Below are 1,014,888 nucleotides of genomic sequence, written 5' to 3' on the forward strand. Positions count from 1 at the left end.
CAGTACTCTTAACTGCTGAGCCATCTCTCCAGTCCTGTTTGCTTATTTTTATCCACAGTGTTCCTTCGGCTTCAGTTATTGCTTATGCCTTTCCCTGGTGGCAGACTCTGGACCCCACTCAGAATCAAGCCCAAAGCCCAAATAAGCAACCCCCTAATCAGATTCTGCACCAAGGCATGAAGGGGCACACTCTCTGGCATCTGCCTGGCCCTGGGCTGATCTCCACAGGGCAGCTCGTCTGAGGCTGTTGCAGTAGTTCTCAGACGAGGTGACGCCACACACCCGGCAACTTCTTCTTAGGCTTCTGTGAGGATTTCCCTCTCCACCCTCTACCTGTGGATGTTGCTAGGCAGCCAGGAGATGAAAGCGTGAGATGTGACCGTTTGCCTGCAACTCTTTGTCTGTTTCTACCTACACAGCGCAAAGCAGCTTTCCTGTGGGACTCGCGTTCAAAAGCAAAGACTCCTTGTCTTTGTTTCTCTGCCTACATCATTAGTAACGATGGCCCGGTTTTCCAAGGCTGCAAGCCAAGAGAGCATCGCCTCTGCCTTTCACCACCCCCTGCTGGGAGGACCCGCCCACCCCATCCCTGCCACCCTGACTTTGAAGGTTGCTCAGTGCTGGCTTTGTGGCTGTCCTGGAGGAAGGAACTGGTTTACTGTTAGACACCCTGGTGCGCAGCTTTCTGCTGCAGTTCCCTTGTGGACTGTGGTCTTTGTGCCACTCTTGGTCCGCATCAGTGGGGGGTTTGTCCTTTGAACTGTTCTTCCCGCGGTGGCCGCAGCTCTGTTTTTACCTGTTCTTTATCTAGTAGTTTCTAGAGTACATTTCGAAAACAACCAGCTAATCTGGAGAGACTGCATCTCCAGGACTCTGCATTGTCTCCACTTCTTCAGAGTACCACCATGCCCAACTGCACTTTTTTTTTTTTTTCTTTTTTTTTGGTTTTTCAAGACAGGGTTTCTCTGTGTAGCTTTGCGCCTTTCCTGGAACTCGCTTTGGAGACCAGGCTGGCCTCGAACTCACAGAGATCCACCTGGCTCTGCCTCCCGAGTGCTGGGATTAAAGGCGTGCGCCACCACTGCCCGGCCCAACTGCACTTTTTTAAAGACTTAAAAAAATGTACTGTTAAGCTGTATATGCATGAGTATATATAAGTGTACTGTGTACATACAGGAACCAATGGGCCCAGAAGAAGGTGTCAGATCCCCTGGAACTGGAGTCATAGGCAATTATGAGCTGCCACAAGGGTGGTGGGAATCCAACTTGGCTCTTCTGTAAGAGCAGCAAATCATCTCTCCAGGCTCAAGTGAGTGTTTGTTTGTTTGTTTGGTGTGTGTGTGTGTGTGTGTGTGTGTGTGTGTGTGTGTGTGTGTGTGTGTAAATATGGGTTCTTGAGGCTCAAATTAGGTTCTATGCTTGCAGAAATACACTTCATTGACTGAACCATAGCCCCAAATCATCTCCTCTCAACCCTTGATGTTTTTTTGTAAGACAAATTTATTTAAACATCGTTTCCATTTTGAATCCTGTGTTTTAGCTTCCCTTTACACTAAACTATGCATTTCAAGGAACTTATCAGAAACTGGTTTTGGAGTTACCAAGGAACCTGTTTTCTCTTGCTTGGGCTTGAATGTGTCTTTGTGGGAATAAACCGCATGCCTTGTGTAAGGTAGCAGTAGCCATGTGCTTTCCCCACGGAGCCTTACTAGCTTCTGCTTAACCAGGTCAAGTCTGGTCAGATTGGTAACAAACATCCCCCTGCATACAGATCCTCCAAGTTCAAGTCACATTCATATGTGCCTGACGTCTGGCTGGTTTCCCCCAAAGCACATCCTGAGACAGGTCTTCGGGCACATGCATTCTATTAAAGACATGTTTTGTCATGGAAAGTCTGTAGATGAGCAGTGGAGTGGAATAAGGAAGGGGAGGCAAATCAAGGAAGGTAGTCTCAGATAGATAAGAGCTCTGGGAGGAGGGGGAGGTGAGGTGGGGGAGGGGATGCTAGAGTGTAATTCACACCGCCTCTGGTACTCCAAACTCTGCTCATGCACTGATGATCCAAGTGAAGAGGTGGGAGCTGTGGCCTCCTGGATAAGGTACAGTTCTCACTGCCTTGTCAGTCAGTTGTTGCCAGCCTACCCACGTGGCAGTGGAGGGAACTGATGCCTCCCCAACACACACACACACACACACACACACACACACACACACACACACATCCCAGTAGTGGGATACTAACAGCATCAATACGGGTTCACCCCGTCCAGCCTCACCCATTTGGTACATTTTATTAAGGTCTAGATTCTGCTGTTCTACCAGACAGTATTCTGGTTAGTCACAGTCTCTGGGATAGCACACAAGAGGAGGATTTCTAAGAATAGTGCAGTCACCCTGGTGCAGTTGGCCCTAAAATCAGTCACAACTAATGCTCACCATCTCCACATTCTGGATTCTTCTCAATCTTAGTTGCTATTCTGAAAGTCCAGGTGACCTGTCTGGTGGGATTGCCCACACTTTCATCCCTGGGAGGAGGGGACAGGGGGGTCTAGGTTCAAGGATAGTTTTTCTTCTCTTTTGTTCTTTGGCATCTTAATCTGTTTTCTACAACTGAAACAAAATACCCAAGGCTGGATACTTCACAAAGACAAGATGTTTGCTTAGTTTATGCTTTCAGAGGCTGAAAGTTCAAGATTGAGTGGCCTCATCCTTTGGCACCTCAGGGCCTCATAGAGAAGGCCATCACCATGGTGAGAGTGTAGCAGGAATATTAAAGACTCTTATTAATAAAACAAACCTGGAGCCAAGTATTGGGGTGAACACTGGAAGATCAGAGAGACAGAACAAGCCACAGCTATCTTACCTGGCCAACTTCTCAGTTGATCCTGTTTCCTCAGACTGGAAGCTTCTCAGTCCTCATCCGAATGGATCTCAGCTGAACTGTTGCTCAAAAGCCTAAAAGCTTAACCAGCCCTAGTTCCTGGTTCTCACGCCTTTCTGCTTTCTGCCATCACTTCCTGGGATTAAAGGCATGAGTCACCATGCCTGGCTATTTCCAGTGTGGCCTTGAACTCACAGAGATCTATCTGGAAGGCTAGGATTAAAGGTGTGAGTGCCACCATTTTCTGGCCTTGATGTCTGTCCAGTGGCTGTTCTGTTCCCTGACCCCAGATAAGTTTATTAGGGTGCACAATATTTTGGGGAACACAATACCACCACAGTGAGAGTACATACAGAAGAGGTTGCATGGATAGACAGAGGGATGTTTGGGCAGGATTGCTCATAACAATTTGCTTTTTCAGTAACCAACCAGGATCGTGTGAGAATTAAAGGATTCCCTTCCAAGGCCAGTAATACAAATGACCTGACAACACCTTCCACTAGTTCTGACCTCTTACCGGTTCTACTACATCTTATCATTGCCATACTGAGGTCCACACTTCTGACACATCAATCTTTGGAGGCCACACTTGAACTATGGCCAAATAAAACAACAACAACAACAAACAAACAAAAAACCCAGCCCGTTTCAGAGCAATCTCAAAAGGTCATAGGCATGAGCTCCGGAGAAAGCATTGGTACAGTAGGTAGGCATCCCGGGAATGAGGATATTAGCTTCTGCAGCTGATTTGTGGTCCACATAGCTCTATATGCCAGATGTACTACTTTAATATTATGGTATATTTCTTCTGAGTCAATGTGCCCTCATGGAGAGTGTGGTCCACCCAGAGAGTGTGGTCCATCCAAGTAGAAGAGTAGCTTGCTCTCTGGTCTGAAGCTGCTACTTACCATTTTCTCATTTTCAAATTTCTCTCTCTTGCAATCATGGGTTGTGGATCTGAGGACTTATTCAGATGTCAATATTAGAAAAAGAGAATATGACATTTTCTTCAGGAAGTGGAGGACCAACATTATTTCTATACATTCTTGGCCTGTTAAAGGGTTGGAGACATTATTTTAATGGGGTTAGGAACTTGTGCTTTTGCAAGAGGACCCCAATTCAATTCCCAGCACCCACATAGAGAGGCTCACAAACTGCCTATAATTCTAGCACCAGGAGGCTCTGAAACTCTCTTCTAGCCTCTATGGATGCCCACATACATCTGACATACACTCAGGTGTACACATATACATAAAAACAAATCTTAATAAGTGCTATCCACTTGGCTGCGTACACAATCTGTTTCTAGGACTAAACACCTCTGTAGGTACAGGTGTTGACCACCGTTCTGACCGCCCCTTTAGGGTACTTATGATCATCTAGCTTCAGGCAACTGAAGTGCTACTGCCTGATCTCTGCAACTTTAGGCTCTGTGGTCCCCTCTAGGTCTTTTTCATCTTGCTTCATGGTTGACCTTCACTGTCAAGTCGACAGGATTTATAATTCCTGTGGGACTGAGGCACACCTCCAGGTGTGTGTCTGAGCATGCTTCCAGAGGATTTAGTAGAGAAGACTCTCTCTGAATGTGGTGGGTAGCGCCATCCCATGGGCTGGGAGCCCAGATAAAAATAAAAGGGAAAGGAGAGAGTCAGAGCACACTGGCCAGGTGCTTTCCTCAGCTTCCTGTCCACCGTGAAAAGGTTCCCCTGTCATACTTTCCTCAGCTTCCTGTCCACCGTGAAAAGGTTCCCCTGTCATACTTTCCTCAGCTTCCTGTCCTCTGTGAAAAGGTTCCCCTGTCATACTTTCCTCAGCTTCCTGTCCTCTGTGAAAAGGTTCCCCTGTCATACTTTCCTCAGCTTCCTGTCCTCTGTGAAAAGGTTCCCCTGTCATACTTTCCTCAGCTTCCTGTCCTCTGTGAAAAGGTTCCCCTGTCATACTTTCCTCAGCTTCCTGTCCACCGTGAAAAGGTTCCCCTGTCATACACACTTCTCTGATGTCATGTCCCATCTCTCAACCGGTCCAGTGGAACCATGTGACCACGGTCTGAACTCTCACAAACCATGAGCTAAAATAAATGACTCATTCTTGAATTGTTTCTGTGGGGTACTTTGGTCACAGCAACCAGACAAGTAACCAATATATCTTTGAAATCTGAAACTCCACAATCATTAAGACACCTCCCCCTTTCCTTCTACCCCAATCTGGTAACCACCTGTTGTTGTTTTTTTACTCTTTTAGGCGGCTGCCACCCAGCTGCCAAATAAATCACACACAGAGGCTTATACTTAATTATAAATGCCAAGCCTCATTTTGGCTTGTTGCTTGCCACCTTTCCTTAACTCATCTTGTCTACCTTTTGCCTCTCAACTTTCTTATTCTCTTACTTCTGTAACTCTTACTCTTACTCTTTGGCTTGCTGTGTAGACTGCTGTGCAGACTGGACAAGAAGGACACAGTGGCTGGGTGACTGGCCCGTGGAGTCCTCCTCTTTCTCTGGTTACTTCTTTTCTCTCCTTCTTTTTATCCTCTCTGCCTGCCAACCCTATTTCTTTCTCCTGCCTCACTATTGGCCGTTCAACTCTTTATTATACCATCAGGTATTTTAGACAAGCAAAGTAACACAGTTTCACAGAGTTAAATGCAACATAAACAAAAGTAACACACCTTAAAATAATATTCTGCAACATTTCCCCCTTTTTGTCTAAAAAAATGCTGTAACTTTAACATAGTAAAACTATATACAACAAAAACAGTTATCAAGTAAGATTATATTTAAGTATTCTGTCCATTTGTAGTTAGCATATTCAGAGAATTTAATGCATTATCTTAGTGAATCCAAAGTTTTATACCTAATTTACTTTCTATCACAACTAAAGAACATTGCAACTATAACTAGTCTTCAACTCCATCAAAGACCCAGAAGGATGTAATATTACCTAACAACAGAGACATCTGGCTGCCTGAACAGTAACTCAAAGTTCCTATGCAACATTGGGGCATCCATCTTCAGCCTAGAGAGTATCTGACAGACTTTTCAGTGAAGCAGGAAATTTGAAGGACTGTCCTGCCTGTTTTGGCAAAGTTCAACAGTCACTTTCCTCTGTGTCCTGCTTGTCCAGTCTGCACAGCACATTGTCAGCAGTCAAAGGCAAGAACAGTTTCTTTGCCCGGTGACTAACATTGCCATAATAAAAGCAAACTCCATAAGGAGTTTCTTCAATGCCCATCATCTCTGAGGTAAATTGGGGGCCAGATGTGTCTCATTGTCATGAAAAACTTTAGGTTAACAAAACATTTAAAATGCCACATTCTGTAGGTCTTTGGAAGGTTCAAAGACCATCTATCTATCTAAAATATATCTCTATATGATCTGGAAAGCATACCTAACATCTACAAAATTGATTGTTATAAATGACTAACCATTAACCTATATTTTCTGACTATCCTATATAGTTTATAATAGCCTTCTAAAACTAGAATTTTTACCTTACATTTTTTAAATAAACTGAATAGGTACAATATCTTAAACAAGAATAGAAACATATATACAATATGTTGTAACAAAAATAACCTTAAATTTTTATGAATATACAAAAAATCCTTTAGACAAGAGTAGAAAAGTGTAACAAAAATAATTTTAAATTTGTATCAGTATTCCATATTTCCCTAAATGATAACAAACATCCATAACCCACCAAATAACCCAAAACCACCCACATCCTCCAATTCTTGGGAATGTGGGCATAGTTTTCTCAATACTACTTCCTGCTGTCTGTAGAAGAAGTATCTTTAGGGTCTCAGAGAGAAAATTTCAGATAATGGCCACATCCTGGAAGACCAGCTATAATCTTTGTTGATAGATATCACCTGTCAAGTTTCAGAAGGTCTTGCCTGATCAAACCTGATCCATATTAACCCTGAAGGAATCCATAGCCTCTCATCTCCTGTGGGAACAAAACTCCAAAGCATTTTTGATTTCCATTTGACAAATTTATTTTTTGACTTTTTAAAAGTGAAGGCTTTCCTAAAGTATATAGGCTGATTTATTTCAACAGTCCGTCTTTCAATTCCAGGTCTCTTTGCAGCTGTCCTTTGCTTTTCAACAATCAAAAAATTCAAAATCAACACAATAACATACAGGATCCAGGCTACCTGTGTATTTCTCATCTCTATGTGGCTTTTTTTCTTTTACTCGCTCTTTAAAGACTTTATTTGATAAACTATTCATTTTCTTCCTATGACCACACCCTTTTCCTTTTCTTAAGCCTATACACATTGTTAAACACACTGTAACCTGTTTAGAAATTTTTCCATCTGGATCTCTTTTACTGTGAATCTCTAGTCTTTTTTTACTGCATGAACAAACTTTTAAAGTGCTAACCTACACCTGGATTCTCCTTACATGGCTCTCAGGTTTGTCTGACCAGGAACTACATTCAACCTTCCTAGAGCTCTAGAATGCCAATGCTTACACCGTGGCAAGCATTTTTACTTGTTTTTTGTTCCTATTTAGCATACTAGCTGCTCAAGGGCCCAGTGACTGGCAGAAAATGTCCAGCCAAAATTCTTATAGGAGGAGTATCCTTTTTTACCCCCACCCCAGCTTTCTTAACCCCTATGTGGAAATACAGCCCCATGTTGGGTGCCAAAATGATGTTGTTTTTTTAGTCTTTTAGTGGACCTACCACCCAGTTCCCAAATAAATCATACACAGAGGCTTATACTTAATTATAAATGCCTGACCTTATTTTGACTTGTTGTTTGTTAGCTTTTCGTAACTTAACTCATCTCATCTACCTTTTGCCTGTCAGCTTTCTTATTTTCTTACTTCTGTAAATTTTACTCTTACTCTGTGGCTTGCTATGCAGCTGGGTGGCTGGGTGACTGGTCCCTGGAGTCCTCCTCCTTCTTTGGCTACTTCTTTTCTCTCCTTTTTATTCTCTCTGCCTGCCAGCCCTGCCTATTTCTCTTGCCTGCCTCACTATTGGCCTTGAGCTCTTTATTAGACCATCAGGTGTTTTAGACAGGCACAGTAACACAGCTTCACATAGTTAAACAAATGTAACATAAACAAAAGTAACACACCTTAAAATGATATTCTACAACAACCACCAGGCTGCTTGTTGTCTCTGTGACTCCTGTTGTTTTAGGAACTTCTTATGAGTGGAATCATTCTCATGCCATTTGTCTATTTGTGACTGGCTCATTTTGTTTAACACAGTATCCTTAAGTTTCCTCTCTATTGTGGTCACATGACAGTATTTCCTCTTTAAAAATGCTGAAGAGTATCATTGAATGTATAGGTTATATTTTGTTTCTACATCCATGTCTTGATGCACTTTTGAATTTTGTGTTCCCTTTGGAAATTGTGAATAGCATGGTGTGAAGGTGGGCATGAAAATATACCTTTAGCAGCATGCTCTCAATTTATTTGGGTGAATACCCATAATTGAGATCACTGGGTTACATGGAATTCTGTTTTTAATTTTTGAGGACGTTTTACACTGTTTTCCATAGCAGTCACATTGATTTATAATCCCACCAGTAGTGTGAAAGGATTCCAAGTCTCTATAACATCATCTGAATTTTTCACTTTCAGTATTTTTGTTTCAGTTTTTGTAAGCATCCATTCTAATTAGGGAACTGTCCATTGCTGTTGCACTGTTGCTGCTGCTGCTGCTGCTGCTGTTATTGCTGCTGTTGCTGTTGAGACAGTCTCCATGTATAGTTCCAGTGAGTATAGCATTCACTATGTAGCACAGGCAGGCATCAGACAGTCCTCTTGCTTCTACCTCTCAAATGCTGGAGTTCCAGGCTCCTGCTACCATGTCTAGCCTCATTTCAGTTTTTATTTGCATTTCTCTAAGAATTAGTTACAATGAACACCTTTTCATATACTTTCTGACCATTCATAGATTATCCTTTAGAGGAATTTTTATTCGTATTTTATGTTCATGTTTCAAATAAGGTTTTATGATTTTGCTATTGTTACTGCTGAGTTACAGGAATTTCCAAATTTTATTATATAAATTTATAACACACACACACACACACACACACACACACACACACACACACACACACGATCTGCAGTGTTTTTTTTTTCCTATTCTATAGGTTGCCTTTTCATTTTGTTAGTTGTATCTTTTGCTGTACAAAAGTTTGGAAGTTTTAAGCCCTATCTCATATTTCCTATTTAATTGTTCATTGCTGGTGTATAAAAGCAAAACTGAAATGGGATGTAGAGATGCTTGCCTGCAATCTCAAAACTCAGGAGGCTGAGGTAGTCAGGAGGATCACGAGTTTAATATCAGCCAGGGCTACATTTTGATCTTCATGCCAGCCTGGGCTACATAATGAGAACATTTTTCAAGAACAGAAACCATTTAAGCCAACCAAACCAAAATTCTGCACTTGACCTTAAATTCTAGAATTCTGCTTAATGAGATTATTATGACATATTTTTGGTGGCATCTTTGGTGTTCTCTCTGTACAAAGATACTTTTACTGCTTTCTAATTTGAATGTCTTTTATTTCTTTTCTATGGCCAGGACTTCAAATATTATTTGAAAAGGACTTGTAAGAATGGGCCTCCTTCTCCTGGTCTTGGTGTTAGAGGAAAAGGCTTTTAGTCGTTTGCTATCAAGAGTGTTGTCTGGAGCCTTTTCACACAGGCTTTTCTTAGGTTGCGATGGGTTTGTTCCAGTCCTGGTTCAGTGAGAGCACTCTAGTTTGTTTCTCATCTTGAAATGGTGTTCAGTTTTGTCAAGTTCTTTGTGTGTGTGTCAACTGAAACACTATGTTTCCTTTTTCCTTCTGGTGGCGGGATGGGTATGGAACTCAGGACCTTGCATATGCTAGGCAAATGTTCTTCCACTGAACAGCATGCTCAGCCAGTCACTGGGTCTTGTCCTTAATTCTGCTGTGTAGTATATTATACTGATTTTCGTATGCCAGGCCACAGTTGCATTCCATGAATGAATGTCAGTTGGTCAGGTGTGTAATCCTGCTGTTGAATTTCTGATAATATTAGCAGCTACTGCATTTTGCCTGGATAGTTACTGCTCTTAGAGGACCTCATTTTTTTTCCCCCTCATTTTGCTTCATGTGCTGACAGGTGTCTCCCACGTGAGCTTGAAAGATTCTGTTTAGCATTTTGTACAGATGTTGTCTAAGTGGTAATGAACCACTTTGGTTTTTATCTAAAAGTCTCAGTTTCCCCTTTATGCAGGTATGTGACACAGCTGTGCATACACATGTGGAGACCAGCATGGAACATCAGGTGTCTTCTAGCTCTATCTCATTGTCTTGAGGCAGGGTCTCTCACAGAGGCTGGCTGGCCAACAAGTTCTTGGGTTCTGCCTGTCTCTACCATGCCTGGCCCTGTGAGTGCTGGGGATTCAAACTCCTATCCCCATGCTTGCCAAGCAAGCGTTCTTACACACCGAGCCAGCTCCCCAGACCTCCTCCTTCATTTTTTGAAGGGCAGTTTTTCTGAATATAGTGTTTTTGTATTCAATGTAGGTTTTTTTCTTTCACTGGCTTGCACAGTTTTGCCGAGATAGTCATTGATACCCCTTCCCTCCTTACTAAGGAGCTCTTGGCAACCAATAGCTACTGGAGAAGGAGAATCATTCACTTGTGAAGGTTTTCCAACAAGAAGGTTTCCCATGTTCAGTGGGTGGCCTCACACCCATGCACATATGAGCAGCACTAATTGAACTTAGTGGGTTATCACAGGGAAAAAAGACGTGAAGTTGGGGGTGGGTGGGAGAAGAACATGGCAGAGGTGATGCAGGAAGAGTTGCAGGCATTGGGGGTAGATATGATCATATTTCATTGTACATGTATAAAAGTCTCAAGAATAAAGAAAAATAATTAAGATCTCAAAGAAGCTGACTAATGCATGATGAATTGATTTTCTTGAGTGGCTTCTAGAATTTTCTCTTCCACTTTTGATGGTTTGTGTCATTCTCTGAACTTATAGTAGTTGCACTTCATTGAACCTTTTGAACTTGTTTTTCCCCCCACCAGATTGAGGAACATTCTAGTTTTTTCTTGTTGTTGTGTTTGGGTTTTTGTTTTTCAAGTAAGCTCTTTGTTTGCACATTTTGTTTCTGAAACTCCCCATGGGATGTAAGTTCTCTTTTACTCATCCTCTCCCCGACTTCTGATTGGGTTACTGACGACTTCAGAGTTCACCAGTTCCTTCTTCTGCCCTGTCTGCTGCTAAGTTCCTTGAGTCAATCATTTAGTTTTATTTATTCTATTTTCAACACCAGATTTCCTACTTGATTCATCTTAGTATCTCTGTTAAGATCCTCATTTTGTTTATGCATCATTTTGTTTATTTGTCTGTGTTCATTTTTATAAGTGAGGCAGAATGAAGGTTTATTGGGGATCAAACTGCCAAAGGTAACTTTTGGGGCAGAGAGGGGCCAACAAAACAGCAAAAAAGCAAGTGGGTTGTAAGAGTCAGCAGGGTGGAGTTTTTGAGTGGATACAGGCTGTTCCAACTAAAGGGGAACTAGAAACCCTTGCCCAAGGTAGTTGACTCTTGGGGGCAGAGTAAGGGAGGTTCCTGGTAAGCACATGCCTGCCTTTGGAGATATGCTTTTCTGGTGAACAGGAATCCACCTTTTAGGCTTCTGTTTACCCAATAAGAATCCTGTTTACCCGGCAAAGTCCTTATGTTTAGGACGGTGTCACCAGCATTGCCATTTTGGGGCACCACTAGTTCATTTAGAACATCTGTGACTGTTACTTTAAGTTCAGGCAGCTAAGACAACATTGTATTAGGTTTGGTTTCTGAAGTTTTTAATTGGTCCTTTGGACCATGTATATTATGCAGTCTATTGTTGGGATGTGAATATTTGAGAAACTTCCAAGTGTTTGCATTCTGGTTTCATGCAGGGGAAGACCTTCACTCATCAACCCCTCTAAGGCCCTAGGAGGAACTCTCAAACCCTCTTTGGATTCTTGTTCACCTGGTATTTTCCTGTGAACTACAGTTCTAATGCTCAGTTGTAGGCAGAATTTCTATGTGCCTCCTCAGCTGCTCTCAAATAACCACACAGAGGCTTAACTTAATTATAAATTTTTTGCCAATAGCTCAGATTTGTTACTAGCTAACTCTTACATTTAAGTTAATCCACATTTCTTATCTATGCTTTGCCATGTGGCTTGGTACCTTTTCTCAGTACAGCATTCCCATCTTGCTTCTCTCTGCATCTGCTGGTGACTCCTAAGACTCCATCCTTCTTCTTCCCAGAATCCTCCTAGTCTGGCTGTCCTGTCCAATCTCTTCCTGGCAGTTACAGGCCCGTCTGTCTGTCTTTTCCTCTCCATCGCCTCTTCATTCATCTTAGAGGCATTGGGAGCTGCTGTGTATTATGTTGTGTACCCTTTTGTCTAAACAGCTTTCCTTGAACCTGACCAACAGGTACTACCCCTGGGCGGCATGTGTGTCAACTTAAATTTTTATATGTGTGCACGGATGTTCTGCCTGCATGTCTTCCTGTGCACCATGCGGATGCCTGGTGCCCACGGAGGACAGAAAAGGGCGCTGGATCCTCTGGGACTGAAGTTACACACTTGTATGCACTACCACATGGGGCCTGGGAATTGAACCCGGGTCCTCTGGAAGAACAGCAAGTGCTCTAACCACTGAGCATGTCTCCAGCCCTATTATATGCAGGTTTGTTTTTTTTTTTTAAGCCCTTGATAAAAATGCTATGTGAACTGAGCCATTGAGTATTCTGCGACAGTATTTTCATACTGAGTGACATCTTGTATTCCTTTGAGCTAAATAATCATTCCCTTTTATTTTCTATGAATCTCTAAACACCCCATTAACAGGCAGAATCTACTGTCAACATGTTCGGACACATTTAAATCTTTTTTTTTTTTTTTCCCTTGCCAACAAAGCTCCCTGAAGCGTCTGGTCCTTTGGCTCACAGTCCGCTGTCCCTCTAAGCAGGCAGCCCAGGGGCCTTCCTCAGATGAGGAGTCATTCTCCTGCAGCTCCAGGCTTTTCCAAGAAGAAGCTCCTCATTTCTGGGTTGCTCTTTTGTTTTGCTAATGCACAGCTCTCCTGGTTTCTTGAAGATTTTCCAGGAGGTCACCTTTCTGAGTCCTCACTTACCAGAAAGAAATGCTTTCACTCTGCAATCAAACTTGATTGATTATTTTTCTGGGCAAAGAATTCTTGTCAGGGAAATCACTTTTATTCCGAACTTAAAGGCATTGTTCCCTTTTATTTTTAACTTGCATCATTGTCGGAAGATTGGATGATGTTTTCATTTCTAACTCTTCTTCTGGCCTTCCCTCCCACCCTTGGAAGCTTTTAAGGATGTGTGCTGCCCAAACTGGAAAAAAAAAATAAGACGTTATTTTTCATTCATCCAGTTGTAGTTTTGTGTATATCCACAGCCTGAGCTCTTCAGTGTCTTGTATATTGGGCGCTTCCTTACTCCTGACGTCACTTCCTCTTCTTCCTTCTCTATAACTCCTTTTATTTGGATGATTGACCTTTGAAACTAATTTCAAGTTTCATTTTTCTCATTTTCCACCTCATTTAATTTTGCTCTATTTTCTGGGACATCGTTTCCACTTCATCTTCCAAAACCTTCTATTGGACTTTCAAAATACCTCCAACTGTTTTAACTTGCTTTTCTTTCCCTCCGAGTATTCCCTATTTTTTTTTAAAAATAGCATCTTGTTTATAGCATAATGGATGTGAAGTATTTTCTGAGATTGTCTGAGGATATTAATTATACCATTCTAGGTTTTTTTCCCCTAGCTCCCTGAACTGTCTCCTGTTCTTCTAAGTGTCCATTTGATTGCCTCTCTCCATCTTTCTGTCAATGGGAGAAGCTGCCTATAAATTCCTGCTGTTTCTGGGGCTGTCTCTTATTATCTAAGAGGAAGGTCATGGGCTGGGGATGGATGGAGTTTAGAAGTAGAGTACCTGCCTAGCATGCATGAAGCCGCGTGTGTGCGTGCGTGTGCGTGTGTGTGTGTGTGTGTGTGTGTGTGTGTGTGTGTGTGTGTGCTCATCCCACTGCGTGTGCGCAGAAGTCAGAGGATAATTTTCAGGAGCTGATTTTGTCCTTTCGCCTCGCAAGGCAGGGTGTCTCTTGTTTCTGCAGCTGCGCGGGTCCACAAGGTTTCTACTGATACTCCCGTCTTTCCTTCTGTCCTACAGTCGGAGCGCCGGGATTCTGTGCCAAGGCCCCTGGCTTCTTGCACAGGTCTGGGGCTATCACTCAGGTCGTCAGGCTGACACAGCAAGCATGTCTACCTGCCAGGCCATCCCTAGCCCTTCTTTTATTTGGGAGCAATCATTAACCTCTATCTTTAAAATATGCATCTCCTTGTTTAGGGACCTTGGAAAGAAGGAAAAAGCAGGGTCGTAGAGTGTCTGATTTCACCTGAGGACTTTCATGAACCCCACCCCCCCAACCCCACCCCCTTATAAAATGTCGCCTGTGATCTCAACTGTAGCCGGCATGCTGGACTTCCGCTCTTGGGAGACTTCCAGAGTCAGGATTAGCACTGAGGGGTTGGGATGCTGTTTGTGTAAGCATTTGACTTGTTGGCCACATTCCTGCCTTTAACTCTACCTGCCCCACTCTCCTTCTGGGGAGACTTGAAACCGCCAACTCCCTGAATATAGATTTGAGGATCATGTCCTAAAAACAAACAAACAAAAAAAAAAAACGAACCGCCTTGTTTCTGGCTTGCCTTTCGACTTTCTGTGCTCTGCCAAGTCAGATGTTATTTATACATTCTGTTGCTATTGTCTGAATATTGGAGTCCCCCAGCCCTTCCCCTTGCTATTCATGCACTGAAACTTGATATCCAGGGCAGCAGTATGAGAGGTAAGATCCCCCCCCCCCCCCCCCCCCGGAAGTGATTGACCCGGAAGAGCTCCAACCTTGTGACTGGCACTCGTGATGCCCTTACTGAAGAGCTTCCGGGAGCTACTTTGCCTCTTCCCCAACAGCGAGAAGGTGAACCCCACCAGACACTGATGTGCTGGCCCCTTGGTCTCGGACTTGTCAGCCTTCAGTGAAGAAGTTCTACTCCTTGTCAATGGTGCAATCACACTTACTTTATTAGAGCATCACAGTCTAAGACCTCTGTCTCTCTCTCTCTCTCTCTCTCTCTCTCTCTCTCTCTCTCTCTCTCTCTCTCTCTCTCTCTCTCTCAGCAATGAGGAGAGAATGTGTTCAGCTCTAAGATGTTTCCTAAACAGTCCGGCCCTGCTTACCTTCCCCCTTTTCTAAAATGCACAGAGCATTTTTTTTTGTCTCTTCTAAATTTTCATTATTTTATGTCTGAGGCTGTTTTGTATGCATGTATGTCTGAGTACCATGTTCATGCACAGTGCCTGTGGAGGCCAGAAGCAGGTGTCTCATCCATTGAAATTGGAGTTACAGTTGTGAGCTACCACGTGGGTGCTGGGAATTAAACCTGGATCTTCTGGAAGATCAGCCAGTGCTCTTTGTTTACCGTTCCAGTTAGAGGCATGAACCTGGGAGAGTGGGGGCCTAAAAATGAGGTAGACTAAAGTCTTATGCAATAGCCTGTGGTGGTATTGTGTTCCCCGAAATATTGTGCACCCTAATAAACTTATCTGGGGTCAGAGACAGAACAGCCACAATATTAAACATAGAGGATAGGCAGTGGTAGCACACGCCTTTAATCCCAGCACTTGGGAGGCAGAGCCAGGCAGAAATCCATGTGTTCAAGGAAACAGCTAAGCATGGTGACACAGGCCTTTAATCCCAGAGAGTGATGGTAGAAGGCAGAAAGGTATATAAGGCGTGAGGACCAGGAACTAGAAGCATCTGGCCTGGTTAAGCATTCAGGCTTTTGGGCAGCAGTTCAGCTGAGACCTATTCTGGATGAGGACTCAGAGGCCTCCAGTCTGAGGAAATAAGACCAGCTGAGGATCCAGCAAGGTGAGGTAGCTGTGGCTTGTTCTGATTCTCTGATCTTTCAGTTCACCCCATTACCTGGCCAAGGTTTGATTTAATTAATAAGACCTTTTAAGATTCATGCTACAATAGCCAACTTTATTCAGAGTGTCAGAGAGTTTATACTCTGAGGGCTAAGAAGGGTCACCTGAGTAAAGTGTACAATCACAAGGACAGGCTGCACGCGGCAAAAACATGCTTTCTTCTTAGAGGCATATAAACAGATAATAGCCAGCTGTAATGAATAATCTAAATGAATTCACTTCTATCCTCTACACGTGGGAGGGGCATGAAAACACATTCCAAGAACAATTCGGTGTTTTTTGAAGAAACTGAGGTCACAAGACTCTTGTCTTGTTTTCTCGGAGTTTCCTCACAGACACTCAGAATTCTCGCACAACTCCATTCTTGGACTGTGTTCCGACACTCTTAGCCACCGAACTATCTCTCCAGCCCCTGCGCTCATGATTTTGCGGTTGCTGTATATCCCCCTACTCTGACACTTGAGAGACCAAACCTCCACACCTGGAAGCATAGATCTGATATGACTAGATACTAAGTTGTTTGCTATGTGATTTTAGATGTTGAAGAAGGAAGGATTTTTGCCTCATAAACACAATTTTTAAATAATGTGAGATAAAGATCCAGCCAAGTAGACTTGAGTGCATTGGGAACCACCTCAGCTGGCAAAGGTGCTGTGCAAAAATCAGCCTGCAAAAGAGCTTCAGACCCACAGTCTCATGTGCAGTATTAGAAGAAATAAAGCAACCAATCAACATGAGCTGATATTGACATTTGTATTTTCAGAATATCATTCTTGGTGAATTAATGAATGCTTAATTTGAACCTTCTACCCTGCTGTGCCGGTCCTGATGAGATGTGAAATGGAAAAGCCTGTGAGGGCAGGAGACTGTGCTGCTTTGCGCATCTTCTCTTGCTGCGGAACAGACCATCCTAAACCTCGCAGCCTGAAGAGCCAACACCTACTCATCTCTCTCCACTCTGGGGATTTCTGTTGCTGCCCTTGTCTGGCCTCACTCATGGCACCAGTCCTGGACAGCTGGGGCATCAAAGCAAGTCTCTCCCAAATTCTGGGCTCCCTCACTTGCTGTGGATATCACTCGATATAAATAAAACATTGATTGGCCAGTGACCAGGCAGGAAGTATAGGTGGGTCAAGGAGAGAGGAGAATTGAGGGAACAGGAAGAAGGAGTAGGAGACACTGCCAGCCACCGCCAGGACAAGCAGCATGTAAAGACGCCGGTAAGCCACGAGTCATGTGGCAAGGTATAGATTTATAGAAATGGGTTAATTTAAGATATAAGAACAGTTAGCAAGAAGCCTGCCACGGCCATACAGTTTGTAAGTAATATAAGTGTCTGAGTGATTATTTTATACGTGGATTGTGGGACTGCGGGGCTTTTGGTGGAACCTGGAGAGAAGCCCTCCAGCAACAAATGGTGCCCAACAGCTCGAGTTTCCACCTTAAACCTGAGAATATTTAATAACCAATTCTGAACAGAGCCAAAACCAGGTTCCTGCTTCATGTCTCATGACTGTGGGGTTTGGTGGGACCTGGAGAGAAGCGCTCCAGAAACACTCACTATGCTGGCCTTGGGGTAGCAAGAGGGCATGCTTCAGTGCCCAAGCATTTATCCAGCCTCTGTATCCGCTAGTGTTCTTTTGCCTAAAGCAAGTCATGTGAGCAAGACCAGCATTAAGGGGCTGTCTTAGTCCCTGTTCTATTGCTGTGAAGAGACACCATGATCACAGCAACTCTTACAAAAGAAAACATTTCATTGGGGGCTTGCTTACCATTTCAGAGGTTTAGTCCGTTATGTCATGGCAGGGAGCACACAGGCAGAGGTGGTGCTGGAGAAGCTGCTGAGAGCAAAATCCTGATCCACAAGCAGAGAGACACAGACTGGGTCTTGCATGGGACTTTGAAGCCTCAAAGCCCACCCCTAGTGACACACTTCTTCCAACAAGGTCATGCCTCCTAATCTTTCTAATCCTTTCAAAGGGTTCCACGCCTTGATGAGTAAGCATTCAAATATATGAGCCTATGAGGGTCATTCTTATTCAAACCACCCCAGGTAGGAAGGGGTTAGTAAAGGCAGGAGCGTGGTGAGGCATGGTTTATTGGAAGCCATTACTGTAGGAATTTCCCAGGGAGCATGGCGTCTGTGCGTGTGTAATTTGAATATCACTACAGATCTTAATAAACCTCGCAACTCATATGTGTATTGTAAAAAGAATACCTTAGAATGAAGACGTTTGAGATACGGCCTTCAATCCCCAACCCCTGAGAACCAGGCTGTTCTGCTGCCTCACTTGGGCAACAGTGACTTCTGCACCAGGCTACGGACTAGCTGGAGTAGCTGCTGCATTGAACCCTGGCATACCTCTCCCTTCACCCCACCATTCTGTCTCTCTTACCTGTTTAAAGCAGCGTTTATGGAGCCCACTGGGGCTCTATGACATGCAACTGCTTTGGGGAAGGGTGTGGGCCTTTCACAGTGCCCAATCAAGGGCCAGAGCCCCTGGGTTATAAGGTCTCCAGGAGTAGGTAAGAGCTCTTTCTGTGTCTCTTCACTACAGGTTACAACCAAAGCAAGTTGTCCGATCAAATTTTGTTATATTGTCACTTTTTGGTAACTTGACAATTAGGTACACTCTGTAAGTTCCGTGAAAGCTGATATACCCTTAAGAGCAGTGAGGCCTAATAACACATAATTCTTTATTTTTGTTTTTCATTTTTTTGAAACAAGATCTCTCTGTGTAGACCTACCCATCCTGGAATTGGCTATATAGACCAGGCTGGCCATGAACTCACAGAGATCTTCCTGTTTCTGCCTCCTAAATGCTAGGAGTAAAAGCATGCACCACCACTCCGGACGTTAAGATAGAATTCTTATTGAGGAAGTAAAAATGCTATAACACAAGCCAAATTTTATATAACTCAGGCACTGTGGAATATTCTGATGACACTCTGACACCAACAATAAAGTTAAACCTTGAATCAGAGGGTGAACAGAGTCCACATTCAGCTGGCCAGAATTAACCATAGAGACCCAGATTGGGATAGAGAGACACAGGAAGGAATAGGGAGGGGCTTAGAAAGATTCATGGGCCTTTTCAGTCTGGAAGTGTGGAGAGGCAGGGTCAACTAATCATTCCGCTGTCTCTCTTTGGACCTACCAGGTTTCTACCCCAATATTTGACCCCCGGGTTTATTATGTATATATTAAGAACAATGTAAGTACTTACTTCATCTGGTGCTTCACTCTGGAAATGGGATTAACTACAATTTTGAAAGTCCAAGCAAACTACCTTTCAGTGTCTCCCCAGCTAACTGTGGCTAGTAGTTACTGTATTTGATAGCAAAGCTCCAGATTCCTCTCCACCTAAGTGTTGGGAACATCTGTAAATTGTCACTGCACATTTAATAGTTAAGTGTTCCTCCTTTGAAAATCTAAAATCCAAAATGCTTCAAAATCCACAATTTCTTGACATGATGCCTGTGCTGGGTAGTTTTATGACAGTTGGACATGAGCTGAAGTCATCTGAGAGAAGGGAACTTTAAGTTAAAAAATGCCTCCGTGCGATGAGCTGGAGGCAAGTCTGTAGATAATTTTCTTAATTAGTGATCCATTGGTGGGTGGTGCCATCCCCGGGCTGGTTCTGTACGAAAGAAGGCTGAGTAACTCAGAGAGCAAGCCAGTAAGCAGCACTCCTCCATGGTCTCTGTATCAGTTGCAGCTTCCAGGTTCCTGCCCTGCTTGAGTTCCTGTCCTGACTTCCTTTGATGATGAACTGTGATGTGGAAAATAAACTGAACAAAACCTTTCCTTCCCAAATTGCTTTGGTCATGGTGTTTCATCACAGCAATAGTAACCTTAACTAAGACAAGTTGGTATCAGGATAGGGGGTACTGCTGTCAAAGATCTGACCATGTTGTGTTTCAGAGAATTGTGGAAAGACTTTGGAACTTTGAACTAGAAAAGTCATTGGATGTTGAAATCTCAGTGGGCTGTTCTGTAGGAGCTTGGAAGATAAGAATATTGAGAGTAGTGCAGACAATGGGGGCCTGGCTTGTGAAGTTTCAGAGGGAAGCAAAGACTACAGGGCTTTTTGTATGAAGAAGCTGTGGTGTCTGACCAACTTGGTTATGATTAGCAAAAGACTAGAACTGCTAAAATAAAACCTTTGCTTTGCTGGAACAATGGATGCTGGTCAGGTGGAGCTAGAGAATCAGCTTTGATTAGGAAGAGACCAGCATCATTGAGGTAAAGTCTTTTGGAAAGTATTTCATGAGGGTTAGCACACTCAAGCTGTGTTCCAGAAGTGGTCAAGGCTGTACTTTCTGTTGGCAGCTGAACTTGGTCGTGTAAGAATCACCCAGTGGTGCTGGTTTTGAAGGCATGAAGCCATCATCGAGAGCAGCAGAAGCTTGGCACTGTGTGGGAGGGCTGGAGTCCCTAAAGAGAGCCCAGGAGAGGCTATTGGTGAAAGTGTAGCCCGGTTGCAGCAGAAGGCCCCAGCATTTTGGATATGCCAGGATCATGGGACAACCACCATGAACAGGAGCAGCAGTGGAGTGGAGCCAGCTGGAGCCCAGGAGACAAGCTGTGTGTACTGCAGAGGGCAGAGCTGGAGAAGTAACTCAGGCCCTTTGGAGGAGCTCAGAAGATGGTTAGTGAATCCCAATTATTAGATGCCAGGCTATTTACATTGTTGGAGTTTGGTTTTGCTTTGATCTGTTTGTGCCCTCTTAAAATAAGCAAGTACTTGTAGCTGAAGTTTTCTCCATTCCTGCCCAGCCCCACAGACCCCACAACCGCTCATAAAATAATCACTCAGAAGCTTATATTAATTAAACTGCTCGGCCATTAGCTCAGGCCTACCACTGACTAGCTCTTACACTTAAACTCAGCCCATTTCTATTAATCTATATGTCACCACGTGTTCTGTGGCTTACCGGTATCTTTACATGTTGCTTCTCATCACAGCGGCTGGCAGCATCTCCTTGCCTCAGCTTCCTGTTCCCAGAATTCTCTTCTCTGCTTGTCCCGCCTATACTTCCTGCCTGGCTACTGGCCAATCAGCATTTTATTTATACAGAGTGATATCCACAGCAAGTACTTAACTTAATTTTTACAGTAGCCCACAACTGAGAGATTTAGAACTTAGGATGGAGATTTCAGATTCTTAAACAGACTGGATATTTTAAAGGGAGTGAACTTCAATGTGTTTGAATTTGTAAAGACTGTGGGACTTTTAAAGTTTTAATGTGAGATTTGGGGGGTGAATGAGAAAGGAAAGGCTGTGGCTGAACGGTGATATCTTTGTGTGTAAAGTTGATGAGGGGTCAGTTGTGCTGGCCAGTTTTATGGCAGCTTGATACAAGCTAAAGTCATCTGAGAGGAGGGAGCCTTAGTTAAGAAAATGCCTCCATAAGATCAGGCCACAGGCAAGCCTGTAGGGCATGGATGGTGCTATCCCTGGGCTGGTGGTCCTGGCTTCTACAAGAAACTGGGCTGAGTAAATCCTGGAGAACAAGCCAGTGGTAAGCAGCACCCCTTCATGGCCTCTGCATTAGCTGCTGCCTCCTGGTTCCTGTCCTGCCTGAGTTCCTGTCCTGACTTCCTTTGGTGATGAACTGCGATGTGGAAGCTTAAGCTGAATAACACTGTTCCTTTCCAAGTTGCTATGGTCACAGTGTTTCATCACAGTAATAGTAACCCTAAGTAAGACAATGCCCCATGTGGAAAATGCCTCCTATGCCATTCATGCAGAAACCTATTAAAAATTATATGAAAGGACCTTTAGACTACATGTCGAAGTTATATATGAGGCACAATGGGTCTCACCCTAGGATATCACACTTTGTGTCTTCAAATACCCCCACATCTGGGAAGGAGAAAAGTCCAAGCATTTCTGATGAGAGAATCTCTTTTGACACCATTTACTCTCCTAATGAGAACCCAATTTGATAGTGGGGTGGTGTCGCACGCCTTTAATCCCAGCACTCGGGAGGCAGAGGCAGGTGGATCTCTGTGAGTTCAAGGCCAGCCTCGTCTACAAAGTGAGTTCCAGGACAGCCAGGGCTGTTACAGAGAGAAACCCTGTCTCAAAGAAGAAAAGAAAAGGAAAGAAAGAGAACCTAATTTGAACAACCATTGGCTTAGTTAGTAAATGTCTATTGCTGATGGGAAAGGGGTCCAGCAAGCCTGCGGTCGCTGCTTCCAGAGTCATGGTGTTTTTGCTGAGATGTTTGTCTGGCACCTAAACCACGTGTTCCCAACCAGTGCAGCTAAGTGCCTTTGGCATCTAAGACTTAAAGAGACACGCACAGAACTTGATGTGACATAACAGCATAGAGTGTGTGTGTGGGAAAAACATGGCATTTTAAAAGTAATTCAGCACTATCCTTTGGGGAATTTGCTCTAAACAGCTACAAGAATAGAGAAAGGTCTTTCAAAATCATAGAGGTGACACAAACATAAACACTGTATTATTCCAGTATGAAGTGTGTGTGTAGACACGCCTGAACACAAAGGCTGAGTATTACAAGTTAGACTAGGTGTCTTGCTAAAGATCTTTCCTGTTGTTCTTTAAAAATGCAATACAATAGCATCAGGGAGCCAGAGGCAGCAAGAGCCTGTGCTAGGGAGGCCGAGTAGTGTTTGGAGATGCTCGCCTGAATTTGTTTGCTGCATATTTTATCCTCCTCCTGAATTCTAATTAGGTAACGCTCCCCTACTCTTTTCTGCCTGAGGGCTTTTTTTTTTTTTTTTTTTTTCAGGCCCCAAACTCAGAAGCTGCTTGAAGTCAGGGCCTCTTCTTTTTTATTAACATGCTAACCCTCTTGGAAAGACGTACCGGAGACTCCAGGCGTGGGGGAGTGAAGGGGTGCCGGGGTGAAGGCACCTCTCCAAGGCTGGGAAAGAGAAGAAGGTTGGCAGGTTGAGGCGTGGACTGCAGGGATAGAGAGACCCTGCTCTCTGGCATTCCCCAGGGAACTAGCTGGGACTCTGTGACAGCTTAGGGAGTTGGATTCTCACAGCAGGAGGATTGCTAGCCTCATCAAAGACTGGCGAAAATCAGTGTGGAAGAATAGGTAGGGCGGCATTAAGAAATCCTCTGTGGCTCATGAGTCACTCAAGAACTTGGCCCAACCATGGGATTAGCACAATGAAGCCTCAGTAGGTATTAAGACTGAATAACAGCTCACTACTAGAATATTTCACAGGATTAAAAGAGGCTATGTATGGAGTTGCATTTCTCTTCCCCATTGTGGTGTGGATTAAGTCATCCTAGACACACAAAAAGCCTTAGGCCTAAGAAGCAGGCTTTGCTATACTGTTAGCCCCTTGTCCAGGGGACCATAAACCAATCAGAGGCAATTGCTAATTACTAAAATGAACTCAATGCTGCTTTGAGATGCAGGAAGCCATGACTTGCAAGCCATGATTCTACCTTAGGAAAATCGCATCACTTTTCTGGGCCTTGGTTTCTTGTAAGGTCCAGAGAGCCCATGAGATGCTCATAGGCCCCTCATCATAATATGGATCACTGAGATCACTCTCAGGGGCTGCAGCTTTGGGACAGTTGGCATGTGCAGGAGGGCAGGGGCCCAGGAGGCACACCAGACTCCTGCATGTGTTCCTAGTTACTTCAGAAACGAGACTTAAAAAGCCATTTAACAGGGAAAGAAAGTCAACTCACTCACCATTAGAAACGTGCCTGGGGCTCTGTGGAGATGCTTCAGCTGTGAGGCTCCGGCTTCTGGACGGTTGAGGATCTCCCTACAGGATCATTCTTGACCCTTTCTGACGGGCAGTTTCCCCCACGTGCCTGGAGTCCTCATGGTTGGGAACAAGTTTCTCCTATCCTGAAAATGGCTATTTGTTCTCTTTTGAAACTTCTAGTGTGTTTTTTGTAACTTGGAAAAAAAAAATGGTGGCCAGAACTTGACCTATAGCCCAATTTGAGTACCAAAGAGGCGGTTGTATCATGGATTATCTGGACTTGGTGCCAAGGGCTCCGTGGGCAGTCAGACCTCTGGGGCTTGACGTTACTGATACTTTTTTTCCATCCTGCGGTCCTTGTTTTATTTTATGTGTGTTTTACTTGCATGTATATAGGTGTCCCATATGTGTGTTTGGTGCCCTTGGAGGTCAGAAGAGGGCATCAGATCCCCTGGAACTGGAGCCATGGATGGTTGTGAGCCACCATATGGATGCTGAATAAGTGCTCTTAATAACTACTGAGCCATCTCTCCAACCCCCATTAAGTGTTTAAGTGGTGAGCCTTTATAATATTTTGGATGCATCTTTATTACTCCTAATTTTTATAATCTTATTTTGAAATGCCATCCAAAATATTGCAGTAGACCTAGTACAGCCTTTGTGTAAAGTGCAGGGCCACTCGCAGTGACTGTCCATCATTGCGACTGCTATTCGAAGATAAGGACCTGTTTTTTTTTTTGTCTTTTTCTGCTTTGTTCCTTGTCTTAGGGTGTCTATTATGCAACGAAACACCATGACCAAATAGCAAGTGGGGGAGGAAGGAGTTTATTTGGCTTATACTTCCACATTGCTCTTCATCACTGAAGAAGGAACTCAAACAGGGCAGGATCCTGGAGGCAGGAGCTGATGCAGTGGCCATGGAGGGGAGCTGCTTACTGGCTTGCTTTCCCTGGCTTGCTCAGGCTGCTTTCTTATAGAACCTTGCTTTCTTAGAGGATCACCAACCCAGGGGGGTAGCTCCACCCAAAATGGGCTGGGCCCTCCCCCATTGATCACGAAATGAGAAAATGCCCTACAGCTGGATCTCATGGAGACATGTCCTCAACTGAAGCTCCTTCGTCTCTAATGACTCTAGCTTGTGTCAAATTGGTCTAAATCTAGCCAGGACACTACTGTAGTCACTGTCCCAGTTGCCTTTCTATTGTTATGATAAAACACCATGACCAAAGCAACTTATAGAAGAAAGAGTTTATTTTGGTCTTACAGTTTCAGAGAAGTAAGGTCCATAATGGCAGGGGCAGTGGGCGGCAGATATGACAGCTAGAACAGGAAGCTCAGAACTCACATCTCATAAACATGAAGCAGAGAGTGAACAGGAAATGGTATGAGTCTTTTGAAACCTCAAACCAGTTGGTTTCCTCTAGCAAGGTCACACCTCCTAATCCTCCCCAAATAGCCACCAACTGGGGACCAAGCATTCAAATACCCAAGACTTATGGGGGACATCTCATAACTACCAGTCATGACAGACTGCTAAGTGTGGTAGTTATGGGTTATAGTACATAGCACATGGTAATATTTTTGTTTGGAAGGAAGTACTCATTTACAGGTACTGTCCACTCTGCTGTATTCAGCGTTCTGTGAAAGGCTTGATGTGGTACCCTTTATTTGCTGCTCATGACTCCAGGCTGGTCCTCATCACACTCAGTGGAAAGATGGCAAACAGGGTAGAGAAGATCGAAGCTCACACACCATCTTGTAGCTCAAGTGTCAGGGTTGTATGTAGGCCGATGACTTAAGCTGTCTTACAGAAAATATTTGTATAGACCATATACATATGTGTATATATGCTGTCCCGGTTTGCTCTCTGTTGCAGTGATAAACACCATGACCTTTAAAGGCAGCTTGGGGGAGGAAAGGGTTTATTTTGGCTTACACTTTAGGGTCCATCACTAGAGGAAGCCAGGCCAGGAATTCAAGCAGGAACCTGAAGGCAGGATTTGAAGCAGGGATCATGGAGAAATGATGCTTACTGGCTTGCTCCTCAAGGCTTGCTCAGCCTGCTTTCTATACACCCCAGGACCACCTGCCCAGTGGTGTTCCCCTCACAGTGGGCTGGGCCCTCCCACATCGGTCATCAAATCAAGAAAATACCCTATAGATTTGCTTACAGGCCGATCTGATGAAGGCATTTTCTCCACTGAGGATTCTTTTTCAGACTCTGAATTGTGTTGAGTTGACAAATGAACCAGCACTTACCCTGTACATGATTCACTCCATGAAATACTCATTGACTGTCGGCTAGTTTGTGCCGGGTGCTCTTCTAGGTATCAGAGGAGAAACAATTAGTGTGACAAGTTAGATCCTTGCTGTCTGTGGGGGAGGCAGGAAGGATACAAACCCAGGTAACTTAATTTTTCTGCTCCAGTTGACAAAAAGGAACTTTATTGGATCCTGGGGTCATAAGCCAAGCAGGCCTCAGCGTTATTTGACCTTCTTGGGACTCAAGTTGTTGGTGTGACCACACCTCTTCTTGTGACAGTTGGCAGAATGGGACAGGCATGCCTAACGCTTGTGGCAGAGCATCTTGTGAGCTTGTGACAGCTCAATGATGCCGCCGCACAGGCACAGCAGCAGGTGCCGGGTGGACTCTTTCCGGATGTGGTACTTGGACGGGATGCAGCCATCCTCCAGCTGCTTACCAGTGGGTACCAGTCACAGCAGTGTGTCAGAATACCGTCCTTATCTTGGATCTTGGCCACTGGTGTCCCTGGGCTCTACCTCAAGAGTGATGGTTTATCTATCAGGGTCTTCACAAAGATCTGCGTGTTGGTATTCGCTTGGCTGCCCTGTGGAAGAGAAAGAGAGCTCTATTATTTCTTAAAGATTAGTTATTTTATATGTATGTATACTTGTGTGTGTATGCATACAGGTGTGTGTATGCTTGCAGAGGCCAGAAAAGGCAATCCAATCCTCCCTTGTAGATAATTGGAACCAAATCCTTGTCCTCCACAAGAACAGTTTCACTTTTTTTTTTTAAAAAACATCATGACCACAGCAACTCTTTTTTTTTTTGGTTTTTCGAGACAGGGTTTCTCTCTGTAGCTTTGCGCCTTTCCTGGAACTCACTTGGTAGCCCAGGCTGGCCTCGAACTCACAGAGATCCGCCTGCCTCTGCCTCCCAAGTGCTGGGATTAAAGGCGTGCGCCACCACCGCCCGGCACAGTTTCACTTTTTAACTGAATTCTGTTTTGTTTTGTTTTTAAATTTTTTAAATGTCTGTGTACCACATGCATGCCGTGCCCATGCAGGCATCAGATTCCCTAGACCTGCAGTTACAGATGATTGTGAGCGGCCATGTGGGGTGTAGAAATTGAACCCAGGTTCTCTCCCAGAGCAGCAAACGGTCTTAACCACAGTGCTATCTCTCCATCACCTATATCCAAATGCATCGGTGAAATGGGGTGTTATGGTTTAGGTTGAACCCCTGGGAGGCGGGCTAATAAGGTGGTTTGAGGAGTAAGAGGGTATGTTTAAGGGAAAAGCCCAGGGTAGCAGGAGCAGAGGTACAGGACGAGGGAAGAGAGGGAGTGGGGTCCCTGGGGTCAGCGGACCCAGGTCTTGGAGGCCCTGAGAGTCTTCGGCAATGAAGATAAAAAGGGGTTGTAAACTTCAACAACCCACGATAACACAGGGGGTGGGGGGAGAGGTTTGCACACTTACTTAGTGCAACAAGCCTGGGAAAAGAGACGGAGCCACACTTCACAAGGAGCGACTGTGAAGTCTGAGCCTGCGGTCATCTTCCATTTCTTTCAGCATCGCGGGGATGACTGCACAATCCTTGGTGCTTGTGCTTGCCTCCATGGTGACGACAGCTGTGTTCTTTAGTCTGGCCTCATTGTTTCACCCTAGGGCACATGCTTCGCTGGTCTCATCTGTCCAGTCAGTCAGCATTGGCAACACTGCTCTCTTCACTGACCATCCTTGTGTTCTCATGTAACTGAGAATAGAGTCTTTTCTTTTTCATGTCTGGTTGATTCAAATTGGCTATAAGTGGCCCCACCACAAAGGAGGCTGGGAGCTGGGAGCTGGGAAGCGCTGGGAGCTGGGAGGAGCTGGGAGCTGAGAGGAGCTGGGAGCTGGGAGGAGCTGGGAGCTGGGAGCTGGGAGGCTAGGCCAGGCAGAGATGTTCAGGAATCAGAAGGTAAAAAGAACTCAGCTGAGTACCCAGAGCAGTGTTAAAGACTGCCCACACACTAGAGGCCAGGCCCCATAGAGCCCAACTCCACCCATGGCCTCAGCATGAAAGCTTGCCACAACCTCATTGGAGTTGCCCTGGGCTGGGACAACCATGTCTGGACACAGCAGTGGCTTGATTGGTTGTAGTTACTGGCCTCAGGAATGGCTCCCGATTTCCTCACACTGGGCAGCCTGTAGAAGGGAAGAGAAGGGGAAAGAACGGGAGGCAGTTCCCTGGCGGTGTTGGGGTATGACCTGAGGTCGATGTCTAGCCCTCGAAGTCCCATGCTCTTGCAGGTTAAAGCTGTGTCACCAGCCCTGACAGTCCTTTTCTTGCACATGGTCCTCCGAGAACCCACACTTTCTAGGTTCGGTGCCTAGATCTAGGGTCTCAAGTTAGCTGAGCACTCACAGATTCTGGGGTCCTGGCTGAATTATCATTTGCTTTCTAATGCCATGTCTCCATAGTGGTCCAGTCGAACCCTATAGATGGAAATGTTCCTGTGTCCTTCCTGGCTGGTGCTGATGGCGCGGCACTGTTCACTGATCCTTTCAATTGTCCCCAGAGCTTGCTTTTTCCTCTTCACACCTGCTTAGCCACAGTGCAAACGTTGAGATCAGTCCTGGCTCCAGCAGTCCTGGGCTGGCACCCCATTGGCAACCCACACCAGAAGGAGCAATGGTTCTGCTGCCGTCAGGTACGCCACGGCAGATCTCACCAATCTCCAGGTTAAGGAAATCAGTTGTGCTGGAGCTCCGGGTGATCCTTCAGTTCTAGGGGACAGCAGAGCCTCCTGACTGCTGTGTGGGGCCTCAAGAAAGGTGCCCGAGTTGGACACAGACATGGGAACTGCAAGCCTCTATGTTTGAGGAAGAGCTTAGAGGAGATAGAAGCCCATACCTAGGTGAATGCCAGATGGTGGGAGTGGAGAGGGGGAGGGGGAGGGGGGGAAGAGTCTTATTTTGCATTTATTCTTTTAACTGTGTTCCTTGGTCAAGTTACTGGGTGACATTGTCTCTTGTGTTCCCACAGGGACTTCACCAGGCAGAGTCGGGCTTCTACTGCCCAAGTCTTTGTTGGTGTATAGTGGCTTCCAGCCACACTATTGACCTGGTCCCAGCTTGCTCTTACCCTAGTCTACATTTTTAAGTCTCTTTCATAGTTACAGCATAAAGAATTCAGTACTAAGAGTTAAAAAAGCTTGGTTGAATTTTTGCTCAGTCACTTACCTGCGGTATGACTCGGGGTGAACTGTAGAACCTCTCTGTACCCAAGATTAGCTGGATCTTTCAGCTCGTTATAGACATTAAACATAGCATAGAAGTGGATTTATGATCTGGAGTTTCCCTCCCATTCCCGGCTCCCTTTTCTCCATCCTAAGTAATATCTCTTCTTCCCTGCCTCTTGGACTCATCCCACGCAGGCCTCATCTTTGTGTGGAAAGGATGCTCATCAGGCGGAGGCCCAAGCCCCGCCTGTCCTTCGGGAACTGGAGTCAGTTCTGACTGTTAGCCCTGGGCTCTTACGCTACCCTTCAGAGCCTCTGGACTTTCCTCTCTGGGACATCACCCCCACTATGGTCCCCTTGTCACACTGTACTCTGCTCTGTACTCTTTTCCCTCCCAGCACTCATATGAGTTTCTTGTGGCTGCTATCACAGATGGCAAAGACAGCCGTGAGTCTTCGCGCAGTTCTGAGTGTCAAAAGACAAAGGCTGAGTTCACCACCCCCCCCTTTTTAGCTTCTGGTGGCTCTAGGCCTTCCTTGCTGTCGCTCTATCTCTAGCTTTGGCCTGTGGCCACAGTGCCAGCTCTGCTGTGTGCCTGTCTCAGGCTGTCCACTGTCTCCTTTCTACAAGGATGCACACCATCACAATTCCAGGATAAGTGGAGATAAAATTCCCTTCTCAAGGTCCTTGATCACATCTGTAATCTCTTGGTGTAATTCATGCTAATATCGATCAGTTCCAGAGATTAGGGGTGGATAGTTTGGGGGGGGGATAATTTTCAGCTAAATATCACACATAATTAAAATTTAACATCTATTTACCTTTGTGTGTGTGCCTGTGTGCACACATGTGTGCAGGTGTGCATTCCCGTGTGGAGGCCAGAGGAGGATGGCAAGTGTCTCCCTCCATTGCTGTCGGTCCTGTTCTTTGGAGCAGGGTCTCTCTCACTGGGAGCTTGACGGATTTAGGCTAGGGTAGTGGCCACAAGTCCACATGGTTCTCTGATCTCTGCTCTGCCAGGTGCATAAAGCCTCATCCAACTTTTTACGTGGATGCCGGGGATCCAAACCCAGGTCCTCGGGCTTGCACAGAAAGCACTGCTACTCACTTAGCCATCCCGCCAGGCCTTCGTAGTGTGTTGGATACCACTTCATGTCGGGAGGGGGTTTTGTTTTGCTTGCCTTAAAAATGTGAAGAAATACTTTCTCTTCTCTGTCTGCCAGAACTGTGAGATGAGGAAGCACATTGGAAGTCTTTTTGGTGTAAGGTGGGGTTTAATACTCATGGAGAATATTTTTGGGGTGTGTGTGTGTGTGTGTGTGTGTGTGTGTGTGTGCGCACACACACACACACACACACACACACACACACACACACACAGCTTTCCTATTTCCTGATTTCCCAGGAGTTACGGAAGTGTAATGACTTGTAAGTCTCTTTCGTTTGGGAGACTTGTTGTACAATTGCATATGCCACTGTTCATACCTCATACTCCAATAAACTATCAATTTATTGCTTTCTAAGGAAGCAATGGCATTGAACCACTTGGCATGATATGGTTACCATGCAATAGATGTTTAATTGTCTCATACTCAGAAGGGAACAAGCTCATTAACATTTGCATAGACTGTTTAACATATTAAACATTCAAGATGGAAAGGCCTTGCCAGTAGATTTGTTTCCTATTTATTATTCTCAATTGTTTGTGGTTTTTGATAGGAGGCTTTCCATGTATTCTCCAGGCTGGCCTTGCCTCCCTGGGCTCAAGTGATCCTCCTGCTTCTGCCCCTTGAACAGTCAGGACTATAGATAGTCAGGACTGTGCTCTCCATGTGAGCTCCCATTTGACTTGGGAATGATGCCCTGAGAGCCTCTGTTTACAGGTGGCTTCTCTTCACTCACTGCCAAAGTTCATATTTCAAAAGGACTCTCACTTGGGTCTCCCCATGGAGAGGAGAAGAGAGTGGTCCACAGAGATGTGGATCCTGGAAGAAAGGGTGAGTGCTTCCAAGCTAGAACAAGCATCCCCAGTCCCCCGCATCCCCTCCTTGGTTGACTCACACTTTAACCAAATTGTGGGACAATGTCATCTCCAAGCCATTTCCCTTTGTGTTCGTCAGCTTCCCGTCACTGTGACCAACTACGTGACAGTAGGAGAAGCAGGAGAGGTTTGTTTGGGTCACGTTTTCCAGGTTTTATCACTGGTCTAGTCTATCTATCATGGGAGCCGAAGAATGGGGTAGGGGAGAAGGGGCTGCTTACTCCGTGACAGGCAGGAGAGAAGGGGGGAGGGAAAAGGAGGAGGAAGAGGGAAGAAGAGAGAGAATCGTTGACATTCCAGCATTCTCTTTAATGGCACATCCCAGCTACTCAACTTTTCCTGCTGGGCTCCACCTCTGAAGATAACTCTGAGTAGTGCCACAGGCTACTGATCAAAACACACAAGCCTTTGGGAGATGTTTGTGATACAAACTATAACATCCTTCCTATAGGTGAGATGATGCTTGAGAAACTTGGGCCCCACAGAATTTTATTCTTGGCAAAGAGACTAAACATCCCCTTCTAAGTAGGAATATTTACTAGAAGCTGTGATTTGTGAGCGTATATTCTGAGAGTCTGCCTCCACTCAAGGACCGAGGTGGGCGGGGCAGTGCCAGGTCTTCTGTAAGCTCTCCTGAGAGAATGATGACAGGTGTGAATGATAAGTAGAAAAACTTCACTGGATTTGGATGGTTTTATTAGTCACTATACATCCCTAGGTCAGTCTGTCAGTTCATTATGTCACAAGTTTGTATTAAGGGAACTCTGTGCAGGGCATTAGATTTGCTACAAAACCCATTTTTTTTTTTTTTTTTTTTTTTGCCCCAATGACTTTTAGAGCCAGGAAGAGACAAAGTGAAACCAAATGATCTTCAAAACTTCTGTAGCTGATGGTTGATTGGAAGATGACCTTGTGTATCTTCTTCCAGCCAAATCCTCATTGGTAGGAAGACCTCTGAAGGACTTAGAGCAACAGCTGTGGGTGGGGAAATGTGAAAGAGTCCCTCCTCCCCCGCTGGGTGGTGGGGACATAAGCCTTTAATCCCAGCACATGAGAGACAGAGGCAGGTGGATTTCTACGAGTTCAAGGCTAGCCTGGTCTACAAAATGAGTTCCAGGACAGCCAGAGCTGTTACATAGAGAAACCCCATCTCAAAAAGCCACACATGCACACAAAAAGAGCCCTGCTTCATCCTTATCTTCATCACGCACATGTATAACATCCTTCTCCTAAGTATGGGTATCTGCCAAGTCTTGATTGTATTCAGTGGTTGATAGGTCAAAGGCGTGGGATCTGGGGAGTGTGCCATCCCTCTTCCTAGAGTCTTTCTCTGTCATTAGCATTGAATAGGGAAGATTCCATGCATCCTATGGCCATGGGAGCTGTGTGTTCCCACTTCCTATGAGTGTGGGCAAACCTCCAGATGAAAACCCAACCCGGAGAAGAACTGCACCCTGCTCAACATCTCGATTGCTGTCTTGTGGGATTATGTCCCTAATTTTCAAACTTGTGAGGAAGGCTGGGGAGATGGCTGAATGGGTAAAGGGCCAGCTGGGCAAACACAAGGATCTGAGTTCAGATCCCCATCACCCACATAAAAGCCAGGCATGGAGGTTGCCCAGTGCTCGGGATGGGGATGAGAGCAGAGAAGGGGGGGAATCCTCTGAACTGGCTGGCTAGCTCATTTAGCCTAATGGCAAGCTCCCAGTTCAGTGAGAGACTGTATCAAAAATAAGGTGGGGAGGGAAAGAGGAAGACACTTGACATTGGCCTCTGGACTCCACCTGCACACACCTGCGTACATATTTTCCCATACCTTCACACACACACACACACACACACACACACACACACACACACACACACACACATATAAATGCCCATAAGACTACACACATATACCACTTGTATATACATACAACATTGTGAGATATGTGTGTTCATTTAAACTGGTGAATCTGTGTTAATTAATTACACAGCAATAAAAAACTAGTATCATCCCAATGCCTACCTCCTGGATGCCCCCCACCACCTCTACACACCAAAAGTATGATTTAGTATTAGTGTCACCACTAGACAGGGAAGAAGAAGCAAGACGCAGATCATGGGGTAGGAGACAGAGCCCATGGGGCTTCCTGGGGACATTATGAAGAGTATATTTTTCTCGTTATTGTGACCAAGTATCTGGCAAGGAGCAACTTTAGGCAGGTCAAGTTTATTCCGGATCAAGGTTCTGGGATATATATATTCCATCACATTGGGGAAAGTGGCTTCCTATTGTGGATAGGAGACTGCTTGCTTACATCTTGGCCAGGCCATGAAGTAGGGAAAGGGGAATGGTCTCCTTTGTCATTTTCCTGCTTTTCCTCAGTCCAGGACCCCAGTGCGGTGTGGCGCTCCCTTCCCACATCCTTAGTTAAACTTCTCTTGAAATACCCTCAAGGACATGTTCAGAGGTGTGTCTCCCCAACATTCTAGATTTTTTTTTTTTATTTAATTATGTTTGTGCATGTGTGTCTGGGTGGGTTCCGGTGCCTGAGAAGGCCGGAGGCTTTGGATCCCATTGAAGCTTGAGTTATAAGCTGTTGTGAGCCACCCGAATTGGGTGCAGGGAACTGAACTTGGGTCCTCTGCAGGAGCAGTGGGTGCTCTTCACCACAGAGCCATCTCTCCCGACCCTCTGTTTCTTAATCCAATCACGAAGACAATGGATGGACGTGAACTGCCATGAAGGGCTAGCTGTGAGGGTTAGAGTTGTTTTAAGTTTGAATTACAGTGCTGAAGAGGTCTGTAAAACAAAAACTGCCTCCAGTCTGGAAGCCCCACTTACCCAAGGACAGAGGACTTCCTGGAATGCTGGGGGCTGTTGTTTATATAAGATAACTAGCCATGTGTTTGCACTTTAGTAAACAAAGTTGGTTACCCCAACTGCACAGATGTGCTTGATCACACGTAGGTCGGAGGTAACATAGATGGGAAGTATGCCAGGATGCATGCTTGCCCCTGATTGGACAAAGGTGGGGCGTACATAGCCTTGTGGGTTTTGCCTTTATAGGCCCCTGTCTAATGCAATTCCGTGCCCTTCTCAGAGAATCCCAGGGATGGACCTGGGCGGGGTCCATCATCTTGGGCCGTATTTAATAATGCTTGCTTCAAATTTGGCTCAGAAATTGTGGTAGTGGTCTTAAGTCTCGCCCAGCAGGATTAATATATCAATGAAGGCAATGCATGTTTTAGATTGCTTAGCCCTAATTCTCCTCTAGCTGAAGGTGAGAAAGACTCACTTGCATGGTCACAGAGACAGACGCCTCCACTCCCTGCTGCCTCTTCCCAAACCAGGAATTGCTAGCCTGAAACTTTGTTCTGATTTCCTTTACCACTTTCAAAGTTGGTGAAGATAAGTGGAATGAATACATTATTTGCTCTTAGAAAGACGGCTTCAGAGATAATCCAAACAAAAACCCGCAGAGTAGCGATCTTCCGTTTGAGTCCTTCAGGGAGCCAGCATTTGATAGGCAAATGAAGCTTCTGGGTGGGCACCATGCCTCAGGCACTCAGGCAGCTGTTCTGGCCCGGGTAACTGCTTTATTCAAATGATCTATTTCTATTATTGCCAGTAAGTAATTCTAGCTTTATTCTGACGGACACATTTTCAGTAAATTTGGGAGAGAAATATATTCTTGTTACACGACCATGTCGCTTTAACACTTCACCCATCACGGGGTCTGTTTGTTACACTCTTTCTTGGTGCTCTAAGTTCTTAAATGGGGGTTTGTGGAGGGGGAGATTGGAGGGGAGCTCCTTTCCCAAGGCAAGCGTGCTTGTTGCCACAGTGCTCAGAGTTGTTTACAGGTCCCTGGCTATCTGTTTAGCATTTTCATTCACTTTCACCGCGGTTTGCTTTTTCTATTGTTCCTTATCTTAGCCTTCCTTCACTCAGCTCAGGGCTCTATCTATATGCTCGCTCAGCCAGCGGCTGGTGAGCAGCCACTCTGAGGGATGCATTGAGCATCAAAGCGAGTTAAGATACTGCCCCCGTCCCTCTGTGGCTGACAAAGCGCAGGGACCAACAGACCAAGTCACCAGTGCAGTTAAAGCCTGGATCACCTAGTTCCTTCTGAGCTGTGGACAGCTGTTTCTGGTGGCCCCATTTCCTAGACTTCCCTTTCAACAAACAGCACCACTGTCCACTCAGTTCCACAGCTGAACCCAGGAGCCACATTCCTCCCTTTCCTCTTCCCTACAGGCCACCTGGTCTTGTCCGTTCTGTGTCCTTACAGTCCCTGTCACTGGGCTCGGGTGCATTCATGTCCCCTCGGCTGTGATTATCGCAGTTGCCTCACGACCTGGTTTCCATGACTTTCCTTCACGCTCTTCCAGCCTATTCCCCGGAAGCCACTGACACTGGTTTAAAACTCCAGCTTGTCTAAGGGGCACCCTTCTTAACCTCCTTAAGTGGACCTTGCTTCCCAGTAAGGGTCCCAATCTCCCCTGGCGTCTGGGTACCCTCCACTCAGAGTCCCTGGTCTTTCTTGCTTCTCCTTTCTTGCCCTATAGAATTAACTACGTGGAAGTTCTTGAATACTCTTGGGTACAGTGGCTGCTTTCCTCCTGCTCCCCGCCCCCCCCCCCCCGTGTGTGTGTGTGTGTGTGTGTGTGTGTGTGTGTGTGTGTGTGTGTGTGTGTGTGTGTGTGTGTAGGGAGCAGGTTGGGGGTTGGGGACAATGGATGGCAGTCCCGCTAATCTCATCAGACTCTGTGTCTTTACAGGGACCTGGCCCTCATCGGCTACTTTTCTGTAAAATGAAATTCTTGTGGAAGTCACTCAGCATACCCTCAGGGCACAGTGAACACCCTTCCCATTCCCTAGCCATTCTCGGAGGATGACAGTGGGTACTAAGCATAGACTCTACTTGGAGGGATACAGGACTCCATCCAGAGTGGAGAAAGACGGGGGAGGCTTACCTCTGCCTCTGAGACTTGTTTGAAGACTCAAGATTCTGTCAAATCCTACTGTGTTCTCAGTCTTGTGTTCCTGTGTGGGTGGCTGAATTCTGGAGGCTGAAAGTACATACTCCAGCCTGTGACCCTCCCTGGGCAGAGAGCTCAGTGGGGCCCTCTAGTAGTGAGCTCCTCCAATTCTTCAAGTCACAGCTTTGCTCAGAGGCCCTTCTAGAGGTAGGTGTTCCAGATTCCAGAGAGCTTCCCTAAAGACCTTCCCCCTCCTTCTCTCTCTCCCTTACTCGATCCCTTCTTTCTTTTCTCTTTCTCTTTCTGTTTCTTTTCTTTCTTCACGTATGTGTGTGTTCACATGAGTTGGTAACCTACCTATAGAAACCCACAGTCTTCTTTAATTGCTCTCCCAAATCCTGCCCTTCTTTTTGAGACAGGAACTCACCAGAGATCCGCCTGCCTCTGCCTCCCGAGTGCTGGGATTAAAGGTGTCCACCACCACACCTGGGGAAATATTTTAGTTTTCATTCTATGTGTTTGTGTGCCTATGTCATGAGAGGATATTTATTTGAGCGCAGGTGCCCATAGAGGCCAGAGTTGTGGTGTTTGCTGGAGCTGGAGTTACAGGTGGTTGTGAGACACCAAAGCAGGTACTGGGAACTGAACTCAGGTCCTCTGGAAGAGTAGTGCACATTCTTAACTGCTGAGATTATCTATGATGCATTTCCACCTTAGTTTCTGAGACTGGGTCCCTCTCTCTGGCTGCACCAAAGCTCCACCAGTTTTTTATGTGGGTCCTCTTGCTGTACAGCAGCCACTTATGGACTATCTCCCCAGCCCCCAGCCCCCATGAATCTTCTGTTCAACTTGAGCAGAGTGCTGCTAGTGAACAGCCCACCCTGCAGCGTGAGAGCAGTCTTGCAGCCGCCGGTGTCTAGTCGCTTTGAGGTAATTCATGCAGATGTTGCTGCTAGGAAACCCCGGAGAGTTGCAAAGGACGCTTTGCAGAGGAAGGACCACCAAGACCTCTGCTAAGTGGTTGACTTAGGGGTCTGAAGCTCGAGATCAGTGGTTCTCAACATGTGGGTTGTGACCCCTTTGGGGGTTGAACGACCTTTCCACGGGGTTGGCCTAAGACCATTGGAAAACGACAGATATTTACATAACGGCTCATAATCGTAGCAAAGTTACAGTTCTGAAGTAGCAACGAAAATAATTTTATGGCTGGGGTCACCACAACACGAGGAATTGTATTAAAGGGTTGCAGCGTTAGGACAGTTTAGAATCATTGCTCTAGATGCTGAGGTTGGAAGCTTCACCTGGCAGCTGCCGTTTCTTTAGAAGCCCCGTTCATTTTTCACCCAAGGAAAAATGGCGGCCTGGCGGCCCGATGACGCCCCCTGCAGGATGACAGATCCCAGGGTTCAGCACCCACGCTGCTGGGGCAGCCTTGGGAAGTGAGCGCCAATGCTTCGCCTCTCCACTCCTCTCCACTCCACTCCCTCTTCACACACTGGAGACACGGCCGGGTTCTACGGTCTTTTTTTCCAGGTGCACCCCTGCCTGCCAGTCAACACCCCGTGCAGCCTTGCAGACGCAACCATGATCACAAGGTGTAGCAGAGAGCAAAGGAGGGCGGCTTTTGCCAGGTTCCGGGTTTTCGCCCGCGGTGACAGGCAGTCCACCACCTGCTCCTGTAACCCAGGCTGGTTCTTTCTTCTTTCCAGTCTCCCTTTATTTCACTTTGAAAGCGGCCACAGAGCTGTGACTCACAAACTGTCTCCAATTATGTATATAACTATTGCAAACAAACAAAATAAAGTACGGCAAGGCTCAGGGGGAACCGGAGCTGTGTAGATACCAATGACGCATTAAGAGCTTACATTGGGGTGGGATTGAGTCTGGAGACCACTCCCAGATCTCTCTGTTGGGGATGTGAACTAGGGGTGTTCTGTAGCTGCCTTTCTACTTGATACCCCACCCATTGGGGGTGTAATTGTGCTAGCCACTGGTGGTATTGCATGCAAAAGAAACCAGCTGTAATTCAGATTAGAACCAGGGTGGGGGAGGAGGACATTGAGGTTGGTATCTCACAGATTTGTTTTAAGGATGAACTGGGTAATGCATGGCATACGGCATGTAGAAAGTCCTAGACATGTTAGTTGTTATGCATCGTTGTAGTGTTTTGCTATTTGTCGTGTGTATAGGTGCATGTGCACTTGTGTGCGCATACATGTAGAGGCCGGAGGTCAATTTCAGATGTCATTTCACGCTACTTTTGAGGTAGCAGCTCTCTTGGGATCTGGGCTTCCTGATTGGACGAGGCAGGCTGGTATTGATCCCCAGAGATCTTCCTGTGTGTGCCTCCTCAGGGCTGGGATGACAGGTGCACGCCCCCATGCCTGGCTTATCATGTGGGTGCTGAGGCTTGAACTCAGATCCTTGTGATTAGGTGGCAAGCACTTTAAAGGCGGAGCCATCTCCCCAGCTCCAGTATTTGTCTCTTCTTACCTGTAGCTGTGGGTTTGATATAAATCTAACACTAGCCTGGCTTGGAAGCATTCTTTTGAGACTTCGTCTCCAGAACATACGGCCCTGGCCCTCCATTCCTTTGTGGTCCAGTCAGCTGATGCTAAGAGGCATGGTCACGTGACACAGACTTCCGGCTTCTCAGCTTAGCGTGGGCTACAGACAGGCTGCATTCATTCTCCGAAAAGAGTTAGCAAAACTAAATCGAATGTACCTCTGAATCCTTATTTACTTCCTATGGTCATTCACAAGATTGCGTAAGAGGTATTTCATTTGCAGTATTATGGAAGAGATGTCCAATAAGTTCTAGCTCAGTAATCAATCGCGACTCACCTTTAGTTGCTGGGTCTTAATCGCAACCTTTGCTGAGTACCTACCACATCGTCGTCGCTCCCAGGCATGCGAAAAGAGAACCTGTCTCTTGCTGTTTTCAGAGGCAACAATTGGTTGGGGGGGTGGTAATGGCTATCAGGCCATGCTGTGAATGATGTCGTGGGAGCCTGCGGACTAAGCTCAGTGAGCACACAGATGAGAAGGAAATTTTTTTTTTTTTTAAGATTTATGTATTTATTATGTATACAGCATGCATGACTGCAGGCCCGAAGAGGGCACCAGATCTCATTACAGATGGTTGTGAGCCACCATGTGGTTGCTGGGAATCGAACTCAGGACCTCTGGAAGAGAAGTCAGTGCTCTTAACCTCTGAGCCATCAAGGAAGGCAATGGAGGGGGAGGGGGGTCTGGTGGAGACAGCAAAGCCTAGGGGGCACCTGGAAACTGGGAGCAGGACACAAAACCTTCAGATCCGTGCCATGTGCCTTATGCTTTGCTGTGTCGAAGTGTATAAAGTAGGAGGAGATCTCTAACAGAATAACCTTTCTGATGGCACTGTGGGAGGTCTAGGGGATCACCAAAACCAGGGCGCCAGGAAGTGGGGTATTGCAGTGATGAGGGCTTGGCCTGGGCAGTGGGGTGGGTGGGGCTGAAGTGGGAAAGCCGGGACCAATTGGGTGTGAACCATGAGTGGGACCCAGTTGTCACTGTGGTGTGAGGCTCTTCATTGGCCCTTGTTGGCAGTCGATGAAGGGCTCAAAGGCGGCCAGGCTTGGACAAAAGATAATGAGCTCCATTTGATTTGCTGCGTAGATGGAGCTGTGGATGCCCGGTGCAAAGTGTGTAGACATATGAGGGCCTGGAACTCGGGAGACTGTTGTGTGTAATTACTAGGGAAGGGCCCAGGCCTAGAATTACCCCCATAGGTGGATAGAACACTTGTCCCTTACACCCGAACTCTGAGTCATTATGTCTGGAGCCCTGGCTTGTTATTGCTGGTTCCCACTAGGTCTCTGGGGTTTTTTCCATGGTTGCTGCTGCCCTGCAAACTTACTCCTGAAGAGCAATTGACTGGTGTTTCCTCATTCGAAGGGTGCCCTGGTGCCACCGAGGAGCACTGCCCACCTTGGGAAAGACTGGCATATGCTAGGACTTCTTGTTGCTGATAGCCATTATGCCTGTGGGTTTCTCACTCTGTGGCCACAGCCTTGGGTAGTGTGCTCAGAACTCCCTCTGTGACCTCTGGGAGGCGTCCTAGAAACTGGTCTTCATAGCTGATATTCACCTTGCCTGCGGGGGGGGGGGGGAGGTGATTGGATTTTAAATAAACAAACACATAAAAATGTCCAGGGCTGCCTGCAGCCAGGCACACTGGGAATCTGCTGTAGCAACAGAAAGAAGAGAAGAAAGCTTTTAGATTAGCAACTCATCCCGTCCTTCAGAAGGCAAACGGAGGTGAGAGCCTCAATAAATCAAACATGAAGGTGTTGCCCCCAAGTGGCACAAAAGAGATTAGATTCCAACGATCAGTTTCTATGACTGGCTCTTGATGGTTTATAGAAGCAGGGTTTTAAAAGATGACAGCATCGAATGGCTGGGTTTGTAATTTGGGGAACTCACCTTTAAGGTTATTTTTAAGTTAGTAGTCCAACCCAGTGTGGCTGCCAGCACCTGTATCCAGCCCCGCCCCTGCCCTCTCCAGCACCATCTTGGGGTTTTTCATCCGGAGTCATCGCCAGAGCAACCTGGGCAGCCTCTTTGTCCTCGGCCTTCTCTAGTCCTACCCTCTTGGGAAGGGAGACGGGAGAGGTGAGCTCTAGTCTCACCTCAGGTGGGTGATCTTGGCTGAGGATTCCCAATCCATACAGGAAGGGCGGTGTCTACTCACTGGCAAAGTACGCACCACTCCACAAGGTGTGTCACCCCACCCACTTCTGCTCATCCTCACATACTCCCTCTTCCCCTGGGAGGGGAACCCCTGTGTGCTGGACAACTTCATGTCCCCTTAACATGGGCTGGGGGTATCTGACAGGAGGGAGCCTTGATTGAGAAAATGCCTTCCTCAGATCGGACTGTAGCCTATTTTCTTAATTAGAGATTAATGTGGGAGAGCCCAGCCCATGGCGGGTGGAGCCACCCCTGGGCATGTGGTCCTGGGTTCTATAAGAAAGCAGGCTGAGCAAGCCATGGGGAGAGAGCCAGTAAGCAGCCCCTCCATGGCCTCTGCATCAGTTCCTGCCTCCCGGTTCCTGCCCTGCTTGAGTTCCTGTCCTGACTTCCTTCAGTGATGAACAGTGATGTGGAAGAGCGAGCCGGATAAACCTTTTCCTCCCCAGCTTGCTTTTGGTTGCAGTGTATCACAGCGTAACTAGGATAGCATGCCTGGTCCACAGGTCTTGCTGTCCCAGCAGCCACACTCACTCAGTGCTGGAAGACACCCCCCCCCCTTTCTTCCCCCACCTTCACTTCGTTGGCCCAGGGGTGAACTTGTGACCCAAAAGCAGTTCCTTCAGTTCCCTTGTTAGCTGGCTCTGTGTGACCACACATAAAGGAAACTTAGTGACTCCCCCGCCCTGGGGGGTGGGTCCAAAGGTTTAAGAAGAAGACCCCGTAAAAAGTCCTCCTCAGTCAACGCTAAGGGCGGAATGGAGTGCAGATCGCTTAGTGCTCAGATCAGTTTCTTCCCTGCACTCCAGTGTTCCCCGTCATGTAATGTTCTATCCCTACAGCAATCCCACCTCCACAGAAAACCAATATTGGTCAGGCTACAGGAGTACAAACATTTTCCGAGAACCCACATCCGCTCCCCCTCCTCACACCTCCACTAACAGGGGGTACCTGCTCTTCCTTTATTCCCGCCTCACATGACACAGGGAAACTGGGGTGCCGATTCCACGCGCATCTTGGCTGTGTGACATCAAACAGACTGCCTCAGCCTCCCCGGATCTCAGTCACTACATCTGAACAATGGGAATAATCACTGGTTATCCTTTTAGGATTGTGCTGAGGATCTCCAAGGTGTGTTTGCTCTGCTGGATAACTTGGCTTTGACAGGTGAACACACCCAGGGAAAGGTGGCCCTTCCTCCTATCTCCATCATGGCCGTGTGGGGCTTCACAGCTGGTCGTTGGACAAACGGAGGACATGGCTACTCCAAGGTGTGGATGAGGGGAAGGTTTTTTATGGTAGATGTGAGGGAGAGTGCAGCCAGAGACACCTGGAAGAGTCCAGAGCAGGGAGAGAAAGTAGTAGACTGAACATGACCAGTAGACTGGCTCAGGCTGGGGGTGGGGATGGGCGAGAAAGAGAGAGCGTGGGTAAAGGAAACTACGAAGAGGGACAAGAGAGAGAGGACCAAGAGGGGAGGACAGAAGAGAGAGCGCATAGCTGAAATACCAGAGTTAGATGAGAATGAAAAACTCTGGGAGGGAAGCCCACTGGGGTAGGAGCGGGGTAAGAAGAGCCGGGAAGAGCCACTGGTACTGAGTGAACCGGAGGCCATCGCGAGCTGTGATACACTAATGGACACCACAGTCAGCCACTTGTCCTTTCTGGCAGCGACGAGGAAACCGCTCCTTTGGTAGAGAGGAACAGCCCCAGAGTAGTTTCCTTTGGTCTTGGCGGTACTTACTGAGTGGTTTGGAACAGGAAGGGTGGGAATAGGAGTCTGCCCACAGCACAGCTGCCTGGAGCTTTTTCCCTTTGGTACTCGGCCGTGTGTGTGTGTGTGTGTGTGTGTGTGTGTGTGTGTGTGTGTGTGTGTGTGTATGCATGTCAATGCACGGCCATGTATTGCATATTTATCAATTTCAACATCTACAAAACAGCCGCCATGAACTGATAATCTCAGCACAGTTTAAGAGTGAGAAACAGCCCCCCCTCCAACACTCCCCCCCCCAAATAAAACTGGTAGAGGGTTTCCACCAGAGGAGGAAGACAAGGCTTCAGGCATAATAAATCCCTGGCCCCGATGACAGCTTTTAGTACTTTCTGTCTGAAGGGGAGGGGGGAGTGAATAAATAATAAATAAATAAAATTCAAGTTAATCTAAGAATTACCTTACAGTGTTTTTTGAAAGGAAGAAAAAGGGAGAGGTTGAGCTAGCAGAACTATTTCAAGATGATTTAGCAGGTGAGCGGGGAGTTAGCTGTGACTGCTTTATGCCTCGTCTATTAGGCACCGTTCGCGACGACAGATCCATCCTAAGTTATACAGTTGTTCAGCAAAACTTTTGTGGGTTTTTAAATTGACTGTAATGTTTAGCAATTGGAATATAAATTTATTCAAGCCTCTTATTTGGCCGCCTCAATGGCGCATTACAAAGTATTTTATGGTGTCTGATCTGCTTAAGTTTTACAGCCGGCTTCCGCGGTGCCACTCAGCTCCTGCTGAGAGCGAGGCTGGATGCCCCGCCTCCTCTTGGTCCCTAGGCCACTCCTGGGTACGGGGAAGGGGCTCACCAGCTGAGCCTAGGGTGTAAACAGGCCTCTATGTCTTCATGCTCTCTCTTTCCTGGATCCGTGTCAAGTGTCTGTGGTATGAGGCAACCCGGGGACTGTTTGTGCCTCACCTCAGTCGGGGTGCCTGCCTGCCTGGTCCTCCCTGTGGTGTGAAAGCTAAATTCTCAAGCCTCCTTCTTTACCTTTGTGGTTTTGCCTTTGCTAAGGCACAGCAATTCTCTTCCCTCCTCCTCCTCCTCTTCCCTTTCTCTTCCTCCTCCTCTTTTTCCTCCCCCTCCTCCTCCAACGGTGTCTGCCTTTGTAGCTCAAGCCAGCCTGGAACTCAGTATGTAGATCTAGCTGATTTCAACTCACAGAGGTGCACCTACCTGTCTCCTGAGTGCTGGGATTAAAGGTGTACATTGCATGACTGTCAGAGAATGGATTTCTTGAAAGAATAGATGGTCACAGCCGCTTTTCACCTCCTTAGAACCCACTTTCTCCTCTCGTCGGCCCTCACTGATCTACAGAGGCAGCCTTCCCAGGGGGCTCTGGCTGGCAGGTTTAAGTGTGTGTTTTCTGGATGTCTGTGCATGCTGACCTGACACACACTTCTGTGCCCCCATCCCATGTCTCCTGACCCATCCCACAGGCTGTTCCATCCGCTGTCCTGGCCTCCTCCAGATCCCTGTCTTCCCATGCAAGAAGGCAAGAGCCACGTCCTTCTTTTCTGTGTCCGTCCCTGGGCTTCTGGCACCTCCTTCTCTAGGGTCCCCAGGTGTACCTCTTCCAGCTGGTGATGACATGTGGCTTAACACTGATGGTCACGGCTGTGTCCCCGTCCTGCGGCCCCACTCTCCTTCAGAGCAGGGACTTGTGACTTCTTCAGCCTTTAAGTCCCATGGTGTTGTCCCCATGGTGTCTGGCACACAAAGAGAGTGAGAGGCATATGCGCTGAGTCCAGGGCCGTAGCCGGGTAAAGCATTAGCATTAAGCTACACTCCCAACCGCAGACGCATTTTGTGACATGGATTTTGAGATATAAGGAAAACGGATTGATTTTTTTTTTTTTAAAATTATGTGTATATGTGTGCGCATGTAGGGTTATGTGTGTGTGTGTGTGTGCGCGCGCGCACGCATGTAGGTGTGTGTATGTAAGGGTATGTGGGTGTATATGTGTGCATATAGGGATATGTATGTGTGTGCATGTAGGTGTGTGTGTGTATGTGTGTGAGTGTGAGTGTGTTCACAGAGGCTGTAAGAAGGCATCGGATCCCCCGGAGCTGCTAGTCCTAGGTAGTAGTTGTGAGCTGCTTGACGGAGGTATTAGGAACTGAACTCTGGTCCTCTGAAAGAACAGCGAGTGCATGTAAAGAGGGAAGCAAAGCAGGAGAGTCCTCTAGACATTTCTGACCTCACTGCACGGCTGCACGGGATACGGATTTCACGCCACTCTTAGAGTCTGCTGGAGAAGCAACATCACATGCGGAGAGGGGTGCTGGGAAGAGTAAGCAGTTTCAGTTCATAGCCCAGGTGTCCAAGTGGGGCAAAGTGGGCACGAGAGGGGAGCCGGGTCCTAAGGAGCAATAACAATTGGTAAGAAAGGAAGGCCCAGGAGCCTGGAAGTTCCCAGCATCTGGACAGAGAAGGTGGAGACAGCCACAGACATAGGGAAGTTTGTGCTGCGGCACCCGAGGGACACGCGCCTAGGCTGCTCACTCAGAAGGTCACCATCACTGAAGGCCAACCAAGAAGGGAAATGGGACGGAACCTACCTGACGGACAGACATAGTGCCGGATGTTAGAGTGTAGGAGAAACCTCTGAGAAACCTGTGCAGAGCAAGGAGAGCTAAAAGCAGTTCAAGGAAAAAACGGGATATTAGGGAGGTTTTCCTCATTGTTTATCTGTTTTTCTTTAAAGACAAAATAGGTTCAACTATGTTTAAACGTGGGAATGCGAGGGGTGGGGTGGGTGGGGTGGGTGGAGGGAAAGATGAAGATGTACAATCAGATGTGATGAATGATGATCAGTGATGTCATGCTCCCAGAGAAGGTGGGAGATGTGACTTCAGACTGTGGACTGAAGGGCTGGCCTTTTGTCCCAGGAAGGAAACGTCTTCATTTATAACAGAGAAGAAGGAGGTGGTGGCTGGAATGCAGGAGATCTGTGACAACAGGAAAGCAAGGTGACCTTAGTATGACTTTTGTTTCTCAGTGGTGTTAATGTACAGCTAAATATCTGAGTAACCACGGCAACATAGGAGCCACTAAGAGTGCTGACCATTGTGTTTGTCATTAGGCACCTGCTGTGGGATGTTCTGTATGGCAAATGTGTTGCTCTGATTGGTCAATAAATAAAACACTGATTGGCCAGTGGCTAGGCAGGAAGTATAGGAGGGACTAACAGAGAGGAGAAAAGAAAGAACAGGAAGGCAGAAGGAGTCACTGCCAGCCGCCGCCAGGACAAGCAGCATGTGAAGATTCTGGTAAGCCACGAGCCATGTGGCAAGGCATAGATTTATGGAAATGGATTAATTTAAGCTATAAGAACAGTTAGTAAGAAGCCTGCCACGGCCATACAGTTTGTAAGCAAAGTCTCTGTGTTTACTTGGTTGGGTCTGAGCGGCTGTGGGACTGGCGGGTGACAAAGATTTGTCCTGACTGTGGGCAAGGCAGGAAAACTCTAGCTACAGGCACCCATTTAATGCCTGCCTCTGTCCAACAAACCACTTTGGTAGGCTCTGTTTTACAGATGAGGAGACTGATGTTCATGATGGTTAAGGGACACAAAGTCACAGCTGCTGAGTCATAGACCAGGATTTGAACCTTCGGCTGATCCCCACACCCTTGTGATTGCTGTTCCATTAAGATGGTGACTGAATGACTATTATTACCACACGGACATTCGTTGTAGGTGTTTGCTCTTTCAGACTGTGGTGTATAGTTCATGAACGGTTCTAAGATACCAAACAAGCTTTAGCCTTACCTCTTAGTTGAACAGTGTGAGGCTTTGCAATTTTGAGACTAGTAGAAGAAAATGGAGCCAATCACAAGGCCCTTCCCCTCACTGTGGTCTGAGATGGAGATATCAGGTGTCATCTTCTGTTCTAAAAGTTTGTATGGGAACAAAGAGAATATTTACCAGCTTTGGGCTGCTTTAAGGAGGCCTGCAATTTGTCTTCTCACAAAGGTCTAGCTGTATCTTTGTGGCAATTGCTCAATGCACACCCTGCCCTCTAGTGGCCAAATTCTCCCACAATCCAAGGGGTGTCCACTCCAGCCTGACAGGACAGTGGTGAGGGAGTCCCCTTGCATGGCAAGCAGGCAGTCTCTGCCTGCAGAGACTCATTCTGTCTCGCCTCTTCCCATGCCCCACAAGAATGTAATGGGCACCTGAAAACTCTAGCGCTATCTCATAGGCTTTAAGCTTTGACAGGCAGCATTGAGGGACAGAGCCCGGGGTAGGAGTACAGCTTTGAAGGCAGAAAGTTTGGGAGCAGCTGTAGGAAGAACGGACCTGCATAAAACGTTGGCATCTTCCCTTAGGAAATGGGATAGCATTAACCCCTGGAGGATTGAGTGGGGAAGAGTGTGTGAATGGCTTGCAATCTCCAGATCAGCCAGAAAATGCTGCTTATCTTCAACTCTGGCTTAAGCTCATGAGTGAGTGAGAGCTGCCTCTGATAACAGTTTGGCTGAGTAGGAGTTAGTTCTCACCGGACAATACGCTTTGGGGAAGATAGAAATCTTCCTGGCATCCCCCTTGTCGACCATTCAGCAAATCTCCGACGAGTGAATAAAAACTGCGTTAGTCGTAAGTGGAAGGATGGCCACTGATTTCTGAGCTACAGTGAATTTCAATTTCTTTAAGAAAGGGTCTTGCTATGTAGTCCTGGCTGGTCAAGAATTCTCTTTGTAGACAAGACTGACCTTGAATTCATAGAGAGCCACCAGCCTCTGCCTCTCCAGTGCTGAGGTTAGGGGTGTGCGCCTCCACACCTGGTTTGGATTTTTACGAGTGCTCTAGCCGCTGCAGTTACAGGAGTTCACTCTTGGATAGAACTGAATTTGAGCCTGATTCTTATTCTTCATAATTTGCTTCCTAAAGGGAGACTTTCACTCTTAACTGGAAAATCAAGTTCATGATCTGCTGTCTGATTCTGTGTGGAGAAGACTCACATATGGATCTACAGACCAGAGTCTGATTGAATGCATGGGTGCTTTGTTCTAAAGATTTAGTGTGTGTGTGTGTGTGTGTGTGTGTGTGTGTGTGTGTGTGTGTGTGTGTGTGTGTGCCCGCCCGTGTGTACATGTGTTTTGCATGCATGCAGGTGCCCATGGAGGCCAGGAGAGGACATCAGATTTCCTGAAACTGATGTGTGTGTTACCTGTGAGCTACAGTGTGGGTGTTGGGAACCAAACTCAGGTTCTCTGCTAGAGTAGCAGATGCTCTTAACCTGTGAGCCATCTCTTCAGTCTGCCCTCCATTTTTTTTATTTTTATTTTAAAGGATTTAAACATGGTTTATGCTTTAGTATCTATTGACTGGCTATATGCTGTATGCTTGAAGTCTTTCCAAATTGATTTTTTTTTTTATATATTGGAAATATGTTAAGGTTGCTGATCGATGCCCCTATCCTTTCATTGAGCCAATGTCTCACTATGTAGACCATTCAAGGATGATTTGAACTCACAGAGAGCCACGCCTCTACCTCTGGAGTGCAGGGATGGAAGGTATATATTGCCATGCCCGACCCAAAGTTGTTAGTCTTTCAACTGAAAATGACCCCTTCCATTTCCTTTGTTCCCCTTGACTGTTCTCAGGGCTTCCAGAAGAGCTCATGGAGTTGATCTGGTTTGCAGTGCACACGATTGCTTTCCTGACTCCTTCACACACCAGTTGTGTGAATGTGGGAAGACAGCACAGGCTTTATTCTGGTGTTTCATTGCTAGTACGCTCTTGTAGAACTCTAGGTCAAGAGAGAGCTACCCATGCAGCCTCTGGGAAGGTTGCAAACCTTTCCTAGATCCTACCTCAGGCAACTCTTTCCCTCCACTTTAGTGACATCAATTGAGAAAGTAAACACTTGTAATGTAGACCCTGGTGTTGCCACATATGTGTGCAGTGTGAAATGATTCAAGATGATTCACATATTCATCACCTCGAATAGTTACCTCTTTTTTTTTTTTTTTTTTTTTTTTAGGTAAGAACATGTTTGATCTCTCTGAGCACTTTCCAACTGTCCAATACACAGTTGTTGACTGAGGCTATCTTACAGTGCCATAGGTCCCCTGACCGTACTCAATCTGTGAGCGAAGTCCCCACAAAGTCCTCAAGTGACTTCTTGAATCTTTACATTTCTGGACCTCTAGGTTCTTCTCTCCATTAAGACAAAAATCAAAGGATTCCCTCTGGCTCCAATATTTTGGTGAGAGATGGGGAGAAGCCACCGAGCACTGGGCTGGGGTGCCGGCACATGCAGGGACCCGATGCTGGCTGTGATGTCTACAGAGAAGCTGCTACATGCTGGATACTGTACTAATCACACTCTGGACCAAATATCCAACACGATCTTCTTCACAGCACATATTTGATGTTTATTTATCCCTGCTAGAAAGAGGAGAAACTGGAATGTAAAGCAGGGAAGTGACTTGATAGTCACCACATGACCAAACCCAGGCCCTTCTAAGTCACCTTCTTAGAGACTGGAGAGAATTTTGGTGTGTGGGTGGGTGAGATATTGCTAGATTGGGGCTTAAGAGCACTATCTGCTCTTCCAGAGGACACGAGTCACCCACAGGATGCTCACAGGTCTGTAACTCCAGAGGATCCAATCTCCTCTTCTGGCCATCGTGGGCACCAGGCATGTATGAGGTACAGAGTCATACATGCAGACAAAACACTCATACACATAAAATGAAAATAAATCTTTTTTCTTTATTTTTAAAGGAAGTTGTTAGCATAGAAGTAAAACCTTTTCCGTGATCCCCACTTCCCAACTTCCAAATAATAGAGACAAAATCTGGGTATCATACCAATGGTTCTAACTGGGGAAGACTTATTTTCAAAAGACTTTCCCCTAGTGACAGTCAAAAATTCCACAGGCTGAAACCAACTGTTTTGTACAGTCTGGAGAATGATTTATAATAACCATGCTTCCAGTTTGAATGAGTGAGTTCATTAAATAGACAGCAAGCCACAGTGAAACAGTAGGCAAGGAGCAGATAGAGATAGAGAGATAATAGATGTAGATAGACAATAGATATACATAGACAGATATACATAGACATAGACAAATATACATAGATAGATATACATAGATAGACATATATAGATGATAGATAGATAGACAAATATAGACAGACAGACAGACAGACAGATAGATAGACAGATCAGTCCCAGTATTGAGAGCTCCAGGCAGAACAATGTCCTCTCAGGTGAGGCTTCCAGCTAAAAGAACAAATAGCAGCAGACAGAGATAACATCACCAAATTGGATGCTCACAATACCCAGTGAAGCTCACTGGGGGACATGAGGCGAGGCTGTCCGTCAGCTGATGTTCCCAGGCGAGCTTCCTCTCCATGGCTGAACGTCCAGCGGCTCTTTCCCGCCACGGGCACTTTTTTACAGGGTAAGCTATAGTACTGTAGGCTTTAGCTTCTACTCTGGAAATCTGCAGTTGCAAATCAGTTGATTTGAATCAAGAGAATGCTCCATACAGGGGAGGCTGACCTCATCTGGTGAGAGAAGTTATCCGACTTGTCTACAGGTCTTAAAACGCGAAGTAAATGTTATGGAGATGCTCACACTGCAAGAAGGGAGCCAGGGCCCTCAGCTCTATAACTATCTGAACTGCTAACAGCCAGTGGGGTTTCCATTGCTCTTGAGCCATCTCAGCAGTGACGCTGGTGAGAGATTAGGCAAGGAGAGGGTGATTCCGGGGCAGCTTAGTTCCCAGGGGTATTTAAATTCTCCAACCGTTTGCAAATGAGTGCTCAGACCTGCGACCCCTTCTTCCTACCCTTCCTGGGCTTTGCCTCAGAGCATCGGCTTATTGATTTTGAGCTCGTTTTTTTTTTTTTTTTTTTTTTTTGTGGTGAACATCTAGTGTGTGGACAACGTGGCTTTGGAGTTTGGACTCTAGTGTGAGGTCTATGAAGGAGGCGGGGCTGTGGTGCCCTGCTTTGAGGTGGCTGCACAGTTACTTGAAGACCCGCCCTTCCCGGCCATCCCGGCACCCTCCTTTGCCCATCTTGGTACCACAATTGCCCAGCTAGGTATAGCTGGGCCTCTGTTGACTGACGATAGCCTCTTAGTTCACAGGGAAGGAACATGGAGTCATAGGGCTTCTGACTCCTGTTAGAGTCTCACAGCTTATTTTACTGGTACAGCTGGTTCTGAATTTGGGTGCTCTACCACCTTGCCTGAGGAGCTAGAGGTGGGAAGGCCACTCTGTGTTCTGCCCTGGCTGTTAGCAGATGAGCAGTAGCAGGCAGCTGCCCCCTGGCTCAGCCGTCTCCAGGTCTAGCCTGGCCTCCACCACACATTCCTAGCTCTCTGAGTTATGCACATGCCTCCTGATGGCCTCCCCGCCCGGCTCCTGCCACTGCAGTTGGCGGCTTCACACTCTGTGAATTTTATTTGCAATCAATAAATAAGAAAAGCTATTATCATCAGGGCTTTGTATCCTCATCATATATCTCATCTGTCATACACCATTTCAGGCGGGAGGGCTGCTCGCCCAGCATCTCCCGAGCATCTTTGTTTCTGGGTGGGGGGCTGAGATACAAAGAGCTCAGTTTTGAGTCAGCAGCAGAATGTCCAAGCATTAAAAAAATCGTATTTAGACATTATTGTATTTGAGATTAGCGCCAGGGGAGAAAAAAGTCATTACCTCAGTCAGGCTCTTTGTACTTTATTAGAAGCGACAAAGAGTTTTGTTTTCCTAGCCAAATGTGACAGTGCTGATGGGAAGAGGCTTTTCATTGAGGTGTTTTCAGACGGCCATGGCTTCTGGCCATCTCTGCCAGCTTTGTGGGAGGTGCCTGATCAGAGCGAGCTTCGAGTTGGCAAAGAAGTTAGGGCCACAGTTCCACTTCAGACGTCGTTTGGTGGGGGAGAGGCTGCAAAATGCTGTACCGCTAATTAGAAGTCTGGGCTCCTGGTTATTACCACATTCTTTCATAGTAACAAACATTTCCGATAGATTATGTGGTTGGGAAGGCTAACACTCCATTTGTGGGATGCCACATAGTCCAGGAACAACTTCAGTGTGTGTGTGTGTGTGTGTGTGTGTGTGTGTGTGTGTGTGTGTGAATAGGGTGTGTGGATATACATGCAAATTTGTACACGTGCATGTGGGGCCCAGAGGTCAGCTCTGGATGCTGTTCCTCAGGAGCTATCTACCTTGTTATTTTCTCCCAAGATTTATTGTACTTTTTTATGTGTATGTGTGGGGGTCTGAGTGTATGTATGTGCACTCTCAGAAAACCCCCAAAGGATCACCATCAGGTGCCCGGTGGGCAGAAGAGGGCATTGAGTTTCCTGGGACTGAAGTTACCGGTGGTTTGTGAGCCACCTGATCTGGGCACTAGGCTCTCCGATCCTCTCTGCAAGAGCAGCAAGTGCTCTCTAGCCGCTGAGCCATCTCTCCGGCCCCCACCTTGTTTTTGAGACAGGGTCTCTCACTGGTCTGGAGAGTCAATAGGTCAGCCAATCCTAAAGTCTGCCTGTCTTCCCCACCTCAGTACTGGCACACCTGCTCTAGAAGCATCTTGGATGGCATGCTGTGCCTTCCAGAAGACCTCTAGGCAGTTAGTATACTTGTGCGGCACTGTCCTGAAGGTCCTGGAACGCATCCTCGGTTAAAATCTAACAGAGATGAAGGCGGTATTGCTCAGGGCTGATCCAACGCCTCATCATCGGGCAGCTCCATGTGGAGGCAGCTCAGCCCAGAAAGTGAGTTCTCTAAACTAGTCAGGACTGCAGCAGAAGATCGGGGTAGCAGGGGACATTGGTCATCTTGATACACGGACGTATACTATGATAACAGTAGCACTTATGGGGCAGCAGCCTGCAGGTCTCCCTAATGCTCCCAACACCCAGGTGAGCTGCTTCCTGTGCCCTGTGTCCCCCCACCTTGCCCTCGTGTCCCCCCACCCTACCCTCGTGTCCCCCCACCCTGCCCTCATGTCTCTGTTTCCCCCCAGTTTACTGAGAAGGAGAATGGGGGTGCGAGAAGTGCAGTAACCAGATGCGCGATGCAGCTGGAATAAAATCCAAGTCAGCCCCAAAGCATGTGTTCACAGCAGCGCCTTGCAGCTCCCAGAATGCCAAGTGGGGAGCGCTGGTCCTGGCCTTGGGGAGAATTTCATTTACAAATCATGGATGTGACTTTCATTTGTTTGGTAATAAGCCTGAAGGGTGGTGTTCTTTTCTCTGCTCTTCACTTTTCCTGACTTGGACAAACTGTTTAACTAAAAAAAAAAAAAAAAAGTTTATTTTTATTTTTAATGGTGTGTGTGTGTGTGTGTGTGTGTGTGTGTGTGTGTGTGTGTGTGTATGGAGGGGGTCATTAGGACTTGGACTCTCTGCATTATACATGCAAGGCTCTATCGCTGAGCTACAACCCCAGGCCCTGAATCTTTATCAGTCCAGTAAACAACATACATAGTCATTGGGTAGCCACTCTTTGGGCCACTAGAATTACTGCAAAAGGAACGTTATGGTGGGAAAAAGAGTGTCTCAGCAGCTGACGAGGAAGTCTCGCAGGACGAGGCATGGGAAGGGGCTTGGATAAACAGGGTCCGGGGTAGCAGGCACTGGTTTTCCAGCAAGGAGAAAGGGAACCAGAATCACTTCTGCAGCCTCAGTTTTGAGCCAAATTCCAATATTTACAATTTGCTAATTTCGTGATGCCCCAGTTTCTCCATCTGTAAAGTTGGAATGTTAAGCAATGTCAAGTAACCAGATGTAACTCCTGGTAGGGGTTGCCCTGAAGCCGAAGGAAGGTGGTGAACACAGTTCTTGAATGTGTTTAAGCAGGAGAGATGGCCTCTCCCTGGGTACTGTGAGCATGAAAAGTATCTTTGGGAGATCAGTGTCTAAGGGAAACTGTCTAGCTGCATGGTGTATCTTCTAGTGACTTCCTTTCAAAATAAAACAGTAGTACAGGTAGAGTACTTGGTAGTACAGTACTTAGTCAGGGCAGAACTCAGTAACACAGTACCTGGTCAGGGCAGAACTCAGTAGTACAATACTTGGTCAGGGCAGAACTCAGTAGTATAGTACTTGTCAGGGCAGAATTTAATAGTATAGTACTTGGTCAGCATGTATGAGCCCCGGGGTTTGATCCCCAACAAAATACACATGTGCGAATGTGCACATATGCATGCATTGAGGAGATCACCTTCATTTTCAGCATTCAGTCACCATATAAATACAGCATTTGGGCCTACTTGTCATTATTTTAGAAAGTTAAAGCTTTAGGAGAGGAAAATGATAGCTCTAGTTTTTAAAGTATTTATTGTATGGTATCCAGTAAGATAGAATATATAAGGATAAATGTTTATTACTCTCCAGTTCCTCTACCTTATTCTCCTCCTCTCTTTTTGAGATAGTATCTCACTATATAACCAGGGGCCTCAGATTTACATATGTCTATCTGAGCCTCCCTAAGTTGGGATTACAGACAGGTGTCACCATGCTTAGCAAGGTTACAGTCTTAGTCAGTGATCTGTTGCTTCATGGTGAAGAGACACCATAGCCAAGGCAACTCTTATAAAAGGAAGCATTTAACTGGGGACTTGCCTGCAGTTTCCGAGGCTTAGTCCTTTATCATCGTGGTGAGGAGCATGGCAGCACACAGGCAGGTATGGGAGCAGTATCTGAGACCTGCCTGTGTGCTGCCATGCTCCTCACCACAGACACAGAGAGAGAGAGCGTGGGCCTGTCACGGGCTTTTGGAACCTCAAGCCCACCTTCAGGGACACACTTCCTCCAACAAAGCCATACCTATTCCAACAAGGCCCCGCCTCCCAATCCTGCTAATCCCATCAGAGGTCCACTCCCTGGTGACTGAGCACTCAAATATATGAGTCTTATTCAAACCACCACAGTTACTATTCCAAACAGTAGCCCCAGAAACCCAGCTACTGTATGTTTTCTGTCATGGGGGATGTGGACTTAAATTCATACATATATGCATATGTAGGACACGAACGTAGAATGGAGACATTGAAGGGGATGGTGAGGTCTAAAGGGAAGCTGGGTGAGTGGTGGAACATATGCAATTAAAGCCGAAGATGGAGCTATTAGGGTAGAGACTGAGAGAGAGGGAGAGGAAGCCTGGAGCAGGCTGGAGGGGGAATAAGAACAAGGTGTAATGATACAGATGTGGGCAAGTGCCGCCCAAACCCTGGTTCTGTGTGTGGCAACCATTCAACTATTTTTAAAAGAGACAGGTTATAGGAATGTGTACATGGTTGATGGATGAAACCAGACCGGTGAACGTTAGCACCCACCAAGGTAGACAGCGGGTTGCTGCGGCCCATGTGTTCAAGGCTTGGCTTCCACATAGCAGAAGGTGGTGAAAGCTTTAGGGAGTGAATGGGAGATCATGACCCATTTCATGCTCTCGAAGAGGCTCATGGGAAACCGGTCTTTTCCTCTCAGGCTCTGTTTCCTGGCCCAGGGCTGGAGCTGTTTTTCTTCTTTCACATGCTCTGCACACACTGGGACCTTTCAGAACCACAAGGCAGGAGAAATCTCTTCCCTTTATCATCTAATCACTCAGGGGTTTCGCTATCGTGGCAGAAAGCTGACGACTATGTGGGTATATGGGGGCTTCTTATAGAGGCTGTTTGAAAATTTTCAGATATTAAAAAATCTTTACAGACGTGGAATCATAATAGATTCTTTTCTAGAAATACTTAGTTCAAGTCTGCTGAGTTTAACAGAAGCAAAATACACAAACAAGACTAAATGGTGAATTTTGAACACATCTTTTTTTTTTTTTTTCTTCTCCCAGAGATTGGTTTCTAAAGGATCCCTCAAAGGCTTAAAAGTAATCAGACAGCCACTCAGCGTGTGCTGTCCAGGTTATAACTCAAGTTTCACAGTAAATGACACGGAGAACAGGAATAGGAGGAGGTGACGACCCCCCCTGTCTCCCGCACCCCAGAGCACCTGTTAGTCGTCTTTATTTTATTGTACAGGCTGATAAACGCAAATTAATGACTGCAAGAGTATTGATTGGATATTTCAGTGAGTTTGCTGTTCAACAGCTGGCCTTTTTAAGGCTGGATGTTTCTGAATTAAAATTTCTTTCTTTAATTTTGTAAGATTTAAAATTTTTAAAATTTGCCTCTTTGTGGGTATGTGTGTGGTGTGTATGCACATTTGATCTCTCTCATTCTGGGTGGGTATGCATGTTTGATCTGTGTGTGTGTGTGGTGTGTATGTGATATGTATGTGTATGTATATGATATGTATGTGTACGTGTGTTTGTGTGTGGGGTGTGTGTGTGTGTGTTTGTGTGTGTGGTATGTGAGTGTGTGTGGGGTGTGTGTGTGTGTTTGTGTGTGGTATGTGAGTGTGTGTAGGGTGTGTGTGGGGTGTGTATGATGTATATGTCTGTATGTGTGGTGTGTGTGATGTGTATATCTGTGTATGGTGTGGTGTGTGTGTGTATGTGTGCTGTGGTGTGTGTGTGTGTATCTGTGGTGTGGTGTGTGTGTATGTCTGTGTGTGGTGTGTGTGTGTGTGTGTGTGGTATGTGTGTATGTCTGTGGTGTGTGTGTGTGTGTGTGTGTGTGTGTGTGTGTGTGTAGTGTGTGTGTGTGTGTGGCCTGAAGTTGATGCTAGGTGTCTCCTTGATTGCTCTCCACTTCTTACTTTTAACTGGGGCAGAGTTCCTTGCTAGTCCTGGGTCTTGCCAGTTCTGACTATTCTAACTAGCCAGCTTGCTCTGGGGATCCCCATCTCTGTCCCCCTATTGCTGAGATTACAGGTAGCTGCCATGCCTGCCTGGCTTCTGTGTGGGTGGTGGGGACCCTCACATCTCACAGCAAATGCTTATCCACTGAGCCATCATCCCAACACACAAGTTACAATTCCTTTCCATGAAAATGTAGTAAGCATGTGCAGATATCTTTCAATACAGAGGTTTGAAGCCAGTCAGATGTTTTCTTTCCTTTCTTAGGGTGGTTTTTATTTGGCTTTCCAGATGCTGAAGAATTCATTTTTTAAAAAATTCTTGAAGTTTAATAAAATTATTAGGATTTGTCTTTGTTTTGATGTTCTGTGTAACGTTGCTAGTAAGTAATGTTGCTTTGTTTCTCACCTCAGAGGTGTTCTCATGTATGGTCCGCCAGAGTCTATCCATTCCTGGCGGGGGGCAGGACCCAGCCTGCAAACCTCATTGGTTTTTAGGTTGATGTTCTTAAACTACTCCTTGTATATACCTAATACATGAATGTTCTGTGTCCCATGCAGTATATATACTTAGTACATAATGCATTAATGTATGGCATACATTAATTTATTTACCCCAGCATACAAGCATGTACCATATATTCAATATCTTAGACTAGGGATGCTTTTTTCAGCTTGGGCACAGGTGTGGTGATACAGCCCTTGAATCCTGACTCTCAATAGGCAGAGCCAGGTGAATCACTGGTTCAGGGCAGCCTGGTCTACAAAATAAGTTCCAGGACAGCCATGGCTACATATAAAGACCCTGTGTTAAAAAAAAAAAAAAAGAAAAAAAATTAAAAATAATTTCCTTTTACTTTTCCTATAAGTCTGTTAGATTCTTTATAATTTTCACATGCATTTAGTGTGTTTATCCTGAGTCACTCCCATTTCTGGAATAAATTTTCAGAAAGTACCTAATCTGTTCTTTTTAGCTCTAATTTTTGCCTTAACTTTATAACATTGCCATGGATTTCAGTTTGTTGTCTTTGAACCGCATCGTCTTTCATCCCCATCTATTATTGTTTTGTCTTTAAACTCTTGTTTCAAATACTTGCTTATGTGTGGGATTCGGAACTTGTTTTTTCAGCTTGTTCTGCTTTGTTTGGGTACAAAGTTTACCTGCTGGTTTCTTTCTGCTCTTCCTTGTTTCCAGCTTGCCTCTCCTTGGGAGCTTTGTGTAGATTTTTCTCTTTGCTCTGGTATGGTTTGGATGACTTTCAAGCTTTCTCTCCCTGTCATCTAGGATGTGAGGGAGGTTGATGCTGCCTTCTCTGATGTGAGGAAGTGGCAGGATCTTGGGCATGAGCTGGGAGTAAAGGGAGGTCATGTGGTCTTGGTAGCTGTCTTAGTTTGCTTTCTGTGGCTGAGATAAAACACTGACCATCATGGAGGGAAGTCAGGGCAGGAACCTGGAGGCAGGAGCTGAAGCAGAGGCCGTGGAGGGGACACTGTTTACTGGCTTGCTTCCCAGTGCTTGCTTAGCTTGCTTTCTTATAGAACCCAGGACTACAGCTCAGGGGAGGACACCACCCACAATGACCTGGGCTCTTGAACATCAACCATCAATCAAGAAGATGCCCCATAGGACAACCTGGTGGTGACGTTTTCTTAACTGAGTCGTTCTTCCCATTGGACCCTGTAACATACAAGACCAGCTCCACTGCCCAAAGCCACCAAGCCCATCACCCACCCCCTGGCCAGCCTTCCCCCACAACATCAACATCCTCTAGTGGTACAAGTGCCACCAACACCGTTTGGAAGAACAGCAGCCCCTATAGGCACAAGTGCCACCTACACCAGCTGGAAGAACAGACCCACTCTGCCGCCCAATCCCACCCACCCCAGAAGCCTCCCTGTAAACAGCTCTCTCCAGCCACACCAGCAGACCATATAGACACCAGCACCGGTCACACCAACTAGAAGAACAGACGCCACAGGCACAAGCAAAGCCCACACCAGCCAGAAGAACTAGATGATCTGCTGGATCTAGGCACCCACTTCTGTTGTTTGTTTTTGGCTCTTTTAGGGGGCCACCCGCCCAGCTCCCAAATTAATCACACACAGAGGCTTATTCTTAATCATAAATGCCCAGCCTTAGCTTGGCTTAGTTTCTAGCCAGCTTTTTCTTAACTTTGAATTATCCCATCTACCTTTTGCCTCTGGGATTTTCCCATTTTCTTACTTCTGTAAATCTTACTCTTACTCTGTGGCTTTCTGTGTAGCTGGGTGGCTGGCCCCTGGAGTCTGCCTCCTTCTCTGGCTGCTTCTCTTTTTTTTCCCTCCCAGATTCCTCCTTCTATTATTCTTTCTGCCTGCCAGCCACACCTATTTCTCTCTCCTGCCTTACTACTGGCCTTTCAGCTCTTTATTAGACCATCAGGTGTTTTAGACAGGCACAGTAACACAGTTTCACAGAGTTAGACAAATGTAACATTAAACAAAAATGTAACACACCTTAAAATAATATTCTACAACAACCCAAACCTCCACAAACCCCAGTTGAGACAACCCTACTGTACCTGACAACCAGCCAATCACCAGAACCCTTGGCCATTTAGGCCAAAGATAATAAAGGAACAAAGACCCATCCAACAAAGACCACACATGAATCAACACCTGTACCTATAATTATCCCAAACCCAGATGGGTAAATGGCTGTGTAAAAATACATTCAACAACATAAAGAGCAATATGGCATCACCAGAACCTAGCGGTTCTACAACAGCAAGACCTGAACATCCCAATGCAGATGAAGCATAAGAAAACAACCTTAAAATAATTTTATGAAGATGATAGAGGCCTTTAAAGGAGAAATGAAAAAAAAAATACCTTAAAGGAATTGAGGAAAAGGCAAACAAAAAATTGGAAGAAATCAAAAATCACTTAAGAAAGTCAAGAAAAAAACAAACAGGTGAAGGAAACAGTTCAAGACTTGAAAATTGAAATAGAGGCAATAAAGAAAATACAAACCAAGGGAATTCTGGAAATGGAAAATCTGGGTAAATGAACAGGAACTACAGATGTCAGCATAACCAACAGAATGCAATAGATGGAAGAGAGAATCTCAGGTGTTGAAGATACAAGAGAGGAAATAGATTCATCGGTCAAAGAAAATGTTAAATGCAACAAATTCTTAACACAAAACATCCAGGAGATTTGGGACATCATGAAAAGATCAAACCTAAGAATAATAGGGATAGAAGAATAATTCCAGCTCAAACACACAGAAAATATATTCAACAAAATCATAGAAGACTTTCTCAACCTAAAGAAAGACATGCCTATGAAGATACAAGAAGTTTACAGAACACCAAATAGACTGGGCCAAAAAAAAAAAATTCCCTCACTACATAAGAATCAAAACACTAAACATACAGAATAAAGAAAGAATATTAAGAGCTTGCAAAGGAAAAAGGCCAAGTAACATATAAATAAAAGCAGACCTATCAGAATTATACTTGACTTCTCAATGGAGACTCTGAAAGCAAGAAGGTCCTGGACAGACATTTTGCAGACACTAAGAGACCACGGATACCAGCCCAGACTACTATACCCAGCAAAACTTTCAATCTCTATAGATGGAGAAAACAAGATATTCCATGACAAAGCCAGATTTAAACAATATCTATGCACAAATCCAGCCCTACGGAAGATACTAGAAAGAAAATGCCAACCCAAGGAAGTTAGCTGCACCTATGAAAACACAGGCAATAGATAATCTCACACCAGCAAATCCCAAAGAAGGGAAACACACACACTATAACCACTACCACCAAAACAAAAAGAAATAATAGGAATTAATAATCACTGGTCATTAATATCTCTTAATATCAATGGACTCAATTTGCTAACAGAATGGATATGAAAACAGGATCCATCCTTCTGCTGCATATAAGAAACACATCTCAACTTCCAAGATAGACATTACCTCAGAGTAAGGGGTTGGGAAAAGATTTTCCAACCAAATGGAACTAAGAAACAACCTAGTGTAGCTATCTAAGAAAATATACTTCAAACTAAAATTAATCAAAAGATATGGAGAAGGACATTTCATATTCATAACATGAGAAATCCATCAAGATGAAGTCTCAATTCTGAACATTTATGCCCCAAATACAATGGCACCCACATTTGTAAAAGAAACATTACTAAAGCTTAAATCACACATCAAACCCCACACACTAATAGTGGGAGACTTTAACACCCCACTCTCACCAATGGACAAGTCTGCCAGACAGAAACTTAACAGAGAAATAAGGAAACTAACAGATGTTATGACTCAAATGGACTTAGCAGACATCTATAGAACATTTCACCCAAACACAAAAGAATATACCTTCTTCTCAGCACCTCATGGAACCTTCTCTAAAATTGACCACATATTCAGTCACAAAGCAAATCTTAGCAGATACAAAAAAAAAAAAAAAAAAAAAAAGGAGTAACTACCTGTATCTTATCAGATCACTATGGGATAAAGTTAGAATTCAACAATAACACAAATCACAGAAAGCTGACAAACTCATGGAAATGTAACAGCATTCAGCTGAATCACTGCTGGGTCAAGGAAGAAATAAATTAAAGAATTCCTAGAATTCAATGAAAATGAATGCACAACACCCCCAAACTTATGGGACACTATGAAAGCTGTACTAAGAGGAAAGTTCATAGCACTGTCTACATAAAGAATTTGGAGAATATCTCACTAGCAATTTATGAGCACACCTGAACGCTCTAGAACAAAAAGAAGCAAACTCACCCAGGAGAAGTAGATGACAAGAAATAATCATATTGAGGTTTGAAATCAATAAAATAGAAACAAAGAGAACAATACAAAAAAATCAATAAAACAAAGAGTTGGTTCTTTGAGAAAAATCAACAAGATAGACAAACCCTTGTCCAAACTAACCAAAAGGCAGAGAGGGAATATGCAAATTAACAAAATCAGAAATGAATAACAACAGATACTGAGGAAATCCAGAGAATCATATTTCAAAAACCTGTACTCCACAAAATTGGAAAATGTAAAAGAAATGTACATTTTTTTGGACAGGTACTAGACAAACAATTTAAACAGACCTATAGCCTCTAAGGAAATACAAGCAGTCATTAAAATCCCCACCCTAACACACAAAAAAGGTCCAGAACTAGATGGTTTCAGCACAGAATTCTACCAGAATTTCAAAGAAGAGCTAGTACCAATACTTCTCAAATTGTTTTACACAATAGAAACAGAAGGAACATTGCCAAACTCTTTTTATGAGGCTACAGTTAACCTGATACCCAAACCACACAGAGATGCAACAAAGAAAGAATTACAGAACAATCCCCTCATGAACATTGATGCAAAATACTCAATAAAATACTGGCAAACTGAATCCAAGAACACATAAAAAAAAATTATCCACCATGATCAAATAGGCTTCATCCCAGAAATGCAGGGATGGCTCAACACACAAAATCTGTCACTGTAATCTATCATATAAACAAACTGAAAGAAAAAAAAAACACATGATCATCTCATTGGATGCTGAAAAACCTTAGACAAAATCTAACACTCCTTCATGATAAAGGTCTTGGAGAGATCAGGGATACAAGGAACATACCTAAACATAATAAAAGCAATATACAGCAAGCCGACAGCCAATATCAAATTAAATGGAGAGAAACTCAAAGTGATTCCACTAAAATCAGGAACAAGACAATATCCACTCTCCCCATAGCTATTCAATATAGCACTCAAAGTTCTAGCTATAGCAATAAGACAACAAAAGGAGATCAAGGGGACATAAATTGGAAAGGAAGAAGTCAAACTTTGCTGTTTGCAGATGATATTATGGTATACATAAGTGACCGTCAAAATTCTACCAGGGAACTCCCACAGCTGATAAACACCTTCAGTAATGTGGCAGGATACAAGATTAATTAAAAAAAAAATCAGTAGCCCTCCCATGTACAAATGATAAATGGGCTAAGAAAGAAATCAGAGAAACATCACCCTTTATAATAGCCACAAATAATATAAAATAACTTGGGGGTAATTCTAATCAAACCAGTGGTATGACAAGAACTTTAAGTCTTTGAAGAAAGAAATCAAAGATATCAGAAAATGGAAAGATCTCCCATGCTCCTGAATAGGTAGGATTAACATAGTAAAAAGTCAATCTTACCAAAAGTGATCTACAGATTCAATGTAATCCCCATCAAAATCCCAACACAATTCTTCACAGTCCTTGAAAGAACAATACTCAACTGCATATGGAAAAACAAAAACAAACAAACAAACAAACAAAAAAACCCAGTGTAGTTGGAAGTTTCTCTGGTCCTGCCTGCCCTGTGGTCAAGACGAATCTTTCCCACCCACATCCCATAGCTGTTTGAGCCCAAGTAAACACACAGAGGCTTATATTACTTACAAATTGTATGGCCAATTGACTCAGGCTTTTTGCTAGCTAGTTCTTATAATTTAACTCAACCCATTTCTATTAATCTATATGTTGCCATGTGGCCATGGTGTTACCAGTCTGCAGGTATCTTGTTGCTCCTTGGGCAGTGGACTAGAATCTCCCCCGACTCCACCCTTCTTTGTCTCATCTTTAGTTTTAATGTCCTGCTTAACCCTTATGCTGCCCTGCCATAGGCCAATGCAGCTTTATTTATCAACCAGTCAGAGCAACACTTATTCACAGTGTACAGAAAGCCATCCCACAGCACTTCCCCTAATCAAAAAAGAAGGTTTTAACTTTAACATAGTAAATTTACATATAATACAACAGTTATTAAGCAAGAATTACAGTTACAATATCTAGTCTATTTGTATTTGGCAAAATTAAAGAAAATATTCTATCATCTAGCTTATATTTGTGAATTTAAAGTTTTATATCTAATTTATTTTTTATCATGACTAAGAAAAATTATAATAACTATCTAGTCTTCAATTACATCAAAGACCCCAGAATGATATAATATTATCTGAGTAAAGAGGAAGTGCATTACCAGCAACTTCCATAATTCTAGAAATTACAGAGACATCTGGCTGCCTAGACAGTCACCCAAATTTCCTCTGTAACATTGGGACATCCATCTTCAGCCTACAGGCCTAGAGTCTCTGGCAGACTTTTTTGTGAAGCAGGAAATTTGAAGGATTGTCTCACCTATTGCCAAAGTTCATCAGTCATTTTCCTCTGTGTCCTGCAGAATGTCTGGCAGTATCTTCTGTGAAGTAGGAACCTGAAGGACCATCTCACCCTGTTTTGGCAAAGTTCAGCGGTCATTTTCCCACGGGTTCTGCAAAGCCAGTTTATATAACATACTGTTAAGCAGTCCAGGCAAGAGCAGTTTCTTGCCCAAATGGCTAACTTTTGCCATAAAGAAAGCAAACTCCATATGGAGTTTCTTTGATGCCCATCATCTTCTCTGAAGTAGATTGGTGCTGCCAGGAACAGATGTGTCTCACTGTCCAGAAAAGTCTAAGTTCTTAAAAGATTTTAAATGTCATATTCTGTAGGTCTTTGAAGTGTTTGAAGATTATCTAACCAATTGAAATATATCTTTGTTTTTACTATATAAAAACTTAACTAACATGACTATGAATTTGACTATTAATTTGTATTTCTTAACTATATATTACAATTTCAAATTTGCTGCACAAACATAATACCCCAAACAGGAGTAGAATATATATACAGTATAACAAAATCATCTTCAAATTTGTACCAATAAACCAAAATCCATAGTAATATAAAACATTTTGAACAAGTTGTTGCTCTTTAAAAGTAGATTCAATAATCTACCTTTTCATCCTATCATATCTATAATATCCCCTGTAGCAGGAATCTTAAGAGTTCTTATTAATAAAATCAAACTCGAGGCCAGTAATTGGGGTGAATACTGGAAGATCAGATAGACAGAACAAGCCACAGCTATCTCGCCTCGCTGGATCCTCAGCTGGTCTTGTCTCCTTAGACTAGAGGCCTCTGAGTCCTCATCCGGAATGGGTCTCAGCTGAATTACTGATCAAAAGCCTGAATGCTTAACCAGCCAAATGCTTAACCAGCCGAAAATTACATTAATGATGTCTAGTCCATTAACATTTGACAGATTCAGATAAAAACTCCATTATATATATTAACAATGTCCAGTCCAGTAACATCTGATAAACTCAGACCAAAAAATTTTCATTACTTATCTTATTTAAAACAAGTAGTTCCGCCGGGCGTGGTGGCGCACGCCTTTAATCCCAGCACTCGGGAGGCAGAGCCAGGCGGATCTCTGTGAGTTCGAGGCCAGCCTGGGCTACCAAGTGAGCTCCAGGAAAGGCGCAAAGCTACACAGGGAAACCCTGTCTCGAAAAAACCAAAAAAAAAAAAAAACAAAACAAGTAGTTCCTTTTAAAAAGTAGATTCCATAATCTCCCTTTTTATCTTATCATATCCAATCCCCTTTTCTTCTTTAGAAAGAGATTGCATTTATAATCAACCCCCTTTAAATAAAAATATTTATACACAATATTTTGGGAATTTGGGTATAGCTTCTGATACTACTTCCTGCTGGTTGGGGGTGCTATTAATCTTATGGTGATCCTGAGAAAATTCAAAATAATGGTCAAGTCCTGGGAAGACAGTCTATAACCTTTGTTGGTAGATACCATTTGTCAATGTTCAGGAGGTCTTGATTGATGAAATCTGATCTGTCTTAACCTGGAACAAATCCATAGCTTCTTGCTTTCCATGAAAATAAAAGCAGATCCTCCTTTCCAAAGCAATATATTCTTAGACCCAAATTTTGAAGTCAAGATACCTTTAAAATATATATATTGGTTTGACTCATCAGTCTTTATAATCAAATGTCTCCCTCCAGTTAAAAATCCCAAAGACAACACAATGCAGACTCGCTGTGTAATCTTCATCTTTATGTGGCTTAACTTTAATATTACTTTTACTGTCTCTTTAAAGACTTATTTTTAAAAACTATCTATTTCTTTATATAACTGCATGTATTTCTTTTTCTCTTGCAAGCCTACGGACATTTTTATACACATTGAGTTTTATTCCATCTAAATCTGTCTTATTGTGAGTCTATAATCCCTCTCTGACCAGGAGAGATTTTAAACTGTTAAGGTGCAAGGCTAGGACCAACATGGCAGCCTTGGCTGCTGACTCCGCCCCTCTCAGCTTTTTAGCTTGGTGGTGGAGGATGTTTGCCACCAACTCTGGAAAAGAGTGGGTCTATGTCTCCATCAAGCGGAATGTAGCATATAGCCCAGAAACCGCCCCCCGCGCCCCCCCCCCCCCCGTTTTGTCTTTTCTAGCAAAAGCTAAATCCACCATGCAGTGCACTGCACAGATTGGAGACACCTCTGCGTACCTCAGCGGGAATCCGCCATGCTGTAGGTCAAGCCCACATGCCACAAACCAGCCATACTGTAGCTCAAGCCCATATGCTGCAGCGTCTCTGTATCATGGCTTTCCTGAGAGATACAACTAGGAAGCTGCTCTTGGCTCCATTCTGGAACCCTTTTTAAAAAGCTTTCTCAGGTTTTGGGTGGAAATTCTTGCTACCATGTTAGGCGTCAAATGTAGCTGGATGTTTCTCCGGTTCTGCCTGGCCCTGAAGTCCAGACAAATCTCTCTCACCCACATCTTGCAGCTGCTTATAAATAAATTACATGAGGCTTAATATTAATTGCAAATTATATGGCCTATGTCTCAGGCTTCTTGCTAACTAGCTCTTATAACTCAACCCATTTCTATTAATCTATATGTTGCCATGTGGCTGTGGCATTACCGGTTTGCAGGCATCTTGTTGCTCCTTGGGCAGTGAGCAGGCATCTCCCCCAACTCCACCCTTCTTTGTCTCATCTTTAACTTGAATGTACTGCCTAACTCTTATCCTGCCCTGCCATAGGCCAATGCAGCTTTATTTATCAACCAATCAGAGTAACACATATTCACAGTATACAGAAAGACATCCCACAGCAACTCAGGATAGTTAAAACAATCCTGTACAATGAAGCAGCTTCTGGAGGCATCACCATCCCTGACTTCCAGCTATACTATAGAGCTATAGTAATAAAAACAGCTTGGTGTTGGCATAAAAACAGACATGTGGACCAATGGAATTGAACTGAAGACCCTGACATTAATCTGCACACTTATGAACAACTGATTTTTGACAAAGAAGTCAAAACTGTACAATGGAAAAACGAAAGCATCTTCAACAAATGGTGCTGGCATAACTGGATGTCAACATGTAGAAGAATGTAAATAGATCCATATCTATCACCATGCACAAAACTCAAGTCCAAGTGGATCAAAGACCTCAACATAAATCCAGTTAGACTGAATCTGATAGAAAAGCAAATGGGAAGTAGCCTTCAATGCACTGGCACAGGAGACCCCTTCCTGAATGTAACATCAGTAGCACAGACACTGAGATTGATAATTAATAAATGGAACCTCCTGAAACTGAAAAGCTTCTGTTAGGCAAAAGACACAGTAAATAAGACAAAATGGCAGCCTACAGAATGGAAAAAGATTTTCACCAATCCCACATCTGACAGAGGGCTGATCTCCAAAATATATAAAGAACTCAAACTGGACATCAAAATACCAAATAATCCAATTAAAAAACAAGGTATATATCTAAATAGAGAATTCTCAACAGAAGAATCTCAAATGGCCAAAAGACATTTAAGGAATTGCTCAACATCCTTAGTCATCAGGGAAATGCAAATCAAAATGACTCTGAGATACTATCTTATACTTGTCAGAATGGCTAAGATCAAAAACACTGATGACAGCTTATGTTGGAGAGGATGTAGACTAAGGGGAACATTCCTCCATCATTGGTGGGAGTGCAAACTTGTACAGCCACTTTGGAAATAAGTATGGCAGTTTCTCAGAAAATCTGGGAATCAATCTACCTCAAGACCCAGCTGTACCACTCTTGGGCATATATCCAAAGGATGCTCAATCATCCTGCAGGGACACTTGCTCAGCTATGTTCATAGCACCATTATTTGCAATAGCCAGAACCTGGAAACAACCTAGATGCTCCTCAACTGAAGAATAGATAAAGAAAATGTGGTACAGTTACACAATGGAATATTACTCAGAGGTAGAAAAACAATGACATCATGAAATTTGCAGGCAAGCAGATTGGACTAGAAAATACCTCCTAAGTGAGGTAACCCAGACTCAGAAAAACAAACATGGTATGTACTCACTCATAAGTGGTACTAGATGGAAAGCAAAGAATAATCAGACTATAACCCACAGCTCCAGAGAAGCTAGGAAAAACAAAGAGGACCCTAAGAGGGACACGTGGATAACCCTGGGAAGGAGACATAGATGAGATCTCCTGGGTAAACTGGAAGCAAGTGGGGTATAAGTGAGGGGGTGGGGGATCAATTGGGATGGTTGAGTTGGGGGAGGGACAGAGAGGGAGAGCAATGAAAGAGATATCTTGATACAGGGGACCATTATGGGGCTACTGAGAAACCTGGTATCAGGTAAACTCACAGGGATCCACAAGGATGACCCCAGCTAAGACTCCTAGCAATAGTAGAGAGGGTGCCTGAACTGGCCATCTCCTGTAATCAAAAGGTGACTACCCTAATTGTTATCATAGAACCTTCATCCAGTAACTGATGGAAGCAGATGCAGAGATCCACAGCCAAGCACTGGGCTGAGCTCTAGGAGTCCAGTTGAGGAGAGAGAGAGGAGGAATTTTATGAGCAAGTGGGTCAAGATCATCACATGGAAACCCACAGAGACAGCTGACTTGAGCTTGTGGGAGCTCAAGGACTCTAGACTGACAGCTAGGGTGCCTGCATGGAACCTACGTAGGCCTTCTGCATGTGGGTGACAGTTATGTAGCTTGGTCTGTTTGTGAGGCCCCTAGCAGTGGGACCAGGACCTGTCCCTGGCTCATGAGCTGGCTTTTGGAACCTATTCCCTATGGTGGGATGCCTCACTCAGTCTTGATGTAGTGGGGAGGCGCTTGGTCCTGCCTCAACTTGATGTACTATGCTTTGTTGACTCCCATGGGAGGCCTTACCCTCTCTGGGGAGTGGATGGGAGGCAGGGGTAAAAAGGAGGTGGGGGAGGGAATGGGAGGAGAGGAGGGAGGGGAAACTGTGATTGGTATGTAAAATAAATTTTAAAAAATTTAATGAAAGAAAAAAGAAGATTGACTACCATAGCTTTAGTCAACCCTGCTGTTCATTTTCTCATTTGCGTATGTTTCATCCAGTTGTGGTTAGCCAGGAGAAGAAAGCTCATATTAACCACACAGTTTGCTTCTCTCCAGACTGGAGTTGTCAGGTCCCCCCCCCCTTTTTTTTTGTCACTTTAACAAAATACCCAAAGCTGGTGTCTCTATCAAGGAAGAGAAAAACAACCTTATTTAGCTCACGGTTTCGGAGGCTGCAAGTCCAACTTTTTTTTTTTTAACTTTCTTTTGACTCTTTTTTCCTCGACTCCTGGAGAGGGCCCCTGGGTAGAGCAACAGATGAGGATTATATATAGCTGTGTGCAAAAAAGAGCAAGCACTTGGGGTAGACTCACTTCATAACAATCTACTCCTCTCATCTCAGGACAGCCCTGATCCCTGCCGATGGCAACGCCTGTGCGGCCTCGGTCCCTCACCTCTGAAGGATTGTCCTGCCACCTTAGCACTGACACATGGGGAAGCAGCTTCCCATCTGGAGGGGAGACTCAGTCAGAGGAGATCCACTTTATCCCATGAGAATATTAACAAGAGTTCTCAGTGTTTTATTAAAATCAGTAGTTTAAACTCTTGGGCAAAGGGATGAGGATTCAGGAATGAATTTGTGCTGTTTTTTTTCCCCTCCTCTTTGCTCCAATATGTTCTGGTATAAAACTTATGAGGTTAGGTCACCTGTGTACTTGCTTGATATTGTGCAGTTCCACCCCAACCCCACCCCACCCTGTCCCCCACCCCTACCCCGTCCCCATCCTCCACCCCCATTTTTTAGGTATCGGGGATAAGAATTTGGACAGGACCACCTTCATTCTCACATCTCACCATGAGACCTTAAGAAAGTTTATGATAATTCTACATAGTTCACGTTGGCTTGAATAGTTTCATTTTAAGAAGGTTAAAGATGAGGTAAGAATAAAAAGATTCAGTTCACACTGCAGTTGTGAAGCTATAGGCCTACAATGTAAGTTACTAAAAATCATTTTGACACATAAATATTGAACATGCTCATTTAGAGTCCTGGTACAAAATGCTTTGGCAAAAGAGCAAATTCTGACGAATAAGAGAACAGTGAGATTTTTTTGTTCTAGAATATTTAGATTTGTTTATCTAGGAATAAACAGGCTCCATTAGAACAGGTTAGCCAGGGATCATTTTTGCATCTGCCTTTGGAGCAGGCTTGCTGTCTCCACCAGAGAGTGTCATTTGTGGGTGATCCTTGGCAAATCCCTCTCCTCGACGGTGCAACAGCTGAGCGGCTACATAAGAGTCAGACACAGCAGAGAAAGATGGTTGCAGCTGCCCGCAGGGGACAGGCCAGTGTCTCGGATTGTGGCGATGTCCCTTGTTGTTAACACACTTCAAGAGATGACACCCCCAAAGGATAGGGCATGGCTGGCCATGGGAGCAGAGAAATGGGAGGGTCACCAAGGTCAAACCACAGAACTCACCACCAGACGTCCAATGCATGAGTGTCCCTACTGTGTCAACTGAGACCCTTTCTAGTCCCATGTCCCCGCGGAAAGTTTTCTGGTTCCAGCAATGGTCTCCTTGTGAAGACAGAAACTGCAGAAAACACACAGGTTTGAGGACAATCTCAGGCTTTCACAGTCGTTGCTCATGGTAATGAGAGGCCCTGATTACCATTTGGTTCTTCCCTGAACACCATGAGAAAAGGAGATTGTTACGCCAACCTGAATAATTCCAGCCTGTGTGACAATTCTATTTCTCACTTCACATTAACATATTGCCACCCTGATGCTTCCTCAGGTCCTCTGGACATTTTCGTTACTGTGACTCTGTGTTTTCTCGTCTGAATGCCCCTAGACATTGACAAGCGTAAGCCAGCCACCTTCCAGAAAACTATTTCCATCTCACATCCTCTGTTTATTGCTACATCAAACACATTTAGTGTTTGATTAATTCGTCTGTACTAAAACGTGTTAAGACCAGATAAAATTCAAGTCACCTAAGAAAGCTGGCGATAAACTTTTCTGGGATCTCGTTTTGTCTTTACTTCAGAGTTTTCAAAACAGGAAGAGTAGCTTGGGGGGAAACTGAGGCAGCTTCTTTTCATAATTTTGCAGAGATCATTTAAAGTTTAAGTCCAGTGCATTCTCATCTGACGTGGAGTACCCTTTATACTACATTTCTGGCCTGGTGTGAGGATACAGGTGCACTGGGAGAGGCAGAGGAGAGCCAGGCAGAGCTTGGAAGCAGGAGAACCAGGGTTTGCAATGCTGAGCTCAGACATCACGGCTCTTCTTCCCTCCCCTGCCCTCACTCACTTCTTGTTTGCTTATTCTTCTGAAAAGCCAGGAATGGTGGGTGACAGGAAGCTCAGAAGCGAGGAATAAAGAGCAACACCCGGGCCGTTTCGGATTCTGCCTGTTCTTTCTTTCATTTTCTTTTTTAACAGGTTGGATGTCTGCTCTAAAGACCACTCCATTCAGCTCACAGAAGGAGAATCCCAATTGTGAAATGATGGGGGGAACTTTGTTAGCTAATAACATCGGGACTGATGGTTTAATCAAAAAGTTGGATGAAGCATGAAATTTGTTTAAGAACTAGCCATAAAAACAACCCCAACGCATGTGTACCTGTAACATTTTTGCATTGAATTAAGATGTCTAAACATGCTCATTTGCATAGAATTGATAGGACTCCAGACTTCTGTTTTAAGGACCAGTCTCCCGGTGATAGGCTCACCACACCCTCCCCATGCAAATGATAGTGTGCTGTCTAAATGGAGCCTGCTAAAAGAGAAGGAAAAAAAAATTAAGGATGACTTTGAGAATCAGGAACAGAATGCATCTAGCATTTCGCCACTCTGGTTCTTACACCAAACTTTCAGAGTGACTCTGAGAAGCCAGCTTTAAAGTACACATTCTATCTGGGTAGAAGCAACAATGCTCTTCTGTTCGTTCTCATGTTTGAATATTCAAACGATATTAAAGAAAATGCTGCCAGTGTTGTAAGAAACGTTCTCTAGAAGCAGGACACTGGGGCCCTGACAGCCACAGAGTGACCCACAGCGAACCAGGACCTGCCATCAGCAAGGGGGGAGGGGCAGGTTGTGACTCCATCTGCATGCTGGGTGGAGGTCAGAGAGAACTCTTCTGCACACGCCTTGGAGGTCACCTTGTCCAAACTCAGCTCATTCCAGAGTTAAGACAGATGAACTCCAGAGAGGTCAGAATGAACTTCAGCAGGTCACAGAGGAAGCTCTTAATGTGTCTGTTTCCTAGCACTGATACTTAGGGTTCTTTTGTGGTGATTGCTTCCCAATATGATTATCAAGTTTCCGTCCTACATTTAACCTAAATACATTGTAGGTGGGGGTGCATGTGTGTGCATATGTAACCCACGCATACATGTGTATTAAGATTTGTTTTGGTTAAGGTAGCTGTCATTTTTATAATATTTAATAACAAAAATAAATTAATTAAATTGGTACCTTTTCCAATGAATAAAATTAGGCATTCTCTGCATAAGCCCCAGGGTTCAAACAGCCAATTCATGCAAAGAGCACAGGACCTGGTCCCACTGCCTAGATGCCTCCCAAACAGATCAAGCCAATCAACTGTCTCACTTATTCAGAGGGCCTGATCCAGTTGGGGGCCTCTCAGCCTTTGGTTCATAGTTCATGTGTTTCCATTTGTTTGGCTATTTGTCCTTGTGCTTTGTCCAACCTTGGTTTCAACAATTCTCGCTCATATAAACCCTCCTCTTTCTCACTAATTAGCTCCACCCGGGGACACTTGGCTCAGTCTGGGAGGAGGGGACTGGATCTGCCTGGACTGAGTCTACCAGGTTGATCTCAGTCCTCCTCGGGGGAGGCTTTGCCCTGGAGGAGGTGGGAATGGAGGGTGTTCTGGGGGGAAGGGGAGGGGGGCAGGAGTGGGGAGAACAAGGGAATCCGTGGCTGATATGTAGAACTGAATGGTATTGTAAAATAAAATAAAAGGGAAAAAAAAAGCCCAATTGGTTTTGTCTTCCATATAGCAAATGTATCAAATGTAATCCTGACATTAGAATGCAAGCAGCATGCAAAAGTGTGCAATAAATATTCAATCTAAAAAAAAAAAAGAAGTAGGCATTCTCTACTAGTATGTTCTTGTGTTGGTCAGCCATGGAGACCATTTTCTTTCCTCCAACTTACACGCTTAACTTCTTTCTCTCTGTATTTTGAAACCTATGAGATATTATCAGCGCTTCCTGGAATTGGTATTTATCTAACACTTTCTGTGTATTTCTTATTTTGCCTTTATTTATATCCAGTATTTCTTTGTTCCCTTCTGGGCTTATGTTTCTTCTTGGAGAATATATTTAATGTTTGTTATGGTGTAGTTGTGCTGGTGATTTTTTTTTTTGCTTTATCTATAGATAACCTTTGTTCGTGTTCATTTTTGCAAGGTAAAAAATTCCAGATTCATTTGTATGTATGTGTGTGGGTGTGGGTGTGGGTGTGGGTGTGGGTGTGTGCATGCATGCACATGTACGTTTGTGATTGAATGAATACTTTCCCTTTCTTGTGACAAGGTCTCACTCTCAGCCTAGGTTGCCTGGTAATCATGTCAAGTCCTCCTGCCTCAACCTTGAGAGTGCTGAGATTACAGTGTGAGCCGTCACATCCATAAACAGAAGTCAGGTGGTGGTAGCGCACGACCTTAATCTGATCACATGGCAGGCAGAGTCTCTGTGTGTTCAAGGACACAGCCAAGCGTAGTGACCATGCCTTTAATCCCAGTACCAACCATAGAGACCTGGAGGTCGGTACAGACAGGCAGTGACGAGGAAGTGAGGTGGCTGGGCTAAGAGCCAATGAGAAGGCAGAACAGGAAGGCAATAAGCAGCACAAGAAGAAGCTGGTTCTCTTGGGGGAAACTAGGGTGGTGTGGTAAGATTAGCTGGTGGCTCTCACTATTTCCCTGATCTCTACGGCTTTCGCCCCTGTGTTTCTTATTTAATAAGAGTGTCTAGAAATTCGTCTACAGTTGGGGTTCTGCCTACTGCATCATTTGATGCCTGTTTCTCAGTGTTGGGATGGTGATCACTTTTGCCTCCGAAGAGCTTTCTCTCTATCTCTTCCCCTCTGCTCCTTCCAGCTGTGGCTTCTGCTTTGGGCTCTTATTCCTCAGATCACTATTTGGAATCCCCTACCACTCCCTTCTTGGCCCTTTAAAAATGTTATCGTTTGCCCCCCCCTTCAGTGTGTGTGTGTGTGTGTGTGTGTGTGTGTGAGAGAGAGAGAGAGAGAGAGAGAGAGAGAGAGAGAGAGAGAGAGAGAGAGAGAGAGAGAGAGAGAGAGAGAGAGGAGAGACTGAGACTTTCACTTCTCCTGCTTCCGGTGATGATTTCTCTGATACCAGCTTTAAATCAGATTTCTCCCCAGACATCTAGAACTGGTTTTCTAGCTACTAAGTGGATGACCTGGATTTTCCATAATCACCTAAAACACACTACTTAGAAGACAGGTTCTTGAATTTCTGCTCATTCCTTCATATCTTTCTCTGCCTGTGTTTTATCTGGATTTCTCAGGGATAGTCACATACTCAAGTCAGAGATGAGAGTCATCTTTTACTCCTCTCTGTCATCCCTTTCCATGTCCAGCCTATCACTGAGAACTGTTTCTCAAGCCTCTCCACTCCTTCTGACATCCGTACTGCTGGTTTTGCTCTGGCCCGAGGCTACCCTCAAGCTCACTACATAATCCAGGCTGGCTCTTGACCCTCAGCAATCGTCCTCTCTCAGCTTCTCAGATGCTAGGATTGGAGATGTGAACCTGACTCAGACCCAGAAAACCATCCTTCCCCGTGAGACGTGGCTCTAGACTCTAGCTTCTCAGTGTGGCATTTTCCATATAAAATTTCTAATATGTTATCCTTCTGGTTAGAATTCTCTCAGCTGGCTGCCATCTCTAGGGTACTTAGTTACTGTTCTCTTGTATGAGGAAACACCATGACCATGCCATCTTACAGAAAAAAACATTTGACTGGGGGCTTGCTTATGCTTCAGAGAATTTAGTCCATTGTTGTCATGGCAGGCAAGCATGGTGCTGAGAGCATATATCTTAATCTACAGGCAGGCGGGCAGAGAAAGAGAGACACCGGGCCTGGAACAGGCTTTTGAAACCTCAAAGCCCACCTCCAATGTCTTGTGTTCTCCAACAAGGCCACACATCCTAATCCTTCCCAAACAGTTCTACTAGCTGGGGACCAAGTATTCAAATGCATGAGCTTGTAGGGGGCTGTTCTCATTCAGACCTCCACAGAATCCATACTCCCCAGCTAACATTTAGGGTGGCTTCTTCCCAGGGCTGCTGTTCATCTTCATGGCTCCTTTGCATGGCCAACAGAAAAGATGCCCCTTTAGGCATCTGCCACTCAGAGACTGTGCCAAGTGGGTCTGTTGAGTGGGTTAAGGCTTTCTGTTGGACCATGGCACTTCTCTTGGGACAGACAGCCCCATCCTAGGGGGCAGACCTTGGCTATCAAAGTGTAGGCTGGGTGCCATGACCTTCCTGGCTGACCACTCCACAGATTCTGAAGTGGCATCGCTCCAGCCTACAGAGTGATGTGCAAGCTCTCTCCTGCCTCTATGATGCTCCTTCCAGGAACCGTCTTTCTTCTAGTGTCCACGGTCATCTCCTTATCCAAGAACCCCACTGGCTGTCACTCCTAGCTTGGATGCTTTGCTGTCCCCCCAGTGCACTCTTGACACACAGGACTCACGTTTGCCATGTCATATGTCACACCACTGTAGTGATCAACTTAACTTTTACTTTTACTTTTTAATTTTGAGTCAGGGTCTCAAGTTTCCTAGGCTGGCCTTGAACTTGCTTTGTACCTGAAGATGACCTTGAACTCCTGATCCTCATGCCTCTACCTTCCTAGTACTAGAATTACATATATATATATATATATATATATATATATATATATATATATATGCCTCAGTGCCTGGGTAACTTTTACATTTTTGCCTCTCTTTATACTCTGTGAATGTGAGGGCAGAGATAATATATTATTCATTTTTATATTCCTGGTCTGGTATAGATAGATCATCAGTAAATTAATTGTAGGCTACAGTTAGAAATCAACAGTCAGGGTAGTAGTGGCACACACCTTTAATTTCCATACTAGAAAGGCAGAGGCAGGTAGATCTCTGTGAATTTGAGAACAACTTGGTCTACAGAGTGAGATCCAGGACAAAAAACTGGAAAAACCAGAAAAAAAAAAGAAAGAAAGAAAAAGACAACAAAACTCTAGATTCTAGATTTAGACAGAATTACGGGACTTTTGTTTATTATATAAAAATGTATATGTATTATGTAGACATAATAGTTCTATTTAGTGATGCAAATCCATTGCAAAATACCCCAGGAAGAAACCAGCGTTTCTTATTTACAGGTAAGAACAGGAAGTGAGGATGCTGACTGAGGCTAGAGAAAGGAGTCTTGGTCTTTCAAGAAGGATGTGAAGGGCCTTGAGGCGGATTTAGAGACAGCAGGATGTAGGAGGCAGCTCTGATGTGAACAGGGCAGATGAGCTGAGAACAAACTTGAATTAAGCCTTGGAGCAGATAGGGGAGCCTCTTTTAAAACCCACACTTGCAATTGACTGGCCGTTTGACCTCTGGGCAAGTCATTAACCTCTGGGTCTTAGTTTCCACATCTGTAAAGTGGAGATAATAATGTTTCCCTACTTCAAAGAATTATAGATTAATCAATGTCTGAAAATGTCTCCAACTTGGGCAACTCTATGTAAATATCCAGGACAGCACCGAGGGAAGCCAGGTGAAAACTGTAGGGAAACAAAGTGGAGCCCTCTTTTAATTTATTCAAAATGCTCAAAATGAAGAATAATTGCGAGCGTCCTCATCCTAGAAAAATGCTACTCAGGGAAGAGCAGTTTCATTTGTACTGTGGGAACATTTCTTTTAGAGGATTAAGATTTCTTATTTTCCATGCCTCCAGAGCAGAGGTGTGTGTTGGGGCCTGTGAATTTGGGCAGTGGAGACCAAGGCCTCTAGAATGAGTCCTGGAGGACGAGGTCAGTGTACGTGGCCAGTGACTGCTGTCCCTTCCCTTTGGAGGAGTCTTAATGTATGACATGTTTCCTCCCTGGTTTCTTCCTCTTTTCTCCCCACTGCCCAGCCTCCCTCCGTCAGAGGAGAGTTCCCGGCAGTGAAGGACCAGGCAGGGGCTTATGCAGGTCCAGCTCAGGGCTCTTGGCTCTTCCCTGGAGGACTAGAGATGGGAGAAGAAGGAAAATTCCTGGTTGATGTGCACTTCAGATAGTTTCCTGGGATCCAATATGAACAGTCATTCCCCCTCGGCCTATTTTAAAGGGTAGATCTCCTGAAAGGACGGACTTATTGGCTGGTGTGTTCGGGCCTCCTCAAGATGAATGGGTGACAGGAGGAGACGATAACGAGGGTGGGGTAGTCAAGAGGTGAAACGGTCCCCTGAGCCCCAGAAAACAAACTGACGTAGAACCCTGAGGAACTCTTACGATACAGAAAGGAGGCCAAAGGGCAAGTGGGTGGAGGGGGACCCGGGGCTCAGCAGGGAGAGCACCACTCTGACGATGGAGACTTTGTGAGTGAGGAAGGATGGAGTGGGGCAGAGACCAGGTATGCTTCTCGTGGAGAATACTTTGAAGGGGGAAATTGAGCATTTTTAGTGGGGCCGCTGTCTTAGTTCTTCCTCTGTGCTTCTCTCTCTCTCTCTCTCTCTCTCTCTCTCTCTCTCTCTCTCTCTCTCTCTCTCTCTCTCTCTCTCTCTCTCTCTCTCTCTCTCTCTCACTGTTGCTGTGAATGCAGCACAAGGGAGAAGGCTTATTTGGCTCCAAGTTCCAGGTTATAGACCAACATGGCGCAGAAGCCACAGCCGCGGAGCTCGAGGGGCTGGTCACACTGCGTCTGCCACCAGGCGGCAGAGAGAACAAATGCTTCCTAGTGCTCATCCCACTTTCTCCATTTTACGTGGCCCAGGAGCTCCTGCCAAGGAGAGAGCCACAGTCAAGATTGTTCTTCCCCTGTGTGCTGGCTGGTTTTATGTCGACTTGCAACAAGCTCTTGTTATCTGAAAGGAGGGACCTTCCATGGAGAAAATGCCTCCCCAGGATCTGGCTGTAGGGCATTTTAAAATTAGTGATTGATGGGGGGTGGGCCCAACCTACTGTGGGTGGGGCCATCCTTGGGTGGGTGGTCCTGAGTTCTCTAAGAAAGAGTTCTCGGAGCAAGCCGTGACTAGCAAGTCAGCAAAGTAAGCAGCACTCCTCCACGGCCTCTGCCTCAGCTCCTGCCTCCAGGTTCCTGTCCTGTTTGAGTTCCTGTCCTGACTCTGTCTACAGTGTGGACTTTGGATTTTGGATTACAGTGTGGAAGTGGAAGCCAAATTAACCCTTTCCTCTCCAAGTTGCTTTAGTCACGATGTTTCATCACAGCAATAGAAACCTTAAATAAGATACCATGTCAACAAATATAATCATCCCCAACAGGCAGGGTGCTTTACAGTGTCTGGGCACATTCAAGAAACTCGAAGATTTTAGAAACCAAAGCAATAAGGGGAAGGACAGTGCATCAGAAGACAGGGAAAAGTTTGTTGAAGGCCTTGAGCTGCTCCTGGGTGGCATGATGTTTAGGGGCTTATGAGGCTGGACTTAATTCCTCTCTGGGAGCGGTGTCTCCTAGCTCTCTGTCCTCCCTGTAGGGCAGCAGCCCACCTTTTCCCTAGTCACCTTTTAATACTAGGAGGAGATCATCTGATCTAAACTCAGAACATCCTACAGGACTGGATTATCTTGGATGCTCAGGGTTGGTACCTCCTTGGGAGGAGTTTATTTACTGTGACGGGGTGTTACTGTGTAGCCTGGATTGGCTTTGAACTCAAGATTCTCCTGCCTCAGCCTTCTGAATGCTGGGATTACAGGTGTGTGCTCTGTACACCTGGCTCTGCTAGGAATTTTTAATATTCTATCGCTCATTTCAGTGTACATTGCTTCACAGGCACCATTTGTCAGGAAGCAGAGACCAGGAGACAGCTCTCCTGCATGTGCGTTGGTGGTAAATGCTGCCTATTACTGCGTTGGCCTAGTTGTATAACCTTGTATCTCAGCGGGGAAGTTTCTCGGACGTTGTTTTGTTATTCGCCTCCTCTTTTTGAATTGTGAGAAGAACACGTTACCTGAAGAGGAATCCTGTGACCTTAGGGGATGGGAAGCAGCACAGTAGCCTGACTAAGAATACCTTTGTACTGCTATTTTGGAATCCTTAGCCCTCTGGTACCATTGTAGAAATGCAGTGTAGACCAGACTCAAGCCTTGTCAGCTCCACTGGTGCTGTGTGTGAAGACTTGGAGGTTTGTGTCTTCCCCAGTGTCTGGTTTCGGCTCCATTTGCCTCTTCCATGTTCAGAATCGGGGCCAAGCTTTTTATGAGTGTGAGTGATGCATATATAGCGGTACATCACTGTATTCTTATTTTCCTGGATTTCTGAGACCAGCTCCTTCTGTTTTATTAGTATTGCCTGAAACGGAACAAACCTTCTGTCTGTTTTTATCTTCTGAGTAAAATCTTTTCAGACAGCTTCTTTGGGGGAGGCTGGAATAATTAATTACCTCCCCCCATCTTTCTCAATACATTTAATTTGAACTTTCTTAATGAAAACTCATTTCTCATAAATGCTGGGTTGGCCCGTTCTGTGTGCGTCTGCTCTGTCCCCCCTTGAGTGATGTGTAAATAAGAGGCAATCTGGTGATGAGTTTTGCTTGTGTCGTGCGGAAGGGTGGAGAGGGAGGAGGGTTTGATGAATAGAGGCAACCAGAAAATGTACTTGATAATAACATGGCCATGATTGATGTCGCAATTCCTGAAAAATTATCATTGTGATATAATTATTTGTTTATGAACTGTGCCCTGAGACTCCCAAGTTTTAGATTATTCATGGCACAGATAAAACTCCAAAGTCAATAATTCATCAAGGGCATAATGGTTTGCTTCAGGGAGGTGGGGTGGGGTGGGGTGGGGGTCACACAGATATTACATCCTGTTTCTGACTCTTCCACTATAAATCTGGGCACCTTTGCAGTACAGGGGTGTCTCCTCCTTACCTTCTGCTTCCTTTGTTTCCTTAGTTTTAATAGTTCATGCATATTATTTCTAAAAACCCAAATTATTTTTTTTTCAGAAAAATCCTTCCCATATAGTCATTCCTTTTGTTATTTTTGAGACTGCAAATAGGAAGAAGTGAATGTGTAATAAGTGATGGCATGTCCCCAGAAAGGTATAAGAGAGAAGCTGGAAAATCAGGGGCTAAAAATTCTAATTCTGGGAGGAACAGACAGCTGGTGAATGTATTTTGGCTATTCTTGATTTTGACCAATAAAAAAGGATCAAGGAGCCTCCCAAATGTTCCGGGAAGTGAAGGGCTAGAGCTCGTAATTCTATTTTATAATTTTGAGTAGGTTTTGCACACATGTGCCAAGAGTGTTGGCTTTTCTGTCTTGATTCTGGGTCCATGACAGGCTTTAATTATGGCACTTTAATTCTTCCCAGTTCCTCCTCGTGGTTGGTTTTCTCTTGCCTCAGTTTACTTACAAGGGAGCACCCCACTGCAAGTGTTTGTTTTGAGGGCATTGTGTCCCCACACTCAGACTTCCACATGTTTTCTGTTTTCCACAGTCTGTGTGAAGGGTGTGTAAAGCACAATGAAAGTGGGAATGTCTTTTCAGAGGGGACAGGCCCTTGCTCACCTCCAGTTCTTAGCGAACCCCTTCCCTTCAATTAATTTTCACCATGGGACAGACCGACATTAGGTGGGGGCGGAACTCCTAGAGGAGGAAGGGAGACCTACTCTGACACACTGTGAAAAGACCTAGGTGTTCTGATGGAGCAGAGGTTTGCATTAAGACGATAACTTGATTTAGCAGCTAACAAATGCATGCAACCTCAAGAGCTGGAGTCCCAAATCAAAAGACGGATGAGGACCTCTATACCATGCAGACACTGCTCACATTTGCAGCCGAGTGATATGTCCAATGACGCACCTGAATATGGACTCTTAGGAGTGGACTTGTCCCCTCTGCCCTGGAAAAAAAAGAGGGTTTTCCCCCCCTTTCTTCTCTTTTATTTTATTCATTTTGGGGGGAGGTTGCAAGGGCAGAGGGCAGATATAAAGGATCAGGAAATGAACGGGATTGAAATGCATGATGGGAAAGACACAAAGAATAAATAAAAAGTTAAAAAAAAAGTTGAAGTCACCCAGCACCACTGCATGTGTGTGTGTGTGTGTGTGTGTGTGTGTGTGTGTGTGTGTGTGTGTGTGTGTTGTTGTTGTTGTTGGGTGCTGTAGTTGTAATTAGTACAGATGAGGTCATAATGGAGTAGACAAGGTCCTTAATCCAATGAGATTGGTGTCTGTAGAGAGCAGAGGAATTCCGGAGTGAATGAAGTCCTCATGAGTGAATGTAAACTGTTGGCATGAGCAGAGCCAAATCAAGGACTCCAGAGCCTCAGGCTCAGAGGAATGGCACTGCCTTCCTCATGGGGGTCTGAATGTGAGTGTTGATAGTGTGTGCAGAAAATGTCCACCATCGCTTTATCTCCCCAGATATTTATGGCCTGAGGACCGCTCCCCCAGAGAGACTGCCCTTCCTGAGATTAGCTGAGCCTGTCTCCTTGAAGCAGCTGTACGCCATAAGCCCTGCCTCCTTGTTTATCTGCAATTACCCCACTTCCTTCTTCAGCTGTGTGGGGTAACCCTGCCTCTCTGCTCAACTGCATGTAATAAACAGGCTGCACTTTTGGGGTGCTGCGATTCTCCAGCCCAGAGCCCAGATCACCCCATTGCAGCTTTCTGTGCGTCCCTGTGTCTGTCTGCCTTCGCTGTCCTTATCAAGTCTGTCTGTGGAGCTGCACTGGATGTGGCCGGTGTCCTTAGACAAGGAAGGTATAGAAGGAGAACTCCGTGTGAAGACATGGGGACACAGAGGAGATGGGTGTTGGAGTGATGTGGATAGCCACTAAGGGCTGTTAAGGATCGCTGGTAAAGCCGGAAGCCGAGAGAGAAGCACGGAGCCCAGTCTAGCTCAAGTCTTCTAGCCTCCAAGAGCCATGAAAGCCACCCAGGTTGTGGTAATCAAGTGGTCCTAGGAAATCTATACAAGGGAAATCTACTCAGATGCCTGTAGCTAGCATGTGAAAGAATTCAGCCAACAATTCCATGGGGAGAACTAGCCTCCAGCCTCCAGCCTTATTGAATATTTGACCTCCATCTTCACATCTTTGAAAGCTATGCAGATAGAAGAGAGTTTGGACTTGGTCAATTTGACAGCAGGAGGGAGATTTCAGCTCCAACCTTTTATTATAATTCTCCGACAGTGGGCTAGAAAGACCCTCAGCATTAGAATTTCTATAATGGGGATCCCTCCCCATTCCTAACCGTCTCCAGAAGACTGCTGTATAACCCTGTGCTTATCTAGGAGGCTTTGAAAATAAGCTTCCTTTTGAGTTCAGTATCTGTTATATAGCTGGCCACAGGATACAGTGTCATGGTGTACCAAATCAGGAACTGCTTAAATCCTACCTCTCTCTCTCTATCTATGTCGATATTGGATACAGAGAGGACAACGTTGTAAACACACAGCTGACTGTCCTCCATTTCTCAGTGGGCCACTCTGTGCCAGCCATGACATAGGAAGGGGTGGACACGCTGCTTTACCCATTTTGAACTTCTTCTCTCGATACAAAGTCAAGCTGTCCTGTCAAACACGGATCGTCTCAGGAGAATCTCTGCCCCTTGATGGGTCGTGCTATGTTTCCTTGTCTCCCGTGGCCACTGTTCAGCTGGTCTTCACAGGGTCAACACTATTTGCAAATCATAGTCCTGGCCACTCTTGAAGGCCATGAAGTTGAACAGACAATGGTTCATGTCCATGGGGAATTTTCCAGGTCAGCCTTTGTCCCCCCTTTAGAATGGTTGTCTAGGAGACACAAGAGCTCAGAAGGCAGCTGTGGGTGTTCACTCACACTAGTGTTGCAGGAAAACTTGCTGTTACTGTTGTTTGTAGTCTTTGGGAATAATGTTACTTGACACAATTTGCATTTTTCACTGACATAAAATGCCGGCAAAGAGGTTCTTCCTTGTCTGTCCTTCTCTTCCAAGACCTTTCTGTGGTTTGGAAGCTGGAGAAGAGTGTTGGCTTGGACAAGCCACTTCCTGTGGTCGTTTCTATACATCATCGCCTGCCCTCAATGCACTACACAGGCCAGATTGCTTCCTAGTTAGCTGATCAAACATTCTCAATGTAAATAGACTCTGCTTAGGAGTAGGGGAAGATGGGCAAGAATTACCATCCATGAGGACTAAACTCAGCTGCTAACCCTCACTGCTACCACTTCTGGATCATGGGGCTGAGTGTCTAGGGGTAGAATGCCATGGCTAACCACCAGCATCGTTCACTGTCCACAGTCCACAATTGTCCCTGTGCCTTGAGGAGACCTTGCCACATACAGAGTCCCGAAAGCCATTCTAAGAGTCAGTACCACCAGGTCCTACCAGAGCCTGTTGGGTGGCTCCCTCCTTGTTCACCAATCACTCACTCAGGATGGAGTTTCTAGCTCTGATGGTTGCTTTCTCAGTCTAACTATTTAGTATTTCTCTGACTTTCAGGAGCAAAGGGGAAGAAGGGATTTGGGCCAACTCAGTTGTGTGTTTCTTTCTCTTATTTTAAGTACTTCTGAGTAAGGGTCATGTAGGGAATAGTAGAGAAACCTACAGCCATACAACCCTAACTTACACTGCCCTGTCTACGCCCCCATTAACAACAGCTACCTGCAATGTGACAAATGCCATTGAAGACTTAAAACCAAGAAGGTGATAGTTACTATTGTCTGTAGTTTCTGTGCAACAGGTCATCTCCTTTGTCAGTTCAGCTGTCTCCATTTTTGTAGTGTATAGAGTTAACCAGTGATGCACCTCCTCCTTACCTTTGAGATACCAGCTGCACTTTAGAAAACACTTCTTAGAACACTTCGCTTTTAAACACCACAGCCCAACCATGACTTCCTCAGCCTGTCCACAAAGTAGGCGCCGAGGATAGAGAGAGGACATAAGCAATGGAACAGTTGGTTGTGCATTATAGATTCTAGGAAATGAAAATACCGAGTGCATTTTAAATGATTAATGTATGAAAACTGTCATCACTTACTGTGCATTAATCAAGAAAAAAATGCACTCTTCCCACAGAGGTTAATGTTGCAGCCCCATTGTTCAGCTTTGATAACGTGCACAATAGATGCTCACTATGACAATGAGTTGGGGTAGCTGGAAATTCAGGATGGTTGCAAGAAAGGTCCGTGTAGTATTTGGATTAGCATTGTAATATGTGCCTTGTCAGCCTCATCGGGAAACAAGCTACATATATATGTATTTTTTCTCCAAAACTAGCAAAAATATGGATGCGTTTTTTTTCAAAAAGCTTTTTTGTTTTTCAAAATAAATAATAATGACCAAGGTACCTGCTTAAACAAATACTACCAGCATTCATTAGTCAGGATGATTACATGTACAAGAAATGATGCCAGATAGTAACAAATCCAAGAGAAGTTTATTATGAAAATGGCACCTGCGGATGAAAAAATTAAGTTACATAAAGACAACCATGTATGTGACATGTATGAGAATCTACAAAAGTATAAAAAGAACCCTGTTGTAAATGAAGTATGTACATTTCTGATTTGCAGCATTATCAATGGTCAATGAAAAAAATGTTTCAAAATAAGCCAGGCACTCAGGAAGTTAAGTCCGGTTAGTTTCACACAAAACAAATGTAGCATAGCTGTCGCTTTGTAACGTTTTAATTATTTTTATATATATATTGTAGAGTTGGTAACACTGCTAAGGGCTTTACGAACAGAATATCCCTTTCCACATTATTCAGCTACGTGGCACCAGTCTCCTCATAAAAGTTTTCATATATTTGTACAAGAAATAGTTAAAAACACAGACACAGTCTTCACAGGTAATGAAGTGTTTTTTTTTTTCATTTTGTAATTTTAAACACTATGGATTTAGACAGCAGCTGTGATTATCTGTTAGTTTAAATCACCAGAAATCATTTTGACACAACACAGAAACATTTATAAAAGAAAAAAACCCAGCTGTCTAGCTGTTCTTTGTAGCTGATAGGTGCGTTCCCTTGATTGTTCGATAGCTAGAGTACGGCTTCGGAAACTAATCTGCAAATTTCTCCGTCGGCTTTCTTCATCTTTCAACTGACTTAAGTCCTTCAAGGAAGCTCAGTGCTAAGATCTGTGGCATTTAACTTCCTTCTGTTATTATTCCACCATGGCTTGGGCCCAACTCATGGAATCCAAAGTTCTAGAGGAATCCACTCAGCACGGTGATAATTCAAAGGACAGCCGAGTTACTATATTAGCATTGCACAGATAAACAAATAGATATGACAATTCTATATTCCATTAACCCCTCCCATTTTGCTTTTTAAAAAAGTGTTGGTTGGCCTTGGAAATCGTTTTCTGTCTCACGGGTAATTGCTTTATATACTGCTCCAGCAGCCAACGTGGAAGGAAACCAAAGAAAAGCACCCACTGCTTAGAGGCAGAGCACAAGGGACTCTGGGAGTGTCAACAGCTGAGGCTGGATGGCATCGGTCTATTCACTATGTCTGAGCATTAGTCTTCAGTGCTCTGCGTAGCACTCCGGGAAAGTCACACCCAGAATTCCGTTGTGGGAAGAATGGCTCCATTAACCTTGAGCTAGTTACGAGTCTTTTTTTTTTTTTTTTTTTTTTTTTTTTTTTTAAATCTCTTGAGAATGAACTAGATTTGGGGTCTCAGGAAAGGGAAGCAGAGGAGAGGAAGGGGGAGTCCAGGAGGGAAAGAGGGGGGAATATACAACAGCAAAGCAACAGCAGGGACTTAGCAAAGGAAAACAGGATTCACAGACAGTAGAAGCAGTATAGGTGACGCCACAGGGAAAGGCCACCACGAAAACCCACTAACCCCCAAGAGTCACTGATTCACTAGGACTGCAGGAATGGGACTGTACCACTCCACTAGAGACAGAGCACAGAGAAGACAGTGGACAAAACGACTACGTTAGCTTAGCATATACTGCATATAGGAACACACACTGAAACTGCAATGGGACCCACAGCCAAGGACACGAACACGTTGTACACGTTACAGTTCTCACATCTGGTATTAGACGCCTTAACACACAGCTGCCCAACAACGAAGTGGGAGAAGAATCTATACGGGACAGTCATTTGGAGTGTTTGACAGCACACTGATTTCTGGCAACGAAGACAAAAGAGCCTATTTTTTTTTTCTTATTTTTCTCTTTTTTTTTCTTTCTTCACTGAATGTGCGGTTTTCAGTTGCAGTTATCTGTCTGAGCTCATTAACCCATTCTTTAGTTTTAAAAACTCGTTGGTTTCAACTTAGAACTAAGAACCAAAGGGAAATAAATTCCATCAAATCAGCCCCCAATACAACCTGTGTTTCTTTTTTTCCTTAGCAAGAAATGAAAACAAAACAAAATCCCAAAGAAACAAAAAACATGTTAACTATTTCTCCTTTTCCTCCTTTTCCTCTCAAATGTTACTGAAGTTGCAGAATCAGCCTCAGCTAGACTGAGTAAGGATTAAAAAAAAGCTCAACGAAAGGCAGTATGTACTTAAACTGCTCCTCCAGTCAGTCGGAGTTGTCCAGAAGCCCCCTTTAATAGGGCTTGACTGACCCATTAAATGGAAAACGAGGCTATGTTTGTTAGTTGGGAGGTAAATCCAAGTCCTGCAGCAAACGTTAATGAGGGCTTTGTCTTAACTAACCAAGGAGACGTAGCAACGGGGCTCCAGACCAGGACAAGACACAGTTTCTTTTCCATACCCCAGCCTGGGAGCTGCATTTTGTATGAAGACAGATTAATAAATGATAGCACCATGGTTTTAGAAATTAAGTTAATGTTTCAGTAATTACCACTTAGTCCAACTTATTTTTTTTTAAACATTCTAGTCACAGGCCAGAAATTAAGTTTAAGAACCCAAATTATTTTTATGTGCAAGTAAGAAAATCTTAAAATCTTAATCATAAAAAGAATTAAATTCTGCATAAAATTCTAAAATACTATCCCCCTATTTTCAAAGGAATTAGGGACAGGAAAACCAAAAAACACCCACCCCATTTCATTTGACTTAGTCAAACAGGGCACAATCATGTATGCGTGTCTCTTTCATCTTGATCATATCAAGATCTTTAAGGAAGAAAACCCAACGGTTGTCACTTGAGAAATCTCTTGACCACAAGACTGAGTATTCTATGGCAGAGGCATATACACATTAAAGACATCTTAATAAAGATGCAAAGGAAAGCCAAACAACCCAACACACATCTTAGAAGACAAAATGGCAGGCAACTGGTCATCTGACCCTCTGAAGGCAAAAAATAAACATGTCTTTACAAGAAAGAATAAGTCCAATGAAAGAAAGAGGGGGGCGTGGAAGGGGGGCCGCCGTGTTGTGAGAAGACGCTGACCTGCTCGAATTCAAAGTGCTAGAATGAAAGGTCTAAACAAAAACTCCGACGATGCCTCCGAGTGGGACCCCCTCCCCCCCTCAGTCCTCCTTGCGCTCCAGAGTCTGTGCCGCGTGGATGCCATTGCTGTAGACCGGGAAGGGCAGCGTGGAGAAGAGTCCCTCAGCCGTGGTGAACACGTTGCCACCGGGCATCTGCGTGAGGCTGGCCGCGCTCACGGCGCCGCCGAATGGTCCTGACATGTTGAGCCGGTGCACGTGGTGGTAGAGCATCTCCATGGGCGTCTTGGGGTCGAGGCCGAAGCCGGGGCTGTTAACGTCCACGAAGTTAACAGCATGCGCGTTGGGTAGCAAGTTGCCCTGCATGGCCAGGGTCACCTCAGCAGGTGCGTAGCGGATGGTGCCCGTGGTGTAGACCCTCTGCGCGGCCGTGCTGGTGGCCGCCAGGGTCCCCGTCACCCGGTGCACGAGCGGAAGCACGACGTTGCCTGCCTGCAACCGCTGCAGGGCCTCCAGGTCCCCAGTGTACAGCAAGGAGTTGGACGCACCAGGGCCACCCCCGCCGCCGCCCCCCGCCCCGCCCCCGGGGTGCTTGTCCCGCGGGGATGCGGAGAGCGGGGGCGACAGCGGGTCGGAGGCCACTGGGGCCGAGCCGCTGAACTGAGTCTTGCGGCCGGCCGCGCCATCGGCGCCCGGTGGGGTGAGGACCGAGTCGGGGATGGCCACGTGCAGTGCTCCCCCACCGCCGCCACCGCCGCCGCTGCCGCCGCCACCTCCCCCCTGGCCCTGCGGGGACGGGAAGTGCTCAGAGTTGGGGGGTTTGGTCATGCTATACGGGGACTCATTCCTGGAGATCTCCCGGTTGGGCGGGTAGTTCCAGATGCTGCTGTCGTTGTCGAAGTTGATGGGCTCGGCGATCTCCGTCTTGATCTTGAGCACCGAGGCGCTGTGCGGTGAGGACAGCAGCCGCGGGGGCTCCACCAGGCCGGCGTCCAGGCCCGGGCTGGACGCGCTGGACAGGCGCCGGCGACTGGCGCTGCCCCCCTTCTGCCTTTTCCGCCGCCGCTTGCGCTTCTGGTGCTTGCTGGAGGCCTGCGCGCCCGCCTCGCCCGCGCTGTCCGAGTCCTTGGCGCTGTCCGACGTGAGCGACTCGCAGGGCTGCAGCCGCAGGTCCGCCTCGCTCTCCACGTAGCGCTCCACCTTGATCTGCATGGGGCCCAGCGCGCCGAAGCCATCCTCGGCCGCCTTGGGGTGCTCGAAGTCCGAGTGCTCGAAGCTGTCGTCGCTGTCGCGGCTGTCGGGGTTGCTGGAGCTGTGGCCGTCGTCGTTGCAGTTCATGTCGTTGTCGCACGCGCTGCCCGACTTCTTGCGGTCGGGTTCCGGGTCTTCGCTGTTCTCCGACTGATTGCCCTTCTCGTCGGACTTGGAGTTCTCGTTGTCCTCTGCGAGAGGCCCGCGGGTGGCGGGGTGGGCAGGAGGGGAAAGAGAAGACACCGTGTTAGCAGGGCAGCAAACCCACGATCCCGCGGAGCGTGCATGAGCCACAGCGCCCGCCTAACAAGAAAGCCCAGGCTTGGGTGAAGTTTAGCGGAAGGGGCGGGCCATAGGCCAGCAGTACCCGCCCCTTCCGGGAGGACTTCTGCAAACAAAGCCCCACACCCCCCACTAATGCAGACCTCCAGGGTCTGCCCTGACCCTCCCGCTCAGATACTGCCTGTGAACAGGGGACAAAGGCACAGTCAACTGTGGGAAGTCCTGTGGACACACCAGGGAGTCAGATTGACCCGGAATATGGTTTATATAGAAGACAAGACATGGAGTGTCAGGGGACTGTGGAGAGGTTTGTGATTTCCACTGGCGAGCATCTACTCATTATTGAATCCCACTCGGTATCTGTGGTTTTCCCTCCGCAACGCTGTCGTTCACTGTTTGACTCCTCTGTCTTTTTATTTGCTTCTGTCTCTTTTTTCAACTATGAGCTCATGATAGTAAGGGGCTTTGTTCACCACTATAGAAACGAGAGGCAGGGACAATTCTAGAACTTCAGCTGGGGGGGGTGAGGCGACGACGACCAAACTTCAACACATTTTAGGGACCAGGAAAACAAGCTCTACCATAAAGTGCGCCCCCACATCCCAAGCTGTGTCTGGAATACAGGCATTCCTTGTCCACAACCCTGGAGCTGGGGTGCTCTAAGGGCGGGAGGCTGATGGAGGGACCTGCTTTTCTCATTTGGGGGAGGACAGATTTTCCCACAGTCACAGCCTCGGAGGGGATGCTGATTGCTGTGGCTTTGCCACAGCGGTGGGGGAGCAGAGTGGATTAGAACCTTGGACCCTGTACCCACTCAGGCCTTCATTTGCCCTTCTTTAGCGTCTCTGCAGCTGTAATGGAGAATACATTCTGAGCTCACCATGTGTCCACGGCAGAAGGGGACTGGAAACGGGAAGACGACTAAACGTCCTATAGCTTCTGGAATCTTTCTTGCACTCCATAGCCCCCAAGAGGTCTACTCCCTCAGATAACCAGAAACGGGGGTGGGGTGGGGATGGGGCAGGATGGACTTGTTATAAATACTTCCAGAAATAAAAAGTAACAGTCGGGCACCTGAGGAAGTAGTTTACTGCATTAGTATTGTATTATGTTGGAAGTTGTTTACTGGGGCAAAGTTTGTAGAACAACTTCTGCCCCTTGTTTATGGATAGTATGGAGTATGGACAAGACAGATAAAAAAAAGCCTCACGCTCGTGGATTTATATCCTGTTTTAGAGGCTCCTTCACAGCTTGGTGGAGACCGAACTTCGATCACCTGTTGGGCTGGCAGAGCTATTCCTGGTATTTGCTTCTAGCCCTGGAGCCTAGTATGATTCCTTCCGTAAGGATGGGAGGGCTAACATTGAGCGATTACTTAATCTGTCCTGCGTGTTTGTGCCAATTATCTACACACATATATGCTACAACATATATATTTACACCTGAGATGGATATATGCATTGGTGTGTTTTGAGATAATCAGTTAGGAACAACTCACTCTAGATACATCCTGTTACGTGATTTGGCCAGCTGCTGGGCATCTGACCATGGCCCTCTGGCTGCTACCCACCCCTCGTAGTTTCCACCGGCCGGCCTTAGCTATAGAGCATGGAGAAGTAATACCTGTTATACCTGAGGTGTCTTTAGAGTCTGATTCCGAGTCCGATGTCTCGGAGGATTCTGAAGTTTTCTCCGGCAAGTGTGGGAGCTGCGCAATGTCCATGGGCGTGTCCTTGTACTCAGGATTACTGTGGGAAGGAAGGCGTCCATCAGGAGGGCAGGCATTCATCATCTCCTGAACTCCCTTGCCCTCAACTTCTGGAGTGGAGGAAGTTTAGAGGGCTAAACTGGAAATTATTTCTCAGCTCCTCCTGGGACTTCTCACAGAAACTTGGATTGTGCATGCCAGGGTACAGGTGCGCCCTGCCACAATGATTGAATGCCCCCAAATGCTGCATGAAAGCCACTAAAAAGCTTTTAAATAATCAGGTACCACTGGGGGCCAGAGAACTCGGCGGCTTGACGCTCCTCCTGGCCTTACACCTGGGGGCTGGGCCAATGAGAGGAAATCTCAGCGATTCATTCCCACACCTCCTGGTGCGTCCTACCTTCTCCCGGGCTTCTAATGAGTTCATTGCCTCAGTACCCTTGCCTTGGCTCCTCACTGCAACTTCTCAGCTGTTTGGATGGTTCCAAAGCTATGGGAGGTGGGGGTGGGGTGGGGGGGGCGGGGGGTGGGGTGGGGGGGGTGGGTGGCAGGCCCTCAGTGCCTAACGATCTGTCAGATGCACAGGTGCATCTTGGGACGCGCGCCTCCTGAACTGTCGGCACCCCCATTACAATCACACTTTCAGCGGCTCATGTGGCGTACACCTGTGGCTTGTTAGCTGGGCTTCTGATTGCAGTGGGAGAGGCCCCGTGTGAGAGGGGCCCTAACAGAATGGAGCTGAACCCACGTACACAGGCGCGCTTAATGTTTTTTCGGGGTTTTTTAATTTAGACATGAACCTCTTCCGGAAATGAAATGCTTGGTCGGTTTGAGCTAGCCATCTTCTGGAAGAGCCGATCCCAGGCTGCCAAATGTATGATCCGTAGAGGCTTCTGTAACCTCAAGGCATGAGCAAAGCATCTTGCCTCCAAATGGGAAATGCCTCTTCTGCCTCGTACCGGGCTGGCCGAGGCAGTGACGACAGATGATCGTGGAGTCATGTGCTCATATTAAGAAGTCACTGTTCCAGTCTACTCTCAAACTGCAAACGTACCTGGGAGGGTTAATTCACTAAGATGGATTAGCAGGCATTTGCTCCTTAGTGTGAATTAGCTTTAACGGCAACAGCCCTTTCTAGATCATCAGTCCACACTGATGGTAGGAAGGCAGGCTTGGCACGTGGCAGTCTCGGAGCACTCTTAGTTTAGAATCCTAGTAAGTGCTGCCAGAGCATGGGAAGAAGGCAGAGGGCAGTGCTCTGAACGGTGGAAGGTGAGCCTGGACGGGGCCTAGTTGTGGAGTATTGCTTGGGAAGGAATAATCCCTTTGGGCTACGAAGGTGGGAAGGAAAAGGCAATATAGGAGTTTTTCTTGTGCCAAGGAATGCTTTTCTTTACCAGCTCTGCAGCCTACAGAATGGCCCCTACGAGTGGCTGGCGTGTGAGCTGGCTTGTCCCAGCCCACTGGCATCAGCTTCCTGTAGTCTCAGTGATCATCTGTTTCCAGTTCGCTGTCAGTTATTACTGGTCTCAGGATGGGTCTGTAAAAGGCCTACCACACATGAGACCAAGGCTCTGAAGCCGGAAGGCTGGCCTTTCGTGCCCAAAGGGCTTTCTTCCTGCCTGTGTGGAATTTGATGAGATGGAGTTACCACGTGCTTGTGGGCTGGTGCTGTTCGACTCTAGGCTAGATTGATGGTGCTGATCCAGTGTCTTCTGTTCCTTGCTACTGCTGCCACGGCGGGCAGAGTGGGACGTCATGTGGCTAATGAGTTAGTCTAAAGTAATGGTAGCCAATAAACACACTAACCAACATTCTCAAGGAAATAAGTAAAACAAGTAAATAAATCCCACAGGATGTGGATAACAAACATATATACGACCTCAGATCCCTTCAGTGCATTAACATGGGAGACAGACACCGTCTAAGCTCTAGGAATGTTCACCAGTGTTCACTTCTTCCTAGCGACATTACCAGTTTTGCGTAGCAAAAAGCATCTGTGTGCGATGTTATCTTGTTCTATTTCCTGTCTGTTACAGGAACGTTCACGGCTTTCTGTAGTAGAAATAGTGACTGTTTCAGGGAATGACTTACAAGGGTCCCTTGATGTCAGAACCCCATGATAATATCTCAACTACAGGGGACGGTCCTCCTGATTATCAAGCCTTGGAGTTAAAGCCACATTAAATACACACACTTTTACCTTTAGAGAGAGTTAATACAGAGCAGAAGAGGTCAAAAAAGAAAAAAGAGAAGTAGAGGAATGAAAACTCTTGTAAGTGGGATCCATTAAGGCCCTCTCCAGAGCAATAATCATTAGTGTCTGATTGATATGCTGTGGGAAGCAAACACATTCATGCCTCCAGTCAAAGGCCAAAGTGTGGGAAACACTGAAGGGCCAGTGTGCTGATGAGCCATGCTGGGTAACATCTCAGCTCCATTTGGCTGTCTCTAAGAAAAATGGGACTCAGGTAGTCTTGGTCGAAATTGTCAGCCAGAGGGCACCGACTTCCATTCATTAGCTCTACTGGAAGTTTTCCTGCTCAGAGCACAGCACACATGGATCCTGCTTGGTGCCTTCAGGACAACCGAGGCCAAAGGCTAGCATGATGGTGGTGGGCAGGAGCCACACCCAATCCATGATGGCTTTGTGACAAGACTGGCAGCGAACCTTCCAGAAGACTTATCCTCAAACTCAAACCATTCAGATTGTTGGAATCCCAAAGCAGAACAGACACAGGGAAAGAGGAAGAAAAGGTACCTCAGAGTAGCATTTAGGGAGCAGTTGAATGTGGACTGCCATGGATACGAATTTTAAGAGCATAAAACTTGTCTAAGAGCTTAAAGTGGCAGGCAAAAAGAGACTGTTTTATTATTATCATTATTATTATTATTATTATTACCATCATCATTATCATTATTATTTACACTGAGATTGATAGTGTTCTCACAAAGTGGTTCATCTTGCTTACCAAAATTTGAGTGCCCTGAGAACAAAACCCTATGCAGAAGGCTGAGGGGATGGATTGCTATTCCCCACTGGCTCCTTTTGCATACCTTTTCAGAGATTGGGGTGCAGAGGCAAAAGCATGGAGGAGATAAGGAGACGCTTTCTGTCTAGACTGCAGCTGCAGGCAAAGGTGGTCTCCATCCTTCCTGGGTGGGACATGGACTAGGAAAGGAGACCAGTTTCTCCAGACCTCTCCAAAGACTGGCAACCCAAGATTAAAAACAGGGCTTTGATAGTCTCCTGTTTCTTTGAAATTTGGGGGGAAAGAAGAGCAGACTACCCACAGCCCTGGAAAAGACAGCTATTAACTAACCACAGTGTGTGCAGTGTGTAACCGAGAGAGGAATGAAACAGAGAGATACCTAAGAAGATAATTCACCCAGATGATGTTCTTCTCGTTCGCGTTCTTAGCGTTAATTGCTATGGTGGCACTAGATTGTATCCAGATGTAGCCTCCATTCTTCTGCATCCAGCGATAGTACTTCGTCACACACTGACCCTTGTTCAGCACTGGGGGAGGGGTAGAGGGGGAAGAAAACAAAACAGAAGGCGGTGTATTAATGATTTTCGCCTCTGCCCAACCTCAAACCGAATGTAGGGGAGTCCAGTGCATGCCCGACTTAAGATACCATTAGCACAAATGAAGTCAACATCTCCCTGGATCAGCAGCTGCCCAGCTAGGGTTCCTGGCATTTGTGGTGAGCCCGTATTCCCTTCTGGGCAGCCATGGTGTGAAGGGAAGAATAAAAGGACTACTAATCTTTTTGGCTCGGAGCACACCTAATGTGGTGTGGATACTGTCAGTGGGTTTAACATCACATGGTAAGAAAGGCAAATCTGTGTATGATTTATGCAATAGCTTCGAGTTGCCCTCTTTGAGATTCTGGATATTTGAATGGTTCTGAAGAGGCCTAACCCCCCCTCTGTCTTTGATCACTTCCTTTCAGCCTGAGCGATACCAACCCGTGTCCTTAGCCATCTGTTCCTTTTGATCTTGTCTTACAGAATTTATAGTCCTCGGATGAACTAAATTTACATTGGTCAGCCGGGGCAAAGTGTGCTGAGACGGCTGAAGGTGGGAACAAAATAAATCCCCCAGTCGAGTCGGAGAGAAACTCGGGCTGGAGAGGCGCGGCACTGACTTGACTTGAGCCCAACAGAGTGACGACTCTACACAGACACCGAAATAGGGCGCGAAACGAAGGAACAAGTGAAGACATTCAGCAACGTGAACCGGCGCCTTTAAATACCCACTGTAAGAGAGCTTTAAAAATGCAGATGTTAAAAAACGATACCTGAACCAGAGTCTTGCCAAGTTGAAAGAGATTTGATTTGTATCTGGGTTCTCCTGAGCCAGTAAAAGGGGAAACTGCAGTAAATCATCCCCTAAATAAAGTGCTGTGGATGGGAATGGATCGAGAGGATCGCAGGAAAGCCTCTGATGTTAGGACTTGGAGACCGCTGCTCACCGCCCCCCCCCAAAGCTCACCAGCCTGCCGGCCACTAGAGGGCAGTGCGCACTCGTCTACATGACCCATTTTTGGCATGTCCTTGTCTCCGTCTGCTAAAATGAAAAACCTCTAACTGCTGTAATAAATTTGGCTAAATTAGCTGCTAAATGGTTATCTCAAGTAATATGTATTTGCATTAATCATCTTGCTCTAAACCAGAACAAGCCAGAGTCCTAAAGACGTAGTAAATTCATATTGTCCATTTAATTACGGCTAATAAGTGCTTCATATACAATAGTTTCATGAAGTACATTTTGATTTTTTTTGGGGGGGTGTGGATGGGGAGAGGGAGTCACTTTGGAAAAGAACAAGGTTTCGGGCTGACGAAACTCTTCCTGCCTCTGAAAGTGACCACAAATCAAACCTCCACGGACTGTGTCTACAAGCAGACAGGCCTCCATGCCTTTTCCCACTCTTCTCTCTCTCTCTTTTTTTTCTCACAATATGCTAAATGGATGGCTGTAGAATTTAATAATTATGCCTTCACTGTTACTTGAAAACACCTCCATGAATGTTTCACATGGTAGCCAGTTTTTTTCTGAAGCTGCCACACAGTGCGGGGCCCTGGGAGGCCGGGGACTGTCCCCTTCCCTTGGTGGCAAGCCTCTAACAGGTAGCATCCTGTGCTGCTTTTGTGGGGGCCTGTGAATCCTGCCCTCCTGCATGCATGGCTTCCCAGGCTACAAAACTCCTGGCAGAGGCAGAAGGCAGTGACGTGCCATGCGGGCCACACGGCCGGCCCCACCGTGGCATGCAACGCGATGTGCCTTTATTCAGATCCTCTCAGCCTGGTTAACTATGAATTGAGGACAGTGGCTTATGCAATTCTTCACAGAGGAAATCACAGCACTCCAGTCTGGTTGGTGATATAATTCTATATGCCTTGTACCAGAATAAAGGGTACTTCCTAATGGTGTTAGTATTTTTTTAACAAAGACAAAAAGACTAAAGACATCTTTTTGAAGAATCACATGAAAACATTGTTGAATTAGCAGTCTAGGCTGGCACAGCTTGAGTTAGGGACTCTGGACCAGAATGGAACCCAGAACAGGCAACAAATGAACCACAGAAAACCCCCAGTCCAGAATACAGAGGACTGAAAGGGGTAGGTGAAGAAATGAATTGGAAGGTCGAGTTAAAATGTAAAGGATCCACAGAAAGATCTATCCTTTTCTTCCTTCAGACACCAGCCTCCCAGACAGTTCGCAGACAAGGGACTAAACAACATCTCGGATACAAAGAGCTGATGCAATGGCATCTTTGTAGGATGAGGTACGGTGGCTTGGTCTGCTTAAGGGCATTTGGTGAGAAGATAAAGCACCAATTCATTAGGGTCCATGAATACATTAACTATTAACTTAGTCCTTCATTAAAGCAGGCTCCGGAATGCCTCACCGAGAATGAAGCCCCGAATGAAAAGGAGGCAGACAGGTGGAGGTGGCCAGGGAGGGACTGAAGCACGGTTTGGTTTCCTCCTTTTGGAGTCAGGGAGCGCTGTGACTGTGCTTGGGTCACTGTGGAGGATACTGAGGGGTGGGTCTCACAGCCTCTGGTGCACAACTGAAGACAGGCATTCTCTGGGTCACAACTGTTCCCTAGACTTCAACAGAATTTTCAAGGGCCGGCATCTTCACATGGTCTTCAATCATGACTTGTAGGTTGGTGTTTTCTGAATGAGACCTCCATGTGTCATTGGAATTCACAGAGAAGACAGGATGTTCGCTCCCGCGAGAGAACGAAATGTTGACCAAAATGTCACCCAGGCTGCCTTTGTTTTCAAGTCCACGTAAGAGAAGTCACCACGATATCTTCTTTGTACTGAATCAGGAAGTACTTTTTGCTCACATCTTCTCCCAGAATATAAATTTATAACTTTGGGATGAAGCTTATTTCTTGAGGAAAAAAAAAAAAACCATACTGGCAAATCAGTTGGATCATTCCAGCTGTGCCACAGGCGGACTCTGACAGCTTTTCCTGAGCTCATGTGGTCCTAATCAGCTCAAGAAGAAACGCCACGTTGGTGCCAGTTTGAAAGAGATTTTTAGTGTGTAATAAATTAGAGAACTTGAAAAATACAAAAAAAAAAAAAGCCCCTCTTGATTCTCTGTTATCTAGTAACTGCCATTCTTATTTTTGAGTTGTAGGTTTGAAAATAAAGGACTATTTAGTTCAGTCCTCTTCACAAAGTCCCTTTTGTGGAGAAAACCAGAAATAAGTACAACATAAGTGGGTTGACATGGCAGTCCTTAAAAATAGCCAACCCCCCAGGTGGTGGCGGCGGTGGTGGTGGCGGCTGCGGTGGTGGCGCACGCCTTTAATCCCAGCACTCAGGAGGCAGAGGCAGGCGGATCTCTGCGAGTTCGAGGCCAGCCTAGGCCACAGAATGAGTTCCAGGACAGCCAGGGCTACACAGAGAAACCCTGTCTCATAAATAAATAAATAAATAAATAAATAAATAAATAAATAAATAAATAAATAAATAAATAAATAAAGAATTAGCTGTCCTTGAAAAGACTTCTCATCAAGCCAATGAGCCCTGGGGTATGCTCGCAGCCAAGCATTTGAGTTACAAGAAGGGAGTAGATGAAGAGGACATACATGTCGATTGCTTTTTTTTTTTTTACTCTCTGTGAGATGTGGGCTGAGTACTGCCGGCATGTGGCCTGGCATCCATCCTTGTGGCTTGTTCTAAAGTTTACATTCTGCTGCCGAGATTCTTGGGTTGATTACCTTGTGCATCCATCCCTCAACTGAATTGACTGAGCCCATCAAAACATCTTTCGAGTTAGGTCTTTTGAGGGGATATGGCTGAGGTATTAGTTTGTGTTTTAAAATCTCAGAGAATGTCAATGACCTTTTCTTAGAGTTTTACGAAGTATCCATGAAGCTACAGGGAGGAGAAGCGGGTTCCCCCAGGTGTTCTCAGAATGGTCCAGGCACACTTCTCTTCCTGATCTGGGGTAGCTCCAGTAGTCTCTGGAGGCTAAGGTTTTATGGGACCACTCCCCACCACCCACCTTCCTTCCACACTGAAGGCACCTGAGAGTTACAAGCTGTGTCTTAAGACAGAGCTGAGCTTGCACTTGGGTGATGAACACAGTGGGGACAGATTGGGTCCTCCTGGTTGAGGCCTGCCCATCTAGCAATGGAGGAACCACCATTGAGGGTCTGTTTGACTCTTAGTCAAAAACACCACCCTCTGTGCCTACCTGGGAAGGGAGTGGCAGATAGCATACCCGAAAGCCAACTGTGAGATGCTTACATTTGAAAACATGTGACCCTTGATAGCAAATACCTCCCCTCCAATGAAAGACGGGATGACACTCTTTGTTGAATGTCCTTTTAAAATGACGCTTGCTCTCTTGACTCAAGACTATAGGCCAGCGTACAATAATGTTCTGTTTGGAACTAACAGTCACTTTCCTCCAAATCCCACCAACTTTGTTGATGGGGGGCACATCTGTGTCCCCCCTGCACACAGTTCCCAACAGAAGGACTTAAGTTTTTCTTTGGGAAAACTTCCTCCCCAGACAGAGACTTTGACTGAAAGGACACAAAGGAAGCCAGCTTCTGTGGCAGGGATATCATTCTGTTAGTAAATACAAACAAATCCGTACGAATTCGCCTTCAGAAATATGAAGGAAAAAAAAAGAGAGAGAGAGAGAGAATGTGGCCTCTTCCTTTGGTGCTGCTCTACAAAACCAAAGGCAGAGTCTAAACAGGGAGTTAGTTGTGTCTCAGGAAGGAGGAGGCAGTGGAATGAAGTGGTCATTTAGCAGAGCGCCTCACAAAAGGACATTTAACGGTCTGCATATGCATTAAAAGGCTGCAATACTTGGTGCATTCAGGTAAGTCTGGAATAACTAGGAAATGGTGAGCTCATCGGGAGAAGCCACACTTCACATCCACACAGCTGAACAAAGAGCTTCATTATCATCATGGCGGCAGGAGGGTGCACGCATCTGCTGGACCCGTACCCCCTCACTGAGCTACCTTCATCAATGGCTGTGGAGCAGAGAACCGGGTGCCCTTTGCTAGGGACTCAAAGATGGTTTTCAAATGCATTGAAGTGGAGAGAGAGAGAGAGAGAGAGAGAGAGAGAGAGAGAGAGAGAGAGAGAGAGAGAGAGAGAGAGAGAGAGAGAGAGAGAGAGAGAGAGAGAGAGAGAGAGAGAGAGAGAGAGAGAGAGAGAGAGAGAATGTGTGTTTAAGTAAGAGAGTGTGTGCTAAAATCATGTTTTCTACTTAATACCACAGTTGGGTGCTTAGCTGTGGCCACTGGTTTTCTTTCTACATTCACAAAACTGGCAGATGAAACATGAAAAAGAATACTGACTCTTTAATCTCTGCTTCTTCACCTAAGGCCCAAGGCAGGCTGACAGGGAACTTCATTCTGGAAACAGACTTTTTGAAAAAAAAAAAAAATTCTGGATTACTTTTTCCTCTGCTTTTGAAAACTGTAAGCTACCGGAGAATGAACCTGACACAGGCTTAAAACAAGAACAAATTTCCTTATCTAAAAAGTGCAAGTCCTTGATGCTCACAGGAAGGTCACTGTTAAAATCCATGGGAGACATAGCATTGTAGCTGGAGACTGTGTTAAGAGCTTTATTTACTTGCGATGGAGACAGTTTTTCATTTAGATCTGCTCAGAGGATGACTTGAGGCTCTGATGCCAGGCACACTTTCCTATAGAAATGCAATTAGTGAGCTAGCTATGTCTTAGATGATTTTTTTTTCCCTCCCCTCTTTTCTTTTTGTAAATCTATGTGCTGAGCAATATTTGGTAACGTTGAATGAGATTTGATATTTAACGGGAGTCCCAAGCTTAGAGACAAAGGACCTGTGGATGTTCTGTGAAATGACTATGCATCAAATATGGATTCCCTCTAACACGCTAATGGCAGGCCCTGTCTGAGCCAGTATCTGTGGTTTAAACCTCAGAAGAGGCTTTGTCCTCTTGCCCTGCCAATGGATAGATCTTTATTAACTGCTAATATTGAATCATGCAGAAAACTTTCCATTGATTTAGGACATGTCAATTTGTTCAGATTAAAAAATAAATTTCCCTCTTCCTCATGCTAATGTACTGAATTGGAGTCCAAGACTTTTAAACACTGTTGGCGTGGGGGGGGTGGGGGTGGTATTCTCAGACAGAGAGAATAAAAGGCATGGTGGTGTGAGCGACCCCCAAGACCTTAGAGTCGGTTTTAAAAATTTCATGTGTACGGGTGTTTCACCTGCGTGTGTGTGTGTGTGTGTGTGTGTGTGTGTGTGTGTGTGTACTACTTGCATGTCTGGTGTCTGTGGATCACCTGGGATTGGAGTTACAGGCAGCTGGTTATGATCCATCAGGTGGGTGCTGGGAACTGAACCCTGGCCCTCTGGAAGATCAGTCAGTGTTACCAACCAGTGCACCACCTCTACAGCCCTCAGAGGTTTTTTCAAGTTGCTTGCAGCCCAAGTAGAGAGTTTCAGTGCTATTCATTCCTGCCCCTTTCAACCTAACACAGTGAAGGATGGTGTTTTTTGGTCTTTATACTCTTCTTTTTGAAAATATTTACTATATAAAGGAGAACCAGAGAACTCTTTAGCATGGCATCAAGAAAGGATTCTGGCGAGGAATGAGGGAAATGGTAGGTTTCTCTAATCACCCAGGAAGATTTTTTTTGAGTGCTTTGCTGTGTGTTAGCTGGTGTTTATGGAAAACAAAGCCTGTCCATGGGCCTTGCCCACTGATGGGCAGTGGTGTCCATTAGTGCTCATTAATCCCCGCCCCTAACACCGGGCAACTGACTCATGGAGGAGTCACCAGTGTGAATGTGGTTGACACGTTTCCTTTAGTCCTCAACATGGATTCCTCTCCAGTTGTCTTGAAATGGAGCGGGTCTTATCAGTTTCACTATCAGGTTATAATGGTGACAACTATATGCAAAACAGCATGGTGCATCTGCTAAGTGACCTAGGCTGGGTGAAGTCCTCACCTTAGAAACCTAGAAGTAATAGAGATTTAGAGACCAAAGGTAAAAAGGGGCAGAGGGGATGAAATGGACCTGTCTATCCTCAGTGGACCCTGTATTTTTGGATATAGTCATTTTGCTGAATCGTCAACATGTTCATAAAGAAGCTTGGGTGTGTGGGGCACAGATGTTTTGGTTGTATACTAGCCACATACATGAATTCAAGTCTATGTTGCTCAACTGGACCTAAACACACTTTAAAGGACCTTTTCCAATATGCAGGCTATTGTTTTAAGGAAAATATAAAGATAACTCATGCAAGATCAAGAACAGGTCGTATGATAAAAAAGTGATGGAGTTGATTCTATTTAGGCTAGTTGACTTAGGAGAGATTTAGAAGTATTGATTTTTTTTTTTTTCTGGATCATAAGAGTAATGTTTTTCTGTTTTATAAGAGTAATGGGCTATTTTTGTTGTTGTTGAATTAAACACACACACACACACACACACACACACACACACACACACACACACACACACACACACACAACAAAAGCAGCCATTTGAACTGGTATGAAAGGACAGGAATCCACCGGAGAGTTGAATTTATCAGTCAGATCAAGTTGTAGCTTGCTTTCTGGGGAAAGAGAGATTTTGCATTTCATGCCTCCCTGTAGTTTTCTATCCCTGAAATGCCCTGGATACTCCCCTGTTTCTCCTGCCTTCGTGGCTTCTTATCATTGTCTTTCTCGAGCTAGGGGAAGTGTGCCCTGTGGGCCTCTTCTGGGGCTTCTTTTCTGACTTCCCTAGGATGCCCCCACCTCTGGGATCTCCATCTTTTATTCCTACATCTTATAGACTTCATTTTATGTCATATATTCAGAGTTTCATGCTGCCTTCCCCACTTTGAATACCTTATTTTTAAAGTCTCCTAGTAATACCACAAGGCGTTGTATACGTTAAGCAGTCAGGAATGTTACATGAAGGTGAACAGGGAAAATATCTCTACTCTTATCCACACATGTAATAAATTATTCATAGGAAAATATTACCCTGGGGAGGAACACCCAAGATTTTCTTTTCATTCCCAAGCTGGATATCATTACTTTGAATACGGTGTGAATATTTAGCCTGTATGTATGTATGTGTACCTCAAGCATGAGATGCCTGCAGAGGTCTGAAGAGGGCATTGGGTCTCCTGGAACTGGAGTCACAGAAGGCTGTTAGCCACCATGTGGGTGCTGAGAACCAAACCCAGGTCCTTTGCAAAAGTAGCAAGTGCTTTTCACCACTCTACCATTTTTCGAAAGTCAAGTTTATATTGATTTCATTAGAACACTGATTGAGATAGCATCAGAATCACTCCACTATCATCAACAAAATCACTCCCAATATAGAGGAACGTGAACTTCAGATGGTGAGTTGGTTTGGATTTACTCCTGATAAAATAGTTCTTTCTAGACACCAGAGTGGTCAGTACTGTTCCATCCTCATTGTGAAGAGAGTTGGCAAGTGATTGTATTCCTACAAACCCCGGATTCTGACTCAGTAAATGTGGTGTCGGCGGCCTGAAGTCTTGCAAGTCTACGCGCTCCTTGCACATGTCCCCACTGCTCCTGAACAGGGTGACAAGTGGGACAAGCTCCAGGCTGGGGGCAGGCCTACTCGCTGGTCCTGTTCTCTGTGTTTGCCTGCCGTGGACTTGAAAAGCCAAATCAGCACCTGCTCCCAAAAGAAAGATACAAACTACTAACCCGAACTCACTCCTGCCTAGGACTCTGGTTTTCTCTTGCTGCCCATGACAAGTCTCTGCAGCTATGGACAGGCAACGGTGTAGGCTGACATGGCTTCAGGAAGAAGGGCAGCCATGACAGCTATTCAATGTATTTTCTTCCATGGGAATTTTCACATTCTCGAGGGAGGAGAGGAAAGAGTTCTTTTGCTCTGGGGAAAAGTCCAGGCAAAGACCAGGTTGTAGCAAAATCCCTGAAGACGCCAGCCCTGAAGCGCTGAGATGCGAAAACAGCAGAAAGCCCCTGGTGCGGTCTGGGTTTGGCCCACCCGTGAAACTTGAGTCCTTTCCTTCCTCCTCCGCCTCCTGCAGCTCCCTTTCGTGTGAGCCCAGGGCTGCACATCCAAATCAACAATTAAATCCCCCCTTTGTTTGTGTGGCAGATGACAAATGCATGGAGGACATCTTGTGTTGCCTAGGCAGGCAGGGCACTTACTTTGATTGATGCTCAGTTGTAGAAAAAAATGAGCTGGGAAGGAATTACAATGGAGGGTCTGCAGACTGGAAGGGGATATACTAATTAGTCCTGCATTAAGCAGTCTGCTTGCATTTGGCGATGAGATGCCTTCAGGAGGGAAGTGTAGGGGTTATTGATGCAAAACAGCATGGGATGCATTATGCCAGGTAGCTGTATATTCATTTTGCTAAAAAATGTATTAAGAAGCAAACACTTTGGCTACCGTGTGTATTTTTTAAACATTCACCCTCAAGTATAAGAGGGTCAGCCAAGCTTTTTGATCTCCACTTGGTCCTGTAGGCAACGGGGCAACCCTTTTGTTTCTCTGGGAAGATTTGCAGAGTTTTTTCATCCTGGGTAAGGTACTAGGGAGGGGAAGCCGCTACCTTATCTACAGTTCAGGTTTCTTTTCTCTGAATCCCACTGCAGAGTCTTGAGTCTTGGTGGTGGGACACAGTGTCACAGGGGAGGGAAAGACACGCCCCTTTTTGAGGTTTTAGAGGGATGCTGTTGATTTGACTCAGGAAGGACTCGAGGGGGGTGTACCAAAGAGCTCAGACTCTAGGCAAAGGCTTCATTAAAAAGGAATAAAGACAACGCAAAGCGCATGCCTGCATTTGGCTTAGCAGTCCATGGTTTAGGTTATGGGCGGATGGAGTGTTTTGTGCTGAAACATCTCATATTTCAAGGGTGACCCTGATGCTCTAGGTAGCTGGAACAGGTGATCTAAAGGACATGAATGGTCATCCTCTAGGTCATTGTCTCCTGAGCAATGGAAGACTAGAGGGCAGTGGAGAGAGAAAGGTCCCCAAGTAATCACTACCATATGCAGTTTAAAATTCAAACCTTGAAATGCTGATTTAGTCAATTTGACCTGAAGAACCCATGAAACTGAGCTTAATGAAAAGAAGTCACAGAGGTCTTTTGTCACAGTGGGAAATAAACAGATTTGAAACTCCCTTGACTTCAGAACCACGGTCACTAGGTAAACTAAACTTGAACTCCTGGCAATCCTCCTGCCTCAGCCTCTCTGCAGGGATTACAGATAGGAGCCACCAAAGCCTGCCAACAGTGTGACTCTGTATGTTGAGATCTGTCTAGCTCGCACCAGGCACATTGAACTCGCCCAGTGGGAAGCAGGTGGTCCCGGATTCTCAGCTCCTTTTCAGAGTCAACTGATCAGGCATGCGCTTGGCAGCTGAGAATTCTCTGCACTGTTCTGAATCTAGGGACACGTCCCTTTATGGATTTATAGATACCAATGCTGAGAAAGGATGCCAATGATAAAGATAGGATTTCTAGCCCTCAAAGATGGCTGAGCCCCCTTCCCTTTATGTTTTCTCTAGGACTCGGCGCATAAGACAGATATCAGAATATCTGAAGTATGATCAGATGTCTAAAACCCGCCTTCCACAGACAGACCAGGAGCTGTGCCAATAGCTCTAGGAAGAAAAGCTAAATAGTTAATGTGGTTTATTTTTTAACCACCCCTTTGTTTTAGAATTCTATCTTATTCTTGAGCTGATTCCGTGTCGCTGTGACCTTCTCCTGCCAGGAAGGCACAGTTGAGGCCCCCTTCAGTAATAGCCTAGGGCTTTGGACAAGCAAGATGCTGTGCTGGCTCCCTGCTCCTCTTCCAGTGTTTACACAAGCAAGACTTATTACATGCCCTGTCGTTTTGTTACTGGGCTGGCTCTGGTCTGAGAATTAGGTAAACATCAGACATTCCATCACACAACTCTAAACTCAATCTTACTTTATAATGATGTTAATGTTTATTGTACCAAGCGAGATGCCTTTGTATATTTCAGCATCTTATTTCAGTCACAGAATGCAAAACCTGACATTGGAATCAGCGTGATTTGTGTGTGTGTGTGTGTGTGTGTGTGTGTGTGTGTGTGTGTGTGTGTGATTGAAGATATTAAGCGCTACAAGAACATTGGAATTTCAATCTGATTAGGATCAAAATTCTGCAGGATCAAAACACTCCTTTTCCTCCCCCTACAGTTTGACTAATTGTGCGCTACTTGACATTGTGGGGTTACTCCACAGCATGATCGCTAAATATGTGAAGTGTATTTTACTGTGCAGAATTATCAGCTCGTTCTATTTGTTTTTCATGTGTTTAAGGTTATTAAAAGAACTCAAAAATGAGAAGTCATGTGTACGAGTTAAAAGTATGAACTCAATCATTGTTAGTAGGCTAAATCATAAAGCAATAGCCAGTAAGTCAATATCAAGTAATGAAAAAAAAATCACAGAATTTGAAAGCATACTTTCCCTGTTTATTAGCTGGCAAGATAGCAGAGAAATTAGAGCTGCATGGTGGTGGACGGTGCAGTAGTTTATTTTCCAGCACTTTTCAATTATGCTGGCTGCTGAAAATAAGACAGGAGTGGATGGGAAAGGATGACATTAAGCATATTTGTTGGAGACTTTTGCCTTTTGGGAAGATCTGAGCTGCATGGCCTTGCATTCCTGGAGAACTGTGTTTCTTCAAGCTGTGTATCAATTCTGAGAGAAACAACATGGCATCTTCAAAATAAGGCCCAAGGATGACAAAGTTCTGTTTCAATCAGCATTAGGTTTCTGAAGTTAGACCTTAATTCGGGCTCCAAAATGAGAAAGCACCCCCTGCTTCAGCCTTCCCCCAACATGGGGGGGGTCCGTGTTGGGGGTTAGTGTCTTGAAAACAATATATTAATATTCCAAAAAATCTTTATGCCTGGCCTGTGGTGTTCCAGAAATACATCCACTGGTTCCTTCAGAGATCTATATTTTCTCCATTTTTCCTGAATTCCCAGCGACAAAGAACCTGATGTTTCTGCTCAGGAAACAGCATCATTTTCTCCCCCAATTAATTGAAGAGCCATCTGCTTCTGTGATACATAACACCCATTCATTCTTAGCAACAAGTGTGTTCCCTGACTCCCTGGTGAGCAATATCAAGGCACGTGCCCAGCGTTGGGAGCAGACTGTACTAGAGAGCAGCCATACTCAGGCTGTGCCCAGAGACACAGATACACAGGATCTGACATTGACTTTGGTCACATGGAAGTGTCGCTAATGTAGAGTTAAAGACACAGTACTGTGATGTTGACCACACTGAGACTTGGGCTAGCTTAATCTCTATCAGGTTTTGATAGCTGAGCTGAAAGTGAAGAACTGATTACGAAGGGCTTGGCTATGTGGGGACATCTAGGTCTCCTCAGTTGTGACAAGAAGGCGCAAAGACTGCCATGCTGGTCTTTAGGGTATACGGCCCTCACCTTGAACTAGACCACATCACAGGTAGCACCTCGCATGTCCTGAAAATTTGGCTTTTGACCTGTGTAGAGCCTTCCAAGAATGTAGCTGGTAGAGAGCTGTCTTTCAGGAAGTCTCTAGAACAGTCATATTCTTGGAAGAGGGAACTCCCACCAGTTCACAGCCTCCTGGACCTTTTCTGTGCGGAAACAGGCTGGTGGACTCTGAGAGAAACTTGCAGGCCGAGTCTGGATGTGAGCTGTGGCTTAGACTCTACCGGAGCTTGGCTGCTCCTCTGACTCCCATGCTATAGAAAGTCCCCGTGAGTTCAGTCTGCAGTGAGGAGCCCAGAGCAAGACGCAAAGAGTGAGAACCAGTTTCTTACTCCTAGGAGTGGACACTAGAAGTAAAGACTCCTCTGTAACGAGCCTCTTTCTAGAAAGACATTGCTATTGCCAGGTGCTGCAGTCTAGTCATGTATTCTGTCCCAGCCCTGCAGGACTTCGTCCTTACCCAGTTTTTGCGGCTGGGCAAGCAGGCATTTTTACGAGGCTCTGGCCTACTTGAACTTGTCTTCGCCCGTGTTTGGTTTGAAGCTGAAACCACAAATTTCAAAGTGGAAATTGCTGTCTAGAAAATGAAAGGGTCAAGGAGGCATTTAAGACAGAGGTTCTTTCCATCTACTTCCGGTGCAGAAAGCACAACAGACCACACAATTCTAGATGAGTGCCTAGAGATCCCACAATTTGTCTAGGCCCAAGGTCCAGCTTTCAATATAATACCAATGCCAGCTGAAATGACTTATATCTCACTTTCTCCCACTGTGTGACAGTCATTTCAGATACAGACAGGAGACATGCAGGAGCACGTCAGCACTGAGCCCCATAATTTCACAGAGACAAATGACACAAAGCCAGGCTACCCCCCACAGGGGTACTTACAGTCCAGGTGACTGTGCCTGATGCCCTCCACGTCTTCGGCGTGGATGAAATGGTAACATCTTTTCCCTACGATGTCTACAGGGGTCAGATCCATGTAATCACTAATCCTGTGAAGAGAACAACACAGATTGGAACCCGGAAAGTAGGAAACGAGAGAGGCTGTCAAATAATGCACGACGCTGATCTCGCAATGTTTTCATCATGCCAAGTACCTGTGAGGATGAGGCACTCTGAGCAAATGCTCTCGGCAGAGAAGATTATTTCTGTGGCAGATAACAACATTTTTCAAAATTTGGATATGTGCTAGATCAAGCAATTGCATTTAAGTAATTAGGTAGGTTTTTCCTTGGCATCAGAATGCACATTTAGACAACGTAATTCCATGAAATTATTGAGGAACTGTAACAATGTAGGATCCTCATTACAGGCCAAGATAATTCAAGGTTACATAATAAAATAAAAACATGTTATGTCTATACCAAATGATTAGAGACACCTTTCATTTAAGCAGATTGGTCTACTGTTGGGTATTTCCATGAAAAAGGGATTCAACTGCTTCTTGGCACAAAGTCCAAATTGGCATTTCAAGGGATATAATTTAAATGCTGAGACATACAGATGCCTGGGGGTATTATCTTTTTTAGTCTCAGTCATTTGGGAGCTTGGCTTTCACTCCTGGCTCTTTTAACTGGCGCTTTGTGGTAGATGCTACACAGAAACTTTTAAACCATGTCAGCAGCTCTTCTGGGCCTGCACTTGACAGTATGGGTGTACCAGCGCCTGTCCAGTGTCCTCAGGCGGGGCCCAGAAAGATAGAACCCAAACTATAAAACAAGTCAGGGGATCTGCCTTGTTTATATAGACACGTACAAACTGCTTCTTGCCTGCTGTATCATTCATTTATGGTTGGTAAAAAATAGATTTTTGTTTAACTTAATTTTATTGTCCCTTTAAAATTCCTTATAACATAGGAGGTCTTCAAATGTGAAGCACATATTTAGAAATATCTTCTTTATGTGACATGAGATTAGTATCGGGGAATTATTCCTACCCACAAGACAGGGAACTGAGAAGGAAGAGTGACGTGAAAACGCTGTGGAATTAGCTGGACATGGTGACATCTGTAAACCCAGCCCTCGGGAGGCAGAGCCGGGAAGATCTTTGTGAGTCTGAGGTTAGGTAGCCTGGTCTACAGAGTTGTCCCAGGACAACCAGAGCGAAATAGACCCTGTCTTGGAAAAAAAACAAAACAAAAAATAAATAAACAAACAAACAAACAAATGCTTTGGGGTATAATTACAATATACTACTCCATGAGGTGAACAGATTTCTTAGTGTCTTAGTGATTAAAATAACTTTTTTGTACAAACTAGAATTCATAGTTAAGAGAAGATTCCTTGGGGAATGAAAAGATCCTGGAGGATTTGTGGTATACACAGATTGGTTGCTCTGTTTGTTAGTTTGTTTTCCAAGTACAGTGAACACCCCTTTCTGCGGGGGGTGGGGGGTGGGGGGTGGGGGGTGGGGGGGGAGGCTGGGGGGAGGGGGGAAGCAGAGTGTCACTCTAGGACCCTCCTTGGTGTCTGTGAAAATTACCAGTTCCTGAGAGCATTAGATGTCAGCTTTGTTCTGGGCCCTCCTAAAGACAGCAGAAGAATGGCCAAGGAGCAAGCTTAGTTTTAGTTAACAAGTCCCTAATTAAAGAATAAACCCTTGGAAAAAGCCAGGCCATCCTTCGGGCAAGGCATTCTTTGGTTAACTCTTTATTTGAATGAACACCTTCAAAAACCAGGACCAAGCCCTTTCAATGGACCAGAGCCTGTGGCGGTGAAGATGACCGGTTCAGGAGGAAAGGGGTTCTTAATAAACACCCAGGAGCTGCAGGCCGGAAGCGGAACTATCCTTTCCCAGCCTGTGTTCCCTTACCTGCAAAGAGCTTCAGGACATGGTGAGGAGAGTCATGGATGGAATGACATTAGCAGTGCCCAGAGCTTGGCATGTGGCAGCTTTTCCATAAACCAAATATGCAATTACCCCTCACTAAAGGACTTTTTCAGAATTTCTGTCATCTTTAGTTGGGAAAGAATGATGCATTGTATCGGTTAATGGAGTGGGTTTTTTTTTTTTTTTTGTCGTTTTTTTTTTTTTTTTTAAGAAAAAAGCTAAGAGCAGGTCACAGAAAATAATCTCAATTGCTAAAATGGGACATTGAAAGCTTGTTAAAAATCAGTCACTTGATCACAGCAGTGAAAATCAGGGACACTTCGGGATGGGACAACTGTTGGAAATTTGGCAAGTGAGTGGAGGCAGATTTTTGGAGGGTGTGGTGATGGTGGCGCCGAACTGAGCCTGGCAACGTGTTCCTTTTCACTGGCCTCCTCCACTGTCTCACATCTTAACTTACAGACCAATGGCTTTGTAAATGCTCACTGCGTTCGTCTACTGTGTGTATATATGAAAAGTTCCCCTCAGAGGTTATTCCGAATGGTTCCTTACCATTCACTCTGCCACGAAAGAAAGAAAAATAGAATGGGAAACCTCAGAGCATGTTGCTAAGTCAAGGGCTTATGAATTCTCCCACTTCCGATCAAAACTGCCCAGGCTGACGGGCAGTGGTGGTACTTACCTTAGGGAATAGGCAGAAATGGGGGGGGGGGCTGCAGGGTTCTGAGCAGACACGCGGCCCAGCAGGCACAGAAACTCATTAAAATCAGTGACCACCGTTAGGAGACACCCACTCCTGCTAACCTTTCCATCTGGCTAACTTGTCTTTCCTGACATCCCGTGTCCCCTCCAGAACACTTGAGACACACCCAAGTGGACAGTTACAATGAAGATTTTGTAAGTGCCAACAGAACTTGAGCAGATTTAGCATTACTTATTGCATAATGGTGACAGGTTCACGATACTGTCTACGCTATTGAATCTCAGAACTCAGGTAAATTCTTTCCTCTCAGCCAGTCCCTTGCTGGAAATAGGAGACCATTCCTAAATCAATCTCTGCTTTCAGCTTTAGTAGCCCTTCCCAGTGGGCTGAGTGGACGCAGGCACTTTTGGCCTCCCTCTTGGCTAGACTCTGGAGAGGTCAATTACCCAAGCCACTTGACCATTCTGCTCTCCCGTTTCCCCTCTGAAGGCATTCACAGGGCTCAGGGGACATACCCTGCCTTCAAAGCTGACAACAATCTATGGCCCTAAAGCTCCCTCCCTCAGCTACCTCAGTGACTCTCCATGTAGCACCAGGGGATGGGCAGGTTGGCCATGCTGCTTTCCCAAGGCTGATATACAGGCAGCCTCTGTCCTCCCCTCTCCCTGCATTCCCATTCTCTCTTCACACCAGTCAGATGGGCTGGTGACTTCTAGGTGAAAGGTCAGTAAGGTACACCATCTTCCATCTCGGTCCCTCGCTTTGTGCTTAATGGAAAAAGTGAACTTTCAAACCAGAGGCCAAAAAGTCCTTTTTGCAAAAGCTCAGTCTTGGGGAAGAACTGCCAACTCATTTCTAGGATGAGTCATCTGTTTTTAATTTATAAAAGAGAAATCCCCAGGATGACAAAGTTTTATTTAATAGTGTTGCAAATTCCTCCTGCAGCAGATTTCCTCTGGGGGCCTCGGATTCTCATTTGTCCGATGCTCCATGTCTGTGAGGACACTGCCCGTCAGATGCAAGGGCCCTTGAATTAGTGGGAAGCGGGTCACCCAGAGGCATAGGAGATGCCTTTTACTGCATCATTTTGCCAATAACATCTCAGCCCCACTCTCCACTCGGGTCCTCAGCCAAAGGGCCTTCTTTATAGCGGATGGACGTCTGGGTATCCCAACCCATTCAATTGTTGTCCCAAATGTAAATCAGGGAAGCAATGTAAATTTTAAATAAAAAGCATGCTTGGTGTCATTCCAAGCAGCCATTAAAAACAAGCTCAGGATTTATAATGAGCCTCACTGGGGAAGTAAAATCTTTCAGGCAGCCGAAAGCAGACCTTCACCAATGGGCGGTGTGCAATGGGCAAGTGAAGAGGAAAACCAAGTACCTATTTTCACAGTAAATGATATTGAGGTCCATGTTTACTCGAGTGACGAACATATGGCAGTCAATCCTGACTTCATTGATCGTAGGGGGAGGCAAGGCATGAGCCACCACCACGAGACCCATGATTTGGCTGGGGACGGTCCTCCCGTGGGACAGCGACACTCTGAGACGAAGCCGGCCTGTTATGTGAATCACCTGGAAAAAAAAAATAAAGTACAGGACACTAGTCAAATGTACATCCCAGAAGTAAAGGTGGTTTCTTCTGAAGAAGGAAAAGATCTCATCGGAGAAACCAATGCTAGGTTGTACCTTCCACAGCATAGCGGCTGTCAGCGTGCCCTGGATGTGCTCATGGTGAAGCTCAGAGAATATATACTATTAGACTTTTTCAGGTAGTGTTATGATAGTGCTGTGCTTTTTTTTAAAGCCCCCCCCCACATTTATAATACAAAATTCATCCTCACATCATATGATGAAGATGCTGAGCTGCTGTGGATATTGCTCTATATAAATAAAACACTGATGGCCAGTGACCAGACAGGAAGTATAGGCAGGACAAGGAGAGAGGATAATTGGGAAAACAGGAAGAAGGAGGGAGAGACACTGCAGCCACCTCCAGGACAAGCAACATGTAAAGACACCAGTAAGCCACAAGCGACGTGGCAAGGTATAGATTTATAGAAATGGGTTAATTTAAGATATAAGAACAGTTAGCAAGAAGCCTGCCACGGCCATACAGTTTATAAGTAATATAAGCGTCTGAGTGATTATTTTATACGTGGATTGTGGGACTGCGGGGCTTGGTGGAACCTGGAGAGAAGCTCTCCAGCAACAAATGGCACCCAACGTGGTGCCCGAACCCACAACCCTGGGATTAAGAGTCCCATGCTACCGACTGAGCTAGCTGGGCTTTTTTTTTTATAACATATTTTTTAAAGATTTATTTATTTATTATGTATACAGTGTTCTGCCTGCACATATCCCTGCAGGCCAGAAGAGGGCACCAGATCTCATTACAGATGGTTGTGAGCCACCATGTGGTTGCTGGGAATTGAACTCAGGACCTTTGGAAGAACAAGCAGTGCTCTTAACCTTTGAGCCATCTCTAGCGGCAGAAGAAAATTATTAGCCCCTGTTAGTAAAAGATGTCCTTCTCCCTCTGATTTTGGGGTGAGAGAGATTACATGCCCATCTGCTTTCTGGAATTTGTGGCTCAGAGATTTCCTTCATTCAGAAGATTCAGTGATTTTTTTTTTTTTTTTTAACAGAGGTCTGAATGACAGACTCAGGGCTACAGCAGAAATGGACTCTTGTGATGACAGACATTTCTCACTGGGCAGTACCAGGTTACCAGGAGCTCTGTGACTGACTTTAGCCCGGAGGGGGCCGGGGCTGTGATGCATTCCTTCAGCTCATACTCAGTAGAGTCAAGGAGATGCTCGCCATTTTTGTGGCATCTCAGATGCACTTGCCTAGGAACTCCAGGAGGAATATTGGGCTGAATTGTCTGGTTTATGAGCCAAAGTATACACACCACCCAGAATCATAGGGGAGAACCACAGGGTGAGCGTCTAGAATGATGCAGTAGTCAAACAAAGCCATAAATGGGTGAAATACATGAAAGGTTTCTATGACTGTGCTTTGAGAAGATAGGAAGAAATGGGGTGTGTCTGTCAGGGCTTGGAGATGCACGCTCACATGTGCGTGTGTGCGTGTGCGTGTGCGTGTGTGTGTGTGTGTGTGTGTGTGTGTGTGTGTGTGTGTGTGTGCCCATGTCAGCTCTTGCTGCATTCAGAGGCCCCTGTTGTATGCGGGATCATCTACAACAAGGGCAAACAAGAGACGCCTGGGTTCACTCTACAAAGAGCCCTGTTTAGTGGCAGAGTTTCCACATCTGCTTCGCTCTCCAAATCCACCTCGGAGCATCACACCACCTATCAAGATTCTACATTTGCTCCCTCGCCATGAGGAAGCAGAGTGGGGAGTAGGTCCCCATCTCCTTGCCTTGCCTTGCCTCTCCAGAACAATACAATACCATCTGGAGTCTGCTCTCCTTCCCAGGGGCTCGACCAGCAATTCCTTTTCCATTTTATTTTTTTGCTTCTCTTAAGTTATTCTGTTTTCCAAAAGCAATGCACACTCCTGTCAGTCAGGAAGCGGGATCAAAGCTTCCGGGGCTGCCCTTCAGAGCCCTGGCTGTTGTAAATAATACCTCTCCTCTGTCACCCTTCACATGAGCGCCCAGAGCCGAGGAGTGGGAGACACCAGCCAGGAGGATTACTTAGGTTATTTCAGCAGCAGCTTTTCGACCACCCACATTTGAAGTTGAGTAAATTCATACTTAATGCACCTTTGCTTTAAGCCTTGGTCAGATGAGCCACTTTATGAATATTTGAAACTGTTCCTGGAGGCAAGGGTGCTAAAACACCATCAGAGACACACACATTTTTTTTTTTTGCAAGACCTCATTAACTAATAAAGAAATAGCTAAAAGAAACAGGATTAACTTCACAGGAGGGGTGTTGCAGCCCCGTCCTCCTCCCAGCGAGGCTTACATAGATGCTCATTTATCATGATCTGTCTTGTTTTATCAGGAAAACTCAGCTTCTTAGAAACAGAGATCTATAAATGCTCAGAAAAACACACCCAGAAATGATATGCCAAATAATCCCTGCTTGATATTCTATTCTAAAGCAATTTCGGGGCATCTGGGCTGGAGAGCATTTAGGGAAGGCAGATGAGGAGGTGCTCCTGTGTGGCAATGGCCTGTCCTCTGAGCTCTCAGCCTGACTGTGGCCAATCGTGCTACTGAAGGACAGACAGAGCAGGGTCCAGTTGGGTCTAGACGGGCCATTTTCTGATTCTGTTACCCAAGGCAAGTCGCTCAGCCTCTCTCTGTCTCATTTTTTTCCCCCTGTGAAATGGGAATAACAGTGACCATTCCACAGTAAAATTCCGAGAATAAAAGGAGGAGCCTTGACAGATTTGCTCTATAATTGGTAAAGGATTCTCTGATGTTTAGATACTACCGTTATCTTTAACATTAAGCAATAAGGACCACATACCTATTTAGTGTTGGCTGAATGCCTTATTTTTGCTAGATCATAACCTTTCATATCTGGATGAAAATATGAATTTTTCCTTCCTTTAGGTGAGGGGCTGGGAAATCCATTGCCTGCCCAGTCATTTAGCTTAGAAATGGCAGGGTGCCTGCAGCCTAGGTTTCTGGGTCTTATGCAAGTATCATTTGAGCACCATTATGCCTGATGGGTTTTTTTTTTTTAATGTCCATGCTCTTACTGAAAGAAGCATTAGAATTATATGCCAGATGGCAGCTTGCTGCTGCCCTAAGTAAAGCCGACTGAATCTTCAGAACCATTTTACCTAGAACTCGAAGCTCAGCTTGTTGAAAAGTCTCTGGGACACTGACCCAACTATGAAGGAAAAAGAAAAGAGAACAGGAAGGATTGAAAGGAATTCTTTTGGATCTCATGATTAAATTTTAGGCTTAAACTAATATATTTTCCCAAACCTATTTCATAATGCTTTCACCTCCATGTGACAGGGTATGTTCAGATTCAGAATGTGTCTGGTTCATACAAATATCTAGGAAGCTATTTTTTTTTTAAATTTCATTGTTGCCTTTAAAAATAAGAGGTAAAAGAACAAGAATTGTCAAGAGGGCCTGGGTTCGAATCCTTGCTCTGATACTTAATGATATCAAGAGAAGTGAAATAACCACTTTATTTCTCAGTCACTAAATAAAACATTAAAAAGCCTGCCATAAAGAGAATAAACGTATGTATCCCACTGTATCTGAGGCATTGGCTCTAGGACTCCCTAAAATACTGAAATCTGTATATAATTCAGAATTCTCCCTTTTGAAGTAGGGTCCAGGCTAACTTCAAACTTACTATCTTCCTGCCTCAGCCTCCTGAATGCCAGAGTTATAGGTAGACATCAATGCTCGGCCCTTTTTCAAGTTCATCATATAGTATAGTACTTGCATTGATCCTGTGCATATCCTACATATACCAAGTCAGGCCTAGATTCCTTTTCTAGCCAATATAAAATGACAGGGAAAAGCATCTGTACTTATTCAGTGCAGATGCAATAGCTTTCCCCCACATATTTTCCCTCTGTCAGTGGTTGAATACTTGGGTGTGGGATCTTTGGATGCAATGGGCCAGCTGTCCTTGGCAAAGATCTCCTTTTTTTTTTTTTTTTTTTTTTTTTTTTTTTTTTTTTAGCGAGGTTGAAGAAAGGTGTGTGTGATCTTGCTGGGTGCCAGAGAACAAGCCACAGGGATCCCAATATGACCTCATCTTCAAAGAGTCTAGACTGAGGCAAGGCAAACCATATGTAACTCCTTCAGGATGTTCATAAGAGGGAGATGCCGCAGTGGCTCTCAATCCTGGTTATGTGACACCCTCAACCATAGATTCCTGGTCTTTCTCCCTGGGATTCTGATTGGTGGGACCTGGCTGAGACTCTAGCATTTCTGCAAGAAGCTTCAGAGAGGACACTAACCACTAAAGAACATCTGGCAGATGCTTTGGAGTTACACCAGTGGTTCTTTACCTTGATACATATTGGGATCACTGAGAATGGCTCTGAAAGTCTCCATAGCTGTACCCAAGGTCAAATTAACAAGGGTCTCAGGAGGGCACTGGCATCAATGTGTGCATAGAGGTCTTCTAGGCTACTGAGAGGATTGAGTGGAAATGTCTATTAATTTAGGTATGGTCTAGCAAGTACGTTCATAAGAAAATGATGGAAATTTCTTTGTGAGTGCAGGTCAGGAAGAAAAGTTTTGGCTGAATAGACTAGGAAGACTGTGAAACTAATATATTGTTGACCTAGGTAAGATCATGGAACGGTGAGATAAAGAGAACAACAACAAAGCACAGGAAGAGGAGACCTGTGGGGAGAGCCCAGGGCTCCAGGGACATTTCAGGTGGTCTGGCAGCAGAAGAGACAGAGATAGACCCCAAATTTCAGTAGAAGTTGGGAAAAGAGATCATGCCATCACTTGTATGCGTGTGTGCGTGTGCGTGTGCGTGTGCGTGTGCGTGTGCGTGTGTGTGTGTGTGTGTGTGTGTGTGTGTGTGTGGTGGAGGAGGTAGGTATGAGCATATGTAGCTAGAGTTTTTCTCTCCGGGTCCTGCCAAGCCCTGGCAGTCCCGTAGCCCACTTATAAAATAAATATACAGATGCTTATATTATTTAAACTGCTCAGCCATTAGCTCAGGCCTACCACTGTCTAGCTCTTACTCTTATACTCAGCCCATTTTTGTTAATCTATATGTCGCCATGTGTTCTGTGGCTTTACCTGCTGTCTTTACATAATGCTCTCTGGACAGCAGGCTGGTGTCTCCTCCTCTCTCCTTGTCCCACCTATACTTCCTGTCTGGCTACTGGCCAATCGGTGTTTTATTTATCAATCAAGCATCCACAGTACTTCCCCTTTTTCTTTTTTGCCTCAACTGCTGACAATATGAATGCTGTCCTTCTAGACAAGTGGGACACAAGGAAAAGTGACTTCCTGAACTCTGCCAAGACAGGGTAAGATGGTCGTTCAGAATTCCTGCTTCTGAAAATAGTCTGTCAGATACTCTAGGCATGTAGCCAATTTGAATGCACCAACAATGCTGAGAAACATTAGGTGACTGTCCAGGCTGCCAGCTGTCTCTGTCTACCCTTGCAAGATTCCTGAAAGTTGCTTGAATCCATCTTCCATTTCTCAGGTACCATTATATTCCTTCTCAGGTCTTTGATGGGATTGAAGACTAACAGTTATAGTTACAACTTAGTATATATATAATATCTTAGCTAGAACATATTAAGTATTAGATTCAGGTTCTTTAGGATAGGACACCTTTGGGAATGATCTTTATAACATGCCATTTACCTATGCTCTAGACTTCTCTGGATTTTAGTATGTGTTTCTTGTTTGATATTGTTTGCATCAATTGTAGTTCCATCTTATCTAGGTCATTATCCCTCATTACTCCTGGACAATATTTGATAACCATTCCTTTGTATATAATCTTGTATTAAGTTAGAACCTTCTTATTTAGACAAAAAGGGGGAGATGTAGTAGGTAGTCATTCCAGCTTTGATCTGAAAGTTCCAGTCCCCATTGAGGCTTTGGTAATTGTCACGCTTACAAGGCAGAGCCTAGAGAGAACCCTGAAGACCTGAGATCAGGGAATCAATGGCTCTCTTGGTTCCTGGACCCTGGACGCTGAAGGTAGACCGAGCAGAGTTCTCTGAAGAACACAGCCGGACTGCGATACACCTGAAGCCTAAGGCAATGCATGTTTTTGTTTTGTTTTGTTTTGTTTCTGTTTGTTTGTTTTTTGGTTTTTTTGAGACAGGGTTTCTCTGTGTATCTTTGCACCTTTCCTGGATCTCTCTCTGTAGACCAGGCTGGCCTTGAACTCACAGAGATCCGCCTGCCTCTGCCTCCCAACTGGGATTAAAGGGATGTGCCACCACTGCCCTGCTCTTTATTTTGTTTTTTCTAAGCAGAGGCTCCCTTGCTCTGCAATAGTTGAAGCCATCCTCTCCTCATCTGCAGTCACAGTTAACTGTGGTCAGGAGATAGAGCATGATGAGAAACTTTGAGAGAAAGCAAGAGAATGAGGGGGAGGGAGAAGGAGAGGGAGGGTGAACATCCACAGAGCTTTTATGATAGTATATGGTGATACTATCCATTTTGTAATGAGTTATGCTTCTGTAAATCTTATGCTGGTATATAAATTCAACTTTCTCACAGGAGAACACAGCACACAATGGTCTGGTGCTATTGAGATTTCAGGCACCCACTGGAGAGGTTGTTTTGTATGCTTGTTTGTTTTTTGTATTAGGGATCAGATTGAACCTGGAGCCCTGTCCATGCTGGGCAGACTCCACCACTAGCTACACACTGAACCATGGGGAGTCTTGGACCATATCTCTTATGGATAAGAGGAGAATATTGTGTTTTTGTTAAGGAAAAAAAAAGAGGATGGGCCTGGAGAGATGGCTCAGCTGTTAAGAGCACTGGTTGCTCTTCCAGAGGACCTGGGTTCAATTCCCAGAACCCACATGGTGGCTCACAACCACCTGTAACTCCCATTCCAAGGGAACCAGCAGCCTTCTCAGGCCTCTGCAGGCACTGTGTACACACAGTGCACAGACATACAGGCAGGTAGACACCCACACACATAGAAAAAGTTTCTGAAAGCTCCCAGATGCCCTTCTTTCCCATTGATAGTGACATCCTAAAATAAATGCAGGCTTGTCATAATGTCTCTAGTTTTAGATGCAATATTCCAAGAATGGCTCTAGTCTCCTTGTAAAGTTAAGGGCATGAATGGGAATGATTATAAAAACAGATACACCCGCTCCAATTCTAATATTATGTCAAATATTAGAAAAATAACCTGGTTTCTTTAAAATGAAAGAGATACTATAGGATAGAAACATCAAAAATTGGAAGCAGGCCTTTGATTTCAATCCTGGTTCTGGTAACCATGGCAAGCCATCCGTCTTGGCTGGGTGACATTTCTTCAGGCAGAAAATGGCGGAAAAGAAGTAGATGTGGATCGTCTCTAGAGAATTCTGTAACCAAACACCCAATGCAGTGTTCGTGGCTTGCTGTCACCCCAGCACACCCTCACTATTATCCCCACTAATGCCTTGTGGGATTTCCAGAGGGCAGCTGTGTATAGAGAAATGTAATTTATTTTTCTGTATCATAAAAATTCGACCCTCACACTTCCTCTCATCCTCAGGAGATGCACAGAAAGGCTAAAGTTCCTAAGTTTGCTCAACTCCTTAGGCAGTACTGCCTGGAGGCCAGGGATTTCCAGGTTGAAATCCTACCCTCATAATAAAACCAGGAAAATCTGCACTACTTTCTTGTCCCAAAGTGAAATAAAGTCAGGGTCTCACTTGTAGTTTTCTGATGAGTGGTGTGTGAGATGCTGTGAGTGTGTCTGCAGAGCACAGGAGAGTGTGTAAGTGGTAACACGCCACACTGCCTGGACACATTGCCACCTCTTTTCCTGCCAGCTGCCCTGTTCACTTGCCTGTAGTGACACACATTTAGATGTGTTTCTCAGCATCATCTCATTAGAAACACGCCCATGACAAGACTGTGATGAAACCTTAGCTGCTGATACTCCAGAGAAGACGGTCCACAGTGGGGATTACATCTGGAAGCCAGGCCCCTTTCCTTTAGAAAGAAATCTTGGTTCTAGTCTTAGGAAATGTTGACATTACCAGAAGGATGTGCTGACATTATTTGCCACATGATTTAAAGCACAGGATAGATCGAGGGTAGGTAAGGGACAGACAGGGCTATGGGTACAGAAAAACTACAGATCCCCGAGTTCAGAACAGCTTCAGAGATTTTTTACTTGTCCTTTAAGGGTGCTGAAATTTATCATAAAAATTAAGCTTCCTTCTGGCACTCTTGTCTCTTTTCTTTTTCCCTTGTAGAAGTCTGGTTTAGAATATAGATGATATGAAATCAGTAGCTTAAGAGGAAGCATCAGCTGGTTATTTAAATGATGAAGGCTTTGAGGTACCCAAAACTTGGGAAAGATAAGGGCTTAGCCAGGTCTTTGGAACCAAAATCACTAGCCTATAGCACATGACTTAATTTACACTGGGATACTAATATTGACCTTGTAAGATGTTATTTCATGCAACTTCTTCTAGAATGTTCTTTTTGGAGACTACTTGAGCAGATGTTCTATATCTCTGGCTTCTACCACCAAGATCCTTGCACAGGGCCTGAAAACCAGCCAACCAACCACCTGCCCTCTGAGCCCTAGGTGAGACCAGGTCCCTTTGTAGAAGCAAGCAGCTTGGAGAAGAAAGCTCAGAACGCTTGGGCTCTCTGGGAGGCAGGAGGCAGCATGCTGCTTTCCCTTTCTTTGCAAGATCTCAGATTTTAGTTGTAGAAGCAGACTTTAGAAGTAAAGCTGTCGGTCTGATGTAAGTTACAGGGGGACTCCAAGTCGGGGAGGCCGCCTTCTCAAGGAGGTGGCAAGATTGTGTGGAGATGATTCAGGGGAAAGGAACTACGCATGGGGAGGCCATGATAAGGCAAGGCAGATCTCTTCAGGGCCATGGGGGGAGGTGTGTTAGAGGAGAGGCAGTCCTGGAACGTCACCAGGTAGGCATGGAAGGTGACTGTGAACTTAGGGGATGATGACAGCCTTTCTGGGAGTTTGTCCTAAAGAATCACCTTAATATCAGGGGTGTTGATACTGGGTAGAGAGGGTAGGGAGGGTTCCAGGTGGGCTCAGCATTAGTGGGGAAGAGAGGAGCAAGTCTGGATACGAGGGAGAGGTCTGAGCAGTTTTAAGAAAGAAGAATTCTGCAGAGATCAGTCTTTAGGGTGGAAGGGCTGTAATTATGCGGCAAGTGTTAATTTTCAGAAACTCCACAACATCTCTTCAGATTCAGAGGGAGGCAAAGAGGAAGTGTGATGTCTCAGGATCATAGGACGCTTTATCTGAGTCCTGTGAGCCAGTGACAGGAAGCAGGAAGTAGCTACAGCTGGAAGACTACAGGACATCTGAGACTGTGGACAGCGGAGCGAAGGGAAGAAGTGAGTCAGTTTTCACTGACATGCTCAGGTCCTGAAGGATAACCGACTCAGGCAGAGATGTGGGTGAACACAGGCATTGGTACTCTCACAGATGGAGGTCCTTAGGTGGCTCCATATACCTAAAATGATTAAGAGGGCCAGCTGCGGAGGGAAAGCACATTGGGCTTGTTAATTAGAAACCATAAAATATCTGACGTTGATACCGGGGATTTTGTTTAAGCAAACCAACAAAAACAACTTCTAGAAAAGAAAAGAAAGCGTGTAAGGACGGTGGATTCCAGGTTCCAGCTCTACAACTTTCGTGTCTCTGCCTCTCAGGAGGACCTGGGCATCGGCCCTCACTACTGCTTGGGGTGGCAGTGGTTGGCAGGCCTTACTGTCCATCCAGCTGCAGCCTCTCTCTACAGAGAGCTGGATGAGCCTTTGGATCCTAATCAAGGCCACCCAGGGGCACATCACTGCCTGCCTTCCAAAGGAGAGAAGCATGTATTTACCATGAACTCTGTACAGAAAAAAAACCAGCCAGACCTGGTCGGCGTCTTTTGGTTTGCAGACAATGGAGGATTGGCACCTGGTAAGCCGGCAGCCTGAGCTGGTGTGGGCTAGGGACATGCTTCCGGTGCCTGATCTTTTCTTTGTGAAAGGGTCTGCCTTCTCAGTGGCTATATACCACAGTGGGCTGCTCTGTTGTGCTGGGAGCCTCCTGGGGGAGGCTGAGCTCTGCCAATCCCCTCCCCCTCCCCAGCCTGCCCCTGGCTCAGCTCCTGATTAATTCAGGGGATCCAGGGCGGTTAACCCTTAATTTGATGGCTCCAGTGGGGAGCTGAGATTGCTGGTAATTCATCACCCTTGTTTTGTTATTTTTTTAATAGAAATATTTTCTAAGGCAACAAGTAAAAATTCATTTTTAAAACCCACATTTAATATACATTAGACAGAGCATTCTCTCCTTGCGTGACTGTACCCTCCCAACATAACAGCTACTACTCATCTATCTCTTTTAACAAAGTTCAAATACATAACATGAAAAATGGAACTACAGTTACAGCCAAAGTTCTCAAAAAACGGGCTCAGACCTCATATCTGCTTCTTGTTCCCCCTGGAGAAAATAGTCTTTCTTCTACCAAAGATAAGATTTATTATTGGGATAGTTTAACTAAGCTGCTGAGATCTCCTTAACGAGATTATGTAAATGTATGCCAAGGATATAAACCACATTTTCTCCGAGAGTGGAACACTTCAAATATCATTTAATAAAACAGGACCGTGGTAGAAACACCTCTATAAATTGTTACGTGGGAAAGTGAGAAGGCTGAGCTATACACATCTGATCAAATTTCACCTGATTCAGTTACTTTATTAAAGTCTCCTAGAGAAGGACAGAGGACCATTGTGCCGCAGGAGAGGGCAACTTTTTCATTCCCTGTCACTTGACGTGGAGGATGGGCATCACCCTTCCTGGCCCCCCAGAACCCCTTGTGGCTTAGGGCCACTGACAGGGCAGAGAAGCAGTTCTCAATATAACAGGCTGCGATTGTATCTCCTAACCATGCCAGGAAACAAAGATGCTTCGGAACTAGTCTCATGCCAGGCAAGGAGTAAACACAGGCTTCCTACTTCCTCCTCCTGCTCCACTTCCCAGAAAGAGAGGCTATGGTATGGAATACACTGTCTTTGGAACCCATAGACCTAACATAGTCTATGTTTGCCTAGAAACCAATGCAAGGATGTGTTTCCAGCCTTTGCTTAACACCCTGGTGCATTTTATGTAAATTTCCCGAGTTGGATAGCTAGTCAGGTTCTAAGTCTCCTAATTTTCTTGCAACTTTGCTAGCAGAATTTTATATGGATGCTCTCAACGATACTGAATCCAAAAATGTTTAAAGCCAGCTGTGAGCCACGAACCAAGTGCCCCCCACCACCTGCGTGAAGATGGCAGTCCCAGCCAAGAGGAAACATGAAGGTGGCCCCGCAAAAAGAGGGCATCCTGCTCCACCCCTCCCTCATCCTAAAGAACTATGGGGTAATAATCATTGTGTTTTGACAAGACAGGAAAACTTGGAAAAATGATTTAGATGTTCAGTGGAGCCAACACTCCCCTTCCTCAGTTACAGGGGTGGCAGAATTAAAAGAGTCACCCCCGACACCTGACAGCCGCACTGACCATCAGTGAAGGGCAGTCTCCTGGGGTGGAGTAGTTTTTAATTCTCCTCTTAAAGGAAAAACAAATAATACTATTATATCATTAAAACCAATTGATGATTGAAATTGTTTCAAGCAAATAGGTAGGTCATATGTGTTTTAGAAAATAATTTTAAACTCCAGTATGCCATGAATTTAGACATATGCTCCTTAAAGCTCAAACCTAAGAGTGATCATTTGTCCAATGCTTTCTTTCCCTATCATTCAGAATGTTATTGTTGGAGGACATTTTCCTCTCTTCTTTTCCTAAATATGTACATTTGTGTGTGTGTGTGTGTGTGTGTTTGTATGTGTGTGTGTGTGGTGTGGTATGTGTGTGTATGTGTGTGGTGTGGTATGTGTGTGTGTGTGGTGTGTGTATGTGTGTGTGTGTATGTGTGTGGTGTGGTATGTGTGTGTATGTGTGTGTGTGGTGTGTGTATGTGTGTGTGTGGTGTGGTGTGTATGTGTGTGGTGTGGTATGTGTGTGTATGTGTGTGGTGTGGTATGTGTGTATGTGTGTGGTGTGGTGTGTATGTGTGTGGTGTGGTATGTGTGTATGTGTGTGGTGTGGTATGTATGTGTGTGGTGTGGTATGTGTGTATGTGTGTGGTGTGGTGTGTGTGTGGTGTGTGTATGTGTGGTGTGGTATGTGTGTGTATGTGTGTGGTGTGTGTATGTGTGTGTGGGTGGTGTGGTATGTGTGTGATGTGGTGTGTGTGTGTGTGTGATGTGTCTGTGTGCACACACACGCGTGTCTGCCTGCCTCTGTGTCTGTGTGCGTACACACACGAACTGATCAGACTTAGGACTCTGAACTTTGCGGAGACCCCGGCCCTGCCGCGGTCATTACCCATTCAGCAGACACAGTTCCGACCCTCGCAGGCCCTCGGCGCCTGCCACCAGCTCATTTGCCGCATTTGCTTTATTCAGCCATGATTAGAGATAGTCATTTACAGTCACACATTTGGAAACTCCTTAACAAGCTTCTAGCAGTTTCTCTTCTGAAGCTGTTTAAATAGAGAGGGTGTCGCGGCAGCAGCGGCAGCACTTTTCCTCCCCAGTCCTGCCGACTCCCGTAGCTATTTCTATGTCTTCATCAGGATTTCCATTTTATAGAAAGGCTTCAAACAAGGCTCAGGGTGCAGAGACGCACAGCCCGGAGCTGAAAGGACTCATCATTTTGGGAAGATCGATTCTAAAAATTAAAATTGAAGCCACACACTATAACCTGAAAGCTCCCTTAAAAAACAAGAGTTCCCGCTCTCCTTTTATTTTTCAAGAAAACTCTCTGAAGTAATGGGCACAAAGATGGTTCCAGTGCAGACCGCTGCAAGTGTGCTCTTGGCAATAACGTCATACACACCAGCAAGACCTTAATATGCTCAAGATGCCAAGTACAAGCTGACACCAGGAACAAACAGGGAAAACGGCGAGCATCTCAATTTAATATAAACCTACAGAGAAAGGGACGGGTTCTTACTGTTCATGGTTTAGCACACAAGTCAACGGTCCTCTGAGTGAATACAGAGTACACATAAGATGTTAGAATTATCCATGGGGGGAGGGTTTCTCAGGAGCCCGTCTGATATGTAATATCACAACTATAATGTCTAAGAAAGCAGACATCCCCGCGGCCAAGGTGATGAGGGTGAGGCCTATTTAGAGAGGAGAGTTTGAACTCGGAGAATTTGATCTGTGGGACAGAACTTCTACAGGGCACCAGCAGAGGAATGGCTTCCGCCTTCCTGTGGTCTGGCTTTCTGCTCTTTCAAAAGTCAGCGTGAATCCGTGTAACTCAAGGGCAGGGAAGAGGGATCATGTTAGATCTCTCTCCCGTGTAGAATGAAGTGGGAAGAATTTATAGACTTGTGCACACTGAAGGTGTGGGGCGAGTGTTGAAATCTCCCTGCTGAACCATACATAAAATGAAAACTTGTCTGAAAAAATTCCTTCCTCAAGTCATGGTCTGCTTTGCTATTTTATGGTCAAGATTCAAGGATTTGGAGATTTTCTGCATCTTTCTCCATCCACTTTTCAAATTTATCCCTGATTGTGACCAGCTCGTTCTTTCCCCTCGAAACTGAAAATATGACTCCATTTTCACAGTCTTGCTAAGCGAGATTTCTCTGGCAACCCCCTGGAGTTCAAACGTGCTGTCCTTTTTTTTTTTTTCTTGGGGAACGTTTGAAGTCCCCTTTAAAAATAATGCCTTGAGGATATTTTTCCCTAATACCATTTAGAGAAACTTGAAAGCATATGGCCCTGGAAGCGCAGAGGGTTCCTAATGAAGCAATCAGCCAACAGGGCTCATAAGCAGGCTTCCCCAGGAACAGTCACACCCAGCCCAGATCAGCCTTCCGAGTGAAGAGCAGTTCTGCAGAAACTTGTATCAAGGCATAGTGAGCCAGTGCAAGACGTGGCGACATCCAGCCTTTGAAGGATGCAAGTTGCTGGAAAGGTTGTGTCAGATCACAAGTGTCAGTGGCCAAACAAACAATCTTGGAAACGTGTAAGACACAGCCGAGCCAATATTCCTCTGTAGTGTAGTCCCTCTCCATGTATGGGAAGGGGAAAATAAAATTTCTTTGTATGGCTCTATTTGATGTAGTCCCTAGAAGCCCTCCCATTACCTCAGGTGATTCTCTACACAGCCAGGAAAGACTAAATAAAACAAAAACATGGGATATTAATGTACTTTCTCCAGATCCGGCTGGAATGTGCTGCTCTCCTGTACCTCTTCCACGGCTCTTCCAAATCTATTATAATTAAAATCACAGTTCTTTGGGCATAGTCTCATTAGTGTCAAAGTGTCACATCTTTTGCTGGTTCCCTGGAATTTTAGCAAACAAAAAAGATAGGAATGATTCTTTTGGGTATTGGAGCTCACGATGGCTGAGAACGAAGGTAAGTGGATTCAGCACCTATTCCCTTAGTTCTGCTTTGGTCTAGGCAGGCATGGCCCCCAAAGGAGAGGCTCTAAGAGGCAGTGAACCTCACTCTTCCGCAATGCCTTCTTTTCCAGTAACAATTTTGTAGGGAGATGTGAGGTCAGTGGGTGATTGACAGGTGTACGAATTACTTAGAGTCAAGGGGAGATGCCTCACTCTTTCCTGGTTTCTATGTGGTCAGATAATGCTGTTCAAGTGTCCTGATGTTATATACTCCATTCAAGACATCCCCTTTCATTCATTCATTCGAAACTATCACAGAGATCCATCTACTGCCTGCCACTGCCGTAGGCTCTTGTTGATATGGTGGCACAAAGGGCCAACAATGGGGACTGATGAGATCTGTGGAATGTTTCAGGTTGGTGTACATGGCTGCTCTGTGGATCTGTTAAACTGTGGACAGGTAGGTTCAGGCAAAGGGAGAAGATGGAAGCTCAGAAGGAGCTCTTGATGCTTCCTTGCTGGATTTCGGATAAATTCTGAAGGCAGAGTTGACAACTTGATCAACGTTTGAGCTTCTAATGTATTTTATGGGGTCTGGAGCAAGGTGGTAGTGAGTAAGAGGCCTATGCTTTTGCCTCAGGATGGAGGGTAATGCCACTTGCAGAGGGGGTAAGGACTGGTGGAGGAAAAACCATCATGGGGGTGGCTTTTCTTTGGGTTATATTACATTAGAGAAACTGTCAACATTCACATGACGATGATTCAATTGGGCATAGTCATTTAAATGTACTTCTTGGATGTCAACATTTTCCTACAAGTTTTATTCAAAAACTTCTATAATGCTAAAATGGAGACATTCTAGAATTTTTATACATAACCATTATGATAAATGCCCCTGGGAAAAATAGAGGAATTAATGCTCCATATTCTACAAGGCCTGATTTTTTTCTTGTCTTTCTTTTTTATTAAGAAAATTTCCCATTCATTTTTCACACCAATCAAAGATCTCCCTCTTCCCTCCTCCGCCCCCCTCAGCCTTCTCCTCCCAACCCACCCCTCACTCCTCCCCACAAGAAGACAAGGCCTCCCATGGGGAGGCACATCCAGTAAAGGCAAGTCCAAGCCCCTCCCCCTGTCTCAAGGCTGCACAAGGTGTCCCATCATAGGTAGTGGGCTCCAAAAAGCCCCCTCATGCACCAGGAGTGGATTCTGATCTCACCAAGGCCTGATTTCTATTTCAGTCTATGTCCAATACAACAAGGAGGTAGTTTCTGATAATACACACTTGTGAGTCAGACTGAAGACAAGCCCAGCAGGTCAGGCAAGCCAGACAGTGAACCCCAGTAAGGAGGTCTGTGCAGCTCTAGGACCTTTTACCAGTCAGAAAGAAACATATTTCCCAAGACATTCACCTTCCTATGTGTGGGAACCGATTTCAGTACCTAGAACCTGAAGAGTCAATCTATGCATCCCAGGCCCTCGTCAACCCCAGACATAACAGAATGTCTGGTACTGTGTTTAAGAAGGTTTGATTTGATGCTTTAAGAAGGCCAACAGTTTCCTTAGGCCTTTCCATTTCTCATTATTCCCAGGTTCTAGAATTTATCAGAGGAAGATGATAGACAGAGCTTCCTGGCAGAGTGTGCTGGCTAATATTTAGAGAGTACTGGTCTACCTGGCAAAGACTCCTCTTTAGGAATCCGTGTGCAGAGTGCACCTTCCCAAAGCAGTGACCTTCTTCTAGGATGCTGGGGGGACTGCCACTTGTGTTTAGTTTCCTTAATGCTGTTACAGCAGCGAGGAGGGCTTAGGTGGTAATTTATTTATAAGAAAGTATAATAAACCCTCAGCAATTTGAATGTTGTGCGGAAAAGTGGGAGGTGAACTGCACTGAGGCAGGCCATCTCAACTTAGAAGTGAGCATTATGACAGTCTTATGCTTTATCTACCCTTGGAAGCAATTTTGTCATTTTTAATTGACCGATTTCCCCTTGTTTGCTTAACATTTATTAATTGATTGTTATGCTCATGCAATTAATTCAAAAGCTGGCAAGTTTAATGCAGAGAAATTAATTTTCTTTTACCAACATGCCACTTAAAATACATTTTTGGAAGCCAGGGTTACCAGGAAATTACCTTCAAATTAATCAACAAGGAAATTAGATGGTAGTGTCCCTTGATATCTGTCAATCCAAAATATGTCAGTTTCTTCCTTGTGTTTGCAAGAGCTTTTCTGCTGAGTAAGGAATAAGAGGAACCCCGGATTTTGAAGTGCAACCACCCTGCATCTTAATAGACAGGGGAGGGAGGCAGACATTAAAAAAAACACGCTTACATGATTCTTACTTTTCACTAAGAGAAACTAAAGGGGTCGATTTTACAAAAGAGAACCTGAAAATTAAGCCTGTTACCTTTCTCTAAATAGCTCTTCTGCCAGTTTTCTTTATTTGACCTATTATCAGGGGGTGGCACTCAGCTGGACCCTGTCATAGCAGACTTTCCCAGTAGATGGATATGCCAGGGTAACACTGAGGGAGGCCTCTGGCACAGGAGGATGCCAGGCATAGGGTAGAGAAGAGGGAACTGCCCCCAGGAGCAGTGCAGGGGCTTCCACGGAGGAGGCAGCATTAGCGTGGGAGTTATAGGGTAACTAGGACTCACAGGCATTTGGGCTTGAGGACTATCTATAAGGAAGCACAGAGGCAAGAAAAGGATTTTGTGTTCAGTATGCAGGAACGCAGAGACCAGAGTGGCCCAGTTGGGCAATGCTGGGACATGCAATGCTGGCTGGGGCATAGAGTGATCAATACTAAACAAAGGCATTGCGACTTTGTTCTAGAGACAACAAGGGAACCAGTGAAGAATGCTGAAGCAAGGGTTATACGATTTGACCCCAGATTTAGAAAGGAAACTCGGAAGGCTTGTATGGATTCCATCAACTAGTATTTCTCTCTGTTGGGTACTGTACTGGTGCTGACGCCATCATAGCCACTCAGGAACCCACAGTCCATCTCTCTTTACCTGCTTCAAGAACACAAGAGAGAGAATGGAAAGGCAGATGAAAGGAATGGCCAAGAGAGAGCCTGACCTGCTGAGGGTAAAGAATGAATCTGGGTAGGACTAGTGTTTGACTATGCAGACTCGAACCTTGGGTCACTTAGTCTTTTCTGTTGTTGTGATAAAATACCCCGACAAAAGCAAATGACAATTCTAGGTTGCGGCCACCATTGAGGGGAAGCCAAGGCAGGAAACTGAAGCAGCTAGTTCCATCCACGGTCAAGAACATAGAGAATAAATTCTCGATGCTTATACAGTCTAGAACCCAAACTCAGAGAATCCTGTACCACTCACATTCAAGCTGGGTCTTTCCTTGATTAACCCAATTAAGAAAAAATTCCATATAGGTATATCCACAGAACAATCTGGGTTTGGCAATACCTCACTGAGACTCCCTTCCTGGGTGGCTCTAGCTTATGTCAAGTTGACAGTTAAAGCTAACCATCACACCTCTACCCCTTCTCAACTTGATACACAAACACATTGTGTTAAGCAAAACCTCCTACCTCTTGTCTCCAAAGTCTCATGTTTATCTCATAATGTAAAATACAGTCTAAAAAAGTCCCCTTGGCCTTTAAAAAATGCCAACAGTTTTGGGTGGTGGTGACGCATGCCTGTAATCCTAGCACTTGGGTGGCAGAGCCAGGTGAATCTCTGTGAGTTTGAGGCCAGCCTGGTTTACAGAGTGAGTTCCAGGATATCCAGGGCTGTTAAACAGAGAAACTCTGTCTGAAAAAAATATCCAACATCTTAAAAGTCAAAAATCTCTTAACTATAAGCTCCCAGAAAATTCAAAAAAAAAAAAAGTCCCAACATATTGACACAGAGTAAACATTCTTATGTTAAAAAAGAAGAATCAGAGAATCACCAAATCATGCAGCTCTACGCCCAGCATCTGGGATTCATAATAATATCATCTGGGTTCCAAAGGGCTGAGGTGTACACGTCCCTCCAGCTCTACCACCTGCGGCACACATAGCTTCTTTCCTAGATTTGGGCTCCAATCCACCATACTTCCAGTTATTGGCAGATGTCCCATAGTCCTGGCATCTCCAACATCCCGGGGTCTCCAAGGCAACTGAGGCTTCACCTTCACAGCTTCATGCAGTGGCCTGGTCAAGGCCTCCTCTGTAGGGACTCTGACCCTGACACATGGTGCCTGGCCTCAGTTGCTCTCCGTGGTACCCTCCATCTTTCATGTTTCATGCCTTCAAATCCGACGCCATGTGGATGGTGCTTCCACTGCCAAGTTTGAGCTGCAGAAGACTCACTTGGAGTGTAGCTGTGTCTGCTTTTGTGTGCTGACCCTGGGGAAACACTTCCCTATACAGTCGCTTTTGAGGAGCAGAGGACCCTTTCCTCTTCGCATTCCCACAAGACTCAGCCTACAAAGTGTGAAAGCATCTCTTTAGGACATCTTTACATTAGTTCCCGTGCAGCACAGGAGATTTCATTTCCGTGGCGTTGATCTCTTTACTAGTCCCTGACTTCTGATCCACAGCCCGCTCTGAAGTTTCCTCTGGCAAACAAACCAGTCCATCATCTCTCAGTTCAACCTCACTTAGGTTTTCAGGACACAGGCAGAATGAAGCCAGACCCGTGACTAAAATATCACATGGATGGCTCCCATCCCAGTGCCTGACAGAGTCCTTATTCCACTCTGACACCTCGTGAACCTGGCTTCCACTTTCTGAATTTCTCTCAGCATCTTATCTTCACAGGTAAGATTAAGTTCTGTTTCCAGCAACAAATAACCTTTACAGCCCGACATGACAGACCCTTCCTTCCAATGCGTGCAGCAGAATCGTTCCAGGAGGCTGAGAAGCCACGTAGTTGTCACTGTGGCTATCACAGTGGCCGCGCTTCCTCCGCACTCATCCTTCCTCAGCTTCCTCTCTATGGCTGTGATAAAGTACCCTCGACAACAGCAACCTGGGGAGAAAGAGCTTTACTCTAGCAACGGTTCCAGGCTATAGACTCATCGCCATGGGAAAGCCGCCATGGCAGGGGCTAGAGACATCTGATCATATCACACCCCCAGTCAGCAGCAGAAAGAAGTGAATGAACGCATGCTTAGAACTCAGCTCGATTTCTCTCTTCTTAGCTAGTCCAGGGCCCAGAACCTGGGAACAGTGAAACCTGAAACCATGTTCAGGCTGGGTTTCCCCACAGCAGTTGAGGCGATGAAGACAATTCCTCACAGACACGTGCACAGGCTAACCTGATCTAGATGATCGCTCATCGAGACTCCCCCCACCCCCAAGTTTATTCTAGGTTGTATCAATTTGCCAAAACAGGACTATCGAATGGCTGAAAGAAATAAGGCGGGCAATTCAGGATGTGAAAATTGAACCAAATAAAGAGATAGAAATAGTACGTAAAATCGAAACTGAAATGAAGCTGGGAATGAAAAATTCAGTAATTTTAATAAAAAGCCAAGCAGAAGGCCTCACCAACAGAATGGAGCATGAAGAAGACAGACTACTGGGGCTTGAGGATGAAGTAGAGGAATCGGGTCATTCAGTTAAAGAAAGTGGTGAAATTTTAAAAACCCATGTGAATGGAATAGTCAGGAACTTTGAAACACCAAAGAAAAGTCAAATCTATAAATTGTGGGCATAAAAAGATAAGAATTCCAGATCAAAAGCTTTTAAAACAAACAAACAAACAAACAAACAAACAAACATGTCTCTTGACATTATATTCGTTTTCAGTAACCTCATTTTAACATAGACTATTGAAATCTCAAATTTGGATGTCTTGATGGAGGTCTCTCATCCCTGTTTTCTTTTGGTGCTGGGATTGAACCCAGGGTCTTGCATTGACTGAGTATGCACTCTATATTGAGTTACCCTCATTTTTACATCTTTATCCCCCCCCCCTTTTTTTAACTAAGCAGAACAGAACAGGAGCCATAGTGATCCCCATCCCTTGCATAACCCTGGGAGCAGCCACGGGACCTTTCTGAGCCCTAGTTTCCCACATGTCATCTTTTCATTCTTATCTTTAGAAGCACTGAAAGAACCAAAAGGGGTGATGAAATTTAGTACCTCCTTGACAGCACAGCACCATGTGGTATAAAGTGCTATCGACGACCTCACTGGGAGCAACATCTTGATCACTTTTGGGATGTAACTCAGATCACTTAGCTTGTCATGGGAAGCCTTCCGATAACTGAGCCTCCGACTTCACAGCCTGTTCATCTGCCATGCTTTCCTCCTGAATCTGTCTGTGTTCACCTTCTCCATCTCATCTCCATTCCCTTGTTTCTATTACCTTTCAGGGGTGCCTTCTTCGTTCCTTTCCATTGGCAGAAATAACACGTATTCACTAAGTTCTATCAAGTCCCGGTTCCCCTTGGTCACTCAAGCCCAAAGCTCCCCCTCTCCACTGCATTCCTACTGCCATCCCCCCTCTCACTGAATCAGTGCCAGCCACCTTCTCTCAGAGCCCGTTTTCTCCTGGTACCTCTGACTGTCTTCCTCCTTGGGGGCACAGAATGCGTCTGATTTCTCTGTCTACCTCACCAGCTCAAGACTGCAAGTAGGAGGCTGAGGCTGAGATCCTCTGATTCTATTGCAGGGGGATTCACAAGTTCTTAATTTTATTTCTTCCCATCCTCACCATCCTCACTTTGGCCTCTGAGTCAGGGAGAATGGCTATTAGTACCTCCAGTCCAGAAATAAGAAGCCGGAGGCTAAGAGATGGAGTGTGGGGTCGTGACTGCACAGTTGAAATCGCGGTCAGACATCCCTCCGCTTTGGTGCTCCTGTTTACCGTCTACTGTGTCTTCTGCCAGGCTCTGTTTCTATTTTGATCCATCTGTGCACCCTAAAACTGCTCAGCCATCCTGTGAATTCAGACACCTTTCAAGATGGATTTTACCTTAAACATTTATATTAGTAAGACTCTTCCTGGCAAGTAGTTATTCTTTGAACACAATTGAGTACTTTAAGAAGCCAAGTTATCAGAACTAGAGAAAATACCAGGCCATGGATCATACAGAAGGTATATTTGCCTCACCTTGGGCACGAAGAGAATACTGTTACCATGTCTACCTCTAGGCACCTAGTGTCTCCATAGCATTACCTTAAGACTCTAATAAGAGATCACTCCATCTCCAGAACAAAGAGGAATGGATATGGGCTTCAATCATTAATCAATAAAATATCAAACTCAGAGCTGCATAATATTAACAGTAATCTTTATCAAGAACTACTCAATCTCTAACCAAAGTAAGAATCAATGGAAAGGAACCTTAGGTAGCTCATGGTGGCCACTAGGTCTGTGGCACAGTCTCTTTACATCAACTTTGACTCACGGTCACTTCAACTAATCCTTCACTTGGAGCACACACAGACTGTACCGTGGCACACAGCCATGGTGGAAACTTCTGTCTCTGTTCATGCTTTTACTTCGTCAGCATGCTTCCTACCTTTGCTGCATTCAGAAATGGATAATCTGGAAGCTTCTATTAATGATCCTTTTCCCCCTTCATATACACAAAAATAAACGCCCCAAGACCAGAAACATCACAAAGAAGAGATACATTTTTATTGCTGCACATAGGTTAATCCAGTACCTTACAGAAATGCTGAAATCCTAGGACTTTATAGTTAGAATCTAATAAAGACAATATTAGATGGTCACTCCATAGTCACTTGGAGTTCACAGAATATTTTCACTCTAATGTTATACATTAATATCATAGTAACTTTATGATGCTTGAAGCAACAGAGTCAGGCTAAAAGCATCCCTAAGGTCAAAGACATACCAAGAGAAACTGGGACTCAAACCTAACTTGCTACTAACAAGACCAAATCAGCCATAATGACAAAGACAAAATTTCTTAATTATCTAACATACACACAAAAGCTACACTATACATGGCAATTATGTATTGTGATCATTAATTTCAGCTTTTAATTTATAGGTAGTTTGATAATTTCTTTGGTGGCTCTGCTGGGGTGAAGCAGTTAATATTCATACTGCCACCAGCTATTGAGTTTAGGTTACAATGATGTGGGAATCAACTTTGGTTCAAATATTTTGCTACTCAATTAATGGTCAATTTTTATGCAACTCACCAAGTGACCCTGTGGTCATCTTAATTGGTCATAAATATGCCTACTGAATTGCCTAGTTATTTCAGAAAGACATATAACCATGCTTCTCTTTGTCCATAGGCGGATTTTATATCTTTGCCCTGACCCCCAGAAGACAACCCAAAGGGTTCCTGAAGTTCATCGGCATTTCAGTTCTCTTAATCATTCTAATTTTCTAAATGACATGTTCAAATTTCAACTTGGTCACTGGCAGTAGCAGATTGAACTGAGTTGGAGGTGGCCTGTGTGCCATGGCATTCTGTACCGCCCTGAGGCTCAGTACGAAACAAGCTCCCTAGGAATAGATCTAAAATGAGTCTTTCAAGGCTCATTATTTTCCCTTACAAAGTAGGATTTAAGGCAGGACCTTGTGGCTCTCTTTATCGCCACACCACTTGCCTTCCTCATGCTGTGGTCATGGAGCAAGACCAAGGAGACCTAGGAGGGAGACTGATCTCCAATACCATTGTCAGTAACGAGTGACTCATGGATGAAGTCTTCTTCAGAAATGGAGAGCTCTCCTATGGATGTGGCACTCTGCCTGTGTGGTCCAGTGTCTTCCCCACCACTAATGATAGCTTCCCTGTGTAGCCAACTCTTTGTGCTCATCTCTAAAGGCTTTCCTGTTGTAGCCATGATTTCTTCAGTGAGACAAGACATGACAATCTCCTCAATGAGAGATGCTCATGTTTCAAAGAGGTCCCCAATGGCTCATTCTGTCTGCCCTACTTCACAGTAGTCAGATAACACATCCTCTCTAGACCTTTCAGCTCTCCAGTTCAATGATGTAATAGAGGAATAGGGAAAAGAATATGATGAGACTCTCAGAAGAAGCTGTGGTATGTGTCTTTGGGGTGAAAGGGGGCACTGATGCTGCTCAGTAATTGTCTGAAATGGATTGTCTACTTGTGTCTCTGTCTTTTATAAATTCAGTGGGATGGAAGATGCTGATTCCAGACCTGACATGAAATGTTGCTAATCTGCGTGTCTACACAGCCATGACCTCCCTCTGCCACTTCCAACTTCATGAAGCCAGCACTTTGGGCTTGGCCCTAGCCCCAATCTAAGCCTGCTGGAGTTGGGAGGGAGCTGGGCAAGAATGGAATGAACACTTTTGTGGCTTATCTGGTAGGTGGAGTATGACTTGAATGCCATCTTTCCCCCATGTTCTCCCCCCCTTTTTGCTGTGAAGACCCCCCCCCCTGCACTCTATCTCCACTGGTGTTTATAAGCCCAAATTACACCCTGTCATTCCTCCATCCACTGCCCTTTTCCTTAGCACTCACTTTTAAAGAACAACAGGAAAATCCCTCCAGTATGAGATGGTGCTGCTTTCATGAAATACACGCTGCTGTGGCTCCCTCTATTCTAGATGTGTCCTTGAGTCTGTGTCCTCCCAGTCCTCTCATTTCTACACAGGTTCAGGGATCAGCTTCTGTAGGGTTACTGATTTTCTTCTTTACAAATGTCTGAATGGAGGATTGACTGGTTTACCTCAACCCCGTGGGAACCTCCTGTGTCTGAGAGTCCATTCACCCTGGGCATGGGACACTTGAGGTCAAGCATCTCTAAAGTGCATGCTCATCAGCTTTCCCCTTCTAACACACATATCCGAGATGCAGTTTATAAAGCTGCAGGCTTATTTTGGCTCTCAGTTCTAGGGTTCCCAGTCCAGTGCAGGAGTGGTTGGCTCTGTTGCTTTGGGACTGTCACGGCACATCCTGGTGGGACTACATGACAAGACGTAAAAGACCAAGGAGGGACCCAAGGTCATACACTCCTCTTGAGTGCCATGCCATCAATAACCTAAAAGCCACCCACTCAGCCCCATCTTTTAAAAGTTCAGCTACCTCCCAATAGCATTATCCTGGGAACTAAGCCTGTAATATACCAGCTTTGGGGTTCCATTTAAGATCCAAACAGTAGCATCTAGGAATGGAACTCTCTTTCTGGATTCATGGACATCTGATGGTGAGAGAGTAGAAGACAAGAGGGAACAATTGTGGGAAGGAACAATAAGTCATTTCTTTTCCCCAAGAAATATTCTCACCGTGTTTGCTGTTGTAGTTGTTGAAGCCAGATCAAGGAACCTGTGGATGTTGCTGGACATATGCCTTCTTGCTTTGTAGGGTACTGGCTACATGATCTGATAAAAAGCAGCAACTGAATGAGCCTCACGATTTGTATTTTCACAGCCATGAAGAGCACTGGCTACCCCCTCCTTCTCTTCTCCCTACCCTGCTCTTGGCTCTGGAAGGTTCATTACTTACAGTTACTGCAGAATCAATCTGGACTGGCCAAAATCAGTGATGGAATTTATAGCATAATAAATGCCCTGCCACACCAATATAGTCACACATGAAAGGCTTGGGGGTGCTCTTTTGAACAATCTTTCCACATCATGGAGAATACTTAAAAAAAAAATCAATTTCACAGAAGCATCCTAAGCATATTTTGAGAAGTACAAGCCTGACAGCAACAGAGCTGGTTTCCCCCAAGGCAGATGTTATTGTAGAAAAAAAACAATATTATTGATAAAGAAAAAAAATCTTAGCATATTGGAATTTGGAAGGGAAATTATACACATCTTTATTGTTCATATCAGTCTGGTTAAGCTCCATTTTTTCTAGCCTCTGTTATATTCCCCTTTCTCTGTAAAGGTTTTGTTTGTTTGTTTTTGTAAAAAAAAAAAAAAGTTGTAATACTTCCTAAAGCACACTACCAAACTTTTTAATATGAAAAACCAGCCCTACCCAAGTTGGCTCCTAAAAGCAGGCAGAGCCAGAAGTACACTCAAAGGATAATGTAGACTACAGGTTCAGTTATGCCCCTTTTTAAAACTCTGCATGTGGGCTGAAGAGATGGCTCAGTGGTTAAGAGCACCTGTTGCTCTTGTAGAGGACCTGGGTTCAGTTCCCAGTACCCCAGTGGTGGCTCACAACCACTGAAATCCAGCTTCTGGGGGTCTGATGCCATCTTCCGTCCTCTATGGCTACTAGGCATGCATATCATGCAACATATATACACGCAGGCAAAACACTCTTGCACATAAATAATTCTCAAAAAAGGAACCAACGCTGAAAGTTGAAAGAGCGCACTGGTGTCTTGTCTTGTGTGCAAACCCCGCTTTGCAGCGGCCTGGTGCACAGTAGAACTGCAGCATGAAATGCTGAAAACAAAATCCAAAGACAGATGATAGGCCGTCCTCCCCAAAACTCCATTTCATATTATGCATGTGATTGCTAATAGGCAAGCGCTAAAAACCATTTTCCTCGACAGAGAAGGGCTGATAAATTGTAAACATGAAGTTACACTGTGGTCGTGCCAATGATCCAAAGCTCGTCTGCGAGTCTGGTCCCAGCAAAGTTGACCTCTTACAACCGTATCAAGATTTATGAATGAGGTTGTCTATAAAGTGAGTGAAGATAACCCATAATTCTTGTTTGTTTGTTGTGCATCAGCTCTGTGTTGTTTTAGCACATACAAAGAAACCACATCCCCCCCCAAACCCATTTGTGTCCAGTTCATTTTTCCAGCCTCTGAATATGGTAATGAGAAGGAGCCAGGAACTACTAGGGATGCAGTCCCCCTACGGTCCTGGGAGCTGACTTATGTTGAAATTTCTACTCGTAGGAAGCTTTTTCAGGGTTTGAGATTGCACTCTATGAAGTCAGGCTAGCTTTGTAATAAGAGTAGAAGCATTTGTGAGTAACTGCGAACACTAATTATGTAGAGAAGAAAAAGACATTTGAAAGAGAAAAATAATATCAGTCAGAAAAAAGCAACTCAGGTGATGTGTAACATAAAGAATAGGGAGACACACATCTCTTCAAAGAAACTCTCAGAAGTTAATAATTATTTTTTTTCATGGCATACCTAGGGTGGTAGTGCTGTGGGATGGTCATATTATTCTGATTGATCAATAAATAAAACACTGATTGGCCAGTGGCTAGGCAGGAAGTATAGGCGTTACTAACAGAGAGGAGAAAAGAAAGAACAGGAAGGTGGAAGGAGTCATTGCCAGCCGCCGCCATGACAAGCAGCATGTGAAGATGCGGTAAGCCATGAGCCACGTGGCAAGGTATAGATTTATGGAAATGGATTAATTTAAGCTATAAGAACAGTTAGCAAGAAGCCTGCCACGGCCATACAGTTTGTAAGCAATATAAGTCTCTGTGTTTACTTGGTTGGGTCTGAGCGGCTGTGGGACTGGTGGGTGACAGAGACTTGTCCTGACTGTGGGCAAGACAGGAAAACTCTAGCTACAGTGGTAGTACATGATGATACCCTGGCACTCAAGAAGTTGAGGCAGGAAGCTCATGGGTTCAATGCCAGCCTCGATTACATTGTGAGACCCTATCTGAAAAAAAAAGAGTGATTATATATTCAATTCCAGAAAAGACAATTTTATTTTCTGGAGAGGAGAGTGAAAGGATAGAAATTTGCTCATATTGAAAATCTGACAGCCATAGGTTATGTCTGCTTTTTAGAGATCCAACAATATTGGATGTTTGTGGGTATAAAACTCCTATTTTATTCCACCAGTTGCTTTACACTGGAGAGCAGTGTAATTGCTGATGAGCTGTAACTGATATGACATGCACAGATTTCACAGGGACAAAGGGACTGGGTGTCAGGTGACACAGTTGAAAGCCCAGGGCTTTACTGCATCCAAAGGCATCTCCTAGAGCCAGACCCCCAGTGCGCTCGGAATAAGAGCTCTGACTGGGGTCGAGCTCTGACTTACTGTTCTGATTCATTTTGTAACCTAAGACTTCAGTGTGGAAGGGGTTTTTGTTAATTTGCTTTTGCTTCGACTCTATGAAGATCATATTCCTCCTTTCAGAATGTCTATTTATATGAGCAATTTGAGAAAATTCCTGTATGCATATTGATAGGATGGTAAAAAAAAAAAGGACCAATGACGTGAGAAATTTCTAAAAGGAATTTCCCAGTGACTTACTTAAATTTACATCCTTAGTCTCTTGTCCCATAGGCAAAGAAAAACCATCCTTGTTCCAGAATTATGTGCCTCCCCCCCTTTTTTTTTATAATGAATCCAAGACATTTTGTTAACATGAGCTATACCTAATTTCTTTTTTTTTTTTTTTTTTTTAATATTTATTTATTTATTATTTATACAGAAGAGGGCACCAGATCTCATTACAGATGGTTGTGAGCCACCATGTGGGTGCTGGGAATTGAACTCAGGACCTCTGGAAGAGCAGTCAGTGCTCTTAACCTCTGAGCCATCTCTCCAGCCCCGCTATACCTAATTTCTATTCTTGTTACTCTGAACACTGTGTGAAACCAGGGCTCCTAGTCTTGTCCACATTTGCTGAGATATCTTCTCTGAGATATCTTCTCTCCCCATTCACCTCCAATGAGATGGTTTCATGACCCACTTGCCAGAGCACCACAGTTCTTTCTCCAAAGTGCATTTGAATCTCTCGTTAATTTGCCAGCACTGACCTGTGTCATGTTTCCTTGCCCAACATCTCTTCCGGGTGACCTTGTCCAAGAAGAGCTGGCTAAAATGATACTCTGTTTGAGACTGGTTTAGTCCATTACTCCATCCTATGTGGCACATATCACAATTGCCTCATAATCCTTTCTTTGTGGATCTGTCTAAGTATAGCCTCTGTTCTCTGGACCAAGGACTTGGTTTTATTCATCAGTTGTCTTCCTAACGTCAGCACAGTATGTAATACACACAAGAACACAATCAGTACTGACCACATGACTGAGCAAAATCAATTGCTAAATACTTTGAAAGTCAGGTGATGTCGAAGGAGGAAAATGAGATCATTCTTGGTGACACTGGGGTTCTCTTTTGCTTTCTTTGGTTCTTAGAAACAGATAAGGCTTATTTTCAAAATGTTTTCAGTATGTACATGTAAAGCTTTGGGGGGCTACATTCTAGAACTAGTTGCAACAATTAAAATTAGTGATTTCATACCACTCTGCAGAGAGCTGAAGTAGATAAGCTCTGGGGTCAGCATATGCCTTGTTCAGCTTTCTTTAAGGCACAGGGAGTAATAAAGCTTTCCATTTTATCTTCAGTGAAATGATGTTGCTGAAATATCACCTCATTTTTTATGCCAGGGATGATTTCTTCTTACCTCCGTGATGTCAAAAGGGAATTACTCTTATTAGAATGACAGATTACTAATGATGCTGTATGAAAGAAAGAAGAAATGGCTGGAATCATTGTAATCCAAACAGCCAACATACCCCTTCTTGACTGAGCATCACGGCTTGATACTTTGAGCAGAGTCTCTGCAGTATCACAGCTGTGTGGAAATTATTCTAAGCAGGAAGTAAATCAAAAGCAGGTGCCCATGAATTTTCCTTCACAGGGTACCATGCTTTAAAAGTTTTTAGAACTGGATGGCATGATTAGGAGGTGTGATCACTGAATGCAAAATGGAGAGGAGTCTCTGGGGACTACACTGTCTCACCGGCTCACCTCCACTGAGATTTTTCTCAAAAGGTGGGACTACTCTGGGGTTGGGGATGATGAGACAAGAGGTCTCTCCAGACTAAGTCATCTTTTAGCACTTTGGAATAGTGACAGTGTAGTTGGTGGGTCTGAGTTCCACTCGCCCTTTCTCATATTGAGTACTACCTGTCTATCCAGGCTACTTCTGAGTATTGTTTTCAGCATGTTGGGACTGCAACAGTCTTTAAATGCCCAAGGATCTGTAAGTGCCAGGTATCACTACTACTTTTGTGACTTAAAGCTCAAATCCACAGAAAATAACATCCTTCCATCATATCTAGGTGTTTGGGATGCAGACACTAGAAGTCTTGGGTAAACTGTATCCTCTTCTAGGTCCTTCTCTTGTATGAGAGAAAATATACATTTTACAGGGAGGGAGAGTGGTAGTTTATTAATAATTTAAGTCAAGGATATCAACGTTAGGCCCACCATGGTGGTGCATGCCTTTAATCCCAACACTTGGGAGACAGAGGCAGGCTGATCTCTGTGAGTTCAATGCCAGCCTGGTCTACAGAGTGAATTCCAGGACAGCCAGAATGACATAATGAGACCCTATCTCAAAAACCAACAAAAATCAAGATTTTCTAGTTCAGTAATCTCTTCCTTCAAGAGCCTTAGCATTTTTGTTGTTAATTCCACTTAATCACTAAATGTTTTCACATGAATCAATACCTCTAGATTCTAGGCAGATTTAAAGTTTCAGGTTCTTTCAACTGGAAACTTAAAATGGTTTCAGACAGTGTTGGTATAAGTATCCATCAGTCATCTAATTCCTCAAAATCCAAGGGGGAGGAAGTGATATTGTGTGAATATTGCTGGTACAAAGACAGGGTTGAGTATGTGTTTTGATATGTTAGTGAAGACATTTGTCATTTTTCTTAGAATTGGACAAGAGAGGATCCCACTCAAATCAGCATTTTATTTTTTCCCTCCATCCCTTAGGATGGAGAGTGACTTCTCTGAGTCTGAGTCATTTCAGTTCAATCTCTCTGAGGACAAGGTTCACAAGTTCACTGAGCCATTCCTAATGATTAGAAGCCTCCAAAGACCTTTGCCCACCTTACAGCATTGATTTGGTTAAAGTTCTGGAATATTTTTGGTTCATTAACTACACTTTTACTACAAAGCCATACAACACATTAGATTTCAGCTTCCTCCTTTTCAGACATCAGGGCTGCTTCTCTGGAGGCAGGCCCTCTTCCATGCTATCCAGAATGTCCCAAAGGGGCCGCACCCCTAATGTACAGAGGAGACTACCCAAGAGAGTCTTAACCACCACTGACTAGTGAGCATCAAAGGGAAGTCCTACTATTTAACTTTTGAAAATAAAGAACTGGGAAGCAAGAATTATTAGGAAGCCTGCCTGCCATCTCAGAGGAACAAAGAGCTGGGGGTGTGAGATGTGCAGAATTTTCTAACTTGCCCCATTAGATATGCTTCTATTAAGCCACTCTGTGTTCATGACTTCTACAAGGACTCAAGAGTTTGAAGGACATTTGGTAAGGGGCTGTTGAGGAGTGTTAATGTATTCACAACTACCAAGTAACAATCAAGTATCTCTTGATCATGCTTCTAGAGCTCTAGCCATAAGAATTGGGTACAAGTGGGGTTTAAGTTAAATACATGTTAATTTTTAACAACCAAATACGATAGTATGAAAAAAAAAATACCTGTCACAGAGTGTGCCAGCCATTAGCATAGCCATTTAAAAAGCAAAAGAAAATGTCAACTTAAACTCATCAGGGTCTGGAAAGTTAAAAAAGTTATATATTCATGGGAAACATATTCTCAACTCTAAGTCCCGTCTAAAGAACTGGTATCCCTCTTGAATATGGTCCCAGAGGGATGAGAACAGTTCACAATGATGATTCTTCTGCTTAAGAAAGAGTCTTACTACCCAAAGAACTCGGTAAGGAAGTTTCCCTTTTAGAATGATGGTGGAGATGGGAAAGGTGATTGGTCCCACGTTCCCCAGGGAGGCAGTATATGAAAAGACCTGAAGGCCAGGATTCCAGCTCCTTTCTTCTACTTGGAATGAGCAAACAGAATCTCCCTGGAGGTGCAGCAGGGTTTAGGCCACAGTGGTAGTTGCCTACCCTTGAGAGTTCAATTTATGATATGCAGAGGCTCTAATCAAACTCGGAACCTTGTTCACTGCAGATCCTAGAAGTCCCATTTATTCCAGAGATCAACAGCATCAAATTAGCCCTGCCTCTACTACATTTCTTACATTAAAGGGGCGTATTAGTCTTGCCATGACGCTAAATCAATTCCCAAGAAAACCATTTGGTATGTGCTTCTTTTGTTAAAGGGATAGATGACGTATTTCAGTCATTTTTTTTGTCCCTTATAATCAAATCAATATTCAGGACACTAAAGCGAAGAGAAATTTCCCAGAAATAAATGCATTTTCTATATTCTGGAGAAATCATTTATTATTCTGGAGCTCATACAACTTCCAGGAGATAATCTGAAGAGGTACGGAAGAGCTGCTGTCTGGTCGTCACAGGTGTGCATGCAGAGGTGGAGGAGTTAAGGTTTTAGGTGGTCTGGACTGTCAAACTCTCAGTGTGGTTCCCGGATGGGAAACGTCACCTATGGACTTGTGCCAGATACTCCCGGGGACCAGGAGTCATGGTAGGCACTTCCCTGTCATGCTTTTGTTTTATTTTACAGCAGCCTCACAAAGGAGGTTCTAGTGCCATTTCCTCTTCAAGTCGTCAAAGAATCCACTTAGAGTCGTGGACACAGGACAAAGTCCAAATCCTTGGTCACCTAATGTCACAGCACTGGGCTTAATCACGTGCATTGGGGAGGTTTTGAGGTACTAAGTGTCACATGGAGTAATTTATCTTTAAGCCCTTAAAATGTGCAGAGTTAAGAAAAAAAAACCTATTATTTCAGGCCATTGGATCACGAGATTTTTTTTTTTCCTAGAGAAGCAGGGATTGTGGGGCAACGTGGATGTGTTTAAGGCTCTCAGCACACTGAAGTGTTGGCCTGAAAGATGATGAATAGTCCAAGTGTTTCCTTTCTACTTCTCAAGTCCACTTAGAAACTAATTCTCTGAGCCACCATCTACAAAAGGGACAATTATACAAACACATCTGAGAGACTGAGAGTCCAGTGATGAAACCTTTATAATTTTTGAAGAGTATTAAAGACATCTTTTATAGAAAAGGTGATTTTGTTTTTCATCAGGGATGTCATTTTTAAAGTGACCACCACTTTCGTTATTTGTATTACCAAACACTAGAAACCACAGAGAAGACACAACATTAGCTAAAGAGGGGCTATAATCACTCCCCTACCTTCCTTCTTTTGTATATAGTCAAAATGAGGACCTGTAGTTGAGTGGCATATTTGGGTTGCAGTCAACGACATGCTTAGATACACCACAGAATGGCTAGTGGTTAGGTTGTATGTCTGGTTGGTAAAATAGGTTAGCATGAGTGCTGGCAGAAATTCCACATGCCAAGCTGCACTATTGCCATGCCTTTGGTAATGGGAAATACATGCTTTTAGATCAGAAACAATGCCAGCTAGATTTAAAAGGACACTGGAAACCATGTTGTAATGGACAATTGTGCAGAGGTGAGCAGAGACTAAAATGAGTTAGAAATCTTGGATTTTATTGGTTCTCTGCTCTCTTTGCATTTTTTTCACCACAGTAACCTCTGGCTCTGGAAATTTTTTTCTTCTTCAATTTATTCTGGTGTCGGTGTTGATTGAAAGGCAATAAATGCATAGTCTTAGAAAGTCTGACTAGATTGACAGAATTTTTGGTCTCTCTGAAAATTCATCTATTGATTTGACAAGATAGTCCCATTTTGCACAGCTTGGATGCTGTAGTCATCATTTCAGGGCAACATGGAGCTGAAGCAAAAGATTCAGCAGAAGTATTAATACGTCCAGACTTTGTCTCTGAACTTAGACTGAGAGAAACTTCTGGATGGTGTCTAGGATTGTCCATACTTGTCAGGAGAAAGAGTAAAATTTTTCCTTTTTCTTCTCTCTCTCTCTCTCTCTCTCTCTCTCTCTCTCTCTCTCTCTCTCTCTCTCTCTCTCTCTCTCTCTCTCTCTCTCTGAGACAGGGTGTCCTGTGTAACAGCCCTAACTGTCCTGGAACTCACTTTGTAGATGAGGCTGGCCTCACCATAGAGATCCACCTGCCTCTGCCTGCTGAATGCTGGGATTAAAGGCGTGCGTCACCACCGGCCAGCTGAAAGAGCAACTTTCAACTCATGGATGTTCTCTGAAATTTCTAGTGAAAAGCTGCAGCCACACTGCGCCCTCCGCTCAGTGCTGGGCACACCTCCATACAACACTTCTCTCTGAATGTAGTTAACTTCGTGGGCAAGGACAGAGCCAGCTTCCTATGATAACATTTTGTATATTCTTTGTACTTTCTGAAAAGTCATAGAACTGTGCCATAAGTCAGAGTGCTAGCAAATATTCTAATAATTAGAAATGGAGCCCCTAAATGTTGAGAGAGAGAGAGAGAGAGAGAGAGAGAGAGAGAGAGAGAGAGAGAGAGAGAGAGAGAGAGAGAGAGAGAGAAAAGTTGGGTTGGTGGGATCCTGGAGGAGCCGGGGATTGAGGGAGGGGATAAATATGATCAAAATATATTGCATGAAATTAAAAAAACTGCAGAAAACACTCCTCAAAGATTGTTTAATAGAATGGTGATCACCACAGGCTGACATGAAATCACAGTGAATGAGATGCTAATATGTGTCTATAATTTTCTGAATAGAATCCTGAATAGTTGAGGAACTAGTGTCTAAAGGAATATTGTACACTCGGATTTGAGCAATGCATTAAGAAAGATTCACCATATCCTCGAGACAAAACAGAGAAATGGGAGCCAGATCATGGTACAGTCATTTGGGTTCATAGCTGTTGAAAGGGTCGCTCTAAATCAGCGGTTCTCAACCTTCCTAATGCTGTGACCCTTTGATACAGTTCCTCTGTTGTGGTAACCCCCAACCATAAAATTATTTCCATTGCTACTTCATAACTGTAATTTGCTACTGCTATGAATCATAATGTAAATATCTGTGTTTTCCGATGGTCTTTGGCATCCCCTGTGGAAGGGTCATTTGAGTCTCAAAGGGACCTCGACCCACAGGCTCTAAATGATGAGAACCACTGCTATAAATGATGCTCCTATCAGATTAGCAAACTGGATGGCTAATCTTGATTGTCAACTTGACCGGACTCAGAATCACCCAGGAGGTTGGGGCAGCTCTCTTGGTGTGTCTGAGAGTGTTTCCAGCGATGATGAGTGGGAGGCAACCTAGGTGTAGGTGGTACCATCCCCTAGGCTGGTGGCACAGATGAACAAAAAGGACAGTGAGGGGAAAGCCAGTGGCCATTGGCATTCCCCTTCTCTGCTCCCTGGCCCACTGCGGTGTGACCTCAGCTGCTCTGCCATGCCATCTCTGCTTGTGCTGGATAGGTTTATGTCGACTTGACACAAGCTAAAGTCATTTGAAAGGAGGGAACCTCAGCCAAGGAAATGCCTCCATAAGATCGGGCTGTAGGCAAGCTTGCGGGGCATTTTCTTAATTAGTGATCAATGGGGGAGGGCCCAGCCCACTGTGGGTGGTCCCATCCCTGGACTGGTGGTCCTGGGTTCTATAATAAAGCAAGCTGAGCAAGCCATGAGGAGCAAGTCAGTAAGCAGCACCTTTCCATGGCCTCTGCATCAGCTCCTGTCTCCAGTTTCCTGCCCTATGTGAGTTTCTCTCCTGGCTTTTTTCAGTGTTAACTATGATGTGGAAGTGTAAGCCAAATGAACCTTTTCTTCCCCAAGTTTCTCTGGTGTCATGATGTTCATCACAGCTAAGATACTTCCATAATGGACCGAAGCATCTAAAATCATAAACCAAAGGAAATTCTTTTCTATAAATTCTCTATGTAATTTGGCCAAAGCAAAAGAGAAGTCACCTTTGGTATGGTATAGTGCACAGTCCTGTAGTTCACTCACATTTCAAAAGGAGGGAAAGCATGCAATTTAATTCAGAAAATATTTACCGAATAACAGCTTGATGTAGCCAACTATGCTCGGGAAGAAAGGAGGACATGGCCGTACCCAGCACTCCCCACGGTGGATTAGAAAGGAGAGGGCATTTGATTCAGAAGACCTAGACATGTCTCTCAACTCCTCCTTTTATCCTTGCATATTTCTGTGTCTCAGTTTTACTTGCCTTCAAAATTGGGAAAACAGGAGCAATTGCCTAAAAGAAGTATTATGATATTCATTGAAAATTAGAGGAAAATTCTTCATAAATGGCAAAAAAAAAAATGCTTCACTGAGCTGGAGTGATTTGATTTGTAGGAAAAACATTAACTTATGTACTGCTTCACTTTACAGATAAGGAAACTGAGGCACGGAAAAGCACACCTGATGCCACCGTAGCTCAGAGGAGGAGGGGTTTTTCGTCCATGCAGTAGGAGGAATGAAAAAGGAGTCATGCGTGTGGTGACATGGTGGTGAAGGATTTTCTAGGCAGCCAAGAAGCATTTTAGGAAAAGAAAACTGCATGGTGAAAACCATAGCACCGGACGATGCAAATGCATTTCAGGAACAGTAAGGGGTCTGGGCTAGCTAGAAGATCTGTGGAAAGAGTTCCAGGAAGGAAGGCTTGACGAGGTAGTAGGGGGAAGCTAGAGTCAATTTCCTGCGTACCCTGGCACCGTGAGCAGTTAATGACACAGCAACAGAGAAGCAAATGGGCTCTGAGGACGTGGGAGATCTCGGAACAGAGTGCAGGAGAAGCAGGGAGAACTACGGTCTCACGGCACATCTGGTAAAGAGGCATTCAGGTTGGGGTGGAAACGGAAGCAGGAAGATCTACCCAAGTCCAGCGTGCACTGGCCTGAGTGGGGATGATGGAAAAGATGAGTGGCTCAGTGTTATGGACCTTACTGAAGAATTAACCCGAGAACCAAAGTTCCAAATGACAGAGACAGCTAGTTCTCTGCCAGCACGCGGGCATCCTGAAACTCATTGATAGAGACATCCCATCAAGACTCAGTGTGTACATGAAGAACCTTCCACTTTTAAACTTGGTTGTGATTTTATATTGAGCATTCTCTTGACGTCTACCTAAGTAAACAGGAAAGAGGGACCAGGTGCCATGGAAAATAATTCTCTTTACATTGTTTCTGACATTTATTTATTTACCCAGGCCATCAGGTTTGTTTGCAAGCAACTTTGCCTACTGAACCATCTCCCTAGTCATTAATAGTTTAAGTATATATCTAAAAATGCCTTTGCAAGGATCTTTTTAGATGATGGGCCTTATTACCCACGTGAGGATGTTGGAATGGGAAGCATGGTTCTGCCCCTCTGCATCTAAGAGCTGTTGCTTTTGGATGCAGGACTTCAGTGTTTTCTAATACGAGGTAGGTGAATGAGAGGGAGAGGTGAGGGGGAAGTAGAGAGTGAGTATGATACTGATAAAACATCTTCTGGAAGATGTAATAACATTCTTTTTAGTAAGTTCTGAAGGTGGCTTCATATTAAATGGGATTTTGTAACTTGAGATGAGTGGATAAACCCTAAGAATTCAAGAACCTATAGATGCAAATTGAATTTACTGTGGGAAAGGCTCCATAGGCTTCTTCTTCCCCCCAACCCCCTCCCGAGACAGGGTTTCTCTGTGTAGCTTTGCACCTTTACTGGAACTCACTCTGTAGACCAGGTGGGCCTTGAACTCAGAGATCCACCTGCCTCTGCCTCCCCAGTGCTGGAATTAAAGGAGTGCGCCACCACTGCCCAGCTCCCATAGGCTTCTTTAAAGAGTTCCATGACGTCCAAATGAAATACTCCACTGTGAAAACTACATGAGTTTATTCATGCCATGGGACAGATGCTACTAGGAACTTTCAGAAACGAACGAGAGAAATCTGTATTTTAAAAGACACTTAGGCATGTACTTAGAGAAGGCAAGGTTTTCTTTAGGTAAATTTTGCACCTCAACTTCATGCTTTTGCCACTATACATTCAAGACTAGAAGTTTGTGAAATGGAAGTCATCGGCAATCCCAATAAACCAACGAATTTGCCAGTTGTTTTCTGTCTGTTTTTTTTTATTTATTTATTTTTTTTTTATATCTTAAGGATGGTCTTCCAGTCATTTAGTTCAACACTTTGGTACCCAAATCATCCCAGATGAGGCTTGTTGGATTTAAAAAAAATCCTCTGAGTTCCCCCAGCATCCCTTAGTGATTTCTGAGTACACGCCATGGCAGGAATTCAGTCTCCTGCAGATCCCCCCCCCTCCCCCCGTGAAGACTCAAAGACACTGTTAGCACAAACGGGACAGGGATCCCTCTCTCTGTCTGTCTGTTTGCCAGAAGAGAGGCTGCTCTTCTCTGCTGTTAGAGTTAGGACACTCTAACGTGTGGGGATAAATATTCCAGACATGACAGAGGCGCTGGTGGGCATGCAAGGAAGCTATCCTCCAAAGACAGGAGCTGAGTAGGCGACCCAATTACCGTTCCTTCCCACAATTTCCCTGATTACATAGCTCCTTTTGCCCCATGTGCTCTACCTAGTAAGTTCCCCCAGACATAGACCTAATCAAGAAGGCCAGATAGTGATGGAAGGCAATTTAAATGAGAGCCGTGTTACACTAAGATATTCAGCCAACAATGAGGCGGGAACAACAGGGAGACCCCTAAGGCATGAAAAGTGGCTGGACCAGATAACACGCTGCTGTGGATTTCAAAGTGGACGGGGACAAGAAAGAACAAAACTTCATTAAGAGCAATTCCCTGAGGTCCAGGGCGTGGCCAGGGAAGCCCCCACCGCTGATGCTGCACTCCATTCTTCACTCGGGGCAGAATGGGCACTTCGTGGCTAGAACTCTTGGTTATGGGGTCCAGGTTATGACGTCCAGAGAAGGGTCCAGGCCCTTCTCTGAAATGCTTGGGGCCAAAAGCATTTTAGATTTCAGAATTTTTCATATTTTAAAATATTTGCATACATGCCAAGATATTTTGGGGATGGGCCCGAAGTTTAAACACAAAACTCATTTGTTTTTCATATATACCATGTGCACAAAGCCTCAAAGGTAGTTTTATGGATTATTTTTAGTACCGCCTCTGCTTTGACTCTGACCTGGCAGAGGAGGTCAGGTGTGGAATTTTCCATGGTGGCATTGTGGTTAAATGCTGTAGACTCTGGAGTTCCAGCTCAGGGAATGCATGTATGTGACGTATATGTATATGTATATGTATATGTATATGTATATGTATATGTATATGTATATGTATATGTATATGTATACGTATATGATCCTGTATGTGATCAGGATGAGAATATGGGAAAGGAAGATAGTCTCTGTAGCTCCTGAAAGGAACAGGACTCAACCACACCCCGGTACATCAGAGCAGCAGGGCACTGTTAGGCACACCAGGAAGGTCTCAGGCAGGAAGTTCTCCTTCTGAAAATACAAATGATCATATATTGAGGCCCATCCTATCACACTGAGCCCTTCTTGGGACTCCGTTCTTTGAAGTGAGTCAGAAGGGTTGACAGGGCAGTTCTGGAGCTTGATTGCCCGGCTCTGCTTCGGATTCCCCAGCAGCTCTTTGAGAGCTGCCCAGACCTGGGGAAGTAGTTCACTCAGGAAAGGGGTCGCCACCTGCACCCCGGGCATAACAATGTGCAGACTGCACATGGGGGACTTTAAAATGATGCTCTTTTGCGGACTACTAAGTATAAAGTGTTAGGCCTGGTTCCGTGCACGCAGTCAGCATGCAGTCAGTGCTCCTCTTGTTACTGTGAATGTTGTCCTGACGACGGCAAGAGATGAAGTCTAACAGGAAGTTAGAAAGGTCCATAGTCCAAGGTCACGGAAAAAAAATGAAGAAATAGAATGACCTAGACAGACGTTTGTGGGGAAAACCGACATACATGCGATGATAATAAATTAGAAAGAATATTGGAAGTGCAGAGAAATTATCATCGCCTTTCCTTTTTATTTTCTGTTTATTGTGTGGTGGTGGGTGATTACCGGTTTTATTGGAATGTTTTATAAGCTGCTAGATTTACTTACTGAGAACGGGCAGATACACAGGGATGCTGTTCAGCTGTGTCCTGTCACAGGCTCTCATCGGGTCTTCCCCTAACTTTCAGACAATGTTAATTAATGAGGAACATTTGTTTCAGAGAAGGGGAAAGGCCGGGCCTGCTGGGTGATTCATCTTCCTGGGGAATGGAGGATGAAAGGGTTGTGGGTAGCAGTTCTGAGGGGGGGGGGTGCACAGCATGGGGTAGAGAAGTTTCTGGAGACAGACTTCCTGACAGGTGTGTCGCCGTGATATGGACACTAACATTTCATGAATTGACAGGTTCTAGAACCACTCTTAAATGCTTGCCAACTCTTTCTTGTTCAAGGCTGTGCTTCTGAAATTTTCTCTCCCTTTTTATAGTAAGGACTCTTTAATCCTTCATGTTCTTTTACCCCCACCCCTTTCCCTCCACATACATGCTAATCCCTTCTCCTCTATGACTCTCAGGTGACATGCCACCTACTTGGGAGAGCCTCCAGTGACCTATCCTATCTAAACTGACCTCTGGCTCTCACAGTTCCTCACCTCACTCTGCATAGTATAGCCTGGTAAAGGTATGGGGTATGGAGTCAGACTTCCCAAGTCCAAAGCTTTCTGTCTTCAATGTGTGACCTCGGGTAGGCTAATTTATTTTCCCATGCTTGGCTTCTTTGTGTCTAGAAAATGGGAACAGTCCAAACACTCTCCTCTAGGACGGTTGTGCAAGCTAATCACGCCCAGCCTCGCAGGCTCCAAGATGATGGCTGCTGTTCCTTCAGTTTGCATCCCTCACGGAATCGCTGCTTTATTGCACCTCGCTATCATCCTCTCCCTCGCTATCATCCTCTCTCTGCTCTGGAGTGCAAGCACTGTGAAAGCAAGGACTCTGTGTTGTTGGATGCTGGGATTTTAGACTCTAAAACAAGTCCCATACCGGGAGCTCAGACGTCTTTGCTGAACAGATGATGTGCACAAGCCTAATTTCAGGTCAGGCAGCAAGAGCAGCTTTACTGAGGCACCAGAACGGCCAATCACAACCTAACTAGACTATTTATCCTTATGATTGTTGTAGCCATACATCCCAGTTTTTTTTTTTTTTTTTTTTTTTTTTTTTTTTTTTTACAGGTCAAATATCCAAAGAGCTTTGTAAGCTAGAGTTCGTAGTATGAAATAATTTTTTTCTTTGAGACAGGGTTTCTCAGTGTACCTTTGGTGCCTTTCCTGGATTTCACTTTGTAGACCAGGCTGGCCTCAAACTCACAGAGCTCCACCTGGCTCTGCCTCCTGAGTGCTGGGATTAAAGGTGTGTGCCACCACCGCCCGGAAAAAAAGTGAAATTACCCAATGATAATGAGTTATACTAACTTTTGCTTTCCACTGTGATATACCCCCTACTAACTAGCAGAAACAAGAAAGGATGCTTACAGACAGAAAAGTAAGAGTTCAAAAGGAAACCCCAGGACTTCCAAATCTGGAGTGCGGAGAATGACCCTTACTAGTACTTAAATAATATCTCACATCTGTAGTCTACTTAGGGAATCCAAATGAGCTAATGTTCACACTTAATAAGGAGTAAATGCGCACTGTTCACTAAGACAGGAAAGCACAGAACACCCCCAAGACTAGGTCTATCTTCCTTCCCTGCAGTTCACGGACGTATAGTAATTGTCTTTAGAGGAAACTACTGCAGGAACTGGCCAGTTGCTCCCTCTCTGCTTTACACCCTGCTAAAAGGTCAAGGTTGCTTCTCCTTTCAGCCTGCAGGACAGCTCAGCTAAAGGTCGTCCTTGGAAGGAGTTGCCGCCTCCTTTCTTTTTCTTAAAACATTTTTTTTTCCCCTTAAAGAATTAATGTCAACGAAAGTGTGCGCCTCTGACTTTATCGAGCTGCTGGCGTTTTTGATGACTTACATAAAGGTTTTAAGCCCTGTCAGTAATGGTTGTTAGCACCTCCAACAATGCTACTGTCACCCTACCAAAGAGAGCCGGCTGAAGCTTGAAGGTCTCAGCCCGGAGCAGGTCGGGCTGGCACACTGATGCTACGTTTTGTTTGTGTTTGCCTGCCTATGTCCAATAAATGCCGTCTAAGAGAACGGTTAGTGTCGTAAAACTGTACGATTCGGGTTTCCAAAGGCATTTCATAAATTTCCTAGGTCTTAATTTTTATGTTGCTATAGTAACTAGAATGTTGGGCTTTCTTGCGATTAGAAGGCTTTTTATAATCCTTAACCTTAAAATGATGATAATGTAGATTAGGACTCCAGACTTGATCTCTTCTTTCGAGGAATATATATGCCTTATAGTTTTAAATATGAGCATTCTGTGGATGTTAATGTATGACTAATGTCCAGGAATTGTAATTTCAAAATGAAGGAGTCTAAGATTCAATCTGATGTGTGTGTGTGTGTGTGTGTGTGTGTGTGTGTGTGTGTGTGTGTTAACCAGAGGTTGTTGTCCAGTATCTTTCTCAACTGTTTTTCATCTTATTTTTTGAGGTAGTCTCTTACTGAACCTGGAGCTTGACGAGTCTACTGACTGTGCCAGCTGGGGCTGGCGGGCAAGCCCTGGGGAAGTCTCCTGCCTTTGCTTGTCAGGGCTGGCCGGCAAGCCGAGGGATCCTCTTGTCTCGACCTCCTCAGTGCCACTCAGCCTGGCTCGTTGCGTGGGTGCTAGCAATCCAAACTTAGGGTCCTCACGCTTGTACAGCAATCGCTCCACCATCTCCCCTCCCCCAACTTGTTTTTTGTTTTATTACCGACATGTACGAGTCTAGGTGATCACGTTATGGACTGGGACAGTTCTTTCAGAGAAAGGGGTTGTTTTAAGGGGAACACGAGAGAAGGGGGATTCTCACAGCAGCCATTCTAGAACATTTCCCTTCAGGATTGAGAGGAGTCTGGCTCACCATTTCCACCACTTCGAATCTCTAGCAGGTGCTGAAGTACTTGGCATATTAATAACTAGTAGTTTTCGGAAAAGACATGAGCTTGGGGCATTTGGTGCTCCAGCAATGTCTGAAGTGATAAGGAGGAGGCATAAAGATCTCTCTGCTGAGACAGAAAAATGGCTAGGGAGCTTATGCTGTGGAATACTCAAGGTCCCGTGTGTTAATTATACGCACCCAAAGCAGTTGGAAAACTCAGTGTAAATTGCCTGGGATTGGATGTGTCCCGTCCCGAAGCCCGGCTTACCTTATATCCTGATGACTTGATGTGTACTCCGCGTTTGGTCAGAGTGGATTTCATTCGGATGAAAAAGGACCGCTCAAGGGTGTTGTCGGTGGTTAGCAGACTGGGGCTGGTTGTCTCCACTGAGGAACAGAAAAACACATACACACACGGGATTTAGATCTCTACACAGCCCCTCACAGGCTCAGGTGCAACCCTTGAGTTCACTAAAAATAAATGACTGATGGGTGCTAAGAGTGCAGTAATCAATTTACCTCATTTAGGAAATGTTTACTTTGCAGAAAATAAAAAAGAAAAATTAAGGTGCCGAAAGGAACTCCTTTCCAGTTTCTACAAGAGCTTTTTGGGTCTTTTAATTTGCTGCAGCTCCCTAAGTGGGGCCTAATCGTAAGTAGTTGGAGCTTCCTGTGGGGGTTGGTGGGTGTGCATAGACAGATGTGCTTGAAAGGGAAGGGCCCAAGTGCTGACGGGATGAACTGAGGGTAGGCATGAACTGAGGGTAGGCAGAGATGCTGTGGCAACAGGTACACAGGTCCTGCTCTTTGTTCTCCCTGCACCCTCCAGTTGCATGCAGCCTTCTTAACCGGCTCCAGATGGAGGCATGAGAATGGGGTGTACAGGCCGAGAGGAAGAAAACTACCCAAATATCAAATTCTCATTCCCATCACAATGGCTCATCACCCCAGCCGTCAGCCAAACAACAGAGTCTGTTTTCCTATCTCTCTGATTTTATTTATTTTAATTTTTAATTGGGTGTGTCTGTGTCCATGTGGGGCTAGGTGCATGAGTGCAGATGCCTACAGAGGCCAGAAGAGGGCGCTCGATCTCCTCTGGGCTGGAGTTTCAGGCAGTTGGTTTTGAGATGCCAGCTGTGGATGCTGGGCAGTGAACCTGGGTCCTCTGCAGGAGCAATACTTGGTTCCTAACTGCTGAGGTATCTATGTGGTCTCTCTACTTCTCCACTTCTAATACAAGATATTTCTTCTCGTAATCAAAGTAGTTATTCTTTCCAATTATATGCTTTTAGACTGAATAGAATATGGTTTTACCCGTGTAACTCAAGTGGTGATTGGCCATCCAACTGATCTAAGACCTTTATGCAAGCAGGCCAGAGGGCAATGTAAGTCAATTTTCTCTTATAACAAGTGTTGACGAGATTTTATAAATTGATTTTCTTTTCCTGTAAATAAATTGAATTTGGGGATTTTATACTAATAGGTATTTTTTTTTTTTTGAGATAGCTTTTCTCTGTGTAGTTTTGGTGTCTATCCTGGATCTCACTCTGTAGACCAGGCTGGTCTCAAACTCAAAGAGATCCACCTGGCTCTGCCTCCTAAGTGCTGGGATTAAAGGCGTGTGGCCAGGTATTCTATTTTTAATCTTCTTAGATATTATTTTTTTTCTTTTTTGAAAGTTAAAAAAATAAATACATCAACAAACTGGATTTCTTTTGACTAGCTTTAATCTAACGCTTTTTTAAAATCTAATTTTTCCTTTTTTCTGGAATGGAGGTTGGAAAAAATGCATATAATAAAGATCTGTAAGAGGCTGGGCACTGTGGCTCACAACTTCAATCCTAGGAGGCAGAGGCAGGCAGATCTCAATGAGTTCAAGGCCAGTCTGATTAGGTTGAGTTCCAGGCTAGCCAAGGCTACATAGTGAGATCCTGTCTCAAGAGATAGAGACATATATATATATATATATATATATATATATATATATATAGAGAGAGAGAGAGAGAGAGAGAGAGAAAAGAGTTATAAGAAGTATAGAACAAAACAATTATTAAAAGAGATTATAAATTGGAAAAAATTCAAATTGTGACATGCTATTTGTATATTTCAAAGCCGTAATCTCTACTTTTCATATTAAATGTGATACTCAGATGACAGAAGAATATGAGTTATTCTAATAACAGCAACTGTGCTATTTATGGTCTGGGGATTTTCCCGTGTCATTCATATCTCAGTAAGTGTCCACTTCCTACATTTGTAGCATTTCTACTCTGGGGTGATAAGATGATGGACAACTGTCCTTTTCTTATGTGTCTCTCTCAAGGCTTTTTTTTTGTTTTAGAGAGCATGGGTCTGATGTCATTTTAAATGTACAGCTTTTTATCACTCGAGGGAAAAGCAGAGCCATGTTATATTTAGTACTTTCATTTCTTCTGATTAAATATGAATTACTATGAAATTTTTCTCATCATCTAACACGCCATAATACGCCAACAGCTTTTTAATACACTATATAAGCACAAACTTCTGCTCTAAGAGTTTAATTTGCCCCTCTAATCCAATCACATCAACCTTATTTCTCTTATCAGAGATTCCCATTTTGAATTAAATGAGCTCATTAGTTTTAATCAAAAGCAGAGAGATCAAAACTTAAACGTAAATGCTTTAGATCAGAACTGTCAGTCAGCCGTGCAGTTCTATTTTACTAAAACACAAGATCAGAGACCCTTAGAACCAATTTTTTTCTCGTAAGGGATGCCGAGAGCTTGAAGATGCTATATCCTTTTTTTTTTCCCTTCCAAGGACAGATTATACATTTAAGGTTAGACTTAATTTATAGTAGTTTTTCATCCTGCTGGAAATGGAAAAGTATGCCCGTCTACTGCTGTCCCCTTCACATTTATTGACACTGGTCCTCGGAGACTTGACCTAACACGAAGCCATCAGAATCCACACCCCACACTCAGCTTTTAAAAATTTAGCTCTGTTCAGCAAGATTGTGTTTGCAGTAGCATAGGGGAAAACAAAAGAAACTTCTCAGAGAAGAGAAATATGTGTTTAGGGCTTTAGGGGTAGGGTTCTGGATATCCTCACCCAGTCAGGAAGGAATCGCCTCACCGTAGAAGGGAAGGTAATTCAGGCATGCTGTTTTCAGAATGGGAACTGCACAGTAAAACACTTAGAGTGTAGAGGAGGGATGGTGGACAGGGGGCTTCCAGCTGGGTGAAGACACAGCTTCGCATGAGCTGTGGAGCCAAACACCATGTCATGTTCTGGCTGAGGCAGGAGTACAGCATCCTGCCTCATGTTACAGCAGTAATTGCCTAAACATGCAGGGTAATGTTAATTACGCTGGGGATACCCGTGTGAAAGGAATGCTAAGGTCAGGTTCTGCCCCGCTGAAGCTGAGCTTTAGAATCTCAATGAACCATCATATTTTATCTCAAGAGCAAGGGGACTGGGGAGTCAATGAGAAGTAGATGGGCCAATCTTCAGAGCTTGAGTCCTTCCTGATGGCGACTTTAACAGCCCCTAGCTTTATGGTTCTGAGGACAGAAGCAGAAGGAACCTGCTGTGATGCACCTTTCAATGGGACAGGTGACGAACTTATTCAAAACACACCCAACTACCGCCATGCTTCCTATGGGGTAGCAAATGTGATTGGTGTGTCGCAATTGGGACAGTGGTATGTCTCCTCTGAAAGAGGTTTTATCTGCAGTGTGACAGGCAAGGGCCATCAGCTCAGGAGAGCACCCTCTTGAGTGAATGTCTCAGGTGAGCATGCAAGTAGGGGGGAGGCTGTACTGGGGTAGGGGGAGGCTGTACTGGGGTAGGGGGAGGCTGTACTGGGGTAGGGGGAGGCTGTACTGGGGTAGGGGGAGGCTGTACTGGGGTAGGGGGAGGCTGTACTGGGGTAGGGGGGAGGCTGCATTGGGGTAGGGGGGAGGCTGTACTGGGGTAGGGGGGAGGCTGTACTGGGGTAGGGGGGAGGCTGCATTGGGGTAGGGGGAGGCTGTACTGGGGTAGGGGGAGGCTGTACTGGGGTAGGGGGAGGCTGTACTGGGGTAGGGGGGAGGCTGTACTGATGTAGGGGGGAGGCTGTACTGGGGTAGGGGGAGGCTGTACTGGGGTAGGGGGAGGCTGTACTGATGTAGGGGGGAGGCTGTACTGGGGTAGGGGGAGGCTGTACTGATGTAGGGGGGAGGCTGTACTGGGGTAGGGGGAGGCTGTACTGGGGTAGGGGGGAGGCTGTACTGGGTAGGGGGGAGGCTGTACTGGGGTAGGGGGAGGCTGTACTGGGGTAGGGGGAGGCTGTACTGACGTAGGGGGGAGGCTGTACTGGGGTAGGGGGGAGGCTGTACTGGGGTAGGGGGGAGGCTGTACTGGGGTAGGGGGGAGGCTGTACTGGGGTAGGGGGAGGCTGTACTGGGGTAGGGGGAGGCTGTACTGGGTAGGGGGAGGCTGTACTGGGGTAGGGGGGAGGCTGTACTGGGGTAGAAGGCACAGTGGTTGGGCCCTGGCTGCTGAGACTGTGGTGCTGAGGGGAGGAAGGTCGTGAGGGATGGATGGAGTAAGAGAAGTCCCTGAGACCTGTGTTTTCCAGACACAGTGGCTCCTTCTTATGTCTAAGAAATAATTGCAGAGTGCTTTCTAGATGTGGAATGCTTTCCTGTCAGCTCTTGGAGACTGGCCACTGCTTCCTCATGTTCTGATCAGTTTGGGATTCCAGGAAGTTCTAGCCACTGCCTGAAACATAAAAGGCAGACCTATGGAAAAGCTTCATTGAGTGGTCAGATCTGAGTCATGTCCACTCTTAGCCCACGAAATATAAACCAGGAGATGAAAACACAAAAACAAGACCTGCATGATGAAAAGCTCAATAAAAATATAGAGATATACACTTCTTTGTTCTGCTGAATCTCAGGGGTCTAACTCTTCAATAAAAAATTGTGAGTGAGTGTGTGTGTGTGTGTGTGTGTGTGTGTGTGTGTGTGTGTGTGTGAGAGAGAGAGAGAGAGAGAGAGAGAGAGAGAGAGAGAGAGAGAGAGAGAGAGGGGGGATGTTTAGGTGTCCACAGGGTGTGTATGCTTCAATTCAGGGGTCTATGGAGGTCAGAGGCATTGGATGGCTTGAAGCTGGAGTTACAGGCAGTTGTGAGCCATTCAACGAGGGTGTTAGGAACCAAACTTGGGTCCTCTATAGGAGGTACATGTTCTCCCTAACCACAGAGCCATTTCTCCAGCCCCCCCAACTTTTAAATTAGCCTATACTGCTGCAGTTCTTGGAATGTCAGTCTTGATACATTTTACAAACTTAAGAGAAAGATTCATGATAAAAACCATAATGTTTTTTTATGTTGGCAAACGCTATCATCATCATGAGGCCTGCTGTCACCACACATCTGCTGGTGAGTCCATTAAATGGTGGAGTGGTGCTTTCTTCTCCTTAGCCAGGGACAGGAGGTGGTGGTGGAGGAGGTGGAGGTGACAGGTGATAAGATCTGCATAGCTGTTCCAGGATGGGAGTGAAGGACAGGAGCATTCTGAGTACTTTCAGTATCTGCTGTGGGGTCTCCACAAGCACACGGGGAAAAGCATCAGGAGGCACCCTTATTTCAGCAGAAGCCAGAGGTTTTCAGTGTAGTTCTAGCATCTGAACCCCCCAAATACCATCACACTCTAATGTGTGCAGAAAAAAAAAGAAAAATTAAGTTTTAAGAAATGTTGCTTCTCAATAGTGATATATTTTTCTTCGTATAAAAAAAGTATAATTTGGGTCTTTATGACATGCAATTAAATATAGCCATTCCTGGATCTCCATGCAAGATTGGTTCCAGGACCCTCACAGGTACCCAGATCTGTAGATTCTCAAGACCTACATAGTAGAGTATTTACATGCAAACTCTATGTATTCCTTTGCATCCTTCCAACCATCTACATTACTGATCACACTAATACAGTGAAATGCTCTGCACACGGCTATTGTGTAGTTTAGGGATTAATGATACAGGGCAGGGGAGAAGCCTCAGTAAGTCAAATGTTTGCTGTGTGAGCCTGGGGACCTGGGTTCTGATCCCCAGGCCCGTGGTGCACTGCTGTAGTCCCAGGGCTGGGGAAGTGGAGAGAGGAGGATCTCTGGGGTCTGTTGGCCAGCTAGTCTAGCTGATTCAGTGAACTCTAGTTCACAGAGAGCTACTGTCTGAAAAAATAAAGTGGAGAAACAATTGAGGGAGATCCTAGATGTTGAATCCTGGCCTCCCCATATACATACACACACCCTTATGTATACACATCATGAATACATGTGCACAGGCATGGAGAGAAGCAGAAGAGATGATAAGGAAGAAAAGGTTCATGCTGATGCAATTAAAAATTATTTTCTTTAGTAGTTTGGTTGAATTCTGAGCAGAGCTTGTGGCTATGGTGAGGTCACATACACTTGCTCCCACTTCAGTGCCTAAACCAATCTTTCCGGGTGTTTTTGAGATGTTTAAAAACACTCTGCTTTTTTTTTTTTTTTGACAGGGTTTCTCTGTGTAGCTTTGGAGCCTTTCCTGGATCTCACTCTGTAGACCAGGCTGGCCTCAAACTCACAGAGATCTGTCTTCCTCTGCCTTCCTAGTGCTGGGATTAAAGGTGTGCGCCACCACAACCTGATGGGGCTGGAGAGATGGCTCAGCGTTTAAGAGCACTGGCTGCTTTTCCTGAGGTCCTGAGTTCAATTCCCAGCAACCACACGGTGGCTTACAACCATCTGTAATGAGATCTGGTGCCCTCTTCTGGCCTGCAGGCAGAACACTGTATACATAATAAATAAAAAAATCTTAAAACAAAACAAAACAAAACCAAAAACCAAAGTGCCAACCTCCCAAATTATTTCAAGAAGACAGGGGCACGCTCTCATTCTGCAGGCTCTCATTCTGCAGGTCTTCTGATGGAGTCACACTGTTTCATGGGTGCATGCTGTTGGGTGTCTAAGAAGCACTTATGTCCCATGGCTTTAGGGCGTGTGTTTACACTGAAATCTAGCAACGTGTGTCTGTTTTTACAAAAGTTTCTCCTTCAAGTAGCAGAGGAGAAGGGTCAGGGAGTCTAGGGGAGGAGAGAGGAGGCATTAAAAGAGGGATTGTCATGAGATGTCACATGGAAATGACATGTACGCAATTAATACGCATTTATAATTTAAAGATATTAAAAATCCTTTCTATCACTCGAGGAAAAACTGTACTTTGAAAGTTACTTGGAGTTGGTGCTCATATATCTGCTTTTAGATAACAATATGTCAGAAGAGTCTCCTCATCTTCAGGCCTCAGTCCTGATGCTTTGCTGTCTCTGTCCTTTTGACATGATGACTATTACCAGTTCATGTGGTGGCTGCTCTCCTAGCCTAAGTTTTAGAAGACAATGTGCGGTGCCCCCCTTCCCTGGATTTTCAGCTCTCACAGATTTAAATCATTGTTGTAATTGGGGACTTTTTTAAAAAAACTGCAGAACAACCTAGCCCATACTGACTAATGTAAACAATAAATATTTATGATCTTAAAACAGTATGTTACCTGAGGTCTCCCAGCCAGCTGGTGGCAGAGCAGAGACAAGACAAATATTTATGACTCCAAAGACCATGATGTCTACAACATGCTTTTCTTAGTTACTAATATGTTTTTTTTAATCTCCATTTAATCTTATTCTGTGTAACAGAAGGCAGCATGGCTGATACGTCTAGCCTTGATCCCTTATGACACCTTGAGTGGTTCATTCTATGTGTGTATGTATGTATGTATGTATGTATGTATGTATGTATGTATCCATCCATCCATCCATCCATCCATCCATCCATCCATCCATCCACACACATATAATCATTGCTTTGGTTATCCTACATGTTGACTGCCTCTTTAGAGCTACCAATACTCAGACTGATCTGCATTCACAGCAGCTGTAATGTCCATGTCAGATCTTTCTGGGACGATCCTAGCTTTGTTCTGATACAAGACAACCATGGGCATGGCTTACCCTTGTGTGACAGTGGCAAGGGATGCTTGCCAGTGAGTCAGTAGCTGGCAAATTCTCAGGTGCAGGGGCTATGGATCGCAATATTAATTGGATAAGGATGGGTCCGTCTATTTGAATGCTCGGTTTTTTAAAGCTGGTAATTTTCAAAAGGTTCTAACAATAGGGCTGCGACCATGAGATGTCCCAAAGAGGGACCGAGGTCTTGTCGTCCTTGCGGTTCCTCTCTCACGCTCTTCTCTCCCCACTCATCCCTCCAGGCTGCTGGTGCTGAGACAAGGTGGCATTTAGATGCAAGAATTCTCCACTTGACCCCTACACTCTCCCAAGCTACATAGTATCTTATCCCAGAACATTTTGGGGGGAGGGGAACATTGTGTCTTCTCCCCATACTCATCTCTAAGGAACTGCTTTCTGCAGTTATTTTGGGTTATTTTGGTAGTAACAGAGGGCTGGCCACATTCTCAGGGGGAGAACACTTTGCCCATCTTTGCCATCTCCTGGGACAACAGTCCTGAGGATACCACAGTGGGACTGGTGGCCCTGGTGGCCCTGGTGGCACGGCCAGACTGTGCCCTCTCTTTTCTCTGCTCTGGAATGTTCTTTCCCTCACAGGCAGTGCAGTGGTGGGAGTCCTCTGACTCAGCGACCTCAATGTCAGCCAGGGCACTTGCTCTGGACTGGGTTAGTGCAAGCCCCATTTATTTCAGTCTCTTTAGGGTCGCTTCCTGCCCCGACTCACGTGAGTCTGCAGGACTGTTTAAAAACTTGGGAATCATTAACTGAACTCCAGAGCTGAGCTATAACTGTGCTACAATACTATGCAATAAACTTTCTAAAGTAACATAAAAATAACCAGAGAGAGAGAGAGAGAGAGAGAGAGAGAGAGAGAGAGAGAGAAAGATAGAGACAGAAACACACAGAGACAGAGAGAGACAGAGACAGAGAGAGACAGACCCAGAGAGACAGAGACATTCCAATAGCCCGCCAACCCCTGCCACCTATCAGGACCCCCTGGCACTCTCTGGCCTGTCTGGAGATGGGATCCTAATGTTGGGTTGCTTTTCATGTTCCTTGTGCTTGGCAGAGCTGCTTTTTGAATGTGTCCTCCACTGGAGCAGAGAGAGTGTGTGGCAGCTGCCTGATGCGACCAGTCGGTGTTTGGATTACACCATTGTGGGAAAATATACAGCTTCAGAGTCAAGCTGCTAACGGTGGGTGTTTCTATACACAACTACTAAGCAAAGGAGTTCAAGGAGAAGCCCGGGTACTGTAAAGACCACCTGGGAGAGTACCTGATGGCCACTGTGACCCACACTGCAGCAGCCCTGCATGCCAAAGGACACATGGCATGAATACTGTAAGCCAGGGTTCTAAATCTTCTTGGAAACTTCCTATAAATGTTGCCACTTGAGGGATCTATTCTGAAAGAAAAATATAGTATGTCCTCCTGGGACACAGCGTGGATTCCATTACAAATATTGTGCACGGGATCGAGTGTGGCAATGCTTTTATCACCACTATAAAGGGGTGACGAGCCAATTCTTCATATAAAAGATCCTCAACAGTCTGAGGCTTGTTCTTTCTTTTCTGTTTCATTCGTTTATTTCCTCCCTCATCTCTACATTTTCTCCTCTTTTCTCCTTTTCTTTACGACACATATGATTCCAGACAAAGGGCATCTGGACTCAAGTCTTTGTAGTACAATACAAAATAATACATAAACACCTTGGTGAAGGCAGCTCAAAACCCCATGTTTTCTATTAAAAAGTCATGTTCAATCTTCACTGTTGATAGAACCGAATAGCTAACGCAGGGAACATTGTATATCAGAAAGGTCAATAGTTATTATGAGCTACAAATATATTTTTTTCCATCCTTCAGGCTGTTTAGCGCATATCACAGCATGAGCAGCTGTCTCCTTTAATGCTTTTAAAATTAGAATTCCAAAGGAGAAGAAAAAATTATAGTTGTAGTGATTGCTCTTTGCTTTTGTAAGTTTACTTTAATATACTATTTTATATACATGGATCTTCCGTGCTGCCTAATCACGGAGTGGCAACTGGTAACTGGTATCCAGTTGGACCACCATGCTTATCTTCTTTGCATGCTGGCCGAGTCTCCATCTCGGGCACAGATGTCATTCAGGCTCTGTGTTTTAAAATGGAGGTATCTGGAGGAGGAGTCTGCACAAAGACAGACACACAGCTGCACTCGGCCTTCCCTAGCTTCAAAGCCCTGAAAATAATGCCAGAGTTGGGAGCAGCTTCATCCAGCCAGATGCAAAGTCAGACAGGAGACGACCACAGCAGCTAGAGTAGCACTCTCCTGTCCAAGCAGGGGGGGAAGAGTGCATCTTTTAGCCAGGTGGTGGTGGTGGTGGTGGTGGTGGTGGTGGTACTGCTTTTAATCTCAGCATATGGGAGGCAGAAGCCCCCAAAGATAATATTGTATTTTAAATACATTTACGCACACATCAAATATTTTATTATAGCTCACTATTTCTTTTTCAGTTATCATATTAAATACTTGTTGAATGACTCTAATAGTGAGGATATAATATATATCAATCATGTATATATTTATACACACATATATTTGTGTACATACATGCATACATACACATATGTGTACATACACACACACATACATATACATGCATAAATATGTATGTGACTGAGATTTTAGATGTACTACTTTTGAGTATTTGTTCGAAGCCAGGATGCAGTATTTGTCTTCAGTAGAGGATTTCCTGGATCACAACCAAGGGAAGAGCTAGTGAACATGACTGTAAGCACTCAACTGCCTCTTGAGGTGTTCCCACTGGAGATCTTGAGCAAGCAGCTTCCACAGAAAGAGTGGGAAATGACCGAGTTAAGCCATCTTCTCTCCGTGGTGACTTCTGGTGTTAAAAATAAAGGGCCCTGAGCATGCTTACTGATGGAGCCACCTGAGTTTGGAGTTGTGCATGTTGGAAACTGCAGCCGAAGAACTTACAGCTGAAGGGGTATTTGATGATGACAGAGAAAGAAGTGAACCTCTGAAATGGGACAAAGAGGAAAAGGGAGGGTGAGAGGGGAGAAGGCCTGGAAGGGAAAGCTAGGAGCTTTGGGAATGTTGTAGCTCACACCTCAGTCAAGTGAAGGCCATTGAAAGTCTGAAGAATTAGGATGGGAGGGTTTTGATAGACTATTTGGGAAAACAACTGGCATCAAGAGAAAATAAAGACGATGCAATGGCTAAGGTTGTATTTGGAAAGGAAGAAGGATTGCTACAAGTTGGGGGCTAGCATGGGCTTACCGGTGAGACCTTGTCTCAATCAACAGCAAAGATACAGATTATATCTGCATTTGTTCTAGAGCTCGCTCTGGTATGGTTTTCATATTACTAGACGTTGTTAAGAGAGCAGGTACACACCGGGGCTCTAGGGACCAGCTTGAAAACAAACCCTTAAAAAGAACATCATAGTACCTTCATCTGTTCTTGTCATCACATCATTTTCAAATGTACTATTTTTAGTGGTTATGTAATATTTCTTTGACACTAATCTTACAGCTTTGCCATTGAATCTTAGAGTAGATTCCTTGAGTGCTATTAGTCTAAAAGGGCAGGAACTGGCCTGTTAAGGCTCTTAATATGTCTAGACAAACTGATGGCCTGAGAAATTGTCCTGCATCACTTGATATGACTGTCAGCCATGTTTGATGCTCTTTACAGTGACGGTCATCTTAAAGTATGTGCTCTTATTTGATAAAAAAAAGATCAGATGGGCAAGATACAGAGAAAGATGCTTATGGGGAGCTTCCTGATAAGTCACATGCAAAAACATCTGACATGTTTAGTTTGCATTTCTACTTTCAGTGAGGATGAATTATGCTGTAATACATATTTATTGGCCATTTGAATGTTTTCACTAAGTCATATATTTATGTTCTCTAGCTTCTAATTGGGTTTTCAATATAGTTTGGTTTTCAGTTTGAATGAGATCCTCAAGAATACTAAAGTTATTAACTTCGACACACTTCTTGACAATATCTCCCCATTTATTTGGCATTTTCTCCCATTTATGATGTCTATGGAAACTGATACAGTTTAAGACTTACATTTTTTTCCTTCCTAAGTTTTTCTCAATTTCTCTTTTAACATTTTTTTTTTTTTTTTTTTTTTTAAATCTTGAAAATAAAGTGTGGTCAATGTTCTACGTCAATGATTCTTCAGGCCAGGGAACTTTGTGTGCAAGATGGCTCAGAGGTTAAGAGTACTGGCTGCTCTTCCAGAGGTCCTGAGTTCAATTCCCAGCAACCACATGATGGCTCACAGCCATCTGTAATGAGATCTGGTGCCCTCTTCTGGTGTTCTGCACTGTATACATAATAAATAAATCTTTAGCCGGGCGGTGGTGGCGTACGCCTTTAATCCCAGCACTCGGGAGGCAGAGCCAGGCGGATCTCTGTGAGTTCGAGGCCAGCCTGGGCTACCAAGTGAGTTCCAGGAAAGGCGCAAAGCTACACAGAGAAACCCTGTCTCGAAAAAAAAAAAAAAAAAAAAAAAAAAAAAAAAGAAAATAAAGTGTGGTTAATGTTCTACGTCAATGATTCTTCAGGCCAGGGAACTTTGTGTTTATTAGTTCCTGCCATAAACTCTGATTCTGGCATGCTGCCACCTTGTGGCTGGAGGTATGCAGAACAGGAGCTGGGTTGATGGAAGCAGGTCAGGGAGGGACCATCAGACAGCTTTACTGAGAACAGGGAAAGACTGCCATTTACTGTTCGAAAAAAAAAAAAATTCTATTTTATGTGTGTGTGTGAGTGTGTGTGTGTGAATGCCTGCATGTATGTGTGTGCACCATGTGGGGGTCTGGTACCCAAGGAGGCAGGAAGAGGGCACAGAATCCCCTGCAAGTGGAGCCACAGGTGGTTGTGAGCGGCCTGATAAGGATGCTAGGAATGGAACCCAGGTTCCTTCTTAACATCCAGGCCATCTCTCCAGCTCCAGTACTTTTTTTTTTTTTTTTTTTTTTTGAATAGAAAGTTTTTAAGCTTCTAGGCAAAATGGTGTGGAAATGGCAGCAGAAGAAAAATAGGATGACCACTTCTCTTTACGCCTAGGAACTGAGTTAGCTAGAACACTGCTGTGGGGAAAGGGTAGGGCCTGGAGGGAAATGGGGCTCAGTGAGGGGTAAGAGGAATGGGGCTTGTGGGAAGGTGGGTGGAAACCGGAGCATCTGCTTCTAACCAATGCTTGCAGAGAAAAAGCAGGGCGCCTTATTAATTTGGATTTTGGATAATCAATGAATGATTTTTTTGTTTTAGTATGATCCAAAAATTGCATATATGTTTCAAACTGAACAGGAATCCTGTATCTGCGTTTGCTAGTTGGCCTACCCTCTGCCTAGAAGAAGGTTTTGATTGACTGCGGTCAAGTGCTCAGTAGGGCCATGAATTGAGGGGTTTAGAAGGCAGGCTGAGCTGCGTTAGTTTCCTTGATGGAGAGGATGCTGAGTGTTCAGGGCTTTGTCACTGGAGAGAGTGGGAACAGCAAGCAACAGCTGAGAATTTAAGGGCAATTTGGTGTGAGGGGATTTTTCAGATGTACCCTCTCAAGGATAAGCCTAGCACAGTGGTGTGCTGTCATTTTCCTGTGTAAGTGTGCGCATTAGGGGTGTTGGGTCTCCTCATCGCTCCTGGAATGGTATCTTCTGACAATTTTACTTATCTCTTTCCTTAGAAGATATCTATCTACAGGACTCCAAGGAGGCTGGCTGGATTTTGTTGGTTATTCTGTGGCTGTATCCCAGAGCATCTTGAAATGGTTACTTTTGAGATGTTTTCAGTTAGAAATGCTATCGTAAATCTATCATCAATAAGGAACTGTGAGTTATTTGTTGGGGAAGAGTCTTCGTGGCATTATTGGTAATAATCTAGAGAAGTCAGAAACTGGAGATGATTCAATAATTATCTTCATCTTTTATTTTATTAATGAATATCTGTTTTGGACATCTTTAATTAAACAAATTTTCCTGCCTTGTGATCCCCATAAGTTTCAATGATCATGATTCCATCTTCCATCTTCAACAAAGTCTTCCAGTCTTCAGCAGGACATTGTTCTCTTTTTGTGGTGAGGAACTTGGGGGTCTCATCACTATTGTCCCCAAGTGCTAATGGATGTGTGAGCAGCATTTCCATTTCTGAACTCCATATTAGGCCATTTGTGTATTTTCTTCAAGAGCTGTGCATACTCTTCCCAAGTGGTGGGGATGAAAAGAAAGCAGTCATTTTTTAACCAGTCCATTTACATAGTTTGCAGTTAGCTCTTCCACAGAATTGCTTTCTTTTCCTCACTTAAAAAGAGATACATTTATTGCTAATGGTCATGAGGGAAAAGGAGTAAACACTGCCTTTCCTCAAACTGGGGACAAAGCAAATCTGTTGACATTAATTACTTCTATTTCTTCCTGTTTCATAAGATAGGGTGATCCCTGCAAATAGAGCTTTCCAATTACACACACACACACACACACACACACACACACACACACACACACACAAACACACACATTTAGTATATAAAAATTAAATAAAATATATACTTACCATCAACACTTTGGCATCATATCAGTAGGCTTCTGAAGCTAAACTGTATATATTATGATGTTAAATAACTATTTTCAAAGCTACTACCACACATTCCCTGTTGCCTGGGAGCTGAATTCTCCCACTGCATTCTTCATAATTATTTCATGGTTAATTCCCTCAACTGCAGGAGCTCTAGATATTTATGGCTACCCTTGTTCCAGGTCTTCAATTATTTGACCTTACTTGAGAATGAATCCATCTGTAACAGTAGGCTGTCCTTCACCCAGTACTCCATTTTATTATTTGTGTTCTTGCTAACAAACTCCATTTGCATGTCATTAGTGAAGTTCTGATATTTTTCAGAACTGAATTTTGGAAATGATATATGGGTTTAGAGCACATACATGGAGAAAATGGACCTGCTGTGGTGTTGGCCTGCATCTTTTACTAAAAGCAATGACCTACATACTTCAGTTTCCCTGTGAGGCACTTCAGTTATAAGCACGGCTAAGTAAACGTAGAGACATTTTCCTAAAATGATCCGTTATTTACACGTAAAACACTTGAGACCAAGTGCATGTTTCTGCTGCAGAGAGACTGTAAAAATTTTTTGAATTCACTGTACAAATAATGCATAAGTATTATAATGATTAGTAATGTTCATTATTTACGTGAGATATAATAGTGCCTCATTTTCATCTAGCAAATGTGCATGATTCTTTTGTGTATTAAAATCATGCATGTTAAATTCATGTTATATTTGAAAATGATGAACATCCAGTGTTCTTGATGAACTAATTCATATCTAGCTACAGCAGAAGTTAAAATATGTAAATACACTGGTGATGCTGGCCTAGGAGGTCTCTACTTGGATGCTATGTCTTACCCTACAAAGCTTCAATGTTATTGTTGATACCAATAACCAGCATCAAAAGCTCATCCTCTGAAAGTAAAATGTTGATCCCTAAACAGGTAAAATAGTTCTCCCTGTCTCTGTATGTACACACACACACACACACACACACACACACACACACACACACACACACACACACACACACGGAGACAGAGGTGGTTGTAAAAGAAAGAGCAAAGAAGAAATGATCTTTCCATCAAAAGAATTTATTCTAAGAAGCATATTTTTTTCCTAGACAGTTTGAAGTCTGGTGTTTTAGATGTATGTAAGTCCAAAAACATAAAATTAGCAATACAAATCCTTACTATTCAGACAATTACTTTCCTTTCTCTTTTAGCTTGTTGAGGCAAGAGCAAGCATTTAGACACATGCAGAATATGTAATCTCAGCAAGGTGAGGTTCTTGGGATTTTCCATATTTATATACTTTTTTCCGCCATTGTATTTTCACTACCCAAGAGCCCCGGCTGTTATTTTTTTTCCCCGAAGTCTGAAGATCACCCCATGGATTAACAAATGATTGAGGATTCTCTCTTAAAAGACTCTTTAAAAAACTGTCAGAATCAGCCTGAGACAAAGATTTATTATGAACTATTTAAAGGGCTTAATATATGTATCCCCAATGAGCCCTTGGAGCAAACTAAAAAGAAGAGTGGAATTCTCAAAGAATAGAAAAAAACCTCTCCAATGCCCCACTTTCTTCACACCATGATTACTGTTTACTCAAAGGATAAAATGCCTAACCTGTCACACAGAGTCTTCAGAAGCCACAGTCCTGCTGATGTACAGTAAAAACAAAACAATGAAGACCGACAGTAACGCGCTGGAGAAAGGCAGCTGTAATTTACTCCTAGCCTGCTCACTAACACACTAATGTGCCTACATCGTGTAGCAGGAGCTGATCCCTGACCCACGCGGCAATCAAACAACTGCCCGAGTGTTGGCTGTCACTGAAGCTGGGCCTTCACCTTAATTACACGTTCCCGGATAACAAGCCTTCCCTTAATGAGCAACTTTTCTCTTGCGTATGTTCCAGCCCACCCCTCCTGTCCTTGAAAAGGCCCACCGCAGTTCACTGCAGCTGGAGTTTGTGAAGCATATTCAGAAGTACCCTTCCTAACAGGTAATAAATACTACCTGAGCAGCCTATTTGCTTCATGAAGGTGCCAAGACATAATTAAAATTATAGGCTTACACCTTTGGGAGGCTCCAGAGAAGACTGGGAAAACCCAAAACCAAAGGAAAAGTTTTCAGTAAACTCAGAAGCAAGCCTTTATCTCTTCATATTATTATTATTGTTATTGTTGTTGTTGTTGTCGTTAATTGAGATTGCTTTGGAGGGATGTTTATTTGACAATGAGCTTTTCCCTTTAATGGAGACAGCTTCTGTATGAACTGCCCTTTATTTTCATGTCACTGTAACAAGCTCTAACTCTAGGATGACCTGGTGGTGATGCCGGATTGTGGATGCCATGACACAGGAGGACTCACGGGGGGGGGGGGGGGGGGGGTGTTCACCTGAAGCCTGAGGGGAAACTGGGCCTGACTATGGAGAGAAGACAAAGAGCGGAGGGCAAAGAGCAAGACAACCATTACGAGGTGGAGATTTATTTCCGGAATGGCCCCCGCTCGACGCTAGTTTGAGACCAGTTCATCAGAAAGGAAAATGCTACACACCCTGGTGACCAGTTAAACAGGGGGGAAGGACTTGGCAATCAGATTTATTGGTTCAATTCCCATTTTATTTCAGTCTCCACAAGGCCTCACTTCTTTTCCTTTCCAACAGGTTAATACGTTCTCTGCAGGACAGTTTTGGTGCGTTTGGCAGAGCCGATAGCCAGATATGTGCCAGGGCTGGGGAGACTGTAAAGTTGGAGAAGTGCCTGCCACACAAGCGTGCAGACCTTAGCTCAGTCTTGACCCTCCGCACCCACATAAAAGGCCAGGCACACGCCTATCATCTTCGGATGGAGACAGGAGGATCCCTGCAGCTCGTGGGCCGGGCAGTCTAGATGAATTGGTGAGTTTCAGGTTTAGTTAAGAGACCCTGCCTCAAGAAATAAGGTCAAAAACAATAGAGGAAGACACTCAATATCAACCTGTGGCATTCATGCACTCCCCCCAACACATGAACAAATGTGTGCACACATGCACACACTCATGCACATACACATAGTCATACATACACACACACACACAAGCAATCATGCTCTAATGTGTAAGTGTCACAGTAGAATGTATAAATCAATCCATGTAAGTCATGAAGGTTGGCACATGGTAAGACCTACCATGTGACAGCTTTTAGGGTTATAGTCTGTGATGCTAACATCCTGCAGGCTGATTCCTGACATCAATTTTTAAGATCACTGGGTGGATGAGGGACTGGCAAAGGGTGGTGATGCTTGGTCGTCAGCTGGATCCTTTGGGCGGGACCAAAGCAGGGAGAGCAGTAATGTGTGGTGTGGGAGCCGGGCAGATGCCATGATGTTAGGAAGTCTGTGTGTAGACCTAGAATCTTAGGTCCAGCAAGGTTTGTTTCTCCCATCTATCCCCATCACCAGAAATGTACATGAGGATGAGGTTTGATAAATCTAAGCTAATTCTGAGTAGCACAGGTTGTTATGAGGTCAAATGCAGATCTGACTAATATTAGGAACCAGCCAATATGATATGGCACGACTTACTCTCAAAATTCATATGCACTTCACTAACACTGTGGTGGTGGTGCCGTCAGAAACATAACTTTGGAGAAGAGATTTCTAGGTTGATACATTTCAGAAATACATGAACTTGATAAAGATTGTAAGAGAATTTTACTCCCTGGTTTTGCCAGGTAGTAGGGAATAATACATGTACCATGAGAAAACACAACCGTAGAAAAAGAGAGGAGAGAATTTAATGGAATAAAAAGGAAGAGGAAAAAGAGAGGAGGGAGCTGGAAGCCAGAGAGGGTTGAAAAAAATAAACATAAAGGGTTGAGAGGGATGAGAAAACTACACTGTCATTATGCAGACGATGCGACAATAAATCATATAAAACCAGAGCTTGGGGGTGCCGAGGAAAAGGAGGAAAGGAACGGAAGGAGAGGAATGCTGTTGTTACAGCCACATCGTATGTTTGTGTTGACAAGCTGGCGGCTGCTTCTGACTGTATATGCTAAAACCCAGTAAACTTCCCTAGGCCCAGACAACGGAAAACACATGAATTAACATATATTTGGACACTTACCTCCAAAAACATACAATCACCACAAAAGCAGGTATTTCCAAAATTGGCAACTACTATAATTTAAAACCTAAACAGTGGGTGATTGGCTCGAATTTTCTCAATAGCCATTTGATTGTGTGAATACCAGCTTTGAGGTACAGGGGATTAGGATTAATGCCAGGTGATTTACATACACATTTAATTTAGTTGTCACAACACCCTTTGAGATAAGCACTTTTATTTTTCCCATTTTAAAGAGGAGCCATTGTCTATGGCCACACACTCTAAACCTCTGCTATTGCTGGTGTAGCAAGCCTTCAAACCCGGATCTAATTTATTCATTGTAATTTACTTAGAAATCTTTAACTTTCTGCATCTCTGTCATGATGTATTTCCGAGGCCTGCTCTGTGGAGATGGAAAGGAACACACAAGGATTCTGGCAGCAAGATGGAACGGACTTAAAGTGAATTTAGTTTGTTTTCTGGATTTAATCAAATATGTATTATTCTAGGATGGTCACTCGGGCTGCTCATGCTGTTTAAGGGGCTGGCACTTACTCATCTAAAGCTCCCAGAAACACGTGGCTCCTCTGGACAGCTCAGATCTCAGATAGAAGCCTACACTGAGCATCAGCAGGTGCCCACTGAGGTAGGTGTGGCTGGACTCTAGGATTCCTTACTGTTGTTTGGTACTGGTACCAAGGAACTGACTTCCTCTGCTTAATGACTTTGCTCTTTTTTTTTCAGTCATGATTAGAAGAAAATGACCAGAGACTGTGTATATTCCTGGTGACTCCCTACATTTCTATAACTCTCATCATGGTTTTCAAGCCCAGAAAGGCTTCTCGGGCAAACTGCTCCATAGTGTCTTCTCTTTCTTCATGTACCTTCCCAAGTGCTCTCCAGAAACCCAATTTTAAAAGTCGCCGAAGGTTCATATTGCTTTCCTTACATAGCTGGTAACAAGTAAATACAACAGGACTCTGGCGCAAAGAAGGAGTTGAAAATCTCAGAATTACATATGGACATAAGAAAATACAAAGGAGGCCTATTCTGAAGTGACAGCCGAGGCTGCACTGATGGGGAGTGATGGGAAAAAAAATAAAGGAAAGTGAACCAGCAGAAGGAACGATGTAACATCTCCAAATGCAGGAGGAATCATGACCACAAGTTCATACAAGAGACTCGGTGGACAGGAAAACAGGAAGTTATTTATTGGGTACGCGAGTTTCAGTTTAGGGTGATGAAAAGGTTCTTGGGGATGGTGGCCACAGCTGTACCACATCACAGATATATTTGATGCTGTTAACCTGTAGCTTGAATTGGCCCAAATGGTAGCCCTTAAGTCAGGTGTATTTTGCCCCACCAACAAGGACCAGACCCTGGACTAATGAAATGTGGCAGGTATCAGATGAGAGTTCAAGAGATCAAATGCAAAAATATCAAGGAGCAAAGAGAAAGCCCCAAAGGAAAGGACAATGATGGCTTCCATCAAGGCAATGGGGAAGCAGAGGCTGGAGGGTTGCACGCCAATTCTTTATTAACTAAACAAACACAAATGAGTTTCTTCCATTCTGCTACACACTGGGGTTCAGAAATGGATCATAGGGCTACACACTGAGGGTTCAGAAATGGATTATATGGTGGCTACTGTCTTCTCGGGCAATGTCTGACCAGTGATGGGTTCCAGAGATCAATGAGACATTGTCTTGCCTTCAGGCTGCACATGGCCAGTGCTTCTGCAGTTCTGGGGTTTGGGTAGATGAGTGCATTCATTTAATGAGATTCAGGCCAGCCCAGTTCCATCTGAGGACAGCGACTGGATGCGCTGCTCGGGACAAGTGCCCGTCATGCCTGGTCCCACACAGCCACTGAGGCACCAACTTACAGAGCCTGGTGACCTAAAGGAGTTCTGAAGAGGTAAACGAAAAGAAAGGAGGCCATGGGAGGGAAGTGACCCACCCACGCTTATCTCATCCCCCAGGGTCACGATAGGGGCTGCCAACCTGCCCTTCTCTGCCTAATGCAGATTTGGAAGAGACAAACAATCAAAGCTTTATCGTTAGTCAGAATAATAAAGGTGATCCACACGTCCATCGGGCACGTGACCTCATCGGGCAAGGACTCACTGAAATCAAATCAGAGGGTCTACTCTCAAGGACTCAAGGGTGATTGTTTCATAGGACAGCCACAAGTCATAAAATGACCAGCATAAGGGAGGCACAGAGCCAGCGACAAACGGCAGCCGGAAACCGTTCCAGAGTGACTAATGCAATAATATTGAGGAATGTCACAGGTCCCTATTATAGTCAAAGTCACTTTAACTAATTGGCTTAGGCCATAAAAACATACAATCTGGGTCAAACGACACCACTGCACAAGGCTGCTCTGCTCAGACATTATCTTAAATCAAAGCCTCCCGATGGGAAGGGACGAGGGCCAGGAGACACAAGAGATTTGAGAACGGGCTCAAGAGCAGCTAGCTCCTGTCCACAGACAACGGCGACACTGTGTTCTCCCAGTCTCACTTTGCCCTTCAGAAGCATGCTGTGCCGTGTTCCAGAGATGCCGCATGGTCTCCCTGAGCTGAGACTATCTCATCTGAAGACATCTCACCCTCCTGGAAAGCCTGAGAAAACAAGTGCTGTCAGTCACAGACTCTTACAAAGGCACAGAGGCTAACCTGGTCTCCAAAGTCAGTGATGCTGATGAACAGGAGAAATGGGATCAGTGAAATTATTGATCATGACTCAGGATAAGTTTGTAATTACCTCTCTTGCCTTTAAAAACAGAAATAGAATGTGTCATTGGCCCTGTTGACTGCTTGTCCCTCAAACCCTTTATTCCTTCATTGTTTTCTAAACAAAACAAATAAAAATTTCTCTCCAACCCTTCCCTGCTCCACACGCACACCAATATTTATCTCCCTACCAAACTTCCGCTTCTAATTCTATTGTTCAGGGAAGCAAGGATAGCCCCTAAAGTGGTCAAAGCCATCCTAATCTGGGAACAAAGCATGCTTGGCCAAAGCCATCACGGGTCTAGACTAGGCTCACAGTTGATTTCACAATTTATTTGTGAAAATAAATTCAGCAAGTCCTGTCTGAGTCTCTACTGGTGTTTGTCACTGTAACAGGTTTGAAGTCATAATGAGAAGGCAGAAACGGAGGAGAAAGAAATCCCCTCCATGACAGAGTGTGAATTCTATTAGGAAGATGAACACATGCATGCGTGCACCACCCCCACACACACCAGAGGTGGGTGGAGATAAACACACCATACAGAAGTGTTTGACATGGGTATGAAATGCCTACATGGCTAGAAAGGCCAGGGAGGGTAACACTTGATTACGGATTTGAAGCATGCAAGATCACTCTGAACATCTGGTGGAACAGTTCTGGGATGGAGGAACAGCCTGGTGAGAAGTCTAGAGGCAGGGCTACCATGTTTTGAGGGGCTAATCAGAATGAAGGTGGTGGGAAGTGGGGAGGCCAGGCTGGGCTGTGGGGTATCACATGCCATCCAGGACAACTTAAGACTTTATTCTGAGCACCACTAAGGGGAAGCTGTCATGGTCAGCACAAAATGCGCCCAGACTTGGAATCCATTTCGAAGGAACAGCTGATAAGCAGCACACGCTAAAAGACTCGGGGTGGGATATGAGAAAAGGGGCGGGGTCAAGTGCCTCCCAGGGTGACCACATTGGTGCTCGATCGTGAGCATGCTTGCTTACACTTACGAGACCTGAAAGGATAGAGAGCAAAGATCCTTTCTCTGTATCTAGTTGTTGCTGTGAGGCTGTTGCTGCTGCTCAGACTCAAGGGAAGGTCAAGCAGGTCATGAGACTCGTGGGCACCAGGAAACTGCAGGATGGACAGCATCAGGCTTTCATGGCTTTGTTAGGCCACCGAACGGCTAGCTTCGGGGTTGTCCACTCTCTAGGAGTCAGTTACGGTTTGACTGAGCTTCCTTGGCAGACAGTTGATCAAACATGAGCAAGGCTCATGTTTGGATGCTGCAGTTCATGTTTCCTGACCACAGACACACCCAGGGAGGAGGCGGCAGGGTTTTGGGAGGGGGAAAGACTGTGTTAATAAAGTACGGTCAATGGCACTGTGACCCTAGTGCACTGAGGAGCGGGACTTCAGTCCAGTCAGAGTGAACACACTCAGCTTCCAGAGCCTCTCATTAACAAACCCTGCATGTCCCTTTCTCACTCTTCCTCTTACGCATGGTGAACACTGCCCACTCCCCATAGTGTGTGTGTGGGAACCTGTTTTTCTTCAGGGTCTTATATATGTCATAGATCCACCAAAGAGACATCCTGCAGCCCACTGCGGGCCATTAAGCAGTGACCTCCCCCGCCCCCCAACCGGCCCCTTTAATGATGTTGACTCCACTCAGCACTGACTACAGTGTGCTCTGGGATCTGAGAACCTGCAGGTGGGAGTTGGGCATCTAGTCGCAGGCTTCGATGATGGAAAAGTAGTGCGTGGGTAAGACAGTGTCTTTAGCCTTTGTCTCGGAGGCTTGGGCAGCTGCTCAGAATGCAAGAGCTAGCTTCCCAGAGACAGTCGCTTTTGTCCTTGGGAAATATTTGGCTTTTCTTATGAGCCCTGGCTCAAACCTCTTATTGCTTTGGTGGGCAGCAAGGATGACTCAGACTAGGCCCCTGGGATGTACGGGGACTGTCACTGGACCCAGATCAGTTCCATTCAAGCCTGTGGTCCTTTTTGTTGTTCGGCGGAGGCATGCTTCCTTTCCCTCTACCTGTGCCAGCTCAGGCTGGGATGGGCTACAGAAAACAGTCTCTCAAAGGAGGACACTCTGGCGAGAGACCCACCAGGTCCTTCCCAGCTCGGCCCCTTTTCTGATTGGTGTTTCTGCTCCTCCCAATGCTGGGAATTTTCAGAACAAAGCAGAGTACTTGGAGTGCTTATTTGCATGTCAGTTTCCAGAATGCTTCTCCAACTTTCCCTCATGCCATAGTGACGCTTTTGTATCTCTTCTGCTCGGGAATCAATGGAGAGGAAGGGCTCGAAGTGGGTCAGCGCAGTGTCCTGGCATTTCCTCCGGCTGAGTCTCTGCCCAACGGGGTGGAAGCCAGACTTCCTTCTCCCCGGCCCTTCAGCTCCCCTAAGCAGCCTTCCAGGGCTGGGAGGTCTGTATTCTTGACTGCAGCTTTGGGGTGAGCCGGCACCTGACCATGGGAATCTTCCTTCCTCCTGTCACAGGCCTTGTGTGAGGGACCCTGGTGGGCTCTAAGGAGGGCACTTGCTGAGTTCTCACCATCCTTCCCTTTAACCCTTTCATCACTTGCCTGTCCACATCACTGGCTGGAAATAAGAAGTGTGGAGGGCAGGTGGCAGGCACAAACTACGGTTTCTTTTCCCATCCAGCATCCAGGTCCTGCCTTACAGTCAGTCAACTGTAAGTGTCCTGAAGCACTAGCATAAAATGGGAGAATTAAAACATTTTTTTTTCCCATCAAAAGGTTCTTTGAAGTTATAGTCATGTGCCAAATCTCACAGAAGGGCACATAGGAAAGAGTGTTCTGCACACTTCATTTGGCCCAGCTCCCATCACGGGGAGAGCTCCTTCACGTTTTGTGTCCCTAAAGCATTTGTCTGCTCACTTTTGAAAAGGTCCCAGCTCCAGCCAATACGATCCTGGGACCTGGGACCTCTGGGACCAATACCACTGCCTGCCCTCTAGCTAGCTATCATGAGGGTGGTGTTTCTAAAGACACCAAGTGTTTCAGTTTCTCCTATATCTGACATTCTGCCCATTAAAATGACATCATTAAAAACCACATTAATTTTATCTTGGCAAATGTTTAATGCTCAGGTATAAGAATCAGAAAGTGTGTTATATAGCACATACACACATATAATACAGTAATAAGGGGTTATCTTGTAAAAAGAAAAATAATGATAGATAGTTTTCGGCTGTAAAACTAGTGTGGAGGCTAATGTTCTGTGTGGAAGCCTGTGTCTGAGGTTAAAGTGGGGTTATAATCCAAGAAATCTGAATGAGCCATAGGGTTTGGTAACATCTGGTCACATGATGAGCTAGGTTATGTGTTTCTTATGTATTTATGAAAAGGTAGTTTGGATTATAAAATGCACCCCATTTTCCAGCATAGCACCATGACTCTAAAGTGTTTGCTTGTTTTTTTTTTAATTAATAAATTTTACTTTATGTGTATGGGTATTTTGCTTGCATTTATGTCTGTACCCGGTGCCTGCAGAGGCCACGAGGACACTGGATCTCCTGGAACTGGTGTTACAGACAGTTGTGATCCATTATATGGGTGCTGGGAATCAAACTCTCGTCTCTGGAAGAGCAGCCAGTACTCTTAACTGCCGAGCCATCTCTCCAGCCCCTCAGTCCCCCCCCCCTTTTTTTGTATCCTAGAACCTGGAAGTAAATGAAGAGCAGCACAGAATTAGCCTCACCCCGAGTCTCCCCGGAAACTCAGTGAGGAGGAGTGTGTACCCAGGGCCAGTTCTGCTTGGGGAATGGCCTCATTTTGCTTTCCAGGGCGGGCCTGTGGCTTCACTGTGTCTCCTTGCGGGCTTCCTACATGGCAGAGAGAGGGTAGGGGTAGCACACTTGAGAGGGGGGGATGCTGCCGGGGCTGGATAACGGAGATTTGACAGTTACTGCCATCATTTCAATCCCACGCTTTCTTTAGGTCCTAGGAGTTTAGGAAACAGGAAGCTGTGAGTCAGGACAACTTAAGACCTCAATCCAAATAATGCTTCCTCAGGTTGTGTCTCCTCATTCACAGCTTTCTTAGCTACACACCATCTGCCCTCCGCCTTGGCTCAATTCTAGATCTGAAATATGGGAACTACAGATGTCTCTATATTCAGGTTTCTTTTTTCAATTATAGATCGGAAGTGGCGCTCACTTGTAAATTCTGCCTTTACCGCCAAAGTCTGAAAGTTGTTAAATCAAATCTCATTGTGTTAATATCTTCCTATCTCATTAGCAGAGATTAAATTTGCTAATGTAATATGAAAACCACTAACATATGATGAGTGCAAACAGAAATCAAAATCTCTACAGACTTCCGAAAGGTAACGTTGAATGTGTAAACACATCTCTCTAGTGGGTTGCTCTTGCTAACACCTGTGAGAGTGTGGGAGCCTGTACTTTGGTTTGTCTTAAATGCTCCAGGCTTGGGTGAAAGGTGTACATGGTGCGGAGAAGAGTGAGGACAAAGTCAGATCTGCAGAAACTACAGGCCATATTAATTATGCTATCCCACATCCATGGAAGGGCAGGGTTTTCTTCATTCTTTTATTTGGTTACATGGAAGAAGAACATGGTTTGTAGTTAAGAGTATTAAGTTGGAGTTCTAGCCCTGCTGCTCACGGGCTAGTGGGGAGCCTCTCGGGGCCTCAGTTTTCTTCTCTATAAAATGGTGCTTCGTGGTATGATAGTCTAGTTTTAGTTTTCCAAGAATCCTTCAATCCTTCATCATAGCTGCACTAATTTATAGCCCCACCAGGGGCATACAGGAACTCTCTTTGTTTCTCACACCCTCACCAACAGGTGTTGCTTTTTTTTCTTTTTTAAGATTTATTTTTTAGGTGTGTGTGTGTGTGTGTGTGTGTGTGTGTGTGTGTGTGTGTGTGCACGTGAATGCAGGTGTCTGTGGGGGATCAGAAGAGGGCATCCGATCCCCCAGGGCTGGGGGTACATGTAGTTGTGAGCCACTTGACATGGGTACTGGGAAACAATCCTGTGTCCTCTGTAAGAGCAGTATGAGCTTAGTGAAGAGCCAGCTCCCCGGCCTCTGCTGCCTGTGTGTTTTGTTTTCCTTTTTTTTTTTTTTTTGTTTTTGATAAGAGCCGTTCCTAACGGGGAAAAGTGGAACCTCAATGTAGTTTTGACTTGTATATCCCTGCTGGCTATAGCTAATACTTCCTGTTTTGAGAATTGTCTGTGGAATGAATTTGTCTAGTTACTGACGGAATCAGTGGCTCCCACTACAGCAGCGTCGTGAGAAAGCAAGCATGCACGTGAAAGTACTTCCTCGACTATAGAGAAAGCTCAGCAAATGTTACTCACAGCCTCCACTGTTTTGCCTCCACCTCTGCTGTTAGTCTCCGGGATCATTCAGTCCCGCCACCCAGTCAACCTGAACTCCCGCCCTCCTGAGTTATTTATTCCGAGGGTGGGTTATGGTCTCCAGAGGAACCGGGAATGGGGAAGTGGGGGCGGGAAGGAGCAGAGGAGGAATTCACTTCTGCCTCTCCTGGCAGCCTGTGATATTATTCATCAGGCTTCAGGGTGGGCCAGTATTTCCTTCACATTGGAAATAGCTAGGACGGATCTTCCAGGAAGCTGATTAACTTTCTATTCATGACCACCCACCTTTCTCCAGGGGACAATGGCTACTTACACACTCGGGGTTTGCTTTGGTGCATCTGTAGAAATAAAAGCAGCTCTTTTTGTGAAGAGAAAGGAGCTCCCGTCATATGTCCAAGGCAGACGGAAGACAGGGATATTGAGATGTGAGCACTTTGGAGAACTGTCCACTCATTCAATCGACCAACACAGAGGGCCACACTCTCTCGTTTGGAAATTTTAATTCACTTCCCATCAGTAACGGATCTAAGCTCTTAGGAGATCTCCCAACAAGGCCAACTGCACTGTCCTCACGTTGTAACAAGAGCAAATGAAACATGGTGGTACTCCTGTCTCATAGTGGCAGATGCCATGTAAGTTTGTCTCCATGATGGATCCCTAGTCTCCGCCAGCCCCACGAAAAGGACTGTCCCCCAGGCAACATCAGCCTGGGCCACACACTGCAGTGACATTTCTTCTTCAGGGGAGGGTAGGTTGTCCTCTACTTCTCTGGCTGAATCTTTACTTGCTAGGTTATTTTTAATTTTCTTTCTTTCTTTTTTTTTCCTTACCAGGTGTCTGTGTTTTCTCAATTCTCTCAGACCCTTCCATGACTCAAATAGCGTTCAATAATTCCTTTTCATCAACAAGTTTCACGATCTTGCTTTTCATCTTCCTCTTCCAGGTCGTTATTAAGACTCTGAATAAAGCCGGTATCTGTGTTCTCCCCTGGGCTCCCCACAATTAACCTCTTTCCACAGAAAGAAATGGCCTTTTATTCCTCCTCATTTCTTCCCCTCTCTTAACTAGTTTTTAAGATGTAACAGAATTTTAACACTTGCCCTATGGTTACCAATTTTGCATAATAGCCTCTTGCAAGGATTATTATTTTTTTCTCTCTCTCCTACTTAAAGTCCTTTGAAAGTCAAAATGTACCACACCTACCAGCTCTTCCTTTTTTCTGTGATTTTGGGGGACTCTGTTCAAAGGACTCTGGAGCTCCCAAGTCCTTCCAGTTTGCTCTGATCCTGCCACACTGCTACAGGCTACAGAGTTCTTTCCAGAATGTCACCTCTCTCCATGAGAGGTCAGTCCTGGGTTCTGCCACAAGACTAGGTGTCTGGATGCTGGGACCACAGGCAATATGTGGCTACTTGCGGCCAGCTACTGCTGTATTTCCCTGCTCTAGGACTCACCCACATGGGCCATCTGTCCTTGTTGAGAATGAGGTATCATTTCTCCCGTAGCTTTCTTTGAAGGTGGAGGACTCCACAGTCAGGCCATAGCCTCTACACTGTGTTTCCTAACCACCCTGACTTAGGTATTGACTCATGATGCTCCAAGCATCACACACAGGCAAAATGACCACGTAGGTCTAGGGATCCCCTGCAGGCCTCCTGATCTCTGATCCTCACTCTGCTAGTTTTCCTCCAGGCCTTCCTCTCTGGAAGGATGGAGGACAGACTGGCGTGTGCCTTGCTGCCTTTGTTTTTGACTCGATTCTTCCTCTCAGCTCTCCATCTTGCTGCCTGGGTTCATGGTCCTCTCTATCACTTGCACCTGCACAGGGATTCTCTTGCAAAGCCTACTTTTCCACGGGACTGTGTTCCTGTTCTCTGAGCCATGAAGCCTTTTATTTCCTTGCTTGCTTCTCACTTCCATTTTTATTGTTCTGGGATGGACCCGCACCCTCTCATCAGGTAATTCCTAGGCTGCCCTGATGCTGATTCTGTGGATTTTAATTTGCTGATGCTTCCCTTTAGGGAGTTTTCTAGCAACCTGTTCCCGGGTCTTGCAGAGCGCTGAGTACTCTGTTGGCACTCAACAAATATTAAATAGTCATCCCTCCCCTTTAAAGAAAAAAGAAGAAGAAAGAAAGAAAGAAAGAAAGAAAGAAAGAAAGAAAGAAAGAAAGAAAGAAAGAAAGAAAGAAAGAAAGGAGAGAAAGAAGAAAGCAGCCACTCTTGAGTTCTCTTGTCAAAAGAGGACCATTTGTGTTCCCGCCTTCGCCCCACCAGTGTCCAACCCAATTATGTGGAGGTCAACTTTGTTTTCCAGCTCAACAGTGCACACTGTCTAAATCAGCATCAACGCCGCCGCTGCTCCTCAGAAATAAACATATTCTGCCTTATTAATCATCTTGGCTTAGTAGCAGGAGAAAGATTTGAGTACCCCCACTCTGCCAGACGGCACCACTGTGTGAAATAAATGTTATCTCTTCCCTGAGCACAACTGTCCGGACAGGAGGATCGAGGATAAATCACATTTTATTTTAGTTGGTGGGATTATTTAATTGCAGCGATTTCACTGCTGTTCCTAAAACTATTTTCTTAAACACAGCTTCCCCCCCCACTTTTCCAAACTATAAACAAGAGGCTGACATCATATTCTTTTTGTGCCAAGCAAGTTTCTCATTCTTGTCTTTAGGTGTAAGAGGCAGAAGAGGTAGCGGCTGGGAGGACTGTTCATGGGCAGCAGTTTCCCATCGATTCCTAGCTTTCCTGGTTGTTGGGTGTGGAACTCTGGATGAAATTCTTGGCTCTCATGACCCATTGGTCCATCATGGAAATGGTATTAATAACAACATCCATTCTTTAAAATGCTAGAACAAGTTAATACAGTCCTTGAAAATGCTTGGCCCATAGGAAGCACTGAATATTTGCTAGAGGTTTTTTTTTTTTTTTTTTTTTTTTTTTTTTTTTTTTTTTTAGATTTTTGTATGTAACACCACCCACTGAGTTTTTTTTTTTTATTATTATTTTTTTTTTTTTAAATTTCTTTTACTCATGAAGGTACCCCTGTCCATTTTAGTGGATACTGACATTTTTGGACTATGGGGACCAGAGAGATTCACGAGGAACACATGGATCCAGATCCTGTCTTTGCTGGACAAATGAATGGTTCTGATTTCCAGATTCTGAGAGTGTGCGAAGGGGGTTCACTGGACCTTGCAGGTTATTATGAACACCCAGTCAAGGAGGAAGCCCCCGCTTGCTTTTCTGCCCCTGCAGTTCACACATCATTCTGGGCCCAGAGCCTCCTCACCAGGCCTCTCTGCCTGCACATAACAAACCCCTGCCGGCTCACACTGTGTTGTAAAGAAAGGATAAAGAAATGTGGGAGAGGAAAGAGAGGGGAGCTTTTGTGTAGGGAGGGCTCCCCAACAGCAGTGTTAATGTCATTCCGGGATTTGTTATACTTGAATGAAAAGGATTGTGTGGCCACAGGGCCTCCCCTAGCAGGGATACGTGGACAGGGGTGGAGGATTTAGGCTAATAACACATCACTGTATCCTCAGAGAATGCATTTTTCATTGGTCATTCACTTCATTTTTCATTTGCTGTTTTTCATTATGGTATTAAACTGTGTGATAAATGAAAGGTAGAGGAACTTGACGGATGATCTGATTTCCGCCCTTGTCAGATTATTTGGACTTAGTTTTCTTATGAAAATAGAAGGCAAGCCCTGTAAAATCGTTCCCGTGGATTTGTTTTCCAGCATGCATTTCCCGCCACTGCCATATCTAATCTATCTATTTACCTGTGATTCAGTTACTGATCTGTGTCCCTCAGGAGCCTGGATACATATTGACAAAGTTTCCCATCTGCTACAGTGGGTAGTGTCTAAGGAGCACTCTCACGGACTTCCAATTCCGTTTCCACACAGCTTCTCTCCACCCCGCATTATTAAAGAGGTTTCAATGATAGCCATGCCCACAAAAGACACAGATTTTCAACAAAGGGAAGTTTGTCCGTTCATCTGTTTAAATACAGCAGCAGATTTCCTTTCCCTCTTAGTAATGTGGAAAGGATAAGCACACCATTGAGCTTCCTCTGCCATGTGTGGGTCTCCAAAGCCAGGGTCAGCAGCCTAGCTATTCATTTCAACACACTTGAAACTTTACCCAAACTTATTACTGTGTGTGCCGCTGGGGGAAGGAACGGAGGCTGTGGAGTAGGTAGGTGTTACTGACTGCATAAATCATAACACAAGGAACAGGGGGGCGGGAAGATGCTCTGAAGGTTCCTTTCTCTCTCCCTGGTATACATAAAAGGTTCTAAAATAAATCGTGTGTGTATCTGTCTTGGCGCAGCTTCCAGCAAAACTGATGGGCTATGCCAGCCACAGTTACTATGAAGCGGTTTCACTTAGACAACAAGCTCGTAATGAGGGCCTCCGACAGCACAGACCGCCTTTAAGGAAGTCGAAAGACCTAGTGAATCCTTAAGCTTAATAGCGGGTTAATTGTGAGTTGCTAGAACACACAAGTGATAGGAGAGATGGTTTCTGAGCTACCTGCTTTCGAGGGCTCCCACATTTTCAAGTGTGGATTCGCCATGACACCGTTCTCTTCTCTTCTTTCTACCCACAGCTTAGAAGTTATGTCAGGCTCTTCTGGAAGCCTTTCCTTTCTAGACTTCCCCCATTAAGCAGCATTCAAAAATACATGCTGAGAGTGTCAGTTATTAGCTTCGGTGAACGTCAAGCCCGCTCGCCCTCCCTGTTAATGTGAGCAGTTCCTCTGCTCTTGACCTATTAAAACTTTGTTTGCTATTATACTTGCTGGCAAGCTAGTCATGTGGAAAGGTGTTGAGGAAATGAGCCGGGGTGTTCCCCAGGTGCTGCAAACACTTATCAAGCCGATCCCTGCCATGTTATGTAAACTGTACCAGGTAGCATTCATTTTAAACAAAGAGATAAACAGATCTAATATGCTTCAGGGCATCATGCTTTATGCATGAACTACTTCTCATTTTTACATTTGAAAATTTCTTTTATCCACTCCATTGTTAATATGGGGGGGGGGTGCGGGGGAAGAAACCTATGTCTTCAAGTACAACCTCAGCTAGCCCGCTTGCCAGTTTCATTCCATGTTAAGTTGTCCAGTTCAAGCCCAAACAATTAATTACACCGTGTGTGTGTGTGTGTGTGTGTGTGTGTGTGTGTGTGTGTGTGTCTGATTCTTAGGGATCAAACTCAGGCCCTTATAAATGCTAAGCAAGTATTTTACTACTGAGTTACATCGTAGCCCCTATAATTGCCTTTAACTAAAATTCCACTAATAGTTATAAGACTGTAAAAGTCGAATGAAGTTATCTAGGAAGATAAAAATGATATGTACACACATTACGTGTCCTATGCCTACACAACATGCTCAGAACCTGTTAGATGTCCACGCTGTCACTTCAGTCTGCTATCAGAGGCCTTCCTCATTTTTCCCTGATAATTTCCCAGATCATAAAATGGGATTTTACTTTGTGTTTTCTCCGGGGTTGTCTTTCATCCTTGCATAATCCTTTGAAGTGGGCATTAGCACCTCAATTGTGTAGGCAAAGCAACTGAGACCCAGCCAGGAAATAGCTTGTCCAGTGTTACCCACCCACTCGGAGACAAGATTCAAAGTGAGGTCCCCGAGCTTGTGCAGAGTGGTCCAGGGGAGCACAGGGTTCGGGTTGCTGGATTCAGATCTCCGCCCTGTTGCTTACTGCTGTGTGATCTTGAGACAAATGAGCATATCTGTGAGTTCTTACCCACTTGTAGACGGGATTAACAGTGGCTCCTATCTCAGGATGTGTTAGGGATTCATGAGCTAACTGTTCAGCCCGTGCACAGGGCTCCGCACTATTGGCGGCCGGCATTTTTACTGGGAAAGTTTACTATTCTGTGTGGCTGTCAGTGACTTGTGATAGTTGTGGATTTTTAGCCGTCATACTTTCTCAGTCTAGAAAGGGAGACTCTTAACTCTGGAATAATGAAGCCCATGTGAATTTTTAAAATGTGACAATACTGTTACTTGAAACTTGACTCTTTGCTGTAATTTTTGAAGCTTTTGATAGTGAATATTGCAGCAATTCTACCCCAATCCTATTTCCTCCCCTCCTTTATCTAATGAAATTTTCAAAGAAAGTAAGTCGACTCAGGATGGAATTCGTATTTCATTTTCTATTGCATTAAACTGAAAACCCAAATTCAGCCAGAAAAGCAGATAAATATAAGATCATACACTGTATGATCTGTAGAAATTGCTGGGTTGACACTTTGTGCCTATAATTATCAACCTCTAGCCAAAATCTGAAGAAGATGAGGTGCTTCAAGCCCTACTCTGGCTCCTTGGTCCTGATTCCCAAGAGTGGTTGTGGCAGGGATGGGCCCTGTACAGAGAGAACCAAGTGTCTTCTGCTGCTGCAAATGAGGGTTAGCACTGAGTTTCTACTACCTTACACACACACACACACACACACACACACACACACACACACACACATACACACACAACATATATACACATTCATACACACACACACACACACACACACACACACACACACACACACACACACACACAATCTAGAATAGTTCCTGGGCAATGGTCAGTTGCTTGAGAAAATGTAGGTTTTCCTCTGGCTTACAAGGTAAACCACTTACTATTAGCTTCCTCTGAGGTTCTATGGAGGATGGTCATGCTGACCAGGGGAACGAAGCGGATCTCAGAATTCAGAATCAATCTGCTTTTCTCACATGATCCAACTTGTGTTTTTCAGCTTCCTTATTTGATAAGTAAGAGCCATTAACCTCACAAAGTATTGCTATTTGTGGTATATTTATAGAATAATTTGTTAGGATTATTTGCATCTGCACCGAAATTGGTTTTGAGTTCTTTCCAACTGGACAGATCCCTCCCAAGCTCTGAAAATGAGTGAAAATGATAGGAGTATGTTCCAAACGCAATAGAAAAGCACTCTCCCACCAATTGTATTTTTGGCTGAATTCTGTCCTCATACAGCCAAGATAATTCTGTCCAAGTAACGGGGGTAAGTTTGAGACTGGGGGGCAGCAATAGTTAGATGACCAACACTGTTATGCATATTTGAGGAGAATTTGAATGAATATGAAACCAATACAGGAGGACAGCCTCTCCAGAGAGCCACTTCTGACTGGAGCTGAGGCTACGCCTTTCAAGCACTTTTCCAGAAAGTTCTCCTGTGTTGGTTCTGAAGTCTCCTCTAGACAGCCAATCAGTTTGATATTTTCTTCCTTCTGCAACATTTTCAGTTTTCTCCCTAGATCCATCCACATATATGCTTATCTTATGAGATGGAAAGATCCTTCTTCACATCCTTGAACACAAGTATCTGTGTAGACAGAGTTTGGATTAAGTGCACAGGTTGAACTCCCTGGTAGAGACTCACTCAGCAGGAACCCTGTGGGTGCTCAGTGTCTGTGAAGGAAGTGAGTAAGTGAGTGAGCGAGGGAACTGAGGAGTGAGCCTTTAAAGAGCCATTCATCCGGGCGGCGGTGGCGCCCGCCTTTAATCCCAGCACTTGGGAGGCAAAGCCAGGCGGATCTCAGTGAGTTCAAGGCCAGTCTGGGCTACAGAGTGAGATCCAGGGCAGGCTCCAAAGCCACACAAAGAAACCCTGCCTTGAAAAAAAAAGTGTGTGTGTGTGTGTGTGTGTGTGTGTGTGTGTGTGTGTGTGTGTGCTGTCCACAGCTCTCTCCCTGTAGAAATCAGCAAGTGAAATGGCGGCTGGGAGTTGTGTGGCACCTCGCATCACCTGCACTGGAATCTTGCAATAGTGCCCTGTTCCCCGGGAGAAATCAAAACAAATGACCTGACATCCGATGATGATGGATTCTCTGCAAGGAGTATTCCTTACTCTTCTGGAGTCAAAACCCACTTTGAGAACTTGCACCAACCCCACGAACAAGGACTTAAGCCCCTATGCAGTTCACACATAGTGTGCTCACTTGACTCGGCAAGAACAAACAGACCCAAAGCAGAGAATGTGTGCTTTCCTCAGGACAGCTTGCACGCCCAGGTGGACGTCATGGGGTCAATGACCAGGTAGAAAGCATTGATTTCTCCATTTGCAGTTTTCTCATTTATAGAGGAGAGACATCAAAGGCACCCTTAGCCTCACGGGGCTGTTTCTGAGCTTAGAGTATCAGACATGATGCTGTATGGTTGTGCCAGGCCATGTTCATAAAGGTGGTTCAGGGGCTCTGCTTCCTCGCCCGATGATGACAGGGTGACGGAGGAGCCTCCAGCCACATCTTCTAATCCTCTTCTCCTCCATGCTCTGGTCCACACACACCCTGGAGTCTTTGCTCTGATGTGAACCTCCCCTACTGTCTGTGGGATCCGTCCATCTGACTATGCTCATTTCTTTGTCCTCCGTCCAAGTCAGCGCTTTGTGTATGACAGGTGAGTTAATAAGAGGAAGCAATCGATTGGGTACAGGAGTTAAGTTGGCCACGGCTTTTTTTTTTTTTTGATAGGCAAGGCAATGAGCGGCAGTGAAGTCCAAGCGGGCTGGAGATGGACTCAACAACTGCCATGTTCAGAATACTTGCTTTATCCATCCCAACACAAACACAAGCCGGGGAAGGTTGATTTATTAAGTAGCTCAGACACTCATGGCTATGGGAGAGCCTTTCAGGCTTCACCTCCATTTGTGAGAAGCTAAAAAAATCAAAGAACTAATAAAATCCAACCACCCAGAACTCCTTCCTGCAGACAGGCTGAATTATAACTTTTTAATTTAGGCAGGTAAAGAATTATTACAGTAGTACTCTAGGGCAGGAATGTGTTAACAAAATCATCTCCTCTGCCTTTTCATTTAAAATAATCCCCTGAGCTGATTAAATGAAATATCACTTGTTTAATAACTGACAGAACATTATTTTTAAGCACAAATGTTTTGCATATCTTCACTTCCCGCTTTGATGCCGGGCACAGGAGGGTGGAGGCACCAACATCACGGCGAGCCGAGCTCGGCACTCACATGCTGTCCGCCCTGTCACCGTGCCGTCTATAATTTAGTGGGAAGCAGCGAGGTAGACAGAGCATTCCCATTAGAAACCATTCTGAACAGGGGTATAAAACACAGTCACAATAACACTTGTCAGAAAGGTGACTCCAGTCAGAACTCATATCCACGAGTTTCAAGATAAATGCTGACATGGCAACCATCCTACAAAGACTATTATTGCTTAAAAAAAAAAAAAAAACCGCACAAGGCAACCCCCCAAACAAAGCCAACCCATGAACCTTCCCCAGAGTGAGCAAGTTAGTGTGAAGTTTGCATCTGGGGTGGCATAAACTTGGGGTGATTTATAACGGGTGCGTCTCTTCCTCCACTTGGAGAAGGTATTTTATGATGCCGCTGAGGAAGGATCCAATAGCATTTTGGGTTTAATGATGTTAAGCTATTTGGAATTCTTTCCCCCCTGTTACTTGGAATATATGAGCTATGCCTCTAAACCAGGTCATTAGCTGGGCTGTGGATAGGTTCATCGCCTCACCCACAGGACCGCTCGGCTGGTGTTCACATTTTCCTTGCCTTCTACATTTAGAAAAACCTCTTTGACTTGGTGGTCGGCTATGATTTAATAACCCTGTTCTGCTGACTTCATAAGCTGGAGAACCTCGAAGGGGAAAAAAAGGTCCCAGATCTGAATTATAGTTCTAATTACTCTGGCAGAGGGGAAGCATTTCAGGGTGGAATGTTCTAGGCATGCCCATTCCACATGCAGCAGGATTTGTTTCCAGAGGTCCTGGGGATGCGCTTACTTTCTGTCTCTCCTCTTCCACGAAGGCAGCTGCATTCCTGGTGCCCAGCCTGCCTGCAAGGCTGGGGAGCTAACTGATCCTGGGGAATTCATTTATTTTCTAAGCGCTTCTTGTTCTCCAGTTAGGGAAACTCAGATGTATTGTAAACGTAAATTTCTAATTCAGCAGGGATGTTTCCATCACAAAAGGATGTGGTGAAAATGAAAGAATAATGTTAGAATGATTTCTTTTTTTATGTGTGCTTGATTTTAATTGATGGTATTTATCTTAAATATATATTACTGGCTTTTAAATGTTTGCATTTTCTCACAATTAAAATGTTCAGAAAAGTTAATATACATTATGCAGCTTTAAAGAAATTTTAAATCGCACCAAGGGTAGATAGAGAAAACAAATCTCCCTCCTCATTCTGACGCCTAATCATTCCCAGGAGGAAACTCTGCCCCAGTTTCTCTGAATGTCTGCAGAAGGACACACCCTGCTTATGCCTCCTAGATGCTTTCTGTGTGTGCACAAGTGACAGAAATGTATATACACTGTGATGCCCTTTGTACAAGTGACTGAAATGTATATACACTGTGATGCCCTTTGTACAAGTGACGGAAATGTATATATACTGTGATGCCCTTTGTACAAGTGACAGAAATGTATATACACTGTGATGTCCTTTGCACACGTGACAGCAGTGTGTACACTGTGACACCCTTTATATAAGTGACACAGTGTATATATTGTGATGCCCTTTGCCTTTCTTTGGCCAAAGGCTTGGGAAATGTTCCATATCTGAACAATATACATTTTCACCACTTTTTAACGGCAGCATAGTATTTTAGGTTGATGGCATAAGGGACTTATTTAGTAACTCCTCACTACTGGATGATTATAGATCAATTCTATTCATCTTGACAACAGCAAACAACTTACTGTGGATAGATTTAGAAACCTTGAAGTTTGGAATGTGTGAGCTGTGCCTCTAAACTAGGTCATTAGTTGGGCCATGGATAGGCTCACCCACGGGACTGCTCGGCTGGTGATCCCATTTTCCTTACCCTCTAAATTCAGAAAAACCTCTTCAACTTGGTGGTAGGCTATGATTTAATAACCCTGTTCTGCTGACTTTCTACTGGAATACTTTTGGTTTCTCTGGGAAACCTGCCTGAGGAAGGGAAGTCACGTAGAAGAATTTAAAGCTAGTATCCAGAGGAAGGTGTTGCCACCCTGAATGACCTGACAAGGCAAGGTGGACATGGACCCTTGGCATGGAGAAGAGTTTAAGTTCTAAACGCATGCCTCTGGGTGCATAACATTATTCCACAGTGCATGTCACCTGTATTGCCCACGAACCTTCTGAGGGCTGGACAGGAACCAGCTCAAATGTGATGTGCTTACTGAAGGAAGGCGAATCATCATTAATGAGATAACCAAGACTACGCTTCCCTTCACAGGAGCACAAAAATCACCCCATCGGTGGCCAAAAGCCACATAATTCGTCATATGATTTCAGAGGCTTTTATAATTCTGCAACAACATGGGGATGAAAAATGTGAGACATTTACTTCTATGATGGAAAATGTGGAGCCATCCTATCTTGTCTCTTGGCACCCCCTAGTTGTCTTTTCTAGCCTGAGATTATAAATCGAGTAATGATGGGCAGTGGTGGCACACGCCTTTAATCCCAGCACTCGGGAGGCAGAGGCAGGCGGATCTCTGTGAGTTCCAGGCCAGCCTGGTCTCCAAAGTGAGTTCCAGGAAAGGCGCAAAGCTACACAGAGAAACCCTGTCTCGAAAAAACAAAACAAAACAAAACAAAACAAAAAAATAAATCGAGTGATGGCATTTACTGCTGGTGCCTCACTAGAGCTTTAGCTCCTTGAGGGCAGGGTCTGTGTCTGCTCTTCACCAGGAGCTTGCCTGGCCGTACCACAGGGCTTCGTGAACAGAACAGTGAGACACTCAAGACTCAGTCCCTGCTCACAGAAGTAGGCATTCTTCTTAAACAGGAAGCACAGAGAGTTCTCCCAGAACACGAGGGTCTTTAATCACGAGTCATAATCTACCCATTTAAATGATACATTGAAGAGATCAGAACAAGAGCGCCCAGTCACCCTATCACATAAGGACTATACGATTATGTAATTAGATTATTTAGTGTACTTAACCATTCTTCATTTCGTTGTTTACAGTCTGAGAAGCAATACTATCTCTCATTCAAGTCTTATGTGCTACCATTGATACAGCCATATATTAAAGTCTGTATCTTATTGGGGGTGGGGAAGGAACTTGTATGCATAGGACATATTTTGATCATGTCCACCCCCATCCCCAACACTTCTCCTGGACTCCTTCACAGACACCGCCCCCTACCTTCATGTCCTTTTATTTTTAAAATAACCCACTTAGTCTAAATTAGTGTTTCCTATATGTTCAGGTACAGGACTCCACTAGAGCATGGGCAACCCACCATGGGCCCTATCACTGAAAAAAACTGAGTTTTCTTCTTTATCAACCGCCATCTGCCAATAGCTCTTCAGCTAGAGATGGGACTTTGTGAGCCCCTCCCCCATCCATGCTTGGAATACTGACCTTGGGAATTCCTTATGTAGAAGCCCATTTTTGATGGACACTGATGGACACTACGAGCTTTAATAAGTTACCAGCAGTAAATTGCGATTTAAAAGCAGACTTTCCCACAACTGTTTTGTGTCTTAGTTTATTTTCCCATCACCATGTAACAACACTAAGTAAAGATTCTGACTGAGTCACTTTTGGAGAATGGGGTTGTTTCTTATTTAATTAGCATAGTACAAGGACTGAAATTTTATTTAAATTGGTGCTATAATCATATTGCCTCCTATTTTCCCCCATCTCTTATAACAAATGTCTTTGTCAAAAAATGAAGGCATGCTGTTCTGATTTGGAGAACAAGTGTTTCATCTTATGTGCCGATCGCCCAGATCAAGGCAAAGTTCAGCCACCTCCCCACATTACCTGAGGTACCCTCCAGTTTTCTGGCTATAAGATTCCAAGCTCCCCAAGGGCAAATTTAGCTTAGAATTTGAGCAGAATTGCTGTATGTCAGCCATGGGACTTGGGTTTAGTTAGAGGACATAGAAATCTCAGAAAAGCTACAGTGGTGTCTCCAGGTCTATGGATACTCAGAGGGTGGTGACGAGACTTTTCCTTTGGATACGTCTCCTGCATTCTCAAGTTGGAGGACTTTGGACCCTACCAGAAAGTAGCTGATTTCAAAAACTTGAAATGAAAGACAGGGTGTTCTAAAGCCCAGGCAAGCCCCATCTGTGATTGTATCATTAAAAAAGAAACATGGCTGTAAGCTTATACACAGGCAGAGAAAATAGCTCCTGGGAGAGAAGCCTGGTACTTGAAGTTGATTTGGGGAACTCGGAAGTAAGTAATGCTTTTGTAGCACATGTACGGGAGATTCGAGATGCAAAGGTAACCCCTGAGCTTCTCTCCCCCTGAACAAATCACCGCGGAGTCATATACATTATATATGAAACAAAAGCAATAAACAAAGCAGACTGGATTTTCTTGCTAGCGACCAGGAGTTTGGGTTTACAGCAAATGCACTTTCCCTCACTGGCGGCAAACTAAATTATCTACAGATTAAGTTAGGTGGAGGAATGGATTTCATCAGAACTGTGTTGGATAATCTAACTTGGATCCTGAAGTCGACAGCCGCTGCTACGGACATGTTATTGGAATGTACAAATCCAAGCGGCTGCTGTTCACCTACAAAAGTCTAAAAATCGCAAGATAACCACAAAGACCGGTGCTATACTCTTTATGCATTGTATTAGCCTTTTAAGCTATGTAAAGAGAATACTGATTTTTTTTAAAGCACTTTCATGTTTATTATGTTTTTTGATGGCTCCGGCAACCCGTGAGTAAATACTGGTTCCATTTTGTGTGTGGGGAAGGGGATGGAAGTGTTTGAACACACGCTGAAGGCAAATCACCTGGTAGAGGCTGAATCAGGAGCCAAATGTGAGCCTTTGTCTCCCTAGCTAGTGTTCCTCATGTCATACTCAGCTGGCTCATCAAGGTGTTTCACTTAGCACACAGTAGGCGGTGAAGAAGGATGAAAAGTTAGCCAAGAACATCCACCTGACTGGTAATCGCTGGGACATGGATGAAGCATTGGGGGAGCGGGGATTATGAGAATGGAATGCTCATTGGAGGGAGATGAAGAGTCATCTCTGCTTGGAGCAAGCTGTCATGATGTGGGGAAGGGTTGTTTAAAAGGCCTTAAAACTGTTGTCAGGATAGAGGGTTCACATTTTCCAAACAAGAAGATGTGGTGATATATTGTGTACCCTAATAGTGTACCCTAATAAATGTATCTGGGGAATCAGAGGACAGAGCCAGACACTAGATTAGACACAGAGGCAAGACAGTGGTGGCACACACCCTTAATCCTATCACCCGGGAGGCAGAGATCTGTCTGTATCTCTGTGAATTCAAGACCACACTGGAAACAGCCAGGCATGATGGCACACACCTTTAATCCCAGCACTAGGAAGGAAGGAAGATGGCAGGGCACAGAAAGGTATATAAGGTGTGAGTAAACAGGAAGTCTCTCTCTGGAGGCTGAGGAGTTGGTAAGGTGAGGTTGGCTGTGGCTTGTTCTGTTTCTCCGATCTTTCAGCGTTCACCCCAATATCTGGCTCCAGGGTTTTTTTTTTTTTAATTAATAAGACCATTTAGCAATTTGTGTTACAAGAAGAAAAGAAAGCAAGACTTTTTTTCTTTTTGTGAGAGGGAAAACATAGGTGATTTCTCAACAATAATATGACGGATGCCACTTTAACAAGACCAGCCTGCATTAAACTCCATTAGACTTGCATGGGAAAATCCTGGCCAACAGTGTGTGGTCTGAGGGCTGCAGGTAAGGACCAGCTTGAGTCTGAGGTCATTTGAAAATTATAAGAAGGGAATGTTGTAGCAATCAATTCTTTTTATTTGCTCTTTCTTTTGTCTCTGTCACTTATGTAGAAGTATAAAACAAATTACAGCTACCCTATAGCTCTCACAAGTCAGAATAATTTAGTTTCGATAGACTTGGTGATACTGTTTAAACTTTGAAAGTTAATAAACATGGATCTGTAGAATTAAAAATATTGAACTATTGGAGTGCTACCAACTCACAAAATTAAAGTTTTATAACCCAAAGTCGAAGACTGTATTCTACAGTTTAAATATTTCATATCTGACATTTTCCAACTCGACAATGTGAAGTCTGATTTTTGATTTTTCAATCCAATATGAGTTGGGGAGTTTAATTCAAAATCAAGAGAAAACCATTCCTGAGACCACTCTCTCTCTCATTCTGCAGTCCCCATCATAAGAGGCTCTGTACTTTAGTTCACCTTAGGAAACATACCTTCCTAGCTAGTCATTAGATACATTAGGAACTCAACAGTGAGCTTGTATGCTACAAGTGAACAGCCTCAAATATGGAGTCTCTAAGGCTTTAGTTTATGATAATATTTACACATAAGTTGTATTAAAAGAAAACGTTCTACAAAAAAAAAATGTATTGTGAATGACTACAGAAGTCCCTGGCGGTAACCATCTGCCAGCAGAGATGAGAGGTGGGCAGCCATAATGAAGGGATGCCAGGTAGGATGCCTCGCTATCTAAATTCAATGGCAGCCAACACTCTCCTTATAAGGAAAATTTCTTTTGGAATCTATTAATGGCATAATGTACACTCCAAAGAGGCTTTGGCTAAAAAGCAGACACAGAGAAAGACATGGTCTGGAAAGGCCACCAAGACTGACATGGAAAGGCAGCATGACGCTAAAGGGATTTTTCACTTAAGTAGTCTTGCTGTTGGAGAGTGTCTGATGGAAGTATGTGTTTGGGTTGTCTTGGAACTGGATAAATCAATGCAGCTCAAGGTTCAAGTTGGCTGTGTGGACAGAAATAAACACAGCAGTGCCATTCTGTGATGGCTTTAGACCTGTCCGGTAAATCCAAATGTTTTTAGCCTCACAGCAGGAAAGGCAAGTTCACTTCTTGGGGTACTGAGAAGGAAGGGGGTTATTTCACATCCCTGCCAGCTGTACAGACTCTTACTTTTTGCCCAGAGTTCAAATGTGTCGTCTTCTTTTTGTTAGTAAGACACACCGGGAGAGGGAATGTTAAGTTCAAATTCTCCCCACCAAATTCCTTCCACCCAGTTGAAAGCTTTGGGGGAATTGGGGTTGCAGTTTAATGAAGATGGACTCAGCACTAACTCCCAGGCAGCAAGGCTCTCTTTTGGATCCATTTTGTTGTCAAATGCACTTTCTGGGTAGATGGAAGCACTAGCACATATCATTTCTTAGATAATGTTTTAATATCCTGCATTGAATAAAACTTTTTTTAATCAAGTTGCTGTGGTAGCACAGAGCGCCACCAGGGGCGAGGGGGTTGCAGATGGCTGCATCACTCTAAATGTTCAAGCTTGACTGACCCATTTCATCAGCACTGTCAGAGCCTTGCACTGATACATGTTGACAACATTTAATCTTAAAAAATTGAAAGAAATGAATTAATATGCAAATTTCATCAGCTTTGTAATAAAAATGTCCTTGAAAAAAAACAGTGAACATGACCCCTGAGGAATTGTGTGAATTATCCCAGCTCAATTCTTTAAGTTAGTCGGAGGTACGCAGGTCCATAAGGAAATCAGTGCAGATTTGACTTGGAAATAATTATGATGAAGAACAAAACACAAGCAGGTTGAATGAACGTAACAACTTGGGAAAAAGTCTTAGTACTATTTGTTATTCACTTTGAATTAACAGGATTAGGTCTGGTTTCTGAAAATAAAGGAACATCACCGTGTAATTTTTAACACCTAAGTAATGTGAAAACAATATTTTTAACTATCAATTTTAGTGCATATTAAAAAATCACATCTTATGAAAATAGTTTTTTTTAATATAACAGAATACAGCTTTTTTGGTAAAAGAAATGATTGTAAAAATTAATTTTTAGACCATAGGATATAGCGATTTCTCAGTGGGTCACAGTGATAGGGATGTCCAGTCCACTGACTTCTTGCACAGTAAATAAGGCTGGAAGAGTTTTGCCACTTTTAAGGTGACCAGTTGTTTCACTGAATTCTACAGATGGGTGGGGCCATATAAATGAAGTCCCCAGGTGTGAGTTAGATTTCTGACACTTTCCCCGTGGACGTGTAGAACCTTGGTTCTGAAGAACAGTCCTGGGGGGATATATGCAGCTGCAGCTTTCGGCCAAGACCCAAACAAAGGGTCTGGAACTAATGGGGGCCTGCCATCGCAACTGAAATTTTCTACCTAAAATCCCAGATTTCTCTAAACAGGCCTGTCCCCAGCAGGGATGGGAACATGAACGAGAATGTCAACCATTAAACAAAAGCAAAATCAAAACATCATCATCAAAAGCAGCTTTCCCGAGGCCCAAAGCAATGAATGATGGTCTGAAGATGAATATCATTTCTCCTCCCCAAGTAAATCTCATTAATTTAAACAGATGTGCGCATGAGAAGGGAGGCATACCCATTTTGTTCCCACCCTCTGCACCTTGTCACAGGCTGGCTTTCTCACTCCACACACAATGAATCAGCCAAGCTCTGGGCTCTGGGAGGAATTCACTTGGCTCCACGTCAGTCTCAGGGTTGCCACGTGGAGAACAGCTCCTTTTCCTTGTCTTTCTTTTTTGATCAAGATATCAGGATATTTACACTTAAAAAACAATCACACCCCGAAACGGAAGGCTCAGATTAAGATCCCAAATACTGTCACCAATCTGAGGCTCTCCCTGTGGTCTCCTAGAGTTACGTCACCTTCCTGATTCCCTGTACTCTCAGAAAACCAACGAATGCAGCACCGAGGACTCTGCCCAACCAAATTAATCTCTCCTGTAAGCTTTTGTGGTTCTCTACAAAAGGCTTTTAAGTTTCTCCTTTCTTTCTTAATCGACCATCAGTAAAATCCTACTTCCATAGTGCCCTTTGCACCTGCTTGCATAAAATGAATAACCCCACAGCTTAATTATGCACTATTCTATCAGTTGGGGAGTGATATAAAGTTGCAGGCAGAAAAAAAAAAAGAATAGAAACCTCCTTTGGTACCCCCAAATTAATATATGTCAAGCTCAGGGTAAATCTTAATCTTTTGGAAACATTTTTCTAAAATAGACGTTCTTTTATCACCTGGCATATCGGGACCCATTGGAGGGAGGGAGGAAGGGAACAGGCGTTTGGTTAACATGCTGCAGAACAGCACTGTCTTTTCCACCTCACTTCAGGCCGCTCTTGAAAGATCTGAACAGTTGTATAATAATGAAAAATGGGCAATACTTGTGGGGCATTGCCTGCGCTCACACACCTCCGCCCACGCATTCATCATTCTGCAGGTATTGTCAGTGAAGTTTAATTGCATAAACACTCTGTAACTGCCCTGTCATATTTCTTGTCAGTCTGGACTCCCTCTCTGGGCTCACTATCTCCCAAAACTATAATTGAATTGCTACCAAATCACAAGAGGTTTCCCCCCCCCAAATAAAATCTTTATGAATAGAATTTGTTCCCTATCAGCAGATTTGACAAATTATGGTGGAGGAAGGGCCTTGGTGATAATTTTTGAGTTTATTCTCAATGTAGCTATTTGCTGAATGTTCTTATCTATTAAAAAAATTTAAGGCCCCAGTTGGGGGTGGGGGATGGAAGTATCTTACAACCCCATGGGACTCAGTGGTCATTATTTTGCAGGACCCAAGAAAGCCAGTAGGTAAAAAAAGCCAAATCAAAAACCAAGAAGGTTTTGCTTGCTCTACTGTGGAAGAATACCATTGTCCATGAAAGGCCTAAAAATGAATTTGGAATTGAACTGGCTACCCATCAAACAAAGATTTCACCAAACTATGAATTCTCAGTTATGAGGTATTGAGTACTGGATTTAGTCAAGGGTTTATACTCTCACTTCGTGTCTCCTTGCGCCAGACCCTTCAGTATTCATTACTCATGTCTGAGCTCCGAGCAGCCAGCTTCTTTGACAGACTTTTAGGACCATGAGCAAATGAAAATTAATCAAAGGCATGACATGCAATTTACTAAATATGTGATCATGAAACTTTAATGTCAAATTATTAATATTTTCTCAAAACGAGTTAACCCCCAACTGTGTCTGGTATGAAAAGGGGTTATCTTTTGTCTGTTCTGCTTTGTTTTACATTCTTGTAAACTATATCCCCCCCAGCCCCCCACCCCCAATTTCAAAATACAGACTCTCAGCAAAGGTACAAGCCTGTTGCGGTTTGTCATTCTGTTGGTGGTGTGAGCATGAAATACGACTGTTGGTATATAACTCTTGGATGGGCCGGGGCTTCACCCAGACTGACAACTGTCTGGTTGTTTATGATTTTTAAATGTGCTTATCAAAACCATGTAGGATTGATGGGTGTTTTTCGATGAAGTTATGTTTTCGCAACAGACTTAATTTAGGACTAAGGTTAAGGCTTAGGATAAATGAGTGCATTAGATGATTAAAGAACATTTGTCTTGTGGGACATTGAAGTCATTTATTTATGACACTCAAAAACAAGCCAGGAGAGAAGGCACCATGGGCTTACCCAATCAGTTTTACACAAATGTTAAACCCAAACTAATGGCTTTTTTAATGGAACTCCAAAATACGCCAGTCTACTAAATGTTCAGAGGAAGACTCAAATGTGCTGTGGAATAAATATGATGGGAAATAAGGGACTTTGTAGCAGCACTCTACACCATGCATGTGTATATATACCCATGTCTCCCTTATTCCAAAGTTCTTTTTTTTTTTTTTCAATTGAAATTGCTCCTTTATTTGAGGAACTAGGTTTTCTGCTTTGATGTGCTTTTCATACATTTTAAATAGAAGAAGATTTCCTGATGGTACAGGAATTTGGACTATTGTACTGCACTGGACTCAGTATGATAAAATACCTTGTCAGGGCCAGCTGGATGGCTCAGGGGATTGGTAATGGGATATATAGAGCCTTTCACCCATAGGTCATTGGCTTGAATTTTGTCCAGGTTGGCAGTGACTAAAAGTCATTAACATCTCATGACTGCCTGGTGGCCTATGTGAAATGAGTTTCTTAATTTATTTATTTAAGTCCAGATATAGTAGCTATGGCCAGGGCATCTGGGCATCTCTCTTGCTTTTCCACAAGCCTTCTGCCAGATCCACATTCATTTTTAGCTCTCAAGATTAGTGATGAACTGAGGCCCTCCCACACGAAATAAATTGATTTATTTAAAGTTCAAGCCAATCCCCAGTCCCCCGTCCCATTCTCCAGCACAGACCAGCAGGCTTCATGAAATCTGATTTGGCAGTAAGAGGAGCTTTAAGTCTAGATCTGATTCCGGGTCACTTAGTCTTTGGTGAGGCATCGCCCATGCTATTGCTATGGTTTCACAACAACGGTCCAGCCAGATAAAAAGGGGAAATGTCCGTCAAGTATGTCATATGTGCTAGGTACCGGCCAAATCATCAGGTCCTCAGCAGAGCGTGTTTTAATCAGCCAGGCTGAAAGCTGCCCACCTGAGGAGACTTGCATCCGGATTGATTCGAAAGAGTGAGGCGGCATCTGAGCTAGCCTCGCAAGGTCACCAGCATGCAAGCTGGTGTGTAGAATGCAAGAATCGTGGCATGGAACTGTGAGGATAAGAATTACACATCTCAGCTTTACGAAAACTGGGTGTGATGGTGGGAGAGATAGCGTGGCAGTCAAAAGCACTTGTGGCTCTTGCAGAGGACACAGGGTCGAGTCCCAGTGCGCATATTTCAGCTTAGAACTATCCGTAACTCCAGTCCCAAGGGATTCAATGCCCTCTTCTGACCTTCATGGGCACCAGGAACACATGTAATGCACATACATACATGTGGATGATATATTCATACACATAAAATAGATAAATAAATAACGCATCATAGTATTAGTGTGAAGATCTCTGAAAGCAAGCTGGTGCATTGCAGAAGCTGGGGAGAAATAAAATCTCTATTTCCTAATTCTTATACAAAGTTTTCACAAAGGGCTCCATGTAGGGCGTGTGTGATAGGTGTTTGGAAACACTCCTTGGGTATTGTGTGCCTCATGCAGAATCTGAACCCCTTAAATCAGGTAGCAAGTAAATGATGTCAATGAAACCCAAATTCAAGCCTTTCATGAACAGATTCCAACTTCCTGTTATTAAAGGAACCTTTAATGACCATCCTTTCCCTAAGGAATAAACTAGTAATAGAATGCCTAGTTCAACAGAATTAATGATACTTTATCTCATACTAAGTATTTTACCTGATGAACTCATTATACCCTCACAAGATGCTAACTCATTTGAAGAGAAAATCAAATGGAAATTATTCCAAGTTTTGTATCCAATCTAGAACAGAGGGTTAAAAATGTATAATGGGGACACTGAGGCACATATAATGGAATTAATTTGCTCAAGGTCACACATCTAGTAAGTGACATATCCAGGGTTTGAAAATAGAAACAGGGCATCAAAACCCACGCATTTACATGTTTGTGATTGGTATAGCAACAGCACAAAGACTGTCCCACAATTGGGGTGGAATGCCACCTTTATATGTTGTCAACTCTCAGTTGCTAGGGTAATGTGCAAGTTCCTGGACTGGATTATAGAAAAAAAGTCTATAACATACCAAGTGCAGTTTGTTTTCGTTGGTACAGTTAGGATAGAAGAACCTCTAGTGACTGGTGATTATTGCTGCACTTCTCTGGGTATCCAGGATCCGATTTACACTAAGATCTACTGGGCTATTGCTACAGTGGGTGGGGACCCAGACATCTTTATGCTCTGCTTCTATAACTGAAGAGTGGGAAGGGCAGGGTAAAGGAGGGGAGTGCCTGAAGATCCAAGGCTAGCACTACACAACCAAAGATGGGATTGGGAATTCACAGGTCAGACTTTAAAAACTTCGGTGAGATACTAGATTTGCTTCTTGGAAAGCTTGAAGGGACCCCGAGGACCGATGAGAGTATGTATGGACATAGAGAGACTCAAAGATGTGACCCATCTGTGACCCCTGCCTGTACCACAAAGGTCTTGTAAGATGAGTGGTATCCAGCTGGCTGAAAGACCATAAGTGGCTAATCACATGTTTCTGGGGAGTTGTAAGACTGAGTATGGTTTGAATGTGTTCTAGCCCTGACCCAGGATGTGCTTGAGGGAGGTGGTAGACTGTGAAGAGGGACATTGCCTCCTGGGTCATGTCAGTGGGTTGGAAGAAACTATGGAGCCGGGGCGATGAGCCCGACTTTCTGTTTAGAGATAGGGTTTCTCTGTCCCCCACACACCCTACTTTTGACATCTACCATGAAGTGATGCAGCCATGAGGGGCTCTTGCCGGAACCTAAGCCATGTTGTTTAGACTTTCACTACCTAAACTGTGAACTAAATACACTCCTTTTCCATATAACATTAGCCTCTGTTAGTATGTTGCCATAGCAATGACAGACAGACGAATACAGTGAAAACTTTGGGAAAGAGTAGCCTAAAACAATAGGCTTACCTATCATAAAAATGTGAAATCTTCACCAAGTTAATGATCGTTCATCTCCAGGGTGAAGATAATCACAAAGCTGTTTTTCTTTACTGTTTAACAGTGGGACCCCGTTCATACTTATAATTACAAGGAATTTATTTTTGAAATCCTCAATTAGAATTTGTCAGCTACACATTTTAGGAAGCTGAGATGACCAACTCGGTCATTTCAAACCTGCTGCTCAAACAGTGCTGATCTTGGCTCTCTTTGACATGGGCTTGTGTGAGTGTGAGTCTGCGAGAGTACAGACAGTTTTGGTAAATACCGTATCAGGATAAAGCCAAAGCCAAGCTTGTGGGCATGTAAAATAAAGACTGAATGAATGCAGAAACAAAGAACTGAAAGAAACAGTGACGGTCTTACTTGTGTGACTGGAGACGTGTTATTACCACAAAATTAACTCTCTTTTTCTGTGTGTGTGCACACGCACATTCACATGCATGCATGTAGCTAGAAAACAACTTTTGGGAGTCAGTTCTCTTCTCCCACCTTGGGGGCCCTTGGGATGGAACTCTGGCAAGTGGCTTCACCTTGCTGAACCATCTCACTGGTCTAGGCTTGTGTTACTTGTATATTGTCTGTGAAATGGAAAGTATTTTCCTAAATAGAGATGGCATTTTAATTCACGGTATATAATCAATTAATTTTATTTTTAAACTTTTGATTCCCTTGCAACATTCTGTACTCAATGAAAGGTGGACAGAAAAAAGAGAGTGGAAGTTTCCTGCCTGCTGGCGCCACTGGTTTCATCAATGTTATCACATTCTGGAGCCACAGCAGGTACTGAAGAGATCATTAAAGGAATCAGCTTTCAATATTCAAGGAACTTATATATTAGTATGCCATGACTGATAGCATATATAGTATTTTAAATTTTCAAATGTTTGAAGATTTTGGTACCAACTGATAAAAAATAGAAGTGGGCTGATGACATCCTTCATCCTGATCACATAAAAAAGTTTAAGATTTGTATAACATCTGAAGTAGTTCCCAGGAGCTCCTGGCTAAGTTTTGAGTATGAGGCAGCTTTGTGTCCTTCCCTAAGTGTTACCTTAATTCCAAATCATCCTTGCTTTCTTTGCAAGTTTTCTCAATATTTCTCTTCTACTTCCCCCCACTCTGACGTTACAGAACTGGCCTCTTAAATGACCCCTTTGTTTCCAGGTTTCTCTAGTTAACCATCCTGAACATTCCTGGAAGAACAATGGAGTATCAAGTGCTGGGAATCCAAGTTATTTAGGTTGCAGGCAAGATTATTCAGGTGGGAAGGAAGATGACCACTCCTAGCTGGTGATCTCAGGTGACAGCTATTTTTAGGTAGGCTCTGGAGGTACACATTGTTACCTGGTTACTAGTGGGTGTTCATAACCAAATCTTAGACTTTCCACCTACTAGCTCTAAGGCTTCTATGTGCTAAAAAAAAAAACCACAACACCCAACCCAACAAAAAACTCTCTCTCTCTCTCTCTCTTGCTTTTCTTCCAAGACTGGGCTTTTGTATGGCCCTGGATGGCCTGGACCTCACTCTGTAGACCAGGCTAGTCTTGAACCTAGAGATTCACCTGCCTCCGGAATACTGAGATTAAAGGTGTGCACCACCATCCAACAAATTCCTCTTAAATCCATTTGTGAAATGGGAAAAATAAGGCTACCATCTTCATAGTGTTTTGTGAGGAACTGGGTTGGGTTCTTTAGAAGAGAGACTGGCACATGTTGAACATTCTGTGTGTATTAGTAGTTATGTTGCACAAGGAATTCAGCAGTCCACAGGGACTTGTAGAATTTGACCCTCAAGGGAGGAGGTTTGTAAATCTGGGACTTTAAAAAATGATAAACACATTTGAATAGGCCACTGCTTTAATGAGTGATACTTAGGACTTACTGCACCAATCTTAGATGGGTCATGATGGTACCTTAGGTGCTCCATGATCTGGCACCATTGCAGATAAAATGTACCTTTACTTTATCCAGGATGGCAGGGCTCTCCTTCTGCTCCCATAATGCAACACCCTCATCCCACTGTGCTCTGTGGGGTGAGTATCTTGAATATCATCTCTGTCTCTGCTCTTACACTGGTCTCTTTAGTGGGGTACAGATGATATCCCTTCTAATCAAAGCTAGTCACCATCACTGAAGCCTTCATCATTCTCTTATGGTCCAACTATGGAAAATACCAGCATCTCCTCTTTCCCACTGGCTGTCGACTGTAAATCCATCTCATGATGATGAACAGTATAGTCTTGCATGTTCAGTAATGGCCGAGCAAGGGTCACTTGGAAATCATTCTGAGAAATATAAATACTACTCAGAAATGCACCCTCTTATAAAACTGGAGTATGGGGGAAAAGGGCATTCATGGCATCAATAAATAGCTTTTATTATTGGTATACTACTTGCAAACACTCTGCCTTTGGTGGAAAAACCCCAGAGTCAGTGGAGTTTTTCCAAGCCAGGATTTCCTGCGTTTCAGGAAAGAGGCCCCTGTAAGGTGAAAGGCCGGCTATTTGAGGAGACCTCCCTTTCAGAATCTCTCTCTGCAGTCTAAAAGTGGCAATCAGCGGGACTCCCATCCTCTCAGACCTATGTCCCAGGCAGTGTGAGGTCAAGTTCAGGCCACCCGATGAAAGGAAGGCAGAGAAACAAACACGGACTCTGGTATAGTCAGCAAAGCCTCTGATAGTCAGGGTCTGCAATGTCGGGGCATGTCAACGCTGTTGCTGCGCTGGTTCTGCCGATGCATGCTCCAATGTCGCCCTTCTCATAAGTCTATAGTGCCTGCCTGTCATCCCCTCGCACATGCCCTGTGTAACGATCTCACATGTCCCCTTCACAAAATAGTCAGCTACTGGGGTGCAGGGGACTTTATCCTTGCAACCTCAGTGCTTCATAGAACATCTGAAACATGGTATTATATCGGCGGTTGTTGAATCGTCTATACTACTTCTATTACCAAGTGGGCCTAGATCTTGAATGAAATTTCTCTCTGGTTAATAAGAGCTAGAGAGAAGACTTAAGTTCCCCTCTCTGATTCTGCCCACTAGCAGAAATTGGGTATTGTTTCTAGAGGGCCCTCAGAACTAGGTTTGTATCTCATTAGCAAAGATACCTCCAGGCCCTGTCCACCCCCGATGGACACTGTTGCTCTCTGTCTATCTCCAGCCTGCCTCGGCGACATGTCCTGGGAAGAAGGGGCCGAGGAAGCTGCACAGAGCCATGCCCAGCCATGCCAGCTGAGGCAGAGTCAAGGATGCGCACACAATTTTGAGAGCACACAATTCTGGCTGCTCTCCTGGCTGGGGTCACCCAGAGAACGTGGAACACGGGATTCAGGATTGAGTCTTGCCCGCGTTTTAGTCATATGTCACTGTGGCATAAAGATTTTCACTGCAGAGATGAAAGCAAAGGAAAAGACTAGATGGATTCCTCCCCCCAAGAAGAAACTCTATTATTAAGAAGTATTTCAGCTCACTGAAATATATGTATAAGGGGATAATTAGGTTTCTCTTTGGACTTCAGAATCCCTTTGGAGAAAATTCCTCTAGCTTGATTCCTACCATGTCACCATCTCATTTTTCCCCCATCTATTTCCTGGCTTCCCACCTACTTCAACATTAATATTGCACCCTTTCTTTTAATGTTGGCTGCTAAACCTAACCTGTGTGGCTTGGGGCAAGGCACTTAGAATTTCTATCACTTCCCCCCAGCTGCAGAACAAGGATAACACACTGACCTGCCTCAGAGGGATACGGTGTGAATTAACTCCTGTAATTAGCAGTTATTATGCTCTGCATACACCAAGCAGGGTCGGAATGCACCGTGATCACACTGGCTGGAGTGTACTGGGCACTAACGTTGTACTTGGGAATAACTGTTTGGCTGACAAGTGGAAGATCTGCAAACTTTACACAGAAGCAATATTTCCAGTATTTTCCCCAAGCAATCATGAGTAAATTGCTCACTAGGGGTGGAAATGGTTTCCAGCCCGTCCTGCCTCTTCTGATGTGTGCACCCTGCAAAGCTCAGTCAATGCCAGGTAACTGATCCTTTGTACGGCTGCTGTTTAGTGCAGATGAAGAATTCAGAACGGTATAATTTGGACAGGGATGAAATTTCTGTGCAGTGATATGTATTAAAAGCAAATAACTTGTGCTTTCTTCAAAGCAACAGCTGTAGAATCTATAATTTTTAATTATCCAGTGACAAAGACATCCACATTTTTTAATGGGCAGAACATGTCATCATTAACAACTTGTATGAGGTTTCATTTTAGAAACTTGAAAAATGTACCCCTTATCATTATAGGTAAATGGAAGTAAAAATTACAACCTGGAAAGCTATTTAAGGGAACTTACAAAAAAATGGGTTTAAGAATCGATTTCCTAAACCATTTTACTGAATTGTGTTAGGAGAAAATATGCATGCATGTATACATACATACATGCAAATATACACAGATATTCACTGAGTAATCCTATTTTATATTTTAGTAAGATGTCTTTGTTTCTGTTATTGAATAAAAGAGGCCCTGAGAATTCCATTGTATTAATTTGCACAAAAGCATATATATATGTGTGTGTATGTATATATGTATATATATATTGAACTACAACTACTGTGATCTGAACTTTGGAAGGGAAAGTTAGCTCCAGAATGGTTTTTAGAGTTCCGATGGGACTGGAAGGGAGGCTGCCTTCTGTGGGGAAGGAGTCACCAACGTTGACCACAAAGAACTACATCCCAAAGGATGCCTGGTGCTGCAGGTGTTCATCCTGTGACCTGGCCTGGAAGGGCGGCCCTCAGGTACTGCCTGGGCCAGAAGGGCCTGGCGGGAAGAATATTTGGATTTAGTTTTCTTTAGTTCCCCCGGCAAGACTCTGGAAGTATAAGCCTGCCTTGCAAGTGTCCATACCATATGTTGACAAGCTGCGTGGGCAGACATCAATTAAGGCGGTAAGTGGGCCTATGTTTGACTGTTGGAAACGGGGGGGGGGGATCCCCATTGGCAGCTCTAGGTGGTCTTCTTTAGCCTCGCCGGAGATAAAGGTGACATTTAAAAATACCCTGCCTTCTGCAAGGGAAAAATGGTACTCCATCAAGGTAGCCTTTTTGAGGCAAAAGAATTACTCTAAATTTGGCAAGGCAGAGCTAGTCAAGGTACCAGCTGCTGTTCCCATTTCTTTTCTTTTGAAATGGGGTGCTGTGTAACCTGGAGCAGCCTTGGTCTCACCAAATAGACCTTGCTGGCCTCAAACTTTAAAAAAAAAATCTGTTCCTCTCAAGTATTGAGCTTATGGATGGCTTCTTTTTACAGTGTGCAATACATTCAGGGCTACCCCGAAGATAATTTAGATTTTATTTCAAAATAACAGCAACACGGTTCCAAATAAGAAATCATATTGGAGATACAATTTTGTACAAAAAGCTCAACTTCCATGTTTATCTCTTTGGATTATTAAAAGATTAGTTTTGTTGGGGGTGTTTCTATGATACTTGTCATGTCCATGGGCACCTGGGAACTAACAGGTGACAGCTGAGGTTAAGAGACTGTGAAGATGTACTGATAAACGCTGGAGGGCCGGTGGAAACACACTTCATATTCAGTCCCAACGTAGATGACTGTACCACACTATCTGACGGATTTATCTCTGTTTACGTTGAGTGAAACTGGAAAGGAATTAAATGTGTATTTACAGTTGGACAAACACTCAATATAAATTATAAATTTTAATTTCACTTATTAGGTTGGGACTATGGCAAGCAGGGATTTTATTGCACACAAACGCCATTAAGATGAAAAGATTAACTTCCTGGAAAGGTCCCTAACTGCCGGAACAAAATCCATCTCCATCTTAACTTAGTGATGCCAAGGTCTCTCTTCAGAGTCTGCGAAAGCCAAGGGAAGAGTGCCACGGTGTGTCGTGTATACTTCCGGGGGCTCCAACCTTGTCACTGTGCTAAGAACCTGTTATGTGACAGCCTGTATGAATGCTGTGGTCCCCATGCAAAAGTCAAAGTTTATTTATGGCTAGAAGGACTTGTTCTCATCATTAACATTCAGAATAGTCTCCGCGATATTATCTTATCACACAACGGCTCCAGAATTATCTCACACAGATTAATGACAATAACATAATTCCAGAGAGTCGCCAGTCTCTATGTAGAAATATATTGGCAATAAAAACCAGCCACTGTATGCCTTTCCCCAGCAGAGGGTCTCTCGCTTTTCTCTGGTTTTTAAAGGCTTCAGATCAATAACTGGAGTGACATTATTAACAGCTCCCTCAGCACCTTGGCCAGCGCTAATATTAAATCCACTACACCTTCTGTTTGGCATCTGCAGTACAGCAGACAGTGCTGTGGATACAGTCACATTGTCTGGGGACTGGGGCTGGATGGGAGGTTACTGAGACGGTCTCTCCTGTCCAACTTCTCAATTCAGCTCATTGATAGGAAATTGGAACCAATCTAAAAAGCAAAACAAAACAGCAAAAAAAAAAAAAAAAAACCAAAACAAAAACCCTACCACAAACCAGATGGTCATCCATTCACACATTAAACTCCACGTATATCTTATAGCCAAGCAGTAAAATATTGACGTGATCTTTAGCTAATTTTATATTTTTTATTGTTATTGCTTGTCATGTGTTTCTCTAATTTTATCACCTTTTTGAAAATCATCCAGTCATGTCTGGACTTGAGTCCCTGTTCTATAGACTGAGGACTTGATCAAAGTTACCACGGCATTGAGATACGCACAGAAAATGTGGGTCATTTCCATCTAGATAAATACTCTCCTGCTCCTGTTTCTTTATCCCTTACAGCCTTCAGGACATAGAACAGGCACTGTAGGCATAGAGATTATACCAATGGTTATCTCAGCCTACAAAACAGACTAGATTCCCCCTGAAACTTGAGACGAAACAGGATAGCCTAGGTTTTAGACAACTAGTGGTTAACCACGCTGCTCCAGTTATTCTTCATCCCAAATACTGTCTCATATGTTTTACTAAATTGTCTAAATCCTAGTGTAGTATTGATTTCTCCTCCTACGAACTCACACCCATCCAATAAGCTACAAGAAGCTCTTGTCCTCACGGAATTCTTCCCAAGCAGGACCTGGGCCTGTTGCTCCCTGGCAGAGTCCTAGGCAGGTGCTGATTGCTATCTCATAGGAGGCAAACTTCTGGAGACAGAGGAAATCTCATTTTGAAGAGAGAAATGTGACACAGAAAGATGCTTGTGAGGTGACATGAAAAAAAGCAGGCCACCAGAAGTATGGATGTCAGGGTCTGAGGAAAATCGACAAGACAAAAGCCAAGCAACATGCGCTGCTCAGTCTCCTTCCTATGGATCTATGCCTATGGGAAGAGAGAGGCAATCTAGAAGGCTGTGTAGTGCCTATGGACGAATAATGGTTACTTCTAAGTAGCATGGGTTACTTCTAAGTAGCACAGTATTGGTTGACCTTTCTCCCTCTCTTTTGCATATTCTGAAGATTTCATAATGACTATAAATTAATCTTATAATTATAAAAGCTGTTATATTAACAAGGAAGGATGAATAAAAATACCATTTTATGACAACTCAAGGAAAATTGTTCTGTCTTCAAAATAGGAGACTTTTAAAGTTCCTCCAGGATCTCTGGGAGAAGGTGCCTTCCTGTTTACTAAGCATTCAGAAGGCACAGCATTGGGATTTATAAGAAAAAGACGGCTTGTAATCCCAAAATGCAGAATCATTAAGAGCAATGAAAAAGTATAGGCAGATGTACACCATCCACACAGTGTGCTCAGAGGGTCTGTGTGCCCATGTTGTCATAGCTTGCAGGAGAAGAGAAATGACTGCCTGCCGGATGGTGAAAGGCTATTTCTTCCAGAATATTCTGATTCACCTCCCAAAAAAGGCACTCAGGAAAACCAGGGCTTTTAAAAGCCAGCGTAACCATTTATTTTTCTAATGCTTGACTTAAGATTTCTCTAAAGGAAATAATATATTTACTAAACTATCTGTAAATGTGCACACATACAAAGTATTTATTTGGGTTTGCTGTCAAGTCAACAGATTCCTGCCTCCTCTACCCCCATTATCTTGAGACTGATTCAAGACAAGACTCTCAGAAGGTTGGCAGCTCAGAGAAAGAGAATTCCTATCATGGCACAGAGTCACCGCCTTGAAATGGCTTTGCTCACTTATTTCCTTTTATTATAATGCCAAGTGTTATTTAGATTTTAGTCATTTAGTAATGCTACACTGCACACATCAGGGCGTCTGAAAAATTCCTTACCCACTAGCCCTTTCATCTCCGTAATAACCATATATCATATCTGTTTTCCAACCAAATTTCACCAGTATGAAGAAAGGAATCTTTGCTTCATCAGAGTTTAGAAGATTACCAGGCAGTGAACAAGAGTCTCCAAAAATGTTCCCTCTTGTTATTAAGAATTAGGAAATCTTGTTAAAATTCTTTCAGCTTTTGGGAAACATAAGCAGCTTTGGGATGTAGTACCTGACACGCGCTTTTAAAGTAATTCCCTTTGAGCAATCGTCTGTGTTAGTGAAGATATTTCATTCCAGGTAGTACCCTATGCTGCTTTGCAGTATTTGAGTAGTCAATCTAACTGTGTTTTTAAGCCAAAATGAAAAAGAACCAAATTCCATAGACCTGTAGGGCTACGATGGATTGGCATCCCCTAAGGGTGGGAGTCACATTCACCATCTAGGATGGGGAACATTGCCGATGGGCACTAATTCTTAAGTGGCAGAAAATGCGGAGTTTCACACGTGCTAGTGAGAACGCCTGTAGGAAGGCCGAGTCAGTGGGTTCCAACCAGTTGTTGATATAAATGATCGAGCAGGTCGGAAGGAGAGAATCATGGGGACAGGTGCAGAAGTGAAACCCGTTTAGAAGGCCAGCGGTGTCCTCCAGTAGTCTAGAACGCACAAGTGAGAACAGAGCTCCAGTGTGCCAAGAGCTGTTCTAGGCACATCAGTGCTCCACAGAAGTCATGGGATTTATCCAAGTTCTTTCCTTAGAATAGCTATCTGGGTTTGTGGTGTGCCCTAGCCGAACCAGTTTAAAGGCTGTCCTTTCATTTTTCTCTCCAAGTGTCTTCTAGGAAACAGATCACCCTAAACACCTGTTCAGAGAAACATCAAACTCCACGTGAGTGGACGGGTTGATGCGGCCTCCATTGGTTTATAATTTAACGTTAGGTTACATTAACAGAAGCTCATTATCTGAACTGAAAAGGTGACAGATTCTCTTGGAAACTGTCACCAAACATCTAAAGAGCCATGTTCAGTCCTTAGAAGCATGTACATTGTTAGAGGGTCATCAACAAACGACAACCCAGTCAGGCTCGGATGGTGTGGGCCATGAGGTTCTTAGGAACACACCAGTAGATGGATACCTGGCTGTGGAGTCTGCAGTCTAACCGGGAAGCAGCAGAAATGAGGACTTGATGTGTCTCATTAGATATAGTTGAGTGGCTACAGGAAGGAATAGGGTGTGATCGGAAACACTGTCTAAGAAAGTGTGAAGATGCAGTGAAGGAGACACGGCTTTCAAACCAGGGCTAACTTTCCATGGGAACTGCTCAGCAATGGAGGTGGGCAGCTTTCCTAGCTCACCAGCTGCACACCAGGGGAGAGATAACAAAGACACCTGTTGGTGTTGCTGCGGGTGCTGGAATTGGTACTAAAGGACTGAGAAGATCCTGAAGTTGACTGTGTAGCTCACAGAAACAGAATCTGCTTTCCCAAGACCTTCCCTTAAACAGTCGCTTTTAAATTGAAATTCCTTCACACAGAGACATGAGGAATCAAGGTTCCCTGATCTGTCTTGAGAAGAAGTGAACAGAAAGGCCTTCTCCTGTGCTTCGTCTCAGATACCCACAGCTAGGAAGGTCCTAACAATGGGAACACGCTGTCAATGATCTAGCTGACATATCCATTCAGTAAAGCCACTGAGCTATGGTATGAAGAGTATATGGCTTCCTCACAAAGTTGTTTCCATTTTGAAGGGTAAAGAATGGTCTTAAACGTTTCTTTTTCTCATGTGTGCGGCTAACTGGAGGGTGCCCACCAACACTGTAAGTAATGAACATTCCGCCTCTGGTGGGGGAGGGGAGGGCTGCCCCATGGGAAAACATGGATTTGGTTTTCTATGGAGTCAGAATATTTCCAAAAGAGGCAATATTTTCCCCTGTGAATATACATATTGTGATTAGTTCTAGGCAGGACAAATTATTTTCTTGAAATATGTAGTTATTTTTATATTAATCTTAAGGCAGGGTTTTCCATTTTCCTCTCTAATACAATGCTTTTGTGTTGCAAATTCTGTTTTAAAACGACAGATCAAGTAGTTTTAAACACAGGCATCTTTGAAGAGTGCAAAATAACTTCTCAAGTAAGCAAATAAAACTTTGCACTTGAAATCAGTCCTTGATTCATTAAAAATCTTAAACTTCTCATGAGAAAAATTAACATTTAAACCACCGCTGCTTGGCCAAGCACTCCACCACACAAGAATATGAAATATCTCCTCTAAAAAAGTACAAAAAGGACAAAACCACAAATGTGGAACTTCAATTAATTTAAAGCCCCAATCAGCAAAGAATAAATCCTTGGCAGATCTAATTACCAGGGCTCTCGGAAGACCCGGGCCGACCAGCCAATCTTCCCCGTGTTTGAACAGCTTGATGAACTAGGGGACTGATGGATATCAAGTCATTTTGTTTAATTTATAAATGGATTTTCCCCTAATACTTAAATTATCATCAGTACAACACAATGAAAATGGGAACATTCTGAATGCAAAGTCTATAAGAGTCCTGGAAGGAATTCCAATGAGGAATGTCACCTCTGTTCATTCCTCTATACAATTGATCTAATTAAATACTGAGGGTGGAAAGGCGCTTTAGAATGTAGCCATTTCTGTTTTCTTTTTAGCCTTAATTTATCTGTTCACATCTTTCAAGTACCTTCTGATGCTTAAAAAAAAAAAAAGGAAACCAAGATTTCTGCAAATCCCTAACACTTTTAATTCTCTACAAGCTAATATTCAAGATGCCTCTGCCAGAGGGTAGATTTTGCTGAATAATAAATAAATGTGTAAGGATAAAGGGGAGAGGGTGTTCCAAACCAGCAGATCTCCTTCTAGTAATTTGAAAGAGAAACCAGAGGAGCTTGGACCTTCTAGATGTATTGTTGAACTGAAATGAGATCTCTGGATTACACTTATTAAAATGTCTCCTTATTTTCAAATCTCTTCCTTATTTAATTACTGCATGGGCTGAGAGCTGCACAGAATTGTTAAATACCCTTCACCCTATTTATAGTCTCTCCACACGGGTACCTTGAGCACACTCAGTCAGCGAAGGTCCTGCCCACCAACCACCAATAGCAAACACACCGGGTTTGCAATTCCCACCTGGCTCGGGGGTCTCTGACTGAGAGGAGGAAGAGGCTGAACTGGCTGCGTCCTCTGTGGTGCCCTGGGAGAGGAGACCCCGCCCAGGCGGGAGCTTCATGCCCAGCTGCTCTGCCATCTCCACGTGGTCCCCAGGGTGGACATAGTCAAAGACGCTGCTTCCTGTCAGCTCCACCTAGAGAGGGAGAGAAGTGGAGAGACGGGTGTCACGGGCTTTTCCATGTTCGATGCAGAAGCACAGCGACACAGATTCCGAGACGAAAAGGGAACAACACACTCGGGCCCCAGAAGCAATTTTGACTCCAGATACTTTAGGATTCTTGGAAGAGAAAGATTTCTTTTTTTGCACATGTATTTATTTAGTAATTGTTTAGCCCAGTTTTCCCCTCATACAGTGTTGTTTGCATAGAGCCAAAACATCCTGTGAAATGTGGACAAGTCTGCCTTGCGTTCAGCTGTTTTATCCACGCATCATCAAATACTTGTATGTTTGGTGTCAACTGGATGATTGAGTGAGTCCTACGGTTTTCATGCTGAGAAGTTTGTGCTTTGTATAAAAACCATTTCAGAAACAGCTAGAGATAGCAGGCGAGTATTTCTTTTAAATACACAGATTTCTAAGATTTAAAAAAAAAAACATATCCTCTTATTTCTATGTAAATTTAAATGTACAAAGTGCCACTTACAAATATATGCAAAGGCATAATGTTTTCATTAAATATCACTCATTAGCTCTGTAATCATATGGAGAATTTTCCATGCAAAAGAGGTCAGCTGGGGTCTGCAGCAGACATTTTTTTCTGCTGGTATCAGCTTGTTTTGCCTTCAATCTAATAAAATACACGGTACAAAGCTCCTTGAGGGCTTTAAAAAGTGTTTTTATTTTGTGTACTCTTTGAACGAGGCTGCCTCCAAGTACAGCGGATGAATATGAAGTATCAGAAGAGAGGCCTGAATATTTCAGTGCTGTCAGACGTGGTCTGTGAGTCTGGGGCGCCTGCTCGGGGTGCGGGGAGAAGCTGCCGGCAGGGACTGGCCTTACCTTCCAACCCTCAGAGAGTTCAGACTTTTATTTCTTCCCGGGGCCAGCTGTAGTGCCCCTAACAGAATGTCCTTGCCTTGTAGGCATTAGAGCAGGGGTAGGCATGCCAGCAGCAGGACAAGAGAAAGCTCTCCCTGGGTCACTAATGGGGTTCTCTGTCCTTTGCAGTGAGATGAGCTCAGGCTAGCTCTGTGTGCCCTGGAAGTCTGTAAAGCATCCAGTTCCTTGATGGGTACTCACATACACCTCTTCCTACCTCATTTCTCTGTCCTGCGTAATAGCCAGCCTCTCTCTAAACTCTGCCAAATTTCTCCTGTCAGAAAGGAAGCGAGGCTAGACTGTCACAGAGAGTGGAACGTTCAGCTCTATTACCCTCAGCACTCCAAGTCCCCGTAAGATGATCACATCCCCTCCCAGACACCATCCGATTAAAGTCTTAACAGGCTACACATCTTCACCATCTATCAATTAGCAGAGGCACAACCAGGATAAGGGAAGGCAAAATTCAGTTTAGGTAATAGCTCTTCCCGAAAAAGACTTGCCCAACTTTTACTGAAAATGAGGTACTTCCTGCAGCTATTAAATTATCCTCTCCAACTGTATTACTCGGCCACAGACTATATCATCTTACACTACCTATTTCTTCCACTTGGTATTGTGACAGAGAGCACATCGGGATTCACGGTGATCAGCTCCTACCCTCTGGGAGGCGGGGATTACATGGAAATAATCCCTTTAATGTACGCCTTGCCTCTAAGCACTTCACACAGCAATAAATGGGTAAACTGACTTTGTGCAATTAAGAAATTAAATGAAACTAATAAAATGTGTGTTTTAATATTTCTCGATGGTTATTTTGTTTGGGGATTAGTGGATATGAGGAAGCCGTTCACTCCACATGGAGTCCAATCACAGCACTTGACTCTTCTTACATTCCAGGGTTTTCCTGTAATCTTTCAGTGGACCTTCAGACACATGCCACAGATTGTGAAAAAATGAAAACCCCAGTGAAAATACTTTCAGAGTGCTGGTTATTAAATATCCCTATAAACCAGCTCTACAGAGAAGGAGCCAAGGTTTATACAACTTGCTTTGCCTAGAGATGTTTCCTTCCAAGGAAGATGTGTTCTGAAATATTGAGCAAGGTTAAGCCATAGCTTGCCATATTACATCCAGGGAGCTGTGTCCTGATATACAGAGCAAGGTTAGGCCACAGCATTCCATATTGTAGATAGCAGGAAGGATGGCCTTCAGTGCCCTCGTGGAGGCTTACACTGCAAACCCAATATTGGTGCTGGAGAAATGGCTCAGCAATTAAGGGCACAGACTGTTCTTGGAGAAGGCTTGAGTTCAAGCCCCTCCACAGGGCAACTCACAATGACTTATGACTCCACTTTTGGGGGGATCTGATGTTCTCTTCTGGCATCCATGGTTATTGCACTCATGTGCACAAATCAATACTCTCACATAAATATACAATGAAAAATAAAATGAAATCCCAAACAGTAAAACCTGAAATTGATGGAGAAGTTGGCACTGAGGACCTGACCCTGCCATTCCAGGTATCTACTGTAGTTGAGGCCATAGGTACAGTAGGAGATCCAGGCTATTTGGAGTTACAACCCGAATGTGAAATCAGAAGGTTCCCTTGCTCAGCTGTGTGGCCTTGGGCAATTCCTGGAACCTCCTAGGACTCCAGTCTTCTGTCGAAAAGCTGGTAGCTAGCTGCTATGAGGGACAATGGGGCACCCCTCACAGTGCATTCCATGTGGCGGGCACCCCTACAATGCTGGTTCTTGGGAATGATGCGTGGCCTTAGCCTTTAGAGTGAGGAGACACGCTGTGGCTTTCTTGCCCCACATCTCTATTTTGAAAATCCAGTGAAGCCATGCAGGGGGATCACTGTATAAGAAAAATGAAACCCTTTAATGCCTACTCTTGGGGTAGCGAGGTGGCTTAGTGGGTAGAGGCACTTGCTGCCAAGCCTGACAACCTGAGTTTGATTCCCAGAAATCACATGGTGGAAGAAAAGAACTGATCTCTGCTCTGCAGTTGTTGTCTGATCTTTACACACACACACACACATGTGGTGATATTTTATTTGTACTGAAATGTTATTTTAATTTTATGTTAATAAATAAAGTTGCCCTGGGGTCAGAGCTATTAGAGCCATAGTAAGAGTGTGGTGGTTAGAAGAGCTAGGTAGATTTCTGTGTGTTCAGGGATACAGCCAGTATTGGAGACATACGCCTTTAAGACCTGGAGGGCGGTACTTACAGGCAGTGATGAGGCAGTCATGTGGTTGGGTTTACAACCAATGAGAAGGCAGAACAGAAAGATTATTTAAACAGGGACACAGGAAGTTCCTCCCTCGCTAGGGGAAGCTAGGAGCACTGCAGGAGGTAAGATTTTATCTCTGAGCTCTGACCTCTCGGCTTTTCTCTTTTACCTTGGCTCTGTGTTTCTTATTTTAATAATACGATTGGTTACATCTACACACACACACACACACACACACACACACACACACACACACACACAGAGTAAATGTAGTAAAAAAATGCCTACTCTTGTTACTATTTGGTAGATAAGAACAAATGAACATCAGAATACATATTCCTATATAGCTTGGGTTTGTGATGTCACCTGGGATATCATTTCAATTAGCCTGGGGTATAACAGTGGTGATACATCTTGTGAGACATAACTAAGTAGTAGAATAATAGTATTATTAGCTATCTACTATGTGAATGTATCCCCCCCCCGCCCCCCCCCCCCACACATGATCTTACTATACAGCCTTTGGCTATCCTGGAACTCCTACATGTCAATCAGGCTAGTCTAGAAATCATGGTGACCTGCTTCCAACGTGCTAGGATTTACTGGTACACACACTTTATCTCATAAAATCTTCCAAACTGCTCTACTTGCCCCCACTTCAGAGGAGAAGAACCTGAATAGCGGAAAAGGCCAGCAGTCGCACAGAATTTGGCCACGTCTGTTTCCATGGTTCTCACTTCTTGAGTAGCATCTATCTGTAGCCCAACAGGTTGAGCAAGGAACTCTGAAACCTTCTGTCCTTCATCCCTGCTGTGTGTAGAAGAGCACACTGAGTTCTCAAGAAGGAAGAGGGCTAAGGGCAGCCAGCCTGCCAGTGTCTTGGGACTCAGGATATGTTGTGGTTGGACCCTTGGACCTAAGGAAAGTGCAGAAGGAGGCTGTCTACACCAAAACAGACATGGGGATAGACAAGGGTCAACTTATGGTGTACCCCCAGTCTTCAACAGTATTACCATCCTAACCATCACATCTTATCTTGCCCGTCTACCACAGATGTTTGTTGAATAAAAAGGGTAGAGAGTTAGATCTAAAACATAATCATTTTGATTTATGATTAAGTTGATCAAGCTTAAATTGTTTTTTTTTTTTCCCAAGTGTTATTTCTGGCATTATGACTGTAGCACATTAGTCTGTAAAATGCATTACAATATAGCACCATAAAGTTATCTTTCCCAGTAAACCCTTGCCAGATACATTATCTGATTCAAGACACACTCTACAAATATTATTAACAGTCCTCTCAGATCACAAAGAACGAAAGCCTAGAGCAGTTTTATCCGGTATGACTTCCTGGTTGTACCCCCAGTCCTTCATGGGGATCTTCACAATGGAAAGGAGTCGTCTTTTACCTTAGAGGTGTATTCTGATGGGCTCAAATGACACTTGAGGCAAATGTAAGAACCTCTTCATTTTAGAGTAAGTTCAACCACCACATATGGTGGTTCTACTTCTCCAACTCGGGAAACAGACTCGGAGTCTTTGAATGGTTTTCGATGCTGGAGAAGGAGAAAGGCAAGGCTGTTTCCACCTTCAATCACCAGGTCTAACTTCACCCCAACTGAGTGACTCCATTTTGTTGTCTTTGTTGTTCTGTTACTGTTGGTTTTGAGACAGGAGCTTCCTAGTTCAGACTGGTGCTGAACTCATGATTCTCCTGCCTCAGCCTATGTGGTAGTGTTCACATTACAGGCATGTGTCACCACGCCTGGGGTGAGTGACGGCCAAAAGGAAACTAACTCCCTGGCATTGCTTAGAATATGTAAACAACAACAACAACAACAACAACAAAAAGGGAAAGGGTGTTGGCAGAAGCAGATAGATGATGGGCAAGGAACAATCATACCTGGAGATCTCATCTTGTTCCAACTCTTTCTGCCTGGCTATCCCTACTCAACGTTCCAGGATTAAACAACAGCCCACAGTCCAACTAAACTGCATAGCTTTTCCTCAAATGTATTTCATGATCCGTTAGCTTGCATGTGATTTTCACACCAGACACAACGGATCTTGTCACTGAAGTTTTGTGGGAAAATGTCAATCTATTATTACAATGGTTTGAGTTGAGTTTTCCAGGTGGGACCACGTGCCTTGCTGACAGCTAGGATGGGGATCGCTTGGTCTTTTCAAACATCAAGAGAGCCTGTGGATAGCCACGGTTTGATCCTCTGGAGTGAGCAATGCACTTTTCCACTCTAGCAATGTCCTGATGGGGCTCCTCATGGGTCCAGGGCCCCTCTGATTGAGAAGGTTTGGTACATGTAAGGGACCAGCAGTGACTGTAAATCACCTCCACTAGAGGATTCTACTTTAAGGTAAGATCACAAAGCCCACTTTTCAGGTACATTTTTTTTTAAATGTCTTTCATCTTAGAAATAATCCAGGGATGATTTTTATTAACTAAAAAAACATTTTTTTCAAGGCCTACCAATGTAAGGCAGAAATGCCATAACCCTTTTGGAAGACACTTAAATTTCTCGAGGGCCTTGGAGTACTGATGACTGGTGGCTCTCAACTGGGTCCTTTTCCAGCTGGGGCCACTCCACAGGGGATGCCAATGATGTCTGAAAGTCACTCCTGAGAGAGAATGTGTCGGTGGTAGGTGACTTAGAAGCTGACTCCTAGGTTAAGCTATCAGCTCTACCAAGAGACTTCGACATCTTGCTTAGAAAATCCTGACCCAGGATAAGGTAGAAATTCTATCTCACCATAGCAGGTTAGGATTTGCAGTTTTTTTGGGGGTCACATTTTGTGTTATTGAAGGATAATAAAGTGATAAGGGAATAAAATATAATAAGATATGATAGCTTGATTAGCATAGGTTTTCTTTGGATTTACTGGTATCTTAATGCCATCTTCATAACTTCCTACATATTGCAGAACTCTACTGAATATTTATGAACTGTTTTGACAGAAAGTTGATGCTCTTTACTGCTCTGTCTCATTCTATGTATTTGCTGACTTATCTGAAGAAAAAAACGCATAAAAGCCTTGGGTCTGTTACAGAAATACGTGTATAAATTAGTAGAACAAGAAGAAAGGAAGGTTCTGTATCAGAACGATGAGGTGGAATGAAAAACCTTTCAGGGCCATCAAATAGGAAAATGAACCCACTCTGTTCAGAGATATGTTGCCAGAGTTTTCTCTCTGAAGAATGTGAGCTGAAAGATACCACATCGTGTGTTTATTTTATCTCCAGAAATAAACATTTCGGTTCCTGTGGGAATCGGCGAGGGCAACTACATTTTATTTTTGTTTTTTATTCACTTTTCTATAACCCCTGGAGTGCCTGACTTGAGATTGCAACAGCAGCATGCAAAGCCTTTCTGTACAACCCTTTCTGAACCTGATAAGAAGGGCCAGGGGCATGCCAAGGTGAACGAGGGTCCCACAGACGTGGAATGAGAGAATCCATAGCAAGTTTCACACATGCATTCTGACTTGGCACAGTCAGGCTCTGGACAGTAGTCCTTCCACGGCCGTGTCTTTCACTCCTGGTGGGCTAACTTATCAGTCCATATTAACATGGATTGATAAATATTCAGAAAAGCTTCATGAGGAATTCTGGAGAGTCCAGATTCCATCTGAAAATGCTTAAATCCTCACAGAAATGGTCTCAGTATAAAATAGATGGCAGCGGCTTTGAGGTCCTTCCTTTTTTTTTTTTTTTCACCCAGTAAATGATAGGCAGCATTGGAAGTCCTCGTCATCATGGTTCACGAGTCCTGATATCACATCGAGTTTTGGAAGCGGTGGCTTAGGACAGTTTGGGCATGTCAACATTCTTTCCCCTTCACTAAGAGGCACCAGCCAAAAGCAGAGGGCAGAGAGTTCCTGTCCCAGTGGCCACCCCATCAGGAGGAGCCCAGAGACTGGTGACGAGATCAGGAGAATTTAAAACCCATTTTACAAGATTCCCAGAGTTCTGAAGTTTTAGCATCTGTCTGCAGGGCAGGAAAGGCCAACTTCTCAGTATTTATCCCGGGGAGGGAAGGGCTGCCAGGGGAGGTTACATCACAGAGAAAAGTGAAATGTTGCTGAGAAAGAAGCCTTAGCAGTTAGCAACACAGTAGCTGGAGTCAATCCCTCTCTTCTGAAGATCAAACGGGGAGTGAGATGTCACTCTGAAAGCGGCTTCATCACCTTGGTGGTAAGGAGACCAATCAACATAAAATACTTGAGATTGGCATAGTTAATCCATTCTCCTCAAATTGTATACGCTCCACTATTTGCCATTTAAATCAGCATTCACTTTGCCAAGCCAGACTCCCCCATGGGTGCCTCTTGATTTTCTTTTAACTCTTTTTTTTAAATTATTATCTTCATAGTTAAATTTTGCTCTCCTCCTCCCCTTTTTGAACATGTGAACAACAATAACAATGGCAAAACATTTTTTAGTAAGATTGAAATTTAGCAGTGTTTTCAGTTCAGAGAACGGTAACTGGATTTGGGAAACTATAATAATTCTGGGCTTGAGTTTTCTATGTATTTTAAGAATTCATACAGAGTGATTTTTATTTTATTCTAGTCACAGTAAAACAGCATGGCCTATATGACTAAAACCTTGGATATGGTTAATGCACACAGATAATAATCACATAAACCATAATAAATAATAAAACGCACACAAACAATCTAATTAATCATTCTTGAGTTTTAAAGGGACACACTGTGAAGGATTGCCAATGGCATTCCTTGCTAAGAGCTCAGGAAAAAAAAAACTTGAGACGAAAACATAAACAACAGAAATCTCACCAGAAAAGTTGGACAGAGTAATTTATCCTCACATCTAGAGAAAGGAACCCCAACGACGGCTCCTTCTCAGCTGACATCTTGGTTTTCCAGACTGGATCACTATGCACATGTCACAGGCTCCATGTTTAAAACAACTGAGTGCTCATCCCTTCCATGCCTTTCTGAAGAGTTTTCAGAATTTCTCTTTCCAGAAAATGCTAAGCAGACTGAAGTACTTTAGTCAATGGAGAAAGTGAATGGTTAGGCCACATCAAGAAAATGGAGGATTACTCCAAAGAAAAGAACAAGGAAAAATTAAGTCCTCTGAACTGTGAACAGTTACTGGCTCTTCTAGAAATTCTTTGTTGATGCATTTAGGCAAATCCTGGGAAGCTCCTGGACACTGTGTGGGAACCATGGCCTTAGTACATCATTTCTATGACTATATTTTGGTAGTTGTAACTCTGTGACTATGGAGGCTATTTTCTCTGAAGTGAGCCAAGTACTCTGAGCATCTCTAGGCACTGTTTTAAAGTAATAAACCAAACCCCACATGTTTTAACAACAGGCTGTAAGTTAGTCTTGTTCCAATACAGAACCTAAATAGAACAGGTATGTGAAGAACATGAGTCTTTCCAGAAAGCCAGGAGTGGTGTGAGTTAAGATATCTGGGGGGCAGTGTGGCACATGTGAGGGACAGTGTGTCCTTCTGAGAACTCAATGTGCTGTCTTACCAGAGAAGCATGCTACTTACACATGACTAAAACTGGCATTTTATCCAGGAGTTTCATCTCATAGTCACTTATGCCATTTAGTCTTGAATTTTTACAAGAGCCATGATGGCTGATATGGCAGCCGGACACATGGAACATGGCTGCTTCTGAACTATAATGAATGGATGAGTGTAAAATTAGCACCAGGTCCTAAAGATTTAGAACGAGGCCAAAAAAGTGCGTGCGTGCGTGCGTGCGTGCGTGCGTGCGTGTGTGTGTGTGTGTGTGTGTGTGTGTGTGTGTTGTGGGAAGGGTGTAAATATGAAACTAGTTTGGTTTTTAAAAGTGGCTACTAGAACATTTTCAATTACATGTGGAGTTTGCAATGCTTCTGCTGGACAGTGCTGACCTGGAACACAGATCCCCAGACTGAAGAGAGAAGGACCGGACTACCTTCAAAATGTCAGGGAAGACAGAAGCGGTATAAGAACAAAACAGATCAGAAACAGAGGAGTGCTGTCTGAATCAAAGAACTGAACTTGTGGATTTAATCAGTCAGTCAAGTCTCATTGATCACTTCTTTCTAAGACCCTGTGTGGTTATGGAGGGAAAGAGGTATTAAAATTAAGCACCCGACCCCCAAGGGGTTTATGATGTACTGTGAAGAGATAAGACAAACACATGCAGAATAAAAGGATACGACAAAAAGCATGAGTCAGTGTAGTATATGATTAATTTGTGATATGAGCATTTTAAGTCAGTGCTACTTAAGTATCTCCAGATCCCTCCAGGATTTCCCAAAGGTGGGGCCGTGGGTCCCTAGAGATTCTAGCTCTGTGGATCTGGGTAGAATTCAAGACTCTTCATTTTAAGAAGCTCCTGGGCGATATGGATGCAGTTTTCCTTCACCCACAGTTGTGTGGATGTATCCCAAGGTAGCTGTGAACCAAAAATCATCGGGGACAGCAACTCCCTCTTCTGGTCCTGCCCAGAAAGCAGAGCTATCTTAGATGAAAGCGGGAGCTGGCTCTATGGTGCTCACAAAGGAGAGGGTGGTATACACCACTACTGGGATAAGCAGAGGATTGTGGGAAAACGTTAGCGAGGGCGTCAATAAACACTAAGTGATTGACCTTGGCCCTAAGGAGAAGATGTATGATATTGTTCATTACCTTTCTCCTCCTTTTAAATACCAAACAGTGTTGGGTAGTCACTTATAGGGATATTACATTTTTCTTCTCAAATCTGCACCTCAATGACAACTGTGCCATTGTAGAGTTAGATATGAAATGCTAGCTCAAGGCCTTGACTCCATATCTGTTCCCATATCTGACATGCTTAGATACAGTCAGTTTATGACAGATGTTTTTTTTTTTTTTTCCTCTCATGGGTGAGCATAAAATCCATGGCACGGTTGGCCATATTTTAATTTAGTTGCTTCCATTTCTGGAGAGACTTCAGTGGGCTCGATGTCATTTTGCCTGGCCATTAATCTAGCTACAGGGGGAGACCCAACCTATGCTGCTGAGGCAGAAAGTGGGATCATATTATGAGGAGCACTCTCGTCAAGCACATTTGAAAGTGAGTGATCCATGGTCCCACTTAACACCTCAAATTTCTGTGATCTAGAGACGGTGGGTACAGCCTGATGACTGACTAGTTCTTTCAGGTTTTGTTCCAGATTGTGAAGCCACAGCCAGTGGCCATGGATACGGGTTCCACAAGCCACACACTGGCATGCTGGGGATTAACAAGATAAATCAGCCATACTATGTTGTTTTACAGATTTCAATTTAATTTATGAATTCTTTTTGACAATTTTTATACACAGTCATCAAAACCTTCAAGTTTTACCAGACCCTATCAGCTCTGCTTTAAAAACCAATAGGGAGCAAAAAGCTACATTGGCTGAGAAAGGTTGGGGGTGGGTATGAAGGGAAAGGTAAAAACTTATCAAAAGTAAAATTGGATTAAGAGTCAATCAAAATCCAACTGTGAATTTATCATTTCAATGAATTTCAATGAATGGTTTAAAATCTGTTTGAAATCTATTTGAAAATGAATATGTAATAATATAGACATATCTCCTTTTCAAAGCCAGTATTGTCAGATGTATTCTAGGCATTATAATTCATGAACAGAGTAGATGACTATTTGAAAAGTATTAAAATGAGCTGACTTTTCAATACAAGTGTCTTCACAATAAGTTTTTCTATTCTGGGCAATTCAGAAATGTAGACAATTGTGGTAGAAAAATAATATGTATTGTAATATTCATTGTACAGTAGTAGTGTAGTAAGTGGCAATTCTGGACATTACAAGAGACACAAGGATTATTTTCTGTGATTGCACAGAGAATACTTGGATTTCTTGTGAAGCGTTTGCATTGGAAATGAGATTCATCAGTCTGAACGGGGCAGGGTTAGAGCCCTTAGCAACATGCTTATTTTGTAGAAGGTCACTCAATAATAACTTCCTCTGCCCTCCAAGCTTATTAAGACTGACTGGCATATATTAATGAAAACACCTGATTCTCCAACCATAAAACCCAGACAAAGACTTTATTTTAATATTAAGGAAGGAACCCTTAATTAGCAGGGTTTCAAAAATGTCAGCTTCTTCTATTAGCTGTTCTGGTCCATCAAAGCCATAATCCCTACTGTCAAATTTCATCACATGATAGACAGTTTGCCTGGCTGCCTTTTTTTTTCCTTTACTGATCATACCGACTGAAGCTTTTACTTTTTTTTTTTTATTTTGCTATCACATTTAACAACTCATTGTGCGTTTGCCTGTTACACTCTTGATTTTACTCTTTGCTTTCAAAGAGTCTTACATGGCAGTTAAAAAGGGTGGGGTGGGGGAGACATTTCAGAAACACAAGTATTACATATGAATACATTCTTGGCCGTATAATTAAGGGCTCTTGGAAGACCTGGGCTTGCTTATATTGATTGCTTTCAAGAGTATGTAAATGTGCTGCTTTGAAAATACAGACAAATAAAACAGACTCACAGATGATTTCCTTTTTTTTTTTTTTTTTTTCCCTTATGTGTCAAGAGAAGGGGGAGAATTCTGGCCAGGGTCTTTTAAGATAAATGTTCATCACTCTTGACCATCAGCACACCTGCCTATTGCAAGGGATTCATTAGGCTCCAGGTGGCTTTGCACTGTCCTTCACCAGATAAAATGAGTACATCTAGCAGGACAGAACAAATACACAGCTCTTAAAGTATTTGTGGTTTTAATCTGATTCAAAACACTGGCTGTTGATTAAACCCTTTTTGCAAATGGAAGAGTTCATGCTGTCCATGCTAAGAGGAATACAAAAACACAAAACAAAACCAAGACAAGGGCGAGTCAAGGGTTCATGGGCACTGTTTGGGAAGAGACCAACACAGCTTGCTCTTCATCCATAAATGAGCATGGAGGCCTCCAACTTAACCGACACTGTGTTGAGAAGCCGGAGCATGAACGGATGGAGGTGGATTGGTGGTCGTACACTCAGCTGCTGGAAACCCATTCTTAATGAAGACTGGGGGCTTCAGCAGAGAACACAGCATGGTTTCCTAGCTCACCCATGCTTCACTGGACAAACGGGCAAACCAATGGGCAATCTAGTTATTATTTCTGCAGACTTTTCTTTTTAGTATCAGGTACCCAGTCCTTTGCTTTAGCGTTACATGTAATGCTGTGTTTCTCCAGCCTCTCAGCACCGTTTCAGCTGACTTTCAAAAGACCTTTGGAAAGTGTTATCTCCTACACCTTGCATGGATTTACTTATCTGACCCGTTTCTCCCGAGTGGAAAACCAGTTCCTTTCCCAGTTTCAGCCCCGGGAGGAGCTGGACCGGTTGCTTCCCGTGTAAAATGGTCAGGGTTTTCAAGTTAATGAAGTCCACTGTGGGGCCTTCATACCTCAGAGTCCTTTTTGTTCCTATCAGTGAGTACTCTTGATTTTCTTGGCTTCCATTCTATTGTCTCAACAGCCCCACATACACACAAAACCTCAATTTCAATTCATTCGTGAGTCATTCGTATCATGGCAGGGGGTCTGTTTTTCTTTCTTTCTTGTTTCACCGGTTGAACTAGAAATTGTGGAAAACAAACTTCTGGTAACCTGCTAGTTGAATGTACTGCTAGCCCTTCCACACTGTGCAGTGGTTTGAGAAATCCTGTGTTGGAGACTTAGGAGTTCCAGCTTTTTCTACTGAGTGTGTCAAAAGGCATCTTTAGAATGGCTATCCAGACAAGGCATGTTGCTTGGATTAGAACACCTAGCTGGGTATCTGGGGTAGCCAGATCTAGTTTTAGGGCTAAGCAAAGACAAAGTGAACTCTGCTGTGGGGGGCTTTCTGGCACCTTTCTATGGAAATGGCCTTTGATTAAAACCATTACTTCCCCCTCCACTGTGCAAGTTACATTCATTCCTTCAATTATAAAGACAATAACGGTATTCCCACTTTCCTGCTGTCAATATTCAATAAAGGTAGCGTCCTAAACAAAGCAAATACAGCATATACTAGGTCTTCATTGAAGATATGTGTGTTCACATAAATTTCCTGAGAGCAGAGGCTGTATCTGTTTAATTCATTGCTACAACCCCCAGTGGTCAGTCAATGTCCCATATAGATATTGATCAAATGAACAGTCTTGCAAGTGAGTAAATGATGTTAAACATTTTGGGGGGAGGGGGTGAGGGGAGACAAGCTGGCTCAGAAAGAGTTGCTAAGATCCCAGAGAAATATATGGTGGCTTATCCTTGATGCTTACCCATTCATTACATTAACAGAAGCTCATGCTTGGGCAATCAATTCTGGTCTTCTAGGACTTGGAATGAGAAAACAGTGAATAGCCATTATGCATTCAGCAAAAATACCTGGGCTTGACCAAGATGCATATTGATAAACTTTGGTAAATAAGAGTTGGTGGACATGGGTTTCATATTGAAAGACAATTGTCCCAGATCCAAAGGGATCATGGATCCCTTGACTCTCCCATGGAAAGTATGGTTTCCTTCCCTGACTTCTGGGCATTGAAGACAATTGGAAGCAATCCACAGTCTCTCAGAGGCTATGTATGGGCCTCAGGGTCAGGGGTCCTGGAATACTTCTGAGGCCCATCTTTAACACTTTGCAGCTATAATTGTTCTAACTGGTGTTATATTTGGTTCTGGCTATTCACATGCTTCGTCTGAAAAAAAAAAAGTATTTTATAGTATTCCACATAGTCCAAGGACACTAATTCTGACTTGTGGGTATATTATAGAACCTGGGGGTGCAGTATGTGGAACTGATGTTTCACAACAGAAAAATAACACAGGTATAGACTAGGTTGCCACTGTTAGGGTAGACATAATGTGACCCACAGGCTCAGTCTTTGCCTTGGGAAGCAAAAGTCTGTAATTCTTGCTTCTCCTCCTCTGGTTCCCACTATTGACTGTTCAGTGAAGCTGGACGAATTATGGGTCCTTTTCAGCCTTTCTAGTCTTTCATTTGTTGCTTCCCATGAGGGAGAACACACCAACAAAATGTCCTAAGTACATATCTAGTCCTCCCAGTTGACACACTGTACTTTATTAAGAGTAGACACCGCAGAGGTAAGAGGAAGCTCACGCAAGGCTAGCTGCCTTTTCAGGCTGAGGCATGGGAAAGAAGTGTGGCTGGCATTCCAGAGAATCAATATCCAAGATTTTTAGGAGTCCTGAAGAATGAGAAGTGTGCACTTGGATGAAGAGGCAATATTTGGTTGAAAAAGTCAGTGTTTTGCTTGGCTCAGGATGCTGTGCAGTAAGGTACATGTCTCCTAGCCCCACCCCAAAGTAACACTGGTATCATTTTTTTCCCCATAACGTACATAGTTAGTGTCTGTGTATTTGGAGAATGTTACGTGAAGAATCAACCTGTGGGGACTATTCTTGCCACTAGGAATGAGAACAGTGCAGAATACAGGAAACTGGCTGTGGGAGGCAGAGATGTGCACAGAGATGAAACCGATGTTAACTTTCCCCTTCCACTCTCTCTTACCCTCTTTACGTGTGTGTTGTAGGAACACTTTCTCTAACCACTTTTCATCTCCTTCAAGCCTCCAAGACACCATGTGTGGGGAAGCAATGGAAATGTCTTGTTCTACAAGCTTAAGCAAGGTGATAAGACCAAATTAGCTAATTGTACATTTGAAGTCAACCTTTGTCAACAATTCCAGCTTCTTAGTGGCTCAGTTGATGTCTTACTTACACAATATGTATTTGTTGGCTTGATTAAATGGATGATCTCAAAAGGCTTTCTTGTATGTTACCCCTCTACACCCTGGCACCTCCCATTCTGGTCATTGCCTTTTAGACTAAGGACCTGAGATCCAGAACTTCAGGGATCGGCCATAACCTTACACCTGTGGCAGTTGCCCAGTTAGGGTTAGAGAACAGTCGGTTTCTAAGACATACATACATACATACATACATACATTTATTTACATCTCACACATAAATGACATTAAGCAGTATTTTTCTTATCTGTATCTGATCATGTCACTTAGCATAATGTCCTCCAGGTTTATTCATGTTGTTGCAAATGGCAAATTAAATACTACCCATTCATCTACTGACAGGCACTTAGGGTTGATTCCATATCATAGTTATTATGACTGATATTGCAGTGAGCATGGGAGTGCCATTATTCCTTTCAGATATGATTTCATTTCCTTTGAAAAGGAGAGAGGAAATGAGATGGCTGTTGGAACGGACACAAGCTTCATTTCTATAGAATAAACAAGTTTTGGAAATCAAATGTATATCATGGGACTAGAGTTGACAACAGCACGTTACTCGAAATTTTCAAAGTGTCGATCCAAAGTGTCCTCACAACACAGGAACTGTGAAGAGTTGGGTATGCTAATTAGATTGACTGAAGTAATCAGCTCAATATGAATATGCATATCAAAACAGCAGCTGCATACCTTAAATATATACAATTTTAATAAAAAAGTGTAAGAAACCAGTTTGCCTCCCAGGGAGGACAGTGACCTTTGTTTGGGGTGCTGCTCGGGCTGGGGGCAGGGTTGCAGCTGGGCTTTGGAAGGGGGAAGGGCCAGGATTTGAATCCTAGCTCAGGATTTCTGCATGACCTTGAAGAGGTCATTTAACCTTTATAAACTTCCATTGTCTCCACTGTGAAATGGGATCTCATCACTTGCTCTCCAGGTTGCTGAGGGACTTAGAAGAGAAGAAAATGTCAGGCGCCTACCAGCTGCTAGTGAACGGTACCATTCTTCGTGAATGATAGTCACGGCACCACCATTGTCTACCTGCTCACTCTTGCTCAGAATTGTACTCGGAATTGATCGCACAGACTCATGCAGGTCACACAGCACAGCACTTCATTATTAAGAAACCCCCTGAAGTTCCCATCTTTAATTTTGAATGCATTGTAACCAAAACCCTCTTCAAGCGAATCTTCTTGGGAATAGTGTGACTAAACGGGGAATTTGATACTAAGCTTATTTTTTGCTTCCTTGGCACAACATCATGGACATAGATAAGGAAGGCACCTGGAAGTCAGCTGGAGCAGAACAACCAGGTAACAAAACTAGTATTCCCAGAATGCACTTCGCCTACATTCTTGGGACCAGTGCCTATAATTACTCTTATCTGGAGTTAAGGAAGAGAATGTGCTATTTCTTTCCAAACTGATAGAGAATTAGATATAAAGGGTATGGCTTTTCCTCAAGGGTATGGGATGGAACAGTGAGACTCACTGCCTTGCAGAGATGAGAGTTAACCAGGACGTCCTGGCGGCTCTGTTCTCTTCAAAATGGCCACTTCGGGGAAAGGCATTTGCAACTAACCAGGCGGAGAAACGTCCTGGTTCTGAGTCATCAGCATTTTGTTTGTTTGTTTTTGTTTTTGAGGCTGTGTTAATGTCCTTAGTGCTCTGTACAGGTGTAAAGTGTCTATGATAGAATCAATCTCCCTCTTCCTCTCTCTCTCTCATATTTTCTTTTAGTCACTTATTTCGGCTTTCATATATTTAAACAAGTATATTGGAAATGCTATTAGGTGTTTACATGGATGTCCTTCTTTCCAGCTGGCTGAGTATATATAATTCTTCCTTCCTTCCTTCCTTCCTTCCTTCCTTCCTTCCTTCCTTCCTTCCTTCCTTCCTTCCTTCCTTTCTTCCTTCACTTCCTTTCTTCTTTTTTCTGTCTTTGCTTTTTGAGACAAGGTCTCAACATGTAGTTTAGCCTGGTCTTCAACTCATCACAAGCATGCACATGATTTTGGGAAATCTATCTATCTCCCGATAGGTAGACTTCACAAAGACATGTACATGCTTAAATGCGGGGAAAGCAAAAAGAGTTCCGTTGATTTGTTGTCTGAAAGTAATGGCAACGTGAACCAGCAGGAGCTTAGGGAGACAGAGGTGCTGGTGTAGGTTAACGTGCTTTAGCCTGAGCTGTTCTGAGAGTGCATCTGGAGAAAATGTGGACGTCACCTGAAGATGTGATGCTTCTTTTCAAATGAATGGAGAACCAGATGTAAATGTCATACTTTGACCCAAGTCTATGGGATAAAATACTGAGACTCTACCTTGGAGAATATGAAGAAGTTAAACAGAAAGTCCTTGCACCTTTATGCTCTTCAAAGAAGGCTCCTAATTGGGAACTCCAAGCCACATTCCTGGAAGAGCTGGGTTCTGAGCTCAGCTCTGAGCCTCACTGGCCTGGTTGGGTGTGTGTGTGTGGGAGGTATTTATTGTAAATACCTTTGTAAAAAGAAGTTCATATGAAAAGCAATAGGGAGGATCATCCATTTTGCATTGTAGAACATTTTCCTCATCTGGGAAATGGGGATAAATCTGCTTCCCAGGGCACTGGAGAATGAAACAGGGTAAGCATCCCACACTGTGAGCCCAATGCTGTCCAGAAAAACCTATGTAGTCAGGAAGCTGCAGTCTTCCTCTTCCTTGTTCCTTCCACGTTGGAACAATCTCAAACATGTGCTGATCTTCATCATCCTTGTCCTCAAACAAGGCTGCAGTGACTGCAGTGGCTGCTCCAGGCTTCCATTTTCCAAGAGGGAATGGATTCACAATTTTGCCAAGTGAGGGTCAAACTGACATGCATCTCCCAGTGCTGGAAGAAGCCCTGTATAAGCCACTTGGGTCTAAATATTTATTACCCAACAGTCAGCGTGTCTGCAGCAGAGTATGGGCTGAACACACTTTGAAGTCAGGCAGTTGATATGTCTCAAAATATAACTGAACAACAAAGACAGAGGTAATGCCTAAGGAGCTTAAAAATGCCCGTTTATTACTTAGAATATGCTTACTTAGAAGGGTGAAGTTTCAATGTTTGTAAACAATAACTTTTAAGAAACCATTATTATTTTTTCCATTAGAAAAAGGTTGTAATCTAAAAGGACCATCTCCTAGTCCCAGTGGGTGAAATGAAATTTGTCTAAAATGCAAAGACTTTGTTAACACTGGCAAAGCAGTGTAGCAGAATTAATACAATTTCAATTTTTCTTTGTAATGGTTTTCTATTATCCTGATAAGTGGGCAGCCATTTCACTTCTTTTATTGATATAGCTGTGAAAAAGAATTAGATTTCAACACTTATGTAACTGAGATTAATTGATTGATTAGATTATTAATTAAATATTCCATTAAATTTCTTTTGAAATAAATGACCCAGGACTGTGGATTCCCTAAGGTTTCCCTAACTCATGGAAGAATAAACAAGGACGTACATAACTAAACACTGTACATTATCTTGTGAGAAATAATTAAGCAAGCAGATGCATTGCTATGAAGAAAATGTACCGACTGCTGGCCATCTTGCAGATGTCTACCAGCAGCTGCAACCAGCAGCCCCACACAAGGCAAAGGACTGCTCTCCTTTGTGAGCTGAGGGAAATCAATGAAGGGCTGGGAAAATCACAGGGGACCACATACACACACAAAGGCACATGACTTTCTATATGTGAACTGCCCTGTTGTAGCTGGGAACAAAATGGTTTACGCTAAACTTCCGGCCATGCAGTATTTTCAAGGAACCATAGAAAAATAAAAACAGCAAGTGGCCTTGCAGGTAACCCATAATTAAAAGCCATTTTGAGCTGTCTTTTCAGGGAACCTACCCAGGGGAGGTATCCGCTACCTCTTTGACCTTCACGACTGTGAGTCCTTGGCCGTGTCAACGACCCTCTGAACTGAATTCAAAACTAATCTGTGACAGAAAAAGAGAAACAGAATTCATGCAAATCATATTAATTCCAACATTTCCCCAGTGAGCTGGGTATAAACTACAGCCTAATTAAATATTTTTTAACGATGTGAGTAATTTTTGCCAAGGGGCGGATTCAGGGGAAAATTTAATATGAGATCACAAAAGCTGTTCCCAGCGTTGATTCTGTAAATTAATGACTATCTGCCTTATGATAAAAACATGCCGCCAAGAATGAAAATGAAGTCGGCAGTGCCTGCTCTATTTGTCTAACAACCAGATATACAGAATGCAAAACTTTAAAGGCAGTGGGACATTTTCCATTGTGTCTAGGATACATCCAGGATAGAGACGCAGCATGCTGACAAGTGAATAACCAGCCGTAAGGCACCGTCAACAATATGGGCTCCTCTTTAGTTAGCTGTTGTCAAGGTCCAGAAATACATTTTAAAGTAGCCAGTTTGTTTCCCAAATTACATGCATCTTGTTTCCAAAAGAGAGTCGAGGTGGTTTACGCTAAGAAACAGGTCCAAACAGGCAACCACGTCCAAGGCAAAATGGAAGATCAGAACTGTGTCAAAGGCAGGTACTTAATTATCTGGTACAAATGTTACTAGCATTACAGCATCTTTGGGTTTCCTCCTCAGACTGACCACTGAACGGCTTTTCCCCACCCATTTTGATCCTCAGGGCAGATCATTCTGGAAACTTGAATTGGATTGCTATCTCAGGTCATGGAGGTGAGGCTGGGGTGCATACAGCTAGCTAAGAGCTGATGTCAACACAGCCCTGGACAGCTTATTGCATCCAAGTCTATAAATGGTAGTGGGCAAAAGGTGGCCTGGTAAATAAGGCTTTTCTTGTCTGCTTAAGTCCAGGTGAAGAATGGAACTTTCCCCTCCTTGGGCTCAGACTCCAGCTTTAGGAAGCATTTTAACAAAAAGGGCAATGTGTTATGGAAAAGCCAGGGATGGTGCTTGAACAGAAGCCAGGAAGAAGTGCCTGACTCCACTCTGCTTTGTAAGGGCAACCTGCTTCTAATGACTCCTCTAGTCAACACCCTGAGTTGCCGGCAGTCCCCTGTGACATAGGATGGGCCCTGCTAGCCCCGGGTCACCAGGCCAGCCCATCACAACGACGTCAGGGGCCCCATTTATTTAAATTCCTGTCGGTGCCCGGGAATGGAGATTGAATTTACCGTCTTTCAATTAGAAGGTCATCTGTGCTAACTAGTTGTGCCACTGCCTCATTAGAATCATAAAATTAGCGAGGGGAGACCAGGATGAGGAATACAGAGACGCTGGTTTCAGAGGTGAAAGGTGCTGTGTCCTTGGGTGACAGCAGATGAGATCAGAGCAGGCAACTCTTCATCAGACAGAACGCCCCTGGTGAGCAAAGGCGGTCCTTGAGACCAGTCACAACACTGAGAATGCCAGGGTAATTTTTATAAGAAGAGGTATAACTACTCAAAGTAACTCTATTTGTCAAGGGAGGCATTCTTGATTTGCGAATTTCCTTGGCAGATGAAGTACAAATAAAAGTAGCAAGTACACCTCCAAAACACGGCTTTGGATTTTTAATCACAATGTCCAAAGTCTGAGTCGATCACTGGTGCACAATTCAAAACGGAAAGAGTGCTGTGGGCGGGGCTGAAGTGAGGAGCATCTTGTCCCTGTCGAGATGAGGCAGGATGCCATCATAAAGCTTGTCATTTTTTTTTCAATTGGTATTGCTAATGGGATCACTGGGTACTACTTAATGACTATCAATGTTATTTATAACACAAGGAAAATAAAGTAAAATAAACTACTGGAAGCACTTTAATCCAGAAATAAAAGGGAAGAACACAGAGCAACCTCCCACCCCCTTAACCCTCCCATCTGTGGGATCCTCTCCCATCCTAGGATGACCTTATGAGGAGGTAGTACTGTCCTCACTGTCCCAGCAAGGCCACAGGGCACAATTCTCCTACCTTGGAACTGTGGACTAAGTGACAGACCCAGAGCTGATGTCACAAGTTGTATTTGTTTCTTGGCAATTTGTATCTTTGTGATATTAACTGAGGCAGTGCTTACTTAAAAATACATTTCAATTTCCCTAACCTAAGAAGATGGTCTTCAGGGACTCCTATGTTATCGAGGGAGGTGGATTTAGGGAGGAAAAAAAAAAGATTTCACTTTGAACGCAGAAAGGAAGTAGCATCTATCCTGTGTGCTCATGGTGTGATCCTGGGAGTGGGGCATCAGGATGACAGAGAAAGACTTCTATTCTCTCACTGGAGAGCATTTATATAGTATTAATGGCTCTGAGGGGAAGCATAACATCTTAGCCTTTCCTGGTGTTCCTGTTTTTGCTATGTGACCTTGGCATATGATCTTCCTTTGGTTGTATATCTGATGTGAGATGCTAGCCTACCGTAGGTTGGGCCAGTGAATGACCTACTCTGTTGGTGCCGGGTCCACGAGTGTGGCAGTGGCAGGTGAGGGTCAGGGGAACTCAGTAGGCAAAGGCAGTATAAGTGGTACACTAGCTGGGAATCCTGAGTATACAGACTACTTCTCTGCCCGAGAAATCACTGTCAACCAGCTGATTCGGAGCACACGCAACAAGCTTCCACCCAGAGGCAAAACACAGAAGAGGTGTAGGGAAGGGAGATGGCACAGAGTCGGGGCTCTGGCTTAGTGCTGGGAGAAGGAGAGGGCAGTCCAGTGTGAACTGCAGAGTGGTGATGATTTCCGCAAGCAAAAATCAGGGAGGCAGAGAAGACAGCCACCGGCTGGTCTCTTGTGCAGCAAAGGGGCAGATCAGATGTCGCCTCTCTCCATGTATATTTCACCTGGCTTGTACCTGGTTTCTTTCCCTCACTCTATTGTTTGCTGGCTTCTTGTTTAACGTGGTGGGAATCTTTGAGTACCAAACGGACTCAGAAGCCACCAGCCACCGAAAGCCTGATTGTTCCAAGCTGGGTTCTCTCCCTCACCTGCAAAGCACCAGTCCTCTCGCAGGCTCGAAGGAGGGAATCAGCTGGTACTCCTGGCATGAGCATAGGTCTGACCCCAAGGAGCAGCACAGCATGAATAAAAGGCAGGAAAAGATTGTCTTCATCCTGAATCCCCCGTGGAAGGGACATGTCATCTACTAGTGGCAACGGGAGCAGCGAGAGGGGATTTCTTTCATTCCATAGCCTGAGTGTGGAGGTCTTGCAGAGGGCTGTGCTCAGAGGAGGGGGGGGGGGATCAGGGGTGAAGTGACGGATAACGTGCACGCGGAGCTGTGACAGATCACTCGCAACAAATGTATGATGACCCTCCAGAGCTCGCAGCTCACCAGAGCTTTCTGCTAATTAAGGATAATCCAGAATTATCATGCTTAATTATTTTCATAGGTTTCTTTTGAGTTGGCTCTCCTTTCTTTCTCTCTCTCTTTCTTTCTTTCTTTCTTTCTTTCTTTCTTTCTTTCTTTCTTTCTTTCTTTCTTTCTTTCTTTCTTTCTTTCTCTCTCTCTCTCTCTCTTTCTTTCTTTCCTCCCTCTCTCCCTCCCTTCCTTCTTCTCTCCCTCCCTCCCTCCCTCTCTTCCTTCTTCTCTCCCTCCCTTCCTTCTTCCCTCCCTCCCTCCCTCCCTCCTTCCTTCCTCTTCTCCTCCCCCTTTCTCCTCCTCCTATTCCTCCTTTTTTTTGGTATGTGTCTCAACTGGGTGAGTCACATCTCCATCCACAGAGGGCAAAGGTTGAAGCAAATCTACATACATGCTCTCTTGTCCCACCACCCCTACAGTGCAGCTGCTGTTCTGTTTGTATAGTCCCAATTCCACGTACCTCTCCCACGCTTGCTGTTTAAACAGCAGATTCCTCACCTGCAAACAACCTCTGTTCTTCTCTAAGAAGTTGCCACTGCTAAAATGTGTAAGATTTCCCCCGCTTTTCTGCATTTTCCTCAAGTAACACCCGAGTACTTTCTGTCTGTACAAAACGCACCAGCACTGGCCTCCTTCAGGACACACACTGGGATCCTGTCTACAAGGCTGTATCAGGTCGTCTTACATGGTGCCCGGGAATCTGCATTTTAAACAAGAATTCCAGGGTAATCTCACAGGAGTGTCTCAAGGTCACTGGGTGGGTGATTTCAGCTTTACCAGAAAACCTATACTTCAAAATCATCTTCCCCAGCTCTTCCTGTCCTCCATACGATAGCAGCCCATGCCACGCTGGTTTCTTCCTCTGCAGCTACTCCACCCGTCCCACTTCCTATTTCTGTGACTGCCCCGCCCACTTCTCTGTGCGCCATTTTCTACATTGTGCACAGTATTTCTTAGACTCTTCTCATCCAGTGTGCTCTTTCCCACTCCAGCCCCCTTCCCAATTCCCTCCATGCCCTGGCCTTCCTTCTTACCACATAACCACTGACCCAGGCCACCTCTCTCTTTCTTATCACTTACCACATAATTGTGGAAGTTCCACCCCCAAAGCTTTCCTCATTCAGCGACTAAACAAATAGCTTCAAAGCATGTGCCCCACACAAGGACTTTTAGTCCAGCGCATAAAAGAAGCCTTCGGCCACGAATTGTGATAAAAATAACAACGTTTCCGAGGCAGCAGCGGAGTCCTTTATACATCCGCTGGAACACCATGCTGTTGACCTCCTGCTCATATTAAATCAGATTATGAATGGTTTCTAGACCAATGCAACCCTTCGTGCCATGCCTCTGCTGGGTTTTCAGTGTCATTTCCTCTCGAGCTGGTTGTCAGCTGGCAGGGAAAAGCGTCTTTGGAGCAGACATCTGACCTGGGCTCTAAGTACCTTGTGTGGGTTAACCAGGCTTCGACATGGGTAACTGGGAATGTGGTTGGGTGTGCACAGGTGTGCTGTGCACGACTTGTAGGAGAGCGGGGTTCTGGGTGTTGTGTTCTCTTGAGGTAAGCAGAGTTTCTGTGCAGTAGATTGCCATTTGGATCAACACATAACCTTCAGTCCACTGTGTTTTTCTTTAGGGGACGGGACACAAACTAAGGGCAGTTTGGGGTTGAATGACCTCCAATGCAAGTCACAACTTCTGCAATGTGCTTCCCCCGCTGTCTATTTTTTTTTTTTTAATTTTTTTGGACTAGTTTCTCTGTGTAACAGTCCTAGTTGTCCTGGAACTCACTTTATAGACCAGGTTGGCCTCGAACTCACAGAGATCCGCCTGCCTCTGCTTCCCAAGTGCTGGGATTGAAGGTGTGCGTCACCACCACCCATCCCACTGTCTAATTTTAACAGGCATCTTCATGAGCTCTTTCCCCCAGGAGAGCTGCAAGGTAAAGGCACACACGCTCCTTCTGTTCCCCTGGAACGTGAGATGGTTCTAGACCACACCAGGACCTCAGCATTATTGCAGTGTTCAGAACTAGAGTGAACCTAAGGCAGAGTTGATAGCGACTGCGACTGAGCTTTGAAGGGCTTCACTCTGATGGTGGCGGGGGGGGGGGGGGGTTGGATTGCAGTGACCTCTGAGAGGAAAGTGGGCTGACTTCCTGGCCACATACAGGAGACTGATCCAGGAGCTTCACGCCCTTCGAAGTCTGGTATGCCATGAGCACTGGGAACATGTTCCCCTGTGCCAAATGTGCTGTTCCTAGAAGCCAGATTATGGCACCTAATGAGCAAGCACAAATTATGACTTTGTACTCACTTGGAGTTCTATCAAACGGACTCTCAAAGATGACTTTTAGTCATTTTTTATTAAATTTGCATAAGTCTTTCCCTTTCTAGGAGTTTAATATTAAACAAGTTGATGATCTAAAATATTAAATAGGTGAGAGATATAAAATGGTACAGGCAAAAGTTTTTATTCCCTGGTGCTGAGGATCAAACTCAGAGCTTTGAACAAGCTAGGCAAGTGTTCTACCATGGAGGTACATCTTATTCTTCACATAGCAACACATTCAGTCCTGATCACCCCATGGACAAGGCAATGGCCTCCCATAAGCAACACTATTGGAAAGCATGGATCTTTTCTTGAAGACGGGAGTCTTCTCTGGACCTATGCCTTCAGAGGGGCTGAAAATCTGCTGGTAGTAATTTGGAACTCAATGAACATTCACAAGACGAAATCAGTCACACCCATAATATGAGTTCAGTTCCTACAGTTGGTGGACAGCCCTTAGAGGCAGTGGTTTTCAACCTTCCTTATACTGCGACCCTTTAATACAGTTCCTCACGTTGTGTTGACCCCCTCCCACCATAAAATTATTTTATTGCTACCTCATAACTATAATGTTGCTGGTTATGAATCGTGATGTAAATATCTGACATGCAGGATATCTGATGTGCAACTGCCAAAGGGTCGCTGCCTTAGACCCACGTGCATTAGTTTGTTTCCAGATGTGTGTGTAGGGGTGTGACAAGGCCTTGCTGGCTTGTTTGCCTTCTCAGTTGAATCTTAAGTCTTTCATGCAACCCAAGGGCACAATCAAACTGAGCAGGGTGGAAGAGCAAGAGAAGCAGAAAGGGAGGGCGCCCCTGAGGAATGTGTTCAGTGGCGATCCATTAACGATTCCGTCTTTCCCACGATGACGGACAATTCTGTCTGAAAACACACCCAAGAGGAGTTAGCGCAGAGTTCTGTACCAAGTGTTCGTCAGTTGAATGACTGTGTACCTACAGGGTTACACAGGTTTAATCTGGCTCCATAGTGTTCTAAGAACTGTTTTAAAGCTGCTGTTTAACAAAAGCAGCTGAAACAAATTAAATGAACACTGGCCCGTGCAAAAGCATAAGGTGGAATGGACAGGTGAGACTGCCATTCAGGACTGAGCTGTCCTCTGCACACTTCTGGGCTGCCTGCTACTTCCGCTGCCACTCAAAGGGCATCCTTGACACTGTGAGACTACAATATTGGACTGAGTCACATGGTACAATTTTCAGTGTAAATGGGAGTCGTTTTGTGCATTGAAAACTAAACCGGTTTAAGATGAAACAATTGATGTTTATGAGACAGTAGTCTAGGAAAGAATAAAGAGCCATGAGTTCTCAATGCAAAGGAAGAGTCAACAACTGGACCTGGGCTGTTCTTGTTTCTTAGAGAAACCAGTTAGGAAGAGACAGAAGGCAGCATGCAAGCTCTAAAGAGGGATCAGGTGACCCCAATGAACTTCTAAGATGCTGGTCATAAAGAGACCACCAAAGAAAGCATTTTCATCTCCACTGTCCTGCTGTGGTGTCTCTTTAGAAGACTATAAATGGAATGAATGCAGGAATGTGCTTGCTGAGTTGTTCTGCGTGGTACATTATAAGGATGTATGCCTCACAGCTGCTTAGACTATTGGCTTATTTAAGGTTTCTATTGCTATGATAAAACCCATGACTACAACCAACTTGGGGAGGAATGGGTTTATTTAATTATACATTTAGTAGAACATCATCTAAGGATGTCAAGGCAGGAATTGATGCAGAGGCCATGAAGGAGTACTGCTTAATCCACAGGACTTGCTCAGCCTGCTTTCTTATAGCACCCAGGATCACAGTGTGCTGGGCCCTCAAGGCCACATCAACCATCAATCAAGAAAACTCCCCACAGGCCAGTCTGTTAGCGGCATTTTCTCAATTGAGGTTTCCTCTTCTAAAATGACTCTGGCTTGTGTCAAAGTTGACATAAAACTACCCAGTGCAACTTTTTTGCTCATTAAACAGGTTTGTTTATGAATACTTACAGCACACAGTGGAGTATGTGGTGGTCTGAAAGAAAATGGCCCCCATAGAGAGTGTCACTATTAGGAGGTGTGGCTTTGTTGGAGTAGGTGTGGCTTTGTTTGAGGAAGTGTGTCACTGTGGGGGTGGGCTTCGAGATCTCCTATGCTCAAGCTACACCCAGTGACACAGTTCACTTCCTCTTGGCTGGGGATCAAGATGTAGAACTCTCAGCTCCTTCTCCAGCACCATGTCTGCCTGCATGTGGCCATGTCTCGCCATGATGATAATGAACTAAACCTCTGAAACTGTAAGCTACCCAATTAAATGTTTCCCTTTATAAGAGTCGAGTTTCCATGGTCATGGTATCTCTTCACAACAATAGAAATACTAAGACAGGGTATAAGCTCCATGAGAAACTGATGGACTTTTACATCATTTTGGTCAATTGTCCCTTTTGAAACTCCTAAAGACCATTACTAGAAGGACAGCTCATACTGGATCCCCTTGCTGCTCTCCCATCATATGCACATAAGTCACAGCCCCTTCTACCCTGCACATGTGAGCAAATGGCAGTAGTTGCACATATTGCCTGATGAACATGTAGGCACCGAAAGCCATAACAAATACATTTTCTAAATTGGTCTGGGAGACATTTAATAAGAACATAACATCAGAATGGAATCTTCCCTTTTTTAGACCCATGCGGTTGAGTCAGGCAAGATTGCCTTGGTTATAGGATGCCTATGTTTTATCCAAGCTAAGTCATGAGTTTCTATGAGACCATGTAAATGCATGTACATCTCATTTCCACAGTTTCATGATGATTGAAACATGTTATAGAATAGATACCTGAAGGTGGAGCTATTTCTGTTATTTGGATAACTGTAGTTAGATCAACCAATTATCAACCTATGTAGATATCCACTTACTAGGTACAATGCTGACAGATACATAAAAAAGTCTTGTGTTGAATAGTGTGACTCAGTTATAGATGGACTCAGTCTTGAGCCAGCTTAAGAAATTTAGGAAAATTTAAGAAAAGGTGTCTGATGAGATATTCTTAGGGATGACAGTTCTACCCTTGTATGAAGTACTCAATGGGGCATAAATCCTTTGGTGCTTTCTCTTTTCTCTCTTCTTTCCTCTTTAGTAAGCATGACAGCAGGGTGGCTTTAAGTTCCACGTACCCTATAAGGCTCAGCTGATGCCTCATCTTCTCACAGAATCGAGGGCTTGCTTCACTTCTGTTACATGCTTCAATCTTCTACCCGTTTCTTCAAGGAACTAAGTAGATATAATTATTTCCCACCTAGCTCCCCTGCAGAGATGTTCATTTCATGTGGGCAGATAGCTTTGATTTCCTCTTGACTGCCATGATCCCAGGTCTCGGGTCCATTTGACCAATGGACAAAGCCCTTGAATTACTGCATGGAGCCAGCTCCTTTTCGCCAAGCTGAGAGGGAGGCAGCTTTGCTTTCCCTAAGCAGAGCATGTGTGTTCGCTGGCACCTGGTGAGACAGGGCTTCAGAAAATCTTCCACGCATACCCTTGATCCTGCTGCTTAAGGAGAATTTAACTATTGTTGTAAGTAAACCACTGCAAACCAAATGATTTATCTCGCATTCTTACTCCAGCTAAACTGCCATTAGGCACTATTTCATTAGCTACAGCTTGCCACAGAGAGCCTGTGGACTTGAAAGTGTACAGGAATGGTCTGTTGTGCTTGCTAATGTGTGGTTTTGCTTCCCACCCTCAGAGAATACCATTTTTAGTCAAGAATGGAACCACCAATCTCTATGATCTCAGAGTTTTAGGCAATTGTGAGGAACTAAGTATTATGTACTCTATACAAGTGCTTTAAAAAAAATCGATTATTGATTATTTCTCAACTCTTAGATCATTGTGGGTTTTGTTTGCCTTGTCTCTCGGCATTTTATCTTAAAAGAAAAGAAAATTGCCAACAACAACTAAGCTTGGTTATTTTTAACCATGACGTGGAACAGAAGTACTCATCAGAAGGGAGTGGGGTGTGGGAAGCCTGGTGAGAAGCCAGCTCTCAGGCCTCAGGTCAGACACCTAACACTCCTGTGCCTCAGTGTCCTCCCCATGTGAAATGAAGGCGGCACGACCTCTGGTTCTGTAGAACTTCTACCTCACTGTGGCACCGTGAAGAAGACGAAAGCTGATGTGTGGCTTCTGCCGAGGGGAACAGAAAGACACTGGAAAAGTCTAAACCCCAGACCCGACCGGTGCCATCACACCCAACGGCTGCCCAGGATGGGAGAGAAGCAGAGTTCTGGGTCCCTGGTGGCTCGCCCGGCTCATGGCAGTTCTTTACTTAGGCTCCAAAATGTGTGTCATACTGCCGCCAAAATGGGCACTGAAATAAATATATTTCATGCCATTACCTTTCCTGGTGCACCATACTTTTGAGAATGTATGTTTCACGGCTCATTTGCCAAAAATTATGAGATCTTAGTCCATATCCAAGGAATGTGTTCACATTTTCAGTGGCAAAAGGCACATTCTGATGAGCATGTTGAAAGATGATGCAGATATTATGAAGTCATGCATACTTTTTAATGGAACTGCTTCCAGCAGGCCTTCCATGCCATTAAAAAAACAGCCAACAAGTAGGACCAGAAAAACACCGATTTTTCTTTTATGTTTTAGTCTTCTGATACATTTGCATATAACAGGAAATACACCCCAAAGATCAAGTATCTGGAGTGGAAATTAAATAAAGCTTTGTCAAACTTGACAGAACCAATCATATGTGAGAGAAATGACAAGACAGGCAGTCTTTAGGTTAAAAAAAAAAAAAGACTCCCTCCCAATTTGCATGTTTTCAAAAATTTACATACATTATTTAAAAACAATGGACTTGAGCTTGGCCAATTCTACAGACAGCAGAGAGAAAACTTCAACAATTAACTTGGAAGGACAAAAAGGGTAGAATTTCTCCCGGCGCACACTCTCCTGCCTGATTTTTATCGAGCTCACAAAGCCCTTTTAGATCATCTTAATCCACTGTGGCAAAGTAGCTGAATCTGTGATTCAGATTGTCTCCGAGAATTCCGTGCTACCAATCAGCTTCCTGACAGCGCTCCTCTCTTCAACCTTCAGAACCAGTGACAGCGAAGACCAAAAAGCCAGCTCACAAAGGGGCTGTAAAATGGCAAACTCCAAGAGCTTGCTGCTTAACCCGCAGAACAAAGATTCTTTTTGACACATCTGAATAACTTCTAATCCTAATATTTTAGCAGTGCCGCTAACTTTACACAGTCTCCTGCCCTCCTGTGCTCCCCCATCTCCCCACTCCCCCTTTTCGATGTTATTCCCCCCCCCCCATTACTTTCTTTTTCGAAATGCATCAGAACTAGGGTGTTGGTGTTTTCCAGCAAAGGGTGCCTGCCTGACAATGACTTTCCCTAGACGTGCATAAATATTTAAGTTGACAATTCTTCCTGATTTACAGTGTAACTTTATAGCAGATAATACTATCGCTGGTTATGAATAACATCATGGCGATACTGCTAGAACCTGACAAGACTAATGTGACCACTAAATCAAAACCTCAAATTACAAAGAAAATAGTTCCTAGTCACGAGGGCTGCATTGAGAAGTGAGAGCCGAGATCAGAGCATTAACAAGGCTGATTGATCTATATATGATGAGATGATTACTTATATGAGGATTATTGCGACAGGAGATGACAAGGCCTGGAGATAAAAGCCATTTCTCTGATCCATGGACACTTTTTTGGTTTAAGAGCCTTTTGTAAAGTTACTCCAGACACCTCTGCATCACAGTAAATCTGGCAGCCACAATATTGGCGGACAAAGAAGGGATGAGTGAGGCAGCCATCTGGGAATTCATTTTCTCTGTCCACCCCGGCCATTTGGAGGGAAGACCCAACCACCGGAGGAGGAAGACCCAGCCACCGGAGGAGGGAAGACCCAACTACCGGAAGAGGGATTCGGTGAGGCCTCCCTGAGACCGTAAACCACATGCTACACCATGACCTTGTAAAGTTTTCTTGCTAATTAAAAAAATAGGCGCACCTTGCTGTCCCCACTGGCAAGCATGAACAATGCAGTTTTTCTTTAAATAGACAGAGCCGGTCTAAGATTGCATTTATTTTCCTGCAGCAGCATTAAACAGAGCCTTACTTTGTTCCTGCAGGAATCTAAGTGTCTAGATTGAGATTTTTCAATCTTGTACCCGGACTTAAAAGAAATGATCTATAAACAATCACAAATTGCAAAAGTAACGATTAGTGCCATAAGAAAGATTAAACATTCCTGGGCCATTGTTCTCCCTCTCTTCTCATCCCCAGCCCGCATTCCTCTCTGTCTTCTTATTGAAATCACTTATCTATTGCTTCTTGCTGCATCTGAATAACGGCTGGCTGCTAGAACATGCCTGGCTTAAAACAATCAATAAACTCTCATTTTCTTTTAACAGTTTAATATTAATCTGGGGGATGGTGGGGAATGGTAAATGTGCTGTTACGGCGCTCTGACCTCCTCTCCGAAGCTGGGGCTCTAAGCAAAAGGATGATGTGGAAAGAAAATGAAGACAGGCCACAGCAGGAGATCCGAGATGATCTGTTAATGAAACTTCTGTGCTGCCCTCTGTTTTGATGAGTTCCCATGGTGATCAAATAGAATTATAAATAGGCTTTTGTAGTTGTGGTCAATTTTCTATCTATCGACATGATAAAACAAGACATGACACAATCATACACCATAAATCTCTCACTCTTCCCTGCTGTTGGGAATCAATGAATTATTGAACACAAACTCTAAAAAAACAAATGAGAAATTTACTTGGGCAAAAAACTTTCTGCCAGACAATGTGGTCACTCAACTCTTGCCACGCCAGCATGTTCCACCCCCGCATCAGTTCAGCTGGAAAAATAAAGACCACGGAGGCCACTGTGTACAATTAGCACAAAGAACTGTAATTGTGTACAAGAGAAATGTAGGCATCAAACTTCCATTAGGAGAGAGGACTCCCAGCCAGGGTGAAAAATGCATTTGGAATAATCTCACCTTGTCAGGTTAATAACTTGAGACACCTTTCAGAAAACCCACCCCTCCCCTCCCCAGTGGTAAATGCAATAATAATCATGGGGCTACTGGTGTTAATTGACAAACTCCAGAGTTAAAATGTGAATTTGCTCTGCCTATTAAGCTAAGTTCCAAATGCCCTTTGGCGAGCTGTGAGGAATCTGGTTCATCTTTAAACAGTTGCAGTTTGGGGATTAAATTAGCAACTACATCTTTTTTTTTTTCCTTTTCTTTGCTCCCACATTCAACTAGAAATAAAGCTATGGAGCCAGAGTCACACACAATACAAGAGGAACAAGGGCATCTTCATTCTTGAGAATGAGGGGCCATGTTTAATTACTTCTGGGAGGGCCAGTGTTAGTGACTGAAGGTGAAGTCCTTGCTCGGCTGAAGTAGATTTTAGATGAGAAAATGAAAACAGAAGAAAAATTACATAGCAGCATTCTCTCTCTCTCTCTCTCTCTCTCTCTCTCTCTCTCTCTCTCTCTCTCTCTCTCTCTCTCTCTCAACCTCCACTATCAGAATTATGTGGTAGCAACTCTAAAAGGACTGTCTAGGGCCTTTCCTTTTCCTTTTTAACTAAATAAATATCACTTTGGAAAATTTATAAGCTATAATAGATTATAAACAAGATACTAAAAAAAACCAAAAACAAACAAACCAAAAAAACCTTGGCATTTTATCTCACCACCCAGACAGTACATGTCACACCTACAGTTCATATGTGTGCCAGAAAAGGTCAATATGCATTATTTTGCATCAACATCACTTCACAATGTGTTGGACTGTTTCTTGTTTGAATATTTGTACCGATTTTCAATTTTTGGAGAGCTGGAGATACATACGTGCTCTGTATTTTTTCTATGGCAATACAGCCATCTCTCCACCAATCCTCTAGTTTTTGTTGGTGCTGGTTTTGTGCTTTGTAGATATTTGCAACTGCTTACTGAATGAATTAATCAATTATAGTCTTTGATTAGAAGATTAATTTTTAATTACACACAAAAAAGTTTGAAATGAAATGGTGTTAGCGTACTTTATATGCTTTTCCTGGGAACTAATACATTTAGGAATTTTGAATTTTAATTGTGGAAAAATGGCCATTTAAAAATATTCTTCAAATGATAACAGATAGTCTAACAAGGTGTCAGGAATGTGAGAGTGGTCTGTGAAGATGAACTGTGTAGGCTTTGACTAGCTCTTTCGGCATACTAGGATAGGCCACTTGCCCAGTGGAAATGATGTGTCCTGGGAGATAGAGCCAGTTGACAAATATATTCCCTCAGGGCAGGAACAGGGAATCAAGAGACATGTTTATAAGCATTACGATTGATAGAGAATATAATAAGCAGTAAGATAATATGGTTGAATGAACACATCATCGAGGATGGAAGGATGAGTACCTCAGTTTACATTTTACCCCTAAGGGAGTTTGGTCAAGCCAGAAAGCAGTTCTACTTTCCTCTTAGAAATTTGGACTTTGCAGTTAAAAGTTGAGTCATGTACAATATCAGGCTGACAAAAGGTCATTATTAAGGTGAAAAACTTGTATTGTTTCAGTACTGACACTGATCTGGCGGCTGATGGAAGATTATGGAGTGACCAGGCAGCTGAATTTGGCTTCGGCTGAACATGAACTCTTGTGTGGTTGAGTGTAGTAGCATCACATTCCTGGACAGGAATCAAGAGGAGAAGGGATAGTTTTTGCTCTTTAAGTCTGCCATCATCTTCTCCATATCAGACGCCATATTGGGTAAAGTACAAGCAAGCCCTTGGAGTTCCAAGAAAAGCTAAGTAAATCTAGACGATCTTTGCCGATTGCCTGTGTTGGTCATAGTGGTGATTGTGAGTAAAAGGGTGAACTGTTTTTTTAAGAGTAACTTAACTCTTGCGATTTTAAATTTGTCTCCAGATTTTATTTCTTGATATTGTCCAATCCAATGAGACAAGGTCTCACCCTGTATACACATACCCATCCTTGATGACTACTTGGCACTCAGAGTTTATGTTCTTTTATTGTTTGTTGCAGAGAGGAACTGGGTTTAAAGGGGGTATGTTTAACTTAGTGTGCTACCAACATATCAGGACACCTCACTCTAAGGTGGTTTTCCCTAAATCGTGGTCCCAGGAAATGACAGTATTGTATGGCTTTGGTGTATTAACTTCTGTGATAGATTATATTAGCTAGACCCTGGACACAAGTGTGAGTAGAACAAAGCCAAGGTTAAATCGTACAGGGCCTTTTCTAAGTCACATAACTTTGAAGGAATTTATCAAATATAACTTCTAGAGTGTCATTGGAGAAGTGAAAAATAATACTAGAAGTCATTGTATTCCCTGCTTGAGATTTAGGACAGTTACATTACTTTAAAATATATCTGTGTTCATGGCTGTCAGAAGAAATCCTAACAAAATCCACACATTTGCCACATCCATTACGACTGGAAAGAATTGCTTTGAAATGCTTGCTCTAACAGTTATACAGCTGCAACTTCCTCATTTGAGGTTGGACATTTCTAGTTCTGGGCTCAAAGTTTTCGCCCAAGGGGCCAGGTGAAGGTGGTGTATCTACCAACCACCAAGTTCTCACTGTAATGAAAAGTCCTAATGGCCAGCATCTATGGAGCACTCAGAGTTCGTCAAAGGGACACTACCTGGCCAAGGTTTATGTTTTATCTAATTGCATCTGTAGAGCAGCACTACATAACGGGTATTAGTGTCTTCTTGAAGGTGCAGATGGGAAAGGAGGTTAAGGTTACCTAAAGCTGGGTGTCAGAGCTCATTGGTGGCATGAGGAAGGACTACTGTGAGTCTGAGGTCAGACTGGCCTACAGAGTGAGACCCATCTCATCAACACTGAGGTGTATTTCCCATCACCTCTGCATTATATAGAAGGACTGGGCTCAAAAGCCAGCTAAGTGCCAACTCAAGGGTGTCCTACTCATTCTCCGTGTCTGCATAGCTGTGCTTCTCCACGGCAGTGACCAGGCAGTGTGCCCATTAAAGTCTGAGCACCAAGTAATTTTGTTTGAATTATCTTTAATACTAACTTAACAATGAAGAGAGGATTCCCCAAACATATAATAGGAAAGACATTTAAATAGAACTAGTGGCTGGTATGGTGAGCCACCTAACATGTTTTACTACAAATTCTATGACAGATCATGCCATCCGAATAGAATCAGCTACGGGGAGTACATCCCCCAAACCTCTGGCACTTTCCTTTGCATGTGTGGAACTATGCTGATTTCAAACAATTCATTGACCCTACGGGGAGCCCCAAGATTTCCCAGATGTAAGCTAGATTTCCTGAGCACCAGCCTGGGGGGTTCAGTTCACAGAATGCACAGCATGAGGGAAGCAGCAGCTACCTGGGGTGGGGTCCCTCGCCAGGGTGGAGCAGACTGCATCTTAGGTAGGAGAGAAGGCAGCGTTCTATAACCATCATGCTTAGCACAACTTTGAGATTCTGCGTGTTCATGCTGTGCAATAGCTCTCCTAAAAATATGTGCTGCTGATGATATTATCATCTTGTTTTGTGCTTAATAACGAGACGGATAAAAACTGTAGCTACTCATGAGTACAAAAGCGAAAAAGAAAAATGGCAAACGAAAAAGGTAAGTCATTTGTTGTAAGAACCTACAAATAAATTAAACCTTGCCTAAGATGTATTGATTTTCTGTGGCCTTGCCTGTAGAATAATGTCAAGGGTTCCTGACAATCCATTATATTCAATAGGCGAAATCTCCTTATAATTTTTTCTCTTTCCTGAACGATGTATAATCTATTTTTTCCTTGATGAAAAAGCAGTGCTTTGTAAGCTTGAGAATTCTTTAAGGCTGTGAACAAAGCCAGCATGCTGTATACAGAGAAGTTTCTTGTGATCATTCCTTCAGCATCACCTACAGAGGGAAAATGATTCTAACTGACCCTACAAATGATTAGGCAAATCTGAGCATGCACAGACTTTCTCACACAGCAGCAGATTCCTAGAATCTGGAGGTAATTGGGCTAAGAACAGGTATTGCTCTTGCAGATGTTCATCACCCACATGGTAAGGCTTATAACTGATTTCTAACCTTAGCTAAGGAGATCTGACACCTTCTTTTGGCCTCCATGGGCACCCACATACATATTATTTGAAAAAAAACATTGAATACATCTTCCAAACAATAGAATGGCATGCTAAAGTGACATTCTGCCTCCCCCACCCAAAGTGTTTGGTATTATACAATGCATAGAAATCTTAAATATTTCTGACTAATGTTCAATGTAAAACATCCAATATCTTCCAGGCATTATTGCAAACTTATTCTTTACTACCAGCACCAAAATGATTCTATAGAAAACATTCTAAAGCAGTTTATTCCCCCACAGTTTAAAGAGATGCTTCTCTTGCGCATGCAATAAACTGATAGGTCTTACTATGAAAAATTAAAAACACCTCCATCTACAGTGATATTGAGGGAAAGATGGATATAACCTTTCTAGGGGACAGTGACACCAGACATCATAATCTTTATAACCCCTGTGATTACTCTTTGAAGGGTGTGTGTGTGTGTGTGTGTGTGTGTGTGTGTGTGTGTGTATGTGTGTGTGTGCATACACCTCTCCTGCTGACAGCCTAGCTGCAGAAGAGAAAATGAAGGGTCTGAAGATGTCCTGACTGACTAGAAGATTTTCATATTTAGGGTTTAATAGTATCTGGTTTTGGAATTGGCCATTGAGAGGTCTGGTGTGCCAGGCAATAGGACTCGGGGATTTCATAATCCTATGGCCTGACTATGTGAATTTGGAGGCCTTGTGATCAATAGCTCTGCTGTTTTGGTACATGTTCAAATTAGCTCTGCTTTCTGGACCCTGGCAGTGGCTACTTAATTCTCAAGGTTCAACCTAGATTCTCTAAGAAACTCTCCCCGACCACCAAATACCATTACAAGACAGCGAACACATAGACAAGGAACTCCAGCTTTGGGAAGAACCTAATGCACCCTGGAGAGTAACGTGGGGAAGAGGAAATCCCAGCTGATGTAACAAAGCCTACACCCCAGGGCACCTTTCATCCCGGAAAGAAAACGGCTACAGCTGTGCAAAACCTCTTATCTATAGTCAGACAAATACAGAGATTTGAAGCAGGCAAATAATGCAGATGCTGAAGTGAGCCCGCATTGCCGACACTGAGCAAATGGCCCTTTGTAAACATGTTCATTCATCTATTCCATAAACTACCAGTGAGTGCCTATGATGGGCAGGGACTGTGTGGGGCAGCAGAATAAGAACTAAGCTGTGCCCAGGCCTGTTTACAGCCCACGGGTTACAGAACAGAGACTGTAGATATGTGAAAACTTCGCTGCACCTGGACAAGCCTCAGGGCTGGAAAAGCCATCCAGAGATGCCCTGGAGGGAGGGGCTAGTTTCACCGAGAAGGTGGTCCCTAAGGGTTCAGAAGAAATTCTCAGTGTTAACTGGAGGCAACCTACAGAAGACCACGTGGATGGAGGCCAAAGACCCAGACAAGGCTGGGAAGAGTGGACCCTTGGGGTCACGTTGATGGATCGCTGCAAACAGGATATCAAATGGGAGCTGGAGGCTGACCATGGAGCTCTGAGAGGGTAGGTATGATGAGCCGTCTAAATTGGGGCTGAGAAGGAGCAGCGCGTGGGATTCCTCCAAAGCTTTTCTCCTGTCTCATGAAGATACCTTTCTGCTTCTGGTCTCCCCTTTCCTCCAAGACAAGCATCTGGAGGAGGTAACTAGGTCCTCTCCGCCCACTCTATCCACTGCCACCAGCAGGCCTCTGAAGTCTGTTCCCCATAGCTTGCTTTGGTCCAAGTCTCCAGCAACCTGGTAACAGTCAGATGCAAAAGGCACGTGCCAGGTCTTTGGCCGTCTGCCCCTCCAGATAGGCGATCGCTGTCAGATCCAAAGCCTCCCCCTGGCTCTACGTGGTGTGCCAACTCTCTGACTTCTGCGCACACATGCTATAAAAATCTTCTCCAGGCTGTTCCTTTCCCCACCGTCTCTGCAATACTTCTCACACTACCCTTTCCTTAAGCCAGTGCTTGAGCTGACACCAGAATCACCTGAGAGCTGGACTCAGACATTTGGGTCTCTTCTCCACAAATGATGATTCAGCAGGTCTCTAGTTGGGCTCCAGAACTTGCACACAAGAAAACACGTTCTAGAGGATGCTGCTGCTGGCTGCCTGGGCCCATGCTTTGAGGTCGGTGCCCGAAACAATCTTTTCTGTGCCTTTGACTGTGGTTACCAACAATCCTATTGACAGACAACACCAGACTTGGCTATCCCAATGGGTCTACCACAGTGTTCTGTGGACATCTAGCACTTGGCCTTTATAAAATGGAGCTTATTCAATCTCCCTTGACCTGCCTCCCCATAGTCCCAAGCTTACTACTCCCGAACTCACTGCCTTAGAGAAAAGCCCCGCCCACCTCACTTCCACCATATGTCCCAAATCTCAAAATTCCCAGGGATGGGATTGCTGCCTTCATTAATTCTTACTCACATGGGTCCCTGAATCTTTGCCACTGCTGAGGTGCCCCACTCTCACCCCCAGACAGGGATTGTGGTGGTGGCTTAACTGTCCTTACTGTTTCCAACCTCACCCTTTTTATACCCATCCTCTACGTTGCTCTCAGAGATGGTCTTTGTAAGTGTCACTCTGGGCAGCTGGCCTGTGTGACCTCATCTTTCATCACATCCTCACAGAATTTCCGATCTCTAGACTTACTGGTCAACCCACAACGAACTTGTGTCTCTTGTCTGTAAACCCACGTTGAACTTAATGGCTCCCCGGAGGCCCACAGATAGTGTGTTCATTGTGTACACTTACTATGGACGCCGTTACCAATCTAAAACCCCAGGTATTCTAACTGCAGCAGCACCAATGCCTAGTGAAGTATAAGGTACCCACGGAAGGTTTAATACATCTTATCCTGACTTAAGGGAAGAAATTAGCTAGTTTGAAACCCCAGGCACTATTACACACCTTTAGATTTCCCAGGCAACAACTAGTCTAGCTCTGAAATTAGATGGCAGATTGTATTGTTCTCTCTTGCTAACAAATAATTCTGGGCTGCAGTTTTTCCCCTTAGCCATATAGACAGTTGGCCCTGTATTTCTTTCAAATAAATTCATGTTCAAAACAAGAAGGCATACACTCTTATACTTCCCTATACCTACTTGTTCTTGAGCTCCAGGGAATGAATGAGGGAGAACCGGGCTTCAGTTCTGGCCTGGCAACAAACCTCCCAGTTTCCGGCAGCCAGGCTCTTCTCTTATAGAGGGTGGGGTACCTGCTTCAGTGAAGTCATTTCTTAGGGGTCATTTCATGTATTACCAGTGATTTCAACCATGCATAATAAAGTGTCCTCAAGTCAAGTTGATGCAAGTTTCCCTTCTGCCTTCATGACAAGAAAAGGGGCAGAGGAGAACTGTGGGGGTGCAGGGCTACAACAGTATGAGAAGTGACTTTGGTCCAGAAGGAACTGGATTTGGACTCTTAAGGAATCTTAATAGTCTCTGTGGACATAGCGGCAGGTGGAGGCCTGCTCCAGGAATGAGAGTCCCCACTCACCTAGACAGAAGACGTGGAGCAAATGCTGTAGACTGGAATTTTCTACAAATATGTTTTGGCTAACTCTGTTAGGTTAACTCATTGCCCCTCCCTGCCTATTAATGACTTCCTTTGTTTCTAACACCTTTTTAAATTAAAGAAATAATTATGCACATATATGTGTGTGTTTGTGTGTGTGTGTGTGTGTGTGTGTGTGGTGTGTGTGTGTGTGTGTATGTGTGTGTGTGTGTGTGTGTGTGTGTGTGTGTGTGTATGTGTGTGTGTGTGTGTGTGTGCATGTGTGTGGATATGTGAGTGCAGGTACCCACCAAGTCCAGAAGAAGATATTGGATCACCTGGGACTGGCGTTACAGGCAGTTGTGAGCCTTTGGTCCTCTTCCAGTGTAGTATGTACTCTTAACCACCAAGCGATCACTGCACTCCCTGTTGGTAATGTCTTATTTCCGCACATTAAAAAGTTTATAGCCTGATGACCACCTTCACCAAAACTACTTTTTTGAGTATTAATATTAATATTTTAATCCCAACCCATACCTCCTGAAACATAAGCTCTTTGGGAGATTCTGTTGAATACTGAACTTGAGAATAATTTTTTTTTAAGTGAAAAGGGTCTGCTCAGGCTCAGCTAGCTACGGCCTACATCAACTCATGTGGACTTGGTCAGAACCTCTAGAACACCTCCATCTACCCTTCAAGCAGGCGTGGCTTTTACTTGCTTCTCTTCATCATCTCTAGCATACATTAGTGTCTTTTGGAGCTTGCAAGACTAGCCAGGCTTTTAAAACCAACTTCCACTGCGATAACATCATGAGAGGTACTGACTGTGCCAAGGTCCAAATAAACAGCCAACAGATCCTTTCTTGCTAGCTGGGCCAGCAAGGAAGAGGATTTAGTGCTCTCAGGAAGTCCTCTTTGGTATGACACATGCAAATGAAGAATGCAACTAATTAAGCACTTCATTGACACCGCTCAGCCCCAAATGCATGGTATGCTGCTGATCTCGCCATTACCTTGTTTACCACAACCACCAAAGCCAAGGGAGAGTGGGGGTGGGGTCACTGTAATATGCAATACAATAAATATATCAATTGAAGACCAACATTAAAAGAGTTATTTGCTAATGGGCACCATGCCAGGGTTACTCAAGCAACGCTGCTTGCAGAATTCCTAAGCTGAGTTCACAAGATACAGATCGATGCACCTCCAAAGAGAGTCTATATCAATCTCCATTTCATTCATTAGCTCCCACTTCGAGCTGGTTGGCTGCTAGTTAACTCTTTAATGTGGGAGAAACTGTCAGTGTAAAGGCCACTGGGACATGTGCTCTTCCCAGATGTACTTGACCTGTCAATATTTCTTGCAGCAGACTGTTTAAACTGGTGCGGCTAATGGCAAAATGGAGACCTATGGGGTTTTGGAGGCTTTCATAGCTTTAGAATGGCTTACCACCCAATAGCAAACATTAGTAAATTCATCCCATTGCTGTATTTCTGCCTGTGTTTTACCATCCAGGTGCACAGAAACCAGGCTAAAATTATTTTCCATAGCTCTACCCTTGAACTCCAAGGTATTTTAGACTACCCATTATGTAAATGCGGGCTCCTCTACAATGAGATCCTATCACACCAAGGACTTGGCTGCTGTGGAGATCATTAGTTTGTGATTCAGCTCCAAACAATGAGGGAAGCGAAGCAGCGGCATCTCTAAAGTTAGGGTTCATTTTCAATTTGTATTGGTCCAGGGACAACTTTATTGTTACACGGTGGAAGAACCTGGGTGCTCAGGGGGATGCTTGGTGCATGAACTATTTCAAGCCCTTCTGAAAATGTAAATAAGAGCCCTAAAACATAAAGGCATAATTACCAAAACAAAGAATAGTCTCAGACCCCCAGGAAGAGCCGGCTTCGCTTATTTTCTTTCTACAAATATTGAATTTACTAATTTCCCTTGCCTTACTGTTGAATAAAATCAATTTTCTCAGTAGAGCTGATCTCTGCTTTGTTTGAGGTTAGATGTGAAGTTGATATGCATGCTTGGATATACTGTTGTGGAAAAAGCCTTGAATATTTAACCTACGTCACAGCGAGCCCTCCCTTCATCGTCCTGTGGGGTGTATATTGATTCATTATTTGACAATCGGGATTCTCCATAGGTTAATTGACATGTTTGGAATTCATGGCAAGAAAGTCTGTGCATTATTTTAAAACTCCTGTCAAATTGTTTGTAGATACGGTTTGATAACAACACCTGTTTTTGCCTCTCTTGGCCAATACAATCCATTGAGAATCCTGGCTTAAAAAATTTCCCTGCAGAATTGTCAAACATATGTATTTGTATTTCATTACTTGGGTAATAGCTGATTTGCCAAGTTCATTTGCTACCAGTTGCTTCTCAAACATCTCAGTGGGATAATTAAGGATACTAAGAACTGAAACTGTACCGAGTTGGGGGAGGGGCTGGAGCCACTGCCCAAATCCCAGTCCTGATTAAACTGCTGTCCAGAATTAAATATTCAGTAACTGAAAGTCTCTCTCCTTCCTTTACTCTGAGCAACTTATCATCAAGGCGATGGAGCTACTCCCCAAGTTATCAAAAACGAGACCCCGCCTCGAATTAACCACACCAATCAAACACATCAGACTCCCATAGACTTTCAAGTGAAATGTATTTAAACTAAAAAATTGACTTGGTAATGTTCTAAATGGTGCCTCTCAGTGGAGAGATACGTGGGGAGAGAAAATAAATAGTAACTGCGGGAGTAGTAGGCTCTGGAAGAGTGAAGGAAGGGCAGGCGTGGTTCAAGGTTATGGCTGGAAGCGAGCACAGGAGGACTGGGCCAGCTAGTATTCTCTCTCAAGAAGGGGCAGCTGTGCGGGAAGGAGCCTGGAGAGTGCCAACGCACGGCAGCATCAGAGTTTAGATGCTCTCCAAGAATCTTGCTGGCTCCACAAAGACAGAGATATTTTAATCATGAGCTATCTATCATCACTTGAATTTGAATGCCTGTTGTTTGAAATCACAAGCTACCAAGTCCTGGGATAGAGGTTTTCAGGTCTAGTGCTGGAATAGGAAGGTATGAAAACGGGGGGGGGGGGGGGGGGGGGGAGGGGGGAGGCAAAAGCCCAAACAGAGAGAAACAAACGGGTATGGAGTTGACAGAATATAACCGCATCTGAGGTGATGTCTCTCTTAACTGTTGGACAAGGAGAAGTCAGAATATTCAATGGTGAGTTTCTGAGGATTTTTCCTCTGAAGAAAATGTGTATGAGGGACTGGACAGAATGTATGAGAAATAAACTGTTGAGGTCTGTGAGTGCCCCCATCATCATAAGGATCGTGAATTCATTCTTCAGCCCATCAGCTTTCCAAGTTCATCTACACAGTAGAGAAAGAACACCCATGTGCTCAGGCACAAGTCTGTTTCAAAAGTAGATGATTCTGAAATCTTCATTCCTTGCCCATCCTGTTTCAATGTGTATTCCTTTGTGACCTGCCACACCAGGTAACTCAGGAGACCTCTAGCAAATCCTTACAGAGACACACATGGTTTTCTGTATACTAGGCATTGGGTGTTCATGGGGAGGTATTGTTTTCTGCAAGGTGAAGAAGTCACCTAACAGTGCAGGCATGATCTTGTTTCATTCACTTTCATTACCTGAGAAAATTGTATGGTTTTGAGTCTCAATGCCCAGGAGCTCTGGCTTAAGGAAGGGGGGAAACAGTTCATACTCTTCAAAGAAAAGAAAAGTCACTAGAAAGCCTCTCTCGGCACATTTCCACAATTTCCGGCTTTCAGGCGGCCACTTACAAGCCATTTCTGGACATAATCTTTAGGCTTAAGCATGTGGAACAGTGGACCAACTAGCTTAATAAAAAGACAATGATGATATGCAACTAATGGACAGAGCATCTCAACGAGGTGTTAACACGTCATTCATTGGACTAAATGCTCTTTCGAACTCTGCAGTAGAAACAATTAAAGAACCGACTGAAGTCTTAAGTTGCTTTGGACTGTCTGGTGCAATTGATCCACAATTATCTTTGTTCTCCCTGAAGTCCCTGAATGCTACCTCCTCCTTCATTGACTTTAAATTTCTTTCATAGCTCTACAACCTGTGTCTGGCATACTGAGTATCCGGCAATGACATTAACTATTGGAGGAAGCTATTTTGATAGTCTTGGAATCCTAAACATTCTATTAAAAAATGTGAGCCATTTGCCTCTTGAATCCTTAAAACCAGCTCCTCAAAGCAAATAAGAAATCTAATTGAAAATGTATAGACGATGCCAAGTGGGGATGGCCCCATGCTCTTAATACCAGCACTTGGGAGGCAGCGGCAGGGTAGATCTCTGATTTTGAGGCCACCTTGGTCTATAATGTGGTGTCCTAGGACACCACATTAAGAAACCTTGTCTCAGAAAGAAAAAAGAGAGAGAGAAATAAATAAAGTAAAATTTAAAGAGGAGAGGAAAACTCTCAAACAGACAAAAGAGACAGCATGGTGTTTCCCCAGGAAACTTGATGACAGGCTTTACAGCAATGCGACAAGTTTGACGCCCAAGTTGGAACCCCATGTCACTCATGGATAGTGTGAGCTCTTAAGCTGCAAGACTGTGTCATTCATGGATAGTGTGGGCAAGGAATTTTGTCCACCATTTTGATATTCTTGGGTAAAGTCTTTGATGGCCTGGAAAAACGTTGTGGATCACTTTCCCATTTGCACTGTTGTTTGGCTATCTCTTGGTCGAAAAGACAACCGCTGTTTTGTGACCATCTCTGTAAGCATACAATGAAGCACAACCAAGTGTACTTGGTTCCTAAAGCAGGAAAGAGATCTGGTGTGGACATAGGCGCAGGGGTATCCACTAACATCACCTCTATAAGGAATGTCTTTCTAATAGTCTTTATCCCTTGTCTTCCTGTCTGGGAGGAATTGTGCGAAGTGATAGGAGTGAAAGATGCTAATGAAGAGACTCAGCTGTTTCTTTGCAGAGGTTTCTCTGTCCTAGGATGGCACCAATCATCGTCTGGTATTGGAGCCAAACTGAAGAATCATTTGAGTTGTTCTGTAATGACCTGCACTGTGTCTGCGTAGTGACTCAAGGTTGCTGTCACCCAGATATGTGAATAAAATGACCATGGGCTATCCTTTTCATACAGGCTGTTCATTTAAAATTGAGTAGGTACATCCTGATAGAGAAATTAGGAAGACTATTTTAGCTGGGAACCCAAACTGCTCAGGTTCCTAGACCTCCTCAGAGGTAAGATGTGAACTGCATCGGAAGAGAGAGCCACAGCATATCATTACGCAGAGTAAAAAGAAAAATACCTTATTTGTGCAGAACGGGAAGACTATTTATCAAGATCTCTGTTTATCTTAGTGTGGTTTCCCTGGGAATCCTGGGCAGGGTCCAGCACAGACTCCCGGGGAGATTATTGTAAATGTTCATTCAAACTGCTGCTTAGTGCAAACTTGGTCATTTTAGGTCTCTCTGTAGCTTCTGTGAATAATAATTCATATGGTCTACTGAATTTTCATTTGACATACTCCAAGTCTTTGATGTTTTGCTGTGGCTTCAATTAGGTGTTAACATTAGAAAAGACGAAGTTACAGAAAAACGTAGACTAATACAAGCACATTAATACTAGACACGGTGAGCTCTACTCCTACCCAATACCCCCACTTCCTCTTTTCTTCTATCTGCAGCCGCCACCTGATGCACACTGTAACTGACTTATCGGCTCCATTTCCTACTTAGTGGTTTTCTTTTTCTCTGAACTACCAGGTCCATGAAGGAAGAAGCTTTGCTTTGTTCACGGGTATATCCCTGGAACCCAGGATGGTACTTGACACATAGTAGGTCTTGATAACTATTTGTTAATGAATGGATCATACTGTCTGTCACAGAACAGGGAAATGCAAACATTGGTGTAATTATTGTTCTCTACGTCCTTGATGTTGCCTTTCCCAACGAGTTAATGATGGCTCAGTGGTCTGTGTTTAATAATCACCCCCAGCAATACTGCAAACGAAGGCAGACATTAATTGCCTCAAACTCAGTGGGAGGTGTAGGCCCCTGGGAAAACATGAAAGTATAAGATCCTGTGTAAGAAGCATGTTTTCCATACACTTTTGACACTTGAAACATTTACCTACCATCTGTATAAAGAAAGAAAACTTCAGGACAGGCAATGCTGCTCCCAGAACACTGTATTTTAGATTCTATAGATTACCCTCTAGAAATGAATTTTAGATAAGGATTTTCAATAGGATAAGGGATTTTAATGTACTTAGATGGTTGTATATTCACATTCTTTCTCATTCTGTCTGCCTCTGTCCTAATCTCCTTGACTCTGTCCATCTCTCTGTCTTTGTCTCTGTCTCTATCTCTGTCTCTGTCTCTCTCTCTCTCTCTCTCTCTCACACACACACACACACACACACACACACACACACACACACACACACACACGGTGGTGGTAGGGAGGTAAAGGAAGAATGTACTGCCAGAGAGACCATAATATTAATGTAGAAATACAAAGAGGAAAGGACTTGGACTCAGAAGTTCCAGATCATATGTAGTTCTAATTCTGCTATCATTCAGACAGTAGTTGTAGTTGATTTTTCTTTGAGGATCCTGTTAACATCAATTAACCATTTAAGATCCTTGTCTCCTCTAAAAAAATGTGTAAGCTTACATTTTTTAATTTGAGAGACTAGCAATAAGAAAATAAATTCTATCTGTGTATAGATCCCCATAACCTTTCCATTTCTGATAGAATAGTCACTAATCCCATATTGCTTTATCATTTTCCATTCTTTAGACTCAGAATATTTTCAGTATTTGGAGACTCTAGGATTGATGTTTGATCCTCCAACTCAAGACACTGCCTTTGGTGAAAACCTGAGTTGCCTATATAATTAATCAGAGGAAACTCTGTAATAGTTTATGCCATCAATCTCTTGGACAACACACCTAACCACTTCGTTCATCTTGCCCTTAGAACACTGCTAGGGAGCAACATGGATCTCATTGGGCGAAGCCTGTCTTAGCACCTGCTTTATTATTTCCTGTGCTGAGTGTGTACTGGTCACCCAGACAGTGTGGAGGACGTCACTAACGCACCTCTATGTAGTCTGAACTTCCTCAAGGAGCTTTGAAGGGATTCGTCCCTTTTGTGGAAAGCAGACCTGTAGCAGGATTCTTAAAAGTTCTTATTAATAAAATCAAACCCGAGGCCAGTTATTGGGGTGACCACTGGAAGATCAGAGAGACAGAACAAGCCACAGCTATCTCACCTTGCCGGATCCTCAGCTGGTCTTTTCTCCTCAGACTGGAGGCCTCTGAGTTCCCATCCGGAATGGGTCTCAGCTGAATTACTGCTCAAAAGCCTGAATGCTTAACCAGCCAAAAGCTTCTAGTTTCTGGTCCTCACGCCTTATATATCTTTCTGCTTTCTACCACCACTCCCTGGGATTAAAGGCTGGCTTTCTGGGATTAAAGGCGTGTGTCACCATGCTTGACTATTTCCAATGTGGCCTTGAACTCACAGAGATACAGAGGGATTTCTATCTCTGGAATGCTAGGATTAAAGGTGTGAGTGCCACCATTTTCTAGCCTTTGTATCTAGTGGCTGTCTGTTCTCTGACCCCAGATAAATTTATTAGAGTACACAATATTTTGAGGAACACAATACCACCACACAGACCTGTTGTTAAAGGAGAAGGTAAACTTTGTCTCCTCACGTTAGAACCTTCTATGGTGATTACTCTCTAAACTGGTCTCTACATGCATGACTTTACACTCAGAATGAAAACAGTGATAATCGGGGCAATTTATGCCAATTGAAATGATTTATTTCCTTATTCACTTACAGTAATGGGGTTTTCGAGCTAACTGCCTCTTGCGTGTTAGGCAAGTGCTCTTCCACCGAATTAGATCCCCAGCCAAGTTTTGTATTTCCCATCAGTCAAAAGAAACAAGGTAATCATATTATCCCCGTTTAAGCTATCAGAGAAGAGCAAGCGCCAAGGTCAGCAGTGAGCACCCAGTAAGATCACTGTACAACATAAGCATCATACATTAGTTTGTTTCCAGGTCTTAAGAGGTCATCTCATGGCAGGACAGACCCTGCACCATCTAACAGAAAATGTACTGGGCTGGGATCAAGTAATATAGATTTTGCCACTAACTTAATATACTATCTAGACAGTTATCCAAATTGAGACTAATATATATTCAATAGAACTGTAACATATATCCACTATATCTATACCTTGTAGTGGGTAGCCATTCCAGCTTTGACCTAGAAGTACCACCCCCATTGAGGCTTCGGTAACTGTCACGCCTACAAGGCAGAGCCGAGACAGGACCCCTGAAGACCCGAGATCCAGAGGCACTGGCCCTCTTGGTTCCTGGATCCTGGTCGCTGGAGGTAGACCGAGCAGAGTTCTCCAGAGAATACCACTGGACTGCGCTACAGCTTTCTCAGACCCTGTAATTTACCCCTTCACTTGTAAGTTACCCCACAAAATAAACCTCCCTTTTAACTACATGGAGTTGCCTTAATATTTAAACCACTAATACATATATATTTAGAGCAAGCAGAAAGAAGTTTCAAGGCAACACACTGACAGAAATGTATATAAATTTCATGTACAAAGGTGTTTATGTCTGTGGGGGGACTTCAAAATGATTGATCTGGGGTTTTGCTATCCTGATAGGTTTTGACTTAATTGATGTCCGGTTCATTTATTCAAACTTGGGCTCACATAATTTTCCAACTTAGAATAAGGATATTTAAATGTGTGATGACATAATTTCTTCACCTTTTCTGTTTATGATATTATGATTAATGCCTATATATAATTAATACAATGGAAAATTATGTATTCCTTTTAAAGGGATGTACAGCATTTTAAACTAGAGGTTTACTTTATATTACATGTCAAAGACCTTTGAGATGCTCATAAAAGTTATAAAACTTCACCTTCTACTATAAGAAACAGGAACACAATTTTTTTTTTAAAATCAATTTCAAGAATATGAAATCCTAGCCATGCGTTCAGATTTGAGACCTGTGTTCCTAACTCAAAAGGCACACTGCCTTCAGGAAGACGTCCTTCCTCACTTGGTATGATGAGCTATGATTAAGCATGGTGGGGACGTGGCCCAAAGCACAGCACTTGGGTGGCTGGAGTGCTTGGCACTGAAGGAGTTAAGACGGGCCTCAGCTGCAGAGTCTGTCAGTCTGTCCCCAGTTCGGGTTCTAGGCTGCCATCACACCAGACGGTATAGTCACGTCTCCACTGGGCTGTGTATGCTTCAGCAAACCAAGACACAAACATTCTCCTTGAATCTCTAGGTCTTTGTTCTGAGTCTCTTGCATCATTTGAGACTAAGATTAAGTGAGTTTGGCATGCTTTTCTCTTACGATTTCATCTTCTGTTATAGGAATGTTGGCCATGACCCAGGAAGGGGGTGAGAGAAGAGCATGCCTTCCACTCTTACAGCTTCTAATATTTGTCACATGCTGTTTGAGGTAATGACATGCCTCAGAGAACAAAATACACTTACTTCTCCCACCCCAGGAGGGTAGCAGACAGACACCAATGGCCAAATTATGTAGCTGTATGCCAGTAGATGAAAACTGCTATGGAAAAACTGGGGAGGTATAGAGGAGTGTCAGGGAGCTTGGAGAGAGAAGCTTGCAGTTTGCAACTTAAAATATGGTAGGCAGGAAGTGCTACGAAGTGTGTGGTGATTAACATCTTGATGGAGAAAAAAAAAAACACCCTCTACAGGTAGGCACCAAGGAGTAATGTTTAGGAAGAGGACAGGAGGGCAGAGGTCCTGAGAAGGAAGTGCCCAGTGAGAAGGCAGGATGGCTAGAGTGAAGGGAGAGACGAGGAACTGCTGCTTAGAGATGAAATCCCAGAAAGGCGGTGAAAAGTCTTGTAATAACTTAGGCTTTTCCTCCAGTCATCAGAGGAGGTTTGGGAGAGTTTGAAACAAAGTGACATGACCTTATTTATGTGTGGCAAGGCCCGCTGTGGTCCTTGGGTTTGGGGGCTAGAGAGACAGAGGGGGCAACAATTGCCACAGTGATGGCTGGGATGCGAAGAAACAAGCTGATTCTGGATGCCTGTCAAAGCTGTATCCAAACGCTGGGTAGAGCCACAGAGTATGGCTGGTGATGGCCTCCACGTTTCTCTAGCAGGGTTGCAGTTAACTTGATCTTGGAACATGGGAGTGGTCACCAGGAGAATAGAGCATTAAGTATTCAAGGCTGACTGGGGCAATAGCATCCACCATCCCTTCTGATTTGGGGGTGATCTAAATTTCCATACCTTTATGTGTTAGTCAGTACCATGAGCAGAAAAATGGGCTTCCTCTTTTCCTTCTCCATACTTTATAGTTGGATGGGTCAACCTGTCTCATGAAGGCTTTATGGGCTATCGTAGCCTCCTTTCATAGATTTATAGCTCTGTCAGGTCACACATTTGTTTATATAATTGTTTTCTAAGCTTACCGACTCACAATTTTTATCCTTTTACTAGAGTTTAAGGTTCCCTAATGCCATCATTATACCCCATCTCTTATGTCTTGCTATCTGTACGTAGCTAGTTAGATTTCCATTGTTGCAATTACACATCATGACCAAAAGCAACTTGGGAGGAAAGGCTCCACTCAGCTTACATGCCCTAATCAGAGTCTATCCTTAAGGGAAGCCGAGGCAGGAACTCAAGCAGGGCAGGGACCTGAAGCAGGTGCCACAGAGGAACACTACCTAGTAGCTTGAGCCCCATGGCCTGCCTGCTCAGCCTGCTTTCTCACACCACTCAGGACCACCTGCCCAGGGGTGGCACCGCCCACAGTGGGTTGGACCCTTCCACATCAATCATCAGCAAAGAAAATGTCCCACATGCCTACCTACAGACAAATTTGAGGGGGGCTTTTTCTCAGTTGAGGTTCCCTCTTCGCAGATGACTCTAGCTTGTGTCAAGTTGACAAAAAAACGAGCCAACACACCAGTACAGTGTTACCAGAAAAGCGGAGTTACTTAAGACATTCTTGACGGACTGAAAAGGCAAACAACAACAATAACAACAACAACATCCCCTGCCTATAGAAGTCTCCATGGATTTCTTCTTTGCAGCATCTGCTCTTCTTCTTGTCTGTTCTTTCAGAACAGTGTCTGTGGCAATTTGACCAAGCCTGTATGACAAGTGAAAAGAGAAACCGCAGACACCACACTGGAGCTGGGATCCAGATGTAAACAGGATGTAAACAGCCCAGGTCAGCATCTGGCCAAGTGCGATGGGATCTGAGCTTTTGATTAAATGTTACATGCACATCTGTGTTATTGGCGTCTTTGAGGGAGGGTCCATGCTTCAAGACCCGTCAAGTCTGTTTTGCAGAGTCTGACTGACCTTTTTAGTGTTTCTCTTGGATTCTCTCACAAATGAATCATAGGGCTCATTATCAATGGATTAAATTGACATGCAGTCAATGAAAGAAGAAACGCATATATGGTTGCCTGAATTATTCAAACACGAGTAACTTCATTATGTGGGCACGTTCCAGGGCTATTGAGGATTTCAGAAAATGTTTCTAGCAGTTTCAATACATGGCTTTTCCTCACGAGAGCGCATCTTCTGTGTTAATTGAAGGAGCGTTCGCCTTGTGGATCCATTGTGGCACATCTTAACCTTGAACCTAGCAGGCTTCACTTAGTCTACTGTAGCTAGCAAAGGTTTACTTCATTGCCCCTAGGCTCACTGGTAGTGAGGAGGGTTCTGGGCCAAGAACAGTGGCCTACACCATCAGGATTGAGACACTCAAGTGGGGAGGTAGGTGAACAAAATCTCCACTCTCCATTGCTTGTGTGAATCCACTCAGCCAGTTGGCGTTCATCACCCTGCCCTTCCCCGTCATTAACATGTACCTATTTTAAATTCTAACACTGGCCCTTCTAGCTCTTTCTCTCTCCCTTATTATGGGTTCTGAGCAGGAATTTATTTCAAATTATCCTCCATTATAGACATGGCATTTTACACTGTGCCTTTTTCTAAGAGACCTTTCCTCCACCAGAGCTTCTCATTTCTAAACTTGACGTCATCAAGAAGAGGGCATGAACGTGTTGAGGGAGGTAGCTTTCTTTTCTGTTTTCTATCATTTGGATTTTGCTTATTTAGCTTTTTATGGGTAAAAGGATGTTTTTTTTTTTTCTGATATGTGAGTTTTCCACATCCTTATTTTTTTTTAATTGATGAATCATTGCTCACTTTTAGGTGATCTACAGTATGTTACCACATCCATCAGAGGAGAAAGATAATGAGAAAAGTGCATATCATCCAATTTTAGAACTTAGTAGCTATTAATAAATGAAATTTTATGAAGGGGGTATGGAGATAATTAAATAAAATTAGATTCATCCAATATAAGATTTAAATGGATTTATGCTCTGTCTTTTATTATCTGGAATAATCCATTTTAAAAAGTACACAGAATGATTCAAGATATGGGTTTGTAGACTACTATCACTAGGAAAGAAGAAAAATCCTATGTGTCAGACTCAACTAATGTGACTCTAAACAAATGCTCTGATAGTTCCGTCTTTCAACCAGAAAAGTATTCTCTTACATGTCACGTGTAACATTTCCTGAACGCACACATTTAGTCCCTCTTTTCCCCACAACATTTCTCCCTAAACATCTTTCAAGGTCTCTGTAATTATTCCTTCTACTCTGAGGTCCACCCATACTTCAACTTCATCACCACCACCTCCTTCATTATTTATTTCAGATCCACTTGATATTATTGGGAAGTCCTAGAAGGAGGCAAACAAATTGCAAATAACTTGAACGTTAGCCATGGTTATCAGTCTGGAGTTACAGGTAACATAAATTAATGCCTTTCTGTAAATTTTTTTGCTGATAGAACATTTTCATATCAGATCAAACTTACTTTCCTGCAGATTATCTTGATAACAAATTATTCATATCAGAAACTTCACTCAGCTAAGACCATATATACCATGGACCTTCCTTGATTAGATATTTGACACTGAGACAAATCATTGCTTGTTTATGTATCAATCAAGTCGAGCCACAGTAAATCAGTAAGGCCAATCTGTAGCCCAAATAATAAATTTATAGCTCAAGTCTATATAAGAAAGATCACAGAACAACGAAAGAATGTTTGGGACTACAGAAACAATCAAGTTTTATCCAAAGTAATGCTGATATTTTTTTTTTAATTAAATTTTAAAAGTTAAACTGAGCATGACTAGGTTTTTCACACATTTCATGTTTTACCTGAAGTCTATCATAGGAAAAAGGTTAACATTCCTGTGTGGAGTCTGAAAACTCTTTCTGTTACCATACACGCACATGTGCTCACAACACACATCCCTCTGTCTTCCTGTTCTCTTGGATCCACACCTTGATTTTCAGAGTTTTATATTTTAAGCACTATGAGAACAAAAGTCAGAGAATGAGGGACCTCTATGGTTCCATTTTCATAATAGAATTCTGTTGTTCTAGAATGATTTATTTCTGAATAAGGAAAAATGTAAGGAACCTGGAACACAGACAGAAGTAGCTTCTCATCAAAGGTTGTCTATCGTTTTATGAATCACATGTGATGGATGAGATTTATGAATTAGAATCCGTGTCAAAAGATTTACAACGTACTAAATTAGTTATGACATCTTCTCGTCGGTGCGCATAAACTTTCAACAAAACATCTATATCGTCACCACAGGAGCATGGCCAGCCCAATTCCTTCATTCCACAGCAGCACACCCAGACCCTGTCACTGTAGTTGATGAATTCTTGAAGGAATGGGCCTCAGATCAATTAAAATAAACACCACAAGCTGATTTATCAAATCTTTTCTGAATGCTCTCAGAAAATGTCAAAAATCTGATCCATTGACAGAGAAAAGTCAGAGAATCGTGGCAGCCTATGGGATCACAAGACCTTTTCAAAACCATCATAAATCACCACAGAAAACAAATGGGGCACCATGTGATAAGATTTCTCCTGACAGCTTTGCCTCAACAAGACATATATGAGATAAATGGATACCTTCGTCTATACCCAATTGCCAGTTTACAAAGTTCCAACTTGTCAAACTACAAAAGACACCAATATCAAAGTCCTTCCAAATAACATACCTTTTTGGGCTATGCAAGAGTGGCTTTAAAAGAATATCCCTCCAGCTCTCTATCAGTGCTGCAAGCTGTAGACACACCCCTGCTGATAGGTATACACGTGTGCTACATACATAAACACACAGCAGCTTCCAAACTTCAAATTTACATACACACAACATATATGTACCCTCCCCGCTCCACACACACACACTCGCCCTGGTGTGGACTAACTAAACTTTCGCTACTTTCTATTATTAAAAGCAAACCCCTTTAGAATGCTGAAGTGCATCTAATTAAGGTCCCTCTGTTTCTTCTTGAGTCATCTGGGTCTTGTCTCATTTCATATATGTTAAGCGCACGTTCAAAGACAAACAATAACAGGCCAAAGCTTCCAAGCATGTCAAGAATACAGACATGCTTCCACTAGCGAGTTTTTTATAAATATGACAAAAATCCAAAGGCAGAGTCAATGTAGTAGTAGGCACTGGACTGCATGATAAATTTTCATGTTACTGTAGACAAAGGTGGCAGATTAACAAGTCAGTAAACATTTAAAATTTCATATAATCTATGGAGCCAATTTACTGATTCACAAAAGGAAAAGAGTTTCCTTTTCAACTAAGTCCGAAGGCCGCGTCTACGGAAGGAGCGTTACAAGTTAGCTGATCCTGAACATTTAGAAGCAGTTATAAAACTGAGCCTAAAGGTTTCAGATAAGGCTTGCTATTCTAAGGGCAAGATGTCCAGAGGAAACAGAACCAATTCTCCACGCTCCAACCACAGCTCTGCTTTCCTTCTAAACCAGTGGTTCTCAACCTTCCTAACGCTGCAACCCTTTACTACAGTTCATGGTGAGGTGACCCCCCAATCGTAAAAGTACTTTTGTTGCTACTTTATGACTATAATTTTGCTACTGCTATGACATACGTAAATGCTTTTGAAGACAGACGTTTGCCAAAGGGGCCGTGACCCACAGGATGAGAACCACTGTTCTAGACCTTTGTGAACCTCCTTCAGTGGTGGAAGGTCTGATTGGTTTGGTTGCTAGTCCAAGTTGCACTCACTAGAAAAGTAACTGCATCCCTCAAGATCCTGCCACACTTGCCTTGTTTCTAGGAACTGCAGCAAATCCACCGTCATCACTCCAGGAAACCTTTCAGCAGTACAGAAGATGGAAGTGGGGATGGAAATGCCATGGAGAGCAAGAGAAGCGAACACGTACAGACCGGGATTCCACAGCTCTCCGTTCAGAATGGGATGTTTCTTTTGTGTGTTTGCTTTCTCTTTGGTGGCTGATCCCATGATTTCACTTAATCTACAGACACCTATGGAGTGCCCACACGCTCATGTGCGGGGTGGACCTCAGAGTTGTCACGCTGGACAGCTCAGTAATATTACAGTTACTCGTGAAGAGAGGGCATCATGCCCAGTTTTCATCTAACTGCTTAGTAATTTTGAAGATGTTGCAGGAAAATGAAATGGCAAAGGCATTTAGATACCTTTCCCTTTACCCATAAAGGCATGAAAGAGCTGTCTTTGCCTTGCAAGCAATGGACACCATGGTAGAGAGATATATACGATCACCTTCCCAGGAATGCCTAATCTGACACAGGCTTTGAGTCTATGATTTAACACACATGAACTTCCACTCATTCATTCAGGGTAAACCTTGGGTCATCAGTGATCATATAAAATCTCTATTAATTCTGCAAGACAAGAGGACATCTGACTTCTGATGGGCCTCAAACAAAGGCACCATTGTTTATTTTCAAAGGAGATAAGAAAAGAAGTAGGCGGTGAGACACACACAGGATGCCAGCAAATGCTTTCTGCTGTGGGCAGCTTGGTGGGGATGTGAGGATGGGGCTCGTTCCTCTCTCTTCTCATCTGGGATTTTCTTTCTGGAAGGGCAAGCGATGACTTCATTCCATGGCCTTCGATTGCTTTTGTACCTTCCTCGCTGCAAAATTCCAACTTAAAGAAGAGTCCTTTGCTATGAGTCGGTAAATGGAATACATTAATAACGCTTGAGCGTCTGGCCCTTTTCCAGCCTGGCTCACTTGATCACCCTAGCTGCAATGGAGGCTTCGATTTCTTTTTTTTTTTGTTTAGTGTAAAGGAAAATTACCCTATATAGCTTTTAACTCCCCAAGGCTAACCCTAAAAGCCTTGCTCAAACTTCTAAGGTGCCTGGACTAGCGTTTGAGCTTAGAAAAGCTGTTGGCAAATCCCAGTGAAATTTTTTGACAGATTCATCTTTTAGCCTTTGGGAAAGTGAAGGTGCTGCAGGCGAGATATTTGATTAATGCCATAAAAAATAGTGTTGCGGGCACAGCTGGCATGTTGGGAGGAAAATTCATCACTAACTCTAAACCTGCCATGTAATTTTCCACCCACGGTTCTTTTCCTCACTTGACAGAAGATCTGCACAGGACAAACTCAGCTGACAGAGGACAAGTCAGCCAGATGTTGAGGCATCTCGAAACATGACAGATCACTATGTTTTAGCTCAGATTAATTCACTTATTAGAGGTAGGCCTAAATCACTGGTCATGGTCAAATCAGCTGTCACCACCAGCAAATCATGTCACGTTCCTGAACAAAAACAGTTCCGGTTTTAAAGGGTTGCGGTAACCTCAGCCCTCGGTGCTGAGTGAGACTTCGGCAGGAAGCCCGGGTTGCCTCTCCTCAGAGGTGCAATTGCTTGCGAGCGACCACGCCTCTGCCCCACCGAGACTTTCTGGGAGGCTCTGCAGAACCAGGAAGAATGATTCCCGAGCATGACAACTGCTAAGCTCAGCACCGCTCTGGTCTTCTGGGGTCACCTTCTCTCTTCCTCCCTGTCCCCTTTCCACTTCCAGAATACTCTGCAAGGCATCGCCATGATGTGGACCTTGGCCGGTGGCCAAAGATAAACACAAATTTGCTCAAAAATGAAAAAAAAAAAAAAGTCAAGAACATCTTTCAGGAAGACGAGGCGGCAGAGCTCCGCTCTATTAGCTCAGATGAAGCGCATCCCACTTCACCCCACCAGGGGCTGGTGGCTGCTACAGAACGCATCGATTTTCTAGTTCCTCTCCCAACGGATCAGTGTCCGGTTTACAAAGTCAGGACCACAACCGGCCCCGGAGTTGGCAGGCTGAAGCAAAGTGTCAGGGAGTAAAATAAGCTACAGAAAGCAGCTAATATCTTCATCCCTGGAGGTTGAGTTAGGAGACGGGAAACACTGGTGGAATGGACAGTGGGAGAATTGGTACCCACCGCGCTTCTTCTGGGGCGTCTTTGTAAGATGAAGACGGGCTCACTGGGAGCTGGTACTCCCGGAAACAAAATTCCCATTAAAACTGCAGAAGTCAGGGGAAAGGGCCAACGTTAAAAGATAGCGTTTCTGCCGCTGTGTTTTTTCTTCTTCTTTTTAAAGACCATAATCTAGTAAATCAAGGAGGTTAGTGTGTCGGCCAGAGCAGACTGTGACTACAGAAGGAATGAATGTTTACTGCAATGCTCAGCATGTCCCCTGGACTCTCGGTGCTCACGTTGTTTGTTCATGATATGAATATGTGGCTGGGGAGATGGGTCAATGTGTAAAGGTGCTTGCTTTTAAGCCTGACCAGCCTAAGTCCAAACCCTGGGACCTGCGTGGTGGAAGAGGAGAACTAACTCCTGCAAGCTGTCCTCCGACCTCCACACAGGTGCCATGGCAGACCCAGGTACAGACAGACACACAGGCATACAAGTAGACAGATAGATAAATGTACATCTTAAAAAGATCTGAGCACGGTACCTAGTCCTCCAAGTCGGTGTGTTAGCAGAGAAAGAAACCTTACTAGCAAGGTCAGTAATGGAAGGGTAAATTGTCAAAACTAGAGCGGACCCCATTTCTTCCATTTTCTGAGTCACTGCCACCAATGGTGACACCTTCTGGTGGCGCTGGAGTCTGCTCCCCACTCTTTCCTCTCTTGATATCAAAGCCTCAGTGACTTCTCTGTGCCCTCCCTGTGCCCCGCCCTTTCTCTAGCCATGACCGTCCATCTTGGCAAGTTTCCAAATCCTCCTCCTCCTCCGTTCTCTCTGCGCTACGGGCAAATGGAATAGCCTAATGTTAGTTTATGCCTTGCCTTCAAAATATCCAGTGGTTTCTGCCTACCAGGTGAAATTTCAACCGCTAGCCTGTAGTAACAGTCACCTCGAATAACAACTCGATATACACTGCCAAGCGCACACACAGCCCTGGGCCCTAGTGGGTTATTTATTATCCTTTGTGCTGCCCTTTGCCATTTGGTAGATGTTTCATTGGATTTTTTTTCTCCACATAGAATGGTGTCCCCTTCTCTCTATGCTCATCGGACTCCTACCTACCCCTGAAAGCCCTAGTCTTAGTGACCCTCTTCTGTGACTCCACCCCTGTATCCTCATCTCTTCTCACTCGCCCTGCTTGATGTTTTCTCTCCTGTCCTCCTGTCACTTCTTCGTCATGCCGCTGTGCTCAATGCTACTTTCTCTTGTGTGCTGAAGGGCAAGTTCTTCGGGAATGTGGACGAAGAAATGTCCATCTCTGCATACCTGTAACTTTTAATGAACTAGATAGTCAAAACGGGTTTTGAATGATTGAATTTAATAGAATTTTGGTTATTGCAATTAATCTTGGTTCCCCAAACCCCTGTTCCTGAAATGTGGGGTTCAGAGGGGAAATGACTGGGTAATGGTGTGAGTACCCTGTGTTCTGCTCTGACCTTTGCCTCGTCCACAAACTGGCAATGGTGCTTTAGGCGGCTGAGATCTGTGATTCCAGGTGGCTAAAACTATGGTTTCCTGTTCAAAATGCTCTGTGTAGCTGTAAGGCTGGCAGCGTCCTGAGCTTTCACCCTGGCATCCTTAACCTTCTTGGGCTGGACTTTCTCTCTCCATCCTACTACTTGGGGTCCAAAGGAGATCAAGGGCACAGCTGATGTTCAATGTCTGCCCACCAACATATTACACAACATCATCGCTAAATTCTCTTTGAAATTCTCCGTAGAAAGGTCTAGGTACCTTTCCATGCCATTTGATAATGAATACTTCTACAAACATGAGGTGTCAGGACCTATGAACCAGAAGGGGCTCAAGTGGTTTTCTTGGGTAGAGGCACTCCCATTGCAAGCACGGAATGGCCGTAAAACACGTTCACATATGATGTGTCTAGAGCAGTGGTTCTCAGCTTTCCTGACGCTGTGACCCTTTAATACAGTTACTCATGCTGTGGTGATTATGATTTTTAATTAATTAACTAATTAATTAATTTTATATCTCAAACCACGGCTTCCCCTCATAAAATTATTTTTGTTGCTACTTCATAACTGTAATTTTGCTTCTGTTATGAATTGTAGTAGAAATATCTACATTTTCTAATGGTCTTCGGTGAACCATGAAAGGGTTGCCTGACCCCCAAAGGGACTGAGGCCCATAGACTGAGAACTGCTGGTTTAGAGGGTAAGTTTCTGATGTATAAACTTGGAACTTTGTTTTTTCCCCCATCCTCTTAGGGTTAGTTTTGTGATGGACTTCCAGAAGGCTTTGTGAATGATGAGCACAGCCCAGGAAATGGTAACTACAATGCGTGGCCTGGGTACATTTCTTTAAATACAATGAATTTAAAGTCTGGTAGATGGAGGTGATAAAATGGGCATGCACATGATTGCTGTACTAGGAAGAAGGCAAACAAATTCACCCCCCATTAACACTGAGGCTCCTGGGAGATCGGAAGCCTTGCAGTCAAAAAGTAGTCACGAGATAAACAGTTCATTGTCACTTCCGGCTGGATAGATTCTTGACGAAGTTCTCTAGTTCTTCCTTACAGGACGGGGGGGGGGGGTGGAGAGAGCAAAGGCTGAGACTTAATGCCCTGAAGCATAAAAAGGACAAGGCTGGCACAGACAGATGCAGAGCACATCCAAGCCATGGGAATAGCACATCGCTCTCAAGTCAGATGGACAGAGCGGGAAACAGAGAGGAGGAAGGTGGGTCATGCAGAGGTAGTGAGGAAATAGGAGAGCAGTGTGGTGCTGACAGGGAACACTGGAGAGGCCTCCATGTGTGGTCAAGAGGCAGCAAAGGAAGATGAGGTCACGTGAGAAGGAGCCAGGGGACCAACGGGAAGTTCTAGGGACAAGGCTGATGAGGCCGGTGTGTAGGGGGTGTGGAGAGTTGAATAAGCTCACTGCTCAAGTCCTTGGAAATATCGGAGCAGGCTCGCCCTCCATGACAGTTTTCCTGCTTACCAGTCCTCACAGGAACCTTTTCCTATGGAGTCAAATTCAGGTCCAGAGAGTCTAAAATGGCCTCAGGGCGACATGATTCCTGATAGGTAGGGTTTGAAGGGCCACAGGTATGTGTCCTACAGACATGCCAACCTTAGGGCTTCTGGTTTTCCCATCTAGGAGGGTATGAAACAGGGCTGTAGAACCTCTCTCTTTCATATTACCCACATCTGAATCCCCACTGAGTTCAGCCTTGTAGCAATTCACTGAAATATAGATATAGAATTAAATTTTCCATTGCTCTACATTACTGTCCGATCGCTACATGAACTATAAAATATGAAACAAATGAAAACAGCAAGCTCCAAGAAACCTGCTTCTATAGGCTGAGGGGATTTATATCCTTTTATTTCTCTCCCAAGTAATTAAAGGATACAGAAGAGCAAGAGAAAAATTAAGAACACTTGGTACTTTTTTTCCCCTCTGATTCTACTGTGCCAAAAATTATGGGTAAAGAAGCCTCATATTTCTCATCCTGGGAAATGTGTTTTCATTGCACTGAGAGAGTCATTTTGGGGAGGCTGGGGATGTTGGCAGATATATGTTCTAACAAGGCTTCCCCCCCCCCCGCCAAAAAAAACCAAACAAACCATAAAAGTTATCTGAAATAAGATATCACACTTTTAAAGTTCCCACACTCCATTCTCCAAACATATAACTAACATGCTAAGGCAATTCATATAAGAATAAGTAAGAGTCAAATAGCTCAGAAGTCAGTATATTTTGGGGATCAGGATGGAGCTCAGTGGTAGAGCACTTGCCTAGCAGCCATTAAGGCTCTGAAGTCCAACAGCACCTTAAAAGAGGAAAATGTACACACACCCCTCCTACATACACCTACATAATCTTTTAAGGCCAGATGAGTTAAAACTGCCCCAAGGGAGAACTGGCTGGTTAAACTATGTGAAGTAAGTGCTTTGTAACTTTGTCACAAGACATCTATTGGGCGGTGACTATACTCAGAGAAGGGACAATCTGTCCCAGGGAAGGGTAGACAGAACAATGGGATCCAGGGATAGAGGGTGGGGTGGGTGGTAAGGCAGCAGCATCTCTACCGGATACTGGAGACGCTTTGAACAGGAGGGTGAGCGGAAGGCAACATCAGCCGCACAGCGGTATGTTTCTCTTCTCCAGACTGGACAAGTGGTGGTTTTCCCCCATTTTAATTTCTAGTGTAGGGCTTCCTGCCCATCCTCCACTGCCTCCCCACCAGCGTCTTGGCTCTCCGGAGATGCAGGAGTATCAAAAGATAAGAGTAGCTGTTCTGGTCTGGGGACCGGCCCTGCAGGTGCCCCAAGGCCCCACCTGTTCTGGGGCAGACCCTAGTCTGGTGTGTCAACCCCAGGCTTGGGCCACTAACCCCAGAGCCTGCAAAGCTGGGCCACTCAGTTTTATATTTTTCTCAGTAGAATTAAATCCATCCAAGAAGTCAAATTTACTTGTGGAAAGATGATTTCATTTATTTTAATCGATTTCCTCTCTCAAAGCTTATTCATGGATTATGTAGAAGTATGTGGTTTTTCTCTTCTATTGAGATATATGTACTAATTTTAAATAAGTTTTTCCCCAAACTTAAAATAGTCATTTAGTTTACCATTAAAAAAAGCAGTATAATATGACTAATTTTACATGAGTACTAAACCACAGTCAATGCAGCAATTTTTTATAAGAAAAAAAAAACAACAACAAAAAAACCCTAGCCCTTACTCACCTTGAAGAAGATTTATTTGAACAGATAACCACTATTATTAGAAAACACATACTCAAGGAAAGCACATTATTGCAATAAGCAGCTGGGCTCTCCTGGATGCACTCCAGGTGTCCGCATTTCTGTGGGGTTGGTTTGTTTCTACAGGTAAGACTACGTTCTTGCATTTAATTCCTTGAGTTTAGGACTGCCCTGCACTGCTTCTCCAAGCTCAGCATCATATCCTAGCTTACCTGCCCTCTTTGTGAAGTCTCTAAAATTCAGGTGTTATCAGGCATGTCTTTAATAACAACGAACAAATGGAGGCAAGAACCATAAGCATGGGATATCTTGTCTGACTTGAGTTCCTTGCATCAAAATCACCACAAGGCATTTGCTACAGCTGCCCTGCCATTCCTTTGGTAGTCTGCAAAATATTTAACACACCACTATTTCATAGTGATTTAATTGTGGTGGGCCAGCCCCCTCTCTGCTTCCTTTGGGAGGCCTGTTGACAGACTGGGACTCTTAGGGACCCATCCACTCAGACACATGGCTGCACTGGGGAGGAAAGGGTCACATCTGTGATGTTGGATGGCACATTCCAGCACTTCGGAGTGGGCCGCAAGAGAGAATCTTGATTTCTCCATGCAGATCTGTTGTATGCGTCTCACTCTTGATTTGAAGAGCACACGGGATGAAGATAAAAACCAGCCACACAGGCTGAAAGGAAATTCTAAGTTGCTCCTGCATTCTGTTGTCTTGAATTCTGGGGTGAAAATCTCCATGGAAGTCAGCATTGCTCTCAACACAGCTTCCCTAGTGCATTGAGTTTCTGGGGACTCACCTGTCTCTGTTCCCTAGCCTCCTGTCCTGGTAGTATAAGAGTGCTGGGATTATAGACGCCAGCCTCAGCATCTGTCTTTGCATGGGTTCTGGTGATCCAAACTTAGGGTTCTCACACTTACATGGTGAGCATTGTACTCACTGAGTCTGTGTCTGACTTTTTGTCACATATGAACAGTTGTATGGGCCTTATCAAAACTTCACCCCCTTTTCAGAAGATTGTGAAAAGAAGAGAGAAAAAGAACTCGGTGAGCTTGGGCGAAGTAGCTTGCCAGTAAAACCTGGCATGAGGAGATGGGAGAGAGGAATATATTAATGTTAATCTACATTATGGTCAGGAGAATGGAATTATTTAGTATCCACATGACTTCTGGTGAGGCATCACCTACTCTGGGAAGGCAACCTCAGTCACACAGATATAAGTAGCATAAGATACCATGTTTCCTTCTTATCAATACATTTCTATTCTTCAGCGTTAAACGTCTAGACTCATTTTTGTCCTCTTCCTTGTGTTTTCAAGCTTATTTCAAACACAGAGCTGGAAGGGACAATGCCAACAATCACTACTATAAGAAGTGAAAAGAAATGGCTATGGCAAAATCTGACAGGCAGAGAGTGATTTCCAGGATAGATGCTTGTCACCAGCTGAACTGAGATCCCGATCCATTCATCCATTCTTCCTCTAGGAACGCTTCACTCAGTTAAGATGATAATGACTTAGACAAACAGATGAGCAGCCAGAAGCCCCAGCTCCTCGCCATCTTTTTCCTACCAGAATCTGAGGGAGGATGCTCTGAAGCTCATGACTGTGCCAGACAGAGGCCGGGACTCGGTGCCGCAGAATGGGAGGAACAGTGTGTAATGAGGCATCAGCGCCCAGTGAAGAAAGGCGAAAAGATGAAAAAGAATAAGAATTAGCCCCTGGTGCTGTGGAACACAGGAAACCCACAAAGGCTAATTTCAAATGGCTGGAGCTCTTACATCTTAGGGATGAACTTGCTTCTCGATGCACTTGTAACTCCCATTAATGTTAATGTGGCCAAGCCCACCGAGAAGAGAATACAGACCCTGGCTGGCTTTCATCAATTCACTCTTTTTTTCCCCCTCCAGTGGGGGGTATGTGGTTACCTTTATGAATTAAGACAGGAACCTATGATAATGTACAAATACATTTGGGTTGAAAAAGAAAAAGAGAATAACCTATGAGCAAAGGGGGAAAAAAACTTATCTAAAGTACACAGAGCAGATGGCAGTTCATGGAACGCAGCAGTTAGGAGTGCAAAGTCAAGTCCTAGCCATGAGCTCTCACAAGCCCTGACGCAGACAATCAGCGACACCGTAGTATTTAGACCCTTCGTTCGCACGCTTGCTTTTCCCCAGGCATTCACGCCAGAAAACTCTTAACAACTCTTTGGTAAATAAATTATTAGCATTTGTTACAAAGAGCGGAGAGCTTGGGTGAAAAGAAACTTAAATTTTTAAACTTTGAAAACAATGATCAGAACAGTTCATAGAGAGAGTGAGGGTTAGTGGACGACTCAGTGGTGAATTGAATTGGAAAGATGACAACCCATGGCCACTGCAGAATGGAGTGACATGTTTGCTGGCATCAGAACAGGCTGGATTAATCCAGGGGAGCCTGTGGGATTGTCAGCCCATTTCCCAGAGTTACACACATGCCCAATATCTAGGAGATTCCCATCGCAGCCTCTGTGGCAGTACATGGATGACTAGAAGCATGCCAAGGCAGTGACAGAGGAGAAGTGTGTGCAGTTCTATACTTTGAACAGCTTCTCACTCGCTGATTGGCCTCGCAAGCTTCCTCTGAACACAGGTGGGGACTGTCAGGTCACGGCTCTGCGGCACTCTCTGTCCCTTTGGACTGAGGATTCTGAAGCCTAAACTCCTTGTTCTGTAGTCACAAGCAGACCATCTTGTGCTCACTATGTTTTTAAAGGAATCGGGCAAACTAAAAGCAAGCAAGATAATTAACCATGCCTGCATATACGAGTCTGCATTTCAAAAACTTATTCTCACAGCTGTAGTCTTTCAAGCTGTGATCTGAACTCAGCTTCTCAATATTTTTAAACTTGACATTGCCTAATACTAAAATGGACATATATATGCACGTGCACACACACACATACACATACTCACACAGAGATGCATATATCAATCTGATAAAACAGTAAACATGCTGACCTAAATGAAGGAGACAAGAAATAAAACCTAGGTAGTAGTGCGCATTCAAATGTCCATAAATGAAGCAAACCCCACAGTAAGACCTTCTGTAGAATTCAGATAACAGCCTATTCTGTGCTACTGAGAATGCCATCTGTCCTGGCCAGCCTTAATTGTCAACCTGACTCAGACTAGAGTCGCCTGAGAGAAGTCTCAATTGAGGAATGCCTAGATCAGGCTGCTCCGTGGGCATGCCTGTGAAGAACTGTCTTGATTACTAATCGATGACTAATCTGGATCACTAGGAAGGTCCATCCCACCATGGGTGGCACTATTCCTCAGGAAGGTAGTCTTGGGCTGTTAAAATAGAACAACACTTGCTAAAGAGTAGAGAAATAGTTCAGCTGTTAAGAGGTGGTTGCTCTTGCAGGGAGTCCCCCGCACATGATGGGTCACAACCCCTTGTATCTTCAGTTTTGGGAATCTGATGCCCTCTTTGGCTTCCTCAGGCACCAGACATGCATGTAGTGTACATACATACATACATGCACACAAACACTCACCTACATAAAATCAAAATGTAAACAATTGGTTTTAAAAGCTTGCCAAACATAGACCAGAGAGTGTTCCAGTAAGCAGCATTCCTCCATGGTGTCTGCTGAGAGTTCCTTCTGCGGCTTCTTTCAGGGCTGGACTGTACGCTTTAGGCTGAACCCTTTCCTCCCATGAATTACTTTTGTCAGAGTATTTCATCACAGCAACAGAAAAGAAACCAGAACACCATCTAAAACGCTAAAAATTATAGCTATCTTCATGTGGGGGTGAGCGTTTCACTGAGTTACCATTACTTATTCCTAAAAATAGTATTAGCAGTATAACTTACACTCAACAAGTTGCGGATATTCAGAGTGTACAATTTGATCAGTTATGACATATTAACACATCAGTGAAGCCTTCACACAATCCAGATAATGAAAACTACATACACTGCCCACGTCTCCCCCTTGTAAAATACCCCTAACCTCTCTTAACTACTCAACTACTGCATCCCAGACAACTGAACTGCTTTCTGTCACTGCATATTGATGCGTATTTGCAGAACTTGAAACAGTATACATGTATACAGTAAACCACTCATACATACATATATATATATAATTTTGCCCTAAATTGTTTATGCCAAGCATAATTATTTCATGCATTCATATTGCAACCTATATCAAACTTTATTTCTTTCTATGAATGAGTATTAAAGTAAGAGAATTTTTATGAATATACCATATTTATCTAATGATGGGCATTGAGATTATTTCTAGTTTATGATATTAAAAATAAAGCCAATGTGAACAAAGATTGTATAACTGTTTGGAGACATGCTTTTATTTTTCAGACATATACCTAAGAGTGAATGCACTAAATATGCTTAATTTGTAAACAACTGAATTATTTTTTCCAAAGCTGTGGCATCATTTTATGTTCCTACAACAATTCTAGTTCTACCATGTTCATTCTTGCTGCCCAACCACTCCAATGATGTTAATGTGGCTCCCCACGTTCGGAATTTGTTTTTCCTCGATAAAGAATGGTGCCCAACATCTTTAAGGAGTTTCCCTGGTAGCTGGAGAGCCTCACTGATGAAATGGCTGCTGACATATTTTGTTTGGTTTCTAACTGGGTCGTTTTCCTATTTGTGAATTTTTAAGCCCCCTACCCACTCCTTCGCACAAGCAAGTCTTTTGTCAGCTATGATACAAATGTTCTCTTCTAGTCCATGGCTCTCCAGTCACCGGAAGAAACCTCCGAACAGTGGATGTGCCTGACAGCAATGTACAGCAACTCATCAACCTTTAAAAACCGAACAATGCGGGGTTGGGGATTTAGCTCAGTGGTAGAGCGCTTGCCTAGCAAGCACAAGGCCCTGGGCTCGGTCCTCAACTCTGAGAAAAAACAAAAATAAAAACAAAAACCGAATGATGCTTTTCTGTCATATTTAGGCCATCTTGGCCAAAGTCACCAACATTTTCTCAAGTATTTCTCTGTAAGCTTTATAGTTTTGGGTTTATAACTATGATCTCATGTAAGTCGGTTTGTTTCAGAAGGTTCCGGATAAAAAAACTTCTTACATATGAATATCTATTTGTTCCAGGACTATTCAGTTATTGAAAAGACTTTCTTTTGAATATGTTTATACCTTTGTTGTAAATCAGTAGTGTATAAATATTTTGGTCTTCTTCACTGATACTCTTGTCTAATATTGTTGAAAGATTGTAGTGTTTTCATCATTGTACAAACATACCACACATGCGTGTGTGTGTGTGTGTGTGTGTGTGTGTGTGTGTGTGTGTGTGTGTGTGTGAAATTAGGTAGTATGAGTCCTCTAAATTTGTTTTTCCTTCTCAGGGTTTTCTTGGGAATGCTAGGAACTTGCATGTCTCTACAAATATTATCATTAGTTTGTTATTTTGTGCAAAGAAGTTTCCTGGAATTTTTGATTGGAGTTACATTGAATTTGTAGAGCATAAATATATAAATGGGATATCTTAGCTGTAATGAGGCTCCTGAGACATAAACCTGCTGTATCTATTCAGATTCTAATTTCTCTCACAAATGTTTTACAGCTCTTTTTAATTTTACTTTATTTATTTTTGAGACAGAGTCCATGTAGCCCAGGATGACTTTGAACTCCTGATCTTCCTACTCCACCTCCCCAGTGCTGAGGTTACAGGTATGCACCATGTATGATGCTTGGCTTGTTTAATGATTGTGTGTGTGTGTGTGTGTGTGTGTGTGTGTGTGTGTGTGTGTGTGTGTGTGTGTGTTATGCATGGTCTCACTATGTAGCCCTGGCTGGAAGGAACCTGGTTTGATATATAGACCAGGTTGGCTTCAGACTCACACAAACTTGCCTGCCTCTGCCCCTGAAGTATGGGGCTTAAAGGTGTGTGTCACCACACTTGGCTGTTTGGTGATTTTTGAATATACAGGTCTCTATAATGTTTTGCTAAATTTATTTCCACTAGGTGTTTAAGAATGCTATTATTAATGATCCTGACTAAGTTACTTTGATTTCTGATCCTTTGTGACATGTACAGGAATACAGGCTTATAATTAATTTTTACATACTCATCTTATATCCCCAAATCTTACTAAATGCACTTGTTATTCTTGGTGGTTTTTGGTGAATTTAAACACATTCTCTATGTAGATGACAACGTTACCAGCAGATAAAAAGAAGTTTACTTTTTGTCTGGTGTGGATACCTTTTATTTATTTATTTTTCATGCTTTATTGCAGTGGTTAGATTTTTTTTTTCAGGGAAATGTTATTGAGAATGCAGTGGCAGACATCGCCATTTTTAGTACAGAGAGAGTGTTTCAGGTTTTCAGCTGTATGGTACTAACTGCATTGTTTTCCCTCAGATGTCTCCTGTCAAAAGGAGGAAGCCATATTTCATCCCTACTTAGCTCTAAGTTTTTGCTCCTGCTCTTAAGGAGCAGGTTTTTCATTTCATTACTTTTCTCTATTCATTTCTATTCCATTAATTTCCACTTTGATCTTCATTATTTCCATTCTTCTGCCTATTTTGGATTTAATTTTCTGTCCTTTTCCTAGCTCTCAAGGTAGGCACTGATAATATAATTTAAAATATTTTTTATTACCTAATATAGTGCTATAAAATTTCCACTTGCATTAGTGATATATTGCAAATCCTGTAAGTTTTTTTTATTTTTCTTTCATGATATATTTTTTCCATTCTATGTCTTATTTGAAAAGTGAGTGATTCTGAATGCTGTTTCTAAATACTTGAGATTTTTCTAGAATGCGCCTTTGCAATGACTTCTACCTCAATTCCACATGGTCAGCGAACATACTTCATATGACAAACATTTTTAAAATTTATCAAGACTTATTTTATGGTACTAATTTAGTTTATTTGGTTAATTTAGTTTATTTTGAAAGAATGCATACTTTTTTGTTGGTGGGTGGAGCTCTGATATTTTAAAACATAAACATTAATGAAGTTGATTATTGTTTAAAACTTTTATATTTTTATTGCCTTTATGTCTATGAGAAAGAGGTATCAAAACTTTTTATTATAACTAGAAAATTGCTTCATGTATTTTTAAATCTGTGGCTAAATACATAAATATTGGGATCGTATTTTCTTATGAAATAACATTTTCATTATGAAGTGGGTTTTATATCGATGACTATTCTCTGTTCTGAAATCTGTTTTGCTTCACACTAACACATTCTATTTTTCCATTTGAATTGACATGGAGGTCTTTTCCCATATTTTTAATAAATCCCTATTTGTTTTTATATTGGAGGTATCTTTTAAAGGCAATGTATAGTTGGGTCTGCTTTTTTTTTTCCTTTACACAATCTGACAGGTTCTGCCTTTTAATTTGAGTATTCGGGCTGCATCGGTTAAACAGAACGAGTTCTATGCTTGAGTTTGAATCTACCTTCTTATCATTTATTTTCTATTTGTTGCATCTGGTTTTTTTCTCTCCTCCTCATTGTCTGCCTATGTGGGGACAGAGTACTTTGATGATCCCACTTCATCTACTGTCATCTTATTAGCTATAACCCATTGCTATTTCTGTAGTTGTCTTAGGGTTGAGAGGACACATCATTAATGTAACACAGTCTGTCTTCAGAGGATAGTATCACATAAAAAGCTCGACAATAGCATGCTTCTCCCTTTCTGACTCGGTGCTAGCATTACCAGCATTTTGCTTTTGCATGTGCAATAAATCTCACACTAGCCCATTATCTTTTAAAGATATTTAAATATTAAGAAAATCGGAATCTATCTCCTCACGCTGCCACTGCTGGCACTCATTCTTCTGTAAATATTTACATCCACGGCCATTTCACGAGGTGCAGAGCTGTGTGTTGACAACTTCTTTCCGTATTTTTGAGACATCTTCTCGCTGCTACTGCACCCTAATCTTTGTTCTTTGGATGTTCACTATCTCTTTTCTTTTTTTAACTTAAACTGAGTTCTTCTTTCTATTTGTTTTAACTTTGCCTCCTGTTTTTGAGCACCCTAATTATGACATGTCTTATGTTTTGTGCCAGAGCTCCATTCACCTTCTTGGATCTGTAGGTTTACAGTTTTACCAACTTGGAAAAAAATGTCAAGGTTAGTAAAGTTGTCCTCTGGCTCACTGAGACGGTCTGTGCCATTGGAAGGACCCACATTTCTCTCTGTACTTCATTTAGGAGAGCTCCTACAGGCATGCTTTCACAGCACTAATATTTTCTTCTGTGGTGCCTAATAGCCTGTCAATCATATCCACACTGCAGTTTTCTTCTGTAGTCTTTACCATCTTTATATTTGCTTAAATCTGCATGCCTGTAACTTTTTGTACAGATAGAATATAGCAATAATAACAGTTTGGTGTCCTTGACCTCTAATTCTACCACCTGTCTCATTAAATGATTTCTTTCTTCATCATAGGCCACATTTCCAGCCTCATACCGCATCTGGTACTTTTGCATAGCTATGACATTGGGAATTTCAGGGGCCTTGCCTCCATCCTATGCTGGGTAGGACTGCAGCAATGTTCACACCAGAACAAACTGTTTAAGGCTGAATTGAAACTCGTCTGCTAATGATCATTTCTCACCCCGTACTACGGGTAGAAAGAAGACCCACACTTGTCCACTGTATCCTGGTGCCTGAGTCACCAAGAGAAATGAAGCACAGTTGAATCCCCAGTGGAGGAAGGCCTTCCTCACACAGTAAAGAGAAAGAGCAAGCCAGCTTCTCCAGAAGAGAGGTGACACGGAATGACTGTCTTGCCTCATTACAGGGACCTGCTGGGCACGGAAGACCCAGTACTTGGACACGTTGTGTTTTCCCTGGAAACTCTGATATCAAGATGAAAGAGGCAGAAATGCCGAGACTTGTCCTGATAATATGTGGCAGATCCCATCTGTAAAAAGACCTTTGTGCATACCTAATGTGCATAACTATGACCCTGATGCTCTGTGGATCGTGCTGGTTTCCAACCTGGCAGTGGAAATAGGCACTATTGGGGCTCTGTTTGAGTACTGGGCATTCTATCTCAGAGGGAGCTCCTTGGGGCCTTGCCTGTTTTCCTCATATGCATATACTGATTAATACTCATCAAATGCCTTAAGGACAACCCACTGCACATTTCTAGAGTGTTCTCTCTCTCTCTCTCTCTCTCTCTCTCTCTCTCTCTCTCTCTCTCTCTCTCTCTCTCTCTCTCTCTCTCTCTCCAGCTCTCACCTTCAGTTCTTACCTCCTGGAGTTCTAGCCAGCTAAACCTCAGAACACTGTCCATCCCAGACAGTCCCCCACCCCCTGCTGGCTGTCTGCTCTGGGGTGGCTGCAGCAACAGGAGGCCTCACTTTTGCTCTGTTGGCTTCCCTGTGTGTGTAAAGCATTTGCCGCTCTGGTGCCCAATTGTGTGGTGACATGGACGGTACTGTGTGACAGCCGCTGCTTACTTCCCAAGTCCCAGTTCAGTACTGGGACTAGCTTATCCTAGTGAGGCCACTGGTCCCACTGCCTCTCAGGACCATTCTTCTGTAGCACCCGGCTTCCAGGAAGTCTGAAACTATTCTAAAAAGGATGTTCTTTCTTTTTGCTTTTCTAGGTGGGAAGGCCAATGCAGTGGGAGAGAATCAAATTTCTTTTTCAGGAGTATACTTCTAAATATCACACATGACGACTAAGATATGTTGAATATTTTGGAAACAAGACTCCGTTACTTTATTGGAAAAGTTGTAGTATTTTCCCACACATTCACAGCTAGTCCTAGAGAAGAATTCTTCGGCTTCATATAGGCCTGTGATTGTGAGAGTCTTGGGAAAATTAGCCAGCGTGATGACTGTCATTACGAGGGCCAGGTATCTTTATTTGCTCATTCACATTTGGAAAATCAAATTAAATGTGATCTCTATCTTCAAGCTGCTTTTCCAGGCTGAGAAATTCTGGGACCACTTGTGCCCTCTTTAGGTTTTCAGGCTGAAGGAAGAGACAGTTCCCCCAAAATTCACGGCAATTCGCTCTGCAAAGCAGAATCCTGAGCCACGGAAAGTGACCCTGAATCAAGGGCTATGCTCAGAATTGCATTCATCAAACTGAGGTTGAATTTGCCAACCCGGGGCACTGCCCGATTGTCATTTCCAGGAAAATGATGTGAGAAAATACTTTGAAGAGGGAAAATAATTATCCCCCTTCAACAACTTCAAAGGTAGTCCTAGGAGATGAAAATGAATCCATTTCTCCTGACTTCAGGACCACATTATCAACTGTGAACCCGCTTCACCACATAAATTCTGAGTGGATCGTCTGTTCTCTGAACTAGTTCCACACAGGAAGGAAAGATGACATTTACTTCCCCTTTGGCTGCTAGCTAACGGTGACAGTGCGTGCTCAATGGGGCACATGCCTGGAATTCTTGTGTTCTCATTGCTCCTCTGTTAGAACCTTCTGGAAGAGCCAGAGCCTATCTCAGAATGCAGTGCTGGCAGTCTCACCTCCCCTACGCTTTGAGGTCTAGTTAAAAATGTATCACTGCCCAGGAAACCCTTCTCACGTGGGTTCGCAGCCATTTGCCATTTACACATATTCTACCGGGCTGAACAGCACAGATGGGTCTGACTTGAACGGGTGTGTTCGGGTCTTACTTTTGTTTTAGCTGGAATCGTTCTTGCACTGATTTTATGCTTATGTGACTGTCAATCACCGTGAGTTACTTTGGGGAAAGGGAGTGGGGTCCGTTTTTCTCATATGTTTCCATGTGTCTGTCAACACTTCCTGTGTCACTTGCCTGTAATTATTTGAATAAACATGGGCGAATCAATTAAATTCTCTTTAGTCCAGTTTTTTTTTTTTTAAATCTATGTCATTTTGGATTAAAAGTAGCTGCGTTACATGTTTTCTTAGGCCACAAAGATTGACAATGTCATTTATTTTATACAAACGTTGCTACTCATGTGCTTTCTGATTTGTTGCTCTCAATTCTGTAGCAAGCACTGATGATGGGTGCTATGTAAATCATGATGAGTAAGACCAAGAACTCAATTGAGCAGGAGACCATTGGGGAAGGGGCAGGAACATGTGTTCTTACATGGGTCCAACACATGTGGGTAAAATGCATTAAGGGCCATTTAATCCAATTTTAGTCAGATTTACTGATTCTGTTGGCAATTTGACCCAAATTATTTCCTTGAGGTGGGGTGAAGTTATTTTCTTTTAAAAACAGAAAAACTTCATGGAGTAAGTTAATGGCACTAGTAATACTTCTTTTGAAGATTTAAGATGGGTTATTTTATAGTGAACGGAACCCTTTATAGAGGAAATTATCCCACGAAAATATGCAGGGTGGGGCCTTTAAGCTCCCCAACACAAATATCCATATTTTCTCTGTCTAAACATCTAGGGGGAGATATTACAGTTGGGGTGGAATCTAAGTGCCTGGGCTGGGGTGTCACAGGAGAACAAGACCTTATATGATAGCAGATCTTATGTAGCCTTCTAGAAGCTATCAGTATTCAGAAATTCTGTCTACCTCAGTGTCCTCAACCCATTTCATCATGGGCTCTGAAGTATATTTTTCAATAACTGTCACTCTTCAATGGCTAACAGAGGACCTTCTTGTGCTGACCTGGTGTCTTTCATGAGTTCCACAAATAACTAATTAGCCTCCTCTCCAAAAGGCAGTGTGACGGCAGGAGGAAGCCTCCATGAAACCTGCCTTGCTGATCTGGGGCTCAATCTCCTGAGTGAACACTACAAAGCTTCCCTTCTCCTCCGAGTTCTCTCCAGAATTAAATGCTTATTGACTCCGCGCTAATATCCATTTAGTAAGCTGCCGTTTTTGTTTGTTTTAATATAGCGCTCAGTTTTACAGTAGAGGGGAATTATGCAGTTTAGAAGTATGAATATTAAAAAAGGATTTAATTAAATCTGTTGCCTGAAACCTCTGTCTAAAGCTATAATGACAAATTTAGTCCATATTTATTATGGTGCACAGGGGACCTTAACCAGATCATTAGTTTATATGCCTTACTCAGTAGTGAAGTTCTAAAACTTTACATTTTGCATATTATTACATTATTCATTTTTCCAACTAGGCATAAAATACGACTTCCCATGAGTACAATACCTAATTCTTCAAAATATACAAAGATAGCAATAAAATGATTAAATTACAACTCTTACATCTGTTCTTCTTGTCTGATTATAAATTAAAATGTTTTAAAACAGGAGAAAACAATTCAGGTGGCAAATGGCTTTCAACTGCTCAACCTCCCATAGGTTGGAGAGCAAATGAAAACAGATCCATCCACGCAGCAGACATATGCACAGACACGAAAACACATAGAAAGATGCCCACTGATGAGAGGGTTGATTCTCACCCATCCCTGCTGCTACTGTCTGCTAAGATGATGTCCATAGTAAGAGACTACAGAAAGTGCAATGTTCTTCTGATGATGACATAAAGTGTACACTAGCCAATGGCGGTAGCAAAGTCTGAGAAATAAGTGAATGAAATGACAGTGTATATAAAACACCCTTTATTTTAGAGCCAAACTATAAAATGTTATGTCTGCCAGGAGGAAAATATTTAATGTCATTCTAATCCATTAGCTATCACCGCAAAATGCTGCCTCGTGTTTTCTTTAACAGTCACACATTAACTCATGGTTAATTTAATGATGGAAATGGGCATGGGTTGAAGGCACCCTGAAAGCACTTTTGATGAAGTCACCACCCAGTTAAGACAACGCAATCATCAGCCATTAAACACAGACCTGAAGATGTCCATGTGCTGAACACAGGTATCCTTCAATCTGAAGACCTTAAGACAAAATCGTAGTGTGATAATGCCTACAGGTTTGTTTTTGTTTTTTGTTTTTTTGTAAAGAAGTCCTAGCCTAACATATATAAGGTTATATAAAGAATTCCATTATAACCTTTGTAATTCATTCTGGAGAGGCCAATTTGGATATGGTCAGCTTGACTTTGAGGCGTTTTCTTTAAAGCCCACTTCTTACTTGAGATGCTGCCAGGATTATGAAACACTGGATTTTGAACACTTGAGATAAAAATAGAATGCTGCTCAGTTAACACTACTTATGCACACCCATAAACACTCACGAATGCACACACTTCTTATGGGAATCTAGAACTATAGCTACAAAGTCAAAGAAACAGGTGCATCCAATGTTTGAAGGGTAGGTGTGAGGATTCCGGTATTTGAAGGGCACAGTTGGAGGACAAGTTGGAGAGCTGTGGACAGGATGGAAAACTGGAATGTTAGCGTTAGTTCTTTGGATGGAACAGGCAACGAGAATGATAAACTAGTTTCCAATCAGGATGAACCAGTTGGCCTTACAGGGAGACTCCAGCAGAGGTGAGAATGTGTCTCCCACCAAGTTCCATAGTAACCACCTTTTCAAGAGAAAGGACCTTAGCTCCCCTCAGCAAATCCAAGAGTTGGGAGTGAATATACCCTCCAGCTTGTTTTAGTTCCCAGAGACTGAACCACTGGTCTATTATTTTAAATGAAGAGTTCTATTGAATTTCAGGGAGATTTTAAAGAAAAGAAAAGAAAAATCAAAACGTTAAGGACAAATAAAAAGAAATTACTTAGTCTTCTTTTTGCAAATGAGTCTACACAAACAATGCTCATTTCAGACAGCCACGTGCTCATCCTTAGGACAAACAGGGACGTCTACCGAGTGTTCCCCATGCTCATCGCAGGAAGAACAACTCTGGCTGGAAACTCAGTTCAGCTCAGCTCCTGGCTAGTGTTCCCACCTGAGCCCACCCCAAGATTCTCAGGCTGCTGCTCCCCTGGAATACCTATGGCAGAATAGGCTCAATGTTTTTTTGTTTTTTTTTTTGTTTTTCAAGACAGGGTTTCTCTGTGTAGCTTTGTGCCTTTCCTGGGACTCACTTGGTAGTCCAGGCTGGCCTCGAACTCACAGAGATCCGCCTGCCTCTGCCTCCCGAGTGCTGGGATTAAAGGCGTGCGCCACCACCGCCCAGCTAGGCTCAATGTTTTAATATTAACCCCCCCCCCCATATGCATGAAGAAAGTCCAGATAACAATTCAGATCTCTTGTTTATGACTCAACCGAGGTTTCTTCTACTCAAGATACCAGGAAACAGCATTAGTTTGTTTCCCTCTCTCACGAATGCATGAATTTACCCTTAAGTGGAAATTACCACTTATGATCCTGTGACATGTTCTCCCAGGCATATTTTACGGGTTACCACAAAGAGCACCCCCACCCCCATGACTGGCTGTGGCTTATGTTTAAATAAGAAACCTAGGCCTGAAGAGGCTTAATGGATGCAAACCTCTCCCAGTGAATCAGCTGACTACAGGGAAGTACTGTGTCCCCCCAAACTGAACTCACTGCTGTAGAAACATCTAACAGCCGACAGCGTGGGCAATACAGATGTGAATGATCCTAGACAGGAAGAAAATGAAGTCAGGGACAAACGGGGCGGGAAGGGGCATGTGAGAGAGCTATCCCTTCTCAGAACAAGGAAAATCTTCCAGCTTTCAGAAGGAATAGTCTTTGATTTGGTCAAAGAGTCCTGTTTACAAGATTATACAAATAATCTGCAGGAATCCATCTGTAGGGAGCAGCTCTGGCTTCATCACAGGATGTCCCTGGATAAATAAAGTCCAGATCTGGCCTCTGTCCACTACTGTTCTGAATGAGCCCAGTCAGCCCGGCCCATGTTTTCTCATTCCATTTTCTGGAGCCAAATGACTACCATCTGCTGTCACGAAGCTGTCACGCTATCCATAATAGAAGATTTCGAAGGAGTCTAATGGCTGGAGAATGAATCTATGACAGTCCAGCTTGTCTGGAGAAGCCAGGGAACAGCTACTGTTCGGAAGGCAATGGCTGCGGCGCTCCCCCACTTCTCGGCAAGTGCATTGTAATACAAATCTTTATTTGAACTCAGGACGTTGACAGGTCAATTGAACGGAATAAGTCTAGTTTATGATGCTCTTGTCAGAACTGGTTAAAGCAGGAGTCTGTTTACCGACGTCCTAAGATATTCCAACAATTTTTCTTGCAAACCAGCACCTTGAGGTTAATTACTTTACCAATTTGAGTAAATGGCAAGCCATATTCCCATCTGTCTCCATTAGTTCCCCACTATTTCTCAATTTATGATGACTGGGGTCAAGGCCGTGGTACAAAAGAAGAAGTAATAAAGCATGAATGGAGTAATTTTCTGTTTATACAAATGTGGTGGCCACAGAATAAATAAGGCAAAGACATTTTGAACGTGCATATTCTTAGCTTTGAAACCTCTGGATGCTAACTATATTTACAGTAAATGTGTTTCCTAATTTGTAAATGTAAAACAAATACAAATGACAAAGTGCACTTTCCATATTTATGGGCTGCAAGCTGAACTCTGATGTCATAGGCAGCCAGGCTGTGGGTTGATCTCCCAACATAAGCCAAGTTATTAAAACAATTTGGAAAGCCCTGGAAGAGTGGGGCTCTCTTAGGCTTCCTTGTTCATATGAAGCAAGGTCTTTGGGAAAGAGTGAGATGTTAGATGGCAATGTGGGACTAACATGTGTTTATGTCTCTTCTGCATTGGGCATGTGCATCTCTTGATAGCCATATAGAACTGAACCTTGGGAATCAATACTAGAGTTCTGCCTATTAAAATTTTAAGAATTAACATATTTCTTCCCATTTTCCTCCCTCCATCTCATTCTTATCCATATAGGGAAAATTTTTATGTACATCCATTCCAATCAAAATCATAAATATATAACACACTTTAATCTGAGTCTCACAGCATTTTTTTTCCATCATTCAGAACAAACATCTTAAGAGCCCTTATTACACAATTTAAGAAGAAATCTCACCCAGCCTCTCTACTTTGCTTATGTATATGACAGATTGATAAGTTTTGGCCTAATCTTCTTTTCTCAAACATTGACTTTAAAAGGGCAAAGCAGATACATTTCTGGCCACTTGCCACAAATGGCCAATGCAATGATTAATTAAGCGCCACAGTGAAATAGATTTTATAGTGAATGATGCTTAAAGCGTATATTTCACAATCAAGGATTCAAAACAGAACAGGATGAAATGATGGTACCTGAGCACTGTGACATTTTGCCTTCAATGCTGTCACTGCACAGGCACAGGCCCTGAGAAAAATCAGCTTCGAGGACGAAACTGGAGTCAAATACATATTTTAACATCTAATGGGGCTTACAGAATAACAAAATTTCTTCTCGCCTTCCAGACAGAGTCCTGGGAAAATGGAATGATTTTGTTCTTTCAATCTTTACCTCTGGAGTTTCAAAGCACGTCAGATAAAAAATGTACTAACCTGCCAACTTCATTAATCAACGGGGTGAATTGGCTATGGCTTGTTTTTAAATTACAGAGTAAGGGCTTCTACAAAAACCATGGTTGATTTCATGTACTAAATTCAGTGCTCTCTGTGCGGTCTCGGGGTGCTCTGTTCCTTTCTTTTCCTAGTCCTGTGCCTGCTCCTCCTCCTCTTGGTCCTTCTCCCTTTACCGATAAACCCCAGAGACTATTTACACAGGAAACAGTTTGGAATGGCATGGACCTGATAATGAGATGGAAAATACAATTATATGCGGCATAAAACAAAGGTACTCGGGTCACACCAGGGCTGAATGTCCTCTAACTCCCAACACTGCTGAGGTACGTGGGTCCATCTATGAAGGCTGGGCTTGTCTTCAATGGAACCTTCCTAGGGTTGAATCCTGAAGAGACTCTTGCTTTCTCCATAGCGGCAGGAGAGTGGAGAGGCAGAGGTCTGGATCTGCCAACCCCCCTCCCCCCTTTTCAGGAAAAGAGGAGCAGATCTGAAGCTAAGTAGACCAGGAGAGCTGCAAAGCCACACAGATGAGTCCTAAGTCATTTGTGTGACAACATCAGGGTGACTGAGGTGTGGAAGGAGCTGATCCCAAGGCCTTCTCTTGAAAAGATTTGCTTATGAGAATGCAAACTGATTCACTTATTGAACCTAAGTGTTATTTGAGTATTGCCAGAAGTGTGGTGTTCAGAGAGAAAAGCTTTGTGCCTCTACAGTTCCCATTAAAGGATAAAACATAAGAAAACATATGATTATTACCCTGTGTGAGGTGCACATGGGAGACCCAAGGTTGGGGCACTTCCACTGTCTAGGTGAGACCTGTGCAGCTAGACCAACCAGCTGGGGAGAGCCTCTAAGGTACAAACATTCCCATACCAGCTACTCAAGGAGCACAACTATCAGCAAGCCTCCCCTGTAATTACAAAAATCCCCCAAACAGTAAAGAAAAGGACTTGCCGTCATGTCTCTTTTCAGGTGAGTGAACTTAAACATGTTACTTTCAGATCTTTGAAGAAAAAAAATGAAAGTTAGAGAGACTCTTAGCCATCATCCAGGCAGGAGAAGGTATGAGGTTCATGTGGACTTCTGTCGGCCCTGGTCTACGGGGGAAGAAGGAATCTAGGGCTAGCTGACTGGTACATGGCTAACCAAAATGTTGACTGTGTTGGTGGGTGGAGGAAGAAAGGCCCTGCCAGATGAAGAGCTTTGGGCCTCATGTTTCCTACTCAGAAAGTATTCCCTAGAGTTCCTTCCTTTTTTCACTTTAGTATAGCCGCTGAGAAACCCAGAGCTGGCCAAAGTACAGAGTGTCAGTGGCGTCCTTAGCTACAAAGAAGGCATCTACAACACCAAGGCTTAGGAACCATTGCTGAAGATGGGATGGAAAGATTTCAAAACCCAGTGGTATGGGGGCACAGGAACATAGGCCCCACAGGAACGCTGGACTCATGAGCTCAGCTGTGGCTGCCTGTACCAGACCTGCACAAGATCAAGCCAGTTATCATTCCAGCAGGTAGGGGGAGGGATTCAAGGGAGGGTCCCTGCATTAAGTAATGAGCTATAGAGAGTTGATGGCTTTTGGAAGAGGGAGAGTCAGTTTTCTTCAAGGGAATGCCCTATGCTCCAGTGGACTGCCCTGTGCCCATATATGCACCCATATATGCACCCAATAGCACAAATTACACTTCATTGATTATTAAAGAACAACAACAAAAAAGAAGACATCAAGTTGGGGGTGGGTGGTGAGTAGATCTTGGAGGAGTTAGAGGAAGGAGCTGGGTAAGTATTATTAATGCATACTGTATAGAATTTACTATAATAAAAATATCATATTAAGATTGACTGAGCATTTTTATGTATCACAAACTATATTAGGCACCTTAGGCCCATAAAAGAAAAGAAAACCAGAAAAAGTTAAAAGAAGGGACTTGGGTACCAATTATCACTGCCACTTAAAATGAAGGAGGCTTTGGAGAAGCTTCAGGAGTGTTCATCCTTATCTCACTGAATGGTTTCGGGGACTAGAGATGGCACGTGAATAGTGTAAAATATCCTGTACCAGGCTTGGCACACTTCAAGCATTCAGTACATGATGGGAGGTGTAGTTTCATATGCTTCTAATGGGGCAGGCAGCCTAGTAACGTCAGTGGTCTATGTCTCATGGCAAGCTCACTGCTGTAAGTAAGTAATGAAAGCCGAGGTCATCACAAGCTTCATCACGTCTGACCCACTGTGATAATTCAGAGGAACTGAGAACAGACTCTCCCTAGGCAGGTCTGGTATGCTGTGGCCATGTTAGATAATGAAGAATACAGAGTGATTTGTCAGAAGTGGTGAGAACGGAGGTTGAGGCAGAGGTTGCAAGATATGGAGGATTCAGAGAGTCTGTTTGATTCTGTCACTCGAATCACCCTTAAGAGATTAGCATCATGCTCCCATCTAAAAAGGTCAGTTGGTGTTTCAGAGTCCCCGGTCTACCGGTGTGAAAGGAGTTTCCACCTCATCTCTATGTAAATTCTGATTTGTGTTTCAGTGATTTGCTTTGCATCAAGATGCTCTGCCCATTTCTGTCACCAGCATTTGCTCACCTAGTTTTCTGCACATGGATGCCCTTCTCCCAGCAGAGCCATTGTGCTCATTAGTCATAGTCTGGTCCACCCCATTTCATAGTCCCCTGTTCAGCCACAGTCTTTCTGCCCTCCGTCCTCCTGAGACACCGAGTCACCCAGCACCTCATCAGAGGAGACTGTGCATCACCCCTGAAATTTTAATGTCTGGTTCTGATTTTTCCAATTTTGTTTTAAGCTTCCCAGTGACAGAGAACAGTCATCTTGCATGCCTTCCTATTCCTCTCTGCAACTTCCAAAGGCTCTAAAAATACTTATTTAATTGAGGAGTGTGTCTATATCAAGGTGCTAAAGTTGGTTGTCCTTTGTGCTGAGGATGAAAGCACACTAGGAGGAAATCAGAGGGTAAGTGTCCTAGAAGTCATTTAGGCTGCCTACTCCAAGACAGTGCCACTCACCCAACACATATGGAATATGAGGTGGACTCAACACCCATTTCTGATCTCCCAGAGGTCAGTCAGCAAGCTCTAATTTCCCTCTCTTTGTGAAAACTAGTAAGACTTCCTCTCCATCTCCCACACAGCAATGCTGGGAACATGAAGCGAGAGGTGGTGCCTGGGGAGCCGCGTTAGGGGCATTAAAGACTCTCAAGAGGCACACGGAGGCCTCTTCCTGCACACACAAACTCTGAGTGTCAGGGCCAGCCACGGATTGTTCTTTTTCTGTGTGTGGATTTTCTCCCTTGGGCAGCCGCATCATTTCCAGGTTAAAGGGCATGCTATACACTTCCCCTGGGGAAGAAGCCATGAGGATAATGAGCTAAGACAGAGAGCTTTTACTGTGCTTAGGTAAACTGCAGTGACCCAAGGTTCAAGTTTTGGGGGACATATCTAATTAGATGTGGTAGGTGGAAAATTTTCTACATAAGGTTTCTACCAGTGTAATTAAGCCCTGAGAATCAAATCAGATTAGGCGGGTAAGACCACAGAGAGGCTTGGATCACATAGCCCAAAATGCCTCTCAGCAATTCTGTTTTGCCTTGACTCCTTTCAGGATTGGTCTGTGGCAAATTACCTCATGTGGATGTGGAACTTTGACCCCCTGCCAAGATCTGGTGCTTCTCAAGCCCATCCGTGTACGGCTGAGAAACAAGCCTGTCTATATTCTATTCGAACAGAGAGGACAGGCATTGGTATAAATGTTTATATGGAGCTCCGACCAGACAGGCCAGCATACTAAGAAATGAAGAGAAAAGCAGAAGCCACTGTTTCAAAGCCACCTACACCGACTGAACTGGTAGTGTGATGGGGAAGGAGTAATGGACAAAGCTGGTCCTGCAGTCCTGCAGAGACGACGAGGGCAGCTGGCGAGGGTTGGTGAGTTCCCTCCCATTAAAATACAGGGTAGGGTAAAGGAGAGAGGCTCACCGGACTGCCGCCCTGTGCTAAGAGGCCATGGCAGAGAAAGCTAAGTCCCTGTGATCCCGATGAACACCGTCATTCTCAAGGACAGGTTCCTTCCTAACAAAGATGTCATTGTCACTGAAGGCTTCTGGATCATGTAGTCAGAGGCCAGAATGTTATGCATATTACAGTAATCCCCAGGGTTACTGTAATGCATGCCAACAGATACGTATGGAACAAATGAATGAGTGGGTATGAACAACGAGTGAATGCAGGAGACTATTTATGAGTGTGTCTTGAGTTACATGGATCCAAGGAGAGAGAGGCTTTGAATGGCAGGGCTCATGATTCTTCATGAGCCTTTGCTATCCCACTCCCAGCAGTGGAGGATGAAGTTCTACTCTTCAGTGTGGTATAGCTGGGATTTCAGGCCAAGAATCTTCTAACAACCTCATTGTTTTATGACTATTATAAAACAACTGGTCTTGGAATGTTAAAAGAAAAAGCGGTCCTCTTAGGCTGTTCCATCCCCTAAGTGAAGTCTCGATCCCGTTGATAATATTCTCGGAGAACAACCAGGGCTGCTCCACTCCTATGTATTTCATCCACTTTGACCATCAGAGAGCAAGAAGAAGCAGCTCACACATCACAACCCCAGTGTCCGGAATATCTAATGGTATGTAATCTGTGCACCTATCTAAACCCTGGAGGACATGCAAGACAGAACAGAGTGTAGGGCTCTCTTGGTAGGTCAACGGGCGGGAGTGTGCTGAGGGGCTAAATGCGGCAGCTGGAAATGCTGCCCAGTCAAATGTTTTCTAAAACTTCCTTGGGTGGTTTTTTTCTGCTTTAAAAGAAAAGATTTATCTATTTATTTTTATGTGTACGTGTGTGGGCCTGCATGAGTTTATGTGCACCGTGTGTGTTCAGAAGTCCATGGAGGCCAGAAAAGGATGTTGGATGCATGGGACTGGAATCACAGATGGTTGCAAGCTGTCATGTGTGTGCTGAGAATTGAACCTGGGTCCTCTGCAAGAGCAGCTAGTGACATTAATGGCTGAACCATCTCTCCAAAAATTATTTAGAAACTTTTGTTCACAATTTTCTTATGAGCCTTTGAAATTATATATATAAAAAGCCTGCATTTTTTTTGGGGGGGGGGTGGTATTTTAAAACCTGACAAGGGAGTAACCAGGATGCTCATGTGTCTCCTTGGATCTGTTCTGAAGTCCAATACATTTGGTTTTCGTCACTGATCTACAGCTACCTCCTTTTGCTGATGCCCTTCAGAACCATCTACCTCCCAGAGAATTTATTTTGCTCCAAAACAACTTGCTTGTACAAATGCAGTGATAAATTTATCTCAGTAAAACATTATACAACAGATGAAGGAAAGTGCTGGCGTCTGCAATTAGTTTATAAAATCTAAAGACATTTCTACCTGGGGAAAACAGTGCTTTCAAAGTGGGTTTTGGTCATTTTCATCCAGACCATGAGTGAGAGGGTAGGGTCCTGGAAGTTTAGCTGAGACAGATTCCATTTCTTTTTAAAAGTGTAACTAAAAACCTTCATAGTAGGTGCCGGAACTGTGCATCTGTGTGCTGCAGTGCTGTGACCAAGGCTGCTGGCCTGGGGAGTGAACTGTCGTCAAGGTCATCGCTGAACCATGAGCAATTTTAGGCAAGTTTCCAGGATGCACACTGACGTAACCACAGACCCTCATGCTGCTTGACCAGCATGGAAATCGGTGGTTATGATGAGATGTTTGAAGGTTGCGTCTGAAAGGATTTGTTTTTCCACCATCTTCTGTCCGCACTCGCTTCTTATATTGATTGCCTTTCTTCATTTTCATAAGCAGTATTCAGCTATGAATAGAATTTAATTTCTCTCCATCTTTCATGGTCAGGGAGATGGTTCTCATCCAAGTGGCTGCTTCACAGAAGGTGGGCATTATTCTCTGACTAGAAAAAGACATTAAATCGCAGGAGAAAAATTCCTCCAGATAAACCTGACATTGAATCCCAAAGAAAAACTGAAAGACCTTTCAATATATTTTCTTTTAAGTATATATTATTTGAGGTGTGTGAAGACAAAAGCAGAGTTTATATCTTGGCAAGAGACTAAAAATCTAGAGAGATCTATGAGTAGCCCTTATTAATAAGGTAGGCATTCTGAATATATAGGACACGAGGCAGCGTTCCCTCAGCTACCGTGATTCACATTGTGCACTTAATCGCACAAAATCTAGTTATGATAACACTGAATTAGGAAGAGTCATTCATAGCTTTCAGAAAACCTATAAGCTGTTATCAGCTGAAGGAATTAAGTGGGAAAAAAAAGCAAAGCCAGGGAAGTTCCCCAAATGAACCATCTGACAGGCTGGGAAATTAAAAGTAAGTCCGTATGTCAAGGGGACTTGAGTGTATGGGACCCTTGAAAGATCAAGCCTCCATAGCTCAATTTCTGCAAATTCTGTGCTAGCAGGTGGTGCCAACATGAAAGCCGACTGCCGAAGGATATTTGGATCTGCCCTGCATCTGGGAAGATTACAGACGGAACTCTGGTATCGGAGTCGGTATATTCACCTCACACCTGCTTTCAATGCCAGAGGCTACAGCGGTGGCCAGAGAAGGAGCCGTTTTTTGAGCCACGGGTACCTTGCATTCAACCTCTAATTTGCAAAGTGCATCTGCTTTATAGACCTCCTTGACAGCGGCTTCATAATTAGAAAAACATGCCTTCTCTATTTGCACTCCCAAACCACATGAAAATCTGGCTTTATTTTTAAAACAGTAATTACATGATAGGGAAGACCTCTCACCACACTCAACGAAGACGATCTGTAAGCGGAATATCAAAGTGCCCTGCAGCAGGGAAATTGAGTTATAAAACACCTGTGCCCAACGCGTTGCGGTCCTTTGCCACCGAATGCATCTACAGACTGTGTTTCCTAAAGCATCTCCCACACCTTCAGCTGCTGCTGCTGTGGGCCTTGTCCTCTCTCATCCTGGTAATTTATAGAACTTTGAACTGGCTAATATTAAAGAGATCTAACCCAAATAAGAACAATAGAATTAGCTTCATTTTAGGAACCAGGCATTGAATTGAGGGTCTGGTTAATGTAGCTAATAGTTAAGCACTCTACCACTGAGTTACTTTCCTATCTATTATCTTCTTTATAACATCTTTGCACAGGCTGGAGAGATGACTCAGTGGGCAAGAGCACTCGTATTCTTGTTTGATTCACAGAACCCACATGTAGGTTAACAACTGTCCATATTCTAGTTCCAGGGGATCAGAGATCCTCTTCTGACCTCTGTGAGGACCATGTAGGTACATGGATCACAGACATCCATGCAAGCAAAACTTCACAATATAACGTAAAGAAGTCTATAAAGGAAAAAAAAAAAACCTTTTCAGATAAAAAGATAATTAATCCACAATGAAATTGGTTTAAAAGAAAAGTACACTTAATGGTAAGTTTCTGAAGGACTTTGTTTATGGTCGACATTGCTACCCAACATTGCTGTCATGACAGACATAAAAGGTCATTCTGTGTTTATAAGAATTAAATCTGTAGACAAAACTAACTATGGATGCACAGGAATCATGGCAAGTTGAAAACAGATAAAACTTCTGGCAGGTATTTACGGGATATAAAACGATTTATTTAGGTGAAATGGGTAAGGGGAAAAGGAGGCAAAAGAATGGAGACAATTAAGAGTGATAACTGTCTGTTAACTCCAGTTATAGGAAATCCTATGCCCACTTCTGGGCTCTATGGGCACCAGACACTCAAATAGTGCACATGTATTCATGCAGATAAATGATCATAGGCACAAGATAAACAAATCTTTTTTAAAAAATAATGTTTCAAAACCAAAAACAAAGCAAGCTTTATTTTTTAAAAAGACTGTTCTAGAGGTTTTGTAAGAAATGAGGAAATCCCTCTTATGCCAGATCTTCCATCAGGAAGCACATGAGATAGAAAACAGTTGAAATGATGATGACAGCTTTTAGTTAAAGTGTATGTAATTTTTAACCTTGCAGCCTTTCTTGAAGCTAGGTATTTATTAAAGTCTTCTGTTATTTTTTTTAGTACTATGGAATGTGCAGTACTGAACCTCAAGAAAAATAGATACTGAACCCCCTAAGTGTGAGCTCCACACTAAAGAAGCTGCCATGGTCTGAGGTCACTCTTTAGAGACAGGGTCTTTCTACATAGTCCTGGCTGTCCTGGAACTCACTGTGTACATCAAGCTGGACTCAAACTTGGAGAAATGCACCTGCCTCGACTTCCTCATTGTTGGGATTAAAAGCATGTGCTCCCATTCCCAGCTCCTGACATCGCTCTTATTTACATGAATTGGTGGGATGGAATTGAGAAGTTAGTGAGCTCTGGGTATAAATGTTATAAGACAGTAAGTGGCAACATCTCATTTTATTTAGGACAGAGAATAAATGAGGAGGCATGCCCTGTGGGGCCACTGAGAGACTATTTATTGAAACAAACCTGTCCTGTCCATTCCCAGCCACAGCTTGTCCAGCACTGGGATGGAGGGCTGTACACACTCATCAGTGTTGGGCCAGGAGCATCATGCTTCAATATGGGGAAATAAATTGGTAAATTGGAATAACTGAAAACCTGTTCCTATTTTGTAGTGTTCTTGCTCAGCAACTTTTTAAGAAAGATATGAACTAGATTTCATCAGTTTGGAAAATAATCCCCTAAGATTTGACCTATGAAGGTAAAAGATGAGCTAACAGCAGCATCAATTATTAATGCTTCATCTACAAATATTAATAATGTTTGGGTATAATACAGACCTGTACTTCCACAGTGGAGAAAACAATCCGTTTCTCCCTTCACACTGTGTGTCAAGGTTTATTGGAAAAGAGAACAACATATATTTTGTGAGAAACTTAAAGATTTTTAAGAAACTGTGTGTGTGTGTGTGTGTGTGTGTGTGTGTGTGTGTGTGTGTGTGTGTGTGTAGCTAGTAAAGAGGGAAGCGGATGCCAGACAGCATTTAGAAAACCTAACTATAGCAATTCAAGAATAAGAGTGGGTTGAAGAAATTACTTTATAGTTATTGTAGGCAGTTGTGCCATAGTTGAGAAGAGTTGAAAACTATGGGAAGTTGGCCTTGCTCAGAGTCCATAGGTTCTTAACTTTGGATCTGTGGCCAAGATGGAATCTATGGAACACAGGGTCAACGAGCCTGCGAATGAGGAAGAATTACAACTCTAATTTCACTAATACCTCATGACATTTTACATTTATTTCACTTACAAATATAGACTCCAAACCATAAAAATATTAAAAGTGCTTGTGTTTGTCATGAACAGAAATCATTAATTATTTTCTTGTTTTCATGTCACAGTCTTGTTCTCGTATGTATCTTGGAATATCACTACTTCAAGATTTTAATAGCTAGTAGATCAGGTACTGGATGCTGCTGTATAACGCTTTAATGAAGAAGTATAAATATTCTGATGGCCTGAGTTCCGTCCTCAGATCCACGAAGTGGAAGGAGAACACTGACTCCTGAACGTTGTGCTCTGACCTCCACATGTGTGCTGTAGGCTGTGTGCATGTGCACTCACACACATAAATAAAACTGATGTATAAGACAAGGAGAAAAGTACATTACATCACATATCGGGGGGCTTTGTTTGATCATTTAGTAATAAGTTACCAACATTAATGATATATTTTTTTGAGACAGGATCTCTCTATATAGTCCCAGCTGACCTGGAACTCACAGAGATCTGCCTGCTTCTGCCTCCTGAATGCTGGGATTAAAGCGAGTGCCTCCATGCCTGGCTAATGACTTCCTTTGAGATCCTAATCGATACATGTAAAGATGTTATTGGAGAAAAGACTTTTAAACCGATTGTGATGGCACACACTTGTAATCCTAGCACTAGGGAGACGGGGACAAGAGGTGTGAGTCTGAGGCCAGCCTGACCAAGCCATGATTTTGCAAAAAGGGTTTTTTTTTCCCCAAAATAATAGCATTATCTTAATTCTAACTTCTGAAGAAAAACTGGAAAGATGACAGTTTCAACTCCTACCAACATATAGCCAACAGAAACAAATATTTTGATGAAATAACTTGTCCTCAGGAGACACTAGACTTTCATGATTAATACAGTAGTTGGAATCTTTTGAGTACCAGCTACATAGGCAAACTACTTTATTAACTGATGCATAAGACATAAAAATTATATGTGTGGAGTAGCATGCTATTTATGGTTAGTGTGTGTTTGTGTGTTTCAATCAGGTTAATCCTATAGCTACATGGACACTGATCATTCCTTCATCATGAGAAATTTCAAAATCTTTTCTTCTAGCCTTTTGGAAATTACATTATTCTTATGCACAGCTGCCATACTATACATGGTTTCAAAGTCCAGCCTTGACCTCCAGGCATTTCCAGTCTCTTTAGAAGAGGCCAATGCCCACAGAAGCAAGGACACCAGACTAGAAGAGGGAGAGACTGTGAGAGGCAGGGAGGCAACAGGCAGGCTTCCCCGTGGAAGATGCTGCAGGGTAGTGCAGGAAGCCATGGTTCTGAGCTAGGCAGCAGATGCTTTAGAAGGGTGGCGGGCAGATCCGGGAGTGGGGAGGACGTAAGCCAAATCAGTGACTTCTTTCAACTGTTTACTAACAATGTTGAAAGGTTGTCAGAACCACCAGATAAGGGATGAAATTCGGAAAAGGAGCAGCCGCAGGAAAGATTAGACTCTGCTCTGGAAACCCAGGAGAGGGGTGGGGTGGCAGGCAGGATAGTAAGGTGCTTGGTGTGACTCTCAAAAAACAAGGAAATCTCAAAAATATGAAGGTTGGATGAAGTTTGGTGGTGGCAGGAAAAAAAAAAAAACCATGAGAAGGGAGAGGGGGTGGGGGAACAAGGTGGTCTGAGAGCCAAGATGCAGACCCTTTCTTGAGAACCTGGTTCTCTCTGTGTCCAGCAGTATGTCTTTCTCACTCTTCTGGTCCCATTTTCTGAGTGGGTGACAATGTAAAACTACAGAACTCACCGAATTGAACCTTCTGAATTGAAATCACCTTCTCTTTTTTATAAATGTGATTTCTCAATAGCCTGGAAGCAAACTCAAGCTGGTAAGTGAAAAACAAAAAGACGCTAAATCACAAATCCTCTGCAAGGAATCTTAACCTGTGGCATGCCACCCCATCACTGGGACTGGTGCCACTGCTCTGAGGGGCTCACTTCCCCCGAGAGCTGCTTTTCCATGGACAATCATGGTGGTGCTTAATGCCTTTTAGTTACAACGTGAAAGGCTCAAGTACAGGCTTGGAAACTTGGGGGGTAGGAGGGCACATTTCAAAAGGGCAGCTGTAGCACATTACATTCTGTGCCTTAAAAAAAATCTGATGACTTCTTTTTAGCCCCTGAACTTCTATTTTTTTTATGATAACATTCTAAGTTTTATTTTCTCCTCACATTATGAATATTAATAAATAGGAAGAAATCCCATTTTGAAAACTGATTATTGGCATTATTAAACAGTGATTAAGAATATCCTTTTGTCATTTGGAATTGGAGGGTGACTTAGGACAGGGCCACTCAGTGAAGGAACCGCAGGAATATTTGCTAAGAGACTGCCATGAATGCCTGAGATACAAGGCCCTGGCGGTTTTAGTTTCTGAAAGGGAAACAAAGCATTTTGTCTTACTCTCTTAGAAATAAATTTATTTGCTTGCGCTGAAGAGTTGGCGTCCTGGGTAAGAATGCTTGCTGAGCAATAATGAAGACTGGAGCTCAAATCTCAGCACGTACATTAAAAGAAGGAGGAGGAGGAAGAGGAGGAGGAGGAGGAGGAGGAGGAGGAGGAGGAGGAGGAGGAGGAAGCTGGATATAGCCAAACACATGCCTGTAATGCCAACACTGTGGGGTCTGGAGAGAGGAAGACTTCAGAGGTGACTGGCCATCAGCATAGCTTCGTGTTTACTTAAATACCATGTCTCAAGGAACAGGTATGTGGGAGAGGCAGAGTAGGACACCTGACACCCTGTTCTTGCAAGTGTGCTGCCACACACAGGTGTGTAGACACTACACACACATCACAACCACTTTTTCATTCACTCTCTCACACACAAAATACATTTCACTTAAGAAAACCAGTTAGCAGCAACTTTCCCTTTCAAAGGAGTAAGTTCTACCAATGGCCGTCACAGCGTAATAACCCCACCTTAAAGAAATTCTCAGAAGTCTCCCCTCTGAACTGTGAGGTCTATGCTGTTTTTAAAAGATGGTTTGATACACCGGGCGGTGGTGGCGCACGCCTTTAATCCCAGCACTCGGGAGGCAGAGGCAGGCGGATCTTTGTGAGTTCGAGGCCAGCCTGGGCTACCAAGTGAGTTCCAGGAAAGGCGCAAAGCTACACAGAGAAACCCTGTCTCGAAAAACCAAAAAAAAAAAAAAAAAAAAAAAGATGGTTTGATTTGTACACACACACACACACACACACACACACACACACACACACACACATACACATTATATACAAAAATAAATTATATACATTGATACTCTTCTGGCTAAATTTTCTATGCTAAGTGACCAAGAGGGGGAAAGCTGTAATATGGTAACTAAAAAATAATGTACAGAAAAGACAGGGCACTGTTTTATATATGATAACATAAATGACTGATGAGTTACATGCAGCTTAGCTTTTATAAAAATACGTTGTATTTTTAAATGTACTTGGAGATGTGCCCATTGATAAAATGTAGGATGAATGCTTTGGGGAAATTAAGAAGTATCTTACAATGACATATGTTTTCTAATGTCTCCTTTTTAAATTTATAAGTCAAAATACATCACTGTCTTTAAGTCAGACACAGCAGGAATTAAGTTAAATAACAAACACACACATTTGGACCTTAAATGGCATCAGTGTGCCTTGGCTTGATGAAGCTTTCATGGAGTCTCCACCATGGGGTTTATGAACCTACACTCACATGGTGTCCTGCTGCAACTCAAGAGAAGTGGTCAGTACTCTCACCCAACACGGGGAGAATACGGGTTTCAGAACCTCTGATGTTCATGGAAAAGTGGAGGAGGTGCCCAGTTCAGAGTTCATGGACAGTCCCCAAGACAGGAGGCCATGGTTCATTGCTGACTGCCTGGTTTCCTTCCCAGCTACCCTGTGTGTCCTGACAATCGAACCATGTTCTTTGGACAGTGCTTTTAAACACTGAACCATCTGTCTAACCCATGACACATGGTCTTAAGATCCAGTGGGAAGTTTTTGTTTTTTCTTAGCAGGAACTCGAATATACAAAAAGTACTATGTGGAAGTACACTGAGTCAGAGAAACATTTCAGATAGTAAGTGGTGAGGCAAAAGCACCCGCTAAGCAGAGCCTGCTCTGACTGCTGTTTCCAGGATCGTCTCAGTACTAAACTAGATGTACCAGCACAGCCTACAGATGGGATGGACAGGGGCTATCAACCTATGCTGGACGGACTTTGGAATCCCAGTGAAGGCCAGCGGAAGTGCCGCCATACCGTCAGCAACATCACCTTCCTCCATGTCAGTCACTCACACTTGTCCTTCAGTGCTACGCAACCCCGTGGACACAAGCTCACTTGGATTCAAAGCTGATATTGGGAAACCTCTTAGGCACAAGAGTGTGTGCCAGGTCGCTTTTTATTAAGAAGTACAGTTCTTTTCTCTGAAGGCTGTAACTCAACACACTACCCTGAGAAAGCCAATCAGTACCATCTTCCCCAAGAATAATCAGGTTAAATATATGTCAACTCCTGCACTGCCCATTTGATCCAGTGTTTAGAGCGCCTTGCGGAGAATAAAGAGTACATACATAAAATTTATGCTCGAGGATATTTAGCAAAATCAATGGTTTGCAGAGGTAAAACTCAGGAAAGATTAAGTGTTCATTTAGAAGGCAAGTTATGACATACTGATAGAAAGAAGTGTCACATAATAATACACAAGTTATTTCATATACAGAACAATGTACATAGTAGTTTAATTTTTAAAAATGTTGACAAAGCAGTAACTATAAAATAAACATGTGACTATAAATCCCTATCTTAGTATCTAAGAAACTAGACATCAAATTGTTCAATGTATTTTTCTAAGTACACACAGTATATTTTCTTTTCTTAACCTATGGCTGATTACATTTTTGTTGTGTGATACTTTTATAATTTAAAACATATTTTTAATTAGAAGAGGTGTCAGGGCATAAATTAATTAGCACACATGTAAACTACAACTAATTTTTACTTCACTAAAATGAGCACAAGTCCTCCTTTCACCTCTAGAATATCAGCTGCATTTAGCACCTTCGGCTAAGGACTCAGAAACACAGGGCGAGCACACTTTTCTTTATTCTGACATGTACTGCTGCTAATTACGTGTTTTCTCTTGTGTTCATCAGCGGTAAACTTCAGGGTAAGTGTTTCCTCCCAATTTTAAACAGTTCCGCATGGCCAGTTTTCAGGTCTGTCAAGAAAAGCCAAGACTAATATCCCAATGTCATGTTCATAGCCATCTGTGTAGAAACAAAATCAGGTTTGGACAGCTTTTATGTAGCTAAGCCTCACATATTTTGATGCTTGGGATAAGCACTTGGGGTTAGAAGCATAAACTGATTAGTATGTTTGGGAGGTTATCTCTTTGGAAATACCTCTTCCAAGTATTGATGGAAGATAATTAAAGGAATGTGAACTATTTTGAGGTGTCTACAGAGTGGGGGGGACAAGAAAGTAACAAAGCATGATAGCTCTAGGTCAGAATTGGAGTACCCCCAAAATAGCAATAAAAAGGAGATATTTTTTTTGTCAAGAAAGAGAGCTTAGTGAGCTGAATGATTTGATTGTATGGTCATAAAGATGGTTCTGGTGGTTGTAAAGAGAAAATGAGGCACAGGCAGCCACACAGGTCTCTGCACTGCCCTGGGGATGGAGGGGAACTAACATGGCCGTAAGTCTGCAGGCTGGAGGGGCTGGAGTTGGGGACAGTTGCAAAAGGCTCTTGTCAGTGTTTAAAACCCACACAAACACACCTGCCATCTGGCCTCTCACAGTTTCCCCAGAATTAGTTCCCTTTGCTCTTTCTGCCCTGGAGTCACTTAGAAAGAAATTAGTAACCACAGGATTAGAATCCCAGGGAAAAATGAGTTTTTAATCTAAAGTATGCAAGAAGCTACCTTGGGTATCACATCCTGGCCACTATCTCCCACTTGCCCACGTAATAGAGAGTGTTTGTCACTGTGAGGTCTTTACCTAGGAAGCCGACTTTTCAGAGCCCTAGTCGCTGTGTGCAAAAGTCCCTTCCGTCTTCACCCAGTTTGTGCAATGGCCGAATTTTATCTTCAGAAATCACTACTAACTAGAGTTGGCAAACACTGTGATCATTGCGTCAAGACTACCAACTCCAAAGCTTTCGCATCCAATTTTGGTATATGTCCTGATGAAGCATGCACAGGCTTAGTGTTTTACGGTTGGCAAAGGGTATAGCTAACTGGTTGGTCTACAAAGCACGGAACTATAGCTTCACATTAATTTTGAAAGCCTGAAATAAAATGGAGGAACTTTGCGGGAGATCCATATGGTGGATCTACAGGGCAGCAAACACCCAGATGTTCTGAAACACCTGCACTACTGCCTGAACTTCTTCACGTTTCCCTCGTGTTTGGCTTCATGTAGATCTGAGAAGGTGTTACCTCTCATCGTGGAAGTTTCAAAGACAGCTCAACCATTTCATGATACTGTTTAATTTTAATACTTCAAGTTTAAGGTGAACCCCATCATCTTCTGATTGCCTTTGTATTACTGAGTGGCTGCCTACTGCATTTTTGCTTCAATGAGGGGAGAAGGATCACTCATAATTAAATGCACAACTGAATAAGGAAAGTATTTCTGAGTAGGACAATTCTATTATTAGTAATAGCATATCTATGAGATCAGGAGCACATTCATTCTGAATCCTTCATCCTATGCATCCATATTTCATCAATCTTTATCATCTCTCATTATAATATATAGAGAACATGAATAATTATTCTTGTTTTACAGGAGAAAATACCAAGGAGCTGAAATATGAAATCTGTCAAGTCATATACTGAGACCCTGTAGATCACTCAGTTGTCCATTCCAAGCTGTCCAATAAAACATGATGTTACTTTAGTTGTACAGGTTTATTGTCTGACTCAGGAGAGATTTCTTTCTGTGTCTATGTTGTATTTATTTGTAGGTAGGAGGTCAGAATTACTGTGTGAGTAAGAGAATGTACATTTGAGACACATTCTTGAATGCATCATCCCCAGGAAGTCTTCCCAGCAACCCCCATTTTCATGATGGTGGTGAGGTCCATCTAGCTGGCACTGGTTTCTGTGGATAAAATGGAGATGGCGAGAACACGTTTCCATCACACACTCCCACCATTGCCCTCCAACTCTGCCATGTCCTCCCCATCATAATGGGTTGGCATTTCCTAAAATCATGAGAAGTAAACCTACCAGCAGCCATTCAGGACAATCCTGATGGAAGTCTGGAAGACAAGAATACTGACAGAAAGATGGACGGTGAAACTGTGCCCACGAGGTTTCAGTTGAAAACACGGATTTTATTGAGAATTAGCCTATAGCAGTGGTTCTCAACCTAATGCTGTGACCCTTTAATACAGTTCCTCATGTGGTGACCCCCAACCATACAATTATTTCATTTCTACTTCATAACTGTAATTTTGCTACTGTTATGATTCATAGTGTAAATATCTGATATGTAGGATATCTTCTAATGGGACCCCTTTGGGGATTGCAATGCACAGGTTGCGAATCACTGGGCTGGAGTCATTCACACCACCTTTAAGCTAAGATGCTGGCAATATTTTGTCTGTGTTCTGGTGACCTGCGAGAGGCTGAATTCAAAAGTAATGGACTAGTTGTGGATGGAAACTGGTACAGACAGAGCATGTGCAGACAAAGGTGAGTATGAGTGTTAAAGGAGATATTACTTTCAACCAGTGATGGCTCACGAGGTAAAGGTGCTTGATGCCAAGTCTGATGACCTGAGTTCAAGACTTGGGACTCTCATGGTGGAAGGAGAGGGAAATCCAGCAAGCCACCTTCTGATCTCCAAATGGGTGCCATGTATGCACATGTCCACATGCACACAGAAAAATAAAAACAAAGGTGTTGAAAGGGAAACCTGGTTCCTTGCACTGGGACAGTAGGAAGGTATTTTAAGATCATGATCCTACCCATCCAAGGCTCCAAGGCATAAAACCGAAATCTCACTTGAAAGAAGTTTCTGTCGGAAGGCCCTTGAGCAGAGGTACCTAGGGAAGTGTTCCCCCAGGTTCAGCCATGTAGGCACCTGAAGATCACAGTGACCATGGTTGGGTGTTTAGCTCTGTTTGGAGCCTCTATCAGAACTTACCATCCATACGGTGCCAGCCTCACAGGCATGCCAAATGCAAAGATTACTGGGTCATGGCGACTTCACAAAAGCTCTAGAAAAAAATCCCACGAGCTAGGCAAAGTGTAGAAGAGTTAAGATTTCACATGGAGTACCCAAGAAAGCCGAATGTGAAATTAAGTTTTGATGGAGAAACTAGAATATCCACCAAGAAAAGCTGTGGGCAGAGAGAGGCGCTAGTCTAAGACAGACACCATATATGCCCATGTAGGCAACTGGATCATGGGATCCTTGAAGTGCAGATGATGCTACCACATTCTTGAGAGCTCCAGGACCTCCTGTTTGCTCTGCTGGTGTTTGGTCTCACTTGAGCTTCATCTTCCTTTACTGCTCTCCCATTGCTTACCTTTGGAATGGGAGCTTTCACTTTGTGCCACTGCATTATAGGAGGATGGAACTTTTATTTGAAGAGGGCCTCACAGCTATGGTATGGCCTTTCCTTCAGAAGGGACTTTCGCCTTTTTGGACAGTGATAGGACTGTAAAATGCCCGGGAGTTGGGCATGCTCACTTGTGCCTGCAATCCCAGCACTTGAGAGGCTGAAGCAGGAGGCAAGACCTGAATTTCTGGCCAGCCTGAGCTAGAGAGTGAGTTTTAGATCGGCAGAGCAAGAGCACTACCCCTCAAAAACACCAGATAACAACCAAGACAACAACAAAACAAGAAAGTCACCATATAAAACAAAAGCAAAACCAAACCTAATAAACCAACCATACAAGCCCCAAATCCCAAACAACTGTAAGGACTCCTGAGCCGCACTAAATGCATTTTGTATTATGAGGTAGCCATGAACCTAAGAAGACAAGGGCCAGAGTACTGTGGTTTGAATGCAAATGTGTCCACCAGGCTCACGGGCTTGAATATTTGGCTCTGGTTGGTTAGGACATTTTGGTGGGTGTGGAATTTTTGGTACATATCATCTCTAGCTAGCTACTAGGGGTCACTGAGAGTGGGCCTTGAAGGTTATAGTACCTTTGTTTCGGGTCTAGCTCTTGGCATCCTTGCTGGCCACCATGATGGGACCAGCTGCCCTGAGTTCCTGCCAACACAGACTGAGCTGTTACTGGTGCCAAGCTTCCTCACTACTGTTTATTGGCATCCCCAGCAACCAGGAGCCCAGAGAAATCTTTCCCGGTTTAAGTTGCTTCTGCTGGGTATTTATGGTCACGATGACAGGAAAAGTCACAATTTCAACTAGTCATTTGAGTAAAATACTCCATGACTGTCGAAGGACACTCAAGCGACAAATGGACATTGAGTGCCAGTAAATCTGGCCTCTGTGGACGCTTCTGAAAATGTAGGACAGATCACTAGCTCCCCTGGTCAGTTCCCTGAGTGGGCAAAAGATGGCTATCAGGAGTTCCTCTGACTTATGGAGTGAGAGGGAGACGTTAGTTCACAACTCTCAGAATTCCAGAGAGAACTGCCAGCAGTCATTCACTTTAGAAAAAGAAACAACCAGGAAGAATAGCCCCGACAGGTGTGAACTTGGAACACCGTGAAGTGTGAGCGCCTTGCCATGATGGAGCCTTCCTGCAGGCCCAGGGGCGAGGCGATCGGCTGACCTCTGGCCGAAGCTTCCAGAGCCCTTTTTTAAGTTGATGGTCTAGGGTGGCTTGTGGCAACAAGAGAAAGCAGATCATCTCAGTGACGCAGTGAATCATGGCAAGGTGCTCACACTCATAGCGGCTAAGAACGAAAGAATGAGCAAGGGGCTGGTGCCGCCCAGGTCACCTTCCAGGACATGCCACCAATAAGCTCAAGTCTCCCGTGAAGCCTCACTTCTGAAAGTTTCTTACCAAGAGCCTCAAAATAAGGGTTGGTTCTTTAACACAGGAGGGGTTTGGGGATGGGGACTCCCAGATGCACACCCTAGTAAGTTCTTTCATTTGTCCTCGGAACAAAGGATTCATGAGCCAAGTCTCCTTCTATGGGTCAGTCTATCTACAGGTTCTGAATTTTAAGCGGTTACTATTGCTCAGGCTCTCCCCAATCACTCTCATTCGATAAAGTTTTAAGTTCCTTTATCCTGAAAGGGATGGGGAATCAGGAAGGTAGTGTTGGTCAGGCAGGGAGGGTTCACCGTGCCATGACAGCGGAGCCCCCAAACCGAGATCACTGCCATCACCCAGTCAGAGCTCTGGGGATGTAGTCTGAGGCACATCCTATGGGCTGTACCTCACTATTAAGGAAACAATGAAGCATACACTTAGGCTCAAAACCCCAGGAAGCCGTGAGGCAATATCGAAAGAATGTGTTTTCTTTTCTAATATTAGTAATCTAAGGAGCCACAGATAATCCTTAGTACAACTGGGCATAAAAGCAACATGAATCAAAGCCCCCCGGGAAGAAAGTGAACCCTGTTTCTCATCAGGGAACAGCTTTGCTATTTCCACCACATAGCTTGGCACCAGCTATCTGGATGGACCAAACCAAAGTCCCAATAGCTTGGTATCTTTCCTCAGTGACACAGGTCAATCATGTATGTGGGGAGGGCAAAGTAGGGAGGTGTTGCTAAAATCATGCTACCGTGCCTGGCTTTTTACATTAATGCTGGGGATTGAACTCAGGTCCTTTCATGACAAGCTCTTTACTGATGGAGCTACTTCCTAGCCTGAGAGAAACAATTCTTTTATCTCGTGGCGTTGGTCTTGCAGAGGATCTAGTTTGGGTTCCAGGGACACACTCTTTTAGAAAGAAAGACCCGTTTGAAACCTCCTTCCCTCAAACCCATTCTCCCATCCCTTCCCATAGCTCCTCCAGACAGGAGGACTTGGAGGGCAACAGTCCACGGCTAATTACGTTTCTTGTCGCGATTCCTCAAGTGCCTGATTTCTGCTCTTTATTTGTATAAACATGTCACAGTAATGTCCGTGACTTTGAGCGAAACACACCCAGGATCCAGTCAGAAGGCCTCTCGAGTGGCAGGAGATGCCGCATGCAGGGGGTCACTCCAGATGTGTATCAGAAGAGAACCGCTGTTAAAGTGGGCTCTTCTGATCATGTTCAAACACGAGAGGTGAGTCCGTGTGCAGATGTGAAGCTGGGGCCTCGTGCCCACAGGCAGGGATATCTCAATGTTTTGTTTTATTTATTGAGACCTCCTCTCCTTTACTTAATGTGGAGAGCCGGGTTATTTCACACTGCCACCAAGCCTCAGCTTTCTAAATGATTCAGGGAAGTATAGCTTTCATTTAGGTTTGTGCCCTCCAGTCTGTTTATACTGGTCGATACACTTGTCTGAAAAATATAATGGATTAGCACATCATTCAACAAGCTAGTCAGAAGGCAAGCTTAAGGCGACAGACACCAAAAAGTAAATTACAGTCAGTCGTAGGGGTAGGGCCATGCCTAGAGCTAGGAAACATCGTATCAGCACAAAACCTGTATTCTCTGAGAATGGTGGTGGAACTGAAAGAGATGAAAAATTTACACTCGAATATAATAAAACAATCAGCCCCACAAATTCATACGGTACCATAAACGGTGTGGTTTACGATGCTGAATACAGAGCGAAGCTGGCACCACACTAGCCCACACATTACAGCCTCAGCTGGAGACAGACACACACGGCATTTGTTTCGTTTAATGGGCCCACTTTTGCAAGCAGGCATAGATCATGGCTTACTTTACACATTCCATTTAAATATTTGGAGAATGGGAGTTGGCCACAGGTTTGTGCTAGGGAGCGCAAGGGCCAGGGAGGGCAGTGGGGGGCGGGGGGGGGGGAACTCAAAAGGACAGTTATTCTTTACGAGCTTCCTCTTCTTTCCTCTCCATCTTCTCGCCTGTTCCATTTCTTCTTCTCCGAGCGACAAACACCAGTGCCGAGATACATTCTCGAAGTTTAATATCATCTATTTTGACACGAACCAAATCATCACTAAGGCAGGTGGAGTACAGTTAGAATTATTAAACAGCTTTTTCTATCTTATCACTGGCAGCTAAAGGTAAGATTTAGAAATGAATCCTCAACCCCTGAAGGTGATTTTAAAACTTTACCATAAAATAAATTCCAAATGATGATGTAAGCTCCCTCCTTCACAGAGAGCTTCCTGAAGGACTAGGCTTTTCTTGTTGTCTGAGTCAATGCACCATGGTTACAATACATCAATGCCTTGATATACCTAGAAACACTGAGGGCAGTTGGAGAGCCTACAAATCCAGAGAGACCCAGCAAAATTACTCATCCCACTGGGCTAAGATTAGAACACCAAAAGAACATGTACACAGGGAAGTTCAAAGTTAAAAATATTTTTTTAAAAAATTCTCCCTTTTCTTCCTTTCAGTGAAGATTTTTCAGTATTTAACGGGGTAGGAACTAATGAACACAATCTGTGATTCTGCCTAGGTTGGTGGCCTTGCACATCAGTTAAAATGCAGAGGACCTAGGCAGCAGATGCATTGGGGTGGCCAATGAGTGACATCAGATGATCGCAAGCCATTGACTGCACTAAAGGGGTTGTCTATGGAGGCATCCATGATTACCACCCAAGTTTCCCATACCGCACCTCTCTCTACAGTTTTGGCAGAAAGGGGACTGCATCATCCTGCCATCAATGGCTGGCCTTTTCTGCTCTGACCTTCCCATGTGTTGGCCATCATGGTTGCAATCCTGCATGACTGGACTGAGGCTAGCCTGTCTTGGCCAAAGTTTTGTGATTGTCCCACTGGCAAGGGCTAGAGTCGATTCCTTTCTGGATTACCTCCCCTTCCCCATTCCCATCTCTACAGTCTGTTCCTCAGCTTTGCTGTACCAGAGAGGAAGAGAGAGCCTGCCTCACTTATGTCGTGGCAGCATGCCCTCTCCCTTCCCATGCTTCCCCCTTCAAAGCCATGCTCCAATGGACCTTCTCTCAAGTCTTTAATGATCTTTTCTCTGTTCCAACATTACGACCTAGTGTTGATGTTGCCTCAACTTAAACATGTCATCGATCAGCCTTTTCTCTCTCTAGACAATGCTCAACCCACTCCTGGCTCCCTTCCTCCATACCACCTTACCCCCCCCTTTTTTTTTTAACCATCACACTTCGGGAGTGTGACGCCATGACCTGAATACGCTTGTGCCTCTTGACCTTAGGGGTCAGCCTTCCCCAGTGATCCAGAACACTGGCCATCTTCTCACTGGAGGATAGAATGACTTTTTTCTTTCTTTCTATTCCAGTTAAGACACTAAGTTCCTTCCTTTCTGTAAGCCTTTTTGTTTGACTTTCCCAACGACAACTTTTTTTTTTTTTTTTTTTTTTTTTTTTTTGGTTTTTCGAGACAGAGTTTCTCTGTGTAGCTTTGGAGCCTGTCCTGGAACTCACTCTGTAGCCCAGGCTGGCCTCGAAATCACAGAGATCTGCCTGTCTCTGCCTCCCAAATGCTGGGATTAAAGGCAAGCGCCACCACCGCCTGGCCCAATGACAACTTCTTATGCTTCTTGGGGAAGATACTCTATAAATACGATCTCACTTTCTGATCATCTATATTGCTACCCTCTCTCTGCCTATGAGTAAATGAGAATTTCTTAGGGCTACCTTCTCAGCATCCCCTTCCCTCCCCTGCTTTAAAAATATCTTTAAAAGTGTATGTGTGTGTTTCTGTGCCTACAGAGGCTGGAAGAGGGTGTCAGCTGCCCTGGAGCTAGAGTTATGGGAGAAGAAGAGCTGCCTGCTATGGGTGCTGGGAACTGAACTCTGGTCCTCTGCAAGAGCAGCAAACGTTCTTCTCCACTGACCCATCTCACCAGCCCCAACCCTCTCTCTTCTTGAACTGCAAGTTCCTCTTGAGAATCTCTACTTCCTGTGGCTACAGGTCCCGTGTAATTGCCAATCACTTTCTCACCCGGAGCAGTGAACTCAAGCTTCTCTTTCAGCTCTACAGTCCTTTCTCTCAACAAATGTGCCCCGAGCTTCTCACACCGGCCACACTCTGTAACCAAACTAAGCTGTAAAACACTCCCCTCTTGGAGTTCCACTGAACCAGCCACCAAGATTTCAGCCTCCCCTGCAAAATTCTTCGAAATCGTCTAATTTCCAGGGACACGTCCCATTGTAACCATTTTTCTATTTTTCAGTCTTAACTGGAAGATGCTCTCTACCGTCTATTTTAATTTCTGACCAAATTTATTTTTCCTAAAGCATGGATTTAATACTGTACATTCCCTTTTGAAACGTTTTATGGCTCCCCAGGTCCTGAGGGACAAAGTCCACCTTCCTAGCTCACTGATGTCCTTTCCAGTGTCCCCCAGTCCTTCACTTTCCAGACTTCTCATTCGCTATGAGAAGTAACTCTGCAAATGTGCTTTGCCTTTGCCTGGAACACCAGCTCCCTCCCTTCCTCATGGAAAATGGCCAGAAAGGCCTGCCCTGAAATGTCAGCCACCTACATTCGCTGAAATGGCAGATCAAATGTCTCCAGGCAGAGTCAGCAGCCACCTACATCCGCTGTTTCTATGATTCTGCGGCAACATGCAAGACTCATTGAATCATTTGAGGCCCATGTGAAGGCCACTGTCTCTTGGCTGCTGTGTCCACAGTACCTATCATGGACACCTGGGTTCACACTCGTATAGATTACTGAGCCCCAGCATTGCATCTTGGCATATTTCTAAAATCAGCGAGTGTCGGGATTTTCAGGTACATCTGTGGAACTTTCCTAAGACTTCACAGCATGGTGACACAAACAGACTCTCTGTTTTATGACTGTAAGCTGGAAGCTTAATTGCTCCAAGTCTCAAGTTTTTTTTTAACCCATATAACTTGAATGAATTAAAATTGTAAGCTAACTACTTAAAACTGCCCAGAAGCCACTGGTACAATGGCTGATGGCGGGGTCAGCTCCAAGGCTGGTTCTGTTACTTTTTGGTTGTATGAACATGTGTAAGGTATTTAATCTCTGTGTCTCAGTTTTCTCATCTATAAAATGGGGACAATTGTACCCAACAATATTTAGCATTATAACCCCCCCCCCATGAAGATACTTTGAACAGTCTATGCACATAACAAATGCTTAATAATTATTATTAATTGTGAAGCCATACACATGAACAGAAGACCACAGAGTGAAGGAAAATATCCCTGAGAAAGCTGCAGGAAGGGCTAAGTCAACGAGCACAGAGCGGCACCTCAGAATTGTTTAGACTTTTATGAGTTTTTAATGTATTTCCCATTTCCCACATCCTCAGACACCCTATGAAGGGTTTGGGAAATGTAATAAATATGAATTGACTACGTTTAAATGCCTGGAGTCAGTAAAATCAGGATGAATCCTCGAAATGAAATACCCTCGTTAGAAAGAACGTCAACCCATCCTTTGCATTAGCTGGGAAGGAAAGGGTAGCGACGAGGAATCTGTAAGAACTCCAGTTATCGACATCACTGACCTATAAACATATCCCCTTCAGCGTGATATACAGCACTCCAGTACCCTTGTTTTTTGTATAATTGCTATTACCAAAAGCCTTTCAATTTCGAGTGCTCAAACGAGAGCAATTCATATTTCAGATAATCTGCCAACGAGGAAAACTAATTTCAAAATATTTGATCATAAAAGTTGTCCTCAGCTTCTACAGAGATAATTTAGTCAAATAATATCAGATAATCTGAAAGCAGTCTTAGCAGGAAATTGCCGGGGACTCCATCTAAGAGCCTCCATTTGCACTTACATAAATGTACGGAAAGTGTAGGAGACTTTGACAGCCTGCCATATGTGATCTCACTGCATAGCCTACCTACTTTGCCATCCAAAGTTATATCCTTTGAAGCACTGCCAGAATTACTTTACCCCAGTAGATATGCGAGATGTGCCCTTTAAAAGCCATATCATTTCTTTTCTCCTCTGACTGGTTCAGGGTAGCATCTGCTCAACTAAATTCCTTTGAAGGTTAAAAATAAAGTAGCCTACTTCTTCCAGGCTCCCTCTCCTGACACTGCCCCAGTACCTGGTGGGGGCTGGGGGAGGCGGACGGCACACACCCACCGTGAAAGGAGCAGATCCTAAAGAAGGAGCCCACGGAACTTTAAAAACCACAGTGTGGGCTGCTCGAGGTTAGGAGCCTGTTAGGAGCCCCGCAAGACCAAGTTGGATTTTCTAGATCCCAATCCAGGGCTCATTTTCTTGCTTCCCCACTGACTCCATGTCTAACACACACAAAAGAACCCAGCCAGAAACCGACAATAGGAAATGCCACCGACAGAGTGTCTTAATTTTATAAACAGAAAATGAATGCTTGGATCGCATCTCCAGGAAACATTTGCTTTTTAGAAATAGTCAGACTTGGCACTCCGTCTCCTCAGCCCCGCTGACAGTTGTAGTCAGTTATTACACTGTTGTGACTTGGAAGCGGATGCCCCCAAACAGTTCAAAATTAGTAACATCGCGCTTCAGGATTGTCTGCTTGCTCATCCAGGCTTCTTTTATAATTATTTTAAAAGGCACTATCTGATTTCCTGAGCGCCGCCCCAGGTGTTCTCTGGGATAATGAATGGATAAACATATCACCCAGTGTCACAGAGCCGTTGTGACATTTACGAAATATCTTCAGTTCAACTCCTGTAATTTCAATGTACACCACACCCAAGGCGGCAAAGCCCATGCTTTTACTAAAGAGCTGGATGATTCTTGGTAATTGCCTGACTTACTTGGAATTGAAAAGGTTCTGAAATGCAGAGAAGCAACGGTGTGGTCCTTTCTTGGACCTTACGTACTCATAATTGCAAGTGAAGAAATGGAAGTCCATGGTTTTAGTGCCTGTTCACCCTGTTTTTCTTGAACTTGTATCATCTGGCCTCAGCAAGGCGTAGACTTCAGTACGTGGCAAAGGACATTCTCGTGGCACTGGGCAGCCACACCTATGGAGGTGCTGATGCTCACAGGGAGGGTTTAGACTTATCAACAGAGTACCTCATTTTCCATGTCATCCCTGAGTGATCTCAGCATGCAATGCCTCTGAATACCTCATTCCCATGTCTCTCTTTTGCACCTTCACATACTGAGATCATCGGGTGAGTGGTTCTCAGTGTGGTCAAAAGCAAGAAGAAAGGAGCCCAGCACTTACAGAAACCTTTTGTAGTGCCAACCATTCGTTTGTAGGGTCATTTGACAGTTCCAACAGGTCTACCGTTCTTCATTTAAAGCAAACCTCACACTTCCCCGAAAAGAATCATTCCGGAGCTGGTATTTTCTAGAAGCATTTCTCTGTATCTACTTTATGGAGGACCAAGCACATCATGTGAAGATGTTTTTAGCTCCTAATAAATACCAAGTTTAATAATTAGGAAGGTTAATCTGCGAGCATTAGAGTAGGAGCAGACAACTGGAAGTCGAGATGGCTAAATAATAAAATCAGAGATTTCTGCCACCATCTTTGTCCCTTAAAACTTCAGCTCCCTCCCAACTGGTGGCCAGTGTCCACTGCTTGCATGGCAAAGCAGGGCTGAGAGAAACCACCTGTTTTCCAGAACAATGCTTCTCCCGGTCGAGAAAGTCAAAGGGGGCAGGGATTCTTAATAAAAAGTTTGCTTCTGCCCAAACAGACAAAAAACAAAACAACAACAACAACAAAACAAACCAACAAAAAACCCAACCTAAACATAATTGATGGTTCTTTACCCAATAACCAAATGCTCTGGCCATATACTCCTGAGACTTATCATAGCAAACCCTGGGGCCCACTGATGTACCCCGTTAACTATGGCAAGGCCTTCAGCAGCCCTGAAAACATCTCAGACCACCTCCTTCCTTCCCAGGGAAAACTTCTCTCTGCATACATTCTCCTGCTCTCAAAAAGTTTCTGTGGTTATTGAAAGCGATAGATTTAATTTGCCAGCGCATTAAAAATTAACAGCGTTGGAGGAAGTTTTCGTCTTGTTATTGAATGTGGTAAATCTGTAGTTCCAGGAGCCTGGGAGGAGGAAGAGACCCCAAAGGAAAATCAGGTTTGCTGTTTAGTGAATTGGAAATTATTTATATCTGTAGACAAAAAAAAATAAAAAACAACCAAAAACCCAAAACCAAAAAAACAAAAAACCCACAGTGGGCACAAAACCCAAGCAGGATATAGGCAATCCTCTCATTAATACATAACTGTTTGTGAATACACATATACATCAAAACAGCTTAAATAATTGAACTGGCTGACACCTTTCTTTTTAAAAGTGATGGTTTGGGGGGAAATGAGACTTTTCCAAATGAGGGAACAAGGGTAAGAAAAAACAGAGAGCCATGGGACCCCCAGTGTTTAAAACCAACATCAATTCTCAGGTCATCAGCGTAGTTCTAGAATTTATGCAAAAACCTGAAGTCAATTTCTTATTATTTTTCAGCTGCAATTGCTGCCATGCCACCTCTGTCCATGACTTCTCATGTTAGTCCTAAACCCTAAGATGGATTGAACGTGTGTATCTAGAAATGAAATATGGGTTTTGCGTGAATTTAGCGATTTTTTGACCTCCTTCTCTGCAGGTCAAGTTATTCCCCATTCCTCCTCTGAACAGTTTTGCATTCACTCAGGGCTCTCCCAGGGCCCAGGCTAGCCGAGGAAGGAAGCCGGCCCAGGTGGAGGGTATTATTTTGCATATATTGTCTACATAAGCACCACATTATGGACAGAAATTATCTTTACTTTCCAACTTTGCATAATAAAATAAGCCATAAAATTAATACCATATAGAAAATAGTGCTTGCCAGGCAAAGAAATGTACATTGCTTTCTAGAAATCCAGGGACATTACGCTGCCTGTGCCTGCATGAATAATACATGGCTTAATTCAGAAAAACACCGTTTCATTATTTAAAAATGAATAAATTACGGACTTAGAATGATGGCTAAATTTCCTGAATCTTACTTTCGTCCCATGTTCTAATTCAAAAAATGAACTGGAAAATGGCATTTCATCCGCACAAATAAAGCAAGTGTGCTCCTTAGGAAGTATTTCTGACTTTACACTTCCACAAAATGAAGAACGCTGTGTCTCATTTCTTCTCTTGCTCACTTTAGTGCTAGAATTAAGACATCTAAGATCTTCAATTTGTACACTTGACAATGGTGAGCCTATCCTGAGCTGTCCTGAGAGTCTGTGATGCAGTCTAACAAGAAAGGTACCCAGAGGTCCCATGGGTTAGCCTTACTGCTCGGGAATAAATAAAAATAACATATTTCTCATATAGGGTGCCACAGTAAATTTCTTTGAACTGACACTGGCCTCCTTTGAAGACCTGTTAAAAATCCAGTCTCATTTGGGGACTGAGGAAACAAGGTATGGAAGAGAGAGAGAGAGAATTGCACCAGTAATAAGAAATTAATTTGGAATTAAAATAAGTAAAACATGCCCACGCGGTACATGGAGGCTGAGCACAATGTGACAGGCAGCAGATTATTCTACCGATTTCTAATGCTGGAAATTCGGATGGCATTTACTAGCATAACCTTTCAACTCTGAGCACATCAATAGAGGCCGACAGTGGCTTGAAATATGATTCCTTGCAGATAGCATATCCTCATTCATCTGACTGGGCTGCTTGCTCTGTGCTCCACTGCACAAACAGCGTCTCCCCCACTTCTGAGAGGACACTAATAAAAAAGGCATCAATTTCCAGCTCTAGTACTACTGTGATCTCTTTATATGTTCGACATCCAACATTAAATTAAAATGCTGTTATAAATCCTACTTTCTGAATCTGGAATGAGTGTTGGGTTTTTGTCGCATGAGACTGCAGCAAATCTTGTCAGAAGCAAGGAAGCACGTCTTGTTCACTCAGAATTAATGTTGTGGATGAAAGAAGGAGGTAAAAGGGGGTTGAGGATGCTGAACCGAGGGTCTCAGAGGCAGTGGGAACTGGAGCTTCGGGGGCCAAGCCAGGCAGGGGATTTGATGCTTTCGAGAAGTGGCTAATCAGGAATTGTAATTATCGACGACAAGCTGTGTGGCAGGAAGATCGTTGATAAACACACATACGCATGTGTCCATGTATGTCAACAGAGAAATAAAGGCTAGGGGATTGTTAACTGTTCTTTCCAGGGGTGAAAATGCTTTCCAGATATGAGTGGTACTGTGGTACACTTACTAAAGTCTCCACCCAGAGACTGCCCCCGGGAGGCAAAGGCAAAGGCTCTCAGGGACATGTCACCTGGGTTGTATGTCATGGCGACATACGTTTAGGGCTATAAGACCAACACCGTCAATCACTGAACAGCATTGCCAATTAACACAGGTTCATGTTTCTGAGTCACAATTACAGAAGAGAGGGCATAAAAAGCCCTGTATATAAAGTGTTAACGTCTTCCATTTTGCTTCAGATGGTTCCCCAATATTAGGGAATCTTTGGACTGTGCCTGATAAAAAAAGATCCTTGCCATGATCACCTAAGAACTACAGGAGCTACTAGTCAGTCACGGAATCTGCAAAGATGTGCCGCCCTGGCTGGCTGCAGGCTCTGCCAGCTGTTCAGAATTATCGAGGAAATAAAGAGGCGTTGCTTGCCTATTTGGGAGGGTGGGGTGGAAGGGAAAGGGGAGAGCCAGCAGTTCAATATCTGGATCGAACAGAGGAACTTTTACCCCCCCAAGGATCCTGCCGGGAGGAACCTTGACATACACAAAGTCAGAACGTAGCCAAAGTTACCCTGGTGAGAACGATAAGGTCACCCGTGGGATTGGCGAGATTATCTCTGTCAAGCACTCGGACAGCATGCGGTCAAATGATGCATCATGCAGTCATTTTCGGGGGGGAAAAATCAATTTCTTCTCCAGGTCGCTCTTTGCTTTTCAAAGTGCCCTTGTAGGCCGTCATCAGCGAGCATTTATCAATTTAAATGCTGTAAATTGATAATGTGCCACTGTGCCTTGTACTGTTTCTGAATTATTTTGATACTTATATTTGCTCAATAGTCTCCAAACCCTCAGAGCTCCCACATTCAAAGGGGCATTTTTCTTTGTTACATGCAGAAGGGATGAACTTTTTATGACTCACACAGGAGAATGCAGACATCCTGGTGGTGGGAGGGGAGACCTGGGGGCTGCAAAAACAGGGTACTCCTGCTTGAAAGCCTTAAAAGGAAGACATAGAACTGTATTTGCACACATTTAGTTAAGGAGGACCAGTTATCCCGGCACTGCGTGAATTTAGAATACGAAGTGTAACACTGCAAACTCCTGTCTCCTACCCTCATGAGCCCTGGGCTGGACTGAAATCCGTCTACTTTTCCAGTCTTTACATTCCACGATTTAGGATGTGCTGACGCCAGACAAAAGTCACAAATTCTAAAGAAGGCTTACGTCACACACACACACACACACACACACACACACACACACACATCTATATAGCTTAGAAGCATGGGAGCCCAAGGAGAGAGTTAAGCACACACTAACCCCAACTTGATTAGCATCGGGAATCAAAGCATGGGGAGAGTCTAGGCTCGCGCCTTGGAAAACCAAGAGAAAAGCATGGCAGTTGCTGCCTCTTTAACCTCCAGTGATTTATTGGCCCTCAGCCAAGTTATCAGGGGAATCTAATTCTTCTTTATTATTCAAATAAACCACACTTGGCACCATGGTTCCCTTTCAGAATAGCTGCACAAATAGACTGAGCTCTGTCATTTATCTGACCTTGTACTTGTGTGCTGTAGCTATAATTTTATTTGCCATTCTATACAACAAACGCAGAGGAATCTAAAATCCGGAGATGGACGACAGGATGGGGGAAGGAGTTTAGGGTAATCGTATATCTGCAGATATGTTAAAAAAAAGAATTGTCGATGTGTTCTCCCCTGCATCTCTTTCAGGTTTTATCCCCATGGTCACTCTCCCCTAAGCTGTCTTACAGTCAGCCAATCTGTAACTGTTGGGAGCTTCCTCCAGACTGGCTTGCCATGGCCAGACACTGACTTGTAGGAGGGTGGCGCATGGGGAGAGAAAGGGAATGATAGGGTCTATTGCAGGAGAGCCTTCAGCTGGTGGGTGAGATGTCCAAACCCTCAAGAAGCACCCATTTCAAAATTTCTAGTTGGCTCTACATCCCACTTCGTGGTACACAGGATTTGGTTAATGGGGCCACACTTTGCTCGCCCAGGCCGACATCTGCATCTCCTACCTTACTTATAAGAAGGTGTTTCCAGGAGCTGTGAGTTCCCTTTTATCTCCTGGTCCACTGAGACCAAGGTCCTCTGCCTCGTATGCTTGTGTTTGCCATGGATAGCTCTGCTGGAAATATGAGCTCTATAGGAAGTGAGTCGGTTTGCCATACTCTTTATGCCTGCCCACAGAGAGTACTATGTGGCATTCACTTTCAGATTTCATTCTCAGGCCGGGCGCTGGTGGCGCACGCCTTTAATCCCAGCACTTGGGAGGCAGAGCCAGGCGGATCTCTGTGAGTTCGAGGCCAGCCTGGGCTACCAAGTGAGCTCCAGGAAAGGCGCAAAGCTACACAGAGAAACCCTGTCTCGAAAAACCAAAAAAAAAAAAAAACAGATTTCATTCTCAGAAAAACGTCACGTTCCTTGAAAAGCAGTGTTCTCTTATTGTTGATGGCTGACTGTACTTCCCTTTTTTGCTTTGATTGCCAGGAAGCACACAGTTGAAACTAAAGCTTTATTAAACCACTTCCATGGGACATTTAAAGCATCTATTTGTGGTTTTCTATTCTTGCAGAATTATCCAGTTTTATTTATATTTTTTCCTTATTCTATTTTGCCATTATTTTTATTGTATACATTTATCTTAAACCTTTTTTTTTTTTTTTTTGGAAAAAGATAGAGCCAACACATAAATATTTCCCCAAGCTTTAAGTCTGATATCAACTAGGAATGCTTTCTGTTTACCATGTGACGGCTTTTTTGGATTCTTTGGTGAGAATGCTCCTTCTGTTTTGGAAGCAACTTCATAGAAGTTGGCTCCACAGCATTGCTACATATTCAGCATTGGGGAAGCCATTCTGTTTTCTTTCTTCATTTTCAGCCCTGCCAATTCCATTATGGCAGGGAGCAGAGCTGTCTCTACCAGCTCCAGATGCACTGCCAGGCACACAGTACTCAATCTCTATGTAAACCAAAATGAGCATTGGCTAGGTGGGGCCCTCCTTCAGGGGAGGTTCCTGGTAACTGGCAGTCACTGTCACTCACGAAAGTAAACCACACCTTGGATGCTAAGCATTATCTATTCTCTCTCTCTCTCTCTCTCTCTCTCTCTCTCTCTCTCTCTCTCTCTCACATCTCTCTCTCTATCCTATGTATCATCTGTCTGTCTATCATCTATCAATCTATATCTATCATCTCTGTCTATCATCTATCAATTTATCAATATCTATCTATCTATCTATCTATCTATCTATCTATCTATCTATCTACCTACCTACTTACCTATGTACTTAACTACCTATCTATCTGGTAAGGCCAAGGGGCAGTCCGTCCCCCCCCCCACCCGCCCCCACTGCTCAGGTCAGGTCAACATGCCCAAGGCTCAGATACTAGATAATCGAGAAGGAAGCCTGCTTTGCTGTCTGTACCCAGGCTGTCCCACAGTGATCAGTGGAAGTCCCTCTCTTTATCTTTCTCGTGAGCAAAAAGAGACCCTTAATTCTCTTCTAAGCCCAAGCCATTGTAAGGCCACCACACGGTGAGGAGGCAGGAATATCATGTGATTAGAAATGCAGATGCAACCATGTTGTTCTCACAGACGCTGCCATGCTCACATGCCCACAGCCATTTCCCTAAGGAAGTCTTTGTGATAGAGTCACACACTCTCTAGCAAATCTATATGGAAAGGAAGGATGCTTTCTCCTTGTCTAGCCTTTCATAGATTAACTACCTTGGCCACGACCATTTGGTTGCAGCTAATGTTTGTGTACAGGTGTGTGGGCATCTGTGGAGTATGTGGGTTGGAAGAACAAATGCTTATAGCATGTTTTCTTTGGATGCCACCCTTGAGTACCCTGCACCTCAATTCTGCAAGAGGGAACTAAAGACATCTAGGAAGGGTTATGGCTTAGGGACCTTGATGATCCTGTTCCAATGCAGAACCTCAGCTGCCTTGAAAAATTTCCCAGAGTTCAGCAGAGGTCTCTCTGGTGCAGTTTATAAACTTAAAACACGTGCAATGTTATTTTGATGTCAACCAAGAATTTTCCTTAGACTCCTGTTCTACACCCATCTAAGCTGATATGGGCAAAAATCCCCCCTTTTCTCCTTTATACTCTCATCTATGTAGTTACGTATCACTTCATCACACTCATCTCTGGGAGCCTCGTCCTGGCCATGCCTGCTGCTGCCCACACGGCAGCACCCACAGGAGATGGCCGGGCATGTCACAGCTTGGGTCTGCCTCTGGAAGTCTGCCTGCTGACTCCTGGTGCCCACCCACACCACCATCACAGGAAGAGGAGTGGCTGGCCTCGGGGCAGGTGCCAGACCCTGGGTCATTTTTACATGGCAGACTTAGAAAGCACCATTATTGGTTTCCAATGTTAAGAAGAAGAAGAAGAAAAAAAGCGTCTTCAGTGATGTAGCCGAGATGCAGAGAAAGAACGGGGAACCAGCAGAGGGTTAAAGCCAAATTTCCCTTGAACAGATGATATTTCAGATGGCCACACTATTCCAGACGCATCAATTTCCTTGAAAATCCAATCCATATATGTGCATATGCTGTGCTGGCAGGGGGACTGCCTGAAATGGCCAAAACCCAAGAGCTAATATTCTTTTGGCCAGAATAATGCAATTATTATTTTCCTAGCTATCAGTCTACGCATACAGAGCCATCTGTTATACAAAGCAAACATACACATCTCAATTACAGAAAATGCAGTTGCCTTGACAGAATTTGGACTCCACCACTAACCAGGACTGTAAAATGTGTTTGCAGCTAGTATATAATGGAGGCTTTTCAGGGGTTCCCTAATTAGCATTTACCTGCTTAAACTAATTATTCATCCTTCTTCTTTACTGGCTTACTCAACGCTGCTGGATGCTCCACATAAAACATGAGTGTGGCATCAGGGAAGCACAACTGTGGGTTCCCAGCCCTACCTGGTGTTAACGATACAGGGGTACACCCTATTTGGAACTGGAGATTTCCAGACGGAGTAAAATGAGGCTTAAAACCTATCAGAGGCTGTAACAAAAGAGAGATCTCAGGGAGATACAAGAGAATGCACACCGAGTTAACACCAGTCCTCCCCATCCCCTGATTTGCGAGAGTCCACAAGAAATTGCTGTGCATACTACAGTCAAGAGCGCACATGTTCTCCAAGGAAAGGCTGATGATTGCATCCCCCATTTGGAATCTCAACAGCAAATAATCAAATTTGGCAGGGTTTCTGCTCCTTCCCCAGCCCTCCTCAAACAGCAAATCTCTCTATTATTTCCCAATGTCGTCCTTGATTTAGCTGTCTCCCAGTAAACCCGCTAACAGCCAGAAGGTTCCAGCCAAGCTGGATGTGTCCTTTGAGCTGTGCCAACCTTCAGAAGCTCTGAGTCTGGGTGGGACCTGCCTATGAGATGCTTATCTCCATCGTTAGCCTGGAGGCAGCTGAGGGAGAGGTAGCTTCTCCAGCTCACCAGAGCATCACACACATACAACACCTTCCTGCAGAGGCTGCATATCCCTTTCCCAGTTACCACATGAAAAGGGTCAGACTCAGCCAATCACCTGTACCAGAACCGATACCCAGATGTTGGGTGCTCTCGTGGCACAAACATCTGGATAATTAGCTGAATAGAAGACCTTATTTCAGGATAGGCTGGCAATCTGTAGGCTCAGCCTGAGCCTCGGAATGCAGTAGAACTGAAGTGTTTGTGTTTTTAGAGAAAAAAATCAAGGATTCTGTCCCTTGCCCTACAAGCCTCTGCATTCTCTCTTTTTTACCCCCTGACAAACACATGTGAGCAATTAAATAGCAAAGCATGAAAGGCGGCTTTATTTTATGAAATTGTCTTCCAGGATCAGGCAGATTTGCCAAGGCAGAGTACTCTTTCCTGGCAGGAACCCTCCCTGCAACACATTTTAATGGTGTCTTTCAGCATTTCTTGACTCCAAATGACTCCTGCCATTGTGTCAGCTCCCAGGATAGCGCGGGGCACTCCATAAACATCCAGTAATAGGACACAAGGGAAGCACTATTAGTGTGTCCCTCTCCTACCGGGCACTGGGGTTTCAAAGTTCAAAACAACCACGGAGGAAACTTCATTTGTTCTCAATAAATTAATAATGATCCTGGGGGGTGGGTGGAGAGGGGAACTCAAGTTTCCGAGCACAAGTTTATTCTGAAAGCCCAACACAGACAGGCTTCTCTGACTTAGAAGAGTCAGGTAGAAGCCCTGAAAGAATAAATTAGACAATGCATGCTAAACAGACAATCTCTCGGAGAAGGAAAAAAACAGTGGACAGAAGGAGCCTTCACACTCAGCACCAAAAATCTAAATTGTTCAACTTACTTGTGAGAGACCTAGGTAGATAGAGACTGTTTCAGAAATGTACAGAAATTTTCCTTCTTGATTTAGTGCAAATACGAAGCCATCCAGAGACTGGAAGAAAAAAAAATACAAGTATGTTAATACATATGCCCAGAGATACTTTATCATAAAGCAACAAAGGGAATTGAAGCCATTTTTTCATGTGTAATAAAAGCCATAAGTTCGTTTACATTGCCTTGTGTGAATGAATGAGCTAAAGACTGCAAGATCCTGTCTATTTCAGAAAGTTCTTTATGCCTTTGTCATTTGGACCAAAATGCATTACATTCATGTATAAAGTGAGGTCATGCTGATTGTATGAGACATTGCCTTTATTTTGGGGGAATTCAGTGGCAGATGCCAATAAATCTCCAAGCTCCTCTGCTAAAGGATGGAAACTAATGAAATGAAAAGGGGAAAGGCTTCTACATCATCATTTGATTGATATGAATATTAATAATTTATTAATTAATAAAGGATGCTCTCTGCACACTGGGCACCTACCATGGTAAAGAAAATAGGAAGAGTTGGTGTATTATGGGGGAGTGTGCAAGGGCTCATATACCACAATTTGTCTTGCATTGGGACAGAGTGAGTTTCTACTCTACCCCTGGGAACCAAAAGGAGAGACTAACAAAAGCTGGAGAGAATAAAAGTTGTCAAGAGTGCCATCTGTCCCTCAGAAGCCAGTCTAACTGTCCTAGACAAGGGCTACAGTTCTTGTTCGGTTTGACCAATGACGGACACCACCCTGGGATCCAACTACAAACTCAGCTCAAATTAAGAATGGTCTGTTTCAAGCTCTTGTCGTCAAAGGCATTTCGTCCCCTCTGCCATCCTCACAGCTTTTGATTTGTGTTAATTCAGCTTTACCAGGATGGGCTGCAGAAGTCGGCACAGGCAAAGAAATTCTAAGTCTCAGGGATCTTCACGGAGGCTGCAATTTTGCAAATTCAGTAACCTATGTCTGGAAGAAGGTACGTGGAGACACTCATGACATACTTTTATAAATACAGAACATTGGGAGGAAGTCATAAAAGTAGAACTATGCATTCGTGCAAATCCCAACAATAAAGTTGGGTCTGCTTGAATACTGGGGGAAATGCCATTTGTGTCTTCATAGTCTGTGGTTTAAATGTGTCGCCCCCAAGGACCATGAGACAGAAACTTATTTTCCAGCATGACTGCAGGGGGTGGGATCTTTGGTGTGCGGAGGGCAAGAGAGTGTTGTCCTGATGAAGTCGCTGATGCTGCCCTTGCTGGCATGGGCCAGTCATCCCAGGAGCAGCTTCCTCTGGAGATGAGTCTGGCCTTCTTTCCCTGCCTCGTCTCTCCACTGCTCTCTGGCCTCTGTCTTCTGCCACTCGGTGATGCCTCATGAAGGCCTTGACTAGATGCAAGCCCCTTGACCCTGGGGTTTCCCACCTCCAACAATGTGAGAAATATCTAGTCTCTGATATTCTGTCCAAGCAGCACAGAATAGGTTAAGATAAATAATTGTTTTATATGGGAATACATGTATACACATTTACATGTCAGCATGAAAGGTAGATTTCCATGTTTTCTGACCCAGTTTAAACACGTTCCCACACTGCATAGGGACTGTGGGCCCCCCAAAGTCTTATCTCTAATTTAGTGAGTTCTGAACACAACTCAAAGGGCACATTGCATTGTTTTACAAAAAGCAGATTATACAATGGGCAGATCAACACACGGCAATGTTAAACAGCTCATACTGATTCAATAACATGCAGCGAGAAGTCTGCGTGTACCATCCTTTAATTTCCTCAAATACCTTATGAAGCAACTATATCATCTCCATTCTCTACACGCCGACACTAACAAACTTAGCAAAGTTAGGCAACAAGCCTGTCATGCTCTGGAGGGTTGGATCTGACAGGTCACTGCTTTTCACGGAAATACTCTTTACACGGTATGTGTAGATGAATGAAAAGCTAACTAGTCGGAGTGTTTCTGAAGCTATTTCCTTGGAGCTTATGACTTTTTAAATGGTTTTCAATGAATTGGTGAGATGACAGAATCGGATTGTCAGAGGCCGAAGACAATGGGGGCGTGGCCCGACAGGGGAGTTCCCGAGGTGCCTCTACACCTGCTACAAGGGCATCTTTGCTCTGCAGATTTCCCCCAAAATCAGCTGGGAAACAAAATATTGCTAAGGGATGCAGGCTTCTTGCCATTGACAAAATGACCAGATGTCCCTGGTCAGGCCTGACCTTCTAGGGGCAGAGTGCTAACGCTGTCCTGATATCCTGCGCACTGGTACCAGGCAGGCCTGCCTAAGCACAGGAAGCTGGGACTACAGGGAGAATATGGCTTCCTCCCTCAAGCAAGGGAAGGATTTTGCTTCTCCACATCTTCACCTCACATCGTCTGACTCTGGTAGATGAGGATCCCTCCCTTCAGCCTTTCCCCTGGGAAAGGGGCTTTGCTGGACTTCCCGTTCAACCCAAGCAGCCAGGACCTGACGTACAGAGAGAGCCGTGAAGGCCATCTTTTCAAAACCAAAGCGTGTCTCAGCAAAAAGTGAGGTGGAGACATCACAAGAGAACAAGGTGGCAGTCAGAAGGTTCCTGGGGAGCAAGGGACAGGTGGAGCTGGCCTGAAGATAATCCCCTGCAAGGGAAACCCTCATTTCACAGGTATAGAAACTGAGGCATGGAGAGGCTTTCTGTCTGGAGAAGGTTAGATAGGCAACTAGCTGTGGCGTTAGGATGAAGTCTTTTTTGTGCTGCCCTGACTTTAGAGGGTCTACAACCGCCAGCTTACTGCCAGGCTGAATTTCTCAACAGTGGGCAGTGTCTTATTTACCTTCCTCTAACCAGAAATGGGCAGGCACTCCATCCAGACTTACGGAGCCCGGCTCTACCCCTGGGCTCAGTGTTCTTCCCTTTATGTCACACATTTCAGGTAACTAAGAGGGATGGGCATTACTCTTCCCAAGAGTCCTGTTTAGGGGGTTATTAGAGTTTTTGAACATTTGGATTTATATCATCTGTGTATGTCCTGATTCTCAGATACCATGGTCAGAGAAGATCCCCCACCCCCTCCCTCTCTCCCTCTCTCCCTCCCTCCTTCCCTCCTTCCCCTTGTCCCTTTCTTCCTGACTTTTTTTTTGTTTTTTGTTAAAGTTGAGTCTGTCTCAGGTTCCCAGACTTACTTTGTAGCCTACAATGGCTTCAAACTATCAGTGACCCTCCTGCCTCAGCTTTCTCAGTACTTGGATTTTCGGGATGTTGTTGCAACATCCAGCTCTGAGCGGACTTTCTTTTTTTGAGTCTTCCTTGAGAACCTAGTGCCTTCCTGAAGAGATGTCAAGGCCACATCCACACAGCCCTCCCTTTCCCATTAAAGAAGTATGTCTTACTATACTAGTTCCCACCTGTCTGCTTATTATAGAACAAGAGGAGATGTGTGTACCACAGGGCGGCTGACTATGAAGTGGTCCCCATCTAATACCTGGCCAGTTCTCTATGGCAAAAAGGAAGCTCTGACAGATCTCTGGACTTTCAGATAATGTAGAAATAAGTCCATGTCTACATGGCACAAAGATAGCCAGTCAACTTGGTTAAAAATAACAATCTGGCACTGGAGACGGTTCATGGGGTGAAACATGAAGACCGCAGTTCAGATCCCCGGGACCCACGTAAAAGCCAGGCAGGTGTGGGTGCCCATCTGTGTTCTCAGAATAGGAGGCAGAAAGGGGATTCCTAGCACAAGCTGGCTGGATTATCGAGAACTGGCAAACCCTGCGTTCACGTAAGAGAAGCCGCTTCCACGTGTAAAATGGAGAGCTATTGAGGAAAACACCAAAGTCAACGTCGAGGCTCCATATGCATTCATACATGCACATGTGACCCATACACAGACATGTTGTCCGTACACAGATGAGCATACACACACACAAACACACATACCCACAAACATATACACCACACACACGTACAGATGACAAAAAGTAGCATCCTGCTTAGAGACAGGGAAAAGTTTTAAAAACCCGGTGAAGTAACCACATCTCTGTGTTATGTTAATCATTCTGGTCAACTCTACCCACAGTCTGAGATACACCGCCATCACTCAGGCTCGGCTACCTTTGTGTACTGAACAGGAAGTGAACTGGGTGAAAAGCAGCCTGCCAAACTATACACAAAGCTCTTCCCTTCTGCCCCCTGTTCCACTATGGCCCGCTGTTTAAATCAGTTTGAAGAGTAGCATCGATATTAGTTTAAATTTAATGTCCCAATTTAAAAAGGTTGGGAGGGGGAAGGAGACACTGAATCAGTAGTTTTGGAAACCAAATGTGATGAATCTGAACTTTCTGTGGATTTTTTTTTTTTTTAAGATTTTGAATTGAGGGAGCTGTTATATACCATGCTGTTGAATCACTACAGGCTACTTTCTAAAATAATTTAAAAAAAAAAACCAAAAAACTGCCCACTGTTTTCAACAGGCGCCAATTAAGATTTCAGGGTCAAAGGGTTAATTACATCTTCTTACCCACTATGTAGAATTTTCTGATTATTAACTAAGGTTGGATTAAGATGAAAAAGGACCCACACAATGTTAACACTCATCCTTCCTCCTCAGAAGATCTGCCGCAAAGCCAAGCTGAAATCTAGCTGCTTTCCTTAAGGCAGACAGAGAACAAAACCTTAGGCACAACAGTAAAAATGGCATTTTAAAGATATGCAAGTACCTGATTTATCAAGACAGTTTTCTTATTACTGAAAACAGTTCCTGGCCATGCACACGAGGCTGATAGGAGACTCCTTTGTCACAGCCCAGTGAGGCAATGAGGCAGACAACCAGGAGTGAGGCGCGCACACCCGAGTCAGAGGCTACACTGTCTTGGAATAATGGTGCCTGTAATTATAATTTAGATCCCCTGACATCACTCAGTGCAGACAGTGTATGGCACTGTTTCTTAACCCCCCAAACTGGATGCGCCTCACAGTGTTTATTAAGTGCTGAGGTTAGTTTTTACAGAGCAGGGAACTAACTGCAGCTTCCTGACGGAGGGGTACTAATGTTTAATGCATTGTGCTAAATGGATTTATATTTGTCAGAGTCTTGTCTCTGCTTTCCTTCTGAGGCACATTCCACCACAGCCCGATTTCTCCGAGTGAAGTCTTACTAGGATAGCATCACAGGGACAATTCACATGTCTATTACCACCGTGAAATTAGTGCTTCCTTTTTCCGCATTCTAGTGCTGAAGGGAAAAAATCCACCCTGCACACATTCTATAACCCGACTCCAGTTAGAGAAGAGCTCCCAGTAAGCCAGGGTATTTTAATGACAGATTATTTTTAAAGTAAACCTTCACCATCTGTTCTGCCCCCTCATTATGAATGCAAAAAGAACATATTTCACAATTACATCAGTAAAAAAAAAAAAAAGTGAGCTCCCCATGATTTAAATGCACACACGTGTCCCCTGTCCCATGTGCCGGGCATCTGTGAGGCTCTTCTGATTCCCGCTCAGACTGGAAACAAAGTACCCACGTGCAACATGCAACATGGTCCCTGCTGGCTGAAATGTTCCCTCCAAGTCCAACTTTTCCATTCTTCTGACATTATTTGGGTTACACCAGGGAACAACATGACTTCTTTGACTCCCATGCTTTCTAGACTCCAGGAGGAGTTTTATGAATGCGGCCAGTGGCTTTGCTGGAGATAGGCAGGTCTTCATGGCAGATGGACTAGAACTGAACAATAGGCTGGTATCAGGGATTAGCAGGTCTGCTCTTACACTGTAGGGAAAGTGATTTGGAGGGTGAGGCCCCGGGTTCTAATATCCATCTTTTTACTCTGTTTTGGCAACATTTAAAAGAGTCAGAGAGAAAAAAAAATTCTTAGGGTTTTTGGCTGCTTTGGGATACAATCACGCTTTGATAAAAAATGCCAAAAAATGCCACACGGCCCGTGGGTGTTCTGGGGGGTAATGTTGAAGGCTCCCACATATACATAGGCTCCCAACTTCAGAGAGCCTGGACAGGGCCCAAAGTACCCACAGGTAACTGTTTACAGGGAAGAAGGAAGCCCCCAGTTGGACCCTGACCTTCAACAATACAGCTCTGTGCACAAATAAAAGCCACATTGATGGGAATCTCACTCAAGAATAGTTTCTCAGAAAGGAAAGAGCACACATGAAAGGGCCCGGCTTCTCCCGAATGCCTCAGCTCCCCTTCCCCACTGAAGCAATGGTATGTGCATTGCTATGTGCCCCAAAGCCACGTCTCCCCAATCACAGCATGAAACTGAGTTAATTGGGTCAAATTGGACTTGACGCTGCAAATGAATCCTGTGACAACAAACCATGAGACCTTAAAACACCTCTCCTGCACCATTCGAATCTCAGCTTTTCAGATGAGATAACACAGAGACTCTTCCCTCCCTGAGGAGCGGGATCAGCATAAAAGGGAAGATGGGCTAGAGCAACGCTGAGACACAAAAAGAGCACAGATCTGGCTTCTGAGCAAGGGGACTGGGTTTTGCTTGAGTTCATTCAAATTCCCCTTCATGGGAGCCGTGTATCGAAGAGCTCATCTGTTTCCTCTGGGGTGTGAGTTCAAGCCTGACACCCAGGCCTGAAAGAGGTGGACGTCTTCGTCATCACATAACCAAATGGACCACAGGCCTGGGTATGCTGTCAGTGTGTGGCATTTGAGGGGGTTGAACCTATCTCTCAGCCCCCAGGAATGGTGTGTGAACCCCACACTGTGGCCTGTCCTCAGGAACTAGGGATCCCCCTGGGGCATGCTCAACAATGTGCATCACAGAGGATTATGATGTTACTGCACAAATATTCACCGGTCCCTCACCATGCCTCCTTGTTGCTCATGTGATATGTTAATTAATGCAAAGATAACCCCTTGGAGTGCAGGGCCTGAATCGTCCTTGTGCATCACTTTCCTGGAATTCAGAGCTCTCTCTCAAGTTAAGGGAAAAACCTTCCCTTGGCAGAAATAAAATGATAGTACATTACTCTGGTCCTGAAAGACCCAAAAATGTCAATGATCTGCTTTGCCAAAACACATGGCACTTGGTCACACATAGAGTGCCAGGTGTCTTTCAAGTTGTTGGCATTGAAAAGCAACAGAAACACAAATACCAAATGTTATTTGGCATCCTGTAGATTCCTAGAAAGGATTTTAGATGTGCATTATTAATATTATATACACACATACAATAAATGATGATTAACACATATGTGTTACATTTGCTATTAGAGTATATGATGTGGTGAGTGATACTCAGCCCACTCAATATTGACTATGGAAAAATGTTAGGCCAGTTACATCGCCCTGTTCATCCACCCCTTCAGGATCACCTGTTGCCTACATGTCTTACAGCAGGCCCATATAGCCTAGGTTTCCCAAAGGCTCAACTCAAAAGTCATCTCTGGGATTCGGGACTGGGAAAATGAGTAAAACTTAAAAATTAACTCTGCAAAACAAAAAGCCCCAAGGCCAAGGGCAGCTTCCAGTTTAAAATACCCCGAATCCACAGGGGAACCCGAGTGCTGCCACTCAGCTGCACATCTCTACATGGCTTCCGTTGGGAAAAGGCAAGCCTGATTACAAATCTTTTAAATGTGCAGTCAAAACACACAAGATTTGGGGGGATATCAGCACCTTGCAAGAAGAGCCCATTGGTGAGCTGTGGTTAGGAAGCTCCGTAGTTAATAAAGACTCACCAGGAGACATCATCTCCCAAGGGAGAGCTGCAATAAGATGTGGTGACACACAGTTTGGCTGGAGCATGGACCCAGATTTCCTGTCCCAGGGTTTCACATTCAGACTTAGGGGTTTGCTTTAATTCTCCTCTCTGGGAATATCTACATCATTTTATATGGCAGATAAGATACACTTCACAGAAATATAGTTTATAGTGGTGTTCACCTGAAAGTACTGGCTGGTGTCAGGTGGGCCACACAGATGTTCCTGCTATGGCTCATCATGATATGAATCTGTACACCAGGAAGAGGATGACTTTAAAAGTCAGGCTTTTAAGAGAAAATAATAAATGCTTGTACATGTATTCCTTGAGGTAAGAAGTTTGTGTCAGGAGTGGTAACAATGATTAAAGAACCCTGTAAGGAATACAGCATCTTAAAGACCATTTAGAAACCTCGGATATTAATCTGCTGCGTTCACATGAGTTTCATTTCTAGGAACATTGTATTTGTATCTCTAGGGAAAAGGCATTAAAAAATTTGCACCGAAAGAAACTTGATTGTTACAAATGTAGTTTCAAAACTCGTCGGGGCTAATGCCTCTGCCATGGCAGCCTCCCATGTTCATTTCAGAAAACCATTACAGCGGAGCTCTCTGCTATCTATTTTACAAATCACTCCACTAATTAATAATTAATTTTTAGTAGGCCCACATAAGGCCATAAATATGATGGACCAATAATAGAAACTAGCGCTTAGTTCTTGAAATCAACAAAGCTCCAAATGGTGTCTGAAATCACCCATGAGTACTTGCAGCTCTTCTGGGCCCCACATTCTATAATACTGAAGTCTTTATATTTTCTTTCTGTGCATTCTGAATGCTTAGAGGCTGTGTTGCTTCACTGCACTAGCCCCAGAATTGAGCTCCGTGTGAAGCAGAGACACACATTTATGGGAAAATCAATTATTCTGATGGAATTGGGGCCTGGCCCTGAAGGAGCTCAGGATAAACAACTTGGTTGCCCACTTGCTTTGGCTCTCTGCTGCCTGGCTGACACTGCTTTCATTTCACAGCCAGCGGCTGAGTCTAGGTCAACAGGACAGCCTCAGCTGCTTGTTCTGAGACTGCTGTCCCCGCCAGGGCTTTGAGGTAGGGCTTCTGCCTTTATCTCGAGTACCTAAGCACTTAACATCCATAGGGTACAATGCAGTTAGGGGATTTTCTGTTGGTCATATACCTCACTAGACTCAGAGCATAACCACTAATGCCACACAAATTCTTCATTAGAGTGGTATCTCTAGATGGCATCCTTTGCAGAAGCACAATTTGGCCTGTGAAATTTGCTAGGACTAATTTGGCTAGGTGTGCATTTAAGGACTGTGCTTACAGCACTCAGAACCATGGAGAGCAGCTGTGTGGACCCTGCCTGCTTCTGGGGTCTACTCAGCATCAGAGTGGGAGCATGGAACCAGGATGTGGGGTGAGTGAAGGGATCAGTACAGTGGAAGAGCAAACTTGAGCACTTTCCACTAACTTCATAAAGGGGCCTGTTGTTTGTCTGCTTGTTTTATAATATGAAAAAACAAAAAAACATTATCTCCTCTTCCCAATTCTACTCCATGGCAATTCCTCTGGAGAGTTCAATGTCACCACTGAAGGGGTCTAGCTATTTATTTTGTGAATGTCTAGGATCAAACAATGCTTTAAAGCCAAAACCTTGATGGAATTTAAAACTCTGAACCAAGTTTTTAGCTAATATATAAAAACATGAGGTTGTGTTCTAGATCCTTATCACCCTATGATATTTCACTACACACATACACTGGGTAATACTTAAATTAAACACGTCAGCTTTTTCAAAACTCTTTCTTTTCCTTATGGTAAGAAGAGTGAAAATATATGCTTCTAGATTTAAAAATTGCACAGATGACATTATCTGCAGTCATTACACTCTACAATGGCACATCACAACCTCTCAGTCCATCTAACTAATTATACCATATCTACTGACCATCTTTCCTCCCCTTCTTTCCCAGTCTATGGTAATCACCACTCTGGTCTGAACTTCTAAGAGATCAATGTCTTTAGATTCCACATCTGGATAAGACTGTGAGATGTTTCTCTTTTGCTGCCTGGTTTATTCACTTAACATGATGAACTCCATTTCATCCATGCTATTGTAAATGACAGGATCTCAATTCTTTTCTTTTTTGAATGAATTGCATCCTTCTGTGCATGTATACCACATTTTCTTTGTCCATCCATCAATTTTACAACTCTCATGAATCATGTCATAATAAGTGTGGGGTTGCAGATGTCTCTGAGACATACTGATTTTGTTTCCTTTGCATATACATTGAAGGTTAGGATTGCTGGCTTACGCAGTACACCAGATCCATTTTTAACTCTTGGAGAACTACTCTTGGAGAACTCCTACACTGTTTTCCATAATGGTCACATCAATGTACATCCTGAAAAATAACATGAAAGGTTCTATTTCTTCCATACCCAGAGCATTTTTTTAATAGAAGCTGTTCTTACTGGAGTATGGTCATAGCTCACTTTGATTTTGACTTACATTTCTCTCATGATCAATGACACTGGTCATTTGTGTGCTATTTGGACAAATGTCTAGTTGAAGGGTGGTTGTCAAGATTTCAGTTAGGTTTATCTTTATTCCTGAGGTTTTGTTTGTTTGTTTGTTTGTTTCTTCCCTGTGTATGCTGGATCTAAACCTTTCGTCAGATGAGCACTGGACGAGCGTCTTCTCTTGCTTGCTTGCTTGTCTCCATTTGGCGTGAGTGAACTCCCTCGTGTGTATTTGCTTTTACTTCCGGTGCATTCGGAATCTTGCCCCTAAATAGTCCTTCCTCATTCTAACGCCCCACAACTCTCCCCTGCATTCCTTTTTAAATAATTTTAATGATTTTCATTGGAGAAATCCTAGGAGGAAAGTTGCTACAAAGAAGTCAAATGGGGCTGAGGAGAGGGCTCAGTGGACCAAGTTCTTGCTGTGCCAGTGTGAGGACCAGAGTTCAATGTCAATGTCTGCCTACATGCCAGGTGGGAGTGGGGGCCACTTCTAATTCTGGCGCTTGGAAGGTCAAGGCAGGATCCCCCAAACAAGCTGGCTAATGAGACTGGCCATATAGGCAATCTCTGGATTCACCTGGGAGACTGCCGCTTTGACCAAGGCAGAGAACAGTGAAGGAAGACTTCTGACATTAACTCCATATGTGCGTGCACGCATGCACACATGTACCTGTGAGCTTACACATACACGTGTGCCCATGCATATGTGAGCATACACACACAGGAACAATACACGGATGCAAAATTAAAGAGAGGTCAAATATGAGCAATTGATCAGCAAGGATACATGCAATGTCTTCCTTGAACATAAAACTGGATAAATGAAGGTGATTCAAAGACAACAAAGAATGTATGCAAACTCTGGAGATGATCACCTCACCACCACCACTACCCCCTTCTGACTCAATGTGTCAGACAGTGAAAAGGACAGCCACACTGTATCATTTTGAGTAGTTGGCAGACATATCAAATAATCATTGTGATCATTATGTTTCCCTTAAGAACGATACTCTAATTTTCGTTAAAAAGTTAAAAACACAGTCTATATTGCCTCAAAGACATTTTTGTAGAGTGATGGATCCTTGGTGTCAAAGGACCCATTATCAAAGGGTCAAAACTTTCAGAAATGGGTTTGTTTTCTAAATCTTCTGATACTTTAGCACTAACTCTAGATGATCACTTCTAAGAGCTGGCAATGTCCACAGGAAAACTTCCCAGGGTGGAGGTGGGATCAAGGGCTGCTGCAGGGATGCTGCCCTTCCCTCCCATCCCGGTGAGTTGGACAGAGAGTCCATCTGTTATTATTCTGCTTGCCTGAATTCTACCATGCAGCCACTGGCAGCTAACACACCCAGGACCGACCGTGTTCCTTGTCTCTGCTGCCAGCACAGGCAGAAATGCTGGGGGGAGGGAAGGATAAGTCACCATGCCTTTGTCTCCGGCTATTCGGCTGAACAGAGAGCCATATAGCTAATTTTTGCTACAGAGCATTTGGCACCAAACATATTTGAGTAATTGGTAACATGTTTGCAGTACTCAGGACCATGTGATTTCCTCAAGGCACAGGATGGCCCTAACATTGTAGAAGGGAGTCAGTATATCAATAACTTCTATCCACTCAAGTACAATGATGCCCTGATCTAAAGTAATTCCAAAAGAAATCTGCAGTTAGCTTTAGAAAACTTCAAATCAATAGGCTTAGCCCAATTCTAATGGGCACAGAAGTCCATTTACACTGTCTTTTGTCTTAATTAGCTAGATCTTTAGAACAAATGTAATTTGAAAATGGGCACATTCTACAGTTCAACAAATCTGACGAATGGTACTCAACCTCTCAATGACTTTTAAATTTACCACAAGTGTATTTATTCTAAAGAATTTGTTGTGGCCTTAGCCATATTTCCCAAGAATTCCTTCAGCCATGACAGTTGCCTCGCCAACAACAGCGAGAGGGAGGGACAGAGTATATTGATTCAGTCCCAAGTCTAGTTTGTCACTTGGCCCTCAGCCTAGGTTTTTAAGTGCTGGGCTCAGAAACTACTACTTATTTTCATTAATAGAACAGTATTTATCTTAGCTGTCTAGAGTCATAAGATGTCAAGAGGATCACATTACTCACAATGAAGAAAATATCCCCCTCCCCCAATCTCCCACACAAGGCTACAGAGCACTTTTATGGAAGTCTTTGTCATCAAAGAAGGCTACATCCCCATGATAACTGTTCCTCAGCTATCAAAGACCCCAACTAAACCCCAATCTTTCCCACAAGTCAGTGGTCTGAAGGCGGGAAGAAAGTACAAAATCAAGGGGAGCCATCTCTTGCAGCTGAGACATGGCTTGGGAATCAGTGGCTTCAGTACTGTCGTTATGCCCTCATTTCAGCCCCCTTTCTTTTATTTCCTTTTCTTCTCCTCTTTTCATCATTCTGTCTGCAACTTTCATTCATTCTTTCAGTGGCATTGGGGCTGATAGGTGCAAGGATGTCTGTACTTCACAGTGTGGACCACATTTTACAGCTGGTGTTCCTAGAAGTCCTGCTCAGGTTGAGTCTGTCCATGAACCCTGGGCAGGGAAGCAAGTCTGACTATGTTCTTAGCCTGCCTCTTGGGTGTGTGATGGTTCTGAGCACTAAGAACCATCTTTTGGCTCTGCAGAATGCTTCTATGAGTCGAGATGGCTGCATCCTGGGGATGGAGTGTGAGCCTCCAATGAGATTTGCTCATTCTAACATTGACCTTTTCCAACACGTGGGATTTGTTTTATTGTCTTGCTTGGGGGCTTCTCCTTAGTATTAGGATGACCTACTTTAATTTCTATTTAAATGCTTCACAGGCTTCAGGGTGGCTGCTCCTGAAGGATTGAGCCCCTAAAGACTTAAATTGGCCTCTGAGCCTTAATGGAAGACTTTTATTCTGAAGCAAATACAAAATATATTAAGGGTTTTACAAACACAACCTTATGCTTTTATCATTTTCTGCATGCTCCTTCCACCCACTGTACTTGCCTGAGATATTTGCTCTCCCTCTCCACCAGAGGTTTACCTTCTCCTAGTCCTTCCATGTCATGAAAGGCCTTTCATCAGTGCTGGCCAAGATGATTTTGCCTTTTACCAAATAGCACATGTGCTCTACTAGCAAGCATAATGCACTGTGACTACAACCATCCTCCATTGCATTCGAGCTGGTGAAGCGGGCAATGGTGACCAGCCCTGCTCTGTACTGGGTCATGCAGTGAGTCCAGATGGTCGCCCAGGCTCAGCAAGTCATAATGAACCCATCTCCACAGACATGGAGCCCAGGAGGCCCACCCCTTCACAGCCTTCCCAAAGGATCTTCTTCTTGCTTTGGACCCCTCAACCCAAGGAACCAAGTGATCATAATGAGCATGTGCAACAAGATGACAGGAAGCTACCATGCTAAACATTCCTGTCCCAGTTGGGTCGCCTGCAAAGCTTCTTTCTCCAAGGAACTCAGTTCCTAGCTTTGCTTAGTGAGACCCGCAGTAGAGAACTATGGAGGTGCAAAGTGAACCAGCAAATCTGCGGGTAGGGTTAGGGCTGAGATTTTCTGTTTCTCTCTGTAAACTGACTTGTCTGTTTAGCTAGACTGAGCAGCACAGTTGACAGGAACCTACCGAGATGTCTTAAAACAACCAGTGTGTCACATTTTTACCTGGTGCTTCCCAGGTTCCTAAGGGAAAAGAAAGGCAGACCAAGTGTCACTAGGGAGGAGAAGGGTAGGGACAGACTCCTGGCTGAGTAAGGGCTAATGGAGAGGGGCACTCCTTCCAGAATCAGCCTTCTAGGAATCCCCCTCACTCCAAAGAGCGGCTTGAAAAAGGAAGAGACAGATTGGATAGATGAGCTCCTTCTGGTGGCCGGTGCCCTTGACAGTGAGTTCTGAGAGGACCACTCGCTAGTTCACTAGGGGGGGGCTTGCTTTCTTTCCTTAGAAGTCCCCAATAAAAGGACATCTTTTCAGGGGTTGGAGTTGTGGATCACAGATCTGTATCACAGGGTGGCCTCTCTCAACTCCACCCTCTCATCCTCAACATGGAAGATGCAACCTTGACAAAATGTCCCCAGTCAGATTCAGGAGGGCTTCTCCTAGATCTGAGATGACAGAGGTCTGCTCAGTTCCTTGGGGGAATCTAGGGAGCCTGTGGGGCCAAAGGTAAACAAGCTTGAAGTTTGAAATGAGAATACTCTACATTTTTTCCAAGAAACAGTTATTAATGGTAATTAAATTTAATGGTAATTAAAAAGAAAACATGACCTTCAGACTCACTTAGACCGGAGCTGGGATTCTAACACTGTGACTTCACCAGTTTCTCATATGAAAATACAAGGCTACTCATAGAGTCTTTATGCTGCTCAGTAGTCGTTGAATGGTTCTGAGTTAACACATGTAAGAGTTTGGCAGGTCTGACTTACAGGGCGCCCGACGATGACTATGACTTAATTCTGGACTCCAATTTAGGAAGTGCATCTGTTTGGTGTGTTTTGTCTCTCATAAGGAGGAAAGTGAATGGAGAAGAATTGGTATAACTTTGAGGGCCAGCTAAACCGAGGAAGTTACATATGATACCACAAAGAAAGGGTTCCGAATTCATGGTAGAGCTAAGCCTCCAGGGCTGGGGAGACAGCTCAGTGCCTGCCTGGAGTGCCTGCTGGCTTTCAGATCCTCAGAACTCAGCTAAATATTGGCTGGGTGGGGTAACCTGCTCTAATTCCAGCCTCAGAAGGCAGGGGCAGAGGATCACCAGAGTGAACTGGCTAGTGAGTAAACTGTATTGATGGAGTCGAGGCTTGACTGAGAGACCCTGCCTCAGAGAATAAGATGGAGAGGTGACAGGGGAAGATTCCCAATGTGTGTGTGTGTGTGTGTGTGTGTGTGTGTGTGTGTATGAAACCAATATATAATAGCCTTGGAACTCCACACATTTGCATGCACAAGTGAACAGGCATTTGCAGACACACATGCATCCACATACATGCATGTGCACCACACATACACATACAAACGGAAGGGGGGGAAGTTGCAGCCTAGTTATTAACATTTTCCCTCAAAACTGAACAAACAGAAGTTTAGTGAACAGACTTTTTGAAAGTAGAAAAAGGCTACTCCTTAACTTTGGGGGATTGCAGAAGTTTTAAGAGACACATTAAAGGAATAGAGAGAAGCTACTTGGGTAGTACATCAATGCCAATGAGAAGATAAAAAGACAAAAGGTAGCAAAAAATTATTTTTAGCTTCATAAACACAGTCATTTAAAATGAGAACTACTGAGAGCTGGGCTAGTATCCCAGTCAGCAATGTACTTGTTGTGCAAGCATAATTTCTTTCTTTTTTTAAAAAATATTTATTTATTTATTATGTATACAATGTTCTGTCTGCACATATCCCCACAGGCACCAGATCTCCTTACAGATGGTTGTCAGCCGCCATGTGGTTGCTGGGAATTGAACTCAGGACCTTTGGAAGAGCAAGCAGTGCTCTTAACCTCTGAGCCATCTCTCCAGCCCAATTTCTTTTTTTAAAAAAAGATTTATTTATTTATGTATGAGTGCTGTACTTACACATCTGCCTGCATGACAAAAGAGGGCATCAGATCTCACTATAGATGGCTGTGAGTCACCATGTGGGTGCTGGTAACTGAACTCAGGACCTCTGGAAGAGCAGTCAGTGCTCTTAACCACTGAGTCATCTCCCCAGCTCGGCAAGCATGATAAGCATGATTTTTGAGTGTCGACTTCCCAGTTATACTGATGGGTGCTGGCACCCCCAACACTGGGGAAGTGGGGACAGGCGATCCCTGAGACTTGCTGGTAGTCTACTTGGTGATCTCTGTGAGAGACGGCATCTCAAAGAGCAAGGTGGACAGCACCTAAGGTTGTCCCATGGCCTCCAAGTGCATAAATGTGCGTGTGCACTTGCACACATATATGCACCTGTTCACCTCCACAAAATGAGGAGACTGAACGATATACATCTGCCTACTAGATATCCATATACATTTTCCTAGGTTATTAATGTGGATGTAGCAAAATGCTACAGATTGGGTGGTTTGAAAAAACAGAAATTTTGTTTCTACACAGGTCTGAAGATAAAATCCCAAGTCACAATGCTGGTAGGGGTCAGTCGCTTTTGAAGACGGTTCTCTGCCTGCCTTGAGGATGTCCTTCCTCGCTATGTCCTCACATGACCTGTCCACCATGCCTATGTGTAAGTAGATTTCTCCCTCTCTTCTTTCCCTCTCTTCTCCTTTCCATTCCCATTGGAATAGGATCCACCTCATGTCCACCTTTAACCTCGGTAGCCTTTTACTGATACTTTTACTGCTTCCAACAGTATCACATTGGGTATCAAAGCTTCAGCATATGAATTTGGGAGGCCATCATTCAGTCCATATTATACATGGATGATTACATATATTTGAATATGTCACAAGACTAAGCAGGATTTAATGCTTATATCTCCTGCAGCCTTTACCAAGGAGGTCTTTGCTAGACCTCCAGCAGGAAGACTGAACCTGGACTCAGCTTATATGTATTCTACTTCCTATTTCCCTGCCTACACTCTCACCCTGCAGGGGAGGAAACCAATCACAGAGTTAAGTGGCAGGCAGGGCCTCCACCGTGGCCTTGCTGCATGATGGAGATGCAAGCTGGAGGGCCACTACCTATGAAGTATATAGTCCACTCTGATAGCTTGGACTGCATTCTTTCAAGTCTGGGAGTCTTGGATTCTTCTCTCTCTCTCTCTCTCTCTCTCTCTCTCTCTCTCTCAGCCAATATTAAGGAGCTACAGGTTATGCTTTTGTGGATCTGTTACTGAGTGCACAGGGCAGACACTGAGTGCTCAGGGTGATGCCCACAGCAGGTCCGGGACACGCAGAGGGTTGCCATCCTGCTGTACCAGGACTTCAGCTGACCTAGACAAAGTAGCAGGATTGCTGTCTGTGATGTGTGATTTAAGGCATTTTGTGACAGAACATAACCTGCTGAGTTGATTTTAATCCTCAGGTACAACCATTTACAAAGGTCAATTCCTAGGCAACTTTCCTCTGTTCAATCCACATGACAGGCATGCAATGAACAATATTAGGAGAAGCACAGAAAGGCAGCTGGCTATATCCCAAAGATATCAGAAGTAGACACCTAATCATCTCAGAATAGTTAAGTTGTATTTGAATAATCATTTAGACTAAAGTGTAAAGTGTCTGTTTAAAAGAAAAAAAAATCTTGAAAGCATTTAGAGAAAAGACAAAAATTTTCCTGGACATTAAAATAGTAAAGATGGTAATGGATATGTTTTTAATCAGCGATGTAATTGCTTTATGCTAATTCTGTGTTGTTACCTCTCCCCCATCTGCAAGTCAAATCGAACGAAGGTGGGCTAGAGAGGTGACTGTGTCCAAGCCTTGGGGACAGAGGGGGACAACTAGCCCTTGAGGAGGTTACTCTGAGTCAGCAAGCTTCACCTTGGCAACCCTGACCACTTGTGTGGCTCTGGCTATGTGTTCATCATCGTGGGGACAGGAAGGCATGTCTGCAAAGGTGAGCAGACAGAGCAGAACAGGTCAGGTGTGCCAGCCTTTCATCCCCGTGACAACTTTGTCGGGGTCCTGAAGTCTCTCTTATGCCTCATCTCTGCTGACCTTGAGAAGAGACACGCATGCTGAAGGGGGCATGTCTTGTGCTTTGTAACTCTGAGGAAGGCTGACGCCTCCCTCAGTGCCAGGTATGCACACACCCAAACGCTTGCATGCTCTTGTATGTATACACCACCACACCCTCCTCTGCATACACAGGGCAGCTCATCAACACGACCCTTTTCACTCAGTGTCCCCAAGTGGGAGCTATCAGCACCGGATTTTAGACTCAAGCTAATGTTTCCCTTTTCTTCTGCATGGTTTGAAATCTTAAATCAATTAATTCAGTTCTGGGGAAAGAAGAACTTAGAAAGGTTCAAAAGAGAGCTTGAAAAAATTGATTTAGGCAACTTAAAAATGAAGGTTTTGGGGGAACAGTTAAGTGGGCTGGATTATTCTCCCCAGGAGCCTAGGCTGAGGTGAGTGCTCATGGCTCTTCACCACGGGTTTTGACTGCGCCTTTCTATTTCAAAAAGGGCAAATACAGTGTGGGGTGGCGGGAGGGGGCAACTCCACGCAGGACAGTGAGGACTGTTGAGAACAGAGACAGGATGCTGGGGAGGGTCACGCTGCTCTATATTATTATTTTAAGGCGAAGTGCACACGGATGCCAACGATGGCTGATGAACAACCCTCACTGAACTGAAGTGTGTATGCACATACATGTGAACGAGACAGACAGAGACAGGAATGTACACACTACACAACAACAAATTGGATGGCACTATGTGTTCTGGGGGTGGTCGGGAAAAGAATCTGGGGTTTCCAGGTACAGTCCCAGCTTAGGCAGGTACACATCTGTACAGCTGGCTCCTGACTCCACCATAGCACCAAGGGGAGCTTGAGGTGAGCTCAGGTTGGGATGAAAGTCTCGCTGCTCCAGGGGCAGCGTCCGGGAGGAGCCCTGCTCCTGGGCATAGGGCTTTACATTACACTAAGGAAGGGAAAGAAAGGAATCTGCAGAGGAAGAACACAGCAATCTGCTCCAGGGAATGGACAGACACACCATGGACAGGCTTCCTCTGCGGCACACGGAAACATATCACAGACACAGCTCGACTCTAGGAAGGTCAGCTCTGGAGACTTTTGGTCCCTCCAACAGGGACCCAATGAGATGAAGCTTCTGGAACCGGTACAGATGGCTCCCGTTCCTTTCTCCATAAATCTCCCAGGAATCACCACACAAAGTCGTAAGTTTCTGAGAGGAGGTTCTGTTTTCTCCACTGCAGAGACAGGGGCATGTAGCCTCTGGAGGTCTTCTGCAGCGTGGCCGCGACCGAGCCAGCTTCCATGTGTGCGTGTTCTGAGTGTGATGCTCAGAAGTTTAAGTTGTGGGCAGTGATCAGCGATGGTTCAGATATCTTAATTATCCAACTATTTAAGAACCAGGTCTCTAGCCAACCCCCGCCTGTCACAGCATCAGTGGCTCTTGCCAGTATTACAGCTTTAAGCAGCGTTTACTCTGTGGGTGAACACAGCATGCGGTAAAATGATTTAACATCATGAATAAACACATATGCTTGCTTGGGTCCAAATTTTAGAAGTGACAAACCCATTCTCTGGCCCATGATTTAATGGACCAGAAACGAACGAAAAAGGTATGTTATTTACTATGCATGAACAAAGAGCTTCCTTTGCAGCCAGTGGGCTTTGAAAATCAAGGGCTGTACTTAGAAATGCCAGGTAAAACTGTGTATACCTATTGCTTATGTGCAGAGCGAGAGGAACACACACACACACACACACACACACACACACACACACACACACACACACACACACACACACAGAGACAGAGAGACAGAGAGACAGAGACAGAGACAGAGACAGAGAGACAGAGAGACAGAGAGAGACAGAGACAGAGACAGAGACAAGAGAGAGAGCAAGCTGACCATACCTCAACAGCTTTCTTTCCATGCCCTGAAACAATGAGTCAAGAACTAGTTGATAAGTGATACCAGGAGGAAGAGGAAAAAAGAAACTTGCTGGGAAAACAAACACATGAAACAAGAGGTTAATCAAAAGACTCCCCCCAGGGCAGCAGCGGAGAGAAGTCCCCGCCCTCAGCCCTCTTCTTCAAGCCTGGCGTCCTTAGCTTAAGAGCGGCGTCCCCCAGTAGACCCTCATGCCATTTTACTTTTAGTCCTGTTCCTATTTTATGTTTACATTTTATTTTCTCATTCCCTGTCCCGAATCCCCCTGCCTCCAGTTTCCCAAGCACTGTTGACAGAGGTCTTTACTAGAACGGGGGAGGTGGAGGAGACCCTGTTTTTCCCCTCCTCTGGTAATGTTCATTCCTTTTTTTTTTCTTCCTCTTCTTCCCAGAGAATAGATAAGTTTACCCAGAAAATAAAAAGCTAATACAACCTTTAGCTCATCAACAAAAGTATGTCTTGTTGTAGCCAGGAATAAGTTAATAAAACAGGGAAAAGGCTTAGTGGCTTAAAAATAGGCTCCTCGGGGTTATGAAGGGACAATGTTGTTTTTTCTTCCCAGCGTGCAAGGATTTAATTAAGTGATAACAGTCACCTTGGGGTGGCTGCACAAGGCAGTAATATCTAGGTGGGGAAAAACGCTGAAGAGAGTTGAGTACAGTCAATTTATCTTCAGAGAAGGCAATAAATGAACAAAGCATAGGTACTGGGCTGATTGTCTGGCAATGTTTCCACTACTGATAAGCATCAAAAAAAGGACAGAGATTTGGTATTTTTCAGCTTCTGAAATGTATTAAATACAGAGAAAGGAAATGAAAAAAAAATGCTGTGAGGTCACATCCTCGAGTTCTAATTACAAACAGTTTGGTAATTATTCAAGCTAAACATAGAACCGGGGGATTTTCATGTTGACACAAAGGACAGGAACGCAGCTGAGTTGTTTATTTATAAGTAAACACACAGAACTTGGAAAATGTTGTGTTGAAGAAGAAGAAAAAAGCCAAACAAACAAAAAGGGAGAAACCGTGAAGAGGTGAGTACAAGGAAAGATTGCGTTCATGGCCCTGCCTCAGCAATGGCTGCCCTCTCTGGTCCAAGGTCAAATGCTGGAAGTTTGGGGGACTTCGTATGGCAGTGCTACAATTGACGTGACCAAGAGCATAAAAACAAGCCACCGAAGGCGAACCCCTCAGACAGTGACACCCGCATCTCTGCACAATGTTACAAACACCTGTAAAGGAGGCCACGGATGATAGAGCAATCGGCGCAGGCTGTCCATGGTGGGTGATAATGTATACGCATTATTTTCTCTTTCTCTTCTTACTTATTGTGGGTTTTCAAAGATCAATTTAAAAAACAGATTCTCCCTTCTTTCTAAAGACAAGAATAATGAGAACACGAACCATGCTCCGCACTACTTTCCTCTATGGATCTGGAGGTACTGTGCAAAATTCACCAGTTCTAACACAGCTTTGGTCAAAAGGAGAAAAACAAGGCACGAAGGTTAAAGGAACTTCTCTGAGACCATGCAACCTGTTTGCCTCAAAGCTGTATCCCTGGTTCCCTTCCTATGTACTTAACTGCCTTCGTAGAGACTATATCACTCTTCTCTCAAGAGGGAAAACTCTATCACTTTGCCCTCAAGTCTCCAGAAACTGCTCCAAATCTACATCTACTTTCTCTCCAATGAAAACCCTGGTGCAGCTGGGCTGGGACCCTGGGCTCCAGTCAGGCCCAGGCCCCCACAGAACTGTGCTGAGAGGCCCAAAAAGAAGTCAGCAATGGCTGGACGGCCCAGGTGCATACGGAGATGGTTCCTTCTTTCCAGGATCTTCTTGCTTGCCCACTTTCTCATTTGAGAGCAAAGGAGAAACCCTGACTACCTTCCCTCTGCAGGGTATCGATGTAAGAGCATACAACTGAAGAGAAGATAAAAAAAAAAAAAAGATCAGATCACAAGTAGTCCATCTGAGAGAGCCTATTGTCCTCCATGGATCTTGCAAATGTCTGACTTTTAGGGGTGGGTAAGGCTCCATGAGAGTTAGCTATCCATAAGTATATCTTATATTATGTATACTTACATATACAGACCCATATGTAACATGCATATACATATATCACATGCACACACTCCTGTATATACACAAACAAAAAAATGTGTCACCATTATCACAGTGGTATTAAGTTGCCTTAAGACCGGTCCCAGGGGACAGCGTACAACAGGTGCTTCTCAAGCTGCCGAAAGAACTGTTCACTTTGGCTGTGCCTCAAGTAAACGAGCAAAGATCCTGTTTAGAAGAAATGGGGTTCTTTCCTCAGAGGGCTCCCCATCTTTTCCAAACACTTGTCAGTGTTCTCGGGCAATAATAATAACAGTTCTCACAGGTCCTAGGTAGAAGTGTAGGTGACAGGTCCCTTCGCGACAACAGATTTTAATACTTGGTGGCTTGGGGCTTCCTGTTGACAGCTGTCCAAGACTGACTAGTGTATAAGAGCCAACTTGATTAAGGAATTCACGTCCCCTCCTGCTGCAGAGAGACTTGTCGTCTTCTGAAGGTGGAAACGCTGGGCGTGCCCACTCTTTGCTGTGACACTGGGCAGCATGACAGCAGGTCAGAAGTCCTCGCTGCTACCCCTGCCATCCGATCCAGGTGTGTTCCAGAACCTTCCGGCTCGGCACTGACAGTCTTCTGTGGTGACTGAGTGTGAGTTGCTCCTTTCTATCAGATCCTACTGGATTGTTAAGCCTCCCTTGGGCCTAATATCTGTGAGTAAAAACCATTGGTTCTCAACCCTCCTAATGCTGCCACCTTTTAATCAGTTTTTCATGTCGTGGTGACCCCCAATCATACAATTTTTTTTGTTGCTACTTCATAACTGTAGTTTTGCTACTGTTATGAATTGTTATGTAACTATTTGTGTTTTCCGATGGTCTTAGGTGGTTCCTGTGAAGAGGTTGTTCAACACCCTCCTCCCTGAAAGGGTTGCGACCCACAGGTTGAGAACCATTGCCTTAAAGGAGGAGTCAATGGGATAAGGACATCCAGTCCCAGTCAGGACACATGCTACTATATAAAGACATAACTGTATTTCCTTTTTATTCTCTAAAACATCACAAAAGAGACCCATGAGAGCATTGGCTGGTGGGCCACTGTAAGATGACCCACACAGGCCTCTGGTCCTCCAGCTTGCATCTCCATCATGAAGCAAGGAAGTCTACGTTTCTTTGGATAATCATAGTTGCCATTGTCATCTGCCTGGGGTGGGCTGGCCCTGGAGACCGTAGCCATCAGCTCAGACCTTCATGCCAGCTGTGCTCTGTGCCATCAGGGCCTGTGCACTCTCCTGCCCACCTTTCTCTGCCATGAGTTGCCTCTCAAAGCGGTGTTCCCCTAGCATGGTACCCGGGGCTGCTCATGAGGTCACTGCTCTTCCTGCCAGTGTCACATGGGTCCTTACTCTCCTGGCAACAGTGACTCCATGGTGGAGGGATGAAGAAGTGGATGCGTGAATGAACTTGTCCATCTGAATGAGAGGTGAGATACCCAAGGCCGGTGATGCACTGTGCATAATCCTTTATGCTGAATTTTCTCAATGACACTGCTCATTTAGCATCATTAGCATCACAAGGCTGGTGGCTAGCACTAGCAAAGGGAGATTTAAAACTAAAGTTGATGAACTCCTTGGCATACAGATTTACTATTCAAAGAGGATTTGGTTTGACTAAAACGTAAGTACAGTTCCAATTAATGTTCATTAATCTGTGTAGGAGCTATATTCTCAAACAACTGGCCAATTACAAGTGTATGCCTGTGTTAAAACTCCTGCCTACCACTTTATCTACTAACAATAACATACCCTGGGAGAGTCTTCCTGTTTCAACATGCCACAGAGAGACACTGATTTGTTTAATTTTAATTCCTTAAAGTATGACTTGGCTAGTACATTGTAACATGCCATAAATTAGGGTGGCTGCTTCTGTTAAACACACAACAATTAAATAAGAAATATTAAAGTAAGCAACACCTCCTTGCTTATTGATCTTAATGAGGCAGGAGACAGAAAACGCTCATTTCTTTTAGCCATAGAAGACTATTTTTCTTCTCAGGGTAGATACTTTATTTATGGGAACAGACAGACAAACTCCATCCTATCTACTTACTATTACTAGACATAGTAATTTCCAATCCATGCTCATTATGGCAGTGTGAAATAGTTCCAGGGTTTTCATTGTTTTTCATAATATAACTGTACTGCTGATGTATGAAAATATCTCAGGGAAAAAAAAATAGCCTAGTAATTGGATAGGCAGTCGGGAAAATGCACACCAATTTCCTTTCCAAACAGACGAGCAGCTGAATTTCTAGGCATTGTTTGAGCCACATGTATGTAGCAACTCAGTCCTATCTTTGGCCTGTTTTTTTACTTAGAATTCAAATCCATTATCTCATTCGTTGGCTAACACGGACAAACCTGGCCACCTCTTCTATGTATTACGGAGCATTAGCTTCACCATACCTGGAAGTAGAATTTTAACAGCACAACAGCAAAGGTCTCCAAAAGCACACAATGGCAGATAAGGTAACAGTGAAAGCCAGTTCCTAGGCAAAAAAAAAAAAAAAAAAAAAAAAAAATCGCCCCACATCTTCAAACCCTGCACGGCAGTCTTGGGTTTCTCCTTGGCGCTTCAGCCTTGAAGCCCCCATTAACGCTGATGGGAGCTGCGTGGCCACAGCCCATGCATCAAGTTGAGAAAACACTCCTCAGGATTAGTTCTGACTCCAGTGGTATGACACAAATCACGATAATACTTCTCTATCTCTGCATTTCATTGGGAAAAAAATACAATCTAGCACTCCATACACTCATAAATTATAGCTGTTCATTCCCCGCTTATGGTTATGACCCCATTCCATACAGAAAATAAAGGTCTTCTTAAATGATACTTTAAACAAAAAAAGTTTTAAAATAAGCAATAACTGTAATTTTGGTGAGCCTATCATTGAACTTCAAAAAAAAAAAAAATTCCAAACAGGAGTTTAGTATTACTATAATCCTAACAGAGACGCATCCGTCACTCCACGCTCTTTACATATTTATGAACCAAATCTCTCCATCTTCAGGTTCAAATCCTGCCACGCACAAGAGCAGGCAGTGGAGGCAAGTCTGCTGATGTCAGATGTAATAGTGCATGCTACTAACGTTGGTGGAGCTCACCTGCTTGGAGGACTGGCATAACCAGGCCAAGATCATGAGCACAAGGATGCATTCTGGTGGTTTACTCTGCCCAACAGCCAAAAAGAACACTCCTCACCCTCACCCACTGCTCTGTAAATGCAGTCTCCCATCTGCAGGGGACAGAAGTGAAGTGTGGCTCGGTCCTTGAAACCTATCATTGATGAGAGAAGAACTTCGCAAGGTTCATGTTTAAAAAGAAAGGCAGATATTTATGAATAGAAGACACTGGACTTCTCACTAATGAAACATAAAATTTTAAGTGGGTTCCAAAGGACCTTAAATGTCCTTTTTCAAAACCATTGAGTAATTTATCTCCATCACAGAAAATCCACAAAATGCAAACTAACAAAAATAGGCAAATACAGGCAGGCCATCTATCTGTAACCCAGAGAGAAGTTCTATGAATGTTCCAACAGACATCTTTTAGTTAATTAACTCACCAAGTATTTGATCAGCTACTACTGTTTTCCGGCTCTGACATGCTAGAGCTGAAGACTGAGTAACTAGACAGGAGTCAATGTTCTCTCAAGAGGGACAGTGCATTGATAACGCTGTTTTAAAAGTCATATTCTACATGATTGGACCCCACAGAAGGTTACTGAAGTTACTTAGCCAAATAGTCTGCCAGATCTACATCTCCTCTGGGTCCCTGACATCAGTTCTCCTCACATATCCATCTCAGTTTGTAACAGTGACTTCATACTAACCTTCATTAGGATGTCAAATACTATTATTTTTATTTAATATCCTTATTACTAGTCAAATACATTTTGAGCCCATCCGACAAGGGGTCACTCAGGGTTCCACACTGGTATGAAGGGGAAAAGAGTCTTCAAAATAATTTCAGGTATTCTTCTCATGAGAGCTTAAGAGCTGATTTTCATGAGTGAATATGTATGTCACAATATGGAGTTCGTGCAAATGCTACACTTAGCCATGCTAGACCACAAAGGCTCAAACAGCAAAGGCCATTTTGCTCTGACTTTATTCCCGTTCTTTTCAACATCTTTGATGGGCTCTCTTGTGAGAATAACAGCGGGTTCTGTTGATCCTGCACCTCGCTAACATGCTCAGCTTATGATGAGTACTGTGTCCTGCGGCTTTAAAATAGCCACAGAACAAGTCCTGGAAAGGGGAATTTCCTAAAGCCAAGAGGAGCTATTCCCACATGCTGGGCCATAGCAGGGGCTCCCCCCCCTGCTGTGCTGGGCAAGAGCTGCTGCTTCTTGGTCCCTGTCCGAGTTTATGTCCCCGTCCAAGGCCTCATCAGAGACACACCATGTGGTCATGGTGCAAACTCCAGATACCTTTTATTTATTTATTTTCAGGAATAAATAAAAATGCACTAGGTTTGTAGGGAAGAAGAGATTAAATGTCCACACAGAGGTTGTAACACAAAGAAATGTGCAAAAGATTCCAACCTCAGGTAACCGGGAGTCAGCCATGCTCACCCCGTTATAGAGCACTGTGGACTTTTTAACCTGTAAAAAAAGATAGGTGGGAAGCTATTGCGAGGGCTGGGATGTGTGTGTCCACCTGAAGCAGTATTCCACTCACACTCCGGTTCCTTCCTACATTTCTACAATGCCCAGCTCCCAGTGATTGTGTTATTAAGGGATTTGGCACAAAAGCCTGACTACCCATACAAAGAGGTACACTGTTTATCATGTGCAGGATGGGTTAGGGGACGATGTAAGCCAGGCCCTTTCTGCAGTGAGTGTTCAGGGCGTCTAGCTGTTTCTTTGCCTGATGTTTTCACCTGGCCATGGCTCACAGACAAACAGTGCTGGTAGAAGGGGCATTGCCTTTGGCTCTGTGAGACAGTAAGCACCACGCAGCTAGTGTTCTTATCAATTTGGTTATATTGGCCAATAACAGTTAGCGAGCAGGTCATAAATCCTCCCCGTGGTCTTTATATTGGATTAAGACACTGAACAAAATAAAATAAACAAGTATTCTTGTCACGGAGTCTAGCTGATTGAATAAATGTCAAAAAGATTTGGTAACATTTTGAAAATAAAGACTATTCTTTTGTAAGTCACACGGCACATTATTATATAGGATACAACATCACAGAAATACTGTCTACCCTTTTCATTTATAAATACTTGGCATATATATCAGAATCACACACATATATATTCCATAACTTGTCTTTTTGAATTTAACATGTTCCTAATATTTTTTTGAGTTACACATATAGGATCATGACATGTTTTCTTAAATAGTATAGTTTATCGTAATATATTAAACCATCCCTCAATTGAAAGTTATCTCAAAATGTGGGGCAATGATAGGCAATACAAAAGTAGGTTCACTTTAATATTTTTGTGATATAATATTCTTCAAATTGGTATCACCCAGTCAATTCAAGAAGATGGTGACGCCTTGGCCTCTTTGGACAATTGTCTTCTAGAAGATGTTAGAAACAACAGTGTGGATGTCAAGCTCTTCTATTCTCCACAGTGTTTGGTGGCACCTGTCTTTTCAGACCTGGCCAATGGGTGACACAAAGATCCTTCCTTGTCAATCTGCAACCGTTTCGTGTCTCTGCTGGCCGTTTCTGTTTCTGTGGTGACAATCCATTCATACCTTAAAAAAATGTTATATGTGCTTGTGTGTGTGTGTGTGTGTGTGTGTACATGTGTGCATGTATATTGTGTGTGTACAAGTGCCTGTGGAGGTCAGAAGTGGAGGCTGGATACCCTGGAGCTAGCGTGACAGGAGGTTGTGAGCCACCCAGCATGGACCTGGGCTCCTCTGAGAAAGCAACAGTTACGCTGAACCACTGAGCCATCCCGCCAGCTCACCCCCGACCCCCACACACCTTCTTACTATATTCTAATAAGATACTTATTTTCTTCATGAATTGGTATATGACTTTCTATAGTTCTAATATTGGTCCTTGATGTGTGTGTTGGCTCTGAAGAGGAGAATTTCTGGAAAGAAGCTGTCTGCATAGGCTGACTGCATTCAAAGAAACTTCAAGGACTATGTAGAGATAGGAATATGGATGATCTGATAACTTAATTACAGTTTCTTCTGGGGTCATCCTTAGCACCCTAAAGAGACATTCCTTGCCCACCTCTGTATCAGAGCTAACATTCTGATAAGTAGATAGAAAGAACTTCTGGAATGCATTAACAGAACCCTATTCCCACCAATGGAAAAGCTGCAGATGCTATCAGAAATCATGTGAGGCCTGTCTGCCCGGCTGTCGTTTTCCCTCTAATATTTCCACCAATATATTTTATAATTGCCTTGATTTACGGCATTCTTTGCTACTGTATAACTCCATGAAACTGCTTCCAGGTCAGAACATGGAGCCCAGGGTTACCTAGCTCCATGTCCCTGGGCCATGGTCACGAAAATTTAGCTTCAGAATAAACTCTTATTCTCTTTGAGATGATAGCTATTTTTGTTTAGTTGTTTGCTTTTGTTTTTTGTTCTTTTTTTGCATTCACAGGCTCTATGATACTTAGGTCTGGTGTTTAACTTCACTTGTAGTGTCTTTTATGATTCCTCCATGTGAAAATAAAATCCTTCATGTCCAATGTTTGCAGTTATGTTTGTCAGTATTAGTTCTTGAATTAATGGTACAGTTTGTGTTTTCACAAAAACCATACCCATTGTCAAATCTTTCCCCATGAACTCAAAATCATCTTAAAAACCCCATTTTTAAGTATAAACCTGCCTTTTCCAGGACCATGGATCAACACAGTTGGAGAGCCAGTTTAGACAGTAAAAGATCACAGATTCCTTTCTTGAGGCAGAGTTTTCTCATCTCCAGTTCTGTTTTGAGGAGCAGACAGTTTGCTACACCAGAGCAAAAGAATTCTGCAGGAAAGAGGATGACAACATTTTTTCTGTACCTAGGGTTCCTGGCAATGCAGAGACACAGAGAACAGCGACTCCAGGCTCGTCAGCCACCACTCTGCTTCTGCACTCCTCTTCTGTTTAGTCACTAGCTGAATAATGACAGCGGCCTGGATTCAAGTCTTCAGCCACTGGAGAACCCTGTGAGCCTGGGAGAGCTGTGCCTTTGCTGTGTAATTAGGCTTTTCCCTTGGGAAGTCAGCCAGGCTCAGTCCTGACTCCTGGCCACTGGTGCCCTCTGAGCCCACAACAGTCCTAGACCTCTAACAAAGGCCCCTCAGCCTCAGGAAGCAGAGGATGCTCACCCTCCAGTTCATAGCGGAGGCTGACTTCCACAGTAACAGAAGCTCATAGGGGATTCAAGGATGAAGAGACAAGCAGGACTACAAATTAAAACAAAGAAAAATAAAAACCCAAATTCCGATGCCGGGCGGTGGTGGTGGTGGTGGTGGTGGTGGTGGTGGTGGTGGTGGTGGTGGTGCACACCTTTAATCCCAGCACTCGGGAGGCAGAGGCACGCGGATCTCTGTGAGTTTGAGGCCATCCTGGTCTATAGAGCGAGTTCCAGGAAAGGCGCAAAGCTACACAGAGAAACCCTGTCTCGAAAAACCAAAAAAAAAAAAAAAAAAAAAAAAAAAAAAAAAAAAAACCCAAATTCTGAAAAGGACTGAAAAATCACAGATTCATTAAAGGGGCTGATCGGCTGTACAGCGCTTCGCCCTTTTATCATTTTTTTTTTTTTTTTTTGACCTAGAGTCTTTAGTCCAAGATAAACTTTAATCCCAATTTGTCTTGACCATGCCTGAGTCTCAGAGAGGACTGGCCTTGGCCACGACAACTGAGAACTGCAGCCATAGCTGAGATTTTTCCTAAAACCCGCAAATATAAACCAAGACCGTGAAGGGGGCACACAGCCCAGTTGAAAGAGAAGACTTGAGACTTGAGCAGACGTTTTCCAGAGGACACAGAAATGGCAGACGCTCACAACACCGCCAACCACTCCCAGGATAGGAAGGAAAAGTCACAGCGAGAACAGCTGAAACGCAGCAGGAAAATTCTGGCAACCCCACGTGCTGACAAGGGTGCAGAGCAGCACTGTGGGCGGGAAGGAAACGTGGTCCGGCCACTCTAACCCAGTTTGGCTGTGCCGCGGAGTGTTAAATATATGCCATGCCCAGTCAGAGAGCCTGCATCCCACCCTCAAGAATCTGCCCTAACAGGGGAGAAACCGGTACGGGGATGCTGATGGCAACTCTGCTCATCAGTGTCAGCATATTGGACCGATTCAGACGTCCCTCGGCACTTTCCTGGAATGGATGAACTGCCTGCCATACCTACGGCTGTATACTGAAATATGACCGAGCACTAACAATGTGAATTGCTGATATGAATCTCAGCATATTAGGCTGAGTGAGAGAAGCCATTATCAAAAGGGTGCACACTGTAGGACCCGGTTTGTATAACATTCCCGCTCAGACAAAGCTGGAGTCCAGGGGACAAGAAGTGGCTGCTGGGTAATACAAACATCGCATCAGGGAGGCACTGGGAGCAGAGGCTCTTTTTAAAATCCAGATGTTAGTGGTGGTTACAGGAACTTACTCAAATGTATATAAACTGATAGGATACCATTCCAGAGAGCTGTTTTTCCTACAGCTTTATTTAAGAGATTTTAAAAATAAATGGAAACAGAGCCCATTTTCAATATCAAACCCTTTCCAGCAGGACTGAACAAGTGCAATTCTATACACAGAAGCTCAAGCCAATCAGTGCTCCCCAGCCTAACAGAAGGCTCTCAAGACACTGTCTCACAATAAAAAATAGATTAAAAAAATAAAATTGGCAATAAGCAAATGAACCTGAATGTCTGTGTGAACCTGAACCAGGCCAATTTTGTGACTATCTAGACAATTGTTAGCATCGCCATCTCTCCTGCAGAGGAGATTCTTGGACTTGCGGGGCACTGGCAAGCACTCCACCTGGGAATTCTCCCACTTCCTCTCCAGCCCAGAGCCTGGATCTACTGAGCATCTCGTCACCAGCAGCACGCCACTTATCAAGAGTCTTGAATGTCTAGCAATGGCTTACCCACCACCATGATACACCCCCACCAGCAATTCCCTGTTTTTATTTATTTATTTTGGGAGGAACAAGTTGTCTTTAACCCTTGGACCCAATCTGAAGGCAATGGAAATAATTAAGACTGACATTTCTAGGGTTAAACGTCAAGTAGGAGAAAGAGCTGAGAAAGGAAATTCCCCAGCTCCCTGGTAATGAAAAGCTGAGGGTATACCTTCTGTGGCCGTCTGCGCCATGCTTTCACATCCATGTGTCAAGGGTTTTTCAAACTGACAACTTGCAAATTTGAAATACAAAAATGCCCAGAGCGATATTTTAGTGGCTCAGGGAAACTCTTGTGTGGGAAAAAGAATTCTAAAGTGAAACGTCTCTTGAAATCACACAGGGCCTGACCACGATACTCTAATTATGCTAATTGCTTCAATGCCCTTGCTTTATTTATGCTGAGCAGCTAAGATAAATAAAGGGAAATTGCTTTGGATCTAACTGTATTCATATCAGAATGCAAACTAGCCTGTGTTTGTTATGTGATTGCTGATCTGTTTACACTAAATTCTGCAGGTAATTGCAGTTTTGATTGCACATTTATTTCTAGCTGCACAGGTCCCAGGACTAGGTCTGTCTGTTTTTATAATTAAACCGTTTTGTAATATCTAAACTCACTAAAGAGCAAAATGATGCTTTAAGAATTTACATATTTTATGCATTAAATATAATACTTTGGTGAACAGTGACAAAAAGGAAAAAGTATGTTTACCACTAAAAAAAAAAAAAAAAAAATTGGACAGCATGTTCTGGATTTGAAGAAATTTGAGACATCTGTTCCAAAGCCTGTTCACCGATTGGGACAGATGCCTGGCGCATCCCTGGAATCTGTTCTTCAACACACATAGTTTCTGAACTTTCAGCTGCAACTTTCCTATTAGTCAAATATGTTAATAGAACATGCTGCCACTTGGTGAGTCTAAGACAATGGGGAAAGCACTTGGGTCCCAGTGAAAAGGTTACATCCTTGTCCTTTCATCGGAAGGGGAATTTTCAAGACGCGGGCATGAAGGGCCTTCATTTGTGGCCCCAGGTCAGGTTTCTGGGGTGTGTTCACTGGTGGTCACTGGTCTCAGCTTGGAATTGTTTGGATGGCAGAGTCTTTGGATCCCATACACAGCAGCAGAAGGGAGAGAGCAACATGCATGCACACACATAGGGGGAGGTGGAAGAAAAGCAGAAAGCAGCTCTCTCTGTAGGACACTCCTCACCTTCCTATCACAAAGGAAGAGAATTTGATAATGTCACCACTACAAGTGTGGGATGGTGTCACTTGAGGATGGCTTCTTCATCCATCATCAAATTCAGAACCAGCTATTCAGTTTTCTCTACTTAATGGAAAAGTTAATGTCAGTCTATACCAGACTAGCCTGCAAAGCTCCTTAGTCTGGATTCTGGCCATGAAAACAACACCTCTCTCAGCTTATTTTGTCTAAAATACCCACGAGGCATGCTTTCAATAAACACAAGCTTTAGCAACCTTGATGGCATCGTCAGTTTTCTTTTTTCTGCAGGGAGATAAAAGGAGTTAGGAAACTGTTAAGACACTCAAAGTGCCTTGAGTAAACTATCTCAAATGTAGACTTGGCTTGCTGGCCACAGAAGACTACAGTGTGGCTACAGTGGCTAGGGCAACCAAGGGCGAACAGGAATTCCTCCATCGAGTCAAAAGATGCAGTCCAAATACTCAAGTGGTCACACGCTACCCCAGAGAGCCATGGAGTTCTATGTTGAAGTTTTTTTTTTTTTTTTCCCAAGAGTGGACAGAGTCACAAAACTGAAATCAGACAGCTCCAGGTTTGAATACAGAATGCTTCAATTCCAGACGCACTTGGGAAAAATGAAAAAGCAAAGTCATCATATGCTCTGATGATGATTCTCTAGGGCCCTTTCTGAGACTGTGGTGGGGATCAAATGATGTGGAGTGTGGTCACTGTTCAACAGGGCACCCGGCACGCAATGGTCGCCGGGTAGTGGTGGTGACAACGGTGCTATCTTTGAAGACAAAAGTCCTCTGAAATTTTCCAGTGGCGTCAGTCTGTGGAAGGTTGTTCACAGTGTTGTGACAGAATGTACTGACCCTATAACCTTCCACTTCCTATGCCGGTCTACTGAGTAAACCCCATCTTCTCACAGCCCGGTGGAAGACACACAGGAGGGGGCTTGGGGAATATGCATACTTGCATACTTGCTGACAAGTGAAAGGCATTTTTAGAAAGCTTACTTGGTAGAGGAGCCCCGTCCCTGTGGCATCTGCCAGCTCTGCAGATCCATTAGGAAGAATGCTTCTCTCTTCCTGCTCAATCAGGACGTGGTGTGCACTTGGCACCCTCTGTATAAATTGTTTATTATTTGTTTCTCTATTTCCCACAGACTGTGGGCTCCCCTGAGGCAGCGCTGGTGTCTTCTTTTCACCCCCAGAAAACGGCATGGTACTTCTCACGTGGAAGCAGCTCAGCAAGTGAGTAAAAAGTGAATGAACATAGAACTTGGTCCCAAAGCTTGGGCTCCTAAGTAAAGGGGACCTGGCTCTAGTCCTAGCTAGGTGGGCATGTTAAACCCTCTCAGTCGTGGTACATAGTTGACCAAGAATAACACGTTCAAGATAATCCCTAACAGCGCAGGGATATACAAAGACTAAATGCTCCATTTGTAATAGAGAATTTTATTCTTTGAGGCAGAAAAACAAAATAAAATTCCTGTTATTAAGAACTGAAAGAACAAAGAAAACAAAGCATTATTTGCTGGTGGTCAGGATGTTAGCATTCCTATGCTCAGAACAAGATGTGCATCTTCGGGTCCCTTTGGTGTTTGACAAAATCAGCACACTCCATATGTTGTTACCTCCTAGCAGGCAGATCAGGGTGCAGAGTGTGAAAGTCCCTGAAAACCTAGAATTGCTCAAAAGGAAGCCTCAGATGTTGGCTTCGGCAGGAAATGGAGTGCTTACACGTTTCAAACACAAGTTCCCCTTGGTCTCCTTCCTGTATCTCTTGGAAACCAATTAATAAATGGACGTGAAAGCAGAATTCCGTGAGGTTCCTTCTTTCTCCTTTCTACATAAATCTTGGTTTTTACATGAGATGTGACCATGCATTTATTATCTCAACACATTTACTCAACTCTTCCCACACTGCAGGGGCAGGTTGGGGGGGTGTATATGTGCACATGAACTCATGCAGAAGACGACGATACTTTCATCAGAGGAATCCACCGCTCACATTTCTGAGAAGAATAACACCTTGACTATTTCGTTCTCAGGACCTCTTAGACAGGGCCAAGGTATCTACATGCAAACTCTGCAGCTGTACTGGGCAGTAAATTCTCCTCATCATAGCAAACTCGGGTGCTCTTCCTTGCTCTGAAAACATGCTACAGGACAGGGATGGAAAGGGAATTCGTTCTATGCTATGACCCTTTGGAGAATACCTGCAATTCAATTCCCACAAATGGGCCATGCTCTCAGTGCAGAGGAAAGTCCCGAGTGAAGATGATGTGATATCCCTTAACAATTCACAGAGAGTACTGGCGAGCCCCCTCCCTCATCTAGAGAACCAGGAAGGTACCATCTCATTGCAAATCAGCATTTAGGGCACAGGATTGTGCAGTTTCCTACAGACGAAGACGGCTTGTTTCTTCTTTGACAACATCGGCATGGCAGGTACTGAGCTCTTATTTGGTCAACAAAAGCTATGGGTAGACTTGGCTCTTATAACGGAAATGAATGGGCAGTAGGTTTCCTTAATGTAGTAACTCCAGCAGCGCACTGAGGTTGAGGGGCTGGGGTACTCCTCCATTCACTGGCCTCACAGATGCAGTCTTGGCTCTTTCCTGAAACCTGCACAATTTGCTTATCTCTCCAGTGACGAAATTCTGCCCTGTGTTCCTTCAACGAGAGACACTAAATGACTGAGCCCTGAAAATCAAGCTATTAATGATTCCACGTCAGCCAGATACCTTAATCTGTATTCAGTAGCTGCCATGTTGATCCCCTCCCCCCCAAACTGGCTATCACTCTATGAATCCTAGGAGAATCTTGCCCTCTGATCCACCATGACCAACAAGCTGCTTAGTTCACCAATGACTGCACCACTGTTTTTAGAGGATCAGCCCAGTAGAGCTTGGCATGCACATTGGATACCTTGTGTACGAGGTACTCACTGCAATTAGAGTCACACCCTGCTGCAGCCTTCTTAAAAATATGTACAATGAATTAGGTTTTCCTTTATTTATTTATTTAAACTTTATTTTATATGCATTGGTGTGAAGGTGTCAGATCCTGGATATCTGAACTTATAGAGAGTTGTGAGCTGCCATGTGGGTGCTGGGAATTGAACCCAGGTCCTCTGGAAGAGCAGCCAGTGCTCTTAACCATTGAGCCATCTCTCCAGCCCGGTGTTTTCCTTTATCAATAGCAGCAGAACAGCAAGCATCTTTATAGTCTGCATAACATACAAGATACTTTGTAGGGAAATAGAAAATTTTAGCTATGTTTTGCACTGTGTAAACGGCTTTGATATATTGTGAATGTATCTACTGATGAGTCCTTCCCAGGATTGGCAGTAACTTCAAGTCCAGTTGAAGTGTTATTGAAAGAAAATCATTTATAGTGGGAGTTATGAAAGGTCATGAGGACAGAGTACATTCTAGTCCCCACCCCCACCCCAGCTGCTGGTATAATACTGGTAGGGAAATAATATGGAAACTCATGCAGAACTGTCTGCCATTTATCAATGATTATTTCAATCATTTTTAATCTTCCCAGATTTTTAAATCTCTTTTTGAAAATTTCATCTTGCCTCCTTCCCTCCCTCTCTCCCTCCTTCCCTTCTGTTTTTGCTAGCTTCTCTCTCTCTCTCTCTCTCTCTCTCTCTCTCTCTCTCTCTCTCTCTCTCTTTCTTTTATTTTTGTCTATTCCTATTTATTTTAGTCATGTTTCTTTTCCATTTCCCGTTTTGTAAATTCCCACTTCTTCAGAGTCCTTTTACTCCTCATCTTGGTATTTCTGGGCTGTTGACTCTATTTCTACTTTTATTACCACACTGAAAACTGGGGCAGATCAATGTGTTAGTGGTCAAAACTTTGATCACACATTTCAGAAACAACCCCTTCCTCTTGTTAGGCTTTCTGTGTCCTGTGTCTTCATAACTTCTTGAGGCATCTCCCTTTTTGGTAAAGACGGACAGTTGCCAGTTCCTAGACTGCACTGAAGGATGCTGAGTAACTTCAGAAGCTCACAAATATACAGGACACATTAGTCTTTGGGTGACACAAGTATGTCCCAAATAGAAAAAACACCGGCGAAGAAATCCATCTGAAGTCATACCTGCTCTCTTCAGCCTAACCCTGTGCTCTGATGCTCTAGGGGGCCAGAACTGTGTTGAAACTAACTGAACTCCACCTTCGGACATCTTGGGCATTATTACTGAGGTGTCCTAAGGCATTTGAAAAATTGCTCTTCACCTAAAGCAAAACTCTCAAGATTTTACAGTGAAGTAAGTTCCAGCAAAAATAGTCGGCATTAATCAATTCTGAATATCATAACTTTAATCTTTGTTCCCATGTTAAGAGATAAGATTATTAAATGCCTATACTCCCAGCCCCAATGTTGTAATCATTGAGATTATCATTTCTCATGAAAATGATGACCAAAAATAACTCTTTAATACCACACAAGCTAGAATATTGACTTTTTCTACAACATTTGTCTATATTATGGAGTATACTTGGTATAATTGCATGTATTTCTGAGATCAACCAGTTAACAACAAAACTGTATAATATTATATATGTTAGACACTATGGTGTGAGAATTGTGCACACACATCCACCAAATTCTGTTACTGCACTAACCCTCATTGTCTTGAAATGTGACCTCATTTGGAAATAATGGATGAAATGTAGATGGGTTTGTGAGGTTTGGCCTCAATTTACTGTGACTTGACTACCTCTAAAAAAGGGAAACTTGGACACAGACAGACAGGCAGACACAGAAATAACATTAGTTGGAATGAAGGCAGAGATGGGGATAATGCATTGTCATGCAAAGGAACTCATAGACTTCCAGCAAACCTCCAGAAACTTGGAAGGAGGCATGGAAAGGATGTTCCTCATACCCCTCAGAATGACTCAACCCTGCAGATGTGAGACTTCAGGATTCTTGCCGCTAGTACTGGGAGGTTAACAGATTGGTTGTGATGGCCATAGATCCCATCTCTAGCACTTCGCCACAGAAGCTTTAGCAAATAGAAGGATTTTATTTCCTTTTAAAAGAAGGGTTGTAGCCCAGCAAGGATAGGGCCACGGGTTTTGGAAAGTGACAGACTGTATTTGAATGTAGGCTCAAACTGCTCATGAATTAACCAAGGCAAGTCCACATTTGAGTGTGAGCTTATCCTTTCTGTAAGAGCAGGACATCAGAGAACACCCTACAGAAAGTCCTCCATGTTCTGTCTAGAGAAGAGTAGGCATTAGACCGAAGGCTAATGGGATCTATTTTGTGTATGTTCCCTACAATGCTTCTTTCCCTTACATCAGCGTATCAGACTCTGCAGCCCCAACCCTATAGGGCCAGCTCCCTCATGGATCAATACAGATGCTAACTTGCCTTCTAGGAGCACTAGACTCTCCTCGGACATTCTTTTTGCAATAGCCAAGGCTTCTCTTTCTTCCCTTTGAACTACTTTCTATCTCCTGAAAGCATCCCTGAGGTGCCATACCTTGAGTACTGCTGTTTCTCTTTCAGTCTCCCTCCCTAACTATGCTTGCCATACGCAACACCAGACTATCTAGATTTATTTTTGAACCATTGCTGAACTTGACTTGGACCTTTCTTCCTATGAATTCTAGGATCCATCCCAAGCATACCCAAGTTTGCCTTCTCTATGGTTATATTTCTTTTCTCCTTTCTTCCTTTTCCTTTATTCTGCAGTGCTGTGGATTGAACCCAGGGTATTGAGAGCATTCTACCATTGAGATTACATCCCTTGTAGCCTTTGGTTTTATGAGACAGTCTCTCTGTATGAGTCAGGCTGGCCTGGAACTTGCCATTCTTTCGCCTCGGCCTCTCTAGTACTGCGTTTACAGGCAGGCTTCAAGGCACATAGCTTCATTGCCTTTTCTTTTGGCTTAGAACTTCCTAGGGGCAGGGGCTTTGTCTAGTCAACCTATTGTGCACAGAAAAATCTACAGCCCCAAATATGAGTGGAACTAAGTTGTTGAACAGTGCATGTCCACAAGGACATCTCAGCAAAGTGGCAAAGTTAAGAAACACATTTCCGACACAATTAGTAAACATAAATAGCATGTACTTCCGCTTTACACGTGGATATAAAACATTTAGATAAGTAATGAGAGAAATACGTACCAATTAACCGTCTTTCAATTTCCCCACCCAGCAGGTACCATTCATTCTTTGTTTATCTCAGCAAGCACAAAACACATGTGTGAGACAATCATTTTCCACACAGGCCCGGTGACATGTGTAAGGGAAGGCGTGGGGTAGGAGCTGTGTACTGTAAAGATGGCTAATGCTCTTTTTCCTCCCAGTTTTGCTATAAAAGACAATTAATACATTTTTTTTAAATGTGCTTTCCTGGGCCCAAATGTCTTTGTCTGGAAAATGAAGGTAGTGTTTTCTAGCGTCGCCAGATCAGGCAGTGAATGTGCTCTGCCCTCCTCAGTACACGGCAGTAGTTAAGAGGAGAGGCATTTTTATTATCTTGCTATAACATGGAGAAGCTTTCTCAAAACATTCCTGCTATGCTGCCACAGTTGTTTGGGGAGGACCATTTCTCACCCACAGGGAGGAGGCTACATCGGTGCATCAAATTGAACCCTGTAACGGAAACTCAACACCAACAACCATCAGGAGAAAAAAAGAATTCTTATAAAATGACAAGAAATAAAGATTCCAATCCAGGATGTATAATTACATTTGCCGGTCATCTGAAATATGATGATATTTCATCCCCTGAAACAGACCACGTGTCACATCAATTTCTGAAGTCTAAACAGTTTTGTCTGCCCATACGTTTATGGATTTTAACCACAAGGCTATGTCAGATATGAGCACTTAATTCAGAGCAAACACTGTGTGCGTGTGTGTTTTTAAAGGCTTCTAAACCATATTAAATTTTCATTCATATAGGTACACAGAGACACATATTAAATAAACCCTCTACAAGAGTAACCCATCTAGAAATGCAGCAAGAGACTTCCAGAGGGCCAAATTTATTACAAATTAATCAAATAGGTAAGATAGATCGTAATGGATATTCCAGCCAATGTAAACTGGGAGTTTTTTTTTGTTTTTTTTTTTTTTTTTTTAAAAAAAACCAGCTCCGGCAGCAAGTCAAGAGCCAAATGTTTCTGTTTTGATTTATTTAGCATTTCCAAGATGTTTCTTCTGTGGGGAACAATATGCGAGGCATTGGAAATTCAGAAGGCACATCTTTTGTGTACCATAAAAATGTGCTGCTAACCTACAATACCCTTATAGAAATACAATTCAATAAGAAACTCAGTTGGGAAGATGTCTCAATAGAACAACATGAAAAAAATGGTCAATACAAGAATGATTTACTTTACTTTTACAAGAGATTTTGATGCTGTGGATAGAACTGCCTTTGGAACTTACAAAAAAAAAATCCAGCTAAACAGAGAATCACAGAGTCACATTTTTAATTTGTACACTTCTGTAATGTGTCTTTTTTTGTTTAAAAAAAAAAAAAAGCAGATCATCACTCCAAATCATCACTTCTATCAAGTCTATCACCCGAGCAGTGTCACGGCACTCTGCCCTCAGGGCACAGATAAGTCCTCAGCATTGTCACACGGAGCACACACGTATCCAGTGTATCACGCTGAATGGGAATACAGTACTTTGTAGCAACAACTGATTCCTGCAGAATATCGTGAGATACTTATCAGGCTGTTAAAGGAGACGTCAGTCTTTTGTCTGTATTGCCCTTGACACATTCTCAAGGAAAAGTACCTAGACATTCTTTGTCTTGTGAAGAACCCTCAGACCTCTTAGGTCTAATGTAGGTTAAGTGCCCCACAGATCTCCCCAGAATAGAAAAGCACCTTGAAAACGGCGGCCTCACTCGGAACAAATACAGCGAAAGCACACATTCCTACCATCCTGTTATTGGGAGACCGTGGCAGCAAAAGGCAGAAGCTTGGGACAATATTGGCTTTGCGCAGGAACATGTGGCAATTCTACCCTAAAACTTATCAAGATACAACAATAACCTCCACAAGCCCAACAAGGGTAAAATGTATAAAGGTAAATTACCACATTATCATCCAATTATCATTGCTTGTTTTGTCAAGGGTAAATGACTCTCCGGCAGCACTCATCCTCTGCTTATTGATTAGTGTGGACAGCACCAGTGCATCCCCCCAGCCCTCGTCCACAGTGGTCCTGCCTGGCCTCCCACTCCATCCTTGCAATGATGCTGGCCATTTCGTTACACACTGCAAGCTGGCTGTGACTCCTGCCCACTTCTCAGCCAGTAAGTGGAGATGGATAAAATTATTTCAGAAATTATCACAGATGACTGGGCACTGTTTCCTCTTCCCGGATAATACAGGGGCGTCACTACTGTCACCCTTGTGATGTGACTCAACTCTAAAACTCAAAGCGGCATTTATCACGTCCCCTTTTCTTCTGTGCGTTTCATTCTCAACGGCATCACCTGACAGAGCTTCAGAAATCTCCTGAGGATAAACATTTCTGCCTTCACATTTTTCTTCCCACAGATAAATCACAGCAAACACAGTATTCTTATTTCATCACAGAATTGTAAAAACAAGGCAAGCCTCTCCTCAACAGATTACACACAGCAACCAGCCTCCAACAGGGAAGCGACACACACCAGCTGAGATTAAGAGCACATCTCCTCCAGAGAACTTCGTTGGCATGAACGATCCATAAGGGTCCTCTGACCACTGCAATGGGCCTCCTCGAAGGCACAGAAAAACACATCGCAGAGATACCTGCATGTTCCTGGTGGCAAGGGGAACAGGCAGGTGGTGACAGTTTCTAGCGCCAACCCTGATGGCCTCCAAATCTATAATCTGAAGCTGGCATTGGGAAGGCACATTGGAAGTGCCTGGGTTTACACATCAATCCAGTAACTCGTGCAACCAAACCTTGGTGAAAAGGACCATAAAGAGATGCAGAAGGCAGCTACAGAGGCCCTCAGATTTGAATGGGCTCCACCATGGCTATCCTCCAGCCCAATGGTGAAGTCTGGGGGGCATTTAACTTCCAGGATCCCTGGCAGGCAGCAGGTGACAAGGAAGCCCTAAGAAGATGAGCATGGCAGGTGCCCAGGAGAGTGAGGGAAGCGGAGGGGATGTGGGCACAGCAGAAGAGAACAAAAAGAGACATAAAGCTGAAAACTCCGAGATAGTGGGATGGGGAAAGAGGCGAGAAGTCGGCAGAGTAGGATCAAACAGGAAGCTAGCACAAAAGAAGAGTCAAATCAAAGGATGCCGCAAAGACTGTGGGACGCTGATAAATCTGAGCTAAGAGAGTCAAGTGACTGGAAACTAACTGGTGCGACACTTCAACTCCGTCCCTGTGGAGGATGTTACTTGTGCAGGGGTCTGTGGATAACAAAAGGCTGGGAGAGCAGTACAGGTCGGGAGTTAGGAAGTACCAAGTTGAGACCAAGAAGATGGATAGGGTTTTATTCACTCATGCACTAATTCATACCCTTCAGCTGTCAGCTGTTGGTTTATCCCCTAAAACAGTACGCAAGACCGAGACCCAGCTCCTCCTCTCCCATTTATCCCACCGTGGTTGAGTAGATGGATACAGTAGAGTCTGTAACTGGTTGTTCTACAGGGACAGGGGTGAGGTGGGGTGGAACTCTAATAATGGACCCTAACCCTGTTGACACTAGGCTAGGGACTTCAATCCTAAATAATTTTCAGTAATTAGCTAGAGGGTAAAAAAAAATAAGTAGAGGAAGAAGAATGTATTTTAGGTCAGGAGAATTTCGTTTTTAGAAGACACATGGTGACACACAGTATTGCTCATGTTGCGTGTACATCACGTCTATATATACTCTATGATATAAATAAGTATTTCCTCCCTTCCTCCTCCCTCCTCTCCTCATTGTGCTATGGCTAGAGCCCTGACACATGCTAGGTAAGTGTGCTCTGCTATTGAGCCACACCCACAACCCAACGTCGAGTAATTGGAAAGAGGAAAACCAGACCTACAGTAGAGTGAGAGCGTTGCAACACAGCCACGTGGGTCTCTTGGCTGTTCACCTTTTGGCTTGAAACCTTTGGTTGAACAAGGAGGGCTCAGTAGGTCAAGATGTGAGCTTCTATTTATTAATATACAAATACCCCTAATCCTAATGTCAGACTTAGTTACTCATCCTGAAAGTCGAAACCTTTCTTGCTCCCTCCCTGTGTACAAGCAGGAAAACTGAATCCCAGCATCCTTACCCTGCCCATTCAAGTAGAGCCACTGATCTGCTCCCTCAAGCTTTGCCTTTCCTCTATCTATGCCCTGGACCTCAGCATCAGTGTTTGAGCAATGCAACTGGAAACCTCCCATCTCAGCAAAGCTCCAAGTTGGTCCACTGAATCCTCTTAGCATACTTGTACTGAATATATGATGAGTTTATTAGGATTTGATATGCCGTGTCATTGAAGCAGTCTCCAGCCACTAAATTTAGTACTCCCCATGTGAGTGATAACATCTTAGCCACCAGCCAGGGATTGTGCCATCTTGTTACTCTTTATAAGTCTCTGGGACACGGTGAAGGTTCGACAGTTACCTGGGGCTGGCAGGATGATATCCATATTGTGTAGGGGGCAGTGTATGGTGGGGGGAACACAGGATTTGGAATCTGATTTATTCCACATCTTAGACCTTTACTGAACACCCACTATGTATCAGGTGCTATATTACATGTTAGGAATGGAGAGGTCAACGAAAAACAGCCTCTCTATGTAATGGGTGCTCACAGTAAGATCTGGAATGAGGACAGGATGGGACAATCTGTAAATATATATTGCTGATATAATATGGTACATGTGCTTAGAGCCTTGAGCCCAATGAGTCTCTGAAAAAAAAAGATGAAGGCAGCTCCTCCCTGTCTAGTCCATCATGGGTGGGTAGATGGATACTGTTGAGACCACATTCTATGAGATAGGATGGGAAAGATGAACACACACAGGACTGATGTGCTTTAGCAAGAGCAAGAGACTGACAGAATGCTCCCCAAATTAACTGATGCCCGAGTTCCATGTTGAAGGACAGAATGGACAGAATAAGACAAGGCTCTGAAGCATGAAATAGCAAAATAGCCACAGGAAACTTCCCCTGTTCCAAGCTCCCTCCCCAGTAGCATTGACAGGCAACTCCCTCACACTCTGGATTCTATAACTACAGCATACTCCGAAGAGCCAGTGAGCTTGCTCAAAAGAAGGTGATGTTGTAAATGCAAAGCATGGTACAAGCTTAATATATACCATGGTTATACTAGAACAGTTTTTTTGTTTGTTTGGTTTTTTTTGTTTTTTGTTTTTGTTTTTTGGTGAACTTGAAGACATCTTTAAAGAATTTGAGCCTGTTTTCTAGAAGACTAATGGCCTCTGTTTGAGGAAAGGTTAAGAAAGAAGGCATTGGAAATACAGAGGAAACATGTCAAGTACAATGACATCATTTAGAAGCTGGCCAATAAGAAGCCCATGATGATGTTGGTGTTTGTTCTCTCCAAATATCCTGAGGATTTGAGTGACTATAGGATGTCAATAGCAAGAACCCAATCCAAGCAGCCACCAGCAAGGTCAGACCTGTTGACTGTTTGTTCGCTGTTCTATCCAACACAGCCAAATCACTTGTTTCAGCAGATGGCAGACTAAATGGTTCCACGCATGAGACCAAGATCTGAGTGTGGGAAATAGACAGGTGAGTTTGACAACAGACACAGATTTTCCTCAGCCACTGAGCAATCAACCTATCCACTCCTCAATCTGTAAAAGCCCCAGTGTTTAGGCAGTGGATGGCAACTTTCAGGGTCTACAGGAATCTTGCCGGGAAGCTGTCACGACCATCTTCCTGCTGACCACCACCATCAGACTATTTTACTGGGATTATTGAAAGCTCGCCATGTGTTGAGACCCATCCTAAGAGCTTCAAATTTGTGTGCAGCTAGTAAGCACAACCACTCTATGAGGTACTTAGCATCACTAAGACATTGTACAGGTAAGGAAACTGAGGCTCTGAAGGTTCTAGAACTTGCCCCAGGTCATGCATCTCTTTGCTGGTAGAGCTGAGTCAAAATCTAGATAACTGGACTTTCAGCTCTCCACACCAGGCTTATACTTCATTTCCACCAGAGGAAAGGACTAGGTGGTTCTCATCTCACCCACATCATTCACTTTCCATTGGGAGGCTCGGGGGAGAGAGGAGACTACGGATTCAGCAAGTGGTAGAAAAATAAAGGCAGACCAAGCGAAAGCACTTCTCTCCTTTTTGAATCTAGAAGGTTCTTTTGAACCCGTCTCTGAAAGAAAAGCAGAGGAACTTAACCGAAAGAGTGTCTAGCTCTCTCTTAATAGCTAGCTCACATTCTCATTTAAGATTAGAGGAGAGTAAAACACACGAGGTCTGAAGATGAAAGACAGTCACAGTGTTGCCACTGGTTGCTGTGATTAGCTATTTTAACTGTATATATGGGTGCTTGACTTTAGTGTCCTCATCTGTGAAATGGGCTTGAGAAATAACTATGGTGCCAAGCAAAGATGCCTGAGGGGTAAGAGTGTCAGTACCTGTGCTGTGGCATTCTGCTTCACAGTAAATGGCAAACAGAAAGTAGCCATGATCGTCACTCAGAGGTTTTGTGCTTAGCACATGGTCATGCATCGTGGCTACTCCTAAGCAGTAACATTATTTCTGGGCTATGAGAGTGTTCCAGGCTATGTGAACAGACCACAAGTGCAGGGCCCATGAAGAACAATCAACCACTGGAAGGTTTCTAGAAGATGACCTTACATGCAAACTAAATGACCAAGACATGAGAATGGGGCTTAAAAAACATGGCAATGTGTTCTTGAGTTGGAGGAATGGTCTAATGCAGATGGCAGATGTCACTGATGGACCAAATGGTAAATCCTTTATACTTTGGTGGGACATATGGTTTGCCCGGTTACTCATCTCCGCAGCCTCCATGATGCTTTAAGCAATGGGTGGAGCTGATAAAATTTTATTCAGGAGAATAACAGGCCTCCAGTCTGACAGAAGCTCTTCAACTTAATACCAAGACCTGGGAATAATTTACATATAATATTACACACACACATATAATATACATATCATACACATACTAGTCACATATATGTATGTGTATGTTGTATGATAAAGACTTTTTCTGGGTAGATGGTACATGTCTACTCACCACAGATAGGGAGCTGATAACAGACCAAAGTACAAAACCCACCTAAGTCCAACTTGGTGAACTAAAACATTTTATTGGGGTCACTTATAGGAGCAGAAATGACTCAAAGACAGCTGTATCACCAGAGTCCTCCCCGATATGGATAACAGTGCATAAAAGCTGGAAACCTAGAGCACTCTGCACAGCCTGCAGGTAGCTCACAAGCTGGAGAGGGTCCCTTCCAGATGACTCTGCTTGTCTAAACCTCTTACAGGAAGCTCCTCTGGTCTCTGCTTCTTCTAGGCAGTGGATCTGGTCTCAGAGTCTTCTTCACAGCTTGGTTTGTCCGGGAGTGACTCTTGGAAGATTTATTGTTTACTTTTGGGAGGGAGGAGCCTAGTGAATCTGGTCACTTTCAGGGACTTCCTGGAGCTATTTTGAGTTGTTTATATTCTACAGAGTTTCAATCTCTAGGAAACTGCTGCACATGTGTTTATTATGTAAACATGTCCATTCAAAATCACTTCTAATGCCACATTGATCCCATTTTACCCTGTTTTCCTGACTGGAAGAGGATAGGAAGAGGTTATAAGCAGGAAGCTAGAGATCCCGTATCATTTTTAATCATAATTTAGGAGTGTAAAGTGAGCACAGCAGTGATCGGGTGTGTTGGTATGATCTCACATGTTACTGTGGAAAAAAAAAAAGGTAAGAAGAATTGTCCCGATAAGACTGTCTCCTTGTGAGGGATTCCCTATGTGATCTTTGGTAAATCATGATCTCTAAACCCCAGTTTCTTCTTCAGAAGTTAGAAATGGAACTAGACTAAATGGAAAATCTACCTTACACACACATATGACTCTAAAACACCAGGCAGAAGGATGCCAACTCGTGGATACTCCCTGTTTCACACATGATTTCCTATAGATGGAATTCCTATTTCCAACGGTTGGCCTGCAAGCAATCTGCCTGTCTCTGTCCCCGTAGTGCTGGGTAACAGGCATGTGTCGCCATGCCTGGCTTTGTATGTGGGTTCTGGGGACTCTAACTCAAGTCCTCATTCTTGGATAGCAGGCACCCTTAGTCACTGAGCCCTCTCCCCAACCCCTGACCTTAGAACACCTTCAGAGGTACTGGGGGCTGGATGGAGTCAACTGGAACTGTCACAACTTTAATTAGATTTAAAAATGACTTTAATGTGTGATTTATCCAGGGGTTTACAATCATCACATACTCACGGGGATGCCAGTCCATTCTTAAAGGTCCTCATAGTAGAGTAGTGACTATGTAGAACAAGGTACAAGAGGACCTTTCAGTCATCCAACGGAGCTTCATTGCATGATACAATTTGTTATTTCATGTCATAATTTGAAATTTAATTTATTAAATCTTGTGGAACTTCCATCAGGAGATTAAGGAAAACAAATTATTATCATCTCCTAGGAGACTTTGCCTGCTGATGATTTTTACTTATGCCTTTTAAGGAAAACATTCACTGAGAGAAACAAGGTAAGTGGTCTGAACTACCAAAATAGTCTCAGAAAATAATAGTTGAGCAGGGTCAACTGGTACCATCCTTACTTAGGAATCAAACAACCTCACCCAGCTGAGTGTGGGAACTCGGCACCCTTCACGCCAATGAATTAGTTCCCAAATGTTCCAAGGTAAGGGGCTGCAGAGGCGACTGAGTGCCTAAGAATGCACACTCTCTATTTGCGAGGTTCAGGGGTTGGAGTCAGGGACCAAGAGGGAAGGAAAGCAGCCCTGTGCCTGTGGCCATCACTTGGCCAGACATGGTTCCCCGTGGCATAGGCTGCCCCTACACACCTTCATGCTGCCCTGCCGCCCCTTGCCAATTCAATTACGAGCACTTCTCAGTGGGCCGGAGAGGAATGCAGACATGGACACAAATACACGGCATTAGTGTGCGCGAGTTCGTGTGCAACAGCGCACTCCCACCAAACTTGGTTCACTTGTGACCTAATCATCTCTCAAACCAGCCCCCCTGGAGATGTGAATTTATTAGGATGAAGAATTCTTAAACTATTACTCCCGGGCCTGGGAGACACGTTTTGCATCAAGCCTGGGCATGCCAGATTTCCCGTCCAGCCCATTTTCACAACCTCACACCTCTCAATCCTTCTCCCCCACCCCCGGGAAAGAACACATTCACTGTAGCCAGTAAGAAGAGAGGCCTTTCATAATACAGCCCCTAAAAATGCAGAATGCGACATTTTTTTCTTTGTCAGAAAACTCTGTAGCAAACTGGAAGGGCCCAGAGGAAGGCCATGCTTGTCCATTCAGTTTCCATCTGCATACTCAACACCTTACCCACATGAACATAATCCTTCCTCCTCCATCAGAAGGCAGAGGACACTAGAATGACAGAAGAACTTGCTCTCTAATCCCGGCTTTCCTACTTAGCTGTGTGACCATGAGCAAGCTCCCCGACCACCCCTTCCCCCCCGCCCCCAAGCAATCCATTTGCGGGACTGGGGAGGAACGGGTACCGGGAGTATTAAGGGATTACGAGGGTGACGTCTACTGCAATAACAAGGCAGTTGTGAAAAACAGAAGAAACGGTAATGTCTGGCACAGTGCTTGGCACAAAAACACTTAGCAGACGGTAGCACTTATTGTTATATTATTATTATCATCATTTTATTTATTACTAGTGCTGCTAGTTTGATCGTCTTGTAACACATATTAAAAAAAAACAACTGTTTTGTAGCCCGTGTTGTCTATGGGTATGGTGTGTGGATATGACTGTAAGGGTGTGTTCTCCTGCCTGCATGCGCCACTGACAGAAGTAGGCACTTGGTGTCTTCTATCGCTTGTTACCATATTTCCTTGAGATAGAATCTCCACTGGACCTGAAGTTTACTATTTTAGCCAACCTGGCTGGCCAGCAAGCTCCCAGAATCCACCTGTCTCCGTTCCCATAGTGCTGGGTAACAGGCATGTGTAGACATGCCTTGCTTTTTATGTGGGTCCTGGGAATTCAAACTCAAGTCCTCATTCTTAGCCAGCAAGAACTCTTGGTCACTGAGCCATCTCCCCGGCCCCTTGACTTAAAACAGCTTAAAACTAATTAATCAGCGAGAAGGATACAGGAAACGGTATATATGTAGTGTCTAGTGCTCATCAGAATCCAAACAACCCAATGACTCATAACCTTGACTCACAAAGAATAGAATAAAAAATATTTCTCAATTTAGTCTTAAATCCAAGGCCAGGAATACTTAATCTAGCCCAGCCCCTCTGCCTGGGTGTCTGTCTGACTGTCCTTGTGCCAATGATGGATGTCTGCTTCTTCTGAAGACTCCACTGCCTTCCAAATGGGAAAACAAACAAACAGACATATTCACGCTAAAACCTTATTGTGCCAGAGGAAAAACATCAAAATCACAAACATACAGTTCTAACGACCACCTTGCCAGGGAAACTGGCCCTGAAACTCCTTTTCAAAACATTGCGGAAACACCACCTAAAATATCAGTATCACAGAACTGGATTTTTCTCCTATAAATAAAAGAAGGGGGTCTGGATTAGATGTCGTTTAAGATTTTCCCATCTTTATTATTCTCTAATAATATGTGTGATCACAGGTAGTTGCCTATATATGACAAATGCATTGCTTTCTTTGCTACAGGGCCATGCTAGAAACACAAGCATCTTGTTTCTGCCCTTGTCACAGAAGAAACTAGAAGAGCATCCTTAGAGAGAGCAGTCCTTAGAACACAGAGACGCACGCCAGGATGCAAACCCTGCATCAAAATGCTGCTAGAGTTCATAACTCAAATTCCTTGATCCGGGAGCTGCTTGGGGACCCCATTAAATTGTTTTCCACAAATGCCAAGAGGTTTGAATCATTTGTTATAACATTTGAGTCATTTATAAGATATTTTGATCCAGCAAATCTGGAAGTAGCTGTCTAAAGTAAAACACACGACTGATGTCAGTTTCATCTTGCTCGGGATCAAAGCAGGGAACACCATGGAGTCCTCCAGACCTTTCCTGGGTGTTGAGATGATTTCCTTACTTACAGGCATCGGTAGGAGAATATGCCACATCACAGGCTACACTGACCTCCCTGGGAAAGAGATGTTCTACACATAGGATGTGAAAAAGTATTTTCAAACTCACAAAGCCAACTCAAATCTCTCGTTAAGAACCATCGAAGAAACACAAGTTAGCCCATAAAAGAATTCTAAAGGATTCTTCCAACTGGTGTGGTCATTGCGGCGGAGCAACCTTTCTGTCACCGGGGGACCAAACAAGCTGATGACAAAGACAGGTCCAAAATGAGTTGTGACATCGAGTGGTGTCACTCAGGTCACTGGTGGAAAACAGAATCGGGGCCAGCCATACCCAGACCCCTCAACTCTTAGTTTCTCAAATCAGAACCGGTGCCAGCAGCCTGGCTTTCCCAAGTCCTGCAGGTGATGTTGCATGTGAAGGGGAAGTGTGCAAAGTGCTGAAATAGAATCCTACACAGCACAATGTCTGCTTTCTCAAAAACAGAAATAAAAACAAAAATACCCTCCCCCCCAAAAAAAACCCAAAACATTAGTTTCAGCCCTTATTTTTGTAAACATAAGAGAAAGTAGTCTTGTTGAAAGATCATGCTTCAGATTCCTTGTCCCTTCTTAGGTCCTGAAGCATTGTCATTTACTGTCCCTCTAATTCTGGGTACACCTCTAACAGTGAGCTGGACTCTTTATTCGCTAGTCATTTTCTGTCTTTTTTTTTTTTTTAAGTGTACAAGCCTTGGTGGCCTGCTTCTGGCTGATGACACAGCGGCACACTGAGAATTCTGACAAAAATGTCACCAAACGCACCCTTTAAAAGAGATCTTCACGGGGGGCATGTCCTTTGATCTTGCTCAAATTTGGCCTTTTCCTTATTGATTAAATTGTAATTTCCCTAAAACAGCCTGTAATTGAATTATCCAGGGAAACCTGCCGAAAGGGATGAAAAGGGGGGGGGATAAAAATAGGAAGTTGTATAATTTACAATAGAAATGATTTGGTTGCTGAGGTTTTAATCAAATCAAATGGCATCGTAAAAGAACAGGTGATTGAATTACATGGAAAGATAATGCATGGGTCTGAAGCCTGGCGCTTCTGTGTGAAGTCTGTTGAATTCACAACTCCGATGGCCACTTCTCTCCTAAGAACAAAAGCTCTCAGGGGATCTCCTCCACTCAGGAGACCCAAATCCAGTGCAAAACAAACAAACAAACAAACAAACAAACACCTTCTTGAAGAAATGCAACACCAGATCATTCACTTTGTAATGGCTTAAAGCAAGATGGAAACCATGGGGACTCGCCAGAGGTATCCCCTAAGCAGGCACCTAATGAGAGGTCATGAGCCCCCACCCACGTGTCCAAGTCACCACTGAAAGACACAGAAGTAAAATGCACATAATTATTTAATATACTGGGCAAGAACGATGTCTAAGCCATCAATCAGTCTCCTGTGGATGCTCCGTTTCCTCCCAATGCTCTAAATACTTAGGTACTCCTCTAACCATGTGTATATGGGGTCATTTTCCAGTACATGCAGATTCTGAAGTACAGCTCAGAATTTGTAATCTGTTCAAAACCTGAAAATCTCTAACTCTTCCAGCACGCAGAAACTCCACCTCTTCTTCCCTCGCTCATGGCCTTCAAACACAAACTAAGCCCTCTTAGTACTCCACTCGGAATTATTTTGAGAAAATGAGCTCTTTATGACATAATGCTATTAGTCATGGCTATGAGAAGTTGGGCGTCCTTTTCAAAGTTATTGTTGATACCTGGGCAAAGCCAGTGCTTTCCCCCTGGGAGCTGGAAGTGATTTAATTTCTCGCTCTGGGGAGAAAGACAGAACTTCTGGCTACTGAACTTTCCAGACAACCTCTGAATCATAGTGGTGAGTGAGAAGGTAGTGGGGAGAAATAGACGCCTTGAATTCCTTTCCTGGGGTCTGGTTTTGATGGATGTGGAGGCCCCTAAAGGGTGGTGCAGACAAGGTTTAAGCAAACATGTTTTAGGGCACAGATTTTGAAAATTGATTACCACTGTCCCCCCTGCTGTGCCTCATTTCAGAATCCACAGCTGTCATTAGCAGAGAACAAACTGCTTTTCCAACCGCACACCGCAGCGCTCTGCTCCGGCTCGGGCTGGAAATTGCAGAACTCTTATGGAGGAGCATGTCCTGAGAGCTTGCTCCTTGTCGGAGGGTCTGATGTGTATTATCCTGGGGTGCGCTGGGGGAGCAGAGGGGAGAGGTGTGTGCACACACAGGCGCAGGATATCAAAGCTTGCACGGGGACTTCCAGGCATATGCGACGCTCCTCATTTAAAAATAAAGTCACAGGTTAACCCAGGGCTCACCCTGAGTCAGTCTTAGAGTGGCATTTGACTCGGAATAGACTCTGATGCTGACTGGTCACAGCCACAGATAGACAGGGTCCATTTATACACACCTCGCAGACATAGAGAATCATATGCCCTGTGAGAGGTCATGGCTCTGTGGCAATGTCAAAGTCTCCAGATACAAGTTCAGTGATCTTGCTAAGAACCCAAAGACCAGTGAAGTAGATTCATTGTTTCTTCCTGCCAAGAGTTTGTTGAAATCCAGGAAGTCCATATGAGGGCTCTACCCCACAGATCTCAATGGAGACTCATCTATACCCACAGTCTTCCCTGCACGATGTCTGCATAGAATCCCACACAACTGTAAGCAGATGTTCATCACAGCAAGGAAGAGCAGAGCATCGTAGGCATCAGTGAGATAGAAATCCACAGCTCGGTCATGGCTCTGTCCAACACCGGCTAACTGTCAAATCAGTGCAAGCCACCCACCGGCTTTGGGTACGTGGCTTTCTCATTTATAAGATGGAGTGAGGGAGGAAAAGAAAAGGAGCCAAACATTTGCCAGGGTCCCTTACAGCTAACACTTCTCTTCTCACCATTAGTGTAAAATGTAACAGGTCACATAGCACAAAGAATTGCCAGTGTAAGATGATTTGATGAAATAATACAGGGCAAATACTGTCAGTAATTAATAATAGTGAAGCCATAATGCCAGCAGTACCACCTCCTTAAGGCTTCTGAGAGTCTTCACTTAGGGATAGGACATAGTCTCAGGGTAAACAGTCTGATAACCCGCTAAGGGTAAACCAAGCTAAATCATACTTTTCCTGAAGACAGGCTGGCCACCACACTCTCAGTCATTACCCAAACAGGGCCTATGTTCCCAGGATAGAGACTCTGGGGCAGCGAAGAGCCCCTTCTGCTGAGGAGACGCGTGCCTAAGGACACACATGACATCCAAGTCCAGTCAGAGAAATGACAGCCATTCTGGATTCCTACGCTCGCCCCGAAGCCTGGTTCCATCTAGAAGGTAATGCTTGCTCGGCTATGGCACCGTTCAAAGAAGCCCAGGAAATGGCGTGGGTCATGAAAACAATCCAATTTCCCATTCAAAAACCTTACACCCTTACAGAGGTTGGGAGAGCATGTCTCTGCTAGTGGCTTTGAGCAGCCTATGCCTTTAGGAGTGCCTCTAAGGGGTAGGAAGAACCTCAGCCATTCTGTATCCGATTTAGTAGATGCCACTGGCTTCCTGGATGCTAAGAATTCACCCTAGAGTTATTTGTACTTTTCAATGAAAGGAGAAGAGTCTCCCTCTGGAGACTTCCAGTTGCATATGACCTAAAGCAGTAGGTTGGAGAAACCTGGCCTCAGCAGCCTCTCCCCCTCAACTGTATACCTTCTTGCTCAGTGTAACCCTGCACCAGCTTCTGGCACCCCTTTTTCAAACACAGCTCTAGGGGGGAACCCTGGCCTTACCTCTACAGCCACTTGGTAATATATCTGAACGTGATGATTTGCCACACAATTACAAGAACAGATATGGTTTTGTTGTGAATTAAGTGACGAGCACTGTGTGCAGCTGGATCCATTACCTGAGCAAATGGCTTATAAATTTCATCCTGCTCCTTCGGCTGGAAGGTCTCCCTGTTGGCTTTGCCATAACATAGGAAGCAGGGAATTTAACATAAGCTGCTGCTTCCCTGAGGGACAATGGGGAGACTATTTGCTATGGAGACAAGGAGGCTGAATGAAATCACAGCAAACTTTCCCCTGGCAATCTGAGTGCTCCCATGGAAGTCCCCTGGCAGCATCTTCAGCCTCTTAGAGTCTTGAAGGAAAGGGGAGAAAAGGCTTCCTAGCTTCGCAGAGTGATACAGTCTCCCTGCATCTGCCAATCTAATTGAACACCCAAATCATAAAAGGGGGAATGTTTATGTCATGAGCAAGAAGAGCCAACATACACCAGACGCTTTCCGTGTGGAAGAAGAAGCCAAAGAGAATCATCGGCACTGAGAAATCCGTTCTCTTGGAATAAATGTTGCTGTTTACTAGTCAAGAAATTTACCAAGAAAATATCAAAAAATGGAACTGGATCAGTGGAACCTTGTAAAATTAGAACTATCATCTTCCACTGCAGAAATAGTCTAGAATGAAAGAGACTAGGCTAACACAAAATGGGAATGCCATGTGAAAAGTCTCCATTGGTGAGATGAAAGCATAACCCACTCCTATTCAGAAAGACCAGCAATAGAACTTGAGAGGACAGAAGCGGGGTGGGGCAGACATCTTAATGATCAAAACAACCAAAAGTATTTATCTGATTTGACTGGCCACAATGAGCAGAAGTAAAATCCTCAGTACTTGACTTTAATGACAGATTCTCTGAATTCCCACACAAGATGGCAGTCTAAGGTGCTGCTTTCTAGTTCTAAGTGATGAGAGAGAGAGAGAGAGAGAGAGAGAGAGAGAGAGAGAGAGAGAGAGAGAGAGAGAGAGAGAGCGCTAAAAGAGAAAGAAGATCAGCCCCATGTTCTGTGGTGGTTTCCCTCTATGGTCCTGAGCTGCATAATGACCTTTCACTCAAGGTTGGAGCAGAGCTACAAAGGAGGGTCCCGGAGCCATAACGAAGGCGAAAGTTTCTACAGCTTAGTATTTTTCACTGTACCTTTCCTATGATATTTAGACATCTGTAGATGCATACCTATTTGCCACGGCATTACAGTTGCCTGTGGTGTTCAGAAGGGTAACTTACTGTCCAGGTGTGTTGTCTAGAAACAACAGCCCTACCATATATCCATTGAGCTATACAATATAGCCTGTAGCATACCCCATAAGGTTATACCACCCAGTTCCTAACACTATATACTCTGATGATGGAACCATGCTGAAACCTCCCAGTAATACATTTCTCAGGGTGTTTCCTAATTGGCAAGTGGCACGTGACCGATTAATTTCTGTCTTGGAACCAAAAACTTGATCTGTAGTTACATTCTCCATTTGGGCTGACATCCCCCGCCTCCCAATACAGTAGAACTAGCCTTACATCTTTGGGTAGGAGAGGGTAAACCCACCCCAGTTGTTCAGCTTGGACAAAGGGTATTGCACAGATGTGTGACATTTCACGTGATAGGGAAAGTTGGCATTTGGTTATTCAAAAAATTAAAATATAATTTCCTTATTTTCCCCTGCTCCTCTCCTCCCTCCCACTTCTCCCATGGTTCCTTATGTAACTCCTCCTTGCAGTTCGAGTTTGCCGTTGACTTTAAAAGACAATAGCCGAGTGCAAAACAATGAACAGGGATCTGGAGAACGTGTCCACTTGTACAGGGATGGCTGCGCAAGGCAGCGAGGGCTAGAAGAACTGGGGTAGGAGGGAAAGAGCTCAGAGGAGTCACGCGTCCTGCTCAAGCCTGGGAGTAAAGTAGAGAGATCGTCTTTCTGTGCAGTGAGTGACACGGACCTGCACAACAGGGCAGACAGCAAAGACTGGATAGCGCAGAAGCATCAAGATACAACATGAAGCGAAGCATAGCCCGAGGTGTCTGGCTGCTTACCACACACTGATATCTTTCCATAAAGCCAGCCTTTAATCATAGCAGCACACAATCTGTAGCTTGGTTTAGTGGGGGAGAGTTGGTACGGAACAATGTCAGATGATGACGTTACAACCAGCATATGCTTGTTAACTTTTAGTGGAAAGTGTGCGATGCCGTAAAAGCAAACAAGCATGAAAGCAAACGGCACCGTACATTACGATTTCAAACACAAGGATCCGGCTTCCTTTTAATCCCTTTATGTGACCGCTTAGCATCGTTCATGCATACATGTGTGGCATCATCACTGACTGCAGACAGTCATGTGTAGTTATACGCCCACACAAATGTATTTCTCTACCTTCTCTTCATTGATTCGAGTGTTTATTAAGCACCTTCCATGTGTCAGGCTCTATTGCAGGATGGGGGATGGAACAATAAACACAGACAAAACATCGGCCCAGGAGGTCTGGTTGAAGAACCACAAGGCGATGGACAGGGGACAAAGTGAAGCCGGAGAGGCAGCAGACCAGAGAGGAGGCAGAGAGCAGCCAGGAGACGCCCTGGAAGCCAGTGGGCTCCAGGGCAGGTGACTGCTTTATTTAACTGTGCACCCTTGACATTCAGGTGGTTTGAAAAGAAATTCACTACTTCAAAAGAATATTCTTCTGTTTTGAATAAATAAACACACAAATAAGACAAATATATCTTTCCGCATCGAGTATGGCTCGGTTATTTTTAATTGAATTTTTGGAAACTAATTTTTAACCCATACAACCAAAATTTCATTGGTGTGGTAAGGGAGTGCAGATGGACTCCTCAGGGATATGGAAATTGATCTCAGCACTGCTGAAGACCTTTAAGAACTCATATGTTCTTCCACCACAGGAGAATTTCTAGCAAGAGGGACTGTCTTCAAAAGTTTTTAGGGACTTGTCTGTAGGGTATCAAAGCACAAATGGCTGAAGTTGTAATAAAAGGTGGCTTGTTTTTTTCTCTAGTGAGTGTACAACTTTCATCTACCTGCTTCCGTTAATTGTAGACTTCCTACGTGGCTATATCATCACACCAAGCTGACCATGTTAACTTGTGTTACAGTTCTCAGACATTAAGGAGCATGAAGCATTTGCTATCAGTGTTTGCTGGTTGGAGTTCATTCCAAGCACTAGTGAGCAGTCCTCAAGTGTGCCACTCAGATATCTCAACAGCTAACTGGTGCCCTTGCCCAAGTTCCGACAATGTAATTGAAAACACTGAACTCCAATATTTTCCTGAAACATTCACTTCATTTAGTTGACAGACAGGAATCATTTCTTTTTCTGGTTCTGGTATGCATTCCCCCCTTCCCTTGGGTCACAGTCCCTCCCTAATTCCAATCCACCCCTGTGGTTTTCTGCTTTGTTCCATGTCTGGGTCGCTGAGTGTCCCTCCCATGCACCCCTCAGCACTCTGCACATCTGAAGTGGTGTTGTCTGGTTTCTTGTTTATAACTCCCCAAAAGACAACGAGCGGGGCTGCTCATTCTGCACGCTGTACTTCTGATGTACACACAACACCGGCTCACACACAGTAGGTGTCGAATAGTACTTGTTTAATGTATCATCTAAAGAGGCAGCTTGGAATAGAGGGCTGAGAACAAAACACACATTCAGAAAGGGAGCTCCTTAAGTATAACCATTTAATTCATTTGATTCCACTGGAGAAGGGCTGAAACCCTTTAAAATGGCCAAGCGGTTTAAAATGCTACATAGGGACAGGAGGAGAATTTCCATCCCATATGCCAAGGAAGCTAGGTAAAGCGGTTTGTCCTGCATACGATTAGAAATAGAAAAGTCTTGGGAATCCCATTTCTTAAGGCTCATGCCAGGTTTTATTGTTGGTAGTTTTGTAAATGCATTACATATTCTATGGTATTTGTGAAGTCTTTCAAAGTACATGCAATATAAAACCTTCTGCCAAGGAGAGTAACAGACAACACACGGCGGGAAGGGGGTGGGCGGGAAAGGCCTGGGAATGTAAAGTCAGTTCACAGAAGAACTCGAGACAGTGCCTGTCCAGGCCATTCATACAAGTTCTCCTTTATGGTCAGCATGGAGCCCAGGATGCACTGGTAGCTGCCTCCGCCTCGCCCCCATGAAGATTAGGATCTTAGGGCTACTGACAGTTTCCAAATTTTCTGTACTAGAGAAATTTGGAAACAATGGCTGTCATCCAAAGTAACACAGCTGGACTGGGCGTTTCTTTTTGTAGTAACACCCAGGTAATGTAATTCATGGATATGAACTTGTGTGGGGGACCATGTGTAAAAAGTGTGTAGTCATCCTTCCCATCATCCAGTTGTAGCAGAGCAATTAACCTTTTACTCCCGAGTAATGGATGCTTCATTGTATGCTAGCTCAAACGCTCTTTCCAAAGGCAGAAAAGGGAAGGTAGAGGATAAGGACAAACAAGGCAGAATAAGATTCATCTGGGAGTAATCTTTCAACTCTCCCTTCAATTCAAGATTTCTGGCAAGGAACACATTTCTCATGTGTCAAGTTGTATTTCTCTTCTGGCTCTCTAGGACATATATTTTTTTAAGAGGCTTATTTTCAATGAGGCTCAATAATCGATATATGAGCTACAGGGCTCTGTCCCCTTGCCATGTCTTTCTTACCCAGAAGTAGGAAAGGTCACAACATGGCTTGTAGCAGCTCTATACCAATGGGTTATAGTAAATAAGGCAGAGCCATTGCCTCCAAAGGCGCCGCTTACCTCACCAATTGTGTCTTGCTACGTTCTTTACTGATAACTTACTAATCAACTACTACAGGTGCAATCTCTTTTTTGTATACTAGTTCTAATCACTGAGACAGTTCTAAGGTCTGAACATTTCTATCGCCGTTAGTATAAATACTTTTGCCAGGTATGGTGGCACACACCTGTAGTTCTCGCATCCAAGAGGCTGGCACAGGAGAACCCTAAATTCTTGGCTATTCTAGGCTAATTTGTAAGACTTTGTCAAAAACAAACAAACAAAATGCAACAACAACAACATCACCAAAACCAAAACAAAAGCAAGTAAAAAACCAAAATCACAACAACCCCCTCCCAAACAAACAAAAGACGAAACAAAACAACAACAGCAACAAAACCACCAACTAAAAACAACAATTGCCTTGTATCTCAGAGTCCAGAGTTAGCATGTCATCCACAGGCATGGCAATGCAGACCATTTAAATACACTGCTAACATTACTGCCGTGAACCTGCATTCTAGCAGGTATGAATGGAATTGTTCCATTGTTGTAAGGCTGAGTCAATAACCTCTTTAGGAAGATTTAAAAAAAATCAACTTTTTTCATTAACATTATTTCTGACATAGTTTTATGTATATTAATTGCTGGTTATTTTCTGATAACTGGAGAGGTTAAGACAATAGCTCATCTCAGAGCATTTAATGCAACAGTGGTTGTGTGGGTTGCAGCTTGGGAGGAAGACGGGATGATGGTGGTAGACATGGTGTAGCTGTTGTGTGTGGCTGAGTTTGGAGTGCTTTGGGCACTCTAAACCTCTGGAAAATTTCTATAATGCCTGGTTGAGGTTTTCTTTATTCAATCAAGACCCCAACATGGTACTGCACCCTTAAGACTCATGAGAAGCAGAAGCTGTTTCTGTTGGGAGAGCTCACATCACCAGGACAGGACTGAAAGATAAGGAGGAGCCAGGACAGAGGTTACAGTGCCTGATGTCCCGCAGGCCTGAGGAAAGCAGCTTGAGACTAGGAGAGCCCATGTGAGCAGTTGAAGATGGCCATGTCCAGGAAGGGCAACAACTCTTGGGTAATTGGAGATGAACACAATAGCAAATTTGGGAGTGGTTCTCTGGAAAACAAGACAGCGTGCAGCTTTTCAATGATCTTATTTCAGTGATGGAGAGCACCATGCAGTGTGGTCTCATCCCTGTGTGGAATAGAGGAGGTGGGTCTCACAGACCTTCCATGCAGAATTCCCAGAGTCTCCTCAGGACAGAAGCGGGCAGGGACGGGAGGGGCAAGGTTAAGAGTTCTAGTGCGGACCGCAGAGCAGGGCGACTGCAAATAAGTATAATCTACCGTGTATTTCAAGAGCCACGGGAAAGGATAGCAAATGTTTCACCAAGAAAAATGGCAGATGACTGGGGAGGTAGACATTTTACCTGATTTACGCAGAACACCATGTTAACATGTATGTAAACACTACATGCTAGCTAACCGACATGTATATTTGTATATGTATGTTCAAAAAAAATAAAATAAAGCCAACTTAAAAAATCCAAAGCTGAAACTAAGACTTCTTTAAAAGTGAACAAAGTGCAGCCATGAGATGAGAGCGGAAGTCTCCATTGTGGAGACAGACTGGAACGGAAAGCCGGCTGGTAGCAGCCGCAGAACCGATGACCAGAGGCTGGGGAAGGCCGCTCAGGGATGAACAGTTTTCTCTTGTTCACAGGGATGTGAGGTCAAGCTGCAGACCTGTCCACACTGATTGACTGATCGACTGATTGATTCTTTTGAGAAAAGGTCTTGCTATGTAATCCAGGGTGGCTTTAAACTTGTGGTTCACCTGCCTCAGCCTGCTAAGTATTGGGATTCAAGTTTGCACTTACACTTCACATGTAATGGCAGCAAGCGAGCGAGGGAGTGAGTGAGCCAGGGGGAAGTAAAGGTCCTTTGATGCCGAGAGAAGATAAAGAAGACATGGGAAAAGAATGAAAACGTGCCAATAACACATGAAGGGAGATAGAAGGTACATTTTAGAAAAAGATACAAAGAAAAGAAACTCAGTCCAAAAATAATGCTTTGGGGTGTGGCCCAACATTCCCTCTATCCCTAGACTCAGTCCCTAAACAGTCTTTTAGTTAGTCTGTATGTGATGTCAGTTAGTGCAAAAATTATTTCTAATGCTACTGCGGATTTGGGAACCTATAAATAATCTTTTATTTTCTCATATTACCCTTATGGTTTGAAATTAATGTTTGGATGGGGAGCAGTTGTGTGAATTAGATGAAATAATGATGCATCAGCTCATTAGAGGATTTACTCACTCAGCCCTTTCCGGATAGTGACTTACTTCTTCCTTAAACATATAAATGTGCTCCACAGAAAGCCCTCCCCAGTTACCTCCATTCCCCAACGAACAGGTCCCTGAGGCAGACTCCCAGCTTGGCAGAGCACAAAGCCAACTTAGAAACCAACACCTGGCCCTTGAAGAAAGCTCCCGAGAGCACGCTTCTCTTGGCCGAGCTGCAGCAGGCCCTACCTGAAGAGAAGTTCAGGAACTGCTGGGGACCTTTCACACCCAGTCCTGAACTTAAAATCGCCACAAAATGGGGGCTGTTTTCCCAGGCCAAAGAAACGTGCATACCAAAAGGGAGACCAAACCCAAAGCAGGAACAGAAACCTAAAGGATGCTGTGCCGAACGCCTGGAGAGAGGGAGAAAGAGGCTTTAAGCAGAAAGATTCAATCTATTGTTTCATTGTTCTTGCTGTGAAGAAGAACGGTCAGTATCCAGTGGGACCTATTATTACAGGGAAAAAACTTTAAAGAAAACATTAAAAGTTAAGGAGATTAACATTTGAATTTCAAAATCACCATCAAATACTATTGTTCCTGAGATATGAAAATCCAGCTATATATACATTATGCAAAAAGGTACTACCACGCTGTCCACCGCTCAACAGAGGGGTACTGTTAACTGTAGTTTTCAGACCCCCTCAGATTCACTTTTTGCTTTGCTACCCATAGAGGATGGGTATGTGAGATCAGTCAGCAAACAACCTCTAGATCATTTTATTTCCATAAGAATTTATTTTTAAGGATATATAAAAAGTGCATATTGATATATCTTTCAAGAGCTAAGAGTATCAGAATAACAAAATAATTTCTCTTGATGTAAACCAGAGTCTCAACATTGTCTAAGAGTACATTTCCAGTATTAGATCTGCATCTTAACATTCGTATCTTTTGAAAACGTTTGTTATAATCAACTAATTTTTAAAGACAGGGTCTCATAAAGTCCAGGCTGGCCTTGAACTTGCTATGTAGTTGAGGAAGACCTTTTGCTTTTGCTCCTCCTGGCTAGACCTCCTGTTGCTGGGTTCACAGGCAACGTCACACCTAGTTCTACACAGTGCTGGGGATCGAACTCACGACTTTGTTCATGCACGCTACACAAGTGCTCTACCAACAGAGTTCCATTCCCAGCCCTGAAAAACGTTAGTTTTTTTTTTAACTATCCCCAATTACCAAAGAAACCCTTGCTAGTCCTGTTTTTAATCCAAATCATTCTCATTGACTTCTGTAGGCCAAGGGGCCTCACATGCAGTTCTTCCAGTGGTGGGCAGGCATCTCCTTCGTGGTTTACACTGAAAGCCAGTTTAGATTATAACTGAGACATGGTCAGAGGCCACTTCTACTTTAAACAGCACACTCTGCTTGTGGTTACTCTGCCTCCCATGGATTTGCCCCAGAACTTTCTAGCCAGTAACTACTGCTGAAACAAATACACAAGTATGTAGCCGGGCCAACAGGAACCACCCTCTAAGGAAGTGTGCTTAGTGCTTCCACGAATGGGGCTATGTTTCCCCTGGCAACTCGTCTCTTGATGGGAAAAACAACAACTTGGTCTCAGAAAATGCATCTTTCACTGGCCATGTTTGGTCGCGTGGCTGTAATTTATAAAACATGGCCAACGCACACACAGCTAGTTCTTGGTGGTGGCTCTCGGCGTTGATTAGATGTGGGAAACCAAACTAAGGGTCCTGGCTTATTTTTCTCAGAGCAGACAAACCTACTTTGAAAGCCATCCAGTTAGAAATGCCCGTGGCTTTCCATTCTGATATGCAAACTTCACACTGAAGATGCCGGGCGCTTGCAAAGCCTTTGCTTTCCTCCCCACTTCCTAGATTTTAAAAATAACCTCTCTTATGTGATACTGGATTTCTTAAAAAAAAATCCCATCCCCGACTCTATGGGTTTGATTGGTTATGCACAGCTCGCTGATTGCTGGGTACCAAATTGTTAGATGCTGCCTTTGAGCCCCTTCTGTTCTTGTCTGGGTATGGTGCTGTCACCCCGGAGCTATGGTTTCTGTAGAAATCAGCGAGGAGGGACGGTCACAAGGGGGCGGATGTAAGAGAGATGCAATGAACTCTGCTTTCCTTTATTGTCTCCTCTTCGGACCCACAAGACAGGGGCAGAACAGATGTGGCTGCCCTGGGCAGAAGAAACAGACACAGAGCAGGCATTCTGCTTCTGATGCCTCACTGGAAAGAATGCCCAAAGCAAACAGCTGGGAATCATGAGAAACCAAGAAAAAGCAAGAAACATGAGGAGGAAAGCATCCACACAGCAGGGCCATCAGCAAGTTGAGGATTGTGGCCCGTGAACATTGCCACTAACATTTGGAGGAACCTGTGCCATTAACTGATTTAGAGCTCTCCACTAACCAGGATCAGACCCTGTTCCGTGGGTTTCAGCAGGATTTCAGCAGATCCAGAGGCGCGCGCGCGCGCGCGCACGCACGCACGCAGTTTAAAAACATGGTGACGGCTTGGTTGGCCCCTGGGCTCACAGTTCTGAGGGGTTTCCCAGAGCTGCGGGTGATCTGTGGTTTCTGGCCCTCATAGACCATTTACTTTTTCTCAGATGACAGTGGTGCATTAATAAGGCTGTGTCCACAAGCACTGTGGGAAAGCAGAGGATGGCACATGTGGCTTCCTCCCCCATTCCCTCCGTTTCTTACAGAGATGACTGAATCTTGAAGTGCACCCCCTAGCTTGTGAAGGGGAGAAAGAGGTGAGGTCTTACAGCATTTAAACTTTTCTATTTTCGTGAAATCTCATTAAACAATCAAATTAAACGAGTCCTAATAGTTTCTGAGGCCCCACTCTGAAGAAGAACCACGTTTGGTCATGGTGCTCTTTTTGATATTTCAAGGACACCCCCCTTTCTCTGCGCGCATAGCACGTACGCGCGTTCGTGTGTGTGTGTGTGTGTGTGTGTGTGTGTGTGTGTGTGTGTGTATGTGTGTGTGTGTGTGTGTGTGTGTGTGTGTGTGTGTGAATGTACATGTGTATACTTAGAAACAGGATTTCTATATAGTACAGGCTAGCCCCAATCTTGCAAAATTAGGTCCTGGATTACAGATGTGCATTCCCACATCTGGCCAAACAAGATAAATTTCTAAGACATATTTTCACTTCTTTCAGAGCTTTCCTACAACATTAATGACACCTGTCTTGCAACACCAACGGCCTCTCCTTCAGAGAGTGGGTCCCTGAGAGTAACGATCTGTCCCCTTTCCCGTCCCCAACCTTCACAGGACTCCCCAGCTAATATACTGCTGGTCTGGTTTCACAGGGTGCCTTCTGAGGAAAGACATGACTTACCCTGAGACTCCAAACACAATACTCAAGATAGAAACCGTACAGTCCGCAAACCCATCCACTCCCACGGTGTCACTGTGGAAGGTGTGGCCTTGCTCTTGTACCTTCCCCAGCACCACCAGTACCCGTGGTCAGAAGGTGTACCCAGGCCAGCAGGCACTTGGCCAGGCTTACAGCACACACAGAAACCAAAACATCATGGAAGGACCCTTTGGTCCTTCCAGGGAGAGGTGGTTCTTTAAGGCCACTTGGAAAGGCTTGGTGCTCTGAAAGCCCAGGCCTGCTCCAAGCCTGCACCAGGCTGCCGGGGAGACAGAGGAATGGGGTGCTCCTTGGACACAATGTAATTTGGAGCCATTACAATGTATTGTATGTGGGACACTACTGTGCAGCTCTTAATATGCAGAATTTTGCATAGTATGAATGCTAATCATTTTCACGATGATGCTATTCATATAATATGTAATACTTGCTAAACAAAATTATGAAACATAATTACTGCTCAGACACAGTTGCTGCTTTCAGTCCTCCAAAACCCAGTCATTTAAAATTGTGTTTTCTTTAAATAAACGGCAACAATCCCCGCTAAAGACTATGTGCCTAGATAATTTCCTTTTCAAAAAAAGGAGCCTTTTTATCTTTACTGAGTGACAAAACATCCTTTATGAAAGGTTTATAACTCAGCCATTTAAATTCGCTTCAGGCTGAAATTTGGCATGCAACTTCTCATCCTGGGAGCACAGTTTTGATTTTTTTTTTTTTTTTTTTTTTTTTTTTTTGCTAAATTTTAACAAAATTGGTTTGGCTGGTTTTTAGTTCCTCCCTCTGTTTTTAGCTAGGTCACCACAGCGTCTTAATTATGTATGGTCGCCCTGCTTGACCCTCACTCCAGCTGAGGTGACACAGAGTGCCCGGATCGGCTGTGGGCCTGTGTCATCCTCCAAAGCAAACCATGTGGGGCGCACAAACACATTCAGGAAGACCGGGGGAAAGTTCTCTTTCATTCTGTCCACAGTGGGGCTGGAGAGCAAATCTACAGTTTCACAAAGAGACGCCCTTGTATCGCTCCCCAAGGAGCTGTGCACAGACAAGACAATTTCTTCCCTCTGGCAAGAGTATAAATTAGGAAGGTAGGAAAAAAAAAACAAAGAAAGAAGAAAAACCAGGGAGCAAACAGCACTTTACCATAATACTTCCCTTGGTTTTGCTGGGGGGGTGGTGGTTAAAAGAGGTCTTACCCAGTTTCATCAATCCGTGAGGGAGTGAAAGGAATCGAATTTCCCAAAATACCAGGGAAGTTGGCCTAGCATTTCAATTTGCTACCAACATGATGATGAGGCTAGGAAAACAGAGCAGTTGATGACTTCTGAGCACGGAGCTCACACGGTGAGAGCGTAACTTTCACAGCCAGCCTCCCTGCTTGATCGCCATAGCTCTGGAGGTGTTTTGAAAACAAACAAAACACACATCCCGAGCACCGAAACACCATAAATCAAGGTTAAGGGACAGTGTGGTTCTAACAAATACAGTGACAGGTTAAGATCAAGGGATGCCTTGACATTCTCCTCAGAAAGGTCAATCTAACTGGCCTGCAATGTAAAAATGAAGAGCCTGCCATCATTGCCATGGTGAAAGGTCAGACACCAGCCGATTGGTGATAGAATTATCAAATTAACCAATCGATGTGTGTGAGTAATAGATGTAAGCAATCCTCTGGGAGGGCCACAGGGCAAATGCCAGCTCATCAATAACACATCGCTGTGGACAGGAAGCGTCTTGCTTCAATCCAAGTCCCTTCTGTTACCAAGAGGAGCTAAATCCTGTCCAACGAGGCCCCCATCTGCATATTACAATGTAGAGGGATGGAAGGCCACTGCTTTAAATATTAGTGCTACACTGAAATCTACAAATCTGTGCAGATGATGAACATTCTCTGCAGAACAGAGAATGAGCACTTTTCCTCTTTGCATGAGTGAAATATTCATGTCCCTCAAACAAGTGAGAAGAAAGACCTTTTCTTCGTGGATTCAGGGCCAGACTCCACGGGTAACCGCACAGTACATGGGACATTACAGGTACAGAAACCACATGCTTCGGCGTGCGACAACTTCACGGTTTAAGGGAAAAATTTAAAGATGTACCTATTATCACTGGGACATTCAAATCTTTCAGAGGAATTATCACAGTGGGAGGTGTTAACCGTTCTCCGTGCTAATTAGGGATTTACTTGCCATCAATATGTGAGTGTAAGTCCTATTAATGTTAATGGGGTTACACGTCTGTATTGAAGGCGGCATAGATCCCTAAGTGGGTGTGATTACCAGCCTGCTTGTGAACATCTCTCAGTGTTTGCATAGCACTCTGATTATAGGACTTTCTTGACATAAACCTAAGAAAAACTCAAATCTTGGCACAGCTAACTCAATTCCAATAGTTATGACAAAAAAGAATAAATAGCTTACATAATTTCAATAAATCTGAGTGTAAAAAAAATTGACCAACAGTTTCGATGTTCATTCTGCATCCATATGTTTGGATATGCGCACATCTCTGCAGAGATAATTCCCAGCAGCCCCCACAGCCCTTGGTCATCAGCACATCAGCACTTTCAGACACAGATGATGATATGGAAATGCGGCCAATGCTTTTGTCTTAGAAATTAATATGCTTAGCCATCCACTCCCAGAAGCGATGCTTAGGGGCTTAAGAATAAAGTATCACAATAAAGAATAACATATTACTGCCTTGACTACTAAAGATATTTTTATCATGGTTGTCCTTTGGAGGTGAAGAAGAATTTAGGATACTTAGCAGACGGTTAAAAGTTTTGCCATGATGACACCAGATCTATCAGTTAGTTAACCGCTACCTGCATTTAGCTATTGCTAGTTTGGGAAAAGATCCTTTTAAACCCAGTTTCTAGATTGGGCTGTCCACCATAGTAGTGCTTGGCAGGAGCCTGTGGCTAGTGTCTACCCAGTGACCTGTGCAGAATGCGACGCTGTTTTCAGGACAGCCAGTTTCTCAAGACGCCACCACCTGGAGGTCTTGCAAGGTCCTGGCCTGTAAAGAACCTTGAGGGTCTATTTAGAGGTTTGAGAGCCTGTGCCTGAACCGGGGTCCTTTAGGCCCCCCGTATAATGCTGAGTTAGTTATTTCTCTTCTCCATATCCTTTCCCAAGCATGGGGCAAACAGACAGGTTTCAGTGCCCGTCTCTTACAGTAAATACAGCAATGGGACTGGTATGGACACATTACACACGGCACGCCCTATCTGTTCCCGTTTTCTTTTTAGTTTTAGGAGGTTCTTCTTCCTGCTCCTCCTCCTCTTCTTTTGCTGCAACTCCCCACCCCCTAACTAATTTACTACCGAACAACACCTTACACTTCAAATCATGTTAGGATCGGGGAATCTGCGTCGAAGTTACAAGGGAGAAACGCAGACCGGCTAAAGCTACCTCTGCCGCCACAGCCGCAGGGAAGAGCTGTGCCCGTGCCCGGGGACCACAGGCTAGTGCTGTGGGTCAGCTTAACTGGTCTCCTTTAATAAGCAGGAGTCAGGGCTGTCAGGGTTGCCGGGCTCACCGGCAGTGCTCTGGCCTACGAACGCACCGTCCCCGGGTCCAGAAGGCACACAGGGAAGTAAACAGGTACCAAAGGACTCTCGGGCTCCAGTGCCGTGCAGGCGATGGGACAGCTGGACAGGTGGTGTAGGGCTGCCGCTAAGCCTCTTCTCGCCTTCAAAGGCTCCAAGGGCAGGTGCAGGCCCTTCCATTTTATCAGTATGAAAACGGCACGACAACCAGAGGTCGGCTTGCAGACGCTGTCAGTACGCTGTCATCCTCCCCCAAAGTCTGTGGAAACAGGCACCATCGGAACACGCAGAGGGAGCTCAGGGGTCTAGGTTAGCACGTGACTTTAAGAAGGCACCAAGGCGAGGCGACACAACCCACCGGCAATGCTACTATGGATTCTGCAGAAAAACCAACATAAGCGGTGGTGGGAAAAAGAGATGATGGAGCTTTGGATGATGATTTCCAGTGCATTTCTCTCCAACTGTTGCATGGTAACTATTAAGCAGCATATAACTGAAAAGTTATGAAAAATTGATTGGTAAATAACGGGTCTGAAATTTATAGGTACCATGTCTCCCTACTTAATATAGGATAATTTACCTGTCCATGAAACAAATGTATATAGGATAAGGTACTATCTTCAGTGATGCTCAGACGTAAAACCTATAACCTCTCAGTATTCTAATTTTGTCCTGCAGAGACGTTCTTTTTTTTCCCCCCTTGACAAGAAAGATCTAACTGTATGTCAATGCCCCCCCACAGCAACAAAATGGCTCCCAATATTTCAAGGAAACAATGCTCCTCTAATTACCAGCCCGTCCACTGCAACCTTTGGCCACAACATTCCTGAAGCCCACCAAGAATTCTAGATTCGAGTAGATGAAAAATCAATAAAAAGCAGATCAACAGTGCTGAGGTATTGAATTGGACCTCCATGTTCTGTGTGAGTCTCTGTCTCATAAAACAGTATTACGAAACAAGCATGTAGCACTCAGCAGGAAACTCAACAATCTAATCATCTCCCCCTATTCTGAGGCCAGCCAATTTATGATACATTCTGGGGGTTACTCATCCTGCACTTGAAACAGAAGCACCTGCGTCTGCCAAGGTACAGGACAAAGTAATGTGTTCCAACTAAAAGAAAGCAAGCCAATGAAGAGCAAAAAAAAAGGCGGGGGGGGGGTAATTAAAACCAAGCTGATTTAAGTATTAACTATCTTATTTTAAGCACTAAAATATGTTTGCATTTATTTCAAAGTAAAGGAATAGATGCTACATTATACTAGCCTGGCATTTGCTCATGTATATCCTTTCTCCTCTATGGGAATGGTTGGCTTTTATAGCTTTTATGCTGTGTCTTGTAAAATATAAAATATGTAACATTTGCTATATCAACACAGCCTCTGATTTCAATGAATGCAATCCTAATCAGAAGATTCTATCAGCATCCCTTCTGATGCAGACATATGCCTCTATTTAGTACTCTGGTTATTGTGTGCCATGTGCTACTCTCAAGTTTGATGTCCTGGAAACAAAGGGCTGAAAGAACCAATCAAAAGAGGAGAAGTCACAGATTACTTATGCCGGCCTGTCAATTCACATGCAATTTTAGTAAAAATGAAATAAATAAGATTTAATTCTAGCTTACTTCTTTAATCATATCAGCCATCTACAAAAGAAGTCAAACAAAGCCTTCCTTGGCACTGGATGTGATGAGTGTTCAAAGATAAATTTAGCAGTTTTATTGTCACTTTCCGAGCAGGTTAAAGGTTTACTGCTACAGCAATCCAGCAGAACGGTGCCGTTTTTAGCTTGCCTGCTTGGTGATGTGAGCATCTTTCAGCAAAATCGCCGCCTGTGCTCACACTTCCTGCACACGCTGGTGCTTCACACTGTCACACAATATGAAACATACTCCTTCCACACACAGAGTGCCATTGGGTGAGAATGTAAACCAAAGGCCCTTTTCTCCAGTTCTGCCAGCTCTGGGTACTCCTACCTTGTGCCAGAGGGATAGCGGGGAAGCTTTCCACTTAGGCCTCCATCCCAGCGAGACATCTGATTTACAGGCATAAAAGGGAATATATATTCCCATCTCCAGGACAAGCATTTCTGTTCAGTAAGAACCCCAAAACGACTTTAGCATTTAGTAATTTACATCTAGTAATACAATGTATACTATCACAACTTTCTTCTTGTTTCAATGTTTACTTTTATTTTTGTTTTTACCTGAGGTAATTTTGGAGCATGGAATCGTGTTTCAATACATGCCTATGCTGAATCATGAGGATATTTAGCATATTATGTCACCTGAAACATTTATCATTTCTTTGACATAAGAACATTTGCAATTTGCTACTTATTTTGAAATATACAAATGGGATATATTCTGAAAGGAGTGTAAGGGAAGACATCTCCTTTCCCTAATATTATGAGTTCATTTTGGGTCAGTTCCCTAAAGCCAGAATTGGAGGGTGGATTTCCTGGGAACAGCCATCTCAGACCAACCTAAGGCTCCTCACACAGCTTCTTCATGGGATGTGATGTACTCGAGTAGTGATTCTCAACCTTCCTAATGCTGCCACCCTTTAATACAGTGCCTCACGCTATGGTGACCTCAACCATAGGATTATTTTCATTGCTACTTCATAACTGTAATTTTGCTGCTGCTACAAATCATAATGTACATATCTGATATGCAGGGTACTTAATATGCAAACCCAAAGGGGTCGCGACCCAGAGGTTGAGAATTGCTGTACTAGAGACTCAGAATCTGCATGGAGGTGGGTGGTGGATGAGAGTAAAACAGGTGTGTGTGTGTGTGTGTGTGTGTGCTGTAGGATGGTCTGTATGTCAAATTACTCTGATTGGTCAATAAGTAAAACACTGATTGGCCAGTGGCTAGGCAGGAAGTATGGGCGGGATTAACAGAGAGGAGAAAAGAACAAGAAGGTGGAAGGAGTCACTGCCACCCACCGCCATGACAAGCACCATGTGAACATGCCAGTAAGCCACGAGCCATGTGGCAAGATATAGATTTATGGAAATGGATTAATTTAAGCTATAAGAACAGTTAGCAAGAAGCCTGCCACGGTCATACAGTTTGTAAGCAATATAAGTCTCTGTGTTTACTTGGTTGGGTCTGAGCAGCTGTGGGATTGGTGAGTGACAGAGATTTGTCCTGACTGTGGGCAAGGCAGGAAAACTCTAGCTACATGTATGTGTGTGTCCATGTACATCCATCACAAGGCTTTCAACAAATTGAGCAAAGGATATGACAGTTACATAACACCACCTTGCATTGCCATGGCGACATTCAAAGAGAGTACTGGGGAGAACTCCTCTCCCAGTGTAAGAGCCAAGGTGGTTGATGAGTACATTTGAATAATGAAGCAAGCTGTGGGAAGGATGGGTGAAGAACCCAAAATAAGCTGATGAGGAATCTGCTCATCATCTTGGGCTGGCTTTCCTCCTCTGTGTGTGTATACAAGTTGTACATGTGTATGCAAGTATACATATGCATGTGAACTCATGTGTGTAGAGGGTCCTAGTTGATGCTGCGTGTCTTCCTCTATTGCTCCCCACTCTATTTACTGAAGCAGAGTTTCTGGCAGAGCAGGAGCTCACTAGTTTTTGGCTTGTCTCACTAGCCAGCTTTCCCTGTAGATCTCCCGCCTCTGTCTGTGAGTGTCAAATGCCACTCAGAGTACTGGTATGACCACTTGCCTTTTACACACCTGCTTGTCTGTTCCATGGATTCTGGGGATCCCAAACCCAGTCCTTACAGGGCAAGGGCTTTATCCACTGACTCATCTCCTCATCCCTAAGACCCTGCCTTAAATGTGCCTCTTCAGAGTAGACCGCTTCTCTGACCTTCAGACTCAAAAATACCACACCTTGCTACCTACATCTCTGCTTGAGTGTTTCTGGTGACTTTTAGCATATCCCAAATGGCCAGTTTTGAAGTAGAGTTTATATCAAATACCAGTTTTATTTCCCATCAATTTGAGCTGAAAGGATGAAGCTTAGTTCTCCTGTCTCCTGTCCCTAGCTTCCTGGACTATCAACATCCTCCACCAACAATTACAAGGGATGAATCCACAACATTATACACAAGTTCACAGTTTACATTCCAGGTTCACTCCTGGCCCTGTACTATAACCTGTAATTACATGTATCTACCAGTATACTATCAGAGTATTTTCCTGCCCCCAAAATCCTGTTACCAACCTATACACCTTTTTATCCCCAAGCAACCATCCATCTTTTCAGATCCATTTTTTCAACAACTACAGGGAGCTAGAATCATACATTATGTATCCTTTTGAAAACACTATGGTGGTTAGTTTTAACTGCAACTTAACACAACCGAGTATCACATGGAAAGAGAACTTCAATCTGACACTGTCTAGATTAGGTTGGCCCATGGTTCTGTCTGTGTGGGATTGCCTTGATTAGGTTATTTGATGTGGGATGACTCAGCCTACTTTGGTCAGCTCTATTCCTTAGGTAGATCTTTGACTGTATAAATGTAAATAGGGGGTTGAACATAACAAGCATACATAAATTTATTTTTTTATGGATGTGCTACAACTAACTGTTCCCAGCCATGGTGGACTATAACTTGGAATTGTGAGTACAATAATCCTTTTCTTCCCTGAGCTGCTCTTGTAGGGTATTTTATCACAGCATCAGGAGTGAAGCCAGGACACCATCCTCCACTTGGAACTCTGCCTTTAAGTTTCCTTCATGTCTTTTCATGGTTTGGTACTATAAATTTTTTTTTTAGCATTGTGCAACATTCCATTGTCTGGACATACCACAGTTTGTCTCATCAACCCCTGAAGGAAATCACGGTTGCTTCCAATGTTTGGGAGATGATGAACAAAACTGCTATAAAAATCTATAGGCAGACCACAATTTGGGGGTAGTTTGGTAAACGTATGCTCTTCATGAAGACATAAAGACATTTAGAGTCTCATAAAGGACTTTCAAAGCTTTATGGTGAATAGCACCACCCCGGTGTTTGTTTATTTGTTTTTAAAGGTAGAAAGAGGATGTTTGTGGTTTTGTTTGTTTGTTTTGTGGTTAACAGTTTGAAGATATACTCCACTGTGGTGGGAAAGTACTAGCAGGAGCCTGAGGCAGCAGGTCACAGTACATCCACATCAGCAAGAAGACACCAAGGAATGCTTGTGCTCCATCTTGCTTCTCGTTGAATTCAGTCTGGGACCCAAGACCACCGGACTGTGCCACCCACCTTTTAGGGTTAAAACATGCCCAGATAGATGATCGATCTCTCTCTCTTTCTCTCTTTCTCTCTTTCTCTCTCTCTCTCTCTCTCTCTCTCTCTCTCTCTCTCTCTCTCTCTCTCTCTCTCTCTCTCTCCCACCCTTCTCTCCCCCTTCTCTCCCTCCTTTCTCTCAAAGGTCTTGGTCTATAGCCTTAGCTGGTCTGGAATTAGTGACTTGGACTAGGCTAACCTTGAACTTTCTGTAATCCCTCTGCCTCAGCTTCCACTTTTATAACCTTTGAGACAACTCTGCCTCTCAGACTGTATAGATCACTTATGTTTTACAAATGGTCCCTTTAGTTTTAGCACTGAAGGCCACTTTCTTTCTTTTGTTTTCCTTTATAGGTCATAGACCCTCCATTTGCCTAGTAACTCCACACAGGGGTCAGTCCCAAAACTTTCCCTCCCGCTCAACCTGTGCAACTGGGTCCACTTCACCAGGGGCCCTGCCCCGCCCTAGTCCAGCTTACGGCCCCCTCCAGGGACACCTGTGGGAACCCCAACTATTATCCCTTCTGCTTCTTTCTTTCTCTTCTAAAATGTGTTATTTACACAGCAGAAGAAATCCTAAAACCCAATCGTCACTACTCTGCTTAAAAACACTTTCATGATTTTTCCATTGTACATAAAATTCAAAGACTTACTAGCTCTGTACAGGGCCTTTGTGACCTGCTTCTTTCAAAGATATCTCAGGCCACCTTCTTGAACATTCACTAAATTATACTCACACCTATTTTCCTTCAGTTTCCCCAAACTCTTAGACTGCTATTGATGCTGTTTTCTCTCTTGTGATTCAATTTCTCTGCCCCAATGCCTTCTTTTTCATGGAGGGCTGTATGTAACTGCCTCTTTACCAGGGAACTGAGGCCATCTTCTCTAAAGAAGTCTCTCCTTTTAACGCCCCATCCCAGACTCTTATTGTCTCCACAGCACTGACGCATTTTATTAGTATGCTATATGCATGCACATGTACACATGTGCATGTATTCTCTGGCTCTCTGAAATGAAAGCCTATTCAGGGCAGAGGGCATAGTGCTACATGCCTGTAAACCCAGCATCTGAGAGACTGAAGCCATGGGATCACAAGCCTGGGCTACCCAGCAAGACACTATCTCAAGAGATAAGACAACCAAACAAAAGTGGAAGTATGTTCGGAATAGATTCAACAATTTCTCCTTGTACATCTACTAACAAACATTGTTTCCTTCTCTCTTGATAAGCTATCTGCATTCTTAAGATATACTTTTTTTTTAAAGATTTTTAGTTTTAATTACATGTGTTTGTGTGCATCTGTGCAGATGTTCACATGACTGTGAGCGACAGCAGAGTTCAGAATAGGATGCTGGATCCCCCGGAGCTGGAGCTATATAGGTGGTTTTGAGCTGCCTTGGGTGTTAGAAACCCACCTTGGGAACTCTACCAGAGCAATGTATTCTCTTAATGGCTGAGCCACCTCTCCAGATGCAGTAGGCCTTTAATTTATCCTCTTGAGTAAATGAAAGGTGATAGGTACTTAGGCCTTTACTTGCTTTAATTCATTTCACTCTTTAATTGTCTCTCTCCTAGACAACTACATTCTGATACAGGAGCCAGCACAACTAAGATGCCAGCAACAGGAACACACACCTCTGCCATTCTTCACTCCATCTTGGGGGCAATGGGTCCTTTGACTCTTACTTTCTCCTCATTTGCCTCCTCCTGCTCCCTACCGTCTGCAGGATCGATGCGTCCCTCTTACCACACATTTCTCCTCCTGGTGTGCTAGTATCTCATTGGCTACCTCACCACCCTGGGCCCTATCTGTAGCTTCCGCTTCTTGCTTCTGGTCCAAGGTGGAGCCACTGCCTGCACATCCTCTGGTCCCCAAATCAGTGTCTCCACACAGGTTGGTTATCTCTTCCTACCCATCAAGTGGTCCTTTCCCTTTCATGTGTCCTGTTTGGTTAGGGGCAGCATGTTTTTTCTCAACTGCTCTCACTTAAAAGTCATCAGTGTCTCAATTCCAGGCCAAGCCAGCTCTCTCTCCATGCACTGCTTCTCTGGCCTAGAGACAAACAACAGACTCCCTACTGGGACACACTGTTCCTCCTCTGACTGATACCCCTGAAGACACGAAAGGTGTGATAGAGATACTGCTTGGACCTGTAATTTTAATTTCATTGGTCACTAGCTTCGGAATGGCAGTCGTTTATTTCATTTCTGTTTAATTAAGTCCATTCCTTTAAGAAACACAAACGTGTAGACCTGAAAGACACAGAATGACTGGTAAGTCTCAGCTATAACTGGGGAGATGGGGAAAGATAGACAATAACACCAAAAAGCTACATAATTACATAATATACCATCTGGGAATACATACGATGGACGACAAAGTGGGAATGTGGAGCCCAGGGGAGGCTCCTCTGTCAGCATGGTGGCTGAGAAAGGCCTGGGATGATGGCATGGCACTTGGCCAGAGATCTGCCTAAGATTGTAAGCATTCCAGGAGCAGGAAGTCCAAGGATTCAGGAGCCAGAGGGAGCATGTATGAAGACCTGAGCCAGCAGCATGCGTGGTAGTTTGAGCACCCAGCTCAGGCTTGTGAGAAACACTACCAGAGTAGTGGTGAGGCCTACCTCGTGCAGACCTTCAACTCTGAAAGACAGATATTCACACCCAGGGTTCTTCCTCAACAATTCCACGGTTAACTCAGGAGCACTATTTTGGAGCCCAAAATATTTAAAAGTAACACCCTTTTTTTTTTGTGTGTGTGGCTTAGCAAAAATAAAAGAAAGAAAGGGTATGTTAATTCTCATCTTAGATTTTAGGTGAAATTTCATATTTATTTTCCACAAAGCCTGGCTTTCTTAGCCATGAGATAAAAAGTAGATGCTCCTTGCTCACAGGCAAGCTGTTTTCTAAATGGCTGAAGAGGTGACTTAAAAAAAAAAGCCTAATTCAATAATAAGATATCTCAGAGGAAATTCTCAGCACACTCATATTTTAAATCTTTTAAAAAATGACTATAATTTGCTCTAGCAAAGATATTTAAATATTTCCCTCTAGCCAATTGTAAATCTCATTTCTAATCTCAAAGCTCCTGTAATCAAGACCTCAGTAGTTTAAATAAAGCCTCCATTTGGGATTAAACCGCTATTGATATACAGACTTACTTCTGATTTTATGTGATCTATGGGTGAGTGTGTCTGAAATGCTTATCAAATAATTATAATTAAAATGTATAATTTCAGAAAGATGATCCACTAATTTTAATGATTATGTCTGGGACTTGGTTAAGGGAATGGAGAAATATGAAACAAAAATTTAAGTGCACAATTACATTGTGAAATATTATCTGATGTGCACGTCAAGGAAAAAATATCACCTTCACTTTTGGTGAAAAAGTAAGTTTGTTCCTTAGATTTTTCTGGCTCTGCGTTTTGGAAAGTTGTTAGTAATAAATGGAGTTTTCTCTTCCTTCTCCGAATTAAAAGGTTTTCAATGTGTACCAATTATTTTAGACTCCTAGACAACGTGGAAGAGAGTTTGACTTTTCTTCACCTCTTCAAATTTAACCACTGGAATAAACACCTCAAAACAGATTCATCTGAGAGTGTAAACACACCAAGCATGAAGGCTCCCAACAGGGGGCCAGAACAGCTTGAAAATTGCTAGACATTGGCAGGAAACTGATAGTGTTTGTCTCTGTTCCTTTTAGTGAAATGTCTGCTGAGTTTGGTCTGGATTGATGAGGTAACTAATACGTGGAAAGTTGTAGGGTTAGGTGGGGACATTTTATACCGTGAAACAGGGTGGCTCCAGGCTTGTCCGAGGAGGGACTCTGACTCTCAGACATCTGCTGGGCTCCCTGGCCGGCTGGGATGCAGATGCTGGGGTGCTAGGGGATTCCCTGACAGCATTCACTTGTCAGCTTCAGCATCTAGTCAACCAAGACCACTGGAGAGCTTCAGAGCCGGAAACGTAAGAAATGGGCATTTTCTCTTGGCATTGGCGAACAGGAACTGTAGGTATGAGTCCAGTGAGTCCAGGGCGAGCTGGACAGCCAGATTCAAAGCTCCTTCCTGTCGGGCCAGAGTTCCAGTTAAAGAAGCCATTTGGCTAGCCATGTGCATACCACCCACTTTCAGGGGAACTTAAGAACACAGTCTGTTTTCTGTTCTTATAGGTGGCAGAAGACACTCTCTGGGTTGAGATGAAGGGGGAAGAGTAATCCTGAAGCAGGAATTATGGGAAAATGTACTCTAATTTTTTTTGAGGTTATACTTACATTTAACAAGCATGTATCTGGTTGTTTCTCTCTGACTGTGTCTACACTAGTCAGTTCATATACATCTTGATGAGGTAGAAAAACATAACCCTTCTTCAAGCAAAATACTTCCAAGCTGGTAGATTGCTGAATGTGGACCACCATGTAGCCACCCCTGGTTGCCTTGCCTAGGGTTGGTTTTTATAGGGCGTTTGAGGCTTTACATACCCACATGAGGCTCTACACACTCACACGAGGCTTTACACACCCAGAACGCTTCCTCACATTCTTTACTGTTCATATACATACCCGGAGCACAGGCTGCAAGTGTCAATCACACCCCTATGCTATTCATCCTCAGATGTGACACTCTTGTTCACTACAACCTGAGCACCCCCAAAGGAAATGCTCCTTGGGGTAGATCGAACAGAGTTCAGAAGTTATGAGGATCCAAACATTTCATTGGATTCAGATAAAGTCTAACACAGAAAGAGAAAAGACTGAAGATATCTCATGAGAATTCAAATTTAATGATCTTCATTGACATTTTATAGGTCTTAATTTCTATGATGAAAAATGTGCTTGGAAAATTGAGCCTTCTTAGTATAATGCATCCTATGTTTTAACATTTGTTGATGAGGATGAAAGCTTGTCTTCTGAATGTTAATGTAATGAGAAGCCACTCTATATGGGGATGGGAGGTGAGGAGGACCCCTAATCCCAGAACTCTGGATTTTGCTGAGGGTATGAAGATCCTGAGTGTTCAGAAGTTTACTTTAGGCCATGTGAATACTGGTGGCTGTGTTTGTGATGGGTTCTGAGCAATCTTCCTGGTGATTACTCAAGTGCGGAGCTTAAATTATTACCCCAGGCAAGCACCGACTTAAATGAAGTAGTTTTCTGAAAGTAGAATGTGATTAAACTATGCATTTCATTCAAAACACCTCCTGTTTCCACAATCTCCTTTGCTCCTGGTGCCTCATCTTCAGGGAGATGGATTCTTGGTGATAATTTGGAATGCTGACGAATTTTAGACTGAGATGAGGCTGAGCACAAGAGGAATCCGAAAGAGATTCTTGTCACAGAGCCAGAAGGAAATCACTGTACGCGAGAGAGCTGGGATGAGTCTTTGGATTTTTATTGTCTAGCCTTGTGTTTACACCTGCTTACCTCACTCGGGGACTGTTGGTTACCTGAGAAAATAAATCAGCTCTGTCAGCCGAAAAGCAGAGGCTTCCATCTGTGTGCTGAGGGAACCTTCCTGTTTCCTCCCAAAGAGGACTGAAGCTCGAAAGCAGGAGTTCTCAACCTGTGGGTCACGACCCCTATGGGGGGAGGGGCAAACCAAACCCTTCGACAGGGGTGGACTAAGACCATGGGAAAACATAGACATTGGCATTATGATCCATGACAGTAGCAAAATTACAGTTATAAAGTATCAACAACAATAATTTTATGGTTGGGGTCACCATGACATGAGGAACTGTACTAAAGTGTAGGTAGCAGCATTGGGAAGGTTGAGGAGCACTGGCCTGGATGGACTGGGAACCACAGAAGGGAGTCCTGGGGGGGGGGCCTCGGAATGAGCACAGCTATGGTGGTGATCTGTGGGTGCATCTCACGCTGTCGTTTGGAATCCCTAGACTGTACTCATTCTCTCCAATAGTCACACACACACACACCAGGCTGGCAGTCCGAGCGTGTCTCCCCACCAGTCTTCACTGTTCAAGACCAACCTGCCCTCTTGTTGCCGACAGCTGACTGGCTGAGCGTTTAACTCAGTGAGACTTGAGAGAGATCTGGGCAACTGCTCCGACACGCAGATCGTTCTCAGCATTGTCTGTCTTCTCATACACACCCTCAGAGGTGAGGGGTGGGCATAAACACATTTCTCTGTGGAGCGCCACACTGCATGCACAATCAGCTTCCTGACACCCCGGGTCCGTTTCTCTTCAGATCGTGCTGAGGACTTACAATGGATGGAGCACTGCCAAAGTTGCTCAGGAAGAAAGTTGGGGGTGGAGGTGGGGATAAGGGGGCAGTTGAACCCCACCTACAGAGGCAGTGCTTCAAGAAATGAAGCCCAGAGCATCGGTAGCCAGTGTCTGGGAAGAGATGGGCAGATGCCCACCCCACAGTACTCACTGAGCACAGAGTCCATCTTCCCACCCCACCTGCAACCAAATGCCACTCTTCACATAGCCTTGCCTGACCATAACTGTAACTCTGCCACCACAATGGCCTTACCATCCCTCTGTGGCTCTATTTCCTTCCATAGACTGTACTGGCTTTGGACATACTCTGCAGTGTTTTTTTTTTTATTAACTTTCTCAATCCCTCACACCTCTTATCCAACCGTGGAGGTGGAACTTTTTCTCCAATGTGCTCCCTGTTCCACTCCTGATGGCTAGACCCGCCAACTGGAATAGAGGAGGTCCCTAATATTTGTGGTGCACTGAACACATACCATGGGGGTTCTTAATGGAACTTGAGAAATGTAGAACTCTATAGAAACACAAAGCCTCACTGGAAACCTCAGTGTGCCCGGGTAATATGGGAGGGAACTGCTAGCCTGCAGACACTGCTCAGCACGGGGGTAGGAGCTGACAGACTGTGGAGGAAAGAAAGTCCTGTCCCACCAAGGGGAAAAGCTGTTGAAGGAAGGTGTGTGGTTCATACAGTCACCGGGTGATGAAGTGAACATCTCTCACTCCCGATTCTGGAATCCCTTTCCTGATGGGAAAGCTGCAGTTTATGTGATACTACGGCCCCACAGTTTTCCATCCGTCTAGCTGGCTCTGCTGAGGATGTCTGGTGTGCTCGATGTGAACTGTGCAGCTAGGCTTTTTAGAGCTCACTGGAATTGTGCTGGGTGCATTTTCAGGGGGTTGGGGCAGAGGTCCACAGCATCTGCTTGTTTTCTTACACAGCTACATTCTAAAAGTATGAACTCTGTACATGTGCTGTCTCAGTAAAACACCGTCCTTATGCTTCCCTTCAGACAGGACACAACAGCTCACAGGTGACGGCAGGCACATCAACCTTGGCCTATTTTGAGGTCTACACTGTCCCTCAGAAGTGACAAAACACTGTCCGGAGTCATTCAGAGATGGGGACATTTTTTTTTTCTTTGCTCATTTCTAGACCATGCCACAGACATATAATAATAACAAAATGAAATAAAAATTAAAAACAAGCAAACAGCAACAAGAAGAAGCGCAGATGGGGCTGTGGAGACACCTCAGGGGTGAAGAGTGCTCGCTCTTCTTCTGGAGGACTGAAGTTCAGTCGCCAGCAGCTGCATGGAGTGGCTCACAACTGCCTGTAACTCCAGCTTCAGGGGATCTAGCATCACCTCCTGGCTTCTGCTAGCACCCTCACACATGTGGCATACCCCCGTGGATACACAGAAATAAAAACTGATATTAAAAGGACCACAAAGATAGACTAGGGTTGACAGATGTACCTGAGATACTTTTCCTGCTTTGGTCCCTCACTGCCTTCTACATCTGGATCTGGATCTTGACACTAGCATTTTCATCCAGCATTCTACATTTTCCTAAATGGCATGTGATTACCATCTTTTAAAATGATTTGTGTACTGTTTAAAAATATTTGTTTGTTACATGATTGGCAAACTTTTGGGTTTTTTAAACTCAAAACAACTCCTCAGTCCCAACAGAGGGAAAGAGAAATAGACAGTAGAAAGGAGAGACAAGGGGAGATGGCGCCTCTTCCTTCCAATCTGATGGGTAGAGATGGCGAGGGAGGAGCAGCAGAGGCAACAGAGGTGTGCAGGAAGACAGATGAGAAAAGGAAGCGGAGCAGCACCGGTCCGGCGGGGCTTGGGTGATGTGTCCCTGGTAAAATGACTATGGAGTCTTGTGTCATCCCTCTACCCCTCGAAACGCCAGCTCCCCGTCTTCCTAGTTCTTCAATTGCACTGGTTTTAAACTCTACAGGACAGCAGTATTGAGGGGAAGCACTTCTGTGTTCTAGAGGCCAGGATATCTTAATCCCTCCAGGAATAAGCCTGAGAGACATAAACGACGGTCAGGTTTGGATTTCCTTAAAATCCCATTTTCTGGAAATATTTAAAGGACCTACAGAGGCGATTTAAGGCCCACTCACTTACCTTAAGATACACAATGGGCACATCTACCCTAATGTCTCACCCCTTATTTTTCCAAAAAGGATCCACTGAATTCTAGAGGAGTCACAGTATTCCCCTTCTGCGAACTAATTTCCTACTTTTATTTCTAGCCTTTGAAAGGACACTTGGAGAGTCTCTCACTTTGGGGAAAACTTTATAACTTGTAGTCTCTGTGAGGTTGGACAGTTATTTATTTTTATTTAGATATTTATTATTAATTGCTTCTGAGTTTGCGAATTTTCCACAGCCAGTATTCAAAGGTCATGCTCATCTTTGTGCCACTCTGTATATTCATCACAACTCTTTTTTTTTTTTTCAGAGCTGAGGACCGAACCCAGGGCCTTGCGCTTGGTAGGCAAGTGCTCTACCACTGAGCTAAACTCCAACCCCTCATCACAACTCTTACCTCGTCATCCTACTTACTCCAATTTTCCTTACCTCCCCTTTCATATGGCATCTTATCAATGAACCAATTACACACGTGTGTTAGGATATGCCCATGGGAATAGGAAACAAACAGTCATGTCCTCCCTCTCCCTCCCCAGCTCATCCCTCCCTTGATTTTTGTAGACTGTAACGCGCATCCTGGTGAAGTTTCTTTAATGCCTCTCTCAGCGTGGGCCTTTGATCACTGGTTCTTTGTTTATTTCCTTCACTGTGATATTTTTTTTTCAGAGCTTCTTGCTAAGTGCAAATGAGAACAGAAGTTTCAACCTCCTGCATAATGCTGTAAAATAAATAAATAACAGAATTGTATTTAAATAAACTACTCAAATCCATGTCAGTAAATGATCTCATTAATTACTCCTTTGGGGCTGTGGGGTATGTTTGCTTTCTTCTCGGAGAGGTGAAGAAAGTGGAAATAAATTTTCAGCTGTTAATGGGGTAAATTCTGTAAATGGAGAAGGGTCAGAGAAAACAACTTTAATTTCTACCACATTCCTTTTCAGGCACTTAATTTACTCTGTTTCTCTAACCCCACTCAGATGTTCCTTCTTGGTTTCGGGTGAGCAGTGTGGATGGACCGGGGTTAACCCGGTAGCTGCTTTCTGATGTGAGCAGTGAAGAAGCCGAATTAGGCAGAGGATAGACAGACAGACAGACAGACATAGCTACCCCTTATAGATCAGTGTAGGATAAGAGATTTTTTAATCAAGTCTGCAGAGATTGGACAAAATCCAATTTGTCATTATTTATTCCTAAGCATTGTGCTTATACTCTGTACTTTTTCATTCTTATTCGCCATTTACCCAATTATATCTATCCTTATTAGACCCCTGCTGAAGACAGCATTAGCCAGAGAAGTCCCATAGCTTAGCTTAATCCTATTATCTCTTGATAAACGGGGCGCATGAGGCACTAGATGGCCAAATTCAGCACCACTCGCCCGTCCCTCTCCTCCCTTACCCTTTCTGTCTCACCCCCAGCCCCCTGAAGAAAAAATGCGGTTGCTCACCCTTCTGCCTGATGCAATTATGATCTGGAAGTGTGCCCGTTCTAATCCCTACTCACTAGGAGCATCACTGTCAGCCTGAGAAATGAACTGCTCTTAGGATGTAAAGGGCTGACGCCCGGTGACATGCGCTCATGTGCTGGCCCTCACTGCCACAGTGACAAAGTGAGCTCTGTGTCTTCGGGGCTTTTAATGCCCGCCAAGACCAGATCATGGAACCTGAGGGAAAAGGTCAGAGTGGCGAAGAAACTAGCCAGAAGTGATGTTTGCTAAGCTGCGGATTTGAATGGACATGGGGGAGGGGCAGGATGAAGACAGGAAGGGAAAAGGTGGAGGGAGAAGATGAATGAGTGAAATCTCCTTTGGAGTTCCTTCCCCAGGAATTCCGTGGAACACAGGATCCTCCTCTTTTCCCGAACTCACCTCAGCCTGTAATGTGCCTTACAGTGGTCTGCCCAGAGGCCCATGGCAGCAGCAGATGACTGAGTCATCATTAAACGTCTGCTGGTTGGAGGCATAGCTGTGTGCCTACAGATCAGTGAACAGGGCTAGACCAGTGGCAAAAGGTAAACAACAAGCAAACCAAAACCAAAACCTCTCCAGGCTTACTGAAATGCTTCTTAAAATGTAGCTTCAAAGGGAGGTTGCCAAGTGTTGGGAGGAGAATAAGGCACACTTTCCCGCACAGACACGGGACAGTATTTGTGCCGTAATTACAGCGCCCATTCCCTTCCACTATATAGACTATTTATAACATCAGAAGGGCTCTGTGCTTCTTTTCAAAAAGAATTTATTATCCAAAAGGTTGTGTTTGGGAAAAGGCCAACTCAAGCCTCTGAGGGAAGAAGGAAAAGAACTCCATTTGGTTAGAAACAAATATAATTTTGACAATGCCAGAAATGCCTTTCTCATACATCTGCATTCTCTAAGTCACACAAAGAGTCATAGAAACCCTCCAACCCTAATAGATTCTTCCTGAACTGAAGAAAATAAATGTGCTCAGAAGTTCCATCCTGTTCAAAGAAAGAACACATTCCTTTTGTTTCGCTGGCAAAGAAGGAGATTGCCAGCAGGGCTCAGCACAAACAGAGTTTTGCACAAAATTGGAGATCAAGAACTATTGATTGGCCCTTGCGAAGATGGAGGGCTGTACGGGAAAAGTGCCCATAGAGTCACTCTGCTCTTTTGATGGTGCCAGCTCCTATAAGAACTTGGCTGTGATCCCTAGGGACTGACAGCAACACTTTGAACACATGGCTTTAGAGCTTTGTGGAACCGCATAGGACCAGGACTTCCTTCAGGGGTGGCTAGGTTTATTTTATTGTCAACCTTAACATTAGCATGGCTGATGCTGCAGCGGCAGGCAGCTGAAGCAGTGGTCTAGCTAAGCATCCCAGGGAGAGGAACCTTTCCTTCTAGAGGGGTGCCTCCCAGTTTGGAAGCAGGGTGACTCTACATCCTACAGGTTGAGATGAAGGGGAGAGGATGCCTTGCATCAAACACAGAGAAGGGGAAAGAAGATGCAGATTTATTATGTTTATCAGAGCAAGCTCCTGTGCAGGCAATGTCTATGCATTTAACAACAACAAAAAAAAAAAAAAAAGAAGGAAAAGAAAAGAAAAAGAAAAAGCATATCCCCCCCATAACATGCATTTGTGGACCTCAGCTAGCATAATAAAACCGCGGAATAATATTAAAGAGCATTGGTTTACAATAACAGTTTAATGTGGTGGTATTGTGTTTCCCAAAATATTGTGTACTCTAATAAATTTATCTGGGGTCAGAGAACAGACAGCCACTAGATACAAAGGCTAGAAAATGGTGGCACTCACACCTTTAATCCTAGCATTCCAGAGATAGAAATCCCTCTGGATCTCTGTGAGTTCAAGGCCACATTGGAAATAGCCAAGCATGGTGACACACGCCTTTAATCCCAGAAAGCCAGCCTTTAATCCCAGGGAGTGGTGGTAGAAAGCAGAAAGATATATAAGGCGTGAGGACCAGAAACTAGAAGCATTTGGCTGGTTAAGCATTTGGCTGGTTAAGCTTTCAGGCTTTGGAGCAACACAGTTCAGCTGAGATTCATTCAGATGAGGACTCAGAGGCTTCCAGTCTGAGGAAACAGGACCAGCTGAGGAACTGGCAAGGTGAGATAGCTGTGGCTTGTTCTGCCTCTCTGATCTACCAGCATTGACCCCAATAACTGGCCTCGGGTTTGATTTTATTAATAAGAACTTTGAAGATTCATGCAACAGTTTAATTTGTGTATTTATTTACTTTACATTGGCTTCTATTGTCATAATGATAATGGTTAAGAGAAATAGAAGTTAGCATTATCTGGCCAGAATTGACACCAGTAAGGGATTTTTGCCTGGCTGTGGTGTTACTGCCTTCCCTGACTACTATGACCACTGATAAATTTATTATTCTCTAGGAACTTCTAGAAGGGGGTAAAAATTATCCTACTAGACACTGCAGGTTAAAAAAAAAAAAAAAAAAAAAAAAAAAAAAAAAAAAAAAAACCAAAGAAGAAACAAAGACAAAGAACGCTAGGAATGTGTTATATCTGTCACAGTCGTTGGCCAGTGAGGCAGGGAGGTCTCACCACCCCTCTCACACACTACAGAGTATTGTCCACACTCTTTGTTACCTTCCAGAACTTGAGCACAGGAACCTACTGCTAAATACCATACACCTGAGTGACAGAATATGGGAGTAACCAACCACTTTCTGATGGGATCTAAGCCCTGCTCCACAAGATAAAATCCATATATGGTATAATTCCTGGGCTAAGAACCTGTGGGTAGATATGTCATAAGCCCTATGTGAGAATCTACTACTACTGTCCTGCTAGATGGACATAGCATTAAACAGACTCATTGTTATGCCGGTATATTAATCATCTCTTGACCCGCCTTAGAAAAGCCCCTATTTTTAGTAGATGGTGATCAGCACCGAGACCTACAACTGGCCAAGGTAGAAAGAATAGGGGACCCCAGGATGCCCAGCCCTAAACAGGACATCTATACTATACTTCCTCCTCACAGGACTTAAGAATCATTGAGGAAAAGGGGCCTGAAAGAGTGTGAAGGAGTAGATGACCACAAGGAAATGGTATCTTCTGGACATGGCAGGGCAGCTACACATAGGAGCTCACAAGACCTGTGCAGGTCCAAGACAATGCACATCGCAGTGTGGAGAGGGGAGGTGGGTATGAAGTCCCACTCCTGGCTGAGGAACCACTGGCAATGGTTAGCTGCCAGGAAAGTCAGTTTCAAGAGTGTTGCCCATGGTAAGTTGACCATGTTGCAGTGAAAGCCACACCTCCATACATATCCACACCAGCACAGATTGGACTTGATGGGCATGAAAATTAAGGGCACAAAACTGGATGGGTAGAGAAGGAGGAGAACTGGATCTGCCAGATGTTGGGGGAAGGGAAGAATATGATCAAACCACATAGTACAAACTTCTCAAAGAATAAAAAAATCAGATCAAATCAAATGACACACCATGATATTTGTGTTCCCACTGTAGCCCAACCTCAGCACAAAACATAGAGCATGGAGGAAAAAGAAAGGTTCAAGAAGAGGTCCCCATCTGCCAGAACTCCATTGCCAAACATCTGGCTATTTGTCTCTTACTCCATGAGATTGCAGACCATTCACGGTCGTCCCTGGTTTTCCCCAAAGCATCCCAGTAAATGCAAAATTCATCAGACCTTGTACTGATCCTGCAAAAGAGTGAACCCAGCACAATAGGTTTCCAGGTATGATATAAATCAAATTTTACTTCATCTGTCTCTGGGGGAGGGAGACTGGCAGAGTTCTAATCATATACATATTTAAATTTGTAATCAGACTCCTTGGGAGGACAGGCTGTTGTGTTTACTGTGAGCTTACAGCCCCGGTTTCTGGGGACTGAGGATGCTTGGTTGTAAATCCTGTCATTTTGGTGACTTAATATTTTATATTATCATTGTATTAGCATAATTGTGACCTCTGCATTGTAGCATTTTATGTGTTTCCAGTGTAACTTTTGATACTTTACTAAAGTCAACAAAAATTCCCATTATTCCCTCTTTTAGAACACATTTGGCATGAAGTATTAAGGTTGATTTAATGTTATTAGTGCTTAAAGTGGTGTGAAATCCATGAACATACACATCCATCTCCCAGTTCACCAGCATAGCACCATAAAACACAAGGAGATGGGTGATAAACATTTCCTCTCCTTTTTTTCTCTTTCCCTAATTCTTCCTGCTGGAGGCTCTGCCTCTACCCAGAGGGCATGTGAGTGTTGCCAGTTCCCCCACACAGATCAATCACCAGGGCTTCCACATGCCCAAATAATAACACAACAGGAGAGCTTGGCTCAGCTGCCAGCCTCATTAAAACTATTCTCAAAGTAACAGCAAGGTTTGGGGAGTGCTCCACTTGGACCAGACTCTGCATATTTTCCAAGATAATGACCAGAGGAGAAGCGTTAGAGGACATAGTCCCTTTTATTTGTAATTTTGGCAAGTCACAAAAAAACAGCCAGGCAAAGCTAACTGTTTCAAAGGCTGTCCAATGGCAAAGTCTTGTTTAAAATTCTTAGGGAAAAATTATTACTATGGTAAAACTACTGAGGCTTGAAGGGCTGCAAGGGGAAGTAAAGTCAGAGGGAGTCAATGCTCTGCCTTGCTGGTGTGGAGCTGCAAAGTGAGCAGGGAAAACGGAGCCTAGAGTTAGCCTCCCTCACAGGTCTTCAAATGCTTCACAAGCTACTCTTTTCTGGACCGTGCACGTGGGTGGGATGTGTGTCACTGGGTGGCACAGAATTCCACAGCCCCTCTTCAGTGCATTGGATGAACAGTGAAAAGAGTTAACACGGAGACACAGGGATCCTGAGCTAGTGGCTTTATGATCTCTGGACTATGTCTTCTTCTGGGTCATTGTCAGGGAAAGGCTGGAAGACATTCCTTTGGCCCCAGCAATTGAATATGCCTGTCATGTAGAGGGAACAGTGTGAAGATACTCTGAGAAAAGTCATTTCTTCCACACACCACCAAAAGACAAAAGCTTGTGACTAGGATGCAGGAAAGGAATTTGATAGTATTCCATTCATATGTTAAACAAACAGGTTTTTCACTGAATTCACACAAGGAATATTTTTATATAGTGTTAATACACCTTTCTTCTATTTCTAGGAGACACAGAGCATGGCTCATGTTAATAAGAAAAATCATTTACGTGAGGGCCTCTGTTTTTAAAAAGAGATATTCTCAAACAGGCTACGTTTGAAAACATTACTTCCTGCCTGGCATTGCCATCTCCAAGATCCCCAAAGTCTCCATGTGGCAAAATGACTAAAGCAATACTCAGAAATGCGTATCAGACAAACTTCTCTATTAACACAGTGCCTTAGCATAGATGCCCCACAGGCAAAGACATGGAGATAGCAAGCAAAATGCTCTACCAGAGTCCTTCAGACAGGAACTTGGATTACGGGTGTAGTTGCTACCTTTTACATTGATAAAATAGAAAACAGAACTGCCACAAACCAGGGGTGCAGATACGGATGGAAAAGTCCCCAAGATGCCTAAACTGGAGAATGCTAAATTGGTAGTGGGGAGGGGGATGTTGCTTCCCCCCCCAACCCCTTAAATATCGTTCGAGTGTGATCAAGGTTGTGTTGGAATACTGACACTCAGAGCTGGAGGATTAATATTTATTTGCTTCTACTTCTTATTCTAATGATAACTCTCTACTTAATTGGCCTAGTTAATTTATGAAATCAAATCTAGATCAGTGGAATTGACAAGTAGTCATTGCTGAAAGGATATTACAGTTTAAAAGCACGGAGGATAACAGTATAAATGATATATGTTATGCTATTAAGTGAGTCACCATAAAGTGAATTACAATGAGCAGAAAGGGGATGCATTTTATTGTGTCAAAAACAGGTTTTTATGTGATGTACAAACTTTATGGTGAATGGCCAATCTTGACAAGCTGATTTCTTTTTCTAAAAGCCCGTATCTATATTTGGATGGAAATCAATAGTGTATTAGGAAGGAAGCAAAGAGGACCCGGGACACCCGCTCAGCAGCAGTGTTATTACGCTGTCAAGTCACTTCAAGCTGCGTTATTGCCGGGCCTCCAGGTCTTCACTAGAAACCACTCGCCTCTCACGTGGTGACTCAGGTGGTCTTCCCAGCTCCAGAGGAAGGTGGTGATGGTACTGGGAAGCCACCATCTAGGCAGGGAAGCCATCTAGACAGCTGGCAGAACTGATTTCCCTCTGGTCCATGCCCCCTCTGGTGGCTAAATGCCAGGGTAAAGTGACACAGTGAAGAATTGCTTCCTTCTCTGCGAGAGGTGCATGTGCCATTTTTTTTTTTTTCTCTTTTCCAGGGCCACCTGAATCTCCCTTAGGCAGATCACTTTACCGATGGCTCCAACATGCCTACCCAGAGCAGGGAATGCATTATTTCCTCCAAGAAAGAATGCCTCAAGTGAACAGGCAGTGGCAGTCAGACGAGGACTAGAGGAGCATAATGATGCTGCAAATTGTTTTGAACTGAAGTCAGCCTAAAAGAAATTACCCATCATTGGGCCTTCCTTCTCCCTAGTCCTACCGACACTTGAGACTCCAAAAAGTTAAAGAAGTAAGACTGTAGCATCAGTATGCTTTGTACATAGTGAGTATCCCACAGATGTTTGCTGATTGAAACACGAAATTCAGACCTACGTTTTAATGCAATGAAAAGCCTTAAATTTATTTTATTCTTTGTGTGTGTGTGTGTGTGTGTGTGTGTGTGTGTGTGTGTGTGTGTGTGTGTGTATGAGCAGGTACACATGTGTACCTATCTATGTGTAACTGTGCATGTGGAGATCAGAAGACAATCGCAGGTGTTGGCCACCTTGTTTTTTTGAGACAGGGTCACTTACTGGCTTGTAGTTTATCAAGTAGGCTAGGCTGGCTGGCGCGTGAGCCCCAGGGGTCTGCCTTATCTGTTTCCCTACTGCTGGGGTTGCAAGCATGATCACTGCACTTGGATTATTATTATTATTTTTTTTCCGTTTTTCAAGACAAGCTTTTTCTGTGTGATAGCCTTGGCTGTCCTATAACCACTTAGTAGACCAGGCTGGCCTTGAACTTACAGAGACTTGCCCACTTCTGCCTCCAAAGTGCTGGGATTAAAGGCGTGTGCCACCACCGCCCGGCCCATGCTTGGATTTTTAACACGGGTTTGGGACTGGATCTCATGTCCTCATGATTGCATAGTGAGTTCTTTATCAAGTTAGGTTCCTTCCCCATCCCTCTAGTGCTTTAAAAATGTGCCCGATTTCCTGCTGGCCAAGTATTTAATCACAACCAAGAGGGAAGTTAGCTATTTATTCTATGGCATTATTTGTAAAACCGTGGTGACTATGGGGCAGGGAGATGACTCAGTGACTGAGAGCAATGACTGCTCTTCCCAAAGACTCAGGTATATGTGTAAATCAATCTAAACTAACTAAATAAAAAACCTTGCAGATCATAAAGATCTGCTAACTGTGAATATTCTCCAAAGTCTAAGCAGATCTCTCTTCTTATTACATTTATTCAGAATTTATCACACTGGGTTGGATCGCAACTTCTCTGCTGATTACTCAGTATATCCTCAGCTGGAGTTACCTTTCCTTCAACACAACTCTTTAAAGAATCCATTGAAAGAATTGTGTTGGAATTTTGAATGGGATTGCATTCAGTCTGTAGACTGCTTTTGGCAGCATGGTCATTTTTACTATGTTAATCTGATCCACGGGAGATCTTTCCATCTTATCTTCTTCAATTTCTGTCTTCAAATATTTAAAGTTATTGTCATATAGGTCTTTCACTTGCTTGGGTAGAGTTACCCTAAGATGCTTTATATTACTTGTGGCTAGTGTGCTGTCTCCCTCATTTCTCAGCCTGTTTGCTCTTTGTATATAGAGGGGCTACTGATCTTTTTGAGTTCATTTTGTGTCCAGCCACTTTGCTGAACGTGTTTATCAGCTGCAGTGCACAGCAACTTTGGGATCACTCAGGCCTATGTTCATGTCTATGCTGACTCATTCACAGGCCACGTTAACTGCTTCCTCTTGCATGCTGCTTCTGCTCTGAGGCTGTTTCCTCCTCAACACTAGAAACAACAGAATTCTTCCTTTACCTATCAATAGTTAGAATGCACTCAAAGTGAGTGAGTTGAAGCTGGAAGAAAGCCTTGCTTACTGTAAATGGCGAGGAAAGACACCACATTCACCACAGTTAGCCAAGCCAGAAATCCTGGAAGCAGCCTTTTCTTTTCTCATCATCTCCCCATTGTACTAGCTCAACTTCTGAGATTCATCTCAAAATGCTTTTCTTTGGTCTACCTGTCCTTGTCTGGGTGGGAGCACAGGTCCTTATCGTCTCTGTCTTTACAGATAACTTTGAAAAGTTAACGTCTGGTCCAACTGAAAGTGATACACCCTCATCCTAAGAAAAAATAACAATCAAAGGGTACAAAGATGGGTATGATTAAGGACAGCTGCCTCCTGCAGCTTCTTCCCTCCCCATTATCAAATACTTTTGATACTTTATGTGTGGTCTTCTCTTGTTCTTTACAATGGTGCATGCAGATTTTCTGATTGTTTTCACTGAACATATTGTAGTTCTCATTTGCTAGCACTGTAGTTTAGATGTACCTTATTATAAAAGTATCCAATATTTGGTTTTCTGAAGTTATGATCAACTTTTAATTAGCCCACTAAATTTCATCTAAATTATACCTACAGGCTCCCTAAGAGTCTCCTTTCTATTAGCACTATTGCCCTCTGTAAATCTACATGCTACAGAACAAATTATCTGATGTTTAAGCTTGACTCTGGAGTATCACTGTTTAAATACTTCATAGATTCCTATTACTTAGGATAAAGTTCATATTCCCTAAAATTGGGTACAGGGTTCCAATAAATGGATTTCTGCATGCCCACCTCACCAGTTCATCCAATTGCCTTAATATTCTGTTCATGGTTATTCAGACAGTACATATATCATATTCTTCCCCTTTCTGGAATGTGGGGTTGGCAAATTTTTTATCACGAGCCAGGTAGTGAATATTGGAGGATTTACCGGTCATATGGCCTCTGTGGCAATGACTTCACTCAGCATCTATAACACTAGAATAGTCATAGACATGTTAATGAACAAACATGGCTGTGGTCCCAATAAAACTTTATTTGCAAGCTAAATTTGTGAACGTGGACCGTAATTTGCTTACTCATTTTACATTTCTTCAGTTCAGGTAACACTCTTCCCAGAAATCCTTCCCCAATTCTTACACTTCCGCCTCCCATAACACTCAATGAATGAGCACACTGGCTCCTAAAACCACTGACAACAGCTTGACCTCTTGCAACAGTTAACTACCCAAGGACAGGCCTATTCACCTTTGTGTCTTCAGAATGTACATAAGTCCATGACACACAGCTTTGAAGACAGGGAACAAATGAGCATCTGCCAAGGATGCTTTTCAATGGCTGCTTCTTCTGAACGGAAGCCCTTGACCTCCATCTCTACATTTTTATGTTGACCACGACCACTCTGCAAAAAATCTAGGAAGCATGTTTCCTGTGGGACTTTTGCTGAGGTCGACCATGGCCTGGGTGGCTTTAAGCCTTCACTCTTTTAAAATGGTTTTCCTCTTTATTTTAGCTGTACATTTTATTATAAGCCTCTTCAAATCCTCTGGGAAAGGTAAGTAATATAAGCATATTAATAATACATGGATTTTTTTTTTTTTTTTTTTTTTTTTTTGCTTTGCGCACATCCCATGGCTTCAGTTGACTCTTTCCTCCAATCTGATGCATGCACAGTCAGGCCTGCTTCCTCACAGGTTTCTTGGACAAAATAGCAGGTCTATTCATCAAGTTGCTCAGGAGTCCTCCCTGACCCCCGGTGGTCAGCAAATCCTAGGCACATGACATTAACGGCTACAGACCCTGTTTCTTGCCACCTCTACTGCTGGGAAACGGATGGTTCCTTATCCTCTCACTTCCAGTCCAATCTCAGCAGTTTGTTGCAAGATGACAACTGGGGGTGATTTTTTTTTATTGTTGCTTAATGTTCCAATATTTAGGGTTTTTAAAATATAAAATGCATATTGGAAGTTTCTCCTGCAACCATGGAATTCCTTAGTTCAAGTCTACCACTATAGGTCCTCCACCTGCTCATTGACGATGAAAGCTAAACTCCTTACAAAAGCCTTCAAGGCCCACAGCACCAGGCCAAACCTTCTTCCTCTCACCCCATGCTGCTGCACTCATGGGACTCACCAGACTGGCTCCCTCTAGGCCACAGATCTTTACTCAAATACCTCTTTCCCAGTGAGACTAACTGGATCAATGGTCCCAGGGAGACTTACTGGGTCAGTGGTTTAGAATTACAGTCACCTCCAGCCCTAGCACGTCTGCTCTCTTTTGTCTCTGTAGTACTTTTAATCATCGGACACACACAGATTTTATTTGTTCCCATGTCCCATTATAATATATGCCCAGTGAGAATCTTGTATGCTCATCTGTAAAACCAGTAGCTGGAACTATATTACATGCTCAGTAAGTAAGTGCTAACTAGGCAAGGCAAGGAATTCTTTCTGCAATTCCCCTCTCCTGTTTCTAGCTTAAAACTTGACTCAACAACATACTGACAATCTTTCCCTTTTAAATCTATTAGAGTAAAATCTTATTTTACGACCTTATTCCCTGCCTGCCTATTTGATTTCTATAAGGATGGTGCTGTCTACTACCCAGTCCTTTCAATGAGATAACAGGCCATCACGGACATCTTCAACATTAATCTTGGAACCTACTAGTTCATTTCTCGTATTTCATAATGAGGTATGATGGTGAATCTTAACATCAGGGAAAGCATCTCCATGTTTCCCACCTTCCCCTGCCATTCCCACACTTTCTCCTCTAGATCACATTGGGTCAGCCCCACACAACCTTACCAGAAGCACATGCATGTGCTGTTTGCTGTGGCTTCACACTTTCCACCAGTGCAGTGGACGGGAACAGACAGGTGTGCATGTGATGTGTGGTCATAGGATCACTGCCCAGTTCTTCCACTAATGCGACTTGGCTCTCAAGACCCCCATATGAAAATTCCATGCCAGATCTGCTAATGCCAGGGATGTGAAAGTATTTGGTAATCCATGAAGCACAGTGCAAGCCTAAGTTAGGTTATTGGCCCGGAGAAGGTACTTCGTGTGCATAGTGCTTTCATATTGAAGAGACGGGAAGGCATCCTTAGCTCCATTATCCCACAATGGGAGAGACTGCTCTTAGATGCAGGGGAACACACTCCACAGACACTGCTCTAGCTCATGAGTTGTCAGTTAGGACCCATCTTATTCTTGGGCTGGCACTCAGGAAAGACAGCATCTCCAAACAAATGCCATATTTCCTCCAATGAGTCTGATTATCTTCAACTAGTGTCCATGGGGAAGAAAACTTCTTGAAAGTTTTCTTCTCCTGTTCTCCTATTAAATAATGAGAAAAACACAGCGAGCTCTTTGATGGAAGCTGGAATGATAACATCTGGCACAGGATCCTTAGGCAACTGCTGAGGATGTGATCAGCCTAAACGAACCACCTTACATATGTTTGGGGAATTCCCACCTCTGAAGATTTTTACTATAAAGTAGGCACAAGGCTAGAATTAAATTTAAAAAGCCTTCTTTCCCTTTCTTGGTTATCACTATCTGATATGGGATTTGGTTTCCTGGAAAAACTTGATTCCTTGAACATTGATTTCCATATAGTTGTGATTTAAGATCCCTTTTCTTACAGCAAGAGATATTTAAGCAAAAGCACTTATTTGTATTGATATTCGTACATGCTTAGTGAACTAAGAACTATAGAAGACTGTGTTCCCAAAGATGGCTAGACTAACATCCCCATCCCAGGCACTTCTCTTTAAAGTGGTGGTGCTGAGATTCGGAGGACCCACATACTTCCCCTGAGTCTGGGAAGAACTCCGTGACAGCTACAACTCTAGAAATATGTGGACACTGACACGACATGACTTCTGAAGGCTTCTCCTTCCCAGCCCTCTTTCTTTTGGGACTCCGATTCTTGGAAACTAGTCCCCATACTTCAAGGAAACCAAGCAGCCATCTGTGAAGACTACAGGTAAACGTTACAGGTATGGTGCTAGAGGAAGCCCAGACCGACCAGCAGCTCTGGCGCTGGCATTGTGTGGGAATGGGTTATAGCTAACTGTAAACCAATATGTTTGAGCTGCCCGCTTGATGGCATGAAAGAAAGCCATTTCTTCTCAACTCTTCAAACTCCGATAAAAATAAATGGTGCTGCTACTTTAAGACACTAAATTTTGGAGCGGCATCTTTAAATTTAGAATAATCTATTTTTTCACTTACGCATTTCATTGGCACTTTGTCACTTGGGTAAACAGCTGACCAGACAAGTGTGAAACTTATGGGAAGAGAGGCCCTAATTATTTTTTAAGATTTACTTTATTTTGTTTATGTGTATATGTGTATCTGTGTGGGGGTATATGTACATGAATGTAGGTACCCACCGAGTCTAGAATAGGGCACTGGATCCCCTGGAGCTGGAGATACAAATGATTGTGAACTGCTAAATGTGGGTGCTGGAAACCCAACTTGACTTCTCTGAAAGAGCGGTATAGGCACTCTCCAGTTATGCATGTTCAAAAGCAAGAAGAAAATACTGTACTAAAGGTTAGCAACAACCTCTTTTAAAAATTCTCAGCCCAGAGAACCCATGGTATGAAGAGGACTTTCCCCTCTTACTGTAGGACAACTACATTCCAGGAACACATTTCAAAGGCTAAGATCAGACAACCATGGGTGTTGGCATCTGATTTAAACTTCTATCTACAATATTCGGGCTGACTTCTAACATTCTGTTCTGAGATCTTGCAGAAGTTATGTATCCCTTGGCATCTCATTTTCCTCACATATAAAATGGATGCAAATGTACCTACACATCACAGAGTTGACCCAAGAATTGAGTGCATTCATCGTTATGAAGCACCCTATGACCAGCCCCGCCCCATTAGTCTGTAGTTGCTTTTCAATAAGAGTTTGTCTTTATTGATCATGAATGTAGCTACAAGCAAGCATCAAGTGACTTGAGTTTATCTTGTAGGCATTATAATTATTAAGATTAATTTTAAAGGGCTTAGATGTTTATTTGGGGCCTCATTCCTTGATGATGGGTAAAGCCTACAACACATTAATACTTTCTAGAACAGAGTTCCAGGTAGGTTTTTAATTACCTAAAGGCTGGCATCAGTACTGAACACAGAAGTACTAGGTTCCCTTGGCATATTCAGAGAAATTGATAAGAACTGTAGGAAGAACAAGCTTGGTTGCTTATTTCTCAAATTGCTACTTAATGCCTGTGGAGATGAGGTTTCCAGATTCTTGCCAGGTGTTCCTTGTGGCCAGGACATTCAGAATTCAGCCAGAAAGCAAGCTTCATGAGGACGTACCCCATACAGGACAAAGTGGCCTTTATAAGGAGTGTGCATTTTGCTCTGGCTCCTGCTGCATAAATCTATACTTGCTGAATCAGTGCTTGATGGGGCTGCCAGTGTTGATATGGATTATGATATCACGGGAGGCTATAGATGAGAGGAAAATTGATGGCCACTCTCAAAATAAGGCGAGATCTCATACTTAGGACAACACTTGGCAAGAAAGCTCTCAGAACGGAGTCCAGATAGAGGGTGTGAGTTAAACCTGCTGAGGAGCAGTGTCTTGAGACTCTGGGATTAGTGTTTTCATGAATATTTAAAAAAATAATTCTCTGGGATTGATTCTCATAGAGCATCATCCACAAAGCAGGTCCATGGTTTTGGAGGGGGAAAAAAAGACCATCTAGAAAATAAATACACTTCTTACCTTATTATTTATTTCATATTAGCTTTCAAAACAGAAGACAAAACTGTTTGCAAGGAAAGGACCAAGTGACCACACCTTGAGGGGTTTTATTAACAAAGCTTGGCTCTCATTTTTTCCTACACATCTTTATGCAGTTATAAGTTTACATACTCATGTATTTATTAATTCGGCTTTTCTGCCTTTCATGAATAAATTATGCTGAGCTAATTTCCATACGAGCCTGGTGGCCTTTCTCTAGGGCTTTAAATCAGAGAGTCGGTGAAATTTTATGTACATTCAACAGCAGTTTATAGATACATTCAAAAACATTTGACGTCACCCATTTCAACTGCTTAAAATTCTGGGGGTGGGGGGGACAAGTACCCTGGAATTCCTGGGTGGGTCATAGCATCTTCTTGGGGGTGGGATGACCAGTTCAGATCGTCTGTCTGCTGTTGTTACCATCACTGTTACCTCAATCCTGGGGCGGGCATGGGGGGGTGTTCAATTCAAGGCTGAAATAATTAAGATGTTTAGGGTTCACATGATCCATCTCCCGCCCAGTTCAAGTGTCCTGTGACGTGCATTTTATTTGCCTTGCAAGCATGGTGATTTATCGCCTTCTCTCACTCTCTGGGGAAGAATCAGAGCCGGCGATGGCAACTTTGAGAGATTTTGACTTTTGCTGAACACAGAAAATCATTAGTTTTAAATCTAAAGGCCCCTTATTGATTCTGAGCCCTCACTGTCACATGCCCCATGCTACTTATATTAACGAAGTCACCGCTGTCGCATACAAAGGGCAAGGGACCTAGACAATACCACAGCCGCCTCGGGAGGGAGGGAGATTTCCAGGAAGGCTTGCAGGTATTCAGCTCCCCTGAGAACAAGGCAGGACAGACAGGAGACACACTGCTTTCAGCGGCTCCAAGCCAAGTCGCTGGAACCCCATGTCTAAAGTGAGATTCCGTAACGGCTAGAGTAAAATATGAGTCAGCGGACTGTCTCCTCCAGCATGTGGTGCTTTAACCTTTAAATGATTATCAACAGGATCTCAGCTTTAATTAAAACTGGATTGTTTTCTCTCTATGTCCCCCCTAAAGAGAGAAAGCCAGCTCTGTTACCAATTTACACACACTGTTACAACCAGGCCTTGCCTATAGACATACACAAAGTGAAAGGCGTTTCTGAACTAGCATCTGTGAAGTCCAAATGTAGAGTCCAAGTATTTCAATCCACCCATCCCTCCCCCTCAATGCCTAGCAACTGGGACGCTGAGCACACACCAGTGAGCCCATCCCCAAAGGCGCCCCAGTTACACCAACCTGCTCTTGGCTTTGAAGGTCCATTCATGCCATGAACAATTTTATGAGCACTAGGAGGACTTTAAGTCACAGAGAGTCAATAAAGAAGAAACAAACAAGCACTTCCATTAGCAGATGCCTTCAAGAAACTTCCACCTGGGGGTTCTCTTTGCAACCCCCCCTTTCTCCACACTTATAACTGCTAGATGAACAACAGGCGTTTAATGGCTGTAACATGTTCTTGATAACTGACCTGAAGGTGACTTCTATAGAATATTTGGTAAGAGGATTAGAAAAAAAATTGCTAATCATCTTTTTCTTCTTCTCTGGTGTATGTGTGTGTGTGTTGGTGGTGGTAAAACTAGAATTTGAAGCTCTAGCTAAAACAATGATCACACAATAGAATGATCCTGATTTGAGGGCTATGACTTGTATCAGGGTTTTTAAACTGCTGTGTCTCCCACACAGTCTGAAATACTAGGGGTCAGTTTCTTCCCTTCTCTGGAATATTCTAGAAACTCCTAGAGTGCATTCATTATATTTGGGTCCTTTCTGGAGGAGCTCATATCTCCACTCCTCAGATTCTATTTTCAAAGCCATTACTTGACTTAGAGGAGACACATGAAATTAACAATAGGACTTTACTTTTTATTCAGAGGTTAAGCATATTATATCCTATACCACTCATAAGCAATAGAACATTGGACAACTTATGCAACTTCCTCAGCTTCTATTTCTTCATTCAGAAACCAGGGACAGAAACAATAGATATTTTTGTGTGAGAGACTTAAATAAGATAATAATATAGAGGTTTTTTTTGTAAGTGCCAGTACATACTAATTGCTCAATAAAGTTAATGATAGCATGAAAAATTCTAAAAATCATGAATGAATACCATATCATCTCATTTCAAAATTACTTACATATGTGTGGATGATGTACTACAACCTACTTAAATATAATAGCCATATTTCAAACTCTTTCACTGTAGGAAATGCATAGCAGACATACAGTAACTCCTTAAGTATAACCATGTTGGAAAAGCTTAATTTTATAGAATTAAACATTTTGTCTACTTATGTTTATTGAACATCTATTGCGTGTAAAGTAAATACCTCAGACAAATTGAAACAGGCACCATCACCATGGATTGTTTGTTTACAAAACAGGAAGTATGATGGGTACCTCCTACATATCTCCTGATTATTAATCATGCAGCCATAAACAACTTATGGTCAGTTTAACAGTGTCTGAGGCAAGACGTCACGTGTTCAATGCACCAAAGCTGAATCCCTACATACAGGCAATGGAAAGACAAGAGTCACATGATGGAAATGGTGACCATGAGGGCAGTTACAATAACAGTAAGTGACCTGTGTGTCATGTCCTAGGATTGTAAGTATGGAGGTCCAGGAAACTGCAGAGAGTATGAGACAAGTCCTGACCCTGCCATGCAGGACCAAGTATTTGTCTGAACAAAGGGTTTAGACTATACAATTTACTAGTCCACTAGGCTCAAACGGCTCCTGGACCCTCCCAATTAAAGCCCCTGATGTGAGTCACAGAATCATCACCCAGAATGACTGGAGAGGAGGCATATGCTCTGCACTCCACACGTCACAATTGCAACCATAAATAAGAAATGTTTGTGGATTAAGTGGCTGGCAGCTTCATCATTACCCCGATACAAGACCCTGGACCCAGAGGCATCAATCTCCAACTGAATTTGACAATGAGGGTGGGGTGGAGATCTTACAAAACTCTCCAGAGAAACATGAACTTTAGGCTCTTTGCTGAGGGCTGGCTCTGTCACCGCTGTGATGGTATTAATTCAGAAGGCAGAGCCTCGACACTCACCGTGTGGCCGGGAGTGAGCTATTTCAACAATAGATTACTGTAATGTACTTGGCCAGCGAAGCCCTTACTGTTACCATGAGTTAAGGCCAATTCACTTGAGCTATAAAAATAAAAAAAAAAATTAACAACAATAGTAATGAACCTTTGATACACATGCTGGCTTCACTAGAGAGACCCACACAGGCTATGGAACTGGGGGCCAACATGTAGATTTGTGGCACTGCCCAGGGGACTCTGGAGTCCAAGAAGCAATGAATGCATTAAGCGAATCCATAACTGCAGTTCCCTCATGTGTGACAGATATAATATCCCTCATTTTACTTCACTGTTTTGGGATATCATGTGTGAATGAGCACAATGGAACAGAAAAAAAAAAAAAGCCTTACACAAACCGAGCAGGGACTGCGCTTTTTATGGGCTCTGGTTTCCCTTGTGGAGAAGAAGAGGGCACATACAGTGGTGACCTCTGGGTATGTCATGCCAAGAATCCAACATGAAGCTTCCCGTGTACTTAACTGAGGACATGTCACATGCCCCAAAAGCCTGCCACCACCATTGAGGCCATTTTCCCATCTCCAGCATGCCTCTAACCAGTCAGTGCAACACAATTTAGTTCCTAGGCAGACGGAGAATGGGAATATCAATTATTCCATTGTAGTGCACTAAACGGTTTGATTTGGAGTACAGGTATTGGAGACAAGGATCTATTGCCAAGGGTTCTTGACTCTAGGCAGGTTTACTTTGCCTTGGTTTATCCCTCTGTACAAATGAGATCAATACCACTGATGATGCCATGAATGTTCCAGGAATCATGTAACATATGCAGATTACTTAATATTTATAAACCTCAGAAATCTCTTTATGTGTAGAGCTGTTTAAGTATAAATTATTATTAAAATTATTAGCCTTGAGAATTATAATTACTGCTTCATTATTTTTCTCATTACGCTCATTCTATGGGGGTTTTCTTGTAAATACTCTAAATGAGCTATTGCCTTTATTGTATCATCAATTTAATATTTGCTCAAAAGCTTTAAGGACACAAAGCATGACATAAATTTGCAAGAGCTAAGGTGGGACCGAAAAATAGCATAATTTCCTTTCCCATGCTAGAAGAAGTAGGAAAATATCCCTTGAGGGATGGTGGTGTCTTAAAAGGATCACCATGGCTGTGAGAGGGACTTAATGCCTTTGGGGAGGGGCTGACTGAAATACCACGCCCTCCCATTGAGACATGGCTAGGTCCCAGAAGGAGTCATAGTCATACATTGCTTTCTTTATTCTCTCCACGGCTCTCCTTCTTCAGACTTCCTCAGTGTGCCTCAATGGCCATATCGAGAACAGGAAGATGATAGAATCTTTAACCCACATGATACTAAAACTAGAGTATCAGGGTTTACCACGGATCACGTATCTACTGTCTGCCAGGCATTTTCTAAACTAGGTTACATGCAGGATCTCACTACAATCAATGGTCCTAGGTATTAGCAATGAAAATTGAGAGATAGAGCAAAGAGCGTAAGGCCAGCCTGCCAGGTTTCAAATGTAGAGCATGAAGTCATGGCCGTTACGGCTTCCAACATTCCCGCCTCCTCTAGTCTTCCCTCGGGCCTTAGGTTGGAAGCAACAAACTACCCTGCTTTTGAAGTGGCTTTAGAACTTGGCAGCTTATTACTCCCTTATGCTCAAGCCAACGCGTGTCACTGGGTCCTCTGCTCCCTGCTGAGTCTAGACCGGCAGCAGGGAAGCCACCCTCTGTTATAAAAAAGAGAAGGAGAACTGCAGAGCAACTCGTCACACATGTGTCAACACCAGGTCACTTCAGAGTATAAGTCACTGGCCAGAGAGAGTTAGGTGCTCCCACTAGCTTCAGAAAAGGAGGGAAGCTGAATCCTCTGTGTGCCCCGGAGATGACAGCCAGTGGTGAGTCAGGACTAGTAGTGACTATCATGTTGCATGACAGATCTCGGGCTCAAGGCAAAGGAATGCTTCTAGAAAGGTCACATGACACACTCAATGTCAGGAGGTAAGCCATCAGGAAAGAGAGAAGGCACAAGAACTCAGATTTCCACTTCGCATTAACCTTTCCCAACAATACAGCCCCGAATGGGAGCTTACCTGGTACTCAGACATGAAAAGCCAGGCTGGCCCCACTGTTACCAGACTGAAGAGCAGGAGGAGAGTCTTCCTAGCTGCATGTTTACTTAGAAAGCACTGAGACACATTCATAACCATTGGTTTCCACTAAAACCCCCATCATCTCAACTGCCACATGAGCCCCAAAGTGGTATGTCCCCATCTCATAGCTGCTGAAATGGAGAGTCAGATGAGCCTCTGTATCTGTGTCCAGCCATAATGGCTGAGCAGGCTGCACAGAGCGTGCTGGATCCCAGGGTTGCTTCGGGGCCATTGTGAATCCACACCTCCCACTGGACATGGAAAGCAAGCTCAGATCTCAATCTGACACCTGGTATTGTCAGTTAGGATAAGCATGGCAGTGGTTTTGCTTCAGGCAAAAAGCCACGTAGGGAGCACAGATCCTAACCAAATGGCTCCATTTCCACGGACTCCTCCCTAATGCCCATCAGGGTGTGATTTCCCCCCTCAGAATGTGAAACATCATTTATAAAAACCTTTCGTGATCATATGAGACAGACAAGCAGCCCACTTCCCTTTTATTTTTACTACTAATGTCACTGCTAAGAAAACACAAAACAGTAAGCTTAACAGCTGTGTGCACATAAGCACAGCTGTCATAAGACTCTAATCATTTTGTAGAATATCACATCTTTGATATTATTATGAAATCTCTTCAAGGAGGGGCTAGTACTGACCTTATGTACAGTCATTATTGAACCAGGAATGTGCCAGGCACTGTAATGGGCAGTAGGCAGAAAAAAAAAAATCACCATCCTTAGAATGTCTACGGTTCTAGCAGCTACAACAGAGAGTGAACTGATCATTAACATGAAACATTCTATGTTAAGGAAACAGGGGTCTTGGGCACTCATAGAAAAGGAAGGAGCTTGACTCACAAGAAGGGACGCTGTATGGGTTCGGTGATATTTAAAGGGAGAGCTGTTCTCCTTCAGGACGCAATGATGTGAGGCTGTCAGAGGGGCGGGTCAAGTCTACAAATCAGAGAGTGATTGCATTTTATGTGTTACCCTTACAAAGACACCTGTGATCATTCCCGCAACACAGTAAAATCAAAGTAATTACTCATGTTTACAAATAAGTCAGAGGCAAACTGATTTGCCTGACTGCTCCATGACCTAACTCTGATGTGACACTGAATGCCCACACAGGAATGAATATGTTTGTTGATGATTTCCATCAGAGAGTCCAGGATTAGGATACTCAATTAACTAAATCTGCAGACTTTCTTAGAGAATCAGTAATAAATAAGAAAACCTGATGTTTGTAAAATATTTTATGGTATTCCCATCTCACTGTCGTACAGAAAACTATCATGTCACAAATCAATTGGCTAGGCTACCTCCCACAGTGGTCTGTGGTCTCTGTCTCTCCCTCTCTCGTTCCTTTCACTGTTTTCATAATTAGTATTGAACTGACCGAAATGGCAGGTACATAATTTCTTTCACGTATCAGAGCATCCAGATGACGAGTGCCCTGGAAAGAGAGACCATACAACCTTGTGACTGCTTTTTAAAAGTGAAACCTCAGTCAGAGATGCTAAATTTGTGTTTCAGGAATGCGAATTAACACGTAAATGTCGTTTCCCTCTTCAGGAACTGAATTCTAGGGGCCGGGAAGATGGCTTAGTAGAACAGAACTAGCTGTACACAAAGACCCCAGTTGCCAGTGAAATGCCAGTGAGGCATCTCTTTAACTCTAGTGCTGGGGGTTTGAGAGATGACTGGATCCCTGCAGTTCATTAGTCATTCAATCTAGATGGAATTGGGGAGCTCTGGATTCAAAGAGAGACCCTGTTTCAGAAACTAAGGTGGGGCATGACAGGGAAAGACACTTGATGTTGGCCTCTGGCTTCTCACTCTGATGCCCTTGTGAACAACTCACACAGAGACAGCCATACAACATGCACACATAGAACTTAACTGCAATAGATATTTTTGTCGGATTTGGTGACATTGGTATTTGTTCCTAGAATTTTCCTTACAGAACTTTATGGTGTTTCCTTTGGTATATGTGTTTTTTTTTTTTTTTTTTGGTTTTTCGAGACAGGGTTTCTCTGCGTAGCTTTGCGCCTTTTCTGGAGCTCACTTGGTAGCCCAGGCTGGCCTCGAACTCACAGAGATCCGCCTGGCTCTGCCTCCCGAGTGCTGGGATTAAAGGCGTGCGCCACCACCGCCCGGCTGGTGTTTCCTTTGGTATATGTGTTTCATATAAAAGTAGTTCAGGACTCAGGGAGAGCTTGATAAATACAAGGCTGCTACAGACAGTAGGTGTGAAGGCATGGATAGCAGTTTCTGCAATAATGGCAGCGTCTGCCATAAGAGACCTGGCACCACCCACAGTCCTTGCGAAGACAAGCTGTACTCACACGCAATGAGAGTAAGTGTGCAAGGAGGGCTACGGAAGAGTGTATCTGTGGGCTACAGGTGTGTGTAGACACTCCCCATCCTGAGCACTCTGCCATACGGGGAAGTGGAAGAAGTGAAAACCTTCAAATGCAATGCATTGAACAAAAACTGCGACGAGTCGGTTTCTGGGTCTGTGCCCTCTGTAGCGGGAGGGTGTGCTCCAGCTGTGCCGTTCTTAGCACACATCACACATAGCGAATGCAGAACATACATAAGCATCAAGCTTCCGGCTCTCTTGACGCTCACCCAGAAAGTGAAAAGCCCAAACTGCCTTTGGAGCCTCATGGCAAAACTTTTGACTTCTCACATGCATTTGTGGCTGGCGCTCCTCTCTCAATCCTCTTGCTTGGCACAAATTGTCTGATGGCAGAGAAGCCCAACCAGAGGGTTACAAGGAAACCGCTGATCTCCAGCATTTCTCTGTAATCCACGGAGAACAATTCAGTACTGAACTTGTATCCAGGATACAGGACCCTTTTTCTTACACTGAGAGGCGACGACACAACCGGGCATTGTAATATGACCTAAATCCACAGATAAGTATTTGGATGGTAACTGTCCTTCTGCCTGGCATGAATCCTTTGCCCCTCACTTTCAGGAAGACATGATGGGGCGGGGAAGGTACCTTCTACCATTGTTCCCTTCTGATAGTACAAAGAGCGTTTGTGGGGCACATCCGCCTTCCTTACGTGACCTTCATGATGTCAAATGGCAACAAGACAGGCCGAGAGCATGGGGCTGATTCTCTCTGCTCTGGATCCCACAGCTCAGCTCGGCCCCTTCCACACAGGGACAAACAGAGCTGGGATTCCCACAGCATCTAATTTCTAATTTCTATCAATCACATTATACCCGACAGAACCGAGTGGTCTCCGGCTGTCTGAGATGTTAGAAAGCTCTCCCTGTCTTGCTTATTGATCAACAACAGAGACTCTGAAAAGTGATTTCCACAGGAAGAGGGGGTCCACCTCTTCACATAGTTGAACTTGGTATTGTTTTTCATCAACACTCTCCTATCCAGAGAAAGGGTAAATGAAAACACTAAATGCTCATAATTTCCCTAATAGTCTTTTTCTGCTTAAAGGGCCATCCTGTCTCACCATTTCATGCATGTTGCTATCCCTACAGTTTTATCATTTGCCAACAAATCAACTACCTGTTTAGCAGCCCTCACGAGGGATTTAAAATAGCCACCATGAAAATTCTGGGCATCTACTATTTTTATAACAAACTTGATTGTCACCTATGGTATTTCAACGATCCCTCCTCATATAGACATCACACTGGAAATGAGACGCGGGGCCTGCTTTCCATGGAACATTATGCAGAGGCACTCTGACTAATAAATCTTTGTAGCTAATGCATTCCAGATGGAAGCCATGTCTCACAGATTTAACCTTCCTAAACCCTTCCAAAAATTCCTCCCATCTAAAGCTCTCTGGATGAGATATGTTTGATTGAAATGAGATCATCAATACATGACAACTAGGTAATAGTACAAATGATCACTGCCTGCAGGAAAATTGCCATCTTCCTTCCCACAAAGACCAAGTTTTGGACCACTGTCAGGAGAAGATGGGGCCTCTGCACTTTGCCCGGTAGTTCCCATGCTTTTTCCTTGAGTCTCCATCCGCGTGAACAGAAGCTACATAGAGAACAGCGCCATCTCCTTTGCACATACATGACAGAGACTGCGAAAAGAAGGACCGAGACTCCCTAATTAACATCCTGTTGACTCATGTCACCACGTTCAGCAGTCTGCATCATTAGTGTATGTCAGGCAGACACGGTCAAACATCGGAACACCTACATGCTGGTACTGACGGAGCCAGTCATGTGCAGTGGTAAGGACAGTGACAGACAAGAGGGGGCCACACCTGTAACACCCAGACATGCTGCAAATCACCCCGTAGTGGATGAAGCCTTCAGGCAGTTGGCTTTTTCTTCTGATCATTTTTCAAAGGCAGCTCAACTCACATAGGACACATGGTTTTAAAACTATTTTTGTGAGAAGACTGACCTTCCAGTTCTTGGACTGGAATCCTCTCAACAGAGTACCTTGTACAGCTAAAGGCCCAGAGGATCACTATGAAATGTTCTAAATTCAAACAGACTTCTTCTACATACCCTTAAAATCTTGTAAACTGAGAAGACAGCTTGAAGTAAAATTTCATTATTCAGAGTAGTGAGAAAAAAATAGAATAAATTAGAGAAATGAATGTTTTGTAACATAAAAAAAGACTGTTTCTTGTTGTTTGTTGGTTTTGTTTTTACTTTCTATGACTGCAGATTTGGTCACTGGAATTCATGTCTAGAAAATGTGATGATGTGCCTTAACATGGGACACTATGTGCAGCAGTCCTCTGGATAGAGCAGATTCTCGGGTGTCTACACACATGGGAAATGCTTGGGTCTTTAAATGCCGGTGGCTCTGTGCCTAGAGGAAGCAGTGCAAGGTCTAATTCAGAGGCTCACCCTGCTCCATCTCCACCTGTTAAACACTGAAGAGACCAAGAGACTCCAGGTCACTTCCCTTCCCTACCTGCAAAAGGTGAGCGGGCTCCAGTTCTGGGGGTCCAGTCAGCAGGCTTCCACATTTCACTACTTACCTAACCAAGCTGTGGTTTCTGACTCAGCTGGTGGTGAATAGGGGCTGTGACTAGTTAACAATTGAGAAGTATCCCCCAACTCCCTAGCTGGCTTCCTAAATCTCCCATAGAAAACAGACTGGATTCTACTGAATACTTGCCCACTATTACCTCCAGACAGGCCCTGACATCCATGCCTGGGAAAGTTTGTAACAAAAGACTCAGCGTTAACAGGGAGAACTAACTCTCTCCTTACCCAAACTGCATGTTACCTCAGTAGGGTTCCAAACACAGTGGACTGGTACATTCCATGCTCACAGCAGTGAGTGCTATGGTGGAGTCCTTCATCACTCCCAACAGTTTAGCTACACAAAGTTAAGTGACCAAATTATCCTCTAATTACCGAAATTAAGGTAAATGTTTCATAGTTTGTCTTTTGCTTTTATATTTTAGTTAAACCTTTTTCTTGTATTCCTACTGCAGTGAAGTTCAAAAATAAATTTCATAAAGATAATTTGATATATCACATATTTACTGGATGTATATGGAGAGGGGAGATATAGAAGAATGTGTGTGCTATTATGTGGGCTAAAATGCTAGTTAATTACAAAAGGAAAAGAAGAAACTGTCCAGAAACCCGGGCTAAAGGAAGCAACTGTAAGAGTATGGCATCCGTTCCTGGTAGCCATGGCACAAAGGGGAAGTGTGTCGGGTCGCTAGAGGGCTACAGTTCCCCCGAAGCTCTAAAATCAGAAGAGCAACTTCCATGTCAGAAACATGATTTTGTTATCCTAACATGTTTTCAAAAGTAGATCAACACAGAAAGGCAAAGGTCCTCTGAGCTGGGGTCAAATTATATTGTCTTATGAAAAAGCATTGGACTACCGGATCGCTAGGCTACTTTTTCTCCCCTTTGATCCTAAGTCCATGGACAGCAAACCTAGAATATGTTCTCGAGAGAAAAGGTACATCATAACCAGGAAGAGCCATTCATTCTAGTTTCTTCAGTAACACCAGTTTAAAGGTCTTCTAGGTAGTACATAGAGGATACTGGAGACTGAAAACTCCCTCTGAGCCCTTTCTAAACTAGAGGACAAGTCTCGCTCCTGAGTGGCACATGGAAAAACAACCTGAAATCATAGAGTGTAATTATCTCCTTTATGCTCTGGCTCTAAAATTCTTAAGAGCTCCTGCTCAAATGTCCTCCTCGCTTTGATCTACAGTTATAAGCTTACATTAAAACTCAATCACACCAGGGAATGTCATTTGCCAGCTTTCAGGCAGGTCTTAACAATAGACTCCTGGCTGAGAACAGCATGGCCGAGATCAAGCCCTCTTCACCTCCCTCAGCAGCAGGGGCTTGCTGAGGCCAGCACACCTGGCCGAGATACCCTCATGGGGGAGCCTGCTTAGCTTATGCACAATCCAAGCCACAAATGCCCAGGATTGGTTCAGGCCGTCGGTATCTGCTGGAAAGCTAGAAAGTCAGTCTGGGTACCTAATACCTTTTCTTTATTAACCAATCAAAACCCAAATAGTGGAAGTGGACATAGGATACCATCGGAGTACACACATACTTAAGCCCATTTGAAAGTGTTATCAGACTGTATTATGACCTGATCCCTTTATCAAGCAGTATTTCTAAACTATTTTCCCAATAGTTTATAGATGGGAAGCATTTGTCTGTTTTTTTTTTCTTGAAATTATGTAACAAATTTTAGGCCTTTTAGAAATAGCTACTCCTATGATGCTCATTGATGAATCCAATTGTGTCTGTGGTTAACAATGAGAGTGACTGGCAGTGGTTTCCATTGACTAAAATTCCAACCAACTCCTGTCATGGCAATGTGAAGTTTGCAGTTTCACCTGCAGGGAGGAGCAGGGTGCCCTCTGGGCCTTCGGAAGCCCTGCCTGAATGCACTTGTTCACAGGACCGTTTAAAGTGAAACCAACACAGACTTCAGCTGCACCCGTGGTCAAGTCTTGGCCTAAGAAAGCATCAGTGTTAATTTGGCAAGATGAAAGGGCTTTTCTTGAAACTCTTAACAACAGAAGATTTTAATCTCATTGTGAAATTAATGCAGATACTATCAGTGCTAACAGACTGCAACCAAACACAACAGCTGACATGGAAGTCTAGGTTGGCCTGTGGCCATGAATTGGACTTGTGTGGATGTGTGCTTAGCAGTGCTTTAAACGGAAGGTTTTAGTTTAAAATGGAGGACTTCTTTTGTTCTTACTCTCTTTTTTCTTCCCCCTTTTCTTCCTTCCTTCCTTCCTTCCTTCCTTCCTTCCTTCCTTCCTTCCTTCCTTCCTTCCTTCCTTCCTTCCTTCCTCCCTCCCTCCCTTCCTTCCTTCCTTCCCCCCTTTTTTTTGGTGCTGGCCATCAAACCCAGACCCACATGTAAACCAGTCTACCACTGAGCTGCAACCATTCTATGTATGTATGTATGTATGTATGTATGTATGTATGCATGCATGCATGCATGCATCTATCTATCTATCTATCTATCTATCTATCTATCTATCTATCTATCTATCTAGAGACAGGCTCTAACTAAGCCACATAGTCTGTCCTTTAATTCACGCAGGCCTTGAACTTGAGATCCTCCTGCCCCAACACCCCACCCCACCCACAAACTTGTGATCCTCCTGCCTCAAAACCTCACACCCCCAACACACATCCATACACAGCTGGGATTATAAATCCTTGTGCAACTTTTCCTTAATGTTCAACTTCTCTTTCTAGACAGACAGTCAGACGACATGCATGAATAGCAAGGCAGCCTGGGTGAGTATCCTCTGCAAGTGCCACAGTGCTTTTCAGTCAGCAATGACAAGGTGAAGAGGGAGCAGCTGGTCACCCTCATCCCTTGGGTTGAGATCCACTCCACAGGGGAGAAGCCATATTTGATATCTGAATTCTGTTCATAGGCACTAGTGGGAAAGTCCTGCTATTATTTTGTTAGAGGGACAGGATATGACAACCAAATTTCCGCCTACATAATTATATTTATGCTTATCGATTAGTGCTACCATCAGCTCTGGTCAGAGAAGTTTTTAGTTGCGGTGGGCAGTAGTAATTGCAGAGACTCATAATTGGCCAAAGTGTTGAGAATAAGGAATGTTAAATGTTCAGCCACAAATGAGGCCTCTATACACTTCCTCTAAGTCTCAGGGGACATTGGGGAAGACAGAGTAGGGTGGACATAAGAACAATGGAGGGGACATGCAAACACCTTCTAGCTCCTGGGAATGGAGTGGAAGACAGGGTGGAGAGATGGTAAGAACGGAAGTATAAATGGAGTGAAGCAGAGTGCTGCCCCTGGCTCTGGATCACACAGCAACTGAGAATACCTGTGCAAGAGCACATGGAGGGAGAAGGACCCTTGAGCCCACTCCCTGGGACCTAGAGGCAGGCAACGGTAGCCAGTAAAGATATTTAAGCCAGTGGTAAAGCCACTGGTAAGGTACCCAAGCTCCCATAAATAATTCCTTACTCAGGACTCTGTAGGGAACCATGATGGAACTCATTGGGTCATTAAATATATAAAGAAGGGGAGGAAGGGAGGGGGAGGGAAGGAAGGAGGTTCAACGAGAGACCCTGCATTAAAAAATGAGGTGGAGTGTGGCCAAAGACCATACCTGATGCCAACCTATAGCCTCCATACTCATAGGTACCTGTACACACAAGTGCATGCATGCACACACGCGCGCGCGCGCGCGCGCGCGCGCACACACACACACACACTGAAAATGTAATTATTTGAAGTAATATCTAGATAGTTTTTTTTTTCAGGATCTAATTCACTTCATCAATATTACAGGATACACACCCACACACCCACACACCCACACACATAATCTGAGAGACAACACACTAAGGGCTTTTATTTGCAGATGTTAGAGTTAGGGTCAGCTTTTTGCTGTGCTTTCTCTAGCCTACGTTTTGTATGATGAACACGGACTGCTGTGATCACACAAGTGTTTGGTCTTGCTCAGTCATGTTCCTGTAAGATGACCACAGACGCATCGACAGCTACACAGTTGATCCTGTGCAAAACTGAGTCTTGATCCTGCTGCACAACCGAGGAATGCCATGCTAGATGCTTTAGCATCAGCAATCTACATGTTGCACAAAGAACAGCGTTCCAGAAGAAAGGAGCAGCCAGCTGTCCTTTATACGGAACCACAGCACTGCCTTTCGGAAGGGTATGCGATGAGAACTCGTTTGGAAGACGCCATCTCCACACTTCACATACTGCAGAGTAAGTTTCCCAGAACTTTCTCATTGTACTCAGTGCTGTCTGTGCAGTTAATTTAGGCACCAGAAAACTCAGTTGTTAATTTTCTGACTTGCCTCTGGACTCTTAAATGCTATTGCTCCAATCATAACACGTCGGAACACTTACGCAGATTTCAACAATAATATCCACAGCTGGGAATAAATCAAAGCAGTTTTATCACTGATTAAGTGCTATTGAAATATAGTGACAAGACACCATGAGGCAAAGGACAGATTTCACTTGGGAAGATTAAGACAGAGCCTGGGGGAGGAAAGAGGGAAATCCAAACAAAGTTTATGTGACATTTAAAAAATATAATTCAGAGTCAGGACGCAGATTGCATGTTTTAGAAATGTAAATTCGGTTTCCTCCGTGTGTATGTGCCTATGTATTTATGCTATAGAGGAGTCCAGCTACTTATGATGAATGTAGGCACAGCTGTTTCTCCAGCTAAAATGCTTTCATCCTCAGACAGGGGTCAGAAAACATTTTCTGTCAAGACCCAGGGTGTAAATATTTTAGGCTTTGCAGAACATACATTTCCTGTTGCAGCCACTCACAGTGCTGTTACGGCATGAAAGCCAGCCATGACAATACATAAATTAATGGGTGTGGCTGGATGCCAATAAAAATGAGCTTCTGAAAACAGGCAGAGGGGTGGACTTCACACCTGGGACAGAGTAGGCTGATGTCGGCAGTAAGAATCAAGTTAACCTAGAAAAGCTTCCTAAACATGAGCCAAGTCCTGTAGACGCAACAGAGTCATCTGAAGACTCAGTCTTACCCTGATGATAGGCCTGAACCCTGCCAGTTCTCGGCAGCTTCTCTCCCGTGCCAGAAAGCTACTTCGGCTGGCATTTCTGTGCCAGAAAAGGATTGGAGTGGTTAGCTCTCCCAGGGTATCTAAGAGTTATTTCCCTTTTCAATTTCTTTTCCTTTGCTCTGACATTTTTTTTTTACACGTCCTTTCATTTCTATTGCTAATTATTTGGGCCACAAATAAGTCAGGGCTTCCTGTCTCGAATCAGATCATCTCAGGCTTCTCTGGGGCTGCTGGCATCTGGTACTGGCAGATTTTGGCCTGCTCACTCGGAGGCTGTACTGACCAAGGCAGGCCAGCTGCTTCAACGCTGCTAGCTTTGCCAACCACATCTGTGCAAAGGTTTGGAGGTAGTAGGACAGCAGCTTAACTCTGTTTGATCCTTGTCTCCAGGCATCTTTGACATTTTCATCGTGGATCGGTTGATGGCAGAAGGATGGCGCTCATTAAGACGGGAGGTCACCAGTCCTGGTGCGGATGGATTTCCTCCTTGTGGTATATCTTCAGCATCGTAGATGATCTTACCACACAGGAGCATTAGCGGTTAGAAACTTTGTTCAAAGAGACGATGGAAACACTGCACATCAGAGTGAGATCCGTTATAGACTGAGACAGGAGCTCAGCACCCTACGGAGCTCTCACCCTCAATCTTGCCCATCCCTTCACATGGCCCCTATGTGTACCAGCTACCACCACCCCATATCTCAACTGCCCTCTTCACGATGTCCGTTCATTCCATCCTTCCCTAGGGTGATCAGGTGTTTTATTTTTAAATTAGCCAATTCCACAGGGCTTGAGGATTTTAGGCTTTATTCTCTTAAAGCTTTGGGTCCTTGGATTTTTTTTTGGGGGGGGGGGATAGACAACACACATTCGTTCAGCCAATATTTACATCTGACTCTCTCAACTGCTGGGTCTCGGCCCTCAGCAGCTCCTTCTGACCTAGGGTTTAGCAATAGTTCAAGTTCTTTCTGTCTCTCCAGTTAAATTGTCTTACCGTCCTCCTTTAACTCTGCCAGCCTCCTACACGATTCAGATTTATTGTTATCACTGTCTACCCGGGTGCTCTGTTCAGATATGCTAGCATCAGACTGCTGCTCCCATCATCGGTATAACCACTCAGTTCCCGTTCTGTTCCTCTGCCCTCTAACATGCCAGACAAACCCACCCTTCCTCTGGTGTCACGTGTTTCAAGTCCTCCCTAAATTCTCTTTCCTCCACAGTAGCCATTCTGCCTCTCGTCTCCAAAATCTTCCTTTATAGGTAATTATGTTTCTAATCTGAAAAAAAAATCACCTCTTAAATTTTTCAAATATCTTAGTATGCTTGATTAGTTCCAATAAGCTTATGCTAACCATTTTCTTAATACCTCCTAGAACACACACACACACACACACACACACACACACACACACACACACACACACACACTTATCGTCACCACCACAAAAATCTCAACTCTACCCAGTTTATACATCAGCTTTCAGCATGCTAGGTCCTTTTATGTCTCTGCCTTTGTTTCTTTCTTCCATCTAGAAATCATGTGACATTTTATCTGCCCATCAAAATTTATCAAAATAAATTCCCTTCTTTACAGACTGTCTTAGTCTCTATTGCCTTATTTTGGACCCCTGTTGTCTTCTGTATTTGCCACTGTGGTAGCCCTGAGAGACTAGAGTATTATTGTACAGGTCTATGTATTTTCTAGCTGACCATAGTTCCTTTAAAATAAGGAGCCTGCTTTGTGTCTCTCTATCTTATAATTCAGAATAGCATCTGGTGTATACTGAGATTTAGTAAACATTTATAAGATGCATTGCCCAGTGAAGGGCTCCTTACAAATGCAGTGCTATCAGTTAATGAGCTTACTATATGCCTCCAACATAGTATTTTACTTTGTTAACATAATGTTAGAGACTATTAGGTAACACGGAAATCCCTAGCATCTGAGTCGTTTCAGCATTGGTCCAATCAGACTAAAGTAAGTCTCTAATTTTTGTCCTCAGCAGTTAAAATTACACAAAACATGAAGAGAATCTATGGAAAATCGTAAAGATTTTATGAAACTAATCCTTTAAAAATGAGAGATAAATTAAGATTACAGACTAAAATCATATAAGAGCAAGTGTGATTTAGTAGGAGCTACTGAGCCCAATCAAGAATTTTCTGTTCCAATTGGTAACAACCCCCACCCCTTCCAGTCCAAGGAAGAATGAGAGAAAACTATCAAGGGGAGAAAGTGAAAGAGTTTGAGGAATATCTGTGTGTCCTCTGGTTATTAGAAAGGATGAAGCGTTCCTAGAGAAGATGGAAAAAATAATCCAAGATGAAAGCTGGAGGAAAAAGATTTCGGTGGAGTTGATGCTGAACGAAACGGAGCACCAGAAGATTAGAGAGTTGACGCTCTCATCAAGAAAAAAGGGAAGGGAAAAGTCGACTCCTCGAAAGCCGTAAAATGTATAAATGGCACTGTCCACTGCAGCTGAATTTGGATCTTTCAAACAGAGTACAGCGCTCCTTGCCCTGGGTGAGAGGGTCCCTGTGCAGTGCAGGGCTGCAGAGCCTGTTGGTGGCGCTCTGGAGGCTGATGAACCGGTTGGTGGCGCTCTGGAGGCTGCTGCCAGGGTGGTTCAACAGGACTAATCACGATCATTGTTTCTGAAAAGGATCTCCATCAAATCTGCAAACTCCCATCCACTACTGTTGATTGAAGTGAGAATAAATGGTAGTTACATAAAGTCCTTCAAATTGCCTCTAGAAGCACTAAGGCTTTGGCACAGAAACTGGAGGTCTCGGGGGGAATATTTTCATCTTTGAGGTTATGACTTAGTATGAGAAAAGTAATTGGGAGAGTTGTGTCAACAGATTTTCTTGAATTAGAATTCTTTTCATTGTGGAACAGAATTATAATCTCCTCACTGGTCAGGATGGAGGGGCTTTTGTAAAGACCAGGAAGCATGTGTTTGGCAGATTGAGGGCAGTTAAAGAGAGGGTAGAGGCCTAGGTAACATTGTATAAGAGAATAGACAGTGGTCAGTTATAAGAGAAATCAGGACAGAAGTTTTGCTACCAATATCTACATCTTTGGGAATTTAATGACTACTTTGTAAAACCTCAGTAATAAAAGCAAGATTAAGCAACATGGAGCACAGAACATACAGAAATGAGCATCATCCCACAGTTAGGGTGACAGAGGGCACACACTGACCTCTGGGAGGTAGGGTGATCTGCTTGGGACCAAAGCAGATCTAAGCAGCCCAGAAACTGTAAGCCTGAAAGGTCCACAGGATGTAGGATGCTAGGCTTTAGTAAAAAGTGGCTGAGCTGGAAGATGCCAAGAGGGAAAGAGGAGATCCTTGAAAGCATGCTGTGGGACTGACTAAAGGAACACACTGGTAAGGGAACTGGAGGATTAGAGACTCTGTGGGAGTATCCTTCAGCTTTACGCACCCTTCAACCTTCAAAGGAAGAAATGTGAATAGTGGCACACTGATTTTCATAGGGCTGCCTTAAATCCCTTTGAACAATATATAAAAACAATATGGAATAAAACCATGTGATCTCAGAGTTGGAGGGTCACAAACATCACCCAGGCTTACAGATGAGTCTCACTGACACAGACTCCTCTTTATAAAGGATCTTCAGTCTTCCAGCCCTCTAAACACACCATTATCAAAAGACTCCCAGTCCACGTTCAGCCAATTTAGATGGAGATGTCTCCCCATCAACATTAAAATCTGCTTTGCCACTAATGTGATTGCAGTTCTTATGAAGCCCAGATGAAAGATGCCTGTTCCTTCTCAAGTCAGTCCTTCAGATATTTGGAGTCCCTTGCTTTTTCTCCCTCACGTCCATCCTCTTACCCTGACCTAACAGCCTGATTACAAACGGCCACTGTTCACATGCCTTATTTTGCAAGCCCCTGTGCATTTCTTCTAGAAAAAGATGAGGATTACAGATGAGATAGAGGCAAGAACCTAGAGAAAAAGTTATACCATAGCAAGGGGTGACAGGGGGATGCCAATATGTGGCCAGAGTTCTAGGTTTTTAGGAATGCAAACTCAAAATGGGTAGTAAGTGGACAGAATAATCACATGACTAGAGATTCTACAATGGAATATTTCTCAAGGCATCTGGGAGATAATAAAAGAGGATGCACTGTTGTAATGATCCACATGAGAAAATACAGAAGTGAAAGACACCAGACTAAATGAAAACAGCTAAGCTGGAAATAAGTTTATTAATGTAGCTAATGGAATATGTACTAATGGGATATGTGAAATGTGGAAGTAGACACAGGAAGTAAGATGATTTCAAAAATGCCATGATACTAAAGCTGAAGTTTCTGAAAGCCTAGAGTCTAGGGTGATCTTGGGCATGTAAAGACTTCCAGAGATGTAAGTAGGAACATGGACACACTCAGACAACTGGCATAAGATAGCTAATCAGGAAGGGTCAGAGTCATTTCACAGAAAGATTACTAACCATCTGATTGGTCACAGCGGATAAAGGGGAAATAATTTTTCTTTGTATATTTTCTTCTTGTCTCTGGGTTATTGATTAAGAACATAGAAATAATTTGAAATATTTTTGAGTGAAATATTTCACTGAGTGAAAACAAAATGAAATAACTGACATCCTGTGTGTGTGTGTGTGTGTGTGTGTGTGTGTATGTGTGTGTGTGTGTGCGCACAGTATCTGGAAGTGTGAAAGTATATCTCTATCCATGTACCTACAACACATACATACATACATACATATTATATATTATATATAAATTATATGTTCTACTTGAACAGAAAAATAGAAATATACCAAATTATATCTGTTCAGGTCCTACAATATAAGTAAACCATAATCTGAAGGTACAGAACCATGGGTTGTATCTAAGGAGCATTTTAGAGGCAGCCAATGCAGAATGGAATAAACTAGGAACCACTGGGGGTACTACTGTGGACTCCAGTGTCTTGGTGATTTAACTCCCTTCTTTTCTGATACAGTTGCTAGATTTATAGCCAAACAATTCCTCTAACTTTTAATATTGTTTTTAGCATCATATTTGATTGATTTGTAAAGTAGCAAGACACGGTAGATGAAATATAGTTAAGTTAGGTAATAAACAGAAAACTGAATTTTCTGTTGGTAGAGGTCTATCATGCTGAAAATGTCTCTTCTGCTAGATTGTCCTGTGAGATCTAGCATCATTCTGTATTTCTATCCATGTCTCCATAAAGGCATTGTAATATACAACTAAAAAGTATTTCAGAGGGAGAACTCAGATGAAGGTTAGAGCAGTGGAATTCAAAATTATCTCTGTAAGTTAGAGTAAGTGAGAAAATACTCAATTTCAAGGTAACAGAAAATAAAAGTCCCAACCAAATTATTTCCTTTTCTTTCTTTCCTCTTCGTTTTTGTTTTTTTCAAGACAAGGTTTTCCTTGGCTGTTCCAGAATTCACTCTGTAGACTAGGCTGGGCTCGAACTCACAAAGATCCACCTGCCTCTGCCTCCCGAGTGCTGGGATTAAAGGTATGTGCTACCACTGCTCAGCCCCAAGTCATTTTCTTATGCGTCACGTGGGACAATCTGGCCTATAACATTTGTATGACAGGTCTGGAGCTGTAGTGGACAAAATGTTGGGAACAGTGAAACAGCTGATACACAGCTGGTATGAGGGCTTGGCCCTGTGGGAAGGATGACATAAGACAGAGAGCAGGATGTACCTCCTTCCTGTCACATCCTTTTGGGATGAGTGAGAATACTGGCTAACTTTCAGGGCATGAAGTGGAGTGATTTACAAACTCCGTAAATGGAAATCCACAAAAGAGCCGAATAAATACGTAAGCTCAAGGAGACGGCTCCCAGGGGACAAGATGGGGCCAGGAGGGCAACACAGGCATTAAAACGCGATGATACAAAGATGATTCTTACAGTGAGGACACTACATGGCAGAAGTGTCTTGGCATACAGGGCTACCTTGGCAGAGGGAAGTTGGCTATCCTTGGGATATCTGAACATTGGCTAGGCGACATCTCATGAGAATATTCCCAATGAGGTTCTTACATTGGAGGGTATGGCTAACAAGACAACTGGAGGCATTACTCAAGGGCTGAGGTTCCCTATCTTTCTTTTTTCTCTACATTAGGCTATCTCATTGCTACCAGAATGCATGCTTAGTATTGTTCATAAAAATGCTTCAGAAATCTCTATAAAATTTTGTACTGGGATATGCAATATATTTAACAATGACAATTTGTATCTGCATTAAAAATCATAGAAAATTTCCACACAATTGCAGTTTTTTGAATTATTCCAGACCTAACAGTGCGAGGGGTAAAAGCTCCAGAAAGTGAGTAAGTCTACAACTACCAACATTTTTTGCCCACCATTCTGGAGCCTAGCTTGGTTACAGAACCTTAGCGATGAGATGAACTGGAATTTGTGCTGCTTCTGTGGTGTAACTCTACTGTTAAGAAATCTGAAGAGACCGAGGACCAAGGGACTTGCTAAATGATCATCCTGGGATAGTAGAAAATATCCTTGATAACTAAAAGTAAATGATGTGCTTGCATGAAAACAGCTCGTTGTGATTTTTTTATTGGCTTTCTATATTTCCTAGGTCATAGGGGAGAATAATGATCATGTTTTCAGACAGTGATGGTAGAAAGTTGCAATCAGAACATGTATATGAAGCTAATTATTAAGTTAAGGAAGAACTGGCTAAAGTTAGGTATCTGTACTATCCTAATCATTCATAGTATCTCCTAAGCAGACCGAAGAACGTGTACAGTGAACTACACACTAGAACCTACTATGATAGGTCTCCTTGCAAGGCTGAAAGACTGGACTGCTCATCTCAATGTCATCTATCACCAAAGGGACAGTGACATGGGTCTGGGCTAGGGCCACATTCATATGAGATGCTAGGTATCATCTGGCTTCTTCATTCCTCAACTCAGCAGAAGAGTTAGGTCACATTGGTATAACCATTCGTGGATGAGCAGGTCACAATACAATACTTCTCAGATGCCTTTTAGGGCTTCTGCCAATGACCACATGAGCCTGGGTAAGGAGTGTAACTGTGAAAACGTCTTTCAGCACAGAAATTCTTAACTGCAGTACTAAATCAACATTCCATTTTTATTTTCTTTCCCAACCAGGGGCAAATAGAGGAAATTTTACAGTTGGGTTAATTTGTGAACTCTTTTAAGCAACAAGCAAACTTAACTTATGTTAGAGCAAGCCTGCTCTTGTTTTTTATCAAAGACAATTTAGAAAGTGTATACTTTCTCTGGGAAGGGTCTAATTTATAATTCTAAGATCCATTAATTCCCCCCCCCCCGAGAATTCTTACTTTTAATTGCTCAGATTCTTAATTGTGCATGGGTATGACCACAAGTCAAATAGAAAATGCTCTCTGAAGACCTTGGTCAGCTTCTTTTTCACAACACAGTCAGGGTAAAGCCGGGAACCAGAACCTGTACCCTTTTTTCTGTGTTCACCACAATGAATCCTAAGGCACAACTACTCACACATCTATTTTATTTATCTCCTCTGGAGCACTGTGGGACATCTTCTTATACATACGAATGTTCCCTTTCTATCTGCACCTTAGGTAGGTACAGCCACAGTCTCCTCACAGTAGCTTTCTTATCCACCATCTCAAACAAAACCTGCCTACAAATGCCCTACTTATTTCCTAAAAACTATGGTGGAGCATGCTAGATAAACCAGTTTTTAAAAATCCCTAGGACTTAAAAAAATGTAGCATTTTTGTTGAGAGGATATTATCCATTGTGTCATGAACATGGATGAGTTTGGAAATTCATCAATGGTGAACATACAGTTCCTGTATACATTTCATTTATCCACCTTTAGTGCCACAGATCTACACCGTGATTCCAGATCTCATACCGGTGGCCATGTTACTGACAATCAACAGGAGGCCATTACCAAAATCAAAGCCTTTCTTTTAGGCCTGACCACGTCTTCCATTCTGTCTCCATCATCTACTAACCAATGCAGAAGATTTGTGCTTCAGGTAAATGCAGCACTGAAATAGTGTTCATAGGAGGTGGGGGAGAGGCAGGGTGGCTTAGTGAGTCTCAGCATGGATTCAATGCCCCTCCCCTGAGCTGGTGGGATCACAATACAATACTCCAGCTGAGTTATTAATAGCACAGGAGTGCAGATAAGCATCGGTGCATCCATCATGCAGGGCAGTCCTTGCCCCTGTTGAGTAACTTTCCATAGCTCTCTGGTTCAGTCTTGCATAGAGTTCCACTTCGCACATCACACTATTAACACCGGCCAATTCTGCTAGGATTCATTTCTTTTCCTTCCGTGATTTCCCCTCTACCAGGAAAAAGTATGTCTCTTCCTTTCGCTCCACTTCCCTGCCTTTTGGACAGTCTTCCTTCTCTTGTGGAAACCCTGCTCGTCTGCATGACTTAATCACACTAAAAGGGAACATTCTCAACTCCTTGCAGCACATGTCATCTCCTTGTGCTCAGTGACCATCAGGGATCTATTTGGAACAGCATGATCAGTTATGTTTACTTACAAACCAAGACAATGTCTAATGTCACTGGACTGAGGTACATGTGTGAGGGCCCCAAAGCACCACAGGGTATTTTTCAGTACCTCATTGTCTTCTAGCTCAATCTTCCCTGTTTCTATCTTTATTCTAGGATTCTTGGCAAACTGAAGTACCACACACTTTGAGAGCCACTATAAAGAGACAGCATTAAACGTTTTCCGAGGAACAGCACTGGGGGCAACTGGCCTTCTTTGAAGCCCATATCAATCCTGGCCATGGTCTAACACCCTCTCCTGGTCTGAATCTCTTCTGTCACATCTGTGGTGGTGACGGAATACCTCTGGCCATGGCTCTCATTTTAGCAGCACTGTGTGAATGTACTGAGGCTTACAGTCAATTTGACTTTATTTGGGTGGGTTATGACATAAAATATTTGGATTATTGCATAGGGTTAAAGTCAAGTTATGGACTTCCATTCTTGAGCCCAGCTCAATCCCAAAGTGGTTGTCCTCTCAAAAGGAAAACCTATTTATTCCAGTACAGTAAGGAGCTCTTGTTCTCTTTATCAATCTTGTGGGGAGATTAAAGGCCACTCTATTTGGGACAGTCAATTGGATTCGTTGAATACTCTACTGGAGAATACAGATAGGAGAAAACTATCAAGAGGATAAAAGCTCAGGGTCTAAGGGTTTCAATTATAAGCCATGTCCTCCGTAACCTGACTTTTTCTGCGGCCACAGATATATCAGGTAACGTCTTTGCACTGTTTTTTTTTTTCTTCCCTAAGTAGACAAGTCTAGGAAAATGGGCTCTATAGTGCCTTGAGGATCTACATTAGGAATCACAGTATCTGGCAGTATTTAAAAAATAAAAAAACAACAACAAACCATCCTCTCATTAGACTGATGATGAGATTGACTAATTAGAAGACATTACACAAAACAAAAGACAAACCATCCTATCATCTGATATAGCTCTGGACAACAGAAACAAAGGATGATGACATCCATCATCTCACTCTGGGCTCACTTCTAGAGGCTGAGATTGGACACATGTTTGCATTCTTACTAGACAAGACTTTCAACAAGTCTTTGAGAGTCACACTAGGAAACAGAAAAGGCAGGAGCAACATGGGCCACAATGACCCTTCAGTGAGAACACTGCAGCAGAGAAAGCCACAGTAGCTAGAATCCCACTAAGGAAGATCTATTCTTTTCCCTAACTAAAGAGCCAGCACCCTGGGTTTCTGGGGTTGCTAACTAGTTGTGAGTTAGTTGAACAGTTTCCATGTATGTATCTGAATTGTACCCTCAGAGCCTCAAGGGTGTCACAGCCAAATATACATATTCATTGGGGAAAGCTAATTGTTTATGCTGATGAAAGACGCTGTAAATTGGATGAAAATATTTGGCAATCCTTTGGTATTCAGGGAAATATTAAATACATGCAATGACCTTTCAGGAACATGACTACGGAGTAGCCAGCAATATCTGAAACATCGCCTCACAAAAACAGCCGTTTCTTTTGGAGGATGCTAAACACAGTGGGAAAAAAGATGAAGAGATCTGGGACAGAACTTCAGGAAGCTTCTTGTGGCTTTGGCACACAAGATACACCAAACAAGATGTATTTCTATCACCCATCACCTGGATGCACAGACAGCCACTACTCCAGTCTGTTGCTCAGGATGTTAACTTTAAAGGGTTATATAGCACATTATACTACACTGAAATATACTACATTCATCCCATTGATCTTAAGTAGTTAATGAGAACTATCCTTCAGTAAGTTCATACACCTACTGAAGCTGTCCCTAAAACTCCTATCTGCAATGAATTTGTTCCATTTTGTGGCAGCAGCTACATGCATACACAGCAGCTACATGCCTAGGATTTGTTGGCATAATGGGCTACACTGTATACTGAAGGGAGCATTTCTTAATCATCTACCTAGTGCAATTTTCTCCTCCACTTCTCAGACTCAGGAGACTCAACTCCAGACATTCGCACATTTCAGGGTTTATAAAGATACCAACCAAAAGACATTCATTTCTGACAATGCATCTTCTTTTCTGAGGTTGGTGGAATCTACTTCGAAGATGCTGTGTGCAGTATCGGTGGTTTCTCTACAACAAAGTGGCCCATCATCAGGCTGCCGATCATGTTTGTGAGTCTCAGAGGTGCTGTTCTATTTGAAAGAGAGGAGGTGGAACATCACTAGCTCTCTACAAACTGTGTGTGGAAGAGGATCACGGTGATAAAGATAGCAGTTATGACTATAGTACTCTAAGCTTGGTGTGGCAGCATACACCTGTAGTCTTAACATGTGTGAGGCTGAGGCAGGAGGATCTTGAGTTTAAGGTCAGTTGAAAGTACAACAGAGATATTGAGTTTATGATCAGTAGAAAGTACATACTGAGAGATCTTGAGTTTAAGGACATTTGAAAGTACATATAGAGATCTTCTTTCAAAACAAATAAAATAAAAACTTTAAAAAAATCAATAAAACAAAAAATTATAGCACTTCTTACATTGCTAGTTATAGGACATATACATCGAAAAGGTCAAGATAAACTAGGGCAGGTAAGCTTAATGACGTTAATTAAAAAAATTACTCATACATGCTGGGTATGGTGGTGCATGACTTTAATCTCAGCCCTTGACATCAGAGGCAGGTGGATCTCAAGGTTCAAGGCTAGCCTTGTCTACAGAGTTAGCTCCAGCTAGTTCTGGCCAGGGCTACACAGAGAAACTCTGTCTCAAAAAATTACTCATGCATACTAAATTTAAAATTTATTATTACTATTGTATATGTGTGTGTACACATGTGTATGCATACACATGCTGTGACATGCATGTGACATGGCTATATGGCAGGCATTTTTACCTACGGAGTCACCCAGCCTGTCCTCATACTCATTTTTTTTATTTTATAATTTAATTTAATTTTACATATCAGCCACAGATTCCCCTGTCCTCCCCCTCCCGGCCCCCTGCCTTTCCCCTAGCCCACCCCCCATTCCCATCTCCTCCAGGACAAAGACTCCCCTGGGGATTGAGTTCAACTTGGTAGACTCAGTCCAGGCAGGTTCAGTCCCCTCCTCCCAGGCTGAGCGAACTGTTCCTGCATAAGCCCCAGGTTCCAAACAGCCAGCTCATGCACTAAGGACAGGTCCCGGTCCCACTGCCTGGGTACCTCCTCATACTCATTTTTAATCCCATGCCCTTAGGTATGTTCAGTCTCGGGTAAAGAATTCCAACATGTTCTCTGTGAGCTTGAACCACTGACTAGAAGTTGGAAGCACAAAAGCACACCTCTTCACACAGATGGTAGTAAAAGAATTCATATATCCTCTCTGATGCAACTCAGAATTTTATGAAATATTTAACCTATTTCAGTGAGAAATTATTAAAATTAAGCTATTAGATTACTTTAAACTAATGTAAGTTTCTAAAGAAAAGTATCAAAGATAATATTTTATAAAATCTCCCTTTTTTTAGTACTGGGGATTCAACTCAGAGCCTTGCAACACACTACCCCTAGGCTACTTCCCTTGCCCTTTTAAAGGGTTTTATTTCGAGTCAACTGTTGCAGTATGTGTCAATAGGCAAGGGATGAAAAGGTTGAGTCGGGAGGATCACCAGTTTGAGGCCAGCCTGGGTTATCCCATTTTAAAAATGTAAAGTTTCTGGTTATGAGCCCAGCCTTTAATGGCTGAGCTATCCCTCCCTAGACTACTGGCAATAGTCGAGAGGGTGCCTGAATTGGCCTACTCCAGTGATCAGATGACTGAATACCCTAATTGTCCTCATAGAGCCCTCATCCAGTAACTGATGGAAGCAGATGCAGAGATCCACGGCCAGGTGCCAGGCCGAGCTCCAGGAGTCCGGTCGATGAGATAGAGGAGGATTCTATGAGCAAGGGATATCAAGATCATGATGGGAAAATGTACAGAGATGGCCAGCTACTGTGGACCAAAAGCTGAGGAGCCCCCATGGTACTGGACTAGGCCCTCTGGATAGGTGAGGCAGTTGTTAAGCTTGAACTGTATAGGGGGGCGGCTTTTGGAGCCCAGTGTCTATGCTGAGACACTCTGTGCAGCCCTGAGGCAGGGAGGAGGGGCTTGGACTTGCCTCAACTGAATGTACTAGGCTCTGCTGACTCTCCATGGGAGACATTGTCTTGGAGATGGTAGGAATGGAGAGTGGGTTGGGGGAAAAGCTGGGGGGGGGCAGGAGGAGAGAGGACAGGGAAATCTATGGTTGGTATGTAAAATGAATAGAAAATCTCTTAATATAATAAAAAAATAAAGATGTAAAATTTTGAGACAGAGTCTCACTAAGTTTCCCCAGCTGGCTTCAAACTTGCCACTCTTGCCTCAGACACTGAAGTAACTGAGATTATCAGCATTGGTCACTAGACCAGGCTAAAATCCCAAATTCTTTTTTTTTTCCAGAGCTGAGGACCGAACCCAGGGCCTTACGCTTGCTAGGCAAGTGCTCTACCACTGAGCTAAATCCCCAACCCCAAATCCCAAATTCTTAACTCAGATTTTAAATATAGGATGATCTCATAACATCTTGAGAAGTAGAAAACTACATCACAACGACTCTGCTTCATTTGAATATGATAATTTAATTGTGGCGCTGTTCCCTCTGAGAGGCTCAGCTTACACAGTGCTGTGTGACAAAGTCAGGATTTGAACTCAGCCCCTGACTCCAAAGAGGGTGTTGCTCTCTGCGCTGTTTCACAGCTAGCTGCAGATTCATCCACAACTGTTTAAATACAATCATGCCGATATAAGCATGCTGATGTACTACTAAACTACTCACTAAAACATGCCATTTCTATAATTTCATGGTCCAGGGTGTTATTGTGTATATATATGTGTGTGGGGTGTGGGGTTCCATCGTTTTCTCATAGTAATTTTCTGACATCTGTAAGTTTCTTGAAATGTAGTTAATATTAAACATATACTCTCACAACCTGATGACATTGAATAAATGCACATTAAAACATCCTCTACTCGAAAGTATGGCGATGTAAAGATTTCTTACATTTACATATGCAGTACAGACAAGTTAAAAAAAAAATCAATGACATGGAATACCTATGTAATAAAGTAATTGCTCTAGAAATGTGTGTGATAATTGCAAATCAGCTGAATAATTCATTACTAAAATCATTGGTAATGACTGTTAATTTGGCACGATTATCTCATGTGTGGGAATATGCTGATGTACAGTGATTTACAGTAAACCTTAAGGATGAACATTTTATTTTTAGACAATTGCATGTTCATTAAATATGAGAAACTGATGACAAAACAGGGTTCAGTGATGCATCCGGTCTGCAGCAGTCTTCCTCCAACCACAAATGGCTTTGGGGCTGCATTAGATGTGGCCTATAAATCATCTATAAATATGTGTGTGTGTGTGAGAGAGAGAGAACATGCGGAGCTGTCCAGCAGAGGGCTCCTTTGTAAACGAACGTGAAAAACGAGTCTATGATTCAAAGTGGAACCAACATGGTACTGTGAATAAACTCCACTGAGATTCAGCAAAGGTCGATTCCAAACTGGTCAACGGCTCCACTAGCCACCGAGAGATTGAAATGTATACACTTCTAAGTGGGTAAGTATGAGACTTCTGTGATACTTGCCCTATGAAAATGTAAAACACATTAAAGCCAGATATCCCTTAAAGAAGTGCCAGCAAAACTAAAGCCTACAAGCTGTATAACTAGATGTTACACTTAGTTATATTTATATAGCAACACAAGGCAAATTTACAGAAATATTTAAAGGAAATTTTTTTTCTCAAAAAAAATATAGTGTGTTAGATTTTTTAAAAGCCATATACATTTCCCCCTTTTATTGGAAACTATAGTTGGCACTGAAAGAGGCCCCCTTCTGTCCAACTGAGGGTATAAGGGAGTTCTTTGGCTTTTTCCCTTTATATATTGTCTATCTGTATTAAATAAGAATGCTTAAAGTAATTGTATGTATGTATGGTGTGTTATGTTCATGTTTATGTGCATGGGTGCATGTGAGTAGGCATTGGTCCTGGCTAGTCTTATGTCAACTTGACACAAGCTAGAGTTATCTGAAAAGTAGGGGACATCAATTGAGAAAATGCCTCCCTAAGGTCCAGCTGTAAGGCATTTTCTTAATTAGTGATTGATGGGGAGGGCCCAGCCCATTGTGTGTGGTGTCATCCCTAGGCTGGTGGTCCTGGGTTCTATAAGAAAGCTGGCTGGGCAAGCCATGAGGAGCAAGCCAGAAAGCAGCACTCCTCCATGACCTCTGCATTAGCTCCTGCCTCCAGGTTCCTGCCCTGTTTTGAGTTCCTGGATTGACTTTTTTTAATGATGGAAGTGTAAGTCAAATAAACCCTTTCCGCCCCAACTTGATTTTTGGCTATGGCGTATCATCACCGCAATAGAAACACGAACTATGATAGCATTTATGTGTAGTTGCATGCCTGTGAAGGCCAGAGATTAGTGTCTGGTGTCTTCCTCAGCGTCTCTCCATCTTATTTCATGAGGCGGGGTCTATCACTAGATCTGGGGTTCATTTGTTTGGCTAGCCATTCATCTCTCTGCCTCACCCAGCACTGGAGTTTCCGACACCCACTATTAACCCCAGATTTTCACACGGGTGATGTGGATGTGAACTCAGAGTCTCGTGACTGGCAAGCACTTTACCAACTGAGCCATCTCTCCAGCCCCAGCTCTCTCAATCTTTTTAAAGACAGAGCTTTACGGGTTCTTAAAACAAAATGTTTTAAAAAGGGCCTCCACATTCTGTAATGGGTGACATTAAAAGTGCTACGTCTCACATCGACTGCATGACATCATTTTTACAAAGGAAGGCTAAGTTGTGTAACAAGTCAAAGGGCTGGTTTCCCCCCACTGGAATGACTAACAAGCAGGAGAATGAAACTGGTAAGGCTGTCAGAGTCGCTCAGGCTGATTCCTTTCCGCTTCATCTAAAAGTTTACATTTAATTTTAATAAATGGATACATCATTTCCACTTATTGAGGAAAGGTGAACTTCAGATCCCCAAAGAAGATACTGACATTTATAAAACAAAGGCAAGCAGTAACAAATCTTTAAAATAAGAGTCTGAAATCCTCTGTAATCACTAAGGTGACATACGTTCATGTCATTGTATTCACAAATCAAACACTCTAGAATTAAGACATAGGGATTACATTGCTCCCAAGTTGGCAGTATTTCCAATACCCAAATAGCATGAAACAAAACAAAAAAGTATTTACTAGCCTTAAGTAAAAGCTAGTACACACTATCTTCCTGTTGAATGGGGCGATCTGTATCACACACTCTAATGTCCAAAGAGCATCATGTAAGAGCTGGATGATCGAGAGCACTGTTGTAAACCACTGACTCCTAGACATGACAAGGCTTTTGCACTCATGAGAACTCAGAACAACTGTGGTTATATGCAGAGGATCTGCTTAAGACTGGTCTTTTCGTTCCATCCTTAATGGGAGTGGAGCTTGGGAGAATCCATACTCTATGAGGACCCATTGGCAGCAAATGGCTACAGGGGAGAGGTAGCCAGTGAATGGTAGTTCCTCATACTCTAGTAAATAAACACCTATCTATGCTCAAGCAAGAAAACCCAATTAAATCCAGTGATTCATTAAAAAAAAAAAAAACCTTAAAGGACATGAAAATAGAAAGGGAACTTGCTGGGAAGAGGTGTTCAGTCAGAGCATGAGAGGGATCAGGGTGAGTAACAAAGTGAATATGATTGGGATATCTGATATACACTATGATATCAATAGATGAATAAACAAAATATCTTGTTTAACAATAGGAAATTATGCTAATAAACTACTTACTTGGATATACATACCCCTTTATAAAATTAGGATTAGGCATTGGTCTTTATGGAGGTAGGGATCAGACCCATATTTAACTACTGAGATTCTGTTGTGAGAAGCTGGAAAGGCCAGATATCACAGAATTCATACAGCAAAAATCCAAATCAAGTTGGTACTGGTATTTCCTACCTCAAACATAGAAAGTAATAAAGCAATGTTGGTCTCAGAAAACAGCAGCACTCTAATGGAACCTAGAAAAACAATCACATAATAATATTGCATTTCACATGTGCATTTTAAATGCCATTATTTTCCCTCTTTTGATCTTTCCTTTGTACTCATAAAAGGAGCTTTCATCTTTGGCTATGTGTGTGGGGAGGTATATTGAAGCCCATGTCCGCTGATGTCTATGATGCCAGTGGCTAGCAAGACTTTACAAATGACAGAGACTGTACCAAGACAGTCACATGTGTCTGCTTAAGCTCTCAGCTCACCTGGGCAGTTCAGGAGCTCATGCTGTGATGTTTTGTTTGCACACGTGCACAGATAAAGGCCATCACTCCTCTCATTAAACAAGGAGGCATGGGGGAAATTAATAATTTAATTTACAGGGAGAAGATGGATGTGGAAATCAAATGTAAGTCTACAACCTTCCTTAAGTGCTCACTTTGGTGTCAGATGGTATCTGAGACCAATTCTATTGACTGACTCATGCTTCTAGGAAAATATCAAAGCATGAGTAAATCACTGAGACCCACTGTGTTAGGAAAGACTGTCCTGTCACAGGACAGCACTCTCAGGAGTGGAAACATGTTTGGAAAAGAGAGAGACAAACTGTACTGGAATTAGGCCACACCATGAGCTCTGCTAGGGTCTTCAATATCCTGAAGAATTATGATAAAACTCTAGAGAGTGGCTTTCTGAATGCCACTCAAGGTGTGTTCTGTTGGCTCGTAAGCAAATCACAGATGAGAACAACCCACTGGCTAATGGTGGAACCCCTAGGAAACATTTAATCTTTCTTTACTAAAAACGGTGTTAGGATTTAACAAACAGAAGAAACTGATTGGGACCTTGTCCTACCCACTGGCTTATGACCCTGACTTGGTCTGCACACAGACAAAAGCAACAATAACTCCTGCTCTTCCATGATCCTCATCAAGTACCATTTCTGACAAATTTATTGGAACTTTCAGGATACCCACTCAGATTTTTAAATTTCTAAAGCATGCCCTCCATGTGCATAAACATTGGAAGTAGTCCCCCGTACCTAAATGAAGCGAGGATATTCTCACCAGAATGGACCAGATGAGACAGTTCTCAGGAAAAAATACTGAGTTTCCCTTTGCCCCTAGACTCTTGCTCCAGTGTGCAAGGGCATCTGGTCCATGGGACAGGTTTTATCTTTGCAACGTTCTGAATGGAATATGGATAAAGAAGTATTATAATTTAGAGCTGATTGCTTAAGGTAAAGAAGAACCAGGCCATGAAATCATCATTACTACAAGGTTATAAGATCAAAACATCATCATGTGTTAAACCTAGAAAAACAACCAAAGAAAGCTAGGAGGTCATGAAGGGATTTCATCCATGAATGTTTGATAGGCACCTTTACAAGAGACGGTCACAACCAAAGCAACCTTCTATAAAGGCCCTGCAAAAATACTTCTGTGAGGCAGGGATACCTGCCTAACAACTACCTATGCAACCAGGGACTGACACCCTGATTCTGCTTAACAATGGAAATTATTGCCACACAACCTATGATACCTCCTCATTTACCTTTACAAACCCTGGGTGATGTGGGCAAAAAGACCTTTTATCCAGTCTGGGAATAATAAAGAGGAAAGTGCTAGCTAACTCAGCACTCATCTCGATGATGCCTGACCTGCCCAGATGGGAGCAAGTAGCCTCCTGCCACCACAATGAACGATATCGTCATACCATTAGCCAAAATAAACCTTCCTCCTGTTGGTTGCTTTATCGGTATTCTGCCCCAACAACCAGGATTATAACTAATATACCCAATCTCCCTTTGCCTCCCTGAGTATAGCTAGAGTTTTTCTATGGCTGTCTGTAGTGTGGTTTGGCAGGTACCACAGGACTTTTTGCAGAGCATCTTTTCATTTGCATTTCTTTATCGTTTTGAACTCAGTCATGTTCACATGTAGATATCAAATCAAACCCATCCATGCTCATGGCAATACTGAGAAACTTTACAACTTCTTCCAAAATCAGAACAGAATCCTTTGTTTTCCTCTGTGTCATGTGTCATATGTGTCTCTGTATGTACAACCATGTGTGAGTTTGTGGAGGCCAGAGACTGAAGTCAGGTGTCTTCCTCTATAGCTCAATGATTAGTAGACTTGCTAGCCAGCCATCTTTGGGATCCTCTTCCTCCTACTGCTGGCATTACAGACATGTGCATTATGTTCAAGGATGCTATCACTAATTTATGGCTAAAGGAAATAAATATCCCTTGAACTCTTATTTTTATTAATGATGACAGTTCCATCTAGGCTCTCTGTCATTTTAATCAACAGCATCAAGCAGAAGAATAAAGGCCAAGGATAAACTGTGAGGAATGTTGTAGAACTGAATAAAGCAATTGTGCCCATGGAAAACTTGATCTTGGACCTGAACTTGGTCTGGGCAGCACAAGTCTCTAACAGATGTGCTACACGTCATGTCGATCCGAGAAATAGCACAGGATGAAACAGCAGCACCCTAGGTATGAGTCAGAGGACCTGGTGTTGATGAGATCCCAGACACCCATGTTCCCCAGCTTAGAAAGGAGAGTCAGCAACCAAGGGCCTTAGAGCATCATTATGCATGTCACAGACACTGGTTCATTCGATTAATACCAGCTTGGGGCATCCTTTATGCACCTTGTAGATTTTAATTTTTCTTTTGTGAGTGAAAAGTGCCATGTCTGTCTTCTTCTATATGACATATACACAAGCATTTGAGGGCCACTTTCATATCCTCCTTGAGTCTTTTTTTCCTTTTCTAACTCAAATACCTGCAGTTTCTTCAACAGCGAACAACATCATTTCTAAGCTCCTCACCCTCTTCGTTTCTTTCTCAGAGTCTCTAGCTTTAAGTAAATGCATGTAAAAAATATATGTGGAAAGCACCTACAAGCTGGCTGGCTTTTAAGTATACTCCACTGCATTCTAACAGTAGAACATTGTAGCCTACAATGCAGTCACCATTGACAGTGTGAAGGCTGATTGATTTTCATCATCTACAACACTGAATCCAATGACATCCCTCAGAAAAGGAAATTGTTCATCTCATAGTGAATCAGTGACAACCATGGTAGCCAGGTGATTTAGATAGAGGTGGAGCATTGCATTTCCCATGCTGATCACATGGTTTGTGCTCACAAATGGCCCGAAGTCCACCTTTAGTTTAAGGCTTGGCCGTGTGCTCAATGAACCTAAACACCTGGAAACACCCATGAGCACGTGAATGTGCCATTTTCATAAGGGAACCTTTCTTAATCAGTCAGATTAAATGGGATGCTGGAGGAGGTAAAATTTTCATGTTTTAATCTATAATGAACATTAATGTTCAACATTAGCAACCTTGTAATTTACACTACTTTAGTTGAACTTAGTACCAGCAAACACAGGTAGGGATTTAGATACATCTGTAAACAAATTTGTATGCAGATCTTAGAAACTAATTATAGGTGATAATAACAGCTAACAGGAATCAGCCACTCTGTGCCAGGCACTGTGCTAAGGGATTAGTAACCGATATTTCTTTCAACCTCAGCAGCTAGGAAACAGGTATATGAGTTAGTAGTGTCTTTATTTTCTAGATAGCGGACACTAAAGGTTAGAGGGTAAAAGAATAATCTGTCCAGTCTCACAGCAAGCAGCAAAGCACAGGACCCAAATCCTGGTGTATGTCTTGTATGTGAGTGACCCCCTATCCTATGGTGAGAGCCATATTCCTATGAATGAATACACTTGCTGAAATGCTTTGGACACATTCTAAGCTACTGTGCATTGAATTTGAGTCTGCAGATTCTTCATCTTAGTCATTAATGAAGCATTCCCTATGGTTGTGATGGAACACCCGAATCACTCTTGGCAGTAGTTCTAATAGTTACATGAGTATAAATGCTCACAGCAACACTCAGGCACAAGTCATACTGGCAGAGTCAGTTAACTAACAGTAAACATTGAATAATTGCACTTTTAAGTTACACAACCTACCCTACATTCCCCCCATTCTCTGGGAATGGTGGACGTCACCACCACCATGACAACTAAGAAATAAGATCTGTTTTGTTAAGACATGGGCATTACAGACTCTTGAGTTTTCAAAGTCAGTTCTTTAGCCAATAAACATGGTTTGAGCACCTATTTGTGCCAGGCCTTATTTTGAGTACAGAGTAAAGCTGTGAGCAAATAAAAATCCTCCTCCTCGAGGAATTCAGATTCCAATGACTGTGTGGATCCTCAAAGTAGCTGGCTCTCCCAGTTCCCTAAGAGCAGCATGTCTTTATGTTCATCTCACATCATGAATGATGATACTCTGCCATCCCATTCCTTCCTAGTCAAATTCACAGAGAAGATAATGTCTCGGTACCCGATGCTGCAGAAGAACGTTTTAAACGCCGATGGCTGGGAGCTGGAGAGAGAGTTCAGTAGGTAAAGTAGAAGGACTGATTCAGGTTCAGATCACCCATGTAAAAAAGCCAGCATAGCATTGGGTGCCTGCAAGCCTGTTGCCAAGGAGATGGGGAGAAGAGGATCCCTGGGGTTCTCTGGGCAGCCAGGCTAGCTGAATGGGTGAGCATCAGGTTCAGTGAGAGACACTGGTTCAAAAACTAAGGTAGAAAGCAAATGAAAACTGAACTTGACCTCTGGCCTCTAAACACGTGTGCACACTCATGCAAACACACTACTGTACACACATATGAACATACATACACACACACATACACAAAGAAAATGACAAGATATTCTAAAACCTGCCATAGTATAAAAGGAATGTCTTTATGATTGTTGAATCCCAAAATGTTTGTAGCGAGAACCCTGCATATATTCATTTGCCACTTAATATGACCTACACATATTACACATTTGAGGACAGTCCAAGGAGTGCCATATCATGTGGCAGAAACAGGTTCCAGGGTTCCCTGTAGGCAACAGCTGGGATACACAGTGGTCATTCAACATGCAGATAAGGAGAAGGTCTCGATCTTCCCCAACAATAGCCATTCCATAGGGAGTAGATTACTTTCACAAAAATAAAATGTCAATATCATTTAAATTATCAAGTACCTTAGGAAATGACACCCGTATCTCTGCTATGGTACAGGAATGATGAAGCCAGCTGGGTAGAATAAGGTCTTCCACCTCATGCTGTACACATCATTTACCAAGATTTGTGCAAGGACCATAAAACCATGCCGGTGAAAAGTGCTACCCATCAACAAAGACAAACCAGAGCAGGTCAAAAGGCAGTCAAGGCCAACCAAGTTAAAGCCTCTGGCTTATTTTCTTTTTGCATACTATGATAAGGAAAATCTGTCAAGCTTCTTTACAGATGTGACATCTTCAAGCCACTCGAAAACTTCCCTGATAGAGTGGAAGCTGTAACACAAACACAAAGGAGATGTTTGTCAAATGCATGCAAAATATAAGGGCATGATGACCTGCTGGGCCTGTGCCTGTGGACCATCGCTTCCTGAAACCTCCCCCAGTCATCACCTCTCTGGTTCAGCACTTCACTCTCCTGTTAAGAGCAGTCTATTTAGCTAAGGGGACTCCACCTGTCAGAACTCCATGCCTAAAGCCTCCATAGTCTATAAGCAGGGAAGCCCACGCTGACCAGACTTCACCATCCCAGGCGGGCCACCATCCCAATCTACTCCCGGGACTCCAGAAGAGGCAGCTCACTCTCCCTCCACAAGCATTTGAGTCCTCTTCTTGGCCTCAGAACTACGGTGCAGTCTACCCGCAGACCACGTTCTGCCCTCGGAGACTAACAGGAAGGAACGCCCAGGCCAGCATTCCTTCTGCTAATGTATCTGCCTCTGTTCACACCCCCGTCTCCCGTCTGTCTTCTTAGCACAGAGATGCAGTCTTCTCAGAGAAGGCTACCCCTCTCTTGAGGCTGTGGCACTCCTCTACTCTCCTCGACAGCTTCTTCTTATCTCCATTCTCCCTCTTTCCCGGCTCATTTCCCTTGAGGGTCAATGACCGCTGTCGACATCTGTGCCCTATGTTTCCTGAGAAAGCAGCAAACCTAGCTGGAAAATGCACCAGAGCTTCCCAGAAGCTTTGCTATGCAGAGCACTAGGTTCTGCTCCAGTTTCTGATGCAGTATGACTCAAATGCAGGCCAAGAATATGGGAGGAGCCTAAGCAGTTCCCATAATGTGATGCTACTGTGGGTTCAGATGATACTGATTCCTCTTTGATGATGGGGCAAATAACTCAGTTGTGGCCAATAAAATACAAGAACCCTAAAGGAATAAAGGTGGAAAAAAGCATGGAAAATAATTTTATTCCCATATACACAAATAAAAACAACAAAGAGAAAACAGAGTAAGGGGTGTTTCTCTGCTTCTGCCGTAAATAGTCAAATAGAAACAAAGGCCTGTAGGTGCCCATACATGTTAATGGAAACACAAGAAGAACGTGGTTTGAGCATAGTTTTTGAGTTAATGCAGTCAACCAAGCATCTAGTCAAGAGCTCCAGTCATATTTATGTGAAATAAATAATACAAACATTTCATAAAGGCACCACTAGGTATTCTGTTACTTGTAATCAAACACAGCTTTACTCATCAACTCCTGGCCCTCTAACAGCACCCTGTTTGAACTTTTATGTATCTTCCTGGAGGTAGACCCCTATTTTCATCATTCATTTAAACATAAATTAATTGACGGACAAGCACCTTCCCTCATGTCCTACTGGTGAGTCGATCCCAATATAGCCTCCATACTCTTTACTCATCATTGATGTGCTCTCTATGACATCACCCGAATGGTCTGGGCTCCGACAGATGATTTCAGATCCAGCCCTTCTTCACTGACCACAGCATTTGACACTGTTTATGCTCTTGTTTTCTGGAACACATACTCTTTTTCTCTTGGCTTCCAAGGCAAGGGCATTACCCTTTCTGGGCTGTCTTCCTACATCTCCATTCCTTGTGAGCCTTTCCCCTACACAGCCTTAAGTGTTAGCATTAACCAGAAGTCAGCTCTCTTCTTTTAAAAGCAGCCCCTCCACCTCACCAACCCTGAGTGGCTTCAATCCATGTCCACAGCCATGTGGCTCACATACCTGTGTTCCTTTCTAACCTTGGCTGTGAGGCCCAGGTCTGTGTCTTCACCGCTCTCTGCTCCACTCATCAGAACAAACATGGAGTAAGATGAGTTCACCACTCCCACCACTTATGAACTCCTCCTCCATTTAAGGCTCACTGGAACTACCATGCCCTGACTCGGTTACGGGAAGTCTCTCCCACATGTCCTGACTATCAAGTTTGCATCCATTCAGTACTTCCTCTGAGTGGAGTTCAACTGGCCACAGTTGATCAGCCACCCTCTGCCCCAAACCCTTCCACTGCACCCTGTTAGCTTAGAGTCTGACCGCTGCCCTCCTGGCTCTCTCTGAGTGCTTCCTCTCAGTCACAATGTTAGCCCCTTTTCCCTTCGGCTCAAACCAGCTCTGATTTCTTTTAAATACTTCATTGTAATGTTTCTGTCCTTTCGTTATGTCATGACTCTTGCTGGTTTCTTTCTTTAGTATGCTCGGCTCTTTTTTGAGTTATTGTTTATCCTTTAGCTTTCAACTCAAGAATCACGTCTGAAGGAAACTTCTGAACAAGGCAGGGCCCCTGCTGCTGGGTGTCAAGCCCTTGCCGCCTCCCGGAGCACTTGCTAGAGTTACAGTTTTGTTTTCATGCATGATAACTGAGTCAGAGTTTTGCCTCCTTCTTGAGAACTATACTTACTATTCATCTTTGCTTACCAGAATTGGGAATTTAGACATACAGTTGACTTGTGACCAATAGTATTGAATGCTCAATTATAGAAAATGGGATGTTAATTTCTTTTAATTCACTCTTCCTATCAATGTATCATGACTTCCTTTTTCAATAGAGGCTTAACATTATCATATATTTATGGGTTATAAGACTGTAATAAACACATGTATATGATATGTAACAATCAAGTCACCATGATCAGTATTTCCATATCAAGTACATCATTGCTGTGATAGCAACTTGAAAGCCTACTATTGTAGTTTTTATAAAATAAGATGTTGCCCTGTCAGAATGGCTAAGATCAAAAACACTAATGACAATTGATGTTGGAGAAGATGTGGAGTAAAGGGAACACTCCTCCACTGCAAACTTGTACAGATACTATGGAAATTGATATGGCATTTTCTCAGAAAATTGGGAATCAATGTACCTCAAGACCCAGCTATACCACTCTTGGGCATATATCCGAAGGATGCTCAATCATACCACAAGCACACTTGCTCAACTATGTTCACAGCAGTGTTATTCATAATAGGCCAAACCTAGAAACAACCTAGATGTCCCTAAACCAAAGAAGGGATAAAGAAAATGTGGTACATATACACAATGGAGTATTACTCAGCTGTAAAAAACAATGACATCAAGAAATTTGCAAGCAAATGGATGGAACTAGAAAAAAAATCATCCTGAGTGAGGTAACCTAGACCCAGAAAGACAAACACAGTATATACTCACTCATAAGTGGATATTAGCTGTAAAGTAAAGGATAACCAGGCTACAATCCACAGTCCCAAAGAATCTACATAAGAAGGAGGGCCCAAAGAGGGACACATGGATTTCCCTGGGAAAGGGAAGCAGAAGAGATCTCCTGGCTAAACTGGGTGGGGGTGGGGGTGGAGGATGGGAACGTTGTTGGAGCCCATTCAGGTTTCTAGTGGCTTTACCCAGCAGGTCCGCATAGAGGATGATTGGATCACAGGCCTGAGTGCAGGTGTCTGAGATGGTCTGCACTTGGCTGTGCCAGGGGCGGGGTGTGTGTGGGGGGGAATCTTTTGCTCCACCCCTTGTCATTCCTTTAAAAACCCTAGGGCAGAGATAGTCAGGGCCTGATGGACTGGGATCCAGGCCCTCTCGAGGCTATCCTGTATTTTCTGTTTCTCCCCCCTTTATCCTTCTAACTAATATTTCCTGCTGCTTCTACTCAAGAGTACTCTGGGGAAATGTTAGGGTGGGATGGCTTATTAATCACATCTGCAATTACTTGTTCAAAGTCTGTTTTTCTCCTTTTGAAAGAGGCTTGGCTCATACCCACTGAATCTCTATGCCTGGCACATAGTAGGTTTTCAAAATATGTTGGCTGAGTTTAAAGTACACGTGCCTCCTCTCAATTTTGCCTTAAACATACCACATATACATATATGTTTCTGGGTATCAACAATAAACAGTGTGGATATATATATATATATATATATATATATATATATATATATATATTTATATTTCCAAATCTAACACAGACCAAAGAGGAATCTTAATAAAAAAATGCATTTTGTGGTATAGATTCTACTTTTGGATGACTCTGTACAGGATTTCTAGATGAAATAGTTGTACTGGAAGACAGTGTCAAATGCAACCAATTGGGCCTCATGATTCCCTAATCATGAAGTTAATAATATTGAAGTTAATGCATAAATTAAACAAAATTAAATTAAATAATTTGAATCCCATGTAAAAGCAAAATGGCTCCCACCAGTAGGGATAACCAATTCACTAGACTGACCATCTACAAGCTCTTCATGCCTGTCTTGAACTCCAGTTACTTAGGTCTGAAACCAGATTTCCTGATTTTTTTCCAGGCAACTCACCATGGTCATCAAACTGTTATTGTAGAATTCCGTCTGGATTTAAAAGTTCCAGGAGTTCTGCTCTGCACACTAACCACTCTTAGGAGAGAGGGATGCATGAAAGACTTTCAGCTATTTCAAAGTAGCACTAAGCATGCCTCTTTCTAATATGTTTATTGCTAGTGTACCCACCCACACATGGTTTATACATACACTCCACTATGAAGTCTTACTAGAGAAAAAAAGAAGATGAATTTTTGACTGAATTTAAAAGTATCCCATTTCTCTTCATTCACCCTTATTGGCATGTCTTTGCTAAAATACATTCCTACAACTATCTTTGTAGGTAAGTATTAACCAGGTAACACCTTTAAACAGAGAAGGAACAGACCTGAGACTTTCTTAGACAATAGTAGGAAAGTGGATAAAAACTTACTCAATAAATATCTATTGTCTATTCCAGCAGGTATTCGTATCAGTACTTGGGATAGTTGAAGCAGTGAAGACACACATATGCATGTGTGTGGACATATTCTCATGTGATTGGCATTCTGCATGGCCTTCTTAGAGTTGCTATGTTTACCAGAGCTGTAGTCAGTAAGGATGAAGGATAAAGAATTCTTTCTTTATACATGGAATTTTTTTCTTATTTTTCTGTCTTTCTCCCTGCCCCCTCCCTTTGCTTGTAGTCTTTCTTAAATCTCTGTTCAATTTTGGAGATGAATTTATTTTTTCTCTAAAGGAGACAAAAGACTGTCGTCTTTACCATCGTCTACAGCATAGTCTAGAATTGGACTCAGTTAGTTGGCAAACCTTGGACACGCGATTTGATATTTCCCCATCAACTCTCAGATGAGGATCTCAAAATGTTATCACATAACACATACTGAGAACTGACAAATGTGTGAAGTGGCATACAGAGCTGAGAATTAGTCTTGGCCCGGCTGCTCAGTGAGCTCACTAATGCAAACTTTCATTCACTAAGGACTACTCCAAACTGTCTGGAAGAACGATTAGGACAACCATCAGAAAGTTCAATTTGCTGTCTCGAGGCCCCTAATGGTGGCATTAGTATCCAAAGGGAAAAGTTCACTACAAAAACCCGTCCCCATTTTGTATCATCTGTAGGAAGAAACCAACTAAAATAGTTAAAACTCTCACCTATTTTCTGTGAAAGTGACCATCTCCAATCTCAGTACCTTTCTCTTAATGCCAAATAATTTTCTGGCTGCTTAAATAATGTGCTAGTATCTTTTCAAAGAATGTAAAGTTCTTCACGAACAGTCTTGTTCATTGTAAAAGAAAATTCAACTCAATACAACTGACCTGCCCGGTGTCTATGATTTCATAGTTTCTAGCAGCTCGTCACAATTACGACCTAAACATTTGCACCAGGGGAAGTGTGCTCTCTTGTCTTTCTAATGACAGAACAAAGTATCCGAAATTCACACGGCATCATGCTCAACTTGACACCCCAAACATCTCAACAGAAAACTGCTGTTTAGAGTGAATGGTCTTGCAAATGGGGACCTCCGTTCACAAGCTACCCGAAGATAATTGGAAACTGAGACATACAGATGTATCGTCTTGCCTTTCCGTGTTCTTGCCCACTTCCCTCCACTGGAAACCAACTTATTCCACAAAGGCAAAATCCCTTTGTTCAGAAGTGGCTCCTAAGGAAATTTTCTGAAAGAGACTGGCTATAGGGGGGGCAGGAAGCGCATGCTTAGTGGGTTGCTCTAAGGTCGCTGGAACATAATGTTTTTCCTGAGACCACCATGACGAGCTGCAGAGACAGGACATGGCAAGTGTTCTGAAGACTGCTGGTGCAGCCTGATTGTGTGCCCATAGGAATCCAATGTCTCCTTGAGGCTTCGGGTTTGGTTAGGACAACCAAATGTAAAAAAAAAGGGGGGGGGGTGATGTGTCAATTTACCGCTTAGAACTCAATTTGAACAACAAAGTAATACAGCATGAAAACCTGGTTATTCGACAGCACTCGGCTACACAGAGGACGGCTCAATGAGCTCCTCGTGCCTGACTTGTCACAATGACTGACACTTTCTAATATTGAGCTGGAAATAATATGGATATTTAATACTGCAGCGTTTACATCAAATGGAAGCGAAGCACTATTGTTTATCAGCAATCTTCTTCTGATGGCACGAATCTATATAGACATAATTATTGTTGAATGATGAGCTCTGATTTTCGCATTATGGCATAAACAAATCTGAGGAATGTTCACAATGTTTCATCCTGTGTGATTTGAAAAAAAAAACCCATAAAGCCAAATTCTTAAGTATTTACTATGCTCTCCTCTTGAATTTTGACTAAAATTTACCTTTTAGATCTGTTATGCCACTCATGAATTTTTTACAGTATCCATCTGTGCTTCCAATCTCTATTCTCCATGGTTCCACATTGTTTTGGCTAACTAACAGGCCCATATGTTGCCTTAATGTATTTCTACACAATGTTTGTGCTTTAAAAAAAGCCACAGGGAAAAACCGCAGGTCTAAATAAGCTATAAAGAGCATCCACATACAGTTAGACTGTCTTTACTGAGTCCGAGGACATTATGATTCTGCTGCGACAAGCAGCATTTGTCTTCATTTTGTCTGACTGTCCTCATGTGTTATTATTAGTGGCTGTCAGGCTGAGGCAGAAAAAAATAGCGTCACTTGAGGAAGAAGTTGAATGCATAAATGCAATGAATGCTACACATGGTGGCTGAGGACGAGGAGGTTTGGAATACTCACATGCAAGTTCCCAGAATGAGGAAATTTGAAAGTGAAAATCTACTCCTGGCAAATGTGAGAAAAAGGGAAAAAAAAATGACTGCCCTGTCTTTAAAGCAAAGTGAGGGCTAATTATTGACAAAAGCTTACCAGCCTCTGAATATCTTTGAAGACCATCTTTTCAACATGTCAGCTTTGCTTTAATGCAAGAAAACACGTATGCTGAAGCATTTGCCTGTCGTCCGGCCCTTCAGATAATGTTGACAAATACCTTGCTTTTCAAAGTCAAGATTTCAGTGTTCAAAAAAGTAAATTGAAATTCCACCGTCCATAAACATCCCTGAGCACCCTCTCCAGAAGCTGGGTGTCAGTGGCTCCTCCAGACTGACTCACCGCCGCCCATTCAGGAGTTTTCACCTTTGAAGACTTAGCACTTGAGCAAAGAGTTCACTTTATTTCCCCTTTCCATCAGTAAAATAAGACAAATCAGATTATCATGAGACTCAGAAATTGTTACACTCAGCTCCCTATCAGACAATATCATTTTAATTACTCAGAAAGTAGATTTTCTCCCTGAAAATACATTATCTTTATCTTTTTATTTTCCTATCTGTAAAGATTATCTTCTCCTCAAGTCTCAGTTCTGGTCACCAAACAATGATTTTTACAGCAAAAGCTTTGAGAAAAAAAAACAAAAAACTAAAAAACTATCTTTAAAGAAACAGCTTCCACAGATACAGGGAAACAAGGGATTACATCAGTAGCATCATATGAAGAAATACATACATCTATTTCCAAGAGGTCAGCTTCCTTTGGCTTTCTGACTCATCACCTACAAAAGCCTGCATGAACAGTCTATGTTTTCCAGAAGACGCACATAGCTTTCAGACATATAGGGACAAGATAGGGGTGTTGCAGTAGTAACGTGTGGCAACCTTTGTTATTCTTTTGACCTTGGTCCTTATGAGCCTCTCTCTCTCTCTTTACTCACACTAGCCTTAATCTACCTTCAGGTTCCATCTAGAGGAGTCAGTCCCATAGAGTTTCTTCTTGAAGTCTTTTCTTTTTCTGTCATTATCAGACAATTGGAGTCACATCTCAACTTCACATAATGCAGGCCATAGTACCTCCCAAGGTCAGCCTAAGATGCTGCTTAATAGAACATTGCATTACTAATTATTTTGTGTGTATGTGACCTGCCTTCCCACCCAGACTGTCAGTGCCTTGTGGCTGGTGAGATTTTCTGTCTTTCTTATAATCCATAGCATGTGGTCCAGAGTAGATGGTGATAAAATAACCAATAACATGTGAGCAAAGGAGAGTTTATGCTAAAATAACTGATTTGCATATAGTAGGACAAGCCCCCGGTAACATATTAAGAAACAGATCCAAGAGCAGGGCTGTCTAAAGTGATAAATGGGGCCCTGCACAGAAGATCAATGATCAAGGAAATATTCAAATGCAAGTGATTCAACTCCAAAAGGATTCTCCATAAGCATTTCTCCCATCTGTACCCCCTAAAAAAATAAATGAAAAAATTTTAAAATGTGGAGAAACCAAATAGGAACACAAGCAGCAACCACATTAACATATTCTCTTAAAAACGTATCAATAGAGAAATACAAATATTTTCGCAGAAAGGAATGCAGGGGAGGGGAAGCAGAGTCTATGGAAATGTTTGCAAAGGAATATTTGACTGCCCCTTGAAAACAAACATTGGTTTATTTTCAGTGCCTTGGGAAGTATCTCTGTGGAAATTCACTAGCTTGGTATGAAGACTGCCTCCCGCCAGCGGCAGCCAGCCTGTGAGGCTTCCACGTTGTCTGTTTTCATTCTTTGGGTGCACTCTGGATTCATTCAGAGTGGAGTATCCTGGGGAGATCTGGTCTGCCTCTGCTCCTTTTTCCTTTTGTTTGCTGATAAACTCACTGTTTTTCAACCATTTCCCTGGGAGATTCATTCAGTTTTACTTTCCCGGTTATGTGAGGCCCCAGCAAGAAAGTGAGGTAGGCCATTGGTAGGGTGAGCTCTTGACAGTCATAAGCTTGTGGTGGGCAAATATTGAGTCCCCTTGAATTTCTATGTATAAATTTCTGGGGGAAAAATGCTTCTGTTGATTGAACATTTAATGTTTAATAAAATGTGTCCTTACAAACTCTAAGCATTAGTAAGATATGTTTACATTCAGAGAACCAAAACCTTTAGGAAGACAACTGTTCCACTAAAGGCACATGGGGGTCCTCTATTAATAGAAACTAGAAGGAGTTTTGATTTTTTTTTTTGGCAGAAATGTGTTTTTATCAAATATAAAGAATAGTTATTTCTGAGTACTTCTTTGTTTCTTCCTCTTTAGTTCAGGCAAATCTCTACATCTCTACACTATTTCTTCTTCTTTTTTTTTTTTTTTTCAGAAAGACACACACATACTGTTTTGTAACCAACATCCATTGGCCAGAATAAGGTAGATGGTATTTTAGATGGTGATCACATCAGCTAGCTGGTGGCACTTGAGAAGGCAGAGAGGTCATGTCAAATGGGACAACACAGTTCAAAACGAGAGGCTTTTCATATTCAGTCCTTGGAATAATTGGAAAGATTTAAGAATGCATATCTAAGAACACATTTTCCTTTGAACAATTCAACAGGGCATTTCACTTGAGAACTGAGAACTGATTTTTCCCTCATTGAAAGGAACGTCGCAGGGATGAACAGCAAATTCACCCTAGGCATACCCTGTGTCACGCTAAGACCACATGCTAAGATAATCAATCAGGTGAGCACCCAGGTTAGATCAGACTAAGCACACTGCAGGTATACCGAGAGGACATTTTTGCCTTTGTTACTTCTCTACCATGAAGGAGACAATTCCTGTCACCAAAGAATTATTAATGGTCAATGACTCAAAAGGATAATTCGTAAGTAAGTTAGTTTTGAAGATTATCTAGAAATGTGTATTTCATATTTCTAGTTACCAGGGCCAAACATCTATAGTATGAGATAAGGTAAAAGAAACTTAACGTTCTACTGTGTTATTTATAAAATCTGTATATATCAGTAGGACTGGAGAGAATTCTTAATTATATCACCTTGGTGTATACTTGTACTGAACTTTGAGATATCAACTTTTAACATCATTTCCCTAATATGAGTCATTGAAAAATAACAGCTATCCAGGAAAGCAAGGCCACTGAGTCTCATCTCATCGGCAGTTAAAATTTTTTTTTCTCCCTAGAAATTCCATTTCTGTAATTGGAAACGATATTAAAACAACCAGAAATAAATGAAGTAGAAAGGAAAAAATTAAACTCACCAGAAATATGCAAGTATGCACAAATCCTGAGGTCCACCAGGCAGGCAGGGGTTGTGGGAAGAGACACTTGCATTCGCTTTTTGGCGTTTCTCATATCCATAAAATGAGAAAGTTAATTCTTGTGGTGGAGTAGGAGCCAAAAGCCTCATCTCTGAGAGAATTACTGTCAGTTGCGAGGCAGGACGTGATATTTTAGAGTTTATTTTTCCTCAGATATTTGAAGACAGAGAGCAAATAGAACACAGTCTATTAAACAGAACTACAGAGCTACAGTCCATCAGGTATGTGAAGTTCCTGTTTTAATTACTCAGTCCATACTTCATCATAAAAAATAATCTGGATTTTCCTTACAGCATTTTGGGTTCACTATCTTTAACAGAAGTAAATATATATAAAGTAGAAAGTTCCTATTAGAAACATGTTATGAAAGTGGTGTTATCGTTGAGGATTTTAATAAAATCTCAGAGCCAGATAAAATCTCAGTACATCTTCTAGTCCCCTAGACTAGACTAGAATTATTTTTGCCTTTATCGATCTCTGGGGAATACAGTCCTTGTTCTTCAATGCTTAGTTCTCACCTTCAAACAATTTTATTATCTGGGAATTTACCCCTATGCTTAAGCTATATTGCACATGCTAATAGCATAAGCCATCTTCTGATGCTTTCTACCTGGGAAGATGGAGTTGGTTCATAATCACTTATTCTATGCCTGATATATGCAGAGCTAGATTTAAAAACACAAGAAGAGTCCTTTGGAATGCTCCCATATAGCTGAGAACAAATACATACTAAAATCTTTATGGAAATAGAGAATTAAAAAAAAAAAAACCCTGGGTATTGTGTAATCCCCAAAGAGCAATTCCATGTATCATTTCAATTCATGTAAGTCTCACATGATAGACAGCAACAATCAGTGTTGAAGGAAATCAAATAAAAAGTTTGAAAGATAGTGCTAAACAGTCTTGATAGGGTGAATTCAGAACAGCACCCCATAGGATGTAAAGAACATAAAATCTTCAGGAGAGAAACTCATCGTCAAATAGGAGACAAGCAGTATCAAGCGAACTCAACAGGCAGGGTTTCCACAGCAAGAACTGTGACTACCATGGATGGAAAACATGAAGATCTATGCTACTGAACAAGCACAGTGGATGACTGAAACAATATCTAGGGAGAGACAGAGACAGAGGCGGGGGGGGGGGGGGGCAGCCATCGAGAGAGATGGGGAAGGGGAGAGAGGGAGAGAGAGGTTTTTAATACAAGGATTCCAGTCTGACCAAGATGCTGTTATCTATGCCTTTAAATACACCATGGTTTTCTGTGGCACATGCTATTAACATACAGGACAATTTACATATAGAATACTACTGGAAGAAGATTGAAGCACATGCTTAAAATAGAGTAGGATTTTAACAATATGAGAAAAAAATCTCGAGGAAGGTAAAATAAACTTTGAGGTTTACTTAGAAGAAAGTAAGATTTGGTCTTAAAGAAAATTAGAGAGGACAAGAAATCAACCAAAGGTTTGCTGAGATCCAGCGTGCGGCTAAGCCGAAAGGCTACACAGATTGTCCAATCCAAGAACAACAGGAAGAAAATGAAGTTTTGTTCTCACTAAATAACAAGAGGAAATGACCTTCAGAACATTCCTCCCTCTTCTCCCCTGGCTGTGCCATGGGAAAATGTAAAGGAGTCCGGACAGTGAGGATAAAATGTACTCACAGGGAACAGGTTGAGAATGAGAATACTTCCAATAACAGACAGAAATGACAGATAAGCCCTCTTTAGCAGGTCACAGGGAGCAATGTGGAAGCCTTTAAATGCAACTCTTCAGGTCCTGCATGGAGTGTGAACCATATGCATATAGTTGTAAGTATGGTCTTGTGCATGCATCTTGGCTACAAAATAGGTTTGTCCATGAAATTTGAGTATTTCACATTTCTTTGGAGAACCCAGGGCTCTGGACTTGTACTTTATAAGTAAAGGAGCACTTCTGGGATGTGGCTTAGAGACTGGAGAATGGGAAAATGGAGAAAGGAATCCTGCCATTCGGAATTTCTTATCTAAGTTTGCTCTAGAATTCTACAGCTTTCATGTCCTAATTGCAACCGCACACTGACTTCATTCTTTAAAGTTTATTGCTAGTTTTTGTTTTCGAACCCACAACTCACAAGGAGACAGAGTTAGAACCAAAGCTTCCTTCTGTCCACCACCAGATCTATCCTCCTGCCCTCAAATCCTTCCTTACTGCTCTGCAGCTTTTCCTGAGGGGCAAGCTTGTCAAGTGAGTAACACTTGTGGTAACATTTGCCAAAACCAATAATTAAATTCGTAAAAAAAAAAGGAAAGAAAGAAAGAAAGAAAGAAATTAAAGAGATGTTCAGTAAGAAATTACATGCTCAAAGATTTCTTAGATTTGAAGAAGCGGGGGGGGGGGGGGGGGGCGTTCAGCCATGGATAAAGATGAAGTAGTGATGAAGTAGGAACGCTGTATAAGAGCTTAAAGACTTCCAAACAGTGGTTGAATTTTGCCTCTTGTTGCTGTTAATCCATTCATCTCATCCTGTAACTGAAGGGTCTACTAACTATACCTCACAGGATGACTATGTTTTAATGTTATACAAAAACGCAAACTAAATTAAGGGAAAGAGTTGCTTCTTTTTGTTTTTCCTGATTCGGAATAGAGGGAGAGTGAAAGTTCAATGCTCAATTTAAGAGATGGCGGCAGGGGCTGGCAGTGGGCGAGCTGGCTGGCAGTGGGAGGGGCTGGGAGGAGCCATCAGTGGGAGGAGCTGACGGTGGGCGGGGCTGGCAATGGGAGGGTCATGTACGTAATCACAGCTCCTTCCTATCTACATGGCTGTCTATATGTGATGGATTGGCTTCTCTGTCTCTATAGTGACTACAGTACTGCAATAGTCACACCGTATGGTCCCTAACTAAGGAGACATTATTTCCCTTGAAGATGAAGGGAGAAGAATAACCTTCCAAAGAGAAAGTTTGGTTCTCACTCATGGGCTAATAGAAATAGAAGGAGCTAGGAATTGCCAAGTACGTTTTGACAATAATTACGGGTAAGTGGCTGGGATGTGGTGGGCTTTATTCCAGAACTCCACTTGGGAAGAAAGGAATGTTTCTCCAAAATACCAAAAAAAAAAAAAAAAAAAAAATCTTTGCTTTGATTAGGTCAGTCAAGTAGCTGAAGGCAGAAATTGGATCATGCAGAAAGGATATCCTGCGTTCAGTGTGAAGTCTTTTCAGGGGAAAATACAAAGTGGCGGCTTTAAAAAGAAACCAAGTCTGGACACACAAACGATCCCCACCTGTGGTCCAGTCCATACACAGAAAGCCTGCTGCTGCAGGGCCTGCTCACAGCAGCAGCACTGGTTTGATGGATTTCCCTGCGGTTGCTCCCCTACCTTCAGCTTCTGATGCCCAGCACGCACCGAGATGAGGGGAGAAAGGGCTCACTCTGGGCCTTTACATTCAAAGGCAAGAAAATCAATATCTATCTCCAAAAGATAGATCTAAGGATGCCGGAGTTCCCAAACACTCCCAGTCACTCGGAGGCACGGCCGCCAGGACAGGAGTCACACAAGGAAGACACAAGCAGGGCCATGGCCTCATGCAGATTCCAGGGCCTGCGGCTCAGAGAAGGATGAAGGAATGCCAGCCGCAGAAGGTGAGATTAAAAGTAAAAAAGGTTTGAATTGTCTCAGGAAAGGCGGTGAAAAGAAAAAGTCACAAAAACTCACATTTGAGTAAAACAGCAATAAGTAAAGCCATATCCTAATATGATACAGAGAGAGAGAGAGAGAGAGAGAGAGAGAGAGAGAGAGAGAGAGAGAGAGAGAGAGATTTAAAGAAACAGTAAAGGAAATCATCCCAGGGAGGAGGTGTGATTTGTGAATGGGGTGCCAGATAAACTGACTATACAGTGTCATGCAAGGAATCTAACAAGATCTCACTAAGCATTTTCATAGTGTGTTTCCTGTTCCAGGGACAACCTTTGTTTTTAAACGCTTGTAATTACAAAGGAAGTCCCTCTGCTTAAGAGTGAACTGTTCTAAGAAGGCAGTGGATTGCAGTCCCCCTGTAGTCCCAGCTCTCAGCACTGGTTCTAACATGGGATAGGCTTTGAATAGATACATATGGAACACTGGCAATGTGATGGTTCATAAGTACTGATCAAAGACACTATCTGGTTTAATGCCCACAATTCTTTGATGCGGCCTTGTTATGCATATCCCACAGGTTAAAAACATAAAATCAGATGGGCAAAGGCCCTGTGGCCAATGAGGAGCAGACATGCCATGTGGACCTGTGTCTATGACTTTAAAGTTCAGCATAATGGTTTCTCAAGATACAGGTCACTGAAACAGGCAAATAACAGAGATAACTTGATACTACATATAATTAGCAATAAAACATCTATCATTTGGCTTATTCCTGAGAAGTGACTTAAAAAGAAACACTGTAGATCAAAACAAAAATTTGCATAACAAAAAGATGCCACTCAATATCACTTTTTTTTTTTTTTTTTTTGGTTTTTTGAGACAGGGTTTCTCTTGTGTAGCTTTGCGCTTTTCCTGGAACTCACTTGGTAGCCCAGGCTGGCCTCGAACTCACAGAGATCTGCCTGGCTCTGCCTCCCGAGTGCTGGGATTAAAGGCGTGCACCACCACCGCCTGGCTCGATATCACTTTTTGTAAAAAAAAAAAAATTCAAGTTAACTTTAAAATGAGAGAAGACCTAGGTAAGTAACCATAATGTATCAATTTGACTGAACATTTCATAGCTAATAAAAGAATTCCATAGACTTTGTCAAGTCATTTTTTATTACAATTATTGGTGAAAGAAATTCTAGGATATGTTTCTATATTTACAAACTTGCAAAGCAGCACAGAGTGAAGGTCTTGAGGTCCCTCGCTGTTTAGTTTCCAGCATACCTGGTTTCTGCCCACCAGACCCTAGAAGCAACTCACCTGTCACGACAAGCAGAATGTCTCTGGATATGACCAAGGTGCCCTAGAAGGCAAAACCTCCCCAGGTGAGAGATTCTGAGCTACAATCTCAATTGGGACTTGACTCTCTCGTCCGAGCCAGCACTCTCTGTGGCAGGGGGGACTAACACAGCACCGCTTCCAAGTTTACACTCCAAAGGCTGCGTCCCTGAAGTCTACACAGGACCCAGGAACACGGACCAGGGCAGACCAGAGCAGAAATGAGATGAAAAGACTATTCCAAGACCCAAAGGGAGGTATGGCAGTCTTTGCCATGATTTGAAACCTACAAAAAGGAGTCTGGACTGCAATGAGAATTAATACATTTTCTATTTTCTAAACAAAGGGACTATATAAAAAATAAATGGCAGAAGGTTGGTTATAAATCCAAGGAATGTTGGTTAAACTAGCATCACAGGAAGGAAGGAAGGAAGGAAGGAAGGAAGGAAGGAAGGAAGGAAGGAAGGAAGGAAGGAAGGAAGGAAGGAACGAAGGAAGGAACGAAGGAAGGAAGGAAGGCATGAACAATTTAGGAGTAGAACAGTATTTGTGTGAGGACTAATACTCCAGGAGACTGGTAGATACCGAAAAGATGGATGGCATCAGAAGTGAAGAGTAGCATTAATAACTTAAATACACTAAATACAGCACAGTTGATGTGTGAAACGTTAACAGTATGGTTGAAGTACAGGCAGTGAATAGGCATGAGCGTAGTCACACTTGGGAAGTTTTAGTACCACGGACAGACTCTCTCAAGAGTTTCTTTTATTTATTATTTTTAATTCCTTAGACTTATGCAGCTTCATGACACCAAACCAGAAAAGGATTAATGAAATAAGTTTATAAATATTTATAAATTGATTTTATTTATGCAGCAATTTTGAAAAAAATACCAACTCAACCTGGAACTGCCAATGTTAGAGTTACAAAGAGGGCAATAAAATAACCCAATCAATTACAATTTGACGATTCAGTTAGCACATCTGGTTCTCGAAAAACATCAAATATATCTAATGTTTTAGCAGTGATATTCTCTCTCTCTCTCTCTCTGTTACCTTTGTTACCTTTGAATATCTTGTTCTGCTAGATCTGGGGAAACAATTCACGGAAATGAAGCAGCAATGATGTCTTAGGGTTTATATTGCTGTGCTAAAACACAATGGCCCAAGGCAACTTGGGCGAGAAAGGGCTTATTTCATCTTATAACTCTCAGGGGACGCCCATCACTGAGGAAGTCTAGGCAGGAACTCAAGGCAGACCACTGAAGTAGAGGCCATGGAGGAACACTGTTTTCTGGCTTGCCCCTCACGGTTTGCTTGGTCGGCTTTCTCATATACCCCAGGACCACCTGCTCAGGATTGGCACTACCCCCCATGGGCTGGACCTGCCCACATCAATCACCAATCAAGAAAATGCCCCACAGGCTTGCCTACAGGATGGAAACATTTTCTAGATTGAGGTTTTTCTTCCCAGGTAATTCTAATTTGTGTTAAGTGGACAGGAAAAAAAGAAATACTGAGGAAAAAAGAAATTCCAAATTCTGATAGGCTCTAAATGTTGAGTTTCTTAGCCCTTTGGTCAGAATATTCTAGAATCATAGTTAATGAAAGTGAACTTTTATTATGTACTCACCGTGAGCTGTCGCTATGTACTTCCCACTTGCAAATTAAGTCTTTGAATTGAATGAACCCCACTTTCCCACATTCAAAAGACATACACAAAGGAAATATTTAATTACATCATGTATCTGTTTTTATTTTTATTAAACTAGTAATTGGCTCAAAACTAAGAAGTCATAGAGAAAAACTAGCAATTTGTCATTTTATTTTTCAAATGATAAAAAATATAGCAATGAGCATTAAATTTCCAAGTTAAGATGAAACAAACCCTGGAACCCCCCTCTTTTCTGCGTATGTATTTTAAAAATTGTTATCATATTTCTCCTTTTTGGCTTTGGGTGCTGATGCATTAACAATGCCACTGGAGTAGGAAAACAATTCTATAAGCATGGGCATTGGAAGCAGTGCTATCTCGATTACGGGGCCCACCTCTGCCAGATACTGCATCCCACATCACCAAGAGTCACCACATGAAGCCACAAACCTTTGAGTTCCATGCTTCTATTTTTGAAGTTTCACCTGTAAATGATACCATGAACCCCACTCTTAAAATGACTCGGAAAATGATCAAATATTTAACTAAAACACAGGCAGCATTAGAGTGACTTTCACCAGCAAGAAAATGTAGACGCTTCCTTAATCTCCTGTTCTGACACTGCTTTAAGCAACTGTGTCCGATCTAAAGCCGTGTATCAGCAAAATAATTGCTCTTTTCCCTCAAGATATTCCACACGTTCTACTTTTCTCCTGCTGAGTCCATCACAGAAGTCTACACATTTTATCAGATTATTCTGATACCATGCTATCAGAAATAAACACCACATTCAGTCACATGCCATCCTTGGTCCCTGGTCCTGCTCCTCCAAATTAGACTTACTGCTCATTCTCAGCTCTTTGTTCCTTGTGCCTCCCTTCAGGAAGGGCAGAGGATGGCATTTCCTATGAGAGAGAGCCCAGAAAACTGGCACCCACAAGCACGGCTGCTATCGGCAGTAAGAACACGAGTTACATTTATAATCAAAGGAAACAGGACCAGATCCCCAACCCAGTTTAATAAGATAATTGAAAATTACCTCATGCAAGGTGTTCAATGACCAATAAGTGTTTGGCTGGTGGCCAGGGGTCTCTGGATACACAGACATTGATTATGAAAGGATGTTTGGCTGTTTCCCAGGAAGAATGGATGGGAAAGGGCAGAGCTTTCCCATGTGCGTGGCCTGAGGGACAGCGAGCACGGATTAGGACAAGGTTGAATCAGGGACACTGTGACCATTTGGCCAATGATGACAACAGTCTGCCTACGATGTTTTCCTGCCATGCTTTGCTTAACCCAAGGCAAACTGATTGGAAATGACCCAACTCCTTCAGGGAGAATTAACTGTAGATCTGAAAAGACCCAGACAGTGAACTCCTGATAGTCACTCAGGTTTCAGGAATTTGACTTAAAAGGGAGTTGTGAATCAGGAGTCTTGTGGGAAAGGACCCCCCCTGCTGCAGTTCATCTGAAACAGGCCATGTATACATACCATGTCATCTCTTTTTCCTGTAAATCAAGGACACATTCTTTTATTGAACGGACAGTATACATGAATTTCATTTCCCAAAGGTTTACTTAAATATTGTGAACCAGAATTATCTCTTAAACATTTTTATTAATTCTTTGAGCATTTCATACACATATACAATGTCTTTCGACCATGTCTACCCACTATTCCTCAGCACAACTGCTCCCAGACTCACCACCCATAACTTCATGGTGTTTTGTTTTTTTAAAATAAGCCCATGGCGTCGATCTATGCTGCCTATGTATTCACGGGTCTGTGGCCATCCACTGGAGTACGGCTGATCTACCAGGGCCCACACTCTTACAAAACTGACCCCCTCTCCTCCCGAAGCACCAGCTGTCAAAATTTCCTCAGCTAGGGGTGAGGCCTCATGAGTCCCTCCCACTTTGTGCTGAAATGTTGACTGGCTGGGTCTTGTGCTGGCAACCACAGCTGCTGTGAGCTCATGAGGACAGTGTCATGTCTAGAAGACACTGTTGCCCTCCAGCCCTCCCTGATGTCTGCCTCTTATAATCTATCTACCTCAGTGTTTCTCAACCTGTGTGCTGTGATCCCTTTGGGGGTCAAATAACTGTTTTATGAGGGCCCCATATCAGATATCCTGCATATCAGATATTTATATTATGATTTATAACAGTAGCAAAATTTCAGTTATGAAGTAACAACAAAATAATTTGATGGTTGGGGGTCATCACATCATGAGGAGTTGTGTTCAAGGGTGCCAGCATTAGTAAGGTTGAGAACCACTAATCTATCTCTTATTCTGAGATGGTTCTGGAACTTTGGGGGTACAGAGTTAAGATATAGTTGTCCCAGTGACTGAGCCCTCTCCAGACACTCCCTACACTCTGACAGGTTGTGTGTTAACCACCATTCGCTGCCCACAGAATCTTCCCTGATGGAGTCTGAGGGGGCATTCATTCCTTTCTTTCAAGCCATGTTAAGAACTGTGTTTCTAGTGATTCATAAAGAATGATAGAGGTAACTGTCACACTGAAACTTTATTTTCTGTCTGCATACGTGCTTAGCCTTAATCAAGGGAACAATGCCTTAAAGTGTATTTACTTTGCTGAGTCACAACTTTTTTGATGTTCATATTTTGTTTTCCTTTTTCATTTTAGCCACCCCTAGGGGAGAATCACTGGAGGCCGTAAGGCATCCTATTGAACTATCAATACTGTATCTGCATCCTATTGATCTGTTGATACTGTATCTGTTTTTCTTTTTACTCTATCGTGACCCCCAAAAAGGGTACAGTGTTCATAGGGGCCTCATATGAGATGGGCAGAGAAAGGAAGGCCACAGTCCCTTGAGATAGCTGTTTGTAACACCTCCATTTCAAACAGAAGTTGGAAGAGAGGAAAAAATAAAAGGGAGAAATATGGGAGAAATGGAAAGCAGGGTGAAACAAAGACTCTTGGATTCAAAGGGGGTTAAGTGGTATTAAATCGGTTTGCACTCACACAAGAGGCTGTCAGACCTGGAACAAGCCAGTCTCTGATCCTGCTGTTTGAAATCATATACTACTGCTGGTATTGTAATGTTTTATTTTCACTTAAAAAGGACAAATCATACAAATTAACATAATGCCAAGAATTCAAATACCTAAATAGTTACCTACGACTGCAGTAAGAAAAAGGAAACGACACACAGGGTCAGTGCATCCACCATATTCTCCTCTAGGAAGAATTATCCTCCGACTCTAGAGGCCAGGGTGTGGGCCGTTCCCTGGAACTGGAAGGGAGGGCTGTCACAGTTCTCTGTGGAGGACAGCACTCTTGAAGGAGTCTTTACCACTGCTTCTAATGCCTGTGGAGAATGGAAAAGGATGCTATGGCTTCAAGGCTGGGATGTGGGGAGCCAGTGGCAGGGAGAATGGAAAGCCATTTGAATAGAGCATCTACCAGAGCGGGAGAAGTCTGATGAGAGGAAGCCAAGGGTTTCCTTAGTGACCACAGATCCTGCTTAAGATCTGAGCCAGGCTAACGGGGAATGAGGCAGGATTCCCCTCACATTCTTTGTCTGCTGCGTCTCAGCAGAGGTTGAAACAGTTCCATAGGAAAGAACAGGGCAATTATTAGGCCCTTTGAACTGTAGTGTGTAGGGCAATTCCAGTGGGATCATGTGTTTAGAGGCAAATTAGTAGCTTCAATGGTTTATTGTTAAGCTAACAAGTGATTAGAAAGGTCTGCTCTTCCAAGCACACTCTCTGAAAGTATTCATAAATTTTGAATCTGGGATAGGGAAACACAGTCCTCGGTTAAAGGCGGTATTTCTCAACCCAAAATATAAGCATAAAGGTTGTGGGGAACAGGTCTCTGTGAGCCTCATGCTCTGGTGTGATCTGATATGTTTTTCCTTTTAGTTCGATTTTTGATTGACACATAATAATTGTGCATGTTAAGGGAACATAGTGATTTCCTGATACATGCATATATTACAGAGTGACCAAATCAGGGTAACTGTCATATCTATCACTTAAATATGTATACTGTTTTTTGTAAGAACACTCATATATTGTTTTTTGCAAGAACATTCAAAATCCTCTTTCAGCTATTTGAAGTATAATTTGAAGTATAATGAATGCATATCACTAATTCTAGTAACCCTACTATACGGACCAGAGCCTCTTGCTCCTACCTGTTGGGTTACACCTGTCGACTGATCTCGCTCCACCCCTAGCTCCTACAGCTCTGGCTGTCAAGGCTACAGCTCAGCATCTATGAGATTAATGTTTGGAGATTCCACGTGACTTACACATGGCATCTGTGTTGCTGTATCTGGCTTACTTCACTTGACCTCCTTAGGTTCATCACTTCATATTTTCACGCCTGAATACTATTCCATTGTAGAAATGTAATTTCAAGAGAATCACTTTGCTGACTACTACATGGAAGTACATGAAAAGATGTTCTCTTTAGAAAAGGCACCAGCACAAAGGGCTGGAGGAAGCCAGCTGGCGGAGGATTACTCATTTTTCTTTCTTGGGTTTTTTTTTTTCTGTCAGATTCCTTGAAGCATAATAATAATAATAATACAGCAAGATTTGAGTCACAAACGCTGATGTTAGGATTCTCCATGGCCACAGCTTCCTGGCTCTCTTAGGGGTCATTAGCACAGCAATAGGATTCTTCCCTTCCTCCTGCATCCCTCCTTACTCTGCTGCTTGCTGATGGTGGCTTCACTCCCATTTTCTCACCATCTTCACGGTCCACCCTCTTCTCTGTGCACATACTCACGCTGTTGCTGAGGGGAGGCCTGGGCGGGGCTGACTATGCTCTTACTGCTGAGGAGCCTAACTTAAAGACAGAAGCAATAACTCTGTAATGTTTGAGACTCTGGACGGTTGACGTGGTTTTGCTTTGAGAGCCATTTTTTTTCTTCCCCTTGCTTCTCTCTCTGTGATCAAAAGTTGACTGAAGTGGAATGAGCAGAGTCCTAGATCTTTTGTTCTTTATCCCTCCCTGGCAGGTGTGGACTCACACAAAAATAGCAATGCAAGTGCTCCTCACTGGTTTAAATCAGGACACTGAGTGAGCATGTCCTGATTTAAACACATGGCATGCACAGCTCTGAAAACAAACAAAAACACCAGTGTGAATACCCCTCTGATTAGTTAAGTTAAAAGTCATCTGACTGAAGGAGGCTAAACAGTGTAGGGGTAGGGGTGTTTGTCAGTACTTTAATCCAAATCACCTGTCATTATGATGCAAGAACACTAATGGCTCCTTAGCATGTTTCTACAGGTGCTATGAGATTTTTCAAAAATGAATTTACTAAAAGCTCATATTTGTTTTCCTGATAATTAAGATTTGTTTGGAAGTTGAAGTTAAAACAGTAGGCTTGGAACTGTCTTGTGCAGCCCTCTGTAGCACAGACCTGATCTGCCCCAACCCATAAGAGTACAAAGAAGCTGTTGGTCTCATGGTTTCAGCCCTGTTCATTTCCTTTGCATTTATTATTTGCATTCATCAACATATAGAAAGAAAAAAATGCTTCTCAGTTACCCATTGTGCATTACTTCTGAGGTGAGAAGGCTCAGTCCCGTGGAGAGTTTCATTTCAGCTCCTATTCTGTTCAGAAGACCACTTCCTGTCTAAAAGGATTCAAAATGCCTCCCCAACGCCATGAAGCTGCAGAGGGCTAGGGAAGGCAGGCTGAGGGTGCAGAAGGGATGCAGCAGCAGACAGACAGAACATGAGTCCAGGTCATCCAGGTTACTGAGACAGTGGGCTGCAGCAACATGCAGCCATTCTCAGCCATTCCCAGCCAAGGTGAAGCAGACAGCCAACACTAAGCAGAGCACACCAGAAGCCAGGCTCACTGTGCAAAGCAATGTGTCAAGACCAAGGACTTGAGCTGATACAAAAGGAAAGAATAGGGATTCTCTGTGCTCGGTAAGCAAAGCTTAAGGAAAGATACTGGGATTACGACACAGACACGGAGAACAGGGTCACACAGACAAACAAGACGACTGGGCCAGGAAGAGGCCCTCACCTACATCACCAATCTCCCAGGGAGGACTGGGTACTAGGATCACAGAATATAGTCTAAGTCTCATTTGTCAGGTGACACATAGTAAACTAGATTCAACCCTCATTTCAGAAGACAGGGATCTATCATTCCCCATAAACTCCCATGCCAGTGTCAAGGGCCCAGCACGCATCTTCTCTGGCATTTCTAATGACACCCCAGAGTGAAGGCCTCAGAGACAGTCTCAGAAGCCAAGTGTTTCTCTGACCTTCTTCTTCTTTCCCTGTTTCCTTCCCAGATGCATCTATAAAAACTAGAATCCCTCCTTTCTGAACTGGGTCAAAAAACCCAGAACCACTTTTCCCCAAAGCCAGTCAGGAAGCCTAAGACAACAGTGTTGTCTTCCTTTGACTGTCTCTGTAAACAGCTATCACTGAGATACTTTGTTGTGAAGGAGGGATCTCCTCCCCATATTTGGGAGGAAGACAGACTTTGAGAGATGGATCAAGTGTAATCTATACATACAAGCCTTGGTAGGTTCCCTTGCCTCAGTCCACTGGCTTTAGGTCCTATCTCTTGGTCTAATTTTATTTATATGGCTGGTCATCCTTTATTGAACCTAAGCATATGAGTTAACAGCTCATTCTAGATATCAGAGCCTTCAGCCTGGAGGCTCTCATTTCCTACAAACTAGGATCGAATATGTTTGTCCCCCTGTACCTTCCGAAGCTATCGTGTGCCACATGGCTTGCCCATGACTCATGATCACAAGATAAGCTCTTTTCCTGGCCCTATAATATGTAGCCGAAGTGCCTTTAATTAATATTCAAGACTCTGACAACTATAGGAGGAAAATTCAGCTTCAGATCATCAGTTTTTTTTTTAAGCTCCATTTCTATGAGCAGGTAAATATTTACTACGAGTTAAATTAATAGTAGATGATAAGAACAGATGAGTAATATTAGAGATAGTGAAACAGACATTAATTATAAGAGCTAATGAGAAAAGAAAAAAAAAACCTAAATGAATAGGTAATTTCTCCCTGGGTGTGTATGACACCTCTTAATCGAATCCAGCTCTGTTCAGCGTCCTGTGTTTCACTGTGACACCAGAGCCCTGGCATGAGCCAGGAAAGCGGAGGACAATGCCTCAACACGGTTTCCCTTCTCATCCCCAGGACAAAAGCAGAGATCTTGCCATCTGGAGTGCTTAAACCAGCCTGGACAGTGCTGTCCTCCAGCACGGAGACGATGAAGAACCATGTGATATTGTCACCAGGAAGCAGCTACCACCAGCTCTTTCAGCCAGGCTAGGGGTATGTCCTTGGTGAGGCGAGACGGCACATCTTACCATCCACCTTGGTCCCTGAGCCTCCCCTCTCTGGGTCAGTAAAGGGACATTGTGCAACATGGTAACTGCTGCTTTATAGCAGCATCTTTATGTCATTTGAGTACGGTTGCATTTTTTTTTTCATCATAAATATTGGTGGTTACTGCTTAATTAAATTGGTGAGTGAGAAGACATGGGGCTGCCAGAGGTTAAGCTATAGGTCTTATAGACTTTGAGACAAACTGAACTCCTTGGGTTAAAAAAAAAAAAAGAAAGAAATGCCATTAGTGTGGCTATCTGGATGCCCACCATCATCACCCATGGACGACAATAACAGTTTATCCCTGAAGGTCTGTCTCCCATCAACTGGGGGAGGTGAGGCGCAATTGAGAGAAGGAGGAAGTGGGCGGAGATGATAAAATGCACAGAGATGAAAAGGGTGCCCGTGTCCATTTATGACCCCATAATTTTAGCAAGTCATTTAATGAAGAAATTGAATGCAAACCCCATATAATTCCATCCAAATGATGTCAGCTGTGCGGCTTTCTGTAAGCTGCAGGACTTACATCAGCTATTTACCATTTTATCAGTGATGGAATAATAGAGGCAGGTGTTCCTGCTGCTCTAAGTGGAAAACACTCACTGAACATTTTATAAATCTATCAGGCCGTTGTATCGGTAATGTATTGTACCACTGCAGCTTTCTTAGGCCTAAGTTATAACAACAACAACAAAAATATCACAAGCCTCCCGCTAAGCCACAGACAGTGAGGGCCACATCACTTATGCTTTTCTTTTTAAAATGCCTATTTACAAAAACAAACAAATAAGCTCTCTATTGTACTTGCAGAACTGCCTTTACACTAATTTGAAATGAAAAGAAATCCCACAGTTTTTCGGTGAGCAAACCGGCTTTCCATATTCGAATGCATTTATTTCTCTTTAATGTTTCAAACCTTTGTGGCTTTGGCAACTTTTTGTTAAGGTAGTGCTGAGTTGTCTGGGAGAGCCATGACTGACAGGTGAATGGAGACTGGGGGGGGGGGTCTTACCTGGTGACCCTCACTTATTCACTGATCTCTTCTGGGGTTCTTCTTTGATATAGCAATGATTAAGCCCTGGCAGGGACAAATTCTCAGCAGAAACCACAGATGTGCTCTCCTAGGGAGGCGTGGGGGGCACTATCCCCAGCTCTTTTCTACAGATGTATAGCTGGGGATTCTTTTCCTCGCTATTTGCTGAAACTTGACCAGCCACTGAACAGACATGAACGTCTCAGAACCACCTTGTCAAAACCTGATGCATGTTCACAAGGGCAGGCTTGCGGGGCTCGGAACCAGTTCCTGAGACCTCTGCAGCCAGCATGTTGTCACTCAGAGGCACAAGATAAACAGCCATTGAGAGAATGCCTGAGTGAGTGAGTGAGTGTAAGAATAACAGGACGAGAGCGATCACTCAGGCATGATAGAGCTGGGAGAGGCATGGAAGAGCCATTTGACAGATTCTTAAGCATGTTCACTCACTGGGATGAAGGCTGAGAGAATGAGCAAAACTGTGGATGCTAGGAGGTATCCTGAGCCCCACTGCAGAGCTCAGTGGCCTGCTTGCTGACTCCAGCACCAGCCTAGAGGATGTGAGGGTCTTAGGTGAGCTCTCATATCCCTCAGCTGGAGAGGCTCCTCCCCAAAGGAGAGCTAGAGACGCAAAGAGTGCTTCTCACTATATTCCTCGATGGCCACAGTATTTCAAGTCTAAGTTTGGTAAGAAGTTAGATGTAAAATATTGACCCTTGAAAATTTAAATGTGATCTTCCAGATTAATAAGAAAAATAATGTTTATGAAGAGCTTGTTATACATAGTACACCATTAAAAAATGAGCATATGTTGGTCTTGAAGATACTTTTAAGCATCAGGAAAGGAGAGGCAGACAGCATTACTGAGATTCACACAAAAACACCCTCCATGACTGACCACAACATCTACCAGGTGATGGAATGCAAGGTGAGCAGTGATCTAAGACTGGCTACAGTTTTTCCAAATGGATCTCTGTTTGCGTGGATAGGCCTTGGTCATTTGTGGTCTTTCCAAAGCCATAAGAAATGGCTAGTCTTGTCCTTACAACTTAAAAAAAGAAAAGAAAGCAGCATATGACTTTTACTCAAAACAGTCCCTTTTTACTGGAGTGCCACTCTTGGAGTTTCTGTTGCAGATAGGGGAAGGTCTTCCACCCCGGGATCTTGATGCCTCCAGCAATGAAGGTCTTGGACAGGTGCTAGGTAGCTAGCTGCGTGTTCTTCCATGCCCTGACTAGCGCTTTTAGAAACTGTAGACTCTGTGTGATATTGTTACTACACTGAAACATGTAACGGTAAAATACTAACTCCATAAATCCACTGAGTACCCCTGGTACTTCCAACTTAGCCTCTCATTGCTTTGGAACAGCCCCTCCTTTTACTACTGCACCCCCTTCCTTTTATATATATTCCCTTTACAGAGAGGAAAGGAACCCCTCATTGTTCCAGAGGGGCGCGGGGCCCACACTGACAGCAGAATGACACAGGCCACAGAAAAGCTGCCCACGGCACTCCCAGGAAGAAAGGATGCCCCAATTTAACACTTCCTTATTTACTAATACCAGGTCCAGTTTTCACACACAAAAAGGAAGCATTCCTGGGAACGCTATTTGGAGTTTCTGAAATCTAAGGATGGACTGTCAATCTATTTGGATCGCAATATACACACGGCAAGGAAGTAAATTTCTCATCCTGTTCTATGATTGGTGGCCTTTGACCATCAATGCTTGAAGATGGGAATTCAATTTTCAGACTTGCCCACTTCTTCAATTAAATTAACCAATACTGTAAGGGGTACCTATGTTGTAACATAGACCTGCTTTCATAGGGCTCTGAAGGGAAAAATGATTTCTGAAAGGCAATTTTCTAACATTTTGAAAACGGCCTCAGCCTGCTAACTTCCAAGCAAACCACAAAAGACCTGTGATAACTGCACCCTGAAATATCTCGTGTATATAATGTCTAACAAGGCTACTTGGGAATCTCTTTTTAAGTGAATAGAAGAGTACCACAAGACAAAAGTCAGAACACAGTCTTCAATCATAGGTCAGCTTTGATAGGATTGACATCCTAGATAGGTAGAAATACTTCATGTAGCCAGTTACATCATCACAGACAGACAGACAGACACACACACACACAGAGACATACACAGACACATGCAGACAGACACACAGATACACATAGACACACACACACATACACACACACACCAGCAGTCACCCCATCTAACTCAAATGATGCTAAATGGATGGTAATCCCTGTATGTGGCTGGTCCAGAGCAGGTGAAAGGCTTGTGGAGTGTAAGCCGCCCTCTAGGTGAACTAAAAGAGCTTCTGGCTATGGTGTTTATCTACATTCTGGTCTGTGTTCCTCCTAGAGCCATTTGTATTTTTGTTAATTAGATCCATTAATTTATCTGGCAGAACAATTTCACAGCAAGACTATACCTCTAATTTTCTACCCAATCACCAGTCTTATCCTTCACTGAATGCTGTGAGAATTTAGATTTCAAATAGGCACAGAGAGCGGCAGACTGTCTTTTACTCTTTCTCTCCATGGCTTTCACAAGTCACAACATGACATGGGGCTGTGGTGCAAGCAGGTTTCCACACTTGTACATAAACACTTTCTATTTGATCCCTCCAGCTATTTTCTTTGCTAAGAATTTGAATGTTATTTCTGTAGTTTTTAAGTACTTGTAATTGGGTATTTTTTCTAGTTCCTTTTAATTACAAGCATGTATGATAATATTTATAAGCATTTCTTCTACAATGACTTATTTTTTACATTAAATTTCCATTGGCACATAATAATCATACATGTTTATAAGGCACGGTATGGCTTTTTAATCCACATATATAATGTGCAATGATCAGATCATGGTGAATGGCATCCTTCATTTTTAATGTTGATCACTTATTTGTGCTGAGAACCTTCAAAATCCTCTTGACCAGGTATTTGGAAGCACACAATTTTCAACTGCCCTCTGTAACATGTGAGCCATCTTCTCTCCATCCTTCTATGGGTATATTCCATCCTTTGGTGGGTATATTCTACTTTAGTTGTATGAAGTAATTTTTTTTACCTTCTACATATAAATGAGAGCATGTGCTGCTTGTCATTTTACGTCTGGCTCATTTTCTTTAATAGGATATTCCTGAAAACTATCTTTAACGCTATAAAAAAAAAAACCTTCTTACAATTGTAAAAGATAGATAAAATTATAAGCAAAAGACTTACCAGAAATACTAAATATGTTTTTATTCATCAGCCCAAATTTTCTTTAGCAAAAGCCATGATTTGGGGGAAAAGTTAAACACTGGCCAGGATATACAGCACTGATTTTGCATCCTGTGTGTTTTCCTTTGAGATTGTAAGAATCAGTCTGCTTCTGACTTTTTAGTTGAAGAAACTGAGCTACGAAGATTTGAAGCAATTTGCTCGGGATCACCCAGGCAACTAGCAGCCGAGCCCAGGGTTAAATGTGTGGCACCAGAGCACCTGACAAGGACTTTGATATAAATTTAGATCAAATACTAAGAAATCGTCTTTACATAAAGACAGTAAGTTAAGAATCAATATCAATAAACATAATCACATTCCAAGAAAAAGAACTCACTCATTACTGTAGGATAAATAATAAAATCCCCAACTTTGAACTCAATGATCAAGGGTTCAGGACAGTATTTTACAAAAGACTCAGTGAGCCGCTCTTTCCTTGCTGGGGTCTGTCTGCTTCCTCCTGGCTTTGAGGTGCTGGCTCACGTGTCGGGGAAAGACTTCTCCAGAGCTCCAGTGCTTTCAGAGGCTGTAAGTGCTGAACAAGTCTGTTTGAAACATGTGTCTTTGAAAGTTTAATGGAAGCTTTTCCTCATTCTCCTTGTTGCCTTTTAGGAAACAGCCCGCATCCTTTCAGGGCGCCTGCCTCACCTTGTTCTTTTGCAAAAGGCAAGCACTCCATGCTCTCCAGGAAAAAAAAGAAAGAAAGAAAGAAAGAAAGAAAGAAGGAAGGACCACTTTGATCATGCTGCTGGCAATGTCACACTCTCCCAGAACAATAAACTTATTTTCAAAGTTCATCATTCTGAAAACCAAGGGCCTAGGACACAGCTTGGAGGAGAGTTACCCGACAGACATCAATGCTCCTAAAGTCTCTCAGAGGTGACCCAGCAGGGCTATCTTCAAGTGTACTGTTATCCTCAACTGATAACGAACGTGATGGTGCGTCCTTTGGGGTCATAACCAGTCTCAATCATAGTTCATTTCCAGGACAACTCAAGACAGTGCTGACACTTAATGTTCTGGTAAATAAATGGTCTAACAACTGGGAGCTAATTGTCACAGTGGGACCGCATGGAAGACTTGTAATCATGGCCTTTATTGTCACAATTAATTTTCATATTGTTGTAAAATATAACCTCAGGAACCCCTCAGAATAAAAAAAATCACTTTGTGCTCAAGTGTAGAACTTATGTGTTTTAAACAAATCTGAGCAATCTGAAACCATTTCAACTCTTGGAGATAAACAGTGAACACTTTACCAAAGAAATTAAAGATCTATTCCTTCTCAGAGAACAGATGTGTCCTATGCATGGACAACAGACTTTCAATGCCTCACAGGTTTTCACTTGTAGACCTGCCACACACATCTTAAAAATACTTGTACTTATTAAAAGCTAGAGTACACCCAGAGACTAACAGAACACTGGAAGGAGACTGGCAAAATAAACATCCTCATCCACCTTGTGTACCCATCTCACAAAGTATTCTAAGGAATCTGTGTTAACTGTAAGGGCACACTACTAAGAGCAAGCTCGCTACTGTGGGAAGCCGAGGAAGTAATCAACACTCAGAATGTATCACTGAAGGGTTATCTATACTTTTTGTTTTTAAAGAAAATAACAAAAAGTTCTGTCATAGATAATTAAATATACAGAAGATTCAAAGAGCATTTACTTTTTAGGACCAAAGCATCAGTAATTATCTCCCCAATAGCAGAGGAGAACTGGACAGTGTGATTTTGGCGATTTTGACTGAGGCTTTGCGAAGAGTGGTCTGTTGATTGCTTCATTTAACTTTCTTTAAGATTACTAATCTTCCAAAATTAGGCTTTCATTTGAGCAGTGTGAACTGCCACCTTCAAGAGAACTGGATAACCAGGTAGGTTTAGAAAGCCTGCTCTCAGAGGCATGGCAGCCACTGTAGGTTGATTTTTCTTAATCTTCATTCCCTGAGAAAAGAACATTTTCCCCAACAATTTTTTTTTCTGGCATTGGTGTGCCGAGAAGATAATTGGAGGCTTCATATAAATCAATTTGGCTGAACTTGGTAGGATGAAGCCAAACACAAATTACCCCCCAGATAGACTGAATTCAGTGAAATAAGCATCCGACCTGCATGTCTGTGTAGAAGGGGATGCTCAGAGCTGGCAGCAGATGGCCTGATCCAGGTCCTGCTCTGCTCTCTGTGCGGGGCTGCTTCCAAGTACCCTGGTCAAAAGCCTGAGCTTTAAATGGAGGCTTGGCGGGACTGGGATGCTGCCTCCAACACTTCGTAAGTTTGGATGAGTTGCTTCCATTTCCTCATCCCCCAAATGTACATGACAATACTTGTCTCCTACATTTTAGAGAGGGGCAAGGAGGAAGGCAACTGAAATAGACTCTAAGATGTGAACAAAATTTGTCTTCCATAGTGAAACCGCTCTCATTAGCAGATTTTGATATTATTAACCCATTGTGCATGATAAGTAAAACATTTAAAATAAAACACAGCCATGCCAAGGCAACCTAGAAGTAGTAGGAGGAAACATTAAAAATCCTGGGTTTGGTCAAATTTTATTTAGGAAAATAAAGCCAGAATTTCAACTCTGTGGCCTCTGAACTGTGAGACTGGGAACAAATTCCATGGATCCTTTGAATCTCAGTTTCTCCATGATGATGATGAAAACAAAACTCTCAACACACAGTAAGTGAGAAAATGCCCTTTTGAAGACATGGAGTGCTACAGTACCGAGTAAATACTGAGCACATTGTAGAAACCCAGCTTTTCTGCACAGTTGCAATTTCAAGCAATTTCCCCCAAGAAATCCATAAACACTGGGTTTGGGATCTGTAACTGGCAAGCATTTGGCCAGGTTTGGCTCTTAGGTATCATTATTACCATTTGAAAAGGCAAGAGGAAGCATTCTTAGTTCAATGCCAACCTCATAATTCTCTGTGGATTTGACAGAAACTACACTCATACTGTGAAAAATCTGTTTTAGTTCATTGAATATATGTGTCCACATCATATAACCAAGGGGAAGTTTTAAGTATATAAACAAGGCCACCCATGGAATAACTAACAACAGGATATATTGTTCTGTCTTAAAGTCTCATAAATAAAACAGTTGTGCATGCCATATCAGACTCAAAACATTTCATGGTTATATTAATATACATACATGTTCAGTCTATACTGAATTTATGGTAATACACTCAATTGAAATCTTTCATCTGTGCCTTAAGCATGATAAGGAGTCCCAAAAGAAATTGAATAAAATGTGTACAAAATTTCTCTATCAAGAAATTGTAGTCTTTAGAAGATATGCATGATTTGTGAATATGATGTCACAAGGAACAGAGGGAAACAGAATGCTCAGAAACCGAGTTTTTCAGTAGGTAAATGATATCCTCTGATGAAATCGGCTTGAGTATTAGCAGAAATGAGATGAATCTTGAAATGAACAGCAGTTATCCAATATAGGATTTGATGAGTCTAGGAGCCAATAGAGAATTTTACAGTTCAAAAGGTCAAAATAAGATGTTTCCCTTGCACGGAGATCATCTACTTTTAGTCTCAGAGTAGAAGGAAGCACAGACAGTATACTCACTGTGAAGTCAAGGGGTGCTACATCTAAGGCAGGAGGTACATGTGTGGAGGGGTGAGGGTGAAGAGACAAACCAAAAGAGAAATGAATTTGTGTTTATTCACCAGTGGTTCTAATGGCCGTGACTCAAATGAGCGGATATTCATCCTTCTTCATAGATGAGCTGCACCACCTAACCCATGGTAGAAGGAATCCACCAGCTCTGCCTTTCAGCAACATTCACAAGGTCTTTGCTATCCAGTTCTGACTAGTTCCCAAAACACTAGAGTGGAAGAAACCCAAGGCACAGCCATTAGATGCTTCCCAGGAATGGGGCCATGGTCCAGGGAGGCAACTCCACTTCAGAGTGTCATGGACAGGCAGCCAGAGCCAGGGCGGTGGCACCTGGTCTATGAGGAAGCTGCTGGTTCTTGAAGAACATTTGCTTATAATGTAGCTGGGAGGAAGGATGAAAACACAGAAGGAGCTGGTGCCAGGCAAAGCTTCTGCTATCTAAATGGTCTCTAGAAATCATGAATTAATGAATGTCAAATTGAATGACTCAGGGAACGAATTCATGAATGTACTAGTAAGGTAGTAGCAAATGCCAAAATATCAGATCAGGCATCCCAGGGAACTTAAAAGAACAAGGAAAGAGTTACTGAAAAGGTGAAGTTGAACTAAGGTTCTAATGATAGATACATGAATAGTTTTATGCATTACTATATCCATGTTTATATTTGAACAGAATCTCAGAGAAAGTTACCTCCTGGCACGGAGTGTCTTTGCTTTTATTGTTACAGGTGTGTATGTGTGTGTGTGTGTGTGTGTGTGTGTGTGTGTGTATTATATTTATTATATTAATTTCTTCATATCAAGCAGCAATAGATCTCTCTGAAGTAGTAATCTTACAATTATTGGCCAAGATTTAAAAAACCAAAAATAAAAAATATTAAGTATGAAAGAGCATCATTTTTATACGGTGAATGCCTCATTCTGGATAAACACCTTCAGACACAAAGTGAGAGTTATGCTGCTGATACCTCCATCAACCGCCAAATATAAATGACAATGTTTATTTTCCATTGTGACTGAGGCACTGACAGAACTAATATTATCTTAAAGTATCTGCTGATTACAAAATGCAAAACAATGCTAATAACTCTTCACATGACTCTTCAAAAATTCATTAAACTCGCTGCAGAAGTTTCTCTAGTAGAAAAACCAATGCTACTTCAATTACCTTTCAAGAGATCTTTGCTATTTACAATTCTTACTGCATAGCCCTGCTGTTACAGACTTCTGCTACAACCAGTGTACTGAAAATTGTCAACACCTAATTGTTATAATTTCTAGCCTGTAGAATTTGCTTAGGATATTTTTTTTTTTTGCTGTTGGGGAGTATAAGGATTATGATATTGATAAATGTGGTCCGTCCTTCCCGAGCTCCGTCACTGCTTACCTGCACGCATATTTCAAGCAGCAATGGCGCGTCTGAATATATTTTAAGCATCTGGGTAATGCTGAAAAATGATTTGCAAGGCAAATGCATTTATCAATCTGATCTCTTGACCTAAGATTTTGATGATGTTTGCTGAGAACTTTAGATAGACATAAACAATGGCCTTTGGATTCCCAGTAAATTCAAAATTCTAGTTATTGGTTTGGTTTTGTGAGGGGCTGGTGGATAGGTAGAAAACAGTTTGAAAATGCATAGGATAAATATGAAAAAATGCTAAAATATGAAGATCATAATAAATGAAAGTTAAGAAAATATTTCAACAATAGAAATCCTAAAAAAATTAGCAAAAAGAAATTCTAAGCAAACTGCAAGAAATGAGCAAAACCTTAAGTGTTACTAAATGTGCCAAGTCCAAGGACAAGTGTCCTAATCAGAAATCTGGAATTACATAGTAAGATATTTGCTCTGATTTGCTATATTAAGCTTTGCTAAACACTGCATTTTACTTTAATTTTTCAATATTGTAAAGAATGTTCTAGAGGAAAAGAAATATATAGTGTGCCCCTTTAGTAAAACTGTTTTTAAATTCTAATAGAATTTCAAGGTTATTATCTATTTCAGATCAACAGTGGGGGTCAGAGTTCACAGCAGCCAGAATTTACAAACCTCCAATGGGTTTTGATTGACAGCAATCAGCATCTCTTCAGCATCACTGAGGGAACAAAGTACAGGTCAAGACAGCGGGCGATTTCATCTGTCATTTTTAATTATCTAAATGATATTCACAGACAAAACCTTTCCCATCCATCAGGGCATCACATTACCATAGACAATGTTTGTTTAAAGGAGAGGCCATAAAATCAAACAATTATGAATGCAGACAAGCCTTGCTATTGACTGCATAAATAATCAAGCCAGACTTCCAAAACTCTCTGCTAATGAATTGGTAGATTGCTGGCAGGAAGTAGCAAGTCGTAATATGGACAACAATCTAATGTTCTTATTGACTTTTACTAAAGCTTGACTACAGTCACAGAGATTCAAAGATGACGTCAAGTGAGGTTTCCATAGAGGCAGTATTGATAGCAGTACACAGCTAAAATACAAGTAGTTAACTCTTGACCTTATGGTGGGACCAGAGCTCCCCAGAGAACACTGAAATGCTAGCAGTATAATACATCATGAACTGAGCCAACAGCCGCGGGGTCCCTGACAGCATTACCACACAGGCGAGGGGCCCTTCTTTCGCCATTTATAACATAGTAATCTCTAATAATTCAGCTGCAGCCCTGAAAATTAACTCTATTTCAGTTTGTTACATGAGTAAATAAAGTTTTCCCTCTCCCTCCCTTCTTTGGGAATAGGAAGAGAAAAGCACAGATCGAAAACACAGGTAACTGGGAGCAGATAGCCAAAACAGAAAACCTGGAAGCAGCTGACCTCAGAGATGGAGCAAACGTTCCAAGGAGACATGCATGGAGACTGCAGGGGTGTGGCAATGGCGCTTCTCTGGCTAATGCATGTCATCCATAGGATGCTAACCAGTGGCATCCATTTTGGTGGCATATCCTTTCCTCCTTATCCAGTTTGCTTCACAGTGACCACCCCACCACCACCCCTTAAGCCATCAGCATAAAATTGACCTCAACAGATATCAACAGATATCATTTTGACGGGTTAAGGAAGTCATCAATTAATATCTCAGATTAGATGAAATATCTTGATATGGGCATGTGTCATAAACAATCAGCTAATTAGCCCTTACTTTCTTACTCCTCATTTCCCCCAGTATATACAAAATGTTTTCATGTCATTTAGTGCAAAAGAATTTAGAAGGTAAGTGCATTCACTTTAATTAATTATGAAAAATGTTTTAGAGAAGGGGAATTTTCTCATCAGCATTATAAAAGATGACTCAAGGGGGGTGATTTAGAGATTTTTCTCCAGAAAATATTATTTCCTATAGTCACTCAATAAATCACACTCCTGACAATGGTCATGAGAGGATCACAGTGTATTTTGAACCTCTGGGTTCCAGTTCACATTTTATGAATTAAGAAGATATGGGATAGGAAAGGAAGGAAAAACTCTGAGCTAAAGGAGTTGAAATTCAATCGGCAGAGAACGAGAAGTGAGATGAACAGGATTCTTTGAACAGTTAAATTTGGGTATGTATTTGTCCTGGTCCACGCACAAACGAACAGCATACCAAGCCCACAGCTTCCTATGGTAGCTTCTGGGACTTTCTAAGCTTCTTTGGGAAACAAGGAAGTATTCAAAATATAGCAAAACAGAATGTTCTACTAGTTTTAAAAAGTAGTAACATTTTAATTTAAAAAATTATGCATGGTCTGTGTGTGTGTGTGTGTGTGTGCGTGTGCGTGTACGTGTGCGTGTGCGTGTGCGTGTGCGTGTGTGTGTGTGTGTGTGTGTGCGCGCTATGACACAATGGTGGAGGTCAGAAGACAGCCACAGGAGTCTGTTCTCTCCTTCCTCTGTGGGTTCCTGAGCTGAAATTCAGGCTGTCAGCTCGCATGGCAAGCACTAACACCCACTGATCCCTCTCACCACAGCCCACCTACAAAGACATTAGATACAGAGCCACGAGATTAGCTCAGACACACTTGTAGTTCAACTCAGCTCTCCGGGGCTTTTGTTTTCCCTGATACTATTATTGCATCATTTTAATTATATTAAAATTTATGTGTTAAGTTTTGAAAGTGCAGCACTGTCATCAGAAAGACCTGGAAGCAGATCCTATCTCTGTTATTTACCAGCTAAGTGACCTTGACCTTTTCCCTCTTATCTATAAAATGGGAATGCTAATAGCTAGTTTATTGGGAGGTTGTGAATATAAAGGAGCTAGCTATATAACATCTTATAAATGCTCAATAAATATTAATTCCTTTCTTTTCCTACTGGTTTAAATTTATTTAATAAATGTATAGAATAATCTTATTACTGTGTATTTTACAAACAGAAAAATAAGCTATTAATAATTTTGTCTTTCAAGAATAAAATAAAATATGTCTTCAAATTATTGACATAATGCCTCTATTAGTCAAACTAACTTCTACAGTACACAGATTTAAGTGAACTTTAGCTATTTCAAATTGCTTTCATTAGACTGAAATGTCAACCAAAGTGCACAAATCTGGCTATGGACACCTCTCCGTGGTTGATTTTGGTTTGTGGAAATGTTTTGACGGGATGCCACGGTCATCTTCATCAATGCACTCATGCTCATATTTGAAACGCAATGTATTCTTCCTACATTCTGACACACTTAGAATAGAATATCTGGGAATCTGATCAAACAACTTCTGGCACCATCAATATACCAAAGAGTGAACATTTCTTTGAAATTCCAGAAGAGACAAGAAGGCAGCTCACAGGATTAACTACAAGGTCATTACCACCAGCCTCACTTGGCGCTTTTTCTATTTCTGACCATAAAAACTTCAACACAATGTCTTCTCAATCCTGAAAAATATATCACTTTCTCCCCCTTTTCTTTTACCCTTCTTAATCAAAAATGGGAAAAGCCTTCGAGTCAGACTAAATATGAATAAAATACTATGAGTAATGCTGGTTATGAATTAAGAAATTGGCCCAAAAAAACCAGGCTATGGTGGCACAGAGGCACATAGATCTCCAGGTTCAAGGTCAGCCTGGTCTACAGAAGGAGTTCTTGGACAGGCAGGGTTACACAGAGAAACTCTGTCTTGAAAAACAAAACAAACAAAAACAAAACAAACAAACAAAAAAGAAAGTAAAGAAAGGAAATGGACGAAAGAACTTGAACTTCATCTTTTCCTCTGCCTAAATGTCTACTCTAGTCTCTTAAACTTTGATGCCTTCTTTGGAGGCACACTGTTTTCAGACCTCTGTTCTGGAGAACTGCCTTTAATTGTTAGCTCGATGGACATTGAGTAGTTCACAGGGATATATGGTAGAAATGGCCAGGAGAGCTGAAGGATGAAATCTACAAATATTCCAAAGCACACATTTATAAAAGAGAGGAAAAGACACAGAGTGGCTTGATAGTTTTTTAAGAAAGAACAAAACCAAAGCTTTTAATTAATTTGCAAAAGGGAATAAATTACTTTAATTTCCAGGGAGTTCATGAATCAAATACAGTGACAAAAAAAATTAGATAGGGTCACCCTTCCTTTCTTAACGCAGCATGAGGTTTAGATTCTAAAAATGTAATGTAACATATAAGCAAGGGCAGACTTTCCCCATATATTCGATATGGCAACATACCAGCATTAAAATCTGTCAGCTATGTTCCAAGCAAAGATTAACAGGAAGGAAGACATGGGGAGAGGGAGACCATCCATCCATGTCCACATGCTCTGTGCACGGCACCTACAAACTGACCAGATCCTCCTTCATCTGGCTCTACAAAGCAGCCACAGTCTGGACCAGATCTAGAATGTAACAGGGGAATGAGGTGTCTTTGGATTAGGGCCAGCATGTTAATTCCCGATGAAAGAAATGCTGCTGATAGAAACATTGACTGCTAAATTATTCTTTGCTCTCTCCCTCTTTTCCTGATACCCTAAATCAACCTCCACTACAGACTGAGACAGGGAGCAAATGTTGTTCTATCTCATAACTAACAGGACCCCATTTTCATGTCTACATTAAAAAAAAAAAAAAAGACTAGGAGATATTAGTATAAAAGTCCTGAAAGGAAACATCCTCTTTTCTGCTATGAAACACAATCATACCAAATTGAAAATATTCAGAAATATAGCAAGTCTCACCTATATTACATAGTGACTATATTCTTAGTAGACAATCGTCTCTTGCTACCACAGTTCAAATCTGCAGGCATCTAATTTCTCTATATTCAGATTCTGTGAAAACGACTCTGTTTCCTCTTTTTTTTTTTTTTTAAACATGAAGCATTCTAGATGACATGTGAAGAATAAAATTCTTTTCGTGGAACAACATTCGGCTGACAGATGACCATATGACACCCTTCAAACAGTACAATATGTCACATCAGAACGTGGCTGCTGGGAAGTGTATATGCAAGGTAATATTTAATGTTAAAGTCAAAACATAATGGAATTTTACCAGCACTTAGCATGAACACACGTGAAGAAAGGAAATAACGAGCTTTAACTGGAAAACTATTTGTGTTTCATTTACAAAACAACTCAGAAGATGGTTACAGTTTTTGTGAGACATCTCATCATATTTTAGCTGCAAAATTAAATGAAAACCAAATACGAGCTTTGGTTCCCCCCCCCCACACACACAGGATGAATAATCAAGACGAGCTCTGTTCTTCATTCACGTTAATGCTCTTCTAAGATTAGCTCCTCTGCAAGATTAAGATGGTGATTTCAACCCTGAGCCACAGACCCTTCTAGACTCACCAAGCCCTTGAGGGGGGAAGGACTTCTGGAGCTCCATTTTGTACAAGACTTTGTTGACACAAAGGGTGGAGGTATTTGGTCCTTTGACTTACACTTGCCATGGAACATAAGATGTCGTCTTTACTCCTAATGACACACATGTTGTGGGTGTGATTAGGAAGGCTAGCATGCATTATCCCACTTGTATTTTCAGGGAAATTTCTTGTTTCCCCACAGTAAAGCTGACTTGAAAGGGGTCCTAAGATAAACGACATTGTCAACTGCTAAAAACACCTTAGAGGAAATATCCGTGTAGAATTCCTTAAACAAGGTAGTCATGATGGAAGATGTTTGCCCTAACTGTTCCAAATGACCAACACCTGCACATCACGAATGATTTAATGATGACTGCTTGCTGGCTTTAGAACACTGTCATGATTTAGCTTCTTACACATCTAAAAGGGACATGTCTGTCTTTTCATAGTGTCCACAGTGCCTTTTGCAGCACCTCTGCCTGTCATTCGGTTTGTGAGGCTCGGGACGCTATGGGGCAAGTCTCAGGTCTGCGAAGACGCACAGGACAAATGGACTGTAATGATGATGGTGATGGAAACAGTTACAAAGGCCTGAGGTCTCGAGTTCTGATGTTTGGGCAGGCACAGTGCAGAGGTGTTTCTATGGATTATATTATTTAATTCCCATATCCAATCTATAAAACAGGCCAATGGCAGAACTGGGAACCCCATTCACAGCCCCAGATCCTCATATCAGCTCTAAAACTTGCTATCTTTTATGTATTAGGATGAGACCTTTGTTTTTCTGAAGACTCAATGTCCCAATCTGTAAAGAAGAAGAATAGAATTTTCTTCTGAAACACGCTCAGCCCCTCTTCATTGCAGTCTCTCGATTTCCTCCCTAGAGACACCTTCACCCTCTCTCCTCACGGCCGTCCCAAACACTACTGGGCTCTTTCTCCGTTATCCCTTCCCTTTTACCCTGCCATGGAGATCCCAGTCCTAACTCCAAACACAGCATCAGCCACAGGTAGCTTTCTGGTCCCTCAGAAGTGAAGTCTAAACCCCAGACTTGGGACTGGTTTTAACCTGCTATTCTTTCTAGACTCGCTGGCCCCTCTCCTATTCACTCTGCTGAAACACGATGGGAATGTCTGTGTCTATGCGAAGATGGGTTTCCTCAGTGCAGGGGAGGTATTGCTCATTGCTATCCCTTAAGCCTATCTCTGTACTGACACGCTGTCTGAGTCTAAATGAAGAGACTGTTAATGTCAAATTTTCTATGGCCCCCATGCTGTGGCCACACAGGACAACTTTCTATGTCTTTTCAAACTCCCGAGCATCAGACCAGGCCAACCTCCCTGCCTGAAATATCTTTCTAACCTTCTCCACCTGTTAAAAACATGCTCATCCACATAGACCCCTTGAAAGGTCATACCACCTACATAACTTCTCTGATCCTACAAGGCACTTTTCTAGCCTTTTTCTTACTGGCTTTCTTCAGTCCTTGAGTCTACACAGTCATAATGCACTTGCGACAAATTTGGTCACAATTGCTTATTTCTATAGTTTTCTTCTTTGCCTGACACCCCCATCCCCAACTGTAAGGATAAAAACTAGTTACTTATATCTTTCACATCTAATTTCAGTGTGTCAGACTAGGTAAACAAGTACATAAATACATATTTGATAGGCTAGTGTTCAATTCAGGAAGTAATGAAGAAACCATCACTTTGCCAGAGGACCTTGGCTAGGGGACTGGACACCACCTTGATTGTTCACTCTGAGAATTAGAAGGAGGTGGGGACGACCTGGCATTGCCCCCTCTTCCACAGCTCTCCCATCCTTCTCCGGTTCTCTCGGTAGGACTTAAGAACAGTCATACCACAAACTGTTAACTGGAATGTGGAGGTCAGACCTGAGGAAGACTGGCTAGGTGAAGGCTTCTGAATGTTGTCAACATGCGGGGACTTGGGGGTTGGGGATGGCAGAGAACCTACGTTTTTCACTAAGGCCCAGTATTACCCCAAATAAACAACATCAAGTACCCAGACTGTTTGTGTTGTAGCCAGCAGCCTTAGGGGCTAGATGAATATTTCTGGCCCTTTAACCCTAAGAAGTTTCAACTTGTCATTATTGTTCTGATATTGAATAGTGCAAGCTCTTAGTCCAAATGTGTAGAAATATGTGTCAAATTTTGGACCATACCAAAGTCAGCATCGTGAAGCCAAAGTCCATGTTCTGGATTTGAGCCATGGGATTGGAAGCCCAGCTTTCCTGTTTGTCCTATTAATGTCTTAACACTAAGGTTAAGGTGTCAAATTCTATCAATCCTGACATCCAACATCAGATCAATAGGGATACTATGGTCTTGCTTATTCTCAATACTGTCAAAACACATTTAGGGATAACCTTAAAAGCTCACTGATGCTAAGAGTGCAAATTTCCTTGGCTAGATTATCTGGTTGCAAATGTGTATGCTTCTATCACAATGTTCAGAGATTAACAACTATATTTATTATTACTGTGTATGCGATGTATGTGAGCAAGCATGGGCACGCATTTGTCATGGCACAAGTGTGGCGGTCAGAGACAACTTGCAGGAGTTGGTTCTCTCCGTTCACCTGTTCTGTGAATCAATCTCAGGTCATCAGGCTTGAGTGGCAAGTAACTTTACCTGCTAACACATCTTGTGGACCCTCAGTAGATATTTTTATAACTTAAATGTTAAGTTAATATAGTATAAAAATAGAAGAAACATAGCTTTCTAACAAAAGTCTCCCAAACTGTTGATAAATGATTCCCAACCACAGAGAAACACAAATATAACAAATCATTCTTTTCTCCTACACCTAGCCTGGTATCTACCAGGAATTGGTGATTTTAATAAAGATAGAGGACCGCACAAACACACAGTTGAAATTGAAAGGGGCACATAAACTGGACGCCAGTACATACGTTTGTCCATTGGTCAGGGTGGTTCAAGATATTAACTTAAGATAATGCCAGCATATAAACTTACTCTTGTCTCCTTTGAAGGATTCTTGGGAGAGAAAGAGATAAAAAACCATGTATGGTTTATGTGGGGTCATTCAGCTTGCTCCTGGAGCCATTATGAGGAGATAAGAAAACTACCGTCCGTCTGTCCGAATGGTAAATACTAGTTGATGTCCTAGAGTCACTTCCCGTGTTACATGTGAGAGAGGAGTTGTTATATTAAATCTGGCAGACAACTTCCCATGCCAGCATAGTGTATCCAGAATTTTTCAGTGTGCAGCTTTCAATACATTTCCATTACCATTTGATTCTAAATTTCCTGGAACACTATTATGCTGCTCCAAAAAAACAGCACAATTACACATGTGTACGCATATGCATATACTCACAATCTTCAAACACACACACACACACACACACACACACACACACACACACACACATGCACACGCACGAACGCACGCACACCCCTTCCTAAAGTGAACATCTAGAAATAAGTCATCTTGAGTCCTTGAAGTACCTAGATTGTTCCTCTGAAAATTGGCTTTCATGGGGCTAACATCCTGCTTTTGACAGCTGTCTTAGCAAGAAAAGACCCAGACACACAACCACGCTGGTGTCTATTCACGCCATGGCAACCGTGCCGGTTTGAACACTGACTGGTGGCATAACCCGAGCAGATGCAGCCCCCATATGTGCAACTGTATAGATAAGCTCTCCGAAGCACTGGCATCTGGGTGTCAGCTTCTCCTTCCTGGCCCACAGCTGAGTGTTCTGTGAGACCTGATTACTTCTCTGCTGGATCAGCCTGCTGCCACCCACTGTGCTCAATGGTTCTGCCAGGACTCCAGGGTGTTAGAAAACAGTCAACCGGGTAGTCGTCTAATCCCACAGCACTCTGGGAACTCACCTGATTTGCCAGTGGCAGGCACTAAAGTCCATCAAGACAGATCTCTTCCTTCTACTCTCAATTACTGGGACACGCTTTGAAATCCACTGAACACTATAACAGGGTAGTGTGTCTGAAAGCACTATGGGAAATCGAGTTTTTAAATGTTTCAGATCTCCAACTGGGAAATTAGTCTGAAAAGAAGATACATCAGAGCAGATGATTTGGATATGAGTTTCTCTGGTTCTGGGCATTTTCACTCTAGTCTTGAAATAGTGTCTGTCACCAGCACTTATCACCCAAAAGGCAAGGGAAGGTCATCCTCCATAGTTCTGCTCTCCTCACTTGCTCCTTTGCAAGCAAATCCCTGGATGAATTTTTCCTTCCAATTGGGAGAAACAAAATGAGAAAAAAAAAAAAAGATGCTTGGCAAGTGTGAATCATCAAAGATTAAAAATGCCAAAGCCTTCCTCCAGGGAGGAGAGCTAACTTGATAATAAATTAACAATGACGTGTCCTCCTGCCTGCCTGTACCAGCTTTTCCACCACAAGGACCCTCCTCTCCCCAGATCGTGCTGACTCCTCACCAACAGACAGAAATCTCTCCACTCAGAGTCCCAGTGTGGGCCTCATGCCTTGAGGGGAGGAAAGAGTGAGGAAATGAGTTTTGTTTGATTGATATGAACTCTATCAATTAGATTCCTGGGTGAAAAATGTCACTGTGATACAAAAACTGGTATTTCTGAGAACACAAAATGGAGATGAGATTTAAATTAAGGACAGCACAATGACATCACTTCAAAAGCCACCACAAAGAGACAATAAAATAACACTGTGTGCTTACTTTAAGTGAAAATAATTTGATTGCAAAATAAAAATCTCACAACCTATCTAGTCTGTAGACAGGGAATTAAAGTACAAAATTCTCTGGCCCATACTTGTTTTATGCCTTACAAACATTTTAAAATGGAGCATAACCAACGTCCCCAATAGGTCTTGCTTCTCAAATTCTGTGCACAATGACTGGACTGCCAAGATATTTAGTAAGAAATCATGTAGAGCTAGCATTTGAAACTTGGCCATTTAGGAAACACGACAATTTCAATCCCTGCTATTTTATATGTATAAGCGAAAAACAAGGCAGGCAAACCCACCCAGGCTCCCCTTCAGGAACATTGTGTTGATCTTAAAGTGTATTTTAAAATTTTTACACATTAGGGAATAGCTGGAAGGTACTTATTTCAAATAGTCTCTTTTGGCAGAATGATTAATGTAAATAATGCAGTAAATCATAATGTGCAAGAACTGAGCAGTGGGGGCAGTAGCTCTGGTTCTGTGGAGTCCTGTGCCTCTCTCTGAACACTGAAACCGTCTACTAGATGGGAACGGTGCTGACATTCTTCTGTGAGCTGCAAAACCTCTAGTTCTCTGTTTCATTCTGTCCCTCTGCATGCTCCTGTGAAGCCCTCTGAAGGAGCTGTTCTGTCTTTCAAAGAGCTTTGACTTGGGCACAGTTAATCACTAACCGTGATAAAGCAATTAAAGGTATTCATAATTAGGACCAGACCAAATGTAAGTAATCAGAAAATTAAAGGGAAAATGACATTGTGATGGGACTGGCTTTTAAAAAATGACCTCCGGACTGAGAAGGACACCTCACATTGGCACATGGAGACTCAGGGGCATAACACTCTAACCCTACCAGGGGCCCAGCAGACAAGTATCTCCCTTACCTGATCAGGATACACCCTGAAATCATTCAGTATTTCTGATGTCTTAACAGCAGTACTCAAGACAAAATCATTGATCCATCTGAAGTTCCATACAGTGTGCAGACAAATTCACACACGTCCTACAAACATGAATACCTACTAAGAGCACGGTATAATAAGACACAAATATGATCAAGAAATGATTGCTGTCTTCAAAATGCTTATGATATAGCAAGAGGTCTAAGACATGTATGGAGCCATTTTGGATTCTTCCTCCTGTAATACACACGGATATAGCCACGTATGGCTGAACAGAGGTGTCTCTTGGCATAGGAGTGGTAGAGTAGTCGTTTGTTTACCTAATTTTACACAGTTGAAATTGAGTCCTTGGAATTTTAGGTCTTGTCTCCACCTCTGCACTTCAACTTCAGTTTAGGATTCATCAATTTATTATAAACTGGAGGAAGAACAGCATATGAATATTGTGTAATTCTTCATCTGGTCAGCCTCATCTAGTAAGCTGTCTGTGGGAGCTTATGTAATGTCCCTAAACAGAATGTGTACTTTTCCTGCTCTGATTAAATTGGTCTACATTTAAAGGGAGGGAGGTGGAGGGAGAGAGAGGGAGAGAGAGAGAGAGAGAGAGAGAGAGAGAGAGAGAGAGAGAGAGAATAAAACAATAGGCTCCCCGTAACAGAACCTGTCCTTTCAACACTACCTCCCCATTACAATAATCTGGAAGAATCTCCAAGTCATGGAAACAATCTAGAAATTCAGATATTGATAGATAAATAAATAATAATATTCTGGTCTGGATTGGTGCTATGTGTATTAGAGACCTCAGTCTAATGGAGGAGTAAGGAGGAAAATAAAACACTCATTTTAAAAACTAAATGGGCTTTAAGCAGTTGTTTTCACTACGAGAAAACGCATACAGAAATGAATATAAGTCTCACTTACATTTTCATGTTAGTCATGAATTTTGTGTATTTGGTGGGGGAGGCATTATTTCGTGGTTCTGAAAACTCCCCAAGCGTCTCTGAAAATCGGGCTAACCCCCAAACCGAGTGGCCTGAGATTCTATTAGATGCGGTTTGGTTGATGTGGCCCCAGACGACTTTCCTGTGCCTTCTCTCTGCAGGCTGCCCCAAGTATCCATTTCTGTTAATGATCTATTGCTTCTGTCTGATTCAGTGCAGCCCACTGGCTATGGAAATGGCAAGTCTCAGCAGGAGACAACAAAATGGTCAGCAAACAGGGCTGAGCCATGTCATTTTCCTCAAATACTTTCCCAGCAACGAAATGACAAGCTTTGAAATGTTGTTGTCTGCTCAGGGCAAATATTTCTTTATTAAACAAAAGTGGATACCTCCAGCTTCCATTCGACCCACAGCTTACAGTATGTTGCTGGAAAAGCTTCTACTGCAAAATAATTTAATGCCAGAGATTTTCCCCATACTTCCATTCTCCATCACTCTCCACTTCTCCATGGAGGTTCAAATCCCAACTGTGCCAGTTACCAACATCTGTAGGACCTTAATATCACTGTACCATATCCCCCACCCCAATAACATAACTATACTTAGTCTCAGGATAAGGCCCAACTAGATGGTTAGCGATGAATTACCAATGGTAGTTGGCTGGTTAGTCAGCTGCCAGTATTACAATAGTTTGATCTAAGACAACCCAATTCTCAGTTTAAAAAAAGAATCAGACAGTCTATCTGGGACTCCAGTGGAACTAAACCATTCTGTAGAGATAATAGACACTGATTAAAGGGCCCGAGTGGGGGCTTAATATTTAGGGAGCCCCAACAATGACTTGTGAAGATTAAACGCTGTCGAAATCATGGGCTGCCCTTCTATATTCAGTCCACCTAAATGGGATCTCAGGAGAGGACACAGCTGATCTCACTATGCATTATTAAATAGTTACCAAGTGTTATCTCCTATGTGACTACAATTCTAAAAGTATAATTTAAAATGTCATTGAACTATCCTTATGGATTAAAGATGCAATTAAAGTAGTCATTGATATTATCATTTGCTTTTGTATTTATGTAGAACTCACAGACTTCCCACTTAGAAAAATTCTTAAAGAAAGAATCCTCTGTTTCTTTAGGTCAAGTCTAGCCTTGCTCTAATCTCTACCCCAGACGGATTCTACCACACCCTCACGTCGCTGCAGCACTCCAGAGCGAAGCATGAGAGCCGGTTATTTCCAAGGCATTGTCCCAAGGGCCTAAAGGATCCCTTGCATTTTTCTACCTTTAGCAGTGAGGGAAGGAGCTCCTGTGACCTGACAACCCTTGCTGCAGCTGGTCGACCTCCTGGGACTCACACAGGCTTCTACTGGGTGGGGGTCTGACCACTCTTTACACAGTTCAACCACCTAAAACAACTGCCAAGAACTTCCTTAAGGCCCCAAATGTATTTTTTCAACACAGGTAGATGGAATGGTGTGACTGACATTTCTTAGACAGGATTCTACTGCATTGCCGCAGAATAGTATCATCCATTGGGTCCCTTAACTGGCAAGCATGTATCAACAGATCCTAAACTAGCAAGTGTCTGGAAGGTGATATTCACAAGATGCCGACAGTCAATAGTATAAAGAGCTGGAGGCTGGGTGAGCCTCCCTCCTGGGCCAGCCTGCAGGTTCACACCAACTGCTCAGGGGTGTGACAGGGCTCCACAGCATCACCCACACAGTGCTTTTGTCCTTGCCCGTGCCTAAAGGGTCTGGATTTCTGTGCTTGCTGATGGGCACAGTCTAACCCAGGTCAGAATTAGAAGACCATCTGCAAGCGTGTCAGTGGAAGCCCGGGTCTTGGAGTCAGAACGACTCCCACAACTACTTAAAAGAGGCAAGGACCACAATTCCGTTTTGGTATTTCCGGGAAGTCAAATACTTGGTTTAACTTTCCTTCTCTTTTCTTATCTGTATCTTGAAAGATTTTGACATTCCCCCCTCCCCACTTTATATAGTTAGAAAGGTATTTGAACACACACACACACACACACACACACACACTCGCTTTCTCTTGAAAGAATCTTCTATAGTAATCTTTCCATCTTTAAAATGCTATTAATGTAAACTACAGATGTGAAATTATAGTGTAATTGTTCAATTATATGTTCCATTTAGCTCTTATTGTATTTACGGATTTTAATATCTTAAAAAATAATTCTGATGGGATTCTTCTAGGCCACTTTTTCTGAGTGTCTTTTGCTGAATAAAAGCATTCGCAGGTGTCTGCCTATCAGCTTAGCTTGAGGCACAATGCTCACAACTGTTACCCTGCCCCAACTCCAGTCCTTTCTCAAACTTAAATGAGTCCAAAATGTATTTGAAGTTTGGTAAATTGTGATGGGAAAACAGTCTGGCTCCTGTGACTGGGTTTTGAGTTCCTGGTTCATGAAAGTAAGCTGAGTCACCCTGCTTCAGAACATTCCCAGCTAATACAGATAATCAGAATGCATTGAGTAACTTTAGGAAATTTATAAAGAATGAATAAAATATTTTTTTTTATAAAAGAATGTGAGGCTGGTGAGAAGGTTTGGTGGGTAAAAGCACTTGCCACAAGGTCTAACAGCTTGAGATCGATGCACATGTGACAGCTGACTTTGACCTTCACATGTGTGCTATGACATGCTTGTATACATGCACACACACAGCAGATAGATAGATAGATAGACAGACAGACAGACAGACAGACAGACAGACAGACAGACAGATAGATAGATAGATAGATAGATAGATAGATAGATAAATGTTCAAGAGACCAGATATCATGTCTATGCCAATCCAAGCAAAACACTGTCCTATGACACAGACTGGCAGAACTTACATGCATTGCCACAGATGTATAAAAAGTGACAAATAGCCAGGCGGCGGTGGTGGTGCCCGCCTTTAATCCCAGCACTCGGGAGGCAGAGCCAGGCAGATCTCTGTGAGTTCGAGGCCAGCCTGGGCTACAGAGTGAGATCCAGGACAGGCACCAAAACTACATGGAGAAACCCTGTCTCGAAAAACAAAACAAAAAGGACAAAACTATTCATATTTATATTATAGCCCAATATCATGCTTTTCTAAGGCATCTGTTCATTTTTAAACCGATCATGTATTTGTCTCTATATCTCACTTTATTCTCTAAATAATTCACTCACTCTTAGCGCCTCAATCAGAGTGAACGCTATCCCCATGTCTCACAGATAGCAGGCTCCCCAGAGCACCCCATCAAGACATGCCCATCACAGTGTCAATGTTGTCCCCATTTCCTAATCTCTACCGTGTGTGACTGTGCTAAGAGAAGACATGCGTTGTCGAAGTGCAGCTGCGACTCTCAGCCCCTCCCGGAGGACTCACATGAACACCAAACTTTAAAAGGTGCATGTGAAGGGCATGGACTGTGGGAACCTGTGGCCATGGCAAGGGATGGCTGGTGATCAGATCCTGTGTGTTCATCTCATCTACGGCAGGCACCCTGTATATCCATTTCATGCAGCTCTTGTAGCCTTCTGCAAAGTAAGATGTATTGTTATCTCCATTTGGGATTCAAGAAACTGACGTGTGAGGAGTTGATGTTGCTTGTCAAGGTCATAGAATGAAGAGCAGAAATGCAATCCAGGCACACACACACACACACACACACACACACACACACACACACACACACACACACACACACACACCGCAAAAGGAACTGTGTTAGTCGATTTTCCTACTGTGAGTCTACGCTCAAAGTGGGTCACTAAGAAGCAAAACTATGACTCATTTTTGTATTACCGCATTTTCTTCTATCAGATACTTATTAGGTGTTCGGAAAATATGTCCTGGACTAAGCTTTCTGCTTTCTTATTTGTTGTCTCATTTCCAGGGCACCTGACACAATTAGATTTGTGACTACAAAGACCCATTTTCTAGTTTCAGTCAACTGGACAAATAACTCTAACTTCCCTCTACAGCAAGTTAACTCCAACCCTATCATCTACCCACACTTCTCACAGTATTTCTCCGTAAATTATGGCAAATGTTTATTCTGCAAATCAAAGTCATCAATGTCTATAAAGCCCATATGATATGTATATCTACCCCAAGATTCCTCTGAAGGATTCTCCATCGGATGAGAGCATGGATGGATACTTTCTGACATGTCAGATGATGAATGCTGTGCAGTCGGACATAGGACACGTCACATGAAGACTTAATGTCATGCTAACATAACTTACATCAAGGGGTGGTGACTGGATCTACCTTCTAGTTCTCCTTGAATTCTGATTGGTGGGTTGTTCTCATTTTTCTAAGCAATTGAAAGATTAGGATCTAGGAATAGCAGCCAGTCACATTTATTCTAAAGGATAATTTGATTCTGGAATCTTTTTACAAGCTCTGTTTCTACCCGTTGCCTTTAAATAGACTATTCTGACAGTTTGCTTGGTTATCAAGATAAAGACTGTCATCTGAGGTAAAATTTTCCATGTTTTTCTCTGAAGCAGCATATACTACCTAACGCCAATACTAATAATGCAACCGATTTTGTTGTATGCAATGAAAAATTATCCTTTCACCAAAAAGGGTTTTATTGGTAATGTTCTTATATTTCTATATTGAAAATATTCTTGATAGGCATTCCCATATTTCTTAAAAACATAGACATTATCCTAGATTATCCAACACAGAGATAAAACTGCCAACAGATGTTTATAAAATTTTACAACCCAGGTATGAGACGATGCCTACTACTGCTTCCTCCATTTTCAGAATTGGAAGCACACTCAGGGCTACAATGCACTTCAAAAGGAGCCAGTTGGGATGTGAATTCAAGTTGGCTGGATGTGGAAATCCGCATTAAATGAGTCTGTCTACCCTCTCCTGTGCCCAGAAGATGCTGATGACAACTGAGCTGGGGATGTGAGACAGGCCTGGGTGCTGGTTGTTGGATAAAATTTGTGCATTCATTCTCCTATTAACCATTTGCTTTCCGAGCACCATATAGAAAGGACTCAGACTTTGCAGTCCAAGTACACTACATTAGTACTTACTCCAGCCCCTACTCTGACTTACTTTATGCTTTCTATGACTCTGTGGTATGGGAGCTTTTAGAGCAAAGCTTCATGAGTTAACTTTCCCCACATTAAAAAAAAAAACGAACAGCTTTAATGTCATCTTTTGCTTTAATAAATAATGAATTAAAGCAGGAATGTTAAAATGACAGGTTTTCAACTTCTCTAAAGTGACAGGTTTTCAGCTTTTGTAACTATATATTCTCTCAAAATCATGGCTAGCACTTTCATTTGGCCTGTTGGTTTTGAATAATAAATTATTTTTCTAAGCCTAAAACAACATTGAATGAAATGCATTAATAATGAAACAATGGTTTGATATCAACTCTTAAGTGCTTCAGTTTTTCAATTTTGAGACTAGAGACATTGATAAAATATAATACTTGTTTTCCAGATATGGCTCAGTGAGCCATACCAACATCGTCTTTGAATAGAGAGAAGCCACAAAGGTGAGCTGCACCCTGCAGGTGGGAGAGTCAATCCACCACCTTATTGTGAATTTGCCAAATTAGGTCACAAACAGGTCACTCCTCTTTCATAAGCTCTATTTCAATTTTTTTTTTAACTCACCCAAATCCAGTAACCCAGGCCAGTCACTAAGAGAAGTTGCAAATTAACTTATACTACTAAAAACATTTTCTAAATGCCAAACTGATAACTTACTTGAGGAAAGATGTGAGAGGTAAACAGCAGAGGCAGGAATTCTGCTTTTTCTTCATCTTCTTTTAAAATAAAAGGACTGCAACCCTTACTTTCGATTGTTTTACAGCTCAATTGATAAGGTGTGTTCTTTTTTTTTTTTGTTCAAGAAAATTTAAAAGCAACTAATTTAAATATGCAAAATTATCTTGAGTTGTTCATACGTGAACTTAAAAGCCGTGCAACACAGGAAAATTAAGTAATTATGCCTCCAAGTTATTTACTGCAATTAAGCTCATTTATCATATGCAAATTAGTGCAAACTGGTCTCATTAGTTACTAAATTACTCAATATGAGCTGAACAATGTAGCACTCCAGTTTGTAATGAAAAATCCCTGTAGAGGCAAGCAGTATCAATTAAGCTAATTTGCATATGCAAATATATTCACTAACTTTCTCTTTTTCTATATTTAGTTTTACATTTTCTTACCATTCCAGATCATACCAAGACTGTGGGGTCATTCACCTCTCTCAACTTACCCTACCAAAACTGAAGGGATTAATCCAGAATGCCTTTATTATTAGAAATCATTTTATGTTAGCATTTATGTCCAGGAAGATACCACCTCACTATGAACAATCAAGACTGAGGATGTAGGTTTCCCACAGATCTTTGTTTGATACTTAGAGGTTCCAGTAAAACAAAGATGACATTCTGCCTCATCAATAAAGCAGTATACCTAATGTCACTCTCAACAAGTCCCTTTGAAAACGTGACTCCCAGAGGAAGCTGGAATGCTGACTAAGCAGCCAGCACCTGAACACAATCATAGTTTGTCTATTTGTATTAGTTTTTGGTACACTGCAGGTTTAATCACTTTCTTCTCCTTAGATATCTGATCAGGTGCTTTTTGTTTTTGTTTGATGTGTATGGGTATGCCCTGGTTTGTGGAGGCCAGTGGCCCACACTGGGTACCTTCTTCAATCAATCACTTCCTTGTGGTTTGAGGCAAGGTCTCTCCTTGAACCTGGAGCTGGCCATTACACTAGGCTGGTTAGCCAGCCAGGTCGCAGAGATTCTCCTGCCTTCCTTCCCGAGGATTAGGATTACAGTTGTGTGTCACCATCCCCAGTTGTTGACGAGTTCTGGGGATGACACTCAGGTCCACATGCTTGTGTTGCAACATTTAGTGACAGCCATTTACCAGCCTCTTGCTCAGATTTTTGACTTATATTAGTAGACCTTTTAATCTTCTTTGCTGAAATGAAGGAGACTGAAAGAGTGTTCAATCACAACAGTGTGATTATCATCTGCCCATCCTCAACACTGCTATAAGTGTCTGTCTATCTCGCCACAGTATTTTTTTCCACCAGAATCCTTAGTTTATCCTCTGTGATTAGCTGAGCTCTGAGAGTAAAATAGTACTGTAACTAAAAGTACTTAGATTATAACAAAGACACACACACACACACACACACACACACACACACACATACTTTTCCTTATGACATCTGCCACTTAAAAAAAATATTCTGTCAGAAAACCATATGTTCGCATTTGTCTAACAATTCTTTAAGATGGACCAATTAATCATGATTCTGGTGCATTCTATTATCTAAATTTCAAAACAAGGAAAACAATTGGAATATAAATCCTGAATTAGTTTATTCTAGACCTGTTCCACAACATCCTCTGCCAAAAGCACAGGTTCTTCATTTACTTGAAGCAAGAGTACCCTGCTTTTCCAGGTGCTAGGTTTGATTTTATTGTCTTAATATTTATAGGTGAGGATAGCAATATTAATATGGAACATGAAAAAGCAATATCACAACAACAGTGACATAAACATTATTTACAGAGTAAAAAAAAGCAAACCCTCTGCTAAGAATATACAGATAATTAAAGCATTCCATTCATAATTCTGGCACCTGAGGGAAAGCTATTCCAGTGGTTAATTTTATGACTTGCAAATATGATATTTGGTATCTTGTGTTGTGTTAATTTTGATGAAGTGAAATGTAAATATTCAGCCTGGTCCCTACCTTGGAAGAGTAAAAAGAAACAGCATTTGTACTTTAAAAAATTCTTACTCATTTGTGTGTGTGTGTGTGTGTGTGTGTGTGTGTGTGTGTAGGTCAGAGGATACTCTGCAAAGGCCTTTCTCTCCTTCCACCTCTACCTGGGTGCTGGGGATTGAACTCACATTGCCAGGCTCGAGCAGCAGGCACCCTTTACCTGATGAGCTGCCTCAAGAGAGCCCGCTTGTACTTCCTTACGGGAAGGAAAGCATAGTGAAGAACAATATATCCAAAGAGAATTTGAAAAGCAGGAGCTGAATTCGTAGTCACATGCATGTGTTTGGTAAAGGTCCCTGTGACGACCTCCCAGAGTGCTGGGTGGGACTCTTCCTTGACCTGCCATCAAATGTGCACTCTTCAGCTTCCAACGCGTGTTTTCCCATCTATCTCATGAAAGTCAAAGAAACTACACGTCTTGACTTGGGCTCCTTCACAGCCTCACACTTGCAGGGCTGACATCCCACGAGCCTGCAATTGTCCTACGGATGATGCTTCAGCCCTAAAGACGCTTGAAAACTGCAGGTTCCCTGGGTCTATTCTGGTGGTGGCCGTCAGTGGTAGGGCTCTATGCACAGGGGCCCTTGAGGTACACACCACATAACACCTGCCCTTAATCTTGCCTGCATGTGCCAGACACAACAATCTGACATGCTGAGAGAGGGGGGCGGGGAATTTCACAGAACAAAATCATCACACAGTTTAGAATTTTTCCCTTTACAAATTTTACTGATTTGATCAAATTTTAAGAAAGTACACAAAGTATTTTTCCTGAAAGAACATACAGTGGATTATATTAACATATTAATATTATTTAATATTGTATTATATAAGAATATAGTTATAAATAATTAATGTTAATAATTGTATTAATATAATATTAAATATTAATTCAATACTGATCTATTCAAAGCATTTATTTCCTTGACAGCATGGACACGCCCAAAACAAAATAAAGCAGCCTTTATTCATCTCTAAAGCCCACGAGGTACTTGGTCTATATTTAAATGAAACGGCCACGGACCCAGGTAGCACAGAGGTTTGGCACGTGATGAAGTCACAGGCATTTCCTGAACCCCACACTGGCATTTTGAAGTGACCTCACCCCTACAATTTCATCAGTTTCCTACTTTACTCTAGCTATAAATATCTTAATTCTCCCCTTTTAGTACCACTGTGTTTTAGATTGCCTTTATTGTTTTCTGGGTACCATCTTAATCTTGTGGCAGTATCCTGGATCCAGATTCAACTCTGGTTCCCAAATAGACATGGGCTTGAGTTATTTAACTTTCCTATGCCTTAGCTCCCTCACTCTAAAAATGTTCATAATCATGACACTATATATATATACATATACACATATACATATATATATATACACACATATACATATATATGCATATACACATACATATGTATGTATATAAAATGAGCACTTGATGACATAGAAAATGGAAGTTAGCATAATATATGAGACTAGCAAAATTTCAATACATTCATGCTATTACCCACCTGGACTACACTTTTGTAATTGAAACACACACACACACACACACACACACACACACACACACACACACACACAGGAGTGCACATTTGTGCCCACAACAGTTGGTATTTGCAGTAGAAATTTTTAGTTACATTCAAAATATCCAGTGCCAGGAAACTGATTAAATAAACTGTGAAACATTCACATGATGTTTGCCTGATATATGGATATCAATGAAAATGATTCAGTGCAGGTAGATGATACGAATATGAGATATTTATTGCATAAAGAAGGACAGAAATAGAGTTAGTTTCCAATACTCAAAAAGTGCTTGATCCTTGAACCTTAACATACAAACATATTTTCACCACATGCAAAACTATTTTACCTGGACTTCACTTTCTTGGCTGTCATTCAACTCTACCATAACCATCTAGATTCTCATCCTTCCTCCCTGGACCTTGTTAGGCTTTCCTTCCATGCCTCATCCTTCTATGCAACGAGTGTTTATCTTACTGAAAGACTTAGCCTCACCTACCTGGGGGTTGTTAGAATTCCTTTCTTTAGCAAGATCAAATCCTGCCTCTGTCTCCTCCTGTCTCATCTTTCCCTTGCCTCCCATCTGACCGACCACATGTAGCAGAGATGCTTTTCCTAATTCTCTTTTCCCTCCAGATCACTTCTACAGGTCTTCAATTCATCCCTCGATAATAATTATCGTCCATCTATGTTCTACTGATTTCGAATTCCCAGTCCCCTTTCAACCCTAGGCTCCATAGCGCTTTAAAATAAGATTGTGCCTAGAATTTCAACTCCTTTCCTAGTGTCAGCTCTGCCTTTTGAAAGAAAATGTCTTCCAAGAACCCTAAGGAAAGGGATCACCGGGTAAGGTTACCTTAACCTATAGGGTCTGTCTGTTATCAACCCTGTCACATTCATTTATCTGTAATGTCCATGTGCAAATGACGGTCTCAGTTCTATACTTTCCTGTCCGTCCACAGGGCTCTACCTCAGAGACATCTTCACTTTCTGTCTTGGGCTATTTTTATCAGGTTCTAACAACTCCCAAACTCCTAGATACTGTGTTTTGATAAGCCTAAACCTTTCCTTGTTCCTTCTTGCATAAACACCTTCCCCACAGGATCCTCACTATTTAGAGAATGGAATTTGCACCTCCCAGGTTCGCTCAGTGGCCTGCCATGTCGTTTGTATGATTTCTCCACCTTCACCACTCACGCGCTTCTTGCTCAAGTGAGCCGACCATCACATCAAGCATCACAACAGTTCTTCAAATAAGACCTATGAGTATTTGCCTGCATCTCTTTGCCTCTCATGTTGCCTTTGGTTGGAATGTTATTCTACTGTCTCTGCCTAATAAACTGCTCATTTATCAACAACTTTGAGATCCCATCCTTGATGTCTTATGGGCAAATTAGAACTTGGCTCGTTCAGATTCCTACTATACTCAACCACTGTAACATTTCTCATTTTATGAAGCTTATTTCCTTCCTTTAAATGAATGTAAGCTAATTCAAAACAACAGCCCCATGTAGTGAATTTTGTATTCCTGTTCAATGTTTGACACTCTCGTGGGATGGTAAATTACTATAAATCATAAGGTCAGGGATCAGACCTATCATCTGAATGCCAGAGGTTTTGTCAACTATTTGCAAGGGATGGCAGGGTCAGAAAGGAAGGAAGAATCTCTCTCCAGTTTCCACCAATTCATGAGTCTACCAGAGATCTTTTCAAAACAAAATATAGGAAGCTATCTTAAGCTTTTGCAACACTGATACTTTGTTGGCTGTGGTACTGACACTCATCTGTGGATGAGAGGATTTCCTTGCTAGTTGGGCAGATAACTAAAGAGAACTTGACAGGGGCTCTTCTTGCTATGACCACCCCTAAGTCTAGTACTGTAAAGTTCTGCGCAGACGCTTACATTGTTCTTCCACTCACAACCACCATGTTAAAATCAAATGATACGAGAAGCTCTCATTTCCATGGCAATTTTAAGTCCCAATAATTCACCTGTGCTTGAGTATCTTACCTTGATAGTATTTATCAAGCCACCCATCTATCCCCTTAAAGCCAATATCTCCAAATAGTTCACATGTGGTCAGGTGCATCTGGGACCTTTATGATAAGAGAGTGTTTTTTGTTTTTTGTTTTTTTTTTTTTTAACTTTAATCTGAATTCATTCCCTTTCTCCCACTATGCTCCGAGGACACTGTCAGTATAGTGTTGCTTTATTGAGTTCTTCCAATACAGACAGGGCAGTACCGTCCTCTTTAAGTTATGTGTTCTCCAGTTTTTCTGGGTTCTTTGCTGCTCTTCATGTAACATGATATCTAGGTCATGCTCATGACTGTGCTCAGTCTCCCCCAAGTAATACCCAGCTATAAAGGCTTCTCTTACAGTGTGGTGTCTAAGGACAATATAAACCAACCAAAAGTAATGAAAAACCAACAGTCTCCTGTTCAAGCCCTTGTTCTCTAAGTAAAGCATGGTGTTGAGCGGGTACTTGGGATAGTCCCCTATATGGGGTGTTTACACCAAATTGCAATCAGTACAAACTCGTATTGTTCCATTAGTTTTGAATTATTGCAACTTCTAAATTACACCCCTGTAAAGGACTTTGAACTCAGAAAACAATAATCTAGAGCTACTGTCTGAACTACTCTCTTAATGACTAAGTATAAGACTGAATGTATCAGAATCTAAGTAGCAACAGCCCTGTATCACAAAGGAATCTAATAATATATTTGTTCCAGTCTATATAGAACATGTAATAGAGATCCCAATCCTGAACAAATCATGTACAGGAAAGACAAAGATAAAAATCAGAAGGTCTAAAGAGAAATGTGATCCTTTCTGTATCCTTAAAATAAACCTGGAGTTACTGTGAAGGTAACTCTAAATATGTATGCAGCTTCCATTATGGCAGCTCAAGAAACACCTTTTCTGAGATAATAATAGATATTAATGAGAATCAGAAACAGAATATTCTGGCAAAATTAAGGCAAGACACTGCAGTGCCTTAAATTTTCAATTGTAGACTATGATTTTTTTTTTTTTTGGTTTTTCGAGACAGGGTTTCTCTGTGTAGCTTTGCACCTTTCCTGGAACTCGCTTTGGAGACCAGGCTGGCCTCAAACTCACAGAGATCCGCCTGCCTCTGCCTCCCGAGTGCTGGGATTAAAGTCGTGCGCCACCACCGCCCGGCTGACTATGATTTTTCACACAGCAAAATTATTGCAGAAGGCCTGTGAGAGAACATATTTCTTTCCTTGACCCAGTAGACTTGGTAAATCTAGATGGAGATGGAGAATATTTTCTTTGAACACACATGGGGGCAGGATTCCCAAGCTATCAGTCAAAGGACTAGAGAACTAACAGCTGTGACTACACCTGGCTTTTCTCAAGAAGAAATTGGAATGTATTCCTAGTGTACAAAATTTAGGGCGATAACCTTCTAGATCCAACGCTATTTAGGGCCATCTTCTGGCTATTGCTTTGCTTAGCTCTGAATGGATAAGAATCTAGAAAGCGTCACATCTTCTAAACGTTATTCTGGACAACGTGGAACAGTGATCCAAGGGTGAAGGTGGATGCAATAAGCAGATGGTATAATCTTAAGATAATAGTAAGACAGTTAAGTAAAATGCTGAGCCAGGGATTGATTTTCTTCTGCACTAGAGAACTACAGCCTCATCCTAGTACCTTTCCCATTTATTTATCATGAAATGTGCCAGCAAAACCAATTATTATTAGAGCCCCTTACTTAAATAGAGGCTTAAAAATTCACACTAAGCAATTTTCTAATTTGAGGAGGCAAACATTGGGACTGGAAGCATTTAACAAATACAAACTCAAGCAAAGAACTGAAGTTTGACGACACACACACACACAAATGCCACAGCACTTTCACAACAAAACTCTGCTCTTTGGAAAGCAATATGTAGCTCAGAGGACACACACATGATCACTCTGGGAACAGCCCGTCACTACACACTGTGCATCAGCTGAGTACAATTCATCTAAATTATTACAGCACAGATAATACTTGCCCTCCCTTTCTCATTAATTTTCTCTCAAGGAATGGCTTTCTAAAAAGGAAAAAAAAAACAAATTCATAAGAATTTGTGAATTCCAGGATAAAGTAACAGTAATCAAATATGTATCAGAAATTAAAAACATGGACAAGAAGATTATGAGATTTTCTTGATAAGATGGAAGGAAGATATTTTAGGGGTACCTGCAAAATGTGGCTTCCCAGATGTGCTTCAAAAACTTCAATGGCTAATGCGCTGGGGCTCCGCCTTCGCTGTGCACCTATAACTTGAAAGAAAAGAGAGAAAGAGAAGAAGAAGAAGAAAAACAATTGAGTTGGAGTTCTGATGTCAAATTTTCAACTTAATCTCTCTCCATTTGCATTACCACTCTCTTACAGCATCAGTGAGTTCTGGAAGAAACACTACCCACTGTCCCTTTGGGCTCTGAGCTGTTTGAACCTAAGTATAAGTTTCATCTGGATATCAGTATCTACAAACTTCAAACACACAAGCAAAAACTCAAAACACTCCAGACTTAAAATTTTACCTTTTAGTTTTTCCTATACTGAGGTAAAAACACACAAATGTTCATATTTCTTCAGAACAAATGAATATAGTTTTTCCCAAAAACTATGACATTGCTATTTTTAAGTATAAGTAGCAATAGTCCCAACCCCCACTCCATGCTAGAGCAAGAAAAACTCTAAAATCCCAAACAGGACACATCTAGTATTTTTTAATATGTAAGTTCATCACAACTTACAAAGAGTCATGTGTCAGAGGACAGAGTTTCTTTAAGGGGCATTTACACTGGTAAGATGTGTCAAGAAAAGTGGCTTCCATATCTCTGAGTACTCATGTGACTATTCTACAAAGCCAGCAAGCAGTTCAGATGGATGCTGGTCCGCACACACTTCCATCAGTGGCTGTCTCTGGTCTGGAGATGCCAATCATCACTGTTCTCCTTCCTGAGGGGCAGCCTGCTGGGTGGCACCTGTCACTCCAAGAGACCTCATAACAAACATGCACTTCCGACACAGACACAGCATGGATGGAACCCAAAACTGAGGGTTCTTTCTTTCCAGTATTTTAAATGTGCAGTGCCAGCTCGCTGTTCTATGGGAATGTTTATTCTTTCTTCTAGATCCTCAAGTATTGTAAACACCTGTTTTCTTTACAGAGTTTTAAGAAAGGACATGTTTAGAGCTCTTCTACATTTCTGACAAGAAAGATTCTCCATGATCGTCCTGCTTCTTCACACCCAGGTACTAAGAGGAAACAAAGTCGAAAGCCCTTGCTTCCTCACAGCTAAAGCCTCTTTCAGCTGGTGGACAAGACAGTTCTGTCAATCGGCCTAGAGGAATGCCACTTCGTTTTGGTTGCCACATCAATCGCTCCTAACGAGAGCTGAGTAGGGTTGCAGCACAAATGCACACAATTACTGTGCCGTGTAGACACAGGAAGCCTACTCTAATTACCAAGAGGACATATCTGAAAGGCACTTTGAAAATAGCATGAGTGCCAAGTGCCATTATTGCTACAAGAGAAAAGGGAAGGAGACATTTTCTCAATGGAAAAATGTATAAAATATAATTGAAGAGTGATGATTATTAAAGAATATTCCAGCTGGAAACTCGAGTCCCATATCCCTGTTTCCTTCAGAAGTAAAACATACAACTAATAATTTTCAAATGGGGAGAAACCTCATTTCTTTGCTGAGATTAATCTTTATCATAGGTGCAGACATAGGATTTTACTTTTTCATATTTAAATACATTTAAGTAGCACTGCTGTGTATGTGTGTGCATGTGCTTCTGATTAATTTTCTATTCTAACATGCACATTCCTCCCTTCAAAACTCCTTTGGCATTTTTGATAATGCAGCTGTCTTGCTGAATACTGTTTTCAGTCTCCGGAGTGCTAATTGCACATTATGGTAGCTTGGTGTGAATGATCCCACATGAATAAAATCTGCAGCTTTTTTTTTTAAGATTATGGGGATGGGTGGTTTTTAGGAGGGAGAAGGGGAGAGCTGAAAAACTTCTAAAATGTCCACTCCCTTTTAGAGGCAGTAATTATGATTCAGAGTTTATTAATAGTTCAGAATTTGGGGAGATTTTCGATCACAAGCCGTGAAATAAATAACTGCATGCCATTTAAAGTAGGATTAATGTTGGACTTCAGATAACAGAAAGTATTCTATGAATAACTCAATAAGGTGGGACTGAAAGTGCCAGAGCCAGTGACTTGAGAGAGCCCTCCAGCTTCCCAGGGAATGTAAGGAGGCCTTTATTTACTAGAAGGCCCACAAGACAAGCTCTAGCAACAGCAGATGGCAGCTCAAATGCTTCTAGAAGCCCCAGAAACAGTTGTCTTGAATAACGCGCAGGGATTATGCAAGCCTGGCTTCCGCTGGCCTTTCTCTTCCTGCCTTTCCTTCACCAGTGCTCAGGTTGTTCTACAAAAGGATGTCTTCATCAGGTCTCGCATCCTTGACTCTGACCCAAGCAGTTATTCTTTGTTCTCCAAATCCTCCGGAAGCCTCAGTGTGCATCCCAGCACACGCTAGCACAATATCCCAGTATTCTGGAAGTGGTTTCATGCTATTCTACTCAATGGCGTTTTTATGACGCTGGAACTCCTCTTGATTTATCTGTTTTGCACTTATGCAGGTGATGTGGGGCTGTAATGACAGCTCCTAATTTTACAACCAACATAAATATGTTAAACAGGAGCCCATTACGCCCCTGGTAGGAGCCCTGCTTTAACTCTGGCATTATTGGTAACTGAATAGATGTTAAATATGGACTTCTGCACATCTCCTTTGGTACTCCCCATTTTGAGAATTGGTAGACTTACAATGCTGGGACAATGGAAACAGTTATTCTGCTTTTTCCTGCATTAATATCACTGTGTTTGCAGAGTATCATGAATGCCAAGAGGACTAAAGGGCATGACCTCAGTGAGGTCTACTGTCTTTAGCAAGGTAACCTGCTTGGTGAGTATGTCCCTGTCTCTTCGCTTCTAAAAGGTTACACTTTCCAAGTTCCTTTGGTAGCTCCCACACAACCTAGTGCCAAGGTACTAGACTTATTTTTCATTCCACCTGCTGATAAACTTCATTTATCAGTTTATTTAGTTAAGTGACTACTTTTTGAAATTGAAAGAGCACTAAATTCATTAAAAACACTCATAAGCAGAACATTACTAAATAAATGGAGACCACTTTCCATTGTCTGTGAAGACTGCCACTAACTCACAGAAAGGAGAGATGAGTAGTCTGAACAGCATATACAAACAAACGGTTCAAAGAAAGCACACCATATACTTCAACCTAAAACTCTCAACATCTGCTTAAGTGCCCACTGGATGCTGAGAATCTCTAGCTTGGAAGTGGGACTAGTGTTGGGACTCAGTTAACAAATACAAGAAAATCTGTTGCTTAAGGCTGGGCCCAGCATAAAATTATCCTTAAAAAGCACCATTATCTCATATTTTATAAAGGCTGAAAAGGAAGCACCCAGAGTTTTAGAGCTTTTAAAAGGAAGAAATGTACAGGGGAAAGCATTTTTTCAAAGAAATTAGCTTAGGAAATCCTGGTCTTATGTTTCAGAAATCCCTAGAGATGTGAGAAGCTGTGAGGACGAGGCACTTGGCCCAGCTCTCATCAGAAGGTAGGAGGCATCCAGGGGAACCAGTTTAAAACACAGACTTAAAAAATTAGTTTTGCCCCTCAAGAATGTCTGCCAAAATATTCCACTCTGGACCCTGCTATAACCACACATGGTGCTCCCTAAGAATTAATTCTGTGCAATAAAAAACAACCCTCTGTCAAGAATATACCCCACCTGCCCAGTCATGTTCTGAACCGGTGCTCCATGCCTCCAGGGACAAAGTGAGGAAGGCTGGGGATTAGCACTCAGTGGGAGTTTGACCTATTCAGCCAAAAGGTCAACTTGCCATGGAAGAATCCATTAGAGGTAGAAACAGGACAGCTCAGTAGACACACATAATGAAAGGAGAGAAGTCCTGGGCTCTGGTTGCCTTGAGGCCTGCTTTGCCCTTTTCCTTCCCAGCCCTCTGCATGCAGGGCCCTCACCAGCACAGTTCATAATGCAAGGGGCAACCACAGGCAGAGAGCTGCAGAGAGCCTGCTGCCAGAGAAGGGTTCACTCAAGAAAGGAGAAAGGTCTTCCACCGTGAAGAGTGTCACACAGGGAAAAGTAGGCTTTGGTTGACAAGAAGTTCATTTGAAGTCAATCTCACCCCATCTCCTAATTCAGTGACCCAGCTCCCAAGCCAATGCTGCCCTTAAGTTGAGAACTGGCAACCTCATAAGAATGGATCCCCCCACCTGGGGAAAGGCCAGCCTTGTGCCTGGCCACCTCCCAAGGCTGCCCTCTGAATCCTTCATGCATGGAGCAATCTCTGTTCCCACCCTGAGTTTGGGGGAAGGGAGGCCCAAAGGACAAGCTGAAAGGCATCTGCAGACCTCACTCCCTGAGCTGTAGCACTTGGGCCCAGCAAAGCCAGGGTCTGGGAGAGAATGAAGGACAGAATGCTTAATGAGTCTTCCTATGGCTACCAGGAACAGAAAAGGGGTTTCCCTCGAAGAATCTCAATTAGTGGCCCACACAGGGGAGCCAGAAAAACTTTTCTCAGGGTCTATAATAGTTTATAAGGTACAGATGTGTGTGTGTGTGTGTGTGTGTGTGTGTGTGTGTGTGTGTGTGTGTGTGTGTGTGTGTGTATGTGTGGTCTGTCTGTCTGTGTGACTATTGAGAAATTCCACATCTTCATGTAACATTAGACAAAATTCTAAGTCTGAATGTAGCCCACACAGTTCTACCCAGGGCCTACAACCTCCTCCACTTCACTAACCTCTTTGGTGTTCTGAGTATGCCTTACACACAGGGAATTACCAGTTTGGAGAAGAGGCATGGGAACAGGGCTCAGTACCAGATTAACTCACAGCAGGACCATAACTAAAGCTGCAACGGAAAGGCCAGGTGCACTGTGGAAAACACGTGGTGTTCTCAGCCTACACATCTGGCAAATATTGAAAGCCAATACTCAAAAGGTTCTAGCAAAGTGCTCTCACCAAGATTAGTTGCTACCATTTAAAGTTTAGGTTGAGAAGAAAAATAGTTATTGCACTGTTAATCAGGTATTTGAAGGCCCAACTGAAAATAATTACAAGAGCTAGGCATGGTGGTACAAACCTTTAATCCTAACACTCTGGAGGCAGAAGCAGAAGGATCTTTGAGTTTGAGGCCAGCCTGATCTATATAGTGAGTGTCAGGATAGCCAGGGCTACATAGAGAGACTCTGTCTCAAAAAAATAATAATAAAAAATAAAATAAAAATAAGGGCTTATAAAGACAGCTCTGTGGTTTAGAACACTTGCTGTTCTTGCAGAGGACCCAGGTTTGGTTCTCAACAGCCACATGGTGGGTCAAAACCATCTGTAACTCCAGTTCCAGAGGATCTGATGCCCTCTTCTGGCCTTCACTGGCACCAGGCATGCTTGGGATGCACACATGTACATATAGAACAAATACTCATGCATAAAATGAAATAAAATAAATAAACCTTAAAAAAATTAAAAATAATTACAAGATGAAAACTCTCCCTATATGCTGGAACTTATTTTTAAATTCACACTTCAATTTTTTTTAAAGTTCATAATCTGAATCCCAGAACCTATCACACATTATAGAGTACTATCAATCCAGGAAAAAGAGATATTTAATCATAAGGAAATAATTGAAACTTTAAGCAGTCTTATGCTAATTGGAAAGCTCTCTGATGCAACACATTTAAATTTATTCCACATTTTAAGTATGGATTGAATGCATTGGGGAAATTTAAGTATGGGTTGAGTGCATTGAGAAAATGAGGGACAGTATGACTGGAGGTCTTAGTGCTTACCAATGGGTGGCTGAACTGGGAGGAAAGAAACCATGCGTGGTTTGCTTCCAACCACCACAGCATCAGGGAAATTCCCGTGTTCAAGAGGCCTGGCTAGTGAGGAGAATGGTTCTACTTCTCACTTTAATAACTGACTGTGTTCCCATGATGTCTGCAAAACTGCTTGCGATTTTCCGTTTCAAACTGGCATAGTTATGAAGTGTGAAACGGCATCCAAATTCCCTGTCTCTCTTCACCAGGTTTTCCTATACTTGATCATCAACAGATTACAGCTTCATCGTGGTGGAAAGGCTCCCGTTAAAATATTCCCTTCCCGCACCTCACTTCTCATTTCCACTGGAGGTGATAAGAGTTCCTTGGTAGGCATCGCAACACCTCTAGCTAACAAGATGATAAAATGGCCTTTGCCTAACCATCTGGGGGTTCCTACATGGATCGCTCATTGTAAGGTCCTCAGAAGGTCATTTATAGGGTGGTCAGCACTTGATGGGAAAACCTATGTTTTCCCTTGACAATGGAATTCTTAAGGCAGTAGCTGAAGCAGTGTTTGGAGCGACAGCACCCCAGGGCGCCCTTCACCATCAAAGTCTCTGCGGACGTATCCTCGGGGAAACACAGGCATGGTCCACAGCTGGGCTGAGCCTTAGGGCGTGAGGCACATGACAGGTTCCTTTAGAGATGCCAGGGGTACGAGAGAGGAGCAACCCTTCAAGATCATGGGTTTTGTTTGTTTGTTTGTGGTTGTTTTATTTTGAAACAGGGTTTCTCTGTGTAGCCCTGGCTATCCTGGCATCTCTCTGTAGCCCAGGCTGGCCTCGAACTCAGAGATCTGTCTGCCTCTGCCTCCCAAGTGCTGGGATCAACAGTGTGTGCAACCATAGCCCAGCTCAAGATCATGCTTTATCTTTCTAAGACTCCCAAAATAATTGCTACAAATTCTAAGAGAACTTTTTTTTGATAAATTGTACTCATCACTCACTCACTACAATTTCACTTTATTAATTATTTTATAACAACTGCATGTGTAACTAAAATAAACATATACACACAATGTACACATGGTACTGTTTATCAAGGACTTTCGTCCAGAACTATTTAATGGAAATCACAATGTTTCTGGGTATATTTACTGGCTTCATAAACTTGCTTTTGGATGTATTAGAGTTAACAATTCAATTCCTTCATACAGTGGAGGAAATTAGAGTTTCTAAATTTTCATTACAAAATAAATACAAGGTTAAAAAAAATCAGTCAAACCAACAACCAATTCTTTGGGTTGCTCTCAACTTGGGGGAAGTTAAAAAGGGGCAACAGGATGAAGAAACAGGAGACAGGCTCTTGAGTTTTATTGCATATGAACTCAGCAGGATAATATGAACTCATTTATTCTAGCTCAGGGATACTGTAGCAAATACACCTTGAGCCTCTCTGGGAGACAGGCATTCTTCCTGACTCAGGACCTGACAATGACCCAGACAGAGTTCCCTGAGGGATGCAGACACATGTATTTGGGAGAGCATATGGATCATGTGAAAAGCTAGAGGCCTACACGCCATCCTGACAGACTGTTACTCAGTTTCCTGTCCAAACATCAGGCTGTGGTTAGGCAGGTGTCTCATCTTGGGTAAACTCCTTTTCTTAGGAGCACACCATGTTACAGACCACCTGCTCCAGGTGTTTGGGACAGGGCTATCGAGCAACTCTCACAGGAAGGTATCACATCTTCCTTGACCCATAGCTCTCCATAGGAAAACAAAGAAGATGCCCACTTCGGGGATTTGAATAGAGCACGAGCTTGTCCTTTAGTTGGAGGGACGCACCTTCCGTGAACACACTGAATTTTTTTTTTTTCAGACTGTAAACTTCTTACGGGAGTCAGGTTTGGTGCTGTCCCTTGGGAGGTCGGGCAGTGAGATTCTTGTCCTCTCATCTTGCAAAGGATCTTTCTAAGAGTGCTGCTTCCCAGCTGCAGGGCCTCCAGACAGATGCAGGCTCCGCCTCCCAGTCAGAGGGGTGGCCATTACCAGTCAGCCTGTGCTAGCTGCATGGCTGGTAAACAAAGAGGCCCCAACAGCTGCCTCCTTTCTCTCAATCTGATCCCAAAGCTTTATGTTATGACTTTTACATCACCTGCTCCAAATACTGAGGTAAGTCAGGCACACCCTCATGATTCCATCAGCCTTTGGGTTTCCCAGGCCACAGATACAAAGGGGGATTAAAAAAAAAACCTCAGACCTGTAGGAAGCAGCTTGTTTTCTACTGTGGGAAAAAGAAGGCAATGTCTCTCACCCTCTCTGTTTTCTCTCTTCATTCATGTATTCCTCCATCCTTTCCTTCTCCTCTCTCTTCCCTCTCTCCCCCTTCCCATCTCTTGCTCCTCCTTTTCTCTCTGGCTATTGGGCCACATCAGTGCCTGGCAGCACACTGAGTAACTTTTTTCTCTGCCAGAGGAACCATCAGTTCACAAAGCTTTGGGCCAGGGAAGGCTGGGTCAAAGAACACCTGCACTTGCTCTTCAGGTCACTCTGATCCATTTCCAACGCTCAACCATCCTCCTACCATAACTCAATAGAGGCGTGTGGTACGAAAGACACTAGCCTCGTTGACCTAATTGCAAGTCCCTATTCCCATTTCTAAAAGAAGGTAAAAGCATCTATGCAAAGTATTTGTTGAGTTTCTCTGCTGCGCCCAGGCATTGTGTTAAAATGCATACTAAGGAGAAGGTACCATGCCGACTCTCCAGAGAAACAGAATACTACGTGGAGACAGACGGGCGGAGGAATACAATGCAGCAAATGGGTGAACTAAGCCAGGATGGGGGAGTGGGGGAAAGGGAAGTCTGCAGTGAGGTCACATGACAGATGAACTGCTGTGGTCAGGCCTCTGGGGTCCACTGTGAGACACAAAGGCAATGCTGTACCTGACAGGTTAGGGCCTCATCAGCTTGTCTGCTCCCTGTTCTTCTCTTTAAGCTACATCACCCATGGACGGCCACCCCATCGGACACTCGCAGGGTTGGACCTCCACTGCACTCCAGCCTTCCTGAGACTCTTCCCTGCAGTTCAACAGTCACAACGCCTCACCCAGAAGGACCAACTCGGTTCAGTTTTACTTCCTACATCAGTTCCACACCACCGCTTCCACTGTAGTCGCCAGAGCACGCAATCCCACTGTGGCATTCAGCTCAGTACTGTGTGAGGCACCTGAATCACTTACCAGACTACCATACCATCTAGACGTCTCAGTAGTACCGTGCTGACTCAGGTACCTTATATGGGATGTCTGACTCATTTCCAGAGGCTGCCTATCCCCTCTGCCGGTGTGTGGGGGGGGTTCCACTGGGAGGGCTCATATTACTGGGAGGCAGCTTTACAAAGAAGAAAGGATTTGGGCTCTGGAGTCAATCAAATTCAGTGTTAAATTCTGTTTATCCCAAACTAGCTGGGTCTTACTGAGAAATTAGGCTCCATGGACCTCAACTTTTTCTGTCAAAACAGTCAATGCCTCTCAGAGCAATCGTGAGGACTTACAATGTGTCCCACCCAACTCGAATCTACCTGTGACTCATTTGCATAGTAGCTGTCCCCTCGCCAGCTCTTACCTTCACAAGCCGGAGGGGTTCAGTTATATTATTAAAAGTCTAGCAGTCAGAATGGGGCCCAGAGCACAGAAGGAACAAAACAAATAGTGAATGAATGAGCAGCCCCCCCGCAGGACAGCCACCCCATGGGATAGCTCAGCACACAGCACCCACTTCTCCTACTGAAAGCTGAGGCCAGAGCTGAAGACGATCTCCTGCTGACTGTCTTTATCCGGAATGTAATGGGAAGATTAGAGTAGGAATTCTTCCGTGTACGTTGTCACCAGCTCCCGCCTTTCCTAACGTATGATGTCACAGCTACCGTGTCACCACCCACCCTGTGGCGCTAACTGCAATCAGGGTCTCAAACCAGCACAAACATTTCCCACACACTCGGGCAAAGAGCCAGCAGCAATTCTCCAAGTATCGGCCACTGCCCACTGAGTTTTCCCTTGAAGGCGTCACTCTTGCCCTGTTCCAGCCCTAACTGGCATTCACTTTATGAGGCTGAATGCCTCCGACATAATTTGATTAGGTAACCACATACAGCCACCACCGCTAGAAACCAAAAACAGTTCTTCTGTCCCACCACCTTCCCTTGGATTTCACCTAAACAAAGACTGCAGGGTTATCAGTGGTAACTGGGTGTGAGTCCAACTAACAGAAGATCCCCAGATTTCCGAAAGCCCCAAAGCTGGGTGGAGTTTAAAAGGAAGCTGGAGAGATGAACACCATTTGGAGTATGCAGACTGGCTAACAGGTTCATAAGACAGCCAGGCTTGGAACCAGGGCCGCATAGGCAGATACATTTGGGTAGTCATCAATCCCATGAAACATATTAAGAAAGCCTGACCTGCTGCTTAGATTCGAGGATGACCTCAAGCCTTTAGAGAAAGGTTCTGGAGGTTTCTAGCATTTCTTTCTCTGAATAACAAAGCTGTTTAACAAACCCTCTTCCAAACACAAAATTAAAACATAAAACTTAGCCGGGCGTTGGTGGCGCACGCCTTTAATCCCAGCACTTGGGAGGCAGAGTCAGGCGGATCTCTGTGAGTTCGAGGCCAGCCTGGACTACCAAGTGAGCTCCAGGAAAGGCGCAAAGCTACACAGAGAAACCCTGTCTCGAAAAACCAAAAAAAAAAAAAAAAAAAAAAAAAAAAAAAAAAAAAAAAAAAAAAAACATAAAACTTTGTCCAGGGAATGATGGAAACTTCCAGAGAAAGCCAGCCATGGGTCTCATGTCATGAACTCTTGCTTCAGACAAGAACCAAATATTCACATAGACCCTGCACCATCAGCAGGGTGGAATAACTGATTCCTTAGATGAATGAGTAAGTAACCAAATGAATGAATGCAAGGAGGAATCAGAGACAGCATCTCCAGCGAGAGCAGACACTTGCATTCTGCTCGGAGACTGGGAGACTGAAAGAAGCAGCCAGTTAGTGAGTTTATTCACAAAAATTGCCTTGTGGAATTATCCGCAGCTCCGCCCCTTCTAAATGCAGACGGAGGGAGGAAAGGAAAAAGAGATAATGAAGGTTTGCAAATGAAGTGGGGACAACTGTGCGATCAAATCAGCAGTTTCTGAAAAAGAATCTGCATCCCTTGCCAAAAATCCGCACTGCGCAACAGAACTAGAATTCTGATGAGGATGGACTTTGCCACTAGCCAGTCATTTTAATTCATCCCTCAGCTGCCTTGCTTCCCTTTCCAGAAGTCAGGGGTCTCCTCGGTGTGGTGGGTTCAAACATGGGAATTCAGGCCACCGTGTTGATTCTTTTCACACACCTCTACTAAGGATTTGCTCCGAGCCAGACATGATGTTAGCTGGAAAGAACGCAAGTCAATCATTCACGTGAGTGCCTACTGAAGGCCTACTACGTGCCAGGGAATGATGGGCCCTCAAAGGCTAAATAAGTGAGACAAATGGCTCTGTGTTCTCGTGGGGAAGCCAGGCCACAGTGGCAATCTTCACACGTGAACACCTGTAGAAGAGACAGAGGCTAAAGAAGAGCGGGAAAGGTAGTCAAGGAAAATGGTTATAGGGACCTATGCACAGGTACGGGGTCAGAGAAGGCTCCTGCAAGAATAGAATAGTCAAGCAGCGACATGGTGCTAGCATCCAGCTAAGGGGAAAGCAGATCGTAACGGTCCCAACATTCGAGAAGCTTGTCAGGTTCCAAAATATGACAAGGAAGTAGCCCTCTCAAGGAATATAAAGCCTAGGAGAGAAGAGGAGAGGAAAGGGCGACTTGGTGGAGTTCAGAAGGAACACCCACCTCCAGTGAAGTTAAAGATGTAAACAGATAAATAGTTGTGTTACAAATATTTCCAGGCAAACAAAGCCATGTTTTTTACTGGTGGCAGTGGTGGTGGTGGTGGTGGTAGGGGGGGCGAGGCAGGTAGAGAGAGGATTGTGTGCAAAGAAAGAAAGAAAATGACTGAGATATGGGAGATTCGTGCACAGGGGAAGGCATGGCAGAGGGCATCATCCGTCTGCCACCCCAGTCACAGATTGCCTTACAAAGATCGCAAAGGGCATCCCAGCCTTCACACAGATTTGGAGATTCCCTCGGAAAGTCTGAGCAGGACTGGATGGTGGGGGGAGACCTGGACTGTGTTATATTAGGAGGGGAGGAGTGTGTTTGGAAGCAGGCTGAAAACATTGCCATTGCAAAGTCTAGGCAGGACATGGGGAGGTGCGTTCCCCATCAGAGAGCAAGGCTGCAGAAGAGGGGTTAAGTTCTGTGGTATTTAACAGGCAGGGCTAAGATGGCCTTGGGACCAATAAGGTTAAAGAAAGCATTAGTATCAGTTCTAGGGGTCTGGGGTAGCAAACACCACCACCCCCTCCCCCCGTGACAGGTAATTTCAGAAGGGAAGAGGTGCTAGAGAGAACATGGGCTGCTGAATTCGAGAGGTCATCAAGATTTGCTCATCATCATGTTCAATGGGCCTGAGGTTCAAGATTGAGTTTTTACCGAGAGATGATTATTTGACTGCAAGTCATTAGCATCTCCAGGGGAGGGAAAACCTTGATAGAGCACACATGCATCCACACCCATCACCCACCACCATAAAAACACAAGTGACTGGACAGGGTCTTGGTAGATGACGTAGTCAGTAAAGTACCTGCTGCATATGCATGTGGACAGGGTAGAGTTCATGCCCACATAAAAAGCCAGGCAGAGTGGCACACACCTGTAGTCTTAGCACTGAAGAGATGGAGGGATGTCCTGGGAAGTCATTAGGAGCCTGTCTGTCCCAATCAGCAAGCTTCAGGTTCAGTGAGTGACCATTTCTCAAAAAGTAAGGTAGGGAGTAATAGAAGGAAATACCCAATGCCATCTCTGGTCTCCCCGCACACATGCATGTGCACACATGTACCCTCCCCCCCCAACCAAACCCATGCATAGACCAAATAAACAAACAAACATAAATAAATAATAAAGTGACTAGACCATCTACAGAAATGGCAACATTCCTTGGGGTTTATGGGAACTTGACAAACAGGCAGCACACTGTTAGTTTTGAGTTCCAAATATAAATAGTTACTTTGTAAGTGAAATGTACAAAAGCTGTGTTCCACAGTACAGTGGCCCAGTCATCCTGGAAGAGAGTTCAACTTCAGAAGTTCTTCTAGTTGAAAGGTAAACAACACAACAATCTAGCATCTGGGCTCATGAGTAGGCTAGGCCATAGGAAGCTTCCTGGTTACATCTAAACTCAAGGTAGCATGGTTTCCCAGGAACGTCTGTACTTTCCCTCCCCCGGTATGACTTTGTGATGGTGTGAATGACAATGTCCCCTACAGGCTCAAATGTTTCAACACTTCGTCCCCAGTTGGTGGCCCGATCTGGTATGTGTAGGAGGTGTGGCCTCGCTGAAGGAAGTATGTCACTTGGGGATGGGCTTAGAGAGCTCAAAGCCTCACGGCAGCCCCAGTTTACTCTCTCTGCTTCACGCTTGCCATTGGACATGTGAGCCCTCAGCTTGCTGCGCCTGCTCCCAAGCCTGCCTCCTGCTGCCAGAATGCAGAGCTCACTCTGGAACTATAATCCCAAATCACCTTTCTTCTGTGAGTTGTCTTGGTTATGGTGTTTTCACAGGGTGATAGAAAAGTAACTAACGTAGACTCCATTTTGATGGTGGCTGTAGTGCAAGCTTACTATGTCTGATCTGCCTCACGGTTCCTTCTCCACTGTGTGTACAGGAAACTCAGCCAATGGCCCTGGTCTCCGCTCACGAAGTGTATTTCCTGTCAGTTTTACAAAGGCATGGAACTCCTAACAGATGAGTTTATAAAGATGCCCCCAAAATGCCACAAAAATGCAAGACCCCAGTTTGCTATAATGCTGTTTTGAGGTTTGCCTTTGCTTCATATGCTACCAATACGGCTGAGCACTTCACTCATTCCCAGATGTTCTCTCCTGGTTCAGTAGGACCCAAGTTTCTCTGTCATTGTATCTTTTGCCATGGCAAAAGCTTTACATGCCATAAATAGAGGTGTGACCTACATTTGCTTTTGGAGTCCCTACAAATCCTGATTCACAAAAGCAATAAGTATTATTTCCTTCCAGCCAAGAACTGTCAAACACCCACAGCCAAATGTTGGAAGAGATTATTAAAACACCCAGGTGTGAACTAAAAGAATATTAAGTAATCAAGGAAACAGAGCACTTCATCTGGTCGGAAAGGCAACTCAAATGGTAAAGCATTAGCTCACACTCTTCTTGCATTATTTAATGACTAGATTAAACCAATGAAGAAACAAATCTGGGACTGTCCTGTGTGGGACAGAAGGCATTGTCTCCCGAGAATCCATTCTTGGACACAAGTGCCTCACCTCTGCTGAAGTCGAGAAAGAGTTTTTCTCTAATTTCCAAAACTATTGTGTCTAGAACCCTTATCGCCGGGATTCAGGAAGCAACACTGGCTTCCCCCTTTAGTGCATTCTCCTCCAATTCTCTCCACACAGCCTTTTCTGAGGCCATTTGAACCCAGTGAATACTCAGTCACCATCCTTCTCCGACCAACTTTAGTTTTCTTCTTTTGTACCATCCTTGTTCTTTTGCCTGCATCTCCAGACTTCCGCCCACAGCTGGGAAGAAATTAGCTCACGGTATGCCTTAGGTTTGTTCAACTTGTGCACCGATTTCATTTTCCGCAGGGCAGAGCTCCTACAGTGCCAGCTGAGTTTCAGCTTCAACCTCTGCAATATCCTTCCTAGGACCTTGAGATTCTCACTAATCCATACTTACAATTTTTTAGGAGTACTGAAAAAGTTGAGGAGGCGGTTGTAATTTACAAAAAGCCCAATTCTTCAAGTCATGAACCTTGCCTTTATTTCTCCTAACAGCTCCACTGTTTATGAGTCAGTGAGCCCAGATAAGACACATCTGATATCCCAGTATTAGCTTCTCCACTGTGTGTACTGAGACACTAATACCCTGTCAAAAGCAGTCATCGCAAGGTCAAATGCCAGGGTTTGGGACAGTTTTCAAGCACATACCCAACAAAGCAATGCCAGTTCTATCTGACTTTTTAATCTCCCTAGAGCAAATAATATTGGGTGCCGATAAAGGCTTTTGATATGAAGAATTAAAGAAAGCTACCAGTGTGTTTATGCATAAATACCACTTTCCTGTTACTCACTATGTTGTGTGTGATATTGGGCCAAGTAGAAAAAAAAATCTCAGAGAAATAATGGTAACCAGAAAGATAAACTTATGAATTTCCACTTTAGCACTTGGTTAAATAATTAAATGAGCGCTGATGTGCCAAGTGCCCACTATATCTGACTGAGTGCTTAAGAGGCATTCACTAATTGAATTCCCTTCTCCTACAAAGGTATGTGTCCATTTGTCACTTAAAAAATAACCCTGTGGATTTCACAGCATCAATCCCAGGTCATACCCTCTGTCACAAATAGGAACCGTGAAATGGTTATTAGAGATAGAGTATCTGATATTCTACTACAGATCTTTAGCAAAAGAATCTTTCTTGAAAGTAAAGAGGAAGCTGGTGCCTGCGGTTGTCTGGGGGTGTACACACATTTATGTGTACATCTGTTCATGCACTGTACTTATGCACACACTTAAGATTTTCCACTTACAGTGCCCCCATTTCTGAAAATTAAAGATGGTGGGTACTGGGTGGTTTGACTAAATCACCCAAACTTGTGGGGTGTGTGGGTGTGTGTGTGTGGGGGGGTGAACACTCCGACTGCACAAACATGGTCACGGCCCAGAGGCTGGCTTCTACTTTCTGTCCAGAGAAATACACAGTAGTATAACGCAAGCAGACCAAGCATCCGGTCCCCTGTAGGTGGGCCAGGATTGTTCATCTCTGGTCAGCTGCCAGGTCCATCTGTGTGTGTGGCACTGTTTAGCTGTGGCTATTTGACCACTGACTAGCAAATATTTCTAAAGGGATGATTGGCTTGGGCAAAAGCAGGTAGAAAACTCCATTTACCCATGTAAAAGCTAAAAATAAAAAAATTAAAGTGATTGTGAATTAAATTTTTATTATTATATTTTATGTAAAAGGGTGATTTTTTTTTTTTTTTAAAACTACATTTTGACCAGAGGCTTTTTAACCAAGTCTCCATATATGTCAGTCAAACAGAGCTTGGCAAGCTCGCATGGAGTCTATTAAAGAGGGAATAAGGTTCATGAATTTCAAGCGTGGAGGGCTCTAATTACCTCATGCTCAAACTTTAACTACAAAACTCAGATAAATTGCTGCACTAAACCCATCGAGGATCCTCTACCTGATTGGTGCCGGGGCTTCAGAAACCCATCTGAAGCTCAGCGAAGCTGATCCCAGCGAGCGTTTGCAAATCAGTCCTGAGGGACCGTGTTCTGGACCTGTCCCTAATGAGTATGTGGGCATTACTTGGATGTTTTGGTAAAGCTACCCGGTAAATTAGGCCATCTGAAATTTTATTAGCCACAAAGCATTACAGCAGTCAGTCACCTAGGCTGGGAACGCTGGGGGGAAGCGCTGCTGTTTAAAGGGCCTTCTAACCAGGTCCCGAGAATCTGTTTCCGGCCTGGGCCAGCAGTGGAAACATGAAACTAATTGGCTAATAGTTACAGCTGTCTCGGCAGGGCTTTCGTGCTTAGAGGTGTGACCCTGTCTCGAACCAATTTATGTACACCCAGAGGGTGGTCCTATATTTATTCTCCTTCTATGTGTGAATTAAATTCAAAAGGAAGGGAAACAGCTGCATCTCTGTCATAGAGCTAGGGTGTGAAACGCTGAACCTGAGTCCGTGGACCGGCAGCCTAAAAGTTGGGAGGCAGCAAATATTCCAAGGCAGAGAAGGCTGGGGAAAACAAACACTATTCTCAAATATTCAAGACGTCCATATTTTATCCAAAGGGGCACGGAGGAGGAACGAGGCTTCCTTCCTGTCGGCTCTAACCCCCCACCATGGCTATTTAGCTAGTAACAAACTTTTATAGATGTGAAATATTTGAAGAAGTCCTTTAGAAATGGCCTGAGGTGATTTCGAACTTAACAGACCCTGTCCCACCAGAGCTCATTACAGTGAATTTTATAACAAAGTACCTTCTACTTAATTTTCAGAGCCTAGCCAAGCGTATGAGAAACGCAGCTGCATTAAGCGCAATTAATGGCACAATAAAAAGCAGGAGAGGGCTGTTTAACACGCAAGAACCAGCAGTAAACACTGGCTCCACGCTCTCCTACGGGCAGTCATGTGTCAAAGGACCTGGGCTGTGAGATTTGCCTATCGGAAGGGTAAATGCCTCTCTCTCTCGCTGCACCAAAGCCTGCCCTTCAACCACGCCTGCCCAGACACCGTACAAAAGGCTAGAAAGTTCTTCCCTCCAGTTACGCCACCAGCGGCTTCCCTCCCTTTGTGCGGGCGCCCAGCATAGCAAGCTCATATTCCCACCAGTGCGGGAGAAGGACAAATTCAGTTCCACTCAAAAGGCGTCTAATAGCAAGTGACTCACACCCATAGAAAATGATTTGGCTTCATAACTAACAAAGTTGACTGGCCAATGACAGAAAAAGGAAACATCTTCAATCAGAACAGTTTTCAAACAAACCAAAAAAAAAAAATTTTAGTTTATGGGCAAAAATAATTATAATGATGTTTGCAAACCTCTTTAATGATGAAAAATCACCACTTAGAATTTGAATATGAGAGACATCCAAAAATAAACAAAAGCCCCAGTGGTTGGTATGGCTGTGACTGCTGGAGGATTTGTCAGTCAGTAAGCTTGTGAATGACAGTATACAGTCATTGGGTTTGGCTGCATACACAGGTGGACCTGGGCATCCAGGGAGGACCCTCAGATTCAGGGACCTCTTAGGCATAAACACTTTGCAAAACGCCCTGTGTAGTACAGGCAGTACTGACGGCCAGTTTTCACACGTGCTCCTGGATGCTTTCCGCCCTAAGTTACCTACAAGAGCTAAAATGTAAATACCGTGCAAACAATTGCTATACTGTATCATTCAGAGAATGACAAGAAGTGAGCTCACATGTTTATGGCCTACGTAAATGGCTTTTCAAGTATTTTGTTCTTCGTTTGGGTGAATGTGTGGACAAAGAGCCTGAGGATATGGAGAGCCACGTGTATTTAAGTTACTTCACTTACACAAGTGAACAAAATCATTTTGCCATGGGAAGGAGCTGATGATACCTGTGGCCTTAGGAGCCCCATCTGAATTTAGGACCCCATCTTCCTATTTCTGTGTCTGAATAAATCTGTTGTTTGAGTAATTTGAATAAGGCAGGAAGTAAGGTTACATTTTTTACTAAAATTTTACCAGTGGTCTGGGGACATGGTTAGGTGCTTGAGCATGTGACAAGTGTTCATGAGGCCCTGGATTTGAGACAGAGACAGAGACAGTGACAGAGACAGAGAGAAAACGCATGCGTGTGTGTGTGTGCACACACACACAAGGGAGCGAGCACATGGGGGTCACTGGTGACAAATGGGAGGAAGGAAGAGGTAGGGGGACATGTTAGGGACAAAGGAGGGAGCCCTCGGGCACAGGAATGCAGATTCTTTCTCATCAGCATCGTAGATGTGGCTTAATTAATAAGAAGGGTGACAGGTAATTCCCCAAATGCATTTTACTGAAAACACGCTCCCCAACGTGCTGGAGCAAAAATCTGCCAAGAACACTTACACAGATTTGGGTTTCTTCATTTGCCAGTAGTCACTCTTGGTTAAAAGTGATCATAGGCCCCTGGTAGTGGTTGTGCATGTCTTTAATCCCAGCACTCTGGAAGGCAGAGGCTGCTCTCTGTGAGTTCGAGGCCAGCCTGGTCTACAAAGTGAGTTCCAAAAAAGCCAGAGCTGCTACACAGAGAAACCCTGTCTCAAAAGACTCTAAACAAACAAACAAACAAATAAACAAATAGATAAATAAATAAAGTGCTCCTGGGCAATGAGAGGAGACAAAAAGCATCATCAGTGGCAGAGTGCACGGGTGGCAGGCAACAGGGGCCTGAATCTACTTGTTGTCCCTTTAGAGACACCTAACTATATCTCTCTCCCAAAACAAAACCAGAATTCTGGGGCCCGTGAAACCACCCAGCTGGTAAAGGTGCCCACGGTATACCAAGCCTGAAGACCTGAGCCTTCAGAACCCGCACGGTAGGAAGGCAGCCCCCGCCTCTGCTTTTCCCTGACCTCGGCATGCAAGCCGTGGCATGCACAACATAGACACATCCATGGAACAGCCAATAGGTGAAATAACAATCTTAAAAAATTTAAAGTGTAACTCTGAACACCTCCTGTGTGACCAAAAAGCATGTACCTCAAGACAGACAAAGCATTGCAAAATGATATGAGGAAGAACACTCCGTATGCAACTGCAGAGACCCAAAGGGCCCAGGAATGAGTGGAAACAGTGAGCAACCATCTGAACACAGGGGTCTTTACAAAAGAATTTGGCCACATTTTACTCTTCAGAAAACAAGATCCATTTTTCAAAAACATAACTCACTCTGTTTCTAAATGACCTAAATTTGGCTAAAAGTAAGTCGTTTGTACTAATAGTTTCCAAATGAGGTATTCCATTACTAGTCCTCTCTCCTCGGAAGGTCTGCTAAATCACGCTGTTATTTTCATGAAAACTGGCGTAAAGAGCTTCTCGATCAATGTAGGGTGTAAAGAACTGTATCCATCTGCGCATGAGGCCCAACTTAGAACTGACCCCAGCCCATGCTGTTCGCTGATCTCTGCATCTTCACCCCCCCAAATTCTGCCCACACTGAAGGGTCCCACCCTGCAGGGGAGAGTTCAGGTTCTAGAAAAAGCAGGCAGATTGAAACTGCAGCCACGGATCTGCTATTTACTGACAGGGGGTCTAGGCAACTTGCTTTGTCCTGCCAAGCCTGGCTTTTCTCCTCTCCAAAGTGTTTACGTAGAGGGCTGTTATGGGAATTCAAGGATGCAGAGTGTGGTCATGCTACACTCAGGCGCTGATTTCCCATCCATTCCTCTCCTACTGTAGAAGAACTCTTGAGAATCAGGGATCTCTCAGGAGGACCGGCGGTTCCTCACTAGCCTTCCAGGGTCTTTGTTACGCTATTCTCTTGGCTCAGACTACCTGTCAATCTGAATTTAGTTCATGCAAGCCCTGTCATCCAGTATCATCAGGTGACCCCCACCCCCACCCTGCACCCAGGCAGCATGGGTAGTTGGAAGACATCTTGCCTTGCTCTGAGCTCTTCAAATATATTCGAGACTGTCCCTCTAGCCTATGCTCTAGACCTTGCTTGAAATTTCCTTTATTGTGACTGTTCATACTTACAACCGAAAATGCCAATAGGTATCTTTAACTAAATTTCCCAAATACACATGGTTTTTTTTTCCTTTGCTTTTTGCTACATTATCTGAAAAAAAATCTGAATAACCCATTCAAAATGTGTCTGATTTAGCAAACATACTTGTTAGAAAGTAAATTTTCTGTGTAGGGGGAAAAAAAAGACTTCATAGCTCATGAAGCAGCATGAATTGATGTCACCAGTCTGCGTTCCTTTTAATCCCCAAGGGAACGGAGCTATGCCAACAGGATTGGAATTCTGATAATGCGGAGGCAAAGATCACTTTTGAACATGCAATTCTTTCAGGGTAATGAGGGTATCTTCTCTCCCTTATCCTCCACAGTAGAATTAGGATGGGGATACAGAATAACCTTAGGACCACTACAGTCCAGTGAGCCCCAGGGAGCATCCCTGGCAGGTGAAGGAGGCACACCAACGAGAAAATGTTCTAATAATTTCAGCCTATTTCAGAAGGTTTCCCAGCACCAGACTCGTGTAAGGAAAGGTGAAGATATTCCTTCCCCTGCCTGGGGGCCATCAGGTACTTGGCTCCCAGGAAATATGACGCATGAAATCATGATCCATTCTATCACTGGTTCCATGATGGGGACACAGGGTTTATGAAAATCCCAAGAACCAGAGTTTCATTTACATTCCCCCCAAGAAAGAAGGCACTGGCTTTACACACAGCAAACTATACACCATTGTTCTTAATGCTTTCCAGTAGATTCCAACTGTTTGAGGGCAGTGATCACAGCTGAAATTATACCAACTCTGATTCAACATTTCTATATATTTCGAAGTCTTTCCATTAGTAAATCCATGATGATGATAATGATTAATTTCAAGCAGCTAAGAGTGGCTAGGGAAGAATGAAATGAGGTTCCACAAGCAAGCATCCTACAAGATTCTGCTGTTTAAGTGTTTAAGGGAGATGTAAGCACCAGGGGGAAACTCATGGCCCCAGCAGAGGGCAGGATGTGTCTGAACCTGTGTATTCATCCTTAGGTGAGTTACAGGGGCTCATATATTTTCAGGAGGAGTAAAAAAAATGAAATAAAAATAAAAGCTTTCTTAATTCCCCATTCTTCCATTGGCTAACCCGGGTTCTGTGAATACAAGAGAAGGAAGCTAACTTCAAGGATGTCAATTTCTTCTCATTCATGAGCTAAATATAGCACACTCTGAAGGGAAAGATACACAGTAGGGGCTCTTGACCTCATATCTTTTAGCTTTAAGTGTAAACTGCCTTTATTTTCCTGTTGGCTACCATTTTTACTAAATACTCCTGACTCCTTTCTGGCATAATAAACTTTTGCCTAGGATCACAATAGAAAGCTTTCACAACACCCATGACTGGACTCTTCCCGATTCTTTTTTTGAATTGCATCTGCAAATGAGGACCGACAGCAATCTGATGTTTACGTTCTGGAAGCCAGGTCCTCCCATGCCCGAGCTGCTCTCACTTGGCTCACATCTTTTGGGAAAGCTCCATCTTGCAATGGCTAAGTTGAGAAGAGAGTGTGTGCCTGCGCTAAGTTTGTGTTTATTTTAGTTTGCTGTGCTGTACTGTCGAAAAAAAAAATAGTCATCCCTGATGTTCCTTTTGGAGAAATATGGGTATCCTGGACATGCTCCATTGCCACACGCCTCCCCCACGTCCCCATAACATTTTCCTTAACTACTTGGACAAATAAGAGGGGGAGGAAGGAAGGAACTGCACCAGAACTACTTGTGCATGATTTCTTCTGGTCATTTCTCTGCTTACCTTTGCCCTTCACTGTTCTGGGTACTCTCCTGTTCCACATGCATGTCTGGGGGGTGAAGGGGGGGCAGGCAATACCTGACTTCACAGAGTCATGCAGGAATAACACTAACCCTGTGACTGTCTCTTCCTTCTGGGGACTTCATAGGGGCATAAAGTGAAGGAGACTGGGCTCAGAGCCTGCCCAGGGAAGTGAGAGTCAACTGGTCACTGACTTATGGAAAGTACCATAAAAACATACAGTTCTATTCTTTCAGTTATGAAAGGAGCTACTGGATGGAAAATGTGTTTGATTATTTCAACGAACTATATAGGTGAGCTAAAAACTAGGGTGTAGGGTATCATCCCACATTCCTAAGTCCATTTATGTATGGTGAAAATGTCCTAGTCATCCACTCTATGCTAGGGACTCAGTGGGCGTGGGCACTGAGGACGTGCTTAGCAACAAGGAGAGACATGCTACCCCCTGTTTGTCTGGAAAGCAAAGGCTTCTGGACTGAGGCAGCTACAATGGGACTTGGAGAAAGCTACAGAACTAACTACACCTCGGCTCTTGTGTATTCATAAGATAGCAAGAGGCAGACGTCATTGTGTTGAAAGAGATCTGCATACAAACAAAGTCACCCGTTCCTATATTCTATAGGAATCACTGATAAACGTAGATGCTGACAATTCGAAGATCAAATAAATTCCACCTTTGCTATTCAGATTAGCATTGGGAACTAGAGGACAACTGTGCACAAATCTAACCCTTCTTGGTTTTTACTGAAATCTTCCAGCTGATTGGATTAATTTGCATCTCCGCACAAAAGGAACCGGGTTTTTGTTTTGTTTTACTTTACCTGCCATTTGATAAACACTACTACTAGTGCAGCAAAAATCTTTTTCTAAGAATTGCTAAGAAATTAATAACGGGCTCGAAATCATTCACAATAATTCCATTTCCACATATTTGGGCTCCTTCTAAGCATGGGAGCATGGTCATAGGTACCAACAAAAGACGTGAAGTGTCCAGGAAACATTTGTCTGCATGAGGTGACAAATCTTACATGGGAAAGGCATATACAATGAACAAAAAAAGCAAAGACCTGTGGTCCTGGTCGCTGCCACTGCCTCCCCAGGGGCTTCGCGTACATGCAATAATTAGGTTGCATGTTCTATCATTTGCAACCAGAAGCAACCAAGCTGACCCAGCTGGCAGTCTCTTAAACCCTGAACAGGACTTCGAGTAACATAGACCAAGATAGCCTCTCATTGTTGAGACATTTAAAATATTTCATTGAATTGATTCAGTGAAAAGTATTTCAGAGGCGTCTCAAACCTGAGATTCCCTTGCATCCATTAATTCAAGCTTCACCCTGGAGCGACATGGTGTGTGGAGAGAGGAAGGAGTGTGGAATGGCTTCTAAAGAAAACACGTGGAGTGAAATTAGCCCAAGTGGGGTTATACTGCAAGGTTGAACACCATGAAAAGAAACTAAGGCAGAAGTGAATGGAAGAGCCCACAAAAGAAATCCTGACTCATACTCACATGCCTTCCTTCAAACAAGTGTGAGTTTGGTAAGAACCTAAAGTTGTTCCATCAGCCCAGAAAACCCTCCTTGGGAGGCATGGGTTCACTGACTGAACAACGGAACACCAGCAGCCAAGCTGATATTTGTGTAATTTCAGTGCACAGCAAATGTACAGGTGTCGGCATGAAAGCCAAACTGTCTGAAGTGGAATGGGGGACAGAATCCAGAGCAAAGATTAGAAGACGGGGAGACTTAAATATGCAGGAGCTCAGACCGCCAATGCCTGTGACACTCAGGCACTAGCAACGATGGCACGTGGGCCAGCAAATAGGCAAGGGTAGAGACTCCGACAAACACTGTATTGAAATAACCATCTCTGTGGGCAGGCTGTAAAAATCATATCATTCTCATTGAGAAATAATCCATTAAACTGCACCCCGGCGGGAGGCGAAGAACTCCACACAGCATACAAAGATATCGAGCAGCAGGGGGTAATAAACTTTATAAAAACTATTAAGGCATGAGCCAAGGCAAGCTAGCACAAGGAGGAAACAATGGCGTTGCCAGCCCAATTTATAAAATAACCACGATAATACGAAGTGCAAACACGGGTGAAAAGTGCACATGCTTGTCACACTAAATGTTCACGCTCAAGGAGAGCATCCTTGCACGGTCAACGCGGACATTCCGCAGAGAGAGAAATAAAAGAAAGCATGTAGCCAGTTGGAAAGGCGATCCAGAACTTCACACCAGGTCATCCAGGCTATGGCTTCGCTGTTGGCAGGTATCCCAAACACTGCTCCCTTTGCCTTTTTGGATGCAGAGGTGAACTGAATGTGGGCCATTGGCAGTCTCTAGTGGGTGGTGCATGGGGGCACTAAGAGCTCTGAGCTGGTAGGATTCAAACACCTTGGCTAAGTCCCTGGTCTGTATCCCTGGGCAGTTCTGCAAGCATGGCGTTATGGAGACCTGCTTCTGAGTCCATGGACCTGAGGATCACCTGAAGATACAGCCCATTTTCTCTGGCGGAACCCCTCTGTTTTTCCACAATGGCCAGAACTTCCCTCCCCTAAAAGTAACTATGGAGGGATTTGTTAGACGCAGCATCCCTGTGAAGCTGCCTGAGAGACGCTCAAGCTGTCTGTTAATGCTTTTAGCAAATATTGATGGATCCGACTCTCTCCCACCACCTTCAGACATGTAGGAACTGGGAGAAAGAACTAGGAATTAGCCCAGGAAAGAGCACAAACGAGGAATTTTGCACCCAAGACATCACAGGGAGGCAAGAAACAGTCTCTAAGACACCAATAAGGCAGCAAACAGATCTGAAATGAAAACAGGGATCTGAAGGTTAAATGCACTTGTGAGGAATTTACATTAGAATAAGTAAGAACCAGCCCTTCCCACTAACAGAACATTCCAGATGCCCACATCTCCCTGCATTTCCTTAGCCTTCTTTTCCTCTAATTTATGGGACACTTGCTCATAGCATGAGACTCAGGGACAAAGGGCCCACCTATGTTTGTTTGAAGGCTTTCCATAAAAGCATGCCCCAAGCCTTCAATTTCTGTTCCTCCTGATTACTTAATAAAAATGAAATCCTATCAGGCAAATTTTGTTTTCAAAGCCTGGCTATTCTTGATTCTAGGCTGGGGAGTATTTTTATGGCTATGTTATAAACATCTGATATTGAGTAGGTGCCACTAAATGGAGTTTTTAGATTACAGGTGGCTGGCCTAACTTTCAAAGTTGATCTACTTGAAGATGCTTTGTTAAAAACTGCCATCCTATGAAGGCACCGCATCGCCATCCACTTGCTTGTAAAGGTTGACTGAAGTTGCAGATACTGGCGCAGTTTGTGGATGTGAGAATTTTTTGTCTTTACCAATGGAAATTACACAATTAATCTCTCGGTTTAAAAACAAATCAGAGCAATGAAGTACCGTGCGAGAAGGACTTGCTCGTTTCCTATCGTGCCAGGATGAGAGGACAGTGCTGCGGCTCCCTCACTAGAAGGACTGGTCATTCTTACATGCAATGACAAGAATGAAACCCTCTTGATTTCACTCTAGTAACTTTTAGATCCTCTTTGTAGATGTCGCTTTGAACTGCCAGTTTCAACTGTGTGACTATCCTAAGGAAGCCTGCCTGGCAGAGCTGGATTCACAGTAGTAACCTATCAGCATGCCAACGCAGAATTTTACAGAACTCATATGGAAAAGTTGGGGTGATCAGATTCAAAATTTAGGAAACCTTTGACCAAGAGTTTTTCTCCTGCTAAACCTATTATCCATAGTTATGGTGTTTTCATAGTGTCTGAGGTTTCCTGGATGTTTTGTACCTGGATTTTTATTTTTAGATTTAACATTTTTTTGTTTGTTTGTTGGTTTGTTTTTGAGACAGGGTTTCTCTGTGTAGTTTTGATGCCTGTCCTGGATCTCGCTCTGCAGACCAGGCTGGCCTCGAACTCACAGAGATCCGCCTGGCTCTGCCTCCTGAATGCTGGGATTAAAGGCATGCGCCACCACCGCTGGACTAGCTTTAACATTTACTTTGAGTTATCCATGTCTGCTATTTTGTCTTCCAGACCTGCTATTCTCTCTTCCCCGTGACCCAACCTGTGGGTGAGGCTTTCCTCTGAGATTTTGGTTTGACTTCTTGAGTTTTCTTTCAGTGGGACGTTTCTTCAGAGATGTTCATATCTTCATTATTTTTATTGTTTCTTTCAGCAATAAAAAATATTGTTTTGTGGTCCTCATTCAGACATTTATTCATATTTTCTTTGAGTTCCTTGCACATATTTATAATTGTTATTTTGAAAGTCATGTCTTGTGTATTGGCTAAGTTGTTTTTCTCAGAGAATACTATGATGGGGTGCTGGTTTCTGTAGGACATTCACCTTAGTTATTCATGCTGTTTGTGTTGAGGTATCTGGAGTTATATCTGGGTGATGTTTCTTGGTATGGATATCTGGTCATGCTCTTGTTGAATGGGGGTTTTAGGTCCTTGTTTGCTGTTACCCCGACTTAAGAACTCTGGCCTGTTACTTTCTCATAGCAATATACTCACATCGTCGCACATTTTATCTTTTAACCTATAAATGATCCTCAAGTAGTAGGTAGTATTGGTACCTGACTACTAATACATGATTAACCTTATGAGTGTAATATGATGTCTAAGATGAAACTGAACAAATCTCAAATATAAAAACATTATTGTATGGTATGTTTTGAAGAAACAACTACATGCTTCCTTATCCAAGAAATTAAGATAACAGGAACTGCCAATGGTTGGAAGATCTACCAAAACACCGAGCAAACAAGTCCAGGTGTGAGGCAGGAAGGGAAGAGGTGAGTTAGCTTGCACGTGCATGGCTCACCATGTCTGACGACTTCACATTTTTCACCCTGGCATCATAGGATATCACCTCATACTTAACTTGAATATATCAGGATATTATGCTCATATTTTACCATTTTTTTTCAATCTTACATTATTTTTAAATTTCTAAGCATATATACAGGAAGGAGTCCATTAGACTTTCTTAAAACACGAATTCAAAAAGATGTCTGTAGGAAGAATTCAAATGCTAGCCTGTTGGGAATCCTTCTTATTAGGAATTTCTAAAGGCAAACTTCACTTGACTTCTCTCCCTCCAAATTAGATAGAAACCATCATGCTGATGATTTATTTGTGCCAGTTGACAGGACTAAAACCAACCTGTCTCCAAATTTTGCAACCATTCATATTTTTTTTTTAATAAGAACTAATCTTACAAGGTCCTTTTTGGCCAAGACACTTTCAGCCAACATAAACCAGTCAGACACAATACAAGATGATTAGCGCAGAGTCTATAGACTATGTAACATAAACTGCCAGTTAAACACTATAGCGTGCTTCATTTTAATCATGTAGCTTTCATCTTTTTTGAACACCCTTTTAGCATCTTGTGAAAAAAAAAAAAAGAGGCTTTTGAAAAAGCTGAGCTACTGCTGAAAAGTCTACGCTGAAGTTGCTATCCTCTGCTTGGCTCTGCTGCTTCCCTGCTCCCCACCCCCACCCCGGAAATGAAACAGGTCCTCCCTAGTCAAAGCCCAGGGTCTATGGTGTTGATGTAGTACAGCATCTTCATCTGAGAGGCCAATTTCAATCAGGATGAAAACGTGATCACGCATCACAATTAGACGTATTCTTGTTATGCTAATATAGTTAGTATAACAATAACAAATAAAGGGCAGAGAAGCCGAAAACTAGACCACCTATATTACATATTTAATTAAAGGGTTAATTTCTGTTGGGCCAAACACCCACCAAAGCACAATTATATATTTTTGAAAGAAAAATTCTCAGAAAACATAATGTTCCATGAAATCTTAGGAAGCAAAGCACCCTGGATGAGGCGCTTGAGGTTTAATAGCCTAGTGAAAACTTGCATTGAACCTTAACAGAAGCAAAGGGAGTGAATAGCTTCAGAAATCAGAATGCGATCCTTCAGAAACGTGAATTATTGGAATTGACTTGCTGAATGACCACATTGTTTGTGAACTACTTTTGCAATCATAAAAACAATATGATAGGCCGGGCTGTGGTGGTGCATTCCTTTAATCCCAGCACTCGGGAGGCAGAGGCAGGTGGATCTCTGTGAGTTCAAGGCCAGCCTGGTCTACAGAGCGAGATCCAGGACAGGCTCCAAAAGGTACAAGAGAAACTCATTCTTGAAACAAAAACAAAAACACAAAAAACCTAACCCCCACCCCCCCAAAAAAAAACCAGTATGACAGATTGATTACAAGCAAGTATGAAAATGTTCCACTGAAACCCTTTGTTTTGTGTAATTAGTATATATTAATAAAAAGAAAAAAACAAGCCTCAATGCAAAATCTCAAAATTAAGTTATTTTCCTTAAAAGCTGTAAGATAGCATACGCCTTCACAGCCATTAAACAAGCAACAGAGGATGGTGCTGAGTACGAACTCTGAAGGCTGAAGTATCTTCTGTAAAAACGACAAACAAAAGGCTCCAGAGCAGACAAGAGGTTTGCCAAAGTTGAACAACCAGCAACTACATCCTCGGTTTCCAGACCAATGCAGCTTCCATTTCCTTCTGAGGGAAAAGACAATGTTTTGAAAGAAAAAGAAAGCATAACTCAAGTATAAGTTATGGTATGATACTACAAACAGCCTTTAAAGTCTGCTAACGTGTGGACAAAAGACACTACAGATTCCCATGAATTTGGAATCAGTGTGATCTTGGCAAAGACTTCAAAGCAACTGTCCACCATTTCCCTAGGCAGACATATATACTGTTTACACAGAACTCAGGTTCCTGGCAATTCTTGGAAGTAACCGGAATATTCACTGAGTCTTAGGGGAAAGATGACTTTTAGAATAAGTATTCAGAAATACCACTGTATCTAAGAAACAGATACACATTAACTTGAAACTACACCAAAGACTGGGTGTAGCTCAATGGGTGAACATTTGTTAGTATCTTGGAGGTTCTGGGTTTAGTTTTCAGCACTAAACAAAATACTACAATAGTAACTATATCCAAGTTCTTAGCATTTTTTTCTCAAAGGATCTAGAACACCTTGGGGTGTCTAAGATGAACCTACCTATAACATCTTTGGGGAAGGCAGTTAAATTCACTAAGAGTACTGGTGACTCCCAGACTGCCATACATGTTACAACTGGGTTTAAAATCAGGTTAGGAGAAGGAGCAGGAGAAAGAGGTATGGCAGAAAGAGAAGGATAGGGAGGAGGAGAAGGAGGAGAAAAGGAGGAGGAGAGAAGAGGAGGAGGAAGAAGGAAGGAAGGAAGGAAGGAAGGAAGGAAGGAAGGAAGGAAGGAAGGAAGGAAGGAAGGAAACAAAAAATTACATATACTACATCATATGGTTATCCTTATATAACTTTTCCTTAAAAGGTAAAAAGAGAAACACAAAACAGATTGACTAAATAATCAATGAAAGCCTGGAATTGGAGCTTGAAGCGGGGACTGGCCTTAAGGGCAAGGAGGAACTTGGGGTGAGTAACTTTAAATTTACCAAAACTCTTCCAGCTGCCTACCAGCAGTGAGGTGCATGGCAAGCACCGTGAACTTCCGAGGCTCTTCAAGGGCCTTTCCAAGTGGAGCCCCAGGATGAGTAAGTGGTGAGACTTTCCTATCATTCTACAATAAGATAACCAAAATACCATTTTCAAATACTCACAAATCAAACATTGACTCAATGGTAAGTCAGCTTTCCAACTTTCCCCTATTTGTACTCAGCATTAATCATTTATTTTATAATCTACCTGGTTACAGGGTTTGTCTTTTCAATTTATACTTCATTTCTGAATCAAAACTTTGCAAGGGGTGGCTGTCTTGAGAATAAAACACCTCTTGAGTTTATACTTTTGCCTTATGGTAACACTTCCTCTTAATTCCTCACTCTGTCTCATCTCTGAATTCAAACTCTGGCCTTCACATATGTACTCATGGGCAAACACACATACATGTACTACACATTCTACATACACAAAAGAAATTCTCATAAAGCAGTAATGAAGCAGATAAAAGATGAACAAAGAGAACTGAATTATCATGGTAGCTATCAGTGGTATTTTCTATTAAAATAACTTTCAATGAGTGTGTCAGACTTTTTTCAAGCAACCACAATTTTTATAGCCTTTAGTTAATAATTAAATAAAGCTAAACCATCCAAATGAATATATTCTTTCAAAGATGTCTTTCATACCAAACATAAAGGACTCCCAAGGTAGTGGTGGTAGTGGTGGGAGTCGGGGGATGGGTCTGGTTCAAGAACTGATTCTATCACTCAAACTCACTGGACAATATCAGCATAAGTCATAATATTGCCCCCCCAACTTAGCTTTCATATTTGAAAAGTAAAACTGATAATAGTAAAAACTGACCTACCAAATTCACAAAGTTTTCCCCTGATAGAAAACAACGTAGGCAAAGGTTGCTTTATAAACTCAAGTAGTACAGAAACATACTGTTTAAAAGATCAAAGGGAGCGTCAGCTGAAAACATGAAGCACTTGTTAGCTGAGTCTAGGGCAAACAGCAAGCACAGAAACCTAGAGTTTAGAGCTGGTTCAAGGAATGCTATTTACTTCTAATTACTGCATCGTTTACCTTCATCCTATTCCTGGTGTGGCCACGACTGTGTCTGCTCTAAAGGTGAGACATTAAAGAATGGTAAAAGGAAGCATTAAAGAACCCGCCTCAGTCCTGGAAGACCCCCATGGTCTATCGAACCCCAGTACCTCACCACAGGTGCTGTGGGGTGTGACTGAGGGGAGGGATATGTTGTAGCTACCCACAACAGCCGAATCCGGTGATTTTGTTGATTTCTGCACTATCTCCACAATAATTCCACTAGATATCTTTTCCTTAATTTATGGAAAGAGAAAAATGTCTGAATGTCAAGGACAGTAGCAAAATGCCAGTAAGTACCTTGCCCATGACCTTGGAGGTCATGATGAAGGAAAACTTTCCTGGAATCTTGGAAAAAGTCTATACAGCTCCTGAGACCATTTAGACGGAACTCAAGCTTGCCTGGCACCCAGGCTGGAGTGAAACAAGTCCACTGACTTGTGTGCAGGCACAATGCCATCGAGCCATATGGGTGCCCATAGATTCTGCCAAGTGACCATGTAGGAGAATCAGGAGCATTTGCTGAGGGCAGCAGTCCGAGTATGGGACATCCAAACAGCTGTCTACTCTGAGATTCACAGGCCTGTGGTTAAGGGGACAAGACATGGCTAATCTAGGGTGGATTAATTTTGAAACATAAAATATCAGCTTCCTTGGCCCCATCTGATCAGTTGGGAGCATGGGTGAATCATCTTACATACTGCCCCTATGTGCTGCTCTTCCCTCCCCAAAGACTCACGGTGTATTTCTACTTAATAGCTTTCAAAGGTGTCAACTACAGTCCATGATACTGATTAGATATTGGAAAAGAAAAATATAGTCTTCATAAATCTCAGTAGCCTATACACTTAATCTGAATTTGAAAAAAAAATGTGCCTTTGTTTCCCTTTGTAATGATAAGTATCATTATGGTGAGACTCTGGTAAACTACTCTATTCAACTGGTCAAACCTAGCAAAGGTACCACACTAAGGGAGTGTGTGCAGGAAAGAAAGAAACGGGGGGGGGGGGGGGCTGGTGGTTATAAACAGAGCTTTAGTTGTATGTGGAGGTTAGAATACCCAAAATCTTTCAATACTTGAAACTGGGGGCTCACTATGTTGGAATTTTTATGTCATGAAAGATTTAATTTCTATCTTCAGTCTGTACAAACGTAGGCTTGGACAGGTTCAGCAGCAGGAGGTGTAAGGAGAGATGGAGAGATGAGACACCATCCCCAGACCCCATGTCTGTAAAAATGTCATTAAGGAGGGTGTTTGGACTAGGGTGTGGTTACAGAGCAGAAAACGAGACACAAATGCATTTTGGGGTATGTATTCTCTGATGACATGATTGTTTGTTCCACACAAAGTCTCTGGGCCTCATGCAAGGATTCCTCATTCCTTCATCCTGAAATCAAAACATGAGATGTCTGTTCAAGAGCCTGATAATCCCAGTGTTCACCCACACTGTTCTCATTGCAGCTCTCTCATCCTTGGAGGGTTTGTTGACACCTACTGTGTTTACAGTGAGTCATAGGTGTCCAAGCTCAAGGCATATGTGAAACAGCAAACTGAAAAAAAGCTTAAGTGGGGCAAAGGGCAGTGAGAGGATACAGCAGACAGGAAGGAGGGACTGAGAAAGAAGGGTTGGTGGGGAGGCATTAACAACAGGAGGGGAAAAAATCCGAAAACACTTCATCTAGGCCAATTCAGCTCACAGTCAAAGCAGATCTCATAGTCCAAATGTCCCCAAGGATGTCACACCATATTATTTTTATGTAAATGGGATGCATACCTAATGATGCTGCTAAGTCATAAAGAAAAGGCCCGTTATCATTCACAGAAAAAAAAATTCTTCCCAGGTGATTTAAATAAAAAACGTTTGGTGATTAAAACTCTTTTTATTTGAAATTTCCTTTAAGTTCCAGGTTGGTGAAGTTTTCTTATCCATGTACTATATTCATATGTATAAATTATGAACAACTTTATAGCTTTAAAAATGTCTGGATACTGATGAGATCTTACCCCAATAAAGATGATTCCTGATTTACAAGCTTGAGTTTCAAGAGTTATGACACAGTATATAAAACGTTATTATAAATTGCAACTCACTGCTATCCTAGTACTATACCAGTTTGAGGAATGTTTTATCTCCTTCCCACTAAATCATCTAAATGTAAATAGTTTAGATTTTGGCAACTTTTGTTTCCTCTCCCCGTCCTCAACCTTTAAGATGTATGCTTTCATTAGAATGCTTTCCTCCTTCCCATGAGCAGATAATTAATTATTCTTCATAAATAAGTAAGGTACTCCTTTGCAGCTAGGTCACTGCTCAATTGAAATTATAAACTGCAAGCTTCTCTCTTTGTCCTTACAAACAAATAAATCCAGGGAAAAAACAGACTCTTTGAGTAACCTTTTTCATAAAGCTCTAATCCCTGACCCTCCAAACTGAATGTTAAGTGACTATCAATTTAGTCGTCTGCCTTTGAGAAGGCCTTCAGAATATGAGATATCCAATCACTATCAAAATGCATCTATGAAGTCAGGAATGTAGGTTTTTTTTTTTAGTCTAGAGTTTCAGATATTCCGTATACAGGGAAGAGAGTAATCCGTCCAAATAATTAGCTGGCAAATTGAAGGAATTAGGAATCTAAACCGAGTGTACTGAACTATAATCAGATCATTAATATAGCCACCATGGAGGGGCTATTATGTGCCTGTCATTAGGCTGCTGCTTGACATCATCTGTAACCCTCGGGACAGCTCTGTAAGAATGACTTGCCCAAAGTGACACAGTAAGTAACAGACATGAATCGAGATCGTCAATTCCGAGAACACACTTCCTAGAACCAACAAATTGAAAAAGGAGGAGGAGGAGAATATCCATGTGCTGTGCTTCTTATTCAAACAAAACATGTACATGCCTGAGTATGCACCGTAGCATTTGTAAGGGACGATGAAAGAACATCTGTTGCCACAGAAAAGCCGCACACTCTGTTTTAACACTGTGTCCCGGGCAGGATGCTGAGTGTTCAACAATATCCTCAGCCATTCGACCCTGGAAACAGATTTCCAAAGGCTTATATTATTACTCACTGTTCAGCACTTTCCACTGGCTTCCCATCACACGCAGAATGATGGGAACATAGACTATGCTTTAGAAGGGCTACAAGATCCATCTGCAGAAACCTTGCCAGTCTTACTGAGACCCTCTTCTCATTTCTTCCTCCTAAACCATACACAGTGGTGCTCTCTCCCTGCTTCTCCTCCCCTGTCCCAGCCCCTTCCTGTTCCCCCTTCCCCTCCCCTGGTCCCACCCCCTTCCTTTTCACCCTTCCCTCCCCTGTCCCACCCCTTCCCTCCCCTGTCCCACCCCTTCCCTCCCCTGTCCCACCCCCTTCCCCTATCCTGTCCCACCCCCTTCCTTTCCCCCCTCCCCTCCTCTGTCCCACCCCCTTCCTTTCCACCTTCCCTCCCCTGTCCCACCCCCTTCCCCTATCCTGTCCCACCCCCTCCCTTCCCCCCCCTTCCCTCCCCTGTTCCCCCTTCCCCTATCCTGTCCCACCCTCTTCCTTTCCCCCTTCCCTCCCCTGTCCCACCCCCTTCCTCATCCCCCTCCCCCTGTTATTCCCTCCCCACCTTTTCGTTTTGGGTTTTAACCTTCTGTCCCAGGAAGGCATCAATTCCATTCCCACCTGAGAATCTGTTTGTTTTCTGAATTGCTTTCTCTTATGGCTGGCTCCCTCGATGCTGATTCAAAGAGGCCTTCATCACTCATTCAGAACTTTCAGAACTCATTCAGAACTTTGTCCTGTCACATCCAGCAGCCTCACTTCACAGGAAGCAGCTCTATTCTGTGGCACACCAGTGAGTATTTACTTCCTTACTGCCACACGCCCCTCTCCCTCTACTCTGCTCTGGAATAAAAGGAAAACAGGGCTGGGTGGGAAGGGGCAATCCCGGCCAGTCTTGTTTATCCTAAACAGGGTGTTCACAAACTGGGGTCAGCCAGCAAGTATCTGCTGACTGTGTGGGCACACCCACCCTTAGGACAAACAGCAACGCTTCATATACTAGCTCTCAGCTCACAAACTGAAACATGTTCAAACAGAGAGAAAAAAAAATCCCCCAAATATGAAGAAGAATCCTTAAAAATTTGGAAAATGCTATTAAAAATACTTAAGTCTAAAATTACAAGGTATTTCAGGAGATTTTGAGTAAATTAACATTGGAATATATCAAAACGTGTGTGGGGGGGGAACTAATATGGCATTCCTTAGAGAGTAGATCTGTGTTAAAAAAACTGAAATTTTTGGACACCCAAAAGTTAAATGTCAAGGCTGAAATATTCATCTTAAGAACTTAAGGAAAACCACATTCGAGAGAACCTGGAGGATCAAAGAAAGCGGGGCAGAGGCTGCAGCACAAATCAATAAAGTTGATGCATTAAAAAGGGAGACGGAGCAATGAGGCCGCATTTGTAAAGACCGTGATAGGCAAATAACAACACACAGCTACTTACGCACATCCTCGACAAGAGAATGCAGACGTAAGTCTAAAAGATACAGGTAATATCCAAGATGGCCGCAGGGGCAATGGGCACAGTCCCAAAAGCTTTCAACACGGCAAGGACCCTGGAGCCCTGGGGGATAATTTCAACCTGAAATTTCCTATCATGAAGCAGTAGCTCAGCAGCAACATTAAGCATGAGTTTATTCCACTAAGCTTTTAAATAAAAGTTTATTGAACTTTTACACTAGCATCCACCCTGATTTTCCAAAGTAACAAAGGAATTCTACATTTGGAGGAAAAAAAAAAACAAAACTAAAGAGCTAAGAAATTTAAAATGTTCCTCAATCTCAAAACTGTTTTGTCATGTGGCCAGAGACATGTCACCCAAATAAACGGCAGGAAAGGTTTGCTGGTGACCAGTGAATCCACAGTAGCTCTACTCCTACATCATGGTAGCTTCCAGAAGAATGTAGTTGTCCTGCTTTAATTTTTCACAATTTCTCGTAATGTACTTCCCAGGCCAGCCGACCTCAGCCAAATCGGTTATCTCTTTAAAGTGCACTCTGGGTTTGGGGTGTTTTGTGTTCCTCTGCATTAAAGCCTGGCCAGGCTGGTCTGGAAGGCCCAGGCTCAGGCATCCCTCTGCCTCAGCCCCCACACAATTAGAAATGGGGGCATCTGAAGGCTCACATACATGGCACGCTAACACTTCCTTTTCTTTTTAACGTCTGTTCTCGCCACTTACATCGTTCCACTCACCTCTGCTTCTCTAAATTTTTACCTGTCAGTGAAGGGAACTCCCCCTTGAAAACCACAGCCCTCTTTAGAATCCTTCTAGATGACTTTTACTTCAGTTGTGGGTTTTGCAGGCCTGTGATGCAATGTGTTTTTCCTTCCACATTTGTTTGGTAATGCGTACTTTAACTTTCTGAACACTATGCCATACCCCAAAGGGACAGATCAGCTCGTGCATATCATTGTCTTCTCTATAGCATCCACCCAAGCACCATGCCAGGAGTTTAAGGAAAATAATCTCTGAGTTCAGCTTTCTTATATGTAATATAAAAGCTTAACCAATTCTTGTCTCCTAGTCTTATTCTGAGGCTCAATGAGATTAAGTACACACAGCTCTCAGAATTGCATCTAGTACATCATAAGCACCCAGTATGAAATAAATCCTATTATGATGAAGAAAATGATATCTCACCCTGAACCGGAGAGGTACAGAAGCCTTCCAAATATTTTGGTAATTAAATAAGCAAATTGGGCTGCTAGCAAGCCATATACATATTAATATTTTCCCAAATTTGCAACAATCTTACACTGCTATCATTTAAAAAATACATCATCAATTTACTATCAGGTCTTTTGAAAAAACAAAACAAAACAAAGAAAAGCTATCATACTAAGTATGTACATCAATTACAAGGCACGTTTTCAATTTCAGAGATCTTTCAAATTGCAGAAATGTAACAATTTTCAATACAAGTTCTCTCCGATTCTGTGACACTCCAGTCTTTTGTGAACTCATCGTCATCACTCTGAGGAAAGAAAGCTGTGCCCACCACCTCCCTGTCATATCCACCTGCCACCAACATCTCTTGACACATGTCCCTCTGTGTGCCTGACACTCTGAGACTGCAGTCTGTGTGGCAGGAAGGGGGCATGCTACCAGCCATCTACAAACCCTCCTCTGTAGTTTCTTTCATGGGAATCACAGTGTCTCACAGGTTGGGTTGGTTTTCTTTAAACTATACTTTTTACCATATTAATATTTAGATAGCTTACATTTCGCATACTCCCTCACAATTTTCAAATTGCTTTCAGACATTATAACCTAATTTTCACAACCCTCCCCAACTCTTCTGGGTTATTTAAAAATAAAACGAAGCCCCATAATCAAATACCCATCCCATTTCTCAGATGAGGAAGTGAAGGTCGAGATAACGTGGCTCAGCCTTTGCGGTGTACAGAGCTAAGGTGTAAAACTCACCCTAGCATGGTGACCCCACATGAGTGCACTTTGTGTTCATGTACAGTTCACGTCACTCTGCCTTGTGCTCTCTACTGTCTTCTGCTTCCTTGGCCAAGTTCAAAGCTATTCGCGGACACTCATAGCATTCATGTCCCTGGTCTTCCACCTGTGACCAGCACAGTGTCTGGCTCTGAACAAACCTCTATGGGGCGAGCCCTCTTCTCTAGCCTGCCGTACAGTCCCTCACTTACAACCACCTGGAAGATTTCCCAGAAAAAGAAGGGAAATGGGAATCTTCATGATCACTTTAAGTCTTCTACTTCTACAAAATCCTCTCACCACATCCAATTAGTGGAAGTTGTCATATGGGGGAAATAGAGAAATTTTAAAGACAAGACAAAAATTGTCTTTTTTTTTTGTTGTTGTTGTTTTGTTTTGTTTTTCGAGACAGGGTTTCTCTGTGTAGCTTTGTGCCTTTCCTGGAACTCACTCTGTAGACCAGGCTGGCCTCGACCTCACATAGATCCACCTGCCTCTGTCTCCCAAGTGCTGGGATTAAAGGCGTGTGCCACCACCGCCCAGAAAAAAAAAAATGTCCTACTATCTAGCCACAATAAAGAATTAGACCATGGGCTCTATTGTATGTTTGACTGTCCTAATTTTCTACGAAAACTGCTTGCTTCTTTGTGAAGTGTTTTGGTGGCCACAGTTGAACTACACTTGGGAAGTTGAAGTCAATAGTGAGAAAACGTTAGAATTCTGGAAACATTTGCTATCAAGCTGCTTCATGAATTCCCCTCTGAGCTACTGTCCGTGAACAACAATATAGCCAAACATGGTAGACAGAATATTTCACTACAGATGTTGACTGTACCCAATGGGTATGGCCCTCTAGAACGTTCTACGTGAATACATCACTGCCCATGTCAATCTAACTAGCTCAGTACAGCCCCAAAGGGAGAACTTCAGAACGGAACAAACAATAACAGTAATGAAATGCAACACCCTTAGCTTGTGAAACTAGGCCAAGTCGACATATTCTGAATTTTAAGATCATCCATCCCAATGATCCGCATTGTTCTACTCATCACTCCAAACAGGACGGCAGTGGGACACAAATAACCCTGAGTGCACGAGTCCTCCAAACTCTGAGCAGAGCCACACTTACAATGGACCCTGTACTTTAGCATTCCGATGCAAGTATAATTGAATAACTATCAAGAAAAGGAAGTGGGGATCTTTGTTATTATATTAGGTTCTCCAACTCTATGAAATTTTATATCACACAACAAAATTCTAATGGCAACTCAATCCCTGTAGCTAATCAGGAGATTTCCACAGTAATAAAACAGTTTAACTTGCAAAGCATCCTGTGTTTGGTTCATCATATGATACTATTTAGGGCATATAACCCTGAAAGGGGCAATCCGATAATCACACTAGAAGCAATTTTGTGCGATACTAGTGCTCAAAAGTCAATTTAACTTTCCAGCTTTATAAGACTTTGTTATTGCTATTGTTAATTATTTCTCATTTAATGGGAAATTGGCAACAAGGTCCCCGACTGTCATTTTAAATCTGCAGTAATATCATGTGAAGCTTTTCGTCCTTATTCCCAAGTCCTGGATTATCAGAGTTAAATGGCAGATCCGGCGTCACAAAAGCTCAGGGGCAGGCACTGTTACACAAATTGCCAATTCAATTAACAGTGTGCAAATGCTCCTCTGGCAGACTGCAGGAAGGACAGCCATTTTGGCAAGTGTCATTCCTAATTTATCAAACTGTCAAAGCTTCCACTCAGGTGCCTGCGGTCACTGTCTGCTTCTTAATGTCGCATTGTAAGAGCTGCAGGAGCCTCTCTTGTAGCTTGACAAGGCACAATACTCAAAACTGATTTTAAAATCAAATGTACAGTTGTCTTAATTATTCTCAGTATAAATGATGTTTTAATTACAAAAACAGAGTGGGGATATTAAACCAGGGATAGATACTGGGTTTCCATGGAAAAGGGAGAACCTGTCCCGGGTCCATCTTGGGATGAAGAAGAGCACAGAATACTTGACCTGGGAACCGACTACCTTCACCCTCACTTAAGTGCTTTCCTTTACACAATCCCGTGTGCACTGATGCCCAGTAACACTCTGTAAGGGATAAAAACATATGGGGTGCCATGCATTCATTAGTTCAACAACTACTTACCACACTAAGTGCCTCTGTCAGGACCAGACAGCTCAGAGCTAAGAGCTGGGGTGGACTGAGTACATGGGTAACAATTGCCCTTTGCTACTCCTTGCCTTTCTCAGTATTTGTCAAGTAGTTCTTTTTTCTAGGATCTCAAGGAGACACTCAATGCAGGGGCAAGAGGACATCTTCATTATGACATGATTTCTCCCCTTCCCCCCAAACATTATTGAACATGGTATAAGTTTAAGAGAGGAGGTATAAGGAGGGTTGGCAGGACTATGCAATGAATGAAATACTAGTTTAAAGTCAATTAGAATTTTTTTTCAAATAGGAGATCCAGGTGGGACAGCAGGGGAATGGTCTTAGAAATCTTCACGCATGCTCCTTCCTGGTTCGGCAGACAATGAAAACCTTATGTGCCAGATGCTTTTGTCAAGTTGGGCCAGCTTAGATGAGTAAGGCATGACCCTGCCTCAGAAGATCTGTCTTGGTAGAAAGAACAGAGAGGATGGCCTCTGAAAGAGAAGATTGGAACCCTCCAGTTTGCAGGCAGAATCTGCAACCCAAGTGTAATCAGAGAAATCTTTCATGCTTTCACCAAGGGGGTTTGATAGACAAATAGAAAGCATCAGTGTAACCTTGGTATGTCCTATCACAAAGCATCCCCTACAATGAAATTTCACCACGTCATTCCGTTAGATCTAGCAGCCAGTTCTTATGCAGTCAGCTCATTTATTAGAGTTCTACCTACCAAGTATTAAGAGCTCATAGCAACATTTAGATATGGGATGAAAAACCCAAAGACCATAGGTCTGTGGAAATGGCACTTGAAAATCAATGTTTAACAAAAGGGAATGGATGACAACCTTTTTAAAAATTCTTCTTAAAATAACATTGTAGACGAATTTCTAAACAGTCTTATTAAATAAGAAACACAGAGCCAAATACAGAGTTAAAGCCCAAGAGATCAGAGCCCAACGAAGAGCCAAGACTACCTTTTCTTACCACCTGGCTGCCGTTGCTTCCCCAGAGATAGAGACCTTTTTCCTGTCTGACTTGTCTTTTTGTTGCCTTTCTGTTCTGCCTTCTCTTTGGCTCTAAACCCAACCACATGACTTCCTCATCACTGCCTGTCTATACAGACCTCCAAGTCTCTATGGTTGGTACTGGGATTAAAAGTTTGGGTCACCACACTTGGCTGTGTCCTTGACCACAGAGACTCTGCCTGCCATGTGATCTGATTAAAGGCATGTGCCACCACCACCAGACTTTTGCTTAATGGCTCGTTTTTTACCTCTGATCTCCAGGCAACTTTATTAACATACAAATAAACATTAACATACAAATAAAACCACATTTCAGCACAATTAAAATATCACCATATAACATTTACTTTTTATGTGTGGCAATGTTAAGTATGCCTAGATAATAGCACACATATATAGAATAAGATACTCAACAAAATTAGCAAGAACATAATTGCTTCAGAAGGAAAAAATCACATCCAAATTCTAGTTTTATAACTGGTAAATTAGTTTATGGACTGCAAGATGAATCCAGCCATTCCTTACTAAGAACACAGCAACCCAGACAGATACCAGCAACAGGTGATGGGAGTCAGAGCATCCTGTGGCATCAAAAACCCCACATGAACTGAAAGTCATTGAAAGACAACAAATCTTTAGCCCAGAGGCTGCTATATCTATGGTCCTATCCCAAGGAGACACTGTAGAAATATGTGGTTGCCTAGACACAGAGGGCTTGCATTTTCTACCCCACTTCTGGTAAGGTGGGACTCACTACTATCTCCCCAAGCCTGACTGACTCATTCCTCAGTCTTGTAGGATGGGATACCTGCTTCCTCTTATCTGTAGGGCAGTGGTTCTCAACCTTCCTAATGCTGGGACTCTTTCACTCAGCCTTCCCAATGCTGCAAGCCTTTAACAGTCCCTCATGTTGCAGTGACCCTCAACCATAACATTATTTTCATTGCTACTTCATAACTGTAATTTTGTTACTTTTATGAATCATAATATAAATATTTATGTTTTCCAATGGTCTGAGATGACTCCTATGAAACGGTCATTCAACCCCTAAAGGGGTCATGATCCACATGTTGAGAACTGCTGGAATCCTTCCAGTTTCTCCAGGACATGCAATAGGTTTTCTTTATGAGACTAGTAACAGTGCATTCACTTGGATCTCAAGGATATTCTAGTCACTGGATAAATCATCTCTGTGCTGCATTCTGCATCACTGTACACACCAAAATCAATTATAAATTAATAACAGCAATAGTGATAAGTAACAGGCACTATGTGTTTTTACTCTCTTTGAAGAACTTTTCGTATGCTAAGTACCTTCATGCAGAGGTTGGGGTAATCACCAACTCCATTTGCAGCTGGGGAACAGATACTCAGAACAGTAAAGTCATTTGCTCAAAGTCACACAGCAAGGGAGCGACAAAGTCAAGGGTCATTCATGGTGGTTAGGCTCTAAAGCCCAGACTCTCTTCCTGCTGTGTTATGTGTGTGTAGACAAATGACATTAACCCTAAAATGACATGTGTGCCCCAAGAAGAGTTTACGGGTCAGACAGTTCTGGAATTACTCACAATGACTCTGGAGAATGAAAGCCGAGGTGTGTCTTACTGTCTCACTCTGCTTGGCTCAAGAGTTGTGGAAAAAGCAAAGCAGATAATTTGGACACCCAACTTCTCGTTGTTTCCCATACCACAACACCTTTTGGGGATAGACTGCATTCTATTTAGAATCCCATCATGTATTGGTCAACTCCAAAGCATCCACAAATCTCCCCAATCTTGCCTTAAAGTTATTTTGAACTAATTAAGCAGAGCAAGGCCTAATCATTGGCTGATATTCCTTACTATCTATTATTTACTTTTATTCCCCCATGAATCCTGATGTCTGGGAGGGAGTCTTTTATATAAAATTTAATTACCTCTTTCACCCTAGGGGAGGTGTGCAAAACCCTGATAACAAAATAAATACATGAAGGTTAAGGAAATGGATCCTGGTGCAATGCTTCCCAAACACACTGAGAGGTGATGTCCTTCTCAGTTTGCAGGGCCAGAAAGCAGGTGGCATGGAGGACGACTTGGAGAGATGAGGCTAGCCTATCGCTTCTTGATGCATTCCTTCAAACTTGTCTGCCTCAACTGAATTTACACATCTGGCCATCTAGGTCACCAAATATTGGTCTATCAAGAGGTAGATGCTCTTTTCCCCAGAAAGAGATTAAATCATTTCCCCAATTATGTATGAAAATTAGTGTTTCCCAACTATAACTTTCTTGCACACACATGGAGCACACATTTTTTGTGGGCCTCACTCTGCACTGTAAAGTGCTACAGAGACCCAGGTGCAAACATTATGGCCCCTGTCCTTAGCCAGCCTGTCCCCTGGTCTGGGAGTCAGACCACATTCTATGTCTACATTCCTCCTTTTCCCTCCAGTGGTCCCACATCCAAGGAGGCGTATATTACATCAGTTAAGGCCACAACTGCATTTCTCATCTCTTTGATGAATTGTTGTTTTCCTACGCACAATCAAGATTCTCCTCCCAGTCATAAGCCTCCCGGGCCACTAAATGGAAGTGCATCCTCTCAAAGCTGGCTTCCAGGTTAAGCTTCTGCTTCCCATCTCTTCTGTCTTCCTTCAGATGAACCATGTTCAAGCCCCTTGCTTAAGCATAACACCCTGATCTTTTAACTCTGCACATTTTTGTTTTCCTTTTCCTAAATGATTCTTGTACCACTCAGCCTCCTTTGATGGCTTCTCCAGTACTATCTCCTCTACAGAGTCCTTCCTGACTAACCAGTCAACCCTGGGAAAGAACCTCACTTTCCATAACCGACATCCTGCTTTAGCTTTACATTCTATAAGGCACTGGGGACATTCTGTCTTTGAATCATTCAGTCAAAGGCCATTTATTATGGACCTACCATGCGTCACACACTGGCCATAGAGGATGAGAAATAAAACACATTCACCAAAAGATAACAATAGACCGAATAGTCAAATATGTGAACTACTGACACCAAATCCATAGGACCAGCATTTTGTGGAGGGTCTTCTCAAATGTGGACAGATTTTTAGGTATCCTTTCATTTTACACTGGATATGAACTTGTGGTTGAGTTGCTCCATGGTACACTATGGGATGAGAGTAAACTTATTTTTGTTAAGGGCGTATAACTAGCAGAGTACCTCACACAGGTACTCAATTCTTGCTACTGTCCTTCCCATAGAGACGGAACTGTGAAGGCAGGAGCTTCTTCACCTCGTAAATCAAAACACTTGACAGCTTGGACTGGGTTTTAAATATTGTGGATTAAAGAGGGCCATAAATTTTAGCTACTACTCTCATCCAGAGGTTGAATCCATTTTATCTTCTCTTAGGTCTAGGCTTCCCTGAGAATTGCTCATAACCAACAAAAAGGTGCAAAGGTATGCTGTGCTGGCTCCTGCCATTGGTCACGTGCCTTCCAGGTTTGCCCTTGTGGAAACCAGCTGCCATATGTGAAGGTTTCACACCCAAGGACAGCAAAGGAAAAGAGAATGCTAGATGGTGCTTTGCAGGCACAAGGGGATGAAAGGAATGGGGAATTTTCATTGAATTTTATTTATTTATTTATTTATTTATTTATTTATTTATTTATTTATTTATTTATTTATTTCGAGATAGGGTTTCTCTGTGTAGCTTTGTGCCTTTCCTGGAATTCGCTTTGGGGACCAGGCTGGCCTCGAACTCACAGAGATCCGCCTGGCTCTGCCTCCCAAGTGCTGGGATTAAAGGCGTGCGCCACCACCGCCCGGCTTTCATTGAATTTTTATAGAGTTGTATTTCGCTACATGAAAAGTTCTCTAGAGAATGGTTACATCGTGGTCTGATTATGCTAACCATGAGTGAACTATGCACTTAAAAATATTCAAGATGATGTTTTGTATCTTGACTACAGTTTAAACGATGTCTGTATGTCTGAAATTGACCTTCAAGTCTTTCCCAAAAAAGGTATCTCTGTGTTTGCATCTATAGATTGAAGAATTATTGCCAAATAACAATATTTTTCAAATCTTGTAGAAAGTTCCTGGTCATTTACAAGTATTTAACTTTTGTATAGATCTGGCCATTTTAGCAGTAAAAGCTGCGATGCAAAGTTATAGTAGACAAAATGCTCCTATGATATTAACCAGATGGCATTCTTCATTATTTAAGCAGGATATTTTCTAAATTGTTTACTCGTTCAAATGTCTCCACTTTTCTAGTCCTTCTCCTCTCTCCCCTTTCTCTCTTTATGTCCCTCTCCCTCTTCCTCTCACCCCTCCCTCTTTCTCTGATGGTCTTGCTACATCACATTCTTCTGTCTCTATGACCACACAGTACTGGGAGCACAGACATAGACCATCATGCTTGAGTCCTTACTCCCATGTCTACCAACTCCTCTTATCTGTAGAATTAACAACCTTTAGATCTCGTAGATTCTAGTTGTACTGTGCACACTTGTTTTATTAGTTATCTGTTGATGCATTAGAAGGGCCTGGAGATAAGTAACTCAAATAACTATTTAATATTGATCATGATTCTCCTGACTGATGGGAGCATTTCTCTGCTGTTCCTACCTGAGTCTGTATGGAAGTGCTAGCCTAGGACATGGACTACAGTTATCAGCTGAGCGTATAGATTTCAGTATGTGATCTCTCTCTATGGAGATAGCTTGGATTTTTTTTTCCATGATGGAGGCATATCCTCCCTTCTTTCTTTACCCTCCCCACTCCATGCTTTTCCTTTCCTATCCTGTCCTATCATTTCCCTTCCCCTTCCCCTAATCTCATGCCTTCACTCCTTTTCTTCTTCCTTCCTTCCTTCTTTCTTTGTGCTAAGGCTGGAAACAGGGCCACATGCTTTCTTGGCAGTTTCTATACCACCGAACTACATCACTGATCCATCAAGCTTCTCAATAGCCACTCTAGGTTCCCCACTGAAGTAGAATCATGAAATATTTGCTATCTTTTTTTTATGACAGGCTGATTTCATTTAGCATCAGATCCCAAGGTTCATCCGTGTTGGAACAGGTGTAGAATCTCTTTCCTTTTCTAAGGCTGAATGATACTGGCTTGCAGGGACAGCAAAATCATATTTTGCTAATTAATTCATATCCATTGATTACTTGGGCTGACTTACCCCCACTTGGCTATTGTGAACATGTGCTAGGAACATGGGTGTACAACTATCAATGTGATGCCCTTGATTCTTTGGGTTAGATTCTCAAGTTCAGTCAGGTCATATGAAGAGGCCTTAAGCTCTTTTACTCTACATTTCAACATGCATGACATAGGAATAATCCTTTTTCTTTTACTTTGAAATCAGTGATATGATATGAAATGATACTGATATGATGTATGATATGGTATGATAGCAGTGTTGAGGTGTGCAATCTAATCCTTCCGTTTACTGGTTGGACAACTTAAATAGGCTACCTAGCATTATTAGGACTTGGTCTCTTCACCTATCAAATGGGATGACAAAAACATCTAATTTATGAAACCCCAAAGCACATAGCACAGTGCCTAGCAGAGGGTGTGGATGCTCAGTCTGTAATCTGCAGTGACAAGACATTTCTACAGGAACAAGCTGCTCAATCGTGAACAGCATTGGAGGCTTATTTGCTATGTTCTTCATCTGTCATTGCCGAAGCTCTGAACAGAGAAGGCTGGGTTTCCCACACTTAGGTTTTCCATTTCAGCGATACCTACTCTGGTTCCTTAAATCCTTCAGCACCGCTACTCTCTTCTTTTTGCCCCCCCCCCCTTACTATGAGGTTCAGTCAAGGGCACACCTTATGGAGTTAATAGAATTTTAGAGGGACTCTAAGAAGTAATCTGGTAAATCTTTCCTTCTCCCCAGTTTTCCAGCCTTTGTTTAAATAACCACACTACAGCTCAGGCCTTTCCAGTTCTGAGGGCTCAGTGTGGCTGCTCTTTCTTCTGGTTCCCTCCTTAAGGCGCTGGAGAGGGCTCTGAGTAAGCAACTGCCCTCAGGATCCCGTCAGCTGGAAGAGAACACCGCACACTGTCTACACACTGACACATGCATAAGAAAGCCTGTAATTCTTTTCCAGTGATAGTTCAAGATTAAATGTGTCTCTCTCTTCATGACACTCAGCAGTCGAGATGAGAAGCAATGTACCAAGGCTTGTCTGATGGGAAATGAATTAAATTTGTTTTATTAGTCAACATCAAGATTAGGAGAATCATTTAAATTAGTGTAGGCTCTCATGCCCATAGTGAAAAAAATTTAGTTAGCACTTAGAAGTACCATCTAGAGAGGCACCATGTGAGCTCATAGTGTTCTGCAGTGCCTGGGCCTCCCTGAGTCCCTGGACGCTATGTAAGATCCCCAGCCCACACAGGATTCTTCACAGCTGAAGCGAGGGATCACTAGAAATGGATATCCATCTATTGTTGCTCAATATATTTCCAACGTTAAGGAGGTGTATATTTTAGCAGGGAATCTGACACATTTGGGGTGGGGAGGGATTTCACTTCATATTAAGCCTGCAATGCAAACTCTGAATTACTGAGCTGAGATTTGTGGTGCAGTTTTGCAATTAAAATAACTAGTATCTATTAAGAAATGCTCAATGAGACCCATTTTCTCTGAGATGATTCTGGGAACCATTAATTCTACTTAAAGGACAGACAGAGGAAAAAAATGTAAGCTTCATCACATGAATGACCATGCTCTTTACTACTGCAAGAGGAAGTCACAAATTTAACTTATGCAAGAGACTGTGGCTGCACGAATCTTAGGTTTGTAGGCGGATAGGCCGAGTAATATCAGCAAATGAGATCTCTGCAGGCTCGGGTAGAAAACCAGCACTTGTCCTAGCCGCGAAACTTGAGGCTAATCCATCACACACACAGGTTTCCACCCAGAATTTTCAGCAAGGTGTAAATTACAATCCCTCTGGTCTCCTCTAAGTGTTGTTCATTTATGAGCCTTAACTCCTCCTACTTCCCAGCCTACCTCTGTGGCTTTTCCCATTGGTGATTTTTTCGCTGACACTCACGCTCTTGGCAACCACTCTCTACATTTGTAGACATTCACATTCTATCTTTTTTTTTCCATTTGGGAAATGTCCCCCAAAGTCTATATAGTCTCTCTCTCTCTCTCTCCATATGTATATATGTATGTATATATACATATATGTATATATATTTGTATTTTACTTTTTAAATTTTAATTTATTACATACCAACCACAGGTCCCCCTCCCTTCCCTCCTCCCGCCCCCCAGTCTCCCCCCCCCCCGCAACCCACTCCCCAATCCCTCCTTCAACAAAGTAAGACATCCCATGGGGAGTCAGCAGAGTCTGGTACATTCAGTTGAGGCAGGTCCAAGCCCCTCCTCCCTGCATCAAGGCTGTGCAAGGTGTCCCACCACATCTACCTTTTAACCTAACTGAAGCTTGTTTTATCCCATTTACACATTGGGACTCTGCTTCTCTTTCTGCTAAGTGGGTATGACTTAACTATCTCTACCCTTCACACACACACACACACACACACACACACACACACCACACACACATGTACACACACATGCACACACATGTACAAACATACATACACCATACATACACACATGTACATACACATGTACGTGGACACACACACACACACACACACACACACACACACACACTGCCAAACCATAACTCTGCTTGTGTCTGCTTCCCCAGAAGTTATCTTACTGTCAGCCACTTCCAGTAGACACCCCACCACTGCTCTTGGTTGTGGTATACACACAATGCAAGAATCTGCTCATTTCTGAAAAGCCTCAAGCAAATGTTTCCTTCATTAAAAGCATAATCATGACATTAACTTACTCTCCACTCTAATCTCTTTTTCCCACAGTACTCCTTAGCATTGATAACATAGTATAATCCAGCCATCTTGTCCTATGACATAATGAAGTTGGTATCCATCATGTCCATTGGACATTTCCTCTACAAGCAAGTCACAAACATCATGAAAGCATGACTTGTAGTTTCATTTTATTCTTTGATTTTAATCAAATGTTTGCAGATAGAGACCACATTATTAAAATTAATATACAGAAATGGTGCTTTTGATTATTTTTTAAAGAGAGGCTTTCTTTCACCAAAAATAAGGACAAGATTTGTGAGCAAAACAGGAGAAACTTGGCTAAAGGTTTGACAGTGGAGGTGGACTGCTTCCTTGTTAATCAAACAGCTCTGGAGGACTGCTGGGATCCATTCGATGTTCTTAATATCCTTGAAAGTTATCATTCACTTTATAAACGAATAACACTCTATGTTTGGAGAATAGTCTACCAATTATAGTACAGTTTCATACATATTTAAAGGTCAATGTAAGGAATAATTTTAAATAACAATAGCGATCACCTTGCACTGATCTTCTCTATGTGCCTAGTAGTTCAGACATGTTATATGTAGTTCTTATCCCAACCTTATAAATGGAAGGTATTACCGTCCTTTCACAGAGGAGTCTAATGAAGTCAGTGGGAGTTGTTCAAGGTCACACACCTATATTTACCCCCTTGAAAACCTAATTAACTGTTGCATGTGTGTGAAAAATATGTTATTTCCATTATATCTAAATGAGGTTAATTTATAGTTAGCATACCATAAAAACATGTTACTTTATAACATGTATCTATCTATATCTATCTATGTATATAGATTGTGTCTTTCACTAAACTTGCATTTCATGTTTGGACTTATTCTTCAGAGTTGCCTAAAATTTTTACCTATCATCACCTAGCAATCGCTGACCAAATGCTTATTTACAAAATGATCTACTAGGTTCACATAACCCGTACATAATATTCTGAAATCCAGAGGGGAAAAAAGAAAAAGAAAAAGGAAGAAACAATCAAATAACATAAATCAACAACAAGAAAAATGTTATCCCTCTGGCTATAGATATTGGAAACACTGCTCTGCAGACTTTGAATAGAGCTCAACAAATTATGGGGGCTCTTGGAAATGGAAGGAAGAAGCAATGCTAAAAGAAACAGCAACATAACCTGAAGGGATACTTAAAGAAAAATAAATCACAGTGACAGAGATTCTTATTTTGAAGTCCCAGAGTGTGCCTGATTCCCTGGTGTGATGCTGGCCCTGAATGGTCAGTGCATTTAAGGGATAATCAGCTTGGACACAGTGCACAGATCGGAGTCTAAAAGTTCTGATAACTTAAAAGTGAACACAAGAATAATATCAAGCCATTGAAATTGACCCCTTCAAATTCAATGCTTATTAATGTCACAGCTCCCAGTAGCATGTGTGCAGAGGTTTGGTTTGGTAACATCTCCTCGTCGCTTTAAATTTGCAGGACCTTAAAGGTAAGCATGCCTACAGCAAGGGCATTTATACCTCAGCAACCGGTGCTGTGTGGATGAGGAGCGAGACAGACATTTCATTTACAAAGTCCACCGCTGGGGACTGCACTCCAGCGAGGTGCCCTGCAAGTTGGTATCTAAATACTTATTCTGACTGGTTTCCCTCTTAGCAGATCACTTTAGATGGCACTGTGATTCAATAAACCAACTGGGAAACAGCATTAACTCTCAGTGTGTCAGAGCTTGAATATCCATTCATATTACAATCAGGGAATTCAAATGATAGATTGTTTCTGGATCAGAGTTTCTCCAGTCACGAATATTTTTATCTGATGAGAATGACTATTTTGACTTTGAGATATAAAACCCATAGAGATACTAATTCAAATACATTTAATCTGATCTCCATGCATCCCGACACTTCACTGCTACATCCTAGCTATTCTTTATAGGGAGAAACTTATTGTACTGCCAAAACACCCCCTGCCACCTCAAATGACAAGAGCATTCATGCATTTTCATGAGCTCATTTGAGGACAGGAAAAAGCAAGTTCCACAATCCTCTATAAACACTTTAAGATATTATAATATTAGAAAAGGAATTATAATTAGAGAAACAACCATCTTAACCCTAGAATATAATGATCAATGGTAGGAATGCATAATCTCAAACACACTAAGAAGATTATAAATGCCTTTCCTGGTCTCCCCTCAAAGTTGTATACAAATGTATAGTATATATGTATTAATTATATGGTTTTTACTTTTCATTTGGTTTTGTTTCAATTATCCTAACAACATCTGTGAAAAATGCTAACTCTCCCATAAGGATTTGAGTAAAGGGTTTCACTTCAAAGACTATAAGAATCAAGAAAAATATACTTGTCAACCTGTTTTATAATGTGTAATACCTATCAAAAATAATATGGAAGACATGATAGAGTAATTTGAAGCAACAAGAAATATGTCTATGGCCAAGATCTTTAACCAGTAAAAATGCCAACAGTGTTGCAATTTTGGAATCCAGACAATAATGGAAACATGGAAATTTAGAAAAAGGAAAGTACATGGCTCCTGTTGTTACAGGAGCCCACAGGTGTGATTATCTGCCTGACTATTTCTCACACACAAGCAAGAGAATTGTGATTTTTATCAACCAAGCTGTAAGGAAGTGTGAAGAAAACTGCAAGCCTCATTACAGATGCAACCTGGGGAAGAACATCTATGAATCCATCCATGGAAGTCTAGCGATGACTAAGGAAAAGGATCCACACTCACTCAAAGCATGAACGAGAAATAATACAGAGTAATTAGTAAGAATAACAGTGAAAGCTATTGTTTTCATTAAAAAAAAGAAAAGACTTTCAGTTGTGTTAGGCCGAATTTTTCTGGAATGATAGCCATTGGAAAATGTGACCACTGTTTTGACAACTGTCTTTCAACACCCCCAAGGTGTTAGCATTGCTGGAAGGTAGTAGCCATCACTGACTATTACATAAACTTCCTGTGTGTGGCAAATAAATGGCTGCTTCTCCTGTACAGGGCACCACCACCATCAATCCAAAGGAACTATTCCACCCAAGTATACCTTGTTGAATCAGTGAGTTTATTGGGTGTTAGGACAGAGACATTGGAAGGGGTTACTTAGAAGAACATTGTTCACCCCAAAACTGACTAATCAATGAACATTCTCATTCCTTCATGGACAATGACTTTCCTAGGGGTACATAAATGGAATAAGTTAACCTCGTACTGCCTACAGGGACCACATGCACTTGGGACAGACTTGTGTACAGTTGGCAGAAAAGTACAGGAGGCAGTTACTGAAAGTTTAGGTGAGAGTCTAGTGACCCTCCCTACCTTCTTCTATGATGGAACATCAACAGGCCCAGACCTTAAGAGCAAGCAGTCCCAGCTGCTTCTGATGAAGATGGCAATGGCTCCTATGCCCATAGGACTGCATCCCACAACATCTGCCCATTCAAACATGAAGCTTCAGTGGAACATAGCCCAGATGAATCCAAAATTTTCCATTACACATCAGACCTATTAAGCCTCCATGCCTTCCCATGTGAATTCCCCTTTTATTACCTGTCTGGTGAACTCCTGTTCTCCTTCAGCATCCATCCCAAATGTGGACTTGGGTCCAAAGTTTATTTTGTTTCTCCTAGGCCAAGTTCCACTACAAACATTTAGACATAGGTAGTGTTTGTCATTTAGTGTCCCTCCCATCCAAGTGAATGTGTGGGAAGCAGGCATCGATTTACATTTTTCAATATTTCCCAACCTATTTACATATTATAAATCATAAAAATTAGATGGGTGGGATGGATAGATGCAAGACTAAACAGAAAAAGCTAGAAATAAGAACAGCAAGGTATAAACAATACCAACAACAAAAACACGATACATAAAACAACAGAAGAACAGACCCAGAGAACCCAAATAGTTTTAGTTTTCTAGTCTTTGACAAAACTATCAAAAACACACATCAGAAAACGAGACAACAAATGGTGCTGGGAGAACTGGATGCTCACATGTAAATGGATGAAATTAGTCTAATCTCTCTCAACTTGTGCAATTAAAAACAATTCAAAATGCATCAAAAACCTGAGTGAACGAGATGAAACTCTAAAAAAGCTATAGAAAAACATAGGTAGAACACTTCAAGAGATCTCTAAATAATGATTTTATTCTGTAAAAGATTGCAATAGTACAAGAAATAATCCTTAGAATTGACAAATGGGAATGTAAAAAATGAAAGGCTATGCACAGCCAAGAGCACTACTGGCAGAGGAAGAGGAAACCCTCACAATGGGAGGATGTCTTTGACAACTATGTATCAGACAGGGCATTAATATCTAGAATCTTTAAATAATGGAGAAATTAAATACCCAAAATAATTCATTCAATCAATAATAAATGGGCTGGGGGAACTGACCAGTTAATTTCCAAAGGAAAAATACAAATGTCCAAGAAATACTTAAAAACATATCCAGCTTCCTTAGCCATTAGGAAAACATAAATCAAAACTGCCTTGAGATTCCATCTCATCCATTAAGATGTCTATCATCAAGAAAACCACGAACAACAAATAGCAGTAAGGATGTCGGGAGAGGGGAAGCCTTCCTCACTGCTGGTCAGGGCGTAAACTCAAAACCCTAAGACTAGAACCACCAAGTTGTTCTTAGGCATGTACCCAAGGGTTCACAGTCATCATATCAGAGAGATTCTTGCACATCCATACCTATTGTTGCACTATTCACAAGAGAGGGAACCACTCAGAGGTCCATCAGCAGACAGATGATAAAAAAAATGTAGTCCATATACAATGGAATTTTATTCAGTCACAAAGGACATCAGCTGAGAAATTGATGGGGCTGAATATCACTAAGCTAAGGGAAAAAATTCAGATTCTAAAAGACAAATATTGCAGGTTTTCCTTCATAGGTGTGATGCATACACACACACACACACACACACACACACACACACACACACACACATACACAGGACAGGGAATTATGAGAGGAAGAGATCTAAAAAATGTAGGGAGGGGGATCCAGAAAAAGTGATGGGAGATGTATGTCATGAAAGCCAAAAGGGGGACCATTTGGGGAAAAGAAGGGATTCATCAAGAGAGAATGGGATTACAGAAACCAGTAATGGATAAATAAGAACAAGATATCATGGTATGTGCATGGAAATGTCACTAAAATTCTTTGTGTGCTAACGAGAAGATAAGAATAAATAAACATTTACAAAGAAGCCTTCATATTTAGCTCCACACTCTGGAAAACGTGAGTTTCCAATAGGCTTTGCTATTGGTGTCTTACCAGGGACATGACATCAACCCAGGTGACATTCCCTGCAGCAGTAAAGGAACCAACCACACTGTGGCATCAGCGGCATGAATCAGAAGGCATGGGCTATGCAGGTTCAGTGCCAGTGTTGACTCCATCCAGAGAGGAACTAATCCTTACGTCCACTCACACAGCAGACCAAACTTGTACATAAAATGGGTTTTAATGGTTCTTGCTGAACAAAGACCACAGTGAAGCAACAGAGCAACTTAAATGTACGTGCTTCCTGTACTGACAGACAGACGCTTTCTGTGTGTCCAAGGCTTACAAGTGGATGCATGATTTCTCTCTTTTTTTTTCATTACCATTTGGAACACTGGAAGACACCTTGGGATAAGGCAACAATAAAATTCCAGAGAGTACTTAGAAATCTAGGGAGGGAGTGAATAAAATCATTCCCTGATGCTCTCTATAGCCCAATAAGTAACAGGGAAAGGAAGTGTGGTCTAAAAAGCCCAAGTCAGCTTCGTACTCTCATCTGGAGATATCTACGCTGGCTGATACAAACTGAAGCCACCCTGGTCTCAGATAGCTGGTTTAATGCTTCTGAATACTAGAATGAACTGGAGCCCTGGAAGTGTCTCACGACCCTCCCGTCACAAGCGAAGGGAGACAGCGCTCTTCCCCAGGACCACGCTTGCTCTCTTTGATGTATTTCTTCATGCACTGTCCATTTCTCCCTACTGACTTTCAGTCAACTCCATGGTACACAACACCATCCGTCTTATTTCATCTTTTTAACAGGGACTTGATGAGGTGACACAGGACTGATTCTTAAAAACACATTACCTGCTATGTGAGGCACTGTGTGACAGGGAGAACTACCTCAGTGACAGGCACCTGACAGCAGATTTGTTGATTTCATGGTCACTTCATTTAAAGTAACAACAGGGTGAAGTATGCCATCTGATAATCTGCTTGAATGTTGACTGTGAAAAGCACTTAGCATTTCTGCCAGCTTCCATGACTACAGAATCTGTTCTTCAATATGTGAGAGTCTGTCTTCCTTGGATTTTAGAATCTATTTTCTGCCCCCCCTCCTTTTGTAGAGGAAATTCCACAATCATTCTCTGAAAATAAGATTTTGTGGACACATTTGGGATAAATGGTCAGGGATAAATGGTCCTTTAAGCCACCCTTTTTTAAGGTGCTGGTTTGAAGCTATTGACTGAAGACGAGACCCAGGCTATAGTTCCAGATGTCAAGAGGCCATGTGTTAGGATGCACAACCTTTCTTAAACATCCTTTGACATCTCTGAATTTCACAGGCAGTGTGACAGGTCTCCACATGAACATCACACCTTCTTTCATTACCTGCCTGCTAAATGATCTGTCTGACTCACCCGAAGCCCATATTTCAGTACATCTTTATGATAACATTTCTTTATTTATTCTCATATAGGTAGAATATCACTTCCCAAGTCCCTGTGACTGCAAGTATTTGTAGTTTCCAGTTTGATATTTTTTAAATTAAACTTTAGAGTATTTATATAGACTTTACTAGTCCACAGCATCTCCAATCAGAAAAACTGATCCTAAATGCTCGGGCAATTCAAAGCGATTGAGTGACATGCCGGAATTTGAAGCCTTTCAGGTTTTAGATTTTCAGATTAGGGGTGCTCAGAGCGGATCTGTAAAAAACCAAAACACCAGAAGCATAGTTACAGCATGGGGAAAGGTCTCTGCATGTCTTGGCCACCTATGGGACTCACACTGGAGACTGTCGGATGCTGAAGAATCTGCCTCCCTGTGCTGGGAAAGGACTCCTCCCAGCTCCACAGAAAGCTGAGTTTTAGCCTTTAATGTGCCAAGAGATGGCAGACCCACAGAAAATAATTATCACCATGTTAATCACAGTAATAATTTGTTCTTGTAAAGCATTTCGCAGTCCATTTACAAAAATTAGGCAATAAACATGGAGTCTGCTAAAGGAAATGAACAGCTAAACTCAGAATGGCTGTTTCTTTTCAAGTGGGTACTATACCTAGCCGGGGAAAAAAAGTCCTTCTCTAGGCCATTATAGTCAAGAGAAGAAGGGGTTAATTTCTGGCCATTTTACAAAACACTTCCATCCTCTTAGGAACCTAGGAATTATCTGTGCTGAATGGATCATACCCTAATTGCGTGGAATCTCACACAACTTAGTCTGGCCACATAGCACCCCCCCCCACACACACACGGAGGCCTCTTGGTCACCAACACGCTTGAAGCTTTTTTAAACAACATTAAATGTGAACCTGAAACAGCTCAGTTAAAATTTACACTTTCCCTGAAATATTTTTGACATATTCAGTGCTTGGGAAAGCTGAGGGGCTGACGGCTTAGTCGAGTACAGTTGAGTGAGCAGGCGGCCAGGCTCCCCTCTCCACCTCCAGGGCAGGTGAACCGTGGCAGGGAGGGACCAACCTCTCCAGCCTCCGCAATGCTTTTCCAAGAAAATATAAAAAGAGAAAGGAAAAAAAAAAAACAACCAAAACCTTCCTTCTAACTATTGTTGGATGATTTCTTTGTTTAAATAAACATCTCAATAGAAGTAGGCATTCCTTGCCGCTGTCGACTCCATGGCTCTATTTGACTCTCTGGTAGACAGTTAATTTCTCACCAAATTTCCCCCAGAGAGACAGCTGGCTCATCCAAGTTGGAGGGTGTTTTCCTTGCAGTGTGTTTTCCTTTTCTAATTGATCCTTCTCCATCTAAGAAACCACTTCACAATTCTTAGCGCTGTTTACCAAGGATATAAAAGAAAATGCCAGGTATGCAGTGATGAGAACTTTTTCATCATGTGTGAGCCTGCACATCACAGCTTGAACAGTTACCACGGGACTACGCCACCACACTTCCATCTTTACGTTAACTTAAAAAAAAAAAAAAACTGTTTCTATTAAAAACTTTCCAACATGTTGTGGGAAAGAGCTATTTGTGGGTTTGTTCTTTTCAAGTGCGTACAAGATGAAAGATCGCCTAGGAAAGTATTTAAGAAAGATGTCATTAAATCAAGTGACAAGTCGTCAATTTCCTCTAGGATGGTGTATGTCCCTAAAGGTGTGTGTGTGCATGTGTGTATGCGTGAGCCTATGCTGTATGGGATTTGCAGTGGTTATATAACAGCCCCCCTTTCCGAACGTCATCATGCTCTTCAGACTTGTACCTGTGAAGTTTCCTAATATCCGGCATTTGGTAGAAACCATTGTGTGAACCCAAGCTTCATCACTTCCATTCTCTGCCATCTGGAGGATAATGAAAATGAAATACAGACCCCAAAGTATCTGCTTTCTTGTGGTGGTGGTGGTGGTGGGGGTGGTGGCAGGGCACACCAAGGTATTAAGTTATTCAAACGCCAGTAATGTATGACATTGCACATTCTCACTGTCACAGCCTTTGTTGAAAAGGATTTCCCTGACCTTTCCTGCAACCAGCAAACAAATAAGCTCTCTCTCTCAGCAGGAGAGAGGCACTGGTCCATTAGACATTAAGCAGTTCTATTCAGGCACCCCCCACCACCCCCATTCTCCTGTCCTTGGCCGCGAAGAGGGAACTGGCAGTGGTCCAATCAGTCAGAGAAAGGGCAGGCAAGTGTGATTGTGTAGAGGATAGTCTGAAATGTCGCAGCAGGGCCAAAGTCGCACAGCAGACTACACTGAGGGAAGGATGTGGTGCTACATGAGGGGTAGTGTTCCAACAAGGCAAGGCTGGTGTTTCAGTCTGCCAAACAACATAATGACTCACCCAGGCAGGGAAATATTACCACCATGGGGATATGTGGAGCATCTCGGCCTGAGAGTAATTAGGGACTACACTACAACAGCATGCTTCAGTGATGAAATGGGAAAATAAGCAGTACCTCTGTCAAGTTCTGATTGGCGGGTATTAAACGAGTCAAGGCTTCTATCATCTCTGACCAGAAACGAGAAGTGGTAGCGGATTTTCAGAATGGAGCACTGGCCCCAGGTTTTCAAGATTTTCATGAAGCAAGACAGCACACAAGCACGTACACACACACACACACACACACACACACACACACACACACACGAACACACACATACATGCACTTGCTGATCCTCCAGCTTCTCCTACTTATCATGCTGCCCGTAAAAGGGGGAAAATGAGCTGAGGATGGCAAATGCTAAAATACCATTTTATTAATAAGAATGATATACAATTTCCAAAATAAAAAGCACATGTGCTTAATGAATTTAGGTAATGGAATTATTCTACTTATTACTATCAGTTGCACAAGTGTAAATTCTCTGGCAAGGAGGACAAATGTTAATTTTTACTTCTTTACATCTTCAAATTGCAGACAATTTGTATTCATTAGACAAGGCAAAAAAAATCTCTTTTCCTTCTTAATTGTAAAGTGACATTATAATTAAATTGGATAACCGCAGAATAATCTGTAAGTTAGGGAGTCACTCCCAGGCTGGCTGGACAAGACTTAGGCATCATTTAGCCATCCAATGGAGTCATATCTCAGCAAGTTTTCACTGCAGCGGGCAGATCAGAACATCAGTCCCACAAAGAGAGAAAGGTCAGTGACCCCGGAACGTCCCCACATTTCTCCAAGGAGCTGCACCTCATGGGTACAAACCCTGAAACCTAGACAGGGTGGCTCTGTTTCCTCATTTCCTTCCTCCCAGAATGCACTGTACAGTATCACTCTCACCAATTTTGAATAAGGGACAAACACAAATTATCTATGCTCTCAATATGAACCACCTCTATTAGGCCAGGTTAATAAACTCTAATGGATGTAAGGGCTAATACAATATTCAGCTATTGACATAAACATAAATATAAATTTCAAAGAAAATAACCTACTTTAGTAAAACTACCTGTGCAATAAAAATTAATGAACTCCAAATGATTCTGCACATCTCCACCAAATTGCATTTTCAGGCTCACATCTTCAGGACATGCTGGGTGGTTTGATGCATTCCCACAATTCATCTTCCTGCTAAGCCAATTTTAATTTAAATGCAATTAAAGGCTCAAAATGAACATTATGTATTAGATAAAGCCTCGAATCTGCAGACTATCATAAATATGATTTTCAGAAAAATTAATTACAAGCCATTAGGGTACAAGTCTTCAAACTGCAAATGTTGAGTTAAATTGCAGAATTAGTTTGTTCGTTCCATTAAATGTTAAATACTGACTTTGAGCTTTGTACCAATTTAATATCACTAGGTCAGTTTATGAGAAAACGTTATATATAGCTGGAAGTTCTAAAGTATCTTAGCATTTCTTACTAATTAAAACAGTATTTGGAAAGACATAAAAATAACCTAAAGTCCATTTTGGTCAGATACTAAGAATATCATTTTAACGTGCGACTGTTTTGTGTCATTATATCACAGATTTGGCGTTCTTTTTTTAAGCATTAGTTCAAATATTCTATTTTCATTTTTGACTTACCTTAGGAATATAGAAAAAATATGGGTTGTACACTGATATAGTGATCAAAAGTTTTAATTTTCCAACTATTTCTGATTGCAAACTTTCAGGTTACCATGTTTAACTAAGCTGACGAATACACTCCAAAATTAGGTAAATGTCTGAACTCTGAAACACTTATGCTATGGCTCTGAGCATTTCAGGTCAGAGAGAGTCAGCCATGTATACATGGGTTTAAACAAAATATATAAGAATATACAATACTCTTCCAATAAAGCACAAATGTGAGTCCACTCCATACTCATTCCTAGGTCAATGGAATGTAAATAAGCCAAGCATCAAATACTCACTGGCTCACTTTTCCTGAACTTAAAAATACAGAAAATTCCAGGAAGAAAGACCCAGTAGAAGGATTCTTCAAAAGTATTGGGTCAACTCTGGCAGCCATCTTACTAAGTAGATAATATGATTGTTTATTACATCAAAATAATAAGCTCACTGGTGGAAGGAAAGGGGTGGAGAATCCAGCAACACACTGTAGCCTTTGTGGACTATTTACTGATGGACATAGAAGTCACTCAAATAAAACTATGATATTCCTATTTTTAAAGGCCATATAACCTGGGTTCAGTTGAAACTAATCTCACTTCCAATTACCAATTTTAAGATGTCTTCCACATATCCTTAATTGTGATAAAAAAAATATACAAGAAGTATCTGCTTGATTTGTTTTAAAAATCAGGCGCGACTTTTGATTTGCAAATAATCACCAAGTTGCTAAAATTCAGACTAAAAATGAAATCAATTTCAGGAGGAAACATGACCCTTCCCCCTTCTTTTAGTCTGCAAAGGATAAAAGCATCCTGTCTAGATTGGTCAGCAGTTTGACATTGATCTGCACAGTGGCGTTTCATTAAAAACAGAACTATTTTACAGGATTTAGGAAAATTTGCAGATAATTTATTTTAATTAGTTTCTTCTCTGGCAGGTATAGCTAACTCAAGCAAAATAAAATGACTATAAAATAAAATAATAACTTAATGGAAAATAGCTATCATATTCATTCAGAATACTATGATAATTCCCTCTCCTACTTCTTCAGTTACACTATCCCCAATCCCACACTTAAAACAAAACCAACAAACCAAATGCCTACCTTCTTATCAGATTCCAATCTAAGTCCTTCCCTTTCCCCAGGGCATATTTGCCTAGTTATCACTGTTGCCTGCCCATGTTTTCCTAGGAGTTTTCCCAAGACCTTAAGATAAATCATTAATAAAAGCTGGAATTAAAATTGCATTGGATTCCTTTGTTCTATGCCACAAATTTCCTAACAGTAACAAAAGCACCACTTACATGGAAGTTGTTTTAGCAAAAAGTATCTCCCTCCTAAGTCCTAGCCAAGAATCTATTTTGCCAATCACCTGAATCACCACTATCATCCTTTCACCTAATTACTCAAAACAAGCCATTCCAACACCACGCCCTTCCTCACTTCCTCCGCTTTACCCCTCACTTCCTCCGCTTTACCCCTCACTTCCTCCGCTTTACCCCTCACTTCCTCCGCTTTACCCCTCACTTCCTCCGCTTTACCCCTCACTTCCTCCGCTTTACCGCTGTTCTCTGACAGTGCGATACTATTTTGAGGTTTTATTGGGATTTCTCTTATTTATAATTTTAGATTATCAAGTTATTTTGTTAATACTAAAAAAAAAAACTAAAATGGGCATTTCCCATTATTTCCCCTCAAAGTCTTAGAAGATCTAGGAAAGAACCGAGAAACAAAAGGATAACCTAGAATAACTTACTAAACAGGTGTAGCAATGATTCTTGAAAAACAGTTTCTTCAAGCCTAACTCTCATCAGTTACAGCATGAAGAAGAGTTAAGAGATCCACCTGATAAATTCTTGATAAAAACTGATATTCCTACTTTGAAAGTATTATGTAGATTTTTAAGTAGGTTAAGTTTTGAGTAAGTTCTGATTTTCTCTGGAAAGTGTAAATCTATAATTGGCTCTCCTTCCACACAATTATCCTGACAATTACTACAGCATCCTCCACACTGCTGCTGTTATTAAAAACTGCAAGGAACTTCCAGAAGGAATATCACCACACTACTCTGAGGATTAAATAAAGAAAATCATCAGGCTACAAAATTCCAAACTGTGTCCTGTAGAGTTGGGTACAAGTCTGGAGGCCTAAAGTCGTCAAATATGAACCACATTTCTAGTAGCAGGGTCCTGAGAAGTCGAGTTTAAACATGATAACGTTGCCATTCAATTTGAGCAATGCCGCCCGGACTGATAACACGTTTGGTTCTGAAGGAGAGCAAGGAAAGGTGGAGTTGCTTACAGGTTCTTCCGAACACAGAACCATCCTGTGATGATAAAATATGGACTATAACTGCGAGGCATGGAAATATGAAACGGTAAGGGGACATGAGAGTGAAGGCATCCCCCAGCAAGCTCTGGACCAGGAGAACTAACATCTCACTAGTTTCCCAACTAGACTCTCAACGAAGTTACTGCTGGGGAAGCTGGCCTAACTGCAGAGGCTTCCTCTCACACAGTCCAGATTCGTGTTCTGTTTCAGGTCCTTTAAGGTCATTTTCAACTATCCTTTTTCAAAACCCCCCCCAAAAAAATATTGCTTCATTTCAGTTTCTTTTCACACTTTGATACATAGATTCGAAATGACAGTGAGAATCCACCATCCCTCCCGTTTCCTATGGTACAATTCATTTCAACTTTCTTCTCGCCACCACTGACCCTTGTTAATTTCAGGATTCTCATCTATCATTTTCTGAGTTTCACTTAGATCCCAGCTTCAGGACTAGATACGTCATCAGTCTTTTAGACCTTAGCCCATGGTCCTTTCACCGTGACCTCCGAGATTGCTGTGTGCTTCCGAATTCCATATTCTCCCTGCTTCCTGAACAATGCCAATCTTACCAGTAGAAACAAAGTCCCTTCTCTTATCCACTCACACATGGAAGTTGTTTTATAAAAACACTTCCTCCTAAGTTCTAGTCAAGAACCTATTTTGTCCATTACCTTAACCATCATTTAATAATTCATCTATTTACTCAAAATATATAACAAGAATCTAGTTGGGCCCTGAGAGTATGTTTGGTGAAGCAAACAGACATAGGACCTGCTTTCATAAATTCAACAGGCTGAAAAGGACAACAGAACATATTAACTCACACATGGTATCAGAAACAAGTCCACAACATCTTGGCTCAACTGTTGCTATCCTTCTTATTTGAAATTAAATTCATGTGGCTATAAAAAAAACACTAGTAAATATTGATATATTATTGGGAAACAACTATAAAATGGTGAAATACTAAAAATCAATATCCTAATGACAAATGACTTAAGAACAAAATTGTTTCCATATATTCCCAATACTGAATTGTTTAGAAAATTAAGGATTTATACTGTTGATTGGATTTATCCATAGTACTGTTCTCTCATATTTAATGGTTGAACATATATATATATATATATATATATATATATATATATATATATATATATATATAATCAGTGTCTTAATAATGTTACAAATGCACTATCAGGTACTTAAATCTATACAGTGATGACATTTTTAACCTTCAAGCTCTCCAAGTACCTATACCATGCTGGGCTTAGGAAAAACCAGCAGAGAGCATCCCAGAAGACCACCCATTACATCCCTCAAGTTTGTCAGCATGATGATAAAACTTTCAAGCTTTTCAAACTTTAAAACGGAATATATCTTGCATGCTTCAAGTAGCACGCTGCAGAGCTCAAACTATGCTAATTTAAGGGTGGCTCCTGCTTTACAGTGGCTTTGCTAAGTCTCAAGAGTTCAGTCAGTATCACGAGTTCATTACATTAGCATGGCTGGTGTCATGTGGCAAGTGCTGAATGAGCATATGAACCTCAGCCTGCAAGATCCAAAGTAAAAAAGATGAGTTTAAACTCAGACACACACATATATGTACACATAAACATCATCTATCTATCTATCTATGTATCTATGTATCTATCTATCCATCCATCCATCCATCCATTCATTCACCTATGGAAACAAGATTTTTCTAAACAGACGCCCAATCAAGCAACAACACTTTCACCTGCAGAACTCTACCCTAGACATTTTAAAAGATTCTTATATTTTTGATTAAATAAAAACTGAAATCTCTTAAAAATGTTACTACATCATTAAGTATTTTTCAACCAAAAGGAATGGTATTCAAAGTCCATTTTAATTAAGAGTTGGAGAGTGGTCTTACTTGGATCTCTGGAATACAGGCAAAGCCTTTCATTCTTCAAATGTACAAGTGAATCTCTCTGCCATGGTTTTGAATTACTGTAAGGATGACCCTCATGCATAATTAAATCACATCTTTTGCATGATCTATAACACCTGTGCTTGGTGCTTATCAAAATCACCTTCTACTCAACTCACTGTAAATTTAACTGTTTCAATAATCTATGACGTGAACCCAAGGACTGTTCTAAACACCCTTCTACATACTCATTTTATTCTAGTAAAAAGAAAGAAAAAAATGAGTTCCACATCTTTTTCATTGATTTGCCTTCATTTTGTAAAGTTATGCTCAGAGACATAAGCATCATCTTCCATGGGCTTCAAGCGCTCACTCTGTGAGTGGGTCAAATATCGCCTACCCTGACAAAGTCAAGTTTGCTAAGGCTCTGTTCCAGTAGGAAAGGGCTTGATTTTCTCCCACTTGTCCCAGCAAAGACCTCGCATGTGAATCCCTACGCCAGTGACTCAGGCATAGGGAATAACAAACCAAGTTCTTCTTAGAAGACTGAATCACAAACCCAGTCCCAGCATCACAGGGAGGAGCAACTCTATCAGACTTAGGGCTGAGCTGTGAGGCAAAGATGGTGTCACAAAGGACACTAAATGAAAACTAAAATGCTGACACTGGGACAAGGGTGAATGAGTGCTAGGTAACCCAAGTGGTCTATCCACCATCACACTTGAGCGGAGATGTGGTCCATGGACATACAGAAGAAGTACAGTTCTAGAACTTTTCACTTGAGTCCTTAATGATAGAAAGCCATTGGAAAGGGTGAAAGGGACCTGTCTAAGGCCCCTAAGTCCTGTTGCTTTTACTTAAATGGTAAGTTGTTTGATATAATTGGGCACTATTATACCACACGCTGGCCATACATGGCCATGCCGTGAAGCAATCACCATTATCGGATGCACATAGGATTGGCAAATAGGAGAAGGGAGAATTATTTTGTCCCCATTTTCCATTGATCAAATACCAGACATGTTTATTTAAAGTATGACTAGATTATAAATAGTATTTTACCTTTGTTCCTTTACACAGGAAAGGACTTCAAAGGTCAACCAACTGACTACAAAGCTACATTCTCTATACACATTATTCTCCCAGAATCCTCTGCAACAAAGACTGAGCTACCCAGGTGGTTCTCTTACTGCTACGCCTGCTTCTCATCTTGCAGTGCAGAAAGGTTGTAGTTTTCTCTTAAACAAATGAAACCTTGTTATATCTCTGTACCTGAGTATTATATATACCAAAGCCAGACAGAACAAAAAAACACATTGCCTAGGAGTCCAGAGGCCAGCAAAGCTGTGATTCCGAAGCCCAGAAGAACACTGTCCAGTCTTCATAGTCATGGATCTCAGAAGGGCAGCTCTCTTTGTCCTGGAACAGTCTGAAAGAGCCGACTCACGTGGGCAGCTTAGTGGAAATCACAGCAGACCTCTCACTTTGGGGAAGGCCTTGTGGATGTAGGAACTCTCAGATGTTCCTGATTGCACAGTGCGTGACTGAAGCTCTGGCATATGCATCTTTTCAAGGGCTGGAGGCAGGGACACCATCCTAAGCTGCCTGAACCCAGAACAGTTGAAGTGACACTGGCTGTGATGATAAATAATGCCTTACACAGTATCACGACAGCACAAGGCCACTGCACCCGTGAATGAGGGAGCCAGAAAGGTTCTCTGGGAAGAGCTGGAAATGTCAGTGCTTCCGATCTTCCCAATGGAAAGATAAGACTCTTGCTATATGGAAGCCGCAGGACCCCGGCAGCAGGACTACAGAAACCCAAGTATTTATTTCAGTCTGTGTGTCTGGTTTGGTGGTAGACATTTATTTCTTATCTTATATTTGCCTGCACTATCGTTGAATCAAATTACTGATGATCACAGGTAGAATCTGGCTATTGAGCAACATTTTTTTTTTTTTAGCAAGACGCACACTCAGCATTTCTAAGCAGAAAAAAAAAATAATGACAAATGAGAATAAAAGGAGATTCAGGGAAGAAATAAAGGGAACTGAACACTGTTACTCTGTATTTACAAATGCTTCCAGGTAATTATGATAAATGGCATTTATTGAGAGCATATGATACACAGCATAAATTTAAATGCTTTGTGTATATTCTCTTGGCTGATACAACCACCTAGGGCTAGAATTCTTCCTTTTGCAGGTGAGGAAGCTTAACATTTTAGTGATGCCATCACTAACGACACAAAAGGAAATGCAATGTGAAACAGGGAATGCACTCCCCTGGAGATGGCACCCAGAGCTGCCTGCTGGCCCACACAGAGATCTGCCCATGGCCCTCTATGGACTGCATCTTGCTTAGTGTGCCTAGCTCACCAGCTTGAGTGGAAATGGGTTAGACCACAGGTGGTTCCAGTTTTCCGAGCTGAAAAAAATCAGCATAATCTTACCCAGTCTGATGGAATCTTAAGCACAGCACCCACATTTGCATAACCCCAACTGAATATTTCTACTTACATGTGAACCCCCCCCCAAGAAAAACCCTCCAGAGTTGAGAAATTTTCTACTCGGAATTCTGTGGTCGTCATAGGGCATCAAATTTTTATGCAGGCTTTGCAAATCTGGATGCAGATCTCTATGATGCCAGCAATCACATCCACATCCACACATAATGGTGATACAGTAGTGGTTAGCAGCTGCACCCCAGGTGCCCTCATCTGTTAGGACTACATTATCTAAGACATACAGAACTCCACTGGGCTTAATAGATTTAAATCAATACACTAAATTAACCCCAGGAAAGAAATGTTGCTAAAGTGATGATGGGTAGGCAGACAGGGATCCACATTACAAGAGAAAATACCAACATTTCCAGAGGTTTCACTATAGAGTGAAGGAGGTGTGCACACGTGTTGGAAGAGGTGTGTATTCTTGAACATACACTGAATATTTATGTAAATATATGAGAGGGGACACTGTCACCATGGCAATTCCTTCATGAAGAAAAAGTGCCACCTCTTAGAGGACTTAAATTACCATTTTGTGAACACTCTTTACCTGGGAGAATTTAGGGTTGAGTCACTCTGTTAGTGTGGTAGCTTATGAAAATCAAGCCTATTTCCCAGGTTCTTAACCAAAGCTTTTAAGTTTTCACTGGTTTTTTTCCCCCTGGGAAAACATGAGGGGGAAAAATGACAATTCTCTATCTTTCAGTGACAGGACAGAACGTTGTATCTTGCAGTGCTTTGAGATTTTAGAATTGCAGTATGCTGCAGCATACATGATCAAGGGACCTAAGGTCCTTTGCATTTGTACAGGGATATCATACTGAAGTCTTAGCTGCCTGCAAAGGCCAGGACTCCACATTCCATCCACGTCATTGTGTTCTGTCTGCTCTGCACAGCTGAACATCACAGTCCTTCATCAAGAGAGCATCTAGAACTCTTAGTCGGCAAATGAAGCCTTAAACATTTAACCAAAACTTCTCACTATGTACCAATGGATATTTCTTTTCTTTTAAAACAAAAGAGGTTGCTAAGCACCATATATTAATTTTCCTGATTTTGTGACAAAATATCCAGCAGACCACACCTTAAGGTAGAAAGGATTTATTGTGGTTTCTCAGAGTTTAGTGCATAGTTGCTTATGTCTGCTGATTCTGAGACCCACATTGGTGAGGCAGAATTTTATAGCAGAAAAAAATTAGAGGCAGAAGTTACCTACTGCACTAAAGAAGTTATAGAAAGGAGAGAGGAGAAGAAGAAGGAGAGAGGCAGCGACAGAGTCAGAGGGACAGGGAGAGAGGGAAACAGGGAGGGGAGAAAAAAAGGGAGGAAGGGAAGGAGGGAGGGGAAGGGAGAGAGAGAGAGAGAGAGAGAGAGAGAGAGAGAGAGAGAGAGAGAGAGAGAGAGAGAGAGAGAGAGAGAGAGAGATTGATTGAGATTATGGTGAAAGCATGAAAGCATTCTCAAGGATTCTGGTATAGTGCCCTACCTTCTCCGGCCAGGTTCCACCTCCTAGTCTTTCCAGAATTACCATGTGGGAACAGAGGTCCCAGCAAGTGAGCTTTTTGAAGGAACTCTTCATATCAGAGCATACCCAAATTAAAATGTAGTAACAAGAGCCAATTATCCATAGCTAGTCATACTCATATAGAGACCGTCTGTAGGATTTCCCTTGGTACCTGAGCTGAAGATTTCTTCTTCAGAGTTGATGACAATGGCAAGAAGCAGGTCTTGTTTGTATTGAACTCGCTTTCTGGCAGATCCTTAACTCCTAAGAGAATGATCTAATTTTTGAAACCTTCCAAATTCTGCCTGGAAAGTTGTGAAATGGACAGAGTAATCACTGTCCAGTCAAACTGCTTATAGACTGGCAGACTTCCATATCAGGGAAGAAATTTTATAATGAAGTGTTTCAACAATGTTTCCTTTGGGTGGTGGAAATTCCCATAAATTTTAGAAATTTCCCTTTTCAGTCACCAATGTAAAGGACCTATGAGATATTTACCCTATTTTAGCTCATCAAAAATCAGGACTATCAAGACTTATTTGGGGAAATATTTAATTTAATGTTTTGCTACTGAATGTAATTAGCCTTTTTGACCATATTTCCATCCATTTTGAAGAAGAAGATAATGCCCACATTTTATTCATTTCTACAAGATGGCTAGAATAGTATTGTACACATAACAGATATTTGCTTTTTGAAGTTTTTCCTGCTTTCAGATATTATTTTTGTACAACTATATTTTTTAAATTGCAAAACATATAATTGACATTCTTTTCTAAATCTTAGTTTATAATGAATAAATAATAAATGAATAAATTTGTCTCTTTTTTCTATAAAATTAAAATTTTTTTGAATCATAAAAGTCACTGTCCAAACTCTATTCCCCAATCCTAAACATCCCCGCTGTTTTCATTGCCTGTCTTCCTACTGTGATGAGTACCTAACAAGCAGCACGCATAAAGCAGGCTGGATTTATTTGCACTCAGAGGTCAAGGGTGCAGACCTCATGATGTGGAAGTCCTTTCACAGGAACTGGTAAAACTCCATAAGGTTCCATCTAGTGTATGTATGGAGGCACTCTAAGGGCCTCCACCCAGGGACTCCAACCTTGCCATACACTCCCTGGCCTTACTGAATCTCTAGAACCACATTTCTCTCAGTCTGCCGGAATGGCCCATTTAAGTTCTCTGAAAGCATTTAAAGGTTTTTCTACCTCAACTTCCAAAATCTTCCACATTCTTCCCAGAAAACCAATTCAAATGCCCAAGAACTACATGGTTAGGTTTATCCCAGCAAGGCCTCAGTTCTCCAAGCCAATTTTTTTATTAAGTTGCTTGTCTCATTGTGATGACAAAAATGCTTGGCTAAAGCAAACTAAAGGAAGAAGGGTTGTTTGGGCTCACAGTTTGAAGGTTTAATATGTCATGGTAGAAGGCTATCATGGTAGATGACAGAAGATGACCACACTGTGTCCATGGTCAGGAAGCAGGAAGAGACAATAACCTGTTCTCCACTAGCTTTCTCCTCTTTCCTTCAGGCAAGAACCTCAACCCATGGTATGGTCCATCTGTAATTGTAGGGGGATGCTTTCTACTTCAAGTGACCTAATCTCATAGTCATTCTTAGAGACGAACCTAATCTTAGACATGCCAAGATTTTTGTCTTCTAGGTCATTCCAGACTCTGTCAACAAGGTTGATGACATAAACTATCACAATAGCATTGTTTTTTCAGGGCAAGGTCTTCTGTGATCCAGTTCTCTCATTTCTAGCTGACTTCAGAGAAGACATACTTGTCCATAAGTATGCTAGGAAAATGTTAACTACTGTTATCTGCCAATGTCTTCCCCTCTCTCCATTGTTGGCTATTCTAATCCCTGTTCATCTTCCAATGTTCAGAATTCCGTATCCCCTTTGTCAACAAGTACAGATGCCACTACTGTTAAAAGAAACCAATCACAAGACATTAGTACTTCAAATTAGAAACAAACAGTCTATCTTTACTTTCATGGATCTTGCGATCAGAGGAAGATATATATTAAGAGATCTATCTTCCTAATGGATATATTATTATAAGCAGCATGAGGGAAATAACTGAGTAATTGGAAGTACATAACTAAAAGAATGGAGATGTAGCATGGTATTTGAGTGCTTGCCTACATCTGCCTATATATGGAAGACCCTGGGTTCAAATATCAGCATGAAAAAATATAAATAATAGAAAAATTAGACCTAGTTTGAATTATTGTAAAAGCTGTCTTGAGAAAGTTATGTTTTAGATAAGATGGCAAATAAGAACAAAGAGAAATAAGCTAAGGAATGAGGCATCGATCTAGGGTAGGAACATGCCTCATGATAAGTATTTCAGACTACACTGTGAGCACCATGAGAAAGCATGGACATTTTGTATTGGGTCTTCCATGACATGCAGGAGAACAGTTGACTTTCTTTCTTCAATTTCATAAGACTCACATTTTTCTTATGACACCTACATATTTTCTTTGTTCTATGGCTATCTGTATATACATCCTCTTAAAACTCTTACCTTATTTAGCACTCACACAGTAATGTTGTCAACAAATGTCCAGTAAATGTACATTACCTTAACAGTCTAGCTTATTAATTCTGAACTCTTAATTGTTACTCGTTAAAATTAGTATTATTTTGACCTTTTGTTCTTGGCCATGATAAAAAAAAAAAGACTTTCTACCAATGTGTCAAAATCCCTGACATACACTTGTTCCCATGTGAAGCACAAGCAGTCTTGGTGATTTACATTTCTACCGAATTTTGGTCTTCTGAGCTCCCACCAGAGGTGTCCATTGAACTTTCTTGTAATGTTCTAGAACTTCTCTAAACTGCTTCTTCAAATTCTTCCTCTAAACCAATTTCAAAGACTGTGACTGCGTGGCCATGTAGCTCCTGCAAGGACGGCACGACTTTGCCCTGTACTAGTCAGACTCTTCCTCACTCACAAGTGCACGAGGGAGTGATGCGATGGAGGAATAGATAGTTTTAGTGCATAGTTTCAGAGATTCCAGTCCATTGTGGTTGGGAGGGTGTGGGTGAAGGGTGGGGTTCATCTCCTGGGTGATACTGAGGAGTGAGGGAGGAAGTCAGGCAAGGGAAGAGATGTGTGGAAAAGAAGGAGGGCCTCCTGCCTGTGGGTGGGTGTCACCAACATCCCGGGAATGCTTCCATCCCTTATTGACTCTTTTCTGGAAATAGTCTCACAGATTCAGCCAGGAATGTGCTCTCCCCATCCATCTGATCAAGCTGATTATCAAGCTGAACTAACAAACGTGCTTGTCTGACAAGCGGTTTCTTGGTCTTCCTGATAATGCTCTGTAGTTTTTAATATTCTGATTCATCGCGATAACCTGAAAACGTCTGAGGCTCTTGTGCCTCTAGTGCCACTAATACACTTCTTTTCTAAGAGGAGCCACCAGGCATCAGAACAAATAATGGTATCCCATAAGATGCATGAGGATGGTTGGAATGGGACACCAGTGAGCATGAAGTTTGGTCATTTGCAAAATGTGCCCCACAAAGGGAGGAGTCAGAGGAACCGAGCATGGATGCTCCCTCCAACCCTAACAATAAAAGCTCCATTTTGTTTATGCTTCTGGGTTAAGTATCTTTATAGAAAGTCTCTTCAGCTTTAAAATAATAATAATTAAATGTGAACTGGTTGACTAGCAAGTCTTTCTTCATACAAAAAGTTTCTTTTCTATGAGATGTATTTCAGGGCATACTGAATACCAGAGGGAAATAACTGACCTCTTCTTCTCTCTCTATCACACGCATACACACACACACACACACACACACACACACACACACACACACACACACGCACACGCACACGCACACGCACACACACATGCACACGCACGCACGCGCACGCGTATGTGTGTGTGAAATGTGTAGTGGAGTTGGTTTCTTACTTTTATCAGAGAAATGAATAATTAAAACTGAACCTCTAACAATACTGACCATGATGTAACTCTCCATTGAGAGGGAGTATAGACACCCAAGCAAGGACTTCCAGGGAAAGTGAAGGACAAGTAGACCCCAAATCTGAAGGCTTCTTGAGTTGGGAGTTTATTATCCTTTCTAATTCAGTGTGGGACCATGATATCCCTGGGCTGCAAAGGAAAACCAAGTTTGTCGAGGGAGCTGGGCTTTATTGCTTTGTGTAATAGGTAGCCTGTGTTTTATTGTTAACTGAAGAGTCTTCAAAAGGATGCTTTTGAATACCTCAGAATGCACCTTCATAAAAAGAGAAGAATATGTGTAATATGCTGGTGAAATAAATGAGAATACTCAGTGTGCATGCATACCGAACCAAGGGATGCCGGTGTTGTGGAGTACTGGCTCTGTTCTAAAATGCATTCTTTCTAACTCATCAGAGATAACACACTGGAGCATCTGTGGGCAGCCTCTCCACTTAGTGGACTCTTTAAGTCTCAAGAGTAATAAGGAGAAAGAATGGCATCGGCCACCTAGCCATTTGTCAGCAGCAGGTCCTGGCAGCCCCTGGTAGAAGCCAGGCACAGAGTTACAGGAGACGATGCTTACATTATTCCAGAACACCTTTGGAGTGTTTTTACAAAATGACAATATTGTTTTTCACCCATTTTCCCCTTAGCCAGATTGACAGAATTACAGGTTGACATTATTGTGAAATTTTATGATGTATCATGTTAACGGTGCCAGTTTGATTAGCCTTGATTGACAGCTTATACCTGAACAGAAAGTGAAATGCTTCAAAAATATAAAACCAGTAGCTCTTGCATGACTTTCACAATAAACAAAAACCCCTGGCTAATTTAACATTTAACTAACTAAGAACTTCATCCTAACCATATTCTATTAAGATTGCATTTCTTTCATTCTCACCTTGAGACTCAAGAGCTGGAGGAGAATAAATCCAGGCTCGAGTTATAAAATCAAGGCTCACTTCCTGAGACTTTAAATGGATTGAGAACAGATTGCATGTATAACGTTGCCCTGCTCTGCAATACTGTCACAGGAAACAGAATCACCTCTGATCTGGCATTCCTAGGAGAAGCCTAGGCTGAGAGAGGAGGCTTTCATAAACAGTACGGGAGGCCAGGCACACCTCTATCTGCACTATGGTGATGTGCCTTCATCTGTTACCCCAACAGCTCTAGCACTGGAAGCCATCTGGCCTGGTAAATTACATATAAGGGTTATACTTTCCCCTCTGGCTCTCCAGGGTGAACTAGACCTAATATTCAAACCGGAATGAGATCCCTAGTTTCCATTCATAGTAAAGATCGAAGCCATTCATATTGCAAAATCCAGACAGAGGTGCAATTAGACACCCCTGTAGATTGCTCTTGCTGTCTGACTCCAAAACAGCCATACAGAGCTGGACGAGAGCCCAATGTTCCCTTCCAGTCAAGAAGCTTCCGCTTGATTTCTTTGTATCTCTTTTGAACTCTATTACTGTGTTGCCCCATTTAAAAGTCCCAGTTGCAAAGGGATTATTCGCATGCTTCTGAATTCTGTTTGGGGAAGAATGGACATAGCGGTTTCCACAGAGTAAGTCCCTGAGCTGGGAGGCAAAGCACATTCTGAGGACCACATGGCTAGCTGGGGAAGAAAGAGAATCCTTTTAAAAACTCAAAATGAGGGCTGAGAGGATGGCTCAGCAGTGAGGAGCACTGGCTGCTCTTCCAGAAGACCTGGGTTCAATTCCCAGTACCCCTATGATGGCTCACAACTGTCTAAGTCCAGTCCCGGGGAATCTAAGCCCCTCTTCTGACTTCCATGGTCACATGGTTCACAGATATACATACAGGCAAAACACCCACACACATAAAATAATAACCAAAAATTTTAAGTTAAAAATGAACAGTTGTTTCTTTTTATTACAGACAATGGAGCAAGAAGGTTATTGTTGTCACCACCAGTTCTGGAATAGTCTTGAGGCAATCGTCTGGTAGGAATGGGGAGAACACAGCTGCAGAGAATCATCTGGACACACTTGACTCGCCCACATGAAGCACGTGTATCCATGCATTCATACATGTGAATCTAATATCTGCTAGTCATCCCTTAAAGTGCATCCCTGCACAGAAAAGCATCCTCAACTCCTGAAGACTCCATGTGCTGCAGGCTATCCCCTCCCAGCCTGTGCTGTCTGTCCGAAGTGTAGTAACCACTGGGTGGATTTTTTTCCTGTCCACTTCTATTCCAGGGCTAAACAGTTAAAACATGATCCTGGAGTGGAGAGCAGTTCTCTGGGGCCTATTTCCTAGAGTGTTGGTTTATATTCTATTAATAGCGTGAGCTGTGAATATTACACAGACCCTCAGGCTAACAGTGGACAATGTTGGTAGGCAGCACAAACACAGACAATTTAAGAAACCGTGGTGGATATGGCCACGGTTGTCAGAGTGAAACACCTACATGCATTATACTTGTACTCATTCTGATGTGACTGGGCATGAGGCCTGCACACAGTTTCTTGAAGGTTGTAGATGATGTCCCAGGGTCTCAGTGTGATGGTAGGGTAGAAAAAAAAATCTCTGGGTTGCTTAATTCTAGTGTCTCAAATTAATGACTTAAACTGCATAGTGGGTTTTTCCAGATTTTGTGGCTCTCATTTGTTGTGTGTTTACCTGAAGTATGACATACATGTGAGGAATGATCATGTTATCAGAGAACAGTGTGGTGCATTTGACATAAGGAATATATACATAGCAACTCTCAGTTCTTCAAATTCTTCTCAGTCTCCAACAACATGGTTTGACCTTAGCTTTACATGAAAAGAATCACACAGTATCATTCTTAACTGTCGACTCTCTTTTGCTGAACCTCATGTTTGAGATTCATCTATATCATCTCATGGAGTTGTTCAGAGGGCTTCTTGAAGTGGATTTTCCCTTGCAAAGATTCCTGTATAACTATGGTCCAATTTGAGTAAATATTGAGTTAAAACAAAACAAAACAAAACAAAACAAAACAAAACAAAACAAAAAACTTGTTCATCTCAAAGTTTCAAATCTAGGTCAGGGAAAGCGGATAGTCTGTATTCTCTGTCGATCTGTCTCTCCAGGATTTCACTGTGTGGCTCAGGATGGCCTCAACAAACCTCACCTGCATCCTCCCAATGCTAGGAATACCAGCATGCATCCCCACATGCAGCTGGGTAGGTTTCTCTTGAATCTTAGGTGGAAGTGTTGGAAAAGAGAGATGGTCAAGGAAAGGCGGGCTCAGGTTAACTCGTACTGGGGTTGCCCAGAAGACACATCAAAATGTGCAGGGGACAAAGTAAAAGAGCTCAGACTCTAAAGTGGTCATGAAGGTCCGGGACTCCTGGGCGAGGCAGACACAGTCAAACTCATCTTTTTCTAGGCTAGCATAAACTTCGGAGTAGGGTGGAAATACCCAGAGCCATTTTCACATAATAATCAGTAAGATACTGCTACGTAAGTGATATGGTCAGTCTGTGCACAGAACTTTTTCTTGGAGAGAAAAAAGATGCATACACAAAAGTACTTGAAAACACAGTGCAATATGTTGACAAGCATAAAATGGTAGGGCAAAATTGCAGAAGTTTGGTGGGACATACATGCTAAATTTCAGCAAACATGTTATCTGTGTTGTGCTATTGATTCGTTTTTCCAATTCACATGAACTCTTATTTCCTCTCAGCTTCCATGTTTCCTGCCTGGAAAGTCAAATTCATTTTGATTCTAAATTCTAAACACTTCTTCAGAGTGCTACAGAAAGCCAGATTACAGATCCCCTGATGTTCCTGGCCTTGCAGAATGATCCTAGTAGAGACGAGTAGAGACAGAGGCATTCAGGCAGAGGGTATGGGGTTAGTAAGAACCACATTAGAAGTGCCCGTGTGCCAGCCAGGCAGCCTGTACTTCTCTTTGTGTTCCTTAGTCTCTTTGGTTCTTCCTTTGTGCTCTGTTGCTCACATCTTCACCTTCCCAGGACCTGAATGCCTCACCTCTTCTCACTGTGGGATTTGTAATCACAGACAAGTACGGGGAGTAATCCCTGGGAATCCCAGAGCCCTTTGCAGCTGCTCTAAATTGTTCCATTAAAAAATTCGCAGTGCAATCTACATTGTAAAGCTTCAAGTTTAGCAAAAAAAGAAATGAGCTTGCAGTAAGACGCCCATGCAATGAAAGGCAAGGGCATCACTTCCAAGAGATGCGGGCATTTCAGGAGCGTTTCCACACAGCCTCTTTCCTCTACAAACAACTCCAAAATGGCAAAGTTCATTTCTCTTAACCTATATCCATACTCCAGCTATCTTTAAAATTACAAATTGCATTTCCAGGCTTTTGTAATCTCAAGATAAATATCCTATCTACAAATTAGATTTTTTTTTTCCTCCTAGCATTGCTAACCATGCATCTTCTGGATGACTCCAGGGATAACCACTATTCTCTGCCCAGGAAGTAGCTTTGCTCCCACTTAATAGTTGATTTTAAAGAAATCAGAGCTGCTATTTCACTATGGAGAAATAGCATCTTCCCACTACATCAAAGGGATATTCCTTTGTTTCTTTTTCTATCTTCTTCACAGTGGGAAAAGCAGTGATCTCAAAAGTCTCATGGTTAGAGCAAGTCAGTCCTCTGGCTGTAGTAGAAAAGGTTTTAAGAAAATACTGCACTTAGAGACCACCTAATAAAAAAAAACCCTAAGAACAAAGCTATTTCTGAGGCCTTATATCGTTGCCATTGCCAGTCATAATAATATGAAATAGCACAAGAGAGGAGATATAGAGTCAGTTCCTTATGACAATTTTTGTTGGTCCCATTAGAAGAGGACTATCTCCACTCAATAAGCACTAAGTATTTAGGGTCTAAGATTTCTTTAAATATAAAGCCCCTAGGTCCTAACAGTACATTTGCTCATTTGCCTCATGAATTTTTTTTTTTAAAAATGCATGATTAACATCTCCCTAAGCCTGACAGTAAGTAGAATTAATGAATAAGCAAAGGTACTACCTACACTAAGCCATATTCATTTCCACAAGGGGTTTAATTTGGCTAAAGATCTCCTGTCACACATGAGATACATCATTGTTCTGATGGAACACCCTGGTAAAAATCTTTATGTCAATAGAATCTGTGGAAGAAGTGGAAAGAACAATAGAATCAGGTGAATGATCATCTGGTTGGCTACCTGATCTCTGGAACTGATAACACTGGGCACATTTTGGGTACTGTCAGCCACTAAAGACCTGGCAGGGAAGAAAATGGCACCTCAGTAGCCTGCAAAGCCAAGAGGAGCTAGTGAAGACACCGCGTAAAACAGTACAGTGGGTGCTAGGCCAGAGTTAAGGATGGCCTGGGATACGATGGGATGCATGGCTTACAGGGTACCAGTGTAGGCTACAACAGAATGTTCACAGCTCACTGATAACTAGTGTGGGAAGCTGGAAAGGGTTGAAGGAATGATATACCAGACTCTCCCCTGAGTCATAAATGGATCAAAGTTAGGTTTTGATACAGTAAGGGAAAACAGTGTAGAAGGAGAGCTATCCAAGCAACTGGTAGAGCAGAAGCTAAAAATTCAAATGTTTAAAGACAGGGGTATCTGTAAAGGAGGCTGCCACATGGCTGGGGCAGGTTAGGTGGCAGAAAGAGGCAGTGTCTTAGTTTCTTTTCCTGTTGCAGCGGAAAAAGCAACTTAAGAGAGCAGAGTTAATTTTAGTCCACAGTTCAAATCATACTTCACCACAGCTGATAAATCCAGGCAGCAGGTGTTTGGAGCAGCTAATCACACTATGTTCACAGTCCAGAAGACAGGAGCAATGAATGCATGCATGCTAGTGCTTAGCAAGCTCCATCCATTCCCCTGCCTAGGGAATGGTACCACCCAAAGTGAGTAGGTTTTCCCACTCCAATGAAGGTAGTCAAGATAATTCTCCACAGACATGCCCTGAGACCCATCTCCCACATGATCCTAACTTCTGCCAAGCTGACAACTAATCCTAATCGTCATAGGCAGCATCTTAAAAAAAAATCCAACCAAAATCCTCCAGCAGTTGTTATTGTGGTAATGATGCTTAACAAGAAATGCACTGTATTTACAAATGTGTAAGTGTACCATATGTCTCTGAGATGAATAAAAGGCAACAGTATATGTTTTCCATTGATTCTGCCTCCTCCTTCCATTTCAGACATGGGTTATTGACTTCGCATGGTCAAGATGGGTTGGCATGAGGAAATATTTTACTCATTAACTAGAGGATATATCACATGCTATCCAGTCATCTTAAATTCACAATAAATTATTACTTAATTCATGGTCCAAATGATGGCCACTGGCCTTCTAATTTGATTAGCTGGTAGACAGATCATTTTCTCATCTGTGTCTAAAGAGGTGGGAAATCATAGCAGAAGCCCAAGTGCTATCATTTGTTTTCATTCCTCATGCCACTTGAGTTCAGCGTCTGATAAGCAGATCCTTAAGCTGCTCAGTGGTAATGCATGTTTCATTTAAAGGATGTTTTCATTTTTCATATGACTATGCTAGGAATGGAAACACAAGTGCTCCAGAAGTCCTTTAATTAATCGTGGAGAAGAAACATGCATGAAAGACACTTAGGAAGTTACATATTTTCCATCTCCTTGGACCTTTCTGAAGTGCACACTGGCACAGTGGTGACAGCCAGGCTCTGCAATTAGATCTGACCTGTTAGCTACAAGATTGTGGTACTGGTTACTTCCCCTCTGTAAGCCTCGCTCCTGCCATCTGTAATGTCAGGGAGCCTGCCAATACAGGAGTAGGGTGCTGAGAAGATGAAGTGTTTGGAGCAGTGATAGGCACATGGGGAGCATACATAAACACTGCATACTACTCAACATGAATTGCTCTTTCTGCACATTCATCTTTATCATAACGCTTTTGGGAAAGAAGACATTTTTAACTAATGTCATCAATTTGGGGCCAGAAATATGACCATCGCTTCACAATAAACATTATAAACAACATGAGAATTTAGTTGCTCCAAATGTAAGCGCTATGACAGAGAGTCTTCAACCCCGGGATCATTAGATGTAATCCACATCTGATTTCTTACCCACCCCTGGCATATACCATCTACATTTGTCCAGAAACTTCCTGGAATTGTGTTTATTTACAAACATTTTGAATTTAGAGTTTCACAGAAATTACATTAAGAGTGTTTTAACACACGGAGCACCAGTTATCTCTAGAAACAATAGCTCTTAAGCTTTTAAAAATACAACGTAAATCCAGCTCTATACAGGACGGAAGAGCTATCGAGGGGATGGCATGAGCAGCTCTCCTCTAATGTTGTTCCTGGTTTCCTCTTACATGTGCTCTCTGCCCTTTAAGATGAGAACAACATGAATGAGAAATATTTCAGCTTTAAAAGCGCACTTTATTCTACAAATGATGTAAAGACGTTTACAAAGGCAGAAACAACACAGCATGATGTGGGATATAAATAGAAGATAATATATACGAAGAAAGGAAGGGGAACTGGGGAATTAAAAGGAAGGCAATAGGGATATTAACTAAAAAAGTACATGCCAAGAAGTCCTCTGAGCTTGACAGAGTGCCATCACAATTCTGATCTCCCCACTGTGTGCAGAAGCTATTGTCACACTAGACACTCAAGAGAAACATAACTATTATTTTATAAACCCATAGGAAATCCTTTCTATTGGCTTCCAAATAAAAGGAAATCTGATATATGATGCCCACGTTTTTGCAGAAAGCACAATGATTAGCAAGGTTTCTATCTTTGTGCTGTCTGAGGTTCTGAATACTAAGGCAGATTCTATAACACAATGAGATCCAAGAAATTCCCTAGCAAACCAAGTTGATATAATATGGGATAAGGTTTTCCAATACGTTGTTAAGAGTCATCTTTAGAATATTAGCAAATGATAATTAAAAGCTCTGCTCTGAAGGTGAGAACATGCACTCTGATGATTCCTATCCCTCCTTGAGAATTCTTGAAATGTAGTTTGTGTTTGTGTGTATGATTTGGTTTCTACAAATACATTGGTAGTGCTAGAGTACACTTCAGTAAGCTTGAGTGAGCTCAAGGTTAACAGAATTACTCCAGCACTCTGCAACTGTTTATAATGCCTGCATCACAGATATCCTACTTTTATTTATGTATACATCATAAAGTAAAACCAAAGCCAAATAATACTGCCTATGGGGAGCTATAAAACTTACCATCATGAACAGCAGAATAGTGACCCTGAGCCCCAGTGACCTTACTCTGTGACCACCGCCATGACATGTAACTCTCTGGATCTGTCCTCAATCATATGTAAATTCTGAATATTGGACCAATCATAACATTCTGTGATTATGGAACAAGGATTCATCTGACATGGGGCATCAGGAATTAAAGCACTGATAACCCTTTTCTGTGCAACATACCTCTATTCAGAAGAGACCATTGGACAGAGGCAAATGCTGTTAGCCAATGAGTGACTCAGAACGTTCGAAAACCTTTTACCTTTTTCCCAGAAAGGAGCCACAATTATAAGTGAGGGGAACATAGCTTGACCTCTACAATCTTCAAAGTGAAACATCTACTTTCAAGTGGATCTTAAAATATTAGGAAGGGGTCCTTACCACAGGACATTGCAAATCAGAGCTGTCACACGTGATGGCACTATCCGTTCAGATGGGCTAAAATAATCATCTCCAATTCAGTTCCCCACCCCCCCAGCTGCAGGCCTACCAGCCGATACCCGACTCAGCTCTGCTCCAGGCTAGCAGTCGAGCAGACTAGTTAAAAGACAATTAGTCCAATTTCACAATCTCTAGCAGCCGAAAAATTTCATGTTATTTCAGTCACAGTGGATGGATGCCAAGTTCACTGGAAGCAGCCCGGCTGATTTATCCAGTCCATTTTAATACTTTAGAAATACTGTTAAAACATGGCTGTCCTAATTACGCAGGGATCAACGCACAGTGTCCCTCTCACCCAGGATTCTCCCAGAAGGGCTGCAATCAGCTGCATTCCCCTTAATTTCACCATGCAATTCCAACTAATTTCATCCTAGTACAGTGCTGTCAGACAACTCCCATGCCTCTGCGGTTTTAATCGATTAGCTCAATGTCTCTATAATGCATCACCAGCTGCCAGGCACAGAACTGGACGCTCTGCAAGCGTTTCAGCTAAAAGACAGTTTAATTACTATACCAGCTTCTCAAAGGCATAGGCACAAAGCCTTGGAATCAAATTATTAAAATATTTGGTGTCAACAAGCCACTTTATAACTGAGCAAACAATGACAACCCAAAAGATGGAAATAAGGAGGAAGTCAGTCTTTAATTGTGAGCAAGCTTTTTATGGACTGTAATATATTCAAGCAAATGGATGGCTTCAGCATCACTGTTTCTCAGAGGCAATTGCATTTGGGGGCATTCTTATGTGACATATAAGGACAGGACTTTTGTATTTCACAATGGGAAAAAGAGTAAATGGGTCTAAGTCTACCTCGTACGTTGAAATCATGGATTAATATAACTAGCTCTGGCCTCTTACACATCCCTTAACTCAAAGCTCACACAAGTGGAATTAAAGTGTCCATGGTCAGAACACACTAGTAGATGAGGGCATTTAACACTCAAGCTAGACAACTTCTAAAATAGATTCTAGTTACCCTGCTTAGGATGACATAGTTTTTACCTAATCTATATGACAACGGGATAAAGAAAGTCATCAGGAAGGAAAAGAATGTTAGTAGCATGACTTCACTGTTTATATAGAACTGTGCCAAAAATAAGCAACCGAAAGAACAAATTGAAATATATGTGTCCTGGCTAGCTTTATGTGAAGATGACGCAAGCTAGAGTCATCAGAGGGGAAGGAGAGAGCCACAGTTAAGAAAATGCCTCCATAAGATCACTCTGTACAAAAGCCTGTAGGACATTTTTATAGTGATTGATGGGGGAGGGCCCAGCCCATCATGATGAGTGGTACCATCCTTAAGCTGATGTCCAGGGTTCTATAAGAAAGCAGGCTGAGCAAGCCATGGGAACAAGCCAGTAAGCAGCACCCCTCCATAGCCTCTGCCTCAGCTCCTGCCTCTAGGTTCCTGCCCTGCTTGAGTTCCTGTCCTCACTGCTTTTGATGATGAACTGTGATGAGGAACTGTGAGTGAAATAAACCTTTTCTCCCCACGTTGCTTTAGTCATGGTGTTTCATCACAGCAATACTAACTATAACTAAGACAATGTGTTTCAAAAGAATCAAACAAAGGACTCTGAAGATGTGGATCAATATATTTAAGGCCAGCAAGAAAACCAAGAGACCTATGACCTCAGATCCCATTATAAGGCCTATATTATTATAGTGAAGGTCTTTGCTTGTTCATTACCTTGCATGAAAGGGTTCTGTATATTAGTCTAGAAACAGAAGAAGTCACTGATTGCAAAACAAATGATTCTTAAGAAATTTCTCAGATAAAACCCAAACAGAAATATATCCCTGGCACAATTATCCAAAGGAGAGCAATGTGTGGAATGGCCTCTTGCTTCCTTAAAACCAGAGGCACAAACTTAGTAATAGACAAACATCAATGATTCATCTTTAAAAAAAGTTTGCTATGTGTAAGTGGAAACTGTGTACAGTTAGTGTTGGCATTTTCTCTTACTTCTTTAAAGTGCCTTTTGATTATAATTGCTAACTACAGACACACTTAGCAACGATGACCAGAGCACCTGCTGATAGCATTCATTGAAACTCAGTGGACACCCACTCTAACCCCTGTCTCAAGGAGTGGGCTGATTAATTTAATTAATTATTAAATTAATAATTAATTTAATTATAAAGGTGGCCCACACCTTTAACACCTTTAATCCCAGCACTCAGGAGGCAGAGACAGGTGGATCTCTATGAGTTCGAGGCCAGCCTGATCTACAGAGTGAGATCCAGGACAGGTACCAAAACTACACAGAGAAACTCTGTCTAAAAAAAAACCAACAAAAATAGTTGTCAATTATATTTTATAGTTTAGTTAAAGCATTAGAATATCCATTTTGAATTCCTCAAAATTTTCCTTTTTTCATATTTTCTTTCATTGGTCATGTGATTTTGGGCTCAGTAAAGCATTTTTTATGTCCTTAAGTTGTCAAAATGCTTCCAATTGCATTATGTAGTAAGATCCACACATTATGGAAAAAAACAACAGAAACAGAGACACAGAATGGCATTAGCTTTTCCAGATTCTTCTGGCTGGTAATAAAACCATGGTCAAATCTCAGGCCACTGACTTATTGCTGTATGTTACCAGGCTGTAGGAGATGTGAAGACTAATTGTAACCACAAACTTCTCTTTCATCATTAGTCAGAATCTTGGGTCAGTTACTTCATAACACTGATGCCTAGGTCTTAAATACCCCTCCTGTTATAACCATATATCTAGTGGGTGTGGTTTTGTAAGAACTTCTTTCTTCCTCTAAAGTTTCATGTAAGGTGAATGACTCTAACATTATGAGCCTAAGTGAAACACTTTTTGAACAAGAAATGGGTTAATAATTACAATGGAATAAATGTGTTAAGACATGCACTATTTCTGGCACATATCATTATAATAACTACTATGGACTAGCAAAGCTACAAGAACTAGTGTGAGTTCTCAGGCCTCAGATTTCCTGCACACTCGCTTGCCTACACAGTGGTTAGCTTCAAGACTTCTGATTTCACCACTGTGCAGGCAAGCGAGTGTGGTGAAATTCAGTGACTGTAAGCATATCAGCTTCCATTACTCACTTGCAATCTATATTTAGGTCACAGCCATTTCAATATGGGTCTCTTCAATAACCAGTTTGCTGTTTGATGGGTTGAAAGGGTTACGACCTGCCAGTTTCATGTGATTCAACATTACTTTGAGCATTTCTGCTACTTCATTCCCAGGAAAGAATACTTTTTTTTTTTCTGAAGTTATATCATACGAGATCCCAACTATCACTTTTTTCTGAATTTTTCCTTCCATTCAGTTTTTTGTTTGTTTTTGTCTATCTCATCAGAATAACACTAAAAATCTTTCTACATCTATGGTTCTCAAACTTCAATGTGAAGGAGTCACATGAGTCATCTAAATATATTGTTAAATTTGCAGAACTGGCAGTCTGGGGGTGGAGCCTGAGATTCTGCTTTTCTAACAAGTGTCCAGTGGGCAATGTGGCCCATTCCCAGACAACCCCGTCAGTGCTGAGGCTCTATACCAGGCCATCTGACTGAGGTTGTATTGGGAGCTTTATTTCTCATCAGCCAATGACTCTAATCAAGTTAGCTGTTTTGAATGTAAGGTTCTTCCTTTAGTAAATGATACATACATCACAGGGCTCTCCAGGATTATAGGAAATGAAGAGGCCAGAGTGATGAGCATGGTCACTGGCATCTTATTATTCTCAATGCACAGCATGAAACAGCAATATTGTTTTTAACAAACACAAAGTAAAGTAGAACTCTATGTTGGGAGCTGAAGTTTATACAGTGATTCCGGAAGTGTGAGCCCGGCACCAATCAAAGTCAAAGTGACTTTAGAATTGCAAATTCTCGGGGAGGAAACCAGTACATCTGAGGAGCCCAGAGATCCGTGCTTAGTAAACTCTCCAGATGAGCCTACCTTGTTGGAAATTTGGAAACCACTGGTGGTACTTCTTAGCAATGAGTTTTCTAACTTAGCAATAGAATAGCCTGGCTATTTCACTGGTTTGGCCTCCTTTAACCATAACATGTGCAGTCCACTTCATGTCTATTCTCTGTTATTACAGAAATCCAGAACTGGTCAAAATGCAGAGAACAAGTGATGGGGATTTCCAACCCCAGTAGATAAACCTACAACTCAATTTCCACACCAAAGGCTCAGGAAATGTTGTGGAAAGGGTGGGGTCGGAGGAAGACAGTGAGAGCCAGATGACCAGCTAAGTGTCATCTATATAACACAGGAAAGCTGCCCCCATGAAAACTCAGCAATGTGGTTGCCTATATAAGACCCATACAGTGACACTACCAGTGGTCATCCCCACATGGATGGGGGCAATCTCATGGGGTCACCAACCTAGGTAAAAAGTTCCGGGTAAGGAATGGATGATGAGAGAGGAAGAATTAGTTTTCTCCAGAATTTTAATTATTAATTCATATTCTCTCTCTCTCTCTCTCTCTCTCTCTCTCTCACACACACACACACACACACACACACACACACTCACACGCGCATATATGAATTCTCTCTATATATAATTGTATAGTTACACACACATATATGAAGCTAAAGAAGAGACATGCATTTGACAGAGGCAGTGGAGTAGTGTAAGAGGAGCTTTGGAGGGAGGGGTAGAAATTATGGAAATACAGTCCTTATATATGAAATTCTCAAAATAGATTTTAAATTAAAATGAAAGAAAAAATAGCAAAACTTTGTGTCCTTCCTGCTCATGAACGTTAAATACACTCAAACTAAAATATTACAAAGAGCTTAACATTTTTAAAGATAAAAGCACTTATTTCAAAATGTGTTATGTATCTGAGGATTTCAATTTGTTTGTTCTTCTGTGGTTACTCATTCTGCTGAGATTGTTGACTCTTCATGTAATTAGAAAGAGTCCAGTTATTCACACCTGACTATACAATGCAAGTTCACTAGAAGACAGAGGGGTCATTTCCACACTATTAACACAGTTTTCATAGATTTGAGGGTGCTATTCCTATCACCCCCTTTTTCCGATCCTACCTGAGACTTTTTTTTTTGTTGTTAAAACTTGTTGTCCAGGATTCTCTAATCTAATTTCTTCCTAAGTTGGGTCTCTATAAGGTCCTCATCTTCAAATCTTCAAGTGCTGGAGGGTCCTAGAATTCTGCCCAAACACTTTCTTCTCTATCTCCATGTATTCCTAGGTGACTTTACCTAACCCTCTAGCTACAGTTAATCAGACAAATTGATAACTCTCCACCAGGAAAGTCTAGCCCTGCTGCTTACCTAACTATAGGTTAACACTGTAGTGATTTGACATGACATGTCTTTAATGGTCACTTTTACAATCATAACTCACAATCCTCCTATCCAAACATCCTATCCTGTGTTCTCCAGGAACTTTTCTACGTTTTGCATGGTTCTTGCTACAGTTCATCCCACAGCATAAGCAAGACCTGTGAGGCCAGTGTGACAAGGCCTTCTCTCCTAAGGAATTCACCTACGGCCCATCAACAACCTTCAAGACATTGCCTGACACAACATGTCTTGTGTACTGTCACAGTCTCTGTGAGGCCATATGTGTGTCGGTCCGGTTGAGTCTGGAAGATACTATTTTCTGGGAGTCCTCCATCACCCCCTGGCTCTTACAATCTTTCTGACTTTTTGGTTATCTGAATATTTGCTTTTTTTTTGCTTTGCTTTGCTTTTGATGGGGAGAGGAGGGAAGGAAAGGAAGGGGAGAGGGAGAGGGATGGGGAAGGAGAGGAAAGGAAGGGAAAAAGAACATGAAGTTGAGTGGCTGGATGGTGGGGTGGACCTGGGAAGAGTTGGGGATGGGTAAAAACATGATCAGAATATATTGTATGAATAAAACTAAATAAAAATTTAAAAAATTATTTAAAAAATATACATCTCCCCTGAATCTGATCACTCCCCACTCCATCACACCTTGCTTTAGCTCTCCAGTCAAGTCTTTCACACTGGTCATTTTGGTCCACTTTTGGCTCTTTCATAGCCATGGTTTTTCTACTTCGGGTGCCATTGATTCCCATCCTGGAACTCCACAGTGTTCTCCTTTTCCTCTTGGAGATCCAAAGCCTCTGTCTTGTCTTGGTTATGACACCAGCCTTCTCCATAGCTGCCTCTCTTCCCTTGCCTAGCCATACCCATCCTCACATTTCCAGGTTCCCTCAGCCTCACTCCCACAGCTCTGCTGGGTTTATCACCCCAGGTTCCCTTCCCAGGATGTGATTGTGATTGGCCCCCTCTCTTTGTGGAGGTTTCTACCTAGCTGCTGCTTCTCTGAGATGATGAAGTACTTGATTCACCCTGAAAACCCCCGTTGCAGCTTTCCACAACTTTACAGCAGTTTACACATTGATAGAATGTGTCACTCCCGTCACATACACATTTGTTGACTTTCCCCTTTGGGACAAGGTGAGTTGTAAGAATTCAGAGTTTTCCATGTTAAATTGTTTGTCCCAGGAAATCCCACATCATAGGCATTCAGTGAATATTTGGTAATGATGACAATCACTGAAGCTAAGTTAAAGTGAATTGCATATGGCTACCAGGTAGTCAACTCCAGAGTGGGGATTAAAAAGACTTCCTTCTTCCAGCTCCTACCAGTTTGCCTCCTGACTACATTCAGTGGGAACGAGTCACTGTAAAACACCAAGGACCACCCAACTCTACTCCACTTTCATGCCACCCAAAAGGCTGGTGTTGTGTTGCTTGGTTTTCTTTGCAAGAGGTAAAATGCGTGGAACACTGTCTAACCTATTCTCTATCACTCTGTCACAATGCCCTTTTTTCTGTGTAGCGCTTATTTGGATGTGCATTTGTATCTGTCTACTGTCCCCTCTACTGGATGTGAGCTCTGGCAGGGGCTGGCTTTGACACGCTCATGTCTGTTACACAAATATGGCACTCACTACCTCCTTCCTAAGTACTCAGAGCATGAGTAGAGATGAAGGCATCTTACATTCTACCCATCATTCTCCTAGAAAGTAAGAATTCAACCCCCAAATAAGCACGTATTGGGGTGAGAAGGATGCATGGTATAAACCCTCTGCTCTTGCTGCCAGTCACCTACAGGCACAAGAAAATGATCGTCATAATTCCTGCTCATAATAATTTACAGTGCTTTTTAATATGTCAAGTATGTTATGTTCATTATCTCTGATCTTCACAATAATCCTGTGAAATAATTACTATTATTATATTCATTTTAGAGATGAAGGAACTAAATGAGCTCCAGGAAAAATAATAAAGGAAGTAACTATTTAGGAGTAATTGTCTCAGATTTTGGGAGGAGTGGACATAGGATCCATCTCAATACCCATGCCCTCTTTTAAAACTTTCAAATCCATATTAGGCCCAATAAATCATACTGCCTTCTTCAAATTGGGGCAGTGTGTGTGTGTTGGGGGGGTGGTGAGCATAAGTGATTGGTTTTACATTCCCTATGGCCTGGCAGCAGGTCATCAATTCAGATAAGATCTATGAGAGATGACATTAATATTGCAGATAGGCAAACAGTAAAGGAAGAAAAACTAATGGCTTCTAATTATTTTGATAACTGCATTCATTGTTATCCTCACTCTCTCTGTGTTCTGTTATTGAGTAGTTAACACTATTTGAAAGTAACAGAACTAGAATATTCTTAGCTACTTATCAACTTGCATGGAACAAATTCATCTGCCAATCAATGAAGAAATGATGGAACATAAATGAATCTTAAGATCTAGTGGTGATGCGCTCAGTACCGCCCAGCACAAAAGTGTGGGATCTACTGGTACAGCCTGGAAACCAAAAGCCTTCAAACCTCCACAGGCACCTATTCCCTTCAGGGCTACAAATGCCAGGGTAAAACACAGCACATGTTTCTAGCTGCCCCAGAGCTCGAGGTGGAGGAGAATAACTTCATAGCCCACTTGGATACTCTTCTAGTTTGCTCTCTGTTGCTGTGATAAACACCCAGACCACAAAAGAACACAGGGGAGGGAAGGGCTTATTTCAGCTTCTACCAGGTCACAGTCCATTGTGGAGAGGAGTCAGAGCAGGAACTATAGCAGAGACCATGGAGGAACATTGCTTACTGGCTTGCTCACTGGCTCATGCTTGGCTGGCTTTCTTATATAGCCTAGGTACACTCACCTTGTGGTGATAGTTTATTTGTGCTGAAATGTGGTGATATTTTATTTGTGCTTTAATAAATAAAGTTTGACTGGAGATCAGAGGAAATAGCAAGCCATGTTAAGTAAACAAAGAAATCAGGCAGCAGTAGCACACGCCCTTAATCCTATCACTTAGCAGGCAGGATCTCTGTGTGTTCAAGACCACACTAGGGAACAGAGCCAAGTGTGGTGACATAGGCCTTTAATCCCAGTACCAACCATAGAGTTCTGGAGGCCTGTACAGACAGGAAGTGACAGAGCTGGTATGAAAGAGGAAGTGATGTAGCTAGACAGAGAGCAAATCAGATGGCAGAACAGCAAGGCAATAAAGGTGTGGGTAGACAGGAAGTAGCTCGCATTGGGAAGCTGCAGAGTTGGTGAGGTAAGGTTGGCTGGTGGCTTTCCCTATTTCCCTGATCTCTCTAAGGCTTTCACCCCTATATTTGGCTCCATGTTTTTTATTTATTAAGACCATTTAGAAATTTGTCTACATTACCCACAGATGGTGCCATCCACCATGAGCAGGACCCTTCACACATCAAGTCTCACCTAAGGCAAGTCTCACCGGCCATTCTGATCAAGGCGATTCTTCAATTGTGGTTACCTATTCCCAACTGACTCTAGGTTGTGTCAAGTTGGCAATAAAAACTAAGCAGGACTTATGCTGAACAAGTAGCACAGGATCTTAATTTTTATATTTAAAGAGTCACATGCAGTTCTTAGGTTTTGAGTTCCTAAAACTTAGAGTCATAAAGTTATCTTTTGAAAGGATTTGGCCTTTCTGAAACAAAGCAAGCTGATCAAATAGTCAAATTATACTAATTTATTGTGACTATCTACCACCATCAAAGCAGAAGAGAAAAAAAAAACAAAGAAGTAAGGCTAGTGGGAATATTGTCAATTGAGTGAGAGCTGCGTGGAGACAGGTCCTTTAAACATGAATTCTATCCTGGATGTGTCTGTTATGGATCTGACTTCACAAGGAAGCAAAATTACTTAATTCATTATCAACCCGCCCTGATTTAGATCTATGCATGTGAAAATCTCTGTTACTAATTTTAATTGCACTATTCCCTCTCTACAGGATACTGTTAAATTGGTTTGGTGAAATAGTAGTGAATCACATCAAAGTGGTGGGCTACATTTTATAATATATCTAAATAACGATCCCATTTTCCCAGCATGTTGCCATGCATTTTAAGTATTAATATTATGACTCTGGTTTAGAAGAATGTAGCCTTTTTCTTTAAAATAAATTTTCTTGCTCTTTTAGCACTGTTAAAATTGGGCTGGATTTTAAGTGGCTAACGAGTAATAAAAGAGCAATATCTGCTACAGGGAACCACAAAAAACATGCCGGCAGGCACATAAAATATGTCCCTGTAAGTCACTTGCAGATACATCATTCTGATACAGTAATGGTTTTTCCAAACTAAGTGGGCTCCCTTTTGTAGCTGCACTTTATTATCTGGATTCTTATTTTCACTCTTACCCCTGGATCTTTAGAGAGAAGCATTTTTCCCTCTCATGCACATTTGTAAATTCAGAGAAGCGGAAAGGGTCAAGAGAAAAGAAGCAAAGTCATGATTCAGATCTGAGAAAGAGCTCAGGCTCTGCCACTGCTGGGAGTCTGCGGCTTCACTTTTGTTCACTGTTTCCACTTCTCCAACTAGGAAAACGAAAAGAAGCCACAGACGTTTCTCACAGTGAAATTCAGCCTTTTAAGTACAGCTGCAGATTCCGGCCATGCTTCTTCATGGGGAGGCATCGTCCCCAAACAGAAGGTGCTTAGGTGATGAAGCAGAAAGCCTGCGTCCAGACTCTGCCTAACACTAAATTAAGTCTTGAGTAACTAAGAGCATTCCCTCAATGCATCGGTTTCATTTTGTTTTTGTTTTTGTCTTTCTTATGAACAAGTTGGTTTAACGTTGAGTTTTATAAAGCTCAATCACAGGATAACATAGATACTACTTTAGTACAAAACTGAAAAAGGAGCGGGCTAGCCAGAAGGGGAGAGTGATGGCGTACGTGAAGAAGGATGAGTCTGAACACAACAGAGTGGAAGAAACAGAGGGGAGGGGAAAATTACAAAGTTAATTAGGACCTGGCTAGACGTGGGAGCCAGGGAGTGGGCAAGGTCAGGAAGTCACACAGTTAATGGATGGCACTATTAGCAGGAACAGAAAGTGTGGTTGGCAAGAGTGTGTTCTTGAACACATTTGCCTAACGATGCACCCCCCCAAAAAAAGAGGAAGTGGGTGGAAACTGAGGGTTGATCAGAGAATCTGGGAGAGCCGGTTCTGTTTAGAAATTGCTGTTTCATTGGAAGTTGTTTGGTTCTGTTGGGCAGTCATCCATTCAGCACCCGGTGAGTTGAGTACTGTGTGCCAAGCATTCACTCCAGTGTTGGATATACAAGGAGACAAGCGCCTCCTAGTCCTGCTTCCACAACCTAGGGAACCTGTGTGCTCATGAAAAAAAAAAGCTAAACAACGGCTAGCATGTTCCAAATTATTATACATGCCAGGACTATGCAAATTACTTTAACACTTGCACAGGTGGTTGATCAGGATGTAATCAATGGTATAGCTCCAAATTTAGATAAGAAAGTGTAGCCTCTGAAAGGTTAAGTTGCTCTGTAAATCATGGAATAATGAGTGCAGAACTGTGGTTCAAACCTGAGCCCCACCCCCTGATTTTACAGCTCTCCATTTCTCCCCTGTATAGGGTGGGGACAGAAGACAGATAGAGAAGACCTATGGAGGGAGGGCCCTTTAAGAGAAGCTGCTGGGGACTAGTATAGCCAAAGAACTACAGATTCAGATAATGGTGCCAGAAACCAGGGAAGGAAGGCGGGAACACCCCAGAGCCAAGCAACCCTCAGTGCTGACCCCGCACAGGCATCTTCTTTTCGAAAGCCAGCAGCAGCACAGAAATGGCTGGAGCCCTGCACTGTGACCTGAGGCCTGATCAACACATGGCCATAGTGACTCTAAGAGACTACCAGATCATGGAATCGAAGAGAAATCAGAAATGCTGGCCCAAAGTAACAGGAGGTAGGTGAGTCAAGATGATAGTTCAGATATCAAAAAGCGAATTTTCTTTTTGCAGTGGCACTTTTTTTTTTTTTTTTTTTTTTTGGTCTCCCAAAGGTAATTGCATTGGATGAAAACTTTACATTGTACAATGAATGTTAAACCTGCCAGGATTCCGGTGATGTTTAAAGGAAAAGCATTCACTTCTTCTCTGCTCCTGCTACAAGATAGTTAAGATTATGACTCTGGTTTAAAAGTCAAAGTTGTAGTCAAGGCAAGCAGTTGAGAGGAAGGTCAGAAACCCCCTACTGCTATGACTGTGTGGATCGTGCTCCATAAGCTCCTCTCTTTGTGAAGAATGAAAGGCACAGCTATGAGTCTGTAAGAAAAACCGCTGGACTATCATCACCAGGTCAGAGAGCATTGTGTATGCTGGAAGGCAGCTCAGCAGTTGTGAGCATGTACTGGTCTCACAGAAAAGCCAGGTTCGATCCCCAGTACCCATATCGGCACCTCACAACTGCCTGTAACTCCACCTCTGGGGAAAGCTAACATTTCAGGTTTCCTCAGCACCTTCACATGTGCAAACACACACACACACACACACACACACACACACACACACACACACACACGCATACATGCATACACATAATTAAAAACGGCAATAAATATTTTATAAACAATGCAGTGCATAATTCAAACCATGATTTGCCCAAGACACTGAATGAAGCAGGATTGAGAGACACGGTTTCTAACAAGAGCGAATGGGTCACAAGTGCTATGCAAGGGGCTGGGCCAAGGCCTGGAACGACGTCAAGGCATCACCTCTGTCTTCATCAGCTTTTTCGTTGGTTTGGAAATTTACAGTCACTGAACTTAGCCATGTTTTAGGCAGGGGAAGGGAAAAACAGACCAACATCACAGTAAGAAAAATCAGCTTGATCTCTTTTTATTTCCTACTTCCCTTTGAAAGAGTCACTGCGGATCGAGAGCTGGTCCTTCATTCTAGATTAACTGTAATAAAGAAGGTGACATGCTTAGTTCTACCTTGCCAAAAAATATTCCCTGCCCCCCCCCGGAAATAACAAAAGAAAAAGGAAAATAAAGGAAAGAAAAGAAATGGATATACTAGTTACAGTCCATGCCAGAAGAGTAGAAGGTGACAGAGGACCGAGCTAATTTAATTATGCTAATACTGTGGAGCCAGATGGCAGAGCAGGCAATCGGGGGCGACATTTTTAAGATGAGATTTTTAAAAACAAATATTTGTGTTGCATTCCTCTATAGTACAAGCACAGGTACACTCCGTTTCTCAGCGTGTTTGTTATCTTTAAGAATGGTAGGAAGCTTCTTGGGTCACATGTTCAACCCTCCTCTGTCACCTGCCACCCCCTCCAGGAAGGCAATCTGACCCAATTTCCTGATCTGAGGTGGCTCCAGAGAGGACCGTCATCATGGGGCAAGTTTTCCCATGACAACCTGTGCCTGAGATATGTGGAGGAGGGGTATAAAACTAAAGTACTCCACATGGCAGTGAGCCATACTGTCTATTTGTACCTGGGTGAACGATTGTTAAAAATCTACATAATTAGGCCTTTTTGACCCCAGCTCCCATTTCCAGAGCGGGTGTCTATTGCATCCATCTTTTCTCCTCACAATGCCCTCTCCTCCATATACGTTTCTTAATTTAACACTTGAATCCCTTACTCATAGGTGGTTAAATAAACAGAATGCCCACCTCCATCGTGTAGAGGTTGGCCTGTTCTCACAGAACAGCTTACTCGTGTTCTTGGCTCGTGGTGTTGAATGCCTCCCAACACCTCTTCCCTTAGTGGTGCCGATTCCTCACTCCCCTACCTCTGGAAGTGTTTGCCAACTGCTCACTACTGGAAAACTCTCTGAAGACTTTCCCGCAGCTACTGAGAAACAAGGCTTCTGGAAATGTCTGGGAGATTAAACAGGGAGGAAGAGGTAGATGGAGAGAGTGACTAAACTACGTGGGGTAAAAAGGCCAGTTCGAGGCCAGCCTGGGCTACCAAGTGAGCTCCAGGAAAGGCGCAAAGCTACACAGAGAAACCCTGTCTCGAAAAACCAAAAAAAAAAAAAGGCCAGTTCCTTTCTTGGACTTGATGGAAATTTCTTGATACAGCATCCCCCATAGAATCATTCTCCCCAGTTCTGGTCCCCATGTCCCTCAAGCTCCAGCAAGTTTCATGTGACAAAACCGCTGACTAAGTCACTTGCTCATTCAGTCTCATTCAGGGCCCCCTTCCAGGGCATGATTCCCAGGCACCTCCACTAAAGCACCCGCAACATTCTAACTTATAGGATTCTCTATAGTGTTAGGTAAATGAATGCTTCAAACTATTTTCCCCAACTAGGGTGTTTTGCATTTTGACAGGTGTTAATGCCTTCAGATAAAATCAGGAAAATTTGAAAAAAGCTTTCTGGCATTAAAGGTAATTCTTTCATACCTTAGAGGGCATTCTGAAATCACACCTTTGAGTTAGCACTCCTTTGAATTAAATTATTCTGAACACCATGAATGGTATGCACACTTCCTCAGAGTTCCCCCCAATAACTATCTGAACCAAGAACTTAAAACTGCTGGATGACACAGGCCACACCATTGAATCCTCAAAGTCAAGCCAACTCCTTGCATTCTTATATCTAAATGGTTAGTGAATGTTCAAAGGATAGGACAGTTCAGAAGCTTCATGACTAATCCTGAACTGGGTTTTGCCACTTACTACATCTGAGTCATTGGATTAGAAAGATGGAAGGACTCCTAGATGGACAGACAGACAGAGACCATCTCTATTGCTTCCCTTGTCTATAAAGTTCGTAATGCTACAGCCACCATCTGAAAACAGGTCTGTAATTAGGCCCTCATAGAGGTAAAGGGCATGGCACACAGTAGGCACTTACTAGTTTTGACATTTTTCTCTTGTAACTTTCTCAGTATACTGTGTGCAACAGTAGTTTGGATGAAATCAATCACCACTATTTCTTAGGGGCTTTCCTATCAGGTTCCTACTAAGCAACTCCAGACCTGACTTGACTATCGGGGGACAATTACAAGAGGGGACTCATTAGATCCTGAATTTACCAGCAACAGTGGTGTTGGCAGGCTCTATCGTGACCTTGTATTTCGAGGATGTGAAGGACAGCAGAAAGCAGAGGCAAAGCTCTTTCCAAGACCTCTTTCTCCTTCCCCCATCTTCCTCCTTCCTCCCTCTCTCCTTCCCTCCTCATCACTACTACTCTTCCCTGTGCTCTCTTTACCTGCCCCTCCCTGTCTAAGAGAGGTCAAGACGTCCCAAATTCCAAGAATATTCCAGTCAGCAGACCCCTCTGCCTGATGCCCAGGACCTACAGTGACATGGAAGGACACAAAAGTCTCCTTAAGTTCCCAAGCATCTTAAAGATAGAGGCCACGTAACAGGTACTGGAAGACCTTTCCATGGTGCCCCATCCATGGTAGACATTTCATAGTTGACTTATTAACCTCCTGGTGAACTAAGCTCAGGCAAAAGTCAAGCAGTGGGGAGATACTATATTCAGGAAGGAGGGAAGGATGCAAAAGACGGCAGGAGAAAGGATGGAGAAAGAAGAGAAAGAAAGGAGATCTAGTGGAGCTACCAAAACACATTGAAAGAAATTTAATGATTTGAATTTCAAAGAATGAGAAAAATATTTTTTAAAAGAATAAAAAATAAATAAAAGAAACAGTAATGGGAATATAAATTAAGGCGACAGGATCATTGCAAGATCTGCCTTCATTGTAGGTAAATCTTGCAACCACAAAAGCCAAGACTTCTCTCCTCTTCGAAGTCTTCAGAACTTCGTTTAGGTCTTCCTGCATTATTAGTTTTATTTATGAAGTAGCAGCCATTGAGGCAGCATCTCATAAATTTACAATGGAAATCTGAGCTGAGAAGAAGCCATTCAGGTTGTTGTCTATTAAGAGCAAGGAAGGACAGCAGATTCAAGTACTTGGGATCATGAGGGCTCTAGGCAGGTAGTCCTGGGACATAGAATCTCTGTCCAACAGATAATATAGGTGGCTGTAATTACAAAAGTCACTGGCAGGCCAACCCACCTGGTCCCATGACCATATCAGAAACACATCTGTTGGGGTAAGTCTCCTGTATTAAGGCATTTTGAGACTTAACAGAAAAAATAATTAGGAAGAATATAGTAATGAAGTTTTTATATTTTCTTCCTTCCTTGGGCACACAAGTTTGCTCACTTCCTCTCAGTGTGTGTTATTAGCACACATGCTTGCCTGACCTGGGACTAAGCATTTTATGGAATTAAAAAAGTATATGTACAGATGCTAGCCTCAGAAAATTTGTATTTTAGCTTAGGGCTGTTAGATTTTAGTCAATAATCTTTCCTTTAAAAAAAAAAAGAATATTGTTAATTGTTTTCAATTGTTTGAAAGAAACTTTTATAGTAAGACATCTCCAAGAAAATATATAATTAAATTCTGTTTTTCCTCCATGAAGAATACTGGATTATATGAAGGCACATAAGGAAAAGAAAGCTTAATTTCATGGATGAGCTTTCCTACGCATTGAGAGTAGCTACAAACTCTTTCAATTCACGAAAACACAGCTCCTCCCTATTCTTAATTCTCTTCTCTCCACTTTGATGAGACGGCAGAAGGGAGAGTGGGTGTCTCCAGCCCTCCCAGAAGTCAAGACCCTTAAATGCTGCTGATGCTGCCTCAGCAGCATTCAATTTCAGAACTCTCTGTCTGTGTGTATTCATTTAATATGCTCTCATTTGTACATTTATATAGGAAAATTGACACCATAAAAGATATAGAAAGTACAATGAGGTACAAGCACTATCTTCTAGTATCCTTAATACCTCAGGAATAGCCTGACCTTGATATGCCCAGCTTCCCTAAAGTCTTAAAATTATACAATGTGAATTGTGGCATTTAATTTATTTTATTCTATATGCTTTAAAATGCAACCATTGATTTTTTAAAGCCTCTGGGCAATATACAATAGCAGATTTCATAAAGCATGGGGTAAAAATGACAAAGCCATGATAACAAATGTCAATCTGGCAATTACCCATCCCAAACGATTCTTTGCATTGCTAAGTTAGGTATTCCAAATGTGTCTCTTTTGGACAGAAAATAAGAAAGAATTTTTATATGTATCAACTCTCCAAACAACCCTCTGCATTGAGACCTTTGATATTTATCTCTAAAGATGATCAATAAGAGGTGTTGACAATATGTGGGATGTGAATGCAAATAGCTGTAGTGGCTGAGGTATAGAAAGTCTTTTATATGCAAGAGTCCATTCACAGAGCTCTGGAGAACTGTCTGGGGTCTCCTCTGGGAATGTTACAAAAGCAGATCCGATGGCTAAGATCTAGTCTCCTTCTCTCTGTGAGCCTCAGTTTATCTCACCTGTAAAGTGAGGTGATTGGGCCAGACATATATATGACATATATATCTGAGCAGCTATGGAGGCAGTAATTAATGCTGGCACTTTGCCTGCCTCAGTGGTCTGTTTGCAGCAAAGGCAAGCACATCTGAGAGGGCATCATGACCCTGGCTTGGGTGTTGAGGCTTTCCTGGGTAGGATCTGGTGTAGTGGGACTTAGATCCCGCAACTCCAGTGTTCCCTCATTATAAATCATCCCCTTTCAGATTCCGCTACAAAAGGGAAATCTGGACCTGGGAATTAAAATATCTCCCGGTTATCCAAAGCTGCTGATATGATGTTGGGGTCCACAAATTAATATATATCCTGTCACTGTCATCTCTCAGACACATAAAGAAGGTAACTGCTTCTCTCACCCCTTGAGTCATTTCAGCAGATCGACCTCTTTAATATCATACTGATTTTTAAAAAATGAATTTCAAGAAAAGCACATTCAGTGACTTCCCAGGAGATATCACAGCTTTGTCACAATATTCTATCATCAGCATTTGAAACACAAAACCTGCTTTAAGGTATAGGCTAAGTAAGGATACATGTGTTTATTTATGTGTTCTTAATTTACATATGATACCTATCATAAATGTGTACTAGTATTACACATTTGTGACATATCTTTATTTATTTATCTTCTAAAATGTTATCCTGTGTATAATTCAAATCACTGAGAGTATCAGACAACATAATCTAAGGGCTCACTGCTAGGAAGCGAACCCAGGTTTTCTACTTTTAAAATAGTGACTGAAGTATTTCAAGTCAATAGACCTGAAGAGAGTCCAGGAGCCAGTGTTTACAAATGTGGACTGCAGGGACATGGAACTCAGGCTTGCACTCTGGCTCCACAAGTTACCTCAGATGACTCACTGGTCTCTCTGTACCACTGTTGTAAATACAGAAAAACAGTACTTCCCCCCTAGGACGGTAGTGAGAAGGAAGTAAGTGCCCACAGGTTGAGAGTCGGAAACAGAGCCCAGCTCATTAAATGTAGCTTTCACATTATTCGCTATTATAACATTTAAAAAAAAAAAAAAGACCGTTCATGCCTTGCTCTTACCAAATATCACAAAAAAAGTTAAATTTATCACCATATAATAAGAGATTATAACATCCACAGTGTTATATGTGCATATTGTTATCTGTGCATACAGAAACGTGCATATTGTAGAAAAAATGAGGAAAATAGGCATTCCTATGAAATATCAACACTGTGTTTCATATTATTTCTCAACTGCAAAGTCTTGTCAGGTCTCAAGTGTTAAAGACGACTTCACAGGCTGTATATTTTTTTTTAATGAGTCTGCTTTATAGGTCTTTGCAATCCTGCCGAACCAGAGTTCAGCAGAAGAGTTTCAAGGTTAGGGTTCAGAAATGCGAGTGAGTTAGGATGATAACCTTGACATCAAAGAGCAGATGGTCTCTGTTGTCCCTTCCTCAGTGGATTCTATCCCCTGCTGAGGCCTGGGCAAATGTCTTCCCACCAGAGAATCCAGAAAAGTTAGCAGCAGGGAAGAGTTCTTTCTGTGAAGCCGCCCAAGAACCAAAGACTATTCCAAAGAAGTATGAGTGACACCCTCCACATGGACTCCCGATGGAATCATGACATGACACTAGAGGAATACTCAGGTTTACTTTCTTTGAAAAATATGTTTTATTTGGGTTTGATAATTTGCATGACAATTACCTTTTCCTGTAAGTTTTTAATAAATTGCTCTCAACATCTTCACTAAGAAATTAATGATCTTCATTTTATATTTTTAAATCTTTCTTTTATTAATTAAGCTATCTTTTTATTGAGTTGATTAAACCCAGTTTGAGGAGATACGTAACAAAATGCCATGAATGACTGTGAAGAAGTCAAAACAGGTAATATCTTCCTATTATCATATAGGATTAATGTTATAACAGCTTCTTATTGTTATCATATATGTTCAGGGTCACAGCTCTAACATTTTACTGTGGCATGAGTGTAGTCACTTGAATTGTGTGTCTACCTAATTTCAACGAGTCAAGGTGAAACTATGACTAACCAACCAAGTCTGTCACACTCTCATCAAATCCACATGCTGTCCAGGGAACCTGAAAAAACAATAAAACACAGGGCCAAAAAAAAAAAAAAAAAAAAAAACAAAAAAGAACAGACGTCTGCTCACCACACTAGACTTCCGATACACAGCATGCCTTTGAAACTTAGCTATGAGACAATCAACACAAAGCCAGAGGAGAGGTGCCTGCTGGGGTTTGAATCCCTAAACATCTAGGACAATGGAGGCAGGGGCCGGGGTAGAGCAGCAGGCATTGGTGTGGTGGACAAGCTGATTTTTGAAAGGAAGGCTACCTCCTGAAGGCTGCTTAAAAATGGTCTTCTCTACTTTTATCTTTGGAATACATCAGGCTTTAAACAAAGCCGAGGACAGAGTCATTTTTAAAGTCAACACTCTTCCCTTCTGTCAGGCTCCTAGCAGTTAGTTTCTTTTAAACTCTAGATGAGCTGGGCTTTCTGCTTCATTACCTCTCACCAAATACTGCACATCTCCCCAACTTCCACCCTGCTCTCAAGGCAAGTGCCAGTTCTTCCTGATTGGTGCTGAGCCCAAGAGCCAAGAATTCCTATAATAAGATAGATACCACCTCTATTTCCTCACATTGCTTTAGGATAAAATGATGTCTGAATTTCAAACTCTATTACGTTAGAATAGGAATAAAACTACCCAAGTTCTTACACGGAAAGAGTATACTGGAGGAAAATTACTTTGACACATAAAACTGTTATGTCAAACTTTGTACTACAATGATCTGAAATGTTAACTTGCCAGCTACTTAACAAGTTTTAGTTCTGAATACATAGAGGTATCTTGATTTAATATGAATCTGAGGAAAATGTAGTATCTGGATTGTGAAAAGTATGCTTGTAAAGCAAACATTTTTATTGGTAAAATAGCTTCTCAGAATCGTTACTAATTATATACTAACATAGAGAAATGGGGGGGGGGAGGTGAGAGAGAGGACCAGAGGGGGAGAGCGAGAGGAGGAGACCTTACCAAGGGCAACTAAAATTCACCTGTGTCTAATAGAGTCTAACACAAGCTTTACTTCAATTCCCAATATCAATATGGCAATGAGAATGACCTGCTGGGTTATCAGGAAGCCATAGCCAGAGAGGAAGGAAGGAGATATGTTTCCAAAATGAGTAACTTAAAAAGCCAGGGACAGCCGGGCGGTGGTGGCGCACGCCTTTAATCCCAGCACTCGGGAGGCAGAGGCAGGCGGATCTTTGTGAGTTCGAGGCCAGCCTGGGCTACCAAGTGAGTTCCAGGAAAGGCGCAAAGCTACACAGAGAAACCCTGTCTCGAAAAACCAAAAAAAAAAAAAAAAAAAAAAAAAAAAAAAAAAAAAAAAAAAAAAAGCCAGGGACATTAAAAACAAAACAAAACAAAAACAAAAACAAAAACAAAAGACAAAACAAAACAAAACAAAAACCTTACTTGGATGCCCCATTTTCTTAGCAGAATGAGAACATTCATCCTGTGAGGATAAGAATGAGCAGAAACTTTCCAAATGCTTCAGGAAGTCTAATAGGACATAAGCACAGGCCAATCACACAAAGAATCATGAGACCAATTCATGTAACAGGGAGGACAGACAGTGTAGATTCTAAATGACCAAGAAGAGAAATAGGTTTGATTCTGTATTAAAAACCATTGCTTGGACAGACTGGAGGAAGGTATGCGAGGGAGGCTAAGGAAATTATATGAGGACCATTTACCAGACAGGAAGCAAGGAAAACCAAGTCAGCATTGTGAGAAACAAAACCAGCCAGAAACTTAATGCAGATGAACTGTCAATGCAAAGTCTAAAGGCTATACAGAACGCTGCAACTGTGGTTGTCTAGCTCCCAACAGGTCCTTGAGGCAGAAGCCTAAGAGACAATTTACCTCAGGATGAGAGTTCGGTTTAATCTGAGCCCTGAAGCCTAATATGCATGCTGCTGTTAGCATTTTCAGAACTTCAGTGTAGGACTTGGACATTCAATGATATCGGGCAACCTCTGAATTCATGTTGATCTAATAAACTCGAGTGAGCTATTCAGGGCAAAAGGGTTCTTTTCAAACATTTAAATTACCTAAGTGTAGTCCCCCGAATCACAACACGATCACATGGTTCAAAGATCTAAGTCCAAACTCTCAAAGTGGCAACAACATGATTGGACAGTCTGGTCACAAGCAAAGGAAGTAAGGAAACTCCTAGGGGGAAGTAGAGGCTTGGAAAAGAGCCGTGCAAGACAGCGCCATCCTTTGGAAACAATCATGTACATGAGAGATGGCCGTATGGGGAGGTTCCTGGAGCTAGCACAAGTACTGCCTACAGTGGGCTCCTGCTCAGCAGAAACCCAGCTGCCCTGTGCCCTTAGCCACCTGTGCTCAGCTCAGACCATTCTCCTTTCCTCTCTTTGCTTCCCTATTCCACTGACAAGGTAGTTAGATCCGCTCTATGGGCTCATGGCCAGTTAAGAACTACTGTTTCTCATTATTTACTTTTATAATTTGTTTAATATAAACAGGTAAAATATAATATAACCTGTTTAATACTGAATAGAAAGTAGTAATCAGACTGGTTTTTATCTTGCCCTTCACACCACTTATCACAAACAATATGGATCTGTGGAACCTACAGGAAAGCTTTCATGTAATGATTTATTGCCTTCCCATTCTTTGATTCTTCTTTGTAAAAAATAAATATTTTTTAAAATAAAGTTCTTGACCAGTAAGAATTATATTTACAATATTTTTACATCAAAAATGTTTCTTGAGTATTGCCTATTAACCTAGTCCTTCAACATAAGTCAAGGGTCACTGAATATGACTGTGTCTTAGTCAGCGTCACTACTGCTGTGATGGAACAACATGACCAAATGCAACTTGGGGAGGAAGGGCTTTATTTTGATAACAGTTCCTCCTCAAAGGGAGTAAGAGCAGGAACCTGGAGGCTGGAGCTGATGCAGAGGCCATGGAGGGATGCTGCTTACTGCCATGCCTCCATGGCTTGCTCAGCCTGCTTTCTTACAGAACCCAGGACCACCAGCTCAAGGACGGCACTCTCCACAATGGGCTTGGCCCTCTCCTATTAGTCATTAGTTAAGAAAATGCCCTACAGGCTTGCTTACAGCCAGATCTTATGGAGGTCTTTACTCAACTGAGGCTCCCTCCTCTCTGATGACTCTAGCTTGTGGCAAACTGACATAAAACTAGCCAGGACAGACTGTAATTAATGATGTAATTAATGATGTAAGACTCTAATTGATTGTTTCATCTCCTAAAGAAATAACTGTCAGGAGCTGAGAACACTCCTGGAGTCTCAGTCTTCCAGAGCTGAGACAGGAGCATCATGAGTTTGAGCTCAGTCTGGAACACATAGCACATTCCAGGCCAATCTGAGCAATCTCTCAAAGAAGAAGCAAGGGGGGCAGGTGAAGGAGAGGGAGGAGGAAGAAGAAAGGAAGGCAAGTGGAAAGGAAGAGCTGGAGGAGGACAGGAAAAAGAGAGAAAGAAGATGGGGTACCACTTTCGTTTCTTTATTCCAAAACTCATAGTGGGTAAGAACTGAACTTCTGTTCCATATTATTTGGTGGGAAGTTCAATTTTGGAACTATTTTATGAATTAAAAATCTAGAGCTGGGCATGGTGGTACACTCCTGTAATCCCAGCCCTAAGGGAGCTGAGAACAGGAGTTGTCACAATTTAAGGACCAGCTGGGCTACATCGAATGACCTTGTCTCCCAAACAAACAAACAAACAACAAAACATGGGTGTGGGCAGACAGGGTAGATGAGTGGTAGAGGGGGACCAATTAGAACAAATGTGCCAGCTATATAAAGAATGCCAGGAGGTGGAGAAACACTTGTAAGTGACAAATCTTAGGAATATGTGATGGAGGACATTTTTTTTTTTAATTGTAGGCTTCTGTAAAGGAAAAATATAAAATGAAAATAAATGTGTTCAGATCAGAAGTGGTGTCTAGAAGAGACTGGCCTGGGAACCAAGCCTGAAGCTCAAGGCTGAGACCAGGAGAGTCAGCATTTCGAGCAGATGGAAAGTCTGGTGAGATATGACGTAGTCTTCACCTCAGCAGAGCAGAGCTACAGATGTTTACGGCAATGTTGGCATTCTCCTCCATGTACGTTAAGACTCACTTACTCCACTCACGTAAGGGGGAGAATTATGAGAGACAGAAGGGAACCTATGAGGACAAACTGTGAAGGACACAGACAGGAGATGAGGGCAGCCTGGCCTTTTTCCATCAGACCTGCTCCAGTACCCACAGGACTCCAAACATCAAACACTGACCTGAAGAATGCATACAGCAACGCCATTCAGCCTTAAAAGACATATCCCACATTCAGGCTTCTCTACTCCCGCCCACATTAGCCTTATCCACTTGGAAAACACAGAGAAGCCCAGATAAAGGCTTGTTCTTCTATAGGGCACCCAGGTCTCCTTGAACTTGCCACACTTCCTCTCAAGGACTTTGTATCCTAATAAGTCAAGAGGCTTTAACTTCATTCCCAAAGTATCTTAACACTAGAACATTGAAGCTGGGCAGTAGTGGCACATGCCTTTAATCCCAGCACTCCGGAGTTCGAGGCCAGCCTGGTCTACAGAGCGAGAGCCAGGACAGGCACCAAAACTACAGAGAAACCCTGTCTTGAAAAAACAAAAAACAAACAAACAAACAAAAAACAAAACAGAACAAAAACAAAAACAATAGAACATTGAGCTGAACTCAGTTCTCTTTGCTTTGCAATTTTCTAGAAGTCCCCACTGAAATAGGAAAAAATTCTGCAAAATTTAGGAAGTCATATACAACATGGCTCAAGTATTCAAGCTATAGTCTTTATTGCAAAAATGGAATCAAGCCTAGTATAGTTCAAAATGTTCCTTTAAGATTACTAAAATAAAAGCCAGCCTTGAAACAGGATTATGATATTTTGAGATGTAATGGAAAAGAATGTTAGAAGTTAAAATGGACCTTTTATTCTTGTGAGTAAATAAATAATAACAACGTGCTGGACTGTCATTAGGCTACCCCTGTCTGAGTGACCAGTTAGTGGGGAATTTGGAAAGAGCCATATTTAGTGGTAATGAGCAGTAGACATTTTGGAGAGCTCATGTGTTATTTATACCATTTAATAGTTTTTAACTTATCTATTCCCATGGTATACTTTATTCCTCATTTGAACAAAAGGAAATCCCATCAGCATACTGGTATGTAGACATGGATCTTACTGAACTTAAGAAGGAGACCCAAGTCTTTGGACTAACTGAATACCAACATTTCATTAGCAGTCCAGATTTTCGGTTTACTTGGTAGCCCTGAGAGCTTAGTATTGTATGGTGGTGTAATGATGGACAAAGAGGGCACTAACATTGCCGGAGAGGGACAGCCTACGGTAGCACAGACCCAGGCCTAGAGGACACAGGTGTTAATTTGGGAAATACACTGAAAACACAGGTCAGTGATATAAGTGGACCCCCCAAGTCCAAGGGAGGAGCTGAGAGATGAAGGAGGCAGAAGAAGATGCAGAAGAGAGAGCAGAAGGCCGGTGAAGTACATACTAGCCCTGTCCGGTTCCAGGGATTAGGAAGAGGGCCATCATCCTTCGAGAACACAGGGAATGACAGAATTAAACACAGGAACAGAAAGATCATTTGGAAGTTCTGTCCAAGTGACCAGGAGTTTAAGAAATGATCCATAAAAGAATAAAATCTCAATATCTGAAACTCAACTAAAGAGACTGACCTAAGGAGTGGTCTGTCTCCAATCCTTCCAGTCATCTTATCTTTGGGGGATTTGTTTTTCCTGTTTGTAAAGTGAGGAAAATAACTGAATGACCCATAGGAGCCACCCAGCTCTAGATTTCCATGATTTTGACTGACAATATATTTATTTATTCAAAGTCTGATCTAGAGAATGTCAGACTTTAAAACATTATCAAGCTGAAAATTATACTAGAAAACAAGAAGAAAATATCATGTAGCTATCATAGGGCAAAACAATCCCTGTTAATAAAAACATACTGTGCTCAAGAAAAACACAGACACAGTAGATGTCAAGTGCGTAACAACCAGGTCAAGTAAAAATCTATTAATTGATGCAATCTCTCCTGATGTATATGCAACTCAAAATCCCATGCTATGCATGATAAAAAACATACAGTGCTCCATGTCAACTTTTATTTAAAGTCAACTTTTATTTAAAATAAAAATGAATAAAATACAACATTAGGGAAGAATGAGATAAATGTCTTTCACACTGACCTCTGTCAACACTTTCTCAGCGACTCCTGAATTATGTTTTAAAACTTGCACTGGGTCTGGATGCAGAGTAGTTTTGGAACCCTAATTTCTGGGGAGGCTGAGTTAGACACTAAAAGTTTAAAGATCGAAAGGAAGGAGTTCAAAGCTAGCCAGGGCAACTTAATCCAACTCTGTCTCAAATTAAAACATCCAAGGAAAGAAGGTTGTCTTTGTGTGGCCTGTGAAAGACACTGGGCTCAATCCCCAAGGCAGAAGGGAAGGAGAGGTAGGGCGGCTAGCCAACGTTGGTACGTAATGGACTAATACATAAACCAAATTGTATGTCTTAACTATCTACGGTACCTGATACTAAGCCATGTGGAGTTAAGACCTACAGTTGGGTTGAGGGGGAGAAAGCTGGAGCAGACTTGGCTCCAGATTGTTGTCGTTGATTTTTTTCCCCTTAAACTACAATAGCCAGTATGAGTCAAAAGCAGAATAAATCTGATGTGAGGAGTCTCTGTAGATTATATCCTAATTTACCACAAAATAAAAACTAAACGGAAATTGATAATACTTGGGGCTAGATTTCAAGTTCTAATTAGAAGAATTACTAGTAATTTGCTATTTCCTAGATTTAAATTGGGTCCTGTTACTATTTATAATTTATAAAACAAAATCAATCAAAAATAATTACGGTCCAATCTAAATGAGTGGAATTATTTATTTATAATTTCACCCCAGAAGACACAGAAACTTTTTTCTATAATTAGATGTATTGTTTGTTAAACCAATTTCTATGGTCAAATGGTCTTTGGCATTGTTAAGTTTCAGTCCATTAAAAGTATATGGGACCTAGCTGGTATGATATTTGAAACTGGCTCTCTAATCTGAACTATAACGATGTCAGCCAGGCTTTACCCAGGTCCAAATACTCATTCAAATGTAAAACTTACCTACAATATAGAAAGTACTTTTTATACTAATTTGTAAAATGAATAATTTTACATTAAAAAAATGTGTTCCTCTCCATAATGTAGATTTACCCACATAAACATTTTATTGGATAAATTTTTCACCCCTCAAAAAATTTTTCTTTCAGGGCATGATTATTTTTTCCTTCTTTCTTTCTCCTCCTCCTCTCCCTCCTCTTCCTCCTCCTTCTCTTTTCTTTCTATTGGTCTTCTATATTTAAAAAAAGATCTATTTTATTTTTGTGCCTGTGTAGGTGAGTACAGATGCTATGAAAGCCAGAAGAGAGCACCATATCCCCTAGATCTGTATTTGTGAGCTGTTGGGTGCTACAAACCAAACTTAGATCCTCTGCAAGAGTAGTATGTCTTATTATCCATAAGTCATCTTTCTAGTTCCAACCTTACATTTTCTTTACAACAGAAAATTACCCATTTCACTTGACTTTGTGAATCCCAAGTGTGAAACCCTCTCCTGGGGCACTAATCACTGCTGAACTGGCCTTCTACAAGGCAGCATCTTCAGGAATTTGCTCTAAAAGCAGGAACAGGTTACCAAAGTGCTGTGGAATAATCCCTTTGTACACTGTGAAGATTTGTCACTGTGATTGGTTTAATAAACAAGCTGACTCACCAATAGCTGAACATATAAGGTTAGGTAGGAAGGCCAAATTAAGAAGATGGGAAGAAGAAGGGCAGAGTCTGGAGTTGCCAGTCAGATGCAGAGGGAGCAGGAGATGAACATGCCAAGCAAACAAAGGTACTGCCACGTGGCAGAGCACAAATAAGGAATAAGGGTTAACTTAAAAATGTAAGAGATAGTTAGTAATAAGCCTGGGCTATTGGTCAAGCATTTATAATTTATATTATATGAGTGATTATTTGAAAGCAGGTGGTTGGAACAGGAAAACTCCACCTACACCACAGGGCTAAGTGACTGCCTCCCAAATGGGATGATATAGCCAAAGTCAAGTGCGTGCGTGTGTGTGTGTGTGTGTGTGTGTGCGCGCGCGCGCGCGCACACACACACACACACACACACACACACACACACAAGATCACAGAAAAGAAAAAAAATATGAACCCACTTGAAAACTGAATGGGTGTGTGTAGGGGTACACTTCACATAGCTAGCTGGGGTCTTTCTAGATCCAGTTCTCCATGATCATAGACACTTGAATTAGGAACCTGTGGCTCCTATTGTGATTATTATGATTAACTTGGAAATGGGGCTATTGGACATTAACTCACTTCCGTGTGTATCATTTTATAAGGACTTGCAAATGAGAAGGGAGTGATGACCCCCCAGAAGCTGCCACATTTCCAAAGTCTCACTGTGACCTGAAGCAGCACCACCAAGCAAGGCTGGCAGGAAGATCTGACTGGCAGCTTGTTTAGGCATTCTGCTCGCATACCACCTGAATTACTTTCAAAGTGAAGGCGAGCATTAAGCAATTTCAAAACAGAGCCATTTTCAAAGTTCCATGCTAACCATGGCTTGCTGCTGTTGGAAAGGAACGTATCTATTACCGAGCAAGGTCAGAAGCAAACTTCCTATTCATGCAGACTTTGGCCTGTGCCCAGTTCCAAATTTTTCTGGCCAACATAGCCTTAATACTTTTCCAGAAATAATTTTAAGAATAAAAAAGACTGGGTCAGTCTGCAGCTAGTTTCCTGTGAAAATTCCTCTGAAGTTGCCAGAATGATTATATCATCTCCTATGAGTTCATGAATACATATTTCCATAGGTTTCACAATGTCCTATATCAAAGATTAAGAATTTTCCTTATACAATTCACATTTAGAATTTATAATGGAGTTGGAAGGCATTTCATGTTTAGTGGATCCTGCAGAATTTGGTCAATAAAAAAAGTGACTGATTGGGAAGGCTGTTCACTTACTGACACCCATTTTGTTTCCTGAGTGACTTCCATTATTATATTATGTAACTATAGTTTTACAACTAGTTGTCCCAAAGAACGACTCTCCTAATACATCAATTCATTCTTCCTTATGTAATGAACTTAACCAGTGGCAGCTCTACTGTGTCCCGCAGGTGGCCTTGAGGACACAGAGTTGAAAAGCTTGAGGGAGGTAACAAAATAGGGCTGTAGACACCAGCAAAAGGAACCCAAGCTGTGGGAACGGAGAGGCTATTACAAGATGTCCTTTTAGATGATTAAAAGGATATTAAAAGAGGATAGGAATTTAAAAGACCTCCCGGGGAATGTGGGGAGAGGCTGCAAACGGATGCCATCCTGTTCAATAGGCTGAGAAAGAGGTAGGAGAAGTGGGGGTACCATCACTGAACATGAGGGAGTCGAGGACAAATAATAAGGTATGGTGTTAAGGACGGAAATGTCAAGGGATAGCACTGGACAGGCAGGTATATTTTAGATATAAAGTACTATGGATTTCTATGCATTCAGAAAGCAAAAGAATAAGACCAGAATTCAAATTTTTTTTTAATATATTAAAATGACATACACATGTTTTCTTTATAGAGAGAATCCAATGGAAGTAGCTACGTGGAGCATTGGAATGCAAAATAGAGGGACAGAGGATAGGCCATATACACAGTAGAAATCCAGTTGGGTTTGAAAGTTGTCCAGATGAGAATATAATGGTAGGTTCAAGAAAGGCAGAGGGCATGGGGACAGAAAAAGGCAGATCTTGTCAATGGGAGGTAAAGCTCACAGTTGACTTTGCAGTCCTTGCTGCAGTACCTGGTTTAGTGTGATTCATTTTACCAACCTAGCAGACACGGGAAAAGAAATAGGTTTCAGAAGATAACCGGTATCAAACATTTCACATTTGAAGAGCCCCTGGCAAATCCAAGCAAAGTGCACAGCGGACGGCTGAACACATGCGCAGAGAACTCTGGAAGGAAATCGTGGGTAGGAGAACTGCCACAAGCTATGAATGGGGTAGGTAAAAATCGCAGAAGCAAATAAACTCAGCCAATCTATGTACGCCAAAACACCAACCAAGGGAATGCTCACATCTAAGGGGATGTGGAAGCCTATGAAGCCCACTAAGGAGCATAATGAAAGACTCAAGATGGAGGGAAGTGCAGTCTTCCTTCAAGATGGAGGAATGTACATGAAGGAGAGATTCAGCAATGGGTCAGGATGGGCAACAAAATCAGGACCAACAAACGACTCCTGACACTGGAACCAGAAATTTGATGCTGTTGGGCCATCAGCGGTACTCAGTTCCTTCCCGTAACAGAAACACCATCCACTCTCTGAAGCCTGGCCTGTGAAAAAGCAAAGGCCTCGCACTTAGGAATCTGCTTGACTAGTATCTGAATTATGACTCCTCTGGTTACTAGCTATGCCTAGTAAAAAGTCATTCCATCATTCCATGTTTTAGTCTCCTCTGCTCAAAATAAGGGGTGGGGTGGGGTGGGAAAAGAATCACCACTTCTTAGGATAATTCAATTTACTAAGTAAAATGAGATGCCATACACAGAACACCTCCTTGCATGCCCTAAGCTAAGACTCATCATGCAATACATAGGTATCTTCTCAAAACACACATGCAGACACGTATAGTACAGGTCACTACATCTACAGAAATGTCTACTCCTCATTTGAGTCTTAATTCCTTTGCCTGATTTGCAAACATCCTCTACTGAGCCCAATGCTGAATCTGAGTAACTGTGGACTCACAGGAAATAAAATTAGGCTTTCAGAAATGTGCTTCTATAGGATATACCTGCTTTAACATGGTTTTCGCATACCTCACAAGAAATGAGCAAGCTACTCATAGTTGTAAATTACAGTAGCTTGTCATAGGCTTATACACAATAGATACTAATCTAATAGCTTTACTATTTAACACAAAACTATACAAATGTATGACTAGCACTCCACCAATATTTTCCAAGCACAGAATAAAGGAGTGAAAACTAGTCAAGCAAATGATAATGTGCTTCCGTCCCTGGGTCTAACAGGAATTGGGCTGAACCCCAACTAAAATCAAAAGGAGAACACCAAAAAGCCCTTAAATTGAAGTTGCAACTAGAATCAACGTTTTGAATTGGCATTGGCTACCTTCATAACTGAGTTGTGTATGAGCAAAGAAAATACTGTGAAAATATTAAATTGGGACAAGGACATACTTTTATGATTTAATACATTTCACTTTAAAAATATTTTCATATTTGTTCTAGGCTGACACTTTTGCTACATAAACCACATAATATAAAATTATGCTACACTCACCTCCAGCAGAAGAAAGATATAAAGAATATGTAACTATGAAAAGTAAAAGCAAGGTCCAAGGATACAGACAGACCATACCTCAAAAGTTGTGGGTGGGGACAGAAGCCTTGCTAGTCACCTGGCCACCTATGGATGAATCCCTAGAATTCGGTGGCCTGGTTATCACAACATTGGATGTATTATCAACAGGAAACTTGGTTTACTCAGATAATGTCCATTTGGCCACATTTGACTTCCGTCTGTGCAGGCACACCCACCACACAGTCAGCAACACACAACTCTGCAAATGTGGAGCATTAATTTTGTTTTAACCAACATGACCCTCAACTCATTCACAGCCATATCAAAAGGACACTGAGAAAAATGAAGTTCTGTATAAGAAAAGGAGAAGGGAAATGGCTGGGAAAAGAACCACACTGAACAGTATTGATAAGCAAGATTGATGGCTTCAGATTTCTCTTTGTGTTTACTGACAAAAGGCAGTGTGCAATAGAGGACTTGGTTTGTTCCAGTGAAAAATGAGCTGGGTTATATTGTCTACCTCCAGAAAATGCTTGCTTTCTAGAATGCCACCCACCTTTCCCTGGTTTAATGTCATTTACATTAAATAGACTATATTCGTCCCTTGATGATACAATTAACAGATGTACCATTTTGGAGTGTGTGTGTGTGTGTGTGTGTGTGTGTGAAGTAAAACAAGATCTTTAGAATTTTGGTAGATACTTGTAGGAGATATTCATCTATAGCATTTATGTAACCAAGTATGCACATGAATTTTTAGAGAGGCAAGAAACACTCACATTCAAGTAATTAGTCATATTATACAGTTACATCCTTCAAATAGCAAAGGCTGAAAAATGAGCAGACACAAGACTAAAAGGAATTTTTAGAAGAAGAAGAAGAAGAAGAAGAAGAAGAAGAAGAAGAAGAAGAAGAAGAAGAAGAAGAAGAGAGGCCCATTCATAACCACCATCAAGCATGAATAATTACCAATTCTGAACGTAAAGATCATTCAAATAAATGTAACTGATGAATCATCCACACAGTGTGCAAGTCAAAGTAAACAGACAGTCCACTTTAGAAAGTGTCTGGTGAATTGATTTAACAAGTTTAATGCGAGCATCAGTGTGGGGCTATTACTGATCGTAAGCTTTACTGATGTTATTTGTTCACTTGGAAAAATACCGCTCTTTGGAATGAGCACATTAAGGCTAAAATTGCAGAGAAAACCCTATTACAACTTTATTGCTGGCAAATTGGAACCAAACCTTGTCTGTATATCAATTACTTAGAGTTACCACAGAGATAAATCCTTTTTTTCTTTTCTCTCTCTCTCTTTCTCTCTCTCTCTCTCTTTTCTTATATAGGCTCAATGTTGAAGACAGAGATGAGAAAGTCCTTATTACACCCTACCAACATCACTAGGCTTTCTTAGCAATTTCAAGAAATTGTCAATTAAGTTCTTTTTATTAGGTTCCAAAAGCTGTTAAGTCAAACACAAATCTATCATAAGGCTTGTAACAGCATGTTATTTAGGCGCATTTCAATGCTCCGGTCGTTCATTACCCACCTACCCCATTGCAACTGTGACACTCAAGCCAAGCAGAGGAGTTTCTTGTTGATTTCCCTGAGTTCACAGAAACTGGAAGTGAGTGGCCACTCCTTTGTAGCAAAGCTTGAGCAAACTCTCATTCTTATGAAGATGGGACAGGAAAATAAAGACTATGTCTCTGTCTCTCTGTCTCTGTCTCTCTCTCTGTACACACACACACACACACACACACACACACACACACACACACACACAGAGGATGAATTTGCACCAAAACGCTAATTAGTGTAAATATGAGTCTGATGCAGCTCCCCACGATACCACGTCCCCCAAAGCATAAAGTCAGGACTTTTACCCAGTGGTACAAATATGTCTATTATCTGCAGATTTCACTCATGACCCAGGAATCATTAGGAGACAGTGTCGAATCATCCAGATGGCAACTGACATCTAAACTGCCCCAGTGAGCAGTGGAGACCACAGCAGCATGCCAGCAGTTGTCCTTGCTCCCTGACCTAAGAAAAGGTAAATGCTCTGAAAAGCCAGTCCTGCGGGGGCCCCAGGAGGAAGGAAGGAGGTAGTACCCTTGGAAGAAGAAAACAATAGAAGTGCACGGAGGTCAGCCCCAGAGGCAGCTGCTCCTTTGACCTTCTAGACAGACAAATGGGGCTTAATAGGAGAGGGACACAGGATGGCACATAATTCTAATGAATAAATATGGCCCAATGCTATTCAGGAATCCTGCACGGGAGGCAGTCATGACATTCACATTTCAGATGAGACTGTTAAAAAAAAAAACACGAATTAAAATGGATTAAGAGTGATGAGCACTGGCTGAATGAAGAATGCTACGCTCCACAACTTTGACTCTTGAAGTTTTCACTCTGAGCTTTGCTTCACAGCAAAAGAAAAAAAAATTAAGAAGAATCAGTGTTTACTTACTCTTAAATCCTCTGACCGACTGACTCCTTAAACATGCATACTGTTCCAATCCATGAAAATTTTAATGGTCTCTAGGTCAAGATTTCAATTTTCATTGAACGTATTTCCTGAAACATGTCCAGGAGCAATCTGAGCCTGACTGCTTAGATGACAAGCTAGGATGCTCAAAGAGAAGTAAGACAGGCCCCCCAATTCTAAACAAAACCCACACCCCAAATAGGAGGCACAAAAAAATCATGAAGGAAGTTTGCTACCATCCCAGAAAGGGAGCCCATTTGCAGAATTCTGAGAGGCGACCACTGTGCTCTCAGGCTGCCATGGCTGTGATTTTCTAAGAATTGTTTTTCGTGAAATCTGACTTTGTATTTATGCTTCCACAACATTCTGCTCTAGCCTGACTACTTGGTCACAGGCTAACGACATTTGAAGAGAAAGAAGGTCAAAGCTATCATTATGGCGGTGACAACCAACCACGGTGGGAAAAAAATAAGCTTTATTTATTACTCTTAATACAGGAAACCTTTACTGTGGAATATAATTGCACTGTCACTACACACCAGAGATTTTTAATCCCCAATCATTTCAACATATTTTACAGTTCATTACCTCTCCGGCTAGATACAGCAGGAAGGATTCTCCTGAGCCTACACAAAAGAAGCCTTTAAAAAAATCTACTATTTTTACACTCATATTTCCAACACATACAAACACACACACACACACACACACACACACACACACACACACACACACACACACACTGGAAGTGGCTAAAATCTTATCTATTTTAAATGAACACTGGAATAAAAATATACATGTCACAATCGACATTAAATCTCCCCACTAAGGACTAGGACATCTATCATTATAAATCATCGACAGAAATGGAGGCTAACAAATAAGTCAGGATTTTAAATTGGCTTTATGACAACCAGCATGGCAGTGTCCAGACCAAGCAAGACTGACTGTACACCTTCCTAGCAATACAGAGTCCTGCAGGCCATACACGGCTACGTTGCCTTTCAGGGGAGATTACACGTGATGGTTCTCACAAGTCCCAATAAGTGTCACCATGGAAAGGAAAGCATTTGTATCACTGTGAATTTTGTTCAGTAAAAACCTATCACTCACAGTCATTTTTCACACACTGCAGCTCATGCATCTTGCCCTACATGGATTGAATTTAGACTTCATCACAATTTTGCTATGACAGAAGTTGTCTAGTTAGCTAAACCATATCATGAAAATGGGACTCACTTTTTCAACAATCTGGACTCTGCAAGTTCTGAACTTTAGAGTGCTCATCTTTGTGAGTCTATAATGAACTTGAGAACAAAACAAGGGAAAAACTTACATACAATCCTTCCAGTTCTCACAGATTAACCCGAACTTCCCTACTGAAGGGGCTTTCCCAAGCCTACGGAGATCTTATCTACTATGAAGTAGGTTTTAGTCAACAATTATAGAAGGGAAATGGCACCTGCAGAAGAACACCTGAAGTTGTCCTCTGATCTCCACATGCACACACATCACAAACAGGTGCAGCCCAACACCACGATACAAGCATGCACACACACAAAAATACTTGCAGAGTTTTCTACATGGATCCGTCTAAAAACAAATTATGCAAATGATGTCTCTCTTCTCATCAGTAAAACACATTTTACGTGAAATGTCTTAATTTTAAATATCTTTTATTTGGAAATCATCAGAAATGCAAAATAATGTATGGATATTTACCAAGTTGCAGTGACTTTTCTTTAAAGAATAGAAAGAATTTAGAGAGTAGTCTGTTTCAACACACTGTTAAGTCCTGTGCTACCAAGGTCATAATACACCTGTGCTGCCACGGTGCTATAAAGAACCCAGTTCTCTATTTCCCAATCAATCAGTCTAAACATTCCCGGCTTCTGAGTGGGAGGATAAAGCAATTCTGAGTTGTTTCTAACAATCCCTTCAGAAGAAAAGCAACACAGAGGCCATACCACAGCTCTGACTCATGACCATGCAACTGGAGACGCTCAGGGGCTTTCCCTAGAGCTGAAACAAGAAATACTGTCATCTCTGCAGGGGTATTTACAAAGCTAAAGGGAAAATTGAAATTAAAAGTGAATGACTGTATTCAATTAGCACAGGTGATAATAAGGAGGGTGAAGAATGGCCAGTAAAATATTTACTCAACATTTCTAAAGGAAAGTGTCCAAATACGGCCATGGGACTGTGCTTTTACCTCCTATTTCCTTAGCAAATCTCGAGTTAATGCACTTGTCATTCTGGGGACAACACATTCCCTTCCAAGGACCAGAACTTCAGTAGACTAAGATAAATGGTTAGAGCAAAGTTTGGATGGCAGATTAGGAAAAAGTCATGAGTTCCCCGCGGGAGTCAGGCACCGGGCAGCACCTCTGAGGTTTACCTGAGGTCTTCCCTAGAGAAGCCTGAGCCTCAGCATACACCAAAGACTTGGCCAGGGTCACAGAGCTAAACAGCCGCAGAGTGCCCTTGAGTCGGCTGACTTTCAAAATGTCTTCCTTCCATTCATAAACATACGGATGGATCAAAATAGCAGTAGCTAAAAGGCAAGGCTTTGTTTGAGTATCTTCAAGGATAATGGTAATTGGTAGGCTACAGAGAGGGAGAAAATACTTCTAGCTATTTTAATTACTTTTCTTATTGCCATAACACCTAACAAAAGTGGGAAGTATTTATTTATTCATGGATTCCGAGGGATCAGTCCATGCACTTGAGAAGACTATGAAAGCAGAAGGATGTGAAAGAGGCTATCTTTCAAGAGAAGAGGAACAGAGCAGTGAGGGTCATGCCCCCAAGAAACCAACTTCAGCCAGGAGGCTCCACTTTGTACTTTCATCTTCCCAATGACACCATCATAATACAACTGATCAAGGGCTTAATCAATTCATTACCTCAGAGCCCTCATGATTGGATCATCTCTGGCATTGCCCTCACAGTTATTTATCAATCTGATCAACCAGGCCAATTTAACAAACATTAATTACACACACACACACACACACACACACACACACACACACACACACACACCCAAACATAGTTTAGTGCTGAATTTATGCAGTCTCTAACATTAATGTAATCGCTCATCCAAGGAGTTGTTTCTTTGTTTTTTGTTTTTAGTTTTAGTTTTAGGTTTGTTTTAAAGTTATTGACGTACATAATACCTTTGGATGCTTTTTTTTCCTTGTTTTTCGACACGGGGTTTCTCTGTGTAGTTTTTGTGCCTGTCCTGGATCTCACTCTGTAGACCAGGCTGGCCTCGAACTCACAGAGGTCTGCCTAGCTCTGCCTCCTGGGTGCTGGGGTTAAAGGCACGTACCATCACTGCCTGTTATTCTTTGGACACTCCTGCTAACCTAGTCAGGAAACATGTGACAGAAAAGCTGACATGACAGTGTTTAAAAGAAACTCTACCGGGTCCTCCAAACAGCCCAGTTCACGATGCAAAATTTTAATTTCATTTTTAATCTCACTTGAAAACTCTACTTACTATTGTACATTTCCTGTACATGATTAAATGATGGAGAGCGGACAAAGCCCATTGTTTTAGCTAATAACTTAGTTACTTCTATGGCATTAGGGACTAAACCTAGGGCCTTGCACACTTTCATAAGTAGTCTACCACTACACCACATCACCATCTCTCTTTTTCCTTTTTATTTTCAGACAGGTTCTCATTATGTTGCCCAGGCTGGCCCTAAACTCATATGGTAGGCCACAGAGGTGCTGAGCTCTTGCAATCAGCCTCAGCCTCCCTATGAGCTGACATTACAGCTTTTTACCTCCAGGCCTGGCTCATCTCCTTTTTTTTGGGGGGGGGGGGTATGGTTATAGATACACATCATCAATTATTTTTAAATAATCAAATGTTTAGCAAGATAATTTAGGAAACAAAGGTAGCTTAGCAAATGATAACCCTTGCTACAGAATCAACCAAAGAGAGTGAAGTGTCTGATTGGGGAAAGTAGGAGCCATGTAGTGTATGAGTGAAGGTCTCCGGATATGGAGATGGGCTCTCAGGGTTAAAGATGGGATGCTTTTAGCTGGTTAGCTATGTGTTGTGAGGATTCAATGAGAAAATTCACAAAGTGCACTTAGTGGATTTTGTACATAGAAATATTGTCATTATCATCATCGTCATTATTATTCTCTAATCAGACTGATCACTAAACTGACTGGTAGATTGTTAACATGGAGTCAGGTGGTCTAAATGGGGCTGCAGACTCCACTTTCTAAGCGCTGTCAGCCATCTCTGTCTGAAACCAATGGCCTAGAGCCACGACTTTTCAACCTTCTGTGGATTTGTTTGTATCTCACAGTAAAATGTTCAGTGTAGAAAAAGAAAAGAATTTGGGAACTACCGGCCTAGAGGAAACCCATTTGTCTCACAGGAAAGGCAAAGCCAGGTCAGAAGACGCAATCTAGGAAGAGCAGGTCCTACCGAACGAAATGATGGGGCAGCCTCCATGGACACTCTGCTAAGTGAGGGCATTAGCTTCCAGCTATAAATACACACTGCCATTGTAACAGAATACCATGACCAAAGCAACTGTTAGAAGGCAGAATTTATTTGGGGTTATGATTGCGGAGAGGTATTAGTCCACCAGAGTAGAGAGGCAGGGCAGTGGTAGCCTCAAGTGAGGAGCTCACATCCTTACTGGAAGCCTGGAGCAGGAAACTAGAAGTGCTGGGTGTCTTTAACTTCACAAAGCCCGCCCCTTGGTGACATCCTTCCTTCTTTTGTGTGTGTGTATTATAAAGATGTTTTAATAAATATTTTTATTTTATAATTAATTTAATTTTACATATCAGCCATGGATTCCCCTGTCCTCCCTCCTCCCATCCCCCAGCCTTCCCACCCAATCCACCCCCCCCCCATTTCCACCTCCTCCAAGGCAAGGTCTCCCCTGGGGAGTCAGCCCAGCCTGATAGATTCAGTTGAGGCAGGTCCAGGCCCCTCCTCCCTGCACCAAGACTGAGCAAAGTGTCTTAGCATAGGCCCTAGGTTCCAAAAAGCCAGCTCATGCACCAAGGACAGGTCCCAGTTCCACTGCCTGGGGGCCTCTTAAAACAGTTCAAGCTAATCAACTGTCTCACTTATCCAGAGGGCCTGGTCCAGTTCCATGGGGGCTCCTCAGCTATTGGTTCATAGTTCATGTATCTCCACTAGTTTGGCTATTTGTCCCTGTGCTTTTTCCAATCATGGTCTCGATATCTCTTGCTCATATAATCCTTTCTCTCCCTCCCTCCCTCCCTCCCTCCCTCCCTCCCTCTCTCTCTCTCTCTCTCTCTCTCACCTATTGGACTCCTGGAGCTCCACCTGGGGATTGGCCCTGGATCTCTGCATCTGCTTCCACCAGTCACTGGATGAGAGTTCTATCATGACAGTTAGGGTGTTCGGCCATCCGATCACCAGGGTAGTCAGCTCAGGCACTCTCTCAACCATTGCCACTAGTCTACAGTGGAGGTATCTTTGTGGATTTCTGGGGACCTCTCTAGCACACTGCTTCTTGGCAAGGGTCGGGGAAAAGAGAGCTGATGAGAGGGGGAGTTCCCAGCTGGATCAGGAACAAAGTGGGAGAACAAGGAAAGAGATACCTGGATAAATGAAGGCCCCATGGGACATCCTTCCTTCTGCAAGGCAATACCTGCTAAGCCTCCATAAAGAACAAGACCAACTAGGGGACCAAATGTACAAATATCTGAGCCTCTGAGAGACATTGGTTGTTTGTTTGTTTTTGTGTATGGGTGCTTTGGTTACATGCACCACATGAGTGCCTGGTGCCTGGAGAGGACAGAAGGGGCATCAGATCCCCTGGAACTGGAATTACATACAGGTGGTTGCGAGCTTCCATGTGGGTTCTGGGAACTGAAGCCAGTTCCTCTGGAAGACTAGCCAATGTTCTTAACTACTGAGTCATCTCTTTGGCTCTTATGGAGGACACTCTCTTTCAAAACACTATAATACATTTAAGATTCTGGCACTGAAGTGCAGTAAAAAAAATAGCAAAATTAGAAAACAATAGAGTGTTCTCACGTTGACTGTAGCACATAGTAGTCTTGTAGCCCGAGATTCAATCACTTCTGGTCTTGCTTTTCCCTAAAGCAGTGATGATAACACACAACTCTAGAGTTTGTAGAGCTGAAATTAAAAGGCAGCAAGCTAGGGAAAAAATCCACAGATGAATGAAAGGTAGTTTGAATTTTACATTGTGCCCATCAGCTCTAAAGGACCCAAGGAGGTACAAACCACAAACACTTGTCTGACACTATCATCTCTAGACCTTTCACTCCAGAGGCTTCACAGTCCCAACTGCCCAGCTACAGATGACCTATACCAACTTTAGATACTAATGAGAAAAAAAATGATGCTCAATAGGCCATGCCAACACATAAAATCAACTGTAAATGTCCAGTGCATTTATTGAGCATTGTTCTTGAAACAAGTAGAAGATAAAGGTCCCATGAAACTGTAAAGTCAAATTCAGGTTACAATGATGGCCACCAACCCAAACTGCTGGAAACTTTAATGAGATTTTGTTTTATTCTGATGTGTAATTTCATAATCAATGTATTTGCCAACAAAATTATAGTTAAGCAAGAGATGGCCTAGTGTAAAAGTTATAACCATAACTCAGGAATAAAATCAATCAAACCCACGGGCCTGGAGGTGAAATGGACTAGGCTAAGAAGACACTCAGGCAAATAAACCTTCACCTCCCTTTATTCCCTTCTAAACAAAGAGTGTTTGTCCACTTGAAGTTTATGAGACAAAGGCCACTCTTTTTTTTCTTGAGAAACTCAACATTGATTATATATAAGGATAATGCATGAAAGTTGCCCCCCAAAGCTGGCTTACTATGAGCTGCCCTGGTGTACTAGGCTGATAGCCATGGTAACATTGTAATTCTCTCTGCTAACATTCCCTCCAAAAGGTCATCAACTCCTGTGCAGCAAAGACAGCATCATTTGTAGCATCTGAGAGGTCACTAATTGTTTATTAACAATATGAGGGAGTGGTCCTTAATGAACGTTTCCTCAGCAAAACCTAGGTCTAGCCAAAATGGCAACTGATTAAACCTCATCACAGAATTCTAAACCATAAATTCTGAAGACATGTGTAGTAATCAGCCATACTGATGATTCTAATCCATGTCAAACTGTGGGGACCACTAAAGTAGACATAAAGAAAAATAGGGGGAAAAAAACCAACTCTCCATCTCCATTATTTAGGATTAGTGACAAAGAATAGCATTCTCAAACTCAGTGTTTATAGATAATAGATATCTATAGATATAAATAGATCATCCCCTTTGCATTTTCTCGCCAGAAATTTTATCTTTGATGAAGTGGTTCTGCTTCCATTACAGAGTTATTCGTGTGTGTGTGTGTGTGTGTGTGTGTGTGTGTGTGTGTGTGTGTGTACTTTTTTTTTTTATCCTTTAAGGTCACAGTATTACAGAAAGCAATTTGTCAGTAATGATTTTTGCTAGCTATGTAGTTAAAAAAAGGCAACATAAAACAATGAAAATTAACAGGTATCTATAACTTGTATTCATATACAATTTACTTGATCAGCACTGGAAAATTATTTTTAAAATTCCCTTAATTTGTTCCTCTGCCAAAATCTTAATTAAAATATGCTTGAGAATGAAAAGTCTTCCATTGGAGAGGAATGTAGACTTTGAGGGGGAAATTGTAAGGAGGACTCATTTTATCACCTTTTCTTTTTCTACTCAAGGAAATACTTCATACATTTTCATGTCATCTAGAGCAATAGCTCCACATAAGAAATTATATCTTAGAAATATATTTGGACCATATTGTCCTGGATGATCTTAGATTTAACCATATATATTTTCCAAAGTAGCTCCTTGCATTTGGGCCTCAGCACCAAATCAAACTGACTGGTCACAAAAGTCTCTCTTAAGCCAAAGTTATCAAGAGATTAGGAAATAGAAACCTACCAATTTCTAAGCTCTGACCTTTGTAGTATGAGTAAAGGTGATGCACCTGATCCTCTCTCCATCCTCACCACTCTCCAACTGGAGTTTATTTTGACTACAGCATGTGAAAAGGCTATGAAAGAAAAATGATTCACTATGCTCATTTCTGTTTTTATAAGCAGTCTCTAGACTCAAGACACCACCATATATTTTCCAGCTAAGTTGCGGAAAGAGCCATCATTAGGAATTTTATTACAAATACAGACTTAGCTATGCAGAATTTTTAGGAAGGGGAAAAAAATCATACAAAAATCTGGAGTCCCCATAGCTTCCTTTTATATTAGAAGTGAGTGCCACCTCTGCTGGCAAATGTAGACAAGTCAATTCATCTTGGATTTGGGAAGAGAATACCAAAATGTGCCTTCTACTGTTCTTGTATTCTCCAAACTATTATTTTTCTAATATAGGTTCATCTCAGTGACTTTAGAACCTACTTTTCTTCACCAAAAGGTTGAACGCTAAAATACTATAACATCATAGTTCCCCGAGTTATTAATATATCAATCTGGAAATGAAGTCCCATAAAGGAGACTTTTAAGTCTGTTAGCAGAATTGCCAGTTGCAACGGTTTACAAATGGAGAGGTAAGTTTATCACTTATTATTTAAAAACGTGAAACTATTTTCATGTTTCATCAATATGCATGTCTAGAAGCTTGTTTAAGAAAACTATTCACCATGGAAAGTTTTAAATGCACAGTATCAAAGAATAATTTTTGACATTTTGATTCATACATGCTTATAAAGCTCCAAGACAACATGGTTTAATTATAAAACATATTTCTACTGCCTTAGTCATGCCAATTAAATTTGATTGGATACTTTCTTTATTCAACAAGCCCCTTTCATGTCATTTTAATTTACTGTCAAAGCAGCCTGAATATTGGAAACTAAATTATTTACTACAGCCCATAAGCCAATAATGTTCCATTTGTCTCGTACAGAGGGAGACTAGACTAACAAGATTATTAAGGACATTACTTGTAATAGCGAATGTCCTTCACTTTATTTGAGCTTCATGCTGTGCTTCCAGACATCATACTTCAAAAGAGCCCCATCTCATTCCGTCACAGAACCTCTGATACAAATTATTCTCCACTCCCTTTGTAATATTTTGATCACAGAGAAAGTGCACCCAGTACTGTTGAGTTGAAATGGAAGCACTCTTTTCTCAGATAGCTACATAGTTTGTTTATGTTCAACACCTTTGATGCCCTCCTCCGTGCCAGTGTTGCCAAGCATGGCAATATCAGTTGAATTTATCTCTCAGTGATAATATTTCACACACAAAATTCACAAAAGCTTTTGTCTTCGGTGCCTTGAATGCAAACAATGCTGCTAAGATTTGGGGATATATAAGTAAATCAATAGTCTTAGTTTTCAGAAAATCACAGAGTTTGCTAGACATTATGTATCTAGACTGACACTTCACACAGGTCTCCATTTCTGTGAAATCCTGGAAATGAATTAGCATGTCTCATCCAGAAGCACTCTCCAAGTCATAAAAAATAAATAGGGCCATGGTAAACTCTAATGTGCCCATGGTCCAGGGGAATTCTGCTTAGGTTAGCCTCATGCTAAGACTTATTTAACATCTTCATTAGTGGTTTGGAGAGAAAGGAAACACAGCAATTATAGTCACAAATGGCAATTAATTGGGAAGTATGGTAATTATTAATATAAAAATGAAAAAGAACACAAAAAGGGCTACAGAGGCCAGACCCACATAAAAAACTTCTAAAGCGGCAACTGATCAGTAAATTAAAAGGCAAAACCAGAATAAAAACATCCAGCCCCCAAGGGGTACTTGGAAATTATACTTGAAAATGATCAGGAGATGATGTCATGTCAGGAATGAGTTATAAGACAATTCAGTTTGGCAGCTAAAAGGGAAGGAAGTGATGAGAAGAGCAAGCAAGGCATTCAAAGCTCACAGGCATCTTGAGATGACGGCCATTTGCTTGGCTTCTTCAGCAGTGAATCAGAGAGAGTTGAAGGTCAATGTGAACCAGAAAACAGCGAAAAATTATGTCTGTTACAATAAGTGATCATTTATATAGCTCAGTGGTGACTGAAGCTTACAGGTAAGAGCGTCAACACAAAGGAATGCTGTACTGGGCAAGCACAGTCTTTAAACAACTCACAGTGTTCGGAACACTCTTTAATAAAGTGGAGGAGGTTGTAAGAAATCTAACAGTAGAAGAGGGTCAAGAAGAACATCAACAAAGAGGGAAGAAGGGTAGAGTGCCAATAACTCACCTAATGTGACTATTGGCTTTGGTTTTATGCAGATAATTGAAGTTTAAGCTAGAAAGCCCTATAAATGAGTGATCACGGTAAGGAAAAGGCTCCTGCTTCCCAGTGAACTGATACTGTGACTTAAGTCACAGATCGGAGATACCCCCAAAAGCAAAAAGATTACCAAGTCAGTCTCTTTTTTTCATGCTCGCTTCTAGGCAAAGTATGACAATTCCACTACGATAATGGAAAGAACGGCAGCACGCTATTGATGGGAAGCACATTCTCTCCGGTAATGTGAAGTGAGCTATTTAGTAGTGCTTTGACCATTAAGCAATCAACCATCTTTTCCTATAGGAAAATACAGAGGCTCCTTAGCCACATTTGAAGGGTTCTATATGCTACGGCTGAGAGCAAGGCATGCTTTCAAGCTTTTCCTCGGGAGCTGCACTGTTTAACTCAATTAGGAAAAGGAAATCTATTTCTAAGTTGGGTGAAATAAATGCATAGGAAGGAGCAGCTTGCACTTTCTAGGTGATAGGTCTCAATTTTGATGCTAGGGAGCACAAGGTGACACTTTTGTACGTGCCTCAGATTCATGCAATAATGGGCCAATATTTCAAAGCAAATGCAGCTATGATGTTTATGTTAAAAACAATAGGTTGTGACAGCAGTCAGATGGTCTATATCCCTCAAGTGTTGAAAATAAATTGTTTCTTTTTGCACACAAGAGATGGAGATTACCAAGGTGAAACATGACAGAAAATTTGTAGAGAACGATCTTGTCTGGGAGCAAAGCCTGCTTCCTGGTACAGGCTGATAAAAACAGTACCCCACGGGCCACTGTGTACTGCCTTAATGAGTCAAGTGACAGTGAATTTTGAACAAAGAGCCTTGGGGAAAAAAAAACAGCTATTTTGTTATCTGTCTTCTGCTAAATTTCTATTCACACATACAAAAAATAATGAAGCTTCAAGTTTAAACAGCAGTCGGAGCCAAGTTTCTATTTATTCCAAGATGGTGGCAAGCCTGGCACACCTTAGAGTCACGGCTAATTCCTTGCTGGTAATCTGATGCATTGGTCTTCTTCAAGCGCATGCCTCCCTCCCACCTGGCTGTCTCTTTCCCTGGAACTTCCACTTCTCATCTAACTAAAAGAAAACTAGCATTTCTCAGCGTCAACACACTGCGAATCCTTCCCTACCCTAGGCAAGAGCAAACTGGAAGACGGATGTGAGACTAACTATGCTGGTAAATAAAGAGCAAAACAGAACCAAAGCAGGACAAGGTACTGGTTTCAACTGAGCTCACTGATCTCTGCGTCTTTGCTCATACACCCATATTCATGAATGATGTAACTTCCTGTGCAAAGATTATTTCACTATCTGAAGAGGTTTGTCCAGATTCTCAGTGCCCTGGGTAACTTGGAGAAGTAGATATTTCTGCTGCAACTTGTATACATATTAGTTACAGCTGACTAAACTGCCAGATCTTCCAGGAGCTGGACTTTCCATATTCATTTCATATGCCACTCTGTGATTTATTCCTTCATTATTGAACCATTTGCCTTGGTAAAAGAACTAGTTACTAACCTCATTAACACAAATGGGAAGGACTAACTCACTGCACTGCCCCACTAGGTAAAAGAAGGCGACTTTCATTACAGCCTTGATTCAATTATTATTTGAGTTTTCATTCGGTCATACATGTCTATAGAGAGTACCATCTTTTGTCATTTTAGTCTAAGACTTTTAAAATAGCATGCAATAGATAATGATATCAAATGTTACATCTGGGTCATTTAAATTGCTTGAAATTTAAATGCAGTACTCATGTTTCTGCCAAGAATGCATCGTCTTTAGGTTCTACTTCATCTGGAGCATGTACATGAGCAGCAAGGTTTATATGGAGGTATTGGTGCTCCATCACACTGGTCTGCAGCAGAGAAGGACTAATTGGGAGAAACAAGGAAATGATTGTTTTTTTATTTACTAAATCATTTTTATTTATATGCATCTTGAAATAAATGATTATCTCTGTGATTTGTATTTTAATATTATCAATATCAGCTCTGGCATTTATAATCCCTGTACTGTCCAGGCTCTGCAGGCAGTACGCTCACAATCTCAATAATGGCTCTGCATTTCACATGTTTCCCAGCTCCAAACTGAACAAAACAAATGATATGATATGACTTGAGACACTGAATGTAGCAATCTTTGCCCTCCCCAGATATAATACTTCATTTTTGTATGAGCTGATCAATGCCTGAATTATTTGGATATTTCATTTTGAAATATGTACTATGAATAAGGTTCTCTATGCAAGGATTGAAATGTACATATTCTGCTTATGAAAACATACATGAGAAAATCCAAATACACAAAATATATTGTAAATACATGCACGTGAATGTTATAATTATAGGATATCCCAAAATGCCTAGTAAATATATGCTGCACTCAAGTATTTTAATATTTATCTTTTTATGTGAATATCTATGCATAAAATTCTATAAATAAAATTTTAAGATAGAGCGAATAACATTTCAACATGGAAAATGTATATATGCAAATCTATAGATACATGTATATGCAAATCTATAGATATATGCATGCATGTATATTTTTCTGATTGAAGTTTATATCCTACCCTCCATTTTGACTGAAACAGTGAAATAACTAGCATGTTGCCTCTCTGAAGCCGAAAGCAATTTCCTTTTCTAATTTTAGTTATGCAAAGCCTATGGGCATCATCAGCATTTAGTAATTAGTTTTATAATTACTGCTGTTTTGCTCACTGTCATTCAATTTTTCTTACAACATGGTCTGGGATTGAAACATCCCACATCCACAGCTGTGTAAATTGCTACCCATTTATAAGGCAAAAAAAAAAGTAACATTCCATATACATTATTATTCAGTCAAGAATGTGTTATGGGTACTTAGGTGATGCCTTGAGTGCATAAGCTGTCCACTGAAATGCCGAGAAAACCGGCATTGCAAGGTTCTGGCAAGGCTGTCTAACAAATAGCCTGAGGGCACGAGGGTCCCAGAACAGGAGGATTACATCAAGGAGCACAATGGAATATCAGAAACCTAAAGATCGTGATGTCAAGACAAGCATTTAGTCTGTTAGGGGATGCTGTTCCGGGTCCATAGGAAAGGAAAAAATGCACACGTGCTCAGATGCCCACGCGCTCTGCTGTCTTAAGAACAGTGTTTCTTCCAAAGGGTGCCTAAGCACCGTGGAGGCTGCGATCTTGATAGATTAAAGTTTTCCAAATCCAGGGAAAAGTCCAGCCCCAGGGTCTGATACTTCACTTCGATTTTAACTGCGAAATCAAAACAATGATTGACCTTTCATAAAGACCAGAAGTGTGAGGCTAACCAAGGGCCAGTGTAGTGTTGTGACAGTAACTATTAGCTTAAGCAGCAGCTTCGGGGAACTTGGAACATTCTTTGAACAGATCACTTGTAGCCACATTCCCTGAAGATGTGTGAAAACCAAAGCAACACGACCACAAGCCCCTTACCAAAATCTGAAATGTTCAGGCCAAATCAGGGGTTGTGCATTAAGCCACATCACAGAGTTGGCTTCACAGTAGCCGTAGAGCTCAGGATTTGCATCCTTGAGAACATACACTAACATGGTACTGCATTAAGAATCCACTTGACAATGAACGTCATTGGTCTGTGCCTCCGTTTCTTCGTCTACACATATGAATAGTACCTCCTATGTGGGTCGCTGAGTGGCTGAAGAGGAGAGCGCTTAAGGCATGGGGAAAAGGCTGCAAGCTTTCGCACGTGCCTACTATGATCCTAGAATGTTCTCTTTAGATTTCTGGCAAAAGTACTGTGCACTGGTTAGAGTTTTCTTCAGTTTCATTAGCTGCACCCTATCGTGTATTTTCTCACAAATAATTTTTTAAAAATTTTATGTTCCAAGTCTTATTTCTACAATGTATAAGTTATACATATTTTAAGAGCAGAAATGCATCACCTATTTCTTTTCTGTTATTGAAATCTGGGCACAGGTGGCACAGAGTTAATACAAGTTTTCTATTCTAAATGAATAAAGAAAGTTGCAATGGGATGGGACAGGAGAAAGAAAAGAAACTCCTAAATGTGCTAACTGTTAGACCTGGGATGAGACAGTAACTGTGTAACTGACATGCAGAGGCAAGTCAAGTTTCCAGGTGCAACACAATGAGAGAGGTTGATAGCCAGGGTGAAAGCTGCAACTTCAGCTCTAACTTCTGGGCCAACCACAATCATCAAGCAGTTCTTCCAGGGCTGGAGCACTGGTAGGTAGGTAAAGAGCACAAGCATGAGGAGGGGAATTTGGACTCTCAGCAACCACATCCCAGTCAGGAACAGCAGCACCCATCTGTAATTCCAGCACTTGGAGGGAAGGGGAAGACAGGCAGATCCTTGGAGCTCACTGGCCAGCCTGGCTGGCGGAATCAATGAGCTCCAGGTACAGTGAGAAATCCTGTTCCAAACAAATGTACATATGGGCACACAGGTGTGTGTGTGTGTGTGTGTGTGTGTGTGTGTGTGTGTGTGTGTGTGTGTGTAAAACAACAATTGTGAGAGACATCTAATATTGACCTCTGGCTTCCATGTATACATAAATACATGTGTAAATGCACCTGTACATACACACACACACACACACACACACACACACACACACACACACAACACACACACACTCTTTTTATTTTGTTTCTTTTCCAGTGGAGACAGGGAGAAATCCAGAAAGGGCGGAAGGCAGGACCACAAGCAGCTCTGCCATCCTTCTGTCTCTAACTCCTAGAGCTGGAGACACAGAATCACTGATTAAGATGGAAAGATAAAGCAGACAGGCACTAAGAATTTCCTAGAACTATAGCCACAGAACATTCACTATCTTGATATACTTATGGCCAAAAGGCTCATTTGATCTAGTGTGTCTGAAAGTGATAAGAAACTCAAAAGCTACTATTTATTTGTGAACTGAATGGCAATGGATTCAAATAAAATATTTTAACTCAAATACTCAAAATACTTTTCCAAACTGTTCTTGAGACTAGATATTCACACCCACAGGTTTCTTAGGGACTCTTTGGAAGTCTCTCACTGGTCTGGTCCATCTTTCTCAAATGTAAGTCATAAAGAGCACTGACTGCTTCTCATGAGTTGTGACTTCACCATTACTACAGTGACTATAATCTGTGTTAGGCTTAACTACCAAGCTGCAGATATCTAATTGAATAAGAAATTAAAGTCATAATTTGGATCAAAAAACAAAAAAAGAGAAAAGCCTTTGTTTCAGTGAATGAAAAGACTGCCAGTTCCCATTCATGATTCATACTGTTTAATTAACACATGCAGGGGAAAATGAGATGATTCAAAAAGAATGTGGACAACCCCAGCTCCAGGGCAGGTGACACCTTTGGCCTCTGGCACCTGACACAGGCACGAGCACTCCTGTGAAATCCATGTACACAACCACACACAATTCGCAAAAATTAAAACAAGTCTGTAGGGCTGAGAAAGGGCTCAGCAGTTAAGAGATCGTGATGCTCCTGCAGAGGACCTGAGCTCAGTTCCCAGCACCTACGTGGTAGTTCATAAAGTCTATAACTCCAGTTCCAGGGGATCAAGGACCTTCTCTGGCCTCCATAAGCACCAGGCTCACACATACAAGCAGGCAAAATATTCATGACCATATATATATGAACTGTGAAAAGATTTTTATTTGACATGGTTACTCAGAAATTCATGAAGCTTAAGCTGTATCTGGCTGGGGGGAGGCAGGAAGTTGAAGAGGACACATTTAGAAAAAATAATTATTTACAACGAAAAGAAAGGACCATTCCACTCATTTTCATAGCTATCTTTCAGCATCAATCAAGTTCTTCATTTTCACACTAACTTCATGAAGTGAATCTTATTTAGTTTGTAACTTACAAGTTAAGAATAGGTGTTTTCTAAATTTGACATTGCCGTTACATGACTGCAACACCTTATCTCAGCCATTCATCAAGAAGCATCCTGATGCAAGCCAGCCACTACCTCCAAATGCTTGCAGAAAGTGAACAGCAGCACAAGCTTCAACAATCAAAGAAGGAACTCAGCGAACCATACGCCTACACCACAAAGAGTTTTCCTGTCTGCCAGCTGTCCCCAGCCCTAGGTTTAGGGCTTTAGAATTGAACCAGCTTGAGAGGTGGAAGTGACCTCGGACTACCAAGTGGTCAGAATCCAGCTTTACTGAATGCACAAAATGTTACCACGAAGTCACTTAAGTGTGTCCAGAAGAAACATGTGTCTAACTATGGACACCCACAGTCTCCTAGGTCTCCGAAACCATAATTCTCAAAGACAAATGAATTACTGTTTATGTCCCTGATCCTTTAGGTCTGCCTCTCACGTCCCCATTTCTCAGATACTTCTGATAAGTTTGATACAACAATTCCAAAGGAAATATTTAGACATTTTTGTTTCACAGCCATACTCGACTGAAGATACCTTATGAAAAGGTAACTAAAAATTATCCCTGAGCTTGTAAAGGAAACTGACATCAACATTAGTATCTCTAGATAATGGGGAAAAGGCTAGAAAACCCGAGAGGTCTGTAGAACTTTCAAGACCCCCTTTAAAACTTGAAGCTGCGTTTTGGATTTTATTGTGTTGTGAGATTTCCCTTCCATTACTGCACAATCTGATACATATTTGAATTAGCAGCATGGCTACATCTGGTTACAAATCATTTTCCACATTAAGAATGCACTCTTCGCCGGGCGGTGGTGGCGCACGCCTTTAATCCCAGCACTCGGGAGGCAGAGCCAGGCGGATCTCCGTGAGTTCGAGGCCAGCCTGGGCTACCAAGTGAGCTCCAGGAAAGGCGCAAAGCTACGCAGAGAAACCCTGTCTCGAAAAACCAAAAAAAAAAAAAAAAAAAAAAAAAAAAAAAAAAAGAATGCACTCTTCAAAAAAAAAAAATAAGTCTTCATTAGGGGTCTAAACAGGAATACTGAGGAGAAACCCTGGGTATTTTTCACAACACAGTAAGCATGCTGGATGGGACTAACTTCCCTCAAGATCTCCACTGAGCATCTTGAGTATAACAATCAAGTTCCTTTAACTGTTAGTATCTATTAACTCTAACAGCACAAGACCTGAAAGGGTTAAAAGAGGCATAAATTAATTTTATTGTCAATCATTACATGCCGAAGAATAATTAACTCAGTATGTTTATTTATCTGCTTTCCCTACTTGATTAAATGAATGATTGATGACAGGTTTCTTGTTTTCTTTTCTTCCTTTTTGTCAGTATAAATGATCAGTATGAAACTAAACGGTGACATTAAAATGAAATCATTAGCAACCTAAAATGCAGACCGACCTACACATAGGATGCCCTCTCTTTCCATACTGAGAAGTCTAATCAGATCATTTGCAGCCCAAACAGACACTGAGCATCATTAGACATACTCCCTAATCGGAGTCTTTTCCTCTGTTCCCACTTTGGGGCATCCCTACTAATGTTACAGGCTATTCGTTGCCTTTAAACTCATAAACTAATTTATTGCTTTTTTGACTCACTTGTTGGTAATGTTTAGGAACTACAGTGCTAGCTAGCATGTGTGGTCTTTACTGAAGGAAACATCAAGATGCCTCTGAGCTAGATTAATTCAAAAATCAGAATATCAAATCATTGATGAATGACCATTTTAAGTGACTTGGCTGCTGTGGGATTTGTCATGATTTGATAACCTTTGAAAGGTTATTGGTTTTAGTTCTGCAAGTCAAGTGACTGACAGCAGCCGCAGAGACCCATCACGCACATTCCGTATGGACAGACTTCCTACACTAACAGGGCAGAAGTAGCTCATAATGCAATAGTGATTTTCTTTACTCCATGTCCCCCTGGCCAGTGCTACATGGTCTAGAAACTGGAAAAAAAATTCAGATCTCAAAGAAACCTGTACTTAAACATCTGATTCACATGGGTTGCTTTTCTGAGCATTGCTTAGTCGTTATTTAAAATGTTACCACCATTGGACAATTTTGTATGGCAAATCCTTGAGCATGATTACGAACTGTAACACCTCAAAGGAATAGTTCACACAGAAAGAGAAGAGGAAAAGCAGACTGGGAAGCAGAAGGATACCAAGGCAGGAACTGTGGGACAGCCTGCGAACTCAGGTCTTCCCAGCTGTCTCCACCAACACCCTTCACTGCAGGAAGAGGAGCTTTGCAGAGTTCAAAAGCAAGGACACTGCACATAAAGAAGGAGCTCAACAAAGAACCGAAGCCCTTGAGGAATTCTCGCTCTGGTTAACACCAGGAAAGCTGCCTATGTCATGGCATACCATCACATTATGGAAAGCCACGAAGAACACACTGACTGATGACATTATGATCTCATGATGTAGGCTCAGGAATGAATGTGTTGGTGTAGTTTAGTGATGGGTTTAATCAAAACAATGCCCTCCACGGTAGGGATGAAGTTCTACAAGCCATCACGCTTTCCTGTTCAGAGTCTCCTTCGGCTAATCAGTTATGCCCAGAAGAAAATCCGAGGAGTTTCCCAAGGCTCACAATGCAATGGCCCTGGCATCACTTGTCCTGCACCCTAAGAGACTGTCTTGGCCAGTTTCAACCCCCCTTACGGGCCTGCTAGAACGTGCTAGGACACAATGGGGATGAGACAAACTGGGGTGGCAACTACGGCAGATCAAACTGTATTAAAAGTTATTTTGGTCTAATCTGCTTTCGTGAACAGAAGCCAGTAAGATCAGATGGACTTCAACATACTTCAACATTTACATAGAACATGGAGCAAACTGAATGCATTTTATTTGGCAAAACTGGCCAACATAAAACATACCTGCATTTGCATTAAGAGGGATCATTAAATATCATCTTTTTCATATTTATCTTTTACATTAAAAGGTCATGAATGCATGAAGACTATTGCACACACAAAAGGAAAAGATAGTACTCATGCTACGCCACGTAAACAACTATGGGACAATTGACATGTAATATTTCTCCATGTCTTCCTACTCAATTTCAAAAGTCTTTTACGTGCTAAGGACCACACTGCCAATTGTATATTTGGAAAAATATAATGTGTATGTATAAAAAAATAATCACAGTTCTACTATCACATCAAAAGTGAAACATGATGCGACGCGGACAGTTACATCACTCCAAAGCCTTAAATCATTATTTAGATGCAGTTTTCTTTCTTTTCTTTAAAAAATATTTATAACAGGAAGAAGAGATTACTTGAAGGAAAGTATCCACTGTTTTCTGAAAACAACTTATACTAAATGTCTATTGCCACGGAAATCTTTAACACAGAGAAGTTCTCCAATATATAAGAATTGTGACTTGTAAGCATTTATAAAACGCTCTATGAAGGACTGGTCTGTGGTCCATCACTTCCCAAAGCTCAGTGACCTTCACTTGCAGACATGCACAGATGACAAGAATTGGAGTCACTGTGTGCCCTTGTCAAACTCAAGGCACTTTTGAAAAATACTTGAGTAACAATTTGAACTATGAAATAGATTTCTTGAACAACTACCTTGTGAGGCATTTCTACACATGAGAGTAAAATGAATCCGTTTTAGTAACTTCCTCCCATCATACTGTGGGCCTCTTCATTAGACTCTGGGAAGTGTTGCCATTCCAGGAGCATGCAGCTTATCCTAGGAAGCTGACTACAAGTACCCCTGGTTCAGTAGCATACATAACTGGATTTCACTGGATGATTGGCTCTTACAACTTTGTAGAATATGAGCAAGGATTTTCTACAGGGAGAACATCGGTAAGGAACGGTGGGCTGGACTCTGAGGGTCCAGAGAAGTCTGTGATGGCGACTGTGATCAGTCTCACAGCCACCACCACCAGAGACTTTCACAGACCTCTCTGCTCTGCCTTCTCCCTTGTGGAATGAGTCTTTAGTAAATTGCACATCATTTTTCTGAATATAATCTCATTTTTAGTAATCTAGGGTAAATAGTGGAATTCTCTCATATGGATATCAAGTATAATAATACTGAATAAAGATTAAAGATGATGATCCAATCAGATTTTCTCTGGCCGTCGAAGTTTGAGAATTCTTTTCCAGGGGACTTTAATTTAGAAAACTCAATTTTCTTAACTCCATCAATGGAGTGAAAATATCTATCGCTATAGGTTTAGATAACCAGAGTGTAGACAATGTATCTGAGTTTAGACCCAGCTTGGTTACTAGAAAAACGGCGTGGTGCCTCTGATGCTAAATTACAGAGAATTAACACATATTAATTTGGAGCTGGTTGTGCAAATGCTTCTGGCATTTCCTTCAGCACTTAAAACTCATTTTCGGAGAATGGACTGCTGTAAAAGAATGCAGGCTCATTAAGAGTTTATTTTCTCAAAATGCTGAAGGATGGCAACTTTATATTGTAGGCAGCCCGGCGAGCAGCATTCCTCTCCTTCGCTGGGGTGGGGGGAAGCCTCCGCGGCACTTTGTTTTGAACAGGCATCACGGGTTAGAAAACGAAAATTTTCATCTTGTTGTCACACCCTGGCTTACCTCGTTTCAAGGCTGGCTGTGTTTTCTTTACACGGAATAAAATTTTAGCAGGAGCAGAAGCCAAATGCATAAAATGAATGATCAACTTACAATTCGTATGAATCTATTCTTTCATGCTGCTCTGCTTAAAAATAGCATCATAAATGCACATCTGCAAGACTGTGCACCCCCCTTCCCTCAATTGTACAAATTATTAGAGTCGTTGACAAAAGGTTTTTTTTGTTTAGGGGTTGGTCTGGGCACTCTCTTGGCAGACTGCCACTTCCCTAGCAGTGGAAATACTGCTTGCAGAAAGCCACAGTGTACAGCACAGCTGTTCTGTTAAAACACGAAGCTAGCAGCCCAAGAAATGACTGACTTCACATGTGAAGCAAACTCGTTCCCCCTCTTTGTGCTAATTTAAATGAAATGAAACTACAGAACATTCACTTCCATGCCACCTAGTCTCCCCTCTCAGTTACAGCCTGTAGTGACTTGTGAGCACGTCCTGAGTGGAGTGGGCAGCTTGATTCTCCCACCATGCCCCGGGGCTGCCCTTGAACTTTGGTCATTTGACTTCCCAGGTTCCCAGGATGGGGAGGGGGGGTCCTTCTCTGGTGTGATCTTTTCTATATTGGGCTTTGAGGAGCAGAGGAAACTGTGTATATTAGGATTTCAAATTTTATAAAGATACTTCATCCCAGCCTTTTCTATATCTTTTAAAAGCAAGAGCAGCAGAGAGAAGATAGTAGATTTTATTTCATTAAGCTGTTGGTTTATCTTTGTAAACCACGGTGTGTGATTTATGGTGTTCGCTGTTTAAGAAGATGTTCAGATAACAGAAATATACGGGATTCTGCTCAAAATAGTCTCTTGCAAGGGGAAGTCTTTATAAGTTCACCTCCAATCTCAGGGCCCCAGTTCTCATTCAATGTCACCAGGTTTACACCTACACCATGCTCTAGGATACATAATAAATTAAATAGTACCAGTGACTACCAAAAGTTAAGACTCTGAGCCGGGTGGTGGTGGCGCACGCCTTTAATCCCAGCACTCGGGAGGCAGAGGCAGGCGGATCTCTGTGAGTTCGAGGCCAGCCTGGGCTACCAAGTAAGTTCCAGGAAAAGGCGAAGTTAAGACTCTGAATATTTTCTTCTGAAAATGGAACGTCTGGCAACACTTTTTCTAGAAAATGGTTACATTTTCATAGAAAAATTACCATATGTAGTTTTTTTTAAATATGCCTACCTATATGCAGTTGAAGATGCTACCCATCTTTCAGACCCAGTTTACAGGCTTCCTTCCGTCAGACTTCTTTTGACATGAACAATATCTTCTATTATCTGATTTTACTCACAAGAATGGATACTCTAGGTAAGATTGCTTCCATGTAGCCTCACTCATAAAAATATCAATTATATTCATTATTATTTTAATAAATTGGTCTTTGCCTTTTAGTCAACTATTTAGTAAGTCTTTTTATCAATTAAATGAAATATCTACACACTAACAATTTGTAAAACAGTTTCATAAACCTTATGATTTTGAATATTAAAATATTTTAACATTCTCAAGTCACCTGTGCCATTTAAGAACTACCAAACTTCCTCCATTCTATTATGAGTTAAGATTTTTCCACATTAGGATCTGAAGTACTTTTTAAATAGTGCATGTTAAATTCAACCATCCTCCTGATTTACTTCATTTTGAATATCTTAACAATACAGGAATAAAAACCAAGCAGAAACCTTACCATGTGGTACAAATCATGAACAGGACCCCTAATATGCCCTTGATGAACCCTACACAAATCAAAGCCTTCCAGTGAGTGGTCTCCAGGCCCACTCCAGGAGAAGGCATATTCAAACAGTCTCACATTCAAATCTTCCAACAAGAGAGCTGAAGTTAAAAAAAACAAAAAACAAAACAACCCTGTTCACATTACAGAGATCTGAAGTCAGGCACTCCTGAGTCCATCAACCAGGACTTGTTATCACTGAACCGTTCTGACGACACACTGAGATGGCTGGGATGATTATCACTGCCGCACTCAGATACCTGCTGCACCTTCAGCCTTGGATATGTGGGCTGTGCTGTCAGTACAGGCAGAATCTCTTGGCAGTGTGGCCTGAATGGATATTCCCTCAAAATACTGTGTTCAAAGCCTAGTTCCTCAGTGTGACGGTGTGTGTAGGTTGAGGCGACGGGAAGCAAATGGCTGTGAGGGCGGAACTCTCAAGACTAGGGTTATTGCTCTTAAGACCAGACAAAGAGGTATCCCCATCCTTCTTTACCTCCCTGTCTTTCCATCACGCTCCACATCAGTCAGACAGGTGGCCTTCACTGAGAACAAGACCGTGCCACACCCCAATCTTAGTTGTCTAGATTTCCAGAATGGTATAAGCCAGCAAGACTATGCTGTTATAGCTAATAGTCCAAACTAACAAAGCCACCCTACAGAGGCCCCCACTCCTGATTTCGATTTCCGATGGAAGAAGCTCATATGGTAACACGTGCACTGACTGACCAATGACAAGGAGGCCGTGGCGGGTTGCTGTGCCCGACTGCCTGCCCAGTGAAAGCAACACGGTGCGCATTGAACAGCTTGGTCACAGATGTCCCTGTGCCTTCCGTGGCTTTCCACGGCAGATACAATGAGAAGCACTCTGGGTCAGCAGTCAGCTAAGCCCATGTCACGGTGCCGCTTTCCACCTCACCCCTTCAAATGCCCCAACGGAAGTCTGCCTGCACCCCAGTCTCGGTCCTACCCAGCCCAGAGTGTACCCCACGTTCCACGCTTTTTTTTTTGTTATGCTCTCTTCATGCCTCCTTTCAACATGGAAAATGAGAGCGATTTTGCTTTTATGCTAAAATTCTTGTAAAAACCTGGATACTATTCATCTATTTTTATAGAAGAAAGCCAATATTTTAAAGTATTTATATAAAACCCAAACTGTGTACACAGTCTGTTTTCATCATCAGTGCTGATATTCAACACAGTCTCATTTTTCAAACTGTAAAATTATATATGAGTGATGTGCTTTAATTACCAACATCACCGAATTTTTTGTTTTGTGTCTAGAACGCATTGGGAAGCTATGATGAGGAACGCACTGAATGCTGGTGTCTTCTAAGTATTTTCACAGTAACATTCATACACGGAGCCCTTGGCTGGTACCTGGTGAACGGCAGATCCCAGAGGACAGGGGGAAAAGACCATGGGAGCTATTTTCCAACAGACTATGTTTGATTTCTTGACTATAATAAGTCGCTAAAGTTAAATCCTGCTATCTAATTCAATCCTGTTTCTTCATTTTGGCACGGTTTTAGAAATATGTGAAATTCTATCTGCGAAAGATCAGGTTAGCTTTGCCAATCTGTCAGTGTGATGATGACAGCATTAGATTCTGGGGCCAGGGATGCAGCTCAGTGGCTAATATCTGCTTATCACATGCAAGGCTGTGGGATAGATCCCCAACACTGCAGGAATAATAAGAATGATGATAATAACTACTGTTACTATAAACACAACGATAGCTATACATAACTATTGTCATATCAATAATGACCGTTGCTATTATGGCAGTGCTGAGGACAGAAACCAAGACTTCAGACACTAAAGCACCCCAGCTCTAAGACTAGATTGTTGATGAACAAATTTCAAATGTCTTATTCCTAATGATTGTTTTACGATAGCTACCATCACATGCGGACTTAAACCAGCAGCTAATTTAAAAGAAAACGAATAAACTATGTGGAGAGGCAAACCAAAACTATTCAACCCAACCAACCAGTTGTTTGATGGACAATTTAAGTAAACAACAGCAACAACAACAAAAAAACCCGCAAACATCTGTTTTCATATACAATATTTTCATCCTATTTTTCTAATAATTTCTGGAGGATACGATCTCAATCAGTCGTTGTTTTAATCATTTGCTACATTAAGTTGTAAAAGCAGCCAAAATAAGCCAAGCTACCTCAACTCCAGAAAATTTTATATACACATGGTTACCTCACAATAAATTCAATACCATGCCTCTGGCTGGTATACAAGTTTTTTACTGGTTATCATAATATCCAGGTACATTAGCATATATCAACTCTGAATATCGCTTTAAAAAATACATTCCAGGCCATGTGTTGTAATTATTACACATTTAAACATGAATCAATCTTGTACAATTATTACTAGGATTCCTACAAGAACAGATTCATTAAAAAAAAATACCATTCTTTCCACCTATTCTGATGTCATAGACAGGATTGGCAACCTATGGGCTAAACCACAGGTACACACGAGCTTCATATGTGCACATATACTGTCAGTGTACAGAGGAGATGTCAATGAGTTACAATAAGGTAAAACAGAAAGTTCCCATCATTCAAGGAAAATGTACTGAACAGGGTTCCAGAGGCTTAAATTCTGCTACTAATTTTCCCCTTTTTCTTGGATTACTGTTGCATTTATATGCATATACACATACATGAATGTATGAGTACAACTGATAAATCGATTTAGTATTGCATATATATTTCATATATGTTTCACTTGGTATTGGATGACCTAGGGTCTCATCCCAGGGGGAAGACTAATTCATCCTCTTTCAGAAGTCATGAATACAGCAGACAACTGAGCGGAGGATACCATGCCACAACAGATTTATCTACAATACAACTTCTGAAGCGAAGGCTCAGGGAAAATTGTATGTGTGTGGTGGGGGTGTTAGGAGCCAGAGATCCTGGAAGTTTACTGTGAGACTGCATCTCCTAGAAATGACAAGCTATACATGTTACCACAACAATATGGCTGCCCAAATAATGGCATCAATAGACATGCTAACACAGAAAGGGCAAATTTGATGGGGTCCCACCATATATAAAGAGCTACAGGCAGCTGATCATGAATCACTTCATTTTGTCATTGAACTTCTCTCTACATTCCCTCAATTAATTTCTTTCTTTCTTTCTTTCTTTCTTTCTTTCTTTCTTTCTTTCTTTCTTTCTTTCTTTCTTTCTTTCTTTCTTCCTTCCTTCCTTCCTTCCTTCCTTCCTTCCTTCCTTCCTTCCTTTCTTTCTTTCTTTCTTCCTTTCATCAAAACAAGGGGTTAAGTATGGCTTTCAACCAAAAATTCTCTTTGCCTTCCTTTCTGGCCCGTTTCTGGCATTTACTGACATACAACAGACTCAGAGAGGAGGTGAAAAGCTGAAGCCAATCAGTATTCAAAGCCACATTAGTTTTCATAGGTAGAGGTCACCATGTGTTTATTAATGCACACCTAAGACTTATGCACAGTATCTAGGAAGCAGTTTTGGGAAATTAAAGCCATAGTACAATTTCAATCATATAAAGCAGTCAGAGGTGACTCTTTGCTACACTCATGAAATATTGTTATCCATGGAGTGCTGAAAATATACATTATGATTTGTAAGAGGTTATAGGGCTAACAAAAGCATATTAAAGACTTCTAGTCCTAAAGAACGGAGCACAGAAACTTCACAGTCCTAAATAGGTGGACACCAAACAGCATAATATAGTACCACAGGGTGTCATGACTGATATATTACACTATTAGGAATCAGTAGATTTTCAAAGTAAGTTGGACATGGTAAAGAATACAAGTGTGTGCCTTAAAGTATTGCCAAGAAAGTAAAGGCAAATAACAAGTATATAAAATTCCAGTCTGTCAGTGTCATATTGTCACAAAATTTTGTGCTTTGTTTTCGGTTTCTTATTTATAACGATTACATGTATTCGAGTCTCCATGATCCAAACAGATGCAAAAGAATTCAGTGGGGAAGTGTGTGTGTGTGTGTGTGTGTGTGTGTGTGTGTGCACATGTGTCTGTGTATTCATGTGTGTTGGTTTACTTTTTGAGTCCATAACCCAATAGAGACATGATAGCCTCAAGTTGAGGGGAATAAAGCAAAATGAAAGACAGAAATATTAGCTGCATATAGAGAGGGAAAGCATAGGGGCTATGATTCTGTTAATAATCAGTATTGACAACCCTGAGCCATTCTCAGAAGAGTCTAATGCAAGCTACTAATTGCTAAATCTTTTCTATGGAACTTGATTTCAGGATTAGAAAGTAAGTAATCAGCCAGCCTAGGATCACTGAGCAAAAAAAGAAAGAAAGAAAGAAAGAAAGAAAGAAAGAAAGAAAGAAAGAAAGAAAGAAAGAAAGAAAGAAAGAAAGAAAGAAAGAAAGAAAGAAGAGGGGGAGAGAGGGGGAGGGAGGGAGAGAGGAGAAAGGGAGAGAGAGGGAGAAGGGGAGGGAGGGGAGGGGAGGGGAGGGGAGGGGAGGGGAGGGGAGGGGAGGGAAGGGAAGGGAAGGGAAGGGAAGGGAAGGGAAGGGAAGGGAAGGGAAGGGAAGGGAAGGGAAGGGAAGGGAAGGGAAGGGGGAAGGGAAGGGGGAAGGGAAGGGAAGGGAAGGGAAGGGAAGGGAAGGGAAGCTCTAGAAGGTTTTACAACGCAGGTCACATGGCTTGTTAAATTTTGTAAAAAGCTGTCATGTCATCATTTACTGACTTCCTAATTTCTTCCTCTAGGAAATGTGAACCCTCCACAGTGGAAGAGGAGTGATGAGAAAAGACAGAATTCTGTTGAGCAGGCTTCAGGGTACACACTGGTATGCATGGGCTTTGTGAGACTGGCATTTTCAACTCATCCCTCCACATCTGAGAGTGAGCCTAGGGGACAGGGCCCTCCACTCCTTCTCATGCCTGCTCCCCACCGCTCTGCTTTTCCTTTGATTTCACACGATCCTTCCTCATCCTTCCCCCTCCAGCTTTCCTATTCTCCCTTCTTCTTCCAATTTTATGACGCGCACCTGCCCACACACAGCATTTCACCAGGGCTATTTAGATCTGCAAACAGAAATCTTCATTACGATTCGGTTCTAAAACAAGAGTCAGGCCGGGCGGTGGTGGCGCACGCCTTTAATCCCAGCACTCGGGAGGCAGAGCCAGGCGGATCTCTGTGAGTTCGAGGCCAGCCTGGGCTACCAAGTGAGTTCCGGGAAAGGCGCAAAGCTACACAGGGAAACCCTGTCTCGAAAAAAAAAAAAAAAAAAAAAAAAAACAAGAGTCAGTCAGTACTCTTCCAGGAACAAACCTGTATTCTCAGATGTTAAAATGAACACAAGGAGTCGGACCATGTTTTCCCTGAGCTCACGCCCCAGTCCACAGGCAGGTAAAGGGGCGAATTTTAGACCGACAACAAGGCACGGGAAGAATGGAAATGTGCCTCACAGAGGTGGCTGATGACCCGGGAAGAAGAGAATTTGACTCAAGAGTGGGACTTTTGATCTGGGTTTCAAACGCTGAACAGGAGCACACCAACCTCCGCAGGTGTAGGGAGCTCAGGAAACCAACCCCAAAGCCCAGAACCCTGATGTGAAGGAGACTAGAAGAGCCAGAGAAACCAGATGGTCTCTCTGACCTTCAGTCCCCTCTTTGTCCCCAAAGACTCTTAGTGGCAGGATTCTGTCCCTCTGCCCCTTGTTCGACAGATGGGCTGAGAAGAATTCAGAAGAATCTAAGAAAGAAGGCACGTCCCTCATCCTACTACAGACTCCTCCATCTAGTCACATCCACACATGCTGTCCAGTCTTCGTGGAGCCCGGGCATGAGAGTACATAGTCTTCTGCATGTCTTCAGGTCTTCTTTGCTGAAGGCTTCCGGGGTCCCATCAAATTGGATCAAATGAATGTGTGCTAATGTTCTCTTGCTAGTTTGCTTCTTGTCATTGGGATGCCAACGATGGCACCCCAACCATGGGTGAGGGAAAGGTGTGTGTGTGTGTGTGTGTGTGTGTGTGTGTGTGTGTGTGTGTGTGTGTGTGTGTGTGTTTTCCTACAAAGAGAGCATCCCAGTCTAATGGTAAAATATATAAAATACACAAATGGCTTGCAGCATTGGCTGTTGCTAGAGGAGAATGAGATGAGGATAGAGAGAGGGGAGATTGGTTCATTTTCATAACTGTCTCACATTTCTAGAAATCCCCCCACCCTCCCGATAGCCAATTTCCCTTTTGGCCAAAAAGAAAGCCAAACCCAGAAGACAAAAATAGGGCACCAGAAATATCCCAATAGGGTAGAATAATCTAGTAAGTCCTCTCATGTTTTTAATCATGTACCTGTGTCTCAGTCATGTTTCTTTGTGGTATCTTCCAAAAGGGGTGCACTGAGTGCCACTGGCCATGGAATGTGTCTTGCTCTCACTCAAGCCATGTGGGCACAAATGACACCACACCAGTTCTGAACAACTGCACTACAAAGATGAAATTAGTTCCTCCCCAGGAATAACTGATGAGCACACCTTGATAGTCATACACCCTCAGTGACAACTCTTAAAAATAAGCTTTCTGTCAGGGTGTGGGGGTTGAAGGGAACCCTGGATGCTCACTCCCACCAGATACACCAGGAAATGGGGCCAATGAGTCAAACTCTTTGACAGTAGCATAGAGCAAAAAACACAAACAACAAAAAAAAAACTAGCAATACCACATATTTTCATGCTAGATTATAATTCCACACATCACAGTTCACACATGTAGGCACAATAAAACTTTTCATGATAGTGTGAAACTCTAAAAGAATCATTAAGCCCCCATTTGTCAGAAAGCCTGCTCTTTCCTCTATGAGAGGATGGGCCTGGAGAAGCAGGGTGATGTACACATTGCTGGTTCAACTGTGAAATCTAATCAAATCAAAGATAAGCCCTTAAATGACCTCCTCTCGGAAACAGTAACTTCACATACATCTAAGAAAGGACAGGGTCATGTCACTCAAAAGGCTTCCCAGAAGTATACCTGGGAACAATAATTAAATGATATTAACATTTCCACGGGCTGCTAAGACCTGGCATATACCGCTCAAACAAAGAGCAACAAACCCTAGCAGCTTGGCACCTGGATGGGTTTCCATTGGTGTCACAAGTGACTTTGGATTGAGGCAGATGGAACTAGGTACCAGAGTGAGCCCCCTAACCTCATGAGGATGATGGGGCAAGGACAGGAGCCAAACAAGTGCCAAGTTTCCATTTTTAAACTTCCTTGCCTAGTTCTAAGGAAGCTTCTACTCAAAATGTAACAGGAATTCAGTCTTGGTCCTGAAGCCCTTGCCTATGTATAAAGGAAAACAAGGGATGTCATAGGCTGGGTGTGCACAGTAACAAAGCAGTGTTCATCTTGCAAGGTTTCTGAGGAACAGGAATGTGCACCTTGCCTCCAAGCATGAATGTCACCTGCTAGAATCAAAGACATCTCAGCATCCACCAAAATGCCAGGGAAGGAACTGGAAGGGCTTCCCAGGTGTGCAGACTTAGAAGATCTATCATTCAGATCATCTTAGGAGCCTTACTTCTCTCCAAAAATCAAAATGTATTTTATAAAATTCCCTCTGAGTTAGGGGGACCACCATCATAGCAGCAATTCAATGTCCTTCAGGAGGTTAACCTGCACCCAATACCTTACATGATTACTTGAAATGAGTATGCTAAGCACCACTGTTTACATATGAGCATGGCAAATGAATAAGGACAGATACCATATTCAAAATGCTACTTTCTCCCCGCAGAAACAGCTATAGCTTAATTTCCAACAGATGCCTGAAACAGTGAAGTTTTTAATACATATATTTTTTATCTTACAAATGTGAGTGCTTTCTCTCCATGTATGTCCAGACAACACACGCATGCCTGGTTCACATGGAGGCCAGAAGCAGGGTGTTGCCTCCCCCCCTCCCCCCGACGGGAATTACAGATGGTTACAAGCTGCCATGGGTGTACTGGGAATCGAACTGGGTCCTCTGGAAGAGCAAGCAAGTACTTCTCACTGCTGAAGCATCTCTTTAGCCTCTGGTGAACTAAAATTTCATAAAGATGGAAAAGCTCTTCCCCCCGGGGGCTCCCTTGGTGTTCATCCACAGATGCCTTTTGTGTTTTCCAGTGCTCCTCGGCAGAGACTGAGGCTGGCGTATATTTTACATATTTAGCATCACTGGCTGCCATACACACAGGCAAATTATCATTTAAAATCTGCAGTGTTTAAACTGAAATAAAACTTAGGTGTACAATGGCAAATATTCCCAGATTAATTGAGTTGCAGGAGACATACTCCAAAAATTGACTGAAGTCCATGATATTAGAAAGACAGAAAATTTATCTAGTTTTAGTAAATGTCAAATCAGCAGCTATTGCTTTTAAGATTAATAAAAGATGTAATGGTTTTTAGATAGCCTCTAAATAGAGATTACTATGAATGGAGAAGTGATTTACCAACAGTCACCACAATGAGATTTCTTTAAAGGTTACAATCATCAGTTATTTAGCTGAAACACTGCTGAGAACGCCTGGTCATTTCGTGAATAATGCATAATGTTCATTGTAGATTTGATCTCTACTATAACAATACAGATATTTCTAAAATAATAGAAAAAACTATCTGTTGCGTTCCAATTGCTTAACATATCATTTCCAGGAAGTAATTGATGCAGGACATATTCCACACTGTCACCTGAGTGTTCTCCCCACAAGCGTAACTTGTAAGAATCTGTATACAATGGGCACCACACAACAAATTCATCAACCTTTATAGACTGCTAAGAAAAGATGTAATGAATGCAGGGCAGAGTGAAAGACCTTTTGGATGCAGCAAATTAAAATGATTAAAATTCTACATAGTTGTGTGGGACAAATTTAAATTTCAGCTTTGAAATTTAATTATTAGCATGATCAACTCATCACATTAAAAAAAAACTGTTGCCTACACAGTGTGAGTACTTTTCATATAAATTTCAAAATGCCTTTAGGTTTATTCAAGAGGCTGTTTGGAGAGGCTCAAAGTATAATGTCTGTCTGTTTTATTGTTGGATTATGAACTGCACTTCACAGGATGCTGCAGGCTATTTATATAAGCTTGTTTATCCATACGAACTTCTTCAAGGGCACAACATAGAAGACCTTAATAAATTAAAATGAATCTCTTTTGATGTTGTTGTTTCATGACTGTTTGATCAGAATGAGTAGCAGTTTTGCATTAAGGAACTAGAATAAAGCAATAAGCTATGCACATATTCTATAGCAGAGGCAGCTTGTAGAAAGTGCCCCTGCATCCTGGAAACACTTGAAAGCCCGGGTAGACAAGATAGACTCACTGAGCTTCTCTCTTCACTTCTAGCCTATTGCAAGTTTACTAGCAATGAGCCTGTATCAATTCCCATGCCCATCATCATTAACTAAGAAGGCCTGTTATCCCCTTGCAGGCTCTTCAGCAGCCATCCCGACCTCTCTTCTTTCCTCAGTGGTACTGCACATCCTTGCATAGACTGTGATACTCATGGAAGATGTGAGCATGCTCTATTTACGTATTCATCTTAACCATAACTGGTAATGACAGAGCCGAGCTGACTGAAAGTCACACAGTGAAAAAAATCAATTAGTAGTTATTGTCTAAGCCTGACAAAATCCTCACCTGTTATGTTTGACATGGATGACACAAAATGAATATTGTTTATAGCAATGATATGGAAGGCAAGAACACTGTATCTTAGATCTGCCAACAGTTTGCTGTAAACTCATCTCTCATCTAAGTAAAATAAATCAATATGTCTATATGATCCAAAGGTTTGCATCTGAAAAAGACCACGATTCCAAAAGTAAGCTGTTCCATCACACCAGAACTTAATGGTCAGACAATACAGCCATCATTCTTTCGCTATACTGGCTGCCATCCCTACCAAGAAAGCCTTTTCACTTTAAACACTTTCAAAATGGAAGTAAATCATAATTAGCTAAACAAATAAATATAAGTCCAGTCTATTAACTTAAATCAAATTTAATAATGTACTTTCACATTGTATGGTATCTGACTCACTGAACTCATCAGTTCATTTCACATGGTTCTAAAAAGATATGAAGAGAGCCATGCCTGAACTAGAAGTAAACAATGTATCTAACATACATGTACTAGAATTATATGCACATTTTGGTATCTAGGACATGCATCAGGGTCTCACCAAGTTGCTATCTACATTCTCAAAGGCAGAACAGCCAACTGGAATGTGCTTTCATTTTTTTTTTTTCATCATGTTGACATCCTAGCCATGAGAGGTGCCCTGAGTGTGTGTTATTCAGACTTTGAACATCATGGACCATAGAGCACTGGTCTACAAACTATGGCCAGTGAGTCCAACTGAGTAGTAGCTTCTGTGTGGTTTGTAAATAAAGTTTTACGGGAACACAGCTACATCTATGCCTTTAAATATTGTTTGTGTGTGATCTCATGGTATATAAGCAGGACTAAGTAGATTCCAAAGACAAAAACATTCACTCTAAGATCCTTTATTAAATCAAGTGTGTCAAGCCCGCTATAGAGGAAAGTAACATGAAGGGATTCCTTTCACAATCAGAGCACACATCTTTTTATTATTTATTTTTTCATATATTTGGATCATATTTTTCCCTTTCCAGACTCCTCCCAGATTCTTATCACCTTTTTGCCCATTCAACTTCAAAATAAAACAAAAAAGAGAAAACAAACAAGCAAACAACAACCAAAACAAGAAAAAAAGACACAGATACACACACACACACAAAAAAAAAAAAAAAAAAAAAAACCATGAAGTATGATGGAGTCTGCTTTGTGTTGGGCAATGATTCCTGGGTATGGGGTTGATATACTCAGAATTACTACTCCATTGGAGAAAACTCCCGTTCCTAGCAGGAATCAAAATGCAAACAACTTCTTGTTTAGGCATGGGGCTTTATGTCAACTTCCCCCTTTCCTAAGAGCACAATTCTTAAGTACAGATGGAGTCTGTCTCCTTTATTCATAATGTTGGCAGCTAGAAATGTCACAGATTTCAGACTTTGGAATGCTTGCTTATGAAATATCTTAAAGAAATGAGACATGTCTATATACAAAATTCATTGGCTTTTCATATATCCCTATGCACACCCCCTTGATATAAATTTATATATTATTCTTAATAATTTCATACAGGTATACAACAAAGCTTTCTCATTGTGGAATCATATTAGCACTATAAGAATCAGAGAACTTCTAAGTTCACCATAGTTTGTGGTTAGGGATTTTCAAACTAAGTGATTCACACATACGTGATCTGTGATCACAAGTCTTAGCATGCAATGCCAAACAGTCACAGCTTCTGACCTTTCAGGTCAGAGAGGTGAGAAACCACCCACCAGTACTCTTTCCAAAACATTCCAACCATAGCTAAAGCTACAAGGCCTTCTCCAGAGGTAGCTGACAGTATGAAATCACCTGAGAATTATTTTGGATGGGCATGTGGCATATGCCTTTACTCCCAGCACCTGGTAGCGAGAGGCAGGCAGATATCCATGAGTCTGAAGCTAGCCAGGTCTACACAGTGAGTTATAGACAAGCTAGAGCTACATAGTGAGACTTTGTCTACTCCTAACCCTCCCCCTTACCGGAAAAAAAAATGGAGCTACAGAAGACTTGTCAGTTAAAAGGACCGGGTTTGGTTCCCAGCACATTGGCCAACTTACAACTCCTGGTAACTCCAGCTCAGGGAGATCCAATGCCTCTAGCTTCCAAGGATACCCACACTCACATGTACATAGTTCCACACAGACACATATACATACATATAATTAAAATAATGAAAATAAATCTCAAGGAAAATAACTTAATTTGCCTTTCTCCCACAGAAGAGGCTATTTGTAACTCCCTAAACAGTCCATTTTTTATTCCACGCTTGCAAAGGTTCTATATACAAGGTTAGAACATGAGGACATAGGAATCTCATGATCTTAGGTCATCTGCTATGAATGAGATGACCTTAAGAAAAGAAAATCAATGGTCAATACCACACATATATCAATCAATTCATGCATATTTGAATGCTAAAAATGCCTTGAATTATTAGGGGTTTCAGGGACAAAAAGAAAATTCTGGAATGTAAGCATCGGAGGGACAGGACTACCATTTAAAAATAATCTTAAGAGTAACTATGTCAAGGATTTGAAGAACAAATATATGTTTATATTCATAACTTTCAGTCAATATGTCCATAGAGAAACATGAAAAATTAATACATGGATTGATTTTCAGGCTCAATAAAATCATTAATTCAAAAAGACCTGCTCTGGTTGGGTCTTGGTCGTTTCTGTCTTTGTTTACTTAACACAAAGCTCATTAGCTCCACCTATTAGCCAACATCCCTATATGCCAACTGTCAAGAAGGTGCATGTATTTGTATAACATAAATTAGAACACATATGTAAATTATTTCATCCTAACTCCTATGCAATCTTATATCATATCAAAGAATGCTTAGGCGGACAGACTTTTTGAAAATCAAATAGAAATAGAAGAGATTTATTTCACCTTCGCATGGTGTCTTTCTCATGCAGAGTTCAGATTTCCACATTTGTATCCCTTTAAAGGATTTGATATGCAGGAAAAGAAGAAAGGACGATGGTGAACATTTCATCTCAGAGACAACGACAGACCACCATAATGCAGACAACGCAGTGGCCTACAACCTACCTTTCACTGAGGTGTTCGGTGGAGGGCCTTCCATCCGCAAGTTCCACGGAGGGTCCCCTTGGTTGGCAAAGTCCCTCATTTTGAGATAGCTAATCGTGAGTCGGATGATGGATGCCTTGTCGAGTTGGCTGGTGATGGCTGCTGGGAGAGGCAACAACTTGGCCAACTCATAGAACTCAAAGTTTTCTTTTCCCCGGCGGGAGCGTGCAGCGTCTCTGGATTTCTCCTTTCTCAGTGCTTGTAAACTGAAAGCAGAAAGGTGGGAAAGGGCTGTTTAGTATAGGTGAGTATGTTCTTTAACGTCTGTCACCTTGCCACCCCAAATATACCAAAAATGAATTTAGAATTCAAGAGCCATAGTTAGATGAATTTCAAGTAATGTTGATGGTGGCCTCTTCTCACAAACCCAGTTATGACTTATAAAATTGTGTTTTGCTTGCGACAACATTTCCCTCTCCCAGCTGTCCAGGCACTGGGATACAGCTCTAGTTTCTAAGACAGAAGGCTTACAAGTCAGGCATGATGTTACAACCATAAGCAATTAAGACTCAGCCTGTGTGACACGTGTTCCTACACCACTTCTCAAGTTGAAGATTTGTCTCATTCACCTTTTGCTGCCAGGAGAATCTTTAACCACTAAAGGAAACATTTTGGAATTTTTGTTTCAATCATCATCTTGTAGAGCAAAGGTAAAGAGGGACAAAAGTCACTTGGACAGAATCAACCAAGATGACGCTCCAATGTTCCCAGTCCTCGGCAAGGATCTTCACACTTTCAGTCACATGAAGAAAGCATCACACTGAAAATGTGGATTTCAAAATGTGTTGATGTTCACTTGATAAGAGAATACTATAATTTTGTATAAATTGGCCTGCATTAGCACAGGGATAGTCTCTGAGATACTAGAGAATATATTGCCCCCCAAAGCCAAACTTCATGATAGCATGAGTTTTATGTTGAAAGATAAGCTCTGTCTGGGTTATTAAAATTTATAGACATTATAGACATATTGCTTCACAGAAGAGGCAACAGGTTGGATCCAGAATTTTCCTTTAACTATTCATGTGCATTTCTGTTTGAAGTGTGCTCACATTGCTGAGGGCAGGGTTTGGCACAACTGCAGCTCACGGAGAGTCTGATGGGAGAGTCGTCTCCTCTGAGTCACTCTCACTGCTTTGCATACGATGAGCAATGTATTCAAACTCAGACCCCAGTGATGACTAACTGGGATATATTTACAGCCCCAAGGAACTCACAAAATAACTGGTGACTATCTGCATTCCTGAACAGAGACATTTTCAATGTTTAAATCCCTATCATGGATTCCCATTAAATAAAAAGAGCAACAAAGAACAAAGAAAGTCCAGAGGAAAAGTTAGAATGGTTTCAGCACTATGGCTCCACTCTCTATAAATACAAAGTGGAGAATAATCTGCTAATCCACATTATAGCAGCCATGGATTGCTTATATTGTAAAAACTCGTGCTCTTCATACACCTAAAAGATCTTACAGAAAATCTGTATAGTTTAAAAAATGCCATGATACTTGCTGGGTTAATATCCCAACCATCACATAGGCTCAGTTGGTTAATATATATAATATAGCATATATAACAATGAATATATATTATACAAATAATATCATTTTAAGCCATTTAAGTAACAAAAATTTGTTCTGATAAATGATTCAAGTGGTAACTTTAGACAGAAACATGGGATGCCATATACTCTTCCCAACATCTCGATCATCTATTAGAATCTATAAATGTTCAATATTGGCTTACTGAAAACTATGTAAGGACAGACGTCTTACCGTCTGACACAGTGTAAATATAACCAGGATCCAGGCTAAGATCTTAGACCAGAGGGCCTTAGGCCTCCTTTTACACAGTGCAGCTAATTCATCTGACAAGAGCTAAATGGGCGATGCCAAAAACATCAAGGACTTCACCTTGTGTGAAATCCTTCACCGTGTGCGAGCAGGGGGCAGTGCAGTGGGTGAAGCTCAGTGCTTTGCTTCCTTGTGTACTTATAACTAAATACTACTCCAGAAGGTGGGTTGAGCTGACATTTTCTTGGTGCAGGAAGGGCCCGTGGCAGAGTGCCAGAGCAGAGGTCTTTAGGCCCTTTAAGGTTAAGGAAGGGACTTTCAGTGAGTGACGAGGACAGACGAGAACCAGGGGAAGTGGAAGCCAACAGCCCTAGCTACGAGATAATGCATGCTTTCAGCTGGCCACTGGTAATGCCAGACTTCCAGTACTGTCAGTTCTAGACTTAAAAAAAAAAAAACACTAAGTTTTTGTTAAGAAAATTTCAAAATTTTAATATATTAACTAATTAAAGTCTTTTTTGTTTAACTGTGCATGCCAATAATAATACATGTTATGATCAATTTTGGATCAGTGACTCATTTTACAATTGGGCAATAACTGGGGAGGCCAATTTTGAAGGTAGTTTTACATAGATGTTATGTGTAATTTTCCTTGTCACCCAAATGATCATAAATGAATTCATTCATTATCTAATTAATATTCCTAATATTTACACTAGAAAATTTTCCATGTAACTAAAGCAAAGTGGATGATTAAGCAATTATTCTGAAATTGATATTAATGAATAGGCTTGTCAATAAACCAAGGGGAAAAATTAATCCTCATGAGGGCTGGAGATGCTAGAAGAGGGGGAAATGAATAGGGAAAGGTTGATGGATGGGCACTAAGTAAGGGTTGGCTAGAAACGAGGAACACAGTGTCAGGGGCGCACGCACACAGTGTAGTAAGTATACACAACAGAATACTGTACAATAAAAACAAACTGGAAGAAATGATTTTGAAAGGTTCCACCACAAAGACATGATGAAGTTTTAAAGAGATGAATGCTTAATCTGATGAGACAGACCCAGGAGGATCTCTGTGAGTTCAAGGCCAGCCTGGTCTACAAAGTGAGTTCTAGGAAAGGCGCAAAGCTACACAGAGAAACCCTGTCTCGAAAAAACAAAACAAAACAAAAAAGCCAAAAAACCAAACAAACAAAAAAACTCAAACCCTAAATGTTATACAATGCCTACCTGTGTTGACTATTAGACATGGTACCTATAAATACATACAGCTTTAATATTTTGTTTATGCTAAAATAAAAATAAGTAAAACATTAAAACATGGTTTAATTAAAAAAGTAAAAAATATCATCAGGAGATCTACAAGATCATAGACACCAACTAGTGGCTTCCAAAGGGTTGACAGGGAAAGAACCCTTTTCCCTGTCAGGAAGGGGAGTAGACAGACACTGGCAGCTCTGAACCCTTTGCCTAAATATATTGCATTTCACTTTTCCACACTAGCACTGAGCAATAAAAACACATACTCTCTCACTCTCTCTCTCTCTCTCTCTCTCTCTCTCTCTCTCTCTCTCTCTCTCTCTCTCTCTCTCTCTCTCACACACACACACACACACACACACAGAGAGGTACCTACCCTACCTCCCTGTTCTCTTCGCCACTTTGTCACCTCTGCTTCCCCAACTCTAACACACAATATATCCCCCTACTGAAGTCATGTTCTTGGCCATTATCTTAATAATAAAGGGTTTCCGTGACTCCCACATCACATCATTATGCAGACACCATAGTTCAGAAGACTTTCAGAATGACAGCACTGTGTCTATAATAAGTAGTAATTGGTTTTGAGGGCAACAGCAATAAAATACAGTCAAAGGATTATAAAGGCTGTTGAGACTCGGGTATAATAGATGAAACTAAAGATCTTAAGACAATAACACAGCTTGCGGATTAATCTTTTGCTTGGTTTTATGAAGTAGAGCCTAGCTATAATCAGTTCTCAAATTGAATTAAGGACCATGTTAAAACCTAAAATAAACTTTGTTTCTGTATATTTTGTTCTAGACAAAACAGTTTGACTGCATTTCTCAAATACAAAAGCAGCATGGATTAGGTGTGTGTGTGTGTGTGTGTGTGTGTGTGTGTGTGTGTGTGTGTGTGTGTGTACATATATGCATGCCATAAAAAATGACAAAACTTCAGATCCACAATTATTTGCTTCCTGGATATAAACCTCCCAGTTTTCTACTGTGCTCAATTTGATTCTTGGTAGAAGAAACAAGTGCCCATTAATCCTCAGCAAAGTTTGTGACAATATCAATGTTCTTTGGTGACTGTCCCATCATCTGCAGCAAAGATTATCATCACCAACAAATAACAAGACCAACCAATAAGTAAAAAACAAAACAAAACAAAAAAACAACCTTAACACACATATACATATATCTTTCCACCAAACATCATACGCAAATTTGTGTTTATATGTCAAATTTTGAAGAGATATGCGATTTTCAGATTTTCAAATGGGTCCAATCATCCCAACTGAAAGGGCAATACTAAAGCTACAAATCTACAGTTCCTGCTAGAACATGGAATGCTAAGCCAGAATATTTCATGATAACCCTTGTTCAATTACTTATTAACTATGCAATGTTCACTTCTAATGACTTAGGTTTTCTTATCTATGAAATGGGGTGATACTACTATGAAGTATTTGTTAGAAATAAAGTAAAATATTGATGAAATGTTTATAGTTACTATATTGAACACATGTGATAACAGACTAATCTTATTTCACATGGATAGTTTGATTCTTTGAATGTCCACAATGCTCATTTATAATGTAGACACTCTTTTCACTAAAAAGCATAAAATAATACCCTTTTATTGCTGATACTGAGTTTTCTTTTCTGTATAATATTTATTATTCTTAGGAACAACCCATAACATGCCACAGGTATAACTAATGAGGTATTCAAATAAGCATGTACACATGTATAATTAATAATGTAAGCTTGAATGTTTGTAAAAAGTTTCTGAATAGGATAATGAGTAGCCATTTTCCGTGCACTAAAACATGGTATTCAGCTGCAGGAGAAGTAATTTTGTTCATTTATTTAAAAAAAATGAACATGCAAACAACTATGAAGAGAACAGATTACTCAGGAAGATCAAAAATATGTATGAAAAATCTTAAATGGCAATGGTAATTTTAAATCCCAAAGTGCACATAGGTTCTCTTAGAAGGAAGATTGTCTTTCAAAATACCTTCCAAAACTCACAATCTGAGTGTTCTCTCATAGTCAAATCCAGGACCATGGAGAGCTCATGCAACTCAGAAGTGTGGTATTTTGACAGATCCTGGCCCTCAGAATCTTCACTGAGGGTCATGCCAAAGGAGAGAATGTATTTAATACAGAAACTGGGGAAACAGAAGAACCAAAACACAATTTAAAAATGGTACTGTTGGTATCCAAATGCCAATGTTATAAAATTGATAATGACCCATGGAACTGGTTTTGAGTATCAACTGCTCATTGGATTGCTCGTCTCATTACAGGGAAAGATAAAACTTTGAATTGATTATTCATTAAATTCAAAAGAAACAGCATCTTTGGAGGCTGATCAACATTAGCCTTGCAAAATTGATTCCTTTTGGCTTCAAAGTCATTAAAATGGTTAAAATTATGACCCTACTAATACAATGGTGTGTCCACAGCGGCCAATGACAGCAACAAAAGTCAACCTCACAGTCCTAGGAGATCAATAGGGAAACATTCCTCGGCAGTGATCTCTTCAGAGTCATGCTTCTACAAACGGGTTTATAATATAGATGTGCTGATCTCCTTTGCTCCTGACCTTGCCGATACAACGATACCCCTCTACATGAAAACCTTACCACTAAGCCTCAGTCTGAACACCTTCTGGAAAGTTTTCCAATGTAACATCCAGTCTTTCTAAAAGAACATGGCAGGGTTTGGTTCTTCCGCTGTAAGGGAGGACAGGTGGGGTGGAAACAGCTTTAAATTTTGCCTTTAGAAGGCACTTCTAAGGAGCCAGACCGGCAAGATTTTATGGATTTTCCTACTTGTTTTGCTTAGGAGAACCCAGCACTACAGACTCCTACTATTTATCAATTAATCTGGCATGCAGCCTCAAAGGAAGAAGACAGACCTGTATTAAAAATGCAGCCATCAAAAATTCATCAAAGGCTTCAGCATTTTAACTCATGAACCTTTGAACACCGGCACACCTGTCAGATCTCTGGTCAGAGTTAATGGTGAAATCTACAGTTACTCCAGTACCTACACTTGCCCTGACATGAGCTGAATGAGGAGACTTCTCAGGGAAAAATAGACAAGGATTCCATAAGCATGCTGTTAGTAAAACAGCCCTCCCCACACTGACAGTATAAAAATTCAATCAAATCAGCTTGCCACAGAATAAAAACTCTTTCCAGTGTATTTTTAGAATAAATGTAAATGCAAGATAGTATAATTGAGAAGTGGACAAACAATCTTGACTTAGCAGGAATATGAACAACAAAGCTCACAAACTGGATTATTTTAAAATTCTTCAAAAGAAGGTAATCACTTCAGAAATCTTTATCTAGCACATGAAGCAAGCTGGGTAGCATATACTAGATGTTAAAACTGGAACCTCAAGTTCAAGGTAAGAACTCGGCTGCTTAACTAGTGCACTGCTCATAGCTGTCATCATTAATTTATGTTAGCCTCTGTAAACATCAGGAGTATAATAGGCCAATTTCACAACTAAATATAGATGCACATTTTGCCCTTATATAAATGGCAGATTGCCACTGTAGATCATTGCCACAGCAACACGTCAGTAAAGATGCACTGTTTGATGGTCTGATGCGCACACAATATATAAAACCAGTTGTAATGGTTGTTTGGAAGCAAAGTGTAACAGCAACAAAATTTCATTTGTTCCACAAACTCAGGATATATTAAGCTCGGCTGACAAAGACTGTTTGATGTGCTAAATCAGTTTGACCTTCATTCTTGCTTTATTTTTCTCATTTAACATGTGAAATGACCATTATTTTTCCACATGTAAGAAAATACGAAACTGATTGCTTTTAAACAGTGTCAAAAGAATCTATGGCTGCTAACATTTGATAAAGTATCAAAACCAAGAGGCATACTTATGGTTTTAAAGCTAAGATATATTCTGATGGAATAATCATGACCCTTTTGACTTGTGGTAAAGTAGATCAAAAGAGTAATTAAAGGCATTCATCTGAATGCCTTCCCCCCTCTTCAGAAAATGTCTTGTGTATGTTTGAACTTAATAATTAAATTAATTGGTTTTAGCCAATGAGCATTTTCACTCTTAACACTTTAAATAAGAGGGTTTTATTTCAGAATGAGTCATTAGAACAGTAATAAAGAAAGCTGAGCACTCTGCTCAGCCCTTTGCAACTAGTGTTCACCTTGGTTCAAATAACCCTTGAATGAACCACAGCGAGACCAAGCTATTCATTGGGTGCTTCCTTGTATGCCCCAAATCTCATGAGTTAAAGTGTTTGGTTCTTCATTTTTTTTTTCTCCTACAACTTCAACATACACAACTAGCAGTTCCATAATAATGGGGGGAAAAAAACTGCAGCTTTATCAAGTAATTTCTCCCCACCCAATAAACAGCACTCTACCTTGGGGCAGCTTGTATATTTCACACCTTAAATTTCTATTTACCAAATCAGCTAATCACTTCACAATTGAACTCAGAACAACAACAAAAAAATTATCAATTAAAGCGGTTGAAACTCCCGCAAATTATCATTTAGGGATGAAGTAATTGCTTTCATCAGGGCAGAAAAGCCCGCCAGAACAGAAATGTCACTTTAGATTAGTGTTCTCACTCCTGAAGCTATGGATGACACAGCTGATATAAGACTAAATGCCAAGACCAATCAATTGCTTTTGTGGCTCTGCTCTGCACTGCTGTAAAAGGGGCCATTTTCTAGGATCTACTCTTCATTATAGTAAATGCTATCTCCTTGGTAACATAATTCCATTTCTCATAAATTCTGTCTGAGAGCATTGTCCTAACAATGGATGTTTGTGGAAAAGAATGCTGCTGGTTTAATGCACAGAATTAAGTGTGAATGGCTGTCAAACTGCTGGAGTTTACCAGTTCTTAAACAGAAATTGAAGTCCCACATTAAAAAAGAATTCTTGGGAGAAACGAATGTCCTGAACAAGGGGAAGATACTAAATTTGAAGGCTGCGTGCACTGTTCTAGGATTTTGACCATTCAAGTATTTATCTGTCCTGTACATTAAATCTGCCAGCTCACAGTAGCAGTTGGTAGCGGTTGAGAAACACTTCACACACTTTCTCAGCAGTGTGGCTTGCAAATTCAAAACCTCAGAAGCAAATATGAACTCATTAGGCCACTCATATGCTGTGTGAATAGCCACACTGAGGTTTTTTTTTTTTTTTAAATAAATAAAGGAAAAGTATTCTTTGAACTGGGCACTTCCTAGAAAGCACCCAGATCTTAATTGATATTGTTCACCCACTGAAGTTACGAGGAGGATCTGGATTGCAGGCTCCAATTAAAAGGAAATTGAAGGAGCTCACACAGTGAGAAGGCAGCAATTCCCTGCACTGCTCTCCTCCGGTCTGAAGTTTAGAAAGAGATTCAGGATCACGGGTCTTTGCCCGACATGGGATAAAGGCTTTCTCCTCCTGGTGAGCACACATGTGTAACTTCCATTAACTGTAACAGGAGGCGTGAGCACACATTGAGAAGATGCTGCAGCTAAACATTTGAAAGGGGCGGAGGATCTCTGCTGAAAGGTGGGCACCCTTTGGCCAAATAGCTCTTTCTGACCCTGCAAACGGTGGGTGCTGGAATTTCTAGTGCTCCAATAATGCTAATAGCAGGACATGACACATGTTATTTCTGCTTCTTAAAAGTACTCATTACTATCAGAGAACAGCATGGAACTCAATGTAGTAACAAATGCTAACAGCTTTGAATAGTTACTATATTCTACCCAGTTTCAAAGTCTTTTGAGCTGAGCTCATGGGAGCTCACGGACTCTAGACTCAGAGCCAGGAAGCCTGCATGGGACTGACCTAGGCCCTCTGCATGTAGGTAACAGTTGTGTAGCTTGGTCTGTTTGTGGGGCCCCTAGCAGTGGGACCAGGATCAGTCCCTGGCTCACAAGCTGGCTTTTTTGAATGGCGGGATGCCTCGCTCAGCCTCGATGCTGTGGGGAAGGAGCTTAGTCCTGCCCAACTTGGTATGCCATGCCTTGTTGACTCCCATGGGAGACCTTACTCTTTCTGAGGAGTGGAAGGATGGTAGGAGGGGGGGGGTAGAAAGGAGGTGGGGGAAGGGAATGGGAGGAGAAGAGCAAGGGGAAACTGGCTGGTATGTAAAATAAATTTTAAAAAACTGAATAATTAAAAAAAAGAAGAAAAAGTGCATGAAAAATGTCTTCATGGTTACAGGGATCAACAGGGAGACATGAGCCGGTGTGGGTGACTAAGAGTTGGAGATAAACCACAGGGATCCACCCAACACTGAATCAGAGCTGCTTTCAGTCACGGGAGTTTTGTTGCAGGTGAGATGGGGTAGGAGTCTGGGCTCTCCTCTAACTTCTCATACCTGCGGTGGGATGGTCTGTATGTCAAATTGCTCTGATTGGTCCATAAATAAAACACTGATTGGCCAGTGGCCAGGCAGGAAGTAGGTCAGACAAGGAGAGAGAGAGGAGAATTCTGGGAAGCAAAAGGCTGAAGCGGAGAGACACTGCCAGCTGCCATGACCAGCAGCATGTGAAGACGCTGGTAAGCCACCAGCCACGTGGCAAGGTATAGATTTATGGAAATGGATTAATTTAAGCTATAAGAACAGTTACCAAGAAGCCTGCCACGGCCATACAGTTTGTAAGCAATATAAGTCACTGTGTTTACTTGGTTGTGTCTGAGCGGCTGTGGGACTGGCGGGTGACAGAGATTTGTCCTGACTGTGGACAAGGCAGGAAAACTCTAGCTACACATACCCATCCCTAAAACCAGGTAGTATTTTGGGCTCAGGTAGGCCATTCCCTGGATGGTGGAATTCCTGTGTAGGAAAATTCTAGATGAACCAGGATAGCTGATGCCTACATCCGGATTCAAAGTGGAAAAGGTGACGTGGCTTGTACACAGTGACCCTTGGCAAGGAACACAGCCTGCCATGATCACCAGAACACCACTGTGCCTTTGCAGGGATAAAGATGTCCTGGTCCATTTTCTCTATTGAGTGGACACGGCACTGGTAAAGCTGGATTTAATATATCATCACCTGCATAAATTCCGTGAAATTGTTATGAAAACTTGAATTCTTTGATGAAATATCCAACAAAATCCCCATTTTTTTCAGGCTTCTGGTTATGTTATTAATGGCTTCAAATCACAAAAATCTCCATTGCTTTGGAATTCAAATTCAAAACGACCTTTTTTTATAAAGGGGAAAAAAATTCACTTTTTCCTTCGATTTTCGTCAAGTGTGATTTCAAACACTTTTGGAAGCACAACTAAGTGAAAGAGCTTTTGAAAACTTTCAAGCTTGATGTGACACATTTGCAAAGCAGGAAACATGCTTTGACAAGTCCGGAGATATTTACGTGCGAAAAGGAAAGTGATGATCACATGACCAGCACACAGACAGGCCATGCTTCACTAACATCAGGAAACACATCTGCATAGTGCAACTCTCTGCCTTCCTTTGGGAAAGGGACACTGCTGATTAAAAGGGCCACCCTTTCCTGAAGCACTACCCTCAGCTATGAAGTCCAGCAGCCTGTAGGACTGCATCCGCTGTTCTCACTTACCTTGGGTTTGGGGAGGAGGGCTGGCTGTATGTGTGGATGGTTGCACAGAGATGTGTGCATATGCGGGCACTTACATGCAGAGGCCAGTGACCAACACTGGGCATCATCCCCAGTCACTTTCCACCTTAGTTTTTGGGACAGCGTCTCTCACTAGAATTAGCGTTCATCGATTTGGATAGGCTGGCTGGCCAGCAAACCCCAGAGAAATTCTGTTTCTGCTTCCCCAGCACTGGGGGTATAGCCATAAGGCCTAGTGACCACATTTATGTGGACATTGGGGATCCAAACTTGGGTCCCTGTGCTTTCATGGCAAGTTACTTTACCAGTTGAGTCAAAGGCAGCAGTGGTGCACGCCTTTAATCCCAGCACTCGGGAGGCAAAGCCAGGTGGATCTCTGTGAGTTTGAGGCCAGCCTGGGCTACAGAGCGAGATTCAGGACAGGCACCAAAACTAAACAGAGAAACCCTGTCTTGAAAAAACAAAAAACAAAAACTTAAGACTCATATTTACTTCCTTCTCCATCTGGATTCTAAAAGCAGTGTATGGTTGCCAGGATTACAAACTAATTTTCAGGGAATACTTTATCAAATACATATTCAAAGGTTTAAAAGTCGGTCCAGTTTGAAGCCCACTTCATAAAAACTGTTAAGAAAAAGATAACCAATGGTTTGAACAAACGTATTTCTAAAAGAATATTCACTGTATCTTTGAAAATAAACTTTAGAATTAGATCATAGATTATTCTAGAGACATCAAACACTGATGTTGAAAAAGTCCTCAATGGCTTGGGAAATTTATTTACAATATGTTAGTGGATAAAGGTAGCTTCTAAATAGCAAGAGTATATATAGGCAATCATAAAACTGTAGCTATGTATATCTACATATGCATACACAGGGAGAAAATATATATCCAGATCTGGATAAACTCCACTATCCAAAATGTTAAGGCTGCTTGCTCTTACATGGTAAGATAGCAGCAAAATACTTGTTGAAATTTGTGCAATAAACGTCTTTTGTACAATTATTAATTTTGTGTGGGTGTGTGCACACACATATGCCATGTGGTGCATGCATTGGTTGGGGACAACTTATGCAGCTGGCTTCCTCCTCTACCACGTGGGTCCCCAATACTGAATTCAGGTTGCCAGGTTGTCAACAGGTCCCTTTATCTGCTGAGCCTTCTCACTGGCCCTTAGTCAAACTTGTATATTTTGACAGAATTGTTTTCGAAAAAAATAAAAAGCATATTTTATTAAAGCCAAAGATGAGAATGGGGCAAGCCTGGATGCATAAAGGAACCCCTGGCTTCCTAAGAGGTTTATCGGGCAGTGCCATCCAATGCCACCCCGCCACTGTTTGCAGCCTTGGAGCCTAAAACTTGTTTTGAGAAATGATTGGCATGGTCAATCTCTAAAAGAGAAGGAACTAGACAAAGACTGGAAGTGGTCTTTGTTCCTTTTAAAGTTAAACAAAAGAGTCTCAATCAGACACGTGAATCATTCACTACATAGCCTGGGTTCCTATGCTGTTTGGTGGTTCTTCAAAATTCCAGAGAAGGATAGCGGGTGAGATGGTTCAGGGGTAAAGGTACTCGATGCCAGGCCTGGCAACCTGAGTTTGATCCCCCTTACCCACATGGTAAAAGGAGAGAAATCACTCCTAAAAGTTGTCCTCTGACCTCTACACATGCTCCCCGGCATGTGAGCACATACACCATACAAATTAATGTGGTTTTAAAAATCCAAAGCAAAGCTTTGCCCAGACCAGAATCTGCAAGCTCCTGGCTATAGATAGAATGTACTTCCATTCAGTGAGTGGCATTTTCCATGTGTCACTGCCCCAGACAACAGAGTCACAGTCATAAATCATACCCCGTATGCAGCACCACAATTAATCACAGAATACTGGACAGTGCAGACTTGATAGAATCCATGCTTAGACCCTGACTCAGTCAAGGTATGGCTGAGCAGGACACCACCAATCAAAGCACCACGTCAGGACAGCTTACTGTTTAATTGACTCCTCACTTCAACAGGTTAGGGGTCCTACAGGCAAGGCGGCTTCATGGCATCACATGGTATATATCTGCAACCTAGATGTTTTCACCCACGAAGGCAACACATGAGATTTGATGTGAAGAGACAGGGGTACTTTATAAAGAACTTACTTTATAAAGATATAGGAAATGCCCACTTGCTCCTAAGCATTCCATTTGGAACCACATCCTTCACAGAATTCCCATTCTTTGAAAATTTTCAAAACATGACTGGTCATTTCATGAAAATCTGACTAATAAAAAAAACGATTTAGAGCCAAATGTGGTTCTGTAACATGGTGACAAACATCGATTATAATGCATAAGTGTATAAAATAAGGATACAATAATTAAGCATGTTTTCTGATTTTATGGACCTGCAAGTTGCTTCTGGGAAACCAGAAGAGTCTACTGTGGTACAAGCATATATAAAATAGAAATATTCTATTTTCTTGTCAATGGAGTGCCAGAAATAAAGTTTTACTTTGAATGAGCAATTACCGTAACTTTAATAGCAGCACATATCCACACTATGATAGAGCTCTCAATTGTAGGAGAGCACATAGTAGGTTGTCAGACGTTATCAAGAGCCTGCGTGACTGGATGGAGCAATGGAAGATGCGAATTGTCTAGGTGTGTGCTGCTGTGCTTGGAAGGTAAACCCCTCCACTCCCTAGACTTAAATGTTTGAACTCTTGGTCTCCAGCTGGTATTGATGTATGTGGGGACTTTCAGAGGCACAGCCTTGCAGGAGGTAAGTCACTAAGGGCTGACTTCCAGGTTCCCCAGGAGGGAAGGACATGGCTTCCTGCTTACTCTCTGCTTTTTGACCGGGAATGTAATGTGACCGAGTCAGCCAACTTCTGTCCTTGGGGCCATGCCTGTTCCCACACTCATGATGGAAGGTAGCCCCCCAAACAATCACACTGGAAGTCCGAATAGACGCTTCCTCCCTTGAGTTGTTTCTCCCGGGGTCTTTTGTCACAGAAAGGAAAGCTACACCTAACACGGGCCCCATCATAACGCCTCCATAAAAAACTATGGTTGGGACTGGTGCTCAGAGGGAAAGTAGATCCCTGCATCTGAAAGGTCACAGGTTCAGCGTTTAATGCTCTAACAACTGTAGTATCTGAATTTGCTAGACACCAAATAATTAGTTGAAATACATAAAATGTACACAGTGTGTTTGAGCAGGAATCTCCTGGCAAGGCCGTGCCACGCATCCTTGACTGATTTGGACCCAGTTGTCTTTCATGGGCACTTTACAGGAACCTTTTGTCATATCCCTATGCTTTCTCCACTCTGTATTCTCCTTGGATTTGTTTGGAATGAAATAACAGGCGTGAAAAGCTTTCCACTCAAGGTCTCCTTTTGATATATGAGCCTGCAAAAGATCACATAGTCCTTATTCTTCTGAAAGACAGGAGTGTTACCAAAAAAAAAAAAAAAAAAATCTAGTTCCTAAGATGGGTTGAAGATCAGCCAGCAATGGGCACCTCTGCCATGGTCCCATGCCTAGACATATTTTCAAACACTCCTTGGTATCCACACACCAGGATCAACGTTGGGAGAAGGTTCAGTTTCTTATATGGCTACTTACAAACAGGGTTTTCCTAAATACTCAATATGTTCAAATTTCTTAGAGATGCTATTTGAGCGTCAAGCGGGTATTTACTAAGTGTGGCATGACAGTGCTTACCAAGACATCTGCCCTTCGTCATCATTTTCTTCCACTCAACTTCCCTTTCAGAGAATCACTCAGTTGCATTAGTTGTGTCTCTGCTGAACTTATATATGAGGGCAGCAGTAAGTTTGTCTGATTTGTGTCTGGTATTACGTTTTTAATGATTTTTTTAATAAAAAAATATATGTCCTCGTGGGTGGTGGTGCACCAGCATGTGTGAGGAGGTCCGCAGACATCTTGCAGGAGTCCGCTCTCTCCTTCCACCATGTGGGGCCTGGGGACTCAAATTCAGGTCATTAGGCTTGGCAGCAAGTGTCTTTACCACAGAAGTCATCTCACTGGCCCTGTGTTTATTTTATTTTATTTTATTTTATTTTATTTTATTTTATTTTATTTTATTTTATTTTATTTACTTTTACGATTTGCCTAGTATAAGTGAATTTAAGAAGGGTTACAAATTCTAAACCTAATGAATAAAAGGAGAGTATCAAGAATTTGAAGATGGATGAAAGAAAGTAGGACAAGCCTAATAACAAACCACCCTGGACCTCACTTTCCCGTAGAAACAGGGAATGATGGGAACTAAAAAAACTGGAAGTTACTGAACAATGCCATCTGTTATTCAGGAAAATGTATTCATTTCGACATGGGAATGTCAATCCAAAATTATTGAGAGTTCCTTTAAAAATTTTAAGAGATGCATTTTAATTGTGTATGCATGTATGTAGTCTATGCACGTATGTACAGGGCAGAGGCTTCGGGTCCTCTGGAGCTGGATTTATCTGGTGGTTGTGAGATGCCTGACTACTGCCCAACCATCTCTCCAGCCCCTCCAGTCTTCCGTGTAAATAATTCCAAAACCAATAGTTTTTAAATGACTGTCTTTGTGTTTACTATAAAAATGAGACTCTTGGCAGGGCATGGTGGCACACACCTTTAATCCTAACACATGGGAGATAGGCAGTTCTCTGTGAGTTCAAGGATTGCCTTGTCTACATGAAGAGTTCTAGGCCAGCCAGGGTTACATAGTGAGACTCTTGCCTAAAAGAAGGAGGGAGGGGGAGAAGGAAGGAAGGAAAGAGGAGAGAGAGAGAGAGAGAGAGAGAGAGAGAGAGAGAGAGAGAGAGAGAGGGAGGGAGGGAGGGAGGGAGGGAGGGAGGGAGGGAGGGAGGGAGGGAGGGAGGGAGGGAGGAAGGAAGGAAGGAAGGAAGGAAGGAAAACGAAAACAAACAAACAAACAAACTCAGGCTATTTGTGGGTTTCATTAGCTTGAAGCATTTAGAAATACGTGGTTAAATGCCATTAACGGCATTTCTAGAAGGTAGAACTTAATTATAGTCATAGAAATAGAATATTAACATCTTTTTCAAAGCCAGGTAAAAACTAAATAATGGGTGTAGAGTGATGACGCAAACCTTTACTTCCAGCACTTGGAAGGCAGAGGCAGGTGGATCTCTGAGTTTGAGGCCAGCCTGGTCTAGGAAGGCCATTCCTAGTGAATTCCAGGACAGGCAGGGCCACACAAAGAAACCCTGTCTCAAAACAATGACAAAAACTGATCAAATGGGAGAGAGGCATAAAAATGAAGGAAACTGGAGAAAGTCGAAGTTAGTCTTGGAGAAGAGAAACCATGATGACTGGGTGATTTTTCTCTAATAGGCAAATTTTCTGTTTATATTTTTCTCCGTGTTAGATATCGAATATGAATGTTCCCCACAGGCTTGTGCATTAAAGACTTGGTCCCCAAGCAGTGTCATTATTTTGGGAGGTGGTGGGAACTTTAGTCCAGCTGGAAGGAATGCTTCACTGGAGACACGCCATTGAAGGTTATATTGTTCCTGTCCTCTTCCTGTTTCCCTCTCTACTTCCTAAATATACTGAGATGAGCCACTCTGTCATGATGTGTCCTGGTTGTCATGACTCTCTGCTTCACCACAGGCCCAGAAACCACAGGACTGGCCAGGCATGACCTGATAACTCTGAAATCATGAGCCAAGATGAGCTTTCCTCGGTTAGTGTTGTATGAAAGATCAAATTAACACAGGTAACCAGCATCTTGGAAGTGTCTGTGTCGGTGGGTGGGGTGTGGAGGTTTGGGGGGGTTGGGTGTGTAGAGGGGTGTCTGTAACTATTCCTGGAAATGTGGTTCAGAAGATTTGGACTAGATGTCTGGGAGGAATTTGGCAACATTTAGAGATGTGAGTTACTGAAGCCAAAGGATGGTATCAGTAGAACTTAGTGGGCAAGTCTGGCGAGGATTCTGGAAATCAGAATACTGGTATGATTATAGACAGTAAAGACTCTGGTCATGGTATTTCATATGGAAAGAAAGAGTCTGCTAAAGTAGATTACACCTCACTCATGCTATTTAATAGTGAAGAACTGGTCTACATTTTTTTTCACCTGCTCTATAACCATGAGAAGCTAAGATTAAAGATGATGGACATATTAACAGAGTGGTGAACATTTCAATACAGCCCAGCACTCAGGCTACAGCACAATCCTTCTGGCTGCTTTTATCCAAGTTCTTAGTGAAAACTCAGAGCAAAACACAAGTCATATTTTTTTTTTCAAAAGCTATAGTTTGGCTAAAATAGACATAAGCTGAAGAGCTGGGGTTGGGAAAGGGGTGTGGTTATTAAGGAGCTTTACTGGCATTAAAGACAAAGGAAAGGATGCCTGAGGGTAGATCGAGTGCTCCCATCACAGGTCCAAGACTACAAACATCTAAAAACAGTTTTGAAACTTGCTCTTGACAGAGAAGCGGTGCCAGGGTGCTACGCACATACCACAGCACCAAAAGTTGCTTCTCAGTCACTCTAAGCTTCAATATGGCTTGGTTATTGCTCCAGCTCTTGGCAGAACCTGGCACCATCCATAGTGATGCTGATCTTATCAGCATGAGGAAGGCAGGGTTCGGGAATCCTGGAGGCTTCCGTGCAGATTTCAAAGTTGGACACTCCTCAGAGCTGCCTTGAGGGGGCTGTGGAGTTGGACTAGGAGTGTCAGAACTGTTGAGAGTCCTGATCCTGGGCTTGGACTGGACTACTTCTTTGCATTGTGTCACAGGCTTCAGCTTTTGTGGATACAGCAGAATGTTATGGTGTGACTATGGGCTGTCCTCTACAGTGTTGGACGCTGGGGTTTCGGTCTACAGCGGGGGACTCTACTATCAGAGACTTTAGGATGTGGGCTCTGACTAGAAGAAGGAGGTCAGTGGGGACATCCTATTGAAGGGTATCCTATGCCTGGTTCTGTCCTGCCCCTCTTTCTGCTTCCTGCATGCCATGAGATGATTGGCTGCTTCATTAAAGGCCCAGAAACAAAGGAGCAAGCCTATCACAGACTAAAACCTCTGAAACCGTGAGCCGATGTGCATTATTCCTCCTTTAACGTGCTTCTCTCAGGTGCTGTTCACAGTGATAAAAAGACTCATTTTGGAAATTTACTATGAAGACTCAGGAAGAAGAACAGATAAATTATTCTGTGAGATTTAACTTATATTTAAAAGGAGCTCTAAAAGTTGACAATAATCATATGTAATACACACACACACACATAGATGCATTTACCAGATTTTAGCCCCATTGTTCCAATATTTAATGATGACATCTTGTAAAGACTCTTCCATTAAAATCTGAAATACCTCTAATTTGTAATCAGAGGGCAGTTTCCCCAAACAAAAGAACTAGTACTTAATGTCTAAAATGCACATGCTAAGCAAGACTTTGTTTTTATTAGGGCAATAACAATGTTGAGACAGTGTCGTGTGCACACAGACAACTTCCTTAAGTATTTGTTGAATGATGATTATGCTGCTGATGATCTGAATGTCCTTAAAAGTCATGATTATAAATAGTAAACAACACATCCAGTAATGGTGCTATGGAAATTAAATCTACCCGCAAATCAGTCCATGAAATGACATTAATAGAACGGAAGGGATGGGAGGTGCGGAGAAATGAAGGAGGAAGCAGAGATACATACTCCAAACTTCCATCTCCATAAATGCTTCCCTGACAGAAATATGTGCATTCTCAAAGCATAGTCCCCGACCTCCCTACATTCCAGAGGTAGTCGGAGCTAGAGGCACACCAGCTCAGGCAAACTGAGTGTGGGAGATAGGAAAGAGAAATCAAGAAGCTGCCTGGCCTCTGTCAGTAATTATACATGGTCGTACTCAGAATTCCAAATCACAATCCATCCTTTGACACACTAGAGCCTTGATAGTAGGGACAGGGGAGAAATCTGTACAGGAGACGCCTAGATGTTCATGTTTGCATATGTCTCATCAGAATGTCAAAAAAATGGACAGAGGCAGTACTCCAAGGGGGAATGGCAAAGAAATTATAGAGCAAAGGGTTGGAGATGGCAGGAACCCTCAGCTTGAGGTGAAACGCTAACGGTCTGAGTTTGAGATGAGGTCACTAGGCAGACACACCTTCTGAAAGGGAAAGTGAGCGATGAAACCACGGTTTGCCCACAGCTGAACTCCTGCTGCTTCTACTCTGTGCTCACACTCCGCTTATTTGTTTCTATTTTGTGTGAGTTTCATACCCATTAAGTTCCCTTCTAGGGGCATCCCCAGCATTCTCACTTCCTCCTGGCCAAACATGCCCATCCTCTTTTCCCTGCACTGGAAGCTGAGAGCTCAGGTGGACATTCGTTCATCAGAATGGCACACTTCTAGTCAAGTTCACCCACAGCAGGCCAAAGAAGGAGAGACGTTCTTACAGAGGGGTTGCACTGCACTTCATCCGTGGTTTCTAGTACTGACTGTACTGTAGGTCTCAGTTTGGAAAGAAAAGAAAACACACAGAGATGCAGACAGACAGACCACACACACACACACACACACACACACACACACACACACACACACACACAAGGTTATGACTTGCTGCTCTCCACTCGCACTATTGTCAAGGAATGGTATATGCCCAACTGTAGGCTATAATTTTATTGATAGACTCCAATAACATTATGAAATCAAAAAGGGCAAAGAGCAAGTGATTTGTTCATTTCACTATGAATCCAATACAAGATTTCAAGCCTCATTTAGAAGGTTTTTGGAGCTTTTAAAAAATTAACCATAAAACCATGATGCATTATCAATATACATATCTATGTATGCATGTATATATATGAATATACATATAATTAAAAAATCACCCATGATACATTATCAATATACATATATGTATGTATATATGAATATACATATATGTAAATATATGAACTATGATTATAATGAGAGAAGAAAGTAATCAAGCTGATCCTACACAGAAAATAGTCTCATATTCTTCACTTGCACAAGGACAACTAATTTGGAAAAATCTCTGTAACATTTGTGAGAGATATGATAGGCAGGAAAGAAGAAGTTTGAATTATTACATAGAGTTCTATAAGCCTCCATGTGGTACAATATGTTCAACAGAGATTTAGATTTTAATATGTAAAATTGTGCTTGGGGTCTTAGAAATGGGCATTCCTGAAACAACAGGCAAGAACAGAAAGACTTCCTCTTTTCAACTTCCACATGAACTCCACAGGCGTTATATCATTGGAATAGCGTACGTTTGAGGGCAGGGTCCCCAGAGAGCCAGACTTCAAGCACTTTCAAAGCATTAGTCTGAAGTTGCTTTTGCCATGTGTGGACTGCAGAGCGTACAGAGAGGTCACAGTATTAGGAAAGTCTACTATTCGTAAATGGGAAGAGTCTTCTCCCTCCTTGTGGTCAGGGTACTTGTAGTTCTAGGCAGGAGAAGGCTTACTGAGCCATCAAAGACAAGCCCATCACAGTAGTCCATGTGGTATATGGGAGGTCCTGGGTAGAACCAATATTTGCATTAAAAGGATTTGTCAGCAAATGCACACTAAAAAACTGGAAGAACCCCTGGAGAGGTCATTTAGATATATCTACGTAAGGAGGCTATTTGATATTAGAAAATATACATAACTGATAATCACAACTATCCACCCTAATCTAATTCTGATCTATATGATCAGATGGTAGCTCCCATTCTGACACCAGTGGGTATTTCGCTTCCCCAGCTCTGTTTACTGACCTTAAAATAAAGAGATTGTTTGGTGGCGTATCTTTCCGTTTGCGGACTCATTTTTCACTTGAGTTTTTGTTGTATAACTTCAGTGGAGGGCTGAGGACTGTCCTCTGGGGATAAAAGGCATTGCACATTTGCCTAGTCTTAGTGGTGCAATCCCTCACTAGCCAGCGTAGTACTATCTCCTACAGCTCTAATGCCTCTGGTGAGGAAATACACAGCCTGGATTTCACGAAGGTGAGACTGCATAACTGCTAAACTCAAGCGCGGAACATGAATGGAAGCTGCCTCCACTAAAACTTCTGCTGAAGAACGCAGTGCTCAAAAGGCCAGCTCTTGCCCACCACTGACCAAGCAGAACACCAAGCAGTTACACTTGGTTGGTGGTAAGGAGTAAGTGCCAGAGCTGAAAGAATACCACTTATTGGAGAGGTATAGCTCTGTTCTGAATATTAATTTTGTACTGATGGGAAGGAGAGGTTCAGAGGGTGACTTTGCTTGCATTTTCAAAGAATGTCTATTTACTATCTGTGTGTAGATGATGGGAGACTCCCACAGAATGCTAAACATCTGGATCAAGCGATCAGCAGGCACTCGCATGTTGCTCTCTGCCCCCGGGTTAGGTCTAGATCATCACTCAGCCCTGTCTCGAGAGATATAAATGCAACCACTCCTACCTGTCCCCAAGGTAAGCAATGTTTGTATTACCTTCTAGTTTGTTGCATTAGCTACCAGCACAGCTCTCCCAAAACATAGGCTTAAATCCCACGGAGCAGTCCGATCTATAACTGAATGAAACCTGCCACCCCACCACCTCTCCAACATGTGGTGGGCCTTGGAAGTCATCACAGGTCAACACGGCATCTGACCATCTGTATTCCAGCAAGGGACTCGCTCCCCGTGGGTATTACTTAGAGGCAAGTGGCTACTGGAATCATAAGCAACTGCATTAGTCCTTACCTCGACATGTACATCTCATTCTCTCTTAATCATACCCACTAGACCTACAAACAACATAAGCAGGGTTGGCCGGTTACTGATGTCTGAAACCACTTTCAGTAGGAGGGGTAAGGCAGCAGGCCTTGTGAACCACACATGCTAAAGAAAAAGGAAACTGTCTCCTGATGGCAATATGTGGAGAATTATTAATTCTGTAAACAATGCTTACATTAATTTCACTCTGCCTATTGCTGGCTTGGGGACCAGTGGCCTGGGATTTGGATTTGCTAGCAGATACTCTTTAGCTCAAAGTTCTGAAAAGCCACAAACTCTACATCTTCTGTGTTTAGGGTGACGGGAGGTGTAGGCTGAGATGGAAGAGACTACAAAGGAAACGGAAGCACCTTCACAGAGAGCTATTATACCTGATAGGCTCCACGCAAGACAGTTGAAATGTGAGCCTCAGTATTCAAAATAGAAAGGATACAATCACATGTCTGGTTAACTTACAGGAAATAGTTCCAGAGACAATTTTACACTAACTACAGTGATTTGGGCAATTTTTTAAAATAATACCAGCCAATTTCTCTCCATTATACTCTGCTGGCAGAAAATAAAACATTTTTCTTTGAAATGATTGCCTTTGGTTTTGTTAAATCATGCATTCTGTCAACATGTGGTCACCATTTCTCCATGATCTTTCTGCTTCCTCAGAAAAGAATGAATTCACAGTCTGAACCCTGATATAAATATGTAATCTTGCAACTGTTAAGGCTTCTTCGATTACTGTGAAATGAAGAGATAAAAAATGGACTTGGTATAAGAGAAATGAAATGAAGAAAAAGAAAAAAGATACAATGATGACCAAATAAGTATAAGCCTCGAATTCCCCTATCTTCTCCAATGCCAGGGAAAGAAAATGCCCAGGGTGATCGATTTTTTTTCTTTCTTTCTTTTTTTTTTTTTTTTAGTGTAACACAAAGGGACTGTATAAAGTTCATCATTTGGAAAACACTAATATTTGAAGACACATTTGGGAACCTCCATATGCCCAGAGACGTATGCATGTGACTTAGCTGCAGCCAGGAAAAGGTTAGAGGAGCCGAGTCTTCAGTGCGGTCTTAAGACAGACATTATCTTGTCATTAAATAGGGACTTTTCAGATATAATTGCAAAATGCCCAGGCTGTGATTGCCGCCACTCACTATGTCATCCCGAGGATGGAGATCCTTATCTCCATCCTTCAGTCTATCTACTTTTTAAGGATAAATTATTTTTGCAAAGAAAACTGCAGATGTTTGTCTAGTTGCTCCTCTCTGGGCCTTTGTTAGCAGCATAGCCAGGAAATACTTCTTCGGAGATAAGCGTAACAATGCTGACTCCCTTTGCAGCTGGAATTTTGTGTGGGCACTTAGTAAATTTTAGCTTTCCTTTACACAATAGTTTAAGCTTATAGTATAACTGGAAATAATTTATAGTTTTAAAACCTCAGTGGTAAGCCTAAGAAAAACTATGGAGATACTTGGAACTGATAAAGAAAAAAAATTCTTCAGCTTAATTTTGAAATGGATAAAAAATATAATGAGCAAAATCGAATTGAGAACGTTTAGATTTTCATTTCTATGACATTTGTATCTATTTTGTGTTTGCATACACAACTCACAGGAGGTTGTTCTCTCCTTCCAACATGTGAGTTCCAGGAACTAAATATAGGTCATCAGGCTTAGTGGAAAGTATTCTACCAGCTGAACCACCTCTGCAACTTCAAAGTGTTGAACTTGGATGGAAGATATAGGAAAGCAACACTCACTCGTCCATCCTCTACCGTGGAGATCCCGTAGACAGCCAGAAAGTTGCAGAAGTATAAGCAGACTCAAGCCAGGCTAGACTGTGTAGGTTTAAGGAGTGTTCACTTGCTACCCTTCCTTGGACAGAAGAGGAATAACCTAAGTTAAAAATGTAAGTCCTGGAGAATGCTACTTCAAAGCAGCTTGCTATTCACTAGTAAATGGGACACACTAAGGAATACTTCAACTCTGCTTGTGAGAAGATTCACCCTAAGCCTGATATTGCGATCACTTTGTCAAAATACTAACGGTGTATGTCTGTCTGTCTCTGTCTCTCTGTCTCTGTCTCTCTCCCTCCCCTCCCACACACACAAATAACAACTATAACCCCTTGGGTGTTTCATGAAGAGGATACACATTCATCTTATTGTCTGTACTTTCCACATTTCCATTCTATATTTTGTGTGATGCCATACAGGTGTGTGTGTGTGTGTGTGTGTGTGTGTGTGTGTGTGTGTGTGTGTGTGTGTGTGTGATGCCATACAGGTGTGTGTCTGTGTGTGTAAGACAGGACTTGCATTGTGGCAAAACCTTTAATAATGCAGTAAAGACTCAGTGTCCATCAGAATCCCACCATCATCAAAGTTAGAGAAATTCTTACACAGAGCAGGGAAGGCACTGGACAGATGACCTTAGGCCCACTCTCCCTCTGGGCCTCATGCTGCTAATAAGAAAGATACATGGTAGGAGTATTTGTTGCACATGTCTTTCCTAAATTCTAAAACATCTTATTTTTCTTACGAATTTTCCCAAGAAAGCTAAAAGCTAAAAGAAGGCATTTTGCTTTACTCACAAGGAACTAACCCACGTTAGGTAAAGATGCACTATTTTCTAATAAGCTATCAGAATGACAATGTAGACAGCCCCGCCCATTCTGCCAAAAGAGCTCCCAAAGGCTGGACAGCGCTCATCAGGATACCACGCAAGGACGACCTGCCGTTCTCCATTCCAGGGTCAGTGTGTTCGGGCCACTCCAGCTGTCTGAGCTCAAACACACACCTTGAGGCTATCAACTTCCATTACTCAACAGTTACATGAAAAACAAAACAAAACAAAACGAACAAACAAAAAACAGTCCATCCTTTCCATTTCTTATTAGCCATTGCTTAAACAAAGGTTTAATGAAATATCAGTAACCTGAGCACTTAGTATTTTCTTCATAGTGTGCTAATTAATTGTCTCACATTGTTGAATCCTTAAACAACCATATGGTTACTCTTTGCTGAGACCAGAGGGGCAGTCCGTAGTCACATAACTTGCCTAAAGTTTCCTAGCAAGTCACTTGTAGAGCCATGGTTCAAATCCAAATGTTTTGACCTATACAGCGCTGGTGTTCAACCCCAGTAAACATAGGTAGGTGAGTGATGGAGTGGAAAGAAGAGATACGGACTTTGTTTTTTCTCTTATCACTGGAAATAGGGGGAGGTGACTTTTAAACCATGGGAGTATTTTAAAACAATCAGGGAATTTAAAGAATCTTTTAATATCTCAGGATTTGATTATAGGACCTGGATTTTTGTAACTAATTTGTAAAGTCTTATTTTTAAAAGATAAATGAGTTCGGGTTAAAAATAAAATAAGATGATGGCTTCGTTTGGCCCCTGCCACTCTCCAGGGCATGGCCAGCAACACAACTGAGAATCTGCTGGTGCTGTGGTGGAATGAGCTGAAGCCTTCCCAAGAACAATTCTAGTTCAGTGTCTCAGGACAAGTTCCGCTTTAGAAACTGTACTTTGCATGCTACTTCTGGAAACTAGAGCAAGCCAGGGCTCTAACTGGCATGTTTAAATCTTTCAGATTAAAGTCAGACATGGTGATTCTTCTGATGTTCATCAGGATAGGATACCAAGAACCTAAGTGTTGACATTTCCTAAGTGTGGTACAGGGATAATCCCTAAGACCCATCACAAGACTAGCTGAGAGAATTGACTTCTCTCTCTCTCTCTCTCTCTCTCTCTCTCTCTCTCTCTCTCTCTCTCTCTCTGTGTGTGTGTGTGTGTGTGTGTGTGTGTGCAAATGCACAAATGCAAACAGAGGCTGGTCCATTTATTTATTTATTTATTTATTTTTTTAACCTTCCTTGAGTCAGGGCCTCCTGTTGTTCCGCACTGCTGATATCAGGCTAGCTGACAGGAGTGTTTCTGAAGAGTCCCCTGTCCCTGCCTCCCATCTGCTTATAGGATGCCTGAATTTCAGGCTTTACATGGGTTCTAGGGACCCAAACCCAGACCACATGATTGCATGGCAAGTGCCTGACCCCCTGGCTGCCTCTTTCCAGCCCCAGAATTCAGACCTTCCCTCTTCACTGTTACATTGTCATCCAATTACAATTCTCCACTCCCTTTCATCTTTATGTATATAACAAAATGGCCAGCTTCCCTTGAACAAATTCATAAGGTCTTACAAGCCCTGTACTACAAAGTACAACATATTATCGACTATAGCTTCTACTTGATTTTTTTTTTTTTATGTCTACCAGCATTTATTTTCTGCCCGGGGATACTACTACTTTGGATTTCTGACAATAAATGTCCTTTTTAAAGCAGCCCCTCATATAGGCATTTTAGCCTTTGGGGTTAAAGGTAGTTCCTCTCTCAGGGAACACATGAAGAAGCACTGGCTTTGAGGAATTCTCGGTGGCTCTTCTCCAGGCATCTTAACTCTGCCATTGTGTCTGAAAAGTCAACTGTCCTCTCTACATCTCATTTGGACCCTTCTTCAACCAAATGGGGATAAAATCCCCACTGATGTTCTGAATAAATAATCTGACTTGTAGAAGAATAATAAAGGATTAGGGGTATCCTTAAGCATCAATTATTACCATAAGTAATGTTACCAAAAGTAACATTGCTATATTAGAAGGCAAAGAAAGAGAAGTGAGCATAAGTAATTATCTAAGCTATTCCATCCCTATTCCATAAGGGTCCAGAGGAGCATGATAGATACCAACGTTATTAAGAGGGGTTTAGTGGGGGTCCCCACAACAATATCTCAAGACTGTGAGGGCTCTAACTCCCCCACATTCAAGGGAAAGCCCACAGATAGATACAGGATTCTGTGAAGCCAGGCAGAGCTTGTGGCTTTCATAAGCAAAACCAAGATACATAGCCTCCACTGTGTATGCATTCTTCTTTGTCCTACCTGTTAATCGAATGACATCCTATAAGAAAAATAGCCAAACAGTCATGAATTCAATTCAGTGGGTTTCACTTCTAAATTAACCTGAACCATTTTGTACAAATTTTAAATTTCAGATGGTTTAGAGAGATATAAAAGCCAAAGTCTCTTAGCATCATGTCTCTCTATTCAGAGGGATAATCATGAATTTTTGTCTTGTATACAATAGTCAAAGGGATAAATACACTCAAAGGAGATATAACTTTAGCTCACTCTCAAGGAATAAATAAAAGCATTCACTAGATACTGTTATGAAACTTGAAAACACATGTCTTGAAACTGCAGCCACATCTGCATAGTTAGATCACCACCCCATTCTACCTAATGATGAGCCAGCATTTTGCTGAAAAGCAAAGCAATTTATTTTCCCATTCAACTCCAGAAACTTACTTTAAGTCATTTCCAAATTTTTATATTAAAATGACTAAATTACTTCTACATGTTTTTATGTTATATTCCAAAAATTTGAGGGTGGAGGTACACCTTCAGGATCAGAGTAGGAGCAACTTTTAGCTAGAAGAAAGCCAATCCCTATGTGCTTGGGAAGAGAAAAATCTTTTGATGTTGCTTTGACAGTGATTAACACAGGTTCATGAGCTTCAATGAAAAGATAATAAAATGAAGATAAATTTGCATTGCCAATTTGTTTATCTTGGAATTATATTATAATCCATACATTCTAGTACTTCTGGACTGATACAGATCTATAATTCTCCAAATATTATGGATTTATAAAGTAGTATTAATTTTGTAGAGTAATAACACACCTTAAAATGTATTAAGTAAATGTATATTATAAGATTGATCCCACTCACTGTTTATCCATATGAGAAGAGCCTGTAAGCTCTTAAAATGTAAATACACAAGCACAAAAGTGCAGAGATTACAGGCTTCATACATGCTAAGCTTTGGGCTTTTGTTCTCCTTTGGTTTGGTTGGGTTCTTTTGTTTGTTTGTGCCTGAAAGCATCAACCTATTGACCAGATATCTGCGATAAAGAAATCATATCAATGATTGTGGGGAGCACAGTCCTTAGAAAATTGAATTCCAAAGTATTGAAATTCAGTAGCTATAGGACAATAATTAATTTTCCTTCCATTCAATGCTCACTCATGGGCTTTACTCGGTATCTAGTCCCAGGCAACCAAGGCCAGTGTAGAATTTTCTGAACAGTCAGTTTGGGTGAAATGCACGCTATGTCCCAAGTGCTTAGAGTACAATGCTTGGTTTTGTGAGCGCTTCACCTACAGTGTACAAACACATTTTTGAAAATAAAGTGTGGAATTTAAACACCTTTGTCCTTAAACCAAGCACATTGTGCCAAAAAATTCTGTGTTCTGTGGACTCTTGGCACTGGCAGGGCAGCATGAAATGTCCTTTGCATTTGGCTGCCAAAGACACAAATCTAGACCCAATAAGAAGAAGCCAGGTAAATTGTTCAGGCTTATGACCTAACATTCTCCCTGGCATAAAAAGATTCATTCTTCAGCCTTCCAATGAGAGCTGCCAATTGGAAAGGCAGTGAAATCATTATTCTGTAACTCAGTGAGTAATTCAGATAAACAGTCTCCAATGTTGGAAACCTGTTTTCTCATTCTTTGATTTTTAAGGCCTGAAAATACAAACCATTCAGGCTCTAGTCCTCAGAAATTGTCTCTGAAAAATAACCACCAACTCTTACTTAAAGACCAGAATAAAGAAAGAAAATGATTCTTATACATCTATCTCTATTTTTAAATTAAGTATAATGAATGCATCTCCTGTAACACTGTAAAGACATGCAGGAATAGCATATTCATTTGATAACTCCTTAAAGATAATTTGGAAATGACAGTCATCTAGATGTCAAAAGTTTTACTATGATGTTAAAAAAAATAGCCAGAGATAACCTCCCTCTACATAAGCATTGGGCCCTGAGCAGGGCAGGGAGGAGACGGGGATTCAAGAGTCAGTCAGCAGGAGCATGCACTGAGTGTCCCTGTGGTGAAACTGTGGTGGGTACCAGGCACACAGTGCCACATGTGTGAGGAGTTTATAATCTAGTAGGAAATAAAAGACAATTACACACATAAATGTTACAATATAGAACTGGGTAAGCACTGTCAAAGAGACACAAACCAATCACTCCAGATGAACATTTGTGTCTTCAAATGATAGGACTCCAATTCTCCTTAATAGTCAATCTCCTCATTCAAACATTCATTTATATGTTAAAAAAAAACACTTCTAAGAACTACAAATATAATGAGTAGAAGAAACAGAAATCTCTTTCTGTGGAAGACATAACATTAAGTAATGATACAATAAGAGAAATAATAGAGTAGTCATCGCCATTGCTTATATTTGCTCAGTGTTTACTATATGTCACTGATAAAATGCTTGACATGTATTATCTTGATAATCCTCACAACAACATCAAGATGCAAGGAACACTGGACTGAAGTTGATTTGGTTCATGACAGTAGACTGTTTGGGACTGTGCTATGACATCATCAGTTGCTAAGTGTGTAGCCTTGGACACGGTACTTAAGACCTCTCCACGCCTCAGCTCTCCATTGTAAAGTAGAACCAGTGGTAAGTTCTCCAAGTTCAAGATGCCTTTAACAGTAAGACCGCCTCTAAAGGTAACAAGAAAAATGCATTTTAGAGACCACGACATAACAACTTGTAGCAACAACTTGCAGTCACAACATCCATCACTTAATGATGGTTGTTGTGATTAAAGAGCAATAGTAAGCACCTATAGGTGTTTTAAAAGGATTAACTATCTCCATTTTTGAAAGCAAAGAAACTTAAAACAAACAAATGATTTTTACATGGCCACAGGTATGGAATTTGTATTAAAAAGCTAAAATAGGACTCAAAAAATATACCTCAGCTCTAATGGTGCTCAAATTACAAACTGAACAAGGAAGAGAAAGTGGAATGATATAAAGGTGGAAAGAATGATGTTTCCAAAGAGGAAACATCTGAAGGCATGGTGACCTGAAATTTTGGTTAATAAGGAAGGTGACATTGTAGCCGATGTAGCTTTAGAACACGGTGTGGCCTGGAGGGATGAGATGGATGCCAGAGAGGCAGAAATCAAAGCCATACAGGGCCCTGAAGACTGCCTTGGAAAATTCCACCTTTACTCAAACAGCAGATAAGAAGCCCAGAGAAATGGAGTTTGTATCCTCAAAGCCTAATGGAAGTAGGTCATTTCCAGGCTGTGTTGGTACCCAGGAATGGTCATCCACAATGCTGGTTTACACCAGAGCAGGAGTTCCCAAACTTGGCTCACATGACATGTCATGGTGCATAATTCTGTCTTTTGGCATATTTTCTCTACATTATATGAGGGGCTTTTTTTAGTCCTCTCTAGCTTCTCTCTGCTGGGTACTAGTAGCAACACTTTAGTTTTAGCAATAAAGCATGACTAACAAGAAGATGAACTATCACATGGAGGATAAGATCTTTCCTCAGCTGAAAAGAGTGAACTAGCATTGATGGTGTGGAGTGGATAGAGGAAGTCAGATTTTGGAAACAATAAATGAAAATTTCAGCAGGACTTGCTGGACTTCAAGAAATAGGCTGGAGGAGAGAACCATGCTGGGGACTCGGCCCTGTGAGGCTGTAGTGAGGCTATGTAATGAGAAAGGAAATGTGGGAGCCAGAGCAGACTTGGGTACCAGTCATGTGCTCAGATTGAAGCCTGCAGAACTGGAATCACTCAACACCCCAGTGGCCCTGTATCAGGAACCTAGGCTGGTATGTTCAGGAAGGAAGACAAATGGCCAACTCAGAGAGGGTACCCAACAGTACCTATGCAAAGTAGTTACACTTAAAAATAACATCACTTAAATCGTATTATTTCATTGTTGGAGGGCAAAACATGTCTATGATAAAAGTCATCATAGCCCTTCCATGCTGTAAGACAACGTCTTACGAAATTATTTTAAACCAAAACAGATTGCCAAGTGCACAGGCAGAGTGTACTTAACACTGGAGAGTCAGAGGCACGTGAAGTGTAACTTCAAAGTACATGTGGCTCACCCCAATCAAGGATGCTTTTTACAGGCTTAATTTGCAAAGCAAAGCTAAAAAACGAAGATCAAGAGTGACTTTTGGGGAGGGGGGGGTTCCTACTTGTCTTTGTTCAGAAATCAGTGGTCTCCTATCCCAGCATCTTGAATTATATTCTGATTGCAACTACCTTGCCCGAGACCCAAGCATTTCTCATCAGAACTCAGATTCACTTGATTTTTTCCCTAGTGGTGTGTGATAAACATAAGAAAGTTCAATTCTTAATCACTTCAGATCTCTAGAATTTTTGAAGATAGAGTCCATGACCTTGGGGATTGCCTGCTGGAAGGAAAAAGAAAAAAGGAAAAAGAACCCCAGTTCAGTTCTATTATTTAGCGACCAAAGTCATAACCTTGACTCACAGTGTGCCTCTGAGCCAGAGGAGCCAAAAGAAGCATCTGCTGTCCCTAAGTGGCTGTCCTCCAAAGATTTTTCCATGGTCAGTACTCAATGAGTCCTAACCAGACAGGGAGAGAGCGGGAGATATAAAAAGAGAGATGAAAGAGATTGTGTGTTCTTGTGATTCTCCCAGAATCGTCTACTCAACAACATATTAACTATGCTTTGAGCACAATTTTTTCTCACAAGAATCCTTACCACATTTTCTACATATTACTTAAAGATAATGTTAGGTCAACTCCCAACTGAATGTAAATATATGAGGAAAATGATACCCAATAAGATTCACTTTGGAAATTATGACTCATTTTCTCATTATGTTGGTAAGTGTACTTTCCAGAAACCTGAACTACTCAAATATTAAAATGATAGATATTTTTCCATTATCTGAACATTAGCCCGGATAATGCAAAACACTACCTAAGTGAGATCTGGACTAACAATGGAATTTTAGAGAGAATAAAACAGATATCACCACCAATGTGGTATTAGAGAAGATGTGTTTGTACCAAGAAAAAAAATGGTTCTTACATTGACCTCTGATACTTGAGAATGTACTTTGATTTCTGCTCTCCCTGAAGCAGACAGAAGAGTCTTGCAAAGGCTTACATGTTAATCTCCACTGGCTATGGCATCTTACTATAGACAGTCCTGGACAGAGAAGAGTGGACTGAGTCCCCCAAAGAGTATTCTCTTTCATTCACTTAGATGACTCTTGAAAGCCAACTGTATTGACAGTCACATGACACATGTGGAAAACTAGAATGTGCTATTGATTGTTACCAACGTGTCAGAGACCAGCAGGTGGGCCTGATCTCTAGGTTTCAGCTGCTAACCAGGTTCTTTTATTTCCATGTCCCATAGGTGCCTCCAATGCACTACTGAGATCTTTATCTTCTTGTGAAAACATGACTGGTCCCAGGGGTGCCTATTCATGTTAAATGGGACATCTCATATACCACATTACTTCTTGCCCTAACATCCTTGGCTAACTACTTACTTAGCAATTCTCTTTGTTTAGTTACATTTCTTTCAATTTGTGCTCCTGACTCCTTTAAGAACTGTGCAGTAACTCCTTAACCCCTCTCTATGTGCCCATTTCTGCTCATTCTTCATCACTACATTCAGATTGCTCTTAGACTAAAGGTCTAACCTTTACTCTCTTTCCTACTCAGAAACTAATATGGCTACTCACTTTAATATAGCTTCAAACCCTTCAGCCGGTTTTAAAGTCTTTAAAGGTGGGGCTCTGGGTAGGTCAACCCCCTTTCTTTCCGTGATGGCTCCACAACCAGGAGTGTAAGAGTAGCACAAACTGAGTTATTTTAAGAGAAAAAAAGACATGCAGTTGGGAGGGCTATTGAGAGGTGTGGGATGGATCTGGGGGGAGTTAGGGAGAGAAGAGGGGGTAAATATGACCAAAACACATAATATAAAATTCCCAAAGAATTAATTAAACCTGGGAAACTAAAGATATGTATTGCAGCATTCACAGCAAATGTGTCAAAGTGGGAAGCAGTGGTTTCTGAGAGAAAATGATTTCTACAGGGTTACTGTTTGCCACGTAACACTCAGTAAAAACCGGTACATTGGTAGAGTCGCAGCCTGGAGAGAGTCGCTGAAGCCCAGACCAGAGACATCCCATTTTTGTCACTTGAATTGCTAATCACATTTTATAGCGGTCATTTAATTTTAATTTTTTCTTCACTCATATTAAATAAAAATGTTAACAAGTTACCAATTAGGTAACATAAAAGCATTATTGGGCACAACCTCCTCAACTATTCAATGTTTAAAAGATAAAAATTAAAATTACATTAACAATTTTTTTGAGTCACACTGCAGAAATATGAAATCATGATAAAATTCTCCTTGAGTCAAAAGGCGGTAAATTATAGCAGGAGAGGGACATTTTCCCCATGACTTCACTAAGGAAGATGTAGACATTGCTGTATTTAGACCTACACTACCTAATTATCTATCACTTTCTTCCTTTAGTGACCAAAGTTTATTATGGATGACTTCAATATTTGTGTGAATGGCTACAAGCTCCTCCTTCTTCCACCTTGCGTCTTTCTCACGTTCCCACAAATATCTACAGCTGCCGCATACCACATATGAGCTCACTTGTGCTAACGATCTCGTCATTGTTCACTGTGGCTTCAGTCTGATCTGACTGGGTTATCCAGCAACCCAATCTAAAGTCCCCACATCCTACAAGGGCATCTCATAAGAAAAGAGATGCCACAGGTCGCTCCAAAGAGTGACACTGGACATCAAGTAAGCTTTAACTGGAGAGAGTTCTAATGACTCCTTAGGACACCAAAATGGTGGCAAAAGATGTCAGTCGAAACAAAGACATGCGCTGATTCGTAACAGAACTGCTGAGCAGTACAGGAAGCTTCCTTACCTTTACCCTCCATCCATGTGCTCAAATCTCCATCTCCACATGCCTTCCCTATCACACACCATAAAACGTCTCACCCACGCCTTTATGAAAGGATCAAAATTTGGAAGGCCATTTGCTATTTTAAGACTTCGAACATTCTTAATGAAAAGTAACTACTATGCTAATGCAGATAATGCAAATCCCAAGTAAGATACTTTTTAAATGTCAGAATGTCGTAAGTGTTTATAAATGACACTTTCCTCATGGTCACCTAGTACTCTGACCACATGCCCATCCCAGGCCTTGATTCTCATGAATCACTTCAATGATTTTTAATACCATCCCAAGACAGAAATAACCCAATGAATTCTGAAACTTCTTTTTTCTACCTCCTTTGTCCCATCTGTTTCCTTCTCAATATTCTTTTATACTTCAATCTTGTTCATAAAGAGCAAATTCCCTCAACTGACTTAACAGCTTTTCACCAACAACATAAACTCAGATCCCACATAGTCCCAACAACATATCTTCTGACATCATATCTGGCTCAACTTTATTTAGTCATGTGATTGCACATCACCTGTTCCCTTGTTTGAAGAACAAAGACATCGTCCAGAACCTGCACAAGGTTGGAACAATGCAGGCAAAGAGAAGGAAGCAGTGTACACTGTTGAGTAAGCATATTTCAAATTCAGCCTTTTCTAGCCATCAACATCCTATGCAGGGAGGTCTCACTGAAAGCATAGCCCAGTAAAGAAATGCTTCCACACAGATTTGCTAATTTGACAACTTTACGTCATCAGAATTTGACTGTTACAGAGGAAAGGGGATTGTTCCAAAGACTGTCCTGAACTATCTGTCTTAGTCTAAAAGTTGTAAATATCCCTGTCTTTCTCCACCTGAAAAGGTTGGTAATGCATTTTTAGGAAAATGCATTTTAGGAAAATATCTCTTGACCCTCAAAAGGCTGAACTTACACAGACCTCGGAGCAAAGCTTCAATTCCCACTGAGATCGTTACGACTAAGTCCTTAGCCTGCTTTTTCACTGTGTGCTCAGCTGATTTAAGAGTAACTCGCCTTCAAGGGAACAGGGAGAACAAGTAACTGACCTTACTCGCCTCAGATTTCCCATAAAAATCGGCTGTTCCTACCTAAGCTAATGCATAGCTTTATTCTTAAATTATCTACTCTTCCATGCCCCTCACTCAGATTAATGTGTACGTGTGTATGATGTTCATTTGCTAAAAGCAGCCAACATGGTTGAAGCAACCTTAAAACCCACCAAAAATATTGCAAGCAACATGGATACAGATTGATAACATCTCTTGGCAGTAGTGAGTGCTACTAGGTCAGTTAAGGTCAATAAAATAACTCCTTCCTTGGTGAAACGCTCTGGTAAAGACCTGTAAAGAATCCCACAGTCCTTCCCATGTGATGCTTGTTGTGCTGTTCAATAAACACAGAGCAAAGCCTTTGTTAGAGACAGGTACAGAACGGTAGGACGGTAGACAGACGCAGAAGTGGTGAATTCAAATTTGGGTTCATTCTTGGTCAAATTACTGGTCATAAACACACTTTGGTGCCTCTACGGTTATTTTTTTTTTTTTTTTGGCTTTTCAAGACAAGGTTTCTCTGTGTAGCTTTGAGCCTTTCCTGGATCACGCTCTGTAGACCAGGCTGGCCTCAAACTCACAGAGATCTGCCTGCCTCTGCCTCCCGAGTGTTGGGATTAAAGACATGCGCCACCACCACCCGGCTTTACGGCATTAACTGACACAAGAAGGCCTTTCATCCCAGCCACTGGTGTTATTTTTGGATCAGTAAGAGACAAGGTGAACTTATCTCTCATCAGCTGGGCCAATGATAAAAGCTAGGTAAGCAATGTCACAGTATTACAGCCCAACTGTCTACATACCTCTCATCCTAGTCCAGTGGTTCTCAAGCTTCCTAATGTTGCAGTCCTTTAATACCTCATAGTGTGGTGACCACAACCATAAAATTATTTTTGTTGCTACTTCATAATTTGCTACAGTTACGAATCATAATGCAAATATCTGTGTTTTCCAAATGTCTTAGGCCGCCCTTGTAAAAGAATAATTCAAACCCCAAAGGGGTCACAACCTACAGGTTGGAACCATTGCCCTATTCTTTTAGAATGGATTAGTGACATGGAAAAACCATGTGTGTCATTTTTATTCATGAAAATATCTGTAATATAAAAATGGCATCCCTATCACCCTCTAGGACCAGCAAAGTTTGTTATAGAATCAACACTTTCCCCAAGTTATAACCAGAATTTGTGAGAGTGAGGGCAGGCTCTACTTAAAAAGATGCTTAAACCACAAGAAAATAAAATGAAACATTATTTCCTTAATTTTAAATGTATATCAAGTGTATTATGTCAGCCACTCAAGAATCCCATGTTATACTGACCAGCAAAATTCATCTACTGCACTTACAGGACATACAGCTCTAGAGCCAATCAAGATGACTAGCAAATAGGGAATTATAATCAAGGCCAGTGCAACAGAGTGTTGATTATGGACTGCTGTCCAAGAATTTTGAAGTACCTCACCAAGACTTAGGAAACCTGGAAAGATGTATTACATACACACACACACACACACACACACACACACACACACACACACACACACACACACAGTTGTAATGGATCCCAAAACTGTAAATATTTATGGAGTGCTATTTCAAGACGGGTGTCTATGTGTCTGAGTCATGGTCTCATTATGTGGCCCAGATTAACCTTACACTCTTGATTCTCCCACCTCAGCCTCCTGAGTGCTGGGAACAAGATTTCTTAATAGAGACATGACCCCAAAAAAAACTTTTAAAAAGACATTACCCAGGTAATGGAGTTGGAGAGGGGATTGGAGGTAAACTCATGATATCTTTTACAATAACAATTTAGAACATTAAACATAAAATATATTGGGTTAAAACGGTGTTAACCTTACAATTCAAAACAGGGGCATGCAGTTACTTCTAGTGCTAAGAAAAATTAGAATGCAAATTTTAAATCACATGCAAATATACCCCAGGGCAAACATCTTCCTGGGATTCATGTACAATTATTTATTTGTTGCTTGGCAGAATATCTTATCACTAGCCAACACACCTGTTTTGCCACAATATTTACATAGAAAATTCACGTTGTTTTACCGAGAAATCTTGCTGCCCTCTAAAATGACTACGATGCTTAGATGTGCTGAAGGATGACTCCCGGGCATTTAGATTTAGAGAGATGTTGTTGGCCTCCATCCTAGCATCTCCTTTCACACTTAACTGCACCATTTCTCTGCTCCTCCACAATATTAGGATGCAGCAACACCATTTTCTCTAGCCTCGTGGGTTTGGGTCACATGGTACCTTTGACTATGTTTCAAGAGCTTTGAACTGGAGAAAATAAAAATATGAGAATTGTCCCATCATCTAGCAATTGTAGGTACTGTTTTTTTCCAGTGCTGTCACTGGACATATGTGTCAGGTTGCACACAGTGATGTACAGCTAGGAGGCAGGTGCTGAAGACAAGATGGAGATGGGGAACAATGTCCCATGCTTTTCCACTTATCATCACCATTGTTAAATCAGGATAATAATGGTGATAACAATAGTTATTGTTTTTTAAATAATATATCACAGTGAAACATGTAGCCCATTGCTTAATGTCCAGTAGAATCTGTATACATATCTCTAGTTTTAATAAAGAAATTATTTTTTGTTTTACTCAAATGTAAAGTACAGTCATAAAGGTTTTGGTTAAAACAACAACAAAAAACAACCTCCTGATGCACTCATACATTAAGACTCAGATATCCTGTCATTTCCCTGAGAAATGCCTTGTCGTGGAGGGCACCCAAGAAAATCTTGAATGGCAATTTGTCAATGGATGAAATACATGCAGTTAATCCTCAGCAAAAATACTAGTAAACTCTACTAATATTAAAAGGACTGTACATAGTAGGAAACGCAATTCATATTATAAAAATCATGCCCTTGAACCAAATAGGCTTTATTCCAGGAATGCAAAGGTGGTTCAATATCATAATATACCACATTAGGAGAACAAAGAAACACACAATCATGTTAATTGATGCAAAATACACATTTGAGAAAATTCAACATCATTTCATGATTAAAAACCTCCCAGAAAAAGTAATAATTAAGGACATTTACCAATAAAACCATACAGCTAGTATCATACTTAATCATGGAAGGCAAGATACTCTTCCCTTCAAATGTGGAACAAGGGAAGAATGCTTTCTCCTCCATTGTTTAGCACTACACTAGAATTCTGACAGAATAAATAGACAAGAAATAAAAAGACATCAAATTAAAAGGAAAAAGCAAAACTATCTCTCCTTATAGATGACATGATCCCACATACAAAGGGCCACTAAATATTTGCAAACCAAGAAATGTTTTGGGTTCCAAGAACAGCAGACAGTAGAAGTTATATTTATATAGATTAGGAAAAAAGAAAGCAATTTTACTCATAGTAACATAGAAATGTCTAAAATACTTAGGTATTGAATTTACCCAAGGAAGGTAAATGTTTGTAGACTGAAAACTATAAATTACTGCAAAAGAATAATTTAAATCATTAAATATTTAAATTATCATTTAAAAATGTTTAAGCAAAAATAAATGAAAAGAGATTCCAAGTTCACAGATCAGAAAACTAAATTCTGTGAAGATGTCCCTACCTCCTAAGATAGCCATGAATTCAATAAAATCCCTATCATAATCCCAATAAGCTTTTCTGGAGAAATGGAGAAGAGAATCCTGAAATTTCTGAAACATCCAGATATAGGCAAAATAGTCTTGAGAAGAAAAACCAAGTTGAATGGCACAAGCCTACTAGGTTTTAAACTTAAAGTAACATGGCAGTAACCAAAGATGTGGTAGTGCTTGCACACAGGTAGATATGGGTCAACGAGACAGAGTCCAGCGTCCGGACAGAAGTCATACATCTGTGGTTAAGGGATTTTCAGTAAGGGTACAACCCTTACTGAAAAAACTGGAGAAAGAACAGACAGCTGGCTTCCACGGGCAACAAATAAAACTGGATGGCTACGTCACACCATGTGTAAAACAGACCCCAAGCAGACCACAGACTTAAACATAAAAACTTTCACCATAGAATTTCTAGAAGTCACGAAGGAAATCTTTCTGTTCTGTATTTGTGAGTGAATTCATAGGTGTGATACCAAAACCATAAATTATAAAGAGCAGAAAAACTAGACTTCAAATCTGAGATAAAATTGTGCATTATAGAGCTGCTACACAAAGACAAGCTCCACAAAAGAGGAAATATTTGCAAATCATACCTGCACTAGGAGCATAATGTGCAAAAAATATAACTCAAAGCTAAAATTCTGCTACTAACAGTTAACCCATCTTACAAAGTAGACAAAAGACTTGCATAGACATTTCCAAAAACCAAATAAAGGACCGAAACAGCCAGTGATCCCATAAAACATATTTAAAACATTATTCATTATGAAAAATAAATCAAAATGACAATGATATATTTTTACTTCATACCTGTTAGCATGACTATAATAATAAGATGTAAAACCATGTTTCCTGAGATGTGGAGAAGTCTTGGCCCCATGTACTTCTGGTTAGAACATAAAATGATTCCTTTTTAGGCAAGAGTTTGTGATTCTTACACACCTTTAACACAGGATTGTCATATGACTAGTAATTCCACTAAATTTATACACAAGATATTTAAAAACAGGGTCTTAAATGGATACTTGGGAGCCAATGTCCAATGCAACAATATTTATAGTATCCAACTCACAAATCCATCAGGAGAGAAACAGATGAACAAAATGTGGTCTACACATACAACAGAATGCTAGCCAACAAAATAAGTGAATAAAGTTCTGCTAAATGCTACCACCTGAGGAATATCACCAGAGATGAGTGAAATGAGGCAGACACAAAATGATAAATACAGGTTCATCTTTTCAGTGGAAACATCTAGAAAGAAACAGGCAATTGCATAGAGACAAAAAACAAATTCACAGTCACAAGACAGAAGGACGTAGGAGAGAAGACTGAGAATGTGTTGCTTAATGGGCACATGGTTTCTACTGGGAACTATAAACTTTTAAGGAAATAAATAGGGGTGATAATTGTATGGAATGGTAAGTGGAGTGAATGACCTAACTGTACACTTAAATGGCCAAAGTGGTCATTTTCATGTTGCATACATTTTGCCACAATAATAATACTCTTTAGCCAGGCAATGGTGGCACACGTCTTTAATCTCAGCACTCAGGAGGCAGAGGCAGGTGGATCTCTGTGAGTTCCAAGCTAGCTTGGGCTACAGAGTGAGTTCCAGGAAAGGCTCCAAAGCTACACAGAGAAATCCTGTCTCAAAAACCAAAGAGAGAGAGAGAGAGAGAGAGAGAGAGAGAGAGAGAGAGAGAGAGAGAGAGAGAGAGAGAGAGAGAGAGAGGGAGAATATTCTTTAAATGTATACAGCTGAAATGTTGTGCTGTTACTTGGTATAATTTGTTAAGCAGGCAACATGTGTCTTCTTTAATAGCATAAAAAACACAGCCATGTTTAAGTTCCAGCTGGATAATATTAAGGCCTTTCAGAAGCACCAGCGAGGACACCAATCATTGGATCTATAGAAGCTGCAGCATCCATGCATTCAGCATCTATATTCTGCACTGTGCTGCCCCCACGCCTGTGAGAAAGACTGAAGAGGATGCTATTTAGTCAAGGTGAAGGATGAGCCACGGGGAAAATCTCCAGTGTTGTCTGCCGGACCTGCTTCTCGACAGCCAGAGCTCAAGCCTAAAAATGCTCCTGCCAAAAGGGAGAGAGGTACCCAAAGGGAAAGGGAGAAAGCAGATGCTGGAAGGATGCAGATGATCCTGCAGAAAATGCAGACACCAAGGCAGACCCAGCACAGAAGGCGTGGGGTGCTGGGGATGCCAGGTTAATGTGTGCATTTCTAGAAACGACTTCTGAGGTCTCTACAATGTTTGAAATACTGTATCTTGTCAAATTTTATAAAAATGCAGAATTTTATTGTACTTTTTAAAAAGGCTATATTGGTAGCTCACAAATCACTTCATTATTTTATAGGGAAGAGAAAAATGTGTCACTAACAAAATGCCTCTCAAGCTGGATTGATGAGGTGAAAATACCTTTCCCTGCTAATTCTGAAAGATTCCTCTTAGCTCCAGGAAAGAGTTCCTGGTGTTGACATACATAGCCACCATGGTACAAAATAACTGTAGTATGAGAAAAATATAAATTCACTTTTATATCATCTTCCTCCCACTTCTACTATCAACAAAGATGTAACTCTGTTAAAAACAGAGTCCTATGGGACCCGACCCCCTAAAATTGTGTTTGCCAGTCTATTGTGTGATCTGGACTTTGAGGTAACATCATTGAATGCTCCTCAAAAAGAGTAGTGGTTTCTTTTATAATATGGTGGATCTTCACGTTGATAATTCTATCTTTTTTTTTCCATTTCTGAAAGGCAGGGCCAGCTTGTGAGAGGTGTTAAACAACATCCTTAATGTGAACTTTCAACCCTCACTCCATACTTCTCCTGTTTTGGTCAAAGTGTCAAATGAAGACTTCACTGGATGTTATAGTGGCTTTCTGGTTTTGGAATTCTATACAAAACGGGACTGTGGAAGTTCTTGCATACTGTTAATGTCTGTCTGCCTATATTCTACCCAAAATACCATGATTGTTTATGAGAAGTATCTTAAATAAAGCTGGATATAGTTTGGCTTGGAAAACTATTAAGGCCTATCTACTTCCTCTAATAATGGACTAAGCCCATGACAAAGTCGAATGATGAACAAATAAGCAAGTTGAATAAACTAATAAGTAAACCAAAGCAACGATTCTTTGGTGACTAGTTAACTAACCACCGATTGTTCTTGCTGAAGTTATTTTATGATTACCCTGCTCTACATTACTGATTTACTATCACTAAGAATTTCTGATTTTAGTTTAGGTGATTAAAAAAATAGAAACACTGGGACAGTATAGGGTATTTTGCTGAGAATCATTTAAAGTAATACTCCATTGAGTGTGATGCCATCCCATTGGGATAGTATATAGAAAATCTCAATTAGCCCAAGGCAATACCTTATAAATTAAACCCACGTGTTTTTTTTTTCATTTAACTATTCAATAAAAATGAATTTACTAGCATGTATTGCCAGTTATTAAAACACAAAACACCTTCTTAGAGAAACAGATTTATCACTATGCCAAAAAGTTAATTGCTTGTTACACTGTATTAAGGAAAAATGTGAATTCTTCTCTTACCATTTTAACACTATGAATAAAAAGCATTTAAAAACCTCTTTCATTTACTTTGTTTCCTTTTGAAATGAGTAGATATGCCTCATGCAAAGAAAAGATGACTGAGCAATCAAATTTCAGTTTTTATTTGCTTAATATAACATCAAAGAAATAGAGAATGTTTATGTACAAGGAAAATTTTAATGACATTTCAGACAGGGATTAAACAAAGAGTCTATATACCATAAAAATCTAGCCAGTAACTATTTCATCAGATACAACGCCTTTAATTTTCAGAAAAGGACAATATGGATTTTGTCAGGAATTCTCTTCCTCTGGACCTCATAATATGCATGGGTTTGTGCCTCTACTATAACCGTTTCAAGCTGCATCAGCATTTGCTAACCACACCAGCACAGTTACAGCTTTCTTGGTGGTTTCTAGGTATTAAAAATCTTTGCATAGCTACCAAAGAACAATAACAAAAAATGAGTCATGTTAAAATAGAACTATATCACTAAAAATCTGCAAAACAGTATATTTTCCCCAAAATGTTTACTTTCATCTTTTGCATATCAGCCCTGATGAATCACATGACATGGGCCAGTGAAGAGACTGGTGAGGTTGAATAGCTGTAGTGAGGGCCAAAGTCTCCCTTACATCTGCCACCCACGGAAACCTTACCATAAACCTCAAACACTACCCCCGTGACTACCTACACACAACTCTATCTTCATCTGGGTCGAAATCTCTTCCTTACTCCTATTCTCTTCCTCATCATCCTTTCCTACCTCACTTAACGAATCTTCATTTTGCCTCTGACTTCTCTCTAAAGTTCATGAATGTGATTAACAAAGTCCTAGACCAGGTAAGCAAAATTGAGCTGCAGGGACCCACTAGACAGGACTGTGAGTGGACTTGGCAGGGGATGGAAAGGAGAGGACCAACTCTAGCCACATTTGATGAGGGATGACAGAACACAAATCTCTGCATTCCTTTCTCTAGCTCTTTGAGTGCTATAGTGCAAGTTGTTCACTCAGTAAATACCTACATGAGCAATCTACGGTATCCCCTTAGAAATCATTCCAGAAAAAATCACTTCTCGGCCCTTTGGCTAAGATCAAGTATAGAAATAATTCCAGGAATAAATTATGTGTTACATATGCACTTATGGGGGGAAATAATCACCTCCATGATAACCACACCAGGGCTCCTTCCCATCATGTGAGACCCTATAGCTTTGGGGGTCTTACTCTGTAACAGAAACCTTGTGTTATAGTTGTCCTTTGGTTCTTCTGACTAGGAACAAACTAGCATTGTGGTGTGTGAATAAGAAGACAGGCTATGGGCAAACAGCATTTGAACAAAAAATGGCAGATGGTTTGGGATTCCAGATCACTGGCCAAAACAAAGGCACAATCATTCTAGGGCTGTTTATAGAGCACTTGACTAAATCTACTAATTATAAACTCCTTAAAAAAGCCATACAATATTTTTTGTTGTAAATTGTGTCACAAAAAAAGACACAAACCACTTAAATTGAATGCAGTAATATTCTTAAGACTCTTAAAGCATTAGGGATCTCTATCATTTTTTTCTAGCTACTAGTAAATTCAATAAGCAATTTTTGTCTATTCATCAAATAACATTCCCTGATGTTTGTAATGGTGTAACAACCATTGTGTATTAGTATAACAAATTTATCAAGAAAAAACATTTCCTGTTAATTATCACCTTTGTATTATCTTATGTGCACAACTAAATGGCATTGCTGGTACAGCCTTTGAAAAGAAGGTTAAAACACCTGACTTTCAGAAATCAAAAGGAGACAAAGAATATAAATGGATAGGAGAATAAAAGCAATGCAAATATTAAAAAGTCAGTGCTTCCCTAGAATTGTTCATGGTAAAACACACATGGTAATTATTTTCCTTCATTGAGCAAGACACCATTGGGTGCTAAATATTCATTTGTGGTATAATCCTGAATCTCAAACTATTCATCTTTTTTTTCAAATAGCTGACATGCTGCATAAAGAGAAAGTTTCTATAGTTTTTAAAAATAATAAACAATATAGCACATGAACTTTGATTTATTATGCAATTCATCTCTTTCTATCTCTCTGCTATACATAATTCAGAGCCATGCAGGACAGTTCTTATAGCATTAATATTTTGCAGTTCTTCTGAGCTTTAAGCTATGATCATTTTAAATGTTTCGGATGTATGCCATTTATCATTAATGTTATAGTGGCATTGCTGTTTTAAACTCTAATATTTAGTGGCTCGTCTCTGACACATAAACTTTCCCCAGTGCTGACAAAGACACTCCCCTTGCTATAAACTACGTTTGAAGCAATTTTTCAAGAAAAAAATTAAGTGAGATCTAATCATTTCTAAGTCTAAAATATTTAAAATAGGTTAAATGGTTTATAATATATGTGGATATAATATATAAGCTAGGAGTAATTACTGGTCCAACTTTAAGGAAAATCAAGACAAGCAACTTCTATATAGGATCTATTTATTTTTATTTTCTGTGCATGAGTGTTTTGTCTGTATGTCTGTCCATGCACTCACATGCCATCAGAGGCAGAAAGAGGATGTCATGTCCAGGAACTAGAGTTACAGATGGTTGTGAGCTCCCATGTGGGTGCCAGGAACCAAACCTGAGTTCTCTGCAAGGGCATCTGGGGCTCTTAACCACTGAGCCATCTCTCCATCCTCAGGATATATTTGAAAGCACTGAAGACTGTCTTATTATTTAGGAAAATATGGTTCTTTCCTGTCAGTAAAAAAGTTTTTCTCATTCTAAAGTTGCAGGATGGATAAGAAGTTACCATTTGGATATTAAATTAATCATATATGGCCTAAACTATTACCCAAGAACTATTAGGTAGATGGTAACAACATACTAACAAAATCAGAGGAAAGTATTAAGTGGATAACATTTGAAACAACATGAATTCCACTTAACAAATTCACTCTGGGTGTAATGTTTAGTTTTGGGGGTAAGATCTTAGAAACAGTTTCTCAGTCAACAGTCTTTGAATGCCAGCTCTCTACTGGGTATTGTGGAAAACTATGAATACAAAAAAAGTAAAGCACTTCTCCTACTGAGTAATGTCAAGTACAATTTTAAATAAGTCACTTAATCACATAAATAACTACCAATCTACATTTTCCCGCTCAATGATCCAACAAAACATGTTTCAGCCTTTTTAACATGTCAAACACCCCTAAAGCACAGATCCCCAAGACACACTGGAAGTTATATGTTAAGCTGTCCTTTAGTGATGTTAACAAAAACTTTCCAACTATGTCTAGAGCGTTCCTCGGCTGTCCTCCTCATCCATGCTCTCCATTTCTGGGCTTGCAGTTGCCTACAGTCAACTACAAATTCCTAAGTTTTAATTTTTCTCATTCCGAGTAAGCCTGGCAAAAGTTCGCACCATCCTGCTCAACATGAGTCATCCCTTGTCTAGCACGTCCAAGCTGAGTATTTGACCCACCCCTTACCTCAGTCAGCAGTCATTTTGGTTATCAGGTTGACGGGGACAGCACTGTAGTGCATGCTTCTAAATTGTCTTTATTTTACCTAATAATGACCCTCTGGCTTCATAATAGTGCCAATTAAGACATGGCAATTAAAAACCACAATATGCTTCCTGTGAAGTTGAAGAGAAAGGAAAGGAACACCCTCAAAAGGACACTTTCCCACTTCACATCCCAGAATATCCAACCAGCCATCCCATAATATTCACCTGCTGTCCCATAATATCCACCTTCCCATCCCATAATATACAACCTGCCAATTCTGACATCCATTAGGAACTCTGATGGCAACTGGTGCTAGGTCCTCAGGCAGACTCAGCACAATCAGGAACTCTGACATTGATTAGAAACTCTGACAGCTCCTGTTGCTAGGACCTCAGGCAGACTCAAGGTTGCCTCTTAAGGAGTATAACATGTGCATACCTTGTCTACTGGTCTGAGCCAGTTCAGACCGGTCCAGTCCGGTCCAGACTGGCTCTATCTGGTTCAATCTAGTTCAGACCGGTTCAATCCGGTTCAGGCCAAATCAGACCAGTCCAGACCAGCTCGATCCAGTTCATTCCGGGTCAGACTGGTTTAATCCTGTTCAACTAATAACTCTAACAGATTCTGTTGCTAGGTCCTCAGACAGACTCAAGGTTGGCTCTTAAAAAGTATGTTATCTGCATGCCTTGGCTGCTGATCTGAGCTGGTTCAGACTGGATCAGCCTGGGTTAGACTGGTTCAATCCAGCTCTATCCGGTTCAGATTGGTTCCGACTGGATCAGACTGGTTCTGACTGGATCAGACTAGTTCAGACCAGTTCATCCCATAATATCCAACCTGCCATCCCAGTATATCCAACCTGCCATCCCATAATAGTCATCACCTCATTTTGGAAGCTGAGAGACTAGCTGTCTTTGTAAGCCTTGAGAAGTTATCTGTTAGTTGTCTAATGTCAGTCAAGGCACAGAGGAGCTCCTGGGAGGTAGAAGCATGGGAGAGAGAGGACAAGTACAAGAACTAGAAAAGGAGGGGAAAGTTTATATGGTTCTGGAGAGTTGGATTAGAGGGTAAGAGTCCTGGCTGCTCTTCCAGATGATCAAATTCAGTACCCAGCACCTACACAGCAGCTCACAGTCATCTGTAACTCCAGTTTCAGGAACTCTAGTGCCCCTTTTTAGTCTCTGTGTGTATCTAAACTCATGTGTGCACAGACATACACTGACACACACACACATACACACATACTCATAAATAATGCATTTTTTTTTAAAAGGGGGCAGAATCTACTACATCCACATGGCTACAGAGTGAGTCTTGAGCCTCCACTCAGGTCAGAATCCAATCCATTGCTACTTCTATGTCAGATAGCTTGCAAAGGCTTATTACTGCTCATTGAGTCATTCCTTAGACTCAAAACCTGTACTGTGTAAACCTTACAATCTTTCTGTATGCATAGGCCGTAAATTTCTTAACTTCCCCCATTAGTTTTAAATTACTGGAATTAATTACATGATAAAATCCTAACAAACATTGGATATATGGGCAAATATTTGAAGATACTGAGGATTCAAATATTAAATATAAATGTTTATAGTGAGCAAAATGGTTGCCTTCAAAAAATTTTAGAGAAAAATACAACACCATTTATTCAGCCATACTGAAAATGACTTAAATCTAGACAACCAAATATTTCTGTTATGGATGATCTTGACATTCCACCAGAGGGCTACAAAATCCCCAAGATACTCTCTTATTAATTTTTCAACTGTAGATTATAAATATTATGTTTTGCTTTTCTGAAAGCATGATTTTGAAAAAGAATACATCTTTTAGGAAAAATCTAATTTCATAATGTATCTTCAATTCATAGAGCAATGAAAAATGTCAAGTATTTACCATAGTGCTCTTTTATGGGAGGTCCAATTTTCATTTTCCTAGAGCTGGAATTAAAGAGTAGTGTAAGGAAATAACCATCAGGAGTCAGCAGGAGGAAGGCAAAGGTGTCTGCCATGAAGAAAAGAGAGACAGAACTGAGGTGAGGAACTGGAGAAAGGAAGACAGAGATCCAGAAGAAAGGGCCAGCTAGACAAATATTCAAAATGTCAAAATGCACACAGTGTACCATTTGTGTCTCACTGAGAAATCTACATCAACTCCTGAGAAGGAAGGAGTGAGGAACTCAAGAGATCTACCATGGAAGAGCTTAAAAGTGATTCCTAACTACCACCTGGGACTCCGACTTGGAAAATGACTCAGGGCAAACTCAGAGGTCTTCTTAAAACTGACAGATTACTTCTCTTATGCAGAACTGAGTTGTTCTGTTTTGTTTTTGCTTTTTAAGACAGGGTTTCTCTGTATAAAGCCCTGGCTGTCCTGGACCTCGCTCTGTAGACCAGGCTGGCCTCAAACTCACAGAGTTCCACCTGCCTCTGCCTCCTAAAGTGCTGAGATTAAAGGAGTGTGCCACCAATGCCAGGCCAGAACTGAGTCTTGGAGACTGGGATGTTTCCAATTGTGTATGGCTGGAGGATTCAGATGATGTCTTCTCTCTGTTGCCTATGACTTGACCTGCTTCTCAGGGTAAGAACTAGTCTTGTTTGCCAATGAAGACTCATTTGTCCTCCTTAGAGGGAAGAGTATTACAATTTCACAGTATATCTGATTCCTGAGTCCTCCCAATTTTAGCATTAACATGTTACAGGAAACTGCTGCAAATGAATACCTTGGTTTGAGTCAAACTGAGTTTCTGAACAATCTGGGGCTCTTCCTTAGCTATGTTGCTCCTCAATGCTCAGGCTGACCAACACACAGCAGAAAAAGCAAGACACTAAATGGTGAAAGCAGACAAACTCTAAAGCGGCCGGTCACTATCCTCCACCTACTTCCCACAGACACAGGAGAAAGGCAGAGGTCTAGGTGAAGCCTGCTCAGGTTATGTGCTGCCCCTGGGGAGGGGGAGGGGGCATGGCGTCCCCTCACAGCTGCTTTATCATCTAAGCAAAGATTTTCATTATTGAGAGTAGATCAGTCCCCGCACAGGTAGACTCTAAGTGTTGTCCTAAACTTCCCACATTCAAGAATTAACCTACGCTGAAATGAGTGTTTTCCTCCCAACAGAGCAATTACCAATGTTCTGCTATCACATGATACCACAAAGAATGTTTCCCTCTAATTCTTCTGCCCTTAATGTCATATTGCTTACAAGTGTGCATCCCTAAGACTCCAAGTTATGCGTAAATATTTACAAAATTAGCACTGTCTCTCGCTTTCAAAGATATTAGCGTTAATGCTCAATGGATACAACATTTTAAGGGCCCAGGAATGGCAGATCTCAACAGTACAAATGCAAGTTAAACAAGATTGGGTCCTCAATGGGTTGACTTTCAAATCTGCATAATCAAGAGGGGTGTGAGAGTGGATATTCATTCCATTTTCCTTTCCCGTTAGCTCCCTGGCTCTTACCTTGTCTTGAATACTTTACCAAACTGCCTTGGGAACCTTCTCTCCAGGAGATTAGAATGCTCTGAAAATAAATTTCCCATATAGCTTGACAGGGTTCAGAGGAGTGCCCAAGCTGTTTGTGACATTCTCATTTGGTACAGCTAACTGAATCCTCTTTTGTAGCTAATAAACACAGGCTGTAATTTATAGACAGTTTCTAAATCGTTAGAGTTCTGCTTCCTCTGTAGACATCAAGTTTTGGAAATGCTATCCTAAGAGAGTCAGAGAACTGTATTATGAAATGTTCATGGTATGGAACATACAGAATTAAGATGATTTCAAACATTACTGTCCTACTGAAATTATGTAAGGGGATGCAGGGAGAGTGGGGAGAAGTTTGGCGAGAAGCAGGCCTGGCCTTTAAATCTCCTTTAGAGATATACTAAGTGAAATGAAAAGCATCGCCCTGCCCTCAGCTAGCCTTTCCCTCCTAAGCTCAATTTCCATACTCTTTATGTCTTAAAATTAGTCAAATGATTTCATTTGTATTTCTTTCCACCCCAAATTTATGGGAGAGGCGGAATCAAGTGTGTACAATCCACTTCCCTTGCCGTCCAAGGGAAGGCAGCACCGTAATTCTACATTAGAAGACAGTTGAAGGGAAGGCACTGTGTCTATCAGAGGGGCCTTACATTCAATGCAAATCTCTTTACTCTTTCGGATAAAAAGGGCAGATTATTTAATTCACTTCAACTTAACAAGCATTTACAGAGTAGTGGCCGGCACTGGTCAGGAAAAGGAACAGGAAAGAATACAGAATGGTTGGACCTTGCCTGATCTCCCTCTAAGAGCCCTGCACTGAGGGAGACAGGCGCACCCACCATGAGTTCAGGATGGGGCTGAACTCAGGCTACCACAGAAGCATACACGAGGGGGAGGGGTGGTGATGAAGGTCTGTCCAGGGACTCTACCAGGAGGCTTCAAAGGCGAGGCAAGGCGACCCTGCAGCTGGCTAAAGGCTGAAGTCTGTGGGGTGGTAGGTAGCAGGGAAGAAGCCTGTAGGAAAAACAATAGCAACCACATGACTTGTAGATCCTGACACGAAATGAAAAGATTAGGCCTCGTTCAATACCATGAAGAACGGCAAGAGGATGATAGCCAAGTAAGCATGGTCTCCAATGAGCCTCATGGGTTGCCAACCATGACCGCCTCAGGACCTGCAGCACCTGGAGGACCAGAGTCCTGGTACATTGGCACCTAGTGACCTTAACCAGCAAATGTGTCGGGGGCGGGGGGGGGGGGGCAGAGCAGAGGATAAGGCAATTCCTCCACAAACAGAAAGGAGCCACTGCTAACTACAGGGGTATGGTAGGTTCTAAGTTCTTTGCACAGGGTAGACAGAAGCTAAACATTAAACAAGCGCATCCCAGAACATGGGTTCCTTTCCCCTCCACAGGCGGGGACTGACTACATTTGATACACAAAGTATTGCTCTTCACAGGAGTTAAAGTGTTTTGGGGGTGGGGGTCTGCTGTCTCCAATTTGCCTCTGACTGAACAGGCAAAAAAAAAAAAAAAAAAGTTAGAGAGGAAGTGATAATGAAAATAAAAATAACATACTTGGATTTTCAGTGTGGCATAATATTTCCAATTTCCTGCTGGCTTCCCTCTTTCAACAAAAACAAACTATAAGCAATGCCCTGATAAGGCCTCCAGATGAGCCAGGCGGCTAGGAACACTGTTTTGTTTACATTTTGCATGCTTTTACAGTTCAGTAGCGAGGGGGGCTACCCAGCTCCCACATTAGCCTGAAGCTACTTAAAGCTTCAAACCGCTGCTCTGCACATTGGAACCAGAGTCTTTGTGGTCCCCATAGAAATACCATGGAATGCGGTTTCCTGCTGGTTTGTTACCCTGCTTCAGAGCCTACTCCATTTTGCAGGGAAACAAAACTCTGCCCCACAGTCCAACCAGAAAGACTTTAACCCTTCTCTCCTGTAATTAAAGTTCCTATTTACATGGAAAGGTTGTTTATGAATAATCCCTGCAGGGAGTCAACCCAACCAAAATCAATGGGACAGCACTCTGGCAAGGCCAGGCCCAAAGCTTGGCACCTAGCACAATACCTATTTGTTGAACAAGTGATGAATGCTGACCCATTTATCAGGATTGATTTTCCTCTGCCCCAAACCTAACTTATACTCTGCTAAATTCGACTCTCTTATCCCTTTATAGACTCCTTCAATATATTCTTTTTTCTCCACATCTTCAACCATTCCCTGAAGAATTCTCATGGCTCTCTATCAAAAGTCCTATTAAATTCTTAATGGGATAACCATGAAAAAGGAAATTATTGTATTAATTCTCTGTCACTAGTACAGAAGGAATCAGCAAGCTGACTGCTGGAGGAGCATCCAGTTCTGAGTCAGGAGCCTGTGTACTCCTCATACTCGTTCTCACCCGATGTACACATATTAAAATTAGAGGCTCTAGGCTTTTCATGTGAGAGAGAGAATGCATGGTGTTTGTCCGTCTGAGCCTGGGTCACCTCACATAAAGCTCTGGGCACACAGCCAAGTTGTTCAACTTCACTGCCCCTGGAGTCCTCACCTGCCGACCGGAGGAGTGAATGCGACCCTGGGAACACTCAGCACAGCACCTGACGTATGACACGTACTCAGTTAAGCACTAGTTTCTACCACGACTCTATTAGAAGTATATCTGTAATTTTAAGTTTAGTAATCATTTTGATATTTTTAAATGTAGAATTTTATGCACATTCAACATGAATTTAGAAGCAAACAGAATAGTATCTGTGGCTGGTAAAGAATTTCTTCTTAGAAGGAAGCTTTATTTAATAACATAATATGAGACAGTGACCTAAAACAAGGGCTCACCTTGCGTCTCTTGCTAAGTTCTCTGTTCCCTTTTTCAGTATGTATAAAACTTCCTTGCAAACTTAGACATTCTCACATTTTTATGGCATCTGAACAGGATGTTTCAATGCTTTCTTGTGAGGGACAGTGATGGAAAAGCTTTCCCCGATTGGCTGCTTCAAAAAGACAAATCACAGGACGCAGGGATTCTCACAAGTCCCAAATTAAAACCTCACATCAAACCTTATTATCATTTTGAAATATTTGGCCATGCAAAAACCAACAGACAGGCTCTTTCTAAAAAGAATTCTGTCCTTTCCTTAGGGCTCACAGCTCTGCCAGCTTCCCAATGCTCCTATGACAGCACAATCAGTCAATTCAATCAGAAAAAATTCTAAAGTACAATGGTAATTTTCTCCCACATTTTTTCTTTACACTGTCAGTTCAAGTCACCTGCTGAAAGCATTGATGCGGAACAGCTCAGTATTAGCTCTGAAGTTAGTCCCAGTCCACAGTTAAACACCTGCACATTCAGTGTAGGACAGAGACCAAACAGCATGGGAGCCCAGCCACAGACGGGCACGTTACTTAAGCTCCTCTTTTTAGAAGTCATTCACACCGATCCTCAGTATCACAGGACTGACACCGGCCAGGAAAGGAACATGGGTTCCTGAACACAGGTACAAACACTTGGGCGTGAAGTTAACTACAGCCTATTGTAAAAATAAAGCAAACAAACAAACAAACAAACACAAATCTCGACTCCAGATCCAGCCCATTACAACACCTAACATGTGGAGCAAGGGCGCTACCAAAGGACATAGGACATTTTAAATGAAAGCGTCTGCCCCTTCAAGTTTCAACTTGGGATTTGCGATGGTGTGCACATTTTTCACATGGACCCTTAAACAGAAAGTACAGTGCAATTACCTCTAGCATCTTACATGCTCCAGCACCCCGCCTGGCCTGCCAAGCTCAGCAGGTAGGTCAGTGAACACCGAGGCCGCCAGGATGAAAGGCATTTACTACAGCTACTCAGAGGGTCGTCAATGGACAACCTGTACAAGATTTATGCTTTAAATAATAAATGAACTAAACACCTTGAGGTAATTGGCTGTGTGAAGCTTCACAATAGGCCAGAGAGCTTGTCTGAACAAAGTCAAAGAAGATTAAATAATGAATGAGGAGTGTGGAGGAGCTGTGTCTAACCAATCCGGCCCAGCTCCATTTTGAGAGCAAGAGTGGTCGGGAAGTCCGGTTTCCAGGATGCTAAGAAGTAGTGCCGGGACTTTCTATGTCCACAGTAATGACTTCAAACGTCCTTATTTTTTTCGTAATTTCCAATGGATGTGGGCGCATGGCAGCCAGTTCTTTTAGTTTGAGACCTGGACTGCTGAGCCACGCACACTTGTCCAAAGGCTACGCCATGCTCAAATCCACATGCAATTTATAAAGATAAACCCAACATCCAAGGAAGTCGGGTGAGGGTGGGTATCAGAAAACATCTGAAAAATAGTGCCTCTGACACAAACACAGATTTAATGGCATCTGCCACCATCAGACCAATACAGGGTGACTTGTCCAGCAGCCTCCCCAGATACCTGCAAAGCAGCCACCCCTTTCTAGCAGGTTTTCTTCCCTTTTATTTCTTCTTCTTCTTCTTCTTTTTTTTTTTTTTTTTTAAGAAGTAACAGTTTTGTTGTTAGCTTTGGAAAAAGGAAGAAGCTGTAGCCATCAAAAGAATAAGAAAAATGCAGAAACACTAATGATGTGTTACAAAATTATCGTCAGGGGGTCAACAAGACAGGCAAAAGTGCTTGTAGCTGAGCCTGATGACCTGAGTTCTACCCCAGCTCAGCCTGATGTCCTGAGTTCCATCCCTGGAGCCCACGTGGAGGAAAGAGAGAATTGATTCCTCTAAATTGTCTTCTAACCTCCACAAGCACACCATGGTTTGTGCATGCATCCACACACTCACAAAATAAAGAAATGAAATAAAAAATGTTGTGGAAAAAAAAAGAATAAGAAAACTAAAAGCTGATAGTAATCAGCACTGGTTGGTGTCTGGCGCTGGTTACTACGTGGAAAGGTCATGTTCACGACAGAACCCAGTGGTACCTTTTAGAGCTTTATTAGGAGGGAAAAAGGGTGGAGGGAAGGGGACCAGGCCTGGTGAGAGAGGAAGATGGGGGAGGGAGCAGAGCAGAGCAGGGAGCAGAGAGGAAACCGAGAAAGTGGGGGTCCGCATCTGGCTTTTTAAGGTGGGTACATAGTCGCCTGCCCCGCTGATGATGTAAGATGCCAGAAAAGCAAGCAGAAATTGAAACTAGACCTAAGCACAAGGTGCTCAAGGAAGCCAATATAATTTTTAATGGGTTATTCTTAGTTTTCTTTATCAAAGGTTTTAAAAAATTAAGGTTACATACTCACTGTGGATCCTATGTAGAATAATGGCCTCAGATTATGTAAGCCAAGAGGTGCTTATCAGTGAGAAAAGCACATTTAGGTATCTATATAAATAAATTATTCCACCCTGGTGGAAAATTCAAAAGGAGAAGAAATGAAGTCCAGTTCGGTAAAATTAGAACATTACCAATAATTGTTGAGTTTAGATATAAGTACATATGGAATTATCAGTCTAGACCAGTGGTTCTCAACCTATCTAGTGCCATGGCCCTTTAAGACATGTGGTGACCCCCAACCATAAAATTATTGCCATTGCTACTTCATAACTGTAATTTTGCTACTGCTATGAATCGTAGTGCATTCATAATGTATTTCTGAAGACAAAGGTTTGCAAAAGGGGTTGAGCCCCACAGGTTGAGAACCACTGGTCGTCTAGACCCTAGTTGCTGCAATGTTTGAACATTTCTGTAGTAAGTTTACTTTTCAAAGATTATAAATAAACAAGTATCAGAGGGCACTAACTAAACCTATTCAAAACAAGCGAGACCAATGGTTGTTTTCAAGAATTAAGGCCTTGTGTTGGACAAACAGGCTTCCAGAGCCACTTGGAGCTGGTTTCCACATGTACTGGGGAAGCCTGAGGTACTGTGGCCTATCTCTGCAGGAGTGGGGTCCTCTCACTGCTCCCCAGGTCCCAGTAGTGAGGGGAGACCTGTTCCCTCTGCCTTTGGGGTTCAGGATGTAATGCTATCTCGCTGTCAGCACTCCTTGTCCCCATGTCTTGTGTGCCTGACACCCCTCCACTGCAGTTTCTTCCTTAACTGTGTTGTGCCTCTCACAGCCCTCGCAGTTTGTGATGGTTCTCCATTTCTGTTCGCTCATCACCGGCTTCCTGTGCTACGGAGCAAGCAGGAGTTTTTCCAGCTCCCTGAAGGCCTTAGTTGTGGGCTTAGAGCTGCTGACCCCTCTCCAGCACCTCCTATGACCCTCTTAATCATTTCTAGAGTCCATCATGAGCTTGCTGCTTGCAAATGCAAGCGGATGGACTCTGTTTAAACTGCAGAGGCAGCATCTGAAACATAATTCTATACAGCGAGTAGCCTGACACAGAGAACCTTAGAATCCCGACAATCTCCTGCCCTTTGCACTTCCTGACAACAGGCAGGGGGATAAAAGTGGTTTGTCTGCTCTTTAAAAGCTGAGTAAATGTAACTGAGTGTGGCTACTTAATATCCCGGTCCTTGCTGTCTAAAGCTCTATGGATGAGATGTCAAAAATTAATCACAACGACAACGCAGGAAATTGCCTGGCACCTGGCACAGAGCAGACATCCCTCAAATGTGCTCTTTATCTCCATGATTCTCTCCTTTTAAAACTTTCAGGAAATTTGATGAAGGAAATATTAAAAGTGTCTAGGGAGAGGGTGTTAGTCTTTCGAGCTAGAAAACAAACTTAATTATTTTCACACACTCCCCCCAAGGTGATCAGGAAAAGCTAAAATCATTGGCAGTTTCCCATGACCACATGGTCCAACCAGAACATGAGCAGGCTGCCATTTTCCAGTGCCCGATTCTCTTTTGGAATCCAATGTGTGTTTCATCTCATCCTACATTTGTCAAGTGTGTTCAAGATCGTAGCCCTTCAATATGCCTTACAGTAAAGACTCGTCAGGTAGGTGAGGGAACAAAATATGTCTGCTACAGAAACAAAGAATATGTCAGCTGGAAACAAAATGCCCAGAGGGTCAGCAAATGCCAGCATCCAGGGAGGGGCACATGGTAGAGGCTCAATGAGAAACTACAACACAAGAAAGTCACCTCAGTAGGAAGCTGATGTGACCACCATCTCCAGGAGTTATGTGACATTTTGAAAAACAGAAATGTAAAAATCTAGAATCATCACTCTCAAAAGCAATATAGAATTTATGGGCTCCAAGTGGAAGTAGACACACACTTTTCATTGGTTCATAATTAAACTATTGATTCAGAGTTTGCACCACATCTCTGGCTATAACACAATTATCACCCGTGGACAATCTACCTGTAACATATTCAGTAAATGATCTTAGTGTCTCAACATTGGATTAACCGACCCAGAAAGGCACATTTTACATTCTCGCTTTTAGACAATGAGATGAAAGCACTGAGAATATAATGGTGTGGCTAGTGTATATTGTTCATTAATAAACACAGAAGCCTGTTGTGAATCCAGGTTTCAGGTTTAAAGCATGTTTTCTTTCCATCATGCCATATACTTGGCCTTATCAAGTAAATATTAAAAAGAAAGTTTTATATTTAATAGATATGGCCTAAATTTTATCCTAGCATGTTAAATTAAGCTATAATTATCTTTTAGTATGTACAGTATTGAAATACAATTTTATTTTTTAAAGTCTGCTTTTGTTGAGTTGTTTTTAATTTGAAAAGTTGTCTCTTACATTTTTTTTTTTTTTTTTTTTTTTGGTTTTTCGAGACAGGGTTTCTCTGTGTAGCTTTGCGCCTTTCCTGGAGCTCACTTGGTAGCCCAGGCTGGCCTCGAACTCACAGAGATCCGCCTGGCTCTGCCTCCCGAGTGCTGGGATTAAAGGCGTGCGCCACCAACGCCCGGCCTGTCTCTTACATTTAAAATTACACTGTTTAACACATATGAAAACATTGCTTCTCACAGAAATTAAAAAAGCTACAGGTTATTTATCACTATTATATATTCTGTACACACATCCATATATGGCAGTCAATCAACATACAGAGTTGAGTTCTAACAAAAATCCATGATTCTACTAAAAAAAAAAAAAAAAAAAAAAAAACCCTTTACTAAGCCCATATGTGAATGTATTCCCAAATGACAAGATGTCCCAGCACTTTTAAACACACAGAATCTCAAGAGTTCACCAAATGACCTTGGTGTCCTGACAGGTAAATGTGTTGAGGTTATATGACGTTTAGCTTTATGTAAGCAAACTAAAAGGGGCAGTTAACAGAAGTTTTTTTTTAAAGAGTCTAATAAAAGTTTAGCTAAGACCCCACCCCACCCCCAACCCTGGCTTCTGGTCTATCTACAGGTTGAGTATCTTTTATCTGAAATGCTTGGGACCCAGACATGTTTCTGGTTTGGGACTTGGGGATATTTACATATACATGTGTTATTTGGGGGGATGAAATTTATTTATGCTTCCTAATATACCCTTATACATAGTCTGAGGGTTGTTTTAACTAAGCCTTGATCCAGACTATGACCCGTCACATATGAGGTCATATACAGAATTTCATATCAGTGTTCAACAACTTCTGAACTTTAGAGAATTTTAGGTATCAGATGTTTTAATTAAGAATGTTCAACCTATAAAAAACTAGTATCTCCACTGTATGGTTTCAGCAGGACCATCTTCCTCTTCCAGATTATTCTAAACTAGTTTTTGATATAGCGCTTCTATGTATTGTTTTTATATATTGCTTTAACCTCAGTCAGCCAGTCTTCAGACGTACCCCACCCCCTGCCTTGAATACTTTACCTATGGAGTACTTGAAACCCTTGGTCAATTGCCTGCAGCATTTCTCTGTTTCATTTTCCTCTCTTAAACTCATTATATGAGACCCTGGTTTATTTAAGCTGCTGGTCTCATAACCTGAATACACCAGGCCACAGCCTCTTGCACTGGCCCCTCTGGGACAGAGTGTTAAGAAGTCATGGGTGCTTTGGTTTTTACAGCCTCTAATTTATGGTCCTACCCAGTACCTGGCTATCCCACACTTCTTGCCACATAGGCTATCCTGGGCTAAATTATAAACTGTAAACATTTCCACCACTCTTCAAAGGCTACAACAGTCAGAGAGATCCCCTTGTTGAGTGAATTTCTCAGAGCCCTCCTCTAATCCTGTCCACAAAGGCTCTCTCCCTTACTCTTACCTTAAGCAGCTATCCTTCTAATGGAGCTCCTCCCCAGCTTTCCGAGGAAAGCTCCTCCCCTTCCCCTTTAAGACCTCCTTCATGTTGTCTCTGATACAGTGTACTGCCCTTTTCATGCTCTCTCACCTCCAGGCCTGGCCACGGCTCTTGTGGTCCTTTCTCCTAATGAAGCTCATTCTAAGTGGGTCCTTTTGTGTCATCCCCTCTCCCAAACCAACTTACCTGCAGTCTGTTGCCTCCTCTATCACCTCATCATCTGTAACTTGGAATTCCTGAGTTTTGTGTGATTTGTGTGTGTGTTCTCTCTCTCTCTCTCTCTCTTTCTCTCTCTCTCTCTCTCTCTCTCTCTCTCTCTCTCTCTCTCTCTCTCTCTCTCTCTCTCTCCTACTGAAACTGCTATTAGCAAGAGAGTTCTCTACCTAGTGCCTAGAACAAATACATTGGTCACCCAGCAAGTGTTCATGTGAGCCAGCAGTTTTGACATATCAGCAGGTTCTCCATTACCATGAGGTAAACAGTGCTCTTCGATCTCCTCTCTTCTAGAATGTCTACCTTGCATCAGACCCTAAGAAAGAGCCAAGCATGCACTACAGCCCCTGATGGTATGGACCAAAAATAAACATTTCATCCTTAAAAGATGGATTTCTCAAGTATTTTGTCACAAAGACAGATGATGAAAACAATACACTTTCAGTAATCAATGTTTACAGAGCACAAACTCTCAATTCCAGACAGTATCCTAAGCACATTGTGTCTCTATGTTCACATAACCTTCACACTCCTCCACCTAACGGGTGAGACAAGCAAGGCACAAGAGCACTGACTAGTTAACCTGCCAAAGTAACTCATAAGCTTGGCGATCTGAGTGTAGTTAACATAATTCCACACTTGGACTTCCAAAGCAGAAGGGTGCACAGTCCTATGCAAGGGACATAGTCCGTATTCAGGATTCAGGAAAGTGACTATAAAACACAGCCCTAAATCCTGACTCATGGATCATCTGAACAACAAGTTTCCACAAGCTGTAATTTTCCCTTTTGACCATCAGAAGACAGAATATAAAAAATGAATTCTGCATTTGTTCAACAAGGAGACATGTCCTACTATAAGTCTGAATGCTAGACAAATTCAAGGGATGTGCATGATATATTGGCTAGCCCTTCATGTGAATGTGCCTCCAATCGAAGAATTTCTTTATCCAAGGACAAGTTATTTCACCTTCCCATCTGTCCTGTGAATTTTTAAATGTCTGAGACAGGTGGCCAGTTAGAAACCTAAAACCCTGTGGATACAAAATATGATGAAAACCTGATGCTGTGCTCTCTGATTAAGAAGAGTTTTAAGTTTAGGTAGGATTTTGTAGATATACTATAAAATGTGTCAAAGATATATAACCTTATATAACTGCAATCTCCTTAAATTCTACATCAGCATATGCCATGACAAACTTTGACTTGCTCAAGATTCCTGTAGAAAATGTCCTAATGCCTGCGGAGCTGTATCATGAAATCTCGAAGCTGTAAAATGTGATCAAATCATTCATTTTTAAAGGTTTCAGGGTCATTGCTCTCTACCTTCTTTCTGAGGCCACGGGTGCTTTTAGTGGCTTAGAACAGTGAACTAGCTTATCAGTTTTTGTTTTGATTCCATCTATTGGAAATGTAACCACAGTTCTCCAAGCAATATTTATAAATACTGCATTGCTAATAGCTAATAGGATCAGTTAATAATGAAGTCAGAGCCAGAGCTCATTGCAAATGCTTCTAAACAGTCTTCACTATGATTATATTTCACATAAATGTCAAGTCAGTGGTACTTCTCTGGAAACCAAAACACACAAAGGAAGAGTTAAATAGCTACTTGTCAGTCCCCACGCCCCACTTTCTATGTATAATAAAAAGCTTAGCATGATTATTTTAAACATATCCATTTCTTTCCTAGAAAAGCTGGAAGGAGTTTAAATGAAATCCATTTACCGAGAGTTGAAATCTATGCTGTGTTTCAAGTTTGGCACAGAATACTAAGCAATGATCATGCAGATAATTAAAATTTTAAATGTTAAATGATTTATATTCTTGTAAATAATTAAGGGAATTTTAAAAACCTAAGTAAGGAAGTGTTCAGAGAGAATATATACTACCCGTCTATTTTCTAGAACAGTGATATATGAGAATATGTTACTTACATTTTGTTACTGGGAATGTCAGCAGTGGCTTTAATTTAAAAAGCTTTAGCAAACTTAATGAAATTAGCCAAATTGATTGGCATTCTGATCCAGCAGGTATTAAACACATCAAGGTAAAAACAAGGCCACTGTGACAAATTCAATAGATCAATCTGCAGTGATGCAAAAATCCAATAAATTGAAATTTAACTAAAGAATATTGCACAAACGCTAATCCCATCTACAGAATAAAGGAGTATTCATCTGAGACTCTATTACTTACTATTACTGCCATGAAATCTATAATTGTGTTACTCTTTGATTCTCGAGCCTTGGACTGTCTTGCTTCTTTTTGGCTGTTCCTACTTTTGTTTTTATCAGTGCCCAGGCCTCCGCTTGGCTTTGTTCATCCAGTCCTAAGTCTTTACTAAGCAGTGTTCTATCTCTGCCCAGGAATATGGATTTCAGAGGCAGTTTCTAAGGAAATTTAAACTAAAGAGCCGGAGTATCTCTTATTGAAAATAATGTAACCCTAAGGGACCCGACACAGAGCACTTCACACTCCGGTCTGGAATACTGGTCCCTTCAAATGGGCAGCAGTGGGTATTCAAAATGTGTCTCAGCTACGGTCTAAAAGCTGTGGGAAAGATCTCAATAACTTGAGCTAACACACACACACACACACACACACACACACACACACACACACCCCTGCGGAACACACTCTTACTCCTATAGATACTTGAACTTGGGTAAAAAGTCCTCTTTGGGATTTTTCTGCCAAGAAATTATAGTTAAGGTTTATATCCATTTACCTTGAATAACTAGCATGGTGAATACTAAGCAATTATTACTCTAAATAAAATTGAAAGTATTTAAAAGTACTCAGGAGGCAAGTAATGTTTAGTGGGAGAATGGGAATGGTCAGGTCGCCAGGGGGATGCCCAGGGGTGCTACAAACTGTCTATGACTCCGCCACGAGCAGCTGGAGAGACGGCTCAGAAGTTGAGAGCACATTCTGTTCTTGCAGAGGACTCGAGTTCAGTTCCCAGCACCCAAGTCAGGCAGTTCACAACGAACTTTCACTCCAGCACCAGGAAGTGCCTTGGTCCATGAGCCTCCATGCATGGCTTCTGACTAATAAATTCTTTCCAACATCAATCCAGAATACTGGCAGAGCAAACGTCCTCACAAGATTATGCACATTCCCCATGAACAAAAGTGAGTGAGGGGGACTGTGGCCAGGAACATAAAACAATAGCAAACCCAGTGGTAGTGCCACATCTGTAAGCACAGCTGTTCGCTCAGTGGACTGGGACCCTGGCTTTGCTTTAGAAACAGCTCCAGTAGCTTACCACCAGGGCTCAGGAGCCGACATGGCATTCCACAGTAGCAGCAAATATGGAAGTCAGAGGGCCAGCTAAATAGCTGTACAATGGAGACTTCTGTGAGATGGCAGCCAGGACACACACACTGGTCACTCCTGGTATCACACGAAAACTACATCAGGGTTACTTCATTAAACACACAAATCCACAAGGACTGAGGAAATTGGAGAAACATCAACCATAAAAATTCTCCGAGTGGCAAGTGGACAGATTACTCTCAACCAGTTTTGCAGTCATGGGCAATGACTCCAGTACAGAATGCTAAGAAACTTAAAAAGCATTTACAGGTTAGGTCAAGAGGGCAAAACTCAAGATACTAGATATTGTGATTCCCTTCTCAATCAGCCTACTCAGTAGCGAGGTCCAACTAGCCTCATGTGCACACTTAGACCACGGGACTCACTTGCCCACCAATTGATAGTAGAGGGTACATGAAGTCTCTGCCATTGAAGGCAGAGTCCAGACAAAATGAACAATAAACAGAAATTTGGAAGAAATAAACAGAGCAGAGAAAAGAAAAGCCAGAATAACATGGACCAAGTAGATCCCTATGAATCACAAAGGGGGCAGCACATCGAGTTCTAGAAACATATGGAAGGTTGAAGAGCAGAACCAAAGCTACCTTAAAATAAAAAACTACAATAGTGAAACAGAATCAATAGAGGAGTTAAAGAGAAAAAAAATGAAGCAATCTCTTCCATAGTCAAGCATCTCTAAAGAGAAAGGCTAGGAAAGGGGCGCGATTCAGCATTTAACTTGGAGTATGGGAATGGGATCAAAAGAAATCATGGAAAGTCAGTGGGAGTTACTCAAGATCTAGAAGATGTTTAAGATTAAGAGAGACCATGAGCAGCCAGTGTGTACAAGGGCAGTCGGGTCCCATCACATCTCACAGTCCTATGTTACACATGTAACTTGCAGCACAAACCTCACGTCGAGCAAACTACATACATGAGCTGGGAATTCACCACATCTACAGAGTGGTTCTCCATAAAAATGGATCAAACTTTCTTTCTCTCCCAAGCCAGAAACTACATGACAGAGAAGAAGGGCTTCACACTATGCAAAGTTACATTCTTTCTAGAATTCCACATGAAACATCTATCAAATAGGATGGTAGGGGGAAAAAACAATTTTAGAAACTAAGGGTCCCTCCAGGCTATCTTTTATGGACTATTTTCTAGCAAACTTCTAGAAGATATAGCAGAACAACAACAACAAAAAAATGGAGTGACAGGAATAAGCTAGGTGCCATGCCTGTAGGTACCTGGAGACATGGTGTGTACAATGCATATCACACTGTAGTCACTATTGTCACTGGTAAGAGCCACAAAAGTCACTGGTCAAGGTGGAGGTAGCCAGAAGGGGGGCAAGAGGGAGGACATCAGTGGTTCGAATGAAGCTTGGATCTGTGGAAATCAACAATGTGGAAGAGCCTCTGGGCTTCTCTTAGGGTCTGAATCTGAGCACGGATAGGCTTGTGTGAGTGTGGTGTTCCTAGCCTGCTGTGCTGTTTGGGGAGGCTGTGGGTCTTCCCACAGTGGGTCTTCCCTGGTGGGGGTAGGGCACTAGGAGTAGCCGTTTCAAAGTCAGAGCCTACACCTTAGTTCCCACACTCTGCCTCCCGCTCCAATATGCTGTAAGTAGTCTCTGCCACACACTCGCACTGCATATTTTTCCCACCATGATGCACTATAAAATCTTCAAGCACAAGCCAAAAATCAATCTTTCCCCCTTTAAGGAGTGTGTGTACGATATATTCATCATAGCAATGGAAAAGTAAGTACATCTTTAGAACCTAGAGTCCCCCGACCTCATTACTTCTGATAAAAAGTGTCACTGTGAGGGGCTAGTCTCTGGATGATTCAATGTTCAGGAGCATCTTTGGCCTCCACCTACCAGAGGCATACCTGGACAACCAATTGGGATGATCACAAATGTTTCCAGACAATGTCAAAGCTCTCTGGTGGAGAGAAGTCAACAGCAAAGGAAGGTCACTAAAGATCTTCCTTATAAATGATAAATTAAAATGCCCCAGCAATACACGCCATGGAAGCCCACACGTGCTCACTCTCTGCAAAAGTACAAAATGGGTACAAGCAGTGGCTGTCTCTCTTGAAGACTGAGGTGGAGAAATTTTTATAGTTATTTATTTTAAAATAACGCTGTTATAAATATATATTTTGTTTAAAACGTTTAAAATTTCAAATGAGCATATCTTCCTTCTTCACACTTCAATCTGTAATTTTAGAAATATGAGCTTATAATATGCTCCCACACATATACATTATATATGTTATTATTTATATGATGGTAAAAACTCTCACTTATAGATAGAATGTTAGGCAATAAATTATGTAACCCCATAAAATGGAAATGTATATATCCATAAAAAAATAAATTTATCATATACTAACATGGAGACATTTCCAAAATAAACCATGATGCTGAAAATGCATCGGGTAAAACAGTGTGTGCATTTTATGAATATACAAGCTGTATACCCTTACCATCTTTTTTTTCTTTTATATAAAGAGATGGATGTAGTTTATTCTAAAGCAGGAAACAGTGACAAGAGGCCATGGTGGGAGGGAGATTCTATGGTCCTTTGTGCCTTTTGAATTTCAATCATGTGAATATCTTACTTATACATTTTAAAATAAAATGAGGTTTTTACCCTGTGAATTTTTGTGCTTCAGTAGTCCCCCTGGGTAACTTCCTCAACCACTAAAGGAGGCCTCAGAAGGCCTTGGAGGAGCAGCCGCAGCCCCATGGCCACCACGCACAAACTGTCTGCAAGGTTCAGCTCCAAGGAAGCTCAACAATGAAGCTTGTTCTGCTTCTGAATGCCATTGTCCCCTGAACAGAACAAGGGTTATCCTCCTTCCTTCTGCCCCCAAGAGGGTGTTGGGCTGTGGAGGCTGCAGGGGGAGCATAATTAGCATTAAGAAAATCATGCTCCCTCTCCAGGATCCTCACACTGAAAGCAGACTTAGAAAACTGGAAGGCTGTGTCTCACCCAGCCAGGAGAGTGAGGAGGTTATAATGGTGCTATTTTATCGGCTTCTACAAGGACTGGCTGGGAAAGCAGAGCCAGGGGGAGGCAGCCAGTGGCTTCACTGTCCTAACTCAGCATTCCACTTGTCGCTCTTGGGTTAAACTAGAGAAAAGAAGGAAGATTAGAGTCGGGGAGTAAGATGTGACTCAGTTGCTCCCACAGTGTCATTTTTGGTGAAATCACTGTGGTCATTGTCAAGTGGGAATAACTTCTAGACACAGAAATACAGCAATTATTAATGAACAGGAGGACTGCAACAGAGAATACTGAAAGACTGAAGAAATCCTAAAGATTCCCTGCTGAGTGAGTTGCACACATGTCCATCCAAACCCGGAAATGCATAAGGCCAACTGCACCAATTGCAAATATGTATCAAATATGAAGTATCAAATATGAAGCAGGTGAACAGTGCGAGAGTTAAAGACAATATTTTAACAATTAGCAAATCAACAACAAAGCAGAATCTATGCATTTATTGGTTACCTATGTTCCAGCAATGGTTGGTTGAGCCTTTAATTCTGAAACGTGGCCCCCTAGTGCTAGGACAACCCAGAAGAGGGCTGAGAAAGAAAAGTTACTCTTTAACTCTCGGGGGTTCATTTAATTCAGTAAATTTTTCTCAGAGTACGACTATCTGTTAGACACTCTCCTAACCAGACATAATTTCAGTCAATAGCAAGACTGATATGCAATTTAAAACAAAGCTAGACCAAAGCAAAAGTACCAAGGCCAGCTGAAATGATACATAGCATAAGACAAGCACCTCACGGTTGAAGGCAACTGAGAAGGTTGCCCAGACAAGGTGTGACCAAACACAGCTTTGACTGACACATTTCAAATATTTAAATTACTCTAAATATCTTAATTATTTAAATCTTAAACTATTTCAATTAATTGTGATATTTTTAAGTTTTAAATATTTACTGCTACAAAAACAGACTTTGGATAAGAAATTTTAAAGGCACTTGCAAATCTTGGTCCACATCACTCCTGAGCAGTATGAATACATTCCAACACCTCAGAATAAGAAGAAAAAAAAACTGCTGGGCTTGGTGTCACATGCCTTTATTACCAGGATTTGGGAGGCAGGCGGAACTCTGTGAGTTCAAGGCCAATCTGGTCTACATAGGGAGTTTGGGCTAGCAGGAGCTACGTCATGAGACCCAATCTCCCCAAGAAAAAGAAAATAAAAAAGAAGACCCAAAGCATATGACATTTTCCAAGTCATTTTAAAACACAAACACTTCCTTGCCGTTCTTTCATCTATTTGTCTTACGCTGGGTGATTAACAGAAAGGAATACAGGTATTAATATCTCACGTGCATCACAGATGTCGTGTAGGTAAGTACATTGACATCAGCGCACTCTCCTGCTGGGAGAAAGCTAGCACTCTCGGAAGATGACTTGACCATGTAAACGCTAAAGCAGTGCTGTTCAGCAGAAACATGCCACAAGCTACACAAGGCATTGAATGTTCTCCAGCTGCCACATCAAAACTTAGAAAGAAATAACTGGGTTGAATTGAATTGTTTTATATGGTTGGGGACTGAAATACACGCTACGTGAGTACTCCACCCTATGATCAATTAAAAAAGTAATTATTTAGCCCAATCTATCAGAAAAGATATTATTTCAACTTGTCATATGAAAATAACCTGCGAAGGGGTTTCTTATCCCGTGTTTAAAGCTCTGTGAGCTATGACATATGTCTCCACATCCCTCAGCTCTGAATCAGACAATACCAAGTGGTCACAAGGTCCGTGGTGCAGCTATGAGGCCACATGGTAAAGGCAGCCGCACACATCGAACCCCACAACAAACAAGTCTCTAACCGAACGACAAAGCAAGATAATATTGTATGGGCCCACTGTTTCTTAGGTTAACTTATTCTGTGGAATTTCTAAGCAACAAGGATGAGATAATAGGTAAATATCTAATACCCAATATAAAAATTTAAAAACTTTGCATCTATTGAAATCATGTTTTGTCTAAAAGTAACTAAAAATGTTGAAACGGAACTTAGCCCCTTCCTCAGAGTGTACTACATGCTATGGTCGTCTGTATTATCGTACTGTCTGAGAAGAACGATGGCAGCAGAAGATAAGATCCTGGCATTCTATCACTCATTTTACCTTCAGCTTGTTTCCCGAGCACTTCACCCCTGAAGTAACTGAACATCTGATGGGGTAAAGCTTGAATTAGAATCTACTAAATGCGAATGTCCAGACCCTTTCTCTGAGTCAATAAGGCAAATCAACATGGAAACACTGAAATCAAGTATGACACTCACTTCTTATTGGCTATATAAATCTCTTAATGACCGTCTAAAACTCTGTCAAGGCTAAAATGTGCATGGTTGTGCATGAATTGTCCTTTAAATCCAGGTGTTTATTTTAGAATAATTTTCTTTTATGTGTATGAGTGCTTTGCCAGCATGCATGTCTGTGAACTCTACGTGTGTCTGATGCCAGTGGAGGTCAGAAGAGGTTGGATCCCGTGGAACTGGAGTTACAGATGGTCGTGATCTGCCCTGTGGGTACTGGGGATCAAACCTGGGTCCTCTGAAAGAACAAGGACTCTTAAACTCTGAGCCATCTCCCCAGCCCAAATCCACACATCTTGATCATAAACTAAACATAAAAGAGACACTTGATGTCTGTCTTCAAGTATACATGGAGTATTTGAAATCTACTATCTTAACTCTAGGTCTAATTGCTTTCTTTTCCTTTCAGATAATTTCAGGTTAGCCATGGTTTAAGTAACATTCCAGTCCCAATTCCACATTTTGAAGATGGAGAAACTGAGTCCTGAAGAAAGGACCTACAAAGGCATGCTGATTACTAACTGAGAAAGCAAAGTCTTCGCTCCCAACCCAGGCTACACAAACATGCTTTCACTACCCACTTTAGTGAGGGCATTTTTACAGGTACACCAGCTTCTGTATTACTTAGATGGTGTGGAAGGAAGAATGCAGATGACTTGCGATCAATAATTTCTTATTCAATTACTGTAAGAATGTTTTCACGGATCGCAGAGATAGACCATTGTGCCCACCTTTAAAAAGCAAAGAAAAGAAAACCCGACATACAAAAATTTTTACTTGCTCCACATATAAATTAGGAAGTGATTATTTGCATTACAAAAGATTGCACTTTTCAAAAAAAAGATAAGTAACAAGGTTCCTTGAAATATCAAGTCCCTTGGTAGAACAAAATTTTTATCCAATTTGCAAAAGGAAATAGGGAGGCACAAACTTCAGCTAAGCCCAACTCCTGCTTAGAAATCTTCCCTGGCCCGTGCCCCTCCCTTTTGCTTTTTCCTGCAGGACCTCTATCCTGGACATTATCCATTACACATCCCAGTGTTCATGCAATAAAGCATTTGCTTAGCCACAGTTATAGGGCATGGGAGTTCCAGAGACTGTCAGGGGTACTGGAGTACAGGGGATATGAGACGAAGCAGTTTCGAGTCTCCAGCATGGTCTTAACACCAATTTCATTTGCTTTGGTCTTATGTTCTGCTGCCTTCCTACATTCTGAGCTCCTCAACAGGTGGGTGGGTTTTTGTTCATAACTAAGCCCCTGGGGTCACAGAATTTAGCAAATCAACAAGGGATGGAAAGTGATTTTTGTGTGCCACCATGCACCCTCTGTGGTTCTGGGCTCACAGAGGAACCATCATTTCATTCAGGTTTTAGTGCATAGTGATGGGATTCGGCTGTGTGGTCCTTCATCGGGCTCAGGAGTTAGGTAAGGTGGTGGAGAGTGTGAGTTCACATCCATGTGACACTCAAGCTCAGGCAGTCTCTGAGCATGGAGCAAAGACACAATGTAACACGAGTAAGAGGCATTAATTCCAGCTGTGGAACAGCTGCAGGTAAGAAGGCAAGCCCCTCTCTTAATTATTTCCTCTTGTCCTAGAGACATATTCCATATTTCTACTGCAGGAAATGTTCTGACAGGGACATATGAGGCATCCATAGCCTCTCCTTGTGATTCATTCACAGAGCAAAGCCCTTGGTAGACAAGGGCACATTTTCAAGTAAGCACACTCCAACACCTTTTTCATTTCGGTCGTTCTTCGGATATCTTTTGACAATAGTTTAAACACTGTAAACGTTCAAGTCTCCAGTCCCACGAGCTCGGGGGGTGCACCCTGGCTCTGCCACTTCTTAGTCACGTGGTCTCTGAGAGGGACACCAGGGATTGAGAATGCTGGGGGTGGTAAAGACAAATGCAGAGCAGACAGGAACAGGGAAGAGCAAACCTGTCTGTCCGGCACACAGGAAGCATTCACAGTACTGCAGACTATCAAAGTCCTAGACGGGGATCAGGAGTGAGCAGTTATTCCAGAACATGCTAGAAAAAGACAACGGACTGTGAGCGATTAGAGGACTGTGAGGAAGAACAGAAGACAGACCGGCCTTTTGATTGACACCTCATACAATGGAAGAGGAAAACAGGGAACTCTAGAGCAAAGGCAGAAAATAGTCTAGAGAAAACTACAGAAATTTTAAAGCAAGCCTTTCAAAAGGAATATGAAGTTTGCACATCAAAGGAGTACATCATGCTACAAACCAAGACCACTTTTGTCATAATTCTGTTTTTAAATTTTGTTGTGAAACCCTGAGCTATTCATTTTTTTTCCCGGTAAGATATGATGTTTCTTCATGAATATCCATTGGGGCATTTTCTTACACACTGGAAAAGATTCATCTTCCTAAATACATTAGGAAAGATGCTCTCACACATTCTCACAGCCATAGGTGCATATCGGGGAAGGCTTTCAACCCAAGGCCCATAGAGTGCGAGTCAAACCACAGTCCTCTGTAGAATAAACCAAGATGTTTCTTCAAACACAGATAATTCTAGTTACCATCTACAGCTCCCGAACAACTTAAAGGACACACACACACACACACACACACACACACACACACACACACACACTCACCAAACAACAACAACAACAAGAAAAAAACCCAACACCGACAATAATTTAATTGAAAGAAATTTTTGTGAGCTAGGAATTTTGTAACAAGCCAAGTTATAATTCAAGTATGATAATAATAATAAAAATAAAATATTCAAGGGCTCAGAAAATCTAACACGTAAATCACTTAAAACCACTTCAAGATGTACTCCAGTTAACTGAGAAATGAATCAAAGTGGAGATGCTGTGGTTTGACAGGATTCAGATTGAAAGTTAGACATAAGTGACTGGGGAGCTGATGAAAATGTTAGAGAAGTGCATCTAAATTTTAATATTGTGAAATAATTTGGTAGTGATAAACTAAGTTCAAAACAATAGGTTTCGCCCAAAAGGTGCACATCTTTAATGCTACAAGTTTTATTTAAGAACCACACAAAGAAAAAATTTCCAAGCAAACATTATGATGCTCACTTTCATATATCACCTTGATTAGGTCATAAAGTACACAGATACATGGACAAACATTATACTGAGTGCTTCTGTGATGTTCTTGTAGGATAAGGTTAAATTTAAAACAGTGAGAAAAGATTACACTGCTTAATGTGGTTGGCATTTAACCCAACACTGGAAAAACTGAAAAGAACAAAAACCTGGTATATGCAACCTCCAGAAAACAATAAGCCACAGTTCTTCCTGTTTGCCAAGCCTCTGACTGGACATCACCCCAACACATACATACATACACACACACACACACACACACACACACACACACACACACACACACACACACACAGTTACTGGACAACCCAGCCTCCCATAGGCATATCTTAAAAGATGGCCATTCTTTATTAGGGAAGTACAAATCAAATTAGAATTAGGTGACATTTTCCTCGAAACAGGATGATGGCGAATATCAAGGAATTTCTTATGTAAAGAAAAACGTGGAAAATAAGTGTTGTTGAGAATGAAAGAAAATATAAGTTTCTTAATAGTGAATTCATAGTTTCACTAAGACGTTAGTATACTCATGATATTCTTAAGTTCAATAGTAATAGAAAAATTCTGCACAAAAGAAAAACTTATCTATAGTTAAATAACAACCCAAAAAGGAAATAGTAAGGCTTTAAACAGTTTATCACAAGTAGTTCACAGTGATCAGCTACAGCCCCTGACTTTCTAGGAGGAAATTAGGGAGGGTCTATTGAATGGCACAAGAAATAAAAATAGAAAAGCATGTATTCAACACAATTTAATTGTGTGATTTACAAAGAAACACTGGTTTCACTATCAAATGAACAAATGCTCTTAAAAACAGCCTTGAAAAGATGAGGTGAAGCCCGTATTTTCGCTGGGTAGGTGGTTCTTCTTACTGATGAGTATACTCCTATCCCATACACATGAGACAGACACCACTGGGTGCAAACATACACCACAATTCTATCCCCACAGAATAACCTTAACAAGAAATATTCATACAAAATTTACATAAAATGCTCACAAGTTCATTTATAGTAGTAAACATATACTAGCAAATACACAGGAAGGAACCTAAACATTGTATTGATTACTAATTAAATCACAGTGTGTCCTTGTTATAGATCTTTGAAATGATGCTTTGAAACAATGCTTAATGATGTGATATATGCCAATGAAGTATTTTGAAACCACTTCTAAAAATCAAACACAGGTAATTTTAGAAGAATGGAAAGAAATCTTTCTAAGTGTTATAAACTAGCTAGTGTGCCTAGGGGGATTGTCCACTGCTATCTTGACATTTGCCTATACTCCAACAAGCCTCCATGACATGCTCACTTTGCTTAGATAGCCACAGAGACAAATAACTAAATAAATTCCCTCTTGCTAATTCGCCTTGGTGTCTATTCTACAAGTGTTTCTCTAAAATGCTTTGTGCACTAACCACTTACATCACTCCCCACCTAGTGACAAACCAAAGCACCAGCAGCAGTATAGTGTACAGCCCAGTGATGACTTGCCTGAAGATAAGAGACTAACATGCTTAATATGAGGGCCTCGGGATCAATTTCAGGCAAGCACACACCGCTCATGCAATTGATTGGCATGTTAACTTCTTGACAAAATAATAAGTGACTGCAGGTGTCAATCATTGTCTCAATGTATTCCATTGTACACTTTTGGTATCAACATGATTAAATTATGATTGTGTCCCAAATACAACGAAGTATTGTGAAATTACTTCTCCTCTTGGGAAGCTGCTGCCCTGGTGCTCAGCCATTGTCTGGCCAAAAGAAAAGAGAAGCCAAACTCACTGATTGCTTTCTGAATTGGAGATCCGATATGGGCAGCTTGAGGAGTGTCTACTTATGGCTGGCCTTAGTCAATAGGCTTTCTTAATTGTATCGTTTGCTTCTAAATTCAGCCGGTCCTGTCAGCCTCCCTCATCTCATGCCCCACTCTCCTGACACTCGGCGTTCCTCCTCTACCTTTTGCTGTTTTCATCCCAAAGGAAGGAAGAGAGACATGTCTGCTCCTTTTTTTCCACAGATTTTTTTGTTTGTCTTTTTAAAACTGAATTTCCAGTGCATTTGCCTTCTAAGAATTAGAATCCCCATGGGAAAAGCAAACAAAAATCGAAGTATGAAAGGGAAATGGCACAGTGGAGGATGCATGAATTCAATAAATAAACACAATGCAAATGAGAGAGTTCACGAGACGCAGATGCATACATACTGCCAAGCCCAGCACTTCAAGAAAGACCAAAGACACACCAGCCTGGCATCCAAAGAAAAGGGTCACGCACTGAAGCAATGTTCATCAACGTACCAGCTACAATTTCTTCCCTATAAATAGAAAAATTACCTAGAAATCATTTTCTGTTTGTTGTTTTTGTTTCTCCCTTTTCATATTGCTGAAATCCTCTCCTGTCTCCATACTTCCTGTCAACAGGAGTGCAATCCATTTCCTAATACCGGAGTGATGTATTAGCCACCTGAGTGTCAAACTTGCTTTTCCTCATTTTCAGGGGATATTTATGTCACAAAATGCCATACTTATTTCAATATAATTTACTGTGCTGAAGTGGTGTTTCTATGAATTAAAACCAAGGCACTGAACCCCACCACCACAGAGGAGTGGTGGGGGTATACTTCGTCACAGCCCGACTAGAAACACTTGAATATGTATTCAGAATGGGGAGCACTCCTGGAATAATTAGGAAGGAGCACTGACGGCAAACAACATCCAAAACGGAAGCCCTGGAAAAATGAAAATCATTTAAACTTGGATAGACATCTTTCTGAAGAGAAAGGAAATCATGCAGGCAGAATGTTCTAGGGCTGGCAGACCAAGTGCAGGAGCATGCAGAACAAGTGTGTGGCACCAAACACACTCTGTGCTGTCCAGCAGATCCCCTGTGAAGATGGAAGTGCTTATTCTGGGATGGCCATTGGTGGTGAGAGCAGTCACCAGCCCCACAAGGGCACCGAGCATTTCAAATGTGATCAGTGCAACTGACGGACTTTAACAAGGATGTTATTTCACTCTGCGAATTTAAATTTACACAGTCACATGACCCAGTGGGTATCATGTTGGACTGAACAGCACTGTCTGAACTGAAATAGTCCACTATCAGAACAAAAGAGCAAAGTCATATAAACCCTGAAGAAATAGTCCAGATATTCAATTCCTCAATGAGTGCACAGAGCAGTATTTAAAATAATTCAAGCATCCACTTCTCCGTATCAGTCCATGTCTCCAGTCATTCAACTCATATACTCTAGTGATAGTGTACTCCCATCCCATCCCTCTGTTGTCAAAAAAAAAAAAAAAAATCAAGGGTTTTGTTTTGTTTTGTTTTTTTAAACCTCACTTAATTCTCACAGGAGAATTGCACTATGCTGAATGTACAGCCAGTCCAGGACAAAGCTTCTGAATGGTACAGGTACAACACAATGGATAGCAGGAAACAAATATGTATGCGTGCAGAGACGAGTAGAGGAAAGCAGGTGATGCTACAAGCAGAGTCCTGGCAGCATGCTTGTCGTAGAGACAGGGAGATCCACGGGCTTGCTAACTAGACAGCCTAGTCTACTGGGAAAGTTCCAGCCCAGTGAAAGACCCGATCTCAAAACAGGTAAGTAACACCTGAGGAACATACTCTGACATCCACATGTGTGAGCGTGCACACACACACACACACACACACACACACACACACACAAGAATTTCAACATCGTATGACTGTATGTCCATCCATATTTTACTATATTTTACTGTTTGTTATATGTGCTTAACAAGCCATGCATAACTATTTTGTCTTCTTGCTTAAAGTGATGGTAAGACTTCCCTCATACACTCAACTGAGAGTATTACTCATTTGGATATCTGCTTTCAAAGATCTGTCAAAATACCTGGGAGAAATAACAGTGAGTTTAAGTGAGTCGAAGGGGCAGAAAACTTGTTACCCAGATAAACTTTTGAAACTAAACTTAAATATTTTCTGCCCACCAACTGAGTATGCTTGCCAAAATAAATAAATAAACAACTTTCTTTTTGAACAACAAAGCCCTTTTGGTAATACAGAGGTCTTTCTTCTGCTTCCTCTTTTGTCCAATGCCAAGACAGATTATTCTAGAAAACACTGTCCAGTAACTGTAAAGTTAGGCCTATGAAACCTATAAACCTGTAGCTCATTTAACTTTTGGCTGAACTATAAAATTTCAGGTAGGTTTACACACACATCAGCATCCTGAGTTTAATCAGAAGTAAGCCTGGTGTGATCATCAGATCATTGCTTCAGTCCCTCCCCCCATGGCCACCAGTAAACCTCCTTGAGTTTTGAAATGGTAGAAAATTCACAGAAAATGGCATTTACATCCAGATGCAAAGATATTCGGTGTCTCCTTAAACGGAACAGAAAACACAACAGAATCACAATCGGCTGCACATGCAGCTCCTTCGTGGAGGAACTTTCTTTCCACCCTGAATTTGTCACAGGAAGCACTCTTTTCAACTCTGCTTCCTACCCCAGAGATGAATAAAAACAATTTCATGCTTAAACTTTCCCTGTGTCTTTGCCTGTACTCAGGAAGTAATTGTGTGGATACAGTTTTGGTGGTCCTAGAATAGGTAGTGATGAGTAAAAATTATTACTATGAGTCAGCTTTATTCATAATTTCCAAAGACTGAGGATAGGACAAACTCCAAGAAAATGAATAGTATATGTCTAACTGTCAATGAGATGGGTAAGTTGTTCCATCATCTCTGATTTAAAAAAAACAAAAAAAACAGCAGACCCCAGACTAAGAACTCCTCTGTACAAACCCAAATATTCTGTTCAGAGAGTTATACCTCCCTCTTTTCTGACTGTGATATTAGCTGTAAAGTAAAGGATAACTAGGCTACAATCCACAGCCCCAGAGAAGCTAGGTAACCAGGAGGGCCCAAAGAGGGATGCATGGACTTTCCTGAGAAGGGAAAATAGAAGAGATCTCCTGGGTAAACTGGAGGTGGGGGGATGGGAACATAAAGGATCGGATTGGGTGGGTCGGGGGTGGGATGGAGGGGGAGAGTAATGAAAGAGATGTCTTGTTTGGGGTGGGGGACACTTCCAGGTCAGGGAGAAACCTGGTGCCAGGGAAGTGTTCAGAAATCCACAAGGATGACCCCAGAAACACACACACACACACACACACACACACACACACACACACACACACACACAGGCTCACTCACAGTAGACTTATGTACTTAAGCAAGGTTCATATATTCTGGCCAGTGATGGAGCACCAGGGAAGCCTCCCCGGAGAAGAAATTTGTCCACAGTTTGTTGCATTTAGAACATCAAAACACCTTAGTTATGATGGTTCAGAAAGCATGCAATGGAGTTGGGAGTCACAGTGAAAATCTTGTTCAAAGGTAGCTGCAAACTGCCTTTTCATGTCATCCAGAAACAGATCTATTAAGCCATCACTGGTATGCAAATTTAAATTAACTATTAAATATAGTTTCATTGTAAGTCCTTGGTTAGTTATTGTATGTAATATGAATGAGGTTTTTTTCATTAATGTCATAATTTCTCACTAATCTTGATAATAGCTAAAGATTCAAGCAGCAAACACTGGTTGATGTGTAGATGAAGCCGCTTTTACTCATACCTACATACATTGAATCTGAAAGCCATACTTCATTTAAAATAATCAGAATGTCCTTTTAAAATCCAACAGATACATAAACACTCATACATCAAGTTTCTCGCTTTAAAAAAAAGTAATCTGTGTTGATAGACTCTAACAAAAAGTTTTCAGTGATAAGCTGTCAAGTAAATGATTCAGTTTGCCTTGGAACTCTGCGGATGATACCGGAGGCTATATCAGTCACATTGGAGCCTTAAATATCTGAAATGCCTTGATTGAGATTTTCATGCTAATAGTCCAACCGTTCACCCTTAGTCAATAAAACCATTCATTCTACTGCTTTAATGTCTTTGTGCTAATTCAATTATGTTTCTTATTTCTGCCTGTGTTTTATATATAAAGTGTTACTTTAACATCCAGACAGTGGAATTTTTTTTCTTGAGTTCTTCTAGCAAATGACTCTTCCTAAGAGTGTCAATTTATACTTGATCACACTGAACACAGATTCTTTCCTAAATTTTAAAGAAAACAGAAAAGCCAGGAAGCTCTAGCATATTCATTCATCTTCTGTCAATGCCCTGGAAGAAAAATAAGGGGTGTGTGTGCCCACGCACATGCCTGCGTAAGTGCCTGCATGTGTGTGTGTACAGGAAGTGATTCTGCAGACTCCAGTCTGATTCTTTGGGGTGGGGTGGAGGGATTATAGCAACAACTTAGAAACTAGAGGAAAACGCTGGCTCCTTTCACGGAGCTGGCAATCCAACATTTACACGTTGTTCCCACCGACATTGTAACAGGTACACAGCATACACTACCCAAAATGCCAAGGCCAGCGCTGCTGTGTTTGCAGGAGCAGTGGTTGCTAAAACAGAGGCTTAGCATGTCCCTGCATGTCCAGAAGAAAAAAGAAAGAAAGAAAGAAAGAAAGAAAGAAAGAAAGAAAGAAAGAAAGAAAGAAAGAAAGAAAGAAAGAAAGAAAGAAAGAGAGAGAAAAGGAAGAAAGACAAGAAAAGAAAAGCTTGAAAAAGTTGGCAAAAACAAACCACCTAGCACCGACTTGAAGCCAGGCTGACTTAGGCGCCAGTCTCCGATCTCGGGTCTAAAATCGACGGGTTATTATTATACGACAGAGGCTCAGTCGCCACTGCTCGGCCTCAGCTTCCTTGTTAGTAAAGCGGAGACCCTGACACTTACATCATAAAGGCGCTGATGGGATTAAGTAAAACAGAATTACACTAGTATTGCTACTCGTTAGTCATACATGACAGGAAGCTGTTTAGAACCCCAGTAATGGCCTCTATTATCATTGTCTTAACAATTTTATGGGCAGGTCATCACAGACACGGTTTTATGATTGTTAGTTTCATTTTTCTTTTCAGGGCCAAAGAATTTCTTTTTAAAAGGTGGTTATTGGTTATTGGTTATTGAACATGAATGGTCCAAACTCTAAGGCCACTTAGAAAATGTCTGCCTTTGCACTGCCTCTTCTTCATGAGACACATTCTGTCTGCTGGGAAAACCTGTTCAGAACCTTTCCAATAACATCAGGTCCATTTCACTGGAAGGGTGGTCCCACTTCTACTCAAGGCGATAATGCATGGATTCGTAATGCTTCCTGTCTATGGGGAACCAGTGATCACAATGGGCTGTGCTCATTTATTTCAAAATTATTTATCCCTACCTACTCTAACATTTTATTAAGTTTCTTTTAGTTTTCCCTTCTTTACAAATCCAAGAGTCTAAAGAAACATTTCTCAGTTGGAGTTTTTGTTTTCCTCCATTCAGAAAATTTAGAATACTATGCTTGAATCAACAACATTTGCTGTTCATAACCAGCAACTCCCAAAGTAATTCAAACCTTTCTACTGGTGTCTCTATAAGATGCTGTCCTTCTGTAATAACAACATCAATAAACAAAGTATTTTTAGTAAAATGCAATGAATGTGTGTATTATTTTGAAACTTACTATTGCTTAAACATAGCTCTCCAACTGACACCTGGTGTAACAGGATCCAAAAATCTAAGTGCCAAGAAGAAAGACATTTCAATATTACATTAAGAAATCTGCTGAGAATGTGTGACTCACCAGATGCCACCACAATCAGCTCTTGGTTTACTGGGATCAACAGTGAGATGCCAGAATTTGGGCTGGAAGCAAGTTTGCCTCACTTTTGCCTGTCTCTGGACCATCAGAGCTGGAGGTGGTTAGAAAAGGCTGCTAGGCAAATAGGCAACTATGTAGAATACCTTTCTAGCAAAGACATGACTAAAAGCAACGTCTAAATGGTCACATCAAGCAAGGATGCAGGAGGGGCAAGTGTTGTGACAGTTCTCAGGTGACATTTATAAATCATGATCAAATGTAATTTAATGTGCAAAGGAAGAACCATCAAAAGATAAGAGCTGCCATCAATCTGGTAGCCAATAATCCAGGACCAAAAGCTCCATCAGAGGTCTCCAGCCTTTTGACAGTGACGCGATGCCGCTGTAGACAAAAATGTTGGCTGGCATTCACAGCTGTCTTTGTCACTCCAGGCTGGACACACCTATTGGGTGTTCATAGTCACGTCGCAATGAAGGGCTGGGATGCTTTAGAGCTAAAAACTTGTATATATTCATGGTAACCTCTCTTTGATCAGCAGACCATAAAGAAAAACTGTCTTTTAGCTCGTTTCCCAGTAGAAAGTTCTAATCACTCAGACATGACTGTATCTTTACTAAGATCTAACAGATAAATACAGTACCAGGTATCTGGGTAGAGAAAGGACTGCATGACCACACCACAGCGAAACAGAAAGAGGCTAACTTGTGGTGAGAGCGAAGTTCTGCTGACTGTCTTCTTGTCCACCGACTCCTTACAATGCTACCTCTTCCCGCTTAAAAGCATCTTCCTAGCACACCCTGAGGGGCAGAGAATGGAACTCAGTGGCAAAGTGTCTGCCTGGATCCATAAGGCCCTGCGCCCACAAAGGACCAAAAAAAAAAAAAAATCAAAACAATAACAACAACAAAAACAGTTCCCAGGCACTGGCTAAAGTAGAAGGTATCTTCAAATCAAAATTAAAATCAGCAGGCCCATGCATGCCATTATTTTAACTAAATAAAATTCCAGCATTCTTTAGAAAACATTTAGACCAAACATTTGCCTGTAACACTGCGCTTTTCAAGTGTTATTTTGATGTAAAATGGAGTGTTTAAGGATGGAAATTCCCTCCAGCACTCTGAGATGATAGTGCGGTTGACAGTGTCAAAAGTCATGCTGAGATCAAGGCAAATGCGTGGGGAAGGAGAACAACCGCATTCATAAGGAGGTCGTTTAAAACCTCTTTGCTGTGCCACAAACTAAGACACGACTAGAATCTCATCAGAGCCAGAGCGGGACGGGGGAAGAGTGCAAGTGTCCATCCTCAACCAGAAGGAAAACCCACCCGCCAAAACTGCTGAAAGATTCGCTGCCTACGGACAAATGCATTTGTCGGCGTCGGCGTCGTCGTCGAAGCATAATTGGCATTTCATGAACAGAAAACGGTAACTCAACATAACCAATGGATCTCCAAAAAGAAGGGACTCTCCTCATTCTCACACAGAAGCCAGCCGCACTGTGTGTTAGGCTGTCCCAAGCGACTTCTTACTAAGTTTCATGTGTAATGACTCCTGCACCTTTCTGTACTCATCCCTGTGGACCTTGCCGCTTGTCCCATAACTTTTCAACCTTGGTCCAGGGAACATCTCTCTACTGTCCTGAGAGAGAGGGAACTTCTCTGGCTTCCTCTTTTCCCTTGCACATCATGCTCAGTCGCCACTAAAACAGAAACCTCTGAGAGATAGCCATGCAGGGTGGAGGCCACATTCCTGCTAAAGTTGCTCTTGGGGCACCATCTGCATTGTCTGATTAAAATGCTCAACCCTGTCACCCTTCTATAGAGCCAGGGATGGCTTTACCTCGGGCACAGTATTATTTTACTCTCCGCTGTTTACTATTATGGGCATGTTGCCAAATGACTCTTCACCATTAATTATTTTATTATCAGTCACAGACTGGTGCTCAGATATTCACCACATAGGTTCTCATAGGTGAATTCCTAAGCTTGATAGCTGGCTTCACCAATGCCTTTTTATACACTAGTAACTATAATCAAAACATTGCCAAACTCCAACAGGTCCTCAAAGACTCAGAGATGCACAGTTACCAAGGAAAGACTGCTAATCTACCCTGAAGCAAGCATTTCATGTTTCATGTTTTATATAGGACCTAAGTCCTTTCATAGCTGTCATATTTACTTTGGAGACATTTCTGCCTGTTTATGTGGGGTATATGTGAGTGTATATATATGTGTGTGTGTGTGTGTGTGTGTGTGTGTGTGTGTGTAGATACGTATATATATATGTGTGTGTGTATATATATATATATACATATATGTACATATATACATGTATATATCCTCACCACTGCAGGTTCCTATTCCCAATGCTACATGTACATATATATGACAAATATACTATAGTACATTTCATCATACATTTTTGGTTTATTCTGTGTTGCTATGAATTATTTCATCATGATATCAGTAACACTTATGTAGGAATTCTGTCCACCACACAGAGTAGGAGTTGAAAAACTGAAGCCGTTTCATAAACTATCCATACCGTATTTACCTATTGAAGAAATATCAATCCAGCCTATTCAAGCCCTATATTAGTGTATCAACCCATCAGATCACCTGAGACTCATGATCAGATAGAAATTTCCTTTTAGCTGTAGGACTTGTGCAGTTTGGACAAATACTTATCACTAAATTCTTATCTAAAATACACTTCATGGGATTCATATAAGGATAAACAGAAAATCGAAGAAGAACCTGGTAAAACTGCTCTCAGCACAACAAATGTGAGCTGTTTCCTTGTGTCCATTTGCTCCTGGAGCTGCTATCATCCTGCTCTTGGAACTGATGCTTCAGCTAAACTGTCCTAATTAAAGTCTCCAAGCATTTTGTGACCTTCTGTCTTCTGAGCATAGGAGTTTATCACAAGGTCCCTTCAGGACCATGTTTCCTTGTCCTAGGGTTCCTATCCCTCACCACTTACGGCTCCTCTTCAGCTCCTTGGCCCAGCTTCCCTTCTCACGGCACACAGTCCTGGGAGTTACTGCCACGTTCCTGTCTTCCATGGCACCTGGTCACATGACAGTTCTCCCATCAACTTTCCATTCCCCTAGCTCTACTTTATAGACCTAAACTGCTAGTCTCTTCTGACAGACAGACAGTGACTATATATTCAAGATCATCTGGACATGGCCCTTTCACTGTCTTTAACCACCTTAGCATCCTTGAACTTACTTCTGGACTTAGAAGCCCAAGCTAGAAGGAAACCAGGTTGACTTACACCAGCCAGGCATTGCCCTTTTGAAGCAGCCACCCAGGCTGGGAGCTGGGAGCCATCACCCATCACCTGAACCTAGGTTTTGAGTCAAACTTAACTGGACTACTGGTGTCTACTCTATCAGTTTCCCAGACTCTTCCTTTCCTAGCATCCAATCCAAGTGCCACATTCTTTGCAACTTAAACCAAGGATCAAAGCTTAAACCAAGAATTAAAGCCCTTCAAGTCCTCTTGAGGTTCTTTCTCCCAGAGCTATAGCCCCTTAGGTTGGTCCTCCCCCAGTCTGCCTGTTCAGTCCTGTGTTTGGGCACACTTGAAACCCAACATTTAAATCCATTCACAACCCTCCTAAAGAACCCACTCTCCACACACTTTCCCCAACTTTCTCTGTGAGGTAAGAGGCAAGGGATCCTGCAAGCTTCATTTCAGAGACCATGTTCCTGGGCCCCAGGCCCTGCCCCAAGTAGTATGTAACACAGCTCATTGCGGGCTTCTTTTAAATACGTCTGTGCAAAGACTTTTGTCTTATACCCAGAAGAGGCATTTAACAAATATTGACATGAATACACATACACACACACATGCATGCACACACACACATGCACACACACACACATACACATACAGAAGGCTACAGCAAGATGATCATATTTTCTATCACTATTAAGATTGGTAAATGATAAAGAAAGATGACAACTTATAAGTATTTTTCTCTGAAATTGTGCCTACTTACAGAAAACAGATATGCAGATTCCAAAATTTATCATTTAGATCCAATACATGCAAACTAATAAAGGCCTCAGTTTCAGTTTGTTTAGCATGGAAGGAATCATAAAAAACCTGTTTAACTCTTGTAAGACTAATTAGACCATGCAGAAACCAGACAAACATAGGACTGAGTGTGACTGGCAGCTCAGTTTCAGAGAGCATGGAGAGTGTGAGGAAGGGGCAATGTAAGCCAAGTGTTTAAAGGATTATCAATAGACCGATATTAAAGCTAAAACTGTTTATTTAGTCTAGAAGACAAAGTAGCCTGATTACAAGTAGATGACCTAGTTACAATCTTCAGCCTAAGAATATGATTATGCAAGAGACTTAAAACTAGTTTTTTCCTTGAGGGAAAAGGTGCTGTTTTACTCCTATCTCCCCCAGAAGAGAGCCCGGGAGAGCTGTTCTGCGGACACGCTGGGAAGCAACAAGAACTAACAGAAGATCAGGGCTGGAGCATGGGACTCTCTTAACAGGAGCCTACAATGAGCCTGCTGTGGCTGCAAACCCCTCTGAACATCCCGGAGTGTAGAAAAGATTCCTAGACTCCTAGGAAGGGGTTGCATCCTTTCTGAAGGGGAACACTGAGTTCCGTGAAGGACATAAAGCTCCCTACAACACAAGCTTGTACTTGCCACGTCTGCTTCCTGGAAGGACTTCAGAAAGAGAGACAGCCCATATAAAAATGGACGTTACTAACACCAAGGCGGTTTGTTTCTCTATTTAACTTGTATTAAAATGAAGAGCTGGTAGCAGGCAAACACAGGCACATTTTAGAATTCATTCCAAAAATAAAAATAAAAAACCCAGCTCCTACATCTTCCAAGAAGCCAACTGGCCCTAAAAGTGTCTGCTGATAACTGCAGCCTTGCTTCTACTTATTAGAAAGTCCCTTTACCTTTTTCTCTTTTTGTACGACAGCATAAAGATTCCTAAACAACAAGAGAACTGAAGACAGAAGTACTTCCATGATGCACGATTCATTCACAGTAGTCTCAGATACAGCAGAAACACCAAGAGTTTTCAAGGCGGCATCGCTCTCAGTGAACCTTATTTTCAGTTTGTGCAGCCACATACTTACTTTGCACCAAGGGAAGGGAAAGACAGTCTTGCAGTTCAGACACTGCTCCTCCCCCTTTATTTGCTTCATCAGTATCTCTGTGCTGGCCAGCTCTCAGAGGCTCTAATGATCACTGTAGGACTGTGCATAGCTCTAAGCTACCAAGGAGCTGAAGCCAGGAAGAATATTAACTTCTTGTAAGGGACTATCAGAGGACAGTCAGCTGAAAAGGAAATCATCTCATTAAAAAAATAAATAAAACAATCCTTCCTCTGGCTTGCCAAAGCCTTGGGAAAAAAAAAATGAATTGACGATTAAAGAAACTTCATGAAATGAATTATTCTATTAATGTTTTATCAGTTATAATTGCTCTGTGAGAAAATGTAACACATAGAGCCTGCTTAACATACAGTAGCACTTTCATGTCATGTGTGGAAAAAATAACATCCTAAATTAAAAGTGGCAAACGTGCGTGTTATACACTATTAGGGAGCCATGCTGAAGGCAGATGGTGCTATCTCAGGCTGAGCCATGGAGTTGTGAAAACAGTATACTGGTCCCAGCTCAAGAAAGTTTTTAAAAAGTCAATCTTACCTTTATAATAACTTTGAAAAAATATGATTGTATATCCTCTTATTGCCCAAACTAACCAGTGCTATATTTTATATTAAATAATGCAACTGATATTTTTGCTTTTCAAGGACAATGTTTTTTCTTCCTCTGGACATGCAAGCATATGATGGGCATACTCATTAGGTCTGCAACTATGAACAAGCCTGTTATTGCTCACTATTTTCTAGTTACATAACACTGCCCTACCTGTGGCGCATTCTGAAAACACCACAATTGGGAACAAGCAAATGGATGTAACCATTCGGGTATAATTTGACTGGAAGATCAAAATATTAACAAGCTTGGCAAGTCACATAGCTTTCCTCAATAGCAGAAATTTCTTCTCAAGCTCATAAACCTATTAGCACCCTTTAATGTCTCAGAGAATATAAAACCAGTGCAGAAAATCTACTTACGGTTATATACTGAACGGGAGCCTTCAAGCTAGGGATGAAAATGAAACTCTAATTCAGGCAATCACTGCAATGCTTTCTGGATAAACTATCAAGTAACATTCACATTGTTGGGCTAAGACATCCCTGAACATCAATTCCATAATGATTTCTCCATTTTTGTGATTCCTACATTTATATCATTAGCTCAAAAAGAGATACATTAATGTTATGGGGGCTTTGTTGTTGTTGTTGTTGAGTCTTTCATTGAATTCTGAAATGAGAAGTACCATAAAGATGATTTGGTCCAATCAATGAATTTGCCTTGTGGCATCAACAGAGCCCAGAGCTTGTAGTAACTTTTCAATCACTTCACAGAGAGACTGGGCATGGAAACAGAGGCTAGAAAACCGAACCCTACTTCCTGTTCTGGGGATTATTTACTGGACACAAAGAACTGGAGAAAATCTTGTATAATATTCCTATGACAATGTGGATTATTTGGCATGAGGTTGAAGGTGATTTAAAAGGAGATCTTAGAGATGGGCATGACTCCCAATGTAAGAACACCTGCCGCCCAAGTGTGAGGACCTGAGTTCACATCCCTATGTGCACCTAAAAAGCTAGTCAAGGCTGCATGTGCCTATTAGCCCAGAGCTGTGGGAAGTGGAAACTACAGGGCTGTTGGAGCTTGCTGGCTGCCAGCCAACTCCAGGTTCAGTGAGAGACTCTAGGGCAAAGAAACAAGGCAGAGGATGTTAAAGGAAGATACCCAGCATTCTACTGTTGCCCCGCCCCCCCACACACACCATGAACATACACAACGCAGAAGGGGGAAGGCTCTTGTCAGTACGTGCAAAGCCATATGCAGGGCAAATGGTTAGCCATTTCCCCACACTAATGAAAACATACAAAAAGCTTTTCCGGCAATATTTCATATAAAATATAATGGTAACAAATTATTCTGGTTGAGAAGACTACATGTCTAAGGGGAACACCACATGCAATAACAGCATTGCTTCGCTGATAGATCTTTAGGAGTCTCTATCAATTCATTTCTTTGGTGCAAGAACTTATTGAGGATGCCATATACACTAACTAGGTACTAGTTTAGCTTAGGCGATACACTGATCAGAAACTAATATTCTACTCATTGGGTACGGAACACCATTTAACATTTGTAACAAGCAAGTGTTAATCCAGCTTCCCCACTAGTTTACTGAAACACAGCACAAAAACAATTATTCCAAATAACTTTATTTAAACTGTTTTTCCTTCTCAAATTATTTCCATCATAATGTGTGTTTCATATGATAAAATTATAATACTCATTGCTGTGGGATGGTCTGTATGTCAAATTGCTCTGATTGGTCAATAAATAAAACACTGATTGGCCAGTGGCCAGGCAGGAAGTAGGTGGGACAAGGAGAGAGAAGAATTCTGGGAAGCAGAAGGCTGAGGCAGAGAGACACTGCCAGCTGCCGCCATGACCAGCAGCATGTGAAAACACCGGTAAGCCACCAGCCACGTGGCAAGGTATAGGTTTATGGAAATGGATTAATTTAAGCTATAAGAACAGTTTACTTGGTTGGGTCTGAGGGGCTGTGGGACTGGCGGGTGACAAAGATTTGTTCTGACTGTGGGCAAGGCAGGAAAACTCTAGCTACAACTCATAATACATTATTTCAGGCAATATTTAAGACAACAAGAGTTGTAGGAGCCCACAAAGATTCCAACTTGTTGGACTCAAGGTCAGAGAGTCAGACTTTATGCTGCTCTCCAAGGCTGCACAGTAGGGTGCAAAGGCATGGTCACCAGGTGTCATATACTTCTAGGCCTAATCACAAGATGCTCTACCGTGGGGCATGCTTACCAGGTGTTTTGAAGGGTCTACACTTGGTTGTACGTTGTGTTTTGATCTTGAAAGGGGGAGGACTTTTGGCACTCCCCTTGCTGGTGTATAAAAGCCTATTAGAAAGAAACTCAAAGGCAGGGCAGCGGCACACGCCTTTAATCCCAGCACTCAGGAGGCAGAGCCAGGAGGATGAGTTCGAGGCCAGCCTGGGCTACAGAATGAGTTCCAGGAAAGGCACAAAGCTTGAAAAAAAAAAAATTCGAGGCTGCTGGGTATTGACCCAAGGCCCTCCCAAAGCTATCCCATGTCTCTGTCTTTTTCTTTGTCTAAATCTATATTTCTTCCTATTATATCTCAATTCCTTACTAACCCCTTTCAAGGGACCCTTTGATAGGTCAGAGCCGAATCCCAACACTGACCCCAGACAAAGAGTCTAGAATATAAGAACTATAGACATTTTTCTGGAAGTTCCCTCAAGTGGGGTTTCACCTGGGTTTTTAATTGAGAGGCTATAAATAATTTTTCATAGAGATTCCACATGTCCATCTTTCTTCTTTCTATAAACAGGTGTGATACACATTCTCCTTAAAGCAGCTGGATGCTTTGTCCTTTGTTTGGGTGAATTTCACCTCCATTCATTCTTCAATTATTGCAGAAATTGTCCCCAACCTTATACCAAAATAACCTGACAGTTTAAGTGAGCTTTTTCAGTTCACTAGCTTTTATGTTTTTTTTTCCTATCCTAATCACTCCAAAACTTTACTACTGACATTAAACCATGACAGTTATCTCTATTTCTTATGGATGTGATAAAGAAAAAAAAATGAAACCTTACCTCTCAATGATGGATAGCATTTAAATTTCTAAAAGTAAGATCAATGGAGGCTAGACTGTCCCTGGTCTGGGGACAAGTTTGTATATATGACTTTCCCCACAATGCAACTTAAGGGAACCACCTGCTTATGTATTACTGTGAGAATCTGCTTGTCATAAAAAGAAGGCTCTTATTGGATTTAGAAGTGTGTGTGTTGGCGTGAGGCATACCCTCAATCATAAAGCCAGTGGGTCACACATGTTCATTTCTGAAAGGAACCAAGAACTAGAGACTAACAAACTAGAGTTCCACAAACTTCCTAATATCTGCACTACTGATCCTGTGGCCAGAAACTGACAAGTTAAAAGCAATAAGCATCAAAATATGCATGAATGAGAATAGCCTTCAATTTCATTTTAGCTCGCCCCCACAGGACTTAGGAGTAACCTAAGGTTATGTAACATGGATGGCCATTGAGAAGAGGAAGGGGACCCCTGGCTGCTGCAGAGAAGGAATTATGTTCATGGCTGCCGGCGGCATCAGAGAAGGCACTGGGCTAAGCAAACAGAAGCCTGTGGAAAAGAGAGTCCCTTGCTCAAAGAGCAAAGTTACTCCTATCTCCCAGATGATTGCTCATTTTACAAAATGCATTTTTAACAATAACAAAAAAGTCTGAAATATATACCTAACTTTAAAATCACTATATATTTAGTGCTCAGCATATTTGTCAAGGATACAATTTGACTGAGCATTAGTGAAAAATGCTTAGAAACTCTAAGCATTCTTTAATAAAACTTGACCTATGTCACCCACACAGACTGATAAAATTATTGAATTCATATATTCAATATATCTAGACCTCAATAGATTTAAACACATGAATAGTCTAACATCTTTAGTCTAACATCATGGCTCCATTGATTTTATACCATAAGTGTAATTCTAGAAAAACCATTTGAATATATTCAAGACAAATTCATAATTTAAAACTAAAATCATTTCAGCACAATCAAAACAAAAAAAAAAAAAGGATCATTCACTAGGTAATTGATTCCTAGGACCAAAAAATAAGAATTAAAAAATAAAATAAAATCATAACAAATGTTGGCTTTGGTTAAATCTGAGGCGGCAAACTTCAAAACAAGCTGAGGAAAATAAAATCCAAACTGTCATCACAGTCAACATGACGTTTGTAGAAGAATCGTAAATAATCTGTCTAAAATCATGTCAAGCTTATTGTAAATTAAGGAACAATTTAAAAATTCAGATTATCTCTGTAGGAGAGGCAGGGCGATAGAGGGGGAATTAAGGAGGATTCTTGCAGCTTCACTGGTACTACAGGGTCCTGGTCCTATAAATAGGATGATGGAGCCAAGGGCACATATTTTAATGAAGTTCTATGTATATTTTGTTCATTTTTGCATCACCAAACATTTCACCGGTATGAATCACTTAGACTGGATACCTATGTCCGTATCAACAACCATGAGTCTCCAGGGTTGGGAACAAGTCTCAACTCTACTGATTAGTGCTGCCTGGCACTTAGGAGTGTTCCATTAGTGCTTACTGATCTGTTACAGGAGCTAGGGGACACCCTGTCACAACCTGACACCTGCTCTTCCCACCATCTGCCACTATCTCCTTACCTCACCACCACCTGAACCAACCCACGCTGTTCCAGCTGTTCTCACCCATTATTCTTCATGTCAATGTCTCGTGCCTGTTCGCTGCCCATCTAGTCACCTCCCTTTCCTCCAACTTCTTGTTGACATGCATATCTAACAGCAATCATCTCAACATCTCTGCAGAGCTGTGTCTTCAACGTGTCTAGGAAAGCTGTGACACAAAGTCTAATCTTGGGAATCGGGGTAGCCTCCATTTTTGTTCCACTGCTAGCCTATTTGACAATGTGGTAGAAACTCATGTCTATCCAACAAATGGAAGCATCTACACACTTTGCCATTTATGATTACCTTTCCATTACTGTCGCTTGTAAACACATAAGACGGGCGGTGGTGGTGCACGCCTTTAATCCCAGCACTCGGGAGGCAGAGGCAGGTGGATCTCCATGAGTTCGAGGCCAGCCTGGTCTACAGAGTGAGTTCCAGGAAAGGCACAAAGCTACACAGAGAAACTCTGTCTCGGGGGAAAAAAAAAAAAAAACAGCCAATACCAGAGACTCAGGAGAAAACAACAACAACAGAAAATCACATTGAAAAATCTTCTGTTCTAGTTTCACCTCTGTTGTTGTGATGAAACATTCTAACAATAAAACAACATGGGAAGAAGGGGCTCATTTAGCTTATGTGTCGGGTCACAACCCATCACTGCGGGAATTCAGGACAACGGAGTCTTGCTCTTCTCTAAGTTACCTGCTTGAAAAATTACATCTTATCAATTTTTCTAGGCAAACTTTTCTCCAGACAGCAGTTCCTAAAGAAGGAACCTGAAGGCAGAAACCATGGAGCAGCACTGCGTGTTGGCTCATTCTCAGGCTCATGTTTAGCTAGCCTTCTTATATAGGACCACCTGCCCAGGGAAGGGTGCCACCCACAGGGGGCTGAACCCTCTTAATTAACAATCAAGACAATCCCTCCCAGACACACCCAAGGACCAACCCAATAAAGACTTAGTAGAGAGTCTTTGGGTTATTCTAGTCTCTGTCAAATTGACTGCTATCTAAGACAACTTCAAATAGCATTTCATTTCAGCAGCAGATCACCACCCAACAACTACAATCTGGAAACTAGCATGCTGCAGGGCTCTTAAAACCTTCCAGCTAACGTCGGTGAATTACAGCTGGTCCACGCACGGAGCTGAAGGTGAAGAGGAGACTTTCAAGTCAACTTTTCTTTTCCAGATTCACTAGCAAACATCAGCAGACCTGTACATTCAATGGCTTTGTACAGCATACTGCTATTAGGAAAATCTGAATGAATGTTACCTTAGATGGCTTTATAAGATCCTTTATGTATTTCCTTGATAAAAATAACCATTCAACTGAGCTAATTAAACCTCATGATTTTTTAAGAAAATAAGCAGTCCTTTCCTAATAGCTGAGGATGGCTGTTTTTCCTAACATGTAATTCTTAGTTCTTGGACAAGCTCCACATGAATTTCATATCCTCTTTAAACATGTTTAGGCTGTTTGTACATGATCCAGATGCTACTGAATTGTTTTTGTAGACATTTGTCTCACCTCAGAGATTTATCAGACCTGACTTCTCTTTCTACCATTTCTGCCCCAGATCCTCAATATCACAAAATGACTAAAACTACTAGGATTATTTTTTGTTACTTTATTTTAACTGAATAAAAATGGAGGAACAATTCCTCCATGATTTCCTTGACTCCTAATTTCCTAAATCTGCCTTCTGAAGATCAATTTCTCTCTCACTACAAACATTTCCTTGAGACTTAGGGGTGAACTAATATTTCACATATGACCTACTTCCTTCTAGTGCTCATAATTATTTGTTAATAAACTTAATTTCTTAGTTCATTAAATTAATTAATCCATTAATTAAACCCCTTCATCCATGAGACATTAAAGACTCACTAAGTATCCATGATGTGTAGAGACCAGGGCTGGCACTGGGCAGGCACAGGCAGGCTCTCAAGATCTCCACACAAAAATAAATGTGGACTTTTGTTTCTCCAACATCCAAGTACTGCTTCTTTCTTTTCCTCTTCACCCTTCAGCATTTTCCTATGGCCTCTTGACCCAATTCTGTTCCACATGTGAATTTTTATTCCTGGGGCTCTTTTCTTCCATGGGTCCCAAGGGCAGGTACAATGCTGCTTCTTGGTCTTCTATGCTCACCTTACCCCACCCATCCCTTCTCTTTCACCATGGTTAATTATGTCTAATCTTTGTTTTTGCTCTACAAAGCACTAAAAATGTGCTTAAAAGATGTCATGGAAGGAAGGAAGGAAGGAAGGAAGGAAGGAAGGAAGGAAGGAAGGGAGGGAGGGAGGGAGGGAGGGAGGGAGGGAGGGAGGGAGGGAGGAAGGAAGGAAAGAAGGAAGGAAAGAAGGGGAGGGGAGGAAGGGAAGGGAGAAGAAGGACAGAGGAGAGAAAAGGAGAGGAGAGGAGAAGAGAGGAAAAGAAGGAAGGAAAAGAAAAAATACACAATGGTGTCTTGCTCTTCTCTAGATCATCTGTTTGAACGATTACCATCACATCAATTTTCTCTACTAGGCAGAACTTTCTCCAGACACCAGGGAGGGCATGGCTTTCATTTTGGCTGAGGATCCTGACTCAAGATTCTTGATTTTTATCCATTAATGAAGCTCTTTTAGGACTTGCTTCTTAGGATAATAGAAGTATCCACAAGTACTTGCTAGATGCCAAGTGCTCTTCTGGGTGCTTTGCTATATGGTGTTAAATCTCGCCTACAGTGCCCTCTCCAGGCACAGACAGCCTGATTGACCTCACTATACAGAGGAGGAAACTAAGGCACTACATGGCTGTGTGACTTGCTAAATGCCGAGCTGCGAACTGGACTCAAGTGATCTGGCTTCCACGTCTCCACCCTCCTTTACCATCATACTATGTGCCCTACCATGTCTGAGGACAGATATATGTTTCCTTTTACCAAAGCCATAAAAGTCTTTTAGTGCTAGCATCTATCCTGATTGTACTAAAGGAGAAAATGTTTTTAGTAAAAAGTCCAGCTTCAGCCAGGCCTTCCTTATGAAGTCGCTGCATATTTCAGTTTGTTAGGATTTAGCTGATCCCCTCAGGGCTGGCAAGAGAATCCAAAGAGAAAATGCTTCCGACTCTTACACTTGGCATTTGCCTTCTCAGTCATCAATATCTAAAAGATGACCTGACAGATCTCCCACGTCTAATAAGACTAACAGTTTTCCATTACTCCTCTAGCACCAGTTCCCCTTTCCTTAGGCACCTATCGGTTACCTGGTGTAAAACTGTGTAAACCCTCCCCTCCCTCAGACTATCTTCTGGAGGAGACCAGCAAGACCCATCCTCAGGTATTCTGCTTTCTGCTTTCCTGTTTCACTTGGCACTGCCGCTCTCTCCCTCTCTCTCCCTCTCTCTCCTTCCCTCTCCCTCCCTCTCCTTCCCTCTCCTCTCCCTCCTCCTCCTCCTCCTTCTCCTCTCTCTCTCTCTCTCTCTCTCTCCTCTCTCTCTCTTTCTCTCTCTCTCTCTGTCTCTCTCTGTCTCTGTCTCTCTCTCTCTCTCTCTCTCTCTCTCTCTCTCTCTCTCTCTCTCTCTCTCTCTCTCCTGTTGCTTCATGCTTGCTCTCACATCTTCCAAATGTTTGTTTGTTGATCACTATGCCTGGGCAAGGTGCCTGTACAACAGAGTAGGCAGGAGAGTGCAAACCAATACTCTGTTTTACCATGCAGCCAACACTCAATCATATAATGTAAAAAGCTCCTGAACCCTCAGGACTAGGTTCACGTGGAAGCCCCACCTCTCCATGTCAACAGCAGGTCCTGGCTAACCACTTGGTTTCTAGTCAATCCCCAGCTCCTCTCACTGCTCCCCTCTATACCTGAGATGAATCCAGGGTATCGCAAGTCATGGAAACTCTCCATCAATAAGCCCTTACACTGCTCTTTCCAACAGGCCCTCAACTCATATTCTAAATAAAATGAGAAGTGCATCCTTCCCTTGTGTTTAAGGACAGCCCAGTCAGGACTTCTTAGGGCTATCTTTTTTTCTTTTTTTTTAACAAAAGCTTCTTAAAAATAAAAATGCACCTGAAGTGTTAATAGAAGCATTGTCTTGCTTCCTTTAGCTTCCATGTGACTAAAAACATGCACTTCATTCTAGTGATTTTACAATCAAGACCCCCACAATAAAGATCGTAGTGATCTTTTAGGAAGTTCTTCCACGGTCTTCCAATGGTACACGGCTCCGTAAGTTACTTTGGTCCATGTCTTCTCCTTAGCCTTGCTGTCGCCTGCTGCCTTCAGCCATCTTCAGCCTGAGAACTACAGTCTTCCAGGCATGGGGACCGACTAAACACCCTCATAAAAGGAGCCTTATTAGCAACTGGGTGTTGGAAGTGTGAACCCACTTCACAATGTCAGACTGAGAACTGTACGGTCCACAAACCCCTTAAACCCAACATTACTGTCAGTACCATTCTTGGAAATAAACCTCTAAACCTACTCTTATGATTTCAAAAAATAAAACAAGAATCAATGAAAAACAAATACCTGTTGGATTAATAATTAGAAATGTTACTGATTTCCACAGTGATTTTCAACTCTGGCACCAATGCTCTTAATTGTGTGACTCAAACTAAGTGCACTGAGTCTTTCTCATGGATCCCTCTTCTAGGGAAAAGTAGAGAGCATGTCATTCAAATTTCCCACTTTTGCTGAAGAAATATGGAAACTTTTCATTTTGCACTCCATGGTGCAACTTGGAAACACCATCATGAATTCACGCTCCAGCTCTAGGTGTAAGGGGAACAAGGTGAGAACGTGCAGTTCCCTGTGTGGTCCAGGAGCATAAAAACATTCCTTCACAGCCTGCTGCTGTTGCCATGGGACCATTCGTACAAACAGAAAATAATCAGAGCTGGAAGCAAACTACCACCCTGCCTAGGTGGGAAAAACAAATCCACTGTGCGGCATCTCTTATTAGATTACTACTAGTACATTAATATAGCTGCATCATTTGTGAATAAGAAAATCTAACTTCTAAGACGAAAACGCACTGTTTCAGGGTACACAGGGAGAGTTGTGGGTTGTTCCAAAGAAGAATGCCTTACCCTCCACCAACCAGCTCAGAGATGACTGACGGATCTCCCACCTCTAGTAAGACTGAAACAATTGCAACATTAACCATAATCAAATCCTTGGAGTCCATTTCTATTTCCCCCTGCTTTCCTTGAGTATACCAGCTTCTCTCTAATTCTGCATTTAAGCTCCAGTTATTTCTCAGTTTCAACACTCTTCTGCCTCATATCCTCCTTCATATGTCCCTTCCAATATTATTCGATACTATTCCCAGAGTATCTAACATAATTCTCTCAGAGGAGGAAGACACCGGCTGTTTTTTGTTGTCTTTTGTTTTGTTTTTCTTTTAGAACACTTATGGCAGGGAGGAGTGACCGATGTACTCTGAAGTCTCCCCAGATGAGCAGTTTGTGCTGCCGAAAGGGTGTCCTTTGTAAGTGAAGCCCTGTCCTGGATGTTAGAGCTACAAAGATAACCAGGCACACACAGTACCTTCAATGAACAGTGGACTGAGGGGTCATATTCACAGCCAAGTTCATAAACATGTTGTCAAGGCTATATGGGAGGTGTGCAGAAAGGCTAGACCCTCCAAGCAGCAACTAATTCTGTGTGGTTACTAATAGTCACCTCCACCTGAAGACAGAGGAACAAACAAAACTTTAACAGATGGAAAGTAAAAGGACAGAAGAGGAAATATATTCCAGTGCAAATGTTATGATAAACAATGTATCAGGGCCATGCTGAGACACTTAGTTGGGATGTCAGGTTGGGGCACATATCACAAATGACAAAGAGATATGGACAAAATAGCTGAGCATTATGAGTGGTGCAAGACAGAATTGAGCTTTATTAATAATAATTATACATATTTATATAATAATTATATTTTGGCAGTAATTACTACTGAGCCAGGATAAGGAGACACGAAGACAGAGACACATATTAAGAACACAGGTATATGTGAAGGTTTGAAATTCAGAAAAATGGAAGGGAGGCTGAGGTTCAGTTACTAGTCCTGAAAGAGGTCCTGGTTCACCCTTTCCCAGTGACCTCGTGTACTTTCACCTCCGATTTTGAGACACACAAACCAGTACTTAAAGTTACTGTGTGCATTATCAGCTGGGGAGTCTGTTCATGCAGACTCTTATGCCCCAGGCCTTGAAAGAAAGAAACTGAGATTTTACAAATTTTAGCAAGCTCACAAGTGCAGTCACTACGACTGGTTGGATCCACATTTTGAGTAGCAATGCCAAAGGAGTCGTTAAGATTTCTGGATTCTTCCCCCAAAACAATATGGCTTCACTGGGAATGCCAAACACTTGGGACCTCAGACAGTCAGACAGGTTGGGAGGATGCATGTGTGTTTTTTCCTACACTGATGTTTAAAAGCATTTGCAGCGACTACCAAGAGTATCCAGTCCTTTCTCATATGAGGTGGGCTCCTCCACGGCTGAGAGCATTCAACTTGTAAAAAATAACAACCGACAATTAACATCTCTAATTCATCGTTGTAATCACATCAAAGTTCATTATCACAACTATATGGCCATTTGGTAGAGAAATAAAAATATCTGAAAGGTACATATTCTAACAAAGACTGCCTTTGATGCCTGCTATGACAGCAAGACAGTGTCAATGTTAAATGACTTGGTTACGGCAAAGAATACATGGCATTACTCAGAAGGGAGGCCTTCATTTAGCTTATCATTTCAAGTTTTCTGTGTTGACCCTCTGACTAGAGCACTATCTATACAGATGATGTCTGTGAGAGTTCTCAGAAGCAGTCAACATCACAGCCAGGGAAGTAATGTCGGAGGAGGATGTGAACAGAACAATGTATCTTGATTCTGAATTCTTTTCTTTCCTTGTAAGGCAGCAACTTTACCTGGATTGCAAGTTTTCTTTTCATCATTTTCCTGGTACACTGTGACACAGATGGTGTGAGGTAATTTTATGCACTCCATCTAAAAGCATCAGTTCCCTTTTTCATTGACCAATCCATGCTGCTTCACACAAAGGAGACATATTGGTGATGTATCTGGTATAGTACAAATCAAGACTAAACAAAAGCAATTCATTCCAAATCAGGACCCAGCCCTGAGCTGGAGAAACTTAGATATCCCTTGATTGTTGCAAAAGCAATCACCATTTTTCTATCTTGTTTTCTTTCCTCTTCCACTAAAAATAGAAGGAAAAAAATATCAAAAGAGCATGGAAGTGAGAAGTTGTAGAGGGGCCTGCATTTCAGCCTGACTCTTTGATAGAAATTCCTTTAAAAGAAAGAAGGAGGTGGTGAAAATTACATCAGCTCCCAGAGCAAACTAATGAATTAGCCATTTAACTTGTGAGATGTTGTCTTATCCTCCCCCCACCAAAAAAACATTTACTACATTTTATATGACTTATTTTCAACTGAATAATTTAAGGAGCGTTCAATGATGCCACTGCTTGCTTGAAATTTGTGAAGTTTTCCTTGCACAGAGCAATAACTTTACTAAGATGTTTCAGGACATAAAAAGCAAAATCAATGCTAGGAAAAAAAAATGTTCTTTTTGTTCTAGGGTCTATGTTTGGAAAATATTGCCATGTAGCATTTATAGTAACAGCTGTACGGTTAAACTTTAGGCACAAACTGAACTGCAGAGGATCTGCTGCATAAATAAAATCCCCATGGCAACTAAATGTGCTACTAGATAACACAGAAAAAAGGATTTATGTGTTTGCTGAGCAGTCTTGCCCTAAAGGAATTCTCCAGGCAAACGCAGGCCACCTGCCACATGTTATATTAAGCTCAGCCTTCTGGACTTATTTTCAAACCCACAGCAAAAAGGTCCAACTACTTTTATTTGGAACTCCCATTGTTCTGTATTCCCAGCCCCTCCAAAAATAAACAATTCATTTTTCAACTTGCCTGCTATCTTTTGCCCCGGATGCAAAAGATAATTAATGAATTTGTTTGTGCTCCTAAGCGTTTTGTTGATCTTAGTGAAATAACAAGCATATGTATAACCAAAGTTGGTTTTTTTGTTTTGTTTTGTTTTTTAATTTTCAGACACAACTCGCTATTTGCAATGTAAGGTAGACTCTGCAGAAGCAGCATGGGGTGACGAGGTATTTTGAAGATGAGAAGAACCAAGAACACAGCAGGGAGATTAACATCATCTGCAAATGTAACACATGAAGGATTTATAGTCACTTTCTTCCTAGAGGAAATGGGTGCTATGAACATTCTAGGATTTGGTTAGAGATGGTGTTATGAAGTCACACAACTATAAACAACTGCTGGGAAACCTTTCTTTTTCTTTTAAGTATCCCTCTCCACCTTCAACGCTTACCATATCTAACCGTTCTTGGCAATGCCATATATTTATGCTAATGGTATCGTGAGATGGTTGAACGTTAAGGTATTTTGAATGGGAATTTGAATGGGATGCATATTTCCCTTCTGAGAGGGAACAGAAGACAAGAGAGTATTCTATGGTAGTCACTCAAGATAGTTCTTTTTTTTTATTTTATAATTTAATTTAATTTTACATATCGGCCATGGATTCCTCAGTCCTCCCTCCTCCTGTGCCCCCTTCCCCCAGCCCACCCCCCCATTCCCATCTCCTCCAGGGCAAGGACTCCCCTGGGGATTCAGCTCAGCTTGGTAAATTCAGTCTAGACAGGTCCAGTCCCCTCCTCCCTGCACCCAGGCTGAGCAAAAATGTCCCTGCATAGGCCCAAGACTCCAAACAGCCAGCTCATGCACTAAGGACAGGTCCCAGTCCCACTGCCTGGATGCGTCCCAAACAGTTCAAGCTAATCGACTGTCTCACTTATCCAGAGGGCCTAATCCAGTTGGGAGCTCCTCAGCTATTGGTTCATAGTTCATGTGTTTCCACTAGTTTGGCTATTTGTCCCTGTGCTTTTTCCAATCATGGTCTCAACAATTCTTGCTCATACAATCCCTCCTCTTTCTCACCAACTGGACTCCTGGAGCTCCACCTCCAGGGAGGCTACCTAGTAAAGAGGACCCTAAGAAAGACACAGGGATCGCCCAACGACAGAGAAATGGACGAGATCTACGTGGGCAAACTGGATGTGTGTGTGTGTGTGTGTGTGTGTGTGTGTGTGTGTGTGTGTGTGTGTGTGTGTCTGTGTGTGTGTGTTGGGGGGGTAATGAAGGGCAAGGGTCGAGGGAAAGAGAGCTTAGGGGAGCAGGAGATCCCAGCTGGATCAAGAACAGAGAAGGAGAACAAGGAAAGTGAGATCATGATAAATGAAGACCCCATAGGAATAAGGTAATTCTTTATGAGGAAAGGGGTGGGTGAGTGGACCTGAAATATGTTCCCACACATCTGAGGTCCACCTTGGGACTGATACCTGTGTCAGCCTCACTGAGATGGCCACAGAGTTCCCGGCTGGGGACAGCCATAACTACTGCTCATCTCCCCATCCACCTAAGCTCTCGCGGTGTCAGGAGACTTTGTTGGGGCTGTTTCTGCCTCAGTTGATATGAAAATGGAGGGAAAAAAATGAAGCAATGACACAAAGATATCAAGGCAGATCTTTTGGGCACACATCAATCTGTGGCCTCCTTTCACAGCTGGTGACATGCTTGATTGTGGCAGGAATTATTTCTAGGTACTTAATAAAACCAATGGACATATTAATTACAACCTTATGAAGTAAAAGACACAAATGTCCATCAAATGAGGCTACAATTTCAACAGAGTTTATTCATTCTCAGATATTTATGGCCTTTGACAGGTAGATTTCCACATTAATATCTGAGGAATAAACAAATCTTCAGCAAGCTTTTTTTTTTTTTGCACAACACAAATAAGGCTACTCTGTGATACACTGAAATCATAAAAGAGCTTCACAGAGAAAACATATCTAACTTTGAATTCTCTGGCTTACATAGTATAGCCCCTGCCTTCAAGGCTAAAGTAAGCTGTCCTGGAATTTCTCTGCCCTGGGAGTAGGTCCTTTTTGGAAATAGCAGGTGACTGCTTCAGTTGAGGTCAAGGACTTGGGTGTATTTTAGGTAATATATAGTCACACCTGTCACACAGATTTTGACTGTGATCCTCTTCGACTGGCCAAACCCTCTCCAGCCTTTTTGGTACAATACAGAAGTAATGCTGGTGTGAAGAGGTGTAATGTTAGTATAATGCATTTCATTATAGACAAATACGGTTATATATGTAGATTATTATTGCAAAGCAATGACTTCTAAAAATCAGCATTTATGAATACTTTGGATCTAAGCAGCATTCTAAATGTTCCTTTCTTTTCTCCCTGGGAGCCTAGTTGGGCTACACATTCTAGTTTCCCTGGCAAGTGAATGTGGCCAAACCTCTGTCTCTTAGTCCATAGAATAAGGACAGAGGAGGCTGTGTGCTGCCTCGAGGACCAGCCAATTCCACGCTCCCTCCGGAACTTGTCCCTCCTCTCTTCTAGCTGACTGGATGGGAAACAATGCTCGGGCGATTCAGGAAGTCTGGCACAATGTCTTTGTGTCCATGAATGACTGGGAGAAGCAGCAACTTCCTGTCTACCAGCAATAGGCATGTGGGAAACTCCTGAAAAAAGAAAGTGGGACATTATGCCATTGACACTTTTGAGCTTTTTAAACCAGCTACCACTGCCTAACTGACGGATGGCCAATCTCAGTCATTTAGTTAAAAGGAAGAAATTTAGAGGCACCCCTTTGAACACATAACATATGATACATATATGTGTATGTACATACACAGATTTTAGAAGTTACTTAAATGTGATTCCAATTTGCACCACAACACATGTTCATCTTAAAGTTCTTGGGAAATTATGGATTATTACTATGCGTATGTGATTCCTAACAAGGATAAGATCCTGTTACAAAATGAATCAAGGGCTGCTTTGTGGAACACAGAATGTGTGTGTGTGTGTGTGTGTGTGTGTGTGTGTGTGTGTGTGTGTGTGTGTGCGTGTGTGCATTGTTTAACTTCTAAATTAGCAGGTAAGTTATGGAGACAGTTCAGCAAAATGCTGACACTCGCCAACGAGGAAAGCTGCTCTCACTGAGCCAAGCAGTGTTTTCTACAACTTCCTCCAAATTTCCATGAAAAGGCACCAAACTAGCTCACAACCAGTTTTAAAGCTGGGAATGACTACCTGAGGTCTTTAAGAGCTACAAAGACTCTGAGGGACTACTGTGTTAGTCACTGCCCGGCTATAAGCAAGTGACGGACATCAACTGAGAGCAGGAAAGGCTTGTGGGGACTCAGTTTCAGGTCTCAGTCCATGGCCCCAGAGTCCAATGCTGTGGACTAGCAGTCAGGCAGGAGGGGACAGTGGGCAGCATTTAAAGGAACAAATCTGTTCCCCTTGCCCAAAGCAAGGGAGATCCAAGAGAAGGAGCTGTGCGCAGCACGGACCTCCAAAGGCACATTGCGAATTCCTTCAGCCAGGTCTACCCTCCTGAAAGCCCATGATCTGCGAACTGATCAATGTCCCAACTGATGGATTCAGGGCCTTCATAACCCGGTCACCTCTCAATTGCATCATCAGCTGAAAAGGGAGCCTTCAACACATGTGTCTTCAGGGGACATTTCAAATTCAAACCAGCACAGATAGGGAAGTATTTGAATTAGATCTTGGAATCATGTAAACCAGAGGGTCAGTTTTACAGAAAAGATCTAATTGAGTCTATGGAAACGACTTCAACTTGCAAACCGAGGAGTCAGAGAGATGTTTCTCACAGTATCTTAGGCCAAATCATCAGATATATTTAAATCAACTGTGTAACATGTATCTAAACGGAAGCCATTAAGTATGGAACACCGACATACTATCATTTATATGCATGTAATATGACAAAGACAGATTGAAGACCATCTTGCAGAAAAATGGCCAAACAAGCTCTAAGTTATTATTTTTATGTTCAGGTAGCACGAGCGGATGGACTTAAATGGCGTGCATTTCTGGTGTGATATTTTTAACCAGGTTAATGCCTCGTGCTATATAGGACACATCTAGTTCTTCATATGCCCATTGTTTTATTCCACAGAAGAGCTGTGGTCCATCTTGACCTCAGGCTCCGAGAGCTGTCTTAGAACAAGTGCATTATGTTCCCACCTGCTCAGTGTTTACACCAACTTGTCTTCACATGCATTGAGCAAAAGCTGACAAAGTCACACACATCATCTTTCTCCACCTACAAACATCTGGGGAAAGTAGCTTGTATTTACTACATCTACCTCTGGGCTAATCCTTCTCCCTAAACGAGAAAACCGAGTTTCTGATGCTTTCACTGTTTCTCTCACATGTCTACACCATGTTCAGCTGCCAAACCGAACAGCCTTGTCTCAGGCCACAGCCTTTACCTTTATCTAATCCTGACCCAGCTTTACCCTTTTTCTTAATGCTCCTACCAGTAAGGAGACTGACTTGTGGAAATCAGCTAACACTCACTCTAGTATGGCTCCCTCAGAATAGAATCCTGGTTGGCTTATAGGGGTCACGATCTCCTGCTCAGGCATTTTCCAGTGTCAACTTCTCCCCACACAATTTCCTCAGGCTGTTTTTCATTTTAGTACACATGTTTGCATCTTCTCATCACAGTACTGTTATTAACCCTAATATACCTATACTCTTTGGTAGTGCACACGCGATGGAAGAGACCTCTTTGATAGGAGAAGTTACTTAATTTGCAATCCTGCTCGGTTTTTCCCTTAGACCATTATGTGCCCAACTTGATTTTTTTTTCCTTCGATGAGTAGATCTTAATATGAACACCACACAGAGAGAAAACACAAAATAAGCCTGCTTCATACTCTTCATGCTGCTGCACCGAGTAAATAAGTCTCAGTCAGAGAAGGGGTTCTCATCTGCTGATTGCATTTGTATGATTGCATTTCTCAGTCATTACTGATGACTCTTGTAAGAAGTACTCTTTCCATAACCAATGGCAATTCTTCGGCGTCCCGAGTCTTGCATGAGGGAGAGGGCTTACTGGGTAGCATCGTCTCACAGCCTCAGCAGCGCAGCACCCCATGCACTGGGTTCAACCTGTCCTTTAGAATATGAAGCTCACTGAGCAGCATCAGAAATGTGCCGCACAGCATTAAAAGGCTAGGCAATAGATAGACCTCCAATAATGTGTTTTTAGAAGTATGCAAAGTAAATTTAAACCAACCCTGTTCTTTTGTTTTCAAAGACCGGCACATTAATAATGGAATATTAGTATAATAAAGAAAAATAGCTCATGGGGATATAAATTATAAAGTGAGTTGGTTTGCTGTGTGAATTATGATAGCACATTTAATCCAAAATGACAATGGAACAATTTAAAAAAAAATAATTTCAAGTTATTTCTTTATGAGAGCCTGGATTCTCATAAAGCAATGGTGTCAGTCATTGTGCGTCCTTATCTACCTCTAAACCTCCCTTCTGTGCTCTGTCCTCTGGTGCTGTCATTTAGACTTTTCTGCTGGGCCAGCTGCTCCCGGTTAGGCTCTGCCATGAGGAGTACCAAAGGGAGATGAAGATGCTGACAGAAGAGGGAGGGGCCTACTCTCTGTGGGCTTCCTGCATGGTCAGTTAGCACCGTCCATCAGTGGGACTTCCTGCTAATTAAAGGCAGTGGCCAAAGTCGATGCACTGTTCTTGTATGCTCACAACACCAGCTTCCTCCTCCGCATCTTCAACGACAAGCTACCCCGTGTCTCTCTTCAGGAGTCTGACTTGAAGCTTCACGAGCTCTCTCATCTCTCATTTTCTTCATCGTGGTGGGTACTTTGCACTTGCTTCCCATAATTGCTCTCAGTATAATATTCCTAGGACCTCACTTTGTCCTCTCAATGCACTTGCTGTGCCTCCCTAGCTGTTCATTGAAACCCTCTGTTCAGATAGCCCGGGTGGCCTTTGTCTCCCCACTGGACCTTATAGAGAAACATACGTAGCAGTATTTAAGCTTGCATTTCCCGAAATGTGTTCTAATGATTCTTTCTATCTTAAGAGTCTCTACAAATCCAAAAGGAGTTTGGGGGTCTCCAAATGGTTAAGAAAGCAATACATCGCATCCTCCCATAGACTCTTACAGAGTAATTTAATAATTACCAATAATAATAATAATAATAATAATAATAATAATTAAATAGAAAGCTTTAAGAAGTCCTTCCCCGATGCAGTGATAGCACCTGTCATCCCAGCACTGGGGATGACTTGTGGGCTTGAGGCCCATGTAGGGTACAGAGGGTGAGTAAGAAGGAAGAAACAAAGCGAGGTGGAGGGAAAGAAGGGCGATCCACTATGAAAAGTATCCAACCCACTGTTTTCCAAAGTTCAGCTTGAAAACTTTGCAATAATTATTGACTCTGTGAGCCACTAATTACTCATTAAATATTCAATACAAAATTCTTTCAACTTATTGAAGTTTAGTATAAAGCATCAGCCATACAGACAATATGTAGGGTAACTCTTAAGAATACGATTTTCACGTTTTCAAATGAATGATTTGTCTCTCCATTACTGTGTATCCAGCACCTACAATTTGCTAAAAACACTGTTGATGAAATCGGTAGGACCTAGAAATCATGTATTAAATCCAATTCCTCAACCTAATATACAAAATTCTAACCCCTCCTGCAAAAGTGCTACTACTGCTTGGAGCTTTGCTCCAAACATGGAAAATGTATTATAAATGACTGATGTGAGAGCCACGGGCACGTGTTCCTGTACTCTTAGCTGTTAGACCTGAAATTCAAACTACAGATAAGATGGAATACATATGTGGCTGTCTACATAAATGAAAGAGATGTACTTGTTTATGTCGACAGCATGGCTGGACACAGCAAAGTTATATGCCAGGTGAAACCTGTGCTCAATAAGCTACCTGCCACAGAATCAACTGTATCATTACGCTCTCACCACAGAAGCCCTAAATTGCTGAAACACGAAACATTCAAGTCACGATAGAAAACTCCATCACTTTCTTTACCAAACACAGTACCTTACCAAAGCAATGAACCCCACTGAAATCTCATCTCAGTGTTTTGCAGTACACTAACACCCACATACACTGTAAGTCTTAGTCTATGTAACCATTTCCAAATGCTGAAGAATATAATGAAAGATTTAGAGAAATATGCGAGGTGGCAGGTTTTTTTTTTTCTCTTATGCCTGTGTGATATCTGTCGCAGGGAGGGCCAAGAACGTGAGAGGGTGGCTTTCAGGTATATGGAAGGGGTAAGAGGAAGGGAAATGATGAGAAAGGAGAGTGGATGGGTAAATATCATCAAAGTGTTTTATATGCATGGATGGAAACATCAAAATAAAACCTATTTTGTATCAACACACACTAATACAGTTTTTATTAATTTTTTGAGATTATAATCTAATTGCATCAATCCCCCCTTGCCTTTCCTCCCTCCAAGGCCTCCCATATACCACACCTTCTTGCTCTCTTATCATTAATTGCTGTTATGTGTACATATATACATATATGTTCTTGAATAGAACCTGTGCGGTCTGTATAATGTTACTGGTATATATGTCCTCAGTGTTGACCATTTGGTACTGGATGACCAGTTGGCATATTCTCCCACTCACAGAATTCCTTCATTGCCTGGAGTTCTCTGTGTAAGGCTGAGGTCTCACAGGCTTCCCCATCCACTTTGGCATGTCTGTTTTGTCCACGTTCAGCTCATGTTTGGGTAGCCATGTTGCTAAGACCCTACAGGTGCAGCTTCTGATATTATTAGGTGACGTGGCCTTGCAGCAAACTCCCTGATCCTCTGGCTTTAATAATTTTTCTGTCTCCTCTTCTACAGTGTTCCATGAACCCTAGGTTCAGGAGTTGTTTTGTGGATGAATCCATCAGGGTTGCACTGGACAACTCTGCATTTTGTTTGGTTGAGGTTATTTTAAAGAATGTATGCTAAGTAATGGGCATTGAGGTGGGCTTATATGTACATCAACTTAAATCTTTGCTTCATCCCCATTTGGCAGATGAGAAAACTGAGGTTTATAGGTTAAAAAGGACCACTCTGGTTGTACAACTTCCACTTGTGGAGTTGAGATTTGAAGCTATATTCTACACTTACACTCGGTTTCGGAAGCCCCCACCCCCGTAAAATGTTGGATTCACACTGATCTTTGAAACAGCAAATGAATGCAATAATAGAGATGTTCCATCACATTTCAAAAGTGGTTCAGGCAATGTGTTTCTTTATTATTATGAGGAATAGTTTATTGGGCTTTGCAATAAATCAAATCAGGACCGTAAAGAAAACAAGATAAAACAAAACCTTCTTCAGAAACACATAAAAAACAGTATAAGTTTTACTCTAACTTGATCTTTGTTAGATGCGATCACATAAAATACTCCACCAATAGATATGACAAGTGCACTTTATATTTCAATGTGTCAAACCGATTCAGTGCTCTGAAACTATGTTGGAGCTGGCAGGCAAGCAGGCTATATTAAATTTTTCTCTGGAATCGACTTCAATTCTAGACTGAATTATTGGAATTTTAGTGACCCTAAAAAAGGCTGTCAGAAATGATATTCAGCGCAGAGATTTCAAATCTAATGCTCTATTACACATACTTCACATAAAATAATATAGTTTCAATATAAACAAACCAGTCAAAAAACACATTCTATTTGTTCTTGTAATTTGTACGCATTCTGATATTGATTTGTCACAGCAGAATCCTAAATGTGTCTGCTTCTCGTGACAAAGCTCACAGGCCATACTTCATAATTCAAGAGTTCATTTGGATATGATGCCACTGTAGGTTTGATTATTAAGACTTTATTTTATGGTTCATTTTTTAAAAAAATACATCAGCACAACAAACAGATGGCTAATAACTCCAACAACCTACATTTCCTCTTTGTTTGTTGGGTTTCATTTCTTTGCACATAAATCAGAATTATCTCAAGTTATATATTTCCCAGTACAACACTGGTTGTACTGAGAATCGAGTCACTGAGTAGGGAGATGGCTCCTCTTTCTTCTTTAGGTCTGGATGGGAATATATATCTCTCACTGCATGGAAGCCCTGGTTAAGACTGTAGAAAGCAGTTCAACTTTGAATATACTCTACTTTTTCAAAGAAGAAAAAGCACATCGTGGTTGACTCTATACTGCCACCATTGTTCCTGAAGCTCCTTGCTTAACATAATGCTGTTATCATGTACCTATCAAGGGACATTAAATCTCAAGTGATGTCAATGTGAGAAAATTGAGAAGCCATGTTTAGGTAGCCATGTTGGTGAGATTTCCTGGATGTAGCTTCTCTGATACTTCTAGGAGATACAATCTCACATCACACTCCCTGATCTCCTGGCTTTTATAATCTTTGCCCCCATCCTCACCTCATCTTCTACAATGATTCCTGACTCCCGGTCCTAAAATGTGGGAGTTGTGTTGCAGATAAACCAGTTGGGACTGGAATCCACAACTCTGCATTTTGATCAGCTATCGTTTTCTGTAGTGGTTTCCTATGAAAAGAGAAGCCAATTTCCCAAGTTACAAATTTTCTCTTTAAATGTTCCCTCTTTTGTAGAAAATATACCTTTTCATGATGCACAAAGCCAAAAAGATTATACATAATGTTTGTGCAGTCCTGTGCCATCAGGGGAAGAGTAAAGTATGACTCACGAGAAGGGTAGTGCTGTGAATGGTCTCAGACCAAGTTCATAGCTGTGTCTTCCTTAGAAGGATCTATCTAGTCTGCCCTGAGACCAAGAAAGAGTGATGGCAAAGGAAAAAGGTAAGCAAAGGGTCCTGAACTGACTCCCAAAGATAAATGCTCATGTGGACAACAGCCACGCATTTAAGATATTCATTCTATGCATGGTATTAAGGGAGGCAGTCAGTTTCCATCTGGTATAGAAGAATTTAGAGCTGAAATATTGGGAAATTAGATAGCACTCCAGATTTTATAGTAACTTACAGTAAAACTAACACAAGGTGCTTGGATTTCCTGTGTGCCTGTTCTAAAGCAAGCAGGTCATGAACATCCGCTGGTTTCTAATAACTTTAAAGTACAGGCTGTTATCATCACCTGTCATTAAAGATAGTAGGTTTTATGAGCAGGTCTCCAGCGGTAGTCTAAGGCATGTTCTTATTAACCCTTTGCAAAGGTTCTCTGATTGGTCAACCACTTTAGGGAGAATATCATTTGCTTCCCTATTTATTCATTTATTTAGACTGACAAACCACTTTCAACACGTGGAAGTCCTGGAATTTTTGCCCTGGTCTAGTTTAGCTTGGCTCACAAACCTGGGATGAACACAAGCTGAGCAGAGACTTGGATTTGAACTGACATCCAGCAGCTACTTTACGTGGAAACAAAGACCTCTTACACGTCCACTGATATCCATGGGACACCCTTGCAGTCAGCGAGAGATAAAGATGTGTTGTGTTCAACTCTTCCAAATAATGTCTGCTAGCTTATAATGGGAAAGGATGATCACTGCCTTTGAATCCTTGACTGAGAATTAGAGGCCTGGATCTATAGTGGATATTCATACCAGGTATTCGTTCCACCTATGACCTTGAGGTACCAGCGCTAAGGCGTGGCCTCTTGGCTAGCTTAAGACCTGAGGAGAACATACATGAGTCCCCTTCTCTCTCCCCCTTCTCTCTCGTGCTCTTGGATGGTGAAAACTGGGCCAGGTGGTGTGAAACAGCATGGGACCAGTTCTCAGCCTTCCAGGGACTCTGGGACTAAAAGTGCCATATCCTGTATCATTGAATTGATACCCCATATAATCCTTTAATAAATAGATTCATTATTGGTATCTGTGGATTTCAATTCCTGCATTACGGCTCTTTGCAAGGTCTTTAGGAAGTTGTACTCATGGAGCTTCCCATCTCTACAGGTCCTACTACTGTCCTTATGCCCTCCCTGGCTGCCTTTTATAGAACTATTCCAAAAACAGTCTAAAGAACCGATGACTTTCTGATACCCAGGCTTCCGGAGACAAGCAACAGCTAACTCACTACCTAACTTTAACGTCTTAAATAACTCCCATGGGAATGATCTTGAATAGTATCCATGTAGACCATGCAGTCTGACCCCTGTCATTTATTATTTTTTCAATCTAAGGTTTTGTTTCATGGTTGCAGGAGTGTAGTCTTGATCATTTTTTTTTCTCTACATAGCAATATATGTTTATCATGTGTGCCTACACTACTAACAGAGCACTGAAACTTAACCACCAAAACTCACTTGGGTCAGGTCTGGTTTGGTTCTGTATTTCTCAGCACATTGTTTTCCAAGTTATCCTAACAAGGAGAAGCGGCTGTGGTGTCCCAGGCGACACAGGTTGAATGGGTAAAAACAGACGGGAGAATCAACTGAGCATCTGGACAGACAGACTGAGACATGGAGGTAAATCTGCAGCTGAGCCTTGATTTGTGAGAACGGGTGAGGAAGGAGAAAAGCCACCCTGTGTGGACAGCCACCACCACAGCAGCCCCCTGCTCAGCTTCTTGCTAGGTTCTTCTAAGTTTTCTTTGTCTCTAAAATGGATTACAAAGATCATACTTCAGGCTTTTTGACGATAATAAAATTTAATGTTCCTTAGAAAAAAAATATTAAATGACAGATTGGAAGTGTCACCTTGGTTACATGTTTAATGTGATTGTTTACATAAATAACTATAATTTTTTATCCTAGTATCTAGCAAAAAGGGTTGTAATCCAATTTACATGATATTGGTGATTTTAACCTTGCTATCTCCTATGGAAATATAAATATTACTCAAAGAAAATATCATCTTATCCATCGCCAACATACAGTAAATGGTTTCCCACATCATAAAGCTTCTAGTAGAGATATTTCTACATATCTAGGTTGCCTAGGAAATCCATCCTCAAGCAACAGCATCATCTCCAATTCCCATTATCCCTACTGAGGTACTCAGTAAAGAGACAGTTGTTCCTTCATCAACCGAACTATGTCAGAAACACAAATAAACCAAACGCAAAATTGGGTACCATACTTTTTTTTTTTTCAAATCCATCTTGAGTGCAGAACATACTCAATTGTCTGATAAATTGGTTAAAATTGGTGCCGCCACTAGAATCGAGTCACTGCAGAGTGTATTTCTGTCACCATATTAGCTGTCATGTAGCAATTGCTCCTAATGAACTTAATATGGCTTATGGCCATGAACTGCTTCCTCTCAGAATCAAAATCTAAATGTCCCTGCGTTTGACCAACTGGCATTCAACACTATCAGCCAGAGGCACATGAGGCACTCAGGTTCCGTTCCAGCCTCTGGCCAGTTCAGCTTTATTCCCTGTGTTCTTTAAATATGAGGCATTTACACTAAAATGCTAGGTAGCTTGGAAAAAATAAGAGAGTCACAGAAAAAATCTGTGGTTTCTTTCTAACAATTTCAGTGTACCTAAAATTTCTACAACTCAGTAAAGTGTGGCTAAGGAGGAGCCTTAGTAAGACTAACCATGAAAGCAGTCACTTACAGATGTTTACACATGTGAATGGAAATGGAGTCGTCCTTGAAAGTAGAATAAACATGGAAGGAATCAAGGACAAGACAAAGCAAGCGTAATGTATCAATAAACCGGGGGTGGATACTACAGCCAGCTTAAGTGCTTGGCTCTTCCTGATGCTCAACACAGTCCTTGAGGCACACTCCTTTTGCAGCTGACACAGAAGGCTGTGCTTGCCGGACCTGGACGTGCAACAGGCTTCACACTTGGAGTGGACGGATGTCTTACACCTCTCTGGAGCTCCCTTTCTCCCCCCTAGACCTGACTACAGAATGATTTCAGACTTACAGGCATAGGCATGATCTCTTTCTGTCCACATCTAAGTTTGGATGCTGCTTCTCCCTCCTCTCACTGAGGTCACCCAGTTCCTTTCAATAACACAACAGCCTCTTTACAAGACTCTGTTACTGCCTCCGAGAAGGAAATGTCCCAATGTAGTCATGTCCCTTCCTCACCAAGAAGCACATCAATGTCCCAGACAAAACCATTGTTGTCTTTTCCCCCCACTGCTCTGAAGCTCTCCTGTGAAACTTCTCCACTCCCACCCTCAATACTCAGTCTCTGTCACACAGCTCAAGGCTGTTCTTCCATAACTTAGAAGCACTAACCTCAAAATAAAACTGCAAAGTCTAATGCTGAAGCAATTAAAATTTCATGGTGCAAATAAATCTTCCCAATGGCTATTTGGCAATCTCTTCAAGGCTGCGATTTCTCCACAACTGGTCCTTGCTATAAAGGTATTTAGCACCTTTTAACCCCAAGGACACCAAAGCTTGTGAACATCCAAACACATGGAATAAATCTAACTCAACAAAGCAAACCGGAAGTAATTCAAAGCACACAAAGTGTTAGGGATTCAGTGGAAGTGTGTGGTCCACAGGCACAGATAGATAACTGCACCCACTGACTCTTGGGTGAGATCCCAACCTCAGCAAGAAGGGACAGCCAAAGATCCCGGGAAAGTTAAGGGCCAGGAGCTCTAGCAGACCTATTGCTACACTCTAGATAAGCAGTTCTCAGTGTGTGGTTCAAGACTCCCTTTGGGATCAAGCAACCCTTTCACAGGGGTCATCTAAGACTATCAGAAAACACAAATATTTATGTTATGACTCACAGCAGTAGCAAAATTACAGTTATGAAGTAGCAATAAAAATAATTGTATGGTTGGAGTCACCACAACATGAGGAACTGTATTAAAAGGTTGCGGTATTAGGAAGGTAGAGAAATGTCTGTCTAGATGGAAGCATCCACTTCACACTAGGTGTTGGGACCTAAGACTGGCCTTCCTTCCTTCCTTCCTTCCTTCCTTCCTTCCTTCCTTCCTTCCTTCCTTCCTTCCTTCCTTCCTTCCTTCCTTCCTTCCTTCCTTCCTCAATTTGGTGGCAAACTAGAAAGGGTAATGCTGCCTCAGCTAGCTCCACCTGTGGGTAAGTAATCCTCCTGCCCCAAACTCCTCCGTTCCTGGGACTACAAGGTATCTTCTACCATGCCTGGCTGGTTTTCTTCTACTACACATTATGAACTTGTCTCTAACTACCATTGACTTTTTTAGAAGGAAGGCATGCTTATTTGCAAACAATTAAATGAAGTAGACACTTGAATGCTTGCAGACTGCTAGAGAAAAAAATATGTATACAAATTAAAAGGTGGAGAAGTTAAGCAGTTACCTAAGTAAATACGATTTTTTCAAGCTCATCCAGAAACACCCACACCATTGAGGTAAGTTTTCTTGATTTGGGCTTAAGTCAAAGCCTTAAGAAAAGATCAAGTCAAACTTCCTTCATCTTGAGGAGTCACACTCCTCCACAATCAGTCACTTCTCTCGCCTACCTCAACCTCCCTCTCTCATCGCCATGCCAACAAGAGCAGCCCCACTGTATGGTGATGCCCTTCCTGTGTGGCTCCTGGGGCTCTTGGCTCACTGCCTACCTTCCTAGTTTGCACTGTGAAATAGACACCATTTCCATCTATCTTACAGATGTGGAAGCCAGTTTAATCTAAGGATTAAATCAGGATCTGCCAGTTACAGAATTAACAACAGATCTCATCTGCTGGAGCTAACTCCTAGTTCTTCTCCCCTTTCTTCCATTTTCTGCTCAAAACTAACCCTGATTGGTGTTCTCCCGGCTAATTATCACTTAGCTTTGGGATAATGTTACAAGGGGGACTTCCTCATAAACAGATCCACAGTGAGGTCCAGGAGCAGACGGCCACATGGAGAGTGGACTGATGGAAGAAAGCAAGAGCAGAGAACGCCAAACCAAGGCATGACTTGGGCAGCAGACGGTGGTGGCCTGCAGTGAGTGTGATGGTCAGACAAGGAACATATAGATGTGACAACCACTGCGGGGACAAATCTCCAGGGTGAAGTGCCTGCCTGGGTAAGGGTGAGAGGGAAAATGAGGACAGAGAGGCCGAGTGGTCTTCAGTTTACAGCTCATAAAACCGAGTGACTGGTGACCCCACCTATTTAAATAAAGAACAAGGAAGGAGGAACTAAACAGTTCAGGGTAAGAGTGGAGGTCATGCTGACTGTTGGATATTTGACAATGAAGAAGCAGGATGAGTCTGGCTAAGAACTGGGGCAACAGCATAAACCAGTGGATGTGCAGCATCATGTCCTGCAATGTAACTTGGACTCTCATACAGATTTGAAGACAGTCAACAGCTTCAGCGGCAACATGCTTTCTGCATCAGATCAGTGTAGCATCCATCTTCTGCTAATGAAGCAATCACGTTAAGAATATAATTTCCAGCTGGGCAGTGACAGTGCACGCCTTTAACCCCAGCACTTGAGAGGCAGAAGCAGGAGGATCTCTGTGAGTTCAAGGCCAGCCTGGTCTACAGAGCGAGATCCAGGACAGGCACCAAAACTACACTGAGAAAAAAACCAAAAAAAAAAAAAAAAAAAAAAAGAATATAATTTCCAATAATATTCACAGGTTCAAGAACAGTTTTAGAAAACTTTCTACTCCTTTTGTACACTATGAACAAACCCTGTGCTGCTAGTTTTATACTTGTATTCTAATGTTTTAGGTCATCAGTGTTCCTATACAACACCCTGAACATGTTCTTTGTTTTAAACATGACATCACTCTTTTTCTAAATTTATGTATTTTTAAAGACACAGACTTGTAACCTCTCATACCTTTATAACTATGCTACTTTAGAAACATGATTTCGATTTAACTCCTGCAATAATGTATAATATTTCCGTCTCCAAATTCTGTAGTAACAAATCTAACAAGAGTCTTAGTAACAAGAAGTCGGGCATTTTCTTACTGAAGGACACTGTAAAAGAGAGAGGACACAAAGAAAGTAAAGGCTTGAATCTGTAAGCATGCAGAAATGCTCAAGAATGATGTGTGTGTGTGTGTGTGTGTGTGTGTGTGTGTGTGTGTGTGTACACACGCACGCATGTACAGGCAAGTATGTGTGCCCACAGACTGCGGTGGTGGCGTGTACTGGGAAATCCATCTATAGTCTAGTTTTTTCAGAAAGATACAGTCACATGATTATAATATTCCCTAACCAGAAACACTGCATTACAATTTATTACCTTACTGATGAACCTTCAAAAGCTATAAAGAACCCAGTAAATCAGAATAATTGATAATTCAGGGTTATGTGGAGTTCATGGTTATATTATGTAATAATGTGAAAAAATACACCCAGGTAAACATTTACCTTCATCTAGAACAACCTATTTCAGTGCTTTGGAAGCTCTTATTGAGAATGAACCCAAAAGAAAAAAATATGACCAGAGACCAAGATTTTAGGCTGTTATTTTAGTGCAATTAAAAATAATTTTCACATTTATTAAGACTGGCCCTAATTGCTTACATTGTAAAACCTAAATGAGGGAAAATATGCACTAAATTTAATTTATGATCCGGGACTTTTATTAATTCATATTGATAAATCTCCCTAATAATTCGTTAGTCATTTTTTAAGTGAAATGCACAAATGGCTTTTTCCCCTCAATTTTCAGGGAGAAAAGGAGGTAACAGACACTGACAGTTAAATTTTTCCTCTTGAATATAAGTGTATCTATAAAATGTCTGGGTAGGCTCTTTTATGAATGAATCAAGGGCCTTAACAAACACCTATAGATATAAATTTCACATACAGTTCAGAATGCTTCTTTCCTGGGTAAAATTAAGTAAAATGATCATGACTGAAGCTTTTTATTTTTAAAAAGGTGGTTCAATTTAGTAATCTCTTTCTATTACAGCTCTGTATCTCAAAGTTCAGCACAGGAAAAAATCGACAGGCTCAGTTACCACAATTCCTAATGTTCAAATTCACATGATCACAAAGGCTCTGGTCGGAGGTTACCTATAAGCAACATTATTTGGTCCTTAAGGTAGAGCAAAACAAAACAAAACGAACAGCCACTAAACTCAACACGATTGCACTGCCTACAGACGTTTTGCAGGGACAAAGTGACTTGGGCTAATTCTATATATTGCATGAAGTTGCATACACTTGTTCTGAAATATTTAAAAATCCTTAGAATACACGGTTCCTAAATCAAGGAACTACTTATCAATCAAGGCCTACTTACTAATCTTCTGTAAAGAAGAAGGAAATGTGGGTCTACACCCATGAGACCAGAAGTAGTCCACACTGTGTAGCTTCCTTGTCCTGTTGCATGGTTGGGCTGTTGTTATCATTTTTGTTTTGGAATATCTCATAGTCTTACCCTTTGGTACTCAAACCACGTTAGATGGCAGATGTTCAAGTTCACATATTCAGTCTGTAGGATACAATGGTTTAGAGATGTCACTTTTTTTGTTTTGTTTTGTTTTTTTGTTTTTCAAGACAGGGTTTCTCTGTGAAGTTTTGCGCCTTTCCTGGAACTCACTCTGTAGACCAGGCTGGCCTTGAACTCACAGAGATCCGCCTGCCTCTGCCTCCTGAGTGCTGGGATAAAAAAAAAAAGGCGTGCACCACCACCACCCGGCTGAGATGTCACTATTTCTTTAATGGATTTCTGCACATGCTGTATAGCTTCATGTATCCCTGTAACATGTCCTTATAAATTCTTAGGTATATTTAATTGAGCTAATTGAAACAGGTTGCCTAATATCGCCGTCCCCTTTAGAGAACAGAAAACAATCACAACTTTCTCATGCCTTTTCTTAAACATCAAACTATCCTTTTCCTTTCTTGTATATGAAAAGAAATTTTTCTTTTTTTTTGGTTTTTCGAGACAGGGTTTCTCTGTGTAGCTTTGCGCCTTTTCCTGGAACTCACTTGGTAGCCCAGGCTGGCCTTCAACTCACAGAGATCCACCTGGCTCTGCCTCCCAAGTGCTGGGATTAAAGGCGTGCGCCACCACCGCCCGGCATGAAAAGAAATTTTAAAGCAATAATCTGAACATAAATATGTAGGATCTGCAGAATGGCCTCTCTAGACCTCGTATCCTGGAAACATAGGCAAAATTTTTACAAGTATGTGAAAATCCACAAGAGGATATAACTATAACATTTTAAGTCCATGTCCTAAAGTCTTATACCAAAATAATACTTGTACACTAAAACAATATATGAGTTACAACGCTTTTTTATGCTCATGCTCTTGCTGGATAACGCTAAGCAGAATCAATAGAGGCATCCTCCCAGTGGCCAGGCAACACACTCGACCAGCTCAATGAGTAGATGGTCTCAAGTGAGGCCTGACCTTGCTTACCAGGGCTTTTGTATATGTTAGGAAAAGTCCCCCAAGGTCCCCTCTCTGGACAGGTTTAGCTCATGGATGCAGCATGTGACTAAGGGAACACAGACTGAACTTCAGGCCAACAAACCCTCCCAGCTGCACGCTTTCATACAGCAACACGAGCTCAACACCAATTTTCAGTCTCAATGTAGATCATGGAAGAAAGTTTCATCTGCTATGAGATTTTAAGCCAGACTTCATGGTGCATGAATCTAATCCTAGCTCTGTAGGCTTAGGTTATAGGAATATTGTAAGTTCAAGGACAGTTTGGACAATATAGTGAGACCTTCCATCCAATGAATAAATGAATAAAAATAAATATGTCATGCCCCAGAGTCCCTGATTCTATTTCTAAATTAGTCTCATTTAAGTATCTTAATTTGAGTATACTAAGTTACATAAAAATGAAATATCCTATTCTGCTGTATTAGTTTTATTCTCTTCTTTTTTCTTTTTAAGAATGAAGGGCTTGAGTTTAGATGATGGAGAACTGGTCCTTGTTAATGTCCTAAGACTGCTTCATAGCTATTATACATAGAACTTTAAAATTAGATTTTTGCTACAATACACCTATGTGCCTGCCTATTAGCTCTGTGACTTTTCTGGGTCTGTTTCCTAAAGGGGTTATTTAAAATATTAAAATAAATCACTAGGCAAAGGACTCAGCATGGTACCGTTAGATGTGGCTAGTCAATATAGTCACCCTAGTCATCATTGTCTTTGAACCAGTTTAGTGAGCATCATTCAATGCTGGATTCTACCATTTATATCAAATGTGAAAGGGTTTCTGCAAAACACAAATGTCAAATGAGTATTGGGACTGCGCTGGTGGAAACCTAATTACAATGAAGACGCCACCATCATGCCATGGAATGAAGAGTACAGTAACAAAATAGGAAGAACTGAGTTATTCAGACATGCATATCGCCCTCCCCCCTGCAACCAGTTACCACACATGAGAAATTAAGTCCCCATCAGATGCAAATTCACAGGGTTTTAAAAGAAAATGTGTGAAAAAAAATTGGGGACACTAGAGTTGGCAAATAGTTCTTAAATAGGACCCAGTATTTTAAATGGGGAAGAACATAAATTATATCATGCAGGAGGGTTTCTTTTCATCTCTGGATATAAAGGAGTGGAAAGGAAAGATAAAGAGATAATAGGTGTATCTTGTAAATTCAATGAAGATCACATCTGAAATATACAAAGAACTCCTGGCACTTAGCAAAAAGGGTAATTCAGTAGGGGAAAGAAGTTATTGTCAAACATGAGAATGTACTTAAATCTTTTAGTAAATGACCGACATGCATTTGAAAATGTGCTCAATCTCATTGGTCAGCAGATTGCCACAAATTAAAGTGCTGTAATTCATGCTCACCAGAATGATGAAAAGATGTAGGCCAGAAAACATGCTGGTAAATATAAAGAGGCAAGAGAATTCCCTCTTAAAGTTCACTGCTACAGTCACTTTGAAAAATGAGTATTATCAAAAGATAACCATATTCATAGCCTATGACTGAGCAATTTATGTGTTATATACAGATCCAGCAGAAATGAGCACATCCGTCAGCCAGGTCAGAACACACCATTCAGCAAATTCCAGGTTTATGAGAGATCCTGCCTCAAAAAGTGAGTTAGAGAATAAGTGAAGAGGACATTCAACATTGACCTGTGGCCTCCATCTGCATAGTCATGCATGCACACATACACACCTACCTTAACACATACACACCTGCATGCGCACACACATAGAAATACACACAAAAGGAGGAATAAACAATAATGCATTTCCTTGGCTCCATCTCACAAATATAATGTTGATTAAAAGATGTTAAATATCAGGGCTGGAGAGATGGCTCAGCAGTAAAGAGCACTGGCTGCTCTTCCAGAGGTCCCAAGTGCAATTCCCAGCACTCATAGGACTGCTCAGAATCATTCCTCTCTCCAGTTTCAGAGGCTCTTACGCCCTCTTCTGGCCCGCACAGGCACCACACATGCATATGGTGAAGACACATGCATGTAGGCAAAACATCCACATACATAAATAATTTTTAAAGGTGTCAAACATCAAAGAATGCACATTCTAAGACATCATTTTATTAAGTATTAGTACAAAGAAACTAATTTATGATTTTAGAGAGCAGACTCATTCTGGGAATGGAAAGGAAATGGTTTGACAGAACCACAAGAATGTCTTGTAATGACCATATCTACAGTGTTTCACCTCCTCATCAAGGTGCTAGACAGACACTTTCCACTTTTTTTTGTTCCAGATGTCCAGAAAAGGGGCTAGTTTTGAAGTTAGAATATTTGAAAAGTGATATCAGAGCCAAGATGATCAAACAACCTCCAAAGTGCAGTGAGTCAGACACTATGGTAACAGGAGTGAGAACTCAGAAGTCCTGCTGAGGGACTTCCACAGTCATGAGCAACCATCGCCGAAGGGGACTAAAAACATTCTCCCTCCAAACACAGTCCTCAATCTCATAAAATCCAGACCACGGATATGCACGCACAATGCCCAAGAAAAACCAGAAGAAAACTATTTTCAACAACGAAACACAGATTATGTGCTCAGCATCCTATTCCACTCTAGCAATGTCCCTGAGGACACTGAGGCCCAGAGGGACTGAGCATCATGCACAGTCATATAGAACTTTGATTAATGACCTGAACTGAAGTCTAGGCTACTTACTTATTTCTCACTGAATGCACCATCTTACATTAGACTCCAAAAATTAGCTTGAGTCTTTAAAAATTCATAGGTTCAAACTCTGATTTGAATATTACCCAAGTTGAGTTTGAATGTGAAAAGGAGACAAGGACAGCCACAAGTGATCATAAAGTGTCAAAAGCCACAACAACTAGGATCTGAGAATCAGCCAAACAGAACTTCTACTTCCTATTCATAATCAAGCTGATCAATTATTTACAGTTTCCTCGGCCATGAGGAACTATGTCACAGAGTTTGGTTGGTGGTGTTGCTGTTTTAAGATAATGTTAGAATTCCCACTGAAAACTCTTTCTCTTCTAAGAACATCTATTGGCCTGGGAATGCATGAAGCCCCCCAAACCCAACAATACTGTATTAAGAAGGGAAGGAAGCTTTCCCATTGCTTGACACTCAGAACAAACCACAGAGCTGACCTGCGTGCTGCAGATCTAATTTAAAGACCTCTCTCCCCTCTGTGCGCACTAGATTCATGAAGTTAAGCTAGAATCCCCTTCCCAGCAGAGAAGAATGGCCATGGCTCAGTCCACGGCTTTCCTCATGCTAGGCCTCCGTATCACAGCTGCATCCTCACTTCCTGTTGGTATTCATCTGGACAAGATACCTCTTCACCAAGGATACCACAAAGTACAGGCTTTATAGCCATAATGAAGCTCTTTCGGATCTCTGTTCTCCCCGCAGAGGACAGGAGGAAAGCGTTCATCTCACCAGGCAGCTTATTAGGATTAGCACTGAATGAGACACCACAGAATGTCAGGCCTATCAGTTACTAAACATGCATCATACAAACTTTGTCTTTGCGAGAACCTCTGCTCGGCATTTGTCATCCACCTGAATAATTAACAAGTACATGCTGCCTGCCAGCAGCTTAGGGAATTAATTTCCCCTGATTACATTCAGATCACACCCACAAAGACTCAGGCCACACGCGCATCATACCCCTGCCTCTCCACGCTGCAGGTAAGGACCACACTGTGTAGCCTCCAGCCCTAAGAAGAGTTCGAACTCAGGACTGTCAAGTTACCAAGGGCATAGTTTACACATTTTGATGGCTACTTGGAATTCCACCGTCATTTATTCAAAGGCCTGGAACTTATATTAACTACTTTTCCGCCATTTTAAAATAAAAATAATTCTAGTTATGTATGTTCACTACTTTTTAAATTGGTGTGAATAACCACATGTTCTAAGAACCACACTCATTAAAATTTTCAGCAAAGTATCCGTTTCAGGACAGAATAAAGAAAAGTGGTGGTAAATACAGCAGAACTAAAATTTGAAACAAGTATCAGCTTGACAGGGATTTACACACATAATTATGACGGCCGGCAATGAATCCGGACTCCTCATTTCACATGAAGTCAACAAGATAAAAATGTGTGGCCAGCAATGGAGAGGGACGATCAGATATTTTAAGCTAAATTCTTCGCAACTGAAATATTGGTTTGCTATGTCTAAACAGAAACTGTTTCAAGAGATCATCCATGGCCTAATGAAAACTTGATGGCATCTCTTTACATTCCTGCCTTCTAACACTTATTTCTTGTCTGCATAGTCAGTTCTAGGATGATAGAGAATAGTTTTCGACCTTACTTAAAAGTTACAAGTTTGGGAGTGGGGGATTTAGCTCAGTGGTAGAGTGCTTGCCTAACAAGCACAAGGCCCTGGGTTTGTTTCTCAACTCCAGAAAAAAATAAAAGTTACAAGTTTTATAAAGGAAAATAAGGTAATGAGCTTTCTTCCTTGTTTAAAAAGTGTAATTTGAAGGGTGCCTGTTCAGCCTTGACATTTGAGAGGCAGTTGTTAAGTTACTCTGAGCATCTCCCATGTGCACCCTTCCTTCAACGGAGCCATGTTGCAGACCATATTCCACCAAAGGCACTCACTGTTAAAGGGCTCCAGAGAAATGAGACTCCAATGGAGGTCATCACAAGCTTCAAAGACACATGAAGGCCACTATGAACAGCAGGGCATTCCTTGTTCCAGTTGGTGACACCATTGGGCACTTAGTAAGATATACTCTTCCTGTCGTGAAAGCTCATCTGTACTGATAGGCTATGCTATCATTAAAATGACCTACTTTAGACAGAATTGTTGGAACTCTACCCTTCATTCAATGAGATGTTTGAGTCATTTGCCTGAAGATCTAACTCAAGTATGCACATGGTTTAATGCATTTATATTTAAAAGTATATTTCTCCTCAACTATTACAAGCATCAATGTTTGGAACTACTGTCTTCTACAATTACCATGTTGGTAAAAATTATGACGCGTGAGCCTTGTTTGAAAATAATTAACCAATTTGAATGGAACATTTGGATGAACATAAATCGTTTTTGAAGGCTGTATCTGAATGGAAAGGAGCTCTGTGTGATGCCATCTCACCTACGTTCTCACAGCATGTTTAGCAAACATGTTTAGTACTGTCGCCACTCTTATTGGAGTTTAAATTGAAAACACTTGGCTTTGTCCCCAGCCTGGAGACCGAGATCCAACTGCAGTCCTACTATCCTGAGGCAACTAAAATTGAGGCCTTGGCCCCATCCTCTGGCCATATTTTCACATCATGCTAGAAGGTGTACAATTCGTGGGCGATTAGCAATGAAAAGGAGCGACAAATGTCTCCTGCAACTTTTCTAGCTCTTAGAATAACCCAGGACAGAGCCTGTACTCACCATGCCAGAATTAGATGTAGGCTAGGAGGAGAGATGAGGAGGTTAGATTCCATTAAAGAGGGCTGGAGAAAATGACAGGAAGTCACCCAAGGTCAAGCATTGGAATCCATTCTGAGTCAGAACAAAGGTGTGCTTGCTGCAGCGTGGGGAAAAGCCTGACGGAGCCCAGCTCATTGATTTGCTTTCCTCTTTTACCGTGGATTACATGCACAAGTTTGCCTTTTAGATCTTAAATCACTCCTTCTTTCTGTACAACTGAGACGGTAACTCAGGGAAACTCCAACTCAGTCGCAGGCATCCTAAGGTTACTGTGATCACTCTTGAAACAAGGGATTCCCATAAAAATTGCCAAGCCCTGATCCACAGTCTATCACAGCAACTAACAGTACTGTGACAATGAGATGTTACCACAGCAACAAATAGGACCTGTTTGTAGCCTGGTCCCGTGGCAACTTCATCAGCTTCTATATCCCTGGCTATGCTTCTCAGGCCATCCTAGCCTCACAAAGACCCAGCAGCCTAGGACTCTCCAAAATCTGTGGAAGACGCTCCACTTCACAGCAATGTCCCTAGCTTGTAGGGATACAAAACTGAGGTGACCAGCCACACTATAAGTGAGGAATGTCTTGATTGATGTTGTCATAACCAATAAACAAATCATAGATTAAACTGACATACAAAAGGAAAGTAGCTATGCCAACCACAAAGAAACAAAAGCTACACCCCCCAATCATTTATATTAGTAAAAGGAAGGAAATATGTAGATCACATGGACAAATACATTTAAGACATAAGTCATAATCAAAACAGGAAATGTTTAAAAGTTAGGAAACACAGGCACACAAGATCGCTCATCAGGTAAAGGCATCAACAAGCCCAACAACTTGAGTTCAAATCCTGGGATGCACATGGTGGAAAGAGAGCAGGCTCTGTCCTACACGTGTCCTCTCCAAAGGCACAATATGACACACATGCAAGCACACACACACACACACACACACACACACACACACACACACACTCACATTAAATAATAAGTAATAACAATTTAAGTTAGGAATCAAAAAGGAGAAACACAAAATACATCAATTGACTGGAAGAAAGCAACAATGCAAAAAAGAAAGAAAGAAAGAAAGAAAGAAAGAAAGAAAGAAAGAAAGAAAGAAAGAAAGAAAGAAAGAAAGAAAGAAAAGAAAACACCCTGAATCAGCCAACATGCTCATTTTAAAACATCATGGGGATCATTTTAAAACCACAAAATGACACCTATGTTAAAGTCATGCAAGACATAGCAATCCACAGAAAACTCAGAGAGCTGGAATTACTGCAGCCTTAACAAGACGACACTAGTTTTTGAAAGACTTGTTGAATAGTGGGAAACCAGCAGATAACAATGAAAGTGAGAAAAAGTCTGTGCGCCAAGACAGCAAGGAGAGTAAAGGATGGACCAATGCAATGGGTAAGGACTGGGTCTCTACCGCCAGCCTCCACCTTACCAGTCTTCCACAGCTTCACTTGAGTCCTGGACCCCACATGGGGACCAGAAGTCCCAAACAACATCTGGAATACTAGGTTAGAAGTAAAAAGATTTCTCCCTATAATACTTGCCATAAAATAATGTTATATAAATAAAATAAGGAAACAAGTTTAACCTTTTGAGTTTTAAATGAGAATATAAAGGAAATGGTCGTTTAATCAAAACAGTCTAGATGCACTATACAGTCAGTCAAAAACACCCTCAGTAATTGCCTAATCAAGATGTTCTATGACCCACGCAGTCAACTAAACGAGGCCTTCAATGCCCATTACAATGAAGAAAAGTGAGCATCATTTTTAACATATGGTGGCATGTCCAATCTAGGGTGAGTATCTACAGCCCTCTGGGTGTCACAGAAGAAAAAGCATAATGACCTTGCTCTGGGAGTGTGGGGAGAATGTGCTTATAAAATATGCCAAGAGACAATATGCTTTCCACTCCTAGGAGACTGTTGGTAAATCTTTTTTACGAGTGCACTATGAGGTGAATAATTAACACTTCCATGTGAAAGTTGACTACCATCATAATATTTAGTCAATGAATTGTTACAGCTGAGTTTTAACTCAACGAAAGTAACTATAATACTTTCAGTTGTAATAATACTTCAACATAAATCTAAAATAAAAGATAATGAATTCAGTTCAAAATGTCTTTTCACAGACCAAGGTTGGTGGTGATATTTTAATATTATTAAAAAATGAAACAATATCAACATAAAATGTCTTTTCACCAAAAAAATCATATGCTTAATATTTTAAGAGTGCAGTTTCTGCAGTACAAATCTACTAGGCAGAAAGAGGACTCTGCCTAACATAAAGCTCTACAGGCCTTTGGGCCCACCCACTGGGCCTGTACAGGTGGCCGCTGCCTAGGAACAGAGAGCACACTTTCCATGCAACAGGCAATTCCAGAATGCAGGGGGTTTTACAACATGGTTAGTGATCACTTCTCTACCAGAGGAGCCTATCATGAGAAGGGCCAGATCTACCATCATCTTTCGGACAATTGCTTTGATTTCCTCACACTGTACATGTGGCTCGCTGTGCCGTAAGGAACACTTGTTGCTCACATGTTATCTCATATGAAGAACAATGGTTTTCCCTCAGTACTTGTCAGTCTGTTTCGATTTCATCACCAGTTTTACCACCACAAGGTGGGTTATTCACTCTAGAGTCAACGGGATTCAAGGGCTTTCCCCTCCTTCCTGGTCCTCTTCTTGCACATACCATTTCCTTGACAGAGGTTATACACAATTCCCTTGCCTAGAATGAGTCCAAATATATGGAATGTCAAGGAATATTATGCCTTTATTTCCATGGGTTATCCTACACTCCATCTATGATACAGTTTTTTGAGGCAGTATTAACTTACAGACTATCATCCATAACTACTAACATTCTAACTTAGAACAACATCTCTTAGAACAACCCATTCCAAAATGGGAGTCTTCTTGAGTTGGGCTGGAGAAGATGCTGTTTGAAAATTGGGCCATCATTCCAATGCATATCTTTCTTTGGATTGACCACAAGGAAATTTCCAGAAAAGTAGGAAGTTGACCTGATTAGACTCTCAATATATTTAATAAGGTAGAGAAAATCCTGAATTTTTTCATAATTTATTACTAATTTTCTTTCATTAAAATTTATGGTAGTTGCTAGCACTAGGGGGACACATGGATCTTCCTGGAATGGAGAAACAGAATATATTTTATGGATGGGCATGGGTGGGTAGTGGGGAATAGGAGGATCAGGTGGGGATGGGAGATGGGGTTGAGGGAGGGAATGTGGGGAGAGACAGCTAGAACTGAGGAGCATTTGAGGGCTGGTATGGAAACTTAGTGCAATGAAAACTTCCTAAAATATATGAAGGTGGTTCTAATAAAATAATCTCCCAAATAATGAGGGACATGGAGTCTCAACAGGCCATCTCTTGTCATCAAATGAAGCTTTCAATACTGGGTTACAGCCAATTGAGTTGTTGGCCAAAGAGGTTCTATAGAATCCCCAAATAACCCAAGACAATAGGTTGTTCTCCACAAGCAGAGAGCAAGGCTTCATTGCTGAAGTCAACACCCACACATCCCACTGAACACAGAGAGATCAAGCTGGTGCCTATCTATATCAGACCTTACCCCTACATTCTAGTGTATTTAGTATGAAAAGGTACTCTGTAGACTACCAGAAAAGAAATATAAATACTAGCCCAAAAACCTAGGGTAAAACCAAATACTACTAGTCTTTAAAAAAAAAGTGGTGATAAAATGACTCCTGATGATATTCTGCTATAGTCACAGATCAGTGCCTTTTTTAGCCATCATCACAGAAGCTCCCTCCTGCAGCAGATGGGAACAAATAGAGAAACCCACATCCAGACATTATGCATACAGAGAGATCTTGAAGCATGCAACTCTATTAACCACATCCCTCCCCTCAGAGCTCACAGAACCCCAAGGAAGAGGAGAAAGGGTGTCAGAGGTGGAGGGGATGGAGGACACCAGGAGGACAAGTCCCTCCAACTCAAAGGAACAAAGCTCCTATGAACTCACAGAGACTAACACCACAAGCACAGGGCCTGCGTGGGTCTGCACCAGCTCCTCTGTGTATACATCATAGCTTTAAGTTAAGTAGTTTTATGGGACTCCTGAGTGTCTGAACGAGTGTGTCGCTGATTTCTGTGCCTTGTTTTATCTTATTATATTATATTGTGTTATTTTGTTTGGTTGTTATCTCTTAGAAGTCAGTTCTTTTATAACGAAAGACAGAAAAGGAGTGGATCCAGATGGGAGGGCAGGTGGAGAGCAACTGAGAGGAGTAGAGAGAGGGGAAACTGTAATCAGGATATAATGTATGAGAAAATAATCTATTTTCAATAAAAGTGGAAAAAAAGAAGCTGGATTCATTTTTATGTTATAATTGGAAATAAATGAGCTATTTTTGTTTTTAGGGGTGTATCAGAGGTAAGCAAACATAATGCATAGTTTAGTAGCCTGGGACTCCACTTGGGTTGGGCTACACACACCTCTCTTCTAATAGTGCATTTGGCAGCCCAAGACCCTTGTCTATGCATGCGATGGCGCGCGCGCACACACACACACACTCTATGCAGCTCTAGCTGCCCTGGAACTTACTCTGTAGACCAGGCTGGCCTATCTCTGCCACACACCTCTCTCTAACAAAGCACTGAGCAGTCTGTTAGCAATTTACCCCCTCCACACACTTTCATTGAGCTACATTCACATCTATCTCTGAACAATGGGATAAGTTTCTCCTTCCTTTAATTACCATAAAACATAGACATTAAATTGTACTCTGCTAGTGTCCAGATGCCAGAGTAAGAAGGTAAATCCACCTTGAACTGGTTTCCATTGCATGCACAAAAAGGTACACTGTGTCCTCAAAGTGAACTTGTAGAGAAAATCCCCTATTTAGAATTTTATGCCTATGCATAATTGGAGATGCATATGTTTAAAATCATTATGGGAAGAGACATGTACAATAGAGAAATGGTTGTATAATTCAATCTGTCAAAATCAAAATAGAGAACCACCCAAAGTATGCCCCTTGTAACCAAAATACTCCTTCCCTTTAATCCCATAAAAAAAAAAAAATCCCCAGACAATAATTGGAGATTGAGTATTTCCTTCACTCATGTGTCTTTCTGTCAGTCCTGACATTGTAGACCTTTCTAACCTGTACTGTTTCATTTTGATTAACATTTCTTTGCAATCTGTGTGGCTCTATTTCACTCCTAGATAAGATGCTAAGAATCTAGAGACACCTGGTCTAACCATCACCAACCAATGTTGTAAACACACCAGAGATCTCACTCTTGGGGATCTATTTTTTACTAAAACTTCTAGTATCTGAGAAAGTACCTGTCCTTATAGTGACTGAACCATTTAACCCCATGCACATACCTGCTCATTTGGGAGCACTCTTGACGTAGCTTTCAATCCTGACTTACTAAGGGTTGAGACAATTAAGAAACTGACAGCAAGAACTCCAGTTCCGAGAACTTCCGGTAGTCTTCCAGGAAAAGGGAGGATGTGGATTCCACGCCTAACTGCTGTGGGCAGAGGTCAGACAGAATGACTCTCAGCCTTCTCCTGAGCTCCTAGGGCCCTGCTGTGCCTTCTCACACTAAGAAGCCCACAGGGCTTTGTGCTCAGGGGTACACCGAGGAGCAAATCTCTGTGTCCTTCATATCGTGTAACTAACTTTCAGACATGGCAATTTTCTCCAACAAAAAAATGGCTAGTAGACAGAAAGAGGTATGTTTTTAAAAGAGTATACAGCATAAAGTTTGTTTACACTGCACCCAGACTCCCTTTGTCCTACATAGGTGTTCTAAAAGTAAAGAGAAGTGTAAGACATCCCCTACAATCTGAAGAACCATCTGTAAATGAAACCACTACTGTAGCTGCCTATCCTGAGAAGTCAGTTCCAAACCCCCAAATTCTCTTTCAGGAGCAACTTCAGAATAAGCTTTCAATCTCAAGTTACTTCAGGTGGACATGACCAAGGGGAATGCCACCATTAACACCAGTCCTCAAATGTTCCGAGGTCTTCTGGGTAAAAGAGTAAGACTCCATACACAACTGCCTTGTTTGAAGCCCAGTACAAACGCTTATGGACTCCCATTTTAATCCAAACAGGGCTTGCTAGATTTCTAGACTTGAAAACATAGTACATGAAGGGTGTCAAAGTCAACACACTTTGCTAAAATAAAAGGCAAAGAAAGGAGTTGAACTCAAGCTGGACAAGGTCTGAAAAATCTTTTATATCAATTTCCAAAAGAAATCTACAGGAAATTATTTCAGAGACAAAGTGAATGTCCTTCAAAGTCAGTCTGACTCTACCAATCCCAGCTGTGTGTGCCTTCCAGTGGCCAGGCCTCCTCCTTTAACACTAGACCTTCTGTGGCAAGCAGATCAAAATCCTTTCATAAATGTCATTAGTTAAAGGAACACAAATGAGAATCCATTTTAAACTTTTCAATTAGCTCCTGTCTCAGTTCGTATTGGGGTAGCCGGGCAGCACTATCACCGAATGCCAACTGTGTTGATAACACAATTTGCCTTTTCATGGATGCTTTAACAGTGCTTATTCCTCGCTGGCATGACCAATCATTGGGGACAATTGATCTTTTAATAAATCTTTAAAGAGAAATCATTGCAAGTTCGGTTGTCCAGGAAAAAGTCCTATAAATCAGTCTATGGTAACAACGTTAGTTTGCCCTCCAGAGTATTCCATTTTGCTCACACCAAAATAACCCAAAATACACAAGTGCACCCTGAGGACCGACACAAAGTGGTTCAATACAAATTGATTCATGCACACCCAGAGCTGTAGAGAAGTGGTTCCCCTTACGAGACCAGACAGCAAGTACTGAGTGTCCTGGTAAATGGGGAGAGGAAGGCGAGTCTATCAGGTCACTGGCCCTGGACAGTGGCAATCTTTGATCTAGCTTAAATCTTGGACACAAGAGTTAAAAGTGATTTCCAGCCGGGCGTGGTGGCGCACGCCTTTAATCCCAGCACTCGGGAGGCAGAGCCAGGCGGATCTCTGTGAGTTCGAGGCCAGCCTGGGCTACCAAGTGAGCTCCAGGAAAGGCGCAAAGCTACACAGAGAAACCCTGTCTCAAAAAAAAAAAAAAAAAAAAAAAAAAGAAAAAAAAAAGAAAAAAAAAAAAAAAGTGATTTCCACCCTTAGAAGGTAACCGAATCTTCAGTACACAGGTGTGAGTCCCGAGAAGAGCCTAATGGTGGTTCTTTTTCACTTAGGAAAGAAGACCATGTCTACTCACACACAACAACCTCTTTCCAGAAGTGCACAGCACTTCTATGGGGAGGCAAGGCAGCAAACTAACAGTGAGGCCAGAGCAGAGGTCCCCATCTGCAGCAGACAGCCTCACATGCAAGGGATGTTCTCCAGAATAAGCTGGGTAAAGTTGTCCTCTTTTCCTTAAACTCTTAACCCGGGTAAACGGCTCAACTCTCATGTCCATACCAACTGCTTCGTGACTGTATTTACAAGTTCTGAAATGAGGGTATGATTTCTCACCCATGACTCACAGAGCATGCTCCAAGGAGTCTCGGTCCCTCTGGTGTAAACACTTTAAGATCTGAGTGTTGCCAACAGGTAGAATGGGGAGTGCTTGGGGCACAGTTCCCTTCTCCTAAGCCCTCAGTGCACACCAGCTCATTAGCAATGTACGTTACTGGTAAAGAAGACCACTGGGAACGAAGTAATTTGTCAAATGGCACTTATGAATAGCCTACGAGAAGTGTCTGGGAGAGTATCAGACAGGGAAAATAGGCGAGGAGGAAGAGAACATTGCCCTTGTTCAGCAGGAACCAAAGAAGACAGAGAAGCAGGAGCTAGACCGTGGCTGGCCCAGGGGTGTAGCTCTGTGACTTCCCAGCATGCTCAAGGCCCTGGCTTTCATCCCCAGTCAAACAAGAGTTTAACAGCCTCTTGCTGGGCTCCCTGCGTGGAATCTCCTTGCCCAGGGGTTGGGAGCTCACATTAGAGGGTAACCAGGAGATGCCCTGCTTTGCCTCAAGGTTTTCCTCATCCTATGCAGCTCTCTGGTTGTGAACATTTGGCCAAGACGCCAAAGCTCCTGGGTGAACTCAAAACTTTCATTTTCTTCCAGGAAGTCACTTCAGCTTCTTCTGATCCATCTTCCTCTGACCTGTACTGTCCTTACTGTGACATTTGTCCCCTATCTGCTGGTTATTTCTCAACCATCTCATTTACTGGGGTCTTGCTTCATTCTTATAAAAGTAACATGAGGAGAGAACTATGCTCCAAGTTCCAAAGAGCCTTCTCCCCAGCAAGAATGGGCAGAACTTTCTGTTGAGTAGGAAACACATTTTTAAAATGTTTGTGAACTTTGTGTGTCCAGCAGTGATAAGCTCACAGGAGGAAACAGTACCCAGCGCCTGACAGTGTGAAGTGAAAAATGCAAGTCAAGGATGCAGGGAGGCAAATGTACATATGGAGAGTGGATGGATACCCCGGGAACTGGCAAAGAAAAACACTTTGGCATAAATATTTCTTAAAACACCCCTATAATAAGTTCAGGAGCTCCCGTGTGCTGGGCTGTGTCAGCAGGTACATGTGTAATCCTGGCAGGAACAGAGCTGTGTTTGTGTCTCACACAGAAGACGGAGTATTGGCAAGGAAGAGCAGTTCCATGTTCCCGGGGTGACACAGAGTCACTGGGAATATGGGTTTACATAATTACCCATTGCTTTCTGTTTTCAAATCTAACTCTGTAAGAGACTTACTTGAAGGTCGTTAAAATTCTCCAAATCTTAATGGTTTAAGAAGCACAAAAAATGTGATACTGCACATGGCATTCCCCTTATTTCTATGGGAATTATCTTGGGAGGGAATGAACACTTAGAAATAATGTTTTGCTTGTTAATTTCTTCAACCCTACATTAAGTGAGGACATATTTATCAATTATGTTACTCTAAAGCTATTTTATTCATGGAGAAAAATTCTCTCACACAAACCAAGCTATTCTATCACTTCTTAAGCCGTATCTACTTTCTACTATTTAGGGAAAGTTGTGGTTCATGTGGTAGTTGATTAGTTAGAGTACTGGTACTCACATTACCAAACGATCCTAAGTCAGTTACAGTACAGGTACCTTTCCAAGAGGAATGAAGAAGCAGAGTTCAAACACAGGACCCTCCAAGTTTGGAGTGAACGGGAGAATCAGGGCTTCCTCCATTTTATTTCTAGGCTCAAGGTCAAAACTACCTGCATATTATTAAGTAAGTGGTCAAGGAGCTCCATCCTGGAGTCTGACACAGGGGTGCAGCTGACACACCCCTGAACAGCCAGAGTTCCAGCCACAAGGACACAGAACTGCAGATACTTCCAATGAAGACTCTGGAAGTGAAAAATAAATTATCTGTTTCACACAAACTGAAGCCAAAGGGGGCAAAAAAAAAAAAAAAAAATGTTACTGCAATGTTTCAGCAAAGCAGCCCTGGCTCCCTTTAGAACACTCTTCAAGGTGTTAGGAACTGTAATTAAATCAGGTCCTGGAAAGTGCTAAGCAGAGGGAAAGTGTTAATTAGGAAATTAGTAAAGATCCCATTTTTAGAGTGGAAAGGCTTTCTTTTACACTTTTAAACATTTACAAAACACAGTTTCTCGTTAAGGTGCAATTTGGAGTATTTATAGAAGCTTGATTTTTATGTTTTCTTCTAAATAATTCATATCACTTTTCATTCCGTGAGTTCAGAATTATTCCTCCCCACATACCACCCCAAGTTAAAAAAAAAATGTGGCCCAATATAAAACGAGCCATATATCACAAAGGAACATGAATCCAGGAGGAGGAAGGCACTGGGGAAACAGCGACACTCATGACAGAAGCTGCCAGCGCCGGAGGGTCTGTTGACTCCATGGGGTCTACCCACTAGACCACACGGCTCACTCAAGCATCTTAACTTTGCTCTATGCCAACGTCTCAGTCAGGACTTTCTGGCCATTCTACAGCACTTCCTACCCCTTTGCATTCCCATCACTGGTCCACTGGAGTCCTGCTTGAACCTCACAGTAGCATAAACAGACCTTTTCATGTCTGATCCACTGCCATATTCCCAGTACCTAACAGTGTCTCACACCTAGTAGGTACTTAAAATGGTTATTAATGAATATATATTATACTGCTTCCTTATACCAGACACCTAAAATCCTGGAAATTTTTCAGAAAAAAAAAAAAAAAAAAAAAAAACTTTGTGGAACTAAAAATCTCTACTCCAAAAATAGTTCTTGTGAGTTATAGATATTTAAAAGAATATTCTTCCTATATATTCAGTTGAAAATGCATTCTTGTAAGTAACACATTGCTTTGGATTAATCAGATAAAGATGAAAGTCAAGAATTTTGCCAACAGTGTTTCTTTCCGGCATTACTCAGTTATGCCTTTCAGCTTAGCATATTGTATATGAAGGATATCTTGTTAAAACAACTGTGGAAGGCAAGTCATGTCATATCAGCTACACTCCGTACCCTATGGGAACGCAAATGGCCCAAAGTCTATGCTAATATAATCTTCCTGCTCCTCTGTTAAGCTACAACAAAATCGGTTTTTCAGCGGCATGAAAACCTTCATAGAAGCACCATATTATCTATATGTCTTCCAGAAAGGGGAAGCATTACTCTGTAAGGATTATGTGGAATCAATTTACGAAGGTAACAATTGTTAATAAATACCATGAAATAGCCTGGTAAATAATTCCAATCTCCATCTATCAACTCCTAGGTAGCCCTGGCTCCTGTTGATAGGATTAGTAAGTTGGCACTATGAGAAGATAAAATCCTCAGCTAGGGACCCATGTGGCCTTTCAGCAAAATACTCTGTTCCCAACACAGTTTCCCATGCTAGCCTCCCAGCTTCCCAAGTCTCCTGTCCCTTTTTCCTTGAGGTATAAATGCCTTATCACTTACTAGCTTCTGAGTATTATAAATTGTCCCATCACAAAAAAAAAAAAAATAACCATACCTTGCTTTTCAGTTTTGTTTTGGCTTTTTGATGTTTGTTTGTTTAGTTGTTTTATGATTGGAAAGGGTAATGGAAATATAAGCTATAAGGGATTTGGAGTGGCTCCCTTCATGGTGTTTCAATTCTAGTGATGATGATCAAGGATGAGTTATTTACAAACTTGGTGTGATATTTTTCATTGGTTGACTATATTAAAGCTTGACAGTGACTATCATAAAAATAGTCACAGAACCCCTTTTAAATAGAATAATTTTTAAAACTAAATTAAATCTTTAATTCCATCTTTGAGACAATTAATAAAAGACCAGTGTACCCAGGTCTTCTAATGCCAGAGTTGCTTAAACTAGACAAAATATATGTCTGTGGACTTGAAAACACTTTGTTAAGGACTTACTAAAATTGGAAGTCAACTATAGCATTCCTAGACCACTGCCTTTCTTAACTAAGATCACACGAGTTAAATTAATGTCTACATAAGCCACCCCCCTTTACCAGCAAAGCTGCCTGGCACTTAGGGAAATTGATGCCATTTTCTAAGCATTTTTATCAATTAGAAAAGGTGGCTACAAAATGTGTTCCTTTACCTAGCAGTTGGCTGTCAAGTGACCCACAGACATTATGGCATGCCATGTAGGAGGACAATTTAGTGGCATCAGTTTTATGAGCTGAGACTCAAGATGAGGAGGGTGTGTGGGGACACTCTTTAGAAACTCAAAAGGAGCTTCACAACCCTAGTTATGAAACAAAAAACTAAAATGTCAATTAATAGAGGAATGGACATGTTTTGAAATGACACAAGCTAAGATACTAAATCTGCTAATAATAGAGTGATTCCTTCAGGACACTCATTGTGTTCTTTTTTTTTTTTTTTTTTTTTTTTTTTTTTTTTTTTTTTTGGTTTTTTGGTTTTTCGAGACAGGGTTTCTCTGCATAGCTTTGCGCCTTTCCTGGAGCTAACTTGGTAGCCCAGGCTGGCCTCGAACTCACAGAGATCCACCTGGCTCTGCCTCCCAAGTGCTGGGATTAAAGGCGTGCGCCACCACCGCCCGGCTCATTGTGTTCTTTAAAGTCCCATAGTTTGACCAAAAATGTAGGACACTACAAATATCCCAGTCTAGATAACTTTCAAGAAATAAAACACTGAATATAACAGTAAATACAATAAATATGAACCTCAGTCATAAGGCCATAAAATAATTTTGCCAGGATTAAAAAAAAAAAAAAGGATTATCCCAGTGCCCCAAATAGTCAAAGTACTCATGGTATAAAAGATAAAACCAACTTCCTATGTAACAGAACAACTCTCAAGTGGGGCTTGTATTTTGAAGAAGAAAATAAAATGCAATGCTTTAATTACAAGTTCTAAGAAATGATTAAAGTGAGATTTGTTTCCTTCACCTAGATGGAAAAAATGAGATAATGAGAGTGAATCCTAGAGCTCATAAACAACATTACAGAAGGATTTTATGATATATGCTCTCTGCAATGTGGTGGTTCTCACATAACGTGTACTAACCGCACATGTTCATTCCATCATTAGCAGACCCTGATCTACAGCTTTCTTCTTCAGCTAACATTGAAAAACAACGTGTTTTCCTGCACAGGTAGCGACTTATTTCAAAGATGGAACTGAAGGCCATCCACTGGAAAGTCATTAGTTCCTACCTTTCCTGTTATGTTGACGTGTATTTGTTTCTCACATGTAACAGAAATTAAAGGTTTATCAAGTCTTACAAAGGACTAACCCCATCTCTAGAACCACTGTAGCCCCCCAGCAATGTCCCCTAGTGATTTCTGGTGCTCTATCAGTACATGTAAGATTTGTTTTCTGAATGAATCCTCCTGAAGAAGTTGTCACCCTGTAACCCACAGCCACCACGCAGGACCCAGAAGAGCAGCTGCAAACTCTCCAGTTTACCAATCATTTTTATGATATGCAATGATCATACCCAACCCTGTGTTCACACAGAAGCCCTTCACTAAGACTTGAAGTAGTCCATCCTTGCAGGCAAAAATTTAGTACAGTCACCTAGCTTTACAATTATCATCCAGCCTTTCAGCTGTCCTCTGTGGTGATATATTGTACACCCTGATAAAACTTATCTGGGGATCAAGAGACAGAACCAGCCACTAGATTAGACATAGAGGCCAGACAGTGGTAGCACACACCCTTAATCCTATCACTTGGGAGGCAGAGATCCTTCTGGATCTCTGTGAGTTCAAGGCCACATGGGAACAGAGTCAGGTAGTGGTGGCACATACCTTTAATCCCAGCACTTGAGATCTCATGCCTTTGCTTGGAAAGCACACATGCCTTTAATCCCAGGAAGTAACGTGGCTGGGCGAAAAACGATATATTAGGCTGAGGAGACAGGAACTAAGCAGCAGTTCAAGTGAGACCCTCAGGGGTGAGGACTCAGAGGCTTTCAGTCTGAGGATTCATGGAAACAGGATCGGCTGAGGAGTTGGTGAAGTGAGGTTGGCTGTGGCTTGTTCTGTCTCTCTGATCTTTCAGCTTTCACCCCAATATCTGGCTCCAAGGTTTTTTGTTGTTGTTTTGTTTTGTTTTTAAGACCTTCTAAGATTCGTGCTACAGTCCTCATTACACATTCCATACAAACACAGGAACTAGAATATCCACATATTCCATTTTCTTTCACTCCATCATATTGAAAATGCATACAAGGCTGAGTACAATTCCTTACTTTTCATCAAGGTTGCATCAACCCTGTTCCCACCTAGTCAAACCTGAACTGAAGCTCTCTTTCCCAGCCTCCTTTTGTCAGACACACACAGCTCATTTATTCCCAACCTTCAAGGTCAGCTTTAAGACTTACCTTCTTTAAGAATACTTCCTAATTTCCCCACAATGACAGATTTTGTCAGATTTTCTAGACATGCAGAAAATTGTGAGAATGGGGCCACTCTTAAGATACTTCCCGTGTCCTGTTTTGTCTCAAAACCATTTGTCACCCCTCTGTCCCAAGTATGTTACCTTTTCAGATCATTATGTGTCCACATATTGCCTGCCCTTCTTGGTTATATACCATCCCTGTGCTATAGAAATCCAGGTATCTGGTTCACCACCAAACACTGAGAGGCTAGTGCAATGCCCAGTGCTCAGTAGATAGTCACTAAATAATCACTGATCAATAACTGACATGTGTCATTTTCGACAGCTGCCTTGCCGTTTGAGACCTGAGCTACCTATGGCTTCCCAAAAGACACAAATTCTTCATAAATAAACATTTATGTCTGAAAGGAAACAACTAACTTCCAAAACAGCTACAACCAACCCTGCCTTACCCAAATAATTCATTCCTATAACAGTCCAGTGTATAAATAAAATGAGATATTAAAGCCAGGAATAGTGTCACCATCATTTAATTCCTACCTAACTCATTTTCTTTCCTGTTAGAGTATAAGAGTATGTTTTGTTTAAATTGTAGAAGTTTCAGAGCTTTAAATTTTAATTCATAATTTCTTCTACAATAATTAAATCACAGATCACAAATAAGTCTATACAAAAGAAAATTGATGGTAAGGTACTTGTCTGAGAGAGAGACAAGGCAATGAATTCACTACATACTGTCTGGAGAACTAAAAGCCTAAAGTGCTGGGTCTCTGCCACCCACCAAGCCATGTGAACACACCTTTGCACACCTGTAAAATCCATCCTGACCCATATCATCTTCTGCTAGTTCAGTACCAAACACACATTTGTGCCAAATGATGTTCATATTTTGCAGTGTAGTAAAATATCATTCAAGGTTAGGATGAGTCCACCCAATGTAAATCCATGTTCACTTGGAACTTAATCCAAATTGAATCCTGCACCCTCTACCCCCCAGGAAAGAAATGAAGTAAAGCAGTATGGCAGAGCATGGCTCCCTTGGCAACACAGGCCATCGGGGGATTTCCAATGCAGGGAGAATTTCACCTTTGGTAGTTAATGTGTTTAAATGTTCACATTTTAGGTTTATCTAGATTTTGAAAGAGAATACAATGATTTCCATATTTATTCTGTTCATTATTTGGGGTTGAACACAGGACTTCACACATGCTAGGAAACCCCTCTATGAGTGAACAACAGGCTGAGCTTTACAGAGTGATTTTGAACATTATGCCTTGTGGGTAACTTGTATAACTGAGACCAATTTCCAGATGGGAATCTTTCCTTTCTTAGGGATAGTGGTTTTCCCACTAACTACTCCAGAATGATATAATTGAAGGCAAGAATATTAATATTTGGACTGCTCATTAAAAAGCAAAATTGAAGAATTTTAATAATCTCAAAACAAAACACAGTGTTCAGACATTTGATAGAAACATGAGCCGGGCGTTGGTGGCGCACGCCTTTAATCCCAGCACTCGGGAGGCAGAACCAGGCGGATCTCTGTGAGTTCGAGGCCAGCCTGGGCTACCAAGTGAGCTCCAGGAAAGGCGCAAAGCTACACAGAGAAACCCTGTCTCGAAAAAACCAAAAAAAAAAAAAAAAAAAAAAAGAAACATGAATTTACATCCCCAATTACTATAACTACTTTGTAATTCTGGTTTTATTAAATAATTTTTAGACTGAAATAATTTTAAATTTATATATATCTTGACTGACTTATACATATCTAACACTTAAATCACACATAAAATTAAGACATTGTTAATAGACTAGTAAGAGATATTGTACTTTTAAGGTTTGTATGTGCTAAACAACCACATTTGCATTTATTCATCTAATTAAATAAACTAAAAATCCATTACAATTATATATTGAAAGAGTCATAAAATTCTTATCCTTTAGCCATTGCTTTAAAATATATAAAAGAGGTAGATTTCCACTGTTGGTTGTTTTATCTTATTACACATCATTTTCTGACTGTTTCTATAGCTCATCATGATTTAAAGTCACAACTAAAAATTTTGTTCTGAAAGGCTTAGTTTATGAATATATTTTAGAATGGCCTTTTGGACCAGTGACTAGAATTTCCTGAACATGCTCATAGTTTCTCTTTCTGTCTTATGACCATATAAATGTAGGTCTGGAAATGCTTTCTAGTCAACATTTTCCATGTCTTTTTACCACGTTTTATTCCTGTTCTCTTATGGATACTCAAAATATTAATTACTAATGACAATGGTGATAATATTGTTCCTAATGATAATAAATCATTATTTTATCATGTGATTCAACAGTTGGGTCAGAATCACTTGACAGAAAGTCAACTATGGGCCATTCTGGGTACATGTGTCACATAGGTAAATTGTACCAACAGGTAGCAAAGAAGAAACTTAGGAAAATATATAGAGGTTGAAATTACTTTCTTGAAACATACACTAAAACCAAAAGTTCACTCTCCAACTGCCATAACTATATTATATATAAAAGAAAGATATTTGAATATTGGTATTAAGATAGCATCCACACTTTTACAGACTCCATATACACTTTAATATATTTATATCTATATACCACCAAGTACATTTTGCTCATACTTGGTAAAATGCTTTCCCACAAAATACACTGCCTTCATGCTATGATAAGAAAAAAAAAAAAGACAACAAGCATCAGTTTTCCCCTGGACTGCTGATGTACCCAGTCAAACATCACATACAACCTCAGGTACAGGGGGAAAAAATGCAACCCCAACTTTCCAACTCAGCCTGATCATCTGACCCTCACACCACTTACTATGTCCACAAGTGATGGCATTGTTTAGACTTTACACTCCTTTCAAATCAAGATCCACTAAGTTAATCCAACTGCGTTCTTGTTCAGCTACCCACTGACAGGTACTGCCTGCAAGCATGGTCATGTAGGTGGTGTGAAATGGGTCCAGGAATACCGAGCTCAGACAGAGTCTGAGTGCCTCCCTCAAGTGCCAGGCACAAGGAAGGCAGAATTAGCTGCTCTTCAAAGCCCTCTGATGCTAAGAGCCTACCCAAGGCCCAGAGCATGTGCCTTCCTACACTGCGAGCCAAATAAGTTGCTGATGATAAGAGGGATAAAAGCAACAACCACCACGTTCAAATAAAAGGGAAAAAAAGAACCAGAAGAAGGGAGATATTAGGTATCAAAGTATAAACATGGAGGGAAAAATAGTAATTTCCTGTGTTAGGGCAAAAAAATATTATTCCCTCTCTGATGTGATCTCATTGCTTTTATGTACTAGGAAAGTCATATCTATCCTGAAAATTATTTTTCTCATTTTAATACACATTCAACATTTTAAGCTAAAAATAAGAAAACACTGATATTTTTTTATGTATTAGATACTTAAATGCTGTTTGCCGGTCTGTCAATCAAATGCAGCCAGGAGGGCTACTGACCAGCCTCCATTACCTTAACCAGTAGGAAGAAGCAGGGAAAAAGACTGATCACAATGTAATCTACTATGGACAAAAGAGCAAGGTTCACTGCAGGAGCTTGCTCACACATTGTCCATGCATCTCAGTGGGTTTGGGGTATGGATGGCCAAGGGATCTGTGTGGGAAGTTACTCCATGTAAGCTTACATTTCAACTGATTTTTTTCTCTCTGAGTACCTACCTAGGAATGGAAAGCAGTACTTGAGTACCTAGTATGTGCCAGTTATTGTTCTGATGAGTTTGTCTTTAGCAGTTCATGAGGTCCTATGGTAAGCCCTAGAAGACTATAAGAAAACAGATAAACTGACAGAGCATGTTAACATGTTCAAAATTGATCTGAAAATATGGAATAAAACTAGGGCTTGCTATGCCACTGTCCCAGCAGAACCTGGACACTCACTGACACACTGTGGTACCCCAACTGCATTCAGCCCCACAGAGAAACAAGGGCTTTCCAAGAGGACTTTTAAAGAGTAAGGGGTGACTGAATGATTTAACCATATTACTCATACACACCCTATTAACATCCAACTCTTCAAAGTAGCGTTATACCTCATCTCTAAGCATGTGAGCTTCTGGAAGAATAAATATGCATATAAATGATTGAATGCTACATATATGTAAAAGAACAAATGATTTGCTGGGATTTAAACTTGGATTTAATGCTGACTTAACTCTTCCTCCATATTCTTCTTCATCTCATATATCATAAAATCAACTCTGTCTTCAAAATACCTTTCCCAGTCATGGTTTCATATGCTTTTAATCCTACTTGCGAGGCAGAGACAGACAGATCTCTGAGTTCAAGGCTAGGCTGGTCTACATAATGAGTTCTATGCCAGTCAAGTCTGCATAATGAGACTCTGTCTCAAAAGACAAAAAATAAATAAAAATAGAAATAAATGAACAGTTGGTTCCAGACCAGTCAAAGCTATATAGTAAAACTTTGTCTCAAAAAAATAAAATAAAATAAAATAAAAATCACAGCCCAAGCTCTTCCCATGGGCTCTACTATACTTGCATAGTGACCAGTGAAGCTATGAGGAGCCTCCATCCAGGTCCCCGCCCTCTGAGACAAATGCTCAGCTAGCAGTCAGGCTTAAGTAAATCGTGAGGCCTTCTGAGGCCTTCTGAGGCCTACCAGCTTTCCATGTACTGGCTATCATTATCCTTGTCCATCTACCCATTACACACCAGCTCCTCAATGATGAGCACATCAGCAATGCTTCCATTTGGGGGCCTTCACACAAACGCTCATTGTAACGGGAATGTTTTATTCTGGCTAGCTAAATGCGCACCTCAATCATCTCCTTAGAGTGGTTGACCAAATGTCAGCTTCCTAATGGGGACAACCCACCGAGGCTCCAGAAGTCCTAACTTTTCCCTAACTTCTGTTTTGATTCCACAACACTGACCACTATCTAGCATACTACATTCTCCTTCATTCTTCATGCTTGGTGTTTACTGCCCGGTCCAATGCTACCTAACGTGCGCACTAACACTACCAGACTTTGTTCACTGGGGTGTCCCAAACAGTCGTTCCTTGTTATTGAAAGTGCCGGTTAAGAGGCCAGTTTAAGAGAAGAGAGAAACCACTGTGGACAAAATTAGAGAGACTCCACAGGAAAGTAAGGCAAGGAGCCAGTGCCTGTGCTGTGGCTGCGACTTCCGGGCAGAAACTGAGGCGGCCAGTGGAGGCAAGGGAACTGCAAAGGAGACTGAAGCAACACTAGTAGTGGCTGTGAATGATGAGCTGAGATTACCGACCCCAGGCATGAGAGTGAGGAATGACTGAGCGAGGAAAGGAGCGGACAACAACGCGGAATGTGGTAACTATGTGGAAGGTGGTCCAGAAAGAAGGGGGATGCTTGCGTTCACTAGCATAGAATATCGGATACATAGGACCACAGCATTTATTTATCTGGATCAATTAGTAACTTGGAGTCTGCAACAATCTAGGCTTGAAAATGGTGCCCTGAACTAAGAAAAGGCAAAAAGAAAAGTAGTAGTTCCAAAAGCTCTAAGTAGGACATTTGAGACAACAGAGGCAGAAAGATAATTCCAAAAGTGAGTTTCAGTCACCACAGAAATTAGAACAAGAAACTTGTAAGGTAGGAGAGGAACTTTCTGGGGATGGTACTGTTGTCTATTTCCAAGGAGTTGTTACACTGTCATGGAGAAAGCCTTGAATGGGAGATGGGGACAGCCTTGATTGACTGGCCAGACTTGTCATACCACAGCCATGGCACCAGGGCTTGTTTAATTTTCTGTAAAATAGATGCAACACATAGTTCACCATGATGCTTTGAGAGTTGTGCATGGATGTGCTTAAAAATTTGTGGGCTCTTACCTGTGGAGGCTGAGTTAAAGGGAAATGCAAGTAGGAATACAGAGTCCAAAGATAAACCTAGAGTCTGGCAAGAGGCAGCTAAAAGTCTAGGACCCATCCACCTATTTGTGCTCACTGCAGTGGAGGACCTATCTACCCGTGTACTCACTGCAATGGGGGGGACCCATCTACCTGTGTACTCACTGCAATGAAAAGCCTTATAGGAGTTCCATCAGCAGAACTACAGTTTCTAGGCAGGTGTGTCTAGCTTCACACACAAAGGACACCAGCTACATGTTCTTTAAAAGACTCATAGTCAACAGAACAGGCCTCCTCCTCTGTGAGGACAGCCTAATGCTTCTTAATGCCTTATCTATTGCAGATGGTTTTCAATAGACTAGTCCCGAGTAGAGAATGGTGTGTGTGTCTGAAGTAAAGCATCATTCTGCTCCAAGGGCCAAGGTGAAAGGCAGCAGAAGGGATTCTCATTTTCTCCCCTTTCCCTCCACTCCTCCCTCCCTCCCTCCCTATCTCTCCCTTTTCCTTCCCCATCCCCATCTCTTGCCCCCATGTATATATGAATTAATCAGGTTGTACCTTATTATCTGTGTGAACTAGCAAATGGAGTTCTTTGAGCCTTCACGTTCCCTAAGTACAAAGTCAGAACGTTGCCTACTTTAAGTAGCACAAGTGGAGCAATTAGGAAAAAGCCTGGAGACCACGGAATATTCAGTTTACATCACACCACTCTCTGTCCTTCCTGCATCAATCTCACCCATCACCACGAATGGAAAACCAGCCAACACGGGCACAAGAGTGGAGAAACATCGCTTCAGTGCTCAGCGTTAGTTAACATTCTTTCACCCTCAGAAGGATCACCCTGGCCCCAGTAAACAGGCATGGCCTCAGGGAGGGCCACCTTCAGAGGAAATGAACTCAGCCAGAGACACCACCTCTCTAGGTCCAGGAGCCTCTCCCTCTGAGGGCTTCAAGGATCAAACAAGTGTCTGTGTCCTACAAATCTCTCCTGAATGGACTCCAATCAAAATGTTCTTGGTGCAAGTGAGCCAGACTGGCCTATTACTTAAAAACCTGCTGGCCATAATTTTAGTTTTCTAGTCCTCTTTCCTGAGGCTTTTCACAAGTGGCATGATACATTTGAAAGAAAAAAAAAAAACAACCTCAGAATCCGTCATTCCTTCCAACCACCTCTAAGTTGTTACTAGCTCTGGGCAAGTAGAATTCAAGCAAAAGGAGCAAGCATGCAATTTCTCTCTCTCTCTCTCTCTCTCTCTCTCTCTCTCTCTCTCTCTCTCTCTCTCTCTCTCTCTCTCTGTGTGTGTGTGTGTGTGTGTGTGTGTGTGTGTGTGTGTGTGTGTGTGTGTAGTCTAGCTAATGAATTTACTAACTGAATTTTCCAAGGGATCAAGAACATTTGTCTGCTCATCGTCACTGGATGCCACTCCAACACCCCCTTACAAAAGTGCAGGGGAACTACCACTGAAAACCACCACTTTCCTGGACAGGGATTCAAGACTGAAGTCACCTGGAAAGTTCCTCCAGGGGATGAGAATCTGAGCTGCTGCAGCTGTCCCTGTGATAACCATCAGGAAGGCCGGTGGGGAGAGCACACTGCTTCTCCGGAGCAAAGAGCCTCTGCTATTGTTCCAAATGCTTTCCTCTTTCTTCACCAGGACATCCAAACGCCCCAACACACCCATGACAGGAGGCATTGTGCCCTGTGGAGCCATGCTAACTCAATTTTGCCCTTAAAACTGTTCTCTTAATGGAGCTAAGAAAGGAAGTAAAGCAAGGAATCATCAAGGAAGGTTGTTGGTGTGCATTCCAGTTCCAAGGCAGGGCAGCGTGGGGCTGTGATTCACCAGAAGCATCGCTGTCAGGCAATCTCCAGAGAAATGATACTGTGATGAGAGGCTGCATCCGGGGAACGGCTCAGGTAAAGCGGCCACAATGGCTGGCTAGAGAAGCTGCCCTCTCCTCATTGGTAACATGTGCAGGCAAGCCAAAGGACTGAGGCCTAGGGGACTTTACGACTGTACTGAAGGAGGGAGAGGAAAAAACAGTTCTTCAAACGTTGCAGAGAGGGTCCATTTGGGGACATAAACCCTCAAGCACCCAAAGAATTCTCCACACCATGTCCTTCGCAGAGATCTCAGATTTGCCCACGGAAAACTACCAAAGCAACCTTCTTTACGTGATGGTCTGAACCAAAGTCCCCAAAGCACCCAGGACCTCTCCTAGAGGTGGACATCTCAACACACATTATGCAGAATGCTCTTTTTCTGTAGCTAGATAACAGTGACACAGAGCTGGCAGGTAAGAGAATGGGTTTGTGCAGGAGCCCAAACCTGTCCAGGAACTCAACAGCTGCTTCTCCTGCATGTGCCTATCTGGATCTTAAAAGGATGAGTGTTCCTATAACCTGCCATTCCCTTCTGAGCATCGTGCTCGGCCTCTTACTTGCAGGATTTCCATATTTCAATACTGTACTATCTCTAGATAAAAATAATACTGAGCTGGTAAAGAAAGACTTTTTTTTTCTCCTGCTGCAAATCTTCTCACTTATCAGTTTATCTCTGGTCCTTGCAAAAGGAATTTAAAGTTCCACCAAAAAACAAGTGATAAAAATCCAAAACACAGACACAGGCTACACCAGAAAAGGCATCTATGTCATAGAAGAAAGGAAATCTCTGCCGAAAACAGTTTCCATGTAGAAGGTCACTATATACCCTCTAGCTTCCCCTGCCAACTTGGCTCCAGAAACTTCACAGCTAACCCATCTGTGGATCAATGCACAAGGACATACTCACAAAACCAGGTAAATGCCTACAAAGAGGACGTGAGGGATGAATGCAATGGTACTAAATACAGCAAGGGCTGACTCCAGCTCCTTAGCAGTTACTATCTTTGAGTATTACAGATATAAACGGCAGTGACGACATTTCTTCTCTTACCTGCTGCAGGACAAAAATACATTGCATCTCTATTTATAAAGAACTATTCCAAGAGGAAAGAGAAAATACGGGGTGGGGGTGGGTAAAGAAATATCCACTAGATGATCGTGGGGCTAGAATCAAGCCAGACCCATTTTCAGCCACCTGCAGTAATGACTAAATGCTACCACATGAATTTCTGATCACAAAATGAGTAGCTCATAATCACAGAATGAACAAGATTCTCTTTACTCTGATACATGAACTAAGCCCAAAGATTCACGAAAAGATGTGCCTACAACACAGAAAAGGCTGTTGTTATGGTGAACACAACTTATTACAACCATAGTTCACACCTGACTACAAATTCCCGGTAACTGTTCAAGTCTGGATGCAGGCACACTGGTAGAGCTGCCTGTCTCTGAAACTGCCTGTTGGTGACTCTGAATAGGTGACAGGGTCTATAAGAGGCTCGCTCTAGCTCCATCCCTCCCTTCATGCTATGATCTCTATTCTTTCTGTTCTCAAGTTTGTAGGGATCTACATCCTGCAGTGTGTCCCTACGGAATCGTTGTTTAAAATCTAAGTAGCCAGCTCTCTTGTAATGAAAACATACACTCCAGTGAAGGTAATTAATATACCTTTCTTCTAAATCATACTGCTGTGCTTCCCATTTTTCATTTTCTAGCATTCAAACGCTTAAATTGTAAGTGGTCTAGGACACAAAGGTACACATGGGACCCCTCAAGCAGGAGAAGCAGTCAGTTCAGGGGAGGTTCTGAACTGAGCTCATACTGGGAGAATTCCCCATGGTGTTTGCAACCAACGCCAGCCAGCACAACAATGTCCCAGCCTGCCTTTCAAAACATGCTGAATAAGCTGCAAAGCCCCAAGGAGAGGAGGCCCTGAACCCCTTCTTGGCCTCCTTCCATCATACCTCGGTGAAATTCCCCATGCTGGGCCACACTTCTGCCCCGCACTCTCCCAGGTTTCACAGGGTGACTGTCCTTCAGCCTGATGCCTTTGGTCTCCCTTCTTCTTCACCAGCCTCACCCATTTCTACCCTTCCTCTGCCCTCTCACACGGACTTTGTGAAATCCGTAATGTGCCACATCTGGAATGCCTGCCTTTCAAATCACTGCCATAGACACTTCTCCCCAAGCCGAGAGCCTTGAAGCACTCTCTCTGCAAAGGTCAGTGTCTGCCATGGAGATTCTAGGGGGGCTCTGACCCAAGTTCATTCTCTATTTCTAACTCCTTTAGATTCTTTGTTATTCTCTGCTTCAAACACAACTGGCATATGTTATCCTAATGTAAGGGGAAAGATCACACAATAACAATCAATCAATCAAGCTAAAGAATTTGCCACCCCTTCAGCACCAGTGACCAACTACCCCCAGCAGCTGCCTCATAAGGCACATACACTTTGTACTCCTTCCCTGGGCTGGCACATGACAGTGACTAGCACCCAGACACAACACAGCCATACGACTGTGGGTCCTTGCTTCTCTTCATGGACCCTGTCAATTTCTCCCCATTTCCAGACACAATGTTTCTTGGCCAAGATCAGGCATAACACTATACTGGTTAGAACACCCACGTTGTAGAGTTGCTGTTTTGGAGAAGAAAAAGTCACCCCTTTAGATTGTAAAATACAGAGTCCTGGGTGGACAGCTTGGCCAGTAAAGGAATTTACCACCCAAGCCTGGAGACCTGGGTTGCATTCCCAGAGAACCACATGGTGGGAGGAGAGAACTGTCCTTTGACGTGCTCAAGTGCACCATGACACATGCACCCCCTCCCAACACACACTAAGTAGATGGAATGTAGTTGTTTTTAATGCAGAGTTCTGAGGACAGAAGTATTTAACCAGTTGAGGCTGGGTGAGTGTGGAGAGTAACTCGGCATGGAGAAGACCATCTTTCGAAGCCCTAAGCAGGTAGACAAGTACAATGAACTCCATAAAAGAGGGTTTGGGACAGAACAGAAAGTTAGAAAACAAATTCTCTATTCTGCCAATAACCCTTCTTGCTCTAGGCAGCAGAAGTTTAATGCAAACACAAATACATTCTCAATCAGGGTTACTCACTGTGAGCTGCACTTCTGAGCCAAGGTCCACTGGATGGGACCTTCTCATTTAACAGGAGTCTTGCAGCACCTGCCGCAATGCACCACATGCCTTCAGGCAACGTTGGTGATGGCTGGCAGTCCCTTCAGACTCGGTCTTTTCTAAGTGCTGGTGAGATGACTATTCTCCAGCACAGTCTACATGATATCCCACTTTACTGCAAATCCCTGACACAGGGCCCAACTCTAAGGTGAACTGCAGCTTACCCACTGCAGCTCATATGACCATTCCAACTTAGTCCATCTACTTCTATTACTTTTTTTTTTCAGTGCTGGAGATCAGATCAGGGCTTTGCACATGCTAGATATCAATCTGCCACTGAACTACCCCTACATACACACACACAAACACAAACACACACGTATTTGAGTGTGTGTCTACATATATATGTGTAGTGTGGGGGGGGACATGTTTGTATGTGTGCACATGTGTGCATAAGAATACACAAGAACAAATGCACTTATGCACACAGAGGCCAGAGGTGGACATCTGATATTCTTCTCTACTGCTCTCCACCTTGTTTTTGAAGACATGGTTTCTCCCTTGACCTAGAGATCATTAGTTGGCTAGACTGATTGGCCAGTGAGTTCCAGGGACCCATCTGTCCTCACCTCCTCCCACCCCAGCACGAGGTTACATGCACACGCCATCACATCACACCCTGTGTTCTTTATATGGGTGCTGGTTAGGGTTAGGCCCTCATGCTTAAGTAGCAGATGCATTATAGACTGAACCATCTCCTCATCCCCACCCTTCCATTTTCTGCAACAGGATCAAGCTGTACAGTTCAAGCTAGCCTGCGATGCCTGATCTTCCTGCCTTAGTTTCCCCAGTGACAGAAGGGCAAGTGTGTGCCACCATGTCTGCCTCAAATGATCTTGATACCTAAAGGCTTATTACTACAAGGCCATCTCCTGTGAATGATTGTTTGATAAGTCAAACATTTTCCTGTTCTCATCTGGAAATAAAACTTGGCCCTGTGAGATGGCTCGGCAGGTGCAGGCCCTTGCCACCATGCCCGATGGCCTGAATTTGATCCTTGAGACCCACATGATGGAAGATGAGATACAGCTGCCATAAGCTGTCATCCTCTGACTTTCACATGTGCTGTGGCATGCTCCCCCAACACATGAAATAATAAATAAATTTAATATAATTTTTTATATATCTTTTTAATTTTTATTTTACTTTAACTTTTTTGAATTTATTGGCTTTTTAAGAAATTCATAAAATATATTTTATCATGTTCTTTGTCTCCCAACTCCTCCCAGGTTAAAAAAAAATTGTTATTTTCCCTTTTCTGATTTTCTATATTGCTTTTACCTTTTACATTTTAAAGATGGAAAAACCCCACAATTGTCTTAATTTTGAAAGAACACAGGCACATACCAATCAAATCCAGTAATTTATAAATGAATTTTGCTAAAATTAAGGTATATTAATGTAATCCACTAAAGCAGTTAAAACTAGTAAGTATTTTCAATAGTAAACAGAACTGTAGAAGCAGTTAATCACAGGCTTTATATCTATATTTGCTTAATCTTTTAATATTATTGAAACGGTCTAGCCATTTGAAAAACCCCAAGTAAAATATAAATGACACAGAAAGTCACAGTCATTACAAAGCCACAGACGAACCCCGAAAGGGTTCTGAGGAATACCACGCTGGCAAAGGCTGAGCAACGACCTTTGGAGGGTGCGACACGCAGCATTTTCCAGTTTGTGTGCTCCAAGTACGCTCTCCAGTTCCACCTGTCTGACATGAGGTCATCCATCACATGGGAAGAGGTGGATGCAAGTGGACCCACCCGACTGGCTGCTGCACACCCCTGGATATGATAGACAGATATGGCAGCCTCTTCCTGCCTGAGGCCTTTCCACTCTATTATACCTGGGACATATAACGATACAAACCCATATGTTCTATTCACATTTATCTACCTGGCCCTGGATAACAGCATTTTTTGCTCTTTGGGGGATGTGAAATGCAGTAGGAAAAGCGTTTTCCCTTGTGAGCCACTCAGCATATACATGTGCAGTTGAATCAACACACACAGAGGATAGAAGCAAAACCTAAACAAACAAACACTTGCTAACTTACAACACGCGAAAATGTTCTCTCTCACCTTATCACTAAAGTAGACTCATACCTCCTATTTTGGCTGCGACCCAGAGTTAAAAAGAACATTTCAGCAGCACCGACTACTAGCTCACAGGAGAGGGGATTGTATACCATTTGCCCAGCCATTACTGTGCCTGGCAGTAATTATGAAGATCCAGCCAGGCAAAGGAATTTTCCCAGATATCCAAGAACTATGGGTACTAAATGATGCCTCAAAGCAAGTGGATAATGCATGCCATCAAATCGGGATGGTTAACACTTGACGCTAAAAAGCTAGACAGTCCTTCCAAGACAGCTACTCCTTCACCAGAACTGACAATGGGCTCTTTAAAAACTTGTCTTTCCTCACCACTAAGGAAAGTGCAGCCCACTGCTCATCAAGGTTTTGTGTCCTTGTTGGCCTAGGAAGCAGATCTGAGCGATCACCATTTCCTCCTTCCCTGGTACCATTCCCTAGCTGCACTGAAAGATGCCATGATTCCTTCAAAACATCTAAAGAGCAGAGCTATGTAAATACTGTTAGTAAAAAGATCGAATAGACATGATCTCTGTAACATACATTGACGCCAGCTTCCATAAGAGCCAGAGACGCTAAGGAGGTGAGGCCAACACTCCGGAAAATAAGATCTGAATCTTTTCCCCATCAGCACACTTACACGCAGCACGTTCTCCACAGGTGCTGTGGAATGCACACTACAGTTACCAGACAATGCAGTTAAGCATCCTCACTAAAACACACACCCCCATTAATCATCTCGGTGACAGTGCTCCAGTTGAACATCATGGGGATTTCCTCCCCTTCTTCATCATTTATTTGCCAATATTTCCTTGTTATGAATATCCCCCAAGTGACTGTCCTCAGCCGCCACAGCTGTGCTGCCGACTGTGTCTCCCTCGACTGCAAATAACACCGACTCTTAAAACAACAACAAGGAAAATCCCCTGCGATGATTCCTATGGCGAAAGGAGAGGCCTTACCAGAGACCAAATCACTCATGGCCCACGGTGCTCCACACCAACTGACCAGCCTCAGCCTTTAAGCAGATGGTAATTTCAGACAAGTGAAGCTGGCTTAATTACAAATGAACAATAGCCAACTGCTGGTAGCCATTATTTGAAGGGTCAACAATCAATTGCTGCTTCAGTATGTCCTTGAAGGACTGCTTCCTATACAACAAAAGGCTTCTTCAAAGTGTCCACGCACCACAAGAAAACCACGCATCACCAACAAATTACAGAAACCTAGCCACAAGTCTCAAAAGATTTGTGGGGGGAAAAACACAGAAAATAATATTTCATTGTGGTTATACTCATTCAGGCGACAAAAAGAGCAGGCTACCAATCAAAAAATAAAGCCCGAGATGAACCGTGGTAAATACGCACCCATGCAGTCATTACCAAGCACTGTTAGAAGCCACAAAAGGCACGGAACGGTCTCGGCTTCTTCTAGGACCATATCCGTGTCAGTTCCCAGCCTTCCCAGCCACCAGCATTTCCGGATTGTCTTAAAAATGGACACCGTGAAAGAAGATGCTCCACTGTCAGGTAGAGGAATGGATGAGAGCAAAGTTCACCAGCTTATACTCAGAATTTTTAGGGAGGGGGCTTTATTCCTTCCAAAAAAGTACAAAGACAAAGTCACACCACCAGATACTTGCAAATCACATCAGGACTAATGCCTTCCGAGCAATCGTGTTAACATTACTTTACATTTTCTACCGGGAAATATGATGTTAATCTCTCTTCTACCACTATTTCATAATTGTTATGAAAAGCATATATTTTTATTCTTTTTCAGAAGACTCCAACTGGACCATTTTTTTTTGGGGGGGGGCAGGAACAAAACACAACTTCCTTCTTAGTGCAAGCAACAGAAATCAAACACTGATGTTTTAAAATGCCACTTCCTCCCCAGAGCAGCTTGTTTACTTCAGCAGTAGCAACAATACCTCATCACCCACAGTGTGGATGCTGTTAAGTAATGGACAGAGCAAAAGGCAGCAAAGACAGAGGACTCAACTTCAATTTAACTGTCCTGTAAGGTACATAGTAATTAGCTGCAAAGCTCTGAAATCTTAGCTAGCATGTTAAGTCTGCTACATGACAGTATAATTTGACTTCTTAAAGGATTATGCAAATTACAACTCATCATTCCATTACAGGATTGAAAAAAAGTGACAGCTAATTTATACATAACACACCTTTCAAATCCCTAAGATGCGTAGCACCTGTGCGATGTATTTTGCCGAGATTTTCTTGCACATAAGTACTTGTTTATTGCAATATAAAAAGACTTACCTAAGAGCTTTAATACAACTACTTAAAAAAAATAACCTTTTAGACCACAATTTCAAAATAATAGACTTTTTTTTTTTTTTTTCTTTTCTTTCCCCTCTTGATTTCAGAGGTAAATTTTTTGTTTTCATTTGGTTCTGTTTGCTTTGGCTCCCCCCGCCCCAAATCAATTCAATAAAAATAAGGTATCAACAGAAATATAGTATTTGAATAGCTGGCAACCACAAGCACTGATGCACGAGCCAGAAGGCAGACTCACAAAGATTTCAACATACTTCTGGTAGGTAGATTCACAGTAGATTCCGTCATATCTGTAGATTTTCCTACATTCTGACTGGTTGGGCAGAGGATGCTGCGCAGTTATTCTGTAGAGGTATCAAAAACAGATAGACATGACTAGAGATTCTCTACAGTCAGGCGGAATGCAGGGTAACAAGTGTGCTCAAATGGAACCATTTTGCTCTTTCCCCTGTGGGCTCTCCTCAGGACTGTAACGTGCCTAACACCACCGCCTCTGAACTCCCACTTCAGAGAGCTGCCATCAGAGACAAGCCTTTCAGTTCTTCATGGGGACAATTTTACCTTTAATCTCAGAGTCATAAAAGCGGAAGAAAAGCAGGACATAGGTCTAATGCTCAACTCGCTCTCCAGCCCCCATGATTACTTTCTAAAGGAAATGTTAAAAAAATAAAAATAAAAAACAAATGTCATTAGTGTTTTCGTTAAAGGACTGTCGTTAATCCGATCATGCATTACGAGAGGAGGCAACTGTAAATTAGCTATAAAACCATAGTTGGGTTAATATGTTGTTCAGCTTTATTCAATTTATATGGCGTTTGTACACTGTTGGCTTCTGAAGGGATGTAATACAGCTTAAGGAACTGAACCCAATTAGGGATGAAAACAGAAGCAAGGCCATCGGGAGCCAGGGTTAGACCTTAACAGGCACCTGAGATGAGCTGATTACAGGGGCTCAGGCTTCGAGGCCGTTAAGGCAAAAGGAGGGAGAAGCTTACATGGTTTTCTTTGTATCACTTAAGCATATAAATTCATTGGAGACCCCCAGCTTTATATAGACATAAAAATGCTGAAAGGCATTTTCTGACCATTTCCTCCTGTTGAAAAATCTCTTCATTCAAGGGGAAAAGCACATAAGAAGCCTATCTTGTTTTATTTTAGTGGGAAGTCATGGAATTTAATCAATACAAAATATCAGTAACAGCACCAAGCAGTTTGCTCTAATAACTCTAACAGAAAGTAACAGAATATCTAATCTCCAAGACTCTCTCTCTCTCTCTCTCTCTCTCTCTCTCTCTCTCTCTCTCTCTCTCTCTCTCTCTCTCTCTCTCACACACACACACACACACACACACACACACACACACACACACACACACACAATCCCCTTCAGGAGTAATTAAATCATGCAGTGCATCCCTATATTGTAAGAACTCAGACGACTCTTTTCTAATTTCTGTGTGTTTCTAATGTCATTAAGTTTACTTAATATTTCATAAAGTCCAATATACCTAGGGACAGCACTTTATAAAAAGTTAAGTTCTATTTTGGAGCTGTATTTATATGCTTTCCTCAGATATTATTTAACATATTCTCTGTGTTATAATCAGTCTGGCCCCAAATCTCTTATTAAATTTAGTTGGCCAACAGTTCTATTTATAATTAATCATTTGCCCCTTGTTTAAAGTGATTTTTAAGCCCCATTTGATTATTGCACTCAACTTCTAGCATAAATGTACTCATTAACTATCACCGGAATTCCAAAGGTTTTCATTAACCTATGTGATATTTCATTGTAAAGCTGATCCGGGAAAGCAGGAAACATAAACAGCTTGAAATGAAGAGCGAGCTGGTTTGAAAGATGCAATTACAGGGTCGACCTGACAAATTTGTTTTAGCCATTAAGTTTACGAAAACAAATTCTGAGAAGAGTTTTTAAGTAGCGACATCAGATGATATAAATTACAAATTTTAAAAAAAGTATTTGGTGTGAGATCAAACTGAAATACTCCGTGTTTTTACTCAGTGTCTTTTCATGCTTTAATGCTGATTCCTTGTAGTTTGCTCCTAACTAAAGGACTAAGAAGCATTTACATAAGAAGGATTCTAAGCTGACTCTCAACAATTCTGTAAATGACCTTGGAAGGGTATTGGGTAAAGAGACAGAAAGACAAACTAAATACAACAGACCATCACCTTCACTACCCTCTTTAATGGCAGCCAAGGTTATAATGAAGTTTTGATTTTCCTGCTGCATACCACTGCAAAGACTATCAGGTGTAAAAAATCACAGACAAATATCTCCAGGAAACAAAGCCCCAAGGCATCACTTACTTAACACTTCATGTTGCCCCTCTCTGGCTACAATGGATTATTAACCAAAGGCTTTTTTGAGTTCATTTTCCTCACTTGATTTTTGTTTTTTAAAGGTTAAACACTACCAGTAAAAAGTTCAAATCCGCCTTTCAATCGCGGAACTATTATGAACCACAGCGTCTGCCTATCAAACAGTCCACGGTTCTTCCCTTCATGTCACTCCTGTCTAGATGGACTCATCATACAGCTTGGGGGAGGACTTAAGTGCATTTACATACATGTGAAACGTGTAAGCTATGACTAATTTTAACTCACAGGGCAGAATTTAAATAATTAGTTACAAGAAGTCAAACTAAGGGAAAAAGGAGGGAAGAGATGGTTAGAGGCAGGGTAGTAAATTGTTCCATTTTTGCAGGTAATCTAAATGCAAACTAGAAGCAACTTATCATGAGAATGGATTTTCCACCATCTGGTCAAATAACAGGGGATTTGTCTAGTGGCGAGCAAAGAATGGAATGATGTGAGAAAGATTAGCGGGCAAGTCCTACAGTTAGCTAAAATGTATTTTGTGCAAACAAGAACAGATGACGCCTTAACAATTACACCTGTCAAAAACTCCAGAAAGCAATCCATCTCTGAACAGCCCAGTTGAAAACAGGCTAGTTCATAACAAAATGAATTTTTTTTAAACAATTGCCAGCCATAACAGTTTGATGCATGACAAAGCTCAGGAAGCCGCAGTTCACGTTCAACTGAAACCTTAACTAACTGGACCCTGGTTTCCAGTGATAAGTAAGATATTAGACCCTCTAAAAACATTGAAACCGTATAAATGGCAGGTTTAAAAACCACAAAAGCAAGGAAACTTGAAATTCGAGACCGAAAATCAGAATTAAGAAACTGCCATGGATATATATATACATACACACACACACACACATACATACACATACACACACACACTTTGGGGCCCTTGTACTGCGGCTGTCCCACCACGGTTGACTCTTCCTGATACAAATGTGCCTCCTCTGCTGCAGGAACATTAGAAATGGAGGCGAAGACCAAACAGCTCATCTCAATGGGGTTCCACTAGTACTTGGGAGTGATTGGAAGACATCAGGTTCTATGGCTGTTTCAAGGGATTTTATTTCCTGGCTGTTCTTCATAAATGCTGGCAATTCTCTGGAGTTAAGATCTAGGAGTGTATTTGCTTGGTTCTCCCTTGTTATTTTAAGTTGATAGTGTGAACCTCTACAGTAGCCCAGCCTGCATCATCTCATATTAATCTTCACACTTAGGCTGTTCGGTCTGTCACATGCCTGAGAGATCCCATTATAATACACACAGCTCAGATCTGGATTGGTAGTGCACTTGGTGGTGGTGGAGGGTCCTTATTTAATGTGTATCAGACAATATAATCTACCACAGATGAACACAGTCTAAAAACTGGTATTTTACAATACACCTAGAAATACTTATAATTCACTACCATATTTTATTTTTGAATGTAACTGTGAATCTTGGCCATTCTCCTGGGGGATATTTTCTTATCAGACATCTGACATGCAGAGGTTATGATATTACATGAGATGTTCATTTAAAAATTACCTATGGTTTTCTTTTTACTTGTTCTATTGAGTTACAATTCTAAACAGCTATGCTGTACGTAATTTTCACAGTTTAACTCCAAGAGTTTGGGAAAAAAATCTTTCTACCATGAGAATTTGCTCCCTTTGGTTCCTCTATGCCCTGTAAACAACAATGACTAGCATTTCACGTCTTCTATCATAGCAAACAAAATATTTTACCCACTAAGTTCTGATTCCATCATCCATAGCTTCATGTGTAATGATATGGGTCGTGCTGTTTCTCTAAGACAGAAAAGAGGTGTTTCAAGTCAGGCTCACTAACACACTAACACGCTACACCAGACAATATGGTTAGGGGCTCGGTTAGTATGTGGCATTTGGCAAGTTACCTCTGAGAGGCTCAGCTTCCCATGTGAAAATGGGAAAAATGGAGAGTATCTATTCAACAACATTCCTATAAAACCTAAAAGAAACATTTGTGGAAGTTGCTTAGCTCTGAACTTTCCCATATCAGTAAAGTGGTGAATGTTAACTTATAAGTAACTATCCTAGATGCCAAAGTTACTGGAGGGTTACTTCCTTTGAGAACTCCAGGTATAAACTAAGAAACTTGTATTCAAAGTGAGTCTTCTAATATGATATTTTGAGACTTTCTGCTTTAATGCTTCTTGTAGATACATTGATAATGTTTCATTTCATGATAATCCACCACCTCCAACCTTGACTTAAGCAATATAATTTTTATCTAAATCATTTGTTTACTTGATGAACTGTTTGTTCTTAGTAGTAATGTGCCAAGTACTAATGCTCCCCTTTAGGAAATGTGCAGGTTGAGATGGAACAGAGGTTGGAGAGATGAAGCTATGGTAAATCCAGAAGCCAGAACCGAGAGGAACCAGATCCCATTTGAGAAGACCAAAGAATATCCAGCTTCAGACCCTTGAAACACTTGCACAGGAGAGTCATCTGGTATGAGCCCACAGAGATGCCTTAGATCCAAGGTGCTGAAGACATAAAGAAACAGATTTTTGGCATCATGGGCAAATGTCCAAATCTAGACAGGAATGAAAGGTGGCTCAGGATAGGTCAGGTTCTTGTTGTCATTAGTGTCCTAAGACAGTCCAAACTCCCACCTAACAGGATTCTAAAGCACCAAACTTGGAAAGGGGACTCTACTGGGACAGGGGGGACTCTACTGGGATGGGGGGACTCTACTGGGACAGGGGACTCTACTGGGACAAGGGGACTCTACTGGGACAGGGGGACTCTACTGGGACGGGGGACTCTACTGGGATAGGGGACTCTACTGGGACAGGGGGGACTCTACTGGGACAGGGGGACTCTACTGGGACAGGGGGGACTCTACTGGGACAGGGGACTCTACTGGGACAGGGGACTCTACTGGGACAGGGGGACTCTACTGGGACAAGGGACTCTACTGGGATGGGGGACTCTACTGGGACGGGGGACTCTACTGGGATGGGGGACTCTACTGGGACAGGGGACTCTACTGGGACAGGGGACTCTACTGGGATGGGGGACTCTACTGGGATGGGGGGACTCTACTGGGATGGGGGGACTCTACTGGGATGGGGGGACTCTACTGGGACAGGGGACTCTACTGGGATGGGGGACTCTACTGGGACAGGGGACTCTACTGGGACAGGGGACTCTACTGGGATGGGGGACTCTACTGGGATGGGGGACTCTACTGGGACGGAGGGACTCTACTGGGATGGGGGGACTCTACTGGGATGGGGGGACTCTACTGGGATGGGGGACTTTTTATCATGGATGGAAAGTCTGTGTCCAATCAGACCCTTCTGCCAGGTGGTACCAGACAGCAGCCCCTCAGCACTACAGGAACGACTTCTGCCTTCCTTTCCGACTACCTGCTGACTGCTAACAAGCTCCATGTGATAATAAACTGAAGGCCAAACAAACGAAGGAAAGAGTCCAGCGGGGCAACCGCAAAGCATCTGAACACAGACCTAGTGCTGTATACCCATGAACCAGACTAAGGGGAAGAGAGAGGTGAGGCCCTCTCTCTGTTCTCTTCTCACCTTCCTGATCTCAGAGGCTGCCCGCCTTGGCCCATTTGCTGGGAGACGTGTCTACATTATGTTTAGGATCCAAAGCTTTGAAACTAAACAGACAGCTACACAAATCTGAGCTTTGCCAAAATGTGACATTGAAAAGAGGACACTGCCTCTCTGAATCTACAAGGACAATAATAACATTTTGTGCACGTTATTGTAATGTTAGCCTGTATCATATCGTCTGGAATGAAACAAAGAACTGTAATCATAGTAACCACTAATTCACTTCTGCAACAAACTTTACAGCTATCTTTGTTATCATTGTGCAGGCACACCAAACATGCTCCCTAAGCCCTACAGACATGTGTTCACATGACCCAGATACCTGGAAGCAGAAATGATAACGTCAGTGAAACTGAGATGTGGCTACTCACAGAAGGGTAAGGTCGAGCCAGCTTTGAGCTATCTTACAAGTTCCAAAAAGAGAACAGTGCCCTGAAAGCAGCTGAAATTCTTTATCCAAGTCTTTCTTCCTACATGTGTATACACACACCATCCTCCTTCCCCCGGTGCTGTGTGCCTCTTACATAGTGAGAGCCACAATGCTGGCCTGCTGGTGCAGTTTCTACCTACTAGGTGTCAGAACTCTGGACTGCAAAACTTCACAGTTTTTGGAGGCTCTCAGTGGGAAATGTTGCTCGGCATCCTAGAAATACACTGACTGACAAAACCACGTCAGAACCAAACCCGTACATAGATTTTTTTTAAAGCAGAATAAATTAAAAATGGAAGTACAGCATGGCCCATGTCACCATCCCACTAGTGGTAAAAGGTGAATAGAGAGCAGCAGGCCAGCAGAGATTGGTTGGAGTCTTCCCAAAGCCAGGGCAGCTCAGACAGCTGCACCAACTGTAGAAACCATGTTAGAAAGGGCTATTCCTGGAGGCACAGCCTGACCTCAGGCACACAGAGTTAGAAGAACAATCCCCCGGGGAAATCCCATACCATTCATCTAGAGTACTTATCCCACAAGGAGTCTGCTCCAGGAGTCAGCCCACAACACAGAGATGATGATGTATGAATATATGAGGTTACCAAGAGTAGACAATGACATATTTGTGGACGTCTGATGGCCCTGCACACTGTCTGCACAATAGGCATGCATTTTTTTATTAAAATGTTAACTCTAAAAATGAGTAAATTAAAACATTTATTTCACACAACTAATGAGTGAGCAGACTCTGGCTTCCAGATTATTCTCTCCTAGAACCTTAAGTCCATACTTTCCCTCCAAACAACAGACAACTTAGAAAGTGTTCTTCCCAAAGCAAATATTCCTCAAAGGTCAATTCTACACACAGTCCCAAATAAACACTCCTAAATTCTTCAGATGGCATCCACATTGCCTTTCACCAAAGCATCATATTCTATACAGTGATCCCAGGATGGACATCTTTCACACAACCCATACTCTCACTAAAGAAGCAACACAGCTAGATGCAGACTGATATCCTTCACACTTCAGGACACTACCAACTTTTTTTCAGTACCTAAGAAACCTGAGCTTTGTGTTGGGAGGGCCCCTTGACCAATCTCTCTATTGGGTCTGTTTAAATTGGTCGGGGATCCACATATTTCTATCAACATTTTCCTTTAGTAGAACAATCATTTGTCCAAGGCTCATTAGAAATAACTGTAAATCACTAAACACCTTCAAATATTTAAATGAAGATTTGCTCAAACTCTAGCCCTTGATCTCACATAGTCTTTGTTAACAAGCTGCTTCCTTTCTAACTCTTGTCCTGATTAGGAAAGGATATTAACATGTACAGGGGGTGGGGGTGGGGGCTGACATTTGAAAATAGAATTAAATTTTTCATTTTCATATTGATTATAAACTAATTTCATTAATATTGATTAGCTCTGTATAGGACAGAAGAAGTACTATAGGCATTGAAGTTGATTATTAAAACGATTAAAGTATCAATGGAAAGAGGATGATAGGGGGGATTTTATTCAGTAGCCACTACAGCCTTCTTCAGGCCAACTGTAAGCCTTGGCTTTACATTTTACCTGTTTACTAATGGCTTCCGGTCCTCCGTCCTCAGCTCCCATCTTAACCCCTATCCCAAACTCAACTCTGCAGTTCAGCCAAGTCTACTTAGAACTTCCACCCTGATCTCTGGAATGCTGGACCCCTCCCTGTCCTGCACGAGTAGCTAGCTCTTCCACCACACTGAGGCTGCCTCATCTCAGCTTCATATCTTTCCCCAGGTTTCAGCCCCACAGATGGCTCTTAAATTTCTTCCTTCCCTTATTTTCTGCTTCCTAGAAGTCGCAAAGCCTTTCCATATTGTGCTCAACATATCTTTAGAAGGGAAATCTTCTTTACACCATGTTCTGTTCATAGGCTACATGGATTGTCACTCCCAAAACCCACGGCCTTCTTCTCCTAGTTGTCCTGGTTTAGACGCACCTCCGTCACTCCATCAGTCATACTGATGTCAAAAAGGCAAGCGTTTTAAAAATCGGCATGATGATATCAAGCTACGGTCTGATTTGGAATGTCCCACAAGGGCCTGTGCCTGGGAGGACACTAAAGGCTTAGTCTTCAGGCCATATTACTCTTGAGAGGGAGGAAAAACTTGAAGACACAGTTGTGGTTTTTGTCACACTGGGGCATGGCTGAAGAGGGCTGTGAGACCATGGCCTCTTCTTCACTCTGTTTAGGTTCTAGGCATGAAGTAAGAGGCTTGCCCTGGGACTTATTTCCTGTAATCACGCAATACCTTGCTATAGAATGAAAAGCAACAGGGCCAGAGATCATAGACTAGAGCCTCCAAAACTGTTCCCCAATAAGCCTTTGCCCTTAACCAGCTGTCTAAAGCTCACCACAGAAATGCACATGTGACTAACAGAAATCGGTACCCCAAAAGTCCCCCCAGAATCACGGCATGCCACTAAAGCTTGTCCTATTTTGGCTCACTCCCACCTGCCCAACTTCCACATCTTTTAGCAAACCATCTTATCTCCATCTGAGTCTTCCAGGGTTGCCTTTCATGTGACTCTGCAAACTGACCTAGTTCATGACTGAGTTTAGCATCAGCAAGGAGAGCACATGCTTCTTTATTCATATGCTATATATTAAAAAAAGTTCTCTTGTAAAGCTTTGTTGTTTGATTATTGCTAAAGTGTGAACTCTAAGTGACAATATGCTTTACATTTTATACTTTCATTTCTAAAAACTGTGGAACAAATAACAATAACAGTGAATATGTACAGAAATTTGGATCTATGCTTCTGCTTTGTGGCCCAGATCCTTAATATCCAAAACCACCCCCTGAAAAGCTCAGATCAGAAAAGGCAAGTCATGTCATCAGGTGATAGACATCCATCCCAACTCAGACCAGGTTTCCTCTGTAGTACAAAGGCTCTTAAAATAAATACATCTTCCATTGGGGCAGTGGTTCTCAACCATCCTAGTGCTATGATTCTTTAATACCGTTCTTCATGTTGTGGTGACCTCAACCATAAAGTTATTTTTGTTGCGACTTCATAACTGTAATTTGGTTACTGTTATGAAGCGTAATGTAAAATCTGTGTTTTCCGATGGTCTTAGGTGACCCCTGTGAAAGGGTCATTGGACAACCAAATGAGTTGCAACCCACAGCTAGAAAACTGCTGCATGAGACGATGAACCACTTTCTACATAGCCTTAAGACCTAACTAGAGTCTCCTCGTTGCAACTTACCTCAAGCTATTTTAGTTGCAAAATATAATCAGCTCAAAGGAATGACCACAAGACCCATGTCATTCTTGACCAATTGAACTATATTTAGTAACTCTCCTGACAGAAACAAAATGAGGCCTCAAAAGTAGATTGTATGAGGTTCATCTCTACAAGATTTTAATAAATCCAAGGTAAAGACTACATCCTACCATTAGCCAGGGGGCTGCTTTGCTAACTAACGTGCTAAGGAAGCACTTAGTATTCAGGTTTTGGATCTCTTGCTAGATAAATTAGAATTAAAATGATTTCGTGATTCAGACCAAAAATAAATTAAGAAATGGAAATTCCTCCAACCAGATTATGACAGAGGAAAACACTTCACATGTAACAACTCTTAATTACTGGAGGTCCAAACCTAGGACTTTACAGATGCTAAGCAAGTACCCTACCACTAAAGAACATCCCAGCCCATACCCTAAAATTTAAATTCTCTCTCTCCCTCCCCCTCCCTCCCGCCCTCTGTCCCTTTCTCTCTCTCTCTCTCTCTCTCTCTCTCTCTCTCTCTCTCTCTCTCTCTCTCTCTCTCTCTCACACACACACACACACACACACACACACACACAGAGATAAAAAGCAACTTTTGAAACTTTTTTTTATCCTGGATAACACAAAGGAGCCTAGGAATCTGGACTTTGGTAACCATGGTAACAGAGCTACATAGTCTCTTTTGCAGATAGGCCTGGCCGTGTGACTACATTCTTCCTAATACAGGAAGAGCTGGAATGAGTAGTTCTTCATGGGCCTAGACACAGGCACTGGCTGTGCCCTGCCCTAACTTCCCTTTCCCAGGAGTTGTTCAGAAGTAATCAAACTACCAGGTTTGACTAGGTAGACAAGAAAAACAGTAATAGCAGGGCCACCTTCACCTAGGGCTGTTAAATGATGGCAGGTAGACTTCATGTTCTTTCAGCTACTACATTTTCTGTAATTAGACCCTCTGGATTTCATCTGATAATGTACCTAGGCAACTTCTCTACTCCTACCCACACCGCACAAGCCAGCCCTTCTGTAGTCTGTGATTCCTTTGCTATATCTGCTCCTCTTCTGTGCCACCAGCATCCTCCACATCTAGCTCTATTGCAAAGTTCCTCCTAGGCCAATTAATAATTGGTTTACCCTGCAAATTCTTAAGGCAGGACTTCATTCCATGTTATATCATGTACAAGCTTATAGCTTAATAAGTTCTAAATAATTAAATCAAATTGAAAAATACCCAGTCTTCCCCAAATGGGCTAAAAGTAAAGATTTGTTATTACAAGCATCCATCTGGTCACACTCAACAGGAATTGTGCTATGTACACATTAGAAGAAATGTCCAAGTATTTCAAGAATTGTGACCTCCTCTCCATCAGAAATATGAACAAAATATTATGGTTGTTATGGTTTAACTGTATAAGGGTAGTAAAGACTGAAAACATACCTACATTTAAGTGGAGAAATGAAATGGCAGAGAATAGCCTTGGATAAATCACTTTAAATTATCAATAGTTACTTAATGTTAATCATTCTGTTATTAAAATTAATTCTGTTATTAAAATTAATTGGGAGAGATTATGATAGTTTGAGTCTCTATTTTTTCAGTTTTTTTTAAAGAAATCCCCCCCCCCGCCCCCAAAATAATTTTTCACATTACCTCTGTTTAACCTCTGACCTGGACATGACACTGGATTCCATCATCTATGGAAAGATACTGTATTAAAGCCAAACAAGAGATATGCTATGTAGGAAGATATGTGAAAGAAAGAAAATAATAGTTAAGACAATATGAAGGAGATTAGAACACATTTTTTGGATGTGTCTTTTTTTTTAATCTGAAAATCTTACATCTTCTGACAGATTTGCAGATGTTTAAAAATTTCCCATCCATCCTTTTGCTGGAGCATAACAGCATTTTTTCTCATGTGAACTACTGTGAGATTATTAACTAGAACTGAGGCTTTAGAGACTGCATGGTTAACCCTTGTACACTATCTTCTGTGCCTCTTTCCCTCTCCCAAGTCCCACTAAGAGTTAACAGGCTTGGTCGTGCTGTTCTCTCTGGTCGGGAGGAGGGGTAAACAGCTAAAAGCACAAGTAGTCTTGACACATGTATTCTATTCATTACAACAATTAAATTTACAGAGTTAGACAAATGCTCGGGAGAATCCACTTCCTCAAGTTTGATTTGGGTTGAAGCCAAAACATTTCAGCTTTGGTACTCAGGAGTATTATTTAGAAGATAAATTGCCTGATATCAGATTTTGGAAAAGGTAGAATTACCATCAAGTCTTGTTATACAACAATTCATTGGAGGCAACATACCCTGTATTATTCAGTTTTGCTTATCATAAAAAAGGATTACTACTAAGGAGAACTTAATTGGAATAAAATATCACTGAATTATAGTTTAGTGTAGCGTTACAATAATAAACAGACCACCTCCTTCTCCATGAAGAAAAGTTTTATCTTGGGGTTTTATTCCACTGATGCTCTGTAATATATTTAGAAATATGTTCTTATCATAAATCTTTTAACACCAAAGTTGACTATACCAATGAGCAGGAGAGCTTCCATATTGATCCTCCACTTCTTTTGAATGACAAAAATGGTTTCAGCTTTCAGGGTGGCAATTTCTCAAAAATAAATTTGAGTGGAGGAGATTACATTCAACTAAAACTCCATTACGAAGCAGCAGCCGCAGCAGGGTAATAAAAAGTACTTTTCTTGGGTATATTTGAGATCTGTACATATTTTCAGATTCTTTCAAGGTCTTGATACAGCAAGATTTATTAGCACTGTCTTCTTTAAAGGAAAAAAAATGGCCTCATGTAAAAGTTTGTATTTTTCTGGTATCAAGAATTCTCAGGTCTGTGCTAACCTGTCTCAAAATAACTACTGTGAATGAAAGGCCTTTCTTTACTTGGTTAAGCTGAATTGCCCTCAAATTAGAAGTATGATTTACTATCTTTTTTTCTGGAAAAATTCAGCAGAGATAGCAGACTTTTAACCTGGAACTCTAAAACTGAAATGCTAAAAGCATGATCACAGATAATGTGAATGTCAACATCAAGCTGACTCACAGTGGCCGAATGAAGTGCCATGTTGGAGAGAAAAGATACTATGATGTGTGCCATTAAATAAGATTGGGAAAGGAACAAGAAATACGTCTCGATGGTACTGACTGTTTGTGCAGAGTTTTTATTTTGACAATTTTCTGTGTCAGCTTGGATAGTTCTATCAACAAAATTTTCATATAATGACCTGCAAGTTCCTTATACATTGGGAGAGATGGATGTGTTCTCACAGCATGTGATTATCCGGCTCATTGTGAGCACATCTATCCGCTTACACAGAGGACTCCACACCCACAACGTAAGTGTCCATTTGCTCCTTCTCTCGCCACATCTGTTGTCTAATGACTGTGCTTACACAACCCGTCTAGTTAGAACATCCCCGCAGGTGCAATGACGACCTGGTGTGTCAAGGACTGTCCTGCCTGGATGGATAACAGCAGCTTCTACAGCCAACAGTTCCCCAAAGACCCAGCATCACACCCATGACATGCAGACACACAATACTGCATGGTCTGCCTTCGCTAGGCTGCTGCAGGTGTTTTAGAAATTTTCACTAACTTTTAAAAACCACTTTTAATGTGCCCAGAAGAAGAAAGTGTAACAGATTTGGGAAATGAATAGGATGAGCATTTACTTCCTTTTTTAAATATTTTATTAGTATACAGTCATTATACAAAGTGATGAATTTTATGACATTTTCACTCAAGAATGTCATGTACTTTGATCATATTTACCCCTCTTCATTATCCTCACCTGTTCTTCCTCCCTCTCTTGCTAGTCTTTCTAGCCACCAAATCTCCATTCTATTTTCACATGTGTGTGTGTGTATGTGTGTGTCTGTAACATATGTATGTGTAAAATCTAGGTTTCTCATAGGAGAGAAAACAAGATATTTGTCTTTCTGACAAATTTCACTAAATAGGATAGTGTCCATCTTGAACCATATTCCTGCAAGTGACATGATTTCGTTCTTTATGGCTGAATATAACTCCACTGTGTATATACACTATTTTCTTTATCCATTTACCTGTTCCTACATGCTTCAGCTGAGTCCATACTGTGACTGTGTGATCGGAGTAGCCATTAAGAGAGCTGTGCAGTTATCTCTGAAGTATGCTGTCTTTGGTTCCTTCCAGTATTTTCTCAGGAATTGTATGACTGGGTCCCGTGGCAGTTCTATCCCTGCTCTACACCTCCCTACCTTGAAAGATGGCCTTCAGGTGTTACACTTTCAATTTTCTAATTCAAATGATGCATGTTACTCCATGTTGTGAAGAAGTCAATATCGTCTCCCAAATCACAGGGTCTCAGGGGTTGACTTCATGGTCTTCATTCATGGCTGTGTACTGAAGTATATATATGTTCATGCCTAATAAACATTGTTTTTGAATGGCACTGACCTGAAACCAACCTGGACTAACATAATTTTTATTAAATAGAACAATAAACAAATCACTGGATTCGTTAAACTAGATGCTTTTTTGTTTGTTTGTTTGTTTTGTTTTGTTGTTGTTGTTGTTAAAAGCCTACAAGGGCTGGAGAGGTGACTCAGCAGTTAGAACATATACTACTCTTACAGAGGACCTGAGTTCAGTTCCCAGCACCCATGTTGGGCAGTTCACACCCAGTGATAACTGCAGCTCCAGGGACTTCTGGCCTCCATGGGCACCTACCTTCACATCACATACCTCTACACAGGCATACACCAAACACAAAATAAGCCTCAATGAAATATTTCACTATTAGGATAAGAATTTATACTGTATCAATCTGATAATAGAAAAATAAATAAAAATAAATAAAAAGCAAACAAAACAAAAAAATTTAATTTTTTTTAAAAAAGGAAAACTTTTCAAAAGAATGGTCTACGACAGCAAATGCCTAGCTCTGAAGATCCGATATCAATGAACGACCCTCGCCTTCACCTTCCCATCCACCCAGAAAGCTCTGAACTGGCAGGCAGCTAACTCCAGGCCACTTCCAACTTCTGTCACAGAATTTCCAGAGCAGCCTTGTAAAATCACTTATGTACTCTTTGTCAAGACCTACTTGCTTAAAAGGGTCCATAAGTAGGTGAGATGCTTGGAGAAAAAAAAAGAATTAAAGATTTGGAAAATGTACATAATGTATATAATGTGAAGGGTTATCATTAGTGTTGTGGATACACAAGTGTGCGCCTGGAAAGGACGTTAACAATAACCACACTCACTAACCTCATTTGATAGGTGAGAGAAGGGGGGGGCAGGTGACAAGAGGTTCAGAGACTGAGTGAAGTCCACAGCCACCACAGGCAGGGTGGACAGGAGTACACCTCAGGACACCGACATCCTCCCGTCTGATATGACACTCCACTCCCAGGATGGAGAACTACAGCCACAGATGCATAGACCAGTCCTGGGATGTAGATGCTTGTGTATGGTAGAGTATCACCGATGATAAAACTTGCCATTCTATAGACCATTTTGTAGAGTGTATGTGCCTTTCGCTATTACATCACTTGTTTGTTGTTGTGATAAAACACCAGACAACTTATAGAAGGGTTCATTGGGGTATACATGCCCGGAGACATGAGTCCATTGTGGTCGGGGAAGCTTGGCAGCAGCTGGCATGGCTGCAGAGGCAGGAGGATGAGAAGTCGCATGTGAGCCACAAGCAGGACACAGAGAACGAATTAGAAGTAGGGTGAGGCTATAGGGTCTCAAAACCTTTGCTCCGTGACATACTTCCCCCAAGGAGGCCCCACTTCCTGACCCTTGCCAAACAGCACCACCAAGGCAGATCAAGTGTTACAAATCATTAGTCTCTGGGGGGACATTTCTCACTAAAATCACTTCAACCATTAAACTGATTTAACTTTAATAATGTTAAAAAAGACACGAGAATGACTAATTTTAAAGAGTTCTTTTTATTTTTAATTGAGTGTATTTGTGTGTGCAGGGTGGGGGGAGTTGGGGGCTATGTGATGAGTAAAAGTGTCAATGAAGGCCAAACACTTTGGATCCTCTGGAGTTAGCTGCAGGAAGCTCTGAGCCATCAAACACGAGTGCTGGGAACTGAGTTCAAATCTTCCGCAAGAGCAGTAAGCACTCTTAATCAATGAACCATGTCTCCCGCTCTGGATTGACTTATTTTATACACGGTTGTTTTATACAGCATCCAAACGTCTGCTCTGATCTCCACTCCATTCAAAAATGTCTGAGAAAATCTAGTCCTACACATGCACCCTCTGCCATCCTTCCGATTTCCAGTCTGGCAAAGTAAAGCTACCCAGCTAGTTAAACGGGTATTTTCTTAACATACATGAAAACATCTATCATTTCCTAGATAAAAGTTAACTTCTCCAGGATATGAGGGGCTGAGAAACAGCTGAGGATACAGAAGAAAGGGGCGTTTGTGGGAGAACAGTGGTGTGATCAAGGCACAGTGGGGGTATGAACAGAAATACTGTGTTGGGACTTACTAATCTGTATAATTAATATGTGCTTACAATGAATATTATAACAAAATAATAGGACAGAGGAATCTGTGGTTGGTATGTAAAATGAATAGAAAATCTCTTGATAAAAAATAAATAAATAAAATAAATAAAAAAGAAAGAAAAAACAAAACAAAAAATAATAAGCTCATTCATTCAACAGCCTCATGAAAGTGGCTAAAATGCCATGGAAAGATATTTCTACTTCCCCCATCCCATACAAAGAATCAAAATGGGGAAAATCTCCACATGTTTGTGCCACTTCTAGACAGTCAAAAGTCTAACAGCCAAATGCTGGAATTTCATTAACTAAAGAAACACTTTAATAAGAAACCAAACATTTGTCAAATGGCCCCTTCTTATTCAAGGCCTTTTAACTTCATATTAAAAATATTTTCCCAAGAAAACAGTATCTAGAGCCTCCCACAGGGGAAAAAAAATGCAGTAGCCCACGAAACAGAATCACTACGGAGATGACTGAGACTGTAAAAATGTCTTGCTCCCTTTCTCTCTCAAGGCAAACTTAGGCAGAGAAATGGAAATGCCCGTTCCCGGGCCCCGGCAAGCACAGCCTGTACATGTACCATGCCTGCTTTTCAAAGTGTTTAATAATAGAGGAGCTTGCACCTTCGTGTAATTCATAATTAGAGGACGATGGAGACGGCATTCTTTAAAATCAAGCCTTTGTTATCCGCACCAGTTTTGGACAGCGCCTGAGAATCATCTGTGAGCTGTGGCAGACCAAGGCTGTTCAAAGCAATTGCTGTTCAGCATGAAGGCTGCAATGGGGGTCACCAAGCAGGTCAGGAGGAAAGATAGTGTATCGATTTCACACCAGGAACAGAGGCAGAGCCGGGGCCCACTGTTGCTGCGCGTGATGTATTTCACTTCTGTCTAAGGCACATTTCATTCCCGTCCACGAGGGGGTGGGGAGCAAAGGGCAGTGGATTTCACACTGAATCATGATGAATTCAGGACTTGTGGATTCCAGTAAATATCTTCTTCCTGGCATTAAGGGTTTCTGGAGCAGAGTGAGTATAATGGAAATTAAGTCTCCAGCCATAGAGAGAATGGACCCTAAGAAAAGGTAAGCATGCTATAGGAAGTTCATTTCCTCCACTTATGAAGGTGGACAGACGGGACGAAAAGCAGACAGGGATGTAAAAGCATAAAATGTATTTAAGCAAGCATCTCTCATAGTCACCTCCCAGATGGCACCGTTTGTATAATCAGAATCCCACCGCAGATCTCTCAACGAGACATGTCCATTACCAGAGATTAACCTATCAAAAGACAATTCCTGGGTTTGGCCTCATGTAAACCTTTGGTATCACAGATGGGATACTGATGGCACCCAAATTTGCCATTTCGTGTTCCCACATCCTGCATGGTCTTCTAGACCATGATTCATTCTCAGCTCTAGAACACGATTCATTCTCAGTAAGGTCAAAGAATGGATGTTTACCAAACCTCACCCTAGGACATGCTGTCCGGTGACAGCAGGAACTAACATTTCTTCCCAATAAATGCTGTTAGATTACACCAGTGACCTTGTACTGTGGCTTGAGTGTAACCATGTGCATGTTTCCTTCAGATTTCACACCAATGGACATGGTTGAGAAAGTAGCCCAGCTGATGGGATGGCTGTGATTCTGGACAACCAGCAAGTGGGACTGCCTTGGTCTGCCTTCCCACTTGGAAAAAAAACAGACTTTCTAGTGCACATACCGAACTTATAGGAAAGTCAATCCAAATGCTGTCAGGGAGGTAAATTACTTTCTGATGACAACAACACTGTCCTTTTAAAACTTATTCATTTTACTACATATACTGTGTGTGCACATATGTGCAGAGACATATATAATTATTTCTGAAACATTGTGTTTCCTTGTTTTGAAACAAGCAAATTTTTTTGTTATTAGGGAAAAAACCACTCAGAAACCTTTGAAATCATCCATAACATTTCTCGAGCTAAACAGAGCCTGGGTATCCATGCAGGCCTCTCTCCGCTCCTTTGCCCTGCTTTTCTCTTGACGTCCTTCAGGACTCAGAGGTGCCACAGAAATGGGATGACAGAAAAAGCATGTACCTCAATGGGTTTTTAAACACCACTTCATTCATCCCCCAAGCCTCCTTCACTAGGGAAGGAAGACGGAATGATAACACACCGTCTGTCTATCCTGCAATGGACTACTAAAACCTTTCGGGGATGTATCTCCAAACAGAGGAGAAGAATTGAACTTTCAGTTCCCGCAAAGTGAAGCTTACTTAACAAAACTGCTCAGGATAGAGCAGGTAAAGGGAACTCAAATGGCAGATGGCTTCTCGATACCAAATGTCTTTGAGACTGAATCCAAAGTCTACGGCTTAGACATATACAGTGGTAGATCTACAGCGACCTGGGTTTGAACCCCACCATTGCAAAAATAAACAAGCAAAGCATACAGAAACATATAAGGAGGATCAATCAGTCATTCAGCAGGACTACCAATTTAATCCAGTAAAAAAAAAAAAGAATGCCAGATAACGAGTAGAATGGAAATTTTCTGTTAAACACCCTACGAAATTGGCCTGGCAGTTCACCGTTATTTTTGAGTGGTTCCAAGGCACAGGTTCATCTTCCACAAATGTTTTATGGTATCTTTCTTTTTTATAAATATATGTCCAAGATTCTTTAACACATACAGTAGGACTCACTTCTCCAACAATATTTTAGCTAGAGTTGTAATTTGGAGTAATTGGGTGTTTCAGTATGTATTAGAACTCTGTAATATTAAAATGTTTAAACCTAATTAAAATAGTTCTCATATTCATTCCAAAGACAATAGTGGGATTCTATTTGGATCCTCTCCTCACTCTAAACAAGTGATGGTACATGCTTGCCTGGGAAGAAGTATGGGACTTAAACCCATTCCAAACAAAAGAAAAAGAAAAGTAGCTATTCAGGCTCCACTCAAAAGATGATGAAGCTGAGAACTCCATGCTACCTCAGAAGTCCTGATTCAGGCCCCATTTCCAGGCTGTGGCATGGCTGTGGTGTTTCTGTAACATAATAATTATAATGCCCTGAAGGAGATACCTAGATCTGTGCATGGTAGCCCTTGAATGGGTCGGAAACAGAACAGATGTGCAGCATATTCTTAGGCAGTTTGTTTCACCCAGGTACCAGGAAACCTCCATCAAAGAGTCTCTTCTGATTTATCAGAAATGACCTGATCTTTTCCTGTCTTCATCTTTCCCCCCATTTCAACCTGGAAATAGAAAAATAGTTTCTTGCTGGTGTACGTGATTATTAACCATAGTGGTAATAGGGCCACACAGAAAACCATTTTGAACTTTTATAATTCTCAAGTTACCTTTCAAAAGCTCTCTACTTCAAGTGTGACTTACCACAATAATACAAGTCACATTGTGCTTCATTTTGAAAAGCTATGACAGTCAGGAATGTGGCTTCTGTACTTTCCCAGCATCTTCTGTCATTACATCTCCTTAGGAGTTCGGGGCTCTCCCTGGGACCAAAGGTCTTTGGAATGTGTGTGCACATGACCACACCAGGCATCTTCCTCTGTTGCTCTTTACCTTATTTTTGGAGATAGCATCTTTAACTAAAAGAGTACCACTTCAGTAGGCTGATTGGCCAGCAACATCCTGAGATCCTCCTGCCTCTGCCTATGTCCCTCCCCTGTCCCACTGCTGGAGAAATAGGCTCATGTCACCATGCCCCGTTTTTACAAAGATTCGAACTCGGGTCATTCCACTTACATCTCACCTACTGAGACATCTCTCCAAGCCTCAAATGTCTTTACAGGTTGCTGGCACCCCAACCAGAGCTTTCTCCTAATGAATCCATTGCCAGAAACGTGGAAGAATTGTAACAGCCTGCCACACCCTGGCCCCAAATTCGGACATCTTTCTTCCCAGATCCTATTCATTTTGAATCAGGAAGGGGAAAAGAAGAAGACAAAGGCTATGGCACAATGCAAGGATCTTTCTACCCAAATGTTGCTGTAGACATCGCTCTGTATAAATAAAATGCTGATTGGCCAGTAGCCAGGCAGGAAGTACAGGTGGGACAAAGAGAGAGGAGAATTCTGGGAAGTGGAAGGCTGAGACAGAGAGATGCTGCCAGCCGCCACCATAAAGAGAAGCAGATATTAAGATACCGGTAAGCCATGAGCCACGTGGCAACTTATAAATGAATAGAAATGGGTTGATTTAAGATATAAGCACAGTTAGCAAGAAGCCTGAGCCATTAGGCCAAGCAGTTTAAATAATATAAGCGTCTGTGTGTTTATTTTATAAGTGGGCTGTCGGACTGACAGGGCTTGGTGGGGGCTGGAGAGAAGCTCTCCAGCTACAAAATGCAAGCAAAGGGTCGCCAAAGTGCTAAAAGTTGTATTCAGATTTTACAGGGGTGAGGAGAGCAGCTTCTAAAGTTCTTTCGAAATAAAGAAGGAAAGCACAAGGTGATTTACTTTCATCCTCTTACATCTCTGGTCTTAGTTTAGAGCAGTGGTTCTCAACCTGTGTGTCTCAACCTCTTTGAGGGTCAAGCGACCCTTTCACAGGGGTCACCTAAGACCGTTGGAAAACACAGATATTTACGTTACGATTCATAACAGTAGCAAAGTTACAGTTATAAAGTAGCAACAAAAATAATTCTATGGTTGCGGGTGGCCACCCCAGGAAGAACCATATCTAAGGATGGAAGCATCAGGAAGGTTGAGGACCATTTGTGGAGGAAGCAGCTGACTGCCCTCCCACACGGCAAGTCTAACAAAGCCTGGCGTTGGCTAGGAAATCACGAATGAATGCTGGGAACCTCCCTTCACTGAACATGGTCCTCTCCAAACACCACACCTGAGAGGGTAAAGATGATGCTGAAGGAGGCTAAAACATGGGACAAAGAGAAGAGCCCGAATCCAGGAGAAGTCTGCTCAGCCATGAAGCCCCAGAAGTAACCCAGGCAATTCAAAAAGAGCCTCTGAAAATGCCTTCTGTACTACATCATGATGCAAAAAGCGGTTTCGGTTTCTTCTAATGTCACATGTTTTCAAATCCCTAAACGGCAAGAAGAGGAGGGTGAGGAGGAGGAAGAGGAGGGGGGAAACTAGTTGTGAAATAAATGACAAGTATTTATTGAGCACCAACTCTAAGGCACTCTTGGGATTATGGGGAGTACAGCTTCTGATTCACCTGATCAGACATGTGCACAGCGAAGGTGAAACTCTAAGACATAATACAATAAAATACCTGAAGGCTCAGAAAATACCGAGTATTTCCCTCTCAGGACATTAGGCTGCTGTTCTTCAAAGGCAGGACATCACTGACAATGTAGGAAGCATCCTCTAAAAGTCACTTGGTTTTTGCTTGCCCATCTAATGAATAATATATACGCTTTAAATAGATCTTTTACTGGGCTTAATTTATATGCAAAATCCACTAAATACATTCAGAAAAATAAGACTAACATTATAAATGAGGCCTTTTCATTAGATGTCTCCAAAATATCAAAATAACTGATTGGCTCAGTCATTAAGCAAAAGAAATGCATCGGAGCAATGTGATAGGCATTAAATGTAGCAACCACACTAACAGAGTTTTCCTATGAAGCTGGCTTCCTATAAACTAACACATGGTAACAATTTCTAAACAAAATTTTACTAATGAACCAGAACTGTTGATCTAGGGTAAGAGACAATAAATAAAATGTCCCAGGACGGTCCCAAGACCTCCTTGGTGAAGGCATCATCTTCTTCTTGCCTCAGTTTCCCCATTCATGAGATGATATCACTAAGAAGATGCTCTCTGTGAGTCCTGTAATCTGAGGCTGCACCAGGAAAGGAACACCCCTTTACCATACCAGGTAGTTATCCAAAGAAGTTCTTTTGAAATAGACACGCTAAGCCCTCTAGTACTTTTTCTTTATTAAAATATATGCATATCTTTATACTTTCTGTGGAATATAGTGAGGTAAATGTATTGATAGTTTTATCAGTAAAATCAAAATGTAAGTTAACCTTAAATGCTAAAATTCTAAATTTAATATTTAAATTAAAATAAAGTTTTTAAATTCTAATTTTTAAGAATATCTCCTTGTATATAAATGAGCCCAATTTAGTCCCTTTTCCAGCTGAGTATATAGAAAGCATACTACAAAGTATAGATGAAGATAATTACATTTTGCAGAATAAACATAGGACTCGAAGTTTCATTTATAGTGTTACATAAACTTTGTTTGCAGTACTTTAAGATTTTATAAGTATAATATATGCATTATATTATTTTTATAAGCTTTTAAACTGTTAATTCTACTTAAGGACACAATTACAACTGATTCCTGATTTCATATAGTGGTGTATATTCTATTATCTAAATTATTTAAGAATCTCCTTAAAATGAAAAGATACATAAGAAATAAACACTTGGCCTAAAAATGTTAGCTATTCATTCAAGGTTTGAAGAAAAATTTCTATAAATGTAGCACAAAAGGTACAATGGCTGAAAACCATTTTTAAAAATATATTCTGAGTAACTGACTACCTAATTTATAATATATAAACAATCTTGCCTATGTTGTCTTTTGAAAATTTGTACACATCATTAAATATTGTTATACAGTATGTGTGAAGTTCAAAGGATGCTGACCAGCCAACAATTGTGCTATGACAGCAATAGCAATGTTGCTCTTAATAATCTACTATCGTTTATTAACATATCTGAGGAATGGCAATATGCCCATTGTGAGGGCAGAAGAGTACATGAAGGCGAAGTGTGATACTTGGCCAATGTAAGAACGCAGCTGAGAGGTAAGTGGTATAGCTGTGGGCTGTAACTATGGAAGATGCCACTATTATAACATGTGTGAAAGCTCGGAATGGAGAAGTGGCCATCAGTTAAGCAAAGGAATCACTGGGCAGAGAAGAGTTGTGCACATGGTGTACTAATTTTCTGATAGGCAAATGACATTTACTGGTTTACAAAATTAATGGGGGCATGTGCAATATATAGGGCATCTATACATGCAAGTAGGTCAATGTATGCACTTGGGTAAAATGAGGATATTAGTATCTTAATTTTCTTACATTGTACAAAAACATTTTGAAACCAACATTTAATGTGTCTGAAGAGATTGGACAAAATCTCTTTCTGGAGTTGGTATTTGATTGGACAGTCTGCCTTGGATATCTACCAAAGACCACAAATAAGCTTAATCTGCTTTTAACTTCTAGTCTGAACCAAAGTTTGAACCTGGGACCTGTAAAAGTTCTGACTCAGGTGCTTGTATATATACTGTGATCCCACATAACCTCATAAATTGGGGTGCCTGCAAGTATATCATAATCTGGCATAATGACATAGGACTTGGGTTAATATCTTTTGATTGCTGTTGCGGCTCCTCAGGATTCATAAGAGCAGATCATGGGGTAAAGATTTTAGTGCAAATAATTTTTTAGGAATGAAAGAAATGTTGGGGGAATGACATTGATGAGGCTATGCAATCATGGAAGCAACCGTGGGCACTGGAGGATAATCCCAGGAAGGAACTTAAGTCATGGAAGTCAACCGCATATCCAGAGATTCCCAGCCAAGCGGGAAGAAGCTTGGCCACTTATAAATGGTCAAAACTGAACACAGCCAATACCAACTGAATTAATGCCCTTGCCAGGGCTTCAGCATCCACAGAAAGCCCCCGAGCGAGCAGCTAGCAGCTAGAAGTCAAGTTGAGGTCACTAATCACACGTTCTGTGGGATCCCGACACACTCTGAAGCCCCACACGGCCCCCAGGTATGCCCCTTCAGGGTAGCATTCCTTTACTTTTGCCTTGAGTCTTATATCATCTTCTCACTGGTCTTCAGGTACTCCACTTCAACCTCTCCTATATAACTGTGCCAAATTAACCTTCCTAAGCCATGGTTCCAGTCTGCTGTTTCCTCGCTCAGAACCTCCTAACGGCTCCCCTTTATCAGAAGCATTAAATCAAAACGCTACAATCTGTCCCTCTTTAGACACAACACGTACTTTCCTGTGGCACTTGTCTCGTTGTCTGGCTGCTGTTAAGTGTCACTATTCACTTGGACATATTTTTGTCCCTGATCACCTCTTCGTCTGGGGGAATGTAGACACTGTCTTCATCCATTTTAAAGGATACGTACACTGTCTGAGGAAACAAGTCTTCTTCCTGTGGGCTTTCCTTACCCACAGTGTCACCATCTGACTGCCTTCTCTCCTGCGTATTGACTGGGCTCTGGGGTGTGTCTGTACACATGGGTATTTTCCCTTCCCTCCTACAATCTCAGATCTGAATCACGCTCCTTATTTTAATCTCTTCATGTCACTTTAAAGACCTAGAGTGGCTGGGGCACAAGGTACACATTCAAAGACACACGGTGTCTCAAAGTATGACTGTAGACAGTGTCACTGTGTCATAAAACAGGAACTGAACTTGGAGTCTGACATCTAAGCCGCGGTCACAGCTAGGCATGTGACACTGGTGTTTCCTAAACTATTCCCTTCCCGGTTGGCTTATCCATAAAACTGCCCTTTGCTGCACATTTCACATAACTAACTTGAGACAAATAAATTAACATCTGTGAAGTTGCTTTGAAATTTTTAGTGACAGCACATCACATGTGTTCTTCTTTACCACAGTGAGATAGTGTCCTTCAGGTGACTATGCAGATGAGTCCAATTCACTACAAAAATGCTATGAGTAGTTTCATCAGTAATTGTCCCAAACATGCTTTCCTTTGTTGGGCACTCCTTAAAGCAATGCCTGTTGACTGAATAGGAAACAGACATCAGCATCCAAACTTAGTTCAGAACTCAGTTTACTAGCCTTGTATGGACACTGAATGAAAGACCTTGACCCCATTACACCAAGTTTTCACTGACACAGTCAAATACAGTGTGTACATACATATGTGCAACATGATCAAATAGAATGGAAATGTATGTATACACTAATAAACAAAAAAAGATCTATTAAAACAAAGAAGAAATGTGCAAGGCTCTGTTTTTGCATACAGTACACCTATACACTATTTTAATAGGTGATGCTTCTTGTAAGGACAGACGTAAATGCATGCATACACCCATCCTATTTCCCAAGTGGCACACCCTAACTTTACAGTATGCTCAGACACTGGCATTGACACACCTTTTAAATATTACTAAAGGCTGCCTTTCTGCAGTGAATTAAGCAGCTGCTTGCATATGAGTATCTTGTTGTCCAGAGTGACAGCTGTATTTTCGCCTGTTTTGACATTGAGTCTGATCTGGGTGAATAGCTCATATCCATTAAAGTGCTATTACAACACTGAATGACTGCCAGAATACTTCCTGATCAATTTTAAAAGCCAGCTAGCTGTCATCATCTAATCGCAACAGCAAAAAACAAATCTTTGGGGAATAAAATGAGATTTTTAAACATTTTTAAAGGAGTGTATTAAATATAATCCCTAAAAAGTATTTGAAGAATTATAAGCCACAGAAATGGGAAGGTAGAAATAATATTTTCCGCCCTCTGGAACCCCTTACACTTGCATATTGGCAGGCAATCTGAAACACTCCTTAAATTCGCCATCTCGGCAATCACGGAGTTTGAACTCCTGCCATTACGTAACTTAATAAGCAGTACTGAAAACAATCACCACCAAGTGCGAGTGTGCCCGCCATTAAATTTAGTTCTATAAAATCTGAGGCTGAATTCAATCATCTTTCTGTCTTTTTGCTTCATTGGGTGAAATCCAACTGCTCTGGTTTACTTTTGACTTTTCTCGACAGGCAGACAATATGCACATTTTTTTTTTAAAGCTACATCGCCAGCATTTTAGATTCCTGTCTGTTGAGCATCACACGTCAGAAGGCAAAGCTCACCCAGACAGATAAGACCATCTGAATCAACAGTTTAGAGGGGGAAGTCAGACTCAAAGGCGCAATGGGCCCCTAGTATTTATTACTTACTAGTTTATGATTTCTTTGTGTTTTTAAAAGGTGAAAATCTCACTACACAGGCAAGGCTATCCTGGAAATCTGTGACCCTCCAACCTCAGTCTCCTGAGTGCTATGACTAAGACATACACCACCACACCCAACTCTCTGTCACCATTAAATTCTGAAGTATCAACAAGTATATAATGCATACGTTGGCATAATCAAGTATGGAGGGTAATTATCTGAAGAAGGGAGCTTGTTGGCGCAACCATAGGGATGGTGTGCTTCATGGGTACTATTATGTCCTTTTTAGTTTGGTTTTGGTATACGACATTTTCATACCAGTATTATGCCAACACACGCACAATTTGGAATGGTCTGTCTCGATCAAGAAAGGAAGAAGATGGAATTTTATGACATCAGGATGGTCACTGGGCTTCAATTCCTTCTGGGTCATTTAGCAAAATGTCAGAATGTGTGAACAAAAGGCTAAAATGGTAACTTGCTAACTGACGTTTTATAGACTATGAAAAACCGTGAATAATATATCACATTTGAACACCCTTCAGAATATGTGCGTCCTTAATAAAAGAGAACCATTAATGGGGATACCGAGCTGATTAAAAAAAAATCATTTTTCATTTTTGGAGTTTTGAGAGTATCCCTAAGAGACTGGAATCTGCACTACAAACAGTCTTCTCTGCATTACTAGACACCCCCTTCACTTCTGACCCAAGTCTCCCTTCAGAGTTTTCCTTTGAAGAGCATTTTTTTTCTTTCTGGTCTACCTTTAAATCTTAAAAATCCATGTTATTCTAAGAAACTGCCTCATCATGCTCCTCCACTGGAAGGGTTTATACTCTTTATTGCAACTAGGAAAGAGTTACCCAGGGCACAGGACAGCAGCCTCCCCAGGGCACAGGACAGCAGCCTCCCCAGGGACCACAGGACAGCAGCCTCCCCAGGGACCACAGGACAGCAGCCTCCCCAGGGACCACAGGACAGCAGCCTCCCCAGGGACCACAGGACAGCAGCCTCCCCAGGGACCACAGGACAGCAGCCTCCCCAGGGACCACAGGACAGCAGCCTCCCCAGGGACCACAGGACAGCAGCCTCCCCAGGGACCACAGGACAGCAGCCTCCCCAGGGACCACAGGACAGCAGCCTCCCCAGGGACCACAGGACAGCAGCCTCCCCAGGGACCACAGGACAGCAGCCTCCCCAGGGCACAGAACCAGGGATCCCAGCCCTGGCTTGGCCCAAATGGCTCCCCTCATTCCTCCTACCCCATATCCTCTCGAAGTTGTCTATATTCCTATTATCTCCTCCCTGCCACTTATATCACGAATAAGAATCCTCATCTTCCTTCAAAATACTTCCCACCCGCTCTCTGAGAAGCCTTCTTTGCAGCTCCCTGATAAATGTACTATATTCCTTACTCTCTGTCTCCATTGTACATACATATCTACCCCGTGCCCGAAGTGCATACAACATTCACTTATTTCTCTACCTGCCAATCTTCACTGCCATAGTTACAGCATTCTGATAGGAGCAAAATTAATCCAACCAAGTTCAAATAAACCCGGATGGCAAGCATTATATCACAGTGTGATTCACGATGGCCCCTTACTCTAGGTTCATCTTGGTATCTATCTTGGGGTGACCTTCACTCACTTATCCCTTGTAAAGTAGAATTATCAAATTCCATCACAGTTTTAAAATAGGGAATATCAGAGCTTCAGTCACAAAACAGCCCAGAAATGACAAAGCAAAAAATACCAAATGACTCTGTGGCTGGCTGTACAGCAGAAACTATACCAATTTTTATCTATATGTTATTCTTAAATGTAAAGCTTAGGCTTATGATTTATAAATGTACTTTGCTGCTTGGAGACAAAGACCAAGCATCCAGCCGAGTAACCAATTTTCCCTGCAGAGACTGGGGAGAGAGTACAAGCCATGGGCTCCGTTTGCTCCTGTGAACTTCTGAATTCAAGAAAGAACCAAGTGACACCATGAGCATCCATATTGCATGGAAGTTGACCTGTGTGTGTAAAACTGAAAATTCACTGCCACTTGTTTGGCTTTTTTTCTTTATAATTTTGCCATTATACAGCCAAGGTAGAGGAAAAGGTGGTCACTGAGGTCAACTATTCGCATCAATCCACATTGCTCTTCTATCAGTCCAGTTCTCTTAGCACAACTTAGTTCAGCCTTCCAACACACTGTTAACAACATGGATATTGCATCTAGGAGATCCACCGCTCCTTGGAAATTCACATATTAAAGGATAGCACACGAAGGGAAGGAATCTGTAATAGAGCCCTGTAGAGCCAAGCACTCAATTATATAATACAGAAAAACCAATGTGGTGTCTGGAAGGGTGGGGGCATATACACTTCCTCTCCTCAATGAACATTCCTAATGTAAAATGGGATCTCCCAGCTGCCAAAATTGAGTGAAGGCTGAGTCACAAGTATGTCAAAGACAGGGAGGGGAAGAGCCACAGAGAAGGGATAGGGAAGATGGGGAGGAGCAGGGGAGGAGGAGAGAGGGAGGGGGGAGGGGGGAGAGAGGGAGACAGGACCTGAGCAAGTAGTTAACCAGGTGTTAAGTAAAGGAGCTCCAATCAAAGAAAAATCTTTTGTAACAATTTTTAATAGCTTTTTACAGCAATGGGGTGTGAGAGGAGGGGAGAGGAGGGAGGAGGGAAGGGAGGAGGGAGGCTGCAAACACAGGATTAAAAAAGAAATAGACCACCGCTTTCCAGTGAGTCCTATTCCTCCTGACTCGGTGCCCAAGCACGTCCTTCTCTGAACTGCCTTGCTATTTTGCCAAAAAGAGAAACTTATTTTCCATCTATGTAAACTCCTAGAAGAGGAGGGAACAGGAAGACTACTCAATTCAGCCCAAGAAAAATACAGCCCTTGTTCATATCTCCAAGTATCTGGCAGTGACCCAAACCCTGCCAACGTTGGTGGTCCAGGCTTGGAGCTATGATCTGACCCAGGAATTAGGCGGGTTTTGCTAACCTTCCCTCACCCGGTCAACTGGAGAAAATGATACACTTGCTGTGAAGGAAGGGCAGGAAGCACATCACAGTTAACAGCCCCCACCCCACCCCACCCCGTTCCCTAAGCTGGCAGGGCTTAGAGAGTCCCTGGAATTTAGCTACAAAGGCTTGAGGCTTGCTAAATTCTGTAATGAGACAAGCAGCCTCCAGGACACCAAAGGAAGAAGGAAGGCCGGGAGAGGAGAAGCCCAAGGAGTCTCCAGTTCTGAATTCAAGAAGCCAAAATCTATCTGTATCTACAGAGCAGAAACGTCCATTAGCAAAGATCAATTAAAAGGGCATGAAAGTGATAAGCAATGTGTTTAGACAGTCAGATTAGTCAGTGCACCACCACACGGAGGGGGGACTTTAGAAAGAGCAAGGACACCCGAGGCAGGAGCCTAGAGGACCATGGCACCCAGGACTGGGTACTGGAATGAGCACAGGGATGAGTATAGGTCTTCACTCCTCCCAACAAGAAAAAGGGATGGACAGAAGGGAACCAGAACAGAGGCAGCCATGTGGTGACAGGCTCTGCTGACACTGATGTCTGGTGTTAGCTGCTACCGTGGGTCAGAAGCTATGGTAAAGGCTGAGGCTATGATGAAAGCCACAAGCTCCGGCCCTCAGGAGGCTTATGACAGGGAAGAACACACTGTTACACAGGACAAGAGGAGAGACTCATGGAACTGACGGTGAGATATTTGAGATGCCTCAGAAAGCAGCACCTAAACGGAGACCTGAAAAAAACAAATGTGGGAATCTGACACACGCACCCCACTCTACCTGATGTTGACATGGTGTCTAGAACCCTGTTCCTTGTGTTGCCATAGAGTCTATTCTTAGAACAATCCCATGGGGGTATGATCACACTCCCATTATGCAGAGAATATGAGCCTCGGAAATGAATGCTTCTTCCCAAGCCAGTCAGTGGCAACTTCTAGACCCCAAGTCACATTTGTCTGGTCCCCAAATCCCTTTCAAACTATTTTCAAGCCCTCTATCCTCTATCTTCTCCCTTCCCCACCCCTGCACTTTAAAGTCTATAAAAGTACAAACAGGACTTTTATTAGTGGGAATGAAGACCCACTTCAAAAGCCCCCCAAAAGTTAATTCAAACTGTATCAACTAGGTATAAAATCATTCTAAGAGCATAGGGGGACTTTTAAAGGCAAAACTGTTTTTTATTTACAATGTACATTATAAAACCTTACCAAAGAAGGTCGTGTTCTACAGTATTGAAAGAATTAACTTTCTCCATGCTTGATATTTTATGGTAATAATGGTATTATGTTCATAATAAAGAGTTTGAAAATTATAGAAAAAAGAATCCAAATATTATCTATTCATAATAAAGAGTTTGAAAAGTACAGCTAAAAAAGAATCCAAATAAACATTATCCATAATCCAAATAGTAGAGTTAGTGCACATGAACATTCTGTTTGGTGAATTCCACATTCTCAACTAAGACGAGACTCTGTATAGTCCAGTATGTAACTAGACTTTTTTCATTGAAAATTATATGCTAAACATGTACATACAACCCCCTCCCCATAGTAATAAAAAAATATGATCTGAAATCTTGAGATGCCACTTGGTGACAGAGCCTAGCATGTACGAAACCCTGTGTTCAATCCCCAGAACTAGAAATAAAACCAAGATTTTCAATAAATAAATGGCGTTCTTATCCCAAGGGCCTGTTGGATATAGTAGTCACTAGCTACCTGTTACTTTTTAAACATAAGAAATCAACCAAGTTCATCTCCAAACAAAAACAAATGGGAGTTTCTATTTCTCCTCTGATTATTTCACACTGTGAACATCTGAGGACAAAGCCTGTGTGCTTTTTCCCCCATGTTGGCACCCCCAATTTAATGATGGACACAAACTAAATGTCCAATAAATATTCACTGGATTGCTCTACATAAAGCCATGAGAGACTCACTGGATGACAGGCCGATGTCACAGTAGATGCTTGTACAGGCCATAAATGCATGCAAAAGAGAACAAAACCTAAGCTCTTGGTTTTAATATGATAAGGTAAATGAGAACAAAATAAGAGTCAAGGTAAAAGCTCCATTTATCACTACTGTATAATCAAGAATGGGGTATTTCTCTAAAATGCTAAATACACTGAAAGACTTAAGTGTTCCATATGCAAAGGGCACAGTCACAGCCCTGTTTCCATGTGCCTCGCCATTCCCACATTCAAGTTATCAAACCACTATAGAACCAATCCACCTTCAGGATGCGTTTTTAGAATGTATTACGCATGACAATAATTGTTAACAGCCTTCAGATCTATTTCCAGCAGCAGAAAGAATCAATATATGTATGAAAAAGGGTGATTCTGACTCACAGTCAAATTAGGAAATAAGATACAGAGAAGCAATATGGAGATTAGGTCACGCCTTCCAGTGAGAAGAAATATTCATTCCAAAAGTGATGCCATGGGTCAGCTTTGAATCCAAGTGTAAGGTTAACATTTTGTCTCACTAGAAAAAAATGAATTTGACCTTGTAATATTTATATCACACAAAACCTACCAGCTACAGATTTCTTTCTGAAAGCCTTCAGATTGCTTCTTGTCAGTACATCTGTGTCAGAGATGTGAAATGTGATCTTAAATGGTGGCCATATTTGCTGGTAACAACCCAGAAGACAGGGCTAAGAAAGATTTTAGTGTGTCCTTTAAAAAGAAAAAGAAAGAAAGAAAAAACCTGGGTTTACCAGTACTTTCGTTATGTCTGCCTAGAAGAGTACAGATGTCACTGAGGGTAGACTTTGGGAAAAATGGCTTCTTTTACAAAACTGTTAATAGTCTCAGATGAAATTTTAAAGTGGTGGATGCTTCCAACAAATGTACATATACCAATTTTTGGCTAAAACGTGGTAACTCATTGTAAAGAACGTAGAACAAAACAGTTCTGAATGTGACAAACAAAACATGGTAAGTCTATCTTGTTGAATACTAGTAAAAACAAAATAGTATTCTTTATCCCATTAAATTTTTATAACTTTCCAGAGGAAGAAAAGCATGGTGAAATTCCCAGACATGAACTAGTTAGGAAATAAAGTATTCATATATAAAGCTACCATTTTTTAAATCTGCAAGTACATGCAATTCTAACAGCCTACAGAGAGCTGCTTTGTATGTGTGTGTACTTTGCTCTCACCCCCCAAAGCATATGCTCTAATTTATTCTTTGAGTTATTTTGTGTGAGGTCCTGATCTATCATCATTGTTTCCCCTTAGCTGTTGGAAAGTTTGCTAACTAAGAGTTAACTATCGTTAACTAGGAGAAATACACCTATTGAAGGCCAGACACATGATTCCTTTGACATGTTGTAACGTGGTAGGTGAGGAGGAGGCTGCAGATGAAGAAGTCTGACGAATCAGGAAGATGTGCTCAGGGTCAGCCAGAGGTGGGCTGCAGAAGCTTCTGTGACTCTGGCACGTGACACTATCTAACACCTGGTGTCTCTGCACCTGGCGTCCTCTGTGAACGAGGGATGATGGTGTCTGCCTTCAGTGCACTAGGGATGATGGTGTCTGTCTTCTGTGCACTAGGGACAATAGAGTCTGCCTTCTGTGCACTAGGGATGATGGAGTCTGCCTTCACTGCACTAGAGATAATGGTGTCGACCTCCAGTGCACTAGGGATGATGGTGTCCTCTGTTCACTAGGGATGATGGAGTCTACCTCCAGTGCACTAGGGATGATGGTGTCCACCTTCAGTGCACTAGGGATGATGGTGTCTACCTCCAGTGCACTAGGGATGATGGTGTCCACCTCCAGTGCACTAGGGATGATGGTGTCCTCTGTGCACTAGGGATGATGGAGTCTATCTCCAGTGCACTAGGGATGATGGTGTCCTCTGTGCACTAGGGATGATGGAGTCTATCTCCAGTGCACTAGGGATGATGGTGTCTACCTCCAGTGCACTAGGGATGATGGTGTCTACCTCCAGTGCAGTAGGGATGATGGAGTCTATCTCCAGTGCACTAGGGATGATGGTGTCTACCTCCAGTGCACTAGGGATGATGGTGTCCACCTCCAGTGCACTAGGGATGATGGTGTCCTCTGTGCACTAGGGATGATGGAGTCTATCTCCAGTGCACTAGGGATGATGGTGTCTACCTCCAGTGCACTAGGGATGATGGTGTCTACCTCCAGTGCAGTAGGGATGATGGAGTCTATCTCCAGTGCACTAGGGATGATGGTGTCTACCTCCAGTGCACTAGGGATGATGGTGTCCACCTCCAGTGCACTAGGGATGATGGTGTCCTCTGTGCACTAGGGATGATGGAGTCTATCTCCAGTGCACTAGGGATGATGGTGTCCTCTGTGCACTAGGGATGATGGAGTCTATCTCCAGTGCACTAGGGATGATGGAGTCTATCTCCAGTGCACTAGGGATGATGGTGTCTACCTCCAGTGCAGTAGGGATGATGGAGTCTACCTCCAGTGCACTAGGGATGATGGTGTCTACCTCCAGTGCACTAGGGATGATGGTGTCTACCTCCAGTGCTCTAGGGATGATGGTGTCCTCTGTGCACTAGGGATGATGGAGTCTATCTCCAGTGCACTAGGGATGATGGTGTCTACCTCCAGTGCACTAGGGATGATGGTGTCTACCTCCAGTGCACTAGGGATGATGGTGTCTACCTCCAGTGCACTAGGGATGATGGTGTCTACCTCCAGTGCACTAGGGATGATGGTGTCTACCTCCAGTGCACTAGGGATGATGGTGTCCTCTGTGCACTAGGGATGATGGAGTCTATCTCCAGTGCACTAGGGATGATGGTGTCTACCTTCGAACTCCAAGAACGACCACACAGCTTTTATATGTGTGAAACGCGTGTTCTTAACAAGTGGTAATAATTATTGTTGCACTGTCAGTCTACTACCATTTTTATATTCTCCCACAGGACACGGGATACAGTCAGCAGTACAAAATAATACACACCACATGTTTTCTGGAACAATGTCAAGTTGTGTGTCAAGGTCACGGTGCTGAAGGGGGTTGAAAAAAATATATGATATCAGAGTGCCAAAAAGTGGGATGACTTCAGTGAGAAAACATTTGGTATTTGCTTTGAAACACAAGAAGGACTTAGGAGGGCACAGGTAAGAGTGGGGACACACAGGGAAGAGTCTTGTGTGAACACCCCTGGTTGTAGAACCCTGCACAGACTACATCAAATGTGAGCAGGCTGGTTTTAACCCCTGGGCAGTGATGTGTGAACCCCTGACATATAAGAAGCATATATTTGGAATGAAGCAAGAAAATGTCTGAGGTAGATACAAATAATTACTGCTTACTGGGCCTCTACCATTCACCAATTCCTATGTGCCTCAATTTCTTTCTTTCTAAAGTGGAAATAACCATTTTTTTTTTTAATTTAAGGAATCCCTTAGTAAGACCTCAGCCATCGGCTATGATGGTCAGGTTACTGCTGTTGTGCCCACCTCGGTGCCACACAACTTCACTGCAGGGCACCATTTACCCTCACGGTAACCGCATGCCACAGAGCAACTACTTGGAGAGGGAGGGTCAACTAAAGTCAACTAGAAAAATCTTTGCCTTAATACGGTAAAAAGCCATCACTGTGAAGCGTTTTAGACAAACTTGGTAGTTCAAAGGGACTGACTGGTCTGGTGCAAGAAAAACAATTCCTCAGATCCTTGTCTCAGGCAATGAGGAAATGAAAGATATTTCCAAGATAGTAGAAACAGGAAGAGAGGAGGAAAAAAAAAAAAAAAGCTATGAAACGCCTCACAAAATGTCCTCATAGCTCGCCACTGTTTACTGAATGTTTAAAACAGATCAAGCAACGTGTTGTTTTTTACATATTTAAGTCATTTACTGATCACAGCATCACTCTGATGATCTGCCTTCAGCGGATGAGCTACAGGAGCTCAAGTTTAGAACACGTGCTCAAATACAGCTAGCTAGGAAGTATGAGGCCAGATCTGAGTCCAACTTTGTCTGATCTCAAAACCAGCCCTCTTGGTCTCTCAACTGTTGTCCCATGGCAGCACTTACGATGATAAACATGCCGTCTGACTGCAAGAATTAATTGATATTGATTTCTCTATTCATCAGAACGCATCTCCTTGGTATCTGAAGTGCAAGTCATATCCATTTTATGAACACACAATGCAAAGTTCAATCGCCAATCATCAATATTTTCAAAGGCATAACAATACAAATGAGACATTCTTAAAAATCTATCAAGGAGTATAAATAGCATCTGCACTATTTTGCATGAAAATGACCCTATTTTGCCGCCCCTTCCACTGGGTCCAGGTCTATCAGTGGGCAGAAGAGAGATTCCTACAAAGGCACAAGAAAGGAAGTTTCTAAGCAGTAGAATCAAAATGTTCATTTCTTAAAATCAGATGCTTTTAATGGGTTGTTGCAAAGACATTGTTCATATCTATTCAAATAGACACCAGTCTGACCGAATGTTAATCCGTCACTCCTAACTGATCCTTTACAAAGCCTTAGACCACTGCTTACAAAAGGAATGTAGTTTATTACAGTTGTTGCACTCCAAATGAATATTGATTTCAATCTCAGGATGCTATGAAAGGACTTGCATCAATTACACAGTACATCAGAGTCATAATGCGAGTTACCTAGTTCCAATGATGCACACAGCAAATCAATCATTCACTTTCACACACCTTCGAAGAGGCACCAGCCGCCATGAGCTTCCTTTATCTAAGCCTTGAAATGAGCCAAGCAGTGCAAAGCATTGATAGAAAAGGAAACCATCCCCGGATTTTATAAACCATAGGCTACTGTCAGAAAGCCATTATAATTACTCCCTTTCAAGTGGGCTGTGTGTTAATACAAATACAAATGAGGGGGTAAAAAAAAATGAAGCCTTAATGACAGCATTATGAGGGGAGGTTTCTCCTTTACATTATTTATTTATTCAATGGAAAATTATTTGGCAATTATGATAAAGCAACTAGAGGACAATGACTTTCCTTTGAATCACTAATTAAAATGCTGATTGCCTGTGGAGTGAGATGTGTGGTTATGGTCAAACAAGAACCTCCATTGTACTAAACAGCTTGGGCTGGCCTGACACCTGGGTGGTAAGGGGCCGGTATGAATCAAGCTGACTTCACTGTGAAATCCAAACTCATTTTTAATTCAGCAAAATTTGAGGATGATGTTATGAATTTGAGCAAGATAATGATGAAGCCAGTGATCTTGAGAGAGAGAGAGAGAGAGAGAGAGAGAGAGAGAGAGAGAGAGAGAGAGAGAGAGAGAGAGAGAGAGAGAACGCATGAGCGAGCATCCATCCAGGTTCTAAGTGTGCAATTTTTTAAAGTAAGCCTGTACTTCCTGTGTCCTTCCACCCCTCTTCAAGCCCCCTTTATGTCTTGGAGAGTTTCAGAGAAATGTCACCACCTTCACATTAATGCTCTTTGAACAGATGATTCTCTCCAATAATGGAAGAAACATCTCACTGTTAATTGTGAAGAGGAAATTGCCTATCTTATAATGAGTCCAGTGCTTTGGATTTTACTAACTAAAATGATACTTTCCTAGTAGCACTACAATAGTCCTTTTCTAAAATGAGAAATATGTTTTATAGCCACTTGTTTATGATCTCTAAAAAATTCAGCTGAATTCATAAAGTAGAAGGAAGGTGGATACCATTAACCTATAACACCCGTCATTTAAAAATAACATTCTTTGGAAAAAACTATTCTCTCCCTGAATGACAAGCTCTTAGATTTGGAAGAGTTTGCCCCCAATTTGGACATTCCCTCCAGTCTCTGTCAAGAAGTTTAGCTTTTGCACAATCAAGAGAAGATGATGTTGACCACCCACCCCCTTGAATTGCAGAGACTATCCCACTTGTCAAATGGTCTGGAGGTCAGCTATGGTGTCAGGGCCAGAGTGGCCTTCTCCTGACTTCCACCCCAGCATCCATTCTGCATCACAAGATGAACTAGTCCCTCTCCCAAATGTTCCCCCTAATGACTAGTCATTGTCAACTTGAATCACCTAAGAGACACACCTCAGGATACGTCTTTGAGGAAAATGAGAGATTTAACTGAAGACACCATCCCAAATGCTGGGGGCCCAGACTGAGAAAGCAGGGGAGAAAGCCTGGTGAGCTCTGGCATTTTCCTATCTCAGATTCCTGACCTCTCTGCTGCGAGCGAGCTCTTGCCACCATGCCCCACCTGGGAATGGACTATAGCTTCAAACCACGCAGCAGTATAAACCCCTCCTCCTTAGGTTGCTCCTGTTAGGTATGGAACTAAGACAACCCACTTCACACGCTTTGTGGCAACTGTCCCGCTTCCTTCCAAGTTCTATTTCTCCAAACTTGTGAACTGTCAATCTTCCAGATGGCCTTAATGTACCTTTGTGTCCATTCACCATAGTCTGTCCCTTTCCACGAGTGGCGGGAGAGATACAGATGTTCCAGATGGGGTCAAGTGTACTGGGAACTGAGACAAGCAAAGAAGAGCCAGGGCTGCCGCTGGGAGCCTGTGAGTACTCTCACTCCGGCCGGCCGCTCTCAACCTTGATGGGACAGCCTTCTTTTCTCTGGAATATCACTTGTCTCCTAATAAATTATCTTGCTTCTTTTGAAAATCTGTGTAGCCTTGATTTTTGATTCATTTGCTAAGAGGCCAAGAAACTGGAAACAACTGTCCCATAGCCCAAATAAAATAAAAGGGACCAATTTCTTTTTCTGGTTCTTTTCTGGTTCTGCTTTACTTTTCTTTCAAGTGATGACATAAGAAGGTATTCTATATATCTCACTGTGAACTTAAACCAAAATCTTTACACAAATTTTATACTAATTGTTTAATAATAAAAGTTTGTTTGATGATGTCTACATATGCTGCCCAGATTTCATTCTCTTAGTCCATTGTTAACCATGATGAAAATCCATTCCTTCTGTTTGATGCTATATAAGCTCTTAAAAACCTGTCTTTTAACAAATAATGCATTTAACCCAGCAAGTTCTGAACATATACTAGGTGTACTTCCAGAAAAACTGTCAGGTGTTAGATGCAGAGCAAAGTCTGTACGCCACCAACCCACACACACACAGGTAGGCATCATCATTTACACTTACAACGCAGAAATGCTCCGACACACCTCGCTTCAGTAACCCCTTAACTGGCTTAAGTGGTGACAGGGCCAGGCTTGAAGTTCATGGCACCTATAACTACCGCACTATCAATGACCATTCCTCTTCATTTCCTGACTTGTAAAACATTAATAAATGGGACAATGATAAACTATTAATCAGAATCAGATTAAAGGAGCATTCCTTTAAAGACCGGCCTTCAGTTTGATTAATTTATCTTTGGGGGTTCATTTACTCTTTGCCTGAGACTCCCTTCCTAAATAATGCATCTGCTCATGAAGAGGCCACGGTCATACCCATAACGTAAGACACTTCTAAGGTGGCCTGTGCACTGTGAGGTCCGCTCACCTCAGGCGTTTCTCCTCCGGGTACAGTCCTCAAAAAAAAATTTTTTTTTAAGTAAATGACTGAACATGTGGCTGACAACAGTGTCTTCCCCAAACGCTGTCGATCTGTCCATTTTGCATTCCTTCCTTTACCAGAACAAGTCTCAATTTAGGTATTATCAACTTCTTATTTTCCAAAAATCTCAGGGAACTAGCTCATTCCTCCTTTCTATTCTGCAGATTCCGCGGTCCCACAGGCCCTTCCAAGCATCCCTAACCTGGGCCGCTTGGATCAGGGAGCAAGTCACCTGGAAGCGCGCTACCCACGGTCAGGTTCTCTTAGCCCTTTCTGATTTGGAAAGCCATTATCCTTCACAGAGAGAACAGAAGCCAAGCAGAATTTACTACCATTTCTCCCTGTGTAGTCCGCCTTTAGCACCCCGCCATCTGCCCCAAACAATGCAAATCGGCAAATATTTATGGAACGCCTACAACGCGCAAATATTTTTATGAGAACAAAGAGAATACACAGATGAAACAGTGTGCTTCCGAAGTGGGGAGGAGAATGAGAGACAAAACCAGCCAAGTACGCTAGAAGTGAGGAAAGAGCGCAGGAGCGCGGGAGCAGAGGGCTGCAGGAGCCCAAAGGGAAGGGGCCAGTCATGCAAGGAGCTGGGCTGGTCTTTCATCCTGCTGTTCTCCACATACACGATTTCACATCTTTTTAAACTGTACATCTCAGATGCACATGTTCAAAACTGGTGTGACCCCTTGCCTGTGTGTGTGTGTGTGTGTGTGTGTGTGTGTGTGTGTGTGTGTGTGTGTGTGTGCGTGTGCACACGCGTGCACACGTGTGGGTGTGACAACTGCTTTTTTCTTTGTTGAGTTCACTCATCACTCTTTATTACTGTTTGTATATCATCACTGAAGCCTCACACGCCTATTGGCCATGTTCACTCAGTCACTTTCTCACTCACTTGTCCGTCGAGATTCATTTATTACACAACTCTTACCGTCAGCTGAACAGCGGGCCAGGGTCTCGAGTCTCAGGTCACAGCATCGCCCCACCCTGCTTTTAGACCGTCTACTGCAGACCAGAGCTATAGTCTGTAGGCTCTGATTAAAGAATCTGAAACATTTGTCACTTGGACTTTAAGAATCTAGTTCCTATGGGCACGGTGAGGTGGCTCAGCGGGGAAAGGTACTTGTCACCAGGCCTGGGAACCTGAGCTTGACCCCCAAAGTCCACACAGTGGAAGGAGAGATTCAGTGCCCAAGAGTACACACACACACACACACACACACACACACACACACACACACACACACACATAAACACACACATACACATACACAAACACACATACCACACACACACAACACACACACACACACACAAACACACACACATACACACACACAAAATAAATTAATAGAGAAATGAAATTTACGATAATAAAATACTTTAATACATATTTTAAAACATGCTTCTAACCTCAAGCAGCCATTCTAGCTGTGCACAGCTTTCTCTGACCCACAAATTCGGCCTTAGTTTAAAGTACGCTGAGGACAGCCAAGTGTCCCACTGTTTCCTCCATCATCTGAGAGATCATTCTGGAGACAAGCGGGACATTCTTCAGATTCCTGGCAGTCTGTCTCCAGAGGAAAATCTGTAGTGTTCCCAGGTCTCCCCAGTCACAAACGCATAAGTGCAACAGTTAGGCTCCTCCATCCCGCACTGTGGCCCAACTACTTCTGCTGAATTCTTCCATCCACGGCAAAATGCCGTCGACATGTACGTTTAATTTAGAAGTATTTCTTAACTACCTTTTCCATATTCAGAAGAATAATGTTTACTATTGAAATACATGAAAATACAGAAGAAAAAAAAGGCCAAAAAAATCCAAATTTGTCAGGAAGAAAATCTTTAATATTCTTAATACAGTTTCTTCCTACATATGTGTAGATGAGCATTTGAATATACAAATATGTGTCTGCGTACATGTTTCTATCCTATACGGGAGGTTGTGTGCGTGCGTGTGTGTGTGTGCGTGCGTGTGTGTGTGTGTGTGTGTGTGTGTGTGTGTGTGTGTGTACACTACATGTTGACCTACGAAATACGTGGTGAGTGCTCACAGTGTTTTTGAATCGGTTCCTTGCTGAGAGAAAAGCAAATCCTTTACCATGACATCCTTCCAATCAGTCCTTGAGCCAAGAATTACTCATAATCCTTCTGCCTCAGTTCAGTTTTCTGCTTAAAACCTGTACTTTAGACTCTGATTTCCAAATATAAAAATAATATAATAACCTATGTAATATAGGTTAACTGCTCAAACCTATATCCACCTGTCCTCTGATTGGTCAAATATTAGTTTATGTTTTGCTTATTTTTAATCTTATTTTCTTCTCTTTACTGGTCACAACTCCCAATGTAAAGCCATTGGCCTTAACATTGAGTCTTCAGTCAACCTCTTTCCTGGTACCCAAAACCAGAAAAACAGATGAAGACATAAGTGTCCTATATCACATTATAGAGGTAATAATGATGATTTTCTTACAATGCTTCACCTTGCATGAGTCTAAAATTTCAGAAATACAACCCAAGGCTTTTCTCACCATCTTCCTCCTGAATACATCCAATAAACTGACCAAGCTCGGAAGTGTCTGCCTCAAGAATGTGTTGTATCTCTTGAAACTATTTCTGATCAACTCACAGCTTCCCTTCATTTGCTTCAGAGACCACTGGAGGTCTAGAGTAGAGGCTCCCCTAAGACACTCAGCCCCTGTGATGACCCCTGAGTGTTCAGCACAGCATACTTCCAGGAGGGCATACCTGTGCTCCAGGGGAGCAGCTGAGACTGCTGGGCCACTCTGCTGGGCAGAGGTGCCCCTTTCTACATAGAATCAAAGTCCAACATTCACCAACCTCTAGGGGTTTACTGATAATTGCCTGCCACTGCACTATTCTCTGAATACTGGTTTCAGAATTTTCTCTACTCAAAAATAATCTCTGTTATTGGTATATAATATTGGTACAGGCATACTTATCATAAACAATATGATGTTTTGCTTTATATGTATATGTATGTATATATATATATATATATATACATACATATATCATAATAATTAACTTAGAAAAAAGACAAAATAATTTTTTTTTTTGGGGGGGGGTTTCGAGACAGGGTTTCTCTGTGTAGCTTTGCGCCTTTCCTGGGACTCACTTGGTAGCCCAGGCTGACCTCGAACTCACAGAGATCCGCCTGCCTCTGCCTCCCGAGTGCTGGGATTAAAGGCGTGCGCCACCACCGCCCGGCCGACAAAATAATTTTAATGAAAATAAAGTGGAGTAGCTTGTCAAGGCACTATGAACCAATTATCACATATATTGTGTTAAACACTAAAAAGAACCAGATATAGGATATACAAAATTATCCAAACAGTAAAGAAATGAAAATGATTTAAAGAAAAATAAATGCTAAGAATGAGTTTTATAACCCAGGAACCTAAAACAAGGAAATTGTTCCACAGTTCCACGGGTTTAGCTTATTTACAAGGAACAAGCATGACTTACCATGGTTATACACTAAGCTTTCAGTATATGTTATTGAATCATTTGATAAGTGTCCTATATCACATTATAGAGGTAATAATGATGATTTTCTTACCAGTATGATATTAAAATGATATCATTTTAAGTTTGGGCCCAAAGAAGATCAGGTCCAATGAATGGTATCTAGAATTTTATTACAATTTGAGTAGGTTTTTTTTAAATGGACAACACTAATTACAAACACAGATCTATAATTTTATCAGGAACAAGAGGCAAAGGTATATTCATCTATCACTATATTTTCAGTTTTAGTTTCGTACAAAACCACAATGATTATGGAAAACAAATAATGTGCTCAGGAAATAAACACCATTCCCCTGTTCATGGCCTGTATTTATATCACAATGTGCATCTCATCACCTTGTCCTAAATGGCCTGACACATTTTAATATTAACTCAAAGACACTTTTATCTCTGCCTGTTCTCAACTAAATTGTGGGAATTTTTTTTAATTCTTGCTTTTAAACTGGTGTCTGCCTCACAGTGAACAGTAAGATAACATGACTAGTCCTCCAATAAAGACATTTTAAGTAATTTTCTTGTTCTTCTTCTCCACTTGAATGTACACAACAAAAGTGATACTGGTTTTATTTATAGTTTCAGTTTTATTTATAGTGACATTTTCATGCCGTTGTTGTCTTGAAAATGACATAAAATGAGGACAATTCTGAAGGACAGTTGGACAATTCAAACTTCCAAAGCATATTCTATCCCTCTTAATTTGCCTTAGGCAATATAGTAAGTGAAGGAAAAAAATCTTCATAGAAATGCCAGAAGACAGTGTTTTTTTTTTTAATTAAAACAAAAATATCAAAGTCAGTTCAAAGATCCATTAAAAATGAACTGTTTCTGTGATGTAATACACAATTATACACTGTGTAACTCTATCTTGATGCAAAAATCACACCAGGTTAATTTTTTAAAAGCATATTAAGATCAATGAGCATAGTTAAATGAATTCTTAAAACATAAATGTATTTTAAGAACTAGGAAATTATCACCAATTTTTAGGTGGTCATATATCTTGAGGTGGGATAGTTGGTATTTTTAACCTTTCTATTTCTGCATACTTCATGATAGGTATGTTTGATATTTATAATCAAAATGGCAGTAGACTATTAACTTCTAAAATTTGACTTTAAACCCATTACCATAAAACAAAAGCAATTAAATGAATCAATAGTCATGATTCTGAATCCCACATGAGACAGTTTTATAGATGCTCATTAAGTCTAGCTAACTCGCAAACTCCTATAGAGAGCTATCATGAACATTCACCAACTACAGAAACACCAAGATCTCCTCCAGGGTTAAGAGGCCTCTGTGCTCATGATGTAACAGCAAGTAGTTCCATTCATTGTATGAGGAGACCAATCCACCTGCATTCTTCAGGATGGGGAATAGGAATGAAGAATAACATGCTCTGACCTCTCTTGCTTGCTGAATTGGTGCACTTTAGCAGAAGGGGACAGTCATCCAGTGGCGTGGACATCAGCATCTAGGCCGACACAAGGTAATGGCATTGCAGTCAGAAAGCCCACCTGTCCTCACTTCTCACTAGTCTCCAAAAATACTTAATTAAGAACCATCACTTTTGATACTAATTGGGTTTGGTCTGAGTTTTGTTTCATTCATTGCCACTGATTACATAAACATATACATTATATGTTGATAAAAAGATGTGTCCTTGAGGCTGAAAATATTCCACATTTTCCCTGACAGCTTAATTTTAAGACTCTAATAAAGTCTAAATCAAGAAAGTCAAACCCCCAGTTAAGAGACAAGTGTATCTTCTCTTCCAAGAAGCACCATTCAGGGTATGAATGAGTTGCTGGTCCTTGTTAAACTTGACATTGCACAGCTTACCGTCAAGTGATCTAGTTTTAAAGGTTGGTAATTTGGAAGAGATATCAGCCAAGGACTTTGTTTCATACATCAACCAAGGACTTTGCTTCATACATGAACATGTCTTAATTCTCTTCTATGTGCCATCCCTGTTACTACCTGGACAGTGAGTCATTGACACCTACACCAGGTGGTCATGCAACTCAGTGCTTCCACGTCATTCATAAAGTTTCATATGACTGTTCCATGTAGAGAAGTGGGATGGGATGGAAGGAAGAGAGAAAATAAAGGCCAGGACAGCAAGGCCCCCATCATTTGGGCAGGGCAACCTGAAGCCAGGCCTAGGTTCCTGCAGGCAGTTTCACCTGGAAACTTGGATCTACTGCTTGGGGATAATAATGGAGATGGGGAAAAAGGAAGAAAAGATAAACTTCTAAAGGATAAAAGGGGGCATAAGACCTTTCTAACTTAGAAACTTGAAATCTTGATTCATCTTTTCAACCAACAAACAGTACACCTCAGACAGGCCGCCTCACTTCCCACAGCCTGCTATGCATTACAGGTAATGCTGAAGCAGGCAACAGGGACAAGCCAAAACAAGATCACATGACTGCATCGGTCCCTCAGCAGAGTAGGAAGGACATAGAGATTCCAGGAGAACAGGCAGGAGAGACCGACTGCCTTAGAAATGACTGGTGTCCTGCCATTTATAAACATACACCTCCTCACATGAACAGGAGCAAAGCTAGTCTAACAGAAAAGTGTTTTGTTCACTTCTCAATTTGACTTCAGATTGCTGTCACTTTCTGGAAGCTACTGCCATTTACTGCCCAGGACGATAGATACCCACACAGTTAATGCTCAAGGAAGGGAAGAGTCTCAGCCTTACCTCCTGGTCACGAGCCACCTCTTTGGGCCAGTTCTCCGTGCTGAACGTAAACAGAGAGGCTCCTATTAAATGGCTACCTTCCCCTCAACCACCGCAGTGTGTAGCATGGATCCCGAAGAACAAATGCCCAGGCCATTAACTAAACTGGTTTTTAATGATACGATGATTAGAACATTTTATTGATTGGGCTCTAAAATTTTATCGAATGTCTCCTATTTGCCCGACACTCTTCCCTGTTCACCTCATCCACACAGGACCACTGTTAGGTCCATTTGCTGATGAGATCCCTGAGCCACGGAAAGAATGTAGGAGCAGTCCCCGGGGACTGTGAGCATGGGCACCTTCAGGAGGCGGCTAGCATCCAACCAGCCAGGCCTTGGAAGAATTGGTCCTTTGGAGTCAGATATAGCAAGTATTTCCGCCCTGGCTTGGAACTCACCAGCTGTATGTTCTTCACCAAATCACATTACCTCCCTAAACCTAGTTTCTCTACCTTTACATGAAGGAAAAAGAGAACTCTTCTATGTCCCCACGGTTCGCGACTTAGTGAGGATGGAAAGAAAAAGGATGTAAAATTAGTACCTGGTCCAGCTTAAAGACCATGGTTTTAAAAAGGGGGGGAGGACCCTGGTTTTATGCTAGCATTACACTAGAACTGTGCCCTGCCAATGTCTCCATGACCACCAAGTCCCAGCAGTAGCATCTCACACTACACCACCTCTCACACCACGCCACCTCTCACACCACGCCACCTCTCACACCACGCCACCTCTCACACCACACCACCTCTCACACCACGCCACCTCTCACACCACACCACCTCTCACACTACACCACCTCTCACACTACGCCACCTCTCACACTACGCCACCTCTCACACTACACCACCTCTCACACTACACCACCTCTCACACTACACCACCTCTCACACTACGTCACCTCTCACACTACGCCACCTCTCACACTATACCACATTCCTCTCCCAAAGACATGGTGGGGCTGCTCTGACTCTCTCTGGTTGTTCACAAGGCCCTCCCTCTTGAAAGTCCACCTCTCCCACTGATCCGGACTGAGCTTTCGGGCACAAATCAGGACACGGCTCTCCTCAGAACCTGACCCTCAACTTGTAGTCACAAGCCACGTGCGCCTCTTTGCTGTTTTTCTACTCCTGGATTCTTACCCTGGCTTTTTTTTTTTTTTTTTAAGTGGAATGCTTTGGGATGCTAATTTCTTCTTGGGTGGTTGAATCTTTCAGGAAAGGAGTTGGTCATCCATACTTCTTTTGTTATCACCTACTGTTTTAATACGTGAGGGGTTCATAGCAGATTTCCAATAAACGCTTGCTACGCTGAAAGCCCAGCCTCTCCTCGAGTATAAATCAGAGTCCTTTTGCCTCGCTATATACTCTAGGTCTGAACTCACGTGGTCTATGCGTTTAGGACAGTCACATTTTAAAGCAATATGACTGCTAAGCCAAGGCATGCTGGGGCCTGATCCTTACAGACTTCTCTTGAGAAGGGAGCACATCGCAAACCAACTTTCCTAGCACAAAGTGACAGGTGCACAGGTGAGAACTCCTGAGGCCAGACTGACCATAACTCTGACACGCAGCTCATACATCACCGGTCTGCTACTTCTGCTAAGTTAGTGGGTTTCTAAGATTTCATAATGTTCCAAGATTTTCTGTAGATTCACGACCTACGCAATAAATAAATCACATGCCCATTCTACTAGAAGTAGAAATCTCACCTAGAGTTAGTGAATTCTATAAACCCTTCAAAATTATAAGTGACTATAAATTCCATGTGCTGTAATTATAAATTTTAAAATTTTAAGTCCTCATTCTTTATATTCCTTCAGAATACAAAAATGTCTAACTTTTTTTTTGTATGCCAGTATTTAAATGTCTTGTTAAAATTTGTAGTTTTGCATCCTTTAGACATGTGGCTAACACCCCTGTATTTGTCCGAGATAATCACCTAATCCACCAGCAGGCTTCCTTACAACTTTTTCTATAAATGTATAGGCATATGTTTGTGTACGCAGAGATGATCCAGTAGTCTTTTGTGACCTATGTGTGTTTAGCATGAATGGTGTCATGCTGTATACAACATTCTACAACTTGCTTTTTTGGAGATTTATTTTTAATTATGTGGATACGTATCTGTCTATACCTGGGTAGGTATGCATCAGCGCAGGTGCCCACAGAGGCCAGAGGCATCTGGTATCCTGGAACTGGAAACAGACAGTGGTGAGCTCCCTGAAGTGGGTGCTGGGAATCGAACTGGAGTCCTTCAGAAGCGCAGCAAGTGCTCTCAACCACAGAGTCATCTCTCCAGCCCCTATAAGTTACTTTTTAATTTCACAAGAAATTTCCTCTCAATTAGAAGAGTAGGTAGTCCATTCCTGATAACTGCAGATTTCTACACTTCCTTTAACCAGTTCTTTAACGTGTGGCTCCTCTCCTTTTCCGGTATTCCGAGGGCTGACCTATGCTCACCCTTGCTGGCGTTTGCTTTCGTTCCCCATGGTACTTTGTTTGGAAGTCCTTTAATTATGTGTGCATCTTGATTTATAACTCTTCAATACATGATATAATACAAGATGCTTTTCTGGCTTGCTAAGTGGAATAAATTCCAACTATGTTTTTTAATCTATGTTTTGCTAGAGGTCTTTTCTCATGGTCCAACAGGGGTCAACACATGAAGAGCCACAAGCCAATGCTACCCATCTCTTTAGTTTTATGTGAACGTGACCATACCCACTCTTTTACACAGTGCCAAGGCTGCTCTTGCACTATAGCAGCAAAGCTCATCAGCTGCAACAGAACCACGCAGCCCACGAAGCAGGAAAGGCCATGAACCCCATTACCACACAAGTCTACCCACCTCTACCCTAGAACATGAAATGGTCATCCTTAGGGCACTTCTGTCTCCACAAAGTGCCAGTTAAAGCACTGGTGTTTTTCATTTGTAACTCAAGGCGCATAGTCACATTTGCTTCTAAAAAGCACACTGAAGGTGTTTACCACTTGAAAAACACAGTATGTCTTTTAAATTCTACAATCAAATCTATGTGACTTAAGGCCCAATCTGCTCTCTGGATCCTTTAGAGTTTGGGGAGATACTGGATGAATTCATTAGGGATTCTCCTAAAATAGTCCATGTCCTTCAGTCTGATTAGTAATTTAGCCTATGATTTTTTTTTTCAAAAAAATTTTGAGATGTGAAACAAGAATATAGAATGAGGCAGTTGGTGAGATAAATGAGTGACAGGCATCTGGGCTTCCCTGCAGCCACCTGCATCTGGGAGGTTTGCCTTGGCTGTTAGCAGAATCCTTGTTAGTCCCCACATGCAAAGATAACTATAATTTCTATTGTCCCGAGGAACTCACAGTAGGACATCCATTCATGTAAAATCAGTACAAGGCTCACTATCAATTCTATTGTTTTATATTGCACCGACTATAAGATTTATGATATAGTTGGAAAGTAGGTGTTAGCAGATAACCAAAAAAAAAGATTGTTTGACCTTATTTCTCTATACTCACATATAATAAACCGGCATTCACACATTCATTATTAGTAGATTCAACCACCTATTTAAACAATGTGAGGAGACTCAATGCGGCCCTACACAATTGTCAAAATTCTAAATATTCTCATTGTTTTCCATTCCACTTGCCAGGTTGTATTAGACTCTGGTTAGAGGGAACAACCACTGTCTCATGCAAATGTTGAAGTTGTTCACCAGTCCTCATTAGTAAATGTTATACAGATTTTAAAGAACCATAAAAAAAAGCATAGACTTCCCATTCTATTCTCCCCTAAGAAGACAAATAATGGAGAAATGAGTTTTGTTTGATCAAGAATAACTGTTAATAATAATTATTTTTCAGTCATCTATAAATTGCCTGCCAGCAGAGTTCTTAGAGACCCCTCTGGTGACCTGGTAGATTATCTCTCAGGTGACAGGCTGTAGGAGGCCATAGCTGCCCTTCTCCTGCCAATTGTTTTTAATAAAACTAGTTGGTGCATTAAGTTTGCTAGTGGTGCTGTCGTGTGGACAAAACAAAGAGGAGGGGTGAATGAAAAAAAGGTTTTCCTATCAAATCTTTTGATGCCAAGTGAACACGAATGTTAATTGTCCTAATGCTGTAGAAACTGATCTTCAAATCGTACTCACAGATCCTGTGCTCACTCCTATTGTGTCCAGCCCCCTCCTCCATGATCTGCTTTCAGAGTTCTGATTTGGAAAGTTATGAAGGAAAAAGGCAGGGATGGCTGCATTAGAAAAGGTGATCAACAGAGCCAGACGCAAATCAAAGCCATAAAAAAGACAAGGGAGATAAGAAATGATTCAGGGTCATGCAAGGAATTTGAGGTCAACATTATGGGCTCCATGCCCTCTGTTCAGCCAGCCAGTCAGAGAGAAGTTTCATGCTTCCAAGGAGAGCTATAAGGACTGAGGGCTGAGGGTTAGGGTCAGAGTTTCTGTGTGAAGACCACTGTCATGACCATAAGGACAAAGGTTGGTACCATGAGGACAGGGTATAAGAAAAATTAATAGAAGAGGGACTGTCTTATTGAAACATCTAAACTGTGAACAGAGAGTCTGAAGAGCTACTCTAGAGGCTGGAAATGGAACAGCAGCAACTGTTTTCTGGATCCTGAAGACCCTAGAGCCAAAGGACATCCTGGGGGCAGCTGCTTTAACAATTTCGAGAAGACTACTTCAGTCTGGAAAGCTACAAGTTTCCCTCTGCCTGATCCTTCCGTCTGTTTTCAGGTCCAGACTGCTTCAGTCCGAGTTTCTTCCGGTGAAATATCTTGTGTGTTAGGGGTTCCTGCTTACTCGGTGGCCAAGGACCCTCTTCCCTAACCAACTTCTCCCTCTGCCAGCAGCTGGTTCCTGTTGTGCTGCCCAGTAATCACACAAGTAGTACCGAGTAAAGAATACATGTACTTAGAGATGACCACAGCTGCTGTCCTGCTGACACCTGGCTGTTGTCTGTGTGCCAGGCTGTTTCAACTGCTGTACAGTTATTAATTCATAATTCATTCAATCCTAAGAACATTATGAACATGACAGATAGAAAAAAAATGAGGTTGGGCACTTTTCCTAAGTAACATGTTAACAGGAAGGATGAAATGATCAGGATTGAAAACACCACATCTCATAAGCCCCCTTGCCTGTAATTCCGGGGGGTTGGGGCGGGGGAGAAGGAGGGTTCTCGAAACTACCTTTCATGGTCAACTTCAACAAATCACATCAGTGTCAACTTTAACTCCAGTAAAGCATCCATACTGTTCACTATTCTTGACTTTTCCCCCTTGAAAACTGAAATGCAAGAGACAATGCTTGGAACTTTTCTCACACCCTGGTGAAGCAAGTAATAATCTTAAGCCTTTCCGTTGCTATGCAGCTTACACTATAAAAATCTTACTTGGGTTTCGTCTAAATCAAAATAACCTGCACGCATTGGAGGAAGAGCTCTCATGATGGTGTTATATTCCTTTCTGAAAGCTTCATTTAGACACCTTCCAGAGACCCCTTCATGGACACCGAAAATCTTAAACTGTCTCTATTTGATTGTGCTTGCCCAGGGCATTAAGTCCAATCCACCAGGTCTCACCTCAGTAACTCCACACAGACTAGACAATTCTTGCAGTCGGCTTCCCCGAGGGGTTTGTTAAGTTTCACATGCATTTAGTCCTGCAGGCTGCCCTGCTCAAGTTGATAAACTTGTAGCTAAATTCTTTCTGCAGCAGTGCGCTGCTGGGCTTATGTTTTTTTATCACCAGGAGAATAAATACTGCAAAAGAAGCTGTTACTGTGTGTTAGTGTTATCCATTAGTTTTTAGCATAATTGAGCTTACATTGCAATTTCTCAGTAACTGATAAGTATATTTTGTGGATGTGGCTAAAAGGTGACAAGAATTAAAAAGGACTAATACTTAAATATATTTTATAGCAAGAACGGAAGGAATTCTGATGCCTCACAGTGAGCAACAAAACGAAGCAGAAATTATGGATGGAATTTTCATTTGTATTAAAATTCTGAAGTTGCTATGATACACACCTATACAAAACTCTTTAAAAGGAGCCACTACACCGAAAATTCTCTACTCTAATCCTGTTCCTTACACAGACTGCTTGAATGACTTGCCAAGGTCACTAACACCAAGGACAATGGTTAGGGCTAGATCATCGATCTCCTAATTGTAATCAGAGCTCTGTGCAACATGGTCCAGCCAATAGCAATAAAACCTCTGCATCCAAAAGCACTATTGACATCTGAAATTCAACACACATTAAATCAAAACACTGTAGTGATCTCAACCATCACTCATCTCCAGTTTGTTACCAACAATATCATACTACTATCAGAATTGGTGCGAGCCACCTCATCTTGCAGTCTCCATGTAGCATAAGTCCTGTTTACTTTTTAGTTTTATTTTCAAGACAGGGTTTTTCTGTGGAACAGCCCTGGTTGTCCTGGAACTTGCTCTGTAGACCAGGCTGACCTTGAACTCAGAAATCTGCTTGCTTCTGCCTCCTGAGTGCCAGGATTAAAGGCATGCACCACTACCACCCAGCAAGTCCTGTTTACTTTTTAAAATAGAACATCTATTAGGTATTCTTTAACCATTTCATACATAGGAAATGTATCTTGACTATACACACCCCAAATTCCCCGCTCCCGCTCCGCTCAGGAACCCCCAAACTATCCCTGCTTGCCTTTCATCTTCTCTGTTTTTGTTATTGTTTTGTTTCTATTCTCAACCCACCATGTCCATTAGTGCTGACTATTGGAATACTAACTGACCTGATTAGCTTGATCTCGCACGGGTCTTGTGCAGGGAACTGTAGCTGCAGTGAGGTCACCGGGCCAAGGCCGTGTCATGCCAGGAGACGGCCCTTCCCAGAAGTTCTCCTAGTCTCTGGCTCTTAGATTCTTTCTGCCCTCTCTTCTGCCATAGTCCCTGAGCCTTGGAGGGGGGGGGGGACACAGACGTCCCAGCCATCATTTACTTTTATATCCTGCTTCTCCACTAGCAAGCCTTTCAGGGGTCTTCTCTTGGTTCACACTCCCACCGTCCCCGATTCTGCAGGGCACAAAGCCACTGACTGGCCCTGAACAAAGCATGTCCGTTGCTTTAACTCAGTCCCTAACATCTTAGATTTGTCTATTTACAACTTGTCAGGAGCCTACACACAACCCCAACATTCTTCCCGGGATAATTTTTGATTCCTCTTCTCAGAGGCCATCAATGGCTCCCAACTGCCTCTTGAATCAAATGAAAACTTCTATCCCAATGATTATCTTCACTCCTAAGTACCTTCATCTTCATTCAATGCATTTTTTCAGCAAGGATTTGTTGAGTAATCACTCTGCGCCTAGTTGCATGCTGCACCCTGTGGGAAATTGTAGGATGGATGTCACATGCCCTGTGCTTATGGATCTTAACAATCTGTGTGGAAAGACAAAACATGCACACATCAAACATTTTTTTCAGCAAGCAAGGCTGTGTCTGACTATGTACTGGGGAGTGTATGAAACACACATCATAGCTTGTTAGGAGCTATGGTGCTTGTGTGAGTCAGGGCAGCTCTTGGAAAGGCATGGGAAACCCCAAGCTCCAGAAGTGTTTTTGTCTAGGGTAGGAACCTGCTTGCTCGATGCTCAGAGACGGAAGCAAGAAGTCTCCCTGGCCGAGAGTCCTCTTGGGGCTAGTAGTTAGAACTGAGACTGGGAAGCAGGGGAAGGGAAATAATGATTCTTTATGGGTAGACTAAGGAACTGAGAACCACCCTCACACAAAAGGGATGAAAAGAGCTACTGAGAACATGGCAAGGACAAAGGGACTGTCCGTCACATAACGATATTCAGCATGGAACTTTTGGCAGGAACTGATTAAGCCAGTGCAGTTGTCGGGAGATAAGGTCACCAACAAAATCCCTTCCAGGTGGAAGAAGAAAGCAAGCACGGGCCAAAGAGATACTCTGAAGGTACCTGTTAAATACATAAGGTAAGAAGGAGAAATTGTGGCTACAGCGTCATGCTAAGGTAACAAAGAACAAAGGCATCTTCTTTTTAAAAATGAATCCAGGAAGGAGGAGGCAGTTTGGCGATGACAGGACAGACTGAAGAGTCAAGTCTAAAGGGCAGATGGAATATGAGGATACAGTCTACATTTGTAAGATACTAGCACAATATGGTAGCAAGAGCGCTACCTATTTTCCAGAGCCATGCTGCTTCCTGCTTCCTGCACAGCACCCACCTCCATCCCTCCCAGCCCATGCATGGCAGTGCAGCTAGAGACAAGTTCTCCAGTCTGTATAACACAGGCAGGGAAGCGAGGACCACCTGTATCTCCCGGACTAGCCTCCACTTTCATTCCCTTCCACTAGCTGATGAAAACTGGTTTGATGGGCCATGGCTGAAATCCTATCTCTGGGGAGATAAAGGCATGAGGGTCAGGAGTTCAAGATCACCCTCAGATACACAGCGGGTTGAAAGCTTGCCTTGGCTCCATGAGACCCTTTCTCGAAATAAACAGAAAAGAAAGGAGGGATGGAAGGAAGGTGGAAGGGAGAGGAGGGGGAAGGACGGAAATAGAGGATAGAGGGGAGCTCTTAGACCCTGTAAGAAGATGCCTAGCATCTAGAGCAGCTGAAATAAACTGGGATGCTTGAGTAACTACACTGACTAGAAGGGGTGAGCAGAGAAGAGAGAGAGAGAGAGAGAGAGAGAGAGAGAGAGAGAGAGAGAGAGAGAGAGAGAGGTGGAGAGAGGGAGGGATGGATATGATGTAAAAAGCACACAACTTTGATATCATTAAGTCACTGACACTTGGAGCTGCTTGTTCAGCAACTGGCCTATTCTAACACAGTTGATTTCCAAGAGAAATCCACAGCCCACCAAACCTCAGCTGTTGCATTAAGCCCTGTCATCCCTGTCTTCCTCAATGCCTAGTCAACCCCACTCCCATTTTTTTCCCTTGCAGTATACTTCCTAGAACGATTCCCACCATATTAATCCTTGTCCTTCCTGGCTTCCTGCTTCTGCGTACATTTTACATCATGTGGTCAAGTCGCCCCTGCCTGTCTCCAGCTGACAACAGTCACCACCATCATTTTCCTGTCCCTGCTGCACTTGCGCAGACATCTCTATCCATCTGTAACTGGTTATGACTAGGTTTTTATGTTTATTTTATCTGTTACCATGTATCTCCATTTATATTCGTTCCATTAGATTATAAACTCAATATGAACAAAGATGGGGTTCCCGATTTCCTTTGTAATTTCCTACATGCCTCATATACTGCCCTATGTTGTCAGTGGTTCATAAATGCAACTAATTGCAGCTCAAACTTCTACTCAGACACTTGCATTAGATGCGGAAGCATTCACAGAGCCTGCGTCTAAAACATAAACACACACGCAGTCTGATAGCGGCGCTCTCCTCTATCCAGCAACGTCAGGGAACGAGCTGGCCCACAGAGTTAATCTTGCAGTCAAATATACTGCAGCCAGAAGGAACACAGAGGTAACCAAAAACTGCACATTTAGTGTGCATCTGAGCCTGAAATGTTCTCCAGGAAACAGGAAACGGTATGTTGGTGATAGTTATTAAAATAGATTTCAACTAGACTTTCAGCTGCAAACAAAATTCAATTAAATCTAGTTTACATTTGTTTAACACCACTGGTTAAAAAATACTTCACTGAGGTGCTACAGACATTCTTTAGATATCACTAAATCTAGTTGCTCCCAACTCTCTTGAAATTCAACTCTATTCCATGGCACCCCTGCACCACCTCTGCTCCCCACCCCCAGTCCAGGGTGGGGTTCTCTGCTGTGTATGGTAGGGCGTGCATACATGTCAGTCACAGCATCCATCATAGTAGAGGCTAACTATGAGCCTTTCTGTCTGCTTCAGCCCATCCTACCACAGACACCTTGGGAACAAGCATGGAACTGCACTCCTCTGCGAACCCCGGAGACTTTGTTATTGTGGGAAACACTGTTTTTATCACTAACATCGAAATTCCGATCTAAAGAAGCTTAAAGAGCAGAGAGAAAAAGGAAGAGGAGGAGGAAGCTGAAGGAGGAGGAATAAGAAGAAGGGAGGAGAAGAAGAAGAGGAGGTGAGGGAAGAAGGAGGAGGAGGAAGAGGAGGGGGAGGGGGAGGAAGAGGAAGAGAATGAGGAGGAGAAGGAGGAGGAGGAGAAAAAGAAGAACAAGAAGAAGGAGGAGGAGGAGGAGAAGAAGAAGCAGCAGCAGCAGCTAAGTAATATGAATGATAAGTAGTACTAAGACAATATCAAATTGATTAACAGAGCTGCCTACCCAAATAATTTTTTAAATGTGTGTATGCAGTGTACACATGCAGATGTGTCTGTGTATGTGTGCACTGGTGTACGTTTGTGTGCACATGTTCATGTGCATGTGGGGGCTAGAAGTCAATGTCAAATGTCTTCCTCTGTTGCACTCCACCTTACAAATAAGAAGGAGTATCTCTGTGAACCTCTTCACTGGGGGCTTACAAGAAAACCACAGGATCCAAACGTCTCTGCCTCCCAGTGTTGGGATTACAGGAGTGGCTGGAATCCCAGGGGCTTTTGCATGAGTGCTGAGGACTGAATTCCCAGGACCTCGTTCTTGCACAACAGGCAATTGGCTGACTGAGCTATCTCTCTGCCCATCCAAATATGTAATTTTCAGAAAATTATTTTTACCAAAGACAAAGAAGGCTTTCATTATTTCTCCTAAAAATATTAAAGGAAATATTAGAAAAATAATGATATGTGCCCTCTTCCCTACAAGCCCCCTTTCCAGGTCCATGTCTTTTTCTTTTGTTTTGTTACCCAAGGAGTTTAACCAGGGCCACCTGAGTGACCATAGGTATGGAACTATCCAATGGAACCTTGTGAGCGCACCAATGGGTACACATCTGAAGATAATGATTCCCCAGCCCTCCGAGCCCATCATTAGGTAATATCTGAGCAGGGAGGGGCACAGTTCCATGAGCTACTTCCCCATCCATGACAGGCAATTGACAGGTTCAGTCTTGTCCAGGCCCAGGACAAGCAACCACAGCTACTGTGAGTTCGTGATTGCATGACCAAGCCCTGCCTAGACAACGGCATTGTCCTTCCTATCTTGAGCTCTTGCATCCTTCCCACGGCCTCTTCCACGACGTTCCCTGAGCCTTAGAGGGAGTGGAATAAAAGTCCTGTCTAGGACAAAGCCCCCTTCCTTATTCTTAGCACCTTGAGCAAACAGGGGTTGGGGGGAGATAAGAGGGGGTGTGGGGTGTCAGTAATCAGAATTCATCACATACATGTATGAAACTGTCCAGGAAGAAATGTAATTAATTTGTATAAATAAGTTTCTAACGGGAGAGGGTGTTACTGATGCAGCTCAGTGGCAAGCACATAACATACCAAGCCTTTAGTTCTATCCTTAGAACTGGGGAAAATATAAACAGAAACCCTCCCTCCACATTACTCAACCAGGATTTTGCTTTGCTCATATGTAAAATGGGTATGATTTGGGTTTTTCTCAACAATAATTTTTCTGCTGAGAATCAAACAGAAATACTTGAAAACATCTATTTTGATCGCTCACACACACACACACACCAAAAAAAGGAAAGTCTATTGCAACTATAATCGATTGATTAGTCCTTACACTTCTCTATAAAATGGAAATGCACACTGGCTAACTATTTACAACCCAGCCCTGTGAGATAAGAAATGTAACACTGGTTGTAACTCCAATCTAATTTCTTACAGGAGTCACACTGTAAGTCAAGATACAACAAGGTTCAACTGGACTTTAAAAAAAAAAAAACACACAGTCAATTTTTAACTGAAGAAGTGAAAATTACTGCTCAAGAAGGAAAAATTATTCAAAAGCTATGAGCAGGCATTCACCACATTCATTACATGATATGGGGCATGCAGAATACAAACGTGAACTAGATAAGGCTGTGTGGAGAAGGAAAGGGACCAGGTGCCACTTCCTGAGTGGAACACAGCACAGGCTGTGACGGGGAATGGGGGGGGTGGTTAAGGTACCAGAAAGATTGCTCCCACTGGCAGAGGAATGGCGTGTGCAGGGGCTACGTTCCAGGAGCTGGCACTGCGGGCCTTTCTCGGAGTGTGGCTGGACTTGACCAAGACAGACAGAACAGCTTAGGACAAAGCTCAGTATGGTAAAGACATACATTATCTCAGAGGAGCAGTAATCCCCCTAGGTAGACAAGGCAAAGGAGGAAGGAGAAGAGCCAGGAAACTGGACCGTGGGCCGTAACTATGATGGCAAAGGACTTCAGTGAGAAGCTGGAGCCCTGGAGTTTCAGCCGTACACAAGGGGGAGCCATGAAGGTTCGCTTGGCTTATTTAGACTAAGTCACACTTCACCCAACAGGAGATTTTTCCTTCTAGAGTGAACAGATCGGTGTGCAGCATCTCTCACTCAGGCGTGTACCTGGTACCCAAACACTGTCATCATCCCAAATGGAACCCCTGTCCTCACGTAGACAGCGCCATTCCCTTCTACCCCTATCGCCTAGCAACCAACAACCTGAGTTATAAAGTTTTGATGAGTATGTATGTGTGTGCATGTATAGCCTGAAAATTTCACATAATATACAAACCACTGTGTTTGTTTTCCTCACTTAAAAACTGTTTTTGTGTCAATACTTTATTTTTAATGACTGAATAATATTCTATTGTACGCATATAACACACTGTATTCATCTGGTGGCAGCCTTTGTGCTTTTTTGTTTTGTTTTGTTTTGTTTTAACCTTTTGGTTATTGTAAACAGTTCTGCTGTAAACAAACATATATTTTTCTAAGTCTAAAGTTTTTACCTACCAGTAAAAGTGCTGGATAATATGGAAATTCCGTGTTTTACTTTTTACAAAACCGGCTAAAGCCGCCTGCTACACCGGCCAAAGCCTTTTGCATTCCCCACAGTGTAAGTCCCAAAGCAGGCTGTGACAGGGAAAGAATGAGGCGGTTAAGTGGCCATTCAAGACGTCTAGATGAACGATGGCCACACAGAGCCAGGACCAGGTGGTAGGACACAGGGAAGACCAGAATGAAGAACACACAGAGACAGGGAGAGCATGAAAAGAGGAGTCAGGAACGGCCTGAGAATTCCAGCTGCAGTAACTGCGTCCGGGGTTCAACCACTCAGGAAGTTACGGCACAAGATTCGAAGTGAAAGGGGCTGATTTGGAAAAACGGGGCATCTCTCAAAGATCTTCAATGGGCGGGCCATGAGGAATTGTGGGAATGCGAGGAGGTGGAGTTGCCGGTTTAGCAGGGATTGAGACAGAGAGGGGAGCTGAAGACAGCACAGTGCTGAGCATCTGGGTAGGGGGGGCTTGGAGCAAGAGACGGGGGCCGGGAGAGCAGTTGAGAGAGACTCACAGACAGTTCAAGCTGAACTAAGAGGACGGGAGTAAGAGGGTTTGCAGAGAGCTGTGGCTGAGTCTGCAAGACCCCAAAATAAGATTTATAGGTTATTTACTGGAACCTCCCCTAGACAGGATGGGTGCTGTCATGGTTAGTTTCTCCGTGAGCAAAGCACTCAGTAGAACTCTACTAGTTTAGACTGCCACACACTGAAGCGTCTCTGTGGATACCATGTTTGCATGCATCACCTTCTTTTACCCTGTGGGAGTTGAGTACAGCATCATTTCTCATTTGCCAATGATATTCTGAGACTTAGGAAGGTCAACTTGCCAAAAATCTCAAAGCTTGTACTTCTTTCTGAAACAACCCCCGTAGCTTAAGGCATTTATTTCCCGGGGGAGGGGGGGTTCTGGCAAAGCAAAAAAAATGTTTCAAAAACGGGACCCCAATTTACAGAACTCAATGTACTTAAATATTTAAGGTATAACTACTAGCAAGACTATCCACTTTCTTTTAAACATTGAAGGTTCCAATAGTGAGGTTGTCTTGTAGACTCCACCTACAACTAGTTTTTCTTTTTATAGAAACATTCCATTCCTTTACATTAACATTTTAATGAAGAATAATATTTTGTCCTCTAATCATTAATTTACAAGGGTTTAGTATATTTAATTATTATAGTTCTGGATCTGTTTGGTTTTTTGTCTTTTGCTGAAAGATAAGCATGAGCAGTATTAGCCTCTCTTAATTCTTGTTAACACCGTCTTAATTTAATAGGCTGGAAGTCAGTCTGCAAGTCTCTGTTCTAGGAGATAGAAGAGTAGGTGCCTTGGAATGCCACGAGCATCTGCTTTATTTTCTCACTAGTGTACATTGGAAACCAATGCAAGCACATGTATGGGAATGATATTCAGGGATTCACAATACAATATTTCAATCAGAATGACAAATCACTTCCTCTCCTGGCCCTCCATCCACACCTGCCTCCCCTTCCTCCTTCAGTAATCACCAGACTGACTCTCACGACCTTTGAACTTGCCAAATCCTAAGGAGGGTTTCTCTGCAAATTTGCTGCTACCTTTTCCCCGGGGCAGAAGGCAATTAATTTGACTTAAAATCCTCTTCTTCAAATTCCTTCTGGATTCTGATAAGCTAAAATCCTGTTTATGTAAACAAAAGTGCTTAATTAATCAGAGCATGTGAAAATGCCAAAAGGAACTGGAAAGATTTCCTGCTCCCATTTCAGACCTCACCATCAGCCGGCAGTATGACAAGCATCCCTGAAGACACCAGGTCCTTCCAAAAGGCAGCAGCATTAACTTTCCTAATGCTTTTATTTCATTTCAAACTATCTCGCTGTGAGTTAAAAATGAAATCCTGTACAAATTAATTAGAGAATCGTTCATTTACAGTGGGAAACTGAAAGTACAATCAGTGAAACGTGGAACTTCTACCCTTTAACTGGAAAGTAGGCCTTAGTCGGGCTGAGAGAAAACACAAAGTGGTTATAAAGGACCCTTCGGTCATCTACGACAGTTATGGAATGGAGTGGTCGTTTCTGGTACAAACTCTTCTGGCTGCATTCAGCTGGCTCTAGTTTCTCCCCAGTTCTCACTGGCTTAGGTCTTCCCACCCACAGAGCTGGGGTTTACAGCTTTGGTGCCAATCCTTTCAGAATGGCTCACTCCCTCGGGTCTCCTGACCCGGCTCTTTGGCAGTCTCCTTGAAAGTTCTCTTCTTATTTCCTTCTTGGAATCTGTTGTTGCTACTCTGGTGTGTCTAGGACTTGTCAGTCAGTAACCTACATTAACCTTCTTGTCTCTCACACAAGCTCCAGCTCTGTCAGGGCCTATGGGCATTTCTACCTCACTAGGGAGACATCAGCATAAATGCAACATGGTCTTAAGAGAACCCGACTTTTCCATAGCTAACCAGCCTTTATCTCAACCTCTGTATTTGATCAATATCACCATCCCTCTGGTCACATAAAGCTCTGGATTCCTGCTTCCTCCTGAATTTAATCTTAGTTTCAAGTGTTTCCTTCTCAGTTTTCGGTATATATAGTATTTATTTAATCTTTGTATGAAGTTTTTAACTAGTTTGTGCCTTGGTATGGCTCAGCAAACACGGCTGCTGTACCTCACAGGTTCCCGACTTTCTCCATACAGTACTTCTAAAGCAGTTGTTACTATAGCGATTTGTCTGCCCCAAGCATAATGGCAGGCACCGCTGAACGTGTGGTTCTGAAGCCAGGGGCACGCAGAGAGCCAGCCATTGCCAGTCATCTCTACAACGTCAGCTCAAGACACTGCCAGTACCTGCTAAAGAGTGGCTTCTGGAGATTAAACTGGCTTTGGCATGTCTACCATGACAATAACATGTCAGAGCAGAAACAGGTATCTGATAGAAACAGAGTGGTCTCTAAGCCATCAAGATTTAAGAATTTCTTGATAACCTGAAGAGAGTATGTGGCACAAAGAGATCTCTTAACAGTGAGAATGATTTGAACATGAGAGCAGCAGAGATAAAGGCTTCGCTTCCCGTCTCCGCATGACTCAGGGAGGATCAGCCTTAGGCCACAACACTGAGGCTATGCTGACTGCAGAGTCGGCAGTCAGCTGGGGAGACCAGGCTATCTCAGCTATCCAGCCACCCTACTCTAACTCCACAGTCCCTAGGCACCTTCAGAGTGCAATCCCAAACCTCGACGTTAGAAGGGAATGCCGAGGAATGGCGAAGACAAGCAGTGCATCTGTGTGGCTGTGCTTTGCACCATAAATGAACAACGCGGTATTCTGATTTTACCACACCTCGTGAACGTGATTGATGTAAGTCTATCCAAGAGAGGCAGATCTGCCCTGTGACTCCTAACATCACACTTCCGAGTCAACTAGGCTAAGTGGCCCCCTGAGATCCAGTCATATCAGAAAGGCAGCAAAGCCCCTTCCGGTGAGACCCGGAGTGTTTTTAACTAACCCTGAACAATATTTTGTGACACTGAGTGTGTGGGACAGCATTTATAATCCAAATTGCTTTGAGTGAGTGAGCTGAATAGCACAAATGAAAAAGTGGGCAGTATCTATCAGTGATGGGAGGGATGTGTGTTATCTTTATTATTTGAGAAGCCAGAGGGAAGACTTCTACCTTCACTTGCTCTCCACTGACATTATAAGGATATAAACAAGGGTTTAAAACCAGTACCTCATCTAAATGCTTTGTATTTTAAACCCAGAGGCCAATTCTCCAGTGAGTACTTAAAAACTATATTCCTAGTTTTCCCTATCAGAATAGACTGTCACGCTGGCGATCTTGTGCTGTACTGAGACGTGCCAGCAACACGCGGTGGGGGCAGCGAGGAAAAGCAGCCTTTTCACTAATCAAATCTAAGAGTTCAGCACAGGCACATTAACTTACTTGGAAATTTTTAAGCAACAAAATGAATTACGTCTGCTACTTCTAAATAATTAGAATGCTTCCTATTGTGCCTTATGGCTTTAAAATAATTACAGCCAGTCAATAACAGTCATTTAAAATGTAATGAATTGATGGCTAATCTACGCATCCATTCAATCATTCGACAAGCATTTGCTTATCACATACATTCAATTATTTTCATATTCTGGATTAGTCTGCAAATATTTGGGTTTCTGCTATTTCCGTTTTTAATGGGAGGCCTCAGTCTCAAAATATACAATGTGAGACTCATCATCTTCTGGTATAAATCTGCTCCTTTTCCTACATCCCCCATTCCAGGAAGGAAAAGCACAGTCCAAAGAGTCAGACTGGCCTATCAAGGCTCACCCCACCCCTCACATCCCATAATTAATTGCTGTAGGTTTGCCTCCTGTGGTCTGTCAAGCCCATCTCCTTGCTCACTGCTCTAGACAAGGCACACTTCCTCCCCAGAGAGCTGTAGTGGTCATGCCCTGATGTCTCCTGCCTCTGAGCACCCCTCCTTCCGGCCTCTTTCATATGATCAATGGAGTTATCTGGTTAAAGGCCCTCCCTATCTCGCTATCTCACACCCAACACAACGATCCTTTCAACTCCTTCAGCTCAATTCAATTCTCGAACACAATAATAGAAAGTATAAGATGAGGAGCAAAATCCACTATGTGAAATGCAAGACTGAAAGCCTTCTCAAAACACAACTTTTCCAGTTCCCCTTCCTGCTGTCTGACCACCTATACCCAGTGACAACAACATCCTGTGTAGGTTTCTCTACAGCTTTTCTCATTCTGTGCCTTTCCTCACTTTAGTTACCTATCTAGAACTCTCTCCTCCTTCAAGACTCAAAGGGTACCCTAATGCCTGACATCCCATCCTGGGCCTGCACAGTCCAGCTGTACATCACAGGCTAGTCCAGGACACGTATCACATCAGTCACCATGGTTACTCTGGACATGTGTCCATCTCCACTCTGTACTCCCACATGTAGACAGGGACATCCCAGAAGTGTGCTGTTTTATCTAGTTCACCTGCCACCTCTAGCCACCAGCCCAGTGTGTATTATACAGCAGGTGCTCAATCAGTGCACATAAATGACAAGATGACAGGGAACCAGGGAACGGCCAACTACAGAAAGTCTAAACTAAAAGGCCTTCTAAAGGAGTACAAGTGTGGCTTCTGAGAGATTCAAATCCAGAGAACTTTTCTGTATCAGAAACCCAGTGATAACAGTGGTATGACAATAAGGACAATAGAAGAGCACATGTCCACTCCACATAGCTGCCACTGTGCTTCCACTCTGATTGGTGACATCCCAAGATGACGACACAGCACTGGCTGTCACCCCCAGAGTCCTCAGAGAATAGCATCACACAAATACAAAATGTCAACCAGTCTTCCCCGACAGTAACAGACCAGTTGAAAATCTGCATCCCCAACCTGTTTGTGGGTTGTTGCCATCCCTTTACCTTATTGTATTATAATCCTTATTTTAAAAGTCTTGTTTCTGATCATATAGCAGAATGAATTAGAGTTCATAGCTGAACAGTAAAGAAAAGTGAGTCTTCTTTGAGAAGTGGAAAAACCAATCTTGCAGAGTGAGGCAAGTCATCTCTGCAGTTACGTGCCCACCAGGTGACGTGGCTCACTGAACAAGGAAGGCGTCGCTCTGATAACCAAAGTCTCCTCTGTGCTATGAACAACTACGCAATGCCCAAATGCTCTGATATATCTACGAAAACTGCAAATACTTGTAGAGGAATTAATTAACTAGTAAAAAAAAAACTGTTAGAAGGCAAAGATTACTAAGTAGTAAATGTCTACAATCTGTACCTCAGCTGGAATGTACTCAGAAACATCTCTAAGTTATCTACTTTACCCTCTACGTCGACAACTTTCTTCCATTTGGTTCTTATATTAGAGCAGCTATGCCCATGCCCCCAAGACAAAAGCACCCGCGGGCACACCCCCAAGTCCACGATCCAGTTCACTGTCTTCATGCTGCTTGCACATAGCTCCATTTCCTGAAAGCTTATCGAAACATCACAGGGAAGTTGACTTCTGGCAGCTTCCATCACTTCCAAGGCTTCCAGGTCTCATTAGGTGAGCAAATGCGCCCTTCTCCCGGCTCCCCTCTCCAGCTCAGGAGCTACAGGCATGAGAGCTGACACAGGACAGGGAGGCAAGGCACTTTCTCGACTCCCTGTGTTCAGCCTGTGAGGGTCAGCTGCCATTCCTGTTTTCTTGTCCTTCGTGTTTAATGTCGTTTCTTCCCATGTGAGCAGAAATCCTTGGATCCATTCAGAAAGTTCTTGGTACACACAGCTTTACCAAAATGATTAGTTTCTCAAGTCACACTTTAATAGAAAATAACAGTACCCAGATACTATAACTCTTAATACACTGGCAATATATCACCAAATCAGTGATTTCTTACAACTGATTTCTGATTTGAGTTGCTTATATATTAGCATTTTGATGCATTTTATTGAACTTGTTCTTGTTGAAATTTTTTTTAAGAATTTCCATTTTCTCCTGCTGATGTGGAATTAAGTGTAGAGATTAGTAACAATAACTAACTTTATCCAGATATTCATAGGCTAAAAAGCAAAAATAAGCAATTTTTTCTATGCTGAACCATGGACAAACTGTTTACATGTTATCCAAATACAGGAAATGCTATGGAATGTTCCAAATTATGTCCTGGTAAGACCTAATAAGAACAAAAGGCAATTAAAGATATCTTATGTGTACTCCCTGAATAGGAATTATATAAGCGCACAAAATTTAACTATCTAAACATCAAAGGTTTAGTACTTAAATTTATAACCACAACATCTATAATTTTTCCAAAATTTAAAACTCTGCTATCCTATGGTGGTTATTGCCATCAATTATTAGCACATGTTTTATACAGACCACAGCACACTTTTCTGTTTCAGAAAACAAACAAACAAACATTTTAAAAAATGCTGTAATACTAATGTTCAAAGTGTGATTTTCATTTTGGCACGCCTCTAATGGCCTGTAAAGGTCTGTCTGAACTTAGCTCCTATGCTCAGGGATCGCCCATAATTTTTAAATCCACCCTGGAAAATGTAACGTTTTTGTCAAGCAGCTGATGCTTTGCACACGCTGGACCAGGCTGAGCATTCCTTCGTCCTGATGTCATGGGCCAGCATTTGTCTCAGAAGACATCTTTTGTAATTTCAACCAAAAGGCAAAAGAAATCAGAGCTGTGAACAGGCAGAGGGAGAGGCGGGGGGAAGCTACTTTAGAACAATTCACTCTAAAGCCTTCTGACACAAACCTGTATATTTTTAGTCACTCAACACGCACACTTTAACATAAAGCCTTCCGACTTTTATAAAGTATTGTGTGTATTTTCAGACTGTTGGTTTTTAAAATACTCGCTGCTTTATGGTAATGTGTCACAGGGAAGTTAGCTATAGTTTCATGAAAGACGTTTTCATCCCTGACTGGCATCTCCTGAATAGCTGGGGCCCAGGCACACCGCTCTTCCCGGCAAGGCCCTCTGAGCAGAGAACAGTGCTGCATTCATAACTTACTCTCGGCACCGCGGGGCAGCGCACAGAAAAGCCTCTCTAGCCTAATGGGTTACATCACTGAAAAGTCTTCCATTTGGTCTAGGTGAAAAACATGAATGCATGCCTCATTCATTTCTCCACCTTAAAAAAAAAAAATCAAGTAAAATCATATCCACTCTGGAGCGAAAGACCTGCATTCCCACAGACTGGCTTGGAAAGGAAAAAGAAATTCCGACCCTGCTCTTGATGCTTGGCAATGCCTCCACAAACTTCCTTAGCCCGCCACTCAGTCCCTTCAGAACGACTGTTGTTACAACCTGTGGCTCCATGACATATACCCAATAATACATTCAAAGAAACCTCTTTTTTTTTTTTTTTTTTTTTTGTAAATTGATTGGTGCTATTATCACTTTTAGATTTAGGTCACACTTTTTAAAAATACACTGCCATGCAGTCATGGAATCAAAGCCCTCACTCTCTCCACTGACCTCAGCACCATAAACTAGTGCAAACAGATGGCCCCAACCCCGTGCCCTGGCTCCAAAGCCTCCTGATGGTCAAAGCGAATCAGCCCCATCTAACACTTTCCTGAATGTGCCAAATATCTGTGATTCCTTGCAAGGTAGGCACCGGGGAGTCTAGCCAAAATATTTTATATTGAACAAGACACAGTCCCCTTTCTCCTGATTAGCATATGCCTTTCTTGGCCGAACCAGAGTTAATGGCTTCAGAACATTTCTACTATTTTTCCAAATATAAGTTCAAGTGTGAACACATTACGTTTGGGGGGGAATAAAGCCCACTGGTCCTATGCTCTTCTCTAAGTTATACAAATGGAAGTGGGCAGTGTGATGCCAGGTCCCTGGTTGTGCTTTTGAAAGTGATGCCAGATGCCCCCAAACTCCAGCTACATAGACAATCTGAAAGACACAGCATTCCACAGAGTTCAGAAATCCTCAATGAATTAATTCCACATCGACTCAGGTAGCTGTGACAACATCCATTCTCTGCCCTCTCTACTGTCTGTCTGAATGACAAGGGGAACCCACGTCAATTATGAAGCATCATGGGCTTTTGTAACTAATGACTCACTCAAAGCCCTTTATAACCTTGATGGTGTCACACCATCTGCACTCACCAGCCGTGACATGACAGAACTTTATAGTTTCTCCTAGGCCATGCCCATGCACTAGGAGAACCAGCTGCTGACATCCAGGACCCCTCCATCTGAGGCCTAAGCACCCTTATGAAACACACATAGACACTAACTACTGCTTATCCTCCTGTGAGCCCTCAAGGCTGAGGTCTACTTCTGCTTTCTTTCCTCTTCCAGACTGTACCCTCTCTTGGCAGTTTAGTTCCATTTCATTTGTTTAATAAGCATAATCCCTAATGGATATACATGAAAACAAACAAACAAATGAAAAAACTTTCTCAGGAAGCCTACAGCAGAAATTCTCAAAAGAATCTGCAGTCTAAAAGAAGCCAAATGCCTTTTCTAAACAAAATATGAATCTTTAGCATTAGATAAATTCTGCAGAAGATGAACATAAATATTAATTCCCTAAATACTGAAAGTTATGGTTTGCATAGGAACACCTAACTTTGACAAGGTCAACTCTCTAAGCAGAGTTCCCTTATTTGTATGTGGATGTCGGTGTCCCGTAAACTGAAAAGAAAAACTCAATGGATTCTAGACTGCATTGTTGTACTTACCAAACCTTACCTAAATTACATGAAAATAAGGCACTAAGATCATGAAGACCTCTGTTGCCAAGCCCACCAATAAGATTACCATCCCCTTTCCATTTTCTTCATCAATACACAGTCGTCTAGCTGACTGTGAGCACAGCTTGCTAAGACAGTGTATCCTGACATGTCATGCCATATGGCCCCCATAAATACCTAGTCATAATCATCATAATTTAAAGAACTCCCATTAAGAGGAAATCGACATAAACTGGTCCTCAAATTATTTCTATCCTTATGCACATTATACCCTGAACTTAACTGGTCTGCAAGGTTTACATAAAATCAGAAAATCTCCTCGGATGAAATCATCCTTAGCAATAAGATCCTGAGCTTTAGAGCTTCTCAATGACTAGGCTGGAGCTGCAGACTTAGAGGTCACTCTTCCACAATCTCGTTTAGAAGACAGGAAAAAAAAAAAGTCACAGAAGATTCACATGACTAAGGATAATTAATGTCAACCATTTCCACCCTGTGAAAGAAAATGGGTCTTCTGTTCAGAATGAACAATAAGGACATTATTTTGGTTCCATTGTGTTTTTTGAAGGAGTTCCCATCTCTAAAATGCCCATAGAAATGCAACAGTATGTCAGCTATCCCAGTGTTACTCAATTCACTGATAATGCTGGTAGAGAAAATTTTGTGAATGCCTCAAGACCAAAGCTGCTTTAAATCTCCTTTTCCTTCAGAGCACAACCTAAGAATGGCTTATGGAAAGCTGAAGGGTAAGTACTTGGAAAGTTATTCATCTGTGATGGTCATCTCCAAAGATCAACAAAGCAAAATATTGACAAAAGAATGCTAGTTCTATGCTGTAGTTTATCACTCCTGTTTATACACCGAGTACTATTTGAATGTCTTCTCATTACGTGAACATTAAAAAGCCAACCCGATTTCCATAAGTACATCACTCAGATCTATACAAAAGGCACACGAGGAGCAGGATGAGAAGAACCCTCACTCTATTTTATTTCATATCAAATTCTAAGGTACAGTAAGGGTTAAAAACAAGCAAAAACCAGCCATGGTGACTCCTGCCTATAATCTCGGCCTGGGCTCTGCTGAGACCCTGTCTCATACAATAACAACAAATACAAAAAGGAAAAAATTCAAACAAGCCCGAGATTAAGCCATTAGGGTCAGCAAGATGGCAGAGCAGGTGAAGGAACTCACCGCCGCGCCTGATGGCATCAGTCTGATCCCAGGGCCCACATGGCGGGAGGAGAGGACCAACCACGACAAGTTGTCCTCTGACCCCCTCAAGTACCACCAACATGCACACCTCCTTCAAACCACAACCCTTTGTGCGCATCTATCCACATACATAATAAATCAATCAAATTTGTAAGAGAATGAGCCATGAGAAGAAACACCAGGGTTGCATCTAAAAAGTAGGAAGCTAACTTACAGAATGAGATGATAATTATATATAATATGTTGTGTATACATCTAGTCAGGCTTCTAGTGCTATTAAGTAACTTTTCTTCTGAACTTTCCTGTACAATACTTAATGGCTCTATTTCACTCACTAAGCATTTATGAATATCTAAATACAGCATGGCACGACTAACTTTCAGCCATTACTAGGTAAAGAAGCTTGGCATGTATCATATAGCTTCAACTCAAAAGCCAAAATTAATAGCATTCGGCAAAAGCTTTAGCAATGAACACTGGCATATTTTTTTTCTCTTTCTTGAAGAGAAATTTTGCACATAATACTATTGCAAATATAAAAAGTAAAGGCAAACCTGTAAAGTTGTATTCATTTTGAGAAAATATTCATTTCAAAAAATGAATGATTTCATGTAAGTCAGTGGCCTGCCCCTAAAAATTAAGAACATAAACAGTGGACTGTAATAAAGCACTCCATCAGAATATAGCGCCCATATACAGATACACCATTTGGTGAAATAGTAAGTGAAAGAATTTCTAGAGCTTAAAGAAAATACAAAAAAAAAAATCTACCTTATTTTTATTCACTTATCACATACTTCGTGGTAAAATGCCCACTGCGCAGTTCACATGCTGTGCTGAACAGATGCAAGGATTTATGTGAAATACAACTGCACAAACTCAGGAGCCGCTACCTCAAATACTGCCAAGGTTGGTACACATCACACATAGAAACCGAGGAGCTGACGGGCGTTTTGTGGAGTGCAGCTAGAGATGATTTGAAGGGACATCTTAGTTGGGGATTTGAGGACCTAGTGATTTATATTGAGAAAGGAGACCATCGGGCAGGGAGAATGATAAAGCGGAACGTTATGAAGAATCCTCACCCCACTTTTAACTTCCTAAGTACCAAGACGGGAGGAGGATAGGAAACAGAATGGGCCGTCAGCAGAGCGCAGCTATTTGACACTTTAGAAATGGATGAGGTCATACAGGAAGAAGGTGGGAAGGGAGGAGGAAATGGCTTGGGATTGTCTGCACTGGTGCAATGCAGAGCTGAATGCACATGCACTGCCTCACCTCAAGACTGTGGAGTAAGAGGCATGCTGTTCTACAGATGCAGTGTCTATGGGTTACCTTGGGGAATCTCTGGGGCTTGACTGAAAAGCTCAATAGAGACTTTTTTTCTGTTTAATCAGTTAGTTCCTGAGTATTTTCCTAATCAATTATTTTTCAGTAAGAATAAAACTTCAATGTAATTTTAATATAAAATACAATCGACAAAGCACCTGAATAAACTTAAAAATTATTAAATGGCTCCTTCCACATTTCACTCCAGAGATGGATTCATTTCATTTCCACATTAGATTCAAAGATCACTTTTCATAAAGTAGCCTCAAGATGTGTGCTCCCCTTACCTTAAAGCCCTTCAGACAAAAGGCGGCTTTTGCAAATGCCAACTATGAATGATTGTCACCATCATCATTTTTAGTGTCCTAGGCATATGAACAGATTTGGCATCTGGTGGCTCTAAGATTTTACCACAGCAGGTTGACTGGGTTCAAAATCTAAATTAGTAAAGTAATATTTCAAAGGAATACTTTGAACCATCGTGACATCCAAGAGAAATAATGTCTTTCCGGCGAAGGAAGCAACCCCGGAAGCTGCTCGAAGCCCACTGATAACTCCTTGTGGACAGTGGCTATAGGTTTTTCCTAGTTCTTCCCTGCGAGCATATGATAGCAAGAGTCATTACAGACAGGTCACAGCGCTGAAGAGCCTAGCCATTTGGAAGCTCGTGTGTGTGTGTGTGTGTGTGTGTGTGTGTGTGTGTGTGTGTGTGTGTGCAGCTAAGAAAAAAATTAAATTGAAATATTATTTTCTAAATACCTTCCACAACATAAGTGGCCTGTATCATCTTTCAAATTTAGAGATCCTGGCCTCGATTCAAATTCATGGCAGTTATAGAAACCAATGTTCCGTGCCTTGGTTCAGGTGGCAAGCATTAAATCTTTTTCCGGCTGCCATGCAACAACAACTTTAATACAAATTAGCACTGCCAAACTCAGTTTCCTGGGCTCACAGGTCCTTGATGCTAGTCGGTGAATTTTATTCAGACTATGAACTGTGCGCTCTTCTGAAAGCACAGCCTTTGAGAAGAAAAACCTAAACAAAATACAATTTAATTACTCCCAATTCAGTAGTCTAATCTACAATTCACCACACACAAAAAATTAATAGCCCCCTTTTTGTTATTTTGATTAATGTGAAACTTAATCGTTATATCATATGGGAGAATATTCTCACATGCAAATTCCAATTCGAAAGCCACAATCCTCCCTTCAAGCTGTTTACATTGAATAGAAACCTGCCAATCAATACGAACTCAAAACGTAGCGCCTGCGTTTCTGAGCCCAATCTTTGCGAAGCTCACAAGCCTGGGAACAATAGACAGCACCACCTCTTGTCCAACCTCAACGAGCATGGAATCAGATGCTCCCGACCACTCTGGGACGGCTTCCAGCGAGAGCTGTCAGGGAAACATGATTTCAAACCAAGACTGTGTTCCTCCTCTATCTTCTACTGGCTTTGAATTAAGACACCTCAGTGGAAGGCACAGTGACATGGTAATTTTAGCCAGATACGTGCCATGCTCAAAATGGTGACCTTCTGGCCAAATTCTAAGGGTCAAAGAAACTCGACCCAGCCGCCTTCAAACTAGGATAAGAGATTCCTTCTTTCATTTTAAAAACACAGAGCGGTGACGAGTGAGTTGGCTGACCGTCAACCTAACCTAGCCTAATAGTTGCTTTTTCTAAATATCTACATAAAACCCTACAAACTGGGCAATATATCACAAAAACCTCAGCCTGTGTTGACTAAGTACGTTTACTTTTTCTTGGTCTTCAGAATCCTAGATTTCATATTTTTAGCGTAAAAAAATTGTAAGAAAAAAAAGGTAGGGAAATTTTTAGTAAAGACAGACTTGGGAAGACACCCTTCCTTTAAATGTTTATTCCAATATAATGCAGAGCAAATTAGGTCTGGGCTGTATTGCAGGTTCTGGCTGAAAGGAAGATGTCATAATAGCGGCCCACCTATATGCATGGTCCTTTGAAAGGGCCTCAGATATGTCAAGTGCAGAGTGTTGATGAGGCAGACATGGCTGAGACTCCTTGTGTCACCTGATGCCTCCTGCTCTGAAGTACATGATGAAGACGAGGTGGTACCCACCTCGGGGACATTAGCAAGTACTAAATGAAGTAACGTGTCTGCCTCAGTGTCACATACATATACACAGACAATTGTTTCTGAATCTTACTAAATTGTCACATCCATCAGCTGGGACGTTAGTAACATCAGCCCAGGCATGAGGATCTCTATGTTGCAGAGGACTCGAAAAGCTCAAAGCTTGTTTGAGGGTACAGAGTCCTTAAGTGGCAGAGCCTAGAGTTTAGGAAGAAAACAGCAAGAAGCAGGATAACGACAATAGTAACCGTGGATTTATCCAAGGCCGCCAATTTGGCGACATCACACTAAGTTCTTTAAGATATCGACCCATTTAATCTGTCTCAAGATCTTAGGATATCTACACCATCTCCATTGTGTAGGCGAGGAAAACGGAGCCTCTGGATGCTTGGGCACTCTGAAATGATTCAACAGTTCATTCTTACATCATTGCGATGTCTCAGACATAGGAAACCCAGGATTCCTGACTTCACAACGTCTAAAAGAATCATAATTAAAGATCACCTCAGAGCCCAGGAAATGAGCCCAAAACAAAAATCTAGCCATCCCGGACAGGTTTTCTCAAGATAAGAACAGTCAGCTGCTGAAAGGCCTCTCTCAAAAGTAACACGGATACATAGCCTTGTGTCTACAAGCCACCAGGAAAAGAACACATCTAAGGGAGTAGACACAAGTCCCTCAAATGCCAGAGACCCAGCTCCCTCCTAGGAGAGTCCTGGGCCTCCCTCCACCCAGCTCACCACCCCAGACATAGAAGCCTCCTCCCTTCTGTCCTGCCCTTGAGACAAAGCTCCCAGACATAAGCAATGTTTTGCAGAAATATATGGGCTCCACACAAGGAAAATGCAAGGGAAACACCAGACCTATCTCCCTGCTCACTCCCAAACAGTGAGTTTGGGTTATTTCTGGGTAAGGTGGCCTGCGTTTGCTTCTCCTAAAGAGCCAGGGCCCTGTCACTGCATAGGAATAAACTGAGAAGCAGAATGTGCCCACATCACCACAGAGCACAGCCTTTGCATCTGAGTCTGGCCTCTTCCTTAGTCTATGAGTTGACTTCTGGCAAGATATAGTTCTTGCACTCCCTCCAGCCCCCACCTGTGGGTCTATGAGCTAAACAACAGTAACAGCACCCACCCCCAGAGAGTCATTATGCAGATTCAATTAGACAATCAAGGGCCCAACACAGCACCTGGCTCACTCAGGTTCAGTAAAGGTTACTAGTGGATTATTACTTTATTCTCCAATCTACCCAGGCCCTGCAATGGTCACACTGAGCATGCTGGGGCCAGGGTTATCACTGAAGTAAGAAACTGGAGGCTTGGTTTGCTTTTACGGTATATACGTGTGTCCAGGTTGTGTGTACATGGGCCTGTGTGTGTCTGTGTGCATGCACATACAAACACTTGTTCGCTTAGTCATAGGCTTGAAACTAAACCAGGGTCTTGCTGAGCTCTATCTCCAGACCCTAGAAATAAAGTCTTTAAATAAGAAGCCAAAATGAATGTCAATGCTTCGGACACACCGTCTGAGCTGCACAGCTATTCAAAGATTGAAAACAGTGGTAAAAACCCCCAAGTTTGGGTGTTTGTTTTTGTTCTGTTTTTTCAAGACAGGACTTCTCTGTGTAACAGCGCTAGTGGTCCTAAAACTCACTTTGTAGACCAGGCTGGCCTCAAACTCACAAAGATCCCCTTGCCTCTGCCTCCCCAGTGCTGGGATTAAAGGGGTTAAAGGCATTCGCCATGAGGACCATGCAGCCTAAAGTTTTAAACCAGTAATTTTATATAGTTTTTCTCTTTTATTTATAATTCAACTGAATAAATAAGGGGGTGTGTATGTGTATGTATGTGTGTGTGTGTGTGTGTGTGTGTGTGTGTGTGTGTGTGGTATGCATGATATGTGGTGAGTTTGTGTGTGTGTGTGTGATACATGTGTGGTATGTGTGGTATATGGTATGTGAGTGATGTGTGTGTGTGTGTGTGTGTGTGTGTGTGTGTGTGTGTGTGTTGGAAACAACACTTCTAATTACTAATGGTTCCATGCCTAGAAACACTAAAAAAATAAATAAATAAATAAATAAATAAATAAAAAACAGGATTACAAAAAAGAAGGAAGACGTTTCTGGGTCCTATAGTCTGGTTTAAAGAATTTAAAATAGAAAAAAGCAAAAATCTTGATGCAGCTCCAATCAAGGAAAGTGGACGCTATTCAAATTTGGGGTGGGGTGGACTATTTTAGTTGTTGTCACCTAAAAGTGCCTTTTAGAATATGAATTATTTATGAAAACACTGAAATTTTATTTTACTCTGAATGGAAAACTCTATGGGGAAGGGTCTTCCATGAATACAGAAGGAAGTTAAACCCAGGCTGAAAGCCAAAACAGGAACAGTGCCCAGAAAGCCCAGGTCCCTTCATGACACCACGCTGAGTGGCCTCAACTCATTAAACCCTGCCAACAGCTTGCCGGAGAGCTGGACTCTGATAGGAGGATGGTACCTTGATTCTTTTCTGCTGATCTCTTAGTAGAGGATTGTTTAAATAAAGATGTCAGGCCAAACACCCAGCTTAGTCCCCCATTCTCACCGACCACTCACTGCACAGCCCCCCCCCCCAATCCTCTTCCGTCTTGGGCTCTGCTCTGTGTATATATACTAAGGAAAACGGCATTGAGTAATGTTGATCTCCAAATGAAAAACAATTAAGAAACGGTAAACTCTTGCACACTGCTAGAAAGAAGTATGGATTCGGGCCATGTCAATCGTTTAAAGCAGTGATCTCCAAGCTTCTTTGATCATGCAGCTCTCTCTGTAAAACGGTTTATAAAACAGGCCTTTAAGAGAGGCAGCCAGCTCTAAGCCTCAATTATAAATAGGCACAACTGCATTAATGCATGTGTGCTATAAAATACAATCAAGAAGTATAAGTTTTAGAATGAATCAAAAAAGATCCATTACTCCGTTTCTGAACCAACATTAGTTTTGCTAAAAATTTCCTGGAGAGTACACATCCAATTTTAGAGTCCCGGGATTTTAGTCTAGAGCAGATAAGATGCCCAAAACCTAGTCTGAGAACTGCCTTATTTCCCCCTTACACCTCACTTCCTATCTGCAAGGGTTTATCAGAATGGATTTTGGGATCCTTCTCTGTCAAAAATCACATAGATTCCAAGTTTCCACTTAGGACCAACTTGATAAAGCAGAAAGTCCATAGACTTTGTGTGTTTATCAGAAACGCTGAAGGGCATTTCTGTGCATAATGTTGGGAACCGCTGATGTAAATCAACCATCAAGACCCATGGCTTCAGTTCTTCTCAGTCATAGTCCCCAAGATCAGAAAAAAAAGAAAGAAAGAAATGTACAGTTACAGTGCTTCTGCCCAAACGCACGTGCATGCCTGCTCTCGAGCATGCACACACAAAAATATGAACATATACCATCAACAATAAGACACCAAGGAAGAAAATCACCTGTAAGAGACAGATAAGTGGTATAAAAATAATGTTTGTAAAGGCAGAGCTATTTGTCGTTTCCCATTAATTATAACAGCTGTCCAAACTCTAACATCTGTTGGAGTCTTCTTTTCAGCAAAGAACTTCACATTTTTCGACTTCAAAGTTTTTAATTTAAAAAATGATATGGGGGGGGGGGTTTGGAGAGTTGGCTCGATGGTTAAAAGCACTGGCTACCCTTGCTGAGGATCCTGGTTCTATTCCCAGCACCCACGTGGTAGCTCACAGCCATCTGTAACTCCTGATACAACATCATCTGACCTCCACAGGCACCAGGCATGCATGGAATGCATAGACCCACACACAGGCAAAACACTCATACATGTAAAATAAAAAAATCTTTTAAAAAATGTAATAAAAAATGCTTAACTATATAGCAGGATTTTAATAATAATAATAATAATAATAATAATAATAATAATAATAATAAACACAAGTCCCTTTGGCTCTAGCATAATAGCTTAATGATTTAAAAATAGTAATGATGCTTCTTATAAATCTGCTGGCAATTTCAACAAGAATGACTTTGACAGAAGAAATAACAAAAACCAATTCCTTCTAGAAATGAAAAATAGAAAACAATGGACTCTTCCTCCAACAGAGGCCAGGCACTGTGACTGCCACTAACAGCGCTCTGGGCTGATGACCTGGAGAGAGTCCTAGATCCAGATGCCTTTATCCACCCAGGGCCTTAACGTCTGAGCTGTTGTTGCGGTTTTACACGACACTTCTGTTAATGGTGTTCAATGCACAGCTTCTCTACCAACAGTGTCTTCTAAGGGACAAATCTAAAGACCATGATTGATCACCTCCTAAATTCTTACAGATCACTTTATTAATCACATACTTCATCAAGATTTATTCTCATCAATAACACTAAAGAAAACCATCTTTAGTCTGTTCTTTTGTTTGTATTTTGGTCGTGTATTTGCCTCTGATTTTCTCCCCCACCTTTCTACGGGCTAGATGATCTTATGATAATGAAAGGTTGGCACTGGCCCTGTTCTAACCATTGAGGTGGAAGCAAAGTCAGTTTGTAGTTTCTGAGAGAGCCTTTTCTTTCTGATAAAAAAAAAAAATAGCTTGCCAGTGGCTGTCCAGCCCCAGCTCCACATGCTATGCTTTGAGAACAGGCATGACAGACACTGGGTTACCACGGGACAAAAGGTCAGAGAGCCATGAGCGAAACCTCTGTTATCTTTAGGGTTAAAAATCAAATCACCTGCCTTTGCACTCCTAAGTATTTAACGAGGCATTAATATCTGCTTCAGCCATTCTGGATGTCTTTCCTTCACTAAAGTGTACAGTTTTCTTTGGATCTTTAGGGCATTGGCGTAGGAATACATTATAGATGTCAAAATCCACAGGCTCTGAAATCCCTTACAGAAAATACCATATACACATCCTCCTGCACATCTAAAATCTGTCAATTTAATTGACTGCTTATTATAGTTAGCCTGGTGTAAATGCCATGTAAATTGTTGTTATGCCATCCTGTTCAGGGAATAACAAGGAAATAGATCTATACATGTTCTTTACATATACATGTAAAGTACGTAAAAGAACATGTATTGTTTTTAACACTTCCAGTCCACAGTACATCCCTGTAGAACCACAGATGTCCCCCAGACACAAAGGGGACTGTGCCATCTCCTAGGTCACAGCTCTAAACTCAGAATTAAATGTCACGTGACACCTGAATTCTCTTCCTTTGCTGCTGTGTGAAAGCTCTTTGCCTGAACCTTGGAGTTGCTTGTCACAGTCTCGTATGTTATCCATGTCCTCATTTCCAGTGGACAATTAATCCCCCCCAGTGTCCCCTTCTATTCATTTGGGGTTCCACAGAGCATTTGACCAACTGACTGGCAATCACAGGTGCTCAATTACAAACTCATCCTGTCAGTTAACAATGCAAGATACTGTTCTTTGTCGCTCAGATGACGACAAGTTCACACGTCACAAGTTCATACATTCGGCCCTGTGGAGATTCTCTCTGCCCATTCCATATAAAGAGCCACCCATTCACTCCTCTGTACTAACTGATCACTTACTATGTGCAAGACAAATGCTGCATACATACCACAGAACAGAAATCTATTCAATAGAGGTCTTGACTTCAAATAAAGTAAATTATGGAAAATAAGATTTCATATAGAAAATGAAAATTCATTCCCTTAATGTATGCCCTGGCTGTTCAGGATGTCAGCACTTGAAGTGGTTATTGAGTGCACATGTCCTTGCTGTAGAAATGACACTCAAAATTCAAAATATGCTGGTAGAAATACAAACAAATTTTTACTTCCAAGCAACTCCAAACTAAAAACCAGTGAAATTCAAAACGCACATTTCATATGAAACTCAAATGTTCAGATTGGAACTTGGTGTCTGGTCAGGCTTCGGTTGTCTATATGCTCTTCTTTCTCCATCCTGGGATGTGGACTGGACACCTAGTTCCCTCCATGGGGAGCAGGCAAGGCTTCAACCCACCAATGTCCTCTGATCGCCCCAGAAACAACTCCGCCTGTTATAATCTGAGTATCCCCAGCAAGGATAACAAGTCCTTGAAAAGGGAGATTGTTTTGAGGCTGTTTTTAAAGGAACATCAATTCCTTGTCTGGGTCTGGAATTAACTCCAGGAAAAAGTTTCCAGCAGATGAATGTGTCCTTAGAATGCTTGCGTCAGTCTGCTCCTTCCTACACACTCGCAACACTTTTTCCCCATATCCCAGGAGGGTTCTTCACCATCATCTATAAAATCATCCTTCTCATACCCCAGTTCCCTACACAAAACCCATTTGGATAAGCAAGTGGATAATGTTTGATCAAACTAATTTGCAAGAATTCCTTCAATCCCATTGACCTTTGTGGAGAAAATGCATGCTACCGGGTAAGATGGGATGCACATTTTAGGTACAGGAGATGAGTGGGTTTCAAACGAATGGGGTGGGTGTCTTGACAGTAGATTTCCTCCAGGGCTCTGTACCCCTCTGTGCCAATACTTGTCATCCTAGCCACTGCCCTTCCCCAGCTCACAGTTCTCAATGACCTTTCTAAAAATGTCTAGTTCAATGGAACAATCTGAAAGCTTTGGGACGTGTCAGAGTGCCATATCCCCCCTCTACCTGTGGCAAGTTCTACACCAGCCACAGCCTGGGTTTTAATAACAGGGAGAGCACGGAGTGAGTGGGACAACTGGCTGAATTCACTATGGGTCATTTGAAATTTGGTAACCATCTGTACTTACAGGGCTGACTACTTTAAAACAAATGTGATTACAATGAATTTAATTTAACTGTTCTTTTATGCTGCAGACAGATTTCAGCAAGGGCTGTGGTGGTGGGGAGCGGTCAAACTTGTTCTTTAGAAATCTTCAAAGATAACAGTAGAAATGAATTCTTTTTTTCTTTTTCTTTTCTTTTTTTCAATCAAGAAAAGCTTTTCATTTGCAAATAAGGCTTAATGGCATAACTAAAGCATGAAGTTGCTTTGTTTTGGGCCAGTTTTACAAAGGCGCTTGTTTGTATTTTCTTTCTTTCTTTGTTTTTTTTTTTTTTTTCTTTTTAACTACATGGGCTATCTCAGGCTAACCATGAGTCCTGCTGATGCTGTCTGGTGCTAACTCATAAAGACTGGTGAGGCATTGAGTACACCTCAATCACTGCCATTGTAGAAGATGAAAGTATTTGAGAATGGGCTGAGAAGAAGCACGGTGAGTCAGTTCTTCACCGTGAGAAGTGAGGAGCCTGGTCACAGATTTCATCGCAAGGTAAACAAGCAGAAGCAATGAAATACATTCAGAAAAAAAAAATGGACATGGGTACCAGACATCCACTGAGGGGGTAACGTGTACAAAAAGGTAAAATATGATTCAAAAGAGAACTCACAAAACATCCCTTCTTCTATTTTGCCTTCTATTTTACTTTTTAAGTTATTTCCCTTTCCCTGGAAAAAAAAAATAGACATTGTTAATAAATGTTATCCTGGGAAAACTGAAAGAGCATTATACATATAATTTCCAGTCCTGCTTCTGAAAGTAGATTCATTTCCCTAAAAGAAGACTTCGGCAAATGCGATCTTCATGACGGACCTGAGGTGTGGTTGGTTGGTAGGGCTATGAAGAAAAACAGAACTCCTTTCCACAGGTCCGATCACGGTTAGCAAAGAAACAGGGACGCACTCGCAAGCACTCACTTCTGGGATGGTAAGAGTATCCGTCTTTCTCTGGGAAGGTGTTATCATCTGAGTTCTATCCCGCATACCCCCCCAAATAACCCACCAGTACCTTAGAATGTGACCACCTTTGGAAACACTTGAAGACACACTTAAGAGGAAGTCATTAATTTGGGTCCTAAACAATATGGCCCCTGCACATTAATACAAAGGAGAAATACCTGCGTAAAGATGACAGACAGATGAATCCTCATACACACATGCACAGACACAGAATGCCACATGAACATGGAGGTAGTCATTTTGGGTACCTCAAGAAACCAAAGGATTCCAAAACTGTCAGCATCCCTCTAGACACAAAGAGAGAAGGATGAAGCCGCTGCTCCCTCCCAGCCTTTAGAAAGAGCTAATCCTGCTGGGTTTTGCATCCTGAACTGCCAGTGTGTCTACAATGGGCCAAAAGCTACATCCATGGCTTAAGCTACCCCACAGATGATGCTCGGTTGCAACAGTCCTGGGAAAGGAGCACAATGGAGTCATTATGAAGTTGTCTGAATGTATGTTTTCACTAGCAATAAAAAGAAACAGGAAAAACAACTCTTTGCAGAGGTAAAGGAAAACTATGAGACGCTGTACAAAATGGACATGGTACGTCAGGTCTCTGGCTTGGGAAATCAATCAAGCCACAGAGTTTGTGGCTCACGGAAGGGCTGGAGGCAGCAAGAACAAACTGGCAATGACATTATACCTCCCTCCAAAAGCTGACATGCGCAGGTGGTGATTTAACCAAACTCTAGTGCGGGCTGCGGCAGGGGAGGGGGGAATGAAAGAAGACTCCAAGTTCAGCTGCTTTGCCACTAACAGTTTTTGTTTCTTGTTTATAATTTCCCTGACTTTAAAAGCATTTCATGAAGGTCCTAGTAGCTAAACTGTTTCCTAAAAAATTTTGTCCCTACCATTCCAAACACTCTCAACCAACAGTAGAGATCAAATTGTTTGAATTATTATTACATTCAAAACATAATTAAAATATTAATCTATGTGCTCCCCATGATATGCATAATCTATGTGAGAGGATGAGCTAATGTCTTTGGTCCTCAGGCTCACTACACTGCCGTCAGCTACTAACCACAAGGTCTGCCTTCAGCCTGATTTAGCTCCATGACGTCACTGTACCTGGCATCCTTTTCTGAATCACAGCGGAACATTCAGATTTTAAAGTTTCTTTCTAAAAACTTTTCTACGGGTAAATATTTGTGTGCTCCTCTACAAACCAGACTCTCTTGTGCTTAAAAGCACTACCAGGCCAGAATCTTCATAACACCATTAAGGCTGCATCAGTCACATATTACAAATAGGAACACTGACCTTCAGAGACAGCAGGCATTTGAATTCAGAACCCTGAGTTTTTCCTCCACTAACAACTGCTTTGTTAGTCTGATGTAACAAATTGCATCTGAATCTGCTAATTCAACTTTTAAAAATCACTAAGTGGTATACATGTATAAGATAGAATGATAATTTAAACTTTCATGTGTGTGTGTGTGTGTGTGTGTGTGGTGTGCATAGGTATGAGTTCATGGGGGAGGGCACATGTGTGCACATCTGTGTACGTGTGCTCCTATATCTGGAAGCCCAGGGTTGACTTTGGGAGTCATTCTCAATAGCTCTCCATCCTATACTTTGAGGCAGGGTCCTTCACCTGAATCAAGAATTCTCTGGTTCAGCTAATCCAGCCAGCTTGCTCCTGCGGTCCTGTGTCTCCTACGTGAGACTCGCAGGCGGGTCACCTTGCCCTCATGGCACTTAGACCAGTTCTGGAGATCCAAACTCCTCACACTCACACAGCCAGCACATTATCCACTGCCATCTCCTCTGCCACCGCTGAGATGTCTTTAAAAACGTACCTCTGTGTGTGTGACACAGTACGATCAGTGTTTCTTCAGAAACCTTTGGGATTTAACCAACAGGATTTTCTTCGAAGGACCTACTTGTAGTAATCAGTCTCAAGATGGTCCCCAATGATTTCCACCTCTTAGTACTTCACAGTCTGTGTGCTTTGTTATCTTCCAACCACACTAGACCAGGCTTGGTCTCAGACTAGGGAATGCGCTATAACATTTCCAGAGGTTCTACAAGACCACCGCTTCTATTTGGATCTCTGTCTCTCAATCTCAATCTCTCTCTCTCTCTCTCTCTCTCTCTCTCTCTCTCTCTCTCTCTCTCTCTCTCTCTCTCTCCCTCCCTCCCTCCCTCCCTCCCTCCCTCCCTCCCTCCCTCCCTCGCTTTTCCCTCCCTTTTTCCCTCCCTCCTTCCCTCCCTCCATCTCTCCCTCCCTCCCTCCCTCCCTCTCCTCCCTACTCCTTCCTCCCTGCTCTTCCCTTCCCTCCTGGTCCTCACTCTAATGTCAATCTAGCACCATTTTGAGGATGTTCTCAGAAGGCCTGAGGAGAGACCTAGGAGGTGAGGAACCCAGACTACCAGGAAACAACCACAAGGCAGACAAGACTATCGACAGCCATATCTACTGGACCATCCCAGAGGAGAGCACTCCTGCCTCCTCATTTGAATTCAACCTCCCGAGAGACCCTGGGCCAGAAGGCCCCAGTAGGTGCTGGCAGGGTCCCACCCCTCAGGAAGTCTATAGCCAGCAAAGGAGGTTAAAGCATGGAAATGTACCATATTAAGTTCTACTGCTGGACTTAGGAAATATATAATCTCTGATTATGCTCCAAGTACAAAACCAATAAATTAATCGATGCAGTAGAGTTAAATATGTATACAAGACATTTGATCTCCTCCATAATTTTAATACCAATAGTCAAATCAAAACATTTGCAGACATTTGCATTTTATAGTAAATACATTAAATATGTTTAAATAGTCTAGTTTGTTAGACACTGGAAACTGCCATTTCTTTATGTTTCTCTAATTACACCTTTTAAAATACACAAACCTTCTCTGACAGAATAAATAGGCTACCTACTTACAATAGAGATGTCCATTAAATCTTTAAGGTTTCCTCTATTCATATGGAATCCTAAATACCTTCATTGAAATAGAAACAGCTCATGTTATATTTAGGGCCTATGTAACAAATGGATTGTTTTTAATGTAACAAAATTGTCAAAGTACTGGGGAATAAAGGCTCAGTCATAGTGTCACATGTGATTCAGGAAGCTGGGACAGAGGACTAGCTGAGCCCAGGCATGCAAGGCCAATGAGGGGACATGGGGCGAGTGGGACTCAATAAAAAAAAATTTTTAAGAAAGCAATGGTTGCCCACACCCCAGTGGATAACTACATGTCCATGAACATGTGGGCAGCCCTGGTTGCCATGGATTTAAATAAATACATAAATGTAAATATGAGAACATGAGATCTGGAGGGAGATGCGATGGTGGGATACTAGATGAGGAGGTGAGAGTCTGACCAAGATACATTGTATACTTGTAAAAATATTTGAATGACAACAATTCTGTTTCTTAAAACTGAAAGACCCTAACCCTTCAGGCTTACACCCCGCAAGCCCCAGGAGAATAAGGAACTAAAAAGAAAACTAGTTCCAAGGGCAAGCTGACTCAATCATTATTCAACCACCCCTATAACAATGTAAAAAGATTTCTGTTAAGAGATGTACTCAACTGTGACTGGGATAGTTGCAAGTGTTCCAGGAAGGACCACTGTGACCTTTGTGTAAACTCCACTCCTGCCCTGATATCCCCCCTTGAGGTTTCAGGAAGAATGTACATGTGGATGTGACTGTACCCACTCTGTGATCACTCTGTAACCAGACCATGATCTTGTGAAACGAAATTGTATGGGAATTGTAATCTTATGGCTTTTGTGGGTTTTCCCTTTAAAAACCCCCATATGGCTGCAGTAAGATGCGACTCTTGCTCCCAGGACAAGAGTTTGCCCGACTGTACAGCCGCATCAGTAAAAACCTCATGCTGTTGCATCAACTGGACTGGAGTCTGGGTTCTTGGGGCGCCCACTTGAGGCCCTAAACTTTGGGGTCTAGCAAAAACATAACGAGCGAAGAAGGAAAACCCAGGACTTCTTCTGTGAGGACGATGACCCCAGTCTCAAACACTAATCGAGGACACAGAGTCCAGGACACCTGAGATGCAATCACGCCTGGACGCCTCTCTAGCTGTGGAATTTTAGCCAGTATACTTTCTAGACCTCAGTATCTACATTTGAAAATGGCCACAATAACCCCTCACTTGAAAGCAGTTGGGGTTAAGGAAAGAAAACAGTATTATTCTCGGCGCAATCTAACATACAGCAAATGCTAAATCAATATATGTGCATCAAGTTTTTTCATATAGCACGAAGTGAAAAGAGAACTGGAGAGTTGTTCTCGGCTGGAGAAAATCTTGCTTTAAATATTACAAGTCATTTTGTCCCTAATCTAAGCATTATTTCTGTAAATGTGATTACTTCAGAATTTTCATCTTAGCATATAGTTCTGGTGGATGAACAAGAGGGATGGCAAGAGCCTGTATTGTTTTGGAGGGCTCTCTTCAGCCTCCTGAACCAACAACTCCTAAGGAGGTGTCCTACACTTGGCAGCGGAATTTTTTTAAAGATCTATTTATTTTTATTTTATGTGCATGTGTGTTTTGCCTTCATGTATGTCTGTGCAGCATGTGTGTGCATTGCCAGTGAAGAGGGCATCAGACTCCCTGGAACTGGACATACAGACAGCTGTAGTTACCACGTAAGGTGCTGGGAACTGAACCAAGGTCCTCCACAAGAGCAGCCAGTGCTCTTATCCACGGAGCTCTCTCTCCAGCTCTTGGAATTTTTGTTTAATACATAAAGGTTCCTAGGAGCAGCAGCATCCAGACATGCAGGATATCTCTCTTCTGACTCATTTGTAAACAGATCCTCAATTGGGTTCCAAAGTAGGAGGTGTCCATATAATTTTAGATACATCTGTGCCCTTTAACCCCCTCCACTGTATCCAGCTCCAACCTTTACACCTCCAGTATTCTCCCTCTCCACTTTCATACCATTACGAATGCCCCTCCCTGGAGGCATTTCCTCCCCAGACATCCCCTTTCTACTTCCCTGGCTCTGAAGCTAGGAGGTATATATATGAGCCTGGGTTACCTCTGTATATATTTTTCCAATTCCATTCCATTTACCTACAAATTTCATAATTTCCCTTTTGTAGCTAAATATCCCATTGTGTATATGTAACACATTTCATTACCCGTTCACTAGTTGATAGATATATCTAGGCTGATTGCATTTCCTAGCTATTACGAATGAAGCTGCAATGAACATGGATGAGCAAGTTTCTCTATAGTATGATACAGAGTCTGTTGGGGTAAATGCTCAGGAGCGATGAAGCTGGGTCATTCCGTGGTTCTATTTCTAGCTTTTTGAGGAAACTTCATAATGAGTTCCATAGTGGCTACACCAATCTACATCCCCACTAATAATGAATAAGAGTGTCCCTTCCCCACAACCTTGCCGGCATCTACTGTCTGTCATTTGATTTTTTTTTTAAATACTGATCATTCTGACTGGGGAGGGTACCATCCACATTGGCTGGAAGATATAGAGAAATCAAGCAGGAGCTGAGCTAGATACTCCCTTCTTAACAGCTGGCTTCCACAGTGCTGAAAGGTTCCATGGTGGCTGCTGGAGGAGAAAGGGCATCAATGATATTACCCAGCTGATAACTCCATGCACTAAAATGCCAACCTTCCAGGGAGCGGCATAATTGTTATGAGGGAAATCAACCCTCTCAGAGCCGATCTGAGGCCCACTTATGAGGGATACATATTAGGTACTGTAAACCTCGTCAAAAGCCATGGAAGGGAGATCATGGTTCTAGGGGGATCTTGTTCCTCTTGCTTGGCAAGCCACGTCACTAAACTCCCTTCTAAATATTTATGTTTATGCCCATAAACAAATGCTACTCTGAGACTTAATCTGAGAAACTTCTTTTTGCAGGGAACAGTGATGAATGCAGAGACTCAAGGTGCTAAATGGTGATTGAATTCTCAGCCCTAAACAGGACACTTATACCACACTCTCGAAGGCTAAGGAAATGTGTAGAAGAAGAAGCAGAAAGAGTGTAAGAGCTGGAAAATAAGCAAAAAGGCTGCAATATGCTACCTTCAGGGCATGACAAAAACATTGCAGTCATGATGCCACAGCAGCCACAATGGCCTGAGATAGGCCAGCATAAGACTGAGTCTATCAATGGTCAATCACAGATCAATGGAGTGCTCATGGGGCCCTCTCACTCCCTGAGGAAATACTGGCTATTGATGAATTCTGGTGGACGGACAGTCATTGTCTTACATTGTGTACCCATTGAGGAACCCACCGGGCTCCAATGGTTAGTACCAAAACCATGGTCACATAGATGTTCATGGTTAAGACCAGTGAGTCACAAAACATGACAAAAAAAGACACTGATGTGGAAAGGGAGCCTGAGAGAGGAGAAGATGGCAAGGACGGGAGAGAGACAGGAGAAGGCAGAGAGACTATAATCAGAATATATTACACACAGGTATGAAATGGTCAAATAATTTAATCAGCTAAAAAGAGTCGATTTTGAAAAAAGAATTTGCATTTTAGTCAAGGCAACTCTCTGAATATTACTCTAAGTGGTATCAAGAAGGACCAGTGAAAAACTGAGTCTTCTATTAATTAAACACGGCCTCTCCAGTCCAATTTTCTTTTTCCTGTAACATTAACAAAAGTCTTAGGACTGACGTCAAAGTCACTCATGCCATGCAATTAGCACAACTCTTCATATTTTCAGAGAACGTTGGGGCCCACAAAGCAATTCCCCATGCATCATTTTACTGAGCATCTATTAAGTTCACAAACTAAGCGGAATGGACGATGAGTTTCAAGCGCAAAGTGGACACAAACACTAAAGTGCAGAGCCCAGTTCTAACCTCAGAGTGGGTCTAGGCACTAACGGCTGCATGCTCCCCTGGATCAGCCCTCCTGGGTAACACAGCAACAGAATGTCTGGAGGCTGGACATCCCAGTTCCGGGCCACCCCAGCTGCTCCGCTCCCGGCCAGCACTTTGTGCAGTTAAAGGAGACCTTCTCTCTGAAAATGCTCAGAACTTGGTTTCAATTTTTTCCTCTTGTCTCTTTCTGCCTATGAGTTGTCTCCTACATCCCAACACATTCTTTCCAGCAGCTCGTTATTTCAATTTAGTGGTCTTCCTGCTACCATCTTCCTGTCCCATCACTCTGCACTTAATCTGAAAGCTAATGAGACCCACTGCAACAGTCACCGAAGGGACCCCCTTTGTGCCATTATTTATTTGTATTCCAAACTGCCTGTATTTTTGAGGCAACTTCTTGAGCCTTGAAAAGTATGCTTTTATCATTAGATTCTACATCTGTCTAGACTTTCAAGCTCAGCAGCGCTCAGCGCTATGACAAATGCCACTGTGAAGCCCACCTTTAAACAATAAACAGCTCTCAGCAGGAGATGAAGGGTCTCAACTTAGAAGGAAACAGTCCTTTAAATCTAGCATGAGTCCCCCATTGTCCTTCATGTCACGTGGCATCCATAACCCACCGCTGAATACCTCTTTACAGGAGCACCATTATAAAAATGATCTCCTTCTTACAATTCTTCACCTTTTCCTTTCCTTTCCTTTCCTTTCCTTTCCTTTCCTTTCCTTTCCTTTCCTTTCCTTTCCTTTCCTTTCCTTTCTTTTCTTTTCTTTTCTTTTCAAGTTAGAGTTTCTCTGTGTAGCTTTGGAGCCTGTCCTAGAACTCACTCTGCCGCCGCCGCCGCCGCCGCCGCCGCCACCGCCACCACCACCACCACCCGGCTATTCTTCATGATATCTTGATGGTACTCATTTTTTCTGGCTTCTACACAGATACTGTTATGAAGCGCTGGTAGAAATCAGTTAGCTATGAGTATTCATTTCAAACTTCATATTTAATAACTAATAATGAAAATCTAGTCTGTATGTCTTTCCATTCAAATGCACCCTAGGCAACTCCATTGCAGTACCCTTCTCTCCAGGACAGAGGAAATTCTTCCCAAATTTCCTCTCCCATGTCCTCTGCCTCCCTTTAATGCAAGAGCTTCTCACCAATGTCAACAAGCAATAGCCCGTGTAATAAAATATTAGTTAATTCTACTTCCTTATTTAATTGCCTCTTTGGACTTTAAGAACAAAATGATTGGCGCTCGATAGTTGCATTTAATTATTTGCTTCGGACTTTGGTTTGGATTATACTTAGGAAATAGACGTCACCTGCTCTTCTGTACCTGAACTTCTGAAGCCCAGACTTTGCTGTCTGCCCTTTTCTACACCACCACAGCAGAGCTTGCCCAAAGGAATCCAAATAAGGCTGTGACTGAGGAACAGAGTCCATGCCCCCCCCAAACTATGCAATTCCTCACCCATGAACCAGGCACAAGGGGGTGTTTCTCAGCATTACTGCAGGAATCATACAACAGGATATGTGTAAAGCTGTGTACAGCACCCTAAGAAATCACAGTGCATGCTGCATGGCAGACAGAAATGGTGGAGACGGTGGGTGTGGGGCAGGAGATCACAGACTGTCCACAAGATCAGGGGCAGGAAGCACTCTCAGTGGCGCATGGGGGACAGCTGACGTGTGAGGTGGGGGCAGAACCGGTGAAGATACCAGCCCGGCCAACAGATACAAATTCACTGTTGATTGTCTCTTTCACCCAACTGCTACTAGGTTTCAGAACAGGCTGAGATTTTACTTTCTGAGTTTTCAGCATTTATTTCCGTAATAGAAATTGTCACAAAATATTTTCAAATTTAAAGATGTTTATTTCAAGAACTGCCATGAAATTACCATTTACGTGGGGAATTAGACAGAACAAACAGCCCTCTAAATACTTCCAGAGGTTGCTGAGCGTGTTGGAATGCACACGCCGGGAAGGGAGCACACCCAAACAAGACTCGTGTCTCTAATTAGATGAAGCTGTCCTCTGCGTGCCTTCCTCTCCAGCCTGCCCCGAGAGGGTCACGAAAGCTTCACTTACAGGCCTTGCCTGGACCTAACCCCACAGTAAGCACAGTATATACGAAATAGGACTTTTATTTCTGAGAGGACATGATTTCAATCTATGTTTAAGACACCAAAACCATACTTAACTCCCTCCTCCAAAGCATGGTGGTGTTTGACTGAGGGAAATCCATTTTTACTATTTCTGAGTTAATTAAAGCTATAACCGCACACGGAGTAAATGCCTCCTCCTGAAAAGAAGAGCCGACAGCTTGCCTTTGCAGGGTGGCACTCCTGGTGACCTGAGAGAGACACTCCTCGGCCAGCTCCCTCAGGGCACAGGAAGAAATGCTTGTCTCCGGCTTCCATCTGTATTTGAACTGCTGCTTCTTACAGTGTACGCTGGTGTCGCTCTTCCTCTTCTGCTGTTCTGACAAGCAGTCACGGGCATAAAGACACCAGGAGCCATGGCTTTTCCCTGCCCAGTATCATACACCTTACCTCTCTCTTCTCTCTCCAACCCGGCCCATGAGTTTGAGAATCACTGTCGGAATGTTTAATGAGAAAAAGCTACATAAACGCAAAGGGTGATATAAGGAAGGACGACCTTCCTTCTACTGCCATATTCTATACATCTGATTAGGATCTTTATCATGATCCATAGACTGTCCTTCCTTTGTTAAAGCTCCCTGATCCAAACTTAGAAGGAAGGGGAGAGCTATAGGTCCTGCCTAATTTTTCTAGAACGAGAGAGAGAGAGAGAGAGAGAGAGAGAGAGAGAGAGAGAGAGAAAGAGAGAAGAAAAGAAAAGAAAAGAAAAGAAAAGAAAAGAAAAGAGAAAAGAAAGAGAAAGAAGGAAGGAAGGAAGGAAGGAAGGAAGGAAGGAAGGAAGGAAGGAAGGAAGGAAGGAAGGAAATGTAAACTTGCATAAATCGTGTGTGCCCCTGTGTGTGTGTGTGTGTGTGTGTGTGTGTGTGTGTGTGTGTGTGTTCTTATATAGTGTCTACAAAATGTTTATTCGAGCATACATAAGCTCTCTGATTTCCCCCAGCACATCTTTCCAGAGTATACTTGAATGAATATACATACACACTATCACTATAACTACACTACATGGACACTAATCATATGTTTAGCTGGTCATCTTTTCTCCTCAGTTATCCTGAAAACACAGAATCTCAACATGAAACAAAAATGGATACAATTTTGGAGGAAATGAAACATGGACAATGTTTTCAAAACCAGCATCATGTGGTTGCTTGTGGAGCTCACGCTGAGAGGTCCATCCCCTTACTCTCACAGACATGACTAACGCTGACCCTGGATCCTTCCACACAAACCACACGTGCTGCAGAAGATTCCATGAAAGAAAAGACATTTAAAAATAGCAACATGGCAACAGAGTCCAAGTACAGGCGATTTACTCTTTAAATGTAAACAGTTTTCTAGAAGGTTAGTTCTTTCGATTCTCCTTTGTCACTATAGCTAGACGCAGGAGACGTTAGAATCTCCAGAAGTGTCCACAGGGTGGAGGAAGCTAGTAACACTGCTGGAAGCATTCAACTTACTGGGGAGAAAAGCACTTTCTTACAGAGTTTATAACATAAGAAAATAAAAATCAAGGTAGAGAATAGAAATCTCGGGCTTTAAAAATGAAGATGAAAAGGAAACCTTTAGAATGGTTAAAAATGGAATAGCACAATTGTAAAGGGAATTGATAATGTACACTTAAAAAAGGGGTGGGTGGCTCTGGGATAAAGGGGTTAGCAAATAAAGAAATAAGTCAAATGTTAAGAAAGAAATTGGAGCTTTCCTAGATTGCACTGGAATAGGGAGATTATGTCCATGACCGCAATGACTAAAAGCCACAGTTTCTACCCTCATACTACAGAATGTTCTATGAACTTCTAAGGAAAATAAGTGTTTCTTTTGGCCAACAATGCTCACCGTGACCTACCACTAAACTTAGGACTAAGATATGATGGTCCTTGAAATGCAGCCGCAGAAGTCAGTCTATGGATAAGAGAGTGATTCAATTCAACAAAACTCATTTTTTTTCAACTTTTAAAATGTCTAATAGAATAGGGAAATGAAAAAAATATCTGGACTAGGAAAGAAATCTTTACAATAAAAAGTACTCAAAGATATCAAAGATAAGTTGTAAATGAAGTTTACTTAAAGAGTCTACGATAGTGTGATAAAGGGCTTACCACTATGTCTGACACAAAATACTTCAGTAAATGATAACTATTCAGATATTATTGCAACTAGAAAACATGTACCTGCCTAAATTTTTCAGGAAGAAAGGTACAATATAGAGACTGTGAGTGTTTTCAGAGCAGAAGTATCTCAAAGACACTATGAGAAGACTGGAGTTGGGAGGCCAGAGTGAATATGGACGAACTAACCAAAGTGTTATCATGCTAATCCTCCTGAGTAAGGAGCCACCCATGGTTCCATGTGTTTCTGAAACACAAAACTTCTGTCCATCAGTGTTAACAACAAACAGAATCTCTAACTGCGTTACGACACAGACTCCAGTTTCTATGTGCATGGGTGGATGTAGGAGAACATGTTTTAGGTGTGTGTTCCAAAGACCTGGGTCTACTCCTGCACGTGCCAGCTGGAATTCTGGTTTTAGAACAGCCTGTTTCATCTCCTGTAGATTAATAAACCAATAGTAAAATTTTATTGCTAAAATTACTCAAAACATTTGTTTAAGTGTCTATATAATGCTAATACACATGGAAGATCAAATTTAGTGTCTACAGCCTCAGTCCTGTAGTACAGCACTCAGCAGGTTGAAGCAGGAGGATCACTGTGAGTCTGAGGCCAGCCTGGGAAACACAGCAAGTGGCAAGCCATTCCTAGCTAAAGAACAATATCTGCTCTATAAAAACAAATGTCTACAGATTATAAATGTTAAAGTAGTAACTGGTGTTCAGAATACAGAGAGGAAGCAGTGAGTGGATCTCGATTACTGACCTATTCTTTCACCAGAGCTACTAATTATTTTGTTTCTTTTTAAATATTAAGTTCGAAGAAGTTTGTCAAGATTTAGCCTGCAATTGATTGGCCCCAAAGTAATAATATTCCCCATATTTGTATGTCATGGTGAGGAGCTAAATTTACCCCATTCACCAAACCCTTACATGAGATCTTCCTGTGCAGAGGTTTTTGTCATCATGCTGTGTACAGAAGGCCAAGTGATGTCTGAGCTATGCCACCAAAGCCTGAGGAAAAAATGGCAGCCTTCTTTGCAACCTGTTCTATTTTACATGATTGGATTTTTCAATTTTGGTCTAATCAACTTAAATTATTATAGGTACAATTTTGTGAAATATAAAATTAATGGAATTCAAATTTTATGGAATTATAATTGACTATAAAATAGGTTTAATATGATCCTAATTGGAAACACGGCAGTTCACTGTTCCAGAATTCATCTTTTGAAAGTTAAAAAAAAAAACTATCAATGATATATTTGATTCTAATTGATTTTTTTGACTTCTTGAATAATAGAGAGTCATTTTGGATCTAAAAGCATTATCTGTGGTACAGGCCAGAATTTTCCAGGAGTTCACCACAAACAGTGTAGACAACTCAGGTTTGAACCTTAGCATGAGGGTTCCATGATTACTTTTCCAAATGCTTATCTTTCTCTATTAATTCACTTTTTGCATGTAAGGTCATGGTATATACCAATGGAAGCCGTCAATTTTTGACAGATGTGGGGGATTTGGGGCTTAAGTATAAAAATGGTCAGAATTAAAACTGGAGTTCATTCATTCATTCATTCACTATGTGTCAAGAACAAAGTCTGTAAGTCCTCGGGGATACTAGAAAGTCACAGACAAAGGGACTATAACATCTGCTGCCCCTGTATGGGAGGAAGGAGCAGGATCTGAGGAGAAAAAAAAAATAGTATGACACAAAAAGGCAGCGTGGGTAATCAGCGGATGGAGCCCCTGATGAAGATGTGAAGGACATAGTAAAACCGGAAGTCAAAAGGAAACTAGTGCAGCAGAAGACGGCCATCTTCCGTAAACGGAGGCTTCCGCCTGCTTCAAATCCTTACTCTCTGTGACTTCATCTGCAAGTGGCAACAACAGAGCTCACCTTATTGGGCTGTGGAGAAACAACCCAGTACAAAGACACAGAACTTCAATGGGGCAAGTTTATAGATAAACAGAGCACACAGGAGGAGATCGTTCTTCTCAAACAGAAAGCTTCCACGAGGTCCCGAGTGTGTAGGTGCCATTAAATCTTAAACAGCCGTCAGCTGTGGAATCAGTATTACAGGACACACACTTAAGCAACCCGGGAGAAACGACATATCTGGGATCTTCGTCATTTTCTTTCCAGTAGTGGACTTTACACATCATGAGGCTAAAAGAAGCCACAAACTCCAGGACTACCGCACCATCGGGTCCTCTCGCCCCTCCATAGCTATCCCCGTAACAGTTCACAATAGCTCATGAGGGCCCAACCTGTCAGGAGACAAGACTCTGGCTTTCTCAATTTCCTGCACACCTGTCAGGCAACACTAACTACCCTCTGCCAGGCTCCCGACTGAAGGTTGATTGAACAGAGAGGAGCCTTGGACAACAGAGGTAATAGCTCCTTCCAGAGCAGAGGAGACCCATTCGCGGCCCACCTAAGAGTCGTGTGCCTGAGCTCAGAATATTTCTGCCAACAGGCTACTTGATGCACGGATGTCACGTGACCCTCTTCACATCAGGCTGTGGGAACGGGCTAAGAGGAATGACTAGAAAGAAATGCAAATGCTGGACACCACTAATTCTATAACAACCTGCCCAACATCCTTTAAACTGTGTCTGGAAGACTCCTTAGCTCATAGGTGGGATAAAAATCTTAAACTCGTCACAGTTCTTAACACCAAATTTTAGCAGAAAAAAAAATAGTATCTATGTACTATCTGCACAGCTTTTCAGATCCTCTGAGACCCATCATTCACAACCTGCTATGACCCTGATGGACTAAGGGCAGAAGCCCACTTAATCTGCTTCAGCTGTGAGCAGACACCTTGATTCTGATGTCTCTCCATGGGTCACTCAGCTTTAAATTTCTTGACAATGTTGATTTTTTTTTTTTTTTAACTACCTGGGACCAAAAGATAGTCACCAATAAAAACAGATATAACATATTATTTAACCCAGTTCATAATATTTACTCACTTTTATACTCTATAATGTTATAAAAAATCGAAACCTAATGTATTATGAGACTTATTATACAGAAAAAAATCACATTCAAACACAGAATAGCAGGTACACTGAATCTTCTACATGCTCCAGGAATGTAAAAAGATGTTCACTATCACAGGCTCCTCTTCCACAAGGAAATCAAGGTTCACTCCTAACTACAAACTGTTCTGATCAGTTCAGGCCCTAGCAAGTGTCAAACTTAGCTTTAAATACAGGGTCTGATGAGTGAAGGCGGACGTAAAGAAGGAAGTTAGAGAAGTGTGGTCTTCATTATAACACGTAAGAATCTTTCCTATTGCTTTCTGAAAAAAATCACTGTTTCTGTAGAAACAAACACTCCACACATTCATATATGATTCTATTAACAAGAGAGTAACAAAGAAGCATGCTTTTATTCCACATGTGATAAATAGGGTACATGCATAGGCAATCTACATATAGAGATGCGGCGATATTTTATTTGTGCAACCCAATAAAGCTTGCCTGGAGATCAGAAGGAAAAGACAGCCACTATACAGAAGTCAGGCAATGGTAGCACATGCCTTAAATCTTATCACTTCGCAGACAGCTACATCACTTCCATTTCCTGCCCAACTCTGTCACTTCCTGCCTGTCTGTACAGACCTCCAGACTTCTGTGGTTGGTGCTGGGATTAAATGTGATGCAAACATGTTGATCACCTCAAAGGAATACACATGCACTTCCTCTTCACTGAAATTTGGAATTTTCAAGAAAATAACAAATATGTGATTGTGATGAATTTAGTGAGAAAGGCCCCCACAGGCTCATATGTTTGAATACTTGGTTCCCAGTTTGGAAATGTTTAGGAAGGATTAAGGGGTTCGGCCTTGTTGGAAGGGATGTGCCACTGATGGCAGGCTTTGAAGTTTCAAAAGACTCTCACCATTCTGAGTCTCTCTGTCTCTGTCTATATCCCTCCTCTGTCTATCTGCCTCTCCCCCTCTCCCTTCCTCCTTTCTTCTCCACCTCCCTCTCTCCCACTCTCTGCCTCAAGGTTGTGTCTCAAGATGTGAGCTCTTAGCCACTACCCCACTTCCATAACCCCACCATGGAGGTCATGAACTCTAACCTTCTGAAACCATAAGGCCCAAATGAACTTTTTCTTTCGTAAGCTGCTTTGATCATGGTGTCTTATCACAGCAGTAAAAAGGTACGTGATATACCTTTTAAGAAGTCATGGATCCACGCTAAGTAAAAAGAGCATAGCAATCGTAAGTCCTTAAGTCTGTGCACACTATACTGAATCAATTCACCTATATAAGTCGGAAAACATATAGAACATATGGAAGTCGTTTTTAAAAACAAAGTACGAATAGCAGAGTCTGGGTAAGTTCATTTCTGCATCTATGTTCTAGAGATACAGAACGTTTTCAGAGATGACTCATCTGCTGTCAGACTTACCTGTCTACCCAACAGTGCACTGTCACTTCCATTTCAGCCTAGCATCGAATTTTCGGATGTTTTCAGAGATTTGCCACCTTGATTACATTCAGGGAACATGTGTGTTTATGTGGAAGCACTCTGAGCACCCTCTCTAACAGGACACCAAGCCATGAGCAAAATGGGTCCCTTGAAAATACAACCTAATGCAGCTATTGCTTCCCATTCATTCCATGCAGCTATTGCTTCCCATTCATTCCTCTGGATGTTCTCCAAAAAGTTCCTTCTCAAATACGTTTTGAAAGAAGAAAAAAAAATACTCAACTACCATATATCTTATTGACTAAAAGCTTCCATGGCAAGCATCATATTTGTACCAAATTTTTAAATTTGGTTTAATCCAAGTTTTACAGATGAGGAATGTATTTGCAGGTGTTAATGCCATTAGAGAAGGAATCCGTCATGGACCTCAGCTCATTATTTTCTTCTATATGTCCAAGAAGTTTACGGCACATATTCATTGACTTTATCTTCAGGCCTGCAAGCATCTCAATGCACAAATGAAAAAGCTGAGGCATTGAGAGGCTAAGGGGCCTGCGTGGAACTACTTCCTACAAGGATAAAGAAGACCTGCTGCCCAGGGTCCAGCCTTTCTATGATTCTGCTGAAGTTTCCAAGGGTCACTGGCAAGAGGAAGGCTTAGCATTACCCTGACCATCTCAGCACCTGTGGCTTCTGTCTCAATAACGAGCTTATTACCAGGCAACGGCAGCCTTGCTTTCTGCCTGCTCCCTCTTACACACAAAGACTGACAGACAGCCTCTGCTCACCCTGCCTCTGGTGCTCTCCGCCGCGTCTGCCACAGTGTATTTCACAGGCAATTTAAATCTCCTGATTCAGCAATGCGATGTAGTATCACAATCACTGCTCCCTCTTCAAATACACAAGCCACATCAGCTAGAGGATGGCGCCACTGCCACAAAGGGGGCGGAGCACAGTCCTCTCAGTCACTGCGCGGGCACATGAACACGACACAGATACAGCCTTGGGCAACACTAACATTCTGAAGGAAAAGGCAAAGACGTAGTAAAAGTCTTTCTTTTTGTTAAGAACAACCAACCTTGCTAGTAGTTTTATTAAATTTTAAATAAAAGCTAAAGTATGGAGGTACCTAACTCTTACAACTAGAGTCTTCCTTATATTAATGGGAAGACACTCATTTTATTTCTTCAGTGTTCTAGGTTTCCTTACCCTAAAACTACTATTTAAAAAATAAAACTTCAAGAGACAGAAGTGTGTGGCTGCAACTGCCAGAGCGGTACCGGTTAAGGGAATACTCATCCACACCGGCTGCAGCTATCTGTATTGCTAACTAGACCTCTTGCATATATAATTCCATTATACTTTTATAATTCAGCATTTTGAAAATGCTTTTGAACCATTAATCTATTTTCCTGGTTAAAATTCTTTGAGATGTTCTTAACAAGAGTCTTAGATAATGAATTTGCGCAAACTCTGGAACAATCTTTACAGTATTATCATTCTCATTAATTTTCGGAACTACCCACTGTGTTGAGATGATTGTCATGGGCCTAAGACTTCAATTTGGCTAAATATTTTTGCATATATTTCAACATATAAGTAACAAACAGATGTTTAAATGTTAGGTTCGTATGGAGGCCTCAGTAAAATGTGTTTACTTTAATCTCAAGATTACCTTGCCACGCTAATTCTTCTTTTACTCTCTCTTTCCCGCTAAGGCAGTTTTGTCTGCATTTTGGTCATCAGCGGATCATGAATTCCAATAACCTCTTCAGACATAACAATTCTTTGAAACACTGTAGAATCTGAGCCATTTGGTGTACATACAACATCCAACACCCCGGGCATCCGTGGCTTTTAAAAAGAGAAAACATAGAAACTCGAGTACCGTTTTTATAAAGCTTCCACCATCCCTCCAGAGCACTTCAGTATACACTCTCCTCTCTCTTTCCACTGCCATGTTCTTCCTTTCAAGAAAGAGTGGTTTCCATGTGTCTATTATTTGGCTTTAGCAACCTGATGTATGGCACTGCCCTAAGCTGCCCGCAAAAGCTGAGTAGGAAGCCCCAAACAATATTCCTTTATAAGAGTGAAGGCAGTTGCATTCCATACTTTCAGGCGATGTCTTTGCTCTTTGCCTCTTGGTTATCTCCCAAGCCTGCTTCTGCTGCCATTGTTTCAGCCTTTAGCACTCACATATCAGAGCACTAAGTATTTCATTACTGGTTTATCTGTCCAGAGGCTTGAGGAGCCGGAACAATTAACCCTCCCTTCACAGTGATTGATACAGGCTTTGCTTTCAATTTGTTCCACTACACAGATCATGAAATTCTGAATGCAATCATCCTCATTGACCTACACTTCCAAACGCACGGCTACAATGAGACGAAAGTAATTATGAAGAGGAACACAGGAGCACTGAGATCTGAGCCCAGTCTTTGAAAAATCTGTGAGATGACCTTCTGGCAAAACTGGCAAATTCTTATGCTCAGGAAAACGACAGTTTTGTGTCTCTAAGAATATTCAGTGCAAGCTGACTGGAATGGTATACACTTGGAAAACTGTAGAAGGCCACTATGAATCTGTCAGAGGCAGAGTTAAACCCTAACATCATAGCTTCCTTGGTGCAAATTTTCTCAAGCAAACCAAACTCCCTGATTTGTGTTAAAAAGAAAAAGGCCTTGCCCACAGCAGAGAATCCAGGGTGGGATCTTCTAGAAAGAGCCATAGACCTGAACTACCCACTTCCCTCTCCCTCCCTTTAGATGAAGATTCGCCTTAAGAAATGAATACATTTTTCACAAAGTCTGAAAAATAGCTTCAAATAAATATTAATCTACTGCAATCGATATATATGAGGAATGGAGAGGGGCTGGTAGGAGAGTAGTGAGTACAGAACTATATTAAAACAAGGGTTGCAGTTCAAGAAAATCAGGTGGAAAGCGAGGCAGTAAGGCCTGCGGCTCTAATCACAGGGCAGAGTGATGGAGATGAAGCAATACTGCATGGATTAGCAATGAATTATTTTGAACCATAATCATATGCCTGCACAGAAGACAGGCAAAAACTAACCATTACTCACAAACTGATCTGCTGATTGAGAGAGAGAGGAGAAAGAGAGAGACAGAGAGAGAGAGAGAGAGAGGAAGAGAGAGAGAGAGAGGTTTATATGCTAAACTAATTCAGAATAATGAAAACCTAAAAATGTGGTTATACCTCAAGCAACATTTTATTTTTAATGTCTGCCACTTACTACCTAATATGGAGAATTGAGAATATAAACTGTAAAGTGCTCGGATTCAAACGGGATTAAACCAATCATCTGCTTGAACATTAGGATGTGACAGATCTCTTCCTGTCTCCTTTCCTTTTTGTGTAATCAAACCATTTACAGATAACTCGCCACTCCCCAAATTAAAAAAAAAAAAAAAAAAAGGAAATGTAAGTGTTTAGTTCTGAAGAAGTAACAGCACTCCCAGAATTAACTTCAATGGGGGAATCTGAAAAATTCATATCAAATGAAGAGTCGATTGTTAGAACTAATTTTGTTGGGAATGAAAAAAAAAAAAGAATCAGAACTGCTGGTAGCAGGAGATTCTTCGGAACAGACTGTTTAAATGAAGAGCACTTTAATCAGTGGAGGAATCCTCACATTCCTAATGTCTTGCTGTGTATTCTGCAGGTTAGAGCAGCAGCTGGTTGAGGTCATATATCTTTTGCGAGCATCCCAAAAAGGCTCACTGCCAGACTGTTAAATTATGAATAAGCAATGAACAAAAGAATGCAGATACGGTGGTGACAAGATAATCCAAGCAAATTTATCTATGACAAATTTCACAGGATTAACAAATTACATTTACACAGAACAATAAAAATGCGCAAAAAAAAATGATGAGCCTACTTTTCCTCACAGCACTAGGAAAACAAAAAAGTCACCAATCCACTGCATATATTTAAATTTAACTCAATCTAAAGTAAGACATTTATAATTCATTCAAGATATCTTTGTAACTTCTTTGCATTTGAGGTAGAAATAGACAAATAGTATATCTGCTATGTATTTTGTACCTATTTAATATTGTCAACAGTATTAATATATAACCTGCATATAGCATGTATGAAATCCTGCACAATAAAAATTCCATTCACATGTGAATGGAATGCATATATTTTCAGAAGCAGATTCTGAAGAATAAATTATTTTTATAGAAAAGATGCACCTTCATTCAAAGTAATACATATCAACTATGAAAATATCCTTATTCGGTGACGTCTATGTTTTCTAGGTCCAAAGGAAGAGAGGTTCTGAAAACAGTTTCAATTATTCCAGTTGCCTACATCCACTCCTGTAGTCCCTCTGAACAAAGTGCTTCTAAATGAAGTTATAAAACCGCATCCTTTTCTGCAGTGCCATAGCAAAAGGAAAATGCATAGATTTAGCAGGGAAAGTGCCCTAGTTCCCACTGGTTTCACCTGCAGTTGACTAAATTCAACATTAGCTTTTTCTTTACAATAAAATCATCTTATACATCTTTTTACAAATCTTACAGTAAATGTGATGTGATACTGCATTATTCTGGGATCCCACGAAGAGGTACTGAAGGGCCATGAAACTACACTTGGAAGCATGTGACATAGAGAGCTGTTACGTTTCCACGCTGTTTGTTAGATACCCCAGGCAGGGCCCTTTAATTGTTTTCGAATTTTTGCTGATAATAGGATGCTGGAATCAGACACGATTTCTCTTAAGATGGTCTGACTGCTACTTTGAATTCCGCAACCTGTATTTCACTTACACTTCTCATTGACGTCTGCTTTTGATCTCCAATGTTTTTGTGTCTCTCTCTAAATGAGTTCCTACCAATATTTTATCAGGCAACATTTTTGTGTAAACAAATTGCTGATTGTAAAAATGAATATCTAATTAAGACCTACAAACAAAATGCTTGCCTTCATCAACCACAAATACTCAAGCACTGCTAACCTAATCTGCCCGGCTCGATACTTCTGCTCCCAGAGTTTAACCCTCCTTGGTTAACAGCACTTATCCAAAAACGCAAAGATAAAATGTCATGCTTGGCCTTGCCGCCCTCAATCTACCCTGCACTCTGCAGAGAATAGGCCCGAAGCCTGACACTAGAAAGTTTACTAAATCAGTTTTACTCCAAGAGGTACAAGCCCGACCAGCCACGTAGATCCTTGACATGGAGAAATGAAGGTGGTACAGAAGATGACCCTTCTTGAAGTTATGTCTGTGTGTCTGTCCATCTATGTGTCTCTGTGTGTGCACATATGTGCCTGTGCAGTGTGTAAAGAAGGACTGAACAATATCCCACCAGGCTGGGGAAATGGCTCAGTGGATAAAGTGTTCACAGTGCAAGTGTGTGGCCCTGAGTTCAGATCCCCAGCATCCACACAAAAGCCTGCAATCCCCGTATGTCCTCCTGTTACAATACAGGAGGAAAGACCAGAGAATCCCCAGCTCGCCTAGGATTGGGAGCAACAAACAAGGGGCCCTGCCTCATATAAGGTAGAAAGTGAGGATGAACACCTGGGTTGTCCTCTGACCTTCACATGTACATGCCCACCCTTGCATACTGTAACACATGAATATACACACCCCATATCATTCATAATTCAAAAGATAAAATAGCCAGGGGATAGTGGCGCACATCTTTCATCCCAGCACTCGGGAGGCAGAGACAGGCAGATCTCTGTGAGTCTGAAGCCAGCCTGATCTACATGGCTACCCAGAGAAACCCTGTCTTGAATAAATAAATAAAATAATAACCTACCAATTATATCCAAGTGGTAGTTGATTTTAACTAAATAAGTAAGTATATGAAAAGCCCTCAGAACAATACCTGCTTATTAACAGTTTCTTTAAATGCTTGCTGACATTATAATGCCTGGGACCTTTGCAGATGCCAATTCACACAGAAGGCCAGTTCATTCTATATTTCAAATAATCCTGCCCCCAAACACAGTTAGACTGTGGACCACGTGATTCAGAAAGCTCTCTGGGACTGTTCCTACCAAAGCAAACCTGCATCTATTTCATTCTTGAGACCTGGTGAAGCAAAGCATCATGGGTAGAAGGGGGTGGGGTATATGTCTACCAGAAGCTGATGCCTGTAAAGTGAGTCAGCTAAAACTGTGATGAGCGCATGCGCTGCTGTGGAATTTGCCTACAAAGGGATCAGAACGTTCAATGGCAAGGAAGATACACGGGAAATACCAATTGCTCTTCCCACCGACGCTACAGACACTGCATTCCTGCAACTCTCCAAACACACAGTGAAGGTTGTGCGGACAGCATGATCATCCCTCTTTGCCACAGGGGCCTGTTCCCCATTGGCTCGGAAATCCCTAGCTTTGAAAGACCCAAAGCCACAGGCTCCTCACAGTGGTGTGACAGACAGTCCATGTCTACAGCACACTGTCCAAGTCTACATCACAGACAAACCCGAATTCCATCTCCATTTCTACGCAGGAAGCTGCTGCCATTTCCTACGCAGAGACACTAACACTCCCTAAAAGGGGTCATAAGGAAACTAAAGCAAAGGTACTGTGGCAGCTGCAGAGCAGGGTCTGAAGGAGGACAGTGTCCAGTGACGTTCATCACTGTCCTATGGAACCTATTTCTAGATCCATCAAAACATCTTTTTTTTTCCCTAAAAATTGCTATAACCACACTTACATTTATGTATCTTCTTCTTTCCTCCAAGAGCATTTCATAGTCATTAATTATTATATTTTACAAAGTAGATGCCTACTATCCCAGAAAACTCAACTAATATGAGGAGGGGAATGTGAAATTTAAAAAAAAAAATGTAGAAGGTCTTGTGTCTCTGAACTCTGCACTGCCTACTTTTAGAGAGAGAGGGCTGTCCTCTGACTCTAAAGTTTCGGACGTCTAACGTAAGAACATGTGCTGTTTAGCTCCAGTCACCAAGGCCATGGTGAAGACTCGATCAGTAGAGACGGTGGAGGAAGCAATGGATACTTGTAGTCTGGGGTCAGGAACACCAAGGTCCACAGTAACATGGAATTTTCTTCTTGTTCCTCATGACCCTGTATACAAGAGTACACGGTATTCCCTTTAATTTACCAAGAAACTGAGCCTTACAAATGTACATAGACAACAAGCCCAAATGTTCTTCAATGTTCTCACTGCCCGTGGCATTTCAGAGACCACAGCAGTCCTTCCAGACTTAGGAAACCATGCCCTGTTTATGCATGATGCTATTACGAATATTACTACAGATTATTCTATGTAAGGGTCTATCAAACTTGATACTGCAAACATCCTGTTCACGCTAATGAGGCCCAACGCAGTAAAAACACCATTCAGTTACAGTTGGTTTATTACACTGCCCAATGAGAAGAAAGAAAAAAGGTCACTATTTACCATGATAATGCTAACATCATTAATGCAAACAACTGAATTTTCTCATGAATGTAGACGTTCTCACCTAATTGTAGATTTAAAATTCCAGTACACGCAACCATGGGAGCGTTTAAAAGCCAGAGAGTAATATTTACTTAACCAATCTATTAAAATTTTCAGCATATTTTTTATACACATGGACCCCAGGAGTTACATTCTAAGCCAAATGCAATACAGAACTTTCAAAAAAATCAATCAAAATAACTAAATGCTACAATCTAGGGGAAAAAATGGCCATGTAAACAAAGAGTTGGGGCTAGGCACTACAGCCTGTGTGCTTGGTGTCCCTTAAATTTAGCAGCATTCTGTCCAAGAAGGGGTCACGTCAATTTCAGAAAAGCAAGAGTATAGTAAGGTTTACACTGGGGTCACTATTAATACCAGAGCACTGGAGGGTGTTTATTAGAGAAAACATTCTGTGTGATCTATCCCGAGAGATAGTCCCACACATGAACCTCCAAGACATCATACATGACCACTTCACAGACACGCCTCCCTATCCCCCCTGACCATTGCTTCATAGGACACCACACACACACACACACACACACACACACACACACACACACACACACACACACGTATCTCTGGTCATAGAAAAACCTCACAACAGAGCAGGGGCCCTGGGCAGCAGATCCTGGTTTAAGTAAATGAAACTGCAGCATGCCCGTGAGTCTTGGTCTAAGATCTTGGGAATGAAAGGGGTCGCTGAAATTTCAGCACTCCCATAAAACCTCTTTGCTATGAGACAGTTGTTATGAAGAAGGATGGCAAGGGAAGATCAAAACTCCTATCACTAAATCTATCAAGCTGTCCTCATGTGTGGGTTATATTTAAAGGGCAATGTAATCCTGATTTATTGCCAAGGAAGATGTTAATTATGCATAACTTCTAGTCAAAAAAAATAAGTCATACTACATATAGTGTGGGAACAATCACCCCTGCCCACACTCAAAGAATGAACTTAGAGACTTCTAGGGCAGTGGGGTTAAACCTTCCACAGTGGTCTTGCAAGATCAGGTGCCTGGTGAGCAGGCATAGGCAAGGCTACCACAGCAGGTGTTCTAGCCCTTAGTGTGGAGGCCCTTCCTCTGGCTCCCCAAGGCCTGACCAGGAGCAGGTGTGTGAGCTTCTGAACACCATCTAGCCTTCATTATTTCCTTACGAGATTCTCCTTTTGCTCACTCCCCCACTTATGTCTACAGTTCTCAACAGAGACTTACCTACCCGTTCACCCTTCGCCAACTATCCTGTCTGCATGGGGACCCTCCAGATGCGTGGACTTGGTCACAGCGGCAAGCCATTCGGCAAGTTTGGCTGCCGGTCATTCTCCACTCTGAACTCAATTTCTAGTTTGAATGGGGTAGTGAGGAGGCTTCTACAAGCAAGTACTGGCTGTTAGGGCAAGGGCTCATGGCTGCCTGCTTATCTGTAACTTGTAAGCCTAAGCCCACCTAAGGCATTTTTGTCTTGGAATAGGACCATCATGTATTTTTATTCCCAAACATATGTCCATTACACGTTATAGCATGTATTCACATGCTCACTATACTGTACTCATAAAATGTCACAGATTGGGGGAAATAACACGTACATTTTTATTTTTAAAACAGCATTAAATGATGTTGAATTCCAGTTAACTCATCATATAAAATCAGATCTAGTGAATGGCCATTGGACATCTGCAGTGTCTTTCGATCCCTCAGTTCATAAATCAGAAAGTGGGAATCAGAAGAGATCCCGCAATGTGGGAGGGTCCTGTGTAACACGGGTCCCTGTAGCTCCTGACTCTGGAGTCCCCCCATCTAATATCCTCTCCGGTGGATCTATGATATGCCCATGCATTACAGTTCCCGCTGACAGCCTGTTGCCTTGGAAATATTTCATTATTTCAGTTTTTCCATTTGTAGGACCCTTGGCCTTGTAATACGAAGGCCATCCTATTTCATATTTTCGATTATCATTTAAGCAATCTTGTGGAGCTATTTATATATATAAGCAAGTGTGAGACAACACATATCATCATTCATCACTGTTTAAGCTAGCGCGGCAGGAATGCCTTAAGAAAAGTGCCCACCACCACCTCTACCTTTTAGTGCCTTGCAAACCAGCATGGGCACAGCACATGCTTGACACTTCTCTCTAATTTTCTTGGTTATAGGTCCATAGAGCGGAACAACTCTGTGGCAGTGCTCTATAATTTGCAGCCTATTAGAGTTTAAAGAAAAAAAAATCAAACAAGTGCATTATACACACGGTTTTCAACTTATTCTTTCAAGCTCTCGAGCCACACTCTCGGTATGCATGATTCAGAGACCTTGAAGGCGTGCTAAACTGCCACTAAAGACATTATCAAGAACAAGCTTCTCTGTACCCAATTGTACAGAAAGAAACTTTGCACACGATGACATGGGGACACTTGATGAATTTGTCGGACAATACAAATGGTATCTTTCCCTTAATTGGATGGTGGACATATCTGAAAAGCAGGTTAGGTGCCCATAAACAGCTGTGTGGGATCAGTAAGTTGGGAACCACTCTTTAAATAACTGGAACAAAAAATTTAAAACAGGTCCATCAACATATCTGTGTTCAGCTGTCACAGCAGAGATATACCAGGTACCAGCCAATTCCAGGCACAAAGTCCAAACCACAGTGGGATAACTGACTGACTTAGGTGAAAGAAGGTTCTACGAGAAACAACTTCTTTTTAAACAAGCCATCTGACTTCTCATTTCTCATTACAAAATGAAAACAACTCGTACGCGCGTGCGACTTTTACACTTGAAAGTGTTAAGAGCATTTAAAGTCCTGGTAACAGAGTGAATCCTTGGGGTATAAAGCCACTGTCTGGATAACGGGCCAAGTTCGTGGTTATTACTGTCTCCAACAGTTGATGACCCCCTCCTTCCTCTCGCCTATAAGGTAGCCCCTGTCTCCTACCCACTTATTATCCTCCTTCTCCCTATAGGTGACAGTTTCTTAGATCCAACCTTTAAAATGACAGCATCCAAGCTGAACAAGATGCTATTAAAGGACATTAAATTAAATACAGTATATCCTCCTACAACTTCAATCAGAATTTCAGACCAAGTGTTATTTAGTTCAGCTCTCAAGTGGAGCAGAATAACAAATCGCACACTTTGATTTACCTTCCTCGAATGCCAAATGGAGGCAGGTGATAAAGAACGCACTCATGCACAGGCTATGAAGTTTCCCCTAGAAATTAATTCTATCTTCAAGATTCCTATCTCAGAGAAATTCCCAAAATGGCACACAAATAGGCCTCTGCTAGAGAGATTACTGGGGCCATCCAAGTAAATGCATTTACTACCAGCAGAAAAGGGAAGGAAGAAGTTGGGAGGAAAGGAAGGGAGAGAGGAAGGAAGGGGGGAGAGGAGGAGAAAGGAGGGGCAAGCATGGTGAGGCAGGGGGAATGGGGTCAATTGTAAATTGATTTCAAAGTATTTATCACCTTGTTAAATAAAAGTCACCATTCAAAGCTTAGTACAATGCTCTGAAAATAGATTTATCTACAAGAGTAAAATATTCAAGATATGAATTCTCCATGAGACACAAATATTAAGAACTAGATGTTCATTTTCCTCTATCTTCAGACGTCTGGCTTTCTAGTTTGAAAGTAACCGTTAATGTGTGTAGTATTTAACATCTTTTAAAACTAGATGACATACGACCCCGTTCTCTAGTACATGCTTTCCACGGAATTATCTAAGACTTTAGAATGAGTCGACTAGGCATCTACTTTTAGAAGCTGTTCCCTTAATCCTGACCATTGTGCTTGCTGTCTTTTATATACATGGTGATAATGCATTCCCAAAACAAACAAAAAAGAACTACTAAGACCATAGGTTTTTAAATGCACAGTTGTCTGCCTGTCTCCCCGTCTTTGCTTTATACACTGAAGCTCTGCTGTATCAAAAATAAAAACCATCCATGTGATAACTAACTCATGCATCCAAGTGAAGCACTTCTCTCAGCTTTTCAAGTTCTCCTAAGCCTGTGAGGAAAGGAACTGCTTGCTGGGTGTGTGTGTGTGGGGGGGGGGGGGGATGTGGACCTCAACTGTATTTGTTTTCTTCTCGAATCAACGGGTAGCAGCATTTCATACTTCCTACTGAGCCTTTCCTCTTGGAGACAGAAAGAGATATTCACTTTGCTCAAACCGATATGCTATACGCAATTAATGTCATTAACGCTGTCAATTAATAGCAAATAGGCTTCTAAACAAAGTAGGCTGGGTGGACAGCGGGAGGGAAGCACATTGGAGCTGGGGGGCGGGGTCCAGCCACTCGGAAAGCCTAACAATGCTGTTCACGTAGGATGGTTAGGGATGTTTTGAACACAAACTCCCTCTCCCTTTTGGCTCTAGTAGTTTAACTAACTTCAGACAGACATGCTCCACTGATCCCCTCGCCTGGATGTGCAATTCTCACCAGGAACTTTTTCAAACACCGATTCCCCAAACAGTAACTAACCGGGTAGAGACGCTCAGACCACTGACACGTTTTTTGGATCTTGCTGTTTGTTTGCTCATTTACACTTAAGGGGGTTTCTTCTTTCTTTTCCTTACTCTCTTATATATTTATTTATTTTTATTTTATTTTTCCTGGAGAGGGGGTGGAGAGAAAGGGAGGGCAAGAGCGGAGGGCAGAGTCCGGGACCCACAAGTTGCCCGGCCCCGGGCAGCGGCGGCGGGAGGCGGGCGCGCCTGGCTGAGCCCGCCCGGCCTAGCAGCTCGCGGAGACGGCCCCTCGAGCCCTGCGCTCCGCTCCCGCCCCGGCCTCCTCCCCCTCCCCTCCCCCTCCCCAGCTCATTCCCTTCCTCGAGAGCAGCTGCCGCGGGACCTGCGGCGGCCGGGGGATCCCCGGCCCCCACCCTCCCTCCCTCCCTCCCGCGGCTCCCGGGCACACACAGCGCCTTCTCTTTGGGGTTTGTTTGTCTTTTTTTTTTTTTTTAATCTTTTTTCCCCCCTCTCTTTCTTTTGCTTTTTTTTTTTTCCTCCTTTTTTTTTTTTCCAATCAGCGAGTCACTCCATTCGCCGAGCTCAGGAGGTGCGACTGCTCGCCGCCCGCCGCCGCCGCCAGAGCCCGCTCGCTGCCGCAGCCGCCCGCCGCGGGCGGACAATGCGCGGGGAACCCGGCGGCGCAGCCCCCCGCCCCCGGGACCGCGGGGCCGGCGGGCCCCGAGGCGGGCTGCGGAGGGAGCGAGCCCGCCACCCCGGCCGGCGGCGGGCGCAGGGCGCGGGCGGCAGGTTCAATAAACAGAAAAGTGTTACCGTTCTCGCCTGGAAGGATCCTGCTGAAAGCTGGGCTTGGTGGGCGCCATCTTCCTGCAATTTTTTTTTCCTCTCTTACTTTTTGCCTCGCTCCCCCCCTCTCCCGGGGCGGGGGGCGTGGGGAGGGCGGGAGGGGGGTGTGCGTGTGCGTGGGCTGGCGGGAGAGAGTGCGGGCGTGCGCGGCGCTCGGGGGGCCCGGCGGGCGGCGGCCGTGGCCGTGGCCGTGGCCGTGGTGGCGGCGGCCGCGCTGCTGAGCCTGGGAGGCTACGGGAAAGTAGTGGGGCCCGAGCGTCGCCGGCGGCCGGACGTCCCCTCGCGCCCGGAGTGCTCCCCGCCGCAGGTCGCCGCCTCCTCGGCCGCCCGAGCCTGGTCCTCCCCTTGCTCGCCCGCCGCCGCCGCTGCCGCCGCCGCCGCCGCCGCCGCCGTCCATGCGCTGCTGCACAGCGCCCGCGGCCCGGGCCGCCCCGGCTCCCGAGACATGCCCGGCGCGGAGACAGGCGGCCGGCGCGGGCGGCGGCGGAGGAGGGGCGGGCGGGCGGCGGGGGAGGCGGCCGCGCGGTCCCGCGGGCAACCCGGCCAGGGCCTCCGGGTGCTCGGGGCCGGCGCGCGGCCGCAAGCGCCCTCGCCGCAGCCACCGGGGTCGGGCCGCGGGCAGGTGGGGAGCACACCCTCCTGGCAGGCGGGCGGGGAGGGGGGAGAGATCGGGGCCGCGGGGGGGGGGGCGTTGCGGAGCCTAAGAGTGGAGGGACCCGGAGAGGGAGGACACGCAGGGGGTTCCCAGCTTGACCACTGGGAAAGTATTTCTGGGCATTTTCCAGCTGCTTTGCTCCAGAGCTGGCTCTCTCCGCCTGCAAGCAGATACACACCCCCTTCCCCTCCCCCTCCCCCTCTTTCTCCTCTCTCTCTCTCTCTCTCTCTCTCTCTCTCTCTCTCTCTCTCTCTCTCTCCCCTCCCTCACTTCCCCTCCCTCTCTCTGTGTCTCTCAGTGTCTCTCTGTCTCTGTTCTCTCCATGTCTCTCCCCCCCCCTCTTTCCCTCTCTCGCCCCTTCCCTTCCTCCCTCCCTTTGCGCGTCCCTCTCTCTCTCTCCCTCCCTCTTTCTCATTTGGGGACTGGGAAGCTTGGCTGCTGGCGCAACAACGCCACTCAGTTGCAGTTTCAAACACTTCCCTTCTCTGGAGTATTTCAGCCCTGCAGTATAGAGAGAGTGGGAATTAGAATGCCTAGAGAGGGGGCTGGACCGTCTTCAGGGGGGCAGTGGAAACAGAAGCGTGAGTGATGGGTCTTGAGCTGGCCAAGGCCAGCAGGCCCAACAGCCCTGTGCCTCTGAGCAAGGATGGAGGACCTGCACCTTGTGACTCTGGCGCCCTCAGCCAGGAGCCCGAGCTGGAACATCTGCATTTTTCCACATATGTTGACCCCAGGGCTCACAGGCCAATCCCCATGCCTTGAGATGCAGTTGCACACAAATGCCATTGCAGAGTCAGGTCCTGGTACCTGGGACTGGATTGCTGGCCTCTGAAATCTAGTCCAGTCACCTCCCCCCATTAAACTGCCCAGCGAGGCCTAGAGAAATAGCGACTCAGTGCAGAGCCAGCTGGAATCCTGGAGAGACCCTGGGGAGAGCATTTGTCCACTGTGCCTCAACGGAACAAGGAGGACAGCTCTTTTTGCAGTCTAGGGCCAGTTCTGCATTAGGCATTCAAGAAAGACACCCAAGACAGCTAGCTCCCTATCCAACAAATGAAAGGGTCTGATGGGAAACATGATTTCAAGTGAAGCCTTGCCTTCTGCTTTAGAGTTGGGGGTGGGGGGTGGTCAATAGGTGTCCCCTTCGGTGCGACCCTTCCAGTAAAGTAGGGAAGGGATTCAGAACCTCCACTGAATACACAAGTGTATGGTGGTAGAGGTGCAGCATCTTCGTGATGTGGAATACTCTTTGGAGGAGTCGTTAGTACACTCTACAGGTAGGAGAAATAGAGAATGGTCGGGGAATGAATCGCATCAGTGATGAGTGTTACCTACAAGACAAACGGGGGCTAGCTAAGGAGAGGGAGAGTTAGCCAGCTGGAAGTTCTGGCTCCAGGAGAGACAGTGTAGGGCAATTCTGCCCAGGGGTGCCAAATAAGAGAAGCTCATGTTCTCTCAACAGGCAGACCACTGCTTGAAAACCCACCGCGGCCACCCCCACCCCCACCCCCATCAGACTCCCAAAAGTACTTTAAGATTTTTAATGACATATCACAATTCACTTTAGCAAAGGAAAAAAAATTAAAAAAAAAAAAAGTCCAGGTCTCCAGGCGGAAATGAAGGCTACCCCTCAGAGCCCTGAAGCCTGGGAACTATGAATGGAGCCTCCTTACCTCTGACACCTGCCAATAATCTTCTTGCCCAACTCTTCTGCCCCCACATTGACTAAAATTAAAGACAGTAACAGGTGTCACGAGAGCTGAGGAACAAAACCAAAGGAATCTTGACTGTCACTGCTACTGCCTTTCCTCTGTCAGGATAAGAGAAGAGTTAAATGGAGGGCAGGAAGCATGCACTCCAAAGAGAAAGTTCAGAACTCTTCTTTAAAGCTTGTCTTTAGAAGAGCAATAGGATCGAGGTCTAACAAGTGGTCTGAGTCCCCACAGGAAGTGTGAAAGGGAAGTCATGAGGCAGGCACTTGGGGGGGGGGAACTGCCCCTGGGTGTTCCTGACTTGAAGGAAGATGAACCCCAAGATCATCCCTTTCTAAAGGACAATGCCAATGCTGAGAGAAAGAGAGAGAGAGAGAGAGAGAGAGAGAGAGAGAGAGAGAGAGAGAGAGAGAGAACCTAAAAACCACCATGACAGCCCCTTATGCCCAATTTACATCTTCTAGGTCAGCTCCAGTTCCTGGAGGTCCCTGGAATTGTCCAAAGGCCATGTGACATTTCTGACCCTTGAATCTCTTCTTCACAAACCACACTATTGTCACTCTTGCCTACACTTCCTAGTTAAAGTGACTGCCAGATTCTATTGTCATTTAAATGTTTTATAAACGACAATAAATAAATAAATAAATAAAACATACCTGGACCATGAAAAGGAAAAATTGGATTCTTTACTGGTGTTCTACATCTGGAAGATGCCCAGATCTATTTTTATTAAAGGTTCTTGTAATCACTGGAGTAAAACAAGTCTAAAATAATTTAAGCAAAAAAAAAAAAAAAAAAAGTCTTTGACAAAGATTAGCCCCCTTTGAGTTATTTTCAATGACTTCTTTTTTAAACTTTTGACGATAAGCAGAGCATGTAATGAAGTCTTCTACAGAATATTTGCAATTACATGAACTTGGAATATACTGTGTTAGGCAAAATCTGGTCACTGGGCCATTGGTTAGAAGGCACAAAATATAGCAATGACAGATTACTGTAACCTTTACAGTTTAAATACTGTTGTTTCAAACCAAAGGTTCTCAAATCAATGAAGTTTCAAATATGAGGTAAAAGGGGAATTTGAATTATGCATTGTGTATATTTAAGTTAAATGCCATTGGCAAATCTCTCAGATGTTTAATCTGTACAATCTGGGAAACACAAATATTTAATTTCACACTCTCATGTGCTCTTTTTTTTTCCTTCCATCTACCATAAAATTGAGCCCCATGAATGGAGAGTTTACCTTTTTATTACATTGTTGGTTTTTCTCATAGCGTTTTTGTAGATCATATTTTCAGTAAAATCTTGGAACATCGAAAGTTATCCTTAAGGAAAAACTTCAGGATTAGAAAGCTGTTGGTGGCAAATTAATTTCTTTCTTTCCTGACTGAATCAAAGGGTGATCAGTGTTTCATTGACAATTATTTTTGAATCTAGAGAATGTCTTTAGAAAAAAAAATGCAAGCAAATTCTACCTTAAAACTTCCTTCTCATCACCAAGCCTAACTTTTGTAAAATTTGCTTCTTAACTTGTATCTCAGAATCTCATCTATTTGCATTATAATGCGTTTAAGATGAACACTTAACAGCGCCTAAGAGATTCGAATTTCACGTTGTATTTCCCTGTAGTAACAGGTGACATGATCACACTTTTAGGTAGAAATTGCAAGTCTATCGCTGCCCATGAAAATCGTTTCTATCCTATTTGGAAACAAATGATCAATCAGCCTCCGATGATCAATTGCTCCCCTGGCTGTCCATCAGCGCGGATTCGCACCGGCAGAGACAGTGAGAACATTTTGCTGGAAGGGGAGAGGAAGCCCAAACTTTGCAAAAGCATCCAGTGCGGCGTCTCAGACTTCCCTGGAACTCTCCGGCTACTCGGGGCTGAGGCTCTACGTTCACGGCCTGGCAGAGGGCAAAGGATGACTTCACTTCGCCAGTGCACTCGAGAGCTTTTCAGTTCGGATTGTGTAATTCCCCCCTTCCCATCTTCTATAGCACAGGGGCAGGCAAAGTGAGCCCTAACGGTATGCATGTGTGTTCTCAGGCACAAAACAAGAGCAAAGTGAGTCCCACCCCAGGGCCCGGGGCGGGGGTACTATCCCAGCTCGGGCGGGACTACTCACCGCTGCTGGTAGGAGGTGATGCCCTGGACGTTCTGCGGGGTGCCGTTGGCCGCGGTGCCGGCCCTCCCCATGCCCGCACCGGCCGGTACCCCAGCGGCTGCCCCGCCGGCCGCCGCGGCCGTCACCTGCACGCTGAAATCCGGAAAGATTCGGATCATCGCCGCGGCTTGGAGCCCCAGGCGCGGCTGCTCTGGGCTCAGGCTGGCGGGGGCTCGGGCTCGGGTTCGGGCGGCGGCGGCAGCAGCGGCGTGAGCGGCGGCGGCGGCAGCAGCGGAGCCAGGCACCAGCCTGCAATCCCATTAGTGAGCCGCGGCCACTGTGCGCGGCGGAGAGGCGCTTTGATGTGCGCGCAGCGGGCTGAGGTGGAGGGGGGGCGAGGAGGAGGTGCGGGGGGTGTGCGAGGGACTTGCAAACAGCAAAACGTGTCAGGGTGGGGCCTTTTCTCCCTTTTGGGGGGCACTGTTGCTCCCCCTTCTTTCCAGGATGTTGCTCTCACTGGCTGCTCCAGCAGCGCCGCGCGAGCCCAGCTGAGGGAAGAAGGGGAGGGGGTGGAGGAGGAAGGATGCACCGGGAGGCTTGGCGAGGACTTGGCCGGTGCAAGGGAATAACGGGCAGTGGAGGGTGCATTTCTTTCAGTTCCTCTTCTGCACACACACACACACACACACACACACACACACCGCACTTCCGACCCAAAGTGCAAGTCTATGGTGCGCTCTCTCTCTCCTCCTTTCTCTGGAGAAATAACCACCATCTAGGCAGGCTCCAGCCTTCCGCGGCTGCCAGAAACCGGGATCCCAGCCCGCGGGTGGAGGAATGGGGCGCAGAGCCTCCCGTTTCAGCCCGGACCCCTCTTTGACCCTATTCTCCACACTAAGCAGGGCGAGTGTGGCCAAGCGCAAGTTGGACTCCGGGAGAACTTGATACTTATCTAGGAGAGGTGGTTAGCAAAGGCGGGGGGTGGGGGGCGCTTTTGTACAATGGAGAGTTTGGATCGCTTAAAAGAAAGGGCTCTTCCCGCTCCTGGTGAGCGGAAGAGTTGGTCCTGGGAAACTTGTGAGGTGGGCTCCTCCTTGGTCGGTCCAGCTAGATCCGAGTTTGCACTAGTGATCCACCTCTTGCCGCCCCCTTTGACCGAGGAAACGAATAAATTAGTAGCCACAATTGAAACGAACTCCGCGAATTCCAGCCACCAAGGAAACAAAAAGAGAAAACACGTGCATTTATTTCCTCGCGCCTACCAGTTCCTTCACATTGTTAGACCCGCCTTTCATTAGGGGGTGAGAGGGATCCTGGTGCTTTGAGTGCGTCTTTTTAGTGAGACTTGCTGGGTTTTCACTGAGCTGGTGTGGGGGGACATGGGAGTTGATGGTTTCTCCCACCCTGCCCAGGACCCGGGTTGCCCACTTTCTTTCCCGTCTTCTCGCTGGTTAGCGCGAGCCGAGTTGTGAGATGCAGGCGGGTGCTACCCTTGAGAGTCGCTGGGCTCTGGCTCCGCTAGTGTCCCACACTCAAACCCCTTGCCCAGCTTCCCTGCTGCTGCGGCGGCTGCTGTGGCTGCTGCTGCTGCTGCTGCTGTTGCTGCTGCTGCTGTTGGTGGCGGTGGTGGTCATGATGGTTGTGCTGGTGGTGGTGATGGTGGTGATGGTGGTACTTGTTCCCCCTTCTGGTCATCTCCTTCCCATCCCGCACACAGCTGGGCACTGCAGCTGAGGGGCTAGCAGTCTCAGCACCCGCCACACAAACCCAAGTAACTGTGACGGCCGGCCGCGCAGCCCTGACCCAGGGCCAATCGCGCTTCTCCCGGCCAAGCACCTGCTTAACCCTTTGAGCCTGGGACGCAGCGGGCTGCCGCGGGACCCAGCCAGACAGGACCCATTGGCCTGAAGTTGCCAAGGCAGAGTGTGATAGAGGCTCCCCAGCAGGACATCCCCGCGGTCTAGGAGCCAAATGCCCGCCCTGCAGCAGACCCATGCTGTCCCTCCCACCCTGATGGTTCTGGAAACCAGAGGAGCTGGACAAAGGCGAGTCTTCGTCCAGGCCCCATGCCGCTCCTGCCAGGGCAACCTCAGGACGTCTCCAACCCAAGTGGCTTTCGGGGAGGAGCCTCCGCGCCCAGCAGTCTCAGGGAGACGGAGGGGGGAGCCTTGGCTCTCGCTGGCCGAGCCCACGGCGCAGCTGCGTTTCCATTTTCCTCTCAAAGAAAATGCTTTGGACGGCAGATAATACCAGGAGATAGGAAACCGCTTCGTCCCCCACATGTTGCACGTAAAAAGAATCGTAATGAGCATCCGTGGCTTGTGCAAGGGAGCCCATGAGTTAGTTGAAGACCAAAGCAAGGTCCTGACTTCCCGCTTCCGGGTCATTTTCCAGCAGAAGGACTAGCAACCAAACGCAAGACCCAACCGCTGAGACGGGGCTGAAGGCGCAGTGGAGTTGTGGGGGGACCTTGGAAAGCTGACTCTTAAGGACCCCCACAGTGGCCCCTCTGCCCACACTCAACCCAAGGCTCAGGCCTTCTTACCTTGTCGTCTTCTGGGCGAGATCTGAAAGGATCTCAGATACTAGTCCTTGGCTCTGTGCAGGCTTTCTGCTGAGAGCAAGCCTTCATGCCCATTTTGGAGAGACCGGGGATGCTTTTAGAGCATGGGTGCCTGGGTTAAGGCCAGCAGGGCTGTAACTAAAGGAAAGTCAGCGAATGACTGAGGAGTGAGGTGAAAACTGAGTTCCTCAGCCGGCAGAGGCTTTCTCTAAAACAGCACCTGTCTGCACAGTTGGCCCATGGAGGTACTGGTGCTGCCACAGCTACTTGTAGCTAAGCAAATGAGGTAAAGGAGGCTTCCAGCGAGTGGTTCAGACCTTGGGAGGTTGGGAGGCGCGTGCCAGTAGGGTCATGCAATGTTTCTAGCTGTATCCACCCGTCTCTGAAGCAGTCCCCATGTACCAAGAAAAACAGGGCGGGTAGGGGGAGAAAAACCCTCTTTGGCCAATAAATAAATAAATAAACAAATAAATACCAGACTTGTTTTTAAAATTAGTTTTTCTTGTCATGTCTTTATGCATAGTCAACAATGATACACACACATTCACACATACATACATACATACATACATACATACATATATATACATATATAGAGAGAGACAAAGAATATCACTTCTTTAATTGTTTCAATACCAAGCCTATGACAAGATGAGGTTAGTGGCGTCTTGCTAGATACTAGCTATCTTAGGCAAGAGTCTGGTCTACGAATGTGTAACCCCATTTTCCTTCCCTTTTGGAGAGCATGTTTTTCTAGAAGCCCATGGAGGCCCAACTATCCCAAAAGAAAGGGTGTGTGACATCTGTTGCCTGATGCTTAAAACTTCCCACTCTGAGGCCTCTTCAATTAAATGTTATATTGTTAAAGTAGTTAAGGGAGCACATTCAACTTCAAATTGCCAAGTTTTCAATTGCTCCTATTTAGTTAATATGACTCCTGCTCTCCAGAAATTGTTCACTACAACAGAAAGGCACAAAAATACTCAAAGGCAATTTGTGCAAACTCTTACCTTGGGATGCATGTTAGGTCTGTCCCTGTATCTTATCTTTACATATATTATTTTGGAAGGTGGGTTTACATGCACAAGAAACAAAGCCCTTATTAGATCTGCTTATCTCCATGTTCACTAAGAACCTTGAGCAAAATATAAGTTTATTCCCTCATTAGTGATTCAGATTCATCCCTCCGCTCTGTCAGTTAAAATCTTTACATGCTGGCAGCTGTTTTGAAATATTTTGAAAGTTGTCCTGGCATCTACCCAAGCAGAAGGACTCCAGTAAACACTACAGGCTTTCCGTATCTATGCTTCCCACTCAAATCTACATGTTAGTGCGTGTAAAGGTACAGAAAGGGATGGCACAGTGTTGCAGCCCTGGACACACACATGCAATATGTGTGCCCACAGATTTGCATCTTCATTCTTGTGGTCAGTGTACAGCCGAGCCTTTTGCTTCTATGTTCACAATATCCATTCTCTGGACATTCGTTTCCATTTACTTAAGTGGTTTGACTTTGGAGTTTTACTACTTGCCACTGGAAGCTGCCAGTGACAGGTAAGAGAGTGACGCCTACACAGCTTGATGGCATCTAATCTTCGCTTTATTTTGGCCAGACATCTAGAAGAAAAGTAAACTAGGAGACAGGGATCAGTATACAATAAGCAAAACAGGAAATAAATAGGATAAAATTTTATGCACAATAAACAAGTGAAAGAAACGATTTGCTTTGAAGTGGGTGTTTTATTGACATGATGACACTGTAATGGGAGATTTCTTTTCTGCAAAGAAGGCAAAATAATAATACACAACCATCTGGTAGGATCCATTGTACAGCCAGCCATGAACTGATACTGTGGCCCTGCCACACCATGTAAGGAAGGTTTTACATTGTGTAGAGGGGTTAAATGTTTGATTCAATTTTCTATCTTCGCTCCTCAATCCAAATTGAATTCAGGCTCTTATTGCTAAATTTTCCATGCTATTAATGTGTTCTCTAGTCCATTGAAAAGCAAAACAATAATGTCAGAGAAGGGAAAACTAACACAAACCTAGCAATATGGTAATTCTTGATTTTCTAAGAGGGCAACTAAAAAATTAAGAGACTATATTTAATAAATCACTGTTTATAATATACAGATGTCTCTATATAATATATATGAAGATTTCTGAGAATTTTTCATCTTAATACTAGACAGGTCACATACTGAAATAGCTTCAACTATTATATTAAATTCTCAGAGAACCTTGTAAACATATAGCTATAAATATACAAGATTTAGTTAGAAGAGAAGGAAATATTTTTAGCTTTTTGAAAGATTCAGTAACAGGCATCAGAGAAGACAGTATTTAGAAAAAAAATAGTGTGAGTGGGGAAATAATTTAGAAAGCTATATATTTTGCTAAATTTGGGGGTAGCAATTATTGAGAAGCATTTGCAGACCGATAGTGAAAAATGAAGTTATTCTTAAACCTAAAGTAACAGAATTCTCCTGGCCTGTTACATTAATTAGTCTGGAAACAACAAGATGTTACTTTATTTCTCATGCCAGGGGATTTGATTTTGGAGTTGAAATCATGCTAAATTTGTCAGGGAAGTGACACAAAGTTACCTGTGATTAGAAGGAAGCCCCAGTCACTGGTTCTAGTTTCTTGCTGTTAGCCCAACTCAAACCTCATGGGGCTTCTAGGAAAGAAGCTGATGCTCAAGCCACATATCACAGCCCATGTTTGATTCCATGGGAAGTATTGATCTTGTAAACTGCAACTTTTGTTTCTGGTTCCTCCAGGTGAACACACTCACGTATCCAATGGACTCTTCTTCACAGATTCTTCTTACTGATTATAAAGGTATTAATTTAAGGTCAGTTTGATTGAAAGGGTAGTTAATTGCTTTGAATTTCTTTGTCAAAATGGAATCTACCACACTAGAAGATTTTGATATGAATTTTTCATTCTGGGAAGGATAGGGTATTGTATAAACCTAATCACACAGCAAATCAAACAAATGGTTTTATTAAGCTCCATGCTGAGTCAACCATTCTGTTTTTATTAAAAAAAATAACCTGTTTTATCACTTCACCTATGGGGATGGCTCTCAGACATTAGTGTGCATCAGAATTAGAAGAAGGACTTACTAAAACACAAATTTCTGGATGTCACTTGTATTGGATCTTATTCCGTAAATCCACTCCAGGATGGGGACTGTAATCTGCATATCTAAAAAGATGCTTGGTGGTAATGAGACATTTGTCTAAGTACCTTAACTGAGAGCTAGCCTGTGTTTATGACACATCTTGACTTTGCTACAGTCTGAGTAGTGAAGGACGAGTGCTGTGAGCTCTTTGTTCTCAGCAAGCTGATGTATTAGCAGAACACATAAGTTGAAAAACAAACCGAGGAACACGCTGGAAGAGAAGTAAGAGACTTGCATATAAGTGTGGTATTGGAGGTTGGGGTTGGGATTAAAGCAGATGAGACCATGACAAAGCATGGACAGGATGACTTAAATTTATGAATTCTAAGTCTCAGTTCCTTTATCTGTAAAGACAGTCACATTGTTTTCAAAGGATCGTCATCACAAAGTACCCAGTGCTGGATCCCTGTTAATGACTCAGGAGAGGTGGTCACTCCCAGGAAAATAATCGCTGTGCTGTCTTTCAAGATTTCTGCCATAGAGATGGAGAATGTCTTCTTGGTGATTACCCAGACAAGTTATGAAATATTCACACGCTCTATTTGTGAATGTTGACAGTTCTAAACAATTATTTATCCTAAACGCTATAAGATGCTTGAAATCAAAGTCAAGGAAGAGACCAGATAAAAACACTTCAGGTGTTTCTTAAAGTCAGGAGCACTTTTCCAGAAGCTTGAAGTTCTTTTTTTATTTAAAAGATGGAAAGTTTCAGGCATTGGCTATATGTAGGAAGTCTACAGGCATGAAATAAATTCACCAGCTAGAAATACAATTCAAGTAACAGATATTCTACTGGCCACTCCTGGAAACAAGGTTGAGTTTTATTTCAAATCTGCTTAATTAATACATACGAGTAAAGACAACTGGTGTCAGTAGATCTTGGTCAGGACTCCCTTTATTTCCCTGGTCCTCGACATCTCTGTTGCAACAATCTAATTGAGCCAAACAAGATGTAATGTAGAAGATAGGCGGGGCTTATCACAGCACCCAGCACTGGTGAGGAGCCAGGGAGGCCAGAGGCCAGAGACCATCCTCCTGATCTACTTGTAAGCAAGTGGTTCAGTTATGGTTTCTAAAGTCTCTAGTATGAGCAGCTATTCCTGAGAGGTTTTGCTCTATCCAGGTGGTTAAGAGGCCTATTTGGACTGAGTCTCCTGACACTTAGCACAGGGTAGTACATCTCTGGTCTTTACAGGGAAGTCTCCTGACAGACAATCATCTCAGACCACTCAGAGTTCCCGGGTCAGGTTCACATAATTGTCATTTAATGGCCTCCTAGGCAAAACACATTTCCTTCCAGAGCTGGAAATACACCTCAATCTCCATTCTGACCACCACGAAAATCCTTTACCTATTGCTGACCCTGAAACAGCTTCCAGTTCCAGCATCTACCAGGCTACTAATATCTAAGCAGCTGCCTGAAACTATGACATTCCACTGGAGCACTCCTCAGTACTCAGATACATTTGTATCTCTAAATTCCCTTTAATTCTTAATTAGATTAATGCCAGCCTAATAATTTGGATTATTTTCATCATATTTATTAATACTTTGTTGCATTCAAAGGTAAAACATATGCATAGGAATGTATTAGCTCATCTAAAATACCAGTGGCAAACTAGTTATGTAACAAATAACATTTTAAAGAGAAATTAATTTTACATGAAACAAGAAATGGAAGAGTGATATTTTAATATTTTGGGTTTGCTTTAATGTGTGGCTTAATAGAAACTTTTAAATGTTTCTATCCCTTCAGTATTCAATCTGCTATAAAATGTTGTTGGGGTTGTAGGTAGCAAAATTCTAGATCACAGAGTTATATAATTAGGTAGAGATTAAATTTTGTGGTCGTGTTAGGTAAGTATGCATTCTTCTTAACTACTACACCAAAATTCAAGGTTTATTTTTTTAAGATTAATTTGTTTGTATTTTATGTATATGTGTAATGTCTGCATATATGTGTGCTAATTGGGCAACTAGTACCTGAAGAAGCCAGAAGAGGACATTGGATCCACTGGAGGTTATGTTATAGGCAGTTGTTAGCTGCCACATGAATGCTAGAAACCAAAGCTTGGTTCTCTGCAAGAGCAGCAAGTGTTCTTAACTGCTGAGCCATCTCTCCAGCATTAACAAAGTCATTTCTTGAAAAGTTAGTTATGACCTGAAATCTTGAATCACATTAAGAAACTTTTATATCATGGTCATTAAAATTTATGCATATGTTCACATTTTCATCAATGCATAATTTTGTACATTCATGCAATGATTATTTTTAAAACTTTGACTAACTGGGTTATGCAGCCTTCTAAATATTGACATATTTTGTTGCTCAATGTAAAAAAATAATAAAGTCACATTTAAGATATCTTCACCAGCTTTTCCAGTAAGCATGCCCTGAGAAGCTGCCACGCTCACACTGATCGAAGTTTCCTAAAATTCTTATTTCCATTGAAAGCTTAAATATTGTCATTGACAAGTACATATGGTCAGTCCTTATTGAATGTAAGAGACATGTTTCCTTCATTTTAAAGAAAAATTGGCAGAATCGAACACTAAAAGCTGAATATCCACAGTCTCTTTAGCATAGTGAGTGGTATTACTTTTTACTATAAAGCGGGGAATTATGAAAAGACCCAAAGTATAGTTGATGCAGCTACTCTGACTCCCGCTAATCCCCCAGCATGTGAATTCACCATTGCTTTGATATAACGAGTGCAATTATCCACAAGTGAAAATGGTAAATACCTTTATATTATGAAAGTTGTTTTCCTCAGCCCACACTTCAAGAACGGCAGCCTTAAATAGTTATTACTATAATAATTAAATAAGAGGTTTAAAATTCCTCTTTGCCAATTCCCAAAGAGCTATTACCAACCACAGTTATATACTGTTTTATTATCAAGTCATGAATGTATTGTTTTCAGTGTTTATACTTAGGATTTCCATTTTATGGAGAGCTCATAAATGAGTGCTGCTTTGCTCAGGGTTTGCAGGGCCCTAGGCTCGATCTTAGCACCTGGAAAGAAAGGAAGAAGATGGAGGGACAAGGAAAGGAAGTGGAAAGTCCTTCCTTCTTTTACATTATTTGAGTGGAGGGTGCAGTTCTGAACAAAGCAATTGCAATACTTCCTGATGACGACCTGGTGAGAGGAGCTGATTTTTCCTCTATTCCTTGAGGAAAGGTTGGGCATACAGGGTCAAATGGTCCTCCAGGAAGACTGATGAAACACATAGGAGCTAGATGAAGCTCCGTGTCAGAAAGAGGTTGACCATCACCTGAAGAGGGCTGTTTCTGAGAGGCTGAGCCTATCAGACTTGAGGTGTATTTTACCTAAGTAGAAGAGTACCTTTTGAGAATGCAGATTGGCAGACATTTTGCACTGGACATGTGTTTGAGTTTGTAATCTATCTATCTATCTATCTATCTATCTATCTATCTATCTATCTATCTATCTATATCTCGTTTTTAAGCATGTCATTTCTATACCATGAACAAAACATCACAGTGCACTTCTCAATGTGTTATGCAATATTTCTAACATGGCCTTCATAGGAAAAGAAAAAGAAATCTCCTTCTCGCTCACCACATAGGACTTCAGAGCCTTGTTCCAAAGGAAGGACAAACTGAATTATCATGTAAGGTATCTTCAGGTCTCTAAAGGGAATGAGGAAACTCTATGCTTTTGGTATTTAGAATAATTTCATTTAAGTACCCTGGACAGCTGCTCAAACTACAGAGCTGAGCATGAGTAGAGTAACTGGTTCTTCTGGGGGTAGAACTCTGGGCATGGGTGACTGAGAATCAATTACCATCCCAAAGAGGGGGCAAGCCACGGACACTTGCTCACTTGATATAGGTCACATAATCCTGTCCAAGGACTCTACTTTCTCTGTCTCTTGTATATTTGGTGGAAGTTAAAGAAGAATCCACTTCCTAAGACACTTTCAGTAACAGATGTTCAGTGTTCTTAGAGGAATCAAGAAAAAAATGTGTATCATAGAAATGTTACCCATGCACATTTTCACAGTGCTAAGACACCACTATAACTCTATTTTAATTCTTAATTTGTCTGAGAGTGATCTCTTCTAAAAATGATTTAGGTGGCCATCTCCAATGATCATTATGCGCTCAGTGACAATACTTGGAGTGTAATAATTTTCAAGGAAAGGCATCTAAACCAACTGTTCAAATTTTAAAGTTTTCTAGTCTTATTTTGTTTGATTTCAAGGAGTGACACAAACTATTTTCTCTTGTGAATCTCCTCACAGCTAAAGATCTTGCTGTATTATGATTTTTTCCCAATTTGAAGTTCTTTTGGAATCATTCAGCCCTAAAGAAAACCGAAACTGTGAAACTTACAGAAGGATATAGAACATATAGTATTAACTGACATAACCCAAGCTCAGAAAGAGGAAAACCTCATGTCATCCCTCCTAGGCACATCCTAGCCGATGATGCTTTTGTGTACATAGGTAAGCAGGTCTAGACCTGGGTCAAGTCCAAACATTGGAAAAGAGACAAAGAGGGGGTAAGATTAGGTGAAGAGGAAGAGAGTTCAGGCAGAGGGATGCAAACTGTCATGAAAGAGGATGTCATAAGCTTGTGTTTGTTTGTTTCAACCTCATCATGTCTTTCTCCCCCCCCCCTTTTTTTTCATGAATCCACCATGATTTATTCCACTGAGGCAGAGATTGTAAAGCAGGACTTACTTTTAATTTTCAGTGACCATCAGTGCAGTAGGAACTAGACACATTAGTCAAGGAGTACATTTATCTCAGTGATTTAAAAAAAAAAAAAAAAACCTGTTTAGGGGGAGGGGTTCTGTGATGCGGCATGTTTCTCTTTGTGCTGTTAAAAAATGATACCAGATCGTTCTATTACAGTGTTATCTAATATGTAAATGGTAATACTATAATATAATAAAATATGGTTTTAAAATTAACAAAAGGAAGGTTAAATAGTATAGAAGATCCACAGTGTGTCAAATCATCTTAGCTTTGGAAAATGGAAGCCAAGTTAAACAGTTGCTAGTAAAAGAAGTTTCTTTATGTTAAGTGTATGGAACAGGTTACTCTGTACTGAAGAACCTGTCTTCTTTCTATCCTGTTCTAGCATATCAAAGGTACTGTAAATCCTCTGTCTAGACTGCAAAATGACAGCGACCACACACCACATGGAAGAGGCAGGGCAGAGGAACTATGAATGAGAGTGAGGAGTCATGTATATCCCTCCAATGAGCCTATTTGGAAGTGGCATGTTCCTCAGATATCTTTGGGCGAGAGATGTAGCCACGTGATCACCATTGGCTGCAAGAAATGCTGTGGTATAAATGCAGAGTTCCAGTAATGTAAAAGAAAAAGGATCCTTGGATTTAAAAATTCACTAGACATTAACAAACAAACAGACCTAGTTACTCAGAAGCTAAGATATTAAGAATAATCCATCTGCAAGTTAACAAGGAGACATCCACAGCGTTTATTTAACATCTGGTAACCACCAAATCAAACGCCTTCTCCTAAAAAGCAGGTAGAGATAGACTGATGACTGTTCATGAAGCCAAGGGGAGAAGACCCAGGGGTAGCTCTGTTAAAGGAAAGATGATACATTTCTAAGAATCTTGGAATAAGAAATTTTGTATTGTAAGATATTTTCATCTGATGAATGACATGGAACTTAAACCCAGGTGAAGATACAAAAAGTGTTTTGCAACAATGTGGCTTCCTGTTGCTGTTTTCAATGCATATCCAAACCACGAAGGAGGGGTACTGAGGATCAGAATCACTCCTTTACCATAATCTTGTTGGTAGAGGAAGGTTGGAGTCAACCAAGCTCTGAAATTGAGTCTTTGAGTCTTTGGTGGGGCGGCTACAGTTCCTTCTGCATGAAGATCAGGCACAGCTAAGCAGAATGCCTGGCTCTAGCCTTCGATCTTCAGCTTAACTTGTTTATGAAATCTAAACTATAAGTTTACTTTAAAAATCCATTTATTTATTTATTTCCCCCGTGTGTGTGTGTGTGTGTGTGTGTGTGTGTGTGTGTGTGTGTGTGTGCGCGTGCGTTCAAACGACACAGAGCCTACATGGAAATCAGAGCACAACTTGCAGAAGTCAGTTCTCTTCTTCTGCCGCAGGTGTGTTTTGGGAATTGAACTCATGTCCTTAGACTAGGATACGAGTACCTTTATTCACTGAGTTATCTCACATGCATACACCTCCCCCCTTTAATCACACAATCAGCTTCTTTACCAAGTACTTTCTGGTATTATACCACTGTTCTTCACATTTGAAAGTTAGGTAAGATCATTGTTACAACCCAGACATTTTCTAAAGAGTTTAAAAAAGTCCATGTTCCACAATGTATGTTAGGGGTCAGAAGGCAGATAACTTAGGTCTAAGCACCCAGGTTAATACCAGCCAAGTAGATGGGAGAAATTTTATCTAACTCTTGAAGGTTTCCTTCCACTGATTCACTGATGTGTGAGTTTCTCTTATCCAACACACTTTGAATATCTACTACACACCACGTGTTCATTTACATACCAAGCAGTGTGAAAAATGAAGCCCTTGCTTATATGGAGCTCTGAATATAGGTATTCAGATATCAATGAGCAAATAATCATAAATACTTATAAATTCAGAAAGACAAACCCATAGAGTTGTTATTAGGAGGAAATAACACAAAAATACATGAAGTATTTAGCACAGTACCCGACATGCAACATATTCTCTTATTAATACTACATGGATTTGAGAAAAGTGTCAATTAAAAATTTGAGTAGTCAGACATGGTAGAATGCTCCCGTAATCCCAGTTACTCAGGGAAGCTGAGACAGGAATATCTCTTTAGCCCAGGATTTTGAAGCTAGCCTGGGCAACACTTGTAACCTTACCAGAAGAAGAAAAGAAGGGCGAGGAGTAGGAGGAGGGAAGGGAAGGAGGAGGAGGAAGCAGAAGAGGAGGAGGAGGGAGGAGGAGGAGGAGGAAGCAGAAGAGGAGGAGGAAGGAGGAGGAGGAGGAAGAAGAAGAAATTGAGTTTATAATAATCTAAATGGCATATACAGTTTGTATTGAAGATACTGTTTTTCTGCTCTATTTTTTATTTTGTAAAAAATTTAAATAACCAATTCCAATTCTTGCATCATCTAACGGGATAATCCCACATTTAATACATTTTGTATCTTCCCTTCTATTCCTTTGACTTTTCAGTATAGAAATAAACCCTGTTTTTTAATGTCCACAAATAATTAACCATGTTAAAATGTAAATAACTGAAAGTGAAAATTTAATATTTCTTGATCATCTGCTATTGGTTAGTTTCTGTTAGTCATTCTTTATATAAACTCTTTCTTTACCCCCCTTAATAGCCTTATAAAGTACATTTTATTAGCCCCACTTTCATAGGTTTAAAAAGAAACTTCTATATGAATTGCTATAAACTCAGTTAAGTATGAGACAATTAAAGAATTTCCCATGTAGTCTTTATCATTCAGTTTCAGTTTTTATTTTATAAACAATTTGTTGCAGATAAAAACACAATGGAATGTAAGGCTACTGACCAGATTCAAGATAAAAGTCAGTCTCAATATCTTACTAATGATGGATCTTCAAATACACCAGACTAGCTTTTCCTATTAAGTTCGTTTAGTTTGATATGAAAGAATCACAGCACCCGAGTTAAATTACAAATACCCATAGGCATTCTAGCACTTTCTCTCTTCTCAATGGAGAATAGCAATGGCATGGATCTGCCATTCTTGGAGTGTTCAGATCAGCGGCAACATTCTTACCTGAGAACTTACTAGAAATGCAAATTGTCAGCTATCACCTGTTAAAAGACAGAGAATGGGGTCAACTTAATCTGCCCTGTAGGCGTTTAGGGTGTACTTAAGTCTGAGGCCCACAGTATGGGTAGCTGTTGGTAGCCAATAAGCAAAGTGGTACAGACCTTCGCTATACTACTTCCTCTGAAGCAAGATCTCAAGATCTGTATGGCATCGGTTTCTTGTTGAGAAAGAGAGAGAGAGAGAGAGAGAGAGAGAGAGAGAGAGAGAGAGAGAGAGAGAGAGAGAGAGAGAGAGAGAGAATAATTTAAGAGCATGAGCCATTCTTTTTAAAACTGGAGCAAGTATTTCAAAGGCAACCAACACCCAATTTCGTCCCCCAGTTCGTCTTCCAAAGGGGCAGGGAATATTATGCAAGGAGCCAAGATCCTCCGAGCGCAGGAGCGCAAACTCAGGACAAATAAAGGGTCAGCCACGCTGGCTGCTCCAGAGGCTCCGCTTCCTGCCGCCCTTTCTACCTGGAGGGTCCGCAAGGAAGGGTCCTGTGGATATGTAGACAGCCAGAGAGCAGGATCGGTTTGTTAAACCGTCACTGAGATTGGAACATCCAGAAGCTCCTGTCTGAACCTCAGGTCAATTTCTTACTAAACTCTTTCTCATTTTAAATGGGAAAAAAAATTCGGCTCTTGAATGCTCAGGGAAAAATATAAAACTGGCTGGTAGGCAAGCTTTCTCTTTTAGAAGAAAAATTCTCTTAGCCTTCTGAACTTGAATATAGCTTTAATAAAAGCGACAGGAAAAGACAAAATCGTCTGGGCAGGAGTAAGAGAGGAGAATAAAAAGGGAACCAAATCTCCCTTTGAATCAGTGTTCCCTGAGTATTAGTGAAAGAACATGCTTTCAAAGTTTTTGCAGAGAGACCATTGGGACTGAGGAAAGAGTAACAAATACTAAAAAAAAAAAAAAAAAAAAAAAAAAAAAAAAAAAAAAAAAAAAAAAAAAAAAAAAAAAAAGTGGCGTCTTTAACTTTGGACTAACGGGGGAAGCGCTGCCTAAGGACTCAGAACTGTGCCTCATTCTGGAGCAGCCATGTCTCCCACTGCCTCCTGCCTTAGCTGTGCTCCTGACTAGGACATCAGAAAAGTGCTCCAGGACACCTGCGGGAGGGGGGACTGGAAGATGCCAAAGAAGACTTTTTTCCTTCCCTGTAGATGGAACAGACCCTATGGAAAAGGCTGACGTCCGAGGACTTTCTAAATAATCTATTCACCATAAAGCTCTAGCTGGTGCTGTGGTTTTGAGAAATGAGGCAAGTGAATGGTTCTGGGGTAGTAGATCTACTTGACCAGGGCACTTGCTCGATGAACAATTTCTAAGAATTGATGTGAAGGAAAATCCAACTGCTCTTGTGGCAAGTGGGCCACAGAAGCTTTGGGGGGCACAAATCAGAAATTTTATTGTTTTTTGTTAAACACCACGTCTGGGAATTGAGTGTGTATTTGAAGGGAGGAGTTTTGGCGGGAAGAGGCTGGGAATGATTAGAAAAGAGAGAAAATAAGCAGGCCATGGAAAGGACAGCCTTGAGGCCAAGACACACATCTGAGCATGGGGAAAGGCAAGTGGGCAGGAGGAAGCTGCCCGGGAGTCAGACTGCACACACTGGGCAGTCACTGCGTGTGTTTGAGGGATTCCATGCAGGGCAAGAGTGGGCACCCGGGTTCCATCATTCTCCATCCCTGCTGGAGGGCCAGTGGGAAAGAATATAGCTCTGGTTCAGAGACTTAACATACTGAGAAGGAGCTGGTGCTGGGATATGGCAGCTGTACACACTCTGCAGAGCTGAACAACAAGGGCAAGTTCTTTTCTGGAGACCCAGGTTGTGTAAGTCCTTGGCAGCCACAGGCCACCCTGTGCCGTGAGACCCACTGCTGCGTGAAGCTTCTGGAACAGCCATCCAGGATTTTAGGACCCCCCCACCCCCATAACACACAGTTCTGGCAACTTGTATCCATCACTCTCCTCCTCTACTATCCTTTCCTTCACTCATCTTGTCCATAGGTGGGGATGGTTGGTGTGATTCTGTCTGTTGGTTTTGAGAGACAGGATCTCACTATGTAAAACAGGCTGCCTACAACTCACAAGAGTTCTACCTGCCTCTGCCTTCTGGGTGCTGGTACTGAGCATGCACCACCACATCCAGCAAGATTTGGGTTTTCATTTATGCAGGCATGGGTGCCCATGGAGGCCGGAAGAGGATGCTGGGGTCTCTTGGAGCTGGAGGTACACATGGTTGTGCGCTGCCGGATGTGGGTATTGAGGAAACAAATTTGGGTCCTCCCAAAGAGCTGCAAGAGCCCCTGGCTGCTGAGCCATCTCCCCAGGCCTTTCTGCCTGGTTTTCCAAAGCTACATTTCCCTCTGCTGTAGAAGGCTTGGGTGTTTTTAAAATCTCGGGAGTCTGCATTGAGATTCAACCAGGGCTTGCCATAAAGTCCATTGGTCCTTTATGCAGCACTGACCTCACAGGACCAAGTCATAGGTTCTTCCCCAGAGGGTCGAGGCAGCCCGGTTTCTTTCACATGCAAACTGGACCTGGCCTGATCTTAGGACGTAAGCAGCATCCCTAAGTGTGGGAAGTCTTGTCTTTACAGTCAGAGAAACTAGCCAGGTGAAACGCTCAAGGCCCAGATCACTTAGGATTACAACAGAGATTAAAGAGCCCTGAGACAAAACTGCCAATCTATCTAACTGTTCATATCACGTGGATACAGGTTTTTACTGTTCCTCTTTCTTGATTAGAATAGGAAAGAGCATATTTGTTAAGTAAAGAGGCTGCATATTACGCACTGAGGTCCTAGCCCAGGGATCCCCTGAGTGCATAATCTCCCCCTTTCTGTATGTTGGTCCCCTTTGCCAAAATTTAAAAGTCCAACTTCAGCTGTGCTTTTCAAGCTTCTTTGAACCCAGCAAAGATAAGGGTTATATTGGTTATCAACATGGCAGCCATGGTTATCAACATGGTGGAGGCAGAGGCCCCCCGCTGCCATGCTGGGCAGAGCCCCTGCAGGGGCTTCCCCATGGGGCAAGTTCTAGCTCTCAGTCCAGACAGGTGGGTGCCCTTCCCTACATGAGCACCGAAGGCTCAGAGGAGTCTGGGCAGCCAGTATCGTCAGACACACCCATATGCCAGGCTTCCTGATACCCAGCTCCCTCTGTGTCCACTGGGCAGTCCATCATGGCTGAAGTTCAGCAAATGCATGCCCTTGGCATAGTTTCCAATCTTTTTCTCCTTCCCCACTGAGAAGGTAAAGATTACTTTCTCTGTCGCTGAAGAGGCCCACTGGGCTTGCCACTTAGCTTGCAGTTTGTTACATTCTCTTAGCTTTTCGTTGTCCTTTAGCTGGTTTTAAGTCAATCTACTATGAGCAAGCTTCATTTACCATCCTCACAGGCATTATTCCTCACCCATCTCCAGCATCACATCCCGAATCACACCAACCAGTCTATCCCACTCTCCCTTCAAAGTTTTACCAATGGAGTCACCACCTTGTGCTAGAATTCTGTGTACTCTGTCTGCCAGCCATCGTGGGTCCTCTGTGCCAGAGGAGTCTCCCATGGACTGAAGCCATTGTTCTATCAGTGAGCAGGCCAGGAGACAGAGGCTAAGACACAGTTGGAGTGTGCAGTGTACTCTGGGAGGGGTAAAACCTGAGGAAGATGAAGGGAAAGAAAGCAAGCCTGGAAAAATAGAAACGCTTTCGGTCTGGGGAGCAGACGTGAAAGCGCAGAAAAGAAGGTAGGAGGAAGTACTTTAGGCGGCCGTGATTACTATGGGGACCCAACAAAATCTTGGCCAACCCTGCGGGAAGCTCACAATAAGGATGACTTCACGGGGTCCAGCATGGGTGGAAACAGCCAAGCCCTAGAAACCTCTGACTGAGGAAGGGCTATCGGCAGAGTGTGGCCTTGGCTTAAGTGTGGTGGCAGGACTCAAAATCACTGCAAGTGGGTGTCGCACTTCTACCGCTGCCATCCCCCACTATTTCCTGAACACATATTTCTTCTCATTTCAAAGCATGGTGATGGGTTTGCCATGAGAATGATTGGTGAATGAGACCTGGCTCTTGTTCTTCAAGGAGCTGGCACTGGAAAAAACAAACAAACAAACAAACAAACAAACAAACAAAAAAACACATCATGTACAGCATAAAGAAGGACCCCAAATTATAGGCAGGGTTTTCTTTAGGTCGCCAGCTCACAAAGAAATGACAGAGAGACTTACTATTAATTATGAAAGGTAGCTGTAACTTAGGCTTGTCCCACTAGCTCTTATAACTTAAATGAACCCATTTCTATTCATCCACATGCTGCCACGTGACTTGTGGCTTTCACCTCTCCTCCTGCATGGCTTGTTCCCTCTGCATACAGCCAGGGACTCCTCCTTTCTCCTTCCCCAGACCTCTCTATGGCCAGAAGTCCTGCCTAACCTCTTCCTGTCCAGCTATTGGCCATTCAGCTCTTTTTTAAAACAATCACAGTGGCACATCTTCACACAGTGAATATTCCTCAGCAGCCGATGGCTGGGCTGCAGAGACCTGTGCTGCACTGATCAGTTCAGCGTCTATTTTCCCTCATAACAGCAGCAACAACTCAGCCTTTCTTTGTGCTCAGGGGGCAATCAATGCCCACCTTCACCGTGTTCACTCGCCCCATCCACTCAAGAAAATGCGACTCAGACCTGACACTTTTGCTTTGGTTGGAAACACACTGTGTACCCTTTTTCTTCACAGCTATTGCTCAGTGTACAGAGGCTGTGAGCCTCGAGTTCCCAGATAGCACCACTCAGAGAAAGTCTACCTGAAAACAAAGCCAAGTCACCAGGCAGAGGAACTGAGAGAACAATGAAAAGCCCCGTAAGCTGGACTCTGATGTCACATTTTAGAGTCCCAGCATCCCTCCAGAATATAAAGTCTAAGTCTATGAATTTACTTATATGAGCCAACAAAACGTTTTTGGGCTTCAGATTGTTCAAGCCTGGTTTAAGTGGAGTTTTTTTGTGGGGGAGGCTGTGTACATTGAAGACGGGCCCATGAGCGTCACCCATGGATGTCATTCTTGGCAATGTCCACCCGCTTCCTTTGAAACAGAGTCTTTTATTGGTCTGGAGCTCACCAATTAGGCTAAGCTGGCTGGCCAGTCAGCTCCAAGGAGTCACCAGTGTCCACTTCCCCAGCACTGGAGTCAAAAGTACCTACCGCCACTATGCCCAGGACTTGATGTGAGTTCTGGGTATCAAATTTAGGTCCACATGCCTCTAAAGCAAGCTATTAACTGACTGGGTGGGTGCTCCCTAGCCCTCCAGTGGAAGATTCTTAACATAAAATTGGTAGAGAAAGGGCAGGGTCTGGAGCAGTGGCATGTTGTGGAACGAATCTTCTCAGTATGAACCCAGAGGAGAGTCCTAATATTGGAGACAGAAAGGATTTTAGATAGCTTCTGGTCCTTTACAACATGACTGTCTAAATGTGAGCTAAACAAGGATGACATCAATGAACATGCCGTGATGGGGAAAAGCCCACGAGGCCTCAACCCTACACAAAGAGCTACAGACAGCTGAGGAATGCTGGGAGTGAGAGCGGTAGTGTTCACCTGCTAAGAGCACACCAGATGATAGTTCAGTGCCAAATTGTGAGCCCTGAAAATACGCATACAAGTAACATTATATAGACTTAAGTTATATTCAGGAATATATTTGTATACATAAATACTGTGTATAATAACGATTAATGAAAGAAGAGATTGTGAATTTGAAGGAGAGTGGGAAGGAGTGTATGGAGGATTTGGAGGGAGGAAAGGTAAGGAAGAAATGTTGTAATTGATACAAAAGGGGGAAAAGAGAGCCAGTGAAGGTCGAGTGACTGATCTAAGGTCACATGGCCACCTGAGCGCAAATCCCATTTTGCTAAGCCTGCAGCTTAGGCCAGAGTCTCACTGTAACAATGCGTACCCCTTGAGAGAAGAGGGGGATTACACAATACTTAAATTCACAGAACTCAGAGAAACTAGAAAAATTAATTTATAAACAATAGCAGTCATCAATGCTAATTCAGCATTTAATACCAGTAATCCTGGATAATGGGGCCAGTGGAGAAGAGTGACTTACGTGGGCTTCACACTCTAATTTAGCATTAGTTAAGGACAAAATCAAAAAGTGCAGTTTAGAGCCAAGTACAGAAAATGTCTAATCCTTATTAATTTTTCTTCCTGTAGCTTGCTCCTTCCTTTGTTCAGCTCATTTCTATTCTTTAAAATGTATTTATAAAATCTGGGATGTTGTAAGAGGGAAACCCACTTTGGAAAATTGAATCAGCTTTTTCCATTGTTATTTACTTAATTGTTGCAAAGAATTTCAAGAGAACTTTTCTACCTTGATACAATGACTACCCTGTGTTTGTTTTATAGCAGTGTTAAAAAAAAAATCAGCCTCTTTAGATCCAATGGCTAAATTAGAAGCTACATTTTTGAGAGATGGCTCTGTTCATAAGAATGCCTTTAGAAGAGGTGAATCTTTACGCAAACGAGTAATAGATTCTCTATAATCTTCTGTTTTCAAGAAAAAAGCCTTATGAACTATTGAAAATTTATGTTTCAGGAATAATATATTTATAAGTTTCATATAGACATTAGATTTTTAAAAACTTGATTCTTTTCACATGATAAAGTTCTGTGTCACTTTCCAGATTTTTCTAAAAGCAACATCATTGTCAGTCACATGCTCAGCATCACACAGCCCAGGGTGTCAGTTGTATACAATACAAAAGGCTAAGAAGCCACGAGAAGACAGTATTTGAATAGGAGCAGCAAGAGAAGGTATTTCTTTATCCACACCCTGTTTGGCAGCTCTCAGAGCTTCTGCTATTTAAAATAAATTTGATTTCATCAAACTTGTATGTAGTCCAGTTCAATCGTTCCTTCTCAGGGTATCCCTCATATTTACGATAGTACAGTTGCAAGTCGATGGCCTTAGTGTTTTAGGAACTATTACAGCAAACATTTGCAACTACAAATGTTAATGGCAAGAAAGACAAATGAAACTTATCTAGTGAATAAAGCCTGAGAAAATTATCCTGTCATTTTATTATGAACAAAAACCCAGTTTTCTTTTTAACATGTGATAAATTATTTTAAAATTTCCAGAAATATTGAAACCAACTACAGTGGCACACAACTATAATTCCTGCACTTGGAAGGCTGAGGTAGATGAGAGTCCATGAGTTTACATAATGTGATATTTTCTGGTTTACATAGTGAGACTGTTGGAGAATGAAGGATAAAAGGATGGAAAAAGTAGAAAGAAGGAATGAAGGAAAGAGAGGGCAAGGGGAGAGTGTGGGGATGATAGAAGGAAGGTGGAAAGAAGAAATGGTGCAGGGGGGGGGGCGTGTTTACCCACCAACCCCACGGTTCCCCAGAGTTTTCTTGAAGTGCGAGCAGCAGGAAACATTAGATAGAAGGATTTAGATTGTGGAGATAAACAGATAGAAAATAAAAGATTGCCTCAAGAGGGCCTGAAACTTATTCCAATGGGCCCTGACTGTCTCTGCCCCAGGGTTTTTATAGAGACGCCAAGGGGTAGAGCAAAAGACCTCCCCCCAACACAGCCAAGTGGAGACCATCTCAGACACCTGCACTCAGGCCCACGGTCCCAATCATCCTCTCTATGTAGACCTGCTGGGTAAAGCCACAAGGAACCTGGAAATGGGCTCCCACTGGAGCAGGAAGGGAAGAAAGATAAGGAGGGGAGAAGGGGCAGACTCACTGAACATCTCTGGTCAGCAGAGGGAATATGGGAATGTGTGGATTCAATCCCAACCCTTAAGGAGCTGAGGCAATGGCAAAGAGACTAGAGGACCTTGGGAGAAATGTCGTGGCAGAGCTTGGTGATGATTGCTGCTTAAACAGAGCTGGGAGGATAAATGTGGCCCAGGAAAATAGACAGGAGCTTACAAGAAGCCTTCACAGAGGAGGAAATCATCTTCTGCAGTTGCAGAAGAGTCACACAAAGGTCCTTGGTGTCGCTTAGATGACTGGGAATATACAACAGAGTTCAACAGACAGTGTTTCTAGGTAGATGAACCTACAAAGCAAACCAAGCAGCAAGGTTAGTTTGTGAGGTAGGCAGTCCTTACCTTTAAACACCTGGAATGCCAACTCCGGAATTTTATTAGCTTAGAATTTGGATTGGCTTATTTCCCATAGAGAACCGTCAAAGGTGCTTTCATTTTGATTTAGAAAGGCTGTGGTGTGATCTGATCCTAATACAGAGATGCAAGATGTGGACTACGGATCCTTTAGAAAACAGTTCTGGTAGAAGGGGGTGCCTGTTGGGAGGGGGTAGGCATAAGCAACGTGATGGGAATGGAGCTTGGGTAGAGACTGGAGGTTACTACAGAATGAGAAGAGGTGCAGATTTACAAACAGGCTTGTTGGGGGGGGGTGAAGTAGATGTGGGCAGGTTGAATGTGAAATTGATTTACAGAAGACAGTCAAACACTGCCCAGTCTGTCCATTGACCAGCGTTCAGCACCAAGTCAGAACAAGCCACTGAAGGGCAACTCAAGTCTGTGTCACTTGATAAGTCACAAAATACAACCATTCTTGCTGGGATAATATTCCAGGTGGCTTTGTGGGAAAAGAGTTGAGATCTCTGGAATCTCCCAGTTCACTGGTAAAGAATAGGGACCCAGGAAAATCTCAGGTCAGCCCAGAGCTGGTTGGCAGAAATATCTAGAAGAGAATGCAGTTGCCACATCAGTGCATTCCACCAGAAACTATTTTTTTTCAGATAAAATTGAATTTAATGCCTGATTCAGTTAATACCTCGGGATCACTGGTGAGAAACAGTCACACAGGCAACCCCAACATTGTCTTCTGAGTCTAAAGTGGTGTCACGGTGTGGCTGATCAGAAGTGAAATCCAGCGGGCTGGTGCTGTTTTTTCTGTTGCCACTCTTGGTAAGTTTGAGTAAAATGTAAGCAATAAGTTTATATTGTTTACGTTCGATTTCCACATAAGTTCAAACTATTATGAGGCCCTCATAAACGCGGCAATCAGTGTTTGCATTCACCGTCGTGATCATTGGGAAAATGCAAGTGAAAACAGTATATTTCTACATATTTTAGAATAATTAAAATGAAAAGGACTGAAGAGATCAAGTATCACCAGCTGTGTGGAAGAAGTCTCAGCCACTGCTGGCAGGACTATAAATTGGTGTAACTACGCTGGGAAGCTGGCATCGTCTAATAAATCTAAACATATGCATGTCCTGTGGCCCAGCCATTCCTCCATACTGAAACACGAACAGAACACAGCTCCCCTAACTGACAGGCATGCAGGAGATTTTTCATAGAATATTCATATGAGTCTCACAGTGCAAAGTCCCCCAAAACTATGCACAGTAGAATAATCATATCAAGGCACATTCGCAATGTAATTAAAGGGATGGAACATGCAGATATCATGGCTAAATCTCACCAACTGAACTTTCTGCGGAGGGAGTCGGAAGCAAAAGGGGTGTATAAACACGTCAATTCATAAAAATAGTTTCAAAATAGACAAAATTGCGCTATGCTGGTGGAAGACAGGAAGTGACTGTTTTTAAGATGGGAGAAAGAATAGCTCAGGGGATGTGGGTCAGAGGATGTGGGTAAAGTTCTGGTCCTTGAATTGGTGCTGGTTATACAATGTCTCTGGTAAAACTTTAGATAATGCATCATCACTAGAAAAAAAAAACCATGTGAAATCTCTCTACTGTCTGACAAAGCATGCTCTCTGAGAAAGTATTTCTAAAGCTACCTATGTAGTGACCTTCCAAGCATTCGTCTGCTCTTCCTAAGAGGGAAACTTTTGAATGAGATCAGTCCTTTCTGTATAAATAGCAGTTTGTTGTTGTATGAAAAACACCTGGGGTATCCCCAGGGCTCCTGACTGGCAGCATCTCCCTGCTGAAGCCATACAGAATGGGGCACTCCACAGCATTCCCAGAGAGCTAATAATGGAGGCACCTTGCTCTGGGCCCATGGGACTTGCTCACTAGATACCAGCTAAGTGGCAATTTGTCCTTGAACACATGAAAAATAAAAAATCATAACCACCTTGCTCCTTGATGGTGTGGGCAGCACATCCCTTTTTAAATACTTGGTCTGAAGGCATTCTATGGACTCCCCCATGGGTACTCTACCCTCCTGCACACTGTATTCTGTTTTTATCACAGCTGACTGCTAATTAAAGTAATGTGTTTTACTGCAAATGGTGCTTCCTGTTATTTCAGCTTTATAGAAGTATGTCCTATTGCTTAGGCTATCACGCTAAGAGCAACACAGCTTTAATGTTTAAAACATCAAGGCAGGAAAGTCAATACTTAAAATTAGAGGTTTTTTTTTTTAATTTAATGGAGGCTTGAAACTGGAGAGGGAAAGTCAAAATTGTTTCAAATACTTTATCTTCATGATGAGATTTAAAACTCCAAGTTTTAAAGTCATTTTATGGGATATTTAGTAAATATTCACATTTAGTTTGTTTAAAATGGAAGAACTAAACTGAAAAAAACCATAATCGGGGGCTGGAGAAATGGCTCAGCGGTTAATAGCACTGGCTGTTCTCCCAGAGGTCCTGAGTTCAATTCCCAGCAACCACATGGTGGCTCACAACCATCTGTAGGGAGATCTGGTGCCTTCTTCTGCTGTGCAGGCATATATGCAGGCAGAACACTGTGTATATAATTAATAAGTAAATAAATAAATAAATAAATAAATCTAAAAAAAGAAAAAGAAAAAAACTAAGGCATCACAGTATTGGGGTTGGGGATTTAGCTCAGTGGTAGAGCCTTGCCTAGCAAACGCAAGGCCCTGGGTTTGATCTTCAGCTCCAAAAAACAAAAAACATAATCGGGCTTTAAAGAATACTTAAAATTTATTAAGTGAATTATAGTTTGTGAGTTTCATATAATAGTGCCTAAATCTAATTCTCACATATTTCATTTGTCCAATTTAAATTAAAATAGAATTCTAGGTCCAAAATCCCATAATTTGTTTCCTTACACTGTATTTAATACAAATAATATAAATAAAATGCCTCTGCGTTATTATTATTATTGGTGTTTGCTTTTTCTTTTCTTGTTGAGACAGAATCTTGCTCTTGTCCAGGTTGATCTCTAGCGAAAGGGGTGCCCTTCCTCAGCCTCTGGAGTAGAACAAACATACATGTCAGCCCGCTGGCTACAAACCACCCCTAGGTGAGGGGACACTGCCTCAGAGCAGCCTGTCAATGGTTTAACACCCACACAGCCAAAAAGAAAGCCCCTGGTGACAGAAGCGGTCACCCAACAGCCCACTGAGAAGAACTAATGGGAGAAGGCAAAGACATTCAGACCCTTGCCTCAAGGGCTCTTCCTACAGTCCTGCCATCCGCGCTCTGGGCCTTCCTCCTTCAGCATGCAGCACACACGGAGAGAGGGAGACAGGGTGCTATGCAGCTGTGATCATTTTCGGTGGCCAATGGGACGCCACTCAGCAAGTTGGATTTACAGACCACAGTTCACTTTATGTCTAAGTCTGCAGGACCTTTTTGCTCTGCTCTAAAGTGACCTCTAGTTTCTGAATTGGTGAGAACGTTCTGGAATCATGCTCCTGCCCATCTTTCTCTGTCCTCTTTCTCACCTCACTGTCAAAGACCATAAGGGCAGTTTTGTTTCAAGCCTTCTTTCATAAAAGCATCGTTGAAATCAGAATTCCCAAATAAACCACCGCTAGACCACAAACACCACGTGACAGAAGAACTCCAATTTAAAGGAGAATGCAGGTTAGTGAAAACATTACAGTTTGCTTTTTGGTTTTTTGTTGTTGTTGTTGTTTGTTTGTTTTACAAAAACAACCACTAATTTTTCAGTTTCTGTGTGGAAGAAAAGGAAAGACTTAGTAAAAGGAACAAGGGTTTAAAGTCACCAGTGAAATTACCACCAGCACCAGAAAGTAAGGATGAAATAAAGGGGAAAGTGGAGGTGATGGGTATACTGACTAAAAGCTATCTTAAAAACGACCCTCGCTGGAACACAGAGTGTTAAAATCCAGAGATGAGATCACCAAGCATTTACAAAGAATATCTTGTGCAGCGGGACTATGTGACTTAAGCAGTAATGTCTTGGACTTTGTCCATTTTTGTGTGCATGAAGACATTTTTGGCATGCTATTTAAAATACCTCCATATCAGTTTATCATTCCAAAATCCAGCAAGGGTGTGCCTCTGCAGTTGTGCTCTGTGACACAGAAGGAAGCCCGAGGCACAGGCTCTGGTCCTCTCCATAGAGGCCATTGGTCCCTGCGCCCAGGTTCCTCTCCATAGAGGCCATTGGTCCCTGCGCCCAGGTTCCTCTCCATAGAGGCCATTGGTCCCTGTGCCCAGGTTCCTCTCCATAGAGGCCATTGGTCCCTGCGCCCAGGTGGTGGTGATTTTCCCCCCTCTGTGGAATATGAGGCAGAGGTCTAAGAAACTCTTTGTAAGGGCCAAATTATCCCGTGAACTTGGCCGAGCGACTTTCCTTCTGTGGTTTTTCCATATGAAGCAGAGGCACATTCTAGTACTTGTTCCCTTCCACCATTCAAAGATTACTCTGATGCCTAAAAACTGTGATAGTGCACAGTGTCAAAAATCAAAAAACAAGAAACCACACACACAAGAGAGGGGCACCATCTGCTTGCGTATAAAATTACCAGCTTTAAAAACGTCTGTAACTGCCGTGGGGGTGAGAGGGGATGTATGTGTGCCACAGAGCGTGTGAAGCTGCCACGTTTCAAATGCTTATCGTCCGGTCCTTTGTGAAGCCTGCCCAAGGTTTGCCCTAAATCTCAACTACAGTAGAGATGGTTACTGAGGGTAACTGAATAATATAAATGGAATGTTGGCAATATTTAGATTTTCTCTGGAGCTACCCCCCATTTCTAAGATTAAACATTGACTTTATAACCAAATTATAATTTCCTATATAAGTTCAAGGATTACCAAAATATCTATCAAAGAAACGCATTCTGACATCACGAGCCAGGGCTTTTCTGTTGTTCTGAAGCCTGGCCTATGACGAGTAGCAGAGTGGCGGAGATGTCTTGGGGTCTCACTGTCATTTAACCCCCCACCCCCACCCCCCTGGGCTACAGCAAGGCACCACTCCAGGGACACAGGCCACATCGTGCTCCCAGAGTAGGAGTGGTGTTCAGGGGTTGCTTTTGAGAAAAGACAATATGAAGGAAGCCACCAGAGCCGTGCGAGCTATGTGAAACAGGGGTATCGACCTTGGCTGCTTTTCAGTTGGAGTTGAGTTAGCAAATGAGGAAAACTATTTAGACAATGTACTTTCATTTCAACAAGCTAGTTGTTGACCTTTGATTCATACTCATCAAGAAAGAGAAATATAGCATGGAAGACAACATGGTAATCTAGGCAGGTTGAGTAATATTTTCCAAAGATTTAAAGACCACTAACAAGTGGACACAAACTTGTTAGGTCCAGGTGGCACCAACTGGAAGTCCAGGCGGTGGAATACTGGCCTACCATGAAATGGGTATTTGGTTACGGGAAAACTCAATTTGCTTTTAAATTCTTGATTTAAATGAGGACATGGAAGTTATGCATATAAAATTTGCTGTTGAGAAAACTGGGAGGTTAGAGGCTGCAAGGTAGATTTTCCAAGTGAAAATTATCACAATGGACTAGGACTAAGTAACCAATAGAATAGAAACAGATTCTTTACATCAGTGGTTCTCAACCTTGTGGGTCATGACCCCTTTGAGGGTCAAAGAACCTTTTCACAGGCGTTGCCTAAGACCGTCGGAAAACACGGACATTTGATTCATAATAGTAGCAAAGTTACAGTTATGAATGAAAATAATTTTATGGTGGGGGGGTCACCACAACATTAGGACCTCTATTAAAAGGTCCTGGCATTAGGAAAGTTGAGAACCACTGGTTTTCATCAAAGAATCCCAAACCATTGCTCTCTCAAATCAGTCTGTGTTATTGATTTTGAACTTAACTGCAGTTAAAACTTCAAAAGACAGGGACTTAGAAGAGACCTTGGTAAGCTTGGAGAAGAGTAGATATCCTTCACCCTTGACCTCTGACACTCGACGATGGGGGTTTAATTTTTTTAAAGGAAGGAGAAATTGTGAGGCAGCAATTAAGTTTAAAAGTGAAGCTTCGCCCATAAGTTTCCTCCCTCCCTCCCTCCCTCCCTCCCTCCCTCCCTCCCTCCCTCTCTCTCTCTCTCTCTCTCTCTCTCTCTCTCTCTCTCTCTCTCTTTCTTTCTTGCTTGTTGTTTGTTTTGTTTTCCTTTCCTTTGCTTTGCTTTGCTTTTCAGGACAGGGTTTCTCCGTGTAGTTCTTATTTACTTACCATCATGTTTTAGCTATATTTTGAATTAGCTGCTCATTTAAGAAGTCCCAAAATGTCCCAATCCTGTCTGGACTTTTGGCTTTCCCTTGCATCACAGTGAGACACAACCTACTGGACTCTTTCTTCATGGCTCCAGGGGACATCTGCTCTCTGAGTCAAGGCTCCCATCACCACAGCCCTCGGCATTCTCTAATGTCTCACACACCCCACTTTATTCATCTGCATGCCGTGCCCCAGCACTTGAATGGGTATGTGACTCAGGTAAAGCAAAGACATGAAAACTTGCAAACGTGGAATGTACTTCCAAATGAAGCAGGCTGCCTCGGGGAATGTGGTACTCCAAGTCAAGCAGGAAGCATCGTTGAAAGCATGGGTCATGGCTCTATGGGAGGATTCTTTCATAGGGATGGAGACTGGGCAAGGTCTCCCATATTTTTGAATATTTTGAAATTTGAAATATTTTTCAAATTTCTTTTTTTAAAAGAAGAGATGTGTGGCATGGCTTGCTTATATTATTTTTATTGTAATGAGTCTTCACCCTCTATAAATATAAAGCCCAAGTTACAATCTTATGTTTTAGTTCTGATTCATGCAAATTTCAAGTAAAGGTTGGAATCTGAGTTCAATTTCAAAATCCTTGCTGCCTAACAGCTCTCTGAAACCCTTAAGTTATAATTCCATGTACTGAGTGTTTACGATGTGTGGACACAAGCTGCATCTGTGCCCTTTCATCTTCTACATAGTTTGGACGAGCATTTTGGCACAGTGCTCAGCTGGCCCTGCACAGTCAGGGATGGTTCTCATCCTCCAAGATTCCTGGGAAGCTAGGTCAGCACAACCCGCACTGGGAGAGGGATGAGTTATGTGGACTCATTCCAGATAGACGTTCTGAAGAACTGGTCCATATCTGAGATGCAGGCGTGCATGTGTAGATTCCGTTTTCAAACGCAAAGGTCCGACTCTTTGCAATGAAGTCAGAAGATGTTTGTGGTATCGAATGAGTGGCCACCATCTTTAGAGCTAAAAAGTGTGTATGATTAAAAAAAAAAAAAAAAGCATTGTTTTGAGGTGCATCCACTCTCCTTAAAGATAAGTCACAAACACAAGAAATAAGTAAATAATAATGGAAATAGTACAGTGTGAAATATGCTCCAGACCATGTAGGTATGCGGAGAAGGGAAAGATAACAAGCTGATGTAACATGTGGGGAACGAGCAAAGAGCAAGGACTGTCCAAGGGGAGGAGAGAGAGGCGCCAGGTAACAGCGGCAGTGTTGCTCAGAAGCATGCGCCTCTGACGTAAGAGGCATGTGGAGGTGTGCGAGACGCTTGACCCATCACTGCAACCCTGCTTAAGGATCAGTCCTTCAGTGACTGAGAGAAGACCGTGAGGAAGCTGAAGGTCTGATTCGGTGAGTGATGGGGATGGACTCTCCAGGAGTCACCAGGACCATAGATACACTGTTCTAGAGGTGAAGGCATTGCAATGAACTGCTGGTTGGCCTGGCGTGATAGTGATAAACTAAGGGAGAATCCCAGGTAAAAGGTGGGGGACACTGAGCATACTGAGTGCTGACAGAGAGTTAAAGAGGGAATTCCGCTTAGGACCTGTTGCATTTTAAAATTATTACCTTAAGAATGGGATTAGGCCGGGCGGTGGTGGTGCACGCCTTTAATCCCAGCACTCGGGAGGCAGAGCCAGGCGGATCTCTGTGAGTTCGAGGCCAGCCTGGGCTACCAAGTGAGTTCCAGGAAAGGCGCAAAGCTACACAGAGAAACCCTGTCTCAAAAAACCAAAAAAAAAAAAAAAAAAAAAAAAAGAATGGGATTAGGCCTATAAATCAATGGCTTATTTTTCCTCAGAATTTAAAAAACAACAACAAAAAAAGAAAGTTTGGATAAAGATACAATTTTTAGGTGGAAATGAGAAAATTTAAGGGAACTTGTCGTGTCATAATTTTTTCAGTGACGTAATTGGTAGAGGCATCTCTGAGAATAAACACGGGGGATTAGAGCTAGACTATGGGGAATGTAAACAAAGGGGACAGGGGATGGAATTGCCTGGAGACTCTAGAACCTAAAAATGCGGTTGATATTTAAGCAAGATAAAGGGGTGTGAATGTGTAGCTGAGTTCAGGATGGATTCTGAGAACTTTGCTCCTGAACCTTTGATGACAATCAAAAACAAAGAAAGGAGACAGTAAGTAGAGGAGGCTGGGGGTTTGAGGTGATGCTGAGTATACCATTGGTGTGGTTGACCATAGTGAGTTGCCCGTCATAGTGGGGGGCAGGAGGGTTCAGATCAGCAGATCAGTGCTGTCAGGATGAAGGCATCAGGGGGCACAACAGGACATGGGGACTGGAGGAGATGAAAAAGGGGAAAGGTTCTTCCCAAATAATAGTAAGAACAGTGAATTCCTGGTTCAAGTTTAGGAAGTGGGGAAGCCCTAGGTGATCGTGTCTCCACAGCTGGACGGTTGTGTGTGTGTGGGGGGGGGCAATGCACTTGGGTGACGAATAGAAAGATGAGATGCAAGGTGGGGCAGTTGCAGTCACCAAAAATACTGAAGCCATGAGAGTGGTACTAGAGCATAGGCTGTGGAAGAAGATGGAGACCCTAATGCTACCATCATGAGGAGGGTGGAACAGTGTCTCAGAGGTTGGAATGGGGGTGAGGTAGAGACGTGCTTAAGTAGATGTCATAGGTCTGGAAGAGGACTGTTGACTTGGAGTCGGTGAGAGTGATGAGTGGGAGGCTGCATGGTTAAAGAGTAGGGTCCTTATCCATTTAATAGATCTCTCTTCACATATTCCAGGCCCCTGGTTACTCCAGGATTGCTGTTCCAGCCAGCTGTGCACAAGGGGAACCTAAGAACATCTCACCTGAGCTGGACAACTAGGCTCTTGCTTCTCGCCCCCAAACCATCCTGACAATGCATGTGTCACTTGCTCAGGCCAGTTGTGAGCCCAGCTTGTTTGGGGAAACAGTGCTTCTCGCTATTATCTCTGGGTTGGAGCAAAATCAGGGCTGACAGAGATGAGAGCTTGGGATGAAAACGAAGGTTAAATAGGAACCCTGCACATAAAATAAGCACCTACTGTAAACGAGGAACCCACAAAAACACCACCGCTCGTCAAGGGCTATTTGAAGCTCTAGCTTTGCGTCTCTCCATCTTCATTTTTCAAACCTGAGGCTGAGCATCAGACAGTCTGGCCTTGTATGTCTCCACTTCTTTTTTTCCCCTATGTTTCTTTTTTTTTTTTTTTTTTTTTTTCTTTTTGGTTTTTTCAAGACAGGGTTTCTCTGTGTAGCTTTGTGCCTTTCCTGGAACTCTCTCTGTAGCCCAGGCTGGCCTCGAACTCACAGAGATCCACCTGGCTCTGCCTCCCGAGTGCTGGGATTAAAGGCGTGCACCACCACTGCCCGGCCTCCCTATGTTTCTTAAACACTTTTATAACTAGACTTTTTTTTTGTTAAGAGATTTTCTATTTATTTTATATATCAACCACAGATTCTCCTGTCCTCCCTCCTCCTCCTACCCCCCAGTCTTCCCCACCAACCCCCCCCCCCATTCCCATCTCCTCCAAAGCAAGGTCTCCCATGGGGAGTCAGCAGAACCTGATACATTCAGTTGAGACAGGTCCAGTCCCCTTCTCCCTGCACCAAGGCTATGCAAAGTGTCTCACCATAGACCCTAGGTTCCAAAAAGCCGGCTCATGCACTAGGAACAGGTCCTGGTCCCTCTGCGTGGGCCCCCCCTAAACAGTTCAAGCTAAACAACTGTCTCACCTATCCAGAGGGCCTAGTCCAGTATCATGGAGGCTCCTTAGCTATTTGTCCACAGTTCATGTGTTTCCACTAGTTTGGCTAGTTGTCTCTGTACTTTTTCCAATCATGGTCTCGATATCTCTTGCTCATAGAATCCCTCCTCTCTCTTGTCAATTGGACTCCTGGAGCTCTGCCTAGGACCCGGCCATGGATCTCTGCATCTGCTTCCATCAATCACTGGATGAGGGTTCTATCATGACAGAGTGTTCTTGCCAACATACTGATGTCATCTAATATCCAGCTCTTGAAGTCACTTTAATACACATTCATGCCTTTTTCTTGGTGTCTAATTCACTACAGTTTCATTGAACTTGCTTTCCTTGAATAGAATGCATGGTTAAAACATTCATTGTTTGTTTGTTTTTCAAGACAGGATTTCTGTGTAGCCCTGGCTGTCCTGGAACTCACTTTGTAAACCAGGCTGGCCTCGACTCACAGAGATCCTCCTGGCTCTGCCTCCCAAGTGCTAGGATTAAAGGAGTGCACCACCATCGCCCGGCTGGTCAAATCATTCTTAAAAGTGTCTGGAAACATACCGCCATATAGAGTCCTTTAGAGAAACAATTTAGAATGTGAATAGATGTATCATGTAACTTAAATACTTGTGTCTTATAAAAACCCACACAACTCTGACAGAACATTTGATTACCTGGAATTTTTATTGGTAATATCATCATCATATTTTGCCAGTTTTTGAAATCTTAAAATTTAAATGAATAAATAATAATAAAAAAATCTTTAGAGTCCTATGAGGCAAATGATCCTCATTTTTAGACATTTTGGTTTAAACTTTTGGTCATAAAGTTACTGATAATTAGTTATTTCAAACAGAAAAAAAAAAAGATACCTGGCTCTTTCCCGTTCTCCTGAGCCATGGCCGTTCTAACACAGGGCTCCTTCCAAAGAAGATCAGATAGTAAACCTGGAAGAGGGGTCTGTCTATACAGGTCACGTTCAAGTGAGCCGCGGATTGTGACTGCTTCGAGAGAATTTACAAAGAGACACATTGGGTTTGGAATCACAGAAAACTGGGATCAACCCAGAGCTTTCGAGCCGACAGCTTTGTGTCCTGACCCTCTCTGGTGCTGCCTCTGCCTTCACCTACTGCTCAGCCCAGCCTTCAGCTCTGTCAGAGAATTTTCTGTGATTATTCCCCAGCACGACAGAACTGATAAAAACCTGTGGCTGTTTGTAAGCTTCCCGCCCACAGCAGCGTCCGGTGTGGGGTGTCTAAAGCAAGGTAGGGTTTCAATCCTCGCTCCCATCCCCCTGTCCCTCACCTGTCCAGGTTCAGGCACCGGGGATCCATCTTCTCTCTCACAGGCCTGTCTTCCGCAGTAACTGCAGCCTGTATAGTCCATCTCCCTCATCAGACTCTTTCGATCATTTCTGCAATTCATCTTTAATTCCACCTCTTTTACCTCTCCCCTCCCATTGGTGAGGTTTTAGCGGGTTTTTTCCCCCTTTAATTGGTTTATCACCCTATCATCGTAGTTAGAGGCATCGGTTCAGTTCAACATAACGGAATACTAACCATCTAATGGACTTGAATTCATAGAAGCCATTTGCTTAGGCACCCCTTCTTCTCCCTTGAACAGCTAAACTAACAATCAACACTAAATGTATTTACTAACCAAATATTCTGTAGGAAAAAACAAAACAAAAGAAAACAGAGTTTCAGTACTTCCGCCACCAGGAAGTAGAAATGTAAGATTATCTATGTGTCCAAGTAGTTAAGGAGATTTTGACTTTAATAGCATCTATTAGCATCAAATGTCTGAGGAAAGAGACCTGGGTCTATGGCCCATCTGCTGGCTTTTGTTGAAAGGGTGAAATCATCTTTGCTCCATCATCGGCTCTCATGGGGCTTAGATCTGACCTGCCTCATATCTCAATCTCCTCTGCATGTCATAGTCTCCCCTCTTGCACGCTCTTATTTGTGGGGGCAGGGAGCACACTGAGGCCTGGCATTCTGCCCCTAGGTGTGGACATTGACTCAGGGGAGTTGGGAATGTGACATGGCTCAGTTCAATGTGACAGTCACGGAAATTTTATCAAGCAGTACTGAAATGTGAGCCATCCTGGTGGCCATCCTGCCAGCTCTTGGAAAAGTTCTTGAAGGAAGCCGAGTCCTGGAACAAGAAATCACTTCCAAACGATGGAGATAAATCAAGTTCCACAACATCCTTTGAAAGCAGCAGATGGTTCTATGACATTGAAGCCAGGTCTGTTTCTGCATTTTCCAGGTCCATGGATCTGACATCGACGCTGGCTCTGTTTAAATGAATTTGATTGGGGAGTGTGGTACTGGTAATTGAAATGTTCCCAGTAATGTATGTAATTTGTCTAATTACAAGTTTTACCAGCCCTTTATATGGGATCTTTTGCATTCTAGTGCTGCTCAAAGGGAGAGCTACAGAGTCTTCCCTTCTGGGTGTTGATATAATGCAGGTTCTGATTCACGATTCCAAACTTCTGAATCAGAATCTATAAAGATTAGGCACAGGAACCTTGTGTTTGACAAGCAAGCACGGGTGAGTTTATGCAAATTAAATTAGGAAAAACACTACTGAAGTCATGACTTCTGAGTCTATCCACTCAGATGAAGCTGTTTTTGTTTTGTTTCTGTTTTTTTAAGAAATCAAATCAGCCTGTGAGTTGTCAAACAGCAATTCTTTTCAAATAATTGATCACTAGATTTTAAATGTCAGCACCAATGCAACCAGAAGACAAAGTGAATACTTAAGGGCATCTGGGAGGGAATGGAGTGAGAATTACCCCATTTGAACAACTGCAGAGGTCCCCACAACCACCGGTACAGATCTTCCAAAGACCGTGAGCACACACACAGCTCTACCTGGTTGAAGATGAAGGGACATGGGCAAGTAAGGTGAAAAGGGAAAGAATTAGGTTTGCCTGGAAAGACCAGGCAGCAAGGTAGACCACAGCAGAGACACATGACTACGTGGCTATTGTCAATTTTTATTCTTCCAGGGTTGAACTTTCACACCAATTCATTTCCCACACTTGGACAGTTCCTTGCTTTCCAAGGAGCACAAGAACGAGGAAATACCCTTCATCTGGAAGGTCCCTGTGGACTCTCCCACTTCTTTGGACTATTTCTATTACATTTAAATACAGATGTATTTAATTAGCCACATTTTTGGAGCAGATATCTTGCAGCTAAAAAAGAATTCACTTCCAAACACTTTTACAGGAGACAGACTACCTGGGGCAAATGTTAGCATGAGTGAGCCACTTGTCAATGGATGGTTATGAGATATATTCAGCAAAGGGGGAAGGGGGATTGATGCTCAGGCTGGCCTCAGACTCATAGCATCTTCCTCTCTGTCTCTCAAGTACTGGCGTTATGAGCCTGAGTCACCTGGTCCAGATAAGAAGACATACTTTAAATAATAATGCTATTATTAAGTCAAGAGGTTTAGATGAGGTGGGGACAAATCTTACCAGACCAGGAGGTATAGGACTCAAAACAAGCACTTGTGGAGAGACCTGGGCAGTCTGGGATCTGGAGAGCCAAGGTTGACCTTGGAGTACAGCGGAGATGAGGACACCTATATTCGAGGCTGGCAGCTCCCTCCCTCTGCACGGGCTTTGTGGCCTGTTGGCTTCTATGTAAGGGTAGCAGAGCTAGAGGAGGCTCAGAGCTCTACCTTAGGGCGAGCAACGCAGGAAGGAGACTGAGGATCAGCGATTAGAGCATCGTGAAATAGCAGGAATGGACCAGAAAGGGCTTGCAGGACTGAGAGCAGCATTCCAGGGCTGGAGTTTATGCTGTGCAGCTGAGACATGCTGGGAGAAAGGGGACACTTTTTAGTCCGTGCTGGCTCGTTTTGGGTCAGCTTGTCACAGGCTAGAGTCATCTGGGAAGAAGGAATGTCTCTTGAGAAAATAGACCCCAACATAACCAGATCAGCCTACAGGAAAGTCTGTGGATACATTTTCTTGATTGATGAATGACGTGGGAGGACTCAGCCCATGGTGGGCGGAGCCATCCCTGGGCTGGTGGTCTTGGGTTCTATAAGAAAGCAGGATGAGCAGGCCATGGGGAGCAAGCCAGTAAGCAGCACCCCTCCATGGCCTCTGCATCAGTTCCTGCCTCCAGGCTCCTGTCCTGTTTGAGTTCCTGTCCTGACTTCCCTCTGTAATGGGCTGTGCTAAGGAACTCTACACTGAAATAAACCCTTTCCTCCATGAGTTGTTTAGGGTAATGGTGTTTTATCACAGAAATAGCAACCCTGACTAAGACAGTCTAAAGGATGTTTATCTAGAAATTAACACCCTTTTTGTCGGCTCCCAGTAGCCTTGGAATTATTCCAAACAGTGCAGTACTTGAGCTGGAAACAAGTTCTAAACTCAAGGATACTAAATGCTCATTGAGTTTCAAAGTTATTCTCTGGATTGAAAAAAAAAGTTTTGTAAAAGGAAAAATTGCTCCCTCTAAATGAGGTATTTGGCAAATAAACTTAATTACAGTTTCTTTACCCTGGAACTTTCCAGTGAGAATGGAAGTTTTTTAAAAGTTGTTTTAAAAGTGCTTTCCCATAAATATTCTGCCTACCAGCTGAGATAACAAACGAGAACAAATGAATTCTGTCCATTTCATGAACCCCTGGAAAATAGCAGCGTGGCCCTGTTAGGTGCTCTGAGGCCAAGTGGGATAACATTTTATTTAAACCTCACTTTCTCTTTCATTCATTTGCTGTAATAAAGCAAATGAAATCTGGCTTTTGGAAAAAGTAGAAACTCATGTAAAGAAACAATTAGAGCAATTATTAAAAATCCATAACTCATACTAAATTTGTAAGAAGCTCTGAGTGCCAATAAATAAGTCATATCCTGATATCCTGATCTAGACACATTCAACCTGGGCATCCATTAAAAAAAAAAAAAGCACAAAGGGAAAGAAAAGTCCAATCGGAATGAGGACTTGTAGATGAATTACTTCATCCTAAATGTTGCAATTGGCTTCCTTTACAGGAACAATTTCTCCCCAGTGGTGATAAATGTGGAGCTCCAGCAATCCAGCTTTTTACCCTTGGTGGAGACTTGTCTTTCTACATGCACAATTTTTTTTTTCCTCTTTGGCTCCCGACACAAAACAGAGTGAGATTGTGATACAGGATTTGTTTGAAGAGAGTTCATCTGGAAGGAAGTCCAGCCAGGCACTAGCAGGGGAGCTTTTATAGATTAGGACCTGTAATCTGGTTAATACTCTCAAACACAAAGATCTGAATGTCGGGATAAGGTTACTTCAGATGTGGCCCTGTGCTTCTCTCCTGCAGCCCCTGGGAACTCACTCTAGGGTCTGAGAAGAGCCCGGCTTGTACATGTTGGAGGGAGAAAGGGGAAGACATCAAGACATGGACACACACTCCAAACGTAGCACCAGACGCATCCCCCCACAGGACTCACCATTTCCACTGCTGTTCCCCTAAAATGGATTGCTTTTTTAGATAGGATTCCTGTCCACAATCATTGATAGAGGGAGGGCTTGGCATTGAGTGTAAATAAAGCATTATTTCCATTCTTATATTTGAGATACTCCTTAAATTTTTATTTTTGTATTAAAGGGTTATCCAAAACTAATTTTTAACTTTACCTGTTCATTTGGAGACCAGTAAAATTTAACCCATCCTCATTTTGAAATGAACTACTGTGAGTACATCCTTCTAACATCCGAGTCAAGTTGTGACTGAGCTTTCCTTTATGTAAACACCAAGAGGTTTCTAGAAGCTATTCAGTGATTTTTTTTCTATTCAAAAATGAAGAGATTAAAGTTTGTTTCCCAAGTAAATTTGGATTTTTAGGATATTTACCTTTTTCTTTTTGGCTAAGTCTTGAGATTGTATCTCTGTTTCAAAAATAATAATTGTATATGAAGGCCTGTGTCTCCGCTTCAGATTTCATGTAGGTTAGCCTCCCAGTACACTCACTTGTACACTTATGCCTGAGAGCAGGAGGACCGTGCATCCCAAGAGAAATTCCCCAAGTGAAAAACGGTTTTCTTATGGACAGTTTGTCTGCAGAACAGGTTATCAAAGGGAGAAAAGCCCAAGCCCTCAGCTTCTGTGGCACCAGGCCCCAGTCCCTAGTCATAAGTGGAGAGCGATTCATTTAGATGAACACTTCATCTTACAAATATAGTAACGAGAAGTCACTGGACCTGGAAAAGATCCTCCTCCTGTGTTTTGAAGTAACCACTCTTCTCCAAATCTGCTCTACCTGGCTGGGGGCCTCGGAGAAGTTTGTGTGTTTATGGCTCCTGCATCAGAGTCCCTAATTTCCTTTGAGTGACATTTTTGCTGACCAGTTGGGGAACTGAGTTGCACTTCTTGAACTTTTGGAAAAGAAAAGCAAACCTCAAACTTCAGACAATGGATTATACCAAGTCTCAGAACTAACCCACTTATGAATGGGGTGCTTCCAGGATGACTTGTTGTTTGGGTTGAGAAGCCAAAGCTAGGTGAAGGCAGTCACAGGGATTTCCCAGACACCACTGCTGTGCAGATCATTCATCCCACCAACCCAGCAGACTGCTTGTGTTGTTTCTGAGAAAAAGCCACATTATGGTTCCAAGTGAAATGATATTTTTAGGAAATTATTTTATTTTAAATTGTGTGTTTCTGTGTGAATATGTGGGTATGAGTGCAGGCACTCACAGAGGTCAGACGGAGGTGCTAGGAACGGAACTCAGGTTCTCTGTAAGACTGGTGTACACTCTTTTTCTTTTTTGTTGTTGTTTTTTTCGAGACAGGGTTTCTCTGTGTAGCTTTGCGCCTTTCCTGGAACTCGCTTTGGAGACCAGGCTGGCCTCGAACTCACAGAGATCTGCCTGCCTCTTGGTGCACACTGTTAAACTGCTGAGTTATCGCTCCAGCCCCTCAAGTAAAAATTGAAATATGAACATTAAGTGGATTGACGTGACTACATTCAGTGACCAGTCAAGTTTGATTTCTATTGCACTCGCCATCAATGAATTTTATTTAAATTTGTTTTGGGGATAGGGGTTCTGCTGTTTAAAACTATGCACAAAAAGTAACATATCTACTGAGCAGGTTGAACTTAAATATAGGAATAAATAAAAATGCACACATATACATGTAACAACATTAAAGAAAAAAGAAGTCATGAATTTGAAAGAGAATGCAGGTGGAGCACATGGGGGGGGGGTTGGTGGGAGAAAAGGGAAGAGGCAAATAATGTGATTTTATTATAATTTCAAAAAATTAAATAGGCTAGATAACTCACTTGGCATGGTGGCACATGCCTAACACTCCAGAGGCAGAGGCAGGCAGATCCCTGTGAGTTCAAGACCACTATGTCTACATAGTGAGTTCCAGACCACCCAGGGCTGCACAGTAAGTGAGACCCTTTCCCAGAACAAACCAAACCAAACCAAAAACCAACCCTAGGTAAATTCATTCTGTTATAGTATTGATTAGAATGTAAACTCTATTGCTATATGGAAAATATAAAATACAGCTTTTAAATTTTAAAATAGATAAACATGAACATTAAAGAGAAAGCTTTGGGTAGATGAGCCACAAGATGCTGGGTCTCAATCCTCTGAAGAACCAATAGAAAGTTCTGGTTTTGCTTACACCATTCCACACCAGTGTCCAATAAACATTATTTTAAAAACTGCTTTGCACATTTTGAACATAAAGAGAAGAAAAACAGAACAAAAGATGCTTCCATATGAAGATGATGGTGGCCCTGGCTCCCAGGAAATAGTTTTTGTGTCCTGTATTTCTCCTATGAATGTTGCTTCTCAGTGAAGTTTTATAGTGGAAAGTTAAAAGAAACATTTATTTTAATAGAGAAAGCAACAGAACAAAATGCAAGATGTCGTTTATTAGTTCTGGGACAGAGCAACATGTTAACGCAAAGGGAACATGCATTAGAGAACTTGTGTTCTTTTCAGGGTTACTTCCCACACAGATCCCTTCTGCCTTCTGCAGATAGCAACACACATGTCTATGCTCCCAAATCAGAGAGCTTTTGATGTGTACCTGTAGTGATGTATTGTGTTCCCTAATATACTGTGTCTCCCAATGAAATAAAACTTGCCTGGAGATCAGAGGGAAAAGCCAACCACTATATAGAAGGCAGGCAATGGTAGCACATGCCTTTAATCCTATCCACTTGGCAGGCAGGGATCTGTCTGGATCTCTGTAAGTTCAAGTCCACAGTGGGAACAGAGCCAGGCATGGTGGCACACACCTTAAATTCCAACACTAGTTAACCATGGAGGTATGGAGGTCTGTATAGACAAACAGGAAGTGACAGAGCTGGGCAGGAAGAGGAAGTGATGTAGCTGGACAAAGAGAACAAATCAGATGGCAGAACAGCAAGGCATATAGGTGTGGATAGACAGGAAGTAGCGTTCTTTGGTAGCTGTGGAGTTAGTGAGGTGAGGTTAGCTGTGGCTTTTCGTATTCCTCTGATCTCTCTCAGGCTTTAACTCCAATTTCTGGCTCCGAGTTTTTTATTTAATAAGGCTGTTTAGAAATTCATCTACAAGCAACCCTTCTCTTAAACTTTATAAACTACTTTTCTTGACTGTAAAATAAAAATAACACTTCTTTGTTTCTTATGAAAACTAAAACTAAAAATGAAAAAGAAAATTTGTAGAGACACAGCCTAAGAGATGTGTGAGTGTGTGTGTGTGTGTGTGTGTGTGTGTGTGTGTGTGCGTGTTTAAATTCAAAGACCTCTGGGGCACTTGGCTGTGATGTTCGTACTGCCTGAGCAGAGAAAGATCAGCTCCAAACACCCAACCCTTTCCTCTCCTTCCTTTACAAGCTTCTGAGTTTGGATGCTTTACACTTACTGTGCTCAAGGTCCACTGTACATTTCTCTTTATTTCATTTGCCATTTGCAGCAGCTCTGAGAGGTAGGTCGATGCGGCTTTTGCTAAGAAAAAAAACAGGAGGAACATGGAGCAGAGCCTCAGGACCCTGGAGCCACAAAGGTCAGTTTTGACTCCGGGTCAGCTGTCTGACTGTCAAGGAGCTGCTGCAGCTCAGGGCTGGACACAGCCAGTTCCTTGCCAGGAAGGAGATGGCCATGGTTTATTTATTCCTCTTGCGTTCAGTCTTGCATTAATTCTATCCGAGTAGCAGATGAGTTCTTGGGATATAGATGTAGATGCAGATATAAATACAGATACAAATATGGATACAGATGCAAGTACATTTACAGATGAATAGGTAGGTAGGTAGGTAGGTAGGTAGATGGGCAACCAGCAAGAAGGATAGAGATAGGATATACAGACAGTCATGTTATGATAGATTGAACTAAGAATCGTTGATCTTAGTTCTTTAATTTATCCCATTTTTTTTTTTTGTGGCCATCCAACATGGGATGGGAGGAGAGAATGGTCAAGAAAGAGATGCCCATCATCACCATAAGTAACCGTGGCGGGGGAGGCAGCTACTCTAGCTTTATTGTTGTCAGAAAGTGGCCCAGTTTGGGAGCCTTAGGATGGGCAGATCTCTGGAGTCTGTGTCCACGGTGGCTCTAATAGCATTAGAAAGGGTGACTTGGTGTAAACAATAACAAGATTTGCATCAGTGCACACTGCTGATGATTGACTCTGATTCTGAAGGGAGAAGAAGAGGGAAAGTGAAATTAGACCAGATTCCTGTTCGGCCCAATGTATGAGGAAGTGTGAAACTCAGCTGATTCCAGTAAGCGTGGACAGTGAGATGGGGAGCAGAAGACTCTGAGGCCTGAGGATTGCCATCAGTGGAAATACAATGGAAAGGAGGCAGCCAAGCCAAGCCAGCTGTGCTGTGGGTGTCTGGATGAAGGTTGCTAACCACGGAGAGGCCCTGCACCGGTAACTCCACCCACAAGAACGTTGATTCTGAATCCTGCTCGGTGGGACAGGACATCCAAACTACAGTGGCCAACGGAGGAAGGAACGTTCTCCCCTAGCCTCTTTCACAGCAGAACTTTTAGGGAAGCAGAAGACCTGGGCTTCCTCTGTAACCAGCCGTGAATTTAAGGGTTTACCTTCTTTCCATCTTTATAAATAAGGCTCCAAGCCAGACTCTTTGCTTTCCAGTTTTTTTTTATTATTATTATCAGTTAGAAGAGAGACTTTTCTACTCAGAGGAAACTCCCCATTGGCTTTCACAATTATTACCAAGCTCCCACGAACATTACGGCCTCATGAATTTATATTAACAATCTCATTAATTCGGCTATATATTTTTCAGCAGCAACAACAACAAAATGGTGCTTGTTATAGTCTTATATATGGGAATTCCATCTTCGCAAAAAATGCCACATGATTATAAAAACAAATATGTAAGGTAAGGGAATCTTTGGCCACTGGAGGGAATGTAGCCAATGCACACTGATGGACCTTAATAAAAGGAAAAAAAAATCAAGCTTACAATAGAGAAATGAATACTTGAGCTTAAGAGCTACCCCTATAGTCTCTGAGTTTTATGCTTCCCTAAAGGGAAAGTATGCGGTCTGTTAAATATGATCATAAAATATCTCCTCGAGGCCCTAAAATGTGAGTGCTGGATGTTCAGTCCATTCAGTGTGGACCACTTGTAAATCTGAGACACAAGTTCCCAAATCCAGGACAAAATTCTTGGTCTACAGACTTCAGAGTAAGGAAAGCAACCGTAAAAAGAGCAAGCATAGCAAAATTAGGATAGAAATATGCTTTTGTTGTATATTTATTAAGTGCACTTCAGTGCTGTATCTGTACATTTCCATTTCTCCATGAGATCTATCCAGGAGAACACGGAATTCTCATCTAGCTTCAATGAAAGTGACCACAGTTAGAAGTGCTGCATTGAAGTTTAGTTTTCTATACATTAGATGACGCTTTTACAGTGATAATGTATTAACATAACAAATAAAAAACGAAGTCAACATACTTTTTCTCTTTAAAGACTATATGGATGATAGAGATTTTAAATATTCTGGTCATTTCAGATAATTTCAGTGAATATTTGAAAAGAATGACGGGGGCACGATCTTATGGCTAAAACAAGAATCATGATATTGAAAGTTCATTTTATAGTTATTACAAGATCCCTGTGAATTCCTTACTTGATCTCCGTTTTTATTTGCCTTTGGCATGTATTTAGAAACAAAAGGTTAGCAACTATTTCTACCTCAGAAATAAAAATAATCACCCTAGGAAAGACACTAATTCACTACTAAGAGCTGCTCAAAGCCAAAGAATGTTTGGTAGTACCGAATGTGGAGGGTGCACTTGTGAAAAGGTCTACTCCAATGGCTTGGGAGTGGGAACTCGAGTTACATCCAGATGGGACAGAAAGACAAGATGGTAGCCTTTGAGAAGGACAGTGAGCAACCTATGATGCTTAGAAAGCTGGCTATGCAAATAGTCATCTTCTGCATCCTATCATTAGCGGTCTTCCCCAAACAGCAGGAGTTCAGATACCCTGCGTCCACGAGAATGGAGATGTATAGCCAGAGTTAGCTGGGCTTATTTGCAAATAAAAAAAAAAATACAGTAGAAGCTTAGCCCTGAGGTCCTCGAGTAAGGGAGGGATGTGAGGGTGGGAAGGAGCTGGGAGGGCCCAGAGTTGTTCAAGCAATTTCCTTACTCCACTCACTGGTAAAGCGTATGAAGTAGAGACTGAGGATTTACAGAAGAAGGACCCTAAAGCAATTGAGCAAGGAGAAAAGGACAAGAGAAAGATATATCATAAAAGCCAGGCCTAAACTAATGCTTTTTGCCCCCCACCTTCACACTCACACTTAACCTCAAAAGATTAAAATATCATAATCATTCTGCGCTTTCTGGCTTTCAAGATTTCCATTATGACACATCAGTAAAGCCAGGCAAGGTGACTGAGGCAGAGCAGCTGGCTTTCATTTCCTGCTCATTTGAAGGTCACTTTTGGAGATAAAGATTATATTTTTGCAGAACCAGAGGATACACGATCATTTCTAGAAACTTGTAACATCAGATGTTCTGAACGAGCCAAGGAAAATGAATGATCCTATTAAGATACTTCTGACCATAAATCAGAGGTGTTAAGCTCTGACTGGCTAACTTCGGCTTCCCATTTGGCTCATTTGAAAACGGAACTGAGGTGAATGTAGATTGGGGAAGGATGCCTGCCACCATTAGAAGCCGTTCTTAAGCTACTCCTCACGGATCTCCAATTGAAAGACAATGTGCCTGGCACTCAGGGACAAATATTTGCATCCTTCCTTTGTTAAGTGACTCTACATGTAGCGGAAAAATGGGTGTCATGATTGTAATACAAAAGAAGAGCTTGCCTCGAGAAAGTCACAGTCTCTTGGGGAAGAGTGTGAGCAATTTACTAATGACGGACTTGGGAGAATGGTCCTATGTTTTAGTGGCCTTTCCCCTGTCTGCAAAAGCATCTACTCTTCACGCACTGCTTGTTTGAATCCTCCCTCCAGCCCGTGTTTTCAGCGATATACTTGCTTTATCCTTTGCTTTCGCTGGAACAGTCTTTTAGCATAGGAGATATGGACAAGGCACATTCTCACATTTCTCACTGTTCTCTCCAGGTCCTTGGTTTCTAGGGACTTTCCCAAGGAAGCATGACAAAGTTCTGCCACCCACCTGAGGGAAAAACGATTGAGGTCTTTTTAGTCTCAATTTTCTCTTCTGAAAAATGGAGCTGAAACAGCTCTCCTCTTACGCCATAGTAGCATTAAGGCACAAAATTGAATCTGCAGAGGTGTGCAAAACACATGGTCAAAAACAGCTACAGAGAATTGCCGCCCTCCCTGTACCAAAGGCTGCTGCAGAAGTAAAGAGGAATTAATTGACAGCAAAATATCAACATCTGATCATGGGAACATTGGTTTTTGTGTTTTTATAGTGCTGTTTGTTTTTACTGTTGAAACCCTTGAATGTGCTTGTGATCTTTTATCCCCGACTTTACACAGGTATGGAACTGGTGGTTAATAATATTTGTCTTGTAATGATGGCATTAAATGCCCTCTGCCAGTGCCCACAGACCAACTGCTTCGCTGACAAACTGAAAAAAAAATAAACAAACAAAACTAGATCAGTTAAAGAATTGTCAACCAGCACCTGTGACTGAACATGCTCAGAGGATCTTGTTAAGCACTCTGAACCGGGTGGGACCCCAGCCTCACTGCCAGGAAGGAACCTTTGAACTGTCTGTCTACAGACTGTGTCCATATCTCTTCTCTTCACTGCTAAGTGGAAACAAATATACTTGGCTTCTGCATTGAACAAAGCTGAGACACCAGCCCTGGTCTTTAAGAGAAACAAAATGAGCATTGTATACACCCAAGAAGGAGGACTTAGTACTTCAATTGGGAGGGTCACGGTGAAGCAATTCTGTAGCTAATTACGCAAGAAAACCCAAGAACTAAGAAATGGCACAATTTATAAATTATGATTTTTGTCATCCAGGCAGTGTTTTAAACAGCAGGTTATTGAGCAGTACAGCTAAATGCTGTGACACTCCAATTCGGATTATAAAGTCAGTCCTTTAACACATCCTAAAGAAAAGGGAGGACAAGATTAAGGCAAAGTAACTCTAGTTTTTTAAATATAAGATTTTCAGCAATCTATAAACTTCTAGAGAAAATACTTCTGCATGATAAGCACCACACTGAATACCTGCCGTGTTCTGAACTGCATTTTTTAGTAAATAAATGATCAAAACACCTTGCTACCAAATTCAAACCCCCTGTTCCCACCTCCTCAGGAGTTGAGAGGATGCCGCAGCTGCGTTCTGTTGTGTTTTCTGTGTGTAGAGGTGACTTGTGCACATGGGGACAAACTCTGCACTTGGCAAAGCTTCAGAAGTTGTTTGTTTCTTCATTCAGTGTATGCCAAGATGTTCTTGTTCTTTCTTCACTTGAGCAGATAAATCAAGTTAAATAATTGAAATTTCTAATAATTAAAATGCTGATAGCCGGGCGGTGGTGGCGCACGCCTTTAATCCCAGCACTCGGGAGGCAGAGGCAGGCGGATATCTGTGAGTTCGAGGCCAGCCTGGTCTCCAAAGCGAGTTCCAGGAAAGGCGCAAAGCTACACAGAGAAACCCTGTCTCGAAAAACCAAAAAAAAAAAAAAAAAAAAAATGCTGAAATTATTCATGAATGTAGCTTGGCATAGGTGTTTTAAACGTCAAATATGAAAACTGGCCTATTGGCTTGCTATGAATGTATTCATTTAAGTTTTCCAAACTTCATCAAAAAAAAAGAAGCGAACATTGTTTCATGTCTTTATCCCATATTACACCTGATTTCATCACCCAGGATAATGTTCACTGTTTCCCATATCCATCCACTCATTCGTCTATTCTATGTATTTCTGTTGTTTCTCCATTTACCCTAAGTTATCATGTGTTTTAGGGTTTGATATGGATGAGATGCATTAAGAATAAAAGCCATATGCGCCGAAACATTACACACCATGTGTTCTTTAAAAATGTATCGAAGAGAGCACCCCAATTGGTTATCTAGGACCAAGCTCAGTCCTGAAAGCATACATACAAATAATATTATATGGGCTCAGCGGGTTATATTTGGGAATATATATGTATACACAAACAAATATATACACGCAAAAACAATTTATGAACAAAGAGGCCATGGATTTGAAAGAGACCAGGAAGGGGTATATGGAAGGGTTTGGAGGGAAGTAAGGGAAGAGAGAAATGGTGTAATTAAATTACAGTCTAAAAATAAACAAAAATAATATTGAGTGCAGTAGAAGCATTAAATGGGGGACTGGATCTAGTTTGGTGGTTCAAGGAAGACTTCTCTGAGGAAGCGTTGGACCAAGTTCAAGGTTCGTGGCTGGTGGCAAAAAAAGGATAGAATGCTGGTTTGACAATCTAGCTCTGAAGACTTGGGAGGATTCTTCTAGTTTGAAGAAAGTAGGAAAAGTCCATTGTGGCTGGAGACTTTGAAGCAATGGTCCCCAACCCTGATGGTACTTAGGAAGCTTTGAAAATATCCAGGGTCTTGAAGCCCATTCTCTAGTTTCAATGATCATTAAAGGATAAGATAAAACTATGAATTTTTTTTACTTCATCTTTTGGTTTTGTGACTTCCCTTGAACTTGCCAAGTATCTGAGACTGACCTTGAACTTCTGATCTTCCTGCCTGTACTTCCCATGTGCTAGGACTAGAGATGTGAGCAACCAGGCCTGACAAGGTTTTTGTCTTTATACTAAAGACAGTGGGAAATCGTTGACAAATGGATATGTAAACTGTCTCCCAGGTCTGCAAGCTTTTGTCACTGTGGAATCAGAGTAGCTGAGGTTACCCACAAGGGACCCTCATGAGACTAGGCCATTACCATTCCCTTGTTTAGGGATAAGAGGTCACAGGAGGATCAAGAGGCCCCTCCCATGCTCCCAGGATATATCAGTACTTATTAATTACTATTGGGGGGGGGGAAGAGACTCTTCGATGGTATAGATGCCTAGAACTTACCTGTGGTCCTGAAAACATCCCACACCCATGTCCCTGTAAATAACCTCAAAATTTGTTGTTTCACCAAGCTGGAGTTGAGTAAAATAATTCTTGGGTATGACATGGCCCTCAGTATCAGGAGTGAACAGAAATGCAAAGCCACACAAAATTCCTCCCAGCCCATGATACTAATGGAGGGTCCTGGAACCTTTAAGTGGGAGACACTAGTAGAAGGTCTTATCATCTTTGGGATCATGACTCTGGAGGAGATGTCCTTACCTCAAGCCCTCCTTTCTTGCATGTCATGGCCATGTAAGGTGAATGGTTCTGCCATACACTGTTGTCATGGAGCATTGCCTTTATCACCATGTCTCATGTGATTTAAACTCACTTATTAGCTACTCAAATGGTATCATGATTAAATTCCCTACGCTTAATTGGTAACAGTCACTATTTTTAAGTTGACTTCATCAATGTTAAGGAATATTGTGGATTTCTTTTAGCCTTTCCATGTTATTTTAAACTTTTCTTTTCCTTTTAGTCCTATTTTAATATATAAGGTGATTTTCTTTAGGTATCGAGTAATACAGTTACGCTTTATTATTCAATCTGGCAAGCTGCATGTAATTAAATATTTAGACATTTATAAACCATCTGATTCTTGATAGACTATCCATTTGTTTTCTGTCACTGTAAAAACACCATGACCAAGTCATGGAGGAAAGCGTTGATTTGGCTTTTAAGTTATAGTCCAACATCAAGTAAAACAAAGGCAAGAGCTCAGGGCAAGAACCTGGGGGCAGCCGGGCGGTGGTGGCTCATGCCTTTAATCCCAGCACTTGGGAGGCAGAGGCAGGCGGATCTCTGTGAGTTCGAGGCCAGCCTGGGCTACCAAGTGAGTTCCAGGAAAGGTGCAAAGCTACACAGAGAAACCCTGTCTCAAAAAACCAAAAAAAAAAAAAAAAAAAAAAAAAAAGAACCTGGGGGCAAGAACCGAAGCGGCGGGGACCAGGAATGAGTACTGCCTCCTGCCTCCTACCTCCTGACTTGCTCAGCTACTTTTCTAGAAGGACCCAGGCCCATCTGCCCAGACTGGTACCACCCAAAGTGGGTTGGGCCCGCCCACATCAACCATTAATTAAGAAAATGCCCCATTAAACTTGCCCCCAGGCCCATTAGATGGAGGTACTCCCCAATTGAGCGTCCCTTTTGGATGCTAGTTAATGTGAAGTTGACATGAACCAGCACAGGGTGTATTGGTTTTCAGTTTAGCCCCATTCTGTCTGTTTTCTATTATCTCCTGATAATCTGTTCACCTGCTCACAGGTCTTCAGGCATCTGGAAGCTCATAGCTATATTTTTTTTTTCTTTGTGGTGGCTTTCATTTTTTGCCGTTGTTATCATTTTTAGCTCACAAAACATTACCAATTACACAGCCATGTCTGTTTTTGCCATATTTTATCATTTAATATTTAATCTTTGTTCCACACCTCAGGCTTATGAGACAATAAACTGGAGGGCTACAGAGGAAGAGTGTCCGAGCAGGAGGGAGTCTATTTGAGTCCCTGTGTGGAGAATTCAGAGAGAGGGCTCGGCAGAAGTCAGAAGAGCAGAAGGTGGCCATTGCCACAGCTCCACTGACTGTGGTCATAGATTGGGGTTCCAATTATTTCTTACAACATAAGAAACCTTGCCAAACTTAGTGGCAAAAATAACCACTTAATTTTGTTCGCAGTCTCATTGCTTTGAACATGCCACAATGGAGATGTCTTGGTTTTGGCCCCATGATGTCTAGGCCCCCATGTAGAAAGGCTAGGGGAGAAGAGAGTGGCTGAGGATGGAAGCCATGTGGCACCATCGCCCTCCACATGCATTATGCCCAATTTGAGATGACTCAAAGATGGCTTGGCTGCCACTGGACAGTATGGCACCAGTACTACCTCCCCAGACAATCTGAGATCCTCCCAGAATGATGGGCTCAGTAACATTACATTACTGGACTACCCCAGCTTCCAAGAATCAGCGTTTCAGAGATCAAGAGGAGCTAGCTGCCTGTGCTCTGATGTCCTGGCCTCAGAAGCCACATAGCAAACTTTCTCCTGGCCTCCGTGAGACACTTACAAGTCCATTGGGATCCAAATGGGAAGGGTAGGCAGCGTCTCTCAAAGGGTGATTCTACCTTGTGTATATAATAAACCCACATGGCAAAGCTGTGTCCCAGGTAAGAAAACGAAAATGTCTATTTCTTACCTAGAAGGTTATAGGTTAATGAACTTCTTCTATATTAAAAAAAATAGAATTTGCAAATTTGATAGGAAAACAGATCAGTATGTCCAAATTTGCAAAGACAACAACTTCCCAGTGAAATGATACAATTTTTCAAGATTCCCAAAATACAATCTTTTATCTTGGCTGCCGAGAAGGCTCAGCAAGCAGGTCAAGTAACTTGATACCAAATCTGACAGCCCACGTTTGATCCCCAGGTCTCACATGGTGAAAGGAGAGAACCGGTTTTCCCAAATTTTCCTCTGACCTTCACATGGATGCCTTCCCTCTCCATAAAATAATGGTCTGTCTGTCTGTCTGTCTGTTTTTCCTTCCTTCCTCCCTCCCTCCTTCCCTCTTCCTCTTTCTTTCTATTCTTTCTTTCTCTCTCCTTCCTTCCTTCCTCCCTCCCTCCCTCCCTCCCTCCCTCCCTCCCTCCCTCCCTCCCTTCCTTCCTTCCTTCCTTTTCTTTTCTAAGATCTTCTATCTAAAACAGAGACAGCAGAGGGAAGGATATAAAGCACCCAGAGAGGATGCACCACAATATGTCTACTCACTGCTCATTAAATAATAGCTTGAGCGCCTGCTATGTGCCCTGTCCTGTGCTGATCTTGAATACTTGCTCACTGGTGATGATTACTGCCCCCAGAGCTCTTACATGTCACTGGGGGAGGCCACTTTGTCAGCATCAAGGCCAAGGTTGACCGTGATGGAGACAGCTGCTTCCTGTCCTAGGCCCTGCAGGTGTGAGACTCCAGGTTCAGCATGAGCTTGCTTTCCCCAGAAACCAGTCCAAGCCTAAGCACCCCAGGGGAGGAACAGGCATCTCCAACAGGCCAGGCTAGTGTGGAGGGAGGAGGAGTGCCTGTGTGGAAAAGCACAGGTGCTGCTGAGGGAAGTGCCATGTAATTCTTTTTCTAGTCCTAGTCGGAAGATGTAAGAGTGCAATTTGTTTCCAGCAGGCTCTGGTCTTACCCCTCGCTTTTCACTTCAAACCATCCCGGGACTATGCTCATCCTGTTGTCCTGATAGCTAAGGAATCTAATATCCTCCAGTTACTCTGGGATGTACAATTATTTCAGAAAAGTCATAAAAAAAAAAATCTTATAGAATGTTCATCATTAAATGTGGGAGTTGCCGGGCGGTAGTGGCGCACGCCTTTAATCCCAGCACTTGGGAGGCAGAGGCAGGCGGATCTCTGTGAGTTCGAGGCCAGCCTGGGCTACAGTGGGAGTTCCAGGAAAAGCACCAAAGCTACACAGAGTAACCCTGTCTCGAAAAAAACAAAAAACAAAACAAAACAAAAAAAAATGTGAGTTGACTAAAAAAACTTAAGTGAGATATCAGATCCATATTTACTGTTGCTTACCATGACATTTTCCAAAAATGCTTCTCCAGAAACTGCTGAAGTTGTTCTCAGAACAATGAAGCATCCCTATAACTCTGTCAGTGGAGCTAATGTCTTACCACTTGTTAATTATATTTTAGGTTGCATACAAGTAAAATTCAGATATATTAATAATACACAAACAATGCCGGGAAAATTTCAAGAAAGGTGTATTCAAATTATCTCCATTTACTAATGACCAAAAAAGTAAACCATGCCAAAAGTAAGCACTAAATTAACAGGAGAATGTGATGTTTTCAGAAATCATTATTTTTGTACACCAAGGAATGTCTATGGAAACATTACCTTCAGCAAGTGTTTCTAAATTTAAAGAGAAAAAGCCTTAAAACATAGTTTGATCTTCTATAACAAAATAGAATAAACTCAGCAGCTTCAAAACAAAGGAAACACGGCTCACAGTTCTCAAGGCTGGAAGTCCGTGGCTGGGAGTGAGCAGTGGCTGAGAATGTGTCCCCCGGCTCTGGCCACTGCCCTCGGTGGGGGAGGGGGGCTGAGGCACTGCCACGGCTGCTTTAACCAGGCTCTGATTTCTACCCCTGTGGAGCTCTAATCACTTCCCAAAGCCCCACCTGCCGACAACACTGTCACCTTAGAGAAGAGAAACAAACAAACCACAGCCCTCAGGGGGTTCTGTGGAGACGAGGGGATCCAAATGTGGTCCAGATTTGAGCATCCTTCTTATCATCATTGGAGGAGGAGGAAAAGAAGGAGGAGGGGGAGGAGGGCGAGGAGGGGGGAAGGGGAAGAGGGGGAGGAAGGGGGAGAGGGAGGGGGGAGGAAGGGGGAGGGGGAGGAGGAAGAGGGGGAGGAAGGGGAAGAGAGGGAGGAAGGGGGAGAGCGAGGGGGGAGGAGGAAGAGGGGGAGGAAGGGGAAGAGGGGGAGGAAGGGGAGTATTACTTGAGTTTTTCTGCAAGTCAGATTCCATTTTCTGAATTCTACCTGCCCAGCCCCCAAGATCAACACCTTTTCCACACGGACCATCCATCTCCGTCCTGTTTGTGGCCATCGCTTCCAGCATCACTGAGATGATTCCACAGGTGAAGGTGCTTGCCATCAAGTCTGACAACCTGAGTTCGAGCCCCAGAACCACATGGTGGAAGAAGAGACTTGAGTCCTGAAGATTGTCCTCTCTCACATCTACATGCATGTATAAGTCCCCTCTCTCTCTCTCTCTCTCTCTCTCTCTCTCTCTCTCTCTCTCTCTCTCTCTCTCTCAACAAGTAAATAAATCTAAAAACCTTTTCTGAACTGGAAAAGCATCTGAGTAGACATCTCTTCAAAAAGAAAAGACAGATGAATATAAAATTTTAAAGACTCGACATTATGAATAACCAGGGAAATACGAATCCAAGACACAGTGAGACAGAGATGAAAAATAAAATGCTAGGCCGGATTTGAGAAGAGAGCTTTTGTGCACTGTGGATGGGAGTGTCAACTATTACAGCCATGGGAAACAAAAGGGGGGATTCCAAAAACAAAACAAACAAACAAAACCATTTATGATTCATACAGACACTGCACGAGCTTCCTTATAGGTGGAAGCTGAAGGGGTCAAACCACGGAAGAGAGCAGAGTGGGGCAGCCTTGGCTGCATTAGGGGAAGAGAGACTGGGGAGAGGCTGGTCAAACACTACAAGGTTTCACCTAGACAAGAAAGTACCTTCTAAAGACCTTTTGCCTAACGCAGTGGGTGAGGGAAGTTACTAATGGAGCATTGTTGCTAAAACAGTAAATCTAAAATCTCCTTGAGACAGAATGATGATGAGTATGTGGATAAGTGTGTGAGGTGGTACCTATGCTAATCAACTCAATTGAATCATTTCATTGTGTTTACTTAGATCAAAAAGTCACATTGTACTCTATACTGTATATAAATACAACTAACACCAATTATATTCTAATAAAGCGGGAAGGGATCTGACTATACAAAAAGGGAAAATATAAGTTTCTGATAAATAAACACAAAAACAGTTGTGTATTAATAGAATTAAATAATTAATATCATTAATAGTTCATATGCCTCCATCAACAGACTCATTGCTTTGTACCAAATCTTCACATCATCCTAAAAGAAATAATAGTTGGGATATATGCTAAGAGAAAAATGGAAGATTTCATTCATTTCTACTTGGGAAATTAAGACACGAATGAAATGATAGTGAGAAGACAATTTCTCAGGAATGTACTATTAAGAGCTGAAGGATGGCTTCACATGGTAATGCATGCCTATAATATTAGTGTTTGGAGGTTGAGGCAAAAGAATCAGAGTTTGAGCCAGCCTGTCGGCATAGTGAGTCCCCCATCCCCAGAGAGGCCAGGGGTAAAGGACAGACAGACAGACAGACAGACAGACAGACAGACACACACACACACACACACACACACACGAGAGGAGAGAGAGAGAGAGAGAGAGAGAGAGAGAGAGAGAGAGAGAGAGAGAGAGAGAGAGAATTTTTATCTCTAGAACCCATGAAAAAAATCCAGGTATGATGTTGCACACTTGAAATCCTAGTGCTTAGGAGGTGGGAACAGGAGAGCTCCGGGCTTGCTGGCCAGCAGCCAATCCTAATTAGTGAACCCAGGTCCCAGTGAGAGATTCTGCCTCAAAAGAACAAGGTGGAATGCTCCTCTTTAAAAAAGGGTGAGACTGACCTGGGGTTTCCACATGCAAGTGCATGCATGCATGTATGTGTGTATGCGTCTGCACACGTGTGCCACATTAACACACACAAGACTGAAAGAGACACTTCACCAACATTACACACAGATGATAAAAGCAAGCGATCATTAGGGAAACGCAGCTGAAACTATTGCGATGACGACCCCCTCAGTATAGCTAATATTTCAAGGGTTGGCAAAGAGTTGCACAGGGCGCTTCCTGCCAATCATCCCAGCACTTTGGAGGCTGAGGCAAGAGAGACAGAGGCCAGCCTGAGTTGTATTAAGAGATGCTACTGCATAAAAAGCAAAACCCAAAGTAAACAAAAGGCTTGTCCGCATTTAGAATGGGCACAGACTTGTGCTCACACAAGGGCAGTAAAGTTGGGTCGTTTCTTACAAGGCTAACTATTCACTTAACATCTCACTCAGAAGTCCTGTGTCTGCATATCTGTCCAAGAGAAACAAAAACATCTCAAATTTAAACCATAAACAAATCTTCAGAACAGCTTTATTTACCCAACACAGTCAACAGGGATAGACAGCAAAGAGAAGCTGAGAGGAAAAAAGGTAGACCCAAATCCTACGTGCTGTGTGACTTCAGATTTGAGCTCCAGAACAGGTAGCATTAGTTCTGACAGCTCCAGGGTTATCTGGGCCAGGAAAGAGGTGAACACAAACAAACACCCGCCTGACCAAAGCACTGTACCTTTGCTGCAGTCATGTTTAAATGGCCCTCCACATAAAGTTAACATGGGCTCATCATACTGCACACCAACTAGAACTACATAAAGCTGATGTGCACTTAGGCATCACTTACAGTGAGTGTGCCCTGTTCTTTCATGAAAATAGAAGCCCATAAATTTTTGTACAGTCCACTTTACGGCCAAAAGTAACCACAAATTCTCAGAAGAAATTATGTTTGACTTTATTTCACATTTAATCTAAGATTTTATCCTTTTAATTTTCCCTGTGATTTACCGCTTGCCAAGGGAGCATTTTACATTTGAAAAGAACCCCAGGTTTTTTTGTTTTTTGTTTTTTGGTTTTTTTTTTTGAGGGAATAGAGTCAAAAATGGAGTCCTTGGGCAACTCTTAGAAGAAAAGTCAAGATCGACTTCAATTAGGTCCCCACATAGAGAAGCACAAAAGCTCTGTTCTCACCCAGGAAGTGAGATTTCTACCGAGAAAATATTCGAAGAATTATTTCACATGATCAAAACAACCCCTTCGCCATTAGTTAAAGACATCTTCATTCTGAGTCTGGGATTCAAAGGCTTCCACAACCACTGGCTCCACCACTACCAACGGCAAGTTTTCTATCTGAATTTCCAGTTTCTAAGCTGTTTTGGAAACTTTATAGGGAGTATTGTATCTTGCTTATAGGCTCTTGGACAGCAAGACAATGATTAGTGGCATGTCCAGCCCTTGCTGACAAGTCAACAGCAGGGAACTACTTATGTCATGTGTTGCTAGTATTATTTATATTATTTTTCTACTGTGTTGTAAGTTAAAGGACTATTATTGTTAATGTAATATTTCCTCTCTTGTCTATTCACATGTAGTGAATGCGTTTGGACGTCGAGTCAGCAATAGTAAAGAAAATCCACAGGATGCCAGCCTGCAAGCGGCTCTCAGGCTTTCAATACAACGAGGGAAAGTCAGTATACAAGGAAAGAGATCCCAGGAGATGGATTGCTGAAGCAGGATATCAGCGTAAGGGTGCGGTTTTGTAATCATTGGCAGAATATGCTTCCAAAAGAGAGAGAAGTACCAGAGAGGTGAGGAACTTGGCAGCACCAAACAGCAAAGGGAAGAACATCCCATTTTAAGGACTGGCGCCAGGTAGAACCCAGAGTCAAAAGCTTGGTATGTGAAGAAATAGTAGTGAAAGGTCAGGAGACAGTGCTGAGACCAGGACAGAGAAGTCTGCCTGGTCAGGGCTTCATGGTCTTGGAGGCTGCAGGGGACTTTGGGTGGCTTTCTGGGTGCTGTGGGAAGCCACGGCTGCATGGCAGACCAAGAATTGCTAATGTGCAGTTCACAAAGTGATGAGCCAGTGGGATTCAGGAGTGAATCATGGGTCTGGGAGGCTGGATGGTGGCAGAGAGGAACAGAGTGGAAGTTCAGCCTCTCTCTCTCCACGGCCAGGACCCTTTCCCTCATCACTTCTTTCTCCTCACTTCCCACATGGATAAGCTTGTGGTCCCTGTGGCTCTGTGCCCTTTCTCTTTCCCGGAGGTCTCCTTGCCTAGATCACTTTCTGAATGGCTCTTATTACAGACCAGGTCTCAACTTGAGTCATCTTCTTGGTAGGATTACTTCTTGCTAGACATATCAGCTGTCTATTCAGAACATGATGCTAAATTGCCAAGTATGCATATAAATATTTGTGATTAAAAATAGATATCAAATATGGATAAATCCACTTTATTTCTAATTTAAAGCTACTTTAATCATGTGTAGATATATGTGCTGTGTGTGTGTGGATATGTGCACATGAGCACAGGTACTCACAGAATCCCGAAGAAGGAATCTGGTCTCCTAGAGCCTGAGTTACAGGCAGTTGTGGGTGCTGGAAAACCAAGTCCAGTCTTTTGCAAGGGCAGTACATGCTTTTAACTGCTGAGCTGTCCCTTCAGCTCCCAGCTCTACAATTTTATCATGAAAGATTTTAGTAGTGGAATTTGGACATTTCAACTCATGGTGCCAATGCAGCCATTTCTCATCCTTTGGGCCACTGAGGTCCTTCCTGAAGTCTCCATACCTTACTTCCTACAAGCCTCAGTGAACAGCAAGCTTGCCTTTGCCCTGCCTTCCTGTCTATCCTGGCTTTCCTGTCCTCTAGAGTCCTCATTGAGGTTGGCCTGAGGTGGCTTCTCATGGACTAGTGATGACTCCGTAACATGGGTAGTCATGCTTTTGAAACTTTTTAAATTTGGAGTTAATAAAATTGGCTTTCTGCTTTTAATTAGTCTCAGTAAGACTTGAAAAATTCTTCCAGATGAAGATGTTTTCTTGAACAGTAACATTAATAGGATTTAATAACAGAAACTGACATATATAGCTTTTGTTGTTATTTGTTTTTAAGCATTATATGTATTTTAAAAGAGAGTTTTGTTGTTTATTTTTTCATCTCTGTCTCAGTTGGTTGGAAGTTCTTAATAATTGCATTTGTGTATTTAAATGTGTAAGTAAAATGAAGTTTTCATAATCATATGTTGCAGTATTAATGATATAATTACACACACACAGACATACAATACATACACACAGAGAGACACATAGACATACATACATACACACACACACACACACACACACACACACACACACACACACACACACACTGGTGCTGGGAACTGAACCCAAGGTTTTACATTTTCATAGCACATGCTTTACCACTGACTCAGACCCTGGTTTTAATAAGTATAAATTGCTATGTTAACTGAGTCAATGTGGATTTCAAGCACACAATACATTTCGATCCCAAGTAATAGCTAAAATGTTTATCAAGAGTTTAGAAATGAATATTCAAGTATTCCTCATTTCATTGTTGATGTTGCTATTGGCTAGTTACTCTGGAAATCCTTATGATCACCAATCAATAATTATTGGCAATTTGTAAGACAGGAGTATGACTTTGAACTAGGCGTCCAGATATGTGGATGTTTAGAGGCTGAATCACAAACAAATAGAATGTTTTTTTCTAATGTGCATTCCCAGACTAAAATGTAATGTTCTTCTCCTTACAGTTGGCCAAGCACAGAACTTCACTTTCCTATCAGTGGTTCCCTCATCCCCTGGCTGGCTTTCCTTCTTTTCAAGGGCTTTTGTATTTAAAGTTTTCCAAATGCTTCCTTCAGGACACTGCCCCATGGGAATAAGAATCCTGTCTTCTTCCGTAATGTGGCTCTTATTCAAGGGAGCACATCCTGAGTAATTGTTGGAGGGGGTCAGTATGCTTTCTGAGTGGGTGTGGAGATGGATGTATGGAGACATGGAACTGTAATGCACGAAAGAACACTGGCAGCTGAAACTTTTGCAAAATAAGTGGGTGAACATAATAGGCTGTTTTTTTTTTAAATTAATTTTAATTTATATATATGTGTGTGTGTGTGTGTGTGTGTGTGTGTGTGTGTGTGTGTGTGTGTGTAAAAGGGGTGGAATATTCTTAATCAGAGCTGATTTCCCGAAGCCTGGCTGGAGAAATGGGTGTCTTCAGTGTTCAGCAGTTTCCCTAATGTAGAGTAAGTGTCTTCAAATGCTTGTTAAATTGGTGGTTGACCTGAGCTTGGACTCAGATAGATTAAATTAGTAGCTTTGAAAATGAGAAGTACCTTTGAGTATTCTGGACATGATTTCCCCAAATCTGACCCCACCACTGGTGTGCAGTGCGCGCATTCTCTTCTCAGTAGGTGACCATGAAGACAGAAGACACCTTGCCCTGACTGCGCTGGTGAGGGACACAAAGGAGGTGTGGTTACTCTGAGCTCTAACCAGGCTGTGCTAAAGGTGAGTGGGCTGCTGCTTCTCAGCTCCTTCCCCGGAGAACAGTGCAGAGCAGTAATTCAGAAAAATATGGCAAATTTTCAAATTAATTATTGGAACAATATCTGAACCATGAAAAGCTCCATCTCCAAAAGAAGATTTAAGAAGGGCTCACACCACTAATTGTCATAGACTCCTTGTTACGTTTATGGATTTTTTCATTTTGTAAAGCAGTGATTCATTTACAAGAAAAATTTGAACAGCAATTCTAGCAAAAAGTTAATTTAATACAGACATTAGCCCGGGTCTACACGTGTGATGTTGGCAGGCTGTGTGCAGCTTTTGTTCACGTGGACACTGCCGATGGGAAGACAACCTCCCCATTTTCTTCTCCTCGAGCCATTTACCAGAATGTGAACCCTGATGTGTCCTTGCCCCCAAAATTCATTATACGGGCTTCAAAGGCCTGCTGGCCCTCTAATTAGCCGAGTTCTCTTGCCTGATTTCTTAAGAAAGGGACAAAGCCATTTGAATGCGGCAGTATCTTTTCACAATATGGAGTCTTCATCATTTTCTTTTCTCAAAGATTTTACAAATAATGATGTGTGGAGGAGAGGGAAGAAAGGCACTTCAGCCTGTGGTCACCAATCATCCCATATTGTTTTCAAAGAATGGACAAGTGCTATTCTGTGCCTTGGGTCAAAAGAGAATTTTTAAAACTTTGCTAGAGTTGTATGCACGCCCATGTAGAAAACTTTCATTTTTAGAGTCAACAAAATCATAGCATCTTCTTCCTAACTGGCTTGTTACGATGAATTGCCATAGCCAAAAATGCTTTGGAAATCCCATATCTTGCCATCCTTCCCCATCCTTCGCCCTGCAGGCGCCATGCTTGCTGGTTCTATAGACTCCACTCCCAGTGACTGGTGAGACAGTGCAGATTATGTCGGTGGGGGGGCAGGGGATGCTAGGCTTTGAAGAGGTGTTCTTGACTTCAAATGTTGGCTCAGCCTCATCACTCAGGAAAGCAGCCTGTCTTCATCTGTGAAATAGATTTACTTACAGCATCTTGCAAGTGAGCATGAACCCACTCTATGAGAGACCGTGCCTGAGACAGCTCCTGTGAAATCCCTTTCATGTGATGAACAGTCATGGTTTCCTCTGTTGGCTGCCTATGCTGCAGCCTACAGCCCTGCAGTGGACCAATCCCCTCTGACTTCTGCTGCTTGAAACTGCCTTAGAGTCCACATATCAAGCACTTTCTTGCCTTTCCTCCTTTGCTCATTTTATAAACAAGAACTGTGGGTTTATGTCAAGGTCATCTGATCTGAGACCCTCCCTGTTTTTTTGGAAAGCTACACTCAACTGCTGTTTGGTATTAAAACATCCAGTATCCTTTAGTTAAGGTGTACACATTTTACACCTTACATACATGTGAACATGTATTTATAGTAATATCAATTTGAGTGCCACTGTGTTTAGAGCAGTGTTAGCATCGGAAGGCCAAGATACAGACCGCTAGACACCAATACTCTATAACTGATGCAGCTGTGGGCAAAATATCCTCCGAGATTAGCTTAAGGAATACATTCCTAGTTTAGATCTCCAGCAATGTGGTTTATTTTCTCTACTGTGGGAGGCCATCAAGGAGCTGAGGAAGCACAAAACAAAGAAATGTGAGCATAAATGTCCTCCACTTTGTGAGCATAAATGTCCTCCACTTTGTATAAGATCCTAAGTTTTCAAACAGTGCAAAATATACAACTTTTGTGTTCAATGGAAGACCCAGAAGTGTCGGACTCTGAGTCGTAGCTAGAAGAAAAGGCCCCATTTTACATGAGACTCAGGTTTATGTTCTTCTCATCTCAGAACTTTGGGGGCATTAGCAGATTTTTGTAATCACTAGAGTTCTGGGAAGTGATTACAGCCTGTGCTTGATTTTCTGGAGGAGTTCTGAGAAAGAGCGAACCTTGATATCAGGACCCTACAAACAGTATCTGCAAGCTCATTTTAATCCAAAGTTTTAACATTTTCCCCTAGCAGGCTTTCTGCAAGAGCTACTGACAAATAGATAAATGGGAGAGGAGCGGTGTTGAGCAGGAACCCACTGGCCTTTGAATAACTGTGGTAGCAGTGAGACATTAGGGATGTAGAAGATAATTGATCTCTTGGCCACCTCAGGGGAGTGAGGTTGCTGCCCTGGAGTCAGTTCTTTCTTCATGAAGGTTTAGAAGCTACAGAGGGAGCCAGGGATGTCTGCAAGGTCCAGCAACTCCCATCAGGAGTAATCCCAGCATGCTTTGTGAGAGCAACTTGAAGCTCACCCTAGAGAGAGTGACCCTGCCTTCTGAATGCTCACATTATATTAAAATCCCCACAAACAACGACGACGGCGGTGAAGTGCCTACTATGTTCACAAGCTCCAGCTCACACCTGTAGTCTGGTGTTTTGCATGCCCTTGATTCTGCTTTCATTCTCCTTGAGCATCCACCAGCAAATCTTCATGTTCCGGAGAGAAAAATGCTCTGTTTGTCATTTCAGAAAGGAATTGCGTCCATCAACCTTGAATCCCTGGAAGGGTCTCTTGTACTCGGCTATTGCTCGCATCCCCACCGTCATCATTATTCCAGGCTCCTGAAAGGGAGCGGAGAGCGATTCTTTTAATGCCAACTGTGATTTGCATGTTCATAGAAGGTTTGAAGTTTCAGAAATTAAATGTCGGGGTGTAAAATTTTCTTGAAGGAAGCAAGTATGATTGCATCGAACTTTCAAAGTACAATCAAAGTCTAAAGGAAATATAATTATTATTGTCGGTTTATCACCTCAAACATGTTGTTGTAAATGTCATTATATCAGACGAGTTTGGTAACAGGTTTTCCATTCTGCACTTTATCTGACAAGGTGATTCATTGTTTAGTGCCGTTTAAGATGTCAGTCCTTCTGGAAGGAATTGAGCTGAGCTGATGTGCATAAGAACATCCTTCCATCAAAGTATATGATTAAAGAAGGGCTAGACTTCTAAATATTGTTTCCAAACTTACTTTGAATAAGAGTGGTTTCTCGGAGATGTAATTTGCCACAGCTTTCTACATCTGGGAGAATATGCCAGGACTGCATGATCGCTACAGTGTTCTGTACTGAGCTAAGCCTTCCTTGGGTGAATTTGTTTCTATCATGGGAGCCCATCCAGTTACTGTGGTTGTGTTTTGTTTCCTTTTCAATGGAGTAGCAACCTGCTGGGGTGGTAGAGTGAGCTCCTTGGCCCAGCATCATTGCATGCAGTGTCTAAGATTACTATATATCAGTCAACCAAGACTAAATACTTTACAAGGCTCTAGAAGGGAACCAGACCTTATTTTTACTGCCTTGACATTGTTGAAGTTAGTTTATTATGTCAAAAGTGTAAAGAAGAGCATAGATGTTTATACTAAGAAAGAAAACCACTACATCTTACTAAGGACCAGGAGCTAACTGGTGTGTCCAAAGCAATCTCGTATCCCCATTACACAGCTAAGGGATACGAGACTGTGGAAAGTGAGTAATTTGCTTAAGGACATGTGACAGCAAACAGTAGAGCTGGGACTCTAGATGCAGCTCAGACTCACACATCCAGAGTCCTTTTCCTGTGGTTGGTCTGTATGTCAAAAATGCATCAATACAGGCTGAAAAATAAAAGGCCCAAAGCCAGGAGTGGATTAGTTCTTTTGGAGCTGTTGGTCATTGAGGTCCTATAGACCTTCCAAACATCACAGGCTATTGCTAATGCTCTTGGTTTCCCTCCTGAACTTGATGGTAAGACCATACTGATGAAGACACTGAGTACTTGAGTCACAGAATATGAAGAAATCAAGTAGGTAGTGACCTGGAAACTTCATTCCTCCTGGCCAGCTTTCATACTGCAGGAAAATGCTACACAAGCTGCTGAAGGAAAGAAAGGAATCATCAGTCCTACCCAGCTGTGAACTCTGTGACCACAATAATGTCTGGCCTGGCATGACATGTCCACTTAACCAATCACTTTCTGGTTTGATTTAGGACATTTCCACAATATGAAACCTATATCTTGCATCATCATTGGGTCAAGAACCTACGGATAGAAAGGCCTAGGGGAGAACCTACTGTCATTATTCTGTGTGGTGGTTTAAATGAGATGTCCCCTGTAGTCTCAGGCATTTGGATACTTGGTGTCCAGCTGGTGGAACTGCTTGTGGAGAGTAGTGGTTTGAATGATAAAGGCCCCTATAGGCTCATATATTGAAATACTTGGTCTTCATTTGGTGAAACTATTTAGGAAGGATTAGGAGGTACAGCCTTGTTGGAGATGTGTCAGTGGGAGTGGGCTTTGAGGTTCTAATGGACAATGCCATTCATAGTTAGCTCTTTCTGCCCTGTGGTTATTGACTCAATATGTAAGTGTTCAGCTTTTGTTCTAGTGCCAGGCCATGCCTACTTGTCTGCTGCCATGATGGTCATGGACACTGTGAGCACAAAAAGTTCTTTCTTTTATAAGTTGCCTTGGTCATAATGTCTTGGCACAGCAAATACTTGGCACTGAAAAGTAGCTAGGACATGGAGCTTAGGAGGTGTGGCCAAGTTGGAGGAAGCAGGACACTGGGGACAGGCTTTGAGAGTTTTATAGACTGAGGCCGTTTCTTGTTCACTCTCTCTGCATTGTGCTTGTGGTTCAAGATGCAAGCCTCACTCCCTGCCATCATGCCTTTACTCCTCAGTCATGGACTCTAACTCTCTGTTACCGTAAGCCCAAATTAACTCTTCCATAAAATACCTTGCTCATGGTGTTTTGTCACAGAATAGAAAAGTAGTGAATACGTTCGGCTAAATGGATGTAGTAATAAAGTGATTCCTAATGAGTTGTTATACCCATAGATTAATTCATCTCTCACCTGTCACCAGAGAAGTTTCTATTTGCAGTATATACAGATTAACACAGAGACCGAGAATTGGCAGAAGTGCAGAGAATGAGAGACCACAGAATGCTCAGCCCTCAGAGGGACATCTATGTCACAGACCCTCCTCCCAAAGCTCAGGGGTGATTGCAGGAGAGAGGGATGGGAATCGTGTAAATGCCTGAGGCTATAGATGACCACAAGGAAACAGTGTCTTCCAGACACATCAGATCAGCTCCACAGATGAACTCACAGCAGCTACGATGACATCGCAAGACCTGTACAAGCTCCAGCCAGACCAAGCCCTAACATGTAGAAGAGAAGTGGGCATGAAGTCTCGCCCAGCTAAGGAGATATTGGATAGCAAGCAATAGCTGTTGAACGACAGAGGTGAGTTGTGGGGTGGTATTGTGTTCCCCCAAAATATTGTGCACCCTAATAAACTTATCTGGGGTCAGAGAACAGAACAGCCACTAGATACAAAGACTAGAAAATGGTGGCACTCACACCTTTAATCCTAGCATTCCAGAGGTAGAAATCCCTCTGCATCTCTGAGTTCAAGGCCACATTGGAAAAAGCCAGGCATGGTGACACACACCTTTAATCCCAAGAAGTGAGCCTTTAGTCCCAGGGAGTGATGGCAGATAGCAGAAAGGTATATAAGGTGTGAAGATCAGGAACTAGAAGCATTTGGCTGGTTAAGCTTTCAGCAGTTCAGCTGAGATTCATTCTAAGGAAACAGGATCCACTGAGGAACTGGCAAGATGAGGTAGCTGTGGCTTGTTTTGCTTCTCTGATCTTCCAGCATTCACCCCAATAACTGGCCTTAGGTTTGATTTTATTAATAAGACTTTTAAGATTCATGCTACAGTGAGTTTTCTCTAAGAGTGAAGCTCCTGATAAGTTGACTACCCTTCAGTGGAAGGCCACACATCTGAGAATATATGGGCAGCACAAATTGGACTTAAGTATTGTGGACACTTATTGTCTTAGTTAGGGTTTCTGTTGCTATGATGAAACACCGTGACCAAAAGCAACTTGAGGAGCAAAGTGTTTACTCTTACTTTCATAGAACAGTTTATCATCAAAAGCATTTGGGGCAGGAACTCAAACAGGGCAGGGACTTGGAGGCAGGAGCTGATGCAGAGGCCATGAAATAGTATGAAGACTGGCTTGCCTCATGGCTTGTTCAACTGGCTTTCTTTTCCTTCCTTCCTTCCTTCCTTCCTTCCTTCCTTCCTTCCTTCCTTCCTTCTTTCTTTCTTTCTTTTGTTTGATTTTTTTTTTGAGACAGGGTTTCTCTGTGTAGTTTTGGTGCCTGTCCTGGATCTTGCTCTATAGCCCAGGCTGGCCTTGAACTTAGAGAGATCCTCCTGGCTCTGCCTCCTCGGTGCTGGGATTAAAGGTGTGTGCCACCACTGCCCGGCTGGCTTTCTTATAGAACCCAGCTTGGAGTATCCTCACCCACATGGGCTGGGCAGTCCCCCACCAATCATCAATAAAGAAAATGCCCTGCAGGTTTTTCTGCTCACAGGCTGATCTTATGGAGGCATTTTCACAATTGGGATTCTTTAACTCAGATGACTCTAGCTTGTGTCAAGTTGACATAAAACTAGCTATCAGACACACAAAGTTGGATGGGTAGCAAATCAGGGCTGGATCTGGGTAACGGGAATGAATGGGATAAAAACACAAAATTTTAAAAGAACTAGTAATATTTTTTAAAGCATGGAAAAAAGAACTCAACTTCAAGCTTATCCTCTGTATCATTTGTAAAGCAATGTCGTCTATAGGTTTCCTTCCTTGTTTTCGTGATACTTCTTCTATCATATACACAGTATCCCTGTGTAGTATTTTTAAACAATCTACTGGCTATATTAACTGTTAGCTTCTGATTTTAGATTCACTAGCACACAAATATAAGCTGCAAGAAAGATATTCTTTTCTCCGATTTCAACAAAGCTTACAAAGTTCCAGTCTTCTTGTAGGGAAGATAGGTGTCGATGAATTTTGAATACCTTCCAGATTACACTATTTAAAATTAATCAAGGAGAGGGTGTCATGTGCCAAAAACTCCTGCTTTAAGCTGAATTTGAGAGGCTTTTTTTTTTATGAGAGATGCAATGAACAGTATTTGAGGATATAAAGCAATGGTGAGCTATTTATGTGGTTGCCATTAAAAACTGACAGCTATGTGCTAGCCGAATGATATCCTTTCAGTGGTGAAGCAGAGGTGGACCTTTCACTAACCAAGATTCAAGGCTGAAGAACTCTCAGGGCCCCAGTTTCCTCAAAGGTGGGAAGTCCAGGATAATTTGTAAGGATGTCAGGCCTATCTGGGCCCAGCAGCTTAGAGTTTGAGTCAAGACATCAGATTTGGGATTCACTTGAAACTTCAAATACACTGCACTAGGTAAAGGGTTGTTGTGACTTAACTGTTCATGTTAGTGACTGCACCAGAAGCTGTGAAACTGGAGGTCCGTGTGTGCCTGAACATGGGGTTAGAATGAAGCATTCTCGATAAGTGAGATCAACTTCCTTCTGAGACTTAAACAGAGTAAACTTGCATGTGGATAGTATTTGTCCACACACATTTACCGACATATGCATCTATGGCTTTAGATTTATAGAATTAAAATGATCACCACATATGGTGATTTAAAGAAAATGGTCCCCTAAAGGGAATGGCACTATTAAGAGGTGTGGCTTTGTTGGAGACAGTGTGTCACTGTGGAGGTGGGATTTGAGGTCTCATAAATTCTCAAGCCACTCCCAGTGACTCAGACCACTTCCTGTTGCCTGTGGATCAAAGATGTAGAATTCTCAGCTCTTTTTCCAGCACCATGTCTGCCTGCATGCTGCCATGTCCCATCATGATGATAATAAACTGAACCTCTGAACTATAAGCCACCCAATTAAATGTTTTCCTTTATAAGATTTGCCATCAAAATGACTCTGAGATACCACCTTACACCTGTCAGAATGACTACGATCAAAAACACCAATGACAGTCAATGTTGGAGAGGATGTGGAGCAAAGGGAACACTCCTCCACTGTTAGTGGGAATGTAAACTTGTACAACCACTGTGGAAATCAGTATGGCGGTTTCTCAGAAAATTAGGAATCGAACTACCTCAAGACCCAGCCATCCCACTCTTGGGCATATACCCAAGGAATGCTGATTCATACCATAAAGATACATGCTCAGCTATGTTCATAGCAGCACTATTTGTAATAGCCAGAACCTGGAAACAACCTAGATGCCCGTCAACGGAAGAATGGATGAAAAAAGTGTGGTACATATACACAATGGAGTACTACTCAGCAGAGAAAAACAATGACAGCATGAAATTTGCAGGCAAATGGATGGAACTAGAAAAAATCATCCTGAGTGAGGTAACCCAAACCCAGAAAGACAGTCATGGTATGTACTCACTCATAAGTAGATTCTAGATATAAAATAAAGAATAATCAGACCACAACCCATAGAACCATGGAGGCTATATATATAGCATGGAGGTCCCTAGGATGACTGTGGCTTATAATAAATTTCGGTTTTACTCAATTATTGAAAAAAAATAGCCAAATGAATGGAAACACATGAACTATGAACCAAAGGCTGAGGGGCCCCCAGCTGGATCAGTCCCTCTGAATAGGTGTGACAGTTGATTGGCTTGATCAGTTTGGGAGGCAACTAGGCAGTGGGACCAAGTCCTGTGCTCATTGCATGAGTTGGCTGTTTGAAACCTGGAGCTTATGCAGGGACACTTGGCTCAGTCTAGGAGGAAGGGACTGGACTTGCCTGGACTGAGTCTATCAGGTTGATCGCAGTCCTTGGGGGAGGATTTGCCCTGGAGGAGGTGGGAATGGGGGGTGAGCTGGGGGTAAGGGGAGGGAGTGGGAGGGGGGAGAATAGGGGAACCTGTGGCTGATATGTAGAACTGAATGGTATTGTAAAATAAAATAAATAAAATTTAAAAAAAAGAGTTGCCAGAACGTTAATATGTGGCCTAGAGATTGTTCTTGTGATATTTTAGTGAAGAATGTGACTGGTTTTTGCCCTTGTCCAAAGAGTCTGCCTGAGGCTAAAGTGAAGAGTTTTGGATTAATTTCATTGACAGAGAAAAATCTCAGAATAGCCTAGTATAGACTCTGTTGTATGGTTACTAGTGTTCATGCTTATAAATAATCTTAATGAAAAGGAGCAAGCTGAGCAAGGTAACATACAAATGTAAAATTTGAGGAGGAAAGGGGGTCCAGGAAGTGGAATGAAATGGAATGGACCTTACGTCCTGTGTTCAAGGAGATAAACAGACTAAGAAATGGAATAAAGGGAACGGTGATCTCAGGGCAAGATCCCACCGGCTTAGTTTCCAACTTGTGGAAAGGAATTAAAGAAAAGCTTAGAACTGGATGTAGTGGTGCACACCTTTAATCCCTGCACTCTGAAGGCAGAGGCTGATGGGTCTCTGAGTTTGAGGTCAGCCTGGTCTTCAGAGCAAGTTCCAGAACAGCCAAGCTTACCCAGTGAAGGTAACCATAAAAACCAGAAAGCTGCTGAAGATGTAACTGAAAGATCTCGGTGTTCAAGGTCAGCTTGGTCTACAGATCCAGTTTCAGGACAGCCAAACTTAGGCAGTAAAGGAAACCATTGAAAATAGAAAGTTGTGAAAGATATAATTGAATAAGGGGGCCACATTCCAGCCCCAGTAAGCAGCAGACCTTGGCAGCTTCTGCCACGTGGATCTGGAGTTAAAGATAGAAGAAATGGATTATGGAATTTGCCTCCACAATTAAATAAAGCCACTGGGACCAGCCATGTGTTAAGGCTCTCCCTGAATGGAGTCCTAGAGAGGCCATTGCATGAAGCTGTGAAATTGAAGCCTGGATTGTCTTGGAGACAACAAGATGTCGGAGATGCCAGATCCATGGGATGACTTCCAAAGAAAGCTGCTAACAGGGAGTGGAACCAGCCCAAGAGAAAGAAGTATATTGCAGTCAACAAAGCTGAAAGGAATTGGAGACCTGAAGAGCATTTTGACATTAGACATGGAGATGCAGAGTTTTTGAGTTTGCCCAGTTTGTGGTTTTTGGTCTTGCTTTGGTCCAGTATTTCCTCACTATGCTTCCTTCCCTGTGTTTTGGAATGGTAATGTATATCCTGTGCCATTATATGCTAGAAGTATGTGAGTATGTGGTCTGATTTTTTGTAGGAATATTGAGAGCTGCTGGTAGCAGTGGCTTTACCAGAGGCTGTGGGAATGTACAGGAGATGGCGTCGACACACCAGAGGAGTAACCCTCTCATGGGGGAATCTTGTCTGAAAGGCTTACATGACCATAGATAGACTCTAAAAACTGGTTGCTTCTGTCTGTAATTTCTCTCATGTGCCACTACATGTCTTCCCTAAAAACAGCTATGGGTGTGGAGATTGATGTAACTGTGTGGAGACAAGAAAAACGAGGCTGTATAGAAAAGAGGTGTAACTGTATGTAGAGATGTATGGCTGTGCAGGAGAATGTGCAGGTATGTGGTTATATGGAGAATGTGTGGAGAATGTAACTGTAGAAAGATATGGGGCTGTGTGGAAACAGATTCAGAAAGAGGATTTCTTAAGATGAAGCAAAAGAGAAAGTTACCACCAGAAAGTGTGTGTTTCCTGATTTCTCCCCTCAGATAGAAAATTCTAGCCTTTGCTGCATTCATGGATTTTTTTTTTTTTTGCATACCCTGAAAACCAGTATAGGAGATTACAGTTACAAGGCTGCATGGATCTCAAAAGAGACTTTGAACTTAATACCTTTAAATAAGTTTGAGACTGTTATAGACAATGGAGACTTTTGAAGTTGGACTGAATGCACTTTTGCATTATGATATGGCTATTAGCCTTTGGGGGTCAGGAAGTAGAATATGGTGGTTCGAAAGAAAATGGCCCCCAAAAGAAGTGGCACTATTAGGAGGTGTGGCTTTGTCGGAGTAGGCAAGGCCTTGTTGGAGGAAGTGTGTCACTTTGGGAGTGGGCTTTGAGGGCTCATATATGCTCAAGGCACTCCTAGTGACTCAGACCACTTCCTGTTCCTGTGGATCAAAGATGTAGAATTCTCAGCTCCTTCTCCAGCGCCATGTCTTCCTGCATGCCGCCACTATGTTCTACCATGATGATAATGGACTGAACTTCTGAACTGTGAGCCACCCAATTAAATGTTTTCCTTTATAAGAGTTGCCATGGGCATGGTGTCTCTTCACAGCAATTTGAAACCTAACTAAGACACCATACAATTCTTAAGCATCTCATTGCTCAGGTAAAAGATTATATGCTTGGTCTCTGGTGACCAGGTTTAGATTCAAGTTTTAGCCCCATATTGTCTCTATTTTCTTGGCCATCTTATGTAATTTCTTTGTTATCCAATCTGTCTGTGTTTTATGTAGTACCTAATTTATGGGCTCAGATTTACAAAGCATCTAGTTTAGAAGAAGAATTATGCACATAACAAGTGCTATGTAGTATTTGCTTAGTAACATTTTTCTTAAAGGAACAGGATTATAAAGAGTAGTAAAAAAAAATACCTATAAAAATGTGTTGTTGTTTTGAGAAACAGTCTCACTATGTACTCCAGGCTGGCCTGGGACTCTCTGTTCAGTACTCACACCCACAAGCTTCCTTCCTCACTTTCCCAAGGCCTGAGGTTACAGGCCTATGCTACCATACCTGGCTCTAGAATCATATTTTGAGAAGCATTACCTCTTTGTTTCAGTAATTGATAAAACTGGAAGACAAAAGTCCCTTTTTAATATTGATTATTCTAGATTTTATTTTTTTAAATGTATAACTTCTAGTTATTATTTTTTTATTATAAGTACAAGCTGTGTTTTATAGGCAGCAATCTTTAAAAAAGTGCATTTTAAAGCAAACTAAGAGCTATATAGCTTACACCTTAAATGCGGTCCTTAGGAGGCTGAGGCAGGAGGATTGCTAGAAATTCAAGGCTATCCCAGACTACAGAGTAGACCCTGCCACTGATGAACAAAAACAGACAAACAACAAAAGAAAATAAAGCACACAGACATCTATACCAGGGTAAATAGAGGAGGGAACAGAATGATGTCCACAGTGTAAGGCAGTATGACTACCACCGTTATTATGGACTTTTGTCTCAATCTACCAAGTGACAGCACTCAGAAAAATTAGTATTCTTGGATCCAAGAATGACCTGGGACAGATAAGCAATCATCTCTGTGCTTCAGTTTCTTTCTCTATAATGTGAAAATAGTAATATATTCTCTATTACATTGTTATAGGAGTTAAATACCTCATATTTTAAACATGCTCGGCAACAATTACGGCCAATATTAATCTTGTTGATTTTGTTATTGAGTACCTCATTCACATTATTTTCAGAGCTATCCATTAAAAATACATGTCGCTGATATCTGCTGACTCCATAGGGAGATTACAAAAGAATCAGTGACTGATGGAGTCCTCTAGAAAGGACTGTGGTGACCCATATCCACACATAGAGTGAGCCAGATTCCACAGCACTAATTGTCAAACTGTGAGTTATGTATTAAAAATATGTGGATTGCTGGATTAAAAATAGTCTGTATTTAAGAATATGTGGATGCAGGCCAGCAAGATGGACCAATGGATAAAGATGCCTACTGCTGAGCCTGAGGACCTGAGTTTAATCTATGTGGTGGAGAGAACCAATATACCAAAGATTGTCTGACTTTTATACACACACACACACACACACACACACACACACACACACACACACACACACACAAGCATACTCACAAACCCACACACATGTACACACACAGAGCAAATAAATATAATAAAATATGTGTGGATGGGCTGGAATGTGTGACTTTGATAGAGTGCTTGCCTAGCATCCATTAAGCCGTGGGTTCCTTCTCCATTAACAAACCTTAATTTTTTTAATGGAAAAATTATTGTGAGTTTAGAGAACTAAAATAAGTAAAATAAAATGCTGAAGAGGAAAAAATATGCCTAAGAAAAATGATAGAAAAGTTTTGCCTCATTTACATGAAAAAAAACCCAAACAACCAAACAAGCAATATTGTTTATGCCTCTGGAAGACAGTTGAACTTGATTTTCATGGATAAGAGCGCGTAACTGTCTTAGTTAGGGTTTCTATGCTGTGAAGAGACACCATGGCTATGGCAACTCTTATAAAGGAAAACATTTAGTTGGGGGTGGCTTACAGTTTCACAGGTTTAGTTAATTAGCATCATGATGTGACATGATGGCATGCAGGCAGACATGGTGCTAGAGGAGCTGAGAGTTCTACATCTTGATCTGCAGGCAACAGGAAGTGAACTGTCCCACACTGGGTAGAGCTGTTGTATATATGAGACCTCAAAGCCCACCCCACAGTGACACACTTCCTCCAACCAGGCCACACCTACTCCAACAAGGCCACACCTCCTAATAGTGCCACTCCCTATGGGCAAAGCATTCAAACATGTGAGTCCATAAGGCTATACCCATTCAAACTACCACAGTAATGGACTGTACAGTGGAGAGTGAACTGGGTGACATAAGGGTTTCTGCACATAGACCACATTCCTACCGCAGGATGGTCTCTCAATAGAGATAATGTATGCATTACTTCTAGAAATATTTAGGCATGGCACCAGCAACCACTATCCTGGATGTTTAAAGTGATTAAAACCAATTCTGAGGCATGGGCAATGATCTGATAGCTGCATTGCACTGTGTATCACTGACCAGAACTTCTAAAGGATGTGAGAGCACAGAGCTGAAGTTGGCCCATCAGTCCTCATGGTGGGCTCTTAAAATGGACGATGCACAGGTGATTAAAATGAGCTGCTTCCTCCAGTTACTCTGTGGTATGATGTCATTACTTGGTAGGTGCCAGGATATGAGCAAAAGCTATGGACTTAGGTGTGTGATACACTGAGGGCAGGTTGGCACAGAAGCATAAGGATCATGAATTCATCAGGAGTCTTTCAGAAGCTCAATGTCACATCTAGCTACATATGGAAGCCAGACAGGAATGGGAAATGCAAGGGGCCATAGCTTTTACTTTTCAGTCTCGTGAGATGGTTTTTGTTTTGTTTCTCCTAAAAAAAAATCTGAGAATTCCAAACAGAGCATTGCACTGTCTTGTCTGTGTCTCCAAGGCAAGTGCTGATGGAGCATGTCCATTTTCAACAATCCTGATGTCGAAATCCCCAAGGGGCATGATTCCAAATTCCCCTGATTGAAGTTCAAAACAACCTTTTAAGATAAAGGGCACAGATCATATCCATCTTTTCCTTGACTTTTCAGCTCAGTTTTCTGCCTTCATATAATTTGAGTTGAAACTTTCTATCTTCCAATTAGGAAAAAAAAAAAAGAATCCATTATTCACTCACCCACCCACTGTTCATTCTTTTATTTAGTAAATACTTAGAAGATGCATATATTTATAGAATTATTGTGTAAAGCTTAGGAGGCTTCAATAGAACAGAAAGCTAGGAGACTCTAAAAGACATTTGCAAAAATAGCCATAAGTGTATACAAGAAGAAATATGGGGGCTAGACTAAGAAAATAAATCTTTGACAATTGGAAGGAGCAGAAAATTAGGATTCAGCATACAGTTTTGAGGAGAAAAAGGCAGCTTTTTAATCAGGAGCACTTTAAGGCTTTGCATGAAACTTACTGATTTATTGTTGGTCATTGAATTCATAAAGAGATCTTAGTGCATGATCTTACCATAGGTTCAGGGCTTATAATTCTCTCCTTAAGCCATCACTACTGGCCAGGGTGGCACAAATTCACATGATAGGAAAGATCTCTTCGATAGATGAAATATCAAGGCCATGAGGCATAAAGCAAGCATGGATCCCCAAATGACCCCCCTTTCCCCCCCCACACTTTTTAATTTTATAAGGGAACAAACTGGCTGTCTTTGGATGACTGAGCCACAAGAAGGCAAGTAGCTCTAGTGTTGATGCCATGCTTTCCTATACAGTGGTGGAAGATGCTTGACAAACCACTCAACTTGTTGGCTAACTTATGTCAAGATAAGTTATAAATATCATTTCTCCAAAAACCAAATGATCAACTTCAGCAGCTGTATTTTGATATCCAGATAGATAACAGGAAAGTAGCCTGCTTGTGTTTTTCTCCTAAGCTTAACATCCTTTTTTCCTGAGGGGTCGTCATTTGTGATTCTTGGTTAAGGCTAGGGAGGCAGTTCATCTTCAAACTAAACTTCATTTATAGGAGTGATGTTAGAGATCCCCTGGGGTCAAGGTAGACCCTTAATACTTCCTGTCCATGAGACCTTTGAAAATATTCTGTCTTTTTCATGCCTGACAATACAGGATTCTGTTGCTCCCATCCACAAATGGTACTGGTACTGACTTATACCTTTGATCTCTTTAAACATGCTCATTTGGCTCCCTGTTACAGAAGTGAAGCAACTCTGAATTAAGATAAAAAAAAAATACCAAACAGGGGCAGAAAAAAATGGTTCAGTAGTTTAGAGCATGTGTTGCTCTTGCAGAGGACCCAGGTTTGATTCCCGATACTTCAATGGTGGCTCATAACCCATGATATCTCCAGGTCCAGTGGATCTGTTGGGCTCTTCTGACCTCCACAGGCACCAGGCACCCATGGTGCACATACATACGTGTGGACAAAACACCCGTCAACATAAAATTAAATTTAAAGTGCCGAACAACTCTTTTTATTTTCACAAGGACACAATATCTTTGTCATCTACACAATGCATCTTTTTTCAGTCAGCAGCCAGTGTGGACCATTTGTGAGTGTGACTGCATAGGAATCTCAATTTTCAAATGTCTATGACGCATCTTCTGTCAAGAGCCCATTTGAGACTAAGGTGGCCCCCAGCCCTTCATCTTCAAGATTCTCCAAGATGCAAACATATTATGCCCTTAGTTCTCAGGTAAGCTGATTTTAAAAAGGAGGTGTGTAGACCTCATTTTTTTTGTCTAACAGTTTATATTATCTGTTTGGCCCTGAATGGTTCTTAAATAAAGAACAGTAAGACAAATGCTCTTGATGTTCAACAGGAAGTTGCTCCTTTTACCAATGAATGCCCTTCTGATCATATTTCCCTCTCAATGGCAATTTCTGAGAAGCTCAGAGAGACTTTCATACTTAGAATATTTTTCCTTGGTCTTGATTTACATATAATTATCCCTTCACCTTTATGTCTTGGCACGTACGTCTTTTGTTATATTCACCCTTTTCTACTTACTTGGGATTTTTAAAAAATTTTAATTTTGTGTATGGGGGTGTGGGGGGTGTGGGTGTAGGTGTAGGCTGTCAGAGGGGTGTCAGACCTCCTGGAGGAGAAGTTACAGCCACTTGTGAGCTGCCTGATGTTGATCCTGGAATCAAACTTGAGTCCTCTGCAAGAACAGCATCTCTCCAGTCTCTTCCTTGAGATTTTTCATTGTAAGCTGAATTACACAGCACCATACATCATTTGGAAGTTATGAGTATACAAATACACAGATGAAAAATAGCTCCTAACTGGGCACTATGACACGTACGTTTGATCCCAACATGCAAGAGGTAGAGGCAGGAGGATCTCAACCTGAGAACAGCCTAGGAGAAAGAGATCAATGCCATAGTGCATTCCTATTGCAATCCAGAGAGTGGGGTTAGTATAACATGTGGGGTGGAATGATAACCTGGGACATTTATAATTCAGACTCTGCTTTGAGGCTGTTGATCAGAGACTCTTGTTTTCCACAAGCTTTTCCAGTGTCTTTAAAAACAACAGAGTGAAAGCCACTGAGCTGGGCCATTCTCTATCTGATTAGTATGTGTATCCCTGAAAGTTGGTAAGCTGCCTTTAGGAGGAGGGCATGCCTCTTGTTTCACCAGTATGCCTTTAGCTCTAACAGAGCACGCCCTTAGATATTCAGAAAGGACTTGGTTAATTGAAATGTCTGGGGCCAGTGAATGGTAAACATCATGAGTGATTCCCAAATGGAATCAGGAAATTTTCGCCACCAAACAAGAACCTTGGCATCAAGTCGCAATGAGAACAGATGATATTTAAACAGCTTCACACTTGGGAAGAATGCCACCAGGAATTTCCTGGTCACATTTAGGCAATTAAAGAGATACAGATATCAGAGATACTCCAAGTGTGAATCTTGAACAAGGGGGAAATGACATTATTTTATAAGATGAGAACTGATAGAGAATTGTCAAAAGCACGTTTGACGTTAAGCACGAGGGTCTAAGGAAAGCCTATACCGGGGACTCCTGAGGATAGTCAAGCTTAGAGACGAAAATGTGGGCTTTATATGGCTGTAAGTGAGCTGAATTTGCGGAAATAAAGGGAAATCGAGGAAGCACCGTGAAAAGAGAGGAAGGCATGCACAAGGCCCCACAGTGGAGAAGGCCCTCAGTGGACAGGGGAGGGGGACACACCTATCACAGAGACGAAAGAACAGAGACCACCACCCTCCAGAAATCAAGAGAAATGGCTTTCAAGAACATCTCCAACATGAGAAGCTTGTTTGCTGATGAGTGGACTGCAGTTTCCTGACGAGTTTTGCTCAGCAGTTTATGTACTGTGGAGGGATCAGCACACACAGAGGAAGAAGGAACAGAGGAGTCCTGGCTAGTCTAAGACTCATAAGAAGTGGGGTTTGGGCAGTGCTCCTAGCCTCTGAGATGCCTCTTGGAAACTGTCCCCTGCTCTGGTATAGCTGATCCCATATTGTATACCAGCTTCTGTAATGCTTTTTGGCAAATTAGGACAATGCCTCTTGTTCTGGGCACACCTATTCCCCTGTGTGTGCTGATGTGGCTTGGCGAGCAGGTAACAGGATGCATGTGTACCTTAAATAGCCTGTCTTTCTGGGGTGTTTTGTGCAGTGAGCAGACAGACGTTTCTGGTGGCACAAATATTGAAGTCAATTTCTAGTCCTTGGGCAAGCTGTCAGTCATTGGTAGAGGGTGGGGTGCAAGGAATGTATTTAAGGGGAAGAGAAGAGGACAAAAGGGAAGCATGAAAACAGCCATTAGGTGATGGGCAGAGAGGGATCCTCTTGCCATCTTTAAAGACTCAAGGAAAGTTATGTCTGTGAGTATTCTGTTAAAACACTGAGAAAGGTCTGAGAAGCATACATAGGCCGTGCTTTGCAAAGAATAGCAAGTTTAAAAAAATAAACAGCAAAATATGCACAGAGCGTGATAACTTTTGGACTACATGGAAGGGAAACTATGAAATTACACACATGTGTGCTTGCTATTTTGCAGAAAGAAAGAGAAGAAAAATATGCCAGAGGGCAGTGCATTCGTGTCCAGACAAGGTAGGAAATGAGATAGAAGAATGAAAGAAGGAAATGATAACATTTGGAGTATACATTTTTTGTAGAGTTTCAACTTGAAAATGGTGTTAATTATTTTACATATTCAAAAATGAAATGAGGTCCCTAATAAAGACAAAGAAGAAAAATGTCTGTACTGAAAGTCAAAAAAAGTTAACTTAGCTTTATTTTTTTCAAATGAATGACATAATCGTATTAAAAGGAAGAAACAAATGAAGACAAGATGGGAGAGAGGGGTGGCAACCCAGATAACTTGTGAACTTTGACAACCAGTGTTTAACTCGACACCCTCAGGATGGAGTATTTGGGAAGGGGAGAAGGGGTTATGGAGAAAATAAAGTGAACCCTGCTCTTTAAACAGGTTTGCTTATTGTAATGGTTCTAAAGCAATTATTATACTGTTTTAGATATTATTCTTTTTTTTTAGCAAATGAATAAATGTATTGGTGTCCTTGGCGTCTGTGGCTTTCAGGGTAGAAGGGAAAGGCACATATAGAAATAGAAATGCCAAAAAAGAATGGGTTGAAACTGGAGATAGTGGTGTGAATTTCTAACTTCTAAAACAAGTGTGTGTGTGTCATATATGTATGCTTAAGCATGTGCTAATATGCCTTTGTGAGTACTGTATGCATGCATGTATGTATGTACATATATATGTCTATATACTTCCATGTAGTACTTAGTTCTGTTAGCTTAAAGCATCAAAAGGAACAATATGTCTGTGGTATTAGACACACCTGACACACCTAACATTGTGTTATCCAATGATATTTTCTGTTAAAAAGAGTGAAGGTTCCTTGGAGCAACGGTGGGTTAAAGTGTGGGATACAGGACGAGGAGTCCGCTGAGCACAGCACAGTGGCAGACCACTTGCACAGATTCATGAAACCCTGGGTACCATCGCCCCAAATGCCAAAAAGACTTTTTAAATTATTTGAGGTTGGAACATGCAGCCACAAAATGACTGTTTGGTCAAAAACAAGAAATGAGTTAAAAGATATCACAAGAACTAGATTGAAGAAAATCTCATTGGCTAAGTCCGGGATAACCTGAGGGAAGAAAAGGTGTGGAGTTGTGAATCATGAAGGGTTGGGGAAAAGGAATTCCTGAGTTCATATACAGGATAAATAGGTAAAGATTAATGAAGGGGGCGATCTTCATGTGGTATACAAAATGCCCCTGACGAAAGTGGACAGTGTTGAAGTTAGGAAAATCATAGTTTTGCAGTTGTCTTGGCAAGGATTAGTTAGACAAGAAATATCAATGGGTGCTTAATATAGAAGAAAACTGGAAAGGGTTAGGATATTTTCATGACTTTAGAGTGTTAAAGATCAAAATGAATATATTGGGAGATGCTGTGGACACTATACTTCTCCAGATGTGACACCAGCTACAGAATACTCCGGCTGAGAATGCATGATCTCAGCCAACCTTATCACAATGAAAGACCAGACCAACATTCACTGAGAAATAATCTGTTGTAAAAAGGAGGCCTAGCTCTCAAAATCACTGTTGTAACGAGGCGGGTAAAAGTTGGGGAAATGGTTCTAGATTAAAGGAGGCAAAAAAAAAAAAAAAAAAAAATCTGACTTGAATTCAAGACCTAAAACATGCACTGAAGGGGGGGGCGGGGTAAACCTATACAGAAAATAATTAAGAAAGCTAACAGAATTAGAAAGATAATTAGATTAAAACATTGCTTCAGTGGATATTTATGACATTAACAACTGGGCTATGATTATGGGAGAGAATATAGGCATTTTTCCTATTAAGAAACACACAACGAAGTAATTAGAGGCAAAAGGCCACAATGTATGCAATTTACTTCCAAATAAAAACCAAATGTGTGTGTGTGGCTACTGCTGGTACCTGCTTGCATGTTTGGGGGCCGGGGGAGGGATGATACCAGACGAAATATTAATAAGTCTGTCTGGTTAAAGTTGCAGTATTTTTATTTATGAAATTCTATATTCTGTAAGTTCGAAACTCTTTTCAAATTAAAAGTTACAAAAACCGTTTGTCTCCTCTGTTGACTACCTGCTGCTGCAGAACCAGTGTCAGAGGTGGGGCCGAGTCTCCCTGGCCCAGGGGCTCAGAAAATACCGCTCAAAGATGATGAGGACATTTGAGCTAAGCTTTTCGGGAACCATAGGTCTCAGCTTTTCTCTGCAAACCAGACTGCCTTTGAGGAAAACTCCCCTATGTGAAGAAAAACCACAACAAAACCCACACATCTTAATTTCATCACATTAAATTTAATGAATATTTTTACTTTATAATTTGTTTCCTTCTACTGCTTTTTTTCAGATATGAAATAAAGTCCATGGGTGGGCAATGACATATTGTAAAGTATTTCTCAAGCAAAATATAATGATAAAAATGTATGTTCCTACTCGAACATTAATCTCGTCCATAATTAACTATTGCTTTTTTTCTTTCATCAGACTCTGACCTTTAAGGTGTTCCTGTTGTGTGTGTTTTTAATGCCTAACTTTTCTGGAAAATGTGCAGAGGTCATAATGAGGCATAATTATATACAGTATATAATTTTCTTTGGCCTTTTTCAAGTGCTAATTTCCCTATCATTTCTTCCTAAAGAATTTTTATAAGAAATCTATTTTAAAATGAAAGCCCTTTCTCCAGTTCTGACCTGAATTACTATTCAGTGAGTATTTAATAGAGACAGGAAATTTAGCAACACATATATAGATGTTAAGTGAACACTCTATAACATATCATCAATTTAACAGTAAATGAATTTTATGAATAGTTTTTTTGTTCCTCAATAGCCTGTATTTTATAAAGTATAAATACAATACATATAATAACTCACCTATCTCTTTAGTCCTATAAATTGCATATTTTAAAATGCGTAAAATTTTAAATCATCACCAGCACTGCAGAAAAACATTTTTTTTAACCGAACAAACTATGTAGACATGATTAATCATAAAGAGTTGTGAGGGCTTGACACAGAGGCAGTGGGTGGCCATGCAGCATCCAGTGCATTTATTTAACTTCCTTCCCTGTAACTTGCCAACCCACGACCCGAGGCATCAAATGGTAATTGTGACAATGGAGAATGAGCAAAACGTTTTCAAGTGGCTTTAAATGACTCATGACTTCAATAACCAGACTTGAGGATTGTAAGAGACTGAGGGTGTCCCACCATTCAGAGTCAACCAGAACTTGTCATAACCTTAAAAAAAAGAAAGGCATTATTTCCTATTGCTTTCTATGATGATCTGCAAACGTGTTTGCACGGAAAGACGCCGTCCGTCAATTAGAAAAGACTATCCAGACTTTTGAACACGGTGAGACGTATTTGGGAAAGTAGCCAATGGTGAACATGTGAAAACAGGATTGCTTCCTAGAAGTCTACAAATCCTTGCCAGAGTGCCACCCATCCTCTGAGAACACAAATATGGAGACTCGGTTCCCTTTTCACTCTCTCTTAATGGCAAGATACATTCCCGCAACTTGGCTTTTCACTTAAAGATTCAAAGAAATGACACATATTTGCCATGAAATGCACACAAAAGGAGTGATTTACTTTGGATTTCTCACTTAGTTTAAGTAACTTGATTAACCAATAGAACCAGACTAATTCCATAAACCTGATTTTTTTTTTTTTTTTATAAACCAGTGGTTAGGGAATATTGGGATTTAAAGAGGATTTTGAGCATTTTTATGTTCTTAATGCTTGCAATCATTTAAGACCTTGAATAAATTTTGCTAAAAAATACTTTACATCTATAATACCTCATTTGTTTACGGAGGTGGTATTTTGTTTTAAATGGTAGATTAAATGCAAAGGAAAGTTTTAATACTTTTTACATGGTTTATACTAACATATACCTATACTCATTTGCACTACATTAATAAGCTGCATTGCTGTTATGTCCTTATGATATGGAAAAATTTCCAAATTTATTCCTGAGGCTTCCAGTCAAACTTCCCCATGCCACATGATTGAAGGGAAACAACACAGTAGGGAGCTGATGAGCACAGCAGTTTGGAGGGTGAGATGCTGCGTCTGTGCACACCTGGGACATCTTCACCATCTTCTGACTCCACAGTTCACACCCGGCAAGGTTCCCGAAGCCGGTCGCCTGGACCGGCCATTTCCCAAAGTGATGGAGTCCACACTCTACAATGCGGCACTTCGGGTCTCTGTTTTGACTACTGTTTTTCTGAAGATCCGACTCCCCACAGCTCAAATTCTTCACGGTTGTGGGTCAACCAGGGCTATTCAGACAGGGTTGGCATAGGGCTGATCCTCTTGTGCTCTGGGAACCTTCCCAGGTTTCTTGGACACCTCTGGTTTAGTGTGTCTTAGATGATGTGATGCTACAAGGTTGCTAATCAAGAATAACATACACACCTTTAGGAACAAGTTTTTAAAGGATGAATTAGTTTTTAAACTACCCTTAAAACAATGTCGCTCCAGTCAGCTGTGCTGCCACCTCTTCAGTGGGGGAGAAGAGAGCAGAGTAGCCTCTTCACTGGAAACTGTTTATTGACAATTGCCAAAAAGTCTGCAAATGCCTGTCCTGTGTTCCTAATGTCTGTATCCCTGGGTTCCCATGTTCAAACCTAATCTTCAGTGCAACAGTATTAAGAGATGAGTCTTGGGAAGGTAAGTTGTGAATGGGGTAGCCGCTCTTAGAAAAGGCTGGGGAAGCTTGTCCATTGCCCTTCCTGTGAGGAATCGACAAGGAGGCCCATCAATGAAGCATGGAGCGTGCCCTCATCAGACACTGCATCTTCTGTTGGCCTGATTGTGGCCTTCTGAGGTTTCAGATTGTCTAGCTATAGATTCCCTTGTTTACAAATTTCCCAGAATCAAGCATTTTGTTATATCAGTCACAGTGGACCAAACCCACCTCACGTGTGTGAGCATCATCCAAGTTCTGCATGCATGCTGCCCTGGAAAAGAATCTGAGGAAAGTTGCATTCAGCAGGCCCCGATTTACTTCAAAGCACAAAGGTAAACAAACTGCATACCTTCTGCCTAGGTGGGAGGCCTTAACAGAGAGTTGGATGGTCTCCAGGCATTAGTCACCACACCTCCTGCTAAAGAAACCTCACTACCGTGGACCTGATCTATGCATAGCATACCATTTTCCTTTGGACATGCAAACCTGTGGCAAGTCTCCGATGCAAAGGCAATTGCTGTGTGGGAAGCATGTGGCTGTTTTTAAAAAAGCATCTGCATGCCTTGCTTGGGTGTTCTCGGGCTATGCATGTGACAGTGTGGCCCACAGCAAATCAATAGAGAAAGTACAGGATTGATTACATTGGACTCTTCCACTCCGTGAGTGTCTACCCACGACTACAGCAGGGTCTCATCTGAATACCCACTTCCTTAGTACATATGTAGTATGAATCTTAAAGAGTCTTAATAAAAACAAACCCAAGCCAGGTATTGGGTTAAAGCTGGAAGATCAGAGAAGCAGAACAAGCCACAGCTTCCTCACCTTATAAATTCCTCAGCTGATCCTGTTTCCTCAGACTGGAAGCCTCTGAGTCCTCATCTGAATGGATCTCAGCTGAACTGCTGCTCAAAAAGCCTAAAAGCGTAACCAAGTCTAGTTTCTGGTCCTCACACCCTAAAATACCTTTCTGCTTCCTGCCATCACTTCCTGGGATTAAAGGCTCTTGTTACCATGCCTAGCTGTTTCCAGTGTAGCTTTGAACTCACAGAAATTCAGACAGATCTCTGCCTCTGGAATGCTAGGATTAAAGGCGTGTGCTACCACTGCCTAACCTCTATGTTTAATATTGTGACTGTTCTGTTCTCTGATCTCAGATAAGTTTATTAGGGTACACAATATTTTGGGGAACACAATACCACCACATACATGCATCTTTTTATATATGACATAGGAATGAAAGTTTTATATATATACATATATGCTAGTATTTGGGCCGAAAAATAAATATTTTTTAAAAAGACTAAAATGACCTGGCTTAATACTTAGGACTGCTTTAGGAAAACACTTAGAGGAAAGATCTCAACTTATTGGTGTATCGAGTTTAGGTTGCACCAGTTTTTCTGGTGTTTTTGTTTTGTTTTGTTTTGTTTTGTTTTCCGGAGTTGAGGACCAAACCCAGGGCCTTGCACTTGCTAGGCAAGTGCTCTACCACTGAGCTAAATCCCTAACCCCTTCTGGTGGTTTTGATTGCACTAAATTTCCAATCTATAACTAACTAAATTCTAAGTCAAATTCAAATTCTTCAATTACTGATGTGGAACCATCTTTTAGTTCATGAAACAAAGTATATTTTATTCTTCTAAAATTATAAGTCAAATGAAAACATGTACTTGGTTCCTGGGCTACATAGAGTTGGCTGACCTTTGCCTTAGAAAATAATAGAATAGTGTGACTTAAGAATATCAATGAATAAGTCACTCTTCATGGAACTGAAATTGACAATGTAATAAAATCTAGAAAGAAAAACTTGTATGTTCTATGTCCCATTGACTTTACAAGTTATAGTCTACCTCCCTCTAAGAAAATGGTATCAGAGTTTAGAATTTTACAGCCCAGGGATAAAAAGAGAGTTTATAATGGGTCACATAGGAAACATCTCAGCTACCCTGACCACACAACTTCTGCTGTGTCTAAGTAACTTTGGAGTTAGAGTGGAAAAAGTAACTATATGTAAACAAATGTGCGTGGCTGTGTTCCAATAAAACTTTATTCACTGACACAAAATTTGGAATTTCATAGAATTTTCACATATCACAAAACATTCTTTTGTTTTTTTTCAGCCACATAAAAAGATAAAAGTCATTCTTTGCTCCCAGGTCAAACATAAACAGTCATTGGGTTGAATTAGGCCCGTGGGCCATAGTTTGCCAACCTCTGCCTTAGAAAATGAAAGAAAAATGTGAATCAAGACTGTTAGTGATCCTCGGACACTCCATCAAAGACCTGAGCACAGTATCTGCCTGTAAGCTATAGCTATAAATGCCAGTTCATCCTGAGCTTTACAATGAGAAGATAACTGGACTTCCAAGTTGTGAAGCATTCTATAAAACTGATCTCAGCTCTTCAGAAATGTCAACATGGTGAGGACCAAAGAAGGGATTAAGAGTATGAAAACCTACTCGGGATCAAGAAGACACAAGCTAAAAGGCCTGTGTGGTCACTGTTGGGGCACCAGACTGAAGGTAAAGGCACCAAAAAGAGCACATCTTGACAGTGAAGAAATTTTAATAAGGATTATTAAGTTATATTGTATAGTATTATAGACTTGTAGAAAATGCCCTTGTTCCTGGCCACATCAGCTCAACTCTTTACAAATGAAGTGTTGTACTCCAGAAATAAATTTCAAGTGGTACAATCGTACAAGAAGGTTTTTTTGTTTGTTTGTTTTTTTTTGTGTGTGTGTGTGTGTGGTGTGGTGTGCTTGTGTGTGGTGTGATGTGGAGAGGGAGAGAAAGAGATATCAAATATTAGCAGTAATTGTAACTGAATAATAAGTATGGGGACATTATTCTTCTACCACTTGGCTTTTCCAGAGATTCACTTCTCACAGTTCAATCCAGCAGACCATATGACGTATCAATTTGTTCATCGGAGTTTTGAAAATGTAGAGAGACTAGATACAAGGCAAATAAGTGGGTCTGGGGAAAATTCATTTGGAGAAGAGTCATAATTGTTGTATTCAAGGGTATGAGCAGAGGGAAACCTGTAACCTGTTGGAGACACAGAGCATGTTGAGTTACCTTTGGATGTCTGAGGTCACAACGCCTCACACCAGTGGCTACTCAAGGGATGTTTGAATGCTGGAACCAATAAGTGAGCAAAGGGATGGAAGGTCAAATCTGTTGTCCATGAAGATGTCAGGTTCGATTCCACTATAAAGAAAAGACTCAGGATGACTTCAACACTAGGC

At 42.5% G+C, this 1,014,888-nt stretch overlaps 1 protein-coding gene and 1 long non-coding RNA gene across 12 annotated transcripts; one reads left to right on the forward strand and one right to left on the reverse strand.

Annotated features, from left to right (window-relative positions):
• Positions 1–84,428: 84,428 nt before the first annotated feature.
• On the reverse strand, positions 84,429–931,092 carry Npas3 (neuronal PAS domain protein 3). 11 transcript variants are annotated; one of them, XM_042260619.2, is made up of 13 exons: positions 930,646–931,092; positions 818,393–818,482; positions 669,193–669,437; positions 669,031–669,081; positions 521,261–521,337; positions 328,166–328,255; positions 214,348–214,522; positions 153,939–154,057; positions 111,334–111,527; positions 107,303–107,409; positions 93,759–93,906; positions 90,311–90,426; positions 84,429–88,587 (listed from the first exon to the last, which is right to left on the reverse strand). In XM_042260619.2, exons 1-13 carry the CDS (start codon positions 930,801–930,803, stop codon positions 87,227–87,229), a joined length of 2,931 nt encoding a protein of 976 aa, XP_042116553.1. In that variant the 5' UTR covers positions 930,804–931,092; the 3' UTR covers positions 84,429–87,226. The 11 variants fall into 11 exon arrangements, with proteins under 11 accessions (XP_042116553.1, XP_042116551.1, XP_076406779.1 ...); XM_042260617.2 differs by having other exon boundaries at positions 90,302–90,426; XM_076550664.1 differs by lacking the exon at positions 930,646–931,092 and adding an exon at positions 926,114–926,476 and having other exon boundaries at positions 90,302–90,426.
• Positions 88,584–89,623, forward strand: LOC143268421 (uncharacterized). The gene is made up of 2 exons (XR_013044298.1): positions 88,584–89,265; positions 89,519–89,623. It is a non-coding gene; the product is annotated as an uncharacterized LOC143268421 (long non-coding RNA).
• Positions 931,093–1,014,888: the final 83,796 nt, after the last annotated feature.

The sequence above is a fragment of the Peromyscus maniculatus genome, chromosome 14 (genome assembly GCF_049852395.1).
Source record: "Peromyscus maniculatus bairdii isolate BWxNUB_F1_BW_parent chromosome 14, HU_Pman_BW_mat_3.1, whole genome shotgun sequence".
Classification (NCBI taxonomy): domain Eukaryota; kingdom Metazoa; phylum Chordata; class Mammalia; order Rodentia; family Cricetidae; genus Peromyscus; species Peromyscus maniculatus.

Excerpts from the sequence above, each read along its gene's own strand:
- Npas3 (XM_042260617.2), bottom strand. The coding sequence starts at position 930,803 with ATGATCCGAATCTTTCCGGATTTCAGCGTGCAGGTGACGGCCGCGGCG. Across the intron at positions 328,256-521,260 it reads TGGGAAGCCACATTTTGCAG|TCTCTGGATGGCTTCGTATT; the intron begins GTACCCCTAAAA and ends TTTTTCTTCCAG. Across the intron at positions 154,058-214,347 it reads GTCAGAGACCCCCGAGCCAG|TGGAGACAACCAGCCCCAGT; the intron begins GTGGGAATTGCA and ends TCTGTTCCTCAG.